Source organism: Chlamydotis macqueenii, chromosome 2 (genome assembly GCF_036417535.1).
Source record: "Chlamydotis macqueenii isolate bChlMac1 chromosome 2, bChlMac1.mat, whole genome shotgun sequence".
Lineage (NCBI taxonomy): Eukaryota > Metazoa > Chordata > Aves > Otidiformes > Otididae > Chlamydotis > Chlamydotis macqueenii.
The window spans coordinates 7,090,627-8,244,059 of NC_141557.1; the positions used below are offsets into that span (position 1 = coordinate 7,090,627).

General features: G+C 41.6%; 4 protein-coding genes and 1 long non-coding RNA gene across 9 annotated transcripts; 3 read left to right on the plus strand and 2 right to left on the minus strand.

The window, feature by feature from the left end:
- Nucleotides 1–408,858: 408,858 nt before the first annotated feature.
- Nucleotides 408,859–916,990, plus strand: DPP6 (dipeptidyl peptidase like 6). Of its 3 annotated transcripts, none has more exons than XM_086741833.1 (26): nucleotides 408,859–409,201; nucleotides 736,508–736,622; nucleotides 743,654–743,752; nucleotides 769,506–769,600; nucleotides 772,221–772,295; nucleotides 792,048–792,100; nucleotides 810,018–810,099; nucleotides 829,561–829,681; nucleotides 858,592–858,746; nucleotides 859,869–859,966; nucleotides 864,806–864,929; nucleotides 865,775–865,813; nucleotides 873,536–873,643; nucleotides 874,240–874,331; nucleotides 875,906–875,953; nucleotides 878,134–878,252; nucleotides 899,456–899,503; nucleotides 903,393–903,491; nucleotides 905,873–905,942; nucleotides 908,059–908,253; nucleotides 908,987–909,041; nucleotides 909,804–909,909; nucleotides 910,802–910,860; nucleotides 912,958–913,030; nucleotides 913,130–913,203; nucleotides 914,770–916,990. In XM_086741833.1, exons 1-26 carry the CDS (start codon nucleotides 409,151–409,153, stop codon nucleotides 914,914–914,916), a joined length of 2,400 nt encoding a protein of 799 aa, XP_086597959.1. In that variant the 5' UTR covers nucleotides 408,859–409,150; the 3' UTR covers nucleotides 914,917–916,990. The 3 variants fall into 3 exon arrangements, with proteins under 3 accessions (XP_086597959.1, XP_086597956.1, XP_086597957.1); XM_086741830.1 differs by lacking the exon at nucleotides 408,859–409,201 and adding an exon at nucleotides 495,984–496,362; XM_086741831.1 differs by lacking the exon at nucleotides 408,859–409,201 and adding an exon at nucleotides 654,877–655,129.
- Nucleotides 916,991–954,901: 37,911 nt separating this feature from the next.
- PAXIP1 (PAX interacting protein 1) lies at nucleotides 954,902–987,989 on the minus strand. Of its 2 annotated transcripts, none has more exons than XM_086741850.1 (21): nucleotides 987,684–987,989; nucleotides 982,591–982,725; nucleotides 980,576–980,619; nucleotides 977,334–977,397; nucleotides 976,218–976,331; nucleotides 971,692–972,336; nucleotides 968,059–968,785; nucleotides 967,141–967,235; nucleotides 966,095–966,190; nucleotides 965,621–965,758; nucleotides 964,268–964,389; nucleotides 963,528–963,712; nucleotides 963,350–963,393; nucleotides 961,040–961,107; nucleotides 960,561–960,663; nucleotides 959,195–959,363; nucleotides 957,386–957,486; nucleotides 956,867–957,001; nucleotides 956,708–956,783; nucleotides 956,111–956,171; nucleotides 954,902–955,374 (listed from the first exon to the last, which is right to left on the minus strand). In XM_086741850.1, exons 1-21 carry the CDS (start codon nucleotides 987,930–987,932, stop codon nucleotides 955,371–955,373), a joined length of 3,375 nt encoding a protein of 1,124 aa, XP_086597976.1. In that variant the 5' UTR covers nucleotides 987,933–987,989; the 3' UTR covers nucleotides 954,902–955,370. The 2 variants fall into 2 exon arrangements, with proteins under 2 accessions (XP_086597976.1, XP_086597975.1); XM_086741849.1 differs by having other exon boundaries at nucleotides 954,902–955,386.
- A 20,639-nt stretch (nucleotides 987,990–1,008,628) lies between these two features.
- On the plus strand, nucleotides 1,008,629–1,010,659 carry HTR5A (5-hydroxytryptamine receptor 5A). The gene is made up of 2 exons (XM_010124099.2): nucleotides 1,008,629–1,009,366; nucleotides 1,010,327–1,010,659. The coding sequence occupies exons 1-2, from the start codon at nucleotides 1,008,629–1,008,631 to the stop codon at nucleotides 1,010,657–1,010,659; spliced, it is 1,071 nt and encodes a 356-aa protein (XP_010122401.2).
- Nucleotides 1,010,660–1,124,011: 113,352 nt separating this feature from the next.
- LOC147601577 (uncharacterized) lies at nucleotides 1,124,012–1,125,306 on the minus strand. Its single transcript, XR_015257624.1, has 3 exons — nucleotides 1,125,104–1,125,306; nucleotides 1,124,345–1,124,466; nucleotides 1,124,012–1,124,257 (listed from the first exon to the last, which is right to left on the minus strand). It is a non-coding gene; the product is annotated as an uncharacterized LOC147601577 (long non-coding RNA).
- Nucleotides 1,125,307–1,136,696: 11,390 nt separating this feature from the next.
- INSIG1 (insulin induced gene 1) lies at nucleotides 1,136,697–1,146,697 on the plus strand. Of its 2 annotated transcripts, none has more exons than XM_086741836.1 (6): nucleotides 1,136,697–1,136,731; nucleotides 1,137,196–1,137,609; nucleotides 1,139,622–1,139,746; nucleotides 1,140,404–1,140,570; nucleotides 1,141,050–1,141,149; nucleotides 1,144,393–1,146,697. In XM_086741836.1, exons 2-6 carry the CDS (start codon nucleotides 1,137,216–1,137,218, stop codon nucleotides 1,144,420–1,144,422), a joined length of 816 nt encoding a protein of 271 aa, XP_086597962.1. In that variant the 5' UTR covers nucleotides 1,136,697–1,136,731; nucleotides 1,137,196–1,137,215; the 3' UTR covers nucleotides 1,144,423–1,146,697. The 2 variants fall into 2 exon arrangements, with proteins under 2 accessions (XP_086597962.1, XP_086597961.1); XM_086741835.1 differs by lacking the exon at nucleotides 1,136,697–1,136,731 and adding an exon at nucleotides 1,136,752–1,136,867.
- Nucleotides 1,146,698–1,153,433: the final 6,736 nt, after the last annotated feature.

Sequence of the window (1,153,433 nt, forward strand, 5' to 3'; positions counted from 1 at the left end):
TTTTTGTGTAGGTACAGTACTTCTGGTATATTGCCAACCGTTTTTTTCAAGGTCATTTCTATTTAATGCATCGTACTGCTTAATTCTGCTACAGCTCTCCCTGAGCTGAAGCACGAATCCCCGTATGCTGTAACAGTTTCTTTTGAAAGCAAGCCTTAGTTACGCTTTTCAGAATAGTAAAATGGCCAGGCATTAATAGGGGTGTTTTGTCAAGGATGTTGAAGATGATAAAATCTGTCATTTGTCCTGGTGCTCTTTGCTGAAATTTAACTGGGGCACTTGATGGAAGTGTGGAGGCAGCCCAAGAGCCTGGACTTGATTTACTTTCTCCATTTCAGAAGTGAGTGGGAATCAACAAAGAAGAGCTTTCAGGTAATGTTGATAATTGGGAATCTTATGGACAGATTTTTTTTTTGTTTGTTTCCAGTTTTATGTGCTCTTTATACAGTCAAAATGTGTGTCTCATCAATCTTAGCAGGATCCCAAACTCTCCATAATTATACCAGTGCTCGCTATCCCATTGGAGATCAAATACAGAATATAATGTTCAGCAGTGAGTTAAACTGGGTCTGGGAAGGCTGCTTGTTCCTCTTCTTCTATTTTTGGCATCTGTAGGAGAGCACAGTTTAGGAGAGGTGGTGGAGTAGGAGGATTCAATATCTTGCAGCTTATTTGGGAGAGGGCGGTCTCAGTCCTTTTCTGCTGCCTGTGTAGGGTCTGAACCTTGGCAGGTGGAACCAGCAGCGTCTGGGCAGTGCAGTCAGGAGGAGCTGAGTCCAACCCACCGTTTGATGCATGGCTAGGATTTCTATCCCATTTAGGTCACATATGCAGTGTTACTGTGTATGCATAGAAATGCTACAGATCCCAGAGCCTGCTGCACCTTTTCCCAACCACAGAAACACCTGCATAGCTATTAACTCCTATAATCAATTTTTATGTCTTTGGTTAAAGCAAATCTGGTAAGAAAACCCTTCATTATAATAGTTAGAGGTGGCAGGGTGTTGTGTTGTTCCTTTTCCAGAAAATTCTAGAAAAATTCAAAATTCTGAAACCAAGACGGGGAATGTAGAGTGAGTAGAACCAAATGATCATGAGGAACAGTCAACACACCCATGGAATAGTGTATTTCAGTTCTGCCTGGTTGTACCGACCAGCAGCTCAGATTTACACCTGCCTTAGAGCCTGTCGGTCTGTGCCACAGCCAGGACGCACTGTCCACTGCATTTGAGAGCCTCTCCGTTCTGTGCGTGCGTTCATCCTGTGCTCGTCCTCAACCTACAAACCGTGCTCGTTAACACCTCATTTGCATCCAGGTGCCCAGGGTGAGGGGTCTTCTGTGCCAAGAAAGGTGTGATGATCTCCGTTACAATCGGAATTGTGCTGACTTCCCTTCTATGAATCCCTCTATCTTTCAATAAAACCAGTGACGTTTGGGAAAGCTTAGGAGTGCCAGTGGAAGTTTTCCATTGGCTTTCCTGGGCTCTGTGGAGCAGGAGTGGCAGGAAGCGGAAAACGCAGTGAGGGTTTGTGGGTTTGTGAATTTGTAAATCCTAATTTCTAACTTCTTGCTTTTCAAAGTTTGACTTTTTCATAGCTTGATGTTGCGGGAGAATACACGATGCCGGTTGGTAATCTAAAGTTGAAGCTTCTTAAAATGGAGTAATGAAGAAACTTTCGGTTTTGATCAGACTGAAGACAGGCAGGAAAACGCATGTGAACTACAGCTTGGCAGGGGGGAGATTTTGCATCATCCTGCCCCATCTTCCAGCTGTCCCTTCTGCCCAGCTGACACTGTCCTTGACTTGACAACATCCTGTTTGGAATCAGTGCCATGAAAGGAGACTGTATCGGGTAACCCAATCCAGCCCAAATTGCCAAAGGACCCCAAGAGTAAAGTGGAGGTATTGATGAAAGCCTTCTTGTGTATTTGAACCAGATAGCGGTGTTTGGACATCACTGCAAGATGGTGATTTACCCACCTGCTGGTTGGTAGGATGGGTGTTAGCATCCCTGAGACTCTGAATTAAAATAAACTAGCAGCCAGCCCTAGTTTCTTCGTTACGGAAAGGGAATTAAGGTACTAATTGGAAAGGGGGTGCATAAATTTGACTGGCATGAGTAGGAAATGCCTGAGGAAGCTGACAATCCACCTCTACGATGTTGTTCCTCAGAAATTCTAATTAGAGATAGCAATTGGGTTCTTTTAATTTTCTTCCGTGTGCACTCCAAGCAACATGAAACCAATTAACTTTCTTATTGCATCGATACATTACTTTATGTACAGAACGTAGCGATAGAAGACATTTCTATTTGAATTCTTGCCTTTTGGCCTTTAGTGGAAAATCAGATAGTTGCAGTTTATTAGACTATTACAGAGTCTATAGGAAAACAAATTTTAATCTTTTTTTCTACCAGAAAGGAAATCCTAGACCTTTCCACTTCTAGAAACTTTTTTTGCACAGTGCTTGTAATTTCTCAGTAATTTTCTAAAGCCTGATAAGGATGCATATTAATTAAGTTTAGATGAAGGAAACTTATTTCCAGTTAATCTCTGAAGTCCAACTGCTGTTCTGTACCTAGAGCTTTCCTTGGCCAAGGGTATTTAAGCAGGATTTTGTTTTGAGGCAAGGAAACGTGCAAGCTTAAGTCTGAGCACTGTGCGTATTCATACAGAGGATAAGCTTTAACTAAAAATAAGTGTTTTGATACAGCTTGGGATGATTAATAGATTTAACTTTTCCTTTCCTGGCTTGTTTCTCTTTAGGTAGGACTTATTTTGCAGGAAAGTTTTATAAAGCTATAAGATAAATTCTTATGATGATTCTAATGACTTGGTTGGTGTTGCCCTAACAAACACTGAATTGAGTCTGGTGGGGGGTTGGGAGGCGGCAGGCACAGGTCTGTCTAAAGACATTGCTTTAAACTAAGCCCTACTTCCATTTACTTTCTTTATCAGTTCTTCCTTCATGGCTCATAAATCAAGAAGAACAAACATGATGACTTCTGAGAAACAGTGTCTGTATTTGGGGAAACTCAACGAAGAGTGAAAACTGGCAGGGACTGAAGTACTTGGCACTAAGTGTAGTTTTACAGTGTTATGGACCCCCAACCACCGCCCACCATGCCCACACTGGTGCTGGCTGTGCTCTGTGACACAAAAGAAGAAGCTGTCTGCTCCTGACATAGGACCCTCCCAAATTTTTATCGCAGCTCTATCCAGCTCTGGTAGATATCCAGCTGTCTGTTCAGACATCACCCCCAGACAGGTGCAGTTGACAGAAAGACCAGTTTCTACATTGGTAAAGTGATACAGGGAACCTTTATTTTCCTCATAAACTGCGCTGCAGTCCTTGGCAGAGATATAAAGCACAATGTGAGTCCTCATTATGTGCAGCAGCGTGGTCCAACCCTTGTGAGTGCTAGATTTGGGGAGTGTGACCCCATAGGTTGATTCCACCTATTCAAAATCCCTCTTAATGCTGTTGAATTCAGGGTTGATTCCTGGTCCATGATCCCCGTGATCTCTATCTCTGGCCACCTAACCGTCTTTGCCCACTGGAAGATCAATTGCTTTCATCCTATGTCCTGCCTCCCCTGCCCCTCCAGCAGCCATCACAACCACTGTTTGCTTCCTATCTCGTACCTGAAGATGGGGAGGGGAAAGTGGGGTGGCGTGGAGTGGTTGCTGCTACCTAACACACAGTGCAGGGATGCTGCTGCTGGGAACGTGGGTGTTCAAGAAGCACAGAGGGTAACTCAGGCCCATGTTGAGTCCGTGCAGGCTCAGGAAGGGGAGGTAGGACAGTCAAGCTGCTTTAGGACCTGTGCCCCATCTCTGCTGGGGACAAGGCAACAGGTCAATCAGTCAGTTGGCTCATGGAGCAGGAATCAACCCTGCATTTGTGAGCGTTCAGGGGGATTTTGAATAGCTGGAATCAACGTTTTTGGGAATGCAGAATGACAGTAATTAGCATGGCTGCAGTGAGTGTAGGCACTGCCCTCGTTAGGTTCCCAGGAGTCAATTTTGCTGGAGGAGTACTCGTCCATTTCTCCTGGCCAGTATGTTGCTGTGTATCATAATTAATCTGTTTCCAGTGTGTTGGTTACTGGGAGAATGCTGAATCTCCACATCTGCTTTCTAAAATTGGAAACCATCCTTTGGTAGTGCTGCCAGATGCATTTGAAGAGGCCCTGCTTTGGTTCCCTAAAATTGCTACGTTTCAGAGGTAATTGAACAATTTCTGCTTAGCCATCTCCTCATGGTGAACCTGGAGAGAAAACATCACTGCATGACACAGCTTGACACAACAATATGAAGAGCTGTGATTTTTTTTTTTTTTTTTTTCCTAAGATGCCAAGAGAGTTACAAGAAGTGGCAAAACCTCTTTTAAACCAGATTGGATTTAACATTAAGGAAATAATCTTGGAAGTGACATTTCGGGAAGCCAAACTTAATGGCTTGCTTCTTCATATTTATTGCTGTTCTCTAACCTGTGGGGTGACAGGAAGTAGACTTTCGCACTGTGCATACGTTATACTGCAATACTTTCCGTAAAATACAACTTGAGTATGTGCAGCGTTGCTCTGTGGTGTAAGAAATAGTTTTGTGGTAGTGAACACTCTTTGGTTAGCTAGAGGGAGCTCTTTGTCTAAGATACACGCTGGTCCAGCCCGGCTTTTTCTCATCATTAAACAGTAATTTTAATATCACCAATCTGTCATGACTGCTGTTTTCCAAACTCATTTTAAAATAACATGTAAAGATTTGGAATAGGTTTTCTGTATAGGAAACTTGTTTTTGCTGAGTATGTTTGCCTGTCTGATCTCTAGAAAAAGTTTGGTCACCTGGTAGGTGACCAGCTTCCCTTGTGATGAATTCCTGGTACAGTGCAAAGGCAAATAACTCAATATCTGTTTAAAACCCCCCTCTTTTTAACGTCTGAAGTTGGTAGAGCTGTATGTAAGTGGTGTTTTCCAGTGAGATGCACATCATGCTCATGTGGTTGCTCCTTAGCAGCCCAATCCAAAGCTCTTCGCTGTCCATGGGATGTGACAGTCATTGACTTCAACAGCTGGACCCCGGTTATTTCCTGCTGGAGTTGTGGTTTCACACAGGAAGGTTTCTGTGTCTGTTTTTTTTAAAAAGTTTGTGAAGATTCTGTAGGTTTTCTCTTATAACAGCTTCTTCCTCCTCTCACGTTTGGATTTGTAAAAAGGTTTTGGTGCTTTGTGAATCTTGAATTTGCTTTTCTGTGCTCAGTTCATCTTGTGACTATTAACAAAACAATCCCTACAACATCACAGGAGCCCAGCAACGCTGATGTTCCCAGTTCACAGGTGGAAGAAGTGCAGCATGAACCAAAATAGAGACATGCAAGATTTCTGTGGCAAAGCCGTTGAACCCCCAAACCTTCCTGTTTCCCTGTGCACTGATTTTGGCTGGGATAGAGTTAATTTTCTTCACAGTACCTAGTATGGGGCTATGTTTTGGATTTGAGCTGAAAACAGCGTTGATAACACAGGGATGTTTTAGTTACCGCTGAGCAGCGCTTGCACAGAGTTAGGGCCTTTTCTGCCTCTCACCCCACCCCACCAGTGAGGAGGCTGGGAGTGCACAAGAGATCGGGAGGCGACACAGCAGGGACAGCTGACCCCAACTGACCAAAGGGATGTTCCATACCGTATGATGTCATGCTCAGTGTATTAAGCTTGGGGAAGAAGAAGGAAGCAGGGAACCTTCAGAGTGATGGCATTTGTCTTCCCAAGTCACTGTTATGCGTGATGGAGCCCTGTGTTCCTGGAGATGGGGGAGCACCTGCCTGCCAGTGGGAAGTACTGAATCAATTCCTTATTTTGCTTTGCTTGTGTGCATGGCTTTTGCTTTACCTATTAAACTGACTTTGTCTCAACCCATGAGTCACTTTCACCCTTCAGATTCTCTCCCCGATCCCACTTGGGGGGGAGTGAGCGAGCAGCTGTGTGGTGCTTTGTTGCCAGCTGGGGTTAAACCATGACACCCTGCTTTTACTGTGCGGCTTAGATTACAGTGCTTGCAGGCTTTTAAATGTTCGCGCATGTGTCAAGGGTGCTGCTTGTGACCCTTTTCCTTTCTGGTCAAGACTTTTACTGTTTTGTTACTGAATGTCAGTACTTCCATGAAATTCAATTGCCGAAAAGAAAACAAGCTGCCTGACTGCCCTGTACCTCAAAATCTGGTTTGTTGAACTAGAGCAATAATAAGATTGATGTCTCGGATGTGTGTGATGGATTTATATCTGTATATCTGTAACAGCAAGCTGATGACTCGATCAAAAAATGTGATGCATTAGAACTGGACTATCAGCATGTGTAATTCAAGGCTGCAGGATACATTTTCCTGTGTGAAGATGATGGGTTTCAAGTCTAAAAGACTCTTGCACAAAAGCAGCACTAAAACCAAGTGGAGCATGGAGTACTTTTCAGTGTAGATGAAATCAATGGCTCTTGCAGCTCCAGCTGCCACACGTGATGTCCCAGCCAGGCCCCGTCTGTGCAGGAAGCCAGTGATGCTGGGGAGGCTTTCAGAGGGTCAGGTCAGGTACCTGATTTTGTGAAGGGTCAGGAAGAACTCGCTGTGTAACTCTACCATTGCCATGAGCCTTTTTTCTCAGTGAACAATTTGTTCTGGGTAGGACAAAACATCACTTCCATCTCTCAATTTCAAAATAAATACATTCAGGGTGAAAAATGTGTTTAGTTTAAACACATGAAAAAGCAAATAATTTAAAAATAATAGAATAAAATACTTTGAAGCCGTTGAAAACTGCCTTATTTTTCCTCATCAAAATGATTCAAATAAACTCATGAAAAATTTTAGTCCCCCAAACAGAGATTTTTGGTTTTAAGAAGGAAGTAGTCTGGCAAATTTTGCGTATCCCCAGGCCTCAGCCTCTGCCCAGCATTACATGGTGGAGTTGCACGCTGGCTGAGCTCCAGCTTGAAGGGGGGATGCTGCACCTCAGCTGTGAAAATCGAAATCACAGTTTGAAATATTTCTTCTGAACAGCCTGGAGAGGCAAGGTGTGCTTTGCCCTTTCCTATCCCTCAGGTGACTTTTGCAGGGCCTGCTTTCTAGATGCTCTTTCAGAATATCAATCAGTCAGTTTGGTCTGTAGGGGAGCACAGATGAAAACAGAATTTTCTTCCTTATCTGCAATCAAAGATGCTTCAACTGGAAACTGTTGCTGAAGTCACTTCCAATCTCATCTTGCAGAAAGATGCTGCTGGTTAACATGCACTGGCTTTCACATCTCCCCATTACGGACGCAGCTGCCGAAAGCTGGGGCTCGTCCCCAGTGGGGAAACTGGCCACCGAGGCTGCAAGGTGATGTGTGTATAGAGCAAGAGAGAGAGGGCCAGGGGGGTTCCCAGTACCGCTATGGTGGTTTTCTGGCTGGTGAAGCATTGAAACTGCTCCACAGCCCAAGATTTAATCTCTTTAAAACTCCCAGGCCTGGGTAATCTGCCATTAGAAAATCCCTGGCTGAAAAGTTCCTGCCAGGTTAACGTTTTCAGCCCAGGATAAGGCTCTGCTGAATTGTCTGTCTGTGGTGTAAATAACTCATCATACATAAATATGGTGTAAATAACAAATTTTGGGGAAAACTTTTAGAATGCAGTTGTTGAGAGGTATAAGCAAAGTGATGTAGACTGGAAGCTGCCCCAGAGGCCTGGCTCCACTGGTCCAGTGGAAAACAGTGAAAGTGATATGAGGATCATTTGAGATCCGGTTTAGATACCAAATATTTTGTGGCTACGGCATGAGTCTGCAAGTGAAGCAGACATCTGAGCTCTCATAGCTGGTGATAAAATAGGAGTGGAGATTTCTGCTTTACACTGAATGGAATAATTCTCTAAACTGTTGATGGACTGTCAACTACACTGGGATCTCAGACACCTGGCTTCCACGTATTGAGGTATACATAGTCACTTACATATAAGTTCATTCATCTGGAGCTGAGTCCTACTGTAAATTGATAGAAAATCTAACCTGCAGAGATTGAGAACAACACGGTTGTTCAGCCCAAATATGAAAAAACTGAAGAGGAGTAGTGCTAGTCTTCCAATACGCAGAGGACTGCTACCAAGAATAACTTGTTTTCCCAGTCACTGGAGGGTAAGATGAGAAATGATGAATTTTTGTTGCAACAGGGAGGATTTAAGATCAACATCACAAAAAACTTAGTAATTAAACACTGAATAGATTTACTGTGAAGAATGTAGAGCTGTCAATGTTGGAGCTGTTTGTCACCAGGTATAGACAAGTATCTGTTGCAGGAGGCTGGCTTAGATTCCTCCCAGTTCAGTGACTGAAAGATAAGGTCACTTTACTACTGTAATATAATTGAAAGATGGTGTAAAAATACTACACAGATCACACGTTCATTTATAGAGACAGTTCTCCACCCCAAAATTGGGGATGTCGTCAAATTGGGATGGTCGCTGTGTGTAGGTTACTGACCATTTTCCTGAGGAGTCACTGGTAGGATAGCAAGAAGAGATATGTCTTTCTGGGGCAATGCAAAGGCAGTTTAGTTTTAAAAGGCTTAAGCTACTTATAAAACAAAGTGAAAGTCATCTTTAAAGACAACTGGCATGAGCATTTCTGCTGGTATTTATCCTGTTAAAGGAATCTCATCCACCGTTTTGAAACTGCAGGCCATTGTGTCATGCACAAGCGGCTTAGGAAGCTGCACGAGTCCTAGCAAAACCTGTGTGATCTAGAGCGCATCACACCATTTCTGCTCTATCTCAAGGCTGAGAATTTGCAATACACACAAAAGAAGAGCTTGGACACTGGATTTTCCTGGCAAAAAATAGGGAGAAATGAAATCTTGCAAGGCATTTGACATAAAGTAGTTTAAGCCTTGTAAAGTGCTGAAGCAGCATGTTTGGGTAGGGCTATCTACTGTAGCTATTATAAATATCAAGCAATACGTTATTGCGGCTGTGTTATCTCTGACAAGATTAAGTGCATTCCTGTCAGAGAGAATTTTCCGATAAAGATTTCATTGCCTGTTCCCCACATACAAAATGATAAGTGACCCTGATACTTCTCTGCTCCACTTTATCAATAAAAATTGTTCTGGTTGGATTATTTCTGTTTGTCTCCTAATGAAGTGACATTTGTGATGTGTCAGGCAATCCTTGAATTGAGAAAGATACATCAGCTCCAACCCACATCCTAAAAGTAGTAGATATGTACCACACACTGAAATATACTGTACTGTGCTTTTAATCTGCTTTACTCATAAAAGCATAAATCACCCATTAAAAATAATTACTGAGGTGAGGGAATAGATTATTTGATGAACCAGATTGCTCACTGTGAATCATAGCATCACTTGGTGAAACAGATGTATGATGGTATGGAATTGGAGACATCAAAACTGATTTAGGAAGAGACACTAGCAATGTTAAATCAAAGTTACTGCTTATGGAGCAGAATATATGGTTTGCTGGGTAGACATTCTGAGGACCACATGGGGTTCCATGAATATTAAATATTCCATATTGCTTGTGAAATATGCACCAGAAAAGTCTAAAATATGCACAGAGACCCAAATTGATGACAGTGGCATTGAAGTCTGCTGTCGTGACCTTTTCATCACTCACTCATCCTGATGCATCCATTTCCAGAGAAACTCAGCAACGCTGTGATGAACCCTCCACTGTCAATTGGGACCAGCAACTCAAAGGAGGTTGGGATTTCCATGTTGGCACAGGTGAGCTTACCCAGAATGAAAGTTACCCCCTGGCATCTATGTAGGTTGGAGAAGCTCATGATGGCTGAGGCTACGTTCCAGGGCTTCCTATGAAGTGTGAATCCCATTTTAAGAATATTTATAGCGATGGAGATGCTTGGGGGATGCTAGAAAGAGTCTATGGCCAAAGAAGTAGGAGCTTGGAATATCTGATCGTTCTTGGCTTGGAGTTTTAGGGAACTGCTGCAGGTGGTATCTGGTGGAGATTGCAACCAGAGTTAACACCTCTGCCAGGAGAAAACTAAAGCACGTGTTGGTCCCCAAGCATGAGAGGAAGAAAGTGGAAAAGTGTTTAGGAAAGGCTGAAGCTGGTGAGGTTGTATCTGATTTAGTGTGGAATTTGGGGTGTGGAGAAAAGCAAAGAGCCAAGAAAATGGAGCAGTGAGCTGTGACGAGAATTGACATCATGGCATGGATGAATGATTGATTACTTCCATCCAAACAAAGACCCATGGGTTCTTCTTAGACCGCTGGCTGTTCTGATGGCCTCAGACTACCTGAGTAGCAAGACCAGAGACTGGGAAAGTCAATGTGAGCCTGCAGCAGTTAGTGCCGCTGGTTCTAAAGGATCTGCAGCTGTTTTCATAGGTGACATAGTTTTAATTGCTCATTATGATGTCGTGTGTTAAATTTATGATGCAATGTGTTTATTTTAATGTGCAGCGTCTGCATCTCACCAGCCACGTGTATTTCAATCTTTAATGTAGCCATCTCATTGTATTGTAACACTCCTGCATATTTACTCACAGTCTCTCTGAATGGAGAATTGAACAGCATCTCATGGCACTTTGCTGATTAAATGGATTGTGTGTTTTGCTGGCGGTGTGTTGTGAACATTAACTTCTGAAAGCTTTTTCATTTATCATTGTCTCATTCCTTGGCGTTATGATTACTGCCATTTTATATGTGATAAGACTTCACAGCAAGTTAGACCGTACGTCAGAAATTCCTGCCCGCAGCAATCTGCTCTGTGAGATAGAAGCATAATGGGATTCGTAACGTTCACTCACACTCCCTCTTCATCAGCCTTTCCTCCCTCCTCTTCACTGAGGGTTTATTTGTGTCTTTCCCTATCCCATTTGGACTGTGGGGATGGGGCAGCACTTGTTTTTTATTTCTTGCTTTAACCTTGACTGCGAAACACTCTTTCTTATCAGGAAGCTGTTAGCTGGTGTTTCAAAATGGCCTGGATGCCGGAGGAGCATATGGCTGTGAATAGGATATGTGCTCTTGCAAGTACTATCAAAAAAAACCTCTGCCTCTCAGGATGTGGAAGCAGCTAGTCCATCCCTAAACCTTCAGCTTGATGGCACTGCTCTGGCAGGGCGTGAGGCGTCAAAGCACAGAGCTGAGCACTTGTTTGCCGCTGGCACCGAGCGAGGTTTATGTAGCAATTTGTAAATCCCCATGTTGGCCGTAGGGCTGGCTCTGCTGTTGCAGCACAGTGGTGTTGGTGTCTGCCTGTGCCCGTTTTCTACAGTGGAAAAGCCATGGACATCAGTCTGAGTGGTGTTTATATCCCCTAAATTACGATGTCTACATTATAAAATTTTGCCTCAATTGTACTCCAGTATGGAACGGAAAAAGGATTTGTCTTCAGAAAAAGAGATGCATTCTAGTCCTGATTTCAGAAACTGCTGGTGAGATTCAGTTGGTCCTAAATTTGGGGATAGTCAAACTCTCAGATCAAGGTGGCTGTGTGTGAGCCTGAACTCCCATTATAATCCATGAAGGTCCAGCTGATGGACTGTAAATGTAGGATGAATGCACTCTAAATTTCACCAACTGTATGGATTAGCTCTCTATGGGATATAATGCAGGCTCACACGTAGACATCTCTCTGTAGACACTGGGAAGATGTAATGCCCATAGGTGATGGTGCTGGATGTCGAAACTGCTGTCCTAGCTGCAGACTGCAACCGTGTTATCTGCCCCTAGGCATGGCAGGGACCTTGAAAATCTCCTTCTCCAGACACCGAACTTTCCTCACCCAAGAGCGAGCCCTCCCTCTCCCAGTGGCCTCATCGCCTGACGACATGCCTGTTGTTGTACGTACGCGTTTTGGAGCCCCTCTCATGACTCTGATCTTTGACACTCTTTTATGCTTCTCAGGCCTTTCTATTTCTTTAAGGTAGGGAGCTGCTTTTGTAAGTTATATTTTTTGAATTGATTTTTTTCTTGGGCAAAATACAATCAATCAAATCATATGGCTAATAAAATTGATAAAGAACCAATAAAAGCACCATCTGGCACGCTGAAGATGAACAACAAGAAAACCAAGCCACTGCTCAAATCTTAACCTTCCTTATCACATTAGAAGCTCATTCACACTTCATAATAGCCCAACATTTCATTTCAGCTACTGAGATTAATGCCAAAGAATACATAATCACACAATAATTCTCTGTATCTTTCTGTCCAGATGCGTTGAGTTGAGTCATCAAAATAAACAGATCAGCCATTTATTCCCCCTCACCATATTCTCTAGCACTGTAACAGCAGCAGCTGAAACAGAACCTCTGCAGGAACAGGGGATCCTGCTGTTAAAACAAAAGGTGGCTGGAAAGAGTATATTTTCCAAAGTATCAAAATTATTTAGGTTAAAGTCCAAAAAATTCAAACTTCTAACTCATGTGGCTTCATACTGTCAAGCCATCAATGGGTTTTTGAAATTTGCACATGACCCTGCCAAGAAGCATGCTACCATGGAATGTAAAGTTGAGGCTAAGATGCAGGTCTGATTTATAGCACCCCACTGCAGTCAATATAGTTGTGTCTTGCCAAGGGCTGATTTTGGCTTTCAAACTTCAGAAAAAGAGATTGCAAAAGCCAAATAGGGGTTATGGGAAGTTGTAGCATCAAACGGCTGCATTTATAACGTGGATGACCTTTTAGAAACTGTCTATGAACGTATCCTTAATATGAATCATGACCCCGATGCATCCTGAAAATATGAGGTGTTGTAATAAATATTGACAAATTGTCAGTATAGTCGTACCAGACAGGGCTGGAGATTTGACTGCATATTTAAAGTATGGATTGCTAAAGGCTCCTCGGTTTCACCTGTCCCAGTACCCCAGTTCCTCCAGTTATGTAGGATATCACATACACATCTGCTGAGGTATTGTGAGCTCTTCACAGCCCAAGTGATGAGTTACGGTCGTCAGTCTCCATGAGTCCTAATCAGAGTGCTGCTCTGCTCGTGATACGTTGCTGTAATACATCTGTGCAGAGACACAGGTGGAGACTGCATACCCGCGCATCCGGCAAATGCATATGCCCCGCGTGCTTGGAGATGTGTATGGAGGTGTGTGTGGGCACACACATGTGCCTGTGTGCCGTTACTCTCTTTGGCTTTAGATTAAAATTGTGTTGATGTTATAGCGTAGCTCAGGCCTCCTGGAAGAGAGGGATATGTATCTCTTGAAATGCCTGTGGGCCAAAGTAATCCTTGGTGCATCTGCCCTGCGGGATGACGTGAATTTGGACCAATGACTTTGGGGAGAGGTTTACAGCGATGCGATATGTGAGTCTTCAGACATAAGCCCAGTGATATTAAATGATCGTTAAACCATTTATTAAACTTCACAATAAATGGCATATTAATCCATGCAAAATGTCTTAAAAAGCTGACTCACCAGGAGGTCTTGGTGCGTAGTTATACACAGGGTGTAGCTCAGTGCAATGCATTTATTGATGCTCTGAAGGAAAAGATCAGCTCATTACTAGCAAGGTTTGCAGTTTGGAGCAATAGCAGGCAGTGGTGAGTAATTGTAAAGGAAGGGCAGTTATACATCATTTTGTAAGCTGGAATGATTTAAATAACAAGTGCTTTTAACGTAACCAAATGCCAGCATATGCTTCTGGGAAGTGGAGATGTGCATAGCGCTTACAGGATGTGGGGCTGCCTCCTGGAAGGCATTGACTCGGAGAGGGGATGGGAGCTCATGGCCAATAAATGGTGTACGATGGTTGTCCGGTACAATCGTGCAGTTCAGAGACCTAGTGGGAGCCTTGGATGTATAACCAGGGGAAAACGGAATAGAAGGAGGAAAGTGATACTACTGCTGTTTGCTGCGTTAGTACGTCCAGTGGTCAGAAATGATCCTGGGATCTGAATAAAGTAACGGAGTGATTACTACTAGAATAACTACAAATATTTTTTGAAAATTATCTGTTTCGGAAAAAAAAAACTTATCTACAAAGGGAAGGGTAGTCAGAAATAAACGTGTCTCACTCACAGACTGTAAGCACCTGTGTAGGGAAAAAATTACTGAAGGCAGAGGACCAGTGAAATGAGCAGATAAAGACATAGTGAGATCCCACACCTGGAACTTCAAGCTGGACATATTCATGGCAGCAACATGAAGTAGCTTTTTATGAGGTAAGAGCCCTGGTAATACTACATCTAATGATCCATCACTGCTGGATTTCTCTTGGTAAGCTTTACTCAGTTCAAGCAGAAGTTATGCAGGAATTACCAGGTGAAATGTTATGACCTGTGTTATGGTGCTGTCATACTCACTGATCATAATGTTCCTTTCTGGCATTACAAATCTATGAACCTAAGAAAGGCATGGCTGAAGGGCAGCTATGGTGCAGCCACTGCATCCTTAAGCGGAGAAAGCTGTCTGGGTCGTGTCTTGGGGAGAGAGGCTGTGTTACGCTGGGGTGAGAGGTGAGAACTGACCTTTGGCTTGTTCACAGTGACAGGAATTGCAAATACATGTTCTTTGCAAAAATACCTCTTTTCCTGCCCGTTCTGGGAAGCCTTGCTTCTGCAAAGGTCTGCTATAGACAGCACCTGACTGACTCTGCGTCAGGCTTTGGGAGGGATCAGGTGTAACGCTACAGCCTGCACAGGGGTTGTAGTGGAAGAAGGCTCTTTGGGTGGCAGCTGAGCGAGCCAGCATGTTTCTACCCTATTTGAACAACATTTCAGGCCAGTACTGCCAGTAGATAGCACTGTGCCATCCCCTGATGGCAAAACTTCTCCTAATGTAGACCTTCTTGGCTACATGGGTGCATTGCCATTCAGCTGGCTCATGCTCAACTTGGTGTCCACCAAGACCCCCAAGGCATTTTCTGCCAAGCTGCTTTCCAGTCATTTGGCCCTTCAGCATATACTGGTGGATGGGGTTGTTCCTCTGTAGGTGCAGAGTTTTGTGCTTGCCTTTGCTGAACTGCATGAGGTTTCTGTTGGCCTGTTTCTCTGGTCTGCCGAGGTCCCTCTGGATGGCACTGTGGTGCATCACCCGGGATGGCACAGCCCTCTGGTGCATCAACCACTCCCTCCAGTTTTGTATTGTCTGCAAACTTGCTTACCGGTTTGCTAGTTTGAGCGGCCAAGCTGCTGGTGGCCGTTCTGCCACCTGAAGCATCTATCACGATTTTCACCAATGCAAGGAAGGCATCTTGTCCAGGTTGCCTGACCTTCCCAGGGCTGTGAGCTGAATGCTTCATTTGGGACACTTCTGCAGAGCAGGTTTGTGTGACAGCAGCCCTCTTCACTTGCACTGGTAAGTGGCAATCAGTGGGCCAGGGACACAGGTATCTAGGAGAGGACTGATAGTTCCTGTGCTTCATTTTTGCCTGAGCTTTCAAAAATGGCCATACCTCCTCAACCCCCTGCACCTAGTGCAAAGCCACGCTAGAATACCATCGCTTGATCTAGTGTGCCTTTTGTTGTGTCTGTACCTTGTAGCTGATTTTAGTGCAAGCATCAGCAGGTTAATGTGGTGTTATCTGATGCAGACACATATCATGTGGGCTACTGAGTCATGCAGAGATACTTGCTCAGTTCCCAGGAGCAGTTTATTGCTCTTAACACAGTGATAAACCCGAGATGATAATCTCTGCCTCTTAGGTACTCAGAGGTGGAATCATAGAATCATAGAATCTTTAAGGCTGGAAAAGACCTCCAAGTCCAACCGTCAACCTAACACCACCACGCCTACTAAACCATGTCCTGAAGTGCCACATCTACACGTTCTTTGAACACCTCCAGGGATGGTAACTCCACCACTTCCTTGGGCAGCCTGTTCCAGTGCCTGATCACTCTTTCAATAAAGAAGTGTTTCCTAACATCCAACCTAAACCTCCCCTGCTGCAACTTGAGGCCAACTCTTTTCTAGAGCTGTGCTCTTCTGGAGCCCAAGTGGTCATCATTTGCTCTGGCATGTTTCCTCTGTTCATCATGGTATGATGTAGGCACACTCTTAGATTCTTTTCAGACTCCCTAAATCATGGCAGTTAGCAGGAACTGAACAAGGAGTTGTGTTCTCAGCTCCCTGGAAAATTAGAGCTGTTATATTGCCACATCAAAAATTGGGCAGGCATATTTACAGGCAAATAATAACAGGTCAGGTGGGGAGATTGAAAGGTGTAACCAATAAAAAGGAAAAAGCAACAGGGATGGAAAATTGTTGCAGTGCAGATTAATCACAAAGCAGTTACAGAGGTAAAGTACAAGTCAAACAAGTCAGATAGGCAAAAGATATCTTAACAGACAAGAAATAAAATGCAAAGTACGGGAACAAATCCAATTTAAACAGGAAGTTTTAAGAGGAATTATTGCCCTGAGGTAAAGAATCTGAGGCTGGAAGAAATAGCCAGCATATCAGAAAGAAAGTAGTCTATTATGTGAAGAGGTTAAGGTGTAGGAGCAACATCTGTGACAGTCCTCTAATATCAGCAGAGTTCTGAGTGCCCTTATTCCCCTGGGTAACCTTGAGACACCTCTGGGGCTTCTCCAGGCTGCAGAATGAGACCAGCAGCAGCCTGCCCTGTTCACAGAATGACTGTGGGTCGCTCTCCATGGTTCAACAACAGGCCATGGCGAGAAAGTCAGAGGTAGAAAATGTGAACCTGAAGGCTGAATGAATTTGATGAATACTTGTCAAAGGTATTGCCCTGGGCTGTCATGGTGCCCACCACACTAAGATAATTAATTGAATAAACAGTCATAAGGAGAAAGGCTACGTTATGTTGACAGGTTGACATTACAGTTGAGCCTGCCTGGCCTATTGAGCTGGTGTAGGCGGTGTGTACCAATTTTTTTCAGCTACTAGACACGTGATGCAGCTATCGTCTGTTCGATGTGGGTAACAGCTCCTGCAGTATTCACAAGTAATGTTCCTGTCATTGAGGCTACTTGATATGTCCTGCTATAAGACTGTCACCTTAAGTTGCCACACTGATCAAAAGCCCTTCCTGCAGGAAGAATCCAGAGCTGGAGGTCTTCAGTTGTTAGATGTTAAAGACTAGATAGAATTGACTGGCTCTCTGGGAACTGAGAGATTGATTTGACATTCTGTAAAAGATACTCTGGTTTCACTTACCAGGGATTATATTTCACTAATAAATAAACTTCGGTAGTGAATTCCCTCAAATAGCTGTCAAAGACACACATTGGTGTTTCAGTAAAAATCAGAAGCCTTGATGATATAACAAAGCTGATGTACTAAAGCAAATGAAATTTTTGTCAGTGAATGCTTGAGGTTCAGCTAATCAGTTCTTTAAAGCCAAGAGTGTTTATTCTTTTCATTACTGACTTTAGTCATATCATAACAGTAGAATCATAGAATCATAGAATCATAGAATGGTTAGAGTTGGAAGGGACCTTCAAAGGTCATCTAGTCCAACCCCCCCTGCAAGGAGCAGGGACATCCCCGACTAGATCAGGCTGCTTAGAGCCTCATCCAGCCTGGCCTTGAACGTTTCCAGGGATGGGGCTTCCACCACCTCTCTGGGCAACCTGTTCCAGTGTTCTACAACTCGCATTGTAAGAAATTTTTTCCTAATATCCAATCTAAATCTACACCCCTCTATTTTAAAACCATTGCCCCTCGTCCTATCACAACAGGCCCTACTATACAGCCTCTCCCCATCTTTCTTGTAGGCCCCCTTGAGGTACTGGAAGACCTCTATCAGGTCTCCCCAGAGCCTCCTCTTCTCCAGGCTGAACAGCCCCAACTCTCTCAGCCTGTCCTCACAGGAGAGGTGCTCCAGCCCTCTGATCATCTTTGTGGCCCTCCTCTGGACCTTCTCCAACTGGTCCATGTCATTCTTGTGCTGGGGGCTCCAGAACTGGACACAGTACTGCAGGTGGGGTCTCACCAGGGCAGAGTAGAGGGGGAGAATCACCTCCCTTGACCTGCTGGCCACGCTCCTCTTGATGCAGCCCAGGATGCGGTTGGCCTTCTGGGCCACAAGGGCGCATTGCCAGCTCATGTTGAGCTTCTCATCCACCAGCACTCCCAAGTCCTTCTCCTCAGGGCTGCTCTCGATCCATTCTCCACCCAGCCTGTATTTGTGCCTGGGATTGCCTGGGAACTTGCACTTGGCCTGGTTGAACTTCATGAGGTTGGCACGGGCCCACGTCTCCAGTCTGTCAAGGTCCCTCTGGATGGCATCCCTCCCTTCCAGCGTGTTGATGGCACCACACAGCTGTGTGTCATCAGTAAATACAATAAAACTTGCTATAAATTGTGTGGGTCGTTTATGGTCAGATTATTTGTGGAAACGATTGCTACATGGACTAGAATTACATTACCTTAGGTTATTGGATTACTTATCATGTCTTGCTGAATTTTAATATCATTTTGTTTAAATGCAAATGCTAAAATAAATGATAGCTTCTGCTTTAGGGCTGTGGATTAGTTATTCAAGATGATCTTACTATTAACTGTGCAAGGAAGATAAATCCGTTAAAAGGAAAACTTGACATCTTATCAATTTTTTCTATATAGAGGCTTTAGTGGAAAAAAATGCTTGTTGCAGCAGTTCCCTTTTAGTTCCTTAATCATGTGCTAAATAAGTCTGTACTAGGAGTTTAATACAGAATTTTAAAGTGCTTAGACCTACTGAAACCTGAGAAATCGCTGCACGCAGGACAGTGGCACTACTGCAGCAGCAGGACAAAGCGTCTCACAGTAGGAACAGCCCAAATGAGGCATGTTGGTGTTCCTCCTTCCCCAAAACAAATTTACCAAAGCATTTATGGTGCTTGATGGCACCAACTTTGGGTGCCAGAGATTTACGAGGGACGGAGGTAAGCGCTGTGTCACCCTGGGCAGGTAGGAGACACCCAGTTGTGCACCAGTCCCAGGGAACAGTGACGTTTTACAACTCAGTACAAAACTTCTGAGACAGCAAATTGGAGGGATCGGAAAATGGGACATAGAAAAATGAAATGAGAAGCAGTTTAGAGAAGAAAAACCTGGTACAAAACCCATATTCAGTGAAGGACCAAGCACATAAGGAGCAGTAGGAAGGGGGTGAGTGTTGTGTCAGGGAGACACGGGACAAGAAGGTGTTGCCTCCACCTTCCCCAAGCCCGTGTGCCTTGAATTTTCTGGTCTCCCTGGGCAGGTCGTAACTGAGACATGCTGATGGACTGGATACAATTCAAGCACAGATAATAATAAGGGCTGTATGGCAGGATTTATGAAGAAAAGTTAAGCACCAAATGTGCACAGTTTGTCTCCATGACAGCCTGACATTAGAGCAGTGTAAATACAGATGAAAAGGAAGAGGTGTCATTTAACATAACAGAAGGATGCTGTGAGCAAGGGCTTTCTCTGGTCCTTACTTGAAGGAAGCCTGCACATTGATACAGACGAAGCTCAACCCCTTCTGCATGCTTGGCTGCTGCTGAGATCCATCCGTAACTCCTCAGCATGTGCCCTATCCCTCCTCCTCTCAATCACATCCAGGTGGGATGACAAGGGAGTCCCTCCCTCTCCTGGGAGTCAGCAAAACTCCCTCCCCATTTCTCCAGGGGCTCTGTATAAATCCCCTTAGTCAACTCTGTGCTGTAGTCAACACCAGCTCTCCTCAAGCCCCCAGCCCAGGCTGTGTGTGAGTTGTAGCTGTTGAGGTTGTTCTCCTCAGTCACCTGAGTGCTCCAAACAAACACTGCTCCTTGGAGCAATGGCTTAGAAAGATCTGGATATGCTTGGCCCTGAGCAACCACTTAGCTAGTGAAATGGGTCACAAAATTACCAAACCTCAGGGAAAGCTTTGGAGACCATCAGATAGAAAGAAAAACTTGTCCCCTGGAATAGGATTGTCTTGCAAGCAGGAGCTGTGGCTCCTCTCTCTGCAGCTCTTATTCCAAACCTTGTCATTCCTCACTCAAGGGTAGCAGCTGCCTGAAAGCTCCTAGAGCTCAGAACAAGGCAAGTGGTGCTCAGCTATCAGGAAAGCATCCAGAAGTAGTAATTTCCCATTATTTCTTAGATTGCATTTTAATTATTGGCAGGCAGACAGCCAGCATTGGATGGTGATGACTTCCGAGAGCCGGAGTGCCCAGAGGCATTCTGTAGTAGGGGGTTAAATTTTGTTAACGATCCGAGTTTCTGCCAAACTCACTGTCGCATATTGTGAGTGACACTAACTAGACTTGGAGGCTATTTCAGTTAAGCGCTTGCACTTTATTTACGTAAGCCGTTTCATATACTGCCTCTCAGAAAATACAGAAGAGCACAGAGAAGAATAAGGATGGGTGAGTACCTCTGGATGGCTTCACTGGGTAAAAAACTGGCTGGATGGCCAAGCCAAAAGAATGGTGGTGAACGGAGTTAAATCCAGTTGGTGGCTGGTCACAAGTGGTGTTCCCAGGGCTCAGTATTGAGGCCAGTTCTGTTTAATATCTTTATCAATGATCTGGATGAGGGGATTGAGTGCTCCCTCAGTAAATTTGCAGGCAACACCAAGCTGGGTGTGAGTGTTGATCTGCTCAAGGGTGCAAAGGTTCAGCAGAGGGATCTGGACAGGCTGAATCAATGGGCCGAGGCCACTTGTATGAGGTTTAACAAGCCCAAGTGCCGGGTCCTGCATTTGGGTCACAACAACCCAGTGCTACAGGCTTGGGGAAAAGGGGCTGTAAACCTGCCCGACAGAAAAGAACCTGCAGTTGTTGGTCTACAACTGGCTGAATATGTACCCAGATGGCCAAGAGGGCCAACAGCATTCTGGCTTGTATCAGAAATAGTGTGGCCAGCAGGAGTAGGGAAGTGATTGTCCCCTTGTACTCAGCACTGGTGAGGCTGCACCTTGAATACTGTGTGCAGTTTTGGGCACCTCAGTACAAGAAGGACGTTGAGTTGCTGGAGCATGTCCAAAGAACAGCAATGAAGCTGGTGAAGGGTCTGGAGCACAAGTCTTATGAGGAGTGGCTGAGGGAACTGGGATTGTTTAGTCTGGAGAAAAGGATGCTGATGGGAAACATTATCACTCTCTACAACTACCTGAAAGGAGGTTGTAGTGAGGTGGGTGTCCGTCTCTTCTCCCAAGTAGCAAGCAATAGGACAAGAGGAAATGGCCTCAAGTTGTGCCAGGGGAGGTTTAGATTGAATAGTAGGAAAAATTTCTTCACCAAAAGGGTTGTCAGACGTTAGAACAGGCTGCCCAGGGAAGTGGTTGAGTCACCATCCCTGGAGGTGTTTAAAAGACATGTAGATGTGGCACTTAGGGACATAGTTTAGTGATGGACTTAGCAGTGTTAGGTTTATAGTTGTACTTGATGATCTTAAAGGTCTTTTCCAACCTAAATGGTTCTATGATTCTATGAATTTCCTTCCCCACATTATGGAGTTATTTTTCTGCAGCTGGGGAAGACATTAGCACTTATGTTGTTCTAGTTATTTTAGAAAACTCCCTCTCTCCACTGCTACTTGCCCTTCTGCCTCCCATTCCAGGAATTAGTTTTACTAGGGAGTTTGGAAATTTTTGTTCAAGAGGAATGTTGTGAATTTGGGTCCTTTTCTTAAGTGCTAATGTGTCTGTTTTATTTTTCCTTAGTGCTTCAGCCCAAGCAGTCACACAGACAGTTTTGATACTTCCCTCAGCAAAGTCTTGTCAACTTCAGCTTCCTTCCTGGTTACAAAACCCATCTCCTCCCATCCCTACCCCTTATTTTTCTTAGAGTTGCAGCTCAGCACATCCGTATATCACTTTTCCCTTTACCTCTGGTATACTAAATTCAGAGATCCAGCTACCCATTTCAAATTCACTTTCATCCTTCCATTCCCCACTTCTGGAAAACCGTTTTTCTTGCACTACTCAGGGCGTTCCAGTACATCCTTATACTCTCCAACCTTCCTAGAACTCTTGGTAGACTCTTGTGGCTCTCATGTCAAAGAAGATGGTGCTTGTGCCACCAAAGATGGTGGTACTGCTGCCACCAGTTTCTTGGCCATGAGGAGATTTTTTTTTCACAGGACTTCAGTTTTTCCCACCTTCTACATTCCAGAGGATCCAAAATAAATGAATATAGTACTGACAATATGTTCAGCAAGTGACCTAAATGCACATGATATTGCAACAGGAGATGATGCTGACAGGATGGCCATTGCAGTTCATCATTCTTATGGCCAAGAATGCTGGGGCTGATTGGCAGAGGGAATAGGGGCTGAATTGTTAGCCAGACTCATTCAGCATCAGCCTTAGATTTGAGCAACTTGCCTGACCTCTGCTCTTTCCTTGAGCAGTGGACACCTTTGCTATACCTTGCGAGGTGATTCCTTGGAGGTTGAAGAACATCTAAAATGTGTGCTTACTGCCTATCCCCACATAGCTTGATTACAAAGCCAAAACTCTTAAGTGAGATTTAGGACTGAGAACTGAGATTAAAAGTTATGTGACTCCTTCCTTTAAATCAAGAAAGCAATAATCTGTCAAGGGTATCTATTTTCCCTGTTTTATCTTCCGAGAAGAAATGTTTGGCTGATAAATTTGTCGAAGTTAACATGAGCAGGTAATTTGAAAGGAAATATTCACCACCCTCAAGAAATCCTTTCCACTCAAATTTGTCTGGCTACCAAATATCTTGCAGAAGGGCTAGTACTGACTGTTTTAATTCTCCCTCCAGTCCTCCACAGCTGTGTATTGTCAATCCCTCTCTTTAGGTTAACCTCCACCTTATTCTGAAGGGTGCACAACTGGGAAGAGGCATGCAATCCATATATATACTAGATGCTACAAGAGAAGCAGCAATGGGTATCCTGTCAACTGGATTTAAGCCCGAAGGGAATCATGATGAATGACTGAACCGTGATGGCTATTCGTTAACTAATGTATTTCTTCTCGATGCTTACCGTATTGTGTAAGTTCCTATGATTATTGCCCCATGACTGATCTGCTCTAAAGAGTGAAATGGGGCTTCCTCTCCTGTCAGCCTCAGTATTCCTGCATCTCGACGCTGTCCCTGGGTTTCTTTGGCCTCTGGGCCTCTGAGTGGCTGCACCACCTGTACACTTGATGGATCTTCTTGTGCTTTTACTCTCTTCATCATCAGTGGTGCATACCATGAGGCAGATGCCCAGAATGGATCAGATGAACCATGTCCGTTAAGCATGCAAAGACACCAGAGTGATGAGCTCAGCTTTGAGACCTTCGCTGTAGACATGCAAAATCTTGGTGCCTGGTAACCCCACTCTCCCCTGACAAGTATGGGTTCTGCACTTCTCACTTGCTCAGTTACATCTGAAAGGGTGGCCTCCTCTTTCTCCCTGGGGAGATGTCCATGACCTTCCTGGGAGGGACCTATAGGGAATATGAGTTTAATCTATACCACTTGCTTGAGACAGCAGGAAAGTGGTGAAAACTCTGTCACTTTGCTGAGTGACATGCTAGCATACTGTATTCATGTGGCTACACAGTCTTGATAAAACCAGCTATATAAAACCATGCTTTAACTCTGATGGGGCTTGTTTTGTTTTGTTTTGTTTTTTTCTTTTTCCATTTCTTGTACAGATAAAAGTCTAAGTGCAATGCATCTCATTAGTGGTCTTGTTTTATATTAGTTTAGGTAAAGCAGGAGAGGGCATTGTATAAAGCACTTAATCGAGTAATAGGCTTAGTACGTGGAAAATAGAAAAATAAATTCCCAGAAAGCTCAGTGCTCTGTGTTTAGCTCACTGCCTTGCCTAGTTCCTTATCCTGGTAATAGACTCCCAGTAAAGTAAAATAATGCTTAATAAAACTTACACTTGAAAAAGTAATTCGCTTGGGCTATTGATTTAATTAACTCGAGTCCATTTGTTTAAGCACTGTTTGTGTTTTAAATGCATAGCACAGAACCTACAGAAGAACGCTCCTCACTGCAGTTGAGAACTACGTACCTCTCTGCGGTGAGGTGATATTTGGAGACAAAGTTTTCATTTGCATGTGCCCTGTTGAAAATCTAAGGGTGGAGGTCTAAAATAATCTGCCAATGACCTTAGGCCCCGGTTCAAAACTAGGCTGGTATCTGGGAGCCCTTGCGTGCTTGGTTTAATGGAACACGTGGTTCTAGTAAGCAGAGTTGGCAACTTTACACAAATGGGGATTTTATCTGAAATTGTCTGGTTTCCTTGTCATTTCAACAAAAAAAAAAGAGCACTCTTTAAAAGACAATGAAACCTTTCAGGCTTTGCAAAGCTGATGCCTGTTCTACTGGCTCACTCTCTTTTTTTTTTTTTTTTTTTGTTAAATTTAATGAGCTCTGTTGTTTTTTTAATGCCAGTATCACTTTATGAGTCACACCATTCACTAAATGTGATTGAGTAAGTGTTCCGGAAGACCTCATCTGTGAAAGATCTTTGGGTGAGAAGTGGAAAGGTCCTTCTCTTTTGCCATTTGTGAAGTGGATTTGTGCTTTCCTACTTGGTTTAGTGCTGGGAAACAGTCTTCAGGTGGAAGAAGCAGCAAGTAAAAGAAGGTGATTTTAGAAAACTTAACCCTTTAGCACAACAGTAGATAGACAGGTTGCCTTGGATTTATGATTGCTAATAAGAGATGAGAAAATGTCAGATGTCTCATTTTCTCTGTGTCTATTTTTAAGGCTGAGATGTGGAAAGTGCGACTTTCAGCAGCAGCATTTTTTATTCCAGTCACTCACTTTGAATGGGGAGTCAGTAGTGTTACGTAGGAGCATCTCTAAAAACTATAGAAATGACTAAAACCAGTATTTCTTCAAGATTTTACTGGGCTAGTACAGAATAAAAAATGTAGGGGGAGGTTACAACTGCCTATAGAATTCTGTGCCTCTCTCTTACTGGCATGTGACTAAAGAATTGCAATCTTCCTAAATAAATAGTAAATAAAGAATATCTACTCCTCCAAGCACTGCAGAACAAGGCATCACAACTCTGTCATCTGGGGACCCTGACAGGGCCCCAGAAAATGGCCATGCCACTTAATTTTTACCTGGAAGGCTCTTCAGCCTCAATTCCCATTCATGAAAGTCACCTAAATATATTTGAGAATTCAGATTCAGATTTTGAAAGGTAAGGGTGATGGGAGAATTTGAGTAGGATGGAGTAAGAAAAACATTTTTTTACTCTCTTTCCTGTTTAGTGCCTAATATCCTTCATAAAACTCAGAAGATGGTTTTGGTTTTCTTCTTCTAGCATGATATAATTGTGTATTTTATCCCAACACTTCATTTCCTCCCTCAGCTGCAAAGCTGCCATTTTATACCATCAACTCATTGTTTATTAGAGTTGAAGAGGGGAGAAGAATTAGACACCTCCGCGGAAATCCAGAAGTCACTTGGTGTCTGTGGTTGGGTTGATGCAGCTAAGTGGGCAGGTTTATGGCACAGCTAGTAACCTCTGCTCCTTTGGCTGTCAAAGGAGACGAACTCCATCAAGCCAATGGAGGGCATCTAACTAAAACTCTCATTAGATTTTGCAGTGAGGGCCTATTCACATAGGCTATTGATATTTCAATTCATTCGGAGAAGGTTCTGCATCCTCAAGGTGCCTGATGCTTACAGCCTGCTGGCTTTTATGGTCAGTGATGTGAATGCTCTGTTAGTTATGAGCAGGTTCATGCTCTTAAAAAATGCTGATGTGTTTACTGTCAAATAAACGATTTCACAGCTAGCAAAGGTTTGGACAGGAAGAGCTGTTGGTATTACTCCTCTTAATATAGATTCTCATGGATTTTGTAAGTGTTTTCATTAGTTTATTTGGCTCCTATTATTCAGTATCTGTATGCATAAAGAGAACTCAGAGCAAGAAGATACTGAAATTCATTATATCTATTTCCTAACATGAAAGATATGTCAAAAATTATTAAGATTGCAAATCCAGATGTAAAGAATTTAGGAAATTACAGCCAGGTCTCTCCTTTGTGCATCACTTACTGAGACATACATGGAAAAAAACGTGTGAAGGAGCAGTTAAAGATTACATCATGACGCATTTCTGGGACAGACTGCTTGCTTTGTATGGAATTTCTTTTCTTTCTTCCTTTTTTTTCTTCCTTGCTTTTTGAAAAGGTGGTGTCTTAAAGTTTGCTGTGTAACCACTAGCATGATATCCATCAGACTTCAAGACAATATCTGAACATTTGGAAATTGTTGCTTCCTTGTGAGTATCACCCTGTCATCCTCTGGAGCTTGGAAATCTGTTCTACTAGGTGCAAATATTGGGTTTTTCACGGCAACATAGCAAAGATGATGTATAAGCTCTAATGTAAGAACTGTGCAAGATGCAGTATAACACTACAAATCCCTCAGCCATTCTATGTTCCGTGAGCCACTCTGCTCCTCGAAGTTCAGCTGTGAAAGCACCATTTGCAATGTTACTGGCCATTCTGGGTAGCATGTCTCTTCAAGATGTACAAGAGAGGAAACAAGGGAGCTGGGGGACTGCTGGTTCCATACTGATTGTGTGCACATCTTTCTCATGCTGTTGAGAATGAGAATATAGAAAAGGAAGAGCTGTAAAATAATTAATAATTATATTAATTAAATAATATTAAAGCAAGTAAGTGTGAGCTTTGTTTTTGATATTTATTGTTTTTTAAAAATAACTTATTGTCTAGCCAAGTGGGATTTTTACTGCCTTAATGGAAGGAATCATAAAATCCATAACGCATCCCCTTCCTCCCCACCATCTCCTTGTTGAGCTGTTTAAGACGTACTTGGCCAGCTGCTGCAGCATACTGGTACTTTTAAATCCAGGCCATCCATCTTGTAATTGGTTGCAATCAGTGAGGTCAAGAAAGCTTTGCAGAATCAGCTTTTTTAGGCTCAATGCATGTAAAAAAATTAAATCCTCATATTTTTGAGCTGAAGAATTAATTCAGCAATTTCTTCCTTTAATCACAATCAAGACAGATTTCTATTAAAACTCATGCAGCACTTGACTGCACGTTATAGGAACCACAGCAAACAATGAGGTATTAGTTGTGTTTTTTCCTTTCCTTTTCCTATGAACCTTAAATCCGCACAATATCCATTGAGTGCAACTAGCTACCATCCCTGTATTTAATCTTAAAATGTAATTAAAACAAAGAAGGGTGAAATGAAAAGCAATCAGACAGAAAATATGAACTCCAGTCAGAGCACTTCTGTTCTTTGTTTTGGGAAGATAAATTGGGATGATTGCATAACTTGGACCAGTCTAGTCAAAGTGGTACTGAAAACCTAAGCCAGTTTTTGAGGAGAAAAAACAGATGCGATCTACAGATTTTCGGCTGTGGAGTGGACAAATTGCAGCGAACGTTGCAAAAGTCTTCTCTGGTGTTGAGTCAAGCTCGGACTATAGGAAATGGACCTGTGCTGGGAGTCCATAGAAAGGCTCTGGTTCTCACTGTCCATGGGGGCACAAAGTGCCAGCCCTGCTAATTTTGGTAATCACTCTGTAATTGCTGAGTCAGAAGTTGTTACAGTGGGCATGCACTCCTAGCCAAATGAACAGCACTGATGTCTGTTCTGTTTGGCGTGTCTCTCGGGCCAGATCTTAGCCATATTCTCCTTTGGATTCCTGTCTTACCTGATCTTCACCGAGGGGGCTTTGTAGCCATTAAACAAATAGTTTAATGCTTAACTCTTTCTGTGCCAGAGTTCCTAGCTTGCAAATAGAAAAGGAAAGGAGAAAAAAAAAGACAATAATTTCTGGTTTTGGGATTTTAGGAACTCTTTGGGCAAGGTTTGCATGCTCTACACGTGTACAGCTCCTGGCCTAGTGGGAGCTGCATCTCTCTTGAGTATTTCCATGTTACCAGGGTCCGTACAATAAATGAACAGTTCATGTCTCTTTTTTTTTTTTTGTGCTATAGATCAGCCCATTTGACTCAAAAATTAAATAATAATAACATGAACATCAGGTACTGATACAGCTAATAAAGCTCTCAATTAGCATAACTAAGAGAGCTTTATGAAGGTGATCAGGTACAGTGGTAACTAGTCTGCAGACAAGGCAAATGTGCAATACTCAATGTTCTGTTTCTCAAAATAACACAGACGGGGTCCATTTGTCCTAATCTTGGTCCTTATTGCATGCTGGCTGGGATATAAACTGTTCAAGTGACAAATTATTTTCTTTATCAGCATTATCTACAGTCCCATAGTGGGAAAATATTTTAGATGGTTTTAAAACAAATGTACTGTGTGTTCTCTCAAAAATTTAAAATGACAGAAGAATCACCTTTGGCAGATTTTACTCTGTTGGTAAATTCACTGCTGCCTTTGGTCTATATCCACCATCAATTTTTGGCAGAATTAGGATCAATTCCCTTTGCTGCACCTCTTGGATGAACAGTGTAGGGAAGCGTGTAAGTATCCATGTGAAAATATCTTTCTCAAGGGCTATTTTTATCTTTGTTTGAAACAGGATTATGAAAAATCTCACCAGCATGTTGTCCTTCCAGGCAGTGATTCTAATTAACATGAGCTCAAGAAGTTTGGGAATTAGCTCTGCATTTGTCTATTGTTAGGTGTAGAAAGTACAGTGTGGAGAGCTGTGCAGCAGCAGGGAAAAGGACAGCACCTTGTCCAGGCTGGTGCACCTTGGGTCCACCACCTCCCTCCCTGGGAGGGAGTAGCTGCACCCTTCCAGTCAGCAGCAGAGCTCACTTAACTGGGGAAACCCTCCTTGAAGTGAGGTCGCAGTGTGCAGGGACTGGGAGACATGCAATGGGGCTGTAGAAGGGGTGGTGACCAGGAAAATCTGAAAGGAGTCAGTGAGCAGTCCCACATGGCAACATGACAACAACACAAATTAATTTATATTCCTCATTCTTCTCACTTCTGGTAGTGCTCTTCTCTCCTTTCTTCTTTCAGTTTTCCTGCAGTCTGATCCATTTCTCAAAGTTTAATTCTCTCAGTGTTTTCCTCCCTGCACTGTCTCCTAATTTCTGCTTTCACGTCAGCTCCCTCTTATCTTCTTTTGAGCCCAAATTACTTTTGTTTAGTACTGCCCAGTGTTCTCTCACCAGCTCTATTCTTCCTTTTTACAATCCAAACTCTGTTTTCCCAGGAGGCTTGTCTCATCCCAGCTCTTTGAATTCAATTAATTGATCTTCATCAGCTGGATTGCCATTGGCAAAGAAACCCAGCACGCTGATTGTCTTTGTGCTTTAACTTGTGTTTTATCCTCATTTAATTTGTGCCCTTTGCAGCTTACTGAGCCCTAATTACCTCTGCTACCACCTCAACGTATTCAATTATAGGCTTCATCTCACTGACCTAACGTCTCTGTCCTCATCAAATCTCACCTCTCTGACTTTGCCCATTATTTTTGTACAAAGTCAGTACTCTCCACGGGGAACTCAGTTCTTCCCATCTCTCACTTCATTTTCTTGACTACTCCCAAGCACAAAGGACAGACTTGCTTTGTGTTTCCCTACCTTTACCTTTCCCAGGTATCGTGGGGTCCACCATGGACAAACCAGTGGCATTTGGACAGTGGCTTCAACCAGTGCACCTTGACTTGGCTTGAGAAAACTTGATCTATACACCAGCATTTTATAGTAAGGGTAAAAAAACCCTACCACACCCACTGCTCAGCTGTGACAAACCCTCAGATGCCCATACAAAGTTTTTTAATACAATTTTCCTAACACTTTTCTGGTGAAAGCTATCCCACTGGTGCCTGGGTACCTCCTCTCATGCTCCTTTCATTCCGTTTACTATTATCTCTTCTCCCACCATCCCATCCCACTGCTGTCAGGTCACAATCCCTAGATATGTCTCTTTCAAATAACCTAAATTTCCCACATCCTTCACTCCCTGACCTTTTTTTTCTTCTGTTCCTGCTCTTTTCCTTCTTACAAGCTCATCTACAGTGTGGAAGAGAGCTGCACACTGGCGCGGCATTTCCTTGTCTCACCCCTTCACTCTTCGTCCTCTCTCTTCATTCTGCTCTGTTTGTTTATCCCTGTTTTTTCCTATCTTTGCTGGAAAGGTTGATGACTTGCTTGTAGCTAAGATTCTTTCCTTTTCCCCCTTTCTAATTTTTACCTTTATTTTCATATGCCCTGGCTCCCACGATGGTGATTTCTGAGTGATTTATTGACGGTTATTCGGAAGTGGGGGTGGTTCACTGCTTGAAAGACTGTTATCCACTGCACAGAAATCACCCTGAAGATTTATTCTCACTAAGTTGATCCTTCAAAGTGATTGGCTTGCTGAGCTCCCCCTGTCTCTCCTTTCTTGCTTCCTGCTCTGAAGCCTCTTCCTATGGCTGGATTGGGCTCTGGGTTATGCCCACAGCTCCGTTCTCCTCATTTACCAGGTTTCCTATCAGGTTTTTTTTATCTCTGTGGGTCACCAGGAACCAACTTTCTCTGCTGATGCCAATACACCATGGTCTGTGGTGCCTCTGTATCAGTTAATTCCACTCATCTCAGTAGTGCTTCTTGAAAAGAAAGAAATTCTGCAGTGGACAACTGCTACTATAGTGTCTCATGCTGGGAATGTTATGAGAGGAGAAGATCAGGGTGTGAGGACCTGCTGGAGGAGCCCAAGCCTATTAAAAAGTGTCCATTTGGGTAATTTCTTTCTGGTTTTGTAATCCATCTCGGAGGTGAGGAGGGTCTGGGCAATTACCCTTTCTAGGTTGCATGAGTCCCAAACTCATTAAGCAGGTTTCTGATTCCTCACAATGGTCTGATTCCCATTTCAACTCATTGCTCTGTTAGATGTTGGGCTTCATCACTGACCCCAGGAGCTCTGCTCCTCTGCTTAGGCTGAAGAGCAGTGCTGGCTTCCCACAGTGCTGATGGCAAGAAGTGGCCATGAGGATGTCTGCATACAGCAAGCGTTGTGTTGTAGATTGTAGGTAAAACCAACCTGTCTGAGTCTTTACTGTGCACAGGGAGCCAGGGGCCAATGTCCTGCAGCTGAGCCTCACCTCAGCGAAAGTTTCTAGTAACAACTTTGAGCTTCTCTCTCCCACAGTGACAGCTGTTGCCCTGGGTGGAAAGGTGGCTTCCAAAATCGCGTGCAAATTCCCCAGTTGTTAGAGCAATCTCAGATGAATATTTGCCTGTGAGGGAACAGGCTGTGAGATTTTCCCTGAGTTATTTTCTTACTTGAGGTTTGCTCCCGAGGCAAGGAGCAGAGTTACTGCTCCATCTCTCACTCACAAAGAAGTGAAATATAGCATGCCAGGTTCCTCCTCTGACCTTAAGTCAGAAGAGAAAGTGCTTTTCAGTACGTTTCCTTTTTGAAATGACTGTACTCCTTTGTCTCCTTCACGTTCTCCCTGAACATTAAGCTCCTATCACAAACCTCTTGCTAACCACAAAAGTCCTTTTTTCCTCCCTCACTTCACTCTGCTGTGCTGTTAGTGAGATACATGAGAATAAGACAATAGAAAGTATAAACCTGGAAAATACACAAAAATCTGTTTTGATTATCTGGTTACTTTTGTGCTTTCCTTGAAAATATTATTTCTGTGTGGGATACTGGTTTTTTTCTTTTTTTTTTTAATCAGAGGAGAACTTTCTGCTTTCAGTGCTCGTTGAGGTGTTTTGTGGTACACACAGGTACAATAACATGACAGCAGAGCTTCAGGAATGCTCAGATTCCCATTCTTCCCAAAGCTTTGTATAAAAGTGAAGTATTATGAGGTCATTGAACGAGTCTCTTTCTAAGGCTCCCAGAGCAGGCAGTCTGAACCCAATCTCCTCCCAGGGCACAATGAAATGAAATCTTCAGCCCTATTGCAATATTTGTCCCAAGGTATCAGAGAGGAACAACAGAGCTTAATACGGCAAGGTATTACAGTAGCATTTTTTATCACCTCCAACTTACGTCTCAGCGTTACTTTAATTTACTTACCTTTACATTCAGTGTATTTATGCTTCAAATGTGCACTGTGGCTGTTTCTGCCTGGTAAAAAAAATAGATAATGTGTGTGCTTACAGCTTCTCATAAATATATATAGAAACATATTATGAGGGTCAGATTTTCAGCAGATACAAACCAGCCATGTGTTTGTAATATCAGCCAACTTCCACTGCTTAGAGCTATTTACAGCCATTTTCCCTTTACAAAAATGCATGGATGTCGGAGCCACAGTTACCGATAAGACAGTGAAGAAGAACTGAGTCAGACTGGAGTGTCTGCACCTGCTGCAAGATGAATAAACTAATAAATGGTGGTGATGCTATAGGCCCCAGTCAAAATATGAATTGGTGAGCATTAAGTGTGTGGGCTTGGGAAATTGGTGTCTGGAAGAAGGGATTTGGAGCTTTACTGCCAGTTTCCTTATGGATATGCTGTCAGTGAAGCAGAACGATGCAATGATGATGGCACTGGGTCGTTCATCCAAGGTGGTGTATGGTTTGGGGTGTACCCTGAACCCAGCCACAGTCTCTGTTCACTGTGGTGAAATAAAGGCCCTGTTCCTCTCCTGTGTACTGAGGACCGTCGTGAAGAACAACTTTTATTTTTTAACATAAAGCCCTCATTGAGAAAGACAGGTTGTATCTGTACTGATGCATTGCCTGTGAGGGTGAACACCAGAGTTCTTCTGTTTTGATGACGAATCGCAAGCGTTACTGCCGATTGTTGAGTTCCCTTGGGGAACATGTAGAGGTGAATCTCTGTGACTTCCATGAATACTAAGATTTTGTGAAACCTGCTTCTTTCCTAGCCCGGCTAATGGAGGCTCTGCCTTGCTGTCATGAAAGACAATTCTATGTGTAATGTGCTTTCACCCCGCCACTCCTCCTGGCAATTTTCTTCCAAAGCAATCTCAGAGCAGTAATTTGGGAAGCCATGCTTTAAGTTTTCAATTCCTCTGTTGACAGATCCCTTTCAGAGTCCAGGTCACTCCTTTAACGGTGATTCACCTTTTGCCACCCCGAACAATAGTTTTACTACTTCATAAATTTGAGGTAGGCTCAACATGACACCTTCTGTTCCTATGTGCTAGTAGAGCTGCTGCACTGAAACATGGCAGCAAACCCCAGCCCACCTCCTCTCATTTAGGAGCTCTGCCGACCTTCAGAGCAGGCGATGGGATGTTTCTTACCTTTTGGGACATCTCCTGCATTTTAGGCATCTGTCATACCTTCAGACCATTGTTGCACTTCATGCCCTTTTTCCTTTCCAGGCCGATGCACGGGAGGGGGGCCCAAATGGCGGAAGGTGTGCTGAGCGTGAGGTTTTAGGGCTGGGCTTTAGCTGGGAGCATTAGCTGCATATTGCTCTGGAGCTCAGAAAACACAAGGCAAGTGAGTTTTTGGAGATGCTAAGGATAAAACGGTAAGGAAGGGAACTGGTTATTAAGCAAAGAGTATGGTTCCCCAAGCAAGGAGAGCACTGCACAGGAAAAGCGACTGTAAGCAAAATGAGGAAAAAAGCTGTATTTTTGAATCGAAAGCCTTAAGGAAGCTGTGAAAGCCACTGATGACTGAGAAGAAAATAATTCAGTCTATTTTTGATATGTGTATTAATTATCTGTTTCTGACTATGTCTTCAGACCAGACAGTCATTCAGCTTTGCTTGTGCTTGGAGGGTGCAAGGTCCTGAGAGCCAAGACCCCATTACTCAAGATTTCCCATGGCTGAAAGACAGCTTCATCCAAGCAGGCAACGCCTAGAACATTCTTGAGTCTCTCATTAACTTTCCATATCCTGTGTTCACCTGATAGGACTTTGAGTGGCATCACTACGTACACACAGCCAAGTTCTCAGTGCCTACTCCAGTCTCCTTCCACAGCTCCTGTTTGCAGGTGACTTAGTACAAAGGGGCTGCTAATTCCATTTAGAGCTTGTCCCTGCTTTTCCAGGGTTGCTACCAATAATGACTGAACAAACTTAAAGGCTAACCTGCAATGAATGAGGCTTGCTAAAGAATTCACTAACTTTCCAGGATTATACCTTGCTGAGACATTTCTTGTCCTCAGGGAAAGCAAAGGCTTAAGTGACTGGTGCTTGAATTGGATACAGGGCACAAATCTGTAGCTCCCTATCTTCCTGGGAGCTTTGTTCTAGGACCACTGGCAATTTCTCTAAGGCTGATGATGTTGAAAATTGATAATTCCCCACTTGAATTAATTAATGTATTTCAATTGTCTTAGTATTAGGAATGTAATGAAGCAAAAGTGGATGTAGGGGAGGTGAACCCAATTAAAATGTGATTGCCTCATTCAATTCAGAATCTTGCATTAGTGGATCTGTGAAAAGGAGGTTTTTTTTATAATTAAAAACAAAAGTAGGTTTGATGATGACCACCACCGCACTGGGAATCCATCTGTATTAATATTTCTGTGGTCCTCTTCGAAACTTGCAGTTTAAAGCAACAGAAAGAAATTAAAGATGTCTGTATTTGGAAAGAGCATCGGTTAAGTACCACTCCTTTCTGACTTTCTAAGAGTTTGTTAATCATTTACATGTGAATAGAGAAAAACAGTCAAAAGAAGAAAATATATTGTGTTAGGCAGACCTTTTACCATCATTTCTAACGCTGGAAATATGTAGTGCATCATGGTGGGGGCCCTCCTCCAGCACGGTCAGGTTGACAAGCTTGATGAAATTACTACCTACTAACAAAATTCCATCTGTTCCAAATTCTTCAGGAAGAGAGCATTGCACTAGATTTTGGCAAACTGTTATATGAGGTTCAGCCCCATATTAGCATTTTAACTGCTGGCTGATTGCTTTTATGTTGCAAAACTCAGTTCACAATGGTATGAAAGTTGCAATTAGTTTTTACTGTGTGATTCATTAGTCCCTATAAAGCATGTTGTGCTGCAACATTTGGAAGGTAATACGCTAGAAACATTAGCACTTACGTTACAAAGTGTGGAGCGCCATTGCAAGTGTGCTGGTCCTGCCCTTCGCAAATGCATAGCCCGCGTTCGTCGGCAGGACATATTCTTTCAAATGAGATTTAGCTGACAGCTGCGGATAAAACTGTTTCACAGTGACAGGTTTTCCATGTAAACAGCATCTTGGTCCTGCAGTCTGTTCTGTGTGGGTTTACATCTGCCTGGGATTTGACCAAAGCCAGTGGAACGGGCACAGGTGTGGGAGTTTCCTTTATGAGAGTTTGGCTGCCAAGCTCAGCCTGGTTTGTGATATTCCTCTGGGGAAGTGTCTGACATCTTTTTCATGCCTCAAGAATCACATGCTTTTGGAGAGGTTCTCTTGTTCACATTGCTTGAGAAAGGGAGGATGTGTATGTTTAAGTTACATTAATCAGTCCTGCCTTGAGAAAAGGGGATAAATTAAACGGCATCTTTAAAACTTTCCTCCATCATCCTGCATTCTTTCGGTAGAACAGCAGGCACTTCGACGGGGTTAAAAACCAGCCAAGAATTATTGGCTCCATTCTGATAAGAACTGAGATTCATTTTGCCTTGTTCCACCTCTTCTGGAAATTGTTGTATCTGGCAGAAAATTTCAACAAATAATGCATGAGGACATGATCAGTCAGTTTTCCACTAGCAAGCGCATGGTATAACAGCTTTTTCAGTATCCGTGTCAGTCACATGTTATTTTTATTTTCTCTGACTGGATGAAATTACCATGGAAAGGTTATTCTGCATGTGAGCATGTAAAAGACTGTGTCGAATATTTGTTTCAACATTGTCGAAACATCAAACCACCACCTGAACATGGCTTCCCGTTATCTTGCAAGCCAGCTCCTGTTGTCCTGTGAACCTGAATGCAGAGCTGATTCTGAGAAATTTAGCCCTATCCCCCCTCACCCCGCTCCCCGGCATGCGCTCAGAGATGATGATGGGCATGCATATCACCTGGTAATGTGCATACATATCACCGCCAGCTGAGGGGTATGGCTAGGAAAACCAGCTCTTGGAATACAATGAGTACACGAACATAAAAGGGGAATATGGAATATGGAATACACATCCACAGAAAACATTGACAGAAACAACATTGAAAAGACCAACATCGACGGAATACAGATCAACGAAAATACATGGATGGAACCAACATTCACGGAATCAACATCGAAATGACCAACATCGGACGGATTGTTCCCCCATTGAGTGAACTGGACTGTCGGGACGCTGCAGCTCCGTGGTGGTAGCTATTACAACTGAAACGCTTTTCCTTCTTTCCTTTCATTCTCTCTTTTCTCTTGCATTTACAAGCTTCTTGTCAGGTTAATAAAGTTACCTGGCACTTGACTCCATTTTGAGTCTTAATTCTGTTCCCGAGAATACGAGCAAAACCACGCTCCAGTGTGTGAGGGGTTGATCTAGCTGCCCCTAGCCTCCCAGACTCGTCTGAGGTCAGCTAGAACGCAAGGGGGCCTTCCTCTCATCCGAAATCGGAGCGTGACAGGGTGCTGGCAGTCCAAATTGTAAATCCTGGCTGTGAACGCTCTGTCTGGGCGGTGGTGCGGTGTCTGCTGTGCCACACCACACATCGTGCTTCAGCACTTGCTGTCAGTACCTCGCTGACGGGGTAAATCTCAAAACGTAGCCTATGCTTTTGATAGGGTATTTGAATTTGTCAAGGCTGATGAATAAAGAATGGATGCAAAGAACAATAGTTGGATTTCCCATGAGATTTTCTAGATTTTCTTTCTTCTCTTTCAACAAAACCCCTGAAGATTTGAAGTAAAAATTTTATCCCTGTTGGCTGCCAGAAGTTTTACACTGGGAGCATTTGCCCAGTGAAAAAATACTGCTTATTCCTGCAGAGATATACTTAAGCCTAAGCCTAAGTAACTGGGTACATTTATAATTAAAAAACGAATGAGGTAAAAACTTTCAAGACTTCACCTCAGACTGCATCAACTCACTCAATTTTCTAGCATTTGCTTTACACCCCTAGGAGTCAAAAGCACCTGCAGCTGTTCCATCTTCCCTGTTGATTTGGAATCAGTGGCAGCTGCCTTCTAGCTCTGATTTTGATCTCTTGGTTTAAGCATCTTGCTGCTCACACCAAACTGTAATGCAAAGTGTGGTCTGTGCTGGGAGATTTTTGATGCATGCTCTAGTTAAACATTGATAACTCTGTTTTTGAATAAGAGTTTCTTGGTTTTTTTTTTAGCTTAAGGTGTGCAATATGATCTCTGTTGTGCTGGGACAGGATGACTACTGGAAGTGTGAAGGCAGCAGATGGATGTACTGATGCAGCAGGTTGAAAAGCAGGTGAGATACATGACACCAAAGATTTTATGTTAGACATGAGTCACAAACTCAGGATTCATGTCTGGTTTTGTGTTTTTGCTGCCTGGAAAATGAAAACCATAGAAGCTGTGTTGACTAAAGTGAGAAAGGGAAATCTTTCCCCTGCTGCCTTTTCCTCTTTTTATAGTTTGTGGTGCACGGAGCCCATCTAGCCAAAGCCTTCACTGACGTCTTGGTTGGTGGTTGCTGTCGTTCTGTTGTGCCACCAGTGCCCATGAATAATTTCTGGTTTTGTGGAGTGAGAGCAGGTGGGATTTCCTGATTATGGGTTTGCCTTGCTGTCGTGGTTTTGTTAGTAAGGGGGGGCCTAAGGTGGTAGCTTCTGTAGGAAACTGCTAGAAGTCGCTCCCCTTTGTTCAGGGGACTTGGCCAGGCCTAGGGCGGACCCACTGCTGGCCAAGGCCGAGCTGATTGGTAGCAGAATGTCCCGTGATAACGCCTCTGCGATAACGTATTTAAGAATGGGAAAACAGAAAAAAAAAGAGAGAGAAGAGAAGATGTGAAGAAACTGAGCGGGGGCAGAGGCGCAGAGGGGGAGGCGCAGGCCTCATGGGCCTTGCAGACCTCACCCTCTGGCCTCTCGCCAGGCAGCCGACTGGGCCCGACTCGGTCCAGCCCGGCTGCAAGAAGTGGAGAGGAGATGAGAAGTGAATGAGATGTAAAAAAGATCCTGAGAGACACCTACCAGCCTGTTGTGAGGAATGGCTGCAGACACCAAGGTCAGTTCAGAAGGAGGGGGAGGAGTAATGCGGCTCCTGGCCAAGATTCCCCTGCAGCCTGTGGTGACGACCATGGTGGAGCAGGTTGTCCCCCTGCAGCCCATGGAGGTCCACGGAGGAGCAGAGATCCACTTGGAGCCCGTGAAGGACCCTGCACCGGGGGAGGTGGATGCCTGAAGGCAGCTGTGGCCCGTGGAGGGCCCGCTGGGACAGCTGTTCTGGAGAGACTGCACCCGTGGAAGAGATGACCCACGCCGGAGCAGTTCCACAAAGGACTGTGGCCCATGGGAGGGACCCCACAATGGAGCAGGGGAGGAATGTGAGGAGTTCTTCCCCCGACCATGAAGCAGCAGCGTAAAACAACATATGATGAACTGACTGCAACCCCCATTCCCTCTTCCCCCCTGTGCCGCTCGGGGGGGGAAGGTAGTAGAGATAATGTTAAGCTTGGGAAGAGGGAGGGGTGGATGGAGGTTATCTTGTTCCCTGTCTCATTACCCTGCTGTTTGTAGTAATAAATGAATAGTTTTCCCCAAGTCGAGTCTGTTTTGCCCGTGACGGTAACTTTAAGGATTTCTCCCTGTCCTTATCTCAACACTCGAGCCGTTTTTCCTTATATTTTCTCTCCCTGTTCTCTCGGAGTGTGGGGGGAGTGAGAGAGAGACTGCGTAGTCTGGTCCCGATCGGGGCTGAACTACGACACTTGCTCAGGTTAGAAGACCAATTTGCACTTGGCTGGCATAAATCAGCCGCTCTGGTCACAGTGGAATACGAATAGCTTTCTTGTGTAGCTGCACTTGGTGTATTTAAAGTCTTGCTCTGAATGCAAGGCTACCTGAAGCAATGGTCAGAGAAACCAGGAGCACCATTTGCTCTGTCAATCCATTCCTGCTGCTAGCAGGTTTTGAGAAAGTTTATTCTTTCAGTGGGAAGGTGGAAATCCATGGGCAGTGCAGAGCAGGTAGGGTACATAGGGGAAGGGAAAGTGATGGGCAGAGATTTGAATGGTGCAAATGCTTATTTGGAGTCTGAGACAGAGGAAAGTGGGCACTGACTCTACTGAACTGCTGGCCTGTCCAGTTGCCCTGGATTTATTCATGTGTTATGCAAACTCTCCTTGGGATGGTGGTTATTCAGTATGCAGCAGAGCTAATCTCCAGGAGTGTGGCTGAGACTCTTGTGTATAATGAAAATGTAACCATAAGGACATGGTTTGTAAATCCTCCTCTGTTGTAGTGATTTTTTTTTCCCAGCATAGCTTAAACAGGCTAAAATGACAAGCTAAGCTGCAAAAAGGCCATGTTACACTAGAGTAGGAGCATCTATGGGGTATAAGTAACTGAGAATTACATGGTGCATTATAGTGGTCAGACTTTACTGCAGAGGCAAATCCTTAAGCTGGAGTTGGTAATGTCTTTGTTGGACAGCATGGCAGGAAAGGAGATTTTTCCAGAACTCATTTTCTATATGTAAGCTTTAAAGGAAAATGGTGACTTCTTTGATGTTGTATAAACTTACATTCAAGAAAGAAGTATGTAAATGAAGATTTTTTTCTAAATGCAAAATTATTGTTCTCTTTTTTTCCCATTCCCTCTCTACTTCCCCCTCATCCACCCAAACATTTATTTGGTGGGGGAGGCTGGGGTGAGAGGATTGTCAACATTTCCATGTTTGGTCTGTGGTGGATTTCTGGTCCTCCATAATCTGTCCTGAATTAATTATATGCAGCTTCAGATGGGAAGCTGCTCCATAATAAGCTAAAATGGAAAGGCCTATTTGCATGTTTGCCTATTTACATGCACTTCTTTGCTGGAAACTAAGTGTCTAAATCCATTAAATTCACTGTATTGAGAGATGTTTCATTTCAGAGGTTTCCTCCTTCTCTGGCTGCAGTTAGAGCTGACTTCAGAGACTCCCTTTGCAGGGAGGAGGAAGACATTTGGAGATCAGGTGTTTGCTTTGTGCCACTGAAGATAAAAGGAACAAAAGCTGATGATAACATAGGTCTTGGTACATACTTTAAAAGAAAAAAAAAATATGGCAGCCCAGTGCTGCTCAGATTTCCAGCTTTCTTCTCTTATTCTTTTTTTTTTTTTTTTTTTTTGCAAGCACGAGCTGTAGGTGGGGAAAGTTGAGTGGAGGTGGCAGAGGCATCTTGTGTGAACCTGTGCTCCTTTGAAGATACCCCACACATCACTGGCAGCATCAGCCAGCACTGCAGCTTCCAGAGTTTTGATGGTGAGACAGCGGTTTGCTGAAAACTTTCTGGATGCCCAGAAATCTGAGAGAGAGATAGGTTTTTGATTTCACAATGTCTGATAGATTGTTTTACAAATGTTGTTTACTCTGGTGGAAAAATGAAAAGATCAATTTCTTTGTGACTCAATATTTAAATCATATGGCATTGCGAGGGGAACGAGTATTCATAGTCCAGCTTTGCAGATGGAAAGTGAGTGCAAAATTCTGTGTGTGGGAGAGGAAAATTTGCTTCTCTTTTGAATGCCTCTGTGGGCTTGGGGAGAGGAGATCAAGGCGGCTTGCCTTGGGGTCAGCCTGGCATGAGTGCAAGGGAGTCTGTTTGGTGTCTGCTTCACCATGTAGGGCCATGCCAGGTGAAAGGAGTGGACACATCTTCAGTATTTTGGTGTAATGGAAAAAATCAGTGTAACCCACAGCCTAATGTTGATCTCAGTGCTACAGCAGATCAATTAATGATTGATTTATTCATCCATGTATTTCTCCAGCACACCTGGCCTGTTCCTGGAAAAGCAAAGCAGCATGAAGAGTTGATTTGTCAGTGGACCTGCTCAGGATTTTGGTTAAGCGCAAAATAATTTTGTGTATTTTACTAAATGCAATTCATCAGAAGCTGTGCAGATTAACTGGGTAGAGCTACACTGAACACAATGGCGTCTGCAGACAAAAAATGACAAATGATGATATTATTCCTGCTCTGTGATTCATTGGGAAAAACTCAGAAGCTAAGCATTTTCTTCAACCAAATTTTTCCATGAAGACTGAAGAGCAACTATAAAACAACAAAAACACCTCATTTGCAATGGTTTTAAATATTGTTGTACATAAAATCTAATTTATATGGTATTAAAGGCTTTCCTTTGGACTGTAAATCATCTTTGGAAAATGCTGTCTTATGAATGGTTCATCAGACACATTTCAAATACTTTTATGATTATTAGTAAATGGAATTAGAGCACCTTGTAGTAGTTTTACTGTATTTTGCACGGCTATAATGGATTAGAGAGAGGCTCACACTGCTGTAGTTCAGGCTGCATAGCAGCTTCTAAGTCAATACATGTTTTTCATACGTTCTTTGCTTTTTGGGAAGATACACCACTTTGCTCTGAAATGATCTGTGCCTGATCTCAGCTGAAAGTGGGAGCAGTGGAACTTAGCTGCCTAGGTTCGTTAAGGAAGATCATTAAGTGTGTAAATGCCTGGACTTTACTACCTGCTTTTGTTTCTTGCTTTATCTGGCCATTGGAAGGAGGTCTGCTGCACCTCATCGAGCCATTAACGAGGTAGAAGATGGGGAGTGGTTCACCTTAGGTAATGATGGGTGTTGCTTGGTAGAGTTCTCTTGGTCTCTTTCCCTAAGCTCTTATGATATGCAGTGGTGGCAAGGGAGTGACTCTAGACCAGCACCCTTCTGGGATGGCAGTTGGTGACCACACGTGATAACCCACAGTGCCCAAACCAGTGCTAGGCCACTGTATTTATGGGATTGAATCTAGCCCTCTCTCTGCAGCTAACCTAGTCAATGTAGGCCAGGCTGGAGAGAAATAAGAATGTTTAGGGCATGAATGGTCTTAGTTTAGATGTCTACTTTGTGGCATGTTAGTCTGCAACGTGAATGTCTTCAGCAGTTATGTAGAGAGACAGCTTGGATGGACACGTGCATTTGGTCAGATAAAACCAACTTGTTTAATCTAAACGAGTTGTGTGGGCTTTTCCAACAACAACATGGAAATAGAGAGGTATTCATCCTACCTTTCTTGGAAACCTTCGGATGGGGTGAATTGGTGTCTAGAGATGTTCTCCATTGACTGCAGAGAAATCTGTACTGAAGACATCTAATAGCTTTCTTCTGATAAATCAGTACATGCACAGTGGTCCTGAACTGTAATTTAGCATGGTAATGCCAGCTTCATCAAAGCCCATGGAAAAAGCAGAAAGACTTTTGGATCTCTGAGTCCTTGTGAGCTGACTGAATTAGTGACTGCAGTCTCTGATCTGACCAAAAACAGTTTCAGTGTCTTTTTCCACTGATATAGCTTCTTACTTAAGTGTAAGCAAGGAGCCCCTGCGCAGCTGGCAGATGCTGAGCTTCCCCAGGTAATACAGTAAATTTTCATCCACTGGTCAGAGTCACGCTGGCACAAGATAAATTCACTGCATAACTTACAGAGATTATAGTGCCTTAAATAAGCTTTAAATAGTAGTCCAGGGCCTGATATGCAGAACACTCACTAAAGCTTGGGTATACTAAAAGGCATGAAACTATTTTGGAGGGCTCTGCTCTGTATTTTTGGAGTCACTAGAAAACTACTACACTAACAGCAGCTATAGAGCCTCACGAAATACGCATATTTAGTAAGAACTTTTCCTTGAGACCCAGTTGTGCCTGTTTTATTCCTCCCTTTCTTGTAATACGGAGAGAAAAAGACAAACTCTTGTGCTATCAGAGCGTAGGCAGGTGTTGATGCCCACACGGAATGCAAGCAGAGAGAGGCAGAAGAGAGACCATTGAGGAAAGTGCAAGCTGTGGTCCAGAGTTTGTACGGGTCAGCTCTGCAAATATGATTCCTGGATGTAACTGCTGATTTGACATTCCTAGCCATGGACAGGGCTTACAACTTCTTTTCCCTACTGCTGTCTTTCTTCTCTCAGTCATTCTGCAGGGCAGCTCTAATGTCTATACGCTAGTATGATCTTTGCTGAAGAAAGCCCCAACAAAGACTTGTAAGACATGTTTTGTTGGTAAGAAATGTGTTTTTCTTTGCAACTGAGAAGGCATTGATGTGTATGTTTGAGTTTTCCCATGTGGTTCAGGAGCTCAGCATGTGCTGTATTATGTAGTGCAGGGAAATAAGCCTGTGCGGTATTAATATCCCCGTGGCCAGGGAGTCCGTGGCGGGTGCAAGGTCCTCTCTACCTCTAAGAGTCTGCAAGAGGTGGATAGTTGAAGCAAGAAGTAACGAGGTGTTTCAATTTGTCAAGAAAATTGGCATTTGACAAGAAAAGCTTTTGGACACCCACTATAAGAGTGGGAAATGGTTGCTCTGAACTTGCTACCTCTACCAGCCAGTGCTTCACAGCTCATGGGAAGGAGGGGTCTGCCCAGCCTGAGGCCCATCTGTGGATACCCGTCATGGGGTTCATCCCACCAGACCATATTCAGGGCCTTGTTTTTTTCCATTGAGGGAGAGCCGATGACTTGAGCAGATGTTTCTTTCACGTTCAGTTACAAGAAACTTTCAAAACCAAGTCCTGCTTCCCTAAAGGCTGTAGAAGTATGCAGTAGCAGAGGGTTTTACTACTAGCAGTTTCTTATTCTGTAGTTCATCCACAATATGGTCTCTCTCCTCACTCAAGCTTATAGGAAAAATATTTGGCTTATTTTCAGTAAATCTAAAGGCCATTAAGTAGCAAGGTATTAGGTTTATGTGGGGATCTATGTGTCATCACAAAATGAGGGGAGGAGAAGGGTTTGTCTTCTGCATATCTAAGTCCTATAGTGAGAGTATTTGTTGGTGAGGGCAGAGATCCAAAATCAATGCTCTATTCTAGATCTGGCAGAAGGGATATTTCATCAGGTCCTTCCCTGCTAGTCTGTCAGAATTGAAGCGTCACCTGGAATCCATCAAACCTAATACATCTCTCTTCTGACATGCGCAACTGTAATCCATTCAAACATCCCTTCTCGTGTTTCTACATTGAATATTCTTTTTGGTCTTCCTGCTCCTTGCTCAGGCCTTCAGGAAGACCAGTGCTGTGCATGGTGGCTTCTCAGTTTTGAACTTCAGGGCTCCATGTAATACCAGGGCTAGAGGTACTGAAAGTCTACGTCTGTAATGAGAGTTATGAATGGCCTTCACATGAGAAACACTCACATTTACCACCAACCATACCTTTTATATTGGTGTTGATTTTGAGACATTTTGGGGATGTAGAAAGCATTATTTTTTGGAGGGGGGAAACCAAAACTACAACAAAAAAAACATAACACCTGAAAAACCTCCAACAATATCTTCTTGAAAATGGATATATTGCATTGCTAGGATTTACTTAATAGCACCTACAGCTATGACTGATCAGATGACCCACTGCTTGATGTGACCTTATACTGTTGCAGACCAAGGAGATCTGCCTGCAGGCTGCTTGCAGACAAAATCATGCTTGGATGGTCCTGCTTGCCTCTGAAGGCATTAGCACAGCCTCAGGCAAAGCTCAGACTTCCTGAGTGGTGACCTAGAAGACATGAGAAGATCTGGACATGTTCATTGTTGGGCTAACAGGGCTGTAGTGTCCTCACAGTGGCTGCACCCTACGTGTTGTGCAATGGGAAGGGGCAGCACAGACCCACTCCACCTCCAAAGGAGTGCCTATGGCTTAAAGGTGACCTCGGTCAAAAGGCACTCTGAAACTCCTGTGTAGGCTGCCACACAGCCAAAGTTGACATACGATCAAACATAGATCCCAAGGATGTGAAGAAGGGCCCATGACTGTCTGAAGGGCATTTTCATACGTGGACTTGCTCAGCTTGCCAGCAGCAAACCACTGTGAGAAAAGTGGCAGGAGAAACGTAGAGAGGGCAGATAACACGGCTCTGGTTATGGCTTTGTGTGCTAAATGAAAAGCTTGGTGAGTGAGACAAAGCATTTGCCAAATTCTCCTATATTTCCAAGCATTTAAGATACTGAATGTATGCTTTTTTCTCTTTTTCTTTATTATAGATTCTGCTGTTTAGATGAAACTAATTTTCTGTTTCTTGCAGTGCGTTTGTACTTTGGTAGGACCAGCTTGCCTAAAAGGAGGTTAAATAGCTTTTCTTCGTTTATGAACATACTGCTGACATAAATATTTTAATATCATTAAGTGGCTGCTCCTCTTCATGAGAGTGCTAAATATCAAGCAAAACTGAAATAAATGTTGTATCAGGAAACTCTAGGGACCAGCAAGAAAAATAGTCTTTAAAACAGGCGCAGACCAGTAATTTATGTTTTTACTTAATTCTGTTTCCCAGGAAATTATCCGGTTTTATAGTATAAAAGAGTGATCCTGCCCAAAGGGGAGATATATTTTACTAAATGTTGTATAACCTTAAATCAAGACTTACTGTTTCTTGAACAAGGTGGAACAGATGTTAGAACTGCATAAAATAAAACAAAGCATTTTTGTCAGTCCCCTGAAGTTAAGCAAATAAGAAGCAATTATTAAATGGAAGGTAAGAAATGAGAAGCAATTTTCAAGTAGAGTTTCTTCAGGGGAAAAAAAACCCCGAACAACTCAAAATTTCAAGATATTTGGGAAGGGTGTAAGCTACAGTCCAAAGAGCTGTAGTTGTCTTAACAAGAAGCATTTGTTAAGCAAGGCAAACAATGAAGTAGACATGGGCATGGGCAGAGATCTCATCTAGTCCTTGGTTGTCAGAGCTGGTGCCTTAATCTCTAACTTTAGGCAGCATGGAGCCATTTTGGGTACATGTTCTTTGACTGCATGAAACTTGGGAGTCACCCTGTGATCCCTTTATAGCCAGTGGACGTTCAGTGCTCAGTAGTAGAGGCTGGATCACCATCGTGAAGTAGGTACCTACAGCAAGCCAGAGCAATTGTGCTCTTAAGGCCCTTTCACGGGAAGGAAAGAGATTTTTGGGGCTGATGGCTCAGCTGCAGCAAGTTCCAGCAGGCCCAGTAGCTGTGGTGTGGGTGTAAAGCTTTTGGGCCGTGCAGTTGACTATGTGCCACCTCCCATACTTTGCTGCTGAGTTTTAACATCTAAGCCCAAGCACCGCTCGAGAGAGTGGGGACTGCGTGAAGGTGTGTGGGCAGGGTGCAGGGACGTCTCCATGTTCTCCTCACCACGCAAAGGTGCCCGAGCCCTTCGTTCAAAGGAGTATTGCATCTACACAAGGTGAATGGCAGGCGTCTAAATTTATTAAAGATTGTACCGCAGATAAAGTAGGATGAATATTAATTTAGTGATAGTTAAGGAGCTAAGAGAGAATAAAAAAAAACTTCTGGGAATAGAGAGCAATGAGGATTAGAGTTGTAAATTATTAAGTTCTTGCCATCAGATAGTGAGAGGCAGAGTGCAACTGGTCCTCTTCACTGCTTCTTCCCTTCCCTGTGTGACTTACATCAGACTTACATATGTGTGATTTAGATTACAGAATCTGCTAAAAAAATATATTTTGCATTACTAAGAATATTTCAAGGGCAAAGATGAAACAGTGAAGGATGCTCCCACCTCTGTGGATGCTGGTGCTCTGGAAATGGTGAGAAATCACCCAGAAATTCAGATTTGCTCTCCAGGGATTACTGCGGCAGGTTGGTGACAATCTCACTGTTCCTTCAGTCCCTGTGTCTCCTTTGCAGCAGTGTCCCTTCTGATACACTCTTGCAAAGAGAAAAAGTCTACGTATATGTCACTCTGGGATGCACTGTTGTAGCCTGTCTGTACAAGATATTCCCAACTCCTTGCAGCCCTCTGGCTGTGTGTCCCCAGTTGTCTCCCACTGAAATTACTGCTCCTGAAGTACCCGAGTGCTGCACCCCTCTTCTTGCCAGCCAGATGGGATGCTTTTGCCCAGCTTTGCCAGGAGAGGGGACCTAAATGCCGTTGGATGGATTCGCCCCCTATCTTAGCTGCGTGCATCCAGAGGTACCAGAGCGCAAGCACCTGGACCCCTCTCTTCCCTGTATCCCAGCTACCCGCTGTGTTTGTCAGAAGGAGAGTTGAATCAATGAATGACATAAAAACCTTTTATATTCAGCTGAATTTTCAGCTGTCAATACATCCTGCTGTAGCCTGAAAGAACAGCTTGAACTGCTACAGCCCAGCCTGGCACTGAAATGCCCGGACAGACGGTGCAAGACAACGCTCGCTTATGAAGCGTGATTTTGAGCTTGCATGGCTTTGATCCTCCGCCGCCTCCTGTGCAATATCATCTCCTTCATGCTGCTGTTACCAGAAAGCAGAGATTTCAGGCTGATAACAGCCCATTGACAAATGGTGCTGGGTAATACAGAGCTCGTTTATGTTGTGCTTTGCTCAGCTCTGCGATCAACGACCAGTTGGTTCTGGTTTCATTATTATCAGGCTGCTAAGGAGACTTTTGTGTAAGGTGCAATGTAAATTAAAGACAAAAAGGTGTACTCAATAATTCATTGCCTTTCTCAGTTCTAATATGGCATTGGGAGAATATAACTTCCTAACACAACATTTGGTGTGTGGCTAAATACTAAATTTACATTTCCATTGTCCCCTGTTTACCATGCACATGCAGAGATAAATATTGCTCATTGTGTCACTGTGATTACCTTAGAAATAGTTCAGCTGCCCTAAAAACTTACTACTTAATTGAAAGGGGCAAAAGGTGTGTCAAGTACAGAAAGCAGAACAGCTAGCAGAGGTGATGCCATGCCCTTTCCTTGTATACAACTTGATTAATTCTTATTGTTCAATGCCTGGAGGAAAACGTTGCACATCACTTCTAGGTAAATATCGTAGGGCATGACTTCATTTTTAATACTAGAGGCTATGACACTTCTTTTATTATCATATCCTTAGCTGTTGCAATTTGTTTTTACTGACAGGCACAGATTCCAGTGTAGTTTATCTCACAAGGACATTGACAATGTAGCTGTTAATAATAGCTGATAATAGTAGCTGTTTCTCTAGAATAAGAACTCATTGTGGGAAGATTAAGAAAGGATCATCTTACCACTGTTCCTTTCCCTTGCTGACTCCGATTAGCAAATAGCAGGGGCTGACCACAGCCTGTGCATAAGAGCTTGTGCATCTGCAAAGTTATAGGGAAGTGCGGGGGCAAAGAGAGCTGATAGATATGGGTACAACATAACCTGTCCATGGGGGTTTTATAGGAGAGACAGGAAGATTTGTATAAGATGTTGCACTCTGAAGATATTAATGGACAAACCCTATAGAGAGAGATGTCCATGGCCAATGCTTTGTGACTGATGATGCAACATTTAAATAACAAGTAAATTGGAGAGTGGCCCAAGAGGTCAACACAGTCATGACTGTGGTTTGTGGTGAGCAACCATTATCCATCCTGCTGAACCACATCGATTCATTTATATCTTGTAGTCCTGCATCCTTATGCACAGTGCCAACTCCTCTTCCACTCGGTGCATTGCTCGGAAAGGACTCCTGTACCCCATTGCCAGGGCTGCGTTTCGGTTGTCTCCTTGGTTTCCCTTCAACATTTTTGCCTTCTTCTGGATCCCACATGAGCTGCAAGACACACGTTCCTCCAGGAAACAACATGCAACTTCCCCCAGCACCCGTATTCACAAGACTTACCTGCTGGCATCCTAGCACATCATTGTCTCCGCTGCGCACAGGATGCTGAAACACGGATTTAGTGACTGCTGCCTCTTTTGGAACTCCAAGAAAATTAGATACTTGTTTCACAAGGTTCTTCCAGGGGAAAAATATTTAAATAACTGCACAAGGCTGGAGTGATGCCATTCTTTTCCCTTAAGATGAGAAAGCAGCTTGGTTTGCTTTTGACCCTCCACCTCTGCTGTGCGTATATTTTCTCTCATACCCAGGCTGATCATCACTGACAGAGAGCACAGGCTGATTTCCACAGTGCTTTGGGCAGTGTTCACACCAGTGTGTACGTACCAGATGTAACACCAAATAAAAGCAGTACATGGAGATACTTAGATTTATATGAGCATCACGGAGCAGTGGGAATGGGTCTTTCTGCATACACCCATGCTACTACATATATCCCTGTTAATTATTGGCCTGAATGAGTTAAATTTGACAAAAAACTGGCTACATCTGTGTTAGGAAAGACAACTCAGAGGAGCTGATGCGGAGCTCCCCCCTGTAGCTGCATACTAAGATGGATTTTATTTCAGACCAAATTTAAGCTGGTGCTCTGGAGTGAGCATTTCCACCTCACATATAGCCCGAAGCTGTCCAAAGGACCAGCCCTTGGTTTGGATCTGTACACCCTGGTTGGGAGTGAGATTTGGAGTGCATTTGGTGAACACTGGGGGAGAGCTTCTGCTGTAGTTTCCTCCAGAGGAATTTCATTTTGTCCATGCCAGCGCTATGCTGCAGACCAAACCAGTGCATTGGAAGTCTGGATCCGTTTGGAGATTCACTTCAAAACCTCCTTGCTGCTTTGAACCAAAAAATGTCACCTTAATGGACACAATCATCATTAATTAGACGTGACTAGGAGTTTTTTCACGTGTGCCCTGTCCACATTAACTAGAACAAATCCACCTGCTCCCACCCTCTCTGTGTTTTGGCTGCAAATGGGAAAGAAAATTATTAGAAATGCTGTTGAGATGGCACATAAGGTTTATAGCTCACCACCAGTCCAATTCCTTTCTTTAAGGACTGGGTGAGCTGTGGTCTTGAGCTGGGGCACCTTCAAGCTTTCTGCAGCCTGCGGTGGGATGGGCAGCCCAGCCAAGGGTCTTGCCCAAGTACCAGGACAGAAAAACCAGCACCAAAACCCCAACTAGAGACTGCTGAACCATATTAGAACTCGTATTTTTAAGCAGATTTTGTGATCTTTCTCTCTCTTTTTTTTCTTCCCCCTTTTAATTCACATTGGTTTAAGCTTTTCATTTAAGGTTTGAAATTATCCTAAGAGAATGCTTTGAATGAGCACAGTTTTCCAGTATAAGGCCATTATTAAACATTTTTGATCAGCCTTGTTGATTGTTAAATTCTTAAAGATCTCCTCTTGGCATGGTAATTCAGACTTTAAAAAGGAAATTTCTTATGAAAGGACTCAGTGGTTGGTTATAAAAAATTGCAAACAGATGTGATTAGCAATAAAATCACACCATGATGTCTTTTAATTCCATATTAATGTATAATTGAGCAATAAAGTAGTAGCCTAATGTTTTGCATGCTGCAGTTTTACAAACCCATAATTTAGCCTGTGAAGTTACCTGGCTTTCTTAATCTCATCACAGTATAAAATTGGAATTTCATTATTGGAGTGAAATTCTATTTCTGCTAACTTTATGTCTGAATCTGCCAGGCAGTACTGAAAAGCTTCAGGACAGTTTATTAGAAGCTAAAAGTGCTGTTTATCTTTCAGCATAAGACCCAAATTAGACAAAATGACATCTTCCAGTAATGTGGATAATATACAAAAGCTGAGATCTATTTAATAAAAAAACGGGGTTTATTTATAATTAAGAGTAGGATAATCACTAAGCCTATAAAGCCAGCATCCAGAATTGATAACGAGATGTTTATACCACAGATATTCTGGGTTTTTTTAGGAATCTGTAATTTTTTCAAAGAACATAAAAAGCCCTTGAATCTCTCTAGAATCGCTTACCAACCTGTTTTGAATGCAGCTGAAACACGTTTCATTTACAGCTATCTTCTGGCAAAGCTTCTCTGTCACCTATTACCTGTGACTCCCTGTTATATCTAAACATTTCCTATAGAACAATCTTCCTGGCTTTAATGATAAACAAAATAAATGTATAATTTATTCCTATAAATCATGACCGTTTCCATCTGACATAAGCAATACACACGTGATTTGTTTGAAAGTGCTGTTAACACAGCGACTGCTGCTGCTTCAAGTGCTCTGTGCACAGGTCGCTTTTGGCTTTGGTGAGGAAATAAAATTAAATTCACGCAATGGAGGCCATCAGGTAATTCAGGGGCTCTTTTGTTATTGGTAAGCTGGGATTTTTAGAGATGCCTTTGCTAGGTGCAACTTTTCTAAACTCTAGAAGATTGTACCCATTTTCAACAGTGTATTAAGAAAAAAATAGAGCCAATATTACGTGGATAGATAATTTGTGGATCTAGCAAACCATAAATGTTACATTTGAAAGCAGAGGTAGATTCAATTTTTAACAGAAAGAAGTGTTATCTGAAAAGCCTTGCTGAAAAATTAGGTTTGGTTTTGAAAATGCTCATTCAGGAAATCTGTGTTGCCACGGCAAAGGCTTTGGGAAGCTCTCTGGGCTCTGTGTGGAGCACCAGAGGATGGAGCCCGGGCTGGTGTGTCCTCTGAAACACAGTCTGTGACCTTTTGGATCTAACTGGCTTTTTACCACCAGATCACAGCCGTGGTGGTGAGGTGAGCTGGGACAGAAACACGGGAAGTGTAGAAAAAGGCCTTATTTTAGAAAATTTTCCAGGAAAACCACATTTCCCTTGGTATATAATGTGGGTTTTTTTTTATCTCAAATATATATTTCTACTGCTTTCAAATGTACTGTCGGTCACCACAAGCCTCAATTTATTGGTGAAAATGCTGCATGTTATCACTTTTTATATATTTCAGTACGTTTTGGTTTTGTAAACCTACTCACAAAAATCCATTCCTGTTCCACTGAGAATCTTAATAGAAGTTCAGCCTTAGCAGAATCTGTATTCAGCATGCTGCTGCATCTGTCCAAATCCATTTACAGAGAAAAATATTCTTTCTGTTGCTGCATTAGAGATAGAAAAGGTTGTAATAAATTCCACATGTTTAAAAAAAGTTAAGAAAACTGATGATGAAGGTTCTGGAAGTTTGTATGTGCTCATTGTACCCAGTCACTAGGTACAAAGTATTTCTAACATAAAAAAGTTCAGATCCAACCTTTTATTAAGGTTTGGCCCACCAATGCTTGGGATAAACTTAAAAGTCAATATTATTTTTCACCGGAGAAAATGACTGATTCAGGGTAAGATTATCTTATTTGCTGTGAAATTGGATATCCAAGAGCCAATGTATATTATTGAATGAAATTATTTTCCTTTTTTTTTTTTTCTCTGAGAGTTACACTTCTGACTAAAGAATTTGGGTTTTTTTTGTTTGTTTGTTATAACTTGCTCTTGAGTGCATCCTTTGTGTCATAAATTTGAGTACATACCAGATAAGACTATTCTACTTCTAAGCCATCACCTTGAAATTTTTAGCATGGAGTTTTAGCCCATAATTAGTATTCAGTCACCAAAAATGTTTTTCCACAATCTTCATCTTTGCCAGTGTGAAGAAAAGGCAACTCTCACCTTGCCTCCAAAGAAAGTGATAATTGTTGGAAAATATTTAACTTCCTTTCAATATGCATATAATTATCTGTGTGGGAGTGCCTCAATGTTTTGCTGTGTTGAAGGCCGACAAACAGATTTCCTATATTTTTGAAATTCCCTTGGCAGTTGATAAGTGATTGAATACTTGTGTTACATGAGCTTCCAGATCAAAGGATGAGTTTCTGATCATGCTCTGCTGCATCGCACAGTACGGGAGTGAATCACCTGGCTGGAAGCAAATATTTATTCTTGTTTTCCTTTGAATAGCAGCCGTAATAAAATTGAAATTAGCAGCTCCAAATGAGGTTGCATTTTCAAAGTTCCAGGCATCTACTGGATTGCAGTGACCTTTTTACATCCACAAGTATTCTAAATTAAGTTTCACTGCTGCCTGGCAGATAATCAGACAATGGATTGTTTCCCTTTGAAGCGCAAAGTAACAAGCAGGTTTTGCAGACATTTTTCTATATCCATAATTTCAACTATTAGTGACTAAAAAGAAAAAAATAAGTTATTTTCAAGCTTCTAATGTAATGTTTTTTTTTTTTTCACTTGGAAAACATGTGTGTGTATATATAAGGTATATAGAGGAGAAAAAAAAATATTTTTGGCCATTTACAAAGCTACTGAGCTGCACCCTGTTATCTCTAAGTTTTGCTTTCCACGATTCACACTTACCTTTGCAGTAACTCTTGGGTAATCGTGGGTAATGCTAAAGGACACTTCTATCCCTTCTGTAACCTTGTCATTTTCTATCTCCTCCAAAGTTCTTGGCAACAAGATATTTCAAAAGTTTTACTCTTAAAAGCTTTTAAAGAAATAACAAAGAAAATTATTATGATCTGCTGCATTTGCATGCTGCCTTCTGACAATCCACCATAAGCAACTCAGACACTCTGCCTGCATAAAGTGCAATAAGCTTTAAAGCAACTATTGCTTTCCTCAGCGATCCGTGGAAAATCGTATCTCCACTAATTTAAGAAAATGCAAAGCTTTTACTTCTTTCAGGGCTTATATCTTGCCTTGCTGATGGGATGTTAAGATCACTGTCACTGTATTGGTCATAAGACCTTTAAGGCTCTGATGCAACCAACTGTAAATACATAAATAATCCACTGATTTGAGTCTAGCTCAAGTTCACTGAGTCTACTTGTACTCCCTCTGTATTGGCTCATAGCTTCCCAGACACTGTGTCTAGGTATGATCATCACGGACAGCCAGTCCAGGGTTGAAATCATTTTTGGAAAGTAAAAGGGCATGTGCATATGGTAATCTTTATGCACTAATCTTATTTTCTAGATAGGCTGAGGCTATTGTAAGAAGTTTTTTCACAGTTGATTTTTTTTTTTTTTATGTCAATAGTGTTTGAAGTTTCATCACTTTGAAGTTTCTACTGGAGCTTATGACCCATCATTCTTAAAAGGGTTTCATAAATGTATGATTTTGTCTAGGATCAAAAGCAGCGGACATGATATTGAGTTATAAAGTATCTCAAGGATATACTTCAGTCTTCCTCCATCTTTTTATATGTGATGAAATTGCCAGATGAATAGCTGTTTCAGGACAGTCATCTAGGGTGTGTCCTTTATTGTTTATACCTTTGATATTTTTAGTCTTATTTGAGGTATCAGTAAACTTGTGCTGCCTACAATGTAAGGAATAATTTTAGATTACATACGTGTGTCATCTCAAGAGGTGGACACTGAAGAAGGAGTCAGTAGTGTTCCCTTCCCAGCAAGGTAAAATTGCTACCTCAAGAGCACTAACTGCCAGTTTAGTGTCAGCAGTGGATGCAATCTAATGGGATATTCTGAGCTTCCCATATCCACAGCCATTTCCATCTCCAGACGCCACCAAAGCTTTATTAAAAAGGAAATACCACAGATTCAAAATCCTCAGAACTATTGAAGTGGTTTCATGGTAAAAACACTTTTGAATGTAATAAAAAACCCCTAGGCATTAGGATTCTAATGATGGAAACTTCAAGGAAATCACTGAGATGGGCTGCAAGTTGATCAATGACTTATAAGCTGGAGTACATATTCTCTCAGGAATAAAATGTGTACTTGAAAAGACAAAGCACTAATGAAGTGTTGGGTAAGTGCAATACATTAGGTGAGGATGGACAAGTGGAAAATAACTCGACTAAGAAGATGGGTGGAAGGATTCCTGCAGTTGCCCATATAAATACTATTAGTCAAGAAGATCAAAACGAGAAGTGTAGAACACTGTTAACATTAGTAATACATGCACTGCAATAGAAAATGTTGCGTTCATCAGAAATTAATCTTTTGTGAATGGCTTCCTAACTCCAGATTTCACAGAAGGATCAGCTGAAGCTTCATAGGTGAGAGATGGTCTCCTTGCTTTGAAACACATTGCAGTCAATGATATCTTTTCTTCTTGAAAAATTATCAAGAGAGACAAGCAAAAATAGTTCATCAGACAGAACAGAGTACTAATAAGTTATTTCAGTGATGCCTTATATAAATGCAGGTGGAAGAAAAATCTACTGAAAGTACATTTCGCTTCTGTTTGCTCTGGCCACTAATATGGATTATATAAAACAGGTGACACCATCATTCTCTTAGTAAATTAATTACCTGTACTGGTAAGAGTACTGTACAAAGTTAGCCTTTGGAAGTTAGGAATTGTTTCAGTGCAAGATGCTATATTTACAAGAAACATCAATCTCGTGTGTTTGCTACTCCAGCTTGGAGCAACTTAAGTAGACTGGAGAGGTGAGTGAGTGCAGATGTTTACTTTAGACTGAGCTGGATAACTCTGTTGATTGACTTTTTAACCTGATCATTGTTGGCTATAGTAGGAGCTTAGATTCATGTAGACACATTAATTTAGGTGCCTGCTTCTTCAGCTGAATCCCACATGCAGAGACAGTAATGGCACAGTTCAACTGCCCACTCGCAGACATCTGCCATCCTTTGATACGTCCTCAGGTACCCTGCTGAGCTACCAGTGCATTGCATGATATACCTGGAGCTGGTATTTACTTTTTATTCATTAACCCAAAATCTAGAAAATGGCTGTTAATGCTGGAAAGAGCAAGCAGAGAAAAGTCAACATCAGAACACTGTATCTGCAGAACAGTATCAGAGAAACGTTTTTGGATTTCTGCTTTACAGGAGAGATTGCAAAAGTTGAGAGTAAGCAAAGAAGAAGGTACATGCTCACATGTATCCCCAGATAATCACATTTGCTGGCTATGGGCCTGTACTACTAATAAGTAAGTGTGGCTGAGTGGTGTTAACAAGACATTAGCCAAATGGCATGTTTCTGATCGTTAGAGCTCTGTGAAGACGCAGAAAGTCATAGAGTTAATGTAGTGTTCAGCATTTACAAGCAAATATCAATTAAAGATGCTGAAAAATGCAATGACATTAAACACAAACATTTATTTCAAGAACACAGGTGCAGGTTACAAAATCCAATCTATGGTCTCATCCACACTCATCATCTTTACCATGGGGGTAAATGGGGGTAAAAAGGTGACAAAGATGCGGTGTGCAAGTTGTCCATAGTACTTGTGATTCCCTCTGATTCCAGTTAACTTAAAGCACTGGAAGGAAGGAGAACTTCTGCACTCATCTCCTGAGTACTCATACTCCAGTGGTTTTCTGCATGGACTGTTTGCATTCGGTAATTGGTGCAGAACAGTTGATCAGACCTGAAGAAACAGGCAGTCTTGGGCTCTCTGCCTTGTTTTCAGCAATGGTGATCACTGCCTGGTGTATAAAAAGTTGGAAAAGACTTGGACATGGTTTATTGAGATTAACAAACTAGCATTTTCTTTTTAAAATGTTGCGTGGAAAACTCTTTTTCCTACTTGACTTTTCAGGGGACTTCAATAAGTGGGACATTATGGTAGGATTTTCTGATAAAAGAAAGCTGGTAAACTGAAAACTTTTGTAAAGTCAGTGTCAGTGAGTACCTTTACCACCCCTCCTGTGCCAGAAGGAATGAAGGTGACACTGACCACCCTATTTATTCCTGCATGTGTGATGTGCAGACCACTAGTGAGCAGTTGGGACAGACTCCTGACGGCGGGAACGTGGGGGTGGGCAAGACAACTACACTGTTGATGGCAGTGGAGTTTAGGTGGGTCATAGTAGCTGGACGCAAAGCTGCCCAGGAGACTATGAAATGCACCTGTCTCCATTTTTGACAAATCAGTGAATGCAGGTACATTTGTAATGCTCTTGAGTGTGCAGTGATGCACAAATATTACCAGTCAAAAGGCTGATGCTGAAGAGGAAAAGAGAGTATTAGTTCATTTCAAAGAAGATAAGAAGGAGAGAGAGAATTACCATAGTGTTTGAAGTATACGTCAAGTGTCTTACAAGTGCCTTAACATGTATCTGATGTTCTTTTATCAGAAGAAAATATTGGCTTATGTCACTTTTAAAAAGGAATATGTTATGTATTTTTGGTTCTTGTATTAATAACCTCTTTTTTTGAGTAATAAGTAGTAAAATTTAAGTGCAAAACTAAATTTATTGCAAGATTAAAGATTATCACTTGTTGAATTACCATACTGCTTCTGAGCTATCCTTCAGGGAAGGATATCATACCTAAACCATGTCTGTGGCCATGGATCTCTTCCAAGAGCATTCTCAGTGTTTGCCTTAACACATAAAGTCCTGGCAACAGCTACCTTTTCTGAGGTTGGTTGATTGGTGACTGCCAGAGATTTCTTTCTGTTGCGTGACATTTGCTTACTGAATGAAATCACATTTTCAGAAGTCTTAAATGGGAAGCTAAATGCTTATTTTTTAGTTTAGGTTGTCAATTCAAAGTAGAATTGTCCAGTTCTAGAGAATTGGACAATTTTGTAAATAAAAAGCTTTCCCCTCTTTTTTTCCCATCACCTTCTGATGGAATATGGGATATGTAGCTCAGTTTTTTACACCCCAGCCTCTGACCTAGCTAGCTTGGACAGAAAACACTGGGTTGTCACGCTGCACGTGTGGTACATGGACAATTCTCTCCTGGGAGCTGATCAGAAACCACATTGCTATAAGTGAATAACCTCTTAATATGTTTATTGGACATATGTCAATAGTTCAGTGGCCTCAGGTCTAACATGACTTCTGTTTTCAAAGGACTCCTGGAAACATTTGTACAAGGCAGATTGTAAATGTGTTGGAAATACCATGAAGCCATTTATCTGATTTTTCTTTTAAGCATTGCAGGAGTTAAGGGCAAACTCCCAGACTCTGAAGATCCATTTCTGTCTCACTGAAGTTAGTGGGTGTGGGGTGGCCTTTGGTTCTGTGTTGCTTCATTTTCACAGTATTGGTGGAGGGACAATGTGGATGAGAGCAAAGTGGGTGGTTTGAAGGCACCAACTAAGAAAGTGATTTTTGTTTTAGGTCGAAAATGACTGTGCTCCAGGTACCTAATCAGAAGTCCTTACATGAGGCCAAGCACTTAGGCCAGAGTTTAAAAGGCCATCCTCTCTGAGGAAAACGCACTGCACTTCGTAAAGTGTATTGTCTGTGTAAGTACCGTGGTGTTCAATGGAACTAAAGCAAATAATTGCAGTCTCTGCAGAGTGGCAGCCTCTTTCTAGCATTTTTTCAACCTGCCCAAGGAATTTGGTGGCTACTAAAAAAAATCACTTTTTTTTAGCATGTACTTCTAGCAGGAACAATAAATGCTCATGTCTTTGCACTTGTTCTGAGGGCAGCTTTTCTCCATCATACTTCAGATGTGTGTGGGGAATTACTCTTTAATTTGGCAAGAGTAAATAGCTGCAGAGTTATTTTAATTATTTTAAGATGAGTGGTTATTAGGGCTTTCTTCCAGTCTCCTTAGGATTCCTGTTTAGTTCTCTTATCACTTGGAGAACATTGGTCTTTTGCCTTGAGATGGAGAACAGAAAGTTCAGGACATAAATAATTAATTGTGGGGGTTTTTCAATTTATTTTTTTAACCTTAAAAGTTCTTGTAGTGGATACTTTCTGTGGTGCTTCTAATAACAATAAAAGATCAGCCATAGATCATAGAATATTACAATGTAATAGATAATGAATTAAATGCAACTGCATTTTCTGTTATTCTGAGTCAAGTTTAAATTAAATGTGACATTCAGATCAATGAGATGATTTTGATATTAAATATGCCATTATCGTCTAACAGAACAATAAATACTGATGTAGGTGTTCCTAGATAGTAACTCTCTTTGGAATATGATCTATCTGACTGGAGAATGCTTTAGATTTTAGTTCATAATAGCATTCAATAAGATTGTAGCCTACAACAGGACCATCCTTGCAAGAGGCACCCTGAAGGCAAAACATCTTTCTTCAGGACTGGTACGGTTAGGTGGCTAGAACAGATCTTGACGAGGGCTTCTGACTATAAAGAAAATTCAACATACCAAATGATAATGGTGGGTTATCCTTTAACTTGTGTCTCTTCAAACCTTACTGGGTCCAATTCTTAGTTGGCGTGAATTATCATGCATTCCTTTTTCCGTTGGGGAGTGGTGTTATTGGACTGTATCATGTTTTTAACTTCCAAATTCCAGGCAATGGCAACCTACCTTAGGGAGAGCACAGCAGTATCGTTAGCCTAATAGACTTGCAGTGCTATGAGGAAAGAATTGGCTGTGTAACTGTGGAGTTACGCAGGCTCAGTGTACCTAGGACTCAGTGGAACTGGAGACCCACCACTCAGGATAAATCTCTCCTGTGAGTCACTTCTGAGGTTCTTTAACTTGTAGACTTATGGATGACATTTTATGAGTCATGTATATTCTGCTGAGGCAAACCATGTGTCGAAGGACAAGTGAGAAAGCTACGCTTGCTTGTGTCTGATCCTATTAAAAATCTTCTGAATGTTACAGTTATCTTTTGCCCGCAAACTTCAAAGCCAGGCTGACTTCAAAGCCAGGGTGGATGTGAAGAAATATCTGACCAGGACCCAGCTTCACAAAGGAAATAAATGTGACTGGCTTGTGCCGTGATCTCCTTTCCCCAAGGTTCCTCCTGCAGTTCTTCCAGGGATGACTCTGCTGCACAAAAAATGTGTCAGATCCTAAACTCTGAAGGCAAGATTAGTGACAGAGGTCAGGAATCACATCGTGCTGAGTGCAGCCTGGGAAGACCATTCGGCAGCAGCAGGAATTCCCTCATCTGGGAAGAAACTGAAGCTGAGGTTAGAGAGCACTCGTGTGTTAACACCTTGCAGGTCAGCAGATGTGCTGTCTTAAAATGATTCCCTTCTACTATTTTTTGAGTGCAGTGGAGGAGCATGTTTTAGACAGCATTCATGATTACTACAGTGTTTTCAGTGAACAAATGTGGTAAAAAATATATAACAGGAACGGTGTCTCAAATCTGCTGCACCTGCTGCTGCTAAGCAGGGCGTGCCAGAGTGTTTCACTTTCCTTATGGTCCGGTATTTTTAGATTTTTGATTGTACTTTCTTCTTCCTAAGCATCCATTTTGTTTTACCATTGAACAGAACAGGAAAGTAAGAAGGTTTTATCTGGATTTGTGTTCTCAGCTTCCTTTAGATCTGCTTTGGGGTTTTTTTTTTGATGCAAAACCAACAAAAATAAAGGTTGAGCAATCCAAGCCTGAGCTGGAGGTCTGTGTTACTCCTGGGCTTAGCCTAGTGTTAACCCAGTCTTCATTTACTGAATAAGAAGGACAGAACCAGGCTCTTGTCAACCCAGTTGAACCCCTCAGGTATGAAGGGTTTTGTCTGTGAGCATTGTGTCATGACAACTTGTTTAGTCAACTAAAAAGAACATATGGGAAACCTTGTTTATCATAGGCATACACAAGACTGCTCCCCTGAGTGTGTGTATCCTCCGCCGTTGCTTGTTACATCACATTAAGCAAATGGCTGGTGTCACATCTCCTGCCCACACTTTGCTGAGTAAGTTAATATGCCCAGACATTTGCTTCCATTGTGTATTCGATAGCCTGATCTTAAACTCGTCACATTTTGGATAAAGAGTGTATTAAACTCTGATTTTGTGATGCAGCAAGAAGGAATAATAAGACAAACAAGTGAGTTTCTGCCAAAATATGTAAAACATAGCTAAAGAAGTCTTGTATCTGACTCTGAAGCCTTAAAGATTTAAAGAAATATGTGCACATTTTCTGTTTATGATCGGTAGACAGAGCCCCAATTCCAATTGCACCTGTATGGATCTAAAATAACTTCTTTTAAAACAATAAATCAAGGGCTTGGCTTTGCTGAAGTGATCCCAAATTTACTAGGGTGAAGTAAAGAACAGCCTTTCGTCCAATGGAGGTGCCTAAAGGACCAAAGTAAACAGTCACTGGGACTTTGCTTGAGTAAATTAATGTCTAGTTCAGCCCCGATCAGGACCAGACTGCACAGTTTCTCTCTCACTCCCCCCACCCTCCAGCGGGACAGAAGGGAGAACTGGTAAACAAAAGGCAGCAAAGACACATGGGTTGAGATGAAACAAAAATAAATTTAAGAGTGATAACAGAAGAGAACAAAACAGTGATGGAAAACAAATATAGCACAATGGCTCACAACAAATCTCCACACCCAGTTTCTTCCCATGTAGCAGGAGACTCCCCACCACCACCCTCCTCACTTATACACTAAGCAGATGTCACATGGGATGGAACAGCCCTTTGGCTAATTTGGGTAAACTCATCCCAGCTGTTGGCTAATTAGTAAACTATCCCAGCTGAGTGCCCCAGCCACAGGTGCCACCAGCTCCAGTTCTCCTCCCAGCTCAGGTGAATATTAACTCAATCCTAGCCAGAACCAGGACAAAGAGTTTGACTGAAAAGCTAACTGTACATCAAGACATGTAGGTAGAGAAGATGAGTTAATATTATTAACCTTTCCTGGCTTTATTTTGGTTTACTTATAGCAGGAAAGAGTGGAAATTAAATGTTGGGGGTTTTTTTTTGAGAAAATAGAAATGTTTTTGCTGAAGCTTTTGATTCCACAGAAACTATTATTTTCTATTGGAACTAACATTTCTACTGACTCTGATCGTTCCTCTGGCTGCCAGTTTATACTGCAACTCTGTACATTTGCTTTTGGTGTGAGCTTGGTGTATAATGTTGTGGGCTTGCTTCCTCACTGAGTATTTGTGAGTGTGTCAACACTGACGTTAATCCACTGTGCTAAATCAATGGCCATATTAATCCCCTTTGTATTCAAGTTGAGGCCAATGTATTCAGAAATGAAGAAATCAATATATAACTGATGTCTTGGAGGAGATGACAAATGAAACACAAGATGTGAAAAAGCACTACAAGATATACATAAATATGATGGTGAAAATGGCCTTAGGCAAAATACCTTCGCCTGATTTGCCACATTTTTCCTAAAGGACTGGTGTTTGTTGTGTGTTTGTCAGATCAAGCAGAATTTTCTGAGAGTTATGCATAATTTCTTATACTTAATGTGTTGTCATTGGTTACTGTCATTGCTGGCCTATCTTGACTCCTTTTCTCAATTTGATATTAGTAGTTCTTTATCACCTTTATCTCTCTGCTCTTCAGAGACTGTACATTGTTCCGAGCCTGCCAACATCTCCTCCTACCTCACAACTTTCTCTTTTTATCTTTCTCTTGCTTCTGGCATCCTTCTTCCTTTTGTGCAGCACTCCACACTTTTCAATTCATTATCTTGAGTGCTAATTACAGTCCTTATCCTTCTTTAAATCTCATTTATTTTATAAGGCTCTAATAAAAATCCCCTAGACTCTAATAAAACCTTTTGAAACTGACTGGTTATTCTTACATTGTCATCAGCAGTCTCTGGATGAATCTAAGCTTCTTTTCCTTAATATCTTAATTCGTTAAACTGTAAGACCTTGCTGGTGAATAGCTTTCTTGTATTCTGCAATATCAAATATTAATAAAGTTGGCCTATGAGTGAGTGAGTAAGAGTTAACTCGCTAGTGCTGAGCCCCTAGGCATTGAGAAGAGTTGCAGAAGTGAGATGCAGGCAGGTTTAAAAATACAACAGTTTGCTCTGTGACCAAATGAACTGAAATCTTGGTTTCCTGTGGCTTTATATTGTATGGCTGGATTATCCTCCATCAAATTAAGTGCAGACTCTGACTAAATTTTTTCCTGAATTTGTAACAGCATTTGTAACAGTCTGCACACAGGGGGATTCTCTGATGTCTAACTCCATAATTAAACTCATGCTGAACTAATTTAAGTTTCTCTCCTCCACTCTGAAACTTCTTTTCACAAAACTTTTACGGACTAAATGCATTTAAGACTTCAGTTAATTCCTTCAAATTTTCACTGAAACTGGCGGATTGGTTCAGATATTAAGAGGACACACAAAGGCAGCGTAATTGCCCAACTCCTTTTTGTCTGAAACTAACCTTAGAAAAATGGTTGGAGCGGGACTCATGATCCAAATCTTTTGAAAATTAATGACCATTTCCTAGTTATGGGAACAGACGGAGGATTGTTTACAAAATTCTCTGCTTGTCTTTTACTGTCAAGTGTCAGTAACAGTCCACATATACTCTCTGAATTACAAATACACAGTCAGTATCCATCATCCAGAAGCATGCACTAAAAACCATCTTGGCATGTCAGAAGATGTACAGAACAAATTTTATTCTTGTTTTACATATAATTTGTTAAGATATCTTTATTCTAAGCAAACAATGGGAAATAGAGCTGCATAACAATATTAAAATATCTACACTTGTCATAGAGACTTTTTTTTTGGTACTATATTCCTATAGAATTGGGACGCACAGACAATTTAGTGTATACATTGTGTAAACAGCAAAAATGTAATTTGCTTTTTGGAAATTATTAAGGAGAGAAATCCAGATTTTTAAGCACCCAGAGGAAACTTGTTTGCTGGTTTCTTGAAAGAGATTTTGCTTCTGTGGGTAGTGTACATATCTGGCCTTTATTGTTTTTGGACAACTCTGTGGGACATGATCTCTTTGGTTTAGGTACTTATTCTGACTGGGGAAATCACAAAAGGGATTTAGCAGAGTTTGGGAGCTGTTAGAGAGCGAGAAGGAGTGGATAACTATTGTGTGTAGGCAGGAAATGGAATACCGATGTCTATCTTTCTAAGAATGCTGTTCATGAAAACAGAAAGGACTGGCTTCTCCATCCCTCAGTTTTTCACTTTTTGATGAACCTAAGTGGTGGCACAGAGTTAAATTTGCCCCTATTCGCTGTGCTGCCTTGCTCTATGTTGGACTTGAGTATTTTTGAAGCAGGCATCATCTTCCTGCATGGAAATCCCAGCTAACGGCTAGTGCCTATCTGCCTTGCAGAAATGACAAGTGAAAAAGCAAAGACGACCATGAAAAAACAAAGAACACGTGGTTCCTGATGTAAGGAACCACTTGGAAACCAGTTTCTGTAGTGCTTTCTGAACACAGCATCATTTCCCTCTGCAGAAACACAGAGGAAGTGAGTACCTATAAATGAATGCTGGGATTTAGTTAAATTTGTGTTGTATTAAGTCTCCCTGAACAAATATCGCTTTTCAAAAACATGCATTTTAGAAAATTGTTTTTAATTGCAGGGGGTGGTCAGTGCCTTCTAGCAATTTGTAAGCATCCTGGAATGATTAATTATTCTCTCCTAAAAAACTGATTTTATTTCTTACTGGAATTAGTTTCACTTCAAACTTCAGGCTTTGGACCATGTTATGCCTTTGTCTGCTAACATAAAGATACTGTTAAGTCAGAAAAATCTTTTTTTTCTTTGAGTAGGCTTTTATAGACTAATTAATCATTTAAAACAAATTGAGCGTTTTTAAATCTTGTGGTGCAAATCTGATTTTACAGACTTTGAATTATTTTTCTTTATCCTCTGAGAAGCCTTTGCTGACCTCTGCACTCTGAGAATGATGGTGACAAATACGTAATGGGCTCATCTCCGGTCATGATATCTCCACAGTCCTGTGAACAGGAAATCCTATATTCCCATGCCATATTTCTATTTATAGATTTAACAGTTCCACAACTATCCCAGACAGAATGCTGTTAAGACCTCACCTGAGTTATAGAAAGGAGATGTATATTTATTCTTTTTGGCTTCGTAATTAAATGCTTTGCCTCTTAAGCTTCTCTAGTACTTCAAGATGAACTGTACCATTTTTCTTTTCATCCTCTCCTCCTCAACTTGCTGGTTTATCTGAAAATTTGACAGAAAATACTTCTTGAAATAAGAAGCATGTGCTTAGGGATAGAAAAGTCTCCCAAAAGGCCTTGCATTCCACTCTCCACTGCATTCTAGCCAAGTCCTAAGAGAGTAGGGCCGGTGAAATAATGCAATCACAGATGATTCAAAGAAAGCTATCAGGCAACTAATCTATATTGCTCATTGCTTCATTGTATGTTCCTTATTCTGGTATTATCAGGCAACAGAGTTAAAACATTTTTTCCACCCACTAAATATATGTTTAGGCTGTAGAACTTGTTGCAAGGGAAAACTGTGAAAACCAAATGGGATAGGACGATTTTACACAGAGTTGCTTGGCTTTTGGCCATTAAACGCAATTATCCAGCTGCAACCCTTAATTCAGAAAATTGCTAGTCATCTTCTTGCTAAGAGTATACATCACGTCTTCTTGTGAAGAAGACTTCTGCAGAGTTGTCAAAGCCTGTTCAGCGGGCATCAATACCCTGACGACAAGTTTCTACAGCACAGGATTCCTGCCACGGCCAGCTCGTATCACCACTGCTAATGAGGGAGAGTGGTATCCCTGCCAAAACGCTTTGTGAGCTTCAGAGCTACAGGAATGAAAGGATTTAAAATGAAACCGAATGAGAAAAATGGGTTTCTAATGATGGCAAGATGATTGTTTCTCAGTGTTGCTTCAGTATCCAGTCTCTGTGATCTCCACATGGTAGCAAGCAGTGGCTCTGTTGCTTCAGCCTTTACTGGGGATATACTGTCTCTGGTGAAACAAGCTTCTCCAGAGAGAAGTAATCTGGGGTTTACTTCTGGGTTTGGTCCTATTAGTCTTCCCTTTTTTTAGAAGCACTCCAGCACAACACACTCTGGGAAAGGATTTCAGTGACAGGAATAGAATTCAGGGCGCTATCGAGTTTCTTCCACTCTCTGGGCCGTAAGCAGATGTACTGTCTCATTATGTAGCTTTGTTGTCGGCACATGCATCTGAAACCAGGAAGAAAAGACCAAAAATTACTAACGGTGACATGGGATTTACTGATGTTTCATGAAGGTGGCTAGATTGCTGCAATGCAGCTGGGAAACAGGAATATTAAAGTCTACTCTAAACTCTGTTTTATTATAATGATTCATAAAATATTGGTTCTTTGCTGTAAGAGGCGATGGCTGTATAGTGACTGCGTTTCTGGAGAAAGTATCTCTAAGTAGGGTACTAAGATTAATTTATCAAATTGAGCAGAAATGAGTGAAAGAGATTATTTTTTTTAAGCCTAAACGTGATTTTTTCTGGCCCCAGATTTTTGAGTAAAAATTGAAGATAAATCCTAAGGAAATAAAAAATAGACTATAAATGTAATAACTTGCTAGAGCAGTTTATGAACTCTCAGTACAAACAATATATCTTGTGATAGCTTTGAAGATGGAATTTGGGTCATATTTCATGTTCTGATGCATACACCAGTAGCTGTAGTGTGTGACAAACATCAGCTTTTTCTTGAGAATGCCTACATCCCATCAGCACAAAGACCTACCACCTAGAACTAATAACGCGCTTTGTTATCTTGTTCACTATAAATCTTCAAGTGTTTTGTCGAGGGGAAACAAAGCACAGCAAAAAGATGTATTATCATCTCTTCCATTTTAATTGAGTTCCCTGTTGCACTCGTTGGACTCTGAGTTAAAGTGGACTCCAGAATGCTGTTTGCAATGAAACCGTGTCAGAGCCAGGTCTTTAATTCATGAAAGTAATGATGCTCTGCAGTGCAGCTCACAGAAGTCAGCAGAATTGCTTCGGATGACCCCAGCGGAGGGTCTGCTCCACAACAACTTAATGCAGGGTTGATATAATTCTTCCTAGCTCCAGTTTACTGTACAGTTATCAGTAATCTCAACCAGTTCAACTCCAGGTGTCTGTAATCCAGTCATTTGCAGCTGAACCCAGCCAGCCTGTGCTCCTTTTAGTCAGTAGGTGAGGTGAATTGGACCCTAAAAGTGTCTATTCCAGGAACCTGGATGAAATATGAAATGGAGATTTAAAGGAGGTGGAGTACAGTTATGTTAAGTCTTTTGTAGATGGATAGGACCTTGCTTTGCTCTTGGTCTGCATCTGAAAGCAATGTACCCATATTAATGTGAGTGGATCCTGCGTGTGAGCAAGATATGCACCTGGGCTGTACACCAGGTACCCGGAGTTATTTGGATTTGAGTTTGGAGCAAGAGAAAAACATGCATATCTGCCAGCACAGCGCCTCTGCAGCTGCATCCTAGCTGTCATGAACCCCATCCCATGTAGGGACCTGGCATGATTTACCCACACTAATATAGCAAACTGGGTGAGCGGTCGAACCGGCGCTACCCAGAGTCCCCCTGACCTGTGCAAATCCACAGCTAGGTAGTATGGGATAGGAGAAGAGCTGCTGCAAAGGTGCCTTCTGGCTATTTTTGCCCTGCAGACTACTTTTGGGTTTCACAGGTACCGTCTTGCACACCTCAGTCGTTCGAAGCAGGTATCCCCACCAGGGCAAGATGCTCGATGCAGAGTGCATAGCCCCCCGGACCAACCTGCTGATAAGGAGACAGTACACAGCCAGGTATCATGGCAGTGCACTTATTTACCCTACATGTTTTCCATTCCCTTGTTTTGCTGCTCTGAAACACCAGCTTGAGGAGGCTGCCTGTGTCTTCTGTTGCCATAAAGCCCGCACCAGCCAGGCAGCGAAAACGGAGTTGGGTTGGGACAGCAATTTTTGGCTTCTTGTGATTATTGCAGCCTAGTGAAAGCTAAAGAAGCCTGAAGTTTGTTGTAACTGCGAGGGGAACATGAAGAAGACCTGCCAGCCATATTTTCACATTTCCTTGTAATTTGTGCTGTTTCATTTTTCTGCACCTGATAATCCAGCTCACAGTAGCTGCCCAGTGAACAAGCTCAAATACAGCTTAGAGCTTTCAAGCAAGGGAAAGAATACCAAGACTGATCTTGCATTGGAACAAAGACCATGGTACTGTGCACCTTGCAATATTGCAGTGATCGGCAACATCCGCATCCTTAAATTTGAATTTACCCTCAGGAATGGATCTGGGACAGTAGGTATTGCTAGAGGCGTTAAAGGGAATGGTTAAGGTGAAAAATACTCTCCTAGACAGTGATTTCTTCATGGTTCTCTCATGATGCCTTCTCTGTCTTTCCCAGCACAGCTCGGGACAGGTGTAAGGGAGAAGAAGCCGCTGCCTCGTGGGGACCTGCATGTCCTTGCCAGGGCTGTGAGCTGGGACAGTGGTTCCTCTGGTGAAGGAGCAACGTGAGGATTGTAGCTGGTCCTGCCTGTGCCCTGAGCCACTCCCAGTCCTGAAGTCAGAAGCGTGGTGCAGTGTGCATCCTCCTGTCAGGTTCCACCCAATGCAGACTCTTTTTCTCAGTTAGTTACTTGGAGAAAAAAAAAAATTCTCTTAAAAAAATCCTTAAATCTGTGTCCAGAGGTGGAAATTATGTTAGTCTGCCTCAGGACCTGAGCAACAATCTAAATCAGTCCAAGATACAGCAGCAGAATCTGCAGTGAAAACAAAAAAATGAATAGATTTTTTTTTTTTCTGAACAAAGGGTAGAAGATACTGATAACATTTAACCTTCCCTCCTCTTCTGTAAATACCTGCCCCTTGGGAACCCAGACAATGTTTTAGATCCAACTGTTCAGTCCAGCAAAGCTCCAGAGACATCCTGCTGTTCTAAAACAGTGACTGTGAAACAGGATGGCAATATTTCTTATTATAAAATTCCCCTGTGATACCATTTGGGAGTCAGTTTGGTATGCAAGAAGTGTCTTGGAGCAGGATAGAGCCTTTCCCATTTTTCATTCTCCTCTGTGATATTGTCTATGTGGGAGGCAGCTGCTGGAAGGCCTGCAGGAACTTGAGAATTTGACTGAAAGCCATGAAGTTACACAAATATCTTCAAAAGCTTTGTACACGTTCTGTTGGAATCTAGGCCGCAAGTTTATAATGAGAACAGAAAACTTTCTCTGCCTAGTATCTTTTTTGATGTGAATATTTTGATGTGAATGTTTTGGAACATCTAATTTGAAATGTTAAAACATACCTGGAATAAGGAAGACACAACTACATTCCAGGAATCAATCTTCATGCAAGAAATTAATTACAGAAAGGAATCCTCTGCAACAGCTATCCATGTGTTTGTTTGCATCTAGGGCTGCTCTTCATTGCCGTTCAGAGGTACTTTCAAACTCTTTTGCACTATTCTGTTAATTAAGATGATGTTTTCATTAGTTTCAGTTCACATATTATTTTAATCTAGATTTTTGAAGAAAGGAATTTTAGCAGATAATGGAACATGGGCAGCATGGTGAGGTCTACAGGGAGCTCATTACCCTTTTCTCAATTCAGTGTAGTTTCATCAGTCATTAATTCCACTTTAAGCTTCCCTGTTGTTAGAATGTACATTGCAAGTGACTTTATTTTTTGTATTCAAAAATGTGCCACTTTCCATACATAATACAAAGGTAGAATGCAATTATTGGCAGCACTTGAATACTTCAAAAGATTTAAAGATGTGGAAGAAGGCTTCCTGAGGAGGGTGCGCTTGAGAGTGTTTGAGATGGCAACACAAATAACATTGTAAGGCCGAAGAAAAAGGCAGAGGAGGAAAGGAATGATGTTGAACTTACTCTGTCATAGCACATAGTCAAGAAGCGAGTCAGGTTGGAGGAGGTCTCTCTGGTCCAAGTCCCTGCTTAAAGCAGGGCTAACTTCAGCACTAGGCCAGGTTGCTTAGGGCCTTTTCCAGTCGGGTTGTGAATATCTCCAAGGATGGAGATTCCCCAGCCTCTGGGGACACTGGTTCCAGTCTTTGACTACCGTCATGGTGATAAGCTTTTACTTACATCTAACAGGACTTTTCCCTGTGGCAACTAGCTCCTACTGCTGTTCAGCTCTGATAAAAGTTTTGGTGTGTCTTCTCTCTATAATCCCCCTATTAGGTAGTTAAAGTCAGTAATCAGATCCTCCCTTAGATCCTCTCTCTTTTCCACGTTGAATCAACCCAGCTTTTTCAGCCTCTCGTGGTACTTTATGTGCTCCAGGCCCTGGAGCATCGTGGTGGCCATCTGCTGTACTCATTCTGGTACATCTGTGTTCCTCTTGTATATCAGAGCCCCAAGTGAGATGCAGTACTCCATATGCTGCCTTACAAGTGCCAAATAGAAAGGAGAAAATCACTTCCCTTGACTTGCTGCCTGTGCTTTTGTCCAGTGTTTTGTTGCTTTTATTTGCCGCAGAGGTGCACTGCTCACTTGTGCTCGGTTTGTCCACCAGGACCCATGGGTCCTTGCTTGTGGAGCTGCTTTCCAGCTGGTTGGCCTCTAGCTGGTGCCACCATCCGGGTTATTCCTTCCTGTGTACAGGACTTTGCATTGGCTGAACTCTTGGGACATTTCTGCCAGCTCATTTCTCCAGTCTGTTAAGTCCCCCCTAATGGCAGCCCTCCAGCACATTGACGACTTCTTTTCCATTTGGTATGATCTGTGAAATTGCTTATTGGAGTCCATGCTTTTGCCCAAGTTGTTAACAAAATGTTAAACACTGTTGGCTCTAGTATCAGCCCCTGAGTTGATACTACGAGGAATGGGCCTCCAGTTGTACTTTTAAACTCTTACTGCTGTTCCCTGTGCCTAACAATTCAGACAATCATCCACTCACCTTTTACACAAGCCATCTGGCCCAGACGTCACCAATGTGGCTATAAGGACATCATGGGACATCTTGCAAAAATCTTTGCTAAATCAACATCCACTGCTCTTTTCTTGTCCTCTTACTGTAGAATGCAACCAGGTTTGCCCGGTAGGATTTGCTCCTGGCAAATCTGTGCTAGCTGATCCCAAACTCCCACCTGTTCTACACGTGTCTGGAACTTGCTTCAAGGAGGATATGCTCCATAGCCTTCCCAGGACCGGAGTGAGGGTGGCTTGTCATTTCCCAAGCTCCTCTTTCTTGCCGTCCTTGAAGATGCATAAGATGTTTGCCCTTTTCAAGTCAGCAGAAGCCTCCCCAGTCACCACAAGCTTTTAAAGACTTAGAAAGCAGATCCTTAGTGACGTCAGCCAGCAGCCTTGGATGCATTCTGCCTGGTTGCATATAAGGTTGCATATAAGGGACTACATAAGCCTGCTTTGGTGCAGGCTTATGTAGTCCCTAACTTGATGATCTTCTACCACAAGTAGTACTTCACTGCCCTTGACTCTGCCCTAAGCACAGGGATGTGGGAGGACGGAGAGAAGACCTTTCCAGAAAAGAACAAGACACTGAAAGCACCAAATACATCAGACATTTCTATGTGGAGGATCAATGTCCACACCCACATACATTTGCACATATGTGCTCGTGTCTTTGTATCCGTCCCCCCACCTGATTCACACACAAGAACCTAAAGGTGCATACATACAAAACACTGTGCCCTGACATCCCTGTCCCCTGCAAATGGACTATTTGTGTACTAAGACCCTCACCTGGGATCTGGAAGGGGGATCCTCAAAATGGATTGATCTGGTAACAGATTTATGGCTGGGTTGTGTTTATTAATAGATTTAACATCCACTTTTGGTTACTTATGAGGTGCCAAAGCTTGGTGAGATCCAGAAGTGAAGGGTCCCTCTAGAAAAGTAAAGTGATGGCTGGTTATAAGTCAGCTCTCAAGCAGATGTATGCAGAGAAAGGTAGGACAGAGAACTACCGACTCTCAAAAAAGCTGAAGAATAATCCTGGCACAGTCCTATAACTCACAGAGGACATTAGGCATTGAAACTCTTATTCCTCATTTTGTTGATGAATGATGCAACAAGAGCAGAAAATGTCTAATATGAATCTTGTCTCAAGACTATGATTGCAGCAGTAATAAGGAATGATGTAAACTTAACTCATTCTTGTTACAGAGTACTAAAGAGAATGACTTGGACTACTGGAGCAGTGTGCAACCAGTACAGAATTTTGCTATGAAATAGCTCTTCATCATGTTTGAACTCTGTTTAGCAAGCGTGGTTCTTCTGTACTACTTAAAGTGATGGGAAAAAAAAATGTTTCTGGGCTGTACCTTTTGACCATCAATGACAATTTTATTTAAAGGAAGAATGTTTTGTAAGGAATATAGCATCATAGAATGGTTTGGATTGGGAAGAACCTCCGAAGGTCATCTAGTTGAACCCCCCTGCAAGGAGCAGGGACATCTCCAACCAGATCAGGTTGCTCAGAGCCCCGTCCAACCTGGCCTTGAATGTTTCCAGGGATGGGGCATCCACCACCTCTCTGGGCAACTTATTCTAGTGTTTCATTAAACATTATTGTAAAAAAATTTATGGTAAAACATTTCTTCCTTTTATCTAGTCTGAATCTACCCTCAAAGGCCACGAAATGCTTTGCTGTTTGCAGGCAACATGTTTTGTCCAGGCTCAGCGCTGATTTGCTTTTACTTGAACATGAAATATTGCAGAAAACACAATGTATGATATAGAAATAATGGGAAAAGGAGGCTTTCATTCCTGGAGAACTCTCTTTTACTGCTCTGACTTTTGATCCCTTTCAATATTTTCTAAGTAAAATGTTATTAAACTAGTAAGCTCTAATGAATCCAATAACTGGCATAGCTGTTTAGTTTGCTTTCTTGTGCCTTTAACATGTCTCAGTGTCTCTGGAGGGGGCACAGTCTTTCTAAGCCACTGTTTGGCAGTCCTCTGGAGCAACACGCTGCTGAGATAATACCGGGCTTATCAGGTGCCTGCTCCTTTCACTTGCTTCTGTCAGATTCTGAGGACTCTCAAAAGCCTCATTCCCTTAAAGGTCTTGTCTTCATCGCTCGTTAGTGACTGTGATTGAAATGACTTTTTCTGCAACATGATAGCTTGGCTTAGCAATGTCCATGTTGCCAAATTCTTGCCTTTTTTTTTAAAAAAAAAAAAAAAAGCTACGGAAACACTTATCTTCATTTAAAAAAAAATGCTTTGTTTTCAGTTATTTTGGTACATTAGTGTTTCTTCAATGCCTCCATTTGTCTGTGGCCAAATAAGAACTATTTCGCTTTATTGTGATTTTCTGATTCTGGTATTCATTCTTATATTTTCCTTTCTGTCACTGTAGGAATTGGTTTGTTCAGCCCTGAAAAGCATCCCAGACAACAGTGTTAGTATTTTGATAGTAAAAATATGCACGCAGACAGATTCTCTTCTATTTGTAACGTTTCTTCTTGAGTGATTTGTTTCTGGTTCATCTTGCAGACTTGCAGATTCAATGCAAAGATTTTTATCATGTTTGCATGCAGGCTTACTGCCTATTTCACATCATTAGCTGCTCATGAAAGTGTTTGTGCCATTACTAATGGCACCCAAGCTGAACCTCAGTTGTGATAAAGCATTTCCGTATTTGCAAAGTCCTTTTTGGTGGTATTTGTTAGAGTTTCTGCGTTGAAACTACAACTCCAGGGGAAAGTTGGAAATGTTATTCATAGATCCTCGCTTGGGTCAATATAGCAAGTGTGCCATCTATTTCAGTTTGTGTACACATCTTCAAGTAGCTCTCAAACCTGTGGGTGTGTAAGAGGCCAATAAACAACCTGCTCCGCGATTCTCCAGCCCTCTCTGCTGCTTCTGTGAAGAGATTTTGATGTGTTTCAACAGGTCAGAAGTTGATGTTTGCTACTGATGCCAATTTTTTTTTTATTTCGCTGGGCTCTTCTTGTGCTGAACATCAATGCCTGTTCACTAATCTAGCACAGGTTCTATGAGCTTTGCAGAGAGCTTCCATTTGCCCCTCTGATTTTTGAATCGTTTTATCTTCCTATCTTGGTACATGCAATATTACTTGAAAATTAGATTCATGGGACAAGGTTTTTTTGCGCCTGAGAATAACATGGCTCTTACTTGAAGGTAAGATTTGGTCTTCTATGGCTTAAGACGCTTTGCTTCAGCCATTCCTAATGTTTGCTGCAGCTCAAATCCCTGTGCCATCAGCATGCCCTTTCACATTTCTTAGATGCACAATATCTGGTTTGTTTTCCAGTGAAATTTCTTTGAAGACAAATGTATTCCTATAGAATATTTAAATTCTGCTTTACAACAGTTTGGTGGATACAGATGTAACAGCTTCAGCTCTGCTCATAGATTTAGGACCCTGCTTTCCCAGTTTCCTCTCTCTCATGGCACAGAAACTGCAAAAGTGACATTTTGGATTCTTTGCTGCAACCCATGACCTTGTCATGAGGGAAGGAAAATGCTCAGCTCCTTCTCTTATTAATCTTGATGCTTCTGCATAATTTTGACCAGTTGCATGTCAGATTTGGAAACTGTGCTGTCCAAGATAATAGCCCAGAATTCTTCCAAGGTGAAGAAAATTGTGCCTGCTGCAATAGATGTGATGGTGCAAGGTTATTGTGCTAGAGGGCCACCTCCTCTGATGGAGTTGTGTAGGTACACCCAGGTTATTTACATAGGACATTTGTCTAGCCTGTTTTCTAAAACTCCTATATGAGAAAGATTCAGCAGCTTCTCTAGATGGTATGAGAAAGATTTTTTTTTTTTTTTTTAATTTTGATGTAACATTTCCTTCTTCTTGGCTTCACTGGTAACCAAGGAGAAATCAGATGTGTTGATTTGGCTCTTCTTGGAATGATGTCTCCTGCTTTGTATAGCAAATGCCACAGGCACCACATCTTTTCTGAACTGCTGTGATTTTACTGATATAGTCTGTTTGGTCATATTTGTATTCTGGGCTATGTATAGAATAGTCTTTTGGTGAAACTTGGCAGTTTCCAATATGTTTAACGTGGTTGCTTTCTTTAGCTGTACTTGTCCCTCTGCGTCCATCTTGTATGTGTTGTGTGTGTTATTAGAATACTATTTAATTAATAAGATATCTTAAGAACAAAGCTTTAAAAATCTCTTTCTGTATTTAAAATGTACATCTCACAGACTTTTGGGTACACTGGAGCATAAGCATTGCAGATAGCATTTTTTTTCCATTGGCTGTGCAGGTGCCTGAACATTTCCTTTAGTTGTGTTGATTGCTGTGTTACTGGCATTGCTTCCTGCTTTCCACCCTTTGTAAAACACATCAAAAACATCTCTGTTGCGTTTGCTTCCCAATTTTGCTTAAAGGTGCTTATCGATATATCTTCTTGGCCTTTCCCTAGGGTTCTGTGTAACTATTTCTTTTGCTGCTTGATGTATGCATATCTATATGTATCTTGACTTCAGAAGTGTCAAATCCATCCCAGTAGAGCTCACAGACTTGTTTTTTAATAGTTATAACCTGTCTGGTTTTTAATAAGAAAGTCTTTTATGGCCCCATCTTCAGAGGAAAGGGTCCTTAAATTTGCCTTTTCATTTCATCTTCTCCTGATCGCAGCTTTTAATAAGTAATGCACCATGCTCTAGACTTGCTGTGGATCTATAATGCATTTCCATCTTTGCTGAGTTTTTGTATTAATTTTCACAGCATACATTGCATTCACGGGATAAGGGAAAAAAGGTAAATGAAACTTTCTTCAAACAACTGTCAGGAGCCTTATCTTCACAAGCCCTAGACCTCATGGTGGACTTAAGCCACCACGATATCTGCTGGAAAGGCCATGCAGCAGGGCACAAGCAGTCTGGCAGGTTTCTGGAGGGCACTGATGACAGCTTCTTGACACAGGTGATTGAGAAGCTGATGAGAGGGGAGACACTCTGCAGAACCTCGTGCTTACAAGCACAGAGATAGCGAAAACCTAGTCTAGTGAAAACCTCAATGAAACTGACTATGTGATGGTAAAAGTCAGGAATATGAAAGGGGGGAACAAGGCAAAAAGCAGGATCACAGCCCCAAACTTCAGTAGAACAGACTTTGGCCTGTTCAGGGACCAGGGTCTTGTCCTGTTTGGTTTGAAAATCTCCAAAGCTGGAGATTTTCCTGTGAACTCCCTCCTCCACTCTCCCTATGAATGTGTTTCTCCCTCTTCCATTGTCCTATCTTCTGTCCTTTCACAGTGCAGCTGCTGGATCATCCTGTCTCTCTTCAGCAGCTAAACACTTTCACTGAACTGTTAAAGTCAATTAATCTGCTGTGGTCAGCCATGTACAGATACAGCTTTAATTTTTAGTGACCTGTTCAGGTTTCCTTTTCTGTGGGGCTTTTATTCTCCACAGTGAACACTTCAATACTGCAGGTCATGGTGGTCATAAGGCTGCTGGAGAGAGGCAAGGATGAGAGAAACAAGGGTACAGCTGGTGTTATTGTCAGCCCGTTCTGTCTGGGGTCAGGGTACAGGGACTGCAAACATGCATCTTGGAAGTAAATGCACGGCTACATACCAGGAGATCTTTGTTTTCCTCACTCAGGAATGATGTTTGACATGGTCATGAGCAAAAATGGAGACCAGTGAAGATCTTTGACTGGGTGTTAGTCAGTTCCAGAAGTAGCATAAATAATGATGACTTAGATGGACATAAAAATCAGGCTGAGTTGTTCTTCCTAAAGTCATAGGACTGGGTAGTAATCACTGTAATGCAAGAAGGATGAAGAAAAAGCAGAAGAAGCTGTAAGTCTTAATGCAGGTTGTTAGTTACCCACATATCCGTTGCAAAGAAAATGTATTTCAGAGAGAATCTGTTTAGCAAATTCTTTGAACATGCTTCTGATGGGCTTTGGTCAAGATGATTAAGATAACTAGAACAGAGTGAACTTTGATTAGATACTGACCAATAGGAAGAAACATTTGTTTGACAGTGTCTAGGCAACGGCCAGGTTAGGTGAGAATGATCATGAAATGATACATTTGTGATTTATAGGACTTGAAGGAAGATAAATAGCAAAACAGCAATAATGGATTTCAAGTAGGAAGACTTCAACACTCACAAAATTGGTAGGGGTTTTCTGGGAGGCAAGGCTAGTGGAATAGGGAATTTAAGAAAGCTGGCAGTTGCTTAGAGAAGAATATTAATAAAGGTCTCTCTAGTGGAGGAGAGATAAGAAGTCTGTCAGAGATCAACGTAGCTAAATTACGAGCCTTTCATTGACTTCAAACACAAGGAAAGTAGAAACTAGGTCAGGCTACTAAGAAGGAGAATAAAGGCATTGCAAGTGCTCTCAGTGGCCTAATCAAAAAGGTTAAGACATAAAGTGAGATGAAATAGCAAGGCACATTGGTTATGAGAAGTCCAAACATTGACACTTAACAGAGAGAAGATTTGGAAAAGCCAAAAACGATGAATGCTTTCTTCTGTATTGATCTTCACTTGCCATCAGGTGGATAGCACTATTAATACCAGTGCCTAAAGGAGTGAAATGCCAGCCTAGAGCAGGAGAGGAACACAGCAGAAGTTTTCAAAATGATCACACAAACTTTTTTGTCAAAGCAATTTTAGCAGACCTTAGCTTTTTAAATTTTTTTTTTCCTGAGAGTGCTTGGGTGTAAGTAAGATACCCAGTTCGTGTAGAATGTGGATGAATACTAGGGAAGTATGGTCTAGAGGAAATGGATGGACTATATTTAGGTAGGAATAATCAAGTGTATGAATATAGGATGAGAAGAAAACTATCTGGACATTCAGAGATTGGTGAAGAAGATATAGAGGACTGCAGACCAGGCACAGCTGAATGTTAACAAGCTTTTGCAAACCAGTTAGTGTCACAGGGGATGTGTGAACTGGAGTACAGTCTGCAATGTGATGTAATTACTTTTAAGTAGAGAAAGCATGGCCGTAGATGGAGAATTGTGCTGGTTTTAGTGCTACCCTTCAAGAAAGAGATGACCTATTCTATGGCTGAGAGCAGCTGGAAACAAGACCTACAAGAAATACTGAAAGAATTGGGCTTGTTCATGCTAAAGAAAGAGTGCTAAAGAGACATTGTCTCTTCCTTATTTAATTTTCTTATTATTTTTAGCTTACTCCCCCCCCCCCACCATTTTCTCTGTTTAAAGCAACAAGGAGAATATCTTATGCAAATGCATTTTGAAAACAGAAGGGAAACGACTTGTCCTGCAGGAAGATTCAAGCTGAGCTGAGAGGACTTCATCATTAGAGATGATTTAAGAGTAGGTTTGACAAATATTCATCAGGAACATCAGTAGGGATCCTGCTTTAGGCAGGGAGATGGGTGGACCAGTTAATGCCCTCTTGGATTTCTTCCAGTTTCTTATAATTTACTATGGTGTGAATGAATGAGATTTTTATTTGCATGACTATTTGGAGGCAGTGACCCTTCTTCTCTACTTATACCACACTGGCTTGTGAACAGAACGATGTGAGGATGAATAGAAATAGTGCTGACAGTGATAGTTTGTTGTTACCCTATCTTTAATTTCAGACATCTAGTCACCAAAAAGAGGGATAATGGCTCGGGAGTTAAGAATAATTTGTCTGTCATCTGTCGTCTACCAATTGCAGAGGGGGCATTGATGGCTCTTGTTAGGCTCCAAGATGGTTTATGTGAAGACAGAGTTTGATGTGTTCAGTGGCACTAAAACTGCCTATGGAAAAATATTTTTTACAGTGAGGGTGGTGGAGCACTGGCCCAGGTTGCCCAGAGAGGTGGTGGATGCCCCATCCATGGAAACATTCAAGGGCAGGTTGGATGAGGCTCTGAGCAACCTGATCTGGTTGGAGATGTCCCTGCTCCTTGCAGGGGGGTTGGACTGGATGGCCTTTGAAGGTCCCTTCCAACCCAAACTGTTCTATGATTCTATGATTCTATGTTTCAGTGTTAGATAGGGTTACACTTACATGTAATTTATTCCTGTATACAGAAAGTAGCTGTGTTCTGTTAAGGAAGTTAGTTTGAGTACAGTCAGGTTGCATCATAAATTTATTTTCTTTTAATATTCATTATTAGTCGTGGGAAGTTATGCATTATGCAACATGTGAGAATACCTTTAACACCACTGCTAAAGAAAATCCATTTTTTGAAAATCTCAGGATTTAATGAATGCAGGAATGTGTTACTCCTTGCAGTGATTATTTTGAAGATTATCCCAGGTTATTAGATTTGATTAAAGGATTTTACGCTTGGCTTGCTTGAGAGCTGAGGATTAAGCAGTAAGGAGCTTTCTCCTATGCTGTATCTTTGAGCTTATCATTTCAGTACTGCAGGGCTCTGATTACTTATCCATTTTTGTAAAACATACAGATTTTCTTAATTTACAGCTTTTTAGATCAGTCAGAGCTATTAAGCCTGCTAGGTGATATCCTGGCTGACAAGTCCTATTACAGGCTAGGTTTGCTTCCGTTGGCTTGACCAATGTATGTCCTTTGTCAATACAGAGCACCCAGCCCAGGTGGCATCTACCGGGACTTCAGTGACTGTGGGGATTGAACTCGCCTCCCTGTTAGAAAATACACAAAAAGTTTTGGGATCAGAAGCTTTTTCATTTAACTAATATGAAGGACTTGACATTTTTCTGTTTCACCCAGAGATAAGGACAGATATTAAGATTGTTTGGGGGATTCCTGGCAGGATTGTTTGTCTGCCTTACTGTAGAACTACTCCTGATCAGCCTTTGCATGAGACCAGGCTTCATCTTGTCCTTTTTTCTAAAGAGTGTTTGGAGGGAAGGGTGAGGAATCTGGATGCCCAGTGGTTTCCAAGCAAGAGAACAAGTGTATTTCCACTATACAGAGGGTGAGGACAAAGGGGATGAGTGCATGTCTGTATGTCCTCTTTCTGAGGCAGTACAGAGAGGGTCAGAAGCGCATGAACAGGGTCAGAACATCACTGTGAATTACCCTCCTGAGGAGGAAAAAGCATCCTGCACATGGTTCTGACTCCCACGTACCAGGAGTTAGGGCTATAAGAGGTCTTCTCCAAGCCAATGGGTATGCCTGGCTGTTGTGATACCTTTGTTCTCACTCACAGCAGTCTGTGTAGCGGGGGTGTTCAGGTGGGAATGCTGTCACTCACATCCCTCCCAGCAAAAGCTGCGGCAGTTTCAGCAGATGCACTGCTGAAGGCATCTCTGCAGCCCAGTCTTCCCACATACTCTGTCAAATATTAGGTCACATTCAAGGATGTAGTTTTGTGTTTTGTGTTGATCTCCAGCACCACTAGATGCATCTCCCATAAATATGGTCTTTGCCCTAGTTGGCTGCCTCAAGGTTAGAGCTTGTGTTCCCTGGATGCTTTCTTGTGATGGTCCTTCAGCTCATTTCCAGTGTGAGATGAAGGACCTTGGAGTTTAGAACGAAACTAAACCTCTATTTCTTCAACCTAGCCTCCCTCAGACAGATTGCCAACAGAAGTAACTCAGCAGACTGCCCAGGCTGCTTTTTGGTATTTCAAGACCCTGCATACTTATAGACTCTTCAAATGTCCTTTTAACTATGTGGGCTGGTGGTCACTTTAGTGTTAAACTTAAGTGTACAGAAGCAGATAAACACAGTTGCTGAGCTTTTACAATCACTAATGCATTTAATTGTTACTGTCCCATCTGACTTGATGTTCCCACTTTGGTCTTTGACTTTGATTTTTTTTTTTTCCAGCTTTGACCTCTTTTCTGTATCAAAGAGCTGAGAAACAGACACCATTCTTTTACTTTTTATTCCCTGAGGTTAGTTCATAACTTATTCAGCCTATTAATTGTGTGTTACATCACGCTTGGCTTATTTTTCTTCAAACAACTCATTTGCAGAGTTGCAGTTCAGTCTTGTTGCTAGAGTTCCGGTGCTGGTTCTCATTTAAAATGGCTTAAACCTGGATTCAGCAGAAAAGAGTGTCTGTAGCTAATAACCCATGGGAGTGCAGGGAAAGCTCTGAACTGCATGGGTAGAAGCAACTTCTAATATGTAAGGTGGTCCAGGTGGTGATGAGGGTATAGGATGAGTAAGTTAGTTATATTCTTTATGTACTATCCTTGGCAGAGGCATTTTTACAGATTAGGTAGTACAAGGGTGCATGTTTCACTTTCAGTAAAATGTTCTGCTCAGCTGCTTTCCTCTCAGCTGTCCCTTTGTAAGTCTGGGAGGGATGGATCTGGGTAACCTGAGGGAACGATGAATAAATTACAGTGACTAATAATTCAGAAACCCTTCCTGGCTGAAGTATATTGTATTTGTTTTTGTTTTGGTATTGTTTTAATCAACCAATTAAACTTGCTAAAATATGAACTGTATTCAGACATTAAATGCCTTTCACCTAAAAAAATTTCAGATAGAACCATTTTATTAATGTTCTTAGACCTCCAATGAAGAGTAATGGTGGTAAATCATTAATATATATGTTGCCATTTAAAAAATTAAATCTGTGCCATGATGTGTTTTACTGTTTTATAGCTATTATATGAAGCCCCTTGGGATGTTCTCATAAAAGGTGCCCCATAAATTTTATATAGCCTTGTACTGTGTTATATTTTATTGCAATATTCCAGCTTTTTAAAAAACCTCCAAGGGATTGTTTTTTTTTTTTCCAAAGTCCTCCATGGGAGAAAGACATCAAAATTTGTGTTGGCAATTTCTAGTGAAAACAGCTACTGTTTGCAATTGTCATCTCTGTTCTCGGTGACATATTGCCTTCTGTCATTTCCAATGGAAAAAGCTTAGATGAAAAAGATACAAAGTGAGAAAGAGCTGCAAGAATAAGGGGGATCTCTTTTGTATATATTTCTCCTGTCTCTGATTACACATCGGTTGATTTTTTTTCTGCTTGTTTTACCCTCCCACTAAGCTTTAGCATGTTTTCCTGCAGTTTGGCTCCTTCCTATAAAGACAGACAAGGCCACAATCTATAGGGGAGAACAGAGACAGATGCTCGGCATGGTCCACAGGCTCCCAACTCCTAAGCAAGTCAACCCTGGTGCAGCATCCAAGCTTGGGGATACTGCCTCATAACTCCTTTTGGTAGGAACAAAAAGAGAGATGTTAATTTTCTCAAGCCTCTGAAGGCTTGTAGACCCTATGGAGGAAAGGAAGAATGGTCTCGCGGATGCTAGCCTGAAATTTGCTACGTGAGTTTAATTCCCATATATGTCACAATGCACTGTCTGTATATTGGGATAATGTTAGAAGAGGGAAGGTTTTAAATGTTATTTTGGAGGCCTAAAGATGCAGATCCTCTGTGTGCTTTCAGTACAGGGATGCTGCAATGTTCTGGGGTACTTAAAGGATGAAAAATGGAGATGGGTGTGTTGAGGGGACTCTGGGACAGATGTCATCTCACTCTGAGTGTGCAGCGCCCAAGGCAGTGGTGCCTGAAGGGAACGGAGTCCTTTAGGAAAGCAGAACTACCGGCATATGTGATTCTTGCATTCCAGAAAGAGCAGCTGCTCCGGCTCCAGACTTCAAGTAGGAGGAATTGCAGAAACCCAGCGACTCAAAATAGACTTTTGCAGACATTGGGGAATACAGAGGAACTTCCTCTACACTGTGAATAGTCTTTGGCATCACATCAGTCGTTTCTTAATGTGGAAATGAGCTTGCCGCTACTGCTCTGCTTAAGGATTGAAATTAGTATTTTCTTGAATTACTTTGGGGCATGCAGGAAGGAGATACTTTCCAGGTCTTTCAATTTCTTCAAGAGCCATCAAAGTTTTGCCTTACAGCCTTACTTGCAATGTTTCACAGTTATCAATTAAAACACTTCCCTAGTTTCCAGGTTAGGATCAGAAAACATTACAAATGAGAACTCTTACAGCAAAATTACTTTCAGAAGGGTCTAATGAGTTTTCAAGCTCCTGATGTTTCTGAGCACTGGTCAGTCTCTTCAGTTATTTTTGGCAGAACCAGTGACGTGCCAGGTAACGGCTCGTTGTCAGATCTCAGGCAGTACAGGACAAGTCAGAGTTTCTGCCTCTGAACGAGTTGCTTGAGAATTAATGTTTCTTAAGTTGCGCCTTTTGAATGATGCATGTATCTTCTATCCCCTTTGACACCTGCTTCAGGTGTCAGGATCTAATTCAAAGAGTGAACTAAAATCAGAAAAGGAAAGGTATCAAAACACGCTCACTTCTCGTAATTTTGCCTCCTGAGTTTTTCCCCTGTGATCTGGTTTTGCTGTTGTGTTAGGTGTGCTGCTGTCCCCACTGCCTCCATAAGCCCATTTCCAGTCCTTCTATTTGCTATGCTCGATTCTGTTCATCATTATTTTCCATCCTTGTCAGCAATTTTAATCACAGTGATGAAACCAGATGAAAACTATTTAAATATGCTAATATGGTGATGGGCAATTGAACGGCTTCTTATAAATGATTCAAAATCAAACATAGCTTCCTGTGCCTCGCACAGCTGCACCTTATTAGCTTTGATATTTCTGCTTGTCAAATACATTATACTGCCACTTACTTTCTTTGTGGTCTGACTTACTCTTTTGATTGCTCTCGGTTTATTTCATATTCTTCCCAAATTGCATTCCTGCTTTCCTCTCATCACAAAGGTGGCTTTGTAAAACTGCACGACAAATTGCACCTAATTACATTTCTTATGCATCATAACCTACCAGAAAAGCAATTGATTGGCTGTGAACAGTTGAACAATCACTGAAGGGCTTAAAAACCTAAATCAGGAATTCTTGGCATCCATTTTGCAAATAGCAAGACTGGAGATTTAAATTCAAACTTCAGAAGCCACTGACTAGCCAGACACAGAAATACAATGGTAGCACAGTGTTGCCAAATCTCCTAGTGAGGGCTTTCAGCGCTACAACAAGACAATTACGGGGCTGATTCTATTGCCAGGCTTGATTTGGTCAGCTAGAAGTATGACTTCATTTCATGCTCCTGACTAACCTGACTATGGTAGCAAAACACTGTGCATCAGCAGTCTCCAGTGTAACCCTAAATGAAAAAGACAGCCCAGATCCCAACAGAGAATCTGTCCTGTTTTACAATTCTGGCAGAGTTAGATGGAGTGGGAATAGAAAAACAGCGTGTCTGTTTTGTGATTGCAACAGAAGTGCTTTTCCTACATGGCGTTACGTGGGGGATGCAGACTTTGCTAAAGGGTGGGGCCTCTAGACAGCTTTGCTCAAGAAGATGTTGTTTCCTACAATGTTTACAAACCAAGCTAGCAAACAAACTGTTTGGAGATTTGTGACTGAAAAATTGAGAAGCTTGTATTTTTTGGGGGTCTAAATTGCAATATTTAGAGGAGACTAATTTTCTGAAAGTTTTTCTGGGTATTAACATTTCAGAAAAGCAGGAAAGTCTCATTTTATATATTGTCTTTTTGTGGCATCTTCATGACCCCTGGCGTACTGTGATGTGCTATTGTAAACCCATATGTTGGGCTGGGAGATGTAAATACAAATGCATACTTGCAAGAGACTTTAAGTCCATGCACATTGTGGTCAACAGTGGTTAGATCTCATCTACAGTGTTATGTTCACATATTGGTAAGACATTTAAAGGAAATGCTGAGTGATCGTAGAGACCCTAGATGGCAAACTCCAGAAGGAGAGGCCTAGAAAATGTAATCTAAGTCTTCAATTTGTTGAAAATAGGGAATATGAATTTTGCAATGTTCTAGGAATTGGACAAGCAGCAGTGAGCTTAACCCACAGAAAGGGAGATTCAGGTTATAATTACGTTCTGGCTAGGAAAAAAATCTTCTTGGAAGAGTTTTAGAACTGTGTCGGAGATGCGCAATATCCGTCACCAGAGGTTTCTGAGAAGCACTCCACTGAGAATTGCTTGGAATGGTTAAGGCTCAGTAGACCTTCAGCTGGGGCAGTAGGTCTTCCAGAGTCCCTTATCTTATAATTACTGTATCAAATGTGGTAATAATGAAGTAAAAAACTGCAAAAAAAAAAAAAAGGACAACAACTTATGTTTTTAAATAAAAGACTAAAAACAGCAAGAAAAAGATATCTGGAAGGCCAGAAAATCTTCTTCCGAATGAATTTCCCATTCTAGACTCTGGATAAATGAATGGTAGATTAATTCCATGAGAAATGTGGAAAGCATTGGAGAGATTAAACAATGTGTATGTAATTCTTTTCTAAGCAGGATGCCATTGTCATGCTTTGCGTCCAAACAAATAATACAAAACTGCAGTGGTTTGTACCTCCTGAAAAATCTGAAGTCTGTCTTTGCTCAAGCAAAAAAAGTCTCTTACTGTCATGTACACCCGATGCTTTCTCCTTGAAAGTGAGCTGGGAGAGAGTGAGTGACCTTGTGCAGAAGAAGATAATGTGTTGGGGAAACCTTGGGATGCCTCATCTGTTTACATCACCATTGCATGCAAATCAGAGAGTTTTTTAAGAGGTAACCAAAATCCAGCTCTTACAGGCATTTACAGTCCAACATGATGAATCATGTTTGCTACCCAGGCATGAGAATAATCTTGAGGCCATTGCTACTACTCACAAAATCAGGAGCTTGCTTAGTGCAGGAGCAGGCATCAAAAATGAGCAAATAATTTTAGTAATTTTCTGCCCTGGTATGTGTAAATATAGCAGATAAATCTACATGTGCAAGAATACAAGATTTGCCTCTGAGTTAAAAAAGCTAATGGAAATAAATCAGTGTATGTAGAGCCAAGAGACAAACATAATTAATGCCTCTTAGTGGACTCTTCTCCAAATAAGAAACCTCTGGTTAAAACTACACCTGCATGTAACTGGGTAATATAAAGTGTCACTTACAGCCTTAGCTAATGGAGCTCTCACTATATAAAACGATGAGCTCCTGGCCATAGGGTTTATTGAAGATGTTAAATAGTTCAAGGTGCACAAACACAAGCTGAACTCAGCTTTGCCAAGTGATCTGCAAAAGGGAGATTTAAAGGGGACAAGGCAGAAAGCTTCTGCCCTGGATCCTATCACCCTCCCCAGCCCAGGCAAGGCTCTTTAGGGTATGTTTTCTAGTGGTTGTCTATACGTAATCTGTGATGGAAAGGGACAGATCTGAAGATAATTACATGTTGTTTTAAACACAGCTTTGAATCAACACCAAATTAGTGTGGGGTGCTGAAGCGTTTTATTCCTTTGTTGGATTATTATCATCTCACTGAGTTGGACCAACAAGGAGATGTTTGTTCTTTTTGTTACATAAATTTATTCAGCAGTATTCTGTGATTAGAGCTGGATGAAATCTACTTTTCAAAATCTGCCAGAAATCTTAATGTATATGGACTTAAAAAACATAATTCCTTTTGTAATCTTTTCACTGACCCCCATCCTTGAAATTTTCAAATTCAGCTTTGAATTTTTCTACTTCATTTTCACCTATTTATATTGCAACTTCTAGACTCAATGATACAAAATAGTGATATTTTATTTCTTTCCTGTTCTTTCCCTTTTGTATGTCCCAAAACTTCAACACAAGAGACTAGCTATGAAATGTGGCACTATTTTAAATTCAGTTCCCTGAAAGATACAATTTGGTTGTGATTTGCAGAAGATCTGCTTTCCTGAGGTTCAGTTTCATGGAACGTACTGTTGGAGGAAGCTCTTCCATCTCTATGAATGAGTCGTTCTAGGCACAATATAGTCTCAGTCTTGACTCCAGTCTTCTGGATTTTTTCAGTGAAAAAAAATAATAATTAAAATTTGGTAAGAACATAGTTACAGAGCTATTACTCAGCATCCACAGTCAACTACTTTCCCTGGCATCATCGTTAACGATGTTCAGCTAACCCTTTGGAAGAGTTTTTACTGCTTATACTCAATTCAATTTATTTTCCATTTTCACTTCCATTTATCTGTTTTTATGATAATGAAAGCTTGATCCACCATTCATCATTTGTAGTCTTCGTATGATCCTTTTTTGAACATTTTAACCTGATTATATCAGTGATGCAACTCAGGGAATTAGCACAGCGAAGTGTGAGCAGCAGGACATTTTCTGGCTTTTCTTTTGGATGAGTGATTTTTTCCAGGTGGCATTTCTATTTTTTTTAACAACAACAAAAGAAATTATAATGCTGAAGGGGAATGCAGGAGAAGGGAGGATTAAGCACAAGGTTAAAATGGGTTAATAACAGCCAGGCAGAGTAGATGTGTGAGAGTTTACCAGCATTGCTCCCTCCTTGGATGTAGGAAGGAGCCTGGATGCTGTAACAGTTCAGGTGGGGACGGCTCCCCAGTGCTCTGGTGATTCGTTTTTACTGGCTCTGTATGAAAACATAGAACTAGGACAATCTTTAGAAAAAAAGATATGAGTAATGCTATCAAAAATAACAAGCAGCAGAAGACAACAGACCTGGTTTTGGTGTTAGATGGACAATCCGAAGCCAATGTTTTGTTGACTTTCAAGAAGAGTAAGACCTGAAGGGAGCTGGTCGTTAGCCAGGGCAGTTGTGTTGATGAGTATTTGACTGGCAAAATGCAGGCAACTTATATTGGGGAAGAGAAGTTTCTGTTTTCACAGCTCACTCCTTTCCCTTGAGCAGCACAGTGACAAAATTACATGTTGAACACAACCACACTGCAAAGATTTTGTCAGCACAGCTGTTGGTCACAAATCACAGCGTACCCAGCGGCTGCTAAAATAAGTATTGTAGCAACAGCTGGTGACAAAGATCTCTGCTATAGGCTTTGTCCCTCAAAAAAAGCCCTCCTGCTTTAGCAATGGGGTAGGGCAGAAAGAGCCACCTAGGGCAGATAGGCAGGCTGGGTCTGCCTGGAAAGCTACACAAGGATCACAGTAACAGTATGTATGGAAATGTCATGGTTATCTGGTGTGGCCCTGGAACTGTCCAGTAGTTCCGCTACTGCAAATAACATTTCCATGATTTAAAGTCCTGGCCTACCGACTTCTTATTTTATTAGTGAGATTTTCATCCTGTATTTACATTTCACAGTTATGCCACTGTTTTCCGTAAGCAGACTTTTCACAGCATGGCCAGTGTAAAGAGCTCGATTAGTTTTCCTCTTGTTTCTGCTGTGTTTTGTGTTGGGTTCTCTTCCTGCATGGCTATAATGTGCAGTAGGGAGCACTGTAGTGGGACATTAATTGAATTCTAAAGACAGTTTCTACTGGATTAAAAAAGTAATAGAAACATCAGATGCAGGTTCTGCCTAAAAATAAAATTCATTGCAAATATTTCTGTGATGCTTGGGAGGAAAGAGTCAGCAAAGCTCACAGCATGTCTGAACACCATTGCATTTTTCCATCCTTCTTACAATGCAATAGTAAGATTGCTGTGAAAAAACAGGTTAATTAACCAGCAGGAAGGAAGCATGGAAGTATCTAGTCTTGTAAGTGAAAAGAAATCTCTATAGCTCAGATTAAATGAGCTGGAGATGATAGGCGTCTTCTGGACTGAGTATGTGGAAATATTAGCAGTTGCCTGTGCTTAATGGTATGGCAGCATCCCAGTCTTTGTCAATATATCACAATGAATCCCGAGATCGATACTTGTTTTGCATACTTGCAAGGCTGAATGATTAATTTAGCAGACAAACATAACAGAATGACAATTCCCTACTGGAGACCTTTAGAGGAGCAGCATGATTCCCTTTTCAGTAGAGTTGGAGGCCTGTGTGTTTTGTTACGTCTGATTTCCAGATAGTGCTGCTTAGGTGCCTGCTTCATCGTTCAAACAAGAGGTGATGCATGAGGGCCCGTGTGATCCATCCCTTCTTGTATTTCCACTGGACATGGAAGATGGAATAGGGGTTCTCATCTCAGTTCATTGCCTGCTGAATCCTTTTCTGGAGCAAATGGTCTTGCCTAGAAATTCCTGTACCACCTTCATGCTTTGGACTGTTTTTCTTTTTTTTTGCACAGCTTTTAGCATGTTACTCAGTCATTGTTCAGTTGTCTCTTGATATGGAGAGCCCAGCATTTTACTATGTTTATGAGTATTTTATACTCTCCATTCAAAATACGCCCCTTATTTATAGTGTGAAACTATACTGCTTCATTCTGCCTTATACATATTCTACTTTCAGAAATCCTTTTTCTCTGCGGAACACAAGGCTGAGACAGTCACTCTCTATGAACCAGACTAAAACCACACCAGAATCCCCGGTCTAAGTAATTTCAGCTATCCCCACCGAACGCCTCACGACCAGCCTTATATCTGCTGTTGACCTCGTGTATACAACACATCTTTGAGTTCTTAGCTCACCTTGGTTCTCAGAGTTGGCCACATTGACTTTCTGTAGCTTTCAGTAGGTGACAAGGTTGAATCTTTCCCCAGAAATCCCTTTGTATCCTTTTCACTTCTCAGACTTTTACATGGGCCTTTGCTCTCCTGTAACATCACCTTGGAGACGCTGTCTGTGCCAGGCTGTAGGATGCTGCTATCGCTCTGTCTGCGCCACCTCTTCCTCTGGGCTGCTTCTCAGCATCTCTGCTGTCAAACTTTGCTGCCCTGGACTCTCTAACAGACTTGGAAGTACAGACTGAATACTATAACGCAGAAGCTGTTTGATATTGATGTATACAATGAAACGATGATGGGGAAGCTGAGTTTGTTGTTGCTTTCATCCCCTGCTCAGGATGACTGCAACCCTTAGAAAATGTACTTCTCGGTACAGAAATTGTAAATACTTAAGTGGCATTCAGTTTCCAAGAGGAGAAATGAAAGTGATGATATTTGAGCCACTTGTGATGGTAAGTTCTTCACTCTGTGTAGAAATGAGGACACAGCAGTGTGCATGTGTATGCATTACTTCTGGAGTCTGGGTGGAGGATGTCAGCTTGCACTTTGGCAGAAACGTGTTCGAATCCCAGCCTTGCCTAGCCGATAACATTGCTTTCCTGTCCTTGTCATCCTGAATCTGGTAGAATCAGGGCTGAATTTGTCTCTTCAGGCATCCAGCTCCGCTAATAACTGTGCTTTCAACCCCCAGTCTCTGGTGTGGGTTGCAGGGAACTGCCGAAACCTTGCCAAATTTTTTTTCTGATCAGTTCTTTATGGAGAAGATATTACAAACAGTTCATTTCCTGGACACGTGGAGCAGTGGAAATAGTACTTTCTAATTAAAGATGGAATTGCCACTTAGGTAGCCAGATAGGCATTAAGCACCCTTCTGAGCTGAAGGAAATGTCTCCATGTCAGAAAACAGGCATAAATCAGCAGGAGATAGAGGTTTGAAGTATTTTGGTGGGTTGATAATACAAAGAACAGCTCTTAGAGCTTTTCTAAATAGCCTGCATTTAGTGAAGAAATAACATGAAATACTGAAGGGATATGCTTTAGACAAAAGCTAATTATTCAGCTTGATGCGGGGGTATTTTCAACAAAGGCAAGAAATTCTGTGGCCGGGTGATACAGGAGATAAGAGCTGACGTTATAATTGATCTCTTCTGATGTTACAATCCATTAATACTACAGGGAGAGGGAGAAGAATCTGATATGAAATTTGCTTTGAGCAACAGCTGAACCTGTGAATGTCAGAACTTAAGGAAATCAACCAAGACTTTAATTCAAAATAGGAAAAACATTTACATTTAAAATACTTGGCCTTTTCATGTTTCTCCCTCTCCAGTTAGCCGTTGTAGCTTTATTGAAAGATTCAGAAATACAAGAGATACTTACCACAGGTCACATCTCTATCACTTTGTTGGTAAAATATTATTTTTTTCTTGAAATGCCGCTATTGTGAGGCATGGCCCCAGTGCTCTGCTCCATGGATAAGTCCCAGTGAAACCAGCATGTCAGTGGAGGAAGGTAGGAACAGGAATATTGATGGAATTGGTCCCAAATATTTTAGGAAAGTAGACTTCTAATCTCAGGGATCATGTCACTCAAGACCTTAATTCCCTCACTGTAATCCATGGTGGATACTACCTCCTGGATACATCTTCCCAGTGAAACCAAAAGTAGTTTGTTGGGGTTTTTTTTTGTGTGTGTCTGTAGGTTTCACTTAGTGCAGTGTAGAGAACAAGAGTGTCTAAATAGCTATCAGGCTCTCCTGTGAGTAGGCTGAGACAGAAAAGGGTTGCTCTGGTTTTTTTTCAGTGCTCACTGGCAGAAAATATCTTCTTGGAATTTGTCTACAGCCATTAGCATTTCAATTGTATTAGTATGGTTCCCTCATGCATGTAATCAGAGCCTTTGCCACTGCTCCTCTTAGACTTGGCAAAAGGAAATAACTACCAAAGAGGGAAAGGTTTTTACCCGAGTCCTTCATATTTGAGGCACCAGCAGTGACACAAGCCCTGGACTCCTCCATGAGCCTCACCTGCCTAAAAATAGGGGTCTCGTTGGTGGAGAGCAGCATGTCCACATGTGTCCTCCATATAAGTAGAGGAAGGTCAGACATCTGCTTTGTCCTTGTCACTTTTGGCTGGTTACTTTCCTTTACTGATTCAAAGGAATTTTCTCTACTCTCAAAAAAAAAAAAGTGGCTTTCAAAGGGTTGGCCAGTTGGTTGCCAGTGGGAGTTCTCTATGCTCAATACAAGTCAATTAGAATAGAACTTGCAGTTTTGTATGTTTATATATTTTAAAAGAAATTCACAGGTAAGTAAAGTATTTAGTATTTAAAAAAAATATAGTATGACACAAGGCTTGCTTTTCCTGTTTGGGGCTTTGCCTGATTTTTAAATCTGTGGAAAGTGGGAGCAAACTCTATTACTCTAAAATGCACTCAGCTTTCATCTCTCAATGTATAGAAAGCTAAGATACAGAGCAGAGGAAAATTCAGTCCCTTAAACTTATTGTATGGACATGAAGCAGTCTCAGTTCCTTATATGATGGCAGCTCATTAGCTGTGCTGCGCAAAAGCGTGTAATGGCCTTTTTTTTTTTTTCTGAAACCATTAAAGCCTCCTCCTTTTTCTATAATACTTCAAGCTTCATCTTCCCCAGATGGTTGCCTGTCGACTGCTGTGCCCATTGGCTTGTAGTAAATATTTTTCTCTTTCTATCAAAAGGGAAGGAAATTTCAAGAGAACCAAACGCCAGATGGAATTTTTGGTAACTTCTTGTGGACTTTCCGAGTTAGCATCTTTGTCCCTTACCTTTACCTGAGAATCAGTGAAGGTTGCCTTGAAGATCTAGCATTGTTTATGCTTACCCATGTGGAATAACAGGGCTTGAAACTTCACTGGTTTTACTATCATCATGCTCTGAGAGACGTGCTGTGAGGATAGGGACTCGACATAACATTTCTTTTCCTGTCATCTCTGATGATGCAGATGCACAAACGAGGTTCTAGCTGTTTACTTGCATGTTAATTTTAAGCTTAATTAGTAACACAAGGGGTGCGGGGAATTAGTGTTTGACAAATGGAAAAAGACACGTTGGGTAGGAAAACGAAGCAGCATTTATTTTTAAGCTCCTATGAGGCTCTTGCAAACTATGAAGAGAAAAGGAAAACAAAGTTGAGCTACAGGAAAAGTACTTGCGAGTGTGTCCTTTCAAGTACCTTCCTCTAATTTAAAAGGCTAATGACTGCAAATACAAAGAATGCAGCAAATTTGTCCTATATTTCATTTCCTAGAGGAACAAGAGCCAGTTTCAATCTGGCTGTTCTTTGCCTAGGGAAGACATGAGACTAAATTACAAAGTAGGAGACATTGGCTATAACCTTTGTGCTACATCTTCCTCCTAAAAGCAGTGAAAGTATCTATCTGGTCAAGTTGTTCAACTGACAGAGAGAGATTTACATTTTGAAAGGTTTTAAGACATTTATACTCTTCCTAGAAGTTTCCTCATATTTATTTTGAGGATCTTACCTCGTCCATCAACCATATTGAATCCCATTGAAGTGCCTGATGTATTTTCTACCAGGGGCCACATATCTGGCTGCTTTCCTGTTTGCAACTGTGTCTTTGTCCCAAGGCTTTCTCATCTTCTTCTCTTGGTGTAGTCCCAGCATGCAGGACTTCTGCAAGTTAAACGAATTTCATAAAATAAAATCCATGCTTAGGAGGTCAGCTTCTACTTAAAAAAACCTGTGGCTCTACTAGACTGAATCTGCCTGTCCTACTTTTATTTTGCTTTCTCTTGCACTGACCTATTTGTTTCCTTCTGTTAGCTATGTTCAACTCAAAGCTAGTCTTTGACAATTAAGAAAAGTGCATTTCTACTGAAGGACATGCTTGGTCTTTCTGTGGCCAGCGGGTAAGTCATGAGCTACAGAGAGGGACTGGTTGAGGATCCAGCCTTTTCTTTCACATGGCTGGCAGCCATCACAACCCACTGCCCTGTACATATTGAGGGTGTAGAAATGGATCTGAGGAGTCTGAGAGCTGGGATAGGAGACCTTGGGCTGGGATTTAAGTGAGGAATTAATGGAAAAGGGTATCCCGTATAATTTTATCCACTGGTGCTTCTGTGATTCCTGTAATTTGTTAATGGCTTTATTCCAGCCTTGTGTTGGTTAAACAGTCAACAGAAGAGATTGTTTCCTCATCCCTATCCGGCTACTGCTGGGGCACTGGGAGAAAGGCTTTAAGGATTCCTGCCAATGTGCTTTCCCCCTCATCTTTCCCCTTCCTAGCAGAAAAGTAGCCTTTGTAAAGAATCTCACCTACTGTTACTTCTAAACTCTTTCTTAGACTGGTGCCAAGGGTCATGTAAAAACTGATGGAAAGTTAAGCCCTGGTTTGACTCTGCGTGTGTATGCGCACTAAGCAACGGCATCAGTTATTCAGAGGACAGGATTTAACAGTGGCTCGTATCGTACTGCTGTTTCCAGTGATTGTAGAGGCAATATGTCACTCTTTCCTGCTGTATGTGCCATTTGCCCACCTGGAAACATGAAGCAGCAGGATCAAAGCAACATGATTGTGCTTGCAAGGTGCTTTAAAGTTTTGCACTTCTGTTCTCGGGAAGACTACAAGCTGTCAGTTGTACAAACTCAGCAAAACACAATGGCTTTCCTGTACAGCTTGCTTTTGATTTCTGTAAGATTCTGGAGGGCTAGCACTTGGTTTAGTGTTGGAGGAAAAGACTGCAAAAAGTCAGCAGGAGCAGGTAAATGGTGGGAATTACTGTGCAGCTCATGCATGAAAGCGGAGAGGTCACAGTTCCTGCAGCATTTAAGCTTTGAATGATTATCCCTTCAGCACAGTACTTTGCGCAAGCTTGTCCCAGGTCCTCTCAGCAGCTGGAGATCCTTCTGGTTTTGTTTTGTTTAAAATGTCAGTCAGCAACTCTGAGCAAGGACATGTGGAGAGGACACACTCAGTCACCCATGCTGAAGGCCATGGGAAACAGCTCAGCACTTCTCATCACCAGAAAGGGCTCCTTCATCACTGTCCTCCAGCGGGGTTGGCCTCTTAGTGCATTTGTGCTGTTGTGGGAGCACCATGCAGAGTTGCCCTGTGAGGTCTGTTTTGCTCTGTGTTGCCTGGTTTATTCCCAGGTGTTCCCCTCACTCATGCTGACTCGTGCCCGAGAGGGAAGTACAACAGCACCTTCCAGTTGTGATGGTCCCTAGGAGACCACTCGTGGAGACATTAGGATCATCTTCCATTTTCTGCACTCTACAGCTCTGTCATCGAAACTTCAGTGGTCAAGTATCGTTAACATTTGGTTGTTCGGCATGTTTCTTCTTGCACGTACAAAGAGTTGAAAAGTAAAGACTTGGGTATCTATTTCTGTATCAATCTGCAGACCAGGTTTGAAATCCATGTGGGTTGTAAAACCTGTTGAAGTGGTTTGGGTTATGGATTTTTTTTTTGTTTTGGGTTTTTCTTTCCCTTAGAAAAATACATCGCTGATACTTTGCTTTGGGCTCTCTTCTGTTTCTTGCTAAACTGGTGAGCATTTAGAGAAATTTCAGTGTGGCTGGTACCGAAGTGAATTTACTCTGGGGTTTCTGAGTGGAGCAGCTGGTCCTGCATAGATCTATCTTCATTGCACTGGATGAGTTGGTCCATAAAATTTTAATTCTGTTGCTTTGCACCTCCACTGAGAAACCGTTTGCTTTTCCTTGAAATAACAGGGAGTGCCATAGAAATGGAATTGGTTCCCATATGCCATTAGTTTTTTTCCTGGTTTTGGAAAGGACTTTAAAAATCATTGACTAAACTACAAGAGGAGTTAAATACATCTACAAGCAATCTACCTCTAATGTTTACACTGCGTTGGCTATATTTATCTCTCTTTTTAAAGAATCTACTACAACTTTTTCTTAGAGCTTCATGCTATTAGTGCATTCTGTAGTTATTTATGGATAAATATAGTATATGACATATGTTGGGAAATAGTAAACTTCAGCAGCCCTCTGCTGAGTTGCTTAAGAGGAAGAAGCCCATTCCATGTTTTAAATTTACCAGCTTTAATAAAAGTAAGAGGCATAGAGAGATTTCTTCTTCCTCCTTCAGACTGAGCTAAAGCCAAATATTTTCCATCTTCCGTCAGGGACTGAGTGCAAGGATGCTCAGTGCTTCCTCAGCAAGGTTTCCTGAAATCACAGGGCAGGGTCTCCTTGTCATGCATTCAGAAGGCATCAGCACAAACCCTGGTTTTCAAACCAGCACTCACTAATACTTTTCTCTCTTTATGAAGTCAGCTTTTTCTAGATCAAATAGGCACTTTTCTAGGTCTAAGAGACATGTAAGGGTACATGTTCAGGTTATAGGCTGCACACATATGTTCTCTGATGTTCCAAAAAGTGTTTGGACTACTGTTGCAATATTTTTATTGCAGTCTTTTTTTTTTTTTCCGTTTCTTCAAATTACTAGTTGTCCTGACTAATTCAATGAACTGTCAGGATTAAAATTATAAACCTGTTGTCTTCTCCTGCAAAGAGAATGGTGGGGTTTTAATTTTTTTTGTTAGTTTTGTTTTATTTATTTGGGTTTCTTAAAATGCCATAATACAACTTCTTTTTGTCTTGCCAAGTTTTGGGTCACCACCATCTTTTGAATCCATGGCTATCATAACTGAGTTGAACCTGACAACTTTTTTTTTTCTGTACAATAATTCTATTTGAGTTCGTGTAACAATTTAAACCCACTTCACTTGCTTTTGCCAGTCGCTCATGTTCAAGTAAATCTTATTAATAAGACATAATGCTACAGACCTGTGCTGACTTTGACCCTGTTCTGCTTTAAGGATGACTCCATCCCTTCCCCTGTGATGTCAACTTCTTGTTCTTTGTCCTCCTACAGGTAATGTATTGTTTAGTTTTTGCATTGGTCTTTTTGCTGTACTTTCTTTATGTGTTGTTTTTGTGTGTTTATTTTGCCCACCTGACCAAAATTATTATTGCGAAACTTCCTTGCTCAAGTCTCTTTGCATTATTATGAGAGTTCATATTGCTCCCTTCAGAGACACTCTTGTCTCCAATTTGCACAATAACTTTCCCATGCACTTAATTTTTTCCCTTAGAAAAAGAATTTGTAAGAAAAGGAATTTGTATCCTCTCTTAAGCTGTATATTAAGATTTTTGTTCTATTCCATCCATTTTAATTTGGAGAATGAGAAAAGATGATTCAACTTGATCCAGATGGAGAAAAGACAGTTTTTCAAATCTGGATGACATTTCTGTACAGCTCGTTACAGAAACCCATCCTTATTAATGATATCCTACTGTCTGGGAGCCCATTTAAGGACTAAGTTACCCCCCATGTTTTCTAACATATGTGGAAACAAGTATTAAGTCTCCCTGCTGGTGAATGCAGAGCTATTTTCAATGTGGTGCATTCATGCCTTTTCTTCAGCTTCTAAGTTATTTATGGAATAGGATTTCTGCCTACTTTTAGAAAAAGAAAAGAGATATTGGCTTCTTTCTTTCACAGACTACTTCCTCCCTAGATGAAAACCTAGATGTTCACACTATTTCTCTTTGTGCAGGAACTTGCCTCCTTACTCGAATTCTTATTTAAAGGGAGATTTGCTGGTTCTGTTTTTTAACCCAAGAGTTCAGGTGCCTTTTGCTAGGCTGGTTGGCTACATTCCCATCTTCATAGGCAATGTTATAGCACTGCTTATCAAGATGATAGATGAATATCTTGGCTTTTTGAGGTTTGAACAAAAATAAGTGGAAGGAAGGACTAATGAATTAAATTAAATTAAATATATAACTTCTAGAATAATGGTGTTTCCTGGTCTACATTCTATGTGATATTCCCCTAATAGAGAAGACATTGTCCTCACATATTTCCCTATTATTCCCAGATATCCCTCCTTTTCTTCTTCTCAATGAGGTACTGTGTGTCTTATTCCTGTGTGACTCCACAGAGGAGGTCCATGTGGACCAGAAGCAAGAGCAGTAGATGATTCAGATTATGTGAAGTTTTGTCTAGTAGGAGGTTGTGAGGCTCCCTGTGATGAGTGGGCTGAATTTCTCTGATTCTTTGGAGAGGCAGTGGTGTGTGTATATGGGGTGGGGGGGGAGGGGGCGGTTGTGTGTGAGAAAGGGCTGGCAACAGAACAGGACAGCAAAACCTCCTGTTGGTGTATGCACTTTTCAAAGGGAATGACTGAAACAGCAGAGCAATTGAGCTGAAATTTTAATTTTATCAGTGTAGGAAATGGTTGGAAAGAACCATCAGTTTAATGCTAAAGACTCCGTAGACCTATGTTAGAGCAGGCTGATCTTTCTAATTGCACCTTCCCCTGAGCCACTACAACAGAACCATAGTCTTGTGATGGTACTGGACCTGCAGAGGTCATAGCTAATGGTCCTTTATCTGAGCTCAGCGAAGCTGCTTTATTCTTTGGTATCTTGCCTTCCCTGGGATAAAGTTAATTTGCATTCACTTTTGCTTTCCTGTATTGCTGTCTTTCCTTATCATGGAGGAGCCTTGGTACTTTTCCAGTGTCTCTTATCTAGGTGTGTTGAGGAGTCCTAAACAACACCTCTTCTTCCTAAATCTTCTGCTGTCACTAATAGGACTTCAGAGGTAGACATAAATCAGGCCTAATGACTTTTCTTTCTCTGTTGTAATACACTTGGCTCCATTTACTTCACAGCGTGAGGCTTCATCTTTCAAAAAGCATCACTAGTTTGACATGCTCATTGCTGGTGAGGGAGGAGGAGAGCCACATCCCACCCTGTTGTCACATGCTATTTCTTTCCTGAGAATACTTGTGTTTACTGATGTTAATTATGAGTACAGGGCAACTAAACAAAGAGCTCAGCATGAGCTGGAAAACAGCAATTTTAAATGAGAGACAATTTCCAGCAATCAGCAGCAGCGGTAACAGGTAATTCAAGGAGGCATCGGTCCCTTCCCATGCCATTAGCAACAAAGGCAGCCACCGTGCGGAGGGAGCCACACTGCAAACAAAGCAAAAGGGTCAAACTGTCTCTTCCATGGACTCTGCTCCTACCTCCCTTGAGGCACAACTAGCCTCAAACCTCACTTTGCCTTCCAGTCTCCCAGTGTGGATGAGGGCACTTTGCTGCTTCTCCATGTTTTATAGGCAGGACTAGTCCCCAAAACTTGGGAGATGAACATAGGCCTCTGGGTTCAAAAGTTGCTACTGATTTTGCTGGGCTGTTGTCCTTGTGTTTCTCCAGACATTGGGTTTGATTTCTTTTCACAAGATACGAATAAGCAAACATTAAAGAAATAATAATGTATAAATAAGGGTCTTGATTTGTAGCAATAGAAAGAAGAAAGAGCACAGTACTTCTTTTCCCTTCTGTGACACCTCTTTTGTCTGAGGGCATAGTTATGAGACAGTTCAGAGTCTGACCCACGCTTTGCAAAACATAGATTGTCTTTCCCTGCAGTGATGCTGTGAAATGGGTCTTTGGGAGGAATCTCTTGGATTCCCCTGTGACCTCTTATGTTAAACTTTCCACTCTTCAGCTCTTGTTAACATTACCTCTAGGCTTAGGGAAAGACTAAATGGCCATAAAAGTCACCTGTTCACAGACTTTAAAGTCTTTAGACAGACATCAGAAACCATATTCATCCCTCCTACATAAAAATCAGTTTGTATTTCTATACTTTCTCTCACAGCTTGTCTAGTACTGGGATGCAAATAAATATTTTTATCAATTTGAGGACTTTATTACTTATTGATGAACGTATTTATGAATAATAGTGGTAGGACACTTCTCTCCGTGCCTCCTTCACTGTATTTCTGTACTTGACCTATAGCAGGTGAAACGAGTAGTGTTATAGCATGGATGGAGCAGCTTGCTTAGGGCATACTGGAAGCATGGCTTTCCCAAGACAGCATGGAGCACTTATATGATGGTGTTGATGTGTGTGGTGCTGTGCAAGGACTAGGAAGTGTCTAAAAATACCCCGACTGCCTCTTGTGAACTAAAATGCCTCCAGTTTGTCAGCCCTGGAAACGGCATCTCCAAGTCTGTCCAAATTAACTGATGACAGAATCATCTCATTACAGGAGACTACCAGAAGCATGTCTCCAGCAATACTCTCAGCACTTATGTCAGCAAAACGGAGGCAGTTTCACAATGTGAATTATTTCCTAGCTCAAAAAATTTAATAATAAAATGAGCGGGTAAAAATGATAGCTTAAAAAAGTGAATCTCATAAAAGTAAATTGAGTTCAGTAAAGTCAAATGAGATATGATGGTCTTTTATTTTTTGGCTCCCCCAAATCTTGTTAATTTTAGGTGCTGGTCACTGAAGTGTTTTACTTAATGAGATCACTAAAAATAATTAGGTATGTGTTGCTGATGTAAAGGAAATTCCAGCACCAGTCATATATAAACTGATAAAGAATTTCTGCTGGTGGAGTTCTTGGAAATTGGAGTTGGAAAGAGGATAATTATTGTAGAAATCTTGTTGATATTAGTCAGTGCTTACATAAACTGTCTTGCTCTGTTAAATGCAAACCAATTTCCTCAGAAATAAGGCAATATTTTCCTAACAAGGATATCACATGGCATTGATGATGGCATTGATCTAAGAAGAACCACATTCCCTCCATAGAAAAGGAAATATAATGGACCGTGTCTATACATGTGGAGCTATAATTTGGATAGGACTCTGCTTGTTTCAGATGAGAAGACAAAAGATACCTAAATAAGCAAATTTGGGCTCATGATTTTGGGTAAATTCTTATATTTTCCTGCAATTATAAATTATTATGAAAGGCACATCTCACTTCATGCCATTTCCATATACAAGATGACAAGGGGCTGGTAGCTTGCAGTTACCACCGAGGATTTGGGGAAATGGGGGCAGAGGAAGTTGGGGTACAAGTGTTGTTACGGAAGCTTGTAGGGCTGTGGCCTGCCTCTGGTACCAGCCATCATCTCCTGCAGGATTTGGAGGCCGACCCTGAGCCATTGAGAGCCCTAGGGCACGGCCCTTCATAGCCCAAGGGTTGATTAGCTGTGGCGCCCAGCGTCCGGGCAGCCATGGGGGCAAGTCTTAAAAACCCTGAAAGAAGTCAAACTGCATTTTCCCTGCCAATGTTTTTTCAAAGCATCAGCCCCAGAGGGCAATTTGCTAATAGCCTGCTTTTTTTTAGCCTGGAGCCAAGGATGACCTGGACTCCTGGATCAATGCTCCTTCTGAGGCTGATATCTGTCAGGTGAGCATCTTCATTTCTCCCTGTGCTGAGGTACCAGAAAGGCTGCAGGCTTGAGGGTGTCCCTCCAAGATGCACAATGAACTGAGCAGTTTTCCTTGGATTTTTGATGGTGTTTTCAAAGTAAGGCATAGCGGTTCTGCCTCTGCTGAGGAGCTGGGCAGTAACAGCTCTGTGAAGGAGATATTTTGTTTTGATGCTTTTCTGCTGGAGGGAAGAAAGGCCGGAGAATACTAGCACGAAATCCCCCACACCAGGGCAAGGTTCACATGAAAACATGAAGACTCCATGGGGGCAGGAATATCCTTGCAGCAAACGCTGCCTGCTTGCAAGCAAATTCCTCCTCTTTGCACCTCTGCTCTTGGCTGCTTCTATCTGCTGATCTTGGTGTGACCCAGTTAGTTCCCAGCACTCAGAGGTGGACAAAGTGCTTTGAATCCTACTGTCTGCACAACAACTGTTTTCTTTTGCTGCTGGCTTTCATACAGACTGATAACCTCTTGTTGTTTTGGAAGCAGGAGTGCTCTACACCTTGGGAGGCTTAGGTTCACCTCTTGGCAGATAATTGAGTCTGAGTGTCACTGAACTCAGCTTCTTAAAACGATTCAGTTTGATTCACTCCTCTTCCATGAATTTAAAACTATTCTTTCGTTTGCCTCACCTTTCACCTAAAAGCTTGCACGCCTTTGAAAGCAAACTCCAGGTGAAAGGCTGTTGTTAGAGTGCCAAAACATTGTGTTCAGCGTAGGTGTTAAAAAGATACTGCAAGCAATTATCCTAGTGATAATAATGGTAATTGGAATTGTTTGGCTTACAAGGAGCACGGTGCTTTTAAAAGCCTAAAAATTACTGAGTTCTGCAAATAGAGAGATCATTCTCAACAGGGAATGATTTCATTTATTATACGGATGTGAGCTCCTACCCTGGACAGTAAGTACTGAGAACAACAGGGTTAGGAATGTTTTGGCTTTTAGAATAATTTGCCTAATAATTTGAGTCATAGAAGAGATTTGAGTTCTTAAGTCATGGTTTTCAGATAAGCTTTATGTGAGTCTCACCATTTAGAAGTCACTGGAACAATTTCTATCAAGAGGTCGATTACACTGAACTCATACTTATAAGGAGAAGAGAAGCACGAACTGAAATCCTGGTTTCAGTAACGGTAAAACTGCTATTTGCTTAAATGTGAGACTGCTTCTGTGACTTATGTTGGGCGAAGGGTGGTGAAGTTCACAGTTACTGTAAAAAGTGATTTCTTGTCTGAAATTAATGCAAACTGCCAAAAATGCCCTCCTAAAAAAAAAAGGGGGAAAGGCTGTTGGAAACCAGTCTAAACTTAAGTTCATAACCAAGGCATAAAATGTTACGTGTGTGTCTGAAAAGACAAGAATAGAGTAGCAGAAATAATTGTGTTGGGAGCACTCTAAATCCTGGTAAATGTGAGACAATGAGGGTTAAGCTTCTTCCACTGAGATGAAAATAACTTTTATTACACTGTACTTGCTGTGGGTAGCAGTGCCTGTGGATGGTTATCAAGGCTCAGCTCGCCCGTGGTAGCTGTTCCTCAGTAACCTAACTTCACATCTGAACCTAAAGAAAAAAAAAGAGAGAAAAAAAGTAAAGGCTCTGAACGCTTCATAGAACATCAGGGCTAGTGGGACTGGGACTTTACTTTGTCATTATCTGGAAGATCAAAGCCAATGGCCCTCTAGTTCATCTTCTTCTCTTGTACCATGGCAAGCAGCCCGTTTACTCCATAGGTGAGTAACAGATAATCAAAAGCTTTTATGCTTTTTCCGACGATATCAGCTAGTCTAACAAAAATAAAGTCATTTTGCCCTATGCACATTACTTCCCTTGCATCCTTGAAAACCTACAGCATTATCACTGCCATATCCTTAACACATACAAGAAATGGAGAATTAATCCCACATCATTCCTGCCTGACTGAGGATAACCCTGTGTCATTTCTGCCTACCCAGTTAGGACAGTGATGATACTGTGTCTATTTTAGTGTTAAGGGCATTCAGGCTTAACTGGATAAAATATTGCCTTTTTAATATCTCTTCCTTGGCCCTAATCTGATCCACTGTAGTCTTGAAGCTTCTCTGTTGACTTTATCAAGCTCAAGGTGAAAACAGTTCAGCAGATGGTAGGACTTGCTCAGAACCGTTTGCAGTTCATGTAGGAGATGCTCATATCTGTAAATGTTGACTTTCTCCTTTGTACCTTGCCATGGCCGACATTTGTTGCTTTCTGTTCTCTCTTTAAAGCCCAATTACTAATATCAGGGGAGCTCCACATAATCCCAGCTCCTTTTATATTACTTAGCCAGTGACTCCTTTTGTAATATTGAGCCAGTTAACCTCTGATCTATTAATATTAAACTATAAAATTCAATAAGCAAGGGCTAGGCTTTAAATAATTAAGCACAGGCTAGCAGGGTAATTAGACGTTACGAACTGAGGGTGAAGAAGATCTAATAATCTAGGGAGAGACACAAATCCATAGAGAAGATATCTCTAGAGAATTCCTTCTTTTTCATTTAGGAACTGCTAGGCAGACTGTGTAATACGTATGCCTGCAAAATAGTCTGTCAATATTGTGTAGGTTCAAGGGGAAAATATGTATAATGCTGACACGTCCAACATGGAATATGTGCCAGAGCCCAAACCATTCACATGAGTGTTTCTTAATTAGCTTAGGAAATATGTTGTAATTCAAATATATGAACACTTCTAAGCATCCTTATGATTTATTCATGGCTATTCCTAGCTGCTATGGAAGCAAACCATGCCGTGCTACAAACCTCTTAGCTTCCTGTTGATAACAAAACTCCTTATTAAGTTGTTAGTCCTGATGCTCCAAAAGATTCTTCTCAGGCAACACTGCAGGGAAATGGTCCAGATCCGAAACGTTTCCTTATTTCTCATGGGGTTAAAATACTTACTGAGATCTTATAGGATCACTGCAGTTGGAGACCCCAACATTTAGGGCAGGGACATAAGGTCCCTTGGTAGTCACAAGAGGGCTCCTGTTGACACCAATGTGTTTAAAATCAAGCTTTTGAGTTTATGAAAGTCACTGGTGCTTGGATCTGAAGATATTCAAGAAAATCTTCAGAAGTTTGCTCTTCTCCCCTGACATTTGCTTGCAAGAGTTTGCACATACTGTTGAAATTGCCTACAATTATCCACCAGTTCACAGCAATTGCTCAAACTGTGACAGAGAACAATATTTCAGTATGATTAAGTCAAGACAGACTCTTACACGGCTAATGCATTTTGAACTCAAGGGGATGCTCATGTAGTTAGGATTAAGTGCCCATATCAGCTCCAAAATGAGTAGACAATTTTAGATTTCACTATCAGTTTATTTACCCCCTTTTTAAGGGCGTATAAACACATATGAAAATTGTACTGCTCGAAAAAGGTGGCTATGAAGGCCACCCTCAAGTAACTTTGAATCTCTGTCAGCACTTTATTTTAAAAAACTCAATGAGAAAAAGGGATATGTATGCTTCTGAAAAGAGCAATTAATCTTCCTGAGCTCCCACTGTTCCTAAAGAGTAGGCAAAATCCTCCAGACGGGTGAATTATTGACATCTATAGCTGGACGTGTCATTGCATGCTTCTACCTTACTGTCTGAACTCAGATGCAATGAATCTCCCTGTGATTCAGCCTACTTTGCGTGTTTGAGTTACTACATGAGCTCATTCCTATCCTATCCTGTTCAAGATACACTTGAACTATTTGCAATGAGAAGCAAAGGAGAATCCAGGCTTATACCCTTTTCTGCTCTCCTCCAAACCTCTTTCTATCTAGGTCCCACATGAAAAACAGAGATCTAAGTGCCAATATAGCAGCTATTCTTGTTCGCACAGGCCATTTGGACAACTGTTCATATTCAATGTGTATTCATGACTGCCTAGTGACCTCAATAAAGATCTTGAGGCCCCTGGGTAGCACAGAAGGCAGAATCACTTGTCTTAAATTAATTCTATTCAAGGCTTTCTCTAGAGTACCAAGTAAAATCAGAATGGTGTCAATGTCCCTGGAAAGCATGGAGAGGCAGCTTTGGAGGTAAATTCAGCATCTCAGCTCCGCTTCGGCATTTATTCATTATGTGGTAATTCCCAGTGAGGCTCTTAAAATGTTCTGCCAGAAATACACACAAATGGAAATTCTCCGAAAGAGGGAACATAGATGCTGTTTATAGATGAAAAGTAGGTTATCAGGAAATTAAATTATTTTTGTAAAATTTTGGCTGAAAATCTTCAAGGTCTCTTGGGCTGAGTTAAAAAAAAAAATCGCACTGAATTATTTCCATCAATAATTTCTGATGACTTCAGCGGTCTTTAGAATTATACCCTCCATGTCAACAACATTGCTATACAGTTCCAATACAGTTCCAAATGAAAACATACTCCTCACCTTGGAGAACAGACATAAATGTTATAAAAAGAGAAACAGCACAAAGTGTAAAAGAAATTTCCCTCTTTAATCTACTTTTATCTCTCTGCTACAAGCCTTGTTGCAAGACCCTTCATGCTGATCAGGCTATACCCTCCTTTAGCAGCTTAAAGAGAGAATTCAATAAGTGATTCAGCTTTTATATGCTCTCCAAATACAAAGCTCATCTGCTTGTTTGTGAATCCTTTCTTTACTCTCTCTTAATTGCATCCATGCCTATTAGCAACACTAATGTTTCTAATAATAGGGGAAAACTTGTAAAAGGATGAATGCTAAGAGTGGAAATGCTGAAGTGTGAGTCTAATTGTGCTAACTAATGCTATGTTCTTTTTTTTGTAACGTGGGGGTGGGAATTTTTTTTGCAATGTGCTGCGGAAGTGGCACCCCTCAGGGATGAAGAGATTGCTTCTTGTAACCCTAGCCAAAAGAAGAATTAGGAGTGAACAAGAGAGTTTTTTCCTCTTTTTTGTTTTTATTCTTTCTAAGGTCGATGTTTTGTGAAATAAGAAAACTTGCACTTGTAATAAGTGCTTAATGTTATATTTAAGAAGTAAGACATGTCAGGCATTGCATTTTGGGGTGATAATAGTGCACTTCAGGCAATTTATTTATTTATTCATTCCAATTTCTACATGCACATTAACAGTGTACCTTTTCCTGGATCTAGACACTGTACTAGATACTTAAAAATTCAACCAAGTTAAGACAAGAAAAAGCACTAGCAAAGTAGGAGAAGCCTTTTTGCACACTGAAATAGTTATCTGCAAAACCCAGATTTCTCCTTCCCACGTTTCCTTTAGATCTTCTCAACCCATGGGGTACTTTGGAATCACAGAAAATGAGGATTACAAGCTGCAATGTTCTCAGAGAGTGTATTCCAGTAGTAGCTGCCTTTCATATGTTCAAAGCAGGGTCCAGCACTTCTGATGGTCTTATCTGTGGGAACACAGGAAAAGAGAATGTGGCTTAGAAAGAAGCCACTTCTTTCCAGGGGCTTAGAAAGAAGGTGTGAAGAGAAGATACATTGATCCAGAGATGTAGAAGTGTTGCTAAATGCTGAAACAAAATACTTCAAACTACATAGAATTATAAAATTTGTACCCAGGTGTTTTAAAAGACTTAGCCAAAAAAAGTCCTAGTCTGATGTTTCACAGATCTTGGAAAACTGGAAAAATCCTAGCTTCCTGAGCAAGCGGAAAATGTTTGAGATTTATGAATAGTTTTAGCTTTTCAAAAGAGATCTTTCAAGTCTGTTCTTATCCCTCAGCATGTAAGGAAAAGAAGAAATAAACTGATAACATAAGGTTTTTCAGAAAAATGTTATTTGCCACTTGCCTTTAAAACACTAGCATGAAAACCTTCCTCCTTGCCTAATCACTTATTCTTCCTATGTTGACCAAATTCTCTCTGTCTTCCTAAAATCCAGATTTATGTGTAGGTTTCTACTTTGCTTTTATTCATGTTGCTTTCTAGTGGGAGACTTCATAAACTTTTGCTAAAGAAAAATACTGGGATTATGTCTGACGGGAGCTTCACTGTATGTTTCACAGCTTTCTTCAAGAACATTTAAATGCAGTTCACTTTTCTTTATTCTTTTTTTTTTTTTCAGACAAAATCATGTGCCCATATATAGGATTCACTATTATTTCCCAGATGTATTTTGCAAAGCTATTAAATATCATGTTTTTTGACAGTGCTTTTGTGTGATCTATCAGTTAAGTCTGTTAAACTTTATGCTTATTTTTTGTCACATTGTAAACTTTGTAAACATTCATAAAGTATTAAAGTCACCCAAATATAGTGTTGTGTGTGATAGGAAAATTATAGACAAACATTTAAACTGCCATTTCTTGCAACTGCCAAGACAGATTTTACACTTGGAAGAAATTATGTATTCCATAATGTTCTTTGTATCGTCTGAAAACTGCCCTGATTTACCACATCAGGGTCAATGGAAACGAATAGCCTCTGGGTTCCAGGGTTACAAAGCCATTTAAAAGACTCTTACTTGTCACTACAGTGTCTTAATTTTGTCTTCTTGTTAATAGGAGTAAGTGGGTTAGTACGAGAAACTTCCTTAAATAAACTCTGAGCTCATGCCTTGACCATATTCTCCTGAAGCTGCTCAGGTCAGGTCAGGTGGGTCCTCCTCTGGATGGGGAGGCAGCAGTGTGCTCCCTGGCGTGATGCTGGGGTGAACAGTATTCCTGTTTCTTGGAAGAGGATGGTTATTTTTCTCTGACTGGTGCTGAAAACAAAGAGTCCTGGGACAAGACTGACCCATGACGTTGCACTTGGCAATAGCAGAGGGACCCCTCCTTTGCTGTGTCCAGGTGTGTTCATTCCTTCTCATTGGGCAGAGAGGACCAGAGGGTTTTGCTTCTGCTGTGGCATGCAGCTGCCTCTGGTGTGAACTAGATTTGCTGTAAACTGACTCTGGAGATGTACGCTTTGGGGAACAAGAGAGTTCTTAAGGATCAACCCTTTCATGAGGTGCCCCTTGGGACATCGTGGCCTCATGGTGCTGAACGGTGTGAGTGGTGCCGAGGGAGCTGTAAAGCAGAGAGAGAAGAATCAAACTTTTCTATTTCAATTAAGGTAATGGCTAGTAGAAAAGGGGCTGTAATTGCTAAGTATTGTTATTGCCCTAAACGATCTACAGAGACTTTGGAGACTCATTTTCCCTTATTACAGAAGACTTAGCTATGAAACTCTTTCTCCAAAATAGATGTACATCTTAGGCCACAGCAATGCTACTCACCATTCCAGTTCCATGCTGTGGAACTTCCAACTAATTGATTCAGCAGTGCAAAGAGAAAAGGGAATAAGAAAGTGAAAAATAATGTGTAGAAATAGTACAGAGTTGGTTTTATAGGTTTCTTTCATAGCCACAGTAGCCACATATCCCATCTGTAGAGAACTAAGTACAAGGTGATAATGAAATTCTTCTGTACCTTAGAAGTTAACTATGAATTGAAAAATGTGAGCAGTGTGGCAGATGTTCAGCTGCTGAAGCTGGGCACAGGTTTAGCAAGTCAAGCAGGCGCTACACATTTCTATCCTAAAATACACTAAGCTACCCTAAAAGAAAGCCCACTTGGCCAGCTTTTGTTGGAGAAGCTATAGCTAAAATGCCTTGACTTTGGGGGAAAAAAAAAAAAATTGCTAAAGCTCATCAAGTAGTAGCAGAAAGCCAATATCTGGAGGCAGTCTAGAGTCCCTAATCCATCAAGTAATATCTAGGAATTCAGCATGACAAAACTTGGCATCTTACGCAAGACGCTTAGTGTCCCCTTTCAGACCTGTCCAATGTGATTTACCTTACTTGTTGGCGATGCAAAGCTGAGACTGAAAAGAGCAGACGATCTGGATACTGCTTCATTTTAATAATTCAGATTAAGAAATTGCAATAATTTACCTTTCTGCAGCTGTGTAGCAAAGCTGCACCAAGGATAACAAGGGTTTATTCGACTTGCAGAAGCTGTAAGATGGGAACTGTTTGTTTTTTTTCAGAAGTTCAGGATCTGGTTTATTGACGAGAGTAATCTGACTTCTCAGAGCTGGTGGTTGAAAAGTCCTGTCACTTCACAGTGAGTTTTCATCTGTGCTTTTGGCTGTGTGTAGCATGTTAGTATTATCACGTATTCTCTTATGAAAGGAGCCAAATATGTCCAGTATACCCACAACAATTACAGTTATGTTAATGAGAATATCAGCTAGACATACTCATGGTTGTAAATGTAGGAGATTGATCTGGAAATAAATTAAAAAATGCAAGAAAAATACATTCCATCATTCTAATTGTAGTACTACTTCTGAAAAGCATTTGGTACTTTAAGCAGGGGCCCTTTCATTAAGAAGAAATCTTTAGATTCTTGTCTTCCTTGCAGCCACAGGTAGAAATGCAGATCCTTAGGTAGTGACTCAAGGCGGATTTCTTATTACCAATCTCATCCATTCCCAGCTACAAAATCCAAAGTGAACAGGAGGAATAGAATGAATCGTTGTCCAATCCAGACAGACCGATGATCAGTTTAAATTTCATATGGGTTGCCTCCCTGGCAGTCATTCAGTAGAGCATAGCAGCCTTACTTATCCTCAGGAAGATGGAAAACAACCTGTCAGGAGGACAAAACCACAACCCATTCAAATAGCGATCTGTGCTGATAATACTGGTTGACGTGATTGAACTGTATGATGCTTGAATAACTGTCCAATTCCTACCAATAGCTCAAAATAGAAGGCAAACTGAAGGGCATATCTCAAGTTTGGAGTTTGGTGTGGAAAGAGCCTGAAATTGAGCTTATAATTCACAAAGCTTACCTGAAGTGTCCAGACCTCCAAGCCTGGGCTGCTAAAAGATATGAAAATAGTCTTGTAAATTCTCTGGTGCTATCTGATCAGTGTTGTGTCAGGGAAGACAGGACAATTTCACTCCCTTTTCTTTGCACGGTGTGGATGTGTCCCAGCATATTAAAGGCAAGAGAAGAGTCACAACTTTGCTTAGGCCACAGCCAGCCAAGTTTCATCAGCTGAATCGTGAGCACGGCCGGCGTGTGTGTTCTGTGCTTGTGACAAACACAACGTATTGCAGTTCAGCTCCGTCTGGTTTCACTGCAGGATAAACTGAATTAAACCACTACGCAGCCGGTACAGAGGCTAAGCTGATGTGCGGTAATGCTGTGGTCACGCAATCACCTTGACTGAGGGCAGATGAGTTACCATTTTCTCTTGAATTGGGAGTGCGTTTTTGAAGCGGTCCCACTTGCTGTTCTTGGGCTTATGTTGCAGAGAAGCTCTCAGAGCACATGAACAGAGCTTCTTGCCATTGAAAACTGTCCCAGATGATGAGCTCCAGGAGTGTATCTCATGTGTTACAGCTGCTAATAGATGGGAACAGACCATGGGAACCAACCTACGGCTCTTCTCAAATAAAACCTATCACACATGTATGGTGCTTTTTAGATTCATAGTCCTGTTTTTCTCTGCATATCTAATCCTGTTGGGCCACATTACTTGCTATTGTAACTACTGCCCTTATTTGCTCCAGTTTGTATCCTCAAGCCCATCAGATCCTAGAGATCTTCTTTAGGTGTCAATATTGGCTGTGAGCTCCAGATGACCTTCCTGCAAAGGAAATGAAATCCGGGTGTTGCTCTTATCGCTGCAATGTTCAAAGAGACCTCAGCTGCAAGCAGGGCAGAAGCATGACAGGCACAGTGCAAACCCAGAAGACGAGACAGGCCTTGTCCTTGTCACTTAGGCGGACAGCCCTAGGGTATTGCCAGCAGTTTAAGTCATGAATCAGGTTCACATAAGTTAGGCTGCAGCTTCAATTTATTTTTTTACTTTTCTAATGTTGAAGGCTGGGTTCTTTTAGCTTAGCTCCTGGTAAGCAAAGTTTTGCTGTCTTTTTCCTCAAGTTTTGAGGTTTTTTGCTCGGTTGGTTTTGTTTTCTTTTTAAATCAAGGGGAAGGGAAACTATGTTCTGGTAAATGAAAAAGAAATGGCAGGAAAAATCGAGGCTAGTAACACTCAAGTAAAGCACAAGAGAAAAACACTGTTGTTACCCCGTTAATGCTGGAACAAAGACGACATGCCTTTAGTCTATGAGTATTAATTTTCTCTAAAAATTCCTTGTTACATTAAAGCCACGAAAGAAAGATTCTTCCTCTTGTAAACATGAAAAATCTCAAAGTTCTTGAATAACTTGATCACTCTTCAAAGCCTGACTTCCCAAGTACTGAGAAATCTTTATGTGAGGGCAAATTTCACTACTTATAAGTCTTTAAAGATGAGATCTACTAAGACAAAGTGTTTGAAGACAGACTTCACACTTTTTGATAGGCTTTGAAGACATAGGAGGCAGAAATTCCTAATTGCTAGGGAATTTCCCTCTAATCAGACTCTTATCAGATCATTCAGCTGAAGTTTTGGTGTTACTAGAGCTTTTGTGTAAGATGTACATGTGCATCCTGGTTCTCATAGGGAGACTCTTACAGCACAAACTGAAATTATTACACTATTATGTCTTTGCAAGAATTCTTATAACTCTTCCTGGCTGCCACACTGGATTTTAATCTGGATTGGCTGTTATCATTCCCTTCCATGCCTGTCGAGGTTTGTTTTGGAGAGTCGGGAAAAAGTGGTTGAGTTTATGTGTTTCTTTTGATCATGTTATGCTGCTACTTAGGGAAAAAAAAAAACCAAAACATTTTAGAGAGCATAGCAAAGACAACCAAAAAACATTGGCAAATAGTTTGCTATCTTTGCTATCTTTACCTTTCCTCTAAATATTTCACTGTGGTTTCTGACTTTAACATGTAGACTTATGAGCATTTGAGGCATGACTATTATTTATCTCTGTGTTCTCATGAAGTAGAAGTTGGCATCGGTATGGATTAAAGCTCTTCAGAGCTGCCTCCCAGATGTGTTTCTATGCGTTTAATGTTAAAAAAAAAATCCTAGCAAAGTTAATAATTTCACTGAATGTGAAACAAATGAGGTGCATGGAGTCCTTGATGTGAATGGTGCTCTCTGTTTTCACTTGCAAGATGGACAGAATTTTTTTTTTTTTTATCTTATATGGCAAGACTCCAGTCATAACTGTCTGGCAGAAGAAAACCTTCTCTGGACATATAACCAAATGCTGTAGATATAGTACTCTGGGAAACATAGTGGTTGATAAAGATTTTTAGGGAATAATAAAAGTAGTACCTAGCTTTTGTGTAAAGTTTCCATTTCCAGATTGGTCTGCAAATCTGAGCTAACTCACCATTTCCCTGGGAGTGAAATAACAGCCATTACCTGAATTTTACAGATGATGAAGGTATAACACCATCATTATGTTTGAAATTGGTAGTTTTAGTAGTTGTGAAAACCTTATACAAAAATGTTTCTGAGGCCTGATGTCAGTCCTGCTCAGATCGATGTGATTTCAAAGTTTCATTTTCATGGATCTGTAGGACTGTGCCCTGTATTGCGATGGGAAACCATGTAAGAAACACACTCACGACTTCATTACCAAACAATTGGAGTTAGATTTGTTGTTGGATGTGCACAAATATTTGTACATGTATATGTCTGCTCAGCTGACCTCGGTTTACTCAGTCCTGGCTTTGATAAATAATACTCTTTGTAAATTATGTGTCTTTTCCTTAAAATATCACTGTCTAAGCACTGTGGTGGTTGTTCACTTCCGAATACTGGATCTATGCTAAAACTAAAAAGTATTTTCAATCTAAGTTTTCAATGTTTCAATGTTTTCAAGATTTTGGTGAAAACTACAAAAGGAAAGTTTTTAGCTGTAAAGCAGAACAGTCCAATGAGAAACTGCCAAGAAACTTGCCAGCTTCTCATGGCAATTATGTTTTTTTTTTTTTTCTGTTTTCCTTTCACTGTAAGATGACCACTCTCCTCTGCAACAGATTTTCCTATCATCCCCAACCTAGCATTTTCAAAACACTTCAGAGCCAGGGTCTCCATGGAGGCTGCCTTCCCTCCCACAATGGGATGGACTACGTGCGAAATCTGAAGGGCTAAGAGCACCTCATCTCAGCTTGATTTGGGCAGGCAATCTTCAGAAAAGTAGGTAATATTTTGAAAAACTATGGTTTGTCAAAACCAAAAGCATTTGCTAGGAAAGTATCTATCTTGCAGAAGGATTTTCCTGCCGGGTGTACAGAAAAAGAGACCTACTTACTGTAGAACAGCCAGCAGCTATTCTAAATGTAAATGATAAAAACTGTTGGAGAAGAAAGTTTTAATTTTTCAGTGAAACTAGTGATGGTTAAAATTGCTACCTGCACAGCTGAAATCTCATTCTGCCATTCACGGCCAATGTCCATGAATGATTTTGACATGGTGAATTCCAGCCTGGATTTTGCACAATATGTGCTTTATTTTGAGTGTCTCCTAGTTTGAAAGGCCAGCCCTTTATATCTTACAGCATAAAAATGGGTAGGCCTGGTATTTTTTTCACTAATGGTGACTGTAGAGGTTGTTCTCATTCATATAAGTGTCTGATCCTTTAATAATTAACTAAGTGGGTTTGTTAGGAGAGCCAGGATTCCCCAGCAATTTTGATTTATTAGTAATTTGAAGTAAAATAATTAGCTTCTTCTGTACGGAGCAAAATGCCTTTTTGGTATTCAAGGGAATGCAAATGAACCAAAGTATTAAACACACTTTATCTCAGCAGCTCCTCAGATGCAATTATGGTCTCCAAGAGCTTGTAACACTCGCACCTTTTAATGTGAAATCCAATTCAGCATCTGATAGCAATATGTCTTAGACCATACATGAAAGCAGGTATTCAGAAATGAATGTATGATCTGTGATACTTATTGAATATACTTAAATTATTTCTTGTTGTAAGAAACCATGCAGAACTCACTCTCTACCTGTATGCACACACATTTAAAGCTGTTCATGTTGCAAAATTAGTATAAAAGACTCATACTCGGTCTTTTTTTGATCACTTTGGGCATATGCTGTCATGGTACTTTAGTACCTTGTAGGCTTAGTTGATATTTTAATTTCCATAGGATTTCTATTTCAATATCTCAAGACCAACAGCTTTACCATTCTTTTGTGTGTCCTTTGTGGTCACCTGGCTGCAGAAGGAGCAATGAGAGGGAAAGTTTTGCTCAACTCCTACAATCTTGAGTTAGACTCTTCTCAGTGCAAGCAGTGTATTCAGAGATGCAGAAATTAAAGTAGATGCACACACATAGTTGCATGCCTGCATGTGTTGTTATCGCAGACCAGATCCAACCTCAAAATTCCCTTAATCACCTGAGCTGGAGCGACATAAAGTGAACTTTGCACTTATTAACTAAAAGAGGAGGCTGTGGGAAGCATGCGCCATAGATTGACATCCTAGGGTGACACCTGAATTCCCTTTCAGGAGTATTTAGTAAAGAAGGAAGAGTGCATAATGAGGACAGTGGTAAGCATGCAATGCCAAGTGCAGTCCTGACTTACAGGTTTCTGAGGCAAAGACATATTTCCAATCCAGGTGTGATTGCTAGTCAGCAGAATGTATAGTGAGTGCTTATAATGACACGTATTCTACAGCCTGCTCCTGATTTCTTCCTAACCAATTGTATGAACTCTGTAATAATGGGTGCAGATGTATTATTATATGGTAAAATAAAAATAGTACCTCCATATTCTTCATTTCACTAAAAGCAGGTACGTTTTCTGTGCAGCTCATCAGTCATGGACTGAGCGAGTGGTAGGAATGTGCCATGCAGCCCCATCTGATGGCAATATTTCACTGTGAGCGCACTGGGTGTGCTGGTGGCTGGCCGAGCAGGTATCCAGGTGGCAGGTGCGCAAAGAACAACCTTGGGCTGGAGTGAGCTAAGCCCAACAAAGCCCCACAAGAAGAGAGATGTGAAGTGTCCTGTAAGTTAAAAACCTGCTGCTGCCAGCTGATGGTACTAGAGGTGTGCTGCTCCTAGGGCTACCTACAGCATGCCAGCACACTGCAGAGGTTCAAGACTGGACAGTTTTTTGTTTGTAGGCATTAGATTTCTCTTAGGTAACTAGTCACTAGAAGCCAACTACCTTTGCACAGGAATTAAGAAGGAGAGAGGGCTTTAAGGAGGACAAGCCCAAGTGAAGAGCAGGGTCTGGCAGTAGGAATGGGGCATCAAGCAGAAGAAGGGCTGGATGGCACTGTACAAGTAGCTGGAAAATGGACCAGGATGGTAGCAATGTCAACATGAAGAATGTGATGACATGCTCATAAAAGGAGAAGAAATAAGAACACACAAGATATTTACCCTGAAATACTCTGAGATAGATGAGTAGCACACTGAGAAAGCTGTCTCCTCACACAGCCCAAAGTACTTGGAGGAACCACTCTTCTTCAACTGGGTCAGAAACAACGTGCATTAGAAAGCTCTAATCCAGTTTGGATTCAGCTTGAACCTCTTGTTTCCAAATCTGTGTCCTACTATAACCCAACAAGATTCTTCCCACTAGAACTGTGCAGCTGAAAGACTCTGACATCCACCAGAAACAGAAATGTGACACTGAGACACTTTGTGTGCAGACTGTTTCCCTTGTTCTGTAAAAATTTGGATAGAGCAAGAGTAGAGGGATGCTAATGATGCAAATTGCATAGTTCACTAGTCTGTGCAATAGAAGAGGTGAATCTCTGCTGTTAGCTGCACCTATGTGAACCCAAGGAAAATTACCCTGGATTTATAGAATCATAGAATAGTTTGGGTTGGAAGGGACCTTTAAAGGCCATCTAGTCCAACCCCCCTGCAAGGAGCAGAGACATCTCCAGCCAGATCAGGTTGCTCAGAGTTCTGTCCAACCTGGCCTTGAATGTTTCCAGGGCCGGGGCATCCACCACCTCTCTGGGCAACCTGGGACAGTGTTCTACCACCCTCAGTGTGAACTTTTCCTTATGTCCCGTCTGAATCTGCTTCTGTCTATTTTAAAACCATTACCCCTCGTCCTATCACAACAGCCCCTGCTGAAGAGTTTATCCCCGTCTTTCCTGTAGGCCCCCTTGAGGTACTGGAAGGCCGCTATAAGGTCTCCCCAGAGCCTGCTCTTCTCCAGGCTGAACAGCCCCAAGTATCTCAGTGTGTACTCGTAGGAGAGCTGCTCCAGCCCTCTGATAATTTTCCAGCATGAATCACAACAGTAGAACTAGAGCTACTCTGTTTTTGTTCTTGCTTGTGTTTTTGTCTTATCTGCTTTCCTCTATGCTCCAAACACACTTTCACCTTTTAGAGTATCTCACAGCATTTCACAAAGGTGGGTTAATCAGCAGTTTCAGACCAGCCTTTAGGAATAGGCCAGAAGCCTTTATCCAACACACGAAGGCCAGAGTGGTTTCTCCTCTTTGCATTGGATCTGAAGGATGATGACTGCTGGACAATATGGGTATGTGCTTATTAAAGCTGACAGCAGGAATGATTTTTTTTTTCTTTTTTCTTTGTGGTGCAGGATGAAGTTTAGCTACCATGTTCCTAGAAACCTCTAAGGATGACAGTTCACATTCCTCCCTGCTGTCTGTTCCAGCTCTTAAAGATTTGTACAGTTAGTGAGTTTTCCCATATTTTTGTGTAGCTTAAGTCTCTAAGCTCTCTTAGCCATAGCAGGCATGAAGAACAGTTTCTTTCTGTCTTTTTTTGTTTATATCTTTTATGTTATTGATGTTTGTTGTCTCAGTCTTCTCTTTCCAAACTTAACTGACCCCATGCTCTAAGTCATTCCTACAGGTCGTATTTTCTAGAGCTCTTGTTGTTGTTAGTCTGCTCTCTCTGATCCATGTATTCCTTGAACTGCTATGCTCAAAGCAAAACATAGTGCTTTCTTAGGGATTTGGTCCGCTTTGATTTGCAAAGAAGGAATTCTGTTTGTAATTCAAGAGTTATTTTATGGGTGTTTTTTTTTTCCTTTTTTTCCCCCTGTTTTTACAGCAGTTCGACATTTACTTCTGTTTACTTTGTGATCCTCTAGAAATGCCAAATTCTTTTTGTAGGATAGCAGCATAACCAGCTGCTTTCCAGCTTTTATGCAGTTGATTGTTCTGTGGAGTTTGCACTTGTGCTCTGCATTATGTTCCTTACAGGCTGCTTCTCCAAAGAGATAGTTTTATCAGTTCTTCACACTGAAAGGCACAATGTACTAGCCTTAGTTTATAGATATGCTAACGATATTCACTGCACTTCTGGCTGGTTTAGTGGCCAGGAAGATTGTGTCTGTATCTACAAGAAATTTGGAAAAAAGTGGATAATTTTTGCTTTAACTTAGGCATCTTTTATCCCATTCATGTGTAATATATGTACACACCATTAAATACTGACATGGAACCATTTTGGAACAGAGCAAAGTTCAGATGTAAAAAGATAAGGCTGAATATTGTTCATCGGAGTACTTTTTCTAGTGGAGTTTTATTGAAATCTGTAGAAACATTCAGAGTTTGATATTCCGGTATTTTCTGAGGCTGAAGTGGTGGGCTGTAGTATTTCCCACCAGCTCTAGGTCAGAGTCGAGTTACAGCAGGGCTCTTTTCACATGCCAAGTTATAGAGATTAGGAAATTCCTGCTGTTTCTTTTTTTTTTTTTTTTTTTTTTTTTCATGAATCTGAGGATGGTAACTACTGGTATTGAGTAACTAATGGAAATTAATACACAACTAATATAGGGAAATAATGTAGGTCCTGCTTATGTTCTTCTGTAATGAAGAGCACTTGCACTTTCATGATTGCTATTATCACAGTGTGAGCTCTGATAGACTAAGAGAACTGGGGATGTAGATCAATTTGCAATTAAAAAAAAAATTCAATCTGGAGGAAAGAAATTCAGTGACTGAAGTATCCTAAACATTTTAATCTAAATGCAGTTTTGTTCACCCAATGACTATGCTGAGCGCTGATGCTTTACCCATAAGCCATAGTGCCACAACTGTAGCTCTTCTCGACTTCCAGTAGGACAGGAATCCTGCAAGTGAAGTTGGTCTTCTGCAATCTGCATGTCTGTTTCTGTCTGAATTTTCACCTGGTTGTATCCTTTTTCTTGGATGTATTGCAGCTCCTCTGAGGTACTTGTTTCAGCAAATACAACTCTGTCCTCTAAGCTCACCGGGTGCTCCATGCTATCTGATGGCTAGCAATAGCATCAAACCGAATTACTGCAGCTCTCTCAGGCGCCAATTAAAAATGATCCTAAAATGTGTTGCGGTACATAGCCTGAGAATCCTGACAGCTATGTTATGAAAAGTAGGAAGATTAGCCTTCTCCCATAAACACTGAGAAATCCCCAGTAAAACAGTATTTGTGAACAATGAATATAAATAATACATGCATTTTTTACACATGTTTTAAAATATACAAACTATTTAGGAGCTGGAATTACATCTCTAAAATCCTTGTGAACTCTGCTTCACTTCTTCCCATCTCAATAACACAAATCTTACCTAGGGAAACTATTTGCAAACTCAAGCAGGGGATTTCAAGCCTGTGTGAGCACCTCCTGCCCATCTTGCGGTGGATCAATCAGTACCACAGCAGCACAATAACGCTCTGCATCAAAAAATCTGCAGAAGCCTTATCAAGAGCTGCCAGGGAATGAAGTCATAAACTGTTATTTTGAGAGCAAAGGCTGGCCACACATTTTGAGAGTGAGGTTGTTAATCTCAGCACTGTCAAAAAGTGTTGTACCTGGGGAAGAAATAAAAAATAGTATCAGCTTGCTTTTGTTTTTATATATACTGCTGGGGAATGCTGTATTTCCTTTTCTTAATCCTGCTTCTGCCTTCTGCAACAGATTTCCCACCATCATGGTGTAATAGGTCAAGTTAATAACTGATAGTGCCACTTGGCTTGACTAGAAGAAGGCATATGGGTTTGGTTTTTTTTTCCCCCTTTCTTTCTGTATACTTTTGCATGGCTGTCTATTTGCTGTATTCATACCTCACAGATTACCCTGCAGGACTTGGTTCCTAAGGCAGAAGGAGAAAAAACATTGTTATGGAATATTCAAATCAGTTATGTACATTTTGAAGCTGATTCTCCAGCACCTTGTTGCAAGGCAGCCACTTCTTCCCTGAAAACTAAGTATGAAGTGCCTACTACAAATGCAAATATCTGTAAAAGCATGCAAGGCAATATGCTATCTAGCACTGTGACTTTAAAGTTTTAGGAAAGAGGAAAAAAGATTGTATTTTAACCTACAAAGCATGGCTTGCTCTTGCTTCTATTGGGGAAGATATTCTCAGTCTCTCCCAATAACACTCTTATTAGTCTCTTATAGAATTTATGTTAATCAGAGCCAAACACCAGACTCTACATGGTTCATGTAGAAATCAAGAACATACTGTGTCTCTTATCACAGTATCAGTGTGAAGGGTAATTAAGAGCTAATCAAGTGGTCTCCCAGCAGTTCTGGGCTGTAACTTACCACTGTGGCCAGCATGATGGATTAAAGTAGTAATCTGGCCTGATAAGACAGACTGCATGCTATTTCTTGTCAGTTTAATTCAAATGGTAGATTTTAATCCTTTTGGTAAGATAGATGATGCCGTTTCAGAATATTGTATGTTTGTGGGTAGATTTAGGAGAGGTGGATGTGATGAGAAGGCACAAGGAAAAAGAGAAAGAGGTTGTTGAAAAAGCAATAAAATACTGACAGCACAGCAAGGTGAGCAAATATCAATCTTAGAACTCAACCAGTTTTGAACAGAAGCCTCAGTTTGGTGCAGTTCAGCCCATGCACCCTCATGAGTACTCTGAGATCTTGTGTTGAGGTATTTTTTCTGATAGAAGAGTTCCAATGCACCTTCTTTTCCCTACCTCCTAGTTTCCTACTTCCTATTTCCTACTTTTCTCTTTTGAGAGAATATCACCCATCAGGAAAGCAGAAGTCCAAAGCTCAGAAACTACAGGCTAGCTAGTGTAAATCGTCACAGTACTTCTAGGGACATTAGCTGTGAATCTAGTCCAACCCCCCTGCAAGGAGCAGGGACATGCCCGACTAGATCAGGTTGCTCAGAGCCCCATCCAACCTGGCCTTGAATGTTTCCAGAGATGGGGCATCCACCACCTCTCTGGGCAACCTGCTACAACCCTCATTGTAAAAATTTTTTTCTTAATATCTAATCTAAATTTACCTCCCTCTATTTTAAAACCATTACCCCTAGTCCTGTTGCAACAGGCCCTACTGAACACTCTCTCCCCGTCTTTCTTGTAGAACCCCTTGAGGTACTGGAAGACCACTATAAGGTCTCCCTGGAAGATTGAAAAATACTGTGTTAAATTAAAATTATAATGCAGATTGCTATTTAAAGCTAAATGCTCACTTCAGAGAGGCTGATTTCCACTGAAACCAGGATGTGCAGGGCTGAACAACAATAGGCACTCTTTCTTGCTTCATTGTGACTTCCCGAGATTGTGAATGGCAATTTCTGATAGCAACATGCCTTTACTATCTATCTTCAAAGCAGTGTCATTGGACTGCCTGCATCAGTGAAGGAAAACCCACTGTCTTCTCAAACTGACTTGCCCGGGGTCAGTAAAAATGATGCACAGAGCTGACAAGTTCAGGATGGTCTCGGTGCTTATTTGCAGTAAGTGGTATGACCTTGTATCTGATCCTATGACATTTATCATTAGTGATAATCAGATGTGTGCTGCATCCTATAAGTTGCAACTTTTCTCTACCCAGCATTTTCTCTTCTATCTCCTTCACTGCTTAAATTTCTAGAGTTTTTCCTAGAGCACATTACACCAAAAATATAGAGGTTAGACTAGATGACCTTTAAAGGTCCTTTCCATCCCAAACCATTCTATGATTCTATGATAAATACATGATTATACTCAAGCTTTTACTTCTACTTGACAAAGAATATGAAACACATGGTTAGCTCAGATTGGATGATCAACTATTAAGAAATCCCTAGATTTTACTGCTTGCAACCAATGTAATTAGTACCTTACTGTGTAGAAAGGGTTCAAACAGCACTCTTAGAGAGATGGTGTCCTAGCTGCTAACCACCAAGTGTAAGTAACAGGTTACATTTCTGTTGGCCAGTGTTATCTATTTGTTCCTTATACACTTCTCCTACTGAAGTGAGATACAGACCATTAATACATATCTTACTTTATAAATACTACTGGCAGTAGTGGATTTGAATTGAGAGAATTGCTAGATTCCTTGAAAGTGCAGCTACAGGACGGAAACTTGTCTTTGCCACGATAAACCAGTCACACCAGATACACCAGCTCAGCAAAGACTGTGTCATCTGTCCCGCCCTGAGAGACTTATGACAGATGGAGCCCAAAGTCATGGACTAAATAAAGTCAACAGATATTTTGGGGGGATGACCCTTAGACCCTTAGAGTGATATCTCTGTGTGTGTATCAAAGATAAAAACTGGTGGTAATTATTTGGGAGGTGTAGAATCTGGGCATGATGTAGATGGTATAGAATAAGGGGTGGATAAGTCCGGCTAGCTCACTTGGTAGAGAATGAGAACTTTAATCTCAGGGTCATGGGTTTGAGCCCCATGTTGGGCACCAAAAGAACTGTCATGGTTTAGCCCCTCTCAGCAGCTAAAATACCACAGTCACTCCCCCCCTCACCACTCCCATAGTGGGACAGGGAGGAGAACTGGGGAAGAAAAGAAAGTAAAACTCATGGTTTGAGAAAAAAAAGCACAAACAGTTTAAGGGAACAACAGAGGAAAAGAAAACAGAGATGGAAAACAAACAACAAAAACCACCTAATAACAGAAAACCCTGAAGCACATAATTTACAGTACAGTAGCTCACAGTGGATTCTGATATCCAGCTCCCTCCTGAGCAGCAAGAACTTCCCCTCACCACTGTCCTCACTGATATACTGAGCATGACTTCCCATGATGTGGAACAGCCCTTTGGCCAATTTGGGTGAACTGTCCCAGCTGTTGGCTAATTAGTAACTTATCCAGCTGTGTCCCCCAGCCACAGGTGCCACCAGCTCCAGCTCTTCTCCCAGCTCAGGTGAAAGTTAACTCTGTCCTAGACGGAACCAGGACATAAGTAAAAGAAAAGTTGCTATGAAGTTGCATATTGTCTCCCTCTTGAGGGAATAATAATTGTAAAATTGCAAAACGCAGATCCAGTTTACTGTTATAAATGGATTGTGCATATGAATAGCTTTTGGAGGTAAGTGGTGAACCTGTTGCTTATGACGGTGTTTATTTTATTTTGCTTTTGTGTGCAGGGCAATCATTCTCCACTTGTTTGTGATTTTTATTAAATGTGATGCTCACTCATGTTTTATGAGAAATGTTTATGCAAAGCAATCTATTTGATTCAGCATTTCAATATTTACCTAATGAATATATATTGCATGTGATTAATCTTTTTATATTTTACTGTTCAAAGCATTTAAAAAAATATTATAACCAGAGTGGGCAACTTCACGCCATGCAATAAACTGTGAATGAATAGAGGCTTTTAGCAAAGGTGTTTGAACTTACAGCTCGTGGCTGGCTTGCAATCTTTTGTTTTTGGACAAAATGAGTTTTTTCATAAAATTCAAGTTTTTTTTTTTTTCCTTCTGCTGAACTAAACCAAACTAAAATAGCTGACTTGCAGTTTATATGACTTAAGAATTTGAGCTGTGTAATTGGGTGGGGTCTGCAATGTGTTGGTTGTGTTTGTCTCCTTGTTTCATCAGGTACTACAGGGGAAAAATCTGGTTTGCACTCTTCAGCCACTGAAAATGTTTGGGCATCTCTTGCAAAGCTCTTCTACTCTCTAATATGTTCTTATAAATTAAAATGTCTTGGGTTTCTCTGTTTGTTCCTGATACCAGGAAGAAAGATGGACTTCCTTTAATACACACTGGGATTCTCACTTAATTGCTGTGTCCCCAGAGGTGGAAGTTTCAGAAGCTCTGCAGGCAGATGGCCAAAGATTGGTATGTGACACTTTGTATGTGGCCCTTTTGGCTTGGAATCCAAGTTGTGTAACGGAGTTTTTGGTCTGTGCTTCCTCTCCTACAGTGTTTGATGCTGTTGACCATTTTCACTCAAAACTGACGGAGAATTAAAGATCTTAATTATATCTTTTAAGCTTAGGCAAATAAAGGACAAGCATACCAAAGAAGGAACTCACTGAAAGAGATATTTATAAGCTCATATATCCCGAGGGACAAAGGCCACCTAACCAGCCTCTACCAGCCTCATGTCACATATGACCCATATAGGCCTATTGGAAGGAACTGGAAGTACTGGTTGTGGTGGATGGGAAAGAAGGTAGAAAATCGGACTTGTAGGACAAGGGCACAAATCTGCACGAAAAAAATATTTTTTTAGCTTTACCATTTATGAGACAGCTTGTTTATTTTGGGACTGGATCGAGTTTTTGAGATGGTTAAAGCCACTCTGTGAATCTTTACCGACAAGCAAAACACTCTTATTCATGACTGGCGGTCCCTATGTTGCCATGCAAGACAATAGCTTCAAAGAATCAAGTCTGTGGCAAAGTCAGAGTGATGGGCAAGCAGGGATGCTGATTAAGATATGAATATTATTCCAATAACATTCAAAACAACTTCCAAGTCTTTTTAGGAACATAGACTTACTAGTTTTCTACATAGTGTGCTCTAATTTGCTCTTGTCTTTGTCCATGACTCAGTGTGAAGCTTTTCTGAGGGAAAACTGATTTTACTGACCCCACAGTGCTAAACCGCAATGTTTTTTGTTTGTTTGTTTTTTAAAAAGAATAACATGATATAAGGGGGAAAAGATAGTTACTAAACCAGTTTTTATATTAACAGTTGAAGTAGGAAAGCAAGGGAAACAATACATTTTCCTGTAGGCTGGCAATTTAAAATGCAGTATATCCTATTTTTCACATCTCCTCTAGTTTTCGTATAAATGTACAGCAGTTTGGTTCAGTGGCTATTTTTGCAAAAGTGGGTAAGAATGGTGTTATTAAACATATAAGAACCAGCCTCCTGGGCTAGACCAAAAGCATGTAGTTCTCCACTCCTGTCTCTGTTAGTAGTCAGTGGTTCACACGGGTGAGGATTAACAGGTCACATATGAAGGTATCTTTATGTGGAGTATCCTACCAGCTCCTGGCAATCAACACTTCAGAGAATCCCTGAGCCAGTGACAATAGGCAATGACATGTTCTCTATCACTGAGTTTAATCTGTGTTAGGAACCAGATTTTGCTTTTGTCCCTACAGTTTCCTGTGGCAATGAGTTCCACAATTTAATTATGAAGTGTATGAAAAGTAATTTCCTTTGTGGGTTTTTTTTTTTTAAACCTTCCTTCTGATCCTTTTATTTCAGACAACTTATTTCTTGGGCAGTAAGACATAAAGAATAATTATTTGCAGTTTTTCTTGTCTGCACAGTGCCTAGTTATGCAGACCTATCCTACCCTTTTCTTCCCTCTCTACAATTCCTACAAACTATAATTTTGTATGTATGGTTATTTTTTTTTTTCCCACATGCATTACTTCATATTCATCAGTATTGAAATTCAACTGCAATTTTATCACCCTGTCACTCAGCATTGTGAGATCCTTTTGTGAGTCTTTGAAATCAGCACAGAATTGACTGTTGTGAATAATTTCGTGTTATTTATTTCCTTTCCCCAACCATTTATGAATATGCTGATCTGAACAAACTCCAGAACAGATCCTTAAGGGACTTCCCTGGCAACTTCCCTTCAGTCTGAAGAAGTTATCTGTTATTCCTTTTGTTTCTTGTATTTTAAGTTTGTATTAATCTGTAAGGAGATATTTCGTTTGGTCAGTTGTCCTGGCTTTATTTAGTGTGGGTGGCGGGGGGTTATGGTGGCAGCTTCTGTAAGGAGGTTCTAGAAGTTGTTTCCCCTTTCTCCAGTGGACTCAGCTGGGCCTAGGGTAGATCTGCTGCTGGCCAAGGCTGAGCCAATTGGTAGCAGAATGTTCCCTGATAATATATTTAAGAAGGGGAAAAACAGGAAAGATTTTTTTTTTTTTTTTTTGCAAAGGGAGACCAATTCTCTGCTGATTACATGGGAGTGAATTTGGAGCAAGGTTAGTGGAGTCAGGAGCAGCTCACCAAGCCTAGAAATCCCACCGATGAAGGAGGCCATGATGCCTTTCCCTTTCCTTCATCATCATCATCAGAGAAGAACTGCAGCTACTACAGTAAATGCAGCCCATGCTCAGTGCAACAGCAAGACGATGGAAGGGGAGAGCAACGGACCTGGCTGGCCATTAATTGAACCTGACAAGTGTTTACCCAAGGAATCAGACTGGCAGTGGCCTAAAGGTGCTGATTTATAAGCCTATTGATTAGCAGGGACGCAGTCAGGAAGAGCAATGGCAAGCTGCTGCTTCAGCATTGCCCGTACGAGCAAAGTTCAGAGCAAACAGCCCGCGTGTGTGTATTTATGGAAGCATCCACACACTCATTACCGTCCCGGACTTATATTAACGTATCCATATATTACACCTATGCACGCACCAGACCAAACCTGTACCCTGTCATCCTTCATATTGATTAGGTTTTTACACTCATATTGAGACGGATGTACTAGATGTACTTTTTTCAGCTGATACATATTTATAAAGGCAAACAACTACGTATGCACCAGTGGTCACAGTTTATCTTTTGCTGCCTTGCTTTCCTAGGACTGCAGCACAGCTCTCTTCAAGATTACTTCCCTTTTTATTGGTATCTCATCTTCCACACTGAAGCTGCTTCAGTCTCTAAAGTCCTTCAAATTATAAATACATCTTAGTGCTCCCTCATGTAATGCATCATATGTATGCATCTCACACTCCCAGTATGAAATATTCACTTAGTGTACATGGCTTGCTGTATATGGAATATTTTAATATTGTATAAATTAATTTTTTTCAGGCAAATATTTTTTCATCACCTTAATATTGGAGGATTTTTTTTCAGATATATAAATAAATTCAGTGTTTTAAAATCCTCATTTATACTAATGCTTTTGAACATCAGGTGCAAATATAATGCAAAACAAGAGGTTCAGCATTTACCCTTTCTCTGATGGCACAGAGAAACGTTTTATTTCAAGTCCAGCTTTAATTTTTTAGCCTGCATTTGCCTATATATAGTGAGTAGGTAACGGACTGAGGATTAGCAATTTGTCAGAATTAAAAGGACGTCAGGGTTTTCCTACCACCAAATTAAAATCTGAAATTTCACAAACCTATAATCCGGGAAAAAAGCAAATGCCAATCTCAAAAACCTTTCAAACACAGAAACATTCAATTTTTTTTCAATCAAGCTGTTTAATTTTTATTTTCATATTTAAATATAATATATACATAAATGTGAATATCAGTTAATTAAAATTTCTGAACTTGAAAGTACTTTTAAATAAATATGTTTCATAATGCTGAAATCAGGTATTTTTTAAAATTTGGAAGTGGTGGTATAAAAATACTCTGATCAGAAAAGTCAGAGAACCTGACTGCCTTAAATGCCTTCTGATGAACTTCCATCTCCTGAGAGAACTGAAGCTTTTAAACAGAAAATTCCCAGCCAGTTCTATTGACATACTCTGTGTTTGAAGCTCTGCAGTTCTCTTTCTCCATCTATGCTGTATCTATCTATTTACACACAAAATTATGAGAAATATCATGGATGCAGAACCAAAATGAGTTGGAGCCCTAGGGAGCCTCCTCAGTAATATCCCCTCTCCTCATTTACACAGCTCATTCATAAGAGTTGTTATTCATATTTATTATTTTCCTTCCTCCCTTTGCACAGCTTAGCAATGCTCAACAGCCCTGGAACAAGTGGCTGGGGAACCTGGAGCAGCCAAGGGGAACACCAAGAGATTTCCCCTGACCATCCATCAGGCCAGAACTTTGCCCATTGCTAGGTGAAGAATTTTTTTTCTTTCTGCTTCTCAAGTGAATCAGGCCTGACTTCAGAGTCCTGATTTCGGTGTACCACTGAGTTTGTAAGTCTCTCTGGGAGAGATCTAGCTCCTGGAAGGTGGCTTTTGAGAGTCAGTGACTGGAAGTGGTGCTCTAAAATCACAGAATCTTCCTTTCAGAAGTGTTTTTTTAGATATCGAAGTCAGCCAGAGCTAGCAACCAACACAGCAGGGTGATACTCTGTGCAGTGTGGGCAAGCTTTGCTTCCTGGGCAGCTTTTGGGGTCACCATCAACATCTGGGAGTGAAACCAACTCAGATGTCACCACACTGTCCCTCCAGGGTGAATGCATCGCCTTGAGTCATTACTTGAGATGCTCAGAGAGACCTGAAGGTTAGTTATGGCCCCAGGGAACTTTTGGGATGGGTGCTGTAAAGTGCAAAATGGACAATAGCCTTTATTAAAGAGTTGAGAGTGCGAAGTGGGGCAGTCATCAGCAAAGACAGAATACAATGCTGTGAACACCATCTAGCAAAACAAGCCAAAGTTTAGGTCTCTCTATTAAGTAAATAAATAAATTAGAGCTTTTTGCTACCAAAGTTCTCATTTGTACAGCAACCATTCTGACCTTTAGTATGAAGTTTGCCCCGGATGTTACAAAAAGAAAGCGTTTAAAAGACACAGAACTGTACAAATGGGCTCGACAAGCAACATTATTTGTAAAAATTCATGTTATAGCGGTACTCATAGCAATACTTTCACTGGCCTGGTCAGAGAGTCCCTGAACCAAACTCACTGCTCTCTCTGCCCCCTCCATTTTGGTCTGTCACTGCAGCTCTCACAGCTCAGGACAATACCATCCCATTAACCTGGTCGGTCCCCTACTGTGACCTAGGTAAGACTGATCTGTGAGCAGTTCCTGGGTCCACATCACCAAGTCACTTCTCCTGGAGAACTAAATGAGCTTTCTGGGAGAGAGGCAGGAGCCAGAGACGCTCATACATGAGCATAAGGACCCTTTCTAACTGTCTTTGACTATTCTACTGGTTTTGCAAGAATCTTTGTATGAAGTTGTGGGTTCTGCAACTCCATAAATTGTCCTGGTAAAAAATCAATAAAGACTAAAGCCTAATGAATTAGGTTTCCAAAACTGATTTCATTAGAGGCCCCAAATCAGCCAGGTGCTTAGATAGGCTTGCCTTTAAGCATCTGATCAGTCTTATTTCTAGTCAGCTGTCTCCTGCCTTAGCTCCAGGCACGCAAGCAGTTCAAGTAAAGATGTCTTGGATAAATCATGATAAATGAAATACGTGCTTTGTGCTTTCCTGTGCATAGACCTAACAACAAAGAAAAAGGCAATTACTGGTTTGTTTTTGCTTTTAAAGTCCTTTGCATAGTAATGCCTCCTATTAACTTTAGGTATGACTAAAATTCACTGGGCTGCGTGAACAGAAACCTAACTAGAAGAATTTTTAAAATGCACATTAGCTTTAATACTAGGGATAGTTCAGAAATGGCAGTCTGGATCTTCAGTTGTCTGTTCTGAACTCTGGTTTCAACGCTTGCTATGGACAAGGCCTGGATTGAACCTCTGCTTTCTCTACAGCATGATGGGCTGGTGAGATGGACAGCCATAACTTTCGGCCTTGGAGGCTTATCTTACACTTAACATTCTTTCATCCTCCAAAAATCTATGGGAATCACTAATTATATTTCTTACTAGTGCCCTCAGAGACCCTCTGTTTGTTTAATTGAGAAAGGCTGTTGGAGAGAGGCAGGATTTAAATGAACGACGAGAACGGAGCTGGAAAACAGAAGCTATCCCAGTTCGCAACGTACATTCAGCTGTGACTTGTTTTGTGTATGTCATCCTTGGTTTGCAGATAAATAGCAGCACAAATGGATTCACATGTAAATTTGTCCCATGGTGATGCTATGTATCAGAAAAGAACATGGCTCTCCAGGGCTTATCTGCTTCAGTTCAAGGGGTAGCATGTTCCTCTGGAAAGCTGGCTGATGTGCTCAAAGTTTGCAGAGCTGAAACCAGAGGAAAGAGCGAGAAATCACATGAATTCTTTTTTTTTTTTCTACCAATCTTGTGCAATTGTGAGCTAGTCCCTCCAGCAGGCTGACAAAATACACCAGTGTGCATGGGGTAAAGGGAGATATTTTTGTTAGGGAGCCAATTTCCTTTAGAGAGTCCGCACTTCAGAGCTAACAGTCCCTGTCACTGCTTAATTGCTGCGGCTCATCCCCTGGAGCGCAGAGGACAGTCGCTGCATGGCAAAGGGGAGCCCAAGCAACCCAATATTTGTTAAAACAATACCCACCCAGCTCTCCTGGGCTGAGTGATGGCACGTTTCTGTCCGCAGGAACATTTAGTCGACTCCTGAAAATGAGCTGTTTGTAATGGAAATGCTGCTATCTTATCTGCAGTGACAATAATGGAGGAACCATGAAAAATGCCCAGGGAGCCCCTTTATTGGTTTTAAAGTGAAAACAGAGGCACATTCACAACTGTAATCTGCTCAGGACAGAAATTTACTCCTTGTTATCAGTGGGTCCAAACATAATGTGTTTTTAATTGCCTATTCAAGGCACCTAACAATTAAGGCAAAATGATATCTCTTCTTTTGAAAAATGTATGAGCTTTACAATTAGAAGTAATTGTCCTCGTTAATTGAAAGTGCAGCTTTGTTTTCTGTTGATTGTATTTTTTTTTTTATTAAAGGATTCTAAAGGCTTTTGAAATCCCATTAAAAGGCAAATGCTATCGTGTGCTTCCACTGCAGTGACAAAGGACAAACTACTGGGTCAGCTCAGAACTTGTGGGGCTCTTTAAGCTCTGTGAATATTCAGCATAAAGTTAGTGATGTTTAAATACACTAAGCTGTGACAGAGTGTAACTTTCACTCAGGAGATCTTTTTCTCACAGCAATCGGTAGCACTCAGATTCTTGCCTCTTGGGACAATGGCCATCACTACATCATGCATATGTGCTTTTCCAAGGGAAGTAGTGCCAAGCCCTTGTGTGCTGCCGTGTGATGAAGAAAGATTAAGTATAACCGCACTACATGCAGAAGAAGACACTTGGGGAACAGCAATGATTTTGAAATGCCCAGAATATTGGACACACGCGTCAGCAAATCCATAGCTGGATCAGGGAACCAGCCAAAGCAAAGCACACTGCACAGGAACAGCAGCTGGTACTTCACACCAAGGTTACAGGAGATTGGTGTGACCAAGCACATTTTCTGGAAGATCATCTCATTCAGTGTGTAAGGGAGAGCTCCTATCTGTTGCTCTCACATTGCATGCTGAGAACGGTCAAACTGAAGGAAAACAGGAAAAATACTGAACACAGTAAATGCTGGACGAAATACATTTTGGAAGTGGAAACACGAGGGCAGTCCTTGTACTTCCTGAACATCTCATTCCATATAAAATGGTATCTATAATATAAGCTGCATCATTATTTTGATAACGGCATCACACCTACAGTGAAGGAATTGGGACATCTTCAACAGTGGATGCCAGAATTAAACCTCAGCACATGAAATCAAACCTCGCTGCTGTGCAAAGATCCTGCACAAGACCCTCAGAGTTCCTCTCCACCCTGCAGCAGAGAGCTGGAGCCTGCAGAGGTGTCCTGACTTACATGCAAAGTAATCTTTCATCTTTTCTTGTCCGTGCCGTTGCAAATGGAAGCAAATGGACATGGTCAGGCTTTTCTTCTGAAAACTCTCTGTCTTGTTCTTCATGTCACCTTTAAATTACTAGATGCTGTGTTTCACAGAGCAGCTCCAGAGAAAGACACAAGGCAACTGCTTCATTTAACACTGCTTGACAAAGTGATCTCTCATGACCTCCCAGCAGCAACCTTCTCACTCATTTTAAGTACAATGTAATTGCTGGATTTCTGACTCACCTCGCTGTGTTTCAAGTGCACTTCTATGCCTACATTTTTAGGCATGACTTTAAAATACACTGCTAAATGCTATCTGCTGGTATTTCTGTATTACTCTGGTGTTCTGACTGGGATGCCTGTCAATCAAATGGATGCTTAATATTTTCTTCTGAGGGGAGAAAATAACGTGGGATAATATTCATTGGTTGTGAAAAATGAGTACTTGAAAACTGCATGTATGTGTGTACTTGTTTGAGTGTAATTTGATTTAATGGGACAATGTTTGGGTTGCTTCTCCCCAGACCTGCGAAACAGCTCGACCATTTGATTTGTGAGTATTTCAGTAGTGGCAGTCAGGGTCCGGCTCATCTTTTGAGTGGTTCACTGCCTGTCTGACAAGGGACTCTGTATTCCCAGCAAAATGCCGGAGGATCCAGACCCACTAGTAACAGGAAAGACGGAGCTGTGGTTGTACTCTACACTAAAGCACAACAATATTGCTGGGGCTGTATTCATGTCCAGAGGTTCTCACCAAAATTATGGTCCTACTGAAGCTGGCAGGGAGTGAGCAGCATCCCCAGATAGTAATTCATCCTGTGTTAACAGCAGTGTCTGAGCAAAGGGCATGTATTACTCTCAAGGGTTGCCTCTCTTTCCTTTAATTATAGCGGAAGGCTAGACAACTAGCCAAGCTAAATAGTTAGTATTAGCTGAAATGAATTCCCATCATGCTCTCTATATAATCACAGTGTGATTAATGTGTTGGAAAATACCTCATGTAGACAATCCCATTTATTCTGCAAAGGAAATTCGTGCTGATTCTTCTGACATCTACCTTAAGATGGGCTGAACAGATCTGTTAAGAAGCCTCTCTTCCCACCAGCTATTCAAGGAGCCCAAGAATGGACTTTCAGATAGCCAACTTGGTGAGCCGTATTTGGCTGCTTATTCCTTAGTTACAGTCTTCATGTCTAATTTATTTTCCAAATTTTAGTGAATATATTTAGAAGCTTAAATATATTAATGGAATACAAGGCAATGGAATGCAAAGGCTTGACTGGTGCTTCCGATGGATTTATAGGAGCTCATTCCTATGTTCTATAACTTAAATGGATTTTTAATTCTCCTTCAAGAAACATACTGCCTACAGTGATGTACATTTTTTTACCTTATTTGTTTCTCCTGCTATTCCCAAGCTGGTAAGTGGGGAAAAGGCATCTTTGAGGCATAGTCTAGCAATTACCATGTCTATGTGTAATTTAGCCACCAGCAGTAGGATATGTCTGACTCAGTGTAGACACTGCAATGCAGATGAGCCAGTTGACTGAAGCTGCCCAGGGTGATGCTGTGCACTGATTTTGGCTGGGATAGAGTTAATTTTCTTCACAGTACCTAGTATGGGGCTATGTTTTGGATTTGTGCTGAAAACAGTGTTGATAACACAGGGATGTTTTAGTTACTGCTGAGCAGCGCTCGCACAGAGTCAGGGCCTTTTCTGCCTCTCACCCCACCCCACCAGCAAGGAGGCTGGGGGTGCACAAGAAGTTGGGAGGGCAGAGGGCTAGGATAGCTGACCCCAACTGACCAAAGGGATGTTCCATACTGTATGACGTCATGCTCAATGTATAAACTGGGGGAAGAAGAAGGAAGGGGAGATGTTCAGAGTGATGGTGTTTGTTTTCCCAAGTCACTGTTATGCATGATGGAGCCCTGCTTTTCTGGAGATGGCTGAACACCTGCCTGCTGACGGGAAGTAGTGAATGAATTCCTTGTTTTGCTTTGCTTGTGCATGCAGCTTTAGCTTTACCTATTAAACTGTCCTTATTGCAACCCACAAAGTGTTTTCTCACTTTTACCCTTCTGATTCTCTCCCCCATCCCACCAGAGGGGAGTAAGCGAGCAGCTGTATGGGGCTTAGTGATCAGCTGGAGTTAAATCATGACCTGGTGTCAATATAGTAGAGGATAAGATTTGTGTCCTCCTAAAGTAGATACTTAAACTGAATCAGATACATCGTGTATATCTACTAGGAAGGGAGCTAAGAGAGTTACTTACCTTTGCAATGTCTATACTACAGATGTCTGAATTTGGCTGCAAAAACCCCTCACCCTCTGTACCCCACTGGCAGGTCCCATGTGATAACTGGGTTGTGCCCTGTCATCATCTTGGCTCTTTCTTAGGGCTCTGGCAAGAGCAAACAGTGGTTTTGTAGTTCCAGAAACTACAGTGCGGCTGCTGATGGGAAAAAGAGAGTCAGAGATTTTTTTTTATGTGGACATTAATCCTCCAACTTGCAAATCAGAAGAGAAGTCTAGAGTTTTCCTTCAATCTATTTCTGCTAATTTCTACCAATTTCTGCCTCTGGCCTTCTGTGGGGACTGGACTCTCTCCCTAGGAAAAAGACTCCGAACTGCCGTAGCCCATTCTCAGGGTGACAAAATCAGAGTTTATTGGGTCCAAGTTCACATTTGCTATAAGAGCACAATTTGCTGTAGAAATGACTTGACTTTATCACTGCAGGAATGTCCAAAGACAGCTCTGAGTCCTGAAGTGTGTCTGTGAACTCCGTCTCACTCTGAAGATTGGTGCCAGACATAGCTGGCATGGGTGACCTGGAAGTTCCCATCTTCAACCTGACTCCAGTCTTTCTTTGCCTTGACCGAGACACAGCTGCTAATCTTGAAAAAGCATCAAAAACTTTTCTTGTGCTTATACATGGTCTAAAGGGGTTGCAGAGTTGATTATTATGAACTATTTAACACTTTAGTGTATATCATACTATTCCAGTGCCTTCAGGGAAACACTAATCATAGAATCATAGAATGGTTAGAGTTGGAAGGGACCTTCAAAGGTCATCTAGTCCAACCCCCCTGCAAGAAGCAGGGACATCCCCAACTAGATCAGGTTGCTCAGAGCCTCATCCAGCCTGGCCTTGAACGTTTCCAGGGATGGGGCCTCCACCACCTCTCTGGGCAACCTGGGCCAGTGTTCTACAACTCGCATTGTAAAAAATTTTTTCCTAATATCCAATCTAAATCTACCTCCCTTTATTTTAAAACCATTGCCCCTCGTCCTATCACAACAGGCCCTACTGAACAGCCTCTCCCCATCTCTCTTGTAGGCCCCCTTGAGGTACTGGAAGATTGCTATAAGGTCTCCCCAGAGCCTCCTCTTCTCCAGGCTGAACAGCCCCAACTCTCTCAGCCTGTCCTCATAAGAGAGGTGCTCCAGCCCTCTTATCATCTTTGTGGCCCTCCTCTGGACCTTCTCCAACTGGTCCATGTCCTTCTTGTGCTGGGGGCTCCAGAACTGGACACAGTACTGCAGGTGGGGTCTCACCAGGGCAGAGTAGAGGGGGAGAATCACCTCCCTTGACCTGCTGGCCACGCTCCTCTTGATGCAGCCCAGGATGCTGTTGGCCTTCTGGGCCGCAAGGACGCATTGCCAGCTCATGTTGAGCTTCTCGTCCACCAGCACTCCCAAGTCCTTCTCCTCAGGGCTGCTCTCGATCCATTCTCCACCCAGCCTGTATTTGTGCCTGGAGTTGCCATGACAATCAGGATGGGGAGATGACATAAAGGGAATAGGTACTGTATGTCACCACTGTGGGAGACCCTAATGGGATAGTTGTCTACGAGTAACTTGGGTCTAACAAGAAAGACCTGCACCATCATAGATACATTCTGTCAGTCCATAGTGTAAAGGGCTGCGGACATCTGTGAGGACCGTTGCCTCTTTATGCATTGACGGGAGCCAGGCATAAAGGTGATGGAAGGTGGTCTTCTAGGAGAAAGAATTACAACTGTCTGAGTTTGGCTTGCTGTGCCAAAAGGTTAGTAAGGCTCCCCTGACAGTGCGGGAAAATATTGGAAAAAATATTAAAAAATGAAACCTAAAAACTAAAGGCAAACATATTCCAGTTCCCATGTTTTCCCCTCACAGCAGCTTTCCTTAATGTTTTCTGTCCATTTTCTTGGCAGATAAATCTACTGTATCTTACTGCTCCCCTGTGATCTCTTCCCATACAGGAATGGGTTTATTCTGGTTTACCTTTTTAATGAATTCTGAATATTTGATTCTAATGATCACAACATGTTCTGAGGTGAGGAAGTGCATCTGAGGTGAATGGTTGATAATGTGACTGATCATGACCTGAATCATATTAAGCGGTGTTTTCAGAAAACATCAGCCTGGCTCCAGACAGAGGTATCTTATTGGTAGGAAGAAAGTGTTTAACCTAGAATTTGACTGTCTTGTTTTGTTGGTTTGAGACTACTCACTATGTGCAATAATGGAAGAGTAAAACATAACAAAACAATCTGTCCCCTGACAACTATTCCACTTTTCTGCCAATTGACAGTATTGTACGGCTTCCTTAGCACCATACTGGAGTGAATGGATCTGGAGCTCTCCTCTCTGTTTATGATGCTCAGTTAGTGTTTTACCCGTACTGCGGCTATGTTCTGCAAAGAAAGATGGTCCCAATTTTAGGACATGGTGATGTAGCTGGAGAAAAAAACAGTTGCAAAACATCACCAATGACATATGTTAGTAAATTACAAGTTTGAGGGTGATTTCTCACTAGAGGGCAGTTTTCTCATCAGATTGAAGGGGTCTAGGATGAAGATTGAAGGGGACTGGGATGGGTTTCATTGTGGAGGGATGGAAAAAGGAGGTCAGTCAGTTTTACAGATTGGGATGGAAACATCACTGTTCTTGGGCATTTCCTGGTAGGGTTGTGAGGACCAGGGGTAGGTCCATTTCTTTTTAAATTGTCTGTTAGGTGAAGTTTCTTCTTACCTACATTCTTACTCATTCCCATTTTCTTTTAGATGCTGAAGTTCATAGAATAGAAGTTCGTAGAACTTCTTCCACTACTCTGACATTTCCTCTCTCTCTCTTTCTTCTCCCTATGCTAGACATCTGTTATCCTGCCTGTTCCTATTTATTTGCTCTTCCTGCTTTCTAAAATCACTTAAAATCCTCCCCTCTGCCCCCTTTCTTCTCTGTCAGCAGCCCTCAGACTTTCCATCTGTTGATCTGTTATCCTGCATTTTGTTTTTTATTGTCTTGTTGTCTTAAGAGTGTAGCTTAGCTGTGCAGGGGACTTATATTCCTGCACTGACAAAGCACAGGGCAGTTTAAATGGTACGGACATGTTTTGCAATAATAATCACCTCTATAATGTTTATATTTGCATGACAAGATAATAACTGGAGCCAAGTTAGTGGTGTAAATCCTGCAAATTGCAGAGGTTTCTAATTATGTGGTTACAGCAATGACTTAATAATATCGACGGCAGTTCTGTTCTTTTTGTGTGTGATATGAGAAAAGAGGTAGCACACACACGTCACAGATTTTGCCTTTTACCTTACTCCACCTTTACCCCAGCAGAAGTACCAGCACCCAATTCAGCACCTAGTCATGTTTATCACAAATTCCTGAGGTCAGAACTGTGCAGCATTTTACAAAGTGTAAGTAGCTTTGTTATAGTATCACATGGCAGAACACCAATAAAAAAAGGTGGAAGTAAGAATTTTTTTTAATATACTCACCATGTATAAACTTAAGCTCTAAAGATTTTTAAATGGCCTTTTCTTTTATTACAGGTACACTTTGACCAGCAATGGGCAGACCCCACACTCTCCAGAGTACAGGGAAATCTCACTGGGTCCTTTAGAGCAGGTTGGCCACGTGATGCCATCTCAGTACGATCTCTACTGAGATTTAAAAATATGTTTCAGAAATTAATCCTTATGAAAAACAAACTCTTAAGCATTCAGCTTCTGCTAATACCAAATTAAGTTTCTGGGGGCACTCTTGAAAGCAAAAGACATCAGATTATAAGAATGTGATTTTTATTACCACTCGAGTGCCTAAAAAAATCACGGAGATATTTACATTAACAAGCTGTTTCAGCATCCCAGCGTAAAAAATACTGCTTACATACATGCCTGAGTGACACACACGTGTATACCCACAATGGCATGTGTACATACACCCCCACACATACAGAGGAGGGGAGAGAGGGAGAGGATTTTTTGCACCATTGCTCTCAAAGATATTTTAGAGCACATTCAGGGAGAATTTAAGCTTTGTCTGCCACATTAAGTCAATGCATATGAAAGGCACAATAAAGATGCAAAGACATCAATGAGCACAGCACCCGATGCAGTCAGAACTGACAGGCCGAGGTCTCTGGAATACATGATTTCTTCCCTTTCCCTTTAATGCTTTTTTTTTTCAAAAAAAGAGCAGTGAGCATCATTTACTGTCCTGGCAAGATATATATTGTTTTCTGAGAAAAAACACTGGGCTTTTGCCTGCATATGTCATGCAGCTGTGATTACAGAAAAAGATGTTTTAGGAAACTGGCCTCCTCTGATTGCATCCTTGTTATAAATACATTCATTTCCATATCTTTGTTTTGTTATAACTGCAGAGACATTTTGTGGGTTTTATTTTATTTTAATTAATGTTTGCTTTTTAATCAAAACAAAGATGTCGCAAGAAAGTTATTCTTTTTCAACAAGATTCCTCACCCAAGTTTTAGGTAACTTTTAATCATCTGTTTTCTTTCTCAGCAATGAATCTTCTCCTGAGGGTCTAAGATCAAGATTGGCTCTCTTTACGGGGAAATTAAGGAATCATCACTGCTGTTTGTTTTTTTTTTTAAACAAAAGACAAGATGGACAAGCTTGTGTCAGCAATGGCAAAGACCACTCCGATTCTGTATCTAAGGGCCCTTCCTAGTCTTACTTTCCATGATTCCATGGTGGAAAATCACTTCATCAAATAAATTCCTGGACTAGCATTCTAGGAGCGAGAGGAAATGGAAAATGATATACCAGAGATGTACTTTGCTCCGTGACACTATGTAAACCATGAAATTCTGAATGTTAAGAAAGTTTACAGGGCTAAGCCCTGATGACCTGGTTGAAAAAAAGACAGTCTGTGTTTAGAAAAATATCTGGGTAGGGACAATCTATTAATCATGTTCCACAGTGTCTTCCATGTGAACTGAGTCCAACCTCGCTGTGCTCTTCTGGTGATACATTGCAATGTCTGAGTACAAATACCAGATCCATAAAGACCCCAAAGCCTACCAGGAATATGCAAGAATTCAGAATTTCTCCTTGAGCAGTGATGGAGCAGTCTAGAATGATAACATCTTCATACCTGCCAGTCAAACACCTGACAAACATAATCCTCCTTGCCAGCACATCTATTACAGCAAATACTCAAAATACCAAAGTCCTGTAATTCCTATTAAGAAAAAAAAAAAAAAGATTTGGAGCCGTGCCAATCCTGTCTATCTGCTAAGCTCACGGTCTTACGGGTCCTCCATCCTGCGGAACCCTTCCTCAGGTGCAGTCGGCAGTTGGCATCATAGCGGGACTCATGGGTGTGCCTGCAATATACAGCAAGAGAGTGGGTGCTGCTGGAGCTTGAAGCTGGAATGTTTTTTTCAGATATGGTTAGGCAAGGCTGCCGGAAGCCTTGAGGACTGCATGTCCTCAAGGGTAAAATCATGTCTGAGGGTAAAATCAGGCCTTTGCTGTGATCTCCATGGAGCCAACACTGAAAGTGATATGTGTTGCAAGATGTACAGAGCTTCAGCACACGAAATACGTCTTCAGGTCACAGTGGCAAGGATCGTAAGTTTGAGTTACAGTTTGGACTTGCTGGATAAATTACTTCTTTCCTCTGGTCCATAAAACTATTACAACAGTTGTTACTGCAAGAGATACCACGCTTTAAAAAGGCCTGGCCACTCTTACCTGTCTGGGACAACCAGGATGATCAGTTTTGTGATTCCTGGCATCTACAGCTGCTTCTTAGGAGTGGCTGAAACCCTGCCTAAATCCCCTTTTTAATAACTAATAGTTCTGATGGTGCTGTTTACCCATATTCTCTGTAATTATCGATATTTTCTGTTAGAATGTGGTGTGCAATTTACACTTTGTTGCCAATTCTGAAGTTGAAATGAAGACTTCTCTTCTACTTAATTAATAACATTTACATAACTATCCTTGGATGGGTAATTTAGAGGTGAAAATCCCCATACCTCTGTTTGTTTTAGTAATGGATTGGATATTTAGTGATGGTACAGATTTAAGAAGAATTTCTGTTGAGGCAGCCAACAAGAGAAGTCAAAGGTATACTTTTTATTAATTGTAAACAATGGTAAATCTTGAAGCCTTGCAAATCAATTCCTGCTAGCAGGAGTATCTGTAGCATGTGTTGTGGTTTAGCCCTCGTGACCACACAGTTTCTCACTTGCCTTCTCCCTCCTCAACGGGATGGGGGAGAGAATTGGGAAGAAAGGAAAACTCGTGGGTTGAGATGAAGACAGTTTACTAACATAACAAAGGAAAATTACAATAATAACAGAATATAAGGATACTAAAATATACAAAATGAACAATGCATGATTTCTCACCACCCGATGTCCCAATGACTGATACAGCCCATCCCAAGCAGCGATCGTGGAAATGAAACTGAGCAGCAAACAAAGGAGTGAGAGAGGGAGACAGAGAGAGAGTAGGGACGATGCTCTCCCCCCAGGCAACCTCCACTTATGTACTGAGCATGACGTTTATGGCATAGAATACTCTCTTTGGCCAGTTTGGGTCAATTATTCTGGCTATATCCCCGCCAGCTTCCTGCACCTGCACATCAGCGAGACCTAGAAAGCCGCACAATGTTCTTGGTCTTACTAACAACAACTCATATCATCAGTGTGTTTATCAACATTTTTCAAATCCAAAATCCAAAACACATTGGCTACTGAAAGGAAAACTAACTCCATCCCTGTTGAAACCAGGACAGCATGGAATCCAGATACTTTCTTAATCTGTGTTCTTAAAAAAGTTCATATAACACAATCATTGTGTAGGGAGATGTTCAGAAAAAGCAAATCAAGCTTTCATTCCAGACAACCACAAAGCCATTCACAATTCATTCAAATTAAGTCATAAAATAAACTCTCTCTTGCAAGATCTTCCGGAGAGACAAGAGATCACCACAACATGACCTTTCCTAAACAGTCTTGCATCCATAGATGTTATAAATATGGATGTAAAAGAGTCTTTCAGTGCCTCTCACAGTAAGAACAGACGGTGACTGTGTCCGTGCTAGGTAGGTAGGATAATAATTAACCATTGTTTGACATTTTGTGAAGATTAGAACAAATTGAACTTGGGGTTTTGGGGATGTTCTTAGCTACTTCTGGGTCTATTCATTTGAGAAATAACTATTTTTGAACTCTTTAATGGGAAAAGACAAGACCTTTGGTGGGAATACTCCATGGTCTCAAGAGTTTTATTTGGGAGGAAGGCTGTGTTGAAAATGGCATGAAGAAAACCATATTCTACTTAATTATGGTACTTTAAAAATCTGTTCTTTTTTTAAGCTGAAAAAATTTGATTCATCACAAATACGAAGAAAACATAATTAGAGGGTGTAAGCTTCTACCATCATATTTTGTACAGAATGTAGCCACTCTGTGTGGAAATGTTGTAAGGAGGGTCCATTTGTGTTACATTTACTGGCTTTTCCTCCTTGGAAAGACTCTTTGATGGTAAATGTGTCTAAATATCCATTACAGCTAGTACCTTGGGTTGTTTTGAATTGGAAAGGGGTAAAAAAGCAGCATAAACAATTTTACGTTTCAAATGCAATTCATGCTGAAACATTCTGCTGCAGCAGAATCTAAACTGCAGATAGATTGGAACAAATAATGCAGAATTGCTTTGTTTTAAAATATCAGTATAGATAAAAAATGTATTATTCAAGGGAGATCTTTGGGCTAGTTCTGAAATAGGAAATAATGTATGCAGATGGCCTTATATACATATGTAAGTGAGAAATTTGAAGAAGCAGTAGCACATGGGACCCAGCTGTGATCTCATCAGATGCTCTACAGGGATGCTTTCCAGTTTGTAAAGTTTATTTTTCCTTCTTCCTCCTCCAATTCTAAAGACCCTGGTAAATATTTTTCATCTTCTATCCTCTTCTCTACCCACATTATTTAACCTTGCCTTACCTCTTCCTTCTTTGATGCCCTTGATAAGAATATGATCGTTGGTCAGCTTGCATACACTGTTATTTCTCCTGTTTAGTGTCATTTCTTGTGAGCTTTTCATCCACAATCTGTCTTCAGTGTCCACAAGGAAAAAGTCCTCTCTGTTCCCTACTCTGGCCATCTCTATACCTTGTTAGAGTGATTTTTGGACTGCCTGGAAGATATTTGGGACAGAGGCTGCTCTGAGGCCTCTGCAACGCGCTCATGCTATTGCTTGGTCTGAAAGGAACCGGTGTACAGGTCTCCCTTGCAGCACAGCGGATGTTGCTTCTTAGACAAAAGCTCTTCCTGCAGCCTCTTCGTGAAGTGCTATCGTTAAGAAGTTTATGCAATCTTGAGTATCTTGTGTTTGTTCCTAGGAACAGTCCTGTCCATTGAACAGGTGGATGTTCTCAATTTTCAGAAAGCAATGATGATCTACATGTTGTAGGGATCACTCTGGTTGCTGTAACACACCTCATAAATTAAAACTCAACAGCAATGACACATCATACTTCTACCCTAGAAGCAACTGGACTTGTTTCACCCTGTTATTTTGAAGCAGGGATCACCAGCATTTTATTTTGCAGCACAAATACTTCAAGTGGAAAGTAACGAAGTACAGTTTGTACTTAGTACCCACTTATAGTAAATCTTTAGCTCATAGCTCATGGAAAATGTGTGTTAGTGGTTGATGAGGACTGCGTTGTGGTAGATGCTGTATGATCAGAAAACAAAGAGACAATGTGTCTGCGGAAGTCTGCAGTGCTGTCCTCCCACTTGAGGGCAATATGCTGCCGGAGAGGCTTTCTGGCATTGCTTGCTGCCATTGGAAATGGCAGCGTCAAGGTTCAGGGCTGGCAGAGAGACTGAAGCGTGATGGTGACTGCAGCCTGCTGCTTCCTCCATATGGCTGCCCTTGATCCAGCAACACCCATCACCAAGCACCCTTTCCATTCCCAGCACTTTCACAGTATTGAGAAAGGAGCTGGGATTGATCTTCTGCATCACAAGCATCAGGACCAGTGCTAACAAACTGTCAGGGCTTGTGTGCTGATGGCTCATTATAGAGAAGACCTCAGGGTTGTGGGGGACCCCCAAGCCATCAGAGCAGACCTGGGGGCAGTCTCAACCCCAGGCACCAGGCACCTCCATGGAGACAGACTAAGGACATTTTGTGATACTTCAACAAAAAAGCTGCATTTTTGCACTCAGGCTTGCTCTAGGAGAGATGCCTAGAGGTGGCAAGTATTTATTCAATCCTCTTCGTGTAAGGCAACTGTAGATAGGCAAAATTATCTCAAACTCTGCAGCTTTTCTCTGCCTCTGGCCAGCATATTGATCTGCTCATGAGTAAATTAGCAGGAGGACGACCTTCAGCAGGTGTCATCACTGGCCCTGGGCAAAAATCATAGTGACCCTCTAAGGGAAGTATCAGATGTTGTCCTCTGTGGTGGCCTGAGTTTGGACTTTTTTATCTGCTGTCAATAAATGGTAGCCAAAGCTTTCTGATCACTTATGATGCTCAGGACTAAATGAATCCGCTTGCCATTACAATCAATTTTATGGCCAAAAATATAAGGCCAGTGCTTTAGCCAGCAAAGATACAGAGTGTGCTCTAGGCATGATTCACACCTATGAATGTGTACTGACGTGGGATGTGGTTTAACAAGTGAGGTTTAACTTATTCTGGACTGGTGTGGATGAGGGGTTGAGATTTTCAGATGTGCCCAAGAGACAGTCATTGCAAGGGACTGCAAGCCTTGTAGGCAAAGAGAACTCTCAGTCTCCAAAGTCAACATTGACATATTTGTAGATGACCGAGAATCTTGTGATAGCCTTTCTTTTGGTGTGTGAGTAAGAGATGATGTGGACTAAAGTACTGGAGAAAAAAATCAGTAGGCAACATGACAGAAGGCAGAGAGTATGTTTAATTTTGCCCTTTGGAGAACTGGTGGTGGGAGGGACATTTCAAAGCAAAGACTGAAAAGGGTGTTAAATTATTTCATCTCCCTGATACGTTTTGCTGCATATTTTTCTTCCACCCTTTCAGCCAAAGAAACTGTATGTCAGATGACATTTTATATAAAAACAGAGGTCAGTAAATAACCAGATAAGGTTGAGGGATGTCTTTAATATTAGGGGTGTACATAGGCACCTTTAACAGGCATGGCACTAGCTGCAAAAGTGACTGTCCTTTATGAACAGCTCAAATTGGCATTTTCTGTAGGATCCCTTTGATGTGTAGATATAATCTCTTTGAGCAGTAATCATGCAGCTCACACAATGCTATTAGCATGTAGATCATGCAGTTTGACTCTGCAAACGGATTCTGCTGCAGCAGATGGAGTAGCAGCTTGTTTTTGAAATTGAGCTAAAATATAAAAAACTAGAAGCAACTTTTTTGAGGGGGTATTGATTGTAATTTTGGAAGTTCTTGAGATAGCAAGATTAAGCACCTGGATGCTCTTAGCTAAAACTTATATCATCATAAAATAAAAATATTGATTCATTTTTTTTTTTGCAATATCAGCATTTAGATTTTAAAAAACAACCAGTTATTTTTGGTGTCCCAGTTTTTAGTTTCTTAGTTTTTTTTCCACTATACAGAGACCTATTTTTGCAAAGAGACACTTCAGAAATCAAGCCTCTTCAATGAGATTTAAATTGGACATGCAAATTCCCTAGTTATTTGTGAATAATTCAGGCCCAGATAATTCTAATGTAAATAGCAACCATTTATCCATATCAGAATCAGTTAATATCGGAGAAACAGTTTAAACTGTTATCAATTCATTAATGTTTTATGTCTATGTGAAAGAAAGGAATAAACTATTCATCATGTCCCTGTTGGACAGGACAGAAAGTGACAGGATTAAACACAATGGTTTAGCTTAAGTATGAAGTGCAGCTTTCTCGTAGTAGGACAGTTAGCACTTGAATAGTTTACAGGGCGGCTGTGCAATCTCTGCTATTTGAGGTTTTGTGAAAAGCTTAGATACCTGCCAAGAATGATCTGATAGACCTGGTCCAACTTCGCTGAAGAAGATTGACTAGGTGACTTCACAAAGTCTTTTTCAGCCTCATTTTCTCTCATTCTGTCAGTGTATATATCGTGCCATGAGATTTATATCTTCTGAACACCATCTGTATGGTTTAATAGATGTAACTGATTCTATTCCCACATACACACATATACAGGTCTCACAGACCAATGTATATACATTGTTTACAGACGTGACCTTCTGGATGAATAGTTCCGTATTTGGATTCCTAATTTTTCACACTGTGGAATGACAGACTAATCAGGCTAATAATAACGAAGGTCACTGTATTTGCCAGGTTGGCAAGAGCAGAGCAGATGCAGAGGTTTTGCTAAGGAACCCATTCTTTGCAGCTCCAAGAAAAATCTGCAACGGGCCACAAGGTGGCAGATGAGCTGCAAAGATTACAGATTAATGCTGCAAAATAAAAAAAAGAGATTGAAAACGACAAGTTAAAAAAAATAGGAAGTATTAAGGATAGAGTCATTACAGTGCTTTTGGGTGGTTTCCTAAAAGACTGGCAGTGCTTCCTATCACATAACGAAGCAAATCAAATACCCCCATCCCCATTGCAACAGGTTTGGGTTCTAATTGTGCTCAGTGGTAACTAAATCAACCACGGCCAGTTTTTGGGTGGGACCCTTGCCTTGGGCATTATTAAAAAAAAAATTACTATGTTTGACATTTCATCAATGTTCAGAGTGAATCAGTTCAAGCATGAATTAATTTTTATCTGATGCTTTGGAACAGTAGTGAAGAAAAACAAGAGTTTCCTTGAGACTGGAGTGTAGCGTATAAATTGTGTGTTTATGCTGGAGCCAACACCTGCTTGTTTGAATGTCTTTCTATATCTGATACTTGTACCAGAATAGAAAGAAGTGGTAAAAAATTGTCAGCATGTAGTTTTCTGCCTTTCAGAATGGATGATCAGAAACTATAAGCAGGGGATCCTGGTTCTGGTCCAAGCGGTTTGTCCTGTGTCTGGTAGACTCTTTCTGGTGACTCAACAGCATTTTTTTCCTGAACTACAGAAAGACTGTTCTTCACAAGTTACAACCAAGCTAAAAAAAAATCTCCTGAACTGTTATCCTTTTCCTTTTGAGATGGACTAAATTTTAAGTACTATCTGAACCACTCCCCACCCCACCAAACTCGAAGCAGATTGGAAACATCCCAAGCAAGCTCTAATGAATTTCATCCTTTCTCAGACTGTGCAAGCTAATCCCCATCCTGTACCTTGAAAACATTTAAGGGAAATTAATAAGCTTCCAGGATATTTCTTGCTACTTTAAACTACTGCTTCAGTTTCAGGTGCTGTAGAACCTCATGGCCTTCACAGAGAGTGCCGCTGTCAGCATATGCCTGGTCAGCGTCCTCTGTCCCTGGCCATCCTGGGGATGGGACCAGAAGACTCCTGCATGCCATGATGCGCATATTGTCATGAGGATGCTCAGATGCTGAATGTTCAAAACAGGCTGTTTTATAGCCCACCCATGGAGATTCAGCATCCCAGAGCTACTGCAGGGGTGAGCAGCCAACACCACTCCGGGCGTTTTGCCTGAGCGCAAGTCCGTGGCCAGGTCAGATCAAACCAGGCTCTGATAGACATGGCAGGCTGCTGCACCAGAGAGCCTGTGGAGCAGGCACTGCTTCAGATATCCCAGCCCCTTGACACAATCGGGTTGACCATCTCTCCTCGTTACTTTGCTAGTCCTGTTTTACTGGGTTGGTTTAAGGAAGACTGAGTTCTTCAGATTGTTCTTCAAAGCTGATCTGACCCTGTTGTTGTAAGAGCTGTTTGGAGCACAGAGCAGCTTTCAGACAGCGACAACCCCTTGCTAGCAGTAACAAACCTAATCTGAACAAAGACATACTGCTTGTTAATGGAAATGTTAAAATTGGTTCCATTGCTTTTGTAGTTTAAAATAATTTTACTGAACAACTAAACAACAATTAATTCTTTATGTTTTGAAAGCAGTCATCTCACTCTTGAGCTTGTTTTTGTTATGTAGTTGATTTTCCTGTGTTTGATTGTATGTTTGCTATAAGGATATATACTGAAGTGCTTTTAAAATGTATTAGACAAATGAGTTTGCTGCCTGTGGTCTTATGAAAGGCTTTGCAATTATATGAGTGAGTCTTTTGTCATAAATAATTCAGTTAGTATTAATTAAAAATTCTTGTTTAGTAATCACTGGGTTCCCTATCTTCTGTTTATTAGCTTTCCTTTTATTACAACAGTCTCTCATAAGTTACTGTCATTAAAGGAACTTTCCAAGAGTATTCCAGAGGGATCCAGAGACAGTCAGAGTCAGTGGATGAAAAAAGATTCCTGTCAATGGTTTTTTAAAGGTTCATCCTGTTTCTATTCCTTTTCTTACCTCGTTGTCCTAAGAATAAGAATAGCCAAATTTTAAGAGTGCAAAAGAGAAAAGTTCTCAGTGCTTCTTTCTTTGTGGTTGGTTGTGGGGATTAATCACAATAGATGAAGAATATTTGATGATGAAATTAATCAGAATTCAGCAAAATCAAGAATGCTTTTACACTTTCTATATTTCAAAGGGTAAGTATGAATTAGTAGCTTATACCTATCAACAAATACAGTTTATTATAGTCAGAGAAGGAAAAAAGATGTAATGAGATACAGATTTGTGCACTATCTAAGCTGAACAACAAGAATGGTAAGTTCCCTATCTCATGGTGATGTGAACATCCACAGCTTTGACTGGCTTTGGGGGAGTCAAGGGCATTCAATAAGTCTCACATGTGGGCACAAGTTCTGGAAGCATTAACAGAAGAGTCTAACTGCTCCTTGCTGGAGCTGGCACAGCAGAGACTGGAAGTGCTGATTTTCTCTAGGCTGCTTTACTTACACTAATGAGATAAAATAATTTGATTCAGGTAGTATTTGTTCATTCTTTTCCTTTGCATTTCCTGATTTGTCTTGGTTAGTTATACCTGTCCCTAAACAGCGGTTCCAACAAAGCCTCATCAATACAAAGAACATGATTTTCGTAGTTATCACAAACCTTATAAAAATAAAGTGCTCCTTTTTAATCAACTCTTTTGATATTACTCTTCAAAAATAAGCCCACTAAGATTTGCCATTCACTGAATTATTTTCTTAGGGAAAAATGACATATATTATTAGCTTTATTGAGCACATCACTTTGAGTATTTAAAAGTTTAAGCAGCACGGACATGGCAGTTAAGAAGTTACAAGTAGTGCTCTGTTTGTTAAGCCTTCTGGACATTTTCAATCTCTTGAATCCTGTTTCAAATTTTGTCTGACATCCTGAATGCAGTCAGTATTCTTTTGAAAAAGCTCACATAGTGAGACCCTGTGCACCAGAGTTACTTGCATAAATGTCTACACCTGAACTCGTCATCCTTGCTTTCCTTTACAGATACCACAGTCAAAAAACGGGACTCACAGGGTGTTATTCCTCTCATCCTAAAATAGCTTAAATGAATCACATCCTTGAAGTGTCTAATTCTTCCTGCTGACCACAAAGAGATACTGAGGTGATTAGTTTGGAGGCTGACACCCTTTCTGTAAATGTTTAAATCCCACCCACGTAACCTCTGTGAGACAAGACAGGAGCACTTCATGAAATATGGCATCAGGAGAACTTAAATGACATAAAGCTAGATTCATTGTACGAGCCAGTGATGCTGTTGTTGAGGTTTGTGGAATAGCTAAATCAAAATTTTGATTACAGTATCAGATTTTTTGCATATTTCTAGTTACAATATTGTGATTAGCTATAATACTATGTCGTAGTTCCAATATTAATATTATTATTTTGAGTAATTATGCTAGGCCAAAAAAAAAAGGAGAAACAATATTTAGAAGAACTGAAATAATTACTGACTTAAAAGTCTATGTGCTTTCTTTATAGATCAGGTTTAAACATAGTATATGTAGTCTAAAATGGACATCTATGAATTTTTCCTCAGAGTCCTATCTGGGGGATCTCAGGTATTTCATAGACTTGCTATAAAGTGCTAATGTGATACCCCACTTGAGAACTGAAGTGGAGAAGCTCTGGCTTGATAATAGCTGTGGCTGAACATTATCTCCTTTTTATAACCTACTGTATGTTAGTTACACATTAGAGTAAATGGATGTAGTACTTTGAAGGGAAGTTTTTTCTGCCGTTATAGGCCTGCAGTGCACATGAAGATCTGCCTCGCTAACGGGCAATGGAATGAAGTGAAGATGATACAGGAAGATGAAGACCATGGTTCTTGGCAATTTTGGTAGAAGACATCTTGCAAATTAGATTATTGCTAAATCTGGGTAACATCTGCATTCCTACAACTGCCTGCATATAAATGAAAGCATGAATGCAGGAAAGTGAAACTTCAAAGAAGGCAAGGTGAAGGAGATGATGGATTTGGAATATATTCTCATTGATCCTGGCAACCTGTACATGTCAGAATACATCATTAGGGAGCATTTCTTGTCTCAAACTCCCATTTATCTCTCCTATAAGGAACCTGCAAGAGAATACTCATGGTATATTGTAGCAGATGAAAGATTGCCAGAGTTGATTAACTGGACTTAGCTTTCTCTATATAGCTTTTATCGAAGTCCTGAAATTAATTTTATGTCCTCTGGTATTGTTATTTCTGTTTCTTCCAATGACAGACAATTCAACAGAGGGAATTTTCACAGATGTAGGGTATGTATACTTTTTCTTTGCTTTCTCCTCTGTGGATAGTTCCTGTTTGCAGTCAACAACGTTTCATCCAGGTATGAGCCAGAAAAGATCTACACAAAGACTCTATGGGTCATTGTACAACACTAATAAAGCATTATTATACTTTTTTTTTTTTCTGTATTATCACTGCAGCCTTTGGTCAAAACCTCCTCAGACTAGTTCTTATAATACAGGAGACATAGACAAGTAATTACAATATTTTTCCCTCCAGCATAGCTGGCCACTCTTAAAAAAAACAGTGATACCACTTGCAACTGACTTCTACAAGAGGACTTCTCCTCTGGGACCATTGCTGGATGAAGATGCCGGGAGACAGATTTAAACCCTTTGTCTGCAATGTTCTAAGGAACGAAATTTGCCTGGGACTGGCGCAATGTTCAGGTGGCACCAAACAGCCCAGATCCGTATTGCCAAGTTATCTTATCCTCCAAAGTAATCTACTTGGAATGGCCAGCTGTGCCCAGGAACCCGGTGAGGTTTTGTGAGACATTGATCAAATCTGCCCTTGGAAGCACTCTGACCAGGATGGACAACATTTCAAAGTCTGGGAACATTATCTGGCGTTTTTTAGTTCAGTAGTAGAGATACAGCTTTTGCAATAACCAGAATTACATATACTTCGATATCACAAATGTCAGTACTCAAAAAGCTACCTCTACCAGCAAAGCTTAAAGAGTTATGTGCCAGTTACATATGCTGCCAGTAAAAAACTACATTTTATAGTCTCTGAGACTGGGGATTAGAGGAAGAATATATGATTCCAGAATTCAGGAACTAAATCGCTCTATTACATATTATCTCTTTTAGACAAATGTCTCTAAAAGTCAAAGAGTTCCCATCATTCCTCATCTGCCTCCATGTGCAGATACAGCAGTATACCTTCAGGCATTGTGGCTATTGATGGGAACTGAGTCCAAGACCTTCAATATCAAAAAAGTAAGACATAAAAATTGGTGGAAATTGAATCGATGACCTTCAACATCAAAATAGTAATATATGAGTCAAAAAAGTAGGCCTTTTATCTGTAAGAAACCAATGGAATATTACAGACACTGAGGCTCACTATTTGACGAAGACATGATTATACACTAAGCCAGTGTATTATTACACTTTCATTTCCTCTGCTGAAAGGTCTATTATCCTCTCTGTGAGCATGATCTAATGTCTGCTGAAGTCGGTGTGAGCTTTTCATTGAGTTTAATCGGCTCTGAATCACGATCTAAATGTGTGGGCCCGTTCATATCAGCTAGAATGAAACAGAGTATAAGAAGTATGAAGAGAATATATGAAGAGATTATCTTTAAATATATTTATATCTACCTCTCTGTACACATGTAAACACTATTTTGGACGTAATAGAATAGCTATCTGAAAGTGACAACATAATGTATGAAGGAATTCGGCCTAAATTTAATCAAGGGGTTCTAAAGGGCAATTTGGGTAAAACTAATAGAAAGATAAAGGAGATTTATGAGTGAAAGGAAGGAGGAGATGAGAGTTTCAAGAATAACCTTCTCAAAGAACGGAAACTGAGATATGGTTTCATGGTGGATGGTTTTCCTTCTGTTGCTCTGAATAACTTGTATGTCCTAGTTCTGATAAACATATTTTCTTAAAGTATTTTCTTATAATCAGCATATATTTGTTTGAGTTTTATATTCTATTTTTTTCTTTCTCTGTTACTGCAACGAATATATTTTTTTTCTCTGTCTGAGTATTTTCCTCAGATATTTTGCCCACTGATTTCATCACAGTTCTAAGTCGAGCTTGGGAGAGGGCGACTCATCTCAACTGAGTTTAACAATATAAAGTAAGTCAGTAATTTGTTCTCAATTAGATGTGTAAGCTTACCCTTTAATCAATGGAGAGAGATATCAGCTCCACAGAAAAATGTATACCACACACTTTAGACACTTAGGTTGAGACAAAACACTTTTTTGGAAGATGCTCATCAGCTTGCAGAAGGCTCATGGGCCACTTATGCCTCTGAGAGGCCACAAGCTGGTTCTCTGCCTCTATACTTGTGAGTTCCCAAGTCTCTCTTCTTCTGCTCTTTAAATATCTAATTCATATCTAACTGAATAGCTCCTACCTATGAGCGTACCTGAACAGCTCCACCAGTGGGCTGGTTTGCATTTACTGCTTTACCATGCACTGAATTTCATCATGAATGCCTTAAACCCTTACAACTGCAAGTGTGACAGCTGTCACTAAAGGCTGGTTCTCTGAAGGTAGAGTGGGTCCAATCCAAAAATCCACCAGCACGGATTACCACTCTGAGGCTGTGCAAATAATATTGAAAATTTTCCCATCTTTCTAATCCCAGACCATGGAAAATAAGCCACAAAGTCTGAATATTTCATGATTTCAAATTGTCCTACACCTGGCGTTCTATAAGCACTGATACTCAGAAAACACTTAGGAGATAAACATAAAGCAAATATAGAGCTGTTCTACTGTGTGTACACCTTAGCTTCTCTTAGTCAACAGTTCAGGAAATTTCTGAGCTGTAGGTTTCATAAGTACTTTTATATTTAACAGCCAGTCTCAATCCTCCCCTCTGGTGGTCTACTTAAAATTTCCAGCAGAGTAGGAGATTTTCTAGTGTATTTCTTTCTTGACAACCCCAGCTCATTTGTGTATATTCTCACGACAATTCATTGATAAACAACTAAGTTAGACTCTAAAAGGAACTGTACGTGCTACAGTTCTGCCTACACCTTGGATTTCCCTTCTTTCAGCCAGTGGTACAACTGCACAATTACAAATCTTTATTGTGACAGCCAAAACTTCCATTTCCACCAGTGGAAATTACCCCTGTTGGAAAGCAGGCGAAGATATTATCCTGCAAATTGTGACTGATTGCCTTAAAGAGTCCAACCAAATGGAACTGCACTTGTGCAGCTACAGCAGTAGATGGATCCTTTTAAATCTATAGTATAGACAAGTATAGACTATAAATCAGTAAACATTCTCAGTAGACTAGCTATTTCAGCCACAATTATTTATTGTACCAGAGATTAGCATACATTTGACGTTAAAAGGCGACAGAATATACCAACTGAGAGAACACTACATGTCATACAGCTGTAAGCTGCATACTGCTGCAATCAAATTTTCTTTTGCATCAGACTTCTAGAAATACTGACACAACTAAAATCTGTCATAGTTTTTCACTGCCAATAGAGAAATCACCTGGCCAGTATTTTGCTCTCTGTACATAAAAGGAAACTATCATAAATCAGCCACTCACTTTTTAAATTTAAAAATGGATCTTAGTAATAAAACAGTGCTGATAACTTCAGGCTCTCAGAAGGGCTCACAGAGACTTGTATCCAAAACCCTCTGCAGAGAGCAGAAATAACTTTCAAGGATTTGGGGCCAGGCTTTCTGAATTTCTCTATGTTCCGCTGCATCTTCCAGTCAGCTGGAATCAACACCAATTACTGTACATACTACAGGAAATGAGAATGCTTTCCATACTATATTATTGGTCTATAAATCATATTTGGATCAACTTAACCTGGAAACTCAAAACAGAGTTATGTAGCAAGAACGCAGGTGCAGAATGGGAAACACTGTGGTTTGTATCTCCTCTACTTTATCCTACCAGATCAAGGGAGTGGGCACAGCACAATCCCAGAAACCATCTCCTGGACGGTCCCTGTGTTTCCAGAGACCCTGCCAGAAGATATATGTCTGAGGATGTGGCTCCATCCTGCCGCTTCCCTCTTTCCCACCTGTCACCTATCGCATGACTCGACGTGGGTCCCTCTTCATCACTTCATCTGAAGAGGCAGAGGTGCAGAAGGTAGTGAGAGGGGGCTGGAAGACGCATTGTCTGGAGGACCAGGCCATGTTTGCATGGCACAAACTGGGTGCCATTTTGGCACCCTGAGCTATAGGATCTATCTATTCCTCTCTGTAGCATCTTCTGCTTGCCCCATATGGACTTAGAACAGCTTGGATTGTGACATGACTAACACCAAATTCATGGTTGAATATCGCTCTTTTGAGAATAGCATTAAGTTTCTGCTGTAGAGAACAAACCTATTAATTAAACTTTCTCCAGGAACAGCCTGACATCCTTAGGGACCTGGTTTAGACAGGAAATGAGGATAAAAAGGAAGGAAATATAATTTAGGGCAACAGTATTTTTTTTTGACGTTACCATTTGGGTGCAATTAGAAGGGGTGGGCAGGCTGTCTGATCAAATTTACATTTGACCTAATGACCTCAGTCTGCCTTAATATCAGTGGAGACAAGTAGGCACTGCTAAGGCATGACTCATCTCCTGAAAGCAGACATCTGAGTTAGATGAAGCCCCCAGAAGTGCCTGTTTCTTTCCATTGATTGTGCAGGTCAGGTATAAGTGCTCATGTTACAGATGTATAAAGATGGGGGGTGTGAAGCCTCCTGTAAAGACACTACACTCAGTGCAGAAAAGCACTTCCTACCTGTCCATCCACCAAGTATAAAAGAAGCCAATCAATTATATGATTAGGTCTTTTGGGCAGGAAAGATCTTCCTGATGTGCTGGTGCAGGTACAAGTCTCGGAATAGCAGTAAAGGCTCTCAGTAATATCATTAAGAGAAATAATAAACATTTATGGATCTTATTCTCTTTCGGCTGATATCTGATTTCTGGTGAGATGTGGATGCTCAGCATTTTACAGTATGGAAACTCAACCTCTACACTGAGATCTGTCACACAATCTATGAAATACAACTGACATTAAAAGAAAGTTAAAATAAAGAAGGGTAATTTGGTAACCTCTTAACTATTCTGGGTGAAATTAGTTTTTATATGCTTAGAGGATTATGTTTCCACATAAACTTTTATTGGCTGCAACATCTTTATTACTCAAATCAAATAGGGTTTGATTTCCTGGATCTTATTTTGGTCTTGCAGAGATACTTAATTTTATTAGATTGTTTGATCTTGTCTAAGTGCAGCTGTTAATCAGCCCCTTTGTACATCCTCCTTTCTTCCTCTGTCTTTTCTAGAAAATTATTTCTGTCATTAAGACCAAACTCTGCTGGTCTTAGTAAAAGCCATCTTGGTCATTGCTGTCCTAGGAAAACTTTATACAATTTCCAGAAACCCAAACGCTTTCCATAGAACTCACTTCTATCAGGCAACGGAAGGAAGGTCTTGGTGGTTTTGGGCAGCCTTGTCACACTTACCTCTGTGCATTGTTTTAGATTGTCATTAGCCCCACACACAATTTGCCTAGGATTACTGAGGATTTAGACCTTACTGCTTTAGTTACATATGTAAAATATCAGGCGATGATGTTTTGGTTTTGATACGTTACACTTAAATGCAGATTGATGCTGTCAACAGGGACAGTTGTGAGACAAGTTCCATTTTGTGTTTCTCTTCATATAAAGACTTTTCCTGAGTTTAACCTAGTCTCAATCTTTCTGAATCTCAAAGATTTTTCAAGTGTTCTTTCTGTCTTTGTTTGTGCCAAAATAAAAATAACCTGCTGGTATTAGTAGGTATTTACTCTTTATAAATAGAAAGTTAATTTGTTGTTTTCCAGGTTGCTAGCTATCCACTGCTACACGATATAGAAATGTGTTACCAATTTATGCAGAAAATCAAGCAACACGAATCAACAAGGAGGATGAAAAGAAAACTGATGTTGGACTGATCTGTTCTTTCAACATCTATAATTGGACATTACAAAAAATCCCAATTTATTTTTACACTACCAAGGGTATAACAAAGTTAAAAACAGAGTTAAATTAGCCATTGTATATCTCTATAAGATACTATGTCCATATAGTTTCTAAGAAAGCAGCAATGTTTAACATATACAAAAGCACTGAAATGTACAGTTGAGAGTCTGCTGTCCTGAACTGGATTTGATTCAAAGAAGATGATGAGGTGATGCAAAGGATGCTCTAAAATTGTTCATTTCTTATTTATTTTACGGCTGTAAGTACCCCCAGAGGGTGTTGTTAGTGGATATGCAGTCAGTCCATGTCATCATTAGGTTATAATTTTGTCCTTCGCATCAGTGAACCTCACAAATGATTGCAGCTACATAAAGAGCAGCTGGAGTTTGTGGGTTTTTTATGGTTGAGGTTTTGGGTTTTCTGTTTGTTTGGCTCATATGATGTCATTGCAGAAGGCAAGATACAAATAGCCAGACTTTCTAGCTTGCCCCTCAAATGAATCCACATTTTCCCCCACCACCTCTCTGCTGGCCTGTTTGCGGTACTGAAATTCTCTTTGTATATTTGGGAGTTTTCATGCACTATTCGTAGAGGACTGAGTTAAGCCAATTGGCAGGGAGTAGTGCACTTTGAAATATCAAACCTACAAATGTCACAGAACAGACCACACTTTAATCACTTTTACGATGTTAACACGAGCAGGATAACTGAGGCAGTGGAGAAATAACAGCCTCAGGAAATCAGCTCGCCTCTCCAGGTCCACCCTGTAATTGCTTCCTAGGTGGAGAGGAGCACAACCCCAGTGCAGTGTATCACTCCTGTACGGCGCAGGGTAAAGGGATGCACTCTGCACAGCTCAGTGCACATTAACCCAGATGAGGCACTGGGCTCATAAAACACCGCCAATCCTCTTAATTTGGTCCATTCAGAGCTGTGCACACTGGAGTCCACTTCACGTCTGGGGCAGCAATTTTCCCCTGATTTTGGTTGTGTGCAGCATGCTGATTTGCAGGCTGGAAGAAGTGATGCTCAGCTGCAATGACCCAGCAGTGTGTGCTTCTCTGTCAGCATACTGGTGATTAAATCAACACATACTGTCTCTCCTTTTCAGTATATCTCTGAATGCCGATCATCAGCTCATAGGCTTTTGCAGCTCCTGTATCATATGGTTTGTGCACATAACGTGCTCTTTGCAGCTAAGAATTGGGTCTAAAAGGAGTTACTGCACCAGCTCAGTGGCATTGCTTCTTCTGTTGCTATATTTTTCTTGTCCTCACCAGTTTGTTCCCTTCCAGAAGCTTAACAGGCTGAGCAGATCTTTGAGTTTGAAAATCTCAGTTGTGCACAAACTGTGAAACTCTGACAGTACAGAAACAATATTAACAGTTAATGATGATTAGAGCTATTGGACTCTGTTAATTGGATTGTTACAAATGAAACACATGGACCGTTAAAAGGACATCAAACATGGTGGCTTGCAGTAGGGACAGCAGGCTTTGGCAAAGACAAATTGTTCATTAAGGCCATATGAAGACTATAAGTAGTGGTCTTTAACACCAAATTTCACTCTAATGGGATGCTCTTTCGTGCCTGGCTAATTTTCCTTCTCATCTTCTTGTGCTACTTTAAAGGATTTTTTTTTTTTGGAGTGTATCTTCTTTGGATTTGTCACTGTCAGCTGTATGCCCTCTTGCCCTGACAGTCTCCTGACAAGTTTTCTGTTTGCCTATTTGTTTGTGCAGCCATTTCTTAACTAAGCCACTGACATACACTGTGAGACCCATCAGTCCTTTTTAGCCTGGTAGGAACGCTCCAGTGCACAATGAGAGCCCCCTTCTACGCCTTATTGTCCTGCTCCTTTCTCCTTTCTGTTCCACTACTTCGGTCCTAGGCTGTCCGCCCAGTCACAATGCCAGACCTAGAAATACCTGTTGTTCTGCACCTAAATGGCTTCTTTTCTCATTTACTCTGCCCTGGCCAGAAGTAATTCCATTGAAATACCAGCATAAGCAAAATCAGGAGCAAGGCCTGAAGTGATGCTCTGTACATGCCAAGGTGGTATGTTAGTGCCCTAGAACAGAGTTGGTTCTGGGTAAACATTTCAGCTTGCACTTCTTAGATGTTTTTGACTAATTTCAGGATGGACCTTTATTTTTCTAGTGTTTAACTCCTGGAGGATTTCTGCACTAAGCAGCATTTAGCACTAGGCTGCTAGTGGCAGCATCTCAGGGGAGCACTGGTGCATGCCGCAGTGTGCCCTGCAGTCCTGTCTCCCTGTTTCCCACATCAGTGCTCTGGCTGCAGTGCTGGGTCTTATCTGTAGCTCCTCGTGGAGGCTTTTTTTCCCTCCGAAATGGGTGCATGTTGCACACTCAAGCCTTGTACCAAGAGCCTATGCTCAGTTTTGGTCATAGCTATGGTATGCACCCCTGCTTAGGGTCTTGCAAATGCCCAGAGTGTATTGGCCATGTACTGACTACATTACCTCTTCTTTAGACCAACTCATACAGCCAGGCCAGACATGCAGCTTACATTAGATTTGACACATTCTGTTATTCAGAGCCTCCTGGTACACAGCTTTACTGCTTCTGAGAGGGTACATGGATGGGTCCAAGTCCCCAGAACCCCAAGCTCAAAGTATCAAAGATACAGCTCCTTTTCGTGTATATTTGGCTACTTGTTTATGCATTATGTAGCAATGGGAAAATCACCAGTAGTTCTCATCTCTGGTGCTTATTTTTATTGCTTAAGTACTTTAACCATACTTCTAGCACATAAACTAGCTCCAGTCTTTAGCAACACCAAGTATTCAGTTCTTGCCATGTATCTTTAAATGTTGTATTTGAACAGTTTCCCAGTCTGCTTACCCTCCTCCATACAAATGTCACATGTACCTTTGATAAAAGACTTACTTTCAGTAAAGATGAAACGATGCTTCTCTCCTGTTGGTAAGATTAAAACATTGTATGTATTCTAAACACTGTCTCTCAAGCTTGAATTTTGGGTAATGGAAATAATATTTTTTCCTCCTTCCTGCCTACAGCACTCTTCAGTTGCTGATGAAATAGCTTTTCACAGGGGAGATCAAACTTTGCAATGCTTTAATCTTTGTGAACTCATAAATCTGATGTTTATAATTGCTTCCAATTATTTCTTATAGCAGGCCTTTCTAACCCTAAGAAGTAATTGATATTATTGTGTTTCCTCCTTGTTAGGCAAATGATATCCTGTAAAATGCCTTGAGCAAAATTAATTGCTCCATCTTTTATTGATCTGTTTGGTTCATGCGATTGATTTACTTTTCATTGCTGATTGGCTGATGATATTCACAATATAAATTGATAGATAAATCCTTTTCTTGTGCAAAGTATCACAAAGGAAATCAACTACCAGAATATTTTCCTTTGCAATAGGTGTTTAACTGATACTGAAAGGAAAGCTGTAACAATGAATAAAAAGCAAAGGTAAATTTGCAATGGGAAGAGATAATTTCTGAGAATACAATCTATTTTCTCTGGTTACAGGTTGACTCTTCCCTATGGAATATACCCTTTTCCCTAAAATACCCTTCTCTTGTGAATTTAACTAATCATCAAGTTCACTAAAGCAGTTGTGGAGAATGAATTATGGGCGATGAATGCAGAAGGAAATAGGATGTGAAGCTTTTCACTTTTCTGTGAAATTACTTTGTTTAATGCCATTTCTTGAGGGTATCCAAATTCACAGCTGGTTGCAAATTATGCTATTGTTGAGAGACACAACTGGAAGGTGAAGAACTTTGACTGATCTGTGACCCTTAGTCTTTGCCAAGCCAGCAGGGTGAAGTAAAGGGGGTGAGGGCTGAGTCCATCACCCAGGGTGCGTGAAAGGCAGCTCTTGTTTGAACTAAATATTCCACATGCCAGAGTGTGATGCTGTCAGTCCGCTGCCTAATATGACACCATACTCCTTTGTAGTGCACCATAAATAAATGAGGATTTGAAGTCTAATCTGATGGTAGTTGTGCTTGTCTTGTAGCACCTTGAAGGACAGAGTGGGTGCCAGGCCACACTGGCTGTCCGCCGGTGTGCCACTGAGTCATAGGAATTACATGTATGAGCCATGGTTCATACCCATGAATTGCCTTCTAAAATATCTGTGAATTGTGGCAACTAGTGAGTTTACCTATGATATGTGTCCATCTGTGTATATGAAATTCCTAAATTGATCTTTACCCCCACTGAAAGGTGGCAAGGGACCTATCAACCTGGTGAAGCAAGACAGAGCTACTTTAAGGGTCTGGAGAAACACTTGCTGTTTCCTTTTCCTCTCTAATTGTCTTCAATATCATACTTAAATGCAGATGAGATCAAATGTATACAGACATGTACAAAGTTTTTCTGAAAGTAAAAGCCTTATTAAAAAAAGCAAAGCCTGGAGTATCATTGTGCAACATGGATTCAGTTGTGAAATGTGCTTGGACCCACTGTCCTGTGCCAGTTCTGTGCTGGGGCCTGGAGACCATTGGCTTGTGAGCATTTTAACTCACTGCTCCCAAGTAGCAGGCTTGGATAAGACGTTGGCAATTCCTACCATACTTAAACAGGAAAAAAAAAGTGTTTGTGCTCAGCACTCAAACTGTAGGTAGATTTTCCCATCCATACAGCACCACAGGGAGCTGGAATTTAGGTGCTTAAGTATTAGGTACCATTTACATGTGATTTTCAGGGAGTGTTTGGAAATCGAGATGGGGTTATGCTGTCCATAAAAACATAGCTTGAGAATCAGGACCCCAAGCCGACCTGCTCATGCTGAAGTTAATAGTGATTTCTGCCTTCTTTTTTTCATTTCAGCAGGAGCAGGACATGAGAAAGCTGCTTCCACAGGAGTTACTGAAAGTGGGAAATGCTGAGATAATCAGAATCAAACCCTTTGACTATTTTCTGCTGCTCTGTTCTAACCTTCTAACCTGCTGCTTCTTCTTGTCAGAAAATGCAGAACAATATTAATTTGTCTAACACAAACCACATGTTCTTGTTAAACAGACTCCCGCACCTGGATCATCGTTCCTCCAGCGCTCCTTTGCATATCCCGCTCTCTAATTGCCAGCCACACTGACCTTCCAGCGCTTTGTGCAGAATGCTGCAGTGACCAAGAGCAACGTTTTAATAACTTCACTAGCATGTTAAAATATGGGAAAAGAGCTATTTTACTGTGTGGAACAGCTGGTACTCATTCCAATAGGATTTACCGAAACACATTTTTGCTTCTGGCTTTAGGATGAGTCATAATTGATCCCAAGAGAATAGCTCAACTAATCTCTGAACAAAACACAGTTATGATAAGTATTTTGGAAAATTTAATTATTCTGCCCCTGGGAACTTACAGCCTATAGAAGAGATCAGCTTCTTACCAGATTTATTTGGACTAGAGATTTGTAAAGAGACAAATAATGTGTAACTCCCATCATAAAACAACTTTAATTTTGGTCTCATTAAAAGAATTAATTAAGGGACTTATTCTTTACTGCAAATGACATTGGTGTGCGGGCCAAGACCCAGATCCTCAAAGGCACACAATTGTCCGAATCAGAATTAGACATCGAACACTCGTTGGTTTTGATGGAATTATTTACCGAGCTACCTTTGTGGGTCTGAGACTAAATACTGGTGGGGACCTGGGCTTTCAAGAGACACTTGCAAGCACCAGTTGGCATATGTGATGCTGTATAAATGCTGATGTTACACAGCAGTGACTGAGATACTGAGAAAGCAGCTCTGACGTGATTGTCTGTGGCTGATAAACGTGGGAGAGTAGTGGTTTGGGCAGCAGAGGCAGAAAGCAGAGCAATGGTGATGCAGTCAGACAAAGAAGGGTAACGGTTTCACACAAGGGGAGCAAAGACCATATCTAAACTCTTTTAAGTATTAAAAGATATTTGCCATAGTTCACTCTCGCTCAAGTGTATTCACAAACATCCTTTAAATGGCATCTATATTTTGTGGGTTCAGATGTTCTCTAGAGCATCTGACAAAAATACATTGAGGCAAAGATAAGAGCTGGACGGGTTACATATTAGAGTAACGGCAAATCTTACCCAGTCAGGTAACATGTGGATTTTGATTTCCAGAACTCCTACTGGAGGTATGATCCCACAAAAAAGAATTAATTCTTCCAGCATATGGTGGCTGGAACAATATATTCCTCATTTATTTTAAGAGGGAGCTCTCAGTGGTAAATCTGGTTTCTGTTCCTAGGCTCCAGGAGAGACAGTGTAGAAATATCTTCAGGCAAAAAATATTTACAAGGTACAAGAAAAACCTTTAAAATGAAAAAAAAAAACCCCACAAAAAACTGAAACAGCTACACCACAAAACAAAACAAAAAAACAACAAGGAGAAAAAAAAAGATACTTTCTACTGACTTCAAACGAGCATTCAATCTTTCTGTCTGTGGTAAAATAGTCAAAATAATTGAAAGAATCTGTCTTGGTGTCCCATGAAAATAATGTCTCCTTTAGTTAAAAAGTGTAAATTTATTTTTGTTGGTAGGAAAAAATACATTATAGCTCTAGACTATTTTCTCATTCCCTGAAAGAGCCTTAATAGGGGACCTTGAGTCAAAACAAGTGCTCACGCATATCAAATTAATTCCCACTACATACCTGACATAGTAATGCTTAAGAATGAAAACAGGTTGGTGGGCATATGTTCATCCAGTCTGCTCTGAAGCGTGGATTTAAATGTTATATCACTATTTGCCAACATACAAAAAAATCAGAGGCTTATATCAAGTGATAGTGTTGACACCAAAAAAAGCTGTGGAGTTGGACTCCGATCCATATACAGCAGTTACTATACAGAGCGGTGCGTGTGAACCATCAGCTGTCACCTGTTGATGTTCTGATATACAGAGGGCTGAAAGGAGGGATGTGTCTCTACGCTGGTGTCAGATCCACTTAGGAGCTGCAGATGTTGGATGGGACAATTCGGAGTCAGATGTGGGAATCTAGCTGCTCTTTCTCATGGACACAAATTGCACTGGTGCTGCTAGAGATAAGCTTTGTGGTGACCTAGAAGGTGGAGATGGAAACACCCTTCAGAGAAACAAATGGCACTTCTGAATCTGTAAAAGAAGGAGCCAAGCCTCATGGATTCAGTTACTCAGTGAAAGGCCTTGCAGTTTCTATAAGCTGCGATTCCAGCCTTCCCACCACCAGCTTACTGTGGAGCAAGAGTCCCAAAGAGTTTTGCGCTGTTAATGCCACTGCTCGGAGCATTTTAAAGATGTGCATAATCATGTACGGGTAATTTTTCTTCGGTATGGTTATGCTTTACTGGGGAGGGCTGTAACACCAAAGGGCTTCCGTAAGCACAGCTTGCTGTGTTGTGAAATTCACATTATTAGCACTTTGGATGGCCAGAGAAAGTGGATTGCAAAATAGAAATGTATGGGTTGATGTTTCAAAGACCTCTCAGTGAATTTATTTGTCTTGCAAGTCAAAGATTTGTTTTATTAATTTCTGCCAAATATAAAGTCTAAATTCAGACTCAAATCTGGAAGTCAAGCTGCAGAACCCTTCCTAATTATTTTCACTAGTGATGGGAGTTCTTTGGGTCAAGCTGCCCCTGTGCAAATCCATTAGCTTTCAGCTGGACTGTAGGATTTCTGTAGCTGGGCTCAGTGCATAATTTGCAGAAAATGGAGGCATGTAATTGAAAAAGCAGCATACATACATGTCTATGACTTCCGCTTTTGATCTGCAAGATGATATTTATTGGTGAGCCACCTTTTTCCCTTACATTTTTTTCTTCTTCATTGTTTATGAGGATTTCAAACAGCTGTCTTTCTTTCTCCATCTTTTCTGGGGCTTTTTTATTGACATTAATGTGTGGCTGCTGTTTAAATGAATAATTGAGTGGATTCAGGGTTAAATAGTGATTAATTGTTAAGGACTCTGTATTCAAAGTGAGTAGCTGTAGAAAAGGCTGGCACATGTGAGGAGGGAACTGCCAAGAAGAAAAAGATCTTATTTATTGGCTGATTTTATCATAAATTACTACACAGCTTTAAAAAATATTGCTGTAAGCTTTTCAGCTCCAGATCTTATCCTACCGTAAAAAGAGAGTATTATTTTCCCCATCATGCTGCTACAGAGAAAGAATTATGTGGTATGCCCATGTCTACTTGCAGAGAGGCAAAGAGAATCCAGTCACTGCATCCAGGTGTTCTTGTCACAACATAGTGTTGCCTGATTGTACTTGAATGCTGGTTGGTTGAAATCCAGATCCATTTCCTAAACTGTACATTCCTCACCAGTAAGGCTCCAGTTCCCCCAAATGCTAAAACTGTGAATGACTCCCAACATACATCTATATATGGAAGCTTGGAATCTTTTAATTTGTGGTGCAGCTATGTGGTCCTAATGGCAAATCCTACAGCTGAAACAAACAGTCTGTGTGCTGCTGAAGTAAGTCAAGTCACAGTGGTTTAGAATAGAATTGGAATAGATTTGCTTAGCAGAAGCACTTAATGAAAGGCAGAAATATTCTGTAGGATATTGTAGCCCAATGGATCCCAAATTTTAGGAAGCAGAAGAATCTATCAATTGCAGATCTCCCACATTACCATTTCTAGCAAAAGGAGATGATAGCTGTGCAGCAAGGGTAGTTACACCACTGAAGTCAGTGGAGTTGGTTTAGGTTTACTATGGCAAAAGCAGAATCAGAGTTTGATAACCTCTTTTTATACTTTAGATATGTACCACTTCATGTGTTTGTAGGTCTCTGCTTAAGTGGAGACAAGCCAGGAAGAGCTAGGTTTAATAAACAGATAAAATCAATTCTATCAGTAAGAAGGAAAAAAAAAAAGCAACTCTTCCGTTTGCTGACACATACAAAAAAGCCCATTTTTCTTTCATAACAAAACAAAGGAAGTTATTTTCATTCTGGAGGAAACTGCAGAAATGACATGAAAAGTTCTTCTTCCTAGGATTTTTCTCCAAGGCAGATGCACCTCGCATCCCAATGACGACAGAGCGCTGGTGTTCTGTGCCACCCCTGTGCTCCGGAGGAGGATGGGATGTACTAGCCCTGAATTACAAATGGACAAGCTACATTTGGATCAGGGTGATCAGTCTGTCCATCAGTCTCAGCAACTGGTACTGCTGCCCATTGTTTCGCTACATTAGCACCTGCCATGCGAAAATTCACAGGCAATAGCAGTTTCTGACTCTTTTCCATTACCATAAATTTCACTATCAGGATGTAAAACACATGTGGTTAAGAGACTTAAGAGAAAGAATTAAAGGAGCTGTGTGAAATAACTAGTGAATCTCTGATGTAGTTGTCTGTTTTGATGTATCTGATATGCAAGCCCGGACATACTGTTTCTGGTCACGTTGATTTATCAAATAGAGAGAGGCTGGGTCACTGTCAGAAGCTCCAGACATTTCTGTGCCTGTATGTGGAAAGTCAAAAAAAGGAGCGGATTCTGGCTTTGACTCTTTTTGTTACATATTTTTGTTGAAAGTAGTGGTCTGAGGGAAGCAGGAATTTTAAGGGGAGAAGTAAAATTGCACAGACCAGTGCTCTAGAGATTTCTGCTTCTCAGCATTGAGTAATACATTTCCACAAGCCAGCACTTTGGCTTCTAAGAGGGGGGAACAAATAGGACCATAAGGATTCATTTTTTCTCTCAGACAGCAGTGTTTGCTGCTTTGGGCAGGTTTGTAACCCAGCAAAACAGGAGTCTTTATTACTTACTTGCCTACTCCATGACTAGTGTCGCTGCCTTCCTTGCTGTAGTTTGGCTTTCCGTGCTGTGAAACACCTGCACTGCCGGGGTGAGAAACAGCCAGCGGGCTGGAGGAGACGCAACTCCCAGGAGGACAACCACAAGGAGATGTTCGGTCTTTTCAACAGGCAGACAAAAGACCTTTTTGTTTGTACTTTCAGATGGTGACCCCATGTCTTGTGATTCGATGAATCAATGTCTCCAGAAACAATCAGGCCAGGCCTGGATATCAAACATACCCAAACAGAAAACTACTTCAGAGCTGTGCTGCATACCAAGGGTGAGTGGAGAGGTCATTTATCTACATAGATATGTTCAAGCAGAGCAGCCCTGTAGCACTGCTGAAGCTCTTAGCACAAATAAACTCTCTACTACCCAGCTGAGAACTAAAAACCTTGTCTGGTTTTAAAAGAATCAGAATTACATGAAATGCTTCCTAAAACTTTATCTTCCCTTGAGCCTTTTTTTTGGACAATTCGGATCCTTTCTTTGATGTACTACCTGCAGAAATGCTTATATGCAGTGCAAGTTTGAAGAAACAGCGGTTTTACTGTCATGACTTAAAGAAACACCAAAATGCAGGCTTTGACATTTGCAAACAGCCAGTGCAAGATGCTACAAGAGTGTAAGAACACAAGAGTGGTCATACCAATTGAGATAAAAAGTTTTTTAATCCCAGCAGTGTATCCTGTTGCTGCTCACCAAACCTCTGTGCTGAGTTCCCGCAAAACCCTGAAGTGGAGGCACTGGCTCTGAAAAAAAATTGCCATGGCTGTGTCAAGACTGCTGGGTTTGAGGGGGTCAGCCAGCTGTGATGTGGTTTCCAGCCCGTCACTGCCACACAGATTACAAACACCAGTGCTGGTGAAATGGCTACGACAGCAACAGCTTCTGGACTGACTGTCCAAGCAGATCTTGAATATGAGGGGAGCCAAATCTGAAACAAATCACACTGAATCTAATATTGCTGTTTGTTTTCCTTATGATAGCTTCTACAAACTTGCCTAGTGCAGCTATCAAGCTCTCAGGCTGTTAGTGACCCAGGTCCCACTGTGATCCTTTTATTTTCCACCCTCTACAGTTCCCAAAGAAGCTTTAAGTGGGAGGTTAAATGTTGCTCATGGTAATTCATCTATTTCTTCACTGGGCTCCCTTAGAAGGAGTGGATGCCCTGGTCAGTCGCTAGTGTTCACTTTGCCTTGATTTGTCTCAAACATACCTACAGGCTACCAAAGGGTATAAAAGACTCTTCTCAGTTTCTTCTACAGCAAATATAAAGAATTTATTAGCTGCCTGGCAATGGCCTTGTCTTCCCTGAGTGCACCTTGTCTACTGGAATCATCAGTTGGTCCTACAGACTCTCTGGGCAGGCTTTTTTCTCCTGTGTAATGAAAGAAGAAATTACAATTTGTTTTAATCTTTTCACTGATTGCTTCTCAAATGTTTATTTCATCTCCATGATTTCATTTTTGTCTTCACTAAACAGAATTTATGATACTACTATTATTTTTGTTATTATTATTAGGTTTGGATGGTGCCTTCTTAAATCTAATAATCGCTTTTTCTTTGCTGTCTCGCCACACTGCTTTCCTTTTATCCTTTTTGAAGACTTTCTTAATAGGTGTGGTAGTTTTACATCCTTCAATAGTCTCTGTACTGCCTAAAAGGATTTAATTCCCTTAGCTGTCTGTTTTAACTTTTTAACAAGCTTCCTCATTTTTCTGAAGCCGTGTAACGGAGTTTAGCTCTACTGTACTGGATTATTGTTACTCTTGTAAGGATATTGAATCTAAGTGCATTTTAGAAGCTGTTAAAGCGTAGGGCTTCCATGGTGCAGGTTTGAATCAGATCCAGTGCATTGCTCAGTATCAAGGCAGGGGTTGCTTTTCATCTCACCATCTGCTCCATTGAACTATTGCAGATGACTGAAATCTCTGATACGTTAAAAATATAATTCCTGTTTCACTGAGGTCATTGCAATCACCGTTTTAGAGGATCTACTCAGGGGAGCTGCAGACACATAAAGTTCAAACCCATGCTGCTGAGATTACCCATTAACAGCCAACCTTCATCATTGGGCTGGAGAATAACTTGAGAAGTGGGAGTTATTCTTGAATTTTGGAGCATAATTTCCTCTTCCATGCGTCTCAGTTCATCCACAGGCAATACTTGGTTTTTGTTGGGAATGATAACACTGCTCCCTAATTCACCCCATTGGGCTATTTGCCAGTCTCATACAGACATCCCGTACCCACAGGGTGGCTGCAAGGCGGGAGAGGAGGAGATCTTAGCAGCTACTCAGAAGGAAAATCCCCTCCAACTGCAAGCCAACCACAGCCTTTGGGGGTGTGTTTGTACCATATGGCACCACACAGCTCTAAAAAACAAACCTAACAGCAGGTTTTGCACAGGCAACCTAACATGTTGTTTCTTGCTGTTATTTCACACTTAGATTCAGCTCTGGGAAATCTTCAGCATATGCCAGCATAACACAAATATGTATTCTACTTTGTATTTTTTTTTCTGGGGTCAGTAGTATTAGGAAGAAGCTTTAGAGTGAGGAACTAACTGACATCAAATTTACCTTATGCTACACTGAGATAAGGTGATATTCTAATTTCATTTACAAATGTCATATTCCCTATTCGGTAGGCTTTGATGTCTGTAATAAGTTTTCAAGTGTTTTTAGGAGGAGCAGGATTAAGGGACAGGGCTGGAGTAGTTTTCACAGGAGAGAAAACCATGTTTCTGAATCATGACTGCAGGGAGTCAGTCATAACAGACAGTGGCTCTTACCCTGTGCTATTAAACACTGCTACGAAACTGGCTCCAGATAGAGCTGAGGTGAAAGTAGACTGATGCCTGCTGAACCTTCAGCATTTTTATTCTTGCGCTGTGAATATCCTTAGATGAGATGAAAACTTATCAAGGACTACAGACATGGTTATGCCATCCTGGCAAAACCCATAGTGAGAGGAAGGTACGCAGGTAAGAGACGCAAATGGAGGGAAAACATTATTCTTCTCCCAAAAAATACTATTTTTTTTTTGTTTGAAAGCAAAGAAAAAAAGATCCAAGCCCCAAGAACAAGAATTACAATGATGTATCACAAGCATTTACCTCTGCCTCTTACTATGATTGGGCAAAGAGAAGTCTCATCACTGAGTTGCATTCATGCTGGTTTTAGATAGAGTTTGGCAATGATGTCATACTCTTGGCAAGAACTCAAGTGGACAGAAACCCATGAAGATACTCAATGACACATTATAATTTCTGAATGTGTTTGTCTAGTGGCTTGTGCATTTCTAATTATTTATCCTGCTGACCAGCTTTCACCACTGACAGCCCTTGTTGTAGGCTTGGCCACTCAATGGAGCATAAAGGAGTGCAGAGATCTGTGAAACACAAATAAAACACACATTGGAATTCTCACTGTGTTTCCCTCAGCTGTCAGATGACAAATATTTAATCAGTCATAGATCAGTAAAGCACATATCCCACCTGCCAAGGTCTTTATTTGGAAACAAAGCCTTGAGAAGTAAGGTAATTGCAATGCAACTCTTGCTACGAGTGCGTAGGACTCGGACAACATGGCTGGTGTTGACAGTCTTACTTGCAGCCTCTTGTAATTCCGTTAGATTTGATTGTTTCTCTTAGACAATTTTAAGAGACTTTTTTTTTTTTTGTTACTATAGATTGCTAGAGGAGATGACACTGTTCTATCAGGCCTTAAAACAAGTGCTCTTATAAACTCTAGATGCTGTGAACACTATTGGGAGCTTTTCCCTTTTATGGTGAATTGCAAAGCTGAAATGAGAAAAACAAGTTTGTACCCTTTATTGTTTCTTTATGATGCACAAAGGCAGTTTCAGTTTCTGTTCTGCCATTGGCCTTTCAACACAAATATCAAGCTCTGAATACCGGGTTTTGCTCATGAGCTCTGAGGAGAATAGGTTCAACAGGGCAGAAATATTACAACAGACAGAAGCAGAATTTGGTTTTTATTCCCCATTCAGTCCCTGAACTGCTGTGTGACTCCCAAACTCTACTTTACTTTCTCTGTGTTAGGATCTACCTCTTTGCCAAGATTGATTTCTCCTAACTTTAGGTGTCACCCTTTTAAATCACGGGAGAAAAATAGGTCTGTTTAGGGAGTGGATCATCTGACCTATCTTAGGTGTTATCTTTAGATTGAGAAGAATCACACTGTTGATCCAGACATGCTTCACCTTGTCATAAAGAAAGATGCCCAGAATCGGTCAGACGAATCACTGAAACTTACGGAAGAAAAATCACCGACAGGAGAACTTGTTGCCTCCTTAGCCTTATTTGCACATAAACATTTCAACTACGCAACAGAGAGAGTTGCCAAGGCCACAGTGGCCTTCATAATTTTCCTGCAATCACGTACTGAGCAGCACTATCTGATTCCCTGAGCACAGTTCTGCTTTATTTATGAGTCTAGTTATTTTAAGGCAGAAAAACATCAGAGCTTCTTCTGAAGAAATCCTCCAGCTTTTCATCCAAGAGTAAGAAGCTGCTTGTAGGCAAAGAAAGAATCAGCTTGAGAGATGGGGTATGACAGTACCTCTGAACTATATTTAAGCATAAGAAAAGCAATTCCAGATGCCATGTGGATGGAGCTGACAGCACAAGACACTGTGAATCTGAGCCCTCACCTGAGCAGAGGTAGTGAAGACATTTTAGAAATAGATGTTGGGTCTCACATACAAGTTGAGTTTCAGTCTATTTTAATTTTTACCAAATAAACCTCGGGCTAAAAAGATAAAAGCTTTATTCTTGATAGATAACAGGAAAAAAAAAAACAACAACCCTTATTCTGATTAAAGGACTTGAAGGGACATAGAGACAGATTGACCTAACACTTGATCAAACACTTCTAATATGTTAGAAAACTTATTCCTGCTGAACGTTGGTGCTGATATGCCCTTGGGACACATAACAAGGACTAGAGTTGAATATAAATGTGTACTGCAAAGGTTGTACTCTGAACAGTGGAAACCTGTGCATCATGATCGTCTCTTTCGCAGATCAGGGCAGCTGCTGGTGGCGATCTGTTGTAGACAACATTAATACACCCCCATACCACATGGTTATCCATTTTCCATCTCTACCAGTGTTTTGTATTCCTGCACTTCTGACACAGAGATAGGGAAGAAGGACAGGCATGTGAATGGAAGGTTATATGTCACCTTTGTCAGGTATCAAGTGAGGGTCCAGTATGTAGTGGTCAGTTAGGCTCTCAGTGGGCATCTTCTAAGGAGAATTGACTCTACGCAGATATATCTGTATCTGAATACAAAGGAAGCCTTGAAACTTCTTTAAATTAGACAGATAGAGTGAGATCAATCTGAGTACTTGAGTTCTTCCTCCCAGAGATAGGAATAATTTTATCTTACTTTATGTCCTTTTGCAGTCAATTAACGGAAAGAAGCAATTTAGAGGATGATGTATGCATTACTTAGACATCTGCTTTAGAGTAAGATAAATCATAACGCAGATTCCCTTGACTAGGTATGAAGATAAAGGTTGAGTGATGTGTAAGTGAATGTGAGCCGGTCCTTACTGAATCTTTTCTGCCCCAGCTCTCTTTTTCTTTCCTTCAAGCTCTCAATGATGTTCTTCCTGCCATTCCACAGGCAGCAGTTAATGCAGTACCGAGCAGCGTCAGTCTAGCAACACAAGCAGCAAACCCAGCAGTACGAAGGCATCACCTTCTAATAAAAAATTGGCAGGCAAGTCTGAGGAACAGGACTGTGTAAAATATACTTATCATACTACATTTTGGAGGCAGCACTGGAGCATAGCTGCCTTGGAAACATAAAATAAATGTACTTCAGATTTTTGCTTTGGGTTGAAAAGTCAACATATGTAGCTGCCTGGAACAAGTGGCTTCAGTTTGCTATGTTCACCTCTGGAAAATTGTTGCTCGTCCAACTGTGAATATCTGACAGAGAGCCAGACACCCCTGAGGGCACCTCAGGAATAGGCAGTTTGAGTGGATACTGGTATATCATCAGCATACACACGCCAAGCTAAAGTGTGCTGGTGAGACCTATTCCCGAATGATAGCAAGTAAATCAGCAATAATACCCTAGGCAAAAGATTGCATCTCTGGAGGCTGTCGTGGTACAGTTAAGTGGACAGAAGGCGAAAGAAGATGACCTTCAGATGCAAGGAAATAGAGGGAGATATCTTGATTTAATGAGGTAACTCCTGAGAAGGAAAGGTGGGACTCTGAAGGACCTGTGGAAATTCAGACAGCAGGTAGCACTAACAGGTACCACGGAGCCGGGATCTATGTGTTTGGAGGAAAATTAGACTGATTTTTGTGGACAGTGCATGAGAAGGGTGTCTCTGGACAGGGGTGAATTGGATGTCCTGCACCCCGAAGAGACAGCAGATAGATCAAGTGGAAGATGATAGGGCTAAAAACCCACTTGCATCATGAACCCTGGCTGACTGCAGCAATTGAAAATGGACCTGGGAGCAGGGTGCTGATTGCAGGTGCACTGATCCAGAGGCACCCGTGCCCACTCTGAGGAGGACCACTTTTGTGCTTGCACAAGAAACAAAGAACACAACTAGGAGGTGACTGAGTCTAAGGCTGACCCAGCTATCATGGTGGCATACTCCATGGGAGTGATGGTCTTCACTTGGTTCACTGGGGCATTTCCCTTTCTTCATTCTTAGCTAGGCCTTCAAAGGGGCAGCTAAAGGCTTATTCCAGCAGGGAAAAGTCTGGAAAAGCCCAAGTATAAACCCAAGACCTAGAACTGGTTCTGCTGATGACATTTTAGTAAATATTCCTTGACCCAGGACAGCTAGTGTGTGGAGGCCACCAGACTTTAAGGACAAGCCACTGTGCTTTTGGGGTGAATAACAGAGTTTAGCTAGAGTTTTGCCTGTTAGAGTTAGAGGATATTTTATTTACCAGTGCATGCATAGTAAAAGAAGATGTAAGAGAAGGGGATACAGGGGAATTGTTAATGAGGCTAACTATCTTGCAGAGATGGTCTGAAAATACCAACACAACATTTTTGTCTTCCAAATGTTTTGATTTAGTGAAATTCAGATGTTTCCATGGAGATCAGGGATTTTGTTGAAGGTCCAGTAAAACAGCGATCACCATGTACTTTTCTGGACCTTCTTGTGACCTTTGTGCCCTGCCACAGACATGCACTTTCCTGGGGTGTGATTTTGTGACACAGTCAGCCTGCTAAAATGAGTGGTGCCATTTTACCATTTCCCTGGCCGTGGCTGGCTATTTCCATTCTCCTCTGTGCATTGCTGCTGCTGTTTGTCAGATCCTGCAAGGAATTGTTTCTTCTTCCACTTGCTTTTGCTGTCATTTAAATAACACTTTTTTTTTTCTGCAAGCACGTCATCAGTCCTCTCTTACAAATTGTCTCTCTGCGCCAGTCTCAGAGACATCTGTATTTATTCTTACTGTTGTGCTCCCAGTCTCGCCCAGCAGAGGAATTATGCTGGAGGTAAAGCTTGTAACTGGCTCCAATTAGCTTTGACATCTATATGTCAGGGAACAGCAAGAGCAAGGTCATGCTGTGAGCAAAGGTGAGATGGTGGTGACAGCAGGGCTGGCATGGAATGTGGATAGAGGCTCTGGAAACTTGTACCTCTTTCTCAGACTTTTCTTATTTCAAATAAATCCGATCCAAGACTACAGGTGGCATCACATGGGAGCAGAACTTGAATGCAGCCAACCAGACACCTAGGAGGGTGTTCTGGTTTTCTTAGTGACGGGGGGCCTAAGGTAGCAGCTTCTGTAGGAACCTGCTACAAGTCGCTCCCCTTTGTTTAGTGGACTTGGCTGGGCCTAGGGCGGACCTGCTGCTGGCCGAGGCCGAGCAAATTGGTAGCAGAATGTCCCGTGGTAACGCCTCTGCGATAACGTATTTAAGTAGGGGAAATGGAAAAAAAAAAGGGAGAAGATGTGAAGCAGCTGAGCAGGGCCAGAGAGAGGGAGGCACGAGCCTTGTGGGCCTTGCAGGCCTCACCCTCTGGCCTCCCGCTGGGCAGCCGACTGGGCCCAACTCGGCCCGGCCTGGCTGCAAGAGGTGGAGAGGAGATGAGAAGTGAATAAGATGTAAAAAGGATCCTGAGAGGCATCTGCCAGCCTGTTGTGAGGAATGGCTGCAGACGCCAAGGTCAGTGAAGAAGGAGGGGGAGGAGTAACGCGGCTCCTGGCCAAGATTCCCCTGCAGCCTGTGGTGAAGACCATGGTGGAGCGGGTTGTCCCCCTGCAGCCAATGGAGGTCCATGGAGGGGCAGAGATCCACCTGCAGCCCGTGGAGGACCCCACGCTGGAGCAGGTGGAGGCCTGAAGGAGGTTGTGGCTCGTGGAGGGCCTGCTGGGACAGCTGTTTTAGAGGGACTGCACCCCATGGAAGAGATGTCCCACACCGGAGCAGTTTCACGAAGGACTGTGGCCCGTGGGAGGGACCCCACGCTGGAGCAGAGGAGGAATGCGAGGACTTCTTTCCCCGAAGACGACACAGCAGTGTAAAACAACGCGTGATGAACTGACTGCGACCCCCATTCCCTTTTTCCCCCCTGTGCCACTCGGGAGGGGAGGTAGTAGAGATAATGTTAATCCCGGGATGAGGGAGGGGTGGGGGGAGGTTATCTTGTTCTCTGTCTCATTCTCCTGCTAATTTTAGTAATAAATGAATAGTTTTCCCCAAGTCGAGTCTGTTTTGCCCGTGACAGTAACTTTAAGGATTTCTCCCCGTCCTTATCTCAAACCTTGAGCCATTTTTCTTATATCATCTCCTCCTATTCTCTCGGAGGGTGGGGGGAGCGAGAGAGAGACTGCGTAGTCTGGTCCCGATCGGGGCTGAACTACGACAGGGGGGAATTGGAGAAGAGGAAGATTGCACAGAATGATGGTTACAGGATGCTCCAGGGAGTTAGAGCCCATCAGTGCATTCAGGGCACAACTTCCCATGTTTCTCACAGTCTTCCTAAGTATTTAAGTTCATTTGGATCATATTTGTAAGAAATATCTAAGTGCTTCAGGAGTCTAACTTACAGTCAGGAAAGTGATCAAAGGCTCCGTGTCAAAGTTTTTAAAGTTTTGCTCTGAATACCTCTGTGGCTCAGTTTCTTCACTGGAGAACAGAGACAGTTATTTTTCCTTACTCCGCGGAGGTCTTGATGGGTGGCTAAATCAGGATTAATATAGGGAGCTATGGAGTTACCCGTTTCCACTGTGACACAGTTTGCTTGCAGGAGGGTGTTTTGCAAGCAAAAAGGACGTGTCTGGGTATTTTAAAGCAGAGTTATATTTTATAGCATTCTGCATGACGTCTCCCCAAGGCCAGTGCTGATGTGTTATATCTGCTAGAATCACTTGAACAGAACTGCTTCTACTGCCTAAGAGAAGGAGGAATTTGCATCATTTTGTACTTCAGTCAGAGTGAGGATCCCACTGTGAAGTTTTAGAGAGTCTCTTTGGGGGAAAAGTATGGGGAGCTCAGCTATCACCATGTTCCAGCTACAAATCTGATAGTAACTTCTGATGAGGAACAGCTTTGAAGGAGTCCACGTCCCTGTTTCTCCTCTTTTTCTACATTGAACTCTTTCATAGTGAAATGATGTGCAAGGTCCTACAAACGGGATTTTTTTTAAAGCCTCTTGCAACAGAAAAGGTGACTAATGCTGCCCTATGATGTCTGTACATGTGAGGCAGACAGGGGGCTGAAAGTGCATCACCCAGACCCATCTTTGCTATCAGTGAGTCCAGAGTGATTGCTATTAATACTATTTGAAGTATGTGCAGTGATTAATTTACTCCAAAACCAGAGCCTGTCTTGCCACTGGGAAGGTATCTGGGAACAGAATGCAGTTTCCTACAGGATTTGCTCTTCAGTCTTAATAAATCTGGGGGGTTTGATTTTGGGCCTTGTTTTCTGAAAACTGAACTCACTCAGTCATTGTTACAAGGACATGTAGTGATAGGACAAGGAGTAGTAGCTTTAAAGTGAAAGAATATATTTAAATTAGACATAAGGAAGAAATTCTTCACTATGAGGGTGGTGAGGCACCGGAACAGGTTGCCCAGAGAAGCTGTGGATGCCCCATCCCTGGAAGTGTTCAAGGCCAGGTTGGATGGGGCTTTGAGTGACCTGATCTGGTGGAAGGTGTCTCTGTCAAGGACAGGTGGCTTGGAACTAGATAATCTTTAAGGTCTTTTCCAACTCAAACCGTTTTATGATTCTATTTTTGAGACTATTTCTGTTTCTGCAGCTGAAGCTCTCCAGGGTCTGTCCCTATCACGTCTGGTGGATGTTGGAGAGCCATGGGCATAATAGACTGCCCAGGGACTCCTGCAGGGCACAGCTTTCCTCCTCATGCCCAGATCACAATTCCTACTGCCATATCCCAGCATGGACACCATGTCCCATCCCAATGGAGCCATTTAACTGAGCTTCCCATCGCTTGCTGGTGCTATTGATTGCACATTAGACACCTGATGCTTCTTCGGTCTCTGTCACAGCAGAGGTCCAGAGAAAACACAACAGATCCCATACTTCTGTCTCTCTCTGCCATACCTGAGCAAACCCATCCCTAGTGAAGAAACAGCCAAAATCACTTGCGTGTGAGCTGAATATCAAAGATCACTGTGTGCTGGAAAACTCCACTGAAGAGCATGAGCGGGAAGGAGAACAAGGTAGCTGGGCTGTCTTCATACATCCTTACTAGGTACGCTGTAGCCCTTTGTGCCCACAATAAGTTGTGTTCAGTGAGTAAAACCAGATATCAAATTCATGTGAATCCAATAGGCTAAGTTATAAAATTGTTAATATGACATGGAGGTGTTACTCTGATGTAATAGGCCATTTAGAAAAAAATCGATATAGATTTTCTGTCTTTTACCTGATCCATTTCCTTTCTCACAAAGGAACAACTAAGAAGGAAAGTGCTGTGCTCTTGTTTCATAACCATTCCTCTGATGCTTATGGTGATGCTTTAATGGACATGCTTTGAATGATTTGCTTTAAATTGCTGTTACCTATTATTTTCATATCCGCTTTCTGTTACAGTTAAGCAAAGCACTCATTTAGTAATTCTTACCTAAGGCCATGGGCAAACAATAGCAAGATATTTAGTGTTACTTAAAAGCCTGAGGAACTCAGTGTGTATGTCTGTAAACTGTACAAATATTTCCATGAACTAAATGAGTTTGCACACATGGCTGGGATTTGTGTTTGGAGTTTTAGCGGTTAGTTGTGCAGGAATCTTGGCATCTGTACTCCAGGAGGAGAAGATTTCAGTAATTTATTAGAAAATGCTGCATTGCGAAAGGTGTGAGCAATTTTGAATGCAAAGGATTGAGTGTATGTAGCATATCCTTCTCCAGCCCCTTGTTTGCAGGGAGGCTGGACTCACAGCAACCACAAGCAAAAGAGAATTCCTCGATGAAGCAGTAAAAATCCTTGATTTGGCCCTGGGGGTCCTTGATACTAGAGTCAGAAAAAAATGAGTGATGGGGCTGCTTCCAGAGATGATTGCAATTTCCTATTATTATGATTTTCTGTCAAATAATGGTAGAATTAGCCCTCCCCCCCAAAAAAAAAAATCAACAGGAATCTATCATCTTCAACAACATTTTGTTCAAAGCAAATAAAATGCTCTAAGCCACCCTGTCTCTGCCTATCAGATATGGTCACCTCCTACAAAACTAAAAAAAGACATTCTGCTTTTGACATTTTCTGAATGCATCATTTTTCACTGCAAAGTCATATCATACTTTACCATTTCCTAAACCTTTGAGAGTTATATTTAAAAAGCCCCCACAAACAAAAGCAAATGAAAACAGCAGCAAAACAACACATAGTTCACTGAAACCTTTAAATAAAATGGTTTTTCCCATTTTGTCTTACAAGCAACAAGTCCATTGAGTTGACTTGATCTCCTCTGGGTGCTAAGGAATGCAGAAAGTTTGTGATTTGGGGGGAAAAAAAAAGTTCCATTGAAGATACCCCATGCAATCCTTCATTCTTCAGCCTCTGGTAGAGATGCCTTTAATTATTGAGTTCTTCAGACATACCGTCATGGGTGTACATATAGCATATTAATACTTATCTGCACCTTACAACTAAGGGATATGAGGAGTGGGAACCTGGGGAATAGTGGGAAGCTCTGTTGTAGTATATTGTATAGCATATTGTACAAAGCAAGAGCCAAGTTCACTGTCTTTGAGCCACTCTGAGGGCAAAATCTATGAGCTGAGTGCTGTGGAAATGAATAGGCTACATCCCCTGACAAAGTGACTGGTTTATCTATACGTGCCTCTTCACTTTTAACAAATAAGATGCCAAATGCAAGCCTCTCCCCAGATTTAGAAAAAAATTAGTTGGCTACAACCAAATGCAATTTGAGCAAGGCCAAGAGAATGAATGATTTGTCAGGTCTGTGTTTAGTAAATAACAAAGTAGAAATTAAGAGACTGTCAAAAAGATTTGCTTCAAAAGGTAAGTAAAAGGGTTTTATTATAAAGTGTAAATCAAACCCTTCATGTTTTGCTAATTCATACTGTCATGCTTGGTATTTATTATGCATCCTGTGGTTTTCCCACTACCTTACTGTTAATTCAGTGAGACAAACTTAGCAGGTGACTGATTCAGTAGTAATGTAATTAAAACCCCATAAATCATATTGGCCCAATGTTTAGCAGTGTTTGGCCTTAAGGCCTTTTTGAAAGCATTTTTGAAAGCCTGAAGCATTAGGACGTGATTTAGTGGAGATGAGGGATTTCTTTACCGTTCTTGCTTTCACAAGACTGTTCCAAAAAACAAATTAAAAAAAAAAGTTGTTTGAATGACATTATGATGCTAACACAAAAAAAATACAAAATAAATTATACTCAGCATGATTATTGCTGAAAGTCCAGCGCCTGGTCCCACCCTATTTACCGTATAGTAAGAAAACCCTGCTGGAGTCATGTGATAGAAACTTCTAGTTGCCCCAGCTGTGCAGTGGAGATCACAATGCACTTGCTCCTTAACCACTTCCAAAGGGTATAAAGGGTTCGTCAGCCTGATCCTTCAGAAGCCCTGGATTACACAGCCTGGATTTCAGAGAGTCCTCGGACGGCTCCATTTCAGCCAAAACTTCCCCCAGAACTGGGAATTGTGCCTTTCTCATGAGCAGGCTACAGATTGCTCCATATGTCAAACCAAACACAGATTTGGCCCATGTTGAGAAAAGCTCTTTCCCTGGAAGAGTCTGGTATCAGTGGCAGCTCCAGACTTCCTAGGACATTCTTGCTCCTGGGGCCTGTGATGGAGTGTGTACTGGGATGGCTGGTATTCAGTCGCTCACTCTAAAGGGGATCTCTCCCTTCCCAGCCTGGTCTCTCTGGAGGAGTCCTGTGGGTACTACAGTAATGCAGTTCCTCTTCCAGCACAAGCATGTGCGCTTGTTGCAGCTCCTAAGATAACTCTAAAAGCAAAAGGATTGTAAAAGGACAGAGGTGGATAATTTGCACCCAAGAACTTTAAAGATCCAAGGTACTCTTAAATTTGTTACAACTGATGCTTGGCAAGGCCATGAAACTCCAGGAAAGTGAATGCACCAATGTTTTTAAAGGATAAATAGAATGCATGGGTAATTACTGTCCTTTCAGCATGACATTGATCTCAGAGAAGATAATGGAACATTAATTTTGGGATTTGAATGATAAAGGATTAAAAGACAGTAATATAATTAATGCTAATCTATATAGGATTATTGACAATAGATTTTGTCAGACTAAAGTGCATAACTTTACTAGATGGCTTTACAAACTATGTTGATAAGAGGAATAATATCAGTTTGATGGACTTAGGCTTTGCTGAAACATTTGCCTTAGTCCCATGCAGAAAATTAGAAAATCAACATGGATGCATTAAATTGATTAAAAGCTTCTAATGGGAAGAACTCAAAACATTCCTGTAAATTGAGGATCTTTACTGGGCAAGGAAGCTGCTAGTTAAGACTGCTATTTAACACTTCTGTCGATGCTTTGAAGGAAAGCATAAAATCCTTCTTGATAAAGCATGGTGATTACAGTAATATTGGGAGGAATGAAAAGTAATGAGATGAGGGGTGATGGACATGGAGTGATTTGAATCGATTGGTAATCTGAGCTTTGCCAAGCAATGTGCCTTTTACAACAGCAAAGTCGTAAATTGAACAAAGAACAAAGGTATTGATGCTCAACAGAGGCTGCTGCTCTAGAAGTTGATTCCCTGGGAGTCTGATTACAGTGGATAAAACCAACTCTGTGGCCTCCTGGCTCGAGGTCTCACCAGATGAGCTAAGGAGTTCCTTAGATGATCAAATAGGGTACTACCCAATTGGCTTTGTGAGGTTTTAACATCCCACATCCATCTAGGTTGTAGCTATGGCCTGTTTTCATTTTATTATATGTCTATGCATAACTACAGCCTTAATTTTGCAAGATCTATAGGGCCATGCTAAGTCCTTTCTTCCCCTAAGCAGAGTTTGCTGAGCTGGGAACCTTCACCACAAGATATTCTTCCATTATCTTGTGGTTGTTTTTTTTTTCTCTTGGTTTCATAAACTCATCTGGATGCAGTGGTTTTCTGTGGTTTAATTTACTTTTTCTGTGTTATTATTGTCTCCAAACTGTGTATATTTGCAAAAGGAATTAAATGAGTACTATTTATTTTACAGCCTGTAATGGCTCTTTTGGAGGGAAGCCATTATGCAGACACTTCTAACATACATCTTTTCCTATTAGAGAGCTCTCATGACATAAATACAGCAAAACAAATATCAGGCTCGGTTCTGTGAACAGTTTCTTGCAAAAAAAAAAGGCTGTATTTCCAAGAACAGCTCTGTAAAACACTGAAGTATTCATTCAGCTTAATAGAGGCTGGGAGTGTCTCCTGGTTTTACCCCATTAAAACAGCTGTTTGGTTATAGACATCTGGCTGAAAGTGTCATCAAAAAATGAACGTGCTTGGGTGGGAGCAAGTGGATGTGCAAAAAACTCAACCGATTTCAGCAGGACTGTTCCTGTTGCTCCCAGTTTCAACTCTGTAAGCAAACTTAAGGTGATTTTAAGACCCTTTTGTGCTGCAGAATCCGGACCAATGTATTGAACTTTACATTAAAACAGTGAAAAATTGTTTCTGTTAATGGAGGGGAGGGGAGGGGAAGGGAGAGGAGAGGAGAGGAGAGGAGAGGAGAGGAGAGGAGAGGAGAGGAGAGGAGAGGAGAGGAGAGGAGAGGAGAGGAGAGGAGAGGAGAGGAGAGGAGAGGAGAGGAGAGGAGAGGAGAGGAGACGAGAGGAGAGGAGAGGAGAAGGGAAAAGGGGAAGGAGAAGGGGAAAAGGGGAAGGAGAAGGGGAAAAGGAAAGGGAAAGGGAAAGGGAAAGGGAAAGGGAAAGGGAAAGGGAAAGGGAAAGGGAAAGGGAGAGGGAAAGGGAGAGGGAAAGGTGAGAAAAAGAAAATAAGGGGAAAAAAGGAGAATGAAGGAATAGCAAGAAATAAACAGTTTCCTTTCCGCTGAATAACATGCTAAGTTAGCTCCTTTTACAAAGCTAATAAAAATAAAATCATTACAGACACCTGCTAATGTATTTTTGTCTTTGAACAAAGTATTTTAAAATCTTGGGATAATTCAGTTTGGAAGAGACCTTGGGAGGTCTCTAACCCAATCTCCTGCTGAAAGTAGGTCAGCTCTGAAGTCAGACCAGATCATTCAGGGCTTTATCCTGTCAGATCTTGAAAACCTCCAAGCATGGAGACTGCACAACCTCACCGGGCAACGTATTGCACTACCTGAATGTCCTCATGGAGAAAAATGTCCTTCTGGATGGCAACCTTGCCCTCAAATATATCATCTGGTCATCCTAATTTTGGTATCAACTGCAAATTTTTTAGCAAGTACTCTATCACCTCCTCTGGATCATTGATAAAGATATAAGGACAGGACACCTCCCAGGATATATGTCTGCAGTACCTCACTGTCTACTGGCCTCCAGGTGGATTATGACCATTAACTGTGATGCTCTGAGGCCAATCATCCGACCAGCTTTTTATCCAATTGGTTATCTGTCCATCTAGACTGTAACATCCTAACTTGGATATAAGAATATTGTAGAAGATGGTGTTGAAAGCCTTGGTAAAGTTGAGATAAATCACATCCATTGCTCTCCTCTAGTCCACAGTTCCATTCATTTTGTCATGGAAGGGAACTGGGTGGATCAGGCATGAATTATTCTGATTTATCTAACTGTTTCCAAACACCTTCTCTCCTCCATGTGCTGTGAAATGACTCTATAGTTTTCCCAGGGACTGGAGTGAGGTTGACTGGCTTGTTCTTTTGATCAGTTTTCCAGAAGGGTTCAACATTTGCCTTTCTCCAGTCATTGCTGAGCTCCTCTGGTTTCTGGGACCCTTTAACAATTATTTAAAGTGGACTCTGTTATGAAATTGGTAAATTCTTTTGGCACATTCAGATGCAGCGCATCTGGTCCCATAGACTTGTATGTGTTGAGTTTATGATATCCAGGGTCTGTGGCACGGAGGCTTCTTTGAGCTGCTTAAAGAAGGTTTCATCCCCATCCCTCGTGACTGCTCTTTCAGATTTTGGCAGATTTTGACAGTAAAGTATTAACTCCCTTCAGCCTGGATGAAAAGATATTATTTTAAAAATGACAGTGCTAGGGAAGTTTTATGGAGTATTGTATCATCTACCTACAGTCAGTTTTGAAAATAATTAATATAGACTTAAATGCAATTGATCTACCACAGCTAAAACCAAAGTGTCTTACATTAAACATAAAAAATGTCTGGATGTATTGACCTTACTGGAGCAACAATAATTTATCCCAGCTGAGAGTCTGGGTCTGCATGATTATTTATTTCCTTTGTTTTCCTTCTCTTCCTTGCTGCTCCTGTACTTTGCTTATCTCATCCCTCCCTACTCTTTCTGCACACAGACACATATATACATTTAGACTTGTTTCTCATTCATGGATTCATTTTGCTACCAAGCTTAAGGCTGATTTCTGAACAGAGTGAGGAGTGCTTCAGGTTTTAAGCTCAAGAATTTTTGGCATTCTTTACGCTACTCCAACCCCAAAATTTGTATGGGATAAAGGCAGGCTGTGACTAGCCAGGCTCAAAGATTATTTCTTGACAGTGTTTTAATGCCAGAAATCTTGGTTGTTTTATTCTTGGCATTGCTGCTCTATGGACACAGGAAAATGGTTTTATTCTTTTTGTATGTCCTGGAAAATCAGCTCAATTTTCTTTGAAAGCTTCTCTTACCAGAATGCATACCTCTGATGCAGAGCCTGATACGTTGATATCATGCCTAACTCACAGCTAGGTACCAAAGACCTTGAATAATTTACTTCAGAAGTGAGATGAAACAGATTTATCACCTACTTTACTGCTTTACTGATAATTCATAGAGAGCAAACTTTTTTTTTTTTTTTCGTGGTACCCCCCCGGTTGATCCTGAAAAAAGGAGCCACTTTGGACTTTCTTCAGCTGAAGCACTGGAGCCATAGGACTAGTAGTCTTAATAGTGGTAAGTTGGTTAATATTCTCACTTTCTTCCAGCCATGTCACTTTCCTGCTCCAATCTTGGTGACTTTCTCCATTAATAATATAATAATCTCTGAAAAACTGCAGTTGGTACATGTTCCTCATCAGATACAGAGATCCAAGGCCAGGGGCAGCAGAGAGAGCAAGGTGTGACAAGGACCATGGGCCCTGAAGTGCAAGGGGGTAGGAGACCAAAGACGGGTCTGGAATAAGCTGGATCTAGTGATGGGATACCTGAGATGACATTTCATGGGGAATAGCAGAAGACAGCACCATAACCATTGCAGTACACTTTTCAGCTTGTAACTCAGCTTTCAGAGGCTCAGTAATCCCTGGTTAACAGCAAAGAATCGTCAAATTTAGTAGTAAAGTGTTTACCTTAACTGCATTTGGTGACTGCTGACGTGGACAATGCCACTATCTCATTTGACAAGGTCCATATATGGTGAAGGTTTCAGGTGAGATTTTATCACAGATCTAAATACTTTGTCCTTAGCAAGAAGAAATTTTTTTAAAAAGGGAACAAGGCAGTCAGGAAACTGAAGATTTCAGAAAGCACAGCTAGAGGAAGTTGTTGCCTAAAATTGAAAGAGAGGAAAAGGTCCCATAGCAGAAGGCACTAGAAAAATTCTGGTGACCAAAACATGGACTAAATTGGAAGAGCACTATTCTCACTGTGGCTGGAAGGACAGAAGTGCTTACTGAGAGAGAGGAAATAATATTTTAGTTGCTGTTTTCTATTACAAGGCTAGCAGGTATTTGCTGATCAGCTGGGAGAGCTGTAAAGTTCCCACATGTTATGCATTGGATCCTAAATACCCCTAAATGTTTCCTTTAATGGTGTCATTAATTCAAGAGTGCTGGGGAAAGCAGGCAGATGCAAAACTTGTAAAACCAGGAAATCTGTAGGCAAGCTGTGGTCTTGGAGTCTGGGAAGGGGCCAAGAGCATCTAAAGGACACGGCCGTAAGGGTTTTGCCTTCCTCCATCTGTTTCACCTTCACTTAAACACTTCTATAATGTAGGATTCCCTATGTTTATAGACATTGCTGGGATTCATCATTCTGCAAATGGCACTGACACTTCCAGCTAATAAGAAAGGCTACTTTGATGGCCAACTGACAGCCAGTCTTGGATCTGGGTGGTGAAGAAAATGAGAAATTTAACAAGTTAACAGGGGAACCGATGGTTTTGCTGTCTCCTGCAGCCTTCAAATTAAGACTGGATGCCTTTCTAGAAGACAAGCTTTAGCCAGACACTAACTATTTGACATAGTACAGAAGCAACCAGATGGAACAGGATGACTTTTGTTCTGCTGTAGGATCAGGTGGTCTCTGTTGACTTTAAAATCTACAATTATCTAACAAGCAGGCATAAAGTGACACCTGAGCTGTGTGCTGCTGTCAACCTGTTGCCAGCATGGAGTGTTTGTCAAGAACAGGGACTCTTCTTGCTTTACTAAACCTAAATTTCACTGTGGCTTTGGCAAAGAGCAGTTAAACTCTGCTCATCATGCTTGTGTGGTAGACTCAGTGTCTTCTGTGAGTCCTGAAGTGGGACCACAGAGATAGCAGTGTTATCAGTGTGCTGATAATTGGAGCAAGGCAAAGTTAGCATAACATTATGAGCTTTGCATTTGCTTGTTTCAGTTTTTTACCTTGAATATTTCAAGGTATAAACAGGTAGTCTTTCTTCAGCAGTAATTGCTTTTTGGGGATGTAGTAAATAATATTAGTTACATGTCAAGACATTTTAAAGGGGTGAAATTTATCCATCAACAATATTTTTGTGGCTGCAGTAGTAAGAGTTTTTTCTTTACTGAAGTTCATGGAAATCGTAAGTTATTGATTTCAGTGAGATTTGGATAAGACCTGATGACCTTCTGCTACCATTCCTGCAGTAAATAATGATGCTTCGTTGTCGATACAGGGGACAGAAGGAAGCCATGATGAAAGAGTTTACTTTTAAATTATTTGTCTTTAATTGATTTCTATCCTACAGAGTACCAGGCCACAGAGCCTTCTTAGAAAAATGGCTTAACACTGCAATTAAATGGGTGGAATTTTTTTTACAATGCTCATTAGTCTCATCAATCTAAAGAAAATAGATGCTCTAAAGAAAACTTATGTGGGTCTATGGGTTGACCAGTGGATTAGTCAATATAAGAGAGTTTAGCATCTCTCACAAACACTTCATTCCAGTAGTTGTTGATCTTCTGCCTAGAAAAGTCTGCAAGTCTCCCAGAGGTATCTCCTGCATACATCTCACTCTGCTCTGAACAGCGGAGGAAGGGGTCTCTGGGATGCAGGGGTTAGGCTGCAAACTTAACAGAAGGAAGGACATCGAGCCTTTGACTGTAACTCTTTGAGTGTGACCATCTAGTCAATTCCTTATCCATTGAGTGGTCCCTCCATCAAATCAATGTCACTCCAATTTAGAGATAAGGATGTCAGGTGGCACAGTGTCAAATGCTTTGCACAAGTCCAGGTAGATGACATCAGTTGCTCTTCCCTTAGCTGCCAAAACCGTAACACTGTCATAGGAGGTTACTAAATTTGTCAGGCATGATTTGCCTTTAGTGAAACCATGTGGACTGTCACCAATCACCTATTTATTTTCCATGTGCCTTAGCATAGATTCCAGGAGGATCTGCTCCATGATCTTACCAGGCACAGTGGTGAGATTGACTGGCCTGTAGTTCCCCAGGTCTTACTTATTTCCCTTTTTAAAAATGGGAATTATGTTTCCCCTTTTCCAGTCAGTGGGAACTTCACTGACCTGCCATGACTTCTCAAATGTGATGGATAGTGTCTTAGCAACTTCATCCACCAGTTCCCTTGGGACCCACAGATGCATCTCATCAGGCCCCATTGACTTGTGCGCCTTCAGATTCCTTAAGTGGTCTCAAACCTGATCTCCTATAGTGGAAGGTTCTTCATTCTTTCAGTCCCTGCCTTTGCCTTCTGTGACTTGGTCAGTGTGGCTAGAGCACTTACCAGTGAAGACCGAGGCAAAAAAGTTGTTGAGTACCTCAGCCTTCTCCACATCTTGGGTAGCCAGATCTCCTCTTTCCTTCGGGAGGTGGCCCACATTTTCTGTAGTCTTTATTTTGTTCCCAGTGTACTTATAGAAGCTTTTTTTTTTGTTGCCCTTGATGTCCCTGGCCAGATTAAATTCTAGCAGGGCTTTAGCTTTCCTAACATGATACCTGGCTGCTCAGGCAATTTCTCTGTATACTTCTCAGGCTACCTGTCCTTGCTTTCACCTTCTGTAGGCTTCCTTTTTGTGTCTGAGTTGGTCCAGGAACTTCTTGTTCATTCATGCAGGCCATCTGGTGTGTTTGTGTGGCTTTCTCTTTGTCGGGATGTATTGCTCCTGAGCCTGCAGGAGATGATAACTGAATATTAAACAATATTGGGCCCCTCTTCCCTCCAGGGCTTTATCTCATGGTACTCTACCAAACAGATCTCTGAAAAGGTGACATCTTTGTCAGTGGCATGGTCAGTAGGATTGAGTGCACCCTCAGCAAGTTCACCAACAACACCAAGCTGTGTGGTACGGTTGATGTGCTAGAGGGAAGGGATGCCATCCCTTAACAGGCTGGAGAGGTGGGCCCATGAGAACCTCATGAAGTTCAACAAGGCCAAGTGCAAGGTCCTACATGTGGGCTGGGGCAATCCCAGGCACAAATACAGGCTGGGTGGAGAATTGATTGAGACCAGATTTGAGGAGAAGGACTTGAGGATGTTGGTTGATAGAAGCTCAACATTAAAAGGGAATATGTGCTTGCAGCCCAGAAAGACAACTGTATCCTGAGCTGTACAGAAGAAGAGTGGCCAGGAGGTCAAGGGAGGTGATTCTCTCTCTCTGTTCTGCTCTTACGAGATCCCACTTGGAGTACTGTGTCCAGCTCTGGAGCCCCTGACCTAAGAAGCACCTCTCCTGGGGTTGTTCAGTCTGGAGAAGAGAAGGCTCTGGGGAGACCTTATTGCAGCTTTTCAATACTTAAAAGGTGCCTACAAGAAAGCTGGAGAGGGACTTTTGACAAGGGCATGTGATAGGACAAAGGGTAATGGTTTTACACTGGAAGACGGTAGAATTAGATTAGACATGAGGAAGAAATTATTTACCGTGAGGGTGGTGGGGCACTGGTACAGGTTACCCAGAGAAGCTGTGGATGCCCCATCCCTGGAAGTGTTCAAGGCCAAGTTGGATGGGGCTTTGAGCGACCTGGCCTAGTGGAAGGTGCCCCTGCCCATGGCAGATGGCTTGGAACTCGACGATCATTACAGTCCCTTCCAACCCATTCCATTCTATGATTCTATAATTCTATTAGTCTGTGATTCTATGATTGAATGATTCTACATGTTAAAAGATACTTGGCATTTCTAAATATCTGGTAGAAATTCAATAATTACTGTTTATGTTCAAGGTCATCAGCCTGGGAAATTGGAACAAACTCACAGCCAGAAGCGTGCCCTCAACTGAGGTAGATTGGAAAGCTTTCAAAGAGAGAGTGGACTGCCTTTTATCATAGCTTCTGGAGAAGTACCTGAGCTCTGAGCAATTGCAAAAAATGCTTTTGTTGGTTTGTTTTTGTTTCTTTAATGCATGTATTGCAAATTACCACAGCCTTCAGATTTTTAGGGAAAAAAAATCATTAAGAGGTAACCATTACACATTTTTAGGATGGTTCACTGGCAACATTTGCTCTAATTGATCCATTCAGAAGAGTTATGTTGGTAGTGTGAATGTAATCGATCCACAGCAGATTATTATTTCTGTCACAGAACTTCTCTGCAGATGTGATAGAAAGAAACTTTGGCAGGGGCTTATGGGCTTCGGAGAATCTCATCAGCCTTGAGCAGTACACATACTTGTATGCTACTGAGATAAACATGAAATACAACATTCATAAACACCAGACCCTTCGGCTCAGAACACCTAATGAATGTGGAATGTGTTTCTTATAGTTGAGTAGATGTGAGGAATGCTCCATACTAACTGAAAACAGAGTATTATTAACGAAACATCCTTTGTAAAAATGTGTGTTTATGTTTATCCTTAATTAATACATTGCAATCACATCTGTTCATATTAACAGGAAAATTATTGACTCAGATACAAATTATATGAGCAATCATAGGCCTCTGACTGACAACTTGCTAGCAATATTTGCATTTATACCTGTATCATGACAGGTCTGGCAAATTGTATATTACTAGCTCACTAGTATTCTGCGAAGTATCAATAATGTCCTTGTTGGAAGAGACTTATTTATTTTCTTCATCTACCATATAGAAATCAAAATCAAAATTAAGTGGGATTTGGGTCAGGTTACAATGAAAATCCTATACCTATAAAGAACAAACTGTAACTGAAATGTGCTGAAAAGATTAATTAAAGAATTTCTCTTGTGTTGGACTTAATAGTTTAATCAAGTCCTTTCTGAAATCATGACATGCCTGTAATCCCGCATTTATGGTGGTGACATTACTAATAGATTTTATAGAAGCTGTCATGTGGCAACGGCTCTCCAAATCCTGACTGTATTCTCTTCCTACCCACTATCAGTACATTGCCAGGGGTCTTTTGTGTTTAAATTCAAAATGAAAATACAACATGTGCAAACTCTGAAGTAAACCAGTATGTAAATCATTTAAACTGCAATGTATACCGCTCCAGAGGGTGGTTTAGAGTGCATTTCTGAAAAGAAAATTGTTTAAAAAAATGACACCTTCTTATCCATAGATTTGTGGTTTCCTGCGTTTATTTCAAGAGGATTGCCTGGTCTTGGTGAAAAATGCACTTTATTACTGCTGTAGCCAAGACAACTGCACAGCAAAGAGGCAATGAGCTGTGCATTTGATTCTCTGTGTGTGTTGTCATCAGAGTGTCTTCCCCGCCTCCAAGAAGTTGTGCCTGCGCAAAGACATTGGAAAAAATGGCATTGAAAAAAATGCTTCTGAGAGCAGTTAGGGCTGAAAATCTTTTGCCTTTGCATCTATGAGACGGAATGAGATTATGCTTTTAAGTACACAGGGTGGACTGTTTTTTACAGATCACACAGGCTGGAGTCTAAGTTCATGCAATTCATCAGGTTTTGCAAGGCAATAGTTTTATGGTTTGATACAAGTCCTACAAGTCTGTCAATGTCTTGCTGAAATCGTATTCCCCTTTCTGTTCCACCTGAACAGAGAGACAGAAAAGTTTTTCCTCAGCAGGAGGCATAGAAAGACACAGTTTAGAGCAGCACCAGGATTCTGGCTTTCTGTAGGCTCTCTCTGTATCATCAGATGACTTCAGGATCAGTCCCTGGCTCCCTGATAATCAATCCACACTGCAGTGCTGGTTCAGGCTGAACATTGGCATATCCAGGCTGGCCACCCTTACAGGATGATCAGCTCTGAGCAGTACTCGAGTTCTGATATGTTGTATTCATGCCAAAGCATTGATCAGGTTGGATCTATATAAAACCTGGTCACACTTTAACCCTCCTCAGCAGCCCAGTTGGGTCTGCACCCTCCCATGTTCACCCATGTCCTCTGTGAACTTTCCGTCACAGACCCCTTCTTGTCAACCCTTTGCTGGCAACTCATTTCAGAAACACCACTGTGAGCACTGAAGTCACGGAAACTCATGTCTTCATGGAGGCATCATGGACACACCTGAAACTTTGCCACTGGCAAAACTTCTGAGTGCCAAGCTTTGATGTGGGACATGATCTATGACATCCAGGAGGAAAATACGAGGAAAGGCAGGAAAGGGAAAAGGGAAGGGAAATAGGATGAATGCAAGCCACAAAATTTTAAACATGCACACCTGTATGGCTGTAAGAAAGAGACTGGAAGCTTTTGTATTTGCCTGTGTATGAAATAAATAAGATACTCCATAGCCATGTGTCCTGGCTCACCCCTCTTCAATCCTTCAGAGCTTCAGGTGATTGATCAAACCCATCCTGGGCCACATGTGTGACAGACATTTTGTGATGAAGATGTTCTGCTACAAGAAATGAGCTCTCAGCAAGAGTACAGGGTGTGATGAAGATCCTGGTTAGTGCCAGTCTTGGCCAGAGGCAGCCCTGGCCTCTCTTGATCAGTGAAGGCCATCCATGATCTTCAAGGCACCTTCACCCCAAAGCCTTCTAGGAGGGCAGGTGAGTACCTCCTTGGCTGGCACCCCTGTACACAAACAGCTGGCTCAGCTATACCCAGGATAAATAGGAATGCAGCCATAGCATGGAAAGACTAGCAGATATGTTGTAATTTCAGTTTTGGGGCCACCATAACATCCAGTATTATTTTTGGATGGCTCAATTTCTCTTGACTCTCCAGTCAGACTGATATTTAAATTTATTTGGTCTCTAGAATATTGTACTGGCTCATGGGAGGACTATTTTATCTCTGTTGAATTCGAGACTCCTGCAGGAGGCTTTATTGAGGTGGAAAGCCTTCGTCTAAATGCGCAGAATGGTTTGTAGCTGCATCAGCTACACACTGTTTTCTGCTTTTCTTTTGTCTCCTCAGGAGAGCATGTCTGAAGCTGGAACAGTCCCATGTGAAAATGACTCAGTTCCTGAGTCCATTTCGTTTGGAAACCACTGAGAAGCAATAAGCACAGAATCCCACACTGGCATTAATGCAAAACCACTTTTTAGAGCAGGAGTTGACATTACCAGGTGCCAACTGATGGCTTTTAAGAGCCTGACAAGTGCTATTTGTGGAGACAATTCAGCACATTAACTGTGTGTAGGGAGCAAGAAACAGGGCTGCCTTGTTTTTATCAGATTATTTAGCATAAAAACATCACTTTTGCTTCTGAAATGTTGTCTTATTCCTCTTGCTACTGCTTTACTTGAACAGATTAAGCCAAATTTGTCTAGGGTGCAATTTTGACTCAAAGGAAGATAAAAGCCACCTTTAGCCAAGTACCTCATGCTCTGTAGCTTCCCAGCCATTTCTTGTCTTTTATTTGAGCACATTATCTACCTCTTTATCATTTTAGTTTTGTATCAACAATTGCCAAGATCAGTTTTCACTGTCCTCCCTGACCAGCAGATACTTTATCAGAAATTATTTGAAATGGCCAGACTCTTTCAAAAGAATAAAGCAAAGCTTCAGAAATACTTGCTGGTGTTTAAAGTGGTCCCTAGAGCCCTTTTGGCAAGTGAACATTGTTCTATTTTTAGACAAACTCCAGTGCCTTCTCTATTTCCATGCAAGTTCAAAGCCTTGTCTGATGAAGTGACAGAATTCTGGAAATATTTCTCTGTAAACAGGTGTTTTGTCTCCTTCTAACCCTGGAAAGAAGTAGCAGAGGGAAGCTCCCAGGGAAGTACATACAGCTGAGTTTTGAGCTTTTGGCTTTACAGGGGACCCAAGTATTATGTCTCTCACATGTAAACTTTCCGGCAAACAGAAATACCAGCAGGGCTGCAGAAATAGGCAGTAGGACTTGACAGAAAAGCAGTATCTCCAATTTATTTGGGATTATTACTTCTTTTTTTTTTTTAATTGCTGAACAACACTAAAACCTTGATTAGCATTTGCCTTCGGATTTCTCACTATTGCACCAAGACAATGCAAGTAGCAGCAGTAGGAGAATCAATGGTTGCAGAATTAGTGCCATCTAAGCCAGGTCTTTGAAATGGAGTTGGTGACTTCAGGCTGCTCCTTTTTTTTTCAGAACCTAGACTGGGCTATGTTTCAGAGAGAAAAACTTTGATGTGATTCTCTGGAGTGACTTAACTACATTTCAGGTTATGCATTTGGTAAAAGAGGCCTCCAGAATCACTGTCAACTTTAGAAAGTGCAGAAGAGTAGCTGAAAATAATTGTTATCCCTGAAGATCCCACTGCATATACACCTACTGGATTGGCTCTCATTTTCAGTGGGATATGGTGGGAAGCGCGAGAGTGCGGGTAACGACACAAGCAAACAGAAGGGTGTTGTCCTTGACCAGTCAACGGGATGTGCTGACCACACAGATCTGTTTTATAGTTTTTGAGACTTAGTTTCCTTCCTCTTCTTAAATTGATTTGACAGATCAAGGCATGAACCAGTCTCTCTGGGCTGTGGTTTGGATTGCTGTGGCTTGAGAGACATATTGCTGTGACTAAGACACGAACAAGACGCTCGTATGCAGTCCTGGTGCAGGGACCTGTCAGTAGAAGCTGGTCTGTTCCTAATGATATCCATGTATTTGCCAGACTTCAGAGAAATAATCAGTCCAGGCATCAGGTACCTCAAAAAAGTAAAAAGGAGCAACTTTGACCTATTAGATGCTGGAAGTAAATTTTAATAAACAGAAGATTCCTGATTTTGCTGTATAGTATTCAAACACGAGTCCCAATGCGTTATGTTAAGAGTCTGTTTTGTTCTGGGCTGGTTTTCAGTGAATTTGGAACAGGCTCTGAAAATGGGCAGGCATCATAGAAATGGAGAACTACAAACAGTGTGGGCTGGAGAGATACAGGAAAATCTATGTGGTTTGATTTTCAGTCTATGGTCGGTGGTTCCCTGGAGGGAGGATGCGGGCAGGGGGCTAAGAGGGTCTATAGTTACTTCTTAGGGATCCTGAAGAAGTAATTAGGAAAAAAAATACTCAGGCTCTCTTCACTATCCAGGGGTTCTTGCTTCTGTGAGAAATGTCTGAAGGTCTGCAAATTCGAAATAAAAAAAACCCAAGAGCTGAAAACCACTAAAATACAGCAACAGTGGAACAATGTTTCCAGACTTTGCTATGAATTTACTCACTTCCAGGGAATACTGAGTGAATAATCTAAGTAAATTATTTGGCCTGTTTGTTTGGATTTTTTTTCCTTCTTCTTCTTTTATTCTGTCTGTATGTTGATCACAGTTTTCAACAGTGCCTCTAGGCTTGTCTGCAAAATGGAGGTCCTAATGCTGACTTGTCACAGAGGGGTCTTAGGAGCACAGCTGGGCGAACTCCACGGAGTCTGATGGTGTAGCCCAATGCTGCAGGCTCTTTGAAAGTTCAATGAACTTCGACACTGAAGAGACCAGGTGGGATTTGCCACACAAACAGCCTCACTCCAGGTCTGAAAAGGCTTTTGAGAACGTTGCAGTGGGCTCTGTGAGTGTAGATCCAGCTCGTGCAGATTCAAGGCTCTATGCAAATATTTAGAGCAGCCCAAGTTGATAAACTTTGTTCATTCAGCATCTACAGTCCTCTTGAAGGATTAAAGGCATTATCAGAGTGCATGATGAATTATTAATTCATAATAAATGTGCCTAATTTTAAGTATACTCTGCACATAAATAGGCCATATCAGCTATAACAAAAAAAAAAAAAAGGAAAAAAAAGAAAAAAGAGAAAGAATGTTATTGTGAAGAATGGTGCATATATAAGGACTGTATATTATTGTCAAGTCATGTAGAAAACATCTCAAGGATTTCTTCTGTGTCTCATATAAGTAGGAGTCCTGGGCTAATAGTATTCTGCAAATCTATGGGGTAACAATAATCATGGCCAGCAAACCACCTGCATCACTTACTGACAGCTTGAGCATATGCCTATTTGAATAAGTAGAGCTTTTCTTGATGGGAAGCCCATAGCAGGAGGTGTAAGTTCTGGACCCCAATGGGGGGTTAAGGAGGACATTCTCAGAGGTCTTTGTTCTGGGAGAGTTCATCAGTGGATTAGGACCTCCTCCACTGTGTGCAAGACTGTAGTGGTGAAAATGCAGTCTCATAGCTAATGACAGTTATATTTCTAAGGCTTCCTTTTGGAAAAAAACCCCACACCAGCAAACATATAATTTGCAACTTTTATTTAGAACTATATTTTATAACTTTTTTTTTAAGTAATTTTGTGTAAAAGAGACATCTATAGGATCAGTCCTCAAGAAGCCATACCAGAAATTTCAGATAAGGAGATCTTTTCCGAGATTTTTTAATAAACTTTATGTCTGACTGAGCTGGGTACATCATGCCAACAATGTCTCTGAGAATATTTTTTGTTCTAATCATAGACAAATCAAGACCTATAATTAAAAAAAAAAAAGCATGAAAGTTAACAGTATTCTTACTTCTGTTTTTATTCCACCAGTTGGATACAGGTCTATGAGGTTTCTTTACTCTAATCTGAGCTATTGATCATTAGCAGCCAAAGACTTCACTCAGCTGATGGATTTATTAACAGAAATGACAGAGGTCTGCGTTTGAGCTTGAGTGTCTCAAGTTTAACTTATCTTGACAATCACTCAACTTTACTCTTAAACAATTTGAAGCAATTTGTCCAGAATTCCTGAGTGCTGGAGCCAGCTCTAGTCAATATGTCTATCTCTTTGAGGAAAAATGTTGCAGTTCTTCCATGAAAGAAGTTCTGATATTATTTTCACTGGGGAAAAAAAAAAAAAAAGGTCCTCCATAAAATAACATGATTTATCTGGGAGACATGTGATGAGGATGCTATTTTTAATAATAGCTCTGCTAAAATAAAATGTACAACGACTCTAGGAGGTTATAATCTGAGAATCAGAATCTCACGAAGACAGAAAAAGGGCAGCATGAAAAATTGATCATAGGGATAAGTATCTCACACAGAAGATATTTTTCAAAGGGGAACACTTTTCATGCTTTCAAAGGGAGCCCTACCACTTGAAAAAGCATTTATCAGAGACAGGAAACAAGAGTGCTGTGAAACTTGCAGCCTGAAACTGAAAACTGCAGAAACACGTTCCTGGTTTTGTTGCAAACTTGAAATTTTGGATATATTCACTGAAAGCTCTGGGTAAAGTTATACTAACTTTTTAGTGAATCTGGGCAGGTTTACGAGTGTCACTGAAGCTTAGGTAGTGGCAGTAAAAGAACATTTTTGTTTTCCATATCTTGAGGCATCCGCCTTATTATAGAGGCCTTTAGAGAAGCCCTGACCTTAGTGCTGATTTTGGGAAGGGATCTATATGAAGTACCAGCAGTACTGTCTTTTCTCTTCCATGGGATGCGAGGAAGTACCTAGGAAGTCGCCTAATTATTTTATGAAAGCAATGCCCAATAAAATCAGTAGAAGTAGAAAGCACTTAAGAACCTCAGAAAAACAGGCCGCATACCTACATGTTATTTATGTATTTAAAAGCCTCCTTTTAGTTTGATGCAATAGAAAAAGCTAGGATAAAACATGGACTATACCTCAGCCTATTCCTTGATTTCGTCCCAAAGCCAAAGAAACATAAGTGTGTGTGTCTCGAGTGCGTTTCTGCCCTACCAACTCAAGTTGCCCAAGTCTTTTGGTTCAAGCTCGAATTTTTAATCTTTAAAACAGAGTTAGATTTTCCCCCCGAACACATTAACAGTTGTGCCAGTCTGGGCTGTAAAACTTCACAGATTTTGTAACACTGCTGCTAGATCTGCTTTAGGTCTTCTGGAGATGGTCCCAGACATAGGATGCAGCTGTGTGATATTTTAAAGGGTGTCATTAATAATGTTCTTCAGCTCGCTGTGAACACAGTTTGTTTCTCATGTGTGTACACTCTGTTTTCTCTGTGTATTTGGTTTGGACTGGTAGAACAACATTTGATGATTCTAGTGATTTTTTTTTTTTTTTTGTCAGACTGAAGGTGGTAGAACTTGGGTATATTTCATGAATATCTGAGACTCTTTTGCATCACAGATAGATCAACACTATCCCACCAGAAACTCCAGGAATTCATGTCTCCATGCAGAGGACAAGCATTCTTGAGCCAAGCTCACGTTCTGACAGCTAATGGAATTAATGTTTTTGCTTTGCACACCACTGCCAGAGTAACTGATGCAGCATACGACAGTGACCTATAACTATAATGTCCATTCATCAAACCCTGAACTGAACAGTTTCATGGTGTTTTCTATACGACTGGATAAATGGCTTGATACAAACGCCACTGGAATAAAATTGTGTTAAATTTGCTGGGATTTAGGTTGAAGCCACAAAAGTTAGGGATTTTTGGAGGGTAGATACTTTTGTATGGCCTTCTGAAATCTAGCCTTTAGACAGGTATCCTACATGGAACGTGTGCTGAAGGTTTAACACTACAAACCGTCACAACTCATTAGGGCCATCACATGGAGATTCATGTTTCTACACAGTTTGCTCAGCAGAACTAGATATTTTATAGTCTCTAGACTCTTAAAATCCCTCTGTAGGTAGATTTTGTTGTCATAGTTCATACATGACTTCGCAACGGAGGGATCCACGTTCAGCCCATGCTGCTTATGGATCACTGATGGATTTGCTGTTAAAGGTCATAATTCACTTGCTATAAGACAGAGATGAAACATTACTGTGAATGTACGCATTTTATGGAATAAGTAGAACAGGCCAACTGTTTGAGAGTTTCTAACACCTGTACTGAATACTTTAAAATCCTCTAAAGCTAATGATATCCTATTCGATCCATGGCAGTCTGCATCCTGCTGAGAAGACAAATGGTTTGCAGTACTGCCTGTGCCTCATGCTCATTGCCATGTTGGGAAGTGAATGTACGTCTTATTTGTTGGCAACAAAAAGCATGATTTTGACATAAATTGCAGTTTTGTCATAAATTTCCTTTTGTATCGCACTCCAAAGCCAATGAATATTTACACAAGGCCAAATTCACTTCAAGGACAGTGCTGAACTGAATTTAACACGGGTACAGAGGAAACAGGAGCAAAATCCTCTTCCTTTTTTAAGATGAGAAGTCTGTAGACCAATAAATTTCTTCATACAAGCTACAGCATCTTCTTTGGAGTCTTTGAAATTCCACAACTAGTCTTAGAAAAAGTTAATATCTTCTCTCTTTGTGGTCCCATCCCATTATTAGTCATTTAGAGGGAAAGAAACCCTCATTGGTAATGAGTGGCTGAGGATGACTGCTCCCCTAGCCAGCAGTAATACCCTAGAAGCCATGAGAGCCTGGACTGCCAAGAATCAGAGTCAGGAAGATCACTGAAGTTTCTTGACAACCAACCAGACAGACAGCCAAGGAGCTGGGGCAAGGTGACAGGAAACCAGGTCACCAAAGCTGTGGAGCAGGTAGGGCTTGGCTGGCAGTCAACTTATGATCTGTTGGAGCATCATCAAAACTAATACATCCCTGAAGAACTTTTCCATTCCAACAAATTGATAAAGTCAAATATCAATGCCATATTAATACATATGGCATTGATCTCTGTCTGATCAGGCATCAATTTTCTTCTCACAGTTCAACTATGTCTCAGAGTAAGGTCAATTTTTAGTCACAGTCTAGTATTAGACTCATACCCTTCCTGGAGTCCAGCTTCAGAATGATGGAAAGATTTTATTTCACAGATTCTCAAAGGATTATATTTTTGTTCCACCATTGTTTAACTATTTATTCTTCCAGCCTCCACTAGTGCATTTGAGATCATATTCAAGCTTATGTGCTTCATTTTAATCTGTGATGACTTCTTCCTCATGTGCATAAGTTGCAACAAGACTGATGGATTAGTATTTTAAACTGTAGAGAAATGCAGAGAAAAGCATAGAGAAAAGAAGACAGAAGGGTCTGGCTTACCTCAACAGCCTTTTATAAAAATCTGAGACAATCCTGGTTCATTTTTGAAAGTCAGTGAATTACACCCTTTGGAACTGGAGGACAATAATGCCATTGAAGAAGAGCTCTCTCTCTAGGCTTCTACCAGATGTAAATCCCTGTAATACCAAACTGGAGAAAGGAAGGGCCAATCTTAACCCTCTCTAGCAAACACTAGAGAAGAAAAATATTTTGCACTTTAAAATGGTTGCTTTCCAGCAGTGAGCTGAACAGAGATGTATAGGGTTTTTATTTTACAAATGAGGAAACTATGTGTTTATTTCCCCAGGCTGAAAAATGAGATGCTTTCTTCTCCCTTTTTGTCCTCTGGAGAAAAGCTGCACATGGATGTTGTAGGAAACTATTGTTGCCTGTGAGTACAGCAGAGGAGAAAGCACAAGTGAGAAGAAAGAATGGTTCCTGCCAAATGTCAGAATTGGAACAACTCAAAATGGCTATAAATTTTCCATGAATAAATTTAGACTGAATTGCTGTAATCAAAAAAGCTACCTTTCAGGTAGTTTAATAAGGGCAAAGCAACTTGTCAATTCTTGAAGCAGAGCTCAGTAAGCTTGCAAGATTAACTACATAATGTGGTAGGTGCAATGGGAGCTCTGCAGCAGTGCCTGCAGTTGGCAACAACTGCAGAGGTTCCCCTGGGAAGGACCTTCTGTCTGGCAGAGGACAGCCTGCAGCACGATGTGACTACTGGGCACAGATGGCCAAACTCCTTTCCCAGGGCACATGTGCAGTCCCAAGCTGTTGCTGCTGCCACTGTCACCACGAAAGGTGATGTGGAGGCCTGATTTGTCTGAAATTGTAATTAATTTTCTTTTTCTGCATATAGTGTGGATCAGTTCAGTTGCAAACACACCTGGGCCAAGTTGAGATGTCCAAGGGCCTCCCACCCAAGCAGTGTCATTGTGGGAGGCAAGTCTTCTGTAAATCTTGTGTCTTGCCTGCAAGACTCATGTCCCAGATACCCAAGGGCATTTTGAATGGCAGGAACACCTATGTTTAGGAAACTAATTATGGCCTCACACAGAGGTTTATCTAGGTATCTACAAAGCAGACATCTGTATGTGCTAGTCAATATGTTCATTGACTACACTATGCCTAAATCAATTGAGACTTAGCCAGTATAAGTCACTGGGATCTACAGCGCAATTCATCCCATCCTGAAGCAGACATTTAAAATTGGTCATCTGACTCTCACCCTGGAAGTGCCAATTTCTCTCCATTGACCATAAAGGCAGCCCGATGTGACGTCATATGGTCTAACTCTCCATTTTTCAGATGTCAAAAGTTAAGTGAGCTTAATTTCTTTCTTGTTCTACTGGCCATTTGTGAACTCTGATGAAGCTCCCCAAATCCAAGGGTTTATGGTTGGAAGAAGAAGAGATGCAGCTTTGGTAACTTATGAACCAAAGTTTTGTTTGAGTGATGGGGTCAGCTCGGCCATGCGCAGGGATGGCAGGCAGCTCAATGACTCACAGTGCCTGGCTTAGCTCAGGCCGACTGCCTGAGTCTGACCGCCAAAACAGCTACTGAAGCTGCCCACTTAAACAACTATGGGCCAGGTGGCATTGTTCAGCTTAGAAATCAGAGTGAAAAAATTGATTTGCTAAACTGTGCAGGTGCACTATTCCATCTCTTATTAGCATTTGTGGTTTTTACACTATTTAAACACTATGCCTTTTTTTCTCCTTAGGCCAGCAGTGCTTGATTGCAATCCAGAGCAGAACAGCTCTGTAGACAGTGCTGTTGCATATTTTCCCCAGTATATCTGAAGACAGAATTAACTGATATGAGCAATTATAAGACTACGGGATTTATAATTGACCTCCTTTGGAGAGTCTATATAAGATAAATGGATATGATGTCACTAAACTACTCTTTAATTAACCTTTAAAATCACAAATACTCTTGCAGGTAACACTTGGGATGTTGCATAGGAACATAAATACAAAATTCAGTGATGACATATTGATTTTATACAGTGACTCAAAGCATTTATCTTAGCTCTACTTATTACTTATCTAAACTCCAGGGATGGCAGCAGAATCAGATTCTCAGTAATGGAAAACATCTTTCAGGTTTCTCTGAAGAGAGATACAAATTGTTTGGTAATAGTATTTTGCATAATCACCTGTTTAAATTATTATCAGCACCATCCTCCTGTTGATGTTCTGTGATAAACCTAACAATTTCTGAAAACATTGTATAACCTTCTCTAACTAGCCCAGACATGTCAAGGTTTTCTGGTCTAGCAGTCAGCAAAGTGAAGAAATCATGCTTAGCATGCGGAAGCCTTTTTCCTCCAGTGTCAAAGCCAAATGTATTGCCAAACAGCTTGCTTGTGTACTGTTTTCTGCACATATCCAGTTGATGCTGCCCTGCATCACAGAGCATTTGGGTTGCTTCTTGGATCAAGAAGTGAGAAAATAATTTTGTCTTTGGAAGTAGTCCAGTGATTAATCTTTTAAGTTTTCAGATAGACTAATGAAGTCTACTTGATGCTGGTTTTTTGAATTTATGGTATTTATACACTATTTTCTTTTAGGGGAAGTGGGAAATCAACTCCCCAATAGCGTTGAAAGCGTGCTTAAATAAACAGCAGTATAAAATCCAAAGCATGTTGTGATTTTATTTTGCCATTCCGTTAGAGAAAAATTGAAGAATATGTTTCAGTGGAAAAATTACTTTGTTTTAATAATGGTAACATTTAACCCTAATGGAAGTCTGTAAGTTTTCTACAGTGACACAATGAATGCTTATGGTAGACAAGGATGGTGGCATGCAAAAATGTTCATAGATATGCAGATCTCTCTTGCTGATTTGCAAGTATGTGGACCAGGTGGGTTCCTCCAGGTGCACAGTGTAGGAAAGTCAAATATTTGCCCTTGAAACAATGAGACTATCTGTCAGAAGGTGAGAGATCCTCAGAGAAGAACATCTGGAAAGAATCAATCTTAGCCTAGAATAAGGGTTGAGACTTGTTTCATGTTTCAGTCAACCCGGAAGAAACCTCCCAGAAAAGAGGGACACCATAAAGACTTGAAGAGTTCGCTTGAGGACAGGCAGCTTGCTCCTATTCCTGCTCTGGACCACTTCTCCTTCAGCTATGCCTGCCAAGCTACATGATGGATCAAACAACAGATCTAGGTAAAAAAATATCCCCTCCATTTTTTTTTGGTAATTTTTAGCTTGGCTCAGAAAGCCCCATCAGTATTTGTGACACTACCATTGAAAAAGTGGTGTTTTAGAGTAGGGTAATAGAAATCAGCCCTGCAGTACATCACTTGTGGCTTCAACAGCATCAGATCATGCCTCCAGTCTTGACACCTCATGATGACAGTGGTACCTCCCTTTCTGGCTCTGCTTGCTTGGTGGTTCACTTTGCTGGTACTTGCCCTTTAAATTGAACAAAGACGAGATGTTTTAATTAGCCTTCTCAGTTTACTGGAAGTGAGGTCATTATTTAACTGTTTAATATTTTCTGTGTCAGCATCATTATTTTTTCCACTAAATATCCTTATCTTCTGTTGGGCTTTCAAATTCCCGAGAAGACCACAGGTCCTCTGTAGGATGAAACTTTAAATATATTGATGTTAAAATCCAGAGACACAGATGAGCCAGGATTAGTGCTTAAGTCTCAAGGCCTTTCAAATGTCAAAGACAACATGGGTGTTATGTAAGGAACTGATCTGAAAATTTCCACGAAGACTGCCTTTGTCCCTTTTAAAAGCACATTGGTCTGTACGTACTTGAGTTAATGCAGTCTGTTTTCCTCTAGGTTATATCTTGTGGTTGGCTGTCTAGTGTCTAATGAAGTGTCTGTTCACGTTGCATCTTCCAGTACTTTACAAGCTTTCTTTGGTAGACAATTTTGATGAAACATCTCTGAGAGTTCTACTCTTACATTGAATTTGGCTTTATTATAGCAGGACTGTCACAGAGTTCCTATTGCACACACGCACACATACAGAAAATAAGTGCTTAAATTCTATATCCTTAGAAAAAGAGTTTGAGAAGGCTTGGCTTCTAATTCTGGATTTGCTTGCTGGGTTTTCTTGTTAGCAAATCACTGTTGCAATGGTTAACTTCTGCACGAGTCCATGCCTCAACCTTCCAGTGATGCTCTTGCAGAAGAAAGTTACCACAGAATTGTTTGCATCAGGAAGGTGTGAGGGCTACGAATGCTGTTGAAAAGAATGTATTGGTTTGGAGGGTTTTCTTTCCTCAAGTGAATGCTAGGGGCTAGCACTTTGTAGTTTGTAATTTAGCTTGGTGATTGCAGTGAAATTACAGCTCATGACAGAAACAGATGACGGTTGCATCCACGATGCAGAGTCAGAACATTTGAGTGAGGTTTTAATGAGGCAGAATACTGTTACCCAGCCCAACATCCAACAGCTTGTCATCTGGTTGTGAGCAGAATAATTACCAATGATAAGGATTCATTAAAAAGGTAACCTGCTTTTAAAAGGAACTGCTGTCTGAAGCTCAGCCTTTGGTCTATCAAACCTCTGAACAGGACGCAGTGGTCAGTGTGCGGCTTGGAGGAGTGGGATGGAGCAGAATGCTTTATAATGTCACCCTGCATTTGCTAAAGAAGCATATTGGACAGAAGTAAGAGGAATTGTAAGAACTGCAATGGGACTTATCACTCCCAACCTTTTTAACTATAGAAAATATGAAGTGCTCAATAGTATCTGGCTCCACAGATGTGCACAGACTAAATAGCAGGGACAAAGGCAGAAAATTGGATCTGAAATGAATCAGAAGAGAAAAGCATTTAGAGCAACAATGACTCCGGGAGCTTCAGAGGTGAAGAGGCTTTCCGGGAGATAGGAAGCAAAAGGAGATCCTTTTTTTCTTTGCAACTTCTTTTGCCCTTCAGGCTTGTGAAGGAGTGGCTGGCTGGCAGAATAGACAAAGCTGCAGAAGTTCGCTGGCCTCTATGCACTTAGCAGAAGGATCGACATCACTTTTTGTTCTCTCAGTGAGCTACTTAGTGAGAGATTCATAGCTCAATGCCTTGATGTGAAGTTAGCATCAAGTAAGCTTTTTTTTTTTTGAGGTTGGGAATGCATCTCCCTCCATTGCTGGATGGGACTCACTGGAAGGAGGGAACTGTCATTTGGGAAGAGAGCAAATTCCCTTCCTTACAGCAGCCTGGGCAAGCAGCAAGTGGGTAATGCTGGAATATGCTCACGTTCTCACCATGTAGCTGGTTACTGCAATTAAACCATCCAGTTTGTGAAGTATTTCCATGTATTCACAAGAGCAGCCAAGGAGGTGTGATTTCACTAGTGGTTTGATGGCTGGGAGATGTGTAACAGCTCTCCTTACTCTGGTATGGATACAAGTTTATGCAAAGACAACAATTTGTCTTGCTTATCTTCAATGTTCTGTTCAGTGCTCTGGAACAATTGCCTTCCTGCCTTTGCAGCATCCAGACCTCAGTACATTGAAGAGGACATTGCTCTGAGACTCTCCCAGCTCAGGTTTTGGGCGCAATTTCTCCGATCTTGCTCAACTGAGAATCGTGTTGTTTCAGACACTACTAAAAAATATCTGCTGTGGACTTTTTCTTCATGTTCTGATCATTCTTTCCCTTCGGAAATCTCATCTAATGAAGAGTTTTTCGTCTGTCTGCTGGCATGTCAGTGGAAAGCAGAGAGGCTAAATTGCAGAGATAAAGCAGAAAAAGCTTTGGGCTTCTTAGACACTTTTCTCCAAAAATTACCAAATTTCATTCAAAATAGACGTAGATGAAGATTTAAACGTGTAATGGTATTATGTAATATATGTATTTTGTACTGATATAGTTCTACTTTATTAGCAGGTCAAGCGTATGGCTTTTTATTAATTCCCTAGGACAGAACTCTCTTCTGAGCTCAGCACAGTTATGTTATTTCCTTCTCTCTACATCTAGGAAGACTTTTGATGGAGCTCATTTAGGGAGGAAGGGGGCAGTGCACCCCTGCACTCTCTGCTTTGGGGGCTTTCCTGCACCCTTCCCGCTGGGGCCACGGGGTCTTTTTTGCTGTCTGTCTGTTTACCACTTTTACAGCCCTTTTTATACTCTTTCAGGGCATGTGCTGCAGGTTAGAGACCCACAGGAACAAGGTCGCCACCATTTCACTTGCATTTCCTTGAGTGCTGGACTCTCCTACCTGAGACTGCATTCAGGTTCTGTCAATCCAACATCCATTTTGCAGTTAAGGTTGAGCAGTAAAGCTGAAATCCCACTTCTCTCTTTACTCTTGTAGCACTGCAAAGCACATTTTAAGGCACATTTCTGTGCTCTGCCTTAAGAATACAGCACTGGCCAGGGGAAAATGGTCCCTGTAGCTTTATTAATGTTAAATGAGGCTTTTCATAAATCATGACTGAATTTCCTATGTTACATTATACAAGAAAATCTTATCTTAGTGCTCAGTGAAGTTGAAATAGCAAACAAGTATTGATATTTAAGTTGTGTATCTACCTAAAAAATTATTGCAAGCTCCATTAAAAAGTTGAAGATAATTTAAGCACATTAATTTATATTAATGCCATTAAGTAGAAACACAGTATATTTTCAGTGCTGCAAAATATTTATCTGGCAGCTTAATTAAATATTTAGAACAAACAGAAACAGCTGAGATCTAATTTTCAAATGCTACTCAGACATATTTGGAGAAGGATAAATATACCTGCATCTGTCTGCCTTTCCAAACAAAAAGGTGGCTAGCTAAGGGGGATCACTAGAAGATTTATATGTCTCTTTTTGTCTTTCATCTACCTAAAAGAAATAAAATTTGTGCTGCAGCTATAATGATGGAAGTAATAAGGGAAATGTTAATCAAGCACAACTTAGCACTCTGAAATTGCCTAGAAATGAATTACTTCAAATGAACATTTAAGCTGCGTAATAATTTTATTCGGAGATTGGAAAATGAGGACTCATCAGATGCTACAGACAGACAGATGGAGAGCTACGGGTCATCCTTTTCCATGAGTTCAGCCCTTGCTGATGAAAATGTGACTTGCATGCCTCCCATTGGTCTCTGTGACTTGCATGCCTCATTCTGTCCCTCTGCGAGGCCCAATCCCTATTTAAATCTTTACACTGGAGGCCTTACCATCTTCTTGCCACTGGGACTGATCATCTGTACAGCCTTTTCCTATCACTTCAAACACTGGGTTTACGAGAATTGCTGCAACTCTCCTATGCTGTCAAGCTCTTGTCCTTCCCCATCCCATCCTGCGTGTAGACCCTGGTGCCTGTGCAAAGGGAAGGCAGCACACAGATGAGTGCTGGGAGTATTTAGTTTTTATTTGCTTGAAAATATCTCACATGGGCAAGGCTAGAGGGTACCTGTGTGGTTGAATGAGCCAGAATAATTTTTCTGATGGGAGAAAGCAGTGCCTTGATTCTCTTTGGCTCCTTACAGTCATTTGCACACTCATCAGTCAGCGTGGGAGTACTTCACACCCACTCAGAGTGGTGAAAATCACAGCATCAGGTACCAGAGAATCCCAGATTGGAGCTCTTTAGTGTCTTCAGAGTGCAAATAAGGCAGGAATGTGTCACTACCTTGGCTAAACCTCCTTGGGTCACTCTGGCTTGTGTCAGTCTGGTGCAAGAGAAGCCTTAGCATTGAGCTGTGAGATGAATTGAGATTTTCTGCAAAACTTGAGTCTCTCTGTCACCCCTGCTTTAACTTCTGCTTAGGAATTTATTATACTGAAGGAGACAATGAAACTTTGGAAGAAAAAGTTGTTACTAGTGGCTGTCAGTAAATGTGGATCCAGTACTGTGAGGCTGGTGATGTTCTCAGCTAGTTTGAGCTGACACACGCTTGAAGCTTTACTCCTCTCTTTTCTTACTGTTGCCCTTTACTGAGAGCACTGAAGAGCCCTTCCTGACGGGAAATCCCTCAGGAAAACACAGCTTATTTTTAATTGCCCTTTCCTTGTGGTAACTACAAATATGGATAAAGGAAAGATGGTAATGGACAATATCCAGTTCCTGCTACATCCACGTGGATCCACAAGACACAGTGTGCAGCAGCAGCTGGGCTGCTCTTATTTATGGCCGATCCTGAGGGGGCACCTCTTGTTGTCTGAGACATCTTTGCTCATCTAAGCCACCCACACAAGGCTGGCAGACATTTTGTAAGGCATAAGAAGGACCTCATTGTTTCAGACGACAGCCTCCACATATGAACAGGCTCCAGTAAAGCCTGTGATAATATTTTTTCTCAGCACCTCCAAAAGGGAGGATCATCCATATGCTGGAGTATGCAGACTGTGACAATGCACCTGCTCCTGCGGCAGCATCCCTTGCCATGCAGTGATGGCGTGTTTCTCTCTTTCAAAGCAGTAGATTATTTTTTGAAAAAGTTCAATGGCCTTACAAAGAAATTTTTCAACTGGGTGAAATCTCTCTGGCCCTCTGTTATTTTTGTACTCACTGGCTTTCCCTGTGGGTGAGTTTTTCATTCCCTTATTCAAAGGCTTAACAAAAGTCATTAAAATTGCCACAAAGCTGTCTGTGAAAGAAAACACACAGGAGGAAGTTGGAAGAAACATTTAGTTTTTAAAAACGCTTTTCATTCTGCCTATCTCCTTGTCCTCTTCAATCTTGTGAAACTGAAGCAAACATTTAAATAATAAGACATTTGTGTAAAATAACTTTTTTCTTGCCCTTGTTTTATATTACATCAATCTATCAATTCTCCCTGCCTAAACAAACAAGATTAATAATTCCTGGATGTTTGAGAATGTATCTACCTCTTATCATCAAGCCCATTTAAATGATTAAAAGGAATAATAAGAACAGTATTTCATGTTGACTAAAATGGTTTTTATTCAGGCATTAATGCACAGTGGTCCTTAGTTACCAACACCCTAAGCAACTGAATTCTTGTGAGCTAGATTAGCCTTTGAGGGCTAATCAGAAACCCACTGGAAGCATATTTGAAGGGGCACATATTTTAGGAGCTGGCTGAAGGATGGATGTTCAGAAGTAGTTTTGAATGCAAACTCCTCAAAGCAGAAAATGGTTTGTTGTCACCAGAAGTGAATGTGAATCCATTTTCCTGCCTCATGAAAAATGTTGAAGCTTCAAGGAGTTCTTTGTGCCAAATCCATGTGCATTGGAGACCTACCAAATTGTTGGTGTTTACTTATTTATTTTTCCTGAGAAATGAGGAAGGCAAGTTGAGGAATAGGGGAGACTTGGGAGAGCGAATAGCTCGGTAGTCGAGCCCCTCTCCTGCATGCCCTGTGGATGCTCTGCTTGTTAGGAGGGAAGGGGCTCTTTCAACCTCCCCTCCATGTCTGATACCACTCTGAGTAAACAACCACGCATGAGCATGTATTGGAATAGAGTGGTTTGTGTGTCCTTTCTCTACTCAGCTACTGATTGGGGATTTTGGTGTCTTATCCTGTCCAAGGAAAAGGGAGGGAAAAAAAAAAAAGGGGGCAAAGGCTCTTGTTGATTCATCATTTCTTAACAAGGAATATCTTGCAGAACATTTTCAAGTGAATTAGCTCTACTTTTTTTCTGTGTTTAGCTCAGGACCTAGCTTTTCTGCTTTGTGCCAGAAGTGATAGTACTGCAGTGATACAGAGTGTGTACTGCTTTCCTTCTTTTGTGAGGAGAGATTGAGGCATTAATGGAAGCACTTTGTAAGATTGGGACGAGTCTTCAGCACTCACTTGGCATCTCGAGAGAGTAACAGCACAGGAAGGCAGAAGACAGAGGCTTCAAGTGTTCCAAAGCCGGATTCAGTGAACTTAGTCTAAATCAGCACCATTCCTACTTACGTGAAATACTTAGCTATGCAAACAAGAGTAGCAAGGCAAGAGGACAACTACTCTGTCAGTATTATGAGGAAAGGAAGATGATGTAGAGTCCTGCCTCCTCTCCCCACCCCATCCCACAACTTATAGGTTTGGGACTCTATCCAGAGGGCAAACACTTTTGGCAGCAAAGCATCCTTTTGAGTCAGATCAGCTAAGAGAGAAAGTAAAAGCAAGTCGATACATGGCTGAGCACTGAAATGCACTGAAAAGGACCACAGTGACCATTTGCAAAGTGTACCATTAAAAGGGCACATTTCTACTGTTGTAAGAGCGTTCAGTAGGGGTCCACCTTCTACCTAGTTTGAGACCATCACCCCAGCCAGGGTCAACCATCAGCAGGCACAGAAACATGGTGGTGTTTCTGTTTCCACATCTCATTGTCCTTCCACCCCACCCTCCAAGTGTGGTGTTTTAGTGCTTCTGGAAACCTGAACTGAAGAAATCACTAGTGGGTGCTGCTGACCTGGTATAAACCAGCAAAGTTTCTGTGGCACTCTACAGCCTATTCTAATACATTCAGAGCTCAAAACATCTTTGTCCTCTGTCATATTCCTGTTGGACTTGGTCTAAGTCACAAAGTTCATGGCGCTCTCTCTCTTTCCTTTTAAATTACTTTCTTTCTCTCTTTTGGCCTACAAATATGGGAAAGATTTTATGCTGGGTTCATCTTCAGTTCAACCTTTATCAATAAATATTATACAAGTAAAAAATTTACCAAAGAAAACTTATTCTGTCAGCACAAACATTCACTCAAGTTAGACCCGCTTGGACGGGTGGATGAGGGGAGTGTTACGTGACTGACTTCAGAAGGGTTGCTCCGGCAAGTGTCACGGCTGCTTGAATTTAAAATGTCAGAGACTCACTCTGGTTATAGCTCCTGCTGGGCACCAAAGCCTGTTGAAAAACCCTAAAAGACAGCTGGAAAGGGAATATTGTAGCAAATGTCAGTGTGTTTTAATTGACTGGTCTGAGCGAGAAAATCCACAAAATACCGAGAGGCCAAATCCTTGCCCTCAGATAGTTGGCTTCAGGAGAACTTGCAGGTGCCTTCAAAGGGTACGTCATGCATCCCTGTTGTCTAAGAAGATAAGAGTCTAATGCAGGTGGTGAAGTTCAGCTTTGAGTTTGGGAGGTGTAGATCTGTGTGCAGCTCCACAGGTCAGGGGTTCAAACTTTGCTAACGACTCTTGAAGAAGCAAATCTCACACATCTATAGCAGAAATCAGCCCCAGAAGTTTAACACCAGTGAGTTGTCAGTAATCTATTGAAAAGCAATACTATGAAGAAGGGAAGCTTTCTGCCTTTGAAAATGCAATCTCCACACCCTGCTGTATCTGAAAATGTGCTTCAGCAGTGGTGAAAGTGTCACATTATCACCAGCACTGAGCTCATTGCATTGGACAGACCTGCTCAAAGCAGATAGGGACCATTTTACATAACTTGGGAATGGGTAGACATTCTCAGCGTTCAGTGCATTTGAGGACTTGGGGTGAGCTAGGCTTCAGACAACCCATCAGGGAGGGCTGCTCCTAATTTCCTTAGTCATTTGACCCTTCATACTCGGTCATGACTTTCTCCTAAGGAAAGGAAAGAGTGTGGTGAAATGCTTCACTTTGCAGGGAGAAGGCAGGAGAGCTAATACATGTCTCAGATATGAAGATGTGCTGTTGACTAGCTAAGGTCATAAGCATGGGAGGGCTGGCACAGGTCAAAACAACTTGACTTCCCTTTCAATCAAAGAACCATGAAAGTTTGTGGCAAAAAATAATCTGTCAGGCATCACCTTCTGAGCTGATGCTATGATGCTTTTTATATGTAACTAAAGGAAAATAAGGCCAGTGTGCAGTGATTACTTATTTCTCTAATTTCTCTCATGCTGAGTTTTTGCTCACTTCCACATATGGGGGAGGGGGAAAGTGCATTTGAGCTTTATTTTTAGTACTAGTTTTGTGAAGGACTTTCTAATATCTTAAAGGGCACCAATGGCTGCTAGAGGGTGGGCTGAGATATAGCAGCATAGATGCATTTTCCCAGCACCTCGACATGTGCAGCATATTGTCATGTTCATTAGCAAAGACAGACAATATGGGAGAGGGCAGCAGCAGCCAAGTAAAGTTGATAGCAGACATAAGACTTAGAAAGAAGATGTGAATACATAATCCTTGTGAAAGTGAGAAAAACCTACTCTACTCTAAATCCTCTGACATGACACAGGAAGAAATGAGTGCTGTACCTTGTGGCACAGCCCTTTAAAGAGTGAAGAAGATGCTCTTCCTCCCTTGAAGTTTACTTCAAATAAAGTTCCAGTTTTGGCTTATGAAGAAGCCAGGTACCTATGATTCTACCTTGCTCTTCTCCTACGTGTGTACATGCCCTGTGCACAGAGAGGAAAGCTCGCAGTCCCACAAGGTGCATCTGCTTGTGACAGCACTGAGGGCAGGAAGAGGATAGCTCAGCTATTAGGTGCGGGTGGAGAGTTAAAACAGAACCACGACCTGAGTGGGTCAGTATATTTTTTTTTGGTATTGTGAGAAGCACCAGACACCAAAAAGAAACAAAAGAAAAATCCACTTCTGTTCCCAGAAACCCAGCAGTCTAAGAGACAAGTGCACAAAAGGTGGGAGAGGAAAGGGATGCCCGGAGAGATGAAGGTCACAAAGCCAGAGCAGGGTTAGCATTGGAGCAAAAGCTTTCATAGTTGCAGCCTATCCTTTGTCTATTTGTCGAACTATCTTGACTTAAGATGCCTCTTTCAAAGCCAAGTTAGCAGCTATAATTGCACTCCAGTCATCTTTATTGCATTCTTATAGTTTATTCAGACAGCCTCATAGGCACAGAAGTTTATGGACCTCTAAAATGGCAGGTATCTCTGTGAGGAGCTCAGTTTAGACTCTGCTTAGCAGTGTAAAGTAATGGCAGACAATAAACTACAGAAGACAGGTGGGAGGGCTGTAACACTGAATGTGCTGATATATCAAAGAAAAGGTAATGAAATCGTACGTGGCCAGATCATTCTTCATCTGTAAAACAGGACAGTTCACAGCAAGGGAGGATTACGTCTAAATGCAGCGCTGCCTTGCTAATATTTTTTTGGCCATCTTGCCTTCTCTCTTGCCTGTGCTGTGGTGACCACTGGACTTCCCCATTGATCTCAAGCTTAGTGGGTGAACAAGGAAAGAAGAAGGTTTTTATAACCTTTAAGGATAAAGCAAACATAGGTCAAAACCTAAATGTTTAGCTAGCATCAATTTTCAAAAAAGAAGATGGGGCTGGACCTGGAAACAAAGGTGTGCTGGCTGGTGAGAATGCACATATGAAAAAATACATTGCTAAATGTGAAGCGTAGTGAACACAGATTAATGTGCTGTGCTTGGGAAGACTGCAGAATCAGTCCCACCCAAGAGCCAGGAGGGTAAGACTGCATTCACAGTGGCAATTCTATAAATGTATGTTATGACTGTTGGAGAATACAGTGTTGTCATTGAGGAAAAAGCAGGGAAAGGGGTAGAGACAGCTAAACAGCAATAATCTGGTTGTAAATGCACCAGATGTTTTGGAATCAGTGTGAAAACAAGGAACAACCAAAGACATGGAGATCAGCAGAAAGTGGACTGAAAAATAATACAGGTTTATCAAAGTGAGAGCACGCCCCGCTGCCTGATACTTGATTACATCAATGAAATTTCTCTTGTATAAAGAAAAACAAAAAAAAAAATTTGAGACAGTGCCACATGAGAAACTATCAGTAAAATCAGAAAACATGAGGACCAAGAACATGAGTGCAAGAACTAGATGGTAAATAAGGAAATGACTGAAAAGGAGCCTTTAATAGTGGCACAGAGAAGTTACTGAAAATCTTTCTCAAGAGTGCTTGCAAGATCATGGTAAAGAAAGAGAAATACCTTCCTTCACAAGATGTCTATGAGCCACATAGAATCATAGAATCGTTAGGGTTGGAAGGGACCTTTAAATGAATATGAAAAGGCAAATACCATGGTAGGCTGCACTGGGAGAAGCACATCCAGCAGAGGTACATAAGTAGTGACATCACTGTGTAAGGCACTGGTAAGGCATCAGGAATTACAACATTTTTCTATACAAAATGTAAATGTAAAATTCTGGCCATCTACATTCAAGTGAGATTAATCACAAGTTGACAGGAGCAGGAAAGTAGAGTGGATAGGGGCAAGAGAGGGTCTTTTACTACAAGAGACTAGAAGAGTATAACTCCTATGCCTAGTAAAAAAAGGATGAGCAAGTGTCTGACTGCTGCCAGCAAATATGTAAAAACTAGCAAATACATAGGATGGGTTCTCAGCACCAGAGAAGACTAATGCAGGTGAAAGAATAGACACATACAGACTGGCTAGGGATAGACTTGAGCTAGAAATTTCTAACCATCAGCTGAGTGAGGCTCTGGAACAGTTTCTGGATGGGGTAAGGGCATAAGACTAAACTATTTTGAAGATGGCATGTAATTTGGCTGCTTGCAAGAGCAGGGGCTAGATGCAATGATCTGGGGGATCCCTTCTTGCCCTGAGCTCCTTTACGTTAAGGAGGAATGGGGAATGTCACGGGTGCACATAAGGAGCTAATCTCCACGTGAATTGTTATTCACTGCTCTCTGCTGAGGTTTGTTTTTTTTTTTATGACTGTGTTGACAGTGTTTGAACACTGACTGACTGAGTCTTCAATGTGATACCTTTTGGCATAACCTTCACACCTTTCTCCCCAGCCCTGAAAAAACGTCACCCCGCAGGGAGCACCTCCCTGAGAATTCTACTTTCCAAGGATACGCCCAAAAGAGCTGGATTTCACTGGGAGAACGCAACACTTCATTGAGGTATAAAGGCAGGTATGCAGTTGTAGGAGATGCTCTGTTTTATACGTCTGCTGTGGGGAAGAGGTAGTGTGCAAAGTACAGAAAACAAACTGTGGGTTAAACGCTGCCTTTACGATTACTAGGAGACTTCACACTTCATCAACTCTAAGATGACCTCTGGTTTTTAATCCAACAGCTGACGCTTACAAAAATCTTACTACCATAACTCACCAAATCTCCATGACTGTGGGTCAGAAATGCAGCTCTACTGATTAGAATTCAATAGATCTCCACCTCTTTACACCAGGATTGGTCTGGCTACACAGTCATCCTGGTGGCCTTTGACTTAGACTATGTATAATTAGAATTTAGACAACTGATTTAGATACAGCATTTACCTCTGCAGTTCAACAGAGTAAAGTTATCAGTTACCTCAATAATGTAATACGAAAGGGAAATACAATTTCATTTAGGGATCTACAAGAATAATTTAGTGTTCCAAATAGCCTCTTGACAGATATCTCCAAATTAAAGGTTACTTTCTTCCTCAATTTAATAACAGAACTCTCCTAGATGCATTCATCTTAGTAAAAAAAAAAAAAATCTAGTAGAGCAACTCCCCACATAGTACTGGGATATTTATAAGCAAGTAATATCTACATTATTTCAGCCTTTAGTAAGTCTATAAATATCACCTACAAAAGTAGACACTGAGACTTCTTCTGTGAGCTGTAATCAATGGGCTACCACTCACATTCTCCCTGAACACTCCCCAGCAGCTGGGCTTCGGATTTGTCACTCCACAAGGAGCTACTAAAGATGGTCAAAGACAGGTTCATTATTTTGATTTATATTAGTTGTATACAGTGTCTCACAGCATATTTACAGACATATCTCAAGATTTTCCAAGTTAAAAAGTTTATCATCTCATGGAAATAGGACTGTCCCTTCTCTAACATGTAGAGAAGAGCCGCCAGATCTGTCTGAAGCCCTATCCCAGAAGCAGAAGCTTTGCTCTTTCCACCTCTGCCAATTTTATTATACAATGCCTAGTTCTCAGACAGGCTATGGCAAAAATGCATTCCCCAGAGTTCTCCCTCTCAATTTGCTCCACAACTCTCTGGGGAAACAGTGTGGCTTCCTGAACTTGGCAGTGGATCCAAACACTTTGAAGGTCACCACCACATCTGAACTTTTAATGGCCTGGGTTGCACGCTCAGTTGGGCAAAAACACCCTGAAGTCCAGACCAGCTGGGTGAAATCTAGAATTCTGACAAGTATCATGTAAAGACTCTAATGCTACCTTGGTCCTTAATTAGGATCTTTGGATGCTGCCATAGCTGGAAAAACAACTGGAATGCTTTTATTTCATAGGGCTATGAAATTAAGGGAGACTGAATAGGCCAAGCATTATTTCCAGTGATTCTCTTAAATGGTGCTGCAAAAACAGGCACAACCTTCATTTTGAGGGATGTCTTGGTGCTTATCTGGAGACAGCACTTAGAGAGAGAGGAACATCACTTGAGAAACTGAAGAGGTCAACTGCTGGAAAGTAACAATAATTTCTTACCATGGCATTGAACACTTATAAATTTTGTGCTACCGACCTGAGAAGTTTGAACAACCAAAAGTCTTTAGTATGAAAGTCTTGGAAGATTACAGAGAGCTTTTGAGACATGTGTCTGAATTTATTTCAATTAAAATGTGAAAATGTAAAGTTAAAAGAAAAAAGACATAGTTCCTTTGTCACTGATAGTCATTACCCAAGAAAGATAAGGTAAATTCTGAAATAAAGAGTTCTGTTCATCGACATCTAGGCTTCTATACTATGTATTTTTTTGCTAGTATAGTTACTTTGCTGGTAAATGTGATGAGGCTGATTTCATCTTAAACTTGAAGTCCAGGCAAAAGACCCTAGTTCACCTGCAGTTACACTGCTGTTCTGGTGGTACAGTTTATTTCAACATGACAGAACTGTTGGAGGATAGGAACAGAGACCCAGATTCTTGTAGGACGCCACTCAACTTTTCCTCACTATCTTACTGATGACAATATCAATTCCTCCACTTCCTATGTTCAAGAAAAAAACCTTTTCAGTAGCAGCATATAGAGCTCAGACAACATGCATCTCCTGATCAGTTATCAGAGCATAGCATTGTGGCCCTTCCCGTGGTACCCGTGTCTTCCCATATCTCTGAAAATTACTTGATTCAGTGGCCTTCTTGTGATAATCTTTTGCATTCTTTTTGGCCCAGCTGCAGAGGACTGCAAGCAAAGCAAAGACAGCAAGGAATTATCTTGTACGTTTATCTTAAAGCATCTTTATAGAAAGCCAACCAACTTCTACAGGCTGAATAGAAGGTCACAGAGATCTCGTTTCAACAAGGAGATGCGTGTTCCTCTCACCAGTTAGCCAATGTTTTAAAATAATAAATTCATAAATTAGTAATATGCTAATTTAGTATCACTTGCCCAAGTTATATGATTGGGACACAGCCCAGGAAAATGAGGATGGAAACATAGTGCTGCTTCCTGCTTGTGGCATTTTCTTTTCTCCCTGGAATGTAAACTAAACTCCTCCGGATCACTATCAAACAACATTTCTGCAATCTCTTGGTTCTCTACTCAAAGCTGGGGTTCCCAGGAAACACTGAACATTTCACATTTCTCTTGAAAAGGACATTCACAGTGAGAATCTTAACACCCACTCAGGTCAGGTACTTCTTTGATTCTGCTACAAAAGAGGGAAGCTGTGAGCCGCAGTTCCCACAGTTATTCAGTGTTTATCTCCAAAGAGGTATGACATTTGAAGCTTAGTAACAAGCACCTATCCTCCTAAGCAGACAAAGCTAAATGCAAATTTCATGGCAATGCAAATGCAGAATTTCCATTTCATGCTTGGAAGAAGGGGATGGCTTTGTATGACCTGATCCAATTTCAGAGACTTCCTGAACTGATAGATCTGATCTGATCCAAACTAGCTGCTGCTGCCCTTGAGTGTCTGGAGTCCTTGCTGTCTTCTTGCTGTTTCTGTATTTCTTTCCTGGAACCTGATCCTCTGCCCTTCCCTGTCCCCACTATTTCAGTGCTTTGTGAAGTTCTTCCTTCCCTCCCATGGGAGTTAATTTAGGAGCCCACATTACTAATCTAAACTCCCATCTTTGGCCATGCTGGTCCACTCCAGCCTCTCCAAATTCTCAAGTCTCCCTACCTACAGCATGAACGCCTCCATTGCCCATCCCATGTCAAAACATTAAAATCACTTCCCATAAGGAACAGTCTTGCTGTCTGGTAGCGATTACTCAATAGCAGGTCGTAGGAAAGACAATAACCATTTACGTAGATTGATTGATAAATTTTCGTTGTGGTACCACTTCACTGTGTTCAGCAGAAAACCCTGTGTTTGACACCAAGCAAGAACTTGGGAGCTGATGGCAGCCTCCTGCCCTGGTGCAGCTGTTTGGTACCCTCATCAGGGCTGATCTGTGCAGGGGGAATGGTGGTTTTGGTCACTCTTTTTTTTTGGCCCCAGACAAAATCTTGCCTTTCCCTTTCCCTTTCCCTTTCCCTTTCCCTTTCCCTTTCCTTTCAGCCAGCAAGTACTCACACACAGTATCCATTGGCTGGAGCAGCTCCTCATGGCATGGGACAGCTACCCAAGGGATATAGGAAGTTTGTGGTAGAGCAGAAAATCTTCTGCCAAAATGCCGAATCATCATTTTCAGAGACTGAATTGATGAATTTTTTTTTCATTCTTTTAACTCAGAGAACAGGCAAAGGGCCAGACCATGATCGCTGCTGAGGGGAATGGGAGTGACTCTTTGCTGACTTTGTACAAGTGTTGATGTCCTTGGCTGAGGGCTTTCCCACAGGGATACAAGTGACCCCCTCAAATCTACAGCTGCAAAGGCTTGGGGCTCCTTCATTCTCTAACAGAGAGTTTACGCTGCTGCCCTTCATAGAGTCAAGAGCTTAATCATAGAATCATAGAATATCAATGATATGCCCTGAAATTAGGGAGTGAAGCTTGCACAGCCCCTGCTCACGAATCACAAACTGAAACACGGCCACTCTGATCTGTTTGTTCACATTTTCAGGAAAAGTGGTGGTGCAGAAACCTCTTCTGAGGCTGCACTCTCTTTTCCAAGCCCTGGGCTAGCGATAAGGGAGAGCAGGGAATCTCTCCTGCCCAGAGCAACTGATGCCGAGCACCGTGAAATTCTCCACACCTAACCCACAGCACACTCTTCTAAAGCTCTCCTTCCACCTCAGCTGGGGCAATGTCAGAGCTTTTACCCAAATTCTTCCCCTGAGCAGCCATGCATACAGTCTGTGTCCTCTCACTGCGGTGCATTTATTCCCACTAAGTGTCTTGCTAACTACTCCTTTCTTAATAAATTATTGATAAAACTTCTCCTCGACAGATGGCAAAGCCAGGGAGCCCTGGGCAATCCTGCTCCTCCCCTAAAATGTTCTAACACTTATATTTATCTGAAGAACATATGTTTTTTTTTTTTTTTTTTCCCTGATGACTTTGCAGCTTTTTGAATTGTTGTTTTCTTCAGGAACACAAATGCTTTAGCTTCCTGCAGACAGGCAAACCACTTTCCTCCCCTCCCCCCCAACTCAACTTTTAATATTGCTTTTGGATTTAATAGGGAAATACTCTACTGGAGATGTGACCGGACTGCTTACTGACAGATCATGAAGTATTAACTCTAGGCTGACAGCTGGCTTTGGTGTAAATGCTTAACAAAGAAGCAAGTTAACACAAAATGCTATTTTACAGTTGTAGCTTATTTGTACTGAACATTGCTCTGTGATCTTGTTGGCACGGGACAAAGGCAGTACTATCTCCTCTATCTCCAATACGCTCCTTAAGGAAAGCCTTGTTGGACAATGTGAATGAGCAGAAAGCAATGGGATGACTGCAAAATATTTTAACTCCTTGGTTCTGACGCTGTTTTCCTCCTGTTTGTATGTGCTGGCCATGTACATGCTCAGTTGTCCCCTCTGCAGAAGGGTATACAACCTTCTAGCAAACCACAGAAATGATCCACTGGCTGTGGCAAAAGTCTGGGAGCTGGGATTATCCAATATATGCAGGATGCTATCCCCGCACTGCTGTGTGATCCTGGAAACTCATATAGCACTTTTTTGATTCAGCTAATCCATCTAAACCAGTAAACAGTATCCAACGCTTTTTAAGTCTTAAAAGCATTATGTATAATTAACAGATGTGTGCAGAATGTGTGGCAATTCTCAAAAGAGAGGCCAATGCCAGTAAGATTGACATTGTTACAGGTTTTATTATTATGCTGGTTCCCACTGGGAGCGCAGAGTTTTTCACTGGAGTGGGACAGCATTTCACGGGTTGTGCTTCCACACAGCTGCGTATCTGAAGAGCTGGGGATCATTCAAGTTTTATAAATGCAGGAAATTCTTAGGACAGCAGGAAAACATCATTTTAGTAGAGTTTTCCCAAACACAGACTCACATTGACCACCTGGGAGCCGGCATGGTAGATGTGAGCTTCTGGGCAGAGTGCCTGCCCCAAGCCATCCTTGTGTGGCTTAGACCATTAAAAACACGAGGCAGAGCCATATCTCTGCTGGAAATTGAGTTCCCCAGGCACACTCAGACTACAGTAAGTTGCCTTGGAGGTCTCTTAGCAGCCAAAACCTGACTTATATCTAGAAGCAGACGAAATAGCCTTCAAATGGCAATTTAGCACATATTTTACTGATAGTAATGCCACACACAGCACTTGCCGTCTGTTCTGATTTTGTTAGTGAGAGGGGGCCTAAGGTGGTAGCTTCTGTAGGAAACTGCTAGAAGTTGCTCCCCTTTGTTTAGTGGACTCGGCTGGGCCTAGGGTGGACCCACTGCTGGCCGAGGCCGAGCAAATTGGTAGCAGAATGTCCCGTGGTAACGCCTCTGCGATAACGTATTTAAGTAGGGGAAATGGAAAAAAAAAAGGGAGAAGATGTGAAGCAGCTGAGCTGGGGGCAGAGAGGGGGAGGCGCGAGCCTCATGGGCCTTGCAGGCCTCACCCTCTGGCCTCTCACCGGGCAGCCGACTGGGCCCAACTCGGCCCGGCCTGGCTGCAAGAAGTGGAGAGGAGATGAGAAGTGAATAAGATGTAAAAAGGATCCTGAGAGGCGTCTGCCAGCCTGTTGTGAGGAACGACTGCAGACGCCAAGGTCAGTGAAGAAGGAGGGGGAGGAGTAATACGGCTCCTGGCCAAGACTCCTCTGCAACTCGTGGTGAAGACCATGGTGGAGCGGGTTGTCCCCCTGCAGCCCATGTCCCCATCTCTGCCCACCCTGTCCACGGAGGGGCAGAGATCCACCTGCAGCCCGTGGAGAACCCCATGCCAGAGCAGGTGGAGGCCTGAAGGAGGCTGTGGCCCATGGAGAGCCCGCTGGGACAGCTGTTCTAGAGGGACTGCACCCCGTGGAAGAGATGACCCACGCCAGAGCAGTTTCACGAAGGACTGTGGCCCGTGGGAGGGGCCCCACGCTGGAGCAGGGGAGGTATGTGAGGAGTTCTTCCCCCGACAATGAAGTAGCAGCGTAAAACAACACGTGATGAACTGACCGCGACCCACATTCCCTTCTCCCCGCCCCGTGCCGCTCGGGAGGGGAAGGTAGTAGAGATAATGTTAAGCCCGGGAAGAGGGAGGGGTGGGGGGAGGTTATCTTGTTCCCTGTCTCATTCTCCTGCTAATTTTAGAAATAAATGAATAGTTTTCCCCAAGTCAAGTCTGTTTTGCCCGTGACGGTAACTTTAAGGATTTCTCCCCGTCCTTATCTCAAACCTTGAGCCGTTTTTCTTATATCATCTCCTCCTATTCTCTCGGAGGGTGGGGGGAGCGAGAGAGAGACTGTGTAGTCTGGTCCCGATCGGGGCTGAACTACGACACCATCCCAGCCACAACCAAGGCTGAGCTGGGTTCAGGGGACTCTGCAGTGCTCGAGCCCAACCGGACAGCTCAGGGCAGTCATCTCTGCTGGAGCCATGCGCACGCACAGGTCATGTCGTGTTGGCAGGTTATTGATTACTAAGAGTTGGTGTGCAGCTTCTAGAAAGTGGGGTAACCATCAAACTTCATAATCTTCCCAATTTTCCCCAAATGATCTTTCTAAAATTATGCATCTGTTTACTGTGCCAAAAACATTTAAAAATATTCTCTTTTAAGCCAGCAAAATCTCCTGCCATTTCCATGTTTAACTTCAGTGTTATTTTTATCTGCTCTATTTTGTCCTTCTAGAGTCAGGTAGAACTTTTTTGTTCTCTTTGAAAGCTGCAAATGCTCCACTGCTGGCTGTAACCGCTGGCTTCATGGAAAGAGTTCCTTCAAATTCCCCAAGGAAGAGGGTGTAGAAAGGAGGAGGGATGGTAAAAAGCAGGTAGAGACCGGAAGATAGTCAAAGTTTACTAGCTCTGCTTCTCTAAGTGATTACATATATACTCATTTGAAGCATTCAGAGCTGTCAATGACAGTCCTTGTATGGTAAGAGTTTGCATTTTTTGAGTTTTCTTTTTTAAATTTGACATAACTTTTATCTCCATAGGTCATCAAATATCATACTCCAGTGGCCATTTTTTCCTCACACCAGAGAAAAATACAAACTAGTTTTCCTTCAGTACCCCTGCCCCACTAAGTCAATCCTTGTTTCACAATATTAAGTAACATAAAATTTATATAAGACTCTTGTTTTCCATGTGTTTTTCACGACTACCAATATAGGCTTTCAAGTAAAATCCACATATACTAAAACTCCTCTTTTTCTGCTTCTTCTTCCAAACTGGGTGGTCTGGCTCTGTTCTTGATTTGTGGATAAAACTTAAGGGTAAAGTCTATTAACTCCATTTTGGTTTTACATATTTTCTTTGCTGCCTGAGACCTGCATTTAAAACTTTAATCCAAAATGAACTGATAGGAAAAGTATTTACTGCTGGCTAGAATGAGTATTTCTAATCCATCTTCATCAAAGGTACATGCAGTTCACCTTCCTTAATCCTAAATTGCAACCATTTTTAGCACACCTGGGAAAGACGGTTAATATTGAAAATAAACTAACTGGAGTGCCCCAGGGTAACATCTGTGGTAGCAACTACCTTCCCAGTGAGGTAATCCCTCCATTGAACTTTTAAAAGTTATAGTTTTCAGCACCAGGGTCTTTAGAGGTCTTCAGTCAGGATTATGAGTTTCCAGGGGTCTTGTGCTCTAGGTGGAATCTCTTTATATAACCTTTTTCTTTTTTCTGCATTACCAGTGAATGCTTTTTAAGTCACCACTGAAATGATTAATGCAAAGGAAGGGGGACCTCAGATGCCCCCTGACCTGTTAGAGATACTGCAAAGCACTGTCTCTAGCTGTCTCTAACTATGAACACGGTTTCTGGGTCCCTAATCTTGGCAACATGGGGCTTATTTCTGAAGCTGATAATGTAAGATTAATCTGAATGAAATCCCTCAGCCCAAGTATCTCAAAACAAGATCTCTTCTCGTTTATTTGACAAGCTTTTGGATAAAAGTTTCTCAAACTTTCTGGACCACGGAAAGGTCTCACAGCCCCAGTTGCACCTCATCCATGCATGGCTCTTGTGAATGATTTGCAAAGGCAGCAAGGACATGCTGACCAACTGTGCCCCAGACTTCTGGAGTCCCACAAACCATAGCTGGGGGACGACTGGGACTGAGCCTCATGGACGTGTGCTGAATAAACTGAATACAAGAACACACTGAATGACAGACTTGGTCCCCAGGAATTTGCAACCTGATGCACAGGTACTTCATTCCAGAGGCATTTTCAAAGCTGGAAGAGTGATTTCACAGCCAGTTTTGTGCCTCAGTATCCTAAATTACAGTATGTCAAGCTGTGGGATAGAAAAAAGTACAGAGAAGACAAAGGCCAGCTGTTACCCACACTGGAACTGCACACACCACAGTGCAGGTCTATGGGAAGACATCAGCTGTGGTCTGGCAGCCATAAAGCTGCTCAGGCTATGGTCCAGCTGCCCTATCTTGCATTTCCATGGGACACATTAACACAGATACTAACACATCTACACCATTTCTAGTTGTGGTACTACCTTGGATATCAGTGGGCAGCACTTCAGGAACTTTTGAGGATGACGTCCATGAAGCTCATGCTTCTGTCTGGTACGTAAGAAGCATTATATTACAAGGACAACCCAAAGGATTTCTAGAAACTTCTTAATTCAAGCAAGAACAGTGCAACTGTGTTTCATTTCCACACTAAGCTCTGTAACAACTAGTTACCTTGCATCAAAAAATTTCAGTTTGTGGGACATAGATAAAGACTAAGAAATTTCTCACGTCATGTGTACACTAGAAGAGCACAAACAAGGCAGAAGTATCAGGCTTTCACATTTTCTAAGGGATCCTGCTCTGGATTCTGTTGTACTGCAACGTCATGTTTAATACTTGCATAATAAACCCATCAACTATTCTATTCTATCCATCCCCAAGAAATCACACAGTTTTGATGGTATAATAGTACACCAGAACCTCTTGTTACCAGAGAATCATAGAATGGTTTGGGTTGAAAGGGACCTTTAAAGATCATCTAATCCAACCTTCCTGCCATAAGCAGTTACATCTTTCATTAGATCTTGTTACTAAAGGCTCCGACCAACCTAACTTTAAACACTTCCAAACATGGGGCATCTACAACTTTTCTGGGCAACCTGTTCCAGTGTCTCACCACCCTCACCGTATGATGATACAGGAATCTGTCTGTTGATGTGTCTCAACAGCAAAACCAGGTACAGATATCTGTAGTATAGACTTGAGCTTAGTCACCCAGGCTACTCCCACCACTGCTTCCTAGGCAATGCAACCTAGAGTTAAAGGAGAGGTTGGCTGGGAACCTTCCCAGGGACCATATACCTTTCAAAGCTGCCTGGATGACTACATTATTCCCGAAGGGTGGCCAAGGCAGTTGGCAAATTTGAACACGAATAAGGGACAAAGGACTGTCTGGTTCTGCCCCCTGTCCAGACAACTTTCAGTGTTAGTGACCACACTGTAAATCTTGTTCATAATCTGGCCAAGCTCTGTTTTGAAATCATCTAGATTTCCTTTCCTCCATGGCTTTTACTATTGGCGCATTTAAAATCCTCACTCTTCTGATAGAAACTGCCGTACAATTCTCAGCCCAAACCTACAGACAGCTAAGTCCCTGTTTCAGCACTTCTTTTAATAGTCCTCCCTCTATGGTTTATACTCAACCTTTCATCTCACATTATAGACAATGATCACCTCTACTCCATTTGTTAAACCAAGCAAGTTAAACATAAGATAAAAGCTTTTAAGTTGAGAAGAGATCAGACTTGTTGTCTCATAGAATGGCACAGCAAATCTGAAACATCTCTTCCAAACTGTGCTTGTTGTTCTAGATCACAAGGGACTGGAGTTGTTCAGTGAAGTATTAAAAACAGGGATTTGGTGATTCTGGTGGAAAAAATATCTGTCCTTACTGGAAACGTCCCTGGCTCACAGTGACTGTTTTCACGCTGAATTCCCTCCTCCCTCAGCCATACTATTTTCCAGTCATGTGAGACTGTTCCCAATCCAGTAAGCTTTTTATAGTTCCTAATAGTGAGGTTGGATTTTATGTTGTTTTTTCCCAGAATTCTAAATGGGAGACTTTTCAGTCCCCTGAGTGTACTGAGGTCTCTGGACTTGGCTTTTACTTGAGATGTGACTGTACTCTTTATACATGTGCTCCATTCTCCTGGTAGCCTGGGTTTTACAAGCAATCCTGCATCTTCCTCCTTATTAAAATACGAAACAAAACACTCATTTCATATTTTGTCTAGAGCTTTAGTCCCCTCCCAATCCATATTGGTCCTGCCTCTTTCCTTCTTCCTTTTAATAGCTAGACACCTTTCACTATCTCATGTTTGTTTCTTTTGCCAGAAATAACTCAGTTTGACTCTTGGTGTTTCTCATCCTGTTGACAACATTAACAGATTGAATATTTTGCTAATGCTTCTGAGACGACGGTCCCAATTTGCCTTTTTTTTTTATTCAGGTTTGATTATAGGAGTTATTTGTAAAAGCAAAAAAACAAGGACCCTGTACTTGTAAACAGAACTTAATTGGTGACAGAATAATTTAGAGATAACATTGCAGTGCCCTTCTGGCATGGGATGCACCATCACTTTCACGCTCATTGATCCCATTTAATTTCCATGGCATGCAAACTGCAGCTCCCATCAGACCTCCAGAGCCTACCATGGAAAGGTCGCTACATTTGACACATGCCATTTAATTTAACATCTTTCACAAGAGACTGTCCCTTGATTTCCCATTTCTGTGTCTCCCACCTTACGTGGTGTGGAAGCTCCGCTGGGCAAGCACAACTCATCCATTCGGTGTATGGACAGCATCCAGCCCAGGAGAAGTGCACGTCACCACAGGGCTCCAAATATCATCATGTCCTAGCGAGAAAAAATGGTGGTGCTTTGCTCCAGTTTAATAATGTGTCTCAATTTTGTGAGCATTAAAACCATTCAAAGTATTTTCATGTAAGTCTAGTTGACAGCTCTTTTTTTTTTTTTTTTTTTTTTGCGAATAATGAAAAGAAGTAGGGTGAAATTAAATATCTCTAAAATGTTTTGTCAGTTTTCTCCCTATGTTCCAACTCTGCTTTGCACTGACAGGCAAATAAGATGCATATGAAAATCAAATCATCAATGAATAACGCATTTCTTCAGGAGAGCATGTAAAGTCAGGAAGATTGTCTTTCCCATTTATGAGTTTAAAGCATGAATAATTTAGCAACATACTGGCACACTAAATATTTATTTGTGGTGCTGCTCTGAGCAGAAAAGATTTAAAAAGGTGCAGAAAACAAACCTTACTTTGACGACAAAGCTATAAATAGGAGATACACAAAGGGACCTAAGGGGTTTAGGAACATGTACCTCAGTTGCAATAGGATTTATGCTACTAAATCCCTGAGTTTCTTCTGAAAATGTCCTCTATCATCCTGTGTGGTTTGTAGATAGTTACATTGGTTGGTCTTGATGTGCCTTTTACTTCTGGCACTTTTTGAACACAGTATGTGCTAATACTCTGGAATCAGCTCTTGAAAAAAGACACATCAGCTGCATGTGTTTTAATTATGAATACACTTAATGCAATTAAAAATTAAATCCCTCATCCTTGACTAGCTTTTCTGAAATTGGGCTAACAATCTGAGCATTTGTTTTGCTGTGTGCAAAGCAAATAACGATCAGCCCTCCCTGGAATCAGCCTCTGGAGGGAAGATGAGGGTGGAAAAAGAGGTCTATTTGCTGTAAATAGAGAGGAAGGAATGTGGTGATGTGTTTGCCACCTTGCAGTTTCCAAAGATGAAAAGCAAACAACACCCAAAACCCCTCAGGCAACTCGGTATCTGTTTTCTCTCTCTGTTCTTTGATGTCGCTATTTGAAATGGTACTTGGGCTCCTAAATCTCTGAGTTACTTTTCTGTACCAGTTTGCAGCAGTGCATAAAGGAACAGGACAGAGTGGACAACACGTTCAGACACAGCCCTGCTTTTAAGCAGTTGGTTTTTTAGTTCATACACCATGATTTTAAGATGGAGCTGACTGCATGTAATTTTAACTAGAGACACAGCACAGGTAAAGCTGTAAAGAGAGATCATATTTTAAATACAGAAGGACAAGATGCCGGAGCTGTGACTGAGCATCCGAGTGTTTGCTTTCTGAGTCATCTTTTCAAGAAGCTTTCTCTGTATTGTTCGTTTTGCAGCTTTTTTTTTTTTTTTTAACAAGTTGATCATATTGTTCTCCTCTGCAAAGATGAATACATTTTCAAGCTGGTGAAAAAGCTGCCTGCAATGTAGCATTTAAAAACAGTTTCTGCCAAATCTCCCATGCAAGAAAGCACCTCGTGGGCCTAATACATTTCCTATAGCAAAGTCTGGGAAACTCAGTGTTGATTCCTGGGAGAGGTGTGAAAAAATTTAAAAGTGTCAATGAGATGGCTTTCTCAAGGAAGACTGCTAGTTAAAAGTTAGGGCATGCATACAGAAACTGTTGGATGGCTGTATTGGGTTTGCGTGGTGAGGTTATGGTAGTGGAGGGGCTATAGGGGTGGCTTCTGTGGGAATCTGCTGGAAGCTTCCCCAGTGTCCAATACAGCCAGGATGGACCTGCTGCTGGCCAAGGCTGAGCCCATCAGCAACAGTGGTAGCACTTCTGGGATAACGTAGTTAAGAAGGGGAAAAAAAATGCACAAGAGACACTGCAGTCAGAAAGAGAACTGAGAATATGTGGGAGAAACAACTCTGCAGACACCAAGGTCAGGGAAGAAGGAGGGGGAGGAGGACCCAGGCTTGAGCAGTCTGTTCCTGAGGGACTGCACCCCATGGAAAGGGACTCACGCTGGAGGTGTTCATGAAGAACAGCACCTCTCCTGACCAGCTAGTGGCAAGCCAGAGTGAGAAGACCTGTGTCACAGGCTGCTGGGAACATCTACCTTTGGGTTTGGGAACCCTGGGAGCAGGGGCATGGGCACAGGACTCCCCTCTCACACTGCTCAGAGCAGGGGGGGTATGGGTTTGAACCCCCACACCATCAGGGAGGGATGAGACTTTGGCTTTCTTCTTGAATGAGTGCTCCAGCTGGCGCAACTCAGAGTTTCACCCCTGCAGTCAGACTTTCGCTGACATTCAACCCTGCAATATCCCACTGCATCTGTGGACTCGACTTCAACCCTTAGATCCCAGCTGGAAAACAGAAGCAAGAGTGTTTCCCTGCTGCACAGGAGTGCTGCAAGGGCAGGGAAGTCCATTCCAGACAGATTGCAATGTGTTCAGATAGCAATGGTTAAATAAATGGAAAACGTCTCACACAAGCCTGTCAGCTCTTCCACTGATCTTCTCCAGAGCAGAGGCTGGTAATTATAGCCCTGTACACTAAATTAAATGCGGAATTTGTCCAACAAAGGGTAAGTTAATTAATTTTTACTTGTTCTCTATAGGATTTGAACTGAACTCATTTGTGTTCAAAGGACAATGCCTTAACCCACTGCCTTAAGTGTTTTCTAGTCTCACTACAACTCAAATCACATCACTCTGAAGCTTGTACCATTCACTGGCCAAATGTGTAAAAGCTGATTTTTTTCCGCCCCATATTGCCTAGTGGTAGCTGGCCACATATCTGAAATTAGAATCATGGCCTTTGTTTACTATTCTGAGTACAAATTTTTCCTGCTTGAATTCCCTCTTTATTCTTGATATGGTTTCAGGCTCTTTAATTATTCGCCACAATGAATATTTTCATCTTCAGTTCACAACTTTGTGTATTTTAATTTCTTCTCTCCTTCTAAAAAAATAATAATCATTTGTTTTGTCATTTGGAATAAACAATCTTCTGGGAGCTCAAGAGAGCGTTCATCTTTCATCTTTCATCTGCAGGTGAAAACAAGCAGCTGCCACGAACTCATCAGTGGCACATGCTAACGCCAGCAGTGTTTACAAGTTCACAGCGGGGCTGCTTTCCACCCCTCTGCCTCTGAAGCCTCCTTACTTCTTGCCCAGTCATCACTCCAGTTTGATGAGCTAAAGACACTTCCCTCAGCATATCACTGCATTAGCTGGGTGTTGATTGTGGATTTTCTTGACAAAGGATACTGCGGTACATATCAGTGTGGGAAGGTGGTCACGGTCCGTGTACTTTCACTTAAGTCAGTAGTTTGGGCAGCCAGGCTTGTGGTAGCTTCTGAAGAAGGGGTGGAATTATGCAGGGTGACAACTATCACCATGGACAAGAAGTGTCATCCACCTCCATCGTGAGCAGCGCATTGGGCTCCCTAGGTTCTCCTCTCATTTCCAGCTGTGACCTTTCTCTGTCCCCTTCCCGTGGCAGCAAGAGCCTGGCCCAAGCCTGGCACCTCTGCGTGGGTAGGATCCTGGGAATCCATCCCAGGAGAGACAAGAATTCATGTTCCTTTCTCAACCTGGCACTGTCTTCTGCCCTATAGACATTGCTGAAAAGTCCAGTCCCAAGCTGCTGGTGATTTCACGTATGTATCTGTATTTTCCAAACTCCAGGCCTCACAGTTAGCTCAGAAATGACCCTTTTGAGGGAGGGTCTTCTATTTTGTCACACCCTGGATCTGGCTCTAGAATATGTACTCAAAGACCTAAAAACTGGGCTACTTATTACCTAAGTATACATTTAGAAGCCAGGCTCTGTGATACATTGCTCCTGGTGAAAAATAATTTCCTTTGAGGAAGACTTACCTTTCTTCATTTTGGATATATCGATCTTTCTTAAGAGCAATCTGGATTTTATAGGATGGTTGACTGCAAACATATAGAAAATGAATATACACACCATTGAGTGAAGGTCCAATCAAGACTATTCAAAAGTGAACTTAAACAACAGGAAATCAACTCCTGAGCCACAGTTTGCAATTGCTTAAATAAATATATAGAATTACTCCTGCCGATATAGGTTAAATGTATTTTTACCTTAGTTTATGCTCTCAAAAACTGTATTGCAAATGGTTTATCTACATCAGAGTGATAACTTTTCCTGTGGAGGAACAGAATTGGTCAATATGCAGCTTTTTATGCCCTTCTGGGAATAAAAGATGAGGAGAATGCTCGACACTTTTTACTGAAAGATGAACCAATGACAAAGATGTAAGACGAACCCACAAGTGCCTTTCATCAAATACTGCCCAATCAATAAAATGCTAAACAAAATTTAGACCGCTGGGGTAAAAATAACACATTCAAGATCACTTTGGAAATTGGACTAAAAATGAAGATTAGGTTTTGCCTTAGGATTAGATGATTTAATTCTCCTCCTTTTTTTTTTTTTTTTTTTTTTTCAGGGTGTTTTTTTTAGCTGGGGTCCTCTGTGAGATCACAGAGGGAAGAAGAGAAAATGCTTTTCACACAAGCTGCTCGTACCTTTGCGGAGGCAGTTCCCAACCCTGCAGCCCTCCCCAGCCTACCTGCAGCAGAGCCTTGCTCAGGGCAACACGATCACGCTTTTGGGAGGACCTGGAGGCTTGGGCTTTCCAGATGTAACATCTGTTTGGTTTTGTGGAAGTGTTCAAAAAGCCAAAATGTTTCTTGTAGTTTAGTTGCCAGCTAAAACAGTTGCTGGGGAAGGTTGGTGGGAGCAAGGGGCTAGATGAAGTTGGCTCAGTACTCCCTCTGCCATGGACATGGGGGTTTTTTCCTGCTGGATTAGCTCATCAGAAGGAATGAGAGCAGTGGCTCTGGCACTTTTCAGCCAACCCCTGCCTGGCTGCATCCCAAGCTTGCCTTAGGAAGGAGGTGGCTTGGCAGTCACTGTTGATGAAAATGGTTTTACAACTTGTCTCTTCAAAAATAGTAACAGAGAGATATCTGATCAGGGAAGAGTTGGTCTGCAGAAAAGATGCAAACAAGTTCTTTCAAAATAAGCTAGAAAGGAGGCACTCTAGACAACATATAAGTGGTGGTGTCTCAGCTTGAACATTGCATCCAGCTCTGGGGCCCCCAGCACAAGAATGCATGATCCTGTTACAGCGGGTCCAGTGGGTGACCACAGAGGTGATCAGAGGGTTGGAACTCTTCTACTGTGAAGAAAGACGGAAAGAGTTGGGGTTGTTCAGCCTGGGGAAGAGAAGGGTTTGGGGGAGATTTTATCGCCTCCTTTCAGTATTTAAAGGGGGCTTATAAGAAAGATGGAGAAAGGCTTTTTTATAAGGGCCTGTAGTGTTAGGACAAGGAGTGATTATTGTAAACTAAAAAAGTGTAGATTTAGAATAAGATGAAAGGAAGAATTTTTTTTTGCAATGAGGGTGGTGAGACACTGGAATAAGGTGGCAGAGAAGTTCTGAATATCTGATCATTGGAAGTGTTCAAGGGGGGGCTTTGAACAACCTGATCTAGCAAAAAGTGTTCCTGTCCATGGCAGAGGGATTGGAGTTAGATGATCCATAAAGGTCCCTTCTGACCCAAACCATTCTATGATTCTATATAAGCAGTAACTTAATAACAAAAAGTTGACAAAGAATAGGGAAAATAAGAGCAGAGCTGCTGGGAGGATGCATTTGAGGCAAGTGTTCTGCTGAAGTGAGGCTCCCACCTCACTGCGGGAATTCAGAGAAAAACAAATTGAATTTCTGTCCATGGTGCTGCCATTAGAAGTAGATTTTAACAGTAAAGCACAACAAACTAATTAAAGACCAATCTATCTCAGGGTGAGTTGGGAGAGGAGAGAAATGTTTGATCTGCCTTTGAGTGGTAGAAGTGACACTTTTCCATGATTTTGTAATAAGACTTTCTCCATTAAAAGAATTGATAGACAACTAGAAAAGTGGGATAACCAACAATTTTTTAATATTAAAGGAGATTTTACAGAAACATGAAAGTCAGTATGTTGCTGTTATAGGTATCTGTGTCATACAACTAAATGTGTATTGTAAACATAAAGATTTTATATTTTGGTATAATTATATTCCTTCTTACAATTGAATAGCCTCAAAGCATTTTTTTTTGTATAGTCTTGCTTGCTTTGCTTTAAAAAAAAATGTGCAAAATGTGAAGTTTTTTATACATCTCAGACATATTTTTATTGCTTTTTACATCTTTGTGGAAAATAGGAGCTGTGTGTGAGGAGTAATAATAAAATTATCTGCTCTGACACAGGACCATATTCAGTCCTACTGTAATCTCACAGCATTTTGGAGACTTTATTACAGATACAGCAAAGTTAAATTCAGTCCACATTGCCAATCTACTTAAATCTGGCATGGACTGCTTAAACCTTCCAGTACATGCAAATGCATTAGGGAATTAAGTAGTTGTAGACATAATCTGCCAGATAGCATGCATACTAACCCAGTGTTTCTGCTACTGAAATATCTTCTGTCTGGTACACTCTGTATTCTATTCTTTTCCACTTGACCAACTTGCTGATGTAAGATTTTGATATTTTAAACTTAGTCTTCAATATTCTTTTAAACTTATTCTTATGTAGATCTTACCACTGCCCACTTGTTTGTCAATCTCTTATTGTGGTACTATGCATACACACTTGCATGCAAGTACAGGTACATCCTACTAAAATAGGAAATATTAGCTAAATCTGATTCCCTTTCACCGCTGTAAATATAGAGATCCTGTTAATTGCAACGGGTTGGCATGCTTTAAAGAGAGCAGAGTTTGATCCTTTTTATGTGGCTTACTACCTTTCTGTGGGTAAATGCTAAAGAAGTTAGCTTTTCTCCAAAAGATTCATCTCCTTCCAACCCACATCCACTAATTGATTTTTTTCTCTATAAATTATTGTGTTTGAGCTAGTTTTACTATCTACTGAGGCTTCTGATTCACTGCTTTATTTAAAGTGGGACTTTCTATTTCAAGGCATTCTGATTCAAGCACTTCTGAGCTTGTTGTATGGAAAAAGGTGACTTCATGGAAGTCACAATGCCAAGAAGATGCTGCACAGGTTGGGTTTGTGCTACTGCTCTTATTGCCTGGACTGTGTTCAAATACTCCGAGTTGACAATTTTTTCAGAAGTTCAGAGCATCCAAATGGCCTCATGTTCCCTGCAGTTTCTGGAAGAAAAGACATCTTTGTTTACATATGGAGAGGGAGATAGGACCTCAGTGGCTTCTGGCTTCTGCCATTAGAACGGAGATGAAGGTACTTGTCTGGAAATACAATGTGTGGGCAGTGAAAAATAATGGGCCAGCTGGAGAGTGACATTTGTCTGGTGAAAAGTAGGCAATAGCTAAGCTGAAAAACATGGAAAGACAAGTGAGGAGGCTTATATGTGATGGGGTACAGAAAAGAAAGTGATTGAAAAACGCATAGAGTTAAGAGAAACAAAGTGGTGGGAAAAAATATATTGTCAAGGTCATGTGGGGATTATTATTGGGAAGAATTACACTTGCCAAGAGCAGAGCAAAGGGTGTTAGGAGGCCCCTTTGAGGAGAGGCAGATATCTGTTTCTCCCCTTTAATTATCTCCTCAGTTCTGTTTGATTATATTTTTGGTAATATTACAACTGAATGCTTCTTGCAGCTAAACTCCTCCTCCAGTGATAAACTAAAATAGAATAGTTGTGATGCGATTATGAAAAGTGATGTTACTGAGGAGAACAAAGATGAGATGAATTGTTATTAGGAACGGCATTAGAGTGGTGAAAAAGGTTTCTCAGCAGTAGTGATGTTAAAGGCACTGTGTTCAATGTGTCCGCAGAATGAAAGGAAGACATATGACTTACAATTTACTGCAAGGAAATTGAGTATTAAGGTCCGTCCCAAACTCCTGAGAGGAATCATTGAGAAAAGTAGTTTGATTTCTCAAAGTCATAGCATCATAGTGCTGGAAAGGACCTCCAGAGGTCAGTCAGTACATCTGCTGCCCAAGGCAAGACCAACTTTATCTGTTATTCCTGTCAAACTTGTTCTTGAAAATATCCAGTACTAAAGATTCATATGTTCCCCACGCAGTCCATTCTCCTGCGCCTTGACCTGCTTATAAAGTGGCCAGAAATCTTTCTTCCTGGTTTACACTCTGTTGTTTATTAGTAAAATACTTTGACCTCCTGTTTTGTAAGTCATTTTGTAGACTCAGTGAGATGACAGGCTGTCAGGACCACAAGGCAGACCCCTAATTCCTGTTGCAATACATTGCTACAGAGGGTGTACTGGTTTAGTGTCCAAGGTTTGGCAGATGTACCCATTGCACAGAGCTACGGTGGAGTCCAACACCTTCATCTTGCATTATGCTGTAGCACACATTGTTGTACTGTACTTTGGGAGTTCAGTAACAACATCTGTCCCCTAGCTCTGATACAAAAATCTGAGATTTTGATATTTTTTTTTTTTCTCCTGAGAAAGACAAAGCTGGAGGCTCTGCTCTTGCTTTTTTAAACCAGAAAATAGGGAGTCAAATGTGGTTTTGCTTGGGTTGCTGGCGGGTTCCCAGGACCTGCCACACCCCTTCTTAAACGGTCACAGAGACAGTAATCTGGAGGATGACTCTGCAGCTTGAGTCATCTGAACAGTGAGAAAGGTTGTTTCAAACTTTAGTTGTGTATCCTTGTGAGATTAGAGTTGATTCAGTCCTTATGCTTCTTTCTTTTTTATTATATGAGTGCTGCTTTAACATTTCTGAAATCCTTCATAATTTTGTTATTTATGCAGAAACAATGCATTGAATTCAATAGATTCAATAGTTCCAGATGCCCCAAAACAGCATTTATAGCATAGAAAGAAGTCAGAGAATTAATCCCTTTGGATTTGTCCAAGCATAGGGAGAAATTATTTGTCTGCCTCAGGACAAAGTAAAACCAATAGGAGATAAATATTAGGCTTGAGTTTTCATGTAAGGTGTGAGCTCCTTGTGTCAAGAACTCTGATTAACTTCTTGGCTTGAACACACCTCCTGCAGTGTAGCACTGTTCTAGACATTTTCTCCTGACTTAGATATTAATAATATCTAATAGGAATTATAAAACTGTTGTTGTATCCCTCCACCATGGTCCACACCAAAGCCAAACTACCAGCACTATATACGTATTTAAGAGAGAGTTACTGTTTCTAACCATTGAAAGGTCCTTCCAAAGCACGAAGAACTTAGCATACGTTTCAAACACAACTGTTCTCCACAGGTGTGGAGAACAACTGGTTCCCACATACTCACCTTGGAAAACTGAAATAGCAAGAACTCCAGGACTGCACTTTGAGTTAATTTTATGTCAAGAAACAGTACAAGGACTCAAGTACGCATGTGCTGGTACAACTGGGGCTTTCTTCTCTTCCTTCCACCCCCAATATACACTTTTCTCAACACTCCAGAGTTTCTCTCTAGTTTCTGCTCTTACTCTTCCCATGGTTACTTGGGCAAGTCATAGTCTTTCTGTCTTCCTGTTGTGACTGTCTTTAAAATGGGTAACTTTTACCTTATGGGTGAAAGAAATGTATCCTACCTACTGGGTGAAATATTTAGTGGGGAAATCTGTTTTCCTTTCTTCACTATTGCCTATTTGGTGTCTATGGAGAAGTCTCATCACCTCCCCATGCCTCATTTTCCCCAAGAGTAAACAGAGATATCAATGCTTACTTTTCTTTTTCCAAATAATTTTGTTTTTTTTTTTTTTTTTACTGATGAAAGACATACACAACAGCTAGTCACTGTTGTTATTATCAGCGTTAACACTAAAGATTTTATATGTATTTTAGCGAGTACGGAAATAAATGTATGCCCCCAAAAAATCCCAAACCCTATCTTTAGGAGCTAGATTGTTGTGAACTGGAGGATGTGCAGTTATTTGAGTCTGGTGCCTGTAGGCTTCTGGATGGAGCTGTGTGTTCTGTGCTGTCCTCCCGGCAGTTGACTTCTGTCTGCTGTCTGCGGCTGGGACAGAGTTCCTCTTTCAAATGGCCACTGAGCACTACCAGGATATTTCAGAAGGTATTGAGATAGTTCATCCTGGAAAATGTGATTTCACAGTTAGTAAAACATCAGACACGGTGATAAAAAGGCTTAATACGTGTTGTGTGTTTTTCTGGCAACAGTGATTTTTTTTTATTGCACTTCTGAAGCTGAGCAAAATGAAGTCTCCACAGGTTTTTCTGAGTGATTTGGTTTTGATTTTCATCTGAAAGATTATTATTTCCTCACAGACAATAAAAAAAAAAAGACCTATAAAAATAACTGTTTCTCTGGGGTTTTGACAGTAACATGTGCAAGCCCTAGACACACCAGTCTTGGAGCTTGTCTGAAATACACACCTCAGGAAAATAGCCTCTTCAGACAAAAGGGGGTCCGTTGGTCTCTCTTGTGATGGCCTCTAAAACTAGCAGATAAAGAATGTAATTTAATAGCTGACTTAAGACAGTCTAAGTCCCTACTGTTTTCTTCCCCAGCAGCCTGCCATGCCCCAAAATCATCTCTCCTGCTGCGGCAGAGAGAGATGGAGGAGCTTGCTCAAGCAGGATGCTGGTGCAGCCAAATAAATGAGGCTCCATCCAAAGTGACTCCCTGGGACTGCACAGCCCAGGGCAGGGGGAGGGATGGCACCAGCACTTTTGACAGCAATATCAAATTATGTAACCGCATTTTCAGGTTTGCAGGCAATTAGGCCAGGACTGCTGAAGCCCACGGCATTAATAAACTGTAGCTGGTGGTGATTTACATTAATCCAGGGTCTGTGGATTGTAGAAGCTCAGGGATAGCTGTAAGCTAAGTTTGGATACCACTGTGAGGAGGAAGGTAGAGAAGCTGAACTTCAGCCACCCTTAAATTGACTGTGAAATGTGAGTCAGAGTCTTGATTTAATTCTTTACTGTGGCAGGGAGGTTCAAAGCAATGCATTACATTTTACCTTCTAGCTCTTTGCAGTAAAGGCAACAAGTTGGAAACAGCAAAAGCCAAGCACAGGGCAGGGGGATTAGTATGTGTGCCTTCTGCTTAACATGAAACATTTTGTTCACTGCAGAGTGTCAATTATCTTCTATGATGCTTCCTATGTTTTCCAGTGTCTCGTTATTTTCCCTGAAAATGGATGTCCAAAAGTGAGAAGAGTTTTAAGCACTGAAGCTGACTGTCAGTACCACGTCTGTGTGGCAGCAGGACTGGGGCAGCAGAAAGGTCTATCAGGAGCTATATAACACTCCTGTTTTAATGTGTGACATTTGGGAACAAATTAGTGTCAGTTGAAATGGGGTGGACCAAAAATAAAAACAGCAAGTGAGGAATAAACTGACCAGAGAAGCAGAGCTGGGGCTCACAACCTGCCTCTTTAAAAGTGTTCCTGCCCTTCCTGCATTTGCACCTGGATAGGTGGACACTCTTCATGCAACTCCAAGAGTTTCCCAAAAGTGAGGAGGGACCAAATCTCTTCAGACCCACTGGGAACCAAAAATGTCAGAGAAAAACATCTCTTGATCAAAAACAGAAGGCAGGACTAAAGAAACAGGAACAGATGCGCAGCAGCAATTAATCACCAGGAAGATGCTGTGCACTGCAGCTCTTGGAAATGCCGTTGCCTGAGAGCAAACTGAAATCTCACCTGTCCAGCGAACTTCAGGAAACAACAAGAGGCCCTGGAACAGCAAAGGGTTTAACTTCTTAAACTCAAACACATTTTAACTTTCGTGTTTAAGAGCTGCCACCCATTAATATGGCTTATGACTAACTTGTTTTTTAATCCATTTATTCTTCTAGCTTGTATGATATATCACAGCAATAAGTTCCACAATTTAAGTGTCATATGGTGTTTGTGCAGGCTACTTATTCTTATGGCCTACTTATTATATTGTAAGAAATATTCAACAGCTCGGTCTCTAAGTGCAATAAGCCTTTCTAGCTCTTCTTTTACCTGTCACCTTAGGACAAAGGGAATTCCTGTAGGGTAGGAATTGTGGGACAGTTGGGTTCTTTCACCTATATTTTCTATTTTTGAGAGATGTTTTCCTATCCTTCACCTGCCTTTTATTTCTTTAGCTGCAATGCATTACCTTGAGGTAAAACAAATCACATTTTATCTGTGTTTCTAGTGGGTTTCAACACATTTTCATGCTCCAGATTCTTATTTAGAGTTTCACTTTTGTTCTCATCCCTGCCATAGAGGCTCACAAAGTGAATTCACACCGATCATCATTTTCTAACATAAGCCTGTGCTGTGTGTAAGTAAGTGGTTCCAGCTGGCTTGGTGCACAGGCCCTGAAAAGCCCCAAAGTCAGACATAGTTTGCAGTGGACATGACAAAATGTGGATGATTTCATTAATTAGCCACTAGTACCTCACCAGCTTCAGATAACTTACCAGTATATAACTTTGCTAATCCACTTATCTTTCCCAGTACTGCATATAGGGTGTCTCTTAACCCCCTCCTGAAGAAGAGATCTGCAGCTTTGCAGAAGACGTCTTTCTCTGGCATCTCACTCTTTAAACCGATGCAAACCAGGAGATTCTCGAATCTCATGAGAAACACGCCAGCAGGATACATACATAAGATCAAAATTTTTCTTCAGGGAGGAAAATCTCATAAAATAAAGGAAGCAAAGCTGTTGCTTTTGGTAACAGGTTGGATTTCTAAGGCGACAAAGCTACTACAAGAGGATACAAACCTTCCTGAGCAGTAAGGATATACGCTTGAGCATTCCCCAAATGAAGGTATGAGTTATGAACCCAATGGACTGTACCTCTTCTCTGAGTGATGGAAAAATCACTCATTATGTATTGATAGAAAGGTTGGCAGATTATTTAGAAAACATACAATGAAAGAATAAGTGGCAGTACGCTAAGCAAGGCTTGGGCCTATTGGTTTATGACAGTCATAAAAATTGAAATGTTATTTACCGCTCAAAATAATGCTTCCTGAACAAGCAGTACTGTAAATTATAATAAAATGTGCATCTCCTGTTCAGATATACTTCTCAAATATATACTTCTTATGTAGCTTATACTTCTTATGTGGCTTATTTACTCTCCTCTAACTACCAAAGGAAATGAAATAACTTTGAGCTGAAATTAGCTGAGTTATTATTTCTTGTGTCCTAACTCGGGAAGGCCAAGTAGACAGGGATGCAAGGTGAGTCAGACCTGTGCTGCTTCTTGCACTTATACCCTCATTGTAAGCACAGATGGCTACATAAGCAGATGTCTGAGAGCACTGTTGTGTGCACCATCATGGTTGCTGACAGCAGAAGCTGAAGTCGCAAATGTGATCGTATGCTTGCCTTAACTGACAGATCTGCTCTACAAACCCTGCTCCTGAATAAACTCCATTTTAGTGATGAAGTGTGGAAATTAAACTGGATTAACATTTTTATGAAGAACTCTTGTCTCAGTGTCCATTGAAGTCAACAGAAGTATAGTGCCTTAACTTGTTTTTCAGTTGTTACTATGTCAGCAATTGAAATCTGAAATTTGATGTTCACTCAAATAGTCAAGGTTCTGCCGTCATGTAGCCTTTCCAGCCTTGATGTCAAACGGGGCTAAAAAATACCTCCCAATAGAAAGTTAGTCTTTGTGAAAATGATAATGATGAAATTGAATGTGCTTAGAATATCACGTTGGAAAAATGCTTCAAGTTATTCCAGGGAAAAATAGTTTTGTCTGGCCCACCAGTACATTAACTAGAGTGTGATAGCTCTGATGTGCCTGTACTTTCAAATGTTTAGCAATGGAAAGGTTTTGACACATGAATGCACTACTGGGGAGTAGTAAGTCACTCTGTGCCAGCTGCTTCATCATCATTACCCAGGTACATGCACTTATCTTAGGGGACCTGACAGTAAATGTGAGGGATTTGGGGCTAAGGCACTTAATGAAAAAGGGACATGTTAACTTATAACCATGGGGAGCTAAAAGCATGAACACAGGTCAACTGCTGTAGAGACACTAGTGCACAGTGACTTTTTAGTCTATGGAAAGGATTTATACATCTGTATCAGTGTTTTTAAAACTGGTTTCCAAAAATCAATGTCCCCTCTGTCTGAGAGGAAGAGTACTCTGCATTATATAATAATGAACATCTCAATTTTATGAATCCATAGGTCTTTTTCCTTAATGTTCTAATGTATTCTCATTTTGTCCTTGCTTGCTGGCTGAAATTCAGGAGTACAGTTACCCTTTACCTTCAAGTGTTTATGGGTCTGTTATGTGCCTGGCTTTATGGCTAACATTCAAAGGTGTTTGGTGATTACTGTTGACTCAGTATCCAGATGCCCAACTGTAAGAGCCTCACAAGCATCTCATCTGCACGGCTGGCACTTCAGGTTTCTTGCAAAAAACAGACCAGTGAAACATTTGAGGCTGATTATCAAAGCTGTTAGAAAATGGCAGTCTCTGCCATTTATGTAGTCGACATAATTTCAGAAATTTGATAATATAAGTGTGGAAACTTCAGGGAAGATTGTGACTAAATCAGATACATAGAGGTGCTTAGATGTCTATTTCTTGTCAGCATCAGAACAAGGGGAACATCAGAGCAGATGCTTTACAGCTAGGGTGGAGGACTATATGTCTACCTCATGTTTTTCCTTCCTGGGTGGGGAATGGAGAGTTGGTGGAGAAAGGAGAAGACAGCAGTAGTGAGCGGGCTTACATTGTCCAAACCCTGGTAGAAGGAAATATCTCAGTTGCAGTAAATCAGGTTTGTCCTGGGAATGGGAGGCATTTGATTAGGTCTCTGCTTACTGAAATTGTTCACCGTGATTTCCAAAGGAGTAGAGAAGGCTGTTAGTGACACTCGGTGCAAAGTGCTTGTTTCTGCCCTGAGATAAGTAAGGCAGCCACAAATTGGAGCAGTTTTTTCTCTTTCTTCCCTCCATGTTACATCTGCACTCTGTTTTCTCAAAACCCCTTTTTTACCACTGGGCTTTTTGCTCCCTTTCACCATGCCCAGCCTGATAACCCTTTGATTTACTTCCTAGCCTAATATAAACCTTTAATGTAAAAAGCCTTAAGTACTCAGAAGTCATAAGCCAGATGCTAGATGTAGCTGCTCTGCCTCTGCTTTTATGTGTTGCTGTTTTCGCAGCATCTTTAGGCTGAAGTGTTTTCATTAAGGGCACAATATTTGCTCTCTTCAAATGTAGGCATCAAATTAATTAGCAACATCTTCAAATAAGGTTAAGGACTTAGATCATGAAGTCTTTATCCAGAGATCACAGGGAAAACCCTCATCTTCTCTTTTTTTTTCTCTCTATCTTTCTAGCTATACAATGAAAGGAACAAGGAAAATGCAAGGCAGATATGCTGAAGTATGATGAGACAAAGTATGTGTTGAAACTTTTCCCTTTGGAGATACGAATTCAAAGTGTGGAACAGGTTGAGACCCTCTGACCTATACAAAGCCTCCAGATACTCAAAAGCATTTCGCTGGCTGCTCGCAATAGGTGTCTTTGGAAAATATTGCCCCATTTAGAGATTCTGAGCACCAACATTTTCTGAAAATTGAGCTCAGTGGAAATGCAGACAAAATATCCCACAGCTTAGTGCTTACAAGGAGACAAACTGCCGAACAGATCCCATCGCCTCGTACTGCCCACTTTGCTTCTTTTATCAGCCATCCCCTGCTCTTATAAACTCAGTGATTAATGTAGGGCATCCCCAGTCCTCAGGCAGAAGTTGTTGCAAGTAGATTAATATTAAATACTTTTGGTTTATTAATATAATAACTCTGGGTTGCTTAATTAAGATCTTAGACATAGTTTTTTCCCTTTCTGTATGGTGGCCCTGAGAGATCAGTAGTTATTGATCAGTCCTTCACCACCAATCCTAACGGAACCGCAAGGGCATGTGATTCAGCTCTGATCTGTCTCTGCACTGCTAATGAATGCACTTCAAGAAAATGAGATTAGCTTCAGCTTTATGTAGCTCATACAGAAGCTTTGAAACTAGATGAAATAAGAGTCCTCCTGATAATTTTGACGTTATTAGAGATGAGTCTTATCATGACCTGGAGTATCTTCCTAATTTTTTTTGAAAGCTGCTGCTGTAAACCTGTGGCTGTCTTCTGAATCAGCACACCACGCTGCTTGTGTTCTGCAGCAAGGAGAGATCAGCAAAAGATAAAGGATGATGATACCACCATAGCCCCGGGGGATGGGGCAATGGACACAACAGCCAATGATGGTCAAAACATCTGTGCTAAAGCTCAGCCCTGGAACAGTTTGCATCGTCTGTTCAGTTTCTTCTTTTGTAAAATAAAGCACTGTCCACTCCAAAATGTTCTCATGAAGCTCAGAAAAGTAACACATTTTGTTCTGCTTCTAGGTGGAGGGGCAAGATTAGAAATAGTGGCTTGACATCTGTTAGTAGAAAAGGAAAGAGGAAAAGGGGAGCTTTGCATTGAGTCTTCCAAAATCCCTGCAGGAGGACTTCTAGAGTGGTAGGTACTGAAAAAGAACCTTTAATTACCTTTTCTATTTGACTGTGATGAGATCAAGGCCAACCGCTCTGCAGATGGAGTGTGGGAAGCAAAGAAGCAAAGTTTGTCTTAGGTGATTGGGAGGAGGCTTCTTGGGATCAACTGCTCCAAAAACTAAACCAACTTCCTCATGCCCCAGATCTGGATATTGTAGTTTGACAAACATTTCTGACAATGGGGGCTGAGTTCTGATCTCTAGTGTGGTGAGAATTCATAATCCTCATGAGACTGTACATAATCACAGCGCGTGTGTTAAGAGCTTATATTGTCCATGCATATTTTCTTCAACCATCAATGGCTCAAATCTTTATATTTTACACTACTACATCTCCAGGGTGCTATAAGGCCAAGAAGTCCCTAATGATTATCAGATCTTTGCATACTGTGGCAATAAAGCCATAATAGTTGCCAGAAAAATATCTGTAATTGATCATGGTGATGCAGCATGAATTGGACAGTAGCTTATTTTTAGGTAAGATGTTTTAATCCATTTTACCACCATTTCACACTTGTTCTCAGAACCCTCAAACTCTAACGAGGACCATTTTAGAAATTAAAAATGCATGGCATGAGGTTATTTGATGCTACCATTAAGGCACTTCACTGCTGTTTTCCTGGATCATCAGGGGAGGAGAAGGAGGGGTGCCCTTCACATTAGCAGCAAGCTGCACGTTGCACAGCTGCATGGAGAGAGCCTGAGAGCATTTTACTTGGGGGGAAAAAAGGTAGCAGTGGCTGGCAAGATCTGCCTTATATAACAGAAGTGGCAAACAGCCATTGAGTGTGCAATCAAGAGGGAGAGAAGCCTCAGGACATGACATATCAAAACACTTAGGGTATTTTGCCACTGGATCCCAGTCACCCAAAGAACCCAGTGGCCGTGAGGACACGCCATCACATACATGTTATTTGCTTTACTTTTATTATTTCTTCTTTTAGGAGAATATTGTTCTTTGGCTTTCTGGTCACATCAGTTTGGCTGTGTCCTGATACTATAAAATTTCTAATTGTCTGTGAATGTTTCTGCATTACACATGAATAATAAAGTTGAAAAAGTCAAAGGCTGGGTTAATAAGACATTGCTATTGTGTAGGTGGGCCCAGCACTTCCTTTAAATTCGTGCTGGCTAAAGGGTTCAAAGCCAGGTGGCTGAAACTGGGCTGCTAACTCTTCACTTAAACACCTTAACATAAACAGCCTGACTTGCAAAAAACAATGGACACCTATAGAAATTCCCCGTCCTTCTCTAGACACATTTGGGGAATTTTCATTAAAAAGACTACAAAATTAATTCCCACATCTTCCAACTTGTTAACCATGAGGGCTTGACTAATGCTAAAGAACTGATCTCTGCAGCTCCTCTTTTGGGCACATATGTTTATCATAGGTGAGCAGGAACATGGGGCAAAAGGAGGTCAGAACCAAATTCATGCCCTGAATCAGTAACAGAGCTGGAAGGAAAACACAGCTGTAATAATTCCCAGTTTCTTGCTCTAATTCCTCTTGTGGCAAAGCCTATTTGATTAGGGATTGTTGGTGCTCCTTATTGTCATTATTTTGCTCTCCACTTCTGCAAAAGCTACCGCATTCGTTCTTAGCTTGGTTGTCTAAAAAAAAGGCAAAACAGAGATCCCAGAGTAAGACTGGGTAAATAACATTTATTTGTTGGCAAGTGCTGGAGCACCTTCCAGAGGAATGCTCAGCTCTGAGTCCATGTCCCACCTGATGGAAATGGGCCGACTTCTCTCAGGCTTTTGTAAATATTCCTCAGGCTGCACCCAGGAAGATTAAGCTTTGGCAAGTACTTCTTACTGCTAACATCACCTTCTGCTATCAAGGAAACTCAAAACAGTACCTTAGAGTTTGACTGAAACTCTCTGAATGTTTGTTCATTTTCAAGAAGAGCTTTAGGTGAAAGTAGATGGAGTTTGTCATCTTGAGGAGGGACACAAGTAGTCAAGAAGATTCTCTGTCCTGTAGGCTTCAGTAGGAATATTCTGATTTCTAAAGCAAAAAAAAGAAAACTTCAGCTTTTAAGAATGGACTTACATTCATGCTTAAACAAGGGATAGCTTACTACGGTATGATATGAAGATCATTTCTTTCCAGCTCAGTGTTGCCATATGAGCTACTTAAAGGCTCACAATGATGTCACTTGGTGTCCAATTTTGCACCCCCTGCTTGGGCTGGTTAAACTCCACAGGAAACTCTTCTAGTGTTTGAATTTGGCCCTGAGATTTGAAGCTAAACAGCTTCAGTGCATTCCCTCTGCATGGCAGGACACAGAAGCTGCATTTGCTATGAAACTTGTGATGCAGTACTTCTTAGTCCAGACATGACGCACTAAATCACAGGAAGGCAGCAGGAAGGGTTGCATTGTGACTGCAAAGTTGTTAGCGCTGCTGTGACAAACAGGTCATATTTACTTAAACAACCTGTTCGTTTCCACTCTTCCTGAGCAGGAGGTCAAGAGAAGTTCAGTGTAATTAACAGTTAAGAGATACATGGAATGGAAAAGTATGAGGCACTGTTTATTTAAAGAACTATAAAACCGGTAAAAAAAAATAATTTTCTTACCATAGAGGGAGCTATTAGAATCAGCTTTCATTAGGAACGTTTCTGTAATAAAGTGTTGCAACTCCGTAAAAGAGTGTAAAACTGTCTGAATAAAACCCAAGGAATAGATTTCTGCAGCCCAGGAGCCACAGGGGACAGGAGCACCAAGTATGGCTCATAGCTCTTTTACCTTGGGCTCCTGTGCGTCTGGGAAGCCGCATTCCCACAAATGCCCAGTGTGCAATGAGCTGCTAATGTCCAGTGGCCAAACCAGAAATTTAGGAATCCCAGTGGGGAGCTAGCCCTCCTACAGTGCCTGCGTGAGAAATGCTGGAATGTCTTTATAGTGCATGTAATATAGCTCAGCACGCTGCTCGCTGCTCTGCATCAGTTCATCCTGGCTGTAACCCACGGTAATAATGTTAATAACTGTAATGCCATGACTGATAATGGTCCCTGACATGGGTTTCTCAGAATGCTAAGGTTTTTTTTGCACCCTGAGGCTGTCCACTGCTATGGGCTGTTCCTTCCAGTCTGACCAGAGAGGAATGAGAAGGATCAGAGCCACAAAACTCGGAGCAGCTGGGCTGGGGCAAACAAAATGGGTAGGGGGAGGGATGCCCAGAGCCTCAGGGTGTGTGAGCTGTGGTGGGAGGTGCTACCAGTGCCTTCCCGTGGGCCTGTCAAGAAGGGTAGCTAGCATGCTAGGACAGCACAGGACACTGACCCCAAAATTGTCTAACTAGAGCAATGCCAGCAGTAGCAGAGCTATCGTTGGCTAGTTTGGAGCCATATTTTTATATCTTAATTCAGAGCCAAAATAAATGCTTTAACAAAGGTGTTTTTTTTTTTTTTTTCTGGACAGATGCTCTTAAACACTTCTCATGTCCTTGAGCTCTCTCAAAACGCTGGTGTTTACTGGTGGGTACAGCTCTGTTATACCTGTTAGGAGTTGGTTTAATGTTTAATTCCAGATAGGTCTCGTTTTTAAATTGTTTCTCTTCCCTCCCATACATTACAAATCATCTCCTAAGGTAGCTTTTCTACTCTTAAGCAGCAAAAATAATAATTTAAAAATTTCTCAATTGAATTTACTATTACAGTAATCATATTTCAAAAATGATAAAGGTTGAAAAATGGCCTACCATCATTTAACCTGGACATTAACTCCTATCCATGGATCAAATGTTCATTTTAGTTAAATAATTTGTCCTGCCCTTGCTCCTTTGCAAGAACTCACCACACCTTTTGGTGCTGTGAAAATATTAAATAGTAGTAACCATCCCAATCAAATGTCACCAAATGTAGGAAATATAAGGTTTATCTGGAAAACAACTTTTCAAAATGTAGGTTTTGGCTTACCATCAAAGAATGTTTTCTATTTTACACCATTATATGAGCTTTTGGATTTGTAAGGAGAGTGCAGATTCTAAAATAAACCTCCTTCTCTCTAAAAGCTTATATTTCACACACAGTGCTTTACCTTTATTGCTTAGTGGGATAAATTTCCAGCTAAAATTTATACAACATTTTGTAAACCTCATAAGATGTCCCAAAGACAATTTTTTTTTTTAGGAAAAAAACCAAATCATTAGTTCAGGGAATACAGGCACCTTGTCACTCAAAATCAGACCTGAAATGCACCTTGTCTATTACTGTGCCTCTGACACTGACCCACAGAAAGTGCTTCAGAGGGAAGCCAAAGAGCTGGGCAGGAGAAAGATAGGCTTATTTCCTTCCTCATACTGGCCTCTAATCACAGGAGATTGGCTTAAGTCCTGATGGGTGAGGTTTGAGAACCCTTGAGCGTGAAGCTCCCTCAGGATGGAGGAGATAGATGGCAAGGAAGGGATGAAGTTACGAAGCTCACAGGAGTCCTGCGCAGAGGTAGAGCCCTCCACGTAGGGAAGCTGCTGGGGAGGCAGATGGGGTGCAGACGTCAAAACTTTCCACTGATTGCACCTGAACACTGGAGGAGAACCATGAATGAATTCGTTCAGATGACAGTGGGAGCTGTTTGTAGTCCGACAGATCAGACCTTCTGGGGTCCACCTCAGGACCTGTCCTCCATACAAGACAATTATTTCTACCCAGACATCAAACTGAATCAAAGTCATATACAAAATCTGGTATTAATAGTGAAAGCATTCACATCTCAGTCTGTGCTCAGCTGGCTGTACTGATCAGGTTCAGATTGCCATCTATTTGTTTCAAAGCTATTTTGAATCCATATATTTCAGGAATACTGAAATGGGAAACAAGTCACAGTTTCAAAAAAATCAGGATAAATCCAGACATTTCATGAGTATCTTTCATTTGAAGAAATTAATACAATGAATTATTTAGGAAGTAGTCTATTTATGTTCAAAGCATGTGAAATCATTCTCTGAAACTATGTTTAAAGGATATTTTGTACATTCTTTGTTTTCTTCTCTCTCTCTTTTTTAGTAACTCGGCAACCTCTATACCTGAAGATACCGGGAACAGCAGTATAGACAGGTTTAACCATCCATGTTCACTCCTACTCTTGGAATATATGATACTGCTAAACCCTGTTCAGTGGAGTCTGAGGTCATGACCATCTGTTTATCATGAGTACATGACTCCATGGTGGCAGATACAACTACACAACAGCATCTCACCCTCCCCTACATGTCTGTTCTTGCCACACAGTAAATATTGAGTAATTTGAGGTACTTTTCTGCTCTACGGGTGAGTTAACCCTCAGACATATGAGTGCACTGCAGACAGGGAGATGGAAAGAATGCACCATGTATGGATGTGACCAGTGTGTGGTGCTGCTGGGCTTGGTGTTAGCCTGGGCACCATCCATGCTGAGTACAGGAGGGAAACAAGACACAGGATGATTTTTTCTGAAGGATATAAACTTCTGGTAGAAATTGATCCACAGACCCTAGGGTAAGAGCTGCCATCACAAGAAAGATGTTAAAAGGCTGAGCAGAGACCTGCAGTGAAGCCCTGAGGTGGTCAGGGCACGAAGACTAAGCCTCTAAGAAGCCAAGCAAGAGCTCAGAGAGGTTGCAAACTCTCCATCCTTGGAGACATTAAAAATCTACCTGGATGACACCCTAAGCAACGCCATATGACTTTGAGGGAGGCTCCCTTTGTGCAGGGGATTAGACCAGATGAACTTGCAGAGATCCCTTGCAAATTGGAACTTTCCTGTAGACCTCTCTTCTAGACTTTAACAGACAAATTAAGGATACCTTGGGTTATTAACTGCCAAGAGACGTAGAAAGGGTCACAGGGGATTTGGATCTCTACAGCATAGTCTAAATCACCTGAATCCCTTCGGGATGCAAATTCCTTATGCTTCCTAGAGGAGATTGCCAAGGGGGAATAGCTGTCTAAAAAAATTTATCCCTTAGCTGATACATCTCAAAGGAGTAACTTTGGAGAAATTAAGGTTCAGCATCACTTGTGACTTTCTTTTGCCAGGTGCTCAGCGCTTGGTCCTGCTCTCAGGATAACTTCAGCCTGAGCTTTAATCAGGGAGTGCGATTAATTTGTGCATATGCTTACGTGCTGTGTCAGATTAGAATGACTGTGTCCAGCACCAGCCAGAATTGAGCCCTTGCATGGGCTTACCTTTGTGGCAGGGATTTCTTAGGCTTAAAATCCAAGGTCTCACAGAAAATTTGCGAGTGTTCACATCAAATTTGCCTCCGTTTGAGGTGCCACATAAATGGTTGTCAGATAGGGGTGCAAAGGATTTGACACGAGTGTGTAAGAGGAAATGTCAAGTGAACTATTTCTGGAGACAAAAATAGTTTCCTTTATTTGTTTCTTCTGCTGGGTTTATTATGAACAGCAATGACAAGAGTAAAATCTTTCCATGGCTAAGTTCATATTTCCATTTGTATTTGCAAGAGTAGAGGAACAAGTGGCACAAATTTTTAAACCAGAGCTATATAGAGAAGGGAATTTCTATACTGAGGAAGATGTCAATGCCTTAATATTTGTTTGCACCTCAAAATGAAACAAGTCTGTGTTTTAAAATTGCAGAAAATCTCTAAAAAGTTGATTCAGAAATTCTGGAAAGGATTTTTTTTTTTCAGAGTTTCTATGAAAATAAACATGCTGTTTGAAAGTGCCAGTACTGCAAAATATTGATTCACAAGAAAGTATTGAAAATCTCCATCAGAAAATATAAATTATTCTTGCATTCCCTAGGAAGAAGAATTCTCCCACTTAATTGATTTGTCTGCCAGCCTCCTTCTTCCTCCTTTTCCTCACTGTTGTCATTGAAGAAATAAAATTAATTGAAAATTAGTGGCCAGCTCCACTTATTATGGATCACATAGGGCAAATCACTGCAACAAAACCAACAAGCAGAGGTGCTGGGGATTGTGTCCCTCTCATACACTTCTGGGCTTCCTACAGCCACCATCTCTTGAGTGCACAGATAACTTCCATCACAACAGTCCCAATAATAGCTTTATGGATGACAGGCATTTAAACTTGAGCTCTTATTTAGATTTTATTTTGCTTCCAGTGTGTCAGTGGGAGTCTTGCAATTGATTTAAGTGGGAGTAACTCCAGGTCTTGGAAACAAAATCATCTGTGAATTCTTCTTTTTGCAAATGTATTGACTTTTCATGTCAGGCTGCAGATTATTCTTTGTTGTTTGCCAGCAGCATGCTCAGATTGGGAAGCAGGACAGCTGTACAGCATGGATTGCAACAGGAGAAGGTTAAGATGTGGCCATCTGTTAACCTGGTTTTAGCTCCAGCTCTCAGTTTGACCACATCATTGCTAACTAGGCATTTTCCTGGGCCAGAATTTTATTACAATGGCTTATTATTTCTTACATTTTTAAATGAAAAAGGTCATTTTCCCTCCACTTAGCATACTGTTGTGTGATCCTACAAATAAGAAATAACTTCTGTGGCTGTGCTTATAGATTGATAATTGACATTTTTGTCGTTCTCAGAAGAAAGTGCAGTTAGTCTTCTATAGCATAAAGGACTCTGCAATGGTCATTATAAAGCACACTGAATTAGTGCCTTCTTTAAGAATCATAACTAGTGTGGAACAACGGAATCACTGTTGCAGTGGGTATACCACTGGAAGACTTTCATGGTTGTTTTTTTTTTTGCCATTTTGAGAGTGTAACATTTGTTTTGCTTTTTTAATATTCTCAAAAGGTAAGAGATATTTGAGTTGATAATCTGAATGCAGTTAGAAAGGATTTTGTGCTTCACATCCTTTATTCTTACACTATGGCATCATTACTTCCCAAGAAAATTCCCAAGTATTTCAATGGCAGTTGACAAAACATACATCACTTTTATTTATCACTAAACCTGTCGAAATGGAACAAGAAGTCTGATTTTCTTTACAGCCTTTTCTTCTAGTCACAGAGAGCAAGTTCGCACTTACGAGACCCCCACCAAGTCACCAGCATTGCTCTGCTGTTTTGCAGTTTATGACAGAACACTTAAATTAGTGTGATTGTTTCCTTTTTCCAATTTTCCTTACGCTGACAGTATTCCTCCTTTAGATACTTCTGATTATTATTGCTGTTGTTATTATTTAGATTGCTCTCCTGATGCATAGTAAAGCATACAAGTGTGTGTGTGTGCGTGTGTAACAATTATTGAACCATTGCCCGGTTTCAGTCAAATTGTTAAGAAGTGACAAGGTAGCAGGAAAAATAAAATTCTTAAAGGTTTTGTGGAAATGGGCACCAAGCTGAAGTCTGTAATTGCCCCATCTGAGTTAAATCTTGCAACTTGAAGTTCCATGGTGTTGAGAATCGGAGATCCCAAACTGAAGAGGTGCCAAACTGAGAGGAAAGGGAGGAGAGAGAAGAGACATTTTCTGTACTCCAACCATAGGAAGATCTGAGTCAGTTTGTACTTTCTTTAAGACCAAGCCAAACATACACAACACAAGATGGGAAATTAGACCTCCTTTTGCTTGTCCTTGTTCAATCACCTGCTTGGATGAGGAGACGACAGATACAGGAGATAGAGCTATAGATGCTAGTAGGAACAAATAAACTAATTGTGACAATCCTGTGAATTGTCTAAATCTAGGAATTACATTCTCTAACTTTTGCTGAGGCATTTAAAAAAAAAATTAGGTATGTCACTCCACTGACTTAAGGACTTTCTGGATCTGAGTGCTGGAAAATTTTATCCCAGGTACTTCATCCAAGGTCACATGTAAGAGTTGAGACCAAATATCTTGAGACCCGATTAGCCACAGGACCATTGTCTTTGTTTTATTCCCTCTCCTGTGGTCAGTGCAGTGTCACACATTCCCCTCAGTTACATTCAGCTAGTGGAAAGTTGTCATCTAATATGCTGAGGATATCGCTTTATCTCTCATGTTTCAAACATCCCAAACTACAAAGCTAAAGAAAAAAATGTCTTCAGCTCCTCATTTATCATTTCTGCTCTCGGAGAATCTGTCACTGCAGAATTTGTTTTCAAAGTGTGTTAAGGGAAAAATCCTTCTTAATTTATAAACTTTTTTGATTATTCTCTTATTAGTTGCAATTAAACACATGAATTACTTAGATGTCTATAGTTCATCAAAGATCATCATAAAGTATCTTTTTAAAGCACTTCAATTTTTAGTGATACTTTTCCCCTTTTAGAGATAACGTGATGACAACATAAGAGGAACTTGCCAAACATGCTTTCTTGGTGGGTAATAAATCAATGTAGTAAACACCAGCTCAAGTAATATCGAAGGCAAAAGGCTCTATGGAGATTTGCCATAACTAGGTGTGTTCTCATTCTCATAGTTGCTTTATTTCTACAGCTATCATATTTCACTGCCAGCACGTTATAATCTGAATCCTTTTGAGACAATAAAAACAACAGTCACTCTTATTGCTTCCAAATAGTTCACAAATTGTTCAATCCGTTTTGCCATTTCCTTGGAAAATGAATTCCATGACTCTATTTTAGCACAAAGACAATTGTTTGGAAAAGTCCTGGTGCTCCAGGATATTCTGTGGCCAAGTGGTGGCCAAGCACCTGTCAAAACCACAGTGCCTTTCCAGCCTTGAGCTTTATATACGAGCACGCATACATTTCTTCATCTTTGAGGAGAAAGGCATTATGAAAACAAAATGTGGTTGCTAGCTTGCAAGTCTATGGTTAAATCAGAAACTAAGGAATGTATCTCTGTGGTGTGGGTTTTTTTGTTTGGTTTGTTTTTTTTTTAATAGCAAGGAATAATTTCCTCTTGGTTAGCATATAGTGACTCATGCCAGTTCTTACAGCAATGGTACACAGGAAATTACACGACTAGCATCTGACATCTTTTTGTCACCTGAAGAACCAGGTTACAGATTACTTGGCTGAGCTGGTCTTGGCATAATTCCTAATAAATGTGCAAACTCATACTTTTTTAGCTTCCACAAGGCATTGAGATTGCTTGTAAAGCTTCAAAGCAAAAGAAAGAAGCAAAAGAGCATTTTCAGAATTGCTTTTTGCATCCTTGGGAATGGTGAGACCTGTGCAAATCTTAGGCAGGTTTCAGAACTATGCACAACATCTTAGACATGAACTGCTTACCATTAGGCTTGGGCAGTGTAGCTCCTGTGCTTTCATACTGAAAACTTATCCAAGTTTATCCAAGTACAGGTTTTGCTAGGATTTCCAGCTGAAAGAGTAATTTCTTTGTTTTGGTATAACCAACTAAACTCTGATATTGACTTTATTTTTATTTAAGTAATCTGGCTTTACAAAGCAGGGAGTAAGGCCCACATACCAGACTACATACCCCAACAAATATTTAGCAATTAGTGACCCTTTGCTCCAGCTGTACCTTGAGGTATGTCCAAAGCTCAAAATGGGAAACTATGATCCACAGTTAAATTCCATCTGCAACAGGAACAATATTTTCTTTATGGATTTGGAGTTGAAAGGGTGAAATATTTAGGCAGTGTAAGATAAAGTTGCAACATGATATGATGTTCAAAACCGTGAAGTCACAGCAGGAGTAGGAAAGACTTGGAGAGGACCTTGAGTTTCACAGCAGATCATCTGTATTTCTTTCCAGGAGAGGACAGAAGCTCACAAAGCTACAGCACAGCCGGCTGCATTGAACAGTGTGAAAATCATGGGCACAGGCAGAGAGTTAATGGAGAAGAAAGTGGAGATGGGCAAGTAGAAGCATGAAATGGACCAGTTTTGTCTCCACCACACTGCTGCCCTGTCTGCATTGCCTCCAACACACAGCAAAGGCCATAGGGCTTGGCAGACCTCTCTCCAGCACCAACTTTGGTTGTGATGGAGTCTGTTTCTGTAGGCATCTATTTACACTGTAATCACAAGATGTGTTTTAAACTGTTTAGTTTCATTTGGGTGGGCTGTAAAAGCCTGCTCTTTTTCCTCTGCTCCTCAAATTTAAATCTGTTTTTGAGTGGAAAACGTACCTTCAAAGTGATAACTCAGGAGCTTAATTTTGAAAGCTATTAAAATGAAATGCTCCATCATGTCAAAAAGGAAAGAGTTTATTTGTGAAACTTGGAAACAAAACTTCAATATTTCTAAAATACTTCCTTTTTTTTTTTTTTTCAACAGAAACAAAAAGAAATGCTCAGAAGATTAGATATGAATCTGCAGGTAGTTTCACTCACATAAAGCTGCATTTCACTCCTACTGAAACTCACTTCTCCATTCAATTTGATGTTTAAAAGGAAAAAAAAATAATCCCCTCTCTGCTTAAGGAAACAAGTAGAAGGGAATGACAGCAATGTCACTTGCAGGCTAGGCCAGGGCCTTAGGAGATGCCAGCACTTCCAGTCTTTTTCTCACTTCTCATGGGACTTTGTTGGTGGCATTTTAGCCAGTGGATTGAGGGCACCAAAGATAACCTTGAAATAAAAGCAGCCTGATTTTTGGAAATACCCGATGCCTGCCACTCTTACTGACTGCAGTGAAACTTCACTGAACTGAAAGAAGGGACTTTTTAGTGTAGGTGCTTGGCCCACTGACATTCACGTTACTTTATACATTGGATGTCAGCTAAAAGGCATAATTTCTGTTACTAGTACCTAATATCTGATCTATAAACAGTCACGCAAGTACATTTTGAAAAAATGGGCAGTCTCTCAGAAAAGAACATATTTTCACATATGTTAAGAAAATACTACTTTACTGCATGTGTGCAGCTCCTGTTGGACTGAGGACTACCACAGCAAATACTTATGGAAATTTGACACCAAGGCGATTATGTTAGAATGTTCTTTTTATAGCCAGATTTAACTGTTATCTCTTGTTTTTCTTAATTTGTATTAGCTAATTGCTTTTCAAATCAAAATTAATAGAGGCAGATCTCCTCTGAGACTCTGGGAGCGTGCTGGGAGCATGTTGTGTTACATCTGCTCACTTCACTTTGAGTTGCATCAGATTTTGTAGTGTAAGAGACGGTTAATGGGTGCTGTCACATACAGTTTGACACAACCCTATGTCTACATTCTGAATTTGGAGTCTTAATCTTGCCACCACTGGAGCCATGAGAAGAGTTTCATTCCTCTATAAGAGGTTTCTTTTAAATCTACATCTATGCATTTTGAAAAAGCTTTCTGAGGCTACACTGTTGCATAGCTGCCACTGGATGACATGTTTTTTTCAGCATCATAGGCCTGTCCCAAGGCTGTCCAAGTCAACGGTCTATGAATCAGTTCATTTCACAACTGCAGATTCCAGAGTACTAGTAAAAAGAGCCAATTTGCATTACTAAATTCAAGGAGAATATTGCTAATAAACAAAATAACCATGTACATGATCACAGTGTGTAGGAAAACCCAAAAGAATTCATAAGAGGCAAGAGGTTTTAGAAGAAATCTTAATGAAGAAAAGGGCTAGAGCAGTGAGTGTGGAATAAAACTGAGAGGGAAGAACAGGAAATGCTGGGCACATAGGGCTGGAGTGAAGATAAAAGAACCACAATGTAAAGTTCAGTCCATTCCACAGGAAAAAGAGAAAGCAAATTGTTCATAGCTATTGCAGCTACCATAACTGTTCCTGCAAGCTGGAGTCACTTTGGCAATGTTTCCTCCAAGGTCTCAGCTGAGGTGTCATGGAATGAGGAGGAAGTACGCTTCCCCCGCCCCCAAGCTGACCACTTTTCCTGTAACCCTGCTCAACTGATAACCATCAATGATAGATGTGTCTGTCCTGATGGTGATGGTAGTATCTGACTCAGAGTGAATTTGGGAGACGAAGATAACACAATAGCCGAGGGATGGCAATGCATGCCCCTAACAATAGTTCTGGTTAATGTCCAACTCAAGCCAAATTTGGCAGAAATTAACCGCAGTTGGTATGCAAATATGACTATCAGTCAATTATCTTACTCCATAAATAGTGAGCAGCCCAAGAACCCTTTGTGCTCTCCTGTACTGCAGCGGGCTGCACGTTGGGATCTCTCCCCTTGGGTAGATACACCTCTTTAGGTTACTGCTCAAGGCTGAGAGATTCCTTGCCACAACAGATCCTCGGTAAGTGACCAACAGCATGCTAAACTTTGAAATCTGAGCTAAGTGGTATAAAGGATTGATTTTGCAAATATAGTCCTTTAGACATAAAGGTCAAGCCTGGGACTAGGGTTAGATCCAGCAGTACTTAGACTCCTCTCTGAGAAGGAGTTTAGGAAGCAAAAAAATCCTTTCTGAATCTCATGACTCAATGGGAGGGTGTCTCTGACAGTTTATCTGACCCTGTCCTCTATGCAGTAAATAATTCAGTGTATCTTGCCATTGAATCTTCTTACATTACTGTTGCATTTAGTATTTATTATCAAACTTTGATAAATCACTGCTTTATATCAATGAAATATATTGTTGCTTCTCTCTTATGAGTGAAGTGCATCTCTCCCGTCTGCAACAGGAAGATGACAGGAAAGGATCACAGGACTCTTGGGTCCTCCAGGTGAGGAAGGGTCTTCTCTACCCTTAAGGCTGTTAATTTTTTGATGCCACTCCTCTCCTTTCTAGCAGTGCCCTGAGGGATCTTCGCTCTCTGAAGACGCACATGGATGAAAGAGAATCCAGGCTGAAAATCAGACCCTGATATTATATTAAAAAGTGAATGAAAGAGATTAAAGTTATCACTGGATCGATCCATTCTGGAGAACATTGATGTAGACATGCAGATCTCCAGGGTAAGCTATTTTGTTTCAGCAGAGAGACATTCATTCACCATGAAAGCCCTTCTGGAAATTTGCAAAGCATTTAACTTGCGTCTAATACTTATGCAGCGAATCAAATTCTTGCCTTCAGCAGTGTTAATTTCAGTCTGGATTTAGCCAGTGGAGTTGCTCTCAACTACAGCTAATGGAGATGAGAGGCAAATCTAATCTAGAATCCCATGTGGAAATGGGCAATATAGATTGCTTGAGACATTATTTTAGAAGTATTTCATAGTCAGTGCCATGACTTCAAAGCTTAATGTCATCTCAAGTCTCCTGGCATGGATACATGACATTTATTAATAGAGGCGCTGAAGGACTGGCATCCAGTTGTTTCGTGCCAATAGGAAATAAAAAAATGCAATACCTGACCACTTTAGGTAATTATCCAGGTCTTGAAATGCTTCATCTATGGCCAGACAGAAACTGCGTCTGTTCCAGCAACCAATAATCTCTCTTCTCAGCAAGAGAATCTCAGATAACATATTGCTTTTGGGTTCCTTACATTTCCCTGGATCTTTTCCATTAGAGAATAGGTTTAATTCATGCTCCCATCCTTATTTTACACAGTTGGGGCATAGTTAATCAAAGGGTAACTTTATTATGTCTGAACCACAAGATAAGAGAGAATCATTAGTAGAGTTCATGAAAAAGTTTGGATCCATCAGACCTGCACAAAAAAATGTGCATTTATCTAAATAGAAGCACTTGCAAGAATGTGTTAGTTTTCACAAAATATGACAGGGAAAAATCAAAATGATTTTTTTTTTCCTCATTTTGCTTTGAGAAGACAAAAAATGCTTTGTTCTGAATACATTGTCCAGATTTGTTTTGCCTAGACTGCTTTGTCACATGCCAATAGATATTTTTTACAGAGTTGCAAAGGCATCACATAAATAAAGAGGATATTACCTTATCTCTGCAAAACATTTTGGCACTGCTGAAATTAAATGCTTGTGTAGTCTTGAAATCAAACATTAGATTGCTGTGTATGAAAAGTCTTTTTGTTTAATTTTGTTTTCCTACCTTTCATGAAACCACCTAATATGACCACAGATGTTCTGATGTGTTCTGGTAACAGAGTAGTATAATCTGTTTCCTAGTCACAGTTGAGACTATAGTAAGAAGATCCAGACTGGTTCTTCTTCTCAAAGAGCACAACTCTCCTTCCCATGAAATAAACCTCGTGTTGTTTCTTCTATGTAGATGTGATGTGGAGGTGGCAGTCTGTAGACCTTCTAATTAAATCTGAGACAGAACAGACACAGCACTGAGACAGGAATACACTGAGGTGGGAATGTGATGGATAAGTTTTCAGACTGCAGCCCAGTGAAGAAAGGATGGAGAGTGACCAACTGTCCTTAGAGAGATGATGAAGAAATCATTATTTCCTACCAGCATCAATAAAAAAAAAGGATTTATCTTGTCCAAAGCATCATGAATCTCTGCTAAAGATGCAAGAAATTTCACTCAGCAACTGCAACTAAATTCAGACCTTCTGATCCCTCTGTGAAGGCCAAGGAGGCTGAACTGGGACAGACAGTGGCACTGGGGTGGGGAGAGAAAACTGAAATTCATAGGAAGCATGTGGACAGCCAGCCAGCCATGGTGACAGATTTCAGCAGTGGCCCAGGAGATCATTATTAATATGTTAGTGCTTCCAAATATCTTTTTAAGAAGAAGGGTGTGAAGAGGCATTTCTGCTGGAGCTAAGGAATGGCTATACGAGAAAACGCAGAAACCACCCCCCGTTTCAGCAACACTGCAAACACCGATGGGTGTGCTCTGTGGGTCTGTGCAAGGGCAGGCATGCTGTTGATTTAAGACCTGTAAAAATTACATGGAAAGGATTTCAATGAACCCTGCCCTAATTTACATATTTCACGACTCCCAAATTTCAGCCAATACCCACAGGGAGTAAATCAGAAAAGGATTTGTCTCACTGGTTATTAAAGTAGTCTGTGGCTGCTTAACAGCTCTCTAGATCGGCACAGAGTGGCTAGGGAACTTCAAGAGCCATTTTGACTTCTTGCAGAGCATGAAGTAATTTAAAAAAAACCCCTTTTTTAGTCTACATTCTCAAGGTGACCCACTAGAAAAAATGGTCAGTGAGCTGGATTTCATCAGTAAAAAAAAAAAAAAAAAAAGCAATGCCCAGGGGTTTGTTTTCAAGATCTTTGTAACTACAGGTGAGGGAAGGTTGCAACCTTGCACTAGTCTGTATGGCATCTCAAATAAATAAGTTAAAAAAAAAAACAAACAAGGAAACAAGTATTTTTTAAAAAAACAACTCAAATCTATTGTTAACATTTACTGCACAGAGAAAGGATCAGTATCTCTAGTTGTCCTACAACATTCCCCTTTCTCAGGCAACAACAAATCAATGGTCAACTCCTGCTTTTCTGCTTCTCAAACCAGAGAGAGGAAACACCCTACCCACCTCTCTTTGAAAACTTCGGATGTTTCTTCACATCGTGTGCTCATCCGAACACTATGATTATTTATGAGTAGTTAATGTTATGAGTAGGAAAATAGAATCACCCATAAAAAAAAAGCTGAATGAACTCTGAATAGGAGTCAACACTGAGAAGCTATAATTTGTTATTTGTTGATAATAGTGCTTTGTATGTGGGTGGTTGCAGAGGCATGCACAATGTCTGTTTGATGGGATGATGCTTTCTCCATTCATGAGTAGGATTCAGCTGTTCTTGATCTACTGCCTCCAGCCTCTTTGACCAAGGTGACTCTTCCTCAGCAGGGCTGAAATCCCAGACCTTTCCCATTAGCACAGTGAGCCATCTTCCTCATCTTGTAGTCATGTACATTTATCAGTAATAAGCAATAGTATACGTATTCATCTATATCCATACTTGAGAGTTACCTCCCAGTGCTGAGTGAGTCAGCACTCAGGCCATCTTTCAGGCCCAGAAGATAAATAAATGAAGAGACATTAGCTTTTTATTACTTCTGCGATACATGTAAGTGCTTTTGGTAACCGACTACTTCAGTTCCTACAGCTAAAAGTAAAGCAACCTTAAAAGAGAGTCCAGGTTTTTTTTTGTTCACTGAAGTAGAAAGGATAACTTCTCTGGCATGATGGAGCTTTTTGAATGTTATTACATGCCCTGCGAGCAAGCAGGGTTTAAAATTACAGTTCCAGAACTGAAACCTATTGAGTGATACATCAGGGACTTGAAACTGAAACATAAGCCATGGGTAGGTCTGTTATCAAGGATGAGGCATGTATGGCATATAATCAGCAGCTAAAAAAACCATGGAGCTTGTCTCTTGAAAGGAAGTTTGCTGCAAGTTTTAGTGGAAGTGGTGGAGATTTGTATTTCCAAAGCATTTCCCTCCATGAAAAACTGAAAGCATAATAAAACTAAGTGAATCAGGCACATAAACATATCTCACTTGGCCACGATCCTTCCCTGGTCTCCTGACATGGGCATGCAGGCAGAAAGAGGAGATTGAAATCCTGCTGCTGCTGCTGCAGACTGTGGCAAAGCTTCTACCAGCCTCAGCATGACCAATTTCACCCAGTTATTGCTCTTTTTAGGAATAAGAGGCCATTCTCAAGCACTAACTATCTGCTTGCTTGGCATGGGGTGCTGTGTATCAAAAAAGGCCGTGGCATAAGGTATTTGAAAGAGATTTCTTGTTGTGTGCCTGTGCAAATTACAGAAAATAGCAAGTGGAATATGAACCCTAAGGGTGAGACTCACTTCTTCTAATCTAACCAGGGTAAAGTAATATAAATTGGGCAAAGTTTCTTCTATAGTCAAAAGATAGAGAGATACCTCCAAAGGATAATTCATGTGTCCATTTCAGTATGGAAAAAAGCCACCACATTGGAGTGGCAGCGGATGGGAGACAGCACATGGCATCTTCGGGAAAGAGTGGATGTTGTTTATTTTGACTTTAACAAGAGTTTTGACACTGTCTCCCATAACATCCTCATAGACAAACTGAGGAAATATGGACTAGATAAATGGACAATGAGGTAGATTGAAAGTTGACTGAACCTCCAGACTCAAAGGAATGAGTGTCATGAAGTCTGGCTGGAGGCCAGTCACCTACGGTGTTTTGGGGACAAATATTTTATAATGTCTTTGTTAATGACTTGGACAGAGTACACTCTCAGCAAGTCTGCTGACTATAAAAAACTAGGAGAAGTGGTTGATACGGCAGATGATTGTGCTGCCATTCAGATGGAATTCAACAGACTGGAAAAATGGGCAAACAGGAACTTCATGAAGTTAAGCAAAGGCTATGCTTCAGGAGATTTCATTAGAGAAAGATTATTCTTCCTGAAGTGACAAATTCTGGACCTAGGAGGAATAACACCACACATCAATAAAGGCTAGGGGCTGATCCAATGGAAAGCAGTTTTCAAAAAGGGCCCTGGAGCATTCTGGTGGACAAGTTTACCATGAGCCAGCAATGTGCCCTTGCAGCACAGAAGGCCCAGCTGGGCTGCACTAGGAGGAATGTTGCCAGGCAGTTGAGGGAGATGATCCTTCCCCTCTGCTCAGCTCTAGTGACACACATGTGAAGTTCTGAGTCCAGGTCTGAGCTCCCCAGGACAAAAGAGGAATGGACATACTGGAAAGAGTTCAGTGCAGGACCACAATGATAATTAAGAGACTGCAGTGGCTGATATGAGGAAAAGCTATGAGAGCTGGGACTGCTCAGCCTGGAGAAGATGAGACCCAGGGGGATTTTATAAGTGTTTATAAATACCCCAAGGGTGGGAATAAAGAAGATGGAACCTGGCTCTTCTCAGTGGTGCTCAGGGACAGGACAAGAGGCAATGGGCACAAACTGAAACATAGAAAATTCCGTCTGAACCTATGAAGACACTTTTTTTTTTTTTTTTCCTATGAGGGTGGTCAAAGAGTGGAGCAGGCTGCCCAGAGTGATTGTGGAGTCTCCATCCTTGGAGATATTCAAAGCCTGAGAGGACTCGGCTCTGAGCAACTCACTCTGCCTGGCTCTGCTCTGAGCAAGGGGGTTGGACTAGATGATCTCCAGGGGTTTCTTCCAGGGTCAGCCAGCCTGTGCCTGCGTGGGTACCACTTTGGATTGCTAATGTAAGGTGAGAGGATACACACACATACACACACTCTTGCCCAACAGCACGGTTACTGTGAAATTGAGCGATGTGCAGAAACTTCCCAAACAAGCCCCAATTAGCTTGGCCAGAAGCAGGAGCACGCCTGCTGTGTCACTGTGGTGTCATGCCCAAACATTTCTCTATGTGCTAACATCTCGCGCTGCAGTCAGGAGAGTGCACTGGCGCAAGACTGCTGACTAACGAGCAGAAATATCCTCTCTTTATTTTTACAGAAGGACCTGCGGCATTTTGACTGACTTAATTCTTATTGTTCAGAGCCCCAAGCAGAAATAATGTAAAGGTTTCCAAATGGTTGTTAAGCAGACAAAGCAACCTAGTCCATGTCTTCCCAGTGCTGTTGGCTTCATCAGTGCAATGATATCCACAGGCTGATGATTCCCAGTTTTTACTGTACATCTTTGGGTAGGGAAAATAGCACAGACATTCTTGCTCTTGTTTAATAGCACTTTCTGCAAGTTGCCTCCTTGAATTAACATCTTACCTTTGTTCAGCTGTCAAAAATAATTAATGCAACAGTGCAAAACATCTTTGAGGCAAATAATAGCAGAACAATAGCACAATAATGAATATAGACCATGTAGCATTGCACTGCAGGTGAAACAAATGGGGAAGGAGATGAAAGAATTAATAACCACAAGCAGTGGAAATGGATTATTTTTTTTTTTAAAGAGAAACACAGAGTGACAAAAATCAGCCTAAAAAGCAAAAGTTTGCAGCCTGGGAACAAAGTGTAGACAAACAGAACACAGTTTCCCCTTAAAGCAGCAGAAAAATAATTAGAAAATATCTGGCAAGAGAAACTAAGTCATCTTTGAAGAGTGCCAACAAATAATACATAATGCATTTGATTACATGCTTTGCTCTTTGCCTGCCCAAAGCTTTTGGTGGTGTCAGAGGGAGATCTGGTGAAGTCAAAGGGGTGAAGTGAAGCCCTGAAGAGGAATCCAACACAAATTCTACATCACTTATGTTCTTCCCTACCCTACATAAGATTATAGCATTTTGTATCGTTGCTCATCACCGTAACACCTGAAAGCTGATCTCAGCAATACTGATCTACATAACGTTACTTCTGAGCTTACTTATCTGGAACAGTGCTGGAAATTTGGTTGAATCTCTTGGGATTTGTTAGTTTGGTTGGTTTTTTTAAAGGACTGTTACATTAAATATAGGTAGTGTTCACATCGCAAAAGAGAAAAGCTGAAGATTTGTCAAACTCCATGAAATAGAATTTCACAAGATGAAGACCTGATTTTGGGCACATTTATGCAACTCCTTAAATCCCTCGTTGTTTAAAGCACGGCTTAAACATGTGCATAATGCAAAGTATGTCCTTTCAGCCTGTTGACAACAAGGTCTAGTAAATTTATTCGCCTAGGAATTTTTCCTGGTGGTATGAAAGTACATTTTATTGTACAAGGTTCCTTCTTAAAATAATACCATTTTTTTTTTCTGAACAAGGACTCAATACTAGGCAGAAGGGGGAGTAAACGTGAAGCCCCTTCCCAGTGAGGTGTCTCCAGGTTGCATACAAGGGAGAGATCTCCCGTGTTGTAGTCATACTCCAGAACAAAAATATTCTCCTTGTCCACATCAGCAAAGGATCGAGGAGAGGGGAGATAGCTCAGACCATGTTACATAGCTTTCTAGCAATAGATCAGCACCCTCTCCTTTGTAGTCACACTAGCCATCAGTGGTGGCGGTTAGGACAAGAAGGAGAAGGGCAGACCTCATCAGGCTGGTGAAAATAAATTACTTTTTTTTCTTAATGATTTTAGTAATGCAAAAAATTTAATTCTCCAAAGGAGGTGGTCATTTTATTTTCAGAGGAATTTTTAATAATTAAATTTTGGAGGAACATAAGTAGTTTTGATCCAAGAGCTCCACTTGGAAAAGCAAATCAAAACCCTGATTTGTTTGCTGTTCATGGACATTATGTTTATGCCATATTAACCCCTTGCTTTGAGTTTTCTCCTGATCGTCTCAGGACCCATGAAAGATTACTTTTTCTCATTTTTAAGTCATAGTTTGGCTACCGGAATGGAAAATCAAGAAAAAATTGTTATGGTTTGAAATATGTGATAGGGAGGATACACTGGGTGCTCCTAGTGATATCAGTCTCTATATACCCCACTACAATGTTTTGTCTGCATTGAGGTTCCAGAAGGGATTTTTCTCCCAGGTTTGTTTGTAGGAGAGTAGGATTGATTTCCTCTGTAGTATGGGCTGCAGTTGCTTTCCTAGGGTACCTGGGAAAAATTACATAGCAAAGGAGGAAAGGTACTTAGCAAGTTCTTTGCTATAGGAGACATAGAAAGCAGGGAGGCAGCAGCCACACTCCACTGCACATTAATAATGTGGCACATTACTTGCGTGGGTTTTTGTTTCCCACTCTATGTCTTTGGTCAACACAGGGCATTGGGAAGAAGGTCTGCAGTGTGAGGACAAATTTTATCTGAGCCAGCTAAAGAAAAAATCAGAATGTATCATTTAGAGAATATGGCAACGAAAGGTTTGGGGTTTACCTTTTCTTTTGTACTTTTTGTCTTTTCCCAAATTTGACCTGAATTCACAGATTTGAGTGGGGAAGCTCAAAAGGTTGGGCCCTTTTTGAAAGGAAGTGTTGTACACCATTCCCTTTATCTTCTACCAACTTAGAGATCTGTTCAGAAACAAGCATCTCTGGCTCTTTTTAGAAGCATGGGAATCAATTTTCCAGTAAGCTGTGCCTTACTAATTTAGAAAAATTACATATGTTTTTTCTATGTCTAAGACAAAATGAAGGCTGGATATTAAAAAGCATTTTTACATGTTGGTATTGAATGGGGTTTGCAAAGCACCTTGATGATTACTTTTCTTTCATTTCAGTGAGTGCCAGGTGATTTAGAAAATGCTGATAAGTACCTCTCTTGCCTTCCTATAAATATCTTAAAATATCTGACCTGCCTGACCTGAATAAAAGCAGACAACACAGTTGCAATTTGGATGCTTTGCGGATGGTAAATGATCCACACTGATTGTCTGGCTCTTCTTCACATCATAGTGTCTCCTCCCACGGTTGTCCTGAGAAGGACAGGACTTTCTGAAGTTAATGAAAGTTATACGCATGAGTAAGGGAGTGGAACTGCTCAAAGCGGGAGGACGGCCTTGTCTGACAGCCAGGAAGATCCTCCTAACATTGTAGAGGTAACTTTGCAAAATATTCCCACAGGGCACAGATCTTGACATATCTGAGTCACTTAAACAAAGACTGGAAATAAGCAGGACCAATCTAGGCTTTTCTGGAAGAGAAAACACTGTAGGAGTAGCTGTGTTTTTCAGCCTGCTCTATTCTTGCCTCAGACACACTTTCAAAATTCAGGTCATATATTTATTTGCATATGGATTTGCCAAGGTGTCAAATAGTTTCTAACGTATCATTTGAAGATGGTGAGGTGCTCTAGAGGCTCTCACCATGAAATGCTCACATCCTGCTGTGGAGGAGTAGGAAAGACCTTGTGTGCTTCTTCCATGTCCCATTCTGTTCTACGTTTTGAGCCTTTCTTAGAAAAAAAAGTTTGGGATTTCATGGACTTTTGAGAGTTGGAGAATTTGGAAACTCAGATTAAAAAATCCTCCTTAAATTCTTTGTCCTGGTTTCAGCAGGGATGGAGTTAATTTTCTTCTCAGTAGCCGGTGTGTTTTGGATTTTGTGTGTGAAGAATGTTGATAAAAACATTCTGATGATACGAGTTGTTGTTAATGAGACCAAGGACACTGTCTGGATTTCCAAGTCTCGTTAAAGTGCAGATGCGGGAAGCTGGGCGAAAGACAGACAGAATAATTGATCCAAACTGGCCAAAGAGAGTATTCCATGCCATAAACGTCATGCTCAGTATATAAGTGGGGGTTGCCCATGGGAGGGGGCATCATTTTCAGTTATTCCTTTTCTTGTCGGGTATCCGTTTGGGCACCCTTGGCATTCTTTTCTTCTCTCTTGCTTGCTGGCATCGTTCCCTCTACCTTGCTAGCTTGCTCTCCCCCTTTGCTTGCTGCTTGGTGTTGTTCCTGTGATCGCTGCTCAGGACGGGCTGCGTCGGTCATTCGGACATCGGGTGGTGAGAAATTGTACATTGTTCATTTTGTATATTTTGTAGATATTAATATCCTTATATCCTGTTAGCTTTGTAGTTTTTAGTATTTTTAGTAAACTGTTTTTATCTCAACCCACGAGTTTTCCTTTCTTCCCAATTTCTCTCCCCTGTCCCACTAGGTAGGGGCAGGGTGAATAAGAAAACTGTGTGGTGATCCGGGCTAAACCACCACATTCTTTAAGCCTAAGGGAGTCTTTCCTTTGCTCTTAGACGTTTTTGAGAACAGTGATAGGAAATCAAGAATCATAGAATAGTTTGAGCTGGAAGGGACCTTCAAAGGTCATCTAGTCCAACCCCCCTGCAAGGAGCAGGGACATCCCCGACTAGATCAGGCTGTTCAGAGCCTCATCCAGCCTGGCCTTGAATGTTTCCAGGGATGGGGAATCCACCACCTCTCTGGGCAACCTGTGCCGCTGTTCCACCACCCTCATTGTAAAAAAAAATTTCCTAATAGCTAATCTGAATCTACCTCCCTCTATTTTGAAACTGTTACCCCTACTTCTGTCACAACAGGCCCTACTAAAGAATCTCTCCCTAGCTTTCCTGTAGGCCCCCTTGAGGTACTGGAAGGCCCCTCTCCCTGGAGCCTTCTCTTCTCCAGGCTGAACAGCCCCAACTCTCTCAGCCTGTCCTCACAGGAGAGGTGCTCCAGCCCTCTCATCTTCTTTGTGGCCTCCTCTGGATTCTCTCCAACTGATCCATGCTCTTATGTTGGGGGCTCTAGAACTGGATGCAGTACTCCAGGTGGGGTCTCATGAGAGTGGAGTAGAGGCGCAGGATCCCCTCCCTTGACCTGGCCACAATCCTCTTGATGCAACACAGGATGTGGTTGACCTTTCTGGGATGCAAATGCACATTGTTGGCTCATGTTGAGCTTCTCGTCCATCAGCACACCCACATCCTTTTCCTGAGGGCTGCTCTCGATCCATTCTCCGCCCAGCCTATATTTGTGCTTGGGATTGCCCATCCAGTTCCAACCTCCAATATCCTCTCCTCTGTCAAAAGACAGAAAATATCCTGAGGAGGGCTGAGAGGCAAGTTCCATTTAGAAAACATTTTTGAGTGGTATGCATCTCCAGCGAAGAGGCCTCATTTAATTTCACTTAAAAAAACCCCAACATCTCTCTCTCAAAATCTCTTCTTTTTTTTTTCTGTAGCACTTAGCAACTTCCACCAACTGGTGTGTCAGGAGGTCGGTGCTAGGTGCCATTAACATTTACATGTCTTTGAATGTGACAGGGAGTGGTTCCTTGATATTGTGGTGTTTTTTTCTCTTGTTTGATGTTCTGGCTTGTAAAACTGGTGAGAGTGGACTGGAAGAGAGCGACTACTTCACTTTCTTTTAAATTCCTGTCACCTGTTATCAGAAAACATAATGTAGCAAGCTAAATGCCACAGTACAAAAGTGGAGATATTTTGCTTCTACAAGATTTTTTAATTCTTCTGCACTGCCAGCTTATATGTTGATGTTTGACAGTTGTGCCCTTCAGCTCGACTTTTTAAAGATTGTCTTTACTCGTAGTTAAAACTTTTCAAAAAATGACAAAAAATTTTCAGTGAACATGTACCAAACACTGTACATCAATATAAAATTGTTCCTACCGTTCTAGTTGTTTTAGAAAGAAAAACTAAAAAAAAGAGAAAAAAAGAAAAAGAAAAAAAAAGAATACTTTTTTTTTTTTAAAAAGATTGTTCTTAACTTCTAGCAAATCCTTCTGAGATCTCCCGTCTTTCTGCCCATAGACATTCTGGTTATTAAAGTACAAGTTATGAGTAGTAATTGTGACTTGTACAGCATCATCTTGGGTACAGTAAGGCAAAATACAAGTAAGCTAGAGAATTAGGAGGCTTTGTGGGAAAGTGCACTATAAATATGGTTCTGGTTGTTGAATTCAGTAAACTTCTGGCCACACATTTCTGAAAGGAGACTACCACTGAGGTCTCCAGGTGGAACCAAGGCCTCCAGAGCAGAGGGGACTACGAGTCCCTACCTTAGTCAGGCTTGAGGATTACTCCTTCCCAGAAGTGGCTCAAGGTTCCCCAGCTGTGCAAGACAAATGTTACCTGGCAACAAAACAAGAACAGGTTGTGGAAAGGTGAAACAGCAAAATACACGTGGGGAATGTAAAGCCAGGATCAAGTGAGTGGAGAGACTCAAAGAGCTCTTCCCATCTTTGGGATTGGCCAGCTGATGGTGCACAGGGAGTGGATCCTGATGGTGTTGTCACTGGGCGTAATAATCTCCCAATGAGAGCAGTGGATGCTCTTCTTGGATGAAGTGTGTGCCCTCTTGGATGAGTCTGCATTTACTTGTGGTAGAGTTCTCTGTGCAGCAGGGCTTTTATTTTAATGCTGTAACAAAATATCTGACACTACACTTTCATGTAATCATCAGTGCTCTGTTTCCATCAGAAACTCCCAATATACCTGACTTCAAAAGAAAAGGTTCTTTACCAGGTAGACTAGATCAGTTATGTCTTGCCAATAAACACTGCATCTAATAGCACATCTATTTTTACTGAAGTTCAAAATGTTATTTTAATGCATTATTAGTTGGGATTTTTCACCCAAATGCGTCACATTAAAGTGTATCATTTAGAATCCAGGTGTTGCAAAAAACAAAGATGTGAAGAAGCACAATGTCATCTGCAAAAACAAAACCAAATGAACAGAGCCAGACACTTGCTGATTGCCTGACAGGCAATGTCATAGTGAAGGGCCACATCCTGTCCTTGGTGTCACTGGTGTAACTTGGACCAGGAGCACTGGCGATGAGCATTTCCATTACGTTCCAGTTACAAAGCAGGACAGCGAAAGTGAATGGGAAGAACTGTGCACTTGAGTACAGGAACCTAGTGTAGGGAGCAAAGTGCTAACTGAACCTGTGAGAAATGAGATGGCAACGGTATAATGTGGTTTCTCAGCTGACTTAAAGATTGCCATTGAAAAGGAGAGTCCCTCCTCGTCTCTGCTGCCCTCATCTGCAGGGTTCCTTTCCTTCTCTTCATGGTTCATGTAATGTTACTAGATGAGTGAATTTTTCAGCCAGCTCAGTGGAGATGGCTTGCAATGCCTACTTTGGAATTTCCAGTCTACCAGAACTAGGAAACTTCTCAGCTTCCAGGTCCAGATAAGTGCCTTCATCACATTATGATGAAGGACCTGGAGAAGGTACAGATACTCACTGGCCTCTTCTGTCTCCTCCTGAGTTCCATGGGAAGGAAACCTATGTCTGTCTGCCAGAAGGGAGAACAACACACTGCAGTAGGTCCCCATCTGGACATCAAGGCCACAGAACCCTGGGGTGGTCAAAGCCTTTACCCTCAGCTAGAGATACAGAAAAGAAATGAATGGGTTTATAAAAACCATATGTGAACTCTGCTGCAGAGCTGGAGAAAAATCTCTTAAATACCAGTTAACAATCTCTGTCACAGGGTCTTGAGATGTCTTCAGTATTTACCACTGAACTGAGCTCTGTCTGAACTGGGCAGGATTGATATTACTCTGGTGACTTCTACACCAGTAAGCCAGTCAGCTTGGCTTGAGATCAAACTAGCCAAAGGAATATCCCTGTTAATAAGTTATGGTTTGCAGAAGCCAATGTTTTTTAACTATTCTACCACAAGAGTGCTACTGAGACCTGTTTTCTATTACCTAATTTGGTGAAGCCCATCCTTATTTAACATTATTTCAAAGTTTAATATAGTTTGTCTTTTTTTTTTAGGTCACGGAACCTACAAATCAATATGTACTGAGTTAGCCAGCCGCAATGAGATGGTTAATTCTCATCCACCACTCTTTGAGCACTACCTGCATCGACTAGAGAAGGCAGAACTGGCTTCTTACACTGAAAAGCAAGGAAAAATACAACTAAGGGCATTGCCAAGAACTGATCCTGAGTTATTTAAGTTGAAATTTTCACTGAATTAAACTATCAGTTCTTCCACATTGAGCGCTTTTTCAAATAAGCTCATAGGCAGGCATTTGAAGTTTATAGATGGACTGCATGGTTTATACTCTATGGCCAATTTCAAACATATTAAAAGCAAGAATGCTACAATCTAACTTATACTGAAACTCAGGTTCTTTCTCTGTTGTATAAATTACTTTTTTTTTTTTTGCAATTTCAGTAAGAAGTTTCTGTATACACCTTGCTGCCACAGATGAAAATAAATTTACTACAGAGTGTTTGGCAACTAGACAACATCATAAGCCCATCTACACAGCTTATTTTTACACATAGACTTTACCAGTTATTAGCAAGAGGTTATCCTACCTGTAACAGTGTGAAAGGTTTTAGGTCTATAAAGTGTCAGCTGTCATTGCCAATTTTTTCACAAAGTTCCAAATACTCAGCATTTTCCTTCAAATGCTAGTGTTTAGGTCTGTGTGATCACACACAGCTCTTCTCTTCCTCTGATTGGAAGCAAAGACATTAATGGATTTATGATTAATGAGAAAAGCTTGGAAATGTCATTATTCACAACTTAAAGCTCAGAAGATAAACAGTAATAATCCAAATGCATTTGTCTTAAAATTAGCAGAGCAACGTGTGGATAAATATAAGTTGAAAAAACAAAAGCGAAAAACAAATTTCAGACTGACAGTTATGAACGGCCTGGAAAGGCAATTTATGTTTCACTTGGAGGACGGGGGGACTTATTCTTCTCAGCCCAACCACAGCAGGATCCCAAACTCAAGCAAGGATTGCTTAGCATTACTACAATAAGTATAGATAATGCAATTTTTCTGAGTGCAGTGTTCAGAGTCCTAGCATTGTTTAGTAATGCTGAATAGAAGATTATGCCTGAAGCAGCTTTCAATCTCTGAGGGATTAAATGGACTACTGCCCAAAACCCTATCAAATTATTACTTTGAGGATACCTACCAGGTAGTGACAGACGAGAAGGAAGTCATGCCCAGCCTTGGTGTAACATCCTGCAGTATCACAGGAAAAGTGGTGCCAAGGTGTGACTTGTGTAGCAATGATGGCCCCCAAACCATGGCACGGTCATTCTTGGCCTGGCAGAGGTCCAGGAGTTGCTTTCCCTGCTTGTGGAACCAGCTCCCACAACTACCACTGATGGAGGCATCTGACAGAGGTAGTGTGTGAACATTTGTTTATGCAGAGCTGGGAGTGCAGCCATTTTAAAACTCCTTTCCTTCATCAGTTCTTTACAATGCTTTTGAAACAAATTTTCCAGGTTCAGGTTTGATTCAAGCTGCATTTATGGAACGTTTTTGGTTAAAGTAGTTCTGCTCTTTCAGAAAACAGATACGGGGAATTACCTCAGCCAGCTTTTACTGAGACTTCTTAGTATTTTTAGGTATTTGGCTTTGCAATCTGAATTTTTTTACCATGTTTTTATATGACAGTTTACAACCAGGCAAAGGCCATGTACAAATACAGGTTTCTTGCATTTGCCACTTCTCTGGATTTGGGAAGTATGCAGTGGTTAGGTTTTTTCCACTCCCTTTTGGTTTATGAACATAAAAACAGTGAAAATCATCATCATCCTGTGGCATGAAGCTTTTATTCATAACATCCCCAGGAAACAGCATTTATAATGGAATCAAGTCAAAACTATTGCTAAGATTTTTTTTTTTTTCATGACATTGCTCAAGTCAGGAAGAGCGTAAACATGTTGCTATTTTTTTTCCAGCATTCCCCTATGTCTCTGTCTTTCTGTCTTTCTCCTTGTTTATTGTAATTCCTTTTGAACTTTTTGTGTATCTTATACAGGACTATAGAGCAATTTTCTGGAAATTCTTGTCTCCCCGTTCTATCAAACTCTATGAAGCAGTTACATCTATTCAACTATTTTCCTGTGGAAAGATGGAAGAGAAGGCAGCAAATAAAACCTTGGGGCAAAAAAAAGATAGAAACTCTCTAAATAAACAACTTTAAGGGGGTAAGTTGCATACAACCTGTTGATATTGGGTAGTTGGGTTATAACAATGGCATTAACACCACGTGGCTATGACCTTGCATAAATCTCCTGGTTACAACCCATTTTTCCCACCTGCAACATGAACTAGTATCAAGTGCAGGTGGTACTGTTGAGGAGTAACATTTAGTTACTTTTTTGTAATATTAATATGTGCAAAGACCTGTACTAAGCTTAGTTTTCATTAAATATTCCTAATACACTACATTATGTGAACTGTCCGTACCTGCAGAGAGATCTTTTCAAGCAGAAGTTTCTCAGTTCCTTTCAGTCCTATCAACAGAGTTCTAAAACTTTTCTCCCTTTCTTTGGATCTGGTACCTAAGGTATTTTTGGGGGTTTGTTTGTTTGTTTGTTTCGGTTTTTTTTTTTAAGCTGCAGTTAAATAAAATGTAAAAGGACCAACGAACTCAAAGGTTTAATGTTTCATGCATGTGTAGTTTCCTGAATGTATTAGCCCCGCCTCTAAATCTTTGTACAATTTTGTAATTAAATCCTCAGAGTTTAAGGATGAGGCCTGTCTTGCATTTCTGTTACTTCCATCGGAAAGCTGTTCTCTTAAATACATCTGTCTTTGGTTTTGATTCCAGATAAGAGTGTGAACTTCAGTTAAAAGTGATGAAGACCCTCGCACTGCTCTTTATCACTCTACATCTTCAAAATTTGGACACAAATGGAGTGTTTACTAACATCTCTCTTTTATTATGCCCTGTTCTCTGCAGTGTCTGAACTGTACTCTTCCAGGGACACTTAAAAAGGGAGGGTCCACTCATTGTCCTTATTCATATAGAGCAGTGGAGGTGGAAGAAAAATTATCATTAAAGAAATTTCCTGGAGGTCTTCCAGGGAAAGCCTCAAGACTGAGTGAATGAGAAAGACAATCTCCATCAGTTACACCTGAATGTTCAGAGAGTTAAGCTTGTAATAAGATTGATAACAAATGCATTTGCTGTCAGTGGGAGGTTTGTTGGCGAGGCTAGAGCCAGAAAAAGAACATTGGGCTGTACTGAAATTACTCAGTGCTAAGTTTAGTCCGTATCTGCTGTGGCTTATTTTGAGCTGCCATTCAAGTTTCCTTGCTAGTGCTGGCAATAGTATTATGCACACTTCTTCACTCACCAAAACAGGCCAAGGACGTTTCCAGGAGCCAGGCTGATGTTCACCAAGCCCATCCAGTAGTTCTGCTTATGTAACCGATCAACTGAATAACACAAATTAAGGTATTCTGCCTAAATGGGACAAAAGTAATTTAGAGGTAGCCTTATCCACCAGGGAGAAGGGACGGGCGGGTATGTTGTTCAAGTGGCTATAAGAAGAGTTAGAAAAGTCGATTTGTACCTGATTAGCACACAATGATTGCAATCTTTAGTGCTGCTGTAATACTGTTTAATGACAAAAATATTTGAGCTTAGCTAATTTTAACCTTCATGGTTATTATCTCTTGTTTGATAAATTATCACAGCTGAAGCCACACAGCAGCTTTCTGTTCCCATGTCCTGTGACCGGATGGATCCTGCTGTGTTTTACACCCAAATACAGTTTCAAACACAGTTGCACGTTGGAGTCAGATAGCTATGATGGACCACAGGGCCCCATTGACTAATGGCAGGAGGGTTGCTGGGACAGGTTCACACTGGGGGCTGAGCTAACCAGCATTTACTCTGATGAGGTCCTGATGCTGTGGTGTTAGGAATGGAAGAGGAGACCAAGGGAAGGGAGACAGATTGGATAATCTGACCCTTCACAGAACCTCTAGTCCCACTACTGCTTGTATAGGCAAGTAAGCAAAACTCTGAATGGATGAAATCAGAAACAAGAGCACCAGAGATGGAATTTTTTCCATTTTTTTTTGGATGCGTCCCACAACTCTCTGCAATACTGTTTATGTCTTTTCTCTCCCTGCTATGTGGGTCACAGACAGACTTGTCTGCTCCTAAAAAGTCATCACATTCTTTTATCTACTATCAGGACCAATCAAGCTGCTGCAGATCCACCTGTCCCATACCTTGTTGTGGCTCATGACTTAATTCTTCCAGCTCATGAGATGTGCCAAAATCTGCATCTTCTTACACAGTTACTCTGCTGTTACAGCAGAGTAACAAAAGAACTGGAGGGTGAGCTGTGGAACCTGCACGTGGATGGAAAGCAGCAGGCTGTATCTCATTTTTCAACCTCAGCAATTGCCCAGGTTGCTCTAAGGGCAGCTTTCCCAAGCCTGCCTCCCTCTCTGCACAGGGCAGGGTTGATCCCACAGCATGCACTGCCTGCTACCCATCCTGTGCTGCTTCCCCCGCCTGCACCTGCCTGTGAACTGCTGCGCACAGACCCTCCCTGCTGCTCTCTCTGTCCAAATTCTGCTCTTGTAGCAGGATGGTCTTCGCACAAAGAGTGCTCAGATCTGTCTTCAGCAGAATGTAAATTTATCTGCCTGGCCCAGGGAAGCAGTGGCTGCTCTCTGCCCAACTTCTCCTTGGCAGCACCAACTCAGGTCTGGTCACGTGCTTTGCTCCCACTGGGAACAGTGGTCTTTTTTTTTTTCCTAATCATCTACTAGAAGTAGAAAGAGGGTGGGATCTGCACTTCTTAGGAGGTGGACACTAGAAACAAGTGGGCACGGGTACTTACAATGTGTGCGCAGATGACAGTAAGGACCAAGGCTGCCAGAAATGCCTGCAATACTGCTTATTAAATTATTAAATCACTGCTCTCCATTTTAACAAAATACTTTAATGTGCTTGGAGCAGGAAGATGGTTAATTTGTACTTTAGCTAGAACAAAGAATAGTCTGTGAGTTGATTAGATTCCCATTCTTAAATACGTTATCGCAGAGGTGTCATCACGAGACATTCTGCTACCAATCGGCTCGGCCTTGGCCAGCAGTGGGTCCGCCCTAGGCCTGGCCAAGTCCCCTGAACAAAGGGGAGCGACTTCTAGCAGTTTCCTACAGAAGCTACCACCTTAGGCCCCCCCTACTAAACAAAACCACAACAATTGCGTTCGCTCCCATGTATTCCTCCAGGCACGCACCCAGGATTTATTTCCTGTAACACATCAATATTGGTCAGTTGGTGGCTGGGGATGAGAGGGTGGAAACAGGTGGGATTTCCCTGCCTGGCTGTAAGGATCTTTTTCAGAAGCTGATTTCTGTCCTCAGCCTGGCTCCCTCCAAGCAGAGAGGAATTTTGGCTAAAGAATTGTGCATTGACCTCCAGCTGGTCTAGATCAGAACCCAAAGGACACACAAGTTTCCAGAGAAAAGAGAAGGAAGGGTATTGCAGCCTTTCAAAGGTGTTCATGCCTCCAGGGCTGATCAAAGTGCCTGAGAAGTTGTTCAGGCATGTCACAAAAAAACAGGCATCCAGTCAATCATGTTACATTTGAGGTCCTTTGCCTAAATGGGGAGAAACAGCTAAGAGAAAAATGAGCAGCTGGCAGAACGCATCGCTCAGAGTATCATCTCAGCCGTTCCTGCCCTTGGTGCATCAGTTGTCTGTCTCGTCTGCCAGAGGACAGGGCTGCAAGAGATTCTCACTTTGCATGATCTGTTAAATCCTGCAGCTGAGCTCTTCATCATTAGTATCTATTACCAGCTAACATCTACCCAAAAGCATGGATTTGGCAGTGATATGCAAAGTGAGAGAAGAACAACAGCCTGGGGTGATCCCTTCTGTGCCCAAGTATCTGCACAGCAATATGGGCTTAAGAATAATTTCAGCAGAAATTCCACACTTTGGAAACTCCTCCTTGGTCCTCGTTTTACTCCAGTCATCTTTTGAGCACAGCCTGTCAATGGCCTCTGGAGCTGTGCAGAACCATTTCAGTGGATATCAAACCTCTTTTTCTAGTGCTTTTCACTTCTATCTTTCAGTTTGTACACAGGCAGTAAACACATCTGAATCCGCAGGATATTTTTGGAAAATTAAAAAGAAAAATATTGTGTTTATTTTGAGAAAACAAAGAAAAAGGCACATGTTCTGTAATGGAGCCAAGGCGACTGTTTAAAATATTGATACTGACACAGAAGACCTGTTGACAGAATGATAGTTCAGCTTTGAATGTATTTGTCTTTCCCTTTGTTCTCCAATGAGACAAGCCTGTTTATTTATGCCAGGGGCAGATTACATTGTGCAGATGAAGGCACTAAGAATGAATAATGAACACACCAGACAGGCGAGGAGCACGCGGTAGCCCGCCTTGGCCGGAGACTGCTAACTTGAATCCAGCATGGTGCACGGGGGATTGTGAGTTGCACAGGGTGGGAGGGAAGAGTTCCCCTTTGGGCCCTGCGATGCTCAGCCACTTGGGTGGATTTAATGTCCTGTAGCTTTAGACATCTGTGGCATCACTCTGGGCATCCTTTATGATCAGTAAGAGAAATGAGTACCTGCAGCAGGGTTACAGACAGTGCTGTAGATGCCTGTTTTCAGAGGAGGTGATGCCCAGACGCTGCTTGCTCTCTTGTCTGGATCTCCACGGACTCATACAGGAGCCTTGGGGGACTGGTGTGAATGGAGATATGTAAGTGCTAGTAGCTACATTTAACCTGCTGAATACATTCTTGGTGGGCAGAAGGATTTTTTTTTTTGCTTCTATCTACTAGAAACTCTCTTTGCTGTAAATATATATATTCCAACTTTTTATCTGCAACAATTCCCTGGAGGTGAAGATGCATGTGTAGCAAATTTAAGCCCACCAAAAAAAAAAAAAGCTTGTTTTTCTTATTTACTTTTCTCTAACTCTGTAGAAATAGTCCTCTTACTCACCAGGTTCCATGGACAACAAGGTGTAAACCACTGAGTTTTAGAAAGCGCATTGTGAGTGAAGCTATAAAAATAACCTTAGTGACACTGCAAGTGGCTTGTGGTTTATAACCAGGGAGGCACCTCCAGAGACGGTAATAACAAATTGTGGAGGATGGCGAAATAAGAAACAAAATTCTGCTCTCCCTACAGTGATAGAAGTGTGGAAAACAGTCATCTGGCAGTGCTTATGGTGGATTTTATCAAAGCGGTTGCTGCAGTTGCTCTTCTCTCCAATAAGCCAGGTTTTGACCCTCATGACAGCAGAGTTAGGGCAGCCTGAATGTGCACTACTTTCCTCCATCACCAAGATGAGTGCCTCTCGCACCAGGGGTCCCAGTCCATGTGGCTAATTTTTCTGCCCTTCTACCCAGCTTAGCGTTATATTGGGAACTATTTTGTCTCCAGGTAGAGCCTCTAACAGTGCAGAAGAGATATCACAAGCACTTTTCCTGAGGCCTTCCCTTACGTGTCGTACCTACAGTGACTGCCTTGGCTCAAAAGTACACATTTTTTTTCCAGGAAACTCTAAAATTCCTCCATTGCCTGCTGGAGATGAGGAACAACTGTGCATCTGTTTTACAAAAAGACAGAAGCATTCTGCTGTTGTCTTAAATGACTGATACAAAGGAGTAGGGGGAGTGAGAGTGTATGTGAGCATATGTGCATCTTGCATAAAAGGCTGAGTGAGGATTAATGTTATATTAGAAATTCAAAAACTCTGAATCACTGCAGTTTTCATTTAATATTTCACCAAATGACTCTAACCTTAAAAGTCAAATACATGACAGATGCACTTAATTACCTCACTGTAAGAAAAATAATGCTCAGGATGGTTAAATAAAAGAAATGAAACGTGACTAAGCTGGCATTTGTTACAGTGCCTGGTTTTAGACTTTTCCAAGTAATATGATGGTAAAAGCAAATCTTTAAGTAGCAGGTAGCTACCAATGCCTTTTCATCTTCAGGGTGACAGCACTTGCGGTCAAAGTAATGCTTTCTGTGCCACTCTCTGCACTGGGCATAGGGTGGGCTAGGTCCTCACCAGGATGTTTCTGCCAGAAGAAGGGGAGAACTGGGATGAAGAGAGGAGTAGAGCATCAGTCTGTCCTCTCCACTGTCACCACAGGAACTGGGGGAACCACCCTTTCCAGACCAAGGCCCCGTCTGAGGTGACCAAGAAAGTAATAATTTTGGGAAATTAAAACTAAATAAATAACAATTTAAAAAAAATATTTATTATGGCAAAATGCAATACCCAGTGCCTCACATGCATGGTTCAGCATTCAGGTTGCACCACCAAACATAACATGTAGCTTCTGTGAGCAAACATAGCTGAGTGTCTAATGTAGAGAGCGTTACCAGCAGTGGGAAATGCTTTTAGACATAACTTGTATTCATTGAAAATAATTTTAATTTTGCAAAAAACATTGACATTAATAGTAAATCTAGCCATAGGCTGCAAAAAATATATCTTATGAATGCCCTTGGCTACTCCATCAGAACACAAGGCTTCTGACCGGAGTACTTTTTAATGCAGTGTTTCTTTCTTCTTCCTCTCCTTCTTCTTTGCTCAAATTTTTATTCATTACGAAGTCAAAAACCGTGCAGCTGAAAAATGATCACGTTTAAATTTCTTTTATGTTAAACATGTCAGTGAAGCAGCAAAGTGCTTTTTGTATTTCTCCGTTGCCCAAGGCATCTCTTAAAGCCTTTTCTCATGAGCTGCTTTTACCCAAATGCTTAGGAAAAGGAAAAAAGTCTTCTGAATAAATCGATTTATGAACACAGCCATTGGTTTTTAGCACACGTTTCATTTTTTTGTCTTTCTCTCCTGGATGAAAGATATTTAGTCTATGAATATTATTGGTTCTAAAAACCCTCTCTCATATATCTCATGTAATCACAGAGATTAGAGACAGAGAAGACTTATTGGGTCATTTAATTCATCCCCTTACTATTACAGGTCTGTCGTCCAGAGTATATATAGTACTTTGTTTTGTCCAACTCAAAATAATTTGGTAGAGGTCGGCTTTGCAAATGCCTATAAAACTATTCCAGTGTCTCATCAGTCCCATTTTGACCAGGAGCAGTCGAGATAGCCCACATGGACTAGCATGGTCACAGCATGGCTGGGTTTGTGTACAATTGTACAAGATCTGGTGATACAACTGCAAACATGTGGCTGCTCCCCCAGCCCATCCATTTCTACATAGCTCAGGTTGGGGTAGCTTTGGATGTGAGTCTACAGCAATGCTCAGACTTGTACCTTTGTGTCCTACCATCTCTTCCAGCTCGAGGGCTGGGGACAGGAAGGAGCGTTATAAAGCTTTCATGTCCCAATTCCTAATGACATTCTGCATACCAGCTTGCTCCAACAATGGCACTTAGAATCTTCAGATAGACCTTTCTGGGTGGCATGGTTAGATATGTGGGTACTGTGATTTTCATTTCTGGAGCCTACACCTTTGAATCCCATGGAGCAGAGTGTGGCAGTAAGTTGCTTGTAGCAGACGGAAGATGCACACTGAGTACTCTGTGTACACCAGGGACTTTGTCTCAGTTTCTTGCTTTTGCTCAGAATGTCCTAGGTTAAAACCACTCTTTGCTGGCTGTGTCTTGACTGCAATTGGTTATTTGCATCCTTCTTCTCATTAGTTGGTTCTTGGAGACAGCTGAGATCCGAGTTGAAGCATGTAATTGCTCTATGCCTTTGGCATATTCAGATACATATATATATACACATATATTTAATCAGAAATGAGGTCCTGACAAAATGCTTTACTTCTAAGTGGAAAACATTGCATTGCCCAAGCAACATAAATGCTAATTAAGATCAGTATCTTTTCAACAATATTTTAGTCTGAGATTTCCATCATTTTAATAGTTTTTTAATAGCAAAAAACTAAAAGATAAACATTGAATGCCCTATTTCCTTGAAGGGACTGGAGCCAGATCCATTTGCAAAGTCCATCACAGGACTGAGTTTCCTGCTATGCATGTGGCTGGGGTGCAGTGCCCTGCAAAACTGCCACGGTCGCGTTTGTAGCTGAGAAGAGGGCTCTCATGCTACAGTGTGTGACACATAGCACAGTGATTACATTGAGCCTACACCAGGCAAGGCCACTTGTTCAAATACCAGTTCATTTTCAACATTTAAAGTATCTAAGAATGAGGCTTCAGGGAAAAAAAAAGAAAAGAAATGAAGTCTTTCTAACAAGAGATCCTTCAGGTAGCACTTAGTTGAGGGTAATGAGTGGAATATTCAGACTTTCCTACTTAACTGTTTGTTTTTGTTTTCTTGTTTGTCAATGTGAAACAAAAGAGCAGCTTCCACATATCTCAAGCACTTCCAGGGGATGCTTTTAAGCAGTAAAGTACTTGCTCCTCTTTTTCAACTGATCTCTTTCACATCCTTTAGTGCTTATTGCAGTAATCAATTTAGGAGACTATGGTGAACATTTTTTTGACTTAAACTCCTAAATACTTATCCAGGAACCAAAGTAAGTGCCTGGATTTACACAAGTCAATGCCCAGGACTCACATGGACACAAAGGACTGAGAAGCTAGACTCCCTTGCTAGCTAGAGGGAGTTTCTCTGAGGACAAAGTCTTGTTGTTCCTGGCTGCAACACAGCATCATGGTTTCTCTACTCACCAGGACCTCACATAGCAGGTGCATCTAACAAGGGAGGTTCCAAAATGGGAAAGACCTTGTTGAGCCCCATGAAGTACCTGCCGGATCAGGCTGTTTGGCAGAGAAGCATGGGGTGAAGACCTTGTTCCAGTACAAAGGTTATGGTGAGACTCAAGAGAAGATGATGGGCCATCTCTTCCCAAGGAGTTCCTCCTGCAGGGCTCTAGAAAGAGGAACTTTCAGAAGGAAGAAGAAATTATTTAATTCCTGTAGACATGTCTTTCCTATGTACATTCTCATCCTGCCCACATCTAAATTTGACCACTTTTCTTAGAACATCCCATAAATTAGGAGGCCTTCCTGCTTGGAAGCTCTTCCTTAGGCTAGCCTCTCTTTGGCTTATGTGTTCCGCTGCCTTTGGCTCTGATGCAGGAGTGAGCACGAAAAGGGTGCATCTCAGTGGGATAGACAAGTGAAGCCAGTGGTGGTTTTGTGAGATACTACAGAGCAACTAGGAAAGTTCAAAGCTCGGCACTTGACCCTCCTGTTCATGTACGGTGCAGGTGGTGATGGAGGGACAGACAATCTGGATAGCTTAATTCATATTGTAGTGGAAAGAACAGCAGTAGAAGAGACAGCAATTGCTATCATTAAAAAATACAATTTAAAAAAAACCAGAAAGCTTAGCTCTCTGATGAGCAGCTTTAAGCATCAAGTATTTTTTTTATTAGAAAGTTAATTGATAGAGGAACTAGGAATACTGGTTCACAATTGGAGATTTTTCTTCTGCAGAGTAATGTTCCACTGAATACCTTTTTTATAACTTGCTCATCAAGCAGAGTAAGAAAAGTAGAGGTTGAGAAGAAGGGATCCAGGCAAAAATTCAAAACCTATTATTTTAAAAGTTACTTCTATTAATCATGTGAATTAAAAAGTTGTAGGAAATAAAAAATTGCATCAATTCAGCTTTGCGTCTCAAAGACTCGTGTTGGGAAATTAAAGTTTGGAGTGTGATTACTTCTGATATGTGTTTTTAGACCTGATGAGGCTTGGTCTTCTGTCAGCATGGATTTTCACTGTTTGGATCATGGAAGTTTTTCAGGGTAAAAGAGATGAGAATTCGGCTTTCAGTGTTATAAAAAGTTGATATTAAATTCAGCTGACTAAATTTTGTCCTCGGCCCAATTGCAGGATTCTGGCCAAGAGCAAAGAGAGGTAGAGAATAATGAGGGAGAAACTGATGGTTCCTCATGTCTATTCTTCACTACGGCATCACTGAATCCTGACCCAAACATTTCTACACAACTGTGTAGTAACACAGCTTTCCAATTTTTATTAGTGTCACGTTACAACTCTTCACTACACTTCCTGCTCGCTATTTTGACATATCCACACCACTTTTAGTTAATTTTTGGCCTACAGACAGTGGACGACTGGTAAGTCTCAGCACAAGCTGTGTCAAAGCCTAGGGTGGCTGAGTGTGCTTGTTCCAGATGCCGTTAAAGGAACAACTGCCAGCACAGGCTGGCTAAAGATGGTTTGCTGTACTTTTAAAGAACAGCCTGCAAAGTGCAACACTGTCAAATCCTACTCCAGCAAGTCACGTCTGCTTAAAGATAAGCAAATATCTGTGAATAAATGTGGCAGGTGCTGTACAATGGCAGGAAAAAGAAAATTGGGGTGTTACCAGCATTTGCTTGGGTCCTGCATCCCTGTTCACCCATTTATTGGGTAATTTTAGCACTTTCCTAAGCAATTGCTGTTATTTCTTGGGAGGGTAGCCTTGGCTGCAATCCACTCTGGCGGTTTCAGAGTTATTATAATTTTAATATTATATTAAAATATTAGTAAATAGTCTAGCAGTGTAGAGACAGAGGATCCTTTATATTGTCCTAAAAATACTGCAATCATTGGCCAGCCTTCTCTAAATAAGGATGGAGCAGGAGGTCACCAAGTAGGAAATCAAAGGCAAAATCAGCAGAAGAATGGACGGAATAACAGCTAAGCAGCATAAAGATAATAAGGTCTCCTGTTAAAAGTGGATGTGCAATACAGGTTTTTCTAGTAATTTTAATTATTTCTTACAAAGCAGTAAAGAAGCTGAGGAAGGAGAAAATACCAGAAGAGCCACATTCCTGATCCTGCTTGAGGGACAGCTTAAAATTCCGCCTCCCTCATGCAGCTGCTTGTCAGTGGAGCACAGGACTCCAAAATCATGTTTATAATTCAGCTTTTTCAACTCAATTCTAAGCAGAATGCTGACAATATCTGGGTAATTGCAGATGCTCCCTTGTTCCCAGTCTAAGGTCTCTCGCACCGCTCAGAAACAACAATAAAATCACTTAGATTGTTGCTTCAGAAACAGCAAAAAAACCCCTTGCTTTCCAAGATGCTCCCCTGAAGCATGATATTACCATTGTTTGTGGGGAAGCACAATGAAAGCCAACAGCAAGTGCTGTGACAAACATCTATAGTGGAAAAGTTTTGAAGTGGTGTATGGAACATGGGTAGGAAAGAGAGATGTAGAAGTGCTTTCTATAGCTCTTTGTTGCTATCGTGAATAGGATCACAATATCTTTTAATGAAGCAGATGTTCAGATAAACAATTTCAGGCTTCAAATGCTAAAAAAATAGATGCTTTCATAGGGAGGGAGTTCCAGCTCTCTTTCCCTTGTTAACCAGTTGTCATGCTCTGCTTAGCACACTGTAAGCACAAAGTTGTTGGAGACTATTTTAAAAACAGTGCCATTACAATATTAGGGCACAATAGTGCTGTTGTAAAATTGGGAAATAAGTTTATGAAAAACAAATGAGTTTTCATTTGATTGTTTTTTACTTTAATTATGTGTCAACACTTGCTAATTAGGACCGTGTCAAATAATCTCCAAAACCTCACAAGAAAATGGTTGTGTTAATGTCCATATTTGGTAATACTCAAATACTATTACTTTTGGTACTCTTGCTCACTTTTGGATGTATAGATGATAATATTTTAAAGTGAAAGGAAGAAGATCTTTTGGAGGAGAGGTCTAGTTTATACATTAAGCATGGAGTAAGAAAGTCACACCTCACTTTGGAGAAACCTGGATCATTCCCAAAGTGGAAAACAAGAGACGGCTTTGGACACTTCTTCACAGCACACAGCAACTGCTAAGACCTGTCAGTAGGTTCAGGGCAAAGACCATTAGACCACTGCATCAAACCCAACATTTGCACTGGGAACATCTGCTCTAAGTTTGTGTCCATCCTCTTGTGACCTTCTGCAAGCCAGAGGCTCAGGCATAAAGTCCAAGCAGCCACCTGAGAAGTGTTCATCAGGGGATGTCAACTAGAGGTATGGGCAGAGGAACAAATCAGCCCTGTGTACATTCCTTTGAAATATGCACTTATTTTTAAGCTGCCCTTGTTGATTTTGAAGTGGCCTGCCTGGCACGTTGACAAGCAGGAATTTGGCAACTGGAAGCGTAAAGCTGACTAACAGGGAAAGGTGCAAAAATCTCTGCAAAAACAATAGCTGGCTCTGTACAATCTGGAGGCAAAGCAAAAACCGTCATGTGCACTGAGGTATAAAATGAACCAAATAAAAAGAAAAATGGGGCCATAAAGGGCAACAGCAGTGACTACAGTGTAGCTGTGCTGCTTATGGTCTCCCACAGCCCATGTTAGACAGCACAGATGCTGTGTAATTGCTCCTCTCATAAATTTGACTGTAAAGATGAGTATTTTCCTTGTGATGTGGAAGAGCTGTCTGATGTGGTGGCCAAGACCATCTGCCAGGACCTTCACAACTGCCTTTATCCAGCACACAGCTAGATAGCGCACGTCCTTGTTGTGAAAGTGATACAGAAATGCACAAGTCCCCTGGCCACCCTAACTTAACTCAAATTATAATATAATAAGGTCTTGAGTTATATGAGCTTTGCAGTGAGACCTCTGTGGAGACAGCTGGAAACAGAGTAAGTTCACTGCAATGGCAAGGGGTGCTAGTTAAAATTAAAGCTTCTGAAGCAGGCTGCATGAGTATACATGTGCTTAACTCACCATGCCCCAGAGTCCACAGTGGAGTGTGGATTTATGCCCACACTGTGAGTCCTGGGCAAGCCAGGTGTGGGAACAGCATCTGTCCTACAGGATCTGGAGTGGTAAATGGAGATTAGATAAACAAAACTGAATGTAGCACTCTACAAGACAGAAGTGGTATGAAGGGTAGAAGTCATGTGTATTATGCCAAATTTTGAAGAGTCGATGTTAGGTTACTACTGTATATGGATGCTTGGTGCTCCTGTGGAGACAGACTGGATGCTGAGACTTGTTATGGACAGGTTTCTTTCCTCAGCCACAAAGACGTAGTTGTCTGGAGTTCACAAACACAGGAAAGGGAGTTGTTTGTCCTGAAAGCAAAATTTTGCCCTATGGCTCTTGTATAGTTACAAGAAACATTACATTGCATCTAGAAACCACAAGCTACTTCGGGGTAACGCTTAATACACCTCAGGGAGATGGCTTTCCTATGTAAGTCTTTGTCAGGGACTGCAGCACCATACCGCCTTTGTTCATTATTTTAGTTAATGACTTGAGATGACTACAGGAAAAGAGAGTATATGAGTAAAAAGGACTTTGCAAGACCTAAATATGTCACAGAAGAATCAAAACAACTTTCCCCATTCAGATTTATCAGGAAGATCTGCAGCTATAAGACTCTTCATTTACAATGCAGAGAAAAAGGTACTCTAAGAGTGGAGATCACCTAAACTATTTTAGATGTCTCTTCAGAATGGTGATTTTCCCCCACCTCTGTCTCCTTTCACTGAATCTCCATTGACTCTAAAGAGAGCCTACAGTACCTAGCTCAGCTACAGAAGCCTCCATTTAGTCTGCTAAATCCAAAGGCTGATGCAAGGACTCTGGGTCAGAGATGTCAAGTAAAAACTAATAAAGAAATGAACTGAGACATTCATCAAACTCTTCTACTGGATGAAAAGCTGGTGCACGAGCAGCAGTACACAGCTATTTCTTCTCTTTCATTAAAATGTGCTTAACTTGGATTGCTATTCACTTAAAAGTCCTTCACTTTTCAGCTTTTCCCTTAGAAGCAGCCTTGGAACTCAGTGTTTTCTTTGAACATCATGACCTCAACTTTTACTAAGAGTAGGTTTTTACCAAGACTACTCTAGTCTAAACAATGCCGTATATTAACTAAAATTAGGTCAAAACACAAATTCAGCTTCCTTATTTGGGAATGGGAGGCCATTTGGGATGTTTAAAAGATGTTGCAAACCTAATTAAACCCAAAGGCCTCTGACTTTTCCCAGCTGAGAGTATATCCTGTGCTGCTTTCACAGAGTCTAACGGTCCTCCCAGTCACCTCTGCATCCCTCAGGAGGTGCGAGGCTTTGCAGAATGAGAATTAAATGTACTCAGTGCTTGCAGCAGTCTCCTGACTTATAATGTGCCTAAAGCACACCACAGAGACTTCTTTCTCTTCTTTGGCTGGGTTCTGGGTGCTGAGCACTGTTAAGAAGTCTACAGACAGTGATTTATCTGGATGTCTCACTGCAGTTGTGTGGGTGATGGAAGGAAGTTGCCGAGTCAGAGCTGGAAGTTCAGCAAGTGCGGTACTCTGGCACTAATAGCAGACTCCTGTACTTCTGTCAGTGAAGACTCTGTCTGGCAGTGCAAGTTACAACCTTTTCCAGTCATTTATGAGGAGCGTAGGAGCCAGCAACATGAAGAAATCTGTCAGGGAAAATTTTTAATAGCATGATACGCAACACTAAGGCAACAGCCTGTAATTTCAGGTCCTTCCAGCCCCGGCATAATGTGACGTGACTTCTGTACTTAATTTTTTGTTTAAGTGCTATGATTTCCTGACAGCCAGGAACAGCTTGAGAGGCCAGATGAACCATGTCGGTCACAGAGACAAGTGACTGCAGTCTGGGATGAAGTCTGTGAGGAGCGGAGTATCCCCCTCAGCTCCTGCTGACCTCCAAGGATTGCTGATGCTCCTCAGAGACATGCTCCATGCCTTATGGCGGTGAACCTCCGAGAGACAACCTGTCTGCAGTCAGAGGTTTTGTAAATCCATTTGCTGCCTGGTCTCTGGATTTTAGGTGATGGGGCTCTGGCATGCAAGGCTGCCTGCAGCAGAAATGGCTTCAGGGGCTCTTCGGTTTCCAACCTGAATGCATTGTCCCTGTTATTTGTCCTGTGTGAGACCCCACCACAGCAGTTCTAATATAACCTGTAATCTCTATGAACATACAGGGTTTAAGCATGAGAACAGTAGCTCTGTTCAAAGTGTAAGAACACAAGTATTTTTTACTTTAAAAAATACAGAATTTTAGTTCTGGAACCAAGTTACAAAAGAAGATTAAAATGCAAAATACATCACTGATACCCTTCTTGGTTACTTGATCACCTCACCTCTCTCCCTCTAGGTTGTCTACATAGTCTCTTTGACTAAAAGGGTGGGCTTCGTTACTCTGCTTCTCCCAGGCTTCCCAAAAGAGTGCTAGAGCTCAATACAAGTGCTACGGTCTTCTTCCACACTCTGTCCTCTACATCACCTCCATCTTTCTCACTCCCTGCTAAAGAAAGTCAATGCCTTGTTTCTGGTGTCACTGCAAGATTTTGTACATACATCTTAATGTCTTTACCTTTATTCCTCATCCTTGTCCAGGTTCTCTAATTAATGTCTCTGTTGTAAAATCTATTTGGTACATTGCTAGTCTCAGCTAATTTAGCTTCTTCTCTGTAAGTTGGATATAATTTTAAGCAGTATATTATGAAACATATAACCTTAAGCATTTGATTATGAAACATTTTAAATGCTCTGCATTTTCCCTGGCTTCACACCACTTTTGCTTTGCAGGTATAATTGATCGAACATTATGCTCTAAATAACAAAATTGGTGTAGGGCTCTTCGTGTCACTAGCAATCTCAAACCCTTTGAAATCCTTGGTTGTATGGGAACTCTGCTCATCGAGAGTGTGCAAGGAAAAAAAAGAAAAATAACTTCCCCAATAGTCCAACAGCTGTGCCAAATTTGAACCTAAATAATGTGGTATCCAGACTATAGTTTGTTGCACTGGACCACATTTTTCTTTTCAGTGGTGCTTCCAAGAAACTCACTACTGACTGGCCTGCGAATTTGTCAAACTATTGCCTCTCCTGATGATCGGCTTAGGTTCCTTCTTCTGGGACATAAATCATAAAGCTACCCTGAACGTTTGTACAGTGCGTAGCACAGATGGAGCTGTGACCCATGGCTGAGGTCATTAAGCCTCCTATAATGCCAGCAATAACAATAACAACAAGCTTGAAAGAAATCTGTGCCTTCCTAGAGGTGCAGAGAAGGACATCTGCTGTCTGCTGTAAGCAACACTTTCATACAAGATGGAAAGAAATACTGTGAAAGCCGTGCTTGTGCTTTGTCATTGATTTCGGTGCCATCGTGACCCTTTCTCTAGCCCAAATATTTTCATGTTCAGTTTTTTCCATATTGTTAATCCCTTTATTGTCGTTGTTTTCATGGATACAATTTCTCCTCATAAGTGACTTTTTATTGTTACAAGCATTGTTTCATTGCCATATTGTGTTGTACAGCTGCTACTTTTCCTAGAATTGCGTTCTTTGTCTGCAATTTGCCGCTTAGTGCTTAGCACAAAACTCTATTGTCCTTACCTATAATTTTTACTTTTTTCCCTCCCCAGTCCAGTTTTGCTCTTGTCTGTGACTCAGCTTTCATAGACGTATTTCCTATAGCATCTTTTTCCCTCTCTATAATTTGTATATTTTGCAATATTCCGTGTGTTCCTTTCCCATCTCAAAGGAAAGTTGCAGCGCTGTGTTAATCAGATTCTCTGTTTTCCTACATGCTGTTCTGCTCCAGATTCAGCTATCCTTTCTTTCTTCTCCTATTTTCACTATTGTATTATCAGAGAGTTTCCTTCTCCTTTATTATAATCCATTCTTTTCTGCGGTCTTATTCTGTTACTTTCTGACTTTGCCTTTTTAAGATGTGGCATGTTTTTCTACTTCAAAGGTTTTTTTCTCTTTCCAGTGCCACATTCTTGATCCACTTATATTTTTCCTACTCCTTAAACAATTTCTGATACTGTAATGCTATTACAACTCTGGGCTCAAGCCATTTCTAAAGTTGGTTTTGTCCCTTTGGCCTCATGCTGCTGCTCTGCTCTGTGGTTTTGTAGTTCCGGTGGCTGTGTACTGAGACCAGTGATTCCAGCACTCAAGGACAGACTTTGAGCCCACATCTGTGGGTGGATGAAACACCACCACTGCCAGCAGCAGGACTGGGCTTTTGATGGCCACCCGGATGCTTCAGACCAGATGCTGTCAAGCCCTGAGGGCTAAGGGGGCTGGTGCAGGAGGGTGGCCTCAGGCATGAGAAGACTTTCCCTGCCTGCAGGCAAGCAGTGTGAGCGAGCTTAGCCCTCACCGGAGGCAGCTGGCAAAGCTGCAGAGGTTTGCAAGGGGAAGGACCTGGCTGTGTTCGCAAGACAATGCTCTCCCAGCCCGCTGCCTGCTGTAGGGTTCCCTGTGGGCACTGCGCTTAACGGTGGGCAGGAGACACAAATCTGCACCGCTCCCTCCCTGCCACAGGGGCTGTGTGAGACTCCTGCATTTCCCAAATACATCAGATCGCCCTCTGCTTTCCCGCAGAAACCTGATGACTGAGCACTGCCTCTCACCTACCCTCCTATTCCCCTCATCAGCCTGGTTTTCCCTTCCTTTCTTTGCCTCCCCTACCCACCCCTTCCATCTCTCTGCTTGAGCCACTACATGTCTGCCTAAGCATTTTGGGTAGCGGGATCTAAATAATTATTTTGCTGTCAAATGTTCCATTTTCTTTTCCTTCTTGGGTTTATAATTCTTCTGTGGATGGTGACTGCATAGTTAATCGCAATTCATTACACGGCTGTCAGAAATCCAAGACCTTGCTCCTATTGATATATTCAATCAGTGTCCTTGGCTTGCGTGCAGTAATGTGTAGTTGGCTTTAGATTAAATTGTTATTGTTTTTTAACGGCGTATACATCTTCCAGTGCAGTCGTAGGACCTTGGGGGCGCTTGGATGGAGAGATGGATAGAGTGAGCAGCAGGAGAAACAATTGCTCCCGAGTGTGATTGGAAGAGATGTAACAGCAGCATTGTCTGAACAAGGACTGGTGGGAGGAGACCACTGCCTGGTAGCTGTCTCCTACAGGGTCTGGCCAGGTGGGGCTCAGAGATCTTGGTCCAGGTTGCAGCCAAAGCAGAGAGCACTGTCTGCAGACTGCAACAAGGGTTTTCCTTTGAAAAGTCATGAAAATACTTAGTAAGATTTGAAGCTTGATGGGCTGAGGGTGTAAGTGAGTGAGGCAAGTTTTCTGGAGAGAGGTAAAATTGATTGTCATCACTGGCCAAAATTTGGAAGCTTTTATGTAAATAAGCCCTCCTTCCTATGCAAAGTAAACTCTCACACCTTCAAAGCTAAATTAAGTTGATGGTACAGCTTAAACTACCTGAAGGATGTACACTGCTATCGCACCCTCAGTGGTAGCACAGCCTGTCCTGTATGCCTACAGCCTGCACTGAGAGCCCGCCAGAATAAGGCCAACCTTTAGGCTAGCCTAAATGTATTGCCAAGTTCATCTTTTTCATAGCCCTCGACAACACATAGTTCCTCCAGACTGTACGGACAGCTGTAGGCACCAATGTGGCTCCACACTGTGACAACTTCATTGTTCAATGCTTAAGAATAAAAAAACATAGTTTGAAGCCAACTTTAATCAGCATTTTACCCAAGAAACACAGATGGCATCTTTATTGTCTGGGCTGAAAACTTGGATTCCCTCACTGGTTTCTACCATAAATTTAGTACACTTCAGTCCTCCATCAAACTATCTCTTGAACACTGCTCTTGCAGTATCAAAGTCCAGTAAACCATGGTCAGCATAAAAGTGGTAATCATAAAACTATGCTATATAAAAATGTGCAAGCCAGCACACCCACCTACACAAACCCAGCAGTCACCAAAAACATATCAAAAAAGATATAATGGGCTGACAGGTTTTCAACACCACCACATCTGCTCTGAGGGGAACCATGTACCCCTTGACAGTCTAAAGAGGCTGATTGCCCAGCGAATATTTTCAACAAAGAGAGACTTTGAATTTTCTCAGAAACTTGCTTCCCAAACCTTAAGCTGCACCACAGATCAATAAACTCAACATTAGAAAGAAAATACCATAGAACAACACGTACCAAGTGGAATCAGATTATTCCTTTTGACATAATGCATATTTCAAAATATTCCCAGTCTTCAAAATATCCCTGAATCCTATGCTTGCTTCTCCCAGAATGTAATATACCTCACCCTCTTCACAATGTCCTCATAGAAATTTTATGCATGAAACAACCCCCATGAATCAGAAAGAACTTGCACAGGCAAAGCAAAAGGGTAAAACTGCCCAATTATTAGTAGATGACAAACTTTTACAACACAACCACTCAATTTCCGCTCTCTTAGTTCTCAGTCTTGATCTTCAAGAGAAGGCTACAAAACACTTCCAAAGGTGACAATCAAAAGACATTACTCTGATAAGAAAAAGCCACAGCGTCAAGAGAGACAAACATTTATGGCACGTTATAATTCTTCCCTTTCACCACCACACTTCAACTTGCTTCCCAGTGAAACCACCCATGTGCCATGAGCTATAAATTCTCCCTCTCTCTTCTCTCTTGTCCTGTGTATCTCCTTCCAGTAGAAGATACTGCCATATCACCTTTCACTTTGTAATATCCTTTCTTCTATACCACAGGTATCAAACTTTTTGGTTTTTTTTTCCCTAACTGATTAAGAAAACCTACTTCAATTCCATCCTTTGTTCTTGGCTCATACTCACTTTTGAAGTTTGGTGTACCTATTCCTGGCCCAGCAAAGAGCTTTTGAGTCTGAAACATGTCTGTTGTTTCAAAGCAAATCAGTTGCCATAACAAAAGATGCTAACTTCTTCCCATAAACTTTGCTTAGCTTCATGAATAGCTTAGATCAGTGCCAAAAAATAACATCCTAAATCTATTTTGTTGCATAAATATTATTCAGACTTGATTTTCATGGCTTACCTTGTAATTTTAATTTTTTTTTCTTGATTTTTGTTTTTTAAACTGAGTGGGAGCTCTAGTGGGCCAATACTGTCTGCCTCACGAGAAATTATATGAACTGGCTTACTTAATCTTTAAAAAGTGTGTGCAGATTTATGTGTATAAAATCATGTCTGCATCCACCTGAACAGTTTGCTGTAGCCACACTACACTTCACTCCTGTTCCTTTGGTAACGCGTTAGAGGTCATGTTTAACTGCCTCAGCACTTAGATGTGAAATACCAGACTTTTAAAGCAATATGTCTGTGTTAAGCTGTAAGATCTCTGTTTGTGGATCATCTACCACACCAAAATTCTGATTCGTGACTTGGTCCCCTAGGTATTACCACTGAGGAAACTCTATGCAGGGCCTGATTTTGCCGTTCACAGGGAGTGGTGTCTTGAACTTAAAATCGATGGGGTGCTAAATACGCTGCACAGCATGGGGATGGCAGGCAGGGCTGAGGAAAAGATCTTTCTGAAGCATGAGTGTATCAATCAGAGGAGCACTGGGTTCCTCACAGCAGCTGATCACAGATGGAAAGCCTCCAGGTGATTTACATAGTCTGCTACATCACAGGGAGCAGCAGCTTTGAAATTGGGAAGGTTTTGCCCTTTCTCCCATTGAGGATGGCATGTGATGTGAGTGCAGGAACATGCCTGCTGCTCTTCAGGAGAGTGAAATGGTTTGATAGTGAAGCAGCCAACAGGCATGAACACTTGAATTCAGGCACCTCATTTATGTTACCTCTGAAATTTAAACTGGCTAAGTGACTCCTCCTGAATTACTGTTATCATTCCACAGGGATTATATTTTATCTCTTTTTTTTTGAAAGACTTGTTTTCTTTCAGTTAGTAAAAGCCCATCAGACTATAAATCACTTCTGTACTCCTTGTGTCCTTAATAATGACATTATCTCCTAATCTCTGTGTACAGAAATGTGCTAGAGAAGCTCTCAGAAACTGAAATTAAAGGGAAATGATTCTCCAGGTGAACTGAAGCAGGTGGGATGGTAGCCTTTCCTGAAAGGAAAATGTCACTACTGTGAGTGACATTTCAGTTCAGGATAACACGTACCCAGGCCTGTCTCTGAATTAGGTGCAAGCTACCTGCATTGCAAACCTGAATAATAATATGTTCAGTCCTGTTTTCTTCAACATTAGATTAATCTGCCACAGATTTCATATGGGTGACCCTGTGGAAGAGTCAGTCACCTGTGTGCTCCTAAACTGCAGAAAAGGACTGGGGGAAATGCAAGCTCTAAAGCTCTTAATGGTGCTTTGACAGTAGTAAATTTCTAATCTCATTTTGGCATGTAATAGCACCAAAAAAAGGGAAAAATTCTAAAAACTCCAAATGTATCTTTGTCAATTGTTTTTGCTAATGACTTGTGCCTGTATGAGATAGAAAGCGGATACTACCAGAGATTATTTATTTTTAAGAAAATATAAAATGCAGTATCTTAATAAAGACAAGTGCCCTGTTCCACTTGGGTGGAGGCAGTAAACTGCACAAAAAACACTGGTGAGGGAGTGCTGGGGTGGCTAGGGTGCCGCAGAAAATAATCTGGAGATATGAGTCAGTGCTACCACAAATGCATCAATGGGGTAATGGAATTAGACATCATGTTGGGATGCTTAAAACTGGTGGCATGTGTAATCAGCCATTCCCTGCAGAAAAAGCACAGCTTCAGCTCAACCACTGCATTCAGCCCAGGGCACAGTAATAATATGGATCACCTGTGTAAGATTTGAGGCATTAACTGGAGTTGTTTAGTCAAAGACGACGGACAGTGATAGCCTTTAGACATTAGTTACAATAAATTATTAATAAATTTAAAAAATATTATAATCAGTATGGGGATAACATTCTCGCTGTTCCTTGAGGGAAGGAAGTGAAGCAGCAACATTATACTGCAGCAATGGAGACTCTTATTAGGCATCAGGAAAGACCTTTTTAGGTTACCGAAGCACTGGGAGGGCCCAGCATCTCCACCTTTGCAGGTCATTACAAAGAAGAAGGGCAGACACCTTTCGGCAATGATATGTTGATGATTCTGAGTAGAGCTCTGAAGGTCTCGCCTGCTATGAATGGGAAACCAGTGGTTTGTGTAGTGCCCATACATAACTGAAGAAGCTTGCAGCTGCTACCTCTAGGCTTCCAAAACTAGTGATGCTCAAAAGTCCTTGGAAAGACTTTACTTTCTCAGTGGCACTCAGGGGAGTATGTGGAGGGAATTCACTTTTTTTTTTTTCTGTCTAAACATCAGAGTCCTCCGCTCAGTTATCCTTGGCAAACTATGTATTTATTGGTGAAGTAAAAGCCATTTTAGGAAGCTAGACCACTTGCTTTGCCTCAAATACTGGCTTGGCACAACTGAATTTTTCTTCAAATATCCAGAAGTTGGTAAAAACCCCAACCTTTAAAATAAAGCTTCAACTCATTAATTGCCTTGACAGTTTTTCATGAAGACATTTCATTTTACTCTGGTTACCCTGGCTTTCCATTTTTTTTTCCCCTGAGTTATGTATTTTAAAATAAAATGTTTAGAGAACAAAAAAGAATTGTGTCAACTAATTTTTCCTATTGATCCAAAACATTTTTTTAAGCTGCTTGGACACAGACAAGGCCATGCCTTATCTCTACCTACTTCCACTTTGTCTACTTTAAAGTGCAAATAGACGACTGAAAATCCCAGTCAGAGCATCCTCTGCGAGTTCAAGGTTATGATTGTCTTAGAAAGTTCATTCCTTAAGGATTTTCCCATGCAAAAAGTAACTAGTAAAGCAGCTGAGGGCAGGTCCTGAGTGACTCTTCTTTTCTCTATGAAGAAATGATAGGGTTTAGATCTGATTAGAGACGTGCTACTCTGCTTTACTACTGGTTCTAGCAGTCCGAGAATATCTTCATCCATCTTTAACATAACAACACTGGTCTGATGAGCTCGACCGTACTTAGAGAGCAGACAGACCAACGTTACAGGACAAGAAATGCAGTGGTTTTCTCTCCGGTGAAGGGCTATAAAAAAAGGCTGTTAAAAGATACCTCTAACAAAACATCAGTGCTACCTGAAGAGCAGAGTGTTCTTGTAGAGTTATAGATTCCTTTTTTAGCCCAGTATGTGCAACATTTACAAGCTCACTGAGTAGTTGTTAAATAATTTATTCAGTTCCTAATTATTCTTGTAGATGAGAGCACCTATATTACAGCTATCATGTTGTCCATCTCTGTGTTTCTTATGAGCACTGATATTTGCTTAGCAGGTTTGCCAGCTGGATGCTACATTTTCCTCGTTTTGTTTGCAAGAAGCGTGAACCTGGAAGATCTTATGGTTCTTTTGCAAAAACATCAGATTCTCTGCATCCAACTAATTTCTGGAGAGAGCAGAGAGGACTCAGCACCTCACAGGGCCAGATTTGCACAGGAGTGGAATAATTTAGCATGAAAAATACTGCAGTAGTCAGCAAAATATTTCCCTCTAGGATTAGTGAATGTAATCGGAAAGCAAAGGAAGTTAATGTTTGCCAGAGGGAAATGAGAAAGCTCCCTAGTACGGGACTCAACTGAGCAATCAATCTTGAATATGCAGCCCAGCACGCCCAGAGCCAAACACCCTACTCCTTCTCCCCAGCAGGAATTTATTAGTTTGATACACTTTCCGCAGCTCGCTCTCTGTACTCTATTTTCATAGTGCAGAAGTGCTCCTGGGGAGCAGATACTCTAAAAGTGTGATTTGAGTAATTGCTGCATTGCTCCTTGAGAAAAGCAAGAGGGAAGCTACACTCGTCCCCTTCTCTGACCAGGCTGGCTGACGTACAGTAGCATGTATTTTCAGCTGAAGAGGAATGTGTCACCTAGATACTTTCGATGGGGGTGCCACCCATAGCTCTGAGGCTGGGATCCCCTCCAGGAGTTTGGCCCAGGGGCACTGCTGAGTGTGGTGGTGGGTTTTTCACCTACAGCCAAGGTGAGCCTGAAACAGCACTGCTGGCTGAGCACAAATTTTGAGACTGATTCTCTCTCATCTCCCTGGGCATCTATTGTAAAACATTCAGGAAATTTCTTAATCTTCTAGGACAGCACAGCAGAGATAGTGAATATTTTAAACTGTAATCACTGCTTTCTTTGGGATCTGTGGCACTTGTGAAGAAGGGAATCGATCATCTCTGTCTCTGCCATGCTGAGATCACTGCTGATGAGACTTGCATTCATCTCACTGACTCCTTGGGGCTGGTCTCTGGGGTAGGATCACCTTGCTTGGGATGTCTGCAGAGTGAAAGTTTCCACCTGAACCAATCACCCTTACAGTCAATGGGGATGGACAGGCACAGGCAGGACTTAACTCACCTAGTAGCAGTTAGACCTTTCTTTTAGATGAATCATTCTAAAAGCACCTATTTCACCAATGACTATAATAGATGTCATGGTCTCTCCACAATTCCCGACACCCTCATCTGATCAGAACCAGCCCTGTCTGTGGACTTGTGCCACACGTGGAAGGTATCTGGGGACAGGATAATGCTTCTGTCCATTACGGAATGCCTGACATTGACATTTCTTACTGAGAACATCAGTTCTGACTCAAACATAGTCTGAAGATTCAATAGTTAACATGCTGCTGCTACCAATTAGTGGTCAATAATTAACATGCTGTTTCAATTGACTTGTTTTCAGTTTGTTTTCTGAAGAGAAGGCAGTAGCAAACTGACCAGAAGCTGTATCAGAGGCATCATTGAACTCTGTTTGCTGGTGCCACCACTAAATCTTAAACAGCCATTACAAAAGAGACCATGACATTGTTTCAAGTAGCCACTACTTAGTTTGAATGATGCTGTTATTTTTAAACTTCCATTTGTAATGAATGCTCTCAGCCCAACAAATCTTTATTTTGTGGACTTGGTTAAAGATTTTGAAGAACATTTTTCAGGAGGAGATTGCTTTGATGATATACTTTGCACATAATACTTGAACAATCCCTATCTGAAAGCTGTGTTGTTAAGATATCATTTTACTTCTGGTGGAAGCAGGGAAATGCTGATGGATTGTCTATAAGATGCATGAGCAGAGAGGGCAAATTAAACAGTGGGGTCTGGATGAATAATTATTTTTTGTGCTTACCAGAGGAAATTGATTATCAGACATTCCTGATCAATTCATTTTCCCTACATCTGCTTTTTCACAACAATGAATATATTTGACTTTATTAAAATTTCATGGTCTAAGGGAGCTTTTAATACTGTGAAAGAATAATGCCAATAAAATATTAGTACGAATAGTCCAGCCTAGTTGTGATGTGCAAAAACTTCAAATGTGGAAACAAAGCAGGTGGGAAAGACAGAGGAAACAGGAACAGCTAAATGAAGAAAAAAAGAAAGGTTTAGTGAGTGGTAAAATTATCCTTTGCCTCTTCCTCCTTGTGTTACTCCTTGAATAGAGTTTTCTAGCTCTATCTGGAACTTCCTCCTTGTTCTCTAAAGCATTGTGTACACATGAGGTGAAGAGGAAATACTCTGTGCAGAATGCCAGAATGATTTTTCAGACTGGCTTTGCAAAATTAATGGCATCTACCCAATGCTGTCACCAAAACTCTGGGCTTTGAAATTTGTAGCTCAGTGCCTGGAGCCCACAAAAAAAACCCAGCCATACAGCAATGTGTTATTAGCTCAGATTTATGTAGAGGGGCTTTGCAGAGTCATCTGCTGCAGTATGTACCTTGGGTCATTCAGCACAGTCAAGAATGAGTTCCTCCATCCTCCCAGATGCCGTGGTCTGCTCCAGCTGGAGTGGTGACATGACTCTGCATAAACCTGCAGGACTAACACACCCTCTTAATTTCCTCCTGGCCCTTCTTGCTATCTTGTCAGCTATGGAAAGGTCCATACAGTCTCTGCATGGACTATCTGCCATCTTTTGCCTTTGCACTTGCCAGCATACCAGACGCAGTTGGAAATCTGGCCAAGGAGATGATCTTTCAGTCCTGCTTGGAAACTCCTGTGGATGTGGGAGGATTTTCTGTGTAACTATTTAATGTTCATGGCTGACTCAAGATGCTACTGACAGTTAAGCCGACATAATTTCTGCCCCAACTTCAATTCTTTTATTACAAGGTATGTTTTCATTCAACTGTGTCACCACCCAGGATGGGAGTGGGAGCCAGAGTTTGCAAGCTGGCAGAACACCTTGCCATGGTGTACCTGATAACTACTGTGTGTCCACTTCTGTGGGAGCTGCTCTGCTAGGTGGGGTGAGCCCATTCCCAGGCGGTGAAGGAATTGAAAGCTGGATTTACCCAATTTAGCCTTAGTATTCACTCAGAGCACCCAGGTTGGAAGCAAGCTTACTACCTAGTAATTGGAAAGAAATGGCACTACTAAATAGTGGCTTGGATTCCAGTGGACTATTTTAGTTTGTTTACAGGTCAGGAGGCCTGGGGAGACACCTATGTTTGAGTGAGAGCTATGGAAGTCAATTTGTCCTGTAGCAATAGCTGTGGTGCAGCGGAGAATCAGGGCTGCGCCCGTGTGCACACCTCATGCACTTACGTCATGAATTCCTTGTGTGGTCAGGGACTCCTCAGCTGCAGAGATGAGAGAGTGGATGAAGTTCAAGCAATGGACTGACCTGAATCAAGGACACTGACTGCACTCTTTGCCACCTTCCAGACAAAACATGCCACTATTCAGTGTAGGAGCTCTCCCAGTGGGAATTTTGGAGTGTCCTGAAGACTTTCCCAGGTGGTGCCTGCTGTGCCTAGACCAATTTTTACTTTTCAGAGCAATTTGTACATTTTGACATGTTGATTAATACCCTGGATGGAGAATCTGTACTCTCAGAGGTAGTTCTCACTGCAAAATTTATCAAATTGTACGTAGATAAGGAAATACACAGTAGAAACTTCTCTTGCAGATACAGAAAGGATCACAAAGGACAGGGTTTTGTTATTCTGTACTGTTGTACTGTTTTACTGAGATGAGAGATGTTCGTCTGCAGTTTAAGATAACCAATAACTATGGATTGTGCATTTGCTGTAGTGGTCATGTAGGAGCTGGATGTAAGAACTGCACTTTGGGGATTTTCATGTGATCCCGATGGAGATGCTCTTGTAAGGCTGCTTGCAACACAGGCTCTCGTCACCATCCAGGCAGCAACGAGACACTGTTCAAGAGTTTTAATTCCCCATGTGAGTGTTATCTTTTGCAAAAAATTCCAATAAATCTGTTTTTATCAAACTCTCTGTCGAGTTTCTTTGCAATAGTTATATGATGAAAGGCAAGTGTGACTCATTCATATCTGAAGCCATAAAACCAATTTCTACTATAGCAAATTATCTAATCGAGAAGCCAGATATGTCATACAGTATTTAGGAAAATTTATCATGAGTTTGCGAGACGCAGTTCTTCGCCGTGGCAAATTCTCCTCTATCAGGTCAGAGTTCTACTTGTAATATTGTGTCCGCCTCTAGGAAACGCTTTCTGAATCAATCTCAAAAGTAGGAATGCTTTCTTAACCAGCTATAGACTAGCTGGGCAAGAGGGAATAGCGGTAAGGACGAAAGTGATGTCCTTGAATCCTTCGTACAAATAATTTAGATTCAATATGTTTACAGAGGTTAGATACCAGTATATTATTCAAATCCCATTAGACTGTAACATCAAGGGTAAGATGGCATTCAGATAGATCCCACAAACAGGAATCTCTTTTTTTTTTTTTTAATGCAGTTAACCTAACACATTTCACCTTACAATGCAGAATAAGCATTCTAAAGAAGCAGCAAGGAAACATAATTTAGCTAAATCCCAGTTTCTTGATTAATCTTGCAAACAACATTGCTGTTTGCATGGTTACAATTGTATTAATAATTCCAGACTCATCTGAATTTCCAGGTTAAAATCACAATATTAAAATAAAAGGAAATTCTTTTTGCCATGCATTAAGAAGGACAGAAGGGCAATCAAAACACTTAATTTGAGGGCTCCTTGTTGACTGGGATATTGACTCACTGCGATTATTACTGAGGAACTAATCTAAGAGACCTTAGACACATAAAATATCGACTTTTGGGTAGGAGTTGGTAGTTACCCTGGGCTCTCTGAGTGGCCATTGGAAACTCAACCAGGGAATTTTCAGAGAAGATGCATTTCATCTCATCCAAAAAATGTCTACAATCATTATTTTAATTTTTTTTTTTTTCTGTCCATGAACTGAAGAGAACAGTCTGCCTTTGGCAGACTCATTCATTTGTAGACTGCAGAAGTGTAGTGTTAGCTTAGGTGGAGCCCACACTACTTGTTTGTAGGAGAGGAGTCATAGAAGCACTTGAACATCTTGGCTGAATCTGTAAGTACCAAACTGGCTGCTTTTCTTTTTGGCCTAGTTCTGAAGACAGGGGTCATACCACAATGAGTCCATGAAATTCCCGGAGGAACCCCTGCGAATGAAAGCAGGAATGAATGCCTATCCCAGGCACATCTTATAAAACCTTGGTCTTGCCCCATGGTGTAGGACTACGGGGAGGGGAAGTGTCATGCTAATTTTCAGGATGCTAGAAACAACATAGCTGTAAAAAATTGTAGGAGAAATTGGAAAACCTGTGAATATTTGTTAAGTCGTGGGAGCTAGGAACCAGACTGGCCTGCTAGAAATGGCTGCTTGGAAGAACTCATGAGCTGTACCCATTTCTATGACAGACCTCAGCAAGTCCCCTTTCCTTGGTTGTAACTTCTGCTGGATGAGGTAACTAGATCACAATTTTATGGCTACATATGGTCCTTACAATCAGTGAATCAAAACTTCCCTGCCTTTCCACAATCTCTGCTGCAGCCAAAATGAGTATTTTGCACTAAATTGAAATCTAGACTTAAAATCCACCTTGTTCCAACAGCTAGACTCACTTAAAAAACAATGGTTCAGCCAATGACCAGTCTGTTAACTTGCTAAAGAGATTATTGAATCTTGCCAAAGCAAAAAATAAAGGAAGAGCTGGGCTTTTCCATCACCACAAATAAAAAAGTGAGTGATAAGACAAATTGTTATGTATGGGAAATTAAATCTCCGGGACAAAACAAGCTGTTTAGCCAGAAAGGGAGCAAAGCAACCAGGAGACAGTAACATTAGAATCATAAAACATCTCCACTTTTAGCTGCCAGGTTCTTAATAAATGCTCCCTTTACTTCAGTGTTTTGCTCTTTACCTTCTGTGTATTCATTTTCTTACCCTGGAATAAAGTTAATTTCTGCTTTTCAGTTCTGAATTCCAGCTTTCTCAGAGTTACTCTGTGTTGTGCTGTGTTATCTGTAAATGCCAAAGTCTCAAACAAACTATTACAGAAATTCAAGAATGGCAACAACTTCCTCTTCCCAGTGTTTTCCAAGCAATCAGCACAAAGGTGTTTTGGTCCATGATGGAGCTCCTACATCTTTCTGCAGGCAAGTCCCGTATCTTCTCACTGTCAGCCTAAGTTATTACAAGGTCTTAACTCTAATAGAGTAAGAATTTCCAAACATCGGTAGCAAACACTAAAAATGCAGAAACAAACTACCATTTATGAGAAAAGCCACCTTACTCACAAGGACAACGTTCATATTAGAGTTGTTGGTTCAATGTTTGCTCTCCCTTCTTGAAGATCACCTTCAGGAAGAGGAAGGAGAGCCCTTCAAGCTTCATTTCAGAAAGCCTGGCTTAAGACTGGCAAGCAGATTCTGAAATCCAAGAAACCCTTCCAGAGCAGTCTGGTGCAGCAATTCTTCAGTCAACATGATTTCTGGGAAATCCTGTACTACACAACAAGCACATATGTCATCATGGACCAAACCCTTCCAGAATGACTGCACATTGACCAAATCTCACCTCCTGAGGATCCAACTAGCGTAGCAAGGACTGTGACTGTGGCTGTCACAAGGTACTTGTTCTAAAAACCAAACATTCACAAACAAGTTGAAGACTGGTTGCTGCTGAATGCTCATTGTTATAATTGTTTTTAATTATAGAGCTTGTCATGGTGAAATGTTCATGAGGCTCTCAGCTTTCTCTGACTGTCAAAGGAAACGGGAGAGCTTACTTCCTTTATGCCACTGGAAAAACAGGCACACTATAAACCCATCAAGTGGAAAAAGGAATTAAGCACCAGTGGCTTGCCAGAGCTTTGGTAGCAACCCTCTTCTCCCCTCTTTTAATCACCATGTTAACAGCTGATAGATACACGAGAAAAGGCAAAAGAAAAGAATCCCTTCAACAGGAGACAAAAATGAATCACTTCAGAATAAACATGATTCCTCACCCATGAAGGGCAATTAAACTTATTTTACTAGTGAAAAGGGGAGCTTAATAAAGTTATGAGTGTTCTAAAGCTCATAAAAGCAATTTTTACATTCTCCCTTCACGGATGAGCTCTCGCAAGTCACAAGTTTGTGAGCTCATTATCAGCTGCCATTCAGGGAGCAGCAGGCTGTTAAAGTGCTTTGTCAACTCTCTGTGTTTCCAAGCTTTTCACCATTAATTCAAGAGTGGGTTTTTTTTTTCCTTCCATCCAAGAAATTCAAACCCAATAACAATTACGATTAAAACAAGACAAATAATGCAGTCAGATGCCCATCTCCTCTATTTATGCCAGCTCTGTAAAAGGATCAGCAAAATAATTTGTAGATTTTCTGGTTTTTGTTCCCCCTACCCAAGTTACTGTTGAAAAATAGACAGGCGAAAATACCTTACTTAGGCTCTGAACATATGATGGGAGAAGCAAAGCTCAAGGCAATGCGTTGGACCAAATCCTGCAACATAGGAATGATAAGCAAATAAGCAGGTTAAAGACAGGAATTTGAAAGCCTGGAAGGTTTAACCCTGATTCATCCATAAGCAGAATTGCCACCATCTGAGCAGATCTGTATCGGTTTGAATGCTTGCATCACATCTGGGGTTTTCTGCATGATTTGGATTTTTTTCCCCTAGTCTGGATAACTTGATTGACCATAAATTGACTCATTTTAGGGGCTCTGGCCTAAAATTGATTTGGATTTACAGACTGAAATTGCCTTCTTTCTCAGTGCTTATACAATCATACATACAATAGGAGAGACAAGGGAGCTGGGAGGAAAGGTCTCGATTAATTTCTGGTTCCTAGGAGCTCACATATGATAGAAATGAACTTTATTTGTGACCTGATGCATTGACGACTTCTGCATCTGTGAATGCTTCGGGAAGTTAATGTAATTCCTGTAACAGTGAGTGAAAGCGATGTGACAAAGTCTTGTCTTTTAACAGCAGCTATCTTGTACCTAGCAATATAAAATAAAAAAAGAGAGCTGAGATGCAGTGCTTCAGTAATTTCCTCTTTCTGTGGTGAGCCACATGGAAGGTACCATTTCAGATGAAATTTCAGACACCTAAAACAATGGCACAAAACAGAGACACCCCAGATGGTATTTTCAGAGGAGTCAGCATACGTGCAGTTGCAAGGAGACTGCTAAAAACTCAAGGTTCTTTCAGGCACCTCCATAAGTGGCCACCTCCCAAAAGCCTACTGCTTTCTTCCTGTGCATAAAATGTTGAAAATGTTGAAGCTTTCAAGTGCTACTTCTGAATACAATGACATGGCAGGAAAATCGCACTCCTACAAAGTGCTTTCCAGACCTTTTGTTCAATCCTTGCACTTTTTAACGCATTATTTTAAATGCACTGTAATGAATGGGTAATTAGGCTTCTGCAGCCATAGTTGCCTTCGGAGGCTGATTCAGTAACACTTTTGCTGGACCATGCACAAACAGATTTCTTCTCAGAATATCCTTATAAGAACTCCCCAGGGTCTGTACAAGCACACACATGCACACATGTATATTTTAGGAAGCAACTTCTCTTTGAAGCCTCAGGTGTCAGGATTATGAGTATCACACTTGTTCTCCAGCACAATTATGTCTTGCTTTTTTTAGCCAGAGGCCATATCAACAAACCTACTGGAGATATTCCCAATGTTAATCTTGTTTGTTTTTAAATCCTAGCAAAGAAAACAATTTTTGAAACAAGATAAATAAAAAAACTTACCAGGCACATATTTTTACAACCTTACCTCTCCTGCAAGAATACAGTTATGTCTAATTGTACCCACACCAATATACTCTGCAGCTTCCATGGATTAAGAAGGTATCAAATCTCAATATTCAGCCCTTTACATGGTCATTGCAGATTAATACATGAATCAGCATTGCTGATAGCACCAAAGTCAGAAAGGTTACACTAGCACCAACCGCATGTTAGCAGAACAAAATTCTGAAAATAATATGCACACTTTCCCATTGGCAATGGTCATGTTTTTAACAAATGTCCCCTTCAGACACAAATTCAATAAGCCCTTGGTATTCTGTGTGGTGCCCAAATAGAATATCGTTATGTGATACACACCATTTTACTGCTTTCTAATATAACAACTCTCCAGTGTGAAATATTGTTAATGATCAACATAAAATACCGATCATTTTAGTACAGTTGTAAATCAAAATTTATTTTGTACCTGGGCTGCCATGAGGGTATGATTAACTTTTATAAAATAGGCAGGATTTGGGGAGCAATTTGATTGGTCAATATTAGCTCTAAGCCACAGGTATAAATCTTTATGACTAAACAGGTCGAAATTCATTAGCCCCGTGCCCCTCCTTCATATCTCATTGCTGTAAAATGGCAAGGAAAAAAGTGCCAGTGGAAAAAAAAATAATCTTCGTGTGCATTCCCTGATTTATTTTATCTCAGCAGAATACAAATATACTGCAGGCTTTAGGCCCACACTTGCTGCATGACGGTCTTTAAAGGTCTATTACAGCCACGGGCTGGCCGTCTTTGAATGAGTGGTGAAGGTCATGTGGCTTGTAAGAGCCAGCATCCCTCAGCCAAGGCCTGCAGCCATCCCTGCTCCTTTCCTGTGTCCAGGGCCAAGACTGGGGAGCATGAAGCCACCTGGTGCTGCTTGGACAGCCAAAATGAAGAGAAAAACATGGCATGGATTGAACAGAAGCACCTGATGTCTCAGTCATCGCCTCCTCCACAACACCCAGGGCAGCTTCTTTTTAAATTAGAGGCACTTAATTTTGCACTATTTGTTTGTTTTGCGCTTTCAGCTTTCCTCCCTAATGCACAGACATCAAAGTGCATGGGAGAGAGGAGATTTCAGGTCTCCAGGGCTTGTGTGCAGATGCTGCTGCCCAGAGCTATTAACACCAGCACAGCTGTGCTGGAAGGAAGAAAAGGTCTGCTTCTTGCTTACTTTTTGATTTCCTACCTCCCTGCACAGGCAGATATGGATACTGAGCTGCCTGGTGCACTGCGACAAAAGGGTCTTGGAGGCTCCCACCTGTGCCAGCCATTGTGTTTTGCAGAGGTGCTCACGGACCTGAGAAGCATTTTACTTCTGTCCCTCTTTTTGGCATTGGGAACACCTCTGGGCATACCTCGATGGAGACATTTGCTTTCCTCCATAAAGAAATTATCAAGAAACAAGAAAACTTGCTACCAAGTGTGAGCACCTCCAGAGGCGGAACCCTGCTGACAACCTGCTTTGCAGCAAGGAAGCTCTCCACCAGCTACCAAACGAGTGGCGGGACCATGGGTGGAGCAGCGCCACAGGAACGTGTCCCTGAGAAGCACATGCCCACACCTACAGTGGGGTACAGGCACTGACCGCTGCTTTGGAGCAGCACCCATCAGGTGCCTCAGCATCCCCATGGAGCTCATCTCCAAGTGATGGTGATAAGGAGACATGGAGAGGCTTGTCACAGCAGGAGCCTGGCCAGGACCTTTGTCACTCCTCTGTGCCACCTGTCTGGCAGCAAAACTGCAATAAGAGTCTCCAGACAGTTAATGATGTATTTATGTACCAGAGTTTCTAACACTCTATAAGCGATTCTTATCATCCCTATAAACATCTTCCTTCAGCCATCTTAAACTGCTGTTCCCATGAGATCTATAAAAAAATATTATCCACCAGTGAACAATATTATTGAAGGAATCCAAATAGAATCTGTTGCTTTATACTTGGGAATTAGGCAGCTTTATTATGGAAACTATTCTGAAACTTTAATTACAGTGAGTGTTACTTTTGACTGCGCATATTAAAAAAAATTATCTTTTGTAAATGTCAAAATACTGGCCCCAAAAACGAGTCCAAGAAAACAACAGAAAATACGTAGTGAAGTATTTGTTTCCGTAAAGCAGTTAGGGTATGACTAGTGCAGAGTTAGGATTAGGACAATAGTAAAACCCCTATTCAATGGGAAATAGTTTTCTTTGCTCGAAGGAAATCTAAAGAGATTTCCCCACTCTAAACAATGAATTCAGAAGAAAATTTAATCAAAACTGGAAGGAGTACACATGCAAAACTTATTAAGCAAAGAGGACTCATTTCTCATCTCAGTGGTCAGAGGTTTATCCTGTCTGTGAAGTAAATGTCCTCTGCAGCAGATCTTAGGACTTTCCTGTCGTGGTCGCCAAAAAGCACAGCCGGTCATAGCTTCCCAGACACCGACTGCTTCTCGTTGAGTGAGGAAATGAATCATCTGCAATTTTAATAGGAGGCGTTAATGGCCTCGTCGTCAGATTTTGTGGCTTCAGAGGGTGCTTCCCTGCCTCAGATGATTCCTTGCAAGGGAGGATGCGCTGCTCTGTGCCCGGAGCAGCATCAAGCATGGCACAGCACTTCGATGCATCCTGGGTTCTTCAGTGATTTACTCTGGTTTGACTTCATTGCTGTTAAAAGAAAACAAACAGATAAATAGTTCTGCTGAAATAAAAGCTGTTTCTCTTACAGATGACTATTTCGGGAACAGGAGAGCCTCTTCTTTCCAAGCAGTGCAGGATGGGACACATTTAGCTTCTCAGATACAAGGAGCAGTCCCCTTAACTGGGACTCCAATAAAAATCACTTAATCCTCAGTACCACTTCCGAGAGGCATCTCTTCTCCATTAACCCAGATGGCTGACTGCAGGCTGGGCAGCCCTCTAAATGTTCTTGTTTGACTTGTGCCCTCCACATCCAGGGTTGATTCACAGTCTTTAGTGCCTTCGCGCGGCCATCTGTTCTCCTGGCCAGCTGCCCGGGGACAACCTGCTCCTACCCTCGCCCTCGGACATATGGTTGCAAGTGCTGAACGAGGGCAGCCTCTGCCGCGGGGCGAGAGGCAGCAAGGGCAGGGAATTGGGAAATTCAGGGAAATTCTCCTCTGCATTCCCCTCCACTCTCAGTCTCTGCTCTGGTGGGAAATGCGGGAACGCCAGGCTGAAAAAATACAGACAAGAAGCCTGGGAATCCCCAAGGTCCCTGGTTGTTCATGCTACTCTCAGAGGACTTGCAGCCAGGCAGAGGGGACCCAAGGTGGGTGACCCCCCTGAAGCAGTTTACCCATGATAATCTACAGAGATTTTGAGCTATCTGATTTACTTTAGGCTGTGTTCAAATACACCCAGCTCCAAAGGGAGCTGGGGAGGGTTGATTCCCATGAGAAACCCTGCCTGCAGACATCTACCCATGGGCAGGTGGAGCCCCTGCTTCCTACAGGCTTCACCCAGCAACAGCTCCTGTGGGATGCTGTGGGGAAGGAGATATCCTGGTGTGTGTGGGGGGCGCACAGCCCCAGGACACCCACTCTTTAAGGTTGGATTTGCATTTTGCACAGACCAGTCTGTGCCATTTTAACATCTGGTTACCACAGCATCAAACACTTGGCTGCAGTTCTCCTGGGGAAAGCTGATGTTCCCCAAACGCACCCTCCCTTTAACAGCAATTGCCAAAAAACATCCCCCTGAGGGTTTCATTTTCACACAGGCTGGCAGAAAGCAGCAGGTCGCTCTCTTACCATGGGATACATGGACAGGGATAATAAGCTCCAGGCTTTCACACTTAGGGATGGTTAGAGCAACTGAGCTCTTTGAAGGGAGGAGATATCCCCAGATAGGAGGCAGTAGGTCAAAACCAATGGGGAATTAAGTACTTCTTCCAGAAGACAGTCAATTTGCCACGTTTTGTCACATATGTATAATTCAAAAATTAGTGTGCAGTTCTCTTCCCTCAATAGTGCCTTCTAATGGCTTTTGGATGGATTTATTTACAAGGGCTTGTGGTGATATTTTATTTATTTTATTTCCACATTTTATTACAGGTAACAAAAGCTGAGAAAAATACTTTGAAATATTGCTACCTCTTCTTACATTCATAAACTACCCTTGACTAAAGAGTGAAGTACTAGCTATTTTACAAAAAAAAAAGTGAAATTAAATTCTTGCTTCACAGTTCACTACAGATTTGGAAGATTCCTACAGTCAAACCACCCTTTACAGCTGCAGAGCTGGAAAAAGTGTCTCAAAATGAAGTGCCTATAGAGGAGATTTAGGAGTGAATTAATGGATTAAAGAGGGCCAAATTGCTAGAGCCAGATGATATTAACTCAAGTGTTCAAATAGCGCTCAAATATAAAATTGAGGAATCACTAAGTATTGTTTAACTGAGCCTTCCTGTCTGAGAAATGCAGGGCAATAAATACAATCTCAGTGGCAAATACAATACTCCTCTTCAAAAGAGCTTTGGGAGTGGTGTAAGGATCCAGAGATTAGCGATTCTGTCTTCTGCACCAGACAAAAAGGTATAAGATGCAATAAAGAAAATAATTAGAAAATTCTGATGTGAAAAAAACTGCTATATTGTGAAGAATTAATGGGATTTTTGTGAAAAAGAAATTATGTCTTACAAATCTCTTCGGATTATTTGCAACGAGTCAATGAGAGTGAGGATAAGTAAGGTTTTGTCAGTGCAGAGAAGCTGGAGTTTCAGAAAACTTAAATGTCTCACCAAAGACTGTTAAGGAAACTAAGTTCTCATGCGATAAGAAGGAAAGTCCTACTCCAGATTAATTACTGAAAGCAATTAACTAGGAATTGCTTAATTAATTAAGCAATAGGGTAGGAATGAACAGTTTGTTTTCACACTAGAGAGGAAAAAAAGTGAAGTCCTACCTTAAGGATCTCTATTAAGGTCTGTGTTGTTTGTGTGTTCACAAATGACCCAGGAGAAGGAAGACACTTAACCAAATCAACGCCTGACTAATGAGCTGTGGAAGAGTCTTGTGATATTCTGCACCTTCAAGATAAAAAGACGTGATTCATTAATTTCAGCCCCCTTTCCCAGCTCTCAGCAGCAGGTATGTTATTGTGGGACCCCTAGACATGCCTTATCCTTTCTGTCACTGGTACAAGGGAGGCCTGATGGCTGGCGTGTCTTTACTGAAGAAGCACTACATGGCACATGGATGCCTCCTGAAGCCATAGGAAGCCATTTCTTTGGAAAATCCAGTCCTTTGACACCGGATCTCTGGCCAGTGTGTGATGTGTATGCACATGGTGCAATGTGATTTCCTCACATGCCCTGTGCCAGGGCAGTGACAGAGGCAATGGAAAGGGAGGAGCAGAGGAAAATATTTGGGCTCATGAATGAAGTGCCTACATACCCCAAAGCAGCCACAGGACCATGGGCTTTGTGCACATGCAGAAACCCAGCACAGACAATATAAACACCCTTCAAAGGCAATTTGCTGAACTTTGATTTTATCTTGCAGAGCTCACTTAGCTCCACATATACGTACAAACTGATAATGGAGGCAGACAACACGTCACTAGTAAAATAACTTAAACTAGATGGAAAAGGTAAAGCAATGTCATTGCAGCGAAAGTAAAGTCCAATAAACCAAGATAGAAATGATGTGAATATACTGGAAATAATATTTACGAAAGTAGGTACTGTAAATCCTTTTAAATCTATTCCAGTTCTTGGCAAAATGGAAAGCTGTTCTTTTTGTGGCTTACTGTTGTGGCACTGCATATAAATCCTCCTCTGCAAAAAAAACCCACCTGATGCTGAATTTTTCTTAGTTGTTTTTTTTTTCTGCCTTTACTCTTAAACAAAACACAAGTGTCTCCCTGTGCTCAACCTGTAAGCAGTTGATGTTCAGATTATGAGCTGAAAATTGGACCACTTGACAGCACACACTACGTAAAGCCCAAACAGAGGAACTCCCACATGAAGGGAGGGAGGAGGCATCTTCAGTAATCTTTTACCACCTCATGTTCAATCAATTTTCCCTCAATGCTGAACCAGTTCCTTTTACTCTATTTCCTGTCTTTCCCTTATATAGGGTGAATCAGTCCCATCCAGTATTTATGGCAACCCTTATTTCATATTGATTATTTTTAGCTCTCAGTATTCAGCAGCAGTAGGATTCTCTATTGAAGTTCAATGTGAAATCTAACGAGAGCAGCACTCTTGTGATAATTATTTTATGAATTATTTACAGGTAAGTGGCTGTACATAAGGGCAATTGTAATTATCTGTACCATACAGTGAACTCCTGCAAACTGTCACACACTTGGGCTTGTATACTTTTCCCTTATCTCCTGAGAATAAGCCCATTGTTGCTAACAGAACTCCTTGCACTAGAATTTGGCTTACAGGTTGTGTTGACTGAATGCAATATTTCTCTCTTAGGCTTGTGGGTTTTTCCCCTGAAGATCCTATTAGCAGCTTTTCCTTCTCTGCCATATTCTTATGCAGTTGCTATGTGAAACATCTCTCTGATATTGCTTGCTTGTTTTGGGAATCTGTCTGAGCCCTGATTAGTTATGTGGTATCTCATCTCAGCTTCTCTACTCCATCTTCTGAATCTTTCTAAGGAGAGTATTAAGACTGAAGCCAAACAATCATGAAATAACACAGACAATAAATTCAGGGCTTATGCACATCTCTCCTCATACATGCTCAATTGCAGTTTCACGTCTCAGAAACCTTTACAGTTTGCAAAGATCAAGAGCAGAAGAACTGGGTGTGCATCCCAGTGGGGAGAGGTTATTTCCCCGTATCTCTGTAGGGCCAGTGTTAGAACCCGACCAGCATCTCCCCTACAGGAACTTCTTCAGCAATGGCTGAGACAAAAGTGCCCCCAGCCCTGCCTGCTCTGCCTGTGTGTTCACATGAAGCCTGGAAATGGTTTGCAACTATTTCTCATTGCCAGAGGTGCTCACCATCCCTGATCACCATCCTCTTCGCTCTCCACAGTGTTCTTCTGGGCAGAGCTTCAGATGCACAGGGGCATTTAAGTACTTAATTTCAGTGTAGAGTAGGGAGATCTAGGCACCATTGCAGATCTTGGTTGAAGGAAACTATCCTTCCCCCAGCTGTTTGGCTGTGAACCTCTGTAGGAAAGACAACAAAGCTCATTCAATATAGACTGGGGCAGAACCTGCAAAGGCAGGTCAGGGTTTAATGAGGCACTTGTAGGTACTCAGAAATGATCAAGACCTCGCACAACTAGCATAGGGTGTGTGTAGAGGTACTGAAAAATTTCTGCTGATCAGGTAGGTACCATCACAACACTTGAGAGATGGGGAAGATGATAGCTCAGCCCTGATCTGAGGGCTTAAGGGTCCTTTTGCTTCCCCCATCTCCTGTGGGGACATCCGCATGCGTTCTGTGTAGCCCCCTAAGATCAGCTCCAGAAGGAAAACTAGTTTGTGAAATCAGAGAAGATAGTTCGCGTGGGAAGAAGAAAAGATCAAAGACTAATTAACTTAGTTCTTAGGAAATGAACCACAGCTCGAGCAAGAAAGAAAGTAAGAAAGAGATGAATTCATCTCTGGAAAGCTGAAGTGCTCTGTGCAGTCTGCAGTGAGACCAAGAGGTCTTGTAGCATTTCAATAACAAAGGTGAGACAGGGTGAAAATAGAAATATTTTTCTACAAAGCCAGTTACAAAACAGTCAAGGAAAGCTAGAGAAATGTATAACCTCTGCTAAGTGCTGTCTCAAATGTTTAATTTTTTTCAAATGTCAACATCAATATAAATTATGAAGAATACAAGTCATTGCCCCAAAAAAGTAACTTTGAGAACATTGTGATTACAGTGCTGGAAGGCATTGCATCTTAATTACTCTTTAGCCGTTTTTCAAGAGGTTTTGAGTATTTAAAACAGCAATGGAAGTTAGGAGAGCTGTAGCTTCTATACAACTTTAGAAATAACATTTCAAACATTTCCATCTTCTGGCCACTGTAAAACATCTAGATAAAATTTGTTCCGCAGGCCAGGTAGCTGTAGTCCTTCTCTTTACAGAGGAAAATAATTTTGTTAGACTTTGATTCTCATCAAATCCCCTGAGCAGAGCTAAATAAGAGAACCTGGATTAGTAAAATGTGTGGCAAAGGGTTAAAACAGCAAAGGCTGAAACCTGGCCCTGTTGAAGCATACTTAAAACTTTCATTGACTTCCATGAGGGCAGAACAACACAATTGCTTTGGAGAGGATGAGTTTAATTTTATAATAGGATTAAGACAGCTGCTCTGAAGGAGGTTCGTTCAGCCCTAACTGCTTTCAACTTTCTGACAGTCTTTTGCAGACCTAATCTTTGATGTTGAAATGGCTAAGAGAGGGTCAAAACCCCAGCTGAGCTTTGGATTCTGGCCTCACTGGGGACATGAACCTTCATTTCTAAGAGCAAAATTGGGATTTGGATTTGCCAAGATAAGGCTCTGAGGATAGAGGCCGTCCCATCCATTTTGCAGGAGGATGCAAATTTCAATGGATGTCCCTGCCTGGAATGTGTCTGTCAAGGAGAAAGCATCCTGGAAGTATTAGGTGACATTTTGCATGAGCCCTCAAAATCTCATGATCTTGTCAAGTCACAGGGTTTAGGGAAGTAGCCTCATGTAGGCTAAACACCCAGTAACACCCAAACACCTCAACCTTGTTGCACATGCCTCTGATATGTAAAAAGTTGGGTGTTTAGCTCTTCTGAAAATCAGGCAATGAGGCTGAAATTCATCTGTAGCGTAGGCATCCATATCCGGGCAAGTTGATAGAGGCCACAGAGGGGAAGGAACAGCTGAGCAGCCTGAGGTGGAGATTGTGAATAGAGGTGATAAATCAAGCCTCAAAAGTGCCTATGGTCTCTCCAGTGGCCATGAAGAGTGATTAGCTTGGTTCATAAGCTAGGTGAGATGAATCACAGCCCTGTTAGCTAGAAAAGTGTACAATGCATGAAAAAAAAAAAAGCTCTCAGACTTCACTATTTTGGTCCTCAATAAACATACAAATTGCCAGACTGTCTCCTGTAATTGCTGTAAATTCAAAACAACTACTGAACCCTCAGGCAGTTCTGCCCTCACCCTTTAAAGATCTGAGCTGCTGTACAAATACTGATGAATGGTGGTGTCCTGAAGAAGTTGAGACAGAAACTAAGGGCCATATCACCTGCCAGTGCCATCAGGAAATCTTGCAGTAGTCAGGGAATAAACTGTAGTTGCTCTCGCTCTTCTTTGTTTCTGTCTCATGGCTGCCCATGAAACCATTCTTTCTACTCTCTGAAATAAATAACAAGACACAGCTTCCAGAAATGTATTTCAGACTGCTTGCAGGATAAATCATCTTTTCTTACAAAGGGTGGAGAACTGACAACTGAGTGTCTATGCTTCTTAGCCATGTCTTTAGAAAGAAAATTGCCTCCATCTGTTTTGAACCGTTTGTTTAAATACTGGAAATAAGAAAGATCTATTTACATGGAAGTAAATTTCTTTTTCTTCCCTAGATACATCCATTATCTTGTCTTCTACTATGGTTGAAGCAAAGTTCAAAAGTGATGTGTGGCCAAAGACAGGTTTATGATTATTTCCTTAGAATTACCTATTTATTTATGAGCTAGGTTAGCCTGCCTTAAGTAATGTATTTGGCAGTCCCCGTTCCTTTGTCAGGAATATAAAATACCATGAGTGTTTGAGAAGTTGATTTTTATTAATTTTCAACCCTTTCAAAATTCAGTTTTACCGCTGTCCTTTCAAGTGTTCCTCTCTAAGACCAGATGCTGACTACAGCAGCTCTCCTTGGGAAGTTACCAAAACCACTGAAAGAATACTTTCTGGGAGTCAACCTGCTAGAAGGCACAACTTATAGTCAGACTGGCTCAGCTGCTTAGAGATAGACAAAGTGACATCTGTCTCTTCCATCTCCTTATCCTCTTGGGTTTGAGCAGAGCTTAGATCACCCCTTTCCTCAGGACAGAAATGTGGGGTTCTGGTTGGTGTCCTAACGTAACCTTGGGGAAGCCATCTAGTCATTTATGTCGATAAAATAGATTCTGTAAAATTGGATTCTGCAGGTTCTAATCAACATGAGCCAGGATATCAGAGGAGGCAGACTATGTCTCAAATGTGGATCTTTTACTTTCCCTTTCCAAAATTTTACACTTTCCTGTTAGGTTAATTGCTTTACACACCAGAGCTTATTTACAGAGTTGTAAACTATAAAGTTGCCAGTTTCCACTCTGTTGTTTCACCTTCCCCTCCACCCAGGTGAGCTCTGGGGTTTGAAGAATCAATTGGCATTCTTAAAGATGTTAAAGCAGCTAATAAGATTGATAGGGTTACCTTCATCTCCAGATAAAGCCAGCCAACTTTTACTTACTGCTCTGTGCATCAAAAATTTCTACTCCTCCTTTAGAAAAAGTAAAATAGAGGCTAAAATTCATTCTTGACCCATATCCCATAAACATTTGCAGACACAAAGGAAAAGAATGCGTGATATGACTTGTGATAGAAATGCTTTTTGCAATGTTTTTACATTATTACTATACATTATTACTATATTTACATTATTATAACTATTGAGGGATTTGAGACTTCTATACATCTCTCAGTTACAGTAAGATTTTACAGCAATGAGAGATCCCTGCTGTCAATCTACATTTCCTAACTTTTGACAGCTTGACTTTGTGTCTCTGTAATGATATTCTAATGAAAGTTTTGTCTAACATGAAGGTTCTTCCATCTTTTAAAAATCTAAACAGAACCTCTCTATCACACAGGATAAATCTCAGCATATGGTGTCATATAGATTACTCCATCAGCCACCAGTGGAGTGTGGTGTGGCTTTCATGACAGTCACTTGGACCAATAAAGGAGAACACTGGTAGGTCACTGTTTCCAGTGCAGATTGGCACTGGAAAATGGGGCATGTAGCTGGCGAGAGGGTTTCCCACTTTTCCATTGGTGGCAGAAGAGTCTGGTGAAGGTCTGAAACTCTTTTCCATCCATGATGGTCCAAACTTTTTCTGCCCACCTTGCAGTACCAATGCAACAGATGTCTCTCTTTTCTCTTCTCTCCTGCTTGTTCTCAGTTTTGCTTCCCTTTCCTTGGCTCCTCTTCTACTGCCTAGTGTTTACTTCCTTGACCAAGCATTTTTTTCTAACTTTCTTCCCTTATCTGTATCTAATTTAGTTACCTCTTTCAGTAGATCCTGTCTAGCCCAGCAATTACTGTCCCCACATTCATACTACAAGTGTTCTGGAAGCAAAGAAGAGAAAAGTGTGGGAAGCACAGGAGAGACAGAAACACTTTTGCTTCCATGCCTGGCCTCTCCCTTATAATGGGGCACTGGAATCTGCTACAAGAACATCTGGGTCTGCCGTGAAGCTGAGAAGAGCAAATTCAGTCACTGTCTCTGAAAGTGCAGTTCAGGAGGAGTAAGAGCTGAAAGGACGGGGAACCCTCAGTGAATACTGGAGCCTGGAGGATGTTTGATGTCAAGCTTTCAGAAGTCTCTACTGATCTGGAAAAAAAGGTGACTTCCAAAAACTTGAACTCAACAGATTTTCTAGGGACTTGCACAATTATCCTTGGCATAAAAGATACTCTCCTGTCATAGTTTCAAATCGAGGAAGGGGTACTAAAACTGCCAAGAAAAGTCTCAAGTGTTGGCTGGCATGTTTTTCTCTATCCTCCCTTCAAAACAGCCATGGTGCCTCTGCTGAGTTTCTGTGTAAGTTCAGCCTGAGGCAGACACATGGTGATGGGTTTTTTTCAGGTATTGGATGTTTGGCAAAATTACAAACAACTGAAAGCAGGTCATTAAATGGGGACCTTAGTAATCATGCCCCCTTCACGATGTGTGCAGGTATGTGCTTTTTGCATATGTGTGTCTGTTCACAAGAGCAGAAGCACAAAGGAGGTTGTTTTCCATCAAATGAATAGTTGTAATACCTTGACAGAGCCCCTGAATCAAAAGGTCATGGAAAAGTCAAAGCACACAAAACCCATATCGCTCTACAGGTCTCAAAGTTGGCTGAATAAGAATTGATTCAAGGATTAATTCAGGTGAGCATCCTGCTCCAGCCAGGATATGCAAACTCTTGCAGATGGGATTCAGAAAACGGAGAATGAAAAGCAGTGGAAAGAGTCCCATCTTGCAAACATTTGTTCAGAAAAGCAGTTCCACTGACGAGCCGTGCTAATAAAAAAAGAGATAGCGATAGCAGCGATCGCTGGGACTTTCACGCTCTACTTAGGCTGCACCTTTGATCCTGCCCAAAATCCCCAAAGCTTCCTGCCACCTGACCATGACACTCTGTCTCCTGTCTCCTGTGAATGGAACTGGTTTAAAAGAGGGATCTGTTTCTAAAGGGTACAAAATGCATGATACAGGCTCTACTTCGGAAAACTCATGTGATTTCATAAAAAGAGGGTTATGCTTCACTAGCTTGTTAGACAATGTTGGGTTTTACTCTCAGTGTAAAGGCTTCTGTGATGAAACTGATCATTACACTGGGTAGGATATTAATAAAGCTTTAAACCCAGTTCCTTGGTTTCTAATTAAAATAACATCTAAAAGGCAGAGTTATAAAGCCAAGAGATATTAGTGCAGTGCTTAAAATTAGGCTAATTCTAGAAACCATCTCTTAAAAAAAAGATTTTAATGACTGTGAGAGACTCTGCAGAAGCCAGCTGTGGGACGTGAGCTTTGTTATTATTTGTATTAACACTGGCTATAATGACACTGAAATAAAGATTTTCTGGTTTGTAAATTATGCTAAAGACCAACAAATGATAATGGGCTTTGAAATTGGACTCTGAAGTAATATCAAATAGTGAATGTGATTAAATGTAGATAAACAGAGAACAATCAGTCATGGAACGAGAAACCAAAAAAGCAATTGCGAAAATGGAAATTTACTGCTGCGAACGGCCAAGAAAAGAGATTTGTCAAAGGAAGAGAAAATGGATCAGAAGATGTCCTCGGTTCAGGCGGTAGTTTCACTAATGAATGCAAACAGGACATTGCTGGCGAATATAATAATTTGTACATCAAAGGGAGAGGTAGTACAGTGTTTCTGTACAATGTACTAGTTAAAGGACATCTATAGTAACTGTCATTATGCTTTTGAAAGAATCTAATTTCTCTTAATGGAGAAAAATAGAGATGAAGCCTCATATTATACATCTCAAAGATTCGAATTATGAAGAAATTTTAACAATAATTAGACCTGTACTTCAAGTGCCTAATGGAAAAGGCCATACGTTTAAACATTCTCACACTGAATCAGTAACATTGCTCCTAAGAAAAAATACACATGGGTAGGTGCATAAGAGAAGAAATATAGTCACCTCTGGCAACTCTTATCCAAATGCCCTCCATTCCATGTCCTCCCTCTGCCATGCAAGGGCAGCACTGTTCACTGGGGCAAACGACAATGAAATATTCAGAAGGCACAAGCTGGGGAAGGTTCCCCTCTATGAGGTGTCCTTGGTGCAGTTGTGGAGATGCCAGAAATGTCCTGAGGACACAGTGGCTACTGTTACACACCGTTTACAAGGAGATGTGCTCTGCCCTAGAGAGCTTTCAATGCCAATAGAGGAAACGTGACCAGGGAAAACAAGATGTTTATAGTGACTTCGATGGGTGGTAGGAGTAGAACCAGCATCGCCACACACCACAGTTTCATGTATTTAGAAGCATACCACTGTTTTTCTGAGGTGTAGAACATATGTGCAGTGAAGATTAATTCTGTTCAAAGTTTTCCCAAGGGCTTTTTCAGCAACCGTGCTTCTTTACATTTCTGACCCTCAATTTCCAGATCTGCTGTGTGTCCCTCTCCTTTATTTGTGCTGCTGTAAAGCTGAGCTCTCTAATGCATTTAATACATCCATCCTGTATAGCACAAGCTGTTCAGCATGAATGTATTGCTCTTTGCTTGTCTCTTTCGTGTTCCCATGACACTATTGTTGACAGGTTTTGAACATGTCACAGATAGAGAGGAGGGGAATGAGAAATGAATCAAACTAAAATCCCAGGCAATGAGCTTTCTTCCTACTGAAACCTCTTTTTCCGTTATGTTTGAAGAAAGAGTTCATTTATTACCCTATTTTAAGTGAGTTGCCTATTCTACCTTCAGAATCCTAATTGCTTTTCGGATTGTGTATAACATTAATACTGTATATCTTCATTTTCTAGCCTAGGTAGTAATTGAACATTCAGTCATTGTTACACTCACCATTCTGCCAACATTTATTAAAATGAAGCAATTAACCATTGTCTTAAATGGAGTTTAGAAGCAAGGCTCATTAGTTTTAGACTCATTACAATTAAGTGGGATGATAAATGTAAAATTATTTTATCGCAGCTTTGTACAGAAACCTTGTTTGATTATACAGTGTCAATGCTCGATTTGTGCTGCACTTTTGCAGTTCGCCTGCCCCCATTTTATGAAAACACAAGTCATTACACGGACACACTTATAACTGGGGAATCTCAGTCCATTCAGTTTCTACGTTTTACACCGGAGTTGTCCTGACTCACATTCAGTACAAGGCAACACTGCCTGATGAGAACTGGATCTGCTGCCTTCTGTCTGCTGCCAGACCTTCCAGTTCCAGGACCCATTTTATTCTCTGTCTTGACTCCTTGGCATCTGATACTCCCCTTCACTACTTATGAGTACAGCAGTTAAAAAAAGGCCCATTCATTAGCACAAGGAGGCTGCTATTCCCCTGTTCCCTTGGTGAGTCGCTCCATGGTACCAGAGTCTCTCCATGGTATCAGAAGTGCAGCTCTCTCCAGGTCAGCTGGTGGCAATGTACGATGTCCCACTAGGAGATCTGACTTCAGAGGCTGGTTTCCCCCCTGCACTCAGCTCAGCTATGAATGTTTCAGATGCAGTCTTTTTCTAATTAATGTCCTTAATGCAGATGAACCTAATGATGTAGCTACATCTTCAAGAACAAGGTGAGAGAGATGAGGATTCCTGATGAGGTCCAGAAGGAGTACTCAAGAAGCATAACGTTAAGGCATATAATTAAGTACCTGGCTGAATGAGCGCCTCAAGATCTAAATATATGCAGCCAGGCTCACAAATACTGCCGTCAGCCTCCTCTGTGGCCTCATACCATATCAGCTCAGCCCTGAAGATGAAACAGTTCCTTCACTCCTTGAAAGTTTCTTTTTTGACACATAACTTCCAGGGTAGTATTTAATGATATTTCCCAGTTTGGCATGTTCTTTCCCTAGAGACACAAGGGGAAGGGATATTATTAATAAGTAAGATAGGAGAGTCTGAGGAAGAAATAAACAATATTCATAGTCACGAAATGCCCCCTTAGGGCATAACTCTAAACAGTACAGCTTTTATGTGCCTCTGGGTAGCAGCTGAACAGAGCGCTGTGAAGGTGTCTGCAGTTCTCAGAGACTGGGTATTCTTGTCCAGATATCCAAGCATACTCTTCCTTGCAGGACATATCTTCTGTTGCAGCTTTTGTGTTACTCAAGAGGTGAATTGCATCACCGCTTTGCTTATATTCATTTTAGAAGATGGAGGAAAGCCATCAGAATAGAGAAGCATCTGGATCTGCCTGGCTCCACACATCTCTATCTTCCTCCTCTGTCTCCACAATGAGATAAAAGGGGCACAGTTGGTAAATTGTTCTTTGAAACCTGACAGGCTTTCCTCTCAGTTCATGACAGCTTTGAGAATCCCTGGACTGCACAAATGCTGCTATTGTAGTCCTTGCTCTGATCTGCTCGTGGTTGTAAAGTCGTACTGCTACAACCAAAGGGAGTCTGGCTTTTATGCAGGGAAGTCGTGATCAAGTACCTAAGAAATGCCTCATAAAATTGCACTGAGTCACAAATGATCTTGCTCATCACAGAAATACCACTGGCAGACAAGGAAGACTGTTCTCTCACAAATCCACCTGTGAGTCCCCAGGACAGACAGGGGAGCTGTATCAGGTCCTCAGCAGATGCCCAGGCAGTGGATATGTGCTCTAGGTGTTGAGTTAGTCAAGTCAGTTTTGGACAGAAGGAACTGTGTGCATTTCCAGAAATAAATATCTTCTTGGAGTCTTTTCTGGATTCACAGTTGCTTGTTAGCATAGCTGTGCAAAGACTTTCAGTTCATTAGCCTAAATGAAAAACCGGGCAGGGAGCAGTGGAAAAGAGGAAAGCATTTATCTCAGTTGAAAGTCAAAATCTTTGCAAATGGGAAAGGAACAAATAATTCATGTCACATTGGATAAAATCTTGTACTTGGTCCAAACCAAAATGCTTATGTGAGGAGTCTTCTTAATGTTTAATGTTTAATAAAAGCAGTCAAATTAAATTAAATCTGACTTTGAAGGAAGGCTTCTTCTTTTCAAAAATGTCAAAGCCAGAGGTGAGAAAGCAAGCCAGAAGCCTGCAAAGTGCCAACAGAATCACAGAATAATTTAGCCTGGAAGGGACCTCTGGAAGCCTCTGCTCCAATCTTTATCTCAGGGCAGAGCCAGCTCAGATCTGCTTGCTTGAAGCCATGTTCAGCTGAGTTCTGAATATCTCCAAGGATATTTCACTATGTGTCTGGGCAATCATTAAGCAAGACAGCCATGGAGAACCACTAGACTTGCTTCTACAGGAGAGGATATCAGGAATGCAGACACATGATGCACCAGCTACCTGCCACTGCTCAGCAGTAGGGCGGCAGTCATACTGTCCAGCATTCAACATATTTAACACTATCTGGGCTGCTCTATAAATGAAGAATATAAACAGCTTTTTCAGAGACTCCGAGAAAATCTGATTTCTAACCCAGCCACCACTCACACATTGAGTTAGCAGGTAAGGCTGAACACGTATTGTGCACAGGACACATCACTGTAACTCCTGGGCACCACACTGATGATGCTGCTTCTTAGCACACGAGTTTCGTAAGGAGAGGCATTGCTGTTGGAAATCTTCAGAAGGATTCACTATTCTTCCATCACATCTGCAGATAGAGCTTATAAAACGTCAGGTGTGACCCAAAGTGAGATCAAAAAAGCCAATTTGGAGCTAGCCAGCAACTCACTTTATCTTCAAGTATTTGGAGATAATATCAAACTTATATTATCACTTTGGTTTGTAAAAACCTTTCCTTAAGAACCTAACACCTTAACCAGTTTTCAGTGCTAATTTTTTTTTCTATAAATTCAAAGGCTTCACTTGGTCAGTGGTTTGACCAATTAATTGTAATGTGTAATACAACATACAATTTAAAATAACAAAATAAAAACAAACAATTGCTGATAAAACAAAATTACTTCATCTTTTCAAGAACAAAATATTTCAGTAAAGACAAGTACATTTTTTCAAACTATTCTGTGTTAAGGAAAAAAAAAAAACACAAACCACAAACGAATAACCCTGAGCTTGTGTTTTCATCATAGCAACAGATTAAATTTCAAATCTGAGAATGCTTCTTGGGTCAGAAATTTTGTTTTTCAGCTTGTTCTCATTTCCTGGGAGAGCTGGTGCGGTAGCAAAGCAGACTCCAGAAAAGGTACAGATACTCTGAAAACCCGTAAGTAATATTCCAGGAAAGGTCCTTTGCGGTTTTGTTTGGGTGGTACCACTTCGATGTAATCAAGAAGAGAATTTGTGCCTTTCTGGGGAACTTTCACAGAATCAGTCACTGCCATTCTTCAGTGTCAAATCCTCAGGAGCCAGCAGATTTCATACTTTCAGCAAATAATAAGATCAACACTGAATTGTTGGCTTCAGCAGTAAAATTCCAGGCAGCAGGCCTCATTCCTCTTATTTGGAAAGGGAATTTAAATGAATGAAATTCAAAGCATCTGATTTACAGTGCAACTCTGCAAATGGCCTATAAGTCCTGTAAATCACTCTCAATTACCAACTTACTGGAGAGTTTCTGCTCATGATACACTCACTCTGATTTCAAAAAAATCTGCCAGCTGCGCTTGTAGGAAGCCCAGGTAGCCCGTCTTCACCCACACGTGCTGTGTTTAGACAGAAAATAATGGCAGTGGATGCACTGATTTACCAGATTAGACATGACCCTGCTTCATATCTCGCTGGGAACAGAGTGCCCGTGATTAGTACCTATTTGTGAAATGTTCACAGTGAATTGAGACTTAGCGGTCTCATCTGACTCCCTAATGGTTTATAATCCCTCTGCATGGGGGTTGAGATGAGTTGATGTGACGTAATTTGCAATTAGGCAGCTTGACTAGCAGAGAGCCTTCAGCTAGCTGGGTAAATCCTGGTTTCTCCAGGGAATTTGTTTTACACATCGTAAGGAAAAAAAGCAGCTTCCAACCCAGCCATGAAACAGCCACTCAGGCTGCCCGTGGCTCCTCACTTTGCTTTCACCTTGCCTGCTGCAAATAGCCTCTTTTCTAGGAGATTCCCCATGCTTGATAATGGGGCTTGTTTCCAGAAACAGTGATTACTTCCCATATCAGGGATATGAATATCCCAGTTGTGGCTCTAAAGAAAAGGAAAGCAACACTGCATTCATTCATGTCCTCATTTCATGCCTATTTAGATCGCCACTGACTTCAGTAACCCTGAAATAATCCTATGCCTGTTTGCAGCAGATTTAATGATCGGTTGTCACTGCACTTTAAACATTAATATCACAATTTATTTCTATAAATATTAAGACCCAGGTGTTTTCTCAGAATTAAAAAGGCCTATTTCTTGTCTTCTTTCTCTTAATTTCCTGCTACAGTTCAGAAAGAGTTGGATCCTATGGCTCTAAATGGCCTCTAAATCCTTGCTAGAATACAGGGAGTCTGTCTCGGGGCTCCTGGGGATCTGAGCCTTGCTCTGGCGAGGACTGTTTCATATTGCGAGTTCATTTTAAGTCACTTCATTGTATTTTTATGTTCAGCCTCCAATCCAAGATTATCTTCGCCCATCTGTTATTTGTCCTATTGGTTATGTGACCTGTGGTTCACCCAGCTTTTCTTTTAAAATCTCATTCTGTTTTGCGAGAGGTTTTTATATCCATTCACTACTTGCTGCTTATTTGTCAGAAAAATTGCCAGCATGCAGTTTTACCTGAAATAGTAGTAAGATGCATAATGTACAACAGAAGTGCTTGTGCTGTGATCTGTCACCGTAACCTCAGCTCCCTGCCCTGAGTGTGTAATCCCTGTGCTGCACAGGGACAGCAGAAGTTTGGAGAAGCACACAAGTGTCCTCTGCAGCCCCTGAGGAAGTCCAGATGGCCATGATGTGAGATTTCGCATGTGTGATGCTTCTTGAACAAACTCATACCCATCAGTATGAGCTGAAAATTGATATTAAAAATGTTCACTGGCTGTTTTTTTCACTGATCTCTGTCATTTGAACTTACAATCACCTAATGCTGCCTGTGCACGAACACACAACCTTGCAAAAGTGCTCTTGGCAACCAGTTGAGTTAGGGAGCAGTTTTGCTATTGTTCCTGAGTTGTTGTGCTTCTGCCTTTCTGCGTTGCAGACACGTTTTAAGTGTGCCTATTCTTGCCGAGACATGTGGTGGATGTTCTAGCACTAAAACGCAACTTGTGATCAAAAAGAAAATCCTCTCCCCTAAAATAGTTCTAATCCAACTACTGTTGTAACAGAAACATGAATTAATACAAAGCTGTACCTTGGACTCATGTTACACAGAGGTCTAACAAGTTGTTAGCACAAAGTCCCTTCTGGCTTTAGAGACATTCTTCCAATCTTTTTTCTTACTAAATAATTTCTCAAGAGGGAGACAGAAAATGTGATATTGCTGCTACTGGTATGCACTTTGCATCGTATTGCATCTTTAAAGCTTTACTCAGGGCTCTGTCCCATTACGTTGGGAGCTGTAAAAGCAAAGGGAAAGTCACTGTTGACCTCAGGGAAATCAGCATTTAATTTAATAACATAAAGCAAGTAGCTGTGAAAACTTGTGGTTGGCAAGGCCTGAGAGCATGGTATACAAATAGAGGGAACAGGCTAGTGGGAGTAGTTCAGATAGGAGTGGAATATATGGAAAGTTAACCCTGATTTTTTCCATTCTAACACCTCTCCACTGCAATCTCTTGTTTAGGCTGCTGGAAAAGTAGAATTAGTCCCAACTGTTTTATTTCCATTCCCTTGTAAAATATATATTTTTTTCCCTAGGTTTTAAATGCTTTCAATTATTTAAATTCTTTGTTCTTTTAAAATTACAGATATTGCCTGGTGCAACACCCATTCTTTTGGTCAGGATCTGGATATACAAGACTAGTGACCTACTGTTTGCAGAGGGTTGCTGCAACCAGGACTCGGAATAAAGTCTTCTACACCCGAACTCAGCATGGTACCCACCAGCTGTAGTCCCTGTGGCTCCTTCTTTCATGTGTGTGGATAAGCTTTTGCTACCTAAAGGACAACTAACAATAGTCTTGGAGAAAACACAGAGGTGCCTGGCACCAGTTTTGCCCTTCAGTGATGAAGGATTGATCTATAGAGGAAGAAAAGTCAGGAAATGGTGCTAGGAGACGTTACTCATGTTACAGGTGGGCTCTAACTGCTGAGCTCATGGGTGTATCTGTCTCTATCTTACATAAGGCCAAACATTGTCTTCCAGGCTTGGGAAGAATGTAGGGGGCCAAGAGAGGCTGCTGGCTTTCTCTGGACTTGATTTCATCCATCCCTTCAATCCTACAATCAAAAAAAACTGTCCTAAATGGCTGAAAACTGACAAAGTCCAACCAGGTTTAAATGGGCTACCCATAGAAAAGAAAGTGCTACTGGCTCTGCCTGTGACACGGCACAAAGGGAACAGACACATTTCTGTGCAGAGAAACCTTAGTGTTCTACTGACATAAAAAGAGGAGCCATGACTTTTTTTTTCACAGCTGCAGGAGGATCCAGAGCAAATTATTGTCCTCATGTTCCCTAAACTCTTATTCTCAGAGATGTGCCTCGAAACGCTGACTGCAGTTCATGGAAAGCAAAGGGATCTCCCATGTCCCCTTGCCCCACTATTGCCCGCGTCTGTGCAGAGGCAGATGGGTTCTGGCAGCTATGTGCAGAGATACGTCTGAGAGGAAGAATAATATCTTTTCCACAACACCAAACTGAAGGCGATAATTCTTTTTTCCTAAGCAGAATTTACAAGCCATTACCCATCACATCCAGAGTATTACTGGAGCTGTCAAGAGAAAGGAATCAGTGTAGAAACATAATTCCACGGGGAAATGTAAGATGGCAACAAGTTGGTCCCTCCACAATATGTCCGACGCTTAATATAAAATGATGTACAACTAACCCGCAATGAGTTCTGTGCAGGAACTCTCTTCTGGGATGCTTGTTTGTGATTTTCTTGCTTGTTCAGAAAAATAGCTTCTTATAAAAAAAAAAATACTTTTTTTCCCCTTCACTTTTTCAGCACAGACTAATGAGGGAGCTGAGTGATTCAGCTGCTAATGTGATCATGGGGAGGGAAGGATATGTTTCATCTTTTATGATTCTATGGTGATTATAACTCCCACTCAGTTACTTTCCGTGCCACACTTTCTACAACATGAGCAACAAGTGGCTTCGGGCACTTTTCTTTTGTGGAGGATGAAGTGTTGGCTCAGTGATCAAGTCTTATCCTCTCCAATCTGCTCTCTGTCCTTGATGCTTTGTGCCCTTCTCTCTTCCATTTGCATTCCCCTCACATGTTCAATCTCTTCCCAAAACTTAATTTTACATTCCAGCTTTGATTAACCTGTGCCAGTGCATGGGTTCTCCCAGCAAGGGCTCAGGGACATTGGAAGAATTTCCTGCAAGCATTTGCCCTGTGCTCCCTCAGCTCTGATTTCAGCTCCCACATTGAATCCCACACTAACAAACTGTGACAAAGTGGCTAACAATTGCAACCTCCTCCATCTTTCCTTCTTCATGATCTTCTCATATTTTCTTTCTTCATTCTCCCTTGGTTTTCTTGCTCTGAATTTGAGGTCTCTTGCTTGCTCTTTATTCCCAGATCTTTTCTCTATTGATAAATCCTACATTTCCAATTATTGGCTGTCTTTATTTCTTTCACAGCTTCCTTTCCTGAAGTGGTCCACTCCTTCAATGCTCAAGTACTTCTGAGGGGAAAAGCAGTGTTTGTGTCACTTCACTACCTAAGCTAACTTTACAAGCCATTACCCATCACACCCAGCACGTTACCAGGGCTGTATTCACCTGCTTCCATGACAATCTTGCCATCTCCCTGGTTTTCTTCTCCTCTCAACTCACTAGGAATGCTGATGACAACAATAAATTCAGGTTTATATTCCCCCAGCCTTTTTTCTGGCTTGCTTTTCACCCAAATTTACATAGTTCCTGCACTGACAACTTTTTTTTTTTTTTGGCCAAGTCTCTGGTTCTCTATTTCCTCCCTGTCCTCCTTGATGCTTAGGCTGCTTCTGATGCTATTTCTCAGCCTTCTTCAACACTTTATAGCCTATAGTGTCCTATAGTAAGAACTGTCTTCTAGCTATCCTTGTATCCATGCTTTTTGTTCTGCTTTTTTTTTTTATAGGTCTTCCTCTGATCACTTCTGTTCCATGGTACCAACCACATTCCCTCACTTCATGGTCCCAGTAATCACCAAAGTGTTCAGTTCTGTAATCAGCTTTCTCTGCCATCTTTCTATTGTGCTTCTTGGCATCCCAGATGTGTCATGGTCAACTCTATTCCCCATACAAAAATACTAAACAGGATGGTGGTTGAGGGAAAGATTTCTGTGGAAGAGCTTTGGTGTTGAACAGCTTTCTGTGCATTTTGCACTTCCATGTAAATTCAGAGGAGATATTTGTAAATAAATATTGCATAAAAGGCATTTTATGGGTGACCCAAACATTTTTTAAAGTTAGGTCACAGGCAAGTACACCTTTATGGTAACACAGAAGTTTTATAGCAGGAATTTTCCAGGGCCTGCTAGACACTATGTCCTATTAAGATGATCTGTTGTAACCACTGTTTCTCCCTTAGGATACAGTAAAGAGTCATTCCTTATATATTATTTACACTGAGCTCTAGCCTGGGTAAATATATATGGTAATGCTGAGTGTGTCATTTTGCAACTCGCTATATTAATGTTATTTTACTTGCTGTGGTAACACACTTATTTGCAGTGGCTGTTTCATCAGAATATCCTTCAGCAAGGCTAGTACTGTCTCTCAGGCTGTGGTGCATACATTTTGTGAGGGATACAGAGAAAATTGAAATAGAAGGGATTATTTTTTAAACACCAAGATGTTTGTCACTTAGGTTGTAAATCAGTTGTGCATTCTACAGATACATTACTGCTTCTTTAAGTGTTTGCATTTGAAAATCAACTATGGAGGAAGCTGCAAATTCCCTCTGGACTTCCTGCCATTAGATTATTTTAATCATGCAGCAACTTCATCCTCATTTTGAATACAAAGGGCCTGATTTTCATTAATGTTAAAGATCCCCAGGTACTTTCCAGCCAGAGCAAAGGAGTGTTATCCGGAGCAGCTCGGATCTCTTCAGGGTGGCAGAGCTCACCTTTGCTTCCACCAAGCTGCCAGCCTCACCCTTGCTCCCACCATGGCTGATCCAGGGAACTCCTAGGACTGAGGGGCACCTGTGTAAGAGCACTTCATAGATATTTCCTCCCCTGAACTTATATAGTATTTTCTTTAAGTCTATGCAAACTTTTAGCATTTAAAACACCTATACTTCTGAAAAAAAACTCCCACAGCTTAAATATTCATTGTGCATAAAGTTCCCACTGGTTGTTTTTTTTTTTTTTTTAAACTTGCCACCTCACATCATCTCTTGATGATCTCTGATTCCTGTATTATGAGGGCTATGTGCAATCCTCACCTTGCCACCTGCACTGTGACGTTCACAACCTGCTCAGTGGTTCTGTTCAGTGTAGTCACTTCTTGTATGGAAATCATTTGTACCTCTGTTCACCTTGGCGACCTCCTCTGAGCATTCTGTAATTGTCTGCATCCTTTTCAAGAGGAGGGATTAAAATTGCAAACATTACTTCATACGTGGGATCATTTAATGGATTCATATAATGGCATAATGATGTTTTCTGTTCTATTCTCTATTCTTTTCTTTTTTATTACTTTGATTGCCAGTAAGAATCCAACTAATAGTTGTATGAAAGTGACTTTTCTAACCTCAAGATGTTTTTCTTGAGTAGTAATAACTAGCCCAGAGCTCATCATCATGTATGCAAAGTTAATATTGTGCTGCTTTTTTTTTTGAGCTTTTTAAACAAAGTGCATGACTTCACACTTAAGTGTAAATTTCGTCTGCCATTTTATCACATAGTCACATAATACTGCAATTCTTTTGCAATTCTTTGCAGTTAGCTTGTCTTTTCCCACTCCGAATAATAAAATATCTGCAAGCTTCCCCATCTCACTGATATGGCTCTTCTGCACATCCTCTACGTATAATTTGAAAAGTGCATGTGCGGTAATCAGCTGTAGGACTGTACTGGTGACACCCCAACATATTCCTGCCCTTTTATTCCTACCTTGCAGCTAGCTGCTCATCCATGCAAAGACCTTCTCATTCATCTATGAAAACAACTAACTTTTAAAATAATTTCTAGTAAAACAGTTTCTCAAAAACCTTTAGGAAGTGTAAGGAAATCTGTTATCTGACTCGAGTGCTTTGTCCACAGACAAGATTCCTTCAAAATACCCTAAGAGACTTGCGTAGCATGACCCTTTTTTTCTACAAGTGTCTTGACTTTTTCTAATATATTCCTGTTTTTATCCACGTGCCTGCTAGTTTTGGTCTACACTACAGCTTCTACCAATTTACCCAGTATGAATGTTACGCTTCCCCCTAAGCGAAATTCCCTGATTGTTCTGCCACCATCTTTTAAATCAGCATCATATTTAGCCATCATATGGCTGTCTGCTCCACTGGTATTAAGACATTTTTAAACAAAAGACTAGGTATTAGCTAGTAGCTCACCTATGTTACACTTCAGTACCTTTAGTTTTTGATGGATACCATCCAGTCTATGCCTTTTGTTATACTTCACTAGGTCAGTGGTCTTACTTGGCCTTATTTTTTCTAAGAGCTCCTGCTATGCCTTGATCATCTTTTGGCACTCCAAGCTTCTTGCAAATGATGTGTCTGGAAAGGTTATTCAAAGATTCAAACAAAAAGAAAATTAAGTTATTATTCAGTATGTGTTTTGGTTTGCACTCTGCTTGTGCATTTAATCTGATAGAATATATTATCTTATTTTTCTTTCTTTTGAGTACAACCTCAGCTACGTAAAAAGTGTTTTATTTCTAATAGCTTTATTTACTTTTTCTCTAAACATGCTGTCATTTAATCTGTTTTTAAAAAATATTTTTATAAATAATATATATTTTATCTGTATTTGTGTATGTTATATTTAAACAACTTAAACATTCTCAAAGCTGCATACCAGCTTTTTACCTTTTCAGATGAAACTGAAAGCCAAAAGGGTGAAATGCTGTAGGCAGATTGGAGATTCAGTCCAATGACTGAGCTCAGTCACTCAGACAAGGGATTGATTAGCTAATTCTCCAAGCACAGTGACTTTATAAGAACTGTATAATCTAGACAGGTTATGTATACAGTTTAACAGAATGTACTAATATATCACCCGAATTCAAAGATCTCTGAGAAGAGCTTTTCATTGACATGAAATTGTTGAGTGGTTCACCCCTCCATCTTTGCAGCCTGTGCTCAAATCTGTGCTCCATCCTAGCCCTCCTGGATAGAAGGTGATCCATTGCAGTGTGTAGAGGTTCTGCTCAAGTGAAATAGCAAGAAGGGTCACTTCCCTCTCATGATCAGCTGTGCGTGGATTGAAGAACAGGTGTTACTCTATGAAAAGTATCATTGGTGAAAAACCCACACGTATCTGGGGTCTGCTACTTGACTAAAGAGAGAAAGAAGGTAACAGATGAACAGGTAAAGCCAAACGATGGTTTAGGTAACAGGTAATTTGTCCTTCAGACCCAGTTGGTTCTTCTGAAACACCTGGAAAAAAGTCCTGTGACTTGAATGCCAGAAAGCTTTAAAATGGGGGAGCGGAGAGCAGAAACAGAGATGAGCAGATTGATGGTCTACCTGTCTTTCTGTGAAAGCTCTGCTTTCAGGACTTGACCAGGGCAGCAATGGATGCATTGTGATTTCCAATAATGTCATTCAGCTAATTAACTAAACCATATCGATCAGAAAGCAGTAATGAGTTCAGACTTCTTAACTGGAATGAGGACCAGGGAGCTTAAGGTATATATGAAACAATTATGCTGGGTTTACATCTGTAGCTTTCCTTATTTGCTTATTTTGTTTCAGATTCTAATTCTAAACTCGTGGCTTATATGCTTGTTGTCTTTAAAAGACAACAAAACAGGTTACATGTTTCACCAGAGCCTGCTCAACTGCTGCGTTCCAGCTGCCTCAATAGTATTTCACAATGGAGTTTATTTATTTATTTATTTATTTCTTCAGAAGAAGTCTAAGCTTGGGATCTCCAGGAGCAATGTTTTTGGGACAACTAGGCAAGAAATACTACTATGTGATCTCAGAACTTTTACCAGTTCACTGGTCCCTTTAGTAATTTTCCTTTGCACTGCAAAATCCATGTATTGGAAATGAAGGGTGTGTACAGCTAAACACTGCTGAACCACAAAATTACTCACTGAAATAGTTATGCAAGATAAATAGCTAAGTGCTTCATAACAAGTAAATTATCATCAGAAAATATAGCCTTTGTTTAATAAGTGTTTGGAAGATGTGGAAACTCTGTAGGTAATAGCTAAGATAAACTAACAGGAAAACTTTACTGTGTAATCTCATTGTATATGCACAGGCTGCTTAGCAGGCCTTCTGGAATGAACCTGTATTATCTAGTATACAGCCTTTACAATGAGGCTACATCTAAAGGACTCCACTGGTGCGGGGTCACACTGTGCTCAAGAGTCTGAATATAAAACCTGTGTAACAATGGAACAGTAGGAATTAGTAAGATTATAAAATCAGTTATGAAGTACTTATCTTAAACCTGCTTTGAAGTCAGAAGAATTTTTAGCGCAACAGTCCCTTGAGTTGAAATTCAGCTCTTTCAAGACTTACTACTTGCTTCTTAAAGTTACTACAGACTACTGGGTCAGGTAGTCTTCTTACATATCAAAGACAAAAGGCTTTCATTCAGCTGTTCACACGGAGTCTATACATGGAGTCCAAAATTGTAGATGATCTTTAAACATCTATGCAGGAGCAGTGTGTTTCTCCTTTGATGCTGTTGCTGAAGTTCTTCTGAACAAAGGACTGTAGGCCGTAAACTTGCATCATCAAGTTTCATTCTCTTCCTTTTCAGGCAACTCTTCCTCCAGTAAGGAAGCTAAGGGCCTAAACTTTTAATTTCCAGAGAGCTAGGTTCGAAAACAGTTAGTTCAACTTCTTTCCAGTAGCAAGAATGACTTCAGTAATCTAAACTGCAAAGAGATGAAGCAGATTGACTCACAAGCTACCATAGGATGAACATACAGATTGCAGACACTTATGCGACTGCTGAATTGCAAAGGGCTGAGGTGGCCCCAGTCTAAATGGAGAAGCAGGGGCTCCAGCTGCCACAAAGTCAAGGGTCCATATTTCCATCCAGGCAACACTGAAACAATGTTCAACACCCATCAGAGTCTATGTGCCTGAGCTGTTGTACAGTGGATGCGTTACACATGAGAAAATATCTGAAGATTTTGGACAAATTTATTTTTCTCCACTAAAGCAGTATCTCCTGAAGAGGAAAGGAAAGAAAAAAATTGAAGACAGACACCAAATAAAAAAGCTAATGCCCTATCTACTCAGTTTGTTCCCAATAGATCTTAATCTATATTTCACACTGCATAAATTTGAAAACATTTACAAATAAAAGCTACAAAAACATTTTAGTTTTAGAGAAAGTTGTCCTAAACCAGGACATTTAGTTTGCCCATCCAGCTAATGGAAAAGGCTACAATCAACTCGAATTGTTGTGGGAGTACTGATGTGCAGGAAAAGTTCTGCTTCTGAAAGGGCTCTTTAACCTAGAAACGGATTACAAGAACCAGTGTCTGGAAGTGAAAACAAAGCTAAATTTGAAAGACGGATGTGTTTTGTATTAGCGTGACAGTGTAACTGCTGGCAAAAATTCCCAAAGGAAATTATTGATTTTCCATTTGTTTGTCCTTAAGATCAGCACATCTTTCTGGAATAAATGTTATAATCAAACACAAATTTCTAGGCTAAAAAACAGTATCCATTTGTGAACTGGAACGGTGAAGGACATCAAAGAATTCAAAATAGGGGTTGTAATGATCCATTTAGTATCTAAAGTCCTCTGAGTTCATAAAGCTGGTCTTGTACCTGGTTTCAAGAGGGCTGTCGGGATGCATGAGTTACCCTAATTGTATGACCAGGCCTTATTATTTATTTGCAATTAGACAGATGGTCATTGTCACTTCACGTAATACTCAGCAGCCTATTACATTTTTAGGAAATAGGGCATTACCTCGGAGGGACAATATGTTCTCAGTGCAGTCGTGTTTGACTAAGTAATGACATGGCCCTGAACAGGGGTTTCAACTTAAGCTCTGAAAAGAAAAAGGTATCAGAGAAGAATTTCATCCCAGTTTGAACTGAGATTACTTGAGACCACTTCCAATATGACTTATTTATTTTTCTAAAGAACATAAATCCTCTAACATTAGGGCCATCTTCTGCATTAAAAGTCAGTGATGCAGCCAGCAAAACTTTGCCAAGACTTTGTCTTCACTTCATCTCCATTTACTTTAACAAGATGCCACACTAAAATAAGACACATCTTTGCAATGCAGGATTTTACTATCTAACCCTTTGAATATTGTCCACTTCTCAAAAAGCATCTTCTGATTTTCTAAAAGAAAAAGATGTAACTCTTGGAAATCAAACAACTTTAGAGGAGATAGATGCAATTTTTTTTTGCATTTTTAGTCCTACTAGAAAATCAAAGTGGAATTGTTACGAGCTATTCTCAGATCCCCTAATGTTTATTAAGAAAAATTTATCTTGCTCTCTTCCATTGGGTTGTAATAGAAAAAAATCACAATCTAGTATCAAGAGGGAAACTTGGCCCTAATGCAATACTGTCTAAAAAATTGTTTGTCATTCATTTGCTGAAAAATTACATATATGCTTAAATGTGTAGTTGAATCAGGACTTTTCCATGTCCCCGGATAGAATGCATTCAGCATTTTTTCTCAAGCATAACCAGAGTTTGAAACAAGAGGATGTGTAGGCTTCTATTTAACCTTCCATACATTCAAAATAATTAACCAAGATGCCTAAGAGCAGTTGGCTCAGCCATTGGTGGAAATACCTCCTTCCTCTTGACATAGGCAGCATAGGGCTACAAATCTTCATAGACTGTCCCCCACCCCACTGTCTCCAGGCCCCTGGGAGTGTAATCATCTGTTTTCCAGCACTGGAAGAGAGAGGCATGAACGACACTGGGGTCAGCTTCCCGAGTACACTCGTCCACAAAGACCAGCAAACATGTACAGTGCTGCTGACCCAAAGGGAGGGTGGAAAGAGCTCCAGCTCTTCCTAGCACTGTCTTTGCCAAGCCAGCACTGCAAACCCTGCCTCCTCCCGAAGGCAGTGTCCTTGGAAACCACTTATCCCAGCATTATCTGTTATCATCCTGTCTTATTAAGGAAGTTGCTGTTTTGCTTGTCTTTCATTAGGAAGATATCTGATGATAAAGCTTAGGTTTCTATACTCTTACCTCTCCATCTATCACCACTAGAATAGCAAAGACACAAAGGCTTAACACTGGGAGATGAAAATTATTGAAATGAATAGCAACTGAGCCTTCTTTGTCTGATTTTCTCTCGTTCTCTCTCCCTCCTTTTTTCCCTGCTTACTCTTGAGAGTGGAGCTCTGTCAATTATCAGACATCAACAGAATCAGAAAAAAATCATCGAGGTATGTCTATCTTCAGCTTTCCTTGTGTTGCTTGTTCGATCCTCTCTCTGTGCAAATCACTGGTAATTTTTTTTTTCCTCTCTTGTCTGTCACTGTCTATTTTTTTTTCACCAGCTTCAGAATTAATGCATCTGAAAACCACACAGGATGTTTCAGGTACTACACAGAGAGCAGCAAGCTCTTAAAAGTGAGGGGAGCAAATACACAATGCAGAAAAAAAAACCCCAAAATATGATTCCTTCAGTGGCAAGCTTTGCTCACACTGTGAAACAAATGGACTCCTTTCTTCAACTTTGGATAAAATATTTCACGTTTAGAACGTCCCCACAGCTCTTTTCTGCCTGGTTTAAAATGTAGATTATGGACATTTTACTTCTGTGGCCTGCAGTTTGTATTTGTAGTATGTCACTTCAATTGTATTTCAAGTTGACCACACTGGAACTGCAACTCTAGTGCTCACTCCATGATCAGTCCCAGTGAATCCACAGACCAGTGACATCTCACGCAGGTGTCCCTAATTCCAGAGACCTTGAATTAATTTCCCACGGGAATGAAAAAAGGGAATTCATTCCTCTCTCCCCTTCATCATCATCAACTTTACAGGAGGAGGGAGGAAAAGGGATTGCATCCTTTCCTGTTTCTTCTATTAACCCCACCATGAAGGACATACTCCGTGACACGTGCTTAGAGAAGCACTGCTGCGCTGCCCTGACAGAACACACAGACAGGGAGCAGGCAGGGATGCTCCTGGTCAGACAGGGTCTGTGTGTCTGAAGGAAGGTGTCAGCACAAAAAATAGCAGCAGCTGCTGCAGGTGTGAGTAAGAAGTGTTGTGCCCCATCTGCACCTTGTTCTGAATTAATCTTATCTAATCTGGGCATTTAGATATGCCGGGAATCCAATCATTTTTACAGTTGGTTCAGGAGTCATTAGATCTTACTGCTCTACTAAGCAGAGCAGGATTGTTGGCCTATTAGTTTTATAGCTTAGGGTGCTTTAGGTAAGTGTCTTTAACTTAGGGAGAGGGAAAAGCAAGGACTCTGGACCTTCACTCCTGAAGAGAAGGATTTTTTTTTTTCTGTAAGGAAAGTGGGCAATATTACTCTAAGACCTAAGTGAAGGAAACTTCCTAGGAAATATTCCGTTAACTTCCTCCTCTAACCTATATATTATAAGGGGAATAAAGTGTGAACACAAACCATACTCAAGGTAAGAGTATAGAGTAAACAAATTCCTTCAAAGTAAGAAAGTCTGAGAGTGGGTATGTACTGAAGAAGCTTGGCTAATATTGCCGCTGTAACATGTAGAAGTGGATGGGTCATAAATCAACTTCATTGGAGCCATAGGAAAACTGCCTGGAAAAATAGATTCTAATGCAGCTTCCTGATGGCAAAATTGCATGAGAAACCTCAGGCAGCTCAGCTGTAACTTCATAAGAAAATTAGATGTCTCTTTTCCCTAGACCTTGCCTTTTCTCCAAACCAGAAGTCATTCTACTTAAATCATTCTCTTCAACATGTCTTGCATACATAAAGTGGATACACACATTTTGACATAGACTGCGCAAGGCCAATTTACTTCAATGCCACTGATGTGCAGGTGAAGATCTGTTACTGAAGACATTTTTAGTAGAAAATTAATTAATGCATTGTATTTGCAATGAACCTCACTCTGTGATGCACCTCACTGTACTAAAGTGGCTCTAGCAAAATGTATTTAGAAAAATGCAGTAGGGAAAAAGTCCATTGCAAATTTACTTCTGGAGACTTCAAAATGTATTAATTTTCCTAAACAGCTTAATCAAGAAGGTGGAAAGAGTAAAATGGGTGGTATATTTACCAGAAAAAGCACATTTCAAATCCTCTGTCAGGTTTACATACAGCCTACATGCATGAATTACATTACATGAATTGCTAAGTGTGAGGTTGAAGATGCATCTAGTTATTGCTCAGCCTATATTTATTATGAACAGCAGAGATTTGTGTGGTTATAACTATTACATCTCATTAACTGGAGTGTGACTATGGCACCACAGTCACTGCTCCATCTTCTAGGATATTGGTACTTTGGAATATTCTGGATACCAGCAAATCCCAGGTAGCACCAGTGCCCTGGGATGGATGGGGTCATTCAAGCTTGTCAGTTTTGTTCCCTGCTGACCCCAGGTACAAGCAGACTGCTGTGTAGTCACTGGGTTTTTCACTGCACTGGGCTCTTCATGCTTCGTGTTCCTGAAGGAATGACTTACAAGCCAAGGCACAGTGCAAATGCATGGGACAAATTCAGATCTGGCCCCCTAACTAAGCAGACCCTGTTTGGATTCAGAAGGACTTACTGATCCCAAACTAGCAGTTTGGGACCCCGGCTCACTGCTGTAAAGATGCTCAGGTTATGTCTGTACCAAGGGATTCAGGAGTACTTTCCCAGCCTCAGTCCCACATCCTGACTGCAGGTCACCACCTGGCAAAAAGCATCCTTCTCTCCTGTACCTCATTCCCCATGGTCATAGGAGTCAGTGCACTCCAATCAGTCTCCAGATGGCAGCCTGGATGTCCTGAGACCAGTGTCCTGGACACTAGCCTTAGTGTTCACCACAGTTGGACATCATCTTGAAGGTGATTCTGGCAGAGGGTTTTTTATCTTGGTTGTGATTCCTAGGAGGAACTAGGAAGATGCATGTGTCTTGATCCATCATGGTTGGAACTAACGATCCCAGCTCAATCTGAGACAACTGAATGTGGAATCATAGGGTAGGGGTCCAGACCTTGGTCTAACCAGTACCCAGGAGGGGCACATGTGCCAGCTCTTGATAGAGTGACTTTTATTCTGACCAGGTTTTTAATTAAAAAATGAATGGCCTTATTTCAGGCCCTAGAAATAATACAGTTGTATCTCCATGTGCTTCCTCAAACAGTACAACTGGAACTGAGCCAGCTCTGAAACTCTGGCATGGATAATCCACAGCTTGGGTAGCCTAGAGTCAACTGCACACAGCAGTACATTACCTTACACATGCATTTTTCAGGAGGGCAGGAACTCTGCTAAGTGTTGGCATTGTAGACTTCAGTAGAAGAACACCTTTGATGTCAGGCAAGTAGCTAACCAAATGATATCCTCTGGAAGAGCAGACAATGTAGTCAAAAGGTACAAAGACATTATGTGAAACCCAGGACCGTAATCCTCACATTAGCAATACGAATATTTAAGAGGCACAGCTTTTCAGCTCTCCACATGCACAAATCCCACTGATGTCACTGCGCAGATGTTTGCACAAGGGTGCTGGGATCAAGTCTGTTTTGATCTGAGACTCTATAAGTGGGAGCTGACTTCTTTTTTTTTCAAAGGAAAGAGGACAATGCACAAGTCAGCTACTGTAATTTCAAATGTTCAGCCTCACAGATAGCAGAAAAAAAAAGATTTTTCATTAGAAAATGGCTAGTCAAAACTATGTCTCCAGTACAGAAGGGTTGGCTTTTAGACAAAAGGGTTAAAACATATCCCTTGGATTGAGAGTAGCCCTGATGAGAAGGACTTGGGGATACTGCTGGACGAGAAGCTCAACATGAGCCTGCAACACGTGCTTGCAGTCCAGAAAGCCAACCGCATCCTGGGCTGCATCAAAAGAAGCATTGTCAGCAGGTCAAGGGAGGTGATTCTTCCCCTCTACTCTACTCTGATGAGACCCCACCTGCAGTACTGCATCCAGTTCTGGAGCCCCCAACATAAGAACATGGATCAGTTGGAGAGAGTCCAGAGGAGGCCACAAAGATGATCAGAGGGCTGGAGTACCTCTCCTATGAGGACAGACTGAGAGATTTGGGGCTGTTCAGCCTGGAGAAGAGAAGGCTTCAGGGAGACCTTATAGCGGTCTTCCAGTACCTAAAGGGTGCTTGTAAGAAAGATGGGGAAAAACTTTAGCAGGGCCTGTTGTGATAGGATGAGGGGTAATGGCTTTAAAATAGAGGGAGGCAGATTTAGACTTGATAGAAGGAACAAATTTTTTTACGATAAGGGCGGTGAAACACTGGAACAGGTTGCCCAGAGAGGTGGTGGATGCCCCATTCCTGGAAGCATTCAAGGCCAGGTTGGGCCTGAGCAACCTGATCTGATTGGAGATGTCCCTGCTTCTTGCAGGGGGTTTGGACTAGATGTCCTTTAAAGGTCCCTTCCAACCCAAACTATTCTATAATTCTACGATTTTATATCTCTTTCTTTGGAGCAACCAATATCCCAATGGCCAAAGCTCCTTCACAAGCAGAGGAAAAACCAAGGGAGAATGGTACTTTGACTCAAGTGGGAAGATGGGTCACTAATGACCCAGCTTTTGAGCTATTCTGAGGTTTCTCTGTTCAGTTTTCCTACATAAGATCTCATCTTTTATTCTATCCTGAACAAAACCTTCAAAACCTCTTTTTGTGTGTGTAAAGTACACTGTTTTGATTTTCTGGCCAGGCCAGGCTGTCAGTTCCTTTACGGAGCGGAAAGAGGGAACCCACACAGCAGATGGTAATAGTTGGCTGCATTACTGTTCCCAAAGAAAGCTGTCTGGCTCTCCTAAAATAGAGAGCCAAAGCATGTGAGGAGAAGTACTGTGGATTAGCACTAATATGCTGTGTTATCTCAGACACTTGATTTTTTTTTTTTTCTCAGAATAAGGCACAAAGAGTCAATAAGAAGAGATACTTAAACATATACTTAAAACAGTGAGTATTCCTGTGTGAATCATTTAAATTACTCAGTCTAATAACCTCCCAGATTAGGTTTATATTGGTATGCTGAAATGAAAGTCTAACTATGGCCTCTCAGAGTCCACAGGTACAGCTAAATATAAGGTCCAAAGAATGAGTGCAAAAAATGGACCTCTGATTTTCCACTCTACTTGGTCGTTAGTTGGCTCCTTGGCTCTACCATGGGCCTCCCTAACTCTCCGTCTTCAACACAAGATTTGACGTGCTTCTAGGGCTGGCAGCTGCATGGACAAGGCTCCCTTGTTTGCTCCCTTCCCTGAAAATGGTCTTTGAATAAGCCCAGAGCCAGGCCTTATGTAGTGTGGATGTCGTGGGTCTTCTCTAACAGGAGCTAGCCCCAAGCAAGGCGCACACAACCCAGTCTGTGCCACAGCAACAAGGGACCAGAGATTACTGGTCTCTAAAGCCTGACCTGCTTTAATTATATATGCTAAATAACACATTTATAGTAGATATGCTGGTGCACTCTTAGCCCCAAGTCACATGCTAAGCCTGTATCATAGCCCTTAGTCTGTGTCCTAACCTGGTTACTGCTCATGAACCACCTTGAGTAGTGTCTCACCTATCCCCTAAAACTCACTGCCTCTTTAGAATCATTGCAAGGAGGAGAGATCTTCCATCAGATTTATATGCAGTGTAAGTGTACTCGAACAGGATTGCCTCAGGCAATCTCGTTCAGAGATGGTCCTTTAAAGGTTGTGCTGAGCTGTGTTGATTACCAACGCTCGCTGTCAAGTGTATTTACCAGCAGCACTTGTTCCCAGCCTTGTTGGTGGTCAAACATCTGCTGAAACATCAAGAAACCAAGGGCTTTGCAGTTTTAATTCAAATGCTACTCTGTCACTGAAAATTACTAGCAGCCTCCCTACCTCTGGATATCAAAAGGCCTTGAGAATAAATACTTTAGTGACAGCAAACAAAAGCTATCAGAGAAGCCCTCCCCCCTGCCCTTTTCCTTCGTCATGACTCACCTGGTGACCACTGCTGCTCTGATTTAAGTGTGCAAGTTGTTCATGTAGCAATTAGTGGAAGAGCTTAGAGCAGGGCAGGGACTTTGCCTATCAGCATGGATAAGGTACTTGAAGATTTTGCTAATCGTTTAAGTGGATTTACTGGTTTTTTTTTTTTGGTCTTCAGGCAACCTTAGTTGCAAGTGCAGTTTTAGATAAGCTGAGGGGAAATACACGTTTACAGAGATGATTAATCTGATAAAATTTAGAAGTCTATTTTACAGTGATATTATCACATCTTAGAGTCCATTGAGTGATAGATGAGATCTGCACTGACTAGAAAGTCAGCCCTTAGTGTAGACAACTCCACTGGAGCTACCTACTGCTAGGATGATGAGTCCCATACTAAATACTTGTCCCAGCAAATTCAGTCTGTCTGAGCCCCAGGATTTTTGACTTAAGCTACATGTGAAAGGTAAATGTGCCTTAAACCAACAGTTTGGAATCCCTCCATTTCATTAAGCAACTGAGTACCTGCTCTGCAGATCTTATTTTGGGGAGAAAAGCCATCAGGTACCCAAGAACTATAAATCAGTTTAATCACTCTACTTATCTTGGTATATGGAGCGGCTACAACAAATAATTTAGCTGACCATCTTTCTTCAGCTGTCAGCTGCTCTGGAGCAGTGAAGAGATTTCCATCCTTTAGAAAGAGCTCTGCAGCTGCCGAACGTCTAAAGCAATTCAGGGACCTGTCATAGGCTTTCCTTGTGACAGCCGTGAGTGAAGTCTCGCTACAGAGGGGAAGGAAGTGAACTTACTGTGCTCTTTTAGTATGGATGTAATCAGCATCATTACCCAAGGGAATTGAGCTGTAAATCTAATGTCAACTTCAAGGTTAGTATCACCCAGAGGACTTTCTAGGAAGAGACAAGTTCACTGTGATGAAATATTTTGACTTACTGCTGTTGTGTTACTTTTGATTATGTAGCCCTGCAACTACACGAGCTGTTACCTTGGTGCCCACTTCCTACCTGTGTCCCCTTATGAAGGTGATTTTGAAGACTAAGACAGTGTACACTGAAAATCCACACGTCAGAGGAGGGGTTGAAGTGTAGTGTTGGGGGCCACAGTGTTAAACTGCAGTGCTCCTTGGCCATCAACATCACAAATCCAAAGGAGAAGGTGGGTTTCATGAGACAGCAATTTCAGGATGAATTTCAGTCCAGGGCCTTTCTTCCCTACAACACCACCTTCCACTGTCCCGCGCAGTCTATGGGAGAGTGGGGCCTTTCTGCATGAGCATGGGCCTTCCTTTCACATGTGCTTATGATGAGATTTAACCAGCAGCATCCAGAGCTGTGATCAATGCCAGGGTAATGTGAGACAGTGAATTCCTTCTGTCTCCTTTGCTCTGCCAACTCTTCTAGAGAACACCTTTCTCCTCCTAAGGGTCCTTCAAGTTTATTGGGATGTCTGAGGTCACAGATGATGTGCCTTTCTTTCCCTTCTCCAGATGTCTGTCTGTAAGTGTGTGTCGTTCCCTCTACTTTTCTTTTTCTGTTCCTACAGTTCTTCAGGGAGGGCCATGGTCCCTTAGCAACCTTAGAGCCTGTCCACACCACCATAGCCAATCAACTTTCTCCAGAAGCCCTTGTGCTTACTTATGTCATGGGAGCTCATGTAGGAAGAGTATGAGGTTTATAAACACAAAGCAATCGCAGACCCTTAAAGGTATCAGATTTTAATCCTGTATGGCCTCACACTTTCTCAGAGCTTCATGCAGTGTTACAACTGTACTGAGTTACGTGACCACAATGCCTAGATGCATATCACTCAATCCTATAGCATACAGTCTTTCACATTTCAGAAAGTCTTCAGCAATCCTCTCCCTTCTCCATATACCTCTTGCCTCCCAGCACAGTGGGCTGATGACAGAGGTCTTGAGCTGACTGTTCTTCAAATTGTCTTTAGGATGGGCTGGCTCCAAAATACGACCTGACAGTTGTCAAAACCTTTAAGCACAAGCTTGATGATGGCAGACAGATAACGGTATAAACACTCATTAAAACTAAGTTTACATCACAGTTCCTTGTTATATGATGACTGGTCATGAATGATATCGGAATGGTGGTATCGCTGAAGGAAGCCAGAGAGGTTTCTCCAGCATTTCTATTTCCAAAACTGCAATCATTTCCTTACTCCCTTTCTTATGAGTCCAAAGCTACACCTTTATAAATGTCATTTTTGTGAAGATAAGAATTCCAGCACACAGGGATGTTACAGTCAGCGGCCTGATACTTATCATAACAAACAATGAGGCACTCCATTGAGCACGGGTTGTGAGTGGCTATAACCATAGATAATACACATCGGTGGGATACTCCTGTGGAACAGTTTTAAATCACAGATCAAAACACGAGACTGAACAAAATAATCACAGTAAAATCAATGGTGCTGTTAATCAGCAGAGTTCCATGAAAGAGACTTGAGGGGGTTTTGGTTTTTTTCTCAAGAGCGCTGAGTGGGCTTCATCTTTAAGAATGCAACCTGGTTTATTTTACTAATATATCTCAATCCTAGACTGGCAAAAGGGCTCCAAATGTTCCTTCCCCTTCCCATCCCCTTCCCTATCTGTGTCTTCTTCCCCTTCTCTTTTTTCTCCCTATCTGAACAACCTGAAAGTGAATACTCATGTTTAAACACCTGGGCATTACTTTATAAACTACCTTCAAATTGGAATACTTCCTGATGTTGGGTGAACACTACAAAATCCTCTGTTGGAATTTCACTGCACTTTGCAAATTCTCAGAATAAATTATCGCAGTAATTCTTTGTAACATGACTAAAATGGTAGCAATGCACCCAGTAAGACAAATTTTTCTCTAGTTTTATTCCCATGTAAACCCACAGGCAAAATTTCAGTCAAAATACTTCAAAGCAACATCTGAGTAACAAAAGTTTTCAATTTTGCAGAGCTCAGTAAGACCTCACAGGATCAGATTTCTCTAATCTGAAGCCCGGCCCTAATGCATATTTATACACATGGAGGCTCACCGCTGTGCAATCAGATCATGTAAAATGCCATCTGTGTATGATAAGATTTACACATGCAAGGTCTATAGCTGTTTGTGTAAATAAACAGCTTGTAAAGGCACTCGTAATTATGTGCAGGGATAGCAGGTCTCTTTTCAGGCCTGCTGGCTTTTGCTACCAAATTTGGGTGAGAAATAGACTTAAGCACGGCTTTTGTATAAGCCTTTTTATCATAACTGCTTGACTTCTTCCACTGTCTTCAACCGAGATGCTGACTGTGCACCTCACGATCTTGGACTATTAGCTCTGCTCTCGATAAAGGAAGTTTAACATCCTACAGTTTGGCTGAAAAATGGGTAGCGTGTATGTTTCACTGTACCCTCCTAAGTTCAATTTCTGCTATATAAGCTCAATTTCTGCTATATAATGAAAGCTAATAAGACTAGAAACTACTTCTGTAGAAAACCAGATAATAGCTTCTCCACAGATTGCTTCTTGGCATAATAACTTTATTTGGTGGCATCTCATCACAGGACTGATGGGGCCATGTCTCTTTGTGGAGAATGGATAATGAAGCACTGCAAAAAGGCCTTGGCTTAGTTTAATTAGGAATAAAATACATTATATACTAACTCGTAACATATGGGGCAGGAAAGAGATTTGCAATGTAATGTATTTCCTGCTTTCTTTCCTGTTACTTTTTTTTAGCATACAAACTAATAACCTGTAACATGCAAGAACTAGAATTCTGGTATATGATATAGTGCTCAACAAATGTGGCCCTATATTGATGTGTCTTTCAATCATTGTCTTGGGAAAGCGCCTCTTGTCTCCTATATTGATTCCTTTCAGAGGTCTAATGGGAAGAGTGATGACCCAGGTCCAATTTCTTGCTTTGCTAAGGATGTCTTGAGAGGTGGCAGCAGCCTTTTAGTCTTCCTGGGCCACTAGGCCCATGAAGGATTTTAATACTTGGCCCTTGGATTTCTAATTGTCCTGGAGTCATATTGCTCTCCCATGCAATGCCTGGGGAAAGCCTCAGAAGGGAGTTCACAACCCAAGCAGGAAGGTGTCTGCACCAGACAACAAGAGATGCAGCAGACAGATGTGTTTCTTAAATCTCGCATTCTCCACAATCCAAGCACTTAATGCATCACTTTCCTCCATTCAGGATTAATTTCTGAGCTCTATTCTTTCCTTAAGAGATATAGCAGAGATCAATACTACCTTACAGAGGACACACTGCAGTAGTGGCAAGGCTTATGGATCACACATAGCCTGTGTTGGGTGATTCAGTAGCCATAAGGCACCAACTTTGAACAGACTAAAGCCTTTGGTACCCACTGTCTATAGAGGGTAGTGAGCAAGCTAGCAGCCTCCTACTTCTCCTCAACTACTGCAAGTGAGTGCCTAAACCAACAGCCACTTGAGCCATGCTTTTGAGCCTGGAGGATCTTTATTCAAAATGCAATGGAGAAGCTGCAGCAAGAACAAATGAGAGTGACTTTCTTGCTTCCCAGCCCTTTTGCCCCCAGAAGGACTCCCATATACATCCCAGGTTCACCTTTAGTCTTGAGGTAGAAGATGCACCCATAATCACCTATGATAAAAGAAAGCTGAACCCAGGTCCCCCAGATCCTGGTGGAGCACTTTAAGATGGTTATTTTTGAAAGATGGAGACATCACACACAATTCAAGCCAGGTTTTGAGGGAATGCAACAACTGATGCTTGCTTTTTGCACACCAGCCTCAGTAAGATACCCTTCAGCCCAGGACATGAGAGTCAGATGGACAAACACAGTCTTCTCCATGTTCTCAAGGCAATTCTCCTAATTCTCCCTCCACAGAGAACTTGAGACACGTTGGGAGTTTTAACATTCAAATTAAAGATGTCCAGTCTTTCACTACCTTCAAAGTAAGGTGAGAGGGCAGTAGTGAGTGTTGAGGCTTTCTTTGTATCTAGTCCTGGTTATTTGTCTCTCTCTCAGAGGGGAATAAAGCATTTTTGAGGGTAACTACACTGAAAATTGCAAGAAGCAGTTAGATGCAGAGGTAATTGGAGTGTTGTTTCAGTTGGGCAGAATCAGATTCCAGGCAAATCTATCTGCCAGAGAAAATCAATCTGAAGGGAAAACCAAATCAAAACCATGAAGAAAATAGAATTAGAGTGGAGAAAATTCTACTTTGCCACTTCCCAGACCTTATAAAAAGAACAAGCCAATTCAATACCCCACCGAAAGAGTATTACCTTCTTATCAAATAAACTGAAAGAGAATGTAAAGCCTGTGTTTTTATACATACAAACTGCATTTGTACCTATTTTTTTTTTTTAAAGAGTGCAAGTCCAGCAAGAAAAATCTTGAATTTCAATTTTCTGCTGACACAAATAAAAGGAATGACTGAATCCTTTTAATCTCTACTTTTTTTTTTATTGATTTTTCAATTCAGAGACTCTTTAAAGTAATAATTTCTGACTACATGAGTTGACCTAAATCAGATTGCTACCTAAGTTTAACTTTCTTTTTCTGTACACTAATAAACATTTACAGTATAAAGAACTTCCTGTTCAGTTGACAAGTTCTGCCCTGTTCAGTCGAGTTTACTGAGTTCACAGAAATGCTGGACATTGCACTCCAGCTGTCACAGATGACAGCTAAGAACTGCTTAGCTCTAAAATCTGAATTTATTTTTTTTTTAATATGAAACTTGAAAACTAGCCAAAGACAAACTGCAGTTTAAATTTCCTACCCATGCCACAGCTCCAAAGGTAAGACTAGTAAGAATAAAGGCTTTGATTAGCCTCCAGAGGTCAAAATGGTTCAGACTTTGTCATGCAGAGTAGCTCAGTAACAACTTAATAGGCTGCAATTAAGATCACCCACTGCAAGACTCACAGTAAATCTATATCATTATCATCCATCAGGAATCAGCAACTTGAGAAGAAATGAGATAGATACTGGCAGACATGTGGCTGATCCTTCAATTTGGATGCTAAAGATACAGATATGATCCTACTGTGCGTGTCTGGGTGCATATCTCTCTTTGTACATACACATCGGTCTGTTCCTCCCTAAAACCTTTTGCAGGAATTGGCCATTTTCAGCCAGATTGGATGGAGAATTAAGAGTCTCAGAGTTATTTAAGGTTCATGTAAAGAGTTAGCCTGGGAGAGGAGGGACAGGGCTGCAGCATGAAGCCGACTTTTGCTAGAGAAGCCACACTGAGGACAGCTGTTAGGAACATCCCAGCTGGAACAAATCTTCAGCTGAGCCTTGTCTTATTTTGGAGCCTAAAAAACTCCCTTCTTAAGAACCTACTCTTCATTTCCTTAGTGTTTCTGTAGCTCTTTTCCCTGATTTCCCCCATGTTCTTCTTCCACTGGTTAACTTTTCTGTCTTGCTCATGCTGTGTGGTATGAGAGAAATATAAAGATTTATAATTAGCCTGGAAGAGAAGAAATTTAACACTTGATTGAAGGACTAAAATGAACTGTGGGAAGAAGGGAAAATAAATATGCCTCTGGAGGTAGAATCAGATGGTGGGTTGTTTTTTTTTCCAGTGAGCTTCACTTCACTTTTTTTTTTGTTTTAGCATGTGTTTGTTTTTCATTTTTTTTGTGCTTTCTAATGTTTAGTTTAAGATACTTGTTTTCAAGAACTTGCTGTGGAGCTCAGTGTCAAACAGGTAAGTGTTTTCATTTATGGCAGTCAACATTTCAGAACAAATAGTAAGACCAGTTGTGTTGCCGATTATTACACCAAAGAACTGCATGTGCTGAGTATCCCTTGATCATCTTTGACCATAAAACTTAGGTTAGCTGTGCACATCACTGCTTCAGCTGGGCACTTTCAGCATCTGGATATTCTTTGAATCACATCTCCGTTGGAGACAGCATATGTAGAAATCCTGATCCCTCCGTTACTTTCTTCTACTATCCCGTAGACCTATCCTGAGACAGCCTCACCAGAAGCTTTTCCTGAAAATAATGTAAGATCAGGCACAGCAATTTTAAAACAATAAAGTTTTAAGAATCTAGTTCTTTTGCAACAAATAAGCATGCCCTTGCAATGATTGCTAACGCTGGGTGCTGTTTCTGTCTAACTTTTAATAAAGAAAATGAGAGTTTTATATTTGTAACAACAATCTTAATATCACACCTCCCAATCAGTCCTGCACTGATTAATTCTAAATGTAACCTGTCATCAAGAGCACCCCAGTGGCTTAATTTATTTATCAAGTTAAAAGTATGCATGCGTTGCTATAGAACCACCCATGTGTAGTGCGAGGTTAATGCGTAGGGCTTGACTCTAATGCAGCAGTTGACTGCTTTTATTTTTTCATTTTGAATAATTCATCACTAAAAGGATCAACTTAATTTCCCCCTCCTCTTCCTAGACAGACTGTAATTAACGGAGACCACATTCCTTATGAGGTTTTACAACTTTAAGTACATAAGCTACACTGTGTTCTTGGTTTAAAAGACTGGACAGCGTCCTTTTAATATTAATTAAATTTAGGTAGTGTCTGCTTGTGTTGCAAGCTTTTTCATCTTATTGATGAATTCTTTTGACTACCTATGAGGCATCATAGTGCAAATTATTCCTCATTGATCTCTTATACGGAGATGAGGGGAGAGCCTAGACAGAGTCTATGTTTGAAAGTAACTGGCTGTTAAATATCAATCCATTTAAGTTAAAAAGAGCTTTCTTGTCAAGTTTTCTCTAAGCTCCTATATGATTTGCACTTTTATTTAGGAGTTCATAGAAAATAACTTGTTTCTGTAAATGGTTTGATAAAGACACCAGAAACAGCATGAAGGAGGGAAAAAAAAACAGTGAGAAAAGGCACTTATACCTGCACAGCAACACATGATTAATTCTTCTGGTAACTGCTATAGCAATGATTGCTTCATTTACTGCCCTTGATGCAGGGAGAATCTGTCATCAAAAAGGGGATTTTTCTGTGGTCTATGAATTCTCCTGAATGTACCTGCTGTGGGATACGATACTTGTCTTCCCCAACTAAAAGCTGTTGCCACAGGTAACTACCCATGGAGAGACAACATAGCCTGCCTTAAAACAAAACAAACAAACAAACAACAAACCCTGGCTAAACCATAACAGACATAGAGGCTCAAATGCTGTGTTAAATAGAATATGTTATAATGTATATTTTCAGGTTTTGCACTACGAGAGTACTTTCAGCTACAATAGTTTTTGTAGATGTCTGATAGCCCTTGACAGCAGGCTTTATAGAAACCATTAACTTTGAGTTAATTGAGTCTGCCTGAAGATGCCACCTCATTGTGCTGATGGAAGGGTTGACCTAAGGCATAATCTAAGGGTGGATTGCAGCCTCAAGTTTTTGGAGGGACATAGGCCTGACCTAACCACCAGGCCCTTCCCTGAAGCTCATTGAGTTGGATATCCTGTCATCATAACTTTCTGCTCACAGGTGGCAAGCACTGGTGTGAGATGGGAATTGCAGGTGAAGAGCAGAGGAAGGGAGGGACCCAGGTAGATAGTCAGCCTAGATGAGTCTGAAGGATAGGCTCTGAGGATGAGATGGAGGAGAGCATGCTGAGAGCCACATTTAATCTAAGTTCAGACCATAACTAATATGTACCTAAAACTAGGCTTCAGTAGGAAAATACAGACCATAAGATACACAAGGGTGTTTTGTTCAGTAGATGAACAGCTAAATCTTGCTACCACAAGCTTACTTGAACTCCTCTGAGGCCAGCCCTGAAACTCTGGAGCTGCAGAAGATCTTGTGAGAAGTGAACCATATAGTGCAAAAAGATTTTGGCTGATGTGAAGCTTGGCTCATCTCCAGCTGCCTCTCAGGGTCTACCTCAAAGCTGAAATACATCACCTCAATACAGAGTAGGAGCTGCAGTCCTGTCTGTGTTACAGGCTCCCCAATCCTATCTTCTTGCACTCCAAAGCCATCCATCCTGCTCTTCTGACTGCTTCCTCCTTGTGCAGGAGATAGCAGAACTTGCCCCAAATCATGTATTCAAGGCTAAATCCTGCCCTCTGATGCACTGCTGCTGAAGGGGGAAGGAAGTCTTGATAAGGTTTATCTTTCTGTATGAAATCAATGCACCTCATTTATTTCTGATCTTTCTGTCCATCAGGTTGCAGCAGTCATCATTATCATTCAGCAGATGAACTTGTTTTGCAAAGCAGAACATTGGTATTAGGGAGGTCTGTAGTATTTCAGTTTTGGTTGCCAACACGTATCTCTATCTTTGAGTTCTTCCTGTGTTTGGGTTTTTGTTGTGGGTTTTGTTTTTTGTTTTTTTTGTTTTTTTTTAAAGTCTCAGTGGTAAGCAATAGCTTTTCTTGTTGCTGCTTTACAGATAGTGTGTGTGTGGATTCAACAACATCTCTTGCGAAATTATGAGGTGAATTATGTCCAAGTCAATGATATCTATACTGAAAGCGCAAGGTAAAATGCTTAAGAAATGGTTGATGGAAGAAGTAGAGTGGATTCCTGGGCAATCACTCCAAACACTATGTGATAGTTTGATATTTTCAGTGCTGTGTAGTGGTGCCAGCTACAGTGTTCTCTAGAAACAAGATTTTAGGCTCTTTGACTTCTTCAGAGCATGTGGTGGTCATGATAGGAACAGGACTCTAAGCTGAGATCCCAGCCTACGGCTTAGGCCACTGAGTTGTGTTGTTTCACAGCGTTGAAACAAGGTGTAATGGATATTCCACCCCAGCTCACCTCACATTGGTCATAGCTGTACCAAACTGACCTGATCAACTCTCCATCACTAAAAAGAGATACCACAAAAAGGGAACACAGATTAAATGACTCTTGCAATTCTTACTGGCTAATGTCATGTTCAACAAGTCACTTGTATTTCTGTACACCTGATTGTCATTTTCAAATACTGAACTTGAAAATATTTCAACTTCAAATTGGTTTTGTTTTTTTTTTTTGGCTTGTTAAATTTGGAGGTTTCAACAGCAGCTCTTGTAAGAAAACAGGCACTCTTTACACAGAGTTAACAGGGGTTTTGTCATTGACTAACAAATGGGCAATACATGTGGCAATGTTGTATTGATGCAGTCAAAAGGGAGTACTTGACAGGAAATTTTATGGGCTTAGAGATTTGGGTTGAGGAAGTTTTTGAATCACTTCATTTTTTAACTTTCTCTTCCAGGTCAAGAACAGGAGGGTAAAGTCCCATCAAACCAGAAGGGACGGCCCAGGCAGAGGTGTCGGGGACTGACTGTCTGCTGGGGGGCTGTGGTATAGACCACTGCAAACTGGAGGGACCTGCTGCAAGCCGGTGGGTAGTATGTTGCTCATCCTCTACTTTGATTTCCACTGCAAGTTGACCAAATAAACAGTTAAAAATGCAATTCAGAATTCAGAAGCTGCTATTTGATTTCTTCAGGACCCTAATGCAAGTCTTCTTAAAAGCACCTCATTTTAGGGAGTGAAAGCTCACGGCTCAGCACTTTGTGAAAATTAGGAAGGTCTTTCAGGCTAGTTGTCCAATAACTGAAGCATTCAGAATAACTCTTCTGGTTTCAAGAATCTTGGCTTAAAACATCTTTCGCTTTTCCATCTAAGCAAATGCTTTAGTTGCCTCGGGGATACTGTGTGTCTGTGTTGCACATCCTTCATGCTAGAAAGTAGTTCACCCAGAACAAAAAAGAAAACCAAGGCTCCATGGGAATTTTCCATCAAAATTGACCATTGAAAAACACTGTGTTTTCAACTAAATAAGAGTGCTCTGGACTTTCTCATCTCTTCAAAGAAAAAAATCTTTCTTCTTAAGGGGATGAGGGAAGATTTTAGTATTTTTTTCTGGAAAGTTTTAATGTTCTGATTTCAAAATATTATTATCCCTTATAAAAATTCCGATTTGCTGGATCCAAGTCTCCTTATTCCTCTCTGATGTTCAGGATCTACAGAGGGACTGCAGATCCCATTCTGGGTTTTCTGCTGCTTCTCCAAAAGACAACTGTTTTGCAACATGAGAGATGAAGAGCAACCAAGAAGTTCAGGGAAATGGACTTGAATTACTGCCCCTATGAGCAACTCTGTGACAGTCTTTCCAACTACTTTTATTTTTTTTCTGACATATTATGATCTTGAACTTTTAATGAAAATCGGGGGGTTTTTTTTCTGAAAAATTTAATTTGTTCTCCTATTTATTTTTTCTTTCAAAATTCTTCTTTTCTAAACAAAAAAAAAAATCTCCCTTCAGTTTGCTCTAAAGAGAAAGTTTTTCTAAAGAATTATCTAATAAAGCTTTTGTTTGGTTTGGTTTGGGTTTTTTTTTATATTTTCATTAGTATGGATTTTGTACAGTATTTGACAGCTGTCAAAAGTGACCTGAAGTTTCAAAACATCTAAGTGGTGACCAGTGCAAGGGTCAGTGATGCTCTTTGAGAGCGTCACCCACCTCACGCATGGCCAAAATGTTGCACCATCTTGTGGTCAGCAGGATTATGGCATCACTGCAGAAATCCCTCTCACCCGTATGACGAAGGTAGTGCAAGAGCTTTAGCTAGATAGATACCCTTCATATTCAATACAGATAAACCAGTCTTTTATCTGCTTCAGACAGCTTGCTGCTTCTGCAAAGGTGAGATTTGAATAAAATTATTTCTCATTGATTTATTAAATTAAAAGGCTTCATGTAGTCTTAATCTAGCTTGAAGAACATTTGATGGCAGAGTTTATTGGATTATTTTTCTTATGTTTATAATCTATATAAATTATGCAATATTTTTGTAACATGTCATATATCACGATGTGATTTAATATCCCATATATATTATTCTGCCTGAAAGTAATGCGGAGAGATGTCTTTGAAAGGCCATTAAGTATAAATAAATTAGAGTCAGAGCTAGAGTGGTACTGATGAATAACATTCCTTGATTAGGAGACCTTGTAGACTAAATGGGATGAGTAAATTATTACTTAATAATGCCATGCTTAAAACATTCCTAATAGTTAGGGCATTCACCTGGGAGTGTTCTTGCATCTGGCCAAAGGATTGCTTACCCAGCAGCTGCGTAACACAAAATGTGATGTGGTTCCAGATGCAGGTACAAAACCCAGAAATAAGAAGAAAAAGTCTTTATGATCAGACTGTAGATGAAGTTCATGTTGGACATGGAACTCTCTAGCTTTATAAACCCTGATTTCTTCTCTGGGAATGTTCATAGCTTTCAAGGGATGCAGGCTGATTGCCTCAGATGGTGCTTTCTGGGCATCCCTGGTGCCCAGTGCATTTAGGAGCCCATAGGACCTAAAAACCAAAAATGTGATGTTGACTGTTTTCTAACTAACTTGGGTGTTTCACTTCCACTAAAGTCCTTTACTAAATCCAGTACGTTATCTGTGCTCTAAGGGTCTTAGAGAAGCTGCTTGGCTGACCTGCAGCTGGAAGAAAATATGGATGATGCAAGGAGCTGAGAGGACTCAGCTGATCAGCAGCTGAGCCAAAAGCAAAACTTGGACCCTAGATTCCATGCCTGTGCTCAAGTGTTTGAGCTACCACTTCCCTCTGAATTATGAGAGTGGAATGAGATAAGTAGGCAGAGAGAGTATTGTGGGCAAGCAGAGGAGCACAGCATCTGTGAAATTAATTGTTCCTTGCTTTTTAAGCTCCCCTTTGCCATCACGTCTTGGGGGATGCCAGGTAAAAGAAGAGTTGGAAAATGTAACTAAGGACACAGGGCGGGCTCGGTCAAGGTGAGAGCTGCTGTGAGCATGCTGGGAGGAAAACAATACCAAAAAAGTGTGGATTTTTTAGGTTCCTGCACACTTCTCAGATTCTCATTGGGTCAACTTATTTCGGGCATGGTTTTGCCACCTCTCAGTGCTGCAGCATGTGAGGGACTGCAGAGGTGCTGGGAGCCACCTCTAAACGACCCACTTCAGAACTGAAATTGGCCCAAGCTGGGCGCCATGCTGGCAGCATCAGCTTGGATATTCAGCTTAAGTTACAGCCAGCATGGGCATGTACTTATAGGGTCTGCTGAGCAAAGATTTCTGTTCCTGGTCAAGGTTTTCGTGCACTCAAAACACCTCTTTTTCCCTGCCTTACCACAAAGCCTGGAAATCCATATAGACGGCTCTGTTCTGGGGAGACTTAATATTCCTTTCAGTGTTACTGTGCACTGGCATTTTCCCCACCACTACATTAGCTTTGATTAACCTCCACTGCTGGTAGCAATAAAAGGAAAGTGAGAGTAGAGACTGGCTCTTTGCAATTTTGCTGCAGAGCCATCGAACGTAGTGTGGACAGAACAGATTCAAGTGCTGCTGGGGTTATTCTTGCTTTCCAGCATTTTGCTAAGACCACACCAGTGGTCCCATAAGCACAGGAGATGCTCAGCCTCGCCTGCAGGTGTCATTTTTCCATAGGGTTAGAAACCCTTGCGTGTACTAGTGGGGTTTTACCTATATTGCCGTAGTGGAGACTAAAGGGTACTGCGATCCTCCTCTGTAATGCTGTCTTGAGAAGCTCTGTAATGATCAAGCCAAACTCTGCATTAACTGTGTCCACTTCAGTGGATTCAAAAAGCTCAGTCAGGCTCCTGGCTATGACTAAATCATCTAATTATAGTCTTGCCATGCTGTGCTTTTTGCATTCGTTCCCGATCCATCATTGCATTGATTTTTAGAATTGTGTTATTTAGCACTCCGTGGTCTCAATTTTCACATCCTCCTCGTCTCCTGTGCTCTCAACTTCTCTATGCTCGCTGCATGTTGACTACTCATTTTTCTAAGTGTTTTCCTTAAACCAGGATTTTAACCACATTTCTCTTCCAAGGTGGAGAGCAAGGTGAATCTTGATGAATTCAGCAACATTTTGACCTTTGTATGAGTGCAAGTTCACATTAGACTTTCTGCACCCCTGTGCTGTGGCTTTTGACCTGTACAAAATAGATGTACCTTTCTGGTTAAGCCACAAGTAATGTCAAAAATTGCAGTGTGATAAAGTGTTAGACTACCTCAGGCAGTATTCTCCTGAAAATATCAGTGAAAAAAATCGGAAGTGTTGTTCTTTGCCGTATTATTGTGAAAACCTGAGAACCCCTGGAGTTCATAGAGCTGCGATACCATACCCCAGACAGCTCGAATTTAGATCAAAACAGGCTCCTGGGAAGAACTTATAAACATGGAGAGATATTTCAAAGGTCCTCATCTAAGTCTGAGCTGGAACTTGAAACTAGCTGAATTTAACAGTGTTGGCAGTCTTGCTGTTTTATCTTTGAGTTTTGTGACACTGGATGTTTCTCCAAAAGCCTTAACTTCTGGAGTCAGGAGAAACACGTAAAGGTCTTGATTCTGATATTGAATTTCTCTCAATTTTACCAAGTTCATCTGTGAAGGATGAATTTGAAGAACTCAAGCACTTGACACGTTATTAAATTTTACGGCATAATTTTGGTTTTAAAATTTTATTTTGTTTTTCAATCTTATGTCATGATTGTGTGAATTTCCTTGCATCCATTTGGCATAGGTTTAGCTTGGCTCCAAAGACAGATTAGCTTGCTTTCTAAATGTTCCCAAAAAGTATGACTGAGATTCCTTTTTAATACTGTTCTCAGCTGAGCTTACTTATAATCCTTTTCAAAGTGTAAAATGCCAAGAGATGTTTATATGCTACAGCTTATATGACAGTATATTGTTGTTCCTTCACACTTCACTGAACAGTCTACGAATACTAATCTATAAATCACTTTTCTCACAGGCACTTGAAAACTTCGTGCCGTTTGTGGCATTGTCTGTTCTTTTCTAGAAATATATAAAACACTTCAGTTTAAAGAACACCAGACTGTAATGATTTCACATTTGTTTTTCTGCAGCATTTAGGGGCCCTCGCTGAAACAAGGGCCAAATTATGCTGCTACTGTGTGGGTATGTCCTGTTTTAGGGAAGTTGTAAGTGGATGGGCAGAGGTGGGTGCCCCAGTGCAGGTGGGGCAGCAAAGGGCGAAGGATGATGGTGGTGGGTTTTCCCTCAGGATCACGCAGAGGCCTGGGCAGAATTTGGAAATGAATCAATTCCTCCCAGATTTCAAAGGCTGCACTTCTACTACGCATCCAGCAGTCTCCTGCCAAGGGTTAATAAACATCAACATGCATATTTTTGAAAAAAAATTCCTTCTCCTCTGAAAGGGAGAAGGGGAGTGCCCTTTCCTGTATAGAAGGGAGGTCCAATGCCACAGGGATTGTCTTGGTTTTAGGGAAGAATGGAGATACCCATGAGTGGGGCAGGCATTAAGCGGAAAAATGAGAGGAAGCAAGAGACTTGCCCTGGCTCTTTCTTGCCAGGGCATAACATAAAATGTGCCCTATAGTGAAAACAGGCTCCCTACTGGCTCTAATAAACTGCTTGCAGCATGAAGAAGAGGTTGCTCCTTGGAAAGGGTAGGGGAGTGGTGTCTTTCATATTCTGCTTTGCTTCAGGACAAAACTGCAATAAACCAGCATGGGGCAACACTGCCATGATCAGCCTGTGCAATGCAGAGTTTGGTGTGCGAGAAAGAATGTGTAGGTAGGAATAAATTTTACTATTTTTTTTTTCTGAAGAATTTACCTTAAGAAGTGGGACAAGAGTACTGATTTTTCACCTGCTCCGTATAGTGGCCAGAAGGGTTTGCCATGGATTTAAAATCTCTTTGGGCAGTTTTGCTTGCCTGTCTATTTTTTTTCAGAAATTGTTCTCCATGTTTGTAAAACTGCAAATAATTCCAGGAACTTCTGTATGTCGCAGTGCAACAAACCAAACTGAGAGAAGCTAACTCAGCAAGGGCCCATCAAATATGCAACTCAAAGTCTATAATTGGGTTTATTAGCAGGCATTTTGCTTGGGAAGATATGAAAACCAAACTGCTGAACGAAGCTATCGGAGCAGTAAACTTCAAATCAGTACAAAAAAGTAAAAGCCATCAGAGGGCTATAGCAGGGAACTGTAATACTGTGGTATTTGGGGCTCTGCATGCCTGATAGTTCAGCCAGGGTGTCAGCACCCATAGCTCACGGAGGCTGGTGGGACGCATCCCTGAGAGGGACTTACTGCAGCACTCCTGCACTAAACACCTTGTCTTAGCAAAGCGAGGGGAGCAGATGATGCAAGATTAAGGGGCAGAGTATGGTCATTACAACATGAGAGCTCCTTGGAGAGGAAGGGCTGACCTTGAAAAGATGGTTTCTTCCCGGGGAAACCTGTTTCTCTTCCCAAACCAGTCATTAGATGTCCTCTCTTCTCTCAAAATCAATGTGCCCTGCTGACAGAATGGGAAATTTGACAACAAACTGTGGCTTTGGAACCTCTCTCCTGCCTCAGAGCTGGAAGGCCAGTGGCTCTAACAGAGTTTACCTTTTAACTACGGTTTCTTCTGCTGTCTGCCTCCATGGTGGTCTCTCTAAATCTGTTTTAGTCACAGGGCTGGAAGATACAGCCAGTTAAGCATGTGATGGGATATGTACCCTTCAGAAATGAAGGAGCTGGGATTCTCCAAAGTGTTGGCTTTGGTGCATGATGAGCAACCAGAACATTTCTGTTCTTCTTAGGTGAAAAGGGAGCAACATCCAGAAAGGATTTTATTTATTTATTTATTTATTTATCATTTTTCAAGTATGCAATAGAAACATAACAAAAATACCTGAAATAATATATTCTGATAGACTAACCCCTAAGAAAAACAACCTGCTTTGATAAGACGAAGCATGCATGCTTCTAGCCTTGGCTATCCAGATCTTCTTACTCAGACATAAGTTGGGTTGTTTTTCACTTGTTGGGTCATTTGCTTTTTTCCTACTCTGGGAGTGGAATTTCACAAAGTTTTTGTTGTAAGGACAGAGGAGGCAGCGTCTGGTCTCATGAGCTGAAGTGGAGGTGTTGAACAGGGATAGGAGAAAATACCTGGATAATAAATCATTACATGGATATTTTTGTTTCTTTGTTTGTTTTACCTAAATACCAATTATTTACCAACAAAGCTGAGTCAGTTGTGCAGCTGTTATTTCACCAAAACAAACAAACAAACAAAATCCCCACAAACAAAAACCTTGAACTCCAGCACACTTGGAAGAAGAGTTATGCAAAAAAATAAGTAAGACCCGAGTCCTGCAGCTTGGTAGTAAGTAAACACCTGTCAATCAAAACACAGCCAAGCATTTATTTCACTGCATTTTCAGCTGGCCTGACCGTCCCAAGGACCAGCGGGGCAAAACCCAAACCAGTTTTTTTAACGCGGTTTCCCACCGCCCAGGCCGGGGAAAGACGAAAACAAAATAAGGCCAAAGAAGTGCGAGCTCCCCGAGGAGACCCGGGCCGGGGCCACCGCGGCGTGGGGCGGCGTGGGCCAGCGCGTCCCGTGGCGAGCGGCGCGGAGCCGTGCGAGCCACCCTCCCCCGCACCCCCACCCCGCATCCCCGCTGCGGCGGCGGCCCCGGAGGGCGGGGGGTGGGCAGAGCCGGGCTCGCCTCGCCTCTGCTTCGGAGGGCGGGGGAGGAAAGCGGGGACGGGGCGTTCGGGGTTTTGTTTTGGAGCCGGGAGCGCCGGCAACGCGCAGACCCCGGCGGACGGGGGTTAAGTCCCGCAGCGGGGGCAGCCGCCCGCCCTCCTCCTCATCCTTCCATCCTTTCCCTCCGCGGGTGCGCAAGGCACCGCGGCCGGAGCCCAACTTTCCTGCCCTCCCACCGCGCCCCCAGCATGAACCAGACGGCCGGAGTGACCAACAACGTCCGCTGCTCCAGCGGCAAGGGGCCCAAGGTAAGAGCGGCCGCGGGGCTCCGAGGGGCGCGCAACTCCGGGTGTGGAGGGGAGGGCGGCGCGGAAAGCGGGGGTCAGTGGGCCCCCGCACCCCTACTCCCGGTCCCGAAACCTGTAGCTGAGAGCGTGTGTCCCGTGTCCCTCTCCTCGCCCCGGGCAGCGACCTCCCGCGCTCCCCGCTAGCCCATCACTTGGCGAAGTTCAGCATCTATCCCTGGCTGCCCGCGGACCACCCGGTTTTGGGAGCCTCCTCCTTGCAGCGATGCTCGGGACGGGCGAGTATCGCTCCTCGCACCCCTCCGTTAACGCGTTTAGGCTGCGGCTCGGGGAGGTGTTGGACCGGCTGCTTGGGGACCGAGGATGCTGCGGCCTCGCAGCTCCAGGTGCTGGAAGGGTCCGAACTCGCGCTTCTACTTCAAAAGGGTTAAAATTATGCAAAGGGAAAAGATTTGTGCTGGTGTGTAACGTGGGATCAGGTACATCTCTATCTGCCGCTTTTGCTTCTTGCCACGGTGTGTTTGCATAGCCAGCGTTAAAAAAATAAAAACAGGGGTAAAACACCTTGTGTGTGCTCTGCTGAATGCCACAGAAATGTAATTGGGTGCTCGCACCTGATCCAGATCAAATCTGCATTAACCTTTGTTTGGTAGTGATGAACGTGGCCCTTGCTTCTGCCTTTACAGTGCTGATAAGCTGCAATACAAACTAGAGTCGGGCAGATGTGTGTGCCCTCTTGTAGACAATTCTGTTGACGCTGCTGTTCTGCAACTCTTTGAAGTGTTTTTCAGTGTTTATGTTTGTTTTACGGTGGATTGCTTTTTTTCTCCCAAAGATTTCAAGTGCCTTTTTGAGGCTAGCATTTTGTAAAGAGACATGATTCCATGTTAGCAAATGGGACACACCTCAAAGAAATGCAAAATTTACCTTTCACCAGAAATTGTGCTATGCTAACTTCTTCTTTATTGTATCTCTTAATACTGGCTTTCTCTTCCATCTTCCGGACTTGATGTCGTGTTGTTTGAAATGCTGGTGCTGCTGCTCACCTGGTTGGGTACTTCATGTCTAGTCAGTGCAAACCTCATTCTACAAACTCTCAGGCACACAGATTTACTTTGTACCTCTTCTTCTGTGAAATGAATACCGTTACTCCTTTTCTCGTCTGATCTTTTTAGGATTAAGCCCACTAATCATAAGGCTATGTGAGTATTAAAAGATGCAACATGATAAGGGCTGTGGAAGTACACAAACAGATTAGATGAGTCTGCTGAAATTATTTACTTAGCTCCATGACTAATCATATATTTGAAGTTAAACCCATGCATAAGCTCTTTGGATAATTCAAGGGTCTTAAATTGAAAGTCCTGCATGGATCTTGCTGGTGATTTCAACTTTGGGCCTCCTTTCTTTGCACTTTCTGGTTTTCTTTGAGTTTTGTGTTGAACAGCTAAGGTTATTGCAGATCAGTGATAATTTATTGTACCAAGCTGCTGACCTAACACTTTAGTGCAGAAGGAAGAGATGAGGCTCAGATGTGTATATTCTTAGCACATGATAATTGATACATTTGTATTTGTCTACAAGGCATCTTCATCTTATTTTCAAACCCTGTAGGACATAGATATTTTTTTCATTGGAAATAAATATATTTTTTTCAAGTTGGAAGATTGGCATGATTGATGGATTCAAGTTTTAATTAAAACACAGAAAGCTCCATGCATGACTGAGTCAGTTGCAAGGAAACCTTGCAGAGTTCAGAAATGAGATTGTATCAAACAGGGCTGAAAAAACAAATGACTGATCTGTAAGAGGTCTGTGATGGAGTAGACAAGAGGCAGAATAACAAAGTTTTTTTTTTTTTTGTGACACTGATGCTTGTGAGATATTTAATATCTGTTTTGTTTTTTTTTTCTGAAAAAGAAACAAACAAAGCCACAAACAAAAATAAAATGACAAAATCACAAGCAGGACTTGCCTGACTTTCCTAATCTCCTAACTTTTGAACTCATTGGCCAATTTTAACCAAAACTGACAGAGCAAGAGAAGTGTTTCAAATGTCAGCTTTCTACAAGTGTGATGAAATCAATTCACTTAATAGGGAAGAAGGACTATTTAATGCCTGAGTAGGGGAAGAAACAGATCGAAATCAGCCCATACCTCCTTTACTTGCCCTGTCCCACCAACCTGGTCAGCTGTAGCTACATCATGGGCTGTGCTTTGCCCAGCACAGGCTGCGTAAAGATTGGGAGGGAATGGGAGACAGGAAGGAGTATAGAAGGAACTTCCAGATGAACTGGAAGTTTGTGGTAGAAAAAAGGCAGCTATGGGTGAGGGCTAGGGTATTTGCAAGAGGGAGTGGGTTGAGGAAATAATGCACGGCAAAAATCCATCACAAATCAAACATTGCCATTTCCACTGCTCATGAAACAACTTGTTAGGGTTTTTTTTTTTTTTCCCCCTCAGAAAATAAGTCATCACATTGTGTGGACTCAAAGAGCTGCAACTGCAAACTCACTGGGGCTTCACTCGGCGTTTTCCTCTCGCTAGGCAATGAGCACTTGGACTTCACATTTCTTTTGCAAGATTTACAGCTTTGCACAGTTGTGATGAGCAAGAGAGGCAACAATTTAAAAGAGGGATACAATTAAAGCCCTTAAGTAGATAGTTTGATTGTAGTTGCAAACTCCAGTAACGCATGCCCACTAAAATATCTCTCTTTTTTTTTTTGACATTTCTATGTAATGCTTTTTAGCTGTTTTTAACCAAAATCTAGCTCTAAGCCACTTGTGAGTGCTATTGAGACTGTGATTTATTGGCTAGAGAGAACTATTTGTGAGAAATAGTTTGTGTACATACAGCTTCTAATGCTCTTTTTTTTCCTGTCTGTGACTAATGCCACTGCCTTTCCTAAGACAATTTGTGGGAGGAAGGCAAGAGGATGCACCCCAATGCTGTAATGAAAAGCTTCATTGTAAGAACATTTCTGTTGTATTTGGGTGTTTGGGGTGGTGAGCTCTACAGCTGCTGTGAGTCCGTAGCAAATCAACCACCTCTTTTCTGTGGGCTGGGAGCAGTCTTCAACTCTGATTAAGAAAGTACACGTTATCTGAAAGTTACTCAGATCCTGGCTTGAGAATTTGAGGTTTAGCTAAGAGCTGTCACATTTCGACAGATTTCTTAAAGTAATTAATGAGGGCTAACTCCACATGGGGACTCAGGCTTTTCAACACTGCATGTTGCAGTGTTGGCTTTTGGCTTTTATTCAGGAGTCCAGAGCCCTATTGCCAATGCAAGGCACAGAAGTTGTGTCTTAAGTTTAACTTCTTTTCTTAGATTAGTACTAAGGAAGATACTGTGAGAAGGCACTTTGTTTCATTTTGGGACTCCCAATTTCATCAGTCCTGAGGGAGTAAAATCTACAGAAAACTTTGGGAGTAATGTCTTTCTTTAAAAACTCTGTTTGGCGTCCTACATCTGGGTACGGTGAGTGAGGAGGCATCCTGTGGAGCAGGATTTGTAGATCTGGTGTCCTACTAAGTGTTGATGAGGATTCAGAGACCTGCCAGCTCCCCTCCTTCAGGGGACTGTCATAACTAGCAGGAGCCAGCTGCTCCACAGCAGAAACCCTCCTGTCTCTCCTTTTGGAGAGGGGTCAGTGCAGAGCATGGGCCTGTTCTTCGGAGTGGAGAAGATGGGAAGCCACAGTGTCTCCTGGGGGGAAGGAAAGCATAGTCTCTTTATTTTATGTGAAAACACATTCAGCCAAACCTTTGCCTGACATGAACAATTTAAACCTGAGCATCAGGTTTAAACCCCCAGTTCTGTACAGCAGCCTCAGCTGTACCTTAGTGCATATTGGTTGGCACAACACTGCTGCTGATTCAGTCTCTTCTGGTTCTCTCTGACCACGTTTTTGAATGACTATAGCTGCCGTAGCTGTAGGCTTAGACATGGTCAGTCTTGAACATAGTCAGTGTGTATCTTCTGACTCTGAGACCCATTGTCCTGTGAGATGTCGGTACAGCTCCTTTGGCATAGACCTATGTGCAGCTTACGGCTCCAGTAGTGCATCGTTGATGAGTACCCAAACAGCTCATGGGTGTTTTGAGGGTAGTGCAGTCTTTTTGCTACCTGAATTGCACAGATGTTTTGTTAGACATTTACATCTTTTTGTGGATGTAGGCTTTAACTTCTTCTTGATTCTGGTCCTGATGTGTGGGTAGGAGATAAGTGTTTTCCTCTGCCAACACCACTGATGAGAGTCATTCAGGCTGTATAGTAAAACAAAACAATCCTGAGTTAAAACTGAGCAAATAGTGAGTGTTTCCATCATGAATTTCCTAAATGTGGCTTGCAGGACACGTTTTGGGCTATAGCAGATACTAAGCAACCATCCTTCCCCTCTCAGCTTTGTGTGTAAGCGTTATGAAAAACTTGTTGAATTTAAGTCTTGAGGTTAGGACATCTGCCTGGATAACTGTAACTTGATTTTTAATCAGCAGTAGTGAATACTCAAGGATAACAGCAAATAATTTGGATAGATTTTTTTTTTCTTTTAAAGGGGAGACAATTGTACTAATTAGCAAGATTGGTATGTAAGAAAGTGGGTGTGAAAATAACTCAAGGAAGTAATTTAAAGTCTTTGTTAAAGTAAAGTACACTCAATTAAGCTGAACTGGAAATACAGATTTGATTGTACCCTTAGTTGCTCTCCCATTGTTTTGAAAAGAACAAAATTAACCTGTAAGAAAAGCAAATTACTGATGCAGGGTGTTCCTTCAGAACTGAATCTTTGCAGGGAGTTGCCCTGACCTAAAGGGGTGGTGCAGTGTTTGTACAGCCATGGTCAACAGGTCAATAATGTCCTTTTAACAGGATATGTGAGAGTTTGGGTTTTATAGTGATTTATTCTTTAAACGATTAACAAGAGATTATTGCATCTGCACTGGGTGAATATAATTTTCTTGTCTTTTACATGAACTATTCCCCTCATGTGAATTCCACTGATTTCAGTTGAATTACTGCTTATTTATGTTGGTTTAATTGCAAGGAGATTCAATACCTCTGAAGTTATGGAAGCTATAGAGCCACAGCATTTCTAGCACTCTTGGATGGAGAAAATGAAGATAAGGAAGCTGTGGTAGCTCCTCTGTGTTACTGCTGAAGTGGAAACAAGTTCAGTTTTACTTGCACATTGCATTTTACTGTGAGTGGTAAGTTACTATGTATGGGCACAGCTAAGCAGTATATTTTCGAATTGTCTAATTTTAATACTCTAGTGGGAATGCAAGGTTGACTTCCACACCTAATAAGTATTAAACTAGGACTTGATGTAGCTGCCAGGGCTTTAAAACATGATCAGTCAGCTATCCTCAAAATCCAGCCTAGCTCAGAGGGTAGTCCCTTAGAAATTACACTTCCATCTCAGTACATTAACCTTTCAGAGTAGTCTAATACAGCGCGGAGTGAGGGCCCCAGCCAAGATCATAGCCAAGTCCTGCTGGATGCTCTAACCCCATAGCAACAGAAACGGCTTTGCCTTCAGAGTGTTTATGGTTTAAGTTAACACTTAGAGGCAAAAAGCTGGGAGAATTACTCTAATTTTACAGGCAGTGAAGTAAGATGCTGAGTGTAAACCGCCAAACCTACCAAGCTTAACAGAATAATAATGATCTCAAACTCTGTGAAAATTGCAGGCTAGGTAGAGAGGATAGACTGAGATTGAGCTTCTCTGTCATGGAAAATGAAGGCAATACTAGCAATTGGTCATTTAACAGACAGCTGGCTCATCAGCATGTGCTCCTGATATCCCACCAGAACATCCCTCTCTGTGAAGCATGTTATCCTTTGCCCGGTGTAGGTGTCATCAGCAAAAAGCTGTGGGCAAAGAAGGGGGAGAAAACTGTAGATTTGAGTCCCCTGTCCATTAGGAAGCCAGGTGTTAGTTTGACTCCTTGTGGAGCAAGGTTTTATTCTGCACATGGGGTGGAACTGTGTGGTGTTGATTTAACTCTTTTCTCTATACCACCATAGAGATAGATCCTCTATCTTCTCTGTCCTTTCTGGGGATCTTTTGTAAAGGAGTACAGGAAGGCAAAACCTGTCAACACTAGGAATGATGAACTCTAAATCAAGAAAAAAATACAAGGAATTTCAGGGGAAGTGTTTGAAACTGTTTTTTAGTCACATTCTCTCTCTTTCTTGTAAACTGTAAGTTTTGACTTGACATTATCTGTTGGAAGTGCTGAATTAGTGAGAGAAATTTTGCTTCTGTTGATGTAAATGGAAAGATTTTTAGAAATTTAGAATCTTAAGCAACCCAGCCTCATGGCTTTTAGGAGTAATGACTATGGGAAGTTCTTGACGAGATCTTGTATTGTTTCAGACAGTCTTTTTGAAATCTGCTTTCTCTATAATTCTGCCTGTAAACCTCATGCTTTTTGTCAGCTATATCCAGTTGTATTCCTTTGAGTGCTTCCTGGGACTGTCCAAGTGTCAGCTGTCATGTAAAGTTCCCATTAATAGGAAATTTTGCAAGCGGGATGATGGCAGGTTCAAGACTAGAAATGTCAGTGGAAGGCTCAAACACCTCTTTGAAAGATGGCAAGACAAAGGGAGATGGCTAGGCAGACTTTATAAATGCCTGGACTGATCAAAAACCTCCTGGCAGGCATCATGCTTTCCCCGACAGGAAGGAATTCAACCATGAGATGCAACCTGGGGATGCGCAGGCTCCTCTAGTCCTGATGTTGGTGGAGCTGCTCTTCTAGGCTATTTTGAGTCATGAGGATCAAAATGAGCCGTGGGTTTTGTACTGTTGTGCAGGTATGCACTAGCAAGGGTGTACTTTGCCTAGAACAGGTGTTATTTTAAGGTTTTAGAAGGTGCATGAGAAAGGGGCTGGAGAAGGATTGTTCTGCCCCCAGTAAAGATTTGTGAGGCGTGTTATGGTAAGGCTGCGTGGAGCTCAAGGGGTTTCCAGCGGTGCGTAGGATTTTGTTCTCTGTATCTCTGCGGTGCCTTACGGCACGGGGAGCCCCAAGCTCTGAATCTGAATGAGCTCTGGGGATCGGCGACGCCAGAACCGTCCTGCTCCCTGTTTATTTGTGGGTGCTGCTCTCCGCTGCTGTTTTTCATCTTTAATGAGAGCTGAACACACCATAAAATTTTATTGGGTGTTTAGGCTGACAAAATTAACTAACAGTTGGTGCTTTAAAAATGCAGACGGAGCTTTGAGCACTATAACTGGAGTCTGCAATGGCTTTTTAACTGGTGTAGGACAGAGCAAATGTGTGACTGCCAATGTCATTTAACAGGAAACCATTTTATATTAACTTTTTATTGACCAGAACTGATTCATTGAAATAAAAAAAAAAATACCATGATATGTGCTTAAACAAAATTATTTTTTTCAGGCTTAGCTAGCAGCTCTGTCAAAATTGTGGGGTTAATTTATAACACCAAGACCAATGGGCTGATAATCAAAATAAATTAGCTTAGCCATTTCAGTACTTTAACACTTAAGTCGAATAATAGGAAGGAGATTTATTTTAGCATTTCGATTATTGTTTCCCAATAAAATAGAAATAATATCATGCTGTGAATGCTGTATGGATCACTTGAGGCCATGACTTCAATGGGAGTACAAAGGACCTCTAGGCTGTAGGAGAAAAAATAAAAAGAAAAAGGATTAACTTCAGACTCAACTATATGTTCACTAGAACACATTTGGCTTATTTCTGTATTAGCACTGTTAAGTAAACATAGGAAAGTAATTTGCTTTCATTCATTCATTTATTTATTTAGCATTTTTATTTATTTTCAAGCGGTTTGCCCATGCCTAGTTAGACAGAGTATGATATTTACGATATTTACATTATGCTGGGGATTTTTATGCCGGTTTTAAAACAAAATAAACAGGTGGACGTCCTAGGATATTTTTTTGGTGAATGAAATACTTTGATTACCAGTTAGCACTGATTTAACACATATTTACCTAGGTATAGGTAGGGCTGATTTGCATTTCATGGCATTGGCAGAAATAAAGTTTGGCTAAAAGACTTGTGCTAGCACTCAAGGGGAATATGTCTATTCCTGGATTAAGCCCTGAGTTACGCTGGGATACTGGCCAAGTGGTGTAGGCTTTACATTTTCACATTGTCACTTTGTCATAGATACTAGCTGATTTTCAAGGCCAGACACTGCTGCTGTCAAGAAAACATTCTCCAACCTGCTTTTAACCCCCCAGTGTAAGCACGGCCACGGGGATCTAGTGTGAACTCACAGCAGTCAGTGGTAGTTGCACCATACTGGGACAGGGGCAGGTATTCTGTCCATTCTTTACTTTTTTCTTTTGGTAAAAATAGGGATGAGCACTTCCCTTGCATGGTCTGTGAGCTCTTTGGTGGAAGATAACACCCTGGTAACTAACTGAGGTTCCCATCCTTACTGTTGGCTTTATATTATTGTGCTTAAAATCTGAGAATTTAGTGAACTTTAGTGTTGTTAAGAACATATTCTTCTTTGGAACAAAGGAAAAAAGATGTAGGAGGGACAGAGACATAGAGGTTGCACAGTCCCTATACTGTGACCTGCAAGCCTTGCTCCAGAGGACAACCTTGGAGGGAAGCGTATCCAAAGGACCAAGTTGCGTTGGAAGTGGAGGAGAAGAGGGGAGCACATCAGAGTTTGAAAGGAAGGCTGTTAAAATTATAAAACCTTGGGCAATTTAAAAAGAGAGCATGTACAGCACTCCTAGGTGTCGTGCCTTGATGTAGGCAGAAGGAAATAGGCTGCAGCAAAGCCAAAGCTTTGTTCTCGTGAGAGCCCTGGGGATGAAGTTGAGGGCTGACAAAGGTGGCAGGTGCTGGGCTCCTCACAGCTCTGCTGGCAAGTTGAAAAGAGGCAGGGCATCAAGATTTTGAGGTCAGCTAACTTACTTATTTGCAGATGGCATCTAAAATTGGAATGCAAGGAAGAGGCTGAAATTACGGCAGACAGATGTGTGCTGCTAGTAATTTACTGCTACTCAGGGCAGCAGATACACCATATGCTTTTTTTTTTTCTTTTGGTATATTAGTTTATGCTTCTAGGCTTTTGACTTTTCTTGTACTTCCCCTTAGCATCCCAACATTCTAGTGTTTGCAGATTTTTAGTGCAGTTTTTTATTCAAGCTAGATTTTATTGGATAATTACCTCATACAGAGCCTTTGCCACTGCTTTAACTCTGTTCTCCTAAGTGGAGGATCAGATAGTTTTTCCTTATGAAGGAAAGATTCAGCAGCAGAGACTTGCTTCAGTGTTGTTTCCATTGCGGCACTCCGTAGGAACGCAAGCTGCATATTGGGATTCAATTCAATAAGAGGCTCTCCAGCCTGAGAGCATAATACTGCCACATACATCAAAGAACTTATATTTTAAATTTGTTCATTGGCTTATGGTCATCCCTTGAACTGGGGATTTTATTCTTCATTTGATATTCTCGCTGCTTAGCATTGATTTCTCTGTGTGATCCCATTGATTGTCATGGGGCTTCTCTTAGGCTGCTTAACATGAGTCAATGTTATATCTGGGGCTCAGTGAAGGCACACAGTATAATACATATTCCTTGATATACTGCGTTGCCTCACTGCCAGTCCTCTTATCTGACCACCCATTGCACTGTTAATCTGCCAGCAGAGAGGCCACCAAAGTTTTTTGGTCACGCGTTATTGTTATGGATCTCTTCTCCAGAAGGTCAGGACTATCCTTGAATTTCCCAGGTCCTGCTCTCCACATGCTCTGCATGTCCATATTTTCTGATTTGTTCCAACTTTAGTCGCTTGAGTTATTTGATATTGCTAAAATTCCCTAAGGCTGCAGCTGTATTACAGAGTGTATCTGCTCCTTGCCTGTGTCTTTCACTCCCTCATTTAGGGTTCATTCCTGCTTCCTTCCTACACCTGCACTGCTCCTACTGTTTTGGAGTTGTTTTTTTTTTTTTATGTCAGGAGAGGGCACTGAATATTCCACTTTACAAAAAATTTAATTTACGTGTGGTGAATAAAACCAGCTGTTTTTCCCTTACTTTAAGTACTAAGGGAAATTCGCTTGTGCTTTCTGTTAATCCGTATGAGTTGTGGCCCATGCAGGGCATTTATAGCATAAAAAATAAGCTGCCTCACTGGATTATCCAGCTCAGGGACACTGAAACACAGTGTCCCTGATTGGATTGAAACACAGGTAGCTTCACATGGGCAATTGAAAAGGCAGTGATGGCTCTTGGTGTCTATAGCTTGGGCTTTTACAAAGGTATTTCAGGCTGCCACTAAGAAACTGCACCTAGAATTTCTGGCCACAATGGAGGTGATGAAGGTATTTGCCAAGGATGGAGGGAGGAAATAAATTGTTTATGGATCCTCAAACTCTTTATTTAAGGCAGTAATTCAAGTGTTTGGGTTTTTTTTCTGTTTTATCTCCTTTTCTTTTCTTTGCAGAACAGTAGAAAACTTCAGTGCTTTTTTATGACTTTAATGGAAAGTAATCAATGCTGTGCACCGTCACAGTACTATGATAAAAATACCTCCGTTAAAACTGTCTTTGACAGCAAAATACTGTAAGTGACCTCCAACTTAGCCTTCCTCAGGTACCTTCCTGCTGCAGCTTCATTATATCTTACAGCATATAGTTTGCACGAAAGAAATTCTGATTGGCAGCTGATATGCACTAGCTGAAAGAGAGGGAGGTTGTTCTGGTTTTGTTTTAAGCATGGAAGGGATGTCCATGTCTAACTTCCAGTAATGTCAGCGAAAGCAACATGGTTAAATCTCTTGTGTGCTGATGGAAGAACTGCCTCTAAAGCTTTTTCAGTGTAAAGCATAAATTTATTGAAGACCCCAGTAACAAAGAACTGTGGTTCCTGGTCCTTAAAATTTTAGCAATTGTACAAAAACGAGGCCTCCAGCACTTTAAATTATAGTTTGTAGAGACATTACCACAAATGACTTATTCTTTCTCGAAAACTCCTTAATTATTTCCTTGTAAGCATTTGTTAGATTTGGATTTTGATATGGAGATCATCCAGAAGAAAAAAAAAATCAATATTTTATTCAATAGATTCTATTAGTTATATACTCTCATGCTTTGGAAATAGAAATTGAAATATTTAGGAGAAAGCTAGCAAATTACAGTCTGGTCTTACCACTGTTATTCCCAGACTTAGCAACTTAATTAAGACTATAATGCTGTTCATATGAACGATGACTGTATCCAGCTGAGAAAGAGCTGCTGAAATGCACAGATGCACCCAAATACTAAACTAAGATGATAAAATGTAGATGTTATCAAAGCAAAGGTATATGTTAACGTTGTGTAGTAGGAAAGGTCTGTCCTGTCCCACGAGTTGTTTGAAAGCCAGTATGCATGATCTTGTCAGCAGCACCACGGAGTCCAAGTGATAGCGTTTGCTAAAAAAGGGATTGTTTTGACGAGTAGGAAGGGTATACTGGAGCAGGGCTGAAAAGGCACCATCTTTCTGACATGTGAATGTGAACCAGTCTTCACGCTTTGGCTACATGTTTATGTGTACCATACAGCTCTCCTAAGCACCACTGTAACAGTGTTCCTAAATGTGAAATTTCATGTATTTTCCAAGATTTCTAATTTTATCTAATAAAAAAAAAAGCAAAGAAAGCTCAAATTTATAGCCAATATTGCTGCAGAGGTGAAAAAATACCATCAAAATTATGCAGAGGTGTTGACCTGAGTCCTCAGAAAGACTGAAACTTCCTCTCTGCACTGACCTTGAAAGGCAGGACTCGGTTTAAGCATTACAGCACCAATATTTAGGCACCTGATTTCTGTTCACATGTAATGTAGGGCAGGACTTTTCTGCACTAGTGCTGTGGAAGATGTGCCAGGTATCCTTTCAGCTGCTGTATTACGAGGATGTGACTCGTTCTGAACACAGTTCTTGTGTTGTGTTTTTCAGCACCAGCAGTACATCTTGGAGATGCTGGGACATCTCAAATGATGCTGAGTCTTCACTGAAGCAGTGGAATTGGACAGGCAATACCTAGGCTGCCATTGTGGTCAATGGGACACAGTCAATAGAGTCTAGAGAGCAATGAAGCTCACTGTAAGATTGCTGTGGGATGGCTGCTCCCTGACTTGCTCTCTATATTCCATTGACTTTTTTTTTTTTTTTACTAAATCCTTGTTGATTATAATAGGAGTTTAGACACCTGGCACTCATATAAGCACTTAAACGTAGACATCCTAATCTCAAATTGCGTCCCTCTCATAGTGTAAGCCTTGTGTTACTAGGTGTCAGCGTGGGTAAGAAAAGCTGGGAGGAATTATGGTATTAAATTCTTGCCTGCCATTTCCTAAGAGCCAGGACATTTCTTGTGGGTCAGGATGGATGGCCGACTACAAGTGTAAACAGCATACCTGAGATTGATTTATTTATAATAATACAAGGCACTGCAGTCAGAGCTTGGGGAAAAATGATAGGTTTTATTGTCTTAAAATTAAGGTTTCAGAAAAGCTTGGGTTATTCTGATCAGCGTAATTGTGGCAGCAGACTTAGGCTGATGTTTGCATTTCAATCCTGATGAGTCCTTGGAGAGGCAGCCTGTTGTCTGGACCAAGAGAAAAAGGATGCTTACGTGAATTGGGAGATATATTTTTTTCCTTTTTGCTTTTATTTTTTTAAAAGGTTAGTCCAGCCAAGCAAATCCTTTTGAAATGTATGAATAAGGGTTGCAAAAATGCTGATATCAGTGCACAGAAGATTTATGAATCTCTGTGAGGAGCAGAAGGCAGATGTAGATAAAGTGAGCAAGGTTAAATCACGCTTTGCCTGTAATTGTGAGTGTGCTATCAACATCGGTGGCTTTGACTGCAAGGTCCTCTCGGATTTCTGTAGGGCACGGTGCAAACATTAGCTGGTCAGCTGCTACTCAGGGCGTGCCTTATTTTGTAAATGTTGCTTTAAATAAAATTAATCAATAAGGAGATCTTGAAAAAAAAGTAGATTTCTTTCTGTGGATACTATGTATTTTTTTTTTTGGCACAGCAGATTCCTCTCGCCTTACTGCACTAAGAATTAAAGATGGGGTATTGACTTCAGTGTTCAAAGTAAGGGCCAAGGCTCAGTCTCTGCTCCCTCTACATGGGTTTAATGCCAGCATGGTGACATTTCCCTTAGTCCTGCTGTCATAACCTGAGTGGACTTAATCCAGCTCATGGCTGATGGTAAACAAAAATTGAGCTGTGTCAATATTGCTATCAGCTCTTGTTATATTAACAGTCTTAGCATCCTACCCTGGTTCTTTCAAATTTATGAAATAAAATCTAAATTATTTAGATGTTTGATATGAGCAAATGTTTGGAAGGTTATTTTTTGGCAAATATAGCATGTTTTAGTCTCTTTTTCTGGTGAGTAGCCTTGGCTTGTTACATTTAGATGAATTTTTTTTTTTATTTAGTTGTGCTTTTTAAAGAAGATCTATTTTTCCATTTAGGAATAACTCCATGGGTAAGTGACAATAATTTGTAAAAATCAGTGAGGAAAATGTCAACTCCTGGTGGAAAATGTGGAAACATTAGAAAGTTATTTTCAAAATTCTGCCAGAATTTAGTAAACCTTGTTTTAAAGGCATTATCCTCAGAAGGGAGGAGATTAAGGAAGAGGCAGTCATCAGCTAGGGTATTTCTATGGACTCCATTGCTGTAGCGTTTCAGCTCCTCAAAACCTCTAGTGAGATTTTCTTCAGATAACTACTGATTGCTGTTAGATTGGATTGGATTACATTATATTAGTGTTACTCCAGTTTTACAGACAGCAGAACTGAGAAATAAGGACAGCAGGAACTGGATTTGGAAAGATATTTAGTCACTTATGTATTGAAACATGACATTTGGTGGTCTCTGCTTAATCTCCAGGTGGTCAAGTCAAGAAGTCTTCACATGCATGTCATGCAGCAGCCTCTACTTGTGACTGGCAAGATGTCCTGTGCTACTTTTAAGGCTCCTTCTCTCCAGCTGCTCTGAGCAGAAGGTCTCAAGCCTGGCTGAGAATCAGGATGGTTCTGTCTAATTTGGTTTTATCTTTTGGCAATAGTAAATGAACTATTTTCTAATAAACCCCAGATATAATAGTAAGTTGCATACTGAATTCTGTGCCTTTTTCTTTTTAAACGTCTTTAATTTTTGTTTTATTATGGAGAAGCTACATGAATTTTTTTTTTTCATAGGGAAAATAAACCTTGTTGGTCCTGACGATTCCATTTTTGCCTGTCCCTTGATTTGTAGATTGTGCTGTAGCTTCAGTTCAGTTTGTGGCGATAAGTTTAGCACTTCTTGTGGGTTTGCATATTTCAAGATGAGAACCGATATAAAACTACCCTTTTAAAATTCTCTTTGGCTTTTCAACTCAGATCTTGGCCTCTTTTTGGTGGGCTGGATGGCCAATATTTGCACCCGTTGACTGTTGTCTTGGCAACTAAGGGGTCTGAGTTCCCAACCTGAGATTACCCCTGTGAGGGGACTGTTTCCAGAAGGGCTTTAGCTGCCCACAGGAGAAGAATGCGGTCCTTTATTCAGCAAAGTTAGGTAGCTGTATATCACTGATTAAAAGTCCTAACCAAAGTATATATACATATATCTTTTTCACTGTGGAATCCATCTATTTAGATATTGAAAAAAAAATAGATCAGTTTCATAAAAGGAAAGCATTTACCATGACATCCATTTCATCCTGCCCCTTTCCATCTGAAAAGGCTTAAGTTGCAACCAGTTTGGTTTTCACTTACTTCTGTAATTCTCTTTTAAAGTTCCTTTCACGGAGCACTGCAGAGGGAAAAGAAAAAAAAAGAAGAGACATGGAGAGATTTTATATGGTAAGGAGGCTACTTCAGACAGAGGCAATTAACTGGTGTTGTACAGCTCATACAAGAAAATCAGGAGATGTGAACTGCAGATTGGTCTTTGAAAATGTGGTTAACAGGCACAGCTTGAAAGACTCCCACTGCAGCAGACTGGGCTGAGGGCATGGTGATTTGATCCTGGGTCCTAAGCACTTTCCTTACTGCAAACCAAGACGAGGACCTTGATTCCCTCTATCCTCAGATTGACAGGTACAGGGTAATTTTGCTCCATGCTGAATGAAGGCAGCCCAGAAGTCTCTTACATAAAGGAAGTCTGTAATTTTTCCTTTCCTTTTTTTTTTTTTAAACATACCACTACTTACTGAATTATTTTTGAGGTATTTGACCAAAAAAAAAGAATGTGAAAGCTTCCCATCATAATGGAACAAGTTCTCTAATCTATGTTGAAGTTCCCTACCTGTTTTTACTCATTGCAGCTGTGCAAAGCTGATGAGAAATTTTGTGAAACAGAAATCCTCTGCCTGGGAGCAGCCTGTTTGAGAGGGGTGAGCATCTTCCTGCAAGTGCATGGTTACTGAAATGAGCCCTATGTTCCTGCTGACCATGAGCTTAAGATTTAATTCAGTTTACTGGCTGGTAACTCAAACACAAAAAAAATAGTACCCATCTGTATCATCTTTATTTGTTTGTACAGGAACTGCATGTGGCCAAATTCTTTGCTGATGTCAGCGCTGCTGTGATCAGTGGAAATGTTCTGGTTCACACTTGCAGAAATCTTGGAACACCTTCGTTGTAAACAGTCGAAGGGCAAATCATGCTTGACAAACTTGATCACCTTCTACAACATTAACCCGGTCGGTTGATGTTGGGTGAGCAGAGAACATTGTCTACCTGGATTTCTCCAAGGCTTTCAGTAGTTTCCCACAGCCTTCTCCTAGAGAAAGTGATGCATTATGCTCTAGAAAAGTGGTCTGTGTGGTGCTTGGGGAACTGGGTGACAGGCCCCACCAAGAGGGTGGTGATAAATAGTTCCTTTTCAAACTGACAACTTGTCACAAGTGGGGTCTCCCAGGGATCAATATTGGGCCCAATGCTGTTTAATATCTTCATAAGTGATCTGGATGATGGGTTCAAGTGTACTCTGATGATGTTTGCTGATGATACCAAACTGAGTGGGAAAGTGCACACTTCAGAAGGGAAAGCCACCCTCAGGAAGGCCTCGATAGACTAGAAGAGTGGGCTAACAAGAACCTTATGAAGTTCCAGAAGGACAAGTGTAAGGTCTTGCATCTGGGCAAACATAATCCAGGAGTGCAGTCTGGGATCTGCCTGGCTGAGGAGCAGCTCTGTGGAAAAGGACCTGGAGGTCCTGGTGGACAAGCAGCTCAATATGAGAGAACAGTGTGCTGCTGTGGCAAAGCAAGCCAACAGGATGCTGGGTTGCATCACCAGCAGAGTTAAAGAAGTCATTATCCCACTTTACTTAGGACTTGTCAGGCCACATCTGGAGTATTATGTTCAGTTTTGGTCCCTGCTATGCAAAAAAGATGTGGACGGGCTGGAGAGGCTCCAGAGAAGGGCCACAAAGATGATCAAAGGACTGAGAAGCCTGCCATATGAGGAAAGGCTGAGAGAACTAGGTTTGTTCAGCCCTGAGAAAAGAAGGCTTAGGGGAGACTTTATCACCATGTTTCAGTATTTAAAAGCTGGCTACAAAGATGGAGACTTCCATTTTACAAGGAGTTGCATGGAAAAGAGTCCAAATTACTCCTGGGGACATTCCGATGGGACACAAGAGGAAAATTTTTCACAGTGAGAACAATCAGCCAGGGAAGTGGTGAATTCCCGAACATCGACCACATTTAAGATTCAGCTGGACAGAGTGCTGAGCCATCTTGTCTAGACTGTGCTTTTGCCAAGAAAGGCTGGACCAGATGATTCTTGAGGTCCCTTGCAGCCTGATATTCTATGATTTTATGAATTCATCTTTGCATTCTTAGGTTTTCTTGTCTGATGATTTTCGGGGGAGCTGGCAGGGCTCAGGCACTGCCTGGTTCAAGTAAGAATGAGCAGTTGGAGGACATTGTCCTCCTTAGCTTACCTCAGAGAAGTTTTGGGCTCCTCTGTCATTTGTCCTGGTGTATATCCTCTCTTGAAAATAAATATCTGGTGTTCTAAATACCCTGGTTTTGCAGGTTAAATACAGATATTTGTTGTGATTTAATTATGCCAATTACTTGCTCAGGAGTTGTTGACCTGGAGATACTGCTTCATTGGCAGAGTCTGAGCTTTATTCTTTCTTTTTTTCTTTTTTTTTAACAGCTCCTTCTTAACTTTTGATCTACTCTGTCTTAAGTGTGGATTGCTGACAGCTTCAAGTCTGGTGATCTCAAGGGCTACTTCTATTAACCAAACCTGTCCTCTTTGTTTCTAGAGATGGAGTTTGTGCTTTGGGAAATAAAGGCTGCAGGTTCAATGGCAGCTTTTATAGGAGCTTCTCTAGTTTCTAGTGTGCTTTATAGAAAAATATCAGTACCTATTTGAAAGCTGCAGAATAAAGCCAGGCATTGTAGCGTTTAAACCTACAATACAGGCTGTCCATGTGCTGATGTGGCTAATGAAGGAACAAACACTCTGTATCTCTCAGTAATAATGCAGTGCATTAGCCTGTGAATCAGTGTTGACTTAGCTGGCACAGTTTTGCTTAACATATTTGAAGGCAGAGCTCTGTTGACCAGTCCTGAAGTTTTTCTTGCTGCACTGCTCTTGCTCTAAGCACACTGATGGGCATGGAAGCAACCCATGCCCCTGCCATGGACATAGAATCATAAAATCATAGAATGGTTAGAGTTGGAAGGGACCTTCAAAGGTCATCTAGTCCAACACCCTGCAAGGAGCAGGGACATCTCCAACCAGATCAGGTTGCTCAGAGCCTCATCCAGCCTGGCCTTGAACGTTTCCAGGGATGGGGCTTCCATCACCTCTCTGGGCAACCTGTTCCAGTGTTCTACAACTCGCATTGTAAAAAAATTTTTCCTAATCTCCAATCTAAATCTACCTCCCTCTATTTTAAAACCATTACCCCTCGCCCTATCACAACAGGCCCTACTGAACAGCCTGTCCCTATCTTTCTTGTAGGCCCCCTTTAGGTACTGAAAGGCCGCTCTAAGGTCTCCCTGGAGCCTCCTCTTCTCCAGGCTGAACAGCCCCAACTCTCTCAGCCTGTCCTCATAGGAGAGGTGCTCCAGCCCTCTTATCATCTTCGTGGCCTCCTCTGGACCTTCTCCAACTCAACACATAAATCTAACACAGTAGTACCACAGATATATATTTTTTTCCCCTCATAATATTGAGAGAAAGTGACTTCAAGTCTCATACCAGCAGACTGCAGAAGTGATGAATGGCGTGTTTGAATCTAGCCCTTTTTTTTCTGCTCATTCAAGTTTTTTTACACAAGGAGCCAGAACACATAAAAATCTGTAAAGGATGAGATTTCAGTTCTGCATTTTTTTTTTTTGTGCATAAGTTAACTGCTGAGACTGGAGCTGATTAAAAATCAGAATTTATCTTTCCTCCAAAATTTTGTCAAAACTGGTATGATTGCATAAACAGAGCTGGTTTTCTCAATCTGTTTTTTTTCCTGATGGAAATCTGTTCCAGTGGAAATCCCCTGCCAGATCTTGTTGAAGAACATATGGATCCTAAAACTGCTGTGGCTGAGGAATGAGGCAGTTTTCTGCTTATGCATTTAAAAAAAAAATCCACAACAATAAGAGGAAGCACTGTTTTGAGACTTAACATCTCTCCATCCATCTCCAGTTTCAGCTTACTGTCTGAGTAGAATTCCTGAGCACTGATCTTCATTTCTGGGAAAACAGTTTTAGCACATTTGTAGCCATGCACATCTCTCTGGAGCAAACAAAGCATTACACAAAACTAGAGTAAAGAAAAAATAAAATTAAATAAAATAAATATGTTTATTGCCTGTGGTGGAAAGCTGTAGGTGGGTGACAGAGGCATATTCAAACTCACGATGCGAAGCCTGCTACCAGGGAGCTGAGTGTGCTGTCAGATAAACAACAAACACTGTAGAAGGCAGCACATTCATAGTAACATTCAGAGAGGTGATATATTCCAGATAAAAGACCTAATATGTATCCTGCAATTCCACGTACCAATTAAATCATGGAAGTATACTTTCTTACAATGACTATATGTATCTTCTAACAGCAGTGCTGCATTTGGCTTATTGGCTCAATTCCATTATTTTTACTTGTTGGTGTGAATAGTATTTCTAACACAGTTAATCAGGCAGGTTAGAGTTTGTGGGGTTTTGCCAGCTTTTGTAGCGTTTCTGCCAGCATGAGTGGTCATCGGCTAAAAATCCTGTTGACAGGACGAAGTCACAATTCCTGTGGGGACTTGGCTGGGGGCTTGAGTTAAAATGGAAATGTCACTGGTTTGCTGCAGTAAAGAGGCAAAGATGCTTCTTTCCCAACACTGACATCCCAGATGTGCTTCCCACATTATTTGAAATTCATGGAAATGAGATATTTACAGCATTGTGCTCATTAATTCAAATAGAAATGGAGTCCCAAATAGTAAGCAAATGTTTTCAACTTTCATGTGCTCAGTTGCATCAGCCTATTCTTAGCTTATTCATTCCAGGTTGTGATCAAACTGGATTAAGACGTGCATTCATACGTAGTGACAAGTTTGACGCAGTGCCTTGAAAGGTGGGAGGATAGTTAACTGATTTCCACAGCTATCAAAGTATTTGCTTGTAATTAGCAATCAGAAGCATGAAAGGATTTTGTTGCAGCAGGGATAAATCTTTAAATAATGCCAGCACTTTTCCCAAAGCTCGCCTTAATACTGGCCTCAGTGGTTAAGGCAAATGAACAGGATTTAAGAACCAAAGAAAAAAGTAGCACTGGAGAGGAAGGGCAAAAATCACATGTATTTTTGAGAAGATGTCTATCAGGGAATTGCTTTGCACTTGAATCACAGTGAGCCTTTTATTAGAGATGTGTACAAGTACCTTTTTAAACTGCTCTAAGAGAACATCCCTACTGTTCATCATCCCCCCAAACAACCAACAAATAACGTGTGAAACATGGAATCAGAGAGGCAAAGTGTTTTGCTTTTATCTTATTGCAGGTCAGTGGCAGAAGGCAGGAGGAGGCTTTTAGATCCCCACTCCCACTGCTTAGATGTTACTGGCTCTTCTCAGTCACTGCTGCCCAGAAGGGGGTACAGAACCCAAACTGGCTTTTCTGGGGTGTTTTTGATCCTGAGAGCTCTGGCCGAGGGATGGCAGGGATGACCCGGCTGTCTCTGGTCACTGCTGAACTCAGAAATGGCAGGAGGATGTAGGCTTGAGCATTCAAGCTGCCTCTGTTTTGGGGGATGCACATGTGCTTTGTATCCTGGAGTATAATGCAACGCTACGGGCTTGGGGAAGAGTGGCTGGAGAGCTGCTTGGCAGAAAGGGACGTGGGGGTGCTGGCAGATAGCCCAGGAGTGTGCCCAGGTGGCCAAGCAGGCCAGCAGCATCCTGGCTTGTATCAGGAACAGTGTGGCCTGGGAAGTGGTTGTGCCCCTGTTCTCTGCACTGGTGAGGCTGCACCTCGAATACTGTGCAGTTTTGGGCCCCTCAGTACAAGAAGGACATTGAGTTGCTGGAGCACATCCAGAGAAGGGCAACAAAGCTGGTGAGGGGTCTGGAGCACAAGTCTGATGAGCAGCGGCTGAAGGAGCTGGGATTGTTTAGTTTGGAGAAGAGGAGGCTGAGGGGAGACCGCATCACTCTCTACACTTACCTGAAAGGAGGTTGTAGGGATGTGGATGTTGGTCTTTTCTCCTAAGTAACTAGTGCTAGGACAAGAGGAAACGGCCTCAAGTTGTGGCAGGGGAGGTTTAGATTGGATATTAGAAAAAAATTCTTTACTGAAAGAGTGATCGGGCACTGGAACAGGCTGCCCAAGGAAGTGATGGAGTCACCATCCCTGGAGGTGTTCAAAGAACGTGTAGACGTGGCACTTCAGGACATGGTTTAGTAGGCATGGTGGTGTCAGGTTGATGGTTGGACTTGATATCTTGGAGGTCTTTTCCAACCTATGGAATGATTCTATGTAATGATTCTATGATTCTACAAACTTGAAACATCTTGTTAGGGGAGGTCTTATACAGCTGACTGCTAATTGTGGTGGGAGGTTTTTCTGTGCCAGGAGGGGATTGTCTCCAGCTGACCATGAACTGCAGGGGAAGAAGTCCACCTGAGTGTGCAGAACAGATTTCAGCTGAGCTCTGGAGAAACATGGGTGCTGCTGTCAGCCCTGGTGCTGCTGAGGGCTCTGGGGTGGACCAGGAATGTGGAGGGCCCCACTTCAAGTCTCCAGTGTTTTAGGCAAGACGATGACTATCGTTGTAAATTAGTTTTGATCTCTTCTGGACAGAGTCCATTGGTTATCTGTCAACAGAAGACTGAATTAGCTGTTGTGGCTTGAAACCTGGTGCCAGCAGCTGGTGAGAAGTCCTGTGCCCCTGCGATACAACTTCTTCCTTTCCTTGCTGCACTCCTCATGTTAGAGCAATCTTCAGATTGCTAACTGTAATCTGCCAGCAACAGCTTTTGGATCGAGTGTTAGTGGGATTTATTAATTGTCTGCAGTACCTCCAGGCACAGTGCTCCCTTCTCTGCCACTGCTTCCCTATATGGTCTCTTCTGTAATGCCTGGTCCTTATGGAGAGGCGGCAGAAGAAGGGTACGTGATGTCCCTGTGCAGAACAGCCTGCACATTTCTGTTCCCTTAGACGGACGAGCTGCCTCGACTCCAGGAGATTAAATGTGCCTGGGACAGTTCTCAGGCACCGAAGCCATCTGGCATAAACTGCCTGCATCTTTGTTGCTAACCTCTTGGAGCCTCCCGATTGCTTTTCGGCAATGGACCAGCACGTGTATTGATTCCCAAACTGCACCCAGGAGTTGCTTGGGAGAACACTAGTTGGCATGTGCCAAAACCATGCCTGTGACTGTGTTAGCAAGTTTATTAACACAAAGACATGTGGCCCTTTCCCTTTTTCCTTTCACGACCAGTCCCACAGTCATACCCAATGCTCCTGGGTGCACAAGGGGCAGGAAGATGCCAGCATCGTGAGGCCTCAATGAAGAGAACAATCTCTTCTTAAAATCATGCAATTTCCTGATTTTTCTACATGACTCTAAGCTAGGACTAAATTCCAGAGGAAAACCTCTCCTGAAGTGTTTTGCTTACTTTCATAACTCAGTAAGCAGTTTCATGGCATCTTTAGAGAACGGCAAAATGAAAGGACTGAAAAAGAATGCTGGCATCCCAAAGGCACCTTGGCTTGTTTTCAGTGTCTTTTCAAGGTAGACATTCTGTTACTTAGATATTGGAGGCACTTGGGCAGAGCTTCTGCTTTAAAGACCCATGAATGGATAGACTGTGTGTCAAAATGCAATTTAAAAATAAAAAAGGCACATAATAAAAACAATATCATTCCATAACTCTTAGTACCATTAAACCCGTCAGCAGGGGATGTAGAAGTCACCCAGGAAAGAAAAAGCATGATAATTTTTTAGAAGAACATAGACTGCAAAATTACTTTGCAGCTTCCAGCCACCTGGGGAGAAAAATAAAGTACACTCATCCCTGCTTGAACTGATGAATTGAAACTGAAAAAAAGACTGGGTTTTTGTATTCCTGGTCTGCATGTTAATTCAGAGCCCAGAGCTGGTGGATTCTGTGTTGACTGAGCATAGTTAGCACAGTGTACGTGTTGAGAACTTGCCTCTGTGATATACTCAGAATAATTTTGTCCATGCTCAATGGCATGTACAGAGAATAAGATCTTTAGTCTAGTTTCCTGGGGAAATCAGGTGTTATGTGATCACAATATGTTTGTGAATGCACACTTACTTCTCCTGCTCCTTCCCAATAATTTTTAAATTAAAATGGCCAATATCAACCAGATCTGATGAAAGGCCCAGTGAGCTTAATGAAAATCAGTGGCTTCATAGAGAAGGGAGATTCTTTTTGTGCCTCCACAATATAAAAGGCTGCAGTATAGATTTACTTACTGGGACAATGGAGGCATTGTACAAAGGAGGATTTGATAGAGATCCACCAGACAAGGGAGAAGCATCGGCAGGAGTTGATACCTTGTTAGATGTCAGAGAATCTAGCCATGAGCCACAGAGCCATGGAAGACCAGACTTCAGTAGCTTCATTGCTCAGGAAGGTAATTTTTTTTTCCTTGTTTTTATTTCTCTCTGCTCTTTCAGCCAGCAATATAATGCTATTTTAAGAGCTATGGGTTCACTAACAAACAAAGAAGATATGGCATCCTGTTTAAGACTTCTGGAAAGTAGCCCAGCAAAGAAATCACTAGCAAAGAAAGTGCCGTCTAGAGCATGCTGCCTTCCTGAGGCAACAATGTAATGGAGAAGCATCAGTATGAGTTGCTATGAGGGGTGGGATTCCTTGGACAAATGACCCCTGTACAAAGCCCCAGGTCTATGGGGCTCGTGGTGACCCAGGGGAGGCTGAGCTAACTAATGACTCCAGTGGCAGCACAAGTGGAAACAAAAGGAACGCAGTTTCTGTAGGAGCAGTTGGGGGAAAAAAAAAAAAAAATCTGTGTCCTGACTCAGTGTCCTTTGATGTCTTTTAATAGCATGGTTATGTGTTCAAGAATTAAAAGAGAAAAAGGAATTAAAACGGCTAACGAGCAGTTTGAGCTGCACTCACAAGATGTGACTGTACATGGGAGCGCTGTTTACGTAGACACATCTTCAGATAAGGACTTCCACACTTTCTTCCTTCGCATGAGAGGATCTCTGTGTAAGCATTCATGAAACCATCCCATCATCGTCCTCTATCATCCTTCGTATTACTGCTCCTTACCATCCTTTATTCCCTTCCCTGTTTCTCTCCTGTTTATATCTGTGTGCTGTTTCCTCTCTGGAATTTGGCTTGAGATTTCTGGTGCACAAGCTCTCTTTCTGTTCTGATTTATACAGCACATTACACAATGGGTCAAAGCCCATACCTGATGAAAATATGATATTACTTTTGTAATAGTCACACTTTACACACACAGAGAAATATTCACTTCTTTTTTTTAAAAAAAAAAAAAGAAAGAAAAATATGACCTCTCTGGCATTTTGATAAAGAATATTCTAGGTAGAAGTGCTTGTGGGTTTTTGTTTTATTTTTGTGGGGTTTTTTTTCCCCAACTACAAGGGACTTTTATCCAGAATTTTAGTGTTTCTCTTTAACCTTGGGCCTGCTTGGAGTTTGGCTAGCTCTTTATCAGGTCCTGGGTCCTGTTCCTACCTTATATCTTGGATCTTTATTAGCACTTGCATAATTTTTGGTAGTAATCTGCCCAGTTCCATCCCCACTGTGTCCATATGGTAGGATCCTCTCTCACTTCCATCAGGTAGCTTGGATGACAGCAGCAGCCTTTTACTCTGGATGCACAGACCTGATTCTCTTTGCCACTGGGAGTTACATGCTTGGGTTCATCCAACCTTACTGACAAATTTAAGTGAGAAGGCTGGTCCCCTGCAAGCTCTCTTTATAGTCAGAGGGGTTTGATAGACATGCGAAGAGAAATTTTTCCCACCTGATATATGAAACATTCTCCACAAGCATCTGTCCCAGAGCTTCCAGCCTTGGCCTAGGCAGTGTGAGTGTCTAGCCATTGCATTTCTTGTGCTGAAAAAGATTTCAAAACATTCATATATTAGGAAAATAGACTAGTGACATTACTGCTGTTTTGATTTCTATTATAAGAAATAAGGCATTTGGTAATGAGTTTTTCTTATGTAATGCTTGTGTTTTGTGACTACATTGCTCCAGTTTATGGCTAACTGTATATTTAACAAACTTCAAAACAAGGTCAGATCAACAAATAGATCACGAGATACATGAGTTACAAATGAAGAAGCACAAACCAAGATCTTTGGAGTCACCTGCAGTGCAGTGAAAAAGGAAGCTTGTGAGAGCCGATCACCCAGGGCAGAGACTGGCTAGCAGACATGGGGTCAGCTAGCTGAGTGCCTAGCCGGTGACGGAGTAGGGTGATTACAGTGCCGGATGGAAATTCTGCCTTGGCAGATGGGCTGTAGTTTGACGTCTTTTGGAGAGGCCATAGCTGAACTCATTGAGGGAAACCATTCCTGGGCATAGACTGTAGTGAGAGGTAGCTCAGCTGCAGTCCCAACTTAGTGCCTTGAATTAAGAGCTGAAAGTCAGGTGGGATGGCTCTGGACCATCCTGTATCTTTTTGTACACATGCAAAAACTAAGAGCCATATCCTACAACTTTTGCATGAAGCATCCATTCCACTTTTTGCATCCCATATTTCTAAAACCTATCAGAGTATGTTTGGGGTGCAAGGGAGACAGAATCTGCCAATTTGTCAAGAGAAGTAATGTTTTATTTAAGTTGTTTCATTGTTATTTAATGCATTCATTGTTACATTACTCCTAGAAGGCAGGGAAGTCCCCGCCCCACCCTTCTGCACTTGGAAACTGTGGCATGAATAAGTTATTTGTCCACAGTGTTTCAGGAGGCCTCTGCTGGAAAGAGGCTTGGACTGAGGTCCAAAGCTCACATATGAATCTGTGTAAGATGAGATCTCACTTGGGATCTTTACTGTTGGGTTGGGACGGGCTACAAAGTTGGGTTACTTTCGACCAGGACAGATTCAGGACTTTGAAACAGCTTCTGCTGTAACCTTGGAGAAATTGTGGAAATGGTGATGGCTAGGAGCTGTTTGTGAAGTTTATTGATTTCAAGAAGGGGCCAAATTTAATAAATAACCAACCTCTGGGGCTGACAGGCCTTGACAGAATTTTTTTGATGAATAATACCTAACATTCAGACTCCCATCTGTCAGCTTTTGTCTTTTGTTGTTTGTGAGTTTCTCATCCAAACTCTTTTTGTAGTTAATAATTTAAATTTTGCAGGCTTGCTATTCACTTTGTTTTGCTCTGCACTGCTTTCTTTGAAAAAGCATGGGAGCTTTCCTCGATATGATAACCAAGACTAGGTATAATATACCCAGAGAGGTCTTATCACTTCCTTACAGTGTATAGCAATTATAGTAGTGCTTTTGATTTATGTTATATTCCCCTAGCAACCACACATCCTGTTTTCCGCCTTCATTTCAGCTGCATATTCGACCAACAGCTTTGGGATTTTTTCTCACAGTAAAAATCCTTAATCTCTTAAACAGCCCCAAATCACTTTCCTGTTTAGTGTGCTAAAACTTCTCATTTTTATCATGATTTTTCTTTTATTATTATTACTGTATTTTTTTTCCCCCAAGACCTGTTGCTTTCTTTATTTTTTGCAGAAGCTTTAAGCCTGACTGTATTATTGATTTGACACCTGGCTGTACATATTTCAGATTTCTGAGGCTGATAGAGGTACTCTGTGTCTACTCCAAATTGGTATTTGCAAACTTACCAACCCCGTCCAAGTCGTTTCTGCAGAGTACATGCTGGCACTCAGAAGTTACCAGGGAAGCATTTACTCCATTCACAATACTTCCACTGTTTGTGCTGTTGTTGAATTTCTGCTGTAAATGCCTTGAAGGGAAAATAGCACTCCCTCTTCCCGCTATCCACTGGGAAGAGAAAAACCACTCTGAAGAGTTCATTTCTGTAGGGAGGGTGTTAATTTATTATGATGTTCTAAATTTGTGTGTAAACAAATGTTAATTTGAAAGCAGGTGGCTTTTATAGTGGCAGAGCCATCTGTAGGGGACTGCTTCTAATTTAATTTCTTTATTTCTCTGTCTAGAACACAGCTATCATTCAGTCCATAATCAATGTGAAGGCACGTCAGGGCAGCCACAGGCAGGACCCAGTGGGCGTTGAGATGCATTTTCTTATGTGAATCACTCCAAAGGCATTTCTCCCAGTCCTGACCTCTCTATGCTGTAGTTAATGTCCGTAGGTTCAAACCCTAAGGCTCCATCCTGACAAACAAAATTTTGGCAGGCGCTAGCCCTGCAGAGGCATTAGGAGAGTGATGGGAGCAAGTACCACCAGTGTGTGAGTTAAACCTGAATTTCATCTTCCTGTCACTGTTAATAATCTAATCCCATGCAATGGAGAGGCCAGCCCAGGAACCTCTCAAAAGTACTAATCATGAACTTGGGGCTCCTCCTTACTCTCATTTACCCAGTGGGAGCCTCTTTGAGCCAAGTTCAGCATCGAAGCAAGTGGCAGCCTTGGTTCGGGTGGCAGATTTGAGCGTCTGTGGCACTGAACAGAGGCGTGTGTGTATGGGGGTATTTGGAAAGTGGGGATACGGGAAATGAGCTTTTCTTTCATGATCCATCCAAAACTATTGTGGCTGTATCATCTTGGGAAGGTTACAAGTAAATGTGATATCAGCCCCTTTTGAAAATGCAGAACCTCTTAAATGTGACAAACAGCAAAGAACGAAGTGTGTGTGTGTGTGTGTGTGTGTTTTACCACGCTTTCTAATCCAGGAGCCTATATCCCTTAAGTGAAAGGCTGTGAGAAGTTGTCTGTCCTCTGGGGGGCTTTCAAGGAGTGGGATTTCTCCCTTTACATTGTTGTTTTTAAAAAGAACAGTGAAAAGGAGTATGTTCTCTTAATCTGCATGTTTCAGGCTGTGATTGTTTTGCTTTCTGCAAATGTTTTGGGTGGATTCAAATACAAGATGCAAGAAAACACAAGGAAATCAACAGGTAAAATGTAATGTTAAATCTATACTGGGAAAACACTGAAAAATGTCTATGCAATGTAAGGAAACTAATAGTTTCTGAACTGTACCACCATATGGGTATGTGACATGTGGGCTAAAAATGGCTAGGCAGATTGATTTCATTTGAATGTCTCTGGAAACAAATAATTTCCTTTTCATAGGAATATCCAGGAAGGATTTATAATTGGTTTACAATTGGTGGCAGGTACGTTATGAGCAACAAGAGGAGTTTGGCTATAATTTTGCTGAATTTCAATTGAAATAGAATCCAAATTACATTAAATTCAAAAGAGTAATCATTGCCTTTATTGTTCATGCGAATACATTTTTTTTTTCCTGTGCACTCAGGTAGTACCTCAGGACATTTTCTCTCATCATCTTGGTTCAGGCAAGGTGATTATAGGGAGAATATTCCAATTTTTATAACAAGAAAGGAAAATGACACCTGTATTAAAACTCTGGGCAATCTCTGGCTTCATCCTTCATTACCGCTTAGTATAAACTGTATTAGTAGAGAACATATTTGTGAAAGATGGATGTGTGAGAGATTTCACCCCAGTGATGATGCTATGCGTCGCAGCTGAAAAACTTTCAGAAGAAATCTCAGATGCATTTTAAATTTATTTGGAAACATTTCCTGTGCTTCTGTCCAGAACAAGCTTTGAAACCATGTTACAGAAAACCTTTGGATCGGGTGCAACAAATTTGAAGTAACCAGCAGTGGCGAGGTCTTGAAGAGACAATGCAACAATCTGACAGCATGAAAAGTCCTCACAGCTTTAGGTTGTAGATAATTTCCTTGGGGAAACACCCCTTTCCAATGGGTGTCCCTATCTATTGCAGGAACTCATGCTTGATTTCTTCATGCTGCTCGTAACTGGCTTCTTTCAGCCCACACAATTCAGTGTAGGTGAGGAGTAAGACCTCGTATCGCTTCAGTAGCAGTGGACTCCTGAACAAACATCTACCCCACAATCTTGTTTTTTTCCCCACTAACTACTGACCTGGAAATTCACAGCTCAGATTAGAAGGATTAAAAACCAGGATGAAGAGGAACAGAAAGTATGTGCAAAGATGCTCTTCCATCTTTCACCTCCTTCCATTCCACTCAGCCGTTTCTGCTACCCTTTACAGATTTGTAAATCATTTAGTTGTTGTATTAATGTCCAGGATAATTGCTCCAGAAGCTCTCAGATCTTTTTAACTCATGCTGTGTCCTGGTACAGTGGGAAGATGATAACCCAAGGTGACATATTTGCGAGGCAGTGACTATTAGTTAACTGAAGTGAGTTTGTCTTTTGTGAGGGCCTGGTCATGTCAATGGTACTTTTGAAAATCCCACCCTCTGTCTGTTCCAGACACAGCATTCAGGTGTAACTGGCATAGGCAGATTAAAAAAATCCACAATATTGCAAACCACTGACAATCTAGGGTAGCATACACTTTTCATTTTCATCTTTATAATTTTGATGTTTGGATTGTTTCATGCAATTTGAACTGTTTGTGAGAGTTGCGCACGGTGGCTGGAGCTGTGGAGTTTCAAGTATATACTTGAAGAAAACTTGGATTTGACCACATTGACTTCATAAATTCCCCAGTCTGACTTCAGGCCAGAAGGCAAACTGAAAGGAGCAGTGATGGATGCATCCTCGCTACTTCTTTGGAAAGGAGCAGACTCTTATTCACAGTTCTGGACCTTCTACAATGCTCAGCGTACCTGATGGTGTTGTTCTGCTGTCCCACTGAAGGATGGCGGCAGCACTCCAGGAAAATATTTTGTAATGATTGACGCTTTCCTTTGAAGACTGGGCACAGAGATCCCTAGTCCTTCCTGGATTTCCACAGTGATATAGTCTCACCCTCCCACTGAGTAAATCAACTCAGTTGTGCCATGGGAAGGCTGCCCTGCTCCAGTGGCAGCCCTGACATCACCTCTGATCTCTGTCTGTCCCTTTGGTTTGGGGGCTACCTGGACCCAGGTAACAGCTTAGTAAAAATTGTATCAGTAGGAAACGTCCTGTTTTCCTTGGGAACTCTTCTGTGTTGCACTGCTGATGAATTACCTGTTTTCTTCTCCGTTTCCCATAGGAGAAGCCACCTTCTCACTCTGGCCTCTGCAAAACATCACCTTCTGCTTCACAGGTGCATGCTGCTTTTTCTCTCAGATGGTCTAACTGATTAAGATACTTCGTTAAATTCTGAACAGCTGTTCTCAGCTTATATTTGGTTTTGAAGATTGGTGTTGCTGTGTCAGACCTGGAGAAGGTCTGTTTCCAAAAACTTGACAGTTTTTCCAACTTTATCAGTTGGTCCACTAAAAAGATCCTATCTCTTCACAGACAGGCAGAAAGGAAAAATGTAGGGGGCCTCATCAATAGAAGGCAGTCTTCTGTCCATGGCAAACCATCAGCAAAGTCTGCAATGTTGAGTTTTCCTTTCTAAGCATTTTGCCAATTGTGAATGACACATAGCAATCCCTGACACATAAATATATATATATATACTTTCCCATCTCTGGGGAGCTATGTGTCATCTTTGCTCGAAATAACGCAGGCTTGATGGCTTGATCGTACACTGAAGGCCTTCAGTACTTCCCACCTTTATTGTTGCAGCATACTTTATCTGACCTTGAAGAGAATTATGCTTTTATACCCAGGAAAAAAAATAAATCATCTAGTTCAGAATGGAGCTGTAAGCCTCCTCAGCAACATGGATTACTGAAATCACATCACCTCTATGCTCTGCTCACTCCACTGACTGCCTATATAGAGCAGCAAAAGGATTATGCAACTCTCTAATAGATTGGCTGTCACAACAAGACCCCAAATCAGGTGACTTTGGTCTAAATTTGGGTTGTTGTGAATGCTTTCCAGGTAGCTGTCTGTATACAACTCCAGGTGCCTCAGTCTTAGAAAAATGGAGCTTCATTAAAACTCAACATCAAGCTTTCTGATCTGTTTTTAATAGTTATAGTACACATAATTACATTTAGACTTGAAATCCCTAGCAGTCTCTCTTTTATAGTTTGTCTTAATTAGCATTGATCTGGACATACTGAGAAAAAGCTAAAATTTTAGCTTTGCCTTGTTCCATTCTTCCTTTTACTAGAGTAGTTTAAAGGATCAACTTGTCAAAAAGAATAAAAGACTTTCTCATGTTGAGACTTCTCATAAAAGGCCCTAAGAGGTTCTGTAGAGCCATTACTGTCTATTGTGCACCGCAGATCTGTAAAATACTGACATGGGGCTGTATTTAATGCACTGAACTCTGTTAACATGATTGGGAATCAGCATATTTTCCCGTGGAATTGAGCAACTTCAGCCCCTGTCTCCAAGAAAGCCCCGCTATTGTGTACTTTCCATTACTTACTTTGCTTTATTGCTTTGAAACTGGGTGTTTTGTGGCGGAAGAAAAAAATGTAAAAATACAGAGGAAGACAAGAGACACTGGCATTACAAGTATGAGTAAGCTTTGTGCTGTGACTGTATGTCTATTAAAGACAGGTTAAGAAAAAATAATTGCTATTAACAGTGAAAAAACTGAATGTGAAGAGACCTGAATGAGATGCATAAAATTGGAAGAGATAGAGGAAACAGTGGGTGTCACAAAACTGCGTCAGACTGAAAAAAAAATGCACAGAGGGGGGATACTGAAACTTGAAGAAAGATTGATGTGACAACAGTTGCAGTTAAATACTGATGACAAAAAAAAAAAGTCCTTTCTACACGAAGTATGTAAACCCTTGACTTTTAAATCAGTTTATGATGGCAGGAATGCACTGGCATGTATTGGCGAAAAAAAAGAACACAGTGGATTTGTGTAAAGGTGATTACAATAATTAATCATGCTTTTTTGGCAATCTTAATCACTGAAAATTTTGACACTACAGGAGAAAATTATCCTTTTGTTTTATTTTTGCAGTATCTAATATACAGTCTGTGGGACACAGATTATCTCAAGGAAGACATAACCAGGCCATCTTGTGTACTGTGAAGTCTTGGCAGTTTTTTTTCAAACAGCTCACCCAGCAGTCCCTAAACTGCAAAAAGAAAAAGGAAATCGATGCCATCAGAAAAAAAAAAAAAAAAAAGAAAATTCCTGCATCAAAAAGATGTTTTGTCGTCAAGGATAAAAGTGGGTAAAAGCCCACAGAATCCATTAAGAATTTTGTAATTATTGCCATTTTTTTGGGCAATACTATGTGGAACTAAGAAATGCTAAAGTAGCTAATTCGAACTAGTCAAGTTTAAAATGAAGATTAGCTCTTTATGTGGCTAACAGAAATACCCACTGTTAATATATTAAACACTATGAACATCTTATTTGTTCTGATTTCTTTGCTTTCTTTGCTTGTTTGGGGTGCAAATAATTTCTCCAAACAGAGGACTGTGAGTGTTAATTTCTGTGGGCAAGTGATTCAGGAAGAGAGACACACACCTCTCAAGGATTGCTTATCACCAGCTGAGCCATTTAGGTGAAAACTGCTAGAAATGCCCATTTTTCTCCATTAACAATATCTGACATTGATGCCAGAGGTTAGAGTGTCAGAAGAAATGAGATGAATGCCATAATCAGCCTTCATATTTCATCTTAGCCATCACAATGTTACAATTATGGATTTTCAGGCTTTAGTTTACGCTGCTTTCTATGGACATGATTCAAACCAGGTTCATTACTGCAGTTCACCTGGAATACTGTGTCCAGCTCTGGAGCTCCCAAGATGAGAAGGATGTGGACCTGCTTCCTGCCTTGCAGCCACGCTGGGCAAAGTGGGATCCTGATTTAGCAAGGGCTGAAATGGTGGAAGCAGTCAGGCAAACAGACTGAATGCAGACACAGGAATCTGAGTGTAGCTACTGGTGCAGTGCCTGTACAGAAGCAGGAACGGAATAAGACAAGAGACTACAGCACGGCCCTAATGAAAACAAAACCAAGATTCTTTCATACAGGTTTTTGCCAAAAATGGGAGGTTCAGTGTTGTGAGCAGAAAACTCTTCCTTTGAATTGCATTTCAGGACATTACCTTCCCACTGTGTTCCAGGAAAAAAAAAAAAAAATTGTGATTTTTTTTTTCTGTGAATAAGCAGAATTAGGGAAATATCTGACTATCATCCATCAAAACAAAACATCAAAGATTGTCTAAGGACTTGGATCAAAAAGAGTTTTGAATCCCTTTGGTTTTGGCCTTAAAACTTCTATAAGTGGTTTCTTATGATTTTACTAGTTCTTATGTAAATTTCCATCTTCAGTATTGCTGTCTTTTGTCTCCCAGCATTGTTGAACTTGTAAATCAGAGGATGGCTCCTAGTGTAACAGCTCAGCTTCATTCATTTCATGCACCGGTCACTGTGTTTCTTGAAAATAAGTGGAAAAACAGCTTATGCTTTTGCATTATCTAGATGTAGCTGTTTCAGAATGCATTCACCTACAGCATTGAGAATTTGTTCCTTATGCCTTTTTTACTTTTTGGTCAATTTATGTGCATATAGTTGATGTACTTGCTACCTTGTTCATAAAACTTGGTCTTAAACTAAATCATTTGTCCATCTCAAAAGCTGTGTCCTCAGTATAACTTGTCTTTACTTTACAGCGAGAGAGCAGAACCATATTAGAAGTTTTATATTCCAATAGCATATGGCCCATATCTATGTAGATTCAGGAGCTTAATCTGTTTGCAGAACATTTAACATACAGTGCTACCCCACTAATTCATTTTTTCAGGGGGTTGAATATACCAATATTGCATGGTTTTTCATAGATAGACTATTTGTAATTCTCTCTGTGGAGCCATCCTGTTTTATAAGTGCTCTTTCATGCTGCAGGAATTTGAATTCATCCATGATTGCTTTCAGATTTTTTGGCATCACTGCTGTCACAAAGCTGTAGCTTAAGTAACCTAAAATAATTTAGGCTACTGGCTTCAGGAGCAGTTTACAGTAATTAATGATCTGTCCTTTATGGTTAATACTTTTTATATGTGCTTATTTTTACTTGCTACATTAGCTTGGCACCCAAATCGAAATAGGGAAAGTCGCATAATTTTGTCAAATTTTGCGTCCTACATACTGATAATTTGACAAAATACTAGATTTGATCTAATAATCTTGTAATTGCCTCGTTAACATGTAAATACAGTTTCTTTCAGTGCTTCCTAGCCTGACTACAACTACTTCTCTTGCTTGCCAGTGTTGCCACTTCTGAGAATTTATTACTCCCAAAATCTATAAACAGAGATTTTAGGAAAAACCTCTTCCTATCCTTACGGTGTTGAAAAGTGCCTTCTATTCTTACTGTTTTATTCTTCACGAGCTTCTAATCCATAGCATCTCCCGTCCTGTGAGTCTGTAGAGCCTAACACAAGCCCACTGAAGCTGTTGTGAGTCTCTTTCTGTTGTCCTTAGAGGGCTTTGGATTAAGACCAATGTTTTCCCCATATTATCTTCTGAGGGATTTTCTAAAAAAAAAAAAAATAATAAAAAATTACTGTGATATCATTGTTAGTCTTATCCATTCTGTTACAAAAGCACTGTATGACTACAGAGGTCTCACTTCTTCCCTCCAAAACCTCTGATGTATTGAGTCTATCTGTGCTAGTGAACTGAAGAGGGCTAGGGCAGGGCCTGGCAGCTGCTTGTGGTTGTCCACACTGTTAGTCTGTTAACAGAGTTGCAGGCACAGTTTTCATCTGTTGCTGTCCCCAGAAGCGTTCGGGCACAGCTCCAGCCACAGCAGAGGCTAAAGACCTTTCCCAGTGGGCTGTCAGCATATGCTCCCTGTTGTGGAGGAGCAAGGGACTTCAGCTGGATGGATGGAACTATACTGCTTGGCCTCTGGACTGGAGACCATTCAGTGGGTTATTTTATCTTTTTGCATAGACATAACTATGCAAACTAGTAACAAAACAAGCAGTTCTAAGCTGTGTATTTTGCATAGCTTTGTGTATCACTGTGGGTTGATGGAGAAGACAACATTGCATTTGGTGCATGAACTGGATGCCGGTGAGCTGAGTGCCTGAGGAAAGGTTGGCAGGATTGGCACTGACTACTGGACACTAAGAGGCACAGAAGCAAATGGGAACAAGTTTTGATATTCTAACCTTCAGTCTTTGTCTCCAGACTGCCCTCCTACTTATAGCTCAGTAGGCACAAAATGTCCTGGGCTGAGATCATGCTGGGGTTATCCTCCAAATGATCCATGCAGGATGTTCAATGGTCCTTTTCAAACTGAGAGCTGCCTTTTCAGTTAGTTGGACATTATGTGTAGGCGGTTGGTTGAGAGAAAGATGATATCCTTCACATGTATCCTTAAAGGGAAGAACCTGCTATTCCACAATTTAACTGGAAACAATGAAGTTCACTGTCAAGTGCTCCACGTAAAAAACTCCCACAACCCCAAACAAATCCCACTATATAAAAATTTAAAATAGAAAATGCAACATTGCATGGAGTTTTCAATTACATGTTTTCACTTTTCAAAGAAAAAAGTAAGTAACAGAGTGACATTTAGAAAAGAGAGCATCCTTGCCTCAAAATAACCCTGTTTATTAAGCGCAATTGTGTTCTGCCGTTAAATGCCACGTCTGTTGAAAACATTTTTTGGTAGTCCCTTATGTTACACAAGGTGCATTTTTCTATTCCCTCTGAGAGGGACTTATCTTTAAGAAAACCAACAAAACAGAAAAAAAAACCAAACGATAAAACCAAAAAGCCAACCAAAAAACCCCAGCCTCCTCCCCCTAAACCTTGAAAACAGAGGGAGGCTGTACCGTGAGGGACGGACTGTGTTGGGCATTTCAGAGCATGTGAAAGTCCAATCCTTCTCTCCAAGGTTTCTCAGCAAACCTGCTGCCTCATAAAATGTTTTGCATTGGAAAATAGTCTGGAGAATGAGACATTTCAGTTCACCAGGCTCACATTTTTGTATAGTAGTCGTGCAAATGTTTGGAAAATAATATGCATGTCAGTGGCAATGCCTAATGGAATCACTCAGAAAAAAAAAAAAAAAAAAGGATTTAGAAGCCATCATGATACACCATTCAATAAGGAACTGAATTAACACCCCAAATTACCTAGGTATGTGGGGCTGTAAAGGACATCTGGGGTTGGGACCAGCCCCCTGTCATAGCCAGCCTCTGTCAGATAAACCCTTTTGAAAACTAATTAACTGATCCATCTTAAAACAAATTAGGTCATTTGCTACCATTACTCTCACCGGGGAATTATTCAAGAGCCTCACTTCTCTGTCGCTTTGAAACCTTCTAATTTTCAGCCTCAATTTATTCATGGCCAGTTTATATGCATTTGTTCTTTTGCCAATGTTGTCCTTTCACTTAAATAGCTCTCCTTCCTCTCTTGTTGTGTTGCTTGATCTATTTATAGACAACATTCATATCCCCTCTGAGATTTTGTTTTACTAGGCTGAACAAGACAAGCTTGTCTCTTCTCGTAACACAGGCTCTTGTGTTGGTGTGATCATCCTCATCGTTCTCCTCAGCACCTGGGCTTGGTTAAATTTGTTTCACTTCTATGTGTATGGTAACAAGTACAAATAATTTATTATAATAGTAGTCATCTCTATTCAAGGTCCAATAAAGGAAAAAGAATCTGCATCAAATAGGCGTCAAAAATGGAAATGATTCCTGCAGTAGGTGAGGTGGCAGTATATCTTATTTTCAGATTTTGGCGTTTATAAATTTTGAGATCATTTCAAACACAATAGAAAACCCATTCTGTGCTCTAGAAGGGTTTAGATATTGCTTTCCCCCACTATCTGCATCTGAAGTATGGGGTTTTTTTTGCCACTTGTGGCTGATGTTTTCTCCTCTCAGGCACTTTTTCAGGCCGTTGGTTTCTTTTTAGTATGTCTGAGGTGGATGCAAAGGGAGGAGGGGGGGAACTTGTGCATCTGTGTGGCCACTTGTCTCTTCAGTAGACTTTGAAAGGATGTTTTCCCTTTCTACCCCTCTTCGTGTGTGATTGCATGCTGGAGAAGGATCTGCTACATTGTTTTGCAACACACTGTCTCATTACAGCTGACACTGCAGGTTTCCTCTGGCCCAGTGCACAGGTTGGTGGCCTGAGCACTGCCGTCTGCTCTGAAAGGGTTGGGAAGCTGTGAAAAAGATATGTCATGCAGCTTGGGACATGTGGTGTGCTAGCAAAGGGTTACATGGGACATGGAGGTCACTTTGGTCCCTTGAGTAAATCCAAGCCTGGAGACTGGCTTCATCTTTTGTCAAATAGATTTAGTTCTCTTCCCTGCTTTCACATGTTCCCAAAAGCATGTCCTGAAAGCTTCATTATTTATTATTGTAGTTATCACATTGTGGTTTTTTAGGGCAAGAACCAAAGATGTTGACAGCAGTGTATGAGGTACATATGAAAATAGTTCCAAGGAGTTTCTATTCTGATTCTTCAGTACTGCATAGATTTAGGTATCTATTTCACTTTAAAAAATATATGTCTTTTAAAAATGCATGTAACATTTTGAAATAGATGTTCATCTATTTCAGGTTAAGCAACTGTGAAAGCCTTTGAAAAGTCAGAGCCTAAAAGGCGCACACACAGCTGAGGTGCTTTGGGAGATGCAGAAAAAGTGTTAACACAGATTTATTAATTCAGTTGCACAAGCTCTCCACATGTTCTTCTCTCTGTACTAAGAAAGATGACATTTATGGGCCTCACTGGTGAAGTAGGATTCTATAGAAATGACTTAAAACCTGGTGCTTATTATTTAATGTGTAGAAGCTAATGAAAAGGCATATACTGTATTTCACAAACATTTCTGAAATCCTGTGTTTTTCCTTTCTCTCTTCATATTCCTGATGCATGCCATCGTCAAATGGCCATTTCACATACCTAGCATCAAGTCTCATCTCCTTTTCCCATCTAAAGTACTTTCTTTCTGTTTTGAGTAGAGAACAGACTACTAGACTTCTAGACTTTAAGAGGTCTCTCAATTAGAGATGATCAAAAACATTTCAAATTTAACAACCATCAGGAAATGCAGCTTAATCAAAGTAGACACATTTTGCAGGAACAAATTGGTTTCAGTTTTGATACAATTTTAAATGGAGAATGAATCTAAATGAATCGTGTCAGCTTTGTTTCATTTAAATATATGAAATATTTTATTTTTACTTTACTATTTTGATTCATTTTGTTTCAGCTGTCATACTGTCAGTCAAAACACTGTTCATATTGCTGTTCACTGTGTATCTTTTTATATTTAATGTTAAATTAAAATGCTTTGAAGTTGGAACTTTCCTGGATTGTGATGGGCTTGTTTTTTTTTCCCTTTGGAGTCTTGTGTTGGTGAGAAATTGATATGGTCAATTTTTCTTTCAAATTCAAAATTTCCTACTTCCAGCAATAAACTTGCAGTGAGCCTCTTCTCCGTATTTCCTCTGCTGTGTGGGGAATACAGCTTCCCCGGATTTTTATTTTATTAGGGAATGATCCAGATCAGTCCTGCTCAGCCAGCCTTTGGGACCAGAGGGTTCATCCAGATGTCACTGAGTACCAAAAACTGGCTTGGCAGTTACAGATACGCCTCTCTGCAGGTGATGAGTCACTGTGTGGAGGACAGAAGAGAGTTTTGGAAAAGGCGGTTCAAAAACTGTTTCTAAGAAGCAAGGGTAGGAAGACTGGAGGAAGGCATGCTGAAGGAGCTTAGATGAGTCACAGGCTATCAGACAGCGCATTTAACAAAAACAAAAAAGTGAATTATTGTGGCACACAAGTTTTGTAGCTGAGACTACAGTGTGGAAGGCTGAATGGCTTTACCCAGGTGCGGGTGCTTACAATGTGGATTTAGCTGTCTTTGCCATCCAGTGCCCTGCGAGCAGTTTATTATCTGGAAAGTTTTAGAGCCCTGTATTTCACCGATAGTTATGCATCAAGTGTTTCCTTCATTTCCAGGCTGTGCTCAGACGTCTTTCAAAATTATGGTAAATATTGATTTAGTGCCCTGCTTAAACATGCATCTCTGGCACAGACTCTTCAGCAAGTGTGCCCGTGTCGAACAGAAGAATTAAATTCACAGCCAGAGTTCACTATAATAGCTGTCTTACTCATCTTGCGCTTGCCTTCTTGGAAAGCGTCATGCTGTCATGTGTGTCTCTGAAGTACATAAATGAAATAAATGTATTAAAATGTTAAGATCTTTGTCAGTGAAATATCCTCAGCTCCTTAATGCTGGAAAAGTCACCTTTAAAAAGTGACTATAAAAACGGTGCGTTAGGGTCATGTGTCTCAGCTCCTTAGGGAGAAGCTCAAATCATCCCTTCCTCCACTCTCAAATTGTACTTTCCTTAGTTTCTTGCATAGTACTTTTGGCTTGAGAAGTTGATATTGTGCTGGCCATTTCATTTCACCCAACATCAGAAGTAAAACAGACATCCCTAGGAGAAACAGTGTTCCTGGGTTCACCAGTGAAACCATGGTGTCCAGAAGAGATGCGATGGAGAAGCTGGATGTTCTTTGGTGTGTGGTGCCTGATGTGAAGTCCTCTGCAGAAGTGATGGGCCAAGTTAGCATCTATGGTTAGGTAAGCTTTTCTGCTGAGATTGACAGAGGTCTGCAGTGATTTATGTAGCTGGTGGTCTTCATGGAGAGCTTCCATGTGACCCCTTGGGAAGCACTCTGTTATTAATAAATTGGGATTTTTGAAAACTCAGGCTAATATTAAAATAAGTTTCTTATTCCTGAGCATTAGATCTCTTGACCATAGTTTTTACAACAACAGAAGCTGCTGTATGGAAAATAATACAGCAAAATAGAAAAGGGTTGAGATGATTGTCTAGAATAGTTTGAGGCACAGGAAGGATTAAGCAGACTCAATTTAAAAAAGAGGAAAAGCTAACTTCTGCATCATAAGAAACTATGTTAAGTTGTGCAACGCCCAAGTTGGTTTTTTTTTTTTCAGTTTATATAGGAAACCAGAAATATTATTCTCTTTGATGTTGCATAAAGCCCAGGCACTAGCAGTATATAGTAGCTAGCATCTCTAGGAATTCGTATTACTAGAGGAACTCAGTTTTCTTCATGTGAAACATACTTTTGGCTGTAGTGGCTAGGACCATTGGCCCAGTTTCTGGCTATAAGGACTAATTGTAACCTTAACAGGTGTATCAACAGAGGCTATAAGAGGTGGTAGAAACCACTGTGGGAGTAAAACTGAAACCTGGAGCACCTTGCTGTTATTGAGTGGCTACTGCTCTGCTGCAGCATTTCTTCTGGGATGGAGTTTTGACTCCATTATACGTATTTTCAAAATGGAGAGAAGATAGGTAGATATTTGGCCATGTCTGCTTCTAGGTGGTTAACTTGCTCATTAGACATTTCTTCTCAGCTATACTTCACACTGAAAGGGAAAAAAAGAAAACTAGGCTGAATCTGAGCCCTGCAGCAGCATTTTCATTCTCAAAAAAGGGAAGAATAAACTTAGCTCAGCCCTATATTTCTGCTGCTTACATTTCTTTGTTTCTTTGTTGTCCCCCTTTCTTTCTTTTCAATCCCACAGCAGCCATCATCAGAGGAAATAATCTGTTTTGTGGAACACATGAAGCAAAGCAGCTGCTATAGACTTTGGGAGAGGAAGAGAACGTAACTCTTAGCGGTGTCAGTGCTGATGGATTAAATGGCAGCTTCAGATAGACGGGTTGGTGTACCTTACCAGATCAATGATGTGAGAGGTTAATTAATGGCACATGGCTCATTTAGAGCTGGAGAGGCACCAGCTGGGCAGACCATGAGATGAATTTGCTGAAAGAGCATCACAGCTGAAACTGAGTGTGTTGAGTGTGTTCTTGCAGAAATGAGCTCTTCAGGTAGACTTTCCTACACCAGCCTCATTGACTGACTAACTCAATCTCCCTCTACAAGGATTTGCTTGAGTTGTAAATAATGTGTTTGTGCATGTTTATTTGTGTACTTTACATACATGTGTGTATCCCATCATTGGCTCCCTAAAGGTCTTAGAGAAGCTAAGGGTCTTCTGAGAGAGGGTATCATTGATGGCTCCTGAAGAGCCAATAGAAAGTTGGGTCCTACTGAGCACACTGGCTCCAGTCAGGAGGGTATTTAATGATGTGCTGGACTTTTAGCATGGGAATAGTCACAGTAGTCAAAGTAAATGCATAAGCGCTTGGCTGGTCTGAGTCAGGTTGCTCAGCTTTTTGCAAGACAGAGGCTGTAATGAGCAGGACTGCTCACAGTAACAGTGATATTTCACTGGAATTAAGCCCTGATGGTGCTTTTCATCTAAGCACATTATACAGGCTGTGGTTTTCCCTCATTTTATAATGGAGAAGGTCTTTTCCTCAAGGTTACCCATCACGCCAGTGGCAGATTTGCAAGTGAAAATAAAGTCTCTTGAGCCATGGGCCTATTTTGGGAGTAAGTTCAGCTGAATTTCCTTGAGGAGCCAGTATCACATATGGATGGTGCCTACTGCAGTGCACCTCTCATTCCTTTGGTTCTACCATCATAAAAAGTCACTGCATAAGGAATTATTAGTTGCCTCTTGGCCTCCATATCTCATATGAGTAAGTGTATCGAGTGATGGAAGAGCAAGCAGGATCCCTTCTTCCTTCAGTCACTCTGAGTGATGATGTCCCCACAACTTTTCCTGTGGGAGTAAGCTTGCTGTGGGGGCACAGGGAAGAGGCATTGCTCATCAGTCTCCTTCAGATTACCAGCAGGAATAAACACCACAACAGGGTGTTAACTTTGCTGCTCATCCTATAGAGAGTGAGTTGTTTGAGCTGGATTTGAACTTCTTACCCGTCCACCTGTTGGCTGTGAGCCATCAGTTCTGTGAGAGGAACAGGGCATACACATGAAACAGTCTTTTAAAAGCAAAAATTAGCCTATTCAGTTCATCTGGCAGGACCATTAAGGTATTGGTGGGAAGGTTGTGGCCACTATGCATGGTCAATAACAGCAGTGTAATATTCTGCTAGAGGCAAGAAGTTCTTCAAGAAAACATTCTCCAAAAACTCTTGTGTTCCTTCATATAACCCAGAACCCCACATTTCAAGCAGATGCTTCATTTTTAGATAGCAGCTAAGTGAAAACCAATGTTCTTGAAGCAGGTGTGCTGATATGTATTATTAAGAGCAGTGAGATGAGTTCTTCATTTCTCTGTTAGATATGTGGGCAACCTCCAGAAAATAGGTGTGTAATTACTGATTAATCAAATATTAGAATTAATGAGATAAAACAGTACATTAATGCAAAATATTCAAAATGTATATTGTTCCTTATCAGTTTGTTGATTCAGTAATAAACATTGATTTGGCTGAAGAGCCACTGAATGATAGGTATGATTGATGCTGTTTCATCTTACACGTTCTGGTGCTGTAGGTTGCTACATATCTTTATAGGTTATCAAATGGAAGATAAGCATGTCTGAACATCTGTGTCGACGGACTTAGGAACACTTTCAGGATATATAGTCTAAGTTTGCCCTCTACTGGATTGCAGAATTACATCACTGATTTTATGACCAGCTAGAGAAGCTATGTTCTTGTTATTCCCAAGGAAGTTTTCCATTACATGATATAACACATACACACTTCATCCTCCACACTATGTAATTTTTTGTGTCATCTTTCCAGTCAGTCACCTTTCCCTGAATTATTTTGTTAAGAGCTGTTCCTTTTGAAAAGGACTCTATACAGTGCTACTTTTGAATACGGTGGTGGTGTTGTTTTTTTTCCCTTTGGATGAAAAGTTTCTGCAGTGGGAATAATTCTGAACATCAAGAATAAACTAACAACTGATTGACAGGAGCCATATGCATGAACAGATTCGCTCTTTTCCCTCTGACAGCTTGTTTCTAGCAAGGGCTGGGGTCTCCAGCAAGCTGTATTCACAGCCAGGGAATAGCCCCTGAGGGGCTGCAGCTCCTGCTCTTTCTCTGCCAAACTGCCTGCCACGGATTTACTGAACGCTTTGAGCATGGATGCAGGTACTTGTAGTCAAGGTGTGAAATTATGCTGCATCCTCTTTCTAAGCATGTAGTGGGATTTGGAGGCTCACTTGTTTTTTTTGCTGTTAATAATAGTGACAAATATATACATCTGTGACAGACTGTATTTTGACATCAGCTCTACAGGGGTGATCCCAGAGTTATGAGGTCATACCCATGAAAACTATTTCTGCCTGTAGTGAACCATAACGTATAGGAGGCCAGATGCTCAGCTGATGTAAACCAGTGCAAGTTCTCTGACCTCAACAGTGTTGTGTTGACTCTTGTGCTGGCTGAAGATTTGTCTCATTTTTAATATCATTTCTCATTTGTTGTTTTCCTGTGTTGGATGGGCTTGTAATGAAGGTTTATTGGCCTCATCATGCCACTTCAAATTTCTGTCCTTGCTCATCACTTTTTTTGGTCTGCCAAGTTCTGTTTATTACCAGAAATGCTTTGTCAAACATGTATTAGTTCCAAAAAGAAAATCAATGGCTGCCTGGATAGTGCTCAGTAGATCTTTGTTCTGACCCTGTGTCCAGATTTTCTTGGCACCATGCAGCACAGTGGGGCAATATTGTCACTATCTGTAGCCATGCCAATAACATGTTATGAGTTTGTAGAACTCTTTTTACAGCTCTCCGGTAGCCTCCCTTGGAGCCCCCAGCAGATGTGTGAACCAGAAAGCCATGCTGAGAGCTGTTGTGCTGACAAAGTACAGGTATTTTTGCTACCAGGTTGTGTATCCACACCCTGGTGTGCTAGAAGGTTATGGTGAAAAGCCTTGAAAGTAAAAAAGCTCTTTCCAATAGCACTATAGTTTTCCAGAGCCAGCAGGTTGCTTTTTTGTCATGATGGTTTTATATATGGATAACCTGAAAGAGGCCTGGAGACTGAATGTTATCTGAGCTGCCTACCAGTCAAGACTAAATTTGGAGACGAGGAGAAAACCAGCATATCTCAGAGCATCAGGTAATAGAAGGGGAGATATTTCTGGCTGGCTGATTTATTTGTCTATTTATTTCACCATCAATTTTGGAGTTAAAGTAAGTCCCTGGGAAAATGGGGTAAGCAACAAATGATCAGTGGTGAAAGCTGTATGATAAATTAATGTGCCTATGGCTCTACAGTTCATCTCAGGGGCAGCACCTCCAAAGCAGGCAGAAGAGAGTCAGCAGCTTGTGTTTAGGAATAAATCATTTTTTAAAAGAACAAAAAAGAAAAAAAAAAGCATTTGGATATTGAATACTGGGTAGGTGGAAAAGGAGGACCACTGTACCAGTGAAAAACCCACTAATTGCTCTAACCAGGGAGGCTTCTTTCAAAGTCTAGAGGGGTCAATCTCATCAGCCTTTGATTTCTAAATCTCCTGGGAGAAGTCAAAGTTTGGCATTTGTCCCAGTAATTCATGTCTTGTGGGTCCCAGCCACTCTCTCGGTCTCTGTGGGAACTTTGTACTGTGGTTTCTTAGGCTGGACAAATCCTGGTTGCACTGGGGAATGTGTCTGAAGGCAGAAACCAGTCGAAACTCCTCAAATCGGGAGGTATAACTGCACAGAGAAGAGCTCTGCTGAATAAGAAGTTTCTGTGATTTAGCAGTTGGGGTTTTTTCAGTCATTCCCAACTAGCCCCTCTGTACTCAAGTAGAATTGCATGGTGAGTCCCATCCTGGATGCTCTGAATCCCATTTTTCCTGAAATTTGAGATTTCAGGACTCTTTGGGTGGCACAGAACTCCTTCACAGGGAAGATGATACAGCTGTACTTTGTAAGCTTCATGAGCAAGGCTGGTTATGGAGGGCAGCACAGAAGGTATTCACCTGCTGCATGGACCCTGCTCAATGCCTGGAGCAGCTGGATGGGGTCTGCTGGGTGCAAGTAGACCTGCGAATTCTGCCATTCAATGTAGATTTTTTTCCTCTTCATTAGTCAACATTCAAGAACAGGGTATGTAGTTAAGACCTGAATGGTTGCATTATTGCTGGGCAAGCTCTTTTCTTGCCATAATGACTTTACTTTTGGCCTCTGAGTAATATTATTAGGACAAATACTGAACATTGGTATGTGTTTTCTATGGATAAGCCTGGAATAGAGCTAGCAGTGTCCTAACTTTTCCATGGACTGATGCACAGAGAAGCTAAGATCTGGGTCCTCAAAGGTTTTTGGCACTTTATGTCAGGGTTGTGAGTGCACTAAGAGGCTTTGATTGCCCTGAATAGCTTCATCTTGGACCTCTGCCCACACTCTCTGCTCCTGGCCCAGGAGCTCTGTTTAAGCTTGGGCTCAGGTGTCCAGGTCTTGCCTGAACTATGTTGTAGGTGTCCCTGAGCCCAGCCCTGTCTCCTGCTGTCCTGGCACTGACTGCCCTCCCTGGATGCACCCCAAACCTACAGTGTTGGTAGCTTGTCTCCAGACTGGTCTGCTGAAGATCTCTGAACAGATCTGGACCTGACCCATAATTACACTTTGCAGATGGACCTGTTACCACCCCAGCCCTGCTCAGATGCTGTGGGACGGTGCCCCGTCAGTTGTCATCCATTGTCACCCTTGGCTCCTAGCTCATTCTCCCTCGTGGAGCAGCCCTGCTTTTGCTGCTCCCTGGCACACAGCCCGGTTGAAGTCAGTGGGCCATTTATAGATATTTCAAGAACTGTCCTGTGTCTTGCCTGAGGCCATGGAGCAATATCAGCAGACATGAGAAGCCTTCAGTGAACTATCTATCTTTTGTGCTGCATCGATCCTCAGTAATTAATAAGATTTACAAACTTACATCCATTACTTAATTGCTTCTATATTCATAAAAATGTCACAGCATTTTACTTCCTTTTACATTTAGAGGCTAGAACTATGCAATCTTTGGGGCAATATGCAGAATTCCGCCCTGGCATAATATAAACCTGGTAGATAAAGACATGAAGGTCTTTGTTGTTAGCTCAGGCATGAGACTTGACCACTGTAGACTACAGGCTATTTTAATAAAAACATACTTTTTGATAGAAAAAAAAATGGAGACAAGCAATGGAAAAGAATTTGGGAAAATTAAAGAAAATCTGGAAGGTTGGTTGATTATTTTCAAAGACAGGCTATTTAAAAGGGTTGGGGAGGAGATAGGGAGAGAGAGAAGAGATGAGGACCTGGATCATAAGCACGTTGCACAGAAATGGTCAGGGGGTCGTGCAGTGCCTCTCATACAGAACTTAGAACCACTTCATTTTTCTGTATGCACATGAAAGGAGAAGAAACACCTATGTCCATGTCCATTTCACTTGTGCACAAGCCTGGCTTTGATTTCAGTTCTTTAGGTATCACAGTATTAAGTCAGCTTGTAGTCTTCCATTTTTATTTTTAAAAACAATAGCTATGGCATTAAATTAATCTGTGGGAGTTATAAAGGAAAGAAAAGAATGTCTCTTACCTTCCATCATCTCAGCTCACATCTAATTTATTCTCTTCATAGATGCATAAATTCAGCCAGAAGGCAGACTCAGCTGAAAATGGAGTAGATGGAGTATTTATTGCATAGGCAAGAGCAGCCCGAGGAACATCAGGAAAAAGAGAACACCAAAATACATACTCTGAACTCCCATCTCATAAGCACTTTTGATTTAAAATTCTCTTACAAGGAGGGAAATAGTATCAGAAAAACTGCTTTAACAGGCCCTACGTTACGGCTGACTGGGGAACAGTTTCACCTCTTGTACCAAAAAGTGCCTGCTTTTTATTTAATTTTAAAAATTGCAATGTTTTTAAGAGGGAGTAAGGCATAACAACTATAATGGCCAATCTCATGCAGCATTTGGAGTTACATCAAATTGCTCCACACCGACTTTGGCCCAGATTTGTAAGACCTGTTTTCAGTTCAGAAGTTATTTTCTTTGCATTCTGTAAAAACATTGCACACTTGAATTTCAAGGAGGTAGCAAGCATTTGTGTGGAAGTGAATGGGAGACGGAGGAAAGAGTGAGTGGCTGCCTAAGGTTAGGGTCTCAATCCACTTCTAACTACAGGAGTCAGCTTCTCTGGAAATTAGAGGCTTAATAAATACTTAACCAAATATTTTCAATCTAAGCAATTTTGAGATTCAATTTGCAAATTTTGAGAAATAGGAGTTTTCATGGCCAGAATTTCCTTTGCACAGAAACATTCACGTTTTCTTTTTGCTCGTGTATTTGGTTGTATTTGGAGGGGAGAAGGGAGACATTTTTGCTCTCTTGTAACAATGCTTTGGCTTTTCACACCCGTGTTTCTGGTTAAGATTCCTTTTGCAAGCCACATTGTTCATATCCAGGATGTGTACAATACACCACAGTAGTTGAAAGCAAAGGTCATTTAACCAAGGATCCAGGCCTATAGAAAGTGTTTATGGCATACGAACTCCCATGATGCAACCAGCTGCATTTCAAAACCGAGTTACTCATGAAGAATATTTTTTTCTTTAAAAATTTCAGCATAAAAATATATTCTTGTCCGTAAGAGAACATTTTAATCAGCTGTAACCTCAAAATGTTTTCGCTTGCTGTATTCCAAACACTGAACTTCATTGTTTCGCTTCTACTGATACGTAAGCAGTTGGTTTTGGTTTTCAGCCGTGACAAGGCAAGATGAATTTTGTGGAAAAGGACTGTCTAATGGAGATGTGGTGTATAATTTAGATGATGAATTATCGGAGAGCCAGAGTAGCCTGTGCTGTGGTCATTTTATTGTTCAGTGCAGTAATGAAGTTAAGTTGTATTTACATTTTCTAATTATATTTTGTTATGCGAAAAAATTATACGTAAATATCCTCTTGCCAAACCAACCACTGAACTCTATTCCTCTCTCAGGAAAAAAAAAACAGAAAGAGAACAACTAATCCTGAAATAGAAAACAAAATAGATAATGAAAGCCCACTGAAATCACAAAGAGGCTCTGCACTGCATTCCAGACAAGCATCCTGCTTTTCATCACAGCCATGGCCTTGGCCTGTCCACCGAGTCCACAGCTCAGAGTCCTGCCAGCAGCCTTGGCCAGGATCCCTTACTCACTGCTGTTTTGGGAAACACATCTTTAAACCCCCTTGGTTTTGGGATCAGCCAGGGAATGTGCTTGCTAGAGGGGGTAGCACCCCAAAGGCTGTTTGAAATTATGCTCCCCTGTGCCACATGCAAAGAAGCTACAATGGTGACACCGTGATCAGATCACGGCATATGCCATCTTTTCCTCACAGGCCCCAGGCACGAAGTCTTTTGCTCCGAAGGGATGGCTCAAGCTCTGGTGCTCCTCCATGCAGGGCAGTCACTCGGGAGTTGGGTGAGCTGCCTGGGCTGTTACCCCTCTGGGCTATCTACAGAAAGGAGGGACAAAGTGTTGAGCAAGGGGTATTTTTTTGCATATCCTTCTGTAGAATACCTCAGCAAGTTACTCTCTGCATCACTGTATTGGAGCAAACCAGTCTTATTGTTATTTATTTAAACATGCCGTATCTGCCGAAGTTAACTGAGAGACTACGGAGGTCCCACTCACCTCCCCATGCTGAGCACCCATAGCTGAATTTCCTAAAACCCATTACAGTCAGTGGATTTGGTTTATCCATGTATATCTATGTGTCTTTGTAAGAGAAGGATGGCATAATCTTTATCCTTTTTGATGGGACTTCCAGAGCTTGTTCTTGGCTGCTTTCCAGGCATTTGTTGCAGTGAACACTATTTTCCTTATTTAGCCGTTTCCACATATTTAAATGACTACATCTAAATTAGACAAAAGACGATGCATTAGAAAGCAAATTAAGATGACGTATTAATTTATGATTCCAAGTAAAATGCTTATGACCATATCTTTTAACGAAATTTAAGTCTGAGGCAGGTTTAAACTTTGGTTCTCCTAACCCAAAGCTGACAACTTAACGTGATGTCTAGAAAAATTAATAATAGCTTTTCCAAAGCTCCTTTTGCTTCCACTAGGAAAAGTGCTGGCCCCATATTAGGCAGTCCTGAGTCTTTAATTGAGGGCAAAATGGGGATGTAAATTATCCTTTGTATTCTAAATACCTTGATTTAGAGCTGAAGCCTGACAAAAGCAATTAGATCCTTGACTATTCTTCCTAAATGTTTTAGACATTCAGAGACAAACTCTTGGTCTGGACCCATCTTAGTAACACTAGGAAAACAATTATTCTGGTGTAATATTTTATATTATTGGATAGAAGTCAAGGCCCTGTTTGCTCCAGCATTTTATAAATGTGATAAAAAGTAGGCCCTGCTCTAGAGAGTTCATACTTTCATAAATTCAAATAATGAAAGTTAAGTGATTGGCACAACAGATTAACTAAATCCTTGACTTTGGTGAACTCCTTAAGACCATCCTGGCAACTGTTTTGCACCAATGGACAATACAGATTACTTGTAGGCACGATATCCACTTCTTCAAAAGGGCTTAGGTACCTAATTTAAAATAATTTAGAATTTCAGTTTAGCTTACTACATACACCTAGGAAGAATAAGTTGTGTGTTAAAATGCCTATGTTGCAAGATTTGGTCTTCCACTGTAATGAAATTTCACTGAAAGTCCACTGAACAGTAGAGCAAAAAATATCTGCAGATGTGGTAGGAACATTATCCAACAGCAAGAAGCATTAGCATTGCCCTCAAGGTGGAGAAGAACTCAAAGTGAATTGACAGGCTTATATCAACCTCTCATCATAAAAGAAAGGAGTAATGCAATTAAATGTAGTCCTATTTTGTTGAAATACTTTTGTCAGGCACAGGGTGTTCTGAGGTGATACAGATAATTAGCAGAGAAATTTAATCATCCGTATCACAATGAAAGAAAAAAAAAATTGGCTCTTTAATCAAAACACAGACCCACCTGATCTGAAATTAGAATGTTTCAGTATGTCTTCCAGGCTAGAAAGTCTAGTTAGAAATTAATGGAAGTTGGCAAGCATTAAATTATCTACCTAAAAGATCCTATACAATTTCATGAATTAAATAGAAATAAGTTTATATTCACAAAATAAGTTATCTGCAAGAGTACTGCATTGAAACAGTGAAATAACATATACAAAAGGCAGAGTGCCTTCTGAGCAATATGCCATCACTGGGCATACATTAATAAGAAGGTTCATTCATGGGTCCAGATTTTCTACTTGGATAAAGCGGTAAATGTACTATTTTATACCAATAGTAAGCTTGACTCATGGTGGTGTTGCACATTGAAGGAAAATTTATGGCTAGACCCTGGCTGTAGCTGTGGGATTCAACTGACTTGAATGGGATGAGCTTGCTTATCTCTTAACACTTTGCATTTTCTTGGCAATATGTAAGATTCTTCTTGGTTCTAGGACTTGTGGGTTTGATATCTTTCCAACTTGGCTGGAATCACTGTCAGGAGTGAACACTTCAGTGAAGGGGACTTTGATGCTTTTTGCCTTCTCAACATAATTGTCATTAAAAAACGTAACTGTCAGAATGGTGCTGAAATTAAATTAAAATTGGTTTAGAGGATAAAATCTGTTGCATAACAAACTTTCAGATGTTTAACACAAATCTGTCTATATTTTCAATTCAGTGTTAATGAAAAAGCTTTGCACATATGTTGCTTTTAGCAAACTAAGTTTCAGTTCTGCTTTTGAGTATTTTTGTGTGTTTATTTTTTAAAGTCTGAAGTGCCCACTTCTGCTGGGAGAAGCTGTGTAGCACAAGCTACTCTTAATTTAGCAAAGACAATGTGATCCACTGGTTAGGGACTGGAATTGATGCAGTCCAGCTGGAAATCCAAAGTACATTTAAGGGTAAGGATACTTGCTAGAAGAGATTAGTGTGGTGTATGTAATTTATACTATGGGGATTGTAGTTTTTGAAATATAAGAAATACTATCTCTGATTAACCAGAAGTGGTACCTGCCTGAAAAGCAAGGTCTTATAATGCTTCCTATTAGCGTTTTCCTGCTACCATTAGTGAGCCTAATGATTCTGCCCAGATTTTCCTAGCATTTCCATATATTTAAATTTCATACGCCCAACCATTACACAGAAATTATATTCTGAATGCTTTTCCTCCTACTCTGAATCCCTTAGCAGCTTCAACAATTTCATTCATGGAAAAGTAATTATTTGAATTCTGTACATTTTTAGCTTTTATTAATGGAGTTTAGAAGATGGGAATGTGAAAAAAACAGAAGCTTTAAGGAAGAATCTACACTTCTAGTAGAAATCCTCCATATTTTGCCCTACTGTCCTAGCCTGCAGCTGTCAACGTTGTCTGACACCTAGGCTGCACTATGGAGTGTATGTGCTGCCTGTCTTAGCAAGAAACCTCGCATGCTCTGTATGGACAAGGACTCATTTGAGTCCCAGAATTTGAAATATATACTTGGTACTTCCACATTTTGAAGTAAAAATACAGCACATCCATTGGTGCTATGGATCTTATGATGAGATCTCCCATCTGATCTGTTTTTGTTAGAGCACAGTGGAAGTTTCTGTCTAGGCTGGTTGAGGTGTCAGTGTAACAACATGAAGACAGCGCCCCATGTGAGCCTGTAAGCTCTTGGGTTTATCACAGACTACACGAAGACAAGCTGGGGATCTCTGTACCAATGTTATGGTCTATTTGCAGCTGAATAATTCACTTGCGGATAATGGGGAGTTGACTGCATTCCAGGTAGCTGTCCAGCAGGGATATGTCTCAAGCCAAATCCCTGATGAATCTAACAAATTAACATGTTTTCCAAGAACTAAATGCCAAAGCACATATGTGGACATTTAGTGTCTTAACTAATGTCAGGAGAAATATGATGTGTTGAGCTCCCCACTGTTGCCCCCAGGATGGAGTTGGTACATGACAAACAATCTGTCCAATTATACCTTTGGGAAAATATGTTCCTATTGGTGTAACAGGAACATATTGGTAGGTCTTTTTCTCAAAGGCAACAGTTTTCAGCTCTGCTATTGCAGACTCCCTGAGCGTGTAAAGTTGCTTAGTCCTGCATCTCACTGGGAGGGACAAGAAGTGAATGGCCATGCTTGCATGGAAATAAGGTGGAGAACATGGGGAGAGGCAGAGAATGTCACCATGCAGTGACAATGGTGGCAGTAATCCACAAAAATTCAAATAAGGGTTAAAAAAAGAATAAAAATTTAATGGTCCAAAGACAAATAATTCTAAAATTCAGTAGTCTCTCTCATATTTATTTTTTCCTCAGAATGTCTGAGATAACATAATTTCATTTTTTTTCAGACTCTTTGCTCCTGTTTGAGTTGACAAAGATGGCTTAAGTACTCTCATGCAGTAAGAGCTAGCAAATATTAACTTTTTGACAGCAGCTGCTCTGTCAGTATTCTATTTTTTTTTTAAGAATTAGGGATACTCAGAAGTAATTTTAAAATTTATTTAACAGTGTATTTATTTTATCTGACTTTCCAATATCTTCTTTTTACTAGCAGAAGTAATCACTGCACTTGTAAATACATGGGCAAAATTCTAGCATAGCATGAGTGAAGATTTTTGAGAATAGACATGTAGCATGGCTTGAATAACAGAATTCTCAAAATTGGTCCACTTAGGAAGAAAACAAGGTTGCTTGCTGTAACTCTTTTTTTTTTTTTCCTGCTTTGTACTACTAAATACCATGATGGAATACATTTACTATTACTAAAGCTCTGTTCCTGACTTCCATTAGCTTTGCACAATATAACACTCAACAGTTTCCTTTGGGATATCACCAATCCCATTCCTCTTGAAAGTTATAAGTTAATAGCAAAACAAGAACTACAGATGATCTCTCCCTCAGCAATTATCTCCTCTTCTTGGCACTCGTTAGACCACATCTGTGGTCCAGTTTTGGGCCCTCAGTATAATACCGATATAAATTGGATCAAGTTCAGCAGAAAGCCACCAAGATGGTTGGGGCCTGGAACAGTTACCCCTTCCAGAAAGGCTGGGGGAGGTGGACTTGTTCAGCCTGGAGAAGTGATGGGTTTGGGGGGACATGATAGCACCTTTCCAGTTTCTTGGGGAGGTTGTTGAGAAGATGGAGCCAAGCTCTTCACAGTGAGGTATGGCTGGAGGATAAGAGGCAATGGGCATAAGTTGAAACAAGAGAAGTTCAGACTGAATATAAGGAAAATCTTTTTCCCTGTGAGAACAGTCAGCTACCAGGACAGGTTGCCTAGTAAGGCTGTGTGGTCCCCATCTCTGGAGGATTTCAAGACATGACAGAGCCCTGAGCAACTTGGTCTGACATCAGAGCTGACCCTCCTTGAGCAGGAGGTTGTGCTAGGGACCTGCTGAGGTCCTTCCAGCCTGAAGGATCCTCTGATTTCAAGTATTTGGGTTGGGTTCGTTCTCATCGTTTCTATTGAAAAGCACAGGCTTTCCTGCTTGCCTGAGGGAAAATGCAAATCAGACCCCCCTGATGCTCAGTTCAACCTACTGGCCCAGTGAAGGGAAGAAGACGTGGGTCTCATGATGAAACACTGTGCTGTGGACGTAGGTCTGATAGGATCTAAGGGATGGGGAGACTTCAGGGGGAAGGTGTAGTATGACTTGCCCTGATCTTAGAGAGCACAGTCTTGAAATCAGGCTGGGAAGAAACCTAGCTGGAGAAAAGGCTGAGGACAGGCTTGTGGGATCAGGCTGACAGGAAGAAGATGGGATCCTTGCAGAAGGGTCTGACCAAAAAGAAAAAGCCATTTGTTGTATTTTGAAAACAGAAATTATTTTATTGAGGAGAACAAAAAGTATCCTTACATTAAGGGAAGGAAGTAAAATTCTGATGCTCTTAGAACTGACTGTTAGTACAACAGCTGTTGTATTTGTCTGTGGTCTTACATCCTTAAAATATTTTTCTTTAAAAATACTAATAAATAAAAGTCTGTGCTGTGCAGCCAGCTAATACTGTGTGAAATTAATTCTTTCCTTCTATTCAGAAGGACTGTTCCCAGGCTTGTTTGGCTAGTGAGTAGGAGAGCCAGCATCAAATGCATTGAATGGGTTTTATTTGATAAAATAAATTCTCCCACTCTCTTATCATCATAGCTTTAAATAAAGTATTGTGAATAGGATGTAAGCATTGTTGCCTGTGTTCCTTTTCAGATAAAGAAAGTCAGCCTCAGAGTACTGAAACCCACAAAGAATAGAATATCTATAAGGCTTTTTTTTTTTATATATATCTATCTCATTCTGTGACGGATATGAGAAAAGCACATTTCCTCAAAATGGCCTACAAAAATGTTGGCAGATGAAGATGCCATGTTGTTTTTGTCATAGTACCTGAGATACGGAGAGTATCTTTAGATCAGATACGGACCAAAGCTTGTCTGAGTTCTGAGGGTTTTCCTCCTGATATGTACCTTGGATACAAATGGACAGTTTGCAAAAAAAAACCCTCCTCTTAAGAGCTTGCTGTTAAGATACAGCTGAGTCTGGGCTGAACTTTCGTATGTTTATACCAAAAGTAACTCTGCGGACAAAGGAGGTGCACTGGGACTCAACCAATGAATGCAAAAGTCATGAATATTGGCAATTTTCCTCTCATAACAAGCCTGACATGATGAAGAAACATTTTCATATTGAGGTTACCTGGGACAGATCTTTGGCCTTAAATTCAGAATAGCCACCAGCAAGCTACCTTCTTGGGTCTCAGAGTGATTTGCTATCCTTCCACATCATTCAAAGAATGTAAAAAAAGTTCCCTACAAACATGTGGAAGAAGTTTCAGATCATCTTTCTGCATTCACCATTGCACTTCTGAATCATAAAAAAGTTGATTCTTTGTTCAGTGAGAGTAAGCAGCTCTAATGACTTTCCACTAAAGTTACATGGAGAACATCCATCGAGAAGAAAAGCTCAACAGTTGTTTGAATGCTAGATGGAAAGGAGTTCAGTAGGGTTAATGTAGTCGAGGGATACCACTTGTAGCTGTCTTCAGTGTCCCAAAGCTGAATGGGAGTTTCATTGACCATTTCCAATGGAATCACCTGGCCACAGCCTGGGGAATAAATCTGCAGCATGACTTAGTCTTACACTCCAAGATCTGAGAGCAAGCCTTAGCTGTTCCATCAGCCAAATGAAAGCAGTTCAGACATGAGAAGTATCAGCCAAAGATTGGCAGAACCCAAAATCATTGGGAAGATGAGAGATGCCATTTTGGAATCATCTTAGGAAGTGACACAACAGTCATTTGTTAAACAGACATTTTAATCTGTAACAAAAAAAAAGGTCACTCAGTTTGGAATGTTGTGATCTTATGGGTCCCAGTATGATTTAGGCTGGAAGCGACCCCAGGAGGTCTCTAGGCCAACCTTCTGCTGAGAGCACAGTGAGCTCTGAGATTGGATCAAGTTGCTCAGGGCTTTATCCAGTCGGCTTTTGGAAACCTCCAAGGGTGGACTTTCATCATAAAACTTTCAGAGATAAACCATTCGCTGCCTTTTTTCTCAAACTGTCAAAAGAGTCAGAAAAAAAAAAAAAGAGAACTAAAAGCTGTAAATCTAGAATTTGTCTCTCATAATGGGATTTTTCTGCCCCAACATCGCCAATATCATCATTTTGCACAGCACTGCAAAACATGGTCCTATTTCTGGTGAAATCTCTGGATTATGATGATGGGGGCATAGTTCATGCAGGAAGTGGAAACGCAGTAATGTACAAATGCTGGCCAAATGGATCCTCATTGATGTTTAATAATAAAAAAACCAACTCAACAATTGGATGCTGTCGAAAGTGAAACTAAGCATTTTGCCAGTAGTCTCAACTTTAAACAAAGCTGTTTTAATCAAGGCAATTGCTACAGTTATGCCAACAAAAATAAGCAGGCAAACCCAGTGACTGCATTATGACAAGCTGAGGGGAAAATATCCAAAAAATCACTATTGCCAGAGTTCAATATACGGTAAGTAATTCTATTGGTATATAAGGCAATACAGGAGGCAAATGGGACTACTAACTGTGAAGTAGATAACAAATATTTTGCATTCATACATAATTAAAGCACCTGAGAGTAAAATACTGAGATGCAACAGGAACTCCCTGATAAAACATCAAAATTAAAGTAGAGAAAGCAAGAGATGAAAGTTTGAGGAACATAATGAAGAACTTCGTGCTTAAGATGCACTATGTATGAGGTGTAAGCAGTTCCCAAATAAAGACAAGGGACAAAACAATCAAGATGTTGCAGGTGAGGGGTGACATTTTTGTAGAACAAAAGCTCTCTAGGGGCACTAGCATCATCTGCTGTTGGTATTTCCCATGGGTGTCTTGAGGACTTGCTTCTCCATTACCATTGTTTTCAAGATACATGCTTAACATCTTAGGTGAGAGATTTTGTGTTTGAACATCTTTCAACAGTTGGGTAGATTAAGTAAAAATATACCGTGAGCAACACTATGGGATTGCACAGTTGTTTCCTATTTCTAGCGAACAGCCATTGCCTATGAAATGAAGATGCTACAAGCTGTGAAGGAGTAGAGTTCAAGGTGCTCCAGATGGACATAACAAAGACCCATGGAAAGGTCACTGGAAAAAAAAACCAAAACAAAACAAAACAAGAAACAGAGCTTCTGCTCTAGCCATTGGCTTGGTTAAACCTTGGATGACAAGAAGAGTTTCTGCTTGTTCTTGATTTCCTTTCTCAGCTAATTAAGCAAATGACTGACTTTCTTCTCAGAGTTTCTTCTCTCCTTTCAGTGGGCAACATCTGAAGCAGTCCTGTTCATGCCAAATGAAACTGGTGGGCACCTAATTCTCCTGCAGATAATTACTTCTGGTGAATCAGGGAGAGACGAAAGAGACAGATCTCTGGAAGGATGTGTTTTTTTTTTTCTTCCCACCTGTGCAGGCTGAGGTGCGAACCTTTGGGATGGGTGGCCAGGCTGTGTCCCTGGAAAGCTGCACCAGGGCGTGGACCAGCCACCTTCTCGCAAGGGCAGGAGGAGAGGACCATCTCCCAGCAGCTCAGCTGGGAGGACGGGGACCTCAGGGCGGTGGAGAACCTCACAGAAGCAGCAAGGACACCGCAGGGCAGGGGACGTGCGGGGTTCAGCTGCAGGCACGTTTCCCCGTGAGGGGGGCGAGCTCCGGCATCCAGCTGCCCGTGCCTGCGGGCGGGGGGAAGCTTCGGCCCGGATCCCAAATCCTGGCGGTGAGGCAGGTCCCTGGAAGCGCCCCCTCCCCCGGGCAGAGCCGGGGGCGGGGGGGCAGCAGCCATGGAAACGCGGCAGCGTTATTTATTCCTGTTCCCCACCCTGCCTGCATCAGCCATGGCCTGGCTGTAGCCGGTGAACAGTTAACGCCGGGAGAGGCGGCTCCTCTTCCTCTTCCCCCCACCCCGGTTCGTGTTTGTAAAAAGCGTGTGCACCCCCCCACCCCAGGAAAGCAGCCAGGCGGGCACAGCCTGGGGAGGGGGTGGCCGCCCCTCCGCCCTTTCCAGCTCCCTCTTTAAATTGGATTTATTGTGTGTCCCCCCCCGCCACCACCCCCACCCCCTTTTTCTGCAACCGGTCTCCCGGGGTGGCCTCGGCTCGCGGGCATGGCCGGGAGCGGGGGGGTGTGCGGTTCCCTCCTGCCCTCCCCGCCCCGCCCAGCCAGCGCCCGCAGGGCAAAACCTGAATTTGGGTGGTGACTGAGCCCCGGCCGCTCCCGCCTCCCTTCCCCTTTGACAGAGGCTGTTTTAATTTTATTGCCTTTTTTTTTTTTTTTTTTTGAGTAAAGGGAAAAAATATATCTTGAAAGGGCGGGGAAGGGAATTAAAAAAAAAAAAAAAGCAAGCAGGCAGCCTCCCTCTCCGCTGCTCGTGGTCCCCTCCACTCTACACCAAAAGCCATCGCAAGTGCACGCCAGTTCTCCGCTAAAGTGATCCAGCCGCTGGATTAAGTAACTCTGGGAGCACAGCACGCGCACGCACACGGCAAAAAAATAAAAAAATAAAAAATGAAGGAGAAGGCGATGTTTCAAACGGCCAAAATGCAAGGAAACGTGATGGTAAGTGGCTGCTGCCGGCACCTCCGGTGACTGCAAGCGGCTGGGGCTCGCCGCTGCCCAGACCCCGCTCGCCACCCGCACGGCCGGTGCGGGGCTGAGCTGGCCGGGGGCCGGGCGAGGCTGTGTCTGTGTGTCGGGTGCGTCCGCCCCATCCCAGCCTGAAGAGGGTGGGTGGTGATGGGGAGGCTGCTGGAGTGACCCCCTTTCTAAGGGGAGCTGGGGGGAGGGGGCGGGGGCACGGCGCTCCGGGGCGGCCAACTTCGCCAAGTTGATGACCGCGATGTGTGCGTGTGAGCTGGGGGGAGGGTGTGGGTTTGGGTGTGTGTGGGGGTTACCTTGCCTTTCCTCCGGCATTACTACGGGAAACGTTTGTCTTGATGCCATGGGATGGCTTTTAAATCAGCTCCCCCCACTACGCTTTAAGGGAGAAGGGAAAAAAAAAAAAAAAAGCCAGCTGCTCTCCCGGAAGAAGTGCTGGTTGCCATCTTGTGCTGATGGAAATATATTTGTGTGTTTTGCCTGCTGGCTTATCCCGGGGGGGCTCGGGAGTGCTGCGGGGAGGTGCGGGGCCCCGCAGGCGGGGAACGGGATGGCTTCGGGGTGCTTTGCTTTAAACCCAACTTATTTCCAATAACCTGAAGCTTGACAAGGGTACCTGTTGGTCCTCTGTCTCCTCCCTCTTCTCAAGCAAAGCACTTGTATCTGTATTTTGCCTCCCCTCTGAGGGGCAATGGTGATATTTCGTATAAAGGTTGCATGCCTTTCTACTGCGCCTTGTGTAGCCGTGTTCAAGAAGCAGCCAAAGTATTCTCCATCCTTTAATTAAGTTCCGTAGTAAAATGCTTCTCTGGCTTTTTAAGGAAATGCCTCCTTTTCCAGCTCCAACGATAGGGCTTCATCCAGCAGTAGTTTTTAAGAGGAAGGTGCAATGCTATGTGACCTGTGAATTCAACTAAGGGAACTGAACGGGAACTTCTGCAAACATTTTTTTTTCCAGGAGAATTGCACAGCCAGTGTGATTGCATTGTACTCCTCTCATTATGGCTCTTAAATGCCTGGGAAATACCTGGTGCTGGAACTTTTTTAACATAGTGAAATTTAGATTATTATTTGCTTAAGCTACTGATCCTAGAGGTCATTATAGTCTTTATTAGGATGTTCTCTATCAATAAGAAAAATTAATTAACCACCTGAAATGACATTGTTCGATTAAAGTACAGGATTAACCCAATTTACATACACAGTGTTACAGAATTAATAAAAACCTCTCGAACGTTTTCCTTGCTGGTCTCTGAAGTCAGGGAATGCTGAATGGGCAGGGATTCCCCCGCTGCCACTCAGCAAAGGGCTGGAGCTGCTTTCTGCTGGGATTTTTGGCTTCTGAGAGTGGCAAAATGGATCCGTGTATGCCCACCTCTGCGAGATGAGTAAAGAAAGGCGGGAGTGATCGATCTGCACACAGAGCTGTGTAGCAGGGGCTGTCTACAATTCAAATCCCTCTGCCAGAGACAAGAGTTTTTGCCTCTAATTCAAATGGGAGCAGGATCCGCCCCCCCCAGGCTGCTAAATCACAATTATTTCTTACTGTCACTCAGGGCAGTCTCCCTGGACCTGACTGCAAGGTTTTCCGTTGAAAAACTCCTTTTTTGAGACACTGTCAATGAAATCTAAAGACAAGGAAACTGTTACACTGACACAGATGATTTCTTTAATTAATGCCTGTGTTTTTATGGGCCACGTAAAACACACACAGCTGGTTTCTGTGTTAATCTGGTCTGTGGCTGCAGCTGGATATGCAGTTTATTTAAGCAAGAATAAAAACTGGGTGAATATTAAGATATTTGGAGAGATTTTATATTTCTTCAAGGTAGTAATTAGTGGACCTAATCCTGAAATCTCAGATACACTTTTGATGGAAGTTCTAGCAAGCTAAGACTGTTACTTTCTTTACCCTTTTCCTTAAGCTGTTGTTTTACATTTAGAAAAAATAGTATTTTTTTTTTTTTTACTTATTTATCACTTTTGTTACAACAACACTTGGAATCCAGACCTAGTCATGTCAAAACCTAGTGCTGTGAGCGTACTCTCTCACATACCTGACAGTAATTGAGAATCCGAGGTTGGGTGCGCGTGGGGTCCCAGGAGGCGTGTTACAGCGCACACTGCATTAATTGCCTAGCAGAACATGAAAAGTCATTGAAAATTCAAAGCCCACTATGGTTTTCTTTTGTTTGTTTGTTTTCTAGCAGTTTGGCTGATGCTTGGAATCTTGGCAAGCTTCTAACTATGTATTGATTTTCTTCTGTTTAAAAATCTTTCTTAAATTGAGCTATTTCATTCTTAAAATGACGTGACAGGAAGCGATAATACTGGCACGCTGGTCCCTGGCTGTGCAGTGAGGCCTTTTTAAGTGCGGTGATAGCTCATGAAGTCACTACACCTGTGATTTCTTTATTACCTAATTAGACCAGCAAAAACGAAGTCATTCTTGTGACACTGAGATAAATGTTTTTATCCCTGTGACAGTATTTCACCAGGGCTTTGTTTTGGCTTTTTTAAACAACAACTTCTACCTGGAAAGGTGCCCATTTTTATTTTACTGCTCTATTTCCCATTCATCATTTGAGCCTGGGGAATGTAACTTACAGAAATAGTTCCGGCTCTTACAATGGGATTTCTCTTAATTCTACATAAATAATGTAGGGAGTGATTAATGCACACAGTGTTTTCTTCTAGTAATATCTGACATACCCCATGAGTTGTTCAGTCTTTTTAAAGTTAATATGCAAGAGTAGGGTGTGAAGATAAATGTTTATCACTTTTGGAGATAAATTTAACCCACTTAGATTTTATCTTAACCTTAGGTACAGCTATAATATATTTCATTAAAAGATTCCTGTCTTTTCCCTTACACATTCAGTTGTCAGATCAAGGACAATAATACGAACTACACTTGTTTTTCTTCTGCTCTTGCCTGTGTCTCCCAGGGACTGATCTGTCATGTACACAGGCACTTTTTTTTTTAAATGGATTTGTAAGCAAATACATCAAAAATAGTTGTTCGAAGAGGACCTTTAGAATAGTGCCAGATGCTTCTCTTAGGTACACGCATGCAAATCCTGAGAACCCAATTGGTAGAGGTGTAGGTGCAGTACAGATAAAAAGGAGCGACCACCTTTGGATGTAGATGATTAGGTGAGTGGAAACAGTGGGTTTAGTGAGAGTGCATAGGAGTACGGAAGGCAAAATTTATGTGCTGTATGTGAGCATGCTGTTATTTTGGCACATTTAGTTGTCAGTAAAAGGAGCGAGCACTCTGCTATAGCCAGCTATCTCTGTTAGAAGGATGTTGCTGTGAAACTCTTGTTCTGAATTTCAGTCTTGAAAATCTAATGCTTCAAAATCTACCAAGAGAAACCCTTGGTTGATGGATGTGTCACTTTTCTGCTTTACTCTGATGAGAAATTTATGAATGGGGCAAAAGAGGCAGTTCTGGTTCAATGGGAGAACTTGTAGAAGAGTCTGGAGATTCAAGTGTTCAGTTTGGCCATTTAAATCCCAACTCTGATACCTGCAGTTTGGATGTACACATAAAAACTAAATAAAAACAAGCCCAGTGGCAAGTGTTATCCTCTAGGAACTCTGCTGGCATCTCGGAGGCCTCAGAGTTGTCACAGGTATGTGTAAGCTACTCTGTTGTCCTTGGAGCGCTCCTACTCTTCCTGGAGACACACTGGTGCAGCCAAATAGAAAATTCAGCTTTGCTGCTGCACATTTTGTATTTCTGGTGCCTCTCATGAGCAATAAATTCATATGAAGAACATAAATAAAAGACATTGAAGTTCCATTATAATTTCCCTTATTTGCTGTATTTTACTTACGGGTTTATTGCTTGCAGTGATCAATCACATTGCACTGAAACATGGTGTAATGCTCCTCAGCCAAGAATGCAGCTGTCCTACCATGGGGTAAAGAAGCTGCACGGAGATTAATTTCTCTTGAAACTCCCACACTGAAGGAGGTGGTGGAGTTTCTGATCCAGTGCAGACCCCCTGCTACTTTATCCTTCCCTCTGTCTCAGATTCCACTTGACTTAGAAGCCAGATGCCGTCCAGGTTTTGTGTGCTATTCGTTAGCCATGTACTGCCTTGACTGAAACACAGGGGCCTCTAGAGCTGAAAGCAGGGGAACTATGGTAGCAGTTCCCAGATGAGCTGTCATAATTCCAGCTGAAGTATAAAGCCAAGCAGAAATACAGTTGCCCATCTACAGCAAGAATTACAGCAGAAAATCTTTGGACTGCTGCCTAGTGAGGGGTGATTTGTGTTTTGAGGACTGTAACAGTCTGGAGTCCTTTCTGGGTCAGGCATAGAGGGGAACAAGTGTTCCCCTTTGTTAGGGTAATATAAGCGGCAAGAGGTACGCAATCCATAGGAGATATTGGAATTGCTGCATTGTGGCCCAGTGGAAAAGCTGTAAGACGTGCTGGGCCTGTTCTAATGTTATGATGCCAGCTGATGGAAATTAAGAATCTTTGCACATTTAAGGTGAGATGGCAGAGAGCTCCACAAGGAAATATCCAGTAGGATCTCAGTGTTGTCTTCTTAATGTAAAGCGTCCCTTTAGCTATGTCCTTACTTCGGGGATAGAAGTGCAGAGTCTGCTTGTGGTGCATTGGAAAGTTATAAGGGATCCACTGAAGTTGCGGGTCCCATGAAAAATACATGGGGCAAGGCTGTCTCTGAATCATAGAATCAAAGAATAGTTAGGCTTGGAAGGGACCTTTAAAGGTCATCTAGTCCAACCCTCCTGCAAGGAGCAGGGACATCTCCAATCAGGGATGTTTCCAGGGATGGAGCATCCACCACCTCTCTGGGCAACCTGTTCCAGTGTTTCACCACCCTCATTGTAAAGACTTTTTTTCTTATGTCCAGTCTGAATCTACCTCCCTCTATTTTAAAACCATTAGCCCTTGTCCTGTCACAACAGGCCCTGGTAAAGAGTTTCTCCCTGTCTTTCCCTGTAGGCCCCCTTTAGGTACTGAAAGGCTGCTATAAGGTCTCCCCAGAGCCTTCTCTTCTCCAGGCTGAACAGCCCAAACTCTCTCTCAGCCTGTCCTCATAGGAGAGGTGCTCCCGCCCTCTGATCATCTTTGTGGCCTCCTCTGAACTCCCTCCAACAGGTCCATGTCTTTCTTATGAATGTGTTTGGCAGTCATGTGAAGTAGTCCGCATTGCTAGCTCAGTATTTAGCAATGTGAGAATGAAAGGCTGAAAGGCAGCTTGTGGTCTGACATTAATTCTCATAATTGGGAAGGTTCAAAATCTTCACTCTGATGGTGGTTCTCCCACCTGCATCTCTCTCTTCAGTATACCCAGCAGCTCCTCTGCCTCCTCTTGCTTGTAATGAAAAAGGAACACTTGTGTTCATTTCTCCCTCTGTCCTCTGACTGTTCACAGTGTAGTCTATGCCCCCCACCACGGCTTTCTGAATCTCTTCACTGCTTTCCCAAACAGTAAGAGAGAAGAAATTGAGGAACTGTTAGGATTTTACTGCTGCCCACTCAGCTGTCTTTCAGTAAAGCCCTGAGCAGCAACAAAGGCCACAGAGCTATCTGTGCCATCAGGAAGACAGCATCGCAGTCATCATATTTGAGAGGTTACTTTTGGTCATTAATGAAATCTGGATTTGCTTGATCTTTCTAAAGATAAATACCTAAAATGTATGTTTTGGAGAGGTTGATGGCCTGAGGCTTTATTTGATGAGGAGAGTTCCCTTCTCTGCACTGTGGAATGAGTCTTTCAACTGCCAGAAGTTACTCCATAGCATCTTCCTTGCTCCAAGTGTCACTCCTGTGTATCTCAGAGGTCGCATTTCCTGGCAGAGCTTTGTACTCCAGTTGGTACGGACTTCTATCAGCAATAGACTCTTTAATGTACCTGACAAAAGCAGAACAAGATTCAAAGCTGGAAGTTGGAGTTGGAGCATTTTTGATTAGAAGACAAAGTGCCCCATTTTTACAGGAAAGGTGGTGAGCTACTGGAACAGTCTCTGTGGGAGTGTGGTAGTTTCTCTGGCTCTTGAAATTCTTCATTAGAACGAGACGGGGATAGGATTCCTCCAACTAAAGATCAGCTTCTGCAATGCAAACCTCTACATCTAAGTTAGTCAGCCTGGGCTCTCTTTATAATTTAGTAAGTGGAGTCTGGGGCATGATTCATCCCATCTTCATGTAGATATATAAAATGGGTCAGGGAACCTGCCCTCTTAAATGCCAATTTCTCTCCATTGACTTAAGGAAATATGGGGTACTACCTGAACCATAAACATCTACCCTGCAGATATCTAAGTCTTCTGCCCATTGCTTAAATGTAGTCGTAAATATTCCAGAGCATCTCAAATGACACTGAGGACCCTATTAGGCCTCTGCCGTACCCAGACGGGTACTCTGCACACCTGCCCAGGGTTTGTTAGCCATATCTGCAGCAGGATGTGAGGAGACATGAGCTGCGTGTTTGGAACTTCACTCTTTCCAGGTCCCAGCATGCTTGTGCAGAAGCAGGTTGGGTCTTTCAGCACCGCAGTGCAGCTGTAGCAGGAGAGGAGCTCCATCTCAGCCAGGTGCCATCTTGCTGCAAAAATCACTCGTTCCATTATTTGCATGTATGGAGAGCTACCCTAGAACATTATAATGCACCTCTGGCTTTAAAATGACTTAATCAAAATGGTTTAATGTCATCACAAGTGCAATACATGCATTTATTCTTCTGTGTGTTTGCATGTCTGTTGTCTGTGCAGTATTGTACTAAACAGTGACTCATTTGAGATTAACAAGCAAAGCCCATTTATTAAATTGTTTTATGCAGTGAAAATCTTCTGTAATCCACTGATGCGTAATGCTGTCACTTAGGAAGCTTGGCATTCCTTCCCAGTGGAGTATCACATTTCGCAGGTTCCCATAGTGTTCACTTTGAAAAGGCTGCATTTGAGAATAAAATTCTAAAAATAAATCTAATTTACGGAATAAATCTAAACCATTACAGCCCCGATGCTCACAATACATGGATAACTGTATCCCAGCTGTAGCATGCATTCACCTGTAGATGCTGTGGATTTTATACCCTTTTTAAGAACATTGTAGCCAGCAAAGTTTGTATTTGTAGTGTCCTGGCTGCCCTTGAACTGGATTATAAAGGTTATGTTCAAATTTTGCTTTTGCAAAAACTGGCTTTGTGCATCGGTAGTGATATCAGTAAGGTACTGGGAATTCAGGGAGCACCTGTGTTGTAATGCTTGTGCTGTGCAAAGAGAAGAAGGGTGTGTCTTGCAGGTGGTTTCCAAGCACAAAATGTTCCCTATGGGATCTCTATGTCCAGTGACATCCTCTTCATCACTGTAGAAGTAAAGGGTAAGAACAGGAGCAATTGAATCACCTGTGGTATTTTGACTGGGGGGAGAATGATTGCATGTATGGCTGAATCTATGTTCAACCCTTGATCGCAAATAGGTGGTTCCCAATCTCTACCCTTTCAAGGCACAATAGAATAATTGCAAACTCAGTGCATGCCCAGCAACCCATACAGGGTTTGTTTCGGATAAAACCTCTTTCATGGTGTGACTGAGTATTTAGTGGCTTTGCTACCATCTATGAACAATTTCCACCATCTCATCCCTAATTATTGTGGAATAATTACTTTAGAGGCTACCCTGAGAGGCACCCAAATGTCCAGTCAAAGGAAACATGAGAAAACCGACCATTCAAGACAGTGGGATTAGCTGCAGTGGTGAATGTTGTGTGCCCAGGTGAAGCACTGGACGGTAAGCAGAGTGGTTGATGCTGTGAAAAATCCTTCTCAAGTTACAGGGGATACTGGCCAGAAGATTTTGTCAGCTCAGGCATGTGTAGAAACAGTTAGACTTGGCACGAATTCCAGTCACACATTAGATGGCCTCATTCTGTAGTCATTATTCAGCACTTACTCAAGCAAAACTTTTGCTGAACTTAATGGGTTTACTGTTCCTGCTGAAATGAGTAAGAAATTTGTCTGAGGCTCAGGTGCCTTCAGACCTAAGTCTCAACACAAAACCCCACCATGTTCTGTGTCACTAAGGATTTCCAGTATTTTTTTAAAGATAGCAAACAGTGAAATATACTGGAATAGACCAAAAAAGGTGAAGGGCAAGGTGAGAAAGCAGGCAGAAGAAAAGCAGGGTGAGGTAATTATACTGGAGGATGCTGCAGGTTAAGAAAAGCACTCTGAAGTTTTTCCTTCATCTCATTTTGTAAGTTGTCCCCCATGGAGAACCCCATCAGCTCCTCTGTCAGATGTTTCACAGAGCATGCTGCAAGCCTGCACTTTTGCTTGTGCTTGTTTTCACTGATGATGATAAACTGGAAAATGTGCTGGAAAGGAAACATTTTTATTTGTTTATCATTTGGGACTCAAGTTATTAAAAACAGGGAGAAAAACTGAAATGATAGCTTGGCATGTTTTCTGTAAATACTGAGTAGTTCTTCTGCAGTGTATGATATAACCAAAGTAGCCTAGAAATAAGCTTGTATTGCTCTTTTCTTGTGCCTAATTACGAGGATGTGAAAAATATGCTCATATTAATGCCTTCTCATCCGGCTGTGAGGGGGCTGAAAGCACCTCTTATGTAGATCTAGTTTGTAAAGCGAATGACTGTAATGCGGGAGTATTACTATTCATGAGCTCTGAGTTTATTGACTCTGTTAAAAACCGGATCTGTGGTCCACATGAAGGATATGTAAAATGCTGTGGGCAGAGCAGTAATTCAGAAATTAATTGTAGTTCGTATCAGTATGACTGTACCTTTCCTGATCTCACTATTTGAGAGTTTTTCTCAGGAAAGGGGAGTTCATGCTATGTTCCCTGTTGTTTTTTTTTTTTTATTATTCACTGTGCATTTTATTTCATTTGCATTAACCATTTACATTTACATTTATAATTTGCTAAAAACTTTGTTAAGGAAGGTACTGTTCAGTTGGATTTGGACATTCTTGTAGGAATCAAAATCTATAAAAGATTCCAGAAATTTAAAAAATAAAATTACTTATCTCCTTCTTTGTTCCAGGATCTTGGATTTTACAGATGTACCTTGCTCTTTATAAAGAGAGCATCTCCCACCATTTTTTAAAATTCAGATTTTAACAGAACTGCAGTCTTGGTAGGGAAAGGGAGCTGTTCGTAATATCTGAGGGCAACAAATAAATAAAACGTGTATGTGTGCACTAGCAATTAAAGCAGAAATTGCGTACTCCAGAGGCGTGCTCCTTGTTACGTTCCCTGTTCAGCAGCATACTTAAGCACCTGTTTAACATTAATGGTATAAGCATATGCTTAAATGTTTTTGCTGACTTGGGAGTTGTGAGGAGCCTGCCTTGCACACACAGTAGTTGAACAGCCCGTTTTCCATCTGTGTGTGAGCCCAGAGCATGGTGCTAGCTGAGCATTTTCCGGGTTAATTAGATTGGCATAACAAGATCCCTAGCGGACTCCGTGCAGTCAGCAGCTCTTCTGCGCTCTCTGGCTATCGGGAGCTCTGCTTGAAGTTGTGCGTCTTTGCTAGTGACAGGAACAGAATATTGTGCTGTATTTCACCAGCGTGTTCAAATGGAAACAGAACTGAATGGATTGTGAGTACTCCATAAATATCAATTTGGCTCCATATTGCCAGCGTGAATGTGGTGCATCCTTCAAAGGCACAGTGTCTACCAAGGACCATTTATTCTATAGAGCTACCAATAATGGCTGTGCTTTCATGAATTATGCATGTATTTGTCCCTAAACCTCACCTGACCGTGATTTGGAGTGTTTAAGATTTGAAGCTGGCTGTAAGTGTAAATTGCAGATATTTTTCATAAAATATAATGTCCTTACAGATTTCTTTGCCATAGTAGTCAGAGTCCATCATGCCTGTATCTACAATAAAAAAAAAAAATGTAATCAGAAGAATTCTAATTCAGCACAGAGGGAAGGAAAAAAAAAAAAACCTTGGTGCTCCAAAGTCTTGCAAGAAAAGGCAAAATTACATGAAGCCAAAGGTGATCTATCCAACTATTCACTAAAGCAAGTGAAATGAGATGGAATCCCATTGTCAAAATAAGGGGGTTATTATTTACCAAATGAAGAAAGGAAAATGACTCCACAGTATGCCTAGAAGCAAGTTGCCAAGGTGTAAAAACGTAGCAGTGAGAATCATATTAGCCATTCAGGCCTTTTGATGGATTAAAATGAGGAGAAAAAGCACAAGCTTTTAGGGAGATACAAAATAGATGAGGAGGAGTATGGTCGTTTTAACTTAATTCAAAGGCACAAAATGTAGCTTTCCAGTATTTTCAGGGAGAGGCTGCCTTTGCTTCCTGTGAAGATTCCCTGTTTTCCCTGTTTATACAGTTCTATCACATTTGAATCTTTTGTGTCTAGAGACTTTGCTACTATTTAATTTTCACATTCAGGTATCTTGTTTTGGTTTGGGTTTTGGTTTTTTTTTTGTTTGTTTTTTTTGTTTTGTTTTTTTTTTTTAGGCTACCCTCTTAAGTTTTTAGGGAGTTATATCCTTGTGAAACGTTGCAAAGTAACAGTGACTTCCCAGAAAACATTGAGACAAAGTAGGCTAAGCCACAGAATGGTGACAAATGGTTGTAGCACTTGTCCTGAGCTCTCTGCTTCCTGCTGTGTTAAAGAAGACAGGTTATGAATAGATGCGACTAAAGAAAAGCAGAACAATGGAAAGACCGGAAGGCTTTGGGCAATTTGCATTTGGGTATGGGGATGCTTTCAATCTTCAGTCACAGTTTGAATCTATCCTAAATTGATAGTTATTGATGGTTGCTAACATCCATTGCCTGCTTGCTTGTCTTTGTGTGCTGTAGAAGGAAGAGAGCCCCAGCTGCATGAGTAATTGCTGTGAACCAGCTTGTGACCACACTGCTCAGGCACTCTCTGGGGGTGGCTGATGGAGTCCATGTTGCACATCACTTGGCAGGAACCCCCATGGTCCCCAAGTGGCCTCATTGTTACCGGAATTGAAGTAATTTTTGTGTGTGTTTTCAGCTCGAAGGGCAGGATTTAGTCCTTCTGAACGATGTTTTTGTTCTGTGACATGCGAGCACGTGTGTTTTGCATGCAGGGGTTGAAAGTGCAAGGTCTAGAGAAACAAGGGTAGGGGAGAGCCACAGGAGGAAATGTGGCCTAAGTGTGTACCATCTCTGTGGGTGTCCTGGTTCCAGCTAGGACAGAGTTAATTTTCAGCTGAGCTGGGAGAGGAGCTGGAGCTGGAGGCACCTGTGGCTGGGGGACACAGCTGGGATAGTTTACTAATTAGCCAACAGCTGGGATAGTTTACCCAAATTGCCCAAAGGGCTGTTCCACACCATGGGATATCTGCTCAGTATATCAGTGAGGAAGGTGCTGAGAGGAGGCTCCTGCTACTCAGGAGGGAGCCAGGTATCAGGGTCCACTGTGAGCTATTGTACTGTAAGTTACATGCTTAAGTATTTTCTGTTACTGGGTTGCATTTTTTTTTCCCCATCTCTGTTTTCTTTTTCTCTGTTCTCTTAAACTGTTTTTATCTCAACCCAGGAGTTTTGCTGCCTTTTCTTTCCCAGTTCTTCTCCCCATCCCATTACAGGGGGGAAGTGAGTGAGTGACTGTGGAGTATTTTAGGTGCTGAGTCAGGCTAAACCATGACAGCAGGGCAGGCTCTGGAGCAGACTGTCTTTGTGAGCTGTGCCTTTTGGAGTGAGCTAGCAGTATTGTTTGGAAAGCAGCTTAGAGGTAAATTGCCACGTATGAAACATGGACCCTCAAGCCCTGGTTCCTGGAGTGAAATAACGACTGAGCTAAACTTCTAGTCAGGACATATGCGATCTCTGCTTATGGGTAGAATCTGTATGTCAAATAATGCTACAGTTGATGGATTCATGTGCAGGCACACCAAGAACTTGCAACACATAGAATGTGTTGAATTGCAGGATACAGAGTCTCATTCTGAGCTCTCCAAAGCAATCGTAGCGTGGTGTCTTTGACATTGGTGTACATAGGATAAATTGTGTTTGAGGCTAGTGGAGTCCATCAGAACACATAAGCTGAGCCCAGTAAACACATTTACTATCTATTAAGTGAATTCAATTATTTCTCTTGTGCCTTGTAAATGTGTCAGACTGGCACATCCACTCTGCTAGATTCAGTATCTTGTGCTTTCTCCTTTTGGAGGTTCTCACAGTAAGCTACTCTTCCTCTCACCCACTACACTGAACATGTAGTGACTTTTCACAGAAATATTAAGATTGGTATGAATGAAATACAGATGCAAATGTGTTTCTGTGGGCACTGGAAAAAAATAGCGAAATAAGTGTGAGAAGAATGTCATGTACTGACAGTAAAGAACATTGTTCCCAGCAATAGTACTGAGGAATGTGCTGTGCTGTCAAGCCCAGAAGGCCTGGGCTCTGATAAAAGTCACAGTACAGGCATCTCTCTAGCACAAAGCCCAATTTTCTAAGGACACTAGAAGGCCGCAAGATACCAGTTCCTCATATACACTAGCACAATTCTTTTTCCTATTAGGCCAACAAGGAACTACAGTGTAGCCAAAGAGATGTATATTTTTTTTTCAGACATATCCCATACAACCAAAGCCCGATAGCAAGCTGCAACCTTGCTAACACTTTTGAATGCGTAAGTAGGCAAGATTCTGAAGCAAACGACCACCTCTTCTCAACTGTTGGCTCATAAAAGGTATAAAAGACCTGCCAAAAAACTAGCTTGTCATTGCCAGTCAAGACAAACTCAGACCACCTGAACACACATGTCTTGGTGTGCGTGCCAGCGTGATGAATGAACTCTAAGAGAGAATGAGAATGGTTGGATACAACCAGCATAATCAGATTTTGTTAATAAATAACCATCTTCTTCCATAAGGTCTTGCACTGGGGCTTGTTACACTGATTTCATACATACTCTGGAGTTGTTGTCTTTCATTTACTGCATGCTCACAGTAAGGATCTGTATGTTGTGGTAGGTCACAGATGATATGAGAATAAGGGCAGGTTACATCTCCAGACCTCTCCAACTGTGTGATGGCAACTGTGCTAGCGAAAGATGTGACTGGAAAAGATGGTAGCAGGGAGGCTGGGGGCTGTCAGAGTCCGATGATAGAATGTGTTCAAATAAGAAAGCCACATGAATTTGCAAATGTCTAAGTCTATTACGCCTACACCATTACCTTTATCAATCAAATCTCTAATTTCATCAAGAAATGAAATCAGGTTTGTTTGACAAGACCTATTTTCCAGGAACCAGTATAGGCTAATATTCATTATACTCCTCTCCTTCAGTACTTTATTAATTGACTCCCATATCAGCTTTACTACTTTTCTATTCCTAGAAGGAGTCCTTCTAAAGGGAGACTAGCCAAACTGTATCATTTCTGTGGGTAAAAAGGACATTAGTTTTGAAAAGGCTGGTTGTAAATGCTGTGAGTCCTGAGAGCAAAATCAGCAAGGGTGGAGAGGAGATGCAGGGTATCACTTTGTGATACAAGGTGAGACAAAGCACCATCAGCAAGTAGGTCCATCTAAGATTCTGCAGCATCAGTAAAATGATAGAGTGTGTGCATCCTTAAGAGGACAGGAGAGTGTGAGGCACAGCAAATTGATGTTAGTGAAAGTCCTAAGGCGGTGGTATTGTTTGTTATATTTTTTGTTTGCAAGCAGTTGGAATGTATGCTGAAGGTGTGAGGAGAGGCAAAAATGATATTGATGGTTCTGTAGAGAAACAACTTTATGATGAGAAGAAAGGCACTAACAATTCTCAGCTGTAACGAGGACAGACTAGGGTGAGAAGCAGAAGAATACTGATGCAGTTCTGTGTATGCTGTGCTGGAGTGGAAGTGTGTGTCATGCAATCTGACTGAAAAGCTTATGCCACATTGCTATGATATGGAGCAACTTAAGAAGTTGTTAATGCAAATGTGTCCTGCTATGGGGGAGAAAAGCAAGTCTAGAGATTTGGCTACAAACGAGAGGAAGGACTAACCTATGGTAATGAAATACAAAGTGTCTGATCAAAATTCAGCATGTTAATCTGAATAGTAAATCTTTTATATGAATGTGTCACTTGAGCCCCATAGTCTACAAGGTTTTCTTCTTACAGTATGTGTTGCCCTTGATGTCCAATTTGATTGCAGAGTGTGGGAACATTTCACAGTTGCCACTTTGTTTGCCTGCCGGAGCTGCATGGAGTCAAATGGCTTTAAAGGTTTCCTGACTACTGGAGGCTCCAGGATGTGCAAGACAGCTGTGATGTTTTAAAAGGGAAAGTGTAGGGCCTTTGCATGTGATTGAGAGAGTGTGATATTTAACCAGTGGGCATTGCCTCTGATCTAGTCATAAAAAAAAATGAAATTTAAAACAAAAAGCATATTTAAATGCTGATAAATGTAATGCTCACAGAAACCCATGCTGAGCAGTGGCCATTGTGGTATCCTCAGCTTATCTCCTTCATGCAGGCTTTGACGGTGTCGTGTGATTTCTGAGGAGAAACATTGTCCTGCAGTGAATACGCTCGGATTGACATGCAACAAATTTGTGTTTAGAGGGAATATGATACTGCTTTCCTGCATGACCTTGGGCAAGTCTCGTAGTGCTTAATGTACTGGATAGCAGTGTCAGTGCAGGGCAGCTCTACCACCTCCTTCTGCAGTAACCACACCTTGCGTGGAGCTTCTCACTGGTCTTCACCTCCGTTCCCTGTTTGTAAAATAGGGAAGATAATTTCTTTCATTCCCTTCCTTTGTATGTTTTGACTGTGGTATATTAAGCTCCCATACTATCCATCCACATTTGTTTAGTACGTAAATGGTTCTTACTGTACTAAGTTCAAGTACTGTCTATAATTAGCATTATATTAAATGAGACAAATGTCACTGATCTATTGAAGATATGGTCCTCAGCCAGAGATGATAGAAGCATGTAAATCTGTACAATAGCAGTTGAGCTACACTTGTAGAATAGGTTTATTCTAAATTACAAAGAAAACTCAGGATAATGTCTTCTATTCATGTCCACATTTGTCTGAATCAGGGTTCTATTATGAATCTAAGCAGTATTTGTCACAGATGGTGCACAGCAATTAACTTTTTTTTACTGGATCAGGCAAGATCCTATGTATTAACAAATTGTTAATATTTCAGTTGATGAGGAAATTCTGACAGATAGTGGAATCTAGTATAAAATTTTCAGACCAAATATTTCTTTCTGTATTCATGCCATTAACCTTATATGAGGACATCATGGCCTTGATAATGCTTTATTTAGACAAAGAGAAATGAAAGCACTCTTCTGAAGTCCGATATCTGAAAAAAACCTTTGACATGCAATCATTGATGATTGTTTGCTTTTATGTTATATAAATAATATGTGGAAAATCAATAATTCCAGTTCTAATAAAATGAGACATTTTGATTGATGTGAGCTGAAATTTTGTTTACTGGGAAGTTTCAACAGTCCTTTTTTTCATCTTGCTTGGGAAGGAAAACAAATATTGAAATAATTCTTCTGCTAAATGAAGATTTAATTTCCTTTCCTCACCTTAGTTTTGCACATAATTTTCCCATCCATCTACAGCCTATCAATACCATGGAAAATGTGTTATAAATTGAACTGACTGAAGAATGTATATTTAGACACAAGTTATTAGTCAGTGCTTATTTCGTCCTTTGCTTATGCAAGACCACAGTCTCCATGCACATTTCCTTTAATACCCAGAACGGTATTTCAGGCATGAATTGACTCCTTTCAGGTTGTTTGTATAAATAAAGTGAGCAGGATTGGGTCTAGAACTGTCTACAGGCTGGAAATGTGTTATATTGAGGGGTATCTTATCTGTCTTTCTGATGAAGACAGAGAAACATCTGATGTTTGAGATCTGTAATGAACGTGTGTAGCTTGCTTTGTCTTGATGCTCCATTGGATCTGAGATGATTGCAGAGGAATCATTACAGCATTTACAATAAGAATGCAATAGCTCCTTTGCAGCCATGAATATTCTTGCAAAAAAATGTATTTTCAAAGTCACTTATTACTGAGAGTACACTGATGGGTACTGAAGGCATCCTTAAAGTCCTTGGCATATGTCATGAGTGGGTTTCAAGCAGAGCATTCTAAGATCTCCATATCTCTATGGAGATATGGACAAAACTTTCAAATGTGCCTAGCTGAATATGGCATCCAAATCCCACACTGGGTATTTGTTCACTCCAGTTTCAGTGCCACCCATTTAGATCTTGGTTCTCCATGCATAGCATATGCAGTTGTGTCTTTCAGGAGCAGAGAGAAAGAAGTGATGTCCAGGGTGAAACCACAGCACACGTAGACATTCTTCATCTTGTTTTAAAGTAGTCAGCCACTGACAGTGAATCTGAATCAGGCAGCTGCCCTGAGCACCCTGTTCCCATGACTAGTGTAATATGATCCCAGACCTGCTTGTATAGAAATAACAGAGCTGCTCTTGCACTGCACTCCAAACTCGCCCTTGATCATAATCCTGCCTCTGTACAAAGGTGGGATTTGTTCAAAGTACAGTTTATTCTGTCCTTGTTTGCCTTGCCAAATTTGCTGAGATGTGTGTATTGGCTTTAGAAAAATAGCTCCTAGAGAAGTGTTATCATGTAAGATAATCCTTATTACATGGCAGGTTTGCATGGCTGGTAGGGTGTGGAGTGTATTCTCAGGAGGGTGAGTTTGTGGTGAGAGACCCCAGTGTCCCAGGGCAGCCGGTAGCTATCTACAAGAACGGTGCCAAATGACTCGGAAAAGAGTTAAACACAAAAACTGGCCCAATGGTTTGCTCCTTTTTCCTAAACGGGACACCTCAAAGTTTATGCTATAAGTCATATGAGCTTTTTTAGAAAGAAGTAAAAGAAAAGAAGAAGAAAAGAGCTGAAGCATAGCACTCAGTGCAGCTAATTTGCAAAGGATTATTCATTTATAGAAGCATAAAAACAGTTTGGGTTGGAAGGGACCTTTAAAGGTCATCTAGTCCAACCCCCCTGCAAGGAACAGGGACATCTCCAACCAGATCAAGTTGCTCAGAGCCATGTCCAACCTGGCCTTGAATGTTTCCAGGGATGGAGCATCCACCACCTCTCTGGGCAACCTGTTCCAGTGTTCTACTAGCCTCAGCGTAAAAAATTATTTTCCTTATATCTAGTCTGAATCTACCTCCCTCTATTTTAAAACCTCTCCTCCTTTCACAACAGGCCCTGGTAAAGAGTTTCTCCCTGTATTTCTGTCCTGTTTTTGACAAAGATGGAGTTAATTTTCCTCCCAGTAGCTGATGTGTTTTGGATTTCATATGTGAAGAATGTTGATAAACACACTGAGGTTGTTGTTGCTAAAGAGGCCAAGGTCACTGTCTGTCTTCCCAGGTCTCACTAATGTGCACGTGAAGGAGGCTGGAGGGGGTACAGCCAGGATAGTTGACCCAAACTGGCCAGAGACAGTATTCCATGCCATAAACATCACACTCAGTACTTGGTGGGGAGGGGGTGAGCCCTCTCTTTTTTTCCCTCTCTTGCTGTTTGGAATCATTCTGGGATTGTTTACAGTTTTTTGGGGTTTTTTTTTGTGGGTTTGTGATTTGTTTTGTTTTTTTTCATTCTGTGATTGCTGATTGCCCTGTGAATTGAGCTTTATTGGTCATCTAGTTGTTGGGTGGTAAGAAATTGTGCATAATTTGTTGTTCTTGTTTGCTTGGTTGTTTTTTTGTGTTGGTTTTTTTTTTGGTAATTATTAATTTTTTTTTTCCCCGATTAGTATTATTATCATTATTTTATATATTATTTTTTTTTCTTTTGCTATCCTAGTAAACTGCCTTTATCTCAATCCACAAGTTTTCTTTTCTTCCTGATTCTCTTCCCCATCCCCTGGGGAGGGTGATTGAGCAGCTGTGTGGTACTTGATTGCTGACTGTACCTAAGCCATGACACTTTCTTATGAGACACCTTTGGGTACTGGAAGGCCACTATAAGGTCTCCCCAGAGCCTTCTCTTCTCCAGCCTGAACAGCCCCAACTCTCTCAACCTGTCCTCATAGGAGAGATGCTGCAGCCCTCTGATGTAAATACTGTTTCCGTTCTTACAGTGTTGTTACTCCTTGCATGGACTGCATGCTTCTGGACCATTGTCTAAAACAACTTCGTGAAAGCATGAGTAACAACGTTTTTAACTGCAGTCTTAATCTGGTTATTTTTCTTACCAGTGTGGAAGATCTAGTTTCCACGCTCTCCTTCCTTCAGGCCTTTCCTGTGATTGCAAGTGTACTGTGGGATGAAAAATCATGCCCTCCTCTTGGTTTATCTCCCTGTATCTTTACAGGGTTATGGCATATATCTAGGTCATGGTCTTATTTTGCTGTACAGGAGAGGCAGACAGTCTTTGAACTTCAGCAGGAGAGAATTTGGATGTTAACACTGCTGTTCCTATTTCTTACTATTTTTTTTACTCAGTAATATGGCAAGGAGCACTCATATATGCAAAGTGATAATTGATAAATATTGAAGCCAAAGCACTGGATTTAGCTGCTAGCAAGGTGGTTGCATATTTCTCTACACAAAAGCTGTCACAGAGTTTGGGTGCCAACTGCTATTGAGAATGAGGTGATGTGGCTTTTAAAAAGCAAAACCAATACATCATCTCAAAGCTGTAGTGCATAAGACCCGTTTTTATAGCCCTGATATCTGCAGTATTCTATGTTGTAATGACAAAAATTTGTAGCTATTGGCAAACTGACCCAGATAGACCAAAGCATGTTTTTGTTGCAAAGGATAGTTTTGTTGTAAAGGATGTTTTTTGTTCCCTTTTCATTTGGGCTGCCCCAGTATTGCACAGCAGAGATGTGTGAGGCTGTGAACAGGGTGGAGTGATCCTATAAATGACCCTGATTATCACTTTCATAAATGACTCTGCATTTTTCTAACCAAATGACCAATGAAGCGAAAGACATTGAACAAGGTTTTTAATTATAACAAATGGAATCTCTGCTCTCTAATCAGATTATTGTATAGGTGGCTATTATTCATTGCTAAAAGTTAAAACAATTAAACTTCAAGCCATCATTGGGCAGATTATATCAAAGAATTACTTCATTTGAGGGTTTGGGGTTTTGGTTTTTTTTTTTTTTTTATTTTTATTTAATTACTGTCTCTAGTGGAAACTCACAGTATATTGATCTTTCAAATCTGTCTAAAGGTGAAGTATTCATACTGGTACCGAAACAGCTGCTGCAGGTGTTAGTGTTATAGACTTACAAACCTGAACAAATTTAATATGGGGTCCTCATTTTGTGCGACAGCAAAGGGAGTAGAAGGTAATTTATGGTTTTCTATTCTATTTCTTTTTTTTCTTCTTAGCTTGTCTTTCTTTATCTGCATTTTCTATCTCTGAGCTGGCTTTTCTATGTCCTTTCTCCTTTTCTTTTCACATATATCAAAGCTGACTGCTTGCCTATCAGACAAGTGTGGAAGGGGGTATCTGTTCTAGCTGTTTTGGAGACCAGGGTATTCTGGAGCAACACTGAGAGTAGATGTGGTGCCTCAGTTCAGTATGCAGCTTGTTGCTGATGCAGTATGATCCTGTTCTGAAGAATAAGGCATACTGCTCCTTTGTAATGTATTTGTGCCAGGGATTTGCACTGATGCAGCTACTTTGGTGAAAAAAATCTCTATTTCAGCAAACTCTAATTGACCTCATTGTAGCTCATTTGTAAAGTAAGCAACTTAACATTTGTCTGTCATGTGGGACTATTGTAAAGCTTTCTGAAGAGTAACTTTTAAAGCACTTGGAGACCCTTGGATGACAGACACTATAGGAAAGCACTGATTCTGTGCCATATTTTACTGCTCTTCTTTTCCATTTTAAGTCCAGCTCAGCACTCACATCAAAATGTCAGCACTCTGCTCCTGTACAAAAGCAAGTTTCTCACTGTTTTTATTGAGAAGTGGTATTTGTATTCCCCATGCGTGCAGACACAATGCCTTTAGAAATTAGAGTAAAGCCACCTAATTCCAAGTAGATTTAACTCACAGCAGGGCATGCCAGGAAGGTGCTTCCACATCTGGGATGAATGTTGCCAGAATTCCTCAGCAGACCTTTGTTACGGGAGTAAGGAAGAAAACCAATTCTGTTGTTTGATTGCTATTCCCTTCAGGCTTGGTCATTTGGAATTACAGAACCAACTAGTTACTTAAGTGAGCTTTGAGTGACTGTTACGAGCATCCTTCTTAAAGGATAAGAGTTGCTGCTTAGTCGGAGGTTTTCCAAAAACCTTGATGAGATTTGAATGCCTCGTTCTCAGGAAATAGAATAATCCTCCATGTGGCCTGGAAAAGCCCAGCCTGAATGCTGCGCTTTCCGAATGACCTGTGCTTTGTTAGGTTATCCTCTGGATCTCGATTCAAAGGCGTTTCTTTGAGTGGGGCCTTGTGCAAGGCTTACAAATGCACCACGGTCCGGGAGCTGTCCGCGGTCCTGGACGCGAGTGAGGGCTGAGGGTTGTCCTGCTTCGCACAGGGATGGCTGAGTGCCTGCCCTCCCCCGGCTTTGTAGCCCACAGGCTTCAGCCCTATTCTTGCCAGTCAGCAGATGGGTATTCATTTGAAACTAGCAAGTGATTGTAATAGAAGCCTGTGTGCGGAGAACTGTACAGAGGCTTGCTCCAGAGGTACCATGAGAATGGCGTCTTCTTGAAATATGGTCACAATTAGCCATTCAGGAGACAGTCTGAAAACACAGCACAAATGTTCTCCGTCTTGCTCTATATCAGTGTGTTGCAGATGAGGGGGAACATTTATATAAGACCACCTGCCCCTTCTTATTTCTGTTTGGACACTGTCAGAGCTCATCTACTTGGGGATCCTCAGCAAGGTTCATCTGAATTAACTAAATAGTTGTCAACTGGCTATTTAGACCATACAGAACTGTCATTCAGAATTAAAGTAGCATTCATTTCATTGTATTTATTTTACTTATGAAGTGGATTAAGCTAAATTACATTAGTTATTTTAATTCCATATGGGACTGTCCTCTCACATATTTAATGTGGCATAACTCATCTATCTACAAAGTAAATTTACATATATCTTCTCAAGAATCTCAGTGTAAACGAGTCTTTAGTCCTTATTAAAAAACCGCTTTATTTGCTTTTAAGCAGTATACTTTGGAAGTATTTAAAGCTATAAATTCACATCCTAGTTTAATTTTTCCCCTCTATATAGACAAAGCAGGTTCTGTCAAGATCTAAAAGTATTTTCCTGTGGAATTTATGATCCTAGATTGTACTTAGAAACATGATAATCACAGATTCGTAAAGTGAAGTTGGAATCTGAGGCCTCATTCAGCAGAGAACAGTACACACATGCTTAGCTTTAAATATAGAGGTAGTTTGATTGACTGGTTAAGAATTGTGCTGAATCAGAGACAAAGTGCTGTGGCTTTTTGTGACATTTACACGGCTTCAGGATACGAATGCTCAAAGAAAACTTCAATGAGAGTCTTTCTTAATAATTCAGAAGTCCCGATTTTTCTTCAGAATTAATAGCAGCCTGGATGATACAATCTTTCTGCTCATTTGAGTCCTGGCTGTATAAGGACTTGTTTGCAGGAAGAAGCTTACTGATTACAGCTTTATTACAGGCAGCAGGAGCACTGGGCTGTAACCTCTTTTTTTAAATTAAAGTTGTTTGTCATTTATTAAGGCTATTTTTAAACTATTTTTTAGCTTCCTGGGAAAACAGTGATGTGCTTTCCTGCAATTTGAATTTAGTTACATTCATGTATGTGCAGCTTTTACTACAGGAAGTCTGTCTTCATCATTAGGACGTGAAAAACTTTGAGCAACACTATTGTGAAGTAATGCAAAGCTGTTGATGTACTTTATTGTAGTCACAGATTAATATTTCCTGGGGAAATAATGATACAAAAGGAATCATCTGGGAAATGAAATCACACAGTACCTTATAATTGCTATGAAATTCACACATTTTTGCCACTGTAAATAAATCCTCCACTACTAATCCTCTTTTTAGTTTTAAAGCTAAATTAAAAAAAAAAATCTTTAAAGATAAAAAATAACTAAATTAATAACTGTAAGAATTTACCTAGGCAGTTGAAAAATTCTAATGTAAATGACTGTTTCTCTTTAGTGTCATTGGAATAGCACAAAAAACATGTGGTCTCTGCCCCCCTGCCCCCAGCATTTCTGCATAATGCTGCAAAGCAAAGAGCACAATTGCCTGAGATATGAGTGATCTGTCAGTGGGGCTTTAAGAAACATGAATTCTACTTTAAGAAGCAATAATTTTGTTTAATGCGATATATATTACTCACTGCTGATTATACATATTGGTTTTTTCCAAGTGTGTGGACTGAGGTTACAAATATATTTGAATATGCTGGAAAACCGTAAGTAGCCTGATGTTAATAACCTAAAATAAACTTATGCTAGTATCTCAGTAAATGGGGGGGAAAAAACCAAATCACAGAAACAAGTGTATTTTCCCAAGAACTTGAAAGAAATAAAATTATTTCCATGTAAAAAGTTCTCTCTTGATTGTAATTGCAAACTTGCAATGGTTTTCTACACAGATGTATAAAGAAAATTTTAGAAAAGAGGTATTATTAAAAAACCCTATTCCATAAGAAACAATTTTCTTACTAAAACGTTAAATATTAAATTGAAATAGTTTGGCCCTGCACAGACATAATTTCCCTCATCTAAAGCCTAGGTGAAAGCCAGGGCTTTGACTCTGTAAAGGCTTAAGTGCTTGAGCAACTTGCATCTGCATTTCATACTTGGAACTCACTGGAGAGTGTGTCGTGTGCAGAGATGCTCATGTGGGTGAGCATTTGCAGGCCACCAGAGCAGGTTTTACACAACGGTGACGCAGTGAGTGTTCGGGGTCACACTAGTCCAACCCTCCTTCTTTTCAAGCTTCAGGGATTGTGGTTCTGCCGCAACTGCTTGGTTCAAGCTCTTACCTCAAAGCACGTATCAAATCCTTTTTGGTTACTTGCCATCCTGTAAAAGAGGAGCTAGTGACTTCACTTGTGCACGTCAAGAGGCAGGAAGCAAAGCATTAGAGAAGGAGGCAAGATAAGACCTCAAGGTGAGGCAGAGAAAAATTTAGGAATAATATAGAGTTGTGCCTCTAAGGCTTGTGTAAGGTCAACAGTACTCTACAACCTGTTAATATTTCATTGTTAAGTAAATTGATGTAACATTCATGTCCTTCCTATAAAGAAAATTCTACCACGGGAACTATTACAGCTTTTTTCCTTTAACTACTTTATTCTTTGTTTTAGTACAGGACTATTTTAAATTAATTATCTTCTAATTTGTAGTTGAGGCACTCAGTGGCTGTAAGTGGTAACATCTCTACAGTGCAGTTAATGTTATGCTTCTTTGTGTATATAAATACTTCACAAATACATTTATCTCCAAGGTAAATTGAATTTTAATATGTTAAATAGACTCATATCTATATAGTGCTTAGCAATGTATTCCACCTGCTTGAAAGCAATTTCACAGGAAGTGAAAAAATTTCCACAAATTGTTCATATCTTAGAAATTCTATCAGTTTCTTCATTAGACCTAATATTCAGTTAATAGGAAACATCAAAATGTTTTTGAGTATTAATTTAGCTATTTGAGTGCAAAGACAGTGAAGTAATTTGGATTTTCTGAATTTTTTGATTGAACTTTTTAATGCATGTTCAGTTGAGAAAATCTGATGAAAAAATGTATTCAAAAGTTAAAAAAAAAGTAAGGCACAGTTCTTTTTATGTTCTAGTATACTTTTTTTTTTTTTTTTACTATAATGGTGCAATAGCAAGGATTGCAGGAGTGATTTCTGTAGGAGGCTTTTGTTTCTTCATTGTTCAAGGGGACATTTTAAAGACTTTTAGTGGAGATCTCTGCACTTCTGGGAAACAAGGCCCGATAAAGGATAGGTTGCACTGGAGAGAAATTTGCCAGCTCTCTTAGAAGTCTTGGTCTTTGGAATTACAGTCTTCCATTTAAAAAAAAAAAAAAAAAAAAAATTGGTGAAAGATCCAGCATTTACTGGGATTCAAAAGAGCTGTGTGATAAATGAATACTAGAGAGTAAACTTTGTATTTGTGCTGTTAATGCTTTATTCATCTTATTAATCCATCCATAAGGAAAAAAAGACATGGTTACGAGATGGGGTTTATGCTCTCTTAGATAAATCCCTAAACTTTTAAAGCGCTCTCCAAGACATTTTTATGCATGTCTTGATTGTTATCCCTCTATCATTTATGCTATAATGCATTACTGGAAGATCTGGGGTAAATTTAATTTCCTTACCAGCTGCAGTCTTTTCCTTTTGGCACAGAGTGATTATGTTTGGCTGTGTTTAGAATGAGAATAGAAAAAGCTTTTCACAGGACTTCTCAGATCTGTGGTGTTGTGCAAAAGACTGAAGTAGGAACTTGTTGTGGTAGGGATGCTGTGATATGGGAAATGAGACATTCTGCTACAGCAGCAGAGTTCCTGTTCTCCAGTGACACTGCGAGAACTCTGAAGGAAAGAACTTATTTTTGCTGGTAGTCACAATATAAGCCATATTAATACTGCAGGAAAGATCACTGAATCTTTAAAAGCGAGAGAACAATCTGGGATATTTTTTAATTAAGTGTTCATCCATGGTGATGTAGTTAAAAGACAGCAAAAAGCTTGATCAGCAGTTCAGCATCACAGATGTGATTACCAAAAGTGCCAGGCTTAGCACTGCTCTCGTTGAAGTCAGCAGACATTTCCTCAATGCCGTTATGGGTATGCAGAACTTGTATGTTTTAAATAAGCAGTTCGCAAATGTATGTCCCATGGGTACATTTCAAAGTCTCAGTGCAAGAGCTCCGTTGTCTTTGCCCTTCTCATAATTTCTTTTGATTAAGCTGTGCTAATGTTGGCTGTTGGGATACTTGAGGTAGGTATACTCCGGTGTTGCTACTAAGTCTGTTCTGTCACCAGTAAGCATTTAACTAAGTCGCCAGTATGACTGGATCTTCAGGAGTGCCTTTGCACCAAGAATGTTTGTTCCTCTGACCTTTATGTACTGTACAAAAACCTTTAGAAAACAGAAGAAAAGATAAATGCAGCATGATAATAGCAAGAACTCAGCACGCTTCAGTCTTTCCTAAATGCAAATCAGCACAAACTTAGACTAATTAAATTCTGCAGTTAATGACAGACTATACAAGCCTGATTTAGCAGATCTTCTAATGAGACCCTTGGGACTTGGAAAGCAGAAGCACACTGCCCTCTGAGCTTATTAAGGCATAGCATCACCCTCACCTAAGATTACGGAGCTGCTACTGTGAGTGGGAGGCCAGGGCAGTCAAGATAGCCAACCCAGGTTTCCTAGAGCAAATAAAAGCTGAAAGAAAGAGTAGAAGGGAAGCACAGAACCCTGCCATTGCTCACCTAGTTGTTGTCTGCTTACTCAGTCTGAGAAAAGTGAAGTTCACCAAGGAAGAAAAAGGAGAGTTTGGGACTCTTCCAGTATGTTATGCAACAAAAGTTTCTTGGTTTTTGCCTGTAATCAGAGGGCTAGTAACAGATGTGATTTCACTTGCATTTTCAAGTTTGAACAGTATTTGCACACTGTTCAGAGAAATATACTTTTGATTTATTTTATATCACCATGACAGAATTTGGTGTGATTCGTCAGAGATCTGCAACCAGTGACATTTTTTGGAACTGTACTTCAGAGTGTGTTCCCAAAAAAGTGAAACATGAGAAAAGAACTAGTGCCATTTTTGCATGTTAGTAAGAGTCCAGTGCACAGGTAAGCAAAGGCCTTGAACTTTCCTCTGAAGTCAGAGCTGACACTAATACCTGCAAGCTGTGAAATAGCTGTGACATGGGAAAACATTCTAAAGATTAATATGCAAATAAGAGCACAAGTCTTATGGTTTGTTTCCAAATTCCCACATTCAGTACTTCTACAATAGCCTTTTGAAAGTGGAGCAGAGTTTGCCCACAGGATAGGTTTATAAGATCACTGTGGAAGCTTATTCACTGCTGTTAGGTCTTATCACTCTGATGCACTGATTTGACTTCCATGCTACGATCCAAATTCTCTTTCAGCACAGCTCCAGTTTCACAGCAAAGCAACATCAGAGCTCTGTGGAGTGAAGTGTGCGGTTTGGGCAAGACAAGCTAGCTGATTTTGTTAGAGCCAGGTGTTTTTGCTAACTGTGTGTATTTAGAAAAACAAAACCAAGCAAAATCCCCCTCAAACTTAACAATTGGTTAATTTGCTTCTAAGCAAAAAAAAAAAAAAAATCTGAACACATGGTAGACCACCATGTCCTGTCATCCCTTCATGAATCTACGCTGATAGCCTAAAAAGTTTCTTTTCTGACAGGTTTCCGTAATGTGCACCTGGGAGGAGATAAAATAGGCATGTGCTGTAATATTCCATTGCTTGACTAGTGCTAAGCATCCCCAAAGGGTCAAAGTGAGTATTTGTTCATACTGGCAGTTATTTACTAGTTTGGCAATGGTTTGTAAAGCATCTAGCACAGCAGGGCACAGACCGAAGTGACATCCTCAGATGTCCCAACCCAACAGTTGCTGCCATAATCTTCTTCCTGCTGCCACATCTGAGAGATAAAGAAGACGCCAGGGTGAAGTACACATTCACAGTGGTTCAAAAATACACTTTATTTTCCAAGGCTAACAAGAACAAAACATTGAGGGCGGAGAATAAAACAGATATTTCAGTGTTACTCAACATTGTAAATTTTCACCAAGCTTTTTACATTCAGAACCAGCTTTGATGGAAAGGAAGTGAAGTTGGTGTAAACTTACATGTTGGCAGCTTCTCTTTGAGTGAAGGTTTTTCCAGGAGAGAGGAATAGGAATAAGGTGAGGCACTGAAAGTTGTTTAAGGATGAAAATTGGGAAAGGGTTCATTGTGGATAGACAATTAATCTGCCCTTCTCTGACTTATCTCAAGAACCACATACTACTTCTGTTAAAACAAAAAAAAAAAAACCAAAACCCAACCTCACAGTTCTAATTGTTTTCTGGGAAAAGATATGGGACTGAATGATACAAACAAATTTCTCACCCTCCCAAGCCCAGTTCCCTATGAATCTTTATTCCCTTGATTGCTGCCCACAAGAATTCCTTGGTCTGTTTCCTCCAATCTGTCCCCAGTTTTATGGATAAAGGTCTTGAGTCCATCTAGTTCCTCACTTGCCCCTTTTGTGTTTTGATTGTGGGATTTGTTCTGTTCTTCAGCCACAAGTCCTTGCTCATCTCCACTGCTGTTCTTGAGGCATTGGCATGTTCTCAAAGCACTGTCATGTTCTCTAGCTTGATGGTGAAAGATATGCTCCACCACACAGCACAAGGTGCCAGTGGCTGCAGAGTCCTGAGTGTGCTGGACTCTGCTGGGAGAGCTCTTGTTTTGAGCTCAGTAGAATTCTCTTAACCAGTGAGCCTGACTGAACAGCTAAAGCAAAGATGCTGTGAGATGTGGGACATTATATAATCATTGCCTTTAATTATGAATGGCAGTGGATGACTTTAGTCCTGTGAGGCCTGAGTTACAGACCAGGACTCTCGTGGCGTTCAGAGCAGAATAAAACCACGATAACTGCCCCAAAAAAACTCATAACTTAAGATTTACAATCCAGCTAGTAGCAAAAATTATTCTCCAAAATGACTATGGTGTCAGAAAAAGAATTCACAAGGAAATGGGAAATGATCACTCTGCAGGCAGATGAGAGCTGATAAGATTCAGGTTTAACAAGAAATCTACCCATTTGAAAGTAGTTATCTGGACATAAATTGTTTTTTAAGTGTCTTTTGTTAATAGAATGGTTAATTAAATATTGCCTGTTGTTGGTCCTAATTTGTTGAAAATACATTTTTATTATTATTTTAAAAAGTTATTTTCCAAAGTTAAAATTTATTGAATATCTTGCCATTTTAAAAAAATAATCATATCATTGCAACTATTATCAATATTAGTAATAATTACTTATTTCCAGAATGTTAGTATCTAGATCTACTTTCATAAATGGAAAATGTTGAGAATGACTTTCTTTTCTTCTAAATATTTATTGCGAAGTGTATATATACACAGATATATGTGTGAATATATACATGTATTTTTGAGTCCATTACAAACATCTCAAAATGAAGCTGTTTCAGTATTTCAAAACCAGCTTTTCATTTCTCAGCCAACTGACTGATGAGATTAACTTAAGTCTGATGTACATACAATGCTAAAGAAATACATAAATTTTCTACTACAGCATTAATGGCTAATTTTCAGCATTTTCAAATGACAGCTGAATTTTTTTCAGTACAACCTGTTTTACAGGTTTGGGCCTCCTGCTGAGGAGTGGAGTGCTGTATCATTGAAGGCAGATGTCAAAGCAAGGTGCTTTTATTTTTTTATTTAATTTTTTTTTTTCTTCCTTCCTGATAAGGTATGAAGCAGCCTTAAGGGCTTAGCCTCCACTGGGAAATCTAAAAGTGTCCCACTCCTTCATCTACAAATGATGAACTATCAGCTGACACTAGTGTTTTCATCTACAATCCTGAGTAACCCTGCTGAGAGCGGGTCTAATTGGCACAGCAGTAATGGCCCAGAGGTGATGGAATTTCCCAGATGGAGTCAAAACTAAAGGTTAAGTGATGTTCTCTCATTGTGGTTTTTAGGGCTATCAGAGCTTTAGTTTTTGTTTCTTTGGGCTCAAGGGCTTTGACTATAGTTTAGGTACTAGCTTTTATTCAATGCTGTAATCTAGCTCCTCTAAAAGTGCTTGTAGCCTTATCCAGCAAAAAGAGGGGAGAATGAGGATCTGCTTATTCCAGCATAATAAATTCCAGCAAACCAGCACTAGCTTTGAAGATGTCTCTGCTAACTGGGAAATGTCAGTATTATTGTTTCATAACTTACTGAAATTTTAAATTGGTGTGGTGTAAGTTGCAAAGGGCTTTGGTGTAAAGGAGACACTGAGAACAAAATAACCAATTCTAAAGCCCTGAAGGACTAATTTCTTCGGCCAAGCCCTGGCATACCATAGCTGCATTGGCAATGAAGGAGAAAACGCAGAGCTTGTTTACAAGGGGGAGTTACTGCAGAGTTGCTACAGGGTAGATATAACGCTTACTCGCTATTCTACAGTAATCTCTGTGTGGCTAGTACTATTCCATAATGAAAATGTCATTGTGTGGGTTTTAGAAATTAGTGCCATGGTCCTCTTGACCTCAGAGCAGGTTGGATGGGGCTCTGAGCAACCTGACCTAGTTGAAGATGTCCCTGCTTCTTGCAGGGGGGTTGGTCTAGATGACCTTCAAAAGTCCTTTCCAACTCAAGCTGTTCTGTGATTCTATGACCTAGGTAAGGGAGGATGTTTCAATATCGTAAGAGAGGCAGGAAGATATATGAGTGAACAAAGACTGAAATTCATAAGAATTATGTAGAAAGGGCATGTTGGAAGCAAGACGTTCTGCTGCTTCAGGCTGGAATTAGTGAGGTAAACTGAGGGGAACTTAAAAAAAAAAAAGACTAAACAAAGAGCATAAATTTAGTAAGACATAGGAATTTTTTAATACTTTCTTCTTTTGCTCTATGTGCTTTGTTCCTCTTGGGGGTCTGATTAAATAATGCCTTCTGCTGCAAATGCTGTCCTAGAGTCATTTTAATCAACTTGCTGTTCAGATATCCCGTGAGTGAAAGAGCATAGAGATGTCAAATGCAGTTACTCTTGTGTTAAGAGTGCTGGAAGATGGAGGAGCACAGAGAGACAGTGGCTGATCCCAATGTGGTTGAAGCAGGTGGTTCTGCTCAGAATGTGGTGCAGAAATCCCAGCCTGTCATCTCAAATATAAATTAGAGAAAGATTGCTGGGGCTCTCTGGCACAGGTCTCCTGGGGGCATGACACTGTCTTTGTCTGATAAAAGCCTGGCCCCAGCAGGGTGAGTGACAACTTATTTCCATATTTTTTATGAACTAGACTCCTCAAACCTGCTACCCTTGTTCATTAAAAGCTATGGAGTTCAGGGGGGAAACGTACATCTTGATTTTTTTTTTTTTTTTTCCCCTTTTTCCATCAGAAGTGACTAAAAGGTCATCAGACTTCCCTTTGTAATATCAGAATTCAGATGTCTTTTTGAACTTCATTCCTTTTTAACAGGAGTTGCTTGGTTCCTACAGTATGCTGATTACATGTTAGAAACAACTTTGAAATGTGCTGTGGGCAAGAGGTCACCAGACTACCGATTTATGAAAATAGTTTAAATCATTCCTATGAGGAATTCAGTTTAGATTTCAATAAATTAATTTCTTTTCACTAGATACAATTAATTTTACCCATTTAGTAAAACAGAAAAGATAATTTCTTAAAAGCATTTAACTTCTGTGATATTTCTTGTCCACAGAGATAAAACTGCTTTTCAAAGGAGAATAAATAACTTCATTCCAGTTATTCAACAGGGAAGCTAAGTCACCAAAGAGGTGACCTGAGCAAGACACATACTGACAAGTCATCTACAGTGTGAATATCTCCGTTTGTGCTAGTTATTCTGGGCTTCCTTTATAGTCAGTGGATAGAAATTGGCATGTTTAGGGTACAATTCCTCTGACCTATTTTAGAAGTAGACATTAAGAAGAAAGGAATGCTGCCTCACAGGCTGTTGGCTGGCAAGGAAGCTGAGGATGGCCAGCTCAGAAGCCTACAGCATCTACATTTGATCAGATAATTCCCATCCTTAATAAGTATTTCATTCTCTCAAGTGATTTGTTGCCCTGTCTTAGTTTTCTTTTATGGATAGTGAGCACTTAGCCAAGGCCCATTGAAATCCTGTGTGGAGGAAGACTGAAAATAAAATGTGGTAAATAGATGTCTGCCAGTTATCTCTAAGTTGAGGAATGGTTCTCCTGTCTCTCTTTGCGATCTCCCACTTTTCAAGGCCCAGGGATGAAACTGTGATACAGCTGATCATGACATGAACCTCAGGGTGTCTTTTCATCAGGAGGTCTGTACTGGGAGTGTTGGACAGTACCTGGTTTATTGATTGTAATTTTCCCATGTAGTCATCAATTACTATTTTCATACTCTTAAGAGGTTCCCATTTCATGCAGAGGAATTCAACTGCCTTTGTTGCCGATCACTGCTTGAAGTTTTGATTCAGTGTTTGGCACAACACAGTGTGAGAAATGGGGGGGTGATAGTGACTGACTGAATTCATCAGCTGCATTCTCCATTTATGACACATCCAAGTACTTTCGTGCTCTGTCCTCTCTTTCCTTCCCTCCCCCATCCCACATGTGAAGTTTCTGATTCCTGAGGAGCAGTTTGAATGGCTGCACTCTCAGCATGGAGTTTTACAGTCCATGTCAGTCTAAAACTATCTCCAGTGCTTCCCCTCTCTGCTCCCACAGTTGCATGGTACTTTGCCTTCCCTTGCTCAGCAGTAGTGCTCATGTCCAGTGAGATCATCTCTTTGATCCAGCTGAAACTGAATCTTACTCTCTTTTGCTTGCTCTGTCTGGTTGAATGAGCTGATCTGATTCACTGAGCCATGACATCTGGGCCAACAAGGAGTGTGCAGCAGGACCTGGAGAAAGAACCTCTCTGTTGGTGTGCTGTTAGATGAGCTTAAACAGGGCTTAACAAAGGGAGAGGGAAACCACCTGGGTTTAAAGAAGACATTTTGTTTGGTTTGGTTTTTCTAACTGTACTTTTACTTGATTAGTGAACTACTAGTTGTACTTGCAAGGCAAAGTTATCAGTGGCAATATAAACAGATGCAGCTGGCTCAGTTCATGGTAGCCCACACTGTGTGTATGGCGCAGAGCAGTGCAGTGTGGCAACAGCCTGGATAGCGCTGTGTGTGCTACCTGTGCGTACACCTCCTTTTCCTGCCTAGTTCTCGGATAAAGGGTGTTCAACAGAAGAAGAAAAAAATAAGCAGGAGGTGCCAATTTATTGAGCAGTATGGCTACCTTGGAACCAACCAGGGTGAATGCTGAGACATGCATCAGTGGTTAATTGGTCACTGTAGCAATGCAGGGTACTAATCAATGCTGTGAGAACTTTCATTTTCTGCAAATGAAAAGCAATATAAATATAAAAGCTTAATTATACTTCTGTTGCTACATAGGTCTTAATTTCAGAATAAATATTATTGCAGGATAAAACTTATTTTACTCTGGATTAGAGTGCATGCACTGGAACAGTATTAATTTATCTGTAGCGATGTTTTGTTTTTTTTTTTTCCTACTTTGTAGCTGCACCAGTTAATTTCCCCATGTAGCTGAATACTGAAATGGCTTGGCTTTGAAGCCCAAATGCAGCTGTGAGAGAGATGTGATACAGTGTGAAAATTGATCTGAATGTCACAGCTTGTAATGTAGAGGACGCAAGTACCTGTTAGTACCTGTAATGTCCTACTTCTCAGCCTCGGGCATGGTGGAGTAACCACTTTAAAAATTATCCAGAGTAGAGGGCCATCTCAACAATTTGCTGAAAACCAGTTCCTGTGTAGGTGTTCCTGCTAAGCAAGTACCTCATTTAAGCTTCATGCTGATTAAGGAAGTCTTTCTATATACAAGAATATTAAAATGAGGTTGTTCATTTTTTCCTAGTAGATTTAACAGATATTTTGTCTCTGGGAAGAACTTTGTTATTATCAGTTTTAATTGTTAGCAAGTAATAAAGTTGGCATTTATTGCCAAGTAACCAAGGAGAGAGCCCTGGTGTTAGACACTGTAGACACAGAGAATAGGCAGCTCTTACCCTAAAAGTGTGTGGTTTGTGTAAGATAGATTTGTTAGGAATAGGTCAGGAGTCCACATTTTAGACTTGATACAAGCATTAAGACTCTATTACGTGCATAGAGCAGGGCAGTGCACTTTCATAATAGCTTCTAGGACATTTTACATTGGTTCTGCTTGTTCAGCTAGGACTCAGCTAAAAACAAAGCAATTGAGCAGGTGTGAAGTGAATTCTGGGGGCAGAGGATGTGAGAGGCAGAGGTGGAGAGATCTTGAGCATACAGCGTATTGGCACACATCGGAGGAAGTCCAGGCAGCACTGCAGATGTTTCTGTGAACAGTCAAAGGCTCCTCATGTATTTGCTTCCAGAATTGTTTCTATTTTCTGGGGTGTCTGGAAAAGTCTTTGCAACTTTTCCTGGTGCTCTTTGCTGGAGATAAGACACTGGGAGGACTGCACAGCGGATAAACCGTCCTCTGCTCCATTTCTGGATCAGAAGAGAGAGTTGTCATCACTGGATATCACGGTACTGTGCCTGTCTTTCTCTGATCCACCTCCTCATCTGATAATAAGATGATCATAAGTAGCAGTACTACTGGCTTACTGATAAAACAGGGGTTTTCTTCTTTTTCACTACAACAGTCTTTCTGTCATTTCAGCTCTCACTGGTTGTTGCATGGATTTTATGGAATGTAAAGATGTTGTTAATGTTCTGTGTAATTTCATGGGTAGTATTCTCGTTATAGGGATAGCAGACAAAAGGAGGAGGTTGGAAAATAGACCTGTAGGTGTTAAGTGAAATCAAGGCAATCACTGAGGCGTCCCAATCAAAAATTACAGCATTCTTCTTTTTTAATTTATACTGATAATGACATCTTCTGCGTGCCACGAGACGTGCAGCAGGATCAGAGCTGATTTTAGGATGAGATTGCAAAGCAAGAAATACTGACCTCGAATCCCAGTTCTGACAAGTATTCCCAGTGACTTGGAGGATAATTTCAGGTCTGCCACATTTGCTTCATTCTAGAGCAGCAAGTGACTCCCAACAGCCACACACTGCCCCATGTCCCTGTGTGGATCATATCACTTAGTGATGTGAGCTCTAAGTAATAAGCTCCTGTATGGAAAGAGAGGGGTCTTAAGTATGACATTTGGTTACCAGCCCTGAAAAAGTCAGCCTACCCCAATTTAAATCATCACTTCAGGAAAAAACCAAGACATCATCGTTAACCTCTATATCCCTGCTCCCATGAAATGGCAGAGGAATAAAAATGGAGGTTATTAGATGGGCCTGTAGCAGTACTATTTATTGCCTCAGGACTTCACATCAATGCAGATAATAAAATGCATATTGATATTGGCCCACATAAAGCTGTGCATAAGAAAACTCTATTCTGGGAGAAGGGACAGTTTTTCGTTCTTTTCTATAAAATGTCAATGAAATCATGAGCTTGGTGAGATCTTGTAGGTATGGTGGTAAAAATTATAAATGCTAACAATTAAGGCTGTATTTAGTTGAGCTGGGATTCTCTGGCAGTTTAAATGCAAAGCTGTTTCGTACCAATGGTGGTCAGCACAAAGGATCAGTCTTGTTTGGCGATACTGTTTCAAAATGATGGATCCTTTAGCAATTAAGAAAACTGTAAATATGACTTTGTATCTTTGAAACATAAGACAAATCTTAACTGATGTGAGCTTTCGTTCTCCCTGCCTATTGCAAGCCAGGGAACAAGTTGATAATAGCACTACTTATGTGTCAGCTTGCTGTTAAAAGCAATTTCTGATAGGCATCCAGCAGAAGCCTTTTTTATTTTCTGGAGTGGATGACATAGAAGAGATGTTCAGTGTTACTCTGTGCAGATGCTTTCCTGAAGTGTGTTGGTCTGGGGTTGGATTTCAGCATTTCTATATGAGAAAGAATATCTGAAAAAAAAAAAAAAATGCAGTGGTCACATATTAAGTCTTTTAATGAAATAGATCTCTCTGTGATAAACCTCTGCTATTATGGAGGATCTCTTTTAGAAAACTATATTGAGAAAGAAGCAAGCATTTGATTAGCACAGTCTTACACCGCTACCTTAAAATCTCTTATTAAACTAGATCATTTCTCTAGGCAAATTGAAGGACGATATACCTGAAAATTTATTGTTAATTATGGAAGTTTTGGGTTTGGGTAAGTATTAGGTGGTAATTGCAAGGGATTGTAACTGAATATGTAAATTACTTTTACATCTATATTTTACTCCAAGAGCATGCTTAAATAAAGTCTGTGCTGAGGAGGTGGCACGAAGAGTGATTCTTCATTTTTATTAGTGACTTTTTTTTTAATTAGTACATATTGGCCCAATTATGATTGTCTTGGTTTTACCTCTGGAACTATAAATAATTGTGCCAATGAAAAAGCAGTTGTTACTCTTGACTCCTTGAATTTTCTTAGGCAAACTGGGAAAAGGGGCTGTCTACATACCCCCAAATTAGAATTTTTATAAAGAACTATTAATTTATCCGCTTCCTGATGTAGAGATCATCAGCTATAGCCTATAGGGTAAAATTGTGCAAAGCTTCCTGTAACAGAGTGCAATGTTTATTAGCACATAGACACAGTGGTCTGGCATGCCTGGAGTATTACAACAAAAATGTTCTGCACTCGTAGAACTCAACAGTTCTACAACATAATCCTGTCCCTTTGAGTTACATGTGCTGAATGGAATAATTAGGTTGGTAACCAAGAGCTGAAACTTCACTGATGGATAATAATCCACCTTCTGGTAATGGTTGACCCCTGTGAAGAGTCAGCATGAGTTGCATTGATTAACAAGATGAGAGACTGCAGCTTGATAGGAACAATCCACTTATTAGTGTAAAACAATAGACTTGTTGTAAATTGCACGGGCTAACAAATGAGACAGCAGGAATAAACTGATGCTTGGGCATTTTGAGATCTCTTGATAGAAACCCCTCTGTAGCATAAACAATAAGCTACACTTTTTCACTTTTAAATGTCTTTAAGGGAAAGCAAAACAGACCAGTATGGCAGATGAAAAGTAATGGATATTCAATAAATGGTTGTCCATGGTACATGTTGGTACCTAAATTATTAGTCTACATAAATAATTCATAGAAAAGATCAGGAGTGGTGACACAAGACATAAATAATGTGCTTGGAAAACAACTGACCTTATCTCCTAGCGGCAGATAAGAAAATCAATAAACTGTAGCCAGTGAAATCATATATAGGCTTAGCTTATGAAAAGTATATCCAGGACCTCCTTTGAGTAAGGTCTGAGAAGCTCCACGTGAGGCTTTATGCTTCCACTGCTCTCAGAGGTATGCAGTGCATACCTGTTACTGTATATTGTAACTACTAGCAAAAAACTGCCAGGAAATTTGGAATGGGCTTAAGCTGTGAGGTTACTTCCTTGAACCCTGTGTATCGCTCAACTTTGTCTAGGTAGGACTGGGATGGCATACCTGTGTAGATTAAATGCCAGAGGGGACAAGATCACAATGCCTTGTTAGTCTGTTCCAGAGAGTTCTGCAGTGTGGATTGTAGGGTAGGAACCTCATATTTGTAATTATTTTTATAAAGAAAAAAAAGGATATATTTGGAGTTTTAACAGGCTCCATTTCTTGACTCTCATCATAAAGGACATATCTGAGGCAAAAAGTAATTAAAATATTGATTATGGAAAAAAATATACACAGCACCCAACTTTATACTGTGTTGTAATTGGGACAAACCAATTCCAGGAAGGAAAATTGTATTATAAAAGCCAAAAACCAGCAGCAATTATAAATGAAGGAAAATAGGAATAAAAACGTGTTGCAAAAAAATCCCCAGCAAAGCAAAATGTTTACATTCATGATATGAATTTCCTGCTGACTTCAGGAAAAGAGGGCTAGGAGCAAAGGTGCAAAGTTTGACAAAAGGTCTTACTTAAACTGTCAAGACAATTCCAATGAGCCTGCTGACACTGTGTTTGGTTACCTAATCTCACGTGTGATGCCAGGGCCATAAATTTGAGCTAATTTATTCATGGAGAATTAATCTGCCAGCAACAAATGTTTATTCTGAGAGCTCCTTCACTGGTACTTGGCCTTAGTACAAAACACAGAAGTCTACTTAGTGAAAATATTTTTAGCACATTTTGGCAGTGAATGCCTACATTCAGTCATAACCATGAAAACATCCTCTTGGTGCTGTTCTGAGTGCTTAATATTGATCAGTGATGTTTCTTCAGAGGTTCCAGGTTCTTTAGAAATCCAGGTTCAGTGGGGGTGAGCATTCTTGATGCTTAGCATCTCCTATGCAAATCTGTTCCTGGGAGGTTTTTTTTAACTCTGTGGTCCTGTGCACAATAAACTGCCATGGTCACTTGGTGCAACATGAAGGATAAAGGACTTCTACACAGCTTATCACGCTACGTACTGTTTTGTGTTTTAGACAGGATGAAATTGTACAAATGGTGAGCTTACGCAACAGTGTATTTTCAGGTCAGCCAAAAGTTGTGCATAAATTTGCTCTGAATTTGACAAATCACTTTGAACCCCAGAAAGGGAAAAGGAAGACTTAAAAGTCAAAATACTCTGCTTTAGTATTTTCCAAATAAAATATCTTGACTCTTCTCAGAACAGTGTTTTGCTTTGTAGTTAAACATGTACTTACTTTCTGCAAAGCACAAAGGTGAGTTTAATGAAAACAAAGTAATGTTTTCTTGTTTATTTGTTTATGAAGGTACAACACCCAACTTGTTACCTAAAACCTTAAACTCTCTGCTGTCTACTTCTCTTTAATGAGCTACAAGCAAAAAATTAGGGATTTGCACAACTCAGGTTTTACTCTTCATGACCCCTCCTGTTCCCATTGAAGTCAGTGGAAAACATTTTGGAACAGTAAAACAGGGTTAGATACTGTTTTGTATCTGGCTTAGCAAGGTCCAGATTACCTGTCTCGAGTTCATCAGAACTTAGGAGTTCTTTCAAAGGTGGCTGGGCTAGCCTCAACTTTAGATTCAATTTTACCTTCTTAGAGGAGGAGGAAATTTTAATAGCAACAAACTGTTGCTTTTAATAGGGTTATGAGTTCCTGTTGGTGATTCCTGAAACTTGAAAGACTTGTAGGTCTCAGTGGGAAGCTTAAAGGGGTAAGCTTCATTCAGAAGGTGCTCTTAATGGATGCCGAAAACTTGTATCCATTCAATGACTTTTGCAGGTGGAGACTGGGGAAACTTAAGATGTTGAAATGGCTAAATGCATTTCCTGAAGTCTCAAGGCATGATTCTTCTTGTCATTAATGATGTGGTTCATAGTGTTTAATTAATGGTCACTTTAAATAATAAATGAAGAACAGAATATAAACAAAATGAAAGAAAAATAACTTCCTTCTTAGGAAGTTGTCTTTTTTGTTTTCTTTCAAAAACATTTGTAGTATCAGGTTTTTCATCAATCTGACTTTGGGTGTACTTTTCCTTATCCAGATTAATTTAGTATATTCTTGTCTAATCTGTAACACTCTGTGATTTAACATTTACTTAAGAGTCTGTAAGAGGATATGTGCATTTTTTTTTTTTGTATGCTTTGGGGAGAAGGCCTTTAGTTTGGCCATCACCACCATCACCAGTCTATCATAAAAAACACCAGAGCTTAATCAGTCATGTAATTTTGCAGAATGCTGATGCTTGTGATATAGTTGACTATACAGCACTAAAATTGAGGGTCCTGGTTCTATACTATTCCGTCAGGCAAAGATCCTGCTGTAATTGCAACTGGCTCCAGGATCCAGCCAGGGAGTGCTATTGCCCATAGTGATTTACAGCAGCTAAATCCGTATTTGATTGTATAGCATTCACCAGTATTTGAAACCAACCTGTTCATTACTCCAAGAAAAAGTGAAATGTGATCTTATACGTCATAGGTATCTTAAACTTTTCTGTGTCTCTTGGGTATATAAACTGGTCTCATAATCCTAACCTTCAATAACCAATAATTATCGATTTACTGCAAATTTCAATAGATGACATCAAATTTTGGAAAATGGAGAGCCTCAAGTCAACTTTTTATTCCTAAATCAGACAGGTAAATTCAAATTTGATTAAAAACCATCTATACCATTCTTCTCCCTTTCTATTTGATTAACTTTAACACACTGCAAGAATTAATTGGATCTATAATAGTAGTTGTTTTCCAGAGATCAGGATTGTGGGCAGTGTGTTCAGATGAGTTTTATTCAGTCTCATGAGCATCTTTTTCTCCTGCTCCTCCAGATTTGTGTTTTGGGAGCAAAGCTAAAGACTTTTTGGGTTTCTCCTCCCCCCACACACCCCTTATGTAGTGTAGATTTGTTGTACCATTTAAATACAAAGTTCAATATTCAGATGTGTAAGTGTGGCGTAAATAAAATGGCATACTCAGCTGAGCCAAGGGGGCTGTTTTCCTGGGAGCTGCTGTAATTTACAGGAGGCTTGCCACCAGCATAAATATTTTCAGTTCGTTATCACAACCAAACGGTAAACCACTTTGGGCTCGTGGAAGATGGATGGTCCTGAAGAACACAGAGAGGAGAAATAAAAGAGCCGAGAGCTGTTGCCGCACGCGTTGGGATGAGGGTTTGAGGCAGCCGAGCAGTGGCGTGGCTGTGACTGGACCGGCCCTGCCCACTGCCGCATGTGGCTGGAGAAAGGAGAGTGATTTCCTTGAACAGGGGAAATAATGATTTTTATTTTGGCAATTGATCAAACCCTGAGGAAGGTGACGGGAGGCTGATGAGAAGGGCACAAGGGCAAGGCCATCAGACACTCCAGCTGGAGACGGAGCCTGGAGCAGGGTATGCTTTGACCTGACTGGGAAGCGTGATTTTTCCTTCCCTCTCCCATGGCCTTTGCTACAATGTCGGTGATGATTTCAGCTGAGCAGAAGGTGACCACTGCCACCTCCTCATCCTCCTCGGCCTCCACGTCTCTGAGCAAGCTGGTAGATGTCCTGTCCACACACCCCAGCCACGAGCCTCCCTGGCTGCTCGCCCTGGCTCCCTGCAGCCCTCCCGGGGCAGGGCATGCTGAGCTTCCCTCCAGTTTGCCCACCCAGGAGTAAAATCTCTCAGGGCTTTGCCTATGGAGAAGCTTTTCCCCCTCCAGCTCCATCTCAGTGCTAGGGGCAGCCTGAGGAGGAATGAGGAGACTTAGGCCAGCTGGAGCCGCTTTTAAATACAGTGGCTGTTGTAAACCGGAGGGATAAATTAATCTCCATGATGCAGTTTCACTGTTTCAGCCACCTACACATTACTATGGAAATCATATTTCTCAGCTCTCCCCACCCAGGTTGTCCTCAAGTGGGAAAGCAGAGTCAGCGGAAAGTGGCGAGAAGGGCACACCGGCCGCGCTGCAGCTGGGAGCTGGCGGGACTTATGCCACTGCCCATTGATAAATGGCATGGGGAGAGGCGGAGGGAGTGAAAAGAGGGAAGGAAAACCCTGCTGAGGAGGGAAAAAATCTGTTTCTGTACCCAGTGGAGCCACCCTGCGTCCTCCCATGCCGAGCCCTGAGGGAGAGGGGTCCCGGTGCCTGTCGTGGCCGTGGTGTGGCGGGAAGTGGGCTGCGGACTGAGGCACTGTGGACTGTGCCTGTCTCTGAGGTGAAAAAAGGCTTAAATGGCGGTCAGCCTGCTCCTCTGAACCCTGGGGAGGAGGGCGAGGCAGTTTTATTCCCAGACAGTGATCTGGAGCTCTGCACAGTGCCAAACTAGGCAGTGCGACGTTGGCCAGTTATTTATTTGCTGGATGGCTTCTCCTCTTGGGTCCCTCTCCCCTTTGCCCTTCCCATACCACTGCCAGATTTTGGCTGAGTGCATTTCAATTAATATATGTACATGGGTTTTTTTTATTGTTAAAGGAAGAACTGCTATGCAGCATCCCTCATATTTCTTGCTGATGCTTTTCTGTGAGAGATGTGAAGACCACTGAACCAAAAGTTAGTCCTAAGATTTATCACCTACACACCTTGCACAAGATCGATCACTTGAATGCCCTTAAGAGAAAGGCAAATCTTTTTTAAGGATTAAACTGAAAGTAGGGGGGAAACCATTCCCTAGGTCTCAGTAATGCTTCGCTTAGGTTAAAATGCTGGTGTTTTTCATCCCTTAAGCACTCAGCTAATAGAAGGTAATAATTGGGTTGATTATAATATTTAGTTTGTTTCGTTGGTTTATTCTGTTTACTACTGTGAGAAATATGTTTAAGATGGATTGAGAAATACATATAAGATGGCTTTAAACTTTCATTTTCTGGCTTGAAATAAAAATTAATCATAAGGCTCTTTTTTCTTTTTAATATAATGAATTGTTTCAAGTTGTAAGATTCAGTTTGCGTTGTACACCCTCTCAGACAAGCTGCATGCTTCATGGAGTTAAATAACAGTCGGGGCTTTTTGTTATAAGTAATGGCAAAGGCAGAAGCAAATTAAGAGCTGCAGGCAAGAGCAGAATAATGTGTCCTGGTAAAATTTAAGAATTGATGGTTTATGTGATTATTCATAATCCAGGAGCATCTGTGGGCTTGGCTGTTGGAAGAAGGACCAGGTGTAGTAGACACATGTTGCACAGGATGTTCCTGATGGACATCAAGAAGCAAAAGGTGAATGAAATACACAGATGGAGCAGAGGATGATGCAACAGAAATATACCCAGTTATGTTTTTAGGAGAGTAGCTGTAGGCACAATAAAGCTCTGTGGATGCTACTAACATTTGGCAGCAGCAGGGGTGGAAGAGGTCCAGTCACGGCTCCTTGAAGGAGTTTGGTTAACGTGTAGAAGCACAGAGACAGTGATGCTCACAAAGTAGTTTCAGAATGGAAAAGATGCGGAGGAAAAGGTGTTTCAACTCGCAGTTTCCACGTGATGTGGAGAGATCGGAAGTAGTTTCATTCTAGGCAAGAAAAACTCATTGTGGATGTGATGTCGTACTTAAAGTTGTATTTAAAAAAACCCAACTTTTAGTAATATTGCAGAAAATGCCAGCTCTTGCCTAGCAACCGAACACACAGTTACGAAGCCCTGAGAAGAGACTTGTCAGCTGAATCTTGCTGATATTTTCATATTTCTGGAAAATCAATGCATGCAAAATGAATTGCTAGAATTTGAAATATTAAGAATTTGTATTAACATTTATTAATGTACATGTCTATCAAAATGTGATAATTCAGTGCAATTGGATCATCATGGCATTTAATATGTTTGGCTGATCACTTAACTCATTAACATTTCCAGCCTGCCTCTCCAAGGCTTTGTGCTTGAGGCAGTCATTAACAGTCCGTGGCAACGCTCTGCCATAACAGAATTGTTGTGATTTACTCTCACTTTGCATGAATGGAAATCATTTCACATGCTGGGAAATAACCTGAGAGGACTTGGGAGTCTTGAAAGTAAAATGGCCATAGATTAAGGGAACTTTTTTACCCTGATGTGAATTTTGGCTGATACTCAGTCCATAGATTAACAGACTAAATTTCTGCTCCTCGTTTAAAGTTTTCAGCCTGCAGAAGAGGAGGCTCCGGGGAGACCTGATAGTGGTCTTCCAGTACCTCAAGGGGGCCTACAAGAAAGATGGGGATAGGCTGTTTAGTAGGGCCTGTTGTGATAGGACGAGAGGTAATGGTTTTAAAATAGAGGGGGGTAGATTTAGATTAGAAATTAGGAAAAAATTTTTTACGATGCGGGTTATAGAACACTGGAACAGGTTGCCCAGAAAGGTGGTGGAGGCCCCATCCCTGGAAGTGTTCAAGGCCAGGCTGGATGAGGCTCTGAGCAACCTGACCTAGTCAGGGATGTCCCTGCTCCTTGCAGGGGGGTTGGACTAGATGACCTTTGAAGGTCCCTTCCAACCCTAACCATTCTATGATTCTATGATTCTATGATTTTCCTGCTGCTACCTGTGCACCACCCTGCAAGTCCCGTGCCGTGCCCTATGTAATTCTTGCCTTGCATGCAGGACACATGGTTGACGATTTGTAGTACACTTCTGGATAGTAGCAAACCATTCGGATGACCTACGCCTTGCTGATTAGTCATTTCCTATTGTTATTGGTGTTGTAGAGGACTGTTGTTGGCTGATGTTGTAGTGGTCCTTGAGCTTGAGTTCTCTCCCTTCAAGATAAAGCAAGCAGGAGGTTCTTTTCTTTTGACCTAATCACCCCTTTTGGTCCATTTCTCTGCATTTACTCCATAGTTACCTTCTCCATGGGTCTCCTCCCACCCCACTGCCCCAAGTCAGTAGCTGTCTAGTATGGTGTGTTTTCTACTGCAGTTAGGCTTGTTTCCATTTTGTGGCTGTTTCAGAGCTGGAAGCAGCCCAGATCATCTGTTTTCTGAAGAGATCAAGCAGAATCCTGAGTCTCTGTCCTCTGGAAGGAGATAATTACAGTGTTTTAACTTTTTAAGTAGGGAGTCCGTATGTTCCCTCTCACCTCTGCTGTCTCTTGGTTTTCTCTATTGCTGCTTCTGCCTTCCTTCATGGATAAACAGGGAAGAACCTCAGGTGAGGTGGGACAAGGAGAGGAGTTATGCTGACAGGAGCTGCTTTTAAATGCAGCCACCGAGAGCACCCGTCGTAAACCAGAGGGATAAATTAATCTGCATGATGTAACCTACAAATTCTGTGTTTCACCACGATTATGGTTGTGTTTACTTTGGTCCCTTGTCTGAACCCAGCACAACAGATGTGCTACCTATGGCAAAATTTCCTTTTGTTTCAACCGTCCATGCTTGAACTTCTCCAGATCTTCCGGCTTAGAGAAACTGCAACAGTAGCCTGCGAGCAAACACTTCCCCATTCAATACTGTAGAAGGTGGATTCAAGTCAAAAACAGCCCTCAGTGTTCATAAATGACTTTTTTTTCCTGTTGCTCATCAGCTCTGTGGTCATTTCAGTGGGTGCTGAAATACTTTTGATTTCTGTGATCTTTTTCATTTACTCCCATGAGTTCTGTTTTTACTAGCTTCCTGAGCTATATGGGATGGTTGTTTCTAGCTCTAGCTTGCCATGTTTTAGTCCCTTACCTCAAAATATGTTTGTTTGGTTTTTTTTTTTTTTTAATTGTAATATGGTGTGGCCTTAAGCCTCTGGTGACTGTTCTGCCTCCTGCATCACGTTAAGATTTCCTAATGTTGTACTGCAATTAAATCCATAGCTTGTGCTGCCCAGCAGTGGTTGGTTCTCACAGTAGCATGTCAGCTACTGTGAGATTTACGCAGTACTTGCTTTTGCTTTTGTATCTCTTATCGACATCCTGCGTTTGCCCATTGGCCTCAACATGGCTTTATTGTCTATCATCAGCTCTTGCTCACAGATACTATGGTTTGGTGTTACTGCCTTGTCAGTGCTGTAGGGATAACGTTGCAGTTGGATACTCAGTCCTGCTGAAACAGAATTGATCATTGACCTAAGAACGGAGCTGCCAACGTGGTGATTGAATTGTAGGCAGTTTTTTCCTATACTGTGTACACGTTGATAGCCCATGGTTTCGCTGAAGTCACATTGTATAGCTCTGTTTAATTGGAAATCTCTACATCTTCAATCACTGCATGAATTGCCTTCTCTCTTCTCCGAATGGTTTTGGTTTTTAAAATTAAAAGATAGTGATTTTTCAGCACGTGGTACGCCTGTCTTTCTTTTGCCTTCTCTATCCTCCACCCCCTCTGTGTATCCTGGACCCAAATGCCTGTATATTGATTCTGCTTCTTGTTTTCGTTTTCCCTTGGGCTTCAGTACTTCTTCTGTTTTTTTCCCTTTTTCCTGTCAGATCACTTATCTTTGCTGTTTGCAACCATTTCTCTGAGGTCAGGTGCAATTCAAGCCTCTCTGACATGACAGAATCAAAGGTCCCAAACATTTCTCTGATTAGGAATCTCTGATGCTTGTGGAGTTACATTCTGATTGTAGAGAGGTCCTACTTTGCTGCAAGACGTGACCCCTCAGCACGACATTACTCACCCATGCTTGGTCAGTAATGACCAACCATTCTGTTCCATCACTTGGTTCTGGCTATAAGAAGAAACGCTTTTTTTTTTTTTTTTTTTTTTTTTTCTTTTTTCTCCTTTTTTTTTTTTTTTCCCCCTCCTTGAATGTCAATACTTACTAGACACTCTTTATTAGCTGTTATTGGGTCTGAGGCAGTATTCCTGGCAAGTCTGTCTCATAGGCCTTTCATTTTTTCCCACAATTACATTGTAAAAGTTCTTATCTTTATTCCTGATAGATGTTAATACAGACTGTTCTTTCTTCCAGTGTCTCCATATTTGTGCAACGGTTTTTGTGTAGAAAATGCTTTCCTCCAGTTGCCAACCAGAAATCTGAATCTTCAATCTGTCTCAATCAGTAAATGGTTTTACGTCCTGTTTCTCTCACTTTGTTCTTTGCTACATCTCTGTGTTTTCTGTAACAATTGCAAGGTCATAAAATTTCCCAGTTTTAAATCTGAACTTATTTTTTATTCAGAGGAATACTTGCGAAAATACTGTATGTAATATGAAAGACATGTCAAACTGTATTGATTGTCTTATATCTTCACTGAATTTCTTTCAAGATCTGTTTTATTCTCTCCTGCTTTCATGGTGTTTGATCCATGTGATAAACAAATAATTCAGCAATATATGAGGCAATGGAAAACTTTATTTCATTTCTGGAGTGAAAACTAATGCATTAAGATTGTTATCCACCATTACATGTCTATGTTTTCTGGGTATTCCTCTTTCTAATCTTTTGGTATTGGCCATCTCACAAGTTCTCATGTTTTTATTGTTTTCTTTTCACACATGACTTGAGTAATAATTTCATAGTAATCAGGATCTCTGATTTTCCTCAGTCCACATCAGTCTCATTTTTTTTTTTTTGCACAGACTATGACTAAAACTGGGATACAGACATATTTATTGTAGGAAATGAAAGCTTAATCCAAAACTAGGATTCAGTTGATTAAAGTGGAAGCTTTCAAGAATTTAGGCATGTAAACCTAGAATTACAGTCCTGGGAACCTTGGCTCAGCTACAGCCTAAAACTCAGGATATGGCATGCCTTTAATATCTTTTTAATCTTAGTCTGTAAAGTGCCCGGGCAGCCTCTCATTGTATGCTGAGGTTTGTCTCTGTTTTCCAAAGTGGAGCAGCCTCCTGCCTGTGCTGTGTCAGGATGAAGTGTCCCTGTCCCAGCAGGGCTGTTCTAGTGGGTGCTGCCACTGTGCACTTATCAAGCATTCATCAAATCTTACTGAAAAAACACTTAGAGCTGCTGCTTCAGGTAGAATGGTGGGGGAATACAGAGAAGGGACAGCTTGTCCTTTTTCTGTAAGGCTTTTGGTTAGAGTTTTCACCTATATAAAGCAAGAACCCCTTCCTCTGCCTGCGTGGGCTCAAGCCAATGTGTCCCTTTCTGGATGTAGAAGAGCATTTTCCCTTTATCCTTTAAAATGCTAGCATGAATTTGGGATTCATGGGAAAAGGGGCACCGCAAGACCCACTGGCCAGCTGATTAAAGCGCTTGTCTTTGAGTGGGGAGTCTTGGGTTCTCATTCTTGCTTCTAGGCCTGTTTATGTATTTTGAGTTAATGGTTATAGATCTGAGTCCTTCAAACTGACATTGGATGACTTGTTTCACTGTATTTTAAAATAGCATACCTGTCCTAAAGAGCCAGGTGATAAACTGTGTCTGTCAGATCAAAAACTAAATAAATGTAAATATCCCTTAGGCCAGGGAAATTCTCAGTTTACCTTGCTATTTTTGCAGTAATAAAAACACTTGGAAAAATCAGCACCTCAGCTGCAAGAGGAGTTTTATACAGGAGAAAAATACATACAGGAGAAATGTGTGCAAAAGCAATTTACTCCTTTCAGTGGCTCTTTAAAATCCCCCGTTGTTTAACCTTTATCCACAACATGTATTTAAAAAGCATTCTCTCCTCACCTGATCTAGCGAAGAACCCTTAATCAGATCTTTGTCGCTTTAGTCTGTTGAAAATAGAAATTGGAGAGAAATCACAAATTCAGCATTTTATAAACAACAAATAACCTCTGGTGAGGTGCTTTTATTTGTCTGCACTGCCACTGATCCCTGTGACCATGAGGAAATCCTGAAGGCTTTGTGTGTAAGCTAGAAACTGAAGCAGGTGACATATCTGGCTAGCAACAGACCTTGTCCCTTCTTCTGACTTTTAGGAACCCCAGGAAGTTCTCATATAACTGCACCAAACTTAGGTCTGACCATCAGCTGTGCTTAGGCCTTGTTAACTCTTCTCCCTCTGGGATCCTGAAATACAGCCAATACCTTTTGTAGCCACTAGCATAGGCGTTAATTGGTGATTAGCAGGGCTTCCTCCAGAAGTATGTATGGAAACTGGCCTGTAACCAGACTTAGGAAGGACCCTCACAAGACCAACTATATTTAGGCTCTGAACTTTGCAAGCAGCAGCAGCTCAGCTTTGCTTCAGAGTATGGATGTGCTTCCTCCCATATGCTTAGACAGCAATCCCTTGCCCTTAAGACAAAGGAGAAACATCCATTGTTAGCAAGCATTAAAAAAAACTCTAGGGTGCACTCTTGTTTGTCTATTAGCTGTATACATGCAGGTACAAGCAGTAGCAACAAGAAGAAATGTAACGGAGAAGTCAGAGCATAGTACTGCTGAACCTGATGCTCCTTCACTGTGTGCGCTGCCCCAGTCAGTTTGGGTAGACTGATTTGGATTGCCTTCCAGCAGAGCTCTGCTTTAATTAAATTTATTGGGAGGTGAAAGAAGTTCCGTGCTCTTACTGACATTTTATATTAATATGTTGCAAAAACACTAGGCTAAGCTACTTTTGTGGTTTATAAATAGATATAGACATTCTGGACTGAGAATAAATTAATATTTATTTCAGTGCAAATGTGTTTTCTGTTTACTTTATGGTCTTGTTATTACCTTGTGTTCCTCTCCTATTTTTTTTTTGTTATATTTGGCTATTGTACTCTGATGTTAAGGCAGTAATAGCCTTTGTATTACCAGTTTTTATGCTTTTGAGACCACGTCAGTATTACTTAACATTTAATAGTGAACTTTCTCCCATCTTACAGTCACAATCTTGGAGTAATGTGTTTATTGCAAAATCCTAATATTCAATTACAGTATTTTTAAAGGCAGTTTCTGTCCATAGTGCTTATGAAGGAACTCGCAAATAATCTTAGTCATTTGAAAAGTGAATGGCAAATAAAAGCGTTATGAGTAAATAGTTTTTAAACCTCATGATTTTTAGGGGAGTTGTAGTATTTGGAAAAACCTAGCACTGGAATGGATTCATACTTGTTAAAAACTTGTAGTGCTGACTTTTTGGTGTATGTTTTTATCATATATTCAGTGATGCCTCTGGGTACTACTTGGAAATATAATGAATAATAATAACTTAATAAGTAAAGTCTAAAGAGTATACAGGCATGCACACACAGAGGGAAGAAAACACTGTGTTTTGTAACTTTTTTTTTTTTAAGATTTTCTCCACTATGAAAATCACCATATGAAAAACCACACTTTATAGAAATGTAATAAATCTTCAGTGGAGTTCTAAAACTTAACTGCGGCAGGTGCTACTGAAAAGATAATAGATCCTCAAATATCTTCTCGTTAATTCTGGGTTATTACATACTCTGCCAGATGTATGTCAGAGCATTAGTAGAATTTTAAAAAGTAGTTGGGCAGAAAGAGATACTTTATCTACATTTTCCCTTATTTACAAGGAAATGTTCACCCAGCTTAAAAAGATACTAATCTAGGTTGGTTAATAGCTATGAGCCCTATTTACAAACTAGAACTGAGACTTTGGTTCCATGCAAACACTGCATGAAATCCTAATCCAGGTGCTTAGAATAGAAGTATGTACAGTGATTTCCTTCTCTGCTAGGATAATCACATGGAGAGGAAAATCCATCCAGTGAAACAGGTTCTTTTGTCCAGGAACGAACCCTGATGGAGATGCTGAAAATATTGAGCAATATACTTGTATATAGGGATAATCTTTTAACAGGTCTGTGTTTTCTCCTATGTCTCTCTGGTTGTCAGATGCCAATTGGTGTTTGACTTTAAGCTCTTAAAATACATTCTCAGTTGCAGCTCATTTTAAAAGTTACCAATGTGACAAGGAACAGTATTTCAAAAATACTTCATAATGGGTAGAGTACCTGGCTGTCTACTTGTATTATTCTGATATAGTGTTTATTCCAGAGTCCAGCTCAATATAGGACTGAGGATCAATTTTAGTTTTAGTTGACTACCAGGACCCAAATATTACAGAAGTTGCATCTTATGTAATTTCAGACATCACAAACCCTTAAAACAGAGTAAGGAGCTGCACGTGCTTCTCAGTCTCCTGCTTGTGAAAGTACTGTAGGGAAAAACACAATCCTACTAACAAATCATGTCAGGTTCAGGACATTTCTATTGCAACACATCGGTCTAAATGTGATTATTGCATAACGAGTGTTTGCATGACTTCTGCTGATGACTGAGTTATTGAAACAAAAACATAAGAAACTATTTAAGTACTTTATTTCCCCTCAAAAAAATGAATGTAACCAACCAGCATTTAGTGCTATGTGTCATTGACTAGATAGAAGTGTTCAGAGTGTGACTGATAACATTCTGATCTGCTTCAGACTATGGAAAGCTCGATTCAAATCAATTTAACCCCAGTGATTTTTAAAAAAATCTATTTCATGCACTTTCAGAGCATCTTGCAGAAGTGAACAGGAGTCGTCCAAGCCAGTCTCATTGGTGTCTTGGTAATGGAGCAGTTCTCTTGGGCCTGCCTTCCAGAAGAGGCCTGCTATTAGACTGCATGCACCAGTAGTTTTTGTATGTACTGTCAGGAAGCAATATGATTTTTCAATTGCAAAACTCATCATTCTTATGAAGTTCATGTGTGCAAAAAGAGAGCATCTTTTTGCCTCACTGGAAAATCAGACTCCCAAGATTTTTTTGCAGTTAGTACCTTGGTTTGTGTCTGTACTCTTACACTTTTTATACCTTCAGCAACTTAGAAAACTAACCAAGAGCTCAGCCATTTGAAAGCCTCTGAAATGCTAAGGTGGATATTATTTCTGCCTTTTCTCTTTTGATTTGTGTTTCTGAGCTTCTGTTAGAATTGCTGAATTGCCCTGAATTGCTGAAACACTGTAGGCAAAGCTATTTTTTCTATTTTGTGCTGTTGTCCAGACTTCCTCTTGTCCTGTACTGTTGCTGTTGAAGCTTTTCAAACTATATTAAAGCTTGAGGGCAGTACGGATCTATGGGAACAGACAGGCCTATCTGTGTTCCTTGGAGAAGACAGAAGCTGTGGCTTCAAGATCATTTGTACTCTTCTATGGTCTACCAGATCACCCAGCAAGATAAACTTGATCTAATTTGGGTTTTGGCACATGCCTATGTTTCTGTCAGCTTCCCTAGAATGGATACTGGCTTTCAGGGCTGCTGTGGAAGACGAGACCGTACCTGATCTCACCAAAAGCTGCTGGTACAACATCCACTTGTCTGCACTTCTGTAATGAATTCAGACCAGCAGAATGAGTTTCCGTTGGGTGATGTTTTGTGTCCTATAGCTGGAAGATTTTTTTTATCTGGTTCTGTGAGCCTTACAGACAGGTTTGCTGTGTTGCTGAGCTGTGGTCTGAGCAAGAAAGTGTGAGGTTTAGAAATTCTTTACCTACTTAGCTCTGCAGGTAAATAGTTAGAGAGCAAGGAACACTTGTGCAGTTTTTGCTGCAACAGGAATTTTAATAAAACAAGGTATATTAAAAACTTGCATGAAAATGGATTTGCATTAATAAATTTAGTTTATACTTTTCATAAAATAAGTTACATGTGAGACATTTATAACTTGCTACAGATGTCAATGGCAAGTTGTCGTAGTTCAGCCCTGATCAGGACCAGACTACGCAGTCTCTCTCCCGCTCCCCCCACCCTCCGAGAGAACAGGGGGAGATGATATAAGAAAAACAGCTCAAGGTTTGAGATAAGGACAGGGAGAAATCCTTAAAGTTACCGTCACGGGCAAAACAGACTCGACTTGGGGAAAACTATTCATTTATTTCTAAAATTAGCAGGAGAATGAGACAGGGAACAAGATAACCTCCCCCCACCCCTCCCTCTTCCCGGGCTTAACATTATCTCTACTACCTTCCCCTCCCGAGCGGCACGGGGGGGGGAAAGGGAATGGGGGTCGCGGTCAGTTCATCACGCGTTGTTTTATGCCGCTGTATCATCGTCAGGGGAAGAACTCCTCGCATTCCTCCTCTGCTCCAGCGTGGGGTCCCTCCCACGGGCCACAGTCCTTTGTGGAACTGCTCCGGCGTGGGTCATCTCTTCCACGGGGTGCAGTCCCTCTAGAACAGCTGTCCCAGCGGGCCCTCCACGGGCCACAGCCTCCTTCAGGCCTCCACCTGCTCTGGCGTGGGGTCCTCCACGAGCTGCAGGTGGATCTCTGCCCCTCCGTGGACCTCCATGGGCTGCAGGGGGACAACCCGCTCCACCATGGTCTTCACCACGAGTTGCAGAGGAATCTTGGCCAGGAGCCATATTACTCCTCCCCCTCCTTCTGAACTGACCTTGGCGTCTGCAGCCGTTCCTCACAACAGGCTGGCAGACGCCTCTCAGGATCCTTTTTACATCTTATTCACTTCTCATCTCCTCTCCACTTCTTGCGGCCGGGCCGAGTTGGGCCCAGTCGGCTGCCCGGCGGGAGGCCAGAGGGTGAGGCCTGCAAGGCCCATGAGGCTCGCGCCTCCCCCTCTCTGCCCCCCGCTCAGCTGCTTCACATCTTCTCCTCCTTTTTCCTGTTTTCCCCTACTTAAATACGTTATCGCAGAGGCGTTATCACGGGACATTCTGCTACCAATTGGCTCGGCCTTGGCCAGCAGCAGGTCTGCCCTAGGCCCGGCCGAGTCCACTGAACAAAGGGGAGCGACTTCTAGCAGTTTCCTACAGAAGCTACCACCTTAGGCCCCCCCTCACTAACAAAACCAGAACACAAGTGGACCCCTGAAAGCAGTGCACTGCCTAATCCCACTGCTCAGGCTGTCAGTATTGCCTTCACACTTCGAAAGTTGGTAAGACTTCACTTAATATTTTTCGTAGGAGACTGATCACACAGTGTGTAAAGAACCTGTACAGAGGAAAAAGTTATTTTCTTAAGGCTTTGAGATCTACTCAGTGTTTGACTGTCACAAAGCATTTCACTTGATTGTAATAGTTTAGGTCAGACCTCTTGCTAAACTCTTGGTTTTTTTTTTTTTTTTTTTTGCAGGAGGGGGTAGGCAGGAGGAGGATAAGAATGAAGAATGATGGCAGTATCCTGGATTGACACTGCTTGTCAAAGTAGAAGAAACTAATGTGTGCTAAAACAGATGCCCGTCTTCAGCCTGACAATTTGAGTAGGCTTTTGAAACTGAGTAGTTGTGTGGGTAGTAAACCCTGTCTTAATTCTGCCAGTCTGTTCTTAAATAATGGATCTGTGTAGCAGACATCTGATTGTTGAGAATCTATTTTATCACTAGGCAAGATTTAATGATAAAAAATAAAACAAATGTGTAGTAAAGAAAAAAAAACGAGAGATACATGTCCCTAATATTATACTTAGCAATAGGAATTTTCCTTATCTGTTCCAAGGTAACTTCTACAACCCATCACACCTGATGTGCCTTGAAGACTTCTTATAGCTACATGTTCTCCTTTCCTTTTGTTTTTAAAAAACAACCTGCTTTCTTTTTAACATAGGATAGAATGATCTAGCCTTGATCAGCCTTTACAAGACCTGGCACTGGGACATCACAGGTACTCTGACAGTATTAAATAATATCTTTCCCCTGTCCTTCCTAAGGTTTCTTAATTAACAGTTTTATGGTGTGTCTGGATTGGGTTATATTCCTGGCTTTAGGCTTTAAGTTGCTTATCCCGTTTTACAGCCTTTTTAAAAGATGGTGATATGACTTGAGAAAATATATTATGAGAAATATTAGCAGCCTACAGTAATCTTAAAATTTGTAATATGTAGCTCACCACAGGCTTTTCTCAGGAATATATGTATATATGTAGATTAAAAAATAGTATTTTAGGGAATGTGTAAGGCTAGAAAACAAAAACTGACTAACCTATCACTTCCTTTCACCTACATTTTGTTAGGTTTGAAGGGGTTTGGCAGACTTTCCATTGCAGGAGTCTAGTGCCATACTGTATGCTCTGAGACTTATTTTAGGAAATACTAGACTATTTTCTGACACAATACCTGACTTAAAATGTGGTAGCTGTGTGTTTGTTGCCTTTTGTTGGCTGTATCCATCATACCAATTGCTATTGCTTAGAAGAGGTATAATTTGAGGAGATTTTCCTGATTTAGCTCCTGTATTGCCTTAGAACCGATGTTTCTGTCAGATTGGGTAAAAAAACCCCTGTGTTCTATAGTCCATCAATGAAAAAAAATTAAAAAGGAAACATAAATTTATATATCTTAAAAGAACTCCTCCATAAACTTTCAAAGCTACGCTTAGGAGTAAAAGAAGTCTCCTAATGTTCTCTCTTGCTGTTATTTGTCTTCTAGACCCCAAAAGAACTAATTACACTCTTCCAGGACATTGGCTTTTCTTATACGTACAAGTTTCCAGCAGTCAGGATAGACTTCAAAATAATCAGTGAAAATACTGTTATGGGGCAGGAAGAAGTCTTGATTCTTGGTGTGCCCATCTTCCAGCCTTGTTCTTTTCTGTGGAAAAATCTAAAAAAACCCAACCCCTCCTTGAAATTTAGGGTTGGAAAATTGGCGTGTATTGAACCATTTTAAATGCCGTAATTGTTTTGCAGAGTATTTGCTCCAATGTAAGCATCAATGAGAGAGTTAACTATGTCGACTGAGAAACAGTCTGATTGTGAGGCATTTTCCATTCTGCTGCCCAGTGTGGACGAGGAACTACAGATACCATTTCAGAATTAGAAACTCATTATGCACTGATCTTACATGTCTTGGGTTATATATTTTTGGCCAAGACATCCAGGAGAATATGTGCAATTTGTGTTGTTTTTTTTTTTTCTTCCACAGATTATTCGGTTAGCCAAACCGATCCAGGGCAACATGGGCTGTTTTGTACCCCAGCATTGATTTTAATGTCTCTGTAGCTTGTTTTCAAGCAGTCCTTGCTACCTGTTGAAACATCTTGTGTGTTGGCCTTTGTCCCTCTGTGGCTGAAAAGCTGCTAGGGACCTGCTGCTTGTGCTGGGCTGGGAGAGGGACCTGGGTGCTGTGCCAGTGAAGTGTGCTGAGAGTGGGCTGCCAGACTGTGAAAGGAAAAGTAAATCAGATGCCTGATTTTTCTGTTCCTTGTGTACTGATGAGAAGGAGCTTTAGCTTCTCTGTTTTTCACTGGTATATGTTTGCTCTTTGGTAAGTGGCTCTTCTCTCCTGACTCTTTTCTTGATGGATGCTTTGGCCAAGACAGCTCTACACAGTGCCTCATCCTCTTCTCTCTTTCCAGCCTGATGTGATGGGGTGAGTCAAAAGGGATTATCTAAGCTGTTTGTCCATGGTAAGGGTCCTTATACAGGAATTTTTGCACTTAGGATCTTTAAGCATAAACCAGAGATGAAGATTAAAATATATCATTAAATTAGCTGATAACAGGAATGCGTCAGGGAAAGCTGGTGTCTTGCCAGCTGCAATGTCTACTGATTTGTTTCCGAAGCAGACTTTCTAGTTCTTCGAAAAGCTATTGAAAAATCTACTCCTGCGTAGGAGGAGGTTAAAGAAGGTTGGTCCTGTCAATACATCCTAGAGTTTTTTTCCATGGATTGGTTAATAAAAGCAGTAAGATTTTCAAGTGAAACTGTTAACTAATGTCATTTAGGCCAGAGAAACTTATCAGGAGTTCAGAGGACTCTTGTTGTTTGATGAAGCAAATAGACTTGATACTTTCCCTGAGTTCTGCAAATATTGCAGTCTGTTACTGATGCAGTAGATACACATAAGGACACTTAGGAATTTATTTTAATGTTCAGAGTATTGATTGAATAGTAATCAGAGTTTCTCTAATGTTGACATCAGTTTACAAAATTATATCTGATAATATGCTAGTTCAGTGTCATGATTTAACCCCAGCTGACAACCCAGCCCCACACAGCTGCCCGCTCACCCCCCTCAGTGGGATGGGGGAGTGAATTGGAAGAGTAAAAGTGAGAAAACTCATAGGTTGAGACAAAGACAGTTTAATAGGTAAAGCAAAAGCCACACACGCAAGCAAAACAAAACAAGGAACTCGTTCACTGCTTCCCACCGGCAGGCAGGTGTTCAGCTGTCTCCAGGAATGCAGGGCTCCATCACGCATAATGGTTACTTGGGATGACAAATGACATTACTCTAAACATCCCCCCTCCTTCCTCCATCTTCCCCCAGTTTTATACGCTGAGCATAACATCATATGTTATGAAATATCCCTTTGGTCAGGTGAAGTCAGTTGTCCTGTGCCCTCCCAAATTCTTGTGCATCCCCAGCCTCCTCACTGGTGGGGTGGGGTGAGAGGCAGAAAAGGCCGTGACTCTGTGTGAGCTCTGCTCAGCAGTAACTAAAACATCCCTGTGTTATCACCAGTGTTTTCAGTTCAAATCCAAAACCTAGCCTCCTACTAGCTACTATGAAAACAATTAACTCTATCCCAGAAAAAAACAGTGCATTCAGATGATGGAAAGAATCATAGACTTTGTGGTGTAAAAGGATAATTATGATAACCTAATCAGAGCTTCTATGCAACACAGGTCCACAGGGGGCCTAGAGGAGCTTCTGTGCTTGTTTGGCTGGCAGGCTGTAGCCGCAGGATGTACTGTCTCTCACCTTGCTTAAGATTGGGATGCTTTCTAGGAAGAGAATGCGTGTACTGGGTCCTGGTATATGACAGGCTTCTGGTCCATACCAGTGGCTCAAAGAATCTGAAGAGGAAGGAGAAGTCTGTGAGGTTTATTTTTTTTTAATTATTTTTGCATGAGCTTGTGCCTGTTTGTTCGTTACACTGCAGAGTTGTTTTGGCCTCCTACAGGGAGTCAAGTTGATAACCCTAGAGAACCCTAAGACAGATAAACAATACAGAAAAGATATTGAAATTTTATCAAAGTCCTGACTGAATACAACTTTAAGCAAGAACTTGGGATCTGGACTGAGGTTCCTCATTTAGGAATCTTTAAGTAATTTGGAAATGGTAGAAAGAACAGTCTTGATAGAGAGGGGAAAACAAAAACAGGCGGAAACCATGACTTTTGTAATTGGGGCACTTAAAAGAAGACACTGGGTTCTCTTAAAGGTTCTTGGTAAGAGAGAATGCATATAATCCTTCTTGTGTGATAGCCCATAGTTTCATTGAGTAAGTAATTTGCTTTGCAGAAACTGCCTAGAGTTACTGTGTCTTTCTGTGGATCTCAAAGAAAAATGATTGTCCAGCACTGAATGCAATAAGGCCTGCACAGGAAGCACAGAAAGTTAATGGAATCATAGAACAGTTTTGTTTGGAAGGGACCTTTAAAGATCATCTAGACCATCCAACTTGACCTTCAGCACTTCCAGTGACGGAAGATCTACAGCTTCTCTGCACAACCTGTTCCAGTGTCTCAACATTCTAATAGTAAAAAATTTTGTCTTTATGTCTAATCTAAACCTATCTTCTTTCAATCTGAAGCCATTGCCCCTTGTCCTGTCACTACAGACCCTGGTAAAAAGTCTCTCTCCCTCTTTTATAAGCCCCCTCTAAGTATTGAAAGGCCACAATAGGGTCTCCTTACAGCCTCCTCTTCTCCAGGCTGAACAGCCCCAACTCTCTCAGCCTGTCCTCAGAGGAGAGGTGCTCCAGCCCTCTGATCATCTTCATGGCCTTCTCTGGACTTTCTCCAACAGGTCCATGTCCTTCTTATGTTGGGGGCTGCAGAGCTGGACACAGTACTGCAGGTGGGGTCTTACAAGAGCAGAATAGAGGGGGAGAATCACCTCCCTCGACCTGCTGGGCCATGCTTCTTGTGATGCAGCCCAGGTTATAATTGGCTTTCTGGGCTGCAAGTACCCAATGCTGGCTCATGTCCAATTTTTCATCAACCAGGTCCTTCTCCTCAGGGCTCCTCTCTAACCATTCTCCACCCAGACTGTATTTGTGCTTGGGATTGCCCTGACTCACGTGCAGGACGTTGCATTTGGCCTTGTTGAACTTCGAGGTTTGCACAGGTCTACTCCTCAAGCCTTTCCAGGTGCTTCTGGATTGCATCAGAGTTACTAAAGCCTATGCGAGAGCAATGTCCAGGTAAAAAGCTGTATGAATTGAAATGCTTTATCTTAAAACAGGAGCAAACTCCACATCTGCTGTTCAGAAAGTTTTGAGCATACCCTGAGCCCTGCATACAGGACACAATTTTATTAGTGCTAGTAAATGACGAACACCTATCTAAAGCAAAGCATACTGTAATGTTAAGGGGAAGTCTAGTTCCCAGACATAGCCAATGGGCAATTTTAGTTTGTTAGCTGATTTCTCCATGGTTTTACTCTCCCAGTTTCAGTACTGTGCAGTATTTCCCAATTTTCCATGAACTTGGAAGGGTTATAAACTTCTGATCAATGCCACCAGATCTGTTTTTTAGATTCTTCTCTGAATAGTTTCTTGCAACTCTAACTTTGAAATCGTTTCAAAGATGTAGTTTTGCTGTACACACAGATTCACTTATATTCCTTAAGGCAGCATACCATTCTTGCATACCCAAACAGCTTTCCTCAACTACCATTTGTCAACAGCACTTCTTTTGCTTGAGGCTATTTTGGGTAGGATATGTCATTCAAAACCAGGTCATTCTAGCTATGTGATTATGTGAATATCTTTAGTCACGCATGCAGAATACCTCCCCATTAATTAGGTCTTGTTCCTCCAAGGTGCTTAACAAACTAATTTATTCTGCTAATTGCCAGAGGATTTGACCTCCGACCTGAAGAATTATCATAGATTTGAGACAGGACAATGCTCAAGATTTCTTCTGTGACTGACTGATTAGAGATCCTCTGAGCTGTTGACAGTCTGCACAATCAGGGGAGCAGTTCTCTCTTGAAATGACTTCCTCTCAGTGGTGCACTATGTGAGGAGCAGCAGGAGCTCTTTTATAGGGAGGAGAGGTGAAGCATTTCCTTTGGAGTGCTCATCTTGATTGATGATCTACAGACGTGTTCATGGCATCCTCAGTTAACCCCAGCTCAGAAACTGAGACTGGCTTCCAAATGCTGGGGTTTATGGGCTTACCTCCATTTTGAGCACTTGCTTTTTACTTCTCATCTAGGATTCCAGGATCTTCTGCTTATATCATGTGCAGAAACCAGAAATTCTCCTTTATAAAAATCTCCGTAATGACTTCTCTTATGAGAAAGGTGTTAGAGGTGTGGTTAGGCAGGGGGAATTCCTTTGCCATGAAAGGAATGAAACTTTTCCACCTGAAAAACTCTTCTACCGTACCTATTTATACTTATAAGGTAAGTTAATCTTGGTGAGTACCATTACTGTGGATTTCCTCAAGTTCAATCTTTGTGAAAGAGTTTAGCAACCAAAAAAAGGGTCATAAGATATAACTTGATGTCTCCTGGCTCCCTAAAAACAAAAAGTTTGCCAGTGCCAGTTATCTTCCTGGGTAAACATACAGTTTGCCAGTGACAATTATTTTCCAGAGTAAAGCAATATTTTGGCAGGTGACCTAAACTAGCTTTTATTTGATTGATAATTAGACCCGTTACCCTTCTGATTCTTTAAAAGACAACTGTGTTTGGAGGAAAAAAAAAAAACCAAACAAAAATTATCTGCTGTGACTTTCCTAGAGCCTTTTGAGGTGGAGTATCTTCTTGGATGTCAGGACTATTTCCTCTTGGAGGGACTCCAGGAAGGATAGTCTCAGTAATGCTATCTTTGGCAGTCCAGTGTTCTTGATATTGAATAGGTGTGCCCCTATTTTGAGCATGGGCTTCTTCAGAGAATTCTCTGAGATATACAGAGGCAGGTTCTCATTCTTCAGTTTTCTGTTTATATCTTGTGAGATTCAGTTTAACATTTTGCTTTATGTCTGCAAAAATGAAATTTGTGTGCGGAAGATGCCCACCTGAGCAATGATGTGGCACTGCTGGGGATCTCTAGCATTTTAATATGGATTGTAATTTTAAAATACTTAGTAGAGTGTAGTTTTGGAGTATTTTCAGTTTAATTTATCTTGTAGGTTTTTAAACTTATTGTTGGGGTAATTCTATGAGCATTTCCTCCGATTCAGCCTGTGTGTAAAATATTGAAGGTCATTGAGGCTTTTGTCTGGAGATGGACAGAGGTCTAAAAAGAGTTCCTGATTCTCAATATTCTTTATTTTGTGTTGCTACATTCCTGAACTCAGAAGTGCAACTCATCAGGGGACACAATCACAGCAACTCACTAGAAAACCCAGCCTTTTGAGGAAGCTTGTCTTATTCTGTGAGCGTTTTCTTGCAATGAGATGAATACAATCAGTCACTGCTTCTATTGTTTTTAGACAGACTGCTGTATTCAGCAGCTTGCTGAAGAGCTTTTCATGTTACCTGTATTTAAGAACTACTGGATTGAGTTACAGATCAATCTAGCCCCAGCTGCAGGGTTCTGCAGCAGTTCATCTGTCTTTCTGGAAGCAAGCAGTGTCTTAAACAAATACATGCGTGCCACTGCCATCAAAGGGACAATTTATAGGCATAAATGAAACCTGAAGGACAAGTAAATTGCAAAAAAAGCCCCAGAACGTTAAGATCTTGTAATCCCAAATCCATTTTCCTACTTTAGGGCTGGGTCTATTCTCATTTAGTGTACTGTAAAAACAGGAGGAATAATACTATTGAAGTCAGCAGGAGTGATGCCAGCTAAAGTGAGAAAAGAATCAGAGTATAAGCAAGTAAGAGATGTATAGTATAATGAAAATCATCTTAAAAATACCTACTCTGACACATAATGGCTTGAAGGCTCTGAAGGTTTTTTTTCAGAATTGTATCATCTCAAATGTGCCCTGTTTCCATAAAATAGAAAGATCTTCCCCCCCCTACTTTTAAGCCCTCCTGTCTCCCATGAGGACCTGAAAGCCACAGTATGGACATTCTATTTTGTCCATCTGCAGGAAAAAAAACCAAACAAACAAACAAAACCCCAAGAAACAAAGCTCACCACCACAGAAAGGAAAAAAAAAAAAAAAAAAAAAAAAAGAACTATAGGGATAGAAGAGGGAACATTAGGTTTTACTTAGTGCATTGCCTAGCTGCAAGCAAACATCAGCCCTGCGTTAAGTCACTCTTGGGATGTGTCTGCCTAAGTTTAGGAAAATTAAAATGGGGTAGGTTTCACAATCTTCCTGGGTGATACTATAGCATCCTTAGGTTTTCTATCCTTTAGAAAGATTTTTCCTCTCTTACTTTCCTAACTTGTACTATCTAATCTGTCCAGCACAGACATGGCAATTTTTGCGATGTCCTTTGTAACTAGCTATTAAAAAGCTTTTGGGTTTGTTTGTTATTGTTTTGGGTTTTTTTGGTTTTTTTTTTTTTTTTTTTTTTTTTTTTTTTTTTAGCCCTCTCAATTAAGCAGTTACTTTTCCTTCTGTCTATGTGTTTCTCCTTGTTTTTCTCCATGCTTGCTCCAAACTGATCTACATTTTGTGTCTCAAAATGGGCACAGAACCCTGAATACTCAGTAAAGTAAAAATCTTACTGGAAGTGTATTAAAAGCTTTTCTCTCCTTCACTGGTCTCAGCACAGTATTTGCACTTCCCAAAGGCATGATGTTATTGTCTCATACTGAGTTTAAGTTTCATTTTAATGCAAGATCTTTTCCCTCAGAACTTCCATCTATCTGGAAATTCCCCAGCCTGTACTTGTGTACTTCATTATTCTTACTGAAACGTAGTTTCTTGTCCTTATTGCATTTTTTTTTTATTTTATTTCTCCACTCTAAAATCTGTCTGAATTTTGATGCTCTGGTGTTGACGAATACAATAGTGTGTTGGTCAGCTTATTCCAATATAAGGCATACCTGAGCACTGTAGTGAGCTGGAGGGATAGATGTTACAGGTGATGCATTCACATTTATTGATTTTTCCAGTGGGTAGGAGGACTACAGCTGTAGCCTTGTCATGACAAAGTAGATGCCAATTGTGTAACCACTGTAGATCTGTCCAGTCTGTGATGTTAACACCACCTTTCCAAGCCAAACCTTAGCGGTCCGTTAATGTAAACTGTAGAGTAAGACAAGTAATCTGCTCAGCTCCTGATATAGAGGTACTCGTCTCTTTGCAGAGTTATACCCAGTTATATTTTATAAATAATGAGAAACTACAGCATTTTCCAGACATCTATTAATATCCAGGAGATACAAGTGCTAGTGATAAAAATCACTGCGGCATTACTGGTTTCTTCACAGGGAGAATGTTGCTGTCATTCTCAGGCTGATGGCAAAGCAGAAGAAATGTATTTTTTCTGTAATGCTTTTGCCCTCCAAAGAAATCAAGGTGAAATTAAACCTGTCATAGCTGTGCTGAAAAATAAAATTTACATGAGGAGAATATGAGTGCAGCTTGTGGGCAGACTCTGTTTTCTGCCTCTAGGAACTACGACGAAAATACAAACCAGCTGGCTGAGTGTTGGTTTGTGAGTATTTTTGTAAGGCTGTAGGCAGGCCTGACAAGTCTCGCACATCAAGTATAAGATCACACGTTTGGCTTCCACCTCATACTCCCAAGTCCCTTGGCTTGTGCATCTTGCATTTGAAGTACGCGTGATTTGTCCCCTGTGCTGTGACCCCACAGGATGCATGTTCTCCAGCAGCAGCCTGGCTAAATGGCTCTTTTCTTTCATCGGGCTGTGATGCATGAGGACATATCCACATCTGACAGAAGAAAGACTCCACATCTGAATATCTCTATAGATTTAATCTTGGCTTCTCCATGCACTGGATTCTGAGCATCACAAACACTGCCAAACACTGTTTTTTCAGTGACCTGCTAGTAGGAGTTTAAGTATGCTGATGCCTGCCTACACATGGAGTAGTTTTGGGATAGGTATACGGACACTGTTCTTCATTGCTTTTTCCATTTTAGCTTAATCTACTGTGAAAGAGGATTAAACTAGTACTCTTCCTGGAAATAAGTTGATTGTGGTGTTACCCTGTCCTTTCCATCACCTTTGTGACTGGGGCCACTGGTGAGTGACTTCACACGCAGATAAAGTCACAGGTATTTTTTAGGGATCCTTGCAGTTTTCACCACCCTGAAGTCAATTGCCCTGTCCATCCCAATTTCAAAAGTGAGTTAATGGTTGAAAATCAGACATTTGTGCTCTCAAGTCAGATTTGGAACTGAGGCCAGGCATCCTCGGTAGCTTGGGGTTTTGCAGACATTTAAAACTTGTTCATATTCTTATCTCTTTACAGTGCCTTTATTTATGGCATTTACATCTATACAACAGAAGTGTTTATGTGTACAATTAAGAAACTGTACTTGGTTTATTTTTATTTTGGCATATTTGAAAATGATTTAATGCACAAAGAAATGTTGCACAGAGTACTGGCTAGATTGAATTCAGGTTAGACCCCAAGCATACCCCTTGTTTAACAGCTGTAGTGTTTTTTTTGCTGTGTCCTAAGACCAGAAAGCTCCCCTTATTTGCCTAAATTCTCCCCAAGAAGGTCTCAGAGTATATGATTCTTGAGGGCCACTCAGTCTCAGCTCTGCCTTGTCCTTGTGGGGTCACACTGCCGTAATAGCCACATAACAATCTTTAATACATTTTTCTTCACAGTGTTTTTGTGAGAGGACAGTGTTTTGGTCCACTTAGGAGACTGACGGACACAGAGTAAGATTAATTCATGGCTGATTCAGGATTCCTGATTAAATGTAGACATATGAAGGGTAGGTATGTTACATCTGAGCTCGACATCCCAGTTTGCTGCTGGAATTTGTAGGGATCTAGCGAATGTACTTACTGAAGCTTGCGCAGAACTCATCTCTGTATGAAAGAGATGGTGAAATAAATCAAATGACTCCTAAGCTCAAGTGGTTGTTACTTATAAAGGGAACTTTTGTATCCAGAGCTTAGCTATAAACATTTAAATTGTAGGTTCTTAAAGGTGTGAAAGAAAGCTCAGCTCATACAGTAAGGGTGTAGCATGGCCAAGAGCTAAAGTGATAAGAAAACAGTGAGTTAACTGTGGACTCCATACTTGGTTACTAGGGAAAGTCTGACATACTGTTGGCTTGATATCGTTCTCTGTCATTGTTGTTTTTTTCTTGAGTGACCTTGCAGACATAGCTGAGGGTGCAGACTGGAAATGGGCACCTGTGATGCACTGGAGCTGTGTAACTGTGTGTTCATCTAAATATCACAAAAGAGAAGTTTCGCCGTGCAGGAGCAAATCTGTAGAAGTTAATGCATGTCTGGGTAGCATACTTTACACTAGCCTATTGATTCTGCTTCCACCAAAGAGGAGAATCTAGAAGGGGAAAATTTGTGCTGTTGTATTGAAATGCAGGAATTTTGTGCCTGCTGAATGGTTTATTGCATGCTGTTAGTGAAGTTATATGAAGAAGGAAGACTTACCGTGTTGCTATCTGGAAACTCTGAGGCTGGTACTCAGTATTGATTTAGTCATTGTCCACAAGAACAGTAAGAATTATGCCTGCTGTGGTTGTTATGCTTTCATCGTAAAGCCTTTATTGAGCAGCCTTGGCCAGTAATACTAATGGATGGAGCACTATCAAGCTCAGTGCTCTTGTAGGTCAAACAAAGTCTCAAAATTTAGATGATGTTCAGTGTGTCCTTTCTTTGTCAGTGATTCCGCTCACAGTTTTCCTGGCTAGGTGGAATATATGTTGCAACAACTGAATTGTGTGAAAAATTTGATTCTTCAAATAATATGGCTCCAAGGACTCTAGACATGTGAGTAACCTGAAGTGACAGTTACTGAAGTGTTTAGGAGCTCTCTGTACATTGAGACAGGATCTTGACCTCTTCTTCTAACCCTGGGAAGAGCCCTGTACTCCAGTCCTGGATATAATCGAAGTAGGGACTTGAGCAGAGTTTCTGGTATCAGCACGGTGTTACCAGCTACTCTGTTGTAGATGCAGTTTTTCATCAAAGTTCAGAGTGTGGGAAAAACACTTGCTAGTGGTTGTAAACTGCAAAACTAATGGGCCAGGTAATTGCATAACTGTGTCATCTGGCATTATTATCAAGTGTTTTTAAGAACTTAAAATTTCCTGTGGATGTAATGAAAAGTCCAGGTCAGCAGACCCTACACTAGTATAATTGCCCTTGATTTCATAGGCATCGGATCTCAGCGTAGCTAGATACCTAATTCATCTTGTAAACTTCATTGATTTGTTTGCACATAAAAGCTTTCTTGCCTTGAACGTTTTGTTCTTTGTTTTGTCAAAAGTAAGGAAGCATTGATAAAGAATGCCCAGAAATCAGGGTTTCTTTCAGTTGAAAAATGTATCCACCTGAGGGAGTGGATAAATGCGGAGGAATATAGACTGTATATCTGGTGATGGTAGGGTCCGTGGACTTGTAGTTAATTCCTAGGGAAGGTATTGGATTCTAACAATCATTGATCCTTAGGGAAGCCAGAAGACTTTTAATGCAAGTGAAAATTTGAGTTAGGAAAATCTTAAAAGATATAGATAATGAATGTGTTCTTTTCTGCTTTAACTTTCTAAGGAAATCTTCCTACATTATTTTATTTCTAATATACTGAAAAGAGTTTGCTTGTTTCAGAGAATTTTGGAATATGGAATTACAGAATTAATTTCTTAAGGAAATACATTATTAGTCTATTGTCAGAAGCATTTTACATAACATTGAAATGTCAGCATTACAGTGTATTTATTTAAATGGTCTCTTGTGAATCAAGGTCTTTCCTGACTCTGAACACTCTGTGTCTATCCACATATGTTAGCGTATGTGTGCAGTCTAATACGTTCATAAACAATGTTGGAATTATAGCATCAGCACCACCTCTTAATAAAATAGCTGCAAGCTTTTCCTTCATTACAAACAGCTTGAATGCAAGCAACCCTGCTTTACTCTGTGGGTTTCTTCAATCTTGCCTTGTCTTATGTGAAGAAATTCCCTGAGAACAAGCATCTATTGTGAATAACATCTTCTTTTTTTTTTTTTTTTTTTTGTGGTGGTGGTGTGAACTCTGAGACCTCTCAAATTAGTACAAACAGAAGTCAGTAAGAAAAAAAATATATATACTTACCTCTGATAAGAGTTCTGAGGAAAAAAAAAAGTGCCGATTTTATTCAGCAAAGACTTTGTATTTTAGGCATGTACAGGGTTTACATTTCTGTTAGCTTTACTTGTTAGGGATTTTATTTTCTCAAGAGCAACTTACTAAAATGTAATTAAGCATCATATGTGAAGAATTATTGTGACTGTGAGCCCTTTAAGAGGTTGGCAAAGGGCAGTCTATCATGATGTTTGTAAATTGTAAGTTTAATATAAATATGTATCTAAGAGCAGAGACAGGTCTGAGAGAGAAAGAAAAAAAAAAACATTAGTGGCCTTATGTTAAATCTAGCAAATTAAAATTCTCAAATTAAATTAGTCTCTAACCTTTTACCACCTTTGGACCATGCTCAAATGTTTTAGTGGACAACTTAATGGCAAAAGTTCTTCTGTCTTCACTGTAGGTTTGATCCTGCCTGTGTCTGAGATATGCCACAGAAGCATAACAAAGGCATTTGTCTATTCTTGGAAGTCAATGATGAACCTTGTAGTCATTCCCATACTTCTTTCAGTGGAGAGGATCATGCACACAGAGAGGAATAAATCTCCTTTATGCTTTCATAGTCTTACGGATTCATACTTCAGGAGATGAGGTGACCTACTTAGGGGAGGAAAAAAAAAAATAATGGTAAAAGAGAAGTAAAGGACAAAGGAGCAATAACCTAGTGTGGATTCATGAAGAATTATAGCAGAATAAACTGGTATTTTTGGTTTCTGGAGGCATGATTCACCTTGCTTTCTGCTTGGGGCTCCTCATAGCTTAGCTTGCAGAGATCCAGAAAGTGAATGCATTCAAGTTGTCAAACAATTTTGATTAGCAGGCAATATCACAGACTGGACAGGGGAAAGGCTTTGGTATTTGCAGGGAGACAGGGTTTAATCTTAGCTTTGTGACTGATTTTGCTGTGTGTATGTTAGTTCTCTGTTTCGGTTTTTTTTTTTTTTTTTTTCTTACCTTCTGTCTGTCTTGCCTCTGAAGGCTGTAAGCTCTTCAGAGCCATAATTGGCATACGCTGCATGTTTATATGTTGTCTGGCACAATGAGACTCAGCTCACAGCAGGGATTTCTACGTGCTGGAATAAAATAACAAACCTCCTTTTTCTTTCACTAATTCTAATTCCGCACCTCTTGATATTTCCCTAGTTGTGCTTGGCTATTTGACGAGACTGTGAAGACATTTCAGGAAATGCACGCAGTCTTTGCTTACCAGTTATCCTGCTGATGTCAGAACAGAACCCCAGTGGCTGCAGCTGAGCTTGGGATGAAGCATTACCAGAAATAAAAGTTGAAGATGTGGTCCTGAATGGCCTTCCAGGTGTAACACGTGCAGGAATGTCTATGACTTTTCTGTACATGCGATACAGTTTGTTCTGTGCACATTGAACAGTTGTTTTAGCCAAATGCAACATCTTTCTCTTGCTGAAACAGTACTCACATCACAGCACACCTTAATATTCATAAATATCCCAGAGGATGTGTCAGGTCTTTGCCAGAACAGTCTCACAAAGGCTCTGTACCTCTGAAATCTTGCCTCTCCTTGGTTTTGTGCCAGCTCTGCTTCAGTGTAAATTATCTGGTTGCTTCTCTCCCTTCAGAATGAGCTTCACCACATACTTCTTGTGGGGCTGTTCCTAGACTGTCTAATATCCAGAGACCATAAAAATTTGTCAATCACACTTCAAAGGGAACTCCCTGGCTTCATAGAGGGGAATGTTTTTGGGATCCACAGAGTTTATCTCCAAAATTGCCAACTTAAGGGATATTTATTCTAGGCATTCAGTTCAGGTGCCTCTATAGTCAGTGGAGAGGATACCCTTCTACCATGTGATTTCAGAGCTCGTAAGTTTTAAGCATGCTAACTTCCGTTGACTGAAGACCCCGACTGTAGATAGTAAGTATATTTTTCTAATGCTTTCTCTTGGTTTTGTTTTCCAGTTTCCAAAGAATATGAGGCATTTGCAGTCATGCTTGTGTGTTTCTGGTTTTTTTTTTTTCCCTATTCTAGTAATTTTAAAACCAACTCTAGCAAAGCTATCTGAGGGTAGAAGTCTATATTGACACAATTTTCTTTGAAAATAGATAGTCTAGTAAGAAAAGATGCAATTCATAGACCCTTGAAGGGAGACAGCAATGTAATTTTTGGTCTTATCAAGCTCTAGAGGCCTTACAATGAGGAATTGTTATGAAATGCCCCACCCGCAGGATGTACTTCAGTCAGAGCTGATACCTCATCAGACGCTAGATAATCTAACCATTAGATATATCTTGATAGAAAAGTGTACTTCACTAGTTCTGCTGCTCCACAAAAATACTAGATTTTTTTTTTTAAATCTCCTGCTTTTGCTGTCTGCTTTTAGGCCAGTTGTTGATATGTGACTGGCAAATGCAAGGACTGCAATCTGTGAGTAGCAGTGCAAAATACCATCTGCTGTGAGTGACTCTCATTGCTATGTATCCATTAGAACATCACCAGAGACGTATGTTGAAATACAGTGGAAGGCTTCAGGAGACAGCAATGCAACTGAAAAAATGTTTTGCTCCATACGTGATCCCATTGACGCCAGTAGGATTGTCTGAAGCTTAAATTAGTATATGACCTGACCTCAGCTGTTTAACATTAAGCAGTAGGGACAAATCTATTTCCATTAATCATGGCGATGGTGAATGTAAAATGTCTGCACCAAGTAATTGTGCTAATCTGAGAAAGCAAAGTTTGCTGCTCTGATTTGAGACAGTAAGAAACAAGAAGGAAATTAAGGAAATGGACAAAGTGAGTGGTATCCAAAATAGCTTTCATGCAACCCTTTTTGTCCTGCATTAGTTTTTGCCTTGCTTTGCTGAAAGAAAACCAGTGTAATTCCAGCTGCAAAAGTACAGTGCCCACTTCATACGACTTTGTGGCATTGGTATTATGTGAATAAGTCACTGAACTGAAGGATTCTTCTGCTCTTTTGACATATAGAAAGCTATTGCTTTCCTTGTGCGTATTTGCTTTTTCAAATAGTAGGAAGAAATATGGTTACTGCAGATGGTCAGTTCATTCAGACTCATAGCATTTCTGAACTTGTAACGTAGGAGCTTGGGCAGGGAAGCTAAGCTATTAAATAGTATTCTCAACTTCTCCTTTTTATGGGTCATCAACAGGAAGCAAGTTTTGGAAAGATTAAAATGCATTTTGTAGTTGCAATATGCCATATATTTTACTGCATTGTAGTTGAAATGTCTGTGATACTCATTTGTGCCAGAGTTATGAAAGATGTGTACCGGACAAGGGCATAGAAGGTACAATTCAGAGTGCAGGAGGAGAGTAGAATATTGCCCTGTTATATAAATAGAAAAGCTTACTGAGATATTAAGAGTGCTTACTTAAACAGCATGCTGTGGCGGTACTTTCTCTACAAGTAAACAAGGAAATCTATTCCTCACGTATAAATAATCCCAGGAATGAACATAATATCTCAAATGTTCTACTCCCCTAGCTAGTACCTACATGGGGTTAATTTGCCAGTCTTGGGAGAATTCATTTCGTCTTTCACTACATAGAGACTTAATGTCTTTTGAGACAGTGGAAGGGCTGCCGTTGTCTTTAGCAGACTTTGGATCAAGCCTGAGTTCCAGCTTTAGACTGTCAAGAGTTTGGAAGCCCTGCAGATCTCCTGTCTGGACTGAGGTTCCAAACTTTGCCATGCCAGTGCCTTGTGGCAACTAGCCACAACTTGTGTGTCTATGTATACATATATAAGCACTGACATATTTGCTAGCATTTTCAAAAGTGAACCGAGAGTGCTGGAAGATAGCTTCTCTCTCCAGTCATTTCTGGGTGTGGGTGAAGCTGAGCTGCCTGAACTTCAGCAAGATGAGGGTCATGAGGGTAGGGTAAGGAACCAGACAGATAAGATGGGAAAGGTATTATCTGTGCCTTTAGAAAGAAGGAATTGCATCCAATTCCCTTTGGACAATGCCTGCTGATCTTTTTTTTTGAGCTGCCATGTCCATGCCTGGTCATCTGTGGCCAGATTATTATCGCACTGTCACAGGCCAGCTATGGAGATGCACAGATTTTCCTTCCTTTGCTTGGTGTGCCCAGCCCAGAATCTCAGCTGGCCATTTTTAGGTCATGAGTGGTGCATAAGGTGCCAGTTATGATCTGTTGTGCCTGGAGCTGGTCCAGCACAAGGATCGTGCTTGCCTCATCGAGCTGAGATCAGCAGGGTGCCTGACCTGTATGCCCATTAAAAGCTAAGGCAATTAGCAGAATGTTCTCCAGGACTCTGGAATGTATTTCTAATCACAGATATGAAATAGCCCGTATTTAAAAAATTAAACTATACTGCAAAAGGCAGAGAAAACTTTGTTTTTCTTCCCGCTGCGTTGAAGCAAGTGGTAGCTGTGAAAGTGGCTGGCTGTTTGTATTCCTGTAAAACTGATTACTTTAAAGCTGTTGAAATTTTATTGAGTGGTTAATGATGTTAGGGCACTGAGAGCCATGGAGAGGCAAATTTGTTAATCATTTTAAATCTAAATAAACAAATAAGTTGTCACAGCACATGCAGTATTTCCATTCTGTTCTTTATAAATTACCCTTTCCTGCAGAACTCCCCTTTGCTCAGTGCTGCAGACAGAAAGCATCTAATTGATGTGGTTTGATTATGTTAAGAAATGAATGTGAATCGTGCCATACTTCCGCAGCTCACTGGTAATCCTAGAAACAGGAAAGTAGCTGGGCATGAAAGCACTGCTTCTGTACTCCTGCCTTCCCCTGCTGTGCTGCCCTGGATTGCAGAGCCCTCTGGCCATCCTGTGTGGAGAGCCAGTCTGGAAGAAGGAGAGTCAGATGCTGCTTGTATGAGGGAAGCATGAGAGGTGTGTTGCATGCTGTTAACTACATAACCTGCTCATCTGCTGCCTAAAGACCCAAAGTCTCTGAGAAAAGAAAGGGGAAGCCTGCCTTTTCTCTGTCCTTGCACTGGTACCTGGTAAATCAGAACTGCTGTGTGTAAAGATGAAGTACGTGCATCTTCCTCTGCTATGTCCTGAAGCTTGGCACAGCTCTGGAGCAGATAGGTGAATGGCAGATGATGATGGGCAGTGCTTTCTTCATGCACAGCATCATCAGTGTGTGGCTTAGCTCTTTGCCCAGCAGACAGCTTTCTCTGATGTATGCAAACACAAGCTCAGAAACAAAATGTCTCATAGCAGAACATAAGTAAGCATTCATGCCTGAACAGGAGGTGCTCTTTCAGGCCTTTCCATAAACTTAATGCAAACCAGGCAACCAAATATTCAAAACACTTGAAAAGCTCAACCTTGAAGCACAGTAGCTTTGAAAAGGATATTCTAGCATAGACCAACCCTTTTTAAGAGTAAGGAGGCCTAGTGGTGGTTGTCCCAGTGCAGCAGGTGACCTTCCCTCTTTGTACTTCATCTAGGAGGGAGCAGGCGTTGTGCAGACTGGGAGCTGCCCGCCTGCCGGAGTCTCTGGCCCGGGCTGTGTTTGGGAGGTGGGTGTGTTCATACCATGAGGGAGTATGTCTGATGACTGGGTTTAGGAAGTGAGGAGCCTTTGTAGTGAGAAGCTTGAGGAGAGCTGTCTGTGTCCTAGGGAAGGGAAGCATGGAGAAAATATCTCCAAAGCATGGAAAGATGTCTTCTAAAGAGAAATGAGGTAGGGCTACCTGGGGCAGCATGAAAGGAAGGATGAGTTCATTTCAGCTGATTTTTCTAGGGGTTCTGAGTTAAAACACAGGATTGTTGATAAGTCTTGATTCTGCTTTGCTTTTTTTTTTCGCTCCCCACAGAGGAGCAAAGGAAGTTACTAAATGCTGAGAAGTAGTCAAGCTTTATACTTAACAGGAAAGAGAATGATAGAGCTGGAGAAAGCAAGGAGTGAAAGAAGGATTGTAGCTCTTCACAGAGTAAAGGTGAAGGTGCTGGTTCATGAGGTGATTGTCCAGAGTGTTACCACCATAATATAAAACTGTAGCCCTGATCTGGCAAAGATTTCTGTGCAGACTGAACAACATTTCTTGCAGGACTGGTCCATCTGATCACATTCTCACGATCACCCATGTCTAAGGATGAGCATTTCCAACTTCAGGTTCAGTCTTGCTACCACTGAACTCAGTGGGGAACTTTGCGAGTGCTTTGCTGATGCAGAAGAGCTGCTTGAGGAAAGGGTATAATAGACAAACACACATGTTTTCCTGCAAAAATCGGATAACAGATTGCAGTTCTGGAGTGTGCTCTAGCTTCTTGCTTCCCCTCCCCTCCAGCTGTTAATTATTCTTCTGGTTTCGATCTTAAGGGAGGAATTATTTATTTTTTGCTATTTACGTTTCAATGAAACATTAACAATCTCTTACTAATTGCCTGTGCTAATTATCTCAACAGTAGCAGTATTCCTGCTTATCCAGTGAAGCCATGAAGGGAGAATGTGGAGCAGGAATAATGAAGTCACTTTGTTGTCCCCTTTCTACGCACGCTGCATGGGAGTAGGGGAAAAGCGCGGTAGATCCTGACCCTGCTATGCCCAAAATGCAGTGCCCAAGTCCTGCCTGGAGCAGGGCAGGTGTTTTGGAATGCTTCTGTGAAGACGTCTGAGGTGTTTTGCAGTTTGCCATAATTCAGTGTTTACACAGCTGTTGCTCTCTCCTGTGTGCATTGACACAAAGCAACCACATGCTCCTTTGGATGAAATATTGCAGCCCAAAGATTTGAATGTTTTAAAAACATTTGTGCACAGCAAACCACAGTTGTTTAATATGAGTGACAAGCATTCCTCACTTGTAATGAGTGCTTACAGGCGTTTGCTATGATACCAGTTATTTACAAAAGGAAAATGAGAAATGTTACCCAGCATGCTACTGGTATAATTAAACTGAATGAAGAGGAAGGTAGGAGTGTGCAATAAATAATAAAATTATTTATTGAAAAAATAAAGGCTGCTAACACTTATCTAATATGAAAGATTTTGCAATGGCAGGCTTAATGAATATGCTTTTTCTGTAGAGCTGTTTTCCACAAAACATAATTCCTTTTTGTTAAATAAGATGACTGAAAAAAGCACAGAGTTATGGAAATACATGACTGATGAAGGCAATATGAGTTATTCTAATGTAAAAGGCTGTCTCACATCTCTAATGCTGACCTTTCCCCGGTGAAATAAATTTACAGTGTTACATGTTACTTGTTAATAATTTCAACTGTTTTGGTCTTTGAGTTCACAACTCTTATCGTGAATACTTATTTTAAAGTAACTGTGACCATTTTCTGAGAGACGGAAGAGTCTCATCATTTTTCAAATGTAGACGGAACTAGGACAAACGTCTGTCCTTGGCATCCAGGTGCTTTCCTACCATTAATCTTCACAGCCCCCTCTGGGGTGGGTGGAGGTTATTATGTTCACATTTCATTCCTGGGGTAACTTAAACAGAATCAGAGCAGTTTGCCCCAAATCTAATCCCATTCTGACTGAAGTTAATAGGAGATAAATGCATCACCTTGCTGGAGGCATAATTTCCCACATAGTAAAGATGCAAGTCAGTAATCAGGAGTTCGTGTCTGTGCATCTGACAGCCAAATCACTTGGCTGTGGCCTGTTTGCTGCCTCTTCCTACATGTGTAGGCCAAGCTGGAGCTCCACATAAACCTGTGTGAGACCGACATGTATTTTAAATGAGGCCAAGATGGTATTCTACCTTCTTCTGCTATTTCTGTCTTTAAAAAAAGTTCCCACAGCAGCTCTCTAACTTATAAAAAAGTATATGTATCTTTTCTTTTGCTCATTGGAAGTGTTCATATGATATTTGTGACCCTGATAGGGGGAAGTGGATAGGTCTTGTGCTAATGCTAATCACGTGTAAAGGCATTTATAAAGGTATTTAAAAGGTTACAGTTCTCAGAGGAATAATCAGGGCACTGTCTGCAAAGTAATGAAAATTTAAAAATAACTAGTTGAACAATGCAATGTAGAAATGAATAGACTGGAGAAAAACCCACATAATGTCAAGATTGTCTGCCTATTTCTAACACACTTTTTATAAAGAAAGGGAATATTGACATATTTGCTCTAATTTCAGATTTCAGAAGGTCTAATAAAACAATGTCTTGCTACATAGGCTCAGGGATTACTCCTGTCTCTGTAAAGTATCTGCAGTAGCTTTTGCTCTCTTTTTCTAATGCTGAGTATTGCAATATAGGGGCCAAATGACTCCAGTCCATTAGAGGGCTAAGGCTAAAGAAATGTGTAGCCAATCATATAATTTGCAGAATGAATGTCTGGCTCTTGCACACCTCTCCTTGATCCATTCACCTTCATCTCATTGCTTTCCTTTTGTCATCTTTTGCGAGGAAAGTGAGGCACAAGCATTTGTTGAGCTGTGTGTACGTACTGCTTAAAGATGGTCACTGGAGTTAAATCAATCTTTTTTTTTTTTAAATTGAGTCAGTTCATTATCTAGGTGAGGACTGCCCTGGGAAGTGCATGTTGTGGATCACAGGTGGTACCAACTTCAGCAGCAGCGTGTTGTTGAACAGTCACCCAAGGGAGAGGATGTGGAAGGAGGCTGAGACTCTACCTCTCGTTGCAAAGGACTACTCCTAGTACTTACCTGTTCATAGATTATATTCACCGTTGCACCAGGGCAGTCTTACTCTTCTAGCTGATTGTAGTACTTTGATTTAAAAAACCAAGGTTTAGGTAATTGTGATTTCTTTCACTAGTTTTAGAAAGCCTTTCAACCCAACACATTCTAGTGGACACACAGCAAAGAGATAAAAGTTGAGAAGAATTAAGATTTCAAGGCTTCAAAAACTTTGCTACTCTGAATTGGGGTGGGTGATCAATCCTGGAGATGTCTGCTCCGTGGCAAGCCAAAGAATAAAATTAGTCTGGTCAACTGAAATGATTTATTTGCCTTTCATACTTTCTTTTCTTTTCATTGTTCATCAAGATTTCAAAAATCACTTCATTTTTGGAAATAAATTTGTGTTATTTTCAGTCTGAAAGTAGTCCATTTATATCTTCTAACCTTAAGCAATAAATTCTCCTCCACAAATGTCTTTGAACCGGGAATTTTCTTCTAAACCAGCCTGTTTTCCACTAGCAGTTCTAACTCCGATGGATCAGCATTTTCCAAGAGTATCATCAAATAGTTCCTGACCATCTCTCTTGAGTATTTGATGAGAGTCGGGTAAAAGAACCAGAATTGGACTTACTTTCCCAAAATGAGCTCATTTTATGTACAGTCATTATGCTTTCACATATATAGGGATTTCGTAAGTTTCTTTTAAATTCATTATCATCTTGTCTTTTTTTCATGTTTTTATATCCTCTTGAACAAATAATGTTTTTTTTTATAATAAAAGGGAGGTTCTATGGAACAGGAGAATCCTAGGTAATATTTGACTTAGACTCTCCATTTAGGTTGCTGTGGCTTTTTTGAACCATTTTCACTCTATTTTGGTATCTCTTTGTGTTTTATTGACTATTCAATGTATTTCCCACAGAGACTAGTTCTGTGTGTTTCCTGTAGTGAAGACTGTTAAAATGGACTATAATCCTGTAATAGTTTATAGCAAAATCAATTTGATTTGCCTTGGAAGACATTTGCTTGTACTACAGTCAGAGGAAATACGTGTGCGGAGCTGAGAATTTATGCTAGTAATTAATTTTTTGAAGTTGGAAATGCATGTGCTTGCATAATTGAGGGTCCTCTTTTGTTCTACTTATTTTTTTTCCTTTCTTTCACCTCTTTTTAAAGATAATCCTATTTTATTACTTTAGTCAGCTAGGAAGGTTTTAGGATTTAAACCTCTACTTCAGAAGATGATCTCTTGTTCAGTCCTTGTATTTTGTGTGAATTTAGCAAAAAATGTTCTGAGTGCCTCCATGGAAATAATTAGGTGAATTATTGCCGTGTAGCTCTGCGTACAATACCTGCCTGGCAGCACATCTTTTGAGTTAATATTTAAGAACTACTGCAGCACCCTCAAGTGGTGATGCTGATCTGTATTTACAGGGATTTTTTTTTTTTTTTTTTTCCAAATGCTTATTTCTAGGGTTATGAATCATTTTAATGTTTTGGGCTGACCCGCTCAGATATTGTCAGACCCTGCAGCCCTTACTCAGGTAAAGCTCCCGCTGAATACAATTAATCACACTGGAATCTGAACAACAGACTCAGGAAAGTTTTCCTTGGATTGTCAAATGATTTTACGGAGGGCGTAAAGCATTCTCCGTGCCCACAGTAACTGTGTTTTTTCTCTCAGTTGGGCTGGAATAAATAGCCTGAGGACTCTATAGAAAGATTAACCATCACGGTAGGATTTTTCTAAGGACTGCAGTTGCGTACGTAGAACAACTGTCGTGTAAGAAACACAATTACAAGCTACACTTGCAACAAGCAAACACAAATTGCTTGAGTGCGCACACACACAACCCTATGACATCTACAGCAATGACTTAGGAAGAATACTATTTCTCAGGGATGTTTTACTGTCTTTGTGGTGTAGTTCTCAAACTTCAGCTTTTTTTTTTTTCCGTTAGCTGCCTATTTTAAAAGCAAGCAGCTGTGTACCGGGCCAGATGAATTGGAGCCCGTTGCTTCCAAACTTAGCAAGTGGCATCTCTCCTGATGCTCCACCTCCTGCTAATTCTGCTGAGCTTTCTCAATACTCAACGTAAAGAGAGTTGTCATCCCATAGAATAAATGGCCACTGGATGAAGTCTGTGCACTCTTCTGCCCCCAGTACAGACTTGCACGAGCAAATCACTTGGCTCCACTGGTCTCATCTATAAAACACTGACAAATAGTTTTATTTCAGTTTACTGCAAGTCTTAATGGACACTGTCTCCACTTTAAGGGCCTTAAGTGAAAACAGATCTCAAAATGCCCGCTCTCTTGTCACGTATAATAGCGTGGGCCGGGCAGAGGGCACAGACCAGCGGGAGTGGAAGTGCTCCCTTGCCACCAGCACTGCTCTGTGCCCTACGTGCTAATGTTGCAGGTTAGCAGAGTGGCACAGCTGCTTGTTTACCGCTGCAACTTCTGCTGGGTCTCGCATGTTTGCTCTGTTGAACTCAGAGAACAGGCTTGACAAGCACTATAAAGAAAACAATTTTATTTCTGAAGGATAGAAGGTGATCCAGACTCTTATGTATCAAACTGTATTGATCCCAATTAATGATCTTCAGATTATTATTAATAATAATAATTATTAAGAAAATTTGCTTTTTTTTTCTTTTTGCCTTATCTCCCAGTTATTCAACTTAGGAAATAGAAATCACTAGCATTTTAGGCTTTGTCCTCATGTCATTCTGAGGTTTTTTGCCTCTCTTTCCATAAAAGATTAATTTAAAGTGTGCCATCTAGGTTGTCATGTGTATAACAGGCTGCATTGTGTTCACAAGAGAAGCATGTCAGTAGAGGGCAGGGTCCAACAGTAGTCAGTTTCCAAAGGGATCTGATAAAGAAATTGCAACTATTTTCTAATATGAACTAAATAATAGCCAAAAATTATGTGTGATGGAGCATATTTAATGTAATGTCTGTGCTCTCATCTTAAAGGCCTGCTGTCAGCTTAGAAATCACACTGTGAGCCTTTCAGTATCTTTTTTATTTTATTTTTTTCTATAGAAAGGCACTACTGATAACACAAAAGAGACAGAGAGAGAGATTACTCTGTAAATTTGCTTTAGGCTGCTCCTAAAATAGGCAGAAAGATGCGATCAGACCTCTCCCACCATGGCTGCAGCACTAAGCTGGGATATGCTGGCAGTCCGCACTGCAGCTGACCCACAAACCTACTTTAAAATATTTTGGGGCACATGAGGGGCTTATGAGGTGGCAGGACGTGCGACTCCTGCTGTCTCTTAAACTAGATGGCCTGGCTAGAGAGTTGCCTGTGGTGGAGAGGGGAGCTGAGGCTCAGTGCGAGAATCCCAGTCAAGAGTCAGCCATGAGAACAGGGAGCCCCTCAGCCCTAGATCGCAAACTCTACACGCAGGTTCATTAAAGATAAAGCAGTGCTTCGCTACAGCTCCCTGGAAAAAGCAGGCCAAAGATGAAATCACTGCCAGTGTATTTATTTAGAAATAGGCCTTGGTGAGTGTTCTGAAAGTGATAAAATTCCAAAAATTTGAGCCCCTTGCAAGTGCTTTCTCTCCTTTTTAATACAAAGAAAGCTCTGAGTGTCACGAGATGAGGAAGATGTCTTTGGTGGGAATATCCCAGGTCATTTAAATTATTGTAAGTCCAGTATGACATCTCAAGTTCTAGCCAAAACACGGTGTTGCCCTTCTTTGGGGGGGACTGCCCCACTTTCTGGTTATGTCATCTCTGTTATCCAACAAATGTTTCCACCTCTGACAAGTTGTTGCCTGCATTTGTCATAATGCGCTGCAAACATCAGTACCGCATGTCCTTTATCTTGAAGGACCCGTATGTTTCTAGATGACACAACTAGGCCATGCTAATTGGTTTTGAGATGTCATCTGCTTCCAAAAATACCAATACCAATTCAAGGATGCATTCCTTTGAATTGGGGATACTCTTTTCTCAGTAAAGGATGTTTTCAATAAATTTATTATCCCCAGAGTCAGTAGTGAATTCTGTTTTACTGAGTTACTGGATAGGCGAAGACATATTTAAATTGGTGAATAACAGCTAGAATAAACAGTTCCTACAGAAAAATGGTAAACTTTGCTCAGTCTCATGAAATTTAAGAAGGTTTTAGTGTGGTTATTTATAAGAAATCATTGAAGATGTAGCGTTGAGAAAAAATTAATGATTATCAAGAACCTTAAAGTCTAGATAAATGGTGATGCTGTTTCTGTCTGCTCATGGCTGGTAGAGTTCCTGGAGGGGAGGTAACAGCTAGTGTGGCAAGTGGTGTTTCATCAGAAATTGTTACTGCCTTAAGTCATGGTGGCTTCATTTTTTCAACAATTGCTGTCAGTGTTGGTGCTTTTACAAAATGCAGCTCTGGCTGTGTTGCTGAAGCCTTGTTGATGTTATCATTGCCGAAGCTGTGATGGACTCAAAGGTTGTTTCTTGGAGCCCTGTTGTGACATTTTTAGCTGCCTAGTTGCTGCTTGCCTGCTTTGTGGAGAGGAACAAGAGGATCTGAATACTGCTGTGTGCTTGCATAACTTGGAGGCAATTAGATTATTTTTCTCTGGAAGAGCAAATCAGACTTCTTTCAGAGATTTGAAATTACCAGTTGTAGTCAAAATTTCACAAGATTGCCTTTGTCACAGTTGTATTCAGATCATGAAGCAGCTTGCATTTTCTTGCTTAGCACAGCCTTGGATTGCTTTTGTCTTTGTGGTGAAATTGTTGAACATCCCTAAAGTTAGTTTTCACACTTTCTTCAGTTTGGTTCACCTGGCATCCTTTCATAGTTCCTTGGCATATGCAAATAAATATACATGTAGATCTACCTCTAAGTCAGAAAGGACTAGAAATATGCACATCTTGTTTCACAAAGCTTTGAGTTTGTTTATTTTTTAAAAGATACTACTTAGAAGGCCAAGACCTATATTGGCTTAACTAGCAACTAGAAATCAAATGCCCCTAAATTTAGATACATACAGTGAATACGTAAAGGTGCATGTGAATATCCACTGGAATTTTCCAAGGCAGCAGCTTATGTTGATTATGCCATCACTGATCTGGTTTTGATAATTCCAGTGTGTATTCCAGTACCTCACATTGGTAAATACCTTTGCAAAACTGACCTTAGTCCCTCTGTTGACATACTTTGAAAGACTGTGATGAGGTTAAAAGGAAGCATATATGTTGATGAGTTAAATCCAGGCATGTCCTAAGAGGTATTTAAAATGAAAATCTCTCTTTGTTTGGCTTGTTTGTTGATCCTAAATAACTGTGCTCATAAATGTCCGTTAAATCGGTAAGGACATAATTTATTGATCTCCTATCAGTATTCCATTCTTGTCTTTGTGTCTCCCACATCTTGAAAAATGAATACACTGTTTGGACAGCCATTTCTAATCCTGTATATATGCTATTACAATAATGGCAGTTGACGGAAGGCATTATCAGACCTTTAAAATAGCTTCCAAGACCCTCAGTGGTTTTAGACGTTGTGTGACTAAGACAGGTGAGTTGGATGAATGGGGTAATTTGTACTTCGAAAACTATAAGTAAACTTGTCCTAATCAATTTGTAAAGACAAATGGGTAGGAAAGAACATGCACCAGCACTAACAGTGAGCAAGCACAAACATCTACCAATTGAAATTGGTGCCAAATCCAAGAAGGAATTATTTACTTGTAGGTGATTTCAGGGAACTTCAGACAGCTCATCTAGAACTGTGTTCCATAAAGCCTCTGCTCAAGAACCACTTAGCTCCAGATGACTGAACTCATTAGATGCTTTTCTGTTCAATCTGAGAACTCTCTGAAGTACCTGTCATGGCAGTTCTGCACATTCAAAACTGCCGTGAGAAGACAGCTCAAGAGGGCTCCTCACCTCTGTCTATAATTCTGATGGAAATCCCTGATCCAGTATTTATTCCTAGAGAGTATCCGACATGCTCTCTCACAGGGTGAGCTTTTCACAAACCTCCATCATTGCTCCTTTCTTTGTAAGAGACTGCAAGAGAAGAATATTTGAACCTACTGAAGCCAAACTGGAGGAAGAAGTGTATGTTTGGCCAGGCCAGAAAGAGAACAAAGGAGTAGAAGGGTATTTTGTCCGTTTATATACGCTTTTTTTTTTCTCTGTATATTCATATCTCTCTCTAGGGACTTTCTTCAGCTGTGGGGGTTCCAAAATGTACAATTGTGTCATTACATCCATTGGGTTTTTTATTAGATCTAGGTTTTAGTTCTTTTCCAAGCAACAAGAAAGCTGTCAATTTAGTGACAGCTAGTCCGAAGAGTCACAAGTCTGTTTAAAGAAAATTTCTGTATTATGAAGAAGTCTTTAAATGAAAGTATTTTGTCGTGTCTGCTCCCTTTGAAATCTGTGGCATGCATTTGAAATGCTGACTGTTTAAATCCCTTCTGTTTCTCTAACATTCTGCAAGAACAAGTTCTCAACAAGTGGAAATTCAGAGTTTCTCCAAGGTATTCTGTTTCTGTGTACTCCTGATTTTATAGTGCTGAATTAGAGAGGAATCACATCAGTTTCTCCCAACATGGGCAATTAAGGATGTACAGATGTGGCTCAGACACTTAAGATGGAGCAGGAACCTTGTGCATCCCTTTCACGTACAGAGCTGAGCATAATCTCTTTGCCTCTAGACGAAGTCCATCTGAAATTGCTGACTGAAGTGCCAGTGGATACTTTTGCCAGATGGTTTCTTTTCTGATAGACTTGCAACAGCTTCCTTTGCCTTTCTGAAGAAAAATTTATTTCCTTTTCTTACTGAAAACCCCCTTGAGAGATATATTAATCAGGCAAACTGGTTGTTGTCATGGCATATCTGGCTTTAGCATCAAATACTGGCAAGTTGCAAAGCAGAGAAGAATATGCATAACGGAGACCAGTTCAGCAACATTAACTGAGTCTTGCATGGCTGCCAATGGCTCTTGGCATCCAAAGAAAAATGTATTTATCTGTAACTTTAATGCTTAACTTCCTGGCTTGTCTTGAAGACATGGAATTGGAATCTCGTCCTAACTTTTCTCAGATAAAGCTTCCAAAGACAGAATATTAATTAAGGCAAGAAAAACGGTCTTCAGTGCAAGTTCCTCTTTGCATGTATTGCAAAATAAGGTACAGTGGTAGGCCAGGACCCCGGTGTGGTGTACAGCTGTGCAAAAACATACACATCTGTACCTTCTTCAGCTTTGCTGTTACCTTTTCTAGCAGCAGACTTGCACACACATCGTTCCTGAGCACTCTCTTCTGTGGGTTTTTTTTTTTTTTTTTTTTCTGCCTTTCATCACCCCTACACCAGTTGCAAAAACATAAAAAATCATGTGGGAAAGACCTTGTTGGTCATGTGGTCTGTCCTTTTGCCAGTTGGCAGGATTATTCCTTACAGCACATTTTCTAGTGCCTTATACAGGCTATTTATAAATGTCCTCAGCGTTAGGACTTTCACCCATTTCCTCTGGAAACAGTCCTGCTCATGCTACCGGGAAGTACTTGCTGATATACAGCTACATGTTCTTGATTTCATTTAATTAGGCTTAGGCACGTATCAAGACTCTCGGTGGATGAAATCAACTGTCTACTGACCACTGAGAAAACATTTATCCACCAGGTGCTGGAAGAACCCTTTGGAGCAGCTGATACCCCTGTCTTTGAACATCCTCCTGTTGTGTGGCTCCAATTAACCTTGTACCACACCGTCTGGTCTCTTCACTCTCTAGGCATGTTGGTGCTTTCCATCTTTGCCAGTTTTGGTCCATTTCTTCTCTGCCTCTTTGACCTCACTTGCCTTTATCTCCTTTCTCTCTCAACCCTCCTGGTACTTCAGTGTGTCCCTTCCTCTTCTAAGTGATGTTGTTTTTCTTTCTTCACTGCTCCCTCTGGGTCTATCTCTTCCCCTGAAGTGCCTTTTCTTCCATCCTACTTTCTTTTTTTTTTTTTCCCCCCAAAATCTTGTATCCTGTAAAGCCATCTTGGCTACTGTTTCCATTAGTTGAGTATCAGCGCTTTCTTTTCCCCACGAAAAGCCTTCATTCAAACACTTGTGGAAGACTGAGTTATTCTTGCGGTGTTCAGAAAACTAATTTTTCCAATGCTTCTCTTAGACCAGCCTAGAAAGCTAACTTGTTTGTTTGTTTATGGATTTGTCTTTGTTTTGTTTTTTTTGAATCATTGTAAGGCCTGCAATTTTTTTTTTTAATAATCTATGCGGTGCCAGAGAGAAATATTCCTCGCTATGTACAGAATTTGCTCTGAGATGCTACTAGCACAAATAATGACAAAAGAAAGTGAACAGATTGGCATACTAATTCCACAGTATATGATACCCCTCAGTCTTCAGCAGCCGTAGTGTCACTTATCGTGATACAGCTGTGTGCTCCCCCAACACAGGCGTTAGATCAAAATTAACGATCAAGTGTATCCTCAGGGAATGCTGAATTGGTGCATTTGACAGAGGAAAAGGAATTTCTGTTCTGTTTTGGTTTGGTTGGGTTTTTAGATGACACCAGACAGCAGATATATAGATGGGATAAGCCTGAGGCCGTTACAGATTCACAGGTTGGATGTTTTTGTCTTGGCTAACAATAGTACTAGGAAATAAAATGGTGTATCCTTGTTTTTGTAGTGCCTGGAGAGTTGCTATTATTCAGAAATCAGAGGTATGATATTAATAAATAATCATTTTAAGAGCAAATATTAATTGGGAGTTTTCTGGAGTGATATGAATAGATAACCAGGAAATTCTAAATTTTTTTAAAAGTGTATTGGAAAAGGAAAATAAATAATAAAAAGTGTACTTGAACTATTGACAAATTATTTTTTGTTAAAAAATTTTCACTAATAAGCTGCTAATAACTGTCGCCAGGTGAAAACTGGAAATATGCTTAGCTCTGTCTGCAACAAACTGTATTATTTAGATGACAAGTTCAAAGTTTAAGCAAACATAAATTGCTTAGTCAGAACAGAAGAATGGAACATGAATAACAACACTCAAATTTCTTGACAGACATAAGTATTTTTTTTTTTTAAATAACCAAGAGCAGCATTGCTGGATTGTTTCTTTGCCAGTGTCATTTTGAGAACACTTGTCCAAAAAGAAATCTTTTATGTGTAGTTTTAAAGGCAGTAGGGCTTGGGTTTGACCTGCTGTTGATAGTGATACATTAATAGTGCTGAAATGTGAGGATGCTGTTTATTTATACAACATGGAGAAACCGAGTATCATTTTTATCTGTATGCTTTAAAAATGTCAGTAAAACATAATTACTTTGCCGCTGCAGGGAAAATATCTTAAGGTAACACACTTTATTTTGATGGAAATGTCACTAGTTAGGAATCAAACCTTCTCGCAAAACTTCGGATACTGAATTAAATATACAACTAAGAGACGCTTGAGAACACTGTTTGTTTTGAAATGCTTTGATTTTTATCTTGGGATCTGTTTGCAGGATTTATGGAAGGGGTCTTTCTTACATATGAGATGTGTTTAAAGAGAATAGTCTTACATTTGTATGTCTGAAATATTTTGCCTCTTTAAACATTTCGTAATGCACGTTGCCTTCTTCTTGAATCTCGCCATAGGCTGAAAAGGTCTTTTGCTGTAATGAAACCCCGGTTACTGATACGGTGTTTGTTTATTGCCATTTTCTATCATGTCTCAATGATTCCTGTGTTTCTTTCTTTGGCCCCATCCTGTTTTCCATGCCCTGTTGGTGTGCACATTGTGTGACAGTATCTGGTCATAGAATCGGGACTTTATAGAGGACTCTGTGCTCCGAGTCATGGACAGGTAAACAGCAAATTAACCATGGAATTGCGAACGGAGAGTTAGAGGACTTCCAGGACTGAGCTGTGACTCGGGAGCCCTGGGTTGTGTCCCTCCCCGAGAAGCGGGCAGGGCTACATAATACAAGCTTGTAGGGGACAAGCTACATCCTGTGATAGCTTGTGGACAGGCAGACTGAAGTGCTCTCCAGAGACCCTAATGAAATCATCCGGGTCCCCTGTGACTCAGAAAAATCCTCCTGCTTTCAGTAATGGCATCGTCAGACTGGTTCTACTGAATCTTGAGTTATTTGAGATATTTCTGCCTCCAGTTGCCTGCTCAACCCTTCTATGCAAGGTCACTCTCACGGTAGCAGGGCTCCAGAAATGGGTCTTGCAGGTCCGAATGGGTGCAAACCATCTTCCTTCACCCACCATGATACCCAGAGCATGACATGACTTTGCTTCTGCTGTCCCTGCTCTGTCATGGAGTAGAGAGCTGGCATCAGGAAGGCCTTTAAATAGCTATAATTATTTATTTCAGGGCAAGTGAATCACAGCCCAAAGCTGCATGATCAGGATTTTTTGGTGGATGAGGCCCATTTGGCTGGTTGTTTTTCACTGAGCTTTTAAAGTATTTGACATTGCAGTTTTACATTCCCTTAATATAATTTTTCCATGAATTGTGTACACACATACATGGACAATACATGCATGCGTGACTGGACAAACTCAATTATGGGAAGTCTTGGTTCTTAAGAATGAAAACCACAAACTGAATGTATTTGGAGCTGTGTCGATCCTTAGTGGCTCTTTCAGTTTTGAACTGAGCTGTGAGGCAGAATGTTTTCTTTTTTTTTCTGTACTTTCTTTGAGATTTTTTAATTCAGACGTTTAATCTTTGTTGTTTTTTTTTTTTCTGCCTGTTGGTTTCATCTTGCCTTTTTGTGGCTTTGTTTGATTATTCCTTTGTGTCCTAGTTTTCCTTAGAAGTTAAAAATGTATTATTTCTTTTAATTTGATTCTCTTATTCCTTTGGGGTTTTTTTCAGTGCTAGTTGTCACCAATTCCAAATAGTCATAAAGCCACTTTTAATGCAGTTCAGGATGGAATTTAGCTGAGCTAACTGTCCAGATTTTTGGCAGGGAGTAGTCAATTTGTGTCTGAAACATAACTTAGGATGAATCCAGGTGGCTTCTGGAAAATTACCTCTGGTATTAAGTATGTTGCTATGACTTAGAAGCTAAGCCTTTGCTTCAGAGCATTGTTTGCTCATCTCGTTTTTTAATTAAATGTCAGGATCTCAGTTGTGAAGATCAAAATGATTCCTTCTTTCAAGTTCCATCAGGAAGGAGGCAGAGCGTTTGTTTTTGTTTTCTCTCTTGATGAGATAAGGTTCCCTTTTCATCTAAATGTTAAGACTTTTCATCCCTGACTTTGAAGGCGCAAGCAAAAAGCAGCGGATGAAACTATTGAGATGTAAAGAGATTTTTGATCAGGCAGTTGTTGAAATCATAGAAGGGGGAGTTGCACTTTAGAATATTGTATGCATCATCTACTGAGGTGGGGTTTTTTTAAGACTGATGAAATTACATACATCAAAGATGGCATTTTCTTAACAGCTGAAACTTTAAGTAAGAACCATGTTTAGAAACATCTCAGCCCATCAGATCCACTTGCTGAAGTATAATGAAGTTTGTGAGCTCTTCAGCAGCAAGTCTCTCGATGGGAATGGGCAAACTCTAGTTTCTGCTCTGTGTATTTCCCGTAAGAGGACGACCGGTAACCCCCACATCTCTGGCAATCTTAGAGGGTAAAGAGGAGGAGGATTTCAGGGAGGAGAAGGGGGGACAGCAACTCTGCCACTTTCCTTTAAACCTGAGCATCTGTTGCTATGGAAACCCTGGAGCCTGATGCCAGAGCAACAGTAATTGTCACCCTCTGTCCCGATGCGGCCGCGCTGGGGGCAGCTGGGCCCCCGCCGCCCGCTCCCCCGGTTCCTACCCGTGCGCACCCCCGTGTCCTCCCCCCGCCCTGGGAGCGTTCGTTCGTTAGCGGCTGCCGGTTCTCCGGCCCCAATGAGCGGGGCCCAGCTCCCTCGCCCCAGGGCGGTCCCTGCGTCCGGTCCCGGGCCAGGATCCGGTGCCAGTCCGGTCAGTCCCGGCCCCAGGACCGCGCTTGTTGATCCCGGGACCGCGCAGCCGGAGCTGCTCCGGGCGGGTTTCCACAGAGGGGCGCTGGAGCACGTTTTAATGCAGCAAAAAAAGGGAATTAATCCAGAAATAGTGAGGGAGACAATTTACCGGATTCTTTTAAAACACGGCGACAACAACCTCCAAAAAAACCCTGCAACCCCCCTCCCTCCTCCTCCTCCTCTCCCCAGCCGTGAGGGTACGAGGTGGAGGGGACGGGGGCTAGGGACAGAGCCCGGCCCCGGGGCAGGGACAGGGGAGAGGCATCGCCCCCACTCCCAATGCCCCAGCCCCGGGCACACCGGCCTCCCGGCACCCCTCCAGCTACCGGTCCCGCCTCCCTCCTCTCCGCCTTGCCTTTCCCCTTCCCACCTCTTTTTCTCTCTCACGGCTGGCGATCAGGTGCCTGTTCCTTTTTTTTTTCCTTTTTTTTTTTTTTTCAAGTTGTTTCCCCGGGAAAAAAAAAAAAAAAAAGAAAAAAGGAAAAAGAAAAGGAAGGTGCCGAAAAGGAGATGATTGTAGAAGAGCCCTCCCTCCCTAGAAGAGCAACGTGCTTTGAATGAGGCTTCCCAGCCTCTTCCACTCCGTCTCACACACTCTGTCACTGCCTCTCGCTTGTGCACACTGTTGGTATGCGACCTCGGAGGCGACTGCTCCGCCACCTCTGCCTGGGGAGCCGCTGACAGCCAGCGATTGAGCCAGCCCCCCTTCTCTTTTTTTTTTTTTTTTTTCTCCTTTCTTCCCTCCCTTGCTTTTGCAAACACACACGCACACCCCCAAAGCACATTTCATGCTGATCCACTCAGGCGCCATTATCGGGGGTACGGGTACGTCTTCGTGGAGTGTTTTGGTTCTTTTTTTTTTTTTTTTTTTTTTTTTTTTTCCTTCCCAACACTGGATGGTGCAGCATTCCGGGGCCTGTGGTGTTACGGCTCGATTGCGTTTTATTCTTTATTTATCTGTCTTCTCTCTTCTCCTTCCGATTCTCTCCGGGTGCCGGTGCAGAGGAGCGGGGAACAGGATCCCTCGCTCTCCCTTCCGCTGATGTGGGACTGAGTCTCTCCCGCGTGTAGCATGCGGTAGCCAAAGAAGAAGAGAGGAGGGGGAGAAAAAAAAAAAAAAAGAGAGAGAGAGGAGAGAGGGAGAAGCACCTCTCTTTCCCTCCCTCCCCCTCGTTTCCCGCGGATTGACTTCATGGCTTCGCTGTACCAGCGGTTCAGCGGGAAGATCAACACCTCCCGCTCGTTCCCGGTTCCCCCCGAAGCGAGTCACCTCCTGGGCGCCCAGAGTAGCGAGGAAGACGGCGCTGCCGGCAAAACCCCGCGTCCATTGCAACAGGAAAGCAACCGGCCCCGCTTCCAGTACCAGCCGCGAAGTGACTGCGAGGAGGAGGATGTAAGCGCCGGTACCGTTCGCGTGGGGTTTTGGGTGTCCCTCCCCGTGGCCCCCTGTCCTGTGTGCCTCTCTTTCTTGCGGTTTGGCCACTCTTCTGAGGGGGTCTTGGCGCTTCTCTCCTGCCTCCGAAGTCCCGGGGATGGTACGGGACGCAGCCCGCGCCCAGCCGAGCCCGGGGCTCGCCCGCCCCCGCGCAGCCTCCGCATTTCCCCGCGGTACCGGACTCCTTGCGAGGCTCTGAGCTGCCACGGAGCAGGGCTGGGGGGCTCGGGGTCAGCGCCTTTGGAAACGGCGAGTGCCAGCTGCTCCGGCCATCTCCCCCCATGCGAGAAAACAAGACTTCCCTCCCCGCTCCTTTTTTTTTTTTTTTTTTAGTTCTTACTCCAGTTTTATCCTTTAACTCTCCCCCGGGGCAGAAGTCTTCCCCGTGTCCGTCCCTCGTCCCCCCTTGCTTTCCCGTCAACCTCCCCCCCAATCTGGCAGCGGGGAAACTTTTTAACCCTTGAGTGGCCGTTTCTGGGGCTCACTCTCCTTCTTTCCCCGCCGCCCCTGGGCAAGCTCCCACGGGGAAGGCGCAAACTTCGGTCGCGTACCTTCCGCTCCCGCGCTGCCTCCGAGAGCAGCGACTTCAAAGGGTGCATCTGCATATCGCCCTAGTTACGGGTGACTCACCCAGGGCGCTGGCTCGCTGCGGGGCCTGATGGAGTTAAACCTAGCTTGGGTTGATCGCGCCTGCTTCTTTGAGGGGGGGGAAAGAGAGGGTTTAGAAAGCGGGGAGGCGAAGAAGGGCCGGCGATAGGTCAAGCCTAGTGGCTGCCCATTGCTGGGTGATGGCAGGTTTGCAGACGGATTTAAGGGTGTTTTGCCTCTATGGGAGCAGACACAAGGGGATGCAAACGGCTGCAGTTGGGAATAACGTTTGTGTCGGTTAAAAATACTTCTTGCCTGGGTGGGACGCGTTAGGTTTTCAACGGGATTCAGCTCTGGCTCTGGGAGCCTTCCTAGGAAAGGCACTGCTTCAAGCCAAGACAGCAGGTCTGCCTTGCTCGGAGGAGAGAGTTGTGTTTGTGGGGAAACTTCCTCGGGTTATCTTTAGTTCCTCATCCCTTTTTTTCGTCCCTTTGTAAAAACTTTTGCAGCCCATAGAGCAAGTGCACTTTAGCCAGCGAAGAGGCCTAAACCTCCCCGAGGTGATGGCCATGCTGGTAGCCCCTAGGGACCAGCGGTGACAAGACCCTGGATTAACTCTTCCCTGTGACCTGCTGACCGGCAATGATCTTGGCGCTGCTGCTCCTTGGCCTCGGCCAGCGACGGGGGGGACCTGTCCCCGTGCCTGAGCACCCACGCCCACCCGTGACTCTTCCCCAGCGTTGCTGGGGACATGAGGCCCTTGTCGGCAGCATACTGGGCTGTAGGTGTCGCTATGAGTCAGCGGAGTGCTGCTGCCAGGGCTGGGCTTGGGCACATTTTCCTCATTGTTGGACTGTTTTAATTTTACTTTCCTGGATTTGGAGACAGCAGATGTCTGGAGCCGCTCCTCTGATCACCAGAAGCGCTGAGCTGAGAAGCAAAGGATGCAGTTTAGCATGTGCGAGTGATTTGTGCTGACAGGCTCCAAAATAATATTAATAAGGATAATGTTAAACTAACAAAAAGAGAGGGATTTTTTATTTTCTTTCTTTCTTTTTTTTTTTTCTTCTCTCCCCTCAGGGTTTGTGTGTGGGTGGAGGACATTGTTTTACGGTGGCCATCTGTAGAGGGAAAGGTGCCTGCCTGGGTGCCTCCTGCAATGAAGTGCAAAAAGCCTGGCCAGAAATATGGATTTGGGGTGACTTCTCAACGCACGTGGGCACCTCATGTGAATTATTTTTAAAGGGGGCAACGTGTCAAAAAGTTCAGTGGACCAAGTCGGGCAGTTCAAGAGTGCTCCCATCCGACAGAGAGTGGGCAGGCTGGGCTGGGGGTCTTCGGTGGAGAATCGCTTTGGTCGGAAGGATGGAGTCGTGACGAGAGCAGTGGAAATGGCCTTTAAAGAGTGCGTTGCTGGAGGAAGGGGCGCTGCCCGCGGGGGGCGGGGAGGTGGCGGCAGGGACTGGCTGAGTGGGGTGCGTGGAGCTGTCCGCGGTGCTGAACCAACACAGAGTTGGACTGGCAGAGCTGTCCGCGGTCCTGAACCCGCGGGGAGATGGGCCGGCGGAGCTGTCCGCGGCGCTGAACCCTGCCTGCCCCGGGCTGGACGGGGGAGCTGTCTGCGGTGCTGAACACGCCCAGGACCGGCGCCGAGGCGAGCTGGCGGCAGCCTCTTGCCCTTGGCGCTGGCGAGATTTCTCTCCCGCCCCCGGCGCTAGCAGGCAGGCTCGCCCGGGATGAGCTGATGTAACTCCGAGTACGAAATCCCCGAGGCAAAGGGAAAAGCGAGGCAGGCAGCAGGCAAGGACTATGGGAGAAGTGTAAGGAAGGCGGTTTGTTTGTGCAGGGTGCCAGGAGCATGTGCTGTTGGTTATAATGGGGAAGGGCTTAACAAGATAGCACTAGAAGCCCCTTTCTAACATGATTAGACTTCTGATTTCTGTTCTACACAAATATTATAGTTGGACATTCACGTTGTCTTTCATCTTTCAACATCGATCTAGTAGGAAAAGCCAGATCTTAAACGTATAGAAACAAAGTTTTGTTGCCTGACCACACTTGGAAATACCAAAACAAACCGGTGAATAAGACTATTCCGTTCCTAACTTTGTCATGTGATTAATAATCACGAGAGAACTGAAGGGGTTTTTTTATAGGTTACTGATGATGACTTTCCCTATTGAAATCTGTGTGCTGCATTCAGTACTGTATTTTCAAGCATAAGTATAGATTTCGATGCAGTGAAAACAGAGGGAAAGGCAGGATCTTGCCTTTGAAGGTCACAGTACTGTTAGTAAGCATTCTGTTCTTTAGAAGTGCTACTGGTGGAAAAATACTAGATGAAACCTATATGAAGCTAAAGAGGAAGCAGTAACTTTGTAACAGACGAAATCTAAACCAAAGACAATCATGTTTTAATATGACAACTGCTCAATTCACTTTACAGCCACCTTTGAATTGGACTTGAGAACATTGTTTTTGTGACATGAAAGTATGGCAAAGCAGTAGTCACAACATTCTTTAGTATTTTAACAAGTTTTTATTGTGTTTCAAATCATGGTGCATATAGAAGAAAATATATATAGTAGACCTAACTAATGAACAAAACCTGGGTTAAATATTGTGAAATTTTCCACATTAAATATTAGCTTGATGAGACAATCACGTTATTTATGGGAGGAGTAGTGAGGAAGCTAGGTCCTGTATAAATGATCCCAGAAAACCACTTCGCAGTTGGCTCTGTGGCAGTACGGATACTGAAGTTAATTACTGTAGCAGCTGTAAACAAAACTCTGATGGAATTTTTGCTTTGTTATAGGATTACCCTTTCACTACCTTAATTTAGTTGTGGGGAAATAACTGTGAAGACTCTTAGTAAAATCTAGTGTGGTGGTATGGCAGATTATGAAGAATTTTGGTAACATAAATCTCCTTTTTAGATTGATGAGGTTACTGCTTTCCATATTGTACTGTGGAAAGGATTTTCTCCTAGATGTTGACTTGAATTTTTTTTTTTTGCTATAAAATAGAGCTGCTTCATCTTTTTCCAAGCTTTTTCTTTGGCATCACAGTGATTAATGAGTTTAATTTTTGCAGGCAACTGCCAGGAGGTGCTGAGTAAGATGTATCATGCTGATTGTGTATAACCCCGCTCCTTTTAATTACTGGGATGATAACAATGCATTAATCAGGTGCATAAGAAATTCAGCACTTTTCTCTAACACAGAGTATTGATCTATTTTATAAGACACTGACTATAAAATGATGATCACAGAAGTCCTTTTTAAATTAAATTTGCTATGATAAGTTATGTGTTAAAAGTATTGAACCTTCTGCTGAAACATCATAAAATTTTTCTATGTAAAGAGCCACATGCTAAATTCTTACAAGTTCATTACTTACCCAAAACTCCTATTGGCTTTAATAGGAGACTTAATCCTATAAAAATGGCCAGACCCAAAGTAAAAATCTTTCATTACTGTGAACATTGTTTCCATAACTGAATTCTAAATATTTCTTTATTTTCTGCATTTGCTTAAAACTATATTTGGCCATATATTATACTTCACTAGTTTTGCAGTTGGTTATTCAGGCTGCTTTACGTTTTGAGAAATTTTTTATTCCAATAGAAATAGCGATAATTTTTAAATGCTTCAGTAGAACTGTGTTTCCTGCTTGAATAAATGAAGGATTAAATAAATAAAATATAATTTGCTAATACAATGAGTCTGAGAAAGTAAGAATCGAAGTTATTAGTGTAAAAAAATATAATTTGATACGTCAGACTTGCTGTTGCATGTAATTGAAAGTGTTAATTTTCGGCTCATTATTTGTCTAATGGGAACAGGTATTGCCTCCTAGAAATGTGTGTCAAGGACAGTGTTTCAGAAAGGCTAGGGCCTGAGTTGCAGACAACAGGCATTTAAGAAGTGGTGTGGTCTTTTCCCAAAGAGATGAGTGATTTGATTGTATGGAAGGGTTTGTAGGACTGCAGGAATCACAACATTACTGTAAGATATAGTAATTTGAATTGTAACCAGAAGTCTATCTACAGATCTGAACTGCTGTACTTATTGACAGAAACTATTGTTTATGTCTGTAAGAGTCCCTTCTGCATCTTCTTGGTGGGTTCTTGGATGCTAAACTCAGTTATCCTACAGTCATTAAGATATAGAGAGCTGGGACTGGTTCTTTCAATGGAAATAGTTAGAACCTACTGACATTCTGTAAGCTCACCTTTTGAAATTAATACAAATTATAGCTTATTTCCTTCAAAAGAAATTGTTATAAACCTCATAAAAATAATGGGTTTTATTTGCATGGAAGCTCATAATATATTTTGTGATTACTGAGTAATGACACTCTGATCTGGAGGTGTTATGGTTTTTCTACTTTACTTTATGCCTGTATTTAGAATTAAACCACCTTATGATATTTGCTACCAGTTCAAAATCAGCCTCTGTTTCTACAGTCTTTACTAGCCATGATGATGATGCATGCACTCAAAAAAAATCTGTTACGGAGAATGTATTTTTAAGTATTCAGGAATAGCTGTGTGAAGAGGCTGAATTATCTCTTTAGTAGTAGGGAACTATACAGTGAGTTGGGATACCTCAGGCAGAGTACTTAGCTCATGTTATTTCTCTCGAGCTAGTAGCTCAAGTGCAGAAAGAAGAGACAGAGCAGCTTGTGTCGGTTTCCAAGGGGCTTTCAAAGACACAGGGAGTGGGGAAAAAAAAATAAATCTATGACTATGTGCTGCTCTCCATTCTTCTGTATATTTTTGTTTCAGAAATGGCCGGAAAGAAGACAGTTTTTAGGGTGTCCCATCACAGCTTTGAAAATGCTCTTTGTAAGTCAGAAGATTTTGTCCCTTGAAATAAAAACCTTGACGTTAATTTGAGCTGATATATTTATGCTATTAAAGTTCATTAACTGCAAGTTGATTTTACCGTAATTTTTGCCTGATCTGCTGGATGGTTCCCAGCACGTTGCTGTGATGTATGTGCGTTTTCATCCTGTGACCAAGGGATGGCAGCGTGACTTGATTACGCTGTTTCTGTAGAGCACTTGGCATGTCATTGCTTTTCTAGTAAAACACCAACCAACCATTTGTTTACATGCTCATATGTACACGTGAGAGTTATTTTCAATTCCTTAGTGCTTTCTTTAGGTTTGATTAACTTGATGACAATTTGGCGACTCTCCTTTTCACCATCAGGGAGAAATATTTGTTTTCAAAGCTCATTGAGAAATGGTTCAACAACAGTGTTAAAGAGTCCCATATTCAAGCATGGAGGAAGGAGGGGAGAAACAAATCCTTCTTCTAAGTGAATGTTTTTCTTTTTTCTGCCAAAGGAAAACAAAACCCAGCCTTTCCTCAGTAGCCTCTTGCGCTCATACTGGGTTGTGATATGGTGAAAATTTTCAAAAGTATACACAGATAATTTAGGTTTGTAAATTCACGGGTTTTGAATAGTGATTTGTGGTCAAATCAAAAAATATGTTCTGGAATCTAATTCCTAGTTAGGTGCATAAATACTCATTTTGGATCAGGTTCTTACTGCACCTTTGAAAATGTTATCTGTATTCATTAAATTGTGGGTATTTGGTAACAATGAGATACAGTGTGAGCGAGTTAACTGAGTTAAAACATATTTTGCATCTGTGCATTAGTCTATATGAAGAGATCGAGCGTGCCCTATCCTTTACTGCCAATATGTATCTAAAAATCAGAGTAAGGCATGGGCACATGCATGGTTTGCAGCATAAAGCAGTGCAGAAGGGACCACAGCAGTGTAGTGGTACAATCCAGTAAGGTGTGTTGAAGGGTGAATGGGCTTTTTGTGGAGTGGAAAGTTGTGAGCCCTTCACAACTTTTCTACCTGTAGAGTGTTTGGGAATCTTCATTTCCCACATTCAGCTAGAGTTTTAGTTATTTCTCAGATTTTCAGCACTTCAATTTGGAGATCTTTCATACTTTGTTTTGTTACAATAGCACTTGCAAGTCTTACCAAAGATCACAGCAAAGATTCACGCAGTTTTTAAGCCTCGGGAAACTTGTAATGTGGAGCCAGGGAGAGAGGAAGAGAGGGGCCTGATATTCATCCACATTGAAAGCAGTAAGTTTAAGCAAAGCTAATGGGGTGTGTGAGGCAATGTGAAAAAGGTCGATAATGTGAACCGCTGCTGATGAGATCTTACCAGATTTCCATTGAGCATATTTTTAATTGCTTATCACCTGCGTAGTGTAAATTATTTTCCTCTAAACAAGGAGCTAGTTAGTAGAGCTCTGCTATTACATAGATTCTTCCACAGGTTGCTGTCTCTATGCCTTTAAAAACCACATATAACATTATTATCTTTACTTTGCAGGTGGAAAATCAGAGGCTGAGTTGACACATTGTCTCATAGACGGTGCATCTCAGCTCTACGGAAGTGACAGTTTGCTGTGGCTCAGCCCTGTGAGCTATTCCAGCTTCTGGTCCTGGGCTGCAGGGGCTTTAAAACCAAAAATTATTCCAGTTGCCACCAAGGATATTCTTATAGGTGTAAAACTAATTGTGAAGTGCAGCACATTTAAGTCTTTGCTGTATCTAGTATTCATTAGTAACAATTTTCATGTGACATTTGAAGTGTCTGATGTTTTCCTCTAGCTGTTCAAGGGTTTGGAGCTTGCTTTGAGAGGGGGGAGATTTAAAGCATCCAAAAGGAAAGATAACAGTATCTTAATACTTTCATTATATAATATTTTGGGGGATGTGGATTTTTTTTTCTTTTTTTTTTTTCTTTCTGTATTTGTCAACAGCATCTGCTCCAGCATTTCAAGTAAATTTCACTCTAGGCAAACCTCAAAAGCAAATGCAAATTTCTCCCCAGGCTTGCTATCTTGGATGTACAGAGCTACAAGAAATGCAAAAGCAGCAATGGGAAATGCCTGCTAACCTCAGCTTTAGTTATACCACAGTCATTAATTTTAAAGTGTTTATGACAAAAGTGTGTATGTTTCCTTATTTTCCATTAAAATGAGCCCCAACTCTCTATAAAAGAAAGTAGCTGTGGTATTTTGGTTAGGGGAGAAGTGAAACCCATGGAGACTGAGCATGTTACTGCAGCCTCCAAACCATAGATCTGAAGACACTTGGTGAGTGCAGCCAGCAGCAGGTTTACGCAGAATCCCTGTGCCTGCTGCTTTCCTCCCATTCTGGCAGAGGCAGAGGGAGAATCGTGTCCAGCATCTGGGCAGTAGCGGGAGGCCTGATTCTGCCTATTGTATGAGCAGTGGTTTGTAGAGCCCAATCATGTTGAGTTTGTGTCTGTAAAGATGAATTCAGGTATCCTGCAGTGCTTCTTGCTAATGTGGACTAAAAAAGACTTGTATCTATAAAGCCAGCCTTTGGTGAAAGAAAAAATATGAACTGCTGGCAGTAGCAAACCAGATATTTAGGCTTGTGCCAGGGTCATAGAAAAGCAATCTGGTGGCAGCTGCTGCTACTGCTGGCACGTAGGGTGGTATGGGAGGTGGCTCTGGGGTCGATAGCTCTTCCCGTTTGCTCCCAAGACCTCCTTAAGAGCAATAAAGGCTGCAAACATAGCTCAGCCTTTCCTCATTTCATTTCCCCAGCCCTACCTCATGGGAGAAAAACTCAGTTTTGTTTGCATTGCCGGGAAGCCATGAGTCAGTTCTTCCTCCCTGTCTAGCAGGTACCTTATCTCTCTCTGGTGCCTAGACATGGATCTTCCAGCAAAAGCCTCAGATGGCTCCTCTCCAGCCGCTTCACAGTGACATGCCCTCTGGCATTGCAAAGTGCAAGTTTCAGCTGCTGCCTGTCTCCCCTGCTCTCCTCTCAGGACAGGCAGGTCAGGTTATCTCATATTCCAGAGGAACACAAGGAGCCTTCAGCAGAGAGGAAAGAGGATGTTGGGATCTGCTTTAAATAGTGCTTGACCTCTTGCATAAGAGACTGATTGTCCCAAGATAAGTTTATTGCATACACAGCTCTGAGATTTGCACAGATTGCTCGTGGGATTATGTTTCATGTGACGGTAGAATCCTATCTTTATTTGTTTGTCATTTATTGCTAAATCCCTCCTCGTGTTTCTGGATAATCTATATCAAATATGGTTTGGTTTTGCTTTTGTTTTTTTTTCCTATTTCCTTTAGGTGCCAGAAAGCAGAGGTAATATTTAAAAGACCAAGCGTCTATCACTTTGTTGATAGGGAAGCTGTAGAAATCAACAATGCTGTTGCCATAGAGACATAAATGGTTTATAGTGAACCAAAGATTTCCACTTTTACTAGTCTTCCTGCTAGACATACTGAATGTAAGCACTTTATTGATACAGTTCCTATGTCTGTTCTATATTAACTTTTGTTAAAAAAAAAAAAATTGAACATTTGTAATCCCAGATACAAGAGGAGGCACCTGGAGAAAACACTGAAGGTATTACAGTGCTTCACAACGGTGTCTCTAATAAAACCGGTGCTGTTGAAGCAGCTGCTTTGTTCTATTGTGAACTGCAGCACAAACATCTCTTGTCAAAACATGTAAAGTGATTTGTTGCAAACAAGAGTAATTAATAAAGACTGACATAGCCAAGGTTTAGGATCACAGTAACCTGATCTATTGTACTTGCCTTGATTATACTCTCTGTTTTTGAATTCTGCATGCTTGGAAGAGGCTTCTTCAAGGAGTGAGTTATTCTCACTGATTTCTGGGCACATTTTTATACCTTCTGCTTGAGGTGGCATGGATCTGTGGTAGAGCATTGGAATGATTGTTAGGGAAGTCTTGTCATTCCTGGGTCTGCCACTGACCTGCTGAGTGTCCTTCAGCTAGTTAGTTATCTATGTGGGGCAGGACCTGCATCTGTTGGATACCATAAAGGAGTCAAGGCCGTGACTTCATTTGTGGCTTTGCTGTGGTGGTGCAGAATTAAAACATTTCTGCATTTGGCCTAAAGCTTTGGGCTATAAAGAACCCATAGAAACATGAGATTATTAATAATTAGCAGTGTGGTCATTAATTCTGACAGTAGCAACATTTGTGGGAGCATGGCTAATAACCAAAACAGACCGAATTGTGCTTGTTTATGGTGGGCTAAAGGTCTCTCTCATTACAATGTTTCACAGGCAGTGCCAGGAGCTGATAATCACTATAATGCACATTTTTCTTTTAGCTAAGAAAAGCTAATAAGCATCTGTAGTTTTGAAAATGTCAGATTGAGCCAAAGTGCATGCAATTAGATAAGGATAATGTAGCAGATAATAAGAAGATACATAATGCTGGATGAGCAGTTATCAGACTATTGTGCTTTGGCTGCTAAAGTGCTATGTGTCGTAAAAAAGAAAGTGGTTGTTGGTTGAGGGAAAACATGCCACAAGTTGTCAGAGACAGAAATGTGAGCTAATGTGGTAAAGTGACAAGGTTAGTCCTGGGGGAGTATAAACATGCATGTCAGGCTCTTGATAGATGGAAGGGTTGTCTGGGTTAAATGTCATGTACTCAGGAAGGTGGGAAGGGCCACTGAGTAAAAAAAAAAGGAAGCAAATGTGGAAAGGAAGATGGGCATAATGGAGTCATTTGTCGTTACTGTCTCTAAGATCTCTTTTATTTTTTTTCCTGTTTTCAGAGACTGTCTTGTGTGTGTGGTGTCCGGGCTATTCTGCCGGCTATACTTTGTTAAAATCTTTCTGAGACAACTTCTTTGCCCAAAAGGAGATACAGCCATGATTAAGAGACTGGATGTGAATTTTCAAGCAGTGTCCTCACTTTAATTTGCAACTGGGGAAAAGAATGAGGCAGACTCCAAAAGCAAGAGAAAACAGCAGGAGCAAAAACCAGACAATGGAGGGAAAGTAGAAAGAGGAAAGCTGTGATGCACAGAATGGGATGCCAGCTCTGATACTGGAAATAAAGGAATTTTGCCTTTGCTATAGGGCAAAAATATTTCCTGTGGCTCAGACAGAATATTCCACATTTTCCCTTTCCTCTTACTTAGCCTAATCCAGGAACTAGCTCTGGGCAGGAGGGCAGGTTCTCCCTAATCTGGGAGAAGAGGATTTTTTATCTTCTATTTTTTTTTCCTGAAATGTCTTTCCCACCCTTATCCCACCTCTGGTGAAATGTTCTGATGTCCCCAGAGGGGAGAGGTTGGAAGCCATTTCTCCCATATTTTGATTCCAGGGTAACTTTTACAAATGTTTTTTCTTTTTAGGATGCACCAAGTATTTAATATTTGTATAAAATACCTGACAGAAAAGCAAGTTGTATACAGTTTTTATCCTCTCCTCTTCTGTAATTATTTGTCCTTAGGAAGATATTCTATAAATACTTAATTAGTGTCCAATTATGTAGCATTACAGCTGCAATCTCAGAAAAAAACTCGTATTGTCATTATGAAATGTTTGCCTTGCAGATAACAAATCCAAGGTATATTTAGACACTTAAAAAACATTGCACATTCCCATTTCAATTCTACACCAGAATATATCCTTTTTTTTTGGTGTAACTTCAAGCTAGATTAACAGTGTTTGTAGTACAGGGTTGTAGGGAAGCATGTATTTGATACATGTGTTTGGAAAGGTCTCAAGCCCAATCTCCTTGTATCCCCGCGCCTTCACTTACAGACAGGAGCTGAGAGTTTCCCATGCTGTCACCATCCAGTGCAGTGCAGTGCTCCTACACTGAGTGACATGCTTGCAGTTACATGGCTTTTTGGGCTGAGTCTTTGTCTTTCCTGACCCTTCACCATTGTGTGTGGCTGCTCAGCTAGAAGATCTGTAACTGAAAAGCACATTTTCTATATCCTTTCTTTCTTACATTCAGTCATTCTGGGAGACTCTCGTCCAGGTCTATCAATGTGGATTTGCAAGAATGGAGTTCATGGCATGGGCTTGGATCAGGCTTCTGCAATGAAAGCTTACAGAAAGCATCACTGAAACGTTTACTGTCTGTAAGCATTTAAGCCCAGGGTGGGTTGAAATTCTCTTCCTATGAATGTTCAGGGAAGGTCATTTAGCACATTTCCAGGTTGCAAATTCAGAGCATGTGTAAACATGGCTAAAAGGATTACTTTTGTGGTTGAATTTTTTGGTTTGTTTTTACAGTTCTGTCAATAGCAAATCATGTGCTCCTCAATAAGCTGTTCCTCTCCAGGTGTTGGACAAACTTCATATTAGAGGAGGGGGAGAAGAGATGAAATCAACTGTCTTCTCTCATGTTGGGTCATGAGGGAATACCGTCTTTCTCTCACACATACAAGGATGCTCATAGCACCTGTACAGCTCTGTAGAGGCACTCTCCTTTTTTGGATGAGCTAGAAAGAAGTGCTTCACAGGACTAGAGAGAGAAGGTGAAGGTTAGGAGCAAGGTTAAAGTCAGTTTAATCTCACTCTGTAAATCTGCATATGAAATCCCTCAAATTACAACCATGTTTCTTCACTGTTTCTTCCTGTCTGTGCTAAACTGAAGCTCTTCTGGAAGTGGGGATTTGGCAGATAGCACAATGCTATTGGGCTGGAAAGATACGCGAGAATGCCATAGTCAGCTTTTTAACTGTGCAGTTTAGTATAAAATGTAGGGAGCTGCAGTGTGAATCAGAGGATTGAATTTTCTCTAAAATTTCCACAAAAGGCTCCTCTTTTGCTAAAGACAGATTGTGCCAGTCCAGCCTGAAAAACTGTAATTTAATTTGAAAGCACCGTTCTGCATTCCTTTCACCCCATCTCGATTGGTGATGAGCCATAAAATTTCTCTGTGGTCCACTGGAGTTCAATAGATGAGAATTTTCTAACTTCATAAAATGATTAAAAACACTCCAAAAGTATATTATTAGCAAGGCTTCTGTGAGACAACTCAATCAGCAGGCTTCAGGTGCCTTTTTGAAAGGTTTGGTGAGCGTTGTTTGAATGGCAGATTGCTGAGATAGATATTAATTGAGGGAAAGACTAATAAAATGCCAGGCTTTATCCTTAAAGTAACTTCAAGAAAAAATGATAGTGCATGTGTGTGACAGAGGTTTGTCTGGTTTGCCCCAGTGCCATGTAGATGAATTGTACAATGATCAGTGTCTCTAGCAGTGATGAGATCTGTGTGGTTTGTTTTGGCAGCAGCTCACTCCTGTGTTTTTCTTTAACTCAGTGCCTCGGACAGCACTGGAAAGCAGGAAGGAGTTGATTGGTTTTATGTGCACTGCCTGTATCTCATCTAGAAAACTCATCTCCTCCAGCATGCTGTAACATAAAACAAAAACTGAATCCACTTTCATCAAATATTTGTGAGTGATGAACCATTTCAGGACCGTTCTGTTCTGTTCAAGGCATTTCTACAAACAGAAGAAGAATGATTGATTGACTCATTGCAAAATACACGTTGGGCATTAGGGACTGCCTTTCCTCTTTCCCTCTCCCCCCTTTCATAGAGGCTGGCTGTGACTTTCCAGACAGGCAAGGCAATATGAGTATTTCTATTTTATTTTTCCATTCCATTAGTTTTCATGAATACCAGGTAGAGGCTTGTTAAGGGGTGAATGAGCAACCAGATTTCTGGAAACTGAGCCTCTTAACATCAGTTTGGATACCCAAAATTTCTAAGAGTGGGTGAGGAAATATGGTGGTTGCTTTTAGTCAAATAGGTTATTCATGGCTGAGAGTTTGTCTATTGACATTGCTAAACTTTCTGATGAAAACTTAGAATAAACATCTATCATAGTTACTGCTTCCTTCTCTTTTCTTCCCATGTTGTTCAGAGCAATTCAGCAAAGTACAGCACCACAATATGTTTTTTACTTCACAGTGATGTACTTTTCAGAGTTTCTTACTGTAAATTCGTATGGTTGCTAAGAGGCAAATAGGCTTTTTATACATAATAGGTCCTCTTATCAAAGCAGGAGATTAGAATTTTCTATTACTTGGTCTCTCCCCTTTGCTGGTAATGGTGGAAATGGATACTCTGTCCATGCTCTGGATATCTATCTAGGGGAAAATTTCATTGTCGGACGCAGGCATTACCAGCATTTTACTTGGTCAGCTTCAATAGTCACCGCTTCTCATTTATTCAGGTCAATAGGCCCTTCTCCAGGGGACAGTAAAGTTTTTTAAAATGAAGGATATTGTTGGAATATGAATAGATGACTGCAGTCTGGCCATAAATTGATTTAGGCTGGGAATGATGAGATTTCTAAGATCTAGAGCATTGAAGTATTGGAAGAATCTTCCAGTAAGAGTTGGCAAAGATAAAAGTCATATCTAGCTTTAAGATAGATCTCAGTAATTCTATTTTTATGGGATTATATACCTGCCCTTGGGAACAAAGAAAACATAAGGTCCCCTTATGTTTTCAATCTATTGAAATTTTGCATACAACAACAGTTAAGAGGTCTCTGTCTCCAGCTAGGTAACAGGCACTTCAGTTTTAATTACGCAGGGTAAAAGTGTTTTAGAAGAATCTCCTGAAGGGGTAAAGGTTATTACACTCAGTGTTTGTAAAAAAGCCAAAACATGTAGTAAAATGGATTATACACATCTGAATCCACCCTTTGCACATATTTTGAGGTTGTTCAGTCAGGTTTCTTCAAGAGTCCCTGGATTGCTACATTTTAAACAAATTGTGTCAGGCACACCAGGTATATGATATTTCTCTAAGGATTTCTAGCTACCTTCCCTGTGGGCCAAACAATTTTGCATTTCAGGAGGCGAGATGTGAAGAGGTCTGTCACTGTAAGGGCAGCAGCTTGTACTTTACTTTTAGTTGCAGATGGTCTGTATGGGCAAATCTCATTCAGAGCAGTTATTTTTCCTTTATTGTTGTGGAATTGTATGTTCTTGTTTTGTCAAAGTGCTTTGCTCTAGGTTTTCTACATAGAGTCCCAGAGCCTTTTACAGTGCCTTGTCTATCCAGTACCAAAGACAGATTGCAAAGGAAAGCCTATGGCTGGGAACCTATTGGAAGAATATCAGACAGTTTGTTTTGTGTTATAGGACTACTATGGTGTCATCTGAAAGCAAATTATCTTCAAAACATGTGAGTTTCAGATTTGGGTGTCTAAAGAGGATTTAGTAGCTCAATGCATCTGAATGACTGAGAAAACTAGCTCAGAGTTTGAACAACCTTACTGAATATTTCCTTTTTTTTTTTTTTTTTAATATAAATGATCCCTAGGCCACAAGAGCAGTGCTGTTTGTGTGACAGAATTGCCCAGCTGGTAGCACCCATGTCCATTAAAGTCTCTCTGTGGATCAGAAGCAGGCAGAGCAAGGATTCACTTCATCTGGGAACTCACCTGGTTCCTTTCAATGCGTCATTGCATTATGTGGGTTCAGTGTGGGTTTAACATAGAATCATAAAATAGTTTGGGTTGGAAGGGACCTTCAAAGGTCATTTAGTCCAACCCCTCTGCAAGGAGCAGGGACATCTCCAGCCAGATCAGGTTGCTCAGAGCCCCGTCCAACCTGGCCTTGAATGTTTCCAGGGATGGGACATCTACCACCTCTCTGGGCAACCTGTTCCAGTGTTCTACCACCCTCAGTGTAAAAAATATTTTCCCAATGTCCACTGTGAATCTACTTTCCTCTATTTTAAAACCATTACCCCTTGTCCTATCACAGCAGGCCCTGGTAAAGCGTTTCTCCCTGTCTTTCCTGTAGGACCCCTTAAGGTACTGGAAGGCTGCTATAAGGTCTCCCTGGAGTCTTCTCTTCTCCAGGCTGAGCAGCCCCAACTCTCTCAGCCTGTCCTCATAGGAGAGGCCACCCTCTGGACTCCCTCCAACTGGTCCATGCCCTTCTTATGTTGGGGGCTCCAGAACTGGACGCAGTACTCCAGGTGGGATCTCATGAGAGCAGAATAGAGGGGGAGAATCACCTCCCTTGACCTGCTGGCCGTGCTCCTCTTGATGCAGCCCAGATGTGGTTGGCTTTCTGGGCTGCAAACACGCATTGCTCTCTCATGTTGAGCTTCTCATCCACTAGTACCCCAAAGTGCTTCTTCTCAGGGCTGCTGTCAGTCCTTTCTCTGCCCAGCCTGTGTTTTGCTTGGGATTGCCCCAACTCTTGTGTAGGACCTAGCACTTGGCCTTGTTGAAGTTTGCATGGGCCCACCTCTCCAGCCTGTCAAAGTCCCTCTGGATGGCATCCCTTCCCTCCAGTCAATGGCGCCACACAGCTTGGTCTTGTTGGCAAACTTACTGAAGGTGCACTCGGTTCCACTGTATATGTCCCTGACAAAGATCTTAAACAGGGCCAGTCCCAATACCGACCCCTGAGGAATGCCACTTGTCACCGGTCTCCACTTGGACATTGAGCTGTTGACCAAAACTCTTTGAGTGCAGCCATCCAGCCAATTTCTTATCCACTGAATGGTCCCTCCATCGAATCCATATCTCTTCAGTTTAGAGACAAGGATGTGGTGTGGGACAGTGTCAAATGCTTTGCACAAGTGCAAATAGATGATATCCCTTGCTCGTCTGTTGTCCACTGATGCTGTAACCCTGTCATAGGTGGCCACCAAATTGGTCGGGCACAATTTGCCCTTAGTGAAGCCGTGTTGGCTGTCACCAATAACCTCCTTATTTTCCATGTGCCTTAGCATGGTTTCCAGGAGAACCTGCTCCATGACCTGGCCAGGTACAGAGGTGGAACTGACTGGCCTGTAGTTCCCTGGGTCTTCCTTTTTTTCCTTTTTGAAAAATGGGCATTATGTTACCCCTTTTCCAGTCAGCAGGAACTTCACCAGACTGCCACAATTTCTCCAATATGATGAACAGCAGCTTGGCAACTTCATCCGCCAGTTCCCTCAGGACCCGCATATGAATCTCATTGGGTCTCATGGACTTGTGCACCTTCAGGTTCCTTAGATGGTCTCACATCTACTCTTCTCCTACAGCAGGAGGTTCTTCATTCTCCCAGTCCCTGATTTTGCCTTCTGCAACTTGGATGATGTTGCTAGAGCCCTCACTGGAGAAGACTGAGGCAAAAAGGTAATTGACTACCTCAGCCTTCTCCATGTCCCAGGTAACCAAGTCTCCTGTTTCCTTCTGGAGATGATCCACATTTTCCCTAGTCTTTCTTTTATTCCCAGCATGCCTATAGAGTCTTTTCTTGCTGCCCTTGACTTTCCTGGCCAGACTTAATTCTGTCACGGCTTTAGCCTTCTTTACATGATCCCTGGCTGCTTGGACAATCTCTCTGTATTCCTCACAGGCTACCTGTCCTTGCTTCCACTCTCTGTAGCCTTCCTTTTTGTTTTTAAGTTGGTCCAAGAGCTCCTTGTTCATCCATGCAGGCCATCTGGCATTTTTGCCTGACTTCCTTTTTTTTGGGGGGGGGATGCATTGCTCCTGAGCTTGGAGGAGGTGCTCCTTGAATATTAACCAACTTTTTTGGCCTCCTCTTCCCTCCAGGGCTTAACATGCCTTGAAAGGTTTGTGTCTATTATAAAACATCAGTTATTTTAGAAACTCTGCCTGGAGGAGGCAAACCTTCTGACTTGCTACGTGATGCTTTGGCAACTGTGGCATTAATCTAGTGAGAAGTCTGGGTTTGGTTCTCAGCCTTGTTCAAAGCCCCGTCTCCTAGGGTGAGCTCTTGGCTGTTGCTGCAGACTCATGTCTCTTTTGTCCTTTCTGAACACAGGAGAGATGGATGAGTTGGAAAGGAAACTAAGGGAAAGCAAGCATGGCTGTGTGGTGGTGGGAAGAGGTCTGAGGTGTAGGGCTCTACTCCTCAGCAGTTGGCAGGTGTAAAAAAGGCCCAAGAAGAGGTACCAACAGGAAATTCCTGTTAGATCCTTCCTTTCAGTACCCCTAATGCTGATTTTTCAAGCTCACCATGGGTTCAAAATGTTGACAAGGTAGGAATGACGGTGCCTGACTTGTAAGCAGCTGTGTCCTTTATTGCTTCTGGCCCTGAACACTTTTGAAGATTTGACCTATGGCCCAGACTTGTTTAAAACTAATGCAGCCACTTCTTCAAATAAAGCGATAAGAGGCATAGGTGTGAAGATATTTAACGTAGCAAGACTACTCTAAGGCAGCAAATTTTTTACCAATTTTTCCAACATTGGCAAAGGAGAAGGGCCGTCTCCCTTTTTGGACCATGCAGGAGGGGAAAAGCAGAAGTGGTACTTTCTGAAATGGGTGCTGAAGGAGACGTGGTGATCCTATATCAGTGTGGTTAGAAGCAGGGGATGCAGATCACAGCTTCTCACAAGCATCAAGAAGTGGTTTGGATGCACAGGACAGTGGGTATGTTGATGTGGTGGGAATTGCCAAAGTAATCTCCAGTTATCTCATCCCAGCAGCAGAGGGAAAGCACGCTGCACGTGAGCAGTAAGTCAGCAAACACCATGGCTGTAGCATGTGACTGGGACTTGAAGAACTGGCTTCTGTTCCTGTGTGGCATTTAATTTTTAAGGAGCTTTTAAATCTGTGTGTGGTATTGTGCAGATTTTCCAGAAGATTTTGATTATGCAGTAAAAGCCATCTGATATTGTTTCTACACTGCTGTTGAGATGAAGCATTCTTACTATATCCTATAATCTTACTCGTATTTCCTATTCTTGATGGTTTTTTTTCTACGCCCTGGGCTACAAGACATTGCAGTAGAAATTATTCACTCAACAAAACGTCCAAACTGTGAAGCAATAAAACTCCTGCCTTTTTTTGTACTTCTCAAGACAGCAAAGATCAAGCAGTACAGCTTATGCTGCTCTAAAGTGCTAATATATGTTGAAAACTCAGGATTTTCATGGTTATTTGAGCTGGAATTTCACATGCCACCAAACACACAGTTGATCTAAATCAGTGCTTCCCTAGGGCTGTGTCTGCCCAAGGGACGAGCTTCCCCCGCACCAAGGCTGCATGCACATGGCCCAATGCCGTACTCCCGTGGAAGAGCTGAGGGTACCGCAAGCACTGTGTTGGGCTGACGCAGTGCCAGCTTTCAGCTGCTGCTCGTTCATATTAGTCAGAACTAATTTATCTACTGATTACTCACACGGCTGTAAACTTCCAGTCGCTAATGGGAGGTTGCTCATGGGTTCGTTAGATATCTCTAGGTGGTATTACAATATATATCAGAGAAATCATCACCATGTCAGGCACTCAAAAAATGCAAGCAGTGCTGGACTTAAAGTTGCAAATTAATTTCTTCATTCAGTTCTTTCTTGTATTCATTACTCTAGTTTCCATGTGTGCCTTATGTTAGTCTTTAATGAAATGCTTGTTGTGGGGTTGGTTTTTTGCACAGGGCCTCCCATGCTCACAGTGATTTTATGCAGTTCTTCAACATTTCTTTTTCCGCCTGTTGTTTAATGTGTGGCCCTAGGCCTTGATGTGCACTGTCTTCAGATGCTGTTTGATTTTCTCACGGGCTCTTCTCTAGCATTTACTGCCACAGTATTTGAATGCATCTCAAAAGCTGGTGAATTTGTTTTCACATGACAGCTGCCGAGCATGAGGAGGGGTTTATTCCCATTCCATAGGCAGGGAATTGAGGAACAATTGTTAATGCCTCGAGAATACCTTGATATATGTATGGGACTATTTTTATGGGGGTCCAGAGAACAAATCTGTGGCTTCAGTGACAATACTGACCCTCAGCATTTATACAAATTCTATCAGAAGTCCCAGAGGTGGACATTTGTGAAGTAAGTAATATGTAATGCTCAGAAGAATTATTAAGCTTAAAAAAAAAATTAACAAAATGTTGCCCGGCATCACAGAATCTGGTTGTATGAGAGACAGGGAAATAATCTGCGTTCAAGATGTCAGTCCACTGGCTCAGTTATGAAACTGTCCTTCCTCTTTCTTTTCAGCTCAGTGCTTCATTTACTGCGTACCGTTTCTTTTCAGCTGTGCATGTCACCATGGGCCCTACAGACAGCTTTCTTTGACTTTCTAATTCCCTTATGAGGCAATGGCCTTTGTAGTGGAAGACCCTCAGTGCTTGAAGACAAGAAGGGTAAGTTAAGGTTGTGTTAGACTATATCAGTTCTGTACAGACTACCGATATTGTATATATTTTCCAAATGAACTGTCATTTTTTTTTCCAAACAGTATAATGAAACTGGCAAGGTTGCCCTGACTTTATGGACAGTTTTGGAAAAAAAAAAAAAATTTAGGCTGAATTAAAAAGGAGAAGGGAGTTGTAGCAATTTGTCTGGATGGGTAAGGTAATCTTTGCCACTGAGGCACAGGATTTTATGAGTCTGCCTTATAGAAGCCATACCACCTTGTAGAAATAATTAAACATTTCTAGGAGCAAAGCTTTAAACCCAGGTATCAGATTTCCCAGAGTGTGTTGGACCCCGTGGTAGAGAATTGTTATTGTTCTCTGACCTACAATATAATTCAAGTATTCCATGAAAATTGGGTCAGCTCATGTAGAAAAGAATGACAATATCCTCTCCTAGCATATTTCCAAAATTTTTAGCCTGGGAGGTATACAAGGATGAAATTCCAGGAGCACTAGCAGTAGAACAAAACCAACTAAGCTGAAAGAAGCAGTGTCCACAAAAACAAAGTACAACTATTTTTTCGTGATCTTTCTCGTTCTTGTGCATGTTATTCTGGAATTTTATATTATTCTAGTTGTTACTGTACACGGTTTATTTCTACTGAACCATTTCAAGAGACATTTATCTCTTCAGTGGTTTTATTCCTGAGAAAGACTAATTGAAATCTGTCTCCCATTCATCTTCGTGCTCTGTGGGATATCATGTCTGAGTTAAGTTTAGGCAGAACTTCAGAGCTGATGTAACATACCTAGAGGATTTTCCTACTTTTAATAAAACAGAGCATCCTTAGGGTTTTAGAACAGTTCCTGGAGGAGTCAATAGGAAGAAATGTTCATCATTGCTTAATGGAAAACAGTAGTCCCCCTGCTAAGAGAGAAATGCAGCACCACAGGATTTTTTTTTTTTTAATTGTTTTATATGACAAAAGATCTGCTTCCAAATTCCATGAAGCTGGAGAAACTTCAGGTACCTGTAAAATATAAATTTTCTTGTGTCTTGAGTGGCTCAAAGGAGGAAATTTGAGGAGGAAAATTAAAAGAAACAAATGCAGGTTTATGAGTGAATGCAGCAGAAATTATTCCTGTGTGGGCTCTGAGGACATAAATGTCTTTCGGGAAGAAGATTGACATAGAATTGGTCACAAAGAGAAAAACAGGTTTAAAGTCTGGTAAGTTTGGAAGAAAGCTTCTTAAAAGTGAGATTCCTGAGGCTGTTGAAGTCTTTCTGGAAGGGCAGTTCAATTTCACTTTGTGGCCTGTAAATATTTAGTAGTTTGCATTCAGGAACAATAAGTTATGGATTTAAGATCAGACAGAGCAGTGTTTGGTGCTGTCTTATGTTCAAATGAGTAGTTCTGAACTACCTGGAGAAAGGAAGTAGATCTCTTCACTGTTTCTGTAATTACATTCAGTGTATCTGAACCTCAGATCACAAGATTTGCTGTGTTAGAACTGTGATTTTTACTGAACCAGTGAAGAACTTGTAGTTCTGAGATCTGCAATATTCGATCTCCCTGAGCTCCTGTGTCAGAAAGAACAGGATTTTGCTGAATTGCTGGAAAAATGCTGGCATATTTAATCTAGACAACAGCACCCTGCATACCTGATGTATGCAATGAGCTTGCACCTACCTGGTAAAGGAGAAATCACGGAGTTCAGGCAAATGAGCTGTTGAGTGGCAGCTCTCAGGCCATAAGTGCCCTGTAAAGGCTAAACTAATCCAAATTACCTTACATTTGCTGTGGACTAAGAGTATGCACAAAGAAAGTTACTGCAAATGAGCTGCTTGCTGTAGCTTCCCTGTTTCCAGCTGAGCCCTAAGCAACAATCGATCCTTTGGAGACAGCCTGTTTGTGCCTTGCCCAATGGAGTCTTGATCTATGGGTGGCACTATGACAATACAGTGATGGATTCATCAGTGTGACTGAGAGCTGTCTGCTGTGCTGCTTCAAATCTCAGACTGAACTTGTGATCTTCCCTTGAATTTTTAGTGCATAAAGCATCAGTATCCTCAGTATCCCTGTTCCTATCCTATCCATCTCATTCCATGCTTCCTAACTATTGATGAGGTATTGTTTTAATATGCCACTAATTTGAGAGCTGTAGTTCTCATTTCCCCTCAGACTGGTAGGAGGGGGAAATCCTACCAGGATTAAATGGAACTCCTCTGCAGTTAACCAGCTCATATTCTTTCTGCACCTTCCCAGGAAAAATGTCTGGATACACCCATGCTGTTTATGTCTGCAACGTTTCTCCTTCACCCAGAATTCATAACGATACTTTACGGGCGTGGCAATTCATTGTGCCAATCTAGAGTGGCCTATAGTAAGTTAAGAAATAGTGCACTTAAATAGATATGTTTGTCTACCAGAAGGTTAAATTAATTGTAATCATCTGGTCTGTTGTGCTCCTTCTGGTAGCTCACAGGTCAGATGTAGTCCATGGGAAATTTCTATCCATCCATCTCTTTTAGCCTAGTGAAGACAAGAGGAAGGTGCTTGCTCAGGAAATTCTGCACTTCCCTTTGCCTATGGAGTGACTGGAACTTCTGCTGCCAGGGCTGTGTGGCAGACGTTGATGGAGCCATAGGCATGTTTCATCCTGTCCAGGCACGGTCCATGGAGTATTGGTGCTGGTTGTGGCTGAAAGGCATCTTCAGAATTGCCATGTGTTACATGAGGTTGAATTGTTCTGAAGTTGTCTGACTGACACCTTTCTTCTGCAGGTCATGAGCTTCCATGAATTATGTCTGCTTTGAGCTGAGGAACTGTTTGAGATAGAATGTAATCAGAGAAAAATATCCAGTCTGATCTGAGCGTGCCCTGGTGACAGAGAATCCATCAAGATGTTTAAGTCATGCAGTCGTTAATCACTTTGCCCTTAACTACATGTCTCATTTTTCACCTAAATTTGTCTGAATTTGTCTGGCTTCAGATTTCAATCATTGATCTCTGTTGGGAGGCTGAAAATCTTCCTATCATTCAAAATATATGGTAGAGAAAGAAACTAGTGCTTGACAAATGTGGGTCTGTGCTAATGTCACTTCCTTTTTTTCACTTATTTTCCTACCTTTGACATTTATTCTTAAAAAAAAAATACCCCTTGTATTGCTTCTGCAAAGGTTTATAACGGAATTACTGCAACTATGGAGGTAGATCTGTGACTCCTGTAGGTGTAGCCATGTCTGATAAAAGGGTATTTCGACTGGCTGCTATTAGGGGTTTGGTCCTGGCAGCACAAAGCCTACTGTGGGCTCCTTATGACTACGAGATACAAGAAGCTCGTGTTTGCAGGGCTGACCTTGCTGCTGGGACTTAACTGCTCCAGGGACCTGAACTTGCGAGAACAAAGCGAGTGTGGGCTGCAGTCTCCTATCACTGGCTATGAAGATATACTATGTTTCTTAATTTATTTCTCCCTGATCCGTATCTCTTGGCATGAAATTCAAATTAATTCTTACCACTTAGGAGTCAGCAAATTACCTGTTTACTGTCCATGGGACTGAGCAGAATGGAAATTCTGTGGAATTGTATTACAGAAGTTTGAATAATCAAGCTCACTTCTGGTAGTGTCTGTTTGTCATAGTTTTAACTGAAAATGAAGGTTTAGAGTGTACTGCTCTTTAAAATAATGATGAAATATGTTACAAATAATAAGAATAGTTGCTTGAACATTAGAATCTGGTTATGTGAGAGAATGAAAATCTTTGGCATTTGGATATCTCTGTGAAGCTGGCCTAGAATCCTGCACCTTGGGCATCAAAATGATGGATTCATGGCTTCTGTATGCAGACCCCAAATTAAATTCAAGGATAAAAGAAATAAAAAGGGGAGGGAACAGACAGTTCTCTTGCCCAAAATGTACTACAGGTGTACGACAAAGCACAACAGCCTTTTGAGAGGAAAATGTAGAGGCAAAAATACAATAATGGTCACAAAGGGATTAAGAGAATAGGCTTGGGAATATGTGCAGAAAAAAGATTTGACAGAAGCCAGTACCAATGTGAAGGGTGAGATTAATTTCTTCTTCATGCTGAGAAGCCGTGAGGGTACATGGTAAACTAACCTGGATAACTTTGAGTGTGGTTTAACTGAAATTCGTAGCTACTGGAGAGGCTGATTTGCAGAGGTCTGATGCTTCAGCAGATACATCTGCACATCCTCAGCACTGCAGCTAATGTTGGTTTTCCTGGTGTGCTTAAGTCTGCTTTTTAAACTGATACTTCACAGGATGGCTCTAACGTTACTCCTTGGCAAAACATTTTCCAGCTTAAGTTTTTAGTACAGTTGAAATGACAAGGAGAGAGATGAGACCAAGGACATTATCTCCTGTCCTTCCAGAGCAGGCTTAATACATTCTTGTGTTTGTCCAGTTGACTTTAAATTATTCAAACTATGGGCATCCCTGAAGTAGTCTGTTTTGTAAGTAGAATCTCAATGAGCCCCTCAGTTCACAGAACAAATCCTGCTACATGCCTCTGAGAGCTGTGTGTGCTGATTTGGGGTGGCCTGTGGACCACGGAATATAAATTGTTCATGGCCAGCCACAGGGGTTGAGCATGACTCTGTGATCTGAAGCTGTGGATCTCAGCTTGAAACAAACCAGCTGACCATGTGTGTGTTAATCTCTCTCCATAGGCATTTTGAAGTACCATTCTGTGAAGGCCACAGGGGGGTTTGGTTTCAGTAGAGGCTGGGTTCTAGCTGCGCTATTTAGACACCATTAATGGGATTACGGATGATCTGTGACTTGGCATTACTCTGCCGTTCCTCTCAACTGCGTTTCTGGATCAGTGTACAGAGAAGTGAACTCTTTCCTTTTAAGGAGCAAAGTCAATAGAAATCCCCAAAAAAGAATTGGACTCAACATTGATCAGTTGGTGGTAGCAGGTCAGCAGGGCTTGTTTTGCAGCCTCAATGGTGCATGTCTGTTTTGCCATCTGGAACAGTCCTGCACAGCTTGCTTTCCCTCCTGGGGGTGAACATCAAGTGTGGCTGAGTTTTGCTGAATCTTTACTTTTTTCTTCCATGTTGCTGCTGGGAAAGTGCACAGGATATGGAAGCACTGGGAAGATTGACATCGTTATCCCTGTTGTATCAAAAGACCAGGTAGTGTGTCACGTGGTAGGACATGCATGTGCCGTTCTATTATATATATCACAAACATATAGGCTGAGAGGAGCATCCAGAGGGATGCATAGCCTAACTCCTCTGTTGCTGCTGCATCCTAGATTCTTCCTGGCACAGGACAGCAGGAGAAAACATTTTTATGAGTTGAGCAATGCGCTATCATGGAGAAATGGAGCAGGTAAGATGTGCAGCATCAATACTGCTGATTCCCAGCATCTGTAAACTTGAGCCTCCACAATTTGAGGTCTGCTGAAAATAATCAGGAGATTAAACAGTTCTGTCTCCTTAAGACCTTTTACGATTTGCTTCTATGACTTCAGGCACTGGGGTTCTGAAAGAAAGTTGAAGTCACCAAGTAAACAGCAGTACCAAAACATAGCAGAGTACATACACCAAAGGGGAAAATAGTTTATTTTTTAATCTCTTCGACAATTGTCAATAGCAGTTGCCTAGAGAAAGAATATTAGACTAGTGTGAACACAGTAGGTAGGGGGTAGCTCCCCCCACGAGTCCTCCCAGCAGCCTGTGGCTGAGAACGTTTCTGTGCCCAAGGTTGTGTCACTGGATTTTTCATACAAACACATATAAACTTCTGGCATATACAGCATCCTGGAGCAGTGAGCTTCACAGTTCAGCTATCTGCTGTTGGAAAGGGAAAAGAAAGAAAGAAAGAGGTCTTTTATAAGAAGAGGAGAAAGTAATAGCAGTGTTGCTGTTGCTGCACACCCGACCCCTGATATCCCCCTTCACTGCTTGCCCTACCCCTGCAGTGAAGCCATCAGTTCTGTGTTACCACATATGACCTGGTCAGCCCCTATCCTGTTTCTTTCTGAGGCACCAGTGGGGTAATTCTTTTTTTTTTTGTGTGTGTGAAGTAGTTTCTCTTATGTCCTACCTCAGTATATCAAGGAACCGAGCTCCCCTCTCCAGTCTAAATTACTGCCTAGCGAAGTGAGAGAAACTGGGACTGACAGAGGCTGGCCTTGTGTCCAGTCAGAGCAAGCCGTGAGCACAACACAATAGATTTGCCCAACTATTCTAAGCAAGAAGTGTATTATTATTTACCGTCAAGGTGAAGAACTCAACCAGTTTCCCCAAGTAAGGGTGAGCAGCAAAGGTCTGAATATTCTGGAAGTCTCTGATTGCATTAGCAGTGTGTTTGAAATACATGGCATGGGGAGGGCAGATGATAATGTGCCGCTTCCCGAGAAGATGTGTGTGAGCCCAGCTTCACTGCCTCTCTCACCCTCATGCTGCCAGTTCATGCTGGAGTGGAGAGAGAAAGCACCAGTGTCTCCTAAGCAGTGTGCTGCAGACCCGACTTTGATTTTTAGCTCCCAGGTGAGAATCGTGTAAAACTCGCATGAGTTTCGAGCTGCTATAGAAGTTCTGCAAATTTCCAGGAAAAGAAAGGAAGATAAAAGTAAAGGAAGACAAACCGAGAAAGAGAGAGTAAGGGACAATGTCCAGAGAAAGGAGACATGAATAGATATGTGTCACTGTTTTTCATCCAAGTGGCTTTGCCATCAGGCTGGCATGCTTGTGCATTGTAATGCATTTTTCAAGCTATATGGTGATTTAAAGCCATGTCTGGTATCAGAGACTGGAATGAAAGTAAAAAGCTGTCTGCCTCCTGCCCTGAAATTCACTCCTTGCCTTGGCTGTAAGCCACTAAACCACAATTAAAATAGCATGAACAAGATGTGTCACTGAAATGAAGATCATAGTGTTCCCTCAAACCCTCTGGTTGTGCCCTCTGGAGACCCTGCGACAGAAGGTAAGCCCTGCATACGGCTTGCATCCCTTGGGCGCTGATGTACAGGTAAAAGGCCTTACAGCCAGAAATTTATGGCAGGAGCAGATGAGGAGACAAAAACAAGAATATAAAGGAAGTGACAACTGGAGACGAGACAATTGCAAATAAACTGTCTCTTCTTTTTTCTTCCTCCTTTTCCAGTTCTTTAGTACTAAGAACAGGGCTTGGCATTGTCAGCAGTAAGGGTCTCCAAGCCATTCAGCGTGTCTTCAGTAAATTAGCAATTTGATGATTGTCGCAGCAGCAGAAACCCTCTTTTGCATTGGCACTGCTGTCCGCAGTAGCGGATTACGTGAGCTGATGAAGCCACACTGCGTGTACTCTGACTGCAAATTCAGGGCCTAAGCTACTGTCTACATGGGCTGTTTTGGCCTTTCTACTGTACGATTTCGATCCTAACAGTTAGGAGACTGGTGCTACACATTAAAGATTTTAGAAAAATTGGTGTTTTTTGAGCTGCCTCCTGATGTTTCATCATCCTCAAGGCATTTGACAGTGACAGAGACCCTCTCCCTGTCTAATAAGATGATTTATCCTTTTACTTGGGGATCTTTCTGTAGAAAACTGTGCTGAACTGAATTGCCCATGCTTGTAGTAATGGCTCCTTAGATGGCAGGGTGCTCTGGTTTCTCCCACTGCTCCAAGTGCTAGTTGTGCCCCGGATTTTCTAGTTCTCTGGCACCTGTTAACTGATGACACCTCTTCAGCTTTATAGCAGATCTGAGCCTCTTCAGTGTCACTTGACTTATTTTGAATCTGTGCCCACATCTGCCCTAAGCACGCATCGATCGTGCCCACACCCCGAGAGACCCAGCTGACCTTTGTGTGCTCTCTGTGCACCTGCTGGAAGTCAGCCTTGAAAGGGCCCTTTGAGCACCTGCTGCTTCCCAGGTCAGGGGGCAGGAGCTCCAGTCATTCTTCATGGGGCTGTGGGAGAAGAAAACTTTGATTTCCAACTCTTAATTTTACACCAAAAAAATATGCATCCACTGGATGGGCAAGCTATTTGATTCCTGCAATTTCTTTGATGGATGAGGGATCCGTAGAGCAAGAGAGAAATGAAGAAACCAACCACTCAGAGTTGGGCAATTCCAATCTAATACCTTAACCTTTGACATGCAGGTCAAAGTCGCTTCTCTTCTGAGAGCTACTGGCAATGGTCCTTGTTCAGAAGAGCACCAAAGGGCACAATTAAGCTGTGAGTATGACACAAAACCTTCCTGGCTCAGCAGAAAACCCATGTTCTCACAACATACCGGTTTAAGCACGTGCTTAAATCCAAGCACATCTAAGAGCTTTGCTGAGTCAGGATAAGTGAGAGCAAACTGTTGTGCCCTGAATACTGATGACAGCCAGAAAAGATTTTTAAGGACACCATCAACTTGAAAATCACACTCTGCTTGAAAATTGTATCTGTTCTAATTAGCAGTGGCACCGTGACTGAGAGAAAGTAGCAGGGCAAGAAATGTCTCTCCTCTTGGGTTGATAATTGTTCTCCTGATTGTGCTTTGAGCTTTGTTGTTCTTACTGCTTTATTTGTTTTTTGTGCTTGTTTGCCTTCCCTTTCTGCATTAGCAAGATGGCCTGGCTTTTGCGTGTGGCACGCTCCTTGCCTTAGGCTGTGCAGAAGGGCACGTCCCCAGAGCAGCAGCAGGAGGAGTCTGCTGCCCTCGTGGAGTTGGGTCTCCGTAGGTGTCTCGCTTTTTGGGTCAATCCTCGGAGGGCAGAGGAACAGCCTTGCTGAGTTGCATGGTAGGCCTGAGGAGAGAGCAGGCAGCTTTCATTGCTGAGCAATAGTGCCTTTCTCTTCCTAGCCCGTCCCCTGGATGAGGATTCAAATCTTGTTCATTTTTTTGCGTCTCTCACGGCAATGATGGGGATCTGAAATGAATAGGGTTAACTGTCAGCCCTGGTGCTGGGCTAGGAGGAGAGGGTGAGTTCTGGGGCAGGGTGAAACTTGTCTCTCATCCCTTTGCTGGGGTTATTTCTAGCTTCCCCACTATGTGTCGTCATGTGGCCCTGCAGACATTTGTGTCACTGGCAGAGGATGGAGGAGAGACAGGACATCTTTTGGCTGTGGTGCCAGCTTAATACCTTCTCTAGCCGTCTTTGTAGCTACAGTGTTAGCACCGTGGGTCGAATGGGTCCTGCTGTAATCAGAGCAATAGAAATGCAATCAACCAGTTTTCCCAGCTGTTTCCAGTCTTTCAGCTATCATCCAGTCCCAACTAAGCACTCTGTGGGTCACCTGGAACCTCTGTTCAGGACTTCTCTGCAACTTGGCACCCAGCTCTTCCTCCACAGTGCAGCTCCCAGCTTGGGGCCGGCAGGTTGTGGCGTGGGGCCACTGGGCGGGGAAGAAGTTGTGATTTATGGGCTTCTCCCCCACCTTTCTACCTGCCTGTCCAGATGTGTCTCAGCATGACAAGCTTTGTGCCAGGCCTTGCTGCTGCTTAGCAATCTGCAGGGTGAAAAAAAAACCCAAAAAAACAACACTGAAAATTCTGGTAACTCCTCAGTTTTGAAAGAGAAACACAGTGCATGCACCTGGCAGCTCTCAGCAGTGTTGCCAGCGCATCAGTAAATTCTGGCCACCGCTCTAAAAATCCAGTGACCTGCTGATCTCTGCCCCTCAAGTGCGATTTTGGCTTTGATGACTGCTTGGATTTTGGTTTACAGCAATCACAAAGGTATGTATGCTACACCCATGTACGTTTTTGCACAATGGGAAGGAGGCATACACTGCTTATATGGTCCAGATAGAAACATATTTTTATGCTAAGCTGATGCCTATTTGGAAAAATAATTTAGTAAATAGCTTTAAATATAGCTGTTGAATATGAAGTCTAAAAAAAGGCTTTTGCCTTTGCATATCTGGATTTCACAGGTTTCCCATTGTTTGTCGAAGGCTTTGATTTCTGATTGTACAAATGTGATAAGTTTAGGACCCTGATTATGCCAATCACTTATTGTCTCCATAATTTTTTTTTTTTTTTTTGCCTGTATTGCCTGGTGTCTTGGTGGCTCCAAAGCAGCAATGCCCAGTGTGTGAAATACGTGTCTCAGCTTTGCAAGTGTGGGGTCAGAGATGGGCTCAAGGATGTTCTTTGCTACAGCAGCCTGACTGGCTGACACATTTGCCCTTTCAGTGGCAGAAGGATGAGGCTGGGAGATAATTTTGTAGTACTATATGATAAATATGGAAAGAGGATTGTTTTCATAGAAGAGAAGAGGGGTGAATACAACCCAAATTGTTTATGTACGTAATCCACAGTGCTCCTTAGGGTAGGTAATATGAACATTTCTCTGAAGCAGAAGTGAAAAAAAAAGATAATGTTGATGAAGACCTTAAGATGGAATAAATAAAATCCAAAGCATGCCACTGAATGGATTTTTACTTGCTTTTTTTTTCATTGCAATGTATGTGCAGACAGGCAAAAAACCAGATGTGCATATATGTGTGGCACTAATGGCATTTAGTCAGCAGAGGGCAGGGTTTGCTGAGTAGAAATTATTTCTGCTAAGAGAAATAAGGTTCAGGAAAGAGCTACAGAAACCCCAAAGGAGGAATTTTGAACATGTCAGTGCGTCGATACTTACACACCCTCCACTTCCCCTTTAATTCCATTCTTCTCAGTTTCAGCTTTCACTTTATTACTTAGATCTGCTTGAAAAAAAAATTATAATTCCTTCAGGGTTTCCACCTACAAGATAACACTAACTCTTTGGTTCAGTTAAGCTATTTAGGATATATTTATGAGCTTTGTAGGTTCAGGGACTATGTTCGAATTTTCATAAATATATTTTTGGAAATCATTGCTGGCCATATTCGCTCTTTTGGGAAATGTTAAAAAAAAAGTAGCAGAGTTCAACAAGGTAAAAATGCAATACAGAAGGAGTCAAGGGGATTTTTTTTCTAAGCTAAGGTCAGAAAAAAACCAAAAACTCTTGCAGGAAGGTGTTTCAATTACAGTGAACGGGAATAAATTCTGGACTTTCTTGTCTTAGCATGGTAATAAGTACTAGACTAAAAGGTTGGGGAGAATATTAAGTGTGCTGGTAGTCTTTTACTTGAATCGATGATAAGGACATTTGAAGCTTTAAACCTTTCAGACTACGTGTGGCAAATTATTGAGCTATTTATGTTGTCTGAGATTGATATATAATACCTGTGAGCAGTGTGCTCGTAGGAAAGTTTGTTGAACTACATGAAACGCCTAATCTTTTCCCTTTTTCTTTGTTAAAATTAGAACAAATGGCACAGTGCAACGGCTTATAGACAGTGGATAAAAGAACTGATTCCTTTTAAAACTCTCAGAAGGAAAAGCCGATTGTATACAGGAAGACTTAGATGGGGACCTGCTAGCTTTAAAAGTTTCCCTTTAGCTGCTCTCATTTGTGGCTGAATTTTGATCAGGTTTACATGTTATTGTGCATATAAAATGTGTGCAATGTTATTTAGAGGAAAATTTGATTGGGAAAAAAAAAGTCACAAAGAAAACCATGAAAATGTTGTTTGTAATCTCTGAAATACTTGAGATTATTTTTGTGTTAGCCTAATTCTACTTTCATTAAACTCTAGAGTTCCTGCTGCTATTCAGTGTATATTATTAGATGAGTTTTATCATTTGTCAAAGCAGTTACATTTTGCAGTAATCTAAAGATGCTTCAGATATGCCTAACACAGAATGAATGAGAGAGCCAGCTACTGTAGCTCTTTTTGGTTTTCTTTCTTGTTCTGATGAAAGCTGCTCCACTGAGATGCCGCTACTTTGCTTCAAGTTGATAGTTAGAAATGTGGGAATAGTCAGATCTTTAGAGGGGAATTAATATTTTGAAATAATCACATTTTTGGGGAGAGGGGGGTAAATATTTTGTCTGGGAGAGGCTGGTCCTTTTGAGGAGCCTCTTGCAGGACTGGCTGATGTTCTGAAAATGAGACCTTCAACCAACATTATCTCACCTGACCTAATAATATAGAAGGACCTGAGTAGGAAGGGGTTAATTGATTCATCTAATAGTTACTTCATTTGCTTCTTTAAAAAAAAAAAAAAAAAGACAAAAACACGAGGGACGATATGATGTCTAAGTGGAGAAGTGGTAAGATGTACCACATGGTGACAATCTGGAGTTCTGGAAAGTCCCAAAGTTCTGGAAGACTGCCACCCACTGGCTGTGCTGATGTGGTTTGTTACTTTAATGCCTGAGGTGATTACTGGTGAATTCAGTCTGTCAAATAAGAAGGCCTCCAAATACCTTCATATAGATGGAGAACTGAGGGAGGAAGAGACCGAGACAATTGCCTGTGGTGGCCAGGGAAGCCTGTAGCACTAGAAGAAATTAACCCCAAATTCCAGGCTAACACTTCTGACCATGATCCATCCTCCCTTCCTGCAGTTTTTACCATTTATTATAGATAAAGGATTTTTTTTTTTTTTTTTTTTTTGCCATGTCTGGCTCTCTAAGCAGTGAGACCTGCAGAGGTCTGGCTTTGCTGTTTGTACCTACAGTCTTTCAGAGAAATATAAGCAGGGAAAAGCTGAACTGAGAAAAATACTTTTTTTTAGAACCAAACTTTGCTGAAAAGTTGATTTCGGAAGGAAGTTGTGGATTTGTTAGACATGTTGAGATTAATGCACACTGCAGTGCAGTGAATATTAAAGGAACTGTCAAGAAGGAAAGTCTGTGTACAGGATAAATTAGGACTCTCTAGGGATTAAAAAGATGTAGGATTTTTTTTTAAGTAGCTAGCCTACTATTGAAAAATAATGAGTAGTTTCTATAGCAACCTCACTTTCGCATGGCGCACACATACCGTAGCAACATAAAAAAGAACAGTATCAAAGAAGGAATAAAACTGAGTGTGCTATTTGGATTTTTTAAAAATACTTGTCCCTCCTAAACTCTATGTTTACAATGCAAAGATCGGTAAATCAACAAGGATTTTTTTCTGAGAAACTGATTATTATAACTTTCATCCAAATACTTGGAAAAAGGAAGCAAAGTGCTTTTTCCAATATTCCTGAAAAAAGAACTGGAAGAGATTACAGTTCTTTCCTGTCCATACTGTAGCTTTAACAAAGCCAAGAGTATTTCAAGTTATCAGCATCTTCTCATGGCCCTATGTCTGTAGTTGATTTTAGTCTGATTGGGACACTACTGCTGTTATTTCCTGAATGCACATCAAGGTGTTTGGCAATGTGTGATACATACATGTTGCTCATTATTTGCGCTCTGCAGAATATTTGTGAGAAAGGCCAAGGGAAAATCAAACTCTACTGGCTATAAGTTCTCAAAATTAAGGTTAAGTTCCTCTGGAGATTCACTAAAGGTTGTGATTTCTTCAAGCAAGGCTGGATTCCTTTATAGTTTCACAGAGAAATCAAGTAGAAATGACATAATCTCAAAAGAGAAAGTCCAACCGACAGCTGACAACTTTGACAGAGGTTTGCTGTGAGTTTTACGTGTCAGTTTGAGTCCAGAATTCCCAAGAACTGCTGAAGGCCATGAACTTCAGGGAGCTGAAGGAAAGACAATGATGATGAGATCACGAAGATCAGGTCTCATCATATATAACCTTTTTTTCCCCCAAGAACAGTCTTAATTGGGTAACGGATGTAACATCAGAGAGTTTCCTGGCTCTGTACCTCAGCCCGACACGACACTCAAGAAACTGCAAGCAGAGTAGTTCAACGTGTGCAGCCTGGTTAGACTAATGTCTAGCCAATGACTGTATCATAGTATAATTAATTATACATGGAGAATCGTCAAAGAGCAAATGTGCTTCTCAGTCCTGCAAGGGTTTATTCTTGATCCACCATCTCAAACCTTTTGCAAATCCCCCAAAAGAATGTATGAAGCAATGGCAGACAAAGTTTTCCCAATATTAAAGATAATGGGACAGATCCAGGACAGATGGTATCTGTTGGTAAGCTGAAAGAACAGAAAACCCATCTATTTGAAGAAAGCCACATCTAGCAACAAAAAAAACATGTGTCACCATTGAAGGGTAAGAAAATTTGTCAGAGTAAGTCTCTGAAAAAAAGATTTGGTGTCATTGAGGAATACCAAGTGGAGGACAAGCTCTCTGTGCATTACTGTGTCCAAAAATGTTCACGTGTATTCGACCCTTCAGTAAGAAGTAAGTTATAGTAGGTCTTTGACTGGCCCTGATGTATTCCTTAATTAAAAATTATGCAAGTAACTAGTGTCCACGTCTCAAAAAGAATGTTGAATGCAATGAAGAGGATCCAGAGAGAAGCTGTGGTGTTGAATAAGGGAAAGAAAAATAAGCCTTGCTGAGTGAGTTGAGTTGGAAGTGTTTAGTTTGTTGAAGTGAAAGTTCGGGGCTCTACCACATCTCTGATCTGCTCAAAAAAGAGGTAAACAGAGCATAGTAAAGGAAACTGAAAGTAGGGAAGGGTTTCAAAATGAGGCAGGTAGGTGTAGCCTGCCAGTTGAAAAACTTGCCAATAATTATTTGTAATGAAACTTTATCTTGGGAAATTTTTTAGCTAGGACTAGTCACTTGTCTACAAAATGCTCTAATTCAACCAGAATTCAAATTCAGAGAAGACCTGTAGCCATGAAGATTTCTGGATTCCTTATTAAAAATGTTCCTTATAGTTGATGAATGTATTAAGCTGTCTGATTTGTGAGGGCTTTGCCATGTGAACCAGTTATTGCTCTATAGGAACTGCTTCAGGATTGTTGATATACATCTGTTTTACTCCACCATCAACTCCTTGAGCGAGCATGTCCCCCTTTTATTCAAGGTATCATTCAATTGTTTCAGGCTTGATTACCTCAGCGTACCTTACATTTACCTCTGAGTGCCAGGTCATAAAAGCGGATATGTGCGTAGTTATTGCAGAGGAACTGATACCTAGTAATTTCCTGTGTTCAAGTCCTTTAGAAATGCCAGCAGGTAATGTACCATAAACTGTGTTCTTTTTTTTTTTTTTTTCTGCTCACAGCTTTCAGAAATTGAAAGGAATTATTTATTAATTGCGAACAGGTGAAAAAGCCATAAGGACAATGAGATTTTGCTTTTGCAACAAAAATTCTCACAGGTAGTAAAATGTGGTAATGTCTGTCCTTTAAAATGTAGAGAGCAGTTTAGAATCTGAAGCATCAAGCGTGGTACCAGAAGGCTAATATTCTTGAAGTTAAGAATTTGCTTATGTGATTTCCTGAGCTGGGCTGTTTATTTACAGGGAAAATGCCATTTTCAAGTCAGGCTGTTGCAAGTAATTGTTTTTCTTGCTGATACTTTCCATCTGTTTTTCTTATTCCTTGTACAGAACTTTTCATATGGCTTTAGTTTCATTAATACTAAATCAAAAATTGACAGTAATGAAAAGGTTCTGATTTTAATGCCACAAAGTCAAATTAATAGGTAAGACCAACAGACACCTTAACCTTTCATTAATACCATCCAACACTTCTAGTTATGCTACTTAGAGTTACGGCAGCTTTCTTGATAAAATACTTCTTAATGCCAAATGCTAATTATTCATGGGCATATGCTTTTCTGTAGCCCCAGGTTGTTGCAGAAAATGGCAGCTTTTGATATTATTAAATAAAATAATATATTGTTTCTCTTGTGGCATTTTAGTGCACACCACACTTAATGAAAAGTAGATTTTTTAAGGTCATTTCATTAGTAATGAACCCAGTAGGGTTCTTTTCTGGTGGCTGATTGTGCTGTCATAGTTTCAAAAACAAGTTTCTGAGTAATTTTATTTTTCTAGGGAGTTCATTAGAGTTTCTTGAATTTTTAAAGTCTATTTTCTCTACTTACATCAGAAAAAAAAAATCCCTTATATGATTGCTGGGATGGAAACTGTGATACGATAAGCTGAAAAAGATTCCAACTCATTTTGTTTCTGTGAAGATCTGAAGTGCATTTCCCCTTCATCGGTTATATGACTTTCCATCCCACATCACTTACTTTTCAATTAATATTTTTTTTTTCCAATTCCATGCTCTTTGGGGAACATATTTTTATTACTTGAGGAATCCTCTGCTGCTTTTTACAACGGTTCGGATTATTTTAAATACTTTCATTGTGAATTATGAAAACCTCTAGCTACAACAGCAAGACCTGGTGTTCACCAGAGAGTTGTTTTAACCCGTGCCTGCAGGCCTGATCCTGACCCATATGAATCAGTAGGGAATTTTGCCAGTAATGCCGTGGAGGAGATGTATGCAAGCCTTGCAGGTGCAGTGCGCTGTGTTTTTGCAGAAGAAGACAAGGCAGTGTGTGAGCTGTTGTCCTGGTAGGAATTTCCTCCCTTTGGAGTCGCTCAAAGCCGTTGACCTGTGTGGGGCCACAACTGGTGGCACAAGATCAGTCTTTGCAAAGCTTGTCTCTGTTCAGCGTACCCTTGCAGGATGCCTCAGTCTTGCTTTCTCATCTGCCGTTGCTCCAAAGGGACATTTGCACTCCCAACAACTCCTCTAAACCCCACTGTAGCACCCAAATGGTTAAATAACTGCCCCTTTTAAGGTACCAATACTGATAAAAATCACCTTCTGGTCTTGTTTTAGCTTCATGCCAGGGCATGTTGCTAGCTGCAGGTGGAGTGTCTTCTTCAAAGGATGGCTGCCATCCTTGCTTACTTCTCTGCAGAGAGCAAAAAGCCTTTGAAAGTACCTTCTGCCTCATAGGAGTAATGAGCGCTTGGGAAAAAAAAAAACAAAAAAACAAAAAAAAAAAACAACCCGAGAGTCAGCTCAGTGGCTCAGAATTTTGCTGGATTCTGTGTAATTAATTAAGATTTTTTTAAAACATTGGTTGCTCTGCCAGTCTGTGTATCTAGGTTGTGCCAGTTTCCAGGATTCCCCTCCACCCCCATCCCCGCCCCTCGCCCCGGTTCCTCGCACAGACGTGAGCAGCTGCAGCAATGGAAGACTTCTTTGTAGAGGAGGCAGCTCCAGTGGAACAGGTAGGCAGGCTGGGGTGGGCACTCAGCAGCCTGAGCGTGCCGCAACGGCCGGCAGTATTTAAAGCCAACGGACGTAGGCTCCCACCAGCTGACAAGCTCTTGCTACCTGTGAAGGAGCAGGGATGATAGGATCTCTCGGAGACACATTAGGTGTGGCTGAGAGCAGCTTCTAACGCTGGATGAAGAAGCCCTAGTGTCTGCCAGGAGAAGGTTAAAAACTTCCCCAGGTGACCAGAAACCTTTGTGTTTTGCTCAGGAGGGCGGGTATTGCAGTGAGCAGAGCTCTGTCTTCCAGAAAGGAGGGAATTCAGCAGGAATGGTGCCAAGCAGAGAAGCTCTGAAGTCTTGTGGGGAGCGGGGAAGGAGAGGAGTGGGCTGGTGGTTTCACACACAGGCCTGGATCTGACAGGTGTTTCATTGATCCCTGCTCAGATGGGTCTGTTTGCACCGTATTGCGCCAAAGTGTCTTTTCCATTTCACATTGTGTTGGAGCTGGATAACTGAGGACATCGTTGTGGTACAGGTTATATCAGGACCAGATTTGCCCCTGCTGGCTTATGTTGACCTACCGCACTTTCTTCCTGTGTGATTCATTTTTTTCTTTTTTTTTTAATTTTTTTTTAAATTTTGTGTGTTAGTTACTTTTTACACTTCTGCTAACCCTCTTGCTTCATTCATGCCCTAGACAGGTGTATTTCTGGGCAAGCAGTACCCTTGGACAAAATGATTTCCAGTGATTGTTGCATGGGGAAGAAATTCAAAGCTGGTTAATACCAAGGATTTTGATCAAAAGGATGCAGTGCAGGAGGTGACTTGCTAATGTTGCAGATCCTTTAGGCCAAACCTGATTTTCTTTCTTAGGAGAAATAACAACTGCAGAAGTTATCCGTTACACTTCTTTCTCTCCACCATGCTGATGCTGTAGAAGAAGAGTTGTACATTAGCATTGATTTGGGTTTTCTGAGATGTAACTCTGTACAAACTGAGGTTTTCAGGTGGAAAATAATGTTAAATAAATGCTAATTACTCAGTTGTTAACTGCCAAACTGCCAACATCAGTTGTTAACTGATGGGCATATTTTGAAAAGAGCTATATCAGAAATGTGGGCTGACTTTTGCCGCTATTTGAATAACTCTTAAAAACATCAGCTGCATTAGCAGTATCAGAACCTGCTGCACTTTTCCAGTGATCCTAATCTAGAGATAGTATGCAGGAAATAACAGCTGAGAGCACACAATATCCTATGCTGACGGGTACAGCTGAAAGTGCGGGAGAAATCTGTACGTTGAATGGGAGTCCCTGGATGCAATGTTGCCAGTGCATGCCGTGGTGGTGCAAGGCCTGATTGCCAAAGCAGGACATGTTCTAGTGAGGATTCACCTAAAAATACATTTCTTAGATGGCTCCTGGGCGGACTCAGGATGCACCAACTTAGGGACTCACTATCCTGAGCTCTGCTGCATGGATGGGCAGCTATTCATCTATTGGACTTTCAGTCCTTCACTATGAAAGGGGAATAATAGCATTCCTTACCTCCTGGGGATGTGGTGGGGATAAATACTTCATGAATCTTCCAGATACTGTGGGACTGCAGCTACATAAGAGGACCTTAAATGGGTAGATTATGTTCACTTCATGCCTGAAATTATGTTTTGAACCCGATGAGATCTGTGTCTCTGATTAGAGAAGTTGAAGAAGAATTCGAGCCTGCTCAGTAGCTTCAGAAGAAATCTTCAGAACATTCATCTGATGGTAATATTTTGAAGTGGAAGATTAATGTTTTGCAAAGTCACGTTGTGTTTCCTGACTCTTCTTTGAAGTGAAAGCCCATTGTTTCTAAACTAATTTGGCAAGTAAATGTACATTGAGCTTGGTGATTTTTCTTTATGGATAGCTGACAGTATCTGTGAGAAGAGTGAGGAGTTATATTCCTGTGTTAAATAATGAAGTAGGCACATCAGTAATAGGCTACCACTTCTTTAAGCAGATTTATTTGAGTTATTTAGATATAAGCCCATAATTCAGTCTATATGGGCAATTCTCTTGTGCTGGGTGGCTCATTTTCATCTGCATTGATGCAGATGTTTGGCTACCAAGCAGAACAGGACTCCAGCTTAATGTTAGTGTCAATCTGGAATTTATTACTTTGGAAGTGCCCTGTTTAATTGCCTCTTTCCCCTAGAAGCGATTTGCCAGCATGTGAAGAGCACTGTAAGACCCCTAGAAAAGCTTACGTTCAGCCATTTCTTTTAGAAGTACTCCTGGAAGGAGGTACTGAGGAAGCATGGGTTTGAATTGGTCACATTCTGAACTGGGGAATTTTCTGGGCATTTCTTTCAATAGAAAGACCTTTCTTACAATGATTATATCTTACTATAGATTTCCATGTGCTTGCAAACTTTTTACAAAGCATGATACTTTAATATGTGGAGGAGAAAGTGTGCACTACAGCTAGGTGCTTGTTCTCTAAGCATTTTGGATAATGGCATAAGGAGTACAACTAAAATTTGCAAAATTGGTACTTGGAAGCACTCTCAAAGAGGACAGGCATAGAATTTCAAATGATCATGATGAATTTGAGTGACAGTGTGAAATCAATAAGATAAAATTCAGTAAAAACAAATGCTAAATATTGTCGTTAGGAAGAAAAGTCATGTGACACCAGGACAAAGTGTGGAATAATTGCCTAAGCAGCTCTTTGCAGAAAAGGGATTTTGTGGCTTATATATATAGTGGATGACAAGTTAAATATAGATCAAAAATGCGTGTAATTGCAGAAGTGGTAGAGCTCATTCCAGGGTATATTGATGGATATGTTGTATTTAAATTACGGGAAGTAATTATTCAGCTCTATTTGGTACCGGAGAAGTCTGAAATTGAGTACTGGACCTAACACTTGGAGGAAAATCAGGGGAACTGGAAGGAGTCCAGATGAAAGCAGAAGGGTTGAGAAACATGACAGAAGTTTGAAAACCTGTATTTGTTTAGTTGAAAAAAAAGAGAAAACTGAGAGAAACAATTTTAACAATGTTAGATATGCAAAGACTTTTTTTTTTTTGTAATAAAGATTTCTTCTGGGAAATCTTAATTTGCAACAATGAAATTTTGGTTAGATTTTAGGAGAAACTTTATAGTAATAGATGGCTTTGAGAGAGATTATGGAGTACTTTTTTTTTTGTGAAGAGCACGATTCAGAACAAAGAAGACAAACATCTGTCAGTGGTAGGTGGGAAACTGTCTGTGCTGGAAGGAACTGGAAATTCTCCTGGGCTTTCTTGAACAGTGTCTTTCTGTGGATTTTATTGCTATGGAAAGTAAATGCTATGTGCTAAGGAAAAAAAAAAAGATTTTTGTTGTGTGCTTCAGAGGAGTTTTGTGATGACATAGAAGAGATATGCAGAAACAAGAGCTGTGTACATGCTACCGACAAGGTCCCATGGAGTCAGTCACAGCGGACAGCATCCTTAGCTGTCGGGACCGTTTCTCATAAACAGAGAAGTGCTGCTGTTGCTCTCCTTTGGGTTAAGTGCAAAGAGGCATTCCTATTACTCCTGCAGATCAATGGCTTACTAAAAAAACATGAGTTTATAAGTGTTCATTTGGTAGAATTCTGGTTCTTTAAATGATACGAGTGATCCTAGATTGCTCGACACCATCCTGTATCATCAAAAACCAACCCATCCTTACCACAAATTACCTACTGAGAGGTTTGCTTGTAGAGATTATAGTTATTTTAGATCTTTCCCAGATTTTGACTAAAAGGAAGATATTTCACTGTGTTTTATGTTGAGGTGGGGGACACATGAATAAGAAGGTGAGTCAGAGAAAGCTTTGGGGGTAGCTGCTATGATTACTGTGCTGGAAAAGGGCCTATTTTTTTTCTGCTTGGCTAGAAGAGGAAGAGCTAAACAGAAAATGTTTTCCCCATGGGTTCCAGTAAACAAAACCAGAGATCGAGAGTTGTCATCTGCCCAGCCAATTCTAGGAGAAAATCTATAGCTCTTGTGTAGCAGGCAAAGGGGTTTTTTTTGTTTGGTTTTTTTTCTGGTGAGTCAGTATCTAGCAAAATCCTTACATGAAAATAAGTAAATGAGGGTGCTGCTGGGAGCTTGATATTCTTGGATTTCTAAGTCTGGCGATATTTACCAAGTTTATAGTGCAAAACATGAACTCTTAATGCTTTCTGCTGAGAAGGGAGGTTGTTCCAGCTTAAGCATGATTTAACAGAGCAAATTGACATTTTAAGAAGCACACTGATATGTCATGCATGTTTTGATCACTTTGATGAAGGAGTTCTGGATTATCTGCTGCTGTAACCATCCAAAACTCTACTATAAATCATGGAAAGGGCTAAAGCCATTAGAACATAGCTAGCAAACATTTTTTCCTGAAGAAAAAAAAAAGCCTTACCAACAACTAATTTCCTGGATGGTCAAGACAGTACATCAGACTCTTTGAGTTTCCATAATAAAGAGGAAATAGAGAATGCTGTACTATGGTATTGCTAGAGCTAGTTAAATGAGCAATTAAAATAAATTTATCCTGTTAACTTAGCCCTTTCATCTATTCTGAAGCTGTTTGCAGATCAGCCTTGTCTCCTGTGTATTTGTCTTTGCTGCTTGAGTACAAAACACATTTCAGCATCTAAATCATCTGCAAATTATGATTACAGTGTTTTTCCTGTCCTGTAACTGAATAACTAATACATTTTAAAAACGGTACTGTAAAACCAATGTGGGCTTTTCTGGTTTGTAGGTTTGTTTTTTTTAATAACTAAATATCTTGAAATTCATAGATTTTCATGATTCAGGAACATACTGTTAGATATTTTCAAGAACATCTTTGTAGCCTCCAGCAATTTCATCAGCCCGAGCTCTCAGTGTACTTAGTAGTCCTAAATGAATTTTTCGCCTGTGAATTTGTCCAATACCTTTGGAATCCATTTAGGCACTTTATGTGATGTTGAATAGTTGTTATATTGGAAGACAGAATAAACAAGCATTCCCTTCTCATCTTTGCCATTCCACACCTCCTTATATAGACCCCTATCTTCTTGTCCTTTTTTAGGCTGAAGAGTCTGAGTTTAGGTAGCTATTCCTCATATGGAAGCCTGTGTGTGTCTTCAGTCATCCCTCTTGCCTTTGTCTGTATGTTATCCATTTCTGCTACATCCTTTTAGGGGCAGGGAGCAGCATGGGAACTGCCTGCTAACTTCAGGATGAGGATGTCCCATAGATTTATACAGTGGTATGTTTTTTCCATTTTGTTCCCTATTTCTTTCCTAATAATTCTCAGCATTTCATTTGCATCCTTGACTGCTCCTGATCGCTAAGCTGACATTTTCATGGGACTGTTTATTATAACTCTAGCTCTCCTTGCTGAGTGCTAATTGCTCAAAACCCATCATCGTCTGTGTAAACTTTAGGATTATTTCTCCTTTGTGCATCACTTTACATGTATTTACATCGGGCTCTCGTTGGCTGTTTCATCATTCAGTCACCCATGAGGGTTTTTTTCTCAAGACACTTGACAGTCACTTGAGCAAATCTCAGTGTTGTTCCTTTCCTATCGCACTTAACTGTCTGTGACACGTTGGCTCTTCTGTCTTTACTAGTTATTAGAACTGGTTATTGACAGTAATCCTAGTTCCAGTGAAGCTGGTAAACTCGTGGGTACATTGACAGGGCTGTAACTGAGAGAGAAGTTAAATTCCCTTTCCATGTGGTCTCTAACCTGTTGGTTTGATTTAGTAGTTAGTTCATTTTCTTCCCAGCAGCATGATCAGAGGTGCAGTCATTCCATTCAGGAAGATAATTTTGTTACAAGTTGTATAATACATCATAAAATAAACTGACATTTTGGGGTTCTTCTTAAGATTTTTGCAGTTTTACCACTAGACCTTGTGAGATTATACTATCTGAAAAACTTAGTCACTCTATGGAGATAATTTGTCAGCAGTTTGAAATTTGGACATGCTAAATTTATGGTTCTGACAAACTAATGATCTCTTTTTTTCAGTGCTTTGTCAAAGCCTGGTCTGCTGCCCATAAGCCGATCTAAGCCTTGCTGTCTGTAATAGAATGTGTTTTGGTGATTAACAAGGTGTTGTTTTCATCATATATTTATCACACTGAATCTTGTCAGAACAATTCTGATCCAGCACATTTATTAGATTGTATCTGTTCATGTGGTTGATGCCACTGTGATAGTTTCCTGTGCTTGGTTGCAATAAAATAATAACAATTAAAAAACCCTAAAGAGCAATGTATATATTTGCATAGATTGCTGGAAAACGTGTCAGATAAAATATTGCTGTGTTTTTATGTTTTGAGAATGTCTTCAATTGTAGCCTTCCGCCAGCTGATAAATTCCCTAGGCCAGGTAGAGTGGAATAAGTTTTTTTTACCTTGGTAAATCAAAATAAAGATGTGTAAGTGATTGTTTGGAGAACTCACAAGGTGAAAGGAATATGAAAGTTAATGGCTATAGGAAATGCAATGAAGGTGGGAGAGTGCAGATGCTTTCAAAGCCTGGAACCGTTCACACTTGTTTAGGTTGCACCTGTGATGTGATGTGAACGCAGTTTTGTTTCTTGATAGGAAGAAACCAAGAAAACTTATTTTCTTTTAACAGTAACTTCAGTTAACTTTTAAGAGTAACTCAGTAACTTCAGGGAATATGTGTGTCCCCTTCTCTATATATTTGATGTGAGTTGCATTAACAGTATTGCTCACTAAATCTTGCTGTTCATAAATACTGTAACCCTGTAGAATGCCTTGCTATGACTTAAAAATACTTTAAAGGAGATTTTTCAGAAGCATGGCAGGCATTCAGTTCCCTAATGCTCTTTGAAAGTCAGCAGAAACAGTAGTAATTTTTGCCCCATATGATCCCAGACCAAGAAAGCTTATGGTGCTGTGCCCATTTCTGGATTTGCACCACTGTGCTTTGGGAGTAGCACAGTGTCACTCTACAGTGATACGTGAAACCACATTCCTTCTGGCTTCAAATTAAAGGTTCTTTTCCTCCTTTGAGCATTGGTGCCCCATATTGTGCTTTATCTGCCAGGACATCGATATGTAAGCACGTGAGCTTCTTTCTAAGTTAGTAGGATAGTGTTGTAGTGGGTAAGAAGCTGCTATGAAATAAAGCTACAGAAAGGGAAAAGACCATGTTGTTAGTAGCCAGGGGATGTTTATTTTGTTTTGTTTTGTGTTATTTTTACTTTAAATGACAGTTGGAGCTGCTAAAAATTACTGTTAAATTTCTCCCCAAATAGTGTTTTACAATTTGTATTTTGAATCTTTCCTGACATACACTCTACACTTTCTATTAATGTCAGTAAAACCAGTTTAAAAACTCTAGTTAATATGTGCATTTTTCTATCATACCTGATCAGGCTTTTTGCTAGGCAGATTTTCTTGCCATTTTTGGCACATCTCGTATACATGTTGCACATGTTTTGTCCTGGGTCTCCAGTTACTTTCAGGCTGCAGGTTTATTTAGCAATTAAATGATGCCACAACATCCACTTGTTAAGCAGGGTATGAGAAACCTGGCAGCCATTTCCTGAGTCCTTATTCACTGAGAAGAATGGAGAAACACGGAGTGCGTGAAAGGACATTGTTTTCTCTGGCATCTTAGAGCACATCCCTACTCTAAGGGCTTTACAAGAAAGGTCTCCTGGAAGAGCCTGCTAGCATCAGATGCAGCTTAAAATGCAGCAAGAGCTCGTTTGCCAGTGTAGCTGGCTGACTTTCCCACTAGCAAAAGACACACTGAGTCCTGACAGAGGGCACGTGGACCTGTTGGCATGGGTACATCAGTGGGAGGGGTGAGAAAGTCAGCGCAGGGTGTGTGTGGGGGAAAGGTATTCACTCCCTCATCTCACCTTGCTGTCCAAACCACATTTTCCAGCGTGCACCTTGGCAAGGCATTGCAGTGTGACCTCTGATACACAAGGCACGGATGTGATCATGTAATTTATTTAAGGTTTTCTTCCATGCATGTGAATACTTGTGGAAATGTTGGAGGCTCAAAGCAGACTTCTTTGTGGTAGAAGGCTGCAGGAGGATGTGTCTCAGCAAGGGCATGTATGCCTGCTGTAATCAAATTCAGACACCGAATGTCGATTCTCCCGGCTGTTTCGTGCTGTCCTTGCTGTGACACCCCTTCCCTTTCAAGTCTCAGCGTAATCCTAGGAACTGGTGCTTATTACTATTTCTCAAGCCAAAGGTTTCCTTTGAAGAGCCTTTTCCTTAAAGAGTTGTGAAGACTAATGTGGTCTTGAAATCTTTCTCCTGCAATCAGCTCCTCACCAATGACCTCCCCTGCCTGTTCTTCTTGGGAAAGGCCTTGTGTCTCCATCAGCCTTGCACAGACTCGGCAGCACGGGGCCCGGCTATATCCCGTATCCCGCATCCGCTGTGTGTGGGGATTCAGCTGGGTGGTGGATGCCCAGAGCCGTTAACACTGAACTCAGGAAAAAGAGTAAGAATGATTTGAGAGGCATTTCAGGAGACAATGTATACCACGTAGGCAGCTTGAGGAGGAGCGATCCGTGTGATCAGGGCTCATGGGAATGAGGTGAACAGGAGTTGTAGGTACACAGCAAGTACTGTCCTGGTGTATGTACTCAGGGTACGTTATTCAGCTATTAGGTGCTTTTGTAGCATTTCAGATAATGTCTGCTCTTTATTAAACCAGAGACCAAGCAAGACCTCGAGCTGGGTAGGTGTCAGTGTTTCTGTAGGATTCACGCCTGTTGCTTATAGAAGAGGCTCTGTGTTTGAGTCAAGGTTTTGACTGTACCTATCAGGACAGACTTTGTGTGTAGTTTCAAAAGTACGGCTACATCTATTTATTCATTCAGCCTTACAAAACTGTCATGGAAATTTATCAGCTCAGCCAGGAAGACTAATCTTCCAGCTTTAGCAGGATGGAAATACTAATGACATTTTACTCGTCCATCAAAAATAATTACTCGTCCCAGCTGAGTGGGCAAGTAGAATTTGCAAGACTCAATTAAATACCTACATTTAGGAGAGTTTATATGATCTTGTTGTAAAGCACTTTGGTTCTTAACAGAGCTGTATAAATTAACCACTTCAGTGCTTTCTAAGGAATCTCCTATGGGTCAGAACTCAGATTCATTGGCACTTTTTGTGCTATTAAAAGTGGCTTACACTTGAAAGCAGGTAATAGAAGATGTCTACAGTAGCAAAGTAATTGCCACCAAATACACTAGTGGTAAACACGTAATACTAAATGATACATAATATTAAATGAAGTGACACTGTATAAAAAGGACCAGTATTTTCTCAAATATTTTAATGAGACTTCAGTGCTCGTTTAGTCATTTAGGAGTCACACATTGAACTGAGACACACCAGAGCAAAGCCCAGAAATCAGGAGTGATGTGGAGTCAGTCCAGAGATGCTTGTGAAGAGATTAATTTCATGGGGAAACTGGGCTTCTCACGTCTTGCCTCTGTGCCTCCAGCATGCATATCCTGGTCATCTGCGGGTAATGGTTTTAAACTAAAGGAGTGTAGATTTAGATTAGATGTAAGGAAGACATTTTTTTTTACACTGAGGGTGATGGAACACTGGAACAGGTTGCCCAGAGAGGTGGTGGATGCCCCATCCCTGGAAACATTCAAGGCCAGGTTGGACGGGGCTCTGAGCAACCTAATCTGGTTGGAGATGTCCCTGCTCCTTGCAGGAGGGCTGGACTAGATGACCTTTAAAGGTCCCTTCCAACCCAGACCATTCTATGATTCTATGAGGATGGTGATGGTCCCTTTGCTTTCTGCTCTCATGTTGCATATCCTTTGGGAAGAGTTGAGGAGGAGGCACTGCACTGTCCTGAGCACTACAGTGGTGAGATGCAGCTGGATTTTAGAACACCTCTATACCTTAATAGTGTGATCTTATCATCATCAGCGTTGTGATTAGAGAAGGCCTGGGATTACAAAAAGCCGGTGTTTCTGATGGATAAAGCACAAGTTTATCCACATGCCATGAGCCTCCCTTATAGCTATTGTGAGCCAGCTAGTGATGTTTCTGGGAGACAGGGGACCAGTGGTCAACACCTGCAGGGACACTGCATCAGACTTTTTTGTGCCTGCTTTTTTGAGGGAGAAAGATTCCTTGAGCTGTTTCCTAGGACCTTCTATGTACCTTAGCAGCTAAAAGTTTTCTTCCAAGTAGGCGGTTTCCACTGCTGCAAAGCCAAATTTTCTCCAGGTAGGTAGTTCTGGATCTAATTTCTGTCAAAGAGAAGATTAGTTCAGGATTTATGTAATGAAGTCCTGGATGTAGGATAAATTGAATAGCTCCATTTGTTCTAACATAAATCACAAAGCACCTGCAGTCTGAGTGACTGTCCCTTAAATGTCACAGGGACATGGGTCATTGTGGAAATATTACAGGTTTGAGTCACACACTTAAATAGAAACATGAAAATCGGAAATCAAAGAGAGCTGTCAACTCATCAAGCTTGTCACCTCTCTTGTACTGAATGTGCCCTAGGACCCATCCGGAGCAGTGTCTGTTGGCTAGACTGATGCTCCACCATCAAGTCAGTTCAGTGCAAATCTTGAAAGATACTAACTAAATATAAATGTAAAAGGCTCTGATGACATCAATGCATTCAAAAATACATTTTTTAAAGTGTGCCTGGCTAGAGCATTACATGGAATATTTCTGAATAGCATAAGAAAATAAAAAGACCATTAACGCAAAGATGATGACGGTGTGTGTTCTAACACGCATTATAGCCAATACTGAGACAGTATGCAAAAAAAAAAGGGCAAATAAAAAATCATTTTCTTCTTAAAAAACAAAAAAGCTTCCATCTATATTAAAACCTATAGACCACCCACCAGTTAATTAAGCCTACAACAACATAATGACCATTCAGCACCATTAAGCACTCAGAATTAGGTAACAAATTTGCTCAGCCAGCCAGTGGCATTAAATAACCATACATACATAACCTCAACTAGTCAATAAATCAAAGCTACACAAAGTCATTACTCCCTTGCATGTCTTTTCTCCTCTGAGAATTCTGCTTCCTTTCCAACACTTGTGCACATTAAAGGCTTTTCCAAGCTGCCTGCTGGAAGGACATCCAGTTGAGATGGACAAGGAGAGGGAACAAGTGCCAAGCCTCGAAGGACCGATCTGCTCAGGACTTCTTCTTGCAAGAAGGGGCTTGTAGCTCAAATGCCTCTCCTTTGTGTGAATCAGTAGAGGTACTCCTGGAGGCTGGGCAACTACTGGTTAAATCTGTTATGAGTAGATTAGTCCTTAGCTCAATTTCAGTGTTTTTACAGACAGTTTGTCAATGCACTTAGTTTCTCGGTGCCTTGGTTTAAATCCTCTAAAGAGTAAATAATATTGGTTTCTTCCATCACAGAGATAATAAATATGTTGCAAATGGTGAGACAGTCAAATACCAGAGAACTGGAGCCAAATAACTTTAATTATAGACATACTAGATCATGACCTGTGCGTTAGAATCCACCCAAAGGCCTATCCATAGGGACCCTCAGCTCATTTGTTGTGTTCTCCATGAAATGCTCGATGCTTATTGCATCACTCATGGGCAGGTACAAGGTGAAGCCTCCTGAACAGTGCATCACATTGAGCTAATCTTACAGTTGCATGGTTTTCTACATCTGAAAGTCTGGAAGTTGCCTTGTGTTGTCACAGGTTATATACTGTAAACTTTTTGTTTGAGCATGGTTGGGTCATCTCATCAGACTGGGCAGCGAGGTTCCCACTGTAGAAAATTAGGTTATGGGTCAGATAGCTATTGGGAGACATGCTGTGACCTGGAGGATTGTCCTTGCCACCAGGTTTTTCATTCTTCTTAACCCAGACATTTATTCCTAAGCCTTCCCTTGAGTAGGTGTCACTGAAGGCTGTATGTCGATATATAATGGGGGTACACGATGTATTAGAATTTTCTCGGAAAAAAAGTCTAAAAATTTCCAAATAGCTCTGTTGAAACTCTGAAATGAACTTCTACAGCTTCTGCTGCTTTCTATGTGATCCTAAGATAGTAAGAAATACAAAGAGCTCAGTTTTAATGGTTACATCTTAAGAATGAAAGCAATGAAGAAATACAGACAGGATAAAAATGCAGGTAGGGACCAAGTCAGTGGGCAAGAGGAAGAATGAAAGAGCTGTAAAAAACAGACAGAAAATTATGTCTCTGTGGAATGCAGGAAAACTAACATGATGTGCAGAAGTATTTTGAGATAAACTCTTAATGAATATTGATCCATATTACTCATGCTTACAGAAAATGTGCTAGGAAAAAGAAGAGTCCCCTCCTTGTGAAACTCCCTATTCAAAGTGGCAAATACAGGACTGAAGAAAAATGCTTGCTTTGTATGCAGTTGTGTTTCCTGTATTCTGTTATGGAAACTGGTCTCAAATTATTGCTACCCCTTACAATTATCAGCTTGTAATCATGGTGTCTTTTGGTTTAGAGAGATGTGGCATTTTGCGAAGAATCCAAATGCAAAATAAGGTACTGGTAGAACCAAAGACTCCAGAAAGCCAGAGTTTGTAATTCCTATAAACTCTGTATAGCAGTTCCTGCAAATTAGACAAAATGTAGTAGTTCAAAATTGCCACTTTATCGGGGCAATCAAAAAGTGCATCACTTGCCCAAGCTCCATCAAAATAATCCTGGGAAATCTATTTAGACAGTCGTGCTCTGTGAACAAAACCCCAGCCGATCACGTTTGCAGCACAAACCCAAAACGAGCTTGTCACTTTTTTAAATTCCCACATACACTGGTGGAAATTCACTGGAAAGTGAAATGAAGAAATGGCAGAAGCAGTTTAGTTTCCTGTCAGCTACGAGGTGCAGACTGCCTTACACAGACGTGATACATAAGCAAGCTCTTGTCAGCATAATCTGTGTAGGCACGCTAGCGTGAAAAAGAAGGTGCTCAGATATTAATGGTCTGTGGCTGGAGTTCTGTTCCTGGGTCTTGATGGTCTCATCACAGCAGTGGGTGTCTCTGCTGGTTTTCTTACCTTTTGTTTCTCAGGTAGGTTGAGCAAAAGCTGCTCATTCTACAGCTGATATTGCACATACGAAAACAGTGGGAATCTGCCAGGCTTCTGGCAAGGCATACACAGGCTTGCAGTTGCAATGCTGGAGCTCCAAGTTTCTCTTGCCACAGGGTAGCTAATAAGTCTCATTTTGTTTAAAAGTGGGCCCAGCACATTGTGGCACTGACTTTTGCTGGGCCTCAGGGCATATTCTGTGTTCTCTTTATGGATTAAAAAAAAAAAAAAAAGGAAGAAATGAGTTGAAATCAGTAAGTTCTTTTTTCTGCTTATTATAGGGTTAGGTGGTGCTGTTCACTTTCAAAGTGGGTCCAGGAACCTCATCTCACCTTGAGACACACTTTATATGTATAAGACTGTGAACACGGTGAGTTATTTGGAATAGCTTCTCTTGAACTGCCATTTCTGCAGTAATTTCTGTTTTAAATGAGCCCTTGTTACTTGATAGTTTTTGTTCTGCCAAGCCCAAATCTAACTTTCATTTTCTAGCCTCTTCTAGAAGCCAGTTACTATTGAAGAGGTTGCAAAGGATGTAGAGTCCGAGGGACTCGCATTACGAATACTCAGTTTTAATACTTAACTGGGCTCCAGCTGCTCTCTGTCAGATCTGTTCCCAGGTCTTGGGTACTGGAGAAAAACAGGGGAGTAGAAAGTGTATGGTATGTGTTTGTGCATCAGAGAATTTCTCCTGAGAAGTGCTGAGTATTTTATTATTTAATTCCAGGGGATATATTGAGAGTCAAAGATGCAAAGTCTCTCAAATGATTGAGCCCTTAATGAGAATAAGTAGCAGTAACCCCAGTGTGACACACAAACTGGAACGATGCGTGGGGTCACACCAGTCATACGGCAGCGAGTGACTTACATAAGGAAACCCCTGTGATTACAAACAGGTGTCACATCACTTTTTCTATTAAAGTGATCAAATGGGTTGAAATCCCCAGAGAGTCTGTTATTGAGGTTCATGCTCGGGGCTGCATAGCCCAATTGCCTGCAATCTCAGGGGAGGGGGAGCTTTGCATGGGAAATGAACTCTGGTCGGCTGAATTTTCTTTAATAATTGCCACAAAGTCTATTATGTGTGCACCACATAAAATAATTACAGGTCCCTCTCTTTTTTTCAGCATGTTACCTAGGACTGTTTGCCTTGGAAAATCAAACTCTGTTATTTACTCCTTGAACTGTTTCTTCCTCTACCTTCACTGCATTTGGGGATTTATCACTGGGCAGAGTAAAATCCCATGAAGGAAAAGCAATCTTAAAAGTATAGTGATATGTGAATCAGGTAAAGAGCACTGAAGTCAGGCCGTTGTTTCTTGCAGTGTTACTGATGCTTGGAATAAACCAATTTTTGGTGTTTACAGGTTCTACAAAGTGTTCCTTTGAGTCATTTTCAGGTTCATCTTTCATTTTGCATAGGGCAAGAGTGTTTACTGGAAATAAAGCATTTTATTTCACAGTGGTGAATTATCAGTTAGTGAGTTATTCCTGTGAAACCAGTGGATGTTTGTAATCTCTGGAAACCCTCTTTTACTTCTTTGTGCTGCTCCCCCAGGCTTCTCAGTGGATAGGCTTCCATCTCCCTTCTTGTGAGTGAAGATCCAGGTTATGTGGTTAATTGTTCTTCTCATTGTTCAAAACTGATGGAACCTAGGAGGAGTTTTAAAGGGAGGAGATGCCCTTCCACCTGCAAGATGCCAGTGCCCTTGACTGCCCCCACTGGGTTGTTTGAGAGCCTGGCTAAAAAGCAAATATCTGCTTTCAAAAGCAACCCTAGGCAACAGCTTACTGTAAGTGGTGGGTGGTAAATTAGGCACTGATTCACAGCACCTCGTGGTGCTGTTGCTCTGATCCCTAGGTGTAGGAAATAGCAGCACACCAGCACAGGATTTTCCCTTGCAATCCAGCGCTTTCTGGCTCTGGCTCTGATGGATGCATGCAGGTGCAGTGAAGCACACAGATGCTTAGAGGGAGTTTTAAATTTGAATTTCTCTTTCAGGATGTGGTTTCTGGTTGCACTGTAATAGTGCAGGTGTGATACAATAAAAAAACACCACTGTGTTAAGCGATCGGAATAATTTCCTTGCATTTGAAGCAGCAGCATTCATCTTTTTGTATCAGGTAACATCCCAACTTACTGTGAATGCCCAGTCCCCATTCCCTTGTAATTAAGCTGTTCCACTTCAGCCATAAATACGGTCAAAATATGGTATTTTGTAGCACTGCAGCCGTTGGACTGCAGTCCTTCTGCAGGTGTGCTGCAGCAAGCCATGGAAATGCAGCTGCCACGAAAGGGTCGGGGACAGCAGGGCCCAAATTACTCCAGCTGCATAGCAATCAGGCTAAATTGCTGTCAGTTTGATCGAAAGGACAAATAGGTTGACAATAATACACAACCGTATTGACAGACAGCCTTTCGCAACAGCTGTATAAGCTGAATAGAAAAAAGGTGGGACAGGACTTCAGTGCATAGCCTAACAATTAGATTGCCCGTTTCTGTTTTATTTCTCCAGTAAATGCTATTATACTTGACATTTATGTGTGTTCACCACTATAATTTCAAATTGTGTTATTGAAATAAAGAATGGTATATGAAAGCCACCAATGATAGCTCATTTAGTGCTTTCCTTGTGGCTTTGGCTCATCGTGGCTTTGGCTTGTCATGGTTTTGACTTAAAAAAGACTTGGCACAAATGGACACACTGGCAAAAAAAAAAAAAAACAACAAAAAAACCCAAAAAACTCCACACATTTTGGACCAGTTTTTAAATGACTTGAATCTTTGCAGTATATGTGTGTAGTCTGGTAGGGCAGGTTCACATTTCTCTGGTCACAGGTCTTTGTGCAGCCGAGCAGACTGCTAGCAACATGCTGCGGGGGAAACTGTGATACGAGGGTTTTCTGGTATTTTCTAGTGTGGGCAACAAGCTACATAAGGTTCAACTCTCAGAGGTCGGACTGTTTCAAAAGGCAGCTTAGGAAGCCAGACATGAAGGAGTAACACAAGAATTTGGAAAGAGAGGAAGTTTAGCTGAGGCACAGAATAACTTGCAGCAAGCAAGTGACCTAAAAGACAACAAGCAAAGGTTCTATAAATATATTAGGAACAAGTGGAAGGCAAAAGAAAGTGAAAGGCAATTACTTAATGTGGAAAGAAAGCGAAACAAGATGGCTGAGAAAAGGCTGACATTTTTCTTGTTCTTTGTTTCATTCTTCTAAAAGAAATTTGTGACCCTATAATTAAAGCAATTAATTTTTACAAGGAGTTAGGTGACCAAGTGAAAATAGGGGAAGAGAAAAGGCTACAAAATATCTAGGTAAGTTAAAAGCATTTAGTTCAGGAGTGCCTAAATAAAATTGCCTGTAATGAACTTGGGGAAAAAAGAAGTCTGAGAGGTTGGTTGACCAGTCACCCTGACTCTGCTAGCCTGAAGGACAAAGGACCTCTCTGTTAATAAACCCATAGAGGATAATAAGGAGATAAAAATAGACCATGTGGATTTGTCAAGTATAAATTGTGTCATCCCTGTAACAGAATCACAACTGCCAACTGGATAAAAAGTAAATGGTAGGTGTGGTATATCGTGAATTTACTAAGGTTTTTGACACCATTCCAAATGACAGTTCCCAAGTGGAGGAAAATGCATGAGGGTACAGTAATCTTGAAGTGGGTGTAGAGCTGCTTGAAAATCAGTAGAATAACTTAACAATGGTTTGCTGTTGAGCTGGGAGAGCATTTCAATGGAATTTACCCAGGCATCTAGCGCTGGGCCTTCTTCTAGTCAATATTCTCAGTGACTCAGATGATGGAGGATAATCCACCCTTCTAACATTTCCTGTGGATGCCAGGCTGGGATGGGTTAAAGACACTTGGAAGTACAGGATTAGAATTCAGAGTGACATGGATATGCTTGCCAAATAGCCTAAAATCATTAAAATGAAGTTAAATAAACACAAATACTAACTACAAGACTAGAGGAAGAGAAACCAAATGCAGAGATACAAAATGGGGAATATTTCCCTGGGCAGCAGCAGTGCACGTAGGGAGCTGCTGTTAGTCTCAAACATAAACTAGATAGGCATTGTTGGTGCTATTGTAAAGATGTAAGGGAATTTCATGTGGGGATGTATAAGAGTAGCATGAGCAGGACGTGGGAAATAGTTATTCTGCTATATATGCTTTTTTTTGTGTGCTTTGAGTCACACTTTAAGAATAATGTGCACAAATCTAAGAGGATCCAGGGGAAAGCAAGAAGAATGACAAGATTTAAAAAAATAAAAGAAAATAAAATAGCCCTGTTGGAAAGCTGAATTTGTTTGATTAAAAATGGGAGGATTTCAAGGCATCTCCAGTGCAGAAGAGCTTCTTAGAAAATGGAGAGAAGTGAGTCAGAAATAGAGTAAGAGTGAATAGACTTAATTTTTGGTTTAAAAAAAAAAAAGTTTGTTAGCACAAAAAAAAGTTCATGATTCTAAGAATAATTAAGCACTGGAACAAGCTTGAAATGGTTGATAGCAGAAATACGAAAGATGACCTTGTCTGATTAAGGATATTATGCACAAACTGATGATGCTCTTTAACAGCACTGGAGAAACTTAGTAATTATTTTCACTATCTACCACTGAGGAATTCTCGCAGACATTGGGGCTGTAATGTAAGGGCAAGTCACTGACCAAGGTAGCTTCCCTTTTTTGTGACTCACTCTTCGCTCATCCTCATGTCTAGGGCAAGATTGCAATTAATTGGGTGCATCCTTGCAAAAAGATTAGATTCTTCCTTGCTCTGTCCTGGCTATTCCCATGTAGCAAACCTACAGCTGTTGATTCCTGATGCTCAATGATTGTTTAATGAGAGTTAACAAAAAAAAAAAAAATCAAAACACAATGCAACTATATGTATTATAATGCATATAATATTTATATACACTACTACAGCATAATATAAAATATTACACCCGCTACTAAACTTGACTTGACATAATTTAACAAGGGCAGGTTGTACTGCAGGTTTCCAGATGATAATTATCTCTGCTCAGTGCCATTTGCCTGTGAGTATTAGGGTGGATGTGCATGAGTGGAAGTGTGTGGTGCTGAAGATGATGAATTAAATCCTGGTCCTACTGCTATCAGTGATCATAGCTCTGGTGCCTTCTGTGAAGGGAAAATTGTACCAAAAGGAGCAGAGAACATAAATGAAATGCAGCCAATTTGAAACTTAGAAATATTAGTAAGTCAAGCAGCTGTGCCTGAAGTCCCAGAAATAGACTCTCAATATGAGCACCCGGGTTCGTCAAGCTGGGGGATGCAGGGATGTAGTGTACTGAGACAATTCAGGCTTTTTTTCCCAGTCACTGGGAGAAGTTAACTGTCCTTCATAGCAGGACATGTGAAGAGTGTTGGAGAATGATCAGCACTTGCAGTCTTTGCCTAATGTAATCTGTAGAGGTTACAGGCAATATTTCAGTGTAGCTAAAGATCTAACCTTGCACTCCCATGCAGGGACAGAAGTCTTTTTTTTTTTTTTTTTTTTCCCCCCTATATATAGAGGAAGGTTTGAGACTAAATCTAAATAACTTTAATATACTATAGTATATTTATGCTCTTAATAGGCAATATGCTATTAATAATTATTGGGGATAAATATCATTTACATCTTAGAGATATCTTACAGAGAGAGGTTTTCTGAGAAAGGTGCATCACTGGTCCCTGGTGAGTTCACCATGCAATGAAACAGATACATTGTTTTGGCAGGAAAAAAAAAAAAGGCAAAAGGAAAAAAAAAAGAAAAAAAAAAAAAGCTGTTCTGATCCAAAATTGACTTGGATCAAAAATATTTTATTTGATCAGTACATGACAAAAAAAAAACCAAAACAACCCACTTCTGTCCTTCTTTTGGTCCTAGCTGCAGGTTACAATATTGAGAAAAATTTGAGAAAGTGAGGAGGTTTATGACGTTTAAAAACAAAAAGAAAACTAATTCAATTTGTAGAATGTCCCTTTTAACATTCCTGTTTATGAGAAAACAAATGCATAATGCAACATAGATCTTTGTATGGTGCAAATTCCATTTGAAATTGAAATACATTCCATCTCAAAAATTGTATACTGTTCTGAAAAGTTAAATATGAGCTTGAAAATGTGGAAATAAATTAGGTCTTTTCATTCTCTCACCAGTAAACTTTAACAAATAAAATGTAATACCCTTGAAGGACAAATGATTCAGAGCACTGAAAGCAGAAAGCCTCTATGGATTTGGGTCGTGCACTCAATCATTTCTTCTAAACTTAAGCGTAGCTGTGAGAAACACCCTTAGTTCTTTATACATTAAAGTCTAGATCTGAACTCCATGCTTTTGTCACAATTTGATACTGAGATATAAATCACTAGACAGGAATCTCCATAAAGCCTCATTTTAGAAGGAGCTTATCTTAGTATCATTGATTGATTTGCTGATTTACTGCATGTTCATCATTGATCAAATGGAGTTCCCAGCCTGCCAAATATATTCCACATACATCAAGTGAACTTGGTATTTATAAAATCAAATACACTGAAACTCAGACAGTTGTGCCTTTCCCAAATGTAGCTTGAGCTTGGTACATCATGAAATTGTAACATGCATTTGTAATCATAAGCCCAATTACGGAAATTACTTATTTCTGAAAATAGGCTTCCATCCCATTGAAATCAACAGTATTTAAGCTTATGCTTAATTCTGTTAAGCTTGTGCTTTAATTTGCCTGAATGCTAGCCGTGATTTAATATTCATGGTTTTTTTTCCTAAAAGAAAGATACTTGATTATGTTCTATGCACACAGTTAAGTTTTTGTATTCCTATTTCTGAAAAAAAAAAAAAAACAAAAAACCCAAACTTTTAATTTTGATGCTATTATTACTATTATTATAAAACAAATATTTAGACACAAAATCTGCTTGACCTGTTAGCACACGTGTGATCTGAAGTATCCAAAATAGTCTCTGAGATACAGAGGTTGCAATCTCCTTTGCTTGAACAAGTAATAAAGAACATTATATCATGGCTTCTTCTCAGGAGGAAATGACTTCTCTTTTATTATATTTTCTTCATTCAACGGCGTGCTCATATTAAAGAAGGATTTTACAAGGTTTTTCAGTGCTATTGATCAAAATAAATGCAGGCATTGGCAATTTTTTTTCCCGTCTTCAACTAGTCAGAACAATACACTCGTCAAATTGGAAGCACTTTGGTTACAGTGATGTATTTATTTCTACTCAGGTTTGACTGTTGTACCTCGTCTCTTCCAGTAGAAACAAAGTGGAGAATGCTTAAGAAAAGGTAAAGGAGGGAAAATGTTTTCTTTATTCAGACTTTGAAGTCCTTACTTCCAACATGAAATTCTTATTGTGGTTTGGAGAAGATGAGTAGTGTGTGCCTTCTCTAAAATAGGGAGGGATTTATTTTATTCTATTTGTGATCTTGTTTGTCTCTCTTGTTGTAGAGGACATTCTTAGACCCTTTTTGTATAACATTTAATGGCCAAGGTACAGAAGTGGTTGCAGCACTAATATAAATGCGTGGATCTGAATTTTGATGTTTGCATTCAGAGTATGATTTATTTAATTTATTTCTCAATAAAAAATCAAAAGTAACTAAACCCACAGATTATGGCAGATACTTAATTTGGAGAGCCATACTTCATACCTTCATGATGAGGAAATATTTTTCATTAAAATATTAGTGTAGTCTTATTCCTTCTGGAAAAATAAAACAACTGGGAAAACCACAACAAACCACAGCAGGTTCCACTTCAAAGAAGCAAGCATTCAGAAAAGCTTCTAAAACTCATACAGAAGGCACTTATGTGGGTAAAATGTGATCAAAACACTGTGATAGGCTCATCTTCATGCACTACACACCTATCAGTTCAGTTAGCCTCCCTCTGTCTGATGAAATAATTACATTGAGAGCATGATGATGTGCCGTTTTAAGCCTGCCATTGCTGATGGCTTATTATTTTGTCTACTTCAACTTAAAAGGATGCAAAGAATGTGAAACCAGAATGCACAAACCTCTGGTGCTACTGACAGAAAGTCTGACTTACCAGATTTCCTCTAACAGGATGACTGGAATATCTGAAGAGGAAGAACAAGTACGTCTTGAAAGCAATAAGTGAACACCTGATTTCGCCCTGTGCAGAAAGTGCATTTGAAGTGCAGAGTGTGTTTTTCTGTGTGTGCCAGAGGAACCAGGGCTGTCCCTGGACAGCTGCTCAGAGGAGGATCTGACCCCTTTTGCTCCGTACCCAGTCTTCTGACAGATTTGCCAAGTACTGGACTTTTCAGCATTTGTATCTGCTTCACCTAGGCAGCTCCACTGTCTTGCAGCATGACAAGCTCTGTAGTACAGCCTTTGCCCTGCATGGGCAAAGTTCAGTTGTCTGAAGTTGACTTGTCTACCAGACTGGATTTACTCCATTTGGATTAGCTGGCCCTTTCTGTTAGGTTAGTTTGTCCTTAAAACTGCAAATCCATTTTTAAAAAGCAAGTTTCATGAGAACACTCTGTGTCTTTCAGCATAGTTATACTATCTGTTCTGTGAATTGTGGTGAGACAAAATCACCCTTCTGTCTTCTGTTAAGATGATTATAATCCATGTTACATTGTTGATCCACTTTGTGACTTCCAAAGCCCTGAATACACTTGATCATATTCAGACCAACATCAAAATTGGCCATTTACAACAGAAGGATGTCGCAGATTCAAACCCTAGTACAGTTCCCATAATTTTCAATGTCTGTGAATGCATTAAGTGATGGTCAGTATCTGTCCTTATGGGAGGACAATGAGATAAATGTTGCAGCATTTCTGGCAGTTGCATGCTAAAGAAGAGCCATGGGTCTCAAATTCATTTTGGGACAGTGGGAGGGTTTTTTCCTTCCTTCCCTCTTCCTTTGGTAATGAACATGTCCCTTGTGCCACAGGGCACAAGTGGCAACTGCCCTGAGAAAGTGTATCTTTAGTGAAGGGGATGTTTAAGAAACAAAACCATCAGTCCCAGTTCTGTGTAAATGCTCTGAGCGAGCTCATCAAAGAAGCTGACAGTTCGATAAAGGCATCTCAGACTGTACAACCCTTTAGTTTTTCTTCTGTGGTTCATAGATGTCAGGTCTTGTTTCTTTGATTATTTTCTTCTAGTTTTCTCCATCTCTGATAGTGACAGTGGAGAAGGATGAAATCTGCAATTTGTTCATGGTCAAGCATGGTATTTAGGCGGTGGTAGTTTAATTAGAATTAGAAAAGACAATAACACCATTGTGCTTTGGTTTCTATTATTATAGAGCATTAAAGTCCCAGTAAATGGCATGTCCTTTGGTTAAATGCAGATGTTTGCAGAACAAAATATTTTGCTTGCCAGAACCATTAGTCCATGGGCATGCTGACTTAATAAAGCTGTCAAAGTCATTGTTTACCTATCTGTATTCCCAAAAATACAGTCTCTAAATTCCCTTCAACTAAAAAACCAATGCTATTTTTAAAGTTTTTTAACAAAGACCCCACCAGGCTTGGTTCTGCAGAAACACAGAGCAGACAGATGGTCCCTGCCCTGGAGAGTTGGACTCTGAGACCTTGCATTTCTCCTGGTGACTTTCTGTTTTCTCTGATTTGGACATCAGCACCAGCAGGCCACAAGACCTTGTTAGCTCCTCCATCTCCCAACTTCTTTCATGTGCAAGTAACATTCAGCAGAGATTTTGACTTTTGATTTTTTTCCCTGTTCTTCCACAACCCAGTACTACTTTATAAACTCTTTCAGAGTCTGAATGGTGCCGAGTCAATGCAATCCTTCCTTGTTATTGCATCCCCTAAAAGCTCTATCAATCTGGTAATTGTCTAGTGAATTACTCCTCATCTGCAAGCAAACTGGCCTTCTGAATGGAAGTAGAAACATTCAATATGTAATCCACTATGGAAAATTACTCTTTGATGTCAAGTAAATGGTAAAATCTGCAATTGTACTGCTTCACATTAATAAAACGTAGATATAATATTAGTACAGTTGCTGTCTTTTATTAATAAATTAAGCCTTATTTTTGTCTCCAAGGAAAATAATAGTTCATACAGGCTGGAAAGGTATGAAGGAAATTACTTGCTTTTTGTTGTGGAGAAGAAATTTCCTCTGTTTCCTTCCCTTTTCCATCCTTTTTACTTAATTTAGCCATAAAGTTTTATGCATTTTCAAAACCTCCTAGAGCATTTTTCTTCCATTGTTCTGGTCTTCTTTCCTTTCTCTCTGGCATCACCTCTCTAGAGGTGAGAAAAGAAGGATGAGTTTGCATCTTCTCCCTTTCTTTCAGATTTACTGGAAAAGATGGAAGGAGAAGAAAAAGGGAAAACAAGAAACAGGGGATGATTAGGGAAGACAGTGGGAAAAAAGAAAACTTTCTATTTCACTATGATTTTTCCAGATATTTTCTAAATATTTTTTTAATTTGAAAAATTAGCATATTATATCTTTTTTTTTTTTTAAAAAAAAAACAACTATATTTTTTTTTCTGTTGAGGTATTCCAAGATTAGTCTAATGTATCTCTTTCCAGCAGACACCACTGATTCCTAGTTCCCTACTCAGTCTTTACTAGGCTGTAGAATACCAAACTGCAGAAGATACTTTCCATACTTGTGCATGTGTGTCTGAATTAAATGCAGGTTGTCATTTCACCAGGATAGGGGCTGCATAATTTTCTTTCTATATTTCTACTTCACTCAACACAGTGGGATTTCTTAAAGCCAGGATCGTGCCTGTCAGGCTTTTGGCTTGTCAGATTGTTGCTCTTAATTTCTGTATCTCCTCTATCTTTTCCTATTTTCTGCCTGTTTCTCCAACACTGCTCAGTTTTCTGAGTGCCTAATCTTCCCATGTGCCTGACACACTCTTCTGGTCTCCTTATATCCGTTACCTTCTTTGGTCGATCTGTCCCCAGAAGCCAACTTCCTTCCCTGCCTCACCTTCCCATCTCTCCCTCCAGCCTCTCCAAGTCACAGATCTCCCTGCATTGTGGTGACTTGCCCAGGGAGCAGTGTGGTGCATGGTCGTGATGTTCAAGTCATCAGCACTTGTACACACTGATAATTAAAGGGTTAGTAAAATAACACAGTGATAAGTGTAAAGGATGTCAGATTAAAGGTTATGCAATGAATTCAATTAAATCGACAGTAGAGAGCTAAAGAGGCAGGGGCTGAATTTCTTATCCGAACTGGCAGTTATTTTACCTCCCTAGCTATCATTAAAGAGGAAAAAAAAGCTAAACCCTAGAGATATCCCTGACTGCCAGTGCAAATATTCTCATGAAAGTACAATAAAATCCTTAGCACATAGATAGGACTTATACCTTCTAAGCAATGTACTTGACAGTCCCTAATCCTGTTGACTTTAGGCATTCTCTGAATATTCTTTTTAAATTTCTGTAAGAATGTCTGAAAAGTGGGACAGGAGATTTTCTGTCAAAAACGGTATGTAACCATCAAATCCATTTTGCAGCTTGCAGACGCAGATTGTCTTGCAAATAAACAGAAGGGTTTTCGAAGATAAGAGGAAACACCTTAGATACAATTCATTACCTATGAGAGAAGTTACCTCAAAGTCAACTGTTTTTTTTAAGTCCCAAACAGTATATCAGCTTGTGACCTCCCCATGCTGTAGCAGATCATATGATTCAGCATGAATATAGTCGCATTTATAGATGTTAAGGTCAGAAAGGACTATCCCATCTGAATTCCTGCATACAGTGGTCGTTAAACTTTTCCCCAACATCCCTGTATTCACCCCAATGATTAACAGTAAGACTGGGATTTTAAAACATACTGGGGAGAGCAGAACCAAGGAAGAAAATACATCCATATCCATTGCTCGTTCCTTGTCCACCGATGCTGTTACCCCATCATAGAAGGCCACTAAATTGGTCAGGCATGATCTGCCCTTGGTGAAGCTACGTTGGATGTCACCAACCACCTCCTTGCTCTCCATGTGCCTTAGCATGGTTTCCAGGAGAATCTGCTGTATGACCTTGCCAGGCACAGAGGTGAGGCTGACCGACTTGTAGTTGCCCGGGTCCTCCTTATTCCCCTTTTTAAAAATAGGGGTTATGCTCCCTCTCTTCCAGTCATGGGGGACCTCACCAGACCGCCATGATTTCTATGTCTATGTTCAGATTTTTTTTTTATTTTATAGACTCCTGTAACACCTTCCTCGAGCTTCTTTTTCAAAATGATAACTCTGAAACAAACCTAAAAGCGAGCTATACTCTTTGCACTGCTAGAGGTGGAGTAGATTTTTGTGACATTCCTTTATACAAATACTGATTTATGAGATAACAACATCTTCTGTATTCCTAATGGAATCATGCAGAACACACTGAAGTTAGTTTGGATGCTACCAGCTACCCACGGTCTGAGTTTACTATCTGCTTCCACTCAAGTGGTGACTTCTTATTCTGGAAGTCCCACAGAATAAATATGGCACTGCCCAGGAGAAGAAAATAATGTACAGGCAGCAGCCATTGACAGTAGGACTGTAAACGTAAGTCAACCCATTAGCTATGAAATTTAAATTTTCTTTCCATTTTTCCAGAGGTTTACTTTTTCTGTATTATTTCTTTCCTGTATTATTAAAAACAGGACGTGTCTTTCCATTCATTAGTGTACTTGGTCTCAACACCTCAATTAAACCAAGAAATGAAGGCACAGAGTCATGTGATTTGTGGCACGACACGAACAAGTGGCTTTTAAAACAACCTCTGATTTTGAGGCCTGATGGGAGATACAGAAGGTCAGGTTTTTTTTTTCAGAGTAACAAGCTCAATTAAAGCAATGGGATACCCAGTAAAAGATGCCTATTTTTCAAAAACATAGGCACTGACTATACTGTTTGTTTCAGGAGCCTTTAATGATTGCTTATACTATTGTAAAGGATAAACTTCAGGACACTGGAGTTTATGTGACCATGTATCACTGCAAATGATGTAGTGACATTTCTTGGGCAAATTTCCAGACAAAGCAGAGACACAGAGAGCAGGAATGTCATTTCAACACGACAGAATGTGTTTTATCTACAAATGGTTCAAGAACAACCATGGCTGACCAAAGCATTACCTAGAGGATCCAGTTAAAACAACTAAACAGAATAAAGTCACCATTCTGTGGATGGATGCTATTCCTGATAGTCTTTCAATAGGTCTTTGATGAACCTGTCTTGTTTTTTAAGGTGCACAATTAGTGAGCTTTTATTCTATGAATTTTCCTGACTATTGAGGTTACTATATTAAGCTAAATCTTTCTCGATGGAGAGCAGTATTTGTAGAAATGTAGGTCTTCAAGAAAGCCTTGAAGCTCTCTTCCTTAGTTGCCTGGCAAACACAGTAAGGAATTTTATTTGCTTTTCTATAAGGATTACGAAATAGCAGCAGTTTCCAAAGTCAGGGATCCCTGCCAAACCATACCCCTCTAACAGATCCCTGTCAACAATCTTTAATCTGACAGATTCTGAGATTTTACAGTAAGCCATGTAGAATTACCTGTCGTACCACTTGCATGTTTCAGATGATAGTCTGAGTCACGTACTTAGCACTTTATGTGATAAATATACTCATACAAAAAAAAAATACAGCTGATGCGCAAAAGGCAAACAACTCACCATACAAATACAAAAATGGTGCAACACAAGATAATACTATGACCCACCTGGTTTTGGTGCCTTGGTCAGTCAATCCTGCCATTGATGTCCCCTGGAATTGGCTTGTGCTTCACAGAGAAGCTAGACTGAAAATTTCAGGGCAGAAGTTTGAGATTTACTCCACCCAGTGGAGAACGTTTGGCTGCAGCTCTAAGAGTGCTGAAAAAAGTATTTTTTAATTATTGGGTTTTTTTTAAATTAACTAGCAAACAGATGAGTTTGATACTAGTGCACCACGAATGTCACAGGACATTTAAACAGTGTAAGTGACTAGAAAAGGTCACCTTCAGAAAAACAAACCCTCCAGAGGAGACAGCTGGAGCTCTGCTGGTACTTCACGGTTTGTTGGATGGCACAGTCACCTGTGTTTAGGCAACTGAAACACGCACTAAAGATGAGATCTAAACCGTAAGCATCTAAGTGTGAGCCAGCCCACTAAGTTTCTGTGGAGTCAGAAGAATTCAGATCACCCTAAGACAGAAATCTATGTCTCATCAATTGAACTGTACCTCAAACTCCATTAGCTGCATTGACTGGATCTCCATGGTCTGTAGTGGGAACTCGGAGATGTGGCTTGCGTGGCCATACTCAGGCACCAATCTGCGAGCCCAGTCCCACCGTAAATGCTGTGTCATGCTCTCTACCTTTTTTGGTTTTAGCATTGCGTGAGACTCCGCATACGCAGTTCATTTTAGCCTTGCGGAGGTGGTCATAGTGGAAGTGGCAAGTTTTAACACAAAATAAATAGGGCATTCAGCCCAGAAAAATGCCTGGGAGGGATTTAGGTAATGTATGAGAGCTATACTTGCCATTTTCATGTAAAAATCATCAAGAGGGAAAGAGTTGATGAAGTGAGTGTCCCAGTTCAGGGTTTATTTAAAGTTCATGGCTGAGAATCTGTTGAGGAGACGAGAACAGACAGTGCTCTTCCCCCCTTCTCCTCTGTTGTTTCACAGCCATCTATACATTGAGGAGGAATCCAGTGCTTTTGCTTAGCTCACACATTTTAGGTTTTCCTCACAGCCCTTGCGGCTAGAAACAGCACTTCCGAATGAGAGATGCAATGCTATTTCATGTTAATGAAATGAATGTGACAGCAACCTGAAAATGTCGCTAATCACAACCCTGCCTAGGGATATGAGACAGAAAAGCATTATTCCTGCCCTGTTTGGCAGAGTATTAAATACTGATTAGGCTCCAATGAAAGTAACAGGTATAAGAGAGAAAATGAGCTATCCCTGTTTCAAGCAGTGCTTCCTTTTGTCGCAGTGGGTAGTTTAACCTGTTTAGGATCTGTTTTTCTAGCTATAAAAATGTCTGCAGATGATTGAGAATTACTGACTCCACAGCACGACTCAACACTTTTGAATCTCTTAGCCTCCATTAGTCACAGTTCTGCTCCTCCTCAGAAACCCCATTTCTTCATGCTTTTTTTTCACCTTTCACAAGCAAGTGGGCGCTGCCATCTCACTGCTCAGTGTACCACATGATTACGGCGGCCTCTCAGACTTTTCATCATGAGGCTTAGAGGGCTTTTGGAGAGAGGGGGAACCTGTGCTCGTCCTTTAATTGCCCTGGTAAGTGGCAGTTGGCTTTCCACTGTGTCCTAAACTGTCCACCACCCCTCTTCAGAGCTCGGTTCAGCCTGAAGAGTAAGTGAATGGGGAAATCAAAGGTGGTGCAAGATGCTTTTCAAGTCATGCTTAATTAAAAAGTGTAAAAACGGGAAAGAATGAACTTTTCTGTCTTTCCAAATTCCTTTATAAGAGCCTGGATTTTAATTTTAGTTTAACCTTATTGAACCACAGCCCTCTCATTTTTACTGATACTTTTAGGCAATTCATTAAGACTACATCTAGTGACAAGTAAGGAAAGTTCAGAAGGAACGGATTGTGCTCTGGGGTTCTCAACGTTAGAATGAAAGAACTGCTCAAAATCCAGAATGTGTATTTACATAGGGTACAAAGAAAGGATGCAGTGAAGATGAAGGTTTAGGTTGCAGGAGGCATGTGCTTTGCATCTGTCCTTGGGAATTCACTTCGTTCTATGTCCCTTTGTTCTTCTGTAGTCCTCTTTATGGATTTTTTTTTTGTTTTTAATGGTAGTACTTAATGGCAAGTAGTGCCTTCTGGTAGATGTGTACATGACAAATACTCCAGAGGCTCTAATTTCAGAAAGGGCTGTGGGCGAAACTATATGGATCATTAATTATCTCTTCTGTAAGTAAGTGCCTTTTTTTTTTTCGATCAGTATCTTGTTTGCAGGACTATCAGTCTGCTAAATAATTGCACCTTTGCATATTAAAAAATTTAAAGAACAAGAAAAGTCTCTACTCTGGCGCATCTGAAGAATACAGTAGCTAATGCAAGACCTGTAGTTCTGTGTTGCTATTTCTACCTTTTTTTATGCACTGTTAGCTCAAATGAAAATATGATAACGTGTTCTGAACTCAGTTCAGTTTAAAACCAGTGGCTCTTTCGATGATATTCATGGTGATACTGAGCCCTCTCATCCCAAATTCATTGCAATCGTGCAATGAAGTGGACAGTCAGTCTAGTGGGATGTAAGGATTTCAGGGACTCTGAGGTGATGTTGAACACTTTTTTAGCATTTTGCATTCAGGGAACTTGAAATCTAATGGCCAGAATGCTTAAGTGAATTTAGGCATCACTATGAGTATCAAAGACTTCAGATTCGCATGTGACCATTATGAAAAAGAGTTTGATTTTATACTTTCTAGGTTCTTTGTTGTTCAACTGTGTGGTCTGCTTTCACGGCTGTGATTGTTCTCTTCAGCCTTTGAGTATTGAGGTCAGTGAGGGACCAAGCTGTTTCTAGATGTCCTTGAAATGCAGGCAAGAGGAGGTTTTGCGATGTCACATTGGCACGCTCCTTCTGCTGGCATCTATTGTTTCTTTTGAAAGGGGAAATAAAGCAAAATGTTCAGTTTAAATGCAATGTTTAAATCTGTGGGATAGTTTTCTTTGAATTTGAGGTAGGCAGGTGAATTTCTAAAACCTCTGAGGTAGTTTTGAAAGCAGGAAACAAAGGTAAGTGGTTTTATGTCACGCTACCATGTGGCATTTATGTAAATGGCCATTTGAATTGTTGGTGCTTGGGATATCTAGAAATGCACTTCTGAGGTACAGAAGCTATTTTTATACTTTGTTAGATAATTTCTGAATCTACCCTGAAATGGTGCATCCCTTGTTTCAAGCAGAGGGTGGCTGTGGGATCCTGTTAAAGGGGGTATGTTGGGGAGGAGACAAAGTGGGTCTTCTCAGCAAGAGAAGGTCAGCGAGGAGCTGGGGACCTAACGGGGCTGTCAAGGCAGGGCAGAGCAAGGCAAGTAGAGCTGGTCTAGTGATGGTAGCCAGAACCTGCCAACAGGCCAGGTCTCCATGTCTCCAGACATGTCTGTAGGATGAGATAGGTCCACAGTCAAGCCAGAATTCCAGTTAGCTTGTTGGGACCATCCAGGCATATGGACAGGCACAGACATAGCTGCAGCATTCCTCAGATAAGGACCAAGGGCAAGGGCTCGAGCCAAGGCAGCTTGGAGCAAAGGGATCAGCCCCTGATGGAGCCTCTCCCAGCTCATCTCACACAGCTCCTTTCCCAGCAGCTCCTGGATTGCAGACCTACTGCATCCAAGCTGGCCTGGAGGACCAGCAGCCAAACCCTTGGAGACAGGATGAGGTTTTGCAGAGGCTTTTGGTGCATCCAGAGCCTGGACCCACTGGCATCTGGTACCGACTGTCCCAGGCCCTGACGGGACTGAGGAGGGGAATCTGCCTTTCCCTTGCTGCCTTTCCCCCGTACATCTCCCAGTTATCTGCAGTACTGCCTGTGCCCAACAACCCCGCTGCATGATGCTGGAGTTTACACATGCTCCTGAAGCACCTGCAGTGACTCCTGTACTTTCTATGCAGAAGGTAATCTTTTTGGTATCTTCACTCTGCTACCGTAATGGATGAGTCAGAGATGGTAACGTGTCCTCCTCGGTGGCCAAGCCAGCCACTCGAGTTTGTTGAAGGATGCTCTCTTACGTGGAGAGCATACATTAACTCAAGGGAAGTCTTCAAGTCTGGAGTGCTGCTGTTTGGTTTCCGGTGTCAGTTCGAAAGGCCTTTGCTTTCTTTTGTGTATGTGCTGAAGTCACGTTCAAATGAAAGTTAGACTGATGCTTGTGCTGCGCTACTCTGAAAATGCAACCTTCTGCTCCAAATGCAAACACTTGGTCAGAGAAGAAAACAATCAACTAGAAAATATAACTATAAGATATAAAATATGCTACTTATTTTTCTTAGACACTACACAATGCTATTTGTATACATATCATAAATATTCAGGAGAATGCAGTTTTACTCCCAACTTCTGCAAAACCCCTCTGCAGTTATGAAGGAAAGGTGACACTGTACTACTCCAGTATCTTTGAATGCTTTGCTATATCTTCATGAGACACTCAGAGAACAGATGGCACAAAACACTGTATAACATCCTTATTCTGATGTAGCAGCAGTACAAGTCTGATTTCTCCCTCCAGGGCTACTCTAGTATCTCACGGAAGGGCTCGCAGCGAGGCATGATGCATCATGATTGCTGCTGCTGTGATTCTTGAGATATTCTGGAGAACCTGTCGACACCATCTGAGATTACTTCATGTTCCTTGTTCTTTGGCAAATCAGTCTAATCAGTTGTTACTTATATGAGAATACGGAAAGTTCGGTAACTCCATCCTTATTTGTTTTATTTGTTGAGAGCAAGCTGTTGAAAGTATGCTGCTTTAAGATATAGAGGATTCCAGAGTCCAAAGCTACTGAAGACTTGTGTATCTGTTGGTGAAACGGAAAGTGGAGATTTATATGGGTAGGTTAAAGAGCGGTGTCCTAACACAATTGCACCTCTGTGTACAAAGTGCATGTTCACAGATGCCTTGCATGGTGTAGACGCGCAGTGATGTGTCATGGCTGCAGCCAGCTCGGAGGGGTGGGGAGGCCAGACTTTCTCTGTTCTCCATGTAAAGGACTTTAGGAAATCAAGGATTTGCAGAACAAAACTTCACTAGAAATGCAGAGTCATTTTTCTCATCAGCTTATTATAAAAACATATTTTGTTCACTGCAAAATGAAAACCTTTTATTCTTTGCTTTGATAGGGAGAAATAGGAGGTGACATTAAGTGAAGGTTATTCTTAAGAACTTAAATAGGAACTCCTTCCTTGAAGTTTCTAGTTTCGCCTTTGGCGAGAGGGATTGGAGTTGAAATACAAGGCCCTTTTTGAAATCTTTTGAATTCACAAAGACTCTGTGCTGGTCTTTCTTATTCAAAACAAAACATCATGCCTGTGAAGGGAAGAAAAGAAAATGGAAGTGGTTAAACAAGAAAAAGTTCTAAGAAAAGTTCTAAGCTTCTAAGTAAGCTGCTGAAAATGATAATGAATAGCAGCAGAAAGTTCCTTTTTTGTAACATTGATGAGAAAGAGGAGAAACCTGGTGCGACATTGTTTGTGTATGGAGCTGACAGAGCTCCTTTCTTCAGTTTGCAAAACCAGAGCTTTCAAGAAGTTAGAAATAAACAGGAATGAGGTCTTAAACTTTTAGGAAAATGCTACCTGCAAGAAGAGGCAGAGATTGCTCAGAAAGGCAAAGAGAGCAGTGCACAGACTCCACAGAAGGCTTCATAATGGCAGGAAACTAAAAATAATTGAGTTTATGTTAATAAATGAAGACCACATGCTGCACTGTAATGACAAAACAATTCAAATTCATTGTTTTGCCCAATAATTTTAAGAACTTAAATTTGAGTTTGGATGGTGTGTCAGGAAGCAGCCTAGTGAGCCAGGTACCAGGCCGGGTGGGTTAGCTGGCTGGGAGGTGTCAAGTTTATGATCAAAAGTTGGAAGTCTTGTCACAGTGTCTGCAACATCACTCTGAAATAGTCTCAATTACACTGTAAACTGCATTACGAAAAGCATCTTGAGTGTTTCATTTGCAGTTAGTTGCAGTTCACTGTTTGTGCTTATTTTATATGTGTAGTGCTTCTCAAGTTCCCATTTTTCATAGGATTTAAATTCACAAGAGACCATAGGATCATGTATTCTTTTTATAAATTTCACCTGTCTCTGGGTCAAACCCTGCAATTTGTGCAATTTGTCATCCAAGAAGACATCCTGTCTTACCTGGAGGTATAAACACCGGAGAATCTTTCCATTCTCTCAGCAGTGATGTACATCTGATTGGAAAATCAGCATCTCTGATATTTCTGGTTTGACATGCAAGACATTTTGTTTGGCTGAAGGGAAAAATATCTCAGGATCCTTAAACCAGTTTTGTTTCAGAAGCTTAAGAGAATTGTGATGGCTGCATTGATCTCATTCAAACCTGTTATTGAACACGCTGTTCAGAGGCCGTGTGCTCCGTCCTGTGCCCAGGCACATCCTTGGTGGACAGAGAACATGTGCATGGGTGTTGCGCTAGGTGGGTGTTGGCTGGTATCAACCATAGACAAGACGCCTGAGAACTAGATCTATAATAAAAATGGGGCTAGCAGGCACCTGAGGTATGACAAATAGAGCATTCCAGCAGCTCAGGATGAGGACAGACAGGTTGTAGTTAATCCAGGTGAAAGTGTTTGCATTCATTTTGACAAAGCAAAACGTTGTCTTTCAGTAATGCAGATATGAAAAACTGAAATATGTGAGCAGAAGTGTTCCATGGAAAATGTTGATTTTTCTGGAAATCGTGTTTCCTACTGCAAAGAAAAAAGTTATTTATGTGGTATATTCCCAACCCATTCTAACACAGAGTCTGTCTGAATCTTAGTATTGCCATCTGGCACCCAGTTGGAGAAGCACAACAGCATATGCTTCTTTTATGTTACTATTTGATATTTATGAGTAAGGCAACTTGATAATATATTTGGTTAATTACTTTTAAAATTCCATGTCCAGAAAATTCATGGGACGTGGTGCAAAACCTTCAACACAAATGAACAGGAAACTGTTTTCAAGCTGAAATAAAGAGGAAATATGAAGCAAAGGTACAGCACACAATCGCATTGCAAAGGAAGGCTCTTCTCTGCGACATGCTGGGTTGATCATGCAAGGCTTCAGTTCCCAGGCGGGAAGTGAAGAGCAATCAGGTCATCAAAATCTTGAACTCCCAAATCAGAAATATTTATGATAATGTTCTAGTTGAAAATAATTGTTTTTAAATGTAATGGGTATTGTCATCCTTGGGTTGGCCCCCTCTCTTCCATGCTTCTGAAAAATGTGTCTGCTTTTTAAAGGACACTCAAATATGAAATTCTGGTTCAAAACCAATCCAACTAATTTTGTTTTAGAAATGACACCACAGTGTTTCATGTCATTCAGGTGCCTCATTCTCCACATGGAGTGTGGCTCCTTGGAAAGATGGCCGCTAAGTGTGGCTTAGTGTCTCATCCCCTTTGGGCAAGGATGGTTGCTCTAAATACATCTCCCTGTATCCTTTTTTTTGCCATTATCTGTGCCTGCAACTGCTATTTCAACAGTCCTGAGGAGCCCTCACAGACCAGAGCCTGAGTTGTTTGCAAGAGAAAAATGGATCTGACAAGCAGCAGGTTCAGGAGGCAACATGAGGTCAACAAGCATTTGGTGCAGAGAGGCTTTATTTGGAAATGGCAGAGAGGGGAGAGCATGGAGGAGGAGAAACATGAGCTCTGCTAGCTGCTACATTTTGGGTGGGTCAGAGTTGTTGAGAAGTAGACAGGCAAAGGCAGCTGATTCCTACATTTTGTGGGACAGAAGGGCACACTCTTCACAAGGCAGCGCAACTTCTGCCTCCAGCCCCAGTGAGGTGACTGCTTTTGTCCTGGTCCGTTCTCCTCCCACCTCTAAGAAGAATGATCCATAAATGGTTCAACTCTCCTATCAGTAAGTGAAACACCTAGAGCATTGCCAAGGTTTCCAGGTTTGTGATAGGCCCACAGAGCCCCATGAGGGCTGGTGGAAGACAGCAATTATGAAGGGGGGGGACAACATTTGTCCCTTTATGTTGTGCAAGAAGCTGTTCTGGTTGTTGCATGAACTCATAGTGATTTGAGAGCATAATGTTGCAGAATGAGACCTTAGTGCATGTTGGAGGACTTCATGCTCCGTTGATTTGGGCCTCTATCCTCTCCTTAATGGTTGGAGCACATTATGTGCACGTCTGGAGTGGGTCTGCCAGTTTGGTTTTATCCAAAAGGAGTCTATTCTTTCTGCTAGGCTCAATTCGTAGACTGCACCAAGATGTGGTGAGTGAGGACTACAGAGGGATCCACCTCAGAAGTACCCTGCTACTCTGAACTGAGTGCCAAGGTCAGCCAGCATTTCTGATGCCTTCTCTGCTTGAAGAGCCAAGGCCATGAGAAGCTGTTGCCATTGTATGTCATGGGGTAATCCGAAACATCTAAGATGGGAGGCAAGTGAACAACAAATCTCCATGGGACCTTTGGCAGTACTGCCGAGCATTACTATTTTGGATTCCCCTTAAATCATTTACTGCTGAACTAATTGGTAATTCAAGGAAAAAGATGGGCATTTATATTTTTGCTACACATAGTTGCCATCTCTTGTGAAATATTTACTAAATAACAGTAGCCCTTTGAAAAACAGTTCTGCACATCCCTAACATAATTTAAAGAAAAATCTTCCATATAGATGCTTTTTTGACTAAGAAAAAGCCTATGATTCTCTTAGAGCAGAGCAAAAAGCTGAGGAGGGTCTTATAGTGCCATGTGGAAACTCCAGTAGAGTTCACTGGGCTGCTACTGGAATCCTGCTGTAAGTTGTTATTATTTAAAACTGCAGATTTTTTTTTTTATTGTTGATTACAGTCTTAGACACAAAAATATCAAAACCTTGTTCTTTAGACCTTAAACTAAATCCATTGGTGTTAAGGAAAGGACAGCCGTTGACTTCGCTGGAAGTTGGCTCAGATTCTGAGAGACTGCATGGAACTATATATTACTTTAATAGAGCCACATTTCACAATGCAACGCAATTTAACATATTTAAATTGCACAACAAAAAAAATATACTATTTTCTAAAAGCAGTATAAAAACTAAAGCTACCTTTGGTAGAGTGTGTGCAGAGAAAATGAGAAAGGAACAGATGGGGAAGCATTTACATAGGAGATGGCAGGCAATTTCATTTTTTTCTATTGGCATGCTAATTAATGATCTTTCCAAGGAAAGAATGCTGTATAAATCTCCTAAAGGAAGGATAATAGCAAGGTCAGATGTGTCTGCTAAACTATGCAGGAATTTGAATGCATAAGTGTTGCAAAATCCTGTGTCAGATTAATAACCTGTTCTAAAGAAAAATTTGAAGTACTTGGTAAATACAATTTGAAATGCAGATACGAGATAGAAGGGCGATGCATTGGAATTTCAAGTTGCAAAACTTGAACTCTTAAGCTGTCCTGTATCCCACAATTTGTTTAAATCTATTGCACAGGGTGAATATTGAAAAGCAGAGGGGGAGCTCAGAGCTGTTGTTTTCTTCCCTTTCTTGAGCACACAGATGCCTTTGAAGGTCTGCATAGTTTAGCTGAGAAATAGTCATTCAAAGACTTCAAAGGGTTCAGTTCAGCCGAGATAAACATTTGAAATAGCGAAGGCTTTTCTATAGCTTAGAATAATATTTGCACTACTTGATGTAACTAAAAGCTATGCGATGCTACCTCCCTGTAGTGCTAGTAAGTTAGCAATTACTCTCTCTGGTCCACGAGTGTGGCCCACAACTGCCAGTACTCCTAATTGCAGTGTAGTGCTCAACTGAGCCTTATGCACACCAGACCCATGGCAGTGTAGGATTTTAGCTTTTTTCATAAAATATATGGTGAAATTGTCTAAGGTCACCCTGACAAGCTAAGCCAGAGCACTGCCTGCCGGTGTTTCTGCGGTCTCTCCAGCCTCATCTCTCTCCTTATCTCATACTCTCTGACACTTTTGGCTTTCTTCCTCTATGATCTCTACTAACTTTCTGTCCCTGCAGCCAAGTCCCTGAGAATTCAGGGTTTTGGCATCTCTGGCTGTGTTGAATTATGTTTTTTAACACATGGAGATTATAAGCCTAAAACACATAGTGCCTGGAGACCACTTAGAAAACATTCTGAATAGCATGACTGTGAGGAGAGGAGAGTTAAAAGATGTATTTCAGGGAAAAGACCACAGGGCCATGTTGAAGTTGGCACTCAAGAGGTTGACTCAGGACTGCGATTCTGGGAAGAGTTTGGTTCGTAATGTCTGTAGGAAATTTCTGCTCGCTCAGCACCCAGACTGCTGGCTGTTAAACTGAGAAGGAACTGCTTGTTCAGAGCAGGTATTTGATCCTCACTTTGGATCAGTTCCACTTGTAAATAGCTCCAGGCTAAATTCGGAAGTAAGACTGAGATAAGTTCCAAAGTCCAAAACGTAGAGCAGGAACAGCCCTCTGACAGCCTCCTTGGAAACCCTGCTGCTGGGCTTGAGCAAAGTGATGAGTGCCTTGTCATCATGGACCTATGTGGTTTATGTATCTCACATTGTAGGAATCACTGGCTCCATCCATTCCACTCCTTTTTTTTTCTCAGTATTTTCCATACTAGCTGAAGCTTCTGTGCACAGGGATTTTTTAATGACTTTGCTCTTCATCAGCCTTTAGTCGGAAGCTGAGGATGTGAATTTCATATCCAGAAATTACCTTTGCAGCATTAGGACAAAACTCCATGTACGTCTGCAAGTAAACCCCAGGGAAACAAAAAGAAAAAGAGGTGCAGGGCTGGAAATCAAGACCCTGAACAATAGCACAAATGTGGTTGTCAAAAGTAGCAGTTGACAAAATAATACAGTAAAATCTACTAATCAGTATTCACACCTCATCAGGTGAAAAACAGTCCCCATCTCAACATTTGAAAAGAAGGAATTTAGACAGAAGAAATTAGCATCATGATTTTCTTCCATTCTTTCATTAATAGATGAGATTCATTAACAAAATGTGACTTAGTGAACTTGACAAGCAAGTAGGATTCAGACGAGTATGCATACACTGAAAAAATAAATGAATACAGCCCAAAATACAACAAGGCAAGCATTGAAAATTAATTTGAACCTTGAGATTGCAGAAAATGTTATGCATTGTGTGTTGTTATATTGGTGTGAAAAGGTGAAAATTCTAAGGACTGCGTGAGCAAGAGAGACTAAAACTTCCATCAATAAAGTTTCTGAAATTTAAAAAAGAAATTTAGATGTAAGGGTAGCTGTTAGCTTGGCTGGGTTAGCATCTAACTTAATAGAAAATGAGGCTCTGGCAATAAAATAAATAATGGCGTTTAATTACAGTCATGACCTTTAGTAATTGGTGCATTATTGCTCGGTATTGTAAGAGATTTATTGTATTTACTGAAACAATTGTTTGTTTTTTTTTTTCTCTGCCAAAACCGTCAAGCATTGGAATTGGAAAATATCTATTAGATAATCTGGTTTGTGTATCCCCTGCTGCACAGTATCTTGTCTGGTCCTGCTGTAAATATCTTCAAGTGTTGTTTTGTGTGAAAAGCACTGGAAGGTTATTCTACAGCCTGAAATGCTGGTTATTCTTACCCTAGAAACATTTTTGCCTCTGATAAGTTGAGACACAAGGTTACTTCCATCTCCTTTCTACTAGTTGGATTTTTTTTTCATGTTTCTCTTAATTTACAATGGTTTTATCAACCCATTCTTCTTCACTGCTTTCACTCTTTTCTATATCAAAAGGGAATAGTTTTTATTGATTCAAATGACTGCTTCACTGATATTGAAGAAAGTATGAGAATATGCATTTTTCATCAAATCGGTATGGCATTTGTGCAATTATTAATGCAAAAAAAAAAAGCAAATAATGCAAATAATGAGCACAGTAGAGCTGGTGTTCTTTGAAACTGCAAATACAAAGAGATTCCCTGCTGCCCCTAATTTCATAGCATCCTAATGGCAATGTAAGAAATTCCTAGGGCAAAAGGTAGTAGTTTTAAAAAAATCAAACAAAATAAAAACAGGTCCTCTAGTGTCTTTTGCCTGTCCAGGCCTAGTGAGGAATATTGGAAAGGCTTTATAGAAACTGCATTACAAGGGAGGAAAATAAACACAGGGAGCTAATATTTAGGATGTATAGCCAGTAGATGATAGTCTAGGATGTGTAATGAGCTCTCACACTCTTCCTTCAGAGCAAGATTTAAAGAATTATCAGAAATTTGCAATGATCTGACATTGTACCAACCAATGCTATAGCATTTGGATTTATTGGGTGGTCAGGTGAAATATATAAGTAACTGACAATACAGGACTCCTGGGTATATGTACAGAGATTGACATGGAATGCCTGTATACTACTCCAAAAGTAGATTTTAAAAATCACTTACTAAATGTATCTAACTCATGCATCAGTTATACACAGGAAATTAATATCTGAACCTCAGGAAAAAAAAGAGAGAGAAAGAATAAATAAAAAAAAACTGTGAAAAGAATTACCTGTTTTTAGAATAAATAAGTGTGCTCAAAGAGTCGGTGTTGAAAGGACACCAAATGGTTATTCTGCACCTTCTGCTGTCACTCCTCCACAGTTTCTTGTGCCTCAGTTTCCCATCAGCGCTGCCTTTTCACTGGTTTCTTTCTGAGGCATGTGTGAATGAGTGAAGACAGAAGGCAAATCCCAGCCTTGATGTAAGCTGAACACCATGAAGGGACATGAAATTAAGTAATTTACCCATATGAATAAAACATTGAGTGTTATTTTTAGAAGCTTGACTGTTCTGACAGATGCAGTAATTTCTCAGCTAATCTCACCTCTGGTCCTCCTGAGCCAAGGGCTATCCCCTGTCCTCCAGAATTCAGAAAGTAACATCATTAATGATAATACTATGATTTTGATGGAAATTGCTACCTTTTCTCCAAGCACGTTCCACTGGGGCCTGGAGGCTCATTTCAGAGGCAGTCCCCCTTACAAACTTTCAAAAACTCATTCAGATTATTTAATTGAACCTCTTGCTCTCGCAAGGAGATATTGCTTATACTCAAAGACTTAATAAGTCTCCTGGTCTAGATAGTTTCCTCTCTGATCATTACAAGAGGCAGGGCCATTAATATCAGCTTCATCAAGCTCTGCTGCCCTGTCATATTTCCCTTCTTTTAATTTTACTGAGAGTGTTAGATTAGCACAGTACTTCTGAAGAAATATAAATTTTTAGGCCCTAGTTTTCCTCCTGACTGTCCATATTTTCAAGACAGGTTCTTTTGTTTGTCAGCGTGTTGCAGCAACAAAACTTTTATTTCCTTCTCAACGAATGGAAAATGCACTTCAGCTGTGAAGGCTGCCAAGGGGTTCCTCATTCGGGTCTGACAGATGCAGCCAGACCTAGAAATTCTTCTGTCTCCTTATTTTTCAAATCTAGACCTTACATTGCCTCATGCCACCGCACTGGTCTGATCTTGGCAGATTGCAGCAATCCATCTCCAGGCTTCATAAGGCCACATTGCTACAACGCAAATGGCTGCATCTCAGCAGTCTGCAAATTTCCTGTCTTGAGCCCTCCTGGACAGGGAGTCACTCAGTTTATCTGGCTAAGACTGCTATCTGATGTTACCTCCAAGTATCATGGGCCATGTGGGTGAGACTTTATGCAGGTAGGAAAGCTCTTTGGAGAAGCCCATGGCCAGTTTCTCATACCAGGCTCCAGAATGTACCTAACTGAATCCAACCTGAGCATATATTTCCTTGTCCAGTCGTTTGTTTGCAGTATAAATTTGGGGTTTAAACAGCATCGATGTCTCATGGTCTCTTTAGCCATTCCCAAACTCATCACGTATGGGGAGAGGGCAGCATAAGCTATCATTTCCAATGACAAAACTGAGCTAAGACTCCTCTTTCTCACTGGAAGTTGCCTGGATTGGTGATATCACTTCAACTTTATCTCTGACAGACACACAAGAGGCTCCCAAAATCTTGTGCTAGCTCACTAAATTCCAGTGGTAACAGAAAAGCGGCAGCTTCAAAGAAACAAACTGGAGAGGAAGACCAACAAAGAAGATTTTTAAAATCATCCTGCTTATATACAGAATAGATTGCATCCATCTTTTGACACTTGTAAAAGTCAACAAAAGTGGTAAAAATTGCCCCGTAATGCTTCTGATATTGTCTTTTAAGAAAAATGAAATCTATATCCTTTCAGAGAACTCAGCAGGATGTTGCCTTTTCTTTGTTCCCCTTATTTTTCATTGTATTCAGAATGGAATTAATTATTTTTCTCAAAGACTTATTCCTTTCAGAAATCAGTTCAGAAGAATCATCTGTCTAGGCAAAACAGCCAGAAATCTTCCAAAACAGGCCTTTCTAACTACTAGATAGTGCAGATAAAGGCAATGTTACAAATATGTGTTACCCCCCCACCCCCAACTCCCATGATTAATTTTGCCATATGAGTATTAGCACAGTCTTGAACTTGCTTAATGTGAATTCAAACAGTTGAAGGTTTTGATAGAGGCAACAGGGGTGGGGGGGAAAGGAAAAAATGTGGAAGTTGTTAAAACATGTCTATAGATAGGAATTTCCATTTCCTACTCTAAATAGGGGAGAAGATTATGTTCTATTTTGGGAGCTACTCTGTCCCAGATAACAACATTTCTTCTGTCTGTCCTCACTTTGCCAGGACCGGGTACCTTTCCTCTTGGCACCTCTCTTTGCCTTTCAGCAACCTCCCACTCCTGTAACCTTTGCTTATTCATATCCTTCTCACCAGGCTGCTTTATCACCGTTTCCCTGAGATTCTGTTTCTTTCTTCCTTGGCCTTCAATCTCCTCAGATGTGCTCTAAGAAGATCTTTCTTATCCCGTATCTTTCAGCTCCAGGCTTGCCTTCCTATCCCTCCTCATAAATTCTTTCTCTCTCAGCCTCCTCTCCCTCCCCACTCTGTGAGAAGGCTCAGGTAGAGGCATCCATAGGGTGTATGGTCCTGTATCTCCAAGGGTACCCAGCACATCCCAACCTGGGCATTTATTGTCCCAGGAGCAGAACTCCTGGCAGGTTACCTGTTACCTCCTGCCCTTGGACACAGCAGCCCTGCGCTGCTGCCCTAGTTGTCCTTCCCTGTGCAGTGGCAACTTGCTGTTACTGCAAAGGTGGTTTTGGGGAGATATGGGATGGCATGATAAGGCAACCAGAAACTTTATGCCATATAATGGTGTCCATCTCCTTTCCAGTTTCTTGGCAATGTGCACTTGCAGCCCAGAAAGCCAACTGCATCCTGGGCTGCATCAAAAGAAGCATGGCCAGCAGGTCAAGGGAGGGGATTCTGCCCCTCTATTCCGCTCTCATGAGACCCCACTGCATCCAGTTCTGGAGCCTCCAACATAAGAAGGACCAGTTGGAGGGAGGCCAGAGGAGGCCATGAAGATGATCAGGGGGCTGGAGCCCCTCTCCTGTGAGGACAGGCTGAGAGATTTGGGGCTGTTCAGCCTGGAGAAGAGGAGGCTCCAGGGAGACCCTATAGCGGCCTTCCAGTGCCTAAAGGGGGCTGATAGGAAAGATGGGGAGAAACTCTTCAGCAGGGCTTGTTGTGATAGGATGAGGAGTAATGGTTTTAAAATAGAGGGAGGCAGATTCAGGCTTGATATAAGGAAGAAATTTTTCATAATGAGGGTGGTGGAACACTGGCATAGGTTGCCTGGGGAGGTGGTGGATGCCCCAACCCTGGAAACACTCAAGGCCAGGTTGGACAGGGCTCTGAGAAACCTGATCTGGTTGAAGATGTCCCTGCTCCTTACAGGGAGGTTTGATTAGATGGCCCTTCCAACCCAAACCATTCTATGATTCTATGATTTTGCAGAAAGTCCTAGAACTTAATTTTTTGTATTACTGAATATGAATGTTTCTTTTTGCCAAATACAGGCTCTGTGTGTGTGTGTGCATCCTCTGTCCCTTCTCCATCCCCCGGCACTTGGATTGCTAGAACAGCTGATTTAGGGGCTTGCTATGGAGTCTGTGAACCTACTGCATGAGACTGTATTCGTTCAGGCCTTTATCTCAAGCTACTTTAATTCTTTATGTGAAAAAATGCAGTCAAAATATCCAATTCAGTGCAAATCAGACATTTGTCTATTCAGGTAACACACACACACCCAAAGATATCCAAGTGAGATTTCTCAGATAAACAGTCTCTTGGATGCCATTCCCCTGCTCAGGACTGCCCGTGCAGATGCACTTTGCCAAGGCTGGGTTTAGTCCAGCTGGTTTCTATTGTGAAGCAGAAAAATAATTCTGGCAAATGCTTGTTCTGGAAGAGAGGCCACACAGATGTGAGAGGTGAGCTGAAAAAGATGCATTTCAGCAAGATAATATGCTGTCTCTGAGCTCTCTGAGCAATGAGCCCCTCTTTCATAAGGTGTGGAGATGGCAAGACCCTCTTGCCCCTAAAGCTTGGCTTCTCTGGACTCCGGGTGTCAGATGCAAGGGTACTTTTTGCCTCTGGTTGCTTCAGAATGCTCTGCTATACCTCTACAGCATCACATGGGAAGGGTGGCTGCATGTCTGATGTCACCGGTAGTGATGCAGCTTTGTGTCCTTTCTACTCAATGTGATGCCTTATTGGTACAATGAGTTCCAATGCCCCAGAGTAAGTTCGTGCAGCAAACTCCATTTAATCAGTGATAAATATGTCATTGCTGGTGCAGCCCTGTGAAACTCCTTGGCAAAGGCACTTTGACATTTCATCACTGTTGCTTAAGAGAACAAAAACTGGACCAAAAATGACATGAATTTCCTATCAATCTCTGAGTGCAATCGTAATATATATTTTTAAAGGCCATACAGGAACAAGGAGTCCTTCGTTAACTCAACTGGAAAACAACAAATCTATTTCTACTGGGTGTTATGAGGCCTTATTCAATTTATAACAATGAATAGGGAAAATTATCTACTTTTGTGTGTTATTTAAAATTAAAAAAAAAAACAAACCTCATTCAATTTCTCAACTTGTATCAGCCTGTTCTAGCAGAAACTGAAGCAGTTTGCCAAAGGCTAATGATCCAGTTTTGTATTATCGGCTTCTTTAGCCAGATCGAGATATTTAAAGGAACTAATAATTTGTTACGCTGCTAATCTCTAAAATGCCTACAAAGACTCAGTCTAACTACAGTATTTCAGTCACGACATTTTTTTGTTCACGTTTTTGTTTTATGTTTTTGGAATTAATATGTTAATATAAGAACAGAACAATGACAAAATTATATGACCCATAAAATTTTTCCCAGATTGGCATCATAAGGATGTATAAGCAAAAACAATGTAAGGGAGATGCACCTAGATTGAAGCTGGAAGTTTAATTAGAGAAAATTATGTGGCTATAAAATTGTCAGTGGTATATATAGCTGACCTTGATCAGTCAAACTGCCCTTAACTGGGGGCACAGCCTAACCTTCTGACTGTGTTTCTACAGTTTATAGCAGACTTCGGTATTGCAGAGTGGTGTTTCAATGATGCCTGGTGGTTTGGGATGCCTCTAATCTTAAGTGCAACATGGAAAGAAGTCTCATATTCAGAAATGTAGTGAAAATCAGTTCCCCTTATGATCGCTTGTGCTGAACCTTTTGGACTCAGGATTACTGATAATTTCCAAAAGTGTTGCCTTATTGCACGTTGTAATATAGTCTTTTTTTTTCTATGTACTTCTAAGTACCAGCCAACACAATTGGGGTTCATAAGGGAACCTTCAAGCATCTGTACGATGCTGACTGTAATACTGCTAAACACTGCATTTACTGGTACATATCATGCAGTATTTAAGCTCATAAAAAGTTTAAGAGAAATCTGCTGAATCTACAGATAACAACTGTGAAAAATGTACCCCTTTTCATGGCATGTCTGAAGTAGCAGAGGGAGCCCAGCCTTTGACTCCTGAAATCTGCAATTCCCCTTTCTTCTCTACAGGTACTGTGCTGTGAGAATCTCAATTAAAAAAAAAAAAACCCAAAACCAAACCAAAACAAAGAGATTTCTCAATAGGAAGGGAAAAGGGGAGAAAGACATACTTTTCCTGTAATAAAATTGACTCCGATTGGGCTCCATGGCCAATGTCTGTCTAAATTGTAAAAATTAACATAGGAATTACCAGATCAGAATGTCAGACTAATGTGCCATCTGGTCCAGTGTTCTGTTTCCAGAAGTGACTTAGACCAGATCCTTCAAGTGAGGAATAAAATATTAAACATTCAGAGAGTGCTTTGAGTGCTCTAACCATGTACTAACGTGGTCATTGGGCAGCTGCTAGGAAATCTAGTGGCAGAAGGAGCCTGCCAGCATTTCTGCTTTTCTAATAAATAGAGCAAAGAAATGCACTTCCCTGTGGGATATCAATATCTGTGATATCCAGCTCTGTCTGCATTTATCATTCCTCCTGACCACACATGCACACGTGCATCCAGATGCACACACAGATCTTGTTCTCTGAGTACAAAAAAATGTGCAAGGGTTGCAACGCGATGGATTTTATTAGAGGTTAAAAGTTGCTCAGGAGACTCATGGGGCAGAATTAGTTTTACTCAAACTAAGACATTTCCATCTGATCTAGTCACCCCAGGCTCCCTTTATAATCAAAAGAGCAATACCAGTACTTCCAGGTCATGACTCTTCTGACCAGGTTTAAATGTCTGCCTTAGGAGAGCGTGACTCCTCTGACTTGCACTCCATTGACTGCAAAAGGATGGAGACCTCTACAGGGCAGATGTCTGTTTCACTAAATGAGTCCCACCTTTGGTGGCAGAGCTAATATTTTTATAATGATAAAGGATTTCAGAGAATTAAGATCCAAAATAGTTAAGGCACTTGGGGACATATTTCAGTCTGCCCCTCTCCTTATTCTCCCTGATCGCCTGGGCAGTAATTACATCGAACAGAACCTAGATGATTATGGGAGTGGGATAAGGAGCTTTTTACTTTTAACTAGCAGGTCAAAATGATCCGTCTTCATAATGATCAAAATGTGTTAGCAGTAGATGGCCATGAAATGGGTTGATTGCATCGCTAATGGTTGATCACACAAAATGCTCTAAATGCCCTCTGGATTAACATTAATTGGTCACCTTGGTGGAGACTTCAGATGAAAAATGTGTCTGTGATTGGACTTCTATTCCTGTTGTAGTGTTTGTCCTTTAGAGGAGGTGGAAAAACCCTGAGGGGATGGTTGTACAACCACTAGCTATACAGAGAGTTACCTGCCTTCTCCAAGTCTGGCGTCTTCCGAAGTCACTACTTTGTGTCTTGTTCTAATATTTCTTTATATTTCCATACATGCTTTATATTTCTGTGGTTTTCAGAATCCTATATTCAGTTATCTAAAATACAGGTTATATTCTTAGGGGTGGAAACTAGCTTGTTGTGTTTTTTTCTTCAGGTCTATTTTGTTGATCTTTCAATTTATAAATCTTTGTCTCCCGTGATGACTTTAGGTGGCTAAGCAACAATAATGGAAATAATATCAGAGCAGGAAGCCCATTACCGTTCCTAACAACCTAGGTCTACACAGGATATATAATCAAAAGCAGAAGACTGCAAGGCACAGTATTGTGTCACCAACGTCAGAGAGCAACATAATCGAGAAAGAAGAAACACACTCCCCTAAAGAACAACACACCATTAAATACTATGTAGAAATATTTGTCTGTGTCTAATAAGGGAGAGAAACTGAAACTGCCTTTATAAAAGAATGTATTATCAGGTCTGAGAATGAATATTACACCATGGATGGAAAATTAATTTGTAAAGTGTAAAACCAAGTATTGTTTAATGCCTTCCCTCACAAGGACACAGTGGCAGTTCTTATTTATCTAAAGACTAATTGCAAAGAGAAAAAAAAGCTATCCCTAGGTCTTGTGTAGGCATGGCATAGAATAACAAGCTTGAAAAATTGACTTTCTAGCTGAAGAGGCTGGGATAGATTGTGTACAATGTTTTTCAGATCTCCACTAGTGGAAGTTTCTAAACTAGATTGGGCAATATCTAACAGAAATAGTTTAATTCTCTACTCCTACTTTGTAAGGTGGGTTTTTTTTATTTTTATTTCAGAGAATCAGGACTTTCTTACAACAAGATGGAATGTAATTCACTGTATTTTGTTACATGTAGAAGACATATACAGTGCCCTGGTTTCTGAACTCAGTTAAACTACAGAAATTTGGTGGAGGACAGCCCTAGAGCTGCTTGTCCTGAATCTTATTGCTCATCTGGACAGGGCACCTGGAAAGTTGAGACGCTTGGAAAGATCTGGTAACTCAGACAAGAGCATCTTCCCACAGACCCCAGATCTCTTGTCTGTGCATATTTGACAATCTGTAATAAATTTAGCCTATTAATATACTTTCAGGGTAGTTGAGGCTTGCCTTGACTTTCGTGCTTCTGTGCTTCTATCTATCTACTTCTCTCTCCTGCTCACATTCTTAGCCCTCTTGTTGCCAAGCAACAAGAGTGGTTCACCCAAATGTTTCGCAAACTGGACAGTAGACCCCACAGCCCTCAGTCTCTGTTACTGCTCTTGGTTCTTCCTGCAGTCCAGAAGTTCAAGATACTGGGCTCCTGAATGCAACAGCATGTAATGTAGCACTGGTGGTGCTGGTGAAGAAGCCAGAACTTCCTTCCCAACAAACCCAGTAGCACATGTCAAGGGTGTCTTTTGCTGTAAAATGGCCACATGAGTGAGAATGGAAGTTATCAGGTGGTTGATTTAGAAAACAAAACCAAAACCTTGATTAATTGCTGATGGTATTTGCCTTGACTATGAGTTTCTGTAAGAAGCTTTTGACTCTTGGAACTGAATTTCATGAAGTCATTGGATGTCTTGATCATATCCACGCTGGTGGAGATGTTAAAATGTTGTTGCTTTTTCTTTGAGTTCAACAGCTTTTATATATTCTGAGATGCAAAACATATGCAGTGCAGGGAAGGAGACCCTATTAAATGCCTCATACTGGAACCCTACAATCTGTGTAGCTGAGTTTGATGAAGACACTGCTTGCAAAAATTATAAAATCTATAACAAATGGAGCATTTTGTGATAGAAAGTGGTGATGGCAGGCTGTCTCGGAGTATTTTGTTCCACCCAGAGCACATGCTGCTTTCAAGGCTTCTCTCCCACATCTCCTGCAGTCTGGAAATCAGCCACAGAGTGTGGCTTTGAATAACTAAGCAAAAGGTGCTACTTTTGCAAAGGCTCTGTGCCTGCAAGTGTGTACACTCATATATGAGGAAGGACTTTTCTTTCCTTTCATATTTCTCTAGCACGGTGCGTGGATATGGCTGAAGTATTCATTTGAGTTAATATATATGCAAATAGTAGAGGCCATTAAATATACATTATCTCCTCCTGCTAACGATCTTCAGTACTTTCACACTGCTGTACTGTGGCTTCTTCCCAGTGCTTTTTGCTTGCAAATGGATGATTCTCACCCTGCAAGGGCTGGTGTTCCCAAGGAGCAGGGACCAGGCTCAGAAGTTCACTGCAGCTCCCAGCCTGAGGGGCTGGAAGGTAACGCCAGCAAAGGGAGCTGCTTGTCCTCAGCTTGCCAACATAACTGCTTGCACAGCCATGCTGTGAACCACATCAGTGTGCTGATGAGTGAACTGACCTGCCTTGGAAATAACCTGGTAAAAGAAGATTAATTTTCTGATCCGTCTCACAGTGTGAACCCACAAGCAGTTGCATTGGCACAACCGAGGGGACCACACGCTGCAGTGTGCATCATGTTTAAGGGAGTAATGTCATTAAAAACATCTCGTGTTTTTATCTGTTAATGTTATTGAAGTAAAGAGAACAGGAGTTCATGCTGAGCCATCTTTGTAGCTCACATGGGCACCATCTGACAGGGCAATATGTGGTAGGCAATGGGTATGTTGTCCTTAGTCTCCTGATAGTAGCAGTTAGCAGGAAAATACTGTGTGGAAGAGGTTTAGGGGTGACTTATCTCACTGCTGTAAATGGGTAAATGTTGTCGTGCAAAGCTCTGCTTCTACACATGCAGCAGAATCAGTGCTGTCAGTGGTAAACTAAGTACAACTGGTCCTGGTGGCAAGGGAAGAATGGAGCACTTCAGTTTTCTCAGTTTTGGCCAAAAGCTACTGTCATCTTTGGGAACATTGAGCAGCTTAGGCTGGGGAGATAAGGGAAAGGTCCAGGTGTGAAATTTTTTCTCTCCAGGATTCTGACCGTGAGCCATAACTCTCTGTGGGCAGAGCTGGGCCCAGCATCTGCCTATCACTGTAGCACTGGGTGTTTGCACCTGTTTTCATCACAGTGCTCAACTACGCTAACCCGTGTCCAAGCCTTAGCCATTACAGGATCTTCATGAAATAAGATGGAGAGTTTGATGTTTCAGTTCCCCTCCTTTTACTTCTGGCAGGTGCTGCTCTTGTTGCAATCATATTTTCTTTGTCTGTTTTTCCCCATGGGTTCGGCTTCTCACTTTCCCTAGTCACTGGTCTGGGCTGTGGATCTAGGTACCATACCCATTTCCAGAGTCAGTTCATGAGCTCTGACTGGAGTCAATGTGTGATTCTGCTCCTCTCACTCATGAGAGCTTCACGAGCAAGCAGGACTGCAGATTGCCGTCCTTTCCTCTCTGCAGCTTTTCTTTGAATTTTTTTAAAATGTTTTCTTTACTTTGCCTGTCAGCGTTCTGCATCTCCTGCCTTGGGTGTTACCATGGCCTTGTGCAGATACTGGTTCTGTTAGCTGTTAGAATTATTGATACAGGGAATTAACTGTCTGCTAAATATTGCTTGATTTAGAAGACTAACTGTCTGCATATTGCTTGATTTAGGAGACTAACTATCTGCTAGACAATGCCTAACAATCCTGTTTGCCTTGAAATTCACTTAAGCTTATCAGGGACTGGTATTTGCCAAGAAACTGGTATTTGTCGAGGACTAACATGTCTAACAAAGGACGGAATGTTAGTTCCACCACAAATTCGGTCAGAAGTCAGGAAACTGCTGAAATCACCAAGCGAAAAGAGAGCATGGGTGAATGATTAAAGTTCATCTAGAGGAAGATAAGACCCCTGAAGTAGTAAACGACCACCAGAGACAGATCTGAAATGCTAACACAAGTGTTTTTTTAATAACCCAGCCTCACTTATGCATATGTATGTCTGTATTGTGCAATCCTATGAATATATATACCTGCACCGTATAAATTTTTGGTAAAATGTGCTGTCGGTGTGCATGCTTTTGGAGGAGCGATCCCCTACGCACCCAGTGCCAAATAAACGTGCCTGCTTTATAACTCTCTCCAAGTTGTAGAGTTTGTTCCGCTCGTCAATATCACATTGTCCCCCAAATTCCTCCTATTAATAATGATGGGGTATGTTCAAACGGCTAAGTAGCTGTTCCTTCCTGTGCAGTCACGAATCCCAGAAAAAATTTAAAGGCTGATGGAGGCTGTTAAAATAAGCATGTTTGTATGATAATAAATCCTAGGCTAGGGATGACACATTTGGACTTGATAACGGACCAGCTTTGAGAGTTGTCACATTTGTGAACCAACAGGGTCCTGTGCCTTCAGCTTGGGAGCCAACCAGCTGAAATGGGGGCTGAGTTAGCTTTGAAAGCAAAGGTTCAAACTCAGATGTGATTTGCAGTGTGAATGCACCATGTGCGTCTAATTTGCTTGCAAGGAGATACCTCATTCCGGAGGAAAGTACGGTTTCAGCTATGCTGTCCTTTGATATGTTCCTGAAATTTGACAGCTCTGAATTTGAACTTGGCTGCAGTGACTGATCCCCAGAGCAGTGGTGTGATCAGATCATGACCTGATGAGCAGGTGTGGGCTTACATAGGAAGATTGTGAAAGTCAGAGCAGTCCTGTGACCACTTCATGGGGCAGTGTATGCTCACCAGGAGAAGACAGTCACAGCTGATGCTCACAATGCAGCTGAACGTCAGGTCCAGTGTGCAAAGATGTGTGCCTAACTCTATCACAAGACTGCTGTGGCCAGGATACATCTCTGTCAGGTGAGAGTGCAATGTGGGAAGTCATGAGCTTGTAATAAGACTTTTCTGGATCCTTCACCTGAGCAGAGGAAGTCTAATTGTACTTTGGCATTCACTTTGCCACTAGTATTTCTTCCTGGATTTTCCCCCTGTGGAAGAAATATGTATTTTGGTAGTATTTTCACCATTGTTTTATGGCTTGCTGCATTAGAAAAGCTCTCCTGAAGCAGATGCATCAGCTTAATTTTTGCTACCTACTCAGAGGAGTAGGAAATTATTAGCAGCTTTTCAGGGTAGTTTGCTACTCTCATACTGCAGACACTCTGTCGTTCTGTCCCACTCATAAACTACTCATCCACAATCTTAAAACTGTGTAACATTTTTTTCCTTTCTGATTTTTAGCTTACATTTATCTTTTCTTGTTTATATACATCTGTCCTGTGTTGGTGTTGACCTTGGGTTTAAATAGCTCTTCTTCCCCATTTCTGCTTCCTTCCCCAGTGTATATATAGATGGCAGCCATATCCCTTCTTAGCCTTACTTTAATTAGGCTCCTGTAGTTTCTCTCATATTCTCCATTCCTCCGATCATCTGCCAGCCATTACTTGCATCTGTTCCAGTTTTGCTTTAATTTCTCATGAATATGAGTGACCAAAATTGTACCCACTATCCAAATGAGGTGTCAGCAGTACTCTGACTTCCTACTAATATTTCCCAGTCTTTACTGGAAAGTAAAAGCTTTCCTAATAACTCCTTGTGTTGCAGATTTCTTTTTCATTGCCTTTCACACTGGTGGTTCATAGTCCTGTGATCAATTAGTACAATCAAATCTTCTTCCTCTTCTGTTAATTTGAGATCTGCTATAGGAACCTGATTATACTTACAGGAACACACATACAGTGCTATTTCTCTAAGCAAATGCAGCTGAGGTGAGATTTTGGGCTTGCCATAAATATTCTGGGATGATTTTATTTCCTTATGCTAAACTAAATTACTGGGAAGAAGCTGAGCATCTCACCTTACTGGAAGCAAAGCAGCAAAACCTACAGCTGGGTAGCACAAACAGCATGGTAATACTTAACCCACCAAGGTAGCCAAATGGAAAAAATTAATATTGACAAATGATCTGTAAGAACTTGAGGAGAATTTGATAGTTTTCATGTCCAAAGTTTCCATTGCTTTTTTCACAAAAAGTCAATAGGATTTTTTTGTACTAGTGTTTGTCTCCCTTTCTTAACGTAGCTCTTGTTTCTTACAAAGCACTGGTCATATCATAGAAGTTCTACAGTTCAATGAAGAGAGGATAGGAATTAGACTGACACCTTATACTTGCTTTGAGGAGGTTTATTTTGAGGTCAGAGTTTATGGAATGGAGTTGGGGGACATGAGAGAGTGATTTGGTCATTAATAGCTGGGCTCTGCTCTGACCTTCTCCAGCTCCCTGGGCTCTGCTCTGACCTCCTCCAGTTCCCTCACCTTGGTAGTGATATCTGGGAAACAGCAGTGCTTTGACATTTGTTTCAGACTTCTTAAATCTAGGGAGAGGCTATTTTCCTGATTTATGCCTTTCATTGTAATGGGTGTAATCAATGAACTACGCCAGTTTATTTACGAATTAGGATTTTATCCTGAAACCATAATAAAAATGTGCTGGAAGCTGCTTTTCAGCAGTTTACAATGTCAAAAGCCCATAAATTGGTGAAAGCATTTTGAATGATTCTGAAGTGGGTTTAATTCATAAGAAAGCTTTTTCTTGGCTTCTAACCATAACATTCAAACCACAAAGAAGAAAGCCACAAGGTAGAGTCACATTTGACTTGACCTTGGCCTGGACGTGCAGTGCTATTTATAAGCCCTGATCAAGCCGAGTGAGAGGAATGTCCTGAACAATTTCAGTTGTTGTGATATGGAAAGCCAGAAGCTCACACCCATCTTTTGAGGACAAAGAAAGATAAAATTGATTCTTCTAGTGCTTAGAGGAACCAGTTCAAGGAATGATTCAATTTCATTTTGAATATCGCTGGTGTCTAGGGAAAAGCATCTTCAGCTGTAGGTGCTTAGTGGAGCATAAACAGAAATAGGAAAGAGGAGAACAGCACTTAGATACTGACCCAGCTGCTGCTGGGCAGGCAAGTGTTAGTGTAAAGCTATCAGTCTTCTTTTGGTCAGAGGCACAGTGAGATGCAGAAATCATGCAACTGCACCTAACTGCAACTACAGTTAGTGCATTGGCTCCCATAAAATCACGTATCTGCGTTTAGCTTAACTGCAAGTACTTGCTGCCTCAGTACTAATACCAAATAACATCAAGAAGAGTTTATAGAAATTCTGTTAGATCTAACTAATGATAAACTAACCTAACTATCAATAAACACTAAAGAATTTGAAATATTCTTATCAGTCTTTTCAATGGCAGGCAGATTAACTGTCAGAGTGACTGAAAAGTCTGAAAAATTGAAATTTGGAATACTGTTGTTACCTAATTGAGAAACTGATTACTGAGGGATGATGAAGTGCTTATAGAAAATCTAATGGGATCTAGATAGTAATTTTAGATAAAAAGAAGAAATGAGTCACTTGTAAACTTTATTAAACAAAGCTCAGATTCTACTGCCATTACAATAAATGGGAATGCTTGTAGTGGAACAACATTACGACTTCTACATCAAATGTGATAATAAAATGATCAAATAGATCCCTAGGACCAATCTGTCACTTCTTAAAATAGTACATGACTGCTCTCGATGTCAGCTAAACTTGGTATCTGTGTTTGAAGTGGAGCTTTACATTTAATGAAACATCTCATGACCATTAGAAAGCAAGGGTCGAGTCCTGAATTAGTGGTCAATGCCCATGAGGATTTTGCTATACTGTGTAATTAATGACACATTGCACAAGTAGAACCTTGTGGTTTCAGACCCGCAGCACCTGTCTAGACTTTTCCTTTCAGAGAAAGAAAGGCCAGGTGTCATAAGTGCTGTATCAATATTGACTGGTAATATCAAATGTGGCCTTATATGCAGTGTAATCTGATCAAGTGCACACTGTACAATATTTTAAGATGGGAAGAGAAGGTTTCTGTGATGCCATAACACCAAGATAAAGATCTAGGGTAGCACAAGGTGACAAAAAAGTAGTATTAGTCACATGAGAAAGTGGTGGCCATCCCTTTATTCATGTGGTAGAGCCACTCTGTATACCAGGTATACGAAGTAAAACCCTTTTATGTATCTCTGCTGAATGACTACCTTCCAGCCACCTGGGTTGTTACACTGCCAGGCTTTCAATTAGAGCTGACACTTTAAAAGGGTGTCCTCTACGTAGTCACATCTGTAGACACAGCTCATTGTGTACCACAGCACCACCGGAGATCAGCTTTGAATAGCTGCCCATAATAAATCGTAGCGTTTGTCAAACAAACTTATTTTCTCATTCCAGAAATGGATGTGAAATATGGTGGGGTTTCTTCAGTTTTGCCAGAGAGATATATTTCACACACCTTCTGCTTTCTTTTCCATTTCCTGAAATTATAAAAGGGAACATAAGAATCCCAAACATATGAACAATAAAACCAAATGGCTCTTCTTTCTTATAGTAACCTGTGAGCTGGATAACATGAACTGTGATCAATTTTTTTTTGTTGTTGGGATTTTCCATAGAATCTCCCTCCTGGACAGATTATCTCACTGCCATCTTTCTCTTAGAATGAGAATTAGTACAATTTCCTGAGTCATTCATAAATTTTCAGGAAACTTAAAAATTAGCATCTTCCAGCATTGTCCAGCTCTGGAGCTCCCAAGATAAGAAGGACCTGGACCTGTTGGAGCAAGTCCAGAGGAGGCCACGAAGATGATCAGAGGGCTGGAGCACCTCTCCTATGAGGACAGGCTGAGAGAGTTGGGGCTGTCCAGCCTGGAGAAGAGAAGGCTTCAGGGACACCTTATAGCGGCCCTTCAGTGCCTAAAGAGGGCCTACAAGAAATCTAGGGAGGGACTTTTGATGAAGGCTTATTGTGATAGGACAAGGGGTAAGGGCTTTAAACTGAAAGAGTGTAGATTTAGATTAGATATAAGGAAGAAATTCCTCACTGTGTGGATGATGAGGGACTGGAACAGGTTACCCTGAGAAGCTATGGATGCCCCATCCCTGGAAGTGTTCAAGGCCAGGTTGGACAGAGCTTTGAGAGACCTGGTCTGGTGGAAGAAGTCCTTGCCCAGGGCTGGGGGGTTAGAACTAGGTGATCTTTAAGGTCCCTTCCAACCCAAACCGTTCGATGATTCTGTGATTCCATGATCTCTGAGACTTCTATTTTATATAGTTTTACATTTTTTATTTTAAAAGGGATAAAGGGTTAAAAACCGTTTTGGAGGAAGGACAGGTATACTCACTCATAGCATTACATAAACATCACATCCTTAGGTGACCACAACAATAAAATAGAAAACAGTACATGAAGTATTTCTCAACATCATTCCACTGCAGCACAGTGCAGACATTTTTGTAATATCATATGATTTCCATATATCTTAAGTAGCTTTCATTTTTTTTGGATACCGGATTAAAACAATCCCTTTGTAAAGACTCATCATGACAGTGCTTTAAAGTGCCATGACTGTCAGCTCACAAGTCTTCTTAAAGTTGGACGGCTGACATAATAGCATCTTTCTTTTTTTTCAGCTGACCTAAATCAAGTTTTGGATGGATCAAGACTTCTGCCTCTATGTTCTTAAAGGAGGGATTTTGTTTTCTTTTTTTTTTTTTAATGTCACGTTCGGCTATTGGTTACTTTATGCTGAGCTGTGAACTGTGTGGTTATTGGAAGCGGCATTAAAAGCCAGAGAGTGCTTCTGTTTTCAAGAATATCTATCACTCTACAGTTTTAGGCATCTGACTGGTTGTAGAATATATTTACAGCCATATAGGATACATATTTGACCTGCAGACATCAGAGATGAACAAATCCAAATTGTCCAGAGTGAAGAGATTAAAAAAATTGTGGAGGGTGAGTGAAAAATATGCATTAGTCTATTAGAAACATTGCAATGGTAAAAAATAAACTGCAAGCAGATAATTTTTGTGTTTGCGGATAAGCTGTCCTGCTGCATGCATGTTGTTTGATCAGACTTTTCAATCCAGAGTTTGATTGTCTTTTAATTGTTTTGCAGGTTAGTTACATCTTTGCAAATTTCTAGAGACATTAAGCATTCAGGTTAATTTGACTTGTGAGAAAAGTTTTAGGGAATTTGCAACAACAACAACATTTATACAGTAAAAACACTTGAGGAAATTAAGCTAAACTGATTTCCTCAGTGGCCTTTAAAAATGCCGTTTAAGGGTGGATGAATATAAAAAAAAGCATTACAAAAAAAACCCCTTTTTTTCCCCTCAGGCTGTATTTTAGAGCTGAGATATACTGTAGAGCTGAACTATACAGAATGTACTTAAAGCCCATGTAGCATTGGAATCCAGCGTGACGGTCAGATGAATTAGATAATAACAGAAGGGCATATTTACTTTATAAACAACTGCGTATCTTATAGGTTGGAAATAAGAACACAGAGGAATTGAACAGATGATTCTTTACCAAACGTGAAGTTAATTTGGTGCAACAAGTGAAATGGGCATCTCTCTGATGTCTCATAAACTGTTTTTCGTGGATTTTGTCGAGAAGTTTGGAGTCAGTTTTTCCCACTGTTAAATATGGTGCAAACAGTAGTAATTTAAAAGTAATGAAATAAATTTGTTTGGGTGCGTTCAGAAGATCGGACTCTGATATCAGTTAATTAAGTTACATAAATTGTCTTGCATTATAAGTCAATTAATGTGTATTTTCCCTGATCCGAAATGTTTTTTACTTGCTTCCTGATAATATTGATTTCAATATTTAAAAGTAGCTTTGATTTGAGATTCCATCAATGATGAGAAATGGCTGATTTCTGTAATATGCAGCAATTTATAATCAGGACATTGCGCAGTAGAAGATTTCCACATTTTTGAGTCTGTCTTGAAATAGAAGTAATGTCTCTATTTACGGTTTTGTTTGTTGAGAAGTGTTATTGCCTCAGTGAAAATTGTATTTTAATCATCGTGCAAGTGTCATTTGTGCAAACAGGCACAGTTTCCTTAGAAATTAAAACATATCCATTAAGCATAAGTAGATGTTATATCATATTAAGTGACATGAGATAATTACCGCAGTCAAAGCATGGTATTTAAATGGACTCAGGGAGCAGTTTAGTTTTAAGAGGAAAAATGTCCTTCTTGGATAGAAATGTTTTATTGCATATAGCTGTATATGTTGTTGCACAGCTGAACACTTTTTCCTTTACCTCCTATTTGTAAAAGCTATTAAACTGCAGGCTATTAAGCATCCTTTAATTGATGCATTTTCTGTTCTTCTCCCTAAAGCGTTTATTCCTATTCCATCATTGTGATACCTGATATTTCAGGGTAATATAGCTCAAAATTAAATTTCTGCAGAAGCAAATGTCAGTTTTAAATGCTACTGTTTCTTTTTTCCTACTTCAAACTGGATAGAAGTACGTCAAAATCTCAAAGAGAGCTTTTATATTGGGATTAAAACAAAAAGGGTAGACCTTTTATTGTGCAGAGTGTGCATTTATAATAAGCCATAATATATTTATGCAGGAGATTATGTGTCTATGATATGGCACACACTCCCGTCCTCCACTTAACTCTCGGCATTAACTTGCTCAGTATTTATGGATGTATCAGAATTATGATTTACACTGTACTTATCATTAACATCCCTTGCAATAGCTCTCCATAGCTCTTGCCATCCTTCAGAACACAGTCATAAAATGAAGAGATTAACAGATAATTAAATTAAATCCTTAATTATTTGGGGATGATGAATTCACTCTGTGATTCCAGAAAGGTATGGAGAGCCTTTTTCACAAGCAGTATAAATTGAAACCAATGAAGCTATGATGATTTATGCCTGCTTGACGATCTGACTCATACTGTTAATTATCTACTCCTGTTTTAAAAACATATTAATAAAAATTGGATGTAGGAACTGTTTATTAAAATATGAAGCTTTCAAGATATTTTTGAAATATTATATAAATTCAGGAGATAGCATTGCTTGAAAAGTATTGGTCATTTTTCACACCAAATAGAACATCCTTCAGCAAAAGGCAGAGAAACTTCACTTCTGCTTCTTCAGTGGTTTTTGACATCCATGGGAAGCCTCTCATTGTTTTCAATTAATTCTGGATCTGGCCTATGTTTCATGTGAATCTCCAAAGTGCTGGCATGTGTCACTGACAGTTAAATCTTCCAAGGTGTTCAGCAAGAATCCACTCCTGCTGGTGAAGTGTCTGGTAGCTGAACACTCCTGAAAATACAGCCAACTCAGCTAATAAGGGACAGAAAGCCAAACTTATCAGAAAAAAAAAATAAAAAAAAAACCAGGAAAATGAATTACAGGGTCAAAACCAGCAGCATCAATGAGTAATCAGTCTTTCTGTACTCAATTCTGAGTACTTTTGCTTAGAAAAAAAATATCTCTGCAGTCATTATAAAGAAGATTACAGATCACAATATTAAATGGGCATGCTGGGTTATCGTGAGGACTGAAGATTATAATATTTGAGTTTACATACTGAGCTGTCTTGAAAGCTCATTAGTAATGGTTGTTAATGATACAGAGATATTTGGTTAATACTTGCACTAGGCTTGGAAGGAACACTGTGCCAAGTTTTGTTAGTAATAAAAAAGTAAAACAATCATCATGGAAACGTGAAAATTGATATGAAAGTCTATAATGGCTACTTCAAAGCTACTGAGTCTCTTGTGTAAACCTTTATTTAGAAAATGTTTGGGGCACACATTATTTACTCAATAGTACAGCCCATTGTGATCCATCATACCTATAGGTATTTAAGCTCCTTTTTTTTTTTTAAATGGATTTTTGACCCAATAGACTGTGGCAGCTATAAAACCTTCTTATGGTCTTTCATGCCAAATATTTGAAGGGATGTTTGGAGTAAATATGTTTTTTAAAAATCCCTATAATTTGCTCTGGAAAGTACTTATGGTGGTGGGCTAAAGCAATTTGTTCTCTTCAGGAATAGCTCCTGGAACTGTCACTGATTCCATCAGGAAGCTGTATTTTCCTGCTTCATAATTTGTGTGGTTTAGGCTGTAAAAATGGTATAGAAGCACTGATTTTGGAGCAAGTTTCTGCTTCTGTCATCTGTCTCACTGCTTCTTAAAAACATAGCTCGATAAATTTTTTTTTTTTAGGTGGCTTGTGTTAGTATGCATAGGGACTGAGATGTAAGAAGAATGTCTCATTTAAGTGCATTATCATTTTGAAGAATTATAGCCTGACCCCTCATTCCTAAAAGCAACAAGGCTGAAATACTTAAACCTGTTAACAAAATGTATGTCCAGTCTTGTAATCCTGACTTTTTGATAAAAAGGCTTTCACCCTCACTGAAGTGGCAGTCACCTGCAGTTTCATTCCTGAGACATAGGGTATGAGTCCACGTCCCAGCTAGTGGGACCTCATATGTTCTGTTTGCTCTCCATAGTCAGGCAGCAACACAGTGTAGCTTTAAAGCTTTTCAGAAGATGCCATTTCTTCCTTGCAGCATGTAGGACAGATACTCCTGGGTCATGCTTTGTCATAGCAACCTAGAGGGACTCTGCCTGTTCTGCCGAAGAAAGAGAAAGCGTATGCACGTAGTAAAAGCTAATGGCACAAGATTTGAACAAGCAAAGATGGATTTAGGAAGGGAGCACGCATCTCAGGAAATTCCTCTGTGACTTCTTCTCTGCCTCTGCCTCTACTAGCTTTTAACAGGAGACTAATGGGTGCAAAAGTCCATCAATTAGCACTCCCCTTCCATTTTCAAGGGTGCCTCTCATCCTCTGCAGCAGGCACTAATGGGAGAAGGATGACTGGGAGAAGGGTGAGAAAGAGGGAGGAGGCATCTGAAAGTCTTCAGATGACCCTCAGCACAGGCAGGCACGGAAGGGCTTGGGCAGCCTCCGGTCCCTGGCTGAGGAGCTCTTCCCCTCTTGCATCCCAGGATGAGCCTGCAGCACCCATGGGTGCCCGCCCGGGCAGAGATGGAGCAGCCCTCCTGCGGCATGAGCAGCGGGGACCTGCCCGATGCTGATCTGGTTAGTGCTGGCAGGTAGGAATGGGGGTGAGAGAGACCCCCCTGAACCCCAGGTACAGGCATGGGAAGTGGGTTGGGGGTACTGCTTACTGTGCTGGCACAGGGCAACAGAGGGGTCAGGATTTCTGGTTTTGTGGTCCTTCCTCTACTTTCTCTTCTCCTCGCCTTTGATGGCTTTGTGATCAGCTGGTGGAGAAAAGGAGGAGGAAGGAGGGATTTGGATTCAGCAGCTCATAAGACCACTGTTTCTGCTGGAACCAGCTCCCATCACTGGGAGTCCCTTGCCCTCTGGTAAGTAACTGCCCAGAAAGAGCAACAGCAACTTATGTGGCTTGTAGTCCCTGTGCTGGAGAAAGACTTGGCCATGTCCTTTTCAAGTCCCCTACTTTCAAGGTGGGAAGGAATACTTTCAAGGACTTCCCACAACCAAGTCTGGAGGCTCCATCATTCTCCCCTCCAGACTGGTGGTTTGTGCCCTGGCCCAGGAGTCAGCCCCACTGAAAGGGTTCGCTTGGAAAGTGCTCAGGCAAGTGATCCAGGAAAACAATTAAACATCAAGCAATTGCACATAAGTGCAGATCAATCACTTGTAACTTTCTGTTTATGGAACTGAAAATGTCCAATCGTTCATCTTGGGGAGGATACTTGGCACGGCTGCTCTGCGTGTGATGGATTTTGCTGCTGAGGATGGCTGAAAACAAACTGCATTGATTTAAAATAATAACGGAAAACATTTTAATATGTTCTTCAGTACGGCAATTACTGCTACAGCCATCTTCCCTGCAAAGATAGATTTGCTTGAACTGGTATTAGTTATTTGGGGCCTGTCCTTTTTGTTGTAAAACAAACTATAAATCATTAGAAACATAGATTACAGATGTTGATGTGTATTGCTCTTTTTATGACTCCTGCGATGTTTCTAATTACACTTACCTATTAATATCTGTTGTATTGGTTCAAAATGGGAACTACTTAATTCACCGCATATGTAAGTTGTAGATCTATCACTGCTCATTTCCCAAGGGGACTCCCAAGTATGGTAAAGCTGGTGACTGTAAATGGGATCAGAGAATTTACACGTGCTTATAAACTTCAGTGAGCAGGCTTTAAGTTACTTGATTTAATTTTTAATGGACTTTGTAAAGCAATCTATTAATATATCCTATTGCAACTTTAGATTAAAATATAGAATGAGTGAAATTGGACATGCTATTTTAAAATTTCATTTGAATTTTGCAAACCTCTATGGTTAAAAAACAATATTGAAGTTTAATGCACTGATACTGCAAACCCTTATTCATGTGATTTCACTTGTGACAACAGTCCTTTTAGTTTCTGTGGAGACTGGCCATAAAATTAAACATATCTGTAAGTGTTTACTGCACCATCAGACAAAATTAATGAATTGCATTATTAAAAACTGAATGAGGTTAGGTGTTTGCTATTCTGGCAATGTTGTGAGGTTTTTGTGTAGAGTTGATTGTAATGTAGCTAAGCCATAGCCACACAGATCGGGAACCTAGGGGTGGTCTTCTGGTGGGCTGTGTATTCATCTCCCTCACTTGTAGGATGTATGACTCTGACAATAAACTGCCAAGGAGACCTCCCTGGGGGGACAGGGCCTTTCCCAACATATTGGCTGTTTTAGATACTTCCTTTCACCTAGAGGTTATTTTGTCTGAAGATACAGGACAGACTACATGTTTATTAACTTTGTTCCAGTTTGAGTAACAGTCATACCCAGGATGAGATCAGAATCTCCTTAGCACAGGGGCATCATTTGAAATGAAATTTTACTGAAGAAATAATGCTCTCAAAATATCACACTGCACTTTAGCAACATACAGCTAAAATGGAAAATTCAGCAAGCAAATTAAAATGTGCATTTAAAACTTTTTTTTTTTAATGTGCACTTTTTTGTAAATCGCTTTTTACCTGTGATCCTCATTTCAGGAAAGAACATGCTAAGAAGTTGCCTGCACATCTATTCGGAAGTCCATCTTGCTGATGCTGTGCTAATGGCTGTTTCTAGTTACTGTTAGCAGTAACAGCATGCTGTACAAAATTTACTTTAGCATTTCTAGTCAGCATTTTCACTGTGAATTATGAGATTCAAGGTTTCTGGAGTTAAATCCTAGCCTACTTGAAGTCATTGGCAGACCTCCATCAGCTTCAGTGGGTCAGGAATTAGATGCTGAGGGTCTTCTGGGTGAATGCATCTAATTTAACGTGCCGTGTGGCACAGGGGCTTAGCTACATTGCTTACACAGTTAGACAGCTCCAAATATTCTGCTTTTATTTAAATGAGATGCAACATATTCTTAATTGATTTAATTTACTTTTAAATTATAAAGAGAGGGGAAAGGGGAAGGACAGCAGTGGAGTTCAGCTCTCCTATTCAAGGGACAACATGAGCAGCTCCTCTGATTTTTGCATTATTTACCTGCAAGGTGAAGGGACCTCATACCACCACAGCTCAGTCTCCTTTTGCCCTTTTCTGAAAGTACCCACATGGGCTGCATCAGCATGGCTTTAGCTCACATGGGCTGAGCTTCTCAGCACTAACAAAACAACAGTGGGGAGCCAGTACTTGGCCTTTTCTTCATTTCATATAGCCATAATGATCTTCTTGGTAGAGAAAGTTCTATATGCCACTATTGGATACAGGAGCTTGAGTCTAGTCTTCCTGATTTAAGTTCCTAAATAGGATCTAACCTTTCCCCTCTGTTTCCAAGCAGGAAAAATGGAGGAAGGTGTGAACAATTTTGTCTTCCCAAAAGTGTTAAAGGGTGAGAAGCTGAAATGTAATGTATTTCCATTCAGCAAAGATAGCTTTTTAAGCAAAAAAATATGGATTTTTTTTATTGCCCATATTTAAAGGATTGACAAAACACTGATGTAAAATGAAAGCTCCCATCTCACATACTTTTAGTGCTACAAATCACTTCCTCGCTAGCCGGATTCAGGGGTTTCTCTGCCTAAGAACAGACCATTGGTGAGCTGAATCACTCTTGACTGGCGGTTTGGTGGTCCTTTGAGGGCCCGTTGAGACAGATGAGTCATCCTGCTCAGTTCTGTGTGATGGTCCCAGCACGAAGGCAGATCTTCACTGGGATGTGCTACCTCCCCATCACCTGAAGCGGTGAGGGGTCCCTGGGGTCTAACAGCACTGTGGGAGCCAGGCTGTGTTGTGACAAAGCTCACCGGTACCACAGCTGGTGACTCTGGTCCCCTCTCCAATACCAAACGCTGAGCACTGAGCAGCCCTTTCCCTTTTGCTGGCATCTCTGTTGAGAAATACCTTTCTTACAGGGCTTTCTTATAAAACTCAGTTACAGTTTGCCTCCTCCAACCGGAGACCAAACGTTTATTACCCAGGGGCTCATGCATCTTTAACACGAGGAGTAGTTTACATAAGCAAAGAAGTGGTGAGCCTGGTCCAAGCCAGCACCTGAGGAGCACTGCTGCTGGTTAATTTTGCATGCGCTCTGTGCTAAATTGAATATTTAATCTGAAAATTTTATAGGTTATACTCATACAAACTAATGTGCAGAATTTAATGGCAAATAACACAGTCAGTGAAGGCCTACTTATAGACATTTATTATTATTGTTTTGTTTTGTTTTGTTTTTTAAAGATCTGTTGAGATTGTACTGGGACTTCTCTTGACCCTGTCTCCTTAAAGGGTAACGGTGACTTCTCCTCCTTTGCCCAGCAACAGCACTGGAGGGTGGGAAGGTGAAACTGTCCTTGAAGTGTGGTGCAGAATATCTGTTTGGTAGATAATTGCTGCATTTAGAGAGGGAAAAGAATTAATGGTATGGTGTCCTTCTGGCAAAAAAAAAAAAATTGCACATATTAGAGAAATGGTGCTAATAGCTCACAATGCCTCTGCAAATGCAGAAGTTTGCATAATTACACAAATTTAGTGAGTGTAAAAGCCATGTAAAAATAATGATTTCTGATGGCAGTAAACAAAGTGGCAAGTCTTACAGTTCATAAAGAATTTGTTTATGCAAACTCTGGAGTTTACTGAACTCTGAAGACTTGCTCCCTTTGCTTTTAAGTGTTTTACTAGGTGATCTGGGACAAGATTATTTTTTTGCCTGTAGTTATCAGCTTATGTCTTCAGGCAGGATGGTTGGCTTTTGCCCATGCCTCATATCATATGGTGAAAATCAGAGTGGCCTCCAGCCTAGGCTGAGGATATCGTAAGATGGAAGATTGGTTAGGAAGACAACTGCCTCCTTCCTCTCCAGTGAATTTTGGATGGTTTTACCACAGGTTGATAAGCAGAAGAATTTTCCTTTCCATGTCACTACCAGAGCAACTCCCAGATCCCTTTTCTCCTTGCCGACATGCTATTGTCATATTTATAGCCATTTTTCTCCCATTATAATCTCCTTTTATTACTATTGGCTTCCAAATAACCCATGTGTGAGGCAAGGAAGAAAAGTAGTTCTGTGTGTTGACTCTGTTCTGCTCTGATACCTACAAAGGGGAAGAATGGGGATCTCTTGAATCTTTCTGAGGGCAGTCTTAATTTTTTCATTCCTGCTCATTCCTGAAAAGGAAATGCCCTTTCCATTTTCAGGACAAAGGAAAGGACAAGAGCTGGAGCTGAGTGATGCCAGCAGGCACTCTCATGTTGGTAGAAGGCCCAAGAGGTAACTTTTTAACCAGGAGGATGGATGGACGCCTGCTAGAACACATTTGAGGGCATGTAGCTTAATTCATTCAGCCTCAGAGATTGAGAAGAGGAGAAAAAAGGTCTTTCTTAATATGTTGACCGTTAGTTTCAACCACTTGGGAAAGCCATTTTTGTTACTGAAAGCTCTCTGTCATTCAAAATACCCATTTGTTTTCAGCATCTATGTTGAGTTAATGTATTAGAATAGCTGAGCTGCATTAAGTGTAGTAAAGCTACATTCCCACAGATGCTCTCAGAGAATAAAGAGGTGCAGTAACTCAGAGGAGGATACATTGATTTACCCCAGGATGGTATTCACATCTAGACTTTGGACTTGTACAAAGCCGAACCTTTGCAAGCAGAGAAGCCTTAGAGTTGACTTGGTTGGCTTCGCAGTATGGCCAGAACTCTAGCAGGAAAGTCAATAGTTCGATAGAATTTATTATAATTTTGTTTGAAGCTGGGATCTGATCTGTATGGAGTGTGGAAAGGATTTCTAGTGAGAATTTCTTGCAATTCCTTCTCTTATCCTGTTCTTGCTCCCCATAAAGATTGGAGCAAGTGGGATTGCGGGACCACATGAATGAAACAAGTTTATGGCTGCTTCCTGCATTTCACTGCTTTTATTGCTCCTGTGGAACTGTTCCTGAGAACTAAGTATCTCTCAAATAATAACTTGATTGACAATAAGTAGATGGGATATTACTCTCCTCAACATCTGCTGCAGTTTCAGGCTATGTATAGCAATTGATAGGGGAAAACGTTCTCTTGCAGAAGGACACATCATCCCGCTGTCTTTCTTTTGGTGAAGAGCAATCCCTCCTGGAGCAGATGGAGACTGATAGATGGCTGCAACTAAAAGCCACACTAGTTTTTTGGGACTTTGTTCTTTGCAGAGGTACTGCAAAGAGATGTGACACAGAAACTTCCCGCTCTCAGCTTCAGTCGTGTTCCCTGTCAGCTCTGCCAGAATCATTTGTTTGCTCGGAAAATGAAGCAGTAATGGCATATATTAATTAGAATAAATTCAGCTTATTTTAAAAGCAGTGAAATAATAAAGTGAAGCTGAGATCCTTTTTTGAAAGACATATGGATGTCTCCCCATAAATTATAGGATTTGTGGTGACTCATAAATTCTTTATGGATTCTTCTTCAACAACTTTTTGCCTTTTAAATGTGAACTAGCTTTTGTTGGTTTATAACTAATTGGTTTAGTCATCTTGATACTACAAAAGCTGATATATGAAAACTGCAGATATTTAGTACGGCAAAGGGCTCTGTTTTCCCAGTCCATCCCCCTAAGGCTTAATGATTGCCTCAGAATTTACATCTTAGGTATGTATCCACATTAATTTTGACCATTGCAGATTACGGATTTGATTTTGCAGAGGGCTGCATACAAGGCATCCACTGAGCATGTCCGTGATGCTCTCTAGGTTAAAAGCCTGTGCAGTTTGCTCTAGCTGTCCTTTGCATGGAGCTCCTCTGGGTGACAACCTAAATTAGTTATGTGGTATCTGAATACTAGATACAACTCTGGCAGAAGCTATGCACTGCTGACAGAGCTACCCAAAAAGTGCGGATCATGATCCTTTTGGCAAGACTCAGCCCACTGCTCAGGCCAGCTGTTAGCTTCTATGGCGAGTCCTGCTCCTGTACTCATTTTTCCCCTCTACTTCTAATCATGCCTCTGTATAAACTGATAGTATTTCTAATGTTTCTGCTTATAAGAAGTCTAAAACCATTGGTCTGTTCTGAGATCTAGCTCAGGAACTGTGTCTGAGTAGCCAGACGCAGCTCGTGGAGGTTTTGCAGAGAGAGTGAGCTCTACACAATTCATTATTAAAAACTCTCTGGCTCTTTCTTTCACTACTGGGACTGCTCCTGACAATGAGTCTGCTCCTGCTTCCCCATCACTGAGTGCTTAGGGACCCATGGGAGGTCCTCGAGGAGTTTGCTCCTTGCTGCGGGGTGCAGCAGATCTGGGCGTAGCCCCATGCCCAGGGCTCGCTGCCTTGCAGGGTGGGTGTGTTGCTGCTGGTACCCTTCAGGTGCATGGTAACTCTGCCTATTTTCCTTCCTCATCCTCTCCGCACATGATTTTTTTGTCAGCCTGTTGTACACTACAACGATGTAAAGAGGATTCTACCTTCCTTATTTATGATAAAAGTGTTTCTAAGAATACCGTGAAGAGATCCCCTTGGCCTTTCTTCCTGCCATATCAAATCCAGAAATCATACTTGGCTTTCCCCCTGTTTGCTTTGCTTTCTGCTATGAATTTGTCTCCTTCAGCACTCCTTCATAGGATTACATGTGGAGCGAGAGGAAATGATCAAAGGATTGAAACAATTAGTGTATGAAAGAACATTAAAATATGTATAAAATGCTTTGATTTAACGATGAGTAATGTGGAGATGGGTTTATAACAGTTTACATATTTATGAAAGATGTAAACATGAGGAAAACAAGAAAATATTTGTCATAACAAGTTGGAGTTTAATTTACAGTTAAGGAAAGAAATTCTAAATGGAATAATGTATGCTGAATATAAAGCAAAGCTTCCTGCCTGTAATATCTCTTCAGCTATGGAATAGTTCCCAGGGGATGCAACTAAATCCCTCTACCATTATATGAAAATCTTCAACTGACCTAGAGGAAACACTAAAATATTGATTTAGGAGAACAGTCTTGCATCAGTAAAGAGGCAGCCTGAATGATCTAATGTTTCGAGTTGTTTTCCATCACTGATTCCCAGGGTCCAACGGCCTTTGAATTTGGCAAGATTTGCAGAGGGTAAACAATCTCAGAGATGTAGTTTCTAGTTTTTGTGCTCTGCAGTGAGGATAAACAGCAACTGCTGCAATGAATTCCAGCCTTCATGAGGCTATGATGGTATTGCATCTAATTGCTTTGCAGACTATATTATATTTTAGCTTGATGCTGCTTAGGGGGGAAGAAAAAAAATTTCTTATTTCCTTTTTGCACCAGCAGTGATTTAATGGAGAAGTGCCAATGTTGTTCCAGCAGAAATGGCGTCTGTGCGATGTAGCTGATATAGGTCCAGAGGAAACAATCAGACTACCTATAGCTAAATTTATTCCTCAGCCCTTCCACAATATTTAGAAATTTCAGAGGACAACACAAGCAGTAATTAATTCTTGAGCAGCCCTCTGAGGCAGGCGAGCATCAGTATCCTCATTTTACAGGCTAGGCTCCTTGGAAAGACGTTAAATCTCTCCCAGAGTTAGAGGCATGATGTGAACATCCACTGCTGTATGTGCTGGAGTTACTCAGCACCTTTCAAAACCAGCTTGCTTGTGAGTGTCTGCAAATAGGCTTCGTCTCCTAGAAAACTGTATCTTTACACACCAGCACAAAGGAATGGATGGCAAAGTCTGAATTATAAAGTACTAGCTTTTTCTTCTACTCCAGTTTTTACATCTGTCTATTTTTAAACAGGCATCCCCCATTCTAGTGCTAGTAGTTTCTTCAAAGGTTTTTCAACAGTGTTTGCCTGTCTTGCAGCCCGGTTGAAGCTCTCCCTGATGGAGATGCACTGGGCAGATGAGGGAGATGGACCCCGCCTGCAGGTACAGGGACCACGATCCATCCCCAGGCTTGTAGGGGTCAAAGCGCTGCCATCCTCCATGGCCCCGCTGGTACCTGCACCAGTGCAGACCTCCTGCAGCTTCATCACACAGCTGGGAGCTGGTGTGGCAGCTTAAGAGCTTAAGTGTTTCCGTCCCCAGAGGTCTGGTGCTGAGAATAGGCTGGGGTAGCATTTCACCTGATGGGGAGATGTGCCGTAATGGAAGCAAAGAGGTGTGATACCTGTGCAAGGCTTTTGGAAACTAATCACGTTTTGCATTTTCAAAGGACATATACCATTCAAGATAACACACTAGTATGCAATTTGCTGTGTAGACTCTGGACATGAGCTGGGAACCACGAGATTCAAAGGAAGAACTTTTTCCAAAGAAACAGTGCTCTTACTGAATTCAAATAATTTTACTTTGAATTTTAAATAGTCAGTAAAAAGTGATACAGAAATGATGTGGCAGGTTTATGCATTACAGTCACACAGAATATATGAATGTGTGATTATGTGGATAGCACGTGATAAAGAAAATAAATGTTAAAAAGAAAATAATTTGTTAAAATCAAACCAGAAGGAGAGGCATATAACCTGATCAGGGAGAAAAATCTTCCCTGACTTACCTCAGTTCAGAGGTGTACCTTAAGAAACAGGAGAGGTTTCAGGCCATCTGCTAATGTGAAGCAGTTTCAGTGTCAAGGAACACCATCTTGGTACAAAACCAATCTGCCTTTTATTATCCTATAGCTTGAATCAAGTTAGCTTAATTTCTCTAAGGCAACTAAATATTGTATTATTAAATTATCTTAATACAAGCATGATAAACACATATCCATACTGCTAATACGAAGTTATTTTAGTCTCTGTAAGGTAGTGAATATATTTATTCACTGATTTGGAACTAAGCTGGCTTTCTGACTTCTACCCATAAAAAGCTCCAGGCCACTTCTTTCAAATCTCTTTACTTCTAATTTTTTTTTCTGGGAATCTTTGTTTCCTGTTAGCATAACTAAACAGAACAGATGAAACCTACAGTTATTACTTCTCTGTACTAAGCTCCTTCATGTATTGTTACATTATTTTGGATCTCTTATTACTGTTCTTTGTATTGTCTTTTGCTAAGTAATACATATAGGACTGCAGAAAGACTTAAGATTAAATGATAGGACTGCACTTAGCTTAGTCTTTCTGCGATTCTTCAGCATTACTTAGGATTTAGGTCAGTCATCTAAGGATTCATCTCCTAACTAGCAGATAGGTTTTCTTTGAATCACTAAGTCTCACAGGTCTCTTCTTCCCACATCTCCAAAGTGGTTCATGAGAGGCTCTTTCATTTATAAGCTCCTGGCATGCTCAGATAACTTTCTTACATGGCTCAACACAGTATCACAGTCCATTATTTACTTACCAACCGTAATCTATTAGCTGGCCTCCCTGCAGTGGAATGCAGCTGAAGCACCAGTCTGTCTGAGACTCAGTCGAACCCTGGCTGAGGGATGCTTTGTGCAAAAGAGCTTTTAGTAAACGTCAAAATCTCCTCATTTGTGAGCCTGGTGCCAGAGGCAAAAATTCCTCTTTTTCCTCACAAACTCAATACAGGGGAAAAGTAGAAAAAAAAGACAAAGAAATTACATACCTAAAACCAAAATAGCATTTTGACATAGATATGGAGTTCTTGGTATCAAATGTGATTCGAAAGAATTCAGAAGCACATTCCCCAAATCCTCATATTGTGTTTTTATGTATGTACATATATATACTTGTATATACACACAGACACACAGACTCGAAATACACCACAGTCACGTTACACATGGCTGTGGATGTACACGTACAGGAGTCATTCTCAGGGAGGAGAGCTATAATGCTCCACCAAAAGGTGTTTAGAGAGAACTTTGAACACTGTAGCCGTAAAGCCATTCCAGCAGTACAAACTTGGGGAAGATGAACCTCTCTTAACTTAAAATGAACTGTATGTAGGTTGAAAAACCTCTTTTCAACACTGCCAAATCTTTGAAGTGGAAATCTGCACATTGTGAGGGAATGACTGAAGTGTGAAAACCACCTGCCTGTGAGAAGCCTATAAAGGATATCCACCTGCACCGATCAGTGTGGCTGAATAATATGAGCTATTGCTGTATGCTGGTCTCTCTTTGTATTGTGTATTTCCCCAGCTCCAATGTCAGTATACGGCTAATGCCATAGCAGTATGGAGTTGCCTATCAAATGCAGTGTCACAAGACCACCCTGGCAATGTAAAGGTCCCTGGGACATAGAACTGGGGCAGCCAGCCATGCTGGTGGACTGACACAGAGGTGGAGGACAAAAAGCGTGATAACCCAGGGACACAAAGAGAAGTCTTGCAACGAGCAGAGATTGAATATCTGAGTGGTTTGGGTTTCATAAGCACGGCAGAATTAATAGGGAACTTAATTGTGAAGAGAAGTTGACCGTAATTAAGGATTTCCTCTGTTTTTCACTTAAAGAAGAGAAACTATCTTGTTCTGGTTTCGCAAAACCCCTTCCAGTAGAGTTGAGTGCTTGCAATCCCTTTGGCTGAGGGACCAGCACCTTCCTGCTCCTGTCTCCACAGGCACAAGACACTTGCAAGAGTCCCATTCCAAAGCATCTAGACTCTGCTTCAGACCTAAGACTACATTTCCCAGGGATGTGCATACCCTGTCTTGTAACTGGGGTTTGTCTCTTTGTCTGTTCTCCATCACAGTCGCAATTGAGATTTCAGGAAAGTCTAATCAAGAGGAAAGGATGGTGGAAGGCTGTTCAGGTTATGTGATGCCTGAGCAGACAGTAAAATAACACCTGGGGGGAGGTACTATCTAGCATTTGTGGTAGATATACATTTTTTCTGCAGGGAAAAAATAACTTTTTTTTGAGTACCCTCATGCCTCAGCTGTTACCATAAAGCAACCGCTGTGTATATATAAAATGGAAGGCACACTATGATGGCTGATCAGAGAGTTTGACAATGTGATTGGTTGAATGTCCCATAACTTGTGAATTGTGAATGTCCTATAAATATTTTAAAACTCCTGCTTCAGCTCCAGCCTCACTGAAATCCATATTGAGGCTTCATTTTTCTGACAGCTGCCTTCGGAGTTGCAGTTCTGTCTGGTCTTGTGGTTACAAAACTTAATTGAGAAGTACAGGTCATTGCTAGTTCAAGCCTATTCTCAAAGTATTTGGTTTAAGCTTGTATTGCAGTCCTCACCACTTTCTTGCATAGTCTTGTAATCTCAGACCATTTTCCCAGACCAATAGGCTGGAGGTCCCTTTGGAGGTATCTTTACAATATGGTCAGAGATTAGTTGCACCAAACATTTATTCTGAGGCTGTGGGGAGTGGCTACCTGGAGTTTGCAGCTATCGATGCAAAAAATGATGCCTCTTCTCCCGCCTTGTTTCTCTTGTGATATGCTATGTGCAGTGTCCGCCATGCCTCAGACCTAAGGCTCCATGAGAAGTGGGTGAGGACAGTCCCCTGGACATGGCATGACGGCAGAGCCAGGCCCAGTTCCCTCCTTAGTTGCAGATGCTTTGACAAATATTTGTTTTACCTTGAAAATTGATTATTCCTTTTTTTTTTTTTAATGGATATAATAACATTTCCACACTGCGCAGGCAAGCTGGGAAGAGAATACCCACTGGAGCGGGAGAAGTGTTCAGACACAGCAGTGAGTAGGATTGGATTTGAGCATAGATCAATGGCAGTGAAGCACCCTTGAATAATCTCTGCCTCAAAGCAAAATTTGACTTGCCTAATGATTGCATTTTGTCTTGTTGGGTGACTGAAAGGTTATGATAATCTCAAGGGATTCTATAGTTCTTCCACTGCATGGCTATGTGCAGTAGCACTACTTTTTCTACACAAACATGAAGGAAATTAGAATTTCAGGGCTTGGTGGCTGGCGGAATTTCCATAACAGTTTGGGGGTACAAAAGGAATGCAACATCTGCCCCGCTGTCTTTTCAACGAGGGTCACTGACAGAGAGGTGTAAATTAACCCCAGCCTATGTGTAGCAAGGCAATAATAGCAGGACTAACAGAAAGAACAGGAGGTGTAGCTTTTACAAAAACATATGCTCTGGGATTCAGCATAATTTTCTGGTTGGCTTACATATTATATTCATACCTACCAATAATCTATAAATGCCCACTAGAAAGCTCCTAAACTGACCAAGAATTTAAAAATATATTTTAGTATTAACCCATAGCCTGTAATATGTACATGACTTTTCCTTTTGCAGACCTAGAGTCTTCCTGTATCTTCCAAATCCTGCACTTTTCAAAAAAACTAAAAGCCTTGTCTGACTGTCTCACTGAAATATTTCAGAGAGTCACTCCAGTTGTGTCTTGTTTTCTGCACTCTATAATAAGTACCAAGCAATTACTCTGTGGTTATGCAATTTGTAAAATTGATCTGCTAACTAAATGTCTGATTCACTGACAAAGAAAAAGTAAAGGCAAGTGAAATGTCTTCTGTAAAGGTTAAGTGCATATTTTATTTGCAACAGAGGATTACAGATCTTCCGAGCAAAGTTTTGTGTGTCTGAGCAGCCATGTAAAAATGAAATTTCTTTATATAAAAGCTGTAGTTCTGTGGTTAGTGAATTTTCTGAATCCTGACTACTGTGGATGGTCTCTGGGATAGATACCCCAGTGCCTACCTACATGGTTGTGTTCATCATCAATCACTTCATTCTTTATGGATGTTGAATCTCATCTGTCTTCCCTACCGCCTTCCCCATTTCCACAGAAGTTCTGAAACCTTTAACATATTTGTTAAACTTTACTTGTGAAATTTTGTTGAGCAGCCACAAATCCAAGAGTTAGCAGGGCAGACACACATACAGCATGGTCTCATCAGATATTTTTCTTTTGAAAAGCAGGTTTAAAAAAATCAGATTAAAAACAAGCATCTGGTGAGGAATTCTGTGAATGCTGTTTCCAGTGTTTTTGAGGACATGATGATGCTCTGCAGGGTCTCAACAGAGTCCACAGTCAGAAGCAGGAGTAAATGCCCCTCCCAATAGACCACAGTAGAGAAGAGGAGGTATAAATCTCTAATCTTCACAGTCAAAAGAAAATGTGCTCCATATCATGTGAGATTCAACTAAATAGAGATACGGATCCTGTTTTAAGAAGCTTTCAAACCACAAGCCAACCTGTAAACCAATGACTCTAAATTAAGCAGCACACAACCTTTTCTAGAGTAAGATGAAATGATGTTTAAGCACCCTGCCAGTTATTGGGTGATTAAATGAGCCTTTGCTCATTACGCCGTGAAGAAAGTTGCTCTCAGTCAAATGAGAAGCAATGAGAAATGCTTTAATTGTTCCTAAATTATTTTGCAGTAATTAGTCAGCTGCAATCCTAAAGAAGAGAATAAGTTGACGATAATGGCAATATTTCCTGAAGAAATATTTGTACCCAACAGTGATTAGCTAAAGGCTTTGCAGTCCTGTATGTGTCTGGGAGGATGTGTGCCTGTACCATAGTCTTTGCTGTATGCTGTCTGAGTACTTGTCATCTGAGCATAAATGCCAAAATTCTGCCCCTTTTTACATCTTGGCTTGTGCTTCACTCTTTCTCCAAGAGTTAATAACTATAGAAAACATAATTAGGGGAACTTTGTATATGTATTTTAGGCTGTGTGACCCCTATTGTAAGGTTAAATCATGTAACCACAGTTGTCCACCCCATTGCCCTCCATTTACAGTGATGTCTTGATATCTTTGTTATTAGTCAGTTGTTAACTGTTGCAGAACAGCTCTTGCTTGAAGGTTTCTTGGCAAAATTTGAAACCCACACAATGCTATGAATTCTGGCTGCTGCGTCTTAGTCTGTCTTATGGTAATGCAGGGATGGGTTTTGTTGTGGAAGTGAAAACTACCTCTGAAATTGGATGTGTACAGCGAATTCTGTGAATGCATGAAACATTCTGTGCTTGTGTATTTGCAGACTTGTACACAGTTTAATGTAATTTCATTAATGATAATGTATCAAAATTAGGTAAAGGCATGACTCAACAAATTGTTTAAAATCAGAGCACTTCATAACTTCCTTGATAACTTTTGTATTTCTGGGAGTGAAACATATAGTTTCTTCTGTAGTCATACAAAATCTTCCCCAAATCTTCCAGGATAATCTAATAAATATGTGTTTACTTTATCTACTGCTAAATACCACGTGAGTCAAAAGTAATTATTTAATTATTTTTGGTTGGTTGGTTGTTTTTTTGTTTTGTTTTGTTTTTTTTTTATGAGTACAGTTACCAATAAAACAGGATCTATTCTGGACAGATAATTGAACAGCTGGCACTAGTCCTGTCAATGAGTACAAAAGGCACCACAAAAGGTAGCCCAGCAACTTTTCTTCTGTAGTTATAACTTGCACAGTGCATCCTGTTTTTTCCCTCTGTCTAAATCAGGCAGCTGTACGGCAATTACTGTCAGCATAAATCGAGCAAGCTTGCAAATTGTCTTCAAAGTCATCCAAGAAAGCAACTTTATCCTTCAAAGTAACTGAAATATTATGTTGATATTACATACAATTATTCTGATAATTTAAAAGCTTTCTTTGGGACAAGTTAAGTGCACTTTATGTGTTTTATCTGGATGACTCCTAATGCATGGAAATGTGAATTATTCATAAGTTGCCTTTTGGTTCTAGGAGTCTTTATATAGCTTTTGTTTGCTAATGCATTTGATAGGCTATTTTGTGCACTAACATATTATATAGATAATGCTGGCAATAAAATAAATGCTAAATTATACATTCTGTAGTTCTGCATTAAGAGCTAGTACAATGTGCTTCATCATTTTTCCTCTGCTCTACTTCACAAATCTAAAGATAATTGATACAGTGAGACTATCATCTAGCTCATCGAAAATACACTGCTGCTGAACTATGTCTGTATATGTTGATGTAGAACTGGAGTTGTTGACTGATTTTTTAAAGCAGTGAAAAGCTAAATATCTAACCTGGAAGCTTCAGTATAATACCCAGAGTCCATCTGGGGCTTCGTACGTTTGTAATATGAACGAACAGTACTTATCATCCAAACAAAGTAACTGATGATAATCTTGAGTGCTTGTGTGTGAATACTGACCTCTAGCTAAACTGATGACTTAACTCCCCTTCCACCAAAAATAAAAAAAAAAAAGAGGAGAGAGCAAACTCCTTAGTTTTTCACCCAAAAACACACAAGATCTGAAGGGCTACAAACATTTATTTCTTCTTTTTGTATGACAAAAGGTTTCTTGTGGATGAAAACATTACCAAGGAAACATCCATGAAAGTCTTCCATTGCAAAACCTTTTCAGGGAACCTACTTAATTTGGTCAGTAGGGTGCCTTGAAGCTGCTAAGTGGACCAGAGCTCCATTTTGCTGGTGTCTGTTATGAACACAAAAGTTGGTTCCTGCTGGGAAGAGCCTGCCCGTTGTTTTCCTGGCATATTGTTGGCAGTATGAGTGAGCCAAAGTGATTTAGGGAGGACTCTGCAAACACAAAGAGCCCTACAGGATGTGAGGGTGGCACAGTAGCTGGCTCCAGCTACCTTCTACCAGATCCTCTGAGGTAGGATCCCTCACATCTTTTCTCAGTCATGCGTAGCTGTGATAATAATAATTAACAAGCAGCTTTAATACAATATGGAGTTTCAAGTGCTTATCATCATTTAGTAACTGAATTAACAGTATTCACTCATACTCTGGGGCACTTTGCACTGTTGAATCTCCTCAGAGACATCAGCACCGTGGCTGTTAGCCAGGGCTCAGCCCTTTGCTTTGGGCTCTTCACGCTGTCCTTGATAACAATTGCAGACAAGTTAGCATTGCTCACGGTCATTTTTGAAGAACAGGGTCTTCTTAATAGACTTCTGCAGTCTCTCAAAATCTTTATTAAGATTTATATCTCCTCTCTACTGGCCATCTTGATGTTGGATTTCTTTCCAGCTCTGGGTTTGCACTGCTAGATTGGGCGTATCTTTCCCCTCAAAGGTCAGCATTCAAAGGAACTGTTGAACGACTTAAACCCTGATACTGTCTCCCTGTACATTTGGCAGTGCTAACTCTGCTCCAGGTATATAAAGTGGACCCTTGTGGATTTGAACAGGTTGGGACCACAGCATCATTCATCTTAGTGAAAGTTCCTATTATCAAAATGTGGCTGCTGTGGCAGATATGTATCCCTCGGGTACACTGAGGAGATTTTTCACTGAAAATGGATATTTTAGCAGAGACAGCAAAAGAAACAGTAACCTTAGGAGGCAAGTACCAGACACAAAAATACCTGATTTAAAAACAGAGGCAGTATGAGGAACCGTCTTCTAAATTAGTGAGATTACCTTTTATGTGGAATTTATAATTATGACTCCAGCCTAGTGTCTTGCACATTTCCATAGCTGTTTGGATCCTTAGGTCATGCTTTTCTGTACCATATGTAAAATACATTTCCTCATAACTACCTGAGCACCTCTTAGTGCTAGCACTGTATGCTACCTTTACGCTGTTTTTGAGAGGGACTAGAGGAGATGGATGTTCTGTTGCATATGTAGTAATTGAATCGCAGGGGGAAACAGTTACCATTTGCAGTTGTGCATAGGTTGTGTTCAGCTTGAGCCTGGCGCCAAATCCATTTTCCAAGTCCAGCCTGATACCGCTTAGTGTCTGATTTGCTAGTTCCTGTCAAAAATGTGTTCACCCATTAGGTTTGTATCTTGCCTCTGGCAACGATCAATATGCAATGTTTCAGAAAAGGGACTAAAGGGGAAAAAAAATCCAAACCATAATGCACTAAACCAGTTGTGCAACACTATTACTTCGTTTTCAACACCCTGTAAGCATTTTTGTGAATTCTCCAGCCTAAGATGAGTTTGGCCTCAGGTTGCATAAATAAAAAATAATTACAGTTAATGAACATTTTTAGCATCTGGATTCAAACTAGCCTATCTTAATTAATTCAGAGCTGCTTTTCCTTAGTTTTTGAAAAAAAAAAAAAAAGGAGCAGTCTGAAATACAACTAAAAGCCAAAGAGGATTTGCAGTGCACATTTTACCAAGTTCATGTAGACCACCAGAATTCGTATTCCATTGGCACTGTTCAGATTCATTTATTAAACTTTTCCCATTCCTCTTGTGTGGATTCACATAGCTCCCACTCTGATATAAACCAAAATGATCCCATTAATAGTGTTATACCATTCTTAAGCATCCCTGGTTATCCTTACCTGTGAATTAATCTTTTAAGTATTTGAAAAACAGTGCATATGTTAATGTTTCATAAGTTAGATTAAAAATTATTACTTGAAAACAATCTTCCATTGATTTTTTTTAATTTGCTAATGGTTTCTCAGTGAAGTGTTTCCTTGCTGCATTATCTTGCCTTAAGATATAGATTTTTATTGTTTCTGATAATTTAGCTTACAGTCATTTGAGCATATTCGTTCAGGGGAAGCTACACGTACCAGAAAAAAAATTGCAAGAGATGATTTCTACTTTTGAAAAAGTTATAAAAATGGTGGTTTATGTTGAGTTTTTTTCCTTAAAGATTGTTTCATTTGTATCTTAGAATTTCAGAGCTTTTCTGAATTTCCAGGGGAGCCATTGGTTAAAAGTGATCAGTGTGGTTATTAAACTCTCTTGAATTAAGAGCATGGGTGGATGAGAAACTTTGGAGGTGATCCAAATCTTCATAAACTTTGTGAATTAGGATATAAGCACTTATTATAACATATCATTATTCAATTAATCCTTGATATAATGGGAATCTTGTTTTGCTATTACTTAATCTTTATGCTTATTAGTCTACAAAGTATTTCCAAGTGCAGTACAATATACTAATAAGGACTACTACTTAAACTCTAGCCTTAAACTCTAACTTAGGAGCCTATTTCTCCATTACCTTGTGACTTGAGTGGTCTTTTCACACTGAGAAAGATTGAGGATGAAATACTCCTAAATTAGAACTCTCCATTCACACCACTTGCAGTCTGATGCTACCCCCCATACTTTTTTTTCTTGGAGAAGTAGTTATATGGCAAGAGCTGCAGGCGTGTATGTTGCACAGCTTTTTGGAGTTGAGAAGAGTGTGCAGATACGAAGCTTTAGAGAACCTGTAGGAAACAATGTGGTTCAGGACTAGAGGTAGGTAGAATAGAACCACGGTGTCAGTCCTAATGAAGATTTAACGTGTGTTGCTAATAAAGAGGGGTCAGCGTGGTGTCTCATTGATAAGCTTTGCCGCTTCCGTTCCCTATTCGTCCCTCTAGAGCATGTTATAGCTCAGAATGTAACAACAGAAGAGGAGTAGGGAGCTCATTAGGCTTACTTTGGAGCATTAGAACTGTCAGCGTACCCAGACCTGCTGCAAAGGCACAAGTTTGATAGAAAATTTAGTTTACCCAGTCATACTCTGGTAGCTGCCATCTTCTCATGGAAATGACTGCTGTGGACTATTCCTAATCACACAGTAGGTTTCAAAAGTCATTTTTCATTGAACAGGATATGGAGTGGAGTGTTGGACACTTTGGAGATCTGGTTCAAATTTTGCTGGGCTTGATTCCTGATTAAATAGGCTTCCAAAAGAAGATACTTTATGGAATCAATTGCAACTGTTCATCCAGTTTTAGAAGTAAAATTTTAGGTAGTCAACAACAGAATCACAACAGGAGGACAGGTGATGGAGAGAGCTGTGCAGGTCTGAAAAGTCAGGATCGGTAAGCAATGTGTGGTTAGGAAAGCAATTTCCTAAATATTCCTATTGCTCCAAGAAGTAAAGGAATCATGTACTTGGCCCCTTGAATCCATCAGCAAAGTGTCTCTTTTTGTGTCCCACATACTTACCCACATTGAAACCAAGTGCATCTGGTTTTGTTTTGTTTTTCCATTTGTTACTTTTTTTCTTCTTTACTTTCCTTGCTGGGAAAACGATTTACAGAAGCCAAGAGTTGTGGATTTCAAATCTTCAATTTATTTTAGGCATAATACAGCAGCCAGACTTTTCAAAAAGAGAAAATCTAATCTCTTCAGAAGTTCTTCCCTGTCAAGATGTAAATTGCAGAATCTCCCAAATATAGTATAGAATGATTGTTAAGGAGATTATGTCAATTTGTGCAATTAGTTCTAGAATTCTCTAATTTAATAAAAACATGGAGTAAGTGTGGTCATCCGGAGGAGAAGAGAGAATATTAATGAGGCAATCATAAGATTTTATCTCCAAAAATAATTTGATTAGTTTTTATTTTAGCAGGGTAATTAGAAAATATGATTCACATTTTGCTGATTTCATTTCCTATAGTCCACATAAGGACATAAAAATTATTAATAAAATGTCTATGTGGAATACTAATTTAGGTATATCTTCTTACATTTCCTACTTAAATTTTGTGTTCATCATTATTCTTCATGTATTTCAGTGCTTTACAGCTGAGGATTCTGAGATACACACTTCCCACTGACATTAATGGGAATGGTACATCAAAATCCACTAGGTGGCTTTGAAAATTTCAGATACATTTTCAGTGTACTGTGGAAATACTGCTGAATTTATCCTTACACCACCCCTCAGAGACAGGTAAATGTCCTTTAAGTATATTTCGTTGAAGATGAACTGTGAAGAACAGAAACATGAGAGACATAATGGGCCTAATTCTATTGACTTAATCTGGCATTGGAGGCATAATCATGAGCCAAAACCATTAAGCATTCATCAGCAAAACTAGCCTGATATCGTATTTGCCTAATACTGTTGAAAAAGATGAGTTAGAAAAAAATCTGCAGCACTCTAATTTCTTTTTTTTTGGTGTGTGATGGAGTGCATTTTAATATATTTTGAAGTGTAAAACAAAATACGTATTTATAATTGGCACTGTAATGCCTCGTGGGAGACATAGCTCTTGAGCTGCATAGTCCCTTCTCTTCCTCGCAGAACTACATGATGCTGTATTGTTTTCTCTTTTGGACTCAAGAGCATCTCTGCTTATGTCCCTCACAAAATAAATTGCCTGGGTAGTCTGGGTCACCACAGGTAAAGTGGCCAATCCTCTGTTAGTCAAATCAGCTTTTTTTTTCATTACAGTAATTTGGTATTAAAATTAACATTTGCTGCAGAAAGGAGAAACACTTTCAATGTGTTGAAAGTACTTTCTCATCAGAACAATGCTGACTAGCTGATTATTTGTCTAACAGACTCCTCTTGCTAGTCCAGATGTAGATTTTTTTCCCCCATTGCTTTAAGTTATGTACAATTCCTCTGCACTTTGTAGCTGGTGTCCCCTCTGTTCACCATTTGTAAGACATCATCTGGAATACTGTGTCCAGTTTTGGAAATTGCAGAAAAAGGAAGACATTGATAAACTGGAGTGAGTCTAGGTCAAGGGCTGAAGAAGGGACTGTGTAAGAAGAAGACAAGGGAGATGGCTTTGTCCAGCCTGAGGAAGAGCCAAACTCAACAGCTCCTGGAGTTTCATAAGTGAAAGCATGACAGACTAGAGACACAGGTTACAGCAGGAGAAGCATTGGGGTTTAGCCCTAATCACCACACGGTTTCTCGCTCCCCGTCCCCAGTGGGATGGGGGAGAGAATTGGGAAGAAAGGAAAACTTGTCGGTTGAGATGAAGACAGTTTACTAGAAGAGCAAAGGAAAATGACAATAATAACAGAATATAAGGATACTAAAATATACAAAATGAACAATGCACAATTTCTCACCACTCAATGTACCAATGACCCATTGTCCTGGTTCCAGCTAGGATAGAATTAACTTTCACCTGAACTGGGAGAAGAACTGGAGCTGGTAGCCTCTATGGCTGGGGGCCATAGCTGGAATAGTTTACTAATTAGCCAACAGGTAGGATAAATTTACCCAAATTAGCCAAAGGGCTGTTCCATTCCATGTGACATCATGCTCAGTATATAAGTGAGGAGGGTGTTAAAAGGAGTTTCCTGCTACTTGGGAGGAAACTGGGCCTTGGGATTTGCTGTGAGCTATTATACTGTAGTCATTTTCTATATGGTTTTTTTTCTGTTATTTTCTTAACTTTTTTTCTTTTTTTAATCTCAACCCATGAGTTTTGCCTTCTATTTTTTACCAATTTTACTCCCTATCTCACTGTGGAATGGAAGGAGTGAGCAAGAGACTGTGTAGCTTGGTCCTGAGCAGGGTTAAACTGTGATACTGATACAGCTGATCCCGAGCAGCAATCACAGAAAATGAAATCAAGCCGCAAGCAAAGGAGGGAGAGGGGCATGCCCTCCTCCACGCAACCTCTGCTTACATACTGAGCATGATGTTTATGGCATGGAATACTCTCTTTGGCCAGTTTGGGTCAATTATTCTGGCTATATCCTGCCCAGCTTCCTGCATGTTAAATGAGACATGGAAATCTACAGTGTCCTTGGTCTCGTTAGAAACAACTCATAATGTCAGTGTGTTTATCAACATTCTTCACATCTGAAATCCACAATACATCAGCTACTGAGAGGAAAATTAACTCCATCCGTGCTGAAACCAGGACAAGAAGGTAATGAATTGCTGTAGGATTTCATTTAAGTCATTGTGCAACATCTCTTTGTATGAGAAATAATAACAGTGTAAGGAGGCATCAAGTAAAAGTGTTGGAAAAAGTGTTATGAAGCGTGATGGCAAGAAATTACAGGCTTTGGTAATATGTGATTGATGTCAGACATAAAGAAATAATAATTACATTAAGCAAAGAAGGGGTAGGGTCACCTTTCAGTAGTGTGGGATCACCATCTCCATTCTGGAGATGTTTCATCACATCCTGGATGACTTTCTTTTAGTTTTTTAGAAGGGCAGTTAGACAAAACAACCTCTCCCAGGCTCTTACACACCTGTTTTCTATGTTTTTTCAATAAAGCATAGAGCAAAACTTGGGGTTGGTGCCTTGGCTCAGCTGCAGTCTTCTTGTCTGACCTTGGGTACATCAGTTAATTTGAGCTGTGTCTCAACTCTCCATCTCCAAAATGGAGGTTATTATTAGTGTTTAGCATGAGAGGTGCAGTGAAGGTATAATCCATTAATGCTTTTAAAGTGCTGGCATATTACATTAATGATAAAGATATAGAAATGTCCTGGCCCTGCTGAATTTATAATCTCAAAAGGTCAGACAAAGAATGTGAGAGGAAACATCAATATCCTTGCCTTACGGATGAACAACAGAGCCGCAAGGAGAAGTGTTTTGTCAAATGTGGCAAAGAAGGACTGAGACAAAACACCCAGATTTGTCATGTATTCCTTAAAGGCAAGACTGTTCTTCCTCTCTTAGCCTAAGTGATCACAAGTGTTGTAAGTTATTTTCTTTCTTTAAGTTCCTCCATTGGTGTTTCTTCAAAGCAGTCTTTTTTTTTTTTCTGCCAGCTTCAGTAGGAGCAGTAAAACCTGCAAGCGTTCATTTTGACTTTATTTTCAGATGGCAGCAAGTGTTTCAAAATTAAGAGGACTAACCTGCTGGCATAGCACATCTTCCCGTCTTCTGCCCAGCCACAACCTTGTTCACACTGATGTCTTTCTCAAAGGGTGGCTTGCTTTGCACTGTGCAGACGTCACTCTTAATAATCCATGTTACTAATTTTTTTTTTGTGGCTTCCTGCTATTGCCTGGCATCACTTTATACTTTTTGACTTCAAGATCTTTAGACCAGAAATTCTGTCAGTCAGTTTGATCCAACACCCGCTCATGCTCAGAGTAGATGTCCTCCAGACTGCCATAAGTGCTGCATTTGTACTGCTCTTTTTGCATAAGTAAAGATGATTTCTTGCAGCTCTGCTGGGTTTTGTAGAATTTATTGAGGCCTGAGGCAAACTATGTTAAATAACTTATTTTAAAAAATTAATTAATCTGAGAAAACACATGGAAGGGCTGGAGAGCACTTCACCTTTGGGTGAGACCTGTTTTCTCTACACCAAGAGAAGGCACACACAACTGGTGACTCACAAGAGTATTGTGTTGTTGGAACAGCCTGTTATAGGCTGATGCATGATGTCACGGCAGGACACAGTCTCCTAGCAGCTGCCTGGAGTTGCTGTCTTTACATTTAACCCTTACAAATTTCCAGGCACACCAGGATGTGTTTGCACGGCAGCTTCTGCTGCAGTTTAATCAATACTTCTTTTCCACTGTTCTTTGAACAACGCGGGGCAGGCCAGAGAGCTCCAGCAAATTGACTCACCTAAATGAGATGGATCAATCAGCAATACCGACGTGATGGCATTAAACTTGTTCCCCTTCTTTCACCTTTCCATTTCTTCTCCCTGTACTTTTTAGAGGTGGGATTGTTTCTGCTTTATCATGTGTAACTGGTTTTCACTGGTCTGCCCTAAAACATGCTTCTCTGCAAGGCTCAGGGTTCATGATATCTAAAAGGAATATTTTAAAAGCATTAACTGGTTTAAATAAGGAGAGGGAAGATCCAGCTGCAATCTGAACTTTAAGACTTTCACTTCTTTATAGACTGGTAAATAGACGATGCAGCAGCTCCTTTCCTGCTTCTAGTTCCTACCACATGTGATAGGTGTGCAATGTGGCAGCGGGAAAGATATTTCCATGCGGACAGTAAAATTGATAATGAAACTCTCTGCAAAGTCTCACTATACTTTTCCAAAAAACAGGTTATAGGTGGATTTTATGGGACTAATTCAATCTCAGTAAGCTAAGTAAAGGAAATAGTAATGTAATTGGTTTAGAGGTACATAAGAATTAATAAGGCAAGAGAAGGTACTTATCAGTTGTGCAATGGTAAAGGGATGGCTCATGCCCAAGTTGTAGGGTTTAGTAAACTGACTTCTGTCTCAGATCATGGCAGAAAGGAGCTTGGGTCTTTGTTTAACTCATCTTGTATGTCTGTGTGTTTGTGTTCAAGAGCGCTTACTTGAGTGAAAACATTTCATATGTTGCCTTAGATCTAATTTTTAAATTATTTAAGCATTCATTTGAACAGCATTAGGGAAGCTGGCTCAGTCTAGTTGCTGTTGGGAGTGTGCTGTTCCTACCAGTTGGGTGTATGAACTGACAATGCTATCCCTGTGCTTTGGCCATAAGAGTTAGCGTGCCTGTTGGCTGTCCCATCTGAAAGCGTACATGTCATTTAGACGGTGTGTGTACTCAAAGCCAGTGGGAGCTGAGCAACTGGCACTTGCTGAGCACATGAAACTTGGAAAATTAATTTGAAATTTAAAGTTAAGGCCAAATGGAGTCCTTGCCCCTCATGGTGTTTCTGCATTCCTAGATTGAGTTGTGAATGACTGAGACAGGGTGCACAAACTACCTGTCTTCCCAATGTAACCTCGCAAAGGTCCTTCATTTATCCCTACTTACGAGCAACAACATCCCTATTGCAAATCACTTTGGTAGTAGCTGTCATTAATTTGATTTTGTGAATCACCTCATTGTAAAAGCACTGCTGCTGAACGGCAGTGCTTTGCCGTGGTGCAATCTGTGTTCATTAAAGAAAAAAGTTTCAGACTCTTCACAGGTTTGTGTAATATTGCAAATCTTTCAACATCTATTAGAGCTGAAGCTTGGCGCTTGAATGCTAATGGTACTGAAACTTAACACTGAGGTGATCTGACAAAGTTGCCTAAGGAGATTTTCATAAACCTTTTGTACAATATCTCTGTTTCCTTGCCAGTGAAAATTAACCTCTACTTGTACAAAGACGAAACTTCGCCTAACTCATTTAGAAATAGCAGGGCGAAAGAGGAAATCAATCCATAATGAACAGTATCACATTAAAAAAATCTAATTAGAAATGTCTTCTCTTTTATTGCACTGATAATGGTAAGCTTTAAGAATGACATCATTACAAAATCCAATAGCTTATAACTGAGTGAATTTTTTAAAAAGTGTTTAAACTACTGGATCAATAACTTCAGAGACCACATAATTAAATTGTACAGAAATTCTCAATAAACACTAATGTTGGAAACATGGTACTTTATTTTTAAATAAAGTATATACTATCTTGTGCTACATGTACTTCTGAAAGTTGCCCTGGTATTTCTGGAGAGCAAGAATTTCTCTTTACACATCACACTGAGGACAAAGTCTTCTCTACTTAGTCTTATTTATTTGTCTTCAGCTGGATTTGAGTGGAATAGTTTTCTGCATCTATGCACTAACTTCTACCTAAAAATATTATTTGGATTTGCATAGGGTTTTTTTTTTTTTAAGACTGGAACTTAAAGAAATATAAGAAAATTTCAAAACTCTTAAATGTAACTTCCAATATTTTCTTTTCAAATTGTTCTCTTAATTTCTTCAGTGTCGTAGTTCAGCCCTGATCGGACCAGACTACGCAGTCTCTCTCTCACTCCCCCCAACTTCCGAGAGAACAGGGAGAGAAAATATAAGAAAAACGGCTCGAGGTTTGAGATAAGGACAGGGAGAAATCCTTAAAGTTACCATCACGGGCAAAACAGACTCGACTTGGGGAAAACTATTCATTTATTACTACAAATAGCAGGATAATGAGACAGAGAACAAGATAACCTCCTCCCACCCCTCCCTCTTCCCGAGCTCAACATTATCTCTACTACCTTCCCCTCCCGAGCGGCACAGGGGGGAAGAGGGAATGGGGGTTGCAGTCAGTTCATCACATGTTGTTTCAGGCGCTGCTTCATGGTTGGGGGAAGAACTCCTCGCATTCCTCCCCTGCTCCGTTGTGGGGTCCCACCCCTACGCCACAGTCCTTTGTGGAACTGCTCCGGCGTGGGTCATCTCTTCCATGGGTGCAGTCCCTCTAGAACAGCTGTCCCAGCGGGCCCTCCATGGGCCACAGCTGCCTTCAGGCATCCACCTCCCCCAGTACGGGGTCCTTCACGGGCTCCAAGTGGATCTCTGCTCCTCCGTGGACCTCCATGGGCTGCAGGGGGACAACCTGCTCCACCATGGTCGTCACCACAGGCTGCAGGGGAATCTTGGCCAGGAGCCGCATAACTCCTCCCCCTCCTTCTGAACTGACCTTGGCATCTGCAGCCGTTCCTCACAACAGGCTGGTAGATGTCTCTCAGGATCTTTTTTTACATCATCTTATTCACTTCTCATCTCCTTTCCACTTCTTGCAGCCGGGCTGGACTGAGTCGGGCCCAGTCGGCCGCCTGGCGAGAGGCCAGAGGGTGAGGCCTGCCAGGCCCATGAGGCCTGCGCCTCCCCCTCTGCGCCTCTGCCCCCACTCAGCTTCTTCACATCTTCTCTTCTCTCTCTTTTTTTTTCTGTTTTCCCCTTCTTAAATACGTTATCGCAGAGGCTTTATCACGAGACATTCTGCTACCAATTGGCTCGGCCTTGGCCAGCAGCAGGTCCGCCCTAGGCCCAGCTGAGTCCACTGAACAAAGGGGCGCGACTTCTAGCAGTTTCCTACAGAAGCTACCACCTTAGCCCCCCCCCACTAACAAAACCACGACATTCAGAAAGAAAGAAAACTAAGAACCCTTCTACCAACTGCAAACAGGAACTAACTGTAAAGTTTTATCCAAGGTTCCCTTTGTTCCGCAGTCTCAAAATCAGCTTCAGTTTTACAAAAGTAAAACACCCACTAATGGATTTTTATTAGTCCACTGCATGATTTAATACTTGGAATAATCCATCAAGGTTTGGATGCAGCTAAGATGCAGTAACGTGTTGCATACCCCTTATATCCAATGGCCTAAGGTTTAATTTACCAGCGGCAAAATTATTTTTTCTAAATGCGCACAGATAATCCACACTCACATATTGTGCCCACTGAGGGAGCAGCATATCTAATGTGTAATCTTTTGGTAATGAGCCTATTACTCTGGTTTCTAGGTAGAGTTTCACCAGGCATAACTGTGGGCAGTTTTGTTCATACTCTCATTAAAAAACATCTTAGTAAGATTAGCTGCTGTTTGGCAATTTGCATGGCTAGATATATTTGTTTATAACAAGAGCAAGAGATAATTAATACGCTTTATACAGAAAGCTCCAGCCATGAAAATAAAGAGGAACAAGATAAAATCAGTTCTGTTTTCTTTTTAACCAGTCAGGTGTTGCAGGAGTTTCAAAAAGTGTAGGAAAAGGATTCAAGGTTACACAACAAAAGAATTTCTCTAGCATGGAACTTGCAGATAAGAAACAATGTGCTGCACATAATACTTCTGAGATTTGAATTAAAGCTGCCAGGGATATTGGCAGTGGAGATGAGCACTGTAATGCACTGTTCCGCAAAAGGAGTTCGTCACTGGTAACAATTTGAATTATGCTTTACTAGATTTCATGCATATGTCAGAAATAAGTAATTGCCAATTATCCTGCTCAAAAGAGCTGGTGGGATACAATCATTTCACTTAAGCATAAGTGCAGAGTGCTGAGGAAAAAGCTCTGCAGAGGGAAAGCTTCAAGAAGTAGTTGCTGATAAATTGAGATAACTTCAACTAAAGCAAAGGCTAATTTTAACTTCATCCTAGCATGCAGATGTTCAATAGTACTTAATAATCTGCAGAAATCCACCAACCAAAGCAATGGGTTAATTCCAACAATGTGCTTGCTCAATAAGGCAGTACCATTAACTTTACTGTTCAGGAAAGAAATAGCTACAGAGACTGTGGCTTGCTCAGAATACTTGTGGAAGACCAAGGATGAATTTGGGTCTCTTAAACTCATCACCATATCCACTGGAGTCTGCTTTCCCTGAATGACCAGGAGAGAACTAATGAAAAATACAGTTCCTTATATAGTAGGCTTTTTTTTTTTCCCCTTTCTTTCTGCAAAGTTTATTGACTCCATACAGGAGCCAGAATATTTAATGGTTAGATCAGAGTTCAGAGCCACAACTCAAAATTTCTATTCCAGGTTCTGCTGCTACTTCATTTTAGGCAGGTCATTTGTTAGCTTCCCCAGTAACAAAAATGGAAATAATTATATGAAGTTTATAGTGGTGCTATGAGACATACTTGTTGTTTTAGATTGCTTCGGGGTCTTTGCAAGAAAGATGATAAAGAAATGTCAAGTGTTGAAGTACTGCAGTCTTTTCAATGTCTGAAAAGGTATGCCCAGAATCTGTGCACATGGTAAAAAAAAAAGAAAAAAAAAAAAAGATAGAACAAAAAAATGAGGTATCATAATTGTATAAGTTTGCCTATAAATATACTCACCTTATACAATCTGTGGTATGACTAAACTCCCTCTGGCGTAGGTAGAACTGAGGTTGGCTCCAAATGTCAAGCAATTCTAGGGTTTGCAGATTTTTTGTTTTCTGTCTGTGTTTGTATGATAAATTAGAAAGACATTTTGTAAATAGATTTTTGTAAGTCGGGCTTGATTGCAGTTAGAAGTGTTGAGAATTTCCTAAAATGTATCCTCTTCATGCCTACACATAAACTCTCAAGACCTGAGGATTGCAGAGGGGGCCCACAACAATTATGCACAGGACATCCACAGAATTCCTCAGGAGCAAAGCCAACAGCCAGATAGTCTCCCACATTAGCAGAGAGTCCTCTCAGCTGCATTGCATGGGGGAAACTGTCATCTAAAAGTACTCAACCACAGCCTGCTGTGGGGATAGTATAATTCAATTATATGTAATTAAATACTCTAACTAGTACACTTGTGTAGATGACAGGGCAGATCTGCCCCAGGTCATCCTCTTTGACATCTCAGGATCTTTTCCTCCCTGAGTGAAGAAGGACAGCTGTCACCAGGTTACCATCTGTCTCCAGGCTCACCAGATAGTGCAGTGGGACCCTCTGGAAACCTGTCAAGTTCCTGTATTCTCTGAGATCAGCTCAGCACAGAGCGTTTTGGGGACTGGAGTTGGAGGGCTAAAAGCACTGAGAGGTGCTCATACAGGTTATGTATCTTTGCGTCTCAGTTGAGCATTTGATCTCAGTGGTTCCCTGGGTCTAGGCTTGGGTTCCTGAAATGAGGGATTGAAATTGCTAAAAGCAGCACAGCAAGTGGTGAGATTCACCCCTGGAGTTAAATGAGCCTTAGATTACCACTTAAATTAACCTATGAGTTTTGGCCTGACCCTTTCTAACTGTCAGGTTTATCTGACCTGACAGATCTGGCCACCAGAACCCAAGGGAGTGCAAGGTTGGTTTGCTCAGAAATTTAGGAGATAAGCTATATGAGGCAGTTGTCTCTACAAAAACTTTATTAACTTTGTAGCTTGTCTGAATCCTAAATTTGGAGGAGAATTGAGGGGGAAGAGACTGGTAGATTTAGATATCTCTGAAACTCTGGCAAGATCTGAGATAGTTGCTGTGATTTCACCGTCCACTTTAGGGTTTTATAGCGAAGCACATGGCTTGTGGTCTGCAGGGTGATCGGGTGTCTGAACCTGCCACTGGGGTCACGTCGTTTCCTCTACCAAGTCCAAACCCATGTCAGCTAAAGTAGCCTTTTAAGAGTAAATCAGGTAAAATATATATTTTTTAGGGTTTTTAAATTTTTAATTTTTTTTTTTTTTATTTTTACCTTAAGTAAATAATGTGCATGTAACCTGTCAGTCAGCTTGTCTAGATTCAGCAGTGGAGTGAAAATCCAGCCATGTTCACAGCAGTGCCTTCCGTGGGGCAACAGCTGCTGCATTTTAATGTTTGACTGGAGAGAAAAGTAGGTTAGAAGGTTTTGGTCCCCCCTGGAGCTTCCTCCCTGGCTGAGCGGATAATAGCTCTCTAGGAAAGCACTACAGTGCTCTGGTGTTTTCATTTCTCCTTCCCTGCAAAACCTGCTTGCTGCTTTTCTATGAGGAGGTCAGGAGGGCAAACCTCTGTGATTAGTGGCTGATGCTGCACGGAGGAGCTCGAGAAGATTTGATTCGCGTTTGAGGTATGGGGTAACTTTGAAACAACTTGTCCGTAATCTTCATTTGACATCCCTCAGTACTACAGAGAGGCTAACGTGCTGCAGGCAGGACTCTGTTTTGCTGTGAATCTGGTCTGTAACGATGACGTGTTCTGTACGGGTTTGATATGTATTTGCAATGGGGGAAAAAAACAAGACTGGTGCCTTAAAAGCAGTGATGTCAATCTGTAAGGAATTTAAATCTCTGAGGTAGAAATGCCAGAAAAATTCCTATCTGGGTATATATTTGACCTAGTCACTCCAGGCTCCTTTATAGTTATAAGGGAGAAAATGGCACTTTAAGAGTGTGATTTCTGACCTGGGTTCCCTCAGGCTTCCCATGGTATATGTTGAAAGATAGCTGTTGGCTAGAAAGCCACCGATGGAGAGCTCAGATGTGGATATCTTTCTTTAGTCAGGTGAAACCCATCCCCAGGAACTGGAGCAATCCTCTGGTTTTAGGACTCATTGCCATCATCTCACAATGGGCCAAGAATAAACGCTCATCTAATATTATACTTTCTTTCCTAAGTGAGACAGGATTCTATTCCACTCCATCCCTGGGTTATTACCAGAATATCATCCTGAGGAGAGTCTATTTGGAAGGTCTTCTTCGAAATCTGCTGTTATTCTTCAGCTCTTTATTTTATGTCTTCTGAGAAAGAGTAACACGCTTAGTGGCTTGACCCCAGCTTCCCTTTCTCATCTTATTTGGCTCACTTGCTCTGGCAAATACTACAGTGGTTTGTGGGTTTGGCCATATCTGCCTGTTCTTTATAATAAGCACTGAATTGCTTTCTCCTGTCCTTTTCTCTCTCATTTGATGTCTTCTCTGCCCTTCCTTGTTACTGAGGAAAGACTGACTGGTGTGTATCTCTTAACCCTCTCTCACCCTCTAGCATCCTTATTAATAAACAGACATTGCTTTGGCCACCTCCTACCACTTTGAAGCTGTGATTCAAATGGTTTAATACTAAAATACACGTTTACATTAGTCCCTCACCTTCATTTCTTCTACACTCTTGGAGTGATACCAACCAGCCTGAGTGATTTATTGCATTTTAATTTATTGAACTGTTCTTTCACCTCTTTTTCTCAATACATCCGCCTTTGTGAATGCCTGAGCTTCATTACCTGTAAAATGTCACCTTAGGATGGATCTTTTCCCTTCACCTTCTGAAGTGAAAGAGAAATGAAAAGAAATCTATTTAGTTTCTCTGCTTTTGGAATGAATAATTTACCTTCCCATTTTCTTTGGTTGCCAATTTTACACCACAGTGGTGCTGATAGCAAACTTTCCTGTGGGCTTCCTGCTGCTGGTGAGCCAGGAACTGGGTTATTCCTCACCTCCATAGTCTTTGTTAATTCATCTTCACCTCTCCACCAGCCCCTCTCCCTGGAGGTTTGCAGTAGACCCAGACAGTAAAAGTGTACGATGTGTGAGTGACTTTATTACTTGCCTCTCTTTGCCTGAATGTTTTTCTGGTCTGATTTCATGCATCCTGCTGGTTAATTGTATTTGGGGAAAGGAGAGGAGGTCTCTAATAGTTTTGCTTTGTTGATTTGGTGGACTTTCATAGATTCTTACAAGTTGGGCATTGTTAAACTGCACACATTTTTTTTTTTTTTTCTTCTTTCCAAGGATGTCTGGGAGGAAAAAAAAAGAAAAAGGATTTTTAATTCTTTACGGTGACTTTCTTTGTTATTTAGAAACTCACTAAAAGAAAAAGAGAGTAACAAATAATGTCTTAAACCAGCATGGCAGTAGGTAGGAAACACCTTGCTGGCGTCCCTGGAGGGTTGTCAAGTCAGTAAACAAAAGCAGACATTGGGCATGTGAAGAAATGACCCATCCTCTGAAGTCTGTGGCTTTAAACTACTCGAAGAGGAAAGGAATTACTGCTGGTACTGCAGGGATTTCCTGCTCCTAGATGGTAGCTGGAGGGCTCTGATATTCACACCCCCCCCCCCCCCCCCCGCTCTGAGGCTGGATTTCTTCCCCTTATTTACCTAGACACAGGAAAGGATTATATCAAGAGCACTATTTCTGCTTCTTCTAGCAGAATTGAACTTCAAGATTGATCTGTCTAAACTGTCGCTACTTTGACTTGTTCACTCAGTCACCTCTAATTACAGGGTCAGTGCTTGTATAATACTGGAATTTATGCAATTTCCTCATTTTTCCTTTACTGATTTCATTTATTCTTATTCTACCTTCTATTCTTGGCATTAAAAAAATCTCACCTCTTTTTTTTTTTCAATTCAGAAAAAAAAAAAAAGAGAAATTTATAGAGATAGAGCAGATTCTGATTTAAATTAGACATCTAATTTGCTTCAATATTTAGACATCAGGATCGACTACATTGTATGTAGCAGCAGCAAGGTTAACATTTCCCATCAGGCTTCTTGGATTTGTTCTTATTGGACCATCCTTTCTTAGCTCTGCCTGCCAACATCTAAAACACTATTGTCTGATCCCTATAAATACATAGTTCTGTGCCTTGTAGGATTAATCATCTGACATGATTCTTCCAAAATACCTTTTGGCTTCCTTTCCCTCGCTTACCAAATATCTTCTACCAGTTGCTCAGATATTATTTATATTCATTATCAACAGCATGCATCATTTTTTTTTGTCTGGTCTGTAAATCAAACCTCCTTAATAGGCTACATCCTCAAAAAGGTCCTGGGTGCCTGTTTTAAGTAAACCCTTAACAAGCATTCTTCCACCCTGTCATGTCCTTAACACGTGGAAACAATGCAATTATGGTTTCTTGGTGTTTTATTTATTTTTCTTTTAAATTTAGCTACATCTGTTTTAAACGTCTGTAAGCACAACAGTTGGCGGTTTGCCCTGCCACTGGAGCAACTGGAACACAGGGCTATGCTGTTGAATCCCACAACAAGTTTGCAGCTTGCATCAAGCGTCGGCTAAAAGACACATTGTTTAAAAACAAATGAATAAACAAAAATTAAAACAAAAAAATACCCGAAACAACAGAGTTAGACTTTGTCCTTTGCATTAGACTGAATTTGTTCTTATTGACCAGCACCTCTTTGTCTCCTGGGCTGTCTAGAGGCGTTCACCATTTTTCCATCTTCTACCCCAATTCTTGAACAGAGTTCCTGATTCTGACATGATATATTCAGAAGCTCCAATTTGGTCTTCTGTTGTGCTCTTTTATATCCCATGTAGTGACTGTATACTTTATACTGAACTTTATACTTCATTATTGCGGGTTTTTATTATTCCTTAGATTCTACTGTATTAAAAGTGCCCTTTAGATTACATTCTCCTAAAAAATCTGCATTCATTAGGACTAACTCCTTCTCCTTTATTAGTCCAGGGACTACAATTCCTCTCTTATGTGAAAAGACCAGCAGCTATTGCCAACATTTACTCTCCAGTTCCCAAGCCTTAAAAACATCATCTCCATCTACTTCCTCCTGTGGGGAAACCGGGAAAACCACCATCACCAGCCATCCCTAAACTTCTGTGTCATTACCCAAATCTGTTCAGTTCTACTGAAGGAGCACAGGAACTTAACAGTAGGTGGCACATGTCCTATAGATAGTAAGTTAAATGGATGTGGCTTATTAGTCTTTTCTTGGTGGTACAAATTTTATCAAGTTGTGTTGGCTTTGTCCTCTGTAAGGTTGCCCCATTCGTCAGGATGTTCACCTTCCCACCACACATGGGCACCTGATGTGGGAGGTGTTCATGTGTTGTTTGTGTGACAGAATAGAAGCTCAATATCAAGACTGTGGCCTTATCTAAATACAGAAGTTGTTTTATTTTATGGTTAGGAGCGTAGCTAATGCAACAGTTGTAGCATGGAGGCAGTGTGTGTGACCTAGAGCTGGTGTGCAGAGCCCAGAAGTGGTGTAGCCTCATCAGCAGGAAAACCCCCTGGTCAGCGTAAGCATGTGGGGCCTCTGCCCCATAGAAATAGCAACAGAAATTGAGCAGTATAGATGGGACTATAAAGCAAGGGCTGTTGTATCTGGGAACCAGAAGCAGGCAGGAAGAAATATTTTTACTTGGCAATGCAAACATTGAAACCTCTGCATTGGATTTGCCCTGCTTTGCTTCAAAGACTTGTCATTTAGAAGATTCTTGCAAAAGATAAACAGTTTTCAATAAGAAGATTTTTGCCTTTCTCCCACTGGAAGTGTCTTACTTTTCCAGCCATTTCTCACTGAGGAAAAAAAAAAAAGACACCAAAAAAATAAAAAAAAGAAAAAAGTACTCCTGAATCACCTAGGTGCTAAGAATTCCTTGGAAGTGAAAAAAAAAAAAACATAATGGACAGAACTTGCTTCAGAAAAGTGACCATTTAAAAAGAGTACGAGAAAGGAAATGTCAGGTCGAGGTTTACGCAGAAAATCTTCTGCAAAGCTGTGATTAATACAAATAATTCCTGATTCAACACCCAACACCTCCTTGTCTTCTAAGTACAAGTATCTAAACGAGCAAATAAATAACTAGAGAAAAGCCAATTGTTGCAACTCCCAGAAATTCACAACGGAGAATTAAACACTAGAGATCAGGATGAGGGGAGGTAATTAAAATAAATTGGAAATCTTAATAGGTAGAAATAAAAATAGGGAACTTTCTATCAACGAGTAATCTCAATTGCCCAAGTACTTGCAGATGGCTTTCACCCTATAGGATTTCAGCTGGGAGGATCTTCAGCAGTACAATGAGCTCTGTGAGTGCTGACCCATAGTTAGTATCTAAACTAATCTTCATCTAAAATATCCGTGGAATCGGGAAACAACTGCCTCTTACCCGAGCTTTTCTCAAGTGCCTTTTGCAAAAGGCTCCCAGCAGACAGAATGGAGCTGCTCACAAAGACACCGGTAATATTCCCAACCTCATCTGTTCTTGTATTAAAAATGAAAAAGCCCTGGTGAAATTAATGCAAAATGCAGTTCAGAACATAATGAAAACTCTTTTCTGACAGTCTCTAGACTGCTGCAAGCATCCCTCACTTCCTGGTTCCAAAAAGGACATAATAGTCCTTTTTAGTGTTTTGTTATATTTGAAAGAGGAATACATAAGTGTGTTCTACTTTTTTGGGGGGTTTTTTTACCAGTTTTTAGTAACCTAAAATGCAAATTGGATGAGGACAACATATAATGTCCTCACTTATGATTTTTTTTTTCCTGCAGAAAAGATACGTTCAGTATTTTAATAGCACCATCTGTCACAGTAGCAAGAGCCAAGCTGCAATATTGATCTTGTCACTTTGGGGAATGGTGTGATATTTAGGATTATGAATAACATTTTTCTTTGCTCTGTTAATGTGTTTAGTTTTTATATAGAAACCAAACTCAAGAAACCACTCTTATCAGCTATTAAGAGAAGTGTTTTCTTAGAATCCAGAGCAGAGGCATCATTAGGACCTGAAGCAGTATCTGTATTATTAGCTGTTGCACCTTAGTAATGTGAACAATCTAATTGGTCTATGCAATTTATGTACTGGCAACTATAGCCACAACTAAGCAAAGATAATGTCTTCTTGTGAGCGTAAGTCGTCATTGGGCACTAGTTTTCTCTCTTAAAAACAGAGATGATTATGCTGATAAGATTGTAAATGAAGAGCACTCAAACTGAGGTTACAAAGAAAGCAAGTGCTTCATTTTTTGCTATTTTATATGTTGAACAGTAGTCCCTGGGTGTTTAAAGGCACTATCCCCTTCATATTACCTGGATTTTGTTTTAAATTTTTATTTAGTCTGCCTTGGAAAAGAGGAGATGCAGTATGTGGCTCATTTTTACCTCCAGACAGACTCTATGCAGAGGCCAGAATGGTAGGATCAGGCTGAGGTTATCGTGAACCTGGAAAGGTTTCAGTGTATTAAGCTGCTTGATTCAGAAAGGATTTTCCTGGCAGGTTGCTCGTGAGGAGGAGGCAATTCTCCTGTTAATGTAAAAATTGTGGGTGTTTCCTTCCTCGTTTGCATTTCTGGATGTAGATGTATTTTTCAGTGTATTGGGCAAAACTCTGATGCTCATAGATCATTGAAGACAAAGGTACTGGACAGATGTAAAGGGTAATGGAATTTTCCAAGCGATAATGATATTTTCAGGGATTTACAGGATCAAATACTTCTGTCTGTAGTACTCTGCTGGACATGACTAACATTTTAATAATATGCCAACATTTATTTCCTGCTCCATAAACTTCTTTCTTTTAGGTTGGATATTATACGAGTTTTATGCCTGCTATAGTAAGATATCACCTGAGATTTGTAGTGTTAAAGTGTTAGAATAAAAATACCTCAGTACTGTTTCTTCTGTTAGTAGTTCTCTGGCTGCTGAACATATATTTATCCTTTGCATGCAGTTTCACTCAGAACTTCAAGGCAGCACATGGCGCTCATAAGTACTGCATTTTATAGATTTTCAGCAGTTGTCATTAAACATCTTTCTTGGAAAAAAAAACCAACAAAACCATTTACACAAAACATCAAAAGTTTGTACTAAAATAATCCATTATAATCTCATTCTTCATTTCTCACAGTCTGTGCAAATTGATTTCATCTAAGATATTGCCCAACTATATTCAAGGTCGGAGTTGATTCTTTTATCTGTTTCATTTCCTTTAACTTAAAGAGATTTACAAAGTGCAGTATTTTTGCAGGGGAAAAATAAAATCTAGCAAATAGTTTTCTGGATGGTGGGGTCTGGATAAACCATTCTCTAACTCATTGCTTGTTTTTGCTGCCTGACTGCTCAGACCCTTACTCAGCTGTTTCCTAGTATTCGCATTTCATTAAAGTCATACCTGGTGCAGAGGACAGCCAGGCTGTAGCTGTGAATGCAGTAGAAATAAGTACAGATGGCACACTGAGCTGCTTAGAGGGGCTGTTTATATAGATTTACAAGAAGTCTGTACCAACCACTATAGAAAATTTTGCACGTAGTTGTGTGTATATATATATATATGTACATATAGTATGGGATAAGGGCAGTTGCCAAAGTCTCTGTAAGGGTCCTAGCATTGCCTTTGGATATCAAATGTGAGTCCTGGGTAGCTTTTAAACATTGCGTGACTCTCTGGCAGAGGCTTATCTGCAGCTTTTGAGGCCATGGAAATTCTGGTCAGGCAGTGTCCAGTCTGTGATTTGTGGGAACTCGTGCTGCTCTCCATGGACCTTAGTGTCATGGAGGATGTGCAGCACTGTGGTCTGGCAGGGTCCAGGGTCTCTGCTTTTCCAGAAGGAAGCAATGGTTTAGAATAAGAATGGGCAGTATTTTACATATTGTTGAATAGAAAAAAAAAAGGAGGGATGGTTTTGTTGGGATTTTTTTTTTTTCCCAAGCAAAAGGGAATATCTACCTTGCCTTCTCCTCACTCTCTGGCAAAACTGGCACAATGTACTCCTATTCCATTACCTATATATGTTAATGTTTCCCTGCCTGTGAGTCACTGCTCACAGGTGCTAGTTGCTAATCCAGCCTCCATTACTTGTGCCCCACCAGCTCTCAGAGCCAGTAATGCTTGGCTGCAGGTGGGAAGGAGACTTCAAGAAGCATTGCTCTGTTTGAGGCTTGACACAGTCAGCTTTTGCATATATACTCCTCTCATCTGTCTTTTGGTGGTGGGTGGCAGCTATACAGTCATTATCAGCCAGCAAGGTGTTGTAGGGGATGTATTTTACAGTGAATTAAACTCCCCTGGTGCCTTATGCGTCTGTCTGCCTTCCCAGGTGCAGAAAGTGGAGCAAGTGCTGGATTGGCAGGAGCTGAGCTGCTGGGGAGAAAGGGGAACTGGCAATAGTCTCCCCTTTTCCTTGGAATTGCAGGGTGACCTGCCTGGCCTGGGAACAGTGGTGGGATGAGGTTCAGCAGAGAGCCAGGACAAGAGGAGAGCTGTGAGGAGCCAAAGGGGATGGGGTGAAAGCGTGTTTTGTAGGTAAATGAGCAGAGAGAATGGAAGGAAAAAATTATATGAATCTTGTGTGATCAAAGAAAAGATTTTGTGTGCTTGTTTCACCAAGAGGAGCATCTCCCCTATGGACTGGATTACACTACTTGCTGTTGAGCAGAGGTTTCTGAAACAAACACAGGTATTTCTTCCCTTTTGATGATCAAACAGGAGAGATGCATAAAGTTGCATAAAGTTTCCTAAAGTGTCTGATTAAAACCAAATCCCCCCCTCCAAATGCCCTTGCCGACAATTGTTTCTAAATACGATAAGTTTCATCCAGTTGTATGCAGCCTGCAAGATGAGGCTGTATCTGAGGAAAAGGAGTGATTAATATCCCGGGGGAAGCAGAAGAGGAGGTGGCGAGTGCAGCAGGGAGCACAAACCAGAGCAGAAGCATTGCGCCAAGGAAAGCAGAGACGTGCATTCTTGAGTGCAAATTAAGCAGCAGATTTAATCTGAGGTTTATGGGCATGACTATGAAAGAAAACATGTCAGATGTATTACAGTTAAAGTATTTATATCTGTAAATAGATTGTACGAATTCAGAAATCCAAGAGAACACAAAAAGCAGCTGGTTTGGACTTGGGGATAATATGTAGGATGCTAGGAGTGGCTAGGAAGGGTTTGTGAGGACTAGTATCCAGTGTGATAGGTGAGGAGAGAGGAGAGGAGAATGATGCATGACCTTATTTGTTAAGGAAAATAAAAAAGGGGGAAGATGTTTGTCTCCAGGTATTAGCAGAAACAAAGACTAGAGGCTAGTGATCTCTGGTAAAAACTTGCACTGAGTATCATGATAACACCTCTTCATTAGAGAGGCCAAGAGGACGGTTAGAAATGTAAGAAGTGCCAGTAACATAACTGCAGCAGCCCTTGAGGAATATCCTGCTTCATTGAAGGGCAGACTGAATCATGTAACAGACAGCAACGCTGCAAGCAGCTTCTCTGTGCTCAGTGGTAAGAGATCCACCTTTCCAGAAGTGATTTACTGGCTGTTGGGTGTTTCAGTGTAGCATCCAGAACTGAGATGCTCTCTGATGTCCCGTGGGAGGACTTTTGCCTTGGCTCCAGCATCCTGAGGTGCAGTGGTTCCAGCCCTTGGCCTTATTACAGTGCCTGCTGAATTTCCTACCCCTGAAATGCAGATTTGGCAGGTGAGTGAGCATCCACTGCCTAAACCATAGAATCTGAGAGGAGCTGCAACCCTGGAGCAACAGTGGATGTGTTTTGGGTCTAAAATGTGAGCCTCAGGGCTGCAGGGCTTCTGGCTTTGACAGGAGCTGGCTGTAAGAAAAGTTTGTGCAGGCGACCTACGCAATCAAAGCATCAGAGAAAATAGGAATGGAAAGAATCTTTAAAGGTCTTCTAGTTCACCCTTTTGTCTGAAGGCAAGTTTAATTATACCCACGCCATTCCTGAGAGATGTTACATCTCCTTTGCCTCTGTTAATTAAACCATCTGAATTCTTTCAAGTTTTTTCCTCAGATATGATGTATTTTTGGAAATCTATGAGCCTCTTCCAGACTCTCTCCAATTGATTTGCGTCCTTCAACAGCCCATGGCTGAGTGCGGCTGGTACCCTATACATGACCTCTCCGACTCTGGAGAGAACTGAGGATCACTAGTTTTGTTTCATGCCATTGATGACTCCATAGAGGTGCTCAGCTTTTCTCACTGATTTCTCACTGGAGGGAGCTTCTGCAGAGATCAGTTTAACATCTTGAAGAGCTCTTGGGTTTGTGGTATGAGCCCCTTTCTACTAACTTCTGTCAGAGTAAAACAATGGACCAAGTCTAAATTTGAAAACTTGTAGAAATTGCCTCAATGTAAACAACTTTGAGTGGACTGAAGATGAGTACAAAGTTTTTGGTAAATGGCAAAGACTCTATTTACAAGGAAATGCTTATTTCAGCTGTCTGTGTTAGGTCAGGTCTCATTTAGCATCTTCATTTAATGATCCTGAAGAGGGAGTAAACAACCTGTTAATGAATTTGTATGTGGTGCCATATAGGGAGGAACTGTGCATAATAGGCAGAAAAGAAAAAGACTACAAAGGGACATAGAGATGATAAACACTCACAGATAATTAAGTTAATTTAATCTCTGCATAATACAAAATAATGTGTTTGGGTGAAGTGGAGGAAGGGAATACGCTTAAAAAACACCTGGCCTACATGAAAGCCTTTTATCGGAAAAGTAGCCTTCTGTTTGCCATGTGATATTGCTCCCAGAAAGCTGAATGCCTGTTTGGAACGCCTGTTTCAAGGAACACATAGGATGTGGGAATCTCTCCTCTGTGTTGAAGTGCTACTGGTCTGTGTGCTTTCCTACCAAGGAGATACTTGAGTAAACACACACACACAAAAAAAAAATAAAATAGCAGTGACAATGAAGGGGAAAGTGGATTAAAAGAACTTAGGTTGGCTGATTAACCCAAGGGACAGAGCAGCCTGTGGATGTAGGTTTCAGCAAAGAAAACAGAGGTATCGTTATGGCAAAAGGGAAGATGTGTGAGAAAAGTGGTTAAGAATGAGGAAATGGGTGCTAGCAATAAGGCTTTTGAGCTGATCATGTGTGATGGATAGTCTAGTGCTGTCTGTGTCGTATATGGGGAAGAAACAGTAGGGGAAAAGCTGAACTGCTGGGAAAGATGGCATAGAGGATAAGGGGTGTCATCTTCATTCTTATTTTAATTTATTTTAACTCCCCCTCACTTTGTTCTGACAAGAGTAGCACAGGAGGAAGCTTAAGGTAAATGAGTCTGGCCTGAAGAGTCTCTGCTGAGAGCAGGTTCCCTCCAGTGTTTCAGCACTTCAATCCCTTTTGCATACAGAGACAAATACAAGGATCAGACATACCAGAAACTCAAAGGTTCGGATGTAAAGACTCACAGGTTTTTATTTCAAATTATTTTCTCTCTTCCCCTTGTGAGCATCCTGGTATGCTGGAGGTTTGAATAAAGGAAATTACCTATATAAACCACAACACATCCAAAACCAATTCCCAAATGAATGTGTGTGTGCACGTGTACAGAGAGGGAGGTTTAATTATGGCTTTCCTTTAAAAAAAGGATGTTCAATGCAGCGGTCAGTCTTGTCACATCATTGTTGTGAGAAAGACTTAAAAAAAAAATTACATAGAGAAAAGAAAAAGGTATCTAAAAATTAAGCTGCACCAGTTAGGCATTAACTGGAATATGGATAAACAGCAGCAATGCCCTTAAATATCACAGAAATGGTGTAGCAATGCAGACGTCAATGAGGACATTAGGAGACATGAGCAGGGAGTGACAGATGAGGTTGTCGTTGCAAAGAGCCTCCACGAATGCTTTGCCATTGGTATTAAGAGAAAAAGCTGAAGGCCTCTTCAGAGACTATGGTATTTTTTTCTGGGGGGCAATGCTAAAAAGTTTTATAAAGGTTTTATGATTATGCTAGAGCAGATAGTTAGGTGATTGGAGCTGTTAAAAATTGACAAGGCACTGGGTCCAGATGAGTTACATCCAAGAAATGAGATGGAAGCAGCAAGTGGAATTGAAAGCTTTGGCAGAGTTTTTTTTGATTCATCTCCAAGGATGGGGTGACTCAAGAGGACTGGACAGAAGGGCTGATGCAGTTTCTATATTTAAGCAATCCTCATGAAAAAAAAAATCCAGTATCAATGCAATTCTTTGGTAAGAATATAACTGATAAGGGAGAAATATGTTTCAATTCTGCAAGCACATGATAGAGGATTGTTTGCTTGGACTCAGGAAAAGGGAGTTCTTGGCTTATAAATTTTCTTGAGTTTCTGAAACACATTATTGCAGCAGAAGACAAATGTCAAGCAAAGCCTATAATTTATCTGACTTTCCTGAAAGCGTAGCATGCAAAATATTGATCTACTTAATAAATGCACATTATCTTCTGAAAATGATTAAAAATTTGCTCAGTAAGAAGAACAAATAGCGCCGGTAATACTGCAGAGGGATAACAGAGAGCTGGAGAGCTGACTTCCCTTGTGCACGATCTACTAGAATTAGGTGGGCTTTTACATCGCATTGCAACATTTGTGTTGTTCTGAGCATTAGTCTTAAAATATTGTAGAGGAAAAAGGGGGAAATCTTGTCCTTCCTTGTGCCACAGTTCCAGTTCAGTAAGGGGCAGGACCATGACAAGCCATTCAAGGCTGTGCATGATAACCTTTAGTCTGTGTAGTCTGATGTCTGCATTGGCAGAGGCTGCCCTTCAGGCACAATTCCAGATTCGAAGGAGCTCAGCTCTGTCAGGGGTGATGATTGGCCTCGTAAGTATTAATGATGGGAAACTAGATTGTTTCAAGCACAGCTGAATGTGGTGTCAGGAAATGTTTAACAGAAGATGAAGAATGCAGTATGATCGTTTCAGTGTTTCTCTCTGTGCTGGGCTCCTTCCCCAGGGAGGATTCCCATGCTTGTTTGGAGACGGCAGCTCCCTAAAGCAATGGGCAATTGTCCATCCCCATTCTGTATATGATGTTCTGCTTGTATCCTCATGTTTCAAAGTAGTAGAGATTGGTGTTACATAGACCTTGCCGTGTCCCGAGGCGGTAGATGTGGACTGGTGGAACAACCTTTTCCTCCACTGCTGCATTTGGCTACGTGCATTTCTTTTGGGGGGGGGGGCGTTTTAACATCTTTTGTAGACAGAAAAAGCTGTAACGGGTTTCTTGCAGGTAAGATTTTTATTCAAAGCGGGTGGAACTACAGTCAGACCATGACGCTGAAGGGACCTATCCCACAGTGTAAAGGGAGCATGCTTCCCATGCATGCTTCCGCTGCAGTTCTGTGTTGCACACTGCCATGCCGGATCAGCACTCTTGCACTGACCCAAAGGAAATGCAAATAGGAACTGTAAGTACTCAGAACCTTCAGGGATCTGGCAGTTGTGGTAATCTCCTCCTCTAGCATAATCTTCACAGCTGAACCACTGTTAATGTATTTGCTATTCATCTGTTCTAGCATTCAAATAGCAATTATTAGTGTCATATTCTTTTGGGTGATCAGCCCAAAGCTGCAGTGGAATAGTTTGACCTTGAGTTCTTCTATAAACAATGGAGATTAGTTGGTAATGGACAATAGTAATTGCTTGGATGACAGTGCACCTCTGGAGCTACGTCACCACAAAACATCACTGAGGCCAGGAGCTTAGCAGAATTCAGAAAAAAAAAAAAACAAATTAACAAAATGCAAACAAGATGTTAAAATGCATTAAAAAATGGGATGAAAAATAATATAGAGGGTAATTATAATGTAATTATATAAATATAGTTGTATAAGTAAGCGCTGTAGCTTCATTGGGAACACTGCATGCAGGGCTGAGCTCAGAGGTGGTTGATGATTGTGTTTTGAGGCTTGACCAAATCTAACACATAGGAAGTTTGTTAAATATTGATGTTATTTAGTTTTGGAAAGGAGACCACAAAGAGGACACCAAATTGCAACACAGGGCTCTTCAGATGTCAGCCTGCGGGCCAGATCTAGCCCGTGCAAGGCAAGTGTCCCGCCAGGAATTGGCATCCCCAGTGTTACCCCGTGCATGAGGAGAATGAAAAGTGATGAAAGAGGAGCTGAGAGCACTGCAGAGAGGGAAGATGTGTCATACCTCTGCCTATCCCTAGGGTTATGAGGAAGCCTGGGACTCAGAGAGTGACTCCAGAAGAGGGACACAATAAATGGACCTGTGGCAAGGCCTGGGGGATAGGCAGACCCTGGGATGGGGAATTCGGGGGAAGTGTTTGAGAGTTTCTGAGGTTTGAAGGAGCTGGGCAGAAATGAATGGTCTCCTGTAGGAAGGGACAGGCTGTTGAACAAATCAAACTAATCAGTCATTCAGCGGTCAGGCAAGAAGAGGTGTGTTTCTGATTGAGGATGGGCAAAATAACCTTAGGGCAGGAGAAGGAAGAGATGTGTGTGGGGCTAGGACCAAGGCACCTGGAAGTTTGGAGGCTTTCTATCTCACAGTAGAAGATGATAAAGGAAGGGGATAGGACTAAACAGACTATCAAGACATCTTTTCCCCTTCTTTACATGCAGTTGAACCATGGTCATTGTTGATGAGATACACAAGATGCTGCAGGGAGGAAGAAACCAGGGTAGCAGAAACCAGAGCAATGACGTTTCCCACCCAGCCTCCTGTTAAACAGTTTTCCTTCTTACCCGCTTCCCCCAAATACTTCCCTGTATCACTTGAAGTTCTACTGAAAGGCATGATCCGGAGAAGGGAAACCAAAAGCTTCTGAAGAAGTGGAAAGCCTGCCTTTTCCAATGATTGAGTTCAAACTGAATATAGAAGGGCTTTATTTTCACACATGGAGCTTGTTGCCAGGAGAAGGTGCCGAGAGAATTCTTTCAGGTTTGGGAAGATTATGGAAATTTGTATCAAAACTAAGAATACTGTTGTTTGATTAGCAGTAGCACACTTTGGGAGAGGTAGTCAAACTCCATAACTTAAGTTAAATTTTAAGTATTAGAGATGAAGATAAAAGCTAAGCTGGAAGCATAGCATCCTTCCTGGTTTTTACACTTTCTGGGATTAATTGTTTTCTACACAATTTATTCACCCACTCATACTTTCTAGTCAGTTCTCTTGTGTTTATATGAACAAAAAGCATTCACAAATGTAAGCATAAAGATTAGGTAGGTATAAAAATAACTTTTGGAAGGAATATTAATATCTTAACAACAGAAAATTTGTGCCTTTAAGCAGATTTGTGGAAGTAATTTGCACTTTACTCTGGATGATTCTGGCTGTCGTACTATAAACTGTGCTAAACTGATCATTGGTTTGATCCAATATAATATGTTTTGTGGTTTTTTTTTTAATCTTGCCTGCTGATGCAAAGATATCCTTCATTCAGAAATGGCTTCACCTGTAAGGCAACTGTACCTACAGGCTCTAGTTTTATTGCAATATTTGACAGATTGATACACTCATTCAATTTAACATTGCTGTATCACAGATAACAATAGCAAAATTAACTAAAAAAAATAGGAAAAGCCTTTAAATTTTACATAATGAAAACTAACTTAATTTCATTTTTGGCCAGGCATCCTTCTTCAAGCTGAGGGGAAAATCTATAATTTCATTATTCTGTGTTAAACTGTTATCATATTTTTCCTTTAGAGTTTCTTCAGTGAAAGCAGCATGACCAAAATCTTGTTCACTTTGGTTTTTTTTTTTCCTCCTATGAAACTTGAAAGTGGATAATATTTCTGTGATTTTTCCATTCCATGGTTTTATTGCTGAGACAATATTGTTTCTGTTACAGCTTGTGAGCAGTGCTTTGTATCTGTTCTTAAACAGATCTGATGCATGAAATGATGATGTTCCTGTGCTTTCTCAGGCTTTGAAGTTATTAGAGCTAAGTATTGTCAAGTTTGCTAAACGTTTGGGTGCTGCTGTACTGTCAGACCTGAATGCTCAAGAAGTAATATTCCATACTAAATAAAGAAAAAGGATGTTGGCATTTTAAAAAGTAGTGTATTCTGGGGCCTCTATCTCTCTTCTGGGTTTTGCACTTTTTGTGTTAATGAAGTCAAGATTTTCTCATTCTTCAGGAAGGCCAGAAATTTATTGGTTTTTTTTTTTTTCTTCTTGGGCTTCTCACATGCCTCACTGAGTAGTTTAAAGAAAGCTCCGTACATCAGTCTTTCCTAAAGATATAGTTGCATCTTCTGGCAACCTCTCCAAACATGCCTGTCCACGCTATCGTTTATCATAAATACTTTCCGTCTTTGCAGATGTATTTTAGCCCTGAGTAAAAGGTTGATAGCTCAAGGAAATCCTTGGGAAAAAAAAACTGGCTGATGCTATTCTTTAGTTGCGAACTAACTTGTCATTAGGGGTTGCTGTGATTTGGGAAGATTTGCTTCACCTCACCCCAGCACTGACCGTGTTTCTGTAGTGGGTAAAGCAATTATTGTTGGTTTTCCTTGTAAATGTTGAAAGGCATCTGCTGTTCTTCTGAGGTGAATGGTGAAATGGAAATTGATGCTGATAATAAACATAATTATAAAGAAGGCTGCTGGAAAGACTCCTGATCTGTGAAGGGAAAGTGACATTTTAAGAGCTGTGCTGTGGATCTAATGAGAATTGGTATTGCCTTTTAAACTGTTGTACTGAGGCTGGAATGATATGTCTGATAAAGTCACACCCATTATGTGATGCTATATTGCAAAAAGTTCTTGTTATATTGAATGTCCATGATGGCACAGAATGGATTTAGGTTGGAAATTCTTTCTCCCTGTATCTTATTTTCAAACTGTGGATTTGGGCTTTCATTAGGTTTTGGGTTGGTTGGTTTTTTAATACTGGAGAGAAAGGAGTCAGAGATTTCTTTTTAAAACTTTCCTGAGTTCAGCAATGTTTGGACTGGCCAATCCAGACCATCTCCAGGGAACAGTAGGGTTGCAAAATGCAAAGAAATATGAATGTCTGTGTTGGGTAAAAAGCGTCTGACTTGACATGCTTGTAAGATCTAGCCTTGCAAACAGTAATGTCAAAGAGGAAGAGGATGAGAACACATTGTTCTAGAAGACTTGCACTACCTGGTAGTTTATGTGCCAGTTGTCTAGACTGAGGTCACAAAATACCAGCCTTTAAATTAGAGATGGCTTTGCGCAAATGTCAGTGGCAAAGAGTTGAGTTGGTAATAACATTAAAAACTTACTGTGAAATTAAAGGACTATTTTGAAATTGTAATTGAGTTTGATGCGTTCTGATTATGTTATTCATAGCAGTTCATGGCTCATCCAATGTTGTTATTGTAGAATCAATGTTTTCATTTAGTGTTTTCTGGATCATTGTATTCTTCTGTGGTACTTAATTGAATAAAACACTAGATTCACTTGGAATAGATGCAGATACAAAGTACTAAATTTCTCAGAGGAAGAATGTTTTCACTTTGTTTAACTCAAAGCATTAGTTATTTGCAAATGTAATTGATACTGGCTTGAAGAGCATTCCTAGAGTACATTAAATGGAACAGCCGTAACAACAGTATTAGATTTATGGCAAATGAGTGTAAATAGTGCAATATTAACTGTAATGGATTCTGGACTGTAAGTATGCTATCGTGTCCCACTGTGTATGGATCAGGAATCTTATTCATGAGTGACTCTTTATATGTGCGTTGAACGAAAGGAAAAAAGCCCCATGCTTTGAATTACTTCTTGGTACTTAGCACAAAGCTGTACATTTCTGTAACACTGAGCTGCAGAGTGAAGCTCGGGTCCTAACCCCCAGCAAGGCTGTGGTCTTGGTGTCCAAACCCAGTGCCGCAAGTAGAAACACAACGCTGAGTTCAGTGGAAGGTGCATCAAACCTCAGCTGGCAACTGTGGACTGATAGAGGCTGGAAACCTGTGCAGGGAACTACACCTTTTAAATCCTTGCTCAACTCAAGTGGGCATGTAACACAAGTGAAAGCTATTGAATGATGATGTGAACCATTCAAGCATTTTGTATCTGGGAGGGGTACTTTGAAACAGTCTATGAAAGGAAGGGAGAGATGCAACGCTGCGCACACAGAGAGAGTCTTTTAACACGGTGCCTCAGAAGTGAGTACTGGAAAAAGAAATGGCTGTCCTGCGTGGACAGAGAAACTCACTAATAGTAAAAATGCTCTCTTTAGGAAAGAGAGTCACGTGGTGAGAAGATGGAAGGCAGAATATTCCTCTTGGGATTGTAAGTTATTGCCAGCAGGGCCTGTTGTTCTGTTGTAAACATCTCCAGCCTGAACCCTGGCTTGTGCAGCTTCTAGGTGCTGCTGTAATACAAATATATATATATATAAAAAATTTATTTTTCACTTAGTTTAATTACAATGAATTTCTAATATGTTGACTATATTGTTTGCATGCAACTATACTACTGGACTGTTTTATGAATAGATGCTTTTTGGTTTTGACTTTAGCACACAAAAATGGATTTTCATTTATACTGTGTCTGCATTGCACTTCTCTGACTGTGTAAGGAAGCTTTAAAATTGATGAGCATTGCACTTACAGACACTTACAGCCACTTTACAGAGCCAGAGTAATGTCAAGGAGCTGGGAAAAGATGATGCATGGGATTTTTCCAGGATGGAAGCTCTGTCAGCCTTTTAAAGCAATCAAGTATCTTTGATTATAGAAATTTAAACCTCATTTGCAGTGCAAAATCTGATGAATATACTTAAGTTTCCATCTCTCAGAAAGGGATTCATCCCAGATAAATTAACTACCCCTTTTTCCTTGTGAAAGGAAAGTCAAAGTGAAAAGGTGTTCTGGTACCATGTCCCACAACACAGTATGGGCTTCACACTTTCAGCAAAGGTGTTCATGTATCGTAAGGAGTTGTTCTACCATCTGTGTTTGTGTTAACTTCTATTAACATGCTATACTCTTATTGGGGAGAAAATTAAATCTGTAAAAGCTTTCTCTAAGGGAACTGCTTGAATCCTCTAACTGTGTTGCTAAGGAATGTATCTGTAGCAAAGAAAACGATACTGCAGAGTTTATTTAGCAATGGGATACGTGAGTTCATTTTTATTAAAAATCATGTCATCCTAATGGACCAGTTGAAAAGAAAGCATTAAAATGGAATGCCGAATGGACTATAAATGCATATTTATTTGCCTTCTGCAACTACCACATGGGTAAACCAACAATCGCAGGCTAGTAACTTACTGGTAAGATGAGCTGTTGAATCAGGTATATGTCATTCTCCTGTCAATACTATCTGAAGTGAAATCAGTTTTCACAAAATACCAAATGAGAGCATCCTTTCAAGACTGTAACTGACTATTCTGCTATTTTTGTAACTTTTAATTATATGCAGCCCGTCTGGCATCTATGAAGGGAAAAAAAATTCTGTTGAAAATAGATTAATCTGTTTTGGAAAGCCTGTTTCTTAACTTCATTTCTGGACAGAATTAAAAGCCTGATCTGTGGGTTAGAATTTTCCCATTTTCTTTGACTTTTCTTTGACTACTGGAAGGGGCAAAGTGATTAGGTGAAGTACTGCTGAAGAATCTTTTGTTAAAATTTTGTATGATAGTTTCCCTTTCATGCTGAGCTCAGATTTACTGGCAAGCATGAATGTGTGTACTTCTTCCATAAATCTATTATGGTTTCTCCTTGTATTAATCCTTTCAGGGTGGCTGTTGCTTGTTCTAATATCACCAGACTGCCACACAAGGTGAAAAATAGTTAACCAACTATTCAGTGCTCTGACTTACTTTATAAGGCAGATGGAATTGGTTGTTGTTTTGATTTGTTGTTTGTTTTTTGTTTGTTTGGTTTTTTTCCCCCCACTGGTCAACTTCTGTTTCCACTGTTCCAGGATCTCGCAGCTTAAGCCTCTAAAGGTCCCATTCTGCAGCCACTTCCCACACCAGCAGAAGTCTTGATCTATAGAGGAGAACAAATAGAAATGAAAAGATTGCTGATTCCATGAATAAGTGTAAGCCCTAAGCTGCCTTATTATCCCTGAAAAATATGTCCAAAAGATTGTCTTTGGGTAATGTTTGCAATAAAAGGCTGATAGTGTTCTCAAATCTGATATAATCTACCTCTTTTTGATTTAAAAAGTCTTATTTGCTCAACAGAGCATGCAATGATGGGTGTTGCGACTTCTTTTTTTTCCAATGTGAGTTCATGTATGAAGGTGAGACTTCATAAGCTTTCCAAATACAACACATTGGAGTTGCAGACATATTTCACAGGTAGAGCTGGGCAGTGACCCCGGGCTTTCCAGAACACATTGTTTACAGCAAAGCCTCATTGGAGCACGTAGTATTGATCTTCTGTTGCCTCCTACTGCTGACATATAGCCGACAGGTTTTAAGTCCTTCTGCATTTCTTTTTGTAACTAGGCCATAGGTTGGGATAACAGAAGGCTTGGCTGACAATTGGAAGCCAAGTGGGCTCACCTTTTCATCAGTGATGTACATGTGATCTGATTTTTTGTATGTATATATGATGGGCATATTACATATGTGTAATTACATGCAATTGAACAGGTATATGAATGAAACATACGTTAGTTATATGTGACGAGCATATGGTTCTGTCTGGTGCACTTATCACACTGGAGCTCAAATTTCATACTTGCATGGTTTCCTAAGGGATGCATGTTTAGGGGGCAACATTCTTGCATAGCTGTTTTTTGGCTCCTAAGATTTGTAGGAGTTCCATAGAATATTACAGAACTTTCTTTTAGTCTCTAGATATCTCAAATTCCCATCCTTGTGCTATTTTCTAAACCAAAGAAAAATCAATTTTTTTTTTTTTTGTGTATGGAATAATTCAGAGACGTGCTCATTTAGCTACCTTGAAATGTTTGTGTCATTACTTCTTTTTCGCTGTCTTCAGAATCTGGTAAAATGGAAAGGTCACAGATACCGTATCAAACAATATTGTGGTGAAAACTGTGTGTTGGAGATAAACTCACTTGTGAGTGCTGTAGAAAGGATGCGATTGTTCGTTTGGGGAGTGTGGGGGAAGGTATGATTAAGTACATCACATTAAGTATTGGTGTAATGTTTTGGGGAGGCTGTAATGTATTTTATTCATATTCACAAAAAACAGTGAAGCCCTGCAAACTGTAGTGGACAACCTCAAGGTCGGATTGAGTCACAGTGTGTTAAGCAGAGGTTCTCGGTCCCTTAATGAATGCTACTTACCACTCCTGTGCTCCACTACAGCAGCACTTTGACATTCAGAGCATTACATGTACCCAAGTCACTGCCTCTTACTCATACTGCTTCACCCTTCCTCTGCCTGACTGTTCGACCTCAAAGCAACAAACATTTCAGATAGGAAGACACAAGGAGTAGTTGTGAACCCTGGCAAGAGACTTTTTATGCTCCCTGTACATTTTGGACATCTCACCTCTGTTGCTGCTGCTCTTGTGCCGCTGACAGCTGCAGCCTTTTAAAGCCTTGTTCTTGCTTCCAGTAGGGACAGATGGGGGCAAAGTTGAGGCACTGTTCGTCATTTCAAGTAGAGATGTGAGGGCTTTCACACCTCCTCTGCTTGCCCTACGTCAGGCACTGTGCAAGCTGCTCTTGCTCCAGCTCTGCCTGAGTGCCCGAGATGGCATTGCTGAATACCTGCCATGTCTCCATAATTAATGGACATTATCAATGCTAAGTAAAGGATATCTTATCCCCTTTTAGAAGTCTTGTGCTGTGCTCAGAGCCCTACTGTTCTCCAGAAGATCTCAGTAAGATGTATAGGATATATAGATCTTATTCATCCCTTCTGCATCAATTCTCTTCTGTTACAACCAGATCAAATAAACAGATGGGAGCAGGACCTTGCTGCTACATTACTTGAATTACTTATTCTGTTTGCATTTGTATTCAGACAGTTATGTATTGTGTGTGTTTACACATCATGCGGTAAGATTTCCACTTTCTTTACCATGTCATCTGGTTTCAATTGAGTTGGGAATCTGGTTTGGTGCAGCATTCTCAGAATTTAAGAGTACCCCCCTGAGGCAGTTAAAACAAAGACAGTGCTAGCGCGCTTTCAAAAAGCACCTCTCATCTGCTGAAAACATCTCAAAGGTGCTCCAAGTGGCACATCAAAACTGCTGGTCCATTTTTTAAAAATCAGAGCAAGGTGGTTTTCTGATTTCTGTTTGGTTCATCACAAGGAAAGCAGACCACTGAGGTTGTACGAGTGACAAGACAACTCTATTTATCCCCTTCTTTCTTTTTTTTTTTTTTAAATTAAAACATACTTTTACCTCTGTGTTGGGGATTCTGGGTAAGCTTTTCCAGTTTGGCGCATTTTGCATAAATAGCATTTCCACTAAAGGGCATTCAAAATACTAGTAACAAGTTTTATCTGTGCTCTGCTTTCATACATGTACTATGGAAGACCTACAGTCCCAAAAGGTGAATGCTGGGGGGAGGACTGAGGCACAGAGGGGGAAAGCAAGCAAAGTGACAGGTATCCATGCACCATTTGTTTCATCCACCCAATGACGTACAGTTATGCCCAAGTGCTGTTTTCTGCCTCTTCCTTACACCTTCAAAGACTTGAGTACAGAAATCTGAAAATATTTTTTTTTGTTTTGCCTTCTACATAAATAAAGACAGGAAGGGCTTTGGGTCCCTTTGTGTCTCTTTTAGAGAAGACAAGTGTCTGTAGTGTTTCCATTGTTCAGACCCTTGAAAAGGCTATTTTGGGCTGGTCAAAAAGCTTATCTACCATAGAGCTAGTAGGAATGCAGCAACATATGTTTACCATAACAGATTTCATCTCGAGAGATCCAGAAACCCTTGACAAAAACCACACTACTAGTATACAGACACTCACAGCCATCACAGCCCCTCACCAGTAATTGAGGACAGGGAGTGTAGGTGGCCACTGAAAGTCATCCAGCACTGGTGAGCATTTCGGGGAGGCAGTAAACTCCAGTGCAAATACTTGTGCAGGTGGCAGAGGTGACACATTTGCCTCTCTGGGTGTTGTTCGGTGACATTTGTGAGAAGTTATAAGGAGGCTACCAGGGTGTTCAATGGGTTACTGCTTGTCAGGGCCCAATGTTCACATCCTTTGCTAGAGGTCGTAGCTGTCCCAAAGAGCTCCTCTCCACTGTGTAAAGCCAGGCTCAGCCTTGCCCAGCCTACAGCACATGATGCAGCCAATTGTCAGGTTTTACCGTCAGAAACTGAGGACATTTGGTCCTTAAGCCTACATCACTTGTGAGACCTCGTCAGTTGTGGTGATATAACTTCCAACTAAATATGACATCAGTAAGATGAATGTATGTTATGTGCATCTAGCTGCTTTCACAATGCCAGTATTTTTGCATAACCTCGCTATTGGAAGTGTACAGGTCATGTTGTATGTTCAAGTTTTGGTTTGGTTTTTTTTTTGTTAGAACTGATCTAAAAGTAAATGAAAAATAATCATTGCGATGAAAAGTGTACTACATAAAACAAATGCTTAAAAAGCCACTTGCTCCAGCTGTGGCTTTTATGTATGAGGATCTCTCAGGCAATTGTATGTGCTTACATAAGAAGTCTTTCACAACATTTACATTTAAACCAGTCATCATCTTATATGCAGATCATTTATTCATCCTATAAATCACTGTTGCAGCTAAAAATGAAGATGAGGCTCTCCCTTTTCCAAGCAGTAGGCTGCTAAATACCCTAATATGTTTACAGCTGTTTTGAAGATGTGGATTCTCTGTTTGACAGTAATTTAGGGGGGTTATTTTGTTATATCTGTTTTTTCATCACTGGTGGTCTCTCTTACATTTTCTGACTTGGCTGTTTGAGTTAAGAAATATATATAGTGGCTATTCTGTAAAACTTATGTTTAAATAACTTTAAAAAATAGGGAGCAAAGAAATAAATCCTTCCACTCCTAAAATAACAGTCAAAAAGAGCACATACTGAATCAATGATTAGGGGATTCAGCTGCTACCCAGAGAAAAAATAAGAGAGGGGGAAATGTCAGTGAAGATTGATCCCTAAGATTGTGGGGAGCAGAAATACTAAGCGAGACTGTGAGGAGGCAAACTTTGAAAAACCGATTTGGAGATGATTCACAGCTGGCACTGAAGTTGGGGCCTCAGAAGTCTCTCTGGCACAAATAAACAAGCGAGAAAGAGGCATCTGTTGCATTACAGCTGCCAAGGTCACACCAGCAGGAATGGGCAGAGGGGAAGAAAAAACCCCGCGGTACAGTCTGCATTCCTTGCAGCAATAACACAATGCCAAGCAACTATGGCACTGCTAATCATGTGCCTTTGAGGCTGGAACGATGTCTTAAAATATATATATGCTGACTCAAAAAATAACCCCATGGTGGATCAAAAGTAGTGTTTTGGAAAAATATAATCCAGTTAAATAGGAAAGTCTGACTATCGCTATGCATGCTTGATCTTTAGGGTACGCAAACCAAAGTGGCTACGTAATCCAGAATTGAGAAGGGCACAAGTACCTGCCGTGTTCCCCAGAGTCATGCTCCAATTTAGGCAGGAAAGTGCTATGCAAGACAGCTTTAAGCTGCACAAAAGCGAGCAGACTTCTTCGCAGCTTGCATCTCAGCATCGTCATACCTGTTTACCATGAGCTGTGGGCTCCTGGAACTTGGATTAGCAGCAAGAAACAGGAAGCAGCAGAATATGATGCTGCAAATAAAAGTATTGTAATCACTTTAAACCACCTTCTCATGCTGAAGTTAAAAAAAAAAAAAAAACAAAACCAAACCAAACAAAAAAAACAACTTAGTGAGGTTTCAGGAATGCACAAATAGCAGCGACACCATGGGACTGTTACAGAGATCCACAACTCGTTCTTGCAATGCCGAGTGTCTCTGTGTCCTCTGCTGCTGCACAGATCTGCTGTCTCAGATAGCAGGAGTTCTCGAGCTTGTAGGAACATTTTGAAGTGTATCCCCTGTAGGAACAGATATTCATGCAAATAACTAATTAATGGTACTGACTAAATAAACTGGATATGATCTGTTAAATGAAAATACCACACCAAATTGCTTTCTTAATGATCTTGGTCATGGGTAATGGAAATGTGATATATTTTTATCTATAACTATATTCATAATCTGTTATTGCCTCTAGCGTGTTCAGAGAACCTTTGAAATAGACAAAATCATCCATCTGAGTGGATCCCCAAGCCACAGAGGTCCTCAGTGGAGCCTCTGAAAATTTGTCTGGACATAGAGACTCCCCCGTTGCTAACCCTTGGCAGAACCAAGTTGGAGACAACTGGAGAGGGGTGACAGTAGTAAGGCTGGTGCAAGATAAAGCTAATTAATACATATCTTTAAAGACCAAAGCTTTTTTCCCCTTTATAAAAAAATAATTTTTGGGATGTCCTTTGAGAAGCTAAGAAGTCTTGTTAAAAGACAGGGATTAATTTGGACCAAGTTTAAGTGGTTTTGTGGTCTTCTAACAGGAACAAGGTTGAGAAGCAGTGCTGGATATAGCGCGTAAGCATTAGAGATGCTCTGCAGCCTTTGTCGGAGTAGAGCTGATGTCAGCTTCTCTACCATCTAAGTGTTTCCAGTTCCCAATTCCAACTGGGGACATTGCTGTGCAATAACGTGATATTAGTGTTGTCACATTCTTGGAGAGGGGCAGGGCACAAACTGTGCTTTCAGAGCAAAACAAAATTAAATTCTCTTTCTCCAAAGCTTATTCAGATGAGCACAGGACAGAGACCTTGTCGTAGTTCAGCCCCGATCGGACCAGACTACGCAGTCTCTCTCTCACTCCCCCCACCTTCCGAGAGAACAGGGAGAGAAAATATAAGGAAAAACGGCTCGAGGTTTGAGATAAGGACAGGGAGAAATCCTTAAAGTTACCGTCACGGGCAAAACAGACTCAACTTGGGGAAAACTATTCATTTATTACTACAAACAGCAGGAGAATGAGACCGAAAACAAGATAACCTCCCCCCACCCCTCCCTCTTCCCAAGCTTAACATTATCTCTACTACCTTCCCCCCGCCCGAGCGGCACAAGGGGGGAAGAGGGAATGGGGGTTGCGGTCAGTTCATCATATGTTGTTCTACGCCGCTGCTTCATGGTCGGGGGAAGAACTCCTCACATTCCTCCCCTGCTCCATTGTGGGGTCCCTCCCACGGGCCACAGTCCTTTGTGGAACTGCTCCGGCGTGGGTGATCTCTTCCACGGAGTTCAGTCTCTCCAGAACAGCTGTCCCAGCGGGCCCTCCACGGGCCACAGCTGCCTTCAGGCATCCACCTCCCCCGGTACGGGGTCCTTCATGGGCTCCAAGTGGATCTCTGCTCCTCCATGGACCTCCATGGGCTGCAGGGGGACAACCTGCTCCACCATGGTCATCACCACAGGCTGCAGGGGAATCTTGGCCAGGAGCCGCATTACTCCTCCCCCTCCTTCTGAACTGACCTTGGCGTCTGCAGCCGTTCCTCACAACAGGCTGGTAGATGTCTCTCAGGATCTTTTTTACATCTCATTCACTTCTCATCTCCTCTCCACTTCTTGCAGCCGGGCTGGACCGAGTCGGGCCCAGTCGGCTGCCTGGCGAGAGGCCAGAGGGTGAGGCCTGCAAGGCCCATGAGGCCTGAGCCTCCCCCTCTGCGCCTCTGCCCCTGCTCAGCTTCTTCACATCTTCTCTTCTCTCTCTCTTTTTTTCTGTTTTCCCATTCTTAAATACGTTATCGCAGAGGCGTCATCACGAGACATTCTGCTACCAATCGGCTTGGCCTTGGCCAGCAGCAGGTCCGCCCTAGGCCCGGCCGAGTCCACTGAACAAAGGGGAGCGACTTCTAGCAGTTTCCTACAGAAGCTACCACCTTAGGCCCCCCTCACTAAACAAAACCACGACAGACCTCCAGAATGAACAGCCAGGTTGTCTGCCTGCTTTTGCAGCATCTAAAACCATAAACTCCCATAAAGACAGTTTTTAACCTTGCAGCCCTCATGGCTTTACAGCTGTCTGTTCTGCTTTGGCATGCCCTATATGAGGAGCACTTGACTTCCAGTAGGATCTGCAGTGGAGGAGCAGAGATCCTTCTGACTCACTGCATCTGAGCCACTGAGGTCCAGAATGAAGAGGAGCTGTGCCATTGCTTTTGGTGTGGATGAGATGTTGGCACTGTGACTGGAGAGAGTGACTTGGTCACCAGTGTGGCTTGGCACATCTGCAGGACCATGATGATGCCATGGACAACCTGCCTTGTACAGGCTTTTCCCTCTTGTCCTTCACTCCTTGGAATTCTCTAGGAAAGCTGGAATGGTGGGGGAGTAGGGCAGTTGCAGATGTATTAAATCAGCCTTGGAGATGAAATGAATTTCCCTCTCCAGGAGTATGCCACTGATCTTGGAAGAGCATGGGTCAGGTAGACCTTCTTCTTAGGTCATTGCTGCAGGAGCTGCCAAGAGCTGTCAGCCTTGTGTGCCCACCATGCTGTCTCTCCCCCCAAGAAGAAAGCACCAATGCATACTGAGCACTGTTCCCTTTGCATTCTTTGGGCTTGCTTTGATCCAAGCTACAGCAATCACCTTTCAAATGAATGAATGCTAAAATCCATGGCATGACTTTTACAAGCCCATCTCACCTTTCTTACAGCGAATGTCTGTGCTGGCAGACTCTCTCTTCCTGAGTTACCTTACTAACATCTACTACCTCTGTACACTATATCCTAAAAACTGTACCCTTAGGACTTTTCCTTTGTAACCTACCCGTGAGTAGGTTTTTCCACGGTTACAGATTGCCAGAGTACATGCTTTGCTGGGCCATCTGTCCTTCCTGAACTGAAAGCAAACCAGATAAAACAATGGGGACTGGTGGTGAGTGTGAATCATAGAATGGTTTGGATCAGAAGGGATCTTTAAAGCCCATTCGGCCCAACCCCCCTGCAAGGAGCAGGGACATCTCCAACCAGATCAGGTTGCTCAGAGCCCTGTCCAACCTGGCCTTGAACGTTTCCAGGGATGGGGCATCCACCATCTCTTTAGGAAACTTATGCCAGTGTTCCACCACCCTTATTGTAAAATTATTTTTTCCTCATGTCCAGTCTGAATCTACCTCCCTCTATTTTAAAACCATTACCCCTCATCCTATCACAACAGGCCCTGAAGCTCGGAGGGACTGGCTGTATAAAAGCTGATCGTGTGGTGTGTTCTGCTGGAGGTGTCACATTACCATATCCCAGGTACTAATGGTTTAGACCCACTAAAAATTTTAGATCCATAGCTCTCCATGGGATTTGGTCTTTATCTAGAGAAGGGAGAACATTAGCCGATTTTGCCAAGGTATAGTTAATCAAGTAGAATTCATTTCTACCCACTCTGCCTACTGGCTTCAACTTCCTTGATGTGATAATGAAGGGGGAATAAATAGTGCAGTGTGGTACAGACAGAACCCCAGGTTTTTAAAAAGCAGAAGAGTTCTGCATCCAATAACTATACCTGCTGCTGCTGCAGGCTTATTACTGTCCTTGTGTAGTCTATACTCCCTTGAAGAGACACATGCAGCTGCAGGGCTCCCTGCAAGCACAGGCTGCTGTGGAATCTGGCCTCTGTAACGTGTAGGGGATGGGAATGCTCCTGGGACCCCCTTGCTTCTTCCCATGAAGGGACTTCCCTGCATCTATGGGCAGCAAAGACCTCTATCTGCTTGGATGAGCAGGATCAAAGATGGTCATAATAAACTGATCTGCTTAAAAGTGTTTGGGAGCAATAACAAACCCAGCATGTGTTGCTGTAATGCATGGTCATAAACAATGGTTATTGTGCTTCAGCTCCTAAGAGTTCACAGGTCTTTGTGGTGATGACTTTTTAAGGTTTTAGTCCCCCTTGCCTTCCAGAGTTATTGCAGCATTATTTTCCATTGCAACATGCAAGGTTTGCAAGAATCTTTGAGCATGAGGGAGCTTGGTGGTGGTGATGGTGGTGGAGATGCTCTCCAGGAACTCCTGGGAGTGTTTGGAGCATAATCCCAGGCCACAATCCTGTTCCTTCCAGTCTCAGGGGAATGAAGCACTTCCCTTCCTTCTAACAGAAAAGGCTCTAGGACATGTGTGACTAATTTGTTACAAGGTGATTAAAAATTATCTGTCTTACTGCAATGCTGCATGATTTTGTTGAAATGAGAACTCTGGGTGAACATGAGTTGAGAAGCTCCGAAGAGGTCCTTTCACCCATCACTGGTTCCTCTCCTCATGTGACGGAAGTGGCTGTCTGCCCTGCCATGGTGCTGGAGGAGCTAATTGATGTCAAGTGCGGGGATGCCATTCACGTGGTTGTAGTTGGTGTTTTGAAGAGGCATCTTGGTTTGTTAACCAAGATGAGCTGTCTGTCATACTTATAGTGGTGCTCCTGAGCTGTCGCAATGGTAGCACAGTGTGAATTACATAGATTGCTGGAGGATGCTGACGATGGGAGTGCAGCTTGTGTGGCAGGGAGTGAGCCTGGAGATAGACCCTGCGCATAGCCCAGGCAGCCAGAGACAAACCTGTTGCAACTGGTGAATGGTAAGGGATGAACAGCCTGATGCATCTTCAAACCTGGAGAGGAGGAAAAGTGTGCTGCCTGTATCCCTGTGGTCAGCTGGGATGCTGTGGGGTGAGATGGATGGGAGGGTCCTATTCCCAGGGTCCTTATCTGCCAATGTTTCCTGCAATGCCCTAAATGAGACTGGCTGTATAAATCCTTCTGCCTGGGCAGCTGCTGAGGTTGGCAGATACTGATTCTTGTCCTGTGACAAGAATATATTAACCTTTCATAAGTCATGACTCAGCCAAGCAGTGAAGTTGGTACCCTAACATAGCACAGAGGTCAGGATGGATGGCCTCAGCCCTGCTAATATAGGAGCAGATTATTCTGTGCCTGTTAGTAATGAGTATTCCTGAATGGCAATGGCCACTGCTTCCTCCTCTAGCATCTCCCCTGGAGGTGTTTGACAGCCTCTGAACCCCTTTGATCAAGGAAGGAGGGTTGCAGAGAGCTGGACGACAAGACTGTCCCCTACTTCCACATCCTCCTGGCAGTGAGCAGCAGCTCGTGGTCGTCTGAGGGGGTGAAATCCCTGCACACGTCAGGGGTGACTGAGAGGTGCCACCGAGCATCTCAATAACGTCAGGATAACTGTGCCAAAACATTGGGAGGTGCAGCAAGAACAGTCAACATTGTAATGCACCTATGTAATGAGGTGAAGCCATATGCATTTTCATAGCTAACTGCTGGACTGATTAGCACAAATAACTTATTTTGTGCCCAACAACAAACTTACTGGAAACAAATCTACATTATAAGGAAGAGTGGCTGTTTCCAGAGCTAGTGAAATTTGTATGTCTTAAATTGTTAACCATGAAAGAATTGAATATGCATGGGGAGGGTATACGAGGGTAAACAGATGGGTACAAACATGCTTATTTTCAATTAAAGTGCAGTTAAGTTCAGTGATTGCCAGTGCCAGTAGGTACTCTGGGGTCAGGGACACAGTGAATAGTCTGTATAGCGAGAGGGATCTGGTTTGCAGAAATTTCCAGGATATTCTGTAAGGAAGTAAAAAAAGCCCAAAATAGAGTTTTGTTTCATTTGAATTCCTCTTTAGCAAAAGTGTGGTGTCAAGCAAGTCTTCATTACTGCCCATAACAGGTAGAAAAATAGACCAAGCCAACTGGAAAATTCTAACTGATCCACTTATATAAGATCTTGAAAGCAATTCTGTTCTGATGGCTAGGGAAAAATGTATAAGCAAGAATAACCTCACTGTAAACATCTACAAAATATTGTGACTAAAACTGTTGGGACTAAAGAGATGAAATTGCAGTGTAAGCTGGGACTGTGTCATAGTATAACCCAGCAAGAGGCTGACACAGGCTGTTAGGTTTAAATGTAAATTATTGCTTCTTGTGAGAGTGGTGCTATTCACTTTCTCTTAATGAGCTGTTGCCTGGGACCAGGCAAGGTTGTCCAGTTTCCTACCAGCACAATTCCATGTTGCAGATCTTTTGTGTCGTAGTTTCTATGAACTGGTGTGATGTGTAATGGTGAAAATGCATTGGGAGGTCTGAGTAGTGGCTAGTAATCTGTAGGAAAACTTGACCTGCCCTTGATCTGTCCCTCAACCAATGATCAAATTTATCCCAGGTGTACGGAGACCTTGTCTCTAGCAGAGTTGTGTACCTGGTGAATGTGACCTTGTATAATAAATCTGTGCTGGAAAATTGAGGATCAAATGGGGCTTAATCACTTGTCAGATAAATACTCTGATGTTCCCTTTCCTTAGCTGGTTATCTTGCAGACTCAGCAGACATCCCAGTATCATGTGAATGAGAAAACATTTCGCTTTATCCAGCGCAGAGGCGAGCTCGGGGTTCCACCCAGCCCAGTACATTGGGTGCACTGGGGAGGCGATGTGGCTGGGAAAAGCAGCCACATGGCAGTTTCGTGTCACCCGGTACTGAGTTGAGCTACAGCTTGTGTCAGTCCTGAGCAAATATTGAACAACCTTTGTGCTGCTCTAAGTTTTGTCCAACTATGTGAGGTCCCCTGAGGGTTACTGTAGAGCGATTCTTGCTTTATGCCTCATGCGCAGGCACACCCTGTGTCACCTCATGCTGACAGCAAGGTGGGCGAGTTGGCTAGGAGGGCTTGTTTGACACCTCTGCTGTGTTGGAGATCTCCCCGCGATGGCAGGGAGTCTTCAGGGAGCAGGCAGCACACGCTGGTGTGCCACCCTGCAACCTGCATGACCACTGCAAGCGCGCAGGCTGCAGCCACAGTGTCAGAAATGCAATGTGACCCCCCGTCGCATCAGGGGCATGGAGAGGGCTGGGGGCATGTTTTACCCTGGTGAACATGCCACCCTTTGAGGGTGAGGCAAGCCGCTCTCCGGGGAGCGTTGGTGCTCTCAGCGTGCCATCGGTGGGAATCCTGCATCCTCCAAAACTGCCCTGGCAGCGGGCAGAGGCTACCCTCAGCACAGCTTTCCATCATAGCTGGGGACTGCCAGTGCTTTGAAACCTCCGCAAGTTGGGAGGACACGAGAGAGCATCTGCCAGCAGCTCTGCATCTGCGGGACTCCCGTCGCCAGCATTGTGGGGAATGTGGGATTAATTCCTGAGCACTGGATGCCTTGCGGTCCCTTTCCCCAGCTGCGGGAGGGGAGATGAGTGCCGAGCTCCAGCTCTGCACATCACCAGCCAGCAGCACATTGTGCTCTGAGGCGACCGGTGCATGCGCAACGCACGGGCTGCCGCCGTGGAGGTGGGGAGCGAGGACCACATCGCTGCCTCCCGGCTCCGAGCTGCCAGTTGCTGGTTGCCAAGCAGTTATCATTGTTTCTGTGACGATTGCAGAGGCTGTTGCTAATTGAAGAAGCCCCCACAGCATCCTTCTCTCTGCTCCTGCTTCTGCTTTTATTTTAGAGGCTCAAGGGGGAAGACAGCTAGACTAGTGCTTTTTTGCATTGCATTTTTATTTATTTCTTTTTGTGGGGGTGGGAAATTTCTCAGCTAGTGATTAAGTGATGGACTAGTTACTCATCCTTATCCCTTTAGTCTTTGTGTGTGTGTGTGTATGTCTGAACACACACAGACAAGCTTACACACACACACACAAAATCCTGTTTGCCACTGCAGTGGGCACAGATAGGTGAGCATGACTACAGCCAAGGAGCAAAATGCATCAGGGAAACAAGCCCAACAACAAGACCAGGTAATGCTTATTTTCCTCAATTTCAAACAAATACAGATTTGCATGGTATAGCTCTATGTTTCTTGTATGATGATGATTTTTTTTTTCTCTTCTTGGTGTGCATTCCTAAAATTGTCAACTGAGTCACCAGTCAGTGGCAGGAGGAAAGTAATGTGTAGCTGGGTTCAAGGTCTGCTTTCTCAGTATGTGTGGTGGCTGGTGGGGGGGGAAGTTGAAATTGTGCTATTTTTAACAGCCTGCACCTCTTGCTGAAGGCTATAGAGATTTGTTCTGTAACTTGTTCCTTACGTGCCTGTGTTGGGGGGCAAGATGCTGGGACGGAGGCCCCTTCTCGCTGGAGGAAGAGGGTAAGGCTTTTAACAGCCCCTCTGCAGACGAATGTAAAATTGCAAAAGTGGGTTTCAGCTTCTCACTTTGTCATGCACTTTCAGGGATTTTTTTTTTTAATTTTTTTTTTTTTTTTCTGACATTTTCTCGGTAGGACGCTTCAGAGTACGGTGTGTACTCAGGCTGTGCATGTGCAAGCAGTGATGGGGGGGCAAAAAGCAGCTGTAAGTAGGTATAACTCCCATTGACTCTGGGGAAAATTGCAGTGCTCACACCATAGCTGAACTTGATTCATTTTCTTTTTCTTGATAGATGCTGTGTATATTTCTATAGAGGTAGAAAGTTAAAGCCTTATTTTTTTTTCTGTCATGCCTGTGTTTTAGAGGGTATTCTTATCTGACTGCACTTACTAGGACAGAATGAAGTCAAAACTTTCTCGGTCAAAAAAAGCGATGGGTGGCAGAAAAGGGGAACATATCCTCAGCTGTAAGTATAGGCACAGTTAAGAAGTGATGGCATAAGGGAAAGTCTGGTTGTGATCTCTGAGTTCCAGCTGAGGATGGCAAAGGTTCGTGGTGCACCGGCAGATCAGAAGCTCCATTCGTCTCAGCACCAGCTTCCCCTCCCAGCACTCGGCCCTGTGCCTGGGGGACCGCGGAGGAATCCGTACGCTCCAGTTCTTCGGTTTTCGCCGTCTCCTTAAGACGTTGGAAGTTCGCTGCTTTAATCTTCGGTTAGGACAGCACAGGAGGATAATTTAAACAGATCTCTCAGGGCACAAATTAATTCTTAAAATAGTTCTTCCTGGCTTGATAGACTGAGCGCCTTGCACATTGTTGTTTTTTTTTTTTTTTTTGCTTGGTGCTTTATTTTAGGGAGTTGAGGAAGGGAAAAGCTTGGAAAGACATTAGGTACCACAAGTGGCATCATAAAATCTGCATTTGTCAGGGTGACATTTTACTGATGGCCAAAACAGGCTCAACGTTTCAGTGAAAACAAGAAGAAAACAACTTTGATACTGAGGGTAAAGAAACTGTGCCTTCATTTAACCTTACATCTGTCAGGCTTCTCTGCTTTTCTGTCCATTGTTTTTCGAATATCTATTTTTGTCACTGTTTGCTGAAGATTAAAATTAGTCTAGCCATGTTTCTGGGAGGCAGGAGTGTATAAGTGCCTTTTCTGAACAAAGAGAACTGTGGGGCTGTCCCCTCCTCCTCAAAGCTGTGCGAAAGTGTCAGGTTTTGTAAGTCAAGAAGTGTAAGTCGGTTGGCTTTCATAAAGGAGCAGTGTTTTTGTTTCAAGTGGTGTTACCTAATGCCATTTTGCTACTGGCATGCCAGTCTTTTCAACTTCTCTCTTCCCATACGAGGTATAAAATGCCCAGAATAGGTCTTCAGTATTATGCAGAGGCTTGATTGAATATATTCTGAAATTGATGGAGCTGCAATTATACCCATATGGTACACTTATATATTCTGAAAGTCCATGGTCTCTCAGCTCTGCCCTAGTGTGAGCATGAAATAGAAATATCAAGCATATATAAATATCAATGATGTGGATGAATATTAATGTTCGAGTCTGTAAGCAACTTTCCTCACTTCCATATTTTTTTGTTTGATTTCACAATACATTATTAGTGAAATGGCTTCACAGCTGGGGGTCAGATCCAATCTGTGTCCATTGATTTGAGTGCACTTTTATCTTCCAACACCAAAAGCAGATCTAAACCCTTATTTTATTTAAAACAGTTCATAACTGAAAAAAAAAGGCTCTATCCAAATTCTATTTCCAGCTGAAATTCTATTTCCAGGCTTGTGCATATCAAGAATTGCAGAGATTTTTTTCTTTGTTAAACCTGATCAAGAAAGTGAAAACTGTATCTGCGAGAAAATTGAAGGCAAAGTGCTCATTTGTCTGTGGAGGACTGAATCTTTTTCAGAAACAGCTGCTGCTGTCGTAAGAGATTGTGACCGTGCCTTTTCTGTATCCCTTGCTGTGACAGTCCCTGGGTCCAGAGGTAGGCAAGTGACACAGTTGGCTTAAGTCTATGCTGTGTCCTACCATGCTAACCCAAACAGAAGCTGGGCACAAAAAGACGCTGCAGGAACAGGGTGGGGAAAGTTTGAAAACATCTGCAGGAGCTTTGCAGGCATAAATTTAAAAATCTAATTCAGACTCGTGTCTATATGCAAATGAAGGCATGTTCTATCTTGAGATTTACAAAAATTATAATTATTGGGATGTGGAGATAAGCAATGCACTACCTTACCTGCTTGAAGCCAGGCAATAAGCATCCCATTCTTCCCTTTGTTAATTAAAAATGTTTCTTTACAGTTTCTTTCTGATAAGCAATGTTGCTCCCCTCCATGCCAGTTAAACTATTCTGAATTTTCATCATTTATCTCCTTGCCTAGCTGTTTCATGAGTCTGAACTTTAAGTCTTTTGGGCGTCATGTACAGAAAACATTCAGTAAGTGATATGTAATACTGTCTCGTACCATCAAGTTGTGATTGCTTGATCAAGATGTAAGTTGAATGTTGTTGCCTCTGTACGCTCAGGTGCTTTTGACACAGCTATGGTTTCTTGTTCAAATGGTTGGAGTTGGGTACCGTGCAGTGTACAGTGATTATGTTTGGCTTTCTGCTAGACCTAGTGCTCAGAAGTCCGTAGAAAAGCCTGCAGACACTAATAGGCTTGGGATCTGGCTCAAGAGGACTAGTGAATCTTGTTCTCTGTCTTGGGGATTGTTAGCTGGGTGGGTGAATATACCGTTAAAACCACTTTTCTGTTAAAAAAAGGAGAAGAAAATACGAACAATTGGTCACGTACTGGGTCAGTGTGCCTTAGTAATTTACACTGGCTGAAGATCTTTGGGTTTTAACATAAGCCTGTAAGTTTGTTGTCTTAGTTTAGCCCAATTCTTGTTACTTTTAATGTCCTTTGGGAATGCCAATAGCTCTACAGTTATACATAAAAATAAGGAGGCTGTTTTTTATGAAAATGTGTTAATAGGCATAATGCTAAAATGAGACTTTTAAGTATTGTAAAAAATGAATCAGCAAATCAAAGATAACAGCATCACAGATTCCCAAAGAGCACCTTTTCTAAAACATATTTAAAGAGTTGATTGGTTAATTTGGTACTTGAACACTCAGAATAAATGATTGTTCCCATTTCTTTTGCTGTAGAGAGAATAACTGTCATGGACTTAGAGGGAGTGAGATCCTGCTCTGAAATGTGCGCGTGTCCTAGACAAGGTTGTTAATGACTCTTTGCGTGCAGCTCCATGTAAAAGACCTGTAAATGTAAGCTTACATTTTACATGTAAGTTCCATGTAAAATTAAGTAAGGAGGCGAAATAGCTTGAGGGCTGCCTTTTGTTGAAGTGGGCTCCATGGAGGAGTGGAGTCAGATCAAGAGAATAGTTCTGCCTATTAGCTGTCATTAAGGTAATCAATTTTGAATTTTACAAAACAGAATTTTACAGAATTCCAAATAGCAGATGTCTTCAAGTGGAGAGAGAATACATTTAACTTGGAAAACCTAGGCCAGGCTCAGGAATAAAATGATGGAAAGATTAATATTTCATGCTCCTAATGTTCCCCTGCCACTCTGTACTTCACAGAAATAGCCTGTAGTATCTTGAAGAGTGAGTATGGTTGGAGTATCTGATATACTATGCTGAAATGTGCCGCTATTTGAGTAAATTTATCCAAATAAGAAAAAAAAAAAGAGTGCACTTTAGGTGCATTATGCTAGCTTTTCCCCTACATAGTTATAATTTGAGTAATTCTGGTATTCCTGTAGCAAGGGATGTCAATCCCTGTGTGCCCTGCTGTCTTCCTTCAAGGTCGTAAATATCCTCAGCCATTGTGAGCTGAGTCCTATGTCATTACTTAATTCCCAGACTAGAATAAACTAAAAAATATGGGTTTACTTACACTGGGAAGTAGTGTGGACCCGCCCCCCGAGGTTGAGAGAGGTGGTACTGAGGTCCCAAATACACATTTTGTACAGGGGGTTATTTCAAGCTAGTTCCAGACTGGCGTGAATGTCCTTTAGTGATTGAACGGCATCTTCATTTAGCTTCATCCAAAAAGAAGCCAGTTTGTGTGCTCTGAGGCCACTATGAAATGTGGGTGAGAGCACGGTAGATGAGCACAACGGAGAGATTTGGTCAGTAGTGCAGTTCTGAATTGAACAAAAGTACTAGGCGCACCCCACATGTCTTTAGTAGGGATGGAGGGATGCAGTTGAATAAATGTAACTTCATGTGAGCTATGTTCCTGTATCTGATGATAATCTTAGATGTTCGTTTTTTTCCCGGTGAGATGTGGCTTAAAATCGTTCCAGATCTACTCTGCTCACCTAAATGCTGTGCAGAAAATCATCATCCCCGGGTGTCAAGTGTCTTGGTTAGTTCAACATACTTTACCTGGAAGACTGCAACAATCCCCATTCTCTGAGACACGAAAGCCACCTTACATCACGTGAGCAATACGAATTGGCTCCAAAGAGTGCAGGATCCCTTGATGTTGTAAACACGTTGCAGTGTACAGCAGGTTCACGCACATATTATAAGTTGTGAATTTTATCTGTCGAGATAGGGAAGGGACTTTGCCCTTTAATTTGTCAGTACCATCACTGGTGTATGCTGGACCACAAAAAGCCACTACTGAATCCTCTGTGTTTTCTTAGCAAGGTTCAAGATTATGCTTTTATGTTTGGAAGCAGACTGAGCTGTGAATGTGGTACAAGAAAGCCCTGATTTACGGTGCCATTAGCTGGCACGGTCAGATTCCCCATTGCAGCACCCCAGTGCACGAAATCCAAGGAGAGGAATAGAGGAGCACTGTGACATACCTCTGCTGTACTCAGATTCAACGGTGGGCTGAAAGGAGCTTGGCCTGGAGCTGTTGAACAGGTGGGAGTGAGTCTCCCAGGAGATGAGCTAATTTAGCGTATTATCTCAGTGACTTGTGATAGCAGAGCTCCTACGTTCTTGGCTGGAGTTGAAAATTGTCATATCCCAAAGGTGAGTCCCTGCTTGTGAGAATCCCTCATTCTCTCTGACTGCAGTATTCTCTTGCTGCAGTATTCTGTCTCTGATTATTACAGCTGTGCAGAAATCAGGGAGCAATATCCTCTTTTGGAAGGTGTCTGGTAAAGAGAAGGGATAGAGGAGAAACCCGACTCTGACTTGCCTAGAAAACAAAGGGATTTTTTTTAGTTTTAATGTAATTGTTTAGTGTTGGGTGTTTAAATGCATAATTTTTTAGAATAAAATTGTTTATGTGAGATAATACTTTTTTTTTTTTCTTGATAACAGCTCTGTAAATTACTTATCTTATTGTAGACTCAACACAGGCTTTCTCCAGGAAGTCATAAAGAACATTTGTGTTTCATCCTATTAATGGTATCTGATCTGTTTCTCAAGAGATTAAATTTCTGTAATAGTGCTCCTGAGAACACTGTATTCAAGAACATGAAATTACATCAAACTGGCAGTCTTTTCAAGCTGTTAATTTGCCATGAGGAAGGCAGACAGCTAAGCAATGGGAAGAGGAAGACAGAGATGGAAAGGAGCATGTTTGGCACAAAACTGAAGTCTCAAAAGGAAAAGGCTGTAGAAAAGGTTTTTTGGTTTTCAGTACTGAAATGGAAGTGCTTCTGGAAGGCCTCAGATGTGTCAAGACCAGATTCTGGTTGGTGATCTTCTAAGTGTACAGCTTCTAAGGGTTGGTGTACTTCCATAGGATGCTGCTTTGAGATTGTATGTGCTTTACACTCTGGCTATACCTTGATGGGTCAAGTGGGATGTCCTCTGCCACTTGTCCTTGGGACAGTGTTGGTTGACTACTGCTCACTCCATTCCTGGCAGAGGTACCTTGTATTGCACTCTTTCTCATTAAGTCTTTCATTTGTTGTTGGATCAAGACAGAATAATTTGTCTCTGAAGTTCACCAGTTATCTGGGGGCCATGAGATTGACTTGAATTCCAGAAGGAAAAAATCTACTTAGATTTTTTTTTTTTTAACTCTTGTCTTAGAGTATCCAATCCTTCATTCCAGTTGTGGTCCATTAGCAGTGCTATGCATTGCTACAGTCATTTTGTGAACAATGATTTTACTTGCTTTCAGTGCTTCTGCCTTTAACGCTGCTTCTTTGTGATCTTTATCATGCATTAAGTTGTGGTGAATCATGATCACTTTGGATGATGTGAGAGAAGGTAGCACTTTTTAAATGATGTTGAGTACAGTAATATCTGTTATTTATGTAGTTTATTCCGTATGTCCTGCATTCAAGTCTTTTGTTCTTTTGACCTTTCTTTTTTCCTTCCTTTCATCCATTCTTTTGTCCTTCCATCCTTCCTTCTCTGATTCCTAAGTGATATTTAAGTAAGTGAAATAGATTCAGAGAGAGTGCCGGCAGCAACAGAACAGGAAAGCTGAGCGCACTCCTCCTCCAAAGGGCTGCAGCACGTGTGGAGAAGAACTAACTGCAGAAGTGAGAGGAGTGCATGGAGCAAATCTGCAAAACCTTCATTAAATAGGAATTTGGAGAGAGATGCATATTTGAAATCAGTGAAGGTGATCAAGAATGGAAGGGTGAGTTAGTATCCATTTCTGATTAAAGAGCAAAGCTTGACTGGGATTAGCAGCTGGCTTTGCATGATGGTTCAGTGGTTGGAGCATGGATCTTAGTGCTTCTTGTGCTGCAGACTTCTGTTGTGGCTTTAAGCAAGAGTGTTAAACATAGGTGGCATTCAGCAGCTGCTCTTCTCCTGAGATAGTCCATTGTCACCTTAAGTTGGGAAAAAAAAAGTGCCCTGGATGTCTCCTAAGGATAAGTACAGGAAATATGAAGTTCTGAGATACTGTCATAACTCAGGCTGTAGAAGTAAGTACCTGAGGTATCACAGAGATGTACTCCTTGACATTTAGAGAAGGTAAGGAAAGGGTCATAGGAGAAAACTTGAAAGTTAAAACTCATTCTGAAGATTTAGATATGAATAAGAGTTTCAGCAGAAAAAGATCAAGATAAAGGTAAATCCTGGCAGGACTTTAGATAGCTGTAAGCAAACTTGCAAATGAGAGAGAGAGAGAAAATGCATAGAATTTTGGGATTATATCTAATTCTAAGATTTGGGGATCTTGAAGCAATTTTAGAGTCCAATGTAAGAGAGAGATACAACGTTCAGCTCTCTATTGCGTAATGCAGAAAGACCTTTTCCAAGAAGGAGTAATAGAAATACTGTGGTGTAGTTAGGACCCATAGAGATGAAGTGGAAAAATAAATGCAGGGGTGACAAGCCAGGGATTTGTGTAGTCGAAGGTAAAACCAAAACCTTTCAGAAATAGAAACCGGATGCTGAAATTCAGGACCCAGAATGTTGGTGGAGGGCCTTCTCCTGAAAGTTAGAATGAGGTGATGAGCCAAGGCTGAAGCCCAGAGCCTGGTATTTGTAGAGAAAAAGCCCTAACAAAAGTTGTAGAATTTGTGAAGAGAGCTCTTATGGATCATGGAAGCAGAGAGGACGTGGCTACTGCCCACCACCATTGGTGAAAATTCTCCACAGATCAAGGAAAAAAAGAGAGGAGAAGATGAGTGGGCTAAAGAGTAACTATTAACTATCTGGAGGAGTTAGGGCAGTTACAGCAGAAGTATGACTAGATTTGGTGGTGAAAGAGGCTTGTGGAGAAAGAAGAAGCTGCAGGTAGGCAGCTGGTTCATAAGGAAGCAGGGAGCACCCATCCCCATTCCTACAGGGAGGCAGCAGCAGGAGCAGTGAGGCAGTGGAAGGAGGTAAATCAGCTATGGCCATGTTGTACAGGGTTGTGGATAGGGGGATGGCCCTCTGTACGACAGCAAAGTTGTGCAGAGCAGCAGTGACACTTGTCATTCCCGGGAACATGTTTGGTGGAGGATCTCAGTAGGCTTTGCAACCTTCCTGAGGGCTTGCAGCAAGGGGCAGTGGCTGCTCTCCATGCAGCATGGGTGATGTGGTGGCACCAACAGAGGAATGAGGTGCAAGGTAAAGACCAGCTGCAAGCCTTGTGTGACAGAGGGAATTTAGAGCACTGCCTCTTCTCTTGCCTTTACTGGGCATTCGTGTTGTGGCCTTTGTCTCAGTATCTCCATCCTGTAACACGCTAGTAACTGTTTACCTGCCTGCCTTGAGTGAAGCAGTGAAGAATGCTATATTTTTGCCAGCTCTCAGATACCCTGTGTCTCTTCAGACCCTGTCTTCAAAATAAGTACTTAAATAATGCAGTAGTTAAAGACACTTCTGTCTGTTCTGTCACATGGAGGGGTGCGGTGGATAAAAAGCAGCAGCCGTCTTTGCCAGGGGAGAAATTCCCAGAAGAACAAGAGGAAGAAAATGGTTAAGGTCCTGTTCTTGCCCATGCAAAGGGCTTTGCTTCCCTCATTCTCCCATGTATTACCTATCTCTGAGTGTTCTGATTGCCTGTGCCCTTACTGCTGCTGGAGTGAAGCTTTTCGTTTGAGAGAAAACCTGTCCTGTACTCGTGATGTATGATAACTGACAAGCAAGGTATAGCTATTACTATTATGAGATATTATTTTGTGATGGAAACCGTAGGTGAAAAGTGCAGATAGACCATAATTTCTCAGAGTGGAATTTGTCCCAGTCTACTGGACAACATCTGGTCACAGAGGCGTAACAGGGACTCTGTTTTGGGATCTTGTCTTGTTCCATAGCCACACAGTGCCAGCATCATGACTGTGCCTCCAGGCTCAGCAGCCTTGGTGGGAGAGTCTGGCGAAAGGATGGGGCAATCTCCTTGTACCCCTGCGAGCGGGCAGTGCTTCTGGAAGGCATTTCCCCTGTCTCCATGATCCCCTTAAAAAAGCCAGATTGCGACTGATCATGTGCAGAAGATAGGCTAGTTTCATTAGAATTGGCATGTATTGGGATGGAGTTAGTCAAGAGGGGATGGTGATGAGTCACGAAGGGAGCAGGAGCGTCTAGACATTGTTTCTCTGCTGCTGCCTCAAACTTGGTGTGTCTCTTACAGCTCTTAAGTGGCCATTTGTACCGCCAGTATCCCCATGTGGGAAAGGCTCGTGTCCTTGTTGCATCCACTTTCACGGATGTGAGTACACAAGTCTGGGCTGAGTGGGGAATCAAGCCCTAAATATGTCTCATGGTGAAGGAGGATGAGACAGATTGAAGAATGTACTTAGGAAGAGTTAAGCTGAGCTTACATGTGAAATAATCGTGCCAAAACCCATTAGGAAGGGGAAGAGGAAGAGTTTGAGTGAAATAGTAAAAACAAGCAAATCTCAATGCTGAACTGTTGTTTGTTTGGGTTTCTTTTAACCCTTCAGTTTGCATCCATACCTTTATCAGTCTGAATAGAAATGGCTATTGCTTTTATTGTTTGTAAAATCTAAAAGATAAAAATACAAGTAAATTTTATATGAAGATTCACACTGCTTTGACTACAGTAGTTTATGTTGCTCTTAACTGCTGCTGAGCTTGAAATTGGAGAGATAATAAGCCTTCATCTGAAGCAATTAGTCTGCAGTTTTTGACTCCATTACCTTCACTTATGTCTATAACCAAACAGTTACGTGGAAATATTTAAGGCTTTGTTGTAGTATATTATTGTCAAAAGTGAAATCACAACTTAGACATTAATTTATTGTTAATTTAGCTTGTCAGAGATACCATAATAAACATGTAATTAGCTGGGTGTGAATGTATACAGTAGCATATTATATGGAATGCATTTTGGGTCTTTAATTTAGCTTAATCAGAAACTGTGACCAATCTCTCAACTCTTTTTGTGTAGGGTTTAAAGGAGTCTGAAACTTAATCTTAATGTTGTAGGAATTAATGAATGGTACATTAAGTTGTGACCATGCTTAACTATGCTGACAGCCTTACACTTCTGTCTTTCTCTTTTCATGGCCAGGAGCAGACAGGTTATTTTCAAGTGCATATGCAGCATTTTGTGAGTACTGGTGGAGAGAAACTCACGGATGGACTGGAAAAACATATTGCAACTTAACCTGTATTAAATGAGAGAGAGGAGACACAAAGTCATGGGTTTTTAATTGTGCAAAGCAGTCTATGGCAAAGCAGATGATATAGCTTGAAGGACACAGTAAGCAAAAACTGCAGGCTTTTTATACATGGTACTAGATAAAAAGGAGTAATTGCTCAGGGTGGAAGGGAAGAATAATGAAACTCCTTTTTTTTAATTACTTAATTTTCATTTTCTGTAGATGCTTTTGCACTGAATGTAATAAGCATTGACTAGTCCTCATAGCAGGAAATTTGTATCTAAACTTCGTTTCTTCAGCTTAAGAAACCCTAGCACTTCAGAGTTTGGTAGAATCTGATAATACTAGCAGTTTTCTTTTAAAAAATTTGCATGTCCCAGTATCTTTGATGTAAAAGTTAATTTACAAACATTGCTGAGAATGCTGATCCATTGAAGCTAATGAATATTTGAGATTAATCTTTGTAAGTTTAATCATTGGAGGCTTCAGTTGCGTTAAATTGAATTCTTTTCCATGGTCTTTTCCTCATAAGTTGTAATACATGGTTTTACATGGATTATATTGATGCTTGACTTTGCTGTTGCAAGTTATGCTATAATTAGAAGTTTTATTCCAACATCCCAAGCTAAACCAGCCAGTTAAAATAAAGAGCAGTTGTGAATGTATGGGACAGAAACATCCAAGGAGAAATTGAGTGAAATAGCTCTGGAAAGTACTTAGCACACAAGGTTTGTCCATTAGTGAAATGTATATTGTTTTGAAATGTTTTGAGTACTCATCTGCTTGAGAAATGTTACCTTCCTTCCCATAACATCTTAAAGATTGATAGTAAGTAAACAGATAATGTCTTCATTTGGTTTTGTTCCTTGTTTACATCCTGGGCTTTCCAATGCCCTTCTGGGAGATTAGGAGATTGTATTGTTATCTACTAAGATTTTTTTTCTCAAATGTGTTGAGGAATTCAGTGTTAATACTGGGCTGCATGTTGACAGAGTATCCCTATTTAAAACAGAGAACTTCAAGGAATTCTGGAAAGTGCATGGATCTGAAATATAATGAAGAGATGTTTACAGCAAGTGGTCAAATTGAGAATAAATCTATTGACTTCATCAAGGCCTGAGCTGACCTTTCTAGTCTGAAAACCCTTATGTAGAAAATTGAGGCTTTAAATGTACAAGAGCAACAAATTTGTAACTAACAGTTTTATTCCAGCTGGCTTGTTCTCTTTTCATGGGGCTTTTATGGCAGAAAAAGGTTATATTGTAAGTGGCAGTTCTCTGTACTCTTCTGTCATGATGAGGAGAAATGCTTTGTTCAGAAGTCAAATATCTCTTAGGTCCTCTGATCTGTGAACTCTGATGGAGCTCTGTCTGAGAATGGAGTTCAGGATTAGGACCAGAATATAAATCAGGCCCTGTTTACATGCTGGAGTAAGGTTGCAGGCCTGGTCTCCTCATCATTTGTTTCAGAAGATTTATTTTAGCACCCGTTGGCTCCCATCCTCTTAGTTGTGCGGAAATATTGCTCACACTGGTCTTCTGACCTTGAGGTGGGAGGTGACTAGAATGCACTTGGGAACCAAGTAGGTCCACTGCCAAACTTCCATGTAGATAGTGTTCTTCCTATAAATTCCTGTAAGTTCCTATAAATTTTAGAACTTCTCCCGTCGGTTATAATGCTCTCACCGTCTGGGTGGGTCAGTAAATAAATTGTCATCTTGTACGTCATGCCAGAAGGGAGCAATTTTTTTTTTTTTCTCTTCAGCATCCTAGTGTGAATTCCAGAAAGACTACAGTGATCAATAGCACACAGCCACTGTCATAGGCTAAGCCCAGATTTTAAGTCTTCAGTGTTCACCCTACTGTAAAGTAGAGCTGTTTGAAACTATACTGCATAGAATTTTTTTTCTGTAAATTGCAGTTCATTTGTGCTGGAGTATTCCCACTAAATCATCTAACTCAAAATATTTGGGAAGACCTTTCAAATCTCCCTGTTGAACATATTTGGACCATAAACCTAGTTTTACTTAGGAATTTATGTGCATCTAAATTAAAATGGAAAACAAAACAAAAAAAAAAAAGACTGAAATTGAGATTTGATGGAATGGGGAATTACCAAACAAAAAAAATTCTTATTATTCTAAAAATTGTTTCTGCTGCCAAAATATGCGATCAGCTTCTGGTTTTATTTTTCAAGGTTTAAAATATCTGAAAACTTACATTTTTTGTCCCGATTTGTGATACAACTGGAGCTAATTACGCCTCCCAATTCATATCAGAACGCTATTCCCCATCTTTCATCTCCAGGAAAGAAAAGAGGGCTTGGCTGGTTGCTACTTCTGTAACAAAACATTCTGGAAATACTGTTTTATGTACACAAAGATATGAAGTAATTGAGCTCAGCAGGCCATGTAAAATACACATGAGAAATAAGGTATGTACTTGAGGCTAAAAATATAAGCTTAAATGAATCCTAGTGGGATGCTTGATGCTCATGCTACTTCTAGTCCTCTCACTGAAACTAGAGCTTATTTCTCTTTGCTTTTGTCTCCCAAATAGCTTCTTTGTCATCTTTTCCTTGACCTCTATGAAAAAGTTTGAGCAAGAATCAATTCTTCCTTCAGCGAAGTTGCTGGGGCAGAGTCTACTGTAGTACAGAAGTTGTGCGTAATCCTTCAGAGAAGAAGAATAGATGTGCCAGAGGTTTGGGGAAGCAGTTAGTGAGAAATTATAACAAAGCTACACAAGTGTGTGCTTTCTTTGGGAAGTCACTGTGTAGGGGGACAACGATACGCATTTTTTAAACCATGTTCCATATTATGTTTCATTCTTTTCTATCCAGGCTTTTATGGTTTTGGTCACAAACAGCTATGGGTTGCCAGAAACACAGTCTCCAGTATCCACTGAACCTATGTTTTGTCTTTCTGTGTCCCATTTCTTGAGTAAATGCTTTGTGTCAATCAAAAAGAAGCTGTATCTGTGAGGAAAAAAATAAATTCCCTTGTTGCAAGCTATTCACCAAATACTGTTTGTACTTTTACGTGTGGTTTGCTGCTAGTCAGGTGTAATGCATAACTTTTATTTATTCTTATTGCTGAAACTGCTGAAAAAACAAGACATGACAGTTGCTCTGAGGAGGCTGAGTTTAGATGACACTTGGATGTTTATACTTCATTACTTTTCATTGTCTTGACAGTTTCCATAGTTTCTTTCCATCATATAAGTCTTCAATTACCAAATGAAAATTAATCTATGGCCCAAAGCCAAAAAACTGTTGAAGAGTATTTTTTATATTATTCATCAACATGGATAATACAACTCAAGAATAGATCAACTTCAGTCAAAGGTTTCTTCAAGACTGGCTGTGTTGGCAGTGTGCAAAAGTGAAGACCTAAGTCTATCTGAAAAATGTGTGGCATTGACTTGTCCATTTGTGTTAATTGTCTTTGCAAATGTTAACTATCACTACATTTTCCTTTTGCTTTCATATCCCGAGAGGGAGGAGAGGATACACAAAAGCTGTGTATTAAACCAGACTATTAGCTTAAGCAAACAGACTAATAAAACCATTGATGTCTGCTTTGTGAAATTCCAGTGAGCAAGAGAAGACTAGGACCTTGCTTTAAGGGAAAAAAAAAAAAAATGAAAGAAAGAAAGAATGAAAGAATGAAAATCCACCTGTGACTCTTGCCTTCAGGAATTATGGATTCAAGGGAGGAAAGATACTTTGTCAGAAGTAGGTGCTGCTGTTGCTAATCTCTCTAATTTCCTCCTCCCTGCCTAGGAGGTGTTTGTAAAGGGGTCAGGAGACGGGGGACATTCGGCCATGGCATTCGTCCTCCCGGTGCCTCGGTTGCAGCGCTCCCTGACTCTGCAGCAGAGGCAGATGGCTGAGGGTGGCACGGAAGCTCCCATCCATTTTTAGCAGCAGATTTCAGTGCCTGCTAGCCATTTATTCTTTTTATCAGTTGGGCAATGTTTCAAACTTTGGTTACATATTCAGTTTTTAAAAAGCTAGGGTGGCTCCTGATTTTTTTTTAGAGCGTTTGGGACAAATGCCCTTTGGAGTTTTGTCTCAGTAATGCCACAATCCTGTTTGTCGTTAAATGCACTCTGTGTACATGAAGCACAGCTATAACTACTGAACAAGCTGCAGAGCCTTATTCAGATAGCTGGGATTTGGCAGGAGATGACCAGTTAACACGAAAAGCCAAGAAGAAAATCAAATAGCTGTGGGAGGTGTTGAAAGTAACAGATGAGAAGAGGTTGCTTGCAGAATTTTGATTTTGCACAATAAATTATTGCTGGCAAATTGAACTGCTGCCTGCTTTTCAGTGATATTAGAGAGCTGGAAATGATGCATATTTTGGCCAGGCAATCATCTACTGTCTTTTATTGACATGCAAGTAAAACCTAAATGGGAAAAAAAGACTAATTAATCATTACTTCATGTAACCTTTACTAGCATGATACAGTTTCGACGTTTGAGTCCCAATGTGTGGTGTTCATTTGAATTAAGTCTGGTGGTTTTTTTCCTGTAAGATCCAGGGAAAAAACATGTGGAAATACTTAGGGGTGTTTTAGGGGAGCCCAATAGAGTTAGGTGTCCAAGTCCAGCTGAAAATAACAGTCTTAAATGTTTTAGTTTTCTGTATACCACATAGTTGGTAAATAATGCCCAGGGGAGAAATTTTTGAGTCGTGATAATTTGTTGAGCATGCAAAAGCTATTGTTGGTCTCACTGGGGACTGCTGAAACCTCAGTGCTCTTGAAAATCCAGCCAATTATGTAGGTGCTTATGCACAGGCTTTGAAGGCTCACTTTTCTTGCCTATTAAAAAGGGTGGGTTTTTTTAAAAAGCTTTCTGCTGTTATTGGCCATTTATTTTTCCCTCTGAAACATTTATTTTTCCCACACTTGAAACAAACAAATTTGAACTACTGTGTATTCAAATTATAGCATTTAATTCTGGGAAACTGAGGGTGGTCTGTTGTACAGTATTAAGAAGGAAAAAGTAGCAGATTCTCAGATATTAGGACATCAGATAATCCTGTTGAGTTTTATCTTTTTCTTTGCATCAAAGAGATAATAATAGAACTGAATTGCCATTTTAGTAATAGAATATAGTTTATTTTCTTTTTTAATTGGAATGCAACAGGCTCTGAAAGACCTCAGGACACTAAATGCTCTAAAATAACTATTTATACTATTAATGATGAAGAAATGTAATTATGGGGTTGTTTTTTAAATATAGCCTCCTTACAGAAAGATGTGTGGCTAATACGGTGCTTTCCACATGTAATAATAGTACCTAATGCGTTCTTTATGCCTTCACATTGCTTTTAGAAATATTATTTCTGACATCTCAGTGATGTAGGTAAACTGTATTACCCACGCTTGGCAGAAAGGGAGGCTTAATACGAGAATGAAGTGACTTGCCCAGGGCTAAATTGCTCCTCTGTGTCAGCATCCAAGCCCATGCGATGCAGGGTTGTTTGGTGTTGTGGGAACTATCAGTTTGGGTCAGCACTGGCTTCCGGCAGTTTGTTGCAAGGTGTAGACGTGTTCTTCATTGCTTAAGCATTTTGAAAATGTTAACAGTGATTTATTCAGTCATTCATTCAATTACTCAGGTTTTGGTTCTTTTTGATAAGATCTTTGGATCTTTATGGGCACCTCTAGAGATTTGACAGCCATTTAAAGAAACTCTTCCTAAACCAGACTCTAACAAGTAACTGTAGATATTAACACTCCATCAGGAGAATTTGTGCACACTATGATTATATATGTTCATGCATACACGCACAGATACACAGACATACAATCCCACCATGAAAATTGTCAAATGAATTCTTGTGCCTGCCACCACCTGTTGAACTCTGAACCTGAGAGCAAGAAATCACTGCCTTAAGGCCAAGATGCTTCCAGAAAGGTGTTGGGCAGTATCTCTCCCCTTTGAGACGTAGCATTTTCCAGCTTCCACTGGATTTCTCCTGGCCTAAGTAATAACTGACTTGGGAAAGAAAAAGCAGACTGGTACGCCACTCTCAAAAAATGTCTCATCTCTAAAGTAAAGAATAGTGCCATTCCCCTGCAGATGGTTTTAAATTTGTAGTTTGTTACTTTTTCTTGAAGGAAGAAGAATTTCATGGTACCTGCTGATTTGTGGCAAAAAAAAATCCAAGCTCCATGCGTGAATGCTTTGCAGTGACAGGAGGAAATGAGCCCCAGAACTGCCTATCAGGTGCACCAATATAACCTCCTGCTGTATCCGAGTGCCTCACAACTGTTCATGAATGTAACCTCAGCTATAGGGATGCTGGCACAGCTTATGAAGCCTGAACAGACCATTTTGGTTACCTGCTTAGTCTTACTCACTATCACAGGCTGCACGTTTGCCTTTAATTTGTGCTTCTCCTTTCACAGAGAAAGCATAGAGGCACAAAGAGATGATCCAGCTCTGTCTCAGACCCAGCGCTAAACCCTTACCTTGCAAGTCTTCAATGGTTTCACCACTGAACTAGCTTTTCTCCTAGAAAATTCAGTATCTCCTGTCTTCGCCCAGCAGTGACGGGAGTATTTTATAACCTGCAAATGTGTTTTCTTCCCTTGAGGGGCAGAATATATGTCGTTCCTTAGTGGGCAAATAGGAATGGCGTGAGGGATGTGTGAACGGTGCTGCTTTTAGCTGTCCTACTAGACAGATAGTTCTGTGGCCACAGGTCGCTGGCCTGGGAAAAAGAAATATGATGAGGTTTTCAGGAAAATCTCTGAAATTTCTCTCTTTTTGGTTTGCAGTGGCAAAGCAACTGCATTTTCAGTCATCTACAACTAATGAGGACAAGGAGAGCCTAGAGAAAGTGTGGAGGCTGGAGGAAAGGCAGCCTTCCCTTGAAAATAGATGTAGTAATGTGTTAAAAATATGTGTGTTGGGAAGACGAAAAATAATGCTAGTAAAATAAATCATCATCACCCTCTGTTTCTTGTTCTCCTGGCAATTCTGCATCTGAAACTATAGACAGTTTCTGTCCTGAAATACTTCAGGCAGGCTTTCCCTTTCCCTGTGACTCTAACACTGTTAGTAACGTAGAGCTGCCTGAATAGTCTTGCATTTCCCGAAAGACAAGGATCCGAAAGACAAGTTTGACTGCAATAAATGTTGTTTTCAATAAATATTTTCCAGTTAAGTAAGATAGCCCTTTGCCTCTAATGATTTCAAGTTACTCTCCTTCCTTGGCTTAGCAGTTCCATTTTGAATATATCTGTAATGCATATGCTTTTGGTTATTTGACTAACTTTGACTCCTTTATAAAGGTTCATAATATGGAAAACTACCCTAAATACTCCTTTTATTTACATTACATGCATGTATTATCAAGCAATAAATACCAACAAGCACATGTGAATGGACATAGCCATCCACTCAAAACTAGCCTCTCCTATCCAAAGAAACAACCAAACAAGACTTGATCCAGATGTTAGGAAGTTTGAAAAAAAGTACAAATGTTTAATTTAAGGGCTTTCAGAAAACAGTCTTTGATATTAGGGGTGATTTTTGGAATGTAATGCTGATGAGTTTACTATCTAGGACTTTGGGTTTGGTTGTTGAAGATATCAGATGAGGTATTGGGACCGAGAAAGATGGTCTGGTGACTGAGGAGGTTAAATGCTGTCGTGGAGCCCCTCATGCCCTTGTGGTGTAGCTTGTATATGATCCTGAGTGATCCCCTTAGCCATATTTCTGACAGATTCCGTACTTCTCATTTGTCCCATTTTTTTTCCAAAGCTCAGCTGGATGTGGTTGCACAGTAAGACTCCGGATTCTAAACCAATTTTTTTTTTTTTTTCTGACTTTCAGAAGTGCTAGACATTTCTAACATCAATTGAACTAGATAGGAGCTATACTTAACTATATAAAGTTATGATAATTACTCTGAAAAAAAGATCTGATCTCAGGCATCTGAAATTGGACAGCCTAAATTAGCAAAATGTTTGACCTTAATCATTCTGTGACTCAGCTCCCCATCTGTGCAATGGGATAATATCTTCTCTTCACCACGTAGAGGTGCTGTGGAAAGAAAGAGATGAATATTTGAAGCACTCGCATGTTGTAGTGATGAGCTCCATAAAAACCACTATGAGAAAATTGATAACTCTGCCTTTAAAGCCGGTTGGGATTGTGCGTTGCAAATAAGACCGCACACACAACAGTGAGGATCAAATGAAATACTGAAGAGGCCTCATTACGTGTGAGCACCAGCCACTTGGTGCTACACCTGAGGCAGTTGATAGTGTATAGGATGCATAATTAGACTCTAGCACAATACTTACATACAAGGGCCAGAATTACAGCTTTTTTGGACCTTGAGGCTTAAATCTGACAGTTAACAACTTACTGTTTGTGTGTGAACCTTAACCTTAAGGTAGATTTTGTCTGTTATTTTTCAGTATGGGTGAGATTTTCAAAAGCACTTGGCTCTGTCCTGTCTCTGTTGCCAGTAAAGCTAACAGGCCTTTACAAATTACTTTAGCAGGAGCAGAGTTAGGCCAACGTTGAGTACTTTCAAGTCACAAACCATGATTTATATTGCAAGCTGTCTGAAAAATACACCGGGAAAGAATGCAGTACTTAATGCTTGACCTCAGTGAACCCCTTGTCGTTCCTAAGGACTGTTAGCTTTCTCTGTTAAGAACAACCTTGTACGTGAGATGCTAAAATTAGGTATTGGCAGTGTTTATTGTTATTTGCTAGTGCATAACATGAGTATGCAAAATTTGTCTTATTAACCTTGAATGCAGAATTTCATTGACCTGATTCTGAACATCAGGAACCTTGAGGTAACCTACAGAGGTTTTTATCTGACATGTACTGAGTGGTAGTTAAATGACCTAGAGTCACGTTTTAGTATTATTTATATTACAGCAAGCATCAGAGATCAAAACCCTATTGTGTTAGGTTCTTATCACACACTGCCATGAAGATCTGGCAGTATAAATTGACAAATGGAGTTTTCATATTCCTGTTTTGCACACAGAGGAGGTAGAATCTGGCTGGCAAAGAGCGGAACTTGTTTTGCACTCACTGAAGAAGAGAGACTTCCTCAAAGTCAGGCACCAAATCCTTAGCAGAGTCACTAGCAGAATCCAGAGCTGGTGGGTCAGAACTGTAATTTTAGCAGCATTAATTCATTTATCTCCTCCTTTACAGATAGAGTCTTCCAGCCTGCATACTGAGATTTTCCTTTTTTTTTTTTTTTATTTTACTCTTTTAAGACTTTTTCTGTCCCTTTTACATATGCAATGTCTTATGTTAGTAGCAAATAATTGTCTTTCTCTGCAAAAGAGAAAGTGTTTCATCACAGTTTAACTCATGGCATCTAACATGTCTGTTTCAGACCTTGGAAATCAGAGTGTACTGAAGTCAATGCTACAGGGCATTCCTCCCACCCCCAGCATAATTTTCTACCATACCCTTGACACAGACTTCCTGATCCTGCACATTTTCTTAGTAGTAAAGAAGAAACATTTTAGCTGCTACAATTTATGGGACCTCACAGGGAAAACATTGTTTCCTTAGAAGTTGCAGAAGCAAATAGAAGTATTCCTCACAGTAAGACTTCAAGTGAGCTAGCAATTGAATTGAAATAACTGTCTTAACTCCAGAAACTGTCCACTTTCACAAACTAAGGGAGTGCTTTGGAAAAAAATCTGACAGCTCTCTCTCCCATGGAAGGCTGCTAGTCTAGCATTCTTTTTTCCATCGTTTCATGGATTCCACCTACCATGGTGGAATTGTGGTATCAAATAGCTGTAATTATTTTTTGGTAACGTAGATATGATGAGGTACAAACTGAGATATACATCATGGAAGACTGTTTCTTTAGCACGCTGGACAGGGTCTATCATGCTGAATTCTGTTTTGGAGACTACCAGAAGTTGAGGTGGCTGATCTAGATGAAGGTACTAACCTTCCTGGGAAATCATTGTCTAAATTTCAATCTGTCGTGGTTTTGTTTAGTGAGGGGGGGCCTAAGGTGGTAGCTTCTGTAGGAAACTGCTAGAAGTCGCTCCCCTTTGTTCAGGGGACTTGGCCAGGCCTAGGGCGGACCTGCTGCTGGCCAAGGCCGAGCCGATTGGTAGCAGAATGTCTCGTGATAACGCCTCTGCGATAACGTATTTAAGAATGGGAAAACAGAAAAAAAAGAGAGAAGAGAAGATGTGAAGAAGCTGAGCGGGGGCAGAGGCGCAGAGGGGGAGGCGCAGGCCTCATGGGCCTTGCAGGCCTCACCCTCTGGCCTCTCGCCAGGCAGCCGACTGGGCCCGACTCGGTCCAGCCCGGCTGCAAGAAGTGGAGAGGAGATGAGAAGTGAATGAGATGTAAAAAAGATCCTGAGAGACACCTACCAGCCTGTTGTGAGGAACGGCTGCAGATGCCAAGGTCAGTTCAGAAGGAGGGGGAGGAGTAATGCGGCTCCTGGCCAAGATTCCCCTGCAGCCTGTGGTGACGACCATGGTGGAGCAGGTTGTCCCCCTGCAGCCCATAGAGGTCCACGGAGGAGCAGAGATCCACTTGGAGCCCGTGAAGGACCCCGCACCGGGGGAGGTGGATGCCTGAAGGCAGCTGTGGCCCGTGGAGGGCCCGCTGGGACAGCTGTTCTGGAGAGATTGCACCCGTGGAAGAGATGACCCACGCCGGAGCAGTTCCACAAAGGACTGTGGCCCGTGGGAGGGACCCCACGCTGGAGCAGGGGAGGAATGTGAGGAGTTCTTCCCCCGACCATGAAGCAGCGGCTTAAAACAACATATGATGAACTGACTGCAACCCCCATTCCCTCTTTCCCCCTGTGCCGCTCGGGGAGGGAAGGTAGTAGAGATAATGTTAAGCTTGGGAAAAGGGGAGGGGTGGATGGAGGTTATCTTGTTCTCTGTCTCATTATCCTGCTGTTTGTAGTAATAAATGAATAGTTTTCCCCAAGTCGAGTCTGTTTTGCCCGTGACGGTAACTTTAAGGATTTCTCCCTGTCCTTATCTCAAACCTCGAGTCGTTTTTCCTTATATTTTCTCTCCCTGTTCTCTCGGAAGGTAGGGGGAGTGAGAGAGAGACTGCGTAGTCTGGTCCGATCGGGGCTGAACTACGACACAATCTTTTTTTTTTTTTTATTCGTATGACTTTCCAACACCCTTTATTCTCTTTTGCCACCAAATTTATGTCCTGTTTTTAGGTTATAATGTATTTACTCATATTGCAATAGCATCTAGTAGCTCTGGTCATTACAATGGCCTCTATTTCCAAAGAAATTAAGATCTAAGTCTAGAGCGAGAGATCCTGTTGATGATGAGCACGAACAATGAAACAGAAAAAATTGGAAAACAAACAAAAGGCCACCTTCCTCTTAAGATTTGATAAGGATTCTAAAGTCCAGGATTATACACTGAGCACACTACAGTACTTGGGATCAATGAATGGAAATGAATGACATGCTCATCCCTCTTTTGGGACTTTTTGAAAATCAGTGTTTTCTTCAGTAGGACTCTGAAAGGGAGGAAAAGTGCAAATCCCTTCTCCCATTGTTGTATTCAGGAGGGAAGTTCAATGTGCAGCTCAACAAGCCCAGCTGGATGGTGGCACAAAAGAGAGACTCTGCATTGCTTATTGCCTGCAGTGGTTCTGGCAGCACAATTCAGAGGGGAATTTGAACAAAGTTATTTCATTATTCCTTCTCTCCTACTATCTCATCTCTTTCTGTTTTATGAGTACTGAACTCTCTGTTTTAAATTTGTTTTAAATCACATTTCTGTATTGTTTCATTTTTTATTGTGTTGATTATTGCCAAAAGAAATTTCTAACAGCCCTAATGAGATAGTAACAGTCCATATGATGATGAGATTTTAAATGTTAGATATAAATTAGTCTTTGGAATAACAAAGTTTCATTCTCTTACACAACAGAATGTATCACTAAATCTCTAATATTATGTGTAAAATGTGTTCTTAAGAGCAGTGGGGATTTCACGTGGTGTGCACTCACGTAAGCCCATCTGTAAGAGATGAGTCAACTTCTGGAATTCTCTGTGATTTGGTAGCTTGAAATCTCACTCCTCTGCCTACCACACTTCAAGATTTGTTCTTACAAGGAGCAAAATTTTTATTGCTGAATGTCTTGAGATCAAATTCCTTGTGCTAGTGCACATCTGTGGTTTTTGTGGGCATCTATGAGACTGCTGTCTATTCCTCTGAGGGAAAAAAAAAATCAGTCCCTTGTTTCAACTTAGTTGATTTAGCTAGGGAGAGAGTAAAAACTTTGATCCCAGTAAATTTCTATAAGATAAAGAAAACATATGAAAATGAGATTTCATCAGAAATTGAATTATGGCATGTACTACAAAGCTCCATTTAATAGTGAAGTTAATGACTAATGTATTTTCATATTCCATTTCCTCTGAGACTTCAGCTGTTTTTCTAGAGCTGGATGGAGAAGCTATTCCTCAGCTGGAAAGGAACAGCAGTATTCATTGCTGTGGCAGGACAACTCTTGGGAGAAGTTCATAGGAAATAACTTTCATCACCTGCTAGAAGGTTTCTGCAGCTCTTGAGCTGTTCCATTTCTGCAGGTCAGTCCATTGAAGGACCTGGACCTTCCCGCTCCTTGCAGAGTACCTGTTTGTCTGCACGAGCCATTGCAAATGGATCCATCATTTGGATTATTTTGTTAAAGTGAATAAGATAGTCTGCCATATCTATACAAATCAGTATAAATACTGCAGTTGCAACCTTCTCCAAATCATAACAGAAACCACTTAAACCCAAACCATTTAAACAAATAAACAACCAAACCAAATTTTTCATTCTGTGAGCTGGAATTAGTATTTATAAATAGAAAGGGAATGTAGTGTAACCAGTAACTGCACATCAGGCTTCCTGAAACGTTAGGAATATTTTAAAAGTACCTACAAGGCAAGTGATATTTGGAGGCAGTAAACCCTACTACTTGAAACACTGTTATCCTTTTAGTTATATTGATTTCTTTTGTGACTCTTGGTTGCTTTCCCAGGAACTTACAATGCCTGCTGAAAGCTCATGTTATTTATCTTCCGTGAACTCTTGGAGATCTATGATATTTCAGCAAAATACTATTTCTTAGCAATCTGCTGTAGATGACATATTTTTTTTTTCCAGAATTTAGCCACAGGCTAGACTATTTTTCATTTGATATCCAAATTATTCAAAGATGTGATGTCTGAGAAATACTGTGAGGAAAGGATTCTGGAATTTCTGTGTGCAGAGCTAGTTGAAAATAGGAATTTTTTTAAGTCTCTCTCTGAACCTTCTTTCAGCACAGCTCTGATTTAACATTATTTCATACTTACTCCTGTCTTGAGCTCAGGATGCCAGTCATGTCAGTGTGGGAAAATGTCTGCAATCTACTTACAAATGTCTACTAGCATAGAATTCTGGACTCAGTTTTGCTTGAAGTATGCCCAAATTATAGGAGCTATGCAATAAGCCTTAAATTATCCATTTATTACTACTGCATGTACTACTGTCTGATCTGTTGGTAACTGCATTGCCTTTGTGTAGTTTCCTCCTCAAACACTTTTTTGATGGTGAATTTGGGTGAGACATCCTCTCTGTGTCTGCTGGGGCAGCATCTGCTCCTGAGAAAAAGGAAATAAAACATTGGTGTCTGCAATTTGCATCTCTGCAGTTATTGTACCTATTTCTCTACTGGCAAATAAGCAGGAATGAGCACCTTGGAAGCGTTTTCTCTTGTGTACACATTACGAGCATTTCCCTGTGTAGTTGTAAGAAAATACTTAATGTCCTGCTTTTAGCTTAGATACATCAAAGACATTATTGATGTCTCCTAATAAACAGACTTATAGTTACACTTAGTGGCTGCCTTTTATGATAATGATATTTTGCAACTTGTGTGTATGACTTATGAATAGTTCATTGGATTTCAATGAGCTATTTCTGTCTATTCAGTTTTATTGCTAATATTAGAAAATGTGTGGTGTTTAATATTTTTATTCAATACCTGTAAACAGAAGAATGACTGCTCACCACTGCATGAACCTTGAGAGATATTTTTGGCTTAACATTATTGCACAGGAGAAGCCGCTGTTACACAAAGCATGAATTTGCTTGAATTGACAATAGAACTTGGGAAGTTCCTGTAGGAATAGTCTTGCAGCGACTTGGATATGTTCTTTAAAGTGCTGCGTTGCAAGAAATGCTCTATTTCTGATAAAAGTATTCTGTTTGAAATGGTATGAAACAATCATTACTCCCTTTGAGCCCTTTGGCCAGTGAACCTGAAAACATCCTCATTCATTAAACTTGCATTCTTCTTAACATCCCTACCGCACTAAGGCAAGCATAATGTTGAGAAACTTCATTGCTGGTTACAAGCAAGGATATCATAAGTCAGCAGAGTCATCATTACGTTATATGATTTTGTTTCATGGACTTAAAGTATATTTAAATTGCCTAAAAATCAATTACATTTTTTTTCTACATACAGAGTTACAGGAGAGGGCCTACAAACACATAAACAGAAATTTATGTGACACTGTTCTAGTAGGAACTAGACTGAAACTGCATTGCTGTGATAGCTGCTAATTGCATAAAGCCATTCTTATTTCTAAGAGCTGGAACTTGGTCCCATTGAAAGCTACCATTTATGTCAGACATGTTTATACTTTGACCTTAAGTCAAAGCCTGAAGTTAGGCCAAAACAACATTGCACATAAGCAGTCATTACCTCACAGTTATTCAATGTGCCTGCAAATGACTTCAGATAAGATTGTGGGTTTTTTTTCTAGCACTAAGAATGGCATTCAATTATTTAAACGTAAATGTTTAGTGCCATTTCCATGCCCCTAGTTGTCCAAGACACTTGTGTAGGGCTGACATCTGCCATATACAGAGAACTTAAGACCTGCATCTTTCTGGAGTGGCAGAGGGAAGCCACGCAGAATGCCTCTTGACATCTAAAATAGTATGTGACATCTGTGATAAGGGAACAGAATCCTACTGTTATCCTTTTGATTATATTCATTTTTTTAGTGACCTTTCCTTTCTTTCTGTTTTCCTGTAACGCTTTCTAACAGCTGATGTTATTTGCCTTTCATGCAATCCTGCAGATCTACAATAGTTCAGCAGCATTTAGTTTCTTAGGAGACAGTTCCAGCTAATAATATTTTTAAAGATCTTACATGAGTTGTCTTTCCTGTAGTGTCTTTTGTATCCTGTAACTGTAGTTTTATATTAAGTTCTGTATATTTAATCTCAGATAATAATTGTATACATTATTGAATGACTTAAAATAACAAATGTTTTTACAAAATATATACAGACATTATTATCAACTTCCATTGAAATGAAAGAAAGCTGCCTGGCATTTATTGTTTTAATCTTTCTTGTCTACCTGAAAGAGTTACAATTAGGATTACTTTCTGTATTAACGTTTCTAATACGCAAGAGTGATTTTATCTTCTATATTTATCATGAGCTAAATATTACATATATGAACCACAGAATCTGAGATCTATTGGTTCAAGAGAATGTAGGCAGAATAGACTAAATGATTTTGAACTAAGTTTAAAATATGTGCCATTTATGCACTTCTCTAGAAAGCAGAATTTTTTGCATTTTTCAAGAATGGTAGGATGACTTGTTTTGTATGGCTCAGCAAAGGACAACAACAATTGTCAAAAGATTATGTACCTACTTGCTGTAATTTACATAGAAGAAACATCTCAGCTGCTTACATTGAAACTAGGTGTAAGACAGCATGCAACCGGAGAGGATCAGAAAAGTAATCTAGTGTAATTTCAAACCCCAAAATTCCAGAACTACTTTTTATTCGTGAATGCAGCAGGAAATGTAGAAAGTGGTAGTGACTACTGAGAAAAAGTATCCCAGAGTCATTCATATAGACAGCTTGGAATATGGCAACAAAATGGAATAAATTTATTTGTGAAATTAGTTCAAACCTAAAAATATACATTCCAGTAGGACAAAGTCTTTACGTATTGATACCAAAAAAAAATCTTAATTGAAAAAACACCTCTAGGCTTGATTTGGAAATCTTACTCTTTGTCCATGCCTTCACCTTTCTGTCCATCTCTGCCAATAACCAGCAGTTGATTTCAGCCAAATGTGACAAAGCAGGCAGTGATCTCAAAAGTATTGTCTAAATATTAAAATTAGTGGCTGCATAGGAAAAAAAAGAAGTTGAAATCAATGCCTCCACAGGGGGAAGGGATGGAGCATGAACTCAAAAGTTGCTTGGTCTGGCTGTCCTCCCAGCTGGCTGATTAGCACATGGAATAGTTTCTGTCGAGATCACAGCTGTAAAGTTCCCTGACCCTTTTTGCATGGACTGGAAGAGATTTAATACTCCTTTTTTTTCCAGCAACTTTCAAGGGAACAACACAACCAGAATTCTTAAACTGTACATAGGCAAATGTGGAGTTAATGTTGAAAAAGTGTCTAGAAGGTCAAGTTTGATGTTCTGAGCAAAAAAAAAAAAAAGTTGTGGAAGTTGTTGTATTTAGCGGCAATCCTCAAGATTCTTCTAGGTTTTTAGCACTTGTCCCGCAAGTTTTCCTCAAGCAAAGGAACTCATATTTCATAATGCTTAGTATTCCAGCTTGGGAAAGGGGCTCTAAATCCTGGGTGGCTGTAGTAATTCCCAAGGGAATAGCATATGTCGCCCCAAATGAAGTGTGAAGCTGATAGCTTTTCTGTCTCAGATACATGAGAGGGAAAATTCATGTAGTAGGGATTCAACAGCTTTGTAAATCTCCATCTGAAAGAATGTGATTTGCTTGAAGGGCTCTAGGCAGACTAATGGCTCGCAGCTGGAACTGCATGTGTGTGCGTTTTTTGTATGTTGGATAATGTTACATTAACATAAGTAGTGGGTTTCTTTCCTGTGAAGGTCAGAATAGGGAAAGAGGTTTAGAGCTTGACAGATCAAGAATCCCCAAACAGAATATTGCCTCCTGAGATTTTAGCTGCAATGTTATCTTTTCTTAATTTCCATAATTTTATTTCTTCCCTATGAATCTGCTCATCTCCCCACATTCTTGTAACAGAGATATGCTGACTTTCTCAAGTTGTTCTTTTTCTCCATCATAAACTTTTCAATGCTCTTTGATTCAGCTACTTCTCTTTTTTAAAAAAAAAAAAATTGCCTTTTCTTCTTGTTTTTTTTTTTTTCTCTTAATGCATAAAGCTTTTGTTAGATGTCAGCTTTGCTTGTATCATCCACACAATCAAATTACAACCTGTGTGCAAGGTTTCCAGCCAAAATAAAGAACGCTGACACTGGCCTTCAAATAAGTGTACAGAAGTCAGTGTGTCATTTCCTTTGCTCCTGAAAATTCAGGACTTCTCTGATGCCCAGGGCCAGCAAGTCAATAATCACTCATCGGGAGAGTTCATGGCCCCTGATTTTTTTCCTGTAGCTGCCTGCTTTCAGGCTGGATATCTGTGCCCACACAGCACCGTGTGGTCTTCACTAGGACTCTGTGTGGAGGAAAATGTACCTCTGAGCAAAAACTATTGCAAATGGCACTAATCCTTTCTTATGATTCGTGTATACTCATGGAGATGAGGCTGCCAAACTAGAATTTGAAGTCACACACAGTTCAGGGGATGATCTGGATTTCTGTTGATTTCTGTAAAGCACCCAGGATGCTCCTATCCTACACAGATGTTTGATTGTTGTATGTTAGTATACATATTGAAACATCACTTGAAGGCCAGGAACCATTTAAGCTGTATTATATTGGGTGTGAATAAGAATAACAGTAAGCAACAGTCATGGCCCCCAAAGGACTGTTGTCAGAAAGACAACATAGACCATGTGGAAGAGATAGCAGCAGTAGAAGGTACTGAGGGGAAGGAGAAGCAAGTGACTACTAATGAGATAAATATAACCATGATGGAGACTAATATCAAGTGTGGAGTAATTCCAGTTAAAGATAGAATTTAATCAATAGCAAATATCATTATCTTGATGAGCTGCTGTCTCCAAGAAGACAAGAGTAGTAGAGTGAGGATATCTATTTTCATATGCATTATTGTGATTCTGTGTGCGTGACAATGCTTCCGATTTCTTCCAAATGCGGTTGAGACAAAGAACTTCAGAGTCAAATAAAAGTGTCAGTGGAAAGCTTAATTTTCTGAGATGTGTTAAGAATATACATGATTTAAGTTGTAGACCAATGTGTTTAATAAACAGAAAGCTGCTTTGTGCCCCCTTTTCACTCGTATCTTTGCACTTCTTTCCATTTCTAGTTACATAAACATATTAATTATGTATCTGTAATGAATAAAGTATAAGTTGTTATTGCAGTTACTACTTTCTCAAGCCTATGTATTACTGGTTGTGTCATATTTATGGGAAAATCCTGCACACTTGACTCATGCAAATAGATCCATTAAGTTTAGAGGAGGTATTTTTTAATTAAAAATTGTTCATATAGTAATTACAGATCAAACACTTATATTCAGCTGAAAATTTGTCTGTCAATATTCACTCAATTTTAGAAGTACCCATGAAAATACATTTTGTTTTCTCTGACCCTACTCCCTCTATGAAGTGCTGAAGAGAGAACTGTAAAATTCTTGGTAGTGGGACTTTTAAATCCTGCATCACTGTTGGGATATCATGGTCTGCATTCTTTTGTACAATTTTCTCTGGTGTCTGCAACCCAAGGGAGATGATCCACTGCAGGAAAAGCAAACCTGATTTTAAATGGTCATGTAAACTCAGCGTAAAAGACCATTTATGTTATGCATAGATACATCTATACATGCATTTTCTGCATTTTTCAAAAATATTTGAAACATCAAGAATTCTACATTTTGATTTCTTGCTTTGAAGGACTACAGAAAGTCAATTGTACTGTCTCTTATTTTCTTAAAAGGGAGTCCAGGCTATTTGATCTGTCCCAAAAATCTTCCTTTAATGAAAATTGTAGGTAGTCATTGAAAAACATTTTGATATACCTGGCCATATAAAGTATAAAATTCTCATAGGCTGTATATTTGTCATAGTCACCATGCAACAGAAGGACCTGTATTAAGTAGTGGATGACAAAGGATAATGGAATAGGAAGCAACCATTTTAAGTCTTTGTTTTTCAGAAAGAAGCATAACTAAAGTGTGGAGGTAAAATAAAATTTCTTGGTGTGGGAAAGGGTTCAGGATCATGTGTCTCTGTGTATATGTGTGTGCATGTATACACATGTATATTTTTTTCATGCAGAGTCATAGAAATATTGGCTCTAATTTCCTATGTGTTATACACAAGATTTTTTTCTTCGTAGAGAACTTTTTCTGCATGGAGAATTTTCAGTCTTCTTAATGTTTGGACAGTTATTTAAACTTGTTTTCAGTACTTTGCTATATGTTTGGGACATCTATTTTAAATGCCCTACTCCTTATTTACTGCTTGTTTAGTGGATTTGTCCAGGTGTAAGGCCCCTTTACAAGCTGTATTTTGATTCAAGAGGGAAGTTCTTACTATGGTAGCATGGGTTTCTTTCACTGAGGCAGCAGGTGTTGGCCGCAGGGCACTCATTGAGCTGGCAGTAGCGAATGGGTTGTGATGAGGTGCGTCTGAGAATGGTATTTTGCATCTCTGTCTGCAGAATTTAGTTGGAGATTATTTCTTTCCCTCCAGCACGTTTTAGATAAGAGGCCTTTTTCTTTTTTTTTTTTTTTTTGCTTGGTGGTGATGCTCTCAGTTTTAACTGCTGGCATTTTATTCTTCCCTTCTGAAAATAGTTATGACTATCCTATGTAATCTCTTAGGAAATCTTACTTTTGGTGTCACTAACAGTTGCTGAATTATCTCTTGATCAAGAAAATGAGCATTATGAAGGATGAAATTTTATCCTAGTTTACCAAGAGCAAACAAGGGGACACCTCATAGCCTTAAATGACAGTACTGTTAACCTTAATACACAAAGATAAATACACGTAACCTCCCTTCCCCGAAAGCAGATTAATAAGAACATGTCTCTGACCTGAGATTAGTCCTTAACTTTCATCATAAAATCAAAACTGGAGGGATGGAAATGGCCTAAGAACCTAAATACACTGAAATGTTCCTTTGGTGAGCCTGCAGTATCTACATTTATTGAAGTAAATAATGTTACTAAATTATTTGAAGTATTTATTCAATTTGGGAGTTTTAAACTAGCCATACAGGGCCAAGATTTCTGCTTATCGAATCCTGCCTGCTGTCTAAGGCATAGCTCCTTATACCGAAATGTGCTGTTATCAGAGTTCTACTTGTTCTGGGTTTCTCAAAAGTTGTCTGTGGAGCACAGACATGTTTCTCTCTGAGGTTAAAAGTGTCAGTAACACTTGGAAATAGGGTACTTACTCAGCTAGAGCATCGTTCTGATCCTCAGTGTAGAATCTAAGGTTCACTTTGTTGTTTTGTTCAGTTTGATTTTACTTGACTGGAGTTTGAAAGTACTCAGGGAATTTTGTCGATGTGTTATTTCAGGAAAATCTTATTAATCACTTTCAGTCATGCTGCATAGTTTCCTGCTGTGTATTGTTGCTGAAAAAGGAAATTCCAGCCTGATATATTTTTTTTAATGATTGCAGAAAGTTGGACTGGCACTACTTACAACATTGAACCAAGAGGGGTTATATGAAGACTTTTCATAATGTGAACTACATTGTAAGAGAAAAGTTGTACCATGGTCATATTCTGTCTCCATTAAGGATTATACTACATGAAAGCAGCAGCAAAAGCAGTTACCTGCAGAGAATAGTAGCCTTAAGAAAGCACTGTAGGTATTTCTAGCTGTCTCTTAATATGTTGGAAACTTGCAAAAATATAGGGAGTCAAACTCTCAAAGGGTTCTTGTAAAGCTGGTTTTTGGGTTTTTTTTAGTGCAGGTTAATGAATGATAACCAGAGGTAGACTAACACCATGTGAGTATCCGCTTCTGTGAATGCTCTCTGCATTTCTATGGACCAGTATTATCTTCATCCTTTCTTATTCAAGGATTACATACTCTTTAAAAAAGAATTCCAGATCTTCTTGTGCAGAATACCACAGGAAAGTAAAGTTTAGGATAAACTTTGAATTTTCGTTTGTTGGTGATATCTCTCTCAGTTTTATTTGTGTTCTCCTTTGCCCATGTGGGAATCTTTGTTGCTCTTTTGGGGCCTCTTTTGTGAACTGCCTGCTGGTGAGATGTGGACCAGCAGTGGCCCAAAGACTACTGACAGAGATACATTGCCAGGCACCATAGTTTGGGAATCCACGAGCTAAGCTATTATCCAGTGAGTCATACCTCATGAAATCTTGTTCCTCTAAAGTTAGAGGATGAGACCTCTCAAAATATTCTGTAAAAGTAGTTAGAAATCAGATGTCTGCAGTCACTTAGGATACATGATGGATCAAGATTTTGCTTCTACTTATAGATAGTTATGTATTTGCAGACGCCTGATTCACTGCTCATATAGACAGATGACATGAGCTGGTTGTTGGAATGTGTTTCAAATCCCATTGTATTTGCAACGTATTCTAAGTATAGAGCTTAATGTAGTGTTTCATATTGATTCAGAATAGATGCAGGTGACTCAGAATCAGGGAGAATTGACTAAATTATTTTGACTGTTCCTGAAGGCATTTCTGTCACAAGGAGATACAGGGAAAGGATACGAATTTTGCATCAGAAGGGTACAAATTAAGTCAGAGAAAGAAAATGGAGTGCAGCAATGGAGAGTATTGATGCTCTGGAATGGATGGAAGATAAGTCGTCTGTAGAACAGATAAAAGCCAGTGTTGGCATGCTCCAGCATGCTGTTTGGAGAAATACAAATTACAGCTTCAGAGATTTTAGAGAATGAAGAATTTAGAGAGCAGTACTTACAGAGGAACACTGAAAGATAAAATAATTAAAAGTTTCTCTGTGAAGACAGATATAACTCATTTGATACAAATTCTTGCTGATTTAAAAGTTTATACAGTACATATTAAAAATTTTTGATGTAAATTAGATTATGTATCTTTGCTTAGCATTTGAAGCATTGCATATACTGCAACAATACTTTTAAATACTTTATCATATATAAATACTGAAAGTTATCTCTTTTTTTTTATTTCCTCTTGATAAATTATTTGCTTAGCCTGTTGAAGCAGGACTTTTTTATTGAATTCTGGTGGCAGCCTCCATGAATGATGTATAAGGTGTGACTTAATTGGTCTTTGGTCTTTCCATTGTCTACTGAACTGACTTCGCTTCCTGACTGAGTTTAATGAACTTACTGTCTGTAGGGAACGTCAATATTAACACTGCAGTAGTGCTCCAAGGCCTCAGGCAGGACTGGTGCATGGTGCTGTGCAAACACACAGATGTGAACGTGAGCCCCAATTTCATTTTGCCAAACATTACTTTAGTTTCAAATATGCATCAACTTCAGCTAAAAAATGTTTCCTTTGAAACCACATTGTGGTAGCTTAATTACTGCTCAGCAGCAATGAGGCAGAATCCTCCTCTGCAAAGGAGGATTCAAGGGACTGAATAGCTGGGACCATTAAAAACATTATGTCAGGTCTGTCCATGTCCTTAACTGGGAATTGTACTCTATAATTGGCCTCAACAGCTCAGCTTTCTTGAGTGGGGGTAGTAGGTTTAGTTTTTCCACATCACCTGGTTCACTCCTCTATTACTACATGAATCACCATGTTGTGTGATGAAGGGAACAGGAAAGATATCCTCCTAATATTAAGCAGATATTAAGGTCTTGCTAGAGCTTTTGTTCTCCCGTTTAATAAGAGAGTAGTGCGGAGCACAAAAGTGCTGGAAAGGAAAATTCATTCTTCTACACACATCTACTCTAATGATAGAAGAGGAATTTTCCACATTGATGGACACAGAGCTCTGTAACACTGGTCCTGGGTTCACATCAACTGGGCTTGTCTCATCTGGCCTTGTGGGGCCCCATGCCTCGTGTTGTAACACGGTGCTGGGATGTTTGCAGACCTCACAGTCAGATGGTTATTGCAGAGTCCAGTGGGGACCTGGACAACTCCTCTGGTGCCAGACAGTGATGACGATATTCTTCCTTTGGTCCTCTAGATGTATGATCAGGAAACAAAAGAGCTTGCAGGCTCTGATTAGGAAAATGTAAAGACGGAATTGATGTGCAGGCAGAATTAATTTTCATTAATTTAAATTATTTTTTATTTTTAAAATTAATTAATTTTAATATAATTCTTTCTATTAGGAGATCTGACTGGTACAGTCAGTCATTGTAATCACCTCTGCAACACAATTGCAGAGAGACAAGTACTCTTCCAAGATTAATCTATGAAAATTGGACTGTCATTGTTCTTATTTTTGTTTCCAATTTTATCACTGATTATTAGAGTAGCCTTGGTAAAATAACTTATTCACCCTGGACCTTCTTTCACTTTTTTCCTCTAACAAAACTCTGTAGAGTAGCTTTTAGTTCACAGGGGTAATGTAGGTTAAGCTTTGCTAAGCATTGTAACGTATTTTGAAATTACTAGATGAAAATAGGTTATCAGTGCAGGGTGTTGTTCAATTATTTCACCACCAAATGACTCATCCCAAGAAGTTAAAAATAGTGTGCCAATGGGTTTTGTCTTTAAATTGTGTTGTAACTCTAGAATTATATTATTACAGTTGCATGGTCAACTCAAAGGACATGTTGCCCTATTGTAAGAAAGACTTGATAAGTATCTCCTCTGCTCTGATGATCTGCTGGCATCTGAGTTGTTTGTATCTTGGGCAGATGTTCACAAGACACTTTCGACTTGAGCATGAGGGAATTGATATGATGAAAAAGAGTTTTCCACGCTGTTGTGAGGGAGACCGTACAATTCCTCAAGCTCTGGTCTTAGACTCAGAAATGTGTTTTGTGATTTTTCTAACTGCAGCTGTAAGCTTTGCAGAGAGCACACCTTACACGTGTTTTCTCCTTTCCTGCCTCAGGTGAGTTTGATGAAATACTCCCAGTGATTCACCTCTTGATCAGATTTACTTCCTCATTTGAGCTAAGCAGTTTCTGTGTGCTCCTCAGTTAGATATGTTGAACAGTCACGGTAAATTTATGTCTGCTGCTTCATTTTTTATTCATATACTTCTGGTTGTTTCTTGGTTTTGTTCTATTGAGATAGATAAGAAGAAGGCAATAGGAAAACAAAAGAGGAAAATGTCCATGTGACTTTTCACAATGATTTCTGTTGGTTTGGTTTTGCTTGTCTGAGGTCAGACTATGACATTTACACCTTTTTGGCTTAGAAAGGAATATTAAAACGCATCAGTGAGTATTTTCTCGCTTGACATAAGCACAGATTTAGCACAAGTTGCATGTGACGTGAGGAGAGATATGTTAAGCATTTCACTGTTCCGTCTCTTCCATCTTACTGCTGAGCCCCCAGATACACACAGCCTTGGTGTCACCCACATCCTAGAGCTTTCCATGCCTATGAAGGCTAAGAGGTGGCCAACAGAGATGCACTGTGTGTTGGGATCTGAATGAGATCAAGCCTGCGTGAAACTGGGCCGCTGAGGCTCCACAGAGGGGTCTGCCCTTTTACAGAAATTTCGTACCAGTGCGTTGTCCTCAGGGCCACCTTCATGTGCTCAGAGGCAGTGTGTTTATTCATACTTTTTGTCTGTCAGCTTCTCTCTTTTATTTCATAGACCTTTTTTCAGTTCTGAATAGGTGAGGAATACATCTTCCAGCTTTACAGGAGTTTTAGATGGCCTGCTGGAGATCTTGTATATCTCATGCAAATCTCATGCAAAACCATATTTCTAAGACAAGAGGTGTGTGGTGAACTAAAAACTTGCTTGCATAACCTTGATGTGTCTACGTAAGAATTAGCTTTTACATCTGGCAAATAAAACACTGTGTAAACTTTCTGTGACCAAAAGATGACATTAACACAAAATGAATTGTAATTAATTTTAGTTGACTGCCAATTACCTGTAAAATCTGATTAAAGGGAAAACTAAATTTGCCTGCAGTAATTAGTGTTTCGATATGAAGTCTATGTCCATGTAAATATGTCCAGTTCTCTGTGCTAATTTATTACCACTGATATTTAGGAGCTTTTTTTTTTCCTTTCTGCAAAGGTTACAGAGAATGAAGGACAACATTAGAATAATGAATCTTTGTTTATTAACACAGCCACAAAACAAATACTGTATAGACATTTTATAGACTCCAACATTATGATATTGTCAGAGAAACATAGTGTTTCAAACATATTAGCATAGAAATAGGTTTGTTTTGTATTACTTGAAATAATTCTGCTTACAGTGGTTTGTCATTCAGCTGTCAGTAGAAAAGCAACAAACATTCAGTGTGAATTGACCTCCAAGAAAGGGCTGGTGATTCTGCTATTCATTGACAAATGGATTCTGAAATATTCACATAATGAAATCCCCAAAGCAAATGGACTTTAATAGCTGATAGGGCTTTGTAAAGCAACATAAAATCACAGCTGGACATCCAGAGTGAATTTTCAGTAAAGATAGCAGGCAAGTATATACCTGCTTACTAATGTGCTTGAAAGGAGTAGCACATGTAATTCTTCAGTCTGACAGGTAGTAAGACTTTTCTCTACCTTTTTAGCACAAATTAATTAACTACCTTGTCCTACAGCAAATTATCTTAAGAATATTCCTATACGGGGAAACTCTCTAGGTATCATGTTCAACAGCAAGAAGAGGAATCTATAAAGTATTCTTCACAGAAAACTCACAAGCCTACATTCTTACCACCATACAACAAGCTGTTATTCCAAACACACCCCATGCTCATGATGTAGTTAGACATCACTGCATCTGCACTGAGGGGAAAATGCACATAGCCCATCTCAGCCATCTAAGTACAGCTTTCATGCTGCAAGATGCTTTTCTGTGGAAATTACATCGTTGAATAAACCACCTGAACAGCACACTTAAGCACTCTACAAGAAAATGTCTAGGGGCTTTATGCTGCTGCCGCATATGGGATACAGAAAATCACTCCATGATTACCTCCTGCATTGGAAAAATAAGATATGCTTATCCTATCCCTTCTGTCCTTTAAATAAGTCAAGCCTCCCAAAATCACCAAACTGATTATCATAAGCTTTATAGAACCAGATTGTGTGAGAACAACAAATACAAAAGCTGCCACAAAAAAAAAAAAAAGTTCTTGACAACCAAATCACCAGTGAGTTCTACACATGGAAGCCTTAGAGCGTGATAAACTTTCTCTAAGGTACCAAATACCCTCCTAGAGCTATATGAGTGAAACAGTGACTTTGCACCAAAATACTTCCATGCTGATAATCAGAAAAGGACAGAAAAGCCAGTACTCAGAGAAGAACATTTCTTGCAAACAAATACTTTATCTGTGACTTACTGAGCCTGTTTCTCAAGGGAAATACACAAAATACCTTTGAGGGAGGCAATTTGGGATAAAATGCATAACTTTGCCGGATATTAGAAACGCAGGAACAACAGATTCATTTTTATGTTGAATTACAATTTTTTTTTAAGGCTTCCTTCTTGATAAATCCTTTCTGTTCCACCTTCTGTCCAGTGATAAGGAAATGAGCCTTATCACCTCTCCCCTTGGTTACCCTTCATGACACTTTTCTCTCAAGTTTTTTAGCTGATTAGCATAACTAAACGAAGCTTAGAACAGTATGTCCCAGTTTGTACTGAGATTGAAGTTTGCTGCCTCTGTTTCAGCCAAAACTGTAAGAATTGCTCTATAAAAGATATTCTGATCTTCAAATCTTGCCAGTCTTATACGGATAAAACATGTCATTTAGATGTTTACGACAAAACTACTGGTTGCTCTCTCCTGAAATTGCTCTCCCATGAGAACAAAGGAGCAAAAGTTGAGGTAGGTTTTGTTTTTTAAATAGGAACTGGAAGGATTTCAAAGCAACTCACTGGATGTGATCCCCTTTCTCTGTTATCTTTGGAGTACGAGTGAACGGATGTTCTCCTAGTAGTTATACACCATCATACTCTGCTTATACAAAGTCAAATAAGAAAACTGTAAAAGTTTTCAGCAAGATCTCCAAAGAAATGCAGTTCTGAATTAGATCCTTAACAGTGCCCTAGTGTGCCCAAAGTTTATAATATTAATGGTTAACTACTAAATGATCTCGTGACACAAGCTATTATACCATAAATCAAGGTGGAGCAGAATTTGTTCCTGTACAGAGAAATTGATAAAACATTTATGTAATTTAAGCTTGATTATATCCTTGATTATTTCTATGCAATCAGATAATTTTGAAGGCCTAAGCAATTGTTACAGATAGCAAAATGTGTTCAGAAACACAAACAGTGTATACAAAAAAAAACCACAGCAAAAGTAATTTCTGTGGCTTGTACTTTTGGCCATTTCTTCTATATTCCACTGTGATAAGATTAACTGGACAATGCACAGTGACTAGGGTCTCACCTGATAACTTTTCAGTGGTTTATGTAGTTTGAGTTCTCGACTGGACCAATGTCCTCAAGAAAACTTCACATGTCCCTGAAACAACTGTGCTGTTTGTCACCCTGGGAAGCCTTTCAGCAGAGGTGTCGGAGATCATGACTATGAAGCCTGAGCTGCCCAGCTGGTCTTTGAGTGAACATTTCTGTATTCAGAGTTTAATCAAAATCCCAAGTAGGTATGTGAAAGTGTGTACGTAGCTAAGTAGAAGATTTCAGTCCTTATAGTTTTCTGTCCATTAACATTAATTTAGCCAAAAATAAGCGATACTAGTGACTTGATGACTTAATTCTGTAATAAAATTAACCCTGAATTTGAAAATGGTGAGGTTGTTCATCGATGGGACTGTGTTATTCTGTTTCTGTTACCTTATTCTTTCTTCCTTTCTTTTCCATATTCAGTCATTTCATGCAGTTCAAACAAAACTCTACTGGTCTTTAAGCTGGGGTCATACATCAATTGCAGTGCCTGAAACTGAGAAAGCAGTTTTGACTAGAGCCTTTTGCAATAGAAATAATGATGCAGTGGAAACCTGTCTGATATGTACAAAACATTGCAAGTGCATTGTAACTGATCCTTTGTGGCAGATTTTCAGCCACAGTGTTTATTCTCATTTTGAGATGAGAAGGCATCTCTTATTCATATTACTGTGGGGAACAGGAGGTGAGCTCAACATCGTTTAAAGAAGTGTTTTGATTTTTTTTCCCCAGCTGTATTTCTCCACAGTGGTTTCCTTTGATATTTGATCATATTTAAAATACACACATTTGGTTGTATTTCTCAGGAACTTCTGCGTCAGTTGCTCATATTCAGCAGACAGAAGCCCAAATGGTTTTGGTCATTAGGTACTGAAGAAACTCTTCCAGCTATTTTTTCCCTCAAACTTGCATCTTACACAGAAACAGTTGTAAAATTGCATCCCTGCTTTATCTGCTCTGTAGATAATAATTGACATAATTCTGAAAGGCTGACATGGTGATGCTTTCTTTGGCAACTTAAGACAGAAAAGCCTACAGAAATTTTTGCCTACGTAGGGGGCAAGGGAGTGTGTCTGGATTTAATTCCTGCAGTGCAATTCAGTTTCTCTCTAGAAATCCATGAAAAAGAATATCTGAGTTAATGCTCTCATGCCAGCTTGATTTTGTCCCAATACTGCTAACACAACCTAGATTTTTGTGTAAATAGGACTGGAGTTATACAATAGTAGCTTACTAGGAATTTTTTGTCACTCATTACTCTTGTAAATGTAGTACAATCTGTATAGTGGACCCAAACATCTTCCAGCGAAAATTGTTTAGAAACCTGAGACCAAGAAAAGGGTAAAAAGTCCATTACTTATATAATAACTTTTTCTTGCTCGATGTTGCAAAGCTTTTAATCTTTTTGTCATCAAGCCCCCAAGTCTTCCAGGTAGGCAACCGCTAAGTCCTGCAGTAACAAGTACTTATTTTCTCAGAAGTGCTAATTCCAACAGACCTGAGTCGATAACAGACACAGGACTGCCTGTCCCTTGTGCCACAGTCCTGAGCTGGACCACTGGCTTGCTGCGATCTTTCATGCCTGGCCTTGCTTCCTTATAGCTTGAATTACAGCTGATTCTCCTGTTATGACAACTGAATGTGTTAAAAACACTTAAAAGACCTCCAAATAAGAGCAGAACTTAGCACATCTCCATGAAGAGCAATAACTCACCTTGCTAGGAATGACTGAGATTTTCACTTCTGGTACTAAGTCCTGATAACATTCTCCCTTTCACTAACACTGAGAGCTATAACCATTATTTTTTAAATAAGCTACTTTAATTTCTCTTCTTTTCCTGAATTCTGTGTGTGGCAATGATTTCTGAAATTAGTGTCCCAAGTTTCAGAGAATACAAAACTTCATTGACAACCAGCCATCCCTGTGAGCAGATGGTGTTTTCTCTCCAGTGCCGTGCTGGAGTTCATCTCCTTTCCTGTGCCCTGTTGCTGGACTAAGGGGTGTTAGGTAGTACGATGGTACTTAGAATTGTATTTGAGAAATAAGGTCATGTACCTTTCTCTGCTACCCGATATTTTGCACCGGGGTGATACATGCAAGTGGACACATCTGTCCCTCATGTGGAAGTGTCTCTCGTAAAGCCAGTGTAGTTGAAATGCAGCAAAACTGTCATTTATAGGTAAAACTTTTAATCTGAATATGGGAAAGGGTAGGCAAACCTGCAGTTTTTGAACATCTTAACAGTAATCAGAAAAGTGTGTTTGTAGGATCAGATTAAAAAAATGTCTTTTCTCTTATGAGAGAACCTGTACCTGAATATTTTTAGATGGTAAAAGGTACAAAATGCAAAATTACTGGGACTGTCAGGTGAATTTTCTTATGGGCAACTTAGGGACAATTCCGTGGTAATGGAATAGGGTGAAATATGCCTTTCTTCTGATGAGCATTGTCAAAGAGCTGGTAAAATATCTAACCAGATTAAGAGATCTTTGGTTATTAGGGATTGGCTAAGCGGATTTTAACAGTGCTCTCTTTATGCAGTGGGCATGTGGGGTTTTTGGCACCAGCAAGAAGAGTGTTGTTTTTTTTTCCTCCTCCTAGTGTTGAGACTTAGCTCTGATTACTGAGGCCAATTCTTCTTTTATGTAAGAGACAAAAGCAGCCAATGATTCAGACTATTAAAGCCGAACTGTATCGAAATGACTGGTGATTCTGTGCTGGAAATCAGCAATGGACTTCTGCTTGCATGAGAATAAAAAACAATCCTGATAACATCATTGATTCAACGCTATCCAGTCTACATCTTTAAAATTCACAAGAAAAACAAAAGGAGACTTGACTGCTGAATTAATCAACACAGACTGAACTTCTCTCCAGCAAAAGGATTATCTTCAAAAGAAGAAAGAAAAAAAAACTAAAAAAGAAAATAAAAAAGATAAAATTCAAAAAAAAAAACAACAGAGCAAGCAAATAAGAAAGATGTATGACAGGGCTGTAAAATGGAAGCTACAGAAAACAACAGACCCTGAGCAAGCTTCTGATGCGAGAAGCCAGGTAAGACTAAATCCCTCAGCTTCGTAAGGGAAGAGGAGAACAATTTCCCCCTGGCTATTGCAGCAAGCAGCAGAAGGAGGTGTGAGGGTCTGAGACAAGCTAGCGTGGCTTTCAATGCTCATTTCCAAGTGCCTTTTGTGCTCCTAATTCCTCTAGGCTTCTCATCTGCCTATTACTTTGCCCCAGATCACCTGAGGGCTAATCATATGCTTGAACCATCCGTTAGAAATTAAACAGCGTAGCAGGACAACCCAGCAAGATGTCTTGAGTGAGTGCGGAAGGCAGAAATAATACACATCTTCACAAATCCTGAGGAGAAGGTAGGTGAAGCTGGGTAGCCCTGGCAGCACCAGCACACTTCAGTCCGTGCCAGCCAGTTCTCTTCCTCCTCCCACTCCCGGCAGGAGCCAGGGCCCTGAAAGGACTGATGCTGCTTTTCACCGCTGGAGGTTTCTGGAAGTCTATTCAGCATAAACTGTTCCTCTCAGCTGTTTTAAGTCTCTGAAGGAGGTGTGATCAGTGATAAGTCAGGGTGAATGACAGGTTTCCTAATTCAGATCATGTCCAGTAGTGGATTTTGTATCACCAGGCTACTGCATATAGCCTGCATGGTCTGAGCTAGATTTTCCTTTCCTTCAAAATGCACAGATAATGTTAAAAGTGGAACATTTTAAACTGAAGTTAATAATATTGGGACAGATTCTCAATGGGTGCAAACCAGCTCAAAGTGCCATGGAGATGCTGAGCTATCCCAGCTGAGAGCCAGGCCCAAAGGGACAGCAGTCCTCTTGGTGTGCTGTCTCGCTCTTCTGGTCTAGCTGGGATAACCACATTGCCTAGGGGAATTAGGCAGCTTCATTAGTTGCTTAATTTCCTGTTAGTGTTTTGAAAATACCACATGTAATTAGTGGTATTTCTTCCACTGTGGACTGCATGCTGTTTTCTTTCCCCATGCTGTCCAGGTGCGTCTGTAGAGAACAGGAAGGCCATAGGACCACGGATCTGCTCTGGCTCTTTCCTATTCCCCAGGCTGTCACATCCATAGCGCTGTGCAAATGATCATTTTTTTTTCTTTCTATAGCAGTTCCAAAGCACAAATGAAAAATGGTTCTTCCCCAAAGGCTGGGAAGAAGTTAATAGCTTTGAACCAGATTAAAAATATTGTTGTTTGTCTTGGTTTGTAGCTAGTATACCTTTGAAAAGAGACAAGAGCAGACTCATTTTGGAAACATCACAAGAAAAAAAAAAACACCTTTCTATTAATCAAATATTCTATTAGAAACCCTTTTTGTTGTCGTTGCTGTTATTAATACAGTGTTCCACTTCTCAAGTTTTGGCTGCCTCTAGTTCCGCTTTGCTCCTGCCCCTTGGGACTGGAGTTCTGGCCTGTTCAAGTCAATGTCAAGGCTGCTTTGCAATCTCAGTGCTTCACTGAGGCCAAACAAGGATTTGTCTGTGCCTGCACCACATAAAAGTGCAGGAGGCTAAGAAACGCTGCCTTATTTATTTTTCTACCAGAGCCTACAATGAAAAGGTATTTAGGCTGTCTGTCGTTAGCAAAGGTTTCCTGCAGCCCTCCATATCGTTATTCCAGCTGCAACTTCATAAGCTGATGTTCTAGATTAGAAAAAGAATTTATTGCAGAGTCAGATATCTGAGATTAAAGCTAAAATGCTATTTGAATGCTTTTGTGTGATGAATGTAGATCACTTGAAACACTGTGTCTATCTGTCTACTCATATACCTACCGCTTGAATCAATAAAGTTAAGCACTTGGAGATCTATTTGAAATACAAATCCAGAGAAAAGACACTTACTTTCTTTAATCTTTGACCAATACTTGTATGGAGACTGTTTCATTAATATATTATCTCTGAAAGGTAACTGGGTTTGTCAGAGTTGAAATAAGATTAAATGAATCAGGTATTGTAGTTCATCTGTTAAATCACAGCATTTTGCTCTCATTTTGTAAAATAATCTCCAGACTAATGAAGTAGGGTCAATCACATGCATTTTTGCTGGAACCAAATTGCCGTTAATTGTGTCACAGCTATGGATAGGTCAATAAATGATGCCATGGTACGTCGACTATTGCAGTGCCAGAATATAAGCCATTTTTTCATTACTTGGTGCAGATTTAGACTCTGCACAGATCGGTGTCTAATTTCTGCTGTGCAGAAGCTCCCCACATAGCTCACTTTTCTTGCAGAAATGTCACTGGCTAGTCCATCTGAAAGTGCCCCATTGCGGAAACGGCTGACTTAGCAATGGGCAGCTGGTGTTTAGCACTGTGGTAGATGTGGGAGTCACTCATTCACAGATCCCTTTGTGATTTCAGTGCATTGAACAACTTCTGAAAAATGTATATTATCCACAGTTGTAAGTTGTGCCGTTTTGGCTTGTGGTTCACTGACAGATGAGAGTGGCAGGAGAAACATTTGTGATAAGTAATGCATGCAACGTGTTGACTGGCTACTGCAGTGATTTCATCAGGGCATGTATCAAATATTTAATTTGTTAATAAAAAATAACCAAGAATAGGCGGGAGGGAGGATTGTGTTAGCTGGTGGTATCACACCTCCTGGTTGATGTTTCAAGGGATATCAGACAATGTAGAGCCAGCTGCTTTAGTACACACCTCTGACACTCTGCAGATGAGATTTAACCAGGCTGAGATGCAGGGAATAGCAGTGACCTTGGGCGGGATTTGAAAAGGATGGGTGAGATGAGGTGAAAAGGCGAAAACAGCTGCCTCACCTCAGAGAGGATGGATTAGGAGTGATCTGCATAAAAGGCTTGGGTAAACTAGACCTCACCATGGATTTTTTTGTCTATATTAAAACTTTTTTTTTTTATTCGAACATTTGTTTATTTTGTTAAGATTTTGTAATCTTTGACCAATCTGATCACTTGTACTAACCTTGGGTTGCAGTCTTCGGAGAGAAAAATGCCAAACCCAGCTGAACTCTGGGTGTAAGTGCTACTGCTGCAGAGCCTGCTGCGAGATGTCTTCAAATGGGAGGGAATAACTGGATCTTCTCCTGAAAAGCAGAAATGGGGAGAGTCTCACCAACTGGGAGAGTCTAAAGAGGGACAAAAGTTGCACCACACTTTTAATTTATGTTTATGTGTGGGAAGAAATATGTCTGTCTAGCAAACATCTCAGTTTTGTGGTTTGTTCGAGGGGGTTGGTTTTTGTTTTGTTTTGTTTTTAAAATACGCTCTTTTTTCCTGTTTCGTGTGGGTGAAAACTGAAGAACTGAGTAAGTTCTGAGTAAAAAATAGATCTTAAAAGAGCAAACTGCAGAGAAATGAGGGTATTTGCCATTCTTCTACCTCTCCAAGGAATGTGCTAACCATTCAACAGTTAGCTGCTCTGGGCTGGATTTCTGTCAGTCTTTCTTGTTGCAGCTGCATAAACAATTAAATATTAATTGGACTAGAAAAACAGATTGGCAATGTGGAGAAAAAAAAACCCACTCACATGGGACATGAGTGGCCAAGTTCAGCTCTCAGCTCTGAAACTGGTAAAGTAAATTTTTCTGACCTACTTCTGAGCTGTTGGTCTCGGTTACCCAATTATATTTTATCTCTCTTTATTGTTTTTGCCCATGGTGCCTCTCATGTTGAAACCATTCTAAACATAAAGCACCTTTTCTAAAGATTTCATCAAAATTAGCACATTCCCAGCAGAAGTGTTAGTTTCATTGACTAGGTTGTATCAGGTTCAACACTTCTGTAAAAAAAATTTTACTAGCTCCGAAGTGCTAGAAATATTTATTCAAATGGACCTCCTGCAACAGGTTTTTTTTCCCCAGATTAACCTTGGAAGCTGAAGCATGTATATATACACCTGTTAACTTACTCTGCCCTTTTTACTGGGAGGATTAATATTGTGTTACCTTTTGCAAGTTGCTAGATGCTTTCTTAGCACAAAACATAACGTGCTATTTCTCTGTCTAGATATATTATGGTTGCTATTGCGTATCCAAATACTGAGGTTGTTGCCTCAGAAGAGCTCACAAGTCGCTGTATTTTATCAGCACACGTAATGCATAAAGACCAAAAAGAGGAATCTGGTGTGATGAAAATGTCGTACCTAATTCAGAAAGCAAACAAGAAGGACCAGATGTCCAAAAGTGACCCTGGGGAGGTTTGCATGGTTGTGCATTAGAAGAGACAAAGCTCTGGTTTTTGGACTTTGAGCATAGACATTTTTCATATACCAAATCACTGTTATGAGATAACTTCTTACGTATATTCAGGCTTATCTGTACTTCACGTTCCCACTGGAGTGGAAACTAAATTAAGAATATTGCTCAAAGACTAATATTCTTATCTTTCAGCTGTTTTCAGCTTTGAATTTGATCTCTTTTGGTCTCAGAAAGGTTAATAATCAAATGTGGTATTTGAGATGCCCTTCTGTTCCCAGTTTGCTTCTCGTAATTATCTCAAACATTCTGTAACTGAGATTATAAATTAGCTACTTGACAAGATTTAGCAGTGATGCTCTGTATTAAAACAGCATGTTTTGAAAACTGGGCTTCATTGTTGTCTGTTTCCTGTGCATCTTCTTTGAAATTAGCAGGGCTGGTGTGGGAAGAACAGCATTTGACTACTGCCTTTGCTGCCTGCTGTAGCTCATCTTAAAATTTTAAACTGGGTAAGGCACAAGGGAATTTCTCCAGAGTGAAAAGGGCACAAGATTCCCAGTAATTCTCAGAGAAGAGCTTGGGTTCTTGTTGTCATTTTTAACACTGTTATAACAAATGTTCCCGGTATTTGTCAGGATTGCAACAACTTCGTATGCAATTAAATTCAGCTTGGTAGCAGCATTTGCCAAAAATCATTATCCAATGAGGCAAATAAACAAAATGTAAGTGTTTTTATTTTGTTTTGTTTTTCTTTCTTATTAAATGAAATTATTAAAAGCCAACTCACACTTTTCTTTGAGCTGTTTTAATCAGTAAACCTGCAGGAGCAAATGTGTTACAGGGACATCTGTTATGGGAGGATGGAAAGGATCACAGAGAGGTCCCTATACAAATAGGGATTTCAGGGGCGGGGGGAATCTCTTTCTTAATGCAGTCTGGGTTCAGAGTCACTCCCCAACGTCAGCCCCACATTTGGCTGTTGTCGCTGGAGAGACAGTAAAGGGCAATGAGGAAAACTATTAATCAGGGGTCTGTTCTGATTTTGTCACTCCTGCTGATCTTGTGCATTAGGAGAATGTGACTTTGCCAGCAGCACAACGTTAAGGACAAAGCCTCCAAAATCTGCAAGTCATTTCAGATGCACGCTTGTTTTTCACTTGTCCTGCTTGTGCTTATGGGCAGCACGCTGCAATTTCCAGAGGGCTCCTGAGAAGCCCAGCTGCTGGGTCAGCAACCAGAGTGGGGATCGGAGAAATGCTGTGTGGTGAGAGATGGGCTGAACATCATCCCTTGCACCATGTTCAACACACCAGTAAACTGCAGCAACACTACTGGGAGTTGATATTGTTGCATGTGGGGTTTCTTTATATATATATATAGCTTTTTTTTCCCCACAAAAGAAACCCCAGCTGCCAGGGCAGTGTTCACTGGTAGGTGCCTTAAGGTACCGATATGTGTTTGCTGTGCTGGTCAGCTAACGCCACAAAGGGGTTTTAATTGTTGCAGAGGTGTTGGCCTCTGGGCTCAAGAAATTCATGATTGCTCTAGATATAAGGAAATTTCAACTGTTATGTTATCTTGAATTACCATTTGGTTTCCTGAATCTCTAAGGGGTCATTCAAGTCTTGTTAACAAACTTTCACTGCACAGTAAAAGCTTCCACCTCCTGCCCTCTCAAAAGCAGCACTCTATTAGTCGCGTGGCTATAGGAATAGGAGCATTGAGGAAGTATCAAGAGTTTGCTGATACTGATGAGTAAATCTACACACTCACAGCTCTTTTTAAACTAAATAAGAGTCATGGGAATTGGAAGACTCTGGAAAGGAAGCTTAAAATCATTAAATCCTTCTGATATCTCTGTGGAGGCGTATGTTTTCTAACTATTTTATTTACAACCTTCTGGCCCCTTTCCTCATCACTGATCTTCACTTACAGTGTTGCCTGGCATCACACCAAACCAAGGGTCCAGCGCCCCCGGCTGAGCCTTAGACCCCCCCAAACCGCTCTCAGGGTAGAAGTGGAAAACAGGCTTTTCCAGCCTCTCCTCGTTCCCCTTTTCACAGTGCAGGTCCCATGGGATAGAAAAGCCATTCTGCTAAGAGAGAAACAGATAATATAAATACTTATTTGAAAAGGCTTTTAAAAAAATAATGATCTGTGGTATGTTTGGATTGGACATTACAGAGAATTGAAGGTTTGCAGAGAAGCCCTGCACTACAGGAGAAGTAATTAATTTCTGTAGCAGAGCAGTTGGTCTTTTTTTCAGCATGGGCTGTGTTTGAGAGCTCTCAGCCGTGGCTGTTCCCTCTGGTCATATGTCTGGTTGACCAGTAATTAGGAAAACTTATTAAGTGTGAGCGTAATTTCTGATGATCCTTCAGCTTTTTGATCATTAACAGACAAGAGGGTGACAGGGCTGGTGACAACCTGCTTCTCTAGTAGACTTGCTTCTCTTGCTAGCATGTGAAATATGCACTATATTATAAAACTGAGAGGTTTTTTTTTTCTCCATAAGGGTGAGGGAGGCTATGTCTGGTGGTTGTGATCCTAACTGGAGACCTGGGTGCTGTACTAGGTGGCACTGGAGGAGTCTGGCAGCTTGGACTCCTCCTTCATTGGAGCCAATGGAACTGTGACTTTTTTTCCTGTTAGTTTCTGTACCTTGAGCCTCCTTCAAGCAAAGTGAGCTCAGGAGCACTTCAGCACTTCACAGAGACACAGGGAGGATAAGCCTTTATGATTTACCTTAAGTGAAGCTGGTACAGTTCAGCCAGACTAATGATTTAAAAATCAAATCAGACTCTAGATCAGATGAATAAAGTTGTGAATGTTGGGGTTTTTTTTCCCTTTTGACATGAATTGGTTCTAAAAAGCCTTCCTAAAAACAAAGAACCCTTCTGCTGATTAATCTTACTTAGCAAGGGGAGGCAGGAATACAGCCCCAGCGTTTCACACGGTCCTACAGGGCTGAACTGGTACCAGTTATTCTGTTCCTCTGTTTCAAAAGACAGATGAAGTAGAGAATTAATTATAATATTGATTCCAAATTAACCAAGTTAGATTAAATGGTTTGTTCGATATCAGGTGATTTTAAAAATGTATTAAACAGTGCATTATTTACAATCTCCACTTAAGAGGATCCAAATATTTTATGTAATTAAAGAAATGGATTCTGAGGCATAATGCTACAGGCTAAATAAGGAGGCTGGGTGCACTTCTGGAGTCTTTTCTCTACAGAAAACCATAAGGATGACCTTAGCAGGGCAGACAGGGGATCCATCTAATCTAGTGCCTTGTCTCAGACAGTGGTCAGCAGGTAGCTGCAGGAGAGTATAAAAAAGGGCAAATGCACAGATGTATTTTCTCAAAACGTTTTCCCTCTTTCCAGCTATATGTGGAGAAGGGTTTACACCGCTAAAAATAGCTGTCTCTAGATGTAACCACATATAATGTCACTGAAATCAGTGGTATTGCAATAGATTTATGCCGCTGAAACAAGTGTGAGGTCTAGCTTTAGCTTTACACCAGGAGAATGCTGTTGACTCCCTGACTGACTCCAAAAGAGATAAACAGGAGAAGGTAATTTTATTGCATTATACCTCAACAAGGCCAAATGGACACCTTTAACAGGAATCAGACTGCAATAAAAGCCAAGAGTGCAGTAGTATGTCAGTGATAAAAATCACACATCAAGATTATGAAGATGAATTACATGGCGGTTTGCTGTTTCTTTGAGTCTGAAGACTTCTCTAGAGAATTTGAGGTTTAGATATAAAATGTTTCTGGCTGATAGAGCTGCTCATATTGTTCCCATATCTTGCTTATGTTTTCCTCTAAATGGATATATTTAAATAACATCTAAGGTTTGTGTCCTGCAGTCCTGTCTGTGCTGACACTCCTTAAGCTACAGAAAATTAAAGGAGATGAGTGTCTCTGAGCTGAAAAGACTAGATTTGACTTTTAATTTCCAGGTGTAGCCTGCTTCTCAGGTTTATCACCGTAACCATGCTCAGTATGTGGATCTCATGATCCTAAATCTTGTCTTCGGCACCAATGATTGAATGGCCTGCTGCATTGCTAGGCTGATACATGTTTATGAAGATGGAAAAACAGAAAAATCTTGTATACTTACTAGTCTCTTTGTGGCCTGTTTCTCATTGATTCCCTGTTGCTTGTGTTCCTGACCCATCTCATTAAAATCCTGATCACACACAGCTACTAGAAATATTGCAGCCTTCTCTCCCACTATTGAGGATGCTTTATAGCCACCAGCATCTCCACAGGTTTCAAGTGAGATCTGGAGAGCAGCAGATCTGGGGCTTACCTGACTTCCTCCAGCAAAACCTGGGTGGAGGGGGAGGCTTAGCTGGGCTGTAAGCCACAGTTTTTATCACAGTTCTCAGAATATTTGGCATTTCTCTTAATGTCCCTGTTCCAGGAGGCAAGTGGCTACATGCCGACCTCAACTTAAAGCAATCCAATAAGCGAACAAAAAAGCCATTGAAATGAAATGTGTTGGAAAGATCAAATCTGAAAAACTAATGATACATTTTATGTTTTCTGTTTGAAAATATTCGTGACTTTTCAAGTAATCTCATAATTTGGTGTATGTATGAGTCTGAGTCATGATCTTTGATTACTGAAGGGTTGGCAATGCTCAGTTATCCAAAAGGAGTGGAGAATGGTGCTTCTCTATCTTTTTTGGCTATGCTATCCAGATGCTGGAGTCTCCTGTGCGGAGCAGAGGAGTTCAGTGTATGAGATTTGTGAGGAAGAGCCCTGGCTTGTAGCGTATTTTCCTTCAGTCTGGGAGAACTTCCTAATGGAAGGGGGCTTTAGAGAGGGTTTATGTGCAGCAAGGCAGGGCAAATAGCTGCAATCGTACAAGGTAGCTCTGTTACGAAGGGAAGATGGAATGCTGGAGCACAGCAGAGCTTCTCCCATACCTGTATTTTGCTGTTTTCTTAGCTGTTTTCTGGATTAAATCCCGAGCAAATCTCCTCTCTGTGGTGGTGAATCACTGGGAATGCTCTGTGCATACTCATTAGACCTCAAAATCCTCATGCATAAAGAAGGGCTCACAGTCAGGGCAAGTGTCGGTGTTCAACTAACTGCGTTCTTACTGAATTTCTTTTATGTCCAGTGCTGAGAAATGTTGCACTTTAAATTGTGGGGGTTTTTTTTGTTTTGTCAGGGTTTTTTTTTCCTCATAGCATGTGTTTTCCCACGTGGGAAATATTGTGCTGTTTGGTAAATTTTAAGCAATTAATAAAATGGCATATTATGCATGCTGTTATGTGGACAGAATGACAGAGCTCTTCTTGTGTGCACAGATAAAGGCAGCAACAATAAATTCCCACTATACTACTAAAGCATATCTGTTCAGTGCTAGACTTGCGCTGTAGTGCTGCTGTAGGGTTGGGTTTTTTTAATGTTATGTATACTGGAATATCTTACATTGTGTGCTATTTTAAAGGAATTTTTTTGTTTGTTTCATTATTCAAAGCTGGCAGCAAAGGATTTTTACATAATTTCTCTTAGCCTTCTTTTCAGTGTTAGAAATCCTATATGGAGAGTCAGTTTTGTCATTGGCTTGCAACATAAAAGATCTGAGTTAATCTTATTCTGCCAAATGTATCCTGTGTGACTTTGGGTTCTGCGGGCTTGTAGTAGCCTTTTGCTATAAACAAGTCAGAGACAAAACTGCTGACAAGCCATCAACTTGTAACATCTTTAATGCCTTGATTATCATACAAATTTTTATTTGTTTGAAATGTATGTGACAATTTATTTAGAGAACTTTGGAAAAAAAAAAAAAACAAACTAACAAACCTTAGTCCTGTAGTCATTAATTTATGGTCACATCACCTTTATAGAACTCCATACAGAACAGTTAGCAAGTCAGAATTGAGAGCATCTGTACGGGTTTCAGTAGGAGGCATGGTCAGATCCTCTCCTGAAATAATCTGCCCAGGACTTTTGCTGCACAGTATAACAATAAAAATAGAACCATATACTGCATTTGATAACTAAACCAAAATAGCCTTGCTTTGCACTGATAAAAGTAGAAGGAATAATATAGTATTTTGCATTTAATTAGGAAAAATGAGTTGAGAGAATATGTCATTTTCTTTTATATGACAATTACAAATGTGCCAAAAATTTCAGTCTGGAATTTATGTGCAGCTATCCTTTGCATTTAGTCATCTTATTTACTGCCAAATAGATGTGTTTTTAGCAGAATTTCTGAGAAACTGCAGTTACATCTAGGGAACGAGTAGATTAATCCCAACTGCATGTGCTGTATGGATCTTTCTGCAGATAGTCTGCATCCCATCCCCACAGGCTCTATTTGTAGGTGGCTTTCTGAATCCAACAAGACTGGCAGAAGGAAATTCTCTGCCCTTTTCAAATGAAAAACTGAAGCAATATAAATTAACTTTATTTACCAAAGAAATATTACATATTCCTATGCCACCTACTACCATGGCAATTTTGAGCAGGCAGAATACATCATTCTGCTTTGAGGAGAATATTGGTTGGAGGTCAAGACCTAATCCTGCAGCCCTTCCTCTGCTAAAACCAGAGTGACTTAGAAGAGAAAGGACTACAGGATCTGGCCATGATACAAGGAATGATTGAATTATTGCATGAGATGAAGGGGATAGTAAATCATATCAGGATTAACTTTTTGGTTTTCTCTTTTGGAGACAGTATGTGCTTCCAGAAACTCCTCTCCTTTAAAATAAGTATGGTGCAGAGGTCCTGTTTTGAGGACTCATTGGGATTATTTGTTTTGTAAGAGTTGTTACTTGATCACTTCAGGTAATGCTTTAAGAATGTGAAGAGTCATGTTTTGTACTTGTATACAATACACAAAACCTTGAGATGTATATAAGACCATACACCAGTGAAGTCTATGTTTGTATGGTAAGGCAGCAAAATGTGCCTCCCAGACGTATTCGTATACCTACACACTGCAGCACACGCATGGACACGTGAGCTGACAGCAGGGCTGGACACAGGCCTGAGCACTGGCCTTCCCACTCCCGTTAGCTGCTCCTCGACACGTTTTTGGTGTGAGACAGTCAGTGCTTTCCCAGGAACACCAGAGGCACAGTTTGGGGAACAAGGTGGCCCATGACCTTTCCAAACATGACGATCCTGTTTTGAAGAGAAGTTGTGGCACTTGGCCTCAGAAACAGAGAACAACCTCTGGCCTTTTTTTTTTTCTTATACAAGATATAATTTTTCAACATCATTTATTGATGCATGCATTGATCTTATGTTTTTCATACCCTGGAAGATCTTCCAACTGTCTCAATGGAGAGTTTTGTTAAAGTAAGAATCACGAAGTCTGAGCTTGACATATTCTTTATTACTAATGATAAATCAGTTAATTGTCGTCACATTTAAGTTTGTTGTTGAACTGCTTTTCGAAAGTGAAGAATATCCGAAGGAAATATTCTCTGAAATTTTACCAATGTATTTCACTGAACCTACCCAATCAGAAGGCCCCATTCACATCTGCAGGTTGATGTTTCTGCAGATATTGCTGTTTTAACATGTCTTAGGAGTTAAACTGTATCCATATGATGATTACAGCCATTTGCTAGACCATCTGTCTTTCAGGACTATCAGAAAGTCTAGATGGATGATACTATAATTTGGAACTAAGTATTTCATTTCCTTGAATTTACTTATGTCATACAGAATATAGCTCGCTACTGTTTCCAGTAGTGATGGTCTAATTGCCTCAGCCAAACTGTCGCATCTCACTGGGAATATCCATTTGTGTGATGCTTACTCAGTCATAGGGAGACCTCGGAGGAATTGTGCATAAACAGCCTATCATGTATTAGTATGATTGTGCAAATGATATCTTCAACATGAAATGGATAAAGAATGTGCTCCATTTATTTCCTTCTCATTTGGAACAATGAACATGTCCATGGTACAGTGGGGAGAAGTCTCTGCACCCCGCTGTGCAGCATATGCTGTGAGGAGATGTCACAGCAGGACAGACACAGAAAAGTTTAGGTTGGAGTTACTGCTGCAGTAACTTAGTCCAGAGTTGTTCCAAGCAGGGCTAGATTGCAGGGTGCTCAGGACCTTGTACAGTCCAGCTTTGAAACTCTTCAAGGGTGGGGATGATATAGCCTCTCTAGCCCTTGTTCCAGTGCTTTACCACTCGTATTACGATGGTTTTATTTTTTTTTTATGTCTAATGAGAATTCCCCGCATTGCAACTTGTTGCTGTTTCACTTGCCCTTTGCTATGCATGAAAGAGCTAGCAAGAGATCTTTCTCTGTTCACCAAAGATCTGTTAAAAAAAAAGAACCAAGAGCAAGAGAGAAACTCCCATTCATTAGCAATGTCCGCTTAGAAGTTGTCTGTAGATTGATCAGCAGAGTCAAGCTGCAGGCAGATATATAGCCACTCTTGTGTGTACGGGTATCCTTGCACAGTCTTTAATTACATGATCACCCCCAGGTGTTTTTCACACTGGAACCTCTCTCCAGTTTCCAGGCTTGATGACTTCAGAGATTAAGCCAAGGTTGTGTAGTGAATAAATTGTTGTCTTCAAGATTAGTTGCAGAAGTAATGAAGGACGTAGTGAATGTTATATTAGGCATCTCAAATTAAAAGTAAATTGGGACATTCATCTGTCTAGGTGTTGATTCTATACTTGTAAAAAGAGGATATTAATTCTCACTTTCTTGAAAAAAAAAGTGTTAGGAAGAAAAATTCCTTAAGGGAATAAAGCTTTAGGATCTTAGACTGTGCCCATACTACTAGGGGAAAAGCAAGCTCACAGGTAGGTTATTCACACCTACCTCCACAGCCAACATGTGGCCTCTCAACATTGACACCTATAGTATAATCTTAATGACTGCACATCTCAGAGGAGATGGTATCCAGGTATTTTTTAGTGGACTGGGATGCAATACACTCTGACACAGTCATACCCTGTCCGTCCAGACAGAACCAAGAGCTTGAAGCAATGGTGAAGTGCTGAGCTTTGTCCTGGAGTCTGGCTATTGCAGAATATATGCTTGCAAATCTGCCATGTGAACAGGGAGGGTCTAGACTTCACATAGTGCTCAGACTTCATCTGAGGGTGTAGAAATGCTAATGGAAAACTTTCAAGGGGGTTGATAATCTTTAAATGTAACAAGATTTGAGTGGTAACTAGTTAAAAGGTGAGAGATACAAATGGAATAAAAAGAATTAGTGAAATATTTGCATTGAGCATACAGTCTTAGGCAAGGAAACTCTATAACCAGGATATGGTGTCGCATCCAAATGCTTACAGCCTGAAGAGACAACATAAGTCTTGGCATTTTCTAATTCCTAATACCTGAGTTTGCAACCTGGGTCATTTAGTATATTTTCTTTTAAGCATTTACTGTTATTAGTATCAAAGCATCCAAAACTGTGCCAGCATTTTTAGAGGCCAAATGCATTAGCATTCATCTGTAACAAACATGTTGTATATTCAGATTATTCATATGGTGCTTTGGAGAATCAACTGGTAATGGGTATTCTGCTGGACATGTGGAGGTCTGTGATTTGTGGTGAAGGACAGACTAGCTATGGATTTGAGCAGATGGTGATCATTACTTGTGCCAACATGTGACTGCATTTAATTGTAACTGAAGTGCTGAGGCAGATTATTTTGCTGGGCTGTTTACATATATCTTCATAACAAAGTGAGTAAGTATTCAAGGATGCATTGCCTATAAAAGCTCAGACCTGGAACAGATTCATTTTAATCATCACTATATGACACGATGTCTAATATTTAGAAATTCATGGTCTCACATATGTCTCCAGGTAGGTCCTTCACTTGAGAACGATAGACTCTGTTCTCCTCTATGTGCATTGACCGTTAATGCAGTTTAGTGTGATGGAAACCACACTTTTCCTTGAATTCTTGAAGCAATATGGCTGTACATAATAAATACGGCTGCACACCTTAAAATACAAATACAACTTGCTATTTTAAACCACATTATGTGGAATTATCTGTAATGCAATATGATTCCATCTTGGGGACCACACTGTTTTATGTTTATACGCTCTTACTCGATCATATTTTCAATTTTTTATGGGTTATTTTATTATTGTTTTGCTAATGACACTCAAATCTCTCTCTTTCTCCCTCGTAATGCATCTTCAGTGACAGATAGTGTGGTCTCTTGGCTGTGAGTTTGTGGCTGTGGAATAATTTTTAGCAATTAAACACTTTATTGATTAAACTGTTCCTTCTGTTCCATGATTCATTCAGCAGACAGTGCACGGGGAGCAAAAAACAGCTGCAAAGAGGACAAAGCAAACAGCTGCAAAGAGGAGAAGAAGAGGGCTGTGTAGGATTCTCCCTCAACTTTCTCTCTCAACCCCAACTTTTATGGCTGACTTTCACCCTCCACAACACCTTGCAGCCAGCCACCCATGCTGAAATGTTCCAGTAGAAAACCACGTACCACATGCAGAAGTAGCACTTAGAGCAGGTGCTGCTGGAAGCAGTACTGATATTTCTGATGTGCTTTGAGGTACATACTGGAAAAGCAGCAAAAAGCCGGTTACAGGCTTAGCAGCCTGTGGCATTATATTGTCTACCCTGCCTCATGTAGCCTGGGAATAGGCTTGCAGGAACAGTTATGGCCAGGATTCACTGTACTCCTTTTATACTTAGAGAAAGGCCTATGTAGCTTCTTCAGAGATTTCATCTCTCTGCCTATTTAGTGGATCCTGCATTGTTCACGTTTTGTCCTATGTCTTCAATTTCCCTGGCCCAGCACATACTTCTAATGTCAGAGGAATTATGATGAAACTAACTAAAAGAATTTGTATATGTTCTTAAATGTAAAAACCAGCAACAATAAAGTTCTTCCTTCAGTGATAAAATCTTATGTTTGTTGCCATATGGCTCATTTTGTTGGCCACAGTTGCTAAATCCAGCTCCTACGTGCCTGCCAGGGTCACTGGTGCCTACCGATGTTGTAGGTACCATTCTGTGCTTTTCATCTTTCATGTACTTCTAAATTAGCAATTCTAAGCTTGTCTATCTTACTTGTTACCGTTTGTTAGTATTCTAGTAATAGAGGCTTCTGCTTCATCCGTCGCATGATTGAAAGGTCTTTTGACAGTGGTTCTTGGGCATCCTCAAATGATGCTGTTCCTCTATATTTAGGGAATTTTGGTTGTTTGAGATTAAGGCCTCAGACACTTTTAATGTATGTGGGGTGGATGCAGAGTAAGGAATTTCAGTACTGGGTAGGTCTTGTTTTGTAGCTAGGGGTAGGTAGCTGGGGAAGAGGAGCAGACCAGACATGTCTGTATAGGAGTCCTTGGCTCTCTCTAGCACAGGAGAGCATGTGAGATGAGTGGGGACACAATCGAGGCTAGCGCAGGTTCGAGGGGACAGTGTTCTTCTGCTGAGACCTCCACTAGAGGTGAGACAAGATCTTGCAATTTATTCTTTGAAGCTTTGTATGCAACTAACCTTCACTTAAGTATTTTGTACTGTATAAATATTTCAAGTGAGCCGTGAATCAAGATTAATGCATTAGGTGACTACCAAATCATTAGCAATGCAGGATGTAATAAAGTTGATGCCAGAGATTTATTAAACAGGGCATGTTAGTCATTAAGAAAAAATAATGGTGTTGTGTAAATGTGAGAGCAGAACCCCATTTCCTCTGGGTGTCTCATCTCAAACAGGTAGTAATGTTAGGAATGGCAAGTAGCAAGGTAGGAAGTCGGGCACGGTTTAAATCACTATGGTGACTGAATTCTGATTAACTAATTTGCTGCATCTCTTCTCATAAGGAAGATGATGCCATACCTTATTTTCTATTTGGCCTCAAAACCATAATCTGGATAGTGCTAAGAGAGCTGATTTGTCAGAGTCAAAAACAAATACTGAAAAGAACATAGAACCAGGAAGCAAGGCAAAACTCATAGCTTAGAGTGAGTACACAAATGTTTAATCTTCTCCCTTTTTTTTTTTTTTTTTTGTAGTAAACAAATAAGAATGGGCTATGGAACATTTTAATCCATTGTCAAAGCAGACTTTTCAAGAATAAATAGAAAAAAAAACCAGAATCCACAAATTCTGTTTACACTTGCATGTTCCCTAGTTTCACTGATCATCATCAATTAGTTTGTTCGTTTTGTTTGGGCCCCCACATAGTCTGAGTTCATGCTGTGAATTAGATTAAAAAAAAAAAAAAAAAAAGGAAACCGAAAAACACTTGCAAAGAGTTTTTTGGCTAGTAGCTGAGAAGTTCACTATGTTGGCATCTTCTTTTGTTTCCGTTCCTGTGAATTCCCAATGATGAGAATATCAGCCTATTTAATTAATGCAAACCATGATTTGTATTCAGAGAGGAATTCTTGGACTTGCACCTCTGTTCCTGTACGCAGGGCTTAGCACTCCTTTTTCATTTCTTGGTGGGCTGTGGTTAGTCACCCAGAGACCAGCAAGGTTAAATGACCTTCACTGACACTCACTTGTTATCACTGGTGTCAGCAGCTTCCTTCCCCCTTCGTCTGCCGTAACGCAGGCTTTCCATAACTTTTAGGCCATCAGCATTGATTTCATAACTACTTTGAGCTCTTGATGATTTTTTTTTTAACTCTTTGTAAATTAATCCCTTGAGATATTGGTGCTGATTGTCCTGCTTATTTCCATTTTTAGTCTTGTTCTCTCTTGTTCTTTTCTATCTCAAGTACCAACTTTACCACTCCTGCTCTCGTGGTTTCTGGTGAAAATGCTGCATTTATTATCTTTCCATCCCCTTTAACATTTCATTCATCACTGGCTTTTCTCACTCCCTCATACCAATGTATTTCAGGGATCCATCCAAACAATGGATCCAACCTAACAATAGCCGCAAAACCTTGGCTGCAGTGATTCTCTAGCCAAGATGGGAGCTGCCTTTGACTTTTTTTTTTTTTCTCTTTCATCTCAAAACAAATTTTGGAGATTTAAGATTTTGATCTGCTCCTTGGTAGTGCAGTGTTTTTTGTTCACAAGTTTCTCATCCTCAGCTTTCCTCTTGAAATATCACTCATCATCTTCTTCAGATTGTTTCCCTCTTAGCTGTCAGGGAGTCTTTGTAAGTATAGCAGTTAAAGGGTAAAATACCAACATAACATTTTCCAGTGGCCAAATCCTGCAAACCAGTCATCTGCTATCGTATAGTTTTGGGAAAAAAAAAAAACCCATAGTGACTTTAAAAACTGATAGGCAGGGCTAAAGTGTGTTACTGAACAATTTAAACTTTATGCAGAAATGTGTTTTAGCTGAAGGCTCTGCCTTCTAAACTGCCCTGTCTTATATAATACATTGTCCTTAGCTGAAATAAGCATCCTTTTTGCATTGCTTATTTTTGTGAGCTGTAACTAACGTGATTTAAATCATCAATTTGTAACTATCTGAGGTTTATACCTTATCTTATGGTGATTTATTTTTGTGTAGAATGTAGTTTTACTACAAGTGACATTTCAATAGCGTGTTGCAGTCCCTGGAGTCCTTGAACTATTTCCAAGCAGTGAGCCTGCTGGGGTTTAAGCCAGTTTGGAAGTCTGTCAGTTGGGTTGATGGATTATAGTCCATGTAGTGAGCACTCAGCCTCCACAAGGTTCATGGCATCTTCACCTTTAAGTATCTAATTTATGTAGAAATGCCAATAAATTATTTAGAAGGGCATGCTTGCTGATATCAGCAGTTCTGGAGCAAGTAAAAACGGTATGACTTTGAAAATCATTGGAAATGTTGGCAGATCTTCAACCATTCTTTACAGGTTCCGGCTATTAAATATTTGAGAAATAAAAAAAGCTTGTTTTTCTTCTTTTCCTCAATATTTTCTTGTCAGTTCTTTAGGAATTTATCAGATTATTCTTGGAGTAAAGTCCACATTGATTCTGAAAGAGCGTGCATCGCAGAAACGTGTGAGAGGACAGCGAATGTTCAATAAAATATAAATATAAAAGCTCTTCTTCCTTTCTTCCTGGCTCATTAAGAATTTGTTCCTGAGTATGCAGAAACCTCACATCTATACCAATAAACTAAGCGCTGTAACAACCTATTCAGTGATGGTAGGGCATGCTTTGACACCTCTACACTGTTCAGCTCTTTTGCACCGCAGATCAATTTGCCCACCTGGTGCTCCTGGACTGACCTTAAAAATTTCCTTTAAGGTTTATTTGTTTTCTTCGTGGCATGAGTCAAAGCCAAGCCAGGGAGTTGCAATGTTATGGACAACTGAGTCCCACTGCCTGGGCCAGGTCTTATTTAATTACTTGGTATTGGCACATCTGTAGGTCAAGGATCCATTGTAGCACAACATGCAGCACATTTGATGATGTGGAAGTTTAGCCTGAAAGCCTAAGTAATCCTGCTGGAGAACTGCAAATGTTGACTCTTCAGGTTAAATATCTAAATCTATCTGAAGGTGCATAGCCAAAAGGCAGTGTTTTTGCAAGTGCTGAACACCTAAATTTTTAATTAGATCAATAGGAATTTGAAAATCACCTTGTACACACAGTGGGATAAAATGAACATTTATTAATGTGCAGGCTTACTAGAATCGACTGTAGAAGGGACAGCAAAATCCATTTCTACCATTTCTACACTTGGAGTTTGCAAGATACCATCAGTCAGAGGAACATTTGCAAGTTCTAATGCTCTCTTTTTCCTCCAAAACTTTCTCTCTGCCCCCACAAGATATCCCTAAGAGCAAAAAAGCAGGGAAAGCAAAGATAGCAAGTGAAAAAATACCTTAACTGATTTTTATTTGATTGTACATTAAAATTGTCATTGCACTGCTATGTTAGATGTCTGTCTTTTCCAGAAAGAATAGGTAGTTCTTCAATTAAAAAAAAAAAAAAAAGGGAAAAAACCACAACCCTGATACTGATATTAAGTGACTGGAAACCTGGATTATTGCTTGAATCTGCCGTTGACGTATTTTACCAATTTTTATTCTGCTTCTCTAGATGTCTGGGGCATGCTTATCCAGCGTGCCTAATGCAGGGCAGGAATCCCTGACCTGGTACGGACGGTGCAGGGCTATGCTGTGTGGAAATACCCACCAGGTAACAGCCGTGCTTCGTTAGTGGAGGGCTGGGCACGAGTTCGTAAGAGACAGGAGCTGCAGTGCCGCGGTCAGGCCCTGATCTGCTGCCTCCTGAGCCACGCCGAAAAGTCAAGCCATGACTTAGCCACTTGAAGTAAAAAGAAACATACTTGCATGGAAGGTGAATATTTTTTGCTCTTTTTAGTTAATGTTTACGCCATGATAGCAGTCACTGAAAACTGGACTTAAAATTTAACTTCATATACAAACGAGAGAGCAAGCTATACTGCAGATAATATTTTACAGGAATATGATGGCAGATATTGATTTTCTTTAATCCTGAAATTCACTGGAGTAGTGAAGCGGCTTTGTTCTTAGCTTAGATCTGTTTATCTAAAATTTTAATGACTAATTTTTTTTTTTTTTTTTGGCAAAGTGTAATTGAATTTTACAAACAGGATTAGATCTTTAAACTCTGAAGCATAGCTGGGAATGATTATGGAAGACCAAACTAAAGCAGTTTTCTGTTATTTGCGTTGGCAGCATGGCAAGCTGCTTTCTAAGGGCATCATGTGCAAACAGCTGTTATCTTAGCATGGATCTGGCTTACAACTTTATGAGTTTCTCAGCAATTTGGAAAGCTAGTGGGTTTTCACCTGAAAGAGTAACTATAGGGCACAGAGCCTGATTTCTGTGCGTGAACGCACACTGCTAAGTTGGGGAGCAATGGGCATAGCTCGCTACGACAGGTTGGGCCACCTGCTTGGACTTGTGGTAGCTCCTTGCCTATTTCAAAGGAGATATCGAGCACATCTGTGCAAGAATCTTATTTTAACCAGTAAATATATATGGTGAAAATACTTGCTTTTTACTATGGCCAGTGTACTGCAATTTCAGGTGTGGGGCATTGTCTTGAGACAGGATTGGGTAGCAGAAGATAGAGCTTCTTGAAATACATCCTAATTCACATGAATTTGATTCATATTAACAAATTAACTCTTTGACATTGTGTCAATATGTAGGGCTAGAGAGAGACTCCAAAAGCACTTTCTTATGGACAGAACTGGGAGAAGCACCTTAACGATTTCAGAGAACATCATGGTTTTTGGCTGCTGGCTGTCTCAGAGGTACGCTAATGATGTTAAAACATCTCAGGTTGTCAACAGTGATTTGCTTAACAGAGAGTTTAGGGTCAACATTACTTCTTTTAATTAAGCTCTTTTCATGTAGTGTTGGGACAATTTCTAACACAGAGGTCATAGTTTTGATGGGAACTTTTAGCATCCACTGTCAAGACTGCTAAGAACCTGAAAACCTGGTAATAACCAGGCAGAATGATAGTCACTACTGGTAAATTCTCTTCTATCTGTTGTGGATATATGAGTATGTCTATTGCCTGCATCTCGCCCTCCCCATGCAATGCCAATCTTAACATTGCCATCTTCTTTAGAAGCCGCAGCATTCCTTCCGGTAATTGCCAATTTATCCAGTCATCCTATTACTTCGCTGGGAGGCTAGCTGAATTTAGAGGAGTCTATAAATGAATAATTAGTTTGAGGAGTAATCATATCTGAGAGAGGAGTAAAGAAGTGGTGTTAGTATATAAAATTTTCTTTTTGAATAGCTATGTCAATTGTGGTCATTACATTTTGTTTCCCCATATGTTTCTGGGCTCCTGCAGGAATGCTTTTAGTTTTGCATTTATTCCCAGGCATTTTTCAACTTATTTGATGTCTGCTGGGCTTTCTTTTTTAGCTCTGTCTGGAAAAATTCCTCAAAGACAAGTAAGGGCCTGTTCTGGCTATCTCAGGGACTGTATCTCTTGATAGCTGCTTTGCTGAGGAAGTAACACTTGTCCTGCAGTTGCTGGCGTTCATATAGGGAGAAAGACAATTTAGAGCTACAAACCAAAACGAAACTGATGGTTGTATCCTATGACACCTTACAGCATGGTCCAGAAGAGACTTGGTAGTTAAATTGAGTGAGCTGCCTGTTGAAATGCTTAAACCTCTCGGAGAACTCCCAGTCTAAACAGAGGAAACAGTCAAGGATCTTATCCTCCCTGAATAAGCATACATTTCAGAAGGCTGTAGGTATGTGAAACTATAGGTATATAACATGGTTTTGAATTAAGAAAAGTAGAGTTAAACGTGACGAAAAAAGGCAGGCAGGATAAAGGTGGAAGTATAAGATCTACATTTCAGGTTTAATTTTAATCACTATCAAGTCCATTAGAGAAGTGAAAATAGAGTATAAGCAACTGACATAAAAGTATTTTTCCAAAAATTTTCATGTCTTTGTTATAAAGTAGCACCTGCTATGGCATCAAAAGTTATTAGATTGTATTTGCATGAAGTAATACCCATAGAAGAAATTAGATAAATAACCCATAATAAATCATATACCACAAGGGTATGCAGTTAATATCAAGATTAATTATGGGCTGATTTGTAAGTCATTATATCATAGATAGCAATGTTGAGGTTTAATTTTTCTCTAAAAACTGATGAATTCTGATATAGCTGCTTAACTATTTATAAAACCCCCTGAGATGCAGGCTAAAGCAAGAAAAGGCAACATATCTCTATTTCATTGGTTTGCCTTGAATAATGGAGTGGTTAAATCCACAGTATCAATCACACCAAACTTAATTAGAGTTTCTCTTTTCTGACCCAACCTTGTAAAGATCTCTTTGTGTTCTGTCTTCTGAAGTGTGCTGTAGCAGGTTGTTTTTCTTATTTTTACACTCTTGATAACCTTGTCTTGTAATGGTTACATTGTGGAATCATTTTTATCTGATTTATTAAAATTATTAAAAAGCAGGAAAACATAGGATATATTCTGCCATGTTGATGAAGTTTTATGAGATGTTTAATATATTGTGTCAAATACAATTTATATTCTTGAGTCATTAAAATGTGAAACACTATAATATTTAATTCATTTTCCTGATTAAAGGCAAGATCTACCTAGAGACAGACACCCATGAGTTGGGCTCAGCTTCCCACCCTGTGCCTAGAGAGAGCTGGGTGCTGCGGAGAGGTGATGCAGGAGTTTGTGCACAGGGCAAGCATCCTCCAGCCAGGGAAAGGATACCCCTGTTACAGACAGCTACGTTTTATCTTGGGTCTTCCTCTGCAGAACAAGCATTTACTTTGGTAAATCATATACCAAAACATCAAAGAAGTGCTGAAGTACTCTTATCTGCATCCCACAAAAGTCCGTGGGAGTTGAACACAAATTTAAATGGTTTTCCTCATACAGAAAAGCATCCCATTAAATACTTTCCTGAGTTCATCTGCAGCTGAGCAGTCCTATGGGGCATGTGGGGCCAAAGGTAACTGTTGCTTTTTCCTGGCAATATTTTCCCTGTGGATGGAGGAGAGCATCCTATTGGGAAAGAGGCAGAAAAGCCATAGTGCAGTATCATACTTTAATTGATAACAGCATTTCTTAATTAGTATCAAAAGGATTTAGTCAAGTATGAAATACAGGTACTGATTTTAGGAGCTGCCCATAATATACAGTGTTTAATTTATATTTAGATGAAAAAAAAACCAATAATCCAAGGCACACTGTGCAGTTACCTAATAAAATATAGATAGAAAAACAAAGAACAACTATTATAGAGTCATGTTTTACTTTTTTCAGAGTTGCTTATTTTCTATTCCCTTGCTTAATTGCCCACATTTTCCTTGAAATGAAGAGAATTGCTTGCGTACACACATGGATGACACTGCAATTCAGAACTGCAGACATCATCCCCTGTGTATCCACCACACACCATCCCTCTGAGCTCAGAGTTTAAATGGTGCATGGAGGGTGATGCATGCCATCTGGACTAAGGTAAATGTCATCCCTAATGGACATAGTAAGCATTTTTCCGGAGGCTGATTCCAAGCACAGCCCCATTATCAGGCAGGCGAAGCATCCCCAACTCTTGCTGATCCTGTGTCCACCCATGACAGCGGTCTTTGCCGAATCAGGCTCCATGAAAGATGCTTAGGCAGTTTGCTGTGGCTGCTACGATCAGCCCAGCAGCAGCAGAGAGAAATGAGACTCTTCTTCCCTCTGCAACAACTGTTTTAGTAATTGATAGTGGAAGTGGTAAGCTGGAACTATATGTGGTACCCATTCATGCAGCATAACAGGAGCTAATAAAATATGTGGAGATTACATCTACCTGTGCTGAACAGCAGATAATGAATAGCATGCCTGATGGTATTCTCCAAGCCAAGTTCAAATGCTCCTGTCCTGACAAGGCAATGAAGAAGGACTGATTGCTGCAGTGACAGTTGATTAGCTGTAACTGCCTGCTCCTGTTGCTTGAAATGATGCCCTGAGCTCCCCCCTTGCTGCTTACACCACAGATGTGCTGCCTGCGGGCACGGATGCAAGCCCAGCTGCAGTGCAGGAGCCTGTATTTTGTTATCTGGCCACGGCTTCAGAGGAGACATCGCTGGCACACAAGAGCAGGGCGAGGAGGCTGGTGTGCCACGGGTGAGCTCTGGCCTCTCACGCTGGGCATAAATAAAGGCTCTTGCACCCTTGCTCTGTGCTCTGGCCAGCAAATCTCTTGCACGATAGCACTAACTTTCAAAGGCTACTCTCCTGCCTGAAAACCCTAATGGGAGGTTATTTTTTTTTGTTGTATGTGAGCAAGGGCCTCATAGGAATATGGCTCTTAAAGGGTGCTATCTCAAATCATCATAGAATCCTAGAATAGTTTGAGTTGGAAAGGATTTAAAAGATGATCTCATTCCAACACCCTTGGGTGGGCAGGGACACCTTCCACTAGATCAGGTCGCTCAAAGCCCCATCCAACCTGGCCTTGAATACTTCCAGGAATGAAGCATCTACAACTTCTCTGGGCAAATGGGAATGTGCTTAGGAGTTGTGGCATCAGTTTTTATAGGTGTTTGGGAGCATTGCCTACAGGGAAACTGAGGGCAGTCAGGCATCTAAATGGCATTTAACAACCTAGCCCTGCTTTTGGTGTAATTACCCAAACATCTTGTATAGATGACCTAATAAACCCTCATTTCTTCCTACAAATTTCTCTTTCTAGAGTGAGGGTGTCCCATCTCCTCACACTCTGAAAAGGAAAAGTGTGGGGAAAACAGTGGCAGCAAAAGCTACAAGCCCTTGAGGAGGTAGGAAGATGCAGATTAGGGGGTTATCATCACTACTAAGAGAGATTATCAAATTGTCAATTACTGGGTCATAAACTGGATCTGTACCATGGGCTCCCACCATGCATGGTTAGTCAATTCTACCATGGAGTGACTGACTAATGGGGACAGGGGTTAGTTCAAAATCAGAAAATTGAACTAGTACAAGCATGAAAAAGTCTATACAAATTAAACTTTTTTCAGCCATTTCTCTCCTTTCGGCTTTTCCACATTTTTGGTTTTTTTTTTTTTTTTTTTTCTACAATGGATGCATTTGCTGCTTTAGGAATTTGAATTCTTAGTATAAGGCTTAATATAAGTGAGAGATTAGCTGAGTTCTAATTAAGAGGTATGTAAACTGTGCATAGTATTGAATATAGGAGGCTTTTGGGAAGTCCATGCTCAGCATGAACACAAGCATGGACATTTCGTAGACTCATCTTTTGATGAGGTCTAGGTTCAGAAGTCTTGTTGTCAAAGGATCAGAATTATATCAAGACGTCTTTGATTCCCATGGAGTATAATGACTTCCTACCTAGACGGCAAATGTTCTCATTTCCCATGAAAAGTTATGGGACAAAGGGTGAAGTACCTCCTGTAATTTCACAAAAAAAAATTTGATACAAGCCTCTAGCTGTCTTTTCTGTCTGTGCCAGACATTTTTTGTTGTTCTAGAAGCTGACTGCATGGTACAGCCTGTAACGCAGGGGCTTGTTAGGACCTTGGAAGATTGATTATTTTACACTTCATGTCTTCAGCCTGCAAAGAGGATGTGCTGTGTGACTGCGTAACTCGCACTGAGAGTACTGCCTCACGTGGCACTTGCTTCTGGACTCTCGGCATCGCTGGAATCATGTTACTAGACCCCAGGGAAAAAAGCAGAACTGTGCTTATCCCCTACAAGGGAATTTTTTTGTTAATATATTTTTTACAGAAGCACAACAGAAGCAGACAGATTCCAGCTCTTTGTCCTATTACCCAGAAGAGTTTTTCTCTCTCTCAGGAGGGGAAAAAAATAGAGAAATCACAAATAAATGGTGATGAAGCCATTAAACAAAATGGAAATTAAGGGAAAAGTGGGAATGAGATACTGTTGATGTGAATTTTAAGTCCTTCACAAAGGGTTATGTAACAGAATGAACTAGATTCTAATTTTTTTTTGTTAAATTCATGCCAAGAAAATGAAAAAAAAGAACAGTCTGAGGTTTGTATCGCCCCATTAGTTTGTTATGAGGTTTCTTGAAAATAATATGACTTTTTCATTTTACATTATAAGGCTATGATAGTGATATTTTATGAAGACTAAATACTATGTACAAAAAAGTAGTGCTTTTTCTTTTCTATTTCAAGACTACAGAAAAGCATTGGGCTCTAAGGCACAACCTTAACATATTTCTTGTTAACAAGGAGAGGTCATAAAAGATACAGTTTTTCCTCCTCCAACCACTTCCTACTAAAAAGTAAATGAGAGCATGTCTGCTTTGCAGTCACTGTCACAAGTCCTGCCTTTAAATTAGCTCGCTGGGGTCCCAAAAGCATGTGGCTGCAAGAGCCCAAAGCGCAGCCCAGCCTGACTGCCCCAGCATTTATCCCAGCTTCTCAGGCAGGTGTGGTAGCACCAAGATCCATGTTTCAAATACAGCACGACTCAACGTGCCCTTGTGAGCTACTGGGGACATGGAGCAGATGTATCACACCAGCAGCCACCGTGCTCTCGGAAGCACACATGGTGATGGGGTGTGCTTTCAGATTTAAGGGTCTCTCTCTCTCTCCCCTGTGAGCCCAAAGATGCCCATGGAAAAAAAAAAAAAAAAAGAAAGAAAAGAAACAAACAAAAAAAGAAAGACACTAGCTTTTACTGCTGTAGTTCTTCTGCTTCTTTTGAACTTCTGATCAGACATATTTTTCATTAATTATTCATTACAGTCATAGTCCCTCAGCATATGGGGAGAGGATTAATGGAAACGAGGAACCTCTGCTGCATTGTCCTACCCAACTGGGAAGGGACTGTATCTATTGACTTGCGAGGTGTTTCCTCAGAGGACCCAAGGTCCAGCTCACTCAGCTTACAAAAGGAGAGTTTGTTTCACATTTCAAAGGAGATGAAGACTAATGGGTAAAAAAGAACTGACTTCTCATACTGAGCTAAGTAGGTGTGTGTGTAGGGGGTGAGTCTCTGCTTTCCCATGCCAAGAAATGGAAAGAAAAAAGAAGAAGATTTGTGTATATATATATACACACATATATAGTTCTTTACTTCAGCAATATAATGCAGTGAATGAATCTGTGCAAGTCTAATTGTTTTGGTTTGCTTTTTTTTTTTAATCCTATCTCACTCGTTCCCCTTCAAATGAATGTGACAAAAATTACTGCAAATATTTTAGTACCATGACTTGCTTGTTTGTTTGTTTGGGTTTGTTGGGTTTTTTTTTCAGTTTTTAGGTGAAGTGACGGGCTTTGACATTGTGTTTTATCCTGGCAACTGAAAGACTAACACTTGGCACTTCCATCATTAATAGCTCAAACCAGCTGTAAGAGGAGGGAATAAATGGTCTATAGCAGCTTGGTCAGACATAAAAGACTGTAGTAGTATATAACCACATACTCTTAACATTGTTTACCAACAGGTGAAGAATTTCTGAAGAGAGAAGTAGAAAATCTGATGGTATCATGAGGGGACAGACAGAGCAGTGTGGGTCATGATCAGCAATGTGGGGGACACTGCAGTACCAAAAAAAATGCCAAGAGAGAAGAGCCTTGGCCTCTCTTCCTCAAGGCAGCATTTGGCAATGGTTGAAGATTCATCTGTCATTGTTAAATAGCTAAAATTCTTTATATTGACAATTATCTGCTCTCTGTAGAGGGAGGTTTCAGTGACGGACCAGATGAAAGGCTGTTGAATGCATAAGGGGAACAACACAGGTATTTATGTCAATGAAGTGGAAGGAAAATAATGCAGTTGATTTATCTCAAGTAGCTCATACGACCTGCCTGTCCCTTCATTGTGCTGCTGATATCTCTTGGCAACCGGCACAGCAGCCAAAGTATGAGCACAGATCAGTTGTGTCATATTCTTTCTTCACTTCATTGACACAGAACATGTCATAAAATCTTGCTATCCTCAGCACCAACTTTCAACTCCTGAGTTTGGTGACAGCAAATGTCACTTGAGAAAAGCACAAGGGCTATGACTGGTGATAGTTTTGGGAAACATCGTGTAGAGCTGCGTCACCTCGAGCATGTGTTCTTTTTGTAGCTTTGAGTGTGAATGTCACTGTGCTGCTGGGTGTCTTCTCCTCTCCAGGTAAAGAAGTTACCCTGTGTATAGTTGTTGTCAGGGGAAGGAGTCGTCTATAGTTTGCAAGTCAGATGATAGGCAATTGAGAGCCTGTGACAATGCTGTGAAGTTATGGGAATTGTTTGAGGCTTCTTGAAAAAGCGGGATTTCAGCTGAGGTTCACTCTTCTGAGTATACAGAAGCGTGTGTAATTGGAGGTAGAGGGATTGCAGTCTGGTGACTGTGAGGAGAGCTGACAAATGGGATTTCTAAGCAAAATGACTTTATATTGCATTACAGAAAATGTTGAGCTTTGCAGGCTAGTAGGAGGGAGAGTCCTGCTTCCAATTATGATTCAATATTATCTTTCACTGATAATAGCCTTTTTGTAATCAGAGAAGGTAAAATTGAAATGCATGTTGCTGATTTTTTTGTGTGTGCACCAATGAGCAATACAATCGCAATGCAGTTTTAAATTAAATTCTTTTGTTCCTTTTGTTAATTTGAGTTTGATGGTTTTCCCTGGTATCAGAGCCTAATTTACAGCTGAGAAAATTCACTTAAATTGATTTTTAAAAATGCTCTTACATACGCTACATTAACCTTTTCAGTCCCTTATGGTGTGTGTCAAAGAAAAATGATCCCTGTAACTCTGCTTATTGGAGAGACGCGTTTGCAGAGTATATTAATTGGTAGAGTTCCCATTCTGCTCTGGACACATCTTTCACATGCTAAATGAAATCTTGGCTGTGCTAAAGCTGATCTCTCTCCTTAAAAATACCAGTGCTCCAGCCTCCATGGTCTGCCTTCTCCCATTGCTACATATCTGATCACTTCTGAACTCTTTTATTAGTTGTGGAAGGGTTTTATCTTCAAATTTAGATAGGAAGAACAGAGGTGCCAAGGCCCAGATCCTCAGGATTGTTTCTATGCCTGACTCTTAGTGAAGTGACAGTGAAATAAGGATTTAAACACCTCTGAGGACGTTGGCCTGTGCATGGTGTTTGCAGTACCACATGAGATGGCTAGACAAGGTACTTGATAAGGAAGTCTACAGTGGAAGGTTTTTTGCAGCATCACGTGAGTTTAGGATGTCGTTAAGTCTTGCAAAGTGAGTGAGGTGGACAGGGAGATGAAGATAGAGGACCTTTCAAGGTATGTTTAGATCAGGAGTTGAACTGAAGCTCTGCTGAGCAATACAGGGAAATGTTGAGATGGCTCGATCTCCCTGCTGGGTCTGTTAAGACCTCTTAATTTCAGAAGCTAATTCTGCCCCTTGAGAGAATAACAGGTTGGTGAGGTGCAGAGAAGAAACTCCTTTCTTGGACACTTGCCTTTTTCCTTCCCAACTTTGGAGCATCTTTTCATGGGATGCAATGAAGCTGCCATACACAAGTCATTGTGTCTGCTTGGGTGATTTGTCTCTTTTCAAATCCTACAGCATGTTTAAATCAATATGTTATTCCTACATTTAACTACAATTTCAAATATAAAGGAGACCTTTCTAACCCACACTCTCTCACTTTTGACTTCAGAAAAATGCTCTGAGCAGAAATGTTATGGCTTGAAGCCAGTGAAAAGCAAACAGATAAACCAGCAGCCTAATGCAGGAGAAGAGGCGCTTTTGTCCGTGCTGTTAAGATGCTGAAATGAATTTTGCAGGGAGATTAAAAATGATCATGATAATGCAGTAGCTTTGCTGCTGGGTGGCAGAGACCCTTATGAAATAGATCTTCTGTGAGAAAAAAAAAAAAAATCGCAAATTGATGTGTCAGTCGGTTTTGCTTTTTTTTTTTTTTTTGAATGGGAACATGGATGTCTCAGTTCCATTCTGTAATTCACTTACTGAATCTCAGGATTTTATTGAATTAAGGATATTTCTTTCAAACAAAAAAAAAATGAGCAAGAGAAGTGTTCTTTTGATATAAGGAATCATGCTCCTGTGGTGTTGTGCCACAGTTAATGCAGCTCAGTACGGGAAAGAAAGTTGGCACCTTGCTTTCCCGAGGAAAAATGACTTACTGTTTGTTGGTTGTGTTTACTGCCACCTAGAAAGTTTTGAAAATGAAAATAAATGACTTTGCAAAGCTCTTTGTAATGTGCTGTGAGAACCCTAGTAAAAATAGAAATCAATTAAAACAGACCAAGCATAAGACTCGTAAACCTTTGGAGACCTTGGAGTCACTTTGCCTGACAGCAGCACTCCGTGCTGAGCCAGCCCGCTGGCATCTGACGCCAAAAACCCGAGTACCCTTCAAAGAGCTGTAATTCTTCAAACTACAGTTTTCCTAAGCCAGAGCTGGACAAGGACCAGAGGGAATTAAGACTTTTTTTTTTTTTCTTTTAACTTCATGAACATCAAATCAGGCTATCCATGAAGTGGTTTCTGGGTCAAGAATATCTGAGCAAAGCCTGAGCAAATCCCATTAGGAGAACTGAGATGTCTCCCAGCTATTTTGAGGACAGTCTTGCAGCCTGTGGACTCTGCTCCCTGCCTCATCATCCAAGCAATGCTCACAGAAGTCAGCACAGGTTGCTGCTATCCAGAGAGAATTAGTTAATGTTATAAAAATGGATCATCCTTTCACTGATGTATGCCTTGCTTCTTACTTCCGTGTGAGTAATGGTACAAACTCAAGCGAATAATTTTCCTTAAGAACTGCAAAACTAGGAGTGAGTTGGAATTTGGATGGAGTTTAGAGCTGCATTTATATGGGGTGAAGTGACCTGGAGGGGTGCAGGGGACCAAGCATAGGTGATCACTGATGTGGTTTGTTAGCATGCTCCCAGGCGTGGTTTTGGCCCATGGCTAGCAGGATTGTCCCAGGAATGCTGCAGCAAAGCCTGGGGTTCAGAGTGGGCCAGGGACTGTTTCAGTACAGAAGTTGTGATGCAGTCATGCCGCACTGCGGTGTAAGAGGGTTTGGCTGTTGTGGGTAAGAGGTGCCCATTGGGATGCCAATTGCCTTTGGGACAAGAAAACAGATTTTAGTTTGCTTTATTTACTGGTCTGTATGTACTTATGAAACCAGGAATGAAAAATTCAGGGAATGAGAGGAAGGGGAGATAGACTAAGCAAAAAGACTGTACAGGCTGGGGAGAAGCAGACTTAGCTGGGAGAGAAAAGCCTTCATACTGCGTCAACTCTGAGAACTGCTAATGTCTTTTCATTTAAAAGCATTGCGTAAAATACAGGCCCACACTTACACATCATTTTTCCATTGCTTACCATTAGTTAAATTTGTATCAGAGAAGAATATTCCTTCTATAATTTTCATTAAAGTCTTGGCTACATACTACAGCTGGAAACAGGATTAGAGACCCTCACATCCAACATGACTTGATCCTAGAAACAACAGAAAATTAAGATTCTCTTAAAGGTAAAATTATGAGATAAGTAGCATCTTAATATAAATATTGCTACAATAATGAACAATGCAATTGTGTTGTTTGAAACAGCCATACATCAAAAACTGTGTCTTTTTCAAAACAGTAAATGACTGGTGCTTGAAATAAAAGTTGTTTAAAAGATGTAAAAAAAATAGTCTGTGAATTTTAACATCCAGGACAACTCTGGAGTTTACATTTTATACACCTTCTACACTATACTTTGATTTCAATAGGATACTCAGATGTTTGAGAAATCCAGCACCATAATCTGATTCATTTTTGATATATGGAAAAGATTAAAGGACTGAAGCATGCTACTAAAAATGATGTTATTGATCTCAGTAAGAGCAGGTTCTGGCTTGAAACAAGGAGGAACTTTTCTCTCTCGTGAGATCCTGCTGGTTTATTTGAGGGATTTTTTTTTCCTGCTGAACTCAACTTTTATATAAAACACACTTCGCTCAAGTCCCATGGAAGACAGAAATATGTGATTTTTACTAGTTCTTTACTGAATTTGGAGAGTGTTTTATTTGGGACACGAAGCAGATTTTATTATCACTTGCTTGTTAGTTTGGACATTTTTCTTTGTACAATACATTAAAGCATTTTATGTTGTGTCTCATCATAGAGGTTCAAGTAATTTTCATTTAAAACCTGTAGTCATGGGGTATGATAAAATGTTCTCTCCCCCCAGAAGGCTCTGAATTGTCACTGCAGCCTCCTCCTTCCTGCAGTGCCATCCCACACCATCCTCTTGCCCCTTGATCTGTCTGTGTCCCTCACCTCCCCTGTAACTGTGGGTCTCAGGCGTCAATCCTGTCTCTGACTGGGTTTGCCCAACTGCTCCCTTGGCTGCGGGATCTTCAGGAGCTGTCACCTTGCAGCCCTCACGCCAGCCAGGAACTTAATCTGAAATCTTGTTATCTTGTAAGAAATGATGATGAGAGAAACGTATTTTGAAGAAAAAGTAGCTGATGAATTTCAGATAGTAATTGTAGACAGTGGTTGGTTTGTTAGGTTGTACTGATGCTCCTCTCTTTCTTTCTGTTTTTTTTTTAATTTTCCCACACATGCATGAAGCTTTGCTGTGTGTTAATAAGAGTTGCATATGTCGACCAACGGAGGAGTGGCCCTCCCCTGACCCCAGCTGCTTTAATTCACACACGAATTCATATAATAATTACTGTATTGCAGAAGTGTTTGCAAGTAACCTGCCAAGGTAATTTTTACTTTCTTAGCATGCAGTTTCTGCAGCCTGAGTTTGATGGACACCTCAGGAGAGTGCAAAATGAAATTGATAAGCCCATATTCTTCCCCCCTGCTGTACACATGGTTTTTGTATTCCTCTTCCCACTGTTGCAGCGTGGCGACCTCAAAACTCAGCACTCTTCACGGCTCTTTCTCATGTTGTTGCCAAACAAATTATTCAGGAATTAAATTTTTTTCACCTCATGTTTTCCTTTCTGTACCATTTAGAAACAAATTATTTATAAACTAGATTACAGAAAAAAATGCTTAGGAGTTAGTAAAATATAATATTAAACCAAATTTCTAATGCTGTCTGTCTACAGAGGGAGATTAAACACCTCACTACTTCCCTTATCACAAGTAATTCCTTGGTGTTCAGAGTCATAAATTGAATGATATTTTCTTGTTTTCTGAAATGTAGTTTCACTAAAAATTGCAATTACCTTTTTGCAAATATAAGCAGAATGGCATTTTGTTGAAATTAGGGGAGACCACAAAGCTGAGAGGTGGTTTCACCAAGCTCACGAATCTTGCAGAGAAGCTTCTTTTCCCATTTCTTGAGATCATAATTCTTCAAAAAGTAGAGTAGAGAGATGTCGTTCTGGCATGTCTTCACAACACCACCTTTTGCAGGTGCTTTCTGCATGAGTATGAACTGTTTCAAGGCTCGTGTGTGTGTTGTGTCTCAGTTTGGAGGGAGCCTGGCTGTCAGAGCGTTGTCCTGGAAAAACTGGAGCTGAGCAAGTGCTGTGGCATAGAGGGGTCCTGGGATCAGTGATATGATCTGTGGCATTTGGGCTTGCCAAGCTGTTTCACAGATCTGATGAAAATACATACACTTATGGAATAAAATTCTGAGCATCAAACCAAGTTTTACTGATGGCAGATATTTCACCACAGGAGATGATTTGGCTCTGTTTTATTGGATGAATGTGTGTGCTTATATCAAACACTGAAATAAAATCAAAGAAATGCTGTTGATTTTATGGACTCTGTCACTATTGGGAATGGATCTTTAATTATTACTTGAATTACAGTAGCAGCTAAGGGCCCCTGTGAGGATTCGCAGTCCCATTGCTCCAGGTGCTATAAAAACATCTGGGTTACGGCAGATGAACAAACCAGACTGATGGTGGGAAAGTGAAGAAGATAAACAAGGTGACACTAAATCAAGACCAGCAAGTTCTTGGCCAAAAGTATCTCTAATCACATATGTCATGTGTTGTACAGACGTACAGCATTGCCATCTCCTTTCTCCTGGCTGTGAGTCAGAAGATGGCCATGCCCTTGGCTGCAGCCATGATTGCTGCAACAGGTCCAGCTGGTGTTCCCAGCTTGAATTTTTGTTACCTCAAGAATAGGCTCCTGGCAGGATTTCAGAGTCCACATTCCCAACTTTTAATTCATTTCAGAAGTTCCACTAGTCACTTTGTCCCTAAGTACTAGGAATAATTTGGGAATGCTCCAAATGGCAATGCTGCTTATTTATACGTTGTAAGGGGGTAGGAGGATGTTGCAGTGTGGTTACTATACTTGGGTACAAAAGTCATGTGAGGTGCCAGTTCAAAATACAGAGATGCTAAATTAATCTTTTAGTGCTGCTAGGTCTGGAGGGGATCCAAAACTGTTTCATCATAATGCTCATAAAAATGATGGGAAGTTATTAAATATCCATTTCTGCAATACAGTACAGCTAGAAATCCTGGATGTTACCGTATTTAGATATTTTCACAGATTTTTTTTTTTTAATTTAGAAGTAGCACTGTTTAATTTGTAGCTGCCACAGGCTGGCTTTGCTCCAGTGGAGCCAGTGATCTGTGTCAGTCAATGCTCGCTGAGGATCTGGTGCCTTCTGCTCTAAAACTGTGGAAGACCCATCATCTGTTAAAGCTAACAGTTAGGTGTAGAGTGCAGATGGCATTCATTTTCTCCTATTGGCTTTGTAATAGAAACACGCAAGACCGAAAGCTCTATCAAAGCATAAGCCATGCAAGGTTTATTTTTACAAAGGCCTGAGTGTTACGGATACATACTTTTCCTCGCTCGCTCTCCAACATTCCATTAATGCCCAACCTCAGAGCATTTGCCTATGTGCACTTCACAGAAAATTGTGAGAGGGGATGGAGCTGCAGGACCAAAGTGAGTAGCTTGAGGGCATTTATAAAAGAGCCTCCCAGAAATGCAGGGCAGGATAGTGTGTTGCTTTGTGTACAAGGTAAAAGATTTTTCTCAAGGTGCTGGGGAGTAGACGTCAAATATGTTAACTGTTCTGAAGTCATTGCTCCCTATCAGAAAAAGCATTTATTAGCAACAGAAGACGAAGAAAAACATAACGTAGTTGTCTTTCGTCACCGCAACAGGCAGGATGTTTTTATCCCTCTGAATCATTCTGTCGGGGTTTTAAAGCAAAGCCCACATATATGCCATGCCTCATTTGTAAAAACAGACCAAGTTATTTTCTCCTCTCACTCTAAAGTGTCACCTTTAGTGTCTGAACAACTGAGTTTACTGTAGCCTCAGGCTCCAGCTCTCCGAGTCTGTCTGCAAACTGATTGCTATTCAGCATCACACTTCAGCTGGAGCACAGCTCAGGGTGGCCTGCAGCAGCAGGAGTGGAGGGAGGCAGGTGGGGAAGAGAAGGAAAAGAAATAAAATAAATAAAAAAGCCCCAAACAAAGGAGACTCAGCTTGAACTCAGAGACGAGAAAGATGCTTATTGTTGTTTATCTGTATTATGATACTGCATAAGTTCTTTAGTGATTGAGGTTTCCACTGTGCCAGGCAGGGTACCAAAAATGGTTCCTCGCCACAAAGAACCTCCATCCTAGATTTAAGGCAGGAGAGCAGCAGAGAATCCAGACAGACGGAGTTTAGTGCGATGAGACAGTAAGGCAGTATCGATCAGTAATATAACCAGAGGTCTCAGCAAACCTCCTGCTGTAGCCACTGCAATGCATCCAGTTTACTGCCATTATTGTTGCAATTCATATTGCTTTTTTTTGCAACACAAAGTTAATTATCTAAGCATATGGGTTACCTACTCTTTTTCTCTTTTGTTATACTAATTAGCAGTCATAATCTGCAGCATTTTTGTATTATAAAGAACTAATTAGCAGCAAGATTGTTTTTCCACTGAACATCACAGGAGATTTTGCTAGGGACAACCATCTTCCCATACTTGAATTCCTCAGCAAAGTTTTTATTCTAGGCCTTGTTCTGAAACTGATGAGCTGACTTGCCAGAGATATTGCACTCACTGTGTTGTTTCATCACGCAAAAGTTTTAATTCGGAACAAGGTAGCCTGAGGTGAAGGTAGAATACATAGTCCTCAATTAACTATGTGTTGACAAGCTTGCTGGATTTTTCATTTATTAGGTTTGTCAGTGTGTAGTATTTCAAGTTAGTTAAAATTTAGAAGCAAATCAATAAAAGCAAGAAGCAGAGCTTGCAAGAATGACAGGTATGGAAACCACACAAAATCTTGCTATAAGCCCCGTCCTGCCACCTCTGAAGTCAATGAGAGTTCTTGCACCTACTTTTGTTTCATACCATTGATTCCTTAGTTTTTTCCCTGTTTTTTTTTCTCATTTCTTTCTGATTTACACTAGCATAACTGAGAGGAGAGCTCAGTCTCCTGTCTGCAGCCGTGGCCCAGTGTCACCTGAATCAGCAAGGGCCCTCGCACACAGCACATGTGTCTGCAATGTATATATTATATATATCATACCTAGTCTTTGTTGTTATTGTACAAAAGTGGCAATTCCATGTTGAAAAGGACTAAGAGGCCCACCATGACCATCCTTCTATTGATTCTTCAGAGATTTTGGTGCAGAATATATAGCTTTTGTTAAATAATACCAATACTTGACAAGTGATGTCTATATTGTCCTTCTTTCACGTTGCAATATAGACATGGCTATTAAAAAAAGAAAAAAAAGAAGTTGTGCTTGATGAGTTTTTTGGTGTAAGAAGCTGTTATATTCTAATATGGCCACTGTGCTGGCAGACTTTTGGCAGGTTTCAAATAAACATGCCAGAAATAATTTTGTTGACAGCATCTTGGATTGGAGCACATCCAGCCTTCATCCATAACATGTCAGTACAGTGATTCTTTCACAGGCAGGAAAATATGTCATCACAGATCTGTATTTTAGAGGCTTAAAATACTGTAGATGTCTGGATTTATGGCTTCAAAGTCAACTTCACAGATGGGTAGCGTTATTTTTCAATCATAAATGAAGATGGAAGTGCTAACATTTACAGTTTTTACTATGCAGCATCAATGAAGTGTGCTTATGTTAAAACCTGTGGTAACATCTGTTTTACTTTCCTAATCCAAAAACAATTAAGGTTTTCTGTAAGAGAAAGAAGGGGGTGGAAAACAAATGGCAAAGGAAAAAAGGAGAAAAACCAGGCTGAAGGACTTGAGCTTTCTTGCAGAGGTCATGCAGGCGTTGTGTTAGTTCTTCACGAGAAGCGGAGAGCGGGTGACTCCTACTGATGAGTGACTTTGCTTTAATGTTTCCTTTTATGCTATTTTTAGTAGAATCATTTTGTCAGAGCAAAGATTGTGCATGCTTGGTTCATTTCTGTTTGTGTAGTATGCTTAGATTTCAGTATTAAAACCAGAGTGGTATATTTAGGATTAACAGCCACGGTTCGCGATGGGTATCTGTTGGCTGGTTGGTTGAGAGCTCTGTGTGTACATCTGCAAACCGGGATCTTTCAGGAATGGGCAAATTATAGCTTTGGGAACAAACCCTTTGAGGTGCCACTTCAGGAACGTTATTTATGTGCTTGAATCTGTATCTACCTTTGGCTTCATTAAACACCTTCCTGGCTTTGGTCTGAAGTGCAGAGGCTTTCCTGAGCAAGGTGAGCGGGCAGCTGATGTGCGCTCAGGGAAACTCCTGTTGGGGTGGGAGTTTGCTGCCAAGGGCCTGGGCTATCGTGGACCAGTGGTGAGGCTGTCATCTCCTGGAAATAAAAGCTGGTCACAGTGACACAGCAACATCTCTCTGCAATCAACAGAAACACAGATAAGAAAGATCTAAGACGGCGGTGCTAGCATATCTACGGTACGATGTCTGTGCAGCAGATTTACTGTAAGTGATTCCATCAAAAGAGACTTCTGGAGCCCCGAACACAAGAAGGACATGGACCAGTTGGAGAAGGTCCAGAGGAGGGCCACAAAGATGATCAGAGGGCTGGAACACCTCTCTTATGAGGACAGGCTGAGAGAGTTGGGGCTGTTCAGCCTGGAGAAGAGGAGGCTCCGGGGAGACCTGATAGCAGTCTTCCAGTACCTCAAGGGGGCCTACAAGAAAGATGGGGAAAGGCTGTTTAGTAGGGCCTGTTGTGATAGGATGAGAGGTAATGGTTTTAAAATAGAGGGGGGTAGATTTAGATTAGAAATTAGGAAAAAATTTTTTACGATGCGAGTTATAGAACACTGGAACAGGTTGCCCAGAGAGGTGGTGGATGCCCCATCTCTGGAAACGTTCAAGGCCAGGCTGGATGAGGCTCTGAGCAACCTGATCTAGTTGGGGATGTCCCTGCTCCTTGCAGGGGGGTTGGACTAGATGACCTTTGAAGGTCCCTTCCAACCCTAACCATTCTATGATTCTATGATTCAAATAACTGAGAAGAACAAAAAAGCTACTTTCCAAGCCTGTGCTGAATAAAGCTGTTTACCTTTGTTTGAAATGTCATTTATCTCTTCTCACTTTTTGTCAGGGGATATTTCTGGATGGAATTTTGAAAATAAAGTGAAAACGTTCCTTTCTGGTTCCTTGCAGTATATTAAATCCCAAAGTTTTTTTTTATGAATAGTTTTTCTCCTCTTGATACACTAGAAATTTCCAGTCTTTTTTTTTGTTATGATTTTGCTCAACTGTCAATTGGATGACTGCAGATGTAATGGAATTATGATGTGGTAATGAATTCAGTGGATGTATCAATATCCTGAAAGCTTAAGCATGTGTGTGGCTTTCTATCACACAGGTACCCATGGATGGGAGGACCTCACTTAAAGCAAGGTTTTATTAAGCTTTTGAACTACATCTGGGTTTGTAGATCTAATTCAAATCTGTGAACTTTTTTTTTTTTTTAAAATTTTAAAACTTCTTACCATTAAGGGAGGAGAGTGTGGTTAGATTATTTTCAGGAAAGTGACTGTTGCCATCAGTCTTATAGTGCTGCCTGCATCTTACTTCTGTTCTTCACATCCTCTTAGGGCTTGGCTAGGTAGAAGCACTGTGGTTTCTCAGCTGCTTCTCCCCAGTTCTCCTCTCATTCCTCTAGGTCCTGCTGTGCCCTGGTATGAGAGGAAGAATATTTCTGCCACTTACTAAGAAGACCTGCATTCTTTTCCTGGCTTTATTTCTTGATTTCTATGTGACCCTGGGAAAGTCACAGGCTCTCTGTGGAGCCTATTTGCATCACCTGAAAAATGGAGACTATAATAGTTTCCTTAAAAAGGGGTTAGAAGACTAAATTAATTAACATTTGTATTCGTGCTTAGGGTGAATATGCTATAAAAATGCAAATATTTATATTCTTTCTGTTTGCTTGTTTGCAAAACTGCATTTCTCAAGGCTCCTGACCTACTTTTCAGATTTTTCTCCAGTAAGAATAATAAACTATAAATTTGTTCCTTCTAATTATTTTTCATTTCAAATAGAAAGCCAAGTGAAAAAGAGGGGAAGGTAAGGAGGGTAAGGAATCCTAACTTGTTCCCCTCTTTGTAATAAGGAAGAGAACCATTGTGTCTTTTCCAGAACTAGAATAAATAATAAAATACAGATACTACCTCAGATGTTTAATGCCTCAAACCTGGCTTTTCATTTGACAGGTTTATAGCCATTGTAATGGATAGATCCCCAAACATCCAGGAAGAGAGTCTCAACATTATCTATTTCTGTAAAATGGATTCTTGATATGGAAGAAGTTGAAAAATATTTTCCAGTGTTTTCTTAAACCAAAACTGTGAGGTTTGCTTGACCTCCCTGTTCGGATCATGTCACTTTATACAAGAAAAAGTTACAGTAAGTGAAACAAACTCTCTGAATTGCCAAAGAACTCAGTCTATTATAAAGCTTTTTGTTTTCCTGAAAAAAAAATAAAACAGAAAAAAAGAAGAATCTTTATAAAAAGTACCAGCAGGTCTGTCTTAGACCCACCATCGCTCATAATATAGGAAACGAGGCTAAAAAATCTAAATCGGTGAGATCAACAAGGAGGAGAAGCATGCAGAGTTGTTCTAGCTGCGAGGCCAGATATCTGGAGTGAATTCAGCCTTCTAGGAAAGTGGAGTGCACTGATATTTAATACAGTTCCTAGGGATGACTCAATGCGTGCATGAAATCACATTTAATGTACAATGCTAGGGGGAATCCAGCAAAAAGCATGAAAGAGATAAAGTGCAATAAATATTTAAGATCTTGTGAATGTGAACACAGCACTTCATAAAAACCTTAGTCTCAAGAGCAGTGGTGCTATACACATCGTAGACAGAACATATGGTACAACCACATTGGAGTGAAAGCTAATCAGTGAATAATGATGGAGCTTTATTCTAAAGTTTCAAGGATCTGATTAAATTTAATGTATATGCTACGCATGAAGCCTGTCTGCATGTCCTTAGACCTGCCAACCTAAGAATGCATGCAAGATGGCCTGAGGAGTTGTGATGTGTTCTGGGAAGGCAAAAAAAAATCACCATGGGGATATCCTTATTGATTTGTATCTCCATACATGCCCCTGTGAATTATTTATCTTCCTGTATTCTTCTCTGGCGTCTTATTGTAAAAGTCTCTTGAAAGTTGCTGTAAAGCTCTTTATCCCCAGACTTAATGAGGGCTGATAGGAAATTGGCTTTTGATAAGTGAATTTGGATGAGTGCTGGTGTTGGCGGCTGGTGCCTCTATGCGAGGAGGCGGTAGAAAGTGTGGGTTACACTACTGAGCATCCTGTGGGTACATTAATTGTATTTGTCTTACGGGCTTCACCCACCATGGTTGCATAGTGTGGTTCTGCACAAATGCATTTCTGTTTGGATTCTACTGTTTTTTCCTTGTCTAAGTGCCTTTTCTAAATGTTCACTTTCCTTTGATGTTTCTAGGAGCTGGTGGGGAGTAATCCTCCTCAAAGAAACTGGAAAGGAATTGCAATTGCCTTACTTGTTATTCTCGTTATCTGCTCCCTGATTGTCACCTCTGTTATACTCCTGACACCAGGTATTTATAACCTTTAACTCACTTCAATTCTATTTTTCTTCTGTAATTTTACATTTCCAAATGCAAAGGGACTGCAAACTGACTGCAAAGTCAACATCAAAGGAATCATCCTTCTTGTTCTTCAGCTGGATGTGATGCTGAGTTCAAGGCCATCCTTAGGTAGGCTGTTTTAGAGTTTCATGTTTGAATTCAAAGATCAGGATGGCTGAGTTGAAGGTACAAGGGTGAAACCTAGTTGCCTAAATGTAGATGAGGAGTGTCATTTAAGATGTGCCAGGGTATGAGAAACATCTACATAGGGCAGTCAGTTAGGGCACAGGAATTCCTGAAGTTCATGCCCATGTGAAGCAGCAGCTGCTAGTTTGGTGGCATATCCTAGAGCATCTAAAATGGCGTTAGATGCCTGTGTTTAGGCACCTAAATCCCAGCTGTGTTGGTTTTTAAATCAGACCATAAAGTTCCAGCTATACAAAGCAATTCAAGATAACTATGTGCGAGATAGTACTTAACCACAGCAAATAATTAGTAATTTCCCCATAAGGGATTCTCTAAGTTAATCCCCTTACAAAGTTCTGCAAAGTTTTGTGCACGTAACCTCTGTAAATTACTTCTCTTACAGTAGCTGCTGAGATTGTAGGCTTGAATTTTAATGTGTTATCATTATGATTATTGATTATTACATATTTATTCAGCCCTGTAAATTTCCATGACTATTTACGGAGTAGAAATAATGTGCTTTCGTGATCCTGAGAAGATTGTGATCTGAATACAAAAAGACAAATAAATGAGAGATGAGACATAGAAAAGAGAATTCAGTGTCAGAAAGGGTTAGGAGCCACAAAACACAGGAGAAGGCAGAGGGTTCCCTGCAGAGGGATGCAGGAGAAGAAAAAGGACTCCTTCTTGGATGAGTACATGCGAGTGATTCTAGGGGACAGCAGGACAGAGATCACAGAGCTGAGGAGAGGAACGGAAGCAAGGGAGAAATGAAACCATAGCAAATGAAAGAGCACAGGGCGGTGAAGTGGAAAAATGAGACGGAGGTTGCAGGGCAGAAATTTCTAGCTTGTAGTGTGTGAACTGACATGCAGTTCAGCAGATCTGGTCCATCTTCCCTGACACCATTCTAATTCCACAGTCCTGCTATGTGGTAGACTGGAGACAGTGATAAATCAAGAAATACAAGACTGCACTAAGTTAATTTGAAAATGAGTGAAACCATCACTACGTTATCCTTTTGGTTAATTATCGTCATGCCATGTTCTGTTTATTTCATGCTATCCTGAAGTTTTCAATGTACATGTGAGTAGCACATGGTCATGCCAGAGTAATTAAGTAATTAGATTAGTTAAGGTTAAACTTAATTAAGGATCATTTTTAAAATTACTTTCGCTAGGGTTCAGATTTAACACCTTTGGACAGTGCAGTTCATCTATGGCATGTTTTGGGACATGGTCTGTGGACTGTACTCGCATCAGGCACCACTTATTTGCAGTGACAAGTATCACCCCTTACCCATTAGGTATGGAAACATCGCCATCTATTTTATGAAAGTGCAGTCCCAAACTTTTCAAAAATGTACACTGAAGCCTAGATTCCTGAACCCATACTTGTGGGCTTCAAGAAGCTGTTAGTGGCTCGCACTGCATAAATGAGACCATGGATAACCATTCCACTGATGAACAGGATTCCATATAGATGGATACATGGGGAGAAGCATAAACATACTTGTACAGTCCTAAATATAGTCTAAGACACAAGTCTTTCCTTTTACGTGATCATTTGTAATAAGGATTTATTTATAAGAGTGTTTAGAATGATATCTGGTGAGGACTAAGCAACTCTCATTTCAATTCTGGGCTCCACTATAAACCTCATTTAAGACTTCTGCTGAACCATACTCCCACTTGTCCATAGAGAAAATCACACATAAAATCGCTAATGGCTATTATGACTGTAGATACTGCAGTGCTGTTGTTCAGGTAGGTGCCTAGACAGAAAAGGTGTACTCAGCATTGAGTTAATGTTCTCTAATTTAGGAAGACAGCAATAAATATGTGTTATTTTGATGACCTTCTATTTGATATAGTATGAAGTGGGAATGTGAAATACCCACATTCAGTTATAAATGAAATTTGCAAGTGTATTTGTGTGTTTATACTTGTATATACATATAGAAAGACATTCTTAGTTTGGGATATGTATGTGTACACGTATACAGGTGAATCACACAGTTATTAGCATGTATTTAGCAACAACTCCAAATAGGACTGTTGAGAAAGGCTCTGTGCTTAAAATTTAGCAATACGCAAAGTCTTTTTCTATGCTGAAAGTTCCATCCGTGTTTTTTGAGATTTCTAATTACCTGATTTCCTGGTAAACAGGGTTTGGGTTGTTTTGTTTTCCCCTGCTGGTATTTCAGCACTGTGTCCTACATGCAAATACAAGAACTCTGAGCTCAGTACTCCTCCTGTTTTTAGTGTAGATCAAAACTGCTTCATGGTGAGACTCTGCCAAGGGTAAAATCAGATAGCTTAGATTGCTGCTGTGGCTTGGCAGCAGCGGATTTTAGTCTTCTCTTGGGCTACTGACCCTAGAGCTTGTTACAAGGACACGCTATGGCACAGGGTGACAGGAAGCTCGTTTCACAGGCATTTCCCATCAGCCAGTGCTAAGTGAGACATTGAGACTGGCTTGACAAATGTGAAAAGTGCTACATTGCTAATTCTGACTGAGGATAGCAGTTCACAACAAGATATGAGTGGAGAAGACGGAGGAATCTGTCCAAAAAAAAAGCAGAGTCTACATTTCCCTGCCATAAAATAGTTCACTGGAGGAAGAAATGTTTATCTTTCAGTAGTCAAGCTGAAAAATAAGAGATGAATATTTGAACAAGAGGCAAGGAAGAGACAGGAGGACCAGGAAAGAAGAAGGAGAAGCAGTTTTGTGGATGTCTGTGGGATGAGGAGCTGCTGCCAAATGTGAGAATGGCATAATTAAAAAAAAAAACCCAACCTCTTAACTGGAAATGTCTCAAGTGAGGTGATGCAGTTTGGCACAGTAGAGCACAGTACTTGCAGATACTTCAGGTTTTTTAAGTCTTCTTGCCAGTGATAATACTGAAGTCCAGCCTGACACTGTCCTCCTTGTACAAATATCCTTTTGAATTTTATCTCTGAATTCCGTGCATGTACCTGTCTATCTTGGCCCTCTTCCTGACTAGGAAATGGTTCTTCTCTAAGTATTTTGCTGTTGTTTTGAAGGCCTGTTTTGCAGTGCAACACCAAGGCATGCAATGCAGAGACACTCTAAACCCAGTGCTGAACATCATACTGTGCTGTGCTATGCTATTCCATGCCTACGGAGAGTAATTTGGGGCATGCATGGGATAAAGTACAGCATCCAGGCTTGTAGTCCATGTTCAGACAAAGAAAAGTGGTTAACTGGACCCATAACTTGCATCATGATGCTGTGAAAGTCGGAGTAGTCTCCTGCAAAACCAGGAAGGAGTGATAGAGTGGGGAATGGGGGAGATTTGCTAAGCAGAACAGATGCTGACAAAGTTATTTAATAATTAAGGAAAAAAAAAGGTTTATATATCTCTTCAAGATTCTTTTGCAAATCAGACCAAACCTTTAAAGAAGGCTTTAACGCTGGATTCAGCTTCAGAAAGCTGAAATCCCTACTGGTTTGGGTTTCTCAGAGGCAGGTCACTCACCCTGCTTTAAGATTAACTCATAAACTGGGAACAGTGCTCTTCCCATTCAGCAGGCATTGTAATTACAATAATGGTGCTTTATGGCTAGCTAACACTTAGGTCTTATTTTCTAAAATCCTAATAAAGTTTCAGTATTTCTATGATTTGTCTGTCCTTTGGTGTTCTAGAGCATCATTCTCAAAAGAAGCAGCAGCTGATGAAAGCTTGTGTTTCATTACATTGGAGTATAGCACATGCACACAATGGCCTACGCTGAAAGACTCTGGTTTCATGTGTGAGTCCCGCCGTTCCACAGCCTTTGAAAAATGTGAAGCTGTTTATACAGATTGTAAAAGTGTGGGAGTGAACCTTTCCCAATTGGCGGTTGCTCACTTGTCGCAGCAAATGATACCTGTATGGGTCCCATCCTAGCAGTGCTACGTGTATTTGTAAACACGTGCCAAAGTTTATAGATACGCATGTATACACTCACATATATCAAAGCTGAAGAGAAGACCCAATCCTAAAGAAATTCTGATTAAAAAAAGTCTCCTCAAAATTCCATTAGACATTTTGCTAAGGAAAAGGCTGCTTTCTCACCCCCTGTGTTTGGAAATGGAGGCAAACAAGGATTTTTTGCAAATCTGTTTCTAATACTTAAAGCTTTCTGGAGCTTACATCAAGTTTGCTCCTTTCAAATCTGACCTTTAGCTGAAAAAAAAAAAAAAAGTACACCCAACTCCACATTAAAACTTTTACAAAATTCATAGGAAAAAGTTTTCAGAGAAGGTAGTCATTGCATAGCATTAATTCACAGCATGCTGTCAGACAGCCAAATGCATCACCTAGTAAGCTTTGTATGACTAGTTAAGAAGTAACTAGTAAGCTTCGTATGAATTAGTTCCTAGTTATGAAGAACAAGGAAATATCCTGTGACCAGCTGTGCAGGAGTGTAATTTGTTTGTTTACAATTGTTATATATGAATATATATAACCTAAAGGGGCCTGGTAGTACCTAAAGTACAGAGATGGGGCAGTCCCCAGGCTGGGTCTCTCCATCCTGCACAGAAAGAGGAAATGAGAAAATTAATTGCCCCTTCCCAGATCTCCAGCACAGAGGTTTGCTTGTGCCTGTCTTTATGCCCTCATGGTAGGGAAGAGGGTGTCCATGTTCCTTGGGGTGAGATTTGGGAAGCGGCACCTGAAACTTCTGTCAGCCCAGGGCTGTATGTGGGCTCTGACCTCCTGCTCTGCGTTGCCTGATCTCCCTGGGTATCCAGTGCTGGGACCTTGTGCCATGGTAGGAACAAATTTGAACAGTTTCCTGGAGTTCCTCTGACTTATATTTTCCATTTTAATAAATAAAACTATGCAGAAGAACTGGGCATAATGTGGCCACACAGTGGGGTTTGGCTGAGGACTTGTATTCATGTGTCTTGGTATTTGGAAGCCATATTGAGCAGTGTGATTGAAACTTCAGTCAGAGTTGGTAGAAAAAAAAAAGAAAATTGAAGAATATAATTTAATTTGGTAAAAATGATAGTTTGTATTGAAACACTTTTCAGTGGAACAAAACATTGTTCGTAGGTAATTTTCAGTAGTCTCAGGTGGCTCAGGAGCTCCAATTTAGTGTAGTAAAGAAGACTTTTTTCCTCTAATAAATGGCTTCAGAGAGTCTGATTCCACTGTTTCTAATCACGAATGTGTTCACTGTAAGAAGTTTGTTACTAAACAATGTTAAAGATAGCTAAGGCTGCATGATACCAATAGACCTCAGGCATGAGGATGCTGTAGTGAGGAGAGATGCTGAAGCACACATCCCTCCTGTGGAAATACTCAGAATGTGGCCTCACATGTTCCTTTAAAGAGTAAATGTATTTAAACCTTACTGAAATGTTTCCATAAAAATATTTTTTTTTAGAAAAAAATCGAATGTTGAAAACAAATTATTGATAGAACATGAGTGCTTGTCAAAACAAAAAAAAATACTGTTTGGGGGAAAAAAAGTAAAGAAGGAATATATTAATCAAAACTGAGTTTAGTTTTTCTCTATAAATTTCAGCTTTGAGAAAATTAAAATCCATTTTCATATTAATACTATAGAGTTCTGTGAGGTAATACATATATTCTTCATCTGTAAGGCCCAAGAATCCAATGATTCAAAATAAACATTTCAGTTACAGGCTCAGGAGCCTCTGTGTTGTGTTTATGAGAATTGTACATAGCGGAGAGGGGGTGATAGAAATGAGAAGATGTAATCTTGGTACAGGAGAAGGTGCTAGCTGCAGCAAACATACAATGGTTAGATTTGTGCCTTGGTTTTATTCAGTTGAACTCATGCATGTTTAGTCTTGGTGATGTCCTAGACGAGACAGATTTCCTTGTAACAATAATATATACAAAGAAAGAAATCAGTTCTGCATTTTTTTTCATATTGTGGTTTGCTTCAGAAGTATGTTGGCAATCTCTGGCTGAATCATGAGAAGTGTGGTGAGGACTGTATGAAGGACAGTGGAGGAAGACATAAAGCGAGTATTTCGTTGTGGGGAAAGCAGAGTGCTGCATAGTATGGTTAGGAAGAATGAACTAGAGGAGGGACACTGTTTATGACAAGTTGATCTTAGAGAATCTTAAACTGGAAATCTAGTTCTGCAGTGTAAAATCTGTTCAGATTTCTATATTTGCAAATGAAACTTTATATCCTTTCACTAAAAATGAAAATTACTATGGGCCAGCTATGCAACACCTAGGGATTTAGGGTTACGCCTCATAGATTTTTCAAAAAACATTTCTGCAGCCAAGTGTCGGATTCCCATGGAAAATCTTTTGTGAATTTCTGAAGTAATCTGTATGAGCCCTTATAAGGTTAAATACCTTTCCAACTGTGGTTGAAAAGCTATAAGCTATAAAAACTTGATCGCTTCTAATTACCTTTTTGAAATTCAACTAATGATTTCAGAATAGTCTTAGTGTTAAGTAGCTTTAATATTCTTCAGAATAGTCAGCGTTATGTAGCACTATGACATCTGTAGGTGTGTTTTCATGACTTTTTAATTTTTTTTTTTTTTATCAGATTATGTCTGAATGTGTTTTGGACCACATCTTGGTCTTTTTGTAGCTACTGGGTCCAGGCATAAATAACCAGGAGGTTTCTGTTTGTAAGCCACTAGATGGTTCTTTTATAACACTGACAATGGAAAGGGGCTCGTGTAACAGAAAGTTTAATATGGACTGTTTCCGAATGGGATATAACATGGCACTATTCACAGTTGCTGTACTTTCAGATACATTTCAAAGCTGAAGTAATGGCAGTTTGTTTTCAAATGTTTTACAGTTGAAGATAACAGCTTGTCTCAGAAGAAGAAGATAACAGTGGAAGATCTCTTCAGTGATGATTTCAAAATTCATGACCCAGAAGCTAAATGGATAACTGGTGAGTGAGGCATTAACATGTTGCAGTGTCTTTGCTTTGCTTCCTCGCTCTCTGGGCATCTCATTTTTATTTCCTTCTTTATTCCATCTGTCCTTTATTTTGCTCCTGAAATGACAGAATCAGGGAGTGGTGGAGATTGGAAGGGACCGCAGGTCATCTTGTCCAACTCCCTGCTCAAGCAAGGGCAGCTAGAGCTGGTTTCCCAGAACCATGCCCAAAAATTCAGTCTTCAAATTCCTATTCCAACTTTCCTCTTGATTAACATGCAAAAACCACTGCTCTATTATTATATTTTTTTTTTTATTTAAGGCTCTCCAGTGAGCACATAGCTAGATGTTGAAAACCACAGCCTTCATCCCAAAGAGCTTCCAGCATTCAGTAGATGATGTAGCACATGGTTGGAAGAAGTGCTTAAAGCCCTACCACAGTCATTATTTAACCATAAACAAAACTTCAGGTTTATATTCCCACACTGAAACTTTTTTTTTTTTTCCAGCAGAGAGGAGAAGCATTGCTAAGCAACAGGCAAACAGTGGTTCAGCAGCAGCTGGGCTGGTGCTTGCACACAAGCCATGTGCCCTTTTTTTCCTCTGCTGCCTTATGTTTTCTAGTCAAGGGAAAACCAAATAATACTTGAATTAATGCACGTAGTATTTGCTGGAGGAGAGCTGTTCTGGAGGATGTAGATTCCAGCTCTCGCTGGAAATTGCTACAGTCAGAATAAGCTTTGGCGAGAATAAAATGATTTGTGGTATGCCATTCATGTAGGTTCCAGTCCAACTCCTATTATCACTGAAATTATTAGTTTTTATTTTGAATTTAATGGGGAACTGGATCAAATCCTTCCTTGTGTTTGTCTTTCCTTGTCTGTAATGCCTATTGGGAACAATTTTAATACCTGTAATGAAAAGAGAGAGTGTTAAAGGGTGGTGCTGAATTAATATCTTCCTTAGCCGCCCTCAGCACAGCTGTCTCCAACTTCTCCAACCAACTCAGCTACTGCAGAAAGAATTGCAGATGATATGCACCTTCACAAACACACCTGCCGATGGGCAGGACCTCTTTTTCACATTGTGTAGTCTGAGGGAATGGTACGCCCAATAACCAATCTCTGGGAATAGTGATAACGGAAATATGAGCTGCGTTGAAGTTCAGAATTATTTGTCTAGCATCCTTTTTTTAGCACTGATATCTCTAATGGCCCTAATGAAGGAAGAGGTGTTCAATGAGACCTTTACTGCTATTTTATTTGTTTTCTAGAGTATGAGGGAATGATAAAGACTTAAGTAAACTTTTGCGGGAACAGAGGATTAAGTATTTCCATGGAGCTATATGTAGCGTCCTCCCTCTGATGAGTATAGCTTTACGTGGATGTATGGTATATTTTCCACAAAACTGCAGTCTTCTGTGAAAAAAAAAACCAATATTGTCCATGCTTTTCCAGTTTTGATCACATACTGATGCCTTTTATTAAACCTCCAGTCTTGAATGTTTTAAACTCCATCTCCCTACTCTGTGTAGTACTCATTAACTTCAGCAGAACTTAAAATTAGTTTTTCCTGATCTGAAATTACTAAGATATTTTTTTTTTCTGTAAAGGACAAAGCACAAAGTAGTATTGTGCAAACATGCATAGATATTTTAGAAGGACTTCTTCTGTTGCTGTGCTACTAGTACCACTGATACTGTTAGAGAAATTTTATGAAGCCAATAGATATTCTGTAGATTTACCCAAGGGTGACTTCGTATTTAAGGGCAAGACGCTAATCTGCAATGTCATTCATCCAAGGATCCAAAGCCATTTTACAACATTAATTACTTTCCTGCATTATAGTTGCTTTTCACAGCTTTCTCTAGCTGGATAAGTGGTGAAATCTTGATGAAGGTCCCTGGTAAGCAAGATGAAAGACCAGTAGCCTGATTCCCAAGCACACATTGCTGTTGGTCTCTTATTCTCAATTTTTAGAATGCAAATGAAAGACCCTGAAAATGGCACAGCCAAACTATTAAAACTTAGTGTAACAAGAATGCTAGAATGCCTTAGCATAAAAATTGATATTTAAAAATTGCATGTTTAAAATTGCATGTCAGCTTGCAAAATGAGTTTACGTTTGGTGGGGAATCTGCACGATTGTTAAAATGTAGGCAGATGTTGTCTATCCTTCTTCCCATCTTTTCCTGCTAGTGATATAGCAAAATATCATGGTCATTCAGCGATCTGCAAAATTCAGTCGTCTTGGCTCTTTAAAGCTCTTTCCTTCCTTTCTCTCTTTATTACTGTGGAAGATGGAAGTTTGGTGGTCTCGCCAAAGATGAAGCATGTTGCGTGTTTAGGAGTATTTGAATCATCTGAGGGATTTGCTAGAAAAATAGTTCAGTTAGTAAAATATCTGTGTTCTTCCCAGTAACTGAGGGGCTGATTCAAACCCTCTGAAGGAGCAAAGTCTTTCCTTTGACTTGAATGGGTCTTAGAGCAAGTGCTGAAATTAAAAAAAAAAAAAAAGGAAAAATTCTATTCAGATTGGCACTTTAAAATGCTGAAGGTTCACTAAAACTGATGGGATAAGTTAATGTTTAAGCATTTTCTTCGTTCACAGTGGGCAAGTGGAAAAATAATGTATTTCTGATTGATAGCTCTGTCATTCCATTGATTTCAAAGGAGCTAGGGGGTAAAAAAAAAGAAGAGAACCAGTCTTAAAGTTAACATAACTAGGATTACAGACTTTCTCTAACCTTTCAATTGCAACTTGTGGTTGGTTAGTAGATATGGATATGTTTGCATCTTTTCTATTGGAATTGCAATTTAATTTACTTGTATGAAGTGGGAGATGTGCCAAAGATGGAACTTCAAACCTCTTAGAAATTCTGTGATGTCACTGTAACTTCAAATTTTTATCTAGTGGTTTAGGAAGAATAAAGAATATTTAGTTTAGTTAGCTGATCTCTTCTGCTGCCCTGACTATTGTTGTCACTGAGTCAGTTAAGAGTGCTCTGGAGGGAAGCAATGCATTCATAGACCAGAACGGACTGCTCCAGAGTTTATTTCTAGTTCTACTTCCAGGGACTGCTATAACTTAGATTTGCCCTGTAGTGTAACTAAGTGCTGGATTTATTGTGAAGGTTTCACTCTTCAGGACTGTTGTGGGGGGGGGCTAAGGTGGCAGCTTCTGTAGGAAACTGCTAGAAGTTGCTCCCCTTTGTTCAGTGGACTCGGCCGGGCCTAGGGCAGACCCGCTGCTGGCCAAGGCCAAGCCAATTGGTAGCAGAATGTTCCGTGATAACGCCTCTGTGATAATGTATTTAAGAAGGGGAAAACAGAAAAAAAAAAAAGAAGAGAAGAGAAGATGTGAAGAAGCTGAGTGGGGGCAGAGGCACAGAGGGGGAGGAGCAAGCCTCATGAGCCTTGCAGGCCTCACCCTCTGGCCGCTCGCCAGGTGGCCGACTGGGCCCGACTTGGTCCGGCCCGGCTGCAAGAAGTGGAGAGGACATGAGCTGGATGATGTGAAGAGATTCTGAGAGGCGTCTGCCAGCCTGTTGTGAAGAACTTTTCTTGTGAGAGGAACCGCTGCAGACGCCACGGTCAGTTCAGAAGGAGGGGAAGGAGTAATGCTGCTCCTGGCCAAGATTCCCCTGCAGCCTGTGGTGATGACTATGGTGGAGCAGGTTGTCCCCCTGCAGCCCATGGAGGTCCACGGAGGAGCAGAGATCCACTTGGAGCCTGTGAAGGACCCCGCACCGGGGGAGGTGGATGCCTGAAGGCGGCTGTGGCCCGTGGAGGGCCCGCTGGGTCAGCTGTTCTGGAGGGACTGCACTCCATGGAAGAGATGACCCATGCCAGAGCAGTTTCATGAAGGACTGTGGCGTATGGGTGGGACCCCACAACAGAGCAGGGGAGGAATGTGATGAGTTTCTTCCCCCGACCACAAAGCAGCGGTGTAAAACAACATATTATGAACTGACCGCAACCCCCATTCCCTCTTCCCCCCTGTGCTGCTCGGGAGGGGAAGGTAGTAGAGATAATGATAAGCCTGGGAAGAGGGAGGGATGGGGGGAGGTTATCTTGTTCTCTATCTCATTATCCTGCTAGTTTTAGTAATAAATGAATAGTTTTCCCCAAGTCTAGTCTGTTTTGCCCATAACGGTAACTTTAAGGATTTTCTCAGTGTCCTTATCTCAAACCTCGAGCCGTTTTTTCTTATATTATCTCTCCCTATTCTCTTGGAGGGTGGGGGGAGTGGGAGAGAGACTGCGTAGTCTGGTCCCGATTGGGGCTGAACTACGACAAGGACAACAAAGTATGAAGCAGTACAGTATAGTATAGTGTATATGGTATAGTATAGTAGGTGTATAGCAATGTAGTACAGGAAATGTGAGATTACGCTGGTGACCAAATAGCATCCCCCTATCCTGAAATACAAGTCCAAAGAATCTGAACTGCATCTCTGTTTCAGCCCCATCCATCCTGCACCTCCTCCTGCGCTCTTCTGCTCATCGCTTGGTGCATCGCACCGCACACTGTTCTGTTACCATCCTGTATTGTGAACTTCCCTTTACTGTACAACTGTAATTATGTTGTCCATATGCTAAGCATGCATACGAGCTCCAATTAGCAGCTCATTTCATGCTGTGTATCTTAAATGTTGTATTTGGACATTTCCCCGTTTGCATATCCTCCTCCATACACCGTCAGGAGTGTCCTGTGCTGGCCTTTCGTTAGCCCTCTCGCAGATGACAGATGGCCCACTCATTATTCTAGTCTCTAACTGCTTAGCAGTTCTGCTCTCAAGCTCCACATTACTTTGTAATTAGGCTTCACAATTACTGAGCTTTTCCTGTAATTCCTCTCACACAGGATTTTAGCTCAGGTTTCTGAAAAGCTCAATGGGATGCTGCAGTGTTCCTGTGTTGGTGAACAAAAAACAGGATAAAGAAGGGTCCTTATATTTCGTGCTGAAGAGCAGCTCAGTTGACTGATTTCTCCTGGACACAACAACTCAGACCTGGCCTGGACCAGTCAATAATTCAGACCTGACCAGTTGGTCAGGTTATGAGTGCTGTCTTTGTGGCCCTGTGGAGCTGCAGCGATTCTTATCAGCTGTGAATCTCACCCCCAGCATCTTGGGAGCAGTCCTCCTTCTTCACGGGGAGGCAGCATCATGCCCAATGTCAAGAAAAGCAATGGAGACTGAATTGTACACACCACTTGCAGAGACTTATGCTTATCTTCTGTCTTTGTACTTAATGGCAAATACATTTGCCCACATTGAAAGTACTTGGCTGCTGTTGTAGATAGAAAAACGTAATAGCAGCCTATAATATACTGCCCACAGTTACTGCGATCGATTAGGTGCAACGTGCCATCATTACTTACTTCTTGGAGGATGTTTTTCCAGCTTTGCTGTTGGCATCTTGAGAGGCAGAGTGTATGTTGAGAGGCACAGTGGCTGTTGCCAGGATTTTTGGCTGTGTGCTAGTGTCTGGAGGCTCCAACTAAGAGTGTGTCTTCTTTGCGCTAGACACTGGCCAGACATGGCGAGACAGTCCTTGCAGAGAGGCTGTAGCCAAATGGAAATAATAGAGGTTGAAATTAAAAGCACAATATAGTCGAGCAGTGAGGAGCACTGAGGCACAGGACACTAAAGGAAGTGTTTGAGGTCATAGGAAGTTGACTTAAAATCTGAAAATCAAGCCCTGCTCTCCAAGGTCCCTGCCCACTTGCTTCAACTGCAACACTGGCAAGATAGTATTTGTTCTTATCTGGAGAGGAATAGTGTGTAAATTAGCAAAAGGCTCTGAATGACATTTTCAGAAATGGCTCAGTTATTTGGAAACCTGCCACTCAGTGAGAGCCAGAACCACCACGTGCCTAGCTTGCATCTGAGAATGGCAGCTAGGCTTTTATTGCAAAAATCCTTCTGAAAAATGCAGTAATAACTAATATCTAAATATAATAGAGTAATTCTTTTATCTTTAATACTGAAGCACATATGTTTTGTTGCATGTTTTACTAATAACGCGATAGAATCTCTAGGCTGTTTTAAAGTCTAATATTGAATTTAATGAGCTAGAACTAATAAGTTTTATTTACCATGCAGAAAAAAATCATCATGTAGTAACTGAGATAATTTATTTCAGTTTACCTTTCGTAATAATGCTCAGATCAACAACACTTGGATAGCCCAAATGCCCTTAAGTCTGTTCTGTGCAATGTAAATCCATTGCACTGTATTGATAAAAGCATTGATGCATTTCAAATGATGCAGCTGCGTGTGGAGTAAATGAATTATTTTTAGTTTGCTTTGCATAGATATTAAGAACTTTGTAAGTGCTAATATTTTTCATTGTGAAAAAGATTTGCGTTCAGGTGCTGCTTTGACAGCCCTTAAGACTAAAATTGCCCTGCTAGAGAGCTACAACACGGTTAGTTGGAGTGCAGGTTTCTCTGGGTTGCTCATCCATGGGCCAAAAAATTGACCGCTTGCAAGCAACCATCTGAATTGTAAGGCAGCAGGAGCCTTTCCCTTGGCAAGGCTGGGCTGTTGGCATGAAAGAAAAATTCATCTTTCTGTTTGTCATCAGAGGACCAAAGACTTAAGTGAATGAGTATACTGGTCTTAATGGTTAGAAGAAGACTTGTCCCACTCCCAATCTGGTGTGCCAAACCTCATATCCTACCTCATGGCAGCTTCTTTCTGCAATATTTTTGTGAGCGCTCTGGCTTTTCAAACATTCTTGAAACGTTTTCTAAGACAGAGAACAAGATACCTGGAGCAGATCACATGAGTTTGCAGTGATTAAGGTTTCAGTGAGCTTACAGCTCCAATTGCAAAGAGCCCCACAACCCTAAGGAGCTGTAAGGGTGACCTTATGCTGAGGTAAAGTCACTAAAGGAAAACACTGTGCAGACCAGAGGAAAATACAGGGCAAGGACTGAAGGAGGCTCTTCTGCTCTAGCACTTTGTGGAAGGGTGTGGCAGTGCTGCTTGCACATCCTTACATGGAGGTTTTGCTGGGGATGGCCTTCAGAAACCCTCTGTTGTGATTCATGAAGTCATGGATGCTAGTTAAATAAACACAAAGTGAACTTTTAGGTAGTGTTGGTGTCAGTGAAAAGTCCATGTGCTTTAGAGAATGTTGATCGCTATTCTTCATCTAAATGCCTTCATGAAATGACAGCCTATGTTGCCAAAGCAGAATAGATAAGGGCTCATGCTCTGTCACAACTGCCAGAAGGAGGAGGAAGAGAGTAAAATATTAAATCATTTGAACCATAATTTTGATTTTAGACCCCAACCTGGTTCATCTTCTTCAGAGATTTCTGCATATCTGTACTCTGAGAGCACTGAAGAGAAGTTGCTCTGCTCCTGCCTTTCAGCTGCTGGGCAACTGCCGAAGTTCTGTAGTGATAATAACCTGTTCACTAAAGACAGGAAACCTCGGAGTTAATGGCTTTTTAACATACTGTAGTAGGCTGTGGAGGAGAGCATTTCTGCCATGTAGCTGTTTTGTTCATTACTGCTAGAGAGAATGAAGTGAGAAATCAATTTGGCTCTTTTAAAAATTAATACAGTCTGCAGAAGCAAGCTGGGGAGGAGCTCTGTACCTTGGCTTTAGCAGCACTTCAGTGCCCAGCTTCTCTGCAGTGCGGGGTGCTGGTAAGGCACACGTGTTAGACTGGGAAAATAATCCTTTGGCATGTACAACAACCTCTGAGTTTAGAGGAAGAAACATTAGAGAAAGTGCTGTTTGTGAAAAGTACTGCACCCTAGAAAGTAACACTGTGATGGTCAAATGGGAGGTTTTGTTTGTGAAGTTTTTGAGTAGTTTGAAACCTTGAGGAGGTCAAGATTTTTGATGTTCTTAATCCTGTATTTAGGAGTGTCCCTAGGTAACCTAATTTCTCCAAAACCTACTGAACTCTAACCATTCCCCTGTGTGTCACTGACTGTGTTGAGCCTTTGAGTCAAATTTCTTCTGGAGGTACCAAAATATGGCTTTAGCTACTGAACATCCAAATATCCACATGCAGTAAAACATAGCCTTAGACATTCAATGTGATAGCTTTGTATTTGTTTTGACTCTACATCTTGCCAGGTTGAGTGAACAGTCCAGCCCAGGGACAGGGCTGGTGGCGTGAAAGTCACCTGGGAGAAATGAGATGAAAGGGAACAAGTGATGAGGAGGGCATTGGCAGTGTGATGCTGCACAAGGAGGACAGGCTGCAGTCACTCTGGGCAGAAGTCCAGGCAAGAGGGGAGGATCTTGGGGATGTGTGAGGAGGAGCAGGAGCTGGAGTTGTGCAAAGGGTGAAAATGAGCCTGGAAGTCAGTATTGTGATGTAGCCTGAGAAATGGCTTCATGGCCTAAGAGGAAGAGCTGGAAAATACATTCAACTGCTAGAGTAATATCAAAGGGATCAATTAGTGAACCAAAGATGGCTAGAAGAAGCAAGAGATGTCCTTGGACTTCACTTCTTCTTCATAGAATGGTTTGGGTTGGAAAGGACCTTAAAAGATCATCTAGTTCCAACTCCCCTGTCCTGGGCAGGGACACCTTCCACTAGACCAGGTCATTCAAAGCCCCATCCAGCCTGGCCTTGAACACTTCCAGAGATGGGGCATCCACAGCTTCTCTGGGTAACCTGTTCCAGTGCTTTACCACCCACATAGTGAAGAGATTGGGTTATACGAATATCTACTCCCAGTAATTCTATTCCCACTGATTTTTTTAAAAGAGCAGGAAAAATAGAATTCCCCCCTACAGGCAACATGATGGCCACACTCTCACATGTTGGACCAGCAAGCTGGTTTCCTGTACTTTTTATAGCCGTTGGTAAAAACAGATTCCCCATTTCTTTTTCAAGCTCAGCTCCACTAAAATTAGTGCTTTTCTCTCAAAGTAATTCAGAAGCGAGGCGATGTCTCCTACTGTGGCTGTGCCTGCCAGAGAGGAGCAGCTGTGTGGAATAATTTGAAGCTGTAACAGGTGTGAAAACTAGGACCACTTGGGCTCCTTTGTGTGTTAAATTTGTTTGCAGAGTTGAGGTAAAAAACCATGGGAATTAGGTAGAAGCTGCTGTCTTTGCTCCTCCCCGTTGTCGTGCTCTGTGTTGCACCAAGGTGCATAGCGGCACTTCCCTGCTTTGTGCGGCTGGTGGTTGATGCAAAGCTGCTAAATTCAGTGCTGGGTCCTTTTACCCTGCCAGCCAGGCAGACGTACTGCAACTGCACCCAGTTCGCAGAGGGGAGCCTTTTGATTAAAAAAAAAAAGGAGACCAGCAGGAATGGAAAAGGGAAGGAAACAGCACGCTGCCACAGGGAGCGGCTGCATCTGTGGGGGACTTTTGAAGATGCAGCTCACATCAGTGGTGTTTCTCCTGCCAGAAGAATAGAAATGCACACGGCAGTTCTGCCTACGTGCTTAACAGTTTGAAGCCAGTTAAAAAAGATCTGTTGTTTTTTTTTTCATCTGATTCAAAGTAGTTTGAAATCAAAACCCACTGCCCTCAGAGCCGAAGGATAAGCACTAGTTGAGGGATTAGGTGTTCTCTCCGTGGGTGTTAGTTAAAAATCCAGGTGAACGACTAGAGGTACAGTGTGACACCACTAGATGTGTGTCCCCGGCTGACACGTGCCAAGCAGGTAACTGTGAGATCCCAGCTGTCCCCAGCCACTGGGGAAGAGGGAACTGCTGTGATAAAAAATTGTCTTTGAGAAGCCCTTACAAGGATGGTTGTAATTGCAGCCTCGCTGATTTAATTTGTATGGAAACGAAGTTGAGTTTTTTCCTTTGCGTCTTCAGAGGAATATAGCACAGGAAAGAGGAGTGAGAGAAATAAGGAAAGCCATGCTCCTGGGCGATGGAGCAGGCTGGATGCAGCGGAGGGTGATGGTCTTCTCCCTTGCCCAGGAGGCTGGCAGTGTTTCACTATGAGGAGGATTGTTTTGGGAAGGAGTAAGAAATATGTTTCATTTAGATCCAGCACTGCTAAGAAAATCTGGGCAGATAGGTGGGGAATTCCGTTTTGAACTGCAGGAAAGAAAGATCAAGGAGGAAGGTTTGCATGCACTTGTGAAAGTTTTCCTAACAATCAGGCCCATCTAAAGGTGGAAAAGTTTTGGGGAAGGAGCACTTAGGAGATGAGCATCTAGGACAAAACAGAGGGAAGAAATGAGGTGCATAATTGCAGGATATGCTGGGCAAGAGGCACATTCTAAGAAGGGCTGATGGAAAAAGGGGAGCTCTTCAGGGTGGTTGGACCTCTTGTTAAGCAGCTAATGCTGATTACAGCATACTGCTGGTACCTTCAGAAGTAGGTACTGTTCCAGAACAGTTTATGTCTTTCCATACAGTCCATCTTCAGGTACTCTCTATTCTGTAGGATACAACTTGCTTACTTTTTTATTTTTCCTTCTTTTTTTTTTAACCAAGGCAATTTTTCATACTCCCCTGCCCGAATTTGATTCCTTGTTGAAGATTTTTACTTGGTGCAAAGCACTTTCTCCTACCTCAGTAGCTTTCCCTGAGCTTGCTCCTCTCCTCTTGGATAGTTGTTGAACATGGAGTGCTTACCAAGGATTAATTAGAGCAGCATGTATTCTTCCATTTGATCGTTTTAATGAGGTGCCGTCGACACGCTGGAAGGGAGGGATGCCATCCAGAGGGACCTTGACAGGCTGGAGAGGTGGGCCTGTGCCAACCTCATGAAGTTCAACCAGGCCAAGTGCAAGGTCCTGCACCTGGGTCATGGCAATCCCAAGCACAAATGCAGGCTGGGCAGGGAATGGATTGAGAGCAGCCCTGAGGAGAAGGACTTGGGAGTGCTGGTGGATGAGAAGCTTAACATGAGCAGGCAATGCGCCCTTGCAGCCCAGAAGGCCAACCGCATCCTGGGCTGCATCAAGAGAAGCGTGGCCAGCAGGTCGAGGGAGGTGATTCTCCCCCTCTACTCTGCTCTGGTGAGACCCCACCTGGAGTACTGTGTCCAGTTCTGGAGCCCCCAGCACAAGAAGGACATGGACCAGTTGGAGAAGGTCCAGAGGAGGGCCACGAAGATGATAAAAGGGCTGGAGCACCTCTCTTATGAGGACAGGCTGAGAGAGTTGGGGCTGTTCAGCCTGGAGAAGAGGAGGCTCCGGGGAGACCTGATAGCGGTCTTCCAGTACCTCAAGGGCGCCTACAGGAAAGATGGGGAGAGGCTGTAGTAGGGCCTGTTGCGATAGGATGAGAGGTAATGGTTTTAAAATAGAGGGGGGTAGATTTAGATTAGAAATTAGGAAAAAATTTTTTACTATGCGAGTTATAGAACACTGGAACAGGTTGCCCAGAAAGGTGGTGGAGGCCCTATCTCTGGAAACGTTCAAGGCCAGGCTGGATGAGGCTCTGAGCAACCTGACCTAGTCAGGGATGTCCCTGCTCCTTGCAGGGGGGTTGGACTAGATGACCTTTGAAGGTCCCTTCCAACCCTAACCATTCTATGATTCTATGATTCTATGATATGCTGAGATACAGTGATGTCATAATTTGGAGATGGGAAGTACTGTATTTCTGATGATTAAACTTTTTATCAGATATTTGTGATTGAAAATTTAGCAGGCAAAGATTTACTTATCTAAGAAAGAAAGTCTATGATGACTTTGGATCTCCTGACTGTGTTAAGTTGTTGAACATATTGGAAGCAGTACTTTTTTTTTTCTTATGAGAAATAGTACCAGTCTTATATAATTCATTAAAAGAAATTTAAAATGAGATAATTATCACCAATCAAGGGAATATAATTATACTTTAAAATGTAGATATACAAGTCTCACATTAGAGAAATTTTAATTAAGAATGGAAGAGACCAGAGGTTTGCCCAGCACAAATTCCTATTTCCATGGGAGGCAATGTGTGTGTGCAGAAGGATAAGTGAGAGCGTAGAGAACTTCACACACATTTTAGGTTAGAGAATTAATAGATCCTCTTGTGGTTTCTCTGTTTACTAACCCCAAATGTATTTCTCTTCCAAGTCACTTGCCGAGTGTCCTCCACAGCCTCTTGCATCCACCATGTCACTTATCAAGTAGTTTCACTGGCCCAAGACCTGTTGCATGAAGAACCACTTCCTTTTCCTTATTTGGAAGTTGGCCCCCATAAGCTTTGCTTGACGCCCCTTAGATCAGTACTTTGGATTATTCCTGTCATTTCTTAAATATTTGTTTTCAATCTCTAATATATAATGTTAGCTAGGTTGAGATGGGAACTACACACAAGGATTACATGGAAGTATCTGGATTGGCTTCTCCAATGTGTTCAAATGATTTGAGTTTCATGGTACTTTAAGGCAAGTGCATGTATGTAATATAATTTGTTTGACACCAAAGAAAAGACAGAAGATTTTGCACTGTGTTAAAGTAAAAATCTGTAGGTGCCCGTAGCAAATTATAGTCTGAGTGATCACAGTGCCATAAAATCATGCAATATAGGTCCCCAGCAGGATTTTCACAGCTTTATGTGAAACCAGCGCTGGGTCTATACACATGCCCCCGAGTTTTAAAACTGGATACTTTGCTGACATCTCTTTCCATTGCCAGTAACGAGGAATAATCTCTGGTGGAAAATAAGGTGATCCTGTAAGTGATCCCAAGACAGAAGTGGCCATCTATGCTGAGAAACAATCCCTGATTATCAGAGTATAACGTCTCTTAAGAGCCACTTCTACTCTCATGCTGAGCAGGAAAAGAACTTAAGGTAAGACAAATGTGAAGAAATGAAAGAAAGGAAACAAAATACAAGGAAAAGGAGAGAGGAAACAACTCTCTAGAACATTTGATTGATGGAGATAAAGAGCTGAGCATGTAACCAGGTTTGTATATGGCTGGGCAGGGATTTTGCCTTGACAATGCTGCCAGCTGGGTATGATGCCAGACTTTCACTTTACTGCCTTACTTAAAAGTCCCATATTCTGGGGACAGGTGGCTTACAAAAAAAACACTTGCTTTCATTCAAAAAGAGAAGAAAATAAATCTTAATTTTTTTTTTAAATCTCAAAGAGATTATTAAAATTATATCTAAAAGACCTTCCAAAGGCTAAACATACTTAGAAGGTATAATAATAATAATCTAGTGTCTAATTTCATTAGAAAATATATTTAACAAAATCAAGGGTTTTTTTGAAACCTTATACATCATTTATCAACGCTTAAGATTTTTAATAATTCACAAAATCTGGATAATCAGCTTCAAAACATTTTCACTTTCCAGGAAAGGCAGCCGACAATGGCATGGATGGTAAAAGTAGACAAAGTCTAGTAAAAAGACAGTGGGAAATGTCAAAATCTCAAGACAAGAAGGGGGAAAAAGTTTCAGCTCAGAAGCAATTTCCCCATAAAGAGCAAAATTTTCCATCTATTGAACAAATTGTGGTCATTTTGGCATGCATTGGACCTTGCAAAAATTCAGCTGTACAATGCAGGGGTGGTAAATCCAGCAGTTCAAAGAGACTTTGGGCTCATTGCAGTTACATTCAGTGTGGTTATTTATGGACAGCGAATCAGTCCAGGTGCTGCTTGGAAGCATTGGCTTTGCTATGCTGTAAAAATAAATGTGTGGTACCTGGTACCTTCAGCTGGGATGAGAAGAGCCAGCAAGACTTGGACAAACATATCAAGTCCACCAATTCTGCCTGCACAAAGTGTCCAGAAAATTTTCCAATAGTCTAATTTATTATCACCCTAATAGAGACTTACTCTCTGCTCAGCAGTCAATTTTTCTGTTTCCAGTGGACAAGAGCCCATTCGCAAAACCTGCTTCTGCAGCTGGCACTGGTTGCTCACTTGGCTGGCAGCCTCCTCAGAGAGTGGAGCCAACAGGTCCAAGCTGGCCCCTCCACACCATCATGGGGTTAATGCAAGTACACTGGGCCACGTGAAGCTGTTCACTGTGATTTATTTTTGCTTCAGTCGATGGACTGACTCATTTTACAAGACATTTCTTGGAAGACTTGTGCGTAAGCCAGGACCCTTATTAATAATTTGGAGATATCTTTTACTTCCTTATTCTCATTCCCGTGGGAGTGTGAGCTGTAAACCTGGACATAAAAAATGTCTTAAAACCTTTATTTCAAGTATCACCAAAAGTATATAAGTACATATATTTGTTTCCTATGTTCCATATTTTCCTTCTTCCAGGTTTTAATTTCAGGGGCAGCATTTGTGAGAGTTTACTGTTACCTTTTGCCTTGAAGCATTTAGCTAATACCAAGCGCATTAGGATGCATATGATATGGCCTTAAACCAAATTAATCTTTAATGTTTATCCTTTATTTCTTTTCTATTTTTAATGCCTCACAAAGGCAGATATTTTTATAAGTAGAATTATATATCAATAGTTGTAATATTCCTGGGTTTTTTTTCCTAATGTGCACAGAATGGCTAAAGTGGCTAAATTATCAAGCCAGAATAATATGAGTACGAAAAACATGAGAGGGTTTATTAGAATTCCATATTTTATATTTGCTTTCCTTCTCTTAGGGCAGGAAACTGAGAACATATAATCAATTTTCTGTTTCAATCCACTTTTTTAGGGGAAACAATATTGGACTGTATTCAGGAGAGAACAATACTGAAAATAGCGTGGGTTTATCCAGTTTGAGGGACATTATCACCTTGATCATTACAGTGAGTTTGAGTTGCTCCATCCAAAAAAGATAGATTGTAGTGGGAATAGACATGGTCTAGAAAAGGATAAAGATATGACAGAGGCATGGAAATGAACAATAGAAAGAAGAATTGCCCTGAGTAACAAATAAATTATGTAAGGGCATAAAAAATAAAGAAAAATATTATGAAGTCAAGTTATTTTCCTTGGATAAGGGCATTCTTTGGTTTTAATGCTGTCTGCTGAAAGTTGTTAACCCATTGAGAACCCATTGAGAAGGTATTTTTGCACAAAAGATTGACTGGGATTCAGGAAAGCACCAGTCATTCTTCTGGGGTAACCATTTTTCAACCATTGCACTTAAGCAAGGTGTTCACATCAACTCTTTTGCTTCAGCACTTGCGTCAACATGTTTGCCCTCTTAGCAGCAAGACACTGCTGATTCAAGACCAACATTGCGCAAGGCAGTGAGTGATGCATGATGTTTCCATGTCAAAGAGAGGGATGGGAACAAGAAAAGGTGAAATAAGGAATTCAGGAATAATTTCTGGCGTTTGGTATGGGGCTCCCTGTAGGAGCTGGCCTAGCACTGTGGGCAAACTGATTTGAGATGTCAAGGGAAAGCTATTTACTTAGCTGACACTGTTTTTTTCATTCCCTCATCAGTTAGTTTAAAAAAGATGAGATAGTGTGTATAATTGCAAACCGCTCCTCTGATAGCTGTTCCCTTGCAGTGAGGTGCGAGGAGCCTCTGTTCTGCTGCAGGTGCTGTTCCTTGCCAGGTCCGCTGCCCAGCATCAAATCCAATGATTTATTAATGGTTCTTTGCAAGTGTTGGAAGTGTTTCCATCGGTTCTGTAATATGGTGCCCTCTTGTGACGAGTACAAAACCGGTAGTCAGTCACCAGTAACCAAAACGTGTAGGATGTTGAATTTCATGTCTTACTCGCCTTGATTTTCAAAAGCCTGAAGTCAAGGTGGCCATGGTGCTGCCGGACTCCTTTTACAGTTAGATTTCAGCAAAGTCATACTTTGCCAGACATCTACAATGATAGAGTAGAATAAAAGTTATCATGAAATATTGCACAAAAAGACAATTAAAACTTTATGCAGAGCTGTATACACAGCAAATTTGCTTGTTAATATACAAAAATGTCGTTCAATCTGTACTGAAATTTCAGTACTCTGCCCACGATAATAATAATAATGAAAAGGAAAAAGAAACCCCACACTTTATATATTCTTTCTCTCCATCATGATTACTAACAAGGGTAATTTGGTTGGGGACATAGAGAAGGAGGCAAGGAAATGCACAGAGGAATTAAGAAAGCAAGCTGTGGGGTCACATTTTAATGAAAATTTATTCATGGATTCCTTTTTTTCTCGGTGTCAAATGGATTATTACATTTATATGTAACACTTCAGGTGTGAAGAACCCTGTGTGAAGCCGAAGAAAATTGTAAGACCCGGTGCCTCTGGCAGAGAAGAGAGAGGTGACTGAGCCAGGGAGCTTGGAGCAAGTGTACCTGCCCAGAGCAGGCACGGTGGGGATGACCAAGCAGGAATGGCAGCTTGGGCTCTCATATGAGCTAGCAGTTAAAATGGCAAAAGCCCTGAAGGTTTTACACTCCCAGTAAAATCTGTGCCACTGCCTACGTGGGGCTGCGCCACCCATGCTGGCTACATCACGGAGCTGGTTTGAGCTGATACATGCTACCTGTTGTCTGCACTTTGTTTTGCTGTTCAGACACGTGGTGAGACCATGAAAAATATGTGGGGTGTGGATAAAAGTGTCAGGGACTGTTTCCTGGGAAATTAGATGTTTGGGGTTAAATTGCTTTTGGCCCGTGCTGTATGTGGAAAGTTCCTGGCAGGGAATCCAGGGAATTAGTGTAATCTGATATCTCCAGCTGTCCAGCCTCAGGGTCATCCGCACTTTTCCTGCTGTGACATCTAGAGTTTGAAGACCACGTGGCATGAGCACACCTGAAACAGCAAAGAAGATGGCAGAGAATTTTTGAGGAAGATTTCTCAGCTCTGGAATACACCAAAGTCGGCTCAGCGTGCTGCAAAGTCCCCACGCTGCTGTCAGTCATTATAGAGAGATAAGCTGAGGGCAGCAAGCAACAAGATGTACATTCTTACTGTTGTTGTTAGGATTTTGCAGCAGTTTCATAACAGGGATGATTTGGCCCTGGATGGTGTCAGAATGAATTACTCCAGAGGATTTCTCATTCGTTTTTTCCCTAATTGCGGTCTCTCTCTTCTTCCCCCCACCATGTGTTATAAAAGCAGGTGGAAGCAGGGAAGAGGAGTTATTTGAAGTTGAAACGAGTTCTCTATTTCTCACATGGACTTCAGCTTTTTATGTCTATGCCACTAAGCCATGATCTGAGCCTACAGAGTTCCCAGATTGGGGCTCTTTGAAGCGGAGTTCAGTCTCACAAATGAGAAGCAGCAGCAGAATTGTACCTGGTTTCAAATTTGGGACTGAAATTTCAAAGGTGTACTCTGCTTGCTTTCAGGCTTGGTGCTGAGGTCTTCTCTCAATAAGATTGAATAAGTTTTTTTTTTCAGATTGGATCTTGAAAGATTTGGGATTAGGTAAAAAACAGAAACAGAGTGGCATTACTATTTTTTATAGCTTTTAGTTTTCCTAGGACTCAGCCTTCTTTGAGCTTTTGACAAGTTAATTTACAAGCCTGCTAGGGATGCACATTGATATGGGAATTTTCCTGAGCTATAATTGTGGTTTATTTTACTAGTACTCCCGTGAAAGCGCTGTATTGGTGCACCAAGTGCAACTGCATTGAATTGATGAGCAATTAATACCACTTCTTGCCTAATAAAGCACATTCTATCATGTTGCACTTACTTAATGTACCAGTGCAATGTGTTATACAGCTTTTAGCTAAATTACAGTAAATCACCTGTTTAAAGAAAATTTCCTTTCAGTCCCTCTTGTGAAAAAAAAAAAAAATGCTGGAAACAGTAAAAGGATAATGACCCATAATGCCAGGAAGATAAAAATGGAATTTCAGTTGTCTCCCAGAATTAAAGGCTGTAGTGATGTTGTTAGAGGCAGGCTGTTCTCTGTCCCCTGTTGCTCCCTTACATCAGCATCACAAAGCGTAACAGACTCTTACTTGTTTCTGCACTGCAGAGCAGCAAGGCTGAAGAAAAAGGAGTTGCTGGTGGAGGGCAGGTGGATGGAAGAGAAAAAGCAGGGGACTGTGATAAGTTACATGTGCCAAGGTCTATGAGGACATAAGGACCAGCTCTCAGTGAGGGTGGTGGAAAGCTGTGGGCTTTTGTTGTTGTTCACCACCCGTACTCCTTCCCTCCTACTCTCTCTGTTATCCTAGAGCCAGTGTACTGCAGCATCAGGGGACAGGGGGTGGGAAGCCTTCGCTGCTTTTTCTCTGTGTGATGCAGCTTGGTATCAAAACAGGCTTGGCTTCTGCTTTGGGGAGGGAATTTCAGATTCGGTTGTTTATGGGTAAATGCTATAAATATCAAATAGATGCACTGCTGCATGTCTTGAAAGAACAATAGATCATAGCATTAAGTCCTTCATCACAGCATTCTTTTCCACCTGAATCTGAGTTTGCATCTGTCTGGACACCTGAGTAGGCTTTCATCAGGGACTGATTGTGCTTTTATTTTGCATTGTCTTCTATGTGGGTAGGTTTTACAGCAGCTAGGGAGCTTGCATGGCCCTACCATTTGTTGAACATCTATTCCCTGTTCTTTTCTGAGGAGTAAACCACACCTGCCCCAGGAAGTGCAGGTCCTGTGGGGATCACTCTCCTTGTCATGCTGAGGTATGTGACTCCAGTTAGGCAGATACTGTCCTAAGTGGGTCAGTAATCCTGCAGGCCTACTAAATAAGACACAATTCCCCCTTTCATGAAAGGAAAGTAAAATAAGTATTTCTCTACACCTGTCTGTGCTCATCCTTCTCCCTGCTCATATCGTGTTCAGACTTTTCCCTTTCCTTTGGTGCTTCTTGTTAACGTTTGCTGGTTTTTTTCCTGACAATTTTTATTTCCTCTGTGAATTTACCCTGTTCTGCCATTTTCCTCTCTGCTTCCATTCTTTCCCAAAACCTCAGGCTCTCTCTCTCAAAACCAGTCTCTGAAGATATTGGGCCTGTGCTTATGCTGCCTCTGGCAGGATTAAGGGTTTTTTTAAGGTCTTAGTCCTGTGCACATCAGCCTGTTAACCTCAGCTTGTCCTATTCCTTCCCCTGTGTCACTCAGAAAGCACTTTTCTTACAGCAAACCCTAAGTCCCCCACAGTTTATTTTCCGTGCGAGATGCTGATGTGAGCTGTGTGGATGACTGTTCACATCACGTATACGCCTGGTGCTTTGCCTGGCTCTGACGGGCTGCTCTCTCCCCTTGGCTCTCTGCTGCGTGTGGGCTGGCTTGTGAGTGTGAACACCGATAGTCACAGCGGCGAGCACTCCCTGCTGCCGAGCCCACAGCCTGCCTCAGTACCCGGTTCGGTCGTGATGCTGTTTCCACAGAGACACACTGTATTTCGGCGTAAACTGTCAGCCTCCCCTGATCCTGCAAATGTGGGTAGTCACTACAAGCCAGTATTTCTCACCCTGTGTGCCCCAGGTCTGCTGTGGATAGTCCAAGTTTGCTTTCTCCAGCCAGGCCCTTCTTTTTGGCCCTGATGCCTGGGTGCTGGAGGTCAGGGCTACAACATGCCCAAGCCCACCCAAGGGGCTCATTCAGTTCTTCACCCACCTCTGGTCTCCATCCACTGTGCTGGGGCTCACCTGGCCCTTTGGAAAACTTGTTGGGGATGCTAAACAAGCAGATTTAAAAAAAAAAATTAATTCCACTACCTCATCCTCATGTATTTTTCCAAATGAATACAACTGTAATACCTACCCTTGCCAGTCTGAAAATACCAATTCTGTCCAAAAAAAAACCACCTGTCCTACTGTTGCAACCTTGCTGCTCATTACCTTGTTAGATAGTAAATGCTGATTGTGTCTGATCAATACCTGCTGGGGAGGGCTCCAAGAAACCCTCGGCTGATTCAAGCACTGCCATTGCATCAGCAAAGGTAGTCAGCCTGGCTGAGTAGGGAGTCATGCCCTGCACTGTGATGGGCAGTGCTGCAGGGCTGCTGGGAGGCTTGTCCTTCAAATACAAGATGAAATTCTAAAATTCTGACTGCTTTGGGTCATTAAAAACCCCATAACAGCTTTTCTTTTTTGGAAGAGAGAGGGTGATAACATCAGGCACTTGACTCGTTTCCAGCTGCAGTAATTGACTTCACTGGATTGAACAGGATGCGATGTTTTCACTTCTTTCAAAGCTCAGAGGACTCTTTCAGGATTTTTAACCCCACTGTAAAGCCCATCAGATGCGAACTGCCTGCCAGCTGCCGTGGGTCATGCCCAAGGTCAGGTCTAGCATGAACATTCCTACAGCAGCAGGGATGAGAAATAACAGCAGAGTGCCCAGTCCTCTCCTGGTGGCCCTGTGACGCTTGCTGTGCCAGCTCAGAGCTCTGTCCCAGCAGTGCACGTGGCCCGCTGCGATGTGACCTCGGTCCCCAGGGAGTGGTGCGGGGTTGCTCCCCCAGGGCATGCTGCCTTCTGCTCTCTTGACACGGCGTAATTTGTTTGCCAGCCTTGCTGGTCATGCTGGTATCTGGAGGCTCATTTATCTGAAATGGTTCAGAACAATTTCAGGACTTAAATTTCCTTTATTCAGCAATCTCCTTTAATCTTAGGGATTGAGAACGATAATTCCCTCAAAGCTGACTTTCATCAGACTGAGATTCATTCAATTATCTTTCACGTCTGTTGATCTGAAACTCCAGGACTTGAGAAGTTGTCTCTTCCTCTGAGTCTGTGGCTCTAAATGACTGGAGCTGTCCTAACAGTCCTGATACCACCTTCTGCCTTTCATGAACTCTTAATGCTGGCTTGCTGCATGTGAATTTTATAACTTTTTTTTCTCCACTTTTCATTCATGAGTTGCTAATCTGATAGAATATTACAATTTAATTAAAAATATTGGTTTAGAGCTGGATTTAAATTCTTATTCCTTCCCTTATTTTATCACGTAGTTCTGCTTTCCGCTTTCCTTAATCTCTGACAAATAATGAAAATTCTCCTCAAAAGCATGCCAATCCTGCCATTATCTTGTAAAGCAGTCTCTCATCTCTGATAGTGTGTACTTACTTAGTCTGATCAGAGCAGCTGTACAGCTGTAAAGTCATCAGCACTGACACTAATGCGAATCTTGTGTTCCTGTAGCTGAATGTAATTGCCTCAACTTCTTTGCACCGCCAGCGCTCAAATTTACTCCTAGAAGTAAAATTGCCCCAGACCTTCCCGTCCACTGTGATGAGCTGTGTAGTGTGGTGACCAGCCTGACACATAGCAATGTAAAAAGAAGTGGTCTTGGCTCAGGCAAGTGCTCTTCCAGCCCAATGCTGGGTCTCTAGCCAGGCCAATAGCTGATACTGTGTTGGACTTGAGCCTGGCCCCTTTTAGGGGTCCATAGTGAGGCAGCCCTGCATTAAGGATGAGAGATAGTATATCCTGCCTATTTTCTTTAATATCAGTCAGTTTGTCAGTTGTCCATGAATTTTTGTACTCTCTTGTTCTATATGATGGCAAATGGTCCATGCTGTCTTGCCCTCTTTATGCTGTCCAGCATTTTGTTGACTGTTTAGGCTGCCCCTACATATTGAGCTGATGATTTGGGGTCCTCAGATGATACCACTGATAGCCTCATGATCTTTCTCCTGAGTTTCAACTGCCAGTTCCAGGTTCAGCATCGTGGCAGCACTCCTGGGCAGGTTTCCAGAGACCCTGTGCCTTTTCTGATTGTGAAACCTTGGGAGAAGTTGGCCAGGTAGCATACCTGAAAATGCAAAACTTGCACTGAGGCCATAGTGCATAATGCGTTATTCTCTTAAGAAAAATCCCATCATTTTGTCTTATTTCACCCTAAACAAGAGGCCGACAGGCAGAGCTGCTGTGCTGAGCAAGCCCATGTGTGTGCTGTTCCTGGGAATGGCTCAGCAACTGCAAGGGACACGAGCTCCCTCTTGCTAGATCTGTTTTCTCTGTGTGCATATTTCCTGGCTGAATTTAAGAAAGATGTGTACAAAGAAGCTGGGAAACTCTGACACTGCAAATATGTCATTGGTTTGGGGTGTCCTGATTTCACCCGTTCTGATTAGCAGGTTTTTAAAAATTTCTGCCAAGGCTCCCCCATTCCTCTGCACTGACTGTACAGCACCAAGGCTGCTCCATTATTTCCAGTAATCATTGCTTTTTGTAATCAGTCACTTTTGTAAGCATGAGTACATATTTACATCTACACTCAAAGACCCATAACATGTTTTACCAACGAGACTATTTCCTGGAAGTTCAAAGAGCTGGCAAAGTGAACTCTGCTGTTGAAGAAATCCATTATATAATGGAATAAATGGCTTTATGCCTGAAAGTTACAATTTTCAGCATCATTTACACTGAACACCAGCCCCAAAAGAAAGGTAGGTATAAAAAATGAGATGCAGTGATGACCTTTATCAGCTGTGGTGACAGCTATAAATCAGACTGCAAATTCTCATCAGCTTGCTGGACAGAATTCATTACAGGCGGAGGTTGCTGCATTGCTTTTTGTCTTTGACTGAGGTATGTCCCATTTAGATAAATGCTCTTGCACTGGAACAAATCACACGTTTCAAAACAGAAGTCCAAGAATATTATTAATTGATTCTTTTGAGGTCTAATATAATACGACTCACAGACAGGCTAAACCTCACAGTGTTTTGCTTGGAATATAATGCAGATCAATTTGTTCTTCTCTTAAGCAGACCAATTTTCTCTTCATTAATTCACACGCTGTGTTGATGGCTTCTATTGAATATAATAGCAAGATTTACAGCCCTAACAAGTCAGCGCTGCTTCATTTATTCTTCCTTATTCATACCAGAAGTACACACCGCAGATTAGCACCTCATTTTAAACTTGTTGCACTTTAACAAATAATGAGGAAAATCTTTCATCTCCTACTTCCAACTATGGAGCAACTTTTATGTAATCATCTTGAAGTTTCACAGTTTATTAAGGTGTTATGGTTTTTTGGAGCACAGGGAGCAATAAAAGTTTAGTAGCAATGTCATTATGGGCAGTAATGTAACTTCCATCAGTTCATGCATTGCTAAAGAAACAGCTACCAAGTATTAACACTTCCACAGACTCATTACATTAATAAGCTACTTTACGTGTATACTGAACTTTGAGCTGAGTTTCATCACTGTTTTTTTTCTGTAATTAGGAAATATCCTGAGAGGTTTACAATTATCCAAATGCCTTGCTGGCCATATTTAAAATGTTATTTTTCTGTCTAGAACTTAGTATGTAATTGGAAAACGTTCAGTGTTGTTGACATAGGGTGATTATTAAAGCAGTAATCTTTTCCAAAATGTCTGATAATTAGGTAATGTTCTGCCTCTCAGCTTAGTTATTCTTGTTATTTCTGGAATACCTGAAAATAAGAATCCGGACTGTGTACTTTCCTCATATAAGAAATGATGCTTCTGCCTTAATGGCTATAAATGGGCAAGGTGTGTAGGGAGCATTAACACCTTTTTATTCTATCGCCTCCTAAATTATTAAGACGAAGGCATTTCTTCTGCATCTGGACACAGATGCTGGAAGTTGAAGTTGTAAATAAGGTGGTGCCGGATCAAACCCCAGAGACCATCTCTTCTGGTGTCCGGCCTGGGACAAGAGCAAATGCTTAGGGATGATTTTAAAAAGCAGGTGAATTTCTCAAGGTGATAATTCAGGATATACTTCTAGTCCCTCACAATCTCAGGTTCAAGGGGTTTCCGAAAAATGTCTCCTATCAAGACCCATGATCTGTGATGGATTTTTCTTCCATTTTTCTAATTCTTGTTTGGATCCAAATGCAATCCTGGCACCCACTGTACTCTGGGACTGTGACTTGTCAGCTTGTTTACCTTCTGCATGAAGAAATAATCCCTTTTGTTTGTGTTGAACCTTTCACTGACTCATGTCATTTAGTGCCTCCCAATATTTATTTTGGAAAAGGCAGGGAACAAGTATTCATTATTTATCTTCACCATGCTGCTTATGACTTTTTTTTTTACTTCTATCCTAGTTCTGTTCAATTGGTTCTTTCCCAGGTTGAAGAATCTTAGTTTGTTCAGTCATAAATCACATGAAGCAATATTTTAAAGTCCTGAATATAATCAAGTATGCTTATGAAAATGCCATGCCCTTGGACAACACTCCAGAACTAATGACAAAATTTTAATACTGTCAAATTCAGACAGGAACTCTCTTCATTATTCTAGTCTCAAATGCAAGTCTTAATCTAATTCAGATCCATCATTTTTTATTCAGGACCAAAGGTGTTGATAAAATTTGTTCCATAATTAAAAGAAAGAGATGCTTTGAGAACTTTGCCTATGAGTCTGAAGGGCTACTGCTGTGATTTGGATACTGAGAATCTTAAGTCTGTAAAGTCTCCTTGTTTGGAGAAGCTCATCTGTATTGCAGCAACAGTTTGGCCTCACAGAATCCGATTCATCTCAATCTCAGAAAATACTTTTTCTTCCCATGCTTACATGTAAAACTGTGCTATGTAGGAGGTGGCTGTTGTGACTGATGATAAGTACAGTGTAGAAGTTTTTCATCTGTACTTTCAGAGCACTTTACAAAGATGGTTAATGGTTGTGATGAGAATTGTGATCACCAGTTTAGAAAGTAAAAAAGACTGAAACATGAATAAGGAGGAAGTATGCTAGATCTGTATACCAAAATGTTGGAAGAACTGGGTCTCTGGTCCCAGTGTTGTCTACAGCAGATTACCCTGAGCTGGGCAGTGCACATCTGTCTGTGGTTACAATGAGTTGGATCCATGCTTTTATAAATCCAGTAGGATTTAAACTCACCTTTGATTCATCCTAGGATAACCCACGGGTGATATTTAACAGTACACATGTCCCTAACACTTGTGGGATGCACCATGGTAGCCTCTGTAGGGTAGCCACGGTGAGGCTAGGCAATGAAGAATTGCTTCCTTGGCTGAAACTGGAGGCGGAAGTTTGGTAGGATTCATCAGTTCTCAATCTTAGTTTAGCCAAGTTGCAAAAAAAACAGTAACCCTTCTCCTGTGTCAAGAAGAGCTCCTGAAGATTTTTATGGCAATATGCTTGGCATTTATGACTTATATTTTATGTTTCATCTGTGAGGCAGTGCATGTAGGCACTGATCTGACTTGAGCTTCAGTTTATGACATCTGACAAGATCACAGCCCTTTATTGTAATGTTTTTTTCATCCTGAACCTTTGACTTGCCACCCAGCCCTCATTTAGAGTCTCTTTCATATGTTTGCCATAGCATTTCTGTCAAGTAGGTTTTGAGCTTCGAGCTGGAGACCATCTGCTGCCTGTGCAGCAGCTACCACAGGGGACTCTTGTCCTTGTCCAGATGCCCTGAGTGCTGGGGTAATCCCAAAGTGCAATAGGAACAAGTTGACTTTGTCTTGTTCCATGTGAAAATGGCAATTTCTTCACATGCATCTCCTTCTGGTATTAATTTGCAGGACAAATGGCAGAGCTGGAAGATCTGCACAGTATTAGGTTCAAGAATCTGCTTTGTTAGAGGGTGATTTGCCTTTAACTTTCAGAGACTTTCTAGGCATCTGACTTATTTAACTCCTATAGAGGTTGAGGATCTTGGAAACCTGTAAGTACAAGGAATGTTTTTTGACCTTGTTTTCTTCTACACTAACAATATAGCAAGCTGTGTATGTACATTCAAAGCAGATCCTCTTGCATTCAGCTCTGGGAAAGTGTGGCAGAATAAAAATGTGGCAGAATAAACATGTGACAAATGCTAACCTTGTCGTATAATGACCTGGAAGCCACTTTAACATCACAACAATGGCTGCACTGAAAAAAAAAAAAAAACAACTAATTTATGTTCTTTAGAGGGAAGTTCCCAGCAGTACTTTTGATTCAAGGCCATAATTAGGTTCTACACAAAGAGACCATTTCAGATTTCCTTAATGTTCTTTTCTTTTCCTCCTTACAGATAATGAATTCATTTATAGAAACCAGAATGGCACAGTGATTCTGAGGAATGTCGAAACTAACAATTCAACAATATTAATAGAAAACAAAAAAATTGTAAGTATTTTCTATAACGAGTAGCAGAATTTCACAGTTCTCTTGCAGTTGGATCAGTAAAGCAGAAAATGACTTGCATTTCAACCTTGTGTGTTGTCAAGGAGAAGCAATAAACCAGTATTACTATGGGCTACGTAATGACTGATAATGTGAAATTGAACTCCAACTTTTGTTATTATTCTGCAAGCTCACTTTCCTTCATTCTACAGGAAAGTATTGTATGGATATTTCAAGCTAGTCTTGCATATCATATATAATTGAAAGATGGATAATTCTCGTTTTTGCATGCTTAACAGAACAGAAAATTGATACCATTTACAGTCTGTTGGTAGCATTCTCCACATTTCTCCATGCAAATACTTCTTTTTTAATTTGTGGATTTGCTGATTTTTCTTGCCTAATGGTTCAAATGTAATTTAAGTGTTGTTAATGAATAGTGTTGATGAATGGAAGTAGAGTTGCATATGAGCGAAACCCTAAGGAATTATTGGGAAAATAAGTTAGTAGGTGGCTATTAAAATGAATGAAAAGAAAACAAATTCACAGCTGAAATAGAGTATTATATATCATGATGAAAGTGGTTTTTGTAGTAGATGAAGCCAGTACTGTGACAGACGTTAGTACCTTAAATGTCAGAGTGTTTTCAGTATTTCGTGTAAGAAGTTAATTTCTGAAGTGAAATACACTTATGTTTGCTCCAACAATGAGATATGAATCATGTTGTCCTAGTAAAATTGTCACTTATGCAGTTTTGATTAACTTGAGGTGTTTTTGTTGTACTGTATCATTGCAAAGCTACAAAAGCAGAGGATGGCTAACAGAGACTTATCTTAATGACTCAAGATCTGCAGAAAAAGCTTTAGAAACTCAAAAACTAAAAGGAAATCTACAAGAACACAACAAAACCACATTCCAGTTTATTTTGCAGTATGAGTGTATGACTCACACAAAGCTGAATTATTATTGCAGAACCCAACCTTAAACTTCATGTGATGCCATTTAACCTTTAACCTTTGGTACATCGCATAAGCAATCCTCTTTTACCAGAGTGTGGCCTCTTTCTTTACAGTTCTGCTAAGAGTAGAGGAATGAGCTGGCTTCCTTGTATGTCAAGGTCTGTCGAAGTCAATCTGCTTTTGTTTGGCCCCTGTTTATTCCACTGGTTTTTATTTTTTGCCATTTGTAAGAAAAGCAGGATGTGACAAGATAATCCTACTTTTTCATGCCATGGTCTCCCTACTGCCTGTTCTACCCTTGTTCTTCTGCCCTCTCAGTAAATAAATCTGCAGAACATCACCTCCACATTAATCCAAAAAGTTCCAGTACAAGAGCTGCCATTACTCCTCATCCAGGCACATTGCCTTTGTCCTCTTCTTTCCCAGTTCGCGTCAGAAAAACTTTTGCTACCTTGGCATATTTTCCTTTCTCCATTTTGTTAATATAACAGTAGATTAAATCTGTCTTCATGCTGACACTATTGGCTCTCATGCTCCCATGGCAGCCCCCATCTTGATCCACACTGGTCAACCCATTAAGTTGCCCAGAGAGGTGGTAGATGTCCCATCCCTGGAAACATTCAAGGCCAGGTTGGACGGGGCTCTGAGAAACCTGATCCAGTTGGAGATGTCCCTGCTCCTTGCAGGGGGGTTGGACTAGATGACCTTTAAAGGTCTCTTCCAACCCAAACTATTTGATGATTCTGTGATTTATCCCCCCTGAGTTACCCACACATGGCCTCCATCCTTGCTGGCTTTGGAGAGAACTCTCCCAGTGGGATGCTATGCATTGCCCTGCAGTCCAAGTTGCCACTTCCAAATTACTCCCTAGGAATCTCCCAAGGACTTGCATCTAATTTGTTAGGCGAGAGGGTGGTATTTAAAAGGCAGTGGGTAAGCAACATTTTAGTGGCACCTCTGTTTGACCTTGGTGCTGTGTGAGCCAGCAGTGTATTATATTGAAACACAATGGAAAGGAGAAAGGATGTCTGCACTATACAAATGATAAGTGGACCAGGAAAAAGGTAATTCCTGACAAGTCTGAGGTATTTTGACATCTCTTCTTGTTAGTAAGACTTACAGCACAGCTTTTTGCAGAACCCTGGTCGGGGTGATACAGGACGCTGTATCACCACAGCATCCCGAAGATTTTTTAACTGAGGAAAATGGGATAGTTTTCCTCGGTGTTGTCTTAATTGAGGCAGGTGGTGGTGTCTCTTTATGATAATTTGCTCAAGCAGCAATTTACTGTTTGTTACCTCCAGCACTTTGGCCAGTGACTGCAGGGAATGAGAGAGAATTAATAAACTGATATTTATCAGGATTTTCTACTGTCTGCTGCCCACAACTGCCCTACCAGCCACTGTGCAGTAAGCTTGTAAGGAAAACTCTGATTTTTTGAGATAGGTGCCTGGTGTGAGTTACAATGCAGTTATGCTTTCTCTTATAGGAGTATTTATGTGCCCACAAAACATTTCAGGTTTTGAAAGACATGTATTATTTTTCAAGACATTTAGTCTGACAGTATTCTTCATCATTAGAAACAGGATCATAACGATTAGTTCTAGATGTTATTGGCTTGAAAACTGAAAAATATTTATTTCAATGTCTGATTTATTTTCTAGGTCTCCTTAAAGGCTATTCGATATGAAGTCTCACCTGACCGGGAATATGCACTTTTTGCTTTTAATGTTGAACCAGTAAGTAAACAGTTTCGATTTCAAAATACACAGCCAGCGGTGGGTTTTTTTTTTCTTCCCACTTCTATGCTAGTAAGATGATCTTTTAAATTAATTGCTTCCTGTAAAACAAAGAAAGAAAACCTCTCGCTTGGATGTTCTGAGAGCATGTCACACTGCCATCTAGTAGAGGAGAAAGGTATGAATTACACCGTAGAGGAAACACTGTCATTGCCAGGATTTTATAGTCTTTGGGAGGGGGATTGTAGGGACATGTCTTTGCTACAAGGATTTCTATTCCTCTTCTGTGATTTTTTTTTCCATGGTGGCTGTCTCAGTCACACTATAAATTTCTTCCCTAGAACAAAAAGCAACTGTCAGTGTCTCCCACAACTGAAATAATACATTAATTATGGTGTCACCGTTCCCAGTACTGCAGTTAGAGTTGAGCTATCACTTTCATTATAAATCCTTTTCTTCAGAGGATTAGTTATAAATCATTTGTAAGAAATCACCATTGGGTTAAGACTAAGTTTTAGATTAGGATGAATATTCTCCCAAACTTCAAAAGGGAAAAGTGTAACGAGTAATTTTAGAATGATGACTAAAGAATCAGACACATGGGAAGCAGTTCTTAGGCATGAATAATATTTATTTTCTTTTTAAATTCTGCTAGTGTAAGACCTGAAATGTTTGAATGATAGCTATGCTGTACTACTTGGATAAACTATAAATCCTATACATTTTGTTTCCATAATCTAGAATTACACCAGTTCCTTAAAAAGAAAATAATTCATTCAGCAGAAACTTTAATTCTTCTTCCGTAAAATAAATCTAGTTTCAGCTGCTAACCAAAGGAAATTTGTTGGTCCTTTGGGTAGTAGAGGTTGTGGCTCTGTTGCTCGTCTGATTTCTCTGCTGTCATCTTTGGAGTTATTCCTGACTCGCAGTGGAATAAAAGTCAGGACAGCCATGCCTACTGTTAGAAAAACTTAAAATAAAACTGTATCAGAAACTTTAGGGATAATTCATAAAGGCTTTGTTCTGGGAAATCATTGTTGGTGCAACTTCACTTGGCTGAAGCTTTGCAGGGTTCTAGAGAGAAATGGATGTGGAAGTGTTAAGTTAAATCTAAATATGGGGAAAATGAGCTAATGACCACTGTGCAAGCAAAGCCTTTGCCTGAAAGGCCCCCTGCCTTGTGTGCCAGAGGTGTTTTGTAAAATTTAGTTCTTTTAGCAGAGATTGGCCTTTGGCTGTGAGAGCCCTGTGCCGGCACTTCTCAGAGGCATTGTGCAAACTGGAAGAGCTCGGAGGAGAGAGGGTTTCCTCCGTTCCTCTGAGAGCAAAAGAAAAATTCCTATAACAAGAAAAAATAAGATGAGAGGAAAAAAAAATCATTCCTAAAAAGCAGTAGTAAGAAATTCACGTTTGCTTCTCAACCTTTAGCCACTGGAAGTGCTGCACACTGGGAAGATCTGCAAGAAACAAGAGTTATGGCGGCTTTTGCAGCCGAGACTTTGTGTTCAGCTTGCAGAGGAATGCTTGATGCTGGTAATGGAGAAGGAGGGTGGAAAGGGACGGAATGTGTTTCCTCTGCATCCTCCTCTCTACATTTCAGTGCTTGCATATCAGTGATTTTGGCGTGCATGAATAACACTGGGGTTTGGGTGCTTTAGATGCCTGGCTGGAGAAGAGAGAGCAGCACACTGCCTGGTGCTCCCTTCCTCACACCATGGCTTCTTCCAGACGTGAAAGCCCGAGGTGGCAAGCTGGAGACATGACCTTTGGGAAGATTTCAGGATGTGGCTAGATCTGTATTCAGTGTAAGAGAGCATTGCAATTTTTTCAAGTATTGGTACATAAGACTATGATAGTAAGCCTTCCTGAAATAGGTTGCTGAAACCAAAGTTAAACCCCTCCTTTTTTTTTCTTTAAGATCCATGATTGTAAAGGATACAATGATTTTATTTAAGAAGCAGCATTCTAATAAAAGAATGGTAAGATTTGCTCTTGAATATAGCATGCTTAAGCCACGATGGGTGACTCTTTGTTTACTAAAGTTGCAATAATTGTTAAATTACTTTTTCAGCTTTCTTCTCACTTGGTATGCAGGCTGTGGCTACAAATAATTGCACGTTAGTTAGCTTTTCACATTTTCTGCATTTCAAACTGTATTCTTGGACAAAATTCAAATTATACTGTTCTCTGCAGCACAAGAAATTGGTTAGCAAGGCCTTGGGCAGTTGTCCTTGTTGCAAAGTCAAAAGGAAATTTCAGGAAATTTATTGGCAAAGGACATTTGTTTAAAGTTTAATCCTACCAATGCTTTCAAAAAAGAAACTTCTTGAGACTATTCTATACTTTTTTTCATAGGTATCAGAAAGTATTGTTTTACTTTTTGCCATTTAAATGTGTGGTGGGCTACCTTTTGTTTGTGAGTATAGATGTTTTCATAATCTTGTTACACAATACATTGTGCTGTATCTACATACGTGTATAACACCTTAATATACATCAAATGAATTAATCATTTATCTAAATTCTAATATGAATGGATTTAGCCTCTGTTTTTAATATCTGCTAGAAATAAACATCAAAGCAGAAGAGCATAGTGTGCCACCCCAATGAAGTGAAATATTTTTAAGAAAAATACTACAAAGTCATTTCCTGCCAGTAATAGCTTTCTTCTAAGGTTTTTTCTGTTTATTTGCACAGAAGCATGTCTGCTCAGTGTTGGGTCTGGGCAACAGCACTGACACACCCGCACTGGAATAACACAGCCCTGAACTGGCAGACACCTATTTTGCAAAGAAATTGAGGCAACTAATGTGTGTTTTCCTGTTGTATCACTTCATCGTCTTAGAGGATGATGAATTAAAGCTTGTTCCTTCAAATATATTTCTCCAAGGAAGCTTGGCAGGCATTTGTGAGACTGGCATGGGTACGTTGTGGCTAGTCAGGCTGTCAGGTTTCATTCAAAATGTTTTTTTTTGGTAGCACTTATATTTACAGAAGTTGAATCTTTCAGGCAGCAATATTCTGGGTAAGCCTTGTGCTAATAGGGAGCTTTTCTAACCTTGAACACGGAAAATTTGTTCTTTTTCTGAAAAGGTCATAAGGAAGGCACCAGTCTTCTTTGTCTTTAAATTTTTCTCTTGCAGTCTTTGTGTTGTTTGTTTGTTTTTTGTTTCTTTACATTAGAACAAGGTCCAACCTGAGCACAAGGTGAAGTTTTGGGAAAGCGTTGGGGAGTAAATGCACTCGTAGAGAAAATTTGATTTCAAATCATCCTTCCCAAGAATAGCTCTGGCTCTGGCTGTAGAGTTCAGTAATCCTGACACACAGGCAAATCGGGATTTAGCCATAGCATCTCAGCAGAAAGAGCGCAGAAGGTCAAGGCTGTCTCTGGTGGTGCCAGGTCAAAGCCATTCTTGCCCAGCGCGTGGCTCCGCCAGCATTGCTGGATGAGCTCCATCCTCCCTGCATACCTCCCAAGAAGACCCAAAGGTCTCTGGTGTTTGGGCTGGAATCATGTTTGGGTCACCAAAGGGATTTCCTAAATAGCCAAGCGACAAACCACCTCTTAAATTCAGTAGCATTTCTGCAACAGGAAGAGAGATGGGGTAAGAATAACGAGGGGTAACCAACCCCACAGGCTTGCTTGTGTAGCTTCCTGTGGTCATCAGAGTTAACCAGTGAAGTTTATGTAATGGTGATAAAAGAAATAGAGGAAAGTAAATGAGAAGAAAAGTTATTTTCTTGAGTGACATGATGAGACATTAAATAGAGAATATTTAATTGGCTTTATTATGAATAGCTGTCATTGTAATGCAAGAGAGGAAATAAAGTGGCCGAGATTCTTCTTAAAGCTATTTGTTCTTCATTTCCAATTTACCAGTCCATTACTGTGTTTGAGCTAGTTAAGAGCAATTACACACAGGAAATCCTGGCTGATTAATACAGACCAAACTGCTAAGTCTTCTGAACAACAATTAGGGCTTAGAGACTTTTATGGCTGATACAACAGCCTCTATTACCTATTTCATAGTTAAAGGAATGCATTTTTATAATGCAGAAAGCTGCGAAGAATTAATCACCATTGTAACTAGAGCAGGTCCAACTATTTTTTTTAAGAGTAGTTCATTGGTGAGTTTAGTATTTCTTTCACCCTGCCTGTTGCCGTAGATCTCGCAGGAGTGGTAGGACCAAAGAGATCTCGGAAAGACCCAGCACAAACCCTGGACTTTGTGTTTAGAGCATGAATGAAGTAAAAAAGCATTATTTACAGAAAGTAGCATATTATTACTGTTGTTGTTACTATTCTTCACTATTTGTCCAAGTCTGGTTGTTACGTGAGATGAACAGATTTTGTGCTTATGGCTCCAATTACAACCTCATACTACTTTAATTAGTAGTGTAAAAATTAAAATACTATAACGCTTGTTATTTCAAAAACACTAATGAGTATAAATATTAATGAATCCTCACAACATCCTTTTGAGTTAGTTGAGAAATATTATTATGATCAATATGCCTCTGAAAATTAGACACTGTCATAACTATCATCAGTAACACTGCTCATATTGTAGCTATGATATTTATTACTTAATTGAAATGTATTTACCAGTGCTAGAAACTTACTTAAACCTGTTTTCTTTCTATGGCAATAAATATACTTCAAATTTACTTTTTTCTTCCTACCCAAAACTGTTTTCAGGAACAATGAGAATGTATAGTGGTTACACTAGGTAAAGTGAGCACAGTTAGAACATTTGTACCATAAAATAATGCTACCTGGTTTAGTGATTTGTTGAATTTTTGGTGTTTGTTGCAAATTAGTAGAATTTTTGAGTGGAGCATTTTCAGGGGAAAAGCTTATGTTTATAGTTTTCTTATCCTTTTTTTTTCATACAAATGCAGTTTTGTATCTTTTTGCTCGTAAACCAGAAGGACTCCTTCTCCGTTGTAAAGCTGCACGATATAAGGGCAGTGTTGACTTTTATCAGAGCCTAGTGGCTAAAACTATTTTCCCAACATTTTCAAGCCTAAATCACTGTAACTTTGTTAACTTATAAGAATAATTTAGGAGTTGTTAGGATAAATAACTGAAGTTTCACTTCCTACATAAAAAAAAAAAGAAGAAAAAATCAGGTCTAATGATGTAACATTTATATTAGTTAAAATGTTTCTTTATTACTACATCTGTGCATGTGTGTATCTTCAAGTAAAACATCTTATCTGTTCTGGATTCACTAGGGGATTGTAATCATTCAGTGCTTCTGTAATGAGCAGAAGTCAAGTTATTAATGAATTAGTGTAACCATGTAGACCAGCCACTCATCAAATATGATGATTTGCTAAATCTTGGGTCTTTTTCATGAAAACAGCATCTTCAGTTGCTTCCCTCAGAATAAATATTGCTGATACCGTTCAGCTAATTTTTAATATTTTGGTGAAATGCTCACAGCTTCTGAAAATTGCACCATTTTTATGAGCATGCCCACGTGGAGTTTTAGCAAGGTGATTCTGGGGTGCCAGTGCTGAAAGTGGGGGGCCTTCTTTTTCCTCCTTCTTCTTACATGTTCTTACGTCCTGTTTTGAGTCATATTGTTTCAACAGACAAGACCAGTAGAGTAAATATCCTTGTTTAATACTGTGCTTTTTATCCTATTTGCAGTGATAAGGAGAACAGAAGTGCTCTGGCTGCATGTACATAACAAAAGCCAAGGCTTCTGTGCCCAGAAATGTTGTATTAACAAGAAAGTGCTGAGAACATAGGGGAGGTTAATTTTCCGGGTGATGGTTTTCTTTGTATTTGAAGCTGAAGCAGCAGCTATTTATTTGACAAAATTTAGAGGCAATAATTTATTTTAGAAATAGAGTGTTGTGGGGTTTTTTAAATTATGAATCTGGTCTAATTGAAATACCCTTTGTGAAAGACTGTCTATCTTTTCTAATCTCAAAACCACGTGAATAAATTCCCTAATCTGCCATTTTCAATGCAGGCTGAACAGCAACAGGATAGACAAAAGAGGATTTTCAAAAGCATCAGAGAAGGTTGACTCAAAAATATTTCTACATTTCCATTTGCTTTTCTGTCAGACCTGGAGGTGTGCAGCTCACCCAGGACAGCAGCACTTCACTGTTACTTTGCATTAAATAAATCAAAGCTGCTAGAAAGTCTGAGCAACTACGAGATTTTCCTGCCGATGAATCTCAGTTCAGGCAGAAGTAACAATATCTCTGTCAGACATACCGACGTACCGAGTTTTTCTGTTGCATGTTGGTATCCGTAATTGATTCAGCCTAATTAATATTTTATGTCTGCAGTGGCACAGAGAGAGAGGGAAGTTTGCCACACAACTCTAGAGGGATTTATGGGTTTTCAAAACTCTATTACAGCGTTGTGCAAACACTGTCTTCTCAGGTGTCCTCAGTTGTGCCTTTGACAGCAGAGCCCTTTCAATCACAATTTTTTTTTTCTGCTGCACATGCTTACAAAATTAAAAATGCTTGCTATGGGAGGGTGGATGCCAATTTTAATTGAGTAAACATGTTACCAGGTGATGGGAATATTTGTTCTTACTGCTCAGCAGTCATCGCTCTGTCCAATTTCTGTCACATTGTGTGTTTAGAATATAAATTTTTGGATGCAGGCACAGGACAATGGAGCAACAATTGATGACAAGTTTAATCCTAGACCTCCTTTTTGAAGGAGAAACTATATGAACTAATTTCATATTGGTTATGTCCAGGACCAATTTTGGACTAACACAGGGGAAAAAAAAGAGGTCAAACCTATTCTTTATTTTATTTGTTTTGGAGGAGCCTGATGCTTCATTTCAAATCCCTACAAAGCTCTAGCAGAAAATGTGTTCCTTTATGTAGCGTTATTCTTTGCTTTTACAAGAAATCTTTCTGTGTTGGCACAGTCAGTTTAATTACAGAAAAAAACCCAGCTTAAACAAGAAGGTAGAGTGGGGTTAAGGACTCAAATACATGAACTGCAGGGACATTTTCATAGTTAAGTTCCTTGGGCCATGAGGCAAGGGGTTCCCAGTTAAAATTGAGGGTTTATCATTGTGACTCTGGGTAGAAGCAGCAATAAAAGATATGGAGTGAAATGACATATCCCAAATCTGAATACTTTTTCTTTGTTTTCTGTTCTTAATAAAAGGGAAATGATAGGCACTGAATCTCAACAAAGAGGAATGGGTGGGTGGAGCTTTCCTGTATTTGTTGTCCATGGAAAAAGGTTTTTGCATCCCTTAAATGCAAGGAATGGGTGCTCACCCCAGCATCACATCCTCAGCAGGTGCTCTGGGAGTGGGATCATCTCAGCATCGAAGGAACTGGTGGGGACCCTGAGTTTATCATGGGTAGCCACCATGGTTGCTTGTGACCTGCAGCTCTTTCTTGGAGCAAACAATAAAACCACTTTGGGATCCCAGGTTTTTTTGGCTCTGTTGCTACCATTATTGGGGGATGTTTTCAGCAGGAAGTTGATGCTTATGAAATTATGATCTAGGTACATTCCTAATATGATGAAAATGGTGTGTTCACCTGAGCTGAGAGGCAAAGCTCTGCCCAGCAGGTCCTCCTGCAGCCCTCAGTTTCCACATTCTGGTTTTGCTAATGCATGCTCCCTCTATAGCAATTGTTTCAGTAAAACTGCACCAAATCTCAATTTCTTACGGAGCTTCCATTCCAGGGAGTTTTTTTTTAGTGTGATTATTGCAACTAAATACTAACAGTGTGAATTGGAGTGCATTAAAAACTAAGTATGCTGACTTCAGCTGCTGTGCCACCTCTGAGCTTTAACTACTTTCTATTAAAAACAAAGGATTAAACTCTTGCTGTTCTTCTAATAATGTAGTTAAATGGAGTTAGGACAAAACTCTAAGCCTTCTAATTTCAACTAGGAGACTTCAACACAAATTGCACAGACATGACTGAGTGCAAAATAATATTTCAGACTAAGTTGGACAGCCTTGTCATGTAGCAGAGTCCAACAAAATGTATCCTGCATTTATTCGCAGACACAGATATACATCAGTAAACTGAAAAGCAAATCTGTCGTTCCAGGGAAGACTAGACTAATATCAAAAGTCTGAAATAATTAGCCTGTCATGCAAGAGTACATAGGTGTATTATGTATCGGTATCAGCTATCAGCAGTCTTCCTCTGTAAATATTTTCTTTAGCAAATGAGATTTTCATCAGACAGAGATCGGAAAATAAAAAGACTCAAGACAAAACACTATGATACAAAAATAACCAATTTTTATTTGCTTGGATAGTATTAGATTTTTATTTCCGCTTCCTTTTCTGAGTGTATAGGTGATCTACCTTGAACAAACAGACTGCTAGAGATTAATTTTCTAACAAAATTCACAAAACATCTTAAAAATAACCTGCAATTTATTTTTTAATAAAACATAGGTAAGGTAATTGTGCAGATAGTCAAAATCAGACAGTCAGCAGTAAAATCGTTGTAGTTTTCTTTCTTACACTCCTGTGGGAATCCATCTTAGTGAAACCCAGAGGAACCTTCTGTGCCTTAAGAGGAAAGAAATAAATGCAATTATATAAAAATTAGTGAAAAAAAAATAGAACTTAATAAAGAACTAGTTTCCTTGCAACTTACAGAAGCTTCAAAACTACATTGGAGGTGAGTTCCTGGTTTTAGCATAATTTTGCTTCCTAAGTTATTAGGGACAATAACAATCCCATTTTGTGCTGAATTGCTATAAGTATAGATAGTTGTTTTAAAATGTTAAGGAAATAAATATATTAAGAATAAGATCTAAAATGGGAAAACAACAGTGATTTAAAAGGCATTATAAAGCAAAATCAAGAAGAATTTAATTCTGGTGTCTATGCAGAAACGTAGGAAGCAGTCCCAGCCTGCAGTAGTTTTTAATCTAATTTTTCTGATTTCCAGTCTCTTTTATTTAGTTAGTTAGTTTTAATATCTGAAATAGGAAAAAATATACTTAGTGCCCTCTTCTGGAAAACCAGATCTTACTGTGCAGAGCACCCCAATGAAATTCCGGTACTCAGAAATGCAAATCTTCGCATCAAATGTTCTCCTCTTTAGCTGAGTTACATGCCTGAATCCATGGAGTGTGTGGCTCTGTGTTTAGGCAGAACAAGTGCCTTTTATCTCTTTAACTGCCTGCAGAACTCTGTTCTTATCAGGGCTATGTTAAAACCAACAATTTATGTTCCTCCTTGGGCAGCTAATGACCCAGATTTGGAAATGGAATCTTCTATTCTCTTTTCTTTTGTTCTTTGCCCCCCCAAAAAAGCTTTCTTGAAAAGGGAAACAAATCAGAGGGTTTTAGTCAGGTCTTTAAAAGCATGACTCCTCAGATTTTTATGTGCAAGAGTGGAAGAGTGCAGCGATGGTGTTGATGGTGATGCTGTGAAGGGCTGTGCAGCTGGCAAGGCACAGGGGATGCTCTGTGCTTCTTCCTGTCCTGTTTGCTCTCCTCTCATTTTTTGAAGAGATGCCCATCGTCACCACAGTCCATTTACCCCTTGGAAGATGTCCACAGCATCACAAGGATGACAGACAAAAAGCCTTGCTTTGTTCTTTGTGATTTCAGTTTATTTTTCCTTATGTCAGAAAATAGAAATGTTGCTTCCAGTGAATTAGACCCACATGCACATCGAGATACAGCTCAGAGTCTTCTAATCTCATATGGAACTGGAAAATGAATCTTTCACTGAACAGAGAGAGCATTTTTGGACCAATGTCCCTGGCATATATCTGAATACTTTCATTCTCCTTTCACATCCACTTTGGGGCTCTTAAACTTCTATTTTCTAATGCTTTTTGAAGGTCTCATCTTTCTTGTCTTGGATTCCTGTCTTTGAGTCTTCTAAGAGTGCCCTGAGAACTATGACCATCATTTCAACGACAGTGCTAACTTCTTTGTATTATTCACCCTTTCTACTGCTAGAGTAGAAAAAGCAATTTTGATATGCTAAGAGCAAATTTTAATAGAAAGAACATATCCTGTGGTTCTGTAGTTGCTAATTTCTGCTGCTAAGTGAATTATTTAATAGTGAATAAATTAATTAGATATACTAAGCATTCAGCCCACTTTCATGGCTTGGTTCTCGCATAATTGCTACAAAGCTGCACCACTTGGATGGTAAACTTCACATAAAAGAGCTTTTTAGAGTCTTTCCACATCCAGTCTGCCCAGCTCAAGAAATATTTCTCTTAAAGGAGACATTATGTAGTGTTTCATTAAAAGCATTGATTATTAAGCATTGATTTCTCCTGCTGTCCTTCAGACCTTACACATGTTACTCCAAAGTCAACGAAGGTGAGCATCAGTCAAGTGAGTGTGGATGTGAACAATGTGAACTCCCCATCTGTGTTAGCTACCCTGGGCTGCCTTTATAATCTGTGTACTCCAGGGTGTAAAACTAAGGTTAAAATAGACACCAAAGACTGGTCAGAGGAATCATACCCCAAACAGGCTTTTGGCACCGTTGTCTGGGAAAGAGAGTGTTGCTACATGAGGTTGTAGGTGCAAAAAGGGTAAATGTATATAGAGAATGACTGGAGAGGTCAATGGCAGGGACATCCCTCAAAGTAGACAGCTGCAGAGAGTGGCTCCAAGCTGCAAACTGTGAGAGCCTGGGAAAGCATTTTGGGGAAGGATGACTATAAGCAAGCTTTTCTTTCTGAGTCGGCTTTAGGCTACTGTCCAAGGCAGGATAGTGAACTGGATGGACTTTGGGTCTGACCAAATACAGATATTATTATGACCACAGATATTCCAAGAGAATCACAGTTACATGTTTTGTGTGATTTTGTATGGATTTGAAGGTTTTCTGTGTTTCCTAGGTTTGGGATAGTTGTTGTCTCCTTCGAAAATTTTATTTGATCCTAGGCTACTTTTCTACTTTTATCCTTACTACAAAACAATGCAAATTTATTTGTTTGTCTTTTACTTCTTTTCCTTAGATATAATGTATGGTGTGTTAGAATCACAACATTAACTTTGTACTAGATAATTTAATTCTCATTTCCAAGTTTCTGAGCAGGACTATAAAACAGGCAAGTGCAGTGCTTGGAGAATTTCCTTCCAGTCTTACCCTACGCCTGCTGCAGAGTGGGAGGGGAACCTGGGAGTTTATACTGTGTGATATGAATACTGATAAAAGTTTAAAAACAACAACAACAAAAAAAGCTCATTTCATAATCCACACTCATAATTATTAATAACTTGATTGCAAATGCTTCCGATAACCTAAGCAGGAGTAAGTGCACAAAGTCTGATGCAAAAATCCTACCGAGTGTTTTGTAGCTGCCATTTTATTTACTGGTTAAAAATGGAGCAGTCGTCCTTTAAGCCAGTGGCTGCAAGTGCTTGCTGGTGCCAGCGGAGTGCTGTGAGGGACAGGTGGCTCGGGAGCAAAAGGAGGCTTTTGTAATTGCTTGGCAGGGCAGAGCTGTGTTAGAGAGCAGCAGCAGTTGGCAGATTGGATTAACGCTGTCCTGGGGGTGAGATCTGGCAGACGAGCTGTATGTTAATACCTGTAGCCTAAGTTGGTTCTGGAGCTGCATTTGTCACAAAAAGTGCATCCACTTTACCTCCACCACGTCACAAAGTCATAAATCCTAAAGCCGGCCTTGAAGTTCCCTTTTGGCATCGTCAGCAGGGTAAGGCTCTCAAAAGTGTAATTTGGAAACAAATCTTTTAAGAAATAATTATTATAATGAAACAACTGAGATAGATTATCAGTTTGTGGAACATGAAGTAACAGCATTATCTTACAACACTGCATTCCATCTATTACTGTAGTGGATGTTGCCATCCCACTTTATTTATGGTTATTTTGCAAACTAGAGACGACACTACTTGTGAAAGAGTAACTCCTTGCCTTTGCTGGTTTGGAGACCTTTCATCTGGTGGCTGGAAAATCAGCTTCTAATCCCAGCACTCCCTCTGTATGTTTGTGGGAGAGATTTACATATTAACTGTGGATATTGCCTGCAGCACATGGCCCTATTACAATTGGCTTGAGCTCAAGTTAAAAACGTTTCTGAAATGCAACTCCCCATGGCATGAATGTGCTGTCCCTTCCTGATGTCACCTTGATGTGAGATTGTTGCTGCTCCGAGGAAGCCTTTCCAGGGTGGGTGACAGGGCATTCACAGCACTGCGTGACTGGACAGCTGTTCAGGTTGTCCTCTGCTCCAAGGACAAGCTCATAGAGAAGGCTTCTTCAAGCTTATATTGTAATGATTTAATTTTCAGTCTTCGAGATTAAATTGTTAAAAGATTTGAAAAATAGAGCCATGCAGAGACTCCTCCTCATGATCCACTGCCTCTTGTGTTCTTCCACTCTCCAACCTTTGTACATCGCATTTTATTCTCTTCTTCCAAATCAAACACTAAAATTTCTTCCTGATTTTGGAGATACCAAGTAGCTGATCCTTGTTTTCCTGTGACATTGGGTAGCAGTGGAGCAGCTCCTTGTTCATACTGATGTGGCTGAGACGAGGCGCTGACCTGTTGGGTCTCTTTGAGACATTGACTGCTTAGTGCTGGCTGTGTCATTTCCCCCAGGCTCAGTTACACTGCTGGGTCGGGATCTTCCCCTCCTCTTCCCAAGAAAAATCGTTTCCTCCAATAACTAAATTGTAACACGTACATTCCCTGGGTATATATCTTGCTCCTGTTGCCCAAACATTTATTTAAGTTAGTTCCTCTGGAAGGCAGAGACAATTATAGAAAATCCAACATGTTGCCATATGCTCTGTGTGTCGGTTGATCCAGAGACCCCTTCTTCTTGTCAACTTTCCTACTTAAACCTATTTCCCCCATCTCTGCCCTTTCCTGAGCTCCCCAGACCATCCTGGAGTGTTGCAGCACTCTCAGTGTGTGCTTCCTGTGGCTGTGACCACATCACACATGTGGCTGATCAGCTGAATATGGTGCAGTGGGTAAGAACATCCCAAATCAAGTGTTTGATAACAGCTGTGGGTTATTTGGCTGCCAGCTCAACCAGTGCACAGGAAATGCTCATTGATAGCATTTCATTATGGTTTTCCTAATTTAATTAGAGGCACAAAGAGAAAGGGGCGGTGTTCCTTGGAGGGCTGTAGAAACAGGTTGGCATATGACATGAGACTGTATTAGAGATACATTACTTCGGAAGAGATAAATGTAAAGGGATAATTCAATGTAGAGACAAAAGAGAATTTGATGTCTCAGAAGAAAACAAAATAGGTCAGTATCACAATTTGAAGGTGAGGATGTTGGAAAGATCTCAAATTATATGGCTTTATTGATTTGTTTAGTCTTGCAAGCAATTGAGCTTCACTGAATGTAGAGTACAGAATACCAGTATGGATTTTGGCATGTTTGTTTTTTTTATTACAGTGACATAAAAGGAATAGATAGCATGTGTTCTTTCAGACAATCTAATTCCAGGCTGGTTACTATGAAGTGCCTATTAGCAATAACATGGTGGTAATAATTTGCTAAAATAGTTGGGCTGGGAAGAATACTACTGTCCAGTCTGTCTCCACTGAGAGAAAAAAATGAAAGGACTATTACCTAACTGCCCGCAAACCATGCCTCACACAGAGGTAAATCACTCTAAATCACTCTAAGTCACAAATACATGGGAGAATGAAGATCAGAGAAGTCAGTAGTCAGTTACAGGAATGGATTTCTCATCTCTTTGTAGGGCCAGTTCAACACATAATGGGAAAAGAAGGATTTCTTCTCAATAGAACAGAGGGGTTCAAGTTATTCATCAGTTTTCAGGTTGTACAGCCCCAACAAAACCAATGGTATCATAAAGAATTTTGATCAAGGCAAACTATGTTGATTCATTAAGTTAAAACTTGGTCTTTGATGTTGACTTTCTTCAAAAACACAGAAAATTCTACAAACAGGTACAATGACCTGCTTTAGTTGTCCACAGAATACCATAAAGAGTGAGGCATTTTTAGTCAGACAATTATCCTTTTCTCTACTGGAAGATTTGTGTACGAATTACATAGTTACTCTGTAAAAATAACACAATATTTGCTTGTTGGTGACTGACTAATAGAAGAATCAATGTGACAGTGTGGTAGTGACTCAGGTCGTCCTTTACTGTGCATGGTGTATGCATGTAGTAGAAGGAAACACAACCTCTGTTTAATATTTGCTTGTGGTTTTCCTACTGAGCTTGTTTTTCCCTTTCATGCCATTGTTAAATAACAGGGTACCAAATATGTGAGCTGTTTGACAATGCAGAGCAGCAGCCTTCCTGCATTCTACTTTATTCTCTTTTCCCTCTTAATTTGTCGACTTCAGAGCCTGGTTGAATATCACAGATATTAAAGGCCAAATCTTCTTTTACCTTCATATTTTGCATCACAGCATGAGTTACCGTTTAAAGGTGCCAGGACCATTTTGAAAGGTGGAGTATGTAATTACGTCGAATGTTTGGGATTATTCAATCGGTTTGGCATTCATATGTGCATTTGGGGATTTGTCTGCTCTTAGCACAAGTAGGAAAATGGGCTATATAATCTACTTCCAGCAAATGTCTTCTTAGAGATTCTTTGTGGGAAACCCCTTTAATGGATCTGGCAGTTCCTGTTCCACCGGCCACTTGTGCTCTATTTTTACTCTCTTACTATAGAGTATAAAAGGGAATAGATTATATAGACAATTTGAGTCTGTTAAGAATCTTGAGGGGATCTATTATTTGGAGATATACTTTAATGTAACAGAATAAAAACTAATTTCTTTTACCCAGATAACTACTGAATGTTCTATGATTAATTACATTAAAATATATTCATGCTATTTTCAGACTTTAGCCAACCGTTGTAGAGTTTTATTTATTATGATTATTTAGAGTGTTCATTTTTATGTGGGGGTACTGGAATGACTTTTTTTGAATGAAATGTGCAATTCCTGAAAAAGAAGAAAGACATTAATACTAGAAAATTTGTATTAAGCCTTGCAAACTGCTTTATAAGACAGCTACCCTGTAGACTACCCCCTGTACTCTAAGTTTTGTGGGATTTGTTGTGAGTTTTCTAGATAATTCTTTAACGTAGGTAACACTACTGCATGAAGGACCAGGTGGCTCTATGGAGTCATGTAGAAAATGAATGCAAAGGATGTTTTATTCCTGTATCTATCAAGTAAGTAATAATCAGGAGATCATGGCAGACAGTCCACCTGAGTTTAATCTCGTATCTGCGAACTGTTTAATATGCTGAGTGGTAGGACCCTAAATTAGCTGTTTTGATAAATCAGCCTGTTGGAAGATGAAAGGATTGGGCTGATTTGGGGGAGTCTTCTTCTAAGGGCTTTTTCTCCCTTCTTTGCTTGTAAACCTCCTTGAAAGAAAGTCTGCATGTACCTCTTGTTTGTATAGACTCAGCACCTTGTCATACGAACATAAAAGAAAGTCTTTCGATAAATGCTGATTACTGCTGGTGCTAGCATGATATCACCCCACAATGTGTGACAGAAACTGGCACAGACGATGGAAGTGTAAACTAAACTCTTCTCTTTTTTTCTGATACTAGTGATAAATCCTCAGCAGGTAGTGTAATATTTCATACCAGCCAAAATATACTGAAAACACATTTCGCAGTCTCCTCCTAAAAATTCCCTAATTTCCATCTAAAACCTTTCTCCTACTCCTTTGTGAGTTGCATGGGCTGTGCCAAATTGAAAATAATGGTGTCAGTTTCAAACTTCTAACAAGAAGTTAATGAAAGTGAAGTCTCTGTGTGACAAAACAGGTGAGATGTAGGGAGGTAACAGGATCTTGCCTGTCTTTTTGGACTTACATCAAGTATTTGTGCAGTTGCTTTGGGGCAAGCACAAAACCTATGGATTGTAATTTAAATTATATGAAGAGTCACAATGAATAAATTAATCCAAATCCATTCTGTTCTTAAGTAAAGTATATTTTCTATTTACGTAAGCCCTACTGGACCAGGATCTGTATGCTTGGAGATGAAGCAACTGTTTTCAAGGAGATGTTACTCTACCATTCACACCATATTTTGATCTGCAGTGATGTGGCACAAAAATTGCTTCTTCCATTTTGTTTCTGTAGCTTGTAGAACCACAATTTGCTTGTTATTTTGGAATCTGGTGGTGGTGGTGGAGAGGCACATGCTCTTCTCTGCTGCTGTATGTGCTGCAGTGTTTGCAGTTCCGTTGTCATCTGGTCAGGTCCAGGTTTATTTGTTGATTATGTAAAATTAGATCAGTGGCTTCGCAACAAAGTGCTGTTGTATATAATTAGTCCTGTATTTTTCTGAATTTTAGAGAGATAAATTGCCTTTTCAAGACTTAAGTGGAAGCAGATAGATCTGTCTCTTGGATCCTTTACGATTTCAGTGTAAACATCACATATTGCAGAGCATAATGTAGATTGAAAGTAAGCAAGATCTGTGCTGTGACCTGGGATGAGAAGCCCAGTGGGAGGGTGTTTCTGGCACAGTGGTTTTAGCATAATGACTTTTACAGAACCCATTGGTCACAGCTGGCACGGGACCTTTTGTGACCCAATTTTGGTAATACCTAGAACCCTTCAGAGCAATCTCAAATCTGTGCTGACTTATGTTGGCGGGATGACTTGGCACACAGGGTCTACAGAGAAAACAATTGCCAAAAACTCTGCTACCTTCAAATATGCCTCTCTACTGAGAGGAGCTGTGTGCTTCTGGGATCCAGCCAAAAATCAGGGCTAAGAGCATCAAATCAGTCCAATGGCTTTTACCACACCCCTTGGATAGAGAAGGGGAATGCAGTTAATATGGTTATTTGTGTTGGCTAATCCTCAGAAGCAGAGACGTTAAATGAAATGGATACCAACTTTTAAGCACTGTGCAGTCTCCGAGGCTTACCTTTGGATTTCAGAATCCACTTTTCCATTGTGTGGGGATTTCCTACTGATAAGTGAATAGCCTAATTCAGCTTGACCCTGGTGGAAATTTTAGTTGAGATACTAAGCAGATGTAGTCATCCTCTCAAAAAGTTAAAATAACTTAATTTGGTTTGTGTATCTAAGAGGAAAACAACCATTTCATTTCTCAGAAAGTCATTAAGTGATGTTTCTCTTGGATTCTTGTCTTCTTAGGAGGGTTGCTCACAGTGTGTTTTCCAAACAGACTTGAATTAGTAGGAATGAGAAGGACTTTTGAGCTACATGCACTGACTTTTGAGCTACATGCACTCCTGTCCTTAAGAACTATAATAATAATAAATGTCTGATCCTGAAATCATTGCTAATACAGGTAGTTTCTGTTTACATGAGCAAACCTATGGATTTTAAGGATTTATCTGAGAAAAGATGGCTCCTGTGAATGAACTCTGCCAGCTGCAAGCCTTTGAAGACTGCATGGTACAGGCACAACTGGTGTGAGATATTTTAGAATCTGTCCAAAGACCCAAGAGGATGATAAATTATGTTCAGAAGATAAAGGAGCTCTTTGAGAGTCCCACAACTTTTGTTTTCCCCACTCCTAAACTCTTTTGGGAAATAAAATGTTTTACCTCAATCTTCATTAGTGGCTCTAAGACAGCTTTAAACTCTAGCATGGCTGTGGGGACTCTGTACCACGAGCAAGTACATCAGCAGATGTCCTGCCCAAAACTTCCTTCGCTGTTTCTTTTCCCTCCAGCCTGCCACATTTCTCTATTTTGCCCTGAAGGGGTCTGTTCGTACTCATTTTGGGGCCTAGCTTCTGCCTCTGCTAACTGACAACACACCATGGCTTGCTACCTTGAACATCAGCCCTTGTTTCAGTTCACAATTTATATATTTACATCATGTTCTACATCCTACTGCCAGGATATTTGATTACAAAAGTTATTCAGTACTTAATGGCAATGTATTGTTAGGTTTTTCAGCTCTGCAGACAAACTTAGTCTTCCAGTGCATTTTCTTTAAGGATTTTTAGCGGTCTTAGAACTTCATCAAAGTGTAATAAAATCTAAGGCCATATGTATCAGCCAGCTCTCCAATATCAGCATTTTAATATTCAAGAGCTCTTTGGTATGATTGGGTGTAGATGAGATACTGATAACTGATTTTGTATCCTCTGAGAAAGGTCGATCTAAAAAGGACACCTGTGCTAAAATAAATGCTGGCTTGCAGTGAATTCACTTCTGTTCCTAGAGCTTCCCTGATATCGATACACCAGAGAATCACCTTGCTGGAGGAGTCTTTCTGTATCTAAATGCCTAAAAGGAGATATGATTTTGGGATGTAACCTGATGATATCCTTGTAACGAAGGGAGTGAATTGCACAGAGGAAGAAGTGAATCCCATCAATCTGGCATCAGTCTCTGTGTTTCATAGGTAGAAATCCAGTGCTTTTGCCTCTGTAGTGTGGTGGTAGCTTTTCTTCAGGGGGTTCATACAATGGTGAGAGGATTTAGTGTTTGGATTAAAATTGTAACAGAGAAGTTTGTTTTAATATCTACAGGGTGACGTGCCTTGTGTTTTTCTGCCTTAATACTGAGCCCCTGAAATATGTAAGCCTGTTATAGATACCACCACGCAGGCTTGCCCTCGAGGGCGATGAGTAGTAAGTCACACCTACTTATCTGTGATGCTAGCGATCTGCTTGGGATGGCCACTGCTGAGGCTGGCAGCACCATCCAGGACATCTTGTGGTTCCTTGGCGTAAAAAAAAAAAAAAAAATTATGCAAAACTAGAAGTACTTAGGAAAAATAATTTTGATCAGACAAACTTGATTGATGGAGCAAGTATTCAAAAATTTCCTCCTTTGTCCTCTGGGAGAGGATGCTTTATGAGGGCTACTGGAGAGCAAATGGCTTAAAGATTTAAGTGGGAGTCAAACAAAATTATTATTAATAGACCTGTTTATTTGTTTATTTATTAGCATACAGTAGTAGAAGAGAATTGCAGAAGTGAGTGCCTGTATAAATGTGTATAAAGTCATCCATATTTAGACCTTTCACACTCGTGCCCTGACTCTTGTGTTGCTCAGCATTGCTCACCTTGGGCAAACACAGATCTCTGTTAGGGATTGTGTTGTCACTAGGGGAAAATCACCAGCTCTTATATCACTGACCTTGACTCTGACATTATTATTATTTACTACTTAGAAAATAAGTAATAAACTCTCCCTTCTGAGATGACCTGACATGCAAGCTGACAAGCTCCTCCCCAAGGCCCAAAGAGGGCAGTTTGATATGAATATGCAACTTAGTAGGTCAAACAAACGTGAGGTCAGCTTGACACCCTAAGTCAACAAGGTTTTATTTACTGACTTACAGGGGTCTTACAACTTGTTCTGAGATCACCCAGCATCACTCCCACTTTTGTGGGAATAAAGCAAAAAAAATGCATTATATCTGTGTTGTCTCTAGTTATAATGATGGAGAATGTCTCCAGCTGACCAAGATGTCCTCATTAATGGTTGTTCTATATTTAGCCCTTGCAGAGACCATGTGCCCCCAGTTTAATCAAAGACCTGGTAGTCATGGTAACGACACAGAACATCTGGGTGTATACGATTTGCCAAACACTGTAATAAAGTGCAAGATGGAAAGAAGACACAACAGCATTAGGTTAATTACTGTGTTGTCCTTTTCTACTACAGATTTTGAAGTGTTTATAAGAGTGCCCTAGCCATAAATGCTAGATTGTTTTTGCAGGAAAAAAAAAAGCCCTATTAACACAGATGACAATTACTAATCTCTTTTTTGTTTTGTTTTGTTTCTGAATTTCATTTTGCAGGTGTATCAGCATTCATATACGGCATATTATGTCCTCAGCAAAATACCTCATGGGTAAGTAATTTGTCAATGTCTTCATTTTAAAACTCAGCCATTAAGGATTCTGCAAAATAATGTGTATCGTGACAAATGGTTTCCTGTGACAGCCCTGGTCTGGCATTCAGCTGCAGCATCCACTGAGCTGTGTATTGTACAAAAGATGACATAGTCTGGAAACAGAAGTACTCAGCTTCCCTGGAGAGTCAAACTGTGTGAATTTCATATTCCAGTTTTCAAGTTTTTGGCTAGAATGTGGATGTGTTGGCATCAGGCTGAGAGCTGCAGTTGGCCACCCACCAGATCACTGTCAGAGAATCTATCCAGGGGTGTTTAGGCCCTTAAATTTGGTCAGAATTGAGGCATCTCCCTTCAGTTTTGGGTCTCCTGGAAGATTCCTATGATACAAATGCTCCCTCTAGCATCCCATCTGAAAGCAGATAGACCAGTAGTCCGTTCCCAGGATCCTAATGCTGCTTAGATACATGCGCTTGCAATTATTCTGAAGCTACAAGCCTTCAACTTTATGGTTTGTCTTTCCAGAGAGTGAGGTAAGTTCAGGCAAACAAAAATGCTACATAGGCTTTACACAGCATTTCTAAACTTAATGAAAACCTATTCCTTTACCTAAATCATGTAGCATACAAGTAATAGACTTCCATCACACAATGACTCTTCATTTAGGTCCCCCTATCCAGTGGAAGTCCTGGGATGGGCTCTGTGTTTAACACAGGCATCAATTAGCTTGAAGAGATTGTTCTTTAGCTTTGATTAGTTGCAGTTATTTAAATCCCTCTTTCTCAGCTTTGTCTTTGTGGCACTCCAGGTTACCTGTGGCTCTAACTCCATCACCCTGCAGATCATCTTGCCTGTCTTGTTTCTCTAGAATTTAGCCCATAGTGTCTACCTGCTTTTCCCTTAAAAGGTACCTTTTTAAAGTATACTTTAAGGACTGGCCCAGCTGGTTAGGAATTAAATGCCATCACACTAATAAGACACGCGTAGGCACGTGATGATACATAGTGTTTCAGAGTGACGTTTCTATAGCATCAATGGAAATGCATAAGTTGCACAGCAAAATTCCACAAGTCATTGTCAGTAAATACAGAGCAAAAAGCCAGGAAGCTGATACCAGGTTGTGTGTTTTAAGTATCATGTTGGTGATGACTGTGTGGGGATGGTAAAAAGGGACGATATTGTTATTCTCTGCCATTTCTGTTGAACATTTCACATGACTGGTTATAAAACATGTAATTTCAGTATTTGCTTTGCTTCTTCACTAAGTTGTTATTTCTATGGATTATGGCTAAACAGGTAGTAAAAGTTTTGGATCTTTGCACTACGTGGCAAAACCTGCAAATTTAAAAAAAAAAAAAAATTCTGCCTGGTTTATACACAGGGTAATCACAGCATCACCAGATAACTGAGACTGGAAGGGCTCTTCCAAGGTCCAACCTCCTGCTCAAAGCAGGTTACTCAGAGCTTTATCCAGTTGGGTTTTGAAAATCTGCAAGGATGGGATCTGCCCAGCCTCATTGGGCACCCTGTTCCAGTGCCTGCCTGTCCTCATGGGGAGAAAGTTTCTCCTTATATCCAGTGTGAACCTCTCCTTTCAGTTTAGACCCACTCTCTCTCACCCATACCACTGTATTAAATGGATTACTGTGTCTCTGACTTACGAAAACACTGGGGCAGGTCCTATAGCCCGTTGATTCTTGCATCCATGGGCCAGGTGCCTGCCCCTGAGAGAAGGCAGAATCCTGGCCGTGCCTGTGTGCTGTGTTTCCTACTGCTTTTTGTAGGCAGCTCCCACTATGCCTGTGTACCGTGGCTCAGCAGTCTTACCTCTGGGCACTCCTCAGGGGACCTCACCGTTTAACACAGGAATGATGTTTTAAGGGCAAAAGAGCCCTAGAAATCAAACATTGCAACACTTATGTTTTCAAGGCCCATGCCCTCTTTCCAATTCAGTTTCTTTGGTACAGTAACCAGTGGGTTTAACAGTAAAGCAGTCTAAATTCAATGGTGTGATACAAACACATCTCTCAGCACTTTTTTGCCCCATAAAAATAGCAGTTACATTCAAGTGTTCCTCGAGGATCTGTCTTAGCACAGTTGTCCACACACACACACACAAATCCCCCCAAAGACCCCCCAAAAAAGTACAAAAGAAAAGCTGAAATAGCTTTCTTTGGCATCCACCTAGCAACAGAGAAAGAAAACTTCGGGGGGGAAAAAAAAAGAAAACTGTGCTGGAAACATACATGTTTTAAAATCTGTGGGCCCTGGAGCTTGTGAAGCCTGCTTCCCTACAATTTGTATCTTGCGATTTGCTTACCACAAAAAATTGTGAGCTCGAGGTTAGCTTGTTCCCCATTTCTCACCATTATCCATGTCAAAGCTGTGGTGTCATAGTGTGAGATGCTCCAGTCTTCTTCGGTCTCTTTCATTCCCTGCCTCAATCTGGTCTTCATTTTTCCTCAGGAACTTACTGGATTTATTTAATTTTTGAAAACTCTGTCTTTCTGGCAATATATCTGAAATTAGCTTGTGGGTTGAAAGGGTGGTGAGCAACAGGATGAACACACAGCATGAGCACATAAGCTTTGTATCTGCAGTAAACCTGGCTGAGAGCAAAAGCATTTGACTGACATTACAGTTCTATTCCAGACAAAACAAAGGTGGAAGAAATAGAAGTGTCGTGCATATTAGATATATGTATGTCCAGGCAGTTTGCACGATCTTTCTTCATCCTCGACAACTAGTTTCTTGTTCCTCTCAGCTTCAACTATATTTCACACTCAGCTGTGTTCCTCCTTGCTCTCAGTGTTTGATTGAGCAGTGGTACAGGCAGTTGGACGGTTGGATGTGTCAGAGGAGAACTGTCCAGTATAAGGGGAAGATTTGGAAAAGGAGAGGGTGTCAGAAGGTGTGCAGTTGTGTCAGGCATTGGTGTCCCCACAGCACGATGTAGTGATGGATCAGGTGACGGCTGGCAGGAGCAGGTTTGGAAGGATTGCTGCATTTTGTGTTGGTAGAGGTATGGTTTACAAAGTGATTTAGGCTGTAGGTACGTATAGAGGCATTGCAAACCATATTGTACAGTAAGAACTGCATTGATCTTTCAGGTGATCATAGTGTATGTGAGTGGTGAAAAGGGTGGCACACTACCATTTCCCTGGAACACGGGCATTTATTGTTCTTTTGGACTTCTATGTGTATTTTAGGGTGGTGCATGAAGAGAGAGGGCAGGCGTAGCAGGTGAACGTGATGTAACAGATGATGAAGTACATCCACTGAAAGTAGTGCCTCTGTTGGATGGAGGGGTAAAACTCCTTTCATTGCGTATTTCATATTTAACACAGGAATATTTCTCTGATGGCTATGTGGATGAAGATTCTTGAGGGCAGGACCAAGCACACAGACACAGCACAAGATGCAGTTCAGTTTGACATTCCTAATCATTTGGTGATGGCAAAATTTGCAACCCATGGACAGCATCCTTGCCTTCCACATGATGATAACACAAGTGACAAAAGCCTTTAGCATTGAGCAACATCACCTTTGCCATTTCTACAAACTCTGTTTTTATGCATTAGTCTGCTTTTGCAAGTAGGCACTAGCTTTCACTCCGCTCCGCAGTATCCCTCCTGCTCATAGACGCTCACTCCTGGAAACAGACTGTGGCAGTGTGACTGTCCCTGTGCTTTCTCCACCCTGTTCCTCATCCTCAGCTATGCTGTGCCTCATCAGGAAGGCCAGACGGTTCAGGCTTTGTACCCACTCATGCCCTTGCTGCACCCCTGCTGAGGCTAACTAATAAGAAAGCCAATTAATCTAATCTGTGGCATCACTTTTTAAATAACGAGGCATTAATCTGCCAGCATAAATTGCCTTTTGAAGGGAAATTTCTAATTATTTTGCCATGTTCTGCAGACTCTCCAGATTCAGACTGTCTTAAGCCAAAAGGGGCTCGCACCAGTGTTTTCCAGATTTTATTCTGAGCTCTCCATAAGTTTGAAAAGCTGATTTGGGCACGTCCTTTGCACATGCATTCACAAATAATATTTTATACAGGGTTCATGACGGCAACATTTTTCTGTGAGAGCTGTTGTGGAAATAACTCCCCACATAAGGAGTAGCAGCACAATTTGGCTTTCTGTAGGACAACTAATATATGCCAATGGCATAGACTCAAAGGATCTTATTTAAAAATGAAAATAAGCCTGAAGTAGAAGAAAGAGTAAATATCCCTGCAGGGACTCTGCACAGATTTAATTTCCCCTTTTTTTTTTTTTTTTTTTTTTTGTTATTTCAGCCTTCTTGCAGTCTCTTGGTAAACTCGGGGTAGAAACCCCTACGGTTTTTGCCACATTTGCCTTGTTTTTAATGGCCCGTGGTTTTCAGTTTTGACAGGGGGAGCTGGCTAATATCTGCAGTTCTCATTTTCCTGGGCTGAGGTGTGTAGGGAGGTTACCTTTAGTTCAGCTTTCCTGCACGTCACCCGTTTTTTTTCCTGCTGTTCACCCAAAAAAAAATGAGATGCTGGTGCTGGGTGCCATCTAGTGGAACAAGCCTCTGGGCTTGCTGCTCGTGTTCCACCGTGGGAACATCTCCGTACCATCCCATCTGCCTTCCTCCGAACGGTGCTGCTTTTCAGATGTATCTACTGATAACTGCTTACAGCTGTCTGCATTACAAATATTTTTGGAAAGCTGCTCTCATAACCCCACAGTTGCACTTGGCACAGTGTAATTGCCAGCCAGTTGTGATTTACAGGCACTGCGATAGCATCTGCACGTCTAGTTGTAGAACAGGGAGCTCTCGTGCAAGGTGCTGGGAAGAAGTGGAATACAAATACCATATACAGTTATTTCTAATATTATTTTTCCTAACTTTGGAAAATAAAAATTTAGCAATACAATGTAGGCAACAGCCTGTTTATGAAATCCAGCCACCAAAAATTCTTGTTTGTTCTTTTGTGGGTTTTAATAATGTTGATCCTACTGACTCCAATAGAGATTATCTTAGTCGTTCATTTCCTTTACTGAAATAAGGGAAAAAGCTTAGCTTCTTCAGGGTTTTCATGGTCAGGCCATGACTGACCAGAGTGTTCTCCTAACCTTGTTGCAGGATTTCCCTCACCAGTGTTAAGGTCATGTCACACCAGTGCGTGCTGCTGGACCACCGGTTTGATCTGGCAATGCAGGTCCTAATTTTGAAGTGCTAATTTTGAACTGATGTCCCAGGTATCTCCATCTTTAACTTTTTGCTGTGGCCAGCAGAAATTCTGTAAAAAAAAAAAAAAAAAAAGTTGTGTTGTTTTCCTATGGTTTTCTTTTACAGCATCAAACATACATGTCCTCAGACCTGCTAGTGCTCATCCAGTTCTGCATGAACCGTTTCCCTCTGAGCACAGCTAAGTAGCAGGGATTAGTGCTGACCCCCTCACATGAGCTCTCGACATGATGTTAGCACATTCAGCTGGGGCATGGCAACAGGAGCTTCCAAATATGCTTATAGGGATCAGTGAGAAAATCAGCAGTTATTCCCACTCCTCACTGATTTTGTGTATGGGAAGAAGGGAACTGTACACGCTTACTCCTAAGCAGAATCTGTATTCCTTCCCAGATTTATATGGTATAGTCAGAGGAACATGGTAAGTAGATCACAGGAGTAATCGCGGAGCTGAGTTCAGCTCTTCCTGCCTGTGCTGCCAAGGGTCTGTAAAACGCTGCATACATCCCCCAGACTGAACTCCCAGGAACTTCAAGGGAAGTCCCATGAGTGGAGTGAGAGCAAAATATGCACTGGAGATCCACAGAAGTGGTAACAGGAGGAGGAACTGAGCCCGTGATTCACTATGAGTAAATTTTCAAAGAAATGTCTGTAGATCTCTCTGCAGAGCTCACAGTAATGTTCCTGTCTCCTTCTTTTGTACAAGCTACTGGCAGGAAAGAAGTTTAAATTAGTTAAAGAAAACTTAATCAGATTTGTACATACCTTATTGTATGATCTTTTGAAAGATAACAAGGTTTTCCCTTGCACGTGCTCCCATTTCCATGTTCACATAAAAAGAAAATGTGCTTCAATATTTAAAATAATTATGAAAAAGATTTCAGGGAACTGGCTCTGCTGCAAACATCTGCCTGTTTCACCAAGACTGTTTTATTTTATTTTATTCTGGCTTGTTACGTCCCTTCTATGTAATATTAAAGAAATTTCCCGTGCCTCAGTGTCCCCATCTGCAAAGCAAGCAGAAAAAACATTTCTTACCTGACAGAGGCGATATGTGATAATTAGTGGAGAGAGTGCTGCACAATTTCACTCTTTAACATTCATAAACTTGTACTAGAGCCTACACTTTATTTTAAGAGGAAAAAGTGCTGTAATTAATAGAGTATGTTTTCAGCTAATTAAATTTTACTTAGAGGAGCTGAATATTTTCCCCCAACAATGATATATAAAGGTTGAAATAAACACTTATAAAAAGGTACGTGAAACTAAATAACAATGTGAAATTTGTTAAGTAGAAAAATGTATTCTGCAGTTCATGAAGAGTCTACTATTGCTACTTCTCTCTACTTCCTCTTTAACAATTATAATTCCAGAGTTTTTATCATCTTTTTTGAGATAGTTTGTGTAGTTAATTAAGGCACCTCTGCTGCGTGTGGTAGCTTTTATGCTAGACTGTAAATAAGAACATCCTCATGACATGATATGCTTTTTAGTTGTATTTTGACAACAGAAAACTGGCCCTTGGAATAGTTAAACTTGATTGTGGAGCCTGACTTTAAATCCTCTGAAGTGGATAGGAATCTTTCAATTGAGTTTGCTGGCATTTGGCTCAAGCCCTGATGGAGCTGTTGGGCTTTTTGCTTTTTATGGTTATCTAAATTAAACACTCTGTAAATTGCTGGAACAGTGGTTAAATCACATACCATCTTTTTGCTTGTGAATACATTTTGTACCTCTTTAAAAACCAAGAGCCAGCATTTTATTAAGCAAAGCCATTATTTGAGCATCACTCACTTCCAAGCAGTGGCAGGTTGAAAGCAGCTCAGCCTTGGAAGGCAGTTCAGGCAGGACCCTTGGCTGTGCCGGTGGGAGGAAATCCACTTCAGCAGCTCAACACCATATCATTTTCCCAGAGGATTTGCCATTTCTTCACTGATGTTGGGCGCTGCATAGCATTTTTAATGTAAAATGTTCCTTTCCTGTGTAGGCAAAGCAATTCTTACCACATGCTTTTCTCTTCCAGAATCAGTAGTGATGTGGGTGGACACCTTAGAAACCATGTATAGCAATAATAATAACAAATAGTCCCCTGATGGGAGGATTTGATATTAGGAATTAGAGTAATGACTGCTGAGACAAAAAAAAAAAAAAGATCTTGAGTAATTAATAGTTAGATGCAGATGTTAGCAGTTTAGCAGAGAAAAGCCCCGCAACCAACCTTCTTATGTTACAGAAAAGGTCAATAGCTGGTGGCTCATCAGGGAAAAAAAAAAAAAAAAAAAAAGGAAAGAAGAAAGGTTTGAAGCAAACTCTCCCATAGTCTTTGTGTTGAGGCATCATCCCCTGAAATTGAGGCAGGGCTCCTATTACATTTTATTCTTGAATAAAATGTCCTTCACTGGTGAGAAACTTACCATAGAATCATAGAATCATTAGGGTTTGAAGGGACCTTTAAAGGTCGTCTAGTCCAACCCTCCTGCAAGGAGCAGGGACATCTTCAATTCGATCAGGTTGCTCAGAGCCCAATTTATCTGGATTTGGAAATATTCATGTGTCTCAGTGTGAATGAATCTCCTCCGATCCCCAGCCTCCAAACCGTAGACACTGCCGCAGGGTACATGCACATCCCAATGCTGACCACCACCAAAACTTGACACATTGGCATGGATTTTCCTCCTTATTTGTACTCAACAAGGTTGGGTTAGCACGTAGAGTTTTGACAAAAGGGAACTAAAGCTCAATGAAAGAGAATGTATAAAATGATGGCACATTGCACTGAATAGGCAACTAACCACAGCCCTTAAAATTGCTATTTCCATGCATCACCTTCCCAGAAATAGAATTGTTCTGTAGGTGGATTTTTTAATAGTGGGGATTGGGCTTTTTTTGTTTATACCCCCACACCTCAGCGTGGTCCTGAGACTCCCTTTCATCCTTCGTTCTGTGATCACTTCACAGATAAGCACTAACCAAATTTAATATGCTGAAAATTTCTTGTTATCTCAAGATAGGCATCCTGCCCCTTTGAGGAGCTCAGAACATATAGGAAAGAAGGGAATGGGGAAATTTAGGAAACATTACAAACAGGGCTTTCCTTGATACAGTAACCACTGAGAAAGTTTTTTTTGTGGCAAAGGCAATATAATCCCAGGCTGATAGCCCAGCCTGCGTTGCATTAGCCCTGATGTCTCTTTTCCCATTACCCTAAACCTCCGTTTATTGAATACTCCACTACAAATTTGAGGAGATGAGACAGGAATGGAAAAAGCTACTTTCTCATGTCACACATGAGGAGACAGAGGAATGAAAGGACCTTCCGTATGCAGAGTTGTGAAGGCAAAAGTTACACCCCATTTAAAATGTGAGCGTTTTCTCTTGCATGTATACTTGAGGGTTATACATCTGTTATGGGGCAGAACTGTAGGACTAGAGTGGTATTTTAGTTCTTTAAATAAGGAGAGTGTTTTACAATCCACCTTTAAACTGTATCTGAAATCAGGCTAATTGTGGTATTGCTTAAAAGTGATCATATCACTGTTAAAAGGAAATTGAAATAATGGCTTTACTAAGTGTATGCCTTGTTTATTTTAAGTGATGAGGACATGATGTATGTGGGGAAAGGCTATTTAGAAGGGTATTGTGTTCCAATATTCCTGAGAACCTACGCACAAACCTCCAAGATCTCCTCATCCTGTTGACATGAGAAGAAATAAGATTTGCTCCAAGGCTCTTAGTTTTCAAAAAGATATGGAGAATAATGAGTCGTTCTGGTTTTGTCTGAAACTCAATAACAAAAACTGTTAGATTAGTTTTGAGCACAAGCCCAAGAATCAATCTCTTGCCCCAATTAAAAGTGTGACTTAGTGTCCAGTGAAGTCATATTGTAACAAGGCACTTCTGCTTGCTCTGGTAATAGGAGATCACAGCTGTATCTCATTTTATGTACTAATAATCCCATATTGCTCTCTGCAGGTATCACATCATGGTGCTATATTTTTATTAGGGTTTGGAAGTCAGACAAGGTCAGTTGGATGGAAAATGCTAAGGTTTCGTCACAAACATCCTTTCCTGGAGGCTAGCAGAGTCGCTCTGAAGAACCATGTATGTTCATCCCAGGCTCCTTATTGCTGAGATCTTCCCAGTTCATTCTTAAACATCTCGGTGCTTACTGGGTTGTTTCTCTGTAATTTTTGCCTGTATTTTTCACTGTATTTTTTAGCCTATATTTTGGATAGCTGTAATTCTGACAAGCCTTCTTGATAGCATTCAAATATTTAGATTTTTGTTTCTCCATGCCTCTGTTGTAGATAAATAGACTTGAAATCCTGATAAATACAGTGCCTTACCTCATGACTTGAGTAGCTCCGAGACCAGATCTTGCTATGAAACATCAAGAGTACAAGAAAATTACTTTTAAGTGGTTGTGTTTATCACCTGAATGCTATCACCTCTCATTGTCTCTTTAGGGGACGAAATATTACTCCAGGAACAAAAGTTCTTTTAAAAAATGCAGTAAAAATTCACTCTGTCATTTATGATTTAGAGGGGTCACATGAGAAACATGATAATGTCATCATTTTAAAAGTTATGTTACCAGTATCTGAGAATGATTTCCACTGTTTGCTTATTCAGGGAAACCTAGAGATTTTGATCAATGGCTTGCAGTCCTCCAGTCTGCATTACCATGACTCCTCACCACGTACCAGTCTCCAACACATTTTAAAATCAGTTTTTATAGACCTTTACTAGGAAGGCAAGCCTGTGCCATCACTTTACATAATTGCCAGTGGAAGTTGGTGGCTCTTTTTGTCATAAGTGATTGATTTTAAAGTGGTATTAGTATTGTGCAAGATTTTGCAGGCCCAGTACCAAATATTTCATTGATGGGTGCTTTACAGACACAGGCAGACTATAATCGAAAAGACTTCTGAGCTTATGTTGTTGGCTTGAATCTGACTGGATTGCCAAATTGGGGACAAATGTTTTAGATTCCCTTATTTTTTGTCTTTTATGCTCTAAATCCATAGAATCCATTCATCTTGGACAAAATGGTTGGTGAGCTCGGTTGTTTTTAAGAATAGCTAAATGATCTGATCTGTAGTTGAAATTAGTAAGTTCAAATTGGATTAATTACCTTCTCCTACTTTTGTTCACGGATGTGGTAGTTTTCTGTAGCAGTGGAGGGCTACAGTGGCAGCCTCTGTGAGAAACTGATAGACGTTTCCCCTTTTTCCAATGGACCTGGCTGGGTGTAGGGCAGACCCACTGCTGGCCAGGGCTGAGCCAGCTGGTAATGGAATGTGCAGTGATAACACCTGTGTGATAACTTATTTAAGAAGGGGAAAAAATCAAAAAAAAAAAAAAAGAAGAAAAGAAAGGAATGAAGAAGCAGAAGTGAGGGTAAAGAGGGGGAGGCGTGAGCCTTGTGGATGGGGTGGCTGTCTGGGCCTGATTCGGCCCAGCTGAGAGAAGTGAAGTGAGAAGATGTGAAGAGAATCTGAGAGGCATCTGCCTGAGCTGACTGTGAATAATTTCTTGTGAGAGGAACAGCTGCAGATGCCAAGGTCAGTGAAAAAGGAAGGGGAGGAGTAATGTGGCTCCTGGCCAAGATTCCCCTGCAGCCTGTGGTGATGACCATGGTGGAGCAGGTTGTCCCCCTGCAGCCCATGGAGGTCCATGGAGGAGCAGAGATCCACCTGCAGCCTGTGAAGGACCCCACACTGGGGGAGGTGGATGCCTGAAGGCGGCTGTGGCCTGTGGAGGGCCCGCTGGGACAGCTGTTCTGGAGGGACTGCACCCCATGGAAGAGATGACCCACGCCGGAGCAGTTTCATGAAGGACTGTGGCGTAGGGGTGGGACCCCACGCTGGAGCAGGGGAGGAATGTGAGGAGTTCCTTCCCCCAAGGAGGAAGGAGCAACAGAAAGCAACATGTGATGAACTGACCGTAACCCCCATTCCCTCTTCCCCTCTGTGTCTCTCAGGGGGGAAGGAGATAGAGATAACTGAAATGAAGTTAAGCCTGGGAGGAGGGAGGAGTTGGGGAAAGTGACTTTGTTCTCTTTCTCATTATCCTGCTTTGGTTTTAATAATAATTGAAATAGTTTTTCCCAAGTTGAGTCCGTTTTGCCCATAACAGTAACTTGAATGATATCTTGCTGTCCTTGTCTCAAACCTCGAGCCTTTTTGTTATGTTATCTCTCCCTCATTCCCTCGGACAGTGGGCAGAGTGAATGAGAGACTGCTTAGCTTGGTCCCGAGCGGAGCTAAACTATGACAACTGAAAAGTGTTGCAAGGAAAATATATGTATGTATGTGTATGTGCATTAAACGTTTAATAGCAGATGAGCCTAGAATGGAAAAGCCTTCCTCATCTATTTAAGCACTTTTATTAGAATTCCAGGAGAATTCTTTTAGTTGCAACTTCTGACAGTCTGATTTCTTGATTATCTGTTCTGGCAAGTCTTTGATTCTCAATTGTGTTATATTTTATTCTATCTCACTGTGAGTCTCTGCAGGGCTGTGCACCTCCTGGGAAGCAATTTTCTTAATGGCACCTGTCTCCTCTTCTCCTTGGTGAATACTGAAGTAAACAAGTCATTTAATTGTTTAAGAATGCATTTTTGCTTCTAAAGAAATGGCATTCCTGCATCTTGGAAGTCTTTCCCTCTTCCTCCAAGACCTTATTAATGTTTTTTTTTACATTTATGAACACAAATGTTTTACATGCTTTTTTCTTTTTGCAGATTTTCTCCAGTGCACTTTTTTTCTCATCATGCATCAAAAACTCTTACATATTATGAAGCTTCTACTTCTTTATAAACCTTCCAGATTTCTTGTCTCTGTGGTGGTTTATATATTTTCTTTCCTTCTTTCTAAGGAAGAAGACATCTGTCTAAGACATCGTTTGATTTTATGTTATTAGAAATAGATGTGAAGACACCAAGTTCTGTTGCTGAGACACATAGTTTAGATAGATAGATAGTTTTTTATACTTAGACACAAAAAAGGCTTATAGCACTGTGAGTTGATGTGCTTAGGGCTGTTGTCTTTCAAAACATTCACTGCTGGCTTGATGAAAATAACAAGAGGGGATATTTCTGCCTTCCCCAATTCTTTCTTTTAACTTTATTTATTTTGTCATCTTGTTTGCATATACTACTGAAATCTTAATATACTTTCTATATTTTCCAAAATTATGGCATAGTTAAGCAAGGGAGTTCAAAGTTTTTCTTAAGAACTCAGTCCAGCTCATATAGTTTTAGTTATTTGGTTAGAGAACAGACATGTCGGAGCAGCCTTTGGTGCAAATTGTTGCATTTTTGCTCATATTGGCAGCATGTGCAAATAATTTTCATACAAATCCTATTGTTCTGTATTTAAAATTAAAATTAAAAGTTAATAAAACAGACCCTAGAAGAACAGCCTATACCATGCCCAGACTTTGACTGCTTTTTTCAGTTTCAAACTTTTTCAGTCAGGCATTGTGAAGTATTTTTTCTTGAAGTAAAAGGAGGCTCTCCCTCAATTACCATGAAAAATTTCCATTGTTTTTTAAGTTGCTTTTGAAGAACTTAATGTAGAACAGTTTGTCGTGTTTGTGCTCCGGCAGACTCAGTGCTATGAGGTCTCTGAAGGAAATTGGTCTTCTTTAGAATAGGAAAAAATGTCAGCAGGAGGAACAAATAGATGTAAAAATGTCAGAAAAAAAAATACAATCTCTTTAAAACTAGTTCCTCATTAATCACTGTATTTTGTAAGGTCAAAAGTAGACAACCTGGTATGACTGATTAGTTTGTTTTATTTTACATATATGTTCTGAGCTAAATTACAAGCAAAAATGATTTGGCAGACAGCACAATAGTTGTAGTCAGAAATTTTCCTTATTTAGAAATTTTGAGGGGTGATTTTTGGCAGAAAGCTTCATCTACATGAGTAAATTTCACAATTTACTACTTCAGTAACATTTTTTGAACATTGTGCTGAAATCATACCCGTGTCTGCAGCAATTTAACAGGCTCTGGTCTAGACAATGTTATCTTAATGTGGAAGAGTTTATACAGCATCTGCTCCATCTTCTGCTTGGCCTAAAACAACATTATTATTCCCTCCTTTCCCGGGTTTTAAAATCAATCATTTTAAGTGATTAAAGAAATAATAACCCTTTAATAAGGCCTTGCCATTTATTTGACTGGAAATGAAGATTAAGGTTCTTTTCTGTGAGGAAATGGTGAAAATAGTGTGAGGAGGCAGTGAACCTGGTTCTTCAATAACAGGAGATATACAGGCCACCTTCAGAATAGCCCATTTCCAAGCCAGCATCCTGCACAAATGAGCTCACAAGGGGAAGGCTCAGATCCAAACAAACCCTACTTATGAAGCTCTGTGAGGAGAACTGGCTCTTTGGAGAGTCTGAGATGACCCGTAATATTGATTGATTTAAGAAAAAATACAGAGGAGCTTTAAGCAGGCTGTTTTGGAGGCGAAGCAAGGTGTAGCTATGGAGGACTATAGCTTATCAGCAATAAGATACCTCCCAGAAGGAGCTGACCGGCATGATACCCCATTTGTGCAGAACTTGGAAAATGGGGGAGTGCTCCTGGATATAGGTGTGCATTTGGTCTGACTCCCTTAAGGGCTATTTTACCAAGGAGAGATAAAGGCCCAAAACAACATGAGTTAATCAGAAATGTCTTTGATAGTTGCTCTCCAAATGTTTTTTTTCAGTTCAAGGATCACTAAGAGCTTTCCTGCAGAAAGCAACTGAGGGTTGTGGCCACCCCATCTGGAACAGCTGTGTACACAACTCCTACTCCTGTCTCTGTAGGTGATACAATGGGTTTGTAAAGGGGTTGCTTGGGGCTTCCAGGGAGGAAGTCCATGTGTATTCTACTGCAGACCATGAACCCACCGTAGCCCAAGTATGAGTGTGGGAATCTGGTCTTTCATGGTAGGGTTCACAAGTAGGTGAACCCCATTTTCATGCCACCTTCAGGCTTGCAGACAGCCTGGTCTCCCCTGGCCACTGCTAAGACAGGCCATCACCAGATCTTTCCTGCAGTTTCTCTGAAGCTTGCTAGATCAGACTTGGAAAGGAGGGATGTCTTTCCAGTCCCCTTACACATGACACTGAAGTTTCCTGCAGGTGAGAGAGTGAATGTTGCTACTTTAGGGAAGAAGATTATTTTCAGAAAACATGAGGAACAAACCAAAATCTACCAGGAGGAAAATGTTCATCTCTCAGGAGTGTTTGTGGGGGGAAACTGGGATCTTAGACTGCTTTCGTAGCCTATGGTAAAAAAGAATAACTCAGCATGATGATGGATGCCTGGCTACTGCCTACCTTCAGTGATCTACATCACAACCTGTACATGCATGCTGTTACATACTGAATATTGAATATAGAGGCAGTTTATGGTACCTAGGTCTGTAAATCAGGCACCTCAGACAATACACAGTTCCATCAGTTAGCCTTTCTGTCTACATATTTATCAAAATGTTTCAAGGCAAACAAGCAAGATTTTGCTATGAAAATAACTTTGCCAGCCATTCTGAACATCTTAAGAGGCAACTCGGGAGATACCACTCTGGTTTTCCTCAGTCGTACCAGAGAAAGGAAGATCATTTTGGTTTTTTGTCTGCAGCAGAGCTCTTTGCTGGTAGATCGAATGGAGTGCTTTTCCTTCTGCCTTATCAGCTACCAAACCTGGCTTATGCAGCATTTCTCATTGTGTTAGAGTTTTCCTCATCTAAAAGATGAGGGTGAGCAGAATTGACAGGACTTGTCTTGGCTCTGGTCTGAACTATTGGCTGTAATTGGAATGCCTGTCTGTCCCTTAGCTCCACCTGTGTTATCTGAAGGTTTGAATTCTTACCATTTGTATAATCTGTTTATTTAGGGATGATATTTTAGAATCATAGAATAGATTGAGTTGGAAGGGACCTTAAAGATTATCTTATTCCAACCCTTTTGCCATTGACAGGGACACCTTCCACTAGACCAGGTCGCTCAAAGTCCCGTTCAACGTGGCCTTGAACACTTCGAGGGACAGAGCATCCTGGGCAACCTGTTCCAGTGCCTCACCACCCACATAGTGAAGAGTTTGTTCCTTCCAGTTTAAAGCCATTACCTCTTGTCCTATCCCTATGTGAGCTTGTCATAAGTCTCTCTCCAGCTTTCTCATAGGCCCCCTTTAAATAATGGAAGGCTGCTCTAAGGTCCCCCCAGAGCCTTCTCTTCTCCAGGCTAGACAACCCCATCTCTCTCAGCCTGTCCTCAGAGGAGAGGTGCTTCGGCCCTCTGATCGTCTTCGTGGCCTCCTCTGGACTCGCTCCAACAGATCCATGTGCTTCTTATGTTGGGGGCTCCAGAGCTGGATGCAGTAGTGCAGGTGGGGTCTCACCAGAGCAGAGTAGAGGGGCAGAATCACCTCTCTTGACCTGCTGGTCATGCTCCTTTTGATGCAGCCCAGGATGCGGTTGGCTTTCTGGGCTGCAAGCACACATTGCTGGCTCATGCTGAGCTTCTCATCCACTCAAGTCTTTCTCTTCAGTGCTGCTTTCTGTCCATTCTCCACCCAGCCTGTATTTGTGCTTGGGATTGCCCCAACTCATGTGGAGGACCTTGCACATTTCCCCCTCTATTTGTCATATCGTGCTCCTCTTCTCTCCAGGGGTAAAAAAAACCAACAACTAGATAGACTAGATGATAGTTTGTTTGACAAATAGTGAAGCACTTTTTTTTTTCTCCCGTAGGAGATTTTTATTTGATTCACTGTTTTTCTCTCTTCCTCCTGCACTCAGAGGTTACTCTTTATTAAGGTAATCAAAATAGCTAACCAAAGAGACTGAGTCTTAACAGGAATAGCTGACTTGAAACTTAAGTAGCTAATGCATACAGGCTTGAAAAGATCCAGAAGAATTTGTGTGGCTATTCTTCTTACTGGAGTGGGAATGGAACAACAACTTTGTGGCTGTTGTTACTAGGATTTCAGTGTGAGAGTTATGTGTTCTCTTATCCATACCTTGTGAAAATGACTTTAGGCTACCCACAAAGACACCTTCTGGTTAAAAACCATGAGAAGAAAAGATATAATTTTACAATTAGCAATCGTGGATGACACTTTGTCTATAGAGCCAAAAGCTATCTGGACACCCTGCAGTACACTCAGAATTGAAGGGTCCGTGCCACTACAAATTACTCTTTCCCCCCCATTCCTAATGGATCCCATCTGCATCAAACCTGTCCTCTTGAGCACTTTTATGTTTAATCAGCTCAACGGACCTCTTCCCAAGGGCCTTGCAGACATTATGGGTTATGGTTTAAACCACTGATACACACCTAGCAGAACAGCACAAGTTGCTGTTCCACCTGCAGAGGTTGGGGAGGGGGCAAACTGTAGGCATCGGTGTCTTTCTCTAAGGACTGCCCTGATTCTAGGTGGCCTTTGAACAGGAGTTCACAGGAAAAGCTAGGGTTTTTTTTCCCGTTGGAAAGACTGCACAAAATCAGTTTCTAAACCCTCCTCTTGCTGCTGTCTTTGGGCTTTGGATTCCCTCAGTGCAGTGGGAATGTGGAGCCAAGGGAGTTCTTGCCTGAGAGAGCAAAGAGAGAATGTAACTGTGGTACAGCACTGGTCACAAAGCACGCAATAAAGAGAATTCACTTTAGTGTCTAATTATTGTGTTTCAGTTTTGTTCTGTTTTGAAAATATGGTCTGGAAAACATTGCCTTTAACGAAGCAATAAACCCTGTACAAGAAGAGAAGACCTTTGTCTCAAAGGCTAGGCAGGCTTTGGATCTTTTTGGGTGATGTTAGCCTCAAATTACCTTGTTATTCCTATCTGTAGACCAGTGATGATAATACAGTTACTTTTTAAAGCAGTTTGGGATCTGCTAATGAGGCATCCTACATACAGGCTTTATTAGTGTAGAATATTACTATATACAGAGTTGTAGCAATGTGACTTCAGAATATGCAATGTAACTATTTGTACTGAGTATAAATACAGTCAAGGCAATGCTGTCTGCTGTGACAAAATGACATTATGCTGCTCTGACATTTACCAAAAAAGCCTCCTTTTTCTATATTGCATTTGCTGTCTCTCACTGATGTTGTGCTACAAAATGAAGGTAATGGATGAAAGAACAAGGAAAGCATTTTGATTTTATTTTCTTTAAAAATGAGATTTTTGATGTAGGAGCTTTTCCCTTTGAAGCCAGGCTGCATGTCAATTGTTATACAGTTGCTAAAATTTTGTGGCATCGTGTTCAAAGGACAATTATTAGGCAGAAAAGCCACAGGGTGAAGAAGATGAAATAATGTTTTTCTTGTGGCAGTATGATTCAAAATATAATTATTGTTTATCCTTTGTCAACATCATCAGTGTTGATAAATACAATTACTTTGTTTGCCATCCCTTGACTAATTCTTAAGGCTTAGGCAAGTCAGCAGTGGAACAAATGTGTTTAACTTCATATTAATAAGAAAAAGAAATTGTCAGTTAAATACTTGCCAACACTTGCTAGTGGTATAGTGCTTAACTTACAGTAAAATAATCTGCTGAAATCTGGCACTAAATATTAGATGATTCCAGCTGAAAGACACCTTACAAGGTCATGGATTTCCAAAGCAGATGTGCAGTAGCTTAAATAAGAACATTTCTGAAGCTGAAATCTTATTTTTCTCTTTTTGCAGGGATCCCCAGAATTTGTATCCCCCTGAGGTCAGCAATGCAAAGCTTCAGTATGCTGGTTGGGGTCCAAAAGGGCAACAGCTGGTAAGAGAAAGAACAAGTGTGCAAGTGAATTTAAAGACCATGCTGCTGTTGTTTGGAAGTAAAGAAAGATTAATTCATTATTGACTAGTTTCTTGAAACCTGTATAGTAGCTTCTAGCATCTTTATGGGGCTTGTTTTATCATGTAATTTATTTATAAAATTCCCAAATATATACATATACTGCAAAGTAATTATGTCTAAAAATACAGAGAAAGAGCACTTTAGGGAAGCTCTTTGAGAGGATGCACCTGCTTCTCCCAATGTTGGACACAGGACAGATTACAGACATAATAGACAGTATTATTTAGTTAGCGTATCGTTGCTTCACAAGGGCATCTTCAGACTTGCAAACTTGGCACCAGGGATATTTTATTATTAGCAGCCTGTTTGGAGAATGGATCTCTCTAGAACAGAGTTGCCCTGAATTTGCCCTGTAGTGGTTTGCAAAATAGACAAAAGTAAGTGTATTCTGGAAGTTTTCAGACCTGCCTTTAAAAAAACACCACTTGTCAGGGATTCATTATGTTTCATGGAGCCTTTCATATTGTAACAATCCTGAAATCTCCAGTGTTTGGTCCCTCAACCGTATTGGATTCGCCCATTTTTTTAGAGCACATATTTCCTAGCCGGATCCCCTGGCTTTGTTTCCTGGTGCAAATACAATATTAAGGTTTTGCATTTTTCAAGCACTCTCTACTGTAACTACAAAAGAAAAATTGGCAACTTCTTTTTTTGATATGTAATTTCTGTACCAAGAAATGAGCTTTAAAAGCTTGTTATCTGAGAAAATCTGGTGTATGCCTCCTGTCGCCAGTCCTCTGGAGGATTTTTTGTCTGTGTCCTTAATAAGATTGTGCTCAAATTTTGTGATTTAAAAAACAGCAATAGGAGACATTATAATTGCCAGTCTGTAAATCATGTTGGAGTAAACATAACAGATACGGGAACAGGAAAGTCTCTCCTCTGCTACATCAAGAAAATCAAGTTTGAGTCATTGATCTCCAGTCTGATAGGAGTGAAGATGCAGCAGCCTTTACCTCTATGCAAAATGACTTATGAGGAGCTCATTTTTTTTCACTGCACACATGTACATGCCCCACTTTCATCCTCTAACATTTGCCATTTCAAATTCCTTAGTCTCTTGCCCAACAGTCTGTTGCCCGTGATCATGTCTGATCATGACCAAACTCTTTCTTTTATATTCATTGGTGAAGACCAATGTGATCCTGTCATCAGGCTTGTGGACAACTGATGATAATGTACAATCAGCTCATAACACATTAAGTTTAAAACTAGGCATGGTAAAGAAATCAAAAACAGGCCAGCAATTTTTTATTAATAGCTCTTTCTATTTCAAGTCTAACAAACTGAGCTTCACAATGTATAGCAGAAGCTACATCTGCTAATTGAAAGCTAATATTGAGCTGCATTAGTGATTTTCTCCATTTCACAAGATTTTCTCCATTTCCTTTCTTTAATATAGTTTTGCTGTGAACTTGAGTGCCTTCAGCACTGTGAGTCACAGTACGTTATTGACTCACATTCATGTTTGTTTTACCAAGCTAAGTATGTGTACTTAAATTCCAACTTAGAAAGAAGATTTAATGTTTTTTGTACCAAAATCAAGGTGACCAATTGACTTCCTCCATTGCCTTCTCTGCCAAAGTAATGTAACTATACAGAAAGGAAAAATATTCATGTCAAAATGGACAAATTGTGTGCAACAGGACAGTATATACAGTCCATGAGAATAAAAGTCTTTACTCCCAGCTTTATCCTTTAATGCTGAAATAATTCATACCACTTTCCATCAATTTTTATTAAGAAATATACATTGAAAACTTAATTCCCTAAGAATTCCCTAAGACATCAGGTTTAGTATATGTCGCTTCTGTGGGGAACACAGCAGATTTTTGTAAGGTAATATCAAATATTCCTGTTACTATTGAATTCCTTATGAATCTTGAAAATATCTTGCAACAGAGGATTTGTTCTGTATGGTTTTTTTTCTTTTCTTTTTTTTTTTTTTGGCTTCCAAATATATAAATCTGTTGGTCCATAATTCAGTCGTATTCCCTGTTATTGCACTTGCAATCAGGGTAGGTGAGGAGAACCTTTCTGGTATTTTAAGTGTTATCTTGCATTCATCTAAAATATGAGCCTTTTTGCTCTTTTCCTTGCAAGTCATTTACCTTAAAATAAAATTATAGCTGTAGCTTATAAAGTAAGCAGGCTTCTACGTGCATCAATATAATCTATTTATCGCTAGTGATTAGCAGAGAATTGCCAGACAAAAAAGAAGCTTTAAAAAAAAAATGTACAAGCATTATAAATGAGATAAAGAAAATACACAATGCTCACTGTTCTGTATTTCAAGACTAATTGAGTTACTCAGAATATAATTGACGGTGAAATTTGTATCTCCTTCTGTGGAGACAGCATCAAGTGCAAAGAGAGAGAAAAATTAAAGTCTATTTAAACTTGATTGTGTGAATGTGTAGGCTGGGTTGTGTTGCAGGAGAAGAAGGTAAAAAATGTCAAGTGGGATGGAAAGGAGTAACGTGTTGGGAACTATGTGTTAGCTCCCCTGGTTCTAGGTGGTTCCAGGGCCAAACACACATAAGAGTATTTGAGGGTGGTCCTACAAGTGCACTGAGGTACCTAAGCATGCGCCAGCTCCTGTGCTGCTCACAGCAGCCCCGCTCTGTGAACAGCCTGCAACCCGACTTTGTGCTGCATCTCCCAGGAAAGGTGGAAGCAAAGGGTGGTTGGGTTTTGCGTCACCTTGAAGATAACTCAGTTTTCAGGAAATAGAAAGCTTTCCCCTTGAAATCTCCTGATTTGTTCTTCTTTGACAGCACAAGGGAGAAGCAGGGCAGGAGAGTTAGAGGGTTTGGTCTCACCATTTTTTATTCCCTTTGTAGCTTCTGTTTCTATTCCCTTTGTAGCTTCTGTTTCGTCCTTCCTAGGGGAACTTTTGGTTGCTGTATCTGACCTCTTTCTCTCTTGCCTGTCTAATCATTCAAAAAAGAAACAAATCTGAAACAGAAGCAGCCTGAATGATCTGCATTCTTTGTGATTAAAAATAAACAGTGGAACTTTCCCAGGAGCAATTTTCTGTTTAACTTGTTTTCTTTTGTCCTTACTCATTAAATTATATGCCAACTTTTAGATGATGAACTCCTCAGAGCATGGTTCTTGACTTCTTACTAGCCTGCAGAATGCCACACGTTCCAACAGAGCTGTATAAATAATGGCAGATATTGGATCTAAGAAAACCTGTGTCAGAAGATCAGAATGCAAAACAAGCTCTCACTTCTGACACCTCAGTAAAATGCTCAGCCTTTCTCAAATCTCAGCCAACGTCTTAACAAATTAAGTCTTCCCAAGCTGCTGGAAGATTTGGGCCCTTAGCAGTATGAGCTACTGAGTCGATAGAAAGAGAGCCACTAGAAAGGGAGCCACTGAATTCAGTGCAAGAGGGAACACATTTCCTAAATGTGACTGATGTTAAAGGACTCGTTCCTCTCATTTGTTCTATGACATGAGCCATCACTTACGCCTTTGTAGAATGAGTGAACAACACTGTTAAATTGGAATAGCAATGTAATATATTAACTTCTTGTGGGTGTAAATGGCTATGCGAAATGTCGATGAAAAAAAATCCATCCTTTCCATGGTGCACCCGACAGCCCAAAGTCCCCCTTAGTGTTCAATGGCATCAGCCCACTGGCATTCAGCATGGTGCTTGGTGGTTTTCAGTGAATAGGCTGTATTATCCTCAAGCAGTTTGTGTGATACTTTCTAGCAATATGAGGATGATGGTGGCATGATAGGACTGCAATAAAGTGTTAGGCTGTACCTTTGTCCTGTTCTGTGTGTGCTTATCTCTGTAAAAATCTTCACACGTCAGATTTCCTCTCTATTTCTGATCTTCCCATTTATGACTCAACAGCTACCTGCTTTTGGAGTTTCAGTTCTGCTACAAGAAAAAAAGCTTCTGTTAGTTGATGTTATTGGAATATTTTACCAGTTTCATCACATTACATCTTTTAGAGTGAGCTTCTGCCCACGTGCAGAGGGCTCACGTCAGTTTTCTGTGGTGCATTTGGCCCAATAATATCTATGCAAAAGTTAATAGTTACTGTGACCTTGAACTCAGTTTTCTTAAAACTTGTGTGGCTGACAGGCTTGGACCTCCCTATTTATAAAAAAAAAAAAAAAAAAGAAGTACAATGTGAAAAGATTTCCTTTGCTGGTTTGCTTGGCAGCATGGCTGAAGTCAGGGAGTGCTTCAGGAGAGAGACTGTCTAGTGCATACCTCTAGCTGAAGTGCTCAAAGAATCCAAAAATCCTGAAGTTTTCAGGAGTCTTTTATCTAAATTATATCAAAAAGAGCACATTGAGGTTCAAAATATTTGCTTTAAGGACAAGCTGGGTATATACGTGGGCCCTGTTGTCAAAAGGAAGGAGCAAGCAGTAGGACTTGCAAATTCACTTGCAGGCAGTGAATATTTGCCTGCATTGACAGCACTAAAATACAGTTCACAGGAATTGTTAAACTCCAATTTCAGAAGCAGAACAACTTATGCTGTGCTGCTGTTTTCCTTTTTTTTTTTTTTTATAATCAGAATCTGTTACAGCCCTGACAGATACTAATGATAACAGTGACACATCAGATGCTTGGGGAAGCTGTTCTGCACAGTTTTAGAGGCAGCAGTTATAATTTTAAAAAATCTCTCTCATACATCGTAGCATTTATTCTTCGGTAAAGAGAAACATTTTTTCGAGGCTCTCCTGGCCAGTCAGTCTTTTATTGTTTCCACTGTTTCTTTAAAGTGCCAGAAACATTCAGGAGGAGGATTACAGTTGCTGGAGGTTTTGTGTGCCCTTGCACTTACTGCAACCCCACAGAATGGCCAAAATGGGTTTCTCCTGCATTCGTAGTCAATAAACCTTTTCCAGTGTCAATTCTTTTGGAGCAGGAACTAACTTATTCTTGTAATTATGCAGCAATCAAGTGTATAATTGGTTCTAAAGCAGTAGAAGTTATGTGTCACAGCAGGTGCAGAAGTTGCATTAAGAAATCTTTATTTCAGTGAAATGCAAATGCCAGGAAAAAAGAAGTGAGTCTTTCAGCCCCTACCATCTTAGGGGTTTGCAGGTGCCCTGAAAGAGTGAATGCTAATGCTGATGAACAGCTTATTGTTGTACATATTGCTGTTTAAAAAGTGCAATACAATTAAGAAAAATATTGGATTTCCTTCATATGTAGAACATTTGAATGATAGATCCTGCTGCACAGGGCCAGAACCTATCCGTCTTATTTGTTGTTATTAATTTTTTTTTAGCACTGTAGCAGAATGTCTTGCCACCTAGGATATCTAGATGCAAAAAAAGCCAGCTAAGTGATGACACCTGGAACTAAACTGGAGTGACTCCTCTAATTAGCAGGTTTTTCCTTGCCTGAATTTGTGCCTGTCATGCCAGCTTAGTTCCAGGCAGAAGGGCTGTGCAGATATCAAGTGAGGAGGACCGTATTCACAGGAGGTACTGAATCATCTGGTGTTGTTCTTAATCCAGCAAGGCTTTTGAACTGCTCTGTGTATAATTGCTGTGGGTCTATTTGTCTCCACCATTATTTCATAGATTTTTACATCATTATTTTCAAGCTGCTGTTCTCTCACCTTTTCTTTTTGCAATGACATCTGAATCAATATTTAGCTGTGGTCTGCTGTATGTAATTATTCTGGCCCGGTTATCTTGCTAGTTGCAAGGAAGAAAAGTCCACCCCTGCCACCCCCTCTTCCTAATGTCTATATAAGCCTTATTTAAGCATAGTGGGGGATATTCAGACAGCTTTTTGCACGGTTCCTGCATTCTGGGAAAAGCAAGAGTTTCAGAATAATGGTGTACTGTCTCGCCCTCATCCCTTTTTCCAGTGTCAGAATATGAATTCTTTAAGGAAACCCCAGTAAGACATATTACACATACACTGAATTCTTGGACAGGTTACTCTGGTTGAGGATTCCCCTTCCTCTGTCCCCTCATTTCATTCCAAGAATTCCACTGGAAAAGTGTTGTGTTTATTTTTTTTCCTTTGATGCTATGCTCTTTGGTTACAGTGGCCATAGTGTCCTATTTTTATTTTTACACATCCTTGTCATGTCCTTTGGCATCTGTGGGCTTGACATGTTTAGTCCTCATTCACCGAAGGAAACTTTGGCATGGTCAATGTTGTGAGCTCTGCTGAGAACAATTGTGTCCCATACTGTACCTACAAAAACCATATATATTAATGGACTTGGTAGCTTAGAGCAGTTCACCATCTTGTGGCACCATAGACGAAATACTGAATTATCTTCCTTTATATGTTACCACATTTTGTTCTATGCCACTGTAGTTGCATGAGGTTCAAAATTCCTAACAGTGCAACACTCTAGCATAGGGTCAGTTCCACTGAAAATAATTCCCTCCTATTACAGAGATCTAAAATGTTGATATTGCTTTAATTTCAATTGTGCTTTATGGATATTGAACATATATCTTTTGTTAAGGGCATTTTTAATTTCAGAGATCTAGCAGCTGGAAGTATCTACTTTAGGTCTGTGCATAAAGATTTCTGGCATCTTACAAAATCGCGTTTGGTAGATGATGTCCATTCAAATAAATGCCTATGAAAAGCATTATTCTTGGAAAGCTGCTATTTTGTGCCATGAGAAGAGTTACTTTCTGCTCTAGATAGCAGCAGTCCCTGATGAGTGCATGTTTAAGTGACCGATGTTAGGATGGCGCAAGCAGGGCTGGGCAGTGCCATCTAAGGGATGTGGAGTAGCTCACCTGTGTTTGTGATGGTGGTCTCACCTTTCCCAGAAACTGCGATTCATCAGAGCCGTGAGGAAGCTTCAGGAACAGTTCTATTTGCTCTACTCTTCAGCTGCTGGAATAGATGTTGATGGTTTCTATTACTAAACATTGTATTAATGAGGAATATCACACTGAATAACTCATTGTCCAAGGTCAGATGTGTACTGGGAGGAACCCTGTACTCTAGCTGCCAGTTTCTTTATGCTGACAAGTAATCTGTGGGCTCTCCTTAGCCAGATATTCATTCTGTAACACAATAAAATATTTAAAATTAAACACTGTATCATCTCACATTAAATAATCTAATTTATAGTGATACCCTACATAACCATCAGTGATATTAGGTTACAGAATACAAGATAATCCATCAAGCAGAACTTAAAAGCAGAATCAGAGTTCAGTACTAAATCGTACTTCTACTGATACATTCTTTAATATAACAAGGCAGCTATAAATTAAAATAACCCCATTAGAATCCAGGGCAAGGAAATCCAAGCAGACATGATTCTCTGTGTTGAGGTGAAATAAACCCTCTTTTCTTCCCTGAAGAACAGAAAATAGGACAGCGTATTTTTCTTGAAACATGTATTTTTAAATCTCCAGGATAATGATAATTGCTTATTTGGCTGGACTCTGGCAGATTGTAGGTGTGATTAGAATCCGTACGTGCTGTGGACTAGCCTGCTCACAGAATACCGATGGAAATACACTGCGTTTGTAATGAGGCAATGTCAAAAATGTAGAGAAGCTTGTAGAAATCTGAGAAGAATATTAATGTACTTAAGGACTTAAGCTGAGAGAAGCAAAACAAAGAATCTCTTCTGCGTGCAATTTAAAAGGAAAAAAGTTTGAGAATGTATCTACAGATCACAGAATTCAGTCATTACTCCTATAGCCCATTATATGGACTTTATCTCGAGCAATTTGCCAATTTTGAATTGTCTCTGAAGACCTTAAAAACCACAGGGTCTTACAAACTCTTCTGCTTTCCAAAGGGAGCCTTAACATTTCTTGGAGAAAAGGTCTCCAGACTTTACTGAATACTGTAGACACACCATGAACGTGACTTAGTAAGAAAGATAATATTAGAAAAACCTTAACTGTTCCTAAAAAGAAATTGCAATATATAGGCTTTATATAACAAGCTTAGTTGCTGAGTAATATTACTTACAGCAGATCCATATTTTCCCTAGTCTTTGTTTTGCTACTGATGTACCTGTAGAAGACATTCTTATTGCCCTTCATGTCCCTCACTGAATTCAGCTCCAGACAAGCTTTGGTTTTCCTAACCCCATCCATACATAATCAGACAATGCCTCTATATTCTTCCCAGGTCACCTGTCCCTGCCTCTACCTCTTGTGTACTGCCTTGTGATGTTTCAGTTGTGTTAGGAGCAACATGCTCATCCACACAGGCCTCTCTTTGCTTGGTTTCGCACACATCCAGATGAACTGTTCTTAAGCTCGGAGAAGGTAATGCCAACCATCTCCAACCAGATCAGGTTGCTCAGGGCCCCGTCCAATCTGGCCTTGAACGTTTCCAGGGATGGGGCATCCACCACCTCTCTGGGCAACCTGTTCCAGTGTTCCACCACCCTCAGTGTAAAAATTTTTTTCCTAATATATAATCTATATCTACCTTCCTCTGTTTCCTGGGCCTCTTTTCTATCTAGGACTGTATCCCGTGGGATTCTTCCAAGCAAATCCCTAAACTGGCTGAAGACTGCTCTCTTGAAGTCCAGGGCTTAATGCTTTTTAACCATTATCTTTCCTCTCATGATCCTGAACTTCACCACCTCATGGTGTGCACAGCTGAGGCTGCCCCAAGCTTTCACCTTCCCCTGCAGTTTCTTCTGGTTTTGAAGTGTGAGGTCCTGCAGAGCATCTCCTTTCATCAGCTCCTTGTTCACCTGTGCCAGGATGTTGTCATCAATGCCCTCCACAGACCTCATGGGTTGCTTGTTCCCAAGTTGTTGTCTCTCCAGCAGATAATGGTTAAGGCCCCCCATGATGAGCAGGACATTTGAATGTGAGGCTTCTTCCAGTTATAAGAAGAAAGCCTCATCTACTGCTTCCTGACTGGTCAGTCCATAGCAGACACTCCCCACATCACCCACATTGGTCTGCCCGCTAATCTTGACCTATAAACTCTCATTTGCATTACCGGGCAGAGCTGCGTGCATCTCTGCTGCTCTCTCAGGTAAAGGGAAACTCCCCCTCCTCAGCATCATGGCCTGTCCTTTCTAAAGATCCTGTATTTATCCAGCACAGCACTACAGTCGTATGAGCTGTCCCACCACATCTCCATGATCCTATTGAGATTGTAGCTCTACAGCTGCACACAAACCTTAGTTCCTCCTGTTTATTCCCCACACTGCTTGCTTCAGTGTACAGGCACAGAGAGGCACCCAGCTGTGATGGTTTCCAAGGAAAAGTATGAAAGCATGGAGTTGTGTGCTCAGCTTCTCCTTACTTTTGGACATTGTTTGAGGTGGGCCTCCTTCAGCTCTGTTCACCAGAGTCTCTCTTGTCCATACCTCACCTTTCTTGCCTGCCTGGTCTACCACTCCTTGCCTGACTGTGGACCATCATCTCCCCACTCCGTTGTTCTGGACTTAAAGCTCTCCTCCCCAGGAAGGACAGTTCCCAGAACTGGGGCACTGAATCTGGTCTGTAGCTGCAGATTGGTCAGCAGAGCAGGACCCTTCCTCGTGGTTCCTGGAGTCACCAGCTTCCAGCCTTCACTTTCAAAAGGGTCTCCATATACCAGCCCAATCAGCTCAAACTCTACTTGCCCCTCCTCTTGTGCAGGGTCTCAGAGAAGATCTTTCAACATCCTTTTTGGCGCCTCTGATGTTACAGAGTCTTCTGACCATCTCCCACTGCTCCTTTACTTTCTCCACCCATGCCCACCTCCTGTAGGCAAGCTGATCATCTACCCCAGCCCCAGAGAGAAGTCATCTCCAGATCTGGAGAGCCACATCCTCTCTCAGTAGCTCTTAAATGGGCCCTAGGCACTGTTCATAGAAATAGAAAATATTTCTTTTTTTTGAAGACATGAAGGAATACTTTCCCATTCTCTCTGATTTCTTAGTCTCTTTGTTGATCACATTGAGATGAAAGCAAAATTAAGTTCTTAATGTTTACTTCACAAGGGATATTAGCAATTTCCAAGATATATGTCTAAAATCAAGAGATTTGCACAATTTACAAGTGATTACTGCGCTTCCTTTCCTAGATATATCAGAGCCACTGAAGGCAACCAGTGAATCAAAGATACTGAAGGCAGCAGATTTTTCATTTGTCTTTTACAGTAACTGTAACAGTTTTCCTTTGCAGAATCAATTGCATTTCCTTTCATTGCATTGATTTCCGTGCAGTTAATCTCTTACACTACTGATATCAGAAGCGTACAAGCCTTCGATCTCTAATAAGAAGTCGTGAATACTGGTTTTGATGTGTTTATGGACTAGCACGATTCTCATGTGCATCAATCTGTACTACTGTATTCTCTGGTTTTAGTGGTCCCTGGGGCGGTTTCAGTTTCTCTGTCCTGAAAGCTTTCCTGCAGAATCATTTTAAAACTGTTATAGTCCTCACTTTGGTCTAAACACCACATTTGCTCATCTCTGGACAGGGAAAAGTTGAATTAAAGTAAGCCTTCTCTATTTGTTGCGTACCTTCAGAAACTGCTGTGTCTTCTAAATCTTTGGTTTGGTAAGGAGTTAGCTTCTTACTTTGAATTAAAGCAAAGATAAACCCCAGTGTGAAAAACTGAAACTGTAGCCTTTTCTGACAATAATTTATCAAGATGTGCTTCTCAGCAATGTGTTGGTCCTGTGGAAGAATTTAATTGATTCATCACTGGATTTCATAATGACATTTTTGTTTTCTAAAGAAAAAAAGTTTATCTCACTCCTCCATCATAATTGTTATCTGTCTGTTTCCTGAGTTGTTAACATGAATCATTTGATGGAAAGAATGAAAACATTTTGAAGTTTTTTGTCTTACATCTTTTTTCCCACCTGCTATCAAGCTATATTTGAATGGCAACAAGAAAAGCCTAATTAAAATACTAGCTTTTATTAGGTAAGCTCACTGGTGAGGAGCAGTTTATGGTTTTATTACCCTTTTTGAAGAACTGATAAGAGTTGGTGTAATCATCTCATATGCATTAAAAACAACGCTAATGACACAATGCATTAATGGAAGCTATTTGAACATCAAAGTTTGCATTTTATGACGTTCAAAAGAAGAAATTGGCAGTGTGTGTAGTCAATCAGCAACAAGCTTTACAACTGGTTTTGAATTGATCACACTTTTTTTTTTTTTTGCCACAGTTGATGTAAGAATGATAACTGCAAAATACCAAGACCTTTCTAGTACAATGCTCATTAGATTTCCTTGATATCCCAAAGTGAAAACACAATTATCATATCTGTTCCAAGATCCTGCATGGACAAGGATGCGCATGCTAATTTTGTGTAGTAAGGACAAGTTTTAACTCGGACAAAATAGCAGGGAGTCTTTCTCTCTTTGCAGTTTTGAATTTTCATAGTCCTCAACTTCCAGGTTTCATAGAGCAGTGAAGAAAACAAAACTGGCCTGGGAAGGGCTATCTCCAAAATATTTGTATGAAATTAGACAGCACTAGAAATGGAGGGGAGAAGGGAGAGGCCTTTCTGTGTGTGCATTTCCAGCTTGATCATGCTCAAAACTATTTGTGTTTCCGATCTGACATTTCCAAACATTTCCGATCTGACATTTCCAGTTACATGCTCTGACTCTGTTACGGACCTCAACTGGGTACTTAGCATGTAACTAAGGAGTCATGGACATATTGGAAATGTAAATCTGTGTATTTTTCTGAGGCTTTCAGACCAATGTGGTGTGTAACACCATATAAATATGTATATAGTTAATATACAGTTTAGCACAAAACTTTCCTATCATTGACATCCCCCCAAAAATGAATAGAAGTTAAAAAAAAAATAAGGAATTACCTTACACTGAAAAGTCTAAAAAATGTTCTTGATTAAACTGTGGGACTGTTGTGGTGGGTTGACTTGGCTGGCTACCAGATGCCCACCAAGCCCCTCTATCACTCCCCTACTCAGTGGGACTTGGGGAGAAAATACTATGAAAAGCTCATGGGTTGAGATAAGGACAAGGAGATCGCTTAGCAATTACTGTCATGGGCCAAATAGACTCGACTTGGGGAAATTAATTTAATTTATTGCCAGGGATAATGAGAAATAAAACAAAACTAAACCCACTTTCCCTTGCACGCAGCCCTCCTTTCTTCCTGGGCTCAACTTCACTCACAACCTCTTCACTTCTTCCCTCTAAGCAGCGCAGGGGAATGGGAAATGGAGTTGCAGTCAGTTCATATCGCTTCATCTGTGCTGCTCCTTCCTCCTCACATTCTTTCCTAGCTCCAGTGTGGGGTCCCTCCCACAGGACACAGTCCTCCAGGAACTTCTCCAACATGAGTCCTTCCCATAGGCTAAAGTTCTTCATGAACTGCTCCAGCATGGGTCCCCCATGGGGTCACAGCTTCTGCCAGCAAACCTGCTGCAGCGTGAGCTCCTCTCCCCATGGGTCCACAGGTCCTGCCTGCTCCAGTGCGGGCTTCCCATGGGGTCACAGCCTCCTTTGAGCATTCACCTACTCCAATGTGGGGTTTCATGGGCTTCAGGTGAATCTCTGCTTCTCTGTGGACCTCCATGGGGTGCAGGGGGACAGCCTGCTACACCATGGGCTGCACCACGGGCTGCAGGGGAAACTCTACTCCGGTCCATGGAGCACCTCCTCCAGCTCCTTCATTGACCTTGGTGTCTGCAGGGCTGTTCCTCTCGCATATTCTCGCTCCTCTCTCATATCTGTTGCACAGTGTTTTTACCCTTTTATAAATATACTGTGACAGAGGCACTATAAGCGTCGCTGATCGACTCAGCTTTGACCAGTGGTGAGCCATCTGGAACCCGCGCTCTCTGACATGAGGATGGCTCCTGGTGTCTTCTCATAGAAGCCACCCCTGCAGCCCTCTTTCCCCCACTGCTACCAAAACTTTGGCATGTAAACCCAATACAAATGTTCACATGCACTCTTGATTGAAGAGATAATTGATAGAAAGTAGGTAGGAACCTTAAATTGCATGTAGATCGATTTCAGGCAGTTGAATCCCCATTTATATATCAGAGTGATGCAGTCCTGCATCATTCAAGGACTGCCTAACCTTATAGAAGTCTGGATTTACCTCAAATGATTAACTTAATTTGCCCATATATATTCTCATAGGGCTTGTGTGGTGAAATGGCTGGTTGTTGCTTAAGAAATTTGATGTGATTGAGGTTTAGGTAGAAGAATTCAAGGACTTGGATGTGGTTAGGACTATGAGCAACAGCATCAAGGCAACAGTCATTGAACATATGCTACAGTCTTTCTTTAAGGGCTGTGCTGCCCTGCAGCAGGAGGGGAGGGCTTTCAGAGACTTTGAAGGATGTGCACGAGGAAGCCAGAGACTGACTTATCAGTAGGGCTGGGAGGGACGATGGTCTTTTCTCCAAAATTGTTTTCACTGTGCATAGGGTGCTGGCCTGGATGACCTTTAAAGGTCCCTTCCAACACAAACCATTCTATGATTCTGTGATTTCTTTTTTTTTTTTTTATTCCCATATTAATCTACTGATGGTCTAATTTGAATGCATGCTTGTGCTGCCATTCTCCTCAAAGACCTAGTGGATCAGATCTTGAATGGATGAAGGTATCTGACTTTGGCTGTTAGCTGTTTGTACTCAGTGGAAGTAGTAGATATCTAACTTATGTGAACTGCATTGATTGACTTTATTTGGACTTGGGAGCACTTGGTAGACCGTAAAAGCTGTTGGAGAATAATCCCCTGAAGTTAGGTAGATTTTATCTTTGTTTATGTCTTCATTGGTACTTGCAGGCCTCCACTGAATCTACTTGGCATCTGTCTAAGGCAGATTAGACCATGCCATCTACAAAAGGCCACAGAAAGTCCTGCACAAGATGAGGGAGTATTGAATCCTACCAATGTAAACCGGCAATGTACAAGGACAGATGTACAGAATAGGATACATACAAGAACTACTTTTCTTTATTTTTCAGCAAAAGGGATTTTACAGTAGACGTAGGTCTGCCTTTGCAAAAGGAAGTATGAGTTCAAGAAAGTATTGATAAACAGATCAGTTAGAGATGCAGTTCATGGCAGGACCGTGCACATTTTGGAGCTCTTTTCTCTCAGTCTTCTTAAGCTTATAATGGTCAACCTGATGTGAAATAAGGATGATTTTATGGTTAAGGCATTGGAATAGAGCTCAAGCTACCCAAGTTTGACGTGGTTTTGCCAGTCTTCCTGTGTGACATTTAAAACAGGATTTGCCAGCTCAAACATAGGTTCCTAGAGCACCTCAGCTGAATGGTGTTAAATGTCTGTGGCCTCTAGATGCTACTCTGTGAGAGCAGAGGTTTCTCATATGTCCTGTTTCATACCTGCCAGATGTTTTAGATGTATGAAGGGGCTTAAAATGTGGGGTTTGGGCAACTGAGTCTTGTCTTTTGTGTCCATCTCTCATTTTTTCAGGTGTTGAATGGGGACAATAGTATTTCTCTGTCTGTTAAAATGGTATGCTGTTGAGGTAGGGACTGTCTTTTCTGGGCATTTTCAGCATCTACAACAGTGAAGTCCATGGATAATTACCTTTATACAGATATTTTTTACTGATTCTGCAAAATAAATATAAGCATTTCTGAGAGATGCACAGAATTATAAAATGAATCTGTTATTTTATTTATTCTGCAGAATACCACTCAGGTAAACATGTGTGCCAGCAGAAAAGCAGACTTCTACACAGGGAGAAAAAAAAGAAAATAAGGCTTTAACATTAAAAACAGAAACAATAAAGTACATTATGTTGGATGAGGAGAGCGTAGCATGTTGATTTGTAGTTATATTTCCCCGCTCACTGAGTCATTTTGTGACTGTTTTTTTCAGCCTCCAAGGAAGTTTGGACTGATTTGGAATTTAAAGCAGTGTCAAGACAAGACATGCCCGTCTATACATGAAGGCCAGTTCTTATTGGCCAAACTGTCCATGTTAAATGGCCAATGTTTCCGTGTTAACTGCTCTCTCATAGTTAAATCCTGTGGGCTGGGCTTGCAGTGTAGAAGGCCGCCTTCTAATATGTAGGAAACATCCACACTTCTACAGTGTGCTAATAATTTAAAGTAATAAGCATCCAGGCATTGACTTTATGCTTGGAGATGCTAAATCTGAGTGATGTCGCTCATTCCATTGACAAGTTATACATGTTAGAAATGATGGGGTAAAGAGAATGTAAACCTAGCATGCCACCCTACAGTTGGAAAATAAATAGAAGCAATAAAAAAATGCAGAATAATGCATATGAATTTATTTTATCTTGGTCTGTGAAGAAATAGGAACTTCACTCACCTCTTTGGCTGGAAGGAAGGTGGATTTAGTTTTTTTTACAGTAAAAGGAGGTGTAGCATTCGTCAGCTCAAGATAGTTGGTCACTGTGACTTTTGCAGTGGTCTGAAAGAGATCATTTTTATTAAATTCATGAAATGGTTCATAAAATAAGCAATTTAAAAGTACCAATATTTTAATTACTGCAGCATAATTACTTAATACCACTCTGGGTCAGTTTGGTAGAGAACTTTACTTCAGAAGCCCTTAAGCAGTTGTAAAAGCACTTTAAATGAATCCTCCTTAAATCCATCAGTGTTGTTAAGGCTCTTGTATGCTTTAAGTGAATTAAGTTTATTTTGTTGTTAGTTTAAACATTTACCTAACTGGATAAATTTATCTTACTGGATAAGTACTTAATCTTTAACTTAAAATTCTCCTGTCTCAGGCTTGTGGTCCAACCAGTCTAGTATTTTTTCTCCACTATCACTTGTGTCAGACAAGGATGTGAAATGATTTGAAGTAATCAGTTCTAATACAAGGTACAAACAGGCAGAGATTTTTTCCCAGCCCACGTGAGTCAGTGGTGTGTTGATGCTTGAGACTAAATCTTATGCTGAAAGTTTCAGGTGACATCCTGAGCCTCATAAAGCCAACAGCAAGTCCCCATTGATTTTTATTACCCAGGGATTAAGTGAATGCATTTAAAAAAAAAACCAAACCAACTTTATCTTAGTCCCCTCAGACGTTCTAGTGATCTTTGTTAATTATTTTGTCTTTTGAGCATCTGTTATAACATCCAGAGGAAGAGAATGAAGTTCCTGTCCTCTGTTACATCCAGGGTCAAGGAGTTCCACATGCTAATTCTGATTTAATTAGGAAAAAAAAATTTATCTCCATTTAAACAGTTTTCTTCTAGGTTTCATTGGTTTCCCTGTTGTTTTTTTTTTTTTTTGATAAATGAGAGAGTGAAAACATTCTTTTCTTTTTTTTTTTTTCTGTTTCTTCTCCATTGTCTTGTAGAATTTATGTTTTCCTTGTTTATTCTATAGAGTTAGCAATTTCAGTTTCTTCAGTCTATGTATGGATGTTTCCATTTTTCTTACTTCTTTAAGAATATCTTCTCTTTCCTCTGCATTGCATGTGTCATGATGAAAACAGACATGGTATTCAATATGGAAATATCTTCCTGGCATAGCACAGGTTTATTTTCCATGCCATTGGTTCTGCTCAGTGTTGAGCTTTATGTGTTGTCCATGATAAAAGGCATAGATATTGCAAGAATGTTGGATGTAAAGTAGTGCTCAAATATGCACACCAAAAGAGAAGACACCAGAAGTTTTGGGTCTGGTCTTTGTGTCCTGGAGAGAGAGATAGAAAACTGAGCTTGGCCACTTCTGTTGTCATTTTACGTTAGTCTGGAACTGCTAGGTAAAGCAAGCATAAAATCATGCAAAAGCGATGTCTGTACATTTTAAAATTAGTTTTCTTTGCAAAAATTTCTTATCCTCTAATTAGCTCAAAGGATTCTGATCATTTGATAGAAAATTCTGCTTTGATGTCATAAAACCAAAGCAGTAAAAAATATTATGTAGGTATTTCATAATATCATCTAATATCTTTCTAACCCAGAATGTGAATTAATCCAAAGACATTTCTTTTTGATGAATAACGGAAGTTCAAAAGCTTTTTCTTAATTTATAAGATACATTACACAGAAATCTTCCTTGTGCTGCTTCAGTTATCTTTTATCTTGATTATGGTTGACATTTTTAGGGTAGAAGGTACTGTAGTTAGGAGGATAATTTTAAATTCTCTATGAGGTGCTGCAGTTTGGCTCTGAATTATATGAGAGACAGGCTGAAGTCAGAGCACTGTATTATTTTTCCATTGCAGCTACAGGATGCCTCATGCAGCCTGATTAGTGCAATGAAGCTTTGAAAGACCAGACAGTGAAGACAGAAAAAAATACAATGCTTTACAAAGCAAAGGGCAGGAACAGGTTGTCAATCCACCTTTGTTTTTCCTGTAGATTAATTTAAAATTTAATACAGTACAAAATATTGCAAAACTTCCATTTGCTGGGAGAATCTGGGCAAGAGAAGTGCTGCATCACTTGACTAACTCCACTTGTGCCTGTTGCAGAAGAGCCTCCACCCATGAACCCTGAGCACATTTAGCTCTTGAACACACAGATTTTGATTTGTTTGGGCCCAAATTATCTTATTCTGCTTAGTCTTCCTGATTTTTGTGTACATTTAAGCTTCAACCACCCTCCAATATGCAGACTAGCCAACACATAAAATTCTTTACTTGGCATCCCTCATCTGGCTCCTCTGCTTAATAAAAATCAAGGTAGGAAAGAGGATGTTGTATCTTCCACAACATATTTTTTACTTCCAAAAAATATTAATTGGATGCAGCTTTTCTTGTTTTAAAAGGAATAAAAGCAAGCTACAGTTTCAGTCATACTTTTTACCTTTAAGCAAACTTGCTGTAACTGCTGCCAAAATTAAATTAGGATCTATACTTTCTTCTGGAATCTTTCCAGCTCATCTTCACGTAAAACGCATATCATAACAGAAAGAGAAATTGAAGCTGAAAGCAAATATTTTTTCCAATTCTGTCTTTTCATGACTGTAACATGAGAAATTGCAGTCTAGTATCATGGTGAAGATACCTAACATTTATTCCAATGGCTTCAAGTGTATGAAAACCCATCTGTAAATGTCTACTAAATTATATTAGCAGTCTGTCTTTCAGACTAAATGGCTTTGTTACCCTATTCTGTGCATCTTTGCAGTCTGAATGGAGTTTTAAAATATTTTAAAAACAAGAGTGCTGCTTTGAGCAGAATGTGGTACACTTTGGGGTGAGGGGGGAACAGGATCCATGTCATCAATGACAGCAAAACGCAGAATAAAACATTTAATTACATGATAAAGACTGATGCCATGGAACAATATGTTTTTAAATGACTGGCTAAAGTTTTTCTCACTGATCAGCGCTTAAACACCTAAATAAACAGCCTGATTCCCAACAGCATTCTCATAGCAGGAGATCTAATGACTTGCATGAAATTAGCTTTAAAAAAACCCAGGAGGCTTATTTGGAAGTCTTATGTTAGGCTCCTTTCCTGACAATCTTGAATTGACATTTTTATGATTGATAAGAATTTTATATTTATAAATTCTTCTTCAGGATGGAATTGCTTTCCCACAGACAGCACCAGCTGTGCGAGCAGGCCTTTGCAGACGCAGACTTAGGTGCCTGACAGTGAACCTTGGTGTGGGCCTGCCCTGGCCCTCCTGAGGAGCTGTGAGGTCCCATGACATTTTGATCGTGTGATGGTTCAGCAACCTGAATCCACTAGATTTTTGCAACAGGAAGAGAAATGTTTCCAAAGTCGAGCTGGGGGTTATGGCAGCTCCATCCATGCTGGCAGGGAGGTTAGACTCCATGGGTGCCTTTGTCCCATCCAGCCTGGTTCCTGTAGGAAGGTGGCTGGGGCACTGGGGCAGGACTCTAGCTCACCTCTTTAGGTCCTTGGAGTACATGCACCTGCTCCCCAGCCGAAACACCAACTCCCTCATTTTTTGTTGGCCAACGTGCTGCAGTCACATAGACTGACCTGTATTCAATAGCACATGTTGTCTTGTTAGATCTGCATTAAAAACTGGATTCAGATTTATTTAGTAAGCTACCAACTGTGTTTTAAGGAAGCAGGAGCAGCTGGAAACAAGTAAGAAGCCATCTCTAGTAGCCAGTTCAGTCATCACATAGCATCAACATCAGCTCTGCAAACTGTTGCTCTGTCCTGGACCACTTTTTCAATCCTGAGCGATGGCACTCTTCATTTCATGCCCTGTAACTGCTCAGTTCATTTTCTGAAATGAAGATAGGAGTGAGAAAAATAAAGCTTGTATCAAAGGACCAAGGCTTCAGTTGGTTGTAAATTAGCATCTTTCTATTAGTTGATGGCATTGGAAGCAAGCTGTGGAAATCCTTTTTGACAAAAGACGCTATAAAAATGTGATATGTGATTTTGTACTGCCAATTATTGTAAAAGCAAAATGCAACATTTTATAATGGAGCCACTGCTTAATGCTGTTCTCTTTTTCTTTTTCCCTTCAAATCAGATATTTATCTTTGAGAATAACATCTATTACTGTGCCCATGTGGGGAAACAAGCCATCCGAGTGGTCTCCACAGGAAAGGAAGGTGTTATTTTCAATGGGCTCAGCGACTGGCTGTATGAAGGTAGGACACGACATTTAGGGCAGCAGTTAGTTACGAGTTGAAGTTACACTCTAGATTTACAGAACTGGCTGGAGTTAGACCTTCAGCATTGCATTTCTGGGGACTGGTGGACCACAGAGCTGAAAATCTGCTATTTTAACAGTTCTCTGAAGTGCTGGACTGGAAATAATGTGAAATGATGTAAGGATTCTGTTTTCAGGCTGTTTTTCTTTCCCTTAGTCCAAAGGTAATAAATCACCAAGCTTTAATGAACAGAACTGCTTCATTATTTAATGGCACCTGCAATCACTTATAGACGTGCCAGTTTTCAAATCACAGAAAAGAACAGAAATGAAGAGGGAAAGGCATTTTATTTTAAAGGAAGAAGCGAAGAAACAATTTTACTTGATTGGTTGTTTTCCACAGCACTTGATGGCCCCTGGAAGCTGCCCAGATCTTGCTACCTAAACATTTTCTGAAAGCAAACAGGTCCTCACCGTAATTGGCTTCTTTCCCTTGAAAATGAACCTGATGTGGAGAGGGTGATGGCTGGAGCACTGCTTTACTTTGGTCCTTTCAGCTGGCAAATGGCCATGTAGGTGTCTGTGAGCAGCTGCTTTCAAAATAATCTCACTAACTTAGGAGAGCATCCCAGCCATGCCCAGTTCTTTTGGAGGATTATAGGCTTTTAATCTAATATTTTATCAGAATTAAAATAAAAAATATATAGTGTGTATGCGTGTGTGTGTGTGTATATATATATGTAAATATATGTAAACATGCACACAACATGCATCCCTCTCTCTGTTGCTGGCGAATGTTACCAGCAGTTCCTTTTCACAGGAATTCTGGTTTTGGGAGCTGGCAGTGTGTCTTTCCTGTGACACAATTTCCCTCTAAAGTCACACTTGTTCCTGCAGATCCCAGTACAGTCTCAAGTTTTTCCTGCCTCTACAGAAAGAATTGTCCAGATACATCTATTAACTGTGCGCTGTTGGCTGCTCCCAGTTTCCTTGAGGATTAATGGAACACAATAGGTTGCAAAACGCTGTTCACCATTAATTGGTGTAAAAATATGAGTCACTCCATAAATTACTCTATTTCACAGCTAAGCTTGGACTGTTGGACTCAGAAGTGAGGGAATTAAAATAAATTATTTTGTTTACCATTCCCGGAGATGCTGGTCCCATAAATCAGTGTACAAACTCATTGAACACATCAGTGGAAAAATCTGATAGCAGTTTAGATTACTTTTGATATTTAAATGTTTGTTTACCCTGTGCCACAGAATATTTGCAAGTGAATATCCTCCTTGTGAAGCACTTTGTAACTAAAGGAGTGGCTAAGAAGTTACAAAATGCTGATTTTCTTTAGTTTTTCTTTATTTATTAATTTGTTGCTGGAGTTGTGGGCAGGCCTGTTTGACTCTGTAGGTCAAAGGTGCATATTAGTACTCGTATTTTGCTGATAAACATATTTTAGTACACAAGGTCTTCTTGTAAAGCCTCGCACACAGCACCATGCTGAGAGGAGTTTGTCAGGACGGTGAACTCCAAGCACGCTGGCAAGCCCGTGATGACACTTGTTTTGCTGATGCGTATTTTTATTCAATTACAGGATTGCTCAGGCAATTTCTTGGCTGACATTGACTTTCAAGTTTGTCCTTTGTAATGAACTTTCTTGTTAACTTTATGTTAATGTACTGGGATAAGGAATGAATGTATGATCAAATACAGTCTGGTTATATCAAGCAAGGTTCTGTAACCTCTCTGAGCAGCACATACTCGCTATTCTTCAGGAGTATGTTTTGCAGAAATCAGGATATAGCATCCCTTTGGAAATGTCACTTTGTGCCCAAGGACAGTTCATATTGAAATAAAAACTTATCTTACTTCACAAGCAAGGTCTAGAAGGACCCATAGGAAAACCTAAGATATAAACATTCCCAAGTGATGGGGTGAAGAATTTGAAATCTAATCCAGAGCTGGACTGTGTGAGCTGAGCTCATTCTCTTGCACTACATCACTTGTGCAGTCCTCATGGAGGTAAACCTGAGACCAGAGTCAGGACTGAGGATTTGCCGCAGGTGCTTGAACAAGCTGTGGGGCCATGGAATCGGATGGACCTGCAGTGCTCAGATGTCAGCTGTCTGCATGCATGGATGGATGGATGGAAACTGTGTGGTAGTAACTGGGTAAGGACCACTGGGAGATGGATGACAACACCACACTAGAGTCCATGGGATTTCAGGCATCGTTGTCAGTGAGGCTGAAGTCTTACCCTAGCAGCACCTGGGATGCTCTGCCAACACACTGTTACCAGTGCCTTTATTTTTCCAAATTCTCTCCCTTTCTTGAGTGCCTCTTCTTCAGTGGGATAAACTGGAACAAAGTTTTAAATCCAAACTTACCTGGCTGGAATTGCTCAAAATCTGGGCAAGGATTGAAATTTACCACCTCAGGGCTATTTTTCCTCTTTTCCCATTCCCATAGATATTTGTAGACCTGTGTTCCCCACCTCCCTGATGTATCTGGGTGGGATGCTCAGACCCATGTTTGTTTGCACTGCCACCGTCTCAGCGAGCTACCAGGATGGATGCTGAGCATATGTAGAAATCTCATTCCATCTGTGCAGCCACCATCAGCAGACAGTCTGCAAAGGAGCTGTGAGAAACGCTGAAACAGGATCACAGAGAGTTCAGCACGCTCCTCTTCCCTCGCCTGCTCTTTTTGTTGCTGAAGTTCACCACCTCCGGCAGCAGCAGCCAAGCCTCCCCGCAGTGTCCGCTGGGTTACTGTGACAGCTCGTGACCTGTTTCTCGCTTTCCGGGGGGAAAAAAAAAAAAATCCTACTGTTTTTTGCTTGAGGAAGCTGATTTTTAAGGTCTTTTATCGTAATCGGCAAGAGCACATCAACAAAAAATCCCCCCACGCCCTCCAAGAGCTGTTTGCACAGTGCAGTATGCAGATGGCAGTCCCAGCAGTGCCACCGTTTGGGGTAACTCCTGACGCTTGATATGAATGGTAGACCCAGAGGGAACACTTTTCTTCATAACGTGATTGCTTTTGTCACAACAGAATAGATGCACTGTACTATTAATCATAGTTTTTTACTAAGTCCAGCAGCAGAGCAGATCTAGAGTAGACTTGACAGGCTTTTTGCCCTGGAAAAATGCAGAAGTTCATTTCAATTCAAGTTAAGCTCTGCTTTTGTAAATCTGCCAAAGGGGAAAAAATTTCTTCAAGGTATTTATGCTGATCTGTAGACTTTTGATAATATAGTGAAAAACATTTCAGATCAATCAGAGCTTAATCTACTTAGTGCGTTCAGCTGGAAGGTTATAGATTGATACATAGATTACTGTAACATGAAAGCATAGATTAAATATGGCTTTATTACTAAAATAAGCATTGACAATGTTTTCATAGTCTGACTTAACATTTTCAAAGCTGTGCCTGATAGATGCTTGTACTAAAATGGAGTGATATCTTATAAAAGAGAATTTAAAGTTCTGCAGCTGAAACCAGCTAAGCATTTAAATGTGTAGCACCAGCAAAGAGTGCTTTATATTTCGGTTTGCTGTATGATCGTCGTTGGTTTGAGAATATGTTTAAGCAACCATAAGGCTTAAAGATCATTTCAAAACAAGTGGTGGTATAGCATAAAGTACTTCAAAGTGATAGGGTAAGAGTAGGATAAGAGTATTTCTATGTTATATATATATATATAGTACTTAATAAAAGTAATGTACATTTTAACAAGTAAAGTGCAGGTAAAATTAATTTCATTTAGGCACTTTGTTACAGCACTCTTCAACAGAAATGAATTCTGTCATGGTGTAATTAAAGCCTCTTCATGTGCTGCCAGGCACTTGGGGAGACTGTTCAGACGTTGTGAGAAGGGGTGGCAGCAAGGGGCTCTGCCGGAGGTCATCTATGTGAGCCTGCTAAGTGACAAATAGAAGGTTGTGGTGTTGTTGCATTACACTTTGGAAGCTCATTGAGTTTGGGATTGTGTGATACTGAATCCTGGGGAATGGGGCAGGAGGACCCCAAGTAGGGTAATTCAGGATCCCTCTACGTAGTTCTGCTGAGCAGGCCAGGGACCTTTTCTGGGCTGCACTGCTATAAAATCCTGGTGTGACTTCATTTGACCGAGTCTATGTTCACAGACAGAGGTAGACAATTTCTGGAGTTAAGCTCTGCTGCTAAGTGCACGATTGAAAATCATGGAGAAGCAGGATGTGACACGGTGGTGTATGTTCCTGTCAGCAGTTGGAGGGAAAGGAAGGATTTACACCTGTAGATGGGTTTACCCCATCTATAGACTGTGAAACTGAGGGCTTTCCTTGTGTTTTGCTGCATGTGTCCTCAGATGTAAGAGTAGTCCCTTAGAAGTTAATTTGCAACTTGGTCTGTGGGACACATTTTTGGTTCCTGGGGACTTTGTTTGCAAAAGGAAGAATTGCCTGTGAGTTATTCCCTCATCTCGTGTCGCTGTCAGAGCGATCAGAAGGATTTGTCCTGTAAGTCACTGAAAATCATCTCAAAGTGGGCATCCAAGTCCAGACTTAGTCCTGACACCTTGGCTGTGACATCTCATCTGGGCATCTTCTCATCCTCACATCAGCCACAACAACCTCTGGCAACCAAGCACTAGCCTCAGCTCACGTGACACATGTTTAAAACTCCTATACAATATGAGCTATACATATCCATAATTTAAAATTGATATTGTGCTCTGTTGAGCTTAATGCACAACGGTGTTGCTCTGCTTTATTTCTGGTTAGGGAGCAAGAGAAGCAGTGAAAAAAAAAAAACCCAACACTTTTCCAGCAATGATTCACATGCCTTATTAATCTTCATTCTGCTTGTGTCTTACGTTATCACCAACAGATCCTCTTCTGTGACTTCGCAGTGACACCTGGTGGGAGAGGCCAGGATGTCATCGTCATTAAGACAATGAAACTGCAGAATTTTTTGCTGCAAGATCAAGTAAAGGCTCCCAATTTCCCCTCACATGCGTTTCCCTGAAACTCTCTCTGAGCTTATGGGAACTACACATCCAAAGCTATGGCTGATTCATGCTAATAGTGGTTGTGTTCCTTTTCTAGACTTTATAAAGAGAGGAAAGAGAACACAGTAATAAAGAAAAATCTTTTCCATAATTTAATCAGCATCTCGCAAAAATCAGAGCGTATATTTAGATCATGTATGGCTGGTCTCAGAAGTGCGGTGCCTGGTAGCAGCTGCCAAATCAAATAGCAGTTATTTTGAGCAGTATCTTTTATGCTTATAGTATTTCAAGTAACCGAAGCAGATGTATTTCTTAAGTTTAGATGTATTCATCGTAGGACTCTGGAAATGGTCCTAATATTGGGAAAATGCTAGATAAGTCAGCTGAAACAGTGCCATACCTAATTTGTCCATGTGCTCAATTTTTCATTCTATAATATGAAAATGCTGAATTTCTGCTTGGAAACAGGAACTTTGATGATCAAGTTATACCTGAATTTGGAAAGGGGCATTCATAATTAGGCTGAAAGCAAGTGACTCCTAAAATTCCTGTTCAGTGTCACGAGAGAATGAGATCAGATATCCTTATATTTCACAGTGTAGAGCTAACCTTTCCCAGTAATTAGTAGCTCCAAGATCTGGTGGGGGAGTATGAGATGAAGAATTAGACTGAGTCATCACTGAATTTTTTAAGATACACTGAATAAATAAATCTCTTGCCAAAAGAATGCTAAAATCAGGGCTCCAGCCAGTAAAAGAGGCCAGCCCTAATGGGAGTACAAATTATTCCTTTTTGATAAGACATGTGAAGAATCACTGGGACAGTGGATACAGATTTTGATTTGTTTTTAAAACTTTCACATTTTCAGTCACAAAGAAAATATGTTATGGATGTGAATAAATTTGCAGTTCTACACATCTGCTATGGCATAGAGGAGGGTAGATAAATACTTAGAACTGGGAAATGGCCTCAGATCATGCCACAAATGCACTCCAAGTCTAAAAATTGCTAGTTTGTCCTCAAGTACGTGCTGATGTTATTTGGGGGAAGCTGCGTGGAATTTATTCTCTCATTTCTGTGCTTGTTCAGGCAAGGTAGCAAAGCCAGTGTGGTGCTTCAGCGACATTGTTACCATATTAAAACAGAAAGCTTTCCTCTGTTTTGCATATTGGATGTCATTCAGTGTTGCTCATTCAGTACATGCAGCTGTAGTGTAGCACTTGTGGCCGTACAATTCCCAGTTTGCCATTATTTAGCTGCCTATTGAAAATGTAGGTGACTATTTTTTGGTGCACCTCTATTTGCATGGTCATTTATACCAAATGTGCATAAAATCTGGCCATTTTTGTTGCAGTCAAAATAAGAGCGAAGAGCAACTCTTGGCCTCAGCCACGTGTTTGAAGTGGATATTTCCACCATACATAACTCTGTTGCAAGGAAGATAAACTACATGCAACATTATTTTGCCTTATTCATGTTAAAGCAGAGGAAAAGAGAGCTTTAAATGTCATCAGATCATCGTGAAAGGTTTGGTAGAAGTTCCCTCACCTTCTTGCTTCGGCGGAGGTTCCCCTGTCCCAGGGAAGCTCACGTTATAGACTGCATCACTGGCAATAGGCTTCTGGCCCTTCTCAGTTGCCTGAGGTCAGGGAAAATAGAACCATTTATAATGCACATTGTGAATGCCTGCCTAAAAATCAGCAAGCTCCTGAAAACTTTAAAATGTACTGTTATCTGGACTGGCCTCAAAATCCAGCACCGCACCACGATAAGCCTTGCCAGCTCTAGCCCAGTCTTTAACCTTCCGTTTCTGCAGAAGGTTGATTGGAAGGCAGCCGCCAGCCAAACCCAGCACCTGTCATCCTCTAATTTTTGGATCGCCATCATTCAGGCTTCAGGATGGCTTTTGGAAGGAAAACAGAATATTATTTACTGTGATCAGTGGTCCCCTTGGGGCAGTGGAAGGAAGCCAGATGTCTGTCTTGATGTCACTGGTCAGCCAGCAGCTGCCAGTGCTCTAAGTCAAGAGGTGTTCAGCCAGCAAAGTTGTTTGTGTTTGCCCTGAAGCTTGCACTCCTCTTTCACTGAGTTCCTGTTTAAAAGTGCATTTCTTCAGGAAGAGCTTTGAGCTTTGGTGCTTCTTCTCTTGGCATCATGCTTGGAGGCAGCACCTCGACGCTAGCTCAGCTCCGGCCGATAAGGGAAAAGAAAATTCTCTTCTAGAATTCAGTACTGTGCTTCCAGATATAATGCCAGCCTGGTCAGAGCCAGAGGGAAGATTTTACATAAGTCTGAACTGGTTTTGTAATATTTTAGGTAGTTTGTTATAGTTCCATGCAGTCTCTTGCAATTCATTCTTTGCTGGATGAAATTGTTTCTTTGTTGGGTGAAATCATCCAATCATCATTGAATTATTTCTATAGACTTGCAGCAGTAGTAAAAATAAAAATGTCATACTCTGCTGTTGCCAGTATTTTAATCTTTTAAGATAAGGCAACACTCGTCTGCATTGCAACAAATTGTGAGTGGCTTGTTTGGGTCTGCTTGGCTATGTGATTAAAGAGATCGTTGAAATTTATATGCAGCTTTTCCTGAAAATAGGTGTGCAGTCTGTATAGCAAACATGAGAGCACAAATTGTGTTCAGTTACAGCAGTTTAAATCCAGACTAAGTCTTTTGATCTCTGCAGATTTAGTTGAGATGTGCAACTTCCCACAAGATTTAACCAGCGGCTGTGGTAGAATTTCTTCTCTTTTCCACTGTTATTCAGTGACACTGCTTTGTCAGGGATATAGTTACTTCTTCAATTACCTTATGTGAGAGAAGAGGTACTCAGTTTGCAAGAAAATTGAACGCAATTAGTTACCCACTATTCTGCTTAAGCAAGAGTACGTGAATAACAATGAAGTATAGACAAATAAAATACATGGAACAGTATCAGAGTATGAAAGTAGCACCTGGCAGGTATCTGAAAATTGATACTGTATCACTGAGTCAAATATTTCCAAAAAACGGTATATTAAAAGTTGTACAAGCAGAAAATCATAACAGCTCTGTTATACATGAGATCTGTTTCTCTGCGGCAAATTCATTACAGTAGCCTTGGGTTAAATGCTCTATTGGAGATCTGTGGCCCCATTTTCTGAGTATGCTGGTGTTTTTAATAACTGATTAGTATACTAAAGTCTAGGTCTGCACTGGGATGCTGGATGCGAGGGTCTTGCTGTAATATTCATGCTTTATATCCACTGTCATGGTTGCAAAGGAAATATTTTAAACTGACATTATTCTCAGAAAAAAAAAAAGAGTGTGAATGTTAGAGAGTGTTTGCAAATTCACTCAAATTTGAGAACTATATTTTTCCTCCATAAAATCATATCTGTAGTTTGATATGATAAACATAGAGAGTACATTTTGGTGATCAGGTTTACTGCAGATAAAACAAAAATGCATCATTTCTGTGTCAGTAGAATTGAGCTTGGTGGCAGTGACACATGTAAGAGTCTTCCAGGCTGTAGAACGCTGTAGAAGATTAAAAGAAATTGAGTCCATTTGTACCTGAATATTGGGGGAAAATATATCTCTTGAGGCATGTTGCCCAGGGATACTGTAGGGATCTCTGTCTGTCCTGTGGGATTTTTAAGAGTGAATTAGAGATTCTTGTCATAGATTGTTGAGATAAACATTAATTTTATTTCAGTGCAAGGAGGAGGTTAGAAGGTTTCTTTTGGCTTCTGCTAGGCCTACAGTTATATGATTTTATGTATGGTTTTGATGCCTTTTCTGATCTCTTTGCAGTTAGTTATGTTGACTCTGAGATTACGAAGTAATTGCAGGAACTTTTGGAATATCCCTTCAGAAGTTACAGAATACTTGTTTTTGTATACAATAGGATAAATATACATACACTGCTTGTACAAGATAGATGTGGGGAATGAAGCTCTCTATCAGGATAAATGTACATTTACTTCATTATTCACCTGAGGAAAATTGCTGGTTTTCTTCTTCTGAAAATGTCCATGAACATTTTGTTGGAAAACGTATTTTAAAGAGAAAAACCAAGCTTAATATTTTTAAAGTACTGCCATCAAGAAGTGATTAAAAGGACAGAAGGAAAAAACAAATTGAAAGATAGCCATAGAAATGTTACGTTAGTGCATAATTTCATCAATTTGACCTGAAAAGTAAATTTCTGTAGTTTTTTTACTTGACACAATGGTTCTTCTTTGGTGCAGCCTTGCTTATGGAAATTCAGAGGCTGTGCAAAAACTCCAGACTGCTTAAATAGCGATCTACTCTATCTCATTGCTCCTTGGCCTGAATAAAGAGTATGTGCCATAAGAAATTTTAAAAAGCAAAACTAAATGTACTTTGTCCAAATTAGGACGAGTGAAAGCTACATGAAAGAGATTAAATTTCTGCTGAGAAATGTGATTCTTGCTAGAGAGTTGGCCTATCCATTATTGTGTAATAGCAGCAAAATCAAAAGAATATCAGAAATAATGACAGAAGTCAGCTCCTAGTTTGTGTATGTCAGCTCTCCTACTGAAAAAAAAAAAAAAAAAAAAAGGACAAAAAGCCAGCCTGAAGTGTGGTTAAAAAACTACAACTCAAAATCCTAATACTGGCTGGAAACAATCAGAGGTCAGAGCGGGTTTTTGAATAGAGAAGCAAAGGAGGTAATGACCTGTGAAACACAAAGGGTTTGTTATTGCTGAGAGCTGGTGGTGGGTGAGGCATGCCCCCGCAGAGCTGAATCCACAGGTTCCTCCAGCTGAACAGGCAGGAGGTTAAATACTTGTGTGTGAAAAGTGACCTTCAATATTCTTGTCTGTGCCCCACGCTCAACGCTGCATGAGGAACAACAACCAACATGCTCAGGTCCTAGTACTGGGAAAACAAGGCGCTTTTTTTTTTTTTTTTTTTTTTTCCCCCCTTTTCCCCACCAGTGTTTCGAGTTCTCTCCACTGGACAGAGATTGGGGACCTTTAGTACGTGAGGGAGACGGGTGTTACAGTACCATGTATTTTTCAAACTGCAGCAAAGAAGCCCAGTGGTGACTGCAGTGTTGATACCAACCAGATCATGGAGGTGACTCTACCTTGGTTTTGCTCTGCGTCAGGAGAACTGAAGAATTAATGCAGATCCTTAAAGCAATCAGATAGACATACCAGCCGTTTCTAAAAGATAAAGCATCCCGGGATTGTATCACCCTCAACACTCAATTAGTTTATGTTGCTATAAGTAGCTACCATATGGCATAGCTACTGCACCAGCTGTTTTCCGGTCTTTGGTGGGTACAGGTCTATGGGGGAAACTGTGCCACAGAGTTAACAGTAATTAGAAAAGTGGAGGAAAACAACATATTTTAAAGATGACCTTAAAACTTTCAGATGGATAAGTTGTAAAAGACAAGTGGCCAGGTTGTGTGCCAGGCTGGGGATACCAGGTGCGGGTTGCAGGGGTTACAGCTGCTCCAGTCGGTCATGGTGTGAAGCAGCCAGCGTGGGACGGCAGGAACCGGATCCAGGCGGATGGCAGAAACCTTTAATCATGTCCTGATATCCTGGGATGCAGGATGAGAACTGCAGGGACCGAGCAATGCTGTAACCAGTAGATGTTTTCCCTCAAACCCATGGCAAACGACAGCAGGCGCTGCTCCAGCCTGCGCCTTCCTTCTACTTCCCTGCAGCCCTCGCCCACATCCACTGTGATTTCTCGGGGTCTGGAGTTGGGGGTGCTGTGTCACGAGCCAGGTTTCTTTGCACACTAAGGCAGAGACAGACCATAGCTACCACACTGGGGATGAGACCGAGGAATAAACCAGTGTTTCTGTGTCTGCTCAGGTCTGCAGCCTCCAGCAAGAACAGCACCAAGCACTTTTTTTCCCTCAGCCTCTTTACCTGATTTCCACTCCTTCCATTGCAAACCGGGTTTCCTACTTTGAGAAATATTTCCACGGCACAGCTGGGCCATATAGAGCTGAATTTGATGCCATTCTTCCCAGTTCTTCTCTTCTAAAGGCATCATGGCCATTTCTGTGTTCACCTCTATCATCTTGGTGCTGAATGCTCACACTTCCAGCCACCTTGTGCTACTGGCTTGACAAGCTATTGTTTGCATACCAGAAAAAAAAAAAAAAACTGTAATTAGGCTACCTTTGTCTTTTCTTTTTTTTTTTTTTCTGGATAATGACTGAAAATTTGTTGTGCCCTAATCTTCAACCATAAGAAGTTTTAAGACCATGAAAGCTCTTGCATGTTGCTCTACACTGGAAAATTTTAGTCTATTCTTTTCAAATCACATAAAACACCACAACAACACAAAATGCTGATAAGAGCTAAATACTCTAATTTATTTATAATTATTTTAAATGCTTCTTATTAACAAATTCCTTACTTGTAGATTTTGAAGGAATGTCTTTTCACTTTTAAAGGATTTTTGAGATTTTAATGAGTGGAAGCATTGTACAGTACCAAAGCAAACTATCAAGTGCTCTGTGTTTTTATCCATAAAATTCCCTGTGGTATAGCTAGATCTCCTAGATAGTTTTGTAGTGGCCGTGTGGATGTAAGCTACACCAAGAAAACATTTACTCTTTGTCTCACCTGGTATGAACTACACAGCAAAGGGCAACCACTGCAGTCTGTTGGGCAGAGTGTTTGGATTCCAATCTGTTAGCAGAAAAATACTTACCATAATTTACACAAATGTGCCAGGAAAGTCGATGTAAAATTCACAATTACAATCTCATTTAGGATGGACAACAGACTGATTTGTATATCAGATCACGAGCAAAATTATGCAGTTAAGCAGAAGTTGATACCTCTAACAAATGTGCATTTTCCTTAAACTTCTCTGAGTTTTGCTTCAAGATTTTTTTTCTTTTTTGAGTGTTTCCACTGACTTATATAGTGCTGTATTCTTGCATGTAACCAATCAAGCCTTAAGTCTGTAGTGCCAGGGCTGAGGACCAGAGAACAGTCTTTCTACTGAGATGTGGTGATCGTTATATTCCAGTCTGAGAAGTATCAATACTTTTTCAAAAATGCAGAAAAAAAAGGTTTACATCGTACTTTAGATCTAGACTATCTGTACATACTAATTTTAAAATGAAGTAGTAACAAATAGATTTTTTTTTTCATTTTCTTAGTATCACAGTCATTTAAAATAAAGACTACAAGTTTACTCCTTAGCATGGTTTACAAAGGCCTGATCTCTCATGGATCACCTTTTATTATGCATCTGTAATTCTTTTCGAGGCTGAATCTTTTATTGGTTTTCATTGTTGTTGTTATTATGTTCATACTCCAAATTTTTATTTTTTGTGTTTCATGTTTTTTCTTTTAAGACGGTTTTAAATCTTTTGAGACTTTTTTTTTTTCCCAATTCCAATGAGGTAACAAAAGCAACACAGATTAAAGGACAGAGGAACTTTCTTGGATGGAAAGAGTTAATACAGAAGGGCATATGAATGCTTGTTTTAAAAAAGGAACTATTCCAGAGTTGTCCTCAAAACTTCATTATAGATCAGCGAAACATGCAATATTGTATTAGCTGAAAGAAAAACTCATATATAACAGGATTTAATGTCCTTGGAAATGTTGCAGAGTTTATTTGAAAAATAAACCCAGCAATACTCTATTAAATTTATAGAGGAAATGGAAAGCAGAAACTCAGAAGACTGTAATTGCCACCTACAAATATGATCATTAGAGTGGGTAAGAAGTAATGAAGGAGGAAGTCAGAGGCAACTCACCTCCTTAGCAGGAAGGTGGAAGTTGTATTGCCACAATGTGGTAAGAGGATGGAGAGCTAGGAGCAGCTACCTTCACTGCCAGGATGCAAGAGTGCTGCAAACAGGCAGAAATCTGCACGATTTGCTGGAAAAAAAATATAGTGTGCAAATAGCATCCTGATTAGAAAGAAGCAATGTGAGATGAAATCTTATTTTGCTTTTGATTAGTGTATATGGTCGGTTCTTTGGCGGTGCATTTGTGGAGGGTGAGTTTTAATTCAAAACTCTGTTACATTAAATATTCAGTGGAAAAGAAAAGTGAGCAGAGTGCAGAAAAGAATTTTTTTAAAAGTCCTCTTTTAAAAATGAGGTCATATATAATCTTTTATGAGTACAAAAATCCATCATTCTGTTGCATGTCTTTCTGAAATTGTCTCCAAAGTTTCTGCGTTAGTTTTTATTTTTCTCAAATTCTTCTGATAATCCTGGGATACTTCCCAGTGCTATCACATTTAGAAATTTGAGCCTTAGTGTTTCACAAATAACTTTTTAGAGCACACTTTAATTATTTTTCAAACAGAATGTCTTCCAGTTCTGTCTAAAGTAGGATTTAGGATTCACGAAAGTGTGTCAGTTTGTTCTTTCCCCCTCAACTTTACATTGTAATTCTTCCTGACATGACAACTGGTTGCTGTAGAAATTATTAGGATTCGAGAGCATGATTTCACAGCCTGAGTCGGATGAGCTCTTCACAATCCCCTTTTGGATCAGATTAATGCTGGCCCCTGAGCTGACCCGCAGCCAAGGAGAGCCGGGCAGGTGTCTCCAGCGCAACCCTCCCCGGCCAGGGATTGCTGATGACCTCGCTTCAGAGAGGTCTACCTCTGTAAGGTCCATTTATTGTAATTCACTGCAGTGTGGGCCTTTCTTTCATCTCTCATGTATATAACAGCACTTGCATGGGGTTGTTCTGCTGTCAGTGTAACAAAGTGCTTAAACTTCATGCTAAATACAGCGGTCGCCTTTGTGAGAACAGCTCTCCTCCTTAGCACCCACACACTTGTAGCTAAAATACAAGAATGAGATTAAATGAGCATCACAGATGACGCTCAGCTATATCTCTCGGTACATGTCTAATTATGACCTTCACTGAGGCAATTATTCTGTCTTGATCTTAATGCCTTTTGTAGCCATCAATTAATAAAACTTCACGTAATGTCCTGGTAGAGCAGGAATTATTACCGTCTTTTTAGAAACAGGCAAACTGAGGCACAATTATTGACCTGGTTTTAGACGAGATGAGAGAAATTAGGACACAAAACTGAGGTGAGAGTCTCACTTTGGCCCCTAGACACCAAATAAAGTGCAGAGCATCACACGAAAACCCAAATCCGACTGTTCTCAGCACATTCCTGGGCTCGCCTCCAGCCCAGACCCCTGGCAAATCCCCTTCAGGTTTGATCACAGGGCACGAGGGATGCACGGCTGGAGAGTTGCATCTACATGGGTCACTGCAGGAAGGCTAGGCTGGTCCCAAGTGATATCAAAAGGAGAGGAGCCTTTCCAACCCATGGGGCACCCCACGAACAGAAGGCAAATGTCTGCTGTTAAAGCACCCCCTGTTCTCCAGGCTATTCTGCACCGTGAAGGGGCTGATGGACTCTTACCTGACTTGCAAATCTCAGAAAATAAGAACAAATCATTTCAGTCCTTCCCTTTTTACACATGACTCACAAGCATTTGCCTCCCACAGTAGTTTTGCTCTTCCTCAAAGTTGAGTCATTGTCTCGTATTTGATTTAAGACAATAGCAGAAAAAAAAAAAAAAAAAAAAAATCAGCATTGCTTGCTACTGCATAAGACTAGGTCAAAAGCAATTCTTTGAAGGAGGCTTTCAAGATAGCTAGATTAAAGATCTGGGAAACTGGTAAGATAACAGAACCAAAGAAAAACAGCTCCTAAAAGCAAAGCATTATGTTTTCATGCTATTGTGCTTTTAAAATTGAAGGCAAGTCTGAAAACAGACATGGAAATAAATCTTACTTGATGGGAATTATCTGGAGATCATTGTATTTATTGCATTTGTTTTGATTTTCCAATCTCTGCCTCAGACTGTAGGCGCAGAGATGACTTAAAAGATTCAATATCTCATTTTTAAAATTAAACTTCACTTGATTATTGAACTGACCTATACTAACCCCGAGACTGTTATGTATTATTCTGGAGTATCATCAGCAGACTAGAAATCCTGAGAATAGGACAGGAGGTAGGAGCTGCATCCCCAGTAGATTCACGATTTCAGCTGCGATAACCGAGGCTGTGCTGCCCCTCGGAGGCACGGCACAAACTTGCAGCATATGAGGAGGGAAAGGATTAATTATGATGCTTTAAAATTATCTTCGTTTTCTTCTCTCACTCCTCTCTACCCTTGTCCCCCCAAGACCCTGTGTGTTGCCCGAAGGTCTGTACGTGTGGAGGCTCTTGGTAAGGGTCTAAAAGCTCTGTGATTTAGCACTTCTTGCCCAGATTTTATCGTGAGCAATGATACCCTGGAGAAACCATTTTCCAGCCAAATGCAGGTATTTCAGGAAGCTTTTCTGCTTCTTGGCTCTTTAATATTTGGCATCTGGTACAACTGTGGAGATGTCATCAGCTATTAAGGATAAAAAAACCTGGTGGGATGGGAGAGTGAGGAGAAGGTTCAGGGAGCTGATGTGGTTATTGTCCAGCACTATGGAGCAGGGAGCAGTCTGCAAATTTCCCTGTGGATTTCCCCATTTTAGCCCAGTCTTTCAGTGAAACTGCTGCACTGGCTTATGGTTGCTGCTGAGAAGCACCAGACCCAGAGCACCATAGGAGAAGTTGGCATCCTTCTTCTTGCATGTCTTGAGCGACAACACATTGAACAAAGTTCACTTCAGCCCACTTATGAACTCAAGGTTTTTTTTAAACAATCCTTTCTTGGGAATGCTGGACTTGGTTAAAATGTTATGTTCTTTGAGTAAGAACACCACAAAGCTGCATACAGGACATGTCCTGTTTAAGAGCCTACCTATAAATTTTAAGCATTTGATTTTAAACTTGCTAGTGAGAAGAATTTGAACAGGATTCTGACCTGAAAAATAGTGGACTAGGAAAGCCTGACATGGGCCAGAAGTGTTTCAGCACTTTTGTGAGATCAAAAATGATTCAGAAAAGAAAAATAACCCTGAAAAGGAGAACAGATAACTCTAGTGGGGTTGTTCTGTCTCTGTTAGCAGAAAGCATGTGGTGCCAGATGAGAGGTGGGAGTAGTAAGACAGAAATGCAGACGTAACAACAATTTTCTTCTAGTGCGAGCTGCCATTTGGAAGTGTTATAGTACATGATCTACTCATTACTGAGGCCGAAGATTATCTTTAATGAGCAGATCACGCAGCACAACGCTGCTGAATGGTGCCTCAGCCTGCAGGGAAGCTGCAGGAGGAGTGAAGAAGCCAAGAGGTATGTTTTCCTCCATCCTGTTGAGTCGTCAAAAGGGCCACTGCAGAATCCAGTCTTGGCGCATCTCCTTTCCCTGTGAGAGGAGGAAAGCGGCAACGTGATGGATGTAGCCATGTGTGCTATCCCTGATTAAAAGAGTCAACCTTTCTGTTCCCCTCCTAGAACTGATGCTCTTCTGCGTGAATTATTTGCTTGAACTGTGTGGAAATTACAAATGCAAGTCCACCAAGTGCTTGGTAGTAAACAGCAGATCACAAAACATTTTGCTTTGGTTCCAGCAAAATAACATTCCTGGGACATCCAGAGGCTGTCCCTGAACAGTTCCATCCCATGTTTGATCTTTTCTCCTCTAGGAGAAAGTATGCATTTGGAAGCTCAGCTGAGCTATGGTTTAGAGGAGAAACTAGCCCTTTACCTTCAGTGCAGCAGCTAAAAGGTGCTGGAGGATCAAGAGTCACTTCTCCTGTCTGACTTTACCTCATTTTAAGCTTGTAGTTTAGATTAGTGGAAACGGTGTGCTCTTTGCTGACCACTTCAAAAAGGCAAGAAAGGATAAAACAGTTGTTTGGTTGCATGGTTTTCTTGAGTAAATGTCTATTTTTGTTTTCAAGTGGAAAATAATGAATCATGTAGTGCATTCCCAGGTGAGAAAGGAGTGGATTTGGTTCCTTTGAACACAGAAGTCCTTAATGGACAAGCATAAGATTATTACATTTCTTTCTATTACATTGAAAATAAGAACTGGATCCTTAGTTAGTGTGTATCATTAGATACATTATTTATACCACCTATGGATTTGGACTTAAAACTTTACTAAGCCAGGTCTCTGAGTACACAAGGCACAGGAAGATAATTTACAGGCAATTAGTCAACCAGGTGGTTGTGTTTATAGAAATACATCATGGTCTCTTTTTCATCTCATGAAATGAGATCTCATGTAGATCTGCAAAACAGAAACGAGGCATCCTGTTAGCACTCCTTAAAGAAATGATCTTCACACTGTAAAGTAGTAAAAATCTGTATAATCATGGTGTAACCACGCTTTGAGTATTTTCACATGCTGGTGGGATCCTGCTAAGCCTGATGAAGATGAAGCCCCACACCTAATGTGCCAGCAAAGTCACTGGGATTTACAGCTGTAGACTGGGGTACACAAACTTCAGAGGCTGGAGGGAATGACAGAAGAATATCACTTTGAAGAAGCCCGAAGAGTAAATCACAGCCTCCCTCTCTGATGGACATTCCACATGCAGGTCTCTGTTCCTGCAGGAGCAGGGCAGAGTACCCACCTCAGGGACTGCCGCAGCCGGGCATCATCGCTGGGAAGGGAACATTCAGCCAGCACAGAGATGCTGTGTTTTCCAGCAGGAAAGCTACCATGAAAAGATGAAAGACATTCAAGAAAGTCTTAGAAAGAAAGGACAGTATATATTAAAATTGGTGTCTCTGAGTGTGACCCACATCCAAATAACATGAATAACATGATTTAACATGACAATAACAGGAATAACATGACTTTAAAAAATGACTGGTTTTAGTGATAAATAATAGAAGGCAAGTTGTACAACTCAGCAGTTGTGATGCTACTCAACAATGATGATGGTATTTTCTTTGCAATTTGATAATGTTTGCAATCTGAACATTTCGAGGCATTTCAAAATGGATGGTTTGTAGTCTGCTGGCGGGAAAGTGCTTGCCAGCTTGGTATGTCCTATGGTCTGGCTGTGCCTAGTACCAAGCAAATGCCCAGTCCCCAGACTGCTTCAGGGAACAGTGAGATATTGGTCAGCCATGATCTCAACACAGCAGTGCTGCTAACATCATGGATATCATGGTAAAAATATACTGGTGGAAAAAAAGGAGCTGCTATAATTAGTCTTTTTTAATGTGAGAATTGTCCTTGATACTAAATAGGAAGTGTTTAAGGGCAGAGCAGGCTATGAAGGCCTTGGAAACGAAGATTAGTCTGCGTTAGATATTGTGAACTGTTAGGTAGATAAAAATGGAGCCATCTCCATCCTGCCAACAAATGCAACAGATAAAGAGGGTAAAGGGGGAAGGTATCTTTTTCCAAAGCCACCCTTAATCAGCCAAAGTCAGCAACAAAATTATCTTTGGTAAACAGGGATTTGTGGGGTATGGGTTACATTTATTATCTGGTACGTTATAAGCTTTATTATAATTTCCGGTATTTGCCTGCTACATCCTAAGGAACAATAAGAGCTGGATCCAGTGCATGTCATTTATAACTCTGTGCATGTCATTTATATGGTAATGGGGGAGTTTCCCCGCATCCCCAGTGATTTCTGCAAAATTCTACATGCTGGTTCTCAGTGTATTTGCCTTACTCCAGTGTAAATTAAAATGCACATTCGTGATCTTTGAACAAAGCGAGCAAGGATAATTACTAATTTGATACTGTTGTGCACAACGCAATTCAAAGTAATACTTATAATTTGTAGTTAATTAATCAGGGTTTTTTTTTCCTTGAAATTCTTAATTGCCTTTCTATGATATTTATTTTTAATAAGTTTTTTTCCTACTAGTTTTAGATCCAATTATGCAGACAATTTCTTTTTACTTTTACTGCATGGTTCTGTGTGTGTGTTTATGTGTACATTTCTCTATGCATTTTGGAGGTTTTTTTCAGAAATTTTTATGTGCTGGTTTATGGATGGGGTTTTTGTCAGCTGAAATTAAAAAGTTGAAAATAATGGAATCCTTGTACAACTATGAGAAACAAAGTACAACAGGGAATAGAAAACTTAAATCAATACAACAAAATTTAAAAAAAATCTAAATCTCTGGAATTCCATTAACAGTATGAATAGTTAACCTCGTCTGGTGTTTAATTCACTATCCAATTAAAACTCTTATTAGAAGACTCTAATTGTTGTACCTTTAAAAATAAAAGCAGTAGTTGTTAGAGGCACAAACTTCAGACTCCCAAAGGAAATTTAAATCATCATAAATTCAAAAATGAAAATTTTAGTGAATATAGATGTTTGTGGAGATAGTGCCTGTGATGAGAAACGTGTCAGGGGCCAGACTTTTGCTGGGCAAGGCACTGAGTACTCCATGTCTGACAAACTCCAGCATCTCCCCTCTTGTGAGCAAGAGCTGGCTGATGCCACCTTGCTAACCCTGCCCTTGCCCTTTCAGGGCCCTTGAAGGCCTTCGTACCCTTCATGCTCTGCAAATGTGGTGGGAAACAGTCACAGCATCTTTCTTTCCACCCCCTTTCACCTTACTAGAAGAGAAGGTGCTTCCCTAGTTTGTCCTTGTCTGGGCATATGCTTATTGCCTTTATGTAAAGGGCTTTTAAGTCATTGTTGCAGAACTGTTCTTCACTGCATACTTATTTATGCTTTACCTGCATACACAAAGCACTGGGTTTATTTATTATCTATCTTGCTTATTTATGGGAGTTTCTGTGTTGTGGGTGTCAATCAGAGTTACACAGACTGGTACCCTTGCCCTAGGTGCAGGGTGCTGTGCAGCTGTGCTCCTTGTCATAGTGCACCTGGAGACATCACCTGTACCCAAAGCCTCTATAACTATCTTCTGGGCATTCATGAGGGTTAGCCTGAGGTCTGCAGCCCCCTGGGGAGAGGTGGAGTAATTACAAGTGGTCCGAGGAAGGTAGACTGTTCAAGTTTTTGTCAGTAGTTTTAGAATTACTATGCAGTAGGCCACAGCACACAGCAGTCCACAGCTTAAAAATATTGGAAAAAAAAAAAAAAGGATTTCCTAGTAGTAAAGAAAAAAAAAAGATTTTGATGGGTCACATTATGCTACAGGTGTGTTTGTTTTTTCTGTGTGCTTACCTGAGTCAATAGTGGAGGTCCTTCACCTAGGAAGAGCAGAATTTCTGTTTGACATGCAAGGGTGGCCATTCTGATAAACGCACTGAAACCACACTGATCAAACAATGGTATAACCTTATTATATGCCATTACCTTTATTAATAATGTTTCTGTTATTTAATAAGAATGTTTTTTTTTCTGAAATATTGCTATAAGCTAATCTGGATTCTGTTTTTACTCTGCACTTTTTTATTATTTCTGGGTAACTCTATTGATCTCAGTAGTTCTTCTGATTGTTCAGTACTGTAAAACCAGATTCATCCTCTGAGTCATTATTGAGCTAAATCTCTCTGCTAGCCAGATCCTGAATCACCGTTCAGGTTGAAACCTCTGGGAATATTGCCATAGTAGGGCAATATAAACTCTGAGTGGGTTTTTAATGACTGTTCAATGACTGTAGCAGTTTAAACTGGGTAAGAGATTTGGAGCTAAACTAAATTCCGTCACTGTGCTACAGTTCTCATTTTATAATGCAGGGCTGTATTTTGCAATATTAACTGGCATTTATTAGCACTCATGCTAGATGACTAGCAGGTACTGCTCAGAGTGAATAAATCATGGAAGTAATTCGTGTGAAAGACAGCTTGTGCGAGTGCTGATAGAAGTCCATGGAGTTGAAGAATCAAGTTCTTTAATAGCAATGTCAGGCTCTTCAGTCTTCTTATCTCTCATATTTCTTTATGAAACATTAAAAGAGATTGCTTTTGGGCACTTGTGTTCTTGAACTATTGCAATCGTCTAATGAATTTTTGATAGTCAAATTCAGAGGGTTTTGTGATTGCTAACTTTCTTGATACGTGTGTAGCTATTGAAATGGATCCCCTGTGTCAAGGTTGGCTGTCCATCTTCCTCCTATCATAAAACCCACAGATTAGTTGGGAAGAACCTGTGACTTTTAATTTAAAGGAAAGGTGAAGTGGAAGCTGCTTGAGCAGGTTTGAATAGAGCAATATTCAGCATATAATGAAAGCCTTGATTTGTCTCGCTGCATTGTGCAGATAAGCAAATTGTATTTTCAGCCATAGCAACCTGTTAAGTGGCAGGGGGGAAGAAAGAGAAGGGAAAAAAAAAGAGGATTTGACTATAACGAGCCCTACTGCATCCAGTCAATTGGGCAACATGAATTCTGTCTTGTCTAGGTCCTTAGCAATTGAAAAGGCATGATGCGACCTTGCAATGAACATTTACCCACAGCAATGAGCTGCAGTGCAAATTACTCAGAAGACTTCTGCCAGCAAAAGTTTCTTCCAATTTTCTGCCTCTAGCTAACAGGGTTTCATGGAGAGCTGACAAAAACGCTGTGGGTTTATGCTTATGGCAAGTGATGGAAAAATACATTTTTATGATGCATTAGGGACATACAGCAGTGTGCCGTTGCAGACGGGGTTTCTAGATACGTTTGCTCTTTGAACTGAGAGTTAGAAACAGGAATATCTCATGATATGATCTCTAAGTAATATTTCTACTTTCATAATTCAGCCCCATTTTCATTATTACATCAGGACATCCTGACAGATCATAGACTTGGCTGTGTTGATGAAATGTCTGCGTGTTGGTCTAGCCAGGATGGTCCAAGAGGTTTTTACTGTGGCTGCGACTGACTCACACCACAAAAGGAGGGAGCCTGCTAATTGTTAGGAGCTATTGCAAGCATTAATCATTAAAGATTTTGAAAGCAAACAGCTGCGGCTTGCTAAGGGTGGTGCACAGGGGAGAAAAAGCCAGAAGCATGGAGAAGAGAAACTTCTGAAAACAGCAGAAGGAGGATGTGGAGGCAACTGGGTGTTGTTCTGCTGTGTTTGTCCAAAGAGGTGTATATATCTATTATAGGCCTCAAAATGCTGTGCCCTCAGAATAATATGGCAGCGTGTATGGCATATGGTATCCTTGCCTGCTTGCCGTGGTTGCTCTGGAGACCTCTGAGGGAGCTGCTCATTGCTGCTGGTGGAGACGCAGGGTCCATAGGAGATCTGAGGGACAGCCCCTCTCCATGGCTTTCTGCACCTCAAATGGGATTTGTACAGATGAATGCGCTCAGTGTGCCAGGATGTGAAAATGGCCCGGAGGAGCCCCCAGCCCATCTGGCCATTTCCAAATTCCTGAATTCCTCTCTTATTTGTGAGAGTCTGCCTGTACTTCTCAGATGACATCACACACTTTTGTGCATGTATTTTGTTTAGGGATTTTTTTGTCTTCCTAATTTGCACGAATGGGGAATATTGTAAACATTCGTGATTTCTTAGATATTACAGCCTGAGCCTGACCTCCTATACATGTTCTGGTAGGATCTGCAGAGATGTACCTGAGGACAGGATCAGGCCGGTAGTCAATACTGCCAGCATTTTGAGGCCCCCAAGCACTCAAACAGCAAAGAAGGTCTGGCAGCTACTTGTCAATAACCTTGGAAACAACACCCCAGTGCCCTGACTCATATAACAACTACAGGATCTTTTACTGTTGGAAACACAACAAATTAGAAGAATCAATGGACCAGGGAAAAAAAACCCACAAGTATTAAAACAGCAGGTTTGATGTGGGTGAGATGAGTAGCCTCAGAAAGTCTCTTCTGTCTGTCAGCAGCTTGATGCCATCCTAGCACGACCTCAGTCCTGCTCCTTGGGGAGAGAGGTCCTAAAGATTGTCTTCAGAGAAACAATGGTGTGCATCCTGGTTCTGCTGGTAGTTGGGACTATGGATAGGGAGCCTGGGTTGGAGAGGTCAGGATTTGTGCAGGCTGGCTGGCAGAGCTGCCTCTGGTGTTCACACCATGGGTCTGCTAGACACTGCTCTTCGTCCCTGTGTTGTTCCCTCAGAGGTCCTTGCTGGCTATCAGAGAATATCGAAAAGTGAAGTCTTCTGTTGGAGCACAGCAGCTTATGATGTTGTTACACAGAGCCAACCTCAGCTTGCAGAAGCAAAGGTGGACCACAGCTCATTTACCTTCAAATTTGATTGTTTGCCGAGTTTGGGCTTGGCTCAGGCTATGCAGCAGCTTTTGAGAGATGTGGAGAGAAGATGCAACCTTGTTGACTATGCAGAACACATGAAGAGTCCCAAAGGTTGTCCTCAGTGCCCATTGTGCGCTAACCTGCTGAAAGGAGCTTCTCTTCAAGCCCTCAGCATCTGGGCACAGGGAGGCAGAAAGCACTGGCCAAACCTTCGCCCGCTGTCTTAACACAGTGTTCTGCAGGAGCATGGGACTGCAACTCTCTATGAGTGGAAAACAACATGTGTTCAAGCAATTAAACCACATGATTAAGGGGGAATTAATGACACTTGCAGCCCACACCTTCCCTGTGCTTGAGGAGATGCAAATCTCCTGGCTGGGTTCCTTTTCCTGAGATGAGGGGCTGCCACCTTCTCATGGCTGCCAAACATATGGGAGCACCTCGCCTGCATTTGTTTGGCTCCGTGGCTGCATAATGCTGCTGCCATCGGGTGGTGAGCTTTTTGGAGGAAGGATTTCGTGTTTAAAACATGTTCTCTAAAGCATGTCCTCAAAAATGCCGTGGAAGCAAGTAATATTTTGTTCTTCATAAGCTTGTTGCCTGTCCATGGCAGAGGACGCCGTGTGTTTCAACAAGGAATAAAGGGGCACTGGGGTGAGCCTTGCAGCTCAAATTCTCTTAAGGATCTCTTGGATGATGGCACGAACACCTTGAGAAGGTGGTTATCTGCGTACAGGGACTGTGGGATCGGGCTGAGACTGGAGTTTAGGCTCAGCCAAATTTTTTTTTTTTTTTCCTACAAAAGGTTATTGAATTGTTTAGTAGCCCTGGAAAATGGCTTTTTTTTTTCCACCTGACTCAATTAGACAGCTGTGAAAATGGCTTAATTGCACTGAAATCAATAGTGCTGCAGGGCTATTGCTGACCTCAGCATAAAATAATGTCAACACAGGAAAATGTAGATTGGATATATTAATATAAACCAGTTTTATGCTATTTGCATACACATAACTACTTTTAAACCCATTTTATACCTATTACAATGACTTAGTGGAAGTTGTAGATCTACAGTACAGCAGCTGAGAGAAAAATTTACTTGCTTATATATGAAAGATAGCAGGGTGGTCTTCTAAAGCCGTCTGTGAAATAAATGTCAGTGAAGGCTGATATGAACAATGTGTTTTCCCTAACTGGGTAAAACTACTTGCTTTCAAACTATACAATAGCAATCGATTTGGACGTGTGGTTGGTGGTTTGAGATGGTCTAGTAATTGATTTTAAAATAGATGGCAGCTGTCAAATAAGCATTTGTGGTTTTTTTGATGTTTCTTTGAGAACCCTTGGGGTTTCACTGTCTCAGAAGTCTTTTTTTTTCTCCTTTCCTAGACCTCCTTTCTGTTCTCTGATCTCTCTTCCTCTTATGTTCTTTTGATGCTTCTTACTGACAAATTCTTGCAAGCTTTCTTTCCTAATGTTAAGTCATGCCCTTTATATTAGGCTTTAATTTCATTTTGTTTAAAATTCCTTTTTATTAACAGTTTTAATAAAACAGCAAAATGTCTTCAGCACACGAAATACTTAATGATCTGAGCGTCATCTACAATACATCACACAAACAAAACCGTTGATTACGCTTCCTGGAGTTGCTGCACTTCACCACATCAGCAGTAAATAACATAGAAGTGGGAGTGCCCTCTGTCAGACAAAATCTTACACAATTCTTTGTGTAAAAGTTAAACCATTTGGAAATGAATACGTCTATTGACAGAAAACTAGATATTTTTGTGCGTGTATCTGCATGTATCTCTATCTACTCAGGGGAGAATCAGCCTATTTATTTTCTGTCTTTGTATTCTGTGGGCACAACTTTAATAATATTGTTTTGATTTCCTACTGAACAAGAAAATGAAACGTCTGTAACAAGAAGATAATTTTAATTGTATAAAAGAAATAGTTTTGTTTAATAGGTAAAACCTTCTAAGTGCCTCTACCCATTACATCCTTATTTTGACCTCTTGAGATGCAGAAAGCCTGTACTTTTCTAGATGCAGTTAAAAAAACTTTTCTGCTCTGTCTCCAAGGACACCTCCTCAGCTGTTATAAATGGAAGTCACTTTATTGAAGTTAATGACACTGCAGTTGTTAACTGCAGCTCATCCATATAACACGAGGGGCTTTGCCAATGATGGATGCACTATTCAGATCTCCAGAAGGTCTCTGGTTTATCTGCAGTATGGATCTTTGAGTGAGTCATTCTTTCTTGGAAGAGAAAATGTTATTTTCTTTGCATTCATTGTAATATTTTTCCTGGGCCTTCTTATTAGAAGCAGTTAGCAGTTAAAGATTGAAAAGCTCTTAGGACCAGTGTTGCACTGACTTACTCGCTCCTGTAGAAGGGCTTTGTGTGCCACTGCCAGTTGGGCTGTGTGGGTATGATTACCACCGCGCTCACAACGAGGGGTGGCAACATGGACACATGGGCACGGGCACAACTTGAGGATGGCTGTGCAGTGAGAGGATCCGGCCTTGCACAGAGGAGAAGCATGTGAGCAGCCAAAAGAAAGTGACTACCAGAATGGTGTCACCAACTGTTTTCGTTGCACATGGGAACTGGGATATTGGTGCTTGTAATATGTATAGCCTCTGTGGGTAAATCGTAGAATTATAGAATAGTTTGGGTTGTAAGGGACCTTTAAAGGTCATCTAGTCCAACCCCTCTGCAAGGTGCAGGGACAGATCAGGTTGGTCCGAGCCCCGTCCAACCTGGGCTTGAATGTTTCCAGGCATGGGGCATCTGCCACCTTTCTGGGCAACCTTTGCCAGTGTTCTACCACTCTCATTACTTGGCAGCTGAGAACCACAGCAAGGGACTTCTTTCTGCTTCCTGATGGTAAGCAGGAAAGCATCTCAGGAAAAAACGTTCTGAAGAGATGGCATACCTGCTGAGCAGAGCTTGATTCATTCTGGGTGCTATTCAGGTCTTGATACTGAAGACTATCACCTACATAATGCACTGAATGAAGCAACCTTTAATTCAGGTCAGGGAAGATTCCTCTCACCACACCTCTGTTATTGCCTCCCATTTCTTTTCTCATCCAGTGCTATTGGAGTCTCTGAAATTGATATATACTCAGTTGTCATTGAATATACTCTGACCTAGGACTGTTCCTCCTGAGGGTCTGTTAACTTAGAAGACTCCTTGTTTCATACAGCTTTGAAATGATTGTGCAATTGAGTCTTATTCAGCTAGAAGAGGGATTAAAATACACATAGTGTAACACCCCTTGAGCATAAGCATGTCATGGGGTTATCGGATAGCTAATACATATGCCCACTAGAGACTCACTGCTTATAAGCAAGATCATCCAGCTGTCTCAGAGTGGTTCAGTATTGAATGCGGTAACACGGAATAAGCAGTGCTTTGCCTCAGACACTGTGCTGAACCCAGCCACCAAGTCTGAACAGGCAGTATCACAGTCCTTGTTCAGTTAAGGCAACTGCACATTTCATTCTCATTGTTTTTAGGGTTTGCATGCCCCAGTGTGGTGGCTGATGTTTAAGGAGAACCTGGTTTCTTATATAAGTTAAGTGGGTTCTGAATTGACTTTAGAAAGACCTAGGAGTATTGAATGCAACTGATTTTCTGAGCGCATGGCAAATGCAAGCGCAAAGAATAATGTGTCCCCAAGAACAAATTGTCTGCAAATTGCATTTTATTTTCGTCTGAAACTTTCTGGTATCCATGCATGTTATACTTCATAAGAATGTTCTCTAGTTTGCTAAAACTAACTGATCTCTCTAACAATGGCAAGGTCCTGGCTTTGTTTCAAGGCAAGTTCAGTCTCATTAACACAGAACCACAAAACCTGCACTAAAACCTTTCTCGACACGTGACCTTCAGCAGAACTGCTTCATTAATTCTGAGATCCTGGAGAAAATGTTTGCTGAATAAAGTCATTCCTAATTAATGTTAAAATGTCAAGGATTCATCTGCCATCCGTTTTTATGCCTTTCCCTTTATACTCTTAATTATCTATTTAATGAGCAATCAGTATAAAAATCAAAAGCAGCATCTTTTAAAGGTGCACACAACGGGTGGGACAATGCAGCGAAGCAAATTTGCCAGAGTTGTGCTTTCCCATGTAATATTTACAACTTCTTAGACATCTTTCCAAAACCCACTTAGGTGTTGCCATGAAGTATTAATTCATTACTTGTAGAAGACGTAACCATTGAGGGTAATTTTCCCTTGCACCCTTTCTAATGTTACCTTGAGATTTATCTTAAACCAGATGCAAGTCTGGAGTAACAAAGGTATTCATTTGCTCTATGATGAATATAGTTGTCTGGCTATTCTCTAAGGAGAATAGTCCAAGATTTTTTAAAAATAAATAAGACAGTCTTTGAAGAGTTTCTACTCTTCAGACAAGAGGAACGTTCTGGTTGGATCAAGGGGTTGTCACAGGGTGGTGTACAAACGTGGTGGGTCTGAACTATGAAAATCCTCATTTGTTTTTGCAGTGACCAGTGATAGCAGTAGATTGGAGCTGCTTGGACTTGTGCCGCAGGACTTTAGGGATGAAGGCTTAGAAACACTTCTGCAGCCTCTTTAATTCTTATTCTCCCATTAAATTAGACCTGTCTTCCTGCCTGTCAATCTGTACAGCATATGCAAGTCCTTCTGCTATGGTTTGAGTAGGGATGACTCATATGATATTATACCTCTTAATGAAAATTGATTACATTATTGCCTTGTGCAAAATGGGAGATTTAAAAAGCCAAGTTAGTGTCTTCCAAATGTCAGTAACTGGGGACACTTTGAGTAAAGAGTGAATTTTATAGCTTTTCTGGATATCTATAGACTAAAGTCATCTTTGCGATGAAGAATAGTAAATGATAACAAAAAGTATTAGAAATAGAAAGTTCTTTGAATTTCTGTTTAATGAGAATTAGGTTCTGCCAGCCTTTAAAATAATTTCTTATTGTGGCAGTCTTGTTTTCTCCTTACATACTTGAACTCTGTCATGTTTATATTGGCATCTTTCTGAGTACCTTTTCAATAGCAACTGCATTATTCAAATCACAAAAAAAAAAATGTGTAATCCCAAAATTCAGTGATAAAAAGGATCAGTCTCTGGCCCTGGCTATTTATGAAAATTGCTTTGCAAAAATGTTTTTTTTTAAAAAATGAAATACAGATAAAAGGCAAGATGATTATCAACACCATGGACTCTGAAGTCTGGTATCTTGTGAAGTGTTACAAGGTTCCAGCATTGCATAATCTATAGAAAACTGCTTATTTATTTATTCCCAACTGGCCACAGAGCTTAGGAAGATTTAAATAGTAGATGAAGCACTTGTATCTAAGTATAAACCCTGTTTGAATCCATTGATATGTGTCTGGTATGATTTTGTGAACTCTTTGTGGGGGACATCTAAATCTCAGTCATTGCAGTGTCCTGAGGGAGACTCAGTTATGTTACCATCGGGCAGGTAGGAACCCAACACGTGCCAAGATGTGCACGTATGTATGTTCACCTACCCATGTACAGAACACATAGTAGAAGTAGCAGTGTCTTTTATGCTGTCATGAATATTTGTACTAATATGAATAATTTGATGTTTCTTGAGCAAGATAATGATGCTTAATAACCTATATTTTCAGAGTAATCGTTATCAATTGTGTTCATTTGTGTATATGGCATAATTTAATGAGTATTTTTAATTTATATTCCTGTGGCATCCTCCCTGTGCTGTGATTAGACTGGAATTTTCATATCTACGCTATTTCATTTATTGCTAACTAGTAATTTACCTCTAATAGCCTTTTTTTCTGTTCTTGCCTTTTTCTTTTTTTTTTTTTTTTTTTTTTTTTAATTAGAGGAGATCTTGAAGACTCATATTGCTCATTGGTGGTCTCCTGATGGCACCAGGTTAGCATACGCAACAATTAATGCCTCCAGAGTCCCCACCATGGAGATCCCGGTATACACTGGCAGCATTTACCCTACTGTTAAAACATATCATTATCCAAAGGTAAGGAAAAATAAACCAGTCTTGGTTTTCTATCCAAAAGACTTGGTTTGTTTTTGTGGTTTTTCTTCCAGACAGGAGACTGTATAACAGCGCACATTCATAAGCAATGAAATTAGACAGATCTAAGGGAAGATCAACTGTTCCCCAGTGAATGTGGTCATCGTTACTCATTAGTTGCATTTGTAAAATTGCAATTTTCTGGTTCGAGTATTAGTCATTCTAAATATAATGAAAATAAAATTTAAAAATTCTTGCTTTGTAACTGCACAAAAGTAATTGTGCTTCATGATGGATAGATTTCTGAGAGTTTTAGAAGCCAACATTAATACATTTAGATACAGTTCCTTTTACATAGAAGGAAAACGTAATGTTTGGGCTTCCTTAGAATATCCAGGATGGCTGAATGTCAGAGGAGATAGCCTGGTTTTGGAGTCATATTTTGCCTGAGCTTATAAAGAGCACAGTGAAAGACAGAAAAGACTTAAGAGCCAATCTCTCCTTGATGGCAGAGACCTGTACAGCAGTCCTGCAGCAAGTACGCAGCATCGGCACAGCTCTCTACAAGTATCTGCTGCTGTTATTGCTGTCATTTTCTACTAGGAGACAGTACAGAAGTGTGCTGTGCTGCAGTAATTTCTTCTGGGTGTCTCGCTTTATGCACTACCTAAGACCTCACATGTTGGTCCAAATAGAACTCTAATTTAACAGGAGAGAGATCCATCTCTATAGGTTTTGTGGAAGGTAACAGTGATTCAACAGGGGATGCCCTTTTCTACAACACAAAATGAATCAGTGTTTTATTGTATCTACCATCATCCTGTTAGACAACCTTTTATCAAAAGATACCTAAAATAGCAGTATTTCTAGTCGCCATGAAAAGTAGCAATTTTTACCAAGGCTAGAGATGTCCTAAGTAAAATTACCCCTTGGCTGTGCCTACCGACCTCTCCACACCTCTGTGCTACATCACTACGGTTGCAGTTTTCCTGTGAACAACTGCAGCAGTCCAGTCCATAATGCCATATGATGGGAATGCATTTTTATAATCCATGGGAATGTTACAAACCTAGACCATTCTGTGTTGTCTAAGATATGGTAATTTAACTTTATTTTAAAATCCAGGCTGGAATGGAAAATCCAACTATTTCTTTGCACGTGATTGGTCTGAATGGACCTACCCATGACCTGGAAATGACTCCTCCTGACGATCAGAGAATGAGGTAGGTGCTTTCTTGCCCTGAGATGTTGGATCCCATTTCTATCAGGAATTTAAATCAGTCCCTGACTTTTTCAAGATCATTTTACAGTGCCTGTCTCTGCCACTCTCAAGGAGTTTCATTTTGTGTAAATCTATTTTATTTTTTCAAATTATTTTTTTTCTTACATATATTTTTAATAGAACATTATTAGTTTTTTACTTGAAATCGCTGTGACCCAAACTGTCTTTAGTGTAAGGTTATTTTTAGAGAACTTGGAAAAATGTCAAAAAATCTGTAACACATTCATTTCACATATTTCACAGGCATTGTAAAGGGGGTATTGTCTGCAGCCTGTATGAAAGACCACAAAGCAGAAACAGGGCAGCCCTATAATCCAGCAAACATGAGCTCACTGCTTCATGACATGAACACAGGAATGAAACCAGGTGGGCATTCTGCAAATATACTGCCCAATCTTCATTAAAAATAAAAAGGAAAGCTCTTTGCTGTTTTTAGGGTAGATGTATTTTAGAAGTTGGCTTGTAATTCAGCCAACTACTTAGACACCCATTTCTAAATAAGTAAGTGCTTAAGTCTGCATTCGGCAAGAGTCTAAAAGTTTGACTTGGACTTCAGCGTGTGGTCAAAGCTTGAGCTACGTTTATGGGTCTATGAACACTTGAAAGGAAGACTGTGGTGTTCAGGAGAGGAGCAGCTTTAGATAATGCATGGCACACCTCACTGTAAAGCTCAGAGATTAGAATCCAAATCCAGATTTCAGTAGCTTTGATTTAAACTTGGAATAGCTTTATAAGCAGAACAAGAGAAATCACATTCTGCTTCTACATCTAGAGTATCCATAGTGACCCCTCCGAACGTAATGCTGCAAGATTATCCTTCCCAGGCACATCACTTGTTCTTCTATGGCATCCAACCAGTATGCGTGCTTACTTTTTTTAATTTATTGCTAAATTAGATTGCTGGATCTGTAATTCCAGTGCCAATTAATATAGAGGTACAGCACATAGATAATGAAACAGGGCAGTTTGAAGGGCAGGGGAGGGTTCAGGAGTGATTTTCATTATGTATGGTAAATATGTAAGACCTGTGGATAGACTGTGGAGTCATCTGATGAGAGGATACTGAACCAGAGGGATTATTTAGAGTGGGAGCTGCCTTTCTTGGCTAGGAAAGCTGGTGTCAGCCTCAGAACATGTTTCCACTGCATAACTCTAAAATGCTCCAAATCCATTTATGCAACAAAAGGTGTATGACCTGTGACCAAACCAAATAGGCATAACTGCACTTGCCTTTCAAAAAAAAACAACTTCAGATTTGTATACAGCAGGCAGCAATTCAGGATTACAGTATCCCCATCACAGTATCCCAATCAGAACTGCGGCTCGTGGACAATATCGTTTTTCTATTGCTAGTACACTCTGTGAACAGACTCAGAAACATCTTAATTATAGTAATAACTTCAGACTGCAAGATCCAAGTGTTGTTAATAAATTTGTCCTATGTGGTTATGGGTGACTAATTTATTTGGTTGCAATCAATATTGTAAAATGATGCAAAATATATCAGAATTAATTAGTCTCTGTATATTTCATCAAAACCATGGCAATTTCCATCCCTAGGGCATGATATAAGTACTGCTGCTAGAGCAATAGGGGTGCATTTTCACTATGCATATGTTTTCTGAAATGAGAGGATTAGTGTGATAACATTTCATTAAAATAGACAAGAGGGATGTACCATACAGTTAGTTACAGAAGGGAGTTTCAAAGAAGCAGGAGAAGCTGGTGATAAGGATCTTCAAGCAGAGTGGTCCTGTCTGGAGCATTTCAGTGTGCTCAATCTGTTCACACATATGATATACAGACAGAGTGGTACTTCTTGGTGTTCTTTTTATCTGGAGCAAAAATGATTTGATACAATTAATAAAGCTGAGAATAAAATGGAGATGTGCTAGGGTCTTTTTTCTTTCAGAATTCAGCAAAGTCAGAAATTTTCCACAGATTTGGGATATTTTTCCATGAAAAAAATAAAAACAAAGCTGATGATGGGAAAAGATATTTTGAGGGAAAATGTACAATTTTGATTTTTTTCCTTTTTAAAAATCTGTCATTCTGAGCATTTTTGACAAATTTTCTCCAATTCCATGCTTTTCTGTGAGAAAAAGAAAGTGAAGGGAAGGAGTGGAAATTGCAGGGATGGGGACGGAGGGCGGGGGGCCGGGGGGGGAAGTATTATAGCATTTAATGCCTGACAGGCATTTTTTATTTTGGTGAAAATCATTGGATCCCAAGAGTTACATGAGCAAGTGGTCAGAGCTGGATAATGATCCAACTTATTTCTCATGTCATATTTGCATTCTGGGTGGCAAATTAAAAAAAAAGATGTTGCATCCTCTGAGTGCAGAAATCGTCACTGGTGCTTGCATAGGTTGTGAACAAATAAATAATGGAGAAACTCAGACAACCTGAGTCTGGATCAGAGGCAGGAGCCAGCTGTGCCCTAGGGACTGCGGGATGGTTGTTGCCTGTCACTTGCCCACAGAATATATCATTGTCTGTTCTTTGTGGTGTTTATGGCTTTATTACTATTGTTATACTTTAAGTATTCATACTGTAGATTCATACCTCATATTTAGATTCATACCTCCAGAAAACAGCCAAGTAAAGTTAAGGTATGAATAAGGGCACTGCAGAATAACCAGTCTCAGATGGCTGCAAACCCAACCACCAATATCTTTACTGGGATGGGGGAATACATTGCAAAGCTCAGCATAACTGCACCCTTCCTGACAAATTATTCCTTTCCTTTGGGAGGATGTAACCTGCTCTGATGTGGATCTCTATGAATGAAATGGTCAGGTACCTGCTGGTCTAGGTTTCACTCTATGGGAAGAAATAGGTTCTCCTTAAATCAGCTCTGTATAAAGTCTGGGACAAGTCAGGCAAAGAGAGCTTGGGAAATCCACTGACTCCCTGTTTCTCTCCGCTGGCAGCTGAACCTGTGCAGCTACTGGAGCTATAAATGTTTAAAATCAACTGAAATGAATCACACCTTATTGTCTTATTTTCCTCTGCAAAATGGGAAACATAAAACTTGGTTGCCCTACGGAAGAAATGTGAAGTAAATTAAATGCTCCACACAACTCTGAGACTAGAGTAATAACTATACAAGTATCTGCAGTTGTCTGCTGGCTGGGGTATCCATGGTCTTGATGGCTGGGAGAGGCTTCAGAGGAAAATTAAGACTCCATGCCCGTCTCTGGGGTGGTAGGGAAGATGATGTTTGACCTAAAATAATAGTTAAAAGTTCCTAAGAAAGAACTGTGGCTCCTGTGTTCAAATAGCAAGAGGAATGTTAAAATTGAGTGTATCTCCTTCAAACTTTAAATTGGATTTATGGAAAAACTGCTCCAAGCCACAATATGTACTCAATTCACATTCTTTTTCTGGGGAGACCGAATCTGCTCAGTTAATTTTGGAGAGAAAGAAGAGATACAATTTAATTTTGCTTTGTTGTTTTTTCCCTCTTAGGGCCTATGCAGTTGCTGATAAAGAGTAAAATTACCATTTTACTTCAGGCACTGAATTTTCTTACTGCTGTTGTCTCACCTGGAAGTATCCTTCCTTCCAGTGCAGTGAATGCAGTCATTGAGTTCTTTTGTTACTTCTCCCCAGCCAAATTCAGGCACTAAATATTACTGAAAACTACAAAATCAGTTTCCAGCTTGTTATTTTGCCAGACAAATGGGCCTTTGTTGCTTTTGCCCTTTCTCTTCAGCATGTGCAGGAGCGCTTGCCAGAACACAAAGTGCTCTCCAGTGACACAGTACATTAATTCCAATGAAAGCAACAATTCCTTATACATATTTTATAGTAAACAAACGAACTAATAAATTTTTTATAGACTATATGCTGTGAAAAGTCATATTATAATTTAAGGATGTCTTAGCCCAGCAGTATGTTACAATATCACCAGCTCTGTCAGCTCAGAGTTTTGCCCTAAAGGTAAAGTGGTGAAGCCCTGAATTGCTGTAGAGGTGGACACCTATGAGTACCACTGCAGACTGGCTCTGAGAAGGTGACCATCAGTGTATTTATTCATGATCCTGTATTTTCCAGCCCAGCCCAGCCCAACTCAAGTGGTTCCATGTTCACTGTTGCAGAGGACTTTTCCATTACAGAACTGCACATCCCACGCTGGTTATTTACTCCAAGTATTTGTCACAACATGACTATGTCCAGTAACAGAGGATGGTACAGGGACTGTGGGATGGCGTTTTTACCGATGCAAACTGTCCCATCCTTGCTGACATCTTTATTGGCAACCAGCTGCATCTGCTTTACAGAAAGCCTGTGTCTCTCTAAACTGTATCCTTCTTGCTATTTTCCTTTTAATGCAACACTCGTGGATATTTTGGTGTGTAGTAGGCACATTTAGAGGCCATTAACTCTTCATAAGCATAAAGAACCCAACCATTGGCAGTGATGGGTCTGCTCAGAATGAAAATTGTTTGTAATTTCTTTTCCACCTGTGTATAAATTTATAGCTCCAGGCATTTCAGTTCTTCTTTGAAGCTTCAAAGATGCTTTATCTCTTCATTCACCTCTTCTTTGAAAATGACTTTCAAAAGCAGCAGATAAAACACCTGTACAGCCCTAAAAATGTCATTTTTAGGGGTTTTTTTTAGGCTTAAGGAAGTCTAGAGACATCAAGACTCAGCATTCTTAGTAACCAGAGAACTCGCCTGGACCGTTTGCCCGCAGCAGCCTCCAATTGCCGTGTGGCAATTCGTTAGGATGTCAGTACTGTGATTTGTTTCATGGATGTCTGTGTTTGCAGAGACTACTACATAACCATGGTGAAATGGGCAACCAGCACCAAGGTGGCAGTAAACTGGCTGAACAGGGCCCAGAACGTGTCTATCCTGACGCTGTGTGACGCCACCACGGGAGTCTGCACAAAGGTAGGAGAGACGAGACGAATGGTCCCATGCCATCGGTTTTCATAACGCACACAGGGAGAAAGTATTTCAGTTATTTCACCTGGTGACAAGTCAGTTGGCACACATTTATTTAGGCAGACACAGAATATAAGTAATGTTTGCAATGTTTTTTTTTCACATCTTTAGGAAACCAGGGGCGCTCTGTGTGTCTGTGTCTGTGTGTCTCTGTGTGTGTAAAAGCGTGATTACTTGCCTTGAGATAACTGTACATGCACAGGTACACAGACATGTCAACAATTTGTGAGGTGAATATCTTTGCAACATTCTCGTTTAATGGCATTACGTATTTTTAATGGCATTAAAAATGACTCAAGCTTGTCTCCCCACATTTTATTGCAGTTAATTAATCCCTTCTACAGACACGCTAATGTAAATGGTGTGTTGATATAACCCGTGTAAGTGTTAGCAGATACCATCTCTTAAACTGCCAGAGGTGTTTCCACAGTAGAAAATTGTTCTGATATCCCATGAAAAAAAAGGATACAATACAGTGCATAGAGCACTGCGCAGATTCTTTTCTTAACAACTTTCATTTCAACCTTTCTTTATTTCTTAACAAGCTTTATTTCTTTGAGGAATAATATATCTTGTGGATTTATGTGTTTTGTCTGTATGAATAAAATGCTTATTCATCAGAGAGGAAAGACAAGGAGAGCAGTCACTGGATCACACTCCTGAAGCACGTATCTAAATAGTTCATTTGTATTTCTGAACAACTTTTCAGATTCAATGCAACTGCTTCCTGCACTGATAAGCAAAATACAATCCATGCAAAGTACGATATTAATTATCTTCTTCTGTTTTAGAAACATGAAGATGAAAGTGAAGGCTGGCTGCACAGACAGGTAATAGTGATCATCTCTTTGCAGTCAAGTTTTTGCTAGACGTTTTTGTTTCATTTTTTTTTCCTCAAAGAGAAAAAAAATGATTTCCAGTACGGTGGTTGTTTTCTAATCTTCTGGACACGAAAGAAGTCCACTGTTGAAAATAGAAGATCAAAGGTCATTTTATTAAGGGGACCTGTGTCCAAAGAGCCAAAATCATGCAGATAGGACTTTTAAGTCACTTAAGCTAAATTTAACAAATTTTGCTGTGTTACTCTGCAGCTATTTGCAGATGTAAGAAAGGTGAAAAATGAAATTGAATTGTCAATGGAGCAGTTAAAATAACAGGGGTTTATGTGGAGCACAGAATGGGAAGAAATTGCCTGATGGAGTTTAATATCCTGTTTTAACAGACTGTGTCACATAATTCTTCTGACACTGTAACTTGTGTGTAATGCTATTACTTTGTATGACTACATGCTCCCATCCCCCAAATGAAATAAAACGAAGATGAAAATAAATGCTAAAAAAACAGATATAGAAAATAGATTAGAAAATTTAAACCCGCAAGAAGTTTTTATTTATAGTTTTTTGTTGTTGTTGTTTTCTTTTTCCTTTTTTTTTTTTCTGAAAAGGGTTTTTTTTAAAAAACAGATGTCTATAAAAAACCTGTAGATTTCCAGCATGTAAATCTCTGGAAGATAATTTATAACACTTCCCCAGGAGTCAATTTGTGGAATGACCTCAGATTTGATTAAGCTGTTCTTGAGGGAGAACCTGCTGATATCAATTCAGCCACAACACTGAGCTGTTTTTCATGAGATATGTGAGTGCCAGACAGAAGTAGCATGTCAGATAAAGATCTTGTACTATATTTTTCCAAGTTCAGATTTAAAGCATTTCACATTTTTGTCACAGTTTGTTCAGAGGATCCAAGAACACGTAGAAACCACAGTACATCAGTTCACAAAAAGAACAATGATCTCTGTTCCAGTGGCTGTCCTACAGCAATGGGCTATGTCTGATCCAGATAAAAATTGATTTTACAGAGGAAATAGATTTTGTGCTCCAAGCATTTCAAATAATCTTTTGATGCTATACTCAGTTATAGAGTAAAAATACTGCTGAAGTATTCTTTACATTCATAAAGAGAGTGTTAGCTTGAGTAGAAAAAAAAAAAAAAAGCTTAAAAGACAAGCCAAGTCAAGAGAAAATTAAATTGCCCATATATCATATCTTAAAAAAAAAAAAAGTCCTTCACAGTATTCATTCATTTTATACATCAAAGGATAGTTTTAATCCTTTCACTACTATTTACTGGGGCCTCCATTAATGCAGTATGGTAGAACTTGTGTTTTTACACTGCTGTGGTTCTTTAGTCATTTATTTACTACATGGACAGGCATTAAAATGTGATGCTTTGTCCTGAACAACTGTAGTAAATGATCTGCCGGTCTTTAACAGGCCTGATCCAGGGAAATATAGTTTGTTTTACTGCATCTCCAAATATCATATACTTAGTTTGAGGTTAGAGAACGATGTTCATTACAGCCAAGTGAGTCAGACATCTTGGTACTAAACTCAGAAAACATTTGCTATGGACTCTGGAGACATTTAATAGTACTCTTCAAAAGCTTTTGTAAGAGATTGATGAATTAAAGAGCTCTTTTGCCTGTATTTCTGACAACAAAATTACCCAGAAGTCTACTTTTGACTGAATATATGATTACTTGGATAATTGTGTTTTCTATATTTACCTTTTACTCTATGACACATTAATCAAGACAACAGGAAAGTTATTTTCATGGCATGCGTCTGACTATGAGAATGATGTGAAAATGTTACATGCTAGTGCGAGTCCCCTAACCTCTTTAAAAAGATGAACTGCAGATTAGGCAGCTACTGCAGGAGCTCAGGAATGTGACTCGGCTCAGGATGAAGACTCCTTTTTTGAGACATTTTAATATAGGTATATGCGTATAAGCCAAGTGCCCAATTGCCCTCTGTAGACAGCCAGTATGGTGAGCAGTGCAGTCACACGGTCAATGGACCTTGAGTACAATTCAGCCCACCCTGAAGAAGACACTCACTGCCTAGTTGGCCAACTTGTTCTGTATGGTCCATTGACAAGACCTCCTTTTGAGAAGTACCCCAGTTTTAAATCAATAGGACCAAGGAATGTAACTGTTTGTGTCATTCTTTAAAATATTTCTTCAAAGTACTCCATACACCTTGTTTGAAAAGCATATGGGAGCTTTACTGTTTTCTTGGGAATTTAAGTCCATCTAGTCTTCCTGGAATAGGGGCAAACTTCACAGTAGGCTGGGAGGAGGAGACAAGGAAAGAAAAACCTCAGTATCAGGAGATACTCACCAGGATGTCTCCAAGGATGACAGGGTTGAGTTTTTTTCAACTGTGTGAAATACTGGGACTTCTGAAATAGGGCATGCAACACATGAATTTGAATTTTGTTGTTGTAATAGTATCTCAGTGAGATTTAATAGTCTGTTTATGGAAGGTCGTAGTAAATGATCTTGTATTTCCTTCTGGGCTCATCAATTACTTTTATTCAAGTTCAAAAACTTTGGAGAGCCTCTCTCCAACACAAGCAAAAATAAATACCGGTGTCACTGTCTGTGTAGCTTAAGAATAGGATAAATTACTCAAAGTATAGTGAAAAATATACAGTATTTACACAGGTTTTGCTAAAAAGTGTCTGTCACTGCTTGTCAAATGATATGACCAGAATTTTCAAACCTTTTGCACAAATAAGAATAGGCACATGTTCACTGAAGCTGCCTAGGGATTTTGGAAGTTTTTACTGCATTTGTTTATATATTTGCTTGTGCATTTCTGAGCATAGAAGCCAGACTGAACTTTATTCATAATTTTTCTTAAATATACAAATTCCTTGAAACAGAAATTATAGTTACACACAATTTTGTTTCAATTTTTGTGAAGAAGACATTTCCCAGTTGTACTGGTGATAATCATATACAGACAATGTGTCAACAAGGGAGAAATAAGACAATTTCTGAGCACCTGCTGAAGATAAACTTTACTGGCACTTTAATTGGCTTATTTATTTAATTGTGAATGTGGTCTGAACAAATTTAGTTATAAGCCAGGGTGCAATTCCAACTCCACCAAAGGCTGTGGGCTTCGACATTGACGTTAGCAGAACCAGGAAATTACCACAAAATTGTTTAGAGATATATAACCTCCAAAATTGCCTGTGTGGACTGGCTGGCCTCCTTTGATAACAGTTCCTTTAAGCTGAGTTTTTCTTTACGGTCCTCCTATTTCTCTAGTGTTTCAGTTCACCTCAGTCTGAAAATAAAGACTTTTGCTCTGTCAAAAGGTTGAGATGTTGGAAACATTGCACCATCTTCCTTTTATAACTCCCTTGTCTTAAAACTGGCAGCGTGATAACCCAGTAATGATTCTCTTACACATACTTAATAGGCAGTATGAAATTAGATTATTTTAGATTAAAATAGACCTCAGAGAACCTTACAAACAGGACTGACTGTTTCACCAAGTAAAGCCCTTTTGTCGTGTAACAAGCTCATAACTGACCTGATGTTGCCCTAAAGATAAAGGATGCAGCAGAAATTGGACCCAAAACTCCATAATTGAAATACTGAGATTCATCTGCCAGAGCTAACAAAGCTGCTTCTGGTTACAAACAGTCTTTGGCACTTAAATAAAGAGTGGTGATTTCATCCAATGCAGAGGATTGATACCCAGAGACATGGGTTCCTCTCCTCTCCAGTTGATGTCCTTGTATTTTGGTGGGGCCATCTTCAGAGATGGCCATTGGTGTGGTGCACCCAGCCACAGATAAGCATGAGGACAGGGATGGAGGATGAAGCTCAGCATCACCCGTTGCCCCAGGGGCTGACTGTGGAAGGGGATGGAGAGAGATCTTCCCCCTGCACCCAAAGGAGGCGGCAGCTTCATTGTCACAGTAGTGCCAATGGGCACTTAGAACACTTTGTTGGATTTCAGTGAACTGTTTACCAAAATGCAAAGAGTTTAAAGGATTTATGTCACACTTATCTCCTTATCAGAGCTACTGCCCTGTCACAGTTAAGGTACTGGTGCATTTCCCTGAAGGAATAAATACCTACAGAGCAAAATCGTTAATTCTGGGATCTGGGCAAAGGTGGATCAGACAGAGAGAGCAGGAGGCTGTGCTGAGGAAAAGAAAAGGCATCAGAGGAGAGATTGGAGAGGACTGGGTTTCCTTTTAAAAACTTGAGGATGAACCAGTTGATAATAAAACAAAATTTCAAAGAATCTACTTTCCCACTGATTTCTGTGGGGAAACACATAGAGTCCAGACAAAAGCATGTGAAGCACTGCACTCTAGAAGAGCAGGAGGCAGGGAGTGTGTTGAACCATGAGGGCACAGACAGGCCAGTTTGGAGCCGCAGCCTGTAGTGCTGCAATATGATGAGTGTTTGACCCATGTTAATGTGTGGGTGGGTTTGGTGTTTCTGTACTTATGGGTCCACGTGACTTTCACACACTCCGGCTCACCATCACGTGGGTAATTTCTCTTTCAAATGTTTGTCCCAGAGCATGTTTGATAATACAGATCCTCAAGGTCAGAGGCACATGTGCACTCCCCACCATCCTGCATGCACCTTGCCTTTCCTTCTTTCACTGGAGGAGTCTTCCTCAGGTGGCTGCGGATCCAGTGATGCTCAGTGATCCCTCTCCAAAAGTAATTGAATACATTCTACCTTTTTTTAAGAAATTGTTATTCCTTACTCCAGGACTTCATACCCCTCTCTAAGACCTAGAGGAGCTCAAACTGCATTTGGCAGTGTCCTCTCATTGTCGTGCATGAGTGGTGCACTTCACTCGTAACAGAGAAGCAACAATTTATTTTACTGATATAAAATAGTGAGTTGACAAAGTTTTGTGGGAACAGAGTGCAGCACAGCTGTCTGATATTGAAGAATTTGAGCTATGTCCTTGAACACCACTTGCTCAATAATGAAAAACAGCAATTAGAACAATATAAGTAAATACCAAAGGCAAAAATAGTAAAGACAACTAAAAATCTATAATCAATCCAAATGAAGCTTAAGGCTCGTGAACAGTATGTTGCTACCAATCAAATTAGATGATTAAGTGTGTGCACTTCGCGTGTAACTGAGAAAAATTGTAAAAGACCTAGGCTGACTGACAGTAAAGGTCTCCGGAACACCATCCATGGAGTCTGTGCCTTTACTGCAACAAAGTTTGATAGCAAATGGTAAATGTAACAGTGATTTAACAAGACTCGATGGCAAGGTACACTGAATTATTTACTGCATAGTGGACAGGGTCAGAGAGACCCTCCTGTTGAGTCTTGAGATTCAGGAAGGACCCTTTTGCTTTCTGAACTCCTTCTCAGAGAGGAGTCTAGGTGCGGCTGAATCCAATCCTAGTCCCAGGCTTGACCAGTGGTTTATATCTAAAGGATTACATTTGCAAAATTCATCCTTTATATCACTTAGCTAAGATTTCAAAGTTCAGCATGCTATTAGTCACTTACTGAGGATCTATTGTGGCAGGGAACCTCTCAGCCTCAAGGAGTAACTGTGGGAGGCGTCCCTAGCTAGGGGAAGATCCTGACATGCAGCCCACTGCTGTGCAGGAGAGCTCAAAGGGCTCTTGGGCTGCTCACTATTTATGGAGTAAGATAATTGACTGATAGTCATATTTGCATACCGACTGCAGATGTTAATTTCTGCCAAATTTGGCTTGAGTTGGACATTAACCAGCCCTGTGGTTAGGGGAGTGAGAGGGAGAGCCAAGGAGGGCTCTTCTGTTCTAGCGTTGTGGGATTTAGTCAATAATAGTCAACTAAAGACTCAAATTGTTTGTATCACATGCAGAATACTTTAATTGTGTGCCCAGTGTAGCTCCCTACAGTATAAAATCCTGTTCCAAAAGCCTTTTAGTCTGACATCCCCCTCATTTGGCATCTGGGATAAGTCACAATCTCTGTCAAGATCCTAAACAAAATTCTGGTTGTATTAATTTGTTGTCTTTCCAGCAACAGGAACATGCAAACAGGCTGTCCCATGACATCAGCTGAGTGCTAGAGCCTCGCATCTGTCATCCATGCCGTGTCCCTCCTTGCCCTGTAACTCTGAATGAACTCAAACTAATTCGCACCTCTCTCACTGGCAGAGACGTATTGCTGGAATTTATAATGCAGTAGGCACAGATATAGAAATGTAGAGTGAGCTCATTACTCTTTACCTCAGTAAAGAAAAACCTGTTGAGCAGAAGTTTTGCCCAAGTTATCACAGTGGTTTTTCAATAAGGTTTCTCGTGTCATGAAAGACATTTGGAAATAATATAGAGTTTCAGGTTTTGGATTCCAGAACAATGTCAGAAACAAGTGAAATCATTATTTCATAGACCTGCAACAAGGTGTAAGTGGGCGTATTTTAAAATATACTGAAAATCTAAGCGGGGGGGGAAAAAAAGGAAAACCAAACAGTTTGAACACCTAGTACGGACTTGATAAATCTAGTAAGTAGTGGACAAGAATTAATCAGTAAAGAACTGTGAGCAAAGGAACATACAGTAAGAATAATGTGTTATCTTGTTAGAAATAGAAATTATTTCTATTATTTATTTCTTTGCTGTAGGTGCTTGCATTAGCCTGTCTCCCTGTACAAGCAAATTCTTGCTGGTTCAGTGTGGTATCTTGACACGTGCCAAGCAGAAAGCCGGGATGTTTGATTAGCACTGAGCCAAAGGAGGACCCAGACGAGGCTGAGCAACAGTTTTCCTGTTGACTGTACTCGAAGAAGAAGGATACACAAAGCTGGGCCAGGGAAGGCAGGGTTTAGTCAGTCCCCAGAAAAACCTGGTATCGCAGGAGAGGTTCAGCTCTTGGTTTAGTCCCAGTTATTCAAGATTCAGAGTAGAGGAGCTTCATCTAGCCAGTTCCCTTGCTACAGTGCTGCTGTGTCACACCATATGGACCATCCTTCTGCTTTCCCTTGTAATCTGCTGTTCAGCCCTCTCCTGCAGTGGAGACTTCCCATGTGCCTCAGGGTTCCTTTACAAAAAGAAAACAAAGACCCTTCCAGAAAATGCTTGCTTGCTATATGTGGTGTTTGATTTCCTTCTGCTGAGTCTCTTCTATCTCTAGTTGAAAGTTCTAGTTACCCAATAAAAGTCAATCATCATGTTCACCTGGGAGCTCTGTGTCAAAGACAGTTTTCCAAGATATCCTCCCCTTCGTAAATAATTCAGTGAAATAAGCATTTGTAAGACAGCAGGAAAAGAGAGCAGTTAGATGCTGTTGTGTCTCCTCGAGGATAGGAATATATCATTTCTTCCAGCAGAGTAAACAGGGTTTGTCATACTTGTGCCAGCAAGGTTCAAACCATTTGTAAAGGCTTTATTCCAACTGCCCCAAGCACTCAGCTGTATATGTGTACTTTTTGCTTTGCAAATGGGAATTGACTTTATAGCCAAGGAACTCTCCTTGCTGCCTGTCTCCCTGTCTTCCCGCAGCTAAAAGGTGTCTGCTTTCCCAAGAGCAAGAAGCAGTGATCTTCAAAACTGTCTCTAGTTTTCAGTGGGTTTTTTGTTTGCCTCAGGTCACTGTTGAAAAGCACTCTTTATTTCACTATGAATTAATTTAATTGGGTTTTGCAGTGCTGAGCCATTTTAAATACAGAAAATTAAAGGTAATACAACCCTTAAATTTGCTGCTTGCAGAATGAAGAGCCGATTTTTTCCAAGGATGGTCGGAAGTTTTTCTTTGTCCGAGCCATTCCCCAGGGAGGACGCGGGAAGTTCTACCACATCGCCATGTCATCATCACAGGTGACTCGCTCACTGTTGCTGCTTTGGGTCTCAACTGAAGCAGAAAGCAATAAAAAATAGTATCTGTGCTTGTATTGCCAAGACTGGAAGGTTCAAATGTAGAATGTGGTCTTGTGCGTAAAAGAATACCTTCAATGATGCTTTGTTGGGAATAAGATAACATGGATTTAGAAATGAGATACTTAGAAGAAAAAGGTCAACCAACTGTCTCTTTCCAAACAATATAATTGCTTTGTTTTGGTTTTTAAATGCCGCCTTAGTTGTATGTAAATAAGTAAATCCCTGCACTGCTATAAAGGATTAATCAGAAGCTCGTGGGCACACTGGATTAGAGGAAGGGGTTTGAAGCTGTTCTGTGCTGTATTAATCCCATTATCTTCAGTGGAGTTATGGTTAAGATGATCCTGACTCTCCATTATTTCTATGTGTCCATTTTCACAGATATAACAGGGGGGCAGGGGATGGAAATTGCGGATGCATGGTTTATTTCTAATAGGCAATGGGAGTCAAAAGAGCTCCCTTTTCCAGAAGGGAAGCTTTACTCAGATATCTTCTTTTAAGAATAAAGACAACTAATTCTCTTTTCTTTCTGACAGCCCAATAGTAGCAGTGACAACTTACAGGCTATTACATCTGGTGATTGGGATGTGACAAAGATATTGGCATATGATGAAAAGAGGCATAAAATGTAAGTAAACTTTGGTCTGACAGATCAGTCTTCCTTTGTTTAGCCCTGGACTATAGCGTTAGTTACAATGGTATTGGGTATGCAACTGAAATATATGAGTATAAGGAGATGGAGAGATGGAGAAGCTGTCTTCATTTTGGCTTAACCTCTCACACCATCACATATATCTTGTCTTATTCTGATTTTCTCTGTATAGTTCAAACCTCTCTTTCAAACCTCTTTTTGTGTAGAGGAGTGATTTCTTCTGCTGCAATTTCTGATATTATCCTCTGAAGGAAAGATGCCTATTTTCATTGACCACGTAGATAAAGACCACGTTTTATAAAGAATCCTGTATTGATCTGAAAAAAAAAAAATAAATGCTTTAGAAAAAAAAAGTATTTAGTTAGAATATCAAAAAGCCCCCTTCTTCACACTTGCCCTTTGTAGTTGTAAAATAACTTCTGTAAATGTTTACTTTTTAAAATACGTTTCAAGACATTACGTAAGAAAATGTTTGGAAGGCTTTCTGGAATCAAATACCATATAGATTCCTTTCCAGGCAAAGGTTCAGGTGAATACAAGGCTCTCACGTCTCAGTTTCTTAAGGTCACTGAACAGCTGAGTAAAAAGCCTCTGGAATATGATAACGTTGTATGATCATTAAGAGCATGATGCTCATTCAAGGTTTTGAATGCCCTCACTTACCAGTAACTTCAGTATGATATAAGGTTCTTTAGTACTTGGCAGAGCTACGTAGCAAACTAGCACCAAAGTCTTATTTGGATTTTAACTGGGCAGTCAAGCAGAAAATACCATGTACAATGTGTGCAATCAAATTGTACAGCTAGGCAAGCATGGCTTATTGGAAGGGGATCAGCCAGGCTGAATATCCTGCCTGACATGTTGTTCACCCCACGGACGCTACATTTGCTCCTGTGGTCTGTCATTACTCACATGAAAGGCGTGTGGGGGATCAATCTGGACCTTGCACATTGGGCTGAGGTTGGCCAGCTCCAGCAGCACCTCTGTTACCTTCAGAAGCTGTCACTGCACAACAGGGCTTTCACTGTTTAGCCAGAAAAGGAGTTCACTGCAGTCTCAGCACAAAACAAGGGCAAAGAAGTGTTCTTCAGCTTCATACTTGGTCTTCCCTGAATGTCCAACTCCCTTTTTCAAAGAGGATGTTTCAGTGGGTTTCGCATCAGACCTTGGTTAGATATCGATCTGGGCAAAGAGAAAAAAGTGGTCAGAGAAGTAAAAATTGGTTTTAGAGAAAAAAGAAAGGCATTTAAAGGAAATCTTGAGCCATAAATCTTGAGGTAAAAATGTGAAGGTGTTTCAGTTATTCACTTGATCCTTTTTGATCTGCTGACATGCCCAGTCTAGGACCCAAACTGTAGGCAGTGCAGCCTAGGATGTACTTGCTCGAGCCTCTGCAGTGATGTTTCCCTCTGTAGATTGTTCTAATTCAGTTTAAACTTTTCTTGCCTTTACAAGATGAAGAAAATAACTATGTGCATGAAGATGTATGAGATACTTGTAAACATCCTTCTAATAATACAATCGCCTTTTGATTTTTTTTTTTCCCTCAGTTATTTCCACAGCACAGAAGATTTGCCAAGGAGGCGACATTTATACAGGTATGCGCTTTACTAAGTTCACATACAGAATTTCTCTTTTTTTCGGTCTTATGCGAATCATTCCATAAGCGATTGCAATAGAAACAGTTTCTTGTGTGTTTGTCTTTAATGGCATTGCAAGATCTTGAAATGTGTCACTGGAATAGACAGAAAAACATAACAATAATGAATAAAATGCTTGACATTTGGAAATGTTTTACATTTTCTCATTTTACTGCAAATTTTAAATTGGTCTGAAGATTGATAAGCTGCCACGAAACTTTCCAACAGAACTGCTTAACACTTGAAAGAATTCAGAATTGCATAAAATAATGGTGTAAACTGTTTTTATACTTGCAGATAGCAGTTTTCATGGAAATTTGATAGCACCTCACCTGTTCATGAAATTGAAAAGAAATAACAATATATTATGTTTGCAAATGTTTTTCTGATGATTCCTGATGACTTTAGCATCCTCCCTAAGTGTATGATGGTAAAAGGCTGGTTTATAGTAAGCTGTTGGTAGCGTAGCTATTGTGAAGTATTGTAGGAGCAGATTACAAAGGGGAGGAAACTCAACTTTGAAATAATAATTTTCTAATCATTATTCCATTTGTCCTGTTTTTCTTCTCTATCCCCCTGCTGTCATCTCAGCATCTGCAACAAAGGGCAGAGCTCGTGATACCATCAGTTGATAATAGGCAGTCAGTGCGTTTTCCTTCACTAACATGATGTCATACCTGTTTTTCCTCAATGGGGAGGAAACTAGAGTGAATTAAATTACCTAGAACTGAATCATTTGTTTTTCCTTTCGGGACCTCTGTGCCTGTTCACTGCACTTCACAGGTGTTGGAGAGCAGCTCAGCACAGTGTTTATTTTCTTGAAGAAAAATAATCAAAATTATTTTGACGATTAATTTCTGTTTAAATGGGAAGAAAATCTCCTTTTAAAAGCTAGTTCCAGGCACAGCTGCTCAAGAGCTGCTGGTGTGACTCAAAGTGTTTCCCACCCCTCGCTTATCTTGGCATGCAGCTCAGCCTGGTGCCTCATTAACCTCACCTCCCAACACAGGCAACAAAGAAAGAAATGCCCAAAATGTCAAAGTCCTTGACCTTACTTTGATTACACAGTGATTCTGGCCGCGCTTCAGGTATTTGATTTTCTGTGCTGGGTAGTTCGACTGTCTCTCATCCCAGCCCAAAGGTGTCAGCTCAGCAGCAACCTTGGCACATGTTCATTGACAGAGCTCCACTGGAGCTCTGGCAGCTTCTATCTGATGAAAATCTGGGTTTGAGAGTGTTTTAAAACTTTTGGTGTCTGATTTAGTAGCCTGTAAACAGAATTTAAGGCAGGGACATAATCTGAACCTAAACAAGAACCCAAGAAATACTCACTTTAGTCTCTGTGGCCCTAATCAGGTTGCTCAGCCTCATCTCTTTCTACTTTGAAATGGCAGCAAAAATCACTCATCTGCTTTACAGTAGTAGTGAAAAGGCCTATTAGTTAATATTCTTGAAGCATTCTGAAGTTTAAAAATGCTGTAGCAGTGCAAAATTTTATTTATTAATATTTCCTAATAATCTGTAATTCATTCTTTAACCTATAGTACACTCTTACAAAACACTTTGGAGCATATGGACAAGCCATGTTACCTCTTCAAAAAAAAAGACCCTTAAACACAATCTTTCCTTTCTACTTGGAAGTTACAAAAGCAACTATTTAAACACCTAAAAAGGGCTTTGGCCTCTGAAGCAGCTGCTAGCAAATCAGACCAGTAAGGCAACCAGTAAGAAATGTGAAGAAAGCAATTCCAGCTCTTTATTGTCTGTGATAATATAAGTAGGTGTAGAAATACTGCTCCATTGTTTCATGGCTTGACTCACCAAATTATGACTTCCTCTTGTGGAACTGCAAGCATCATTTTCTTTTAAAAACTATACCTTTCTTCATAACCCCCTGACCTTGCAAAAAGACAACATCAACATCCTTTTATATATTCTTCATTCGGGGGAAAAAAAAAAAGCCATTACTGCTATTTAAACTCAACCAAATGGAAATAGTTTTTTTTTTCTTTGTGTATTACTAATGTTGGACATATTATATTTAAGTTCTAACTCTACAGTACAGTATGATTCAAATAATGTTGCTTCCAGATAAGATTCGCTCAGTGGCCTTCATGGACTTGTATTAACTTTTTCAGTGCAAACACAAATGGAAACTTCAACAGGCGGTGTCTGTCTTGTGATCTGATTGAAAACTGTACTTATTTCAGCGCATCCTTCAGTCACAATCTAGAATACTTCCTACTGACATGTGAAGGTATGTTGGGTTTTGTTATTGCAGTTGCTGTGCCTAAGGATAGGATTTAGATCCGACATTGATATCTTTAGATATCCTGTGTACCTGTGGGCAGCTTTGAAAGACTGGCCATAAATACCTGGGTTGCTTTGCTTTTAAAGCTTTAGTCTTAACATTTTTTTTTCTTTTGTATATTTTTATTTTTAACTAAAAGCAGATGTGTGCAACCTTTTTCTGTGCTTATCTGACTATTGAAGATAGAGGTACATTCCTCTAGCCACTCCAAGCATCCTTAAGTTAAAGCAACAGCAAAACCTAGAACAGATAAAATGTCAGAAAGTTCATAAGAGATAAACCAGTGAGGCTGGATTAACTATGGATGACTGGAACCAAAATGCATCAACTCCTACCTATACTGTGAACAGAGGGATTTGAAGTAAGTTACAGTGAAAAGACAATTTGCCAGGAAAAGGCAGTTTGCAGAAAGCTACTGAATGGACAATGTGAGTACAGAATACCTAGTGTTTCACTGCTCATTCATCATTCATTCACTTGGAGGAACCTATAGATCCAACAGAGATTTCATGTGCTGAAAATGCCTTACAGTATCCAAAGGGCTAAGGATAGAGGGCATTTCAGGAGAAGAGTTATAAAAGTCAGCTTTCTCCAGCTCTGTTAAGAATAAATGCAGAACTTCATTGCATTTAACCGTATGTAATTTAATTCTGCTTAATTATCCTAAATTTCATGTGCAATGCATGCACGCAGGACTGGATTGCAGCCCGCCATGGTAAGCGTTACTCTTACCAGTCATCAGTCCACAGCTCTGATGGCTGCATGCCCTCTAAAGCAACCATTGCAAAGCAGCAAGCCAACAAGAAATGCCTTGTTTTCAACAGCTCAGGAGCAATCAAATATGTGTGTAACATTTTTAAAGTAGCTGTTCTGTATGCTGTTGTAAAGCAGCTCTAAGTACTCTCTCTGCTGACCATTAGCAGTCCATTTGGTGATGTATGGACTGTCCCTTCTCTGACTGGTAAATATTCATTGGTGCCAGTAACTGCTTGTGGTGGGCACCAGGGGCAAAGAAAAAGTATTTGAAATGGCAAAATGGGAAGTAGCCAGGATAATCAAGATAAAGGGGAGAAGTAGAACGGTTAACCTGATACCAAGCAAAACATCTGGACACGGACATTTGTAAAAATGTGTTCTGCCCCAAGAAGAAAGATAGACTGAATATGGGGTCATTTATAGGTATTCTAAAAAAATACCTTGCAATGCAGTACAGTGAAATAGCATTGACAGTACAATGGACTGATTAACAGACTACGTGAAAACCTCTGAATCTATCATTATGGCAGACATATCCAGAGAAGTGTCATTTCCCACTAAACATTCAGTTCTGTAGTTAGTGTTATTAAGTTTACAAAGTTTGTCTCTTTACAAGAAAATCCCTGTATATTTTTCTTCTTGTTTTCTTTTCAAGAAAACCTGTCGGTAGCTACTTGCACCAAGATAATTGTTTAACTCTAATTAGAAGCATTTTTGAATAACAAGATTAAGATTTCTAAAGGGTCTTATCAACAGTTAAGAGGTAATATGTTTCTATTGCATTATATTGCTCTAGCTAAGCAGCCTGAGGAGCACACAAAATGTGCTAAAAATATCACCTGCAGTGATACCTGAAGAGATTAATGAGTTTTATTAGTGTCTACATTAATCCAAGTACAGAAGATAATGATTTTGCATAACAAACTCTGGGACAGATTCTCAGCTGCTGTAAACAATACCTCCATTATAAGGTCAGTAGAGTTAGATCTGTTTACATCTCCTGAATATGTCTTTGTCTGAATTTTAATTATACAGGACTAAATTCTCAAACTGTACTCTCAGGGTAGCAGAAATATAGCACAGCTTGAACTATGGAGCCACTGTTAATGTCTCCATTCAGATGCCTTTGCAAAATGTGTGTACATAAGAAAATACAGAGATCCTGGTAGGATTTCCATTTTCAATTATTTTATAAAAATATCAGTCTGTTAAATTTGGTGGGATTATTCCTTATTTACATAACTGAAAGTGAGAGGGTTTTCAACTTCCTTGCTTACAAGCAGTTGAGAGGAACAAGATTTCTTTTAGCGTGCTTTGTGTAGGATCTACCTAACGTCAGATACCTGCTGTGGGTATATTTACATCAGAGACAACTCCCTTTGCTTCCTGTTACAGCTGATGTGGGTCAGGGCAGTGGAATCATCTGTTCTGTATGAAGTGCAGGCTTCTAGATGAAAGTAACCATCCGTTCAGCCCTCGGTCGTACAACTGGGGTAGAGTTGTTGGACCCTGATGGAGAATCACTTGGATCCGTTAATAGCAGTCTTCCTTTTCCACAGCTCCTCAGGCTGTTTAGCTAGACCTTGGCCTTGCCTCACTTTCTCAGGGTTTTATTTTATTGCTCGTGAGCAGTCATACTCTAGTACCTTCTTGATTATAGGAAATCCTATTTCTTCGTATACACATATAATACATAGGTGGAGAAGCTGCTGGAATGAACACATATCAAGGACCTTTGCTTATCCTACAGTTGATCAAGCAGACAGAGCAGCAGCAGCCCACTGGAGTGGAGAAGTGTTTGTCTTACATCATCTGCTACCTGAGGACTTCTACCAGGGCTTCCCACCTCTGCTTCCCAAAAAAAAATCATAGTTGGAGTTGATCATAATGACCAGACAATACTAATTGGCATTTGGTGCTTTCTTCTCCATCTACGTTGCATAAAAGCACCCAGAGCTTGGGTCTGGCTGTATATTCTGTGAGTGTCTACAAAAGTGGTGTTTGTAGCAATAACTAGTGTATGACTTTATGTCATACCCATATGTATCTTCTAAGGTAGCTAAACATAAATGATCTTACTCTGATCAAGCCCATAATAATTTAAAAAATTGCATTTTCTCAGCTGTCCACAGAACAAATGCGTGAGCAGATATTTATGGCTTGAAAACAATTTCTGTACTGACAGTTAGAGGCTAACCTCCACCACACCTCAGTTTCACTCGATCCCTTTTATTAGCTTGCTTTGTGATCTTCAGCAAACTTCGCTGAGTTTGAGACACAGACACAACCGTGGCTCAGCTTAACCTCTCTGAAACAGGTGACAAAATTTGTAAGATTTGATTAATCAACCGATGCTTATAAATTCTCTGTGATACTTAAATGAAAGACAGTGGAAAGGGAAAAATATCTATTTTTTAAAAAAAGCTGAGAAAGGTCTCACATTGCTCATCTAATCCTGAAGCTCAAGAGTTGGAAGTTTTCTACTCACTGCTTTGGTACCTTAAAGGCAGCGTACAATTGTCGTAAAGGATTTTTTGCTGTCCTGCAGACAAAGCAATCCTTAACAGCAGTGCTGCCTAGCACACACTGAAATGAGAGAAGTAAGCTGTTCTATGAAAGAGAGGTAACCTCTCTTTCAAGAGTGCAATGCAATGCTTACTGTCAGGAGGCAACATTTATTGCAATCACTCAGTCCCAGAAGGCTAGTTACCTTATTTTTCATCTAATTTTATATGCTCATGATTGAATTACTGTAGCAGGATCTAAGGAAACATGATGCTTTGCAGACCGCTGTTAGATTATCTCCTCTAGACTGTCAGAAAAGCAATATGTGCTGGAGCAAGGTCACTCCTACTGTCACTTCCATCATAAAATATGAGCTTACACTTCTGTCTCCTCTCATAAACCAGCAGAGGCATTGCCACTGACTCTCTCTGAGATAAACAGAAAAAAGATCTGGATGGAAAGGTTTCGCTACTTTATACATAAATTTAATTGAGGATGGGGTTTTCTCATCTGGAATGGGATGTAAAATTCAATTGCATAGAGAAAAGGGTAAGAAATTACAAGTTTTGTCTGTAAAAAAGCAATATATTCCTGTTTCTTTAGTGGGGCTCAGACACATACGGTGGCTGAATGACACTGAGGCAGTAAAGCCCATTTTTAGGTGATAGCTCCTTCTCCTCTGAAGGATAAAGCCTTATCAATGACTACCACTGTAGTCAGCTCTGTATTGTTTTAATATTTCCATTTTAAATAGGTGCACCATGTCTTCAATGACTCCTTCCCTCTCTCTCCAGTGTAACCTGCCAGCACTATTAAACTTGGGTCCTGAGGCTGTTAATGGGTAAAGGAAAGACGTGCAACCATTTCTATTGCAAGCTGACTTGTACTCTGACACTCCATGTAGCAGGTTTAGTTACAACATCTTCACTCTTATAAAAAAAATCTGTGAAATCACTGACAATTTTGCTTCCACATACAGAACTGGCAAAGATTTTCTGGATCCTTGAGTTGAAGTCCCTGCTATTGCAGACAGAGCATTTAGCATCCTTTACATTTGTTGGTCAGCCTGCATCAACTGACCTCAGCCATAAGCTGATCTTGGCCAGCTCAAAGCACCTGGGGAGGTGTGAGGTTCCCCACAAAGGGTTAATGCCTTCTAGCACTGAGACAAGAGGAGTAGTGAGGAAGACCTCTAGCATATGCATACATTACTGCAATTAACGTCATTTAATACATGATGAAAATGATAGGAGGGCGTGTTATTCATGGAATGCCTACCAGCCTGCTAATTAAAGTTCTCCGTAATCATGCATTATCAAGAAGGGATTAATCATTTTTAGAGATGACATAAAGAAAATAGGTAGTTACACGGAGGAGAGAGGACTGTAACGAGGGCTAAGAGAAAACTGTTGTCTCATTCTCAGCGTGGTTGCTGATGCTAGAGAACCACCTTTGCCACTGCACTGTGTATTATCCTTTCACTTATTGACCAATTTGGGAAAAAACGGCTTTCACTTTGAAAAGACACAACAGTGTAACTTAGAACAGGGAACGCTATCTTCTTCTATAAGTCTCAAGTCCTTCCTTCTTTTCCAAAGATTGTTTTCATTCAAATTACCATAAAATCACTATAGTCTATCCTGGCTTTTTGAAGATTATCTCTGCTGGAACCTGTGTTTGTAGCTGACTGGTAGTCTTTACTGACAGTATTTTGCAGGTCAAATGACTTTAAGGCTGTCTCTCTCTTTGAAGAAAGGAAAACAGCCTCTTCTAACAAAAATGTTGAAGTATTATCCCCTGATGTGGATGTCCTCTCTAGCACTGTAGTTATCAGTAGCTTAGCCTAGATGCTGTAGATCGGTAATAACAGGTAACAGGAATGAAGTAATTTTCTCCTTTCCTAGCAGGCAATTTTGTAGCTGTAGAGCTAAATGATATGTTGTAACTGAGCTGTGCTTGATAAAATACCTAAAGAGCCAACGGGAAAGGGATTTATCTGGGTATACATCTACTTTTCCCCAGGTTTGTCCTCTGAGCCGGCAGCCACGATGACAACAGGTCTGTAACCATACTCCTGGCCCTACGGTGCTGAAGGATGCCTGTAGACCTGGGAAATCATTAAAACTAGGATTTATAGCTCTTGGGTTCTGCCAGATAAAATCCTGGTTCAGTCCCATAAACAGACAACACGTGGTGCAAAAGCAGAAGAGGAAAATGTTGCAATTTAAGGATTTTCTTTGAGAGTGATTGATACTAATGAAGAAGGAATGCAACCAAATTAGCGATAATCTGAGTCAAGTTCCTCATACCATTGTATATGTAATTCTTTCTGTCTGTGTATTTATGAATTTTAAAGACAAGTCCTGCAAGTTTATTCTTTATAGAGGCAGCATGTAGCTATAAACCTCTTAGCTCCTTAAACTGTTTCTTGAAAATTTAATTATCTTCTTTGCTCCCTTTTGGTGACATATAGAAACACCATCTGGAGATCGGAACACTTAGGAGCATTGCTTGCTGCTTCCACTTATTAGATTTGTTCTGAGCATTTTAAAGTCCTTTTCTTATTCTACAATTTTTTATTTTCTGGGTTGGTTTTTTTTTTTTTGAGTCAGCAAAGATTTCCATTACCAAGTTTGATCAGATCATTTGGCTCTGCTTTGTGGCAGGTTGTCCTGACCTTGCCTTTAATCACATTTTAACACCGTAGAGTCCAGAGCATGATTTAGCAAGGTTCAGCCTTCCAGTATGGAGAGGTCTAAAACCACATTTTGGAATAATTTTACAAATCCAGATTTTTATGCTCTCTGATGTGGTCGCAGCACAAGCACCTGACCACACAAACAATACAAGTCTGAGATTCATAATTACACTTCTGGATGATACCATATAGACTGAAATTTTTGGTGTAGGTGGGTCTAAATTACAAAAGACATAAGCTAAATCATTAATTTACAATGAGGGCTGCTTTGAAATAGAGCATCAACTCAGCATTTATGCTTATTGGGGCCAGGATTCAAAACAGGGCTCTTGTCCTCGATCACTGCAATCATTCTAAACCCGGTTAGTGATTGCTAACGAGCACCTCTCCTGCTTTCTTTTAATAATGTGTCATGGACTTTTTACTAAAACCCACTAGCCAGCACTTCTGTGCAAAAGAGCTTTTAAAGGAGGTTGGAGGTAGTCAGAAAAGTGGGAAAACTGGGTCGTTAATGCTGCCTCATGTGCTGCATAGGCCAGCGCTGTACCGCATGAGATAAGCTCAGCCAACAGCCGGGTAAGGGGAACATCCTTCGAAGCGCCAGCATCCGGCACCATTACCATTGGCATCATTCAGCTGAAGGATTTTAAAAATCCTTCATCTGTATGATTTCTTTTTTTCTGAAATGTGAGTAAACATAAAATTGTGGGCAGTGTTTCTATTATTGTGGCTATACTTAGATGCCATTACTTCATAGTTTTTGTCTTTTTCGAGGATATATGTTTTGGAAAATCCCTGAGTATTTTATTCTCTCATGGGATTACCAGCTGATGTAGCTAGATTTGAATGTGTCTCAAAGAAAAGCTAAATTAAACCAGTACAGAGCTTGGATTTGCTAATGAATTTTGCTGTAGCAAAGTAACATTTTATTTTCCCCATCTTCTTATGGATTCAATTAGTTTCATCTGCACTTTTTATAATACTGAGTTTGGGGAACTTTTTTCCCATAAAATCCTAAAGCTAGGAGTTTTAATTGATAAATATCTTCACAAAAATATACTGGTTCTATCACACATGAGAAATTTTTGTCTGTAATATTCATTACAAGAAAACAGGGGCTTCTACTGCTATGAACTTTCTCTCTGAATAAAAGTGTCTGAATCCTTTCTGCCTCAGTAAAGAAGATCACGGCATTTGTCTTTCACCATGAATGAACAAAACCACATTTTGCTTCAGTTTCTCCATTAATACGATGGGGGCGTGGGATCATCATAGATACATTATTGGCAGTAATTTGTACATCTATGTCACTTTGAGCAGGATGAGCTTAATATTGTTTAATACCTGATGATAATTTTATATTGAGATTTATCAGGATACAGGAAGAGGGAATAGAAATTTTATTGTTGGTAATATAAATACTGCACTAAGCGTTTAATTCGAGTTATGGAAAGATGTGTAAAGCCCTTTGCAACCTTTCCCCAGATGATAATTTTTGTGCTTTTATCAAGTGGTGAGCAGAAATACAGTGAGAATTAGTGGTTTGCCTATGGCCGCATCTTGTGTCAAGTATCGTGACCCCCATTTCCTTCCTCATATTGCAAGACAGCACTCCCAGGAAAAGCACCATTGGCTATTGGAACAGACCAGAACTTTGTCTAGCTCTGTAGCCTGTCTCCATCAGTGGATGGTGCGTAATTACCCTCTTCAGGATTTTTGCAATAATGTACCCATCAGGGACACGTCTGCCCAGCTCCCGCAATAAGAGGTAGGTTCATGCCTTCAGGCGGGAGAATAATGAACGTCTTTCTCCATCTTTCTGAATTCCTTCATTTAATCAGACCTTTTAACCTGTGCCATTTGGGCCAGACCTACCATCCCTGGAAAGCAATGGAAAATCTGGAGATAAGGATTTTTTTTGTACTAATTGTGGACAAGCAGATGCCAGGAGCCCTAAATTGATGTAAGATGTCTACCGTTCAACAGCACAAGTTCATAAAGCAATGTTTTGTCCACAAAACCTATCTACATGGCTCATGTGTTGCCTTACATACCACATAGAAGTCTGTCATATCACACTCTCGTTGATGGCATTCCTGGAACCAGATTTTTCTTAGTAGTTGTTATGCTCATATAAACCTCAGTGCAGGCAATAAAGAAAGTACGCAGCTTAGCTCTTCCCTGGATACGTTTGGCTGTTTATGGACTATAAAGCAACTCAATATTTAGGCGAATATATCTGCAAAAAGTAGGTGGATTGCTTTCTTTGTTCCCTTTCTATAAAAAAAAAATCAGGTTATTTATATAGTACTGTTGGATTCTCTAAATCCTGTATTGAATGTCAATACCTATGATACATTTACTTACAAACACGCTGATTTTTATACTTGTTTTAATTTGTTGACTCATATCTAGCCATGGAAAGTTCAAAGACACGCTGGTAACAGTGGTCCAAGAAGTTCTAACTAGCTACAAAATGCTAGTTAGGACACAGGTGTTTGATTTTTTTTTTTCTCTGCCACAGGCTCCTTTAGAGAACTCAAGCAGGTCTTGTAATTTCAGCTTCCTGGAGGTGTTGTGAAAATAAAATCCATTACTGACTGCAATGCTCGGATGTGCAGTGACAATAAGGGGCACAGGGGCTCCTAGATGGATAAATTACCAGAAAGGTTTTGAAAGATTCAGTGAATCTTCAATCTGTTCACTGCAGAGGAACCTTCCTAGCAGAAACCTGGCTGTTAGTATGCAGGAGAGCACTCCCGTAACAAAACCAGCACGTAAAATGATTAAATCATACTGGAGTGAAGAGTTAACAAGGCATGGCTGCGCGCGTTGGCTGTTAGCTCACAGCACCATGCAAGGTTTCATGTCAATAGCAATTCAATAACTACTCTGTAATTACATTGCAGGACTTAATAAGTGCAGGGCCAGTCCTCCCAGGTGCTGTATGCTCTTAACTCCCGCCAGCCGCAGCGGGAGCAGGAGCTGGAGGTACCCAGAGCAGCCGAGCAGCCCCTCAGCACGTCGCTGGACAGGACTCCAGCAAGTCTCGTGCCGCCATAGCATCACTCAGTGCTTTTAGGGACAGGCAACGCTCGCTTGAGCGAGGGATCGCATTTTGAGTTATAGCAGCAGTAAAGCAGTTATGAAAAATATAATAACCCATTTTGGCTTAAAGCATTCATTATGTATTATACGTTTTTATAGCACTGTGAGTGTGTCAGGAATTGAGAGACCCAGTGCAGCTGTGGGGAGGAATATAAACCTTTTTCAGCTTGGAGGGTCCTTAGATGTGTATGTGTGTGCAGTTTGCTCCTTGTTGGTGATATGGAAGTATCGATCTTCTTAGAAGGATTTGAACAGGGAAAAAAAAAAGTGTTTACTTGTCAAATGCTACCGGGAGAGTGTTTCATTAGGAGTTTTCTATGTGGATAACACCTAGGTTAAAATGGGAGAGAGTCTTTTTCTTGCTTTTGAGAGACAAAGAAGTAGGAGTTCCTATTTAACCTCTTCAGGTAACCACTTCATGTGGCTCGGGGCATCTCTGGCAGATGGCTGGGAAAAACTTCCTGCTGTGGGTACAAGTATCTCATTCCAGGGCCTAAAACAAACATTAAATACACAGAGGAGAAAGACCTACATTTAATCCCTACTTAAACTTAGTTATGTGGAAAGCCTACTGCCTGGTAATGAAGCATGTGGGTTAGGTGTAAACTAATAATGTCATAAAACAACCCATCATGGTAATGGCAGAGCATCTTAGAGAGTCTCTGAAGCGCTTCTTACTGAAATCCAAGCAAAAGCTTTGTAAGTGTGGCTGGTCCTGCTAAGAGGCCCAGAGCCTGGCAATTCAGGTGACCTTTGGCGAGGATCGTAATAAATGATGTAATTGAGGTAGTCTAAAGAGACTTAATTACATGCTGAAATAACTACTGGCACTGAAAAGGAGTTTTATTAACCAAGTTGAGAGCCAATGGATAGAGAAGTGCAATAGGAGCGCCGTGTTTTAAACAAATACAAAAGATTTCTTCCCAGATTTTACTAATGGAGTACGCGCCAGCTGCCACCACACTTCACTATAGTAATGTCAACATCTCTGAAGACCCCAGCCAAGGCTGAGAACCAACTTTAGGTGCTTTCCTTACTGCAGACACCATAAGCAATAGCTCCCAGGCAGTGATCAGAAGGAGGAGGAGGCTCAGGGGAAGGTGATTTTTACCTGCTGTCCCAACTGATCATGCTTCTCTCTGCCCCAGCTTGTCTTGCTGTGAAATGCAATAGCCCCAACAAAGCACCTTACAGTATTTTTCATCAGTACATCTTGGAGGACCACAGCACAGTCCACAAGGACTGGAAGACAAAGTCAGTGACGCCACTGAAGGAGGCAACTCTGTCTTCTGTCCACCTTGGGGGCTTTTTCACCAGTCTATACCTGTGCCACAAGCAGGTGCGCTTTGAGCTGGGTCCAATGAGCTGAACTGAATGAAAATTAAATATAATATTATTTTTCTTCTGGGATCAGTTCTAGAAGCTGTTCTGCTGTTTTGTTCGGTGGCTGTGCAAACATTTATGAGCACGCAAAGGAGAGGGAAATGCTGACATGGGACCAAGTGGCCAAGGTGGGGATGGAAGAGGATTTTGAGTATTTTATGGGCCATCAGATGACTGCAGTTTTTACTGCTGCATCCCAGATTAGACTGATATCTATATTATTTATTATTCACAATTAAATTATAGTTTTCATCTGCTAGCCCAGAGTTACGTTATTTTCCAGCACTTACTGCCTCGTGTGCAGCTCACAGGGGTTCAGATTTTCTGAACCATCTGAGCTGTCCTTGGCCTGGATCTGGGGTCTATTGCAAGGCATAGAAAGCCAGTGTTGGACACTCTTTGCTATGGGGGTCTGAACAGAGTGTTGTCTTTCTGGGTAGAGCAGGGGAGGCAATCCCCAAGAATGTGCTCCCTTTGTACTACTGCACGAGGCGTCCTAGCCAAAATATCTTGCTAACAAAATCCAAGAGGCATGAGAAACATGGAGGTAATGCTGAAGTGCAGCTAAATGTCCTGCAAGGTGGTAACAGCCTCCAGGAACCAGGCATGACCCAATGGTGGGGTGCAGGTTCCCATCCAGACGAATGCTAAATGAGCGCAGCAGCCACACTCGTGCCCGGAAGGCAATCCTAGTGGTTGCTCACATATCAGGTCACTGGGTGACTGTTATCTATTGTGACCAGAATGGTTTCCTATACAAGGATGATTACAGCAACGCTTGGGTTTTTGTATACCCAGTAGCGGGAGGCTGTAATTAGTGCTTCCAGGCAAACTGTGACCTTTTGGAACTTTTCCTGAGGCTTATGAAGCTTAAATTAGTTTCTGCTGTTTGAAAGCATGCACAGACTTAATCTCTGGGTCCCATTTATATTATAATGACTATATAATTCACATTTGCATTCACTTGACTCCCTTTCTTACTTAACAGCCAAGGTTGGCTCTTGAGTCTCAACTCCTTTGTGCGCAGTTCACGGGTCAGAAATCCCCTGGGTAAAGGCAGGATGGGGAGAGCTCATTCTTGCTCCCTCGCATGCTCATACGACTTCAAAATGGCAGACTGATATGAAAAATCCCTTTTACGCAAACAGAAGGTACCACAAGAGTTTTTGCTCCAGGAAAAAGATAGGATGCTATTAGTGGTTTGGAATTTGAAAGATAACTTATTTTCTATCAGCTGGTGACAACTTAGTTATTAAAGCAGTTTGAGATTAATTTAAATGGTGGATTTTGTGGATGTTCCAGTCACATTTGGTCTTTCTTTAAGTAAAGTAGATCATTCATTTATGTTACAAAACATTTCACTATCTTGTTATGCATCTTTAATGCAGTGTAAAGTACCCATAACTACTCAGTGATGTAGAACAAGTGGAAAAAATATGCCTGACTGTTTAATAACAAAATGAATAGAAAACACCTGTAATTTCCAGTTCATGGGGAAAAAAAAAAGATTGTGGAATGAAAGTGAAACTCCTAGCCCCTTTAAAATTACCTCATTCTGCAAAGCACTACATGTTCCTTTCTTTTACATCCTTTGATCCTGTTTTCTTTTTGACTCTTGCTTGTAAATATGAGCTGTCTGGCATTGCCCAGAGGAAGGTGATCTATCATCTGCTTACAGCCAGGGTTCCTGTCATTTGGTCATTCCGTACATATAAAATTTTATCTGAAGTCCACTCATAGGAGATAAATGACCATGACAATAGGCTTCCTCCGATGCTTCAAATAATGAAGCTTCGGAAATCAGGCAGTGGCCTCCTGGATGCTGAGGCGAGGGTGCATGTGCATCATTTCCAGCTATATGAGCGACCTTGGTTGAACTCATTATTCTGCAGTGGGTAGTACAGATGTTACCATCCCACAAGATTTAAAGCTTCCTCTAAGGAAAACTGCTTCTTTCACCTTGTTTGCTAGCTGGACCAGCTCTAAAGTTTATTGATGGCTTTTGTCTTCTGTTTGCGTGATAGTTGTTTCGTCCTTTATTAATGCAGCCAGTACATTAAGGATATATAAAAACCTGAGAACTCATGAGAGGAAAACACCTTAATAAATAGACAATGCAAAGCAATGTTATTTATGTGGCTTTTTTTAAAGTTAATACCCAGAATCAGTGATCACTTAACTAGCTAGGATATCATTATTTTGTTGCAAGATGATTCTACTTGCAGAAAACAATAAATTAAGATTGTCTAAATCAATTTATACTAGGCTTTTAATGGAATAAACTCAAAATATGCAATGGGGTTTCATTCTGTCAGAGTTAATGAGTTGTAAATGGCACTGAGAAGGGAGTATTTCACTCATGCCATGATTAGAAAGAAATATCCTTTTCCCTTGAATATATCTGCAGTGCATTTATTAGAGGAGCTGGGAGGAGTAACAAGGACTTGCAATGCTCTTCCTCTCCTTCCACAGCTCTACCAGAATATGGCTACACAGTCTCTCCATTATGATGACACTGCCACAATACTTTTAAATCATGGAATCACAAGATTAAAGGAAAATTCAGGTTGGAATGGACCTTACGATGTCTCAAGTGCAACCTCCCGCCCTGTGCAGTGTCAGAGAAGAGATCAGACCAGGTTGTTCAAGGCTATGTCTAGTCTTATCTTCAAAACCCCCAAGGATGGAGAGTGCACAGCCTTCCTGGACATCCTGAGTTATCTAGAGACTTTCCAAGGTAGGCAGGGAATACAGAAAATGTCGGGCATATGCCTCCACATATGGTATTTCTCTTAGGATTAGACTATACTAATCTGATAAGAAACTTAAGTATACTTTAGCAACAGGGACAAATGTTAAACTTCTGCTTTCATTTCTTTTCAAAGTTTGCAGAAAGCCTGGATCAAAATTGAATTGATGGAGGTTAAATTAATGGGGAAATCCATTAGAAATGGCAAGAAATAGAACAGAAATTGGAAAAAAGAAAGTTGGATGTGGAGATTTCTCTATTCTAATTTGTTCTCCCAACCACAGATCTGAAGCAGCATACTAGAAAAAAATACCATAGTCTTTTGGGAAGTCAGTGATCCCCATGTGAGCTGGAGTTGTTCCATCCTACCTCTGGTATTTACATCTCCAAGTACACAGTCACGGTGCACTATCAGGTGCAGGAATTGTGACAGAAAATTCTTCTAACCTACCTCCTTTTTTTCTGCTAATCTTATTGCTACAATGGATGGATGTACCTGCAACATTTCTTGAAGGTCTTAGGTTTTCCACATTCCTCCTTGGAACCATGCACACACATTATTGCATTATGTCTTTTAAGAACTTTAGCCAAAGCCTCATGAAAGGAAAGAAACACATTCACTCAGCCTACTCAATGTGGTGCCTCATTGGATGATATTAATTAAGAAGAAGAGGATGGAGATTAGTGAAAGAATTGTAAGGGAAGGTTAAGTACCAGCTAAACAAAAGGCGGCAGTAGATTATGATGAGGAGAAATATAAGGCTAATTGGAGATGAGCAGCAGGGTTCATTAGGAGCTGATCTTGGGAATGACCTTACTTAGTTTGTTCCCCAGCAGCCTGGGAACCCAAAGCTTGACACAGCTAATGAAATTTGTAAAGGCCACAAAGCTGATAAGCATCATGAGAAGGCAGAAAGAAATACTGGAGAAGCTGGCTGTCTCGCAGGGCTGGAATGAAAGAAATTAATAGTACAAAGAGCAAGATTAAGCACACCACAACTCAGGGCAAGGATTTGCCGTGCATGCTTAAAGCTCTGTAGTTACAAATGCCTTAGAAGAGGAGATGGGTGCCTGGCATGCAATGCTGGTCACTGGATGTCTGCCAACTACATACTGCCTGTGGCCACGGAAAAGGCAAATGCTCTTTTAGAATGGATCGGGCAAACAATTTTCAGTAGAACTGGGCAAATAGCAGTTTCATTGTGTAAGGACCAGTTAAGACATCTTCTGCAGCAGGGCGTAGATTCCTGGTCATTTCTGTTCAGGAAGGAGGAACTGAATGTGAAACACTCTTGCATTAAAGAATATGAGGAAAAGAACATTTGTCTTGCAAAAGGGAACTAAAATAATCTAGTTTATCTCACTGGGTGAGAGCTTTGGGGACACATGACTGCTCTAACTATAATGGGAATACTCATGATTAGTAGAAACCAGCTTGTTGGAACAAACCCAAAAAAGATGTAAATTGGAATGACAACCAGTGTAGCTTCAAGTTAGAAGGCAGCTCCTGCAAGAAGAGCGAGACACCAGTAGGAATTACATCAGCGAAAACAGCTGTATTCAGAGGGCATTTGTCAATACTTTTATAATACACAATTACCTGAAGAAGCAAGGGAGGGTATTCTCAGACCTGGAGGTCCCATGCCTTTTTGTATTTCAGCGACTGTAGGATGGACAGTGGGATGGAGCTGGGTTGTGTCAGCCCAGCTTCCTACAGCACTGCTTGTAGGTGCCTCTCAAAATCCCGTGGAACAAACTCAGGACCTTATTCTCTCCAGCAACCTTTTGAAGAGCTCATCAGAGCTATTTTGTGCAGTGTAATTAAGGGCAAATCTCTTGCCCATTTGCCCTCTAGACACTGCTAACTGAAGCCGCCTCAGAAAACCAGATTTATTTCTGCTCCATATAAAGTAAGCATGAAATTTGTTACGAGTATCAGATGGGACAGAAACAAGCAGTACCATCAGTGCGGTTTGTGCAGGCCTGCATGTTGCCTGAGAAGAAGACAGTATTGATTATTTTACAAGACATGTTACATTTCAGGAAGCAAAGATTAGATTAAAAAATTAAATGCCTTGGGGAGGATGAATAGCAGCACAAATCTGTTTGATGTTTGTGTCAACAAGGTTGCCAACGCAAACAGCACGAACATCTGTCTGTGGCATAGACTGGAAAATACTCTGAATGGGAAAATATTTTAATTGTAAGCAGTGGTTCACAGAACTCCCCATGTCTTTATTTATTAGGATGATAATATCACCCCAACATATGAATTTGATGCAGCACGTATAAATAATTCATAGATTAGCAAATAAAGAGATCGGGAATCTGTACACAGAGATGGCTGTTGCCAATTATCTCACTTGTGCAGAGCCAGACCCTCTCGGCTCCCATTGCTTGCAGCTGCTCTTTTAAATCATTCATCAGCTCTTAAGAGATATGCTGGTGGCTCTGGCAGAGAGTATTTGAATTTTCATTGTTTACACACTGTGAATTTAGCTTCTGGTCTGAAATTATCTGCCACATTGAAGCCTTTGAGAATATGGATGACAAGAATAAGACAATTCCTCTTTCTTTTTTTCCTTTTTTAACACTTATGTAACTTTAATTACCTTTTTGGCAATTTTACTTCATATTCTTTTTATAATCACTACTTTCATTTTAAAGTTGTAGCTGATATAATTCCCTGTGCTGTTTAGTTTATCAAAACATCGGGAATATTTTAGAATATTCTTTTAAAAATATAACAAAACAAACGTCTCATAAATATTTTGTTCAAAGTTGAATAATTTTCCATTTTTATTCTGGAAATCTATACCTTACCATCTAAATAGCTGGAATTGCTTCTTTCTGATAGTGTTTAAGCAGATCTCTCTAGGAAATAATAATGAAAAGTGCTTTAAAAATTGATGACAAGCCACAGCCAATGCTTTTTCTTGTTAAATTACTGAGGCACTGAGTTTCTGTACACATTCAGAGAGCAGTGGGTAGTACTTCCTCAATGGTAATTTTGGCCCTGACGTTATACTGATATGGCTCAATTCACTTGTGGTATGGATAAAGACAGTAACATTTTTAAAGTAAAGGCCTTATGATGAAACCAGATTTTCAGCTGTATGAATTGAAAATCTCATTCCATTAACTAGAGATTTATGCAGCGTTACTAACAATGCATGTATCCAGGAATGCACAGAGTATGTCTATACACATAGAAGTTCTCCAGTCCATGGTTTTGGTCCTTTCTCCACTTGCTCCAGTGCACCCCATGCCACTCTTGCCAGAGGCATGCAGAGAGGGATAATGGGGTTACAGACCCCTTATGGTGCCACCCAGCATCCTAAATATGCCCACACCTTGAGGTGTATCGCAATTCTGCTTGTAAATACCCCTCTGCGGCCGGGGCCAAGGGAATAAATCCAACAGCATCATCATCCCCTCATCGTGCCAGGAAGGTGGCCTGCCTGTGATTTTGGGCACAGTCACCTAGGTTATAGGGTATGTACTGGGCTTCTCTTACCTTTTCACATTGTGGGCAAAATAGCTCAATATTTGCTTTACTTTCTTAAAGTGGAGAACTTTGTGTTTCGTTCTACAAGGAGCACAAACAAATGCTTAAATCCAGCCCACACCTGATGCTGACATGTGCTCAGGACTTCTCCAAGCAAAAAGCAGAGCATTTGCAAAGTTTCCAAGGGGCTGGGTAGACACAGGCGCTCATCAGCGCTGATTACAGAGCAGAAGCAGCAGAATGTGCCAGGGCTCAGGAGTCCCAATCAAAGCCCGTTTGGAAGGGCTCTGGAGAGAGGAGACACGGAGCAGAGGATGTCCTCGCTCTGCTTCTGTCAGCTCCTAGCAGTTCACTGAACAAATTAGGTTTCACTCTCAGATCTGCAAATGACAGTGGATGGCATTTACCAGATGGCATGTGCAATGGGACTGTCACACCATTATAGGTTTAAAAATAAAGTATGGGAAGCAGCTAATGAATGTACACTTCCTAATTTCAAGAATTTCATTCTATCCCTGTCAGACATTAGGCACTCAACTTGTGATTCTTGAAAGACTTTTGATGTGTATGTATTAAGAGACATCGTCTAGCATGTAACAAGGCTCTTTTACTTTAAAAATTGGAGTTGAAATAAGTAATTTATATAATTCCTAAAAAAAAATTATTTTTCTTCTTAATGACCTTGAGCCTGCTTGCAAGTGAAATGCATTGTTTATGGAATGTTGTCATTGGGAATATTTAGTACTGAGAGTAATCTGTCACACAAACCTGATTATTCTACTCTGTAGATTTCTATCTATCTTTACCATTTTTCCTCATTTGTTGAAAAATAAAATTTGAGCAATTCAAAGTCTCATTTTTCAAGGATACTGATGCATATTTTAAACTATTTTAATTTCATATTACCTCAAACTGAATATCTTTGTGTGGGACCTAACTTTAAAATATTGATTTGGGGAGACAGCAGTAAGGTAGTGAGAGACTAAGGAAACACAGTACATAATACATGGAATTTTCTAAACTAGATACTGACATTTTCCTTTTTTATTAGTTTTTTTCCAGTGCCAACACAAAAAGGAAGAATAAAGTAGAAAATAAAAGGATTATATGCATTCTATTTTTCTCTTTATCTCTTTCTTTGTTAGGCATTTTTGTGTTAATTCAAGGACTGCTGTAGCTCTGATTGAAGTCATTTGGGAGGATTTCTTTTATTTTCAGTGATGATTTTATCATGCCCGTGATGAATTGTTTATTTGGTTTGTTGCTTTTCCAGCAGACTGGCTTCTGGGACTACAGAGAAAAGGCAGGGCAGATAGATATGGTCAGCATATCAATGTGTATTGGTAGTAGAGAGGTAAATTCAGCTAAATCCTGGTGAGAAAACCATGGCTTTCCTCTGTGTATTATACTCACTTAGCTGCATTCTAAGAAAATGATACAAAGAAAGGAATCTGATTCTTAGTGGAGGAAATTCTCAATTACTAGGAAACAAAGTCAGGTTGCCATATCAGTCAGCCTAATTGTAAATAAAACCTTTCCTGCCTGTTCTCTGTCTAGGTGAGGTCTACATTAAACGCTCCTGATTGTACACAATGAGATCTGGTTTCTTGGCAGCACAGAGAAAACCAGTGATACAATTATACTGTCCTAAAGTCTTTCTTGCTCTCCAGAACTTATTTCACTTACCAAACCAGTATGGATGGCTCCCTGTAACCCGTTTTGTTGCCAATTGTGTGCACACTGTCAGTTACAGCATTTCAGGGGCTTTTTCTCAGCCAACTCTAGACAAATTGCTGGTGATCACATAGGATTTGCTTGTAGGTTGAATGACTCAAAACATCTTAAAGGGGCTTGACTCTCAGTGAATATCAAGCCTCCTTAAGCTGTCTTAATTTGAAGCTTAAAAAGCATTGAGTTTTTCTTATGTTCAAGGTAGTTTAACAGCAGGTTTCCCCTGCATGCTAGCAGCATGCCACCAGGCTGTCAGAGCCTGAGAAAGGAGGAAGCACAGTTTCTAACAACCTTTCCTCCATGGGTCTTTTGTACAGATGTTTCCAAATTTTGCCATCCCCATCAGCTGCACACTCTCATCACAGAGTAAGGTTGAACTGGAAATAGAGTATATACAAAAGACAAGTCCTACCACAAAGACTGGTGAGGCCACACCTGGAATAGTTTGCTGAGTTTTGGGCGCCTCACTACAAGAGAGAAATTGAGTTGCTGGAGTGTGTCCAAAGAAGAGCAATGAAGCTGGTGAAGGGTCTGGAGAACAAGTCTTACAAGGAGTGGCTGAGGGAACTGGGGTTGCTTAGCCTGGAGAAAAGGAGGCTCAGGGGAGACCTCTACAACTAACTGAAAGGAGGTTGTAGGGAAGCAGGTGTTGATCTCTTCTCCCAAGTAACAAGTGATAGGATGAGATGAAACAGCCTCAAGTTGCACCAGGGGAGGTTTAAATTGGATATTAGGAAATTTTTTTGTCACTTAAAGGACTGTGAAGCATTGATACAGGCTGCCCAGGGAAGTGATGGAAATATTTAAAAGATGTGTTGATGTGGCTCTTAGGGACGTGGTTTAGTGGTGGACTTGGCAGTGTCAGGTTTATGGTTGGACTGAATGATCTTGAGAGTGTTTTCCAACCTAAATAATTCTATGAGTCTATAATTCTATAATCTATTATCTTCACCCACACATGGCATGGGAGCTGTGCTGTTGGGATCTTTGCTGGGCGTATGGATGATCTTTCCCGAGCTACTCACACTTGCTGCTTCTGCATCATATTACGTTACGGTGAAAGGGAAGGAAAGTAAGATAAACAATATCTCTGAGGTTAAGAATGAACCATTTAATCATTGCAGTGCTTCTTCCATCTTCCTAAGCAGTATCGTCAAATTCATTGGAAAAGCTACAAACAGGTATGGTAGTCACATACGAGTGGCTATACTGGGTCAGACTGAAATTCATCTTGGCCCAGCATCCTGTCTCCAAGAGCAGTCAGCAGATGATAGTTGAAAAACAAAGAGAAAGAAGCTGACAACTACAAAATGGACATAATCTCATGTACCATCCCATTTTTCTATCAATCAGCCACTTGGTGACTTTCTGAACAAGAAGTTGAATCCAGAGCACTGTGCGAAGGACTATAGCATCCTACAGCATTATCCTGGTTTTGGCAGGGATAGAGTTAATTTTCCTCTCAGTAGCTGGTGTGTTTTGGATTTCGTGTGTGAAGAATGTTGGTAAAACACCCTGATCATACGAGTTGCTGTGAATGAGACCAAGGACACCGTCCTGCTTTCCAAGTCTCACTAATTTGCAGATGCAGGAAGCTGGGAGAAAGACAGACAGAATAATTGACCCAAACTGGCCAAAGAGAGTATTCCATGCCATAAACATCATGCTCAGTATGTAAGTGGGGGCAGGCGAGGGTGGGTATCTGCCTTCCTGGCATCCATCTTTCTCCCTCGTTTTACTGGCATCGTTCCCTCTGCCTTGCTGGCTCCCTTTTGCTGCTTTGCTCGCCGCTCGGTTTTGTTTCCGTGATCACTGCTCGGGACGGGCTGTATCGGTCATTGGGACATTGGGTGGTGAGAAAACATATTGTTCACTTTGTATATTTTAGTATCCTTATATTCTGTTATTATTGTAGTTTTCCCTTTTTATTTTAGTAAATTGTCTTCATCTCAACCCGCGAGTTCTCCTTCCTTCCCAATTCTCTCCCCTATCCCGCTGGGGAGGGGGAGGGTGAGTGAGAAACTGTGTGGTAATTTGGGCTAAACCATTACAAGCATCCTACAGCATCCTGTGCTGAAGACTATAGCATCCTATGGTAAAGACAATAGCATCCTGAAGACTGTAGCATCCTATGGCAATGAATTCTGTGGTTAACTCATGTGCATTGCATAGTAATGATAATCCTCTTTGTATAATACTGACTAATTTAAATACCCAAATGTTGCATTTTAAGATAACATGTGTGGTCTTTTTTAGTGTGAGAGACAAACCGGTGTTTAATTCATTAAAAAAAAAAAAAAAACCACAACAAAAAAAAAAAAAACCAAAACATTTGCAAAACAGCAACAGTTATCTCTAGCATACAAAATGTAAATGCTTTGTACTGTGATGTTTGGGTGTCATTAGAATAACTTTAAAAGCAAGTGATTTAATTGTGTTTGTGCTAATTATAATGTTTACAAATTAGAGAAAGATGCATTTAGTGGTCCGTTGGGAAAGGGTTTTGAAACCTCGCATGTCTTGGAGTCTACAGTACTGTCATTTATTCATAGACTCTTTCTAATACCAGGGTGATTTGCTTTTTAGATTACTCTTGCATAAAAAGCGAGTCTCAGGAGTTTTCAGCTCCATGGAATTCAAAACCAGGTTCACGTGCATCTGTGTGTGCGTCGATAGATATTTAACCGAGTTCTTTTCTTCTTTTTTTCAAGGTCCCCGGGTCCCGATGGTGACTGTTCACAACACAACCGACGCACAGAGTAAGCATAGGCTTGAGCCTTGCAATTCATCAGAGAAAAGTAGCCAGGCAGGACACTGAAATGCAGCTGCTCTTTGGTAACCTGAGACTAGCGGGGAGCCCAGGCTATGTCTAAATGCAAGTCCTCTGCAAATCAGAGGGACTTCCAGAGCTGTTGTGCTGCCATCACAAAAGCTTTCCGTTTGGGGTACAAAGACAATGGTTTGGGCGTGATGTTTCTTATCGACTTTCTTAAAAACTGCACAGCCCACATCTCTCTCTTTTTGTTAGTCTTTTGCAAGTATTGATTTGCGTCCTACTCAAAAATAAGAAATATTTAGCCTAATCTATGATTTACCAAAAAAAAATCACTCTGATATGGCTTACCAGGTTGAAAGAGATGACTCAGAGGGGTGAGCCCCACAGGTTGTACCTCTGCCTGGTTTCCTGATCTGTTCGCAGGGATTGTAGCACTTACTCTTTGGTAAGGCTTTTTCAATCTAGTGATTCACATCTACACTAATGTGAAGCTGGAATTATTCCAAATACAATTTTTTCCCCTTAAAATCTTTGGTACTGGCTGCAGCCATTGCCAAACTGGTTAGGACTCCTTACTGATCCCAGAAAGCCATGAGGTTTCTCCGGTTCCTCCTTCATACCTACAGCAATACAAATTATCCAGAAAGATTTTTTTTGCCCCAAGTCAGTGTGGCAGGAAGCCTCAGATAGACAGCCTTTTTCCATCCCTTCTCTACAGGGGTCTTAAACGAAGATGCCCCTATCTCTCTTTCATGAGTCTCAGGAGACTTCATAGCAGGATGTGGGACTGAGTCTTATGTGAAACCAAGATTTATCTGCTCCTGTCACTTTGATGGTAGACCTATATCTTTCATTTTAATGTAGAGTTTAGCCCAGCCTTAACCTGTAGTTAGGGACTTCAGGCATTGCTAGGATCCAAGTAATAAGCAACACCTTTATTCTCTCTGCTCTGTATGTGGCCACTTTATCAGGTATCAGTTTAGCTGAACTGGATTTACAGCAACTCACTGCTGTTGTCCCTGCAAAGGAGCAGAGCAAACCAGGGAATTTGACTCTCAAACCAAAGGTTTTCTGTGAAATGCTGAGCTGCTTCATTTCCCACTGAAGGCGGTAGGTGTCAAAGGAAAGACTACTGTGGCACCAGGACACGTAAGAAAAAAGCACAGGATCCAAGATTGTTAATGAGATCTATTGTACATTTAACTTCAATTGTTTTCCATAATTGTTTTCCAATTAAAATGTTCCTTTACAGAGAAAGACATGCATAAAATTCAGCAGCATCCTGGAACAAGTTAGGTTAAAGAAATATACTGCTGCATGACTGTCCTGTAAGGGCAACTATAGAAATCTTTGCTACCAAAGCAAAGCAGCACAACATACCCTGAACCATGGCTTAGATCATCTGCCATCATCTTGCCTAAGGGGCAGCCATGAGATAAATATTTCATTTCTTTGTGACTCAGTTTCCCCACTGGTCGGTAATTTCTGGATAAAAGTGTTATGATGGAGCTGACTGATTTTGCTGTCCAGAGGAGGACTCTCACTCCATGTGCCACTCTGGTCCCTTGTGAAACTACTGCTGCTATAAATATGCAAAAGTTGGCACTTGTAGCTATTCTGGTCTGCAAAAAAAAAATACAAGAATTGCTTTTTAAAGTAATACTGAAAGCAAATTGCAAGCTCCTACTTTTTCAGTCTTCCTGGACCAGTGACCACTCACATCTCAGTCTGTGCACAAGGTTGTATCAAGCTCTTCATCCTCCCAGCAGAGACCTGGGCTTGGCAGAGCCCTTGCTGAGCACAACTCCAGAGCAGCCCTGGTGATGCCCACAGGGTTCTTCAGCCCACAGAGGATGCTGCCACAGGGCCAGGAGACCTGCAGCTCCAAAGTAGCTTTCTTTTTTTCCCCCTTAAACAAAATACCATAGACATGGAGATGGCTGACTGGCTATAACATACAGGAGGGTGCTCTCGTGAGCTGTGTTATAGCCTCCTGTATAGTTTTATAAAATACTTTTAGGTTAATAAAATGAGAGATACTAAAAAACAGAAACAGCAAATGAAAGGTTTAAAAAAGTAATGTGAAACACACCAAGACTAGTTTTATTTTGACAGATATATATGTGTAGCGTTTATTACACAGAGGACTCAATCTAGTCATGCACAGAACACATCCCTACTGAAAGTCATGATTTTCTGCATATGATTAGCATTTCCCCTGGTTCCTCTTTTCCCCCTCATTCTTTTGCTTTTGAATAAAGGGCAACTGACAGTTGCATTTACTGAATTTACTTATTTTATATGAGCCCATTACTCTATACAGGGAGTTTGCCTCTGTGTTCTGCAATAATCTGATAATAGTCAGTGGCACTGAATATTATAGCGTGCTTACATTTAATTAAGCAATGACCATTTGTACTCCACAGACTCAAGCTCCCTGTGGTCCTACGGCAGAAAAGAAAGTCCTCTAGGAGATATGCCAATCTTCTTTATTTCCTCCACAGTCTTCCTGGCTTTCTGCGAATGCAATTATATGAACAAATAAAACAGCTTGACTAAATTCCCCTACGTGCCAAGCCCCTTTCTGCTGATAAAGCTACTTGTGTGTGCCATAATTAAATGAGAATCTTAATATTTAACTAAACGTAATAGGCTGTTGCTTTGGTACTTTTGAGGGGGTTGTGGTTTCAGTAGAGATGAGCCAGGCTTTTCAGAAGCAGGGTGAGTAGTCATTGAACCAATAGAGATCTGTGAAATGGATTAACTGGGAAGGGCATATTCTTGTGCTGTGCCTGCCTGTTCAGCAGGGATGGGCAATGAGAGCATGATAATCAGGTGCCGTAAGTATTATCTGAGGAGCTGGGATTCTACGTCTATTTGTCGATGTGTCTTGAAAGGGAAGTTGCAGTCAATGAAACACATAATTTGGTGCGAAACCTCAAACCCTCTCTGGGTTCACATGGAAGAGACAATGCCCTTGATCAAACCCAGCCTGATGCCGTGGGGCTGAGCACTGCAATGGGCTCCCCAGACCAGAATTCACTGACACCACAGTGGGATCCCCACAGGCCTTGAATCCCTCCCACATGGGACTCAGGAGCCTTACCATCACGAGGAGACATTTCCCACCACCTAGAACATACAACCTGAAATGTCTCCTGAAGATAGGCCCTTTCCTTAGCAGCTGGGAAGGACTTACTCTTTCTGACGTTGGAGGTGGCCTTTTTTTCTAGAAGAGGCCCTGCGGTTAGAGCACATGGCCAGTATGTGGGGAATAAAGGTTAAACCCTGGGAAGGAGGAAGGAATTTCAGCCCGAGAGGGTGCTTGGATAAGACACATAAGCAAAATGTACATTTATGGAAACATTCTGAAAGCCAAGACTGCTCCAAAACCTGACTTTGCAGGTTTCTATGATCTTTGTCCAGTCTTCTCTCCCCATGGCTTTCCTTCTCATGGATTTTCTCTTGTGTAGCAGCACAACTTTGTCCTGAAGCCCTCCATAGTCTCCTCCCTTTCCCCATTTATTGTGTGTAACTTGGGCAGAGACTTGAGGACTTTTTCATTTCATATTTAGCTTTGTGTGGCAGGTAGATGTCTGACTGGAACCCATAGCACTGCCTCAACATGGGTGATATTTCCATTTGCTCTAAATCAGCTGGATGTCACTGATTTCAGGAATATAGCTTTTTGCCAACACAGAACCTGGAAGGAGTTTCGAAGACTTCACTGAATTAGATGTCTGTGATGACTAGAAGGAAAATCTTTCATAAGGAAACTTGTGTTACAAATATTAAGGTGACTATAAAATGGTTTGGTTTTTTTTTCACAAACCATGCCAAAAGTTTTTGTGATCTTGTCCTTCTTCTTTCAGAAATTTTTGAGCTGGAGGTAAATGAAAATGTGCAGCTGGCTGTAAATGACAGGCAAATGCCAAAGGTAGAATACATGGAAATCAAGATAGACGATTACAGTAAGTAGCACCTTTCCTCTCTGTTCTTTTTCTTTTTCTTGTCCTTTTCCTTTTTCTTTTTCCTTTTCTTTTTCTTATTTTTTTTTCTTTTTCCTTTTCTTTTTCTTTTTCTTTTTCTTTTTCGCTGCTGTGAATTGATACAGTCATCTTAGATAGACTGGCAGGAGGAAAAATTACTTTTTGGGTATCAATAAACTCACACAGTTTGCAAAGCACTCTCTTAGGATGTGCTACATAAGGAGGTTATTACAGAGACAGGATTTGATGAGAACGCAACAGAAAAAAAAATAAGGCAAAATTATAGGGTTGGGTGTTTTTTTTTTCCTTTGAAAATTTTCTTTGTAAAGAAAAAGCCACTCTGAGAAATGACGTGCTGTGGTATCCCTATTGTTTGCGGCATTTGCCCTAGCAGGACTGGTGTATTATTTGAGATGGGTTTGAGGTGGGAAACTACATGTGCTGGCTGGCTACAGCTGTGGCTGCCTTTCAGTATACAGCACTGAACTGCAGTGAATGAAGAGGGCTCACCAACAACTGCCCATCAGAGTCATTCAGGATTCTTTGAGAAAGCCATATCATTTAATGGGGTTGGAAAAAAACTGCTTTATGAGAAAAGCCAAAAGAGATTTCACCTGGAGTAAAGAAGGCAGAAACTTGGAACAGTTTATATCTGCATTATTTGTACTACTTGTGTGATCATTCCCCATGTATCTATATGCCTAAGAGGCCAGAGAGAGAGAAGCCTGGTGGCAAACAACGTTTTCTGCCTGTCTCTGTAGCTGTACCTGAAACCACCTCTGGCTGTCAGCAAATATTTTACCTATATGTGGAAAATCCACATACTCAGAGGTGTACAATGGCTCACAAAAATCCCAGTTTATATGTATGGTGGCAACACTAAAAAAAAAAATCCCGAAGATCCTAGGTTAAAAGTATGACCCATAATGTTTCCCATGCCAAAAAGGAGCATACCTCTCAGATCAGATGCAGTCATATGAAAGCAGTGAGGTGTGATTGGATGCAGGTTGCTAATTTTGACCATTGCTAGGTGTTGTAAAATGTGAAGCAAAGGGTGAGAGACAGTTGTCGTTTGAAAAGGATAATAATGGCCCTAAAATGTTCTGTCACATGGGCATTAGAAACATAAACCAGTGCATGAAACAACAGGAACAGATGTGCGTTTCCAGGCCTTATGGGCAGGAAAAGATGGGGAAAGAGCCTGTCACAAAGATCACATCTGTCTGCACCGTGAGCCAATCCATAGCGGCATTGGCATCTTATTAGGAATTACTCAGCTTGATGCTAAATTTCTTAACTGCAGGTATCACTGAAATGCCATTCTGGTCATTAAACCTAAAATGGATATGTGTGTGTATAATAAATACAAGCTGACCACAGGCGTGTGGCTGTTCATCTGTGCCCTCCCTGTATTTTCAAAGCTTTGGGCTTAATGGCCTTGGGAACACTGCACATAGTGCTTAGTTATATTTAAAGTCAAGCGATGGCCTTTTTGGCTGTCCCTGGGCCATTGATCCAATTTGCAGCTATTAGCATTCAGACGGAATAACTAATTAAGTGGAGTGTCAGACAATGATTGCAAAGCAAACCACTTAAACCACGCGGTTAATCTGTGTATTAATCTACTGAAAATGCTCCTAATACTGATTTAATTGCTGAGCCTTTGCTAATCTGGATTGTAGTTAACATTTGAAAAAAAAATAAATGTGCTGTCATTAATGTGGAAAGCATTTGTATGGCAGCATTTTTGGCTATTGATAGGAAGTCATAGGAAGCGGCTAAATGAAGCTTTGGTGAACAGGTCTTTCACTTACATTGGTTCAGTTCCAGTATAACGACCTGGGCTTCAGCACAGTTACCTCTTCTTTTACAGCAAAATTAAGCCCTCTGGAAGTTAGAATCAAAATACATGTTTCTCTATCTGTCTTCACACCATTATAGAAAAATAATCCTATTTTCTCCTCCAGCCACCATACTTAATTGGGTTTTAAATTATCATTTTCATCACTGATTTTTGCCCTCCTCTGTTGCCCTGAAACATTGATTTCTGGCTGCATCATTCATCCAGTTGCCAAAAAGGAAAATTATAGCTATTGCCAGATGTTAATTGAATGCTGTAAAAGTGATGCATGACTGAACAGCTCATGCTGTACTCCCAATTTACATTTCTTGTCACCTTGGCTGTCATAATATGGGTCTTTTCTTTGACAACATCTGTGTTTTTAAGGTGTTATTTACCAGTGCCTCTGATTAAATGCCATTTTATTCCTGCTCGTAAGTGGCCAAAACACCAGAAATATCTGTTAGAGTTATATCAGCTTTCCCACACTGAAGATACTTGTTGTTTGGGTTTTTTTGCCTAGAATTGCCAATGCAGATCTTAAAGCCAGCAACCTTTTCGGACACTGCGCACTACCCCTTGCTTCTGGTTGTGTAAGTTCTCGCTCATCCTTTCTTTCTGTTCACATTGTTAGGGCAGCATGGAAACCTTGGCCATGATCAGAGCCTTTTAAGATGTATTTTGTGCAATGAATACCAGACTGCTTTAGCACCTAAAGTCCAGCATGTTGGTCCCTACTCCCTGTCTCACCTTGGAGCTGGGAGAGACCAGACCTACTAGAGTAGGTCTACTAGAAGGGACCTACCTACTAGAGTAGGTCCTTTCTCTCCCATTTTTGAGGCAAGGGTGTCAGCTCCCAGGAGGGTGCTCTGATGAAATCCTGCAGGCTAAATTGTAGGATTTTGTGAAGTTGTTCCACGAACCCCTGGAATTCAATAATTTTGGGGGCAGAGCTTAGGGGACTCACCCAGTGCTTAACAGGTAGTTTTAAAGTGGGATGCAGTCAGCCTTATTACAACTTAAATTTTAGACACCCTCATGCAGCAATCTTTCCCATGTAAATGCTGATGTTCCCTGAAGTGACAGTAAAGAAAGCTAAAAACCTTTGATGGTCTCCATGACGTTAGCATTTATATTAAGTATGTAGGATTTCCTCCTGGCAGGCATAGCAGATGAGTTTTCTTTATGTAACATTTAGTGATAATAATACACATTACTGAGGTTTTTCTGGCAATTTGGAAAGAAACTAAGGGAGAGAAGTCATTGACCTTGGAAGAACCTGTTTGGCCCTGGCTGCATCCCACTGCATTGCTTGCTCCCTGCCAGGGAACACCCCACACAAGAGAAGCCTCATGCAGGAGTGATGAATGCTTGATAAATGCCTGAACACCATCCTGTACATCCCTCCATGAAGGACAAAAACACTGCAATAAGCATGTTGTTACATCACAAAATTGCTGCAGAGAAAATGTACTTCATTATACAAGTGCTTGAGGAAGATTGGTACTCATCAAGCTAACAGCACTTGATTAGGCTGCCTCTGAAGCTGGATGTGCCTGGGTCTCGCTTGAATAAATGCAAATGACTGAAATCACATGCACATTAAAATCCTGCAGTGAGTTGCCTGATGTCTCCGAGAACCCCAAAAAGAACAAAAAAAAATAGGTGGAAGTGCCAGTGGCTCTACCCAGTCCTAAAGTATTACTTATAATCATCATCATAATTTCTTGATTTTTCTGAGCTGTCTGGCCGAAGTGGGGTCAATATTTCTTGAGACAGTTCCCCTGTACAGGATTGGACCCTAAGCAGAAGGGTGAAGAGCGAATCTTGCCCACCCCTTCCCTTACTCACCAATTTTGGGCCAACCTAGGCATTTTTGAGCTGTTAGTTTTCTAGAATCATAGAATGGTTTGGGTTGGAAGGGACCATTAAAGGCCATCTAGTCCAACCCCCCTGCAAGGAGCAGGGACATCTCCAACTAGATCAGGTTGCTCAGAGTCCCGTCCAGCCTGGCCTTGAATCTTTCAAGGGATGGAGCATTTTATTGCTTTAAAACCGTCCTTTCCTTCTGTACTTGTGTGAAGCAGTGGTGACAGAAGTGACTGGCAGCTTCAGCTCCAGCCACTCTCAAGAACCCTGTGGGTTGGGTTGGACTGGGTGAATGGGGGCTGTAAATGAAACCCGAGTGCTTGGCAGTAAAGGAAAAGGTGACTGATGTCTGCAAGCTTCATCCAACATATCTTGGCAGTGCCAGTGCACCTCAGAGCCAGAAACCCCTCCACCAGAAAAAAAATATAATATTTGGAGGATGTAGAAGATAGATATGGATTATAACAGGTGTAAAAAGGGAAAACTCAACTGACCTCTGTGTCATTGCCCTAGTTTACTCAGGAGGAATCCTGTCCAGCTAGTGATGTGCTTGCTAGGTTTGTTCAAAGCTTAGCTGACCACAGCAATAACTGCTGTGCAAGGACAGAGGCAGAAACCAACCTGCAGCTTCTACCCCAGCCTCAAAACTCATCCCACACAACCAGCCTTCTGCACATCATCGCTGCAGAGACTGGTCTCCCCTTCTTGAAATCTCCCCTGCCTTACAATGCGTGCGGAAGGTACTGGTCCCCATTGCCATGGGAAGATCACAGCCCCAGGTAGGGCTTTTGGCCTATGCTTGGTGCCATTGTCTTTGCTTGATGCTTATTTCTGTTTCAGAGATGGGACCCCTGGCAGCCAGATTGTAACGGAGAGATTTGAGGTGACGTGGGAAAGCGTCATGGTCAGCTCTCACAATGCCATTGTGCTGAAGTTCGACGGACGTGGGAGTGGCTTCCAAGGCACCAAGCTATTGCACGAGGTTAAGAGGAGGCTGGGCCTTTTGGAAGAGAAGGACCAGTTGGAAGCTGTCCGGTGAATGACACTGTTATCGAAGAAATTAATTCATTAGTGATCATTAACCCAAGATTGTCATTAGTCCTGGTTACTTTAATAGTGTGTAGGTTAGAGCAAGGAGACGGGAGGGAAGGACAATGTAGTCATACAGCTGTGACCAAGGGATGGCATGTGAGAGAGCTCATGCTAGCCAGTGAAGAGGGAAAAAAACAAGCCTTAAATAGAGCTAAATCAGAGCACACTTACTTGTATCACGTGTTTAAGGCGTATTTACTTTTAGCTCTGTATAGTCAAGTAAAGTAACAAGTAACCTTGAGTATCAGCTCCTGCATTAATTCTTTGCTGGTTGGAAAAAAATCTTTAAACCCTCAAACTTTTTAAAACAGGAAAAACAGTGCAAACCCCTAAGTTTCAAGTCCTGTCATGTTGTTAGATTTATTCTGCCCATAATCACGCTAAAAACACTGTCAGAGTAGTGCAATAGCATCAGCTTTATTCTGACTTTCAGAGGTAGTGCAGGTGAAAGTCTTGCCATTGCTTGGTGAAATCCAGCACATCAGATGATTGCAAAATTAAATCAAACAGAGACTCACATGAAAGCAACATGTAGCAGCGTGGAGTTAGATTGTCTGCATTGTTTTTCTGTGGCCACCCCAAATTCAAGCTGATAAAAATCACACTACGTTTGCTATATCTAAAGCAAATATCTATCTATATTTTAACCTATTGTTTCTCCTCTCTTATGTTCTAGGACGATGCTGAAGGAGCATTACATTGACAAAATGCGAGTCGGTGTGTTTGGGAAGGTAACGTTCTCCCGTTGTTTGTCTGTGGTGTTCTAGTTGGCTGATGTGACTAAGCAGCTGAGCTAAATCCTGATTTATTGAATATGTCAGTGGTGACTTTTTTTCTTAGTATTTCTTTTTGAGATAGACTGCATCTTGCTCAGAGATGTTAAAGATGAAAGCTTTCATTTCATAAATGTATTCATCAATTTTTCTTTAAATTAACTTCCAAGTGCAGAAAGTGACTATTTGTCAGAAAAAAAATGCTGTCAGATAATTAATTATTTTTTCCCCTTGCAAACTTTCATTTCATTTTCATCTTGTCCCTTAAGGCCTATGGGAATGTGAGTAGATCTAGCTCGTGTCATACAGATGTACAACAATATTGATTTCTGAGGCTGATTTGTACCACAGTGTGTGCCCGGCTGGGAAACAGCAATTTTAAAGTACATAGGGTTTGAAATGAGAATGGAACTGCAAGGAGAAATTGTTTATTGTAGGAAAAACAGAGTGGGCAAAGAGAGCTGCAAGTACAGCAGCATCTCTGCCGGGAATTGTGAACAGGCTGATGGCAGACGCTGAAACTGTGAGGTTCATATTAAATAGCGAAAGACTGGGGTAATATTTTGGAGAGTTAACATATCTGGTTAGACCTACAGCTATAAAGTGGGATGAGAAGAGGCAAGCTCTTGGGCACGCAACCCTCCTGCCTGTTTCTATACCTAAAAGCAGCAGTGCCTCACAGCAGGACCACTGATGCTCCTGCCCTCTTTTGTGTTCCAGGATTATGGTGGCTACCTGAGCACTTACATGCTTCCAGCCGGTGAAGAAAACCAGGTGTTCGCCTGTGGAGCTGCTCTTTCCCCACTGACAGACTTCAAACTATATGGTAAACCCCATCCCACCGCCCACAGACCCTCTTGCTGACCACAAATGATGTTTCTGCCCTATCCTTCTCCAGTTTACTTCTCTTTCTTCCCCAAGATCTTGCCTGTTTTGTATCGTGTGTTTTCTTAGGACTAGCCATAAATCCTTTTTTCCCCACCTAAGAGAAATTTTGCTGGCACGAGTGGGACTAACTGTGGTGGCCAGAGCAATCAAATAACTTTCTTTACTCACTCCTTTTAAATAAAGGAGAATTAGCTCTCAACCCCTCCAGCCTCTGCCACCAACCTGCACCACTGCCTTGAACATGCTCCTTTCTTGCCTGAACCATCCATCCATGGAACCTGTGGGTCAGTCTGCCTGCCCCATCCTCTCTCTGACAGCAACACTCCACTGCACATGGTGGTCCTTTCCCTCAGGGACACCAGTTCCCTTTGTACTTAGTGCAAAGGGAGAGAAAATTTTTAGAGAAAATACGGAGACTGCCATGAAAGTCAGTGGTGTTGACCCAGCCTTCCTGTACGGTCCAGTACAGCTATCCCTGAGAGCAATGGGAACTTGCAGTCAACTGTGGATGGAGATGGCCCCGTGTGAAAGGAGAAAGGGACACAACGTGGTAGTGCTCTGCTCTTGTATCTCAGTTGCATTAAGGAATTTTTTAAAAGGCTCCTCTGTGACTGATTTGGAAACCATAAGTACACAGTGATAATGAAAGACTGTAGTATCATACATATCCTTAGTGCATTTTCATAAACTTTTAGAAATACGTCCTCTGTAATAAAGGCAATTTTAGAAAATAAGGTCTTTTTTAGCATTTGCAGTATTTGACTCAAAAGCACGAGTGTACTCTGGTACTTTATAACTGAAAAAGATATTTTTTGTTTTTTCTTTTCAAGCTTCAGCCTTTTCTGAAAGATACTTGGGCTTGCATGGGATTGATAACAGAGCATACGAGGTAACTGCGTGGACACTGCATTTCCCTGATAAAATGTGAACTGGGTTTTAACTCTTCCACCACGTGTTCTCTTTTGGGAAGGGAGCAAGGACATGCAGGAGGGACTCACTAGTAAAACTCTGAAGGTGTCCCTCAGCCTGCTGACTGCTTTTCTTGTCTTAATGGTAATAATGGATATGGTTTTTATTGATCGGCCTTCACGTCTGCCTCTCTAAATTGGGTAAATACAGTAATTCCAGTTCTACAGATTGAAAGAGCTGAGACTGAGTGACTCAGATGTGCCCAAGTGGCCACAATGTCACGACCTCCTTTAAAATTAATCCCAGTGGTCTTGCCACTTTGATTCTCTCTGAGATACAATTTTTAACCTAAAGTCAAGTGAAGCTCAGGTTCTCCTGGCATTTTCAAAGTAAGCACAGATGTGGCATTTCACATGGGCAGAACTTTGTGCTAGAATTCAGCAGGACACGGAAAAAGAGACATGGCAGCAGTTAACAAAAGTATTGTTTAGGATGTGTGATGGGATCAGTTGGTTCATGTGCTTCAATTACTTGGAGGAAAAACCTCATAAAGAATAGTCACATCAACAAAATTTGTTATAGAGAAAACCTTGTTAAGCTCACTAAACCTTGTCTTCAGTAAGAAGACATGAAGGCAGCAAAGGTTTGAAACTGTTCCCTTACAATTCCCTGCTCCTAACCTGTGGACCAGACATGAACTTTATGGAGGTCACATAATTCAAGACCTGATGTAGACTCCAAAAATCCTGTACTGTGGTAGGTTACATCTGAGGCAGCAGAAAGGAAGGAGCCATATGGGGGCAGAACAGAGTGCAAGACACGTGCATACACCATCAAAAGACTTAGGCATCGCAGCCAGCAATCTGAGGATGAGAGAACTTACTAATTAAGTCCAACAATGTAAGGAAGATCAGAGGCACCTTTGCAAAATTTGCAAACCCTTGCTAAGTCTGTAGAGAGTGTGGAGCTGTAAGAAGGCCAGAAAAAGCCTGCACCCAGCAAAACTTCCAAAAACTTGCATCTAGCACCAAGAAGGGCCACTTCTGATGTTCAGGGCTGCTTTCTGTTTTAAAAGAGGAGACACACATGTAATCTGTAATGTAAAATAACAGTGATTGTGTCTTAATAATACATACCAATGGTTTTAGCCAGGTAATTTGACCTCCATAGCTAGGCGTGAAAGATCCTATTGCTGCTGGAGATGCACTTGATTGTCTTCTGTGGAAACAATGTAAGACAGTGTGAAGATGAAAACAGATCTAAGATAGGATTGATACAAGAATGTCTTAACTGAAAAATACATTAACTCATGTAAATGAACCAGAGCTAGGGCACATGCATTTAAAGAGTGAAGGAAACATGAATTTAAGTTGAGACAAGTATTCTTCCCTGCCTCTCTATAAAACAGTAACATCTGTAATTTGAGACATACATTACTTTTGCCACTCCAAGACTTTTTTGGAGTCTTTTGGAGTCTCCTTGAGACTTCTATTCCTCTGAACAATACAGCAAAAAAAAAATGGAGAAATCCTTCACTTCTCCTACCTCATACCATTTGTAGTCACTCAGATTTTTATTTATTTCCCCTGTGCATCTGAAAGACAGTTGGGGGCAAAGACATTCTCAGCAGTGGACACATGAGTTTAGTATCAGATCCTCCCCCGAGCTATCAAAGCTCATTGAGTTGGCTTTCGAACCATACCAAAGTCACTCCAGCTCTCTGAAGAGTTCTTAGGCATAGGCACCTGGGCACGCTTTTCATCGGTGTTTTGTATTCACTGGAAATTCACTTTGACATTTTCCATGTGTACTGCAGTTCAGGCTTTTAGTGAACATTATCAGAACAGACGAGGGTCTCTGACCTCTTCCTGCTGCTGATACTGAGCCTGGAAGAACAGGGTGGAGGTCTATTTTACCTCTAGGCTGATTCAAGTAGCCAAGAGAATATGCTGGGCTGGTGTCTGCTTGTTATCCTTGTGATGAAGTATCAAATGGGATTAAGTGCTTCTATTTTCTCCATATAAATTGCTTATTTCTAGCAAGATTTTTAATCTTATTGCAACCTTTACTTTCACAGATCACCAAATTAGCACACAGAGTCTCGTTACTGAAGGAACAGACATTTTTGATCATTCATGCTACTGCTGATGGTAAGTTAGCCCATCATTTGAGCTCATTATATGTTTGGGACGACTTTGATTTTTCTTAATTAAATTTGCCTCTTTAATGATTGTAATCTGTTTTTACAGAAAAAATCCATTTTCAGCATACTGCAGACCTTATCACACACCTAATTAGAGCAAAGGCTAATTACAGCTTGCAGGTACAGTATCTGTTTCCTTTTTTCATACTTGAACAGTTATTTCCCAGTTTGAATTCAAACTGCTGTTATGAAGCAAGCTTTGAAAAGCCACTTGCAAACTCAGCCTGGCAGCAGCAATAGGACCAGCGTACAATGTGTTCCCGTGTACTCCCGTGCTTATTTGATACTGCTATTTTGGTTTGGACAGTTGTAGAACAATTATTAAATTACAGTAAATTAGGTTTTCAGAGACATATCTCTAAGGGATTGATGCCTGTTGGCTTTCTTTGGGAACAACAGGCCAAATTCAGGATGAATTACGGGGAAACGGGGATCTAAATTAAATCAACCAGAAAAGTTAAGGAGAGAAATGTCACTTAAATCTGACATGTCACTGTGAACGACCTACTCTGGTCTAGAAAGCCCCTCTTTCCACCGAATTAAGTGCCTGATTTGCTGAATGGCCCATGTCCAAGACATTAAAACTTCCAAAATTAAACCATCCACCAGCCATGGGGACGGTCCCTACCCTCTGCTACATCTCGAGCCACAGCCAAGAGAGTGCAACTAGCCCAGGCTCAATCCGTGCCACGGACCGTGCTACAGCTCACAGTGCAGATGATTGTGTTGCCGTGCCCAAGTCCTACTAATGCTTGATTTACTGAATACCAGCTCCCTCTGGCTGCACTTCCGCAGAGCTTCATGTGTTGGGTATGCTCACACCATCATGCTCCAAAGGCCGATAGGATGGAGCACAGACACAGGAGCTAAGCAATAAGCACGGCACAGATTTGGTCAGTGCTGTGACTGAGGTGCCTCTGCACATTTCCCAGTGCAGAGGCATTAGTACATCGGAGCTTGAAGGCACCACTGGGCTTGATGCACGTCAAAAGTTAGTTGAGGACTGAGTGGAGGGCTGAGGGATCAATATCTTGGACTGCGGTACTCAGAGCAGCAGTGAGACACCTCAAGGCTGCCTGCAAGCATCCAGCCCTAGAAGCTCAAATTTTTCCCCCTTCAATATCCCAGTCTAGACAACCCATGATGATCCTCTCACATTCATTCAACATGTGCAGAAGTTACCTGTTCCATTTAAATGGAAAGTTGTGTTTAAACTACTTCATTTCTAGCTTCCTACATTTTTTCTATTTAATTACTTCTCCAGCAAGTTTTATTTCTAGTTTTTACTTAATGACTTTTTTCTTTAAATCCCTAATTTTAATCAGTAAAACCTAACACCATTTCTCACCACAGACTTGCACTGGGTTTTTTTTCAATTTTCACAAGGAGCAAGCACAGTTACTTGTAAGTGTCATCTGTTTCTGCTTAGCCTGAACTTGTTCAGAATGGAGTTAAATGGAAAATCCTCCCCAAAAAAAAAAGTTCCTTTTGAAGGAAGATGCAAGGCTGTGCTCAGAGTGCTGTGGTGGGTGCCTGAATTACCTTGGACCTCATGTACATCTAGGGGAGGACACACAGTGCTAAGGAGAAGCCGTGGGTTTGCAGGCCAGCTTGAGTTGCAAGTATGAATGGTCAGCCCTGAGACTTCAAGATCCTAATGGTACGTATTTGCCTGTTTCTTTGCAGATTTATCCCGATGAAAGCCATTACTTTAGCAATGCAGCATTGGAGCAGCATTTGTACAACTCCATTGTCAACTTCTTTGTGGCGTGTTTCCAAGTTCAGGACAAACTCCCAATAGCCCAACTGAAAGAGGAGGAGGACGACGATTAACTCTACTTGTCCGTGCTAAGCACAAGGCAGATCTCTCTAACAATATGCAACTGGATAATTTTCCTGATGAAAGAGATGTTACGTTGTTAGCATGTATTTAAAGAAAACTGAAAGCAGCTCATCTGCTTTACTTGACAGCAACTCCTTCCTAAATGGAAGAACATTAAGCATGGTGAACTCAGCAGAAACTGCTGTCTGAAATCAATCCATCACAACCAACATCTTCTGTTTCTCTGTTGATTTTTTTCTTTTTTTTTTCTTTCTTTTTTTTTGTTTGCCACAAAGTGACTTCTAGTGTGAAAGTGGTAAGACATTGAACTTGAAGGAAGACCCCAAGAAACCGCTTTGAGAACTGGAAGATTTAATGTCTCTTTGCATTCAAGCCATGAAGCAGTAGCAGTGAAATCCGTCATCCATATTAAGGTTACTATAGTTAGCATCACACTGTGTCAGAAAAAAAACCTAACCTAATACATGGAGAAGATTATAGCACAATTATTTTAAAGGATACTGATTCATCCTTGCCTGCTCTTTCCCGTGTTCAGAAGGTTTGTCATTGCTACGGGACGTACAAATTCAATTGTACAAAATATCACTATTGTTACATCAATCTTTACGTTCCTGTAATTATTTCTTAATTTTGTGTAGCTTTTACTTCTATTTTCATTGGGTCTCATTCTTACCTTATTAGCTTCTCAGCTTGTTCAGCATGGGGAAAAATCATACACTGAATTAACCAACTCACTTTAGACCTTAGGAGTCTTAAAGAGGCAATGGGTGTCGAGGTGCCCAGACATTAAAAAATGTGTTAGACTAGAACAAAGGAAATCTCACTCTTGTGTTCCTGGCACAGCCTTTACCTGCAAGATTGAGTATTTTCTTTGGCAGCCTTGAAAATATGCACATAAATAAGCTAAATCATCTTAAAATTGAGATATTTTTGTTGTACTATAGAAAAATATGTGATGGTTACAGTTTTGTTTTTTTTTTTCTTTTAGTATTGGAACAATTGGTTGGCAGCCTGTTGGGAAAAGGCTAGATGAGGCTATGATAGCAGGAATTTGTACCAGATACTTCACAGATCATCTCATAAAGCCATTTAAACAGAACCAATGTGCAGAGATTTATTGCACGTGCTGTCTGTGGCTTAGTTTTATTCCAGGTAAATGATTAGCACATTCCAAACAAGTTTAATTTTCTCTTCTGCTCACACTAGCATAAAAGAAAAAAAAAAAAAAAAGGGAGCACTTTTGCTTTAAAATATCTAACACTTCATTGAAACAGTGCAAAGCAACTTTTAAAACTTCTTGTGAAAATATCCACATCTCAGAAAGAAATCCAACATTCATTCACTTCCACTTGCCACATCATAAGAATTTTGACTGGTGTCGCTCCATGTAAAATATTCTGACCAAATGTACAGCCAGTATTAATACTGTATATTTCATTTTGTTGTATATAACGGAATGTCAGTTATTTGTCAGGTCCCCGATCCAATATTAGTCTTGTGTTCAGCATGCATGCGATAACACTTCTTTGCTGGTCAGGACTCTTTAGAAGTACTAGCTTGGAAATATAACAATTAATGTAATTTCTTTTCTTGTTTTGACAGCTTGAATGTCAATGCCGGTTTCTACTTTTTACATAGTACTGTGGGTAAACTCACATCCTGACAGCAATGATGATGTTTCCATTGTGTTCTTTAGTGTGTCTTTTTTATTACAATTATTTTAAACTTTGAATGTTGGTTGTACTTTGACCATCATGAAAAATATATTGATAAACCACAGAAATGACCTAGTTTGCTTTTGATTATCTTCTTTAATTTACAGTGTATCAACATTGTGTGAACAAGAACTATGGTATAAATCTGCTTTTATTCGGCAAAATGCCAAATAGACCATAAGAATGCTGCGTGTCCAGATTTTGCTACACTGAACAGGCTCAAAAGCCTGAAAAGAACTTGACTTGAGAAATGTAAAAATCTGCTCTGTCCACAATCTTTTGTAGAAAGAACTTTAGGATGTGGCATGGTAGTGTTTGTTCATTCATGGAATAAAACATTATTTTACCACCTTGGTTGCTACTGCTGTTTTTAGTGTTAAGTACTTAAATAAACATCGAGTTGCTGAAAGTGCTATTCCTGGTTGAACTGAGCCCAAAGAGGGTGTAGATTCGAGAAATGAAAACAAGTCTTGATAAATAAATACACATCATCATTTAGTCTGCCTGTGACCTTGCTAAATGGTGTCACCGGGGTAGATGGTGACTGGTTTTGAGGAAAACATGAAGTATCACAAAGTGGGTTCAATCCCAAAGTAGCAGATCATGAGAAGACCTCTGTTACCCTCTAGCCTTTGGTAAAAATGCACCTTTCTTCCCTTTCTGCCTGCTGACCTGGCACATGGGCTTCCTGAGGGCATCAGCCAAGCATGACAGCTTGACCAAAGAGGATTTTGCTGTTTCATCTATTGTCCCTTTTCCCAAAAGTCCCTTGTGGGTTATGAAATTGGAACAAAGCACTAAAATTTACTGAGTCTGCCATAGCAGACTTTTCTGCAGATGATTATCCATCAGGAAAGAGTCAAGCAAGACAGAACCATCCCACTGGAATTCAGATATTTGTTTCCCTTCAAGCCAAGAGGAGAGCTGTAAACCTGCCAAGGCCATCCTCAGACACCTCACTCGAATGAGCGGCAGCTTTTCCACGTGCCCATTTTGCTCTGCTAACTTCAGGGATGGGACCAACTGTCTAAGACTGAAATAGCTGGGGGACAAGTTAGGACCATGTCTAGCTGTCCTCTGTAACCGGACTTTGTGGACTGCAAGATCAGCTGGATGTTCCTACAGCTTCTTTACACCTGCAAAGGAAATCCTTTCATTTTATAGATTTCCTGGGAAAGTGGCGCTTGTTGCTCGGATTAGAAATCCTGGCTGTGACTGTACCCTACAATACACTGTCCTCTTCATCTCAAGCAGTAACTTCAGGAAAGATTTAAATCTGCACAAATATCCATTTAATATTTCACATCAAATCCAAGAAACTACTGTGGACACTTACTGTAATCTTTGCTGCCAGCAAATCAGGAAAGAAGAAGCTTGAGCACTTTTACAGGGCAGGCAGATTGCACAAAATAGCTCTGCTGTTATTTTGCTTAATTACCTAAATGTAACTAGTATTTTTTTAATTGTCCAAACAAATCAAGCTTATACTCTCAACTAACTGGCATTTCTAGATGCCATAATGTTCAACTGTGGCGTCCCAAAGCGGAAGAGAACTAATGAGCAGTGCCCTACTAATTCAGAAGGAAACCACAGAGGGAAAAACAAGGCATTGCTGGTAGGTAATTAACAAAGCCAGGCAGCCAGCCATGTTTGTAATTGTCTGTGGGTTCAGGCATGGAGCATGTAAACCCATCCAAGCTCTGCCCACAAGCTCAGACCAAATAAATGCTGCATCTCTGAAGGGTAGAAAGTGAAAAAAAAAAAAAAAAACAAACACCAGAGTGAAGGAGAAAAGATATGTGGGAAGCTCACAACATCTTTCCCATGGAAGACCAGTGGAAAGTGCTGTTAGCAAGGGGTAGAAATGGGTGTTTAGTGGAGGAGACCAAAGGACAGAGGCTGGTGTTCTTACCCTCATGGAGCTGTGCTAGTGCCTGGAGAGGTGCTCTTACTTTTGCTTTCATGCTCATGTTGTCTCCCCAAAGCTCACCCAGGCCGGCAGTGGTAAGGCACTGGATGTTTTATGTTTTCATTTCAGGTCGTAGGGCACATCTGCCCTGCAGTCTCTCCTGCCAGCCATGCCTCAGTGAGGGTTGGGGTAAGGACACTTTCTTCCTTGCCCTGGGTAAATGCTGGCTCCCCTCGGTGCTCATTTTTCCCTGGAGTTCTTATCTACTTTCCATTTGTAAAAGAAAAGGAAAAGGCAAAAATGGAAAAGATAACACAAAAAGCTCGAGGTCTCAGTTGCCAATTCCTTAATTATTGCCTCTTACTGAGCCAGCTGTTTGCTTATTGCTATTTTGCTCTCCCAAATTAAGCTCCAGGCTGGATGCTCAGAGCAGAGCTAAGGGCACTTGCTAGGACCTGTCTCCTCTTCCCACTTTGTCTTTCTGTCTTCTCCCCATTTAGCATGGTTGCAATCTGAAAGCAAACCCAGCACCCCCTTAGAAACTAGGAAGAGACAAATACAAAAGCAGCATGGTGAGCCCTCCCATAGCCAAAATAAATTATTTATTCTAAGAGCTCATTCTTGCTTGACCAGCATACTTTGCTTGTTGCTTTCTCTTTCGTGGTGAGGGAATAAGGAAGAGAAGATCCCCAAAGATGAAGTATTTGTCCTCCGTATTGCACCAAGCCACCTGCTATGAAGACATGTGTTGGTCTGGGTTTCCCCACTCCCACCATACTGCTGGCCCTCCATCTGCCTTGCAGCCTCAGGATTTCCAAACCTGTGGTGGATGCAGAACCAGGCAGCTCACAGAGAGAAGGGAGAGGGTGTTTGGGAAGGATAGGAGACCATATTGTAATATTCAGATTTTGACAAAGGAGAGGCCAGTTGTGGCCAGCATGTCCAGTTGTGATGTTTCAAGTTGTGGAGGGTCCCACATCACCCTCCCGTTGCCAACTGCTGCAGATAGATGGGATACTAAAACCCAGAGGAGCTCACGCCTCTGCTGTTGGAAGACTCCATCAGTTTGATACAGTCCTGAGCAGGACATCACCCATCGCCTATGGCAGGTGATACAAGCCACTGAGCATGTACGAGGGAACAAGTCTTTGGTCTTCCCTCCTTTTTGGCATCCTCCTCCTAATTCAGCTCCAGAGCCAAGGGGAAAGGAGGACACGTTGAGCCTGGATGGCAGGAACACTGGGTGAGCGATGATCCTGCTGTCTGGGAGCAGCTGCCAACGTCTTTGCTAAGCATTAAGAGAGGGAAATCTTCAACTGACTCGATGTCATGACTTCAGTGTGACCCTGTCTTTTCCTTAAACATTCCAATGTGAGACCCAGGTGTTCATAGAAGAACTAGAGTTTTCATTTCCAAAACCAGCCCAAAAGCCAACTGCTGTCTGCAGGATTTTGGGTTTTTCTTTTTGTGATTGTAACAACCTGAAAACTCCATCTGGCTTTTCCATCACAGCTTGAGAAATGAAGGGCTGAGGACACCCTTTTACTGAGTACCCTCAGCTGGGATCATTCTGGCTGACCATCTCCACAGGGGACAGAGGGGAAGTGGAGGGATCTCTGGGGACAGGGAGCAGTGGGAGAGGAGAAACCACCCCTCCTGCCACTCTTGCACTGGTGCGAGGCAGCTGGGGACAGGTCTCCAGCCCCCCAGCCTTGGACCTGCCCCAGGATGGGGTAAGCGGATTCTCCCTATCCCATGGCCAAATACAAGACCACCCTCCTGGTCTTGGGTCCTTTATTTGGCCACCATAATCAATGTCCTTTGTAAGCTACAATTTCTGCTGTAGCAGTTGTGTTGCCGGCAGCTGTAAAGGGGAAGATTCAGAAATCCTTTGTAAAATGGATTTTTTTCTTCTTTTTTTTTTTGCTTCGAGACATTCATTAAAGGCTTCATAGTAATGAAGCTACATTCTGCCTCCTCACTGGGATAACAGCTTTAATCAAAATGTCCATTTCCATGATTAAGAGAGGAGTAAAAAGCAAATATAGATGGAACGAGGCCCCAGGAAAGCACAGAAGTAAACCATGCTCCAGCATTCCTGTGGAATAGAAAGGTCCCCTCCCATTTTTTTTTCCCATCCTTCATTATAAATGTACCTTTTGGGTCATTTTAAAGAAACAAACAGCTCTTTGAGCTGACGTGAATGCTCTTATCCTTGCTGGAAAAGGTACCCACCCTGTCTTTGCCACAGCTGTTGTCAATGTCCCAAAATGTTGTTTGTGCCGAGCGTTCCCAGTAAATCGAACTGGCGCATAATTTGTAGCCAGTATTGCTAACCAGCCTGCACAAGCTCCCGAGTGCCTGCTCCCCGCTGCCTTGCCTGAGAGCACCTCAAAGTGGGGCAAGTCCTTCACAGGGAAACCAAACCCAGAGCAAAACATGAGCGAGGCAAATCCCCTGCTCCACATTCTGCTCTGAAGCATCGTGGGAAAAGAGTGCGGAGAGCCAGGAGCCCACCAGGGCAGTCCTCAGCCATAGCTTCTGGTTGACTTTTGTTTCCTGTAAATTCACATTTGGATGCAAAGGAAGCAGGAAATTCAGGATGCTGTTTTGCCTGTACTTGGCTCCTTCTTCACCAAAGCAATGTAGCCATCGTGTGAGGCACGGTACACATGGGGCAATGTAGCTGTCTCGTGAGTCTGGCACGCACTTAGAGGTTTATCAGCTATTAAAAAGTGATGCAGAGGAAGGGGGAAAGACAAAGGAGAGCTCAGAGATTAGTCAGCCCGCTCTGACATGCAGTCCCTCCCCTGACATGGTTAGGGTTATGTCCATAAAAAAAAAACGGAGACATCCCAGACATTTTCAGCCTGTGCACTGAGAGGTTCACGAAAGGGAGATGAGAAAAGCAAGCCTAACACTAGTTAAGTTCAAATTTACTAGCTAGCAAGCCTCAGTGGGAAATCTTTAGGAGGCTAGAAATCAAAGTGAGTTGAAAATGGCCAAGATCTGGCTCCTGACCATTTCCTCGAGGCAAAAGCTCTGACCTGCCCCTGGCAGCCTGCACCCTCAGAGCTGCCAGGGGCAGGAAGCACTGCACCCATGGAGACGCTGAGTGGGAACAGAAAGGCGCACATTCTTACCCAAAAGCTGCCAGCAGTGACTGTAATTTTATCCTGAATCTTGTGTTCATGACAGTTAATGGTCACTGAGGAAATCAGCCGTGGCAATGAGAGGAGTCACCACGTGTTAGCGGTGCAAAGAATTGCACTGAAAAACCAGAGAGAGTTTGGTGCAACAACAGGAATGGAAATCACCTCTTCTGGGCTAGTGTTCTTCTTGAAGAGGTGTTTTTTTGAAAGCAGAAGCCCTGAAAACATTAAATTCAAGCCTCATTAACTGTGTAGGATTCATCTGTAATCCAGTAGACTTTTGGTTTTGCTGTGATGATTCTTATAATTACGTAATTTATGAGGAAACTGGGATAGGAAAAACTTTTGTCGCTTGTCTCTAGTGCAAACTGTAAACAATTTATCATGCAACACAGCAACAGCGGCCAGAAACTCAGCCCAAGCTTCCCTGAAAAAATCTGCAACTCTGGCTCAACAAATAAGAGTTGGAAGAGCCCTTTCCTACACCAGGATTTTAAAGACAAAATATCCTTCATTCCCTCACTCAACATGTTCAGCAAATAAAGTAAAGAAGAGGAAGAAATACTTGTCTGAAGCAGTTCCTGTCTGAAGCAAAGGCTTCCTTTGCCTGCAGAGCCTTTGGGTTACCTGTTCTGGGAACTTTTGTACCAAGATGCTTTTAAGAAAAAGTTATAGTGCCACAGTTTTTTTTCTGGACAAGTGTCAACTGGTTTCGTGGAGTGAGATGTAGAGGTTTACACTGGCCATCCCTGCAGCTGAGACATCCCATCTAGGCTTTCTTCATAACTGTTTTTGTAGAAGACTAATAGACACCTTAGGGCACAATTTATCCAGCCAGCTCCAGTTGCCCGCTTTGGGAGGGCACGCGCTGCCTGGGCTGGGTGGACTGGGTGGGTCTGGCTGAGCAGATCAGCCTTAGATATCTCTTTTCACCCAAGGAGACAGGGAAAACAAACAAAGAAAGTATTAGATTTGTAAAGGAATTACTTCTAAGAAGTGAACAAACTCCTTGGTTTTCTACCAAATTGCTTACGGCAGCTGTAAGCAGAGCGCAGCCACTCGCTATTATATATTTATTACACTTCCCAGAGCCAAGAAATCTTTTGAGTGGTAGGATGCCATCTGCTGCTCCGAATGGTTATTTCCTCCTTTCCTATCCCTTCCCAGCGGGCAGCTTGTGTCAATAGGGGGAAATTTGGAAAATGTTTGGATCATCTGCAAAGTGAAAATATTTTTCACCCACGAAACAAAATTTGCCTGGATCCTAGAAAGCAGAGTGAAGAGTTTAATCTCACAAGCGCTGGCTCAGTTATGAAGAAAAGTTTGTGCAATGAATGAGGCATCCCAGAGAAGACATATGATATTTACCCACAGACCAGCTTGCAAAGAAGATTGGATTTTGTATAATTTCCAGTTTAATGCCAAGACTTGCTGCTAATTCTGCTAGCACCCATCTCCATTACTGGAGAAACAATCATCTCCACATCTGTGAGTCGATGCGATGCCCTGTGACCCTGAAATATAGTCCCAGCATGTCTTTCTAAAATCTGTGGAGTGAAGAACAAATTAAAACACAGTGTCGGCTCTTGGGGACTGGAACTTAAACCTGCGAGCAAGCTCTATTAAGTCCAGTAATAGACACCAGTCATACTCAGCCGCACAATGGAAGTAAAACGGGATGAATAGCACACCATCAGCTCCCGTGCTCCAGCAGTAATAAGCATCACGCTGGGCTCACTGCACTGACTAATCCATAATTTATTTGGCTTCATAAATATCAAAACATACCACAGCTGTTAGTGCTTCAGTGCAAAACCCGCAAATATTGCTTCAATTATTCAGGAGCTCGTCGCAGGAGCTGGTCAACTGCTCAGAAGGTGCAATTTTAGAAGGTATCAATTACTCAACAGCATAGTGGTCGGCCAGACCCAAATTGCCTCTCCCTCAAACATAGCATAAAGCCTTGAGCCCCACACAGGGAGGGGTGCGGGCAGCTCAGTGGCAGCATTCAGAGGGGCTATGTGTGGTCCCCTACAACCCTTGGAGGGATCTCTTCTTCAGTGTCTCGCTCTGAAGGGCTGCCAAAACGATCATTAAATCAACAATCCCAAAAGCTTGCACTCCTAAATTTACCTTCCATTCAGTACACAAGCCAGGCTTGCTTAAACGATGAAGCCAAGCAGTGTGAGCCACCTCGCCAGCAAGGAACATCCACTCAAAGCCTTCTGGAGACAACTTCCTCTACCTACAACATTTGGGTGCCGAAGACAAGACCAACCTTGGCTTGGAAGGTCAAGGTCAGGGTTACAGCTAGCAGATGACATTGTGGCTGACACACGTGCATCGTTCCCTACGCACATAGTCCCTGCCCATGCTCACACCACAGCTGTTCCCTCCCACTGGGGTTCATACATCACCTCACCTCTTTTTAAAGCCAGGTTTCCAGGTTGGACTGATTGAATCACAGTGACTATGTTCTAGTTTGCTCCTCACGTTTTTATGGACCAATTCATTTTTCTACTGCAAAAAAAAAATAGATTTATTTTAAAAAGATCAGTTTAATTCTAACTTCTCTCCTATGCCATCCTCCTGCAAAGAACTAGGCACAGGAAAATCAGATGCTTGAAGCAACAGATGGCATCTCACCAGTGCTCCCCCATACTAAGGTATATGCCCAGTGGTCATTGGATCCTGGAAAAGGAAAATCTCAAGGATAATGAGGCATTTACCACAGATGCCCAGCAGGAGATGATGATGAGATTCCCTATTGAGAGGAAAGGCTGAGCTGAACTATATGAGACAGCAAAGAAGCCACATGGAAAAGCTTGATGGCGAAACTCAAGGGAAAGGAAAGCAGGTCTCACTCGTTGGGCTCTGTGGGGACTTTTCCTTAGTGCAAGACACAGCTTGTGAACCTCAGGTACAGGGCAGCCTGACCTGGCTCTGTCCCCATGAGAGAAGGGACATGAGAAAGCATGGAGCACCCTGAGGAGGGACAGAATGTCTGAGAGGTGGAAAAGGATCTTCGGCAATGAGAGCAGGGGGCTAATGTCTCACATAAGGGAAGCTCCCGGGGCAAGGGAGGAAATTAAGCTTCAAAACACTGAAATGGATGAAAATCTAGGAAAGATTTGACACAGGATGCAGGATCAGTCCCTACCACTGAACTGGTACAGAAAAATCTTATTCCTGCTGCAGAGGAACATCTACTCTTGTTGAAGGAAATTTCTGGGGCTGTTTTGGATGCAGGCAAGTGCAGCTCCTTTGTGCTGAGCTGTGGTTCACGTTGGAGAGTGCTTGTAGGAAACACCCACAACATAGTCCCTACCTGGTCATGTGACCAAAAACAGAGGTATGGTCTCACTGGAAGTCACACTCACAGGGATTAATGGCCATCGCTATCACATAATAATGTAAAGAAACCCTCCCTCCTCTTCTCATTATCACCTCTCTCCTCCTCAGTGCAGAGGACACAGCCTGACCCAGTGTGTCCAAAGTGTCCTCGTGCTCTGAGATGGTCCTGCCACCATCCAGCTGCACCACCACAGCAGTATCCCCATCAGCCAGACTCACCTGCAGAAGGGTCCAGGAGGCATCACTGGGGGCAAAAGAGGGGACAAAGTCCTCTATCCGGAGGGTCTAGAAACGAGACAGATGGCAGGTCCTCTCTGGGAGACCCTGAATGTGGATTTTGGGAGTTATCTACAAGCAAGTCTGTGGTTAAACACCTCAGTGCAACTGGCCCCTCTGCTTCTCTGCGGGCAGTGGTGATCTGGTACCTGTTCAGACTATGCACCTCCCGTTCCTTTCTGGGGCAGCCACGGTGGGGAGAAAGGGAAACGTCCCCCCAACAACGATCACGGGCTCAGCCCGGCACGGAGCCTGGACGCACGCACGGGTTTGTGGTCCCCACATCACTCATGAAACAAAAGAAAGGATATCGTCTGGAATAGAGGTTAGCGTGCCCCAGGAGAGGGATTTACCCTGGCCAATGCCTGCAATACCTTTAGTCAAGCAGGTAGGACAAAGTCAGATAAAATGTAAGCCTGACCAGACCTTCAGCAAATCGCATTTGAGGATCTGAAGCTCAGCTTTGTAAATTAAACTCAAATTTATTTTCATGTCCAGACACTAGAGACTTGATAGCCCAGCTTGGCTACTCCTTTGCTCCAGAACTGGGTAGCTGCTTTCCTGCATCTCCAAAGTCTGTAGGAGGGGGTTATTTGATCTTTAATGGGACTAGAGCAAACTCCTGTTGTTTCAACGTGGTCAGAGCTGCCTCCCAGGTCTCCAAAGTCCAGCTCTTTTTTTTAAATAGATGACAGGTTCCTGGTCCCATGACTTGTCAAAAAAAAAAAAAAATTGAAAATAAACCCAAACAACTCTGTGTGTTGTATTTCTGTTAAAGAGTTTGCTGAAGAGAAGAGAAGCGAGGCCTTTTCCTGCAGTAAGGGGAAGGGCAGCCCGGCAGCGAAGGGCACCTGCTGCCAGGCAGGGCTCCTGCAAGTGAACAGCGTGAAATCTTAATGCCAATTTCGCACCAGGGCCTCTTGGATAAAGCTCTAGATTTCCCTTCCTTAATAAATAAATCACTCAGCCTCGTTAGTGGAGTCTCCGGCACGAGGACACCAAGCATCACCTTTGCTGCTGAGTTGACCAAAGCACTGATGTGACCAGAGATAAATGTTGCTCTTAAGCTTGTCCTGAAGTAGACATGAAAAATGCGTTAGCTCATAATCTCACACATAGCAGAGCAACACGAGGATAATTGAGATGTAAGTGCTGCTCAGGCACCAACTTCAGAACAATTTCTTTTCGCCCTTTGTAGGCTAACAAACCATTTCCAAAGCAGTGAAGCTTTTTAATGTTGGGGTTTTTTTCCAAGGTGTAAGTGTTCCTCAAGTCTTTTGGAAGCTGGCATTTTCTTCTAGGATGGTATGTGCATCTGGGAGGAGCTTTTGTGCAGCATCAAAAACCAAGGGGCTCTGAAAATGGCCTCTTGAAATAGCTCTAATAAATCTAATACCACAGCATTTAGAGTATGCAAGAGACCATCCAGTCCATATCCACGGAACAAAAACGTGCCGATGCTGAAGCGAAAGGCTTCTTGTGCAGCCTCCCCTCCCCACACGCCCTGGTGAATGGGCAGGTCAGCGCTCCAGTGTTTCGTTTATGCAGGACTGAGCTGCTTTAAGACATGGACATCACCTGGGAAATCCTTGCTGGAATTTCAGATCCTTCAAGTGCAGCTCTCTGCCACTCTGAGGCCAGCTTTACATTTTCTAATATTTTGTACATGTGAGTGTTGCCCTTTCTCCGAGTTCAAGTCATCCTGGCACGGACATTGCTCATCTGCTGACCATTCCCAGGATACAAGCCTTATGGGTTCGTTTCCAGACAAAGAAGTCACAAAGCAGAGTGTTGGTTTATTTGTGCTATGACTTAATTAACTTGTAAGTAATAGTGGTCTTGAAAGAGAGATGGAAAACATGGAAAAACAAACCCACCTGCCATGGGTCTCCCCGGGACTGACCACTTTGAGAAGCAGGTTTGTTGGCACCTGTCACATTCAGTCTCTAACACACACTTCAAACCTCACAATTTCGAGCCAGGGATTCTCAGCACCTCCTTTGCCGCAAAAGCTCAGTACACCCAATGCATGTACATTGAGTCTAGCTGCGATCAAGGAAAATATAAATATGGAAAGCCGACTACAAGAAATGTAGACTAGCAATTCTCAGGCTTTTCGTTATATATATGGAGGTTGCCTGCTTTTAAACTTCATAACTTTCTCACTCTGTAGAGTACTGTGAACAGCTGCTTTTCCATGTCCCCCTCTGAGAGCTCCAATTTTGACAGTGTATAGAGGGAGAGAGGGGAACACCTCTGCTGTCCCCAGCCGAACGCCTCCCTGGGCACAGTCAGCTGGAGCAGATAAACGCTCTGCTCTTTAAAAGCATCACAAAACCATCTGCGACTGCTGGATTGCAGTTGTTTAACAGCTCGGTCGATCTGGGTTATCTGAGAAGTGTCTGCTGCCGGGATGAGTCCTGTTCAGCGCTTCCAGTTCCACGAGGCTGCTGCTGTTTGTGCTGCTAAAGCTCTGTTTCTTGATGTTTTCTTCAAGATAGGAACATTTGGAGTAATGAAAAAAAAATTAAATACAGATTTGGGTGTCACTCCTGCTTTTGGAAAACCACCAGGCTAAGATCCACACTAACTTACCCCGTCATGCTGTGGTGCAGAAGCTCACAATTCAGACTCCGAAACAAGTTGAGTCAGATGAGTAGGAAGTCCCTTAAATGGCTAACGAAGCCCTCGGGAGCTGCTGAAGATGAGTGTTGGGTATTTAGCTGGATAACGAGTTTGTTGGTAAGATAAAGGAATGACACACCTCAGCTCTATCTGCTCTCAGGTCTTTTCACCTCTGGAATTACTCCCATTGGGATCTTCCTGCTCCTCAAGCCCTGAGCAGCTTGTGCCTGCATCCCTACAGATGGCAGACCCCCAAAATGTTGCACAGGGAGGTCTGTTCTGCCAGGAGGCACAGGGATGCTGAAGTTGTCTCCTGACTGTTGCACCCAAACTTTCCCCCCTCTGCACCTCTCCCGGCCTGCAGAGGTGGAACACAGAGATGTGGCCAGTAAGGTCTTGAGGACATCTCCACGGGGACAGGAACCACAGCAAATCCAGCTCAGTTTGAAGCCTGAGCTGGTGCTCTGACTTTGGGCCACCCTTATCTCCAGGCAAAACAACTTCATCTTGGTTTCCATGAGAGTAATTAATTGAGATGTTCATTCAGAAGCTAAAGAATGTTTTACAGCTGTGCATCATGATTGTGTGAGACAAATAATTAGGCAATTAGAACAATCAAGTGTTAAAAAGGCACCTGCCTAGAAATGAGAGTGAAGAAGGGGAGAGAGGAAAATTCTTGCAGATTTTTTTTCTCTGGAAGTTTTTCAAATGGTAATGATGCAGAAGCAAGAAGCTGGAGAGGAGATAAGGGAGGGAGGAGACAGACAAGACACTGAGCTGTGGGCTTTAAGTATTCTTGGGTAAGGCATCCAAAAATTAATAGTTGCCTCTGTGAATTTAAGGTGGGATTTCCTAGCTGGTTGATTTCGCTCATCAAAATCATCAATCAAAAACCAACAGAGAAAACCAATTACACATTATTTGGGCTTTGGGGCCGTTAAGTGACTTTTTGCAACCTTAACATTTTGATGCTGTGGTAAGCCACAGCCACCGTTCAGAGCACGGTCTTGCCTCCAGGCATCTCCCTGGGGAGCCACTTTTCCTATCAGGCTGCAACAGCTTGTTCTTCTCCTGGGGGATAAATTTGCTTTGTCTGCCTGGGTTTTTTTGAATCTCTCGTGTCTCATACATGGCTGACCAAAATGCACTCTTATCAGAATTGCTTCAAACTGATGACAGACTCATTTCTGGTCTTTGCTTTTTCTGGGCTGTTAATTTGCTCATTCACACAGGAGCTTCAAGGTGAACTTTGGCTTGGAACAAACCTCAGTCTGCCACATCGGGAAAGCAGTTGACTGCACAAGATGAGTCCTCCCTTTGCAACACTGCAAGGATTTAACGCTTACGTTCTGTATTTGCAAGGAGCATTGGACATGTTTCACACACGTGTCTCAAGACCCCTCTTTGGTGACAACCAGTGTGGTAAGTGGAGACAATTGGGATTACAGTTTCAAAAGCATATTCCTGAACTGAACTGAGAGGTGAATGCAGACACACCTGGTCAGTTGTCTCCACCTTTCTGAACATCTTTCAGCTCTGCATGGACATACTGGCTGCCCGTGCCCTGCGTTTCCTTGCAGCACAAACACGCAGTGCCAGCAGCATTTCCCATGCTTGGCCTTGGTGCCACAGCTGTGGCTTTGTGCCCGTGCTGTCCCTTGGGCAGAGCTCTGCGCTGGCTGTCCCCAGCTCTGACCACCATGCGTGGGTGGATGTGGCTACAGCTGGATACAGTGATATGCTGGTGGGACTTCAGAGAGGTCCTCCTGGAAGTTACGTGATACAAGACCTCCTTCACTTGCAAAGGAGACAACATTTTAGGTGTGCCAGCCAAGAGAAGGTGCATTTGCAGGGCTAAAGAAGCTTAATACAGCAAACTGCCAGCTCTTCAACTGCCCTGCCAACCAACCTGCCAGGAGCCACTCTTCTCATCACAAGGACCAGATCTGGTACCAGTACGTAGAAGGGACTGTGGCTTTCCAGATTGAGACTTTGACAGATGCTCAAAGACTGCCCCAGCTCTCTGTTTAGGAACTGGAATTGTCTGACTTGCTGTCTGGAAAACCACATCCAGAACTGTGGAGCAAAACACTGATTTTGTGGTTTTGGGCTGGGATTCAGGTACCTGGGTGCAGCTTACAGCTCTGCATCCATCTTTCTGGGGATCCTTGACCACTTTCTGGCTTGTCCAGGCACTGGTGCCCACAGATGTGGAAACCGGTACTGATTGTCCTTGTCAAAGCCCATCAGGTAAAACCACTTTGGTGGTAGAATCACAGAATCACAGAATTATCAAGATTGGAAAAGACCTAAAAGATCATCCAGTCCAACCATCACCAATACTTCTCAGCTAAATCATATCTCTCAACACAACATCCAAACGTTTCTTGAACACCCCCATGGTCGGTGACTCCACCACCTTCCTGGGCAGTGCATTCCAGTGCCTGACTACCCTTTCCGAGAAGTAATATTTTCTAATGTCCAGCCTGAATCTCCCCTGGCACAGCTTGAAACCATTGCCTCTAGTTCTATAACTGTCTACACGAGAGAAAAGGCTGACCCCTAGCTCACTACAACCTCCCTTCAGGAAGTTATAGAGAGCTATAAGGTCTCCCCTGAGCCTCCTCTTCTCCAGACTGAACAATCCCAGCTCCCTCAGCTGCTCCTCATAAGGCCTGTGCTCCAGACCCCTCACCAGCTTCGTAGCCCTCCTCTGAACGCGTTCCAGGGCCTCAATGTCCTTCTTGCAGTGAGGGGCCCAAAACTGAACACAGTACTCGAGGTGCAGCCTCACCAGTGCCGAGTACAGGGGGACAATTACCTCCCTGTTCCTGCTAGTAACACTGTTTTTGATGCAAGCCAGGATGCCGTTGACCTTCTTGGCCACCTGGGCACACTGTCGGCTCATGCTCAGCTGAGCATCAATCAGTACCCCCAGGTCCGTTTCCTCCACACAGTCCTCCAGCCACTCTGCCCCAAGCCTATAGCGCTGCCTGGGGTTGTTGTGGCCGAAGTGCAGGACTCGGCATTTGGTCTTGTTGAACCTCATCCCATTGGCTTCAGCCCAGCTCTCTAGCCTGTCCAGATCCCTCTGGAGGGCCTCGCTACCCCCAGGCAGATCCACACTCCCAGCCAATTTGGTGTCATCTGCGAACTTACTGAGGGTGCACTCAATGCCCTCATCCAGGTCATCAATAAAGATATTGAAGAGGACAGGGCCCAGCACCGACCCCTGGGGAACACCACTTGTGACCGGTAGCCAGCTGGATTTAACTCCATTCACCACCACTCTCTGAGCCCGGCCCTCCAGCCAGCTCCTTACCCAGCCAAGAGTGTACCCATCCAAGCCATGGGCTGCCAGCTTCTGCAGGGGAATACCGTGGGAGACAGTGTCAAAGGCTTTGCTGAAGTCTAGGTAGACCACATCAACAGCCTTTCCCTCATCCAGCAGATGGGTCACTTGATCATAAAAGATCAGGTTGGTCAAACAGGACCTGCCCTTCATGAACCCATGCTGGCTAGGCCTGATCCCCCGGCCATCCCGCACATGCCACATGATCTCCCTCAAGACTATCTGTTCCATAACCTTCCCTGTAACCGAGGTCAGGCTAACAGGCCTGTAGTTCCCCGGATCCTCCTTACAACCTTTCTTGTAAATGGGAGTCACGTTGGCAATCCTCCAGTCTTCCGGGACCTCACCAGTCAACAAGGAGGGCTGATAGATGATAGAAAGCGGCTTGGCTATCACCTCCGCCAGTTCCCTCAGCACTCTTGGGTGGATCTCATCCGGCCCCATGGACTTGTGGCAGTCCAGTTGGAGTAGTAAGTCTCTGACCGTTTCTTCCAGAATCACAGGGGGGTTAGCGTGCTCCCCAGCCGAGACTACCAGGTCAGAGAGAGGAGTACCCTGAGGATAACTGGTCTGACCTTTAAAGACAGACGTAAAGAAGGCATTCAGAACCTCTGCCTTTTCCTTATCCTTATCCTTATCCTTATCCTTATCCTTATCCTTATTCCTTTCTTCTTGTAGCTACAGTACAGGTAGACTCACATTGCTGACACTGACACTGAAGGCTTTTTTCAGCATTTATCTCTGCCTTGCACATTGGGCTCTCCAGCCTCCCCAGTGCAGAGGACTGGGCACCTTCCCAGCCTCCTCACCCCACGTCACTTCTCCAGTTGTGCCTGCTGAGGCTGCCCTCCCTCCGCCTGCCCCTGCCTCCTCATCCTCAGCTCGCCTCTCCCATCGCCTTGGCTTGTTAAACCAGCCTTCCCCAGCAATTTGTACCACTCATGATGGAAGGAAAAAAAAAAAAAAACACAACTTTTAAGTGCAAAAGGGCTTTTCTTGTTTCCACTGGCTCTGTTGGGTTTTGCGCTGGAAGAATCCCTGATGTTTGGGAAGGGTCTGGACACAGCATCACAGCATCACATCCTTGCCGATGGGACTGCGGTGCAAGGTGCCACAGTGTTCATCTGTCCCTCCACCACACCAGCCTCTGGGCTGAGCTGAAATAATCCCTTCTTAACCCAGCAGGCAGCTAGAAAACCGTGATGAAGGTTTGCTTCGCATTTTCTACATCTGCCAGCAGAGCAAAGGAGACGCGCAGGGCGGCTCTTGCTCCTCTCTCCCCTCATGCCTACTCCCCTGCTTCTCCTGCAACTGCTGTTGTTTTATATTTTACTTTCACTCTCTTGCATTTATCCCAGCCAAAACTCACTTTAAATTTTGATTTACAAAAAATCTTCAAAATCTTTTGGTGAATGCTTGCCAGCATTTCAGGGGCATAGCATCTTCTAAGCGAATCTGTCCAGCCCGTTCTCCCCCTCACATGATTCAAATCCTGCCCAAATCTCACCGTGCAGCGTTAGACACACCTCCCTATCCAACATATGCCCTTTTACTGGTATTATTACATACAAGTGCCAGTCATGTCTGAGTTTCCTATGGGATTCCTTGTCACAATCAGGTTTTGCAATGATGTTACACTTTCTCGGGTGCCCACTAACACACTTCTTCAAGTGACTGAGGTACCCATGCTGCAAACACTTTAAAGGGTAATTTTATGTATCCAAATTAAACGTATAATGACATTCAAAAAAAAAAAAAAAGTGGATGAAATTTTGACCCTGTTGAAGCAAATGGGAGTTTCGTCACTGATGTCAGCCAAGCCAGGGTTTCGCCCAGAATTTGAGGGAGAGAGCTCAGATGAGCCGATAATAGAAACAAGGCAGCTGTGAAAGCTTGATCTGTGATCTCACCCTGAACTGCCCCAGCCTGCAAAGATTACAGCATGGCTCTGCCTCTAATTGCTGCAAGAATAGCTGTCTTGCTGTCTATGTCTTCTACAATCCCATTATGGGATGAAGGACATTTCTGATACAAACAGAAGGAAAAAAAAAAAAAAACACCAAAACCAACACCTATTATCCTGCCTTATGCACTTATGAAATGGGAAGGTTATTACAGCAGAGAGGAATTAAGCTCCAGCATTGGTGCTCTGCCTCGCTGAGGGTTTACGGAGTGGTAATTAAGTGAAGCACTTGCTGCATAAGAGAGTTCTTCTGCTGCAGAGGAAGAAAAAAAAACCTGTCTGCTCTTTTTAATCAGGCATTGATGAATGATGTTAATCCATTCTGATAACACGTTGGATCTCCTGTAGCTGCCGGATAACCCAGGCACACTCCCTTTCAGCCTGGACTACAGCCCACCTTACTGGGGAAACACACGGGGGGGGGTCTCAGCAGGTGCTGAATGCTGCCCTTTTCTGCCCTGTTAGGACAGGGAAGTGTCAACCCCGCTATTTATTTGTTTAAAATTTTCCTTTATGTGGTGAGTGCTTCTCTCCCAGATGGTCCTCCTCCACCTCCATGAGCAGCCTGGCTTCAGGAGGCCGCAGAGGGGCCATCAGCAGTGCAAGGCTTTGGAGGTCTCTTTGCATCACCCACCAGCAGATTCATCCCTGGGAGGCTGGGAACCCCCCTTGTCTCCACGCTACAGGTGGGGAAGCAGAGCACGGCACGGCTCAAGTGCTTTGCACTGTGTTCAAAGCCAGCAATACCGATGATTGCACAAAGCAAGGTGACCTGGGAGGACTGGAGGTGAGCATGGTTACCCACTACATGGTGGCAGGACCACGTTTAAAACAGTTTCCAGTACTAGAGCTCACGAGGGACAGACATCAGGGTTCAGCCCAAAACCTGCCAAAGGTCATTGAATCCTTCAGAGGTTTCCATCTGCTCGGCATCTTTTGAGGCTGGGTGGAAAAAGAAGTGCAAAAGGCACAAAATTGTGACTAATAGGAGCAACCTCCATTGTGCTCAAGTGAAAATGGTGACAGAATGTAGAGAACAGCCTGGACACGGGGGCCTGAGACCCAGGCACCTCATCCTGCTCCTCCTTCGTTTATCCACAGCGCTACTCTTGCGAGGTTTGAGGGGGTTTGAGCTGGGGAAAGCTGTGAAGGCATGCAGACAGCAAAGTGCAAAAGCTGAGTGACACTGGCTGAGGCCCCGTGCAAAACTGAGCCTCCTCCTTCATTGAATCACAGAATCATAGAACACTTACGGTTGGAAGGGACCTTTAAAGGCCATCTAGTCTAACTCCCCTGCAAGGAGCAGGGACATCTCCAACCAGACCAGGTTGAGAGCAAATAAAGAGCAGAGTTGGTGTCCCAAAGGGGATGGATTTGTGACTACTTCGTTAAAGTTTCTAAGCAGAAGTAAAGCAGAGAGACACAAGGGTAAGAGAAGAAGAAACAGCAGAAAAAAAATGCCTGTGCTTATGCAGGTTGAGTTTTGGTTGGTTCAGACCTGTCTTTTATGGGACAGCTTCTACTTAGCATGAAGGAAAAGAAAAAAATTACAAACCTCAGTGTCTTTTTTACTTTTAACCAGCTCTTAAGGAAACCATGGCTCACACCTTTGTCATAAAGCCACAGAATCATAAAATAGTTAGGATTGGAAGGGAGCTTGAGGGCTGCAGATGGCTTCCCCCACCGGCTTCCCAGGCAGCAGACGGTGCAGGTCCTGCCTTCTCTCCCAGCATGGGACAGCAGATCGGCCAAAGCTCTGAGAAAGAGATGGCTGACGCTAAATGCATCCACCAGGATTTTCTGTCCGGCCTCTGTTGTGTGCACGAGGGGGTGACGAAGGAGCCAGCACGCTGTGCGCAACCTGCAGCTGCACAGCAAAACGCAGCTTGTTGGGAGGTGACTGAACGATCAGTACCAAGTGATAAAGTGTCCTTCCCAGGGAAAAGGGATGGAGGAGGAAGAGGGAGTCACTTTTGCCAGATTCTTAATAGTCTGCTGCAAAGTGCTCCAATGCCAGAGCTGTTGAGGCTACAGCCTTGAAGCATGGGAATGGCTGAGAAAAACTTTTTCTTTTATGTAAAGTGTAAACAAAAAAAAAAAATCTTTAAAAAAAGCATCAGCAAACAAGTCCAAGGTTACTGGCCAATACATTCAAAGGCTGAATTTCTGACTCTTTCTTTTTTTTTAAACCAAGGCTGAATCTCTCTGAGTTATTGTTTAGACTGCAGTCTTGCTCTGAAAAAGGATATATCTGCCTCTCTGTGCCAGCAACGAAAAATGTTGCTATTCACATCTTATTGGAGGTACTGGAAGAAAGTAAGCACCACCTGTAAATAAGCTGCCTTAATAATTAATTGCTAGCACAGACAGCACAATAGAAAAGCTCCAGAAGTAAGTTATTGCAAATACAATTTCAAACTAACAGCCCATGAATAGCTTTTGAAAAAGCCTCCAAAAAGCAGACATGGAGTTTCAGAGAGATGTAAAACACCAACAATCAACTTGACTCTGCTTTCTGAATGGGAGATCTCAGCCAATTTAATTTCAGGTGAGGTAGCACATGGCCCAGAAATGAGCCCCCATCAGAAGCCCTTGGTTGGCAAAGAAGGAAAAAAAAAAAAAAAGAGAGGTTCAAAGTAGCAGGGATGAGAGAGCAGTGGCATGGTCATCGGGAGCAGAGAAAAGGAGGGAGGAAGAAATGTGGTGGGTGGGTGGGTGGATGTGGTGGGTGGATGGATGGATGGATGGATGGATGTGGTGGATGAGTAGGTGGATGGATGGATGTGGTGGATGAGTAGGTGGATGGATGGATGGATGCGGTGGATGAGTAGGTGGATGGATGAAATGGATGGATGGATGTGGTCCATGAGCGTGGCCAGTGAGAAATGCCGTTGTACAAAGAGAGCAGCTGTGTGACACCCACAAACATTCCCTGCTTGGGGAAGTTTCATCCAGCAGCAATGGGAAGAGGAGGAGGGTGAGGAAGGCAGGAACTCTTCAGCGCCTGTCAGGGAGCGTGGATGTTATCTGTACTTTCCTCTGAACAGTGCAAAGTAGCATATGGAGAAGAGAAGTTTGAATGGGACTGGGCTACCATAAGCTTGGCCTGACCAAAGAAACCTCTCAACAGTCTGTCCCTCAAACCGTACAACCACAGATACAGTCCCAGCTGTCGGAGAGCAGACAGGCAAGGGATGAGGATGCACTTTGGCACAGATTTTATGCAGGGCAAGGCACTGGCATGGTTGCATACGTGGCTGTGTATATGTACATCCAAAAGCCAGACTCTTTGAAAAGGGGTACAAAAGGGAAGGATATGGGGTGGCTGATGCCCCCAGCCTGTCAGTGTTTAAGAGGCATTTGGACAATGCCGTTAATAATATAATGTGCTTTAAATTTTGGTCAGCTCTCATGCGGTCAGGCAGTTGGACTAGATGATTGCTGCAGGCCACTTCCAACTGAAATATTCTATTCTATTCTATTCTATTCTATTCTATTCTATTCTATTCTATTCTATTCTATTCTATGTTTCAGGACAATACAAAGCTCACTGCAAGTATGGGAGGGATGACAGCAAAAGGAAGCAGGGAGGAGAAATTTTAAATAGAGGAGGAAGAAATACACATCCAAGTGAAATTTATAATTCCCATATAAATGAAAGGAGAGGTAATGATGCACATCAAACTAATGCAATTATCCTGCAGACTGGCTACTAGCTAATGAAATTGCTTACTTAGCATACATTAACTGAGCTGCAACTGGCATTTCACCGCACTCCCATTAGTCAAAACGCTTCCCGTCAGCAGAGAAAAAAATGCCACAGGGGCAGAGCAAGACAACTTCATTTTACATTGTACCCACCACAAAGTGCAACCAGAATCGGAGGTTGGGCAAGGCACAGGGTGAGCTGCAGGTGAGGCTGAGGTTCAGCTCTGTTTTTTCAGCAGCTCCAGATCAGGCACGCTCTGATTGTGAACTGAGGAAAATGTTCTTCTGATCTGACAACCCTGCTCGTGAGAGCTGGAGCACAGAAATAAATTCAATTTTTTTTCTGGTTCACAGGCAACCAGCAGGACTATTTTGTAGCTGGAGCTTCATGAATTAGCAATTTTGCTGAGGACAGGTAAGTTGGTTTAGGATATGGCTCTCCACAACTGTATGCTAATAGCTCTAGGACAATGAATCAACACACCTCAAGTCTTTCTTACCCTTAAAGTGTGATGCACTCTAGATAAGAAGTTAAATTACTTCAGATTTTAAAGTTAGAAGTGTTTTTTTTTTTTATCCGGAACCACCAAAAGTCAGAGGTTGGTATCACCTGCAGAAGACCTCCTAGTAGCCAGGAACAGAAAATGGACAGCAGCCACCCATGTTGGGAAGCCCAAGAATTAGATGGGGAAACTGTCCTGCAGCCTGGCTGGTGTTACATCCTGCTAGTACACGTTTGCTCTGCCGCATCATCATGGTGAGGCTGAAAACAAAGCTGCTGAGTGGAGCCACGTCTGTGTTTTCCCCGTTCTAGAGTATTTCATGGTCTCTGTCGCTCGGCGTACCCATGGGCACAACGAAATAACACCAACCTCAGCCTGACACCATTCAGATGGGCAGAAGGGCCTTTGTAAGGCCTCCAGAGAGCAACCCCCCAAAGGCAATTACTGCTTTTTAGAAAAGGATTAGAGGTTAATGGTAGAAAAGTACCCATGCAGGAGCTGACTGCTGCTGTTATGGAAAACTCTCCCCCTTGGGTTGCTTCAGATGGGTTTTAAGGAGCCTTTGGGAGCACGATACTGTCACGACGCTGAAGTTGAGCCACAGATAAGTGCTGAATCACAGCAAATGTTTGATTTAAAAGTGAACCTCATTCTAGATTTAAGAGACAGATGGGATTAGGTTATTTTTTTCTGAATTTCAGTCAGATAATGCACACATTTCCTTGTTAAATGATGTAATTTAATCAATACTTAAAGCTTTAAAGTATATAAATTATAGTAAATTTTTTGGCATTTTTTTCCATCCTTTGCAGCTAGATTGCAAACAACGAGAAAACTTGGCTGAGAAGCTCTCCATCATAGGTTTTTGTCCCTCTGCATTAGGATTCAAGGCAAAACATTCAGCAAAGTTCAGCTGGGTCTGCACCCCAATGAAAGAGCTCCGATACTCTGGAAATCCTGATCCCACTACACACCTCCTCCAAAAGAGCAGATATCGTGCAGGGAGGGATCATCACGCTGGGGTCCAGAGGGTGTATCTCCAGAACAGACCCCTTGATGAACCACAGGAAGGGGCATCCCAGTTTCCCAGGCATCTTCCTACATCTGTCTGTACACACTGCCCACAAAAGTCCTTCTGTAACCCCAGAGTGATTGCTTCTGTGTTACCCAATTATTGCTGAACAACCACCTCTAAATCTACTGCATTTTCCTGGTGGGTGAAACAATCCCCATCCATAAAAGCCATAAAAGGTCTTTGGGACTAGAGCTGCAACATCAAATTGAAAGGCCCATGAGTCAGAGCTCTGCTCCAGTGATTAGCTGAAGCATTGCAGAGCGAGAGAAACGGTCTCCACTGCCCACTCTTCAACCTCAGCCCTTCAAGGTCAGTTAGAGTTTTCAAAATATACTTGAGAAAAGTTGTGAAGCTTTAGCAAGCAGCCACCTCTCCGGGGCCCTGGCTCATCTGAACAGCATGCCGAAACCTTCAGCCTCTCTTGATGTCTGATTCCTTCTTGGATCCTGTTATCATTCCTCACTGGGGAGACTAGGTATGTTTGAAGGAAGCCAAGTCCTCAGCTCTGAAATATGTTGCCTCAGGCTGCCCAAGCACTTGTTATTCCTTATTCAGTACATGGGCTAAGGCTACCTGCAGCTTTCACCCTCTCTGCCACGTGGATGGATTTATCTTCTGACCGCTGCCATTGACAAAGAGGGGACAGTTGTCTGCAACATCAGACACGTACAGCCTTTAGCCTTACGGAACAGCACATTATTCAGGGTTGCAGGGCCTCAGAGTGACGGAGTGTTGCCTCGTAAAACCTGGTAGTAAAGCCAGCTCTGGCTCTGGTCTGCAGCAGGATGTGCCTCTAATTCACTCCGATATGTTTGGTTTTCATCCTCAGTCATCCATTTGTCACTCCCTCCCTATCTCCTCTCACAGTGCATCTCTAAGAAAAGAAGGGCTGCCGTCAAACTAAAGCACTGCCCCCCACACCGCCGCCCCAGGAGGACTCATGTTTCAGTCTCTGAAGAGAGTGAGCGGGCCCAGGGACATGGTACTCCTGTGACACAGGGCCACCGGTGCTGGTGGCTACTTATCCCACAGTGGGGGCTGCCAGGATGTCACTTCATTCCAGGTTGTAGGAGGAAAGCCGAATTTCTCTGAGAGAAACAAAGCTCTTCCTCATGAATCTCAGCTGGCAGACACTGCTTTTATGAAGAAGTCTGGGGGGGGGGGGGGGGGGGGGAAGAGCCTTTTACGTTCAGTGGCTGTTTCCTTTGCAGTTGCTTTAAAACCACATCCAAGCTTGAGGTAACCTCATCAGACTTGATATAAGGTAAAAATTTTTACACTGAGGGTGGTGGAACACTGGCACAGGTTGCCCATGGGGGTGGTTGATGCCCCATCCCTGGCAACGTTCAAGGCCAGGCTGGACGGCGCTCTGAGCAACCTGATCTGGTTGGAGATGTTCTCACTCCTTGCAGAGGGGTTGGACTGGGTGGCCTTTAAAGGTCCCTTCCAACCCGAACGGTTCTGTGGTTCTAAGCCTTTCTCTGGCTTTGCTGAGCGCTCGGACACCGCTCCATCTAGTGGGAGCCTGCTGCCGGCACTACCAGCCAGACAGGTTAAAGACTGCTTCAGCCACAGAGTCAGAAAATTTGCCTATTCCACTAAAAATAAAAACCTGGAAGAAATTACATGTAACTAGGATGTCACATGGGGGTAGGACTAACGTGGCAGGTTTGGGTCGTAAACTCCCTGTCCCCACATCCCAGGCCTTGCGCAGACACAAGGGTGGCAGGGTTGGGTAAAGCTCAAGTTTAGCATGAAAGGTTCAAATTTGCCAACACCGGCACCCAGGTGTGGAGGTTGGTGTCAGTTTGGAAAAGGAAAACTTGCATAGAGGCAATATTTCTATTTATTTATTGATTTATTTATTTAGCCTTAAAAGTGACTTGGGCTTCTGTGTTTCCTGATGGAGAAACGCCCCGCGCTGTCCCGGCTCCCTCGGGTGAGCGGAGTCAACTGGAGGTGCCTCTGCTCCGGGGACAAAGGGGCAGCGGCGGCCGCTCCCGCACGTCGGTGGCAGAACCAACCCTCAGCTCTGCCTCGGGAACGGGCTCCCGGGACACGAGCCCCGCAGCTGCGGGAGCTGAGACGGGGCGGCAATGATCATCTTCCTCATTCTCACAGGAGGAAAAATGGGGAGGGAGGCCGATCCCGGTGCCGGGGTGGTGCGGGGGCTGGCAGGATGTGCCAACGGCAGGCGGCGGTGCGGGCGGTGCGCGGGTGTGGGCGGCAGAGGGGCGACGCGAGATTTCGGGCGGTGCGGGCGACAGGGGAGCCGTCCGGGCGGCAGAGGGGCGATGCGGGCAGCAGGGGGGCGGTGCGAGCGGTGGGGCGGTGCGGACGGTGCGGACGGTGCGGACGGTGAGCAGGAGCGGGCGGTGGGGCGGTGCGGGCGGCAGAGCGGCGGTGCGGGCGGTGGGGCGGTGCGGATGGTGCAGAGGTGTGGGCGACAGGGGGGTGATGGGAGGTGGGGCGGTGCGGGTGGCAGGGGCGGTGCGGGTGGTAGGGGGCGGTGCGGGGCAGCGGTGCGGGCGGTCGTTCCGGGCGGCAGATGGCAGCAGAGGCCGCGCTCAGCGCCCGCCCGGCAGCGCCCGGTTCCCGCAGTGGTCCACGGCCCCCGGGGCGCTTCTCCCGGTAAGGACGTGTTCTAAACCCAGTCGTTATTCCCGGACGGGAGAGGGCACGCACGGCGGTTTAGGAGGTGCACGCCCAGAGCCCCGTGCTGCTCCCCGGCAGCGACTCTGGACGGGACCCGTGTGTGGGACACAGGCTGAGAGAGCCGGGAGCAAGGGACACAGGCTGCTGCAAGTTCCCACTGCAATATATCCCCGTTTAAAGCTTCCTAGCAGTGAAATAAATTCTGTGTTTTCACCTCTTTCGTTCTGCGCCATACGGTGTTAGGCAGTGCAGGCTCCTTGCTATGGTGTCTGTAGCACTTCCGCAGAAAAGTTCAGCAGGTGTTCATACAGACACTGCTCCTCCCAGCCCAGGCCCATAGTAATCCTTGGTGAGGGGTCTGGCCATCTGGATCCAGGTAGCGGCTCCATTCCTGCCCTTCCCGCACATCATTGCCTTTTCCAGACCTGAGGTCCAAATAAATTCCCACACTTCCCTTTTCTATGGCTCTATCAAACTCCTATCACAAAATTGAAAAACTAAAAAATTCGTCTTGGTCAAGGTGAGGGGGATAAAAGAAGGGATGTTTTGCTGATATTTGTGATCTAAGGTCCAAACGCAGGGGCTGCTAAGCAGAAATCTAGGAATCTCCTCCAGTGGCATTTTTGTGGAGATGACCACAGACCTTAATGAGTGATGCAATGAAAAAAAAATGGTTGACTTTATTGTTTCTTTTACTGTTACCTTTCTGCAGGTTTAATTACATTTTGAAGATGCTGTTTAACCCAGCTCCGTCTGCCTCATCAGCGCCCATTTTGGAGCACATCCTTTCCTCTTGTGGGGAGTTGCCTCCAGCAGCCGCCGTGCACGCTCAGCACAGCCTTTTGCGTAACTCTCGCTTCGCAACAGGCTGTTGGAGATTACAGACTCCCCAGTTTATCTGAGAGCAATCACACCTCTACTGCACACAGAGCTGCTGTGCTGTGGGGAGTGGAGTGCATATGAGTAAAGTTAACAAAAAGTAATTCTGGGTGATTCTGAAAACTGAAGAGTTCCCCCTCTGTACAATCAGGAGGACTAATAAGGGACAAGATGCTTGGTAGACAATGTTTTTCGTTTTCCTTTTCAGGTTGAACAAGTACAATGAGCTTCTAAATTTATTTACATAGAAAGACGGCAGATGGGCCTGGTTTCATATAGCCAGAAGTTTTGAGGAACCAAAACTTGACTCTGAAACCCAACTAAAAGCAGACAATTGCAGTGGCCTAGGTGCTGCTGTGCCTCAGAATTACAGGGACTCTAGATACGAAGAGATGCTCATAAGCAGGATGAATCCACAACTTTCTGAAGATGCAAGCACCAGCCATTCCCAGTCCCCCTGGAAAGATTCCCTCATTGCCACTTCACAATGTTCATTCTTGTGAAAGTTGATCTTGTTGTTAGAGTAAACCTTACTTATGGCACAAGCTATACATTGCAACTCCTTTTGTCTTTGTTTTTTTCTCCCCGGTTTTTGCTTCATGGTTGTATTTGATCAGGTGACTCGGTCCTTGTGGCTCTCAGCATCCTTAGAGTCGTAAACCTGCAGAATGCAAGAGCATCTTCATAAAGGACTGAGAGGAAGCTGTTAAACACCGCAGCAATATATTTGTACAGGCAAAATTACGTATGAGTACTTTTAAAATGTTTTTATCATAGCTGCATCACACTAGTGAATTATAGGGTACAAATTGTGTCACATGACACACTTAGGAGCACTATTAATTTTAATTAAGGTGCATTGTTAGGTGTAGTATTGCAGACCTCCAGAGGTGCAGAAATCAGTCTCTAACAGAATGTATGCAAAACATCTTCTCATCGCATGGGAAATCTGCTTCACATGCTGTGTCTCCTGTGCAAAACGTACTCGCAGAGGAAAGGGAAAATACTGCCAGAACTGAGGGACTGATTTTGTGGCAGAAGAGTCTCTCAGCTCCTCGCCTAATCCACACTGACCGTGAACAAGTTTTGCTGCTCCATGACTTGGGGACATCCCTTGCTGGCTGCAGATGGTATTACCTCTGCGCTGGCATCAGGCTGTGGTGAAGGGGCAATGCAGGGAAAAGCAAGCCGTGCCCGGTGGCATCAGCTCTGCCCATGGGAAGGACACATGGACCTGGTCTAGCAGGTGAACCCTCCAGTTGAACTGAAAAGTAGGTAAAGAAAAACTTCACACTCCAAAATCTACCCAGCCACCTATATCTGGCTTTCCACCTGCTGAGCCTACCCTGGACACAGCTCCCTGTGTCCTTGTCTGGACCCTAGACAACTCAGGCGGCTCAATCCATGTCTAGAAATCCTGAACCCACAGAAGAGAGCAGCCTGGCGTCACAGCGAACAGGCTGAAGGATCCCAGCAGGCAGCATCCTCCTTCTGCTGTTTCTATAGTGGAGCTGGACCTCACCATCTTAATTTATGCCTGCGATCAGTAGGCTTGGAGGTGCCACACTAGGACCACGTGATTTCTCCTGGAATGCCCTAAAACTTGGCCTTTTGAACAATATTTCGAAACTGCTAGTCATTTTAAGCCACTTCAGGAAATTTACAATAATTAATCACTACCATTTCCGTGAGTGGAAAAAAAATGACAAGAACTATCTCGAGAGAAGGTTCCCATCCCTGTAGACCAGAAAAACTGATTCCTGTCTCTTTGTAAGCAAGATTAGAAGGAAGATCTCTGAATTTTAATGCATGCTTCTGCATGTGATTAAGCCCATCTGAGAAGATGGCAGAGATGCCTTTCTGGAGAACTGAAGATTCACGTTGGCGGGGGAAGGAGAGGACAGAGGTTACAGCAAGATCCAGGGATATCCTTTACAATATCTCCTTTGCTCTCAGCGCACATGGAAGCAGCATTGACTGAGCTCCGCTCTGGGTTATTGCAACGACGCACAGCCAGTGCGATCCCATCCCAGCCCGTTTGATGTGATCTTTGGTGTTAATTTACAAGTGGGGAAGAAGGAGCTGCCAAGAGCAGCCAACAAGACATCATTTGTTGTGCTTTCATGTCTATAGGTATTGTTTTCTTGCAAACTTGGATGCTGAGGGGTCAGGCTATCCAGCCTAACATGAAGTCTCCCCACACTAGACACATGATCTCGTATTATCGTGGCTGCCTCACCTTTAAAAGCTGATCTGATTAATTGGACTCAAAAACCACAGGTGTCTTCCAGGTAGGTGCCAGCGCCCAGGAAGGAGCCTTGGCTGGATGCAGGTCGAGGCAAGGTGATCTTCGGAGTCATCCTCAAGTAAAATAAAGAGCAAAACACAGCAGATGAGCCATTCTCCAAGAGTGCAGCCCAGCCTGGGCAGCTTCTGATTGTGCGAGACGCTGCAAAGGGTCAGCAACAAACACTGTCAGAGCACAAGTAGATGGGAGCAGGAATTTGTCCCTGGGACCAGCTGAAGGTAGGAATTAAGCCCAAAAAAAAAGTGATCTGATAAACAGGAATTACTTTTCTGTGTTATGCTGATGCCATGTTTACCTGCAACTTTCAGCTCATCCCAATTTATTAAAGCTAAAACAGGAGTAAAAATGCTTAAGTGGCTTTGTTAGATTGCTGCCAAGAATATTAGAAGCAGAGCTGTGAAGTGTGAGTATCCATCCCTGCTTTTCCCAGGAGAGTTTTTCTAGGGGAAGGGGAATCCCACAGATCCTGGGAGAGGAGGCTGCTCCTCAGCTCCCTGTCCCCCACACCGCGCCTCTGGTCTGAGCACGCGGTGTTCTTTGTCTCCAGATCCTCCTTTAACAGAGGGACTAAAATCAATCATATTGACAAAGGAAAGTCAAATTAACACAGTCCATATTAATGGCCTGCTTATTAAACGGAGAGGAAAGCCTTTTCACAGCAACCTACACAGATGCACACATCCGCAATTATCTTTTTAAATTTTAAATCAAAGCAAATCAGCAGTCTAGCACCAAGCAGTAAACATGATTTGATTAGGCATTTCATACCCAGGATACAACAGGATTTTTTTCAAGAATTGAATTAGGATCGTGAATCCGGCTTTCTCTGTGTTATGAAGAGCTCACCACTCAGCAGCGACAGCTCAGCGCACAGGGTCAGATTTTCAAAGCTTTCCTTTTGGCCTGGCACACTGAGTAGACACTAAAATTGGAAGAGATGGCAACTCCGTAGCTCACTGTGTCTTGGGTGGCACTTTTATTGTCAACTATAGCCCCAGCTCCCAGAGTCACCACGTGCAAGGTCCTGCACCTGGGTGGGGCAATCCTCAGCATCAGTACAGGCTGGGGGATGGAGGGCAGCCCTTTGGAGAAGGACTTGAGGAGGCTGGTGGATGAAAAGTTGGACATGAGCTGGCAATGTGCGCTTGCAGCCCAGAAAGTCAACCATATCCCGAGCTGCATCAAGAGAAGCATGGCCAGCAAGTCAAGGGAGGGGATTCTCCCTCTCTGTTCCACTCTGGTGTGACCACACCTGTGTGGAGCTGTGTGCAGCTCAGGAGCCCCCAACAAAAGAAAGACATGGACTGGTTGGAGCCTTGCCAGGACCACGGAGCACAAATGATCCTCTGTTTTCCTGTTACAAGTCACAAGATCCTGAAACTACAGTCAGTTTTGCTGAGGAAGCAGCACTGGTATGCCTGTAACATCTACTGTGTGCCACTCTCTTACCCCTGTCTATTGTCACCTGTTTTTAAAAGGGCCTGGCAGTACCTATGTGTGTAGGAAGAACAGCACGTTGAGGAGCTGCAAGTAATAATCATGACAGAAACCTTTGCCACGTGTTAACTGGTAGTTTATCACTCAAAGAGGCTGGAGTTGTGGGTGACGGATGACAGCGCACAACATTTTAGACACTAGAAATGTGTCTTGTCTTACAGTCTGGAAGAAAACAAGTGACAAACATTCGGCCAGGACTGAAAGAAAGCACAGAGCAACAGATCACACTGTAAAGGCTACTCGTATTTTCTTCTCTGCAGACAAAATAACTAGCACTGTCACACAGACTCACTGTCATATCAAAGCAAGCTGCCTATCCAGTGCATTTTATGGCCAGAAGAAGTGAGGCAGGGATTATTACCCTTTTCTGATGCTGCTGAGTTGTTATTATTATGAGTTTTCATCCATGCTGAAACTGGGATTCACTGCAACCTGGCAGGGCACAGAATTGCAAGAGACAACTCTGCAACACGGGCAGAGGTCTGGCTTTGCATGTCTGCAGCCACAAAACTCACGTTTTGGAAGAAAATTGCCATGATGGGTACCTGACGGGGAGGACTGAGTGGTGTTGATGCAGGAGGGTGGCACTCGATGTCTGTGGCTCTGTCCATGTTGCTCACAGGTACGCTGTCTATCTCGTACTCAGTCAACCCCAGCTCCGGTGCAGGTTTAAGTTTGGTGATAATCACAACAAAAGTCAGTGCAGCTACTTCCACGCTTCATGTTTAACACGTGTTTTCAGTCCCTGGGTACTGAAGTTACCTGGACTTTCTTCACCGGATTCAGCAGCTAAAGGGCAAAACCCAGGGAGAGCAATTCAGTCTTTGCTGACGTATTAAATTCCCTTTTAATGACACAAAGGGGTACATTGCTCTGTGAAAAATCCAGGGAGCCGTGTTCACCATGGCAAACAAACCAGATCATCTGCAGAAAGAAGCAAAGCAAAGTAGCACTGAGTGCAACAGCTCCTCCAACCTCCTTTGTCATTTCCAAATGTGATAAGCGGAGAAGCCCAGGAATCATGTTTTTTTCCACTGCAAAATATAATCCAGTGCAAACTGGGTTTTGGTAAGGCTGTTTTCCAGAGGGAAAGAAATGAAATTAAATTATTTAGTGGCAGAAAAAAAAAGAGCTCAGTTTCTGCCTGCGTTATTTCCCACGCTCTGCTTTTTAAGTTTACAGGATGGTGTTGCCAAAGCTGTAATTTTCCTGACAGTCCTTTGAAGGACACACCTCTGCTTATACCTCTGCCCCTCTTTTTCCTTAGCCCACTCGTGCAGAGGATGTTTAAGATGGAAACTTCACCTTCATTCAGTAGGGGCTAGCATGGCTGCTAGCAGCTTGCAGTGGAGGGTGGGTGATGAATTTCTAAAGGTCTGTGTAAGTCAAGGTTGAACAATAACACCCGTTAGATCACCAAAATAAATGACTGGATTACCCTGAAGCACTGCATGATGTTTCGTAAGAGGTGCTACAAGAAGTAGCTGGTAGTTAGCAGGTATGCCTAGTGCGGTGCTTGAGGTAAAAAAAAAACTTGGAAAGTTTCTCTCCTTATTCGTTTAGAGTTTGGATAAACTGCAAGACTTCTGCATCCTTTCAGCAGTTATCAGGCAATGCTGCTGGAAAACTGGAAATGTGAATTCCCATTTCGGCTTCCTCACATTGAGCAGGTTTGATTACGGTGGCATGAAATGTTTCGTTTCTGCTTTGTTTTCTCAATTGTTTTCATTCCAATTACATTATTAGTTGATAGTTTAATAGTTCATTTTGCCTTCCTAGTCAAAAAGTCCTAAACTAGTTTAATCAAAATTGACAGTTTATTGCAATATACTTCAATTTAAATGGAATAATATACTAATTTGTCAGCTCCCAGACTATCATAGCCTCACAAAATCCCTTGCACATGCCATTTTTGGGGGCACAGTACATTTTCCTCCATTGCTCAGAGGCACTAGCATGACATTTCCACTCTTGCTTGGTATTATCCCTGCATCTCTTTCAAAGCAAGCCCGGTAGTGCTTGCATCCCTCCATGGGATGCTCAGCTGTTCCGGCTTCAGGCTGATGGCCAGCGGCTCTGTTCTTCGGAGCCATCCCTGCACACATCGCCGTCACATCTGTTGCATTCCCTATTGAGCTCAATATTTCATTTAGCCCTTATACCTTTCTTGGTTCTTAGAAAGCCATGGGTTTTCACATCCATGTGAAAAAAAAAGGTTTTATAATGGCTCTGTAAATAGTTTATCATTTGAAATGATCTGCAGAAAGGAGCACCACAGCTCCAGCCTGTGGACAGGTTTTCTTCCCTTGCCATTGTATTGCTGCTGAGTGACTGATGCTCCCAGGGGTTCACATGGCCCACCTCACTGATGCAGGGGAGCAAGCGTGTTGGGAGCCATGATGTCTTTCACTTAATCGGGTGATATCGCCAGGTAAAATAGAAGAGCTTTCAATCACAAAAGCTTTTCTCCAGGTGCACACATGATCCAGAGCTTGGCCATATCAGCTATCCTAGGAAGAGATACTTGCTCTCTTTGTAAAGCTTTTTCTAGTATTTCTGGTTACATCACTGTTACATCACAGCTGTAACAGTGCTTCCAAGGCTTTGTTAATATTGGCATTTCACCACAAATGTAAACAAATGGATATTTGCTGGAGCTTGCATTTGATCAATGTGCATTTCAGATATTTCTCTACCTTACAGCAAAACAGAGCAGTTTACAAATGCTGTTTTCTACCTAACTTCCGTCTCCAAGATCAAGAGAGATACTTCTTTTAATAACCAGACTTTATTATATTATCTCTTCCATGGAAGTAGAAATGCAGTTCGCAATAAAGAACTTCTAGGCACGGTAGGAGAGGAAATGAAGCCCTGTCAGTCACTGCTGACTGAGAGGGAAAGGCTCCGTAAAACAGACACGTTGGGATGTTCATTGCAAAGAAACTCTGGGGAACTTGCTAGTGAGCACACTGCTTGATTTCATCTCCACAGCCGTGCCATGACCCCGTGTTCATGTGAGGAACCGACAAGTTGAAGAGCACAGGCAGAACTGAGGGCTGCTGCTCATGCTGGAGACAGCATCCTGGAGGGTTCAGTGTCTGATCAGAGGCTGAGGACACGAAATAAATTACTTTCAATGCCCTCAGTAGCATTTTTAATATCCTGGATAGTTTATATACTGCACTGGGCACTCTGTCAGAAAGATGGTGGCATTTGGGAGGCCAGGTAAAGCAGTCTTCAGCCCAACGTTAGTTGAGTTAGCGAGTCTGGAAAGTTAAACATATGGCCATTACAAGCTTCTCTGGACAGAAGGGGAGCAGAAGGAGCCAGGGGAAAAGCAGTGTGAAATGGGAGGGTAAGAAGCATCGGACTGACCAACACACTGCATGAGAAGCAACAGTGGTGGTATTACCAGGGAGACGGGAGTCTCGTTCTCACGCAGTCCAGGCGGAGTCAGAAACAGGAAAGATGGGTTTGTTGTGTTTGAAACTCTGCTAAAAAGCTGATTTAAATACACCTCGGACTACAGCTCCTCTGAGTTCTCCCCTTAGGTGGTGTGAGCTGTAACGGACATGCCTCTCACCTAAAGGATGCTGGAAAAGGAGGAATATGCCTGTGTTTTGATTCTTCTTTTCCTCCCACTGCATTTCAGTCATGTCTGCAGGGTCTCTTCCACAGACTCCCCCCGTGCTGGGCTTAGAGTGCAAAACAGCACTTTGTCTGTAATATTTCCGTAGCTGCAGCAATATTCAGGTGTGAACAGTGGAGTGAGTTACCAGAGAAGGGCTCTACGGATGCGCTTTACCCAGGTGAGACAGCAAAACTTCACTGCAGACAAAACGAAGCTGGTTTACTTCGCACCTGTCAGGGCCTCGGAGCACACAGCCCAGCCAGCGCTCTGTAACTTTTTGACCCTTCCCGATTCATCAGCAATTCAGATCTTTCTCCAACCTGGCTTAGTGGCTCCAGTTTGCCTCTCTCCTTTCTGGGCTGGAAGCCACCATCGTCACGTGAAAAATGAAACTCTTCTCTCCCCTTTTTTTGTCTCCTTTGAGAATATTTTATTGCTTTAACAGAACACAGAAAATTCTGAGCAGCTAAGAAATACTCACTTTTGTTTTTTTCAGAGGGTTCTTCCTGGGAAGGCTATTGCCTTGACCTGGTCTCTTGGCTGGTATATCACTGAGCTCCTCCTTCTTTCTCTGCTCCAGTCTGGCCTCCGGAAGGCTGATGGGTTCCAGTTGTTTTGGACCCCATGGGTTAACTCTGACTTTCCAAATGCAGCTGAAACGCAGATCTTTTCTGACAAAAACCATTTCCCAACCTTCTCTCACAAAGGGATTGTAGGACACAGTTATTGTCCATGAAAAGCTGAAAGTTCACCAAATTTAAATGTCAAACTCTAAAAGCCATGAAAATGGTGAGGAGGTATCCTTGTTTAGTAAGCTATTTTTAATATCTGGAAAGAGAAACCTCCTGCCCACCAGAAAGGACTGTGTAACTTCCCACAACCCCAACACTCTGAGTTGAATGAAATCAAGTGAGGATCAGTCCTCTCACATAGAGCAGGGAGGGAAACCTGTATTTTATTTCCTTTCTCTTTGATGTCTCTGCTTCACTTGTTTTAGTTGACATGCTAATAAAATTTGCCCTCTTGAGCTTAAAATACATTATTTTTTTTTTCATTTTGGTGTAGCTTGCTAGGAGTAAGTTTCCTAGGCAGTCCCATCAAGGCTGCATGTACTCTGGGTAGCCCGAGTACCATGCTTTCTCCCTGGCAGACACAGCCTGGTCTCCTGGCAAAAAAAACTGCATAAGGATCAAGGAAATGTTGACCACTGATATGGGTGGGAATCTTTTTCCAGGCATCACTCACTGTTAACAATTGTCTGCGTACGTACTCCGTAGGTTAGAATTCCCTTGGCAGAGCTCCGGCTATCTCCCAAGGGCTCAGACAGCTGCTCTCCACTTGGCTTTCTCTAGGGAAAGCTCCTGTATCCCACTGAGGAAGCTTCTCAAGCATGCCTTTCCCTCAAGAGGGGCCTGCTGTATTTCAGAGACACTGCATTGCTTTCTTAAGAAACAGAAGGCACTTTCCTAACCTGCTTAGGTGCTAGCATAACCTGCTCTTCACTGAACAGCCAGTACACAAATCATATCCCCTCTTCCAAAGAGCTTGGACGGGCAGCCAGCTCACGCTGTTGACACTGAAAATACCATCATTAGCATCAGAATGAAACGGGTTGGCCAGGTACTGCTTGTGTCAGAACTGCTGGCCATGCTCTGTTCATGCCACAGCACTAGTCAGGCTCAGAGACATCTGGGAACGGTAACAACTAGAAAGTGTTTTTTTTCTTAAACGCTACCACAGACTCTGAAGATTAAGAAAGCAACAAGAAGGAAGCACCTGCAGCCTACAGTGATTCCTGCAGAACGAATTCTAACCAATCATTTTGGAGATACTCTTCCTCAATCTCAAAGCCCTGCAGGTAACGCAAAACACATCTGCAACTTCCTTATTAACACTTTTGGTATTCAGTTTTACTGCTATTCCATAGAAATTCTAGGAAAACCTACTCCTGTTAAACCCTGGAGTCCTTTGTAAAATTTGTTCTCTGAGGGGCCAGCCTGTCTCTTTCCTTGTTTAATTCGTGTGTGCTCTCTTTCTCCTGTTGCCGTTCCTTGGCTCCGGTGCTTTGGCCTTTCTTCATTCTTGCTGCAAGCAGCAGAAGGCAGAAGAAAGGGGAGAGGGAGCTGACTTTGGCTATCAAGATGTGAACTTTGAATTTAGCTAACCTGGGTAGGTGTTTAAATGTGAAATACATAAACATCAACACTCTTCTCATCTACCCTTTTGCCTTGAGGTAGGGCAGACTAAACTGTGCTTAGAAAACGTTTGATGAATTTTTAATAGTAAAGCTGTGTAAAGACTAAAGTTGCACAACCTTTCTAAACATATTCATTCTAGCGCTTATCTGCTGAGATGTTTTACGCACCTTGAACTATGCAGTTGATTTTTTATTCAGGAGCAGCTCAGCCAAAATTGCAACTAGTAAGAGACATGAAAGGCAGCATGAACGGCTTCTGTAAATACATCAGTGGCAAAAAGAAAAGGAAAAGGCAGAAAAAGGAAAGTCTGCTGCTCAACGTGGCAAGGGACTTAGTGATGAAAGACATAAAAAAGGTCAAGGTAACTAGTAGCTTTTTCTCTTTTCACAGTTTTGGGCTCCCCCATACAGTAAGGCAATGACCTAGCAGCAGGCCATCAAGATTATTGGGTTGCCTAAGTACAGAGTGTACAAGGAGAAGCTGAGAGCTGAGTATGCTCAGCCTCAAGAATTGAAGGTCTTACCGCTGCTTACGCCTACCTACTAGAAGGGCAGAGAGGATACGAGAGCCAGAATCTTCCTGGGAGGTGCCCAGGGATCAAATTAGACTCAGCAACCACTTGTGGAACAATGGACATTCTGATTAGGTATGAGGATGGTTTATTTATCACCTTGAGGGTAGCAAAACATAAAAACAGGATGCCCACAGACATTGTGGTACCTCCATCCTTCAGGATACTGAAAAATTGACTGAACCTCCAGAGGTCTCTTCCAGCCATACTTCCACAATTCTGTTCTACAATTCTATTTTATGACTCATGGCAAAGAAAGCTGCAGGGTAATGAGTGGAGACCATGTCTCCCTAACTTCCAACAGAGCCTTAACTGATGGAATGCCTCCACTATTACTGATATGTTCTATATTTAAGTAACTGCTATATCAGGACAGATTTTCTACAAAGAACACAAGCTTATATTATGGACTAATGCTTCTGCAAGCAACTAAACAACAACATGAAAGGTATTTATTTTTTCCTGAGTACAGGAGACAAGCTCAAATAAGACACTTCAGTATTAAAGCCTTCCAGCAAAGGAAAAGCATGTTCCTAACAGCAATCTAGTATCAACGCACTTCATCAAACCCTTCCTCTATCACTGATCACACGCACGGTAACATCTGTGCAAGCCAGTTGGCTCTGGACAGCTCCTGTGGTTCTTGAAAGACTATTTCTTGGCAGGTTCTGTTTTTGACTCTAATTGAAAGGTTAATCAAATCAGTCATACTTGTATGTTGCCTAAATAAACACACTGTCTCCACTGATGATGAAACAGATGCATTACCACTTATGTTTCCCACGGGATTCATTTGTTCCATGATTGCATTCCATTTTCTTCAAGCCTCTCTACGCACTATCTGACAGCATTTTGGATGGTTTTCATAAGGAAATTCACCTTTCAGATGCTATTGCATTCACGGGTCTCTTAACTCTAGCAATCCTTGGCAAAGGTGTTACATATCCTCAACACTGCTTCACTGTGGAAAATGTGGAAGAAGTTAATCCTAAAAAAGGCGAGAACTATTACTGAGGCATAAATGCATTATCGAGTCTAGCAGTTTACGGTGCTGAGGCACAAACTGCTAACACATTCAAACTTGGTTCCTCTCTGCCTCTCCTCTCTCAGTGCTAAGTTTCATTCTGCAGAAAGCTGTTTCAGCAGGTCTCGTTAGCTTCTAGAACCCAGTCTTGCAAATTTATATACCTTGTGTTTGATTTCATGCAGTTAAGCACTGCCACTGACTCATTACACGTGTCTCTCTCTTTTTGAAACCAGTGTTTACATTTGGTATCGCAATTCATCATTCGTAAGGCATACAGAAGATAAGCTGAATGCGTAACATGTAGAAATATTTATTAAAAGAAGTTTTCTGTATCAAAACATTTCCAAAAGTCCAAAATCTACAACAGCTGATATTTATTTTAAAGGAAAAGACATCCAAAAACTTTCTGCAACCTGTTAACTAGTATAAAGATAGATAACTAAACTAGTTTTCTAAACTGTTAAGCGATGCATTCTCTGCAGAGGTCTTTAACTAAGTCAGGTTTTAGAGATCCTCTCTCCCTCCATTGACAGTAAAGCCTTAACAAAAGTCACATTGATAGAAATTTTTACCATTCTTGTTATCATCATGTAGCCCCTTACTGCTTACAAGAGAAACACCAAATACAAGAATAAATCAGGACAGCTGAGGAACCCTGACCAGCAGTAGCAGGCAACCGGCACAGTACTGACCTCCGTGGGACTTCACTCATCTTAAAATTTACTCCCATCATGTTCTTACAGCTTGAACTAGTGATTCGCTTAAGCATTTTGTTGAAGTGAGGTGTGGGAAGAAAGGCAACAGAAATAGTGGTCAAGTATCAGGTGGATTTACCTTTTAAACCACAGCACAGAAGAGAAATTTGAAATTACTCATTTCTCTGTAGAAAGCCTTGCATAAGCTAAGAATAGCAGCTTACCTCAGTTTAATGATACTGTATTTGTAAAAGCTTGCCTGCAAAATGGTTCTGCATAAAAATACAAAATATTTGGGAAAAAATAGCATGATAAGGTATTATTTAAAGTGGGTTTTTTTTTAATCTTGTATTTTGAATTGTTCTGTGAGTGGTTCACAAGGTGCTATGATACACTTGATGCCACACAGACAAATGGACATCTGCAATCCCCAATCAGAGTCTAACGGCTTGCTGATCAAAGAATAAATGCTTTTAGGAAGACTCTTTCATCTACTAGAATCTAAACCAATGAAAATGGTAAAGTCAGATTATTAGAACTGTGTATGTATTAGGAAATACAACTGAATATAGATTTGGGAGACTAGTTTTTAATATTTATTTAGCAAAACTCACTATACAAACAAAAGTTATCACAACAGAGTAATATGTGAGTTTATAGTTTCTCCTTCCTTCAAGCTATATTTTTTTTGTTGCAGTAAAAACAAATATATACATTTACAACTATTTCCCCTTAAAACACTGGGATTTCATATATGAAAACATACCTGGTAAAATAAGCTTCAAATAATTTTACATTGCTTGGAAAAAGACTTGAGTAATTTACTCTTACCTGAGTGCCATTGTTGCACAGTATTCAAAAAAATGAACCACCACTAAAATATAGAATTAAACATTTAAAAGTACATTTATTTAAAATGTGGGCAAAATATCAATATAAAAGAAAATAGAGTATAAGAAATAAAAATAAAGTACAAAACATTTTCATCTTCAACATCCATAATTTAATAGATAGCAAGCCCTTTTATTTTTACACCCAAATTACACTTGTGGCTGAAGTACCATCATTTACGTTAAAATGTTTAAAAACGCGTTAATCATGATAGCTAAAGTGGGCTCTTTTAAAACGGTAGTATAATACAAAACATAGTAAATTATGTTTCCATAATAAAATTACACATCCTAAAAAAGATGCAGTTTATTTTTGCTTTCCTGCTTTAAACTGCTCATCATCCCTAGGAAAACAGCTGGAAAACAGCATCCACAGGAAGTTTTAGTTGCTTTGTACAACGGCTGAACAGCTAGATTTAATGCTCCAAGGATTCCGAAGCAGTAAGGCATTTTACTATCCATCAAGTAAATTTATACGTATGTTTGTTAAGAAAGAACAACTTTAAGAAATGACTGCAAAATAGAACTTTTATACAAAACATACATAAAGACATAGAACGGTTACTGGTCCCTACACTGCGTTTATCAAACAGGGTTTATAATCATAGAATCATAGAATGGTTAGGGTTGGAAGGGACCTTCAAAGGTCATCTAGTCCAACCCCCCTGCAAGGAGCAGGGACATCCCCGACTAGATCAGGTTGCTCAGAGCCTCATCCAGCCTGGCCTTGAACGTTTCCAGGGATGGGGCCTCCACCACCTTTCTGGGCAACCTGTTCCAGTGTTCTATAACTCGCATTGTAAAAAATTTTTTCCTAATTTCCAATCTAAATCTACCCCCCACTATTTTAAAACCATTACTAATCTAATTACTTAATCTTCTTCAGTAAAAAGCTATTTTCCTCATCTGCAAGTAACTCGTGACACATATTTTCCTTAGTGACAAGTTTTTTCTCCTGTTGCTTAATATTCTACTACCATTGCATTTCGACAATCCTGCCTCACACCTCCCCCAAAGTATTTTCTATCAAAAAGGATTCCACTTTGAATTCAAGCTGTGTTTCTAGCTGTTAAACTACCCTCCTATCAAGTAAACGCTACACATCCCAAAAAATTTACAAATAATTAGCTCCTAATTAAGAAAAACTTTTAGTAAAGCACACTTCCCTAGGCAATGGGCAGCCTTTACATGAAAAGGATATGATTCATAATCCAGTGTTTGAGTAAGTACTCCAGTCAGGACAAACTCAGCATTGTGGACATCTGGAAATATCAAAAACATGCATGCAGTTTACACCCCACAAAGACATTCTTCCTCATTCTGCACGCACGTCAGGAGAGGCCATTCTGACCCTTCCTGCTCTTCACACAAAGGCATAAGGGAGCATTGCTCCACCACTACCACTGCCCTACCTACTGTTACCCATCACACACTTCACTAGATTTCCCTGTGTACATCTCTGTTCGAAAATACAGCATGAAGCAAAACCAGCTGAAGTGAAAAACCCCAAATCTTTAACTAACTTGATGAATACACAGACCGTAGATGCCTCAGGCAGGAGAGAAGCTCCAAGTTCAAGCCTACTCTTCCAGAGATTTATGTTGACCTGGCTATAAAATACCTCTATTAGAAATATTTAGCAAACAGCTGGCTCACATTTCTCCATGGTTTGCAGCACAGACTATGTATTCCTCTGAAAGCTTCAAAATATGTCTGTACTTGTAAAATAATGATAATTTTTCAAATACATCAAAATAACAGCTGTACTGTTCAGATTACATTGATAGCTTATACATACCTATGCCTCTTGCGAAATATTCTCGACATAAATGAAGGTCATTTTCACAGGAAATCAGTATTATCTCTGGCAAACTCTAAAGGAAAGAAACTAATCGTAAGCTCAGAATAACACAGCAATATATTACCAGTAAATTTTAGAATGCAACACTTTACACACTTTATTCTGCTTATGCTCCATGAGTTTTCGAAAAGAAGGTTGTTTAGATAATACTTTTCCTCCTGCGCATTCCACAATAGCTTTCATGGTGGAAAGACTGGGACAAATTCCAGGCGTAATGTAAAAATATTTTCCCTAAAGAGAGAAAAGAAAGAATAAGAAAAAACATTATTTGGTTAACCGATTTCTGGAACACATTGAGTTTTATTATCGTGTGACTCTTCTCTTATACAATCATAGGGCAGGCTTTGTAAGCTGATATTAGGTATCACAGCTTACGGCAACAAATTCATAAGCTCATGAGTTGTCCTTAATTACAACGGTGCTCCTTGCTTCTTCAAGCAAAGGGATGTCTCAAGTGTTGCAAAAGAAAATGAAGTAAAAAATTAAATTTATAACAAATGTTTCACATTATACGCTACGTTTTACTGCCCTCAGCTATAAAACGTGGTCCCAGTGCTAAAAAAAAAAATAGGATGAAAAGCTCCAAGTACTTAAATGCCGTTTCAAACTGCATACCTTGAACAGTGGAGCTACTTGTGCTCTCTTCAGAGACTCCTCTAAACTGAAGCAGAAGAGCACCTCAGCTTCAGCATCTCTGAGCACAAAGTTCTGCTCATCTGGAAAAGAAAGACTGACGATGTCAAAACACAAAAACACCCACGTAATCCAGGATGTAATGTGATCAGAAAAATCCTGGTAGCAGGGTGGCTCTAAATGGTAAACACCTACTACATTTCACATTATTATCATATCTCCTTTTATTAGGCCTCTTACAAGGATGACCCACAATTACTTGGAGAATAAAATTGTGTGTATATATTACACTTGTGTATCTAGCAACAACCACTGTCCTATAAAGTCTCTTTCTAACCTACTGGAGGAACTTGCAAACTTTTATTTGTTGATTCTCTTAAAAAAAAGGAGAAGAACAATCAAGTTTAAGTTCAATTCTCTGTGACAATCTATGTGAGTCCAGAAGCTGTCTTCAGCTCTTCATGCAGCCTTAACAGAGCAAACTTTCCATCTGTTTCCCTTGTCCTGTTAATCAGCTGATATTTTTTGGTTTTTTTATTAGGGATGGAATTTCAGTCTTAACTTCATCTTTCCACAAAAAGATATGGCAAACATATTTCTAAATCAGATTTAATTCAAAATACCCAAGAAAAAAAAAATATGGAGAACAAATTTGTCTTTCCAAGGACAGTTTTGACAACCTGCAAGACCTTCCGTAAAACAAAGACAACGAGTAGGACAATTTTTCTAAACAACTGCCATATTTTCCATCATTGTACTGGGTACAAAAGTGAGGGCAGCCCATTAGCTACAAATCGACTAAATTCCAGTAGACAAGTAAATTACTTCAAGTACTAGATCAAAACAGTCATCCTTCTAAATCCCCAGACTTTATCATCTAATAGCTTTCAAATGGATTGATTTCTCAGTTCACTGATGCTGAACCAAGCAAGTTGCCTTCTCCAGATTTATTTTCAAAAGTTTGCTGGTTTCTTGGTTAATTATCCATAGATTTAAGTCTGTGTGATGGTTAGGCAATGGCAATGTTATGTACTTGCTCCTTACAAACAAATTATATAAAAAGTATTCAACAATCATAAAACAAATAACCAGCTTTTAAGAAGATTTTCTTCAGATCCAACATCCTTGTCCAACAGACCAAAACCATCTATTTTGTTATTTTCAGCTGTCAACAGAAAAACAGTGTAAACAGGAAGTTGGTATCTTCCAACACAGTTAAGTACTAGACTAATTAACTTTAATTATGCATTGTTGTATGTATTTCCAACAGTGGCTTAGTGCTTTACAAATTGCATTTTAGAAAAATGATTGAAACCAAAAGCATTTGGGGCTTAAAACATAAGGTAAATGCCTATATGAGAAAGAAATACAATGCTTAACAACATCTACTTTAAAAGTATTTTTTTTACTTCAAAGAAACTGTATTAAATCAGATGAAAACTAATGAAACAAAATGTTTCACTGAAAGAGAACTTAATACAAAAAAATTACATCATTTTTTTCTTATGACAGCTTTCTTTAAGGATACCAACATAACCTTCTACCTCAAGTGAATACAAACTAGCTGCTAGTGTAATTGTTTACATATAACACGAATTGTGAACTATCCTAGTCAGATTTGCCGTAGACTTAATCTCTGCTTTCAAAAACTGAACTCTAGAAAACTGGCACGAGACACAAAAGTCAGAAGTCAAAACAACAAAGCGTATTTAAACGCGCATGCTGTCTTTGCACACTTAAGTGAACAAACCGTATGCTTACTACAATCAAGTTGATATTGGTTTAACTTACCAACAAACTTCTGGCATTTGAAACACTCTTCTAACCACTCTGGAGTGACTATGTGCTTGACTACAGAAATTGCTGTCAGGAACTTGACAGTTCGGGTTACTTTGCTGGCAATCAGATGGGTACATTTCTGGGCAGATTCTGCTACTTCACCTCCAAGGATATACAGTTTCTGGAAGTTGTACAAAACACAAATCAGAACGGAATAGTCCTTTAAAAATTGGAGGGAAAAAATGAAGAACTGTAACATCACCATCAAACTAAGCTCCTAATGAAACAGTAAATGTAGGAGATTTCTGTATTGCAGTCATTCCTACAGCTGATAAATTCTGACAGAATTTACAGCCATCAAAAATCCAGGTATTTCCAGACAAAAATTTCATCTGGCAACAGAAAGCCACATGCAGCTGCTACAGTTTTTTGGTTTTGAGTTGTGGGTTTTTTAAGCAAGGAAATAACTGTAAGAAACATACCGAAATCTTTTTAAAGTGAAAACTGCTATTAAATTTAAGTAAGCAGAAAATCTCGTAATTTTGCTCTCTTCTATGGAAGGTATAATATACACTGCAGCTACAAGTAACCTTAAATTTGCTAGTCTTTTCTACAAAAAGAAAAGCATCTCATGAAAAACATGTTCTTTAAATGCAACAGTTCCATAGATATTTTTCATGGTACTGAGCAACTATCCTTTCTTCCTTGGCTTGAACTACCAAACCCAAACTAACCCACCACAGTTGCTATCTTGTCAGTTAAAATACAAATCATTATCTGAAGGGATTAGTAATACAACTAATCAAGTGGAGAGGCATATCAAATTATCATAGGTGTAAGTTACAAATAAAGAGTGCTTTCTCCCATAAAAATTTAAAGAATGGAAAAAATATTTGGACAACTTTTGTATCTACATGCCATAGATTTCTGATTTTCTTTGACAAGCATTTTTTACCAACAAATAAAAATTCCACTAATACACTTAAGTATAAATATCAAACTAGGGTGATTTTATTACTTCAGTCCTCAGAGTCATGAGTGTAGGAAGGCCTACTAGGTGTATTTAAAAACTCTATCTGAATTTAGAAACCCTATCTGAAGTTTCCTGATTTAAAAACAAGTGTGGAGGGAATTTTCTCACTTTTAAAACAATTGTATGGAAAAAAAAAAAAAACCAAGAAGCACACAAGTCTGAAGTAGTTAACTGAAGTAGAACAGTTACCAAATAAAACTAATTTCACATAAATCTACACTCTAACCTCAGGCCCAGTAAGTATCCACTAGATGCATGCTAATCAAGTCTTAGATAGCAAAAATCCAACATCAGAAGTTACCAGATGTTTCAATGTAGTTCACAAGAGATAAGCAGGAAACTCACCTTAATGTACTGCTGAACTTGCATAGGTTCGAATCCTGTGAAGAGCACCATTGGTGTCAATTCTGGGGTGAGTTTTTTAGTAGGTGGTGGCAGGTCTTCAATCCTACAAAATACATTAAATACAGCAGAATGTAGAGTTTGGGCCCAAAGTTTTAAAATAATAATAATAATATTACAACTAGACAAGCATACTCTTGCAACTTTTACCAATGAAAGTACTCAGATGAACGAGAGTTAGGCAAGATCAACGTTCTTCTGAAGAAAAAATGTACTTCCTAAGAACAGGACATAATTTTGTTTCTGTTCTCTGCCAATTCTCTTGCTACTTCTTGCATATTGCTAGCTACTCCTGTCAGTTGAGTAGCTAGCAATATGCAGAAACCATTGGTAGTTATTTTAATTCGTAGGGCACAGGATGGAACTTTTTCTGTAGAAAAGTAAATTAAGGACCACCAGTACTGATTGCTCGCTATTCTTACCTTGCTCTTTTGGAAGACGGCTGAAGACTGGATTCATTTTGCTTTGGTTTCAAAGGCAACCTCACACCCTGAAATAAGATCATCTACATGTTTATATCTGAATTGAGCAGGGAAACCAACTTCTATTCTGAAAGATGAGAACTATACACCAATATTCTGAAACTATATTTAAGAAAATTAAACACAAATGAAAAAGACATGCTACTGAATGCATCCTGGTGTACCTATTGCTTACACAACTGGCAGAAGAGCAAAGCTGAGCATTTACCACAGCTTCTCCGTAAAGTCATGTGAACATCAGATAAAATGCTGTGGCACTTTTTTTTCATTTCAATAAGGCTGATAATCATCAATGGAAATCCCAAATAATTGAGAGACTGAAAAACTTGTCCATGAAGACTCCAATATTCTTCCAGGTGCTTAAATATCAACAGAAAACACTGACACCTGTGTTTTAAACACTCCTGACTACATAAACAGAGGCTCCAGTGGATGCTCAGGCACTCAGTAGATAAGACACTCCTGCCTCCCCAGTACTAGGTCAGCCACTAGAGCATCTGCCCAGGAGGAGAGAAACGTAGCTTTTAGGCTCTCCCTGGCCTGAGTAACTTAAAACCACAGCTATCACTTGCAGGAGTGTGTGACATCTATTCCTTTTTAACCTTCAAATCTACACCTGAAATACAATGAGGAATGCTTGAGGAACACGACCAGAAAGACAGGCAGCATTATTCCAGCCTCACTGTGAGGGCGGTCCTTTGGGAGGAACAGGACACAGGGGTTTGTTCCCTGCTCTCAGGGATAGACAATCACTAGGTAAGAGTAGCTGTAAAGAAAAGCACATGCGCTCACTTTCTGATAGACATTTCAACTATGAAAATGCAAAAGGCAGATGTCACCAACACCATCTGACAGACAGCTGACCTCAGAAGAGGATCCCATACGTTAAATCCCAAGACAAATAGAAATGCCTACTTTGAAGGCAGTGAAGTACCTTGCCTGGCACTTCCACGTGCCTGGCATTTTCTATTACAAAATCATATTCTTCGTATGTGGGGAGCTGGACAAGACTACCTACAGAAGTCCCTTTTGATGTAAGTTACAAGACTCTCACTTCACAAGGGCAAGAAGGGTCCCCATATAGTAAGTACAGAAAGGGAGGTACTAAATCAGGCTTTCTGACCCCTAAGTTCTCTCCTTTCGCTACCTAAGACAGAACACGGACCACCACTGGCCTGACTGAGTCACACAAAGAAGACACACGTCCAGTTCTAGGATGAGCTCAACTGCAGTGTGGACACAAAGGCAGTGGTAACAAACCCAAAACTTAGTTACAAGCTATTTTAAATACTAATCGTGCATATTGAATCTCTCCAAGGACTTTTATCTTGCCACTAGTAGAATGCATCCTTCTTCAGGAAATTATGAAGTATACAAATTTTTAAAGGCAGTTAAGTTTCCTAAAAATTAGTTTCCTATGGACCCACAAAACAACTCCACAGGGCTCTGTAAGTAGAACACTTCAAACTTATGGCCAGAGATACAGTAGTGGCTATTTCTAGAGCTGAAAAGTATTACAACAACAAATAATGCTCAGACCACATTTAAAGTATTAGTACAAATTAAGTTACAACAGTTACTAAGTTCCTTTTTTTCTGGAGAGTATACAAAACAACTGAGGTAAGACGTGATCCAGAAACAAGAGGCATGGCAGAACATTTTTGTGCAATATAAAATGTTAGCTGACAGTTAATTCAGAACAAGGAAACAGTTCAGAAGTAAGTTGCAGTTTCCACCTCAGCTCTTCCACCTGCCTCATGTATCGCATGTTTCACAGAACACGCTACACGACAAAAACTAAATGGTTTGTATCTTTTTTAAGGTACATTCTTCATATCCTTACTGTTGTTCATTTACACTGCTGTTATTTCCAAGGTTTTCAAATACTCTTGATTTTTGGTGGTCTGTGTTAAAACCCTTACGTGGCCTGAGGTTCAGATAGTGTTAGCTACCGACAAAAAATACTAACCCCTTTCTAAATGTCTGATGTAAAAACTGAAGAGTGAAGCACTAGCCCAAGATGTCTCAAAACTAACTTGATTTTGTATATCACACTGCAATTTCTTAGTTCTGGAAAAGATTATTTTGCAGATGTCTCTAAATAAAATAAAGAGAACACACGCAGGAAGTAGAGCCAGGAGGTTCAGTGTGGGTCTGGGTAAGTCCCTCTGGCATGCTGCTCATACCATACAAGCATGTGCTCACACGTTAAAAACTCTAAAAAGTAATCTTGTAAAACCATCAACATACCATTAGAAGTTCTGGTGATACCTTTAATGGGACTCTCCAAGCATCTATGAAATGAAGAACAAAACAAAAATGAAACCATTGCAAAGTTATTATTAACAGAAGACACATGCTTTTAATGATTAAACAGGTACATATAGAAATGCTACAGAATACAGGATTTTGAGATTGAAACTCTTACCCAGAAGGTTTAGAACTAGGTGCTGACTAGGAGAAAGTGGATCTTGAAGACTGAATACTGTATACCGACTGTGCTGTATCTGCCGTAAAGCTTCAAAATTTCCTAGCAGTATGTCACAGAGCCATTGCGCATTTACACACGGTATTCTCCACTCTTTAGCTTTCTCATACTTCAAGCCACTGGGCCTTGAGATGAAAAAGAATATGTATTTTGATGAAATAGGTAAAAAAGCATTTTCTAGTAACAAGCTAAAATACGAATATTTCTGTGTTGACCTATTATCTATTTTAACCATGACAAAGTAGATACTCTGAAAAAACACTTTTGCTTTTACATGCTAGAACAAGTCAAGTAGGGGAGTATTTCTGCCCCAAAAGGAATCAAGTTAGACCTGGATTTAACTTAGTTCTCCCTCCCCCAATGTTTTAAAACAATTATTTAAAAATATATATTTTACTTAGAGATGATGTAACAGTCAGCATCACTTATGAAATACCATAAAACACTGGAATTAGAAACGACTTTTCTTTTGCCTGTCTTCAGAAGGCCAAATTTATCATTTAACAGTGTGCAGTAGTTCAGTGTAAGAAACAACATCACGAATTTACTGCTATCAAATCCCAAAATTGTTTAAAACTAACATTCTTAGAATGAGATGTAATTAGCACCTTATGTTAAGAAAAGCACTAAGTGGCAACAGGAAACTGAGAACGTGAGCATTGTGGAGATAACCCACTTACTCTTTACAGATGAGAACAGTATTGCTGCGACACAGATAGCCCGTGTATTTGGCACCTGCTAGGTAGGCCATTAGCTTGAGGTCATCTCTGTCACTATCAACAAATCCTGTCACAGAGATTATCTACAGATAGAAAGAGAGAGTTACAAATAACTGAACATAGACACTACTTACAAAACACTCCTGTTGGAAATATTCTCTGTTATTAACTTTTCTACATTACAGTGAAATATACAGTATCATAACTATGGCATAAAGGCACTCTTCTCATTTACAAAGACTACAGTTTAACTATGAAAGACCTCACAGCTAGTATTCTTCTCACACGTCTCACCTCTTTCTTCTGCTGGTGTTTATATTCAGGGAGACAGAAAAATGTTTATACTTACTTCCCCTAGTCTACTTTGAAAAACATACTGAACCCTCTGCTCTGCCACACCATGAAGCCAAATAAACTGTGCCGGCTGATCACAGGTGGCAAACTGTAATTCCACCTCTTCCTTTCTCAGCCTTAGTCTTGTCAAGTTTTATTTTTTGCCATTCTCTTCTTTAATTTAGGAAAAGGCAACGGCAATTTTGTTGTTGATAATAAACTACATTTATTACATTACATATTACATTTACTAACCACTGTGTTCACATGCATACTGCTATATTCCAATTTTCCCAAACCTGTATTTCTTTCTACGTCTTTCAGAACAGGGTAGTATTAAGGTTGTCATCCTGTATGTCTGCATCCAGCACAAAGAAATCCGACACCAAGACACACTTTGGCATCTTGGTTTAAGTTGCACGGTGTATTTCAAGATGCATCTGATTCAACTGCAAGCTGAATCTTTCAACCTCACAAAATTCAGCTTCCCGGGTACTTCTCATTGCACAGGCTACTGGAACTGTGAGCTCCTACTCTCTGACTAATAGCACAGGCTTTATTTTCTGATATTTGCTAGGTATTTTCTCAGAAAAAGTAAAAATCTCAAAAAATCCCCTCAAAATATTGGGTTATGGTAAAGGAAGCATATACTGTTGGTCAAAACATAGGTGTCTTTGATTCCTGTCATCTTGGTATGTGTAACTCACGTAATCTTTGCACCTCGGCTTCTCTTGGTAAGAGAATAATTCACAAACACAGGTGTTAATCTTCAACACTCAGAACTCAGTAAGACTTGCAAAGCACTCTGAGTCACATGGTAGTACACACCACATCAACACGGGACCTTGAGATTAATAGAAGCTTTTCCTCCAAGACAAAAGAAATGTGTACTTTGCCTTGAGTATGCACTTTCTGGCTATATTTTAATATGGCTCACGTAATGAACCAAGTATTTGTTAGAAGTAAGCTTTTTCTTCTTACATGTTGAGAGCATGGCTTTCCTCCTGGTGGAAATGCCACTGGAAAATGAAGGGCTCGATGAGGTGGCACCATTTTTTTCTTCTTCAAGATTGAGTTCAGCCAATGTGCTGTAATGCATCTCTTCCTTTCTCTTAAAGCCTGTGAATACATGCATAAACAGGTTTTAAAAATCAAAATACATCTTTATTTTAAACTTTTTCTATAATACAAAGCTTCTATTTTAATAGTTTGGTTTTTCTCTACTTTTTCAGGATCCTTCTTCTCATAGCATCTTGCTCAGTGTTCTCCAGAATAAATCTACTACATGTATTATGAAAGTTTGTTATGCTATAAGCCACAAATCATAAAAAGGTGTTATCATGAAAAACTTTAATTTTATACTTACAATCTAAGCACAAAGTACACACTAAAAAGCCCTACCTTTCCAGTAATAAAATTAAAGCATGCATGAATACACATCACTAGTTTGCTTACCTGACCGTACATGTTACTGACTTGGCTTTCACAAAGAAGATGTGTACATCTGCTTGTAAGGGTAGGGTCCACCGTCCCACCATGCGCTTGAATGATCTGGTAAGAGAACAAATCCAAAACTTCTAACATATATAACAATTTTAAAATTACCCTAAGAAACAAGCAGTCTTAAATTCAAAGTCTACTCTTTAGGACACTGCTACCGTTAGCACCATTTCACTGAAGAGTTACCCCCCCTCAAAAAGGTTCGTTACCTAGCTTTAAAATACTTTTGAAAAAAAAAATGGAGAAAATAAAATCAAATATGACCTTTTTACTGAGCTACAAAAATTAAATAATAAAAAAAACAAATAAAGATATATAAACAAAAATAACCCTTCTCAAGATTTTTATTTTTGCAGTATAACTATTAAACAATTTTTCATGAACCATTCAATTCTATCTCAGCAATAAACACAAGTGCTGTTAAAAATGTCAACAGCTTACTTGATTATGCAAAATTGTAGGGAAAATTCAACTACAAAATCCATCAGAAGTTTCTGAAGAACATCAAAGTCCTCTCATTTAGGAAAGGATACAATCAGATTTTTCTGAAAAATAGAAGTTGGCAAAAAATAGAAACACTCTGTTCCTCCATCTTATTCACTCAGGTGGATACCTCACAGCCTATTAAATGCCAAAGTTATATGTAAAAAACCCCTCTCTTTATACAATCAAGTTATAGATAGATAGCAATGCAATATTACATTTGCTGCACTACAGTTGCCCGATTAAAAGCATAAATAGTCAGGAAATAGTTCAGGCTATAACTTGTTTAGCTAATGTTCTGACCCAATTGAACCAGGCTGCACATCTAAAGCATTTTTATTACTTTTTCTGGTCAGCTGCAAGTGAATAATAGTTTTTAGGCTGTAACACACACATTACACAAAAAGACACCTAAAGAAAAGTGAACAGTGCTGAAATACTTCCAATCATTCTTTTTCTGATTCAGTTACTATGACATTATGTTATCATAGTTTTTAAAAATTAGAGCAGAATCTTACCCGTTTCCAGGTCGCTAACAGTTGTTTGTCAGACATCTGTTCTGGGTAATCAGCAATTGCAAAAACACAGCCCAGCAGGAAATACTCTTCTGGAACTGGAATAGTTCGGCACATAAAAGAACAGAAAATTAAATACTTACACGTCTGAAGAGTTCATCTCAGAACATATTTACTACAGTAATCTTTCCTATTACTAGGTTATAAACTTCATTCAATTTTGAAGTACATTTTTCTTGGGAAAAGTAGGATCCAAAATTTCAAAGCTGACAGCCATGTCTAAAGGCACAGTTCAGCCCAGGGTTTGTTTTTGTTCTGGGCAGCTTTTTTCCTGGAGGAAGTGGGGCTAAAGGAGTACAAGGTACAAGGAGTACCAACAGGAAAACATAAGACAACAATTTACTCTTTTATATAGATGGGCTAGGAATAGTCAAAACAATCAAAAAGCTTTCAGTTCTACCAGCATGGACAGAATTCAAAGCAATGTACAACAACTTTCTATCTGATACCGAATCCTTATTAATTCACTAGTATTTCCAAAGTTTAAGCTGTCTTTCCAGTTGCTATCCTCTTTGAAAGGCTCCCCTCTTCCAAAGGAAAAAAAAAAATTAAAAATGTATGGCATGCCTAGACTAACACTGTTCTCACAGCATCATTTATATGCTAGTAGCATAAAGTATACATATGACAAGAGAAAGGTCTCAGTGCTCTCAGGCTTTTCAGATTTCTGGATCATCCTTAGATATAACTCAAACATATTTGCCTAAAAATTATTAAAATGGGTCCTGAGCCATGAATGGCATTTCTTAGTCTTACAGTCTCATACTGTAAACACTGCATTATTTTTTTATATTTTAACCCACATTACGCTGTGTCATTAGCCACTTTTTTTCCCAGAATCAGAAGGCAATAATTACTAACTCTCTGCTGCCGGATCGTGTCCAAAAAGCGGCTGCTGTTGCAGTTGTTGCTGTTGCTGCTGGTGGTGTTGTGGCTGCTGGGCTGCAACTTGATGCTGTAGTGCTTGAGATGTCTGAGTTAAGTGTTGTGTCGCCTGGTTCTGCATTTGCTGTTGCTGATGCTGTTGGTGTAATCGCTGCAAGTGCTGCTGCTGGAATTGCTGCTGCTGTATTTGTTGCTGCTGATGTTGCAGCTGCTGTTGTTGCAGATTCTGTTGCTGTAGCTGCTGCAACTGTTGCTGCTGTAGCTGCTGCTGCTGCAACTGGTGAAGTTGCTGTTGCAAAGCATGCTGCTGCTGGAACTGGAGCTGTTGCTGAGGCCGGTGTAGCTGCTGTTGCGCGTGTAGCTGCTGCTGTGGAAACTGAAGCTGCTGTTGTGCGAACTGGTGCTGCTGATGGACCTGCTGTTGCTGTTGTGAAAACTGATGAGGCTGTTGCTGTTGGAATGACTGCTGGGAAATCTGGGGTTGCGGCTGCTGCTGCTGCTGTTGTAGCTGCATAAGTTGTTGGGGTTGGAGGTGTAAAAGAGGATGGTGCTGTTGCTGCTGTGCTTGATGCGGCTGCTGTAATAAATGGGTCTCTGGTGTTAGTTTCACTTGACTAAACAGCACCGCATTTGGATGTCCCTGTTGGCTATGGTTTACTTGCTGTTCTAAACTTTTTGTAGGTGCTGAAAGTGATTGTAATATCTAGAAAACAAAGATTAGGTTTGTGACATTTTTGTTGTCATTCAATTTGAAAAATATTTAAAGAACTACTGGGAAAATACAGTTCTCAAAAGGTGAGAACTCTATGCTTAAATACATGGCGAGCTAAACAAAACTCTTTAACTGGTAACAGCAAAATGCAAAGACTGGACTTACACATAGAAAAGCGTGGAGCTACAATGGACTCCTATTATAAGGCAAGGCACATTTTAGCAAAATTTAAGATGAAACCCCATCCCTGCATTATTGATGGTATCTCCAACAGCATTATGACTATTCACACTGTATTAACAATTACATTGATCAATTCAGTTAACTGCAATACTCATTTTACAATCCTGTTGGCCCATTAAGTTCAGAGTTTAGTTCCATAGCCTTTTCTTCTTTAACTTAGAAGTTGCTAGTAATGCCTCTACTAATCAGTGCTGTTTGAAACATGGGAACTTAATGCAATCTTTCGTTCTTTTGAACCAATTCAGGAATATTTAGTTAGCTCTATTTTTTAATCTGAATCCCAAAATATAAAAAAAAACAGTGATCTGCTGAGCAGTAACAGTTTCTTGGGGAAAAAAAAAAACAAACTAATCAACCCATACTTAAGAATAAAAGATTTTAGGTTTATACAAAGTGCTAAAAATGGAGTTTAATTTCATTTTTAGATGTGTAACTCACTGTTAAGGAAAAAAATCACTTCACACTAAGCAGATGTAAGTTAGCAAGTGAATTTTTAAAGCATCATAAAAGGGAAAAATAGGCAAATTCCTAATATATTAGGAAGAGTTCTATATATTTATTAAAATATTTTAATATAAACTCCCTATTGAAAATTAGAAGGAGCAATAGGAAACTCTAGACTTGTCATTCATAAAATCTTTCAAACACAAAATCAGCTTTGGCGAATCCTGCAAAGCTTGTTTCCTTCACCCGCACTATTTCATCACACACACTGTAAACTTCAACGATGTATGTGAGCGAGAGGAACCAAAGCACATCACTAAAACACAAAGCCAATTAACTCTATCCTCTCAATGAGATGTCCATCAACTCCTCATCAGCAGTGGCTCAAGTGTTTTTTACAATGCACTTCAAGACATCTCGGGTTTCATCTAAGTAATTTTGATGTTGTTGGTATAGCGTACATTTACAACAACGATTACCAATGCATCACCCCTCACTGATGTCTGGTCAGCACCACATATAAACATTCTGTAACTGAAAATAACATACACAAAAAGAATGTTTCCGTGGCTCAGTATCAGGAGAGATCTTCATGCTGCTCTCCACAAAAAGTCCCAAAAGTCAAAATTACAGAAGCTTCAGGACATGCATTTCAAAACAAAGGGATAAAACTTTCCAAAGTATCCTAGGGCTATATTCAGAAAGTAATTTTGTATCTGCAAAATGCCTTATTATTACAGATCTTGCCATTCAGCAGAAATCTGAGGTTCAAATTAAAACATTAACTTTCCAAGACTGTACACCAAGACATGGCATCCACCCAAGACTGGTACCCAAGCAGGATACAAAGTACAATTTAACCTAGCCAGAGGGAAGTTATAAGGAAAAAGGTAGAGTTGGTGTTCCTCCCATTAGGAAACAGATTCACAATTCTAAGACACAAAGCTTTTCTCCACATGCTGGAGCTAGCACAGCAACCTACACAGCAGCCTGATACGCTACTTGAGCGCAGTCCTTGCACATCACAGTCAAGTCCCTAGTCTAACAGCCTTTTGGAGAACAAAGTCTAGCCGAAGCACGATACCACCAACTGCCCTGTAGCTCTATAAATATTACTTACAGAAAAAATAATTCCACAGGGACGCCACTAAAGAGCATTTGATAGTACAATGACTGGGTTGTAGATGTGGTGTTTCAGACATGAAAGCACTGGCCAACTTACAAGCACTGGCCGATCCACCAGGACTACGGCGGTTCTGCTCAGTCCTCACCCAGAAGTCTCAGTCCTTAAACAATTCAAAGCACTGAGAAGAGGAATCTAAAACTCAGTTTTAAAAGGAAGCCTGCATTTCCATTTCATATTCAGGAGTCATATAAACAACAAAGAACCAAAATTTCTGAGTGACTCCACTTTTTGTGTTTAAGTACTAGCTGTAAACTTCTACATTATTGAGGCACCTTTGACAGCTTTATCTTCAGATGAACATTCAAATAAATGCATCAGTACCATTATATAAGTAAAAGATATGTCTAACATTTATCAGCACCTACTTTTCTCATGTTCCCTTCCCATGAACATCTTAAATTTTTAATGCTGCATGTTATTCAAGTGTATGCTCACTCGCTTTTTATTTTCTTCTAAAAATAAATGCAATACAAAAGCTGCAATTATTTCAACTATACGAGTGGCATAAGAACTTGTAAATTAGGGCTTCTGCATCATAATCCTGACTATACTATATAACAACTTAATGATGCCCAGCAAAACAACATAGTATAGAACTGAACCTACTGTGAGAACAATCAATTTTACAGTTTTATGTGTTTATAGCACATAATTTCTTGCACTGAATAAAAAGCTTGAAGGGTATGAAATCAGGTTTCCTGAACTAGCAAATAATTTTAAACTAAGGATTATTTTTTTGCTCTTACCAAGAAATCAATACTGAAACTCTAAACCACGCTATAGTTAAACATAGCTTTACTATTCCACACATTTCTTCAAAATGTATTGTTACTTCTGTGAATCTGCTAGGAATGAAGTTACTGATTATGGTGAGGTTATTAATTTGGCCACAACTTCTAAGTAATATGGAGAACTTTTAATCCTTTGTACATTTAAAGAACAAGAACAGGAAACCGAAATTCCCGGATACAATAGTTCCTAAGAAAAAGTCCAATATCTTATAAATTAAAAATCCAACACTTACATGTGCTACATTTGACGGTCTATTAATCTGCTGAATATCAGCACTATTAGTAATATTCCTTAATGTCCGCACTGCTGGACTCCACGAAGTCATCATTTCCTGTCGATCAGAACTTTGGGTGCCTTGTACTGAAGCCATCAGATTGCCTCTCATATCCGGAGGCAAAATATTACCTGGCACAGGTGGGACATTGGCACATAAATTAATTAACCCAGAGTCTTTCCCTTGAGGCAACCTACGCTTTGCTGTAGATGCCTGTGGGACTTCAGCTGGTGTCCAATTCAAATTCCTTTCTTGCTTTTCTGGAGAGGAATCTGAAGAATCATCAAACATCAGTTCCCCTTTTGCCTTATCAGCAGTAGTAGATTTTGGTGAAAAAACTTGATCACCCAAAGGTGATCCTTCTCGAGAAGATGCTGGGCTTGATAATTTTTCATCAGTACTAGCTTCATTCTGAGACTCTTGTTCTTCATTTTCTGCTTCCTCCTCCTCTTCCTCCTCCTCCTCCTCTTCCTCCTCGTATATAATTAAACGAGGATGATAAGGAGTCTCTTCTTTTTTAGTCTTGTCAGCTATAGAATCCAGTACCCAGTCTGGCGTCACAATTTTAATGCTGTCTCGTTTAAAAGCACATTCATATTTTTCCTGGGGAGGAAAAAAAAATAAATTATTTAAAGACAAAAAATCCCAAATAACATTTTGGAGGAGCAGGGCTAGAGCATGGAGAGGCAGACCCCAAGAGGCTGTCCAGGAACAGAAAGGGATCTCTTCCAGAATCAACAGGACAAACTACACCGCTGTGTGTAACCACAAGTTCCAAGAGATTACAACAAAAACCTTCACATTTACAATATAAAGGACTCAGAAGGCACAACTGCAGAACATTAAATCTTACCTTGCAAAAACACCACTACCTAAATTCTTGTCAAATCCAAATCACCAAAGGATTTGAAAATCATGAAATCTGGTTCTGAAAAAGCCTTCAGAAATCCAGCAGCTAGGAACATTATAGTCAATACTAAGATGCAGCTGATTTTTAGGTGGACAGTAAGGTAAGTCTAAATACAGTTTATACTTATATTTTTTCAATTAAAAAAAAAAATTAAAAAAACCAACCCCAAAACACCACAAAAAAGCATTTAGGGAAAAAAAAAAAATCAGAATTTCACAATAAAGTAGACAAATATTTACAAGGTAATTACTGAAAAAAAATCCATTTTAGCAGGAATACAAATCAGAAACCGGTCGGATATTTGCCATATGCCTTCTCAGAAGCTGCAAACTGTAATGTTGCCCTCAACTTGAAAGTTATACTTCTGTTCAAATATTAGCTAAATCCATTTCAGTGAGAGGTTATGATACTGACAAAATAGAAAACTTTATCCCTCCCCCTCTCCTTATAATTTCATAATTTGAAGATATATACAAATAATAAGACTTTACTGTTTCCTTTCCTAATAAAGAGAAATAGACAGAGGATCAGTGCTCTGTTTATTCAAACATCCTCTCTGATTGAAACCCCTCACAAATATCAAGACAGTGGGAAAAAAGAGAAAGAAAAAAAAACTTTCTTTAGAAGAGTTGAAACTAATTTCAGGATCTAATATTTAAAAGTGATTGAACTGGGATTTTCTTTGTACGTCAAACAATATAAATTAACAACCAGCACATTCAGAGGAAATTAATTTAATTTAATGATTCTCTAGAGTTATTTCCTACAATGAAACTGTCATTCATACACAATAAAGAGATTACAGATGAAACCAAGTTTATTTGCAGATAGGAGTCTTCATTATTTCTTTGTGGTGAAAATTATTAAGAATCTTGTTTTATCATCTTGTATCTAGTCAAAGCAATCATTTAAGTTTTCACTAGTGTCAAAACTGTTCTCATTACAAACTGCTGCAGATTCCCTTGTAGCAGTATGTCAGAGCAGCAGGACTAGGAACATTTTAAGTAATCATCCTATAAAATTGTTCCCATTCAATGATCACGTAAATTAAGCAAGATATTTATTTTATCCTACAGATATAAAATGCCAATGCGTTTTCTTCAGTTTCTTGTCTGGTAAACTCAAGACAACATCCTTTGCTCTAAAAAGCTATGATTTAAGGCAACACTTCTTAAATGTGTATCATTGCCTTTTAAAAACACCATTTCAGGTAGCAAAGTTCTTCTTCCAAGCATTAAATTTTGTTGTGACGGACCAGACGTCTAGGGTGGTGTTCGGTACACCCTTCTAAAATACCCAAAAAAACCAAAACAACACCACTTCCCACCAAAAAAAAAAACCCTACAAAGGTTCTTATAGTTTTAAATGAAACAGGGAAGAAAAAGCAAGCATTTTCCATGTCCACATTTTCTCTTCTCCCAATGCCAGCCTATGTTTTATTCTAAAGCCCTTTCCTATGTATTGCATGCATAAGTTTATTGTCATCCTACTAGCGAGATGGTTTTCTCTATCGTAGTATTAGACAGTTTACATTATCTCCGAAATATTAAAAGGATAATTGGTGGGACAATAATATACTCAATTTCTAATAAAACAATATTAGAAACTGACAAAGTTTTACAGATTTATGTAAGGAGGTATAGAACCTGATCTTAGAGTTACTCAGATTCAAATAACTAACCAATGTGACCCCTCTCACTGATTGTAAATTTTTTTTTAAATGGTGATGGAAATCTGCTCATGTTAATAAAGGACAAATACAACAACCCATAGAAAAACAAAACAAGAAACTTGCTCCATCCACCACATCAACTAAAAGCATCCAGGCAATCATTTTTAAGGGAGCTTCAATTCGTTTCAAGTATTTTCAATCTCTGAACAAACACACTAAATCAATTACAAATGTAGTTCTTCTTCAGGAGGTGAGTGAGGTTTCTGCTTCTTCGTGAGGTTTCAGTGAAATACTATAGCCAAAGCATTATTAGCATTATAGTACAGAATGCTGTTGTGATGTGCTCAATGCCGCCTTTAGCCAGGTACTTAATCTTTCTGATTCAGTTTCTCCATTTGCATAAAGACATCAACATTTGAGTCCCTACAGAGGAGTAGGAAGTCAAATGATACTAAACTAGGAAAAGTTGTGGATTCCCTTGAGGGTAGAGAGGCCTTACAAAGGTATTTGGATAGACTAGAGAGCTAGGCAATCACCAACCATCTGAAACTAAACAAGAGCAAGTGCCCAATTCTGCACCTGGGATGGGGTAATCCTGGTTATACGTACGAACTGGGGGACACGAGGTTGGTGAGCTGCTCTGCAGAAAGAGATCTGAGGGTTTGGGTTGATGGCAAGTCTGAGTTAATGGTGTGCCCTTGCAGCCAGAAGCGGCAACCATGTCCTGGGGTGCATCAAGCACGGCACAGCTAGCCTGTCAAGGGAGGTGACTGTCCCACTCTGCACTGCACTGGTGCAGCCCTACCTTGAATACCGTGTACAGTTTTGGGTGCCTCAGTGTAAGAAGGACATCAAACTGTTAGAGCATCCCCAGAAGAGGACAACCAGGATGGTGCAAGATCTTGAGGGCAAGACTTACGAGGAGCAGCTGAGGTCACTTGGCTTGTTCAGCATAGAAAAGGGAAGGCTGAGAGGTGCCCTCATTGCAGTCTACAACTTCCTCAAGGTGGGCAGCAGAGGGGGAGTTAGTGATCTTCTCTTTCTGGTGACCAGCAACAGAACATCAGGAAACTGAATGAAGCTGCATCAGGGGAAGTTCAGATCGGACATGAGGAAAAGGTTCTTCACTGACAGGTGTGGCTGGTCCCTGGAACAGGCTCCCCAGGAAAGTGGTCACAGCACCAAGCCTGTCAGAGTTCAAGGAGCGTCTGGACAGCGCTCTTAGTCATATGATTTAGTTTTAGGTAGTCCTATGAGAAGCAGGGAGTTGGACTTGATGATCCTTATGTGTCCCTTCCAACCTGAGATATTTTATGATTCTATGATGGGAGCGATTTGAAGTATGACTACTTGATCAGCAGTTGGACAGGAATGCTGTGTACTGTTTATCCTACCATCTCTCTTTAAGAGAAATGACTTGAAGGATTTTGAGAGTTCTCTTTTCTCTAAGAAAAAAAAAAAAAAAAAAAAAAGAAAATAACCTGTTCTTCCTTCTGCTCTTTATTGCTCTCTCCCTCATAACATCAAAGGGCATTTTACGCAATTTCTCAATTTCGTCCTTCATTTTTCTTCACGGATTCTGTATCTACAGATTTACAAATCACAATCACTAATGATTACAACATGTCAAAATTATGTTAAGATAAACAGAATAAAATGTTTTATTCAACCAGAAATATACACATTGATATGAAATTGGACATCTTTTAAATTAATCAGGCTTAAAGCTACGTAGAAAATAAATAAGAACCAAATAGCTGCAATGCATAATTGTGTTGAATTTAGCTGTTCAAGACTAATGAAAAGTCTTAAGAAGCCTAGCTTCAGAGAGATGGAAAATTTTTGATTATTCAAAAGCAAATGAGAGTTACAAGAAGAACTGTACATGTAATAAACTCTTACCCCCTTTGGCTCAGGCACAATCAAATGAGTACACTTATTATTGAGGCTCAGCTGGCAATTCCCTCCATAAAAAGTAATCAGAGCCCACAGCGTACTTCGGTCTTCAGAAGAAACCTAAAAGGAAGGTAAATAAGCCTTTTAGTTCTACGCAACCAGCTGCCTTCTGCTTAAAACATTTTAGCACAATCTATGACATACCATTTACAAGTCTGGCTAATGTATTACCTATCACTTTTAAATACCAAATTAGCATGAAAGTTACAAAGCAAAAAGGATGACAAAGAGACACAACAAGAAAAGACATTAAAAAATCATTTTTAACCTGCACAGAGGGGGGAAAAAAAGCATTCTTCACTCCTGTAAAATTCAATGCTAATATATCTCACCTTCCACAAGAGAAAAAAGTTAGTGATCCAGCAAACAAGAATTATTTATATTACACAACCTGTTTAAATTCATTAAACAGAATTTTAACAAGCAGACCAAATTAATGGCCTGTGTAAACACATGAAGTGTTTATTTCTAACAGTTTATGCCACAGCAATGTCCCCTTCCCCTGCCAAGAAATCCACATGTATTAAATCCATCCACTCAGAGTTAGTGACACTATTACAGGAATATTTTAATAAAAAGTCTAAAGCACATATATGCATATATTCGATTAGCACCTAGTGCCTTATCCTGTCTGTCTGCACACACACAGGTCACCAACAAGCTACTCACAGATCTACAGAACTGGCTACGAACACAGGCCACCTTTCCACTTACTTTACTCACTGGCACCCTTGTTAAGGTTTTAGTGCATAAGCAGGTAAAACACGTTGACTGAATATTGTGTTAATGCAGAAATAGAAGAATAGGAGCAAAGACTAGTGTACTCTGCATTTTACAATCACCATATGGCTGAATAAAATATGAATTACTGATTGAATGTTCACAGTTTGAAATGTCCGTGCCCTCATTTTCAGTGAAACTGGTTAAGGGGACAATTCACCTAACATACAGGAAAAAAAAAGTCACAGTACAACAGAAAAACTGGTACCTCTCCTCAAAAAAAACAGAGCATCACACACATATTGTACATTGAAGTAGACTGAAATATGGTTCACTTCTTACCTGAGAGAGACAGGCAGTGACTCCAAAAAAGATCTGACCCGATTCTGGAGAAAAGCCATTTACACTGGAAAGCAGGTGTCAAGGATGCAAAATAATTTAAATCAGTTTCCTGAGGGACATCAGAAAGAAATTAAATAGATTCTCAGATACTATCAAGTATTTGACCATTCAATAACTTTTGTTTTTAAAAGCACGTTGTCTGTTTCCAATTCAAGTTGTATGCATCAGGAAGAAACGGAGGTTCAAACTGGATCAGGACACTTCTAATATTATGACCAATTTTGGTAACATTACAAACTTGCCTCTTCCCTGAACATCTCCCTCAGGATGCTAAACACAGGAAGTTTAGCTTATAAGAATTAAGTCATTACCCAGAGCTTCCTTTCATTTTTAACTTTTAAGAGGTCCATCGGTTTGACTAGAGTTTGCACTCTCTAAAAGAACAGAAGTGAAACAGACTCTCTTAAAACAGTTACAAGCAGCACCGCAATAACCTTCCAAGTGGGTCTGGAAAACAAAGAAGAGGGAATGCAACAAAACTTGCTTTTTTTTTTTTTCTCCCAGCAGCAGAAATTCAGAAGTGCTTTAACCCTCTTTCATCTGTGGAAAAATAAACATACCTCATTCTTGGTTTTGCTAAGAGAATTAAGAAAGAGATCACCAGCCCTCTTTATGGCATCATAACTGAGGTTTTCACACACAAAACTGTATTTCCTTCTTCATGAAAGCTGCTTCCAGATTCTTTTTTCTGTTAGTCAGATTTTGCTAGCATCAGTTAGCAGCGAATAGGGGAACATTCTGCCTTCTGAAGTTCCCTCTGGTGAAAACAACTTTCACAGCAGAATGTTAAAACGTATTTATAAGAAATAGGTAAAATTATTAAACGTTTATATTGTATTAAATCTTTCTACATTAAACTTCACCTTTAACAACTGACAGGCAAATGCCCATCAAATAAATACTGGAATTTGTAAGCAAACATAAAATCTTTAGGAGTCTTATTAGATTCACACATCTAACTGACAGAAGATGTTTCTAGGACTTGCTTCTTCTATAAATTCCATGACAACTGAGTATTACATCTCCAAATTAAAGTATAAACAAAAGATGAAAATGCAGAATCTTAAACCTCTGCTTAAACAAGGTCCCAAAACCAATCAACTGGAAAAAGTAAGCTGTTACTGACTATATTTTTTTCATTATGGTAGCACCTAAAACCTTAATGAATGGCCGGATGCCACTGAACTAGAAGTCATAAAGAGACTGAAACAGAACAAAGTTAAGACTTAACAACCCGTTTTAGCGAGCACTCTAGGGCTCAGAATAAAATCTAAAAACATCAAATTCTAAGGACATGAAGTGCTAGAAGAATAAAGTCAGAGGTCCAAGGACACATTTATTGCTGACAGGTGTACAAAACCTTCTTCTTCCACGCAACCCAAGAATATGAGACTACTGAGACCTGGTCTTTTCATTTGGTCATTCCTATATACCCACAATAAAGACTTCCTGGGCAATAGCCATTCAGGGCTACATTCACACATTTATTGCTACAATTTAGTTATGGACTGCATCACTCAGTGGTTTTATCTGTCTATTTCTCTTCTGGGGATGTAGTAACGTCAGCTCTTAGAGCATCCTTTTAAAAAGCCCTAGTTTCAGACAGAAGACCAATTTTTCTAAAAGTACAACTTCTCCATCAGAAAGAACAACACTAATAATGCAATGCTAGAATACTTAAGTCTGAAAACGTAGCTAATTCCAAGCTATTTTAGTATTTTTTCAACCCAGTCCTCAAGAACAGGGAGAGGGCTTACACACATGTGACACAAGCAACCATATACTCCCACCCTGATGCTGATAAACACACTTACTATTTCCAAGATGCAAAACCACAAAAATCACCACCCTACATCACATCACAATAATCAAATTATTTTTAATACAGGAGGAGCTCTGCTAATTTGGGGTTTGCCATGCAATGTTTGGTACATTTTTTCCATCTGAAAGCCAAGTCATTGCTGGAAAACTTTCTTGGGCTTAAGTCTGAAGACTAGCCATGACTATGGCAAGCATTTCACACTAACTGCTGAATCCCGACATGTTAATTATCATGATCAGAACAGCTGCAAAGACCTTATTATATCATTTTAGCTGATTAATTCAATGCTTTCTCTTCATACAGTCCACTCCCTGAGCTGAATTCTCTTGGTGACGTAGAGAATATACAGGCTGTTTCCAAAATAGTTGAGACACAGTGAGATGCAAAGGCACATACCTTGAAATACTGGGTATAAAACATGAATTCTGAATCACTGAAGCACATTAAGACCTGAATTCTTCATACAAACACCTGGATTCTTGCACCTACCACCTCCTGTTTGCCATTATAGGCATGAACACCCACTAACCTCATTCCAAAATGAGATCTCACGCCTGACAGCGTGCCTCCCTAGTCCTGGCATTGTTTGTTGCAATCATCCACTCGCATGTGTACTGAAATGTATTGCTCTGCTTCAGCTTTTCCATATACAAAATCCTTATTGTGAATGGTCTGAGAAAAAGATGCGTGAATTTTTTTTCTATAATAATAGCCATTGTCACCATTCCTACGATCCAAAGAAAAAAATCAAGGGGAACATAAAAAAAAAGATGGAACAGCAGTAACTGACAAGAAGAAGGAATATGCCATCCATATGCAAGAGTATACGCTCCAAACAAGTTAAGAAACATAGATCTAGCCAAAGACTAACAACAAGGGTCTACCAAGGGCAAGGACAGACTATCCCAAAAATGGGAATACTGAAACTATCTGTTTATAAACTGTTACTTATAATACAGTGTTGATACCAGTTATCACATATTTATCCCTTACTTAATTCTGCTTCTATAAAAGGCAGAATATGTCATTCTACTGTGAACCATCATCTGCTCCCCTACCGCACTCCAGTGTTTTTCCTGCATCCTCACAGTCAATTATCAGCTTTCAGCTGAAATATTTTGAGTCCCTTTGACGACAGTTTTCTTACAAGCACCTATTAAGAATTCAAAATAGCCAGAGGGACAGGAAAACTGAAATAAGAGAAAGAAGCTCCAAACACGTTGCAATCCTGGCAGGCAAAACACATCCTATCATTTTAAAAATTTAAATGTATATACTTGGAACAGTCTGTAATCCCTCAATGGTGTCTATTTTAACATGTTTCCTATAGAACTGATTCAAATTTGAACTTAAAGGATACGGTAGAAGAGCTCCACAGCGAACGGACAAGATCACCCAGGAAGGCTGAAAAATAAAAACCACAAGATAGTAAAACCCTTGGTCTATATGAAATATAAATTACCTTCCAAGTTTATACTATAGCCAGTTTCAGTATCTGTCTCCTAGCTTTGAAAGCCGGAGTGTTTTACAGACATTGTACTTACGCCTTTACGAAAAAAAAGCTGTTCTAGTTTATTTATAATAGTCAATATAAAGACTGCTTAAAGGTTGTGTAGCAATATGAGAGCAAAACCCCTTTCTCTTGTCCTGTTGTGCCAGGAAAACCATTTACAGTATTGATTCATCCTCTCCCTTTTTTCACTTCTCCTTGCTCTAAAAAAAAAAATAAAAAAAACCACAAAACCAACCCTCCATAGAAAAACCATACTCATCACCAAGGAGTCAGGAACCATAAGCTTACACAGAAAGAAGTTTCTAAACACAAAGCAACGCTGGCTGCTAAGCACACAGGTGACGGCCCCTAACTGACAGTATTCTGGGACAGAAGGGCTCAAAGAGAGAGAGAAGTGGTAGAGAATGGAGGAGATGTAGGACAGAGGTTCCAACACAGCGTATAAGGAGGAAGGGGGAAAGAGTGGCATCACACTCAGTGTGAAATTACTTTTCTTCAAAAAACAAGCAAATAAAAAAATATATTGTGGTAACTATGTTTATGGTGTCACAGTTCTTGCTAATAAGAAGGCATTAAAAAAATGAACTAAAAATGTTAATTCATAACTCCTCAATTCTCTGCAAAAAAAATGGGAGATATTCTCCCTCAAGTTTTTCTCTTCCTTATTCTCTGTAACAAACCACCTTTGCCTCCGACTTCCATTCCCTTAATACTCTTCTGGATTACAGATCATGCTGTGATGTTTCCAGGCCAAACTAAGTGACATTACTGAAAGACTTGCTCTCGTTTGGCAAACAAAGCTTAGCTAGTCACAGTTATAAAAAAATTAAATTAGTTAAGTAAATGGCATTAGAAAGCAGAACGCAGTTACAACACTGATGTCCTTCCTCCACATGAGGATTACAGCAGTCTTCTTGTTTATAAGACTAAAATTATGCCACAGAACACTTCAGAAAAAGGAACTAAAAATTAATCAGCACAGCCACTATAACCATAAGGTCTCTAGCTAAGCAACTCTTATTTTTTTAATTAATTAATGTCTTCTACACTGTCAGGTGAACTCTCATGACATAGCTATCAAAATTCTCTACCGCCACCTGCATCCATGCAGAAAAAAAAAAAAAAAAAACACCCCAAAATCGTGTACCCAAAGGTATTGGCAGTGAAATACTACTGTTTTTTCTTCTCATCACTCTCATGACTTGCAGAGTGACAAGTTCACATTTTCAAACACGAAGCCCAGAATCTTTCACTGGAAAAATAACCCAATATTGTAAGATAGTAACAAAATACCAGTAATTCCAGTATGAGTAAGAAAAGAAAAAAAAAAAAAAAAAACACCTTGGAAAACTAAAATCAAGAGAAAAAAAAAATCTATTTTTCTGCAAGTTCCTATTGTTTAAAATTAGCATAGTACACATATGCAGAATCAAGAAAATAATTTTGCATCTTGCCAATTATATGTGTTTTTAAAAAAAAACAAAACTCAGCAATCTACTAGTTATTCGAAATTGAGTTTTTCCATTGCCAAAAGGTTGTAACAACCTTCCCATCAAAAACATTTCTGAAGTACATCTAATAGGACACCATCTCACAGACGACTGAAGGAAGAATCTGGAAAAAAAAAAACAGAATAGAAAAAAAAGAAAACCCAAACCACTGATAGATACAGAGTAACAAGAGAAAGGAGAGAACAGAATTATCATATAAGTCTCTTAATCAGGATAAAAGTTTGTGTAACAAGAATAAAAGATTTTTAAATATCTATTTCATTTGGTCATCACCCAAACAGGAATATTTTCTGTTACAATAATGAAGTATCCATGTCAGTACTTTGACAATACCATGGATGAGTCATTCACCTTTACCACAGGGAGATCAAAAACTTCACGAGATTCTCCAACTTCTGGATTGTCCCCATCTTCTGAAATAATATGTGAAGCCAGTGCATTGTAAGAAACTTCCTTTGCTTTCCCAGCTTTCAGAAGCTGAATAACCTAAACCCAAAAGAGAACAGGGAGAAGTCAACAAATTTTACCACTTTTTATTTGAGAAAAAAATCAGTGCAAGAACACACTAACACACGAGAGGAATAACTATGACCTTTTTTCTTGGTTGTCCTCCTGTAAGTTGCTAGCACTCTTTATGAAGTTGCCAAATGCACATCCCATCTAAAACCTGACCCCAATGGTTTAGACCTCCGACATATTTTAATCATTCAAGTTGACAATTTACTTTCCAAAATAATTTCGGCTGGGGAAGAAATCTGGAAAATGTCAAAATTTCTCCAAAACGCATATTCCTCAAAAAACACCTCAAAACATTTTTCTCTCAGGCAGGGTGAGAAAACTCTTCTTCTCAGCGTTTGTTTTTGCATATGGTACGTTTGGAAGTATTTGAATATACTTTATAAGAGCTTGAAGTTTAAAGAAGGTAATCCAATGGCTGCCTTAGAAAAGATAATATCGTAACTGTGCATTGCAGTCTTCATAGGAATTCTTCTAGAATTGGCCAGTTATTTACATGGATAGAGAAAAAAACAAATGTTCATGCATTTTCTGTAAATGTTCATTTAACAGCTAAGAAAAGAATTCCACCTTCACCAAATGTATTTGGTTCCAGTATTTCTAGATCAAATCAGTAGACCTCATCCCAGAGCATACAAGAAAGTCTGCAGAAGCCATTCAGCTACTCCAAAACCGTACAGCCAGACAGAAGAGAGAGAATAGGAGAGAATATGGCTAATGACCCCTTGGTATGAGAAGGATCTGCAGGCCAAAAAAAAAGTTCTAAGCACCACCTTGAGAAGGGAAAACATTCTAATAAAGAGTTGAAGTATTGGGAAAAGAAATGATGGAGGACTAAGTGATCTAGAGAAATAAGAAAGAAAAAAAAAAAGTAGAAGGACACCTGCCCCCTAAGTTACTACCTTAAAGAGCTAAAACTGAAATTTCTCACTCCACTGCTCTGTCCTCAGAAAATGCAAAACACCTCAGAACTCACAAAGCACATCGTACCCCTATTTTTGCATGGCCCTCATAGAAGATGTTGGTTTACGAGTTCAGCATTCTCCCAGCTCAGTTCTAGAGATCTGTGTGATCAGCCTTGTCCCCCAAAAAGAGGACTAACTTTTATTTGAATAAAAATAAGAGAGAAGGTAGAGGAGTGTAGAGTAAATACTAAGTAATTGGTCCTTAAGCAATTACTACTCATTCTACACACTGAACAGGACAGAGAAGGCACTGAAAAAAAAGAGACTTTCAAAACGGGGCATTGGGCTACTATAAAACACCAGAAAAATAAGGATGGAAAAGTTGCCATTGTAAGGAGACAATTTTGGCATCTCCTGACTGAAGCGCTTGCTGCTCTTGCCGCCACACAGTCAGGGACAAGAGAGAATGTTTCCATTTCACACACCAGTCTCCTAAATCATGGGATACCATCCTGCATGAAATCCAGTTAACCACAAGGTAACACAAGATGCTGCAATTTCAACGGGAACAGCTAAATCAAAATAAAGAACTTTTGAAAACAGTAGATATTTAAGAACAGCTTGACCACACAAGCTCCTCATCTTGCACAGCTCTCCTGAGTTACAAGCCCCATTCAACTGTTTGTTTCTGGAAAACAAAAAACAGCAGTGAACGTAATGAAAACTGAGCACCCAAATCTCACAGATAGCATGAGAAAGAAGTTACAACTAATGAGCTAGAAGAAAGATTATTTTTTTTTTATATGGAAACAATGCTGCATTAAAGAGTCTGTACAAAAAGTTACACTAGTTTCAGGTAGCAAGTTTAAAACTATAAATATGATAAATAAAAACTTCATATAATTATTTAAAGTGGTATGAAAAAAAACTTTTCCTAATTTAGCACATGTCAAATTCAAAACTCCTCCCAGAACGCATGGCTTCTTTAGTTTAAGTAGTGCCCCGACTGAAAAGTTGTACTGGCACAATTAAAGAACTTCACCCATACTGGTATCAACCATATACCTGCAACCAGAAAAGACAATGCTGAAAAGCCCCAATATGATCGTTGCAAAAATCCTGCACTTTAGGTATTAGCTTATATTATTTAAAAGAAATTTCTTTTTTTGTGCACATTAATTTTATCTTTGCTCTCTCCCACTAAAATCTGTGTTGGAAGAAACAAGAGGAATAGTTCAAAACTAAGAAGTAAGACAATGGGCACAAAAATAAATTTAAAATAATAAAACAAGAGATAACTAGAAACCAAATATCCTGCTCAAAGTCCTTGAGGCTGCATTGCCTCACTTTTTATCTTTTTCTGTAAGAAACACTGATTTTAACTGGTGTTACCAAAGCATGATGGTTTGGGTTTATATCTTTCAGAAAAGCAGAAAAATTATTTATTTAAAAAAAATAATAAAAGCTGACACCTACTCCTCACTCCCTCTAAGGTGTGAGCAGCCAAGTGCGTATCCCAATGGAATGGATTTAAAGTTGAGAGCCAGCAGCCTAATTCCGCCTCATTTGCCAAAGAACATCTAGGCACAATTCCAGACTTTTGTTTCCCTTTTAGTTCATGCTGCATATGTTTTAATAGGTAGTACATATGCAGTTATTCACCTGAAAATACTATTTTTTTTTTTTGTCCTTACTCTTGGATTTGTTTTGATTAGAGTGCCCACTTGTGCTAGGCCTGTTTTAGTATTAGTATTTACTAAGATAACTGGTTTTCCAAGAAACCATTTGGAAACCATTTTAGGCTGATCAAAGTGTGCTTCATCCAAAAGATGAAGGAAGAAACTTATTTTCAGAATCAAGCTAACATCCATTTGTATATGAAGAAGTAAAAAGTGCCAAATGTATTTGTAGTTTTTGTATTAGTAATGGAACAACATTTTGCTGTAAGAAATGTTTTCTAGAGCTACTTGTGGAGTTCAGTTTAGAATTTCTGCTTTTTGTCTCGGTTCAAAACACCACCTCGTGTTTGGGTTGTCCCCAGGGTACCACAGAGGGCACCTGCAGGAGGGAGGACAAAGACACTCAGGAAGAGCTGGCCCCAAGCTCAGCACAACACTCTTCCTCGCTCCGACTCTGCCCTCCCTGGTGCCTCCTGTTCCCAGGGGCTCACCAGCGCAGGGACCAGCACGGACAGGAGCGAGTCCTGACCTCCGTATAACACTGCGCAGTGCCAGCAAGCCACTTCAGAAACCAGAGCACCGGAGGGAACAGTGTTGGAACAGGCCAGTCAGTTGCAGAAACAACTCAGACGCACAGGACTCCTCAATTCGGGCATTGCTCACGTCGAGAACGTGGCTCTACAGCTTCCAGCACCGCCTGATCTTGGAAGCAGCGTAATCACTCCTGTGCAGTGTTGTGCCGAACCTTATCAACTGCGCCAGAGCCACCTTCGGTGTCCGCCTGCAACCCAGAGAAGCCATCCACAAACAGAGGGGAATTTAGTGTCCCTAATTTAGAGAACATCAAAGCCTCAAGACAATGATACTAACTGCTAAGAAGAAAAAAAAAAACTTACTGTAAGAAAGAAAAGTAGCTTATGAGAATGCTCATTTACTCACTCTATGGGAATATCGCTGATTGTCTTGCTGTGTCAACACAACTAACTACATGGCTTTCAGGACACTATTTATACAAAAAATTATATACAAAGGTTCTATTGTCTTTTTGCACTCATCTTCATGCACATAATAACATTGCCTCTAAAGGATTTTTTAAAGTACAGGAATTGTTATTCAAGCTCTAACACACTGTCCAAAATTTTATGTCTAAAGACCTTGTTTTTTTTTTTTCCTGCTCTTTAACTATATTCCTACACTGTACTTCTTTCAGTATATAATCCTATTCCTATGAATAAAAACCATCTCAAGAGGTCAGCGCCTACGTCTCAAGTTCCCTCTAAGGCCTATAAGACTCGGTGAATGCCAGGACATGAGATTAAAGGAATCCAATGCTGAACAAAGATTCAACAGCAGCAACTACCAAGGAAGCAAAGACTTTAATTTCAGTATGAAGCACGTGGGAATCTGTTTGCAGGAAGGTGCTGTCCTAAAGCTAGATACAGTACACTTCAAACACTTGTCTAATTGGACATGCCACAGGAACTTTATTTTTTTAAACCACCTTCCACCCAACACGGCTGGGTGTTATTAACTGTAAGGCCAACTTTTCATCTAGGGTATGGCCCTAAGGCCAGAGCAGGCCGACCCTGCCATCCAGGGTACTGCCCTAGGCCGGAGGGCTGGACGGTCATGTGTCAGCACCGCCCGCTCCCTGCCCGCTCCGGATCCGGGCTGGGAAAACACGGAGGAGACGCCTCAACCGCACCGCACCCGGCGGGTCTGAAAGGTCCTGGGGCGGGCACCGGAGCCACGGGAGCCCGGGCTGTGCCCGCCCTGCGAGGCTCACCCGGCGGCGGGCGGGGAGCGGGCTGGAGGAGGGTCCGTGCCGGGAGGGAAGCGCCAGCCAAGCCTTTCCTTGGCGACGCCTCCGCCCCGCCGAGCGCGGCCTGTGCCTCTCCCGGTCCTGAAGCCGGATACAGCGACCGGGCGGGGCCGAGGCCGGGGCGGCGGGACACGGAGGGCGGCCGCCCGCCCCGGGCTGTCACAGGAAGTCCCTCCGCCCGCCCCTCCTCCGCTCAGGCGGCTGCGGGGCCTGCGCACCGGGGCCGCTGGCTCCCATGGCGGGTGGCGGCGCGCAGCCCGCGGCCGGTACCGGCCCTTACCGTGCCGCCCCCCCCACCCCCCTCAAGCGCGCGCTCCCCGCCCCCCCTCCCCGCGCGCCTTCCCCGGGAGGGCGCGTGCTGCGAAGCGGCCCGTGAGCCTCCAGCCCGCGCGGGAAGTGCCGGGGGTGGGGGGGGGGAGGGGGGGGAGAGAAGAGCAGGACGATCCCACAGTGCCCCCCCCGGGGGGGGGGGCAAGCAGGAAAGAGCCGAGGGAAGGGGCGAGGGGGAGGGTGACCCGGTACCTTAGGGTCGATGTCTCCCACCACGAAGAACTTGACATCTTTGAACATCTCCTCCGGGACTTTCAGCTCCTCCTCCTCTGCCGACATGGTCCCGGCCGCCAGCAGCGCGGCCCCCCCCCGCGCCCCCTCCCCGATATCCCCTGCGTTCACTGTGAAAAAGCCACCGGGGCCCGGGTCTCCCGTCCCGTCCCCTCCCCCCGCCAAGCCGCCGAACCGCGCGAGCAAGGCGCGCGCTGCGGGACACACCATCCTCCGCCGGGACGCAGGGGGGGTGCAAGGGGGAGGGGAGAGCCGCCCGGACAAAGCGGCTCCCCCCGCCCGATCAGCCACCCCCGGTGCCAGAGGACACCGCCCGCTCCTGGTCCATGGGTGCTATCTCTGCTCCTCCCCCTCTCTCCGAACCGGACCGGGAGACGCAATCCGAGTCGGAACCTCCCCCCCTGTAGGGAACGCAGTGGACTCGCCCCGAACAACTGAGGCGGGCAGCGGGGATACCCGGACCCGCCCATTGGCAGAGACGCGAGGGAAGGGGGGAGGGGAGCGCCCCGCCCTCCAGCCCCGCCTCTCAGGGCCGCCCCATGCCCCGCCCCGCGCCCCACCCCCTGCCCCACCCCCTGCTCCCTTTTCCCGCCGTGGAGGCGACGGCGGCAGTCGGTACGGCCTGGCTCTGTCTCGCTGCCCGCCGCAGCCCGCAGGCGGCTCCCCGGCGGGGGCAGGGCCCCTCACAGCGCCGAGGGGAGCAGTGGGGGCCCTCTCGGGGCCCAGGTGTCCCCCTCAATCCTGGTCCATGAACTGGGCCTTCCGTGGCTCTGAGGGCCCCGTACTCAACACCACGGAGAAAGGCGGGAGTCAAGGCCCGTGGTACGGCCGTTTTCTTCACTGGCCCAGGATTTCCTCTCTACCCATCGGGGGAACGTCCCAAAATTTAATCCTTTCCCAAAATACACCTTAACCTTTCCAGCTGGGGGTCCCTGGGACTCCAATAGGCGTAATACATATTCCAACTCATTAATGAACATACTGAGTACTACCGAAATCAGACATCTTCCCTCAAAAGCCTACACAGAGCATTCTTCTATATTGACAGCAAACCGTTCAAACCTAAAGGGGGATGTATTGTGCCTAACTTCAGATAACTGACCAGAAAACTGAAATAATCACTTTAAATCACCTTTATAGTCAACAGAGAGCAATGAGCACTTCAATTCCTCTGGCATACTTCAGACATCTGTGCATTGTCAGATGCATCTTGCCCCTGCACTATGCTTTCCAAAGCAATTTTGGCCCTCTCATACTTTTACATGGATAATATTTCCCTGCCATACTTAAGAACAAAGTTACAAGATGGTATCAAAACACTGAAATACACATACAGGACACATAGTTTGTCTCCTATCTACAAGGCCTGTCATACTTTCCTAGGAAAAAAAAAAAAGAGATTTATTTAACATTATTTATTCTTGAAAGTTACCTGGTAGAAACTGTTGATCTGTTTACAAGCAATTTATTATTTATCCAATATTTTGGGGGGAGACGGAGTGAAATTTATACAAGTTCCTATCTTCCTTCTTGTTCTTTTTCAAGGAAAGCGCTTCATCTGCCTTTCTTCTGTTCTCCTGGATCTCCACGTGACATCTACCCCTTTATACTTCAGCTATCTAAGAAATACTCAACCTGTTCTTTTCCTACTCCAGAAAGAAATTTTACCCTTCGGTTGCAGGTTTTATTGTATTGTTCCCTCAATTACAATTTACTTTTTTAGTGAAAACCAAGGTTAAAAGTCCTTAAACTTTTATATTATACAGTTTTGTAATAGTACGGGGGGGGGTAGAAATAACCATTTGCTTTTAAATCTGTTTATCCTTTTCATCCAAGAAGTCATAATCTCATCTCGCTTTCTATTTTAGTAACTGTTGTTTAGTTACTGCCCCAAGTACTTCTTGGACTGTCTTTGAAAAACTCTTCTCTGAGCCTTGCCTTCCATTATAGCTGCTGTCCAGGCCCCCAAGTCCAGCCCTTGCTTTCTTTGTTACATAATTTTCACATTTTCCAACTCCATTTTTGATCCCATTTTGACTTCTTTCCACTAAATTGGAGCTACTTTGACCAAAATCTTCGTTCACCTGCAGCGAAATATTATTCGTATTCTTCTTTATCTATCAGATATCATTAACACTATTGCTTCCTGAGTCCTTTCCTTTGGGATTTCAGTGCCTGTGTAATCATCTGCATCTTCTAGCACTGGTAATTCTCACCTCTTTTCTTTCATTTGCTGTCTCTTAGGTTTCTGTTCCACATTTTTTTTCTGAGTCCTTTTCTCTTCATGATGTCATTTATTACTTGGCTTCATCTTCTTTCTCAGTGTGATTGCTAAATTGCCCCTTCTCACAAGAGTACTTTCCTTATATCTAATCTCTATGCCATTGCATATTCCCACTCCACACAAAGAAAACCAAAGTAAGTTATTTGTCCTCCTGACTTCCCTTCTCAGCATATTTTCTTTGTTACTCTCACGAGTTCCCCTGGCCTTCCTTTCCTTGGGATTTACCATAGCCACATTATTTTTAGTTCTTCGTACAACTCCGAGATTACAAGTATTTCTAATCAGGCGCTATGCTAATACTGACAAAGAAGCATAATGCAAACAACCAGCACATTTTGAATGTGATTTTTAATGAAAATGCCCCTTCCCAAACCTTCAGCTCAAATTGTGCTACTGCAGCATCAGGTTGGGCCATTTTGGATTTTCTGTTTGTCCAGCTAGTCAAATCAGAAGAATATGAGATAAATTTATTATTTTAAATCCCAGCAATTTGACAATTCTCTGCAAGATATAATATATTAGCAATACAAGGTCAGATCACTGTGTTAAATCACTGAAATTCATTGCAAAAGTAGTTTTCCAAAAAATAAAACCATTAATAAGGTGTCAACCTTAACCAGAATTGTTCTTTTTGATTAATTTAACAAAAATCCAATAATAAAGTTTAATTCCATCCACAGTATGGAAATGTAATGCAATGTGGAAAAAAAAAAAAAGAGAGATGTTAAGAACTGACTAAAATAGCTTTACCAAAGGAAATTTGTTTTATAGATTCAGTACTGGAAAGCAAAGACAAAGTTGTCGGAGTGCTGAGCTGGGATGTGGGAGATGGGGTCTGTCCTTCTCTTCCTGAATGGAGTAAAAGCAACTTCACTGAGGCAGAAGGTAGGTATGGCCGCTGGACACCTCCATCCTCTGCACGTGCTCTAACCACAGGGCTTTTGGCAAAAATGGGACCATCACATTCTCCTTCCACCAAACGAGTAAGCCCTGAAAGCCGCTCCTGAACAGAGCCCCGTAGCTGTGCTTGGTGAAAGGAGAACTTGGAAAATCCCACCTGAGCTCCAGGAGATGTCAGGTAGGTAACCAGCTGTGCGGCACAGCCAAAGCAAAGGCGTTTCTGTGCGTGCCATAAAGCGACGCACAGCTGCAGGTCTACAGAAAACTTGCCTGGTAAAAGTTTAGACACCTAACAGTTTTAATGGCCCCTGAGAAGTAGTTTTGTAAATCTTAATATTGGACTTTGGGTCACAGAGAGTGTCTGTTGTATTATTAGCAGTGATACTAATCTTTCTACACAAAAGTATCTTTTTTTCAATCCACAGTTTTGTTGGCTTCAGGATGACCACTCCCAAGAGAAAAGGCTACTCACAGGAGTCACAAATTCTTCCTCTAATTTATCCCCTAAATAAGCAGTGGAATTAAATTAATGAACCTATTTTTTACTTCTTTATATATTTCATGAGTCACCTGTCAACAAGTTATTCAAATTCTAGTAATTAGACTATTTCTAACAAAAAAGAATAGCTCAAATTTCTGCATTGTGTGTGTGATCTACTTTATGAGCCATAAGAACAGAAAACTAGATTGAAAAAGTATGTTATTGAACATTAAAAATATCCCCTGTACTTGCCAGAATTAAATTCTGTGTTCTGCTCACAGGTCAGCACACAGAACTGAGTCAAATCAGTGGGCTGGTCCCACTGCTTAGTCATAGCAAGGTGGAGAACAAAGTGCTCCCCTGCACCTAGCCTTAACAGGGATTTGTTAGGTTATGAGATAAAGCTCATCTGCACGAGCTCAGAGCGACAATGGCAGGAGGGGGAGCCCAAATAACACTGTGCCGGGCTGCTCCCAGGCCCATTCCCAGGACCACCAGTCCACCAAAGGCCCATCTGCACAAGCCAGAGGAGCACAGGGGCACACTGGCAGGTGGAAACCCAAACCAACATAACACCATCTCATCCGGGCCCCTCCTGGGGCTGTCCCAGCAGAGCCATCAGCCCCAGACCAAGCTGGACCAGGCGGTGACCAGGAGAAGCAGCCCGGGAACAAAGTGGCATAGAGATGAGTGGGTCTCTAAGGGCCAGCTCTGCGTGTGAGAGCGCCTGGGTATCTCTAGGGGCAAGAGCACAGGGGGGTCACCTATGGGACCTGAGAAGTCCTGGCCAACTGTGTGCATGTGACGCTCAGTGCCACCAACTGGAGTAGGGCTCGGGGCTCGCGTGTCCAAATGCCAGCAGCTGGGAAGACTGCTTGTCTGAGAGCAGCTGCTGGAGGGACCTACGTTATATATGTGTGTATTTATATTCTCACTATGGCCTTCCACACCATCCAGCCAGAGGGGGAGCAGGATAAGGCCATCGGCGCTGGTGTGAGTGTGTCTATGATGTGCGTGGCTGGCCATGCACATTTATGTACGCAGTGTATCTGTACACTTCTGTGTGTGTGCTCGCTGGGAATACACGTTCAGCCTCACTACTGGTTGGACCTGGAGACACAGAGCAGCAGCAGCCTCGTCTCTCTTGGGCTGTGGGATCTGGAATGATACACTTTCCTCTCACGGTGTTCATTCTCTCTATTCATTTCATCCTCTCTCAGAAAGGTTTGCAGTCTTTCCCCGTCACATCACAGAACACGGGATGCTCAGTCACATGGTGGCACGCTCGTGTGTCAAGCCCAGCGACTCTTGTAGGTCTGATCACAACAAAGAACTCTTGCAGAGGTGCTGAGCACATGGCAAAACCTTCATCTACCCAAGAAACAGTCAGGATTGGGCTCTTATTTAAGCACGGTCTCTGCTCTGATGCAGCCACAGCCGTGTAATCGCAGGGGAGCAACCGCTCGCAGAGATCAATTATGCCTTAACAGGAGTTTATTTCTGGGCTTAGTTACTCTCGTGAATAGACTGAACAGAGATTGTGCACATCACCATAGTCCACAATGATCTGAACAGCACATCATCTGTGCTACAAACACATCAAGCGCAGAATCCAACGTCTTAACTGCGAGAGTTCTGTACGTAGACGTTTGTGGCTTTCAGAAAAACTGTGAAGCAACCTTGTTGCAACAGGCGTTGCTTGCACATAGTGAAAGCCCACTGAGTTGACAAAGTTTGTGCAATTAGTCTTTGCTTACAGAAATGCCTTATTTGTGTGCACAAATGATTGTATGAAAAATTCATATGCACCTACAGTATCATATGTAGGCATAATTGCTCGTGAAAAAAACAACAGATTGATTTTTTTTTCTTGCAGTTAATTACATTCAGAGCTTAGATTAAATTGTATATTTGTTTTACTTCAGTGAGCAGAAGGCTTTCCAAGCCCTTTGTTAATAATACATACTCATTTGGTAGCAGCTGGCTCTCTAGATGTTACTTTTCCAACAAAATACATCTTCACAAAGTACCCAGTTTTTTACAGAAAGCTGATGTTAGTTTCAGTGTGTCTGGAAAGTCGTTGACAAGTCACAGAAGGCATGCTTCCTGCACTGTCATCCTACTGATTTTGTAACCTGAATAAGAATCTGGTTTTATAGTCTGAACCAAAATTTGCAAAACAGGTACATAGAGGGCTCTGCTTTGGCTTGAACTGTCTATGCATTTTTCCTTTCCTTCAGTGGCACTGCTTGCAATGGCAAATATGATTTATAATTTAAAACTTTTTATCTGGACTGCAACACTGAATCCTAAAAGGCTCTCTTGGAACTGATTGTTTCATTTTTTATTCTCTTCCAGTTCCAGAACTGCATTGAGAATGCCTTGTAATTGGCTTACAGTTTTCTTTTTTAATATAATAGGTACAAAATGTTTTGGAAGTGCCAAGTAATGAAGTGTACCTTTACGATAACTGTGCATAAATGGGCAGGGGAGGAGAATGATCTCATTAGCACATCTAATGTAAGAGCATTTTAGAATCAGAAGTGAGATGTAGTGTTAAAGAGGGAGATACACTCCTTTCTGTTACCTGCTAAGGAATGTGTCTACATTCCTTAGCCCACAGGGAAAGGTGAATGGGATGTTGTGTGTCACATTGCAAGGATAAAAAAAAAAACTGCCCTAAGCTGCAGCTGGGTATAGCTGTGAAAATAGAGGTAGTGGGATGGTACACGGTGCAATTGCACTAGATACACTTGTCTAAAAGCCACTCCTGCTCCAAGATCTTCTCCAACAAGCGTAACATAGCATCACACTTACAGGGCTTGCTTGAAGTACGTCTGGGGATGGCTGCAGAGTAGTTTTTAGCTAATAAAGGAATTAATTATGCAGACTGGTGCAGGGCTCTTCAAAACTGCAGTTTCCACACATACAGCTGAGAGGAGCTGCCAGCATGGATTGGGGAGAGCTGGAGGAACCCCTAGTTAATCTCTCTCCTTTAAAACTTCCAGCAATACCAGCTACACAACCTTCCTGATACCTTGTTCTTGTGTTGTAAAAATTCCTTATGGTTAGAAAGCCCTCCCTGATATCTAATCTAAATCTTCTGTTCTGTAAGTGAGACTGATTCTTTCTTTCTGTCTTTCCCTCAGACTACCAATAACCCTCTCTATATAATTTTTCTGGATAGGTACATATATACTTTTATATGTTTATACATGAAAATATAGGTAACATTGTAATACATCCTTAATGAGTTCTAGACCTGATTGGACTGCACCAGGAAAGAAGAATGCAAGTCCTCACAGTGGTCTGGGTAAGAACAAATAATATACCATAAATAAAATGTGATCCTTTAATTTATAGGCTCCATTCTTTGCATCTCAGGAGAAGTTTTGCTTCTATTCCTACTAAGGTACTTCGCGATTTCTGTTTATTTTCTGAGTGTGAGAAAAAATGTTTGCGAAATGTGGTGGGTAATTATCCCTATAGCCCTTCTTTGTAGTTTGTCAAGTTTTCTTTAATTTGCAGGCTTTCCATTTGAGTAAATTAGTGTCAGCCAAAACATGGAGAACGGAATTTTCCTTTAAGCCTGGGCTTTCATTCATGCAGGCTTGAAAAAAGGTTAATGAAACCTGGAGTTACTAAAATTAGATTTTTCTAGAAAGGAACAAACTTGGCATTATTTGTGCCAAATTTTTATTATGTGATTCAAAGGATGCTAACACTTGTGTTTATTTTTACATTATTAATGCATAAATGCAGAAAAAGGCAACTGAAGTTGGTGGCATTCCAGAGTAGGTTGCAGAGCAGTGTGAAGCGTGAGTCTGGGTATTTCTCTGAGATAATCTCCATTATTCATCTATGGCTTTTTGTTTATGAATAAGGTAAAAATCCTAAATTTGTGGTGATAAAACCTTTACATCACATCGCTCTCCTTCTGTCTGTTGTCCAGGAAGTTAAATGTTTGTTTTACTCATCCTGAAAGAGGAATGGACAGAAGACACTTGCCTGAGAACGTGGCATCCCATCACAGCTGTCCTATTCTGCTGCCTCATTGCTGCTGCTAAGAGGAGCAGGTGTCCTCCCTCCTTTCCATGGCAGCCTGGTTTGTTGGTTGGTTGTTTTTTGCCATACTTCTGTTGCTTCTCTTGGACAGGTTTTGATTCTTATCTGACCAACATGGAGCCAAACTCACTGAAAGCCAACCATCTGGTTCCGTCCCTTGAGCCAGTTCAGCTCGGATTTACTTAAGGCCTGAAGCAGCACGAGGGGGAAGTCCATGCTGCTGAGATGGGAGGAGTTGCCTGCTGCTAATGTAGATCCTCCAACCTGCGCTCTCACTTAAGTTGACCTAAACGACCCCAAAACCTCCCCTGGTTCTGGTCACTCGTTTCTGCCCGTGCACTTTTTCCAGCACTGTGCTCACACAAAAGTTTCAGTGCCTTGGGGGTGACCCACGCTGATCTTGCTGAGAACAGGCTATTAGAAATGGTTGGTTTTTTCTGCAGGTCATTTTCCTGACTCGGTTAACCCGGTGCTGGCTCGGCGCAGGGATTCGCAAAGTGGGAGATGGAGGGCAGCAGCTACACAAGCCCATCTGGCTGCCCGTGCGCCCAGAGAAATTCGTACATAGCCATGAGGTCTTAGTGCTAAAACCAATGAAAAATATTTCTGCCAGGAAACTTTCGCTGGCTGACGTGAAGTCACAGCAACTCCATCATCTCTGGAGCAGTTCCTCCAACTTACAGAGCGTAAGGCCAGAAGGTCACTTGGATTGACCTTTCCCATGGAGCGTAGGGAGCAGAATTGATCACTCCATTGTTTTTCTCTAAAAGCAGCCCCAGTCTGGGGGCTCATTTCTGCTTTATGGCCTTCCCCACTGCTGAAGCTTAGAGCAGCGTTTTTCGGGTAGCCGAAAGATACATACCCGTACATCCTTAAACACAGCCACGGAGGTACACACACTTCTCTGCCTATGATATGGTACAAACAGAGAAGCCGATTGCATTTGTTGCCCATTTGTGGTTGCAGCTTCGGGAGGCTCCCAGTACTGACAGGTGGATGTCACTGTGCTATGCAGACAGCAGTTATTGCTGCCAGGTTGAACTACCACTCTCTTTTTCTGTGGAAGGAACCTGATTTCTGCTTCTCACATATTTTCAAATGAATCGAAGAACTTACACTGACATTCTTGAAAAATACGTTCTGTCGGCACTCTGGTAACAGCCTTGAGGCCAGAGGAAACCAACAGATCTTCTGGTCAACCTTTCTTATAATTTGCCCTTAAATTTAATGCAAAATATTTTTGCTCTGAGCTGAGCATCTTGAGTGACTGGTTAGTCAAAGCGGAATTCCCTGAAAGATATTGAATCTTGACCTGAAGAAATCAAGAAATGAAGAACCCACTGCTGTTCTTAGTTGATCAATAATTTTAACATGACCTCAGAGCCAGCTTAATTAATTAGAGATTGATATCTAGAACTCTCTGCCTCTTTAGTATGCCAAGCAGAAAACGTTATGAAGTAACACATTTGTTACTGAAGTCCCTAATTGTCTGCCACTCTACAAGGAAAAAAAAAAAGAATTATTGATTGGGTATCTAGAGTAAGTCTGTTTTAATGATCTCGACTACTCAGTACTAGCTAGGAGCTAGGATTCCAAGAAACAGATCTCACTGTCAAGACTTCTCTCATTAGAGCTAAGCTCAGGACGAATGCAGGCATACCGCTTATCTCTCAGGCCAGTCCTGACTCTAACTCTCTCTTTTGCTTCCAGGAGGCTTTCAGGGAAATAATGGCCCTGTAAGTCTCTAAATGTTCTGGTTACTGGAAGGACATGCTCTGTGATCTGCTGAAGCTCCCTCAAGATGAACAAATAGTTCTCTGAACCAAGAAAGCCTACAATCAATTTACGTCTCAGGGTCTAATTCCTCCTTGAGCTGGCTGAGGCCAAATAAGTTTAAGTTCACAGTGTGGCTTTTCCAGTGTCTAATAAGGTCTTGCACCTCTACCATATGCCTGATGCTTCTACAGCCCGGTCAGATATGGTTGAAACTGCCCAGGAATTGGGGAAAAGAGACAACTGCCATACCATACGCAAGAAAATGTGATTGCACTGAACCTCTCCAGGACACCAGACTACAGAGAAGCTGCCTCTTTTGGTTTTGGTATGCTAGAGCCTGAACTTCTTAGCTCTCAACTGTGCTTAAAGGATCATCCTCCTCCTCCTGTTTAATATCTTTATCAATGATCTGGATGAGGGGATTGAGTGCTCCCTCATTAAGTTTGCAGATGACACCAAACTGGGTGGGAATGTCGATCTGCTCCAGGGTAGGAAGGCTGTGCAGACGGACCTGGACATTGAGTTGCTGGAGCACATCCAGAGAAGGGCAACAAAGCTGGTGAGGGGTCTGGAGCACAAGTCTTATTAGGAGCAGCGGAGGGAACTGGGATTGTTTAGTCTGGAGAGGAGGAGGCTGAGGGGAAACCTCATTGCTCTCTACAGCTACCTGAAAGGAGGTTGTAGAGAGGTGGACGTTGGTCTCTTCTCCCAAATAACTTGTTATAGAACAAGAGGAAATGGCCTCAAGTTGCGGCAGGGGAGGTTTAGATTGGATATTAGGAAAAATTTCTTTACTGAAAGAGTGATCAGGCACTGGAACAGGCTGCCCAAGGAAGTGGTGGAGTCACCGTCCTTGGAGGTCTTCAAAGAACGTGTAGATGTGGCACTGCAGGTCATGGTTTAGTAGGCATGGTGGTGTTAGGTTGATGGTTGGACTTGATGATCTTGGAGATCTCTTCCAACCCTAAGATTCTATGATTCTATGATTCATCACTGAGGCTTCTGCTATATGAATGTCAATGTTGGTCATTTTTAATCTATGACTCCACAGTAGACACTCACAGGTTTAACCTTCAAAGAAGCCTCTGAAAACTTCTCCGAGTTTATTTAGAGCTTGCTAAGTTCCCTATATAAATTAGAGCAGCCTCAGGATCCCAGGACTTGCCAAGTCTGAATTGTCAGTGTTGCAAATGGAAGAAACCGTGGCATGAGGCAGCGCGCTCCAAAGCTGTAATGAGCTTCCTTCGGGGTGTCAATTACATTTGCTGTTTGCCTTATGGCACACATAGGTGATTACAGCGTGGAGGCCAGGACGCATTTGTTTAACGTATCCTTGAACTCTATTATATTTTCCACTGATCTTGCTAGAGTCTTATCTTCTATTACACTCCTTTCCGTATGCCCCAAGGTGTTATTTGTTACAAGACCAACCTGACCCTCTTGTATCCAAAATGTCAGCGAATTAAATCAAATTTTTATACTTTTCAACTTGAACAGTTATCTCACGATGCACATAACAAACAGATAATGAGATCTGCATTTTATTAGACACAGCAGCGCTTACTGATGTTTAACTATTAGGCAGAAGCATTTTGCTGCTTGCAGTTACAATTACATTATTTTTCTCTGTGACTGGATAGCTGTCAATTGATTTAACTCATTCTAAATGGTAGTATAATGTTTTCCTTAGTGTTGCTTGCACTCAGAGAATTGGATACATTTCTATTATTTTTTCCTGAAGGGGAAGGGACATTTCCATAGTTACATTTCTCTGCAGTTTAAGCTTTCTACCTCCTGTATTTTGTGACAATTTTCCCAAGCTCTGTCTCCGAGTCAGGGATGCTCCAAAATCACATTCTTAGCTTTGAGCATATCCTCAAACCCTGCTCATTTTGATAAGGCCAAAGCAGGTACCTGAAATTAAACAGAGTCACGAATGAGGATGCGTTCCTGAAATAAGTCCAGGTGAAAAATGACCCCCTGGACACCTTCCAGTGGCTCACATATACACCGTCTAGTTGTAGTGCTCTACCCACTTTATGCTTTATATGTACACCCTTGTAATTTATGATTCATACAGTGCTCATAACGATTAAATGATAAAAAACACCAGACTGGGATCGAATCAATGCAAATATTTAGGTCCATCACAGGACACATGAAGATGCGCCCTCCCCTGAAGAGCCCCGCTCTCCTACATGCCGGGAGTCATCTCGCACATTCGTAAGTAATCCGGTTGGTAAATACCAAAAGATTACAGACCCTCACTGGTTTTGTACGTGTACTCCTGTTCTGGCTCGGGGCAAGCGAAGGAAGAGAGCAGTGCACAGCGGTGAATCTAACTCTCTTTACATTAAGCCGACCAGAACAGAAGCACGTATGTCATAATTTACTGTACCTCAATTTGCGGAGGGCAATTTCTCATAATAAGCTGACTTGATTGCTTATTGAACACAGCTTGGAGATTGTTTGGTCTTGCTTTTCTACAGCAAAAGTTCATCCATGTCTCTCCTGACTTTGAAGGATAAAGGATATAATAGCTACTATAGAAGCATTATTATTCAGATAAAGAAGGCTTGATTCAGATAGGGATGTCTTTTTGAGATTTACTAAGCAGACCAGAGGATTTGGATATCTACCTTTTAGACATTTCAGTTTTATAAAAAAAAAAAAAATCTCATTACATTTTAAAATAATAAAACTCCTTGAAATGAATGGAAGAGATGCACCCAGAGCCATAGATTGCTTAAGAAAATCTGTTTCCTCCCCTATTTCACAGATGCTCACAGACAGCAGCTGCCCTAAGTTTTTATAATAAATGCTGGGCGTGTCAATGGCTAACTCTGTTTGCACACCCCAAGCCCTTGCACTAAACCTCACCTGTGTCAAATAGTCCAGCTGGGTGTTTATCAGTAATTGTCTGCAAGATGTACCCTAATGAACCCCCAGTGGTCCTCCACGACCCATGGTGTGCTTGGGTAACACTTGTCAGAAATCTGAGGCTGGAACGCGGTGTTTAATGGGGCACGCCTCACACTGGGTGGGAGGGATGATCTGGAGCAAGGACATCGGGATTTATGGTTCGTTATGGTCACAGCTGTCAGAAAACCAGAAAAGTCACAAGAAAATTTCCTTGAAATGGAGAACACGCACTGTGGCAGAGGCCATTTGTCTTTGTGCCTTTTCCTCACAACGTGTCAACTCCTGGACTCCACTTACGGATTCCTGTCAAGGTATAGCCATACTGCAGAAGGGATGATGGCAGGAGAAGGACAGAGCACCGGCAGCCAGGCTGGCTGGAGTGCGACCAAAACAAGAGGGATGGGCAGCATGTGTGCGTGTGGGCAGCTCTGCAAGACTGAGAATAGCGCCAGGAGTCAAAGCGAAGGGACAGGAGATGCCATATGTGTGAATGTTGGATTAAAGGCTTTAAAACATGAAAACAAGTGGGGTTTTCTCATTTTTCTATTGAATTATTGGTCATGGTTACAAAATTGCATTTATAGCGTTACTACCAAGTCAGTTGCTAGTGGTGATGTTTTAAAAGCTGACCATGTTAACTATTCTGGTGCTCAATAAAGCACAGAAGAAACGAGAGGCGTTAGCATACAGTGAAGATGCTGAAATGTGGGGAGGAGGAAGGGCACTGACAGTCTGCTCAGCAAGCTCCGAAGATGTATCAGGTCAGATGAGGAGTCCTTTTAAAAAACATAGTGATTTATTTATTTCTAAAATGAGATTCAGCTTTTAAAGTAATATATGAGCCATCTTCTGTGTGGATGGATAATACTTTCATGAAGACACCCCATGAAGTATGCTCATATGAGACCCTGAATAATTCAGTGGTATCAAAATGGAAGATTTTTACTGAATTTATGCTGAAATTCTGATTGGAAAGTCACCTTTTTGGTTCCTTTAGCAGCAGCATTCGAACTCACTGTGATACAGTCGAAATCTGAAAGTAGAAGGCAACCACAGAAGAGACAGAAAAAGGAACTACATGAGGAACTACAAGAAAATGAACAGAAGCCACCAGCTTAAACAAGGCCAGCCAGGTCCCTTGCCTTTCAGGTCGCATACTAAAATTACCACAGGGACAAGAATTACCAGACACATCGCATCTACCTGGAGGCACCTGAAGACAGGTGGGAGGGAAGGATCTGAAAAGGAAGGAGAAACTCGCTGGTGGCAGCTGCCAGCATCTCACTCTGAGCCCCGTGGCCTCACTGCGGGACAAGGCAAGGGTGGGCACGCAGCTCTGCCCCAGGTACCTCAGAGACGCTGCCCTCAGCCGCTCTTGCTGCATCGGTGTTCCCACCACCAGCTCTTGCATGAGCACATTCCCACTGTCACATCTCATCTCCCCAGTGTGGGAGCTGAACAGGAACCACCCGTGAGCTGCTGGAGCTTGCAGACCACTGGGCCACCACCTCTGAGGTACAGTCTAGCAACTGTGACTCTCATACCAGCAGACAGAGAAAAAAAAAAACAAACAAACCATAAACTGCATTGTTAGACAATTAAGAAACGTCTGGCAACATTTTGCTGTCAAAGTAGTGAATGCTGGTTGTCAAAAATAATGGTGCTACTAATAAAAATCCTTGTGAAAAAATAGAGACACGTTTAGACATACAACCCCTTTCATCCCGTGGGTTCTGAGAATTTTATAGCTGTAGCAAAAAGACACCGCTTGACCAGGTGCCTGCTGAGGCAGAAGGAACCAAAATAAAATATTTGTAACGTGATACTGCCAAATTCTGTGAGATAAATGATGTTTTCAGTCCTTTAAAAACTGCTGTCTCTGTTCAGATAGCTGGAAAAGTTTGCTGGCTTGCCTGTGATCAAGTGGAAAGCTTTTTGTCAGACTACAGGAGACATCTGCAGACACTTCCCTTGCACAAGCCTGGGAGCAGACTTATTTTGGCTACAGAAAGAAAATGTGTGGTCATATCGCACCATTTGACTTTTTCTAACTTGTAAATAATTCCTGTCATTTGTATGAGCCCCTCACTCCCTTAAATAGCAACATGGAGATGAAATATAAATAAGTAAAATTCCCCAGGTTTCCCATTTTCTGTAATAACCTGTCACGTTGCACGGCTTGAAAATACTGGGAATTCACTTTACGTGAATTTACAGCAGTTTTGCTGATCTGCCTGACCTGGGCAGGCAGGGGCAGGGAAACGTACAGGTACGCCGAATAGTCAGAGGGAGGAAAATACTCCACAGCTGGAAGGAAACAGCGTGCGAATGTGACTCTGAGAAACTCGTCAGCGACAGGCAAGCTGAGAAAGCTGTACAGCTATGCCAGTGCTTCCTTCGGCAGGTGGAGATGTGGCTATGGCTGTTCAGAAACCTCCAGGGAAGAAGGCAGCAACCAAAGGCCTATAAAGAAATAAGGCTTTCGGAGTGGAAGAAGAGAAAAGACATCTCGTGATGATGGACATCAGTGGTTTCATTTTTGCACCTATTACCAATCAGTTACAGCAACAAAACCGGTCCTGAATGCTAAAGTTAATGGTGGTTTGGAAATAAGGAATTCCAGCCACGGAAGACATGGGCGTGGGAACACACTGCCAAAGAGCCAAAGGGAGCAGAATGGGGATGGAAGGAGGTAAAAGAAAAAGAGGATGAAGAACTGCTGGCCTGGAAAACTGTTGAGAGTGATTTCTGTTCTTATCATGCCAAATAGATCTTAAAACATTTTGCCTCTGGAGTTCTGAAAGAACATTTCCAGACTATGGATGGATTTATGTAAATAAAGGCTCAGAAACCTACCACCTGCAGGGAAGCAGAAAGGTAGCCTGGAAAACAACACACGACAGAAAAACCCGTGTTCAGCCTCGCACTGTCACAGCCTCCCCTATAGCTTCACACCTATGCAAATAAGCTGCCAAAATGTATAAAGCTCAAGATAAACAAATCTCTTCCACAACTTGGCATACAGAAAAAGGGCCTGAACTGAAACGATAATTGAGTTTTAGAGACCCATCCATTTGCTGTCATCATGCCATCTGTCTCCCTGGCAGAGTCCCGATAGTTTGCATCGGCGACTTTGATTGCCCAAGCTCATGCATTAAGTTGGAGTTACCTAGTCTTCCCACGCACACTTTCTTATTATTTTTCCATAGGCCTGCTGTTCTAGATGACTGACAGAACTGCAGGATACCGTGTACTCCCAGAAGCATAACATGTTTTAATATTTTTAAACTTCTTTTTTTAAAAGCAGAAATACGGATAATTTTCTACCGTGGTTTGTAAGCAACCTGGAGAGACCAAGTCCATCGGAATCCTGCGAAGGGCTTCCTTCTCAGGGACTGAGCACAGGTGAAGGAGATCACAGGTGCTGGTGTACATATCTGTTAAGTGTCTGCCGTCACCAGAGTAATAAATGAAAACTCTGGATGCCTTATGAGGGCAGTGCCCCCTGAGGCTGGCTCCAAGTTATTGCCTTACTGTCATCACCACTCACTGCCAAGCACCTTTGACTAAAAGCCGATATGACACCTAGCACACCTCTGCCGACTGCCCTGAAATTACACAGATGATTAATGTTGTCCCTTAAGGTATGAAAGAAGTGATACAATTATTCAGATTTAATTTATTTACACAGAGTGCAACTTTAACTGCGGCAGTGAATGATGCGGGAGTTGCCCTCAGACTTTATTAAGTTACGTTCCATCTGGTCCTTTGACCAAGAACGTGGTTTTGGCTATGCAAGAACAGAGGGTTTAATTCCAGCAGGAGTTAATTCACATTGGCCAAAAGACAGACAAACACTCCTGGCAGTCCATTTACTGAGACATACACAGTAATGCGAGTTACCAGAGTCCACCCCTCCTTTAGGCTGACTGTGTAATAGATTGTGGCCAAATTCGAGAGACACGAGGACTGAGACACGACTGAGTTTACGTAAGAGAGATACGCAAAGAGGCAGCTCTGTTGAACAGCTTTTGTTCTTGTTCCGCTTTGTTCCTATTGCAGAATTAAACAATACTTCAGTTATGTCACTGAAGTCATACTATCGGTGACAACTGAAAGCTTGCATGCCCCAAACTGAATGAGACCTGCCGTTAGAGGCTGGATGGGGAACAGGTTTCCAGACATACAAATAAAAAGCCAACAGGATTTCAACTCATTGGTTTAATTTCTGCCCCAAGACAGAGACACTTCTCCAAGTTCCTCATAAGCATCTGGAGCAAGAGAACCCAGTCTGGCAAACAAGTCAGTCACTGGGGCACTCTGGAGACATGGCGGACTCAAGTCCTCCTTGTTCCAGCTCCAACGTACTCTCGCAGTCCTGCTGAGTGTCCTACTGACACACGGCAGGATTAATCTCTGCTTCTCAGTCAGTAGAAATTGCTGGTTTCGTAAAAGCTGGTGTGTTCAGCACTCCCCCTCTCCGCTCCCAAAACTACGGTCCTAACACCACGGAAACCTTGAGCCAGAGCTGGGGCATCGTGAGAGTCTGTCACAGTGCTGATATTGGCCATCTCTGAGGACCTTGGTTTTGGCAGACTAAAGTGAGATCAGGCATGTGGAGAGCAACCTCTCAGTCTGCATTTCCACTGTGTTTGTGTTTGAACCTGTTGTTGCTATAGGAGAGGAGCGGGCAGTCTGCAAGTGCATTCAAAAAGCATGTCTGGATGTAAAAAGTGCGAGCTGGAGCTGATGAATGTAAAATGAAATTTAAGGGATGGTTACCTGAGTTTTAGAAACTGCCTTGACAGGATGCACGCTTACTGAGCAGTCTGGCTGGCAGCAGGCAGAGCTGTTAGTGTTGGTGTATCCATCCAGCGTGTAAGCGTGTTCCTTTAATCCTTGTTTAACCTAGCAGCTCCACCTACCCTCTAGACTGAAATTCTCATTCATTCATTAAGTATGCTTAGCAAAAAAACACCTCCTGAGCCATCGCCTCTCCCTTTTCTTCCAGGTACGAGTGCAGAAGTTCAGAAGACCTGCGTGCAGATTCACAATGTAAGTCCGCTCACCCTGTCCCCAACAGCAGATACTGCTTGGATGTGCACGTGGGCAGTGCCACTGATGATGCTGGGAATTCCCTCCTAACCTCCAACCATCAGCTACATATTTTGAATTGGAAGGTACCTCCAGTACCCCCAGTACTGGTATTTAGTGGCAACCAGCATTTAATGTCTCTACTGGAGAGAACCCTGCTAAACTGAGGGAAGCCCTGGCACTTTTAATTCCTCTGGCTCCATGAAAGAGGATGTGAGATAACCCTGACTTTGTAGTGTAGATCCTTTTCTCAGAGACTTTCATAGCTGTGATCATTCAACAAACATTATCCACTGGCTACTGATCCCAGCCTTCCACTCACCTTACAAATACCAACAGTTCTGAGGAAATCAATGGGCTTACCAATCTCTGTAAAGTAAACAGCATTCTGTCCTTAAAAAGAACAACATTCAGTCACCTCCAGAAGCTGCTGCATTCAGCCAACATGCTTAAAGATTGCAAAATCAGAATCATGGAATGATCTAGATTGGAAGGGATCCCTGGAGATCACCTAGTCCAGCCCCCATTAAAGAAGAGCCAACTTCAGAGTTAGAGCAGGTCACTCAGCGCAGTCCAGCTGAATTTTCAACATCACCAAGGTTGGGGATTTCACAGCCTCTTGGAATCCTTTTCAATGTTTGACCGTTCTCCAGGTGAACATTTATTTCCTAATTTCTAATTGGAATATCTGATGTTGTGACTTGCATCCATTGCATCTTGTCCTGTTGCTGGGCACCTGTAAGAAGAGCTTGCCTCCACCCTCTCTACACTCTCCCCTGAGGAAGCTGAAGACAGCAGTAAGATTTTCCCCTTAACTTTCTCTTTTTAAGATTGATAAACTCAGTTCTCCCTCTCTTTATACATGAAATGCCAGTCCACTCATCAGCTTGATGACCTTCCACTGGACTTCCCCCAGTATGACAGTGTCTTGTACTGAGGAACCCCAAACTGGACATAAAATTCCAGGGTTTGTTGGCCAGAGGGGAATAGTTACATCCCTCAGCCTGATGGCCACACTCTTCCTCATACAGGCCAGGATGCTCCAGCATGTGCAGTGGTACAGTGCAGGCTGCAACTTCTTGCCTGAGAGGCCACCCAGGTCCTCTCCTGCAGAATGCTGTCAGTCCCAGTCTGTACTGTTCTATAGGGTTCTGCCATCCCAAGTGCAGACCTTTGCATTTCCGTATGTGCTATATATATATATATATATGTGTGTGTGTGTATTTGTCTACATTTTCTATTTCCAATTAGTATTCAACTGACCCACTCAACTCCAGAATCTGCTAATACATATTTTTAAAAATCCAGTAAGATAATGAAAATATTCATAATTTCTCGTTAGAACATAATCTAATTGTACTTCTTCAGATTTAATACATTTTATTTCCATTTCCCTTTAAACGTAATTTTGTCTATTTGTTCCTGAAGCACAAAATTACTATTATCCTCTTTTCAGGAGCACATATTCCATAATTTGTGTCTGATTCTGTTAATTCTGGGCTTCACAGACTTCTCTGGGAAGGGCCCACGCAACAAAAAGCTGTCAGTCCTAGCAGTTGCTAAGTGTTTTGATCAACTGTATGACAGTTAAGGATGTTTGGCGCCTTGCAAACCAGGAATTTCAAATCAGGAGGCTTTATGAGAGCCTGCAAACCCCATTTGTCCTTTGAGCTGTAAGTAAAAAAAAAAACCTGCCCATTCCAAAATTGTCAGTATTCATGTGTATAAAAGACAAGATAATAATCTCTCCCCTAAAAAGATGGTAGTGTATTTCCAAAATTATATTACGGTCTCTAAGGCTATCTCTGTTCTAGTAGCTACGGTAGGCCAGGTCCTGGTCTCTGGCTCTGAGGACCAGTATCACAGCACAGCATGAGTCTGCACAGGGAACGTCCCATCCCACCAAAACAAGGTCCTGGACCTGTTTTGGATATCCTGCCTTGTCTTTCACTTGGTGGCATGGAGAAACAAGTAGCAGCACTAGAAAACATCTGGTTTCTTTAGCCTTTGTTATTGTTACTTTGCTGCTTTTCATTAAAAACACCAGAGAGATTCTCAAGAGCGGGCAGAATGCACCCGTTTGGTTTTACCCTTCGTAAGCCACCAGCACAGTGTGCATGGGGCACTCTCCTAAACATCTCCTTCATTTGTGTTTTCTCCCCCAACTCTCCGAAAGTGCAGCTTACTGGTAAATGTCATCATCACTGATTCCTGACACCGATGCCTTTCCTTCCTTCTCCCCCAACAAGAGATGGAGGCAGTGAGCCCTGCATTACTGCCTGCCAGCTTCTCCCATCACATCCCAGCTCCCACCCAAAAGCTCTTTGGACCCGTTATCCCGGGACCATCCAGAGAAGCTGGGTGCCAGTGCCAGCAGAGCACTGCCTGAATGCAGAGCGAGGCTGGCATCCCTGCGGGAAGCCTGCTCCATGGGTTTAAATTCTGCCTTCTACTGTGAGGCCTGGAATCCCACTTCCCATCACAAGCAGCATGACAAAAAAAAACCAAAAAACAGGTGAGATGCTCAAACGTTTGCTTAATGGTTAATGCTATTAATTTAATGATTAATAACCACAGCCAAGTGATGAATTATTTCTAATAAAAGGCCTGCCAATTGCTAACAAGTTAGGAAATGCCACAGCAGAAGTTCCTAAAGAAATAACCCCCCGGCGCATCCCCCCTGACACAGAACAACCAGGGTTTCTATCGGGTGTGCTGGACACAGACCCCCGCGGATACTGGAGCTAGAAAACCCCCGCGGCACCTCACAATCCGGTTTTTAAGAGAAGCGCCCCGCCACCCCCAGCAGAGGGGGTGCAAACAAAGCCAGGGGTTGGGGGGCTGCACCCCGCGGTGTGCGAGCAGCGGCTGCTGGCTCTGCCTTCGGGACAGCCGCGGGGATGGGCCCGCTCCGCACCCGCGCACGGCGTGGGGGAGACGCGCGGGGACGCACGGACACGGCAGGGACGCACGGACACGGCAGGGACACACGGACACCGCACGGACACCGCCCGGACACACGCACTCACCTGCCCGCCCCGCCAGCCGCCAGCGCCGACTCCTCCGCAGGGGCGGCCGCTCCGCCCCGCCCCGCCGCCGCGCACCTCACCGCGCCCGCGGAGCGGCCGCCTCCCGCCGGCGGGGCGGGCCGGGGGGCTGCCGTCAGCCGGCGGTTGGGGCAGGGCTCTTCCTCCCGGGGATGAAGACCCCGGCGGAGGGCAGCGAGGAGGCGCTCGGGGCGGCCGGGGACGCTCCGCGCCCCGGGTAGGGCGGTGCTCGCTCACCGCCCCCCCCCCCAACCCCCGCCCCAACTCCCCCCTTCCCCAGCCCCGGGCGCAGTGCCGAGCACCCCCGCCTCGCCCAAGGACCCCCGGAGCCCCCGGCATGGAGCAGCCGCTCAACCTCAGCCACTTCGCTGATGCGACGGCGGACACCGGCAACCAGAGTGGGACCTCCGCCAGCCCGGATGGCAACCGGGCACATCTCTCCGTCTTCAGCGTGCTGGTCCTCACCTTGTTGGCCATGCTAGTGGTGGCCACATTCCTCTGGAATGGGCTGGTCCTGGCCACCATCTTCCGGGTGCGTACTTTTCACAGGGTGCCCCACAACCTGGTGGCCTCTATGGCCGTCTCCGACGTGATGGTGGCTGCCCTCGTCATGCCCCTCAGCTTGGTGCGCGAGTTGTCTGGGCGGCGGTGGCGGCTGGGCCGGTCTCTCTGCCAAGTGTGGATCTCCTTTGACGTGATGTGCTGCACTGCCAGCATCTGGAACGTCACTGCCATCGCCCTTGACCGCTACTGGTCTATCACCCGCCACCTGGAGTACACACTCCGCATCCGGCGCCGCATCTCCAACATCATGATTGCCCTCACTTGGGCGCTCTCCGCCTTCATCTCTTTGGCCCCGCTGCTCTTTGGCTGGGGAGAGACTTACTCAGAGGACAGCGAGGAGTGCCAAGTCAGCCAGGAGCCATCCTACACCATCTTCTCCACCTTTGGCGCCTTCTACCTGCCCCTCTGTGTGGTGCTCTTTGTCTACTGGAAGATCTACAAGGCCGCCAAGTTTCGAATTGGATCTCGGAAGAGCAACTCCATCACCCCCATTGCACCGGAAGCCCTGGAGGTAGGTCAACGCGGTCATATTTTCCTCTAACCAACTGCTGGTAGTAGCAAAGCCCCTTGCAGTTGTGGGGGAAACATAGAGCTAAAGCGTGTGAGCCAACAGCATCCCACCAAAGCCCTGCAAGTCCTGGAGGCTTCCAAGCAAAAGTTAACTGCAAAGCTTGCAGGCCCGGTCTTTTGACTCCTTCCCAGTTCCCAGCTGTGAGTACACAAGGTGTAGCTAAAGCAACTTTGGGCCAGATTGTGAGCCTGAGCTCCATGTGGGCGTGTGGTGACTCACAGACGTCCCCCCGTGGAATGCTGAATCAGTGCTCGCAAGCATGAGTAAAGGGTCACCGTTCCTCCCGTGGGGAGGCGCGCGGGGGTGTGAACGGATGGGATCCCATCTCCGCTGCGGACGATAACCTGGCAAGGCAGCTGTGGCTTTGGGGAGTCTGTGCGTTTACCCACACAGAAGGCACACGTGCAGAACGTGCTTGTAAATCCTCCCTAAGCGTGGCTGCATCGTGTCAGCTCGTCGCCAGCACGGTGACTGTGCACCGTAACGATTTCTTGGGGGGAGGAAGGAAACGTATGCTCATTTTCTTGCCTCTCCTGCGAAGGACTCATAAACTCAATGGGTTCAGAGAAAGCAAGGAGACTTCTGTGTATGGCATGTGGGTGTGTGCTTGTTCTACTGAGCTGATTGTAAACGGGGAAATAATCTTATTGCGATGCTGTGTGAACAATTCTGTGTGCCCGTATATCACTACTCTCTTTAGTTCCTAGCCTCACTTAAAAACAGTCTCTGTTACCCAGAAGAGGGTCATGCAACCGCTCTTCCCTCCATTAGAGCGTGACGTAGATGGCCCATGTTTCCGCGTGAGCTCTGGCCATCATGTTCGCGATTTGGCTGTGTACCTGCTGTGTGGGGTCAGCTGACCGAGGCACATATGGTGCAACTTGTGTTTGTGTTTGGCAGGTGAAAGAAGCTGCCCAGCAGCCACAGATGGTCTTCACCGTCCGTCACGCCACTGTTACGTTCCAGACCGACGGAGACACGTGGAGAGAGCAGAAGGAAAAGAAAGCTGCCCTCATGGTGGGCATCCTTATCGGGGTCTTCGTGCTCTGCTGGATCCCCTTCTTCATCACAGAGCTCATCAACCCCCTCTGCTCCTGCGATATCCCACCCATTTGGAAGAGTATTTTTCTATGGCTAGGCTATTCAAATTCCTTTTTTAATCCACTCATCTACACTGCTTTCAACAAAAACTACAACAATGCCTTCAGGAACCTGTTCTTTAGACAGCACTGAGCAGAAAAAGCCTTCCCGCTGCCCCAGGGAGCTGATTTCAACTCTCAATGAATCCTACCAAACTCTTGAGGAAGTTCAAAGCCACAGATACCGATGATGCTAAAGATGCATCCCTGTGGGTCGTATGACCCAGCAACGGTCCCGGTTCCGGACTCTCCATCCCAGCCTCTAAGTCAGTTGCTATTTTTCCTGCAAAAAGCATGTGAGGGTTTCTCTGGCTTGGTTGAAAAGGCTGTTTGTCTCATCTTTCGCCAGTAGAGATTGTCAAGTGCTTGTATTTGGGGAATAAAACCCGCAGTAAGGGTTAAGAGCAGACTTCAAGTACAAAGCCTTTTCTCACATACTTTATCAACAACAAATTGTGCTATTTGCTCTTGGATTCCATGTGGCAAGTTTTTTTAAAGAAATGTTTATTGTGAAAGCTTCATGCATGATGTACCCTGGAACGAGAGAGAATGCATGGGAAATCCTCCTCTCGTTCTCTGAGTGCTATGTGTGAGCATCTGCCACAGACCTTTACTTTCAGAAATACCAGCTGTAAAATGTTAATCTTTCTGTCTGTGTTTCCCATTCTAAACCATAAATGTATTTTGAGCAGCGGTGGGGCAGGTTTCCTGTCATTGCAGGGGATGCAAGGAGTGTATTTCAAATTGCCTGCCAGTGAGTTTTCCTATTTCTGAGTGCAATTCAGTTCTTCTTGAAACCAAAGTAAAGACCCCCCTTTTTTTTTTTTGTGAGCACTGGATTGCAGGCAAAAGGCGGTTAATGACTGGTGATGTTTCGTTCTGGAAGCATAACCAAACCATAGAGGTGCTCTGCTGCAAGGATCAGACTTAAATATTTCTTCTTTCACTTTCTTTCTCCTTCTCTTCCTCCCCATTAAGGCTCCTGTCCTATTTGGTCGTTATTGCTCTGCTGCTTCCCTGCCAACATAATGACAGTTGTTGGCATTTCACTCCTAGAATTAAAATAATGCACTTTATGCTGCACCGCTGGAAGACTGACAGGCCTTCAGATAAAAATAAAGCATTGGTTTTAACTATCAGTTCTTATGGGGCAGCCACTGAAATCAGACCAGAACTGAAATGGTGGAGGAAAAGACAAGGTGGAATCGGAATGATTTCATGTCAGATATCTCAAGAGGAAGAGATAAAAGGGAAAATTGTCAATAAATCATGGGAAAGCTTCCTGGGGGTGGATGGGATTAGTTCTTATCCTTAGCAAATCATGAAACATCAGATGTTAAGATTGTCACTGGTCCTTCAAACCAGTCAAAAATCCTAGTGGAGCTGTTAAAAAGTCCTTTTCCTTTTCAAGTCTTGGGACAGGTGAAAATGGCAGCAGAGCTCAAGGTGCTATCAAGCGTCGCAGCTCTTTCAGGACCAGTAAGACAAACATCCATCAGCACTGACACAGATGTAGCTGATCCTGCCTTGCGGCAAAGGGAGAGACAGGATGGCCTGTGAGGTCTTTTCAACACTACTTTATAAAAGACTGTTAGAAATATTAGGTAGAGTCCTGCCCTCATTGAAAGCAATGGACAAATTCTCAGTGACTTCAAGCAAATCAGGATTTTATCCAGCATGTCTTGCCTTGTAAAAGCATAATTTTAATGTTAATTAATTCAAGGAGAAGATGGATGGGATAGGAGCAATCTTCTAACTCCTCTGAAAGAGTCTCTGATCCATGCTGACCACGGACCAATCTCTCTACAGCTAGTAAAGACCATTTTCTTCCTTTGTTACATATTTTATGTATTATTAGTGACATCGCCGCCGTATCAAAAATTGTAATAAACTCTTGAGCTGCTTTTTTTTACAGAGGATATAAAGGTTGCATTGCTTTCCCTGGGCAGCCCATGCAGAGTTGTTCTTTTTGGGGACTTACTACTTTTGTTGTGTTAAGGGTTGTTTAACCAAAAAATGAGTTGGAAAAAATGCTTCCTTGCCCAAGCCAGACCTTCAGCTGAGCTTAGTAGCTCCTGAGAGTGGGACTACTTGTTAGGCCACGATGGCAGCACTTTGAAGTGTGGATTAACTGGGAAATTGGACTCTAGACCACCGTTTTAATGGGTAACATCATGTCTACACAACCCTGTTTCAGTCCAGGCTGTGTGTGCATCCCCATTTTTATTCACTCTTTGATGAGTATTGCAGAGTCGCTGTCTGTGTTGTGTGGGATCCTTGCACAGGTTGTGGAATCAACTGCAAACTCAAATTAGTGTCCTATGTACGCAGACAAAAATTAAACTGAAATCAATGGGAAAGATCCCTACATTTGCTGCAGCTCAGTGCTGGGATGAAACTCCCTTTCATTAGATCCTGTATTTATTCATGCTATGCCTTAAGCGGTGACAAGGAGACAGGAGGCAATCTTAAAATGACACTGAATTTTAATTTGTCTATGGCCATGAATAGTCCACCATCCTGGTGTAAATTGCATCCACATTTATTTGGCAATCTGCATCCCGTACATTCCATATTGATCTTTTACAAATACCAGCTTCCACTTAGTCCTAAGTTTTGTTCCTCTGAGTCTTGCCATAATTAGCAGATATGTTATGGACCAATTCTTACTGCTCTTACTTGAGATTTAAGACTGTTGACTTGTCATCTAACTGCAATTCCTGCAATCTAATATGACCATGCAGGAAAAATATCAGTATTCTGGAGATTGTGCTGAAACATCACATTGAAACATGCTGTGATGGTCCAAGCCCAACGAAGGGGCACAAAGAAACCTTGACTTCTGATCCTGGCTCCGAGGCTTTTTACAAATCTCTCAGTATTCAAACACAGGTGCCAAGTGGGCTCCCAGAGACCCAAGTCATGTTTGATGTATCTTGTACCTTCTTGTTCCCATTTATAAAACAGAATCAGTGGTGTGAAGAGATCTGCCTCACCGAGGCTTTGTGAGGATTAATTAGTAAATGTTTATCATGTACCAGGAAGGTGGAACACTCCAGTTTGAATGCCGAGCAGCATTATAAATTGGGCTTCTATTTAATTCCTTGGAAGAACATTATTACCCATTATTATTGAGTTTCCTAAGCAATTTAATGGCTATATAATACTTCCAGAAAAGATTTAACTAACCTTCTTCCACTTACAATTAATTTATTTTCCTCCTGATGCTCTGACAGTTCGATGAACATCTGTACGGGAGCCTGATACCTAGGGCAGCTTTGGCGTGTGCTGAGTGCTGTCTGCTGAATGTCTCCTCGCAACACTGAATGCAGATTGTCAAGGTTCAAGGAGCAGCAGCTCTCCAGGCAGTCTGCTACCGCGTTTCCTTTATTTTTTAAGGAGAGGAAAAGGTCAGGAAAGAATGCCCTTGGATTACATGACAGGTTGGCTGCCCACCTTCCCCCTCCGCCCCCATCCCGCTGACCTTTCTTCTCCAGGCAAGCAGGTCAGGCAGGTGACTCCAGGACACGTACCAATCCTGTACAGCCAGAGATGGGCCATGCACGGCTTCCTCCCCTGCTAATTTGCCTGGACTTTTCCTAAAAATTACCACTCAGAGATGTGGTCTTTAAACTGGCAGTGGCAACGGGAAGTGGGAGTTTCCTGGAAGGAAAGTTGCAGTCAATTAGGGAAATTTCACCTGACAAAGGTAATTAATGACTGTTAGTTCCAGCGATCGCTGCAGTGAGGTGCAACTGACAAAGTGTCAAAGTGATGTTTGCAGTGTCGTGATTTGAGCTGCTTTGTTCACAAGGGGCTCGTCACTGTTTTACTCTTGGATCCCTTATTTTACCTGTGTTGGTCCAGCAGCAAACTGGGACACCAGCAAAGTCATGGTGAACGTGATACGAGCATCGTTATCACTCCATGTGGGAACAGTGGGGTAAAACATCTGTGCAAAAATCAGCATCCCCACTGGATTCACCCCAGCTGAGCATCACAGAACTGCCAGCATATTCATCAAATTTAAGAGGTGGCAAAAAAGCTCTTTAAATAACCATTATTTTTAGTAACACTGAAGTGCTGAGGAAGTTGCAGAAGACTGGAAGAGAGCTGAAGTTGTGCCAGTATTTTCAAAGGGCAAATTGGGAGAGTCAAGTATTTGTAAGGCTAATACTTTTACTGATTTACAGCTTGAAATTGATCCTTGGCAAAAATGTGGAACAGCTGATAAAGGACTCAATGAATAAAAAATTACAGGAAATAAATATAATTAAAATAAATCACATTGATGTCTTTCTTTGATTGCAGCGCATGGTTCATTGCCGATGGCGATATAAAGTATTCACTCCTCAATAATGAATCTGACTTGACAACACTCAACACTTCTATGAAAAAGTGAAGAAGAAATCAATGTGAGGTTCAAACTGTCCAATATTTGCTGATGAATCATGGACTGGAAGAGGTGTACATACAGAAAATGAAGTTGTTTGTGCAGAGAAGTGAGGATGCAAACCAGCCGGGGGCATTTTAGCCCAGGGCGAGGGACAGGGACGCACCCAGGAGAGTGGGGTGGGACCCTCCTTGCGGGCAAGGAGGCACAGCCGCATCAGGGTGCATAAGGAGCTGAGCATATGGGACTGTTGAGCATTTTGGGAACAGACAGGCTTATTTCTTACCTGCATACAGGCTGTGTATTGTAATCTGGTGGCTGGAGGGGAGGCTGTGGTTTCAGTTTGTTGGCTTTTCGCTGTCCCCCACCTCCAAGCCGCTGGCAGGCAGTCAGCCTCAGCAGTGCAGTTCTCTCAGCCATGTAATTTCCCATGCTGGCCAAGTCAAGTACTTTTCCTAATCATCCTAAAAAGCAAGACAGATGGGCCCTTTCTCTGGATTCCCCCAGTGCATTGCTGTTGATCCTCTGTTTAACGAACAGTTTTGTCGGTGGGAACAACATCTTCTGCAACGCCGAACGCCGGCTCCCTGCTCTGTGGACGGGAGCAAGGAGGGGTGGATTTCTGATGGATTTGCTTGGCCTGAAATGTTGCATTTTTCATCAGTTCAGGGCAGCGACCTGTTAGTGCTCCTTCCTTGTGCCTTTCTGTCACTGAATCGTGGTTACGCACAGGTCCCACCAACCCTGGCTGCAGAGGAGGAGAATCTTTCAAAATTACCGTCTTTACTTGCCAGGAAAACCCCCTCCTCTCCGGGTTCAAGGTGCCAAACCAACAGCTGAGGTGCCACAAAATCCAAGGATCTGCTTCCTCTTGCCCAGGCTTCCATGGTTCAATGCGGGAATCGCCCGGCTCTTCATAGGACATCTGGTTGGGCAGTCCCATAGCTTAAGCCATGCCTGGTCTGGCTTATTTTGCTGAGGTCCATCACATGTCCCACCTTCCTACGGCTCTGCTATGACTCTGCATTGGAGCTCTGGACACGAGGAAGCTGTTCACATGTTGATCAGGGTGCTGGATCTGCAACATCTCCCTTACCTGGCACAGCTGGACCAAACAGGGCTGTTGCCAACCCGGAAGAGCTTGTGGCGCATAGACCATGGTGGAAATTGATGTGATCACCTTGCAGCCCCCTTCTAGATCTGCTAACAGCCTTCGATCCCACCCCACAGGTGACCTGTGCTCCTGTCAGGTAGACTTCACAGGGGAAAAGCAGAGCTCACAGTCACGTCGTTTCGCAATTTAAATGGAGACCTGCTTTCAAGGAGGCGGGAGAAATAATGTTGATGCAGTGCCAAACTTGGCTCTTTCGGCAGGCGCCGGAGCATATGGAGCCTCTTGCGCAACTGCCTGGGAGTTGCAGGTCTGTGATGTTTTTTTCCTCTCCTCGGCTGCTCGCCTGGTGCCAAAGTTTCCAGGTGCGTTAAGGCAGGATGCCCCCGCTGCGCATCTTGGACCTTCCACCCGCACATCACGGCGTCGGGGTGAATATTAAACAGACAGGAGGAGCGCGGCAGATGCAAAGTGCAAGTACACTTGCTGGCACCAGGGACTACTCAATATCTGGTGTTTGGACAGAAAAAGAACCTGCAAGCCCACGGTATTAAGTAATAAAGCTTTTCCGAGGCTTTTTAAAAGGAGGCAGCTAGATGCCGAGGCGAGATCATGCAGCACTCAACCACGTTCCTCTGCTTCCCGCAGTTTTGCAGCACAAACCTCAGCCTTTCTGGGGATTTCAGAGCACATTACCCTGACTAAAGCCCTGGGGCTACTTTATAAGCTGTTAGTAGTTGCCAACCAAAATGAGTGTCAGGGCTGTTTCTTATTAAAATGAGCATTTAAGGCACCTGGAGTAGACTGTAAGTGGCATAAACCTTTTAGATTCCTTCCGAAACCCCAGATGTGGCCAGCGTTTGCATGCAGAACACTGCAAATAACTTTTAGACAAAACCTATTTGACAGCAAATCTGCTGCTGCTCCTCAGGTCGGCTTCTCCACCACTTTTACTCAGACGCGTCTCAAAGACAGCATGTACGCACGCGCCGTGTGCGCACCACAGCATCTTCCCCGGCTGATTCCTGAATCGTTGGCACGTGACTGTCCTGCACGGGGCTGTGCCCTGGTCTCCCCAGCTTTAGGCAACACCTCCAGCCACGCAGACTCCTGTCCCCAGGTGACCTGGCCCTTGGGGTGCACTGGATAACTCATCTGGCTGGGGAGCACTGGGCTGGTTGTCACCCCGCTATTCCTCATCCCTCTGGGCAGCAGCTCCCACCCCACACCGCTTCTCCTGGCTCCCTCCTTGCCCTCAGAGGTGTCCAGAGAAGATCACTGACAGCCTGGTGGAGCCTGTTTCCCTACATGTTGCCACAGTGGTGGTCCCGGAGGCACGGCTGCGCCTTGACTCAAGGGCTCGTAGTGAAGATAATGACTTCATAAACCAAATGAGCCATGCCCCAGCTCAAATGGGGCAATAAAAAGCCAGTGCGTTGCGCCAGTATGCCTGTTTGCAATGCGGTCTAGGTGCTTCAAAACCATAAAGCAGGCATGATCCTTACAGAGGCGGATGTTTTTCAGGAAAAAATGGAATCGTCTCAGCTCCAGTCTTTCCAGTCCTGTTAATGGGAGAGGCATTTGTTTCTTTTAGGACGCCCTTTCTTACAGAGGGTCTTGTGTGCACCCTGTACAACACAGCAGGAGCCCCATCCACGGCGGCCACTCAGCGTCAGCGCCACTGGGACGATGGAGCGCGTTGTGCTTTTACCCCAGCTCACACCTGACAGCGTGGACCCACACGCAGCCTGGAGCCTGCCGGAAAGAAAAAGAGGAAGCTCCGGAGGCACAGCAGAAGGGTGAGGAGCGAGCGGCTGGCTTCCCGTGGACTTGGCGGCTTGGCTCTGCCCCGCAGGAGCAGGCGGCCACCGAGGCAGCAGGAGCTGCGGGCGACAGACAGCACGCTCTTCCCGGCTCGGCCGCCGCGGATCTTGGCAGCAGGCAGACGGCGGGATGACTCTGCTAGCTCACAGGGAAGGAGATGAGGTCAAAAGCACCATCTGGCCCGCTCACCTTTCTGCTCCTCTGAGGCAAGACAAGAGGCTGTTTGGCAAGATGTGAGGTCAAGGGCTGAGTGTGCTCTTATCTGCTCGAGGGTGCCAGCACAGGGCAGAAAGAGACTGATTATTTTTCATTTCCTTCTGCCAGCTGCCATGCACAGAGCAAAAAAGGAGCAATATCCCTTTTATTGTTCCCAGATGTGGTCCTTAGAGATGGCACGATAGACTTTTTTTTTTTTTTATTTGAATGGTAATGAAGCACCTAAATAACCTGGGTGACCCAAACCTTAGCGCAGACGGTGCAAGGAAAGGAAAAGCGCACTCTCTGCCGCTGAGCAAGCATCCTCGATACTGCAGAACGAGCAGCATGTACACGTTGTTCAGCACTTGGATGCTCAGCCCTTTGTAAGTAGAAAACATCTTTCTTGCTTGCCCTCTACGGCTGTTATAACTCTGAACTCAATCAAATCCACTGTCCTCCTTCCCATTCCCTTCCAGTGCTCTGAATTTTGGGATGCTTCAGAGCAGGAATAGCATTGTGCGTTTCCAGACTCCTTTATTCAGCTTTGCACCCTCTTAACACCTCTACTCCACGTAAAGGCAAAGCCGCCCAGCCTGGCTCTTGCTGGCTCGTGTCCCAGGAGCCGCGTGTTGCTCAGAGCCACGGGCTTCAGGACGTCTGCGCAGCATCGGGGCAGAGGCAGCTCCGAATTAGCTCAAGCCTTGCTGCCCCAGATACCACAGAAACATCCCCCAGCACTAAGTAGGCGAGATAAACCAGAATTACCCAGATTGTAGGGTGATATTGTTTCTGAAAAAAAGGCTGATTTATTTCATGGGGCTAGGATGCAACTGTTTTGGGCACAAATGTCCTTAGAAGACTTTAAAGAGATGAGTGAGTGCGGGAGCCTCTTTTGTCCTTTGCCTTGAGCAGCGTAGGAGACGTGTGAACACACACACACACATCGGCTTCCCAGCTTCATTACTCTGAGCGCTCCCACCAAGCAAACAGCACTACATACCTAAATATACCCAGGAAAATACATTCTCCTTGGGCACAATGATCAGCCCACACGCGCTGGAAAATGTCAACACAGATGCATAATTTTGCTCCAAAACATAGACACACACACACACACACACTTCTTGTTCACGCTGCATCAACCATTTTAGCTGGGTGTTCGTTACTTTGCTCCTGACTAAAAAGAGTGTGCAAATGTATGAAGGACAAAAATCTCTCTCACAAAAAAATTAATTAGTAAAGCCAAAAACTTAATTACTAAAACCTCTCTCTAATCAAGGATTAAAGGAAAGGTGAATCAAAGGTAAACTGATTTTCACCAAGGAAAATTCTGTTAGCTGGCTGAATTTCCTGTTGCATCAATTATATGTGATTTGAGGAGATAAAACATTTCCAGAACTCTTTCTGGAGGAGATTAGCAAAATATTTTTGAAGTCACTCTGATCTCTCAGGATTGAGTGCTATTTTATTAATCATCATGCATTAAGGATTGATGCTTTAGACAGAGGCTGTTATAGACACGAGCTAAGAAATGGGATTGGGAGTTTACAGCAGCGCAGAATCACAGCATGGTTGAGGTTGGCAGGGATCTCTGGAGGTCATTGTCCGACCCCCCTGCCCAAGCAGGGCCACCTAGAGCCAGTTGCCCAGGACCATGTGCAGGTGGCTTTTGAATATCTCCAAGGATGGACACTCCACAATCACCCACTGCTCAGTCACCCTCACATTTGCCAAGCTTTTTAACTTTCTCTGAGGCCCCGCAGACTCCAGTGAACCTAAAGAAATTTGTCATCTTCAAATTGAGCCGTGTCTGCTAACCATTGCAGGTGGCAATATATATTAACTACTACAGTGCCATGGAAGCAATGAAACAGCAGCCACTACTGAAGCTTGTGGTACCCACAGCTATCCTTTGCCATCATGAACCTCCATCATTTAATCCTTTTTGCTTCCGTGTGTGGTGGCATTCTAAGAAAATATTTTGAGTTATGTGCTTTGAGCCTTATGCTCTCTAGTTACACCTTGAACAGGTCCAAATGTTCACGACGCTCCCGTTTGAGCAACAGACTAAAAACAAAAGCGTCTTGGACCATGGATGTTTCCAATTTATTCTGAGCTTAGAAATCAATGTTAGCAAAAGCATTGCATTTGCAAAGCTAGTTTCTTCATCCCCTGTTCTGTAACCTGTGTAATTCACTCTCACTTTCAGTGGCTTGTGGCTTCAGAGCTGGAATTGACTGTTAGTCTAAACTGATTGAAACGACCTGAGTGAGGTTTGAGGTTCTTTTGAAAGGTTTTTAGCTTTAGACTAACAGGACAGAAAAACTTGCAGGGGCTAGGATTTCATTTGGACTGCAATATGACAGATAACTTTATCTCTTCATATTCATATCCTCTATTGCAAGTAAATCTAGTGTATTATTCCAATGCCTGGTTGCATGTGGGAAGCAGGGATATAAACTGTAGTCTGACTTACGGTATCCTAGGAATTAATGAAAACTATTTTTTAATAGAAAAAAAATAAAATTATTGTATCCTTTTTGTTACTTCCTTCAGGGATCATCTGGAGAATACTTGTAGCTAGATGTTTCACAAGTATTTAGAGTAGAAAAACGTACAATAGCCTCTTTTTTTTTTTTCTTCTTTTTCTTCCTTTAGAAAAAAATAGTGTGAGTTGCGTGGAAGTTGTTTGGTGGTGTGTGGGTGTATTCTGTGTATGTCAAACTCACCGCAGGGAAGCTAATGAAGAGCGAGCAGTTTTGCCCACAACTTAAACATCTCTTCCAGTCATTCATTTGACTGACGTTTCTGGGAAAAGCCAGTGGTTTGAGGATTAAAGAAAAGCCAGAAATGTGGAGGTGACAGACAATAACATTCAGCTGTGGCTGATGTTGCCACGCATCTCTGCCATTTCTGCGGTAAGGCTGATCTGTCTGGGAAGATGACAGGCTGCCATTTGGCCATTGGGTTGCTCTGTATTCGGACCCTTCTTGCTCTACGTGCCTTGTGGAGCTCAGAAATCTGCAGCCACCCTTGTGCACCGCCGAGGAGGCCGCCCCATGTGCCTGGCAGCTGTGTGGCATCCTTGCCAGCAGTTGCTTGGGACTTGTGGCACTTCAGTGCTGGCTCGTGGAAACAAAGGTTAATCCAGCCAGAGAGGAAGAGTTTTTGGCAGTGCTGTGCTGTCCTTGTTGCAAGGGGCTTCTGCTTGAGACAGTTAAAATGGACTTTGTAACGAGACAGAGCTCGGGTGTATGAACAGGGGTTATCGCTTGACAATAACCCAGCACATCTCAGGCACGGGAAAGCACTCCATAAATCTCTTAGCAAGAGTATCTGGGAAATACAAGCTTCTCTTTATCCAAGATGACACTTAGATGATATAAACTGTTGTTTTGAGACTAGCTCAAGCATTAATTATGTGGGGGTGATTTTGCTTGGTGGGATGGGAGGAAGCACAGCAGGACTTTCTTCTTTAGCACAAAATCCTGCTAGCTAAATACCTCCTTGCAGTGAGTTTGTAAAATCCATGTAGAATAGGAGATATACTACAGCTACATCACCAGACAATGGGGAAATGTATGTTTTTTAAAAGATGACACATCGGTTCTTTGGCTACTGGCCGTTCTTTGTAAATAAGAACATGAACATCCAAAGGCAAAAATATTGATGCCGTTTCAAGCGATGACTCCTGTGTTCTCAACAGGAAACTACACTTTTGCAATGGAGTATTACAGTAAACACAAAAATTCTTACCATTGGCAACTGCAAGTGTTACACGTATTTTTGAGCCTGGAGACAAAACAGCAGGCTGAACTTCCAACCCACAGTTTCATGTCAAAAGCGCCCATCCTAAAGATGCCAGAGCTTATGCTTTTTTCGCTCATCAGTAATCAGTGGTTGGATTTACCAGCTGGATTTTTGAGTATCTGCTCAAGAAGGGAGGCATGGATGCACCTTGCTTGTGGGTGGGAACAGTGCTTCAAAACACTCCTGCTATCAGCTAGTATTAAATAGGTCAGATGAGATTCTTACTTGGTTTTTGAAAATTGATCAGGCAAATAGCAGGAAGTCACCACCAAGATAAGTGTTGTCTATTGGTAGCACTTTGCATTTCTTAATTATTGTCAGGTTATTCCCTAGCAATTCTGCACCGCAAAACAGTGGAAGGTACCTGGCTGAAGCAATGATCACCTTATTGCCCATATCATGGTCTGAAAGCATGATAATGTCCATTGGGTTGGTGCTATTCCTGTGTTGCGGCCCTGCCTTTGCCTGTCTGCGGGCCCCATATGGGACCCCACCCAACCCTGACCCCCCGGCCTTGGCTCATCTCTGTCCCCATTCCCACAGAGGTGCCCAATGTCATGGACTGACGCTGAAAGCACTTGCTTGGGTTTAGAACCAGACTTCTCACTTCCCATGAGGTTAGTATATAATATATGTTATATATTTATATATATAGCTTCAAGTGCCAAGTTCCTGACCAAGGCTTGCACTTCAGAAGCTCCCAAAGGCTCTGCTAATCCCCACTGGACATTGACATGGGCTGCTCCTCTGAGCTCCCTTTCCATCACTGCTGAACCAACCATAGACACCCAGGGCAATCCCAGACACCAGCCTTATGATTTAATTATTGCAGTCAGGTGCCTAAAGCAGGCAGATAGGCAGTGAGGACTGTGCCTTTGATCTGTGCACGTGCACCATCTCCTTTACTCCTTTACTACCCACTGTAAAATCCTTCCCTTGGAAGGGCTGTGATCCCAGCTAGGGCTTCTTGCTGCTTCCCTGCTGCAGACGCCAAAAGGATTTATGGGAGGTGCAAGATGAAAAAAGGCTGAAAGGGGGAACTCTCAGTGCCGTTTTCGGTGAGCTGTGCTGGACTGGCAGCGCTAGAGAACAAAACACTCTGCATTTGCAGTTCAGGTCTCCAAGAAGCAAGAGTCGGGAGCTCCTCTGCCAGCGCTTTCTGTGCCGTAACCTCTCCTCAGTGCCACCTCAGATCTGTCTCTCTGAGCCGCACCAGTGGGGAAGTGCACAAAACCACTACATCATCCCCTAAAGAATAAACTATTTGTGGAAATGGTGAATTCCAATTGCCCAAAGTTTGCAGCTGCAAGTGTGTGCATCTCTGAAGCATGCACTGACATTAAGCAGCGAAGTCTCAGTGCAATGCAGGGTCACTCTTGCAGGAAATTTTCTGTCCTGTGCTATAGAAGTTGGAAGTGATGCTCCAGCAAGCTCTGCAGCCTTACAGGATAGGAATTGTCCTTTTATGACCCACTTATCCGATGGCGTTTAGCAGGTTGCCCAGAGAGGTGGTGGAAGCCCCATCCCTGGAAACGTTCAAGGCCAGGCTGGATGAGGCTCTGAGCAACCTGATCTAGTCAGGGATGTCCCTGCTCCTTGCAGGGGGGTTGGATTAGATGACCTTTGAAGGTCCCTTCCAATCCTAACCATTCTATGATTCTATGATTCTATGATTCTGAGGACAATTTTTGCATGTGAGGTCTACTGCTCAGCTGCATTATAGGACGGCTTGATTTAAAAAAAAAAAAAAAAACAACCCACCCCCCTCCAAAAATAAAAACTAAGCAAGAAGAGCTCTGAGCACAGCTGGTTCCATCTTCCTACTCCATGGACTGTTCTGGAGTCATCAGTCTACATTTTGTCATATACATTATTTTTAAACCCTCTAATCTGAAATGCTTTTAAAAGTGGGAAAAAGGAAAAAGGAGGGGAGGCAAAAGAAAGAGGGAAGCTCTAAAGGTTGATAAGGACTTGCCTCTCCAAGCAGAGCAGAAGGCAGTGAGCCCATCCGAGGGTAGGGAAGTGATGGTTTTATGGGATGGAAATAACCCATGAGTGGGTGATCCCAGCTTGGCCACTCATCCCCACATAGGCCTGGTGGAGCCTGGCCCTGTTTATACTTCAGAAATAAACACTGGACCAGAGGGAGTGAGTCCTAATGTCAGAGGACTTTAATGCTTAAAGAAGTAGGACCTTCTCATCCAGACTTGGAGATGTTTGGCTTAGACCCACATATACATTGTGAGGGGGCACAGGTCCGTAGGCAGCCCTGCAGCATGGTCATAGCGAATGTGGGAAGAGAAAAGAGTACTGGTTGGGTGGGTGCTGGTCTTCCTTTGAATCACCTCATGGCTGCAAACCCCAAAGGGCTCTGACGTGAGAAACCAGAGAGAAAATGTAGTCAGAGCTGCTTGAATGGTCCACTGGTTTCTGAGGCTAAATTGGTAGAAAGGAAAATGTAGGCAGCAATGACTGATGTAGGAGCACTACCAAGTTGTTCTGAGCCCAGTATGTAGATTTTCAAAAAGCAGCAAAGGATGAAGAAGAAAATAAAGAATTTGGAGAGACTTGAACAATTATGCCACGTTTTCAAAGCATCCTAAGAAGAAAACACCCAACTGAATGTCTTTAGCTTCTCTGAAATCTCAAAACATTCTACAGATTTCAGAGAAATGGGAGCAAAAAAAACCTCTCCTGCCATTCTGCAAGTCCAGCTGGGAAAGCGCTGGGACAAGAAAACAGCCTGGTGTGGCTGGTTGGACCAGAGAGACACGTAGCAAGTAAAGCAACTGTGGAGATTTCTTGTGCAAGGACCTGTTCCACGTTCATTATGTCACCTTCAGGCTGAACTGAAAAGCAAGTCACCATAGCTTAGAAGGCTGATGAGAAGACATTTTCTTAGGAGAAAATTTTGAGGGGCTAAGGGAGTTTTAGTGAAGGATCTGAGTTCGGTGTTCAGTTCTGAGTTTATCCGTGTTGCTGCTCTGGGCTGACACTGGGTTCCAGCAGGAAACAAGCTAAGGTTCTGGTATGGAGACGTATAGCAGCACGTGATCTGTTGTGGTTGTTCTCTAAGTTCTAAGTTCTCTATATCTCCTCAAATTACACTAAGTAAGTCACTTAATCCACAGTTTCTTCCCAGCAAGTAATGATTAAGGGCAGTACCATGGAGTAACACGTTCCCTGCCTCATCACGTATCTGCATTGCCCTCCCCCGTGTGTCACCCACAGTTGTTTGCAAGCCAAAAGATCTGGTTTTCAATGTCCAGTTCGCTGCCATCTTGCGATTTTGAAGCTCTCTTTGCATGTCAAGATATGAGGTTGGTAGGGGAAAAAATAACCTTCTCCCTGTACAAGGTCCCTGAGGATGCTGTGGAGCTTCATGAGGCTCTTACAGTCACTTTCCTGTAGCAAACCACAGGTCAGACCTTCTCCCGCTGCCTGTTTCACATCCTCCTGGAGACTTCGATGATAGGTATCCTCCTCAATACGAACCAAAGTGAAATTCAAACACATCAGAAAAAGCCAAATTTTGCCAGGGCAGTTAACTGTGGGAAGAGCTATCCAAGCAGTTTAGCCTGACTTGGAAGCAAATAACTTTTTTTCTAAAAGATTCAGACCAGGAGAGGCAGAAGGGCTGAGGCTGGTGAAGGAAACACAGAGTGGAAACCTATAGAAGTTATAATAAGAGGGGGTCTTGTGGGATGATCCCAACAGACATCTGGGATTATTTCTCCAGCTTCTGCTTGAGTTCTGATTTTGGTTCTCTCAAATACTACTGGCATCAATACCCACTCTTCCTCATGTTTAAAAATTACTACCCTGAAGATTGAATCTGAGAGATGCTCACAGTAACATTAATGCAGCCTTGGACTCCTACCCTGCTAATCCAAAAAAAACCTGCAGTAGACCACTCACTTGATCCAAATGGCCAATGATATGCACTGAGAAAACTGCAACAAGACAACCCAGGGTGAACAAGTGCCCACAGGCGTGTTAATGGTAGGAGGAGAAACCCACCTTACATGGATGTTTGGATTTGGGTGGTGCCTGGGGCTGTTATATAGAGGTGGGGTATTAAAGACCTGAAGACTGCCAGGATCTTACCCTAACACATCGCTTCAGGGCTCAGAGCAAACCCTCAGCGGTCCACAAATTGTTCACCGTCCTAGTATGAAAGCTACAGAGGTGGTCCTAATCTAAGTCCAAATGTCAGAATTCAGACGGCTGCTAAAATTTAGCTCTGGTTAAGAAAATTACCAACAAAAATCCAACTCAAAAATTTGGGAATGCTTGTTGCTGCGTGGGAGCCAAGAAAACTTGTTTACAGCTCACTTTCCGTTTAGAACAATTAATCACTAAGCCTTGGCTGCACTTCCCACAAATCACCCGAAAGGACGCCTGTCAGGTTGTGTTAAGCCGAAGCTTCATGATAGAGTCAGCTACTGCCTGCGATACAGATGAAAACTGGCATGTTAGCTCACTGCTAATAGGTGATTTCCTCTCCCCCCCCCAAAAAAAGAGAAACTGTCCATTGAGGTAACAGGAACCACTTTTTTCCCCCTTAATTACTTCCTGATACCTGGACTGAATTCACGATCAAGGAGATGTATCTGAGATGCTCCTAGAGCTCCACAGTCTTGGGCTCTTCTCTAGCCATGAAGGAATAAAATGCACTCAGAAGCATGCTAAAGATAAATCTAATGAGAGAGGGAGGACAAGTTTGGAAAAAAAGGAACCATTTCTTCCATAGATCTTTGGAAGAGCTACTGTCCTGATGGAGTGGCAGAAGAAGTGGCCTTAACAGTAGATACAAATCTGGAAAACACCGGAAAACATGAGTTTGTGTGGGCAGACCCACCCACAAGGTGAGTCTTTGCATTTGGAAACTCTGACCTTTTCGCTGGCCATAGGCTCTACAGCTTCATCTCCAACCATGGGTACCCTCCACCACTGACTCTCACCTTTCCCCGACTCGGTCACGGACCTGCCTGGTCACTGAGGATGTGCCTGGAGACCTGGATGGTGGTTGTCATTTTATCTGCATGGGGAGTCTAGATTACTCATTTAGACTGTCATATGTTGTTACCCCTCTTAGAAAAGAGATAAAAATGATCACTCTCTCTCATTCATCAGCATATTAGATAAGTTACACACATTGTAAAGGAGCCAGAAGCTGAGTTTAGAATTTTATGTGAGAGCAAGAGAGTATCTTGATCTGAAATAGTTATTTTTGTTTAAATGAGAAATAAAGTCAAGATGAATGTGTGCTATGTTCCCAAACCTTCCCTGAAGAGGCATGAACTTTACAGATTTATAGGCCTGTCTGGAAATATTCAGCAGCACTCACTTAGGTCGTTATCACACCTAAACCAGTCCAGGTACAGACTTCTAATTACCTTTAAAAATAATAAAATGTCTAGAAGATAATTTCTTGGCATTTTCAATCGCATTATTTCCCTATACTGCAGACATAAAGTGATCACTATGGCTCTCTGCTGATGCCTAAGAAGCACGAGTGAAAATAGAGACATCAAATATTGAGAAGTCCCTTATTTATACATTATCTCTGCAAAAGAATGGCTTTCTTCAGTTAAGGAATGAGTTTAATCTGTGTTTCCACGTCTTCTTTTCTGTTCCAGTAAGCAGAGAGTTTTCCATTTAGGAGATCCATCAGCCTGTCTACACTGTCTTTCTGAGTACACTTACAATTATTTTGCCTCCAAATGAACACATTTGCATTTTGTAATGCATTCTGATTTCAAAACACATTTCAGAAAAATTACATGCCAAAGAGATACTCTGGAGCACATTTCAGTTGACTTTCCCTTAAAGTAATACTTACGAGTAATAAAAGTTTCTTCTTTCTTGAATATCATAGTCTAAAATGAACAGCAATAAGCAACAATTTGAGCTGTAGAATATTGCTAATCAGACTGAAATTTAAACACCAGGTCATTTAATTAAATATTCAAGTAAGTCACCTTAGACAGAAGGTCAGTCTGGACCAAAGACAGCTGGGTTGATGCCAGGTACGGATTTGCTCCTCAGCACTCTGAACTAGGCTCGGTAGCATTTCGCAACAATCTTGGAGGTAAGGAACACTTCAAAAGCTCTGTTTTTTCTTTTTTAATCTGACATTTCTGATCACCACAGAAATGTTCTAAATAAATGGCAAGGCTATCTCCAGGTGTCTGTGAAGAAACCAGCATCCTTTGCCATGCTTTACATTTTGGTCAGCCCTGAAGTGGTCAGGCTGTTGGACTAGGTGATCATTGTAGGCCCCTTCCAACTGAAATATTCTATTCTATTCTATTCTATTCTATTCTATTCTATTCTATTCTATTCTATAGGCAGCTGAAGGACTTTATGCACTAATATTCTCCTCATCAAACTTGCCTTCAGACTGACCCTGCGCAGCCCCTCTCTTGGGCACATCCTGGCTGTCAGATGGTGTGGCTGGCTTCTCAGCCCAAGGCAGGACACGAACTGGTTTCTATCTGCTACATCAGACTGTGCCCAGGGCTGGCCAGAGCTTGTCTGCAGAGCTTTAGCCCAAGGCAGCATGCCCCATGTCCTCAGTGCTGTCTTTAGGACTGGCGCAGCAGCAAAACATAAGACGTGTTTGTTTTCCCCAGCCAACTTACTTAGAGATGGGAGTGGGATGGGAGTCCCTCCTGCTTGTAAAGCATACTGAGACCCGCATCCAGCTGCTCCCACCTCACTGCTTTGCCTTTTCACAGCAGCGATTCCCAGCATCACACACCAGTAGTTCTGGGGCCATAACACTTGCTGCGATATTATCAGATCCATGTAAAAAATATTTTTTAAAAGGAAAAATGGGTAAACAAATCAATTTTAACGCAAACATGACCAAGCAGTTCAAACCAGAGCCGAGTGCTTGCCAGCGCTGAGGTTTTCAGCCTAAATCCCAACACCGGCAGAGGTAGGAGAGGCTCTTCAGAGAAATCTGTTGCCTTTCAAGTTGTTTAATGTTTCTCAGCTGTGCTCTGCTTTTACAAAACAGACTTTCTCACATCAACAATCAAATTTGTTGTCTGAGGAGGGAGAGAAGCAATTCCCACTTCCCGTTCTCCTAAACACTCATCTTTTTTTAAACAGGTTTATTATGTCTCCTTTCGCAACGAGAAATGTGCAGAGTGTAAACCGGCACAAAGCCATTTATAGCACATTGGCTGAGCTCTTTTCTCAGATCAAGGCAGCAGTATGCTCCCCCCGACTCCCTCCCAGAAGGGAAACCGGCTTCTGTGCTCCCGGTGGGAAAGGGCTGGCTTCCCACGAGGTTGCACGACATGTGCTTCTGTGTTACAAACACAATCGAGGCCAGCAGGATTCGGTTCCCACGTGTGAAGAAGATGTGCCAGACAGCCTTGCCTCCTGCTCTGGGGAAACCCCAAAACACAGCAAGTCTTGCTGCACCTGCGGGAAGGCAGAAGGGTGGCCAGCTGAGCTGGAAAGAGCCTTGCAGACCGAGGTTGTGGCCCTCCGTGCTTGTCACTTGGCTCTAATGGCTATGACGTCAGCACATGCCTGCAATTCCTGAGTTTTCATAGTGGTTTGCTGATATATTTTCAGTCTATGTGCAGTCATTTGTACACAAACCTGGGTCCAGTGAAGCATATGGATGCTTAGACGGTACTATCAGTTTCCTTACATGCTTTTTTTTTTTTTATCTAAGCTCTGTTTGTGTTTACAAATAGCATACAACACAGAAAGGTCAGATACTGCTTACACACCTCTAACCTACCTAGTGAATGAGTCGTATCATTGCTGGAGGAGACCTCCTGAGACTGTCTCCTCCAGGCATATGAAATAGCCCACGTACACCTGTGGTAACCCCTGTAACAAGTGCAATCAGTCCTCATAAAACACTTAGAAGAGGTTGGATAAATATCACAAAGTGAGATCACTCCACACATTTCACTCAACTTGTCCTCGTATCCCACTACTTCCTTCAGGGCTGTAATTTCTTGTCCAGAACCACTCACAGTAGCAGCTATCTTTTGACAGAAAAGGATGGAAATCCTCTGTGGTAAGGAGTGTGTGGGTTTTCACACGCTGTATCCACTTTGTTCACCGTCTGCAGGCAATTTAAAATCAGCATTGAAGATACTGAGGCAGGCTCTGCCTATTATGTGAGAAGCTTTCACAAAAAAAAACTTGGATCAAATTTGCTGGGAGGTGTTTCATAGTACTGAATATCCACAATTTTAACCAAATACATTTTAAATTATATTTTTTAAACCTCTCATACAATGTAGTGCCTCAGAATAATCCTGCCAGTTTGGAAACCCAGTGCAGCATTTAACTCGTCTCTTTTAAATTGTTCTTTTAGCACATATTCATTCCCCAAATCCTTTTTTAACAGGAGGGCTGCCTTGAAAGCCCTGGAAAGCACATAAACCTCAGAACAAGATAAATAGTAATGCCCATTACTGCTTCCTTACAACATTGCCCAACTGGAGTGTGAGCTCTTCACGGCAAGAGCTCTAGGCTGTTTGGAAAGCACTCCCGTGTTACTGACGTTGATAAAAAACATAAAATAGCCGTATGTACGCATGCCTGGCGATGTGCAGATGGGTGTTTTTCTGGACCTCGGGATTTCAAATTCAACTGTTTCCAGACAAGTGAAGGATTCATTTAAAAAAAAAATATATATATATAATTTTGGTGAAGAAGCCAAATTTCAAGCTTATAGCCAGTGGAGAGGTGGAGGATGCTTTCAACTGTGAATGTTTGCATGTACCCAGTTGCAAGAAACAAGCCCACCCAAGGAAAGCACAGACATATGGCCTTTCAAGAACTAGGGACACTATGTATGAATTGAGAAGGAAGAAAAACGTTCACCATCACTGAAGTTAATCAAGGGAATAAGATTCTCATCTGTTAAACCAAGCAGACAGTGGTCATTTAGAAAATAGCCACCCTTTATGCTCAAATTTCCACTTTTGGGAATACTTTTGAATTTTACAAATAGTATCTGTGATTTTCCTGATGTCACTTTTATCTCTCTGTCAGAATTTCTGTTTGCATTGCCTTTCAGTTTATTCTGTCAGGTATATCTATGTTGCTTTTGCATGTTGAGACACTTGTTCAATCCCTTCCAAAGCATTCAAATCCTGTGCATCAAAACATCCAACAGGCAAATCCAGTTACTTCCAACTAGTGTTTATATAACTAGATTTTGTACTGGGTTCAATATGCAGAAAAGGTAGAAGATATTTTCAATGAATAAATTGAGAGGGATTTAGATGCTTTATATTTATTTGAAATTCAATAGACATACTGTGTAATGCTTTCTCCAGGAGCTTCCCAAATGTGCCAGGAACAATGCATGGGCTGAAAGCCATCATTTCAAGGTGCTGCAGGCTTTGTTCTGCTCTGAAGTCAGTTTTTCCCCCATCCTCTGGATTCACTTCTGTTTGCAATGTTTAAGATCCAATACAGAAAAAAACCAAAACCTAATCTGCAACAGTCTCCAGGGAGCCATGCATCTGTGCTAATGGATAAGAATCTTAAAAGTGGCTTAATTTTGTTTGCTGCCATCTGTTTCTCCCCAGTATCATTTTTTGGCTGAACCAGTGCCGTACAACTTGTAGCAAACAGAGTTGTATCTGTGTTAGAGCAGGAAAGCATCTCCCAATCCCCAGTTAAAATGCCTCTTGGACCATCTACTGAGGATCCTTAGCGAGTGCTGGACAGCACTTCAGCAACGCTCAGTGGTATCCTTGGGAGCTCAGCTTCATCCTCACCCCATCCCTTCTCCCACCAGTCTGATTTTACCTGCCAGCCAATATTGAGGGCTCATGGTCTCTACTCTCTCCCTTGCCATTTGCCGTGGATATTCAGCCCATGCAGAAGGCTCTTCCCTGCGTCGGGTACAGACCGATTCAAACACATCCTCTCTTCCCCAAAATGCAGCTTCAGGCTGGTGCAACTTCTTCTGCAGAAAACTTCTTCCTTGCAAACCAATCAGGACACATCTCAAAATGCAAATGCCACAGACAAACCTGTGGGGCATCTCTCAGATACCCCCATGTCTGCCCAAATAAAATTCCCCCCAAAGGCTTGCTCAGCTGTTCAGCAGAGCCAGGCTCCTCACTTGAATTCCCCCAGCCCCATCTCCACCTCTTTTAGGACGGTTGCCCATCCCGTCACCTCACCTGTGGATACCACAGAGGTGGCTGCCCATTGGATCTGTTCTCTGACCTCCACAGCCCGTCCCATCTCAGAGGTGGCTCGTCTGGGATCCAGCACACCGTTCTGTCACACATCCAGTTACGAAAGGAGCCAAATTCCTGTTGTCATTAATGCACCCACATGGAAACCGGACGTGGCAAGGTGAAATTTCTACCTCCAACATTCGCTGCTTCAGTTCAGTGTCCGTGTTGCACAGAATGGAGGAGTGATTTCAATTTTAAATTCATTTATCCTGGATAGTCTTACATTTGTGGTAGACTTTTTTTCTTGCCAATTTTTCCACTGTGCCTGCAGTTGACTGAACTGCTTCCATTATTTTTTCCATAATAACTAATTTCCCTGGTATTGTAGACTGGATTAGTGACTTTTTCTAAGCATTCAGTAATGTCATGAAGCTGAAGATCACTTTTGTACTTAGGCATATTAAATCCAGCTGTACAGGGAGCTTATGCACTACCAACCACTCGCTTGCTAACAAAAGTCAGAATAAGAAAATGAAAAGAAACCCCTCTAGCTGTGCTTCTCCCAAACTCTGTGAGATGCCATGTTGTCTGAATGGGAATGGGGAGAGGTTGTAGGAAACCTGATCTGACCTCTAACTGCCAGAGGTCCTTTCTGACCCAAAGTCTTCTTCAGCTCCACAGAACTGCTGTAAATGTCACGTCTTTACCAATTTCACCCAGATGCACTGCCAAGCCTCTGGCTCATGCTGAGTCCTTTCTGGTGATGAATTTTTGCCTTCTGTGCTGTCCTTCACATCTGTCAGCAAATCCCAGGTCAGCCAATATTTCTCTGCTTTCCACTATTTCATGGGAAAATTTCTGTGGCAGGTTGTGGGTCATATTTTTGAGCTGGTTCACTGTTTGAAAAAGGGAGATTTGCAGATGAACTCCCAACACATGCAGAGGCTCAGCAGTTGCTGTTTGTGGAAAGATGCTCTCTAACTGTTTATTGTTTCCAGGAAAACTGACACATCTCGACAGAGATCTGGTTTTATCTCCTTTGGCAAAGCCTCTGGGCTTTAAATCCATTTTGCCACGTCTAGGTTTGTGACCCTTTCTATTTCACACTCTGCCTTGGCCAGCTCACAATTCGTCTTAAAAAGCTGTCTACCTCTGCTGTCTTACCCATCACCTCTTTTTTATTTTAGTGCTACTTAAATCAGGGGTCCTGCAAGGTATTCTGGCTGCAAGACAAAAGGAGAGGCACACGGGAGAGCCATCCATCCTTGATGCCACCGTGTCTATGCACAGAGATATCCAGAGCGCTGCTTTGCTGAGCATAGGAGTGAACCAGCAACCACAAGGAATTTCTTTGCTTCCCACTCAGCCAGTGCTTGGTCCTGAACCCCGATCTCAAAGGCACATGAGATTACAGGGGATGTTAAATCTTTCTTTGCTACCTGCATTGCTTCTTATCACCCTCTCATGCTCCTTCCAATACCACGCTCTGCAAATCTCCCAAATTACTGGTGCTCCTGAGTAGTTTCACATTTGCTTTTATGAGTACAAGTTCCTGCTTAATCATCTGTAACAGTGCCTGGCATTAAAGGTGCTGATTAAACGTCTCACTTCCAATGAGGTTTATTCCTCCTTAGGAAAAAAATCACTCCCAAGCACATGCCGTACCATGGCCACAGTCAGTGCACGGCACAGGACCGGCAACCTTGACTTTCCTCCCGGAGAGGCCAATCTTTAGTCATTCCTGTGACAACCTTCCTGGATTTATTCCTTTATTCAGCAGCCTTCTTCCACTGAACCCCTCAGCTACTCTGTCACTGGGGGAAAAATAACAACGGCATGAGCAGAAGTGGGCAAGGGACAGAGTCAGGGTAAAGTTGCAGTATTTTATAGTGTGACATCGGTTACAGTTGTAGAGACTACAACTTCTCATAGGGATGGCAGATCTGGACATTGGCTGTGATCTCCTCATACAAATAGCTAACACTGCGTCTTTTTCAGAGATGTGTTGACTGAGAGCCAAGCGTTTTGTAGCTCTGTCAGAAAGTACACAGAGTGTTCAGTTATGCAGGAAACTCATTCAGCTGAAATATATGCAGCCTCTAGTACAAATTTCATCAAATTGGATTTTTTTAGCCACTAAAATCCCTTCTGGGATGTTTTAGCAAACTGAAAACCATATTGCAATAGCTGTCTATATGGAGATAATGCCTACAGAAACAAGGGATGTGTCTCCAGTATCCAGACAACCTGTGAAAGAGCAAATACCAGCACTCACTGAAACTCATCAGGAACTGTAGTTCTTGCATTCACAGGCAGAGATCCAGCTCTCAACAACATCAGTAACTGGAAAATTCAGAAGAATAACCCAGGTCAGCCTTCCGCTCTATAAACTATGGAAGCCAAATCATGTTTATGACCACAGTGTCCCAGGGATGCTCTTAATCGGTACCCAAACTACATGCGTCACGTAGACTTGGTAATATGAACCACAACCCTGCAAAGGCCTGATGCAGCACAGCCAATGCTATGGACAGTTAGCCACTCAAACAGCTCTCAGACCTGAAAAAGTTCCCTGGGTTACAGATGGAAAGCACACAAGTGCAAAAAAAAAAAAAAACAAACCACGTAAAAGGACTCATCAGGTCCAAAAGCTCCCAGGACTGGGAAGAAATGTGAATTAAATGCCAAAAGTATGGGGTGAAAAAGCACTGTTTCAGTTTCCTGCTGTAGAAACCAATAAATGAGTGATGACTACTTTCACTGTTCTGGCCATAGAAATTTAACAGTTTAATTTCACTAGGACACCGATACTAACCGCTGTTCACCTTGAGCTAGAGAAGAAAAGAGTGGGCAGATGGATGGAGGATAATCAGTGACTTGAAAGCCTCTAAGAAGGTGAGAACAATGCTTCTGTAATGGGAAGTACCTGGGAGGACCAACCTTGCAGTTGGTGGGGAGCTGGTGAAGAAAGCTTGGGTGGAAGGAAGGCATAGCGCAGCCTTGCGCTGGCCAAGCAGACTGTGACGAAGGAGTGGAAATATCCAGGCAACCGGTGGTGGTCACAGATTTATGTTATTGCTAGAAAGGACAGTCCATCAAAATGGTAGCTCACACCCTCCTCTCTTTTGGCCAACGACATGGGCAGAAAGTGCAAGGTTCACCCACCCCACGTCCTCCGACCATGAGCCTCACTCAACTGAGAGTGATGCATTTACCACTAAACCTTTCTGCTGCTGCTCCTTCCACCTAGCAAGGAAAACATCTCCCTGTGTGAGCTCTGTGGGAAGCTAAGGCTGGTCCAGCCCAGCTCCAGAGATTTCTGTGCAGCTACCAAGAGGAACAGTGGGTCACAGTGACCCTGAGGCTTCCTGCAGAGAGAACAATATAAGTTTCAAATTTTGCAAAATGAAATGCCTCTTACTATTTAAATCTTTATTCACATTTTAGGGGAAAAAAAAAAAAAAAAAGGAGTCTTACATTTGAGTTGAAGTGCTCCTCCTGTGCATTGACAGAGTCTGACTTCACTGCTTGCAAAGCAGCAAGCACTCTTCGAACCTTGAACTCCGAGACAGCTCGGGCCAAGCAGGCCAGGGCAGGCTGAACAGTCAGACAGTCTGTGTGCTGGAGGTGTAAAAGCTGCACAAGCCTGGAAGACATTTGTACTTAATTCTCCTGTTAATCAATGCCTGCTGTTCTACCAACCCTTAAAATGCAAGTGGAAAAATAACATGAGAGCTGCACCTCACAAAAAGCATCCCATGCTATTCACTGAACCGTGGCCCTGTGCCGTGCTGGTGTGTGCTATGTGCCTGGGGAAAAAAAAACAAACACACAAACAACAAAAAAAAACAAAAGAAAACAAACAAAAACAACTAAGCAAACCATAAAAATATGTCCAGTCTCCAAAGTAAGTGCCCAAGGTGAAGCCTTGTAGAAGATTGTCATTTACATGTGCATCTCTGAGCCTCCTACAAATCTCTGAACTTCCAGCCCCCTGCACTTGGTTGTGCACTTGCTTGCACACAACAGAAGAGAGATGCTGTGCAAATGTTGTGCAGAAATCAATGCAGCTGAAACCAGAGAAGGTCATGGCTCAGCGGTATCAGGCCTTACCGACAGTGATCATCAGCGTCCTGAGGACAGCATCCACTTTGACCCTTCAACCTGCTGCACAGCACATAGTCACTTCTTCTCCGTGACCCAAACACCTGGTAACGGTGTTATAGTAGCAGAAGATGCCAGAAGAAAGCCTTCCAGACTAAGAACTCTTACTTTCTTAATTTGGAAAAGCAGATGAGAGACCCTAGAGGTTTTATGGGTGAACTTCAGGCCATAACATGTGTTTGAATATTAAAAGCGTAGTGCCATCCACCATACCACTGCAAATAAGTGTAAAGCCAAAGTTATCAGCCACCTAACTGACTGGCCAGTGCTGGCCAACTGTGTTACACTGATGATGTGCTTGAGGAGCAGATCGTGCATCTGTCACAAAGCCCTGCTCAGGACCATGAGCATCCAGACAGCAGTAGCACACGTACAAAGACCAGGAAAGAGTTTTCCCCTGGAGATGCAGCCCCTTCACCTGCAGGGTCAGCTCTGCACAGATCTTCATATGAAAGCCACCTTATTTTTCTAGAGTTCACCTACAATTTGTCCCAAATACATAGCATCACTTCTTCCTGCTCCCGTCAGTGTCTGGAGTTCAGGAATGCAGCTATGGACAGTAAAACACTTTGGAAAGAGCTCTTCTGAGAGCTGCTTCTCAGTCTTGGCGCCCTTTTTGTTCCTCCTACCATCTGCTTCTGGGAGGAGCTGCAGGTCTGGAAGGTGAAGATATAGCTGCTACCTCTAAAATGCAAAAAAACATTGCATGCCATTGAATGTCACGTAGATCCAAGTGTGTCATTGTGTGCATCCACCTAATAGCTCTGGTCAAGAAAAAGGCTGTGAAAAGGCTTTATAGCTCTAAACTGGAAGAACTGAGGAATCTAATCACAGAGTAATTCTTTTGTCCCCTTCTGCACTCAGCAGATGATACTAGCTCTCTTCCCATGACACTGATCCTAAAGAAAAGGAAAAGAAAAAAGCCTCAGTCATCTGCACATCATTGTTAATCCCAACCCACTCCACATGCTGCGCCAAATGTGGAGAGGTCTTTGCTCAGAAATCCAGCTCCCATTGCTAAATTCGTACTGGCATCTAACGGGTGCCGTAAATAATTATGCCTGATAGTACCCAACTGGCTTTGGATGCAGGATTGGGATTTGCATTACAATTTTTATCAGTTGTTCCAAAGACTGGTTCATTCATTAACTGATGCTTTTGCCTGATAATTATTGCCTAGAATTACCTGTGAAACAGTGATCCTGTTTGGTGGATGACTTAATGCAGAAAACTCACTGCGTGAAGAAAACAGGAGAGATGTCATGTTTATTAATGTTCAGTGGCTACTACAGTAAGTGCTTTTGCAGACAATACCCACGCTTGCTCTGCCAGAATGTATAACTAATGCACTTCTGGAAACGACCTCATGAAGCAGAAACCATGAAGCCAAGAACAGATGGGAACCAAACTTCCATTCACTGCTGCATTTTGAAATAAAAAATAATTTCTAAATAAGAACTCAAATGAACAAAGAGACTGAAGAAGCAGAAATGCTCAGGATATGGCACTTCCAGTCTTGACTTTGGAACATCCAAGTCTTCTCAGAAATGCATTTATTTCCAGTGATTATCTGCCTTTTTTTTTTTTTTTAAAAAAAGCATGTAATTGTGAGAAAATAATTACAACGGAGTTAATATTATGTCCTGAGTGAATGCTTCTGTGTATCGTTAAATATCCTCAAGGAAATTCTGGATATGTATCAATTCCAAACGGGGTTTTTTTTTTAGCTACAGCAGACTAGTACAGACAGCTCAAGGAGAGAGAGGAAGAAGAGTTTACTACTGGGAAGCAAGGAACATCTTCTCTGTCCCACATCTTATTAGGCTCAATCTAAGAAAGAAAAGATGAAAGGGACTTTATCACACACGGGACAGGAGGTAAAGGTGGGTGAAAGGACTGAGAAGCAATGGAGAAGTGATACTGGAGAAATAACGAACAAGAGAGAAGCACGGCGAGGGGACCAAGGGAAATGGTTGTGAGTTTGATGAATTTGTAGAAAGCAGGCACACATGGTTTATTGTGTATTTTTTGCCCTTTTGGAAAAAAAACTTTTGTGGTCAAATTAGTTCCCTTCCCACTTTGTGATGTGGTTTTTTTTTGCTTGTAGAACAAGAAGTAAAGTAAAAAACATGACATTCATGGCTTTGAGTTTTCCCCTACAGACATGCAATGAGTGTGCTCAGCTAGCACTGGCTCACACAGATGGTGTCCAACCACAAATTTCAGGGCTAGGGGTTGCCTTTGCACCAGTCCCCCCCCACATGCTGCTTGAAGGGCATGAAAGCACCCTGGAAGGGAGACAAAGCCCATGGACATGCCTAGGGCTGGAACAGGGTGGAGGGATCATTCTGATGAGAAGAATTGGACCTTAAACTGCAATTTCTAATAGCTTCAGCAAAGAGCTGCTGAAGAGTGTTGGTTCTGCCCTCCGTGCAATGAATCCCTTGGGCGGCTTTGCACTGCCTGAGCTGGGGGAAACCTGGACTTCAGCGTGGACTGTACAGTCACTCCGGCTCCCGCACCAGCAGTGGTGGGCTGCTGCTAAAACCATGAGCAGCTCAGAGACAACAGGGAGCAGAAACATAGGAGCCTGCCCCTTATGCAAACCTGGAGACCAAAAGGCCGTTTCAGTATATCTGATATGCACTGCAGAGAACTAAAGCTGTCTGGACTGTAAGAGATTAGGGCTCATCTTCTGGCTTGTCATTGAATGATTGTAGACTAATACAGGGGAAATAATGGTAAAGGAACTGAAGAGAATGTGGGTTAAGTAATCAGGTAGCACATCTAGTAGAGATAAAAAGATGGAGAGTAAAAGGGTTTGTTGGTTGGTGGGTTTTTTTTCATTTGCTCTTTATTAAAAATACAAAGATGAAAGACATGCAATACCTTTGAGAGATGTGTGGCTGAAGGTCAAGGGCCATGTGAATTACACAGCACCTTCTCCAAAGAGAAGAGACTTCTGTGCAGAGCAACAACCATACTTCATCTTTCCAGATCCTCTGGGGACTTGCCTGCACCTCTCAAATGTCCCTGTTAGAGGCAATGAAAGCAGAGTCCTGCTTGCTCTTAACCCTTCAAAACAGTTTAAGAAAGACCAAGGTGCTTGTCCTTTGGTCTGTCTGTACCTGTGGCTCTTCAGAAAGACGAAGCAGAAGCCAGTGTTATCTTTTTCTTTATCTCTGGTCTTGAATTCTTCTTGTCGCTTTATTTGCAGGATCTTTTGAAGGTCCTGGCAGCAGGTCCCTGGAGCAATTCTGTTCTGCAACATCAGAAGATTTTGGTCTTTCACGGTCTGTGACCAAAACATCTCTTCACTGAAAAGAAAGGAGATCCTGACAGGTGAGAGGCTCAGCTCTAGCCCGCTTTGGATCCACATGTTTGTTGTCCAAATATTTGTCTAATGATCTCACACTGCCACAAACTTCCCCCAACATCCAAGTCTTTCATCTATGACATCAGATATATATGTTAAAGAGAGCACAGGGCCATAAGATGTTACGGGATGAACTGTTTGCCATTGCTTCACCTTCTTGCTGGAAGTCAAAGTTGCTAACACACTTGCAATTAAAAAAAAACAAATAGAACAAAACACACTGTGGTGATTTGGCCTTGGCTGGACACCAAGCCTCTCTATCAGTCCCTCCTCAACAGGACAGGGGGAGGGAAAATATGAAAAAAAAGGCTCATGGTTTGAGATAAGGAGAGGAACATCGCTGACCAATTACTGTCACAGGCAAAACAAATCCAACTTGGGGAAATTAATTTAGTTTATTGCCAATTAATCAGAGTATGATAATGAGAAGTAAGAAAAAATCTAAAAACACCTTTCCCCCACTCTTCCCTTCTTCCCAGGTTCAACTTTAGTCTCCATTCTTCTACCTCCTCCTCCTCCTCCACTCTTCTACCTCCTCCTGAGCGGTGCAGGGTGAAGGGGAAAGAGGGTTGTGGTCAGTTCATATCGTTTTGTCCCTGCTGCTCCTTCCTCTGCACATTATTCACCTGCTCCAGCACGGGGTCCCACCCATAGGACACAGTCCTTCAGGAACTGCTCCAGCCTGGGTTCCCCATGGGGCCACAGGTCCTGCCAAGAGCCTGGTTCAGCACGGGCTTCCCGTGGGGTCACAGCCTCCTTTGCGCATCCGCCTGGTCTAGCCTGGGGTCCTCCACGAACTACAGGTGAATCTCTGCTCCTCTGTGGGCCTCCACGTGCTGCATGGGAACCTCTGCTCTGGCGCCTGGAGCACCTCCTCCTCCTCCTGCTCCTTCCCCGCCGACCTTGGTGTCTGTAGGGCTGTTCCTCCCACATGTTCTCACTCCTCTCCCAGTTGGTGTCACACAGCAGTTTTTACTCTTTCTTAAATACATTATCACAGAGGTGCTGCCACCATCGCTGATGGGCTTGGCCTTGGACAGTGGCAAGCCAAGTGAGAAGGAGCAGGCATGAGAGAGGAGGGCTGAAAAAGTGAAGGAAAATGAGAGACTCCCACTTGATACAAACGAGAAGGAAGCAGAGGGACATGCAGATGGGTGAAGATGACCAGACAGGTGGACCAGACTGGGGGAGGACAGAGCACAACAGCATTTGCTACAGCCAGGGACAACAAAGCGACTGCAAGGAGGATGGTCTGAGAGATGCCAGGGCTGAGCCACTGAATTATCCTGTTATGGGCAATGGCTAAATCCCCATTGACTTCAGCAGAAGACTAATCAGGTCGCAAAGCTACGGGTTGTTTCTGCATTACTCTAAATAAAACATCCTCCAGATGCAATATGTCTTTTCCCCACTATTTTCATTGCTGCACTTTTTTTTTGTTGTCTCCCTGTTCTTCTACCTCGTTTCCAGACAGGGGAAACTATTCACATAAAAGTTGATTTCTTTCAGGAATGTTTGAGAGCAATAAAGGGAGGCAGTGGCTTTGTTCATGTTGCTGTGAGCACATCATGTACCAAAGAATGGCTCTTTTCTATATTTACTGTGGAGCATCACATCTTGTTTTGCCAAAATTTGCCCTGCTAAGCAACAGAAAATAGGAAGTTCAGGATAACCTGTAAGATCTTAAGTTCTGGTTTGCAGGAACAGCTTGAAATGCTGCATTTGAAAATCTAAAAAGTTCATACACTTTTTGGCTATGAGAAGCAAATCATGAATACTTGAGTGGGCTTAGCAGCAGGGGAGAAGTACCTTTGGTATGGAATAGTACCTGCAATAGGAGGAGATCGAAAATACTACCTATTACTTTGGTACACGGATTTGTTTGCTTTCAGCTTTGCATTGATTTGGCACTGTGTGAATTCTCTCATTTTAATATACTAACTATTGATTCGTACTAGTGAAAGACGGCGGAGAATCTAGCCCCATCTGTTATAAACAAACAAGGCTCTTTTGGGGTTTATAGCAAAGATTTTGCTTCAGCGCAGTTATAAATGAAACTACCAGTTCCAATTGAAATACAATTTTTTTTTCTAGGTTTAGACTGAAGAATTTCCTTACAGGGGTGGCAAAGGCTGTTCAGCCACTGGACAGTGGTGCTTCCAGCATCAAGGGAGCTGGAAAACCTCTTCCAAGCTGCAGATGAATGGTTTGCAGCATGGCTGCATCTTACATTCCTTGTGTTTTTTGCAGTGATCAGAAGATGAGCTAGAATAAGAGCTCTTGAGCTCTGTTTTTTTTTTTTTTCCCTCAAACCTACAAAAAGTTTGCTGCACTCAGACCTCTATTGCCCTGTCCCTGCTCCACTGCTGAGTCTGCCTGGCCCCTTCTCTGCCTTCTGGGTGTCCTCTGGATCTCCAGTGCCCAAACTGGCAAGCACCGCAGCAATTTCTGTGGATGCAGGGAAGGCAGGTGTGCACCTCTAGCCAGGAGCCAACTGCACCCGGCTCTGCCCAACCAACACCAGCCGCTAACATCTACCTGCAGGTAGATCGTCCTTCTCCATCTCATCCCAGATAAACTGCTTTACCCTGATTTGCTGCCCATCAAACAGTGATGGGGTTTACTGGCAATCATAAAGGCAGAAATGCTTCAGCCACCGTGTCTGATCGTTCCTTCCTCCTGGCTGCTTTTGTTTTTCACTTGTCCTTGGCAATTTGGAGCTGGTAAAACATTCCCTAGGTAAGAAGACCCGGAACTGTCACCATCAAAAACAAGCCAATAAATGCTCCTTGGTCTGGCAGGGGAGCATGAGTCATTCCGAGGTTTGATTTTGTGAGTGACCCAGACAGTCTGTCCTCAGTTGACATCACTTAATGACCTTCTTGACGAACACAAAGCCTGTAGCATGCTCAGGAGAACCTGTTATCTTTCCATGATCTTCAATTCACTCAAAAATGAGCAAGGCTTGAAGACCCTGAGCCCATTACGGGCATTTGTGAGGATCTTCAGCTAAAGCTGTGTTCTCCTAAATAGCTGTAATACCCACACGAACCCCCAGGTAAAGTGCAAGATTACAGTGCAAGCCTCTTGGGTTTGGGGAGAGAAGGCTGAGCAAGAAACAGCTGCCTGGGTACTGCAGACATCCTCCATTGCGGGATGGCTCACGCGTTAAGATGAGATTGCTCTCCTGTAACTAAGCAGCGTGCACAAGCAGACTCGAGTTACTGGAACTGCACTGCCATTTCCAGGTGTAACATCAAAAATAAAACCTGGCTTCGTCTTCATACTAATCCCTGCTGGCAGCTGTGTCAGCCCACAATTGTACTTCTCTATAGCCCCATCGGCAGCACTCTGCCAGGGAAATGCGGTGGGGAACACGTCATCCCGGTAAAACCACGCTCCTGGTGATGTGGCTTCTTTCCCTGGTTAAGGAAGGCTGTCTTACGCTTGTGTAAAATACAGCCCTGTTGAATTGTTGTGTTCACAGTAAATGCACTTTGCAGGTACAGTGCTCCACAAGACCAGACTAAGGCGGGCGTTTGCGGCAGGCGTAGCCTCAGTGTTAAGCAGCAGGAAGGATGGTTTTCTAAGCTGTGCATGGCCAATATAATTTATCACACTGGTAGTGACACGCAAACAGGAGCAAATGAGATGGCTTGTTCAGTCTGTAATGAAAAAAAAAGAAGCCATTTCCAGCCATAAACCTTTTTCGTCTCCAGAAAGCTTTGGGAAGTTCACGGTGGCACACAAATGTCAGTGTAAATGATGGTGCATCGTTACTGCAGTGGGGGAGAATACAGAATTCTTGCAAAACAACATCTCAAGGTAATCCTGAACCCAGAAGGCATTAGGAATTTTTTGGAGCTTTGCAGCAAGGAGGGAACAACAGACCCTCATTTCTCACCTGCCTTCTCATGTGGATGGTGCAAAAGAACTCAACTGCCTGCACATCCTCAGTGCTCAAGCTGATGTTACAGAAGGGGCCCTTGTATGGCTGTCCACATGTGCTGACATGCTATAGTGTTATAACAGCATAGATAAATAAATAGGGAAGAAGAAAATGGGTTTATTCTCAATGTAGGATAGCTGAAATGTGCTTTAGTGAGACATTGATTCAGCTATATCCAGGAACACATCTCGCAGCCCAAAACACAAGGTACTTGTGCTAGCTGCTGACCAGGAGTGACCTTCTGCACGGATGTCTGAAAAAGCTTTAGTCCATTCTTGTCCCATGGTGCTGGTGGACTTCTGATTGATTGAGTAGATTAAAGCTGGATGAATAATTCATTGAATACATCATTTATTTGAAGAATTTATCTCCTGTTTTGTTTACAGATTGGCACAAACTATGATACTGATTTGACATTATTTCTCAGCTACTTCCTACCCATAATTGTAGCTCAGTCAACAATGCTGACAGCTTCACCCAGTGCTCAGTGGCTGTAATGCTGTCAGCAGGGAGCAGTTCTGGCTGGTTACTGACAGTCTCAGCCCCGATGGAAGCGGGGCTGAGGTTTCATCCAAGCTAAGGTCAATGCATGCCATGAGGAGCAGGGCAGAGGGATGAGGATAACAGAGTACCAGGTCCTCCATTGTCTGGAGGCTGAAGAAGCCCTGTGACAGCTTCATCCTTTGGAGCAAGGTTTTTCAGGGTGTTGCTTTTACCATGGAAATCCACTCTGGGCTTCTATACCCAAATATATTTTTCATTCAGAGGGCAACCTGTAAAGCACTCATAAAACCATCTTGCCATGTCTTCACAGACCAGATTCATGGGTCACTGCCTGGAGAGCTCAGCCCTAGAGCCAGTCCCCATCCACTGCCCCTCCTGCCTTGATTCATTTGTAGGTGGAAAATCATCCTCCTCATCCTAATCCTTGAGTAGCAGTGAGCCAGTCTTGTCATGCTCAAGTAGAATTTGGTTTCCCATGGAAATTTTTACACATATTCATTTAAGCCAACTATTTACAAATATTTTCCTGTTTATTCTGAAATACTCCACACTCATGAGCATTCCTGTGAGTTAAGTCACTGCCTGGAACACCCATGCAAAAAGGTAGTAGTAACACAGCCTGCTTTATAACTGTGCACGTATGTTCAACTCTTTGCTTCTGCAACATTTTTCTAGCTTTAGAATTAAGATACAAAGGGAATGAGTCAGGTGGACATGGGAAAAGAAAATTCATCCCCAAATTCAGGATGTCTCCTGGCTGATGGTCCTTCCTGTTCCTTTCCTTCTTTGTAAAAAGACTAAAAGGCAAATTAAATATCCACTTAATTGACATTTCTTTGGCCTTCCTATCTGAAAAAGACCATGATTTTAAAACTATGTGATACACGTTGAGGAAATGTCCCACTGTTTGTGTACCATCTCTTAGAGGTTACATATATTTGGAACGTCCAAATTGCACTGAAATAAAGGTCAAGGTCCTCTCAGTGCTGTGTTCCCAAAGGCAAACAGAAAAATCTTCAGCTCATCAGTGTTTTTAGCTTCCTTTATGTACTTAGTGTTATATCTTGTTATTTTAACAGAAGGAAAATCTACTTTTAAAACAAAATTTCAATATTGATAGCACTGCAGGCACAGCTTTGTTGAGCTGCCTTCTGCCTAGGAATATCCAGCACATTTTTTCAAGAATTAGCTTGATGGATTTTTTCCTCCCTTGCCTTAGCAGTCTTGAAATCAATGGAATCACACAAGTGGAAGGCAAAACTTCAAGATCATACAGAATTTTTCAACACCTTTATTATGAGCAAAGACACATTAGCCACTAAGGACTCATTCTGAAATTCAGAGCATTTGAGTTTGCTGAGTAGTGATGTAAGGGATATTGACTCTTTTTACTTATATATGAAGATCATCTACATTGCAGTGATAAAAGTACAGAAGACAGTCTCCAGAATTACCCAGATTCTCTGGAAAAAAATCGTAGTTAGTCTCTCCCAATACAGAGTTGCTCAGGGTGGGACTGAATTTTGACTGGTAAGAGCACATGAAAGCTAAAATATAATCCTGTGCTTTGAGTGAAGACAATCTTAGATGGAGTGTAGATCTGAAGGAGATGAAAGACCATCCAAACTTTGGCCTGTGGTACTGAATAAAACAGAGCCCGAGTGTGCAATTTTCCACTCGCATTGGGCCAGGGCCAGCGTGCATCAGGAACCACTGCCAGGAGGTGTGGGGACAAGGTTGGGCTCCCTCCTCCCTACATGACAACTCCTCTGCTTTATTTATCAATGTTATTTACCCATCTCTGTGTATATTTTTATGCCGTTTCCCGCCATGTGCATTACTATCTATTCAGTGATGCTGAATTTCACCGGCTATTTCACTGCCTGGGCACTCAGGAGGACATGGTGAGACATGGTCTGCAATCAGCCATCACTGTCACTTCAGCCCGTGCTCCTTTTTCCCAGTCATTTATGCTATTTTGACCAGCACAACCCCCAAGATCCCGTAAGCAGTGTCCCTCTACTGAGAAAATGGAACATTTCTTCTTATCATTTCTTTCCCACTGCTAACACAGTTATTACGCCGAGGACAGTATGTCCAGTACATTATTATGCAAAGGTCCAAGATTCTGTGGGTGACCTTACACATAGCATAGCATCCACTTTTGCTGTGCTTGCATGTAAAATCAAGACTTACTGTACCTGTGATATCGAGGTGGCACCAGATGCATCCAGGCTCTTCTAATAGCCCTGGCCAAAGGACCTTCCCTTTTGACTAGTGTACTTTCTTTAAAACCTTAGGGGAAAAGTCCTGCCAAAAGCTTCCTGAAATCCAGATATCATCTGTTATCCATCTTGCCCTACAGTCATTCAGACTTTTTGGAGAACTCAGACATACTCCTGATACATAGCTTTCCTCTAAAATACACAGTGAACATTCCCAGGAATCTAATTAAGCACTAATTAGTCCTCCAGTAGGACAGATGTGTCTTTTAGTAATAATAGTAATTACCTCTAAAAGCACTTGAAAGTTTGACTGTTGTTTACCAGGAATAAATAAAAATAGAAGAGGAGCTATTTCAAGTTACAAAGCCTGACTGCTGATGCTGTGCTCAGAGAACCAGTTCTCTTCTGCAAAGATCTTTTAATGATCACAACTATCCCCCCAAAAAATTACTTTACTAAGGACATTTCTACAAAACAGAGGAAAAGAGAAGGATTGCAGGTGTAGAAGTATAAGCCAGCCTTGGAAAAATGGGGCAATTGATAATGAATCACTGCTAAATAGCTCGCAGCTATCTAGATTTTGTTACTTGAATAGAGAAATTACTATCTAACACACTGAGATCCCTGATGGTGTTGGGAAATATACTAGCAATGCATCCATAAATTGCCTCCAGATGAAGTTACCCGGCAACAGCATAACTGTGTTTTCCTCCCTCTCGGGCACACACACACACAAATGTGGTCTGACACCTCCACTCTTTCGCCCACTAACCTGTTATGGATAAACACAGAAAACAGAGGTTCCAAAGCGCAGTGGAATGTCAGCCTAAAACCCAATCGTTACAAGAAATATGCATGAAGCTTTCATTAATCCAAATAAAGTAAAGGACTCTTCTTCAGAGGAGCTGTAGAAATGGCATCACAGGTCTTTCCACATAGATCCTCAGCATGGCTGAAATCTCAGCACAGCTCAGATTTATACCCAAAAAGGGTTATTAATGCTCTAGGTGCAGAAAAATGTGTTTAAGAAAGACAACATTTGTTTTATCGGAGTCCTTCATTTCCACAGTCATGAGGATTTGAAGGGCAGAATGAGAATAAACTTTGTAACCCTCTGTCTGTGCTGGTCCTGTAAGGCATCTGGCACAGACAGTGCACCTCATCAAACCAAGACCTGTTCCTATGCACAGGACACAAGGAACACCCCTAAACCTTAAATCTCAAACCTAGTTTTCACTTTATTCCTTATATTACCTGTTTTCCAGTCCCTATAGTCCCTTCAAACAGCACTATCATCTGTCCCACGCAGCATTGTATCAAGTTCTTTACACACACAAAGAGGAATGAGGGAAACAAATGTAATCTTCGGTTAAAAAAAAAAAAAAAAACAACAAAACTTAAGAACAAAAGAACAACAAAAATAAATTATCATGTGAAAAGACATTGTTAAGACCATGATAAGGGGCCATGAAGATGATGAGAGGGCTGGAGCACCTCTCCTATGAGGACGGGCTGAGAGAGTTGGGGCTGTTCAGCCTGGAGAAGAGGAGGCTCCGGAGAGACCTGATAGTGGTCTTCCAGTACCTCAAGGGAGCCTACAGGAAAGATGGGGAGAGACTTTTCAGTAGGGCCTGTTGTGACAGGACTAGAGGTAATGGTTTTAAAATAGAGGGAGGTAGATTTAGATTACATATTAGGAAAATTTTTTTTACAATGAGGGTAGTAGAGCACTAGAACAGGTTACCCAGAGAGGTGGTGGATGCCCCATCCCTGGAAATGTTCAAGGCCAGGTTGGATGGAGCTCTGAGCAACCTGATCTGGTTGGAGAAGTCCCTGCTCCTTGCAGGGGGGTTGGACTAGATGACCTTCAAAGGTCCCTTCCAACCCTAACCATTCTGTGATTCTATGATTCTATAAAAAATGTACAGTCTAATCCAGGTCAAAGTCAGTGGAAGTTTTTTTCATTGGTACGTGTTGGACCTGAGGCTCCAATTTCTGGCTTGGTTCTGCTGCCCTGAAGTCAACGGTAAAATTTTCATTAAACTCTGGTGAGAGCTCAGTTGGGCTGTGGTAACTGCTGTATATAATTTGTCCTATAGATGCTGAAAAAAAAAAAAAAAAAAAAGGAGTTAAAGTCTTTTTGTGCAAGTCTTAAAGATGTCTGAAAAGTATAAACATTGTTTACAATCGGTGGCAGAAGCAAAATAAAAGCAAGTCTGAGTAACAGCATTCTCCTTTACTGCCCTGCCACTTGGACTAATTCCACTCCCAGGAAGACGGGGAGAAAAGAGAAGAGAAAACGAGGGCTCCAGGCCGGGGCTGTGCACAGCCTAGAGTTCAGCTCTGCTTGAAAATTTGCCTGGGTTTGTTGTGTGAAACTTCCTCCTACTCCCCAATTATTTTTAATTTTATTCACAGCTGCACACAATTGTGATAATTCCTTCTGTGGGGAGAAAACCGAAAGACACACATTTTAAAAATACAGCCCTTTGTGCCATGACTTTGAAAAGTTGTCCAAATTAATTGCCCTTTGGCTCAGCAAAGCTGCAGAGCTCAGTACCATTCTTGCCAAAGACGGACTGCATTTAGGACACGCCGCCATGTCAGACTGAGGGATATTGAGGGGAGATTTGCACGTCACTGTGAATTTGCACGTTTCTCGGCACGCAGGCACCTTGCAGACACTTTCAGGAGGAATTTTTCCAGCGAGAAGTAAACATGAAGGTGTTGGCCTCTCTGGGAGATGGAAAGTAGTTAACTTTGGAGCTAATTACAGGGAGGCTGACAGATGGATTGTCCTGATGAAGGGCCTGCTGCTGGTTCTACTGTGAGAGAGGGAGCAAAGCTGCTCTCCTTCTCTCGGCAGGCCGGGGACACCAGGGAGCAAGAAGAAAAAGGATGTCAGGACTTCTAATTATACACCAAGAACCTGCGAAATCAGAACATTAAGAGTGTTAGTTAAAAATAAATAACGCCCCAAGGTGGGGAAGTCAAGCAACAGGAGAAGGAAGAGCGCGGTGGTGGGAGCAAGGGTCTGGAGAGGAGGCCTTCTGCTCATCCTCCTGCCGCTGGGGCCCAGTGGAGCTCCTCACCAGGGATTCACAGAGCATGCGTGCAGTTTTATATCTGCTAAAGCCTCGCCTGCATTTTAATTTGAGATGTATTTCCAAAAGCGGTTTTAAACACAGTTTAAAGCTGCGTCTGGTGAAAATATTGCCAGTGTCTAGCCAGCCAGCCATCATCCAGCCCAGAGGAGAGCTGCTCTCCTGTAAAGAGAGGAGTGGACACTCACTGGTTACCCTCAGACCTTGAAGAGTTGTGCTCAGTCCCCAGCTCTGCCACAGACAGACACACAGGCACCTCTTGAGTTAAAAGTCATTGCAGATACACTTGAAATCTTCTGCATAACAAGGAACTTGTATGTATCGAGCTTTTGGCTGAAAGTCATGTGGCATGTTAATGTAAGTCACTTAAACTGACTTGGAGGAGCGTTTACTCAAAATCTACCTGCATCCTCACTAAGGGGTGATCCACTAAGGGGGATGCAGTTATGACAGATACTGAAATGCACCTTGTCCCTGGAGCAAGACCAGTGGGCAGCTCAACAGAAGGGGAAATGCCCACCAGGATCCGGCTGTTTCTGTGGTAGAACGGTGCCATGTACAGCAAGACCTAGGGGAGAAACTACACAGTGCTGAGATGCTTTGAGGAGCTGGGCTACAGCACATGTAGCTGCATTTTGTGGATTCCCTCATTCATCTTCAGATCCAAATTTTCATTGATTTGGTGGCCTCTGAGGCACACACCCTGTAAATCATTAGATATTAATTGGACAGGAGAGCTGCTGTCCAGAGGGATGACCTAACCAGCAGACAGCAGACTCATTCTCATGTCTGGTTCAATATATAAAGCACTCTCAACATTTAAAGCAGCTAACAGCAGTGGGAAGTTCAGAAAAACTCGACTTACCCAAATGCTCAGTTGATGGCCCTCAGACGGGAACCCCTTTCCAGGACATTGCCCATCTCTCGAGCATCACTGCATCCATTCGAGCATTTCTGTGCACATCGGATACTTCACCTCACCATCACCACTGCCACAGAGGTGACGGTGAGGCAAGCTATCTGGTGGGGTTTTGAACCCACTCTAGACCAGCCCTAAACTCCCAAACTGGGCAATTTAATACATTTGTGGGGTCACTGCTTTCCACTGGACACGACGGATCACCTTGCAAACTGGTGACATCACAAAGGTTAAAACTTGCCAGACTGCACGCAGGAAAAATACTTTTATTAAAGCAGCACATTCCATAATGAAAAGGTGCTGCCATCATATATCTGGTTCCTAGTTTTATCAGCGCCCATAGCTCCAAGCCAAAATTAAGTATCAGGAGGTAAATCACCTCTGTGTATTTTTCACAGGCACTTAGGAAAAGAAAGTAATTTTAGGGAGGACCGCAAGGAATTCCTTTTCCTCGACAGGAGAATTCTATTATCTCGCCTTGTGCTCTAGCATAGCCTGTCAATATTAAACCAAATAAATAAGGGAGATGGGGAGAGAAAACCAGAGAGCAGTCAGGGGCCTCAGACAGCACAGGAGCACAGCTCTCTGCCTTGACCTGGCACCTCACAGCACCTTTTCCCTCTGCAGCGGTGTGGCTGGTGCCCCCATGGAGACAACAGCACAACTCGTCCTCTCATCTGGGTGTTGGGCTTGCTGAAGAGAATTCCCCTCTCTTTTTTTGGGGGGGGGATTTGCCACAGGTTAGCATCTTCCAAGCGCATGCATGCAGCCCGAGGTGCACAGCCATACCAACCTGCCATCCCCTGAGGAAATGCATAAGCAGTTGCTGATGCTCATATTGTCTGTGGTTTTGGGGTTGTTACACTTCATCAGCCTACTCATAGTTGTCACTTGAAGGATCACAGAATTTGCCCAATTCTCCCATGCGTTTCCAGAGACAGCTTTGAAAAGGCGAGCCGGCATGAAAGGAGAGGAAAGAAAGCTTTTGTTTCAGTCTGAGTCCCTGAACTGGAAAGCTGGAAGCTTGCAGAGTAGGAGCTCCTGGAAGAAGAAAATGTCCAGATCACTAAGTGCTGCCTTCAGTATATCTGTGCCATGAAGTGACCTCAAATACCTTAATCACAGGAAAATTATGCTGTGTGCACATCAGCCGGTGCCCATCACTTTACAGAGAGGCATTGGCAACGCATGAGGCAGAGAAATACAAAAATATACAACTGTACAAAACCAGCAATGATTTTCAAGTGCAACCCTGAAACCCCAAGAGGGAATAATATTCAGCTCTACGTGTCTTTGGAAGAACAAACAAGTGGCAAGGGCAATGCTGCAGGGCAATGCATGCCTGCATGCCTGCCTGGAGCCTCCCCCTTTGAGGGCTTTAGCAACAGCTGCCAGGATTTTATATATAGTTGATCCATTTTCAGGGCAGTGGGAAAGACATTGTACGCTCTTGAAGACCCTTCCAGCCCTATGATCCGCACTTCTGTATCACACACAGCCCTTACAGGTGCTACAACTTGAATATGTCTGCATCTCTCTTCTTCCCAATGACGGATCACTCTTCCCCACAGCAGAAGGGCTTTGAGGATGGAAAATCAAGACTATTTTCAAAGGACTCATCTACTACTTTGTTGAGAGGTACTAATAGCACTGCATAGGTGATACACATCTCCCACATGACTTTTGTTTCTTATAAGGGATTACAGTCACTCTAGACATTTGTTGCCCAACTCTGCATACACCCTACATCCACACACAGTCAAGAGTAATCACCAGGACGTGCCAGGCTTCGGGAGAATGAAATACGGCAGATGATCATTCTCTGACCATGCAGGAGAAGGGAGTTGCTCCAGCAATCTCAGAGCCATGAGATGAGCTGCTGGAGCGAGCAGGGTGAAATAGGGTCTTGTAATAAAATTGTCATTATGCATGGAAGGACAGTGGATGAGAAATTATAATAGAAATTGTCTATTCTAATGAGAAAAGGGATGGATGGTGGTGAGCAAAGAAAGGCATTTCAAAGGAAGGAAAATAATACCTTGTGGAAATTGCATGAGGTTGCTGTTTGCTTAGAGGTAGCAGAGGCTAAGACCTGACAGTTTCATCAGAGAAATTGTTTAGGAAATGACCAAGGGAACATACTTCATTGTTCAAATGTCAAACTGCTCGTATCTAGAGAGGAGAGCATGCATTTATTGACAGTAATAGCACATAACCCACAAAGAATGGCAGAGAAACCAAAAAATTTATCAAAGATCTGCCGTGACTCAGATATCCCTGGTGCCCTGGCTGAAGATACTGCACAGGAGAGGAAGATTCATATTACATTTCCTAGAAAAATATAGTGATGGGGAAATACTGAGCATGATATAAGCCCTGACAGAGGAGAAAACAAAGCTTTTCCCAACCTTCAGGTGAAAAAAGGCTGTGCATGATCTCAGTGCAACAATAGGCAAGAGAGATGCATCTGGAGTAACTGACAGCTATTGAATTGGGGCAGCCATGAATAGACAGGAGGATTCAATCTAAGAGGTCAGGTGAGTACTGCTAAAGTAGTTTGTTTTGTGGACAAAAAAAAAAAAAGATTAAGACAGATTTGCAAGAAAAAAATCCTACTGAAAGCATTTTTTCTTTAAAAGAACAGCTACTGGGTTTTAGGTAGAAAATGAGCACATCTAAGGGAATAGGAGGAGGACGTGCTGTGTCAAGAATACATGTTTTTTTGTGATGCATCTAGAGAAAAGTGGAAGAGGAACACTTCTCTGCTGGAGGTGAATCGTACACAGGGTTTGCTGGAACAATTTTGGTATAAGAATATTGCATGACGTCTTTTGTTTCAAGCTTCCTCTTCTTTTATATTATTGTCAAAAAGATACATGTTGATCACAAGAATCTTGTTCACATCACAAGATACTGAAGTTGGAGTACAAAACTAGAGTGTCAGAAGCGAGGTACAGATCTCAGTGTCTGAGGATTTTCATTTTGCCTTTGGATCAGTGTGAGTGGTGAACTTATCTGCTTTATCAGACCTGCTGCATCCAGAATAAACTGCTTTGGATATTTGTGAATCGAATCTTAGGAAGGCAATCTAGGTCACTAACCAGGATGACAAATCTAGATTAGTAGATATAAGAGTTAACTGTGAAAAACTGCAAAAGTACTTTGTGCCACTGGGTGTCCAAGCAATAAAATGGCACATGAAATTCTGTATAGATAAATGTAGTGATGCAAATGGAAAAATAATTCTAATTTTGCTCATACAACGATGGACTGTGAGCTATTACCAACCAGGGGGAAAATCTCTGGCTTATAATACATGGTTATATGAAAACATCAGCTTGGTGCAAAGGTTACATTGGGAATGGTTACAAAAGGAACAAAGAAAATATGCTACACCAGCGCATCAAATACAGATCTGATCCTCTAGCTGAAAATTGGTATCACATAAAATTAATATTGTAGAAATAGAAGAATTACAGAGAAGGGTGATGGGATGATCGAATATGTATTAAGGTTTCTGCATAAAGAATTTCTGAATAGACAAGGACTCTTCAGCCACGGAGAGAAATGACTGAGAGGATCTATGACAGTCATCTCAAAAATAATGAGCAATATTCATTAAGGTCATCATCTCTTGTCCAGCAGCTCCACAAGCCACAAGTAACTGGAGTCTAGGACAGCATCCTGAGGAAGCCTTGCTGCATGTATGGTCCTTTCACCCTTCTGGAGATGTTCACTATTGGCTTCTGTTGGAGATAGATTGCCGGGCTGGGCGGGTCTAATCCAACTTGGCTTCTCTTACATTTTTTGGATACTTAGACTATGAATACAGCTATTTGTATTCCACACAATGCAATGCAGTATTAGTACTTCTTATCTCCCCTAATCCCTCCCACAGAAACCATACAGCTCCTCTCCCTCCTGTTTGTTAGAATGGACAGTCTGACAGGGCTCCCAAATATGCTCATTTTAACATCGCTTCCAGGTGGAAGTTATTGCCCCGGGTGTCATAATGTGAACCCACTCCAGCAAAGCATCTGTCACAGCACATTGCAAGCCACTTGTCTCCTTGCTCCTTTTCATATGCTACCCCACAACTTTCTTAAGAAGGTCCACCCACATTGGGAAACACTGAAATAACCCAGCCAATTCTGTAATACAGTACACGGTACAGAATGAGTGGCTGGACCTGTAGAGCTCAAGACTGTGGTCTTGTTTGACCTAGAGGCTACAATAACAAGAGCTGCTCTACTTGCAGATGGTAATTTTGTTTGCATCCTGAAAACCAAGGCCCATGAAGAACTGTAGTTTACCGTTCAGCCTGCAGTGAAAAGGCAGCAAGTTTCCCCCTGCTATTCTCAGAAGCTACTTGCATATTCTATACACTGCTCTGATTACTTATTAGCCTTTTTTACATGTGTGCAGATATTCCATCATCTCTTGGCTCTTCAGGCCTCTAGGTCAGTGGGGAAAAAAAGTTAATGAGTCAACAAATGAATTAAATTTGTGCACCCTACAGATGAAAAACAGAGGAGTACAGCAGGTTCTGAGCAGGAATGAAGATTCAGAGAGGAAAACGACAGCAAAACATTTGAAATGTATACAGCTTTGTATTTATGGTCATCCAAGATGCAGTCAGGTAAGTAATTTCTGAATAGGAGTGTGTCAGTTAGTGAAAATTGCTCCATGCAGCTGCTGGTAGGCTGATAATATGGGGACATGATTCACATTAGAAAATCTCTTATGCATAAAACCCAGTAAACTGCCACCTCTCTTGCCTCAACACAGGCACCGTTTGCAATGCCCTCGGCGTCCTGCCTGACCTCACCTCTGGAAGGGCACAGGACTCCCATAGGACCTGTGCTAGATCTGCCATGCCACGGAGCTGTTGGTCTCCATGGGAAAGATTTAGATGACAAAGTAATTTCAGCCCAACAGTGTTTAGGCTGCTGAATCAAGCCATAGGCTTCTTGCTTCCCTGTAAAACAGGCAAGCATTGCTAATATTGATTTTCAAAGAAACTAGGCACAGAACAAGTGATAGTCAAGGCTTACACAGCAAATGAGTGGTGAATCTAAAAAGGACTCTGAGCTTTCCCATCATGTCTTCCCTTCCTTATGTACCAGCATTGTCCTGCACCAAGCACACCACAACGGCTTTCTTTGGGTTGGAGTATACAACAGTTGTAATGTGGATGCTGTATCAGGTTGGAAGGACTCTGAAAAACCTATGCCTTCACATCCAAAGTAAAGTTAATTGGTGGCCTGTTTACTTGAAAAAGGACTATGTGCCCAAATGTTCTTCTTGTCTTCAACTGTAAACAAAAAAAAAATTATTAAAAGATTCTCAAGGATTTGAGACAGCAATTAAAAGAAGATGAGTGACCTTCACAAACTGCAGCACGGCTGCTTTCCAAATCAATGTTGTGAAGCACCTTGGCTGGGGTGTTACTGTGATTGCACATTATCATCTCTGAAGCTGAAGACATAACAGGATTCCCACGCACCTTGCCACGCACGCGATGCACAGCCACTACGTGGCAGACGTTGTGCTTAGGGCCATGTGGAGGGGAAGGCAGCAAACTTAGAACCAGTGTCTGGATACGGAGTGAAAAAAGGGTGTCAAACCAGACATGATGGGAACAGGATGCCTTTCCCATGTTCTTCCTGCAGATCCCACTGGTTAAACGTAAAATTCCCCACTTGGAAAATGGAGATAAAGTTTTTCTTGGGGAGAAAAGAGTTGTGGGGAGCTGCCCCATGTGCAGTTCCAGGAAGCTGTTCACCGGAAACAGCCAAGTCAACAAGAAAGACCATTTTTAAGACACTGAAAAACATCTCTGCTCCTTCTTGAATGGGATTTGTTGTGTCCTTAGTCCGCTTAGTGCAAGCTAATCCCTCGGCTCATTTGTAAAGAAAATAGTGATATAAATGGATAAAGCTCTCAAGATAGCTACTAACAATTATGTTCCACACCAATTTTCTGCCTCATTAATACTCTGAAGCTAATCAGCATTTTTCTAAGTTATCTCTGTATAATACGTGATTTTTCTGCCCTCAAAATATTTACTTGGAAATACTTACACTAGTCACACATCCTACCACTTATTTATGCTTACCAATTAAAGTGCATTTTTCAGAAATATTTCTGCTAGCTGCAGCTCCCAAAACTGAGTGACATTCTCCCAGGCTTGGTGTTTCCCCGGCATCCAAAGCTGAAGGTGTCTGCGTGCGGGGTGAAGCACAGCAAGACGAAAGATGGGTGCCAGGGCAGACACTGTTGCAGGAGGTGGCAGAGGGGCAGCAGACGGCCATGAGCTGGGCAGGTGGAGGCTTCACCGAGGCCCTGATATTGCAGACAAATTTAGGGGTTTGAGCTGGTTCTGTCTGGAATCAAGACTGGGATCTGCAGGTGGCCCTGAAGAAGACATGCAGGTGATGTACCTGCCTTTCGGGACACATCAGGCATGGGGCTATCAGAAACTGTGAGTTTCTGTTAAATTTCACCACACAGATTTAAACCTACTCCCCAGAAGCCTGTGTAACAGTTGGTATTAAAATCATCAGCTCTCAGTTTTCTGATAATGAGGCGCAGTTAAGGAGGGAAATACACCATTCGTGGCAGTTCACCTGTTTCATCCTTGGCTTCCCGCTGAGAAAGCAGAGCAGAGCTGCTGCTATTTTTCTCACCTGCATTTCAGCCAAATCACATCAAAATTAACATGTATCATCAGAAACTTCTCAGGTAGCTCCAGCTGCAAACATCTGCTGATCCATCGATAACACAAACCAAAGATCTTGACATTTGGGAGATTTTCAGGGAGATTCAGCTGAACAAATGCACAGTTGTCTAGATGTGAGCATCTACTGCCATTTCAGGCTTCTGTGAGGTCTGGATCATGCAGATAGACATGGCACAGGACCTGAAGAGTTTCACTGCTTTCTGGAGGCCAGGCAGGGTATGTTAAGGCACCCCTAAAACCTTTAGACAGCTCTGTTAGGGACCTGAATCCCACCTGGGTGTCCACCATAGTATAAACTGGATAGCTCGCTAGGATCTGTTGATTCAATTTTCATTGACTACGATGAGAGCTTAGCCATGGTGCTCACAAAGAAATACGGACATGTAGACACCTGAATGTAGGTGCCTTAACTTCTGATATGAATTCCACTCGATCTTCCAAAATTAACTGGAGAACCACTGTTTTTCTGGACATCCTTATGGACAATTTTCTGAACTTCTTTATCAACAGTCTGCCACATATTTGGGACAGCATTAGACAATTCAGCATATTAACAGTAGAAGTGGGATAAACAAAATTTAAAGCAGAGACACATTCTTACTTTCCTCCAAGGGGTCACATTGGCATATCAGTACTCCTAAATTTATTGTGGACATATAGGGGTTTTTTTCAGCCTAGATTTCCAATGTCAGAGTTGAAGAATTCAAGTTTTTATAGTTGGATTTTATGCTCTCCCAAGGTGAAAGCATAAAAATTATGAGAAGTCTATCAGCAAATCTGGGCTGACCTAGTTTCAATTATCTTTAGAAGGCATTAGTTAGAAAAGATAACATTTTAAGAAAGACTTTGTCCTCTGGAAGCAGTATTTCTTATGGCATTAGGCTAGTGTTACCTGAGGCTCTTGCACTAGAGTCAGAAGGTGTCTCAAAGATGGTAGGAAAATAGAGGAGAGCACTGTAATGGAGAAGAGAAGGAAGAATGCAGCCAGCATTGATAAGATGGAAACTTAAGTAACACCTTGGACACGTCTAAATATAGGTCAATAAAATTAAATTGAGAAATAAGACAAAAGAAGATTGCAACTGAATTTTATTCTTTCAAGAACACATCTCTGATATTTTAGGATGGGTTTCTTCTTCAGAGAGGTGGAAGCAGTATCTGAGAAGACTTGAATATGGTGAAGGCTTCAGATCTCCTTGCCCTGTATGGCAGGACAAGTGGCAATCCATCCCACCAGCCAGGAGAAATGTCTGTGAAAGATACCTCAAGAACAGGAATGGAAACAAGCAGAAAGACAACAAGGAGTGGTATAAAGGAGCTGCTGGAGAAGAAAGATGTATCTTTAAAGTGAAGAGCTGTAGTGATTAAAGCAAAAATTGCCAGTCATGTTTAGCCAGGCCTTGTTACAAGCATTAAAGCCAGCAGACAAATGTTCTGCTGGCACATGCATGGGCACAAACAGAGAGCAACAGGCAACAGGAAGCAGGGGAGAAAAACTGCACAACAGCTGCTTGTCTTCAGCTCCATTTTCATTAAAGTAGTGCTGATGCGACCTATGGGACAGAAAAAAAAAAAAAAAAAAAAGAGGAGAAAGGAAACAACAGCAGGAGCATGACAGAGTCAGACTGACCCTGAACTTCAGGAATTTCACATCCAGCAGCTGGAAGGACCTGCTTCCCTTCCTGAGCCCCACACGGCACCTCTGGGCAACAACAAGCAATTTGAGCTAGTCTGTCTAGCCAGAAATGGCATGATATGACTGGAGAACAGCAAATGTAAAAGGGAGAGGAGGAAGGGAAGGAGTAAAATGCTCTTTTGTCTGACCTGAAAAACATGTAAGATTTAAGATCAGATTTTGAAGAAAAGTGTAATGGAGACAAATGATATAACAAGCAGAATGGACTTATCAAAGTTAGCTCAGGAACGTAATTAGCTTTATAGATGCAGAGAGTGCAGCAGAGCTCATCCATGCTGGCTTGAAGAAAGCATTTGATTAAATACCATCTGGGAGATTTGCTCAGATGGGGAGGGTGGAAACGAAATGAACCGCAAACAGGGTGTGCTGCTGGGTGGAGGGGAGATGGAAACACAGTGCTGCAAAGGCAAGGATCAGGCTGGAGGGAAATTATTAATAGAGTTCCTTGAGAAAGAGTGTTGAGACCAATATTTTTATTAAGTGCTTGGGCACAGAAAGCGCCTGACCAAATCTGCTAAAGACAAAATTTAGAGGCAATGTCAATATGGAAGTGAATTGAAATAACAACAAAAGCACATGATTCTGAGGACTGAGGTAAGAGGAGAGAGATAAAATTCACTAGTGTGAAATGCAAGGTAACGTATTTGAGAACCAAATTAAAATGCAGCCTTTTGATATAAATGTGTAGCTCATCATCTGCAAATGACTGAGGAGTACCAGCTGATCGGAGAATGATCAGCATAATGCAGCTAAGAAAATGAGAAATGTGGTCTTAGTCCCAGTAGGGACTGCATCTGATGTCCCTCGGCTGGACTGGGAAGGGTCCCTGCAGTGGAGATGGGGAACACGGCTGGACTGGGAAGGGTCTCTGCAGTGGAGATGGGGAACACAGCTGCCCTTGCAAAGCGCTGTGGTGCTCCCTTGTCTGAGCACTCTTCACGACTCTAATCACCCAGGTTCAAGCAGAAGGCAGATGTGGCCAAGAAGGAGGGTGGATGAGGGTCACTAGGATAACTAGACCAACTGGGATGCATTCATACAAGAATAGACTAATAGTCTTGATCAGCCCGGGAAAACAGGCTGCTGGAGCAGCTACCTAAATGCACAAAGGGTAAATAGATGGGAAGGAGGAAAGGTGTTTAACTGGCAGGGTAATTTTGACAGAAGGATGAACTGGCACAAACTATCACAAATAATTATATGCCAGCCACCATCTACACTGGCCTTCCAAATAGTACTCAGATTTTTGCGCCCAAAGTTGCCCAGGAAACTTCAGAGCAGGTCTTCTTTGTCAGTGGCAAGTGTCTTATTTATTAGGTCACAATAGCTTGCGTGGGAGCTGCTGCCGTTGAGCCAAGACGAGCAGCTGCTACCTCCTTCCCATGCAGGAAAACCGAGGTAAGAGGGTATTCAAGGGGATGCACCACAGTGCCAGAAGAAAGCAGAAGGAACGATGTCATCCTCATGCCTACAGAGGCCAGTGTGATCCCAAGAGACAGTGACAGTAATACAGTTTTACATTAATTCAATAACTGCTGGTGCCAGAAGGATGACTTAATTGGATCAGCCTTATTTGCTAAGTTACAAGATCACAAAAATAAGAGGATTTTTGTAGCTGGCACTGAGAGGCCACTTTGGCTGTCTTTCTTTTAATACAGGGAAAAAATAAAAAGTTCGTCTAAGCGGATGATTAACCAAATCTTTTGACATGTGGAACACTCTCCAGCCTCAGAGAGGCAGCAAGTGCTCTGTGGAGCACGCAGAGCTGGGAGATGCTGAGCTGGAGCTGAGCACACCAGGGCTGGGGAGAAGTGGTGGCCAGGGCTGAGCATCAGGAGCAACGTCAGGAGATGCAGGAGTCTGCTCCTGTCTCTGCTGCCTGCAAGAGCTCTCCACCATGAGTGTACTCCCACATGGAAATTGCATTACTGTTCAGTTTTAGTCCAGCAACTCTGCCCTCATCTCACCAAAAGCATAAAAATAGAGAGATGGGTAAAAATCTTCATTCCTGACCACACACCTTTCCTCCTCTGCTTCAGGAGGCACAGCAGCCTCTGGCACCATGCTGAGAAACTCAACTGCTGTGGAAAAATGTGCATAGAGAGCAGAAATATATTAGCCACGGTGTGATTAGCGGGAGGTGGGACACACACAAGGTTAGAGAGCTGTTTGCAGTGGAACAGAGAGGAATCCAGCATGCTTTTGACATAAATGAAACTTGAGGGAGAATGGGATGAGAAAGCACAAATACTGCCTAAAACTCTACCCCAAATCACTAAGGATAGAGAAAATTATTGGAAAAACATAGTGGAAACAGGATCTCTGTTTGACTTGAACACTCAAAAGTGAGTTCCTACAAACTATCTCTTGATTTGTGAGTAGTAAAAGGTGGGACAAATCCTGGGAAACTCATGGGTCTTGTCCTGGCTGGACACTGCACCAATATACACATGATGCATGGCTCTTTCTGCCAGAGCCAGCCCTAAAATCACCTCTTCTTCAGACTTCTTTTGAGGATGTAAGTTGTGCAGAGCCACCTGATGCCCCAGTGGGCCTGGGGGTCCCAGAGCTGGGTGCTAGGCACCATGGTCCCAGGGTCTCAAGCCTCAGTCATGTTTGAAGTCCCCTCCCTGACAAGCCTGGTCAGCTCTGCCCTGCTTCACCTCCTCCTCCAGCTCTTGGCAAGCAGCTTTGTCTCCTGCCAGTGAGCCAAGAGGTGCTGAGGAGAGTCCGAGTTTGCACAACATCATAGAATCATAGAATTGTAGAAGGGTTAGGGTTGGAAGGGACCTTTAAAGGTCATCTAGTCCAACTCCCCTGCAAGAAGCAGGGACACCTTCCACTAGACCAGTTCGCTCAGAGCCCCGTCCAACCTGGCCTTGAACACTTCCAGGGATGGAGCAGCCGCAGCTTCTCTGGGCAACCTGTGCCAGTGCCTCACCATCCTCACAGTAAAGATTTTCTTCTTTATGTCTAACCTAAATTGACTTTCTTCCAGTTTAAAGCCACTACCCCTTGTCCTATTGCTACACACCCTTGCCAAAAATCCCTCTCCAGCTTTCCTGTAGGGCCCCTTGAGGTACTGGAAGGCTGCAATAAGGTCTTCCTGGAGCCTTCTCTTCTCCAGGCTGAACAGCCCCAGCTCTCTCAGTGTCTTCATCCCCAATTTTTCCTTTTGACTGGAAAGAAGTGTCCCTCCTCAGGGCAATGAGGTCTTCCTAGAGGGCAGTGCCCTCTAGGTGCACAACTGCTGTTTGGGGGTGATTTAACCCCCAGGGTCAGCCTACAGTGTCTTTCTCTCCTCAGCAAGAAGAAGAAAGGAAAGTTAGAAGTCGTTTGTGGAGGAGGCAGGAGCAAACCCTAGCTCTCAAGAGAAGTACACAAATGCTTCAGCTGCAAGACTCACCTTCCTTAGGAAAAACAAACAAACAAACAACCCAGAACCAAAAACACAACAAAAAAAATCACACTTAGAAGCATTAGTAACATTCATTATCCAGACTTGCTGAAAGCCACTGAAACCAATCAAAATTCCGCATCTCATGCCGTAAGCTGGCCAGGGATGTATTAAGAAAGTGAAACACATACACACTCTGGATGTGCTGATGCATACTTCTGTCAGGTATAATTACGGCTCCCATTCCTCTTGTTTCCTACCACTGATTCTATATATTAACTTAAATTCTAATTTAATTACCCTGACTGCAGCATTTCTTCATTCAAAACAAATAGCTCCTAGGAATGGTGCTTTCAGGGGAACACAGTGCGGCTTTTTTTTTTTTTTTTGGCACTAGTAATTGGCATTTGCAGTAAGCATGGGGAAATTCCAGTTCCCAGTGCTTTAGGGAAGATAATGAAGTTGCACAGTTCTGAGAAATTAGAAGGAAACTGAAGGTTTAAAACAACTTTTACAATAGAAAACAGGAAACGTTAGTTTTTGTTACAGGCAGTAAACAAGAGGCTCACAGACAAGCTAAACTCTTGTAAAGTAATTAATTCTCCGTGTTAATGTTATTTATGTACCACACAGCAGCATCTGAAGGCTCCATCCAAGCCTGGGAACCTCCCATTCTAGTACTGTCCTGGTAGGTTACAGTAAATAATCCATGCCAGCTAGAATCCACAACAAGAGCTTGATGAAAATTTCCCTTAGGATCAGTTTTTCTGACGGAAATTGAAATGCCTGCAAAATCATCTGTTTTACCCCAGCTCTGACTATTTCAGACGGGGAAATGAGCCGACAGCTTGTGCCCTGTGCACAGGTCCCTGTGGATTCCTGCCCTCCTGCTGCGGGAGAAAGTCCTTGGGTTTGGATTTAAGGGGTCTGTGCATTTTCCTGGAGATCCTGAACTTGTTTTTTGTGCAAGGACAGTGTGTGCTGCCTCTGAAACCTGTTGGACCCATTGCAGCCTACAAGGAGTCTGTCCACATAAATCCAAAATTCCCATGTGCGGAGCTCCTGGGGACCACATGAAGACAGACATTTATTTCTGCTAGGGAAAGCCTTTTCTTACCGTGGCATATCATGGAGTAGGTCCCCTTCTCAAGCATTTTACCAAAGGAAGCTGAAATAAAGAGCAAGGTCCAAAAGTGCAGCAGAAGTAACTAACACATGATTACAGAGATGAAAACAAAACCAAGAAATACCATCTAACTGAAAGGTCAGCCTTGCTTTTTTTTTTTCTTCTGTTAGAATAAACATTTTTGCAGGTTCTGTATATGCCATTAACTTTTGACCTAAAAAGGTACATGGATAAGATGAGCAAACTGGGAGAAAAATGGCTGAAGGACAGTTCCCTGTTCCTGGGAGACTCAAGCCCAAGCACCTTTGGGTCTCAACCCTAAGATATAAAGCCACTAATTATTTTTGGTGTTTCCTCTTTAGAAATCCATGCTTCCTATTTGTTGGAAAATTGATGTTTGCCACTTCCTGCCAACTAACTTCGTTTAAGGGCTTTTAGTTTAGCAGCCAAAAATTAAGGCACACAGATCTCCAGTCGCTGTTGGAAATTGAGTTTCTTGTATAGCTGAAGAAGAAAAACATCCCACGAAGTCCATTCTCTCCTGACATCTTTTTCAAAAGCAGGTGTGGCAAATGCTCTGTCTTGGTACAACTTTTTCAATATTTGTAATACTTTAATTCTTTATGTTAACCAAGGAAGCTGGGGAAGAGAGCTGATGCCGCAGTCCTTTCTGCATGCACCGTCCAGGCCATTCGGATTTGGGACTGGATTACACAGACACCTTCCAGAGAGATGACTGGAGCCGAGATCCCCAGTTTATATCCTCTGAAATAACTGCAGAGAGCAACAATCCATGCAGGGAGCAGCAAAAACTCATTCCTCAAGCTCTGTCCCTGAATGTTGCGCAAATCCCCCAGGTTAGCATCAGCCAGCCACGAACTTCATCAGCATGCTGCTAAGCTGTACTGCTGGCATTTGGAGTACAGTAACACAATCCATTATTGATATTTCCTTGAATATTATACAACCTCTTGACAATGTAATCCATCACGAGAGTGAAAGCAGATAATTTCCTGGGAGCACATTGAACTCCTGTATTTAGTTTCCTTTCTGGTTAAGCCTGCTTGCTGGTCCCATTGTATTGCTGCCTGTTCTTTGAATTGCCATTTATAAATTGCTCTGTGTACAACTAATTATTGTGTAAAAGGCTTCAACAATAGCGATATACAGTCAATGCACATAATTGCTTTTACAAAAGGAAAAGAAATCACATCAAGAAACATAAACCTCGGTCCCTGTGTACTGCAGTTTAAAATAGATGATGCCCTATGGCTGATAACGTACTTCAGTTATAATCATTATGAATCTCCTAAATAAGAAGCCAATTATTGTTCTAACAAGCCATTCATTAGTAATCTGGACAGAGATCATATAGATGGTATATAACAGCTGGAAGTGGCAAAGAAAAGCAGAAAAGTAATGGGGTGAAGGCACCGGTATAATAAGTAGAGCTGCAGCCCTTTTCAAAGACCTGGCTTTAATTAGGAAGAACAGCAACACACCTCCAGCGATACGTGCTCCTTCTTGCTGGGTTTCTGATGAGTGCTGTACTTTCCCCAGCCTTTAACGTGGGAGGAAACCAAACAGTACAGCTCTACAAAAGCCACCGCTGTGGCCAGCGCAACCTGGGCTGCTCTGCCCTCCAGTCCAGGCACACTCCACTTGTGCAAGTGTAGCATGAAGGTGCCAGATCACGCTAGGAAATTAGCACCGTATGTATACAGGACGGGGCATCTGAGAATCATTTAAGCTAAGCAGCGCTATCATTTGTTCAGGTAGCACCAGGCTGAGGTATAAACTTCCTGAGCTCAAAGCCATGCTTGAATGGCAGGGGGGTCATGGCCCTGCGGAGCAATATGGTGGCCACCACATGGCTCAGATTGATTCCCACTGCTACGAAGTTTCAACCTGATCTTGCAAACAGCAGGTCTACAAACGATTCTGCAAACTAATAGTAAGCTCCTGCCCTAAGGGTCTGGGTGCGACCATCACCAAGCAATGCTACCAGCAGGGGTGAAGGTGGCAGCTAGTTTGGTGGGATGTGCCCTCTGCAGCATGGATGCATCCAGGGAGCTTGACAGAAGAAGTTCTCTCATTAGGGCTTTCTTCTGTTTCTCCTAACCAGGTCAGGAGCTCTGTGGGAGAAAACTCCTCTCTCTGGGGATAGCTCTGTTAGATCAGTGCAGAAAGCTCTCTGGGAAGCAGGTGTTGCTTTCAAGCTGCCTTCAAGTAGACAAGAGAAATCTCCATCTGTGCTGGTGTGGAGGTGAGCGTGGAGATGACATCCTGAGATCACTTGGAAGTCATCATCGGTCACACAGGGAAGGCTGAAAGTGGACAGAAAATGTGTCTAGTGGGGCCACTGGAGGGGAATGAATGGAAAGCCCTCACCTCAGCCAGGAGGAGAGCTGCCCGGCTGGTCTTTGCTGTGGCTGGGAATGACTCCTGGCAAACTGCTGAGGCCAACACCCAGAGCACCATGTGCTCCTGGTGACCAACTCGAGGGGCACAGGGAGGTCTGCAGTGATACAGCCAGCTCTTCATGCTGTCTCCAAGTGCAGGATGCGTGTCTCAGACCATCCCAAAGACTGTCCTAAGGCTTGCCCATGCTCTTACCATGAACTCGGACAGGACCCAGCTGCCCCCAGACCTGGTGAAGATGTGAGTGTGGATCAGAGAAACTGAGGTTCCCTGGGGGTAGCAGAGAACTATCTAGCATGTGTTTCCTCATCTCAGTAATGCCTCTCTGCTCAAAGGTCTTGCTTCTCTCCCCATGCTGGTGCAACAGGCATCAGGCTGGCGTGCCAGCAGTGACACCCATGTCCCTGGAGATGATGGCCAGGGCCCTTGATTTTGGTTGGGAACAGTGGGTTTTGCCAGCAGAAGCTGGAAAGCTAAATAAGTGAACTGATCACCAGTGCCCTTTCCTCTGTAGGGAAGAAAGGGAGCAAAAAATTGCTGTCGTGTTGTACTTCTTGACCCACCAGCATTCAGAGAGTGATGGAGAAGGAGACAAGGGTGCATGAGGATCTCATAACAGCCTGCATTTAAAAATAATATATGTGTGTTGTATCTGTTCTCCCAGCCTCTTTTTTATGGGTTTGCTAGGTTAGTCTCGCCCTCTTTTCTACCACTATAGATGCAGGGGGTTGCAGGGGCTTGCAGGGGTGGGAATGGCTGTGATTAACTACTGTGGCATGCAAACCCTGCTTCTTTTTTCTGGTTTCAGCTCTTCTGGAAAGGCTAGGTAGGGCATGAGTAAGTGCAGAGGGTGGAAGCCCAGAGATGCAGTGCAGAGGATGCTCCGCTGGGCTCCAGTATGGCCCTGAGCCCTCCCGTGCCTCAGTTTCCCCATGAGTGTGACCCACAGCTCAGGACCCTCCTTTGGCAGTGCTCTCAGGCCAGATTTGGTATTTGCAGAGTCACCTGGGAGAGGAGATGAAGGGTTCCACATCAGTGCAGAGTAAATTGTTATTAAATGAGAGCTAATGAATGATCACATGAATCCCAAACTGGAGCAATTAACCACTCTGCTGCTGCCAGAGGGTGTTTTCCCTGCTGCCACAGTTGCCTCTAGGTAACTGATTATTTAAATTACTCTTTCCTTATCGCTTCAAGACATTGCCTTGGGAGCCAATCAAGCCTTTTTTTCTTTCCAAGTATGCCCATGTCCTCATTTGCACCCAAGAGCCGTGCTCCTGCTGCAGCTCAGGTGGGGCTGACCCCTCACTCTGGATGGAGTTTATTCCTTTTGAAAAATCTGATTTGCTTAAGGGGAGGATAAATGCTGGGTGCTTACAAAGCAGGGACTGAGGTGGGTTCTAACACCCAGAGACACAAATTGCAGTTACCGGTGCTAGCAGCTCTGGGCCTTTTGCCTGAATATTTGTATTTCATCCACTTTGGGTCTGGCTTGGGTGTACAAGAACTCAGTGTGTGTCCCAGCTGGCAAGTGAGTGTAGCAGAAGACATGTAGGCAACTGGCTTTTTTTTAATCACAAACCTGGCAAATGGCAGGTGCAGGACAGAAAATGTTCTTTGCTGCTATGTCCGTCCTGAAGGCATGTCTCATAAATTTCTTTATGGCTCATGTAGATATTTCACTCACCCATAATTAATGCCCTTTTTCTCCCCACAAGCTGAGTGAGACAGCTTTTACCACCCACAGCAACGTACCCACAGCTCACATCTATGGCTTTGCAGAGCCCCTGCTCCGGCTGGAAAAGAGCACGAGCAGCTCCCACCAGCAAACCGAGCACCGCTGGTGGGATCTCAGCTGTGAACCAGTGGTAACCACCTCACTTCAGCCCATTTTTCTTGACTGACTGCACCTTGTTAAGCACTTACCTCAGCCTCTCATCATCAGCGCGAGTGCTGAGACCTTGCCATGCTCAGAGATCTCCTGGTATGGAGGTTTGCTGCAGGAGGAGATGAGGGCAGAATTTGGCTAAGCACTGCTGGAGCTATAGCCAGCCCTGACATTTTTTCCTTAGGTTATAGTTAGTTCAGCTGGGCACATCCAACTGTGTTTGTGTTTCATCCACTCAAAAAAAAAAAAAAATTACTTCATTGCCACGGAGACAGCTATGATTTGCATCTTAATTAAGCAATGACAGATGCCCTAATGATAAAGGCAATCTTTAGCTATGGATCCCCATTGACTTCAAGTTCCAGCATTCCCATTTATTATTAGGTGCTTCTGAAATCAACATTTTGCCAGGCAATTGGTAGGGAGTTACATCTTAATGCATTTGCTGTGCTGATGTTCTGATATGAACAAATATTTCCCACTGGTAAGACAGTCAGACACTCTGGGCTGAAGCAGAGTGGGACTGGGAAAATACTGGCTGGCTCTGCATGGCATGAACCCCATTCCCAAAGTAGTGGGGGGATTTGGGTGGGCACAAAGTGATCAAGCAAGAGAATGGCCACGGACACATGTATTGTGCTGACGGCGCAACACCAAGCTACCCAAAAGGGCTTCAAAGGCTGGAGAGTCGGGCACTCACAGGGCAGGCAATGACCACGCTGATTTCCAGTTCTGGCAGCTCTTGCCCAGTTATTGGACACTGAAATCTTGTTTCTACCTCCTCTGTTCTGAAGGGACCTTGCAGAAATAATGTTTTCCTGCTGGGCTGTGCACATGGTAGCAAACAGGGTTCAAGGAGTCAGGTGCAAGGGTGTAAGGAGAAAATGAGGTGCAAGGAGTGCAAGGAGCTGTCGTGCACGGAGAAAGGCAAGTACGACGGGTGAAACGGAGCTGACCCAGGTGCAGTGCGTGGCTGAGGCATTTGGCACAGCCCATGCAGTTGCACAGTCCCTATTCCCACAGCAAACTGCTCCGGTGCTCAGGGATGTGTCCACAACGCTCTCATCAGTGCCTTAGAGCTTCACTGCTGTTCATGGCTCTCACATGACAGCACTTTTCACCTTCAGCAGCTTTATCATCCTTTTGGTGTGCGTAGGACACTGGGGCAGAGAGAGACACACTGTAACTGCCAGCAGTACCCACTGATTTGGGGTGCCCAAGGAGTAAGGATGGACAATCCAGTGGACCTGGCAAAAAAAAAATGATCTAAACCTGTTCGTGTTCAATAACCACATACTGGTCTCAAAGGGTGCACGGTTCAGGCACTCAACCAGACTGATCAGATCCTCAGAAATTAGGCTCGTGGTTCATCTCCTCCTGAGCTATAGCATCAACTAAACACTTAGGAACACAGAAACCTTCAAAACAAGAGGTAACTTGGCCCGAGGAGGGCAGAGATGGGCGCCTGCCCTTCAGGTAAGGGTGACCTTCTCCTTGAGAAGTGTAAAGGTGAGCACCAGAGCTTCCAGAGCCTGGTGCCTTTTGGCTTTTATCCCATGGTTACCTTGCTGGCCTTAGAGAAAGTGTGAGTTTAAATCAAAGCTCTGCACACTTCATTGGGTTTTATTTGTATTCCATTCACGTTTACAAGGGGTTTTGCCGTGTTAATTTGCTGGCACTTAATATAGTCTGAGCACAGGCTGCACTCTCCCTTTGGCAAAGGTCCACAGTGCATCTTTCTCCTCTGTCTGGCCACCCATTTTCCCCAGATTCAAACAAAACCACTTACCTTTATGACTTCTTTTCACCTGCAGAATTTGCTGAAACCTGGCCAAAGGCTCGGGAGGAATGGTGAAAGTGACAATAGGCCGGCAGCGGACTGGCACCTGTGCATGTTATAGGAAATTAATACAGGTCAGTTGTCACAAGTTATTTATGGGATTTCAGTCTAAATGTTTATGTCTCTGCAGGCATATTTTGGAAATATTGAATGCAGTGCTTTGTCCTACAAAAGATGGTGACTCCTACATCAGAGGCATGGATTAGGCCAAGCAGATAACAGACCTGGGAAGGGATGTAACTGCAGCTGATAACAGAAAACCTCCGTTTACCCACAGTGTTGCTTCACTGCAGCATTATCTCCGCCTTAATGGCAGAAAGTAGAGAGGACGTTTCTTGTTCTGCCAAGTAAAGCCGGAGTTAGCAGTCAGGTCAGGTGCCTCCCGGGAGGTTTGCTTAGCCCCCTGCGCTCCTTCGAGCTTTATGGCATGCTGAGCATCTCCCGCGCTTGAAGGGCAGTAGACCCGTGCCCGAGTACACCAAAAAGTTAATTGGAAAGAGCAGCCGTGAAAAAAGCCTGACCTTTTCCTGAATTGCAGTCCAATGCTGAGTAGCAGAGGTCATCCAATTAACGGGGAAAATGATGCTGGAAGAGAGCTTTCTGCCTTGAAGAAGCGGTGTTGAGACTTGTTAGCAGGACCTCATCATAGAATGCTTGGTTTCAAGGCGAGATGGTCTTCGCAATTAGAAAGCAGATGCTGCAGCCCTTGAACACAGACAGTTGTCACCAATACTGAGATGGCTCCTTGATCTCCAACAGCATTGCCAGAGATTGGCACAGCCTGCTAAAGTGATGCTCCTGGTTCCCAAAGCTTTTACTGTCAGTAAAGTTGAACTTTGTTCCAAGGGAAATGGCCAGGTAGGATGAAGATTTTAGACCTATCAATTTCCCATGCTAACAGGAAAAAGAGAAGACCATTTCTGTACCTCATACTCTTAGCATATCCAAGCCCTAACAGGTTTCCTGCTCTCCATGGTCTCCATTCAATTTAAAAAGAAACTCTTCCCTTGACACTTTTTAACACATTCCCAAGGTTATTCTCCAGGCTCCAGCAGACTGAATCAACAGGACTACTTCAAGCTGGTTCAATGGACCATGTCACTACAGCATATCCATGGGGATGTTTCTCATTTCACTGGTTAACGAAGATGTTCCTCATCTATTTCCTGATGAAGGAAAGCAAACAATCTCTGCTCGATATCAAGGGATATCAGCTAACAACGTAACTGGCTTACACAGATAAACTCAGCTCCTTTGTGCTTGAAAAAGCTGAGAAATCGAGTCAATCTTGAACAAGGTGCTGTGAGTATTTTTACAAGGTGTACATTAAAAGCAGTCAAATCTGGATACTGATCTTTCCTCCAGATTGACTTTCTGTACATAGCATAAACTTTTGTAACCAGCCTCATCCTCAGGCCCAGGATTGACTCTCTTTGGCTGTGATGAGATATCCCGTACTCAGATCATTCTCCATGCTCTACTAACCAGACAGTCTTTAAAAGCCATGAGAAGTGCACCTTCTACAACCCTTTACAGGTGGCAAAGCTAAGGCTAACAGAAGAAAATTGATCAGGATTGACCTAATTACATTTTCTCTGAATCAGAACAGACTGTTGCTTAGTGAGAGGTTCAAAAGAAAGCAGTCAGGGAACGCATAAAGTCAAAAAAGTGAATGGACCTGTTAAGTTGTCAGTGTTTTCCCCACCAGTCATTACCAGCCATTCCAGTCATACAGAAAACAAGAAACCTGGCGTGAGATCCTCCCAGTTCACTGGTGCTGACTGATGGCACTTAGGAGGAGCACCAGAAAAAGTAAGTAGGAGAAAGAAGAGGAGTATTAGATGAACTAAGAGATGGAAAAAAATGTTGACAAGTAAACGGATGGTTGTTCAGGGGACCATGGGAAAACCAAGCAGCTGGAATCTCAGATCACAGCTGGCTTTTAAAGAGCAGAAACGTAATTCAGATAATACTTCTTAGAGTGCTTTCTCTGAAAAGGCCTGCTATTCTCTCACCAATTTTGTTTATTGTGGTCATAAAGAGAACAACCGATACGTGTGGAAATAAAACGCAACCGGGGATTACCAGAGCAGTATATTAGAGACATGCCAGATTTACTACCCCACCTGTTTAGTGAGCTTGAAATCAGTTTAAAAAAATAAATCTAATTTTCTAATTTTTTAAATAGATCATTGATTACAGCTATTTGCTCCGAGAAGAAACATAAGCAGGTGTTACTAAGGGACTTACTCCCTTTTCCAAGAATGATACCTGTTTCTCTAACAGAAGCGTATGAGCCCTCTGTGATGAGGGGGGTTTGTGTCCCAGTTTAATGCAGGAGAAACATGTGTAAATAAATGCTGTAATTAAAACTGACATTTTTTGCTTGACTACTAACAGTGACCACACAGATGAAAAATGATATTAGTTCCACCACAGGCAGAGACTCTGCTCACTGTGAGAGATCAGGGGAGAGCATTAAGGCGGCAATGAGCTGACTTGCGAGCTCTCACCGAGGGATGCTGGGCTGCTTCTGTGATCCATGGTGCCATTTCCAGCGCGATGACTGGCACCGGCACCGGTGGAGAGGAGACGTGCCAGCTTTCATAGGGGCTGTTATTTGCAAATATACTCCATGGCTGAGATGTTTTTTCAGGGAGAAAAACCCTGTACGGTGCTGAGAGCTTCGCAGCATAAAGAAGGCTGTAGTGACAGTGAGAGGGTGGTGCGTAGGGTTGGTTGCTTTAAAGAGGACAAACGAGTCCGTGATTCAAATACTGATGGTCTGGCATGGAAACTTCACTGACAAATATTATCAAGGTTTCAGTCTTGTTCTGCGTCTTCTGTGTCTATCATAGACCTAGGGACAGGCCAGCTGTAGAAAAGTCAGAGGCTGCGGTTGGATGAGACACCCAGATGTTTCAGGAGCAACTTTTGGCACTCATCTGGCATTGCAAGTTCCCAAAGGCTGCATGAACTTCACCCAGGTGAGTTTCCTGGGTCCAAGGGGGTGATATGGCACTGGAGAGGAACATGGTGGATGGGGAGCTCTGGAGATGTGGGAACTTCAAAGAAGGTGACACCAAGACATGATGGCTGCTCCAGGCACCTGGGATATTGACACAGATTTTTCTATCCATCTGTCTACACTCATCTCTGGGAGGATCCCTGCCAGGGGAGGCAGGGGAGAGACCTCAGCCGACCTTGTTAGCCTGTGTGCTGTCCAGGTGCCTCGCCAGCTGTGGTGCTCTGCAGCTCCTCTCCATGTTCAAACAGGGAGCCCAAGACACCACCCTTGGCAGCCACATTGCTGCTTATTTGCAGGGGAATTAAAAAAAAAAAGATGTAATAACTCCACAATGCTGTGACATCAGTCAGAATTCATAAGCACCTTCCCAAAATTATCACACACGGCAACTACATGACATTTTGCCGGTAATTAGATGTCAATATTTTTTTAAGTGTGGCTGATTTGGTATCTCTGGTTTTGTGCTTTCTTTTCCTCTCTTGTTGCCTCTAGAAATAGAAATTTAGCTAATTTATTCTGGCCAACATGGCAGCATAAGAGCATGGGTGTGAGTGTTGCATTTGTGTCTGAAAGGAGGCTCAGGTGGCCCCAGTCCAATACCACCTATTGAACAAACAGGGCAATAATACCTTTTCTCTAACCTTTGAATGAAATTTATGAGTGCTACCTATCACTTAGTATGTAATTACGTGCTTTTCCTTTCCTCTGAAATGTAACACAGAGTTTAAATTTTGCTTGCATACGGTCAGCTCTGTGAGTTGCAACCGAGGAACTGGTGTGGGCTACCCCATGAGGAGCAAAACAGCATGAATGCAGCCAGCACCAGCCCATGGCTTGTAAAAACCACATTTTATTATCTTTAAAAAATAAGATAGAAGGTACTTAGAATAAATGCTCAGAGGAAGACTGATGAAAACAACTTTAATTAGAGACGTGAGGCTATTTACATTGGCTTTTGCTTTTCTAATTTAGCTTTAATTTTCATGCTTGAGAGTAACCAAGAAAACCAAACTCATGTGGCTTAGTGGAAATTTGTGGTGTTAATGAAAGCATCTCTCACCCTGCGCAGCAAAATGGCAAAGGAGATTACTAGGAAACAGTAATCCAGGTGCTTTTGGAAACGCCGCAGGCTTGTCGACATGACCAAGTGTTCCTTGCTCTGTGAAGCAGTCTCTGACCCAGCTCCAGCATGGTGACCTGTCCAGGCATGACCTCTTCCTGGAGATGCTCAGAGCTGGTCCCAGAGCAAATGAGTCAATGTGTCCCGAGCTCCTGTGTGACCCCCAGAGACTTCCCACAGCCTCCGCACTCCCTGTCCACTATCTGTGCACCCAGCAGCGGAGGTGGTCTCTGCCACCATGCGCCCGAACAGAGCTACGCACTGAAGTGGGGCCAGCACCTCCGTCCAGACCTCACGTGTGTTTTGAGTTTGTGTTTGATCTAATTCCTTATGGAAACACAGTCTGCATACCTCCCAAAGCGCCTGTGCTTTGTTTCTGGTGGTGCTAGCTGAGAATTTTCTTTCCATTACAGAAAAATGGCTTCATCCCTGTAAACCAAACATCTCCTCCTGTACCAGTAGACTCCTCTCTCATTTCAAAAGGACATACAATACAGAAACATACACAGGAATATGCTGTTTGGAACAGCAGAAACCACTTGTGGCAGTATGAATGTGTCCAGAAAGATGTAAAACTTCCAGGAAGATTTTAAAACATCACAGATCAGTTTGACACAACCAGCAGCACAGTGCACAGCAGACACTCCAGTCTGCAGCAGCACACATGCCCATGGGATATCCCGTTGCTTTCATTGCCCGCGCAGTAGCAGGCTGGCAGCTCTGGTGATCACAGCCATACAAAGAGATTTTAATAAAAAAAAATTGCATTTCAAATGGCTTCTTCTGGAGCAGATATTTTCTAACTGAGATAGTACATGTCACAGCACACTGACCAGAGGGCTTGTACCCATCGGTGTAACAAGGTGGGCATCAGAGTCCAGCATGAGATGGAAGAAGCAGAGTTCCCTGACCACCTGGTTGAATCTGCCTGCTGCATCCCACCTCTGCTCACCGAACAGCTCTGAGACAACTTGAGATGTGAGATAAAAATTAAAAATCACAAAGGTTTCATTCTGCCTGCAGAAAAAAAAAGCAGAGACGAAAAATGGGTCGGGGACCATTCCCCCAGGTGACCAGTGCTTTTAAGATAAATTCAGTAAGAACGAAACTGCACTGCTTGTTTGGAAAGAAGATAGAGAAGGAAATGAGGTGATGAGCTAGTCAGGATCCTGACTAGCTGGTGTTCAAAAGTCCTAGACATACAAACGAGATGGATAATCCAGTCCTATTGGCTTAATTTTGAGTGTTACAATTTGTAAACTACCTGAGCTTTTTTGAAGATTGGCCAAAGTGCTAAAACTGGAACTGGGTAAGGGCCAATCTCCACCATTCCCTTGGGGGAATTATTGGTTTTTCCCGGCAGGATCAGCAGCTTGGGCCCCTTATCTTACCTGTGTGGATGGAAGATGATCCTTTTTTAGGTTTTCTTTTTTTTTCTTTCATTCTTCATGCATCCCAGAACAGTAGAAGCTGTAGAATGGAGAAGAGGAGAGGGACAAAGCCCACCATTGGGTCTGCACTCCTTCTGCACCCCACCTTTGCCCACCACCCCATAGGACACCGCTCTGCCAGGTTTCGCCCATTAAGAGCCAAACTCAGGGGTCAGGGGGTGCTGAGGACACAGAAGCTGGGTGGGCTCAGGCTTTTGCTAACAGCGTCAGCACATGGCAGCTACGGTGCTCCAGGAGATCAAGTCAAAACATGCCAAATCCTGGAGATGAGGTCTTCCGCACCTTCCTAACTGTGGCTTTGGCCCCTGTGTCCTTCCTCTCCACCTTGCAGGGCAGAAGAGGTCAGACCCCTCTTTCCTGGGGAACAATGTTCGCTACGATGGTGATAGCCTCTGCTTGCAGCTAACGGCTTTTGTGATTGATTATACATTCGTGCTGGCATTTAATCAACTCCAGCAGCTGTTTATTACTCCGTACTTTGCACAGTAATAGAAATCCTGCCTTAATCCTTCCCGGCGAACCCAGGCTTGCCACCGCCGCGCTCCTCGGGGCTCCTCCGGGTGCTTGCATTGCTATCAGCACATTCGACTGCTCTGTCTCCAGCCGGACCGCAGCTGTGAAAGGGCGATGGTAACCAGGAGAGGAGATATCTTAAAGGTCAAACGGCAAAGCTATCCGTATTGACAGGGGATTGAATAGTGAGGCAGCCGGTTCCCCGAGCAGTGTCTGTGCTCTTGCGAGGTAGAAGGGAAGGAGGGGAAATTCTAATGAACGAAATGTGAACCAGATGTCTGAAAACATTTAGTGGGAGGAAAAGAAAATAACTATGCAGAAATGGGAGATGTATCGGAGCTGGGGTACATGGACAAAGGCCGTGGATTTCAGGGGAGTCCAGGTGCTTTGCAGCCGCTGAAAAGAGAGCCCAAGCACATCCCTCCATGGCACACCTCACCCATCTCTGATACATCTGAGCACCTCCATGGGAATACAACAACCTTGCTCTGCAAATAAAATTACTAGTTTCAGAAATGGTAAAAAAACCACATTCAGATAGCAGCTCCATCCCACCTCAAACACTGATCCATTTCCTCCTCACCCTCTGTCATGCAGGGTAGGGTTCAGGTGTCCCATGGAAGCACCTAAACCCAAGATCCCTCTTCCTAAGCCAGACTCCCTTATGGTCTGTGGAGAGAGGTGAGCACCTGCCATGGCCCAGGATAGTGTTGGAGTACTCATATGAGTTTCTCTCCGGAGGCATCTCCTCCTTTATGCTGGCCATACAGGGAAATGAGAGTCACTGTCTGAGATTACCACATCTCAGTCTCCTCCTCCAGGTCTTCTCAGTAATTCCTGCTTGGCCACAGAAAAGCCAAGCGCTGGTCCACCAGAGAATGGGATCCCAACCAAGCAGAGATGAGGTCACCCCACAAGGACAGTCCTTCACGGATGGGATGGGAATCCAGCCTGGGAAGTCACAGCCTCTCTGCTCTTTTCCCTTTCCTTCTTCAGCTGCTGCTTCTTCTTACCCCCATCAAATACTCTTAAGTTTCAGTTTGACCATGCTAGAAGTCAGGGGAGAAAAGCTCCAGCAGACAAGCAAGGCATTTAATAATTTTTCATATTTCTCCTCCACACCAAATCTAATAACACGAGACAAAATTAATAGCATCCCGGATGCTACATGTGATTTCAGTTTCAGGCAGAAGCAGTGATAAGAACCAGGTGAGAATAAGTAAATCAAACTTGATTTGATGAAATACCCGCAAGCGACGCGTGCACTTTCTGAGCACAGCTCTTGCGACATCTGCATGAAGGACAGTGGCCCTGCCTGCTTGCACTGCCTATCGCAGCCCGTGTGTGCACAAGCTAAGCCTCTTACTTCAAGTGATAAAGCTTGATTAATAAATGATTGCAGACCAAATGGTTGGTAAGCACTTAAACATTACAGTATTTATCAGCTGGGCTGCAAAAATGGAATTAGAAATGAGCTTATAGAGTAAGATTAGTGCAAGTGACTCCGCAGCAGGAGGGAGGAGAAGGGCTTCCAGCGCAAGAGCACAGCTGCGTGGGAGATACGTGAAATGTAACCTGTAGGAAGGGTTCACAAAACTCTGAAGGAGACCAAAAACCACACTGGCCTCTCAGAAACCTAGAATGGGCATAAATATCACTCATGAAACTCTGTAGCACCTGGCTTGAGTGATCACCTGTGTGAAACAGGAGGTGTGCTAATGTGGTGACCTTAATTTTGGACAGAAGGAATCATTTTGAAGAAGATGCTTCATGTCTGAGCAACAGCCGCTGTGCCTTACCGATAAATGATAGCAGAGGGGGTGAGCAGGGACAATGAAGACTTGGCCAAGACATGCACCTCTTCACTGCCTGCTCCACGAGCCACCCAAGCGACTGACCTCTCTCTGGGAATCAGTGGTAGGGTGGTGATGCTCAGATTTGTCCATAAATGTTTCCATAGCCATCAGTGGAGATGTCTTGGCATGCAGTTCAAGAGGACACAAGCTTCTGGCTCCAAGGAAGGACTGAGAGGACAAATCGTTCTTTAGTAAGGTCCAAATAAAAAAACTCCAGTTAGTTTTCCTGTTGTAAGAAAGAGGAGGTTTATTGCTTTGATCTCACTAATGCGTTGAGCCTGGAGGGCAAACTGGAAAACCTATATCTACTGTACACAATAAAGATGATTGAGAGAATTTCAAGCTGATACAAAGCAGGAAAGGCAGGTAGAAATGCAATGCTACATCAGCACGAACGTGGCACAAGTAGGCAGAGAGGGACTAATAAACTGGAAACTGGAAAACAAAACCTTATTACTAAGTCACTTGGAGCCAGAAGAAGTCTTTGTCAATGAAACAAAGAGGACTCACTTTTCCTGGCTTCAAGCGTTGCACATAAAAGGCTGCACGTATATTGCCTCTAGTTCTGTTGTGTTACCAAGTCTTTATGCTCATTTAGTTTTCATTTCCCCCCTCTCTTTATTCCATAATCTTATTGCTTCTAGGGATGAAGAAAATACATAATCAACTTCTGAATTTCGCTAGTCTTTTATTGACAATGGATTTAATCAGAAATATCAAAAAAAAATAGAAAAATGATTTTTTGGAAGCAATTTTTTTAAGACTACCTTCTGTTCAGAGTCTGATTAACACTTGGCAATCAAACCACCAATGTTTACAAAGACCTGACTCATGACCTGCCATTAAAAGGAAAATGCAAAAATCAAAACAGTTTATTGCAAGCACTTCCAGCTTTCCCAGGGCAGGTGGCCACCTCCATCCAGCATGCCATTCCCAGGGAGGACAAGGAGGAGCAAGCCAGCCTGGATGCAGAGGAGATCAGAGCCTGCTTTTGTGGGGCTATCTGAAGTCACCCCATCTGGCCCCATGAGGACTCGAGCCCCATGGAGACTCCTTGCGCAGCTTGGCAACAGGCAGCAAAGCCCAAATACTCTTTCCTATTCCAGCTTCTTCAGGAATTGCATCCCTCCTTATGGATTCTTCCTCCTGCAGAATAACTATTACTCCTGGAGATAGGGTTTTAGGCATGTGCCTGGATGTGGCCCTTCAGCCCCACGGGCAGGCTTGAGCCAGGGCAGTGTGCTTATCCACAACCAAACGCTGAGCTGCAACACATCCTCATGATTTTCCAGGCTGTGCTGTAACACCCTGTGATGGTCCAGGTCCAACAGTCCCCGAGTTCTTTTGCAAATGCCTCCTACTCACTTCCCTTATCTCTTTAATGGTCTCAGCGTTATTTAATTTAGCTCCTTGGAGTTTCATTTTCATTTTAATTTCCCCAAGGTTCTCTTACCTTTTTTTTTTTTAACCGCCTCGATTTCAACATCTGCAGTCATCTCTAATTGAAGTTCTTTCTGGGCTGAGCCATGAGAGGTGTAGCTGGTGAACATTAGTCTAAATCAACCCTCTACTTTTTTAATTCTGCAATTAAAGACATTCTATTATTTGAAGAGATTGTCTGAAGGCAGAAATTCCTGTTACTTGAACAGGGAAGCTTCTCGATGGCAGAGGTTAAAGCATGAACACAAACATGTGTGTTGTGCAGCCACCGATCACAAGTTCATAAGGGGTCATATGCACATCCATGTAACCATTTGCATTGAGTTTTACAAGATTCTAGCTGCTCACCCCTGGCTGATTTTGCTGTGACAGAGTCTGAAAGAAAAAGAGCAAAGGGTTATGACCCAAACTGTGTGGTCAGCAACTTGGACCAGAAGTATCTCCTGGGTACCACAGGACAAACTCTAGAAAGCCTGATGGATCCAAGACATATTCTCTCCAAAAATTATTAAGCCACAGAGAACCAAGATAATTCTAAAGCAAAGTAGGATCTGTTATCTTTGAAGCGTTGTTTCTAATTTAATTTTAATGATGCTTATGAGAAATGTGACGCCTATGTATCTGCTTTATAATTGCAGCAAATTCTGTCTCCAAGGCTCTACTGTCATTTTACAGAGGGTCTGTTGATTTCCTGTTGTATCTATTGCAATGCAGCTTCAGACTATTTGGTAGATATTCCGGAAATTATATATTGTATTATAACTTCCCTCCTCAGACAAGGGCTATATGGCAAAACCTACTTTATTAGCTCTGTTGTAAAAGGCAACAGCTTTGTCTGCTGCAGCTGAAGCTGAATTATGAATCTGAAAGTATTGGGATCTGTTATGGAAATGTATAAGGAAGTGTTGTACCAACAAGATATCCAAAATTATGGGAAAAAAATTGAACTCTTGAGATGTTCTGACTTTGTTGAATTCATTATCCCAGCAGTCTTATTATCTGTATTTAATTTGAGATTGCTAGATTAATTCACTTTCTTTTTTCCTATGGGCTGCCAGACAATCTAAGATCTCTCTGCTCTTCCCATTTCATTCTGTCTTGCTCTGCGAAGGAATGTCCTTTAGGATCTAGCAGTACATTTTAAGAGATTATTTATTACTCTTTCCTGTTCCAGTAGTACTTCTCTCTGGACAAGAGAACACTCAGATTTTAGTTTTCATCTCTCCACCTCCATGGGACACAGGAAGAATTTTATTACAATAGCTTTTTCAAGTACCAGAAGCATTCATTAAAAATATTTGTAGATTATTTTGGAGACACTTCCAACAACTATTGTATCTCCTAATTTCAGGTGTTCACCTTGAAATAAAATGAGAACAGATCTCCTATATCATCTGAAATGGTTGCCCCTCACTTATCCTCCCCAGTATTCTTCCATGCAAAACCCTGGTGCCAGCAGGCTGGAAAGCAGCTCTGCAGAAGAGGATGCAGATGTCCTGGTGGACACCAACCAGAAGAGAAGTCAGCAGTATGTCCTTGCAGCAAAGAAGCCCTCTTGCCTACTGGGTTGCATTACCAAGAGTGCAGTCAGCAGGTCCAGGCAGTGATTTTTCCGTTGCGTTCTATTACGTCTCTTGGGACGCTCAGGGCTCTGCCAGAAGAAAAGATGAAGCCAAGCTCTTCTCAGAGGTGCACAGAAATGGGACAAGATGTAGTGGACATAAGCTGGAGTGTGGGAAATTCCCATTAGATATGAGGAAAAAAGGGTTCCCAATGAATGTGTGAAGGGGCCCAGAGGTACTGGGGAATCTCCACCCTTGGAGACAAGCAAAGCTTGGCTGTACAAGGCAAGCCACCTGATCTAGGTGCATCCTGGGACTAAGCCACCTCCAGAGGTCCTTTCCAGCTGAAACGTCTCCATGACCTAGTGATCCCACATCTTCCCTGTCTTCCCTGAACAAACAAACCAGAACAGTGAACACGTATGAGTGACAGAACCAGTAAACATAAAGCAACTGTTCTGAAGTCAATAGAGTCACGCTAGTATAAAAGAAACCGAAGGCCTCTTTGTACTGGAAATAAACTGACAAGCAGTTTAATGCCCATCAAACACCAGAAAAAACCCTCACCGACTCCATTTCTCACTGCTCTGTTCACATAGACATTTTAAGCTATTAGCGCTGTAATACATAAATAAGGCTTTCTTATTTAGCAGCCTTATTAAACCCTGGAGACTGACTTAAGCTCCTAGTTTGTTACATTATTAAGCTTGTCATTCATTATTAGATCAGTCTAAGTTTATTGCAGCTCTGAGGCACAGACTATTACCAACCAAAATCGGCATTTACATAACATTAAGACAGCATAGGCCAACAGAAAGCTGCAGGAGTTAAAGTTCAAGCTGGCACTTCGTCATTAATGTTTGTTGAAGAAGAAGCTGGCTAACAAGAATTGCAGTGACAGAGCCTGGTTCTTCATGGCCTTCATCCCATGAGGAAGAGCCACACCACAGCATCCACCTCCACGGTGATGGATGAGGTGGTGTTTGTTGGCTGGGGGGACTCCAGGTCCTGGAGGAGGTAATGGCCACAGAGCAGCTGAGCTGCCTGAAGGGGAGCTGGAGTGGTTCCTGTTCTCTTGGCAGTAGTAGCCGCATCCCATTTTTCTTAGGGAGTTCCCTGCCTAGCTCTTGTCTGATGCTGTTTCAGATCCCAACCTTGCAATATGAGCAAATTACAGCAACCAGGCCAAATTACATTTTTTAAGGTGAAGCTTAACCAGTCCTTCAATTTCATCAAAGTGGTGGTATCTTCTGAAGAACAGACAGGAGGTGTCAACACCAACAGCCAGAATTTATTTTGTGCTTTGCAGAGTCTGCCATGCAGATGCAGCGGGTGCAGAGCATCCGTTTCATGCCTGTGAGCCAGCCCCTGCCTGGAAACGAGAGTGGCTCTACCCTTGTGTGTCTGCGAGACTGTCGCTCACCTGGTGGCAACGCTCAGGTGTGCCAAGTCTCTGTGCCTCTTTTATTCAACAGGATGGAATAAATGGGCTCTTGGGACAAATTCAGATCAGTCATGGTGCTCAGCCCACTCCCTACGGGACTTTCTCCATGCGGCAGGAGGTAAGTCTTGTTGGAGGTGCCTAGAAGGAGAGGTCTGACACAGCCTCTCTGCTGGCGGACTTTACCCCATTTTAAGAGGTTACATGGTTTGCAGGCAAAGAAATATTCAGTATTGGAATTTTTCTTGTATAACTTCAAGTCTCTACAAAAGGAAAAGCAATTTCTGCCCATCTCTTGAACCACTGCCTTTCCAGAGAGCACCTTCTCGTATTTTTATTTTCAGATCTTACTAGTTTCTTCACCCTCCCCTCAAATTCTAAATTCTCTGATGCATTTCTCAAAAAGGCCCTGCAAAAACTGAAATCTTCCCTTTTTTAAAAGACTAGAGATTTATGTAACCCAGTATTTTTTCTCCACAGAGCACACCTTTGATCTGTCCTCCACATTTCATTTCCTTGCCATGACAAGGATCTCATAGTTGATGTTAATGGAGATATTCTTTCATTCTTTTCCTAACTGTTTTTCTTTACAGTTTATCAGGATGAAAGAGCACACATCATAGCTTCTGATCAAACACAGACTGATTCTGTGGCTCTCATCTTCCCCTTTAATTATCTGGCCGTTAAGGGAACATGTCTAATGTGCTTCTGGTGGAGTTATCAGCTGCTTCTTCCTCCTGTTCTGTCCTCCTGGTCATGTCATCGTCCTTCTCTTTAATTGCTCTGATGAACTGAGAAACAGAAAAAGTATGTGAATAAATTAATGTGTGAGGGAAGGTTGCACGTACTGTCTAGGGAGTCAAGGAAGCTCAAAAGTCTGTTAAGAATATACGGCAGCAAATTACCATCTGAATGAGCACATGAGCATCAAACACACCTTTTGGTGAGGTGCTCAGCGGCTCATCCACAGTCACACCAGCTTTTCCTGGCAGAAGCTCCCAACAGCATCATGTTGGCTGCTGACAGCATCTGAAGGTCAAGTCTCTGTTTCTGAGCGGTGCTTTGTCCATCTCTCAGGGGATGGGACCTGGGCCTTTCTTCACGCTCCCCCTCCCTACTGTGGTACTGACAGTGATGAAATATTGAGTGACCACATGTGTTTTTAGTGTTATTTAATCAACAGGTGGTATTGAAGGCTCCAGAATTTGTATTCAGAAACTCTCATCAGCCATTTTGCTCAGTACCATCAGTTTAGCACTGAATCAACCCCCCAGGGTCTTATTTGGTGTCTTCTTAATCTTTGTTCCCATACTGCTCTGAAGATTGACAAGGCTATACCAGAAGTAGGAATGAGCCAGGCTCACTTTTCCTTTTCGCTAGGTACCCAGAGATTTGGACGGAGAACAAATCAGTTGCGTAAAGCTGAGATACCTTTGAGAAGAGTGACTTTAATTATAAAATCAAAGCTGGGCCCATGTGGAGCTTCTCAAAGCCAAAGCTGTGTATGGAGAAACACCCTGTGTTTCAACAAGACAGTTGCTAAAGGGGTTTCTCAGATTTAAAACTACATCCCAAGGACACCAAACACTTTGCTAACACCCAAATGACCTATGTTCAAATCCATCTTGTGTCTCAACACGTACAACAGGAGTGTTGCCGTAGCTGTAGGAAGCTACTTTATTTCATGGTTGAAGTGCAGTCTGTCTACCTGAGAGCTTTTTTGGTTTTCATCATCTTTTTCATTTGGTCTAAACTTACTGTGCTTTGTCACGAAATGTTTTGAAAGGCCTTGGTTTCACTCCAACAGAGAACAGCTCAACCGTGTTGTGAATCGTCATGCTCCTCTTCCAGCTTTCTCTGTCAAAAACAGGAGTTCTTAAAAACAACCACGAGCAGTTTATTGGCATAACTGCAGCTAAGGCAGCTTGCTTGGTAATGAAGACAACATCCTCCGTGTAACTGTCTGACATAACACACTTTCTTCTTTTAATATTTTGGCTCACAGGGAAATCGTCTCAACATGTTCTAGGTATTGAAGATCCCTTTGCACATCTTCTCTTCAGTAGAAAGGAACCATTGAAAAAATGTGAGAGGCAAAGAGGAGTGTTCAACAAATACATGAGCCCCTTAAACATCTTGAGTGCTGTCCTTACTTGGAGTAACTTTAACTTTGCTAATTAGGAGTTTAAACCAGAGTGCTTGAATTTTTACTGTCAGTCCCTTTAGCAACTCCTGCCACCAGAGCTGATTTTAAAATTTAGCATTTGAGGTCTATTTAGAGCTATGCTTAGAATTTGAGCAGAATCTCAGGACATAAAAACTAGGAGAATTACAGAATTGTTAACTTTGAAATGCCCTCTCATTTGGGAGTCTGACTGCAAGAAAGACAACAAGGAAAAAAATCAGTGTTATAGCCATGGAAAATCAGTTGTGTGGCAGGAGAACAGCAGGTCCAGCCCACAAAAACTTCATCATTTATTTTCTGAATTTTCCAAATGATAAAATCTCTTAATTTTACAGCATTCTCTGTGTTCCTGGCTTGAAGCTGTTTAAGTGCAAGATCATATCCACTTCAGCTCTCATTTCAAGGTGGGCATCCAATTACTTTTATGAAGTTTACTGATACTTAGGAAACTCTTGAGACAAAAGCATTAAAAATTAAAAGATATATAGAGAAAAGAAAAAAGGCTGAAAATATGTCTCGTATAATTAAACAAAATTATTCATTTATTTTCCCAGCTGACTCTCCGTATCATGCTGACTTATGGCTCAGGCCATCTTCCCCTTGACTGTTCCTCTCAAGTGCATGACTTTCAGAAACTTCCTAATTTTAAACACATCCTGCAACAAAGCTACGAATAGAAAATTAGAAGAGCTACAAGAGACAATGTGGGTGAAAAGTGACAGGTTTGAAAGATTTTGCTTTGAAATTCTGGAGACATTACAGCTGATATCACCAAGCCCATAGTGTCCTTCCACATCCAGCTCATGGTTACCAGTGAAACTGGTCTGCAATACATGACCCAAAATTTTCATGTGCATTCTTAGGGACTTCACAGAGGTAAATATGCACTGACCTATTTCATAACCCAATGCCAGAGACTGGGGGTACTCTGAGCCTCCCAGGCTGCCCCATGTCACTTCCACAGGACCACTGCATAAGTGGGCTCCTACCTCAAGTGACTTCCGAGCAGCTGCTTTAGCACCTTCAGTTTCTCCAGCATTCAACGTCGGAGGTGGATGCTCCCAGAAAGAACATATGCTGGCAGTGTGGGTATGTCCCCGTGTTTTCCTGAAGGGCCATACAACTCTACCTGTTATGGTTATCTCTGCCTTTCCCTGAGGCAATAAGCACTGTGGGGCTGTAGGGGTGGGTTTCCTCCACCATATCTCTCCATGATGAAAGGCAGAAGCCTGTGTCTCCTGATCCTGTAAAAGGCAGCAATCCACTGCTAGCACAGTTGTAAACCAGAACAGATTGAGAGGAGGCTCCATGTTCCAAGTTACCCTGTGAGCCAAGTGTTGGGAATTATGCACACTGGTGTGTGGTGGAAAAATGTCAACAACTGTTTTTGTTAGGAGACCTTGCCTAAGCTGAGTTAAAGGCTAGAGCCATCCTGCTCAACTGCGTGAGGCCAGAGATGGAGGTGAACGATGGAAGTGTCAAGCTGGAGCTGGATTTTTCATTGCTATTGGGAGATCCATCACTAGAGGGAGACCAAGATCTACCCTATGGTGGGCATTCATCTCATCCCTGGTTGGAAGGTAGGAAAGTGTAGCAGAGAACATCAGGGGAGACTCGAGGTAGACCCCTAGGCTTTTGGAGCCGGGGATATAGAGGATACAAGGCCTGCTATACTTCAACTGAAAAATAAATACTGGATGAGGGAAAGAAATTGGGAGGAAAAGAAAACTTGAACAGTTTACTAGAATAGCAAAGGAAAAACTACAATAACAAAAAATAAGGATATTAGTATATACAAAATGAACAATGCACAATTTATCACCACCCAATGTCCCAGTGACCGATACAGCCTGTCCCGAGCAGCGATCATGGAAATGAAACCGAGCAGCAAGCAAAGGAGTGAAAGTGAGCCAGCAAGGCAGAGGGAACGATGCCAGTGAGCAAGAGAGAGACACGATGGAGAAAACAAATGCTGCTCCCAAAATGGGCAACCCTCACTTATATGCTCAGCATGTTTATAGCACAGAATATTCTCTTTGGCCAGTTTGGGTCAATTATTCCGTCTGTCTTTCTCCCAGCTTCCTGCATCTGCACAGTAGCAAGACTCGGAAAGCCAGACAGTGTCCTTGGTCTCATTCACAACAACTCATATCATCAGTGTGTTTATCAACATCCTTCACATCCAAAATCCAAAGCACACTGAACTACTGAGAGGAAAATTAACTCCATCCCTGCCAAAACCAGGACAGAAAGATAAACTTTGACTTAACATTTTGCTGCTTATTTTCCTAAAAACACTCGGGGTCCAGACAGTTTGAAATTATACCATCATGCCAGACAGTATGAGTGGATGGGGCATCAAACCCTCAGGATTTCCTCCCATTTTAATGCCATGGACTTGGTTCAAACATACTAAGCAATACCATTTGCCTGGTTTTAATACACAACTGAGAGAGGAGGATTTGGTCTGGTCTCAGGGGAGAAATGTCCACATCTGAAATACATTCGTTACACTTCCAACACCAGCTGGGGCTTTGCTACAGGAAAAACTGTGTTGTTGCTACACTTCTGTGCTTTAAACAAAGCAGAATTCAAAATGTTATACAGTGGGCTTGGAGTTTTCCTCTGTTTCTCATAGTGGTCAAGATGAGATTTGCTCTGAAGGTTAATCTTGCTTTTGTCCCAATGTGTGGCAGCAGTGTGCTGGAGAGAAGACTCTGCTGAAACACGCTGGAGGTGTGGGGCAGGGTGGGGGGCACAGCCAATGCTCTGCACCTTCAACCGATGCCCTGGGTCACCCCCGGGGGATGCTGAAGAGGGTCTGCGCCAGGTCTGTTCCCCCATCACAACCCTAGCCTTCATGCCCAAAGAAAAAGTGGCCATGCAACCGCCAAAGTCCATTGTAACCATAGCAGGATAACCATACCTGTACAACAGGTAACACAAGCTCTCTGCTTTGTGAGCAATAAGCAAGTGGGGAAGGATCTCAGACAAAATCTCAGGTCAGCTGGTCAGTGCCCTGTCCTAAGTGAGGTGCGATTTTTGTAAGAGACCAGACAGATATGCTGACTAGTTTGAAACCTGTATGTCTATTCTAACTTTCAAGATATTCTGGTGGTCAAAGTTTCTTACCAAAATATTCAAGCTTCTTTGTCTAATTCCCGGTACACTTCTATTTTCTGACTTCTTCCTTTCATGTATGTGAAAATTTATTTGCTGGATGCTGATGGCCTCTCCACAATGTCACTCCTCCAGGAGCGGCTGCTGCAGAAATATTTGCAGTGCGACCTGATGACGCTCATAAACACTGTTAGTGCAAACACAATCAGATTGACAAAACAGTATGCATCCAACAGCTACTGGGGGTTGACAGTGACAGTCACCACTCATCATTTGCTAAAAGGCCATAGCTCATGTCTCAGTCCAGCCCTCATTCTTATGCAGCCGGTGGGATGTTTGTCCTGCTGGGATGTAGCCAAGGCTGCAAGGGGCGAAGCCTGATGGAGAGATGCCACCAAGCTTTGTTCCTCTTGATGTAGGCAGAGGAAGCAGCAGAGGATGGTACGGGGCTGGGGGCAGGAAAGCACTGCCTTGGCCCTGTCTTCACTCCAGTGTGCCAGCCACTGGTGGAGAAAGTTGCGGAGTTATTTGCTTTTGCATCAGATTTCAGTGCTGCAGCTGGTCTCTGCTCCCTCAGGTCCATCATCCCATGCGCTTGGCTCCCTGGCAAAGAGCTGCTGAATGTTTGTGTCCCTCACTTTTTCCCACTTTGGCTGTTTTGATGGGTTTGGTTGGGTTTTTTTCCTGGTGCTGCTGATGCTGTGATATGTTATCTGTCAGATGAGATTTACAGGCACATGAGTCTGCCTGACAGGTAGAGCCTGCCTGAAGACTTCTGCACACTCACTGCACCGGTGCAGTTGTCTCCTACGTAATGTTAGTGGTAAATCAACTCAGTGCTACCCTTTCTATGATCACTACACAAAAATCAAGTGTTGGCCAGTTAATCAATTCAGTACAGTTCTTAGAACAGATTTTCAAGGGAAAGAACAGAGAATTAAGAGTTTAAAACAATATCAGGATGACTTCATATAATTCCTTGCACAGTGTTTTTGAAATGCACCCTACAAACCACATTCTTTCCAGGTCTCAACAAAATCTAATCAGTAGTTCACCTTGGCATAAGATAAATTCATCAGCTGAAGCAACTTGTGATTCAGCCACAGTGTTAATTCATCAAAACAGCCTCGCTGCAGGCTCATCTCCTCCCTAGCCCCAGAAGGAGTCATGGAGGCAACAACCCATTTCCTTCCAGCTCCGGTGGGGTTGTGGAAATACCTGTCTGTCCATGAAAGATTCAATGTGACACCAACCATTCAGTCCAGCCATCTACCTACCTCACCAGTGTGCCCTGTGCTGAACGGTCCCAGTGGGACAAGAGCAGGTAACACTGGGAAGGCTTCCTTCAAACAGCTGCTTCTTTTCATCTGCTTCTTCCAGATGTGTGTGGGACACCTGAGCACCCCTGCAGTCTTGCTGGGTGCTGCCAAACATGTTGGTCATTGCTGCTGATCAGGGCTTTGCAAGCTAGAGGCACCGCTTCAACATCAGCCATGTCTCCCAGTGCTGCTCCTGGCCCCTTGGTCGGTCCCCAAGGGCTTCGATCTCCATGGAGCTCCTTGCAAGCCATGCAGAAAGCCAAGAAACATCCACACATGCCCCGCTACGACAGAGCACACTATAAATGACTGGTTTCTTTTAGGGCTGTGGGGATCTTTTAGGTCCCGCACTTCAGGACCAGTAACACCAAAGATCTGAATGGACATTGTATCAGGGAGACATGAAAGAGCAGACCTGAAAACTATAGATGTTTTTCAACAAATCGAAAGGCTTATGAAAGACCTGAGCAAAGGAAAAAACACCATGAGGAGCCAGTTCACGGTTCAGCTCAGCTGCTGCAGCCCCGCAGCGTGGCAGCTCACCGCATAAAGTTTGTTTCTTGTCTCCATCTGCTGTCAGGTCAGGTAACCCACATCATGGCCTGGCTTTTCTGGATGTTTTAAGGCACCCAAGAGATGTCACACCACTTGTCTCAGAGGGATACTTGCTAGCTCAGCATCAGTCTAGATCAAGCTGCTGGCATGTACAGACAAAACTTTCCTTGGAAATGCTTAAAATAAATGACAGTTTATTTTATTATTGCTTAAAATACATGAGATTTGGGGGCTTCTTCTCAGATTTCGCTTAGCAATAATTCCTGTGGAAGTCCAATGAGAGTATTCAGCTAGGAATAGTCCTTTCAGCTTAAGCCAACATGTTGTTACCGCATCAAAATTGCAGGAGCTGCTGATGGAGCAGTTCTGTACTGCTGTCAACTGACATGAGAGCTCTGAAGGTACCGCTCACTGCTCAGTTTGTAACAATCAAACTCACATATCAAAGCTACCTAAATACTGCAGTGGTCTGTCACAAGTGAATGATCCAAAAGGAAAAATTTTCTTGTCTGCCTTGAAATAAAAATATACTCCACCCGCATTGCTTACTGTAATTTCAAATCCACAAGGACACCGCTGCTTTATCTAGTAGACAGGTGAGGATGAAGAACGATGGCCAGAACCAGTGCAGCAGCAATGCTGTTTGCTTCCTTCCCATGCATGCGTGAGAAGCTGGTGAGTGCAATCAATTGCATTTGAATATCATCAAATTAAGGAAAGTTGATGACAATTTGAGAAATTAAGTCCTTTAACAATGTATTGTTACCAGAAAACCATTCTGCAAAGTGTTGTCAGGAACATTTGCTCGTGTTCAGGGTCCACTGCAAGTTCGTCGTCAGCCTAGTCAACCACAAGTGCCATCTTTGCCCTGCTTTCACACCATGGTCCTTACAGCAAAACCAGCCTTACTGTTATTGAAGGTGCTACCAGCACCCATCCCAATGCCCTTTCTGCCTTGCTAAGTAGAAACCCTCAAAGAAGCTCCCTCCGGTGTGATTACCCCTCTCTGTGGGCATTGTGGAGAGACAACAGGGTTTACAAGGCCAGGGTAGGACTCAGACTGCAGCGTAAGCCACTGAAGTTTGCGCGTCAGTGCTGCCTCGGGTCAGCACATTATATGTGTCAGTACAGCCTTTGGGTCTTTAATGACTCTCCTGGAGTCTGGAGAGCTTTTCAACCCGCTTTGGAGCAAATATTCACCTACATTTGGTCTGCTGACTTATCCCAGGAAGGAAATGGGAGCTAAGACACCTAACTCTCATTGAAATGCCTGTGTGATGGCACCTTAGAGTAGGTTTGTTATTTGGCAAGTTGAGTCCCACCCCAGAGGGAGAGGCAGAGATCTGTGGGAATGCAGCTGTTGGACTTCCCACCAAGGAAGGAAGCAGTGTAAGGGGCAGTTCCCAAACACCCCGTAGGAGGAGATTTGACCTTGGAACGATGCAGAGATCACAATGGATAGCAGCTAAGGAGATTGAGCACTGACATTTTCAGGACAGATGTCTATGGAGTTTAGGCTTGAAGACAGCATAAAGATCAACCCAATATTCAGATGAGATGGAAAAAAAGACAGGACTTCGCTATAAGTGACCACCAGTGTCACATGCTGTAAGAAAATTCAGTGTTTCGGGATCTACAGTTGCAGATTCTTGCCTGGCTGCAGTCTCATGCATCTGCTGTCAACTTATAGCCTCAGATCAGAGGCAGCAGGGTTTGAAGACAAAGTTTAATGACCAGAAAGGTTGGCAAGGGGGAAGGCTGATCCAGCTGGGCACTGCGTGAAGGTCAGCAGCTCATTGTCAGAAGCAAGCCCATGGCAAACAGGCCATGACAAACCCCAGCTTGCCAAAGATACTTGTGCTTTGAGAAAGAGTCAGAGCAGAGTCATATTTTAAATAAAAAAGTAAAGAACTTCACAAGTTACCAAAATGCTATTTGCCTGTTGAGGAGGGCAGTCAGAATCACAATTTTGAACTCAGGCACCTAAATTCTTTCTGTGTCTCACCTGAAACACTTACACTGCCTACTTGACTCTCTGAGAACTTCACTAATTCTCCCACATTTTTGGGGACCTATCTCCTCCAGGATCCAGTCCTTTATTTTGTCACCATGATATACATTCTTTAATCCTAAAATTATAAGTTTACTTTTACTGCCTTAAAATATCATTTTAATTATGTTCAAGCTATTGAGTGATTAAGGTCATGCTATATAATTTATGTCTGCCCTATCATCATGCCAACAATCACTGTGTCATCTTCATATTTTTCACCAATCACTTATACTTGCTCCTCAATTTATGACAGCTCTATGATCCTGTGATAAACACATAGATACGTCTTGGCCAGAGGTCAAGTGAAAAAACTGGTGGATAATTTCTAACATAATTCTTGAGAATTAGCCAGATAGTTTTTAGTCTATTTAACGTGCTGTACCATTTTTTATGCAAAGTTTTAACAAAGTTAGAGGATACCATGTGATGGAAACACTTTAAAAAGCATCCAATTGACCTCTATCAGCTAAACTTGTTAGCTCACCGAAGAACACTATCAAAATAATTGTTCTTATGAAAGAATCTTGATTGTTGCCAGTATTTTTCAGCTCATAAATTCAAATGGTCATCTCATTTTCAGGAGAGACATGAAGGGTGGCTGCTGCAGGAGAAATCAGGGAGGAACACAACAGCAGCAGCCTTTGCAATAGCGTACAGAGATGTCAGGATTTCTTGGCAAGCTGTATCTGTTTATATAAAACCTGCTTTATCTAAATACAAATAAATAAAATAAAACTACATGCATAAAGCTTGGAACAAAGCTATCACAGCAAACCTAAAGAATACATGATTGTATCCTGTAAAACTGCAATTCCAATAGGAATTTATAGCTTGCAATGAATCAACAGCTCAACACTATATTTCTTATACAACATGGAAAAAAAGACTCATGAAAGGATGGAAAAATACAAGACTAGAGAGGTGATTTTAACCTGTATGTGTATACCATTGGTGAGATTACGTAGGGAAACAGAATACTGAACGCTGTTCTCACTAGCAACATTTTTTAACGAATTTTTAATGATGGGAAAGGTTTTAGTAAGAAACTACAGAAACATGTGAGAAGTGAAAAAGACGCCTATCTAGTATGAGAACCAAGAAGATCCATCTGTTTGACTTCATCAAAAGGAAGATCAAAAACTGGTTTGATGACAGAGCATAAATACCTGTAAAAGAATCAAAGAATCATAGAGTCGTTTAGGTTGCAAAATATTTTTAAGATCATTGAGTCCAATCCTTAGAAGAAAGGGGACATGAAACCAGAACCAGGGGCTGAAACTTAATGCCAGACAATCACCAATCAACTACGAAACACAATTTTTTTTCATGGGAAAGATGTTTCACACCAAGGCAAACTAATGAAGGAAGGGTTTGCACCTTGGTGATTTTCTGAGGAGTGAGAAGAAATGCCACCGTTTCCTGCAGTCAACGTGGTAACCAGCAAGTAGATTCCAGCCTAGAAATTCATTTCTTCTACACTTTAGCTATTCTGAATCTAAGATCCTGAATCTGTTCCTTCTCTCTAGAAAGCAATGGAGGACTGTCTTAATTTCCTAGCCACAGCTGACCCTGCCAAAGCAAATCTTTGCCCTCTTACAAAGGAGCTGGAGTTTGCAGCCATTGACCACGGAGCAATGCCAACATCTGGGTCACTGCAGGCAGTGCTGCAGAAGCTCTGCAAGGAGGCTCAGTAGCAAATGTGGTTCTGGGAGACGCTTACAGGAATCCAGGCAGGACTCTGTCTGCAGCCTGCATTAAGCAAAAAGTTCTTCATAGAGAAAAATGAAACACTTCATGCTCAACAAACCAGTGCTGCATTTTGCAGCATCATATTGGACCTTGCCAAGCAGCCCTAGCAAGCAGCACAAGTGAGAGGTCACTGGACCCGTGCACAAGATGAGAAAAGCGTGATGTACCTTCAAGTGAGAGGCATGGCTGATGGTTTTTATTAGTTCCACTGAGCCGTAATCCCCCACCACACTCTTCCCCTCGTACCTAGGGATTCACATCTCATCCTGCCTTTTTTTCCATAACAAATCCTATTACTGTTTGGTGTACAAAACAAAAATATATCATGCTTTTGGAGATGCCTACACTGTATCTTCACAGCTGTCAAATCCGCTCTCTGCGAAGCAGGTGCCATTTTTATCACATATACTCAAGGAAACAGCTTACCCTAGCTATGGTTTTATGGTTTTAAAAAATGCAGCCATAATATTTCAAATATGTGTACTATCATCATGACAAGTCTGTCAGTCAGTCTGTCTTGGGAGCAGCTTTATTTTTCCTGCATTAGCTGTGCTGCGATCAGACCTGAGAGCCCCAACGTGACAGATGCTGCATAAAAAAAGCAGTGAAAACCCAGTTCCTGCCAAGGTTCCTTGCATTCATTGCAGATCCTTTGGAAAGGCTGCTGGAGAAGAGGAGCTCTCACAAAAAGTTGTCGTGGTGGTTAGAGAGGCTTCATCGCTGTGGTATCTGCTGCCTAAGATGTTCTTCAACAGGTAAGCGAGGGAAGAAAAGGCTTTTTGCACGAATGGGATGGGATGTGCATGCAGGGGCAAGAAATGCGTGGGGATAAAATGTCAGCCTCCCTGGTGAAGTCATCCATGTCCATGGAAAGAAAATACAAGTTTCTCCTGAATGAAAGCGCTAATATTTTACACCAATTTATTCATGTGACAATTCAAAGCCTGGCATGGGGGACAGCAAGCCCCATTTCCCATTGGAGTGTGACCTGAGAGCCTGCAGCAGTCAGGGCTTTCCTCCTCTCCACAATGGCACGAGGGAAACCATCCAGCCTGCAAACTGATGGAGAAAGAGCAAGAAAGTCTTTAGCTACCTTCCAGCCTGCCCTCCCTTAATCAGGAGCCCGTATCATACAGCAAGAATGAAAATCTAGCAGAGATGAATAGATTTCCTTTCCATGCAGGCACTTTTAGTGAAAGATGCCTCTTGAAAATCCCCCAAAAATAGGTTATGACTTGGTACAGACTCTGTTCAGAGTTGAAATGCACAGTAAGCCTGTTGCTGTTGCCACCTCTCCCCTGACAAGCGCAGGATGTAGTACTCCATTAACACTGCTCATCTCCAGCTTTTGTACCTGGATTTAGTAATCCTTGCTGTTCTCTACCCGCTATGACCCCAGTATAACCCCAGTAGAGCCATTCAGCATTTACAGCACTGCAACCAGCCAGGCAAGGATACGAGAGTGGTACAGCCTTAGTCCATAGCATGAACAGATTCGTATTGACGTGAGGAGATGCTAGGCTCCCACTACACGGTCTCCACGTGGGACTGGGGCAATGCTGAGAGCGCACTCAACTCTGGCTGTGTGGAGAAGGACACCGTTCACGACCAATCTCGCAGCCCTGACAGCACACGGATTAGTGCAGAGCAGAACCCAATTACGGGCCGCGGTAGCCCTTGTCATTCTCAAGAGTACGAACCGTAACTCTGCTCAAAGCCCCGCGCGCACAGCGACTCGGCTCTGTGGAAAGCTAACTGTCCTTGGCAACACCACGCGATCCCCTCAGCTCGTGATGGAGGCTGCCAGGTGTGTCAGACAGCTCTCTCCGGGATGCCCGAAGGGACAGAGGAGCGGTGTTGTCCCTACGGCAAACCACTTTTTTATCCTGTTAATCCCTCCCACAGAGTCATCAGCTCAACAGACAGAGCAGCTGTGCCGGAGAGCCATTGTAGGTGGCTCTGAGGGGTGCACAGCAGCAAACGTTGCCCCTGTGAGTGGAGCTCAGATGTCTGCAGGGGAAAAAAAAAGCATCTTTGCTCTTCACATGTAGAGCACATGTTGTGTTACACCGTGAGCAGCCAGTCAGTCATGAATTATGATGTTCATTGGTAGAGACCCGTGTGGCTGATAAAAATGGCATCATCAAAGCCTGGTGTGTCAAAAAGCAGAATGATGACCCAGCTCGCCCTTTTTTGGGACACACTACTAAGCCAAAGGCATGGGGCCCAAATGCCAAGATGCCCAATTTGGCACCCACCAGGATTCATTTCTCTTGACTCCAAGTAGGTGAGCACAAAATCCAGATGCAGATGCTGCCGTCACCTCAGACTAATATTTTTATCTACACAGAAGCAAAATGCAGTTAGTGCAGGGATCCCTGGTTTCCTATCAGGGTTACACATTCCTTAAAGCTTGCGGTGGAGAATCTCCCCTAGTCTTCATCGTAATACTCACGCAACCCAGAACCCAGACGGGCTCCAGTCCCAGGCAGCAGCTCCAAGCTGGTGGCCTTCGCTGCCCAGTTGATAACTGCTGTGAATTTGGCTGTAGGCAGGCTGGTGGCAGCTCACTGTGCTGGGGGGCTGTACCTCCACACTCCCCCCCAGCAGTGGGTCCTGCCTTTGCCTTTGCTCTCCAGCACTACCTGGGATGGTCTCCAGATCTCCATGACACGGGGGAAGGGGATGTCTCTGCCAATGGCTCAGTTATTTGGGAGGATTAGGGTTATTCCTTTCACACTGTAGACACATGTATGTGGAGAAGACAACAGTGGGTTTAGGACACACATGGGTCTCAATGTACATCAGCAGAGTTTCAGAGATATACATAAGTACAAAAACTGTATTATCTTTTTCTTTCCTTAACACCCTTTCCCTTTACTCAATAGTGTCAAATTCACAATGGGCTATATCTCTAAGGAGATGCTTAAATTGCCTTTTAATTGTTCCCTGCTCCAATTTCTTTTTTTCCCTCATTCACAGATTTTATTTCCCTCTCTCTCCTTCACCATTTCCACCAACAATGCCTGGCTTTAAGCAAGACCAGGACTAATCCATGAGAGGGATTACATGATGAGCAGTTGACCCAGGAAGCCCCGTCCAGCACGTCCCACGCTTTTACGGCAGCATGCAATCAGGCTGGGCTTAACCTACCTGCCGACAAGGAGAGAGGGCTGTTTACCTCCTCCTTTCTTTTAATGTTGTTGCACTTCCTTCCAGATTAAAAAAAAAATAATAAATCATGGCAGGAGGTGGCTATTACCACGAGTTCACCGAACTCAGATTGCCTTCCCCTACTTCTTGCTCAGGTGTCTCTGGCGGTGTTACACTAATGGGTGTTTTGATACCGAGCAGGGCTGGCCACAGGCATTAAATAGAGAAAAAGATTAAAAAAAAAAAAAAAAAAGACAAAATATGACCCTAGACTATAAAGACATGTAATTCTGGACAAAGATCATCAAGCAGAATATGATGACGTGCTATCAGAAGAAATGAAGAGCCAAGGCACCCTTGCAAACGAGCGATGGCGAGGACGGAGGGAGGAGGTTGCTAAGAGTAAGCACATGTTTTTCTTCTTTCTGCGGAGATCCAGCTTGTCATGTAACAATACAAGCAGTCGATAGCTTTATCTACCTTCTGCAGCTGGCAGGCAGAGCGTGTGTAGCAACATTACCCCCTACAGTTCAACACCAGGCTCCCACCTTCTCTAAGCTTCAGTACAGCTCCGGGTTTTGCTTATCTTAAGCCTTTTTATAAACATCTTATTTTAGTCTGAGTCTATTAAACCCGTGCGTGTGTGGAACACACTTGGAAGAGGCAAAAGGAACAGGTAAGCTGGCAGCCTGTAAAGACTAATTACTGCCAATAAATCTTGCAAAACCACAATACGTTAAGCTAGCCTAAGTAACTTTGTGTTTGCACTTTCTCATTATATGCAGCTTTTTGGTCACAAGTTTACATCTAACCAAGGAAAATGGTGATTTTTCCACCTCCTCTAATGCTTTCATCTACTATTTGAGAAGGACATAAAATGTCTTATGAGATGGAAAAAATTCTTAACATTTCAAATTTGAGAACTGTATTGGGAAAAAGGTACATTCTTACAGAAGAAAAAAAAAAAGTTGTCTTACACATTTTTTTTTTCCTTAGATCCAACGTTTAAAAGCTAAGCTGCAGTTACCACAGTGTCGCTGGCTACCTGGGTGGGGGGTGTCCCATGGGCCCCTCTGAGCCTTGGGGATCCCATTCCTGTGGCCCTTGTTTTTTTAAACATGAAATGAAGAACATAATAGAAATGTATTTAAAATCCTCCTGAAAACCAAAGCGCCTTCAAGAGGGGCTGGAAGTATCCTTAGAGGTTAAATGAATATTAAATTTAAGGCAACGCTTCAGGGAGCAGTGCCTTAAAATGCAGCTGGTGCAGCACAGCCACCTGGCTCTGTAAAAGCTGAAATTGGATTTTTGGGGCTCATTTGCCCTCCTGTGTAGAATTACAGTGAGGCAATGATAGCCGGGACTCACACAGTTACCTTTGCATTTCTCAGAGTTTAACACTTAGGACTGTAAAATGCCTGATCTTATTTTTTATCTGAGAAAAATTACAGGGGGTTTTGAAAGGTTCAGTGCCCAGGCGCAGGTCGGGAGTGACACGGAGGGGCAGAGGAGGAGGATGCTAAGCTAGTGGTCCCCGTTCCCAAAAGCCCATCCTTGTTCTCCAATGGTGTGCAGCACATCCCTGCCCTGCCCGCATGGAAACCTGCACCAGCAAAGCGGCTTTCCCACCCATCCTAAGCAGGCAAGGGACTTCATCAGCTCACCCATTGTGATGGAGAGGGGAAGCCACCTCTGTCTGAACACACCTTGAGGGCTGTAGCATCACCAGAGAGCAGACAGTGTGGCATTTTGCAGCGTATCACACAAATCGCAGCTCACACATATAGCAGGCGAGCAATTTCCTCAGCCAAGTGTGACAACTTCATATACACCTCACGTAACAACAGTGGTACAAAAAATTATTAAAACAGAAACTCTGACATTGCTATCACAAATCTGAACGGATTCTGACCTAAGGGTAATAAATTCAGCACTGATCAGTCTGTGGCTTTGACTTTGCCACCATTAAAAGCACATTTAAGCACCCAGAAGAATTCAGTTTCCAGAATTATTCCTTGCATCCTGCCCCATTATCATACTTAGATTTTACCAGTATAGACCTGATGACGTGTGTGAGCATTTCCTTGCTGGGAGAGGGAAGCTACAAAGCCTCTGCAGACACAGCTTTTAACGGATCTTTTTCTTTAGATCACTGCAACCCTCTGCTCGGAGTATCTGATTTTTGGTTTAAAAGTACCTTATCTTGACTTAGCAGTGCAGTGAGGAATCAATTTTGACTGCAAGTTGCTTTCAGCCATGGGGTCAAACCGGGGTATTTTGTTTGGAAGGAAGGGTGTGTTCTTTGTCCGAAATAGGAACCTGTTTTCTACACGATACTGCATTTGGGGGCTCACAGGGCAGGTGACAGCAGTCACGCCTTTGCTGTGCAAGCAGCATTGCATGAACCAAGCGCAGCCTTTTCCCCAAACAAATGCAAGGAATAGATCAAGATTCAAGAAGTTGTTCAAACTCATCTTGTTTTCTCTTCATTTAGAGAATCCCTGATAGCAACGCCCAGTTGCAATCAATTAATCTGAACACAGAGTTGCAAGGAATTCCTCCCTTCCCCATAACGCTTTTAACTCCCTCAGAGAGCAGAGCTTGACAGAGAAGCGCAGAGTTCAGACCTCCGTAGGCAGATCTGTGTGTTCATGGATTAACCCCTTAAGAAAAGCTCAGGGCCGAGCAAGCCAAACTCTGCATGGGAAACCAGGATTTCCAGTCCCAGCAGCAGCTCTGGGACTCAGGCTGCAACTATCCCACTGCCTGACTTGGGATGAGCGTCGAGGTACTCAGATCCCAGGAACAGCAAAAAGAAACCTGTGTACACTTTTCAACTGATCTTGGTTTTTCCTGGGGTTGCTGTTATTATTGTTGTTGTTTACATTTCCTTTTCCGCCTAAATTGCCCTTATTCTGATTTTTGCTGTGAAGCGAAGGTTGAAATGCCAGTATCGCCCAGGGCTGACACCAAGCTTCTCAAGCAGCTGTGGCAAGGCTGGGTACCGGCAGCCGGATCTTCCAGCACAGCACCAAGGACCAGCACTCACAGACATTTGGATTTAACTCCAAGTGGGTTCAAACCCTCCCAACAGACCTGGGGGAGCAAGTTGTTCCTTGATGTGCAGCTGATCCTCAAGTTACTCCAGTTTCCAACACACTTGCTTCCCTGGGCACAGGGTGTAAGCACGAGGAAAAGCAAGATTTCTGAGCACCTCAAACACCTAAGATGCATGCTACGTATCAGCACTAACATTAAAGCTAAAAAATGACGTCTCAGGGCAGCAACGACAGTGAGAAATGTGCCTTGCCAAAAACCCTCACCAAAGGAATTTGAAACTGTGGATTTTGAAGAAAGCGAAACCTCAAAGCTCTTAACTCCTGCACACCTTCACAACAAGACTTGCATGAAAAGAGCAACCAGAGCTCTCATCAAAACCAATTTCATATGCTAAAGCGATGCCAAGTAATTATTGTAAGACACTGCGGTACAGCTGCCTCAAGTTCCTGTGTGATCAGCATATTTTACGAAGAGTTTTGCAGTGCAGTTTCTGGATGTTGCAATCGCACAAGAGCCCTGGGGAACCACAGCAGACTGTCCTCCACGGGCCCCACCACCCCCTTCCCAAGGCAGGAGCCCACATTAGCAGCAGCCTCTGGGATCCTTCAGGACCTGTTCCTTGCCTATTCCCACTCCACCTTACACCAAGCACCCCACAGTGGGAGTTCTTCTGTGGGATATGAGCAAATAGGGTCATATCCTTCTCCCCCTTGGGATGGGGTGGGCACTGCAACCAAGGGACTGCCCAAATCCAGTGCCACAGTCATGTGGATCAACCCCTTGGTCATTATCAGTCTCAGTGGAGCCTGAAGGAATCTGCTCAGATGTGTAGAGCCAGAGCCAGCTGTCAAAATGTAGGGCTGTAGACCCTTTTGAGAGACCCTAGGGTATCCAAGACATTTTCCTAGAGCTTTTTCATGGGACACTATATAGAATCATAGAATCACAAGATCTTTAAGGTCGGAAAAGACCTCCAAGATCATCAAGTCCAACCATCAACCTAACACCACCATGTCCACTAAACCATGTCCTGAAGTGCCACGTCTACACATTCTTTGAATGCCTCCAGGGATGGTGACTCCACCACTTCCTTGGGCAGCCTGTTCCAGTGCCTGACCACTCTTTCAGTAAATAAGTGTTTCCTAATATCCAACCTAAACCTCCCCTGATGCAACTTGAGGCCATTTCCTCTTATCCTATCACTTGGGAGAAGAGACCAACACCCGCCTCCCTACAACATCCTTTCACATAGCTGTAGAGAGCAATGAGGTCTCCCCTCAGCCTCCTCTTCTCCAAACTAAACAATCCCAGTTCCCTCCGCTGCTCCTCATAAGACTTGTTCCCCAGACCCCTCACCAGCTTCATTGTCCTTCTCTGGATGCGCTCCAGCAACTCAATGTCCTTCCTGTACGGAGGGGCCCAAAAATGCACAGTATTTGAGGTGCAGCCTCATCAGTGCAGAGAACAGGGGCACAATCACTTCCCTGCTCCTGCTGGCCACACTGTTCCTGATAGAAGCTAGGATGCTCTTGGCCTTCTTGGCCACCTGGGCACACTACTGGCTCATGTTCAGGCAGCTGTCAACCAGAACCCAAGAGACCTCTCCTATAGGAGACCTACAACTTTCTGGGCCAGCATCTGGAAGCCAGGCAAGACACCTTAGGGACTCTCAAATGGTACTGAATGTGCAGGTTTAGGTGACTGAATCTTGCCCAAAGGATGAGATTCATCTTGAGGGTTAACTCACCTAAGTCAAAGAGTCTTCATTGTAGGTGTTGAGGTGAGCAAGGTGTCTAGGTCCCACTACAGTCAGAGGAGATCAGAGGCTTGATTCAGTTGCCCAATTTAGGAATCTGGTGTACTCTGAAATGCTGTAGGGTATTCCATCTGAGCTCCAGCTGACACTCCAGAAGCTCAAGGCTCTCACATAGGTTATATGCGAATGCCTTTGATATCGTAGGATATATCAGGTGGCAATAGATGACTACATGTGGACACCAAATTGAGCCCTGGATCCCCATCATTTGTAATGGCAACTCAGCATCTTCCTCACAGGCGTATACACACCCACATGGAGACACAGATCTCTTCATCTGTGAGCCAAATCCCATCCGTAGCTTTTTTGTTGTTCTGTAGGTCACAAGAAATTAATCTTTGTTGTTCATGTTACTGCTTGTGATATTATTTCCCCGTACCGAACTTACAAGCATGTGACAGGCTGCATCCCAGTCTGGTGGAGATTCCACGTTGATGTTAATAGGATCAGGAACACGGCCTACGCAAAGATCAAATATAAGCCTCTTATCTCAGCAACTAGAGGCAAAATAGCATTAGGCACTTTAGAAATGCAGATAAATTCTATACTGATACAATGACATCAAGAAAACAATAGAAAAAAAATATAGTTTTGTTGCCTGACGTTTTGAATTTACAGGAGACATTGCACAGATCACCAGAAAATACTAACAATTAATCAAATATAAAATAGTGCTTAGAATTTTTTCAGAATCTACCTAAACACAAGAACAAAAGGCTTTTCTTCCTTGAAACAAACATAAAATGCTATCTAGTGTTGGCTCTTTGCTACTGCAGTCTCGCATAACTATTTGAGAATTAAACAAAACGAGCTGTGACGCATTAAGGCGCGCACGGCAGCGTGCACGGCAGCACTGCACACTCGGGATGCGGAACCCTGGTCCTACTTCAAAGTCTGTTCTGAATTTCAAAGACCATGCAGAGCTTACACTTGCTGGATTCCCACCCTGCAGAGGAAAACTGGAGCAAGGAAGAGAGACTAGGAAAAGAAGATGCAGAATGGAAGGTCTAACCAGCTGCTGACCAGCACCAGCTTAGTTGTACTCTCTTTTGGCTTAACACACCACAGGATTCTCTCTAGCTAGAAAAAAATATATATATTTTAATATATGTTAACTATGTGCACTGTAAGATTGAATTACATAAACTGCTAATATTAACAATTTAAAATATTTATTTAACAATAAATATTTGGATTTAAAGCTCAAGGGAAGGACTGGCAATGGACTGAAGATCCTCGAAGTTTCAGATCAATCCTTCAAATTTATCTTATGTGTTAGTTAAAAAAAAAAAAACCAAACTCTTGCAAGTGAGGATTTGTGGTTTCCATTCTGAAGGCTGAGTTAATTAAAGATCAGATCCTGCCTCCAGAGCCACTTTGAGGAGAACTCCTGTACAACACCGCTTTTCCACCAGCAGTTTTTCTGTCCGTCAGCCAGGAGCTGTGACATCTCAGCATGTACAAAAACATCTTCTTTAAATTGCCATCAGCCTTGCCTAAGACGGATCAAAACATCTCAGCTTCCCCCGTGCGATGTGTCTTAGAAATGTCACTTTTATCCTCAGCAGGTGACGTCCCAACTAACAGTTTTCATGTCCTTCCAGGAGGAGGGAGCGAAGGGAGGGAAGGGGGAGAGGAGACGGTGGCAGCCATTAGCATGACCGCTCACATGCTGACTGTGCTTTCCGAGGCCAAATTTTCCATTGCTGACTCTATGAGACACATCACACACCTCTGCTTGTGGCACATATCGCTGGCAGAGGGGTCCACACATGGATGGGCTCGCAAGATTTGGGGTTCCTGGAATAGAGATTCTCAGCTCAAGCTTTGGCCATAACATTTTTTCTATAGGTTTTTAATGTGCCCTGTGGAAGTGTATTTATTTTTAGTCAGACCACCGTCAGTAAAAGCTCAGAAACACTTTTCTTCTGAAATCCACCGTTTTCTTCCTGATGTAAAGGCAGAATGAACTGTGCACACCAGACTTTGGTTGTGTTGCTATTGTCAGACTGGAAAATTATTATATACTTGGAAAATTATTAGACATCTGGAAAAAGATTATCAGAAGAGTATGATCAACTAGTCAAAAACGTGTTTGCATAAGATTTTAATTCAAGTCTCGTATAAGATCACTGTGCCAAACCTGTCCTATTTTCAGCACTGCACAGCCCTTGTTCAGGCAGATTCCTACTGACATCCCTGGAAGTTTTGTCTGGGTTAATCACAGCACTCATAGTGGAAACCTAAAACTTTTCACTTCCCAGCATCCCTCCAAGGCTGGTCAGGGGGTCTGCAAGTACAGGATTTGCTGGTCCTGCTGACGGGGCTGCACACTAGGCAGTTACGTTTCCTACACACCATCCCCAAAGGTTTCCAAAAATCAATTCACAACACGGCAATAAATTCCCAACAACTCACACGTAGAAAACAAGCCATCCCATCCCGGTAGGAGTGCAGCACAGCATTGCCGTTTGCCAGGCAACAGAAGCAGAGGTCAGCAGGGACCTCCAGAGCACCACGTCACTGCGAGGCCGTTCAGTAGCATTCACACCTCTTCTCACCAGCCCCAGGTTTTAGGTGCACAAAAATGCTTCGTTCCTCAGAAAACAGAAATGTGTGCCAAGAAGGGAAAAGATGAGACCTCCAGGGCCAGGACCCCTCTCCTGTCCCAGAAATTGACAGGTGAGAGACAACCAGCAGAGAAAACGGCCCAATCTGCAGCTACAGGGGAGAAATCTTCAACATTTCTGGAGAAGTCCAAAGGGTTTGGGAAGAGTCCTTGCCAACGGGAGGAGACACAGGAACAGGCAGCAGTAGCCTGCCAGGACACACGCCGGCCAGCCTTGGCGCGCCAGAAGCAAACGGTGTCCAACATCTCGCACTGCAGAGAATGAGTTCTTTGCCAGAACTTGGTATTCTGCGAGCACTGAGCACTGATGCCCCACCACGCATCACGGGCAAGGACTGAGCTGCGGCCGGGATGCTGGCACAGGAGCGTAAGGGAAGATCTTGTTTCATTTCTGCCTGAAAGAAGGAAGATTTAACTGGGACAGCTAGGATGTATTTTATTCCCGTGTCTGATGGGTAAAGAGGCAGTTGCCAGTTCTCATAATGTGATTTCACTGCTACTTGTTCCAGCTCCTGGGGTCATGCGGTTATGGACAAATGTCAGCTACCACTGCAAAAATGAGCTCCAAGTCTTTGTCCCTGCAGGGAGCAATCTTTTAAAATGCAACCCCAAAAGGCTGGAAAACCAAAGGCAAGTAAAAATTGTTGTGCAAGCCATAGCGCTCATCCTCTTTTTTTTCATCTCAGTCTCCGAAGGTGAGATCCGTGACATTTTAACAACGGGAGCTGGCACTACGAGACGAGGAGCCACGGGGGCTGCGAGGGCTGGCTGGGAAAGAACAGAAGCACGTTACAAACCCTCGTGCTGGGACCTCATTTTACAGCTCTGGTTGAAGGCATGCTCCAGCGTCAGATAAAAAGACATATCACAAGGAATGGTTATTACCTAAATAAAAATCCATATGATGCTCACCCCTGAACGAAGAAGCAGAAAGCTGTAGTAACACTTCAAAAGGTCCTTCACCGCAACTGTGTGTTCCAGACTCTTGGAAGTTGAAGCAAAAGCAACAAACTGTCTCATCACACGGGGTGGGGGGGGGGATGTGATCTCCCGCTAAGGCACGAGGCTCTCCAGAGAGAATATGGGAAAGAAAATATCCTGAGCAGTAATAATGCAGGCTTCACACCTTGGATGCAGGCATCACTTGGATGTGTGTGAACCGATCCCCTGGCCTGTGATTCTGAGCCTTTACAGCACAGAAAGGCATCACTGAAAAAGTCTTTTTGAGCCACAGGCTTGCACATCTTCTAAGGAGAAGGAGGCAGTGAAAATGGGTGTCTGTGCTGAATGACAAGGTCTTTTGGATTTTTCCCTTTCACAAAAAGAGCATCTGCTAAAAGTAAGATTAACAATGTATGGAAACACGTGGACTGACCTGAACACATCAGGCTGCAGAGGTAACTGCTGGCAGCTCGGGAACGACGACCCACAAATCTGGCAAACTTGCCGTGCTATGTGGCAGTGGTACAGCCACGACATGTTCTCCCTGCTCCAGCCTCTCCTCGCTCCCACCTCCCTGCCAGCCCCTCGCCTGGCTGGCCACCCCAGCATCTGCTCCCAGTGCCCACCATCATTTCCAGATCTCAGTCTCACTTTCTAATGGACTTTGGCAGCACATGCTGCCTTCCCCATGAGCCAGCAACCCTTCAGCTCCAGGTCCTTCTCCCAGTCTCCCCCCTGTTAGTGTGGTCCCAGTCTCCAGTGGGTCGGTGCAGCACACAGACACTCATTCTGGTCCCCAGGGACAGAGATGCTCTGCAGAGAAAAAGCACCTGGGGCGTGCCTAGCTGGGCAAGCACTGATTTTTTTTAATTCCACTGAGCTTTTATTGAGTCAGTACCACAGTGACTGCACAGTGCAGATACAGGTTCTACCTGCTCAATGTGTCTCCAATACTGCATCTACAGCAGGACTTTTCTGGCTTAGCTAGGTCAATTAAATATATCATATCCTTAATCAGTGTAGGTATGGTGGCAATTGTGGGACAAAGTGACGTGGGAAGAGCTTCTAAATTGCCCACCAACAAGCTGAACCACCCCTGCCAGTATACTCTAATCCCTTCCCTGCTTTTGTGCTTTTTCTCCCTTCATTTACTGTTCTCCTCCTCTCTTACTCCTGAAAAATCCCCAAGGTCTGGCAGCAAACCTGTTGTTCCTGAGAGCTCTTCTCTCAGCAGCTGAGATTTGCTTTTCCTGCATTTCTGCCACCAGGGTAACTCATCCCATTTGGGCAAAAATGAAAGACTGAAGCTGATGTCATTGACACATGAAATGTTTTGAAGGAATAGCTTCAAGTGCCTGTGGGAAGTGGCCTGAGCTCAAGAGCAAAAGCTCTACTTTGAGAGCTGTTTTCAAACATCCTCAAACCCTCCCTCAATTACCAGAAGGTTAAAACCCCAACCCTAAAACACCTTTCCACAGAGGCAACACAACCTGGGGTTCATACCACCTTGAGACCAGAGCGTTGTTCCCAAACCCTTCCCCCTGAGGGATTAAAGTCATCTGTACCTGGGCCTCGGACACCTCACCCACAGCATTGCAAAGAAAAAGAGGAGAAAGAAAGCATTGGGTCTGAAACAGCAATTCTTCAACCCAGGCTGACGCTGCATGACAGTGCCGAGCATCCTGACACCTCATTTTCACAAGTCACTTGTTTTCTGCTAATTTCAGAGCATTTTAGCACCCTTCCCCCTTAGGAAGCCCTTTCTTCTGCCTGTTTTTTTTTTCGGCTGTATAACTGGTTTTTTAAGTTTGTTTGTCACTGCATTGCGGGAGAACAGAAAAATGAAGCATGTTGTAGAAGAACTTGTCCTGCAAGGATATGGTGCTGCCCAAGTATTTTAACTCCTTATTGCATAACAAATCCATAATGGTCTGGAGGGAGAACCCAGCTTGGTGGCTGCTCATAGCTCCCATCCCACTGCTCTTTGGGCACTGATTTTTTAACGGAAAAATCCTGCAAATAACAAAACCTTGGGAAGGCAGCTATTTACCGAAAGAGAATGAGTCACTGTGTTTACTCTGCAGACTGCGATGTGAAAGACAAGAAGCCACAAAAGGTCACAGCGGAGTTGTCTCCTTGCCACTTATTGTGTCTGTTCTTCCGACAAAGGCAAAGCCATCTGCGGTACAAGCAATGAAGCAGTGATGACCAAAAGATTTCAAAAGGACATATGAAGAGTGCCAAACGCTCTTGATAAAAAAGCGAGCGAACAAGAGAAGTCGTACAGCTCTTTGTGTAACCTTTACTCCGCCGTTAAGTGCACCAGTTTATAGCAATTATGGAAAAGCCACTGATTGTATTATAAATGTAATGACATTAGCAGGACTGTCACTGTGTTTGTAGCAACAGTTGTGAAATTAATTTTTTTCTTCATTAAGGAGATCCTTATTTGCATGATTAAAATGTCAGCCCAGATAAATGCATGTGCTGGAGAATGAATCACTGAGCAAAAATGCCACCTGCCAAGCCCAGAGAATAGGACAAATAAACAAGCAGCAAGGAGCAGCTCAAAACTTGATCCAGCTCCCAGTGGGAGCCGTTCCATCATCCTCAGGAGCTGCAATGGGCTCCAAGCGAGCGCCAAGGCGAGGAGGCTCAGCCGAGCAACAGCCCACATGCTTGGGATTTTTGCTTTGGCCACGCTCAACCATTTCGGAAGGGAAAACTACAGCCTAATAAAAACAGAGTGTCTGCATTGTGGTTTAGAGGGTACAAAACCCTACTACCACAAAAAAGAGCAAAATATACCCAATCCAGACTACCACAGACAAATCCAGACAATCCTTTGCTACTATTCGGTACAGCAAAAGCCCAGCCATGACCCCTCTAACATGGTTGAAGCTCTGCCTGCTACTACGAATCAACAATATTTCCCATTTACTTTCAAGTGGTTTTAAAATAGAGGAAGGTAGGTTTAGATTAGATAGTAGGAAAAAAAAATTTACATTGAGGATGGTAGAACACTGGAACAGGTTGCCCAGAGAGGTGGTGGATGCCCCATCCCTGGAAACATTCAAGGCCAGGTTGGACGGGGCTCTGAGCAACCTGATCTGGTTGGAGATGTCCCTGCTTCTTGCAGGGGGATTGGACTAGATGATCTTTGAAGGTCCCTTCCAACCCAAACCATTCTATGATTCTATAAATACTTGCTGAAGCAGATGCATCCACACAAGAAAAGGTGCCCTGGTGTGAAGTTCCAGGCTTGGAGGCTGACTTACAGCTGTCCCCAAAAGTGCTGGATCCTAAATTACAAAATTGAGAATAACGGAGTGAAGCACACTAAGCTGTTTTCCTTTTTGCCCAAAGTCAGGAAGGGAAGCTGAAAAGACAACATGGTGTCAAGGAGACAGCAGATTTTGTCTGTTTTAAACAGGTCCTGGTCCTGCAAGAGTATTTTCACTGATAATCAAAGCAAAGAGATTAAAAAAGAAAGGACTGAAAAAACCCTCTATTTTAAACTGAATTACTCCTTTTAAAGTACACAGACACTCACCTGTTTTTCATGGCAAATGTCATGATTTGGACTTTTTTCCATTTTAGAAAATGTAATGACACAAGTAGTTTTGCTGTTTTCCTGCAAACTCTTAGGAAATCTGTTTGTTATTCAGAATGTTGGATTTTGACACAGTGAAAAATTCTGATTTGGTTTTATATTTTGTTTTATATCACTTGAAAATGTTAAGAGCTGAAATGAAAAGTAATCTAGAAAAACAGAACGCTTCACTCCAGAAAGGTAAAAGCAAAAATACTTCAGCTGCTGTGCATGGGTATGTCCTTGAGGAGCCATGGGAACAGCCCAAAAGAAAATTTCTTAAATCAGCGTGTTTCATTGAAATTCTATTTGATAATTAGCACTTCCTAGGAAACAACTTGCCAGATAACTTCTGACCAGCTCAGCATCATGCCACCACACCCCTCATAGGGAGCAGCACGGCCCTGCTCCCAGGCAGGCAGCGTTGGTGGGAAGCAGGGCTCCTGCCCATCAGTTCACTCTGCAGAGCGACTCCGTGGCAGGACACCCAGGACACGCAGGACACGCAGGACAGACAGCTGCCAGCTCAAGACGAGCTGCCAGTTTATCACAGCTGAACTGGAAAGCTGTGTTAGCCCCACCCCAGTCTCCTCATCTTCCTGAGCAGATCAACACTGCTGGCATAAAATCTTTCTTCTGACCTTCATCGGAGCAGAATGCTCTCATCCATACTAGTCCATATTAAATTTGCATTGAAAGAGAATTTGCTCCAAAGGTATTTTAGCACAGAAACTTTTTTTTTTTTCCAGGACTCCAGTGAATCAAGTCTCTGTATGTTAGAAAAATGTTGAGGTTATTTCCAATACAGCTACACTGAGTCTGGTACGAACCACACCAGACAAGTCATCTGAGTCAGGTATTTCTTAAGATTTCAAAACTAAAGTGGCTATTTTTGTAAAAGATAGGAAAGAACTGGCAATTTCAGTTCCTGAATGTTAATTTGCATGTACCAATTTGTGCATAAAAAGGTGTACTTCAGACCACCTTCACCAAGCACTGCTGGTGGGACAGAATAAAAATGAGGCAGAAGGCTGTAACCAGGGGACACAGACCACAGCGTACAGCTCAGATTTTCCAGTAGGTGTTTTAACGCAGCTATGGCCAGTGCACTAAAGGGTTTGGTCACTGAACAGAGGGTGAAACCCCTTTTTCAAAGGGGATTGTTTGCAGCTGTTGTCCAGGTGGACATGGCGCTCTTCCCTTCCATCCCACCTTCCAACCACGGGGATGGTGGCTGTGTCTCTCTGCAGTGTGGGAGCCTGGCTGCCACAAAGGTCTATATAAACCTTCCAAGGAGGGTGATCCACAAGGAGAAAATGCAGAAGACACAGCAGAACTGCTGCAAATGGCTCAGTGTCCTGCTCTGCACAAAGCCCACCTGCAGGAGCAGCATGCTGCGGGGACCGAGAGGACCAAGCAATGGGCAAGGAGGATGCTCAACGTGCGGGTTGTCGCATGGATGACAGCCAACATGCAGGTTGTCATGAGGATGACAAGCAATAGCTGGACTGGGAGGAGTCAAGTATTTTGCCAGCCACGTAGCTCAGCCTTGCAGGCAACAAGACAATTCAGGGTCAGAGCCAAGATAATGGTTCTTCATTCCCAAGATAATGGAAAGACTCCTGTTGGCCTCATCAGGCTTTTATGAACTCAGATTGCAGAAAGATGAGTGAACAAAAAACACAAAGAGGTTGTAAAACCAAGATTAACATGGCTTTATCCAAGGCCTTTATCCTGAGTGACTTCTGTGGTCACCCTTGGTTTCCACGAGATCTGAAGGCCCAGCTCTCATAAAAGCAGCTCACATCGATTTGCTGCCTAGGAACTGTACAGAGCAAACATGGCCCAGCTCAGCACCCTTCTGGGTCACAGAGGGTCCTTCTTGTGATTTCAAGAAGCCTTTAAATGGGATCTTGTGCTTCAGCAGGTGTAGTAGAGGCAAAGAAGGTAAGAAAGTGCATGGAAAAGGGGAAAACAGTGATTCTCATCGCCAGACCCTTGGGGTTTTATACTGAATTGCGCATAGGTGCAGTTGATGGTGCAGCCCACAGCCCCGCTCCCCTGTAATCCAGACCAGGTCCAGGTCACGCTGCGGCAGAGCTCCCAGCTGCTGCACCAAGGCCCCCGCCCCGGCATCCGGGGCATGGGCCTGGCATGGGGTCGGCACGGGGTGGGAGAGGAGGTAGGATGGAAGGTGCAAGGTCTTGTCTCCTGATGGAGTCACCACGTCACCAAGGAGCTTGGGACAGCCTCTTTGGCCCAAGAGTTCGATACAGAGCAAGGGCAAAGCAGAGAGGCTCTTGCTCCAGATCAGTTCCTTACATACAGGCAAAGTCTTGGCTGTGGAACTAAATAGTCTCTTCCACGAAGCCACCGGGGATCTGGGGCAACTGTTGCCCCACCGGGAACATTAACCCCATGTTGCCTCCACGAGGCAGTGGCTCTCACTGAGTTTTTGCTGGGGTTTCATCCGAAGCTCTGCAGTGGTGCTGTCAGAGCTAAAGTGGAAATTACGACAATCTCTTCTGTCACCTCCTCCAATCCCGCGGTTTTGCACCCTGAACTCCTGCTGGGTTCAGATCTCAGTCTCTGCTTCAGGCCCTGCTACTGCTGCTGAACAGACTGCTGCTGCAGCCAGGACTTCACTGCGTGATAAAGAGAAGCTGCTTCCTCTGCAGGAAATAAAACAGCTCCAGATGTGGACTTGAGCAGCATTGGACTTGGTGTTATTCAACATCAGCACAGGGCCTCTGGAAAAGTCTACCCTTGACCTACCAAATTGAACTTCTCTCAGAAAAATCAGATTGCAAAATTCACCATGGAGTACAAGAGGAAAAGTTCACGAGTTCCTGAGCCCACTGATAATACAAGCTCCACAAAAGGCTTGCTCTCCCTTCCCTCAGTGTTTCCCAGCAGAATTTGATTCCTGGCCTCCAATCTTGACTCTGGTGTGCCCTGCCAAGAATAACATCTGAATCCTCTGACGCATGGCCCATGGCTCCACTTGGCATCCCGGATCATGGGCATGGCTGCTGGAGACAGACATGAGCTCATCCTCCTCTTCCACAGTCACCACGAGTTCCTGATAGCTGCAGACCAGTTCGCATCTTCTTCCACCAAAATGGCTCTCACCGACATCCAGGCAACCACTCTGCATTGGCAGGGGTCCCCAGCCCAGACCCAAACCTGCTGGATCCTGGATGTACCTTTAACCACCACCACCAGTTACTTTTGCTCAGAATGTTATTTTCAACTGAGCGTTTCAGTCTGTGTGTTTTGATACTATCTTCTACTGCTGTCATACAAAGAGGTAGGAAAGCCACCAAATCCTTATTACTTATTGGTTTTCAGCTAGGTTCAAATCAATTTGTATTACAGTACACTGGACGTATATTTAATTCTTGCATCCTTCCTGACACCAGGGAGATGGAGGGTTTTTTATTATTATTGTGGCATTTATGCTGAAAAGTTTTGCAGCAACCATGCAAAGGAGAGAAGAATGATAGAGTGACACGCAGAAAGTCAGATGATGCGAAAGAAAGCAATAAGGCAGAATAAAAAGCAACTGGTTGAACCGCACAACACAAGAGATCATTCAGGAGAAAGGCATAATTAAAACACTCTTAATTTGTGAGTTATTACCACTGCCAGCCCTGGGTCTCTGGGAGGATGGGCCAAAGCTGTGAGATTATCTGCAAAACCCCAGTGAAGTTAGTAAGAACTGATAAAGGAACAGCAGCATCTCTCCCAGGTGTATCCCTGCTGCCTGGGCTCCCTGGGAAGCCCCTGTTTCATCTCCATCCCCTGTTTCTCTGGATTCCCAGTAAATGCCTTTTCTGCATTTTAAACTGTGAACTTTGCAATCACAGACTTCTTCCTCCACTGTTTTCACAACACAAGGCACATGAGCGTGTTCTCTAAAACTAGTTATGTTGGAGAAAAAAAAAACCTAATAACACAAAAGCTTTCCTTGACCTTGTCGTACAGTTGGATCAACATCTAATTGCTAAATGTTGCACATTTCCCTAAAGACAAAATAAATATGAAGAAAAGCCACTGGATTGTGAAGGCTGGCAAAGCTATCTACCATCTGCAGAAATTCAGCTGGGCCTCCAGCAGATAACAACGGCAGACAATACCTTGATTTCCCTCATTTTTCTCTCCTCTCACACAATGGAATATCTTCTCCTCTTAGAACTTGGGTCCCCATTAGTTTCACCGAGGAAATGTTTTCCTGGGACCCTGCTATTGTGAAACGCTGGAAATAATCTTTTCTGAGTACTTGTGGTAAAAGTCAACATCATCTTGAAATTCCAGACCAGAATAATTGCCTCTAGTCCTAAAAAATGATCCTCCCGCTACTTCAGCTAGAAAAAGCACTTGCAAAGCTTGCGCTGCAAGCACAGGCAGTTGTAGAGGTTAGGCATAGGTTGGTTGCCTATTTTTTTGTAAAATCGCTTTATTTTGGATTCTTTAAATGCATTGATCTCAGAGTGCAATGCAAGGCCATCTGTCGCCTGATCCATGTCTGAAGGTTGCAAGGTACAGGAGGAAGGAGGTCTCTTCAGGAATGACTTTTGGCTTTTGCATTTTAAGAACAAGCTGGGAGCATTTTCTGCGGCTCGTGCTGGGATCCATTCAGGCAGCTCTGCTCTGGAAACAAATGTCACAGCTAGAAGCATGTCCACGTGCCCCAGGGACCTCAGTGGGGATCCATCACAGCACTGCCCTGTCTGCCTCTCATGTGCCGGGCTGTCTCCTCCCCATCCACCACCCCCCACCCCCCATCTTTTGTTTTTTTACTGTGAATTTCAGGGCTTTAGACCACTTAAGATCTTTCTGCTCAGGTACAAAGGAAAACTACTGCCAAAAAATTACACTGGCCCTTGAGTTCCCAGATCGCCATCTTCTCCATAAGTAAATGGATGGCCTCATCTCATCCACACAGACGATGCTGCTATAACACAACGCTCATTCAGCTGGCTGCAGTGTCCAGCATCCCTGGCCATGGAGCAGAGCTCACTGACGTTCACCATATTACACCAAGAGTTGCTACTTTCAAAGTTACTTGCTTTTCTTTTTTAATTTATGCCTCTAATTTGATATCTAAATGAAAGCTTCTCCCACGAGTATTTCTTTTCTACAGTCAAAGGCCAATATTTGGAGGCAACTGTTTCCAAACCAAGCTGCTGAAGTCAGATTGATACTGTTATAATTACGTGAGTTTGTATTATGCAGACTTGATTCCCTTTTTGTCCTCTTCTAGACTGTGGCAGACAATGGTAATGGAGAATATGCTGCTGTATTATATCCTAAAATTTCAGTTTCCTGTTTTGGAAACTCATGTCTCATATATTTCCTTTTGGTAAGCGTCCGTGCTCTGGGGAACTGCTCCCTTGCCCATGTGCTAATGAGTACTTCCTATCATTAGACCCAAGAATCATTACTGCCTAATCATAACTGGTTACAAAGCAATTAACAGGAAAAAAAAAAAGCTCTTGAGAAGAATGCTGATGGTGTTCGGGAGCAGGTCCCGCTTTCTGGCTGCCACCTGACATAAGACTTATAGGGGAAAAAATCCAAAGCCTGCCTTGCTCTCACGCCTGTCCCCCAGCCAGATCAAGGCATGGGGACTCACCTTAGCCCCCTCGCACCAGGGCAAGGCACGGGGACTCACCTTAGCCCCCCTTGCACACACAGTGGCCAACGCATGACCCAGGCTGGCTCAACACAATAACTAACCACATGCTGGGCAGCATTGCCCATGCTCATCCTGTTTTTTCCCTTTCTCTATTTCCCCTGCTCAGAGCTGTATGACCATATTTTGGTTGTTTTCTCCTTTTGAAGGAACTATTGCTGCCGAACTGTGATGAGACACCTTTGGGTCCTTTGTGCTGCAAGCACATCCCTGTGGGACCCACCTGGCACAGGGCAGCCACCAACGCCAGACGCACTTACCCCAGATTCCCTTAAACCAAAGGAGCTCAGCACCACAGCGAGGGGATGCAACAACACAGGTCAGCTTCCTCCAAAGTAAACCGAAATCTGGACAGCCGTGCTCAAACAGGAGCCTAAGGTGGGTGGCTCACTGCTAGGTCTCTATTGCAGACAGTGAACGTCAGCTGAGATTTTATCCTCATTTTCAGGTTTCAAAGTTGTCTGGAGGATAACAACAGAACTGAGGATTTTATTCTTTTTTGTTTTCTTGCATTCCTGACGGAGCCAGTGTTTCAGTGGTAAAGCTGCGACTACACCCAAGAAAGAAAATCAATGACCAAGTTAGCTACACTCTGTACCCCGGAGATAAAAGGAAAGAGCAGTCCTTGTGAGGCCTCACTGAACTATCAAGTACTTGACATCAGTCACGCATTTATTCTATAAAAAATTCCCTCGAATCAGGGTGTTTGTTTACACAAACCTGATCGATAAGGCACAAAGACAACCAGAATGGTATCTGGTTTAGGGTCCCAGTTCACTGCTAATCCACACCAGCATCACCGGGAGGAGGCTGTGGTTCAGTGCAGACCAGGAGCAGTGCTCAGGTGTCCTCCGGGCAGAAATCAGCAGATGTGGGTTAAGTACAGCCAGAGAAACAAGATTTCAAGTGACTTGCTTGAGGTCAGAAAAAAGAAGTTATGAGAAAACTGGGACTGAAATCTGGAGTAGCTCAGATCTGCACATCCACCTTCACCAAGCAACGATCTTTCTTCTCCCTCAACCAGGGTGAACACACAAACCCAGTACTGGATCCAAGCTACTCCGTGGTTCAAGCAAGTTTTGTGCATTTAGCTGGAAGCCATCTCTGCCTGAGTCCCAGCCCCATCTCGCTAGGAAATTTAATGTGCCTCTATACAAAGAACACGCTTTTAATACGTACAGGACACGTGGCATGATTCATCCTTCCTCACTGACCTACATAGTCATTTATACCAGAGCAGGATGGAAACAAAGCACTTTTGGTCCTAATTTGGGAGCGCGTCCTTGCCCAGCTCCGACCGACGCTGCACGCCGCAGGGCAGGGCACGGCCAGACGCACGCGGGCATCCAGACCCACAGGCCTTCCCTGCATCCGAGCTACACGCTGGTAGAATTTTCCTGGGTTTGAAGTCAAATTGCCAATGTTTTAAAGTGAAAAGCAGAGGAGCAGCTTAAAGGCATAAAATAATACATGACAGCAAAAGAGTGATGAGTGGAGGGCCCTGTGCGGGAGGCAGCACGGTGCTGGAGGGCAGGGCTGAAAGCCATTAGCAGAGCTTTGTGAAGATGCTGGCACAAGTACTCGCACACATCACATATGACATCGCCAAGGCTTTCAGCTCGTCTGTTTAATGAAGGTTAAACTGCTCCCATAGGCTATATCTACATGGAGGATTTTCTGAAATATCACTACTCTCACTGAAGTGAAGCTCCACCAATGCTGGTACTTTGTTATTAATTCTGCTCGAGCAAGGCTGTACAAAAATATGGTGAAAACGCCAGTCGTAGCAACATTCGTGCTGCCATGAGGCTATGATGACCAGAGGAACCAAAGCCTGTAGGAAAATATGATGTCTTTTATGCAACAATGCTTTTTATTAGCTATTCCTGAAAAAAAGCAAGGTTAAAACTGTAGGAGGCAAAAAGCTGGCAATGAAACCTATCAGAGTAACAAGTCCAAGTTTAGCCTGTCTATAAACAGGCTGAAGAGCATCATTCTGTGTCTACTCCAAGCAGCGAAGTAGAAGAAAAAAACCTTTGGAAAGAAGTAAGAGAAGGTGAGAACTTTGTTGAAGAAAGCAGTCATGACGCCAAACAGAAGTAGTGTGGGGTGATGTTATGGATGGAAAAGCTACTCCCACAAGGTACCAAACATCCCTCAAGTCCTGCCCTCGTGCGTTAAGCCTGGCGTCTCACAGCCAGATCCTGAGAAACTAGTGGAAGACTTCCTGATTTATTGATACGCTGGAAAGATGGGGTGCAGAGCCAACTGATCGAAAGCAGACAGTCCTGCAGCAACAGCCAAGATGCGAAATCACAGGCAGAATCCAAACAGGACGTATAGGAGGAGAGGGGATGTATCATTGCCAATAGCTGGCAGCATTGTTTATTGATCCAGTCCTCTAAGAGTACCAGGCGCTGCCACACGCACCAGTGCAATACTGATAGAGTGACAGTCTCACGGTGCTGCTGCTTCAGGGGTGAAGCAGCTCTGCAAAGCACGGCATCGCGCTGCACGAAAGCCTCATGGTTGGCACATTGCTCTCACTGAAAGCTGAACGGGTGAAAGGTTAGTAGCTAAGGGTTCTCTAGCCATCAGGTTATCTGTAAGGTGATAGTTTAACTTACTCTCTGCCTTTTTAGCTGATTGCTGCTGGCTTTTTTTTAAATGTACACGGTAAGAAAATGCACCCCATTCAGTCTTCAGCTATACCACGAATTGAAAAAATGCTCTGTAAAATTCTTGTTCTGAATCCTTGCTCTGAATATGCCTTAGAAAGACTAAGCAGGTGTAGTTTTACTAGAGAAGGAGTAAAATCCATGCAGGTAACAGCTTCTCAGCAATGTCAAATGTGCTGCAGCACTAGCAGCACTACTCTGCTGAAGCATGGCACAGAGCTCTGCGAACGACTGCGCTGGAGTACACATTATCTCTACACTAAAATGAGAATTAAATGGGGTTACTCCAGCAAATGTCATGCCAAGTACTTTCATGTCGGAAAATATGCTCTCACTGACATCCCGATCCCTCCTCTCTACATCCGAGATCCTCTTTCTCACTCATTTTCCCCCAGGTTGAACAGAGGCAGAGATCGCACCCCCATGCAGGTGAGCAGCACCCTGCCTCACGGTGCAAGTCCTGCTGCCGTAGGTCCAGACACGGGGTCCAGACACGGGATCGCTTTCACCCATACCTGGTGCCAAGAGAAGGAGGTTTACTGGGATTTTCCTGAAAATGCCACATTTCTTTTCAAAAGATCCACTTCCTCAGTGATTTTCACTTCTCCTCAACTTTTGCATAACTTCCTTTTTCTAAAGCTGGCAAAGGAGCTTGCCCTGCAGATTAGCTCTTTCCACCCCCTGTAACCAGATGTGTAAGCTAAAGATTTGTGATTTAACATCAATCCGAACGCAAGGGCCCTCATGTTGTTTTGACAGCTGAGCTGCAATGAGTTCTAACAAATTACCTAGGATAATTCTTCTAAGGGCTTAAAAGTAGATTGCAAGACATAAAATAATCCTAGCCCTAACAAATCAACAACAAATAACTGAAACTACGCCCGTTCTCAATCTGCGTACAGCGACACCAGCCACTTTTGCCTGCATCCGTGCGACTGAACGCAGCTGTGTCACTGACTTCAAGGTTTTGCACTCTTAAACATCTGTGATAAATGGAGCCAGGCTGCCAATGAAAACACCAGTGCAAAGAACTGCAGTGAACTTTGCGATGTGTCGGGAACACAGGTATGTCTTTAGTCTTCTGACTGGTTTAAAAAAGCTTAAGCAACGCAGACAACAATTACAGCTGTGCAAGAAACTTGACTCTGATCCCAGCAGAAATCTGCTGTACCAAAAACATTTTTGAGACCTTGTCAAAGCATTTTCTTAGTTTTTAATTAGCTTCTGCAAGAGGTCATGGCTTCCAGCTTGGGACAGAGATCTGGGAGGAAAGAGATGCAGGGTCTGTTCCCAGCTGGGGATGCGCCAGGACAGGTGGCTCTGGGCCACTGGCTGCAGCCCCTCTGCCCAACTTCCACAACTGTAAAATGGGTAAAATAATACTCGCCGCTCAGGGATGATGTGAGACCTAATTAGATGTTTGCATGGAGCTCGCTGCCCCTCCGATGAATTGTGCAGGAGAAATGAACAGTATTATCATATGGGTAATGAGCTCTCGCAAGACAGGGACCCTTTGTTCAAAGAGACAGGCTTTTTCAGGAGCAGCCAGGTTCCAGCAGAAGTTTATTAGAGAAAAGTGAGTGTTGCTCCTCTCTGTGTAACTGAGAATATATTGCTTTATATTAGGAGGATTTATCTGCAATGTATTGCATTCCTCAGAGTCTTTACCTTTGGGGAAAGCCTTAGGAATAACTCCTTAATGCCTAGTTTTGTTATGAAAATGAACTTTAGCTATCTTATGAATTGTTTATCTTAAGGCTGCACAATCACTTCGATTACAAAAGTCTAGTGTTATTCAAAAGACTGCAGAATCTCAAGTGAGTAGATGAATATTGAAAAGATACGAGGGACATTCTGCTTTTCTGATTCTGTTCCACTCGTGTGCCCATTTCTCATATGAAGAAGAACAAGAGTGTAATTGTATTGCAACCTATTATTGAGATACAGAAGAAGCAATTACTATATGTATACGAGAAGATCATTAAATATTTCTGCTGGTAACCACGAATCATGCCAGGAACGTGCTACTGTCATACTGTGTTTTCATTACATTCCCCACAAGAAACTTAGTTAACAACTCCAGCAACAGCATAAAGAAATTGAAACAGAAGATAATTTTTCAGCCACCTTTAGAGGCAGACCGAAATGAAAAGTGGGGTGGCAAAAACTAACTGAAACTTTTAATTGTTGGCCAGTAGAATGATATATGCAGACCTGAGTGACTATAGGGTTTGCAGCCCCGTGAGTGAAAGGTGGAGCTGTGCTGGTGCAGCAATGACTCTCTGCATGCTGAAGAGGTGAAGCAATCAGCCCAACCCTCTGTTTTTCACCGCTGATAAAAAAAAATAAACATTGCCATCCCTTCTCCCACTTGCACATTGCCACCTGCACTGGCAGCTCAAGGCAAAAGCTCCAGCACCTCGGGTTAGCTCCAGCGCCTCGGGTTAGAGCCCCATGTGCCAGAGTCCAGGCTAGGAGATAGCAGCTCTCAAAACATTTGTGTGGGATGGCAAAATGGTTCAGAGTCACTCCTTGCTCTGTTTTTCTCACTTAAAGTGTGTTTTCTCTTGGTTTTGGTGCCTTCACCAATGATAGTAGGAAATACCGATGGAGTTTCTGTTGCTATATCATGTTTCCACGTATAAACTAACAAGAGGCTACATGCAGTGTCCCTACAGTATCACAATCATAAATGTAAACGGCAAAAACAGCGCTAATGTATGACATTTATGAATTATGCATGAAGTTTATATTCCCACAGTGCCATGGTATCCACCAGACCAGCAATATTAGTCTTGCACCTTTCCTGCACCATCTTGCATCATCACACTTGCATCTTTCCCACTCCCTTCCGGCTGGCTGTGGCCAGGGAGAAGAGAAGGGCTGGAAAGCAGCCATGCTCCATCCCACTTCCTTTCACCAATGGGCAGAGTGCCTCCGACTCCCCAAAAAAGTGCTAGTTCAGAGCAGAGTATCTGTGGGGTCAGTGGCTGCACCAGATGAGAGTGGGAGTGGGAGTGAGTCCTCAACTCCAGGGTGGGGAGTGGAGGCAGGGCCTTTCCAAAGAGGAGAGGGCAGTGCCTGAGGAGAAACTCCTGAGCCTCAGGAGGAGAGGAGGATCACAAGCAGACCTATTACAACATCTTGTGCTGCAGCATCCAAAAGGCAGCGAAGTCTCCCAGGCACAGGTCCCATCCTGCCAGTGAGGTCTGCTGTGGCTCTGGGGAGAGGCAGACATTCAAAACAGAAGTTGTTGTGGTTCTCAGTGGACATTTTTAATTCTCACACCCTGTGACAATACCAGTACAGGTATGATGTACATCTCTACCACTGTTATAGTGTAGAATGGGAAAATGCTGAATTCTTTCTCCTCTGAAATGTTAAGAGAAGCAGAACAGCTTTGTAACTGCTCACAGCCAGATTACTTAACAAGGATGTCCAGGCAATTATGAAACAGGTATAAAATAGTATTCATCCCTGAAAACATTCAAGGCCAGGTTGGACGGGGCTCTGAGCAACCTGATCTGGTTGGAGATGTCCCTGCTCCTTGCAGGGGGGTTGGACTAGATGGCCTTTAGAGGCCCCTTCCAACCCAAATCATTCTATCAGTCTATGACTCTAGAATGCAGTGTGCCAGGGCTCCTGAGGTTCCACGTGCATTAATCAAGTCAGAATGGCGACAGCATCACAGCCATCAAGTTAGCTCCCCTTCTAACTGAAGGCAGACATTGCAACAAAGTGCTTCCCTTTCCACTGTTTATTTCCAGCTGGTTTGCAATTTGTCTTAACTACAAAGCTTACGGCCTTTCTCAGCTCATCCACGCTATGTAAAGATTTCAGCAGAAAGATTAACAGGCCAGGTCTGAATTAGCATTTTAGCAGAGTTCAGCTGTGATCTTCCTTATTTTTCCTGTTTATATAACTAAGTTCAGCACCTCCAGTGTGACTGCAGTCCTCTAGTAATACGTAATTCGTAATACGCACACCAGATAGAGGGAAAGCTTGCCTGGATTGCTTCTTCAGTCTTTTTCTGGAAGGAGTCACCAACTGGATGGAGAGGTAAGCCAGCTTGATTCCACTGATATGGTAAAAGCTGCCACTTCAATGTGGATAACGCTTATCATTGGCAAGTCAATGGAACACCTTTCTTGGTGGGAAGTTTTGGATCCAGCTCCTATTTTGCTATCTTCATCCACTGGAAAGTGTTCTGGTTCCACCAAAATTAAGATAGCAATATCCATTTAGTATAGCAGAGAATACAGCACAACTCTCTAGTACGTCCAATACTTAAATTTCACGTAAACTTGTTTAAAATTAGGGCATAAGCGTAGAACTGGACTTTAAGCTGAAGGCCTGAAGGTCCTTCTTTCTGCATCTCTATGGCTATTCTACACCTCTATAGCTACTCTCAATCTGGTAGATATGATGAAAGTAGCTTACGTAGCCAATAAAGGTGTTTCCCCTTTGCCAGCAGTTACTGTCAACACTAAAGCAGGCAAATATTGCGTAATCTCTATGAGTCTGCTGATGTTCTGGCATACCTCTGCTTGGAAAACAGACAAATCAGCATCCGAGCAGAACAATTTCTGCTGTAACAAAAAACCTCTCAAATTATTTGCAGAGCATTTCTTAGAACAGATGTTGTAAAGAAAAGGTCAGTAGGTCAACAGATGACAACTTGAGAGCATTTCTTTTACAGCATTTTCCAACCTCCTACTCAGTCTACTTTTGAAACTAAATGGCATTCATCCCTGGGGAACTTTCTTACCACATTCTAGACCTTGAGAAACACATATTTCCTACCACTAACAATTTTTGCCTTTCCTTGGATTTCCACCTTCTGTTCTTCTTGCATTACTCATGTCCTCATACAACATTTACCTGGTATTTTTTTTATTAAATATTTTTGAGACAGTCTGGGACCCCCACTATCTCTTCTTCTAATCTGATGCAACTGCTCCTGGTGTTCAGAGAAGATGAGCAGTCTTTGTAATAACATACTGTTGTAGGTTGCAGATTTCAGATTCTGTGGTAGAAAACTAAAACAAGTCATTTTTTTCACTGTTATGTAAGTGGAGTCTCATCATCTTTGGTTATTTCACGCCTAATGAAAAGAACAAGACTATGCTTAATTATACTCAGATTTCCAGAAAACATTTAGGTTCTTCAGGGGTTTGGATATTGGTGATGCAGTAGACAGCTTCTTTCCCTGTGAGTCATTGAAAACATTGTCTCAGCGTGTGGATATTGCTGGAGGTATCAGCCTTAATCCTGAATAAAACTACAAACTTCTCAGCACTTTGAGACTTCAAAAAAATAACTAATCCAGCTTGAGTATAGCTAGTTCTGCTCTCCTCAGCCTGCATGGCTGAAATGATCTTACTATGGTCATTTAAATGTCATTACATGTCCTCACATGTACCTCACTGTACTTGATGATGGCCACGCTCCATCCAAGAGGAAGCCCTAGATGAGGAAACTGTACAGAGCTGTACTTGCAGCCAAATTACTATCTTCATTAAGGCCTCACCCCACAGTCAATTTTATGACTTCAGCACTAGCTCTAATTACCAAATGGATTGAACAAGCTAAGCACTCTAGCAACCTATTATTAAGATTACCTGAAAACACTAGTTGAGTCTAGCTATTAGAGGTGTGACCAACTTTGTTTTGGAAAAAAATAAATCTAAATGAGAGCAACTCCTCCCCTTCCATCCATTCTTACCTGACCTCTGCTGATCTGTCACACACTGAAATTTTTTAGCTGAGTAAGACGAAAGTACAGAGGAAGCCATGAGCTAGATGTGATTCAGTACCAGGTTAATAAAACACAAAAGGAGGGTGTCCTTGCTCTTTTACTAGTGTGCTCTGCACAGCAACTCCTCTCTTCCATCACTACACTGGCCATGCTTGCTAGTTAGCCTTGAAGTCGATTTGGTTAATAGCAAACACACCTGTACAAGTCCATCCTCTTGCGTACACGCTGCTAGTAAGGGGCTGATGTAGGAGCTTCTGCAGAGTTAGCAGGGAATGAGTTTGTTTAGCCAAGACCTGCACTGTCATTGACCGTGAGCACTCTCACCGCAACAGTGTCAGCACACCAACCCAGCAAGGACCAATAAAACCCTCCTGCTGTCATAAGCGTTTGACTCTTGCAAAAATAGGTCATCTAGGAATACACACTGCCAGAAGCACACACAGACAAATAAACAACTTCTGGATGTGCGTGGCAGAATGGGGAAATATCCTAAAAGCCACGACCGGTAAGTCAGTGGGAGAAACAATCCTGTTACCCCAGGGCTCAAATGGTCACATTGAAGTCAATGTGCGTATGACCAACAACTCCAACGTGTACAGGATCGAACTCCTGGCACTTAGTTCTGCAAGGCATCAAGCACTCCTGCAGTGTGCTGGCTTTCCTGTAGAAGCCCACGAACTTTGAAGAGTCTGAAATCAAGAAAAAAAATTGCTAGGGCTGATACTTCCTGAAAATGAAAGGGATGCAATGCATGGATGCAATATATGAGTTAATGACTTCTCACCTACTTCGAACATAAACATAAATAACTGGTTTGATTGATTGCAAGATTGCAAGAGCATAGTTAAAGGTGAAATAGCACCTCTATTCACAATCTCTTCAAAATAATGAAAAGATAAAGATAACAAGGTAAATACAAGTCTATAATTTTTTTCAAATAAACAAAACAAACTACATCCTTTTTGTTGGTATCATTTGGAGTCTACTATTTAAGCATTTAAAAATTTAAAATTGAACCGATGATCTTCATTAAGGTCTAAACTCACCACATTCTACGAATTTAAAGTAAATACAAATTATGGTCAAGCAGTCCACGTTTGCTGCTGAAGGTGAAAAGAGAGCCATGAGGAACTGGAGCTTGCTCTAGCCATGACCGGTTTTTGGAAACAGCAGCCTTGCCTACAAGCACAGTGTATTCAGTCTACTCCAATTTAGGACTAATTAAATCAAACTAGATAGTAACTAATTAGTTTATTTAAAGTTGGAAATCTCTCCTGTGCTGGCAGTTTTAGAGCAAAGACGATTGTTTTCTTAGCTTCAGACAGCTGAGGGGCTTTGTAGATGCCACCACAGGTCCCAGAGCATAAATAAGCCCAGCTTGACTCAAGGTAAGAGTGCAAAGAAGTGTTACACCTCTGCCTTGCTCTCTCCAGTGCTCCTTTGCGAGCACAGTCCTGACAGCGGATTCTTCATGTCGCCGTCAGAGCCTGCAGAGACTATCGGAGAGGCTTTCACACAGCCGTGATGCAGATAATCTGCTGCTGAACTGGAGGGAGCCATGGATTTGACAGATGTTTGTGCAACACTCTGCTTGAATCAATACAGCCTACTGGTGCAAAGTCAACCTTCCATGTAGTAAATAAACTGAGGTCGGTGCATCCCCAGCCTGGTTAATCCGCAATCCAGACAAGCCATGCGTAGATAACTCAGAATTGATTTCCACATTGAAATGGTAGACAAATGGCTACAAACCGTCCATTCAGTTTATGATCTACAAGGAAAAATAAATGTTTTTGTGATTAACAGTGATATCCAAATTTTCTTTAGGAAAAAAAAAAAACAAAACCAACGAAAAGATCCAAAACAAAAGATAATGAAGTGGTTTATTTAAGTCATGGCTTCTTGTTTGCTGATTTAAAAAGCAAAGCAGTGCTACTAAGACAGATAAAGAAGCCTGAGCTGCCTCTCAGAAAAGCATATCCAGCATAACTTGACACAGATTAAGGGGTGAGCAGAGACAAATGAATTTAAACCAGCTTTGGATCTTCCCCCTTTCAGTCTTCTCAGGAGACAAAATAATGTCTGGTGGCATTATCAGATGGACTAAATGAGGACAGGAAATAGGAAATCAGTTTTAAACAGCTATGGCTCGGGTAATTTGGGGGGGGGGGAGAAAAAAATTGTGGTTACCAGAAGAAAAGGACACTAGTAACACTGACACGGTAGCTAATCCAGTCATAGACATCAAGGTTTGTTGTATTTTGTCTTGTTCTTTAGTTATGTGTTGATACCTACTCCATGGGACTGTGGGCCTAGGAAAGAGAGAAGTTTTATGTGCATTAGTTTGGAATAAAGAACCAAATTTTGAGTTTTGTCCTCTTGAGCAGTTGAGTCAGTGGATCTGTCCCTAATAGCTGTCCAGAGAAGGATGAAGCTTTGTTTGCCTTCTTGATGTACGACGCAATAAACGGCAAAGGAACTGCAAGAGACAAGTCAAACAGGATTTTAGCTATTGGGAACAAATCTTTGTAAAAGCCCTGAACCAAAAATTTTGTATCTCAGTACAAATTCAAGCTTTCCCAAAAGGCAGGACTGATCAACTGCGCAGCTGTGGGTTAACTCACAAGACTCCTAGAGCATTCATTCAGTTCAGTATCTCTCTGGGCAGTAAAAAAGCCTTTGTAAGTTTTGCTAAACATTACCTCAAGTCTAAGTCAAAATTACTTTACTGACGCTTGGTTTAACCATAAGATCTTCTCAGCAGGCCATTTCTCTAGGGCAAAAGGCCAACCATGCTTCCACTGGTCATAAATAATTCTCTATTCTCCTTGCACTTCCGCCAGTCCCTTTTTCATGCTGAAGAGCAGACTTTCAAAAAGACTGAGTAAAGGTGTTTGATGGACAGTATTACATAAAATTACATTTTTAATTGTTTTTCAGGTGATTTACATCTGTTCTTGAAGAATGGTTTATTGCAAAAGCAAGGACACACTCCACTGCTTGGGAAGAGTTAAAGATAAGCTACTATGCAAGTTTGCTCCTCATGAGAAGTGTGTTTGCTGAACCACCTTCTCTCAGTCCTTGTTCTCTCTATTCTGCTGGGAAAGATACTGATGGACATACTTCGTCTTCAATATGAAATAGCAGCAGGCTTTATTTCTATGGAGAATGCAGGTACATTATGCAGACAGGAACATTAAACATATGCCACTAATTCTTACAGTATTTATTACATTATTCTCTCAAACAGCAGTTGAATTAGTAGTTATCTGTAAAAGTATAGTTAGTCTAGACTAAAACACTCATACCAGATATAGTAAGTCTTTAAAAAATTGTAAATTTCCTTTTTCATTCAACAGAATTTTTCATGAATGAATCTTTTGTAACAAACCTTTTTTTTTTGTTTTTCCCATTGAAATTTATTGGTAAAGAGTATTTCCTAATACAAAGCAAAATGTTCATGACCTCCCTCAGCAGATTATGTTGTGGACTTTAAACATGTGCTTAGAAATTTCAAGTGCAAATTTAACTTTTGCTTGTGTGGAAAGTTATTGGGTAGTTAAGCATTTCTGACTGGCTGCCAATCCAAACACCAGACACCCGTGATGAAATTTCTCTTGTGAATGGACAAGACTTGGCTTTAGCAGATCCAGGTAGGTGAGTAGCAGCATAAAAGGACACATTCCCTCCCCAACCTCATGAAAGCTTTGCTGCTAGTTACATGAGTCTTCAATAATATCCCAAGACCAAAAAACAGGACAAATACTGCTTGTCCAACTCAGATAAAGTCAATGAAATAGGTATATAATCCAGCTCAGAAAGCTTTGTCCAAATCTTCGGGCAAAACGACATGGAAGTATTCAGCGTGGTGACGGTGGGATAAAGGTCTGATGGAGAACAAGAAATGTCCTAAGCTACTCACCCACATATCACCAGCATCACTAAACGCAGCACCTAGAGAAAAGGCAACACTTGAAGGAAGAACTGATTTCCATGGGTGGCTGCCAGAAGATGAGGATTGGGTGCCGCTGTACTGTTACTACAGATTGTTTACACACAGGAAGCAGGAAAAACACTGTAGAGTAATAGGATTGGTAATCTTAAAATCATAAGGAAGACTGCCTGTATATATTTAGTATGTTAATCAATACCAAGTAGGAGAACGGAAGTGGTACCATTTTTAGCCTGCTTTCTTAATGAAAAAAAGATGTACTCAGCCTTGCTACCTTGTCTGGTATACACTCTCCTACTTATCCTATACCTTTAAAACCAGTGACCAATTTTAACCTGTTTTTACAACCAGAGAGAGATCACTAAGAAAATAAAGTTCAAGATGTTTCCAGAATGAAGGTAGTAAGGAAAAACACAGAATCATATGTGCTTTTTTATAGATTACAGTTACAGGAGACTGAGGGAAATAGTCAACATGAGCTTACAAGAATCTACAAAGGAGCATACAAAGACCCCAACAAGAAAAGTTAGAGTCAGTTTGCCATCATCTGACAGGCATGAACTCATAGCAAACTTTTCAGCACAGCCCTTGGGAGATGGCTCAGAGGTGAGCTGAAGTGAGACACGCTTATCAAGCAGGGAAGGCAAAATGGGTGGTGGCAGGACTGACCTCAGCAGGCTTCATCCCTCTGTAGCTGCTTATTCCCACTCACCACGCTGTTCGTAGGGATGGTTAAAAAGCGGATTAGATCAGAGAAGGGATACAGCTGAAAACAGCAAGGCAATCTGTGTTATCTGCCTCACGTGCCCATTGTGCTTCACCGAGTGATTACACAGACAGATCTGCAAGCACAGACTGGCAACAGGAATAACCATGCAGGAGTAGAGATAGGGCTGACTACCCAGCCAATGAATGCTTGCTCAGAGACAATCTGAGCTTCAATACACATATTGTAAAGGCAGACAACAATCTGGGACCTTCAGTAAAGGAGGAGGAAGAGTGGAGGAGTGGATGGCTACGTTGTGGTAATGAAAGGCTTAAAACAGATTGGGAAGTTTTACTCAGTCTGAGGGATACTTTGCACCACAATTAGTATCGATTAGTCCAGTAGAACTAATAATGGAGTAAGATACCAGCCAGTGTAAGAGCATCACTGCTTGGCCCTATGGAGTTGAAACTCTAAATTACTCCTATTTGTTTTTTGGAGACAAGAATAAATAGCTGAACCTTGAAGAAAATAGTGAGAATTTCAAACAAGACAAATAACTGTTAATAAAATAATACTCTCACATATTAAAGTTTTTTCTTAGGTCTGCAGACAGACCCTTGTTTCCTTAAAGCATGCGTGAAGCAATGGCACTATGAGACTACGCAATTCTTTCAAGACTAGGTAGGATAAATCAGTTCATTATAAGCTCCAGGCTTTCATAGCTACAGCTAGATAGGAGCTGAACTAGGGTCTACACACCACCTCAACAGTGGAGTTCAATTTCACTTCTCCTCATGTCACAACCATTTTTATTAACCTTTGCATGAAGAAAGGCTCATCTGCCCATTAACAGACTCTTCAGTGTCATAGTTTAACCCCAGCCAGAAACTGAGCAACCACACAGCCACTCACTCACTCTTCCCCAGTGGGATGGGCAGAAGAATCGGAAAGAAAAGAAAACTCGTGGCTTTAGATAAAGACAGTTTACATAAAGCAAAAGCCATGCACACAAGCAAAGCAAAACAAGGAATTCATTCACTGATGGAGCAGGGCTCCATCATGTGTAACAGTGACTTGGGAAGACATTCCAAATGTCCCCCGCTTCCTTCTTCTTTCCATAGCTTTATATGCTGAGCATGACATCATATGGTACAGACTAAGAGGCAAAGAACGTGCTGGGTTTGGGTGAGATAGAGCTAATTTTCTTCATAGTAGCTAGTATAGGGCTATGTTTTGGATTTGAGCTGAAAACAGTGTTGATAACACAGGGATGTTTTAGTTACTGCTGAGCAGCACTCACACAGAGTCAGGGCCTTTTCTGCCTCTCACCCCACCCCACCAGCGAGTGGGTCAGGGGTGCACGAGAGGTTGGGAGGGGACACAGCCAGGACAGCTGACCCCACCTGACCAAATGGATATTCCATGTTGCATGACATCATGCTCAGCATACAAAGCTGGGGGAAGAAGAAGGAAGGGGGGATGTTCAGCATGATGGCGTTTGTCTTCCCAAGTGACCATTATGCGTGATGGAGCCCTGCGTTCCAGGAGATGGCTGAACACCTGCCTGATGATGTGAAGTAGTGAATTAATTCCTTGTTTTGCTTTGCTTGCGTGTGTGTCTTTTGCCTTACCTATTAAACTGTCCTTATCTCAACCCATGACTTTTCTCACTTTTACCCTTCCAATTCTCTCCCCCATCCCACTGAGGGGGAGTGAGCGAGCGGCTGTGTAGGGCTGAGTTGCCGGCCAGGGTTAAACCATGACATTCAGTTGTAAGTCTTCATTACAATCTGTTCATTTGTGTGTAGATATAGTGTACTTTGCAGCTTGCCTAATGGTAACACATGCAATAATCACCTGGTAAGGCCTATACAAGGTATATATTACATATACAAGCATGTCTTCCATGAGCACACAAGCTTGCAATTTTCAAAACAGCCTCAGGCATTTGGATCTATTAATGCCCACTTAGGAAATTTCTAAATCTGTGGAAAACTCACCCTTGATATCCAAAGACAGGCTGCTAAATAAGTCCCTTGTTTTTCAACAGGGCTAAGTTCCAGTGGAAGTCAAGCACTTTTGAACATGAAGTCAGCGAATAAGGCAGCTTCCCCCTTCATGGTTGTGATCACAAGACGTCCCAACTGGAAAATATAGTCCATCTGCAAACAGAAATAAACATGCACATGACAGTTATTCATGCCAAATCCACTTTATACGGCCTGACCGTAAGAAGTGGCCTTGCAGTTATCAGTTTGATTTAAGCCTTTGCATTGCCAGGCTGGTGTAAAAGGAATCCGTCCCTCTTTTTCTTCTGTGCATGCAAGTACAACATTGCAAATATTTACCCAATTAGACAGCTAGCTCCACCCTAGTATGAACAAATGAAAACAACTGCTCATAGCATTCCAGAGAAACAACACAGTGAGAACAAAGATTTCCACATGCAAACACAGGCAATCAGCTAACCACAAAGCAGCAAAACCAGCAGATTCTTAAATGTTAAAAAATAGGGGCAAGTTCTCTTTGATATCCACAAATCTTTCTGCTGCTGATTCAGGTCTGCTTGATTTTTCCAGCTGAGTTTCCTCCAGTAAATGTGGGAAAATTAAATACATATTCGGTTGAATAGGTGCCAACCTTGGCTGATGAGAAGACCAACAGCATCTCAGAGACGTTGATGCAGAGACAGTTTCTCAGATGGGACACACAGCCATTATATCTTGAGGCATTTTGCATTTGTTTGTTCTGTGTCCTCTGACAAGGGTATCGTTATTTATTCCCTGTGTTTGTTTCTCACTTGCCGGATGTGGGACATAAGAAACCTGTAACACCCAAGAGGTTAATGCCTGTTTGCCGTGAGGTCTTTTTGCAATCACAGCTTCTGAGCCTCTGCAACAGACGTGAGGGCACCGATCTCATCTTTACAAATGTCACGAACACCTGACCTTGTGAGGCAATAGACAAACAGACCTGACCAAACGGTGAAACCCCGGTGAGTTCTGGACCCACAAACCACTCCGTACAACAGCAGGGTCGAAATATATGGTCACCCTCTGACCTCAAAGCTTGAATCTATCCTGCTTCACTTACTTCTGAATAAAGAAAGCAGGAGCTGTCGCTGCAGTTATGAGAGAAACGGGCACCTCCCAAGGCTAGTCCAGACAAACTGGGATCTCAGCTGTGCTCTGGAGGTACGATTTCCCCTGCTCTCTCCAAGGGCAACTGAAGCAACAGCTACTAACTTCGGCACCTCTGTCTCGGGCATTCATCTGAGCAGACCAAGCGGGCACCCTGCACGTTCCTAAACCGAGCACATTGTTCTCCTGTTTGTTTTGAATTCCTTCAGCACTCTGCACAAGCAACATCCCAAAATAAGCCTGAACAAGCAAGAGAAGCTGGCAGCGTGCAGTTCTGACCATTAACAAGATGAAATTTGAAGAATCCTAACCTAGTATTTGATTCAAGACTAATCTGTTAGCAGTATCTGTAAAAATAGTAAAATTTACTGTGGCATACTTGAAGCTGTTGTATAAGGCCCAATCCTGCATTACAATGATAAAAAGAGTTACATTAGCTTATAACTAGTATAATTAAGGACATAATTATGTCTTTTGAGTTTCCATGCAAGTGGCCTGATCTTATTATTAGAAGTAAAGTTTGTCCTTTTATGAGTAAAAGCTGAAGGGTTTGGCTTTAAGTAAATACATTTTTCAGCATAACCTAGTTTCAGCAGTTTCTAAATTATCAGTCCAGGCAAAGTTGCAGGCTTCCCATATGCTGCACTTGAAGTTCAGCTTGGCAATCTGAAAACACATGTAACAGCAATCCTTACCACCTAGATGTAGTGAACTCCACTGAAGAGTACTGATGTAATCACTGAAATGGGAATCTTAAGATTTTTGCCTGAAAAATGGCAATGTTTGCAGTACTAATCATGACGCCGTATGGAAGGCACACTTTCATAGCACACCATGCACCAGTGCATACGCACGTTCTCTCTCCGATGTTATTTCTCCTCTGCATGGGTCTTCCTGGTTGCATTGTGAGCTTTACCTTGGAAAGTTTTTCCCAATGTCCTATTCAAAACCAAGACTGTTCTTTGAATATATGACTCTACAGCATGATGGGAGAAAAAATCAAAGTTAATCACTTGAGCTCCACAGTGAGACTAGCTTTACGTATTCATACTCTTAAGATGGGAGCCTGGTCTTCCAGGCACCGGCAGTATTCAGGTATCTCCGCTGAGCAATTTCACACAGTCATAACGTAGTCCTGGAAGATGAGCTATAGATACCTTAAAGTACTTTTTCTTAAAAAGCAATGTGAATTGGGCAGAACCATCCTATATGAAAAGCTCTGCAAGACAGTGTTTCCCATATGATAGCAGCAGCTCTAAAGCTCTTGGCCCTGTGCTTGAAAGTTTAAGGGACATGAAGACAGAATAATAGACCTGTTTGGGTTGGAAGGGACCTTCAAAGGCCATCTAGCCCAACCCTCCTGCAAGGAGCAGGGACATCTCCAACCAGATCAGGTTGCTCAGAGCCCCGTCCAACCCGGCCTTGAATGTTTCCAGGGATGGGACCTCCACCACCTCTCTTGGGCAACCTGTGCCAGTGTTCCACCACTCTCATTGTAAAAAATTTTTTTCCTTGTATCAAGTCTGAATCTACCTCCCTCTATTTTAAAACCATTACCCCTTGTCCTATCACAACAGGCCCTGCTGAAGAGTTTCTCCCTGATTTCCTGTAGGCCCCCTTGAGGTACTAGAAGGTCGCTGTAAGGTCTCCCCGGAGCCTCCTCTTCTCCAGCTGAACAGCCCCAATGATTCACAGATATAACCAGAGTGTGTCACACTGAGTCTATTCTCAGTAGCCACAGCTCTGCTATTTATAGTTATTACTGCAGTAAGGACAGGGAAGGAAGGGGCAGAACAGAGAAGAGCTCATCTAATTTAGACCTCGGCTATCTCATCAGACATCAAGGCTGCAGCTAGCTCTCCTAGATGGGAACAGTCCTTCTACCTGACTTTAAGCATGTACTGGGCAAGTAACTCCTTCACAGTGGCCTCAAGGTTAAGCCTACAAGCCAGCATACGAATTCCTGAAGCATCTTCCTTGGGCACATATGACAACAGTATGTGGGAAGGTTGCCATCGTGAGAGGACCAAAACTGCTGGAATTGTGTGCCACGAGAAAAGGGCTGTAAGGGGAACTTAGTTCACATGGAAGCCCTGGAGGAAATTTCCCTTTTATCCTATACAGGAATGACTGAGTACCAAGTGGCCAAACAAGCGAAAAACATTGGAGCTTACAACCAACCATGGACATGCTTGCACATACACCTTGGAGAAGCCCTTGTATAAAACTTGATGTTGTATAAGGATCGGTGATAGAAATGTACTTAATTTTCTTCTTCATGCAAGTAACATTTCCATCAAGAAATAAATGCATGTAACAGAAAAATGTTCCTTCTGGCTTGTTTTTTTTAATGACAATACATCTGTTTATTTCACCTCTTCTTTAGTCTATCATGACCTGGACTACTATTATAAGAAACTGGCCATCCCCTCATATGACAATTGGCTAGCTACTCATTTAAGAAGGCATTATAGCAAATAATTCCACTTTCAGGGAAACTCACTCCTTATAGTGCCCTGCTTTTTACATCACAGATAATGTGAAAAAAAAAAAAATTGTAAACTCTACTTCTAACTCATATCTTTAAAAATCTGGAGGTAGTATAAATAAATTTATAAATGTAACTATAGTAAGACCAGAATTCCAACAATTTTTAACCACGCTTGGATATAACAGCTTGCCTCAGTAACGCTGCTCATAACAGCCTCACAAACCTACTAATATCATCAAAGAAGTAATTTTTTTCAACAACAATATAACCAGTAAATTGTATTTTTCATAATAAAGTTTAGATGAAATCACCATCTTGAATGCCAAGTATTAACTCATTGAACTCACTGCTACATAAATATGCAGAACGATAGCGATGAATGAAGTTGGAACCGAGACAAAGACGCTGCCTTTGTGTCAGGACAGAGGTTCATTGATGGAGTCAGTCCCCACAGCTGCATGAGGGATGTTGATTAGCTAATTATATGATAGTTGTTACATGCATTTATAGACAGTTAAAGACTGCAGCCTACGTATAATTGTTCTTTCTGTTTTGGTGTGGTAAAAAAAAAAAAAAAGTAGCTAGACAACTAAACAAAAAAAAAAAACTTAAATTAACATTTGTCATATGCCCACTACGATATTATTAACTACAAAAAGATAGAGCTTTGTTAGGATATCTTAGGGTTTAATTTCCATGCTCAGACTCCAACTATAGTTCCTCACCCCCAGATTATGTAAAAGCAGCTGAGTTTTTAAGTTCTGCTCACTGCAGATGACTCACATTATCATGCACTAACCGCCAACACATTTTGTTTTACCCCTTTGTTTTACACGCCTGAAGTGTTCTGGCCAGGGTTTGTCTTGTTCAGAGTCTGTGCGTTTCGCGTCCTTCTCCTTTTAGCTTTTAATGAGCTCCTGCACTGAGGCTTGAGCAATTTCTCAAAACAATCCTCCAGAATTCAGCATACGTCACTTATTACCGAGGTACGCTGACCTCCGAGAAGGCACCATGCGATCTGCAGGCTTCGCCGCAGATTCCCAAGAATGCACACAGCTACACTGGAGACCACTGCTAAAGCAAAGAACTCAGCCTGATAAACTGCTCCCAATGTCAAAAGATTTTTGGAACTGTTGTACATAAGGTCAGCATCAGGAATCAAACAATGCCTGTCACTAAATCCTTTTACGGAGACACAGGAGATTAAGGCTTAGCTTATGACTGGGAAGGTTTCTATTCTCTGTATCAATAGGAGAAAGTCTTGAAGGTGAATAAATTCCAAAAGGTCTCCAGTGAAGCAGAGGGAGAGCAGCTTTCAGCACAATACAGGTCTTGCTCTGTGATTCTCTACCACTGCCTTCTGAGATTGTATCGGCAGCCAGCTCATTTTTTTATCTAGTTTAAGCAGGGAGAAAAATAAAATCCTCCCAGTATCTTAAGTTTCCTGCCTAAGAAGCCCATGAAACAGCTGTTGTGAGACAAGCACGTTGATAGGTTCCAGAACGTCACTGAGTTTAACATAGAAAGCATGAAAGAACAGGTGAAATTATTTATTTATGTAATAAGTAGTGATGCTGAGGACTTCCAGATTCCGTTGCCTTTGCTAAAGAATGAGATAAAAATAACGATGTCATTAATCTTACAAAGACACATGAGCCCTTCTTTCCAGAAATAACAGTTAAGCATAAAATTTCAGGCATCAATCAAAGCATGCAAAGGCCTAACCCTTTTTAGGATTCTAAAAGGAAATGGAAAGGGTTATGACTGTAAAGCAACACGAACATAAAAGGGCATTTAACCTTTATTCTAAGAGAGTAACTTCAGGAGAAACAAGCTTAGGGCCAATTTCTCAACTAGTGCATGGTCATGTTGCTTCCGCTGGTTTTAGGGAAGCTGCAGCAAGTCTTAACATCTCAGAAGTTGGTCTCTGCTGTCTGAAAGAAGCCTGGAAGAAAGAAGGGCATCACCACACGATATTATGAAAAAAAAAAAAAAAAAGTAATAAAAAGATACCGCAGGAAGTAGCAAAGGAGACATACCCACTAAGAAAGGAAAAACACAGGATTAAGAAAATGCTTAAAAGGTTCCTTCAGCAAAGAAAACTAGCAGGCTCAGCACACAGGAATGTGAACTCTGCCCAGACACTGAGAATATGGGTAAGGCTCAGGGAAAAAAAACTTTAATACAGAAAAGTATCTCTTCAAATAAAGCAGAGACGTAGCACAAGCAAGGACGAATTGTATTTGTTTCCCATAGGTCAACTCCAGAAAGAGATTTCTTATAAAGATGGGTCATTTCATCTCAGATTCACAGTCCTGTTGACAAAACAAACATCAAAGTGATTTAACAAGAAAGAAAATTTCCCAAGGAATGAGTTCTAGCCCTTATTTATAGCTGCCAAAGGTATTGCTTATCGGTTCGGGGACACAGATAAATTGCCTGTGTCAATTCAAAACTCCTACACAGTTGCCATGAAGGGAAGTGTTATGTCTGCATGTGATTTCCTGGAACAAATCAAATGTTTCTGCAGAGTAACCCAGAAAATGCTGACAATCTATTAAGACTGTTTTCTCTGAAAATAGTGAACTCAGACTTATAGTCCAGGTCCATTGGGTCAGAAAAAGAAGGAAGATAAATAAATCATGTCTTTAAAAAAGCTGACAGAAGAATCCAAACAATTTGAGCATATCAGACTAAAACTAAAAGCTGTTTTGGTAAAATATTGAGACAAAACAGCAATAGAAACTGAACATTTACAATTCCACGTACACTGTACTCATATGCGGCAGTTCAGCAGTAAAGCTTGCGAGACAGGGCTGGGCTGATCCCAAGCTATTTAGTATTAAGAGAAAAATACCGGGCTCTTCTGTCACTTTCACAGTGGCACTACAACTTGTCTGCACCCAAGACAGCCGAGTACCTCGTCCAAAGGGACACTGCAGGCTCAGCCATGCAAGCATCCCAGCTAGGGCTGAGCAAAGATCAGAAGGGAGAGCCAAATCCTAGACGAATCTTACTCTTTAACATATACAGAGGACCTGCCTCTTTCCATATCTTTAATTGATTTCGTACTTTTTCTTTGTTACATTTTATGCATCAATGAAAGGCAACTGGAGCCATCACTGACCCATCATTGAACACTGACGGTCCAAGAACACGGACCATCATTCTGCCCATCACAGGTGTGGCTAGCAACTATTCTGAAATCCTCAGGGACAATGCTTGGGAAGTCACTGGGTCCTATAGGCTTTCCACCTGTAAAAAGGGCATACTTCAAGTGAAAAAGAAGACCTGCTGGTTCCAGTGAGGCCAGCTAAATAAGTAAGAAACCCAGTTATTCCTATTATCAACACACTGGCTTCCAGTGTGCCCCGGAGAAGCAGCATCTTAACAAAGAGGCCTAGCAGCCGAGTCCTGCTCTACAAACTATTTTTGGTGCTGAACTCTGACAGGATGTGTAGCACACACGATTTGTTGTCTCTGCTGGGTCAACAGTTTCCAGATCCTTGCAGAACTCTGCATTTAACCCTGGTTTAATGACGCTACACTAGGCTGGGTGCAGCATGGCTCAGGCCGCCAGCACCGAAGGCGACAGGAGCCCGGGATGTGCCGCGCAATGCCTGGCTTCGGCGGGCTCTCCTCACGCCACCATTTTGGAATTACAGCAGCCAGGACCACCTTGATTTTCAGGAGACGGCACAGCAGACGCCTTCCACCTTCCCCAAGAGGAACTGCCATCTCCCACGGGGACAACCCACCATGGCGGGGCTGGGCGAGCTGGCCAGGGCTGGGCCTTCAGCGCCGCCACCACCACCACCACCACCAGCATCTCCATCACCATCACTATCAGCACAGCCGTCACCCCGGGCACAGCCGCCGCCCCGGGCACCCCTGACGGCAGCCCCCTCAGCAGCCGGTTACCCCCACTGACGGCTGAGCCCTGACGGTCCCTCGCCTGTCCGCCCGCCCTCTGCGCGCTCCCGCCCCGCCCGCCATTGGCCGCGGCCCCCGGCGCGGGGCGGGGCCGGCGGCGCCGCGCGGTCCCGCCGCCGCCGGCCGCGGCGCGGCGCAAGGCGGCGGGAGGGGAAGGCGGGTGGTGTGTCCCGCACGTCAGATCAGCCGCCCGGCCGCGATTGGCTGCGCCGCCTCACCCGACCGGACGCGGGCGAGCGGGCTGGCGCGGCGGCTCCCGCGCTCGGCGGCTCCCGCCCGGCCCCGCCCGGCCCGAGGGGAGGGGAGGGGTGGCGGAGCGGAGCGGTGGGCCTGTCGCTGCCTGCGGCCGCGGGTAGGTCGGCGGCGGGTAACGTGACACCCGCGGCTGTGGGCTTATAAACCTTACACGGGGCCGCGGGCCGGCGGCGGTAGAGTGGCGATCGTTCGCCCTCCCCCACGGGCCGAGGCGGCGGGAGCAGCCCTCTGAGGTGAGCGGGCGGCCTCGGCGGGGACTGGGGGGGGCGGGGGACGGTTTTACACCCCCGAGATGGGGAGCCCTGAGGGGGCAGCGCGGGTCTGACGGAGCCGCGGGGGGGTGGCCGTGTCCGTGGCCTCCCCTGGAGCCGAGCCCGCACAGTCCCCAGCCCCTCGGGTGGGTCGGGTCACCGCGCTCCCGCCTTCCCCTCGGCCCGCCGGGCTCTGAGCCGTCTGCCCGGTGCCTCCGCTCGGCGCTGGAGGAGGAGGCGGCGGCGGGGTGCGGGTGTCAGCGCCGTGTGCGGGGTCGTAACGGGCCGCGTCCCCGCGGCTGTGTTTCAGGACCGGCGGTGGAGAAGCCAATGCCCAGGCTGGAGAGCGGCGCCGGGAGCCGTTCCTGCCCTGCCCGGGGAAGGCCCAGCGCCCCGCTGGGGGAGCCGGCCGCCGGGCTGGCCGCCAAGGTGGGCGAGATGCTGAGTTCCTCGGTCGCCAGCCCCTCGCTGAGGCTGGTGCCGCACGGAGAAGGCGGCTCGAGCACCCCCACGCCCGGCGGCAGCAGCAGCAGCAGCAGCAGCTCCAGCCTGAGCCGGCACCTGGTGCAGCGGAGCCTGGTGCTGTTCCTGGTCGGGGCCTTCATGGCCCTGGTGCTGAACCTGCTGCAGGTCCAGAGAAACGTCACTCTCTTCCCGGACGAAGTCATTTCCACTCTCTTCTCCTCCGCCTGGTGGGTGCCCCCGTGCTGCGGGACAGCAGCAGGTGAGTTGCTGACCTCCACGCGTGGGGCTTGGTTTTTTTGTTTTGTAGTTTTTGGTTTTTTTTTTTCCCCCCCCCGAGGCGATCTGGCTGAATTTGTGGCCTCTGCGTGTTCCATCACACAGTGAGTGATGCCAAACTCTGCCTTTTGGAAGGACGCCTGCCCTCTCCCGCTTTATCCACACCCACGCGTTTCCCGCGTGTCCGAAGGGCTTTTTTTTTTTTTTTTTTTCTCCATTCCCCCCGCGGTGCGGCGTGGAGTCCCGCGCTCCCCACGCAGCCGCCGCCGCGTTTCTCCAGTGACAGCGTGAGTTCAGCGCGGGGCTTCCCCGCTCTCCGGCACGAGTGGGCGCGGTGGGGGCCGCCGCCGCCGCGTCCCCGCCCCTCGCCGGCCATTGGCTGGCGCGGAACTGGTGAGTGGCGGGCGGCGCTCGCCATTGGCTGCCGGCGCGAACTGGCCACGGGTGGGGCCGAAAACAAGGAAGTCACGTGCGGCGCCGCGCCCGCGGAGCTGCGGCGCAGAGTGGGGCGGTTGAGATTGGAAGGGACCTTTAACGGCCATCTCGTCCGGCCCCCCTGCCGGGAGCAGGGACATCTCCAGCCGGATCAGGTTGCTCAGAGCCGCGTCCAGCCCGGCCTTAAAAATAACCCCGCGCACCCCCGGTGCCGTTGGCGCAGGGTGCGTTAGCGTTAAAAACTCCCTCCTATCCTTGTCAAAACAAAATAAGGCCTTGGTAAAGGGCTGGAGGTTTAAAAAGGCGTTAAATTTTAGGAAATAAACTTGCTGTAATCTATTTTTTTTAATTGTATTGGAAATACTTTAAACAACTCTTGAATGTTTTTGTTTTGGTTTTTTTTTTTAATGCAATGATATTATCATATGCTACTTGTACCTCATAGTAAGGGAGCATGAATGATAAACCATAAACCTGAATGAATGATAAACGTCATAGTATAAAACAGATTGCCAGGGGATATGCTCCAATGAGAGGTCTCAGTCCTGTTGCAGTTGGATTAAACTTTGGCATTTAGCTGCTATCGTAAGGTGAAAGTCCTGGTAACTGGCATCAGAATAATGCAAGTGTTTCAGCGTCAGATCACATGTTTTTCTTAGAATGGTATGTCTTATAGCCTTCTTAACGTAGAAGCTATTCCTCTTAGAGGTTTAAGGGGGGTAGGAAAGAAAAGAGACATACGCTTGTGTATTATGTACAGTTAAAGCAGCATCTAACCCTGGAATTGGTGACAACACAAGGAGTTACAAGACTTAGAAGAATGAAACTCATCCAGTGTTTGTGCTAGTAACTGAGATAACACTGGCCTGTGGTTTTTCTTCTGCAGACAATTTGCAGACTGATAAGGCTGAGAAAATGCTGTGTGAGGATTAAAACTTTTTCTGGTTTATTGTACGAGTAGTTATTTTTCTCTGATGTAACTATGATTGATGGCAGGTGCTTCCTTAAGTTCAGCTCTGCTTTGATTTTTGTACCATAATTTGTCCAATTTGAATGGCAGCATAGGCTGATTTACAGCCCAGCAGAAGGAAGCCTTTGAGTCCAGGCAAATATTTAGTTCAGGGCCTGATTCACACCTAATGAGTCAAGTTTGTGAAATTGTCTGCCCTGCACGTAAGCAGTAAACACATATTCCATTCCTCATTCTAGTTAAGCTTTTTCTTATGCTTTGTTATTTGTTGGTACAAAACAAGCATCTACTTGGGACTTAAGAGATATGCTCATGGGAGAAAAGGAGCTTGAAGTTAGATACGTTAACATCACAATACATGTCTCTGCTTTAAAAGTTCAAACAGAATATTGCTTGTTAGAGTGGTTTGTTGTTTTTTTTTTTCTTTTCTGAAGTGTGTGGGGTAATAATTGTCTCTTCTTCACAGGCTTACAGTAGCATGATAAGCACCTCACTGCTTTGTCAAGCATATATTTGCCAAACTAATACTTGGTAATATTGCAGTAATCCTTGTATAACAGTTAGTACAAGTTGTGTTACTTCTCTTGCAGCTGTTGTTGGCCTGCTGTATCCCTGTATTGACAGCCACCTTGGGGAACCGCACAAATTCAAGAGAGAGTGGGCCAGCGTGATGCGATGTATAGCAGTTTTTGTTGGCATTAATCATGCAAGTGCTGTATCCTTGAACTAGTGTACATTCTTGCTCAATGTGCTTAGTCTGTTGTCATGAAACAGTCTCTCCCATTCACATCTGGGAGAATTGCAAAGGTAAGGATGATGCTGCCGGCAGAGACACAAACTTCTGAGAGACCTGCAGTACACTGCAGTAGTTACTTCAGGCAGATAACAAGTTTGCTTAAAAGTAGTTGGGGAGGAGGGTGTAGGGATAGACATCGTAGTTAGTCTGCCTTAACTGCAAGTAGCACAGTGTAAGTTGCGTTATTTTAATCTGTACGTTAGCTACATGTAATACTTAACACAATTAACTGGTGAGGTACACTGAACTGTTCAGTAAGAATGTTCTTTCTGTTGAATAATGGTGGTTGGAGCAGAAAACCTAAATCAGCAGGGATAACTGCGTTGCTTGAGACAAAAATCCATATAAGTTAAGTATATTATAACACAGTATATTCTTTAGATACGCAGTGTGACAAAAGTTGATGTTGCTTTTGCACTTACGCTCCAGTGTAAGAGCTGTGGTTGTTTGATCCTTAACGTGTTGTATTTAGAGGTACAGAATCATGCTCACTTTCAGTTTCAGCTCTCCCTTGTTCAGTTTCAGCAGCAGGATGTCTGCAGATTGAAAAGGATTGTCCTTAACATCTTTTTCCAGAAACTAGACTTTGCAAACAACGTCCAGCTGTCCCTGACTCTAGCAGCCTTATCACTGGGTCTTTGGTGGACATTTGATCGTTCAAGAAGTGGTCTTGGACTTGGAATTACAATAGCCTTTGTAGCAACTCTGATAACCCAGTTTCTTGTATATAATGGTGTTTATCAGTAAGTTACACTTCTAAAGTACTATTTCAGCTCTCTTCTCTCAGTTAAAAACAGGGATTCTTATGCACTGGAAGTCAGTTATTAACATGTTTGGCATGTTCTAATAATAAGACATTTTGTTTGTCTACAGCAGCTAATTATCCAGTTGTTCCAAATGATCAGATGGAGAACTGGAGGTGGAGGGTGGGGAGCAGACAAATTGGGATGTATGTTGAAATGGTAACAGCTCAGCTAACTGAACTTCTGGCCTGGTATATCACTAACTGGCTCTAAGGAGAGAAAATTTCCTACTGGCTAGGACATTGGGTTTTGGAAGCTTATTAAATTAACAGACGTTTGTTCTCCCTGTTTCTTTTCCTGTGTTACTGGGGTTTTGTTTGGGCCTGGGGAGAGAATTCTGTAGTGTCTTGTTAACAGTATGTCGGGTGATGTTGTGGTGATTATAACTTGTCTTTAACTTGTTTCCTTTTGTTTACTAGGTATACATCTCCAGATTTTCTTTACATCCGTTCTTGGCTTCCATGTATATTTTTCTCGGGAGGTGTGACTGTAGGAAACATAGGACGCCAACTGGCTATGGTAATTACTGTATAATTAGCATTTCCTTTAACAATCCAAATACCTTCCATTGTTGTTAGTCCAAGAACAAACTATGCCTTTAAGGGTATGACTCACAGTTGACAGAGATAATTAGGTATCTTCCCAAGAGTTCAAATGTAAACATACAACCTGTGTTGCCAGTAGAGTGGAAATTGTCTTACCTAAGTGTTTTGAGGATCTTCTGTATTGAGCTTTTTCCAACAACAGCCTAAATAAGACTGGAATCAGTATGCCACTTCTGGTGAGAATCTTAGTCACTCCTACTCCATCAGTACTTTGAATTAACATCTAAGGTGGCTATAAAACTGAGACACAGATGGGCTTTCTCTAATTATTTATACGGTAAAGTGCTTTTGTTATGTAGAGGAAAGGAAATGTCCCTATATAGCATTAAATTCCACCACTTGCGAACCAAATATGCTCTTTCTGGTCACTTAAGATGGGTTCAAGTATTGCCTCATACATGGGATAATACAGTATAAATTACTATTTAATTTGCTGGATTATTAAGTAACTGTTTCCTTGTAGCATACTTAAGAGTAAACCTGGCTGTATACTTGCACACCAGCGTAAGGCTTGGTTGTGAAAAGTGTTCTGGCACTGAAGGATAGTAATAATTAATACTGTATTGATTTAACTTCTGTCTTTGCTGCGTAAGTCCTTTTTCCTGGAAAACATCTTTCAAGTATTTCATTTATCCAAGGCTGCTGTGGTTTACGTGCCTTTAATTTTTACAGAAGGAAGGGCATTTGTAGACTTGGGAGTTCCCAAAATACTAGTCTTGGAACTGTAAGGGGGAGAGCTGCTTTTTAGGACTGAACCGCAAATGAGTGAAAAGATTAGTATAAAGCTAGCTCTCTTGCCTGGAACAGGGTTTCTCTCTCCTGCCTAGCCTTGCTAACCCAGTGGATGGATGCTAATGTGCTTCTAATGTGGATAGTCTGAACTTGATGCTGCAGGTGGACAGGTTTGCAGACTAGCTGGGGCCATGTTGCTTGACCACCACTGGCTAACATTAAAGATCAGTTTCTCTGGTATTGATTCTCAGTTACACTAAATTAACAGTAGCCTCTTGTAGAAAAGCCTGTTTAAAAAAAAGCATGGGGGAAATGACTCCTATTCTTGAGGTTTTCCTTTCATGCTGACTTGTACCAAGTTACAGATTTTTTGGGGCCACGGTCACAGTGTTAACTTCACAGTCAACTTTGGTTTGCTCTGATGTTCTTAGAGTCTCGCTACTCCCCCTTCAGCTCCCAGTGACGTGTGTTTTTTCTTAGGACTACGTGTGTGGAAGGAAGAGAGAGTACAATTTTTCTTTTTAAATTTGCCACTCACATCAAGTGAAAAAGATACATTAATATAGTTTTATTTAAGCTTCACTATTGCTAGTAGAGTCTCAGAATAAAATTATATTCAGTTATATGCTACAGTTCTCTATTTCACATTGGCATATGCAGCGCTGCCAGCTGCTATGCTTCTCGTGTTAGAAAGCAAGGGAAGGGAGCCTTAAAGAAGAAAGAGCTGAAATAAATTTAGGCATATAGGACTTCTTTTTTCCCTTTGACTTCTTTTCACCTGGCATCTCACCTGAATGTAGTTAAAATCAGACTCTTGCCTGTAACTTTCTTGTCCATCTTGTCATCTTTCAAAGATGGAAGTACAAAGGAAGTTGGCAAAGTAAAGCATTCTATTCTGGTTCTCTAGAAGTATCTTCTCATTATGTTTTACATTACCGTTACTTAGTCTGGAAAAACTCTGAGAAACCCAACATTTTTATAGGAACACTTCTGCAAGTCACTGTGAAGCATTCAGCACTGAAATTCAAAGAATTCCACTTCTAAAACAGAATGGTAGCATTCAGTTTACTAGGTGCTACCTCTATAGAGATGACACAAAAGCATGAGTCTGTTTTGTGTGCCATTGTGAATGTGGCAAGAAAATGGAATATTGTAGTTTTTAAACAAAATCTGAATAAACCAGTTCTTTTTGTAGCCATATTCTCCTGTAGTCCCTGAACTGTTTGGCTGCAGTTGCAGTTCAAACAGTAATGCTTTCTGGGCTTGTCTAGAGTAGAAGGCAGCACCTGTGGAAAATACTCTAGTGGAGTAAAGTTGCCTCAGTTCTTCTTCAGCCCCTTCAGTTCTTCTTCTAGCTTTTGCAGTTAGAAAAGAAATTAGAAGAAGCAGAATAAGAAATGTCACTGAGATGTCCCCTCCCATCCTGAGAAACATCAGCTGGAAGATGCTTCCTGCTTTTCAGTCACTAGTTTAAAGTGAGCTTACATGCAGTAACCAAGTGCAGTGTTACCTTTAATCAAACCTGCAGTTAGCAGAGGGTTTGTGAGTTGGTTTGTTTGTTGGGTTTGATATTGTTTGGTTTGTTTTTTTGTTTTTTTTTCTTTAACTATCAGCTTGAAGATGAAATCCAACATTCTTTAATAGTTTGATTTCAAAAGACAAGGTGAAGGTGCTGATGCCGCTATCAGTTATTGCTGCTCCTTATGACACCTAAAGTTGCTCAGTCAGTGCTCATGAGCTGTGTTAGATGGATGGCAACACTTCATTTTGAGTTATAACCATAATTCTCAACATCTGGCAGATGAGGGTGGCATTCAGAACTGGAACCTCACAAATACCTGTTGTTTACTACTGCTTGAGGCTGCAGAACTGTGAACCGCATTCAGTACTTGAGAATATATTTGCATTTTGGCTCTAGAGTGAGAAGAACATGTTACAAGCTTTGTTTTAAAGTAAAGTTGGTTAAATTTCTTACACTGACGTACTGTTGGGTTTTGTACTAGAAAAGGGACTTAGAAGGAAGTGAGTAAGTGATACCAGGCTTTGATTGGAAAATAAAGTAACTTATGCTTGAAGACAGTTTGAAAGAGGGCTGTTAATGGGTATTAATTCAGTTTTAAGTGAAGCACTATGTACTTTCTGCTAAGAAATAAACTGAGAAAAGCTAACAGTGTCATCTAAAAAGCAGTGTGATTGGTAGATGGATTTACCACATGCCCTAGCTGAGGCAGCACAGACTCACAGAGACTTTTTTGTTGGTAGCTAAAGAGCATGTCCTTGAGCTTTTATGAGAAACCGCGTCTGCTAGGTCATTGTCAGCTTAACTGAAGTTAGTTGACTATTTAATCATTGAAAATATCACATAATGTAGTCACTTATCAGATGACATTAGAATAAAACTTGTGGTTTTGTTTTTTATCCATAGGGTATTCCAGAGAAACCACACAATGACTAAATCTTTGAAGAAGAGAGCATGGTGCCAGTGTGAAAGCAACATTACGAAGATGTGTTCCTGTTTCAAATTGAAGATTATTTAGAAAAAAATAATCTCTTTGTGGGCTCACTGCACAAATGACTTGCGGAAAAAAAAAAATATTAATCCACTCTTAGAATAGCCAAGTGAGATTAACTGCTTATCTTGAAATCTTACCCTGATTTATTGCATAAGCATTTGCATATGGCTGTTCTCTGGAAGAGTTTAACACCAAGTTGCATACAACTGTTCAGGCTACGTGGCAGTTTTCCAAGTATTAGATTCCACTGTAAGTTATTGAAGCAGCTGCCGTATTTTAAAGCCTTGAAACTGAAATTTAATTACAAGCTCTTGTATCAGTGCCCAAAGGAAGTAGATCGATGGTGCTTAACAATGATGAAGTATGGTTTAATAGGAATAGTATTTATCCAAATCTTTAAAAAATAGGGTTATTTAAAAATAAGAGTGATCAAAACAGATTAAAGGCATTGCACTAATGCTTTTAGGAGTCTTATGAAGGAATTATGCCCTTACTTGTAATGCTGCATTAAGTTTCTGTCTTTGGTGGTGGAGAGGGTTGGAGGGACAAAAGGTTGGAAGTCACTTAGTTTGGAATTTCTAAATTACTTCAGTACTATAGGTGAACACTGGAGACAATCTTCTAACACAAACTTTATCAGGAAAATCTGTCTGGAAACTTCACTACTTCCGAAGCTTGCAGTCAGATTTGCAGGAATCAAGTTCTGGCCCCAGTTCAGTAAAAAATGCAAGTGTCTGTGAGTACTCCTGCTTAATATTAGACATGTGCTTCAGTATCTCACTGAAGAAGGTCTTGTGTATCTTACATACCTGGTGTCACTGAAAAAAAATGTGTGTTGCAGGCCATTGCTTGGCCATTGAGTATGTGCCCCCAACTCCTTAGATCTCTAGTTTCCTCCTGGAGGTGTCCTTAATCTTGCTTCTGTTTGAGTCAGGGTTTTGACTGACATGCTTGGAAGCAGAAGCAGGTCTAAAATGTGATTTAAACTGTATGTGAAGAATAGCAAACAGCTTGTTTTCTCAGTTCAGTTTCTGGAAGAGATCACTGCTTGTTTTTTCACAACCCTATAGAACTTGCAATCTGTGATTGCCTTCTTAAAAAAAAAGTGCTTATGTCACTACATCAAACGTTTGGTGTTTCTTAATACTTAGTTCTGGTGAGCACAACGTATTCATTTGATAGCTTAGACCACAGGAGACCTAAATAGCAAGTATTAGGTCTTAAAGTTGAAGTGCAATGTACAGTAAATCTGAGCCTCATGTTCTCTTCAATGTCGATCATTTCTTATGAGAGATTAAAGAGAAAAGGGTTCTGAGTTCATTTCAATGCTGCATGGAGTCAAATGGAGCAATAATTTATTTAACTAGTAAAACTAGTTTTGTTCTGTCTTTCTTTGAACCCAAATTTTTAGAAATACTCCAATTTTGTGGTTATGGTGTACTTGTAAACTTCTATGGATTTGCCTTTTTGTATTATGCAATTATTTTGTGTTCATTTCCAATCTTACTTGGCTTCAGATATAGTTAGAGGCATTGGTTAAAGGCTGACCCATCAAAAAATAACGTTGAGGCAAGGTAGCAGTGTTCTGGCTGTTTTCACTCTTCTAAGGGAATGCTATAACTGCTGCTTGTGCTTTTTTGTAGCAGGAAAAGTTTAGCACAATGTCTATATTACAGAGCAAACCCCCATTCTAATCTTGCTTTGGTGTAAATCAAGAGTAATTTCACTGGTATAAGATCTTTCCTCAAATGTTTAAAGCCTAAATGATTACATTTTATAGGACTATACGAAGAAATTAGGTCCTCAGATCAGGACTGGATCAGCTCAGCTGTTTTTAAGGAGTATACTACATGCTGGGAGACAGTTTTGTAATCATGAAACTGATTTCAGAACACTGCAAACCCAGATGTAAGTAAAGGTGACAGTGATCTCTGCAGCTGTTTGAGAAGTATTTAAGATTTCTTTGTAAAGACTGAAGCTAAATCTGTATGTGTAAGAAATAATGCAGCCAAAAATGTAAGTCAAAAGCTCATTTTTTGCCAATACTTCTGAGTATCTTAACCAAAGTGATTTAAGTTTGAAAGAGGTAGGATGGGAGTGAAGAAAATTTGCACTACTCTGAATTTCAACACTTAAATTCTCATTATTACTGATAAGTTTTCAGCAGTGTGTTTGGTTTTACACTTTTTTTACTATTAAAGTTTTAAGATCAAGTCATGTTTGCCTTGGATTCTCTGTATTCACATTATGCAGGAATCTTTCTTGAAAAGGACAGTTGTTATGGTTGCATAACAAATATTCAGTCATGCATACTCAGTAGTTTAAATTCAGTTCAGGTTTTTTTTTTTTACAGATTAGCTCTTAAGGGGGGCTTCCAGCTTGGGTTATACAGTTGGAAAAAAAAAAATCTTACTACTGTGCCAGGAAAGCAGCATAAGTGTATGTTATGCTTATGTGATTTAAGGTACAGAATCTTATTACCATTGTCTTCCAACATGCTGAAATTCATAATTTGAAACAGAATATGGAGGGGGCAGGGTAAACATGCAAGTTCCTGTTGAGGCTTGGTTATCTGCAGTAACGGTTACTGAAGTCTGAAGCATCTTAAAGAGTGCAAACAGTAAGAATGAGTAAGCACAGCTGATAAGCTGTTGCATCATCTGATCTAGGGAAGATAGTATCTTGCAAATTTAGACAAAGTCTTCAATTTTACTGCACTTGAATATTTATTTCAGAATTCTAGAAGGTGCTGTGTTTGTAGTGGAAACAGTAGAGTGGGTTTTTTTGATCAGTCTTATCTATATCAGCTCAGACTCTGTTGGCTTCAGTGAAGAAGGCTTCGTTAGGAACTTCTTGATTATTTTAGCTTAAATAGCCTGTGCTTGTTTAACTTCAGTGCCTGCTCCATGGCAGCTGAGGAAGTAGCTGTTAGCAGCTCCCATCTGAGAATGGCCCAGGTACATTGCTTTCCCTGAAACTCTACTCAGATTTTGTCAAAAGGAATTAAAAATAATATATTTTAAAAAGAAAGTGAGACACAGCCTGGTCTTGGAGAACTGGGATATGGTCTCTTTTTGAGACAGGAAGGTGTGTACAAATTTTCTAACGGGGAAAAAAAGTTTTCCCAGCAAGAATGATGATTCAACCTGTAGATAGTTCCTGCAAATTCATTTGGTAGGTTATTCAGCCTTTGGCTTTAAGCATAGGGATTTGCAGGTGCTAAATTAGCCACAGGAGGGCCCATAGTCTGCTCTCTGAATACAGCAGGAACATATTGAGATGAATAATGAAATTAAGTCTCAATTGCCTTACTGCACATGAGAGTAGCTCCAAAATTCATGAGAACAAAGCATTATGTGCTGGACTAATTGAGCAAAGCATGCTTAGTATAAGAGATCATTGAGGGCCCTGTCTTGGAAACCTGTGAGAGGTGTGGGTGATCACAGGTTCTTCCAGCTAAAAGGTCACTAAAAGTAACTGTAGGTGATGGTCATTTCTCTGGGCGATGAAATAGCACAAGAGTTGCTCCACACCTAGTCTGGAGCCCTTCCCCTGCATTTAAATCCCCCTGTTATGTAGCGATGATGTTTGTCTTCATGGGCTACAGGTGGAGACAGGTGAATTACAAATGCAATAAAACCACAGTCCTCATGCCTGTCTGCGTGACAAGAAAGTCTCTAGGTTGTGATGGTGCTTCTGGCCTGCTCTGGTTAACTTTCTGAGACAGAACTGAAAATATGTATGGTTTCTACAAATAATGCATTGCTGCCCCAAAAGTCCTAAAGGGTCAGAGCTCACATGAGTGTGAAGTTTTTCTCCAGCTGGAAGTCATGTTTCCTCTATTACAGTAAGGCATGCCTGTGTGGTAAGTAGTTGAGTGCTGTTATATTAAATATCAGTCGAGGGCCGCAGAGATTACACTAACTTGCTGTGTTTCCTAGGGCTTAAAATACCAGTTACAAATCAGCATTTTTTGCACAGAAATCAGACATCATATTTTCTCCCAGCTCAGTAGCTGGTCAGTGGCTCCAGCAGTGCTTGCGGCAGGCAGGTGAGTATCTTAGGCCAGCCTGCCATGGCTTGGAGCTGCTGTAGCAGCAGCTCCTGTAGCTGCTCCAGGGATCCTCCAAGCTTCCTCTTCCCAAATGCAATAGATGTTGAGTATTGTTTGTGCTGCTGTTGGTTATTTGTTTTCTAACTGGTCAAAAGCAGCTCAAACAGCAAGAACTGTACTGGTCACAGAACACTGCTCTGCGTTTTACTGGGGAGGATGGAGGAGAGGAGAGCTTTTTCCACCATTTCTCTCCAGTTTACCACCAGACAGAAGGTCACATGCTCCTGCATTGCACAGTCTGCCTTGGGACAACCACAGCTTGGTTGGACTTTGTCCTGTGATGCAGCCAACTGGGAACATGTCTGGCAGTACCTACAGCCTTTCCTCCCCATCGCCAAAAAACTGCTGGGACATACAGGATTGAAGAAGGAAGTTGTGGTCCCTTTTGGGGGGAACTCCTAAACCTTGGACTTGGACACAAGGGAGATGTTATGTTATAAACAGAGGTCGTTTAGGAGCAGGAGACAGATGACAGATGTCACTGAGGTTCAGGTTTTCTTGGGCACGCTTAGCACTTGAAATCCATGGGTCTGGCCTATGATGTGGGGTTTTGTGGGTTCATGTTGCTTCTTGTCACCACAGGCTGGTATGCAAGGGCAACTGCCCAAACACGACGCTATCTGTTCTGGTCTTCCAGACCACAAAAGTCTTCCATCAGAGGTGGCTGTGGCTACTGACTGCAGTAAAAACAAGACTGGATCCTTTTTTTTTTTTTCTTTTTTTTTTTTTTTGCATGAGGGCAGGACCTCCAAGTACTAATTTTGGGGGTCAACTGAAACACTTGTTACGGTCTTGAAATGCGTTGTTTTGATTCTGACCTTTGAAAACTACTTCAAGTTGTCTAACAGTACGTTTTTTCACTAGTTCAAAAATCTGAACTACGCTTTTTTATAAAAATGGGATGAACAATTTAAATTTCCAAACTTTTTTCCCAGTTATTTTTCATATTACAGAAATTCATAAGAATGTGTTGGTTATCTTTTGTTTTGATGAATCAGCATTTTTCCGGGGAAAAAAAAATATTTTTCAAAAAATTCCTGATCACTTTTACTAGGTATCTCCTTACCCATTTGCCACCCTCCTCAATATTTTATTTCCTGGCCCAGGGTTAATCACTTTCTTCTTCCTTCATGCCCCTTCTCTGTTAAACAGCCTCCTCCAGACTCAGCAGTGGCTTCATCACCCTTTGGACCTCATCTTTCTCCATGCCACCCCAACGCTGGCTTGAAAGGCAGCAGAGATCTGTGCTGGATCAGCAGTCTGCACGCTGCACTGTCTGGGCATTTTCATTCTCAGACTTTACTCTCAGCTTGTCTGAGGCTATTTTTTTCCCTCTTTCCCTGCTGGTCTCTGAGCCTCTTTCCACAATAAAAAAGCCAACTTGCTGGAAGGACCTGCATCTCCCAACCTCAGTGCCTGGGGGAGCAAGCAGGGTGCCAGGTTTTTCTGCAGAATCTCTGCCTTGTTCTGACAATTGCATTTCAGAAGATAAACTGAAGAGATTTTAAAAAAAAAAAAAAAAAAAGAGAAAAACACCAGACAAAAAAATATCCTGGGATTTTTCTCACCTGTTGTGCCCTGGCTCAGAAGAGCAGCTTTGCAGGGCCAGCTACGTAGCTGTCACGTTGCGCTGGAGGCTGTCGCCATTTCAAACAGCAGCTCTTGGAGATGGGATGCCTCAGGCTGTGTGTTAACTCTGGAACCTACAAGCCATCATTCAGCTTTTAATACCGGTGCCTATTGCACTGTTGCTGTTTTATAGAAAAAAAAAAAAAAAAAAAAACAAGCTACTGCTAAATTGACTCTAGGTGTAATTTGAACTTGATGTAATCCAAAAGCAAGAAAACCTGTCTGTAGTCACCAGGAATACATACCCTGCTGACTTACCCAGCATTAGCAAAGTAAATACAGCAAAAATGAGAGCTTCAAGGGTTCTCTTGTGCAAGAGACCTTGTCCAGACAAGCAGACTCGTTTGTTTCCAGGCAGAGCTCTGCAGCAATGAACTTCTTTGCAAGCTCTGGCTTTAAGCATTTTTTCCTCGCTTTACTGAAGCACCCAGACGGTGCAGTCAGTGAAGTCCTGATCCCAGAAAGGATTCAAACACAGGGGATGTGAGGTGTGTCACAGGTGAAGTCAGTGGAACTGGAGATGTGCTGAGCACCACAAGCAGCTCCAGGTCTGGAGTTCTGCTCGTGGAAGGGAGCAGCAGCCATAGCGGAGCAGCAGAGACCGTCATGGCTAAGGACTGGAGGTCAGCCGTGGAGTAATCCTCCTGCCACCCCTCCCATAGGTCACCTCCCAAGCTCCTTGGTTAAGGCTGTTTTAGAACAAGTAAGAGTGAATAAAGACATCAGGAAAAGAGCCACAGAGTAGTAAGCAGCTGAGTTATCAGCTGGAAGTGGAAGATGGTCATGATATCTAACAGGTTAACCAGTCCTGATGATTTTACTCATATTTTTATCAGATTTTTTCTTTTCATGCAGAGAAAGCACTTGGTATCACCAGGGCAGATCCTGACATCATTGCTTATTTTTTACTTCATCTTTATTCAAACAGCTTGTAGTGCTACTGGGATGAGAGTCCTACCATGAGGACTGCCATGAATGAGTCCATACTGAATACAGACTTGCAGATACAACCTGGGCACTGATGATTGGTGGAACTCAAGACATTACTACAATTTTAGAGACCCCAGAGTAGTCAAGGCATCCCTATGGTGCTGATAGATTTGGCACAGGAAACGCATAGCCCCCAGGAGCAGCAGCGGAAGGTCACACAGAGGATGTGGGACATCTCTTAGAATTATTTAGGTTGGAAAATACTTTTAAGATCATTGTGTGCAACTGTAAACCTAACACTGCAAAGTCCACCAATAAACCGTGTCCCTAAGTGCCACCTCTACACGTCTCTTAAATGCCTTCAGGGATGGTGACTCCACACCACGTCCCTATTCCAATGCTTGACAACCCTTTCAGTGAATAAAATTTTTTGCAATATCCAATCTAAACCTCACCTGGCGCAACCTCTTATCCTAAAACAAGAGGGCACTAAGCTCAATCTTCGAACTCCAAAGACGTTGATCAGTGTTTAAGCTGAGAAACACCAGCGTTTCAAGATTTTGCCCAACAATCAAACATTGGAAGTAGACCCTGAAGCCAACAATGCACAGATAACTCAGCATCATCACACCCACAGCTCATGGTGATGAGAAGGAGCGATCTCCTGGAAGGTGCAGCCAGGTGAGGGAAGTCTGAACGCCAAGTTATGAGTTTGACAGAACAAGTAGCCTCACACAGGAGCTGGCGAATGAGTCTTTCCCATCAGATCTGCAGTGGGACTTGGGGAAAGAACAGCTGCATTTGCCTGCCTGCTCCTTGGGCATGTTCCACCTGCTTAATTGAAGGCAGGTCCAAATGAGCCATCTGTTGACCTGGTTGAGGAATCAGAGCTTCCCATTAATTTAAAGATATTTTTACACGTTATTAAAGGCCTAGAAGGAAGGGAGAGATGGATACAAAAAAACAACAGTAAGAAGCTTTGCCTTAGAGGCACAGGTAATATCTGTAACAGCTGCTACACCCTATGCCTAAGCTAATTGTCAAATGAGTCACCCTGGCAAAAGAAGCATTAATAAAGGGAAGCGAAGACTGAACATCTGGAAAATAATATGAAAGGGAAGAATTTTCATATTTTGGAACTCCTTGCTGGGTGGGAACTGCTTGGGGAGACGGCTCTAATTGCTTGTCTGAGAGAATGAAAAGTGAATCTATTCCCAGTCTGAAATCAGCACAGTCATTGCGTATTCCTCTCCGCCCTCATATCCCAGTGGCACAACTGTTATGTGGGGCTCTGACCTGCGAAGATCAAGACATGTTCTTCATTTTCTGCACCTTGGCCAGACAGCAATGTGGGTCCATAAAGCCAATGGTATGCACCAGCCTCCTCAGGACCTGGGTCCAAGCTCAGGAGAAGTTGGTTTGAGCAGCTGAGTGCAAGATGTGCTATCAAAGCAAGGTTATTCTGGTGGCACTTGTGTCTTGGTGCTGATGGACATTACCAGGATTCATTTTGGTATGGCCTCCTGGGTATATCAAATGGCTCTGTGCCTTGTGGCTCTTTACTGGGTACAGGGAGCTAAAGCCATGGTCAAGTTTCTAAATGGCATGGCAAATGTACAGCAGAATTCTCCATGCACATCTCTGGGGAGATCCGGTCCACCTCGGCAAGGAGCTCTGCTGAAAGTGTCCGCATCACAGTGTGAGTCAGACCCTTTCCTTGATTTGACACTTGGAACCTGGCTGGATGAAACTCAAGAGGGTTCTCGGAACTCATTCAGCTTCATCAAGGAGAGCCAAACCAGGATGCGATGGTTCCCTGACAGCTGGATGCCGGGATTTTTAGCATGTACCTGGAAAACAGGCTGTGCTGTGATGCCTGTGCTCTGTGTCCAACTGGGCTTAGCTTTTCTGCTCTCCATTTATTTGGAGAAGCAGCTAATGATTCTTCCACTTTACCTCCATTTGGTCTTCTCACTCTTCTCATTTTGCACTTTCTCTCAGTCTGCTCTTTCCTATCTTGCAGAAGCAGCTCCTTTGCTAAACACCTTCAAAGAGCGCTGTGCAGTTGGGAGATCTCCATCCAGCCCTGGGACCTATCAGCCCAGGGTTGGTCTCTGCGCAGATGAGTACCCAGCCAGGCGGCCAAACTCTTCCCAGGGCATGAGTCTAGGAGGACATGGGTCTGCAACAGGCACAGACCCCACGGGTGGGAGCGGAGGAGAGAAGCAGCACTGAAGAAGAGCTCTGCAGCAAGACAGGAGTCACAGCGCTCTTGTTTCA

What these genes read in the sequence shown, in the direction of transcription:
- HTR5A (XM_010124099.2), top strand. Translation starts at nt 1,008,629, where the DNA reads ATGGAGCAGCCGCTCAACCTCAGCCACTTCGCTGATGCGACGGCGGAC. An exon ending in TTGCACCGGAAGCCCTGGAG is followed by an intron (nt 1,009,367 to 1,010,326) that starts GTAGGTCAACGC and finishes TGTGTTTGGCAG; the next exon opens with GTGAAAGAAGCTGCCCAGCA.
- INSIG1 (XM_086741836.1), top strand. Translation starts at nt 1,137,216, where the DNA reads ATGCCCAGGCTGGAGAGCGGCGCCGGGAGCCGTTCCTGCCCTGCCCGG. An exon ending in GTGCTGCGGGACAGCAGCAG is followed by an intron (nt 1,137,610 to 1,139,621) that starts GTGAGTTGCTGA and finishes CTTCTCTTGCAG; the next exon opens with CTGTTGTTGGCCTGCTGTAT. An exon ending in GTATATAATGGTGTTTATCA is followed by an intron (nt 1,140,571 to 1,141,049) that starts GTAAGTTACACT and finishes TTTGTTTACTAG; the next exon opens with GTATACATCTCCAGATTTTC.
- PAXIP1 (XM_086741849.1), bottom strand. Translation starts at nt 987,932, where the DNA reads ATGGTGTGTCCCGCAGCGCGCGCCTTGCTCGCGCGGTTCGGCGGCTTG. An exon ending in CGCTGTGGAGCTCTTCTACC is followed by an intron (nt 977,398 to 980,575) that starts GTATCCTTTAAG and finishes CCTGCTTTCCAG; the next exon opens with TGTAAATGGCTTTTCTCCAG. An exon ending in TATCACCAGAACTTCTAATG is followed by an intron (nt 961,108 to 963,349) that starts GTATGTTGATGG and finishes ATCTTATTTCAG; the next exon opens with GGTGTGAGGTTGCCTTTGAA.
- DPP6 (XM_086741830.1), top strand. Translation starts at nt 496,162, where the DNA reads ATGGCTTCGCTGTACCAGCGGTTCAGCGGGAAGATCAACACCTCCCGC. An exon ending in AGAAGCTAAATGGATAACTG is followed by an intron (nt 743,753 to 769,505) that starts GTGAGTGAGGCA and finishes TCCTCCTTACAG; the next exon opens with ATAATGAATTCATTTATAGA. An exon ending in TACCCCTTGCTTCTGGTTGT is followed by an intron (nt 905,943 to 908,058) that starts GTAAGTTCTCGC and finishes TTTCTGTTTCAG; the next exon opens with AGATGGGACCCCTGGCAGCC.